Below are 1,010,264 nucleotides of genomic sequence, written 5' to 3'. Positions count from 1 at the left end.
TCTCCTAACCCTTAAAACACATCCTCTAGGTTGTCTCTACACAGAAAGCTGATGTCAGTTTTGCTGTAACTATTCCAGAGGAGAAATTCTTAGCATGTTTAGAAGCCAAGTAGAACCACAGGGACTAAAGCCTTGGGCTAATTTAGCAGATAAAGAGAATCTCCTAATGCAAATCAACAGGTATTTTTGAGCAGGTGCTTTAAAGAAAACAGATTGACAGGCTATGAGGGTGATACTGAGATAAGAACACTCTGGCTCTGTCTTCTGGGTATTTACAATTTAGAGAGGAAGGAGAGTTTGTAGTAAACAAAATGAAGAAAAAAAGAGAGGAGTAGTAAAATTAATTAAATTAAATACAGGCAAAAAAAAAACCAGACAACACAATAGGCAAATATTTTGAACAAAGACTTCATAATAGAGAAATTCTAAGTGGTCTATAAACATATAAATCGGTGCTCAACTTCCTTAGACATTAGATAAATGAACATCAAAACCACAGTGAGATACCAGTACATGCTTAACAGAAAGAACAAAATAGAAGATGGAAAACAGCAAACGTTGGCAAGGTGTGGAGCAACTGGAATTTTCACACCCTATGACTGCAAGTACAAATCAGAACTCGGGGAAAGTTTCTTAGCAATATCTCCTAAAGCTAAATTTAGACATTCCAATGACTTAGACATTTCACTTAGAAATGTACATAGACATTTGGAAAAAGATGTACAACAATGTTCATAGGAGCACTACTTATAGTAGCCCAACAGCAAACAAATTGTCAAGAGAAGAAAGAGTAAAAAAAATGGTGGTGTATTCATACAGCAATGAGAATAAATAGACCACAATACACAACACCATGGATGGATCTCATAAACACAATTTTAAATGAAAGAAGACAAAAAAAAACTTCTTTAAGAAGTTTAAATAGTTCAAAAAAAAAACAGACAAAACTAATCTATCCAATTAAAAATCAAGTTAGGAATTCCCCTTGAGTAGGAGTGGAAGGGGGCACTTCAAGGAGGCTCCTGAGGTGCTGGTAATGACCTATTACTCGGGTGCTAGTCACATGGGTGTTTTTACTTTGTGAAAAGTGTATATTTATGATTCGTACGTTTTTGTGTATATAAAAAGTAAAACATTTACTTAAATTCAGTGTTTCATCCACTTCAAAGTTTCTCCTCTCTCTTCAGCTTACGTCTGACAAATGGAGCAGTTGGGAAGGAGGCGTGGTCTCTACTTTCACGTGCTCCCTGATTCTCTGTCTCCTCCTCCTTTGCCCGACCCTCCAGCATCAGAGCAGGGAGGAAGGCAGCAGGACAGTCTGTGTTGTCAGCTTTTGGATTAAAGTCTAAGTTCCCAAACAGCAAAATGAATGAGCTTGGGCTTCCTAAGAAACCCAGTCCCTGGAAGCATTTGGTTGTCATCGGTGGTAAAGGTAAGAATAATGGCTCAGCACTTCTAGGCTTTCTGAGCACCTGCTATGATCGATTCCTGACAAATAACATCTGTGTGTCAGAGACGCTTCAGTTATCTTTCTCCATTTGATGGTTTGAAAAAGTTACCATTCACATTTCCTAATGGCTTCAGAATAGATGCATTCTGAGTTGATAGGAAGCATCTCTAACCCATCTCCCCCATCCTAAAGAGTTGTTTCTGATTTAACAATTCTTTTCTAATATTCATTTCTAACATTAATGTGAGTTAATTCGCTTTTCTCGAATAGCTTACTGACATCTATTGAACAATGAGATGATCTGCTTTTTCTCTTTTGACTGTTGAATATTGAGTTATATTAATATAGTTCTTAATGTTGAGCAAACTCTTCCTTGAGTATCCTTTCGATAAGCCAGAGGATTTGATACACTGATAGTTTATTTAGGACTTTGGCTGCTGTATTGGTATATGACACTGGCTCTGTATGCGTGCGTGTCATATCTAGATATGGGGCTTATGCTGAGTTCAAAAAAAGAAAGGGAAACTTTCCTTATTCCCCAGTACTCTGAAAAAATTAGCTAGAACAGAAATTGTATCATTGTTATTATTATCTGAAGGATTGAAAGCATTGGTTTGTAAAATTATGCAGGCTTAAAGCTACTTTGAGGAAAGTTCTTTGATAAGGTTCTTAATTTACTTCATGGTATGGGCCTGTTAAGGGGTTCTATATTTTCTTCCATCAGTTTTGACAACTTAAGGTATCTTGGAAGATCATCCATTTTATACACAATTTAAATTATATTTGCAAAATATAATTATCAATTATGTTTTATCAATTATCTTTTTACAATATATTCATTTTTTCTGTAGCTGAGGTTTGAGCTTCTTTTGTACCTCTGACATGATTCATGTGTGCTTTCTTTCTGCTTCTTCATTAGACCACTTATGATTTATTTATTTCTAAGAGATCTTGTCTTTTATTTTTTAATATATTAGCTTAATCTTTTGTCATTCTTACTTCCTATTTCCCTTTGTTTTACTTCCTGTAAATTTTGTTTTGAATATAGAGTTCATTTATTTTTATTTAATTATGAAAGAATTTAAAGCGTAGAGGAAGGCTTCTACTCTAAGTCCTCTTGTGTGGGAAGATTACATTTTAATGTGTTGTGACCCCAAATTTATTGTTTTCTAAATGCATTATTCCTTAAGTTAATAACCTGTGGAGTAAAAGAGCAATTGTTGACTCCTACCTTACATACAATGAGGAAAGTGGTTCACTGAAACATCTGAATATCTCACCTAAGTACAGTCCCTTGTTTTCATTGCTGTTCTCTGAAATTTTGCTCTAACTTGTTGCAGTTAATGTATTAGTGTTGCATTAAGTACTTTGCATACAAGAACTGCATTCTATCGAGCATCATAATTGTCACTGTTACTTGGATATAATTCAAGGGTCAGTAGGGTGAGGCAAACCAGGTGCCCAGGGAGGCACTCTTCCTCAGGCTCATTTCGTGCAAGCACGAGATTGGCACGTGAGAGTGAGTATCTCCATAATTTTGCACCATGGACACCTCTCGCTTACCTTAGCCTAGCCCTAGCCACTGACATTTCTTTTCATGAAACGCCCCTCCCACTTCTCAAAATATTTCAGTGGAGATTATTTTGGAACAGTACTTGGATAATCCTCTGAATCCCATAATAGTGGAGAATTTCTTTTTTCATATGCCGTACTATTATTATGGAGCCTTAATACATTAAAATATTAACTTAGCCAGTATTGACTTCCTGCAAGTCTTTTCTGGTGTCTAATATAATAAGGAAGTCTGGTTAGCCAGCTAACTTTTGTAGGAGAGATATATTTAGGCTCAGTGGTGCAGGATTCTCTCTTTAACCTGGAATTCCATACTTTTCCCAAAATGTTATAAAGTGTAAATTACTTTCAACCAATGTTGCCTTGAACATTATGAATAATTTGCTTTTCAGCTAGTGGTCTTAAGAGTTTCTTTCCTTGTATCTTTTTTTTCTTTTCTTTTACTTTGCTTTCTTCATGGACTTCTCAGTGCTGAAAGCACATGAACACATTTCCCAAGGTCTTCCCTGACTTCCATAAGTTCCAACTTATTTCCTAAAATTGCCTGAAAATATGCCTATGTTCACACTATCCCTCTTTCCATTAAAAAAGAAAAAAGGCATCCACGATCTATTGTGGAACAATACCTAGAATGTAAACAAATCGTTTCCAAATATTGCTTTGGGGATTACCTATTAATGATTAATATTCATCTGGCTTTTGGTTTTCCTGCCTTTCCTTGTCTGCTGTGTGTGCTCTTATTAGAGACTGGCCAGAGTTGGAATGTTCTGAGTTCAGAACAACTGAAGCAAGGCAGGTTAGGGAACTGGTTCTTTTAAATGAAGTTGGAATCTTTTCCTAAAGTACAAAGTTTCAAGATATATTCGATAAAATCTTCAGACAAAAAAGTTATGTGATTTCTTCTAGATTTGCTATAAATTATACAATAAGATGGTTAAAACTTTTTTATTAAAATCAAATCATGTCATGAAATATTTATTCTAATTGTAGTCATTCCTCATTTTATGTTTCATATTTTCTTTTATTTACAAAGCAAGTCATTTCTATTTTTGATGAAAAGTTTTAGATGTCAAGTTAAAAATATTCAAGGGAGTACCTGAAGTTTTCAAAATTCTTTCATGTGGTACACAATCAAAAGAGTTTGAAACTTCTCTATACAAATTATCTATTTTTAAGCAGTAACCATTCTGATATTTACCATTTCCGGTTTGCTTTAAAAATTTGCCATAGCATTATTTGTTAATTAAAATCTTTCTTTAATACTATCAGTTTCTTTTTCCTCTCAGCGAGTGTCATATTTTAATTTTTATAACTTGCCTCAGAAAGTACATATTTGTTCTGAGTTCTTTAAAAAAGTTTTAGGAACTTACTCTTACTTCCTTGAGAACGTTTTAGGAATTTACTCTTACTTCCTTGAGAAAATCTCAAGAAAAATGTGCCCATCATCTATACCCCATGATGTTGATTTCCTTTTTTTCATATTGAGAATTTTTTAAAAATGTTTTCTTCAGTGAGGCTGGATTGTTTAAGCCACAATGGATTTATTCAAAGAAATTGAAAGAGGGGCTGCTGCAAGAAACCTGAAGCGAAACCTGAAGAAGCAGGCAGCCTCAAAAGGTCTGAGCTACAGCAGCTCGCTCCATTGCTAAAATATATGGTTTACCCTATGTTCTCCATTCTCCTGTCCCTCTCCTCAATAGTTAAGGTCTCAGGAGAGAATTTAATTGGTGGAATTTAGGTAAAGTGCTCACTCCTTGGCTTTAACAGAGCCTGGAAAGCTGATGAGCAGAGTCTCAACTGACCCTTTCAGCTTCCAGAAGGAGATCAGAGCACCATGATTCACTATCACAATATGGTTACACACAACGGGCAAGAGATAGTTACCCCAAATAAAGTTGTGATGCAAGTAAGAAGGAGTAAGAAATACTGGAAATAGATTTATATAAAATCTAATTTTTTTACTTTTTATTATTGTGGAATAGAACTAGTTCTACCCAAGCCAGCTGTTTGCCCAACTAAAGCGGGGATGGTTTCTCCTCGGGAACCCCCCCTTGCTGCTCCGACTGCCACTACGATTCTTAGGACCTGAGCTCTTTGCCAAGTGATATCAGTTTATATGATGAATAATTCATTTAAATGACTCAGTTGTGCCAAGGGAGCAGAGGCATGGACATCCCCAGCAGGTGAATGTAACGGCTTCCCTCAGTTTGTGTTGAGACCACTTTCAGAGTGGTCATGTCCTGTTGTTTTTCTGAAACCAGGGGAGTGCCCACTCCCTGTTTATATGTGATTCTTTGGTTCCAGAAAGCACTCCCTAGTTTTAAGGGTGAATTATCCCCAATGGTCCAGCCCTACGGACCCATCTCCACCTCTAACCCTGGCCCCTAGGGAACCAGAAGAGAAATTGGGTACCGTAGACATAGTCTCAGTAAAGCAGAGAGGCTGAACATCACTGAGATTAGTGGACAGTAGCCATACTTACAACTCTGTTATCACCCAGGAGCTAGAGAATTCCAGCCAGTTTGGCAACTGAAGCTATAAATTTTGTTGAGGCTCTTGGAACCAGTCCTGAGAATGAGCTGTTTAGCCATTTCAGGGTATGGTGTATGTTGATGCTGCCATCCAGAAGTTGTATGTAAAGGAGTCTTTGACCTCACATACAGATATAGGAAAGAACCAAAATGTGTCAGACAGGTTCAGATTGGTGGCCTAGAATATTATTTACATGTGAGGTACAATGAAATTGAGGAACTCTTTCTTTTCATGCAGGTATCATCATTATTCATATATTTCTTCAAAGTCAATTTTTATCAATATTTATGAGTTCTTTTACTCTTTCAGTAATTCAATAGTTTCTTCTCAAGATTAGTCTTTAGTCTTAAGGTTGAACCTCTCCATGTTATTTCGTAAAATGATTGGTTGCTCATGATGTATCCTGGCCTCCAGATGGGATTCTCCTGTTTTGTTGTTCATTTATCTATGCTTTGAGCCACTTCTGGGTGACTGGAGGTGAGGTGCTGGAGGTACAGTGATAAGTGATGCCATTGTTGTTCTCGGCACAGAAGTCAACATCCTAAATGGGGGTTTATACCCCAGTTCCAAAAATACACGTCACATGCCTGCCATGTAACCTACTTGGGCGAAAGTAGTGACAGGGTCAGACACACAGTCCCATGTGAAATGGAGGAAGACATTAAATAAACTGCATATTGTATACAAGTGATAAACGCTAAGGAGAAAAACTTAAACAGGGAAGCAGGACTCATTGAAAAGGTGACATTTGGGTGAAGTCCTAAAGAGGGGAAGGGAAAGAGGGGAATTGGCTTTCGGGGAAGAGCACTCCAGGTAGAAGGTTAAACAGTGGATTCTAAATCAATCACATATTACAATTAGGGTGAGAACTAAGGGAATGTAATGAAGAAGAATTAAAAAGATTGGAGGGAGAAGAGGGTGGCCAAGGAAGACCTCACTGAGAAAGTGATCGTTGAGTTGAGCTGAGCTCTGAAAGTTAGTGAGAATTACTAGATAAAGGAAAATGGTAAGTACGTTCCAGGTAAAAGAACCAGCATGAATAAGAAGAAAAATTATGAAAATAAATAGTATAATAGCCAGCATTTTTGGAGTGCTTATTATGTGCCAGTTAATTCTTACAACAATCCAACAGGTAGGTAGGATTTTTACCCTCATTTTATAATGAGGCAACAGGGGCAAATAAGATATTACATAACGGGATTTAGAATCCTGGCAGTCTGGTTGGATCTTAATGATCAAGAAAATTTGGAAGATATGAAATGGTTCTTTTCAGAAACTGAGGATAGCAGTGATTTTGAATAAGTTGACACCCTTCTGGAGGTTACTGGTTTATGATACTATGCAGGGTGCTGAGAGCCTTCTTAGTGTGTAACCAGTGTTTTAAGAGAACTTGTAGAGAAGTAGCAAACAGTTGGGAGAAAATTTAATCCAACTTTAAGCCTTGCTTTAGTTAAAGTGGCTCCACTTACAAGACAGAAGGTTATTATCTGGCATTTGACTTCCAGTGAAGGCTAATAAGACTAATTAACGAAACGCTTTCAGAACACAACAGAGCACAAAGAAACCAGAACTTTTATGGTGTGCGTAATAGTTCTGCACCCCACAGTGTGCAGAACTCCAAGTGTGCATGAGTGGTGTGCACAGAGGCAGCCTGAGGTTAACGCCTGCTTATCTTGTAGGTTGCCCATTTCTCTCCTAAAATCAGTGTTCCCAGCTGATCAGCTTATCAAGAGCCCTAACTAAACACAGCAGCAACAGTGGGAAGGGGTTGCTTTTGGTAGGCAGTTGCCTGACTATGCTGTGTGGTGAACATGCTCTACCTGGATCCATCATGTCCAGGTCTCCTGGTTCTCCAGTGTTCCTGGTGCCTGGAAGGGACCCCGGTACCCTCATAAGCTGAGTGGGTTCTCCTGTCTGCTTTACTACTGAAAACTCTTCTCTAGGTCTGGGCTTTTGTCCACTTCTATTTGATTTGTTTTCCAGCACATGATTTGGCACTGCATATGTCACTGCTGCTAGCTCAGCAATTCCAGGGTCATTGCCCCATTGCCCCATAAAAGGATTTCATAGCATCTGCCAGCCTCCTCCTTCTTTATACTTAGATTTCAGCATTGCCATTTCTCCCCTCAGGTGTTACAGCTCTCTTTTCCCCTTCCCCATGTGTTATTGGCTTTCCACTAACTCCTCCTTTCCCGAGATTTGTATTTTCCTTGCTCGTAATCATCCCACCTATCCAGAAGCACCTGCAAACCTTAATTCTTTGGAGGCATCAAACCCTAAGACTCTCCACTAGTCATAATATAGACTCCCCAATTCCCAAGCCAGCACAGTCTTTTATATATATTCTCCATTGCACACGCTTTCCCACCTGGAAAACTCTTATGCCAACACTCCTTCCCCTAGGAAGCCTTTTAAAATATTCCCAGTCAGTCAGTCACCCTATTTGGTCCTTTTCACGTCTCATTTTAAAGTTCTGCACTTTTATTTGTTCTATTTGAATGAAATCTCCTGGAGAGTGGTAATCATCTTTTCCTTTTCAGCTTTTAACAAATAGCTTGATACAAAATGGATGTGTGATAATAACATTTTGAATGGTACATAACTGAACGAATATTTCAAGATTCCCTGGTGCTCTCAATGTTTTGTAATATAAGAGAAAAAGAGACATCTTGAAGTACTTGCCTTGAATTTTATCTACACTGTGATTTCCAACCAAATGAAAAAATAAGTAGGGGTAAAAAAAACAACAAGGAAAATACATATAACTGAAATTTGTGGGTGGGGGTGAGGATGATGAATCTTGGGTAATTTTCCTGTTTCCCAAGTTTATTTGAAATCGTATTAAAGTTTTTTTAAATGTATACTAATTTATTTAAAAAGAGGTAGCCTGTCATCCTTTCTGTTAACAAGAAAAAAATATGTTAAAAAATTGTCTCTGGAAGGATACAAGGAAACATTACTCTGGTTTTTTTCAAGAGGGAAATGAAGGATTGGAAAACATCACTAAGCAGAGTTTTTTAATTTGTTTTAATTTTGTTTGCTTGCTTTTTATTATCTTCTTTTATAGGTTTGAATTTCAAACCACATGAATGCGTTACATGTTCAAAATAATGTTATGTTTCAGATAGAACTTTTGAGAGTTCCCTGGTGGCCTAGTGGTTAGGATTCAAGGCTTTCACTGCTGAGGCCCGGGTTCAATCCCTGGGTGGGGAACTAAGATCCTGCAAGGCACATGGTGCGGCAAAAAAAAAAAACTTTTGTTTCAAAATATGCAATATTTAGTACTAAATAATTCTGAATTTTAGAGTTAAAAGTACTTAGGGGACAGTTAATAACAATGATCTCATTTTAAATGATTTTTATTGAAGGATCATTTATAACAGGAAAGTTATACATATCAACAAGCTAAATTTTCACAAAGGACAGGCCCATATAATTAGTTCCCAGATTAAGAAGAGAACCACTACTACCTTCTAATAAGACCCTTCAGGCTCCATTTCAGTCCCTAGGCCTCTCAAGGTGACCCTTATCCTGACTTAAATTAGCATACAATTTTTTATTTTGGAGTAATTTTAATTTTCAGAAAAGTTGCAAAGATAGTACAGAGAGTTCCCATATACTTCTCACCCAGTTTCCCCCCTCGTTAGCATTTTACACTATTGTGGTACATTTGTCAAAAATAAGAAAGTAACACTAATACGTTAATATTAACTAAACTCCAGAGTTTATTTAGATTTTACCACTTTTTCATCAATATTTTCTGTCTGTCCCAGGGTCCAATCCAGAGTACCACATTGCATTTAGTTGTCATATTTCTTTAGTCTTTCTTGTTTTTCAGAACCTTAGCAGTACTGAAGAGTCCTAGCTAGGTACCTTGTAGAATGTTCCCCAATCTGGGTTTGTTTGTTTTTCTTATGATTGGAAACAAGTTATGGATTTTTTGAAATAATACCAGGGAAGTGAAGTGCCCTTCTCATTTCATGATATCAGAGAGTACATAATATTCACATGACATCATTGTGATGTCAACCTTCATCACCTGGTTGAGGTGATATTTGCCAGGTTTCTCCCCTGTAAAGTTATTATCTTCCTTTTCCTCACTCTATTCTTTGATAGTGAGTCAGTAAGTCTAGCGCAGCCTCAGCTTATCAATTTTTTTCCCCATGGATCATGCTTTTGGTATTATAGCTAAAACTGTATGCCAAATCTCAAACTATAGCTAAAACTGTATGCCAAATCTCAAACCATACATATTTTCTCCTATATTTTACTTTAAAAGTGTGATAATATTATGTATTACATTTAGGTCTATGATCTATTTTTAGTTAGTTTTTGTGTAAAGTGTGAGGAATGTCTCTAGGTTCTTTTATTGGCATATGCACATCCAAATGTTCCAGCACCATTTGTTGGAAAGATTATCCTCTCTCCATGTCATTCCCTATGCTCCTTTGTCAAAAATCAGTTGATAATATTTGTGGGGGATTATTGACTCCAAATTGCCAAAGCAGTCTTGATTTAAAAAAACAAAACTGGAGGTATCATGCTCCCTGACTTCAGACTATACTACAAAGCTATAGTAATCAAAACAGCATGGTACTGGCACAAAAACAGACACATAGATCAATGGACCAGAATAGAGAGCCCAGAAATAAAGCCACACACCTATGGTCAATTAATTTATGACAAAGGAGGCAAGAATATACAATGGAGAAAAGACAGTCTCTTCAACAAGTGGTGCTGGGAAAACTGGACAGCTACATGTAAAAGAATGAGATTAGAACACTTCCTCACACTACATACAAAAATAAACTCAAAATGAATTAAAGACCTAAATGTAAGACCTAAGACCATAAAACTCCTACAAGAGAACATAGGCAGAATGCTCTTTGACATAAATCATAGCAATATTATTTTGGATCTCTATCCTAAGCAAAAGAGATAAAAGCAAAATAAACAAATGGGGCCTAATTAAACTTTAAAGCTTTTGAACAGCAAAGGAAACCATGGACAAAATGAAAAGACAACCTAAGGAATGGGAGAAGATACTTGCACATGATAAGACTGAAAAAGAGTTAATTTTCAAAGTATATTTACAGCTTATACAACTCAATATAAAAAAAAAAAATCAGAAAATGGGCAGAAGACCTGAACAGACATTTTTCCAAGGAAGATATACAGATGGCCAACAGGCACATGAAATTATGCTCAACATTGCTAATCATCAAAGCAATGCAAATCAAAACCAAAATGAGATATCACCTCACACCTGTCAGAATGGCTATCATCAAAAAATCTACAAATAACAAATGCAGGCAAAGATGTGGAGAAAAGGGAAACCTATTACACTGGTGGTGGGAATATAAATTGGTGCAGCCACTATGGAAAATTGTATGGCAGTTCCTCAAAAAACTAAAGATAGAACTACCATATGATAGAATTCAGCAAGATGGCCAAATACAATATTACAGCACAAATTATCAGTAGCATTCCAACATAGAAAAGCAATGAAAAATACAATGGAAAAATTCCTTATTATATTTCCACCCAGATAAGTTAATTTTATATCAGATAAGGTAATAGACATTTTAAATAGAAAGGATAAGAATTTACAAAGAATGTCAACTTTACAGGACCCTGGACAACTCACAAAGAGGTAACACAGATATTTATATTAGAAATATAAATTCATTGTGCTAACTATTAAATGAAAATGTTGATGGCTCTGAAAAGAGCTTTTGTCTTATGCTGTTTAAATCCTCCTAACAGCAGCTTATTTGGGTAGAACTGGTGTACTTGATGATGGCCTTGATATCATCAGATACAACATGCTTAGTCAATTCCCTGGGCAGGAGCAGGCTCACAGACAATCGGATCTCCCTGGATGGTCCAGAACCTGTAACAAGGAGCCAGGTAGGAAGCATCTCCTACTAAGTGTTTGAAGGTATCTTTGGCAAAATACTTCTCAATACACTTGGATGAAGTGCCCATGTTGGGGTATACCTGTTTCAAAAGGTTAATAAGGTAGATGGACATCTACTTGTCTCTAAGCCATCTCTCCTGCAAATCTGAGTTTTGGTTAAAGTTTTCTTAGAGTCGTTTTTAGAGGCAGCAAACAATTTTTCTTAGAATCATCTATGGAGATAGCAAAATCCTTAATGGAAGACCCAGGTATAATATATCCAGCCTTCCACTACTTCGAGGTAAAGAAAATGGCAGTTGGGACAAAATGGGACCTATTTACAATTGCTGTAGTCAAATGAGGTGTTGGGACAACCCAATCTTTGCTTGGATGAAAAGTAGAAAAAAGAATACATGTAAATGAGCTGCTTGAAGTTCACCCTGATTGGATAGTATTAATACTTGGCATCAACCACTCAGGAAGCAAATTCAACCAGACAGCCTAGTAGCTGACTGTGGCTTCTACCAAGAGCACTTTGAAATGATTCTCTCTACAGCGCCTACATTTTGTAGATTTCAGTTTCAACCACTTGAGAGAGACTGACTCCCTTAATCTGAATCCATGAGGAATAATGTTGGCCTACTTTGGGTCATATATCCACCCACCCACAATCAACTGTTGTTAGACTGGACCTCCCCTAGATTAAGCAAGAACTATTTGACCTGTGGGAGGAGAATGATCTTGGGAAACGTGGCACCTGGGCTGAGGCCACAGTGTCTCCAGGACTGATTGAAAACCTCAGTAAGTTGGAAAAATACTAAACAATTTATAGAGAAGGAGTTGGACTAGCATATTAGGTACCAGATTAAATCAAGGCACCATCAAAGATTGAGAACATTCTGAAGATGGTATTTAAACACTGAAGAAAAGCTTTAAACATGGCATGAAATGACATTTAAAGCCTCTAATCAAAAAGTAAAGGATAGAGGTTATCATTTCATAACTGGTACATCAGAGCACATGCACACAGTACTATACAACCTTGGAAACAAAAAACTGCAAAAGACCTTTTTTTTTTTTTTTTTTAATAGAAAGTCTTTTTTATTTTTATTTATTTATGGCTGTGTTGGGTCTTCGTTTCTGTGCGAGGGCCTTCTCTAGTTGTGGCAAGTGGGGGCCACTCTTCATCGCGGTGCGCGGGCCTCTCACTATCGCGGCCTCCCTTGTTGCGGAGCACAGGCTCCAGACGCACAGGCTCAGTAGTTGTGGCTCACGGGCCTAGTTGCTCCACGCATGTGGGATCTTCCCAGACCAGGGCTCGAACCCGTGTCCCCTGCATTGGCAGGCAGATTCTCAACCGCTGCACCACCAGGGAAGCCCAAAAGACCTATTTTATTCATAAGGAAAGGTGTCAATGCTGAGAGAAAAATTAAACTGCCTTTTTTTCCCTGCCGTGTTAACTTACTAGTTGACTGGGTGATTCACAACCAATGAATTATTAGCAAAAACACACACTAACTAGAACTTTAATGTTAAAAACTAAGATGGCTCTTAACAATGTCTTTGGTTTATGATATTCAAGTCTGGTTAAAAACAACTCGCAGCTGGTGTAGTTGTTGATGGCTTTGGCACCCTCAGACACAGTGTGCTTGGCCACTTCTCCAGGCAGTAGGATTCATAAATGTCTGCACATGTGGTAGAAGTTAGTCTAAAACTTGCTTTTATTAAACCTAACGCTAGACTACCTTAAGCTTCTTTAACAACTGCCATTGTCTAACAACCACAACGTAAGGTCAGTTCCCAGACTGGACTGTGGAATAGAGTCTGATCTGGAGTGAAGAATGAGGCACACCTGCAAACCTTTGACCTTGGAGTTCAGAGGAGAAATGGGTGTATATTGCCATTAATTTCTGTAGAGTAATGAAAAGTGATTATGTGATTAAGCAATCATTTTCTTTTCTTTTTTTGGAACATCAAAAGCACAAATTTTAATTTATTATCTGAATTGTAATAGAATTTCCTGTGTTTTGGTCTTTTCTTTCCTACGACTGCTATCTTCAATAGCATAAGATTTTTCAGTTTGAGTTAGGCATTCCTGTTACTGTGGTTGCCGAAGTAAGGGGCATTGAAACTAGAAAGTAGAGTAAAAGAAAGCCATATCTAAGGACAAAAGCAAGGAGTATTTGCAGTATGGCAATCTAGCACATACTTGAATGTGTTGTGTAGATAACAAAAGACATACCATTCTGCTCAGGTGATAAAAGTCACAATAATAGAGATGGTCTTCCAATATGAGCTTGATGACCGGATTGACCACATTTGTTTATAGCGATGGTGAGGCAAACAGGAGTTTGACTTGAACTTGGAGAAGAAAGGATTTGCCAGTACCATGATGTGGACTTAAGATTCTGAGCAGACATAACACATCATTTGGGTTCATGGTTTCCAACCTTTCGAGTGTGTGTGAAAAAGCAGCCAGGCTCCAGAGAGTGACCGTTATCATTTAGTCAAGTCTTTCATTTCAGGATTCAGATTCATCCGATGTGATTTCTCAACAGCTGTCCCTGAATCACCGCTAGACATTATGAGGATTGGGGCAGAGTGTGCACATGAGAGGTGCTTCCTCTGCCGGAGCCTCCTAGACTCGAAACAGCAGGCTTTCTGTGATTACAATGGGACTATACACTGGTGCCCTCTGAAACATCAGCCAGAATCAGAGCCCACATCTTGCCGAGCTGTCGTGTGTCTAATTATTTTTTTATGCCTTTTTTTTTTAAATAAATTTATTTATTTATTTATTTTTGGCTGTGTTGGGTATTCGTTGCTGCGTGCGGGCTTTCTCTAGTTGCAGTGAGCGGGGGTTACTCTTCGTTGCGGTGCACTGTCTTCTCATTGCGGTGGCTTCTCTTGTTGCGGGGCACAGGCTCTAGGTGTGCAGGCTTCCATAGTTGTGGCACTCAGGCTCACTAGTTGTGGCTCACGGGCTCTAGAGCACAGGCTCAGTAGTTGTGGTGCATGGGCTTAGTTGTTCTGCAGCATGTGAGATCTTCCTGGACCAGGGCTTGAACCCATGTCCCCTGCATTGGCAGGCGCATTCTTAACCATTGTGCCACCAGGGAAGTCCCCATGTGTCTAATTATTAATGACAGTTGTTCACAGTCTTATGAAAACAGCTCTGAGGATAACTTCAACAGTTACCACAGGAGAAATGTGCACCCTATCCTTTCTAATAATTCTAGTTACTAAAAGAAAGCAATTTAAAAACCAACCCTTTTCAAAAGGAAAACATAAAATTTTTAAAAGGTAGATATCACAATCTAAGTCAAGGTAATATTTCTATCTATATTCAAGTGTTTGAAAATTAATTATAGAAATGAAGCGAAGTTGGATTTTTTCCCACACAGAGACAACTTACGTCTATTTCTACCAAATCAAAACAAGTTGAATACAAGAATGCTCCAAGTTGAGCATTTTAAGATGAAGTTAAAAATTAAATTGCAAAACCAAGTCACATTTTCTGACTTGGATAATAATTCAGGGTTAGATGTATTTGAATTCTAAAGTTGTTGATTATTTATCGCAGGGTACAGAGTCCTTCAGAAAATGACTCAGGGAAAAATCTTTTACACAGGAAGGTGAAATTTTCATCCCTTTCTTCTATATAATGGACTTAGATTATCCATGCTTAAATTCCCAAAGTGCAGATGGAACAAATCTGTTTTTCTTTTCTCTTCTTATCTCATAATGAATATAATAAGACTTACCTGAAAGAATTGTGAGGAGGACATATAATAAATGCTTGAAAAATAGTAGCTTGGAGGACTTCCCTGGTGACGCAGTAGTTAAGAACCCGCCTGCCAATGCAGGGGACACGGGCTTGACCCCTGGTCTAAGAAGAACCCACATGCCACGGAGCAACTAAGCCCGCGGGCCACAACTACTGAGCCCGTGTGCCACAACTACTGAAGCCCGTGCGCCTAGAGCCCATGCTCTGCAACAGGAGAAGCCACCACAGTGAGAGGCCCAAGCACCACAACGAAGAGTAGCCCCTGCTTGCCACAACTAGAGAAAGCCCACACACAGCAATGAAGACCCAACACAGCCAAAAAAGAAAAGAAAAATAGTAGCCTGGACTCCCCAAGACCCAGGGACTTCCTTCAGAATCCTTGATCTCAGTAATAGACTTTGCCATGATCCCACTCCTCCACCAGAATGCTGGGAGGTGCTTTACTCTCCTATGATATAGTCCAAATAGGTAGAAAGAGTCAAACTCAAAATCAAAAGGAGATCTCCTCAGGGGCCATAAACTAAGAACTAAGAAGGAACTTAAAATCAAAGTGATGAGCCAGAGCTTAAGCCAGGAGAGCTCAAAGGAATGCAGAACCAGGTTGAATTCTCCATGGCTGGAGACTGACTCTCATGCTCACACAGGGAAAGGTGTCTGGGTTGCAAGCACAGAGCATGCAGGGAGCTGGAAATGAACTATCTACATAAAGCTGGGGATCTGAAGGCATTGCTTCATCTCTGAGACAAAGACAAGCAGAACCATATGCGAACTTGGAAAGCAGTGATGATGTTTTCAACTGCATGGGCATGTAGTTAAAAAGAAGTCAACGTAAACTGAGAGAGGTTGGCTTCCACTGTGCCCATGTGTGTGTTCCAAATGCATGTTGCTTATTCTCCAAAGTGAGTTATAGTGTGGCCCATACCGCATGATAGCGTGTACACAAATTTAGAAATGATACAAAACATTATTTTATATAGTTTGTGAACATACCTATAGATAGTAAAAAGAGAAAAATGTAGAGAAACCTCACTAAATTTATGTGAGACATATTATTGTTCGTGTGTGTGTGTGTGTGTGTGTGTGTAAAAGAGAAAGGATCACGGAAAGCAATAGAGTGAAGTTCAACTTTATTTGTTATAGTTCAGTATTTCAAAGAAAAAATTAAAATTTCAAAGAGAAAAAACCCAAAAACAACAAAGAAGGGAAAAAAGTACTAAACTGCATTTAGTTATAATATTCTCTTTCTTTTTTTATCCTTTTCAAAAGAGAACTAAAGTCATCGAAGACACAGTAAATCAAAGTAAAAACCACACGCAAATGTCTGAACTAGAGAAGGCATCTGAAGTTTTGAGGAGATACACCTGAGGAGAAAGGTCGAGAATCACACGTTGGCAGAGAAGCAGGCAGAACTGCAGAGGGGGTTCAGATTCCGAGTACTCAAGGCACACTTTTCTGAAAATTTCCCCAAAGGCCACTTGGCAAGAAGCCTTCTCATTCAACTTCTAGTTTGATGAATCTCATTAATGATTACCGAGTCAAGCCCCAGGTGGCCAAGCATCTTCAGCTGCCTGCTGGCAAAGCTGTGGAGGGAGAGAGCGTGAAGGGAGAGCAGGTTCTAAGTCGAAGTCCTTCCTCAGGCACCAAGTAAGTCACTTATCTTGGTGTTGCTACGAAAGCTCTCGAAGGGTCCTTTCTGTGTAACAATCGGCAATTTTTGTATACCCCCCAAGTCGCAGGTTTTCTCATATTGAGTTTTAAAAAAAAGTGAATGAAGATGTAAAAGCCTTATCTCCGTAACAAGGCGGAGAGAAGAGAGGTAGAAGCAGGAAGCTGAAGTTTTGTGCCCGATCAGCCATAAGCTTTGAGAAAATGCCAATTGTGGAAGACATTTCCAAGAAACAGGCGCTCTAGTGAAATGTTTAAAGGCTGAGTTTGGGGAGTTTAATTTTGGGGCTTGTGAGCAAACATCAACTCTTTCATTTGCCAACGGGATGATCTGGCTGAAAAGGGTCAGTAATAGCTCCATCTGGGGTTGATGTAAACTGCCTGGGTTAGTAGTTAATTACAGTAGCTATCATAGTTTCTTTCGTAGCAACAGCTGGTGGGAGAAGAGCTGCAGAGTGGTTGTGAAGGAACACTTCAGATAAGAAAGCCTTGGCAATCACAGCTCCATCTCTTACGTGAAGATTCATTGCCCCCGTGAAGGTTGTGCAGGGCTTTTCTCCTGGGCAGATTCACAGCGGCAACAGGACAATTGCCAGTGTCCTGAGGGACTCCATCCTTTTGTAGTCAAGTTCTTTGCCTTAGTTTCCCACCCAGATCAATTAGGGTCCAGGGCTTTGACACAAGACAGGGCTGGGGGTGACTCTAGTCTAAGACAGCATCTAGAAGAATGCTGAGTCGGAACCAGTGAGATGGTGTGAAATTTAACCAAACTAAAATGGCTGGGGATAGAAGAAGAAATGTCGAGATGAGGCAACGGAACAGTCACCAGGGCCACCAGAAAATGGTAGGTGGGCTGAAGACAGTTGGAAGGAGGTGATCAGGGAGAGTCCTCAAGGCAAAGATGTAGAAGTTACAACTTTTTGATGACACTTGTGCCCTCACAGATGTATAGGGAGGGTACTATTGGTTGCACACCCCCAGCCTTTAAAACCAGTGGTCTCTGCAGGAAGGTGAACCTCAGTATAATTCCTTGTGAACACTGCTTCGAACCAGAAACATCTCAGGATGCCATATACAGTCTCTGACTCAGGCAGCCAGCAGAGTTTTCTGGACCAATAATGGAAAATAAGGTAGCTGTTAAAAAATATGTGTGCATGTGTATGTGTATACACACACATATACAAAACATATATAATATGTAAATATATATATGTAGTTTCTTTTGTATAGTCCTAAGCCTTGGAGGCTAGCGGGAGTGGAATTGTATTACCCTTGCAACCTCACTGCCAGGACATCCAGCCAGAAAACTTTCTTGAGGTCACCAACCTTCCCTGGAATTCAGATGTTCCCTTGGCAGCCACTTGCTCTCAGAACTTTCCCTTATGTGGATCCCTGTTTGTTGCCTATACTCAACCACCTGTTTAGCTGTGTGAGTGAATGCTTGTAAAATCTCCTGGGAGAATGATCTCTGTGTATTGAATATATGGTCACATCTGCTGGGACTGGGCACTCAGGTTTCCGAGACAAGGCATGCCTGGTTGTCTAGAATAGAGATAATAGAAAACTGGAAGTAATCTGACATTCAGAATGTTCCAGTCCAAACAGTCCCACAGCAGGGGGATGGTAAAGTCTCACAGCCACAGAGTTACATTGACTGACATCATAGCAGAACATGGAAGTGAGAATAAATATCACTCATGGGGAAAAGGTGTTAATAAAAACAACATATTCCTGTTCAGCATTGCCAGGTTGTACAAGACAGTGCAGGTGGCCACATCTTTGTCTTTAGTAAAGTATCTCCCAAGCAATCTTTGCAATTAAAATCAGGGCAATTTCCCTAGGTACAAAAGGCCTATTTTTTTCAATTGAAGTATACTTGATTTACAATGTTGTGTTAGTTTCACGTTTAAAAGACCTATTTTTGAAATGTTCTGGCCACACCAGGGAATTAGAATGCCCAGTGCCAAGATTTGAAGAGACACCTCTCCAAAGAAGGTATATTGATAGCAAATAAACACATGGAAAGATGCTCAACCTCATTAGAGAAATGCAAATTAAAACCATGATGAGATATTACTATGCATCCTTTAGAATGTCTAAAACTAAAAAGACTGACCACATCAAATTGTTGAGTATGTAGAGGATCTGGAACTCTCTCATACACTGTTAGTGAGAGTGTAAAATGGTACAACCACTTTGGAAAACAATTCATCATTATCTCAAAAAGTTAAACATATACTTACCATATGGTATTTATCCACTCATAGGTACCACTCGTAAGTATTGATCTAAGAGAAATGAAAGCATATGTCTAAACAAAGACCTGTACATGAATGTTCATAGCATCTTTATTTGTAATGGCCATGAACGGCAAACAATGCACTTTTCATCAAAAGATGAATGGATAAACAAATTGTGGTATAACCGTGCAATGAAATATTACTCAGCAATAAAAAGGAATGAAGTATTAATGTACACAACATAGATGAATTTCAAAATAATTATGCTGAGTGAAATAAGCCAGGAAAAAAGTGAGGACATACTATATGATTCCATTTCTATCAAATTGCTAGAAAATGCAAGCTAATCTATAGCACAGAAAGCAGATCTTTTGTTTCCAGGAGTAGAAGAGCAGGATGAATGGGCAGGAGCTGGGAAATGCTGCGGAGAAGGATTACAAAAGGACAGGATGAAACTTACAGGGGGTAATGTATAAGTTACTATTTTGATTGCATTGATTGTCTCATGGGTATACATCCTTCAAAACTTACAGAATTGTACACTTTAAATAAGCATAGTTCATTGTCAGTTATACCTCAATGAAGCTGTTTAAGAAAAACAATGAATAAAAACAGAGAGGAGACATCTAAAGGCCACACTCTGAACTTGACCTGCACCCAAGTAGGATAATTATAACATGAAAAGAAAATAGAATTACATTGAAATGGAATCGTTTTAAAACCATGATTCCATAATAACTCTCTAAAATGAAGGTATTAATATAAGAAATGCTCATATAATAGTTATAACACAAAGAAGGATAGCATTATTAGGGATGTTTTAAAAGTAAAATTTCAATATGTAGAGGGGAATAGACAGAAGTGTGCCCCATTTTTTAATGTACATATGTCTTCTTACAAAGTTCATTTATACAAAGAATGGTTGGATTTGTGTCCTGGAAGTAGGGCAAGCAGTTGAGGGAAGGTGGGATCAGGAACAGGAAAGACCAATCAACCCTGGTAACCCCACACTCTCACAAAGTGAGAAAGAGACGCAACATTGCTGGCCGTGTGCCACCAGAGAGGGTCTAACTTTATATCCTAAGGGGGCAGCCTATGGCACGTGCAGTAATGAAACTTTTACTGCACTAATGAAACTTTTAATTTTTATAAATGCTAAGAAGCCATGCCTTAGTTTGCAACACTGGTTTTAGACCAGGTCTAGTTAAGTGCCAGTGTTTAAATGTTTAAGAGGATATTACTTATTGAACCAACAACTTTGATTTATTAGTGGCATAAATAGTTACATGTTTTGAAACTTTTCCTTTAAGAGGTTTAACATTTAATAAATTGAGCACTAAACATAGCACAAATATTGTAATTCTATACACAGTACCATACAAAAATCCCCTTGGGTATTAAAGATCTTAATATTGTATGTAGGAAAGATTTTTTTACTTCTCTTATAAGCAGAAAGGTCAAGATCTGTGTTAGTTTTTTCTGTAACTCTGTAGACATATCATCAACTTGTGGCCAAAAATGATCAGGATTAGAATTGTATCATCTTGTGGTATATACACAATGGCATATTATTCAGCTATGAGGAAAAAGGACATCCTGCCTTTTGCAACAGCATGGATGGATACTGAGCACATTATGCTGAATCAGATAAGCCAGACAGAGACAGACAAATACAGTATGATATCACTTATATGTGGAATCTTTAAAATCAAACATGTAAAAAAACCACAGAGAGTAAAACAGTGGTTACCAGGGGATGTAGGGTAGGGAGTAACATTGATGGTATTTAAGGGTACAAATTTGTACCAAGTACTAAAATAGCCATAGAGATTTAATGTACAGTTTATTGAACATAGGCAATAATATTGTACTAAGCATATAATGTGATAAATATCATCACAACGGCAACCATTTTACAATATATAAATGTATCAAAGTAACACGAGATGTACACCTTAAATTTACACAACATTACATGTCAAATTTATCCAATCAAATTTATCCAATTAAAAATTGTATCATCTCATTATACAAATTTGGTCTCCAATTATTGATGACACATGTTAGTGACACTCACAGTGGGTCAAACGGGGAAGCAGTGTGGGAGTCATCAGGGGTACCAGAAGCCAGGTTCTCAGGTGCAGTAGAGGATGCCAGAAGGACACAGCTCCGAGGTGACCCACATCTGTAGTAGATCCAACAATGATGGCAATAAACCACATAGCAACCACTTGCCAAGCACCAGGCACGTGCAGTCTATTGAATCCTTACAGATCCTTGATGAAGGTGCCGCTGCCGCGCTGTTGTTGTCATTGTTCTTGTTAACAGCAGATGGGAAACTGAAACACACAAATTTGCTCCTGGTAGCACTCAGCACATTAGGTAAATCACAAGCCTGGATTGAACTTAGAAATGCCTAGCTCCAAATCCAGCGCTCTTAAATTGGCAAACAGTGAGTACTCCAGGTCCTATATAATAAACAGTTCCACGCCTTAGGCACAGTACACCTGTTGTATTGAGCCAAGAGTAGGTAAGGATCCTCCTTATACCCCATCCAGATGGAATGGCCCAGCTTCTGTTTGCCTGTTGCCCACTTTTTTAATGTTTCAAAGAAGTCTCATTTCTCGTGGCTGACACCTTGGATAACATATCACGCTGTAGGTGAAAAACAGTCATCAGGAGAGAAGAACGCAATGGCCACCATGACAGAATTGAGTCCCATGGGAGGGAAGTACTCCCAAGATGTACAAGGGGATGAGAAGCTCAGTCCTGGGAAAGGTAAACTCAACCTCGACTATGTGGTTTTAGGATTTTATGGTGGATTTTTACAATATCGTAATACAAAGAAATGAATTCATGTCTTTTAAGGTGTTTAATTGTTTTTAAAAATCAAGTACTATTAATGTACATTTCTAAAAAAGTATTTTATTTTTGATGATTACCTCCTAATCTTAGTCCATATGCACTTGCGTTCTTGATAAATGCTACCAAATCGTCTACACATAGTATTGTGTATTCTGCTTGTTATTGCATGTAATATTGTAAGCATAATTGTATTGCTTAATTAAGTAAAGTACAAAAAGTTATTTACAGAAACCTCAAAAAATCAAGATATGAAAAAAGATGTTACTAAGCTTAATGTAACCACTGTAATTTGTTTTTATTGCCTTCCTTTACATGTATATTTTATATAGTTCTGTGCTGTATATATTATGTTCTATGTTTTAGACCACACATAGTTTTCAATTTGCTTTATAATACAATCATTATTCTTAAAGGATACATATTATTATTCCAATATATCCAATAGATAAAGTATTATTTACCTGAAAAATCCCTGTGGTTGGATATTTAAGTTGTGGAGTTTTGGGGGTTTTTGCTTACCTATCATACAGATAGATTAATTGATAGATATAGTTATATAGATATATTGTATATGTTATCTATAATCTATCTATCTATATATATATATATCATGATATCCTGTAACATAACACTTGTCTACAGTTCGAATTATTACTTCCTCAGGGCTTTTTCCTAAGAAAAATAAAAATTTTAAGCAATGGTTATAAATACTTCATTTCCATTGGCCACTATAAAGACCTTAGTTTTTAATCTGAAAAAAAGTGTGGCCACATAGAGAATTTTGAGCAGAAAATGGCGTGATCAAATTTATGGTATGACTAGAGCACTCCAAATGCTGTAATGAGAGTAGACTGGAAGCAGGAAGTCAAGTTGAAGGCTATTGCAAAAATCTAGGCAAGAGATGTTGGTAGCTAGAACCACATGGAAGAGGCTTTAAACAAAAAGATAGCAGTGGCCGAAGTGGTTGAATTCTACATATATTTTTGAATGTAAAGAAAGCAGTATGTTCTAGATAGATTGGATGTAGGCTGTGAAAGAAAGAAATCAAGGATAAATTGCAAAGTGTTTGGAAGGATGGAATTTCTATCACCTGAGTTGGGAAGGAATTCGGGTGGAGCAAGATAGGGAGGGGGAATTTAGGAGTTTAGTTTTGGATCTATTAAGTTTGATTTGTTGATTAGTTGATCAATTGATTTTTAGTAGAGCAAAAAATGATGCATTTTAAATCAATGACAACTTCAATTTGACAAAAGGCAGTATTATTATGTTATATATTGAGTTTTTAAATTTTAAGACATGAGATGTACCAACATTATTTTTCATATATCTTAACTAGACACGGGAAACAAATAACTTTTTTTTTTTTGGCTGTGTTGGGTCTTCGTCTCGGTGCGAGGGCTTTCTCCAGTTGCGGAGAGCGGGGGCCACTCTTCATCGCGGTGCGCGGGCCTCTCACTATCGCGGCCTCTCCCGCCGCGGAGCACAGGCTCCAGACGCGCAGGCTCAGTAGCCGTGGCTCACGAGCCCAGCCGCTCCGCGGCACACGGGATTCTCCCAGACCAGGGCTCGAACCCGCGTCCCCTGCATTGGCAGGCAGATTCTCAACCACTGCGCCACCAGGGAAGCCCACAAATAACTTTTAAGGACACACGTAGTAGCCTGTAGGGAACGCTTAATATGCAGCAAGCACCAGACTAAGCCATTTAAATACAGCCTCTAGTGGATCTTTCAGCAATCTCATGAGGCAGGTGTTCACCCCACCCGTTTGTGAGCCATTAGTCTCCTGGTTTGCTGATACTCGCTTTCTGTAGCCTTTGGCCTCTAGGATCCCAAAGCAAGTCGGGGAGATCAGAGGCCAAAGAACTGATAAATTATTAGTTGATTTGATTGACATAGGAAGTCATCACCCAGCCCTGAAAAAGAAAGGAAGACCTTTTACAAAGATATTATTTTTTAGCTCCTTGCTCTAATTACAGTACACTTACCAGTTTCTTCCAAATTCTTCCTTCCCCACTACATTCACTACAAGATTTGTGTTCTACTTAAGGAGAAGAGAGTATGGTCTTGAGGGAAAGGCTCTTTTGTAAACCTCAAGGCACCTCTTTTCTTGAAGTTTTGAAGACTTTTTGATGATGCATGGTGTTGTTCTCTCCTACACCATACAGCCATACAAACCCCATAGATGAGTGAACTTGGGTTGTGGCAAAGGTATTCTCATGGAATCATCTGGGACAAAATAAAAGCCACCGCACACATGCAGTGCAGTGGTTAAGAGCAGAGACACTTGAGCTATACTATTAGCTGACCGCTCTGCACCTGTAAAATTGGACTAGTAGTAGTAGCTGCTTCATAGGATTATTGTGAGGATTAAATGAGTTAATTCTCAGTCATCATGTTACATAACCTATCAGAAACATCTGACACACCTACTGACTCCCTCCTCCCTGTAGCTCTTTTCCCCCTGGCTTCCAGGACACCACACTTTCCTGGTTTTCTTCCTACCCCACTGACCATTCCTTTTCAGTTTCCATTGCCAGTTTCTTCCCATTTATCCAACCTCTAAGCATTGGAGAGCCCTACAGTCAGTGCTTGGTTATCTTCCCTATTTATTCTCATTCCCTAAATACCATGGCTTCAAGTATCATCTTGAAGGTTATTAACTCCCAGTGTTTTGCCTCAGCCTCTACCTCTCTTCTAAACTCTAGAGTTTTATATGCAACAACATTCTCAACATCTCTTGGGTGCTTTTTAATAAGCTCTTTGTCACCCCCACTGCCCCTGCTTTTTCTGCAGAACTCTCTTCCTCATTGAACAGCAACTCCATTCTTCCAGCTGTTTAGGACAAGAAACTCTCCAATGCCCTTCCCTCACCCATCTGTAAAATTGAAACCAAGATTCAGTTATTCCCCTACTGCAATCTATCTAGGATCTTATCACATCTTAGTTCCTCTACTGCTACCACCCTAGTTCACGGTTCTTCACTTCTTTTCTGGATTGTTGCAATAGTTTCTTCCTGGCAATAGCCATCTTTCCTGGAAGTACAAAAACAGATTATTTTAATTTTGTGCTCATTTCTTTTCCTGTTATTTTTTCACTTTCACTATATTTTTTCATAGTTTGTCAGTGTCAATTTTTCTCTAATGAGAAAATCTTTCTAGAGGTTTAATTTCAAAATTTAAATGAAAGTTTGCCCTCACTGACTGAGACATATGAGAAGAATAATAAATCTACACCAATGAACAACTCCTTCAATGTTTAAAATTTATATTATATATGTATATAATATAGTACATATAGTATAAATTATATAATTTAAATATGTATACTATGCATATTTCATTTATATGTATATATTTACTTGTAATATATATATTCTATATATCCATATCTGTATATATTTAAATATGAGTAATTTCATCAACCATAGAATACAATAACCTAGGAATGGGAGAGACAAAATTGCAGGAAGAACAGAACACCCCAGAGCAAGTCAGGGTCTATAAAGCTGTGGTATAAAACACCCTTTGACTCAACTCAGTCATTTTCTGCTTTTGTAATCTTTCTTTCCCAAAGCCGATAGAAGTGCCATTTAAATCATCAGGTGATAGCTTTCTGTATTATAACTTGTGAAAAATAAATGATGGTTCAATAAAGAAAGCACTAATATAATGCCATAATATTTCCAGCTCCAAGCTTATGTTCCACTCGCTATGGAATAGCCTTCATCACACATCTCTGCAACTTCATAATAATGGCACAAAATGTTATCATGAACATCACCATGGTAACCATGGCCAACAGCACAAACCATCAGTCCCAGTTTAACAGCTCCACTGAGGGGCTGCCTGTTGACTCATTTGATGACCCAAATAATTCCCCAAAAAGTCTTCCTGTGGGGGTAAGCAATGCAAGATTTAAGTTGTGTTCTTGTTTTTGCTATTTGTTTGTTTGGATATTTATTTTTTCTAGAGATTATATGTTAAGAAGTTTTAATTGAGGAAATAGTGATTTGAAAGCAAGTGGAAGATCTAAAGAGGCTTCTTAAGTTACGCAACAGCCTTCCTGTAAATGGCTTACCAAAGCATTCTCTGTTTCTTTAAGGCCCCTGTGTATGATTGGAGCCCTCAAATCCAGGGCATCATCTTTAGTTCTATCACCTATGGCATGATCCTGACACTGGCTCCCAGTGGATACCTGGCTGGAGGAGTAGGAACAAAGCGAGTGGTTGGTGCTGCTCTGTTTGGATCCTCATTCCTCGTTCTCTTCACCCCTCTGGCAGCTGACCTTGGACTAGGTTTCCTCAATGCAACTCGAATACTTCAGGACGTGAGCCTGGTACCCAGATATTTTATAAATATGCGCTGGATATGAATTTCTCTATGGGACCACATGTCAAGAACTCTATTTTTATTTCAGGGGTTACGCTATGGGGGTCAGTTTGCACTCTGGGAAAGATGGAGTCCTCCACATGAACGAAGCCGACGCTGCAGCATTGCTTTCTCAGGTAAAAACATAAAACGGAAATAAGTCCACTACAATCCAACATTCTTTCACTGAGTTCTTCGACTTTTTTTATTGCAGGGTTGTTTGTCTTCTGCTCAATGTCAATCAAGTATTTATAAACTAGGGGGATGGGTCCTTTGTGACATGACTTTTAGTTATTTTCCCCAGGTTGTCATTTGTGATTTGACTTTGCTTATAATGCCTTTTGCCATTTTTTAAAAATACATTTTTATGTAGTCAAATTGATCATTCTTTTCTTTTACGGTTTCTGGATTTGAGTCATAGTTAGAAATGTTACAAAAGCATCCAACCATGGCTTTTATCGAATATGTATGATTTCATTTTTTATATTTAAATTTTTGACATATTGGAGTTTATACTAGTGTTCAGTGTGAGGCATGAACCCAACTTAACCTTCTTTGGAATTGCTCTCAGTTGTCCTGAGAACTGCTTTCTGATAATGATCTGTCTGGACAGTGTACCTGGAATGAATATTCTGGAGGAAGAAAGCTTCAGTTACATTGAGTCAAAATGAAAAATGGAAAGAGTAGGGCTAACAAGCTGGAAATTGCCAAAGTATGGGTGCTGGGTAAGAAAAGAAGGGTAGGAGAGCCAGGGATTCTTCAATTCCAGAAAACGAGTCACGTGCACACACATACACACCCTGCCTGACCTTGTGCCTCTCTAGAGCACTTCACAACCCTGGAGGATTAGTCTTTGTCATCAGAGCTCATATCCACTGATAGGGGAATGGAGGCTCCAGTCTGGACTAAGGAAACTCACTTTGGTTATCACAGCTGACTAAGGGATATCCTCAAATATAAATAAGGATTGGCTTTCCCAAATCCTCAAACATTTGAAGGAAATCAAGAGCATGAAAGAGAGAAACCAAACTCAAAAACTGCAAGAACTAACCAAAATGAAAAAGAAATTAATAAAGGAATTGAAAGAAGATTTTAAATAATTAACAAATAACATCAGAGAGATCCACGGGAATATGTGTAAATGATATTCATTTTAAAAGAACATACTGCTATAGAAAACAGTTGTTGCTGGGACTTCCCTGGTGGCACAGTGGTTAAGAATCCACCTGCCAATGCAGAGGAAACAAGTCCAAGCCCTGGTCTGATTTTTTTTTTTTAAACTGTGAGATCAGGAAAGCCCTTTTAAGCAAAGGAGTAAATCTAGAAGTCATTACAGAGGAAACTTACAGATCTGACCCCATGAAAACTCACAACTGCTAGATTACAAAAGACACCATAAACAAAGTTTAAATTGGGAGAATAGAATTGCAGCCAGCATGACAGAAAGAGGGTTATTATTCACAACACATAAAGATTCTATAAATTAAGACAAAGTTAAACAAGTGAAAGAAACAAAAAAAGGATTATGAACAGTTTACAAAAGAAATAAAAATGAAAAAAATGTTCAATTTCACTATAAAAAGAAAAAATGATATACTGTTTTGCATTCATATTTGGAAAACTATTTAGGAGCTTTGAGGATGTCCAATGTTGTCAAGAGATGAGGAAAACAATCTTTGTTGTCAGTTTAATTTAGTATGGACTTTTAGCAGGATACTTCAGCAGTTCTGTCAAAAAATGCACAGTCTTTGGTTTAGCAAGCCTACTTCTGATATTTTACTGTACAGAAATAAATTATGTTTAAGTTCAGAAGTGATAATTAAGTTTATGTTCATAAATAACAACTAGGTAGAATCTACAGTGACATGGAAATATTTACAAGACCAATTGTTAAATAAAAAATAAATGTCACAGGACAATATGTACATTATGGTCCTGCTTATTTAAAATTAATAATAACTCACATACATATATATAAAAGTTGACAAGTTGATGTTAATGTTCATCTGGAAAATTTAAAAAAGCATAATAATCTAGTTTTGAAGGAGTTGTAAAGGGAAATGTGCCTCACTATATATGAGAATACTCGGTAAAGCCATGCAAATTAAAACAGTGTTATTAACACATTAATAGACAAATCTATCTTTCTGTCTACATATTACATAAATGCATTTACCAAGAGATACATGTATGTATAGATATACATTATGTATTGTGCAGAGAGGAAAATGAATGCAATTATACATCATATAATAAATTGTAGCTGTTGGTTAACATTCGAGTGGGGATGGATTGGGGGGCATGTGAGGGGAACCTTGGTTCTTTGCAGTAATTTACTTCTACAATAACATATGCTATATGAATTGTGTAATTAAAAATTAAAATAGCATAAAAGGAAGCATGGTTGTCATCTGCAATGTTACTAGGGAACTGCCAGAAAAATGGGTCCTCAGGAGAACATATGAACTCAATCACAAGTTTGAAGTTCATATATTCTACTATGCTTATCTCTTTGTGGTGATACTGCTCTGTAACATGTCGTTTGTCATTCTATAGGCATCTATCAGGTGGCAGTCCAGAGCCCCACAGCTTATTCTCTCTTTGCAGGATTGATGCCGGGAAGCTGCATTGCCATCCTCCTGGGTGGCATCATCAGTCAAGCCCTCGGGTGGCCTTTTGTCTTCTATATCTTTGGTAAGCTGCTGTCTCCCCACTCCTAGGTTTTCATATTCAGGGAGATTCTTCTGAGTATCTATCTGTGTGTACTTTTCTGGAGGAAATGAATCGAGACAGAAAGATCCTAGTAAAAGAAAATGTCTTCATATAATAGTAGGGAAGAATTAACTTATACCATCAAAGGATTTGGAAGTCCTCCTGCCTATGATGCTGTTAACCTGCCATGATGCATTATTAACACAAAGTGATTGGGCAAAATCTGCTGCCCTAGCAGGCAGTAGGGGACAGACTTGCAGAGCGGTGGTTTGTGAGAGACAGAAGAATCAGAGTTGACGAGATGGAGGTAAGAGCCCTGAGAAAGTAAGGCAGGTAGAGCTCACAGGAAAGAGTGCCTAACAGGAGACAACCGTACCCAGAGAAAGCCCTGGCTGTCTGCAGAGTCCCCCTTGATACTCAGCAGAGCACTGATTAGAATACCTGTGTGGAGACATCAACTGAGGCCGGTGGGGGGGCGTGGGGTGCCGGAAATCATTGGAAAAAATTAAAGAATAGTGTCCAGTACTTATAGAGAATCAGGGATAGTGCCTGTTTCCACAAGACAGAATGAAAAAATGTATAATTCTTGGGCCATTGGGCAGAATACTGATAAATGTCTTTCCTCAATAGTGAGAAATAATTAGCTCTAGAGGACACACTATTGTGGATCCCTCTAACAAATGATGATGACCAGACCCAAAGGGTCAGTGTTTCCATGTAATTTAACTGTACCCCAAAACAAAGCTCAAAAATATTTATAGGAATACAAAAATATTCAGTACCCAACAATATATAATTCGTAATGTCTGGCTCAAAGCATAAGTTACCAGGTATGGACAAAGGCAGGAAAACACAATCCATAATAAGGAGAATAATCAATCAATCAAAACCAACCCAGAACTGACACAAATGTTAGAACTAGCACACAAGAATAGTTACTATAACTATAACATAACTTTATTTGTTCAAAATTTAAGTAGAAACATGCAAACTATATTTTTAAAGACCCTAAATCAAACTTCTAGAGATAAAAACTACAATATAAGGATTGAATTAATGACAGATGATACAACAGAAGAAAAGATTAATGAACTTAAAAGTAGCAATAGAAACCATCCAGAATGATATAGACAAAGAAAAAAGTAATAATAAAATGAGAACATAAGTAAGGTGTGTAGTGCCCAAAGGAGAAGAGTGGGATGGGGGAACAGAAAGAAACCTTTGAAGAAATGATGGCTGAAAGTTTTCCAAGTTTGTTGGAAACTATAAACTCACAGATCCAAAAAAGTCAATGAATCTCAAGCACAGGAAATATGAAGAAATCTGTACCAAGTTATACCATAATAAAATGGCTCAAAACCAGTGATAAAGATGAAATCTTAAAAGCAGCCAAAGTTTAAAAACAGAGAGAGAAGAACAAAGATATGATGACTGCAGCTTTCCCATCAGAAACAATAAAAGCAAGAAGGCAATGGAACAACATCTTTCAAATACTGCAAGAAAAAAGCAAAAAAAATCTGTTAACATAGAATTCTAGAGACAAAGAAAAACTTTTCAAAAACAAAGGCAAAATAAGGACATTTTTAGACATACAAAAGTTGAAAGAATCAGAAATTTAAATTAAACAGAACAGTACCATTTTCAATAGCATCAAAAAATATGTAACAGTGCTAAATCTGACAAAAGATGTGAAACATGCACTGAAAACTAAATTATCATGAAAATAAAAAGATCCTAGAATAGCCAATTTCGGAAATTAATGACAAAGTTGTAAGACTAACACAGTCTGATGTCAAGGTATATTATAAAATTACAGTCATCAAGACATTGTGGTATTGGCATAGAGATAAACAGATCAGCGAAACAGAATACAGTCATAAATAGACTTACACATAAATGATAAACTGATTTTTGACAAAGATGCAAAAGCAATTCAATGGAGAAAGGAGAGTCTTTTTAACACATGGTGCTCAAAAAAAAAAAAAAGAAAAAGAATTTTGATCCATATCTTGCACTCTATACAAAAACTCAAAATGAATGTCGGATGTAATTGTAAGATCTAAAATTATCATTCTTTTAAAAGAAAACATATGAGAAAATCTTTGTTCTTTATTTAGGCAAAGATTTCTTAGCTATGACACCAAAGGCTTGATCCATAAAATAACAAGCTGATAGATTGGATTTCATCCAAAAGACATTATTAGAATAATAAAGAGACAAGCTGAGATGGAGAGAAAATACTTGCAAAACACATATACAATAAGGACTTTTATCCAGAGTGTGTAAATAATTCTCAAAACTCAATAACAAAACAAAAACCCAGTTTAAAAATGGGCAAAGACACCGCACTAAAGAGGATAGGGAGAGGGAAAATAAGCATGTGAAAAGGTGGTCAGCTCAACATCCTTAGTCATTAGAGAAATGCAAATAAAAACAATGAGCTACCTCTGCACACCTATTAGAATGGCTAATTGTGACATAATAAGAAATATATACGTATGGTTTCTGCCACCAGTTCCTGACCCAGAGCTCCTAAAACTCTTATAATTTCGTGGTGAGTGGTGGGGATGATAGGAGCTCTAAGCAGATTTCCTAAATCCCTTGGAATTTCTTGAGTTATAGGAACATCTTTTGTCTAATGAGGTGACTCTTGGTAGCCTCCTGGATAGCTTCAGGCTAGAGGCCACCAGAAAGACCAAGCCGTGATTAGAAGCTTGGAACTTTTAACCCCACCCTCCATCCTCCCAGGAGGAGAGGGTGCATCAGATTGTGTTAATGATCAATTATCAATTATGCCGACATGATACCTCCATAAAAATCCCTAAACTGTTCTAAGAGCCTACAGGTTGGTGAACACATCCACGTGCTGGGATGGTAGCATATCCCCAACTCCACAGGGTCAGAAACTCCTGCACTCAGGACCCTTCCAGACCTCACCCTATGTATCTCTTCATCTGGGTGTTCATCAGTATCCTTTATCATATTTTTTATAATAAACCAGTAAAGATAAATGAATATTTCCCTGACTTCTGTGAGCTGTTCCAGCAAATTATCAGACTAAGAGGGAGTTGTGGGAACCTCTGAATTTGTAGTAAAGTTGAACAGAAGTGTGGGTAATTTGAGGACTCACTACTTGCAATTAGTATCTGAAGTAGGGGGCAGCCTGTGTGACTGAGCCCTTACTCTGTAGGGTCTGTGTTAATGCCAGATAGTGTCAGAACTGAGCTAAACTGTAGGATGCCAGGTTGGTGTCTCTAGAGAATTAGAGAATTTCTTAGTGTGAAAACCCCACACATTTGGTGTCAGAAGGGTTGTGAGTAGAGAAATAGTTTTCCTTTATTAGTATTAAAAAGGTTGACATATCAAGTTTAGTGCCATTCCTAGGGTCTGTGATTTTTGTGCACACAAATAATGAAGAAATATAAAGGAATAGGTTCTAGAAAGCTGTGATATTCATGTGAATATTCTGAGAAATGGGAAGAAGATATTAAGAGCAAGAGCTTTTCCCAGGAACCATATCAGAAAATATCCCAATGTAAAAGAAATTCACACAAAAGTTTACCAATTTTACCTCTGCTTGCAGAATGTGTTGGCTGTGTCTCCTGCCTTCTCTGGTTTGTTTTGATTTACGATGACCCCGTCACTCACCCATGGATAAACATCACAGAGAAAGAATACATCATGGGCTTCCCTGGTGGCGCAGTGGTTGAGAATCTGCCTGTTAATGAAGGGAACACGGGTTTGAGCCCTGGTCTGGGAGGATCCCACATGCCGAGGAGCAACTAGGCCCGTGAGCCACAATTACTGAGCCTGCGGGTCTGGAGCCTGTGCTCCGCAACAAGAGAGGCCGCGATAGTGAGAGGCCCGCGCACCACGATGAAGAGTGGCCCCCACTTGCCACAGCTAGAGAAAGCCCTCGCACAGAGACGGAGACCCAACACAGCCATAAATAATAAATAAATAAATAAATAAATTTTAAAAAAGCAACTGTCTTTAAAAAAAAGAATACATCATATCCTCCTTGGCCCAACAGGTACACATAAAAACTCTGACCTTCTCCAGAGATCTTGTATCAGCATCTGGATTTATCAGGGTGACTAAGAACGTGTGAGCATGTCTCAGATCTTACTATTCTAATCAATAAATTTGTTTTCAGGTCAGCTCTTCTAAGCAGCCTCTTCCCATCAAACCTATGGTCAGATCTCTACCCCTCTGGTCCTTGTGTTTTTGCTGTTTCAGCCATCAATGGTTAATTAACGTAATGGTTGTATACACACCAACTTAATCAGCTCTGTGCTCAATGTTGATATCTGAGATGTGAGTATATTTCCCTCCACCCGTTTCTCCTGTTTGCATGACTCTCGAATTACTCTGCCTTCACAAATCGTCCCATCTAGAAAAATTTATCTTTTATTACCAAGAGATAATGTAACAGTCATGTGAGTAGCTTTTCTGAGGGTATGATGGAAGAGGCTACTGATTTTCTTAGGAAAGTATGATTTCAGAGTTGTCGGTATGATTATTAGTGCTTTATCAATACAAGGTGTGATCTCACAGCCTTTATTATGATGGTTTACTCAAGTTTTTCCCCGCAGAGTGGCTTCCTCTCTACCCTTCCTTTTATTTTTGCCTGGGTCGTTGGCATCCTGGGAGGTTACCTGGCAGATTTCCTTCTGACCAAGAATTTTAGGCTTGTTACAGTGAGGAAAATTGCCACAGTTCTAGGTAAGAACAGGACCAAAAGCTCTGATAATTCACAAGGCATACAACAGCCAAATATGTATCTTGGTTAATTTGTCTGTTCCTGGTTCCATAGGAAGTCTCCCCTCTTCAGCATCCCTTGTGGTTCTGCCATACGTTGCCTCCAGCTATATCACAGCAGTGACCCTTCTGACGCTCTCCTGTGGACTAAGCCTGTTTAGTCAGCCAGGGATCTATATCAATGCCTTAGATATTGCTCCAAGGTAGGACTATAATTTCCAATCTCATTTTCATATTTTCTGAAAAAGATTTAGCCTGCAGCCTTCCGGGAGCCCCAAACTTTGTGAAATTATAAATCATGGGCAAGGACCACTGATAGCCTGTGGTCATTTTTTCAAGTATGTGGGAGGAGGGTGTTGTTGATTTGTCTCAGTACCTTTCAGTGAATATACACAGAGAGAGTCCTTTTTGACATAATTACTATATGACGGATTCATATGCTAAGCAGGGCTGAAGTGTCTGTGGATCTAGCGTGGAACATTCCTGTCACCCACAGGCATTCCAGCTTTCTCATGGGAGCCTCGAGGGGGTTTGCACGGATATCTGCTATCCTGGCACCCACTGTCAGTGGATTTCTTCTCAGTCAGGTAAAGTTTTCTTGTCAAGGATTCTTAAAACACTCTGCTGAATCCATTCATAAAGGTAATAGCATAAAAAAATGTTTTCACATTTTGGATAATAAAATTAAATTGTGGGTAACTTTGTCATGAAGATCAACTTGGCAAAGAAAAATATAAAAGAATTTCCTTCATGACCTCAATCTTTACTTATTCTGAAGCCAAAGCACTCACTAGCGATCCACTGGTAATATCCAGTCTTTGAAATCACACAGCCACATAGATGTCCTGTGAGAAGATGATGAATCCATGCATATATGCAACTTGCCATGTCTTCTGTAACACTTTGAAATTTTCATTTGCATAACCATGCAAAAGCAAAGAGATAGTAAAATCAAATATGTTTAAGTGCCTGATACATGCAGGTATTATTACAGGTATTTCATATGCAGTAATCTCATTTAATTATTGATTCTCCCACCAATTATGAAAATGAAACATTATTATCCTCATTTTCTGATGATTAAAATCTGATAGAATATGTCTTTCCACTAAGAGGATGTAGAATCGGAATTCTCCTAACTTAGACCTGTCTAGCTCCAAAGCTCCAAATCTTCTTCCTGCAAGATTCTTCTTGCACCGCAAGAAGAAATATTATTAGCATATATATAGTCATGATTCGCACAAAAGAGAAAATGTATGGCACTTTGATAAATAAGGACAAATACAATTCTGGAGGTTAATTGTAATGGTCCTTAAGTCCATTTTATGAAGAACATTCTGAATCCATTTTGAAATTCTTTCCACCAAACTATTAAGTTGTGTTCAGGAAATGAACTTCTACATGAAAACCCACTGGTGAAAGTTGTCTTCTAAACTACTAATGAGTTTCATAGAAAAAGGGATGAAAGGGGTAATATTTACTTGAAGTTTTGTCTCCTCAGGACCCTGAATTTGGGTGGAGGAATGTCTTCTCCTTGTCATTTGCCATTAACACATTAGGACTGATCCTCTACCTTATATTTGGAAAAGCAGATGTCCAAGACTGGGCTAAAGAAAGGAAACTCACTCGCTTATGAAGGTAAAGAAAAATGATTTCATCTATGGTTATAACCAGAGAAGCACTATTTAAATTTTTTTAATTTTTATTTTATATTGGAGAATAGTTGATTTACAATTTTTTTTAATTTTTATTTTATGTTGGAGTATTAAATTTTTAATTCTATGCCATTTTTCCTTCTTAGTTACCCCACCTTGTACGGAAAGTCATTAAGCACCTTATTTCATAAACGAGAAGCCTTCAGTGATGAAAATACCAACAGAAAAAATTTTCTTTGCTGTAGCTCTTTTCAAATCTGAGATCAGTTCTTTATTTTACTCAGATTTCATTCTGAGAAAAATATAAGATGAATGAAAATTCAAATAAAATGATAGCCAAGAACAAAGTTGTCATCTTCATAGAATTAACGATGGATTCAGAGGAGCTGCTGTATGGGAGCCAGCAGGCTAGATTCACAGTATTTGAATCTCTAAACAGGAAACTATGTTTTGAAACTTTTAATCAAGGGCAGTAACCTCCCTAGGGCAATGATTCCTCCTATTTGTGAAAATGAATATTAATTTATATATTTGTTGGGCTGGATATTGCCCATGTGTCCCTCCCTTTGTGTGCTCCACTCTCCTGCATCCTGCTCGGGCCCCAGGAGGCTGACCTGTGTGCTTTGCATCCTGCACTTCCTTGTCCACTGCCTTCTGCTGGATTTTCAGTGGAGACAGGAGAGTGAGGATAGGGAGTATTTATCTCTAAAGTCCCTCCTCGTGGGGACTGCAGGTGGCTGATCCTTCCTGTATAGTTCACAGCTCCTAGCAGACAGCCCTCTCCACATAGCCTGGTAATTTCTCTCTTCCCATGTCCCATCAAACCTTTTTTGGCCTTTATGTTGCAAGTTCTGGGATTCTCGAGAATTATCTTGTGGTTTCCTTCCCACCTTCCCAATCCTGTGTAAATTGTCTCATTTAACACTGTCCTCAAATTACCCAATGTGAGTCTGTTATGTTTCTCCTTCTAGGATCCAACTAATTTCAGCAGTTAAGTCATATATAAAGCTCAAAACATGAAATAGTTCAGTATTTCTTTAAATTATAATTTGGGTCATAGGTCATAGCATGTTCAGAGGGGCCAAAACTATGTTCTAGGTTGCTTCCCATGGTGGTCTCTACTGTGCTGAATAGAGATTATAGCCATAAAGTTATTTTGTATAGAAGTGATGTGATGGACGCTAGTTCTGAGTGAAAAATTAGGGCAAGGATATAGAAGGTCAAATTTGAATAAGCAACAGCAATTACTGAGATTTTGCATAGTCTAGAATCTAGGCCCTTGGAACACTAGAGTAAATTAGACACAGTCACTATTGTCCATTCAGATGTGGAAGACAGACATAATAATACATGGCAAGTGCATTGTCCTAGCTACAATAGCAGGGGGACATGCAGATCATTACAGGAGACCAGATGAGGGGTTCTAATCCTAAGCTGAAGAGCACAGGGGAGATCTCCTTCTGCAAGTAATTCTTGAGCTAAATGTTAAAAGAGGAGTGTTATGGTAGAATTTTCCACATTGGAGCCCAACTGGTACAAAAGCATGAAAAAAAAAAAAAAAAAGAAGAAGGATTCTGAAGGGAATCACTTGCCTACATGGTCAGTTAGGGAAGGGCAAAAGATTAAGTTAGGGAGGTGGGTGTGACCAGAACATGGAGGTCTTGTTTGCCATGTCAGGGAGCTACAAGCAATAGTAACATGGGCAGATTTTCTCTCTAGGGAGGACACTCTGGCCCAATTCCAGAATCAGGAAGACTAGTTAGTGGTCCACACAGCAGCGGTGAGGACTGGACTAGGGCTGGAAGAGCTGTGATGGAAAGAAGAGAGACATGAATAATGTTTAGGAGGTAGAAGTGAAAGATCATGGCATTTGGTTAGATAGATGCAGGAGAAGAGAGGAGTTAGGGGTCCTGGGCCTCTAACCTGAGATACTGAATAGAGAGTGGTCTGAATAACTAAGCCAGAGAATGCAGGAAGAGTCCTTTTCAGAGGGAAGATAATGAGTTGACTTTGGACATGTGTTAGCAGTAATACTGGGATAAACAAGTGGGTGTGTGTATTAGTTTCCTGGGCTGCCATAACAAAATACCACAGCGTGTGGCTTAAGCAATAGTAATTTATTGTCTCACAATTCTAGAAGTCCAAAATCAAAATGTCAGCAGAGTTGGTTCCTTCTGAGGTTTGTGAGAGAGAATCTGTCCCATGCCTCTCTTCTGGTAGCCTCAGGCATTCTTTGGCTTATAGGTAGCTTTCTCTCTGTGTCTTCATCTCATCTTCCCTCTCTATATATCTGTCTCTGTGTCAGAATTTCCCTGTTTTATAAAGATACCAGTCATATTTGATTAGGGCCCACCTTAAGGACTTCATCTTAACTTGATCATCTGCAAAGACCCTATTTCCAAATGAGGTGACATTTGGTACTGGGGGTTAGGACTTCAGCATCTTTTTGGGAGACACAGCTTAATGCATAACAGCAAGCCCAAAAAAAGCCAGACCATAAATCTGAAACTGGTAAAGAGAACTGGGATGGAGACAAAGATATAAAAGTACAGATGTTCAGTACTAAAGACATGAATGTTTAGTGCTCAGGAGGAGCCTGTGAATGAAAAAATACCAAGCCAAAGACAGAATGCCAACATTCAAGGAGTGGGCAGAATAAGAAATGCCCACACATAACAGAGCCAAAAGGGTCAGGCTTGTACACGTGAGGAACAATGGGAGGACACAACTATTATAGAAACGCATGAACATGGCCTTTAAGAAAGATGACATATCAGCAATAAGTACACTGCAATTCAATTAGATGAGGTCAGGAAAGGAACATGGTCAACTTGTGATTAGAAGTTCACTGGTGGCTTTTTCATGACACATTTAGCAGAGTTATAGCTGTGCAGGTCACTTTGCAGTTTGTTGGTGAGTGAATGGGAATGAGAGAGTAGAGAAAGCAAGAAAAATATTTTCAGGAAGGGATGGGAATATAGCCAGAGGAGAATAGAGGGAAAGGAAGAGTGACCTAAGTGGGAAAAGGACTGGCCCAGGGGAGGCTTTGGGGAAGAAACAGTGGAATGGGAGTGAAGATATGGAAGGACAGGGTGAAGAGATGGAGCAAGGTCTTTGAAGACACAATAAGGATTCAGATACAGGTTTGTCTTGAACATATAGAAAGAAAATATGAAATCAAAAACATGAATTCTCTCTTTAAGAAAGGGAGTCCAGGAAACCGGCAACAAACGAAAAAGCAACCTACTTAATGGGAGAGAATATTTGCAAATCACATATTTGATAAAGGGTTAATATTGAAAATACATAAAGAACCCATACAACTCAATAACAACAAAAAAAAATCTGATTTAAAAATGGGCAGAAAAACTGAATAGACATTTTCCAAGAGAAGACATACAAGTGGCCAAAAAATACATGAAAAGGTGCTCAACATCATTCATCACCAGCGAAATGCAAATCAAAACCACGAGATATAATTTCATACCTATTAGAATGGCCATTATCAAAAAGACAAGAGATAACAAGTGTTGAGGAGGATATGGAGAAAAGGGACTCCTTGTACAATGTTGATGGGAAGGTAGATTCGTGCAGCCCCTATGGAAAACAGTATGGCGGGTCCTCAAAAAATTAAAAATAGAACTACCTCATGATCCAGCAATCCCAGTTCTGAGAATACATCTAAAGGAAATGAAAACAGTATCTCAAAGAGATATCTACACTCCTATGTTCACTGCAGCATTATGCACAATGGCCAAGATATGGAAACAACCCGTCAATGATAAATGAATAAATAAGATATATCTATATATATACACACACACACATATACATATATTTCAGCCATGAGAATGAAAGACATTGTGCACATGGATGGACTTTGAAGGCATTATGCAAAGTGAAATAAGTCAGATAAAGACAAATACATATTACTTACATGGGAAATCTGAGAAAGCCAAACGCATAGAAACAGAGATTAGAATGGAGGTTACTAGGGGGTGGGGGATAGGGGGAAAGGGGAGATGTTTGTCAAACAGTATAAACTTTCAGTTATATGACAAATAACTTCTGGGGATCTAATGTACAGCATAGTGATTATAGTTAATAATACTGTCTTATACACTTGAATGTTGTTAAGAGAGCAACATTTTAAATCTTAAACTTTTAAATCTTAAAAGTTTTCAACACAAAAAAAGAAATGGTAATTATGTGACGTGATGGAGGTGTTAGCTAACACTATGGTGGTAATCATTTTGCAATATAAGTGTTTCTAATCAACACAATGTATACCTTAAACTTACACAATGTTAAATGTCAATTATATCTCAATAAAGCTGGGGGGGAAAAAAGAAAAGAGTCTATTTTTTTTCTCAGTAAAATGCCTGCTGACTACACTTGTTGAACTAAATTAAGGAGTTCCAAAGTAGATACATTTTTGTTTGATGAACCCTCTTTGTTCCTTATGATATTGATGTCCCAAAAGAAAAAGAAAATCCAGTTGGTGCTAATGAAACCTCTACGTTTTCCTTGTTGAGCAGTGTAACCTAAAGGCTCCATATGCTTGTATCAGCTGCAAGATCTTGATTATTAAATATATTATTAAAACTTCTACCTTGAAAATGAAAGGTGACTTAAAATTGAATCAGTTGATTAAAATGATTCTACCTTTAGGTGTATTCCTTTTTAAAATATTACAGACTATACAGTGAAAGCTCCTAAAGTTTAGGATAGCAATTTTACTCTTCCTATTGCAATCAAATTTTTAAGAGTGATTTCTGCTGTCTTTTCTGAAATCCAGAACACATACAAAAATGTTTTCCCCATCCCATTGTTGTTTTGTTTTTTGACTCTAATCTTCCCTAAATAGAGGATGCACACCTGTATTGCTTGACAATAAAGAAGAAGAGGTAAAAATGGGTGCAATGATGATGATTATGAGAGAGGGAAGACATTGGATGGGATTATGGTGCCGCTTTGCCTTTGTGAGTGAAAGGTTGATCTGTGCACATGGCAGTTCATTCATGCAAGTCCACATGCCAGTGTCGTGGTGGGTTAGATGGGAGTCCATACGACAATATATTGGGTTATACAGGCCTGAATCACAGTACAACAAGGGTTGGTAACTCCATATGAGATGATACTGGGTATTAAAAGGTCCATGTGGGAGCTTACTGATGGGTTTGTAGGTCTAGATGACTATACACTGGGTGTTGTCTTGTGTGATATTGTGATTTATAATAGGAATTTTATATTTGGTCTTTGTCCCTTCCTAGCTTCCTAGCTCCTAAAAACCTCGGAATGTCCCAAGTGGAGAGGTATATTTTGTTATGTTAATGTGGTTACTTTTGGAATGCACCAAAAGATGGGGGCTGCTTGCCAAGGGAATCCAATCTGGATTAGGGGGTGGAATTTTCAGTCCCACTCCTGTGACCTTTGAGGAGGGGAGAGGGGCTGGAAGTTGAATCAATTGCCAACGGCCAATGTTTTAACCAATCATACTTACATAACGAAGCCTCCATAAAAACCCAAAGGAGTTGAACTCAGAGAGCTTTCAGGCTGTTGAACCAGAGCATGTCCATGTGCTGGGCTCCCAACCCCATAGGGAAGAAGCTCTTGTGTTTGGGACCCTTCTGGACCTCACCGTATGTATCTCTTCATCTGGCTGTTCCTTTGTAGCCATTAAAATGTCCTTTGTAATAAACTGATAATCCAGTAGATAATTGGTTTCCTGAGTTCTGTGAGCAACTCCAGCAAATTAATTGAGCCAGAGGAGGGGATCATAGGAACCTCTGATTTACAACCAATATGTCAGAAGCACAGGTAACAACCTAGGTTTATGAGGAGCACCTGAAGTGGGGGCAGCCTTGTGGGTTTGAGCCCTTAAGCTGTGGGATCTGATGCTACCTCCAAGTAGACAGTGTCAGAATTGAGTTAAATTGTAAGACACCTGGTCAGTGTCCATTGAGAACTGGAGAATTGCTTGGCAGTGTGTGAAAAAAGCCCACGTTGTACCTTGTGCATATGACAGCGTGCAAGAGGAAGTAAGCCCACTTGGAAGCATATCATGTGTTGATTTATTCATTTGTCAACACATCGGGTGTTGGTTGCATATGACAGCACATTATTTGACAGACATTATTTCAGCGCAGCCATTGTAGAATTTGTGATTTCATGAGACCTGTTCATCCTCTTCCTTGGCTCTAGATGAACCCACAGGTGTGAGGACAATAGTGCAAGTGGGTGTGTGCTGATCTCCAGAACAACCCAGTATTTGCAGCAGCCTCTCTGAGTGAGAGTTTTTCAAGAAAAGGGAACTGATTTTTCTTGAATAATAACAGTAGTGAACATTTTCTAAAAGTTGCAGAGTGGTTAAGTTGCTTGTCCAGGGTCACAGCAGTGAGTAGCAGAACAGAGATTCAATCTCAGGCAGTCTGACTGAAGAGTGAGTGCCTGAAACTTCTACGCTAAACTGCCCCTTAAAAGTATATTTTACTTGGATCAGGAATAGCTACTAGCTATCAAAAAATTATAAAATTTAATATAAAATATTTTATTAAATCTTCACAACCTTATGGATTAAGAAATTATTTCCATTTCCTCACAGGGAAGAAATTGAAGGGCCAGAAGGTTAAATGGCTTCCTCAAATGCTATTTGTGTTAGGGGCAAGAATTTTACAGCAGCCAAAATTCCATTGTATAGATTGATGTAAATGTTAATCAAGACTGATATTTCCGTTGTTCTTCAAGTACATTGTTGATGTTGCACTGAGCACTTCGTCATTTTATCCTCCTGGGTTGCCATCAAAGACCGTTTACCATGAGCTATAAGTTTCATCTGCTGGTCCCCATTAGCTTAAGTCTCACCCCAGAACTAAGTGCCCATCAACCTGCTGGTCCTTCTGCACACACATTTCATTAGTTGCTATTTCACCACCAGAGTAAACTCTGAATCAGAAAGCAGGAAGGCCACATAAGGGTAGGTCAGCCATCGAGGTCTGACTCAACCTCACGGAGGAGGTCTCTTCTCAGAAACTAGGTCCTAGAATTGTTCCAATCAAGGGCAAGGGAGTCTTACCTTTCTGCTCTTCGTATGTGCTCACCTTTATCATTTCTGAATTCTTCAATTTGGGTCATTTGGGCAGAAGTGACCAGTGTCCTCCATAAAGACTTCAGCCATCTGGCCTCCCCATTTGAGCACATACATGACCAGAGATGTGCTGACTGAGGATGGATTTTTGTTTGTATTCTGTATCCTTGCCTTCAGCCTATACACTCTGATCTCCCTTCTCATCACTCTGTCTGCAAACAATTCATTACCAGGCATACGCACAGCCTCTAGTACAACATCTTTCTTATAGTAGTTTTAACGTGAATTTTTAAGTAAGCATAATTTACATGATACAAGGAGCGAGCTTTTAAGTGTAACACTACTGAGCTACTTTATTAAGATCAGAAGTTTACAGGTGATATTCAAAAAAGAATGACATGTATTGTGAAACTTTTGTTTCCCCAGGCAACACCAACCTGGGGCGGAAGTGGAGGGAAATGATTCACACTTACAGGGGAAAGATTACACTGATCTGACTCCAGCCACAACCTGTTCCTACCAAGACTTCACCCTCCAATAAAGCTCAAATATTTCTGAGAATCCCAATGAGGGACTTATTATCATGAGTTTTATATTATCATTGCTATGTCAATATTTGGTGTCAAACCAACAAGAAATTTAAAACCATTTCCAATATGTTCATTTGATTCACTCCTTTTCATTATTTGTAAATTCTATTACGCACATGAGTAGTTATCATGGATGATATAATAAGTATCCCAGCAAGCTGTTCCTATACCAGATTGGCTAGCAGTAATTTAACTCTATCCATTTTTGACCCAAACCACATAAATGTAGCCTAATTTTTAGCCCAAATTAAGTATATTCCCACTTAAGCTTTGCCTTAGCAATACTAAACCATTACTTCATCACCCATCACTAGGGGGAGTCCAAGAGAATGGTGATGGATGGTGGCCTTACACAATTGTGGTTAAAACTGTTTAAAATTTTCAAACACCTAAGACTATGTGAACACATTTCTAGTGCCCTGCCCTCCTCCACTGGAAGTTTGGAAACAGCCCATGCAAATGACAGGTTCTTAATCTTGTCACTGAGAGTACTACATGGATATGATTGACCGCTGAAGGCCCTGACATGGCTGGGCCATGCTTCTTTGAGTCTTCAAAGTAAGCACATAATGAATATCTAGTGAACTGAACTGAAGCACCAGTGTACGGTCAGGCCACTCAGGATGGCTGTTCTCTTGCTCCCTGTACATCTCCTGCTCGACCTACACCTGGCTTCACCTACGCCCTACTCACAGGAACGTGCTTTCCCCCTGCCCCTTAGGCCAGAATGGCTTCACCTGCTAGTTTATGAAAGGGAAACAGCTGTCCTCAAGACGGTCGTTAACCTGAGGGGCTGTGAGGGACGTGCCCCAGCGGCTGGTTTCCCTGGTAACTGATGAGCCAAGCTGACATCATTCCCCCTATAAACGGTAGCCTCTCCACGCCCGCCCCCTCCACGGCGAAGGCTGCTGCCGTGTCCTGCTCGCTGGCGGCCGCACACGGTGGGATGCTGCTCCAGGACCTGGCTTCAGACATGTAAGAGCCCCTGTGCAATAAGCCATTGATGTCTCTGTCGCTGTCTCCAAGCTATTTCTTCGGTCTCGAGGCTGGGCAACTACAAGGCTTGCAGGCCTGCGGGGTGCAGACTGGTGAGTCAGCCAGAAGGCCAGGGAAACTCCTGTGAGCGCCACGATGTTGGGAAATAAGGACAAGGCATGGAAAGTTGCGGGGAAAGATGTGGCTGTCCGCTCGCGTGTGGGGGCCCGTAGCAGCTGTCTGCCATGAGAGGCATCTTGCTCTTTCCATTATATCGATGATACCCTGTTAACCTCGGAGTCTCTTTCTAGTTTAAAAGTAGTAGCCCCGTGCTAGTGACTCATCTGATTGCACGGAGATGGCTGGTGAATAAGCCACTGTTTGGGGTCTAGAAGAGCTATGTGTGACCTACAGGACCCCCATGGACATCAATAGTGACCAAGGGATCCACTTTGTCGGCCATGAAGTTCAGGAATGGGCCGATAAGAATGACACACACCGGCATCTCCCCCCGCCTCACAACCCCACTGCTGCTGGGCTGTGAATGAGCTGCCTCAACAACAACTGAGACGGGAAACCCGCTCCTTCAACGTGTGGACACATCCCAGGAGCGATCGTCCCAGTGCTGACGCCATGTTAACCCAGAGGCAACTAGTCAATGCCATTCAGGTTCAACTGTTGACCGCTGAAGGACCGCTGCCAACTGCTGGCCAGGACAATAACTCACTTCTGCCCTCGCCACAGGCTCTACCCCCAGGGGAACACATTATAACATGGCCCTGGGACTGGCAGGTAAGTCTCTGTGGTTTGGGTTTGCTGCCTCATGGGGAAGAGGATTAGAAAGGGACTTAGAGCTTTCACCTGTCTCCTACCCAGCCCCACCTAAGAGGACTAAGGTAATTAATCCGGGCCCCCTACTGGATGAGGGCACCGTTACACTAACCCTGCGGTCTGTTGTTATATGGCCTCTCCAGTACTCGGCACTGGCTATGGGGACTGAGGGTAGGCAGGCCGTGTGGTCCTGCAGGCCAGGACAGAAGCCACGGGCAGGGGGGGGGTGGTATCTCAGAATGCTGTTACTGCTTGTATTTTGCTCAGTGGTCATCATCTGCCCTGTACTGTGCCTGTTAAACACCTTACATTTCACCCCTAGTCTGAGCAGAGGGGATCTGTCCACAGACTGGGCGACATCAGTGGCTCACTGTGAAATGAGTCTGATGGCTGGGTCTACAGGGAGATGCCGTCGTGGTCCTCCTCTGGCCCCTCTGTGACCCAAGAAGCACCTGACTCCATAAGTTTGCCCACCTCTTGGCCTCCTGATGCTCTTTAGCTGCTGTTGTCTGTATTGCGTTTGTGGTAGCTGGTTGCAGCTCGCCTCTGTATACCTGACCCCTCGGAACCCTCTCTCCTCAACGTCTGAGGGGACAGTGCGGAAGGTGGGGGGGCAAGATTGTAAGGGTCCTGCGGGGTGTATAGGGGTGGAGTATATGGAGGCTGCTCAAGATGGCTGTTCTCTTGCTCTCTGCCCATCCCCTGCTCGACCAGCGCCTGCCTCACCTACACCCTACTCACATGACTGACCTTCCTACACACCTGCCCCGGCCCCAGCTAATGATTGTTCTAGCTTTAGATCAGGACATCTCCATCATAATAACTTATCAAAGGGGCTGCAAGGGGCATGCCCCTTTGCTGGTTTTCCTGGTAACCGATGAACCAACCTGACGTCAATTCCCCACCTGAACGTGCTTTCCCCCTGCCCCTTAGGCCAGAATGGCTCCACCTGATAGTTTATTAAAGGGAAACATTTGCCCTCGTGGTGGCTGTTAACCTGAGGGGCTGAGGAAAGTGCCCCCACTCCTGGTTTCCCTTGGTAGCTGATGAGCCAACGTGATGTCAAATCCCCCTATAAAGGGTAGCCTCCCCCTCCCCGCCGCCCCCCGCAGTGAAGACTGCTGTCATGTCCTGCCTGCCTTCCACCCCACATGGTGCCACTCCAGGACCTTGCTTCAAACACGTAAGATTCCCTATCCATTACACCATTGATGTCTCTGTCACTGACTCCAGGCTCTTTCCTCGGTCTCAAGGATGGGCAAGTACAGGGCTTGCAGGCCTGAGGGGTGCAGCCCAACCAGTGTCTTCCAAATGTCCTATTCCACCTCATCATATGAGTTTCCAAGCAGAACTACCTTGTCCACTATGTCTTAAAGAAGTTTTGGTAAAATTGCTCCTTTAGTTTTTACCTGCAAACCCCTCGGAACCCTCTTCCCTCAAAGTCTGAGGGGCTGAACCACACTCACTTTTTCTCTCCCAGTAATTGCCTCTCTTTATTTCCTATGCAATTGTTACTGAATCAGCAATATTGAAATTGTATGCCTGCCTTCATCATCCCTTTGGGTAAGGTTTCTTCCCAATTTTCCTCATTCCCAGCGGGTCTTTGGTCACTTATGAAGAGGTTCCCATCGGATTCCTCCATAAACCAAGCATATTTGGATTTTACTGATTATTATCAATAAAAACAGCTTAGGTTCATCCTGAGACAATCTCTACCTTAGCTGTATGTGTGCTTAAAAAAAAAATCAATGTAGAGGTTCTTTCCCATCAAAAATTAAGAAGTCTTTCAATTAGTCAGTAACTGCAGTACACATTCTCAGTTCCCTTTGCCAGAACTACATATCAATTTGCAGTGAGCTTTCATTCCCAACACCTGGCACCTATTTGCCTTATTGGGTTATAGGAGCCTGTTTTGCCTGCCAGCATGAATGTGCCTGGGAATTTATGTCCTCCTGGGAACAGGAGGCCAATAATTCATCACCACAGAGATATAAATACTCCAGTCCCTTGCTCCAACTTGGGACGTCTCTGAGGCAAAACCTACACTGTCCCCCAAACTCCTAAGAGTTGGTCTGGACCTTACTCGATATCCCTTCTAGATCTTCTCTTCTCTGCCAGTTTTTCCTGGGAATGTGTCCTAACGGATCATTTTCACAGGAGTCCTCATTTCAGGATCTGGTTCTTCAGAATTTGATCTAAGACAGTTGTTTCTGCAAGGGAACCTAGGATGCAGACTCTCAGGATAGACTTCTGGAGTTAAATCACTCACAGGCCAGATGGCACAAGGACCCTCTTGATGTTAGTAAGAGCAGTGGTAATAATCCTGGCCTACTGTAGCAGTATGATTACCAAGACCCTCTCCTGTGGAACACTGGGATGGGAAATGGGATACTGGTGAAAGGACATGCACTGGCTTAGTTAATACTTCTAGTGTTGAGAGATATGGGGACGTAGCAATTATAACAACTTCGAAGTTGGCTCTTTGTTGGTCAGTACCACTGAGGGACTCAAGCAGGAGAATTACATCAGAGCATGATATGAAAGTCAGAAAATCTTCCTGGCAGCATTTAAAGATACCACGATCTCCAATAGCCAGAAGGAAGACCTGTTCTGAAGATCAGACTCAGGATTTGATGGTCAGACTAGCAGAAACACAAATAAGACTGGATTTAAAGGCACAAAAATTATCTTATACTAAAGACAAGTTTTGGGTAAACCTGAAACTTATCCTGCAGGTGTGGCCATACCTGGTGCTGGCAGATAACAGCCTCTTTGTCTGAAGACCACATAGAAAGCACAGTTGATACAGATGCCTTGCAAGAAAAAGCTTACTTGGTCAGTTTCTCTTATAGTTTCCTCTAATATCTGACAAATAATAAACCTAATGCTAGACAAATAACTAGGTCAGGTCTTAGTATGTCCTAACTGGTATAGTACTGGTCTCACTAAGGGAGGGAAGGGATTTTTCACCAATAAAGTGTCAGGAATAAGGAGAGTGTGTCTGAAATATGGAACCAGGGTTTTGGGGCAGAATGTAAGACTGGATAAGGGAGACTTTGTCAATACGGGGATACAGTGCTGTGACTCGGGACTTAATGTTATATAAGCCTAAATGGGATGCCTGAAATGATCCACTCGTGGAAAATTAGTAACTCAAAAGCAATACTGCATGCCAGGTGGAATGGCGGAGAGTAATACCATTTTCAAAGATTTACAGGATGCTAGGATGATGGCCTCTATCATATTCCCATTCAACTCACCATTTTGTGGCCCCAGCAAAAATGGATTGTAACAGAAGATGAAGGATTACCATAGACTTAATCCAATGGTAGTCTTAATTGCGTGTGTTGTGCCAGATGGCATAGTTTTTAATAGAACAACTTTATTTTCAACATGTGTAGAAGTCCTAGGTCCCAGAAGAGAGGAATGCTTCCAGGAACGGGCTTAGTAAGGCTTCCAATAAGCCTAAAACTATGAATGCTGACTTGTCATGTTGGGATCCTCTTGCTGGTAGACCAAGAGTGAAAGAAAGAAGTCACCATACTGGCCAGGAGTATTTAACCCTGATCATTATGAGACGGTTGGTTGCTACCACATAATAGGGACAGGGACAAGTATGTCCAGAGCTCAGGGAATCCCACGTCCATTTTAACTATGAAAAGGTAATTACAGCACCTACATCAAAGTTATGGCATCAAACCTTCAGAGATGAATTATTGGGTTACCCCACTCTGCAGGCAACCCAAAGCAGCAAAAGTGCTGGCCAAGAGAGGAGACCTGTAATGGGTAGATGAAGAAAGATCATGAATATCAGTTAAGTCCTTGGGACTGATTACAGCAGCAGGGGTGTAAATGTTTCATTCATCTTTTCTTCCTGAAGAATCAGTGCTATGGACTTAATGTGAAGAGAGAATGGAACTGAAGAGTGTGAAGGGTGACAGAAGCTGTTGGTGCTCTGCCCTTATCTCCTGGGGTCCTTTATATTTTGGAGCACACAAATTCCCCTTGTGCTTTCACTGGCAACAGCCAGCACACCCATCACTTGGTTCTAGGGCTGTCCTTGGGCTGCTGGAACCTACTTGATCTGTACTCACTGAAAGACAAAATTGTCTGGGTACTCAGGACCTCCCGGAGGCAACCCTTAGCCAGGGATTAATGGGTGCTGGCGTATACATACTCCAACTTCTTTAGCTTTGGTTAGGAAAACTCTGAGGTATGGTCAAGACTATGCCCGCTGCTCCCTTGCAGAATGAACCCAAAATTACCTTCCTCCAGATTTAGCTTGTTACCACACACTTGTTTGCTCTCCTTTCTTTTTCTGCCCACTTCCCTCCTTCCCTGCTGTTTTCATTGTTTTTCTGAAAATACTACCTATTAAATCACTTTTACAGGAATCTTAATGTCAAGGTCTGCTTCTAGGAGAGGCAACAAATTTATTTTGGTAATAATATTAGTGTTATGTTGATGTTAATATGGGTATATTATAATAAAGCAAGAAAATTAATTATATTAACTAAGATGTTCAACATAAGGGGAAAATGCAAGAGTATAAAATTAATGAACTTTAAAAGAAATCACTCTAACATTCAATTTGAATTTAGAATTTATGATTTTTCTCTTAACAACTGTTTCCAGATTCTTCCACTGAAAAGGCCTAGACGCAATGAGCACCCCAGTGCCCAGTGTGTGGTCTCCAAATGTTATTTCTTTCTGAAAGGAACCAGCACTCCTTAAAGTCCAGGTCTGGGAAGAGAAAATATTTGGGGACCCTAGAATATAATTTGTGCTGGAAAATAAGGAAGCTAACCAAGATCATTAGGGTCATGTCATAATGACATAGAAGCCAGCTTGAAGGGACTCTTGCTGGCCAAAGAGGAGACAATCTGACAATCAAAATACAGTAAGGACTGTGATGGATTGAAACACATCAAATTCCATGAGGTCATAATTTTACTTGGTCATCTTTGCTAAGGCACTAAATTATTATTCTGGAATTTTATAAAGTATTTATCCTGACTTTCCTATTAAATCTGTATTTAAGGGTAACCAAATATTTGATTAGGTATATTTCCTGTTTTGTAGAAAATTCCAGCTCATAAATGAAGGCATGATAGAATTACAAAATCACCATTTTGCAACTTCTAATGAAATAACAGTTCTAGGTAACAGTAACAACAGCTAAAATCACAAGTGAAAGGTTAAGTACTTTATTAGTGGATAAGTCAGAGAATATCTGAACCCCCTGATCAATCTTACCAAAAGTGAGACAACCTGCTATGGTGAAAACATCCAGCACCCCTACGAAGTATTCTTGTCCTGAATCTAACGAAGTCTCTCTATATACTTAGCAGTTCCCAGGATGTAAGGGGATAAAGAAATATATCAAATGACACAGGAAGCAATTAGCCAAATCAATTATGAGAGTCATTCTGCAAATGACTCTTGTATTATTGTTGTTTTAAATAACAGCAAGTAGAAAATAGGGGGAGGAATTGTTATGAAATTAAAGAGAGCCGAGAGCCATAACAATTAAGTGTCATATGTGGATCTTGTTTGGATCTTCATTTAAATAAATCAAGTATAAATGGATAACCTTGAAGCAATTAGGAAAATTTTCATAATGACTGGATATTAGATGATATTAAGGAGTTATTGTTTATTTATTAGATGTGCTGATGGCATGTTATGTTTTCAAAAGTCCTAATGAACTATGTCGTCATGCTGTACTTTTTGCAGGAGAAATGACATGATATAATACAGAAAACAACCTTTGGGTATATGGAAACTCGAATGGCCAATTATTGAAAATTGTGGAAACTGGTTAATGGGTACATGGTTATATTAGACTGGTCTACTTTTTTTTTTATGTTTGAAACTTTTCATAATAAAACGTTAGACTTAAAAACTTAATAAGGAAAACACAGAATCCAGTTGTAGAATCCAGAAGTAATTTCAAAGGGTATGACCGAACAGTGTAATGCTTTGGGGCCAGCAAATAGAATGATGGTTCCCTCCTGGGTAATCAGTACCTAGAACTGGGGATATTGACATCAGATAGGAAAATTGTTTGCTTAAAACATGGACATTAAACAGCTGCTGACCTGGGACTTTCAATCAATAAAAGGGCCCCTTCCCAGAAAATGTCAGAAATTGCCAGCCTTCGTGTCAGACAGGACAAACAGCACAAACATCCTGGAATAGCCAGATGAAAACCAGCAGAACCTAGACTTCAGAAAAAGAAAAAAAAATCCAGCTGTATATGACAAGACATCAAAGTCTCTTGGGCAAATGGGTTAGGGTTTTCAACATTTAAAAAACTTTTTATTGGAGTATAGCTGATTTACAATGTTGTGTTATTTTCAGGTGTACAACAAAGTGAATCAGTTATACATATACATATATCCACTTTTTTTAGGTTCTTTTCCCATACAGTTCATTACAGAGTATCGAGTAGAGTTCCATGCACTATACAGTAGGTCCTTATTAGTTATCTATGTTATATATAGTAGCGAGTATATGTCAATCCCAATCTCCCAATTTATCCCTCACCCCCTTACCCCCTGGTAACCATAAACTTGTTTTCTACATCTGTGACTCTACTTCCATTTCAACATTTCTTCAGAGAGAAAATAACTTGTTTAATTTATAGAGCATCTTCTATGTGCCAAACATTTATTGGGCACTTTAAAAGCACAATAAAAAAATTTTAAATGCTTAAGTATGTAAGAAACTGTAGTGCAAAATTTTTTATTTAAGGGTTTAGATGTCCCTATCTGCTCAGTAGTTTGCCTTTAAAGAGTTCCAAGGTAAAATGCTCCCAAGTACTGCTATAGATAGGAGGCTGAACCAGCAGAACTTACAGTCAATGCAGGAGAAGCCACAAGGGAATTCATACTCTTCAGAGGACACACCTCAATAAAATGTACCTCTTTCTGAGTAGCTTGAATATCAAACAGATGTGACCTTTGGAAGAGATGAGGAAAGGAGTGTGGGGGGAGGAGGGATGAGACGGAGGGAGAGGAAGGGAAGAGGAAAAGAGAGGAGAGGCAGAAGGGAAAGGAGGGAAGAAGGGGGAAAAAGCCAATAGGTCATTTATAAGGCATTTAGAAAGCCATAGCATGCCTGTCAAAATAGTACTGTACACACAGAGCCATCCTCAATAGCAAAATCCTGGAAACTCTTATGGGGCAGGCAGGTTCTACTTCCTGATAGGGACAGAGACTGGTGGTGTCTGTCTGTCATGGTCATGAAATTACTGGCCGATTTCTAGGAGGTTTCTGGTCCATTGGATGACTTTAAGACTTGCATTCCTCCCCTGAAGATTCAAGGCAAGAATGTAAGTGAAGTTAAAAATTAAGTTTTCAACTTTGACCTAGGGAGATCAAAAGATATGGTGAAGAATTTAAATGGCTGAAATTAGCAAATCCAGTAATTCAGTATTTTTAAAAGTTGAGAGGAAAGTCTTCACAGGGGAAGAAGGAATCGCTTTTCTGTCCTGAATCAGGTTAGTGACTATATGCTTATCTGCTATTCATTAAATGAAATTTACAATTAATTAATTCCCCAGAAGGATTCATCAGGAGGGCTCCTTTGTTAGAGATCTGAGCAAAGGTATTTAGCAATCTGGGGAAATCTGGGGGGAAAATATGTATTTTTGCTAGTTTTTCACAAGGGAAAGAAAAAAAAATTCGTAGGGATGAATGTGAGCTGGACAGTTATGTGGATGGACAAGGAAAGAGAAGTGTGTATTGTGTAGTGGATGGTGCTTGTGTATTTGTGAGTGGTGTGTATGTGGTGGAGAGTACATGTGCGTTCGTGATGTGTGTGATGGTGGTGGTGTGTGTGTGTGTACTGAAAAACACAGCAGCCAGATGTTCCAATGTGTAATAATGGTAGTTGACAAACTGCTCATTTAAATGCACTTTGCAAATCCAATCTTAGGAATTTTAAGTGTCTTTTGAGCATCTGATGTCATATATGCTGATATGGTCAAAATTCTTTGTTTGATTCGCCCACTTTTCTGAGCTTCCTACCAGCAAAGGCAGACCTGGCAGCAGGAGTCGTTTTGTCCAAGGTAGTAGGGAGAATGATTTGCCTCTCCTTATAAGGGTGCTATTAAAAAGCAGATCTTTAACTCTATGAAGATATAAGAAAAATAAAGGAATTTATTTTACCTTTAATTCCTTTTCTGACATCTTTCCTTTCTTTTTTACATCCAAGTTTCTGACCTTTAGCAATCTCCTTCTGTCTGAAAAACTTCTTTTCATATTCCCTGCAAGGTAGGTTTCCTGGCAATAAATTCCCTCACGTTTTATGTGTTTCATAGTCTTTATTTCTCTTTCACATTTTTTTTAATTCATTCACATTCTTGCATGTAGCTCAAGTTTCTTTTCTTTTTTTTTTTTTAAATCTTTATTGGAGTATAATTGCTTTACAGTGTTGTGTTAGTTTCTGCTGTATAACAAAGTGAATCAGCTATATGTATACATATATTCCCATATCCCCTCCCTCTTGCGTCTCCCTCCCACCCTCCCTATCCCACCCCTCTAGGTGGTCACAAAGCACTGAGCTGATCTTCCTTTTTTCAGAACCTTTTTGTTTTTTTAGATTCCATATATATGTGTTAGCATACGGTATTTGTTTTTCTCTTTCTGACTTACTTCACTCTGTATGACAGACTCTACGTCCATCCACCTCACTACAAATAATTCAATTTCATTTCTTTTTATGGCTGAGTAATATTCCATTGTATATATGTGCCACATCTTCTTTTTTTTTTTTAACATCTTTATTGGAGTATAATTGCTTTACAATAGTGTGTTAGTTTCTGCTGTATAACAAAGTGAATCAGCTATACATATACATATGTTCCCATATCTCTTCCCTCTTGCATCTCCCTCTGTCCCACCCTCCCTATCCCACCCCTCTAGGTGGTCACAAAGCACCGAGCTGATCTCCCTGTGCTATGCGGCTGCTTCCCACTAGCTAGCTATTTTACGTTTGGTATGTATATATGTCCATGCCACTCTCTCCCTTTGTCACAGCTTACCCTTCCCCCTCCCCATATCCTCAAGTCCATTCTCTAGTAGGTCTGTGTCTTTATTCCCATCTTGCTCCTAGGTTCTTCATGACCTTTTTTTTTTTTTTCTTAGATTCCATATATATGTGTTAGCATACGGTATTTGTTTTTCTCTTTCTGACTTACTTCACTCTGTATGATAGACTCTAGGTGCACCCACCTCACTACAAATAATTCAATTTCATTTCTTTTTATGGCTGAGTAATATTCCATTGTATATATATGCCACATCTTCTTTATCCATTCATCTGTCGATGGACACTTAGGTTGCTTCCATGTCCTGGCTATTATAAATAGTGCTGAAATGAACATTGTGGTACATGACTCTTTTTGAATTATGGTTTTCGCAGGGTTTATGCCCAATAGTGGGATTGCTGGGTAGTATGGTAGTTCTATTTTTAGTTTTTTAAGGAACCTCCATACTGTTCTCCATAGTGGCTGTATCAATTTACATTCCCACCAACAGTGCAGGAGGGTTCCCTTTTCTCCACAGTCTCTCCAGCATTTATTGTTTGTAGATTTTTTGATGATGGCCATTCTGACCAGTGTGAGGTGATACCTCATTGCAGTTTTGATTTGCATTTCTCTAATGATTAGTGATGTTGAGCATCCTTTCATGTGTTTGTTGGCAATCTGTATATCTTCTTTGGAGAAATGTCTATTTCGGTCTTCTGCCCATTTTTGGATTGGGTTGTTTGTTTTTTTGATATTGAGCTGCATGTGCTGCTTGTAAATTTTGGAGATTAATCCTTTGTCAGTTGTTTCATTTGCAAATATTTTCTCCCATTCTGAGGGTTGTCTTTTGTCTTGTTTATAGTTTCCTTTGCTGTGTAAAAGCTTTGAAGTTTCATTAGGTCCCATTTGTTTATTTTTGTTTTTATTTCCATTCCTCTAGGAGGTGGGTCAAAAAGGATCTTGCTGTGATTTGTCATAGAGTGTTCTGCCTATGTTTTCCTCTAAGAGTTTTATAGTGTCTGGCCTTATATCTAGGCCTTTAATCCATTTTGAGTTTATTCTTGTGTATGGTGTTAGGGAGTGTTCTAATTTCATTCTTTTACATGTAACTGTCCAGTTTTCCCAGCACCACTTATTGAAGAGACTCTCTTTCCTCCATTGTATATTCTTGCCTCCTTTATCAAAGATAAGGGGACCATATGTGCGTGGGTTTATCTCTGGGCTTTCTATCCTGTTCCATTAATCTGTATTTCCGTTTTTGTGCCAGTACCCTACTGTCTTCATTACTGTAGCTTTGTAGTATAGTCTGAAGCCAGGGAATCTGATTCCTCCAGCTCTGTTTTTTCCCCTCAGGATTGCTTTGGCTATTCAGGGTCTTTTGTGTTTCCATACAAATTGTGAAATTTTTTGTTCTAGTTCTGTGAAAAAATGCCATTGGTAGTTTGATAGGGATTGCATTGAATCTGTAGATCGCTTTGGGTAGTAGAGTCATTTTCACAGTGTTGATTCTTCCAATCCAAGAACATGGTATATCTCTCCATCTGTTTGTATCATCTTTAATTTCTTTCATCAGTGTCTTATAGTTTTCTGCATACAGGTCTTTTGTCTCCCTAGGTAGGTTTATTCCTAGGTATTTTATTCTTTTTGTTGCAGTGGTAAATGGGAGTGTTTTCTTAATTTCACTTTCAGATTTTTCATCATTAGTGTATAGGAATGCAAGAGATTTCTGTGCATTAATTTTGTATCCTGCTACTTTACCAAATTCATTGATTAGCTCTAGTAGTTTTCTGGTAGCATCTTTAGGATTCTCTATGTATAGTATCATGTCATCTGCAAACAGTGACACTTTTACTTCTCTTTCACTTTTGAGGGATATCGTCACTGGATTTAGAATTATAGTTTAGCAGGATCTGTTTGTTTTCTATAGTTTTCAGCTTTTCTGTATATTTAGTAATCAACAAATATATCATAAAAATGAAATGTGAAAGCAAGAACGTGATAGAGTTGAAAGGGTACTGGTATGACAAAGCAAATTTCCCTTGGATTAATGTTTTAAATCAGAGAGGAGTGCTAGATGGATTTTGCTCAGTTCCTCCCTGAGTTATGCTGACATCAGTGTGTTTTGCACTTGCAGTGGATAGAGAACAAACCCTTCAGCAAGAAGAGAAGCAACCGGAACACCCTTATGTAAATGGATAATCAGGTCCCTCCCAGGAAAGGTAGAAATTATTCTCTGCTCTGTCACATAGGTTTTCTACTTCTCAAATATGACACCATAGATTCCATGTGAGAGGCTTTTGTCCATAAATGTATGTGTGGGGTCTTAGAAATGTTCAGGAAAGGAGGTGAAAGAAAAATAACAGAGAGTCCTGCTATGGTTTTCCATTAGAAAACCCTAAATAAAAGAATCCATGTACCTAGATTGTTCACACTTTGTTATTTTGATTCTTATACACTTGTCAGTTTATCACTTGGTGGAGAATATCAGAAAGAGGTGCACTATTTTGGTTTTATCTCAAGGAGAAAGAGACAGATCCATGGATGCAAGTGAGGCAGGATGAATGTTCTTGCGTCGCTGCACCCTTGTATATCAGCAGGTGGATATTTACAGAATATTTTTTTAGACTAACTGTTTATCTCAAGCAGGGCAGGGGAAAAACAATACGGAATTACTGCTATCAGATTAGTGTTAGGTCCATGTCATGGGGGACAAAATTCTAGAAGAGAGGGTGGGCAACAGATTGCATACTCTTTCAATTTATATAAATGTTAGTGGGCTATTAAATTTTATATTTCTTGTTGTATCAATTTTGATATCTTTATATTCCTTTGAATTTGAATCTATATTCAAATTTATACATGAACATATAAAAGATATAAACATGTATAAGATATAAGCATATATACATATATATATATAATTGATTTCTGCCTTTATGCTTAACATTTCCTCTCTTTTAGGTTCTTTGGGTTTGTCCCTTTGTTCATTTTCCAAGTCTTTGAGTTCTCTCTTCTTTTCTGATAAATATGTTTAGGAGTGTACAATTTGCTCTAACTTTCCATGAGTTTGATATGTCGTATCTTACCATTACTCAGTCCCAAGCACTTTAGAACACCCTTTGTGATTTTTTTTTTTTTTTGATTTTTAGATTTTTAAATTTTTTATTGAAATATAGTAGATTTACAATGTTGTGCTGATTTCTGCTGTACAGCAAAGTGACTCAGTTATACACATATATATATATATATTACACATAAATATACATATACACATATATATATTATTTTTCTATATTCTTTTCTAATTTCCTATGATTTCTTTAATTCAAGACTTATTTAGAAGTAAAGCATGCTCTTCCTGGAGCAATGTAGAGGAAAACAAAACACAAAAGGACACCCTTAACTGACCATGAGAAGCCCTCCTCCATACATGGTGAGGATTAGGTTGTTTAGAGAGCTTTGGAGCAAGTCATCTTGGTGTATGTGTGTACATGTGTGGTCTGAGATGTTTTCCAGATGACCCAAGGCCAGTGAGTTTAAAGTGAAAGGAAGGGCTCGGTAATAATTAAATTTCTGAGGCATTCTTTTCTTCCTTCTGCTCAGTTCCAAGGTTCAAACAGGGTAAAAGTTTTTGCCTGTCTCCCTGGAAAGTTAGGAGGCAGTGTATTTACCCTTCACTGACTCAGTAAGTCTTTGGCATCTAAACGTTTAGGGAAGGCGTCTCTTACTAGACCTTTCCACTGCCAGGGCTTTGGTATCTGACTCCTGTTGTCCCCATTCCCTGGGAATCCAAAAAAACCCCTGAGATCAAATGTCTTCAGGGTAAAATCTGCCTTCAATGATCAGTTTATGCCCTGAAGACTGTCTTCACAAAATCTTTGGCCTGAATATCTCATCTTTCCTGCCAGATCATCCACACTTTCAATGAAATGTTATTTTAAATATATTTTATCTAATATTCTTATCTGTTTACAAAGGGAATCAGTCCAGAAAACTTATTTTCCAGGCACTAATGTTTCTCTTTTCACTTAATATATCTAAATAGTATCCCACATTTGTACCTAAAGAGCTTCCTCATCATTTTTTAGAGTTGCATATGAATTTGGTATGAATATATTATAATTTATTTAACTAATTATTGATTTATCTAATTTGTTTAAAATCTTTTACTGTTGTTTCAAACAATTCTTCAAAAATGGATAATGATATAAAATTCAATTCATTGAGATTACTGAAAAAATATTTATGCAACTAAATAAAATAGCCTCAAATATATAAAAGCAAAATTAACAGTATGTTAGAAAGATACAAAAATCCTAATAAAATATTAGCAAAACAAATTGAAGAATTTATAAAAACATTTTTAAAAATCATGAACACTAAGTCCAACTTAACCTAGGAAAGGAAGAATAGTTTTATATTAGAAAATAGATATCTGTCATTCAACACAAATTAATTTAAAGAGGAAAACTGTATGATGATCTCAATAGATATACAAAAATATCTTTATGAAATTAACATTCATTCCCAATGAACACTATTAAGTAACTAGGAATATGTGATGGACAGAACTCTAAGATGGCCCCTTTGCACTCTTGGGTGGAGCCAAAGTGCAAAGGACAAAGCAGAGAGCTCAGAGGACAGAGCCAAGAGCCACAGGGATTATCCCCAGGCCTTGAGAAAGATTCAACATTTGTCTAGCTGAACTTCAAAACTCTTATGGATCAGTGACTCCTTTTTATTCTCCATTTTTACCCTTTGGAACTCGAATGTCTGTATCAGTTATTCTGTGCCTGTCCCACCACTGTACAGTGGAAGTTTTGGGGGCATGTAACTTGTGTCCTTAGTTTCACAAGTCCACAGATAGATACTGCACCAAGGGTGGTTTACTTTTAGAAGCCTCATCCACACCTGTTTTAGATGATTTGGATCATGAGATTTTGGAAATTTGAGCTAATGAGATTTTGATGAGGATTTGGACTTGAGTTGATGCTATAATGAGATGAGACCTTTAGGAACCTTGGGAATGGGGTGAGTATGTTTTGCATACGGTATGAACATGGATCTTCTGGGACCAGATGGTGAACTGAAGTAGGTAGAATTCTAAGCCTGCCCACAAGATCCTGGCTCCTGGTATATATACACCTTCCTCCAGTTTTTTAAGCAAACACTAACCTACGTGCTGCTTGAAGGGATTTTGCAGATCTAATCATGGTCCCTAATCAGCTGATCTTAAAATAGGGAAATTTTCCAGGTAGGACTGATCTAATCATGAGAGCTCTTCAAATCTGGGTCTAGAGGTCAGAGAGCAGTTAGAGAGGTTCAAAGCATGAGAGGGCTTCAACATAAGAGAGATTCTACCTTGCTGGCTTTGGGGATGGAGGGGACCATGTGAGAAGGAATGTGCACAGCCTCTTAAAACTAGCAGCTCTTAGCTGACAGCCAGCAGGAAAATGGCAACTTTTGTACTACAACCATGGAAAACTGAATTCTTCCAATAGCCTGAATGAGCTTGGAAATAGATCTTTCCTTAGAACCCATCTTGGCTGATCCCTTGCTTTTAGCCTTTGAGACCAGGAGTGGAATATCCAACCATATCATGCTAAAACTTCTGACCTACAGAACTATGAGCTAATAAATGTGTGTTGTTTTAAGCCATTAAGTGTGTGAATGTTTTTTGCACAGGAATAGAAAACGAATACACTTCATAAAGCATATCTACAACAGAAACTTCAACAAACATTATCCAAAATGTAGAAACATTAGAATCACTCTGTGTAAATCAGGAGCAATGGCATAAAACCAGGATGCTTGATGCAATCAGTAATACACCAGTGCTTCTGATCCAGTGAGACCATGAAATTAAAGACAGGGGGATAGGAAAAGAAGAAATAAAATCGTCATTATTTGCACACACCCTACATAGAAGACCTTCTCAAATTAGCAGATGAATTTTTAGAAACAATACTAACTTTGGCTAGCTAGCTGGATATAACGTCAATATTTAAAAGTCAAATTTATTTCTTTATACCAACCACAGACAATTTAAAAATATAACCTCCATTGGGTTGTAACAATGTAGGTTCGCTCCTCTTTTCTTTCAGGCTGGCCAACAAATGTGCTTTTGGATCTATGCCAATCCGACATGTCATCGTAGTTTCTCTCTCTACACAAATGTTTTTGGTGTGTGGGGGGGCCATTATTCTGCTTACCACACATCCCATAACAGTTATTTGAGTTATAACAAGTTCAACCCACAATAACAAATTCTACTTAATTTAAGTTATAATTTTATTTCTAGAAATCTAATTGGCACAAACTTTTCTGGAACATATTTATTACTTAGACATTAAGCCACATAATTTCCTACAGATTTTTTTCTTTCTTCCTTCCTTTCTTCCCTCCTTCTGTCCTTTCTTTTTTTGTACCTCCTTAACCCATTGTTTGTACCACCCTCCTCACCGCTGGCAACCACTAATCTGTTCTCTGTATATACGAGCTTGATTTCTTTTTTTTTTAAGATTCCACATATAAGAGAGATCATACAGTATTTGTCTTTCTCTGTCTGACCTATTTAACTTAGTGTTAATGTCCTTGAGGTCCATCCATGTTGTCCCAAATGGCTAGAGTTCATTCTTTTTAAATAAAAACACTAATTCAAAAAGATACATGTACCCAATGTTCATAGCAGCATTATTTACAATCACCAAGATATGGAGGCAAACTAAGTGCCCATCAACAGATGAATGGATAAAAAAGATGTAGTATATATGTACAATGGAATGTTATTCATCCATTAAAAAATCAAATTCTGCCATTCGTAACAACATGGATGGACCTAAAGGGTATTACGCTTAGTGAAATAAGTCAGACAAAGACAAATATTATATATTACCACTTATAAGGAATCTAAAGAATAAAACAATTTAATGAATATAACAAAACAGAAACAGACTCACAGATATAGAGAACAAACTAGTGGTTACCCAGTGGGAAGAGGGAAGGAGGGAAGGGGGGAAGGGGCCAGATAGGGTTAGGAGATTAAGAGATACAAACTACCATGTATAAAATAAATAAGCAACAAGGATATATTGTACAGTACAAGGAAGTATAGCCATTATTTTGTAAAAACTTTAAAAGGAGTATAATTTTAAAATATTGAATTACTGTGATGTATACCTGAAACTAAAATAATATTATAAATCAACTATACTTCAATTAAAAGAATTTTATTCTTTTTTAAGGCTTAATAATCTTCCATCATATATATAACCACATTTTCTTTATCTATTCATCCATCAGTAGATACTTAGGTTGTTTCCATATCTTGGTTATTGTAAACAGTGCTGCAATGTACATGGGGGTATAGATACATTTTCAAGTTAGTGTTTTCATTTTCCTTGAATAAGTACCCAGAAATGGAATTGCTGGATCATACAGTAGGTTTTTTTTCTTTTCTGTAATTTAATTTTAATTTTTTTAATTTAATTTTATTTTTTTTAATACAGCAGGTTCTTATTAGTTATCTATTTTATACATATTAGTGTATACATGTCAATTCCAATCTCCCAATTCATCCCACCACTACCACCCCCCCACCTTCCACATTCCCCCCTTGTGTCCATATGTTTGTTCTCTACATCTGTGTCTCTATTTCTGCCTTGCAAACCAGTTCATCTGTACCATGTTTCTAGATTCCACATATATGTGTTAATATACAATATTTGTTCTTCTCTTTCTGACTTACTTCACTCTGTATGACAGTCTCTAGGTGCATCCACGTCTCTACAAATGACCAAATTTCATTCCTTTTTATGGCTGAGTAATATTCCATTGTATATATGTACCACATCTTCTTTACCCATCTGTCTGTCAATGGACATTTAGGTTGCTTCCATGACCTGACTATTGTAAATAGTGCTGCGGTGAACATTGGGGTGCATGCGTCTTTTTGAATTATGATTTTCTCTGGGTATATGCCCAGTAGTGGGATTGTTGGGTCATATGGTAATTCTGTTTTTAGTTTTTTAAAGAACCTCCATACTGTTCTCCATAGTGGCTGTATCAATTTACATTCCCACCAACAGTGCAAGAGGGTTCCCTTTTCTCCACACCCTCTCCAGCACTTTATTGTTTGTAGATTTTTTTATGATGGCCATTCTGACCAGTGTGAGGTGATACCTCATTGTAGTTTTGATATGCATTTCTCCAATAATTAGTGATGTTGAGCAGCTTTTCATGTGCCTCTTGGCCATCTGTATGTCTTCTTTGGAGAAATGTCTATTTAGGTCTTCTGCCCATTTTTTGACTGGGTTGTTTTTTTAATATTGAGCTGCATGAGCTGTTTATATATTTTGGAGGTTAATCCTTTGTTGATTTGTTTGCAAGTATATTCTCCCATGCTGATGGTTGTCTTTTTGTCCTGTTTATAGTTTCCTATGCTGTACAGTAACTTTTAGTTTCATTAGGTCCCATTTTTTAATATTTGTTTTTATTTCCATTACTCTAGGAGGTGGGTCAAAAAAGATCTTGCTGTGATTTATGTCAAAGAGTGTTCTTCCCATGTTTTCCTCTAATTTTATAGTATCCGGTCTTACATTTAGGTCTTTAATCCATTTTGAGTTTATTTTTGTGTACGGTGTTAGGGAGTATTCTAATTTCATTCTTTTACATGTGGCTGTCCAGTTTTCCCAGCACCACTTACTGAAGAGACTGTCTTTTCTCCATTGTATATCCTTGCTTCCTTTATCATAGATTAGTTGAACATAGGTGCGTGGATTTATCTCCGGGTTTCTATCCTGTTCCTTTAAGCTATATTTCTGTTTTTGTGCCAGTACCATATTGTCTTGATTACTGTAGCTTTGTAGTATAGTCTGAAGTCAAGGAGTCTGATTCCTCCAGCTCCGTTTTTTCCCCTTAGGATTGCTTTGCCTATTCAGGGTCTTTTGTGTCTCCATACAAATTTTAAGATTTTTTGTTCTAGTTCTGTAAAAAATGCCATTGGTTATTTGATAGGGATTGCATTGAATCTGTAGATTGCTTTGGGTAGTATAGTCATTTTCACAATATTGATTCTTCCAGTCCAAGAACATGGTATATCTCTCCGTCTGTTTGTGTCATCTGATTTCTTTCATCAGTGTCTTATAGTTTTCTGAGTACAGGTCTTTTACCTCCTTAGGTAGGTTTATTCCTAGGTATTTTATTCTTTTTGTTGCAGTGGTGAATGGGATTGTTTTCTTAATTACACTTTCTTATCTTTCTATGTTAGTGTCTAGGAATGCAAGAGATTTCTGTGCATTAATTTTGTATCTTGCAAGTTCACCAAATTCATTGATTAGCTCTAGTAGTTTTCTGGTGGCATCTTTAGGATTATCTATGTACAGATATCCTGTCATCTGCAAACACTGTCAGTTTTACTTCTTCTTTTTCAATTTGTATTCCTTTTATTTCTTTTTCTTATCTGATTGCCTGGCTAGGACTTCTAAAACTATGTTGAATAAGAGTGGCAAGAGTGCACATCCTTGTCTTGTTCCTGATCTTAGAGGAATGCTTTCAGTTTTTCACCACTAAGGATGATGTTTGCTGTGGGTTTGTCATATATGGCCTTTATTATGTTGAGGTAGCTTCCTTCTATACCACTTTCTCGTGTAATGTGTTGTTGGATTCTGTTTGCTAGTATTTTGTTGAGGATTTTTGCATCTATATTCATCAGTGATATTGGTCTGTAATTTTCTTTTTTTGTAGTATCTTTGTCTGGTTTTGGTATCAGGGTAATGGTGGCCTCATAGAATGAGTTTGGGAGTGTTTCTTCCTCTGAAATTTTTTGGAAGAGTTTGAGAAGGAAGGGTGTTAGCTCTTCTCTAAATGTTTCATAGAATTCACCTGTGAAGCCATCTGGTCCTGGACTTTTGTTTGTTGGAAGATTTTTAATCACAGTTTCAATTTCATTACTTGCAATTGGTCTGTTCATATTTTCTATTTCTTCCTGGTTCAGTCTTGGAAGGTTATACCTTTCTAACAATTTGTTCATTTCTTCCAGGTTGTCCATTTTACTGGCATAGAGTTGCTTGTAGTAGTCTCTTAGGATGCTTTGTATTTCTGCGGTGTCTGTTGTAACTTCTCCTTTTTCATTTCTAATTTTACTGATTTCAGTCCTCTCCATCTTGATGACTCTGGCTAAAGGTTTGTCAATTTTGTTTATCTTCTCAAAGAACCAGCTTTTAATTTTATTGATCTTTGCTATTGTTTTCTTTGTTTCTATTTCATTTATTTCTGCTCAGATCTTTATGATTTCTTTCCTTCTACTAACTTTGGGTTTTGTTTGTTCTTCTTTCTCTAGTTCCTTCAGGTGTAAGGTTAGATTGTTTATTTGAGATTTTTCTTGTTTCTTGAGGTAGGCTTGTATAGCTGTAAACTTCCTTCTTAGAACTGCTTTTGCTGCATCCCATAAGTTTTGGATCATTGTGTGTTTGTTATTTGTCGCTAGGTATTTTTTGATTTCCTCTTTGGTTTCTTCAGTGATCTCTTGGTTATTTAGTAACGTATTGTTTAGCCTCCATGTGGTTGTGTTTTTTACGGTTTTTTTTCCCTGTAATTAATTTCTAATCTCATAGTGTTGTGGTCAGAAGAGATGCTTGATGTGATTTCAATTTTCTTAGATTTACTGAGGCTTGATTTGTGACCCAAGATGTGATCTATCCTGGTGAATGTTCCATGTGCACTTGAGAAGAAAGTATAATCTGCTGTTTTTGGATGGAATGTCCTATCAATATCAATTAAATCTATCTGGTCTGTTGTGTCATTTAAAGCTTCTGTTTCCTTATTTATTTTCATTTTGGATGATCTGTCCATTGGTGTAAGTGAGGTGTTAAAGTCCCCCACTATTACTGTGTTACTGTCGATTTCCTCTTTTATAGCTGTTAGTATCTACCTTATGTATTGAGGTCCTCCTATGTTGGGTGCATATATATTTATAATTGTGATATCGTCTGCTTGGATTGATCCCTTGATCACTATGTAGTGTCCTTCCTTGTCTCTTGTAACACTCTTTATTTTAAAGTCTATTTTGTCTGATATGAGAATTTCTACTCCAGCGTTCTTTTGATTTCCATTTGCATGGAATATCTTTTTCCATCCCCTCACTTTCAGTCTGTATGTGTCCCTAGGTCTGAAGTGGGTCTCTTGTAGACAGCATATATATGGGTCTTGTTTTCGTATCCATTCAGCACGCCTGTGTCTTTTGGGTGGAGCATTTAATCCATTCACATTTAATGTAATTATTGATATGTATGTTCCTATTACCATTTTCTTAATTGTTTTGGGTTTGTTTTTGTAGATCCTTTTCTTCTCTTGTGTTTCCCACTTAGAGAAGTTCCTTTAGCATTTGTTGTAGAGCTGGTTTGGTAGTGCTGAATTCTCTTAGCTTTTGCCTCTCTGTGAAGCTTTTGATTTCATCACTTTAAATATATTGTGCCACTCCCTTCTGACTTGTAGAGTTTCTGCTGAGAAATCAGCTGTTAACCTTATGGGAGTTCCCTTGTATGTTATTTGTCACTTTTCCCTTGCTGGTTTTAATAATTTTTCTTTGTCTTTAATTTTTATCAATTTCATTACTATGTGTCTCGGTGTGTTTCTCCTTGGGTTTATCCTGTATGGGACTCTCTGTGCTCCCTGGACTTGGGTGGCTATTTCCTTTCCCATGTTAGGGAAATTTTCAACTATAATCTCTTCAAATATTTTCTTGGGTCCTTTCTCTCTCTCTTCTTCTGGGACCCCTATAATGCAAATATTGGTGCATTTAATGTTGTCCCAGAGGTCTCTTAGGCTGTCTTCACTTCTTTTCATTCTTTTTTCTTTATTCTGTTCCACAGCTGTGAATTCCACCATTGTGTCTTCCAGGTCACTGGTCTGTTTTTCTGCTTCAGTTATTCTGCTATTGATTCCTTCTAGTGTATTTTTCATTTCAGTTATTGTATTGTTCATCTCTGTTTGTTTGTTCTTTTATTCTTCTAGGTGTTTCTTCTTTAATTCTTCTAGGTCTTTGTTAAACATTTCTTGCATCTCCTTGATCTTTGCCTCCATTCATTTTATGAGGTCCTGGATCATCTTCACTATTATTATTCTGAATTCTTTTTCTGGAAGGGTGCCTATCTCCACTTCACTTAGTTGTTTTTCTGGGGTTTTATCTTGTTCCTTCATCTGGTACATAGCCCTCTGCCTTTTCATCTTGTCTACCTTTCTGTGAATGTGGTTTTCATTCCACAGGCTGCAGGATTGTTGTTCTTCTTGCTTCTGCTGTCTGCCCTCTGATGGATGAGGCTATCTTTGTACATTACTTCTATTTTTATCTTTTTAAGGAACCACCATATTGTTTTTCAGAGTGGCTGCCACAATTTATATACCCACCAACAGTACACAGTTCCTTTTCTTCACCTCCTTTCCAACACTTATTCTTGCGTTTTTGATAATAGCTATTTTAACAGGTATAAGTTGCTATCCCATTATGGTTTTGATTTGCATTTCCGTAATGATGAGTGATGTTGAACATCTTTTCATGTACCTCTTGACCATATGCATGTTTTCTTTGGAAAAATGTCTATTCAGTTCTTCTGCCCATTTCTGAATCGGATTTTTTCTTTGTTTTTCACTGTTTAATTGTATGAGTTTTTTTATATTTTGTGTGCAAAGCCCTTATCAGATATACGATTTGCAAATATCTTCTCCCATTCAGTAGGTTTCCCTTTCATTTCGTTGATAATTTTCTTTGCTCTGCAGAAGTCTTTTAGTTTGATACAGTGCTCTTTGTTTATTTTGCTTTCATTGCTTGTGCTTTTAGTGTCATATTCAAAATATCATCGCCAAGGCATATGTCAAGGAACTTACCACCTGTATTTTCTTCTAGAAGTTTTATGTTTTCATGTCTTAAGTTTGTCTTTAATCCATTTTGAGTTAATTTTTGTATATGGTGTAAGATAGTCGTCGAGTTACATTGTTTTGCATGTGACTGTCCAGTTTTCAGAACACCATTATTGAATATTGTAATATTTATTGAGGTATAATTATATAAAATAAAATATGGATCTTAGGTGTATATTTAGATGTGTTTTTTTAATTTTTGAATTTTATTTTATTTATTTTTTTATACAGCAGGTTCTTATTATTCATCAATTTTATACACATCAGTGTATACATGTCAATCCCAATCGCCCAATTCAGCACACCACCATTCTCACCCCCCTGTGGCTTTACCCCCTTGGTGTCCATACATTGGTTCTCTACATCTGTGTCTCAACTTCTGCCATGCAAACCGGTTCATCTGTACCATTTTTCTAGGTTCCACATACATGCGTTAATATACGATATTTGTTTTTCTCTTTCTGACTTAATTCATTCTGTATGATAGTCTCTAGATCCATCCAGGTCTCAACAAATGACTCAATTTCGTTTTTTTTATGGCTCAGTAATATTCCATTGTATATATGTACCACATCTTCTTTATCCATTCATCTGTCGATGGGCATTTAGGTTGCTTCCATGGTCTGGCTATTGTAAATAGTGCTGCAGTGAACATTTGGGTGCATGTGTCTTTTAGAATTATGGCTTTCTCTGGGTATATGCCCAGTAGTGGGATTGCTGGATCATATGGTAATTCTATTTTTACTTTTTTAAGGAACCTCCATACTGTTCTCCATAGTGGCTGTATCAATTTACATTCCCACCAACAGTGCAACAGGGTTCCCTTTTCTCCACACCCTCTCTAGCATTTGTTGTTTGTAGATTTTCTGATGATGCCCATTCTAACTGGTGTGAGGTGATACCTCATTGTAGTTTTGATTTGCATTTCTTTAATAATTAGTGATGTTGAGCAGCTTTTCATGTGCTTCTTGGCCATCTGTATGTCTTCTTTGGAGAAATGTCTATTTAGGTCTTCTGCCCATTTTTGAACTGGGTTGTTTGTATCTTTAATATTGAGCTGCATGAGCTGTTTATATATTTTGGAGATTAATCCTTTGTCCGTTGATTCATTTGCAAATATTTTCTCCCATTCTGAGGGTTGTCTTTTCGTCTTGTTTATGGTTTCCTTTGCTGTGCAAAAGCTTTGAGTTTCATTAGGTCCCATTTGTTTATTTTTGTTTTTATTTCCATTACTCTAGGAGGTGGATCAAAAAAGATCTTGCTGTGATTTATGTCAAAGAGTGTTCTTCCTATGTTTTCCTCTAAGAGTTTTATAGTGTCCGGTCTTACATTTAGGTCTCAAATCCATTTTGAGTTTATTTTTGTGTACGGTGTTAGGGAGTGTTCTAATTTCATTCTTTTATATGTAGCTGTCCAGTTTTCCCAGCAACACTTACTGAAGAGACTGTCATTTCTCCATTGTATATCCTTGTCTCCTTAGTCATAGGTTAGTTGACCATAGGTGCGTGGGTTTACCTCTGGGCTTTCTATCTTGTTCCACTGATCTATGTTTCTGTTTTTGTGCCAGTACCCTATTGTCTTGATTACTGTAGCTTTGTAGTATAGTCTGAAGTCAAGGAGTCTGATTCCTCCAGCTCTGTTTTTTTCCTCAAGACTGCTTTGGCTATTTGGGGTCTTTTGTGTCGCCATAAAAATTTTAAGATTTTTTGTTCTAGTTCTGTAAAAAATGCCATTGGTAATTTGATAGGGATTGCATTGAATCTGTAGATTGCTTTGGGTAGTATAGTCATTTTCACAGTATTGATTCTTCCAATCCAAGAACATGGTATATCTCTCCATCTGTTGGTATCATGTTTAATTTCTTTCATCAGTGTCTTATAGTTTTCTGCATACAGGTCTTTTGTCTCCCTAATTAGGTTTATTCCTAGGTATTTTACTCTTTTTGTTGCAATGGTAAATGGGAGTGTTTCCTTAATTTCTCTTTCAGATTTTTCATCATTAGTGTATAGGAACGCAAGAGATTTCTGTGCATTAATTTTGTATCCTGCAACTTTACCAAAATCATTGATTAGCTCTAGTAGTTTTCTGGTGGCATTTTTAGGATTCTGTATGTATAGTATCATGTCATCTGCAAACAGTGACAGTTTTACTTCTTCTTTTCCAATTTGTATTCCTTTTATTTCTTTTTCTTCTCTGATTGCGATGACTAGGACTTCCAAAACTATGTTGAATAATAGTGGTGAGAGTGGACATCCTTGTCTTGTTCCTGATCTTAGAGGAAATGCTTTCAGTTTTTCACCATTGAGAATGATGTTTGCTCTGGGTTTGTCGTATATGGCCTTTATTATGTTGAGGTAGGTTCCCTCTATGCCCACTTTCTGGAGAGTTTTTATCAGAAATCGGTGTTGAATTTTGTCAAAAGCTTTTTCTGCATCTATTGAGAGGATCATATGGTTTTTGTTCCTCAATTTGTTAATAAGGTTTACCACATTGATTGATTTGCGTATATTGAAGAATCCTTGCATCCCTGGGATAAATCCCAGTTGATCATGGTGTATGATCCTTTTAATGTGTTGTTGGATTCTGTTTGCTAGTATTCTGTTGAGGATTTTCACATCTATGTTCATCAGTGGTATTGGTCTGTAGTTTTCTTTCTTTGTGACATCTCTATTGGCTTTGGTATCAGAGTGTTGGTGGCCTTGTAGAATGAGTTTGCGAGTGTTCCTCCCTCTGCTATATTTTGGAAGAGTTTGAGAAGGATGGGTGTTAGCTCTTCTCTAAATGTTTCATAGAATTCACCTGTGAAGCCATCTGGTCCTGGACTTTTGTTTGTTGGAAGATTTTTAATCACAGTTTCAATTTCATTACTTGCAATTGGTCTGTTCATATTTTCTATTTCTTCCTGGTTCAGTCTTGGAAGGTTATACCTTCTAACAATTTGTCCATTTCTTCCAGGTTGTCCATTTTGTTGGCATAGAGTTGCTTGTAGTAGTCTCTTAGGATGCTTTGTATTTCTGTGGTGTCTGTTGTAACTTCTCCTTTTTCATTTCTAATTTTATTGATTTGAGTCCTCTCCCTCTTTTTCTTGATGAGTCTGGCTAATGGTTTATCAATTTTGTTTATCTTCTCAAAGAACCAGCTTTTAATTTTATTGATCTTTGCTATTGTTTTCTTTGTTTCTATTTCATTTATTTCTGCTCTGATCTTTATGATTTCTTTCCTTCTGCTAACTTTGGGTTTTGTTTGTTCTTCTTTCTCTAGTTCCTTCAGGTGTAAGGTTAGATTGTTTATTTGAGATTTTTTTTGTTTCTTGAGGTAGGCTTGTATAGCTGTAAACTTCCTTCTTAGAACGGCTTTTGCTGCATCCCATAGGTTTTGGATCATCGTGTTTTCATTGTCATTTGTCTCTAGGTACTTTTTGATTTCCTCTTTGATTTCTTCAGTGATCTCTTGGTTATTTAGTAACGTATTGTTTAGCCTCCATGTGGTTGTGTTTTTTACGTTTTTTTCCCTGTATTTCATCTCTAATCTCATAGCGTTGTGGTCAGAAAAGATGCTTGATATGGTTTCAATTTTCTTAAATTTACTGAGGCTTGATTTGTGACCCAAGATGTGATCTATCCTGGAGAATGTTCCATGCGCACTTGAGAAGAAAGTGTAATCTGCTGTTTTTGGATGGAATGTCCTATATCTATCAATTAATTCTATCTGGTCTATTGTGTCATTTAAAGCTTCTGTTTCCTTATTTGTTTTCATTTTGGATGATCTGTCCATTGGTGTAAGTGAGGTGTTAAATTTCCCCACTATTATTGTGTTACTGTCGATTTCCTCTTTTAGAGCTGTTAGCAGTTGCCTTATGTATTGAGGTGCTCCTATGTTGGGTGCATACATATTTATAATTGTTATATCTTCTTCTTGGATTGATCCCTTGATCATTATGTAGTTTTCTTCCTTGTCTCTTGTAACATTCTTTATTTTAAAGTCTATTTTATCTGATATGAGTATTGCTGCTCCAGCTTTCTTTTGATTTCCACTTGCATGGGATATCTTTTTCCATCCCCTCACTTTCACTCTGTATGTGTCCCTTAGGTCTGAAGTGGGTCTCTTGCAGACATTTATATATGGGTCTTGTTTTTGTATCCATTCAGCAAGCCTGTGTCTTTTGTTTGGAGCATTTAGTCCATTCACCTTTAAGATAATTATTGATATGTATGTCCTATGACCATTTTCTTAATTGTTTTAGGTTTGTTTTCGTAAGTCCTTTTCTTCTCTTCTGTTTCCCACTTAGAGAAGTTCCTTTAGCATTTGTTGTAGAGCTGGTTTGGTGGTGCTGAATTCTCTTAGCTTTTGCTTGTCTGTAAAGCTTTTGATTTCTCCATCGAATCTGAATGAGATCCTTGCCGGGTAGAGTAATCTTGGTTGTAGGTTCTTCTTTTCATTACTTTAAGTATATCATGCCACTCCCTTCTGGCTTGTAATGTTTCTGCTGAGAAATCAGCTGTTAACCTTATGGGAGTTCCCTTGTATGTTATTTGTCATTTTTCCCTGGCTGCTTTCAATAATTCTTCTTTGTCTTTAATTTTTGCCAATTTGATTACTATGTGTCTCAGCGTGTTTCTCCTTGGGTTTATCCTGTATGGGACCCTCTGCGCTTCCTGGACTTGGGTGGCTATTTCCTTTCCCATGTTAGGGAAGTTTTCCACTATAATCTCTTCAAATATTTTCTCGGGTCCTTTCTCTCTCTCTTCTCCTTCTGGGACCCCTATAATGCGAATGTTGTTGCGTTTAATGTTGTCCCAGAGGTCTCTTAGGCTGTCTTCATTTCTTTTCATTCTTTTTTCTTTATTCTGTTCTGCAGCAGTGAATTCCACCATTCTGTCTTCCAGGTCACTTATCCATTCTTCTACCTCAGTTATTCTGCTATTGATTCCTTCTAGTGTATTTTTCATCTCAATTATTGTATTGTTCATCTCTGTTTGTTTGTTCTTTAATTCTTCTAGGTCTTTGTTAAACATTTCTTGCATCTTCTCAATCTTTGCCTCCATTCTTTTTCTGAGGTCCTGGATCATCTTCACTATCATTATTCTGAATTCTTTTTCTGGAAGGTTGTCTATCTCCCTTCATTTAGTTGTTTTTCTGGGGTTTTATCTTGTTCCTTCATCTGGTACATAGCCCTCTGCCTTTTCATCCAGTCTGTCTTTCTGTGAGTGTGGTTTTTGTTCCACAGGCTGCAGGATTGTAGTTCTTCTTGCTTCTGCTGTCTGCCCTCTGGTGGATGAGACTATCTAAGAGGCTTGTGTAAGTTTCCTGAAGGAAGGCAGTGGTGGTGGGTAGAACTGGCTGTTGCTCTGGTGGCAGAGCTCAGTAAAACTTTAATCTACTTGACTGCTGATGGCTGGGGCTGGGTTCCCTCCCTGTTGGTTGTTTGGCCTGAGGCAACCCAACACTGGAGCCTACCTGGGCTCTTTGGTGGCGCTAATGACAGACTCTGGGAGGGCTCGCACCAAGGAGTACTTCCCAGAACTTCTGCTGCCAGTGTCCTTTTCCCCACGGTGAGCCACAGCCACCCCCTGCCTCTGCAGGAGACCCTCCAACACTAGCAGGTAGCTCTGGTTCATTCTCCCCTGGGGTCACTGCTACTTCCCCTGGGGCCCGAGGCTCACACTACTTTGTGTGTGCCCTCCAAGAGTGGAGTCTCTGTTTCCCTAGTCCTGTCAAAGTCCTTCAATCAAATCCCGCTAGCCTTCAAAGTCTGATTCTCTAGGAATTTCTCCTCCTGTTGCCAGACCCCCAGGTTGGGAAGCCTGACGTGGGGCTCAGAACCTTCACTCCAGTGGGTGGACTTCTGTGGTATAAGTGTTCTGCAGTGTGTGAGTCACCCATCCGGCAGTTATGGGATTTGATTTTACTGTGATTGTGCCCCTCCTACCATCTCATTGTGGCTTCTCCTTTGTCTTTGGATGTGGGGTATTTTTTTGGTGAGTTCCAGTGTCTTCCTATTGATGACTGTCTAACAACTAGTTGTGATTCTGGTGTTCTCACAAGAGGGAGTGAGAGCACATCCTTCTACTCTGCCATCTTGGTTCCTCTCCCAGTGCCAGTTGTGGTTGTGGTTGTTGTTGCTGTTGGATAATCTTAGATGTGTTTTGAAAAATGTATAAACTTACAAACAAGACTCATAGAACACTACATTAAAGTCCCTTCATGTCCTTTTGCCCTCCTCACCAAGAGGGAATTGTTTTTGTAATATCTAGCCACATAAATTAATATTGCCCATTTTTGAAATTCATAGAAATAGTAGGCATAAAAATAGTATGCACTCTTTGGTGTCTAGCTTCTTCAGCTGAGCATATTTTTGTTGAGATTCATCCAGATTGTTGAGTGTATCAGTGTTTCCTTACTTTGTATTTCTGAGTAATATCCATTGTATTAATACACTATGGTATGTTCATCCATTCCAAATATCCAGCTACTTTGAATAAAGCTGCTATAAACATTTCAGTACAAGCCTTTTGTAGACACATATTTTTATTTCTATTAAGAAAGTGCCGTTTGTTGAAAAGACTACTTGCCTCCATTGATTTGCATTAGTGTATTTATTCAAAAGCATATGATTATTTATACTCCTCTCTTTCTGGACTCCCTACTTTCTCCTATTGATGAATTTGTTTGGCCTTACACCAACACTACACTGATTATTCTAGCTTGAAACTACTTCAAATACATTACATTTTTTTAAGTGCTGTTTTTCTCTGCAATGTGCACATATGAGTTTCTCAACCAGACTAGCCACATAAGTTTTGAGAATGCAGCAGTTTACTTGAGGGAAGGTCTTTTTTGTTGTTCAGGGGACTTAATTCCAAGAGTAACTCAGGGTATTTGTAAATGGTCCCTTTAAAATAGACATGAGCCAAAGCACTTCAAAGACTGGCTCAATTTTCTGGGACATTCTATTAAGGATTATATTTTAGTGGGTATGAAATTATAAGATCAGTCCCACATCTTCTTATTGTGTCATAACTTCTCAAAAGCCAGTTAGTACAATAAAATTTTAAATTAATATATAGGGGTCCAAATTTCTAAGTGGCACTTCCTAAAGTTAAGATATGTTATTACCTCAGATGTGTTAATGATGGATACTTTCTGTTCTACATTCCAGTTCCAAATTTTTGTTCCATCCGTTATGGAATTGCTCTCTTACTCCTCCTCTGTAATGTTATAATAATGTCACAGCGTGTGTGTATGAGCCTCACAATGATAACCATGGTGAACAGCACAGAGCCACATGGTTTGTCCAACACCTCCACAAAGGAGCCACAGGAAAACATAAAGGTATATCAAAAATATTATAGACAGTCATAAGTTTAAAATCCTATCTTGCTAACTAATTTGTGGAGAGGTTGAATGTTATTATAATTGATATGACAGTAATTATTAGAGAAAGAAGCTCAAGTCTTGATCTGCCTTGCCAGTAATAACCTAAATAAACATGTCCCACAACTAAAATATGTCTCAGTATTTGTAAAGGGCAAGAGAAGTTTGCACAGGAGAAAAAAGGAAAGCATCTTAAATGAGAAGTAGAAGTCAAGACACTTTTTCTTTCTTATTTACATTTTTAACATACAGTACATTTACATGTTTCATTAATTTCATCTATGGAAGGTAATGAGTTGATACCTGTCAGAAGATATAGTACAGAAAAAAATGAAAATAGGTGGGAAAAATATTTTCCACTATACTCTTCCTATGTCCCTTTATGAATACACAGGCAAATAAGAAAATATTTTCTTATTATCACCCCTATTTACATTAAAAATAACACTATATGAAGTGTACTGCACCCTGATTTTTTTTAACATAAGCATCAGAACCAGGCTCAGATTTGACACATATGTAGGAATTCCTAGACAGGGAATTTAAAATAAGTATAATTAATATGTCAAGGGCTCTAATGGGGAAAAAAATGACAACATACAATACTAGATAGCTAATGTTAGTAGAGAGATGGATATTATTAGAAAGCATAAAAAAGAAATAGTAGAAATCATGGCAACTCTAACAGGTACAAAAAAATGCCTTGATGGGCTTATAAGTAATCTCAACACAGCTGGGGAAAGGATCAATGAACTTGAATATAGGTCAATAGGAACTTCCCAAGCTGAAATGAAAGAGTATTTAACAAATAAACAAATAAACAAACAAACAGAACATTGCAGAACTGTGGACAATACCAAAAGTTGTAACATATGCATGACTAGAACACCAGGAAGAGTAGGAAAAAATGGGAAGAAGAAATATTTGAAAAATTAATGGCTGAGAACTTTTTGAAATTAATGGCAGACACCAAGCCACAAATCCAAGAAGCTCAGAGAACACCAAACAGGATAAATACTAAAAAGAAAAATAATCAACAACAACAAGAACAACCACCCAGACATACATATTTAAATTGCAGAAAACTAAGACAAAGAGAAATCTTGAATGAAGCTAGAGGAAAGAATCACCTACAGAGGAACAAGGATAAGAATTACGGAAGACTTCTTATCAGACACCACTCAAGCATGAAGAGAGAAATGAATTCTTTAAAGTATTGAAAGAAAAAAAAAAAGACACCTGCCAAACTAGAATTCTATATCCGGTGAAATTACCTCAAAAGTCACAGAGAATAAAGACATTTTCAGGCAAAGAAAAACTGAGGGAGCTATATTAATTTCAGACATAGCAGAATTTATAGCAAGGAAGATTATTAGAGTTAAAGGGGACACTGTCTAATGATAATGGGGTCAATTCTCCAAGAAGACATAATAATCCTAACCATGTATGTCTCTAACAACAATCCTAAACATGTATGTCTCTAACAAAGCAGCAAAATACAGAAGGCTAAAACTGCTAGAACTAAAAGGAGAAAAGGCAAATATAAAATTGGTAACTGTTTTCTATTTGTTACATCTGTTCTTTGTTACCTTTCTTTTTTCCACTCCTTTTTTTGCCTTATCTTGGTATAATTGAGCATTTTATATGATTAAATTTTATTTCTTCTCTTGATGTATCATTTATACTTTAAAAAACCTGTTTTAGTAGTTTCCCTAGGGTTTACAATATACATTTTTTAATAATAGAAATCCACCGTCAAATAACACTTTACTGCTTCATGTGTAGTGCAGGCACTTTATAACAGAGTATTCTTAATTCCTCTCTCCCATCTTTTGTGACACTGCCGCTATTCATTTCCCTTATCCATATGATATAAATACCCAATACAGAATTACATTATTGCTTCAAACAAGTAGATATCTTTTGCATCAATTCAAAATAAAATAATTTACACCTTCATTTATTCTTTCTTCATGCTCTTCTTTTTTAAATGTAGATCCAAGTTTCTGAACTATATAATTTTCCTTCTGCATAAAGAACTTCTATTGGTTTTACCAAAACTTCTTCTGGCTTTATATCTAATAAATCTTTGCATAGCCCAAAGTAAAAATATATGTTATGTTTTCTTCTAGAAGTTTTATAATTTCAGGTTTTACATTTAAATATGATTCATATTTTCAATTTTTGTATATGTTGTGTTGAAGATCCTTTTTTACATATGTATATACAACTGTTCTAGCATCATTTGTTGAAAAGACTTCTTTCTCCACTGAATTGTCTTTTAAGTTTGGTAAAAAATCAATAGTTATAGGAATAACGCTACCTACCTGATTTTAAGACTTTGTTATAAAGCTACAGTAATCAAGACAGTGTGTTATTAGCATAAAGACAGAAAAGTAATCATTGAAATAGAACAGAGTGTCCAGAAATAGACTCACACACATATGAACTACTGATTTTTTTCATGATCCACAAAAGAACAAACAAAAAAATTGGACTTCACCAAAATTCAAAAGACACTGTTAAAAGACTGAAAAGACAAACCAGAGACAGTGGTAAATTTTTGAAAATCATATCTAGTAAAGGAAGTTTATCAAAACTCAGTAATAAATGAAACCAACAATGCAGCACAAAAATGGGGAAAAGATGTGAATAGGTACTTCATCAAAGATGATACATGGATGGCAAATACATGAAAATATGCTCCACCTCATTAGTCATTAGACATAAACAAATTAAATCCACAAAGGTATATGACTACACACCAATTCAAATGGCCAAAATTATAAAGATTGGACATAAGTGTTGGTAAGAATGTGGAGGAACTGGAAGTCTTCTACACTGCTGGTGATAATTCACAATGGTACAACCACTTTAGTTAAGCATACAGCTACCGTATGATCCAGCCATTCCACTGCTACTAAAGAGAAATGAAAGCATGTGTCCATACAGAGATGTATATATAGATTCTCATTGTAGCTTTATTTGTAATAGCCAAAAACTGGAAACAACCAACATGTTCATCAATAGGTGAATGAATGTACAAACTATGGCCCGTCCATAAAATGGAGTACTGCTTAGTACTAAAAAGGGATGAACTATTGATACACAGGACAACATGGATGCCACTCTAATTATGCTGAGTCAACTAAGCTAGACAAAAAGAAACAGTACATACTGTATGACTCCATTTATATATATAAAACTTCTAGGAAATGATGACAAAGCAGATCATTGGCAGCGGAGGAGCAGAAGGGAGGAATTACAAGGAGTAAGAAAACTTTTGGAGGTGAATAATATGTTCATCATCTTGGTTCTGATGATGGTTTCATGAGTATACACATTTAAAACTTTAGCAAGTTGTACACTTTATGACAAAGATTAAATATACAGTTTACTGTGTCAATTGTACCTCAAAAAATCTGCCAAATCTATTCAAAATTTTTTTCTTTAATTCTTAAATATTTGTAGTATTCCATTGCCTTGGTTTAAAAGTCGAGAACCCCATTTTCTAGAGAGATGACTATTCACAAAGCCTGTGTTTTATTTCCTTCACTGTAGCAAAAGAAGAGGCAAGAGAGATGGCTACTCACAAAGGCTGTATTTTATTTCCTTCACTGTAGAAAAAGAAGAGGCAGCTCAAGCTGTGGAGCTTGGAACATTTCTTTGGCACATTCACCCCCACCCCACCCCCCATGGAACCTGCTGCTATAATCCAGGACAGTTGATCTTCTTCAAATATGAGTCATAGAAAAGGATTTCAGTTTGTTGCTCTACAAAGGTACTAGATGAAGAAACAGAGCACATAATTATTCTCAAGTATGAAAACTCACCAGGATATCATTTTCCCAAAGCAGATCTAAATTGTAACCTGAAATTACAAATGAACCTAAAAACTAGGAAAGCAACTCTAGCTATGGAAGGAACACTACAGTGCAGCATATCCAGGAGCTCAAAGCAGAGATAGCCAGGTGGTAGCAGTCTATGCTCAGACAGCAGATGAATGGGGGGAAAAAAAAGGAAATTAACAGAACTCAGAAAAGGATTATGATAAAATGAGACAGAACATTTTAGGAAAGAAGACAAAATAACAAGGAAAACAAGAGAGAATAGGAACCACAGAGACCACAGTAAGGGACACTGAGTATAGAAAGGAAAAGGAAGGAAGATGAGAAAAAGTGTGACACATAAATGAGGAGTATTCTCTATCAGTCTTCCCTCTGCCACAACAGCCAAGGAGTATGTATAATTATTCTATTTAAAATTTACCATTCTGATAGAAATTGTGCCATAACTTGAAATTTTTTATTATTAATGAATGTGCACATTTTTATATTTCTGTGACCTATACTTATTGATCATTTCCATTTTTCTCTCATAAATTATCTATTGATACCCTTAGTCCATTTTACAAGTAGATATTATCTACTTGTTATTCATTTATATGACTCATACAGATGTATATATATTTATTCCTAAGATTTATATAGGATAATTTAAACATTTATATATGTAGCACTTTGTTTAATGACAACTAGTTAATGCAACTTAGGTTTTATCCTTCTGGTGTGGGGAGTTTATGAGTTCAGGAGTTTTAATTCAACTATGGTGGGCTTTTTTTCTTTTTTTTACATCCTGCTGTGAAGAGTGATGGCTTTGTGCCATTAGAAAAACAACCCAATATTCTGAATAATCTGCACAGGGAGAGTTGAACGAATGTGTGCTGGACCACCTGATATGGGTAAGGGTGAATATTGATTTCCTTGGCGAAATTCCTGTGATTTAGAAAAAAATGGCAGAACATCTTGTTCCATCCTCTGAGTAGCTTCCCACCAAATGGAGAAGATCTGGAGCTTCCATGCTCCCTTGGCTACTCTATGGATGCCTCTTACTATTCAATATTCTCAGAGTTGTACTCCTACCAGATCTCTCATGAAAGTCCTTTCCATCAGAAAGAGACATCACTATACAGAGGCCACAGCTACAGGATGACAAAGATTTGAGAAAGGGAGGGAAAAGAAAAGGGATGAAGGGTGAAAGATAACAGTGATGAGAGAACAAACACAGAGACTCCTACCTATTTCATTATTTCATAGTCAGCCAAAATTTTCATTAAGAACATTCATTCTTTATTTAACAAAACTCTTCATTTCTTAATATAAAAACTGATTATGCAAGTGCAGAGAAAGTTTAGAGAAGCAGACTATCATACACATTACCAAAGGGGCTTTATCTTGTCCTTGCCTACTAAAATTAAGGCTTCTCCCTGTTCAGTGGGTCCAAAAATAGCACAGCCTCCTCATAGTCCAAAGTATAAGTTCAATGTTCAGAATTTCTTATATCAACTTTAATAATGCAACAAATTTATGCAAGACCACCTAGCCTAAGAATTGACAGAGGAAACCACTCCCAAGACAGACAACAAAACATGCCACATCAGAGCCAAGCAAAAGAAGAGAAATGGTCTTTTTCCTTCACTATCCCATTCAATTATTTCCATAGTTCAGCCTGAGAACTGCTCTTCATGATTTGATATTCTCTCAATTGCTGCTTTTCTCTCTGGGATCATGTGTGTGTGGGAAAAATGTTGTTTTGTGAATGAGGTTAACTGAATAGAGAAATTAGAGGGTGAGAAGGGGCAAGAGGAAATTAATGATTGCCGTAAATGTAGTATTACACGGCACTCTACAGAAGAGTTTACATGTTTTTTAGCAATATTCAAGAAACAGGTATTAGAGATGTTGAAGATGGAGAGGTAGAACGGTCCTGGACTCACCTCTTCATACAGACACACCAAATATACAGCTACATATGGAACAACTTCCTCTGGAAAAAAAATTGAAAGCTGAGTAACTCCTACACATCAGGCGAACAAGAAAAAGCCCACAACCAAGAGGAAATTCTTGGTTCAAGGAAACTCAAGGAAAATTCTAAACAAGTGAGTATAGAGGGAATGTACCTCAACATAATAAAGGCCATGTATAACAAGACCACAGATAACATCATACTCAATGGTGAAAATCTGAAAGCTTTTCCTCTAATATCAGGAATAAAACAATGATTCCCACTCCCACCACTTTTATTCAACATAGTATTGGAAGTCCTCACCAGAGCAATTAGGCAAGGAAAAAAAAAGGCATCCAAATTGAAAAGGAAGAAGTAAAATTGTCACTATTTGCAGATGACATGATATTATATATAGAAAATCCTAAAGACTCCACTAAGGAAACCGTTAGAAATAAAAATGAATTCAGTAAAGTTGTAAGATACAAAATCAATATACACAAATCTGTTGCATTTCTATACACTATTAACAAACTAGCAGAAACAAAATTAAGAAAACAATTCTAATTGCATCAAAAAGACTAAAACATACAGGAATAAATTTAACCAAGAAGGTTAAACACCTATGCACTGAAAACAGTATGATGCTGATGAAAGAAACTGAAGAAGACACAAGTAAATGGAAAGATATTTTGTGCTCATGGATTGAAAGAATTCATATTGTTAAAATGTCTACAGATTAGATGTAATCATCAAAATTCCGATTGCCTTTTTCACAGAAATAGAACAAACAGTACTACAATTTGTATGGAACTACAAAAGGCCCAGAATAGCCAAAGCAATAATGAGAAAGAAAAACAAAGCTAGAGGCATCAAGCTCCCTGATTTCAAACTACATTCCAAAACTATAGTAATAAAAAAAGTATGGTATTTGCATAAACTCAGACACGTCAATCAGCGAAGCAGTGTAGATAGCCCAGAAATAAACCCATATGTATTTGGGCAATTAATCTATGACAAAGGAGGCAAGAATATAAAATTATGAAAAGACAATCTCTTCAATATATAGTGTTGGGGAAACTGAGCCACTATCTTATAATGCACACAAAAATTAACTCAAAATGAATCCAACATTGGAACATTAAGACCTAAAAACATAAAACTAGAAGAAAACATAGGTGAAAATCTCACTGACATTAGTCTTGGCTATGATTTTTTGGATTTTACATCAAAATCAATGGCAACAAAAGCAAAAATAAACAAGTGAGACTACATCAAACTAAAAAGCTTCTGCACAACAAAGGAAACCATCAACAAAATGAAAAGGCAACCTACTGAATGAGAGAAAATATTTGCAAATCATATCTGATAAGAGATTGGTATCCAAAATATATGAAGAACTCATATAACTCTATTGCAAAAAAAAAAAAAAAATCTAATTAAAAAATGGGCAGAGGATCTGAATAGACATTTTTCCAGAAAAGACGTACAAATTGTCAACAGGCACATGAGAAGGTGCCCAACATCATCAGGGAAATGCAAATCAAACCCACAAGGTATCACCTCATACCTGTCAACATGGATATTATCAAAAAGACAAGAAATATCAAGTGTTGACTAAGATGTGGAGAGAAGGGAACCCTAGTGCACTGATGGTATAATGTAAATTAGTGCAGTCACTATGGAAAACAGTATGAAGGTTCTTCAAAAAATTAAAAATTAAATTACCATATCCAGCAATTCTAGTTCTGGGTATTTATCCTAAGAAAATAAAAACACTAACTTGAAAAAATATCTACACCCCCATGTTCATTGCAGCATTATTTACAACAGCCTAAGGATCCATCCAAGGATGAATGGATAAGGCAAATGCGGTGTATATATACAATGGAATATTATTCAGTCATAAAAAGTAAGAAATCTTGCCATTTGCGACAATATGAATGGACCTTGAGTGTATTATGAAATAATACAGACAAGGAAGGACAAATACTATACGATCTTGTTTATATGTGGAATCTAAACAAACAAATGAAAATGAGCTCCTGGTTACAGAGAATAGGCTGGTGGTTGCCAGTAGCAGGGGTTCGGGGGAGGGCGGTGTTGGGCAAAATGGGTAAAGAGAGTTAAAAAGTGCAAACTTCCAGCTATAAAATAAGTTATGGAGGGACCTCCCTGGCGGTCCAGTGGTTAAGACTTTGCCTTCCAATGAGGGGGTGTGGTTTCAATCCCTGGTTGGGGAGCTAAGATCCCATGTGGCTGGCGGCCAAAAAACCAAAACAGAAGCAATGTTGTAACAAATTCAATAAAAACTTTAAAAAAATGGTTCACATCAAAATAAATCTTTAAAAAAATTGTTATGGGGGTGTAGCATATAGCATGGTGACTATAGTTAATGATACTGTATTGTATAGTTGAAAGTTGCTAAGAGAGTAGATCTTAAAAGTTTTCATCACAACTATATATATGGTGATGGATGTTAACTAGACTTGTGATCATTTCTCAATATATACAAATATCGAATCATTATGTTGTACAACTGAAACTAATATAATATGCCAATTATATCTAAATTTTTTTTTTAAAGCAAGTATTAAGCGTCTATGCTGTGACAGGTATGGGTGGTACAAATGATGCCCTTGACTGCAAAGACTTTTCGTTATAGTTGAGGGTACTGATGATAAAATGTAATTACACACAGAGAATGATGTTATTAGGAATAAAGAAGTCCCATAATAGAGGATATTAGGCAGAGGGCAGCTATTTTACATGGGGTAAGCTGGAAGACCAGTTTTCCCATATTCCTGAACATCATAGAAAATCATCTGCAGAGTGGCTCGATGTGTCTCCTTTTTCCTTTCAGAACCCTGTGTATAACTGGAGCACTGAAATCCAGGGGATCATGTTAAGTTCCATCTTCTACGGTATACTCATCAGCCAAATTCCTGCTGGATATTTATCTGGAATATACTCCTTAAAGAAAATGGTTGGTTCTGCATTGTTCCTCAGCTCTCTATTTACTCTGCTTATCCCACTGGCAGCTGAATTTGGAGAAGCTTTGGTCATCATATGCCGAGTAATCCAGGGACTATTCCAGGTATTAAGATAATACAAAAACTGAACCAAGAGTTTAAATTCACAGAAAGTGTCGGAGATCAAATGTTCTAATTATTCCTCTTTCAGGGGATAGCATTAACAACTCAGCAAGTAGTATGGATCAAGTGGGCTCCTCCCTTGGAACAAGTCCGACTTACCTCTCTGAGTTTATCAGGTAATGACTACGGGCCTAGAATGTTTAATCTCATTGTCATCTCATGGTAGCATGTGCTGCCCTAGAGCTGTAAGAAACATGTATGTTTTGAACTGTCAAGGGCTTTGGAAACCATCCTCACTTTAAAGATATGGAAATTGTCTGGGATGGAGAAGAGGCTTCCTTATCTCAAACAACAGAGAAAAGAGAGAAAAGCAAATATTTTATTATTTTCTTCTGTTCGGTGTTATGTTATTACAAATATTTCACTATAAATTGTTCACTGCTACCATGAGACTACGTTATTTCTACTTCCAGATGCCTGCATTCATTGGGGGTGTTCTTTGTGCCTTCTGATTAGGACTTCTGCTAGGACCCTGTGTTGTCCTACTTATAACTGGATTCATCTGTGACTCCCTGGGATGGCCTATGGTCTTTTATATTTTTGGTGAGTCTCTTTCTATAAAAATCCCAGTCATTATTCAGAATTTTTAAAACTTAAAAATAAAAATGGAATATAGTAGTTTATATGAAGTTAGCAATATTAAAAATCATAAATCCCGCTGAAGGAAGAAAAAGAGCAGTCAACATTCATGAATTTCTTATTATAAGCAAGACATCATGCTCAGAACTATACGTGCATTACTGTATATAATTTCACAATTCTACAACATCGATGCTACAGATATATATCCCTTACATGAAACTCTTGGGGAAAGGGATGATCAGAATAGATCAAAGATAATATGAGTATACTATTTATACTTAACATCCCAAGCAAAATTTAGAGCATCATCTCATAATCAAACACATTAATTTCTGAAGTGAAACCTGAAATTCTCATAAATTGGAATAAATGAAAAACTATAAAGGATTGGGGTTTCTAAATACGTTAGAAACTCACTTGTGGCTTTCAAATCTTGGTTTCAGATTTGTGGATAAGGGACTGTGGATGGGTGCTATTGTGCTCGTTTGATACGTAAGGAAAATTACAGAGGCTTAATTCAGAAGGATCTATTACAAAGTGATTCTTTAAAATGGTAAATAAAGATGTGGCAGAATCAAATGGATAGAGCAGTAATCAGGTGCTAGCAAAATGGAAGCTAATACCATCCCCAGGTCCAAAAGGGCAAGCAAGGGTGTAGTCGATGGGAATCTACTAGGAGAGGGTCCTGTAGAGATGGCTGCCTTGAGAGGACCCATGACTTTTCATAAAAGAGCATATAGCTGAGACAATGCTAGGGAAGGTGATAACTAGAGAAAGAGACACCCTAATCTCATTCAACTCTCTCCCTCTCATCTTCTGCTCAAGCTTTCTGCTGCCTAAATCTATCTGGAAAGCAGAGAACATAGGGGCCAGTTGATATTCATTCAAGTCTGCCATCTGTGGCCAAAGCAGGGTAAAGAAGGGTGGAGAGTGGATCTAGAGGGACAAACGGAACCCCCAATACCCACAGTGAGCAAATGACAGAGGCATGTCTTCCATCCTCACAATTTCATTGTTCTTCATCACTGCATTAATCATCAGTAGTAAGTAATGGTCAGTATAGTGATGTTACACAAACCCTATGTCAGGAAAGGGCTGGAAGACTTGGAACTGTCTAACCTGGTGAATGAAAACTTGAGCAGACATGCCTTGCAGGAGTCTCATGTAAGAGAAATGCATACCTGCTCTGCATTGCAAAACTAAAACTAATACGCAGGAAATTATAGGGAGGTGAAGTTTCGGCTCCATGTAAGAAAAACTTTTCAATAATTAACGCTGCCCAACATTGCTGATCAAAAGTTGGGTGAGCTCCAGTATTCATGTTGTATTCATATTTCAACATCATATACATGTATACAGCAACATTTGTCATTTGCGATTCTCATGGGTGGCTCTATGAAGCGCAAAGAAAGGGACTATGCATTATACTATGATAACAGCTTTACCATGAATTGCCCCATCTGCTTTTTCTTATCACTTAGAATAGGGGAAGAGTGCCATCACTTAGATGGCAGCAGTATAGGGATTTGGGTGTTGCCTCTACAACTCTTACAGTGAGTCATACGGTGCCCATAGATGTGAAATAACCTGCCCAAGTTAGTGGCAGAGGCAAACTAAAACCCGGATGTTTTGTGGTTCCATTTGAATGCTCTTCTCAATAAAGTTAAATAAATCTAATCAATACTATTTTAAAGAACAAAATAATACCTGCTTTTAAGCAGCTGATAATTGCTGGGGAAAATTACCATCCAGAACAAATTGAACCATACACTTACATTTGCACTTAAAAGGGCCTGACTGTCCTGCCATGTTTCTCTCCATAAATACTATTTCAAACCTCTCAAAACTTCTCTACTCTCCTCAAATCTCTAAAATGGCTCCCTTTCCCTGCCGTCTCTTTCAAGTTACCTCCCTTTTAAGAGTCAAAATTATTGAACAACCTGTCTACACCCACTGCCCCCATTTCCTAGCCACCCACTGTCTCCTCAACTTACATCTGACTAAGTGTCTGACCCATTCTACTATCAAGAGAGCCCTTGCCAAGATCACTTATGGCTTCCATCAGAGCTAGAGCTGCTCTGAAGCCCAGGCAAGAGGGGCCTTGCTTTGGATTCTACACTGTAGTGAGCCCATTCTGGCCCCCCTCCAGCCAAGCCTTCTTCATAGGGTAGAAGTCTATGGCATCAAAATTATAGGCTCATCAGAGCCCATGACCTTCCTTCTAATCATCACTCCCAGAATTTTTTGTTTATATACAACCAAGGCTTTTTCAGACCTGGCAGGACTCTTCCCCACATTCACTGAATTGAGGCTGGGCCGGGAGGTGACAGGTAAAACTATTTGCAGAGAATGTAGATAGAGCATGATGGGGAAGCCAAGAATTTCTATACAGAGCCATTCAAAACCCCTAGTGGTGTGGGACTGGATCTGGGTGGGAACAGAAGAGGTCAAGTCCCAGATCAGTGACCAGGGATTTGTGACCAGTGGAATCTAAGAATTCTAAATTTAAACCCGACTCCCCAGGTCATTTTCTTTCCTCTGGCTTCTTTCAAAATTTTCTCTTTTATTTTCTGCAGTTTGAATATGATATGCCTAGGTGTAAATTGATTGATTGATTGATATTCATCCTTTTTGTGTTCTCTGAGCTTCCTCTATCGGTGGTTTTGTGTCTATCATTACTTTTGGGAAATTCTCAGTAATTATTGCTTCAAATATTTCTTCTGTTCCTTTCTCTTACTTCTCTTTCTGATATTCCCATTACATGTATACTACACTATTGTAATTGTCCAACAATTCTTGGATATTCTGTTCTTTTTTATTCTTTTACTCTATTTGCAATTCAGGTTTGGAAGTTTCTATGGACATTTCTTGAAGCTCAGTGATTTTTCCTCGACTGTGTCTAGTCTCTTAGTGAGCTCATTAAAGGCATTCTTCATTTCTGTTACAGTGTTTTTGATTTCTAGCATTTTCTTTTGATTCCTTATTAGCGTTTCCATCTCTCTACTTACATTACTCATGTTTTTGTATGTTGTCTGCTTTTTCCATAAGCATTTTAATCATAGTTGTTTTAAATTCTTGATCTGATCATTCCAATACCTCTGCTGTGTCTCAGTCTGGATCTGATGCTTGCTCTGTCTCTTCAAACTACATATTTTGTCTGTTAGTGTGCCTCATGTTTTTCTTGTTGAAAGCTAACAAGATATACTAGGTAAAAGGAACTGAGAAAAATAGCCCTTTAGTGTGAGGTTTTATGTTTTTCTGGCTAGGGGTTAGGCTGTGCTTACTGTGTGCTATAGTTATAAGTTTCATAGGCTACAGCTTCCTCTGGTGTCTTTATTTTTGTCTTTCCTTGTCTTTGAGTTTCTCTAGAGACTTCTTAAATAAGGTTTGTGATGTGCAGTTCTTCTAGGTGGATTCCCAGTAACATGCAGGACACTTTTGATGTGGTGGTAAGGTGTGTACGTGGGGAGACAGTGTTCTATAGTCCTGTGATTAGGTGTCAGTATTTTAGTGAGCCTCTGCCCCGAACTTGACCTTCACAAGTCCTTCTCAGTTTTTTTTTCCCCTCCTTAAGTGAGACAGGAAGAAGGGGCTGGAATTGGATATTTCCCTTCCCTTAAGTTGGTTAGGCTCTGGTAAAACAGTTTCCCTTTGAGCAGTTTTTGTTAAGAACAGAATGCTCTAGACATAATTCAGAATAGCTACTTTTCCCTTCCTCTCCTGGAAGGATGGAGGGATTTTTCTCTTATATTCACTGTGAGAACCTGGTAGGTGTTCTTGAGATAAAACTCACAAAAGTGTGAGGGGTGTTCTTAAGACTGGGCCCCCTATCCCCAGACTTTTCATCTCTCAAACTTGTCTACACTGAACCTAAAGCAAGCCATCAATTGCTAGGTTTTTCTACCCTAGAACTGACTGGTTCCAATGGAGTTTTCTGTTTCTGGGCTTCTGTTCTGGGAAGTTGTAATTCTCTGTATCTGCCTGTTTGTCTCTCTAGAAACAGGAGGGCAGTGGTTTGCCCTGTGACCTCAATTCTCCGATGGATCAAAGAAGAGTTAGTGATTTTTAGTTTGTTCAACATTTTCCTTGTTGTAAGGATGGGAGTGATAACTTCTAAACTCCTTATATGCCTCCCAAATGCTGGCCAAGCTCCATGCCCATAAATCAAGTGGAAGTTTTTCAGTCCACATTTGACCTGAACTCTCAATCATATTCAACAATACCTTTCTTTCCCTTGTGCCTTTGCCTCTGACTCCATGCACTGAACCTCAGTGATTGGACATTTCCTTCTCATCTCAGTCTCTCTGACCCTGTTCTTCCTGCGGTGGACTTTATCCTTCTGGCCATTCCCTCTCAGTCTCCTTTGCAGACTTCTCCTCTTCTACTTGCCATTAACTCTTGTCTTTCTTCAAAGCTTTTCTCCAGCCTCCTCCTCTAGGGCTATTTTCCCTCCCTAGACAATATAATCCATGCTTAAGTGTCAGTTACCACTTACTAATCATGTGTCCCTGGGTAAGCAAGCAGATCTTTCCGAGCATCAGTTTTCTTATTTTGAAAAAGAGCTAATAGTATCAAATGTATTTTCTGAGGGTTGAGTACAATAATATAGAGAAATATATGTATTGCATGTGTATTTATTAGGTGCTCACTTTTCTTCATTTACATTTTGCCTTGGGTTTGGGCTCTCAGGTCACAGAATGAGGTGGAAATGGTATATTGTCAAAGTATTCTTTTAATGTTGTCTTAAAGTGTGTTGTAAACATCTGAGATCTTACAGTGGCTCCAGGTTTCCACATGGTCTGATCTCATTACCTCTCATCCTCATCCATTTCCACCCTCACCTTGCTCCCTGCCCAGTGACACTGGCCTCATAACTCTGGGCTTTGGTACTTATTTCTCCCTCTGCCTGGAGTGTCTGTGCCCCAACCACGTCCTAGCCTTCCCTGAACATGGTACTCCTTCCTTCCTCTCCCCATAACTCTCCTCCATAGCTCTTTTCACTGACATTTACTACCTTTTATTTAATTACTTTTCATTATCTTTGTCTCATCCATTAGAAACTAAAGTCTGTGAAGGCAGGGCTTTGTCTGTTTTATTCACTGTTGTATTCCCAGGACCTAGAATGGTTCATGGTACATAATGGACATTTAACCAATATTTGTCTAATGAATGAATGCAATTCTGGAAGCCTGACTACTGAGTACTACATACTCCCTGTCCTAACAGAGGATTCCTTATGATCAGATCATTAGTATAAAAAACTGAAAAACAACAAATAATTTGGCAAACTCTTATGGGACTTGGGCAATCCCTAAGGCCTGGACTGCATCTTAGGAGCATAGCTAAGGCCTAGCTCTCAAAACTGGGTGATTGTCAAGCCCTGTGTGGGCTCAGCTATGCCATACTCTCACAGTAGAACACATTAGGAATCTGTAGAGATGATGGCCTAAGAGCAGGGAGGCCCAGCTGTCCTGCGTGGAGAAAAATAGAGGTTAGGAGATCAGGAGAGGCCAGAGGGTTTACTACCATTTCTGTAAAATTCATTCTATTAAGAGACGCAGCTATGGATACAGAGAAAACTATCAAAATGTGAGCTTTGTTGCAAAGTTCCAAAAAAGAAAAGAGGAGGTCTAGGTTCTCAGACCAATAATGAAAAATGCCAGTTTGGAAAAGAAACTCACTATAGACAGAAGCAATTCCAATTCTAACTTGTCCTGTTCCAATAGGTGCTTGTGGTTGTGCCTTAAGTCTTCTCTGGTTCGTTCTGTTTTATGAGGACCCAAAGGACCACCCGTGTATAAGCAAAAGTGAGAAGGAATACATCACGTCCGCCCTCACCCAGCAGGTAGAACACGCATGCTCCACTTTGGTATCTCCCAGATTCTGTGCCAAATAAAATGTGTTCCATCTTGTCCTAATGTGCTAATGATTAATGGGTTCCTTTCCAGGTCAGTTCAAGTGCACCATCTCTGCCCATCAAGGCTATGCTTAAGTCTCCTCCACTATGGGTCATTTCCCTCTGTAATTTTGCTTTTTTCTGGGCAAATAGCTTCCTGAGTCTGTATACACCAATGTTTATCAACTCCAAGTTTCATATTAATGTAAAAGAGGTAAGTACACCTTCTGTTCTTCACTTTATGAAGGAATTTGCACCCATTTCCTTTTCTCCCATGACTCTAGTCCTAGCTCTTGCCCACCCCTATACTACTTAGCTGATGTTCTTTACCTGGAGACGTCACTATTTCCAATTATTAGGTCAACATTGCCCAAAACAAAAGGTGTAGACATGGTGTCTAGCACTCCCACAACAATACCACACTCACCCACATTCCCACAGATTCCCTATCTCCCATTCCCTGTATAATCACCCTTATGTATTCCTTAAGGCTCAACACCATTGTTCCCTGCAGGGTCGGATCCTTTCCTGAAAGTCAGTTGGCCAGGCTCTACCACCCTTTCCAGCTCATACCAATCCTCTCCCCTGGGGAAAGGCAGAGTCCTGGGTTCTGAACTCATGACTCACAGCTTGCTCTGAAAGGACTGGCACTTTCATTGGTTGTCTGACTTGGAGAATTACTGATGCCTGGAACCTTCTGTTGTTTGATGCCATAATAACCAGAAAAGACTCCTTTAGAAATGGAGTCTGGGCTTGCCATTTTGAGACATTCTATAATGAACTTCCAGTAACGCAGCCTAGGGACCAGTGTAACAGTGAGGTCACTTAAGCTCTCTAAGATTCAATTTTATCTTCCACGAGATCATGGACTTGCTGCAAGAACTAACAGCAGCTGGTCCACAATAAGCACCATATACATGTTTTCAATTGTTAGCATTATCATCTCTATCATTTTCCCCACAGACAGCATTTCCCATTCCCAACATAGTTTTCCTCTCTACCATCTAGGACTTTCAGGTCCCAGCAGAAAACTAGGCAGATTGTGATGACTGTTTCTGACGTCAAAACTATTTTTCTCTTTCTCTTGGGTAGTGTGTCCCCAGAAGTAACTCTGGGATTGTACGCTGATGGTTTCCTATATGACAGTACAAATTTTAGATACAGAATTTCAGTGTAGGGATTATCCTGTTTCTTATACTCACTCACAATAACATTCCCTCCTCAGAATGGGCTGCTGTCTTCCCTCCCCCATTTGTTTGCCTGGATTTTTGCTATCCTAGCAGGTCATATGTCAGACGTCTTCCTGTCCAGGAATATTCTCAGCCTACTCACCATCCGGAAACTCTTCACCTTGCTAGGTAAGAAACAGCCAGGACATTCAAGCACTTTGGGGTATTTCACCTCCATCTTTGGGATGCACCTGACTGTGTTGTCTGAATCACTCCCCAGGACTTCTCCTGCCTGCCCTCTTCAGCCTGTGCTTGCTTTACCTGAGTTCCAGCTTCCATGGCACTATGATTTTCCTGATACTTGCTAATGCAACAGGAAGCTTTTGTATGGGTGGAATATTAATAAATGTCTTGGATATTGCTCCCAGGTAGGGTTTTAAAAATCTCTTTCTTTCTTGTATCCAAGTTCTCAAAGTTTTAAGATTTCAAGTATTTTGGAATTGATGGTCAGCAGGCCAAAAGTTCTGAAGAAGCATCTATATAGGTCAGACATATAACTTAAATAATATTTATATACCAAATGATATATGCAAATGTATGCAACTCTCACATGTGTATGAAGAAGTATAGTCCAGTGATCAGGAGAACAGATTCTAGAGTCAGACTATTGGGTTTCATGACCATTTTCCTCAAGCAAATTACTTACTTTCTCAACACATGTTTCTCACCTATAAAATGGGAGTAATAAGAAAATGCTTACCTCATAAAGTTATCCTCACAAGAGGATTAAACAAGTTAATATAGTCAAGTACATAGAAAGTGCCTGGAACATAGCAAACATGTATAACGGTTAGCTGATCCATTAAAATTGTTATTATACCATGTTTATATATTATTACTCATGAAGAAAAGCCATCAGTTAGTAATATTTATTTTGTAACTAAGGAAACTGAGTTTCAGATACTTAATTGTCAGCCTAAGATCTCACCACTGGCTTGGATATTAGCTAGGATTTTAATCCAGATCTCTGTGACAAAGAACTTTTCCTCTTTTTACTATGTTATGCCTTTTTTTAGATATAATAAGTGTGACTAATGGAAGCAGTTCTGTCATTTGCACAACTCTAGGGGACACTCTTCACATTGTACTTTATGGGGCTAGCACGCTCTGGAGAACATAGATCCAATATGAACACAATTCTTTGAAGGTTTGTAAAGCAGTGACCTGGGGTAGAGAGGCAAAAATAAACCAAGAATAATCTACTTTGTCACAATTCTGTAAAGAATCTTGCCCATCAGATCTACACTAGGTGAAGGCCAGAGTAATGAAGACATGTATCCATTTGATTTATTGAGTTCTGAGACCCTCCTTAAAAATGCCTGCAGGTATTCTGATTACTTGGAATTATATAAAGACATAAAAGGATTATTTGATATAGAATACACAATTCCACCTGAGCCATATGCACTCTGAAAAACAGGTAAATTAAGAATGTATATACAAATAGATAAAGGAAATTATAAATAGCTACCATTTATTGAGTATTTTTTATGTGCCTGTTATGCCCCAATGTGAGATAATATTGTCCACATAGTGTGGGTAAGGAAACAAAAGACCAGGGAAATGAATGTATGTAAAGTCACATGATTAGTAATAAGTAGAGGGAAGGTTCATACTTAGATATGTCTGCCTCCAGAGCCGTCTAGATGTAGTAAATGCCTCACTAGTGTTATTTACCAGTACCTGGTCACTAAGATGGGAAATATCTCAGCCAGCAATGGCTTGGATAACATAGAACTTGACTTGAGTTGCATCATTCTAATGGGCGCAAATACCATGTTAGCCAGGTAATTTTGTAGCATCAGAGAAGATATACTAATAGACAATTTGGAAATATTCTTAGTCTCCTAAGCTAATTCATCCTCAATATTTAGGGCATATGTGCATTATGTCACAAACATATTAATTTATAATGCTTAAACTTTTTAATGGTTGGGGATGAAACTTATTCCTAATATTCCTAACCATATACTTCCCTTGCCTATTAAAAAGAGTCCCCTTAGAGGATAAATTACTCAACTGTCCTTTTAGGAGAATTTGGTCTTTGCTAGAACTGAGGAATAGGGCAAGTGATTATATTTTTTGAGCATAATGAAGGCATCAAGGAAGAAGAGGAGACACAGATGTGGTTCTGTGAGAATATTGTTTGGGAAATGAAATTGAGTGAGACAGAGAAGACCTGGGAATGTAGTGACCATCTCTTTGGTGGGTAGCATGAGTAGAAAAGCACAGAGGATTCTAAAGATGCTGTGTGAGGCATTAAGCAGGCACTGTCATCCCCTCGACATTCTTAAAGGGAGGCTCCAAAACTTTTTTTAATTGCTTTTAATTATTTTTGACTGACGGATGGGTCATCCACCCTTGAATTTCCCCCCATGTGGGACTGAAGTATAGTTCAGGTATCTGAATCTTATTTAGGTTCTACTAAATCATTATTACACCAAAATATAAAATCAACTAAATTGAAAGTCGACTTCAGCAGCTATTTACCCTTCCAAAATGCTTTTACCATGGGTTATTGCAGCTGAAGAATAAGCAATTTTAGAGCTAATAGCTGTCCAGGAAACTGTCCTGCATTAAAACAATCTCAAGGTTGTTTTCATTCCCCATATCAAATACCTACTGTTTGGGATTTGGGTGGCATGAGGTATGGAGCATATAACGCTCTCACCTTGCTACTCTCAGATTAGTGAACTGCTCCATACTGTGGATGTGTAATGATTTTCAGAGTAATTGTCGTGGCACTCAGGACTCTTGACACTGGGGATTTTGGTTATATCTCTAATAATGGAATGAAAGCACCTCTTTAAGTAAAAATAGGTTAAATCCTTTCCAACCACCACAGCATGCCAAAGACTTCTGAATCTGAAAAGAGAGCATAGTCTTTAAAGGTGCTATAGTTACTGAATAAGTAATAGGATAAATACAAACAAATCCACACCTAGACTTGTTATTGCAAAACTGTGAAAAAAGAGAGAGCTCTTTTAAAAACAGCTGTATACAAAAGACACATTACTTTCAAAGGAGCAATAGTAATACTGACAACTGCCTTCTCAACAGAAACTATGAACGCTAGAAGCCAATTCCTAACATGTTAAAAAAAAAAAACATTGTTAACCTAGAAGTCTTTGTCCAACAAACATTTCCTTCAAGAATTAAGGTAATAGAAAAACATTTTTCAGACAAACTGGGAATTCATCAGCAACAGACCTCCAGTGAAAGAATTATTAAATGGGAATTCTTCAGGCAGAAGTAGAATAATCACAGATGAAACATAGAGGTATAGAAACAAATGAAGAGAGAAGGAGAGGAAAAATATTAGAGTAAATCCAGTAATTACTGAATTCACAAGACAAAAACAATAATACCCTATAGGGTATAAAATATATAAATTAAAATGCATAACAATAAATAGCCCATAAGATGAGAAGGTATAAGTGAATTCAAGTGTCCCAAGGTGCTTTCATTAATGGGAATTTTTTAAATATTAATTTATATTAGAGCATAATAAGTCGAGGATACATGTTTTAACCTCTAAGGTAACTACTGAGGGATAATAAAAGTGTAAAGGGAATGATATTTTTTTAAACATTAATGAAAAAGAAATCGAGTGAAATTATAAAGGAAGATAGGATAGAAGGGAAAAAAATAGAATGATGATCATTTTAAGTCAAATGTGTCAGAAAAACATGAAATATAAAAGAACTAATTCTTCCAAATTTTAAGTTAATCTGGATTGAAATAAAAGCAAAATCAAAATGTAGTAGATTAAAAGTAAAATAAAGGAAACTAGATCAGACAATGTAGACTTTAAGACAAGATACATTACTAGAGATAAAGAAGGATATTTTATAATTATTTTAATCCACTAGAAGATATTTCTATGCATCTAACATTTTACAACCATAAAGCAAAATTTGAGAAAACTGGTAAACCTTCTCATGGGATTGAGCAGCTTGTGTATGACTGACATTCTGGCTGGGAAAAACTGGAAAAGTCCAGATAAAATACCATGAGTATTCACTAAAAGGTATCAGACAGCAGCAGAAGCCAGTAGGACCAAAGACATCAGAGGCTAGCACCTCTGAGAGGTGAGCTGACACTCCCCACCATTTTTTCCTTGGGGCTATTTGTCAATTCTGGAAATTGGCAAAAGGCTGATAATCCAGCTTTGGCCCTGGTAGAAACCTGCAGCTCTGGACATAGAAATTAGCCAAGCATTTGTCAGTTGCACAGGGCTAGAGTGGCAAAATTGGAAATTAAGGGAACTTAAACACAAAGTCAGTTTCTCTCCTTGAGATGTTTTTTGAATTCTGAAGTTTAATAGGGTAAGGGGCAAAAAAAATCTAAGCTAAAATTCAATAAGAAACATGGCAGAATTTCCCATACCATCTGTGCTAAGGAGACAAGATCTACCAGGGCCTGGAGGGACCCAGCTGAGTATACCAAGCTCTCTATTTAACACCATGGAGGGCTATATTCAAGGAATGGGGGTACCAGAGGTAAACTGAGTCTTATCAAAATTGAAGCCTAGCCTCATCTCATTTCATTCCCTATTTATGTTAGAGTGTTCAATTTCCTCCCCTCCAAATCTATCTATTAGAAAAAAGAGTAAATCTTTTCTGGCAAAATACAATATATTCTAAAGACTATAGCTTCTTTATTTAATGTCCATCATTAAATAAAAATTACTAGGCATGCCAAGGGACAGGGCCATTTGATTAATAACCATAAAATGCCATTAGATATAGTCATACAAATGATACAGATATTAAAGTTATCAGGTAAGAGCTTCCCTGGTGGTGCAGTGGTTAAGAATCTGCCTTCCAATGCAGGGGACACAGGTTCGATCCCTGGTCCAGGGAGATCCCACACACTGCGGAGCAACTAAGCCTGTGTGCCACAACTACTGAGTCCGCATGCCACAACTACTGAAGCCCGTGAGCCTAGAACCCATGATCTGCAACAAGAGAAGCCACCACATTGAGAAGCCCCTTGCTCACTGCAAATAGGAAAGCCCACACGCAGCAATGAAGACCCAATGCAGCCAAAAATAAATAAATAATAAATAAAGCCAAAAATAAATAAATAATAAAGATCTCTCAGATCTTTATTAAAAATAAATAAATAAATAAAAAATAAATAAATAAAGTTATCAGGCAAAATGAACTTCAAAATATCTATGATAATATACCCAAGAAGCCAGGGAGAAAGCTGAAGAAAATAGACAAAAAGATAAACAATTGACCAGCACTGGAATCTATAAAAACAATCGAATGGAAATTCTAGAACTGAAAATAAAATGTCTGAAATTAAGATCTTCATAGATAGGTTTAATAACAAATAGCCACAAGAGAAGATAGATTGGTAAACTGGAAAACATCATTAACAAAATCCAAATTGAAACATACAGAGAAAAAAATAGAAAATAAAGAAATTAGCAGAAATGCGGAATTAAGTGAAAAGGCTAACAAATCTGTACTTAAGTCTCAAAAGGAAAAAACAGATAAAATGTGACATAAGCAGTATTTTAACAGAAAACAGCCCCAAATAGCTCAAAAGTAGTAAAAGACCATAAGCCACACATGCACAAAGCTCTGCAAATTTAAATCATGATACAATGTAAATTTATATATATATATATATTATATATATAGTAAGAATGCTGAAAGTCAAAGATAAAGAGAAAAATCTTAAAAGGAACTAGAGAGAAAAGACATGCTACTTTCAAGTAGCAAGAATAAGCCTGACATCTGACTTTTCAACAGAAACTATGAAAGCCAGAAGATAATGAAATGAGTTCTATAAAATGCTGAAAAATAAATGCCAACCTAGAATTTTATGCCTAGTGAAAATATTCTTCAAAAATCAAAGCAAAATAAAAATGTTTTCAGACAGGCAAACAGAAATTTTCATCAGCAGATTTTCACTAAAAGAAATATTAAAAGGAATTTTTCAGTCAGAAAGAAATTATGCCTGATGAAACCTGAAAATGCAAGATGCACTGAGGAGCAATAGGGGGGTGAATATGTGTGTAATTAGGAGACCATTGATCTTTAAAACAACAGAGAGTATCTTATGAGTTGAAATGTATATAGAAATAAAATACACTAAAGAATGAAAATACAGGATGAACTAAAGCAAAGAACTAAAAATGTTCTCATATTCTGGCATTATAATGAAAATAGTAAAAGTATAATTCATAATAAACTTAAGTAAAGTGCAGGTTATATCTTCAGTGCTGAAAAGAATAGTGAAATAATGTCATAGAAGGAAAAATGAAATGAAAATGGATTAATCTGAAAGAAAAAAAGTGCAATGAGAAAGGGTAGGTCAAATAGAAAATAAATAGTGAGCAGATAATCACAAATATATCAGTAATTATATTAAATTAATATGGATGAAATACTCCAAGTAAGTATCAAGATTGTCAAGCTCAATAAAAAAGGAAATGCAGCTCTATGCTGCAAATAAAAGACAAATTAAACATGAGGATACAGAAAGGATGAAATAAAAGGATGGGTAAAGATATGCCAAACAAATATTAACCCCAAGAAACCTGGAATAACTATGTTAATATCAAATAAAATAGACTTTAATTCATGAAACATTACTAGAAATAGTGATATTTCATAATGGTAAAGAGAAAAATATCAGAATTCTACTTCTTTTGGAACCCAATCATACAGCTTTAATTTATACTCATCATGAATTGAGCAAACTCAAAGAACTAGACAAATTTACAATGAAAGAAGAGACTTTCACACACTTCTTTCAATAGCTTATACCAAAAAAGAGGTAGACAAAAAGTAAGGATATGGATAATTAAACAACAACATCAACAATGAACAGAGTTGACCTAATTGACATATGTAGAACACTGCACTCAATAAGGAGAGAATTCACATTCAGTTGCCCATGGGACATTTTTTCTGAAATTAACAATATGCTGGATCATAAAGCAAGCTGCAATTCATTTAAATGACTAAAACCATTCAGAATACATTCTTTAATCACTGTGAAATTAAGGTTGCTATCAAAAGCAAAAGATAGGTAACTCCCATTGCTTTGAAACTAATGTTTAGGTCAAAGAAGAAATCGCATTTGAAATTAGAAAATATTTTAAATTACAATGAAATATGACATATCAAAGCATGTGGGATGCATTTAAAATCATGCCCAGAGAAATGTACAGCTTTAAACATATATACTGAAAGACAATTAAGTCTTAATATCAATAATCATGTTTGTATCTCAGGTATTATAGGTAGGGAAAAAAAGCAGCAAATTAAACCCAAAGAAAGTAGAAGGAAAGAAATTATGAAGAGTAGGACAAAAAAATGATATGTAAAGCCAACAATATCAAAAGTTGCTTCTTTGTAAATTAATAAAATTAGTGAAATAAAGAAGATTGATCAAGAAAAAGGGAAAAATTATCAACATAAGAGATGGAAAAGGGTGTATTGTAATAACTCTTAGCACAAAATAAAATAACAGAATATTATAAACAAGTTCATACCAATAAATCTGACAATTTAGATGAAATTGAAAAATTCTGCAACACATAGACAGAGTCATAAAATAAAATTGTAAGTATCTTTTATGGTGGAAGGTGATTATGAAGGCAAAAGTAACAAGGGCTCCCAAAGGCATAAGGGGCCCTATTATCACTGAAAACCCAGGGGTTCTATTGCTAAAATGAAAAAGGAAACAATGAATACTGGAGACAAGTGATAGTTTCTGCCCCAATCTGCACCTGTGGCTGCTCGTAACCATAAATGTTCTTCTTCACACATTAAAAGACACTTTCCAGCTCCCCCCAAAAAGAGACAACTCAAATTTCCACCATGTGACTGCATACAGTTCCACAATCCAGGGACTCTAGGTCCAGATGTGATGCTTCTCTGACCCAGGACCCATAAACTAATAAACTATACACTCGCTCCCATATTCAACAGGTAAAGGCAGAGTAAGAATGGAATAAACCCAAGGAAATAAAATAAGAGACAGAACAAAACAAACAAAAAGCCCCCACTCTCATAAAAGGAAAGAATTGAAAACAGAGAACATTTAATGGTGAAATCTGTTGGGCGGGAAAGGAACAGACTCCCTGTCCTGGAGTGAACTAATTTCTTGATTAGACACGGATTCTGTTCTGCAAGAGGCACTTCCTTGTTCTTTATGGCTGATGGATTTGATCCCTACTTTACCTATTATTCTCTGTGGCTTCCCTGCTTTTGTAGCTCACTCTCTGCTGAAGTTGGTTTTGGCGCTCAGGAATGGCCAATCGCAGTTGCTTGTAAACAAGTTTCTGGTTTCCTTGCCTGAACAATGGGAGCAATCATTGGGGTCAGTAGTTCTGGTACTGTGAGAATAGGTTAGGTGAACAGAACCCTTCAGTTTTGTATTAATCCCAAACCTGTTTCTATTACCAACACACATCACCTTTGGAATTTCTCAACTGTATTTATAGATTTCCTAACTCTGCTGGCTTTCACTCTAACATGGCCTCATTTTCTCAGTATATTAATATTCTTTACTGCTAAAGCCAACCTTTCTGGCTCTGCAGTGCAACCAGAAAGTTGCTTATATCCATATACTTTTTCAGACACTGTAATGGAATTTGAATAGTGGAAATGGGAAATTTAGGAAGTCAACAGTTATCTCTCTTAAATCTCATTTCATTAGGTTTTTCCTGCAGCACTTGTATTACTTTACATCTGTGTATTGTCATTCATTTTTGTATAGATATTATGGATTTCTTAAAGGATTTACAAATGTAATTGGACTAACAGGAGGACTGGTTGCTTCCACTGTGACTGGAGTGATCCTTAGTCAGGTAAGGAACACCCAGACATGGGTAGTTATTTTTCTCATACTAACTGTACAGAAAAAGAAAGTGTAATGCAAAAAGAAAGTTGCAGAGGAGACATCAGCAAGAGGTGAGTTATGAGTTTTTGTGGCATATTAAACTTGGCATTCCCTCCAAACTTACAGATGATACAAGTTCTTTCTTGCTATATGTCAATTAGTTGTGCTGGTAACTCTTTAGTCATTGGTTATTGAAACAGAAGTGGACCTCTGTGATTTTTAACAATTAATGTGTGCCTTTATCAAAACAGGTAGTTGACTGGGTGAATGGTAATATAAGTAAGAAGATATAGTTTTGTTAGGAAAGGAATGAAAAATCAGGAACAAATACAATTTTAAAATGACCAAAAGAAACAATTCTATGAAGGCTGGTTTCTGTTTCTATGGATGAGGTTACCTGAAATTCTCCTCTTAAAAATACTTAAAATGCCTTATCTTGTGCTGAAGGAAAATAACTGCTAGTCTAGAATTCTACAATCCATCAAAAAAAATCCATCATAAAAAATGAAGTTTAAATTCATCCATTTTCAAACAGAAACAGATAATTCATCAAAAGTAGGCTAGCACTGAGGAAAAAAGCTAAAGTTAGTTTTTTAGGGAGAAATAAAATTATCCCAGATGGTAGATTGGAGATACAAAAAGGAAAAGAGGCAACAGAAATGATCAATACGTGGATGATTCTAAAGGAATATTGTATAAATTGATAGTATTATGTAAAGAAACCCCAGTTCTCAAAGCTGGTTACCTAGTGGAGGCAAAACCACTATCGTCACCCAGTTGATAACTGGAAACACGTGCACATTCCTCAACCATCACATTTACTCTGACTTTTCTTCTTAAGCCACAGATAATTTACCCGCTAACCATTAATACTAAGTTTCTTTATTATTTGTTACATTAGTTCATCTTTGACCAGGATTTATTGATCTGTTATGATGACTCTGTTCTGATACACCTGAACATGCCTTCTCCAACACACTATATGCAAATGGCTATACAATCTTTGCCAACACATTCTGATGAATTCTGTGGTCCCAGAATCTAATAATATATATTCAAAAAATTTTTAAATGCCTTATCAAATTTTAACAATCATGTTAAATGCATGCCTGATCTTGAGAAAAAAAAAAAAGTAAGGGAAAATTTCAGAGATTGAACATGAAGGAAGAGCTTGATTCCAGAGAGGTAAATGACCATCAAAGCCACTGGCTGCCTTGGAGAAATTGCCCATCCTGGGTGTTATAATGGACACCCAGTTATAATGGACAAACAGAGCATAAGAGATAATATCCCGAAACCACTCATAAAAGAAGAGTCAGAATGAAAATGCTGATATATACCTGTAACCACTAAGGACTACAACCTCACATCACTACTACCATGTAGCTCATATATAAACTTGAAGGAAAGTTTTGGAGGAAAATCTCCAAGCTGAGAGGTAGCAGTGTTCAGGCAAATACTCCAATTGCTCCTTGTCCCACAACTTTGGCCAAGGAGAGACAATTTGTACTCACCATGGCCAAATTTCCCATAGAGAGGAGCCCCCCCACCATCATGTGCTAGGACTTATGGTATCAGAAAGGCTAGGAACATCACTATAACCATGGAAGCTCCCTGATCAGAGAGGTAGCCTTACTAGAAAAGAACTCCAGGAGACCAGGGTGTGTTTTCTCCCCCTGAGCATGGAGCCCACTCAGCCTGTTCTTCCAATGAACTCATTCAGACCTGCTGAGCTGACTTCCCCCAAAGGTGGCAGGAAACATGGCTCCAGAACTGTCCAAAGTTGTCTCTGCCCAGTGAGGAAACTTATGTCTCAGCCTCAGCTACAAAGGGAGAGGAAAAACTGAATAAAGACTCTTCTGAACATTTGAAAAAATAAACCAATCTTCACAGTGGTTTGAGGCCCTAATTCAAATTCTATTGTGTCCAAATGCCATAAGCCAAGAATTGAATTTCTAGTAGTCCACAGATGCCTAGTAAAAGTAAATAAATTTTTTTTCTGGAGAGACTCTAAATTCATACTCCAGAATTTCATTATGCATAAAGTTTTGGTGAATATGATTTTACAATCAATCAAAAATTATAAAATGCTTGAGGAAATAATGTGTTATGTGAGAGATGAATAAAAACCACCGAATCAAATCCTCAGAGATATTGGACATATATGTATATATTTAAAGAAGTAAAAGAGAGGATTGAAAATATAAATAAAATATAAATAAGAAAAAATATAAATATAAACTTAAGAAACATAAGTTTAGACAAAGAACTAAATCTAACCTCTTGCAATTAAAAATATAAAAATTAAAAATTCAGATTAAGTACAGCTAATAAGAGAATTAGTGAGGTTTCTGCCTCGATTAATGGGAGAGTAAGTAATTCGGACCAATTCTCTTAAGAAAGACAATTTAAAAGCCTGAAAAAATGTATAAACCTACATACACAACAATTTTACTCCTTCCATAAGGGAGTCAACAGACATCCAAAGTCCCACCTAGTTATGGCATCAAGTTCAAAGTGCAGAATGTATCACCCTTTACTGGGAGATAATGCATAATGGCCCTCTATATCAGGAATTACGTGCTCCATCATTACGTACTGTATACAATGGTAGCATAGCAATCCAGTAGCTGCAATAAATACTTCCTTTCAGAAAAGGAGGATTGGAAAACAAACAGCAATCATTTGTCCTTAGTAATGCTGACACACTGCTAGGCAGACATTTTGAGAGTCACATCCTGATGAATGTTTAAATGTTCTTCAATCAGGCTCAGAAACAGATGAAGGTAGGGACTGGAGGATCTTTGGAGTAGTCTCCCTTGATTAGTGTGTTTGGCATAGAGGAAGGTGAGTGAATCCAATGTTTATGGAGCAGAGTGCAGGCTGGAAAGTAACTATTGCAGCTACAATAATTTTTTTGGTTCTCCTCCTGGGCATTTCCCCACTTCCTTGAAATTAGATATATTTATATAACTTATTTTGGCCAGTGACATATGAGAGAAAGTGATATGCATTTATTCTGAAGAGAAACATTGAGAACTAAGCGGCCACTCTCTCGGACACAGCAACTGGCAACAATCAGAATGTCAACTGCAACTCCATTGACCAGGATCCAGGAATGAAGAGATGTGGAGCATAACCTCTAGCCAACTTGCTATGGACATTTAGTTTAAACAAAAACCAAATCTCTGCCATTAAAAGCCACTAGGATTCGCGGGGGTGGGGGAGGGGGGGCAGTGGGTAACTGTTACTGTAGTATAACCTACTCTATCTTGACTGGTCAGGAGGATCTATCCAGAATGAATCACATTAAGAAAAAAATTATAGAAAATACAGAATATGTGGACTCAGTGAGAAGGCCCAACATACATTTAACTGGAGTTCCAGAAAACGGAATAGGGCAGAAGTTAAATTTGAAGAGAAAATGATTGTTTTCTAGTTTTTCAGAAATATAGCAATTCACATCTTTAAGGAGTCCATTAATGACAAGTAGGATAAACAAAAGAAATCCACAGTTGCACACCTCATAGAGAATTTACAGAAAAGTAAAGACAAAAAGAAAGTCATACAAGCAGTAAGAGAAATAAGAAAGGTTGCCTTCAAATGAACAACAGTTAAACTAATCTCTGACTCTTCATCCACAAAAAAGGAAGCCCAGAAGACAGTAGAATATCTTCAGAATACTAAATGAAAATAACTGCCAACTTAAATTTGTAAACTCAGTGAAAATATTTTTTTAAAGGAGATAACATATTTCAAGCAAACAAAAATCAAGGAGGTTCAATTCATTAATGGGCATTTAAAGAATGTTTTTAAGCATAAGAAAGTTGGAGATACAAACAGGAATGAAGAATAGTAAAAGTGGTGTGTGCAAATCCACTTATTTACTTATTTGTTTTATTGTACAAAATAATAATAGTGTCTTGTGGAGTTTTTTAAAAACTACGTGTATAGAATGAATGAAGTAGAGTAGACAGTAACAATAGTAAATTAATCAGGAGAGGATAAATGGAATAATTATTCCAAAGACTTCATGTTCTCTTGCCATAGGATAAAAGTATTAATAGAGTTTGGTGCACCAAGGATACATGTTGTAATTTCTAGGGTAATAATTTTTAAAATAGAGAAAAATGTCTATAAATTTCAAAGTAACTGGAAAATGAAATAAAAAGCACTTTCTTTAATAAAAGAGGGCAAGAAACAAGAGAAAAAGCAATATAGACCAGGAGTTGTCAATGTAAAGCCAACAAAATAAGTAGGTAAATTAAGATACATCACTATTTATTCAGAGACTACAGAATTATTCTCCAGCTTTCATTTTTAAATTGCATAAGTGTGTGTGTATGTGTGTGTGTGTTAAAATAAAAACCACATAACATAAATTTACCCTCTTAACAAATTTTGAGTGTACATTACAATATTGTATAGTTAGTATTGTTAACTATATGCACATCGTTGTATAACAGATATTTAGAACTTTGTCATCTTGCATGATTGAAGCTCTATACCCACTGAACAAGAACTCCCTGTTTCCCCTCCTCCTGGACCCTCTAATTTTTTAATACATAAAGATTAGTATTAAATTTGGGGGGTATGTGTATTAAAATTCCAAGACATAGAGTGTGGAACTTTCAAACCAGGAGAGAGGGGAAAACATGGAATAAAAAAATTTTTTAAAAAGGAAGCAAAAGTCCCTCAATGTGAAAGAAGGCAAGAAATGGTGTGGGGGTTGGGGGTAGGACTATAGGTAGAAGATAGGACAAATTGAAAGCACAAAGGCAGATGGTAGAAATAAATACAAATATACCAAAGATCGCAATAAATATAGATGGACTAAACGCTGCAATTAAAGGACACATTTTGTAAGACTAAAAACAAAAGCCATTCATATGCTATTTATATATAAAATACATACCTAAAATAAAGATGTAGAAACATTGAAGGTTGTAAGGACAGCATAAAAAATGAAGTAAATATTAACCAACAAAAGATGATATTATATTATCAGGAAAAAAGTTTTTCTTTAAGCAAAAATACTAGAAACAATGAGAATCAGCTACTTAGTAGTTTACAGTGTATATTTCCCCAGCAAAATATCTTGTTCAAGTCTTAGCTCACCTACTTATAAGATATGTGACCTGGAAACATTTCTTAATTGAAGTCTCAGTGTCTCCAGCTGTAAATGGCTAAGATGACATAGAAACCTCATGGGGTTAAGGTAATTACCAAATCAGATCATGTATGCAAGTGTCAGATGTTTATGTGTTCAATGCATAACAGCTATAAGTATTTTTAGTCTCATATACTTTTAAATCAGGAAAAATAAAAGTGTTTTTGCTATCCTATTGTTTAGCATTCTGAAAATGTTAGCAAACACAATTGTCAAGAAAACTTAATTACGGATATGTACAATGTAAGTGTAGAGGAAAAATATAACATTATGTACAGAGAATGCAATTGTCTTCCTGGGGGAAAAAAAATTAAAGTTAGGTAGCATACTGTGGAAAAATCTAAAGCACAGTATCAACCAATATTGCAAAATACCTATGGGTATTTTGAAAATTGTACAAAGTCCATATGATGTCCAAATTGTACAAAGTCCAAAAAGTTGCTGCACACCTATTGAGCAACATCAGTGAAAATATTAGACGGGAGAGGCACGTCAAGTTTCTAGGTTGGAAATGTATAATATCGCTTATATGTGGAATCTAGAAAAATGGCAGAGATTAACTTATTTGCAAAGGACAAATAGATCTACAGATGTAGAAAACAAACTTATGGTTACCAAGGGGGGAAGGGGGGGTAGGATGAATTGGGCTATTGGGATTAACATATATACACTACTATATATAAAATAGATAACTAATGAGAACCTACTGTATAGCACAGGGAACTCTACTCAATGCTCTGTGGTGACCTAAATGGGAAGGAAATCTAAAAAAGAGTGGATATATGATTCACTTCGCTGTACAGCAGAAACTAACACAACATTGTAAAGCAACTATGCTCCAATAAAAATTAATTTTAAAAAAGTTTCTAGGTTGGACTTCAATTCCAAATCGCAATAGATTCTATTAACTTAAAATTACCACAAGCTTTATTATTTATCATTAAATTTCTAAGCACATCTTGGTTTTTTCCTCCACTTTCTGTTTGCCTACTACCTGTCAAATTTGTCAAATTTGGCATGTTTGATTACAGAAATCACTATAATTAAATATATTTAATGTCTAGTTTGTCAGGAAACATTGTTTTATTTTTTTCAGCGTCTACTCTTAATTATATTTTAAATGAAATTGATGATGATTTAATAATGGTCAAGTTCCGAAAAGAATACATTCTATATAATAAAGTTTCATTTCAAACCAGAAGGAATGGATTGATTTTTTTAAAACACAGTGGCAAGCCCACCTGAAAAATACAATTACACTCTGTTCTCATATTTACCCCCAAGTTAATTCTAGGTGATTAAAAAATGTAAATGAAGAAAGGAAACAATAAAGATACTAAAGTAAAATAGGAGTTAATAATTATTTAAGCTTTAGGCAGGACATCCTTGAAAAGCATGGCACCAGAGACCAAAACCCAATCACAATGCATTTTACATTTAACTACATAAAATTTAACCTCAGCTGATAAAAAAGTAAAGGGTAAAGTGGTAAAGAAAATCTGAAACAGAATTGAAATTTAATGTCATCTTTGAATATGGATTCCAAAAATAAATGACTTGTGCACAGAATCCACCAACATATTAAAATATATATGACACCATGATTAAGTAGGCCATTTTCTGTGAAAGTAAAAGTGACTCTATCTATTAATAAAATCTGTTAATGAAACTGATCATATTAATAGGCTGAAAGAGAAAATGTGTCAACAATTTTTAAAAATAAGGAAAGCATATTTGACAAATCTTATTCAAAAGCATTGCTCTATATGTAATTAACCACCAATATATTCAAATTTATAGCAACAAAAAGTGAAAAACAACTTTAAAGAAATAAGGGATGCTTTTGTAAATTTTATAAATCTAAACTCTGGATTACTAACCAGTCAGTAACGGTTAGGATATAGTCAAATATTTCCTGATATGCAAACATGTTTATGAGATATTTCTAAATGAAAAACCATATGAATTCTTGGCTTTAGCACTATATACATACAATGTCCTTTTTATACATGAAAAATTATATATACATAGGTCTAAATCAAAACATGGAAAGATAAATAATGATTATCTTTGTAGAGTGAAATGGCTTTTTTGGTTCCTTATGATAGTGTTTTGCTGTGTTTTAGTGACCTGTGTTGAGCCTATATTAATTTTAATATTACATTTTAAATGTTACAAAACAATGTTACAAATTTATAATTTTTTGCACTTTAATTCCTCAGGATCAAGACTCTCCCTGGCTTAAAATCTTCTTCATGATGGTAGCCAATAATGTGATAAGCCTAATCTTCTACCTTATATTTGCTAAAGCAGAAATTCAAGACTGGGCTAAAGAAACACAAAACACTTATCTCTGAAGGTAAGAAGTGATCCGATTAAGGGCAGATTTTGAAGCTGGGGATGCAGGAAACAGAGGAGTTAATGATGGCCCCTGAGCAAACTGTGGTGTTGCTGAGATGGGAAAAAATAAGGGGTGCAGGTTTGGGGGAGAAGAGGGGGCCATGTAAAGTCTGAAACTATTTGACATCCTGATGAGATGGCATGCAGCCCAGCGGATATACCGGTCTAGAATTCTTGAGAGATACTGGGGCTAGAGATATAAATTTGGGAGCCTAGGCCTCTCTGACATCTAAAGGTGAGGAAGAGAGGGAGATGCTTACAAGGGAAACTGGGAAGGGCCTTTGGTGAAGTAGGAAAGACAGTTGAGGAATGTGGTGTCTAAGAAGAAAAGTGAAAAAGGTGGGAATGAGTACCCATGGCAAATGCTATCAAGGGGTCAAATGATATAAGGTCTGTAAATTTATTAATGTGTTTGGCAAGAGGTACTTTAAAGGTGATCCTGACTAGAGTGGTTTTCAATGAATGATGGAGACAAAGCATCCATTAAAGTTCAAAGGAGAATCTGATATTGTGCCTTTCTTCTCTAAACTCTGTCAGTGGTAAATAAATAAGTAGGAAAAATGTATTTTTGTAGAATTAGTTCAGCTAGTACACAAATAAGAATTGATAGATGTAGAAAATCCCCATTTTGCAAACCCCAGTGAATTAAGGGATCTAGGGTTGAGCATCAGTGGCTGATATCACAAAGAGAGACATAGAGACATTGTGTACATCCTGGTGAAAAAACGCACCACCACCAAGGTCTTGCTAAAAAGATCAAACTGAATGTGATCAAGCCTCAGGATACAGCTACTGTTTTGTAATAAATATAGAAAATAGAGAATATGTTGAACTAAATCCTAAGGATATCATCAGCAAACCTAAACTGTCTTATAATTGTCTTTAACAAATGAATTATAAGGAAAAAGAAGAGTGATGGAGGGGGAGTCTCTAGATTCAAAGAGACTTAAAAGACATACAAAATTTTTTAAAACTGGAAAAACTAAAGTCTACAGTGATACATATGTGGGTAATAAATCTACAAAGACATGCACAGAAGACATTACACTAAATATCAGGATAGTCATTACCTTTAGGGGGAGGGAGAGGTTGTGATTAGGAGAGGCCACATGGAAAACTGCTGGGATCCTGGTGATAGTCTGTTTTTCATATCCAAAGTTATTATTAAAAGAGTGTTCATTGGGCAGAGACTTTAGGGTTCTCTATATGGAGTACCATGTCATCTTCAAATGATGACAGTTTTACCTCTTCCCTTCTGATTTGGATACCTTTTATTTATTTTTCTTGTCTGATTGCTATGGCTAAAGAAGTGGAGACAGCAAGAATAGACAGCCCTATAAAGGAGAGCTGAGAAACGGCATGGTACAGCAGGGAGTTTTTTATATGTTTGTTGTTTTAGAATTAGATGTAATAGTATATAAACTGATGGTATAATCCAATAGTGAGGTTTCACAACGTTGGAGAGAAAATGCACATGCAGAATTAAACTACTTGATTTACCAGGACTCATGCATACTATGAGACTCAGGTTGAAGCAGCAGCTGAGGCCCTGTCCATAGGGAACTTAGAGAGCATGGCACAGAGGATGGAGGTGTGCCTCGGTGGGCATTTGCAGTAGAGCTCTCCTTGAAGACTGTGAGCTTCTGCAAGGTACAGTCTAATGGCTTCACCCACTGAAAATCGCCCCAGGTATTCACCCAGGTCCCCTCTTCCTCTCCCTAAAAAACCACCATGAGAGAGAGAGACAGAGAGAGAAAGAGAGAGGCAGGCTGGTGAAGGGGCTCTGAACACCAGGCACATGTGTACATCCACAGAAAAAAAAAGGGGAGCAATGCACCAGGCTGTAGAAGTCTGGAGAGTTCTGCCTTTCTTGGCCAGGAAGTGCTGCTGCTACTGATAACAGCAATTTTATAGGCAAAGAAAGTATTTGTGCTCAAGTAAACTTTGATTACACAAATTATGTACATATTAAAAAAGTGTGTATGATTCCTCGTTAAAAAAAAAAAAAAGAAGAAGTCCAGAGGGGATGAAATCCAAGCACAGAGCAGAGGCTGGCCTTGGATACAAACCTAGAGTTTATCCATAGTAGCTGAGAGAAAGTAGGGTTTATGGACACAGACTTGGTAGGTCAGCACATAGGTTGGCATTTTGTCTGTGCAATAAACAGTGAAGTTTTCACTTAAACTGTCCTCACTTCTTTTCATTCTTTTTTCTTTTTTTCTGTTCAGTGGCAGTGATTTCTCCTACTCTGTCTTCCAGCTCACTGATCTGTTCCTCTGTATCATTTAGTCTACTATTGATTCCTTCTAGTATATTCTTCATTTCAGTTATTGTATTCTTCCTCTCTCTTTGGTTGTTCTTTTATATTTTCTAACTCTTTGTTGAAAACTTCTAATTTCTCATTCTGTGCATCCATTCTTCTCCCAAGTTCTTTCATCATCTTTATGATCATTACTCTGAACTCTTTCTCAGGTAGATTGCCTATCTCCACTTCACTTAGTTCTTCTTCTGGGGTTTTATCTTGTTCCTTCATCTGGGACATGTTCTTCTGCCACCTCATTTTGTCTCGGTTGCTATTAGTATTTTTATGTATGTAGTTGGTTAGTTATATTTCTCGACCTTGGAAAAGTGGCCTTCTGCAGGAGAAGTCCTATGCTTTCTTGCAGCATACTCCTCTCTTGTCACCCAAGGTATAAGCTTTAGGGATTCCCCCTAAAAGGGCTGTGTGTTGTGGTCCTTCTGTTGTGGCAGTCTGACTATGTGGGTGGTCTGGTAGTCTTGGTTGGCCCCTGGCCCGGTTGGTTGCCAGGCCTTGCCTTGTGTGGATGCTGTTGCCTAGTAGGGCCTGGTCACAGGTGGCTGACTGCAGAGCCCCTCACAGGGCCCCAGGGTTAGCGCTGGCTCACTGGTGGGTGGAGTAAGGGTCCAGAAGGCTCCAGTGCTGTTCCCCCCCGCCATTGGTGGGTGAAGCCAGGTCCTAGTGTTAGTGCTGGACTACTGGCAGGCAGAGCCAGGTCCTGGAGTCTGGCTGCAGGGCCCAGGGATCCCAGAGCTGCTTCCAGATTGCTGGGGGAGGGGGTGGGGCTCCTGACACAGTTGCATATGAGGTCCTTCATGTCCCTGTGTTGTCCTGCTAGTGGGCAGGGCTGGGGCCCAGCTGGTCCCAGGGTAGGGTGTGGCCTGCTACGAGTGTGCTGTGTGGCGCTCAGGCTGTGGGACTGTGGTTTTCTTGTGTCTGGTGTCTGCCCCCTGGTGGGTGAGTCTGGTCTGAAAGCTAGTGCAGGCTTCCTGGAGAGCAAGGTCAGTGCCTGCCCACTGGTGGGAGGAGCTGGGTCTTGGTCTTCTGGTGGGCAGGGCTGTGTGTAGACGCCATGTCTAGAGGCAGCTGTGGGCTCAGGAAGTTTTTAGGCAGCCTGTCTGCTGATGGATGGGGTTGTGTCCCCACCCAGTTAGTTGTTTGGTCTGAGGCATCCAGCATTCCAGACTGTTGGGTGGGGCCAGGTCTTGGTGCTAACAAGCCAGAGAGAGGATCCCACACAGTGGCACCCGCCAGCATCAGTGGCTCCCAAATATGTATGCCACCAGTGTCTGTGTCCCCAGGGTGAGCCGCAGCTGCCCCTCACCTCTCCAGGAGACTCTCCAAGACCAGCAGGTAAGTCTGGCCCGGGCTTGTATCAAATTACTGCTTGTGCCCTGGGTCCTGGTGCATGTGAGGTTTTGTGTGCATCCCTTAAGAGTGAAGCCGTGAAGCCTCTATTTCCCGCAGTCCATCGGGACTCCTGAAATTAAGACCCACAGGCCTTCAAAGCCAAATGCTCTGGAGGTTTGTCTTCCTGGTGTAGGACCCCCAGGCTGGGGAGCCTGATGTGGGGCTCAGAACTCTCCTATGGGGAAACCTCTGTACTATAATTATTCTCCAGTTTGTGGGTTGCCCACCTGAGTGTATAGGACTTGATTACATTGTGAGTCCTCCCCTCCTACCCATCTCATTGTGGTTCTTCTTTCTGCCTTTAGTTGTAGATCTTTTTCTGATAGGTTTCAGTCATTTTCATAGATGATTATTCTCCAAGTAGTGATTCTGATGTGTTTGTGAGAGGAGGTGAGCTCAGGGTCTTTCTACTCCCACATCCTGGCCAATCTCCAAGGTTTTTACTTAAGAGACAGGAGTTGAGAGAAATGGAAAGAAAAGGAATCCACATTGGAAAAGGGTAAAATTACCATTATGAGTTGATGATATGATTGTTTACCTAGAAAATATAACTGGGTTGGCTGGAAAGCTACAGAAACAATAAGTGCACGCAGTAAGTTTCCTGACTAACCTATTAATACAGAAAATGTTTTTCATGTTAAACAATAACTAGTTAGCAAATTTATTGAAAGAAATGATCCAAATGATGGTTGGAGGGAAATCTGATGTGATCAATCAAAAATTTACTTGACTCAGTTTGCCAGCACCAAGAAATTTCCAAAATGGTGCACTCACAAAAATTCACCAGGATGCATTTATGCTCAAGATTGCTGATTAGAAATGACAAAAATCTGGATCTGGAATTAAACATGTCTACCAATGGCATCTTCGTTAATAAATTTTGTAAGTGAATGGAATATAACCAGCAGCTGAAAAATATAGGATCTCATACAAATATTTTTAATATAGAAATTACTGAGGTCATTGCTATGAATAAGCACATAACAACACTAGGAAATATTCCATAGGTGTTAGCAAAAGTTTGTCTTCTATTTCCAAGGTACAGAGTTGGGCACAGCTATGGAAGCAATCACACTACTTTATTCAGACCCTATAAATCTTACTTGTTTCTATATATTTGACCTATTTAAATACTAAAAGTTATACTAAAGTTTTCCATGATTGTTATTTCTATTCATTTCTGTTTATGTCCAAGCAGTCATTATTGAATATTCTGATGTTATATTACAATTTCAAAAAGATTTTGACAAGTATATCTTAATTGAAAATTTAATTTTGATTTTGTAAAGTTATCAGCCTTTTCCATTTTATGATTTTTACTCAATTGACTTTCTGATATTGATATTGCATCCTCAAATTTTATGCGTGTGCGTGCTTGTTTTAGATTCCCAGGAATACTTTTTCATAGCCTTTAAATTCCGCCTTTCTGAGTCATTTCATTTAGTATGTGTTTCTTACAAAGGGTATATAGTTGGGTTCAATAATTTCACCCATTCCGAGACTTGTCTCCTATGTTAGCTGAGTTTAACCCAACTGCATTCATTATGTTTACAAATATACTTCATTCTCTGTCATTTTATTTTATATTCCCTTAAAAAAAAGTCCTCCTCCTCCTGCCCCCTTGCCTGCCTCTAGTAATTTGGAAGGTTTATGGAATATTGTAAGTTTGGGTTGTGCTTACACTCTAATGAAATCTTTGAAAATGTGTTCATTTTCCATTACCATGCTACATTCTTTTCCTGCCTTCGTTTCCTTCCAAAATATTTAACATATTTGACTTTTCTAATTACTTTTCTCTGGCTAGGACCGATTCTCCCTGAGCTTGTAATTCCCCAAGCATGGTGTGGGTAGAATTTCCTCAGTTCTCCTGTTTACCTGGTCGCTGTTACCGTCTTCCCATCAGGCTGCAGCTGGAGGTCTGGGAGTTTGAATCCACTTTTCAGACCCTAGGCAAGAGGACAGCTCAGGGAACACCAGCCCGGATAATGGGGTAGTTCCGCAGACGTTTTCCTTAGCTTTGCTTTTGTTTTGATATGCTGATGGTTGTTTCTTCAGTCATCTGCGTCTTCAGGGCTGTCAGCCATAATCAGCGGTATTTTTCCCTGTCAGTCAAACTGACACACTGTTGCAAAGGTGATCAATCCCAACTTCCCATCTTTATTTAAGAAATTGGGGGGAAACAAGAAAGGGCTGAGTCACAGCCACGTGTTTCTCCTCCAGCCCAGAAGCCATTGCCAAAGGGCCTGGGACACCAGAATTGCAAGGGTCCACCTGGTTCCCAGATGCCCTGGCCCTGGGGCATTACCCTCTCTTACTTCCAGAGGAATGTACCAAACTTTTGAGTCTGGTAGGCATCGTGAGTTGATTTCCAATGTCGCTTTTTCATTTGATCCCCATTGTTTTGAATTTAGCAAATAGTCCTTGTTGTTTTTGGCATGGTGTAGTGCTCTAGTCTTTGTAATTTTCTGATTTAGCTTCTTTGAATTTATTTCAGTGGGTTCCAGATATAGTAGTTGTGTAAAGGGACATACATTCTGCCTGTGAAAGTTCGTTTAGAGCAAGGCTTCTCAACTTTTTTGTGATGGACCTCAATTCACAATATAATGCCCAGAATTCCAAAGGAGAAAGATTATAGTGAAATAGTTATCAAGGTATTTTAAAAACATGTTTATGATCATATATATGCTCCTTTATTAATTCAATAAATAATGAGAACTAATTACAGGTCTAATAGAACCATTGTAATTTCAAAACAATGTTGAGCAAAACAGCATATTTTGCGATATTGGTAATAACTGTAATGACATAAGAAGATATCTGTGATTTCTTATGGTGTCAGTCATCAGTACCGCTAATATTACTATGGTTTGTTGCCTACATTCATAATAGATAGAAATGTTAAATTTCAGCCAGAGGTTGGGGATATAAAGATGTAATTTTTTTCTATAAAGTTCGCAGATCCCACATTAAGAACCCCTGCTTTCTAATATTCAACCAGATAAAAAAATACTTTTAAAGCATTTTTATAAGTGCTGAGAAGTGAGCTACATCATCAGGACTTCTGTTCCTAAAGGAGCTTTATGTTTTGTTGTGTGTGGTAGGGTGTGTGGGGAGGGGGGTATAGGGAGAGAAGATGAATGATATCTATAGTTTAAAAGTTAAGACAATTCCAGGTACTAATAGCCCATAAAGAACATGAAAGAGGGTAACATCATAGAGAGAGTCCAGGAGAGCTGCTTTAGTTGCAGATATAGGACGTGACATTCGTGTTGAGACTTCAGTGATGAGAAGGAGAGCCTCATGACAATCAGGGGAAAGAGTGCTCCGAGCATCAAAAATAACCAAGGGAAGGACCTAGAGATGGGAATGAGCTCAGTCTACCTAAGAGGGAGAGCAGAGGGCAGTGTGGTTGGAATCTAGTGAGTGACGGGAAGTGAGATTGGGAACTAGTTAAGGGCCAGATCCTGTAGAGCTTGAAGATCATGGTAAGAGCTTGGTCTGAATGTAATTCTATTCATAATTGGATCAATTAAATGCTTTTGAGGAGGGAGGTGACTTACCTCATTAATGCTGTATAGAGATCCTCCGGCTACCTTCTAGAAAAGGGTCTCTAGGAAAACAAGAGTGGAGGGAGGGAGGCAGACTGTTTCAGAAGTTCATGCCAAAGATGTTCACGGTGTGGGCTAAGATGGAGGCAGAAGGAATGGTGAGAAGCAGTTAGATGTAGACTCTGCAGGTAGAGCTGGGCAGATATGGCAGGGAGATTATGGATTGTGCAGGAGAGAGAAGAAACAAGGATGGGACCTAGATTTTGGTTTTAACAACTAAGTGAATAAGGAAGTACATTACACAGAGCTCTCAGCATTTTGTTCCTGGTGTGTTGTCATACTTGCCTTTGCCTCCTAACTGTTCTCCATAGCGGCAGTACCATTTTACATTTCCACAAGCAATGTGCGAGGGTTCCAATTCTCTGCATCCTTGCATTTCTTATTTCCTGTTTTGTTGTTTTATTATGGCCATCTTATTGTGTTTGAAGTGGTTTTGATTTGTGTTTCTCTAATGATATCTTTTTAACATCTTTATTGGAGTATAATTGCTTTACAATGTTGTGTTAGTTTCTGCTGTATAACAAAGTGAATCAGCTGTATACATATAGCCCAATATCCCCTCCATCTTGCATCTCCCTCCCACCCTCCCTATCCCACCCCTCTAGGTGGTCACAAAGCACCCAGCTGATCTCCCTGTGCTATGTGGCTGCTTCCCACTAGCTTTCTATTTTACATCTGGGAGTGTATATATGTAAATGCCACTCTCTCACTTCGTCACAGCTTACCCTTCCTCCTCCTCATGTCCTCAAGTCCATTCTCTATGTCTGTGTCTTTATTCCTGTCCTGCCTCTAGGTTATTCAAACCTTTTTTTTTTTTTTAGACTCCATATATATGTGTTAGCATACGGTATTTGTTTTTCTCTTTCTGACTTACTTCACTCTGTATGACAGACTCTAGGTCCATCCACCTCACTACAAATAATTCAATTTCGTTTCTTTTTATGGCTGAGTAATATTCCATTGTATATATGTGCCACATCTTCTTTATCCATTCATCTGTTGATGGACACTTAGGTTGCTTCCATGTCCTGACTATTGTAAATAGAACTGCAATGAACATTGTGGTACATGACTCTTTTTGAATTATGGTTTTCTCAGGGTATATGCCCAGTAGTGGGATTGCTGTGTCACATGGTAGTTCTACTGTTAGTTTTTTAAGGAACCTCCATACTGTTCTCCATAGTGGCTGCATCAATTTACATTCCCACCAACAGTGCAAGAAGGTTCCCTTTTCTCCACACCCTCTCCAGCGTTTATTGTTTGTAGATTTTTTGATGATGGCCATTCTGACTGGTGTGAGATGATACCTCATTGTAGTTTAGATTTGCATTTCTCTAATGATTAGTGATATTGAGCATCCTTTCATGTGTTTGTTGGCAATCTGTATATCTTCTTTGGAGAAATGTCTATTTAAGTTTTCTGCCCATTTTTGGATTGGGTTGTTTGCTTTTTTGATATTGAGCTGCATGAGCTGCTTGTAAATTTTGGAGATTAATCCTTTGTCAGTTGCTTCATTTGCAAATATTTTCTCCCATTCTGAGGGTTGTCTTTTCATCTTGTTTATGGTTTCCTTTGCTGTGCAAAAGCTTTTAAGTTTCATTAGGTCCCATTTGTTTATTTTTGTTTGTATTTCCATTTCTCTAGGAGGTGGGTCAAAAAGGATCTTGCTGTGATGTATGTCATAGAGTGTTCTGCCTATGTTTTCTTCTAAGAGTTTGATAGTGTCTGGCCTTATATTTAGGTCTTTAATCCATTTTGAGTTTAATTTTGTGTATGGTGTTAGGGAGTGTTCTAATTTCATTCTTTTACATGTAGCTGTCCAGTTTTCCCAGCACCACTTATTGAAGAGTCTGTCTTTTCTCCGTTGTATAGTCAGTCCTCCTTTATCAAAAATAAGGTGATCATAGATGCATGGGTTTATCTCTGTGCTTTCTATCCTGTTGATCTATATTGATCTATATTTCTGTTTTTGTGCCAGTATCATACTGTCTTGATTACAGTAGCTTTGTAGTATAGTCTGAAGTCTGGGAGCCTGATTCCTCCAGCTCCATTTTTCTATCTCAAGATTGCTTTGGCTATTCAGGATCTTTTGTGTTTCCATACAAATTGTGAAATTTTTTGTTCCAGTTCTGTGAAAAATGCCAGTGGTAGTTTGATAGGGATTGCATTGAATCTGTAGATTGCTTTGGGTATTATAGGCATTTTCACAGTGTTGATTCTTCCAATCCAAGAACATGGTATATCTCTCCATCTGTTTGTATCATCTTTAATTTCTTTCATCAGTGTCTTATAGTTTTCTGCATACAGGTCTTTTGTCTCCCTGGGTAGGTTTATGCCTAGGTATTTTATTCCTTTTTTTGCAATGGTAAATGGGAGTGTTTCCTTAATTTCTCTTTCAGATTTTTCATCATTAGTGTATAGGAATGCAAGAGATTTCTGTGCATTAATTTTGTATCTTGCTACTTAACCAAATTCACTAATTAGCTCTACTAGTTTTCTGGTGGCATCTTTAGGATTCTCTATGTATAGTATCAGTTCATCTGTAAACAGTGACAGCTTTACTTCTTCTTTTCCAATTTGGATTCCTTTTATTTCTTTTTCTTCTCTGATTGCTGTTGCTAAAACTTCCAAAACTATGTTGAATAATAGTGATGAGAGTGGACAAACTTGTCTTGTTCCTGATCTTAGAGGAAATGGTTTCAGTTTTTCACCATTGAGAACGATGTTGGCTGTGGGTTTGTCATATATGGGCTTTATTATGTTGAGGTAAGTTCCCTCCATGCCTAATTTCTGGAGGGTTTTTATCATAAGTGGGTGTTGGATTTTGTTGAAAGCTTTTTCTGCATCTATTGAGATGATCACACGATTTTTCTCCTTTAGTTTGTTAATATGGTTTATCACATTGATTGATTTTCATATATTGAAGAATCCTTGCATTCCTGGGATAAATCTCACTTGATCATGGTGTATGATCCTTTTAATGTGCTGTTGGATTCTGTTTGCTAGTATTTTGTTGAGGATTTTGCATCTATGTTCATCAGTGATATTGGCCTGTAGTTTTCTTTCTTTGTGATATCTTTGTCTGGTTTTGGTATCAGGGTGATGGTGGCCTCGTAGAATGAGTTTGGGAGTGTTCCTCCTTCTGCTATATTTTGGAAGAGTTTGAGAAGGATAGGTGTTATCTCTTCTTTAAATGTTTGATAGAATTCACCTGTGAAGCCATCTGGTCCTGGGCTTTTGTTTGTTGGAAAATTTTTAATCACAGTCTCAATTTCAGTGTTTGTGATTGGTCTGTTTATATTTTCTATTTCTTCCTGGTTCAGTCTCGGAAGGTTGTGCTTTTCTAAGAATCTGTCCATTTCTTCCAGGTTGTCCAATTTATCGGCATATAGTTGCTTGTAGTAATCTCTCATGATCCTTTGTATTTCTGCAGTGTCAGTGTTACTTCTCCTGTTTTATTGCTAATTCTATTGATTTGAGTCTTCTCTCTTTTTTTCTTGATGAGTCTGGCTAATGGTTTCTCAATTTTGTTTATCTTCTCAAAGAACCAGCTTTTAGTTTTATTGATCTCTGCTATTGTTTCTTTCATGTCTTTTTCATTTATATCTGATCTGATCTTTATGATTTCTTTCCTTCTGCTAACTTTGGGGTTTTTTTTGTTGTTGTTCTTCTTCTTTCTCTAATTGCTTTAGGTGTAAGGTTAGGTTTTTTATTTGAGATGTTTCTTGTTTCTTGAGGTAGGATTGTATTGCTATAAACTTCCCTCTTAGAACTGCTTTTGCTTCATCCCATAGGTTTTGGATCATTGTGTTTTCATTGTCATTTGTTTCTAGGTATTTTTTGATTTCCTCTTTGATTTCTTCAGTGATCTCTTTGTTATTTAGTAGTGTATTGTTTAGCCTCCATGTGTTTGTATTTTTTACAGATATTTTCCTGTAATTGGTGTCTAGTCTCATAGCATTGTGATCGGAAAAGACTTGATATGATTTCAATTTTCTTAAATTTACCAAGGCTTGATTTGTGACCCAAGATATGATCTATCCTGGAGAATGTTCCATGAGCACTTGAGAAGAAAATTTATTCTGTTGTTTTTGGATGGAATGTCCTATAAATATCAATTAAGTCCATCTTGTTTAATGTGTCATTTAAAGCTTGTGTTTCTTTCTTTATTTTCATTTTGGATGATCTTTGCATTGGTAAAAGTGGGGTGTTAAAGTTCCCTACTATGATTGTGTTAATGTTGATTTCCCTTTTTATGGCTGTTAGCATTTGCCTTATGTATTGAGGTGCTCCTATGTTGGGTGCATAAATATTTACAATCATTATATCTTCTTCTTGGATTAATCCCTTGATCATTATGTAGTAGTGTCTTTCTTGGTCTCTTGTAATAGTCTTTATTCTATATTCTATTTTGTCTGATATGAGAATTGCTACTCCAGCTTTCTTTTGATTTCCATTTGCATGGAATATCTTTTTCCATCCCCTCACTTTCAGTGTGTATGTGTCCCTAGGTCTGAAGCAGGTCTCTTGTAGACAGCATATATACGGGTCTTGTTCTTGTATCCATTCAGCCAGTCTATGTCTTTTGGTTGGAGCATTTAATGCATTTACATTTAAGGTAATTATTGATATGTATGTTCCTATGACCATTTTCTTAATTGTTTTGGGTTTGTTATTGTAGGTCTTTTTCTTCTCTTGTGTTTCCTGCCTAGAGAAGTTCCTTTAGCATTTGTTGTAAAGCTGGTTTGGTGGTGCTGAATTCTCTTAGCTTTTACTTGTCTGTAAAGGTTTTAATTTCTCCATCAAATCTGAATGAGATCCTTGCTGGGTAGAGTAATCTTGCTTGTAGGTTTTCCCCTTTCATCACTTTAAATATGTCCTGCCACTCCCTTCTGGCTTTCAGAGTTTCTGCTGAAAGATCAGCTGTTAACCTTATGGGGATTCCCTTGTATGTTATTTGTTGCTTTTCCCTTGCTGCTTTTAATATTTTTTTCTTTGTATTTAATTTTTGATAGTTTGATTAATATGTGTCTTGACGTGTTTCTCCTTGGATTTATCCTGTATGGGACGCTCTGTGCTTCCTGGACTTGATTAACTATTTCCCTTCCCATATTAGGGACGTTTTCAACTATAATCTCTTCCAATATTTTCTCAGTCCCTTTCTTTTTCTCTTCATCTTCTGGGACCCCTATAATTCGAATGTTGGTGTGTTTAATGTTGTCCCAGAGGTCTCTGAGACTGCCCTCAATTCTTTTCACTCTTTTTTCTTTATTCTGCTCTGTGGTAGTTATTTCCACTATTTTATCTTCCAGGTCACTTATCCGTTCTTCTGCCTCAGTTATTCTGCTCTTCATTCCTTCTAGAGAATTTTTAATTTCAGTTATTGTGTTGTTCACCATTGTTTGTTTGTTCTTTAGTTTTTCTAGGTCCTTGTTAAAAGTTTCTTGCATTTTCTCATTCTCTTTCCAAGATTTTGGATCATATTTACTATCATTACTCTGAATTCTTTTTCAGGTAGACTGCCTATTTCCTCTTCATTTGTTTGGTCTCGTGGGTTTTTACTTTGCTCCTTCATCTGCTATGCATTTCTCTGTCTTCTCATTTTGTTTAACTTACTGTCTTTGGGGTCTCCTTTTCACAGGCTGCAGGTTCGTACTTTCCATTGTTTTTGGTGTCTGCCTCCAGTGGGTAAGGTTGGTTCAGTGGGTTATGTAGGTTTTCTGGTGGAGGGGACTGGTGCCTGTGTTCTGGTGGATGAGGCTGGATCTTGTCTTTCTGGTGGGCAGGACCACATCCGGTTGTGTGCTTTGGGGTGTCTGTGAACTTATTATGATTTTAGCCATCCTCTCTGCTAATGGGTTGGGTTTTGTTCCTGTCTTGCTAGTTGTTTGGCATGGGGTGTCCAGCACTGGAGGTTGCTCATCGTTGAGTGGAGCTGGGTCTTAGCATTGAGATAGAGATCTCTGGGAGAGCTCTCGCCGATTGATATTACACGGGGCCAGGAGGTCACTGGTGGTCCATTTTTCTGAACTCGGCTCTCCCACTTCAGAGGCTCAGGCCTGATACCCAGCTGGAGCACCAAGACCCTGTCAGCCACACAGCATACCTCCTCACTGAGCCCAGGAATGGCTGGTCTCTGCTAGGTGACGTGATGCAAGTTGTCCTGATGCCTCTCTTACCCAAACTCAGAAGCAGAGCACCACTTGGATGAGCACAGGAAGGAAAGTCCAAGCCCTGTCCTTTGCTGAGGCCTTCATAGCAAGGCCTGGGACCTAGGCACTGCTGGTTCAGAAGTGGCTCATTTTAATACACTCTGGCCTAAAGTTACAGCTGGTTTCTAGAAAGGGAACAAAAAAACACTGCCTCCCTAATGATTAATGATGGTGAGCATCTTTTCATTGCATATTGGTCATTTTTATATCTTCTTCAAAAAATGTTTATTCAAGTTTTGCCCATTTTTTAATTGGGTTGTTTGTCTTTTTGTTGTTGAGTTTATATATTCTATATATAAGACCCTTATCAGATATGTGACTTGCACAGAGTTTCTCCCATTCAGAGGTTGTCTTTTCACTTTCTTGATAGTGTTCTTTGCCACACAAAAGTTTTTAATATTTATGAAGTCTACATTATCAATTTTTTCTTTTGTTGCTTATGCTTTTGGTGTTATACCTAAGAAACCATTGTCAAGTCTGAGGCTGTGAAGAATTTACCCCTATGTTCTCTTCAAAGAATTTTATTGTTTTAGCTCTTACATTTAGATCTTTGATCTATTTTGATCTATTTTAATTTTTGTAAATTGTGTGAACTAAAGGTCCAGATTCATTCTTTAGAATGTAGCTATTCAGTTATCCCAGGACAATTTGTTAAAAAGACTATTCTTTCCCCATTGAATGGTCTTGGTGTGTTTGTCAAAAATCAGTTGACCATAGACACTTTGGTTTATTTCTGGACTCTTAATTTGATTCCACTGGTCTATATATTTAGCCTTATGCTAGTACAACTCTGTCTTGATTACTGTTGCTTTGTAGAGAGCTTTGAAGTGTAAGTCCTCCAACTTGGTTCTTCTTTTTCAAGAATGTTTTGGCTATTCTGGGTCCCTTGCAGTTCTGTATTAATTTTGGAATCAGCTTGTCAATTTCCACAGAGAAATTGCTGGGATTCTGATAGAAATTGCATTAAATCTATGGATCAATTTCAGGAGTTTTGCCATTTTAACAGTATTGAAGTCTTCCACTCCATGAACATCGATTCTTTTCATTCATTTAAATCTTCTCTCATTTCTTTCAACAATGTTTTATACTTTTCAGAGTATAAGTCTTACATTTCTATTATTAACTTTATTCCTAAATTTATGCTTTTTTATGCTACTTTAAATGAAATTAGTTTAATTTTTGGATTGTCCATTGCAAGTATATAGAAATATGACTGATTTATGTATATCAATCTTGTATCCTTAAACCTTGCTGAACTCATTTATTAGTTCAAATAGTTTTTTAGTGGTTCTTTACAATTTCTATATAGAAGATTATGCCATTTGTGAATATAGTTTTATTTCCTCTCTTCCAGCCTAGGCGCCTTTTATTTCTTTTTCTTGCCTAGATGCCCTGCCTAGAACCTCTACTAGGATGTTGAATAGAAATGGCAAGAGTGGACATCCTTGTCTTGTTCTTGATCTTATAGGGAAAACACATATTTAAAAATGTTTTCAAAGCCTTTCTCTAACTCCACTCTCCTGAGGCTTTTACTTTTATGTAATCCTAAATTGTTTTAGAACCATATGACTTTTTAAAAATCACATCCTGAGCAATATCTGTGAGGTACCCTAACACCTCACATTGGAATTTCATGTCTGTTATATATGGCCACCTACAGCAAGTCTTCAGTGTAACATCATCATACACCCTTTTACAGAATTAGTCACCATAAATTTGGCCAAATACAGGCCATCCTAGAAAAGAGGAAACAGAGAAACCTTTATTTCTTCCCATGGACTATGTGCACTTAAAGCAGTGACATTTTGGTGAGAGATGTCAACTTTTTTCTCAGTCTTGGGTGAAATACCTGTGTTGCATAGCATTTTCCCTCCTGTGGATAAAACGCATCATGGTTGCTTACGTTAAAGGAATGTTTATATTCATTTAACACATAGAAACACATGTGGGCGTTCTTACTGGTAGTTATTAGGCAACGTAAGTAACTGTTTCTACTGGGAAACCGAGAAAACGTCTGTTTGTATCAATGGCATGTTTTAGTGTGCCTTCCTCATCATTGCCCCAGATAGGCTCCCATACTGATACCCAAATTAAGCACCTTGGCCACTTCCCCTTTTTGGGTTTTGGAGAACATTACATCAGATGAGTTGATCTGGACACCTGCTAACCAGGTGAAGCTGGGTTTCAGTCCAGTTTTCCAGATAGCACTGTCCCAATTGCCACAGGTTTTGGTAGCTTGTTCTTTGAAAGGACTGGGAATATTTCTGAGCAGAACCAGAGTGTGTGGTTGGTGGAGGATCACAAAAAGAAGTTTCATTTTCATTTTCTTAGTAACAAATAGTTACAAAGAATGGGAATTTGGTCAAGTACAAAAAGTGTGCCTTGTGAATGCTGTGGATAAAATATATTCCTATTAGGGAGAGCAGCAATATCAAACTACCTAAGTCCCAAACCCCAGGAGTGTGCAGTGTTTCTATTTTCAGGATACAGCATAGGTATAGAGCAAATGGTGGATGGTTTCATACCACGTGCTTGGACCTAGCAAGATATTGGAATTGTTCAGACCTCTTACTCAGAGACTTTTGGGAGTAGGAACGAGTAAGGAGGATAAAATTGCACCATTTTTATGTCAAGAGATGAGAAGTGTAACAAATGCCTAGGATAAACTAATTGGGACAAAGAAAACAACTTGAAAAAATATACTAAGCCAGACTATTCCTTCAAACTGTTGTAAAGCTTTCTTATATCCACTGGGTATCAGGACTCAGTGACATTTATGTGTGCTTTTTTCTTTCTCTACAAAACTTAGTGTAAAACAGAGCACTAGGAGAGCCTGGGACTGAACTCCTTATTGAGGGGGAGAGAGACCAGCACACAAGCTGGGACTGAGGGGCAGTCACCAGCCCAAGGAAGAAGATGGCATGGAGATTCCTGGGAGGCCAGTCCCCACCCCCACCCCCTGCCACTATGCACACCCTGTGGGCATCTCTTTTGTCCATGTATTGTTTGTAACAAGTAACACATCTGAATTTTAAATTGGGGTTTATTTGTCTTCTGCTCTGCATTAGTTGCCTTATAAATGATTGTTAAATAAACCGAAAACAAGCACAAGAAGATAAAATTTTATTCTAAGACTTTATGAAAGTCTTTCCATAATTTGCAACTCTCACTCCTCCATGTCCTAGGTGTATGGGCCAGTGGAAAATCTGAGATTTCTGTACTTTAAGGACAGCCCATTTTGGGGTAGAACTGTAAGTCAGGGGAATGTCCATGAGAGCAAACAGTGAACAACTAAGCACCGGCATCTAATTCGTCACTCGGTTTGCTCAGAAGCAGGTGCACATCTACCTTTAGCCCAGTCCTGCACCTCTGCTTGGCCGAAGATGAGGTAGAAAAACAGGCCTGCTATGTTCACAGCAGCTGAAAGCAAGAAGACATTCCTCCAACCGAACTCTGAGTCCTGGAGGCAGGAAACTACAAGTTATTAACAGTCTCCTAGATCTTGTCCCTCCTGGTTCAGAAAGGCTTTGGCACCATGTTCTACTGCCCTCATCCCCAATTCTGCCCCGCATTATATGTTCCTGGTTGTTCTTAGAATATGCAGGTACATTTCCGGTGCCCTGGCCTTTCCCTCTGCTGGAATATTCCTCCCCTCAAGTAGTCATTTGTCTCGCCCATGTACTTGCTTCCCATAAATATTACTTTTTCAATGAGACTTCCTCAGCCACCCTACTTAAAACTGAAATCCCACCCCCTCTTATGTGCCCTATTCTCCTCTCCTGCCCTACTCTTTTCTTAGCGCTTACCACCATTCACTATACCATGTTTTCGTTTAGTTTGTTAGCTTTCTATCGGTTTCTTTCCTACCGACTTCACAAGGGCAGGGACTTCTGTTTGTTTTATTCACTTAAACAGTGCATGGCACATGCTAATGTTCATTGCATATATGTCGAATGAATGAAGAGATAAATGAGTGAGTGAGTGAGTAATAAGGGAAACAAGAGCAGTTTGAGAATTTCCGTTTTAAACAGTGTGTTAGTCAGTGGCTGGAAGAGAACTGAAGCTTCAAAAAACAAGGACTTGGTGTCAAAAAGAATACCCTTTCTTTGTTATTCTCCATTCATTTTCCTGGCTTACTGGTGGAAACCACAGGAAACTTAAAGAATGATAGTCGTGTGAATGTCATATGCATGTTTCTTCCCATAAAGTCTGTATCAGTCTGATCCTTATGAAATTGTCATCAGATGAATTTGTTTATTCTGACAACTTTAAATGCATCTCCCAGGATGGAAGGCTGTATGAATGTAACAACACTATGTAAGCAATACTGGGCAGAGGAATTTCTGTACTAACCACTGACGAGCATACATGTAATGTACAGGTTGCTCCTTCGCTCTGTCATTCACTCATCCACTCAGCATCTCGTTCATTTGTTCTATAAATATTTGTTGGGTTTCTACATAGGGTGACCAACTCTTTCCAGATTGCCTGGAACTTTCAAGGTTTTAGTGTTGAAAGTCCCACATCCCAGGAAACCCCTCAGCCCCAGCCAATCAGAATGGTTGGCCATTCTATACTTCACAAGAAAGGCCATGATTATTGCTAGAAAATGTGATGATTAGCATGAGAAATTCATTCTAAGAACTCATAAAGCATAAACTCATACAGTGGAGCATTCTCCTTCACTCCATACCCGGAACGTGTGGGAATTTTTCTACATGAGCTGAGCCTAAGGTCAGAATGAGAGGCTGGATGATCTTTTGAGGTGACTCTTGTGAATATCATAATCATCAGAACATTTGACCTTACCTGACTGATAAAAAGTCCGGCAACTGTGGGAGAGATGGCTCCCGCTATGTAAGAAAAGATTTGTGAAGTCCCCTGAGTAAGGCACTGTACCTGCGAGAGAGAAAGTGTGAGAAAACAATATTCCTCTGTAAGCAAAGGGTTAATCTCAGCTGATCTGTTGCAACTCTATGATTATCTCTGGGGATTGCTGGAGCTGTGCTGACCCTTAGTCAAACCTGAATGAAATGTACTGACTAGTGATCAGTATAATCCAGTCTAGGATCTGGGATTTCCAAGGGGTAACCTGCACTAACTTGTAAACATTCATTATACAAAATGTACAGATTGATGGTTGGCAGCTGGTTTATATGTTCTCTTGTCTTCTGCTATGGAGCCTGATCTTTCAGCCTTGTTTTTAGGTATAAAAGACCTCCCATTGGATGAGACATGGGCTTCCCTGAGACCAAGGTATCTCCCATGTAATTTGGTGGTTCATTACCTGAAGATGAAGTGTGTCCTATTGACTGTGAACGGTCCATGGATGGTCCCTGGGAGCTATATTTGGAAGTCTCAGTCATCTGATATTTACCTATATCAGAGGTGAATGTTTCTCCTGCTACCCTGTATCCTCTACCTTTATTAAAGCCTTACATGAGCACGCCCTCTGAAGTTTACGAGTCCTTTCAGTGATCCAGCCCTGTGTAACTGCTGCATTCTCCAACAGAAAGAAATTGGTGTGAGTCTCCCACAGTTGAACTGTGAGTGTGGCCACTGACTTCTCCTGTCTTCATCTGGAAAAACTAAGTTCACAGAGGTTAGCTAGCTTTGGGTCCCTTCCAGGAATTATTTGGATGTACGGCTGGTGCTGAAATTTCCTGTGACCCATTGCATGTGTCACATTTTACCCATGTGTAAGAGCATGTTTAGGGATGATCACAGGTCCCTACCGAGGAGCAATATCCATGAAGTTGACAAGGGCTCCTGATTGGCTGAGGCTTTTGGTGGCAGAAGACAGTATCAAGAAGGCCATGGTGGCGCTGAAGCTGGATCTGACCCAGAAAAGGGACACGAAGAACGCACATAGGAGGAGAACCCCTGGGGCAGGAGAACAAACACAGAGTGAATAGGAAGCTGCCCTGAGCATCCCACATCCACCCCCCCCCCCATGTCTACCTTGGTTCTTACCTATGGCAGTGAAGACTTTCCTGATGGTATTGAGACTGAGGATTTTTCTGGAGAGGAGAAAATCTGCCAGTAGACCTCCAGGGACAATGCAGATACCGGCAGAAACAAACGGCAGGGCTGACAGCATCCCACTCTGAGAACCAGAGCTGAGGTGAGGTGCATGCTTCACTACACCCACCATGACACAGATTGATCCCTGGGTGAATTGTCCACATCTATAGCTTTTCTTTTATTTACACATCACATTTAATTTGAATTTCTGGAATGAGCCAATATAATTTTAGTGCCTGAGGAAAAATATGCATACAGTTCAATTTGGAAAAAAAATGGACCAATGCTGTCTTCATATATAAGAATCATGTAGAAATAGATATTAAAAAGAACAAGAGCTAGTAGAAAAATAGTCAAAGGATATGAATGGATCATTTACAAAAAAGAAAAATAAGTGATTTCTAAGCATATTAAAAGGTATCCACCCTCATAATAGTAAAACTACTGTGAGATACAATTTTATCAAACTGGCAAAAGTGCAACAGTTTTTTGACATGATCTGTGGTGATGCCGGGGGGAATCAGGCACTTCCAAATATTATCAATGCCCAATGGAGGGCAATTTGATAATAAATATAAAAGTTTATAGAGGAGATAGATCAAGATAGTGGAGTAAGAGGACGTGGAGCTCACCTCCCCCCATGAAACATCAAAAATACATCTACATGTGGAGCAATTCTCACTGAAAACAAACTGGAGACTGGCAGAAAGACTCTTATACAACCAAGTCTGTAAGAAAGTTTCGCATGTAATTGGGTAGGAAGGGAGAGAAGTGATCAGATTGGGACCTACACCCCTGGGAGGGTACACAGAAGAGGAGGGGGAATTACACAGGCTCAGAGATCCTCCCTGGGGAGTGAGTGGTGAGAACCACTGAGCACTACGCCCTAGGATCTGGCACCAGGAGGACAAGTCCCCTTAGCTGATTCAAAAAACTGTGGGATTGATAGCAGGACTATAAAAAACCAAGACTCCGCTCATGAAGAGCATGCACACACTGGCTTACTCCCCAGAAAAAGGCAGAGGAAGCAGATTGAAACTGATAGGGACTCTGGCTGGTTTCCCACCACTGCCTAACACACACCCCAGCCTGAGCAGAGCACCTGCTCCAGCCCCTCTTGCTCCCAGTGCAGCTCCACACTGGAGAGAGGGCTGCCATGGCTGAGAGGAGTATGCAGTTGTGAGGGAAAGAGACAGCTCAGACTTAGCACAGCATCTGGACATTGCTGGTGCCTATGAAGGCAGAAGATCAGGAGCTGTCCAGGACTCCGACTAGTGCCGTCACTACCACAGCTTGCACTCCAACCCATACCAAGCACCCACTCCAGCTCCTCTTGCTCCAGCACTGTTCCCCTCTGGGTGAGTGTGCCTGTGCTGGGAGGGGAGAGAGCACACACGTAGAGGGAATGGAGCCAGATCAGACCAACCCTCAGGTCTTCTGACCCAGCAACGTGGGACCCACCCCCACCCTGATAGCATGGTGTTGGCCACCAAACCGAGGAGAAGCCCTGGCTCACAACTGGCTCTTGCTCTAGCCCTTCTACCTCCAGCCCTACCTCCTACCCTGGTGATAGCTGCCAGCACACCATGGGGGAAGAGTGACTTATGCTCAACGTCAGATGTAGCTGTGCCACCAAAGACACTGGGCACATACAGACTGCACAGGGATGCTTCCACACAAGGACACCCCTTCAAGTCCAGGATAGCTAAATGTTTCACCTAATTTCATAGAGACAGAGAACGTTAAGCAAAATGAAAAGATAGAGAAATTTAATTCAAAGGAAAGAACAAGAGAAAACCCCTGAAAAAACAAGTAATGAAACAGAAATAATGTACCACATAAGAGTTCAAAGTATTAGTAATAAGAATGCTAACTAAATTAAAGAGTAGATGAACACAGTGATAAATTTAATAAGGAAATAGAAAACATAAAAAAGAGCCAGCCAGAACCGAAGAATACAATAACTGAAATGAAAAACAGAGTAAAAGGAATTAACAGCTGACTAGGTGATACAAAAGAATGCATATGTGATCTGGAAGATAGAATAATGGAAATTGCCCAATCAGAGCTGCAAAAAGAAAAACAGAAGAGTTTAAGAGATCTCTAGGATAACATTAAGCAAACCATGATTTGCACTATAGGAGTCCCAGAAGGAGAAGAGAGAGAGAGAGAGACAGGTCAAAAATGTATTTGATAAAATTATGGCTGAAAACTTCCCAAACCTGAAGAAAGAAACAGATATCCAGATACAGGAAACACAGAGGGTCCCAAACAAGATGAACCTAAACAGACCTACACCAAGACATATCATAATTAAAATGGAAAAATTAAAGATAAAAAAAGAATTCTAAAAGCAGCAACAGTCACATACAAGAGAACCCCCATAAGACTATCAGCTGATTTTTCTGCAGAAACTTTGCAGGCCAGAGGTAGTGGCATGATATATTTAAAGTGCCAAAAAGGAAAAACCTGCAACTAGGATACTCTACCCAGCAAGATGATCATTTAGAATTGAAGGAGAGATAAAGAACTTCTCAGACAAACAAAAGCTAAAAGAGTTAATCAATACCAAACCTACCCAAAAAGAAATGCTAAAGGGTCATCTCTAAGTGGAAAAGAAAAGGCTACAACAAGAAGTAAGAATCTATAGGAAAGCAAAAATCCCACTAGTAAAAGAAAATAGACAGTAAAGACTGTGGATCAACCACTTAAATAGGCTAGCATGAAGATTAAAAGACAAAAAATTGTAAAATCAACTATAAATACAATTAACAGTGAAGGGATAAACATGAAGATGTAAAATATGACATCAAAACACAAAACATGGAGGAGGGGAGTAAAAAATGTAGATCTTTTAGAATGTGTTTGAACTTAAATGACTACCAGTTTAAAACAAGTAGATATAGGTAAATATACATGAACCTCATAGTAACCACAAATTAGAAACCTACAATAGATACAAAAAAACGAGAGAAAGGAACACAAGGATACCACTTAAAAAATCATCAAACCACAAGGGAATAAACTAAAAGAAAAATAAAGGAACAGAAAAGAACTATAAAAACAATCAGAAAACAAGAAACAAAATAGCAATAAGTACATACCTACCAATAATCACTTAAAATGTCAATGGACTAAATGCTCTAATCAAAAGACATAAGGTGGCTAATTGGACTAAAAAACAAGACCCATCTGTATGCTGCCCACAAAGACTCACTTCAGAGCTAAAAACACATACAGATTGAAAGTGAGGGGATGGAAAAAGATATTTCATGCAAATGGAAATGACAAAAAATGGGGGTAGCAATACTCATATCAGACAAAATAGACTTTAAAACAAAGTTTATAACAAAAGACAAAGAAGGGCATTATATAATGACAAAGGAATCAATACAAGAATATATAACACTTTCTAACATATATGGACCTAATATAGGAGCACCTAAATATATAAAGCAAATATTAACAGACATAAAGGGAGAAATTGACAATGATACAATAATAGTAGGAGACTTTAATACCTCACTTACATCAATGGACAGATAATTTAGACAGAAAATCAATAAGGAAACAGTGGTCTTAAATGACACAACAGACCATTTGGACTTACAGGACATTCCATCCAAAACCAGCAGAATACACATTCTTTTCAAGTGCACATGGAATGTTCTCCAGAATGGATCACATGCCAGGTTACAAAAGAAGTTTCAACAAACTTAAGAGGATAGCAATTATATCTGGCATTTGTTCCAACCACAATGGTATGAAACTAGAAATCAATTACAGGAAGAAAAATGGGAAAAACACAAACATGTGGAGACTAAAGAACATGCTACTTAAAAAAAAAAAAAGGGTCAATGAAGACATCAAAGAGGACATAAGAAATACCTTGAGACAAATGAAAATGGAAACACAGTACTCCAAAATCTATGGGATGCAGCAAAAGCAGTTAGTTTATGGCAGTATAGGCCTTCCTCAAGAAACAAGAAAAATCTCAAAATCTGGTATTTGAAAGAGAACGAAAAAAGCCCAAAGTCAGCAGAAGGAAGGAAATAATAAAAATCAGAGAGGAAATAAACAAAACATAGATCAAAAATAAATAAATAGCTATAGAAAAGATCAGTGAAACCAAGACTTGGTTTTCTGAAACGGTAAACAAACTTGATAAACCTTTAGCCAAGATCATCAAGAAGAAAAGAGAGAGGACCCAAATAAACAAAATAAGAAATGAAAGAGGAAAAATACCACCCAATACCACAGAGATACAAAAAAAATCATAAGAGAATACTATGAACAGTTATATGCCAACAATTTGGACAACCTAGAAGAAATAGATAATTTCTAGAAACATACATGACTGAACCAAAAATAGACAATCTGAACAGACCAATCACTGGTAGTGAAATTGAATTCATAATTTTAAAAATAACTCCCAGTAACAAAAGTCCAGGACCAAATGGCTTCACAGGGGAGTTCTACAAAAAATTAAAGAAGAGCTCATACCTATCTTTCTCAAACTATTCCAAAAAATGGGAGAGGGGGGAATACTCCCAAATTCATTCTATGAGACCACCAGTACCCTATACCAAAATCAGACAAAGACACTACAAAAAAGAAAATTATAGGCCAATATCTCTGATGAATATAGAAGCAAATATCCTCAACAAAATATTAGCAAACCAAATTCAACAATATATAAAAAGGATCATACCCCCATGATAAAGTGATTTATTCCAGGAAGGCAAGGATGGTTCAATGTTCACAAACCAATCAATGTGAGACATCATATTAACAAAAGGAAGGATGAAAATCACATAATCATCTCAATAGATGCAGAAAAAAGCATGTGACAAAACTTAATATCCATTCATGATAAAAACTTCCATCAAAATTGGAACATAACATAATAAAGGCTGAGAAAACAGGGCAGATTGGGGACAGGAATGAGAGTAAGATTTTTCACTCTTTTACCTTTTTATATATTTTTTTAAAATGTTGATCCCTGTTTTTACCAATTCAACTCCTAAATTAAATTGCCATTAAAGAAAATGCAAGGAAAGGAGGCCGTTCTTTGTTGTATGTAACCCAAACAGTGAAAAGGATCTCACTGTCAACTGGTCCGAGACGTTTATTTTACAGATGAGTAAACCAAGGCCATCAAGGTAATGTGAGTTACTGAGAAAAATACCCTGAGAGCAATGGGAGTCCAGATCTCTTGACTTCTCAAGCTGGGAAAACTCTACTGTCTGTTCTCAACTTGTCCTAATCATTCCCTCATCCTCCTCTTCCTCAGCCTTGGCCTCTGAGGATAAAGAGCCTACCCCACTTCATGCCAGGGATCAATCACTTCCAACAGCCAGCCTCAGGATGTCTAGATCTCAGCACTGGCATCCTGCTTGTCTGGCCCTCCTGTCCCTGATTCCCTGGCCTGGGATTCTGGTTCGATTGCCCGCTGCTGCCCACCCCACTCCTTTGGGAAGACCCATAGCTACTCTGTCCTTGGGCTTTCTGATATCAGTACCTCTAGCCTGCTTGCATGCATGCTCCCCAGACTCTGACCTCTGCTAAGAAGGTCAGTTCTCTGTTGACCACTCAGCGTGTTTTCACCAGATGAGCCCAGTCAACACGAGAGAACTGCTTTTTGAATACAAAGGACAAGAATAAAACACTAATTCAATGACCTAGTGAACTGTCACTAATAAGCTAGGAGATGATATACTCTTCACCAATTTTGAGACATTCATCTGGCAGGAATTGACAGGCTCCTCTCAGCCAATCAGAGCATCTGTTCATTTTTTGAAAAGTCAGAGAGATGTACACATATGTGCACTTTTCTTTTTATATGTTATACTTGAATAAAATGTTTTTCTAAAAAGACATTGTCCACAAGTTTTTGGTATAAGTCCTATTTAGGACTTTATGTGCTATTAATGTCTTACTTTCAGCATATGTTGTTTATGCTTCTCTGTCACAGCTTTCTCGAAGGCAAACTTTGTTTTGTTAACGCTTTATTATTTATGCTGCCAGCAGAATGTCTTGTTTGCAAATGTTGATTGGACTGAGCATAAAATTTCTGCATAAGTTCCTTAAAAAGTATGATACTCTATGAATGGCAAGTTGACCTAGAGCCATACCACTCTGCCCCCAATAAGCAGTAGGACACATTGAGTTGAATCAGAATTCAAGTGAATCAGGTTGTGTTTCCTACATGAAGATCCTTGGCCTAAGCCCATGACCATAGGAGAAAGAAAGGATTATATATGAAGCAACAGAAGAGCAGAATGAGTTTTCTCTGTACTTACATCTCTGATGTTAGCTTGAAGTACAGAGCTAATGTATGTTGGTAGGTATGACCTGATGACAAAATAATGCCAGTAGTCACTGAAATAAAAGACGAGAATGCTCCAAAGCAGTAGGGATTTGATTATAGCCTTAATGGGAAGAGACCATCCTGGTGGAGAATCCTGGAAGAAAGTACATATAAATATCCGCTCCATCTAAAGACCAGAACTTTGCTCTACTGAACTCTTCACCACTGAGACATAGGGAAATGGCAGAGGAGTTCCCCTGTGCACCTCTTGAGCCAGTGAACAGATGATGTATTCCTTCTCGCTAGTGCTGATAAACGGATGATTCACGGGGTCATCATAAATGAGAGCAAACCAGAGAAAAGAACAGATGCAGCCAATGCCACCTAAAAAAAAAAACGAGGATCTGCTTAGCACAGGATTGGAGTTCTATCAGTTTGATTCTGCCCTGAGATGATTCCTGTGGTTAACAGAATGGCCCCCATACTCCACTCCTTCCTGCATCTATCCCTTGCATAGCCCTATCATAGGTGGAGGGTACTTCCTCACCACTTGACTTTGGTCTTGGCCATGTAACTTGCTTTTGCCAATGACATGGGGCAGTTCAGAGCCTAGGCTTCAAGAAGCACTTCATTTTTTCACTCGTCCTCTCGAGTCTTATCAATTGGTATAGGAACAACATGCTCCAGCTCACCCATTGTCCAAGACAGATGAGAGACACAGAGAGCAGAGCTGCCTAGCTGTCCCACAAAACTAAGAGACTAAAAGTTGTTGTTTAAAATCACTGAGCTTTGGGAGGTTTTGAAATGCACCAATAATAAGGCTGTACGTTGTTGTTAAAAGTTATCAGTGTGTTTGCCCCATGTGCTTGAAAACGCCCTCACTGTTGAAGTACCAGTCAGCATCCCTCCTGCTAGTCATGTTTCTGCAAAGTTTATGTCTTCATTAAATCTTTTCTTATCTATCTCTAACATTTAAGAGTTAGCAGCAGTACATATGTGCAGCTGATTGCCCAGATAATTTCTGGATATGGAATGAAATTCATCCTCAGCAAAGAAATTTCTCTAATATACACATTATTACAGTGTTGGACAACTCAACATTATTAGTATTGAGTGGAAATATGATTCATCTTAAAACTCCCTTTTTAGACTCTTAAAGTCTTGAGTTCTCTTCACTTGTTAGCTTGTTGTTTACACGGTCTTTCACGAATATAGAACAGCCACCATACAGCAGGCATTTTGCTAGATTTTGAGTATAAGAATACAAAGACATAAATTTGTCATTATGAAAAAAAGTGAAAAAAAGAGCTACTACTCAGACATCCTGGATCATTTTTTCAATAGAGTAGAATTGAATACAACAAGGAGCCAGAACCTGCGCCATCAACGTCAGGTGTGAGTGAAATTGCAGCTTGCCCTCCATCTCCTTTTGCTGACAATCCTTCAGCTCTACCATCTCCCACCTCCTCTCCCTCCTCCAGTCAGTAACTCTTCTTGCCTGTTCGCTCGATGCCAGCCCCTGTATGCCAGCTGTTGTAATGTGCTACTGTACTTTTCAAGGTATTGTACTGTAAGATTAAAAATGTTTTATTTTTTGTTTGTTATGTGTTATTTGTGCAAAAAGTATTATAAACCTATTACAGTACAGCACCATAGAGCCAATTGTGTTAGTTGGGTACCTAGGCTTTGTTGGACTTACGAACAAGCTCTCGGAACAGAACTCACTCGTATGTAGGGGACTTACTGTACATAACTCTTTAGGTCCAAACATTTGAGCCAAAGAAAGGATCCAGAGTCTCATTAGACTTACCACTGCCTTAAATTCATTCAGAGTTTCATTCCAGTTGTCCTGGAAGTCAGTGGGCGGCCTCTCTGTGGAGATACTGGGTGGGCTGGGTGGAGCTGTGTTGTTCACCATAGCTGGCAAGGCAATGCTCATGTTCATTTGTTGGGTGGAAATCGAAAAATTACAGAGATGCACAATAAGGGCCAGCCCATGTCGGACTGAACAAAAGCCTAAGAAAAGAGGGTACAGAGAGTCTTACATTCAAGGTGCTTTTCTCCCATCCTTTCTAAGTCTGGAAGTGGGAGAAGATTGCAGTCTGTCTGTGAAGCAGAAATAGAGAGCAGATGTGACTTTGTAGGTGTCTGGGAGTACAGGGGGTGGATAATTCCCTCAGAAGCGTTACTTAAGCAGAGACTTAAAGAATGTACAGAACTGGCCAGAGCAAGCATTAAGAAAGAGTTTTCCAGGCAGGGTCCTGGGATGAGCTGATGAGAGCAGGAATGGAAAGAAGTGAATTTAGAGAAAGAATTAGCTGGAAGCTGTGATTGATTGGATATGGATAGTAAGAGAGAGAAGTTGTTGGAAATGATTCCCAAGTGCCCCACTTGGGCAGCTGGGATGGCTTTTGGTACCATATGTAACCAGGAACATGACAGATTAATATGTTCGGGGGCTGGGAGGAGATGAGGTTTGAAAGGAAGGTTAGGTTAGACTATAGAAGTATTTAAACATCATCCTGGTATTATAATCTAGGCTGGCAAAAAATTTTCCAGTGATCCATGGGAACTCTGGGGTTATCCCTGGGGTTGAGTCCTGATAGATTAGTTTGACAACAGCTGGCAGGATTGATTGATTATCCCTGGAGAGAAATCTCAGAGGTATAATGTGTGGTCACTGTCCTCAAGGCATGTGGGCGCCCCGTTTCCTGGCTCCTGCAAGGGAGCAAACATAGCTGGAGTGGCCAGCACTGTTCCCTCGTGTGTAGCAATATTCTTGTTAAGTTCCAGGAATTGACAGATCCCTACCTTTGGTTTAATTCTGGGAACATTTAGTTGACTCTCCCCTCCCCATCCACAAAATTTACACTAGAATTTTGATCAATATCATATTGATATGGCAGATTAAATTAAGAGGGATTGCCATATTTATAGTATTGCCTTCTCTCAGCCAAGAACAGGGATGGCTCCGCATGTATTCAAGTCTTTTTCTCTGTCCCAGGGTGGAATTTTATAATTATCTTCAGTTAAGTCACACACAGGTTTTTAACGTACTTTTTGTTGGTTCCATAACTGTGTCTTTTTCCCTATCATTTTCATCTTGTTTTTCCCCCTTAGGTTTAGACAAGAAAATTAAACACATACACACGTTATGTGCAAATAATGGAAAAAATAGGTGATTCTTTTTGCCGTTTGTAACATGTACTCTATTCTCTTGGGTAATTTTATTCACTGGCAGTTTCTAAACAATGGTAAATAGGAACGGAGAGAGTGGGCACTCCTGCCATATCTGAATCTACTGGGAATACTTCTCACATTACACCATTAGGTATGTTGCTGGTGTTGGTGGCTCTTGTACTTTTATGGCATTAAGCTATCTCATTTTGATTTTTTATTTTTATGGGAATGTAATGAGTTTGATCAAATGTATTTTAATCATAGAACCAGACTCCTGGATCTGCTCTCTTTACAGCTGTGTGTTCTTGGGCAAGTGACTTAACTCGCTGTGGCTTCAGTATTTCACCTGTAAAATGGGGTTAATAATAGAGCCTCAAGGTGCTGTGATGAAATTTGAATAAGCTTATGTAAGTTCATCATAGTTATTATTAATAATATTTGACTAGCCTTATATTCTTGGAATGATCTCTTCTTAATAGGCTGTTTTAATGAAAACACATGATTTATTTTGCTAATATTTTAGCTAGAATTTTACATTAACATATATAATTGAGCTTAATTTGTAGTTTGTGAATGTGTGTGTGTATGTGTATGTGATTTTTTGCCATGCTAGCTTTGTAAAGAAAGGAAGTTTTAAGCTTTCCATTTCAGTCTGTGATCTGAAGTATTTTAGGTACCTAATCATTTTCTTTTTTCTTAATACATTTTTGTTTTAGAACAGTTTTAGACTTACAGAATTACTGAGTTCCTGTATACGTCACACCCAGTTTCCCCTATTATTAACATCTTATATTAGTATGGCACATTTGTCACAATTAATGAACCTACATTAATGTATTATTATTATTAGCTAAAGCCGATTCTTCATTCAGACTTCTTACTTTTCACCTAATATATTTTTTTCTGTCCCAGAATACCATTCAGGATACCACAGTATGTTTAATCGTCACATCTCCTTGGGGTCCTTTTGGCTGTGACAGTTTCTCAGCCTTTCCTTGTTTTTGATGACTTTGACAATTTTGAAGAGTATCAGTCACATATTTTGTAGTGTATCCTTCGACTGGGATTCGTCTGACGTTTTTCTCATGATTAGACTGAGATAATGTGTTTTTGAGAGGTTGACCATAGGGGTAAACTGCCATTCTCATCACATCATATCAAGGATACATGCTATCAATGTGATCTATCATTGCTGATATTAACCTTGATCACCTGGCTTGAGATAGTATTTGCTAGGTTTCTTAACTGTGAAGTTACTCTTTTTTTCGCCCTTTTCATGCTGGGCTCTGAAAGAAGTCACATGCACAGTCCACACTTAAGGAGTGAGGAGCTATATTTCACCTTCTTAAGGTGGGTATCTATATAAATTATTTGGATTTCTCCTGCATAGGAAACATAAGCATTTTCTGCTCCTTAAAAATCTCATAGAATTTTTCTAGTGAATCTACCAGGACACAATTCGTTTGTTTTGTTAAAAGGGATAACTTTTGGACAACTTTCTCACCTTATTACACAATTTTTTTGACATGTACAATTTTTCTGAATTCAAACTTATAGTTTCATAGAAAATCATGTACTGTATCTATTTCCCCATAATTATTACCTTATACATTTTAAACGCTTCTGTCTCCCTTTTCCCCATGATTGCTTGTGTTTAATCTCTTTGATCAATCTGAATAGTGAATTGTTTGTTTTATTGCTGTGAATGGAATCTTCTTTACCAAGGAATCAGCTCTTATATATTTTTTCCATTTCAATTCCCTTCATGATTTGATTTTACATTTTTTCTACATTTGAGTTGTCTACTTTGTTTTTACACATACTTTCCTTGGAGTTGTAAACTCAGCAAACTGATGCTTAATTAAGTTGCTTTTATTTATTTTTGTACGATCTTTGTTTTCTTCCCTTCTTCACATCCATTATCTTTTGATCCACGGCCTTACTACCCCTCTGCTTTTTCCATGACTGAGTCAAGCCTCAGCTCTGCATTGCTGATTTGATTTTGTATAGTGATAATTTCTTTCCTTGCTACTACTAATTCTGTTTTAATTTTGAAGTGACATTTTTTCCTCTTTAGTTTTCTTTCTCATCTTCTTTCATATTTTCCTGTTGATTCACTTCATACACTCTAAGCTTTTTAAATTATTATTAGTCTTGAGAACTTGGAGAAATCGGAAATGAAAATATTCTTCAATTTCCCCGGATAAAGTAAGCACAGCACTGTAATATAATGGTTAATAATCAGACCACTCTGGTTTGAATCAGATAGCACCTGTTTGTGCCTGGATGACTTCAATGAGTTACTCAGTCCCTCTGTGCTTGAGTTCTTGCTCCTGTAAAGTGGAGATGATGCTGGTAGTACCTTCCTTGAAGGACTGTTGTGAGGATTCAATGAATTAATCCATACAAAGTGCTTAGAACAGTGCCTGATAGGCATGCCCTCATTATGCAATGATCTCTCTTTTATTTAATGTATTTGTTTCCTCTTTTTTGTGCTGAAGTACTTACATAGGTCCCTTGTGGGTCCTACCCACACCCCCAGTCTTGGACTGTAAAAGCCAAGCGTGTGTGACTTTGTTCCCATGTGTTGTAACCCTTGCAGTGGGCCACCTTGGCTGGTTGGAGTCCTGTTGTCATGTGCTGGTAACAGTGTGTATGTGTGTGGGCAAGAGGCAGCTGGTGGGAGGATGGCATCTTGGTACTCTTTCACCAATACAAGGGAAACTAGCTATTCTTCCACTTTAATTCTGCAATGACGTCCCCCAAATTTCCAAGTTAACTTCTGCAGTCATGCATGTTTTCCTCTGCTCTGTTGCACTGGTCCCAAGATGCTAAGTGGCAGATGTTTAGAAAGACTGGTGAGCTGTCGAGAGGAAAACATCAGGATGTAGGCACAGAGAAGCTTCACCCACCATATCCTAGCACTGAAGACCTCACCTTGCCTGTGGTCCACCAGCCTCAAGACGCTGCCGCTCTCAGCTGGGGAGCATGAGCTGGGGCTTCCCCGTGCCCGCCCCTTTCTTCCTATAACATTGGGCCATGCTCCAAGGATGAGAGTTTTGTCTGCTCTTGACATCCTCTCAATTCATCCAAATTGTATTAAATCTATCAACAAGCCTTAGAGTTTGTAGTGTGTAGTAGGAATAATTCCCAAGTTTTAACATTTCTCAAACTGTTGTGCTTGTTTTATTGGTTTCTGTGACTTTCAGAAAGGAATATTATTGCAGATTCATCTTTAGGTGACATTCCTAACATAGGCCAGGGTGTATGTACCTCCGTGCAGGCTTTTGATAGGGAGCAAGGAAGCGGTGCCCAATATTGTTTATTAATTCTCACTGCTATCTCTACCCTTCTCAGTTCTTCACAGTAACAGACAAATACTTGGAAAGTACAATCCTCAACCTACACGCAAACAGGGTTCCAATAATGAGGGCATTCGGGCAGGGTTTGGAAGGCTGAACACAGTGAGAAGCCACTGTGCCGCGGAGGCCGCTACAGGCAGGAATATGAGACTCGGTGATGGTAGATGTGGGGTTTTTGCCTGGGCCTTGTGTGAATCCTCCTGAAAAGTGCCTACTATGTGCTACACAGGATCGCTAGTGGTTTCCCATCCATCCTATACTTCAGGATTTCCTGAAAGTGACTAACTTGACTTTTGCTTCCCCAGTCTCCCAAAGTCTGTGGACTATTTCCATCCCCTACATTAAACCTCTTTTTTTCTGGAATTATAAAGTGGCTTCCATTTATTTGACTGAACCCAGGCAGAAGCTCAAGGGCCCCTGGGAGAAAAGGGATAGGAAGGTCAAGATGATATCTGTCCCTACCCTGCCCCATGAACCCTTAACTGAGCCTGATAGAGAGAAATCACTGACCTTCTGGCGGAAACTGAAGGTCCAGCTTTTTTCACCCGGGGTCTCTAGGGATACAGGAGCATAAGCAACTCTGTTCTGTGGCCATGTGGTCAGATGTGACATATAATGGGGGAGGGGGCATTTCCCCACGTGCCATGGAACACCTGGATTTGATTTTGTGAGTGTCTTAGAATCACAGTCATGCCCAGTAAAGATATCAGTAGTCTTTGGGGGTCCAGTACTGGGAGAAAGCCCCAGCAGGGTCCTAAGGGTGTGATACAGAGGACCCAGCAATGCCCAGTGAGTATGGGCTAGAACGAGAGATGAGAGGAAAATTGATGTTGGACACCAACTGACGAAGCAGCCAGCAGGGTTTATTCATAAGCACTTATGAGAAATACTTGGACACTCAACAGAATAACCAGGTGGGACTTTAAGAGGTAGTTGAGGGTCTGCCTTATCAGGTAGGATGAGATTTAGCCAAAAAAGGATTAATATTATTAGCATAATGCCATTTGTGATAACAGACTGGGGTCGAGGGGTGGTCACCAGGGGACTAAGCAGCATGGTTGGGTGGATGCCCTAGAAGACTGTGGAAGAAACTAGAAAGACCACATTGAGTCCCACTTTTAGACAAATGATGACGGAGAGTTCCAATGACTGCTGAAAAGTGGGCTGAGGAGGGAAACCTGTGTGAGAGGTGATAATGATAGCTAAGTTTATGTAGTGCTTACTACGTGCCCGGCATTGTCCTAAGTGGTTCACATACTATAACTAATTTAATCCTCATGGAAATCCTATGAGATAAGTACTATTGTTAGTGTCTCATTTTTACAAATTAGGAAACTGAGACACAGAAAGCTTAAGTAACTTGCCTAAAGTCACACAGCTCATAAATTGCGAAATCAGGATTGCAAACACAGGCAGTCTGGCATCTTAATCCATACTCTTACCCAACATGCTATATTGTGCCATGGAAAATGTTTATATGTAAGTTCTCTGTATTACTGATTTTTAGAGAGAAAGAGTTAGGTTAGGATAGGAGAATTTGACCAATGGTATATAGTCCAATAGGCTCCTAAATATTTAGAAATGGATGGAATCTTAGAGATACAAACCCTTCCATTTTATGGATGAGGAAGCTGAGGCAATGGAACAGTATTCATTCCATGCCAAATGGTAGTTTATTGTAGGGTGAGTATTAGAATGCACGTCTCCTGATTTCTTCTTTGATAGATAAGATTAGGAGAATCCTCTTTTCTTTAAGGCATGTTCATTTCCCAGCAGACATACTGGCTAAAATGTTGAGTCTTGCAAAGCATTCCATCTTGGTTAATGTTTTAATTTTTAAAGGCATTATCTTATGAAAAGCCTATATCTTAAGAGAATTAATGAATAAAATAGTTATTAAGTCATCAAGAGTTTAGAGTAAAATAAGGTGTTCAACAGTTTCCCTTCTGACATATTATTGAAAAGCACTAAGTTGTAACATAACTGAGAGGAAGGAGGAAACGTGACTTCTGTGGTATGGTGTAAAGAAAAAGCCTGTTCTCCTTGAGGTAGGTCTGGATCCGATATGAGCCGAAAGATCAAATGGGGGTGCTCCCTGGACTTAGAATCAGAAAAGCCAAGATTGGTTTCCATATTTTCTACTTAGCATCTGCTCTGAATTTTTTTCTTTATCTCTAACTAACGTCTTGATACCTACCTGTCCTATATACCTTCAAGGTTTCTCGCAAGAAATGAAGTAATTCTCAGTAAAAAAGGCTTTACAGCTATATAAAATTCTTGGCAATTGATGGTAGCAGGAAGATGCTGTGCATCACCAAAGGGTGATATAGATCCCGGTTTTATCCGCACCCCAGTACATGATTTTACCTTTCTTGAAGGTTTGAACTTGAGCTGTGTTTAAAGTACCATCATTGACAATACCTCCCACTGTGGCTTCAGCTTCTACTGTAGTAAACATTTTGGTTCTCTTCTCCCAGACACTGGTGTTTACCTACTGAAATAAAAGAATGCAAAAGCAAATACAGAAAGAGGTGTCCTATATCATACATGGCACGGCCCCAGTTCTTCTAAGAATTAGGAGGAAATATTTGGTGGAAAAAGTGCTAGATTAGGGTTCAGGAGACATGATTTGTTGTCCAGATTCTATCACTATCCAAATGTGTGGTCTTGGGAATGTCACATCTCTGCTTCTCTAAAATGAGGAATCTTGTCTGGATTGCCTTAACAGATTGTAATATTCTTTCCAGTTCTGTGTTCCCATATCTCTCAACTGATATCAGTATCAACTGGATGTTAAAACCTGACAATCTTCTTTGAAATTTCATCTGGAAGATTCCAATGGATTAAATTACCTGAAAAACTAGATCTACTAAATACAATCTAGGTATACTAGATAAAACCTAGCAAACATCTTTTTAAATACATGGATCCAGGGACTTCCCTGGTGGCCCACTGGTTAAGACTTCCCCTTCCAGTGCAGGGGGTGCAGGTTAGATCCCTGGTCAGGGAGCTAAGATCCCACATGCCTTGCAGCCAAAAAACCAAAACATACAGAAGCAATATTGTAACAAATTCAACAAAGACTTTTAAAAATGGTCCACATCAAAATAAATAAATAAATAATAAATACATAGATCCAAAGATAGTAAGAGATATCCCCATGGATGTAATGAAAAGTTAGAGGTATGAGCTTACTCTTCAGAGATCTTGGGCCTGGGGACAAGGCATCAATTTCAGTGATGCAGGGGCTTGTGACCCAGGTCCCTATTGGGATGAAGGATAAAGTCTTAGACCCATGCCAGGAAGGCAGTTATAATAGAGATCTTAAGATAGAGCCAGAAGCCTCAAGTAGGTTCAAAACTGAGTTGGAGGCTCTGCCCTTTGCAACAAGTGAGACAGTGACAAGTCTCATCTACATTGTCCTGAGCCTCTCCTGAAAATTACAAAAATTCGTAACTATGTTATGGGGAGTTAGGGGTTAGAATTCACACTGTCTTCACTATCTGAGAGCTCTTCCTCCACTGAAAAATTGAAGTAAGAATTGGGCCTAGCCTGATTTGCTCAACAGAGATCACACAGAACTACTGAAGATGAAGCTCCTCTTAATATGACCTCAAGGTCCAAAATTATAAACCCTCAAAGAAGTGATCATCCAAAGCAAGTCCTTAGACTCAACACACAGCAGGATTAGACTGCTGAGAACTTCAAAAAAGAATAGAATACACTGATAAAAACATTATATAACCACGCTTAAAATCATTGAAGAAATAAAAGATAGACTCTAAAACATAAGAAGATACCAAAAAGAACAGGCAGATTTAAGAAAGATACTGCTTGAAATACAAAAGACAGATTTAGGCACTGAAATTGGAAACTAGGTGACTAGACATAGCTAATGAAAGAATTAGTGAAATAGAAGATAGAGCTAAGTAAATTATATCAAATAAGGCTGAGTGAGATAATGAGGTATGATAGCAAAATTAAGAGATCTGGAAAATGCAGTGAAAAGGTCCAACATATGTTGAATAAGACTTCTAGGAGGAGAAAATAAAGAGAATTGAGGACAGGCAATACTTTTAAAAATAATGAATAGGGCTCCTTCAGAATAGATGAAACACAAGCTTTCTCAGATTCAAGAATCACAAAAAGTGTCAAGCCAAAGAAATGAAATGAAATTTACACCTAGACATATCATAAGGCTGCAGTATATGTATACTGCTTTTTGTATACTGCAGGATACAAAAAGCACAGGCCTTATTTATAATAATAGCTGCCATTAAAGGTCATTGACAAAAGGGGAGAAATCCATTTCAGTATGATATCAGACAGGGGAGAGGTGTTTTTTAAACTTCTTCAAAATAATTTTAAAAAGACAAAATATAGGAAAATGGGTAAAGAGCAGGTAACTATCAGAAGAATAGATAAATACAGATGAAGAACGAACAGTGGGAAATGCAGTCTGCCTTACTTTAAAGGAAGGCCATGGATGTCAAAAGAACAATATCATACTATCTCTTACCCATCAACCTTCATAAATATTTAAAAGACTTTTATCACCAAGTTTAGGCAGAAGTGTGAGTAATAAGCTGTTATTTATGGTGGTCAAACTGCATTCCTTCCACCTGATATGGTTGCTTCATGGTGTCTGCACAGCCACACAGAGTATGTCCCAAGACACTCCTTGTGCTGTGACTCTTGGCCTGAGGCTTCAGAGCAGAGAAGGGCCCACAGCACACCGAGAGGTCATGAGACCTCCCACAACAGCAGATGCAAAGATGCCTGGACAGAGACCTGCAGGTTCCTTCTGAACCAGATACGGACAATTCAGGAGAGGTCCAGTTTACAGCATTTTAAAATCCTGCCCAAGAGAACTGTCTCAAGGGGCCGCATAGCCCAAAAAAGGTGGGGTGGACTGCAGGATGCCCAACAGGTGTGGGGGGAACAGTAAGGGCTGAGCAGTGGGCATGCATCACCTGTGACATGGGGGAGACTGATGGGCGTCCCCAGTGGGGAACTCTCCAAAAGATCAGCACTGAACATCCACCCAAGCCCAGAGAGCCCCAAGGCCAGATCACAAGAGTCCCAGTCAAAACCCACACTTCCTGCCTCTTATCCACCAACCCATATCGCCCTAACCACCAGCCCTACAAGGATCAGACACCTCAGCTAGCAAGAGGGGCGAGGGGAGGAGCTGACGGAGAAGAGAATAAGAAGCCAAACCAAATCATCAACCACTCGCCTCCCCAATCAGACCCAAGCTGGAGATGGGGAGAAGCTCTACTTTTAGATAAAATTTGGAGTTTTATGCTTTTCATCAGACTGGAGCTATTAATTATAACATGAGATTATTTGGAGGCTGAAAATAACCAATGGACTTTTCACTCTCTGAAAGTGATCAGAAAAGTTACGGGGCTGAGCAGATATAAAGGGAAGTGAGGGCAGGGCAGGAGTTGCCGGTAAAATAAAATTTCTAATTTCTCTCTATGGAGTACTACTTTTATTAACATAAAAGCAAGTATATATCTGATTCTTTGATTATTTATTTTTAAGTATAAGTGGAAACATTGCATAATGTCTGTGTATGTCACAACTACAGTAGGTAGTGGTTAACTAACAGAACAGTTGCCCAATTCCATCATTCAAAAGCACAGATGCTGGAGACCAAGGAGCCCTCCGGTCCACACTGAAATTCAGAAACAAACTGAAAGTTGAATTGAAATCCAAATCATTGTTCATTGGCAAAATAGAGTGGCTCTGCTAACTGAGAAGAAACCTGTCACAAGAAGGGACTGAATATCCCGCTGTATAAGTAATTTGCTTATCATGTCTGTCTACACCTTAGGGCAATTAGTTTAATTGACAGGGTTATTAGCAGTCACAGAATTGAAGACATAGCTTTCAGAGTAACATTTTCCCCCAAGGGTTTTACCTATAAGGACTCTTCTAGTGTACCAGTGCCTAAGAGTTCACTGACCACTTGTTCCTTCATTGATTCAGTAAATATTTGTTGAGCCAATAAGTGGAATGTTCTGCTACCTTAGACCTTTCTCTTGCATTTGTGACTGAAGGACTCCATTCTCATTAAATTTCCTCTCTCTGTACTTATTATTACAGAAGCGCTTGCTAGTTTTTCTGGCAACCGGCAATAATGCCAGCATACTGTCCACACCAGCATCCTTGCCCTATATCAGCTTTGTCCCAACTTCTACTGCCTTGTTAACTCCAGCAAAGTCTCCAGGAGGGGCACAAAATGAAAAGAAAGAGGAATGACAATTTGCTATGAAGAAAATGAGAGTAGCAGTGACAGTGACTTAGTAACTAGCATCTGGAGAAGAGGGCAACTACTTTGCCAAATCTAACTACTTTACCTGGTTGTGTGAGAAAGTTACATGTGAGTTGAAATGGGAATGATGAGAAAGAGGCAGCTCTGAGCAAGAGCATTCCAGGCAAAGGAACCAGCAAGTTTGTCCAACGTAGCCAGTGCAGAGTGAGTGAGGAGGTTAATGGTGGGAGATGAGATCAAAGTGGCGGTCAGGGCCACACCATGAAGGGTCCTATGGGGTGGATAAGGGGACTGGCTTTCCGTTGGCTGCTGTGGGGTGCATGGTCTACAAGGCACAAGGCTAGGAACCAAGAACCTGGAGAAGAGGCTGTCGTAGTCACCTATTCAAGGGTTGATGGTGTCTGGGCTAGGCTGTCGTGGTGCAAAAGACAAGATTGGGAATCTATTTTGGAGCTAGACCCAAGAAGAATTGCTGATAAGGTGGATGGCGGGATGAGAAAAGAGGCAGGGGGCGATTTTTGGAGACTTCTAGATTTATGGCTTGAGCAAGTGAGTGAATGGTAGTGTGCTCAATGGAGGTGGGGAAATGAGCGAGAGGGGAGCAGGTTTTCAGAAGAAAAACAAGAGTTTCATTTTGGGCATGTTGGGTTTGAGATGCCTGTGAGACCCAGAAGGGAATATTGCCAAGTAGGCATTGTGTCTATGAGTTGGTAGCTTGGGACAGAGGGCCCAGGTAGAAATATAAATTTGAAAGTCATCAGCCTTATTTATTTAGAGACCAGGTAAATGAGGAAGGACCAGCAAAGAAATTGGACCATTCATTCTTATATCAATTTCCTGGCAGTTTCTCTGGCCAAGATTGTTTCTGTGTCTCTTACCTTTGCATTAAGTATACCCTGCTTTTCCGCCATTGATTAGTTCACTGTAGAATGAGACTTTTCTTTAAGGTACCATGCAGAGTTATTAATAACTCAAATGTTATCTCTGTCTGGTCTCAGCACTGAGCATTTCTTCCATATAAGAACAGTTCGTGGCTCTTATTCATAGCCCCAGAATAAAAGTTCTCTGCCCCAAACTCTTCACTCACTACCTACTTCCCAAAGCCATGTGGGATTTCATTTTGTTTTACTCTTCCCCCTACATAAATTAATTGGAAAGGTCTAGTCTGTTTTGATTATTTGATGTTTTAGCCCCGATGAAAATCTCCCTTTGCCAGAATATACACTGACTGTCTCACCATAGATGTGATCAATGTCTTTTTTTTTTAATTAATGTGTCCTACAAAAACAAGCCCAGTTTAGGAATCTTAAGCTGGCCATCTAGCCTAATGCCAATAAATGGGTGATATTAACTCTAAAAAGCATAATTTAAAATTGTTGGTTTATCTCCAGGTCTCTGTAGCCATCCTTTTGGATAATTTTGCTCCCAGGGTTTTGTTCCCTGGAGTTCTGCGGCTCTGGTTTCTCTTAGGAAAAGGTGACACCTTCTCTCACTTTTCAGAATTATCTCAGGAAAGAAGAGGTCTCTTCCCCACTCCAACAATCTCTACCCCAAAACAGCAAATTAAGCTCCTCTCTATGGGAAAACTCATTCCCATCACCTCAAAAGCAGGATATTAAAGAGCAAAGCATTGAAGGCTAATCTGAGGGAGGTGCAGTGCAGGGTCCTCATTCCATTCAAATAAATTTCTCTAAACGTCTGCAAATTTCCTAGTCTTCAGGAGGTTAATGATTACCCCAAACCTTTAGCATCTATGTTACCAAAGGGGAGAATTTTATTGGCTTAATGGTTTAAATTTTAACTTCACTTTCATTGTCTCACTGACAAGTAGATCGAGCTCATTAAATCTTCCTCATGCTTCAAGCCCAGATGAGGCCAATGCCATCTTCCCTGATCTCCCATTTGGAACTGATGCCCACTTCTTGTAGGAACCTGACAGCCCATGCTCCTTGTTTAAGCACTGCTACCTTATGGGGTCTCTCAGCGTTATTATGTTCTTCATGAGGATGGGATATGTCTTGTCCCTTTTTGGTCCTCTCCCCATTATCCTCCTGTTTAATAGAACTGGGCTCTCCACAGAGTGGAGACTTAATATATTTTGGTTAATTTGAATGATTTTTGTGGTTTTCTGATTATACCTATTTGCACAAAGGCCATTGAGTTTTCTGTGAAAATTGACACCCTGTGATTCTGCTCCCTTTTGTAGCAAAATATTTCATAAGACTCAGGCATGCTTGTCTGTTTCCTCACCTCCAATTCTTTCTCTCTCTTTAAATTGAACTATAGTTGACTTACAATATTATATTAGTTTCAGGTGAACAACATAGTAATTCGATATTTTTCTAGATGATACTCCATATATAGTTATATTCTCTCTTGAGCCCACCAGCAACAAGACAGCCCTTGGCAAAGCCATCACCGACCTCCATACTGGCAAATCCAGTGGTCACTTCTCAGGCCTTATCTGTCGATACTTAACAGCTTTCATCGCTCACTCCTTCCTGTTTCCTTTGATTGCCACATGCCATTCAGGTCTGATTTTTCTCATGCCTTATTGGTTGCTCTTTCTGAATCCTTTTTGCTGAATCACCATCTTTTCCTTCACCTCTAATGTTGGTGTACCCAGAACTCTGTTCTTGAACTCCTTCCCGATCGAAACTCACTCCCAAGGTGATCCCATGCAGTCTCCTTTCCTTACATGCCCTCTCTCTGAGATCCAAACTTTCTCTCTTCAGCTGCCTTCACCTGTTGTTGAGGTTGGATTTCCACCAAGTGACACAAAACCACAGCAGCTCCTCTGCCATCCAGTGAGCTACACATGTGCCCTCTCCCAGAAGGTCTGGATCTCAGTCCTTGGTGCTCCCCTTTGGCCCTATGGGTAGTAACTGCCCCTTATCTCCGCTAGTCCTCTACTATTTAGAGTTATTTTTACTGCTTATTAGCCAGTCCCAAGTCCTTACTCCAATTCCCTGAATTCATTCTTTATATTCAAGTTTCCCTCTTCAGATAACTGTTGGTTTCTCTCTCCTGATTGGATCTAGTGGTATAACCGTTGACTTATTTTTTGTGTATTTACTGAATATTAAACCATTGGGATCATAGGGTGTCCTTGTGTGCTATTTATTTAATGTTCTCACAGAGTTGACTTTTAATATTTAACATAGGAAATAGGTCACTCTGAACAATTTTGAGCATGTTGTTTTCATTAGGTTTCAACATACTGTTATATTTTCTACATAAATAGAAATGAAGTGTATTTTTGCATAATTTTTCTGGGGTTCAATTTTCTCTCTATATTTCCCAGAATTTCTTTCCCTCTTTTTGGGAAAAAGAAAACTGTAGCTCACACACACACACACACACACACACACACACACACACACACATATGCAGAGGGAGGGCATATGTGCTTAATTCAAGGAACAATTGACTCTCATAAATTTGATTATTCTTAGCTATCAAATTACATCATTACTTCTAATCTTATGTTAATCCTCTTAGAAAGCTTTAGACTTTTCTTCACAACATCACTGCACATTTTTGTTGTTTGTCCCAAATCTCTGTACCTTTTGATCATATGTGATAATTAGTAGGTGTATGGATTACATTGTTTTACCTCATAGCCTCATAGTTAAAAAGGAGCTTTTTTTTTTTTTTACAGTAATGTACAGTAATGTATTTGGATTTCTATTTTCATTTCTTTCTTTAGATGTTTCTCTATACTCAATGCAATAAATCAACTCCTTGGAAAATTCCTTGACTACTATTCCTGAATATATCACAAAATGTCATCAAATAATGATGGTGGTACAAAGATTTCTTGTCACATTCCTGACTCTCTGGGGAACGGTACTGATATTTCACCATCAAACATGATATTGGGCTTTAGGTTGAGATATACTTGGTCCATGTGTTAAGAATACTATTAGTCTTGTTTTACTAAGCACTTTTTTTTAATGTAAAATAAGTATTAATTATACCCTTTTAGCAAATTTTGAATTTAACAGAGTTTTTTGGGGATTTTGGGGGGTTTTGTTGTTAGCACTGTCAGGGAGGAGGAAATTTCCCCCTACCCCTCTCAAGTTCTTTTGGCTGGTCTAATAATTAAATTGACACAAGAGAGATTAACAGGAGAGAAAAACACCAATTTAATTCGTACTCATTGGGGGTCTCATAGAAATGGGAACCCCAAATTCTCAAAGAAGGCTGTTTATATAGCATTTTTAGACAAAGAAACAATTATTTGTGAAGATTTAACAAAACAAAGGGGCTTGTGCTTGGGGTAGCTGACTAACGAAGAGTAACAAAATTTGTTTATACAGCTTTCTTAGCCTTGAATTCCCTAACTCTGGTGATATATTCTACCCTCCTGGTACAGGGAGGGTACCTTTACATGAAAGATTTATTTTCCGCTTTCAGGGGGAAAGTAGAGGATCAGAGTGGGTTTTTTAATCATTTTTTTTCCCCACTGGCTGTTTCTCAAGTAACTTTAGTTCAAAATAATATATACTGTTTTCCATAGTGGTTGTACCAATTTACATTCCCGCCAACAATACACTAAGGTTCCCTTTTCTCCACATCATTTGTAATTTGTGGTCTTTCTGATGACAGCCATTCTGACAGGTGTGAGGTGATATCTCATTGTGGTTTTGATTTGCATTTTCCTGATGATTAGTTATGTTGAGCATCTTTTCATGTAAAAAAGAAACAGACTCACAGATATAGAGAACAAACTAGTGGTTACCAGTGGGGAGAGGAAAAGTAGGGGAGGAGCTTTAGGGGATTAAGAGGTACAAACTAATATGTTTAAAATAAATAAGCTACAAGGATATTTGTACAGCACAGGGAATATAGCCAATATTCTATAATAACTTTAAATGGAGTATAATGTATAAAAATACTGAATCACTATGTTGTATACCTGAAACTAATATTGTAAAGCAACTATACCTCAATTAAAAAAAATAATCAATATGCCATTGTGGCATATTTTGGGGCAGCCTGCCCTGGGCCCCAACAGCACAAATATTACATTTAATTTGAAAACAAAAACTAAAACCAGCTATAAAAAATTTTCAGAAAATTGGGCAAATTTGAAAATAGACTAGGTATTAGGAAATTATTGTTAATTTTCCTAGATATGAAAATGATACTGAGAATATCCTCTCTTAGGAGAGGCATACTGAAATTGAAGTTTCCATAATGTGTCATTGTGGGTGTTCATCATACTATTCTTTCAAATTTATATTTGAAAAATATAACAATAAATAGTTGAGAAAATTAATAAAATAACATAAAAAGTGAATGACAGGGTTGGGAAGGGGATATTATTGAAAATAACATTTTCAGGCTATATGTAATTTTTGTGGTCTACTCCTATTTAAAATTTTTGTGTAACTTTTGTATGTTATATATACACAATTTTGTTTACTAGAAAAAAAATAGACTAACTGCTGTCAAGTCAATATTAAAATGACTGGTGTTAAAAAATATAGTACCCGTTTACTGAATAATGGGCTTCAGGAACTTGTATTGGAAGACAATGAAGTAAAGAAATGATTTTTTTATGTGCAACTTAAGGCGATAAAATGACTTGTAAAGGTAAGAAGGGTATTCTGAGGAACTATAGCACTGGTGTGGAAAAAATGAGCAAATACTTTTAGGAACAATTTGTTAAAGCAAACACAAAATCTATAAATATGTTTGTATAAAATATTAGTTCTAAGAGAAGAATTGAGAAGTCTTTGTGCCTGCTGGGGTTTTTTGAGGAGGGATAATAATATATCAATCTCACCCCTACTTCACAGCTCCCTTATCACTTCCCTCTCAAATGAGGTTATGTCAGAGACATCAATAAATTATGTTTATTTTAAGTAAAAAGGATTTCAAGTTTTAATAAAATGGGTGCTTTCAAAAAAGCAAAAAAGACAATTTCATTATCAGTTATGTGGCATATGTTCTATAAATCTGACTTTACTCTCACTTTAGTTTTAGAACCTAGTGTGATAAACCATGATCACGCTGCAGTTACCTGTGGTTTCACTACAGCTCTTAGTGAAGGGCTTTGCTGTAGGGCTTTGCTTTTTCCACAGTTAGGCTTCTTTTCAAATCATGGATCTTTTATATTTGCTCTCTCAGTGGAATAAGTAGATTTTATGTACATAAATTTAAAACCATTTAAATATAAATTATCTCTCAAACTTGAAAATTGACGACCAATATCTCAAAATTACAAGACCAAGTTGTTACATTCTAATATTTACCCAGAGCAAAATGTTCGTATAATTCACTTGTCCGCTGTCTCAAGAGCCGTAAGCCGGAGCAAAATTAATTTTTATGGAGAAGAAAAATGAATAAAATGGGGATGAGGACCAGCTCTGGGTTCTCAGTACTGTTGGTGAATTGGAAAAAAGGCGTTTAACACAATTTTTGGAAACTTTTTGGCTTGGTATTATAGATCCCACATTATAGATGCTCTAATGTTAATATACGCTAAGTTTCTTGGAAGAATATTCCTAACTAGATGTATGAAGAATTTACACAGCCTTGGAGGTGTGGTGTTATCTGCCGACATCCTGTGGGCATACACTCCCATCAGACAGTTGAGCTGAAAGCTGAAAGTTTACATGTCTCCTTCCACTGCTTCTAATCTCATCGGCATTTAAGCCTAGCTCCTTACATCATTGAAATATAAGCCCTAAAATAAGATTTACCCACTCATCCACTATGATCTATATTTTTATTATCCTTTCTGAAGAACTACGCTGCTGTCACAATGCATAAGCAATTGTACTTTACTCCAATACCCTAGAATAGCTCCATGAGTGCCCTAACCAAGACTCAAATGGTAATATTGCTGCCAGATCCTGCTGGGCCCAGCTGCTCTGCCTACCCGCAGGAGGTGCTAAGATAGATCCACTTCCACACCTGCATCCTCTCTGAAGCCACAGGCATCAAGGGTTCCTCTGTTGGTGATATTCTTGGTGAATAGCTTTGGGAGGCCCCTGTCATTCAAATCAAAGATTCTTTTTAGGTTACTGTGAATTTGTAAAAGAAAAGTTGTGATAAAGTATCTCTTTTTATTGGCAGTCTATTGCTGGGAATCAATCAATTGCTCCCTTGATTCTCTTTCCTACTTTGTGACTAAAAGAAAATGCGTTATCTATTATAACCTAATCTCCACGGTGACATATTCTAACTTCTGCTGTATTGTATTTTCTGAGTCCCATAGACTAACCCTCGTACAACGTGGGAAGGGGCTGCTCAAGGGTGCCAATACCAGGAGGTAGGGGTAATGGAGTGCCATCTTAGAAACTGGCTACCACACTAGGTCTGCAATGAAGTCATCCGAAAGTATGAAATTGGCTTAGAGTTGACCATGGTTAAATTCCGTGCCTACTATCTTTGTCTAATATTTCACAATAAGACATATGGTGGTGATAGGGACTTTTGGGGGCAGGTTCCTGACTCTAATGACAGTAAAACTATTATTTCACTACTGGACATACGATGCTGGGTTTTCTTTGGAGATGTATCCAATTCAACAACTTCTAGAATTTATGCCATTATCTTCAGTTTACCAAAAGTTTTTAACTGTACAGTAACTATAGAGAGTATTTTCAAATGCATTTTTAGTAACCATTGTTATGAATATAATGCTTTATCAGTATTGACTTGCTAATTTGGTGAATCACCTTTATGGATGTGCCGGTACTGAATCATCCTTGGATTCTGGGGAGGAACTCTATGAGGCAGTCATCAAGGACTCCAGCTGCAGATAAGCTAATTAAAGATCATCAGAAACCAAAGTATTTTCAGAGCAATTAAGTTTCCATAATAATAGCTGTAATTAACTGTGTTTTTCTTGTTTATATGCTCGTGGCTCTGAATCACATAGTTCATTGGATAATACATGATATATTTTTTTTGTTGAGTTTATTATTTGCAGATGTGGTAAACATTCATGCTCACCAGGTAGATGACATTTAATTCTACTTATTATTAAGGTTGCAAAATCTTCTCATGAGTGATCCTCTCTGTCGTTAAGTCAAACTTGCGAATTTATTTCCAAGTGTGTCTTCTAAAACTTCTGAAAACGGTCTCGTGCAATAGGACCGTTTCTAGAAAGTCTCTGAGGATTTGTTTATTGGATGGAGTATAGGAGAGGCAATTTTTCAAATAGAGGAGGAGCTCTAGAGAGACAAACTAATGCCTCCATAGTGCCCATTTGTTTTGGCCTTTAGTACTTTCCCAGATTTTCTGGAAAGAGGCCAGATCATCTGTTTTTGTTATTTTGATGACTGTTATTCTGTAAGTCTGAGATAGAAGGATCTCCTGATCCTGAGAACAAGCCTCCAACTTTGGAATGGGAATAATAAGCACCCATTTTCTTTAGTATAGGAAAAAGGAGTTTTTCCCATGATCTGGCCTCCCTCCCCTCAGGAAACATGCCGGGGTTTGAGGCTACAGAACAAGTGAGTGTTAAAAGTATTCCTTTGCCTCTCATTGCCCTCTGTACATTTGTTTCATTTCGGGGCCTCTTTCAAATGTCTGGAGTGAGGGTTATAGACAGTGATGTGCTGGTAAATGTTAAACAACTGGCTCTAACAGAAAAACAAATACACACACAATACATACACACACACACACACACACACACACGCATACATATACATGTTAATAAAACCCTTGATACCGCTCAAGGGTTAAGGTAAAAAAACTCTGTTAAATATTTTCATACAGTTTATTTAGAAATAGATTTTAGCTAAAACCTCCTTGATTTTCAGATTAGAGCTATAATTTCAAAGGAATTGCTATTTCTTACAAAATCTACTTACCGTTTTTATAATTTTATTGCCCACAATAGTGTCATAAAATCAGACTGCAAATAACTGCTTGATTACTATCCATTTCATCACAGAAGTCACTCACACCACTGACCAATGAATATAGTCCTGACATAAATGTTGATTCTTTTTTTTAAAATTTCACCAAGAAAGAAAAAACTATGTCAGCGCATTGCTCAGATGTCATTGACATGAGGGACTCCTTTGCTGAATCAGATAATAGTTTCTGAATACTAGAAAAATATTTCCTTAATATTTGGGGTTATTCACAGTGTAACAGCTGCAGATACACCACACTTCTAAGTTTAATGCACATTTTCTCCAAGATGTTTTTAAATCTAGATAATCAACAAACTTAAATCTAGATAATCACCAAAACAATAAGTTAAGTCCTGCCTTTATAGCATTTGTTGATTTCCATGGTGTAAAAAAATCCCACCAGGCTGATTTCCAGCTACCAGCACTTCTCTGAAATCAGAACTGGGAAGAGAGCACAATAGCAAGCCATTAAATGGCATGTCTATCATTTAGATAGAATTAATGAAAATAACCTCAAGGGCATAGGTAATAGTAAACACTGGCAAAAATTAGAAAGTGATGTATATTTTTACCTGTTCTAAATTTATTTAATTGTAGTTTTATACGATTTAATTTTTAGTAATGGTCTTATTTAACACCAGCTTGCAAAATTCCTCCAAATTTAATGGTTGACCCTTGCAAGCAGGTTTGCTCTCACTGGAGCCTAATCCATCACAACACTGGCTCCGTGAGTGACAATTTGTAGGGATTAGGGACAGAGTTCAATGCTTAAGAGAATCCCAAGGATCTGGCTGAAGCAAACTCATTAGATGTGTTTCTTCAAACTTCCCTACCTCCCCATTACAATCCATCCGCATTGGTGCCAACAGTCTCTCAATAACTCACACATCTGACCATTTCACTCTCATACTCTGAAGCTTTGAACAGCTACCCTTTTGATTAGCGGTTCCAATCACTTTAGCATCCCACACAAAAGTTTGTGTCAACCATCCCCAAGCTGCCATCCGGTCAAGTCTTCCCACCGTGTGCCTGTGTTGTCTAGTCATACTGGACTCTATATTACGCAGAGAGGCCATTCTCGCCACACCTCAGGGCCTTTGATGATGCTCTTCTATATCCCTCAGTCGGTCCTGCCCCTTCCTCTGCATGGCATTTAGTAACTCCCTCATCCAGGTCTGGCTTACACAACCTTCTCCTTGGAAAACTTTTCTTTACCTTCCTCTCCCGAATGAACCAGACTTTCAATCCAGTAGCTCTCGTACACTTTTGTACATATTATCTGCTATACAATAGGGTTTTTTTTCTTAAGCACTTATGATTTTTCTAAAATTATCTGGTTCATTTATTTGTTCATTTCCACATCCATAAGTTCTTTGAAACATTGTCTGGTTTGCCACCAATTCCCCGGGGCCAGGAGCAGTTATCATTGGCATGTGCATGCTCTGTAACCCTTGTTTAATGAGTGGGTGGAAGACATTTTAAGTCCTTAAGTATACTGGCACTCCAAGGTTCAACCATCTGGCTTCACAAGGTATTTTTCCTTAATAAACTGCTTGCTTAGATTTTATATTATTCTGTTTAGGACTTTTGCATCTACTCAAGTAATTGAGATTAGCTTTGAGTTTTCTTGTGCTACCTTTGTCTAATTCTGGTTTCAGAGTAATGTTAGCTCATAGAACCCCACAGAAGTTGCTTCATTTTTCTGTTAGTTTACAAAACCTGGAATTTAAATTTTTAATTTATTTTCTTATTATTTTCTTTTTAATTTCTGACAGAAATAGAAGGCATCCCAATAAGAATATATCATCAGAGAACTGTGTTCAGAAGTCACTGGAAATAATCCATTCTTTGTGTATTCATGTTACCAATATGATATACAGTCACCTTCATTCATGTCAGTCTGTTTTCAGAATCTGCTTATTTTCCTTTTGATGTAATTTTTTTCTTGAACCTGTGAAGTATGAACATGGTTCAAAATTTCTGTCCTTTACCCAAAAGTAGCACTCAATATGTATTTTTTCTGCATTTCTTTCTTCACCTCACAGTATATCATGGAGCTCTTTCCCTACCAGCACATGAAGATGATTCTCATTCATTTTCATGGCTTCCCAGGTGCTCCAGTGTGAGTCTGTCCTGGAGATTATTCAACCTTTCCCCTGTGGATGGACATTAACATTATTTCCATTTTATAATATATCACAAATAATGCTGCCTGAGCAACTTCATACATTTTTGTTAATTCATATATGTAGAATCATATTTTTCAGGTAGATTCTTAGAAGTGGAATTCCTGAGTCCAAGGTTAAGGCATATGTTACTTTGTTAGATATTACTAAAGTTTCCCACCATATGTATTATATCATTTTACACTCCCACCAGCAATGTACATGTATGCCCATTTCTCCTTAGCATTGTCAGCTGGGTGGGTTGTAGGATTTTTGACTATCTGATAGGCAAGAATTGATATCCCAGTGTAGTTTTAACTTGCCCTTTATTTTGATTATAAATGAATATCTTTTCATGTATTTAAGGGTCATTTGCCTTTTTCTCCACTGTGAACTTTCTTTTCATCTTGTTAAATAAATAGGACTACACTGAATTTGACATCTTTAGGATGTTATATCATCCTGTCCACAAGTATAAGATGCTTTCTTGTTTATTTAAATCTCCTTTTGATTCTTTTAGGAGTATTTAAAGTTTTTCTTACATAGGATTTACATTTCTTACTAAGTTTACTCCTAGATATTTCACATATTTTGCTTCTTTTGAAAATTTGGTCTTTTCCTTTTTTATAACTTCTAACTGGTTATAGTTTATACTTAATGCTATTGACTTTTGTCTTAGTTTCATATCCTGCCACTTTATTGAATTATCTTGCTTTTCACTGGTTCTCTTGGGTTATCTTCAAGAAAGTTCTGTTAACCTGTTGCCTACAGATAGAGTGTGCCCTTTATTAATCTGATTCTTGGGCTCCCATTTGCTCCCTTTCCAGTGCTCCTTATGAGAGCACTTATACAACACTTTCTATGCGTTGGTCAATGTTTGAAGCACTTTACAGACATTTATACTTTTAATACTCACAACAAATCTACAAAATACTGTCATTATCCTTATTTCACAGAGAGGTTAAGTAACTTGCTTGTATGGAATGGAGTCAGGATACCAGCCCTTGACCCTGGCTATAGGGTCTGTCCTCTTACCCTCCACCTATTACAAAATAAAATCGTTTCCCTTAAATTTTCCTTCTTTTAGTTCAACCACCTTGGAATTCTTAGATTGGAGACAAAAGCAAGAGGAGTTTATTTTCTTTCTTTTTTTCTTCGTTTTCTTTTTCTAATACCCACTGTTCTCTTTAAGAATGTCAGGCATCCCTTCAGACTCTACTTGACTACTTTCCACTACAACCATTTACTTTAAAGCTTTTGAGTGGGTTTAATGCCATCAGGCTCCTCTCTCTCTCACTCTAAGTTTCACTTCCCTTTCAATGAAAGGTAAGTATTAAGAGCAAAGACATCAGTATTGTTGCTACAGAAAAAGAAAGGGCAGAAATAAGGGCAGAATGCACTTATTTGTTCAATATGCTAGTAAATGTGGAATTCTCATTGTGTTGAGTTAGTTTTGGCTTGGATTTGTCACACGATCTCTTGTTAGTGACAGAAGTCAAATTGAAATAGCATTTTAAAAAGAGAGACAGACAAAAGTGGAAGGTGGTGGTTTGTGCTAAGTAGACTGAGACACCTCACGTTATAAGAGCCTTTGGAACAAGCACACCTGCTGAGACTGGAAATAAATGTATCTCTCTGTTCCTCACCCCAAACTTCCAAACTCATTTTTGTTGTTCCCCTTCACTTCACCTTTCTTCTCAATCTTTTCCAAGAGGCCGGAGACACTTCCTCAGCCCCTCCAGTCTCATTCACACTCTCATAAAAGAAAGAAAAATTATGTTCAAGCTGCTGAAAATCTCAGAAAGCTCTTTCACTGGCTCAGCTCAGGCCACTTCCCTACTTTTGGGCCAATCTCTGTGGCCCAGGAGAGCAGTTCTATTGGCAATAAGCCTGTGTAATTATCCCAGCATTTTTCAAACTGCAGTGTCCTACCCTGCCTTGAAATCAATTTAGTGAGCACCCAGAGCATGGTTTTTAAGAAATGTAAAAGGTTAGAACAGGATTAAAAATCTAATGACAATCTAAATTTCAAGAAAAACTAACTTTCACAGAGTAGTCACAAACAAAATTTACAAGGAAGGTGTCAAGATAACATTTTTAACTGGACTGTTTTATTGAAAGATTGTATATTGTTCTTTGGAATCTAGCCACAGCTCTTTCTCAGAAACTATGTGCTTAACCTTTGGTTTTTGGTTTGTTTCCGTTCCCCAGAAATGCATATTACTTACTGGGCTTTGCTAACTGGAGACTTTACTGGCACTTGCCTCTGTGGTGGTGGCCCTTGGTTTCCTTTAATATCGGACTGTATGCCCGCCCTGGGCGATGGTTGTGCAGAGTCGGGCAGGATGATGCCTGACTTGTACCTGCCATGTTGTTTGCCAGCCCTTGCATCGACCATCGCTCCGAGCAGACTCGCTCCTTGCCAGCCAGGGAGAAGACATGATAAACCTTTGCCTACCTGCTCCCCAGCTTCAAAAGAGAGAAAGCTGAAAAACAAGAGTTAACACACGATTGAGGGAAATACCCACAGGCTATTTTAGCTACTTGACTAAGGTATAAGGTGTGGTTAGTGTTCTGATTGGCTGAAGTCAGGGAGGCATTTATCCAATCAGAGAGTTGAATTGGCAGTCCTACTTTTACTTTTATTCTACTATAATCATCCTCCAATCAGACCTGGTTGTTTCAAAACTTCATTTGAATACACGGACTATAAATAAATCCCTCCCAGCGCGTGCATGTAAATTGTCAGTCTTTCTTAGAGAGCAAGTTGCGTTACAATGACTGATTTTCTGAGGGGTTTTTGTGAGTCTCTAAGAAAGGCGATTGAAAAGCGAGGACTGCAAATGTTGACATTACAATAGGATTTGTATTTGTTTTGCGAGTTCCTAAAGCAAGTTTGCTTCAAAATCCAGCTGTGGTAGTTGGGTCAAGTTTTCTGGGAAACATCGGAAGTTATAGAATTTGGTGCCTCTAGTACTGCCCAGAGAACTGCAAGGCTATTGGGCTGTTTTACTAGAACCCAAAGGGTTTATTCTGAGCCATTTCAAGTCCTTTCGTCAAAGGAGTGTTTCCTGTTTACTCACCATCTAGGACATCAGCAAGAAATGAGTAATAATTTATAATTTATCTCTATAATTTCGTTATTTTGGAATGTTATATGAATGAGATCATACAGTATGTAACCTTTTGAGATTGACTTTATTTTCACACAACATAATTCCCCAGAGATCCGTCCAAGTTGTTGCATGTATGAGTAGCTTGTTCCTTTTTATTGTTGAATAGTATTCCATGGTATGGATAAACAACAGCGTATTTAACATTCACCTATTAAAGGACATATTAGTGTTTTTCCAAGCTTTGACCACTACAAAATAAACAAATCAAAAACAAATAAACAAAACCCTGGTATAAACATTCACCCGCAGGTTTTCGTGTCAATGTAAATTTTCATTTCTCTGGGATGGATGCTCAGTAGTGGGAGAGCTGGATCACACAGTAAGCATATGTTTAGTTTTTTAAGAAACTACCAAAATATTTTCCTCCACCTTCATGCCAGCATTTAATTTTTCTCACTATTTTTAATTTTAGTTGCCTAATAGGTATATATTAGCATCTCATCATAGTCTTAATCTCATTTCTCTAATGGTTATTAATGTTAAACAGCTTTTCATGTGCTTTGCTTGCCATCTGTATGTCTTCTGTGAAATGTCTCTGTGACTTTTGCCCATTTTTTAATGGGATAATTTGGGTTTGGGTTTTTGTTGTTGTTGTTGTTTTTAACTATTGAGCTTGGAAAGCTCTTTATATACTCTAAAAATAAGCCTTTTGTCATATATATAGTTTGCATATATTTCTTTTATGTCTATAGTTTGTCTTTTTATCCTTTCCACAGGGACTTTCACAAAACAGAAGTTTTTACTTTTGATGAGATTTACCAACTTTTTCTTTTCTGGATCATTTGGGTTTCATTTTTGCCTAGCTCTAGATCCCAAATATTTTTATATCTTTTCTTCTAAAAGGTTCATAGATTTATATTTTACATTTAAATCTACCATCCATTTTGAGTTACTTTTTGTAAGTGGTTTGAGGCTTAAGTGGAGGTTCTTATTTTTGCCTAGTGCTCCATCATAATTTGTTGAAAAAACTATTCTTCCTTCATTGTATTTCTCTTCATCATTGTCAAAAATCGGTTGGCCATACTTGTGTGGGACAATTTGTGGGTTCTCTGTTTTGGTCCACTGATACATTTATCTATTCCTTTCCTGTTACTATACAGCCTTGATTACTGTAATACATAATAAATCTTGAAATTGGGGAGAGTGATTCTTCTCACTTTATTCTTCTTTTTCAAAATTATTTTAGACATTGTGGTTCCTTTACCTGGCAGCTATTAGTTTTAGGAGGTCTTTTGGTTTTTTTTTGCTTTGTTTTGTTTGTAGATTCCTTGTTTTCTTCTACACAGACCATCATGTCATCTTTGAACAGAAGGAATTTTGTTTCCTTCTTTCAGATCCATATGCCTTTAGTTTCTTTTTCTTGCCTGATTGTGCAATGGAGGACTTCAAAGTGAAGTTGAATTTAATGGTGAGGATGGATATCTTTGCCTTGTTCCTGACCTTATGGGGAGGCACTGAGTCTCTCTTCATTAGTTATGGTGTTACCTGTAGGATATCTGTAGATGCCCTTCATTAGACACAGAAAGTTCTCTTCTACTAGTCTGTTGAGAGTTTTTAATCAGATAAGGTTGATGAATTTTGTCAAATGTTTTTTCTGCATTCACTGATGTGATCATGTTGTTTTTCTTTATACCGTTAATATGGTGGGTTACACTGATCGATTTTGAATATTGAACCAGTCTTACATTCTTTGATCTACATTGCTGGACTTGATTTGCTAATATTGTATCAATGTTCATAAGGAATATTGGTCTAGTTTTTGTTTGTACTGTTTTTGTCTGATTTTAGTAGTAGGGTAATTTTGGACTCATAAAATGAGTTGGGAAGTATTTTATCTTCTTTTATATTCTGGAAGAGATTGTGTGAAATCAGTGTTATTTCTTCTTTAAACATTCGGTAGAATTCTCCAGTGAAACCATCTGGATCTAGCGGTTTCATTTCCTGAAGGGTTTTAATTACTATTTCAGTTTCTTTAAGATATAAGAATATTTAATTTCTATAATTTATCTTAGATGAATTCTGCTAGTTTCTATTCCCTTATTATCATTTTAATAGTCTGTTATTTTATCCCCTGTTTTGAGATTGGTAATTTGTGTCTTCTCTCTTTTATTATCAGTCTTGATACAGCTTTTTCAATTGTACTGGTCTTTTTAAAAGACTTTTTGTTTCAGTGATTTTTCTGTTTTAATCTCATTGAGTTCTCCTCTTGTTTTTATTTTCTTTATGCTTAATTGAACTTACTTGCTCTTCTTTTTCCATGTCTTAACATTGAAACTTAGATTAATGATTTGAGAACTTCTACCTTCTCTGATATAAACATTTAGTGCTAAATTTCCCTCTAAGCATGGCTTTCATTGCATTCTACAAATTTTTTAAATTAAACTTTTTTATTTTGAGATCATGGTAGATTCACATGCAGTTGTAAGAAATAATGCAGAGACATACCATGCACCCTTTACTCAGTTTCCCCCAAAGGTAACATCTTGCAAAACTTAGTACAATATCACAACCAGGATATTGCTATTGATTTAATCAGGATATAGAATATTGCCATCACCACAAGGATTTCTCTTGTTGCCTTTTTATAGCCACAGATACTTCTCTGCTACCACCTCCTCAACTCTTGGGCCACTAATATATTCTCTGTTTCTTATGTCATTTCAAGAATGTACTATAAATTGAATTTATAGTAGGTAATCTTTTGGAGTTGGCTTTTTTTTTAATAGACTTTATTTTTTAAAGCAGTTTTAAGTTTAAAGCAGAAAAATTGTGCAGAAAGTACAGCGACTTCTCATATACCTCCTCTTCTTCTACATTAGTGTGGTACATTTGTTACAATTAAAGAACCACTATTGATATGTTATTATTAATTAAAGTCTATAGTTTGTGTTAGGATTCACTCTTCTTTTTTTTTTTAAAGAATTTTTTTTAATTTATTTTATTTTATTATTTATGGGTGTGTTGGGTCTTCGTTTCTGTGCGAGGGCTTCCTCTAGTTGCGGCAAGTGGGGACCACTCTTCATCGCGGTGCGCGGGCCTCTCGTTATCGTGGTTTCTCTTGTTGCAGAACACAGGCTCCAGACGCGCAGGCTCAGTAATTGTGGCTCACGGGCCTAGTTGCTCCGCGACATATGGGATCTTCCCAGACTGGGGCTCGAACCCGTGTCCCCTGCATTGGCAGGCAGATTCTCAACCACTGCGCCACCAGGGAAGCCCTAGGATTCACTCTTTATGTTGTAAAGTTCTATGGGTTTTGACAAATGCATAATGTCGTGTATCTACCTTATAGTATCATACAGAGTGGCTTCCCTGCCCTAAAAATCCTGTGTGCTCCACCTGTTCATCCTTGCCCCCTCCCACCCCCAAACCCTGGCAGCTGCTGGCCTTTTTACTATCTCTATCGTTTTACCTTTTCCATGATATTATTAGTTGGACTCATACAGTATGTAGTCTTTTCAGACTGGCTTCTTTCACTTAGCAGTATGCATTTAAGATTCCTCCATGCCTTTCCATGGCTTGATAGTTCATTTCTTTTTATCACTGAATAATACTCCATTGTATGGGTGTAACATAGTTTATTTATCCATTCACCTGTTGAACAACATCTTGGTTGTTTCCAGTTTTTGGCAATTGTGCATAAAGCTGCTATGAACATTTTGTGTGTATGTGTGTGAATGTACATATAAACTCATTTGGATAAATACCTAGGAGCACTGTTACTGGATCAAATAGCCAATATTTACTATTGTAAGAAACTGTGTCTTCCAAAGTGGCCATACCATTGTGTGTTACAAACAGCAATGAATGGGTGTTCCTGTTGCTTCATCTCCTACTTAGCATTTGGTATTGTCAGTGTTTTGGATTTTGGTCATTCTAATAGGTGTGAGATAATAGTGGTATCTCATTGTGGTTTTAATTTGCAGTTCCCTAATAACATATGGTATTGAATACCTTTTCATGTGCTTATTTGCTGTCTGTATACCCTTTTTGGTGAAATGTCCCTTCATGGTTTTTGCCCATTTTCTAATTGGATTCTTTAACATTTTCTAACTGTTGAATTTTGGAAGTTCTTTATATATTCTAGATACTAGCCCTTTATCAAATATGTATTTTGCAACTATTTTCTTTGAACCAGTATCTTGTCTTTTCATCCTCTTAACAGAGTGTATTTCTTATGGTCGCCGTAACAGATTTTCACAAACTGGGTAGTTTAAAACAACAGAAATTTGTTCTCATGTAATATTGGCAGGACGAAGTCCAAAATCAGGTGCTGGCAGAATTGGTTCTTTCTGGATGCTCTGAGAGATAATTTGTCCCATGCTTCCCTTCTAGTTTCTGGTGGCTTCCAGGAATCTTTTGTGTTGCTTGATTTGTAGCTGCATCTCTTCAATCTCTGCCTTCATCTTCCACGCAATGTTCTCTTCTGTGTGTCTTCTCTTCTGTCTCTTATAAGAATACTTGTTATTGGACTTAGGCCCTACTGGGGCCCTTGAGATGATCTGAGATCTTGGATAACCCAGAATGAACACAGATACCAACTAGAATCCAAGCAGAACCTGAAAGGTTGGGATTAAGGAGAATCAGAAGAAAGGTATCAGGAATGAAATGACTTATATCACACAGGATTTATTTTTTATATTTCTTTATGGTAACAGGAGGAGAGACTATTCATTTGGGAAAACCTAAATTTTGCTGCCAGATTTTTTTAAGGGGGAAACTGTGATCTAATATCACTATTATATTTCAGTGAATGCAGCAAGCTTAGTTCTTATTTCCAGCATCATGTTATTTGGGTGCCATTAGTATATGATGGTCATATATTATTGGTTGATTAACAGACTGATGAGTTTAGTTGGACCATGTAAGAAAGTAAAGTTCAAGATCAAAAGACAAGAGGGTGTCACTTTTATTTCTACTGGGTAGAAAGGGCTTGGAGGCAAACTTAGTTAAATGTGATCCAGGTCTGATAAAATTTCAAGATTTTAGATGACTCATTGGGTAAGAGAAGGAACCATGAGTGACAGATTGACGTTATCTCACTGCCCTCATACGGATTCTGGCAATAGAGGTAAGGATTGAAAAGATGACTCCATGGAATGGATCCCCACCCAGAAAGGATGACCCCGTCAGAATGTTCTGATGATCCACAAATACTCTCAAAGGGCCAGCCATACTCCTTTTTAGGTGTTAAATTTGTCTTTTAGTTGCCTTATATCATTAGAAGAAGGAGGAAAATTCCATCTCTTAACTAAATTTCATCCTTCTCCTCTGCCTCTCTCTCCTTTATTCTGTATTTATCTCTCAGTGGTACACCATGATTAAAAACAAGGTCATTTTCATTTCAGTACTAAAAAAAGTACTGAGATGAAGGACCCAGATTAATGACCAAACACATTTCATTGACAGTGGTGCTGGACAGAGTGTTTTCGTTGTGCCAAGTTGAAAGCTGTCCCTTGAATTTGCCAGACAAATGTGCTTGCAAGTGAAACACGTAGTTGAAATATATTAAGGAAAAATAGGGGAGACATTAAAAGTAGCCTGAATAACCCTGAGAACAGAAAGAAAAGCTACTGGGACTAAGTCCTTAGAGAGTGGAATCTCAGCAGCCACAGAATTTTTTTCTGATGTTGCCTTCATTTTCTTAATTTGGTCTAAGAACAAGAGATTAGCCACTGACAGTTCTAGATTAATTTTCTAAAGTCTTCAGATTGCCCTGCACCTGTACAAATGCGTCCCTTCGATTTCCAGGTCTGAGAATCCCAGGAAAGATTGGGTGGCATTCCCACTCTTTGAACGAATATTTTGGCCAGAGAGTGCAGTTTCTTTATTGGCTAAACCTGTGTGCCTCATGAGCTGCTTGGATCAGCCAGCCATTCCTATCATTTCAGCGTTCCAAACAGCAAATCATGAACCATTTGTGAAATAGGATACTCAAGAGAACAGTTGAACAAAATGGAATAATTAAGAACAGTAATCTCCGAATCCTTCCACAGTGGCATATTGTTTATGAAAACTTTTAAGTTATTTGTATGCATGTGTATTTCTGAGTGTGATTTTGCTCATATAGTAAAACAGATTTCTTAATGTGTTGTAGTAAAAAAAAGAAAAAGAAAAACTCACTGTACTGCATTGAATATAAATTTGTGTATTTGAATTCTGTCAGTGCTGCTGATGCTTGTGTAACTCATTACTCACAGCAGTAAGGCAGTTTCCCCTGTTTTGCGTAATAGACTGCATTAGCGCATGATTGCTCACTTAACCCCTGGGCTCCTCATTTACCCATTTAGATAGTAATCAGATGTACTTATTTCCCCCTCTGGGCTTCAGCATCAAGCTTCATTTATCCTTGTTTCTCCTGATTTCATTTGTCTTTAACCCCCCTTCTTCTCCCCAATTTTTCCATAGTCTGATTCCAGTGGAATATTACAATTCTTTTACTAAGTGTTTGCTATGGCTTTCTGAAATTATAAATGAAAAACTGCTATCAATCACCAAAAAGTCCGATTTTATTTTACTTATTAAAATGACTTCTCATATAACAGTTTAGATGAACTGAGGATAATAGATTAATACCAGCATTAAAATTTTTTTTTTTAATTTTTATTCTATTTTGGAGTGTAGTTGATTAACAAATGTTATGTTAGTTTTCGGTGTACAGCATAGTGATTGAGTTATACGTGTATCTATTCTTTTTCAAGTTCTTTTCCCAGTTAGGTTATTACAGAATATTGAGCAGAGTTCCCTGTGACATACAGTAGGTCCTTGCTGGTTACCTATTTTAAATATAGCAGTGTGTATATGTCAGTCCCCAACTCCCAATCTATCCCTCTCCCCTACTTTTTCCCCTCTCCCCCCTCCCCCATAACCATAAGTTCATTCTCTAATTCTGTGAGTCTGTTTCTGTTTTGTAAATAAGTTCATTTATATCATTTTCTTCTGGATTTCACATGTAAGAGATATCATATGATGTTTGTCTTTCTCTGTCCAACTTACGGCACTTAGTATGATAATCTCCAGGTCCATCCATGTTGCTGCATATGGCATGATTTCATCCTTTTTAATGGCTAATATTCCATTGTATATATGTACCACATCTTCTTTATCCATTCATCTGTTGATGGACATTTAGGTTGCTTCCATGTCTTGGCTATTGTAAATAGTGCTTCAGTGAACACTGGGGTGCATGTATCTTTTTGAATTATGGTTTCCTCCGGATATATGCCCAGGACTGGGTTTGCTGGATCATACGGTGGCTCTATTTTTAGTTTTTTAAGGAATCTCCATACTGTTCTCCATAGTGGCTGTATCAATTTACATTCCCACCAACAGTGTAGAATGTACTGTTGGTGGGAATGTAAACCAACCTTTTCTCCACACCCTCTCCAGCACTGATTATTTCTAGACTTTCTGATGATGGCCATTCTGACTGATGTAAGGTGATATCTCATTGTAGTTTTGATTTGCATTTCTCTAATAATTAGCGATGTTGAGCATCTTTTCATGTACCTCTTGGCCATCTGTATATCTTCTTTGGAGAAATGTCTATTTAGGTCTTCTGCCCATTTTTTGATTGGGTTGTTTGGTTTTTTGATATTGAGCAGCGTGAGCTGTTTGTAAATTTTGGAGGTTAATCCCTTGTCGGTCGTATTGTTTGCAAATTTTTCTCCCATTCTGTGGGTTGTCTTTACGTTTTGTTTATGGTTTCCTTTGCTGTGCAAAAGCTTTTGAGTTTAATTAGGTCCCATTTATTTATTTTTGTTTTTATTTCCATTACTCTAGGAGGTGGATCAAAAAAGATATTGCTGCGATTTATGTCAAACAGTGTTCTGCCTATGTTTTCCTCTAAGTTTTTTAGTATCCGGTCCTACATTTAAGGCCTTTAATCCATTTTGAGTTTATTTTTGTGTATGGTGTTAAAGAATGTTCTAATTTCAACACCAGCATTTTGAAGTAGCTATAATTAATATTACATTGAATATAAATGACTCATTGAAATGCTATTTTTTTTGAAACTTGGTCACAGCTCCTTTTCTGAAAGATGGCTCTGAAGAGAACTGTTGATTTCCAATATAATTATTTCCCAGTTAATTGTGAAGCATTACCCTGCAGGTGTTACTTGCACCTAGTTTTATTTTCCTTCTGTTACAGCAGAATCCTTTCAGTATTTCTAAATGATTTGTCTAACATAGTCCAGAATAATATTAAAATATAATGATAAGAAAAAGTCTGCTAACAGTAACTACTATTATTCCTCTAAGAAACAAAAACTATCCAACTAAACATACTAGCAAATGTTAAGCATCTTCTGAGTTTAACAAGACTATTTTTCCCTTTGGCTTTATAAAGTGAATTGCTTGCTTTGACTCAACATTGAAACAACCTCACATTCTTAGATCCCCATTTGTCATTGTTTGGTAATTTTTTAATGGGCTGCCAAAGTTAGTTCACATTTAATGGAGATTTATGGGTTATTTAAAACTTATATCGCACTGCAGTTAGTAGCATGCTTTTTTCATTAGATTTTATATTTCTTCAAAAATATACTTTTTTTCATAATCTGGAACCACTTCCTTAGCCATAGATTTCTATTTTCCTTAAATATCTAAGAGGATGGTAGCTCATCGATGACTTTTTTTCCCATTTATCTTAGTCCTCACTGCTTTCTAGGTTCAATTTAAGCAATTTATATTTTTCCAGAAACTCTTACATTTCATCATTATTTTTAAATGTGTTAACATAGTTTTTTTAAAACTGTGTTTTTGTAATTTTAGAACACTTCAATTCTATATATAGGTTTGGGTATACGTTTATAGACAAGAGTAGTGTTCAAATTTTGGGTCTAAATTTTAACTTGGCAACTGTTTAAGGAATTTTTAAATTATAAACATGTAGATCTTTGTTTTGTGCTGTGTTTGGAAATTTTTGATGCTTTCATTTTCGTACAAGAATTTTGTATTTGGCTGCTTTCTTATTTGTCAGTTGTCTCTGTGGGTGTTTACTCATAGGCAGTGCTAAAGGATCAACAAAATATTTTGCTTCATTTTCAGTGGTTAAATCTGTTGAATTCAGTGCCTACTATTCCTGAATAATTGGTGGTAGAAAGCTGCCTTGTCACATTACTTACCCACTCTAATATTGATAGTATTTTACCATAAAAATGGTATGTCTTGTTTGAGATTTATCCTACACACTATCAACCTGTTTGCTGTTTTTCACGTAATTAGCTGTCAAGTATGTCTTTTATCTTTTGGCTTAGCATGTCATGCTTAGAGATTTCAGGACATGGAACCATCCTAGAACTCTTGGAAATCCCTTGCTAGAAAGCACTTGAGAGAACAAGAAGCCGTGGTGCATGCTCATTTGTTAGCTGCTTGGCTGACATTCTGTAGACATGCTCTCCAAACGTGAGTTAAGCCAAAAGCTGCAACTTCACAAGTCTTTCTTTGCTTCTAACCCATTCATTTAGTCTAATTTTATCCTCACTAAAGATTATGCGTCTTAATTCTTTTTCTTCGGAATTGTGTTCATTGTCAGAACAGTCCTAAATTTGCTCCTTTCCCCAAGGAGAATGGCATCTCCTCCAACCCCACCCCTATCCCGCCAGAAGCCCGCCAGGATGTTTGCTCTATCTACCCTAAAATGTAAAAACTTTACACCCAAGTTCACGAGTTTTGTTGTAAAAATTTTTATGAAGTTAAACTGTTTCAGAGGTGTCAGTCACCGGAGCTAGATACTTTCCAGAGTTCTGTTAGCGTTAGGAGTTGTGGTCAGTTCTCTTTTGGTGCCAGTCACTGCTCTGTAGTCTCTTTGTAAACCTAAGTTGCTTCTCAGTAATTGTGAGCGGCTTTGGTTTCAGTTTGGGGCTTTTCTCCTTTAGACGTTCAGGTTACTTGCTTGGCTTTGCAATTTGTGAGGTGTTACTTGCACTGGACCTTGTGGTGGTGGCTCTCGGTCTTCTTGGGCAGCAGCACCGCCTGGATGTTGGGTAGGACGCCGCCTTGCGCGATGGTCACACCGCCCAGCAGCTTGTTGAGTTCTTCGTCATTACGGATGGCCAGCTGCAGGTGACGCGGGATGATGCGCATCTTCTTGTTGTCGCGGGCCGCGTTGCCCGCCAGCTCCAGGACCTCGGCCGTCAGGTACTCCAGCCACCGCTGCCAGGTAAATCAGCGCACCGGCCCCAATCCGCTCCATGTAATTGCCCTTGCAGAGAAGGTAGTGGACTCGGCCCACAGGGAACTGCAGGTCGGCTCTGGACGAACGACATTTGGCCTTAGTACGTGTCTTGCCACCCTGCTTACCACGTCCAGACATTACTATAAGAATACTGATCTGTTATAATGGGAAGAAATACCGTTAGGGTAGGTACGGTGGGTTGTGATTTACTATTTAATTGGCTGATACCCTTATATCCAATCAGAGAACCATACTGGAATCACCTCATTTGCATACACGCCACTACCCATTATCCAATCAGATGTGAGCTCCCCAATACGTCATCTGAGCTCCGCGCCTATAAATATCACGCTTCAGTAGAGTGTTTGCTGTCCTAAAGCTGTAGACTGATAATGCTGGAGCAGAGTATTAAAGGTAGTGCTATTTCTAAGAGAGACTTCAAGAAAGCCGTGATTAAAACTCAGAAAAAGGGGAAAAAGCGCAGTAGACGTCGCAAAGAAAGCTATTCACTTTATATCTATAAAGTACTGAAACAAGTTCATCCGAATGCTGGTATTTCTTCGAAGGCCATGAGCGTCATGAATTCTTTTGTTACTGATATGTTTGAGCGCATTGCGGGGGAGGCGTCCCGCCTGGTGCATTACAACAAGCGTTCGACCGTCACATCCAGGGAGATCCAGACAGCAGTGCACTTGCTGCTTCCTGGGGAATTGGCCAAGCACGCGGTGTGTGAGGGCAGCAAGGCTGTCACCAAATACAGTAATTCCAAGTAAAGAGATTCAGCCACCAGACGATTTTTGTAACCCAAAGGCTCTTTTAAGAGCCACTTAACTTTCTAGAGAGTTGTAGGCTTTTTACTTGGTTGCTCAGTGTATGTGGGCAGGCTTACTCTTAGAGTGAGGTATAGCTGTTACACTAGTAACTATTTATTAGATTCACTTTGCTGCCTTTAGTGTGGTTAAGAAATACGTAGGTAACTCGTCCGTCTCACGTGACTATTAGCCAGAATGATTTCAGGTGAAATCCCGGATCTCTTAAGCATGTCAAAGAATAGAGCTCTCTGAGTTGAAGGCAGCTCCTTTAAGTCTGTCTTAAGGGAGGATGGGCCGAGTGCCATGAGAAACGTGGCTTGCTCTTCTCTGGGGTATGTCCTGTTTTAAGTACTTTCTATCAAGAGACTGAAAGGGAACTTAAGCTGTGGAAAGACAAAGAACATAGGCAAGTTCAACATGGGAGCGTTAAGGCTGTTTTGCTTCCGCCCTACATTTTCTGTAGTGTGTGAAAATTCTTCCTATGGATCAGGTTAGATGCCCTGCAGCTGCTGAGATTTCGAGTCCAATAGTTCCTTGGTCTGGTGGTGTCATCTGTACATTATTGGGGTGTCTAAACGAGGCTGTTTGTTTAAAACAGCTTGATATTGGAGTGTGGAGGTCTTGCCATATCAAGTAATCCGTATTGGAGTCAAACAATCTGGCTAACCACAACCGACTGGCAAACAGAAGTAACTGACTGAATTTTTTGGGGGCGTTACTTTTCTTCCAAGTTACAATAGGATCACTTGCATTTTGTTTTATGAGAGGATCATTAAATTGGTGTTTGTGTCCTATATTACTGGACTCCAATACTAACAAGTTCCAAATTGGGTCATAATGGGTGTTTATCAAGTCAGGGGACTTTGGGTGCAAGATCTACTCTGTCACGATCGTCTGGACTCTTAGCAGACAAGCATTAAAAAGTGACAAATGACACTGAAATTAACATTAAAAAAGATCAAATTATTACTACTTCCCACAAACCAGTGGTTTAGCTGGACTCAATTCGTTAATTTATATTTTTCATTCCCTTTTAAAAACAAGATTTCGTGCTCATGTGTGTCTTCCTTACAGTTAAAAAATACCTTAGTATCATTTGGTAGAATATGTGTACTAAAACTCCACAGGAAAAAAAAAAAAAAGTGCCCTACATTTCTGCACAGTAACAGCCCCTACAAGAACCTCTGAATATCTTAACTGGGAATCATCCAAGGAGTTAACAGATGGGGCATCTGTGCCACATTGTCTGGGAGGGGAGGCATCATCTCCAAGCAGGGGTCCCAGCTGCCCTCATAAGACCTTGTGAAACAGCAGATGTCTGTATAGCTCCCAAATCCTTGTCAACTCTTGAGTTGAAAAGCATGCAGTTTTTCCACGCTGGTTTTTGCCTTAGCAGCATATGTTTAGATTCACCCATTTTGTTATGTGAATTAAGAGCTTGTTCCTTTCAATGGTTGACTAGTATTCCATTGTATGGATAAACCACAGTTTGTCTATCCATTCATCTAATGAAGTGATCTTAGTTGCTTCCACTTTTTAGCCGTTATGAATGAAGTTGTTATATAACTATTCACATGCAGGTTTTTGTGTGGACATAAGTTTTCAGATCAGTTGGGTAAGTATTATCAGGAGCACAGTTGCTGGATGGTAGGCTCAAGAGTATGTTTAGCTTTATAAGAAACTGTCAAACTGTCTTCCAAAGTGGCTGTGCCATTTTGCATTACTACCAACAATGAATGAGAGTTCCTGTTGCTCCATAGCCGCCTCAACATTTGGTAATGTACGATATTTTGGATGTTATCCATTCTAATCGATGTTTAATATCTCATTGTTTTAATTTGCATTTTCCTAGTAAATGATATTGAGGATCTTTTGGTATGCTAATTTACCATCTGTAAATTTGTTTGGTGAAGTGTCTGTCCAGTTCATTTGCCCATTCTTTAATTGGGTTATTTTCTTATTGTTTAGTTACAAGCATTCTTTTTTCTATTTTCTTGGACACAAGTCCTGTTTCAGATAAATGATTTGAAAATATTTTCTCCTGGTCTGTGGTCTATTTTTACAGTATCCTAGCAGAAGTTTTTAATTTCACAAATGTCTGGTAGAAATATAATGCAAGCCACAAATACTGATCACATATGTCACGTTAAACGTTCCAGTACCCACATAGCATAAAAAAAAGTGAAATTAATTTTAATCCAATATTTTGTTTAGTCCAGTTTATCTAAAATGTCAATGTGTAATAAGGGTTAAATTATAATAATTTACATTTTTAAAAATTAGGACTTTGAAATTCAATGTGTGTTTTATACTTACAGCATATCTCATGCAATATTTCAAGTGCTCAGTAATCACATCTGGCTAGTGGCCACCATATTGGACACTGTAGCACTAAACTCTTTCTCTAGGCAACCTAAGTCATACCCTTGCTCTAAATACCTACAGCAGATGATTCACAAGTTATATCTGCAGTCCAGGGCTCTCCATGAACTGCAGACCAGTAACTGCTTACTTAATATCACCACCCTGATGGTGCTCATCCATCTCAAACAATTTCTCTCCACAAGGGTTTCCAATGTATCCTGACAGACCTGTTGTCAAATTCCAATGTTCCCTATATCCATGGGGCCACCCCAATCACATGGTTGTCCAAGCCAGAAATGTATTTTTTCCTTGATAGTACCTCTGTTCAACCTCCATTTCAATCTTTTGACAACATATGGAGATTTTATTTCCTAAATATTTTATTATTATCTGACTTCTTTTGTCATCTCCACTGCCACCATTTTTGTCCAAGCCCCCATCATCTCTCACCTGGGTTACTGTCTCTAACTAGACTCACTGCTCCTAGTGTTTTCTTTCTAAAATCCACTCTCCACACAACTGACAAAGTAATCTTAGATAAGAAAAATATGGTCACTAACCCTTAACTGAAAGTTAGCATTTCTTTTAGTTTTGAATATAGCAAATAGACCAGTCGCATTAGCTATACCTGTGACTTTATTGTCAATGAAAACCATAGCCATAGTCCTAGCACTTAACCATGGTTACAGATATATCAAAATATTGTTTATGCTCATCCCAACCTCAGATTATTATAAATTTGATCTTGCTATTTGAAGCACAAGTAAAGAAGCACAAATATTACTGTATCAAACAATATTTTTAAAACTGTTTCAACCTGGCATTGTTTTATTATTAAAATTCATATTTTACTTTATGTATTTAGAAATTTATTTTAAGAAGATGTATATAGGGTCAACTAGACTTTCAAAGAAATTCATAATACAATAAAAGCTAAGAACCCCTGTTTAAGGATTCCAGCAAATACCTTACATATAAAGTAGACTAGAGACAGATGATATAAAAATCAGATGGCAGAATTCCACTAATAATCCAGCTGGGAGCAGATAACTGAATCTTCCTTAGCTGTTAGACTGATTCCTTCATCAAGGATGCCAATTCTACAGCCACAGGATACTGGGTTTACTAGGGTATCCCACTCAATTCATGCATGTGTGTCTGCTGGAAAAACACATCTTGATTATTATTGTTTTTATCACTGAAACAATTTCTCACATTACTTCTGCTAACCATCAGCCCTCTAGTGTGACTGGAGATGAAGAGCTAAAGAACTTGTAGTGGGTGAAAAGAACTTGTAGTGGGTCAAATGATGACTAACCTCTTCTGGAGAGTAAATTCCTCATTAGGAAAGTCCATTTATTAGTTTCCTAGGGCTGCTGCAACAATTTACCAAAATCTGGTTGGCGTAAAACAGAAATATATTCTTGCACTGTTTTGGAGGCCAAGAAGTCCAAAACCACAGTGTCAGTAGGGCTGATTCCTTGTGGAGGCGCTGAGGGAGAATCTGTTCTATGCCTCTTACCTGGCTTCTGGTGGCAGCTGGCAATCTTCGGTGTTCCTTGGCTTGCAGCTGCATCACTCCAATCTCTGCCTGCCTCAGTTTTCATATGGTCCTCCACTTTGCATCTCTGATGCCCCTCTCCCTTCTCTTATAAGCATACCCTAAATCCAGGATGATCTCATTTCAAGATTCTTAACTACACCCTATTTCCAAACAAGGGTCACATTCATAGGTGCCAAGGGTTAAGACTTGGACATGTCCTTTTTCAGGACACTCAACCTACTACACTTCACAGAGCCTAAGGTTTAGCTTAACATTGACTCACACAAAATTTACATCACGCTATCTGGATAGAAGTATTTTAGAGTAAATTACAGACAATACAAAGCTTTCCTTAGGCACCTTATTATCTCTCTCATTCATAATCAGCTGAAATGACCTCGTGTGTTTATATCTGCCTCACTAAACTAGAAAGGAAACAATGAGAGTAAGGACCTCCTCTCTTACACACACAAACACGCACACTCTCTCTCTCTCTCTATCAGTGAATGTTTGAAGAGTGAAGAAAAGGGAAACAATTTTTTTAAACCTTTTTGGAAAACAAAATAAGGAAAAATAACAAAATGCAGCCACTTGTCTATGACCAGCCCTGCACTGAAGAGCTAGCAGTGTCCACCTGCCGGAACAATGTAGTGGGGGCTTGATGTGGTCTAGCTCCCTCCGGCCCTGCTCCTTGGGAGGGTTTCCCTTGCCCGGTAGACCTCAGGGACCCATCTGAGATGAGAATAGAAAATCTCTTTTTTGAGGGCTACACCAGCCCTCTTTCTCCTTTTCTGAATTCAGAGGCACTGTGGTGGCTTTTGGGTAATTACAGCATCTGGGTTTCTAAACAGGCCTAGTTGCTCTGCCCTTTTTCCAGCCCTCATCTTACTGGCATCCATTATGTTCTCTGTTCTGCGGCACAACAAAACCACAGCCTAGAATCAGGGAAAGACAGCAAATGTCTCCCCTGCTTCCATGGCAAATCTCAATGGGTAACCATTGCAATGATTTTAGGGTGAAGTTAACAGCCAGATGTAGCTTAGGGAGGGTAGCACCTAAAGGATCTGCTTTCCCCAGTTCCGAAACCAAACCTTATCATATTTAAAGCAGAGTCCTAACTTTGCTGTGGCCCTTTTCTCAGAAAATTTTGTCTTGCCAGTCCTTTATAACTTAGGGATTGAGATGTGGGTGGACAAACAGCACCTTTCTTAAACATTTTAACCTAAAAAAAACCCAAAAAAACAAAAAAAATCCTGTGTTTTCTCTGCTTTCACATGAATTGTCTTGGACTAAAGCTTTACTCTTATTTCTCTGACATTATTAAAGTCTTTGAAGGTTGCAAACCCATCCCAACGTCCTGTGTTTGTCCCAGCAAGTTCCGTAAAGCTGGGTCCTTGGTCTGCATTTGGTCTGCATCTCTGATGGAAGGAGAATTTGACCAGCTGCTTTGCTGGTCGATAACAGTGATTTCCAGGTTCCTAATAGGAAGTGAAGGAATCTGCTTTTTCTAGCGTCTCTCTCACATTAATGAAAATTCAGAATATATACAGAACTTGTGGGAATAAAGTGAAGCCTGGCTCAAAGGAAAAATGATAGATTTAAATGCTGCTTACATTAATAAATTAGAACGTGTAAATGCAGGCAGTCCTTCAGGTAGTGTGAAATCTTAAAAGTGACTATGCAAAGCAGTCTTAATAATCAATGGGAAAAATCATGATTGTTCCATGATCTTTAAAATTTTTTATCAAAACATTAAAAACTCACCATCTATCATAAATATAAAGGGAAGTGAAAAACTAATATTAAGGACATTGTAATTTTAAATATTAAAACAATGAGAATTAGTGTCATTTCTTTTTTAAAAACTTACCAAAAGTAGTTGAATGGTGCTTGATTTTTTTCTTATCATGTAACTTATGATACAGAGTGAGTGTCCTTCCTATGCTTTGGTGAATTGACATGTTTCTTTCTAAGTTTGGATTAACTTCCAACATTTTATCCTTTGCATTTTTAATGCCATGAAATATCTCTGAGAATTCGTTTAATATGAAGTATTTTGCCAGTGTCACTTTCTTTGGAAAGTATTTATTGAAGTATAAACTGTAAATGATCCATTGGCAACCAGAGTTCAACAGAACATTAAATGAGTAACATATGATGCCCAAGCAGGGGGTTATATATAAAAATGCAAAGATGACTATTAAGAAGTTTATTAAAATAACTCATCATAATATATATTAAAGAGGGAAGGCCTATGCTCATTCTTCAGAGATGCTCAAACGGCATTTTATAAATTTCAACATGCATTCTTAACAATTCGCAATAAAGCAGACATAGAATTCTTCCTCATTGTATGATATATCTAATGAGGAATAGTGCAGATCTTCCGCAAAGTGAGGGATAAAACAAGAATGGCCACCCTATTTAACATTGATATGAAGGTATGAGGCACTGAAATCAGGTGAAAGAAATTAGAAGTGAACTAATTGAAAGGAAGCAGTGAAATGTTTACTATTTTCAGACATCATTGCAAACATGTAAAACCCAACAGAATTCTATCAGAAAGCCAATGCAAAAATTAGTCAATTCAGTAAGATATAATAGGATATAAAAATGCACAAAAATCAGTACTTTCATATAAAACAAGATGCTGGAAGATATGAATTGGGAAATACACTACTTATGGAAACGAAAACAAAATACCTAGAGCTAAATGTAATAAATATGCCATACATATCAAGTAAACTGGTCCACATCAATCGCATTGTCCCAATTTCCCTTCAGATGAATGACTCAGGCAGCATCTGGGACTAGGCTGTCTTAGAAAAGGAACTTGAGAGGAAATCCTCTGGGGAGGCTTTCATTTGCTCTCAATTGGAAACGCAGGGAGATAGACTGTCTTCCTGCCACTACTTTGACCTGTGTGAACACTTGGAACTGTGACCAGCATGAGAGTGTAAAGCCAGGGTCGGGAAAAGAGCAGTAAGACTGCACAGCCTTGGAGCCTGGGCTCTGATCCATGATTGTTACCACTGATGTTTCTTTAATGCTTGTCTGAGTGGAGTCCAGGTGGTTCAGTAATACAGGACACCAACATCTTTTTAAGTGATTCATCATACAAAACACCCACAAATGATTACACCGTAATTTATAGGAAAAATCAAAAAAGGAGTTTGTTACTGTTTACTAATCAATTGTGGTTAGCCAAATTGCTGGCTTCCGGTATGAGACAGAAAGCAATATTCCCACATGCCAGCTCAACATGCCCTGGACAACGTAGGTCACCAGGGCAAAAAGACCCCAAGCTGAGGACCTCAAACCACTTGAGCTTTCAAACAACTTCACTGGCCTACAGGCTCCAAGTTTTTCAGACACAGAAGTAGAAAAAAACAGGATAATGTCCCTTACACGATCTCTCCACAACTTCAGACCCTTTATAGAATCCTCAGTTATTTGTAGAGGCAAATGCATCTTTTATACTTTACAGCTCCTTCACTCTAAGAACACTCTGTATATGTTATTAACCATAAACTTCCCTGTAAGAAGCATTTTGAAGAATTTCTTTTGCCGCAGTTGACTTCTGAAAGACCGTTGGAGCCTCATGGGGGCTTCTTTACCGTAGAGAGTCAGTCACTAAATTACATACACCAGTTGAGTACTGAAGTTTACAATGTAAGTATCCTACTTAACGTTGAGTCCACAGCTCTCTTTCAGGAACGTGAGTGGCTCTGAAAAGAGCCTTTGGGTTAACTGAAGCAGTGCTTCTACTTCACAAGTTTACTTGGAGCTGGTGTACTTCGTAACAGCCTTGGTGCCTTCAGACACAGCGTGCTTAGCCAGCTCTCCTGGCAGCAACAGGCGGACGGCCGTTTGAATCTCCCTGGATGTGATAGTCGATTGCTTACTGTAATGGGCCAAGCGGGACGCCTCGCTTGAAATACGCTCAAAGATATCAGATACGAAACAATTCATGATACTCATGGCTTTCGAGGAGATACCGGTTTCCGGATGCACTTGTTTCAACACTTTATAGATGTAAACCGAATAACTCTCTTTTCTGCATCTTCTGCGCTTCTTTCCTTCTTTACTTTGAGTTTTCGTAACAGCTCTCTTAAACCCTTTCTTCGAAACAGCAGTACTTCTTGAAGACAACTCTGGCATGATTAGTGTTAAGCTCTACAGTGTCAACAACCCTCGCGTTACAACTCAAACAGCTCCCGTCAACGCCAAGAAAACGAAGCGACTTGCTGGCCCGAAAGGGTGGTATTTATAGGGGCAGCGCTCAAGTGACGTGTGGAGAGGCCAGTATCTGATTGGATATCTGGGACTGTCGTGTATGTAAATGAGGTGATTCCTGTGAGCCTTTCTGATTGGATAGACGGCTATCAGCCAATCAGAAAGCAAAGCACACCCTACCGGCAGACTATAAATAGGCCCAGTCGAAGGGGTTATACTTTGCTGTACCGGTTTGGCACGTCGCGTGGAGTTTATGTGTGGGCGTGGAGAACGAAGTGGTAAAGCTCGCGGCGAAAGTGAGTCTCGCTCCTCCGGAGCGAGCTTGCAGTTTCCAGTGGGTCAGATCCATCTTCTGCTCCGCAGCGGTAAACTATGCGGAGCGCATTGGGGCTGGTTCGTCTGTGTATTTGGCAGCGGTGTTGGAGTCCCTAACGGTTCACGTCTTGGAGTCGGCGGGCAATGCCTGTCGCGACGACAAGGGGACGTGCATTAGTCCGGGCCACTTGCAGTTGGCAGTCCGCAATAGTGAGGAGCTCAACAATTTGCTGGGTGGTGTGGCTATCGCTCAGGGTGGCGTTTTGGAACAGCCACGCCGTGCTGCTGCCCGGGAAGACTGAGAGCCACCATCAGAAAGTGCAGAGCAAGTAATCCAAGCGGAAGTTACCAGGGAGCAGTCTAAACGTCTGACGAAGGAACAGAAACCAAAGGCTCTTTTCAGAGCCACTTAAATTATCATAGAGGGCTGTGCCTGGGCTGTCTGGGTCTGTGATTGTGACGTGTTCCAAAAGTAGGCCGCCAAAAAGATCCGTTAATTGTGACTTTATCATGTTGATTCTAACACGTGAGGTTCTTCGCAGCTTTTTTATTACTGAAGGGCAAGTTCATGGGCCTTCAAGATGCCTTTCGGGTGAGAGAAAGAGAAAGCAAAGCTTCAGTATTCTAATACCCTTTTTAAGGCTCATTTTGATAAGTATTCGCGATGCCTATGGTTTAACACGTGCTTAGAAAATGTTTCTTAACATGTAATGTCCATCAAAAACCTAAATGGCACATGTGGGGGAGGGATACTAGTGTCTCATTAGAGGTAGGAGTGTGACATGGTGTATCATAGTTGGAATTATTAGGGAGGTTTTGTCAGCTCTTTCAAATGGTTTCATTTGATCTGTATTATAAACACCAAGAAAAATTGGAAAGTAAATGAACAGGTAGACTGTCATAAAATTACAGAAAATTCAGCAGTTTGCCTTATCTCAAGGAGAAAGTCTCGCTGGTTATCTTTTTAAAGTCATTGTTAGACACGTGAGAGTTAAATACATAAGAAATACAGAAGCAGGTACGAAGTATAGAGTTCTGTAAGAAATTAAAAGATGAAAGTAAACTACGTAATATGTTGATGAGGAACAATCAAATTACGAAAAAGCCAACCATGTCTTAATGTACATAGATAAGGCATGCGATTAAGAAGGGCACAGAAGGAAGGGAAAATTTTGAAAACTGAAACAAAATTGTACAGATATATTGAACAAAATTAGATTATGTTTAGACCATGGCATTAAAAACTAAAATGTGAAAATTTTAAATCTGAGAATGCTGATGTAAGTGATTGACTAAATGAGGTATATGTGAAAAATCTCCTAAACAGAAGAATTTCAAATCATTTATATAGATGCTCCCCCATCAAGCAGTTGGAACTTAACTCCCCAGACTTACCGAAGTGGAGTATGGAAAGGCAGGGGAAAACAGGAGTGACTTTACAGTAGAGAAACCTGGCAAACACTACCGCAAATGATCAGTGTTAAGATCATCAGTGATAAACCACGTGGTTTGCATGTGCCATTAATATGCACTTGATCTTAGCCAAAAGGCCGAGAAGCGACGTGTGCCATTAATATGATGTGTTGAGAAGGGCAATTCACTTCTCTGCTCTTCCTCCCGGCAACACATAATCTCAGTCTAAACATGAGAAAAACGTCAGACAAATACAAGTTGAGGAACATTCTAAAGAATATGAGTCCTCAAAATTATCAAGTTCATCGAAAACAAGGAAATTCTGAGAAACTGTCAGCCCAGAGCAGTTAAGGAGACATTACAAGTAAATGTCATGTACAACATGACATGGGATTAATCAGCATATACCTTATAGTCGGATTTCATATTCAAGGTTCTTCCACATCCACATATTCAACCACAGGCTGTATAGCACTGTAGTATTTACTATTGAAAAGTATCTGCGTATAAGTATACCCGCACAGTTCAAACCCCGAGTTGTTCAAGAGTCAACTGTATTTTGGATTGGATCCTGGAACAGAAAAAGAGCATTAGGTAAAATCTAATGAAACCCAAAGTTTAGAGTTTAATTCACAGTAAAGTACCAGTGTTATTTCCTAGGTTGTGACAAATGCATAAATGTTGACAACAGAGGAAATGGTGAGAGGTATATGGGAACTACCTTTACAACTTTTATGTAAATCTAAAATTGTTCCAAGTTAGAAAGCTTATTGAAAAAAAACAAAAAATAAACACATTTTTTTAAATCAAAGAAGAGTCCCAAATCCATAACAAATGAAGAAATCTCAATAGACTATCGCTCAGAAGCTGAAAGTATGAGTGGCTCTGAAAAGAGCCTCTGGTTTCAGATGTTGGTGTCCTAAAAAAAGCTCTCTTGTAGCTGTTGTACTTGGTGACGAGACATAGTGCCTTGCACACAGCGTGCTTGGCTGGTTCCCCAGTCATCAACAGGCATTAGTTCTCTGGAATTCCCTGTAGAGCAGGGGTCCCCAAGCCCTGGTCCATGGACCGGTACGGGTCATGGCCTGTTAGGAACAGGGCCACACAGCAGGAGGTGAGTGGCGGGCGAGCAAGCAAAGCTTCATCTGTATTTACAGCTGCTCCCCATCACTCGCATTACCGCCTGAGCTCCGCCTCCTGTCAGATCAGCAGCGTCGTTAGATTCTCATAGGAGTGTGCAACCTACTCTGAACTACGCATGCGAGAGATCTAGGTTGCGCGCTCATTATGAGAATCTAATGCCTGATGATCTGAGGTGGAGCTGAGGCGGTGATGCCAGCGCTGAGGAGCGCCTGCAAATACAGATTATCATTAGCAGAGAGGTTTCACTGCACAGAGACCATAATAAGTCAGTTGCTTGCAGACCCACATCAAAACCCTATCAGTGACTGACAAGTGAAAACAAGCTCAGGGCTCCCACTGATTCTGCATTATGGTGGGTTGTATAATTATTTCATTATATATTTCAAGGTAATAATAATAGAAATAAAGTGCACAATAAAGGTAATGCACTTGAATTATCCTGAAACCACCCCTCCCCTCCACCATCCATGGAAAAATTGTCTTCCTTGAAACCGGTCCCTGGTGCCAAAAAGGTTGGGGACCACTGCTGTAGAGGATAGTCAAGAGTCTGTTGTAATGAGCCAAGTAGGTTGACTCACCAGTGATGTGCTCAAAGGTCACAAACGAGTTCAGTATTCCCATGGCTTCCATAGAGATGCCAGGGTTGGGGCAAACCGCAGCACTGTCTGTGACATCTCTGGTGCTTCTTGCCTTTCTTTTCATCTTGAGGATAGCTTCTTGGACATGACAGTAAACTTAGAGAAAGACTGGGAGATAGGAGACACAGCCATTATCTACCTTGAGAAAAGAAGGATGGCAGTCTGTGAAGCCACAGCTTATTTATATACTGTGTATTCAAATGAGGTATTGAATAAACAATTTCTGATTGGAATAAAAGCAAGAGGCAAATGAATGCAAATAAGGTATCTCAGGTCAACTCTGATTGGATAGTACTCCTACTGGCATCAACCGCTCAGAAAGCAGAAGGCTATCATGTGGGGTCTTGCTCAAGAGCATTTGAACCCAGGGGCCCCTACAGCTGCTCAGTTTTGTAGATTTCAGCCTCAGCTTGTTTTGAGAGAGACCAACTTCCTTAACCCAAGTTTAAATTTCCAAAGAAATGGATCTGGCCCAGTGTGAATCGTTATGTCCACTCACTGTCCATCAATAGTAGTCAGAAGAGAATGATCCTGAAAACAGTGCATCGGAATTGACACATTAATGTTAGGATTATTTGTTCTCAGTTTCCCTGATGCTGAATAGTATTTGCTTATACTTGCCTGTTTTAAAAACCCTGTCCTGTGGTCAAACGTGGTTCTTATCTACTACCTGAGCAAGTGAAGGTGACTCACTGCTATTCAAGTTATTAGCCTGATTGAATTTCCATTTTTTTAATAGTGAGGTGAGGCATCATTTCATGTTTGGTGGTATCTTTTTGACGTTTTTCTTCCGGTTTTAAAGACTACCATAATGTAAGTACTTTCTGTCAAATGGTGTAAGTTGCCTTTTGTACTTTTCAGAATCAACCTATGCGTTCTCTTTTTTCATATGCATTTCTTAATCCTTTTCCCGTTATAATGAAATCCTATTTGAGTTATATTAAAGTAAAAGCTTGTATAGAATAAAATATTTGTAAACAACGTGAATACATGTTTAGGGTGACATGTGCCTTGACTTTTTCAAACCTTTTGTGTATCTCTTATAAAACTTTATGATTTTCCTTATAGAGCTTTTACACATATTTCATGGAGTTTATATCCAGGTGCCCTTCTTTTTATTTTATTTTAGGGGCATTTTGTTGTTGTTGTTGTTCTTGTTGTTAGCTTATACCTTTATTTCTTAAAATAATTTTTCACCCGCTGAAAGGAAACAGAGCACCTTGAAAGGCTGATTTCAGGCCTGTGGCAGGAAATTAAGAGGAGTCTGGGACATCTTGCTGTACTGGAAAGCAAGGAACCTATCAGGAACTAATGGGTCAGGTCAGGAAGACACAAGAACCAGCAGGGGTAAGATACTGGTAAAGGAATGAAAGGAAAGAAAGGAAAAAGGGAGAGAGGGAGCAAATATGGCAAAATCTTGATCATTGTTTAATCTGGGTGATGTGTATGTGGGATTCATTTTAATATTCTTTCTTGTATTTGAATTTTTTCATTATAAGATAAACATTTACATATTTAGGCCTTCTTTAATGCAAAGCAACACATATGTATTATCAATAAGATTAAGTAACACAGATGGGTAAAATAAAAAGCATTGATAATTCTATCACTCAGATAATTACTGAACTACTACTACTAATTTGTTGTGATGCTTTCTCGATATTCTTCACTACATATGCAAATTTTTTAAAACTAATTTCATATTCAATTTCTCATATCATCTATGGCCTAAAAGCACCACTTTGATTATACTATTGGCCTGCTTTCTAATCCATTAGGACTTTCCACAGTTACCAAGTACAGTCTGGGCTCCTTGACATTAAAGGTCTTCCAACGTTCTTTCCAGAATTCTTTCTACTACCTTGTCTCCATAAACCCCCCTATGCTCTAGCCACTCTGGATCGCCTACATTTCAATTCGTATTGGTTTCTGTATAAATGTCATAATTTATCATCTGAACGAGCACTCAGGACCTTTAAAATAATATATTTGGGGATTTCAAAGTTTAAGACTCCTGATACAACTAGCAACTTGTCCCAGCACAGAGCCTAATTTCTGTCAAAAGGCCAAGCTGTTACATAAGCATTGAGCCGAGATCCATGAAAAGAAATCAAGAGAATGCATCTCAGCCTGTAAGGGATGGCTTGAAAACTAAAAAAAAAGTGAGAATCTGCCTCCACAAGTCACAGTGCTTCTGCAATATTTTTTTCTGCTGGTAGTGTTAGAAGAAGAAATAACATGCCTGTTTTGCTGAATACAGGGAGTGTGAGGTCCCCCAAAGGTCCTAGGCATCACCCTCTTTCAGAATTGGGAATTTTGGTCCCAGGAATAAGCTTGTCCCCTTTTCAGCTATGCTGCATTCACTGCACTTCTGCAACTTTGAGAGGTTACAGTTTTGGTCCGAAAAAATGTAACTCCAATGTTGTTTCTAAACTTAAACAGTCTTGTATGTCAATTTTTTATTTTTAATATCTGTATTGGAGTATAATTGCTTTACAATGGTGTTAAGTTTCTGCTTTATAACAAAGTGAATCAGCTATACATATACATATATCCCCATATCTCCTCCCTTTTGCGTCTCCCTCCCACCCTCCCTATCCCACCCCTCTAGGTGGTCACAAAGCACCGAGCTGATCTCCCTGTGCTATGCAGATTCTTCCCACTAGCAATCTATTTTACATTTGGTAATGTATATAAGTCCATGCCACTCTCTCATTTCGACGCAGCTTACCATTCCCCCTCCCCGTGTCCTCAAGTCCATTCTCTACGTCTGCATCTTTATTCCTGTCCTGCCCCTAGGTACTTCCTAACCTTTTTTTTTTTTTTTTAGATTCCATATATATGTGTTAGCATACGATATTTGTTTTTCTCTTTCTGACTTACTTCACTCTGTATGACAAGACTCTAGGTCCATCCACCTCACGACAAATAACTCACTTTCATTTCTTTTTATGGCTGAGTAATATTCCATTGTATATATGTGCCACATCTTCTTTATCCGTTCATCTGTTGATGGACACTTAGGTTGTGTCCATGTCCTGGCTATTGTAAATAGAGCTGCAATGAACACTCTCATACTTGACTCTTTTTGAATTATGGTTTTCTCAGGGTATATGCCCAGTAATGGGATTGCTGGGTCACATGGTAGTTCTATTTTTAGTTTCTTAAGGAACCTCCATACTGTTCTCCATAGTGGCTGTATCAATTTACATTCCCACCAACAGTGCAAGAGGGTTCCCTTTTCTCCACAGCCTCTCCAGCATTTATTGTTTGTAGATTTTTTTTGATGATGGCCATTCTGACTGGTGTGAGGTGATACCTCACTGTAGTTTAGATTTGCATTTCTCTAATGATTAGTGATGTTGAACATTCTTTCATGCATTTGTTAGCAATCTGTATATCTTCTTTGGAGAAATGTCTATTTAGGCCTTCTGCCCATTTTTGGATTGGGTTGTTTGTTTGTTTAGTATTGAGCTGCATGAGCCGCTTGTAAATTTTGGAGATTAATCCTTTGTCAGTTGCTTCATTTGCACATATTTTCTCCCATTCTGAGGGTTGTCTTTTCATCTTGTTTATAGTTTCCTTTGCTGTGCAAAAACTTTTAAGTTTCATTAGGTCCCATTTGTTTATTTTTGTTTTTATTTCCATTCCTCTAGGAGGTGGGTCAAAAAGGATCTTGCTGTGATTTATGTCATAGAGTGTTCTGCCTATATTTTCCTCTAAGAGTTTGATGGTGTCTGGCCTTAAATTTAGGTCTTTAATCCATTTTGAGTTTATTTTTGTGTATGGTGTTAGGGAGTGTTCTAATTTCATTCTTTTACATGTGGCTGTCCAGTTCACCCAGCACCACTTATTGAAGAGACTCTCTTTCCTCCATTGTATATTCTTGCCTCCTTTATCAAAGATAAGGTGACCATATGTGCGTGGGTTTATCTCTGGGCTTTCTATCCTCTTCCATTAATGTGTATTTCTGTTTTTGTGCCAGTACCATACTGTCTTCATTACTGTAGCTTTGTAGTATAGTTTGAAGTCAGGGAGTCTGATTCCTCCAGCTCCGTTTTTCTTTCTCAAGATTGCTTTGGCTATTCAGGGTCTTTTGTGTTTCCATACAAATTGTGAAATTTTTTGTTCTAGTTCTGTGAAAAATGCCATTGGTAGTTTGATAAGGATTGCATTGAATCTGTAGATTGCTTTGGGTAGTATAGTCATTTTCACAATGTTGATTCTTCCAATCCAAGAACATGGTATATCTCTCCATCTGTTTGTATCATCTTTAATTTCTTTCATCTGTGTCTTATAGTTTTCTGCATACAGGTCTTTTGTATCCTTAGGTAGGTTCATTCCTAGGTATTTTATTCTTTTTGTTGCAATGGTAAATGGGAATGTTTCCTTAATTTCTCTTTCAGATTTTTCATCATTAGTGTATAGGAATGCAAGAGATTTCTGTGCATTAATTTTGGATCCTGCAGCTTTACCAAATTCATTGATTAGCTCTAGTAGCTTTCTGGTAGAGTCCTTAGGATTCTCTATGTATAGTATCATGTCATCTGCAGTGACAGGTTTACTTCTTCTTTTCCAATTTGAATTCCTTTTATTTCTTTTTCTTCTCTGATTGCTGTTGGTAAAACTTCCAAAACTATGTTGAATAATAGTGGTGAGAGTGGGCAACCTTGTCTCGTTCCTGATCTTAGAGGAAATGGTTTCAGTTTTTCACCAATAAGAACGATGTTGACTGTGGGTTTGTCATATATGACCTTTATTATGTTGAGGTAAGTTCCCTGTATGCCTACTTTCTGGAGACTTTATCATAAATGGGTGTTGATTTTGTCAAAATCTTTTTTCTGCAACTATTGAGATGATCACATGGTTTTTCTCCTTCAGTTTGTTAATTTGGTTTATCACATTGATTGATTTGCATATATTGAAGAATCCTTGCATTCCTGGGATAAACCCTACTTGATCATGGTGTATGATCCTTTTAATGTGCTGCTGGATTCTGTTTGCTAGTCTTTTGTTGAGGATTTTTGCATCTATGTTCGTCAGTGATATTGGCCTGTAGTTTTCTTTCTTTGTGACATCTCTGTCTGGTTTTGGTATCAGGGTGATGTGGTCTTGTAGAATGAGTTTGGGAGTGTTCCTCCCTCTGCTATATTTTAAAGAGTTTGAGAAGGATACGTGTTAGCTCTTCTCTAAATGTTTGATAGAATTCGCCTGTGAAGCCATCTGGTCCTGAGCTTTTGTTTGTTGGAAGATGTTTAATCACAGTCTCAATTTGAGTGCTTGCGATTTGTCTGTTTATATTTCCTGTTTCTTCCTGGTTCATTCTCGGCAGGTTGTGCTTTTCTAAGAATTTGTCCATTTTTTCCAGGTTGTCCATTTTATTGGCATAGAGTTGCTTGTAGTAATCTCTCATGATCGTTTGTATTTCTGCAGTCTCAGTTGTCACTTCTCCATTTTCATTTCTAATTCTATTCATTTGAGTCTTCTCCCTTTTTTTCTTGATGAGTCTGGCTAATGGTTTATCAATTTTGTTTATCTTCTGAAAGAACCAGCTTTTAGTTTTATTGATCTTTGCTATTGTTTCCTTCATTTCTTTTTCATTTATTTCTGATCTGATCTTTATGATTTCTTTCCTTCTGCTAACTTTGAGGGTTTTTTGTTCTTCTTTCTCTAATTGCTTTAGGTATAAGGTTAGGTTGTTTATTTGAGATGTTTCTTGTTTCTTGAGGTAAGATTGTATTGCTATAAACTTCCCTCTTAGAACTGCTTTTGCTACTTCTCATAGGTTTTGGGTCATCATGTTTTCATTGTCATTTGTTTCTAGGTATTTTTTGATTTCCTCTTTGATTTCTTCAGTGATCTCTTAGTTATTTAGTAGTGTATTGTGTAGCCTCCATGTGTTTGTATTTTTTACAGATCTTTTCCTGTAATTGATATCTAGTCTCATAGCGTTGTGGTTGGAAAAGATACTTGATATGATTTCAATTTTCTTAAATTTACCAAGGCTTGATTTGTGACCCAAGATATGATCTATCCTGGAGAATGTTCCATGAGCACTTGAGAAAAATGTGTATTCTGTTGTTTTGGGGTGGAATGTCCTATAAATATCAATTAAGTCCATTTTGTTTAATGTATCATTTAAAGCTTGTGTTTCCTTATTTATTTTCATTTTGGATGATCTGTCCATTGGTGAAAGTGGGGTGTTAAAGTCGCCTGCTATGATTGTGTTACTCTTGGTTTCTCCTTTTATGGTGTTAGCGTTTGCCTTATGTATTGAAGTGCTCCTATGTTGGGTGCATAAATATTTACAATGGTTATATTTTCTTCTTGAATTGATCCCTTGATCATTATGTAGTGTCCTTCTTGGTCTCTTGTAGTAGTCTTTATTTTAAAGTCTATTTTGTCTGATATGAGAATTGCTACTCCACGTTTCTCATGATTTGCATTTGCATGGAATATCTTTTTCCATCCCCTCACTTTCAGTCTATATGTGTCCCTAGGTCTGAACTGGTTCTCTTGTAGACAGCATTTATACTGGTCTTGTTTTTGTATCCATTCAGCCAGTCTATGTCTTTTGGTTGGAGCATTTAATCCATTTACATTTAAGGTAATTATTGATATGTATGTTCCTATTACCATTTTCTTAATTGTGTTGGGTTTGTTATTGTAGGCCTTTTCCTTCCCTTTTGTTTCCTGTCTAGAGAAGTTCCTTTAGCATTTGTTGTAAAGCTGGTTTGGTGGTGCTGAATTCTCTTAGCTTTTGTTTGTCTGTTAAGGTTTGAATTTCTCTGTCAAATCTGAATGAGATCCTTGCTGGGTAGAGTAATCTTGCTTGTAGGTTTTCCCCTTTCATCACTTTAAATATGTCCTGCCACTTCCTTCTGGCTTGCAGAGCTTCTGCTGAAAGATCAGCTGTTAACCTTATGGGGATTCCCTTGTATGTTATTTGTTGTTTTTCACTTGCTGCTTTTAATATTTTTTCTTTGTGTTTAATTTTTGATACTTGGCTTAATATGTGTCTTGGCGTGTTTCTCCTTGGATTTATCTTGTATGGGACTCTCTGCGCTTTCTGGACTTGATTAACTATTTCCTTTCCCATATTAGGGAAGTTTTCAACTATAATCTCTTCAAATATTTTCTCAGTCCCTTTCTTTTTCTCTTCTTCTTCTGGGACCCCTATAATTCGAATATTGCTGTGTTTAATTTTGTCCCAGAGGTCTCTGAGACTGCCCTCAATTCTTTTCACTCTTTTTTCTTTATTCTGCTCTGTGGTAGTTATTTCCACTATTTTATCTTCCAGGTGTCTTATCCTCAGTTATTCTGCTATTGATTCTTTCTAGAGAATTTTTAATTTCATTTATTGTATTGCTCATCATTGTTTGTTCTTTAGTTCTTCTAGGTCCTTGTTAAACGTTTCTTGTATTATCTCCATTCTCTTTCCAAGATTTTGGATCATCTTTACTATCATTACTCTGAATTCTTTTTCAGGTATACTGCCTATTTCCTCTTCATTTGTTTGGTCTCGTGGGTTTTTACCTTGCTCCTTCATCTGCTGTGTATTTCTCTGTCTTCTCATTTTGTTTAACTTACTGTCTTTGGGGTCTCCTTTTCACAGGCTGCAGGTTCGTACTTTCCATTGTTACTTTCCATTGTTTTTGGTGTCTGCCCCCAGTGGCTAAGGTTGGTTCAGTGGGTTGTGTAGGCTTCCTGTTGGAGGGGACTAGTGCCTGTGTTCTGGTGGATGAGGCTGGATCTTGTCTTTCTGGTGGGCAGGGCCACGTCCGGTGGTGTGTTTTGCGGTGTCTGTGAACTTAGTATGATTTTAGGCAGCCTCTCTACTAATAGGTGGGGTTGTGTTACTGTCTTGCTAGTTGTTTGGCATAGGGTATCCAGCACTGTAGCTTGCTGGTCGTTGAGTGGAGCTGGGTCTTAGCGTTGAGATGGAGATATCTGGGAGAGCTTTCACCGTTCGATATTACATGGGGCCGGGAGGTCTCTGGCGGACCAGTGTCCTGAACTCGGCTGTCCCACCTCAGAGGCATAGGCCTGACACCCAGCCAGAGCACCAAGACCCTGTCAGCCACACAGCTCAGAAGAAAAGGGAGAAAACAAGAAAGAAAGAAGGAAAGAAAGAAAGAAAGAAAATAAAGTTATTAAAATAAAAAAGGATTATTAAAAATAAAAAAATTTTTTAATAAAAAAAGAAAGAAGAGAGCAACCAAATCAAAAAACAAATCCACCTATGATAACGCTAAAAACTGTACAAAACAATAATAAAAATAATAACAAAAAAAACACACAGACAGAACCCTAGGACAAATGGTAAAAGCAAAGCTATACAGACAAAATCACACACAGAAGCATACAGATACACACTCACAAAAAGGGAAAAAGGAAAAATATATATATATATCATTGCTCCCAAAGTCCACTGCCTCAATATTGGGATGATTCGTTGTCTATTCAGGTATTCCACAGATGTAGGGTACATCAGGTTGATTGTGGAGCTTTAATCCGCTGCTCCTGAGGCTGCTGGGAGAGATTTCCCTTTCTCTTCCTTGTTCGCACAGCTCCCGGGGTTCAGCTTTGGATTTGGACCCACCTCTGTGTGTAGGTCGCCTGAGGGCATCTGTTCCCCACCCAGACAGAACGGGGTTAAAGGAGCAGCTGCTTCGGGGGCTCTGGCTCACTCAGGCTGGGGGGAGGGAGGGGTATGGATGCGGGGCGAGCCTGCGGCGGCAGAGGCCGGCGTGACGTTGCAGCAGCCTGAGGCTCCGTGTGTTCTCCCGGGGAAGCTGTCCCTGTGGTGGGCTGCACAGGCTCCCGGGAGGGGCGGTGTGGAGAGTGACCTGGGCTCGCACACAGGCTTCTTGGTGGCTGCAGCAGCAGCCTTAGCGTCCCATGCCCGTCTCTGGGGTCCGTGCTGGTAGCCGTGGCTCGCGCCCGTCTCTGGAGCTCGTTTAGGCGGCGCTCTGAATCCCCTCTCCTCGCGCACCAGGAAACAAAGAGGCAAGAAAAAGTCTCTTGCCTCTTCGGCAGGTCCAGACTTTTTACCGGACTCCCTCCCGGCTAGCTGTGGCGCACTAACCCCTTCAGGCTGTGTTCACGCCGCCAGCCCCAGTCCTCTCCCTGCGATCCAACTGAAGCTGAGCCTCATCTCCCAGCCCCGCCCGCCCCGGCGGCTGAGCAGACAAGCCTCTCGGGCTGCTGAGTGCTGCTCGGCACCGATCCTCTGTGCGGGAGTCTCTCCGCTTTGCCCTCCGCACCCCTGTGGCTGCGCTCTCCTCCGTGGCTCCGAAGCTTCCCCCCTCCGCCACCCGCAGTCTTTGCCCGCGAAGGGGCTTCCTAGTGCGTGGAAACCTTTCCTCCTTCACAGCTCCCTCCCACTGGTTCAGGTGCCGTCCCTATTCTTTGTCTCTGTTTTTTCTTTTCTTTTTTACCCTACACAGGTACGTGGGGAGTTTCTTGCCTTTTGGGAGGTCTGAGGTCTTCTGCCAGCGTTCAGTAGGTGTTCTGTAGGAGTTGTTCCACATATAGATGTATTTCTGATGTTTTTGTGGGGAGGAAGGTGATCTCCATGTCTTACTGTTCAGGCATCTTGAAGGTCTCTCACATTTTAGGGACATATTAAAAGGGACTTTTTATTATGTTTTCTGACTGTTTTTTATAGGTAGAAACTTATCGAGTTTTGTATTGTAATTTCGTATTTAGCTTCCTTATTGAATTCTGTCATTTCCATTTTCTACCTTTTTTTCCCCTAGGGTTTTCAAGGAGGCAAGAAAATCATATAATGTTGCTCCTTAGTTAACTTTCTTGTCTAAATGAATTGTCTAATAGTCAGGAATGATGATAAATAAAAGTGGTGATTGAGGGCTTTCTCATCTTACTGCTGATTATAATCAGAATAATATGACATTGGTGCAGTTCTTGGATTGTTTCTCCTATTTCCTTACCACCACCACCCCCACCCCAGGCAATTTATATTGCTTCACAGTTACCACTCTACTTGGGGGTGGTAGACTTACTGGTTCCCAGTTGGCATTTCCCCTCAGTACTGGTTTGATTACTCTAACCGGAAGTGGGAGTCACAGATAGAGGTTTGCAGAGTTTGACCTTGTAGAATATCAGTGCCCAGTATGTTCTCTGAAATTGGAGAGATAAAAACCTCATATTTTCATGGGGGAGAGTGCTCAATGTCAGTGTCAAAAGGACCTTCCTGGCCATAATTGTTTGCCATCTGTAACTATCAATGGCACTGAGGGGCCAGAAAACCCCTGAGGGTGACCGTGTATTAGAGTACATTCGGTTCCAGTGTCAACCAGAGCCATCACCTTCTGTTTACTTCTGGGGAACAAGGAATAGTGAGCACAACATGGAGCCTCCATTCCCCCACAACGGCCCTCTCCTGGAGACAGTATTGGCCACATCCTAAACCCAGTATGTGGGGGCACCCACCATGAATAGGACCGTGTCTCTGAGGTCTCCGCTGGAGCAGGTGGGACATCAGGGAAGGTAAGGGCAGGTGGGGCAGGTCTGAACTGTGGTTCAGGTTTTAAGGCTTTTTACCGGCTGACCAACACAGCATTGGGTTGTTGGTCTATCTTTTCAGGTGGAGTCCTTGCAGCAATGAGGTCAAACCCCACTTGCTTCCAGGTTACTTTTACCAGAACCTTTACAGCTGATTGGGATAACCTACTGGCTTCTCCAGCTCCCTCTCTGTCTCAGGTCTTTCCCACAGCCTGTACCCACTCCCAGGGTTTGTCAGTTTCCCCTAAGATTAGCAATGGATCGCCCAACATAAATATCTTGTCCCACGACTGGACCCAACATGGACATCGGTGTACATACTGGGTGCTGGGGGAAGACTGGAGTATCATGGCTTTCACTCCTGCAGTGAATGTAGCCCAGTCAGGGCCTTCAGAGATCAGGGGCATAGATGACCTGACTCATTCCTAACTCCTTAAGAATTTGTTGTACCTTCTGTATAGATTTCTAGAATCCCGCGTACCCGGCGATATCTTCCCCATCCCCCCAATTGGGTCAAGCCTCTCTGTAGGATAGAATGACTCAATCTATAAAGGAGCGAGTACCTTGAACCCCCACACGACGCAGGTGCTGCCAGAGGGCAGGGTGTGTGGGGATGGTGCTCATTTTCTCTGCCTCCTGCCCAGTCAGAGAAACACCATTGCCCCCTGTATCCCATAGCCGTGCTAATAATGCCTGGATACTTTCCCTGGCCTCTGGCTGGAACATTGCAGCTATATTAATAAGCTCAGCAGGTATATAGTCTCTCATCATGAACATTTCCTGAACTGGGGACTGCCCCGCTGACTGACATTGTTGTTGCTATGCTTTTGCTTTTTTGAATTAGGGGTTGGACAGCATGGGACGTTCTGTCCATTTCACTGTCACTCACCTCTTCATCCTCTTCATCAACATCCTCTTCATTCTCCTCACTTTCCTAGGCATTCCACCTTTTAGTGTCCCAATCTGGCTTTGTCACTTCTCAGACCTTAATCTGTAGTAGCTTGTGCCCTCCTAGCTTTGCAAAATGGCACCCTAAAGTCTACACCTTATCCTGCTCTCCTACCTTGCCTGCCAGCTCTGGAGCCAGCAGAGTAGTGGACACCCACATGTCCTTCCTAAATCTCAGCTCTTCTTCCAGCTTTCTAACAGTGCACTCTGTGCAGTACCTCAGTCAAGCAAATTCAATCAGACCGAGTTTTTAGGGCATCCCAGTACTCATGCAACAGTCCACAAGCATCTAACATACAGGCCACCCTCCCCACACAGAGGTTGATGACCAACCTGGGATTCCCCCCAGGTGCCCCTTTCCCAAGACCCATTTCTTTAGTCTCCTGGTTGGCTCACCAATTATTGGTTCGCAACCTTGGTAGTTCCCCAGGTGAAATTCAAAACTGACCATCGTTACAGAGGGCAAGGGGAGACTGAAAAAAGAAGCAGACAACTCCAGATTGGTGGGTGGCAGTTTTAATACGCAAGGGAACTTACATATGAGGCTTGTCTTGTGCAGCTGCAAGACGAGCAGATCCCTGCATCTGCCCACCAGAATCTTAAAGAGTTTATATAGCGGCCTTAAGGGGGTTCAGCCACGAATACAGTCCAGGTGGCCTCAGTAACACATTACTCTCTCAAGGCTGCATCTTTGAAGTGGCTCCTAGTACAGGGACAATGGGTGGAAAGTTCATTCCAAGGACAGGGGAGGGGTGAGGAGTCTCCAGTTCAAGGGTCAACTAGTGGTCACATCCTCTTGATGACCTCCTCCAACAACATCTCTCAACTGCTCCCCCCTAGCTTTCAGGACAAAATTCAGATTCCAAGCTAAGCTGTGGAATCTAGCCCCTGCCTACCTCACTGGGCTTTTTTCTTATCACAGTCTCCCATTTGTGGTTATATCAATATACTTGCAGTTCCGTGAATTTAATTCACTTTTGTCTTTCTTAGTTGTATTTCCCCCCGGAATGTTCTTCCTGCCCTTCTTTATTTAGTTTCTGAAAATCATTCAAGATTATGGTCTTGTAATAATATTTCATTATTTCAATCAATGCTGTAACGAACATGTACATGCAAATAGCTTTTGCCTCCTTCTGAAGTAGTTGCCTTAAACCATTCCTAGATATAGGATGATTGGATCAAAGAGTGTACATGATTTTAGGGCTTTGTCCGCAATTGTTAAATGATTCTTCCAAACGGTTGCATCAAAATGCCACAGCCAAGCATGAAAGTATATCTGTTTTATTTCGCTCTCAGAGAAGTTGGTGTTGTTTAAATAAAGGTTTGCTTAAGTGTTAGGGTAAAGTGCTACCACATTATTGTTTTAATTTGTATTTCTTTTGATCATTGTGAGACTGCACGTTTTCATTCATATATATGTTTGTTTTTTCCAGTTAGTTCCATCTTGTGAAATGTCTTTCGATCCATTAAAAAATAATTTAAACAACAAATTCACATTTGTTGTTCTCTAACATTATAAAACCTAAGTTATGTTGGACCCTTAAGAGAATATTTGTGAAATCTGAATGAAACAATTTACAATATGGTCAGTAAGAGCCAGCTGAAATTTTTAAATTGCCGCTTGACGAAGAACATATTCCTCATTAACTTGAAATGTGGTCACACATGAGCTCCTTTAAAGGCAAATATAATCTTAGCTGACACCAGAGGGAGCCCGGTAGGCATTCCACGTGAAAGTATATCCAATTTTTCGTGCATTTCTGAAATGACACTGGAGAAAATATACAGTGAAATTATGAATACTGCACTTAACAGTCCTAGAGAGAAAAACAGAAATCAGTTCTTAAAATATATTTTCAGACTTCAACCTTTCTTGAACTAAGGAAGATATAAAATAAGAATGGTGATTAAATGAACAATTGTAGAACACCCACAAATGCCTTTACTGATCTTGTTTTAATTGTTATTTCTGGCTCCTGTGAGCATGGGAATCAGTCAGACCTGCTTCACAGCCCAGCTCTGCTGCTTCTGAGTTGAGTGTTCTTAACCTCTCTGCCTCTCAGTCTCTTCACTTGCACATTGTAATACCTACCTCACAGGGTTACTGTGAAGGTCAAATTGTAGATCACATCAATAAAGCATCTGGTGCATAGCACATGCTTCAGATATGTTAGTTCTTCATCTAGTGCAGTGGTTCTCAACCAGGGGTGATTTTGCCACCCAAAGAACATTTGGCAATATCTGGAGACATGTTTGGCTGATGGAGCCTGGGAGAAGAAGCCTTTGAGTTAGAAGTCCTGAATTTGAGTCCTGGCTCTGCCCCTTTCTACGTGGGTGACCTCTCTTGATATCTCAAGCCTCTTTCCCCATCTATAGCATGGAAGGAAGAATCCCTCATGAGGTTTATGTGGACTTTATCCATTCATTGCTTCACAAGCATCACCTATAATTCTCTCCTTTGCTTGTCAGGTTCTGCCTCACAAAGGAGTCTTGTGGCCAAGCTCAGAAGTTGCCACAGAATTACTATTCTATGGCCTTAAGTTGCCAGCGAGAGGCAGGTGGATTCACACTTATTGAGCATCTACTATGTGAGGATTCCATGTTCAGCACTTCAAGCCCATTGTTTAAGATGCAAAAAATGGCAAAGCATTAAAAGGCAGCCAAGGGGCTGATCCAAGGAGCTATCTACTTTTTCAATGGACGAAGGGTAAGTGACTAAAATGTAATTGATGGCTTCCTAGGCCCTAGAATGGGAACGTTAATTTAGTTCCCTTTTTTTTTTTTTTTTTTTGGTTCACCTGCCCTGCTCACCTCAAAACTTCCTTAAAGGAAGAGGCCACAAATGAATCAACTAGATGCCTGCGAAGTAGGAGATAGGCTGAGGTGAGAAAAGGCTGAAGAAAGGAGATCTTAGGTAGAGGGCCCTTTCCTCCAGCAGCGGGGATTCCAGGGCTGGGGGCAGAGCTGTAAGTACACAGCCATTCTACTCCCTCCTCATCTTGGCTTCTCTCTTCTCCTGAGCTGACCCTTTCTGTCCATCTACCTCCCTTGTCTACATATGTCTCTACCTGCAGATCTACCTCTCCCAGGCTCAAGCTTATCAAGAGTAGCGGGTTGTGGTGAATGCTGACAGAAAGAATGCATATGAAACACATGGGTAGCCTGTTTCCAAAAGAAGGCTTGGGGCAGGGAGTTTAGCTTTACATTCTCACAGTTAATGGATTTAATCTTGTTGGAGGGAGAGGGAGGTGTTTCTCTCCAAAAAAAAAGTGAAAATGAAAATATCAAAAAATGGTTCAGGGCTTCCCTGGTGGTGCAGTGGTTGAGAGTCCGCCTGCCAATGCAGGGGACACGGGTTCGAGCCCTGGTCTGGGAAGATCCCACATGCCGCGGAGCGGCTGGGCCCATGAGCCGCAATTGCTGAGCCTGCGCATCTGGAGCCTGTGCTCCGCAACAAGAGAGGCCGCGATGGTGAGAGGCCCGCGCACTGTGATGAAGAGTGGTCCCCGCTTGCCACAACTAGAGAAAGCCCTCGCACAGAAACGAAGACCCAACACAGCCATAAATAAATTTTAAAAATTAAAAAAAAAAAAAAAAATGGTTCAAGGGTCTGGCAAAAATGGGAGTGGTTTTGGTTGATTTGACCTCTGGGATACCCAAGCACAAGATCTGCTGGTGGGGCTGCTGGTCTGGTTCCTTAAAAGTTTTCAACCAAAGATGCTTATCCAAGCAGAGATGGAAGGATGAGGCAGCCAGCTACAAAGACTCACTCATTTATCTGCTCTGGACTGAAGGGTTTTCATATTGAGAATCTACATCTGTTAAAGGTCATCATCAATCCTAGGGCATGTGAACCAGGCCTGCCAGCCCCCTGGTGACAGCGTGTTTGAGATAATTGCAGGCTGTCCTCTTCGACAGCTCCTTTTGACTGAACAAGTGCTGCCTTTCCCAGCACTGGCTTAATTTGGAGTTAAACAAATGCTGTAATCCTGATGCAGCAGCTGAGAGTGGTTCTCAGATAATCACTGTGCAAAGCGATATTATTAGCAATATTAGCGCTTGTTGGCAGATTACTATAATTGTGCCCGTGGTAATCAATGCTGACTCAGAATGACACAGATTTATAAATAAGACAAAAAAGTGCGTGCCAAGCAAGGATTTCCACGCCAGACAGCCTCTCCCTCCCCCATCATATGTTCAACAACATTCTCACTCAGTTCTTCTACCATCTGCACTCAGATAACTAGGGAAGTAAAATTTTGTTTTACTGTCTAGGAGAAAATGATCATTATATTTTGATAGATGAAATTGGGCTGCCTCATTATTTAAGCGGAAAATGTTGATCTCAAGACAGTGCAACAGAGCGGGACAATGGAAGGATTTGAGGGTCTCAAGTCTCATAGTCAAGGCTGGCCATGCCATGAGGTGGAGAAGACCACTGCCCACTTTGGAAGGTTTGGGGAGGCCAGAATTCTCCAAAATTATTCTTCCAACTGATTATTGAAGTCTGAAATGCCTTTAACCAGGGACAAAACCTCTCATACTAGCAATAAGAAATGAGGTTGTTTTCTACATACATTATTTCACTAAAACGTCCTAACAATCTATGCTCTTGTTCTTTCATTACCCCCCACTTTGCAAGAAGTTTAGAGAAGTAAAATCACACACAGCTAATTATATGATAGTAGCCAGGATAAACCTATTACATGCTGGTTCCTGACCCCATCTGACTGTTCTGCACCCCTATTTTACACTAGTGGCACCAGATTTTTCCCTGAAACCTGGCAACAAGGAGAAAACGTGAGAGAAGAATGGGTTTCTGAAGCAAAAGTCCCCTCAAAGGAACAATAAAATAGAGACGGAAAGAGTAGGTGCCCCTGGGGACCATGAAGACAAGTTGTCACTTCCCACCTGTGCCTGAGGACTGACCCTGGGCAGTGTTTCCCTCCTTGACTTTGGCAGGAGTCATGGAGCACTATAGTCCTGTAACAAAAGTCATGAGAGGCCGGCTTTGCCTGGGCACATTCTTTTGGAGACTAACACTGCTGTGACTAAATAGACCCCACCAGACCTCAGAGACCCCAGCCTGGGGAAAAGGCAGTCTTGGTGATTTCTTTTATTGTGGTTATTTTCTTTACATTTTTCCCTTTCCATTTGTCCTCAAATACCTTTCTTTAGTCTTTAATTGACTGGAAACAGTTGCCAGTAAGGAAGAGAAGTATATTGTAAACTATTTGTAGGGATTCCATATTTGTCCAAAAATTGCTCTCTTGCTTCATTTCTTGTGGATAATTTTTGGCCCCCATTTACAGTGGCTGCTTGGTCCTCCCCAACAAAATTCATGGTATAATATTCCATTGTATATATGTGCCACATCTTCTTTATCCGTTCATCTGTCACTCAGCCATAAAAAGAAATGAAATTGAGTTATTTGTAGTGAGGTGGATGGACCTAGAGTCTGTCATACAGAGTGAAGTAAGTCAGAAAGAGAAAAACAAATACCTTAAGCTAACACATATATATGGAATCTAAAAAAAAAAAAAATGGTTCTGAGGAACTTAGGGGCAGGACAGGAATAAAGATGCAGACGTGGAGGGTGGACTTGAGGACATGGGGTGGGGGGCGGAGTGGTGGGCTGGGACAAGGTGAGAGAGTGGCACGGACATGTATACACTACCAAATGTAGAACGGAGGGCTGGTGGGGAGCAGCTGCATAACACAGGGAGATCCGCTCGGTGCTTTGTGACAACCTAGAGGAGTGGGATAGGGAGGGTCGGAGGGAGACGCAAGAGGGAGGGGATATGGGGATATGTGTATATGTATGGCTGATTCACTTTGTTACACAGAAGAAGCTAACACACCATTGTAGAGGAATTATACTCCAATAAAGATGTTGAAAAAAATTCATGGTATAAAAGACTAAATATGGGAGTTCAGGTCTTTTGAGCATGAGATGCCCATTCTCCTTGCAGAGCCTTGCAATAAACCTTTCTCTGCTCCAGACTCCAATATTTTGGGGTTTTGGGCCTCACTGTGTGTCAGGCGCACAAACTCGTGTTTGTCAACGCTTCCTGTAATAATCTATACTGGTTAATAACCCTCCGATGGAAGGGAGGAGGACTCAGGTGATTTCAATCTCTTTTCTTTGGTATTTACCCTGATTGGTGTTCTCTGTGCTTCCTGGGTCTGTGGTTTGGTATCTGAAATTAATTGGGGGAAATTCTCAGTCATTATTGTTTCAAACATTTCTTCTGTTCCTTTTATCTCTTTCTTCTCCTATTTCCCTTACACATATGTTACACCTTTTGTAATTGTCCCACAGTCCCTGGAGAGTCTGTTCTGTCTTTTTAAGTCTTTGTTCTCTTTGCTTTTATCTTTTAAAGTTTTTTGGGGGATATCCTCAAGCGCAGATATTCTTCTTTCCTCAGCCATGTCTAGTCTGCTAATAAACCCATCAAAGGCATGGCATTCTTTATTTCTGGTACAGTGTTTTTGATCTCTAGCATTTCTTTTTGGTTCTTTCTTAGGATTTCCATTTCTCTGCTTACGTTGTCCATTTGTTCTTGCATCCTGTCTACTTTATCCATTAGAGCCCCTACCATATAAATCATAGTTTTAAATTCCGGGTCTGATAATTCCAACATCCCTGCCATGTCTGGTTCTGATGATTGCTCTGTCTCTTCAAATTGTCTTTTGTGATGTTTGGTATGCTTTGTCATTTTTTTCTTGGTAGCTTAACATGATGTACCAGGTAAAAAGAACTGCTATAAAGAAGCCTATAGTCATGTGGTGGTGCGGTGTGGGGCAGGGGAAGCATTCTGTAGTCCGGTGGTCAGGTCTCAGTCTTTTGGTGAGCTTAGGCCACTGGACGGTGAACTTCGCAAGAGTTTCTCGGTTTTTTTCTTCCCCCCTTAGATGGAACAGGGTGGCTAGAGTGGGCTGGAGTTGGGTATTTCCCTTCCCCCAAGTCAATCAGGCTCTGATAATAACCCAGCAGGTGAGGCTCTGGTTAACTAGTTTCCCCTGCGGGCAGGCTTTTTAAGTAGAACAGAGTATGCTGGGATATTTCAAAATGGCTCCTTTTCTCCTTCCCTCTGCTGGAAGCAGGAGAGGATTTTTCTCCGATGTTTCCTGAGGGAATCTGCTCGGGCTTCCGGAGGTAGAGCTCACAGTTATTACTGGGTCCCTGTGGAGTTTTAACTCTCAGACTTGTTCCTGCTGAGCCTCCAGCAATTCGTCAATTACAGTTCCTGGTTTCCTGCCCAGCATGTCGGTTCCCAAAGGTAATCCCTTATATTTGCCTGTCTCTCTAATCTTGGGGGCAGTGGTTTGCTCTGCGTTCTCTCCTCTGTTATGGGTATGAGTTGTTGCTTTTTGTCTGTTCAGCTTTTTACTTGTTTGAATGGGGTTGCGGCTTCCAAGCTCCTTACATGGGGAACCAGAAATCAGACCCCATCCCACACTCCCCCTCCATCCCAGTTAAAGCAGAGAGCTGCCTGAATAGTAGTAGGAAAAAAAAAAAAAAAAAGGACTAAGCATACGTGTGGGAGTAGGGAAGTGTGGAAAAAATTACCTAAACCAAGTGTCTATTATGTTTTAGATCTTTAAACAATGTGTGTCTTTACTCATCACAAAAGTCATATGCTGTGTTTTACTGCCAGACGTACCCCTTCCTTTTTCTGATAATCAAATGCTCTGTTGTGAAACATTCAGGGTCTTTTAGGAAGGTCAAACTCTGCACCAGAGGCAGCTGGACCACCTAGACAAGCAATCAGCAAACTTTTTCTGTAAAGAACATGAAAAGATGTTCAGCACCACTAATTATTAGGGAAATACAAATTAAAACCACAATAAGATATCACCTCACACCTGTTAGAATGGCTACTATCAAAAAGACAAGAAATAATAAATATTGGAGAGGATGTGGAGAAAAGGGAACCTTTTGGTAGGATTTAAAATTGATGCAGCCACTATGGAAACCAATATGAAGATTCCTCAAAAAATTAAGAATAGAGTTACCATATGATCCAGCAATTTCACTTCTGGGTATTTATCCAAAGAACATGAAAACACTAATTCAAAAAGATACCTGCACCCCCATGTTCATTGCAGCATTATTTACAGTAGCCAACATATGGAAACAATCTAAGTGCCCATCAATGGATGAATAGCTAAAGAAGATGTAGTATATATATACACAATGGAATTCCACTCAGCCATGAAAAAGAATGAAATCCTGCCATTTGTGACAACATGGACAGATCTTGAGGGCATTATGCAAAATGAAATAAGTCAGAGAAAGACAGATACAATATGATTTCAACCATATGTGGAATCTTAAAAAAGCAAAACAAGCAACTCACAGATACAGAAATCAGAGTAGTGGTTACCAGAGGGAAGCAGGGGAGGAATGGGGGAAATGGGCGAAGGGGGTCAACTGAATGGTGATAGATGGTAACTAGCCTTGTGGTGGTGATCATTTTGTAGTGTATACAGATATAGAATTATAATACTGTATACCTGTAACTTATGTAATAATAATTATACACACACAACCCCCCCCCCCATAGAACATATTTTTGGCTTTGCAAGACATACTGTCTCACCTCTACTGGTATAGTATAGCATGAAAACAGCCATAGACAGTATAAATGAATGAGCATGACCAGATGTGGCCCATGTGGGGCTGGATTTGGCCCCAGGGTCATACTTTGTCCGCTCCTGATCTAGACCTTACCAGTTGAAGTGCCCTGCCCTCTGGCCACTGTGATTGGCTCAGGGATAGTACGTAATCCAAGCTAGACCAATCAGAATACGCCCTGGAATTTTTCTATTGAAGCTACAGAAAAGTTGGCCCCGCAGTTAGTTGTGAAGATGTGGATCTGTAACTGCCAAGGGCCATCTTCTTTGCATGTTAGAAAGGTTCTGGCTGAGAAATGGAGAAAAGAGGGAGAGAATTATTGGTGTTTCTTGAGCCCCTAATCCCAGTCAAGGATCCAGATCTTCCTTTATGATTTATAGTTCTATGCACACAACTTTTTGTGGAAGCTAGTTTGAGTCTGGTTTGGCTCTTAAGACTAAAATATTCTGGCTAATATACTATAAGAAATCAACATTATTCCTGTTTTACAAATTAATTTGTATTCTGCTCTGTCACTTACTAACTGGGAGAACTTCAACAGTTTAATTACCCTCTCTAAGCCCAAATTTTCTGATTTGTAAAATAGGAATAATAATGTACATTCATCCCATGATTGAATGGGATAATTTATGTGTAGCATGTATGAATCTCTGTTCACAGATTCAGGTGATCAAGGAATATCACTTTATCTTCTATGACTTCATTTTACTCTGAGGCCCCTTTTTTCCTGGCTAGTTAAAACTTCTCTGGCATTCTTGGGTGTCCCTGCCCCTTACCATCATTGTATTACAACTCCAGTGAGTGTGTGTGTGTGTGTGTGTGTGTATTATGTGGAGGGTATTTGTCATTTGGTCTCATAGAAATAGGACTCAAGAAGTGGCCAAAGGAGGCAGCTTTTATATTTTTTTAAGACAAAGAAACAAATTTGAGGGGAATTGACAGGACAAAGGAACGAGGTTTGGGCTTTTAATGATAAGGAACATCAGCAAAGTTTGGTCTTGTGTGGTAAATTAAAGAAGTAACAAGGTTTGTTCATAGGGGCTTCTCACCCAAATTCTTCTGGAGATAAGGGTGTCCTTCTACCTCCAGATGCACAGAGGGCACCTTCCATATGAAAGATTTATTTCCTGCTTTCAGGGAGACAGAGAGGAGGGTCAGAGTGTTCTTCTTGCATTGGCTCTTTCTTTAAGTAACTTTAATTCAAAATAATCAATATGCTGTTGAGGCACATTTCGGGGCCACCCACCCTGAGTCCCAGCAACTGCATGGTTACAAAATCAGGACTCACAGTCAGCATGCGTGTGTGACGTACAGACCCACAAGGTAACGTTGAGTAACTGTAAGTGATTTGGGGAGCAGGGATGGGACAAGGGAATGACAGAACTTTTTGGTTTGTTTTTTTGTTTGTTTTTAAGTATAGTTGATTTACAGTATTGTGTTAATTTCAGGTGTATAGCTTGATGATTTGGGTTTTTTGCAGATCATATTCCATTATAGGTTATTATAAGATATTGGATATAATTCCCTGTGCTAAACAGTAAAGCATTGTTCCTTATCTATTTTATGTATAGTAGTTTGTGTCTGCTAATCCCATACCCCTAACTTGTCCCCCCACCCCCTTTGATAACCATTAGTTTGCTTTCTATGTCTGTCTGTTTCTGTTTTGTATATAGATTCATTTGTATTATTTTTTAGATTTCACATATAAGTGATATCATATAGTATTTGTCTTTCTCTGTCTGACTTATTTCACCGAGCATTATATTCTCTAGGTCCATCAGTGTTGCTGCAGATGGCAATATTTCATTCTTTTTTATGGCTGAGTAATATTCTCTTGTATATATATACACCACATCTTTTTTTTAATTGAAGTATAGTTGATTTACAATGTTGTGTTAATTTCTTCTGTACAAAGTGACTCAAACATATATATACATATATATTCTTTTTCATATTCTTTTCCATTATGGTTTGTCACAGAATATTGAATATAGTTCTCTGTGCTGTACAATAGGACCTTGTGGTTTATCCATCCTATATATAATAGTTTGTCTCTGCTAATCCCAAACTCCCAATCCTTCCCTCCCCTACCCCCCATTCCCCTTGGCAACCACAAGTTTGTTCTCTATATCTGTCAGTCTGTTTTTGTTTCATAGATATGTTGATTTGTGTCGTGTTTTAGATTCCTCATATAAGTGATATCATATGGTATTTGTCTTTCTCTTTCTGACTTACTTCCCTTAGTATGATAATCTCTAGGTCCATCCATGTTGCTGCAAATGGCATTATTTCATTCTTTTTAATGGCTGAGTAATGTTCCGTTGTGTGTGTGTATGTATATATATATGTATATATATGTATATATATGTGTGTATATATATATATCTCGTCTTCTTTATCCATTCCTCTGTCAGTGGACATTTATATTGCTTCTGTGTCTTGGCTATTGTAAATAGTGCTGCTATGAAGATGGGGTGCTTGTATCTTTTTGAATTATAGTTTTGTCTGGGTATATGCCCAGGAGTGAGATTGCTGGATCATATGGCAGCTCTTTTTTTTCATTTCTTGAGGAACCTCCATACTGTTTTCCATAGTGGCTGCACTAATTTACATTTCCACCAACAGTGTAGGAAGGTTCCCTTTTCTCCACACCCTCTCCAGCATTTGTTATTTGTAGACTTTTTAATGATGGCCATTCTGACAGGTGTGAGGTGGTACCTCATTGCAGTTTTGATTTTCATCTCTCTAATAATTAGTGGTATTGAGCATCTTTCATGTGCCTACTGGCCATCTGTATGTCTTCTTTGGAGACATGTCTATCAAGGTCTTCTGCCCATTTTTTGACTGGGTTCTTTGGTTTTTGATATTGAGACACATGAGCTGTTTGTAAATTTTGGAGGTTAATCCCTGGTCGGTTGCATCATTTGCAAATATTTTCTCCCATTTGCAAATATTTTCTCCCATTCTGTGGGTTGTCTTTTCGTTACGTTTATGGTTTCCTTTGCTGTGCAAGAGCTTGTAAGTTTAAGTCAAACTTTTGTTTATTTTTGCTTTTATTTCTATTGCCTTAGGAGACTGACCTAAGAAAACATTGGTATGATTTGTGTCAGAGAATGTTTTGCCTATGTTCTCTTCTAGGAATTTTATGGTGTCTTGTCTTATATTTAGGTCTTTAAGCCATTTTGAGTTTATTTTGTATATGGTGTTAGCGTGTGTTCTAACTTCATTGATTTACATGTGGCTGTCCAACTTTCCCAACACCACTTGCTGAAGAGACTGTCTTTTCCCCATTGTATATTCTTGCCTCCTTTGTTGAAGATTAATTGTCCCTAGTTGTGTGAGTTTATTTCTGGGCTCCCTATTCTGTTCCATTTGATCCATATGTCTGTTTTTGTGCCAGTACCATGCTGTTTTGATTACTGTAGCCTTGCAATATTGTCTGAAGTTTGGGAGAGTTATGCCTCCTGGTTTTTTCCTTTTCCTCAAGATTGCTTTGGCAATTCTGTGTCTTTTATGGTTCCATATAAATGTCCGTATTACTTGTTATTTCTGTGAAAAATGTCATGGGTAATTTAATAGGGATCACATTAAATCTGTAGATTGCTTTGGGTAGTATAGCCATTTTAACAATATTAATTCTTCTAATCAAAGAGCATGGGATATCTTTCCATTTCTTTGAATCATCTTTAATTTCCTTCATTAATGTTTTATAGCTCTCAGCATATAATCTTTATCTCCTTGGTGAGGTTTGTTCCTAAGTATTTTTTTTTTGGTACAATTTTAAAAGGGATTGTTTGTTTACATTCACTTTCTGATATTTCATTGTTAGTGTAAAGAAATGCAGCTGTTGTCTGTATGTTGATTTCTGTCTACCACATCTTAAGCCAATTGTCTGTTGATGAACACTTGGGTAGCTTCCATGTTTGGCTCTTGTAAATAGTGCATGACAGACGGTTTTAAGCTTTATTACTTAAGATGGTGATGAAACAAACCTCCCCCTTTCCTCCCCACTGTTATTGTCTCACCTACCTAATGTTTGTGCAAAGCATCACAGTTTATAAAATGTTTTCATGTACATTAGTTCATTCAATCACACAGTCTTTTCACCAATCATGTGAGGTAAGTATTTTTATTACTGTTATTATTTCCATTTAACAGGTGAGGAAGCTGAGGTTCAAACAGGTTGGACATGAGTATCCATATAGCACATAGCTTGTGAGAACTTAACCAGGTTTCCTGATGCCAAGTTCAGTTACTTTTCTTCTCATTTGTATAGGTTTTTTGTTTTGTTTTGTTTTACATGTCCTTTCTGACCTGGAGTATCCTAGCATTTTCTGCACATTGGAGACATTTGTTTGGTCCAAATGTCCTGCACTTTCTCTCTCTTGTATATAACATACAGACAGGCTCCATGAAGCCATTTAGTTCATAAAAGCAACTTTCAGCTTTGAATCATCTTTGGGACCACAGTTGTTAAGCAAGTAATTTTAAACAATAATATCTGTAATTAAAATACAGAATGAAAACATTTGCTTACACTTCCATCATAGCAGATGTTTCCATGATGTTGGCTGCTCTGCTACCTTGCAAGCTATTGTTTTTATTAATAATGGTATTTTGTCATTCTACAAACAACCTTAAGCAAGGGAAGGAGAGAAAGAGAGAGACATCAAAACAACCTGTTGGTTTTTATATTGTCAAGTACTTTTTTTTCCCTTAAAATTTTTTTTGGCAAGTGAGGGAACTAGAAAATTGTTTTCTATTTCTGTCTTAGCAGGAGTCAAAACTGGTAAGGATTTCTCCAGACACGCCCTAACTTATTCATGGTTTTTAGGACTATTAGATTAAATGAGAATATTTATCTGACTCTTTTCCTTTAGAATATTGCAGCATTAGAAACATGTCATGAAATTGTCTCCCTTAAGAATGTACCCATCTGATTAATTTTGAATAATAGTTCAACTCATATATTCTCTTACCCTAATGAGAAATGCGTCAGGCCATGCAAAACAGTGACACAGAAACTAGACCAGAGGGGAATAGGGAAGGAGGAGAGAATAGGAGTCTGGGGTCTGGTCTAGAATCACATGCCTACCAGCCTCCTTCCCAACCAATAACTTACTCTGAGCTCCTGACCAAGACATGGTCTCTCTAGACTTAAGAACTGTGTTAATATAAATATGAATAGTTATGTAAAATAACTTAACTTACATATTCACAAGGATATTGGGGAGGAAAATAAGAAACCAATCCCTGCTTTTCATTCAATGGGGAAGCTTAATATGTCTTCTTACTAAAGACAAATAGGGGAATTGACGGTGTTAGTTCTATTAGATTTTTCAATGTACTTGATTTTTTTTTCTTTACTTTTCAAAATAGCAGACTAAATTCTCTAGTTCTGTTTAACTCAGGCTATGGTAAAAATTCATCGGAACCCTTCAAATCTACCGTGGCTGGCAGTGGGCCGGGCTAAAGAGGAGAGTGACAGGAACACACTATAAATGAGTGGGGCCTGGTGACGTGAAAGGGGGCCCCTGGGGCAAATCCCTGGTGAAGAGTTTGAGCCAGATCCTCCTGACTCAGGGGTTATGATAGGCCGGTCACAAAAATGGCTCCAATTCTTCTCTCCTTAAATCCATGCCCTTGCCATGTAATTTTGCAGTGCCCTCGTCCTCTTGGTCCTACTCTTTGATGCTGCTTTGCTTTGGTCATGGGACATTAGCAAATACTGCTCAAGAAGAAGCTTGAGCAGTGCCTGCCCACTCATATTTCTGCAGTTGCCATGAGGATAACATGGGCAGACTAGCCTCCTCAAGAATGAGACACACAGAGCTGAGCTGAGTTATCCCAGTTGCCCAAGCTAAGGCCAGCCTCTATCAGCCAGTGGCCAACCGATCCCCAGATATCTGAGCCAGCCTAGCCAAGATCAGCAAAGTGATTAGCTGATCTTAGACTGGTGAGCAGTAAACACTTAAAGTTATGTTACTTGGATTATGTGGTTGTTTGTTTCAAGGGAAATGCTAATTGATACAGCCTCCACCCCCCAAGTTTTCTACCTGGACCCAAACCTAGTGGCCCTGGTGATAGGGAAAACTAACTTGGAGCTTATCCAGAATACCAATTAGTAGTAGGGGAAAGTCAGCCAGTGACTTACAATTGAGCCAGGATGGTTCTCAATGGGACTCCTTCCCATGTGACCAGTTGAGCTTTGACCATGTTTGTTATTTTCAATTTCTCCTTCCATCTGGGGACTGAGAAATGTTCTTTCTTTCATGTTCCCTTTTCATTCCTAAGACTTTTCTAAAGAGCTGAAACAAAGAAACACATACAGGAAACTAGAGAGGCAATCATTCATGTTGCTTGTTGTTAGGAACTCCAAGATGTATCCGTGTCCCCCAGAATCTTTTCCACTGGCCTGTGTTTCAGAAAGCCTATCCACTCTTTTGAGAGAAAGCATTGTTCTCAAGAAACAATAACAAAATGATTACAGTGCTAGTATGCTCACCAAAAGGCAATTCATTAAGTTATCAATTCTGCCACACGGTTGTCATCAAGTATGTGGTTACAATAGAAGGAACCTTAGAAATCTATCAGTCTCATCTTTGATTTTATGTAAAAGAAGCATAATCCTAGGAAAGTTAGGTGACTTTGTTCAAAATAAAATAACCTAAGTTGAAACTCACATTCAGGATTTCAGACCCCAGGTCTGATGCCTCTCCCACCATGCTGCTGCGTTTCGGGCAGCAACTCCCAGCTCCTCAGAGGAGAAGAGCCCATACATATCAGACAGCCTCTCTGGGTACTACCGAGTGTTACCGAATTAAAATTAAGCAGCCTTGTGGCCTACTTATACACAGTGGTTTATTCAAGGAAACACCAATCTGATAACCAAAAAAAAATTTTAAAGAAACTTAAATCATTACTGAACTATTTCAATAAACATCAAAGGGGGATTCCATTAATAAAATCCAGTGAACTGTCTTCCTCCCTTTATACCCCTCACACATAGCTGCCCCCATTCTCTCCTCCCTCTTTTCAAACTCTCCCAAACTGTGCCCCAATTCCAGCCCACACAGCTGCTTCATTTCTTCCCTCCCTTCTCTTTTGGATCTGTTCCTCTCCCAATGACTCCAGCCCTTTCCAACGAAAACCACTTGGAATTCTTGACTTCTGCGATTCTGTCTCTACCTAATACCCTTATTTTGTGTAACAGGGTCTTGGGAATCTAGTGGGCAAAATAAAATTCTCCTCGGTGGATGGGAGTGAGAGAGAAGCTATACACACACCAGGATATAAGACCAGGGAGCAGGACTTTGTGTCTGTGACCCTGCTATATACTGATCGCCCAGAAGAGTAATGGTATGCATTAATTAAATGCATAAATATTTGCTAAATAAAGAAATGTCACACATGCAATGAAACCTCCAGGAGGTACAGAAGAACAAAGGCTGTCAAGTTGTATTGTCAGTCACGTGGACCCCATTGCAGCAAAGTGGCTGGTGTCAAGGAGAGGATCTTATAATCTAGCAAAGTACATTGTGCCAAAGACATTAATCCTGTTGATTCCGAGTAATGAAGTCACGTTAGGAGCGAAGGATCATATTTTCACCACCATGTGGTCTTCCTGGTAATAGGTGAGCACAGGATGGCAGACAAGCCACTGGTTGTTGCCCCTCCTTTTATGGTGTGTATGAAAAGAAAAAGATGTTCCCTCTACTGTAATCTGGGGGGCCAAAAACAGAGTTTATCATTTCATGCTCTAACAAATTAATGATGACAGTTATTAAAGGAAGAATGTGAGGTACAAACTCTAATTCTCTGGAAATGATTTCCCTATGAAAATGATTACCTCAGCTCTGTTGCAATATCATCATTTTCACATAAAGAAAGAAAGTTGAGAAAATGTTTAAAAATAATTAGATTCCAGGAAAGTTAATTAGACAAGCACTAATTCTATTTTAAGAGGAAGATAATAAATAGTTTTATGACAAGACAAAGTGGAGGGTGGGGGAAAATCACATCAGAAGAAATGCCATGAAATGCTTCAGTGTTTTTAAAGACCAACTTCCCCAAGACATGCTGCCCCCAACTTTCTCACATTGCCATTGTCAATCTCCACAGAGAGTTGGGAGCATTTCCTTGTAATGTGACATAATGGAATAGAGTCATGACAGATCCATCTCTTTTGTCTAAAGAATGTCTCTAAATGACTGAAATGCTCCTTCTAAAAGATTGAATCATTCAGTCTCTGCTTTGGATATATTTCCTAATTCATTCCAGTCTGCCTTTAGTCATTTCCTGTTTGTACTCTCAATGATCTGAAAATGTCTTTGTACAGTTTTTAAAGTTGTATAATACTAATTGGAGAAAAAAATAATTATCTTCATTCTCTACTGTCAGACAAATATAAAGAATAAAGAATGAAAAAACTTTTTACCACAAAGGCATTTTCTGAGATGATTATGTAATAAGCTTACTTGGAAATGTTCCCTTGTCTTTGGCATCTAGCTTTGCTGATAAAAATCTGCTTATGATAATTATCATTTACTAAATATTTTTCTCCTTTTCTCAGATAGCTTTTGAGGTTTTACATTTTAACCTTTATTTTCGACAGTTTTGCTAGAAAGTATCTGGTGTGAGTTTATTTTTATTTGCTAGGTTTAATATTCAAGCTGTATTCCTATTCTGAGGACTCATGTCTTTCTTCATTTCTGGAAACTCTCAACCATTATCTCTTCAAGTTTTATTTATCCATCATTCCTTCTGTTCTTTTTGTTTGGAATTGCTGTAGACACACATTGTGGACTCTTAATATAGCTACCATCTTTCTTTTTCATATTTATTATCTCACTACATCTCTGTGTGGCTTTCTGTGTGAATTATCTGCTCTATTTCTATTCACTAATTACTTCCAACTGTGACCAGTCAAAAGTTATTTCTTGCATTGATATCGTCTCAGTGATTATACTTTGGGCAAAGGTGATCAAAAGGTACAAACTTCCAGTTATATAATAAGTAAGTCCTGGAGATGTAATGCAGCAGGGTGACTATAGTTAATAATACTGTATTGTATATTTGATGCCAGCCCCTGGTGTCAAGCAATGAAACCAACTCCTGCCTTCCAATCCGTTTTAATGCCTGATGCTAACCTTCTTGACTCAGAATTGGGAGCCCAGCAAGACCTCTGGCCCTGTGTTATCTTACAGGAAGATTATTTTGTTTGTGAGCATCATTTTTAGAAGTCTTTTTTATTGCTTGCTGGGACACTGCTATGCATTTGGAGTGGTGGCCTGGGGAGAGATGTGCTCAAAGCCTGAACATACAGCATAATTGTCACTGGAAGTCAACACGGTTATTTTACAGATGAGGAAATTGATGTGTAGAGAGATTAGGTGATCTTTCCCTAGGAACAGACAGAATTAGAACTAAATGCCAGACTACTGTGTAGTCTTATAATTGAGACTCTTTCCATTACACAGTAATATTTTAAGTTTCTAATTGGTGCTGGTGTTGACCAAAAATAATTCAATAGTCAATCTAAGAAAGAAATGGAAAATTGTATTCAAGTCAAACTGAGGAGTATAACCCAGGAGACAGTGTCTCAGAGAGCTCTGAGGACAGTTCCAAAGAGGTAAAGGGGGAGGCCAGTTCATATGTGATTTTGGCAAATGGGTACGTGCAATCAGGCACTCATCTTGGTAGAAGATTTTGCTGTTTGTGAGGAACAGATATCTTAGTTAATGGTTTAGTGCTTTTCTAAGTATGAGAAGATGCAAGAAACTGGGATCACACAGTCTTCTCCTGAAAATATCTATCTCAGAGCCAGTCCTGTCAGTTTTCCCAGAACACAAAATGCCCCATCCTGATCTTCGCCCTGAATTCCTTTCAAGGTGTATTATAGGTCAGTGACTGCAGTGGCTGATGACTTGATTCTTGTAGAACTGGATGGTGGGCAACATTCTATATTTTACAATCTCCTCTCTTTTGGTCTTAATTTCAACCAAGGTTTGGGAGGCATTTCGTGACCACTTTGTCCCATGGTGCTAAGATCGCTCATTCCCAGGTCAGGTGAGAATTTCCTTGATAGGCTAGTCAGTGTGCTGTTACTGGACCTAGGCCCTGTTAAAGTAGCCAGAAGCCTCTGGACCACCTGTCTTACTAGTCTGTTATGGTCCAGGAAATGTTTCCCTTTTGTTGCTTCTTCCCATATCTAGAGTTGTAATATTACAATCATTGATCTTATAGAGCTGGATATTTGATCAACTGTTTCAAGTCACCTAATTATTAATTTTATCTGAGGCTCAGTCATACATTTAGTAATGCAAGAAACAATCTTGTAAAATAAGCAGAATACAAGTAATATAGCTAGTAACATTAATAAGGTCATAAGTAAATATTTAAGCTAAGAACTTACATTCAGTATGGCCCAGTATCTCACCAGGTTATCTGACCAGTCTGTTCTGCCCCAATCACAGTCTTTAAGGGAAATGATATATTGGCTGCACCTGTAGGTGGTCTGCACCTATAAGGTGAGTGGTGAGTCATCATGACCCCTTATAAGTTAGAGAAACAAATATTATATTCTAAGGAGTTACACAGCTGGCATCAGAGGGAGAAAAATTGATCTTTATGGTTGAGCAGGTATTTCTGCCAGTGGGGAGTCTGGTTAATGCAGAATGCAGATAGATGCATGATGCACACTAGAGGGAAGGGAGGAGGCCCAAATGGGCAGAGAAAATTTTTGTTTGAGTTCTTCTTGTCATGCCTTAAACTGTGAATTTCTGTTTCATCACTGGGCACTGTGCTAAGAGATGTATGTGTGTGTGTAGTGGTCAGGTAGGGCCAGCTTCTGGAAGAAATCTAAAACAAGGTTTTCTGATCTTAAAAGAAGCTTATCACTTCATTGGAAATTACAAAACCAGACGTATAAAACAACTACAGAAGGATTAGAATCAAATTATAGAGTATTGGTTAAACAATGACAGAAATTGGGGGGCAAAAGGACATCGGTGGAGAGTATTGGGGCAGGCTCTATAGGAAAGTTGACGCTTGAGCAGACCTTTGAAGAAAGGGTGGATTTTAATTGGTCAAGGGGAAGAGGAATGAGGTGGGAGGTGCGAAGGGACTAGAGACCAGACAGAGGTAAAGAAGAGGGAATGGGCAGCTGTAGGCACCGCAGTGAGAGGTGGGAGGGGGCAGCTGAGGAGAGCAGAGCCGACCCTCAGGGAAAGGAGCCCGCCTGGGAGGCACTGAGATGTCCTAGGGATGTGGAGATGCAGAGAACCAGTGAAGAGGGAAGGTTAGCAGTCATGATAATTAGTTCCTCTAACCCTGGAGGGAAAGAAGAGAGAGGATCCATTAGGGAATAGAAACACATTTTTATCTGCCAGGTTGATTGTTTGTTTTCATAGTTAGAAACTTATATTGTCCTAGAAGTCTCATAGACTCTAAGTATCTTTACCAAAATAAAGCAGAAATATGCCGACTATTGCTGTTCCTAAAACTTACAGACTTTCAGAACTTATAAATTCATAAGCAGTCAAGAAGCAGAATTAAAGCCTATGGGTCTGGTAGTAGGGCCTCTGAAGCTGTTTTTTTGGTTTGTTTGGTTTTTGGGTTTTTTTAATGCCAAGTCTTGTCTGAGTTCAGTCAGAAAGTCTGTTATTTGTGCAACTATTAAATTCATTCAAACTGCTGGATCTTATAGGATTTTTGGCTGAACTGATCAGATACTGCAGTGTCAGGATAAAGTAAAGCTGGTACCCACACCAGTTTTACTGAAATTTTACAGAAATGAATGATTGGATTCTATCACTCAACCTTTTATTTTAGGCTACATTATGCAGCAAATATAATCACATTCTTTTTTGCTTTAATATCATATAGACATATATTAAAGCAAAATAGAATGTAATATATACATGTATATATATGTAGAGGAAGATTATATGTATATAATCTTTTTTATTTATGTATCCATTGATGGGCACTTAGATGGTCTTTGCATCTTGGCTATTGTGAATGATGCTGCAAAGAAACGTGAAAGTGAAGGTACTTCTTCAAGATCCTGATTTTATTTCCTTTGGCTGTATACCCAGAAGTAGAATTGCTGGATCCTATGGTAGTTCTGTTTTTATTTTTTTGAGGAACCTCCATACTGTTTTCCACAGTAGCTGAACCAATTTACATTCCCACCAAGAGTGCACAAGCGTTCCCTTTTCTCCACATCCTTGCAAACACTTATCTCTTGTCTTTTTGATAATGGCCATTCTAATAGGTGTGAGGTAATATCTCATTGTGGTTTTGATTTGTATTTCTCTGATGATTAGTAATGTTGAGCACCTTTTGACATACCTGTTGTTCATTTGTATGTCTTCTTTGGCAAAATGTCTATTCAGATCCTCTTCCCACATTTTAACCAGATTGTTTGTTTTTTGCTACTGAGTTGTATGAGTTTCTTGTATATTTTGGATATTAACCCCTTATTAGACAGATGGTTTGCAAATATTTTCTCCCATTCTGTAGGTTGCCTCTTCATTTTAACTGTTTTTCCTGCTGTGCAGAAGCTTTTTCGTTCGATGTAGTTCCACTTACTGACTTTTGCTCCTGTTGCTTGTGCTTTTGGTGTCATATCCAAAAAAATCATTGCCAAGACCGATGTCAAGGAGCTCTTTCTGTATTTTTGTCTAGTAGTTTTATTGTTTCAGGTCTTACATTTAAATCTTTAATCCATTTCACGTTAATTTTTGTTGAGTGGTATAAGATGAGGATCCAATTTCATTCTTGTGCATGTGGCTATCCAGTTTCCCCAACACCATTTATTGAAGACACTATTCTTTCTCTTGAGCATTCCTGGCTCCCTTGTCAAATATTAGTTGACCATATATGCGAGGGTTTATTTCTGGCCTCTCAATTCTGTTCCATTAGTCTATGTGTCTGTTTTTTATGCCATACCATACCATTCTGATTACTGTAACTTTGTAATATAGTTTGAAATCAGGAAGTGTGATGTCTTCAGCTTTGGTCTTCTTTCTTAGGCTTGCTTTAGTTATTTGAGGTCTTTCGTGGTTCCATACAAATTTTAAGATTATTTTTTCTACCTATATGAAAAATGCTATTGGAATTTTGATATGGATTGCATTGAATATTAGATGGCTCTGGGTAGTATTCACATTTTAACAATATTAATTCTTCCAAATGATAAACACAGGATATCTTTCCATTTATTTGCGCCTTCTTCAATTTCTTTCATCAAAGTCTTACAGTTTTCAGTGTACATATCTTTCACTTCCTTGGTTAAATTTATTCCTAAGTATTTGATTATGTTTGATGCTATTGTAAATGGGATTGTTTTCTTTGTTCCTTTTTCATGTATTTTGTTGTTAGAATATAAAAATGCTATATACTACAGCATTTTGCATGTTGATTTTGTATACTGCAACTTTACTGAATTCATTTATTAGTTCTAACAGGTTTTTGGTGGAGTCTTTAGGATTTTCTCTATATAAGATCACATCATCAGCAAATAGAGACAATTTTACTTCTTCCTTTCTGATTTGGAATGAATGAGCAAACATCTTCAGCAAGGAGCACAGCTCTCTGGGGTGCCATCACACCTTTCCCCAACCCATCAAATATTTACAGCATGGGCTTTGATAAGAGACTTCTGCCTTCTGTCAGTCCCTTATTCAGCACTCTGTTCCCCTTTGGAGCTCCAGCAGAGGGCTAAGACCAGTTATTTTCCTTGGCCATTGCTATAGACTGAATGTTTGTGTCCCTCCAAAATTTATATGGTGAAGCTTAATCCCCAACATGTTGACATTTGGAGATTTGACCTTTGGGAGGTGATTAGGTCACAGCACAGAGTCCTCCTCATAAATGAGATTACTGCCCTTATAAAAGAGACTACAGAGAGTTCATTTCTCCTTCTACCATTGGAGGACACAGGAATAGACATCTGTCTATGAACCAAGAAGCAGGTTCTCACCAGACACTGAATCTACCAGGACCTTGAATTTGGACTTACCAGCCTCTAGAACTGTGAAAAATAAATGTTCGTTGCTTAAGCCACCCAGTCAATAGTATTTTTGTTATAGTAGCCAGAATGGACTGAGATAACTATCCATTAATGTACATACCAGCACCTATATTATAGGACATGAGGCTCAAACTTCTTGAGAATGTTTTTGAGTGAACTCATTCCTTAAGTGGAACAAACCCACCTTCCTTCCACTTAAAGATCTCCACCAGCCCTTTCTTTGGATGCTGGGAAAGGTCTTTGCCAACCTAAGGTTATGACTGGGCAAGAAACCTGAGAGCTTCTGATAGAATCTCAGCCATATGCCATGACTGAAAGCTTGCTGGTGCTCAAGGCAAGTAGCTGCCCTCAATGAATCTTAACTAATTAACCTTAAAAGACTAAAGTTCCCCTTCCCCACTCAACTTCCACCTCCATTATCTCCAGAAAGACACTGAGGACCCTTTGGCTAAGAATTTATACAGTCATGGCTGGAGCAGTAACCTCAAAAGTTCTCCTCATGTAGCTAAAGGGAGAGTCATGAATTAAATGAATATATGTCAGCTTTGGGTCCAGTTTTTATTTTTTCCTTCTTGTGAGCTTAGGTTGTCTCAACCCTGGAAACGAATGTTTTCTCTTTGAAGGGTGTGTGGGTACACAGCTCAACATTTGGACAATGAGGAGAAGTCTGCCTTCTTGGCTTGCCCTGTACTCCTTCCTGGGCTCTCTTTAAGCTCCCATGAAGCATTAATCCACACTGAATGACCCAGACTTAGAGAAATGTTCTGCTGGGGGCTGCTGTGGACCCCACAGTGAGACCAAACCTGTGGGGAAGGGCCAAGGTTTCCTGAAAGGTGCATGAAAATTGGCCATTATTTGTATATATGTCCCACATCTTCTTTATCCATTCATCTGTCGATGGACATTTAGGTTGTTTCCATGTTTTGGCTATTGTGAATAGTGCTGCTATGAACATAGGGATGCATGTATCTTTTTGAATTAGAGTTTTGTCTGGGTATATTCCCAGGAGTGGGATTGCTGGGTCATAGGGTAATTCTATTTTCAGTTTTCTGAGGAACCTCCGTACTGTTCTCCATAGTGGCTGCACCAACTTGCATTCCCACCAACAGTGTAGGAGTGTTCCGTTTTCTCCACACCCTCTGCAGCATTTGTCATTTGTAGATGTTTTAATGATGGCCATTCTGACAGGTATGAGGTGGTGACTCATTGTAGTTTCGATTTGCATCTCTCTAATAATTAGTGATGTTGAGCATCTTTTTAGTGCCTACTGGCCATCTGTATGTCTTCTTTGGAGAAATGTTTATCAAGGTCTTCTGCCCATTTTTCAATTGGGTTGTTTGCTTTTTTGTTGTTGAGTTGTATGAACTGTTTGTATATTTTGGAGATTAAGCCCTTTTCTGTCGCATCATTTGAAAATCGGCCATTGTTGACCCCCTGACTCCCAACCTCTGATATGTATGAGCACAGACATGCTGCTTAGCTTCTATTTGCCTCAGTTTCTTCATCTCTAAGGTGGGTGTCATGAGAGTACCTACCTCATAGGGTTTGGTGAGGACTAAATTAGTTAAGGTATGGAAAGCATCTAGAAGTACATGGCACATAGAAAGCACTTGATCAAATAGTAATTATGGATACTAATTATCTGTATGTTGGAAGTAAGGGGCACCTAAGAGGAAGGGAACCAGGTTAGGACCTGTGTGTGCCAGTGAGGGAGATCTCTGTGAGTGGTAGAATTTCTTGGGTTATGGTCAGCTCTAAGTGAACTATGCTACACTGTAATTTTTCTGAATTACCTGCAACACTTCGTTAAACCTGACATTCCTGCACAGTCTGGTATAAGGTAGGGGTGTTCTGGAAAATAAAGTGTCAGGACAGCAGAGGAATCAATCTGTCTGCCCCTGCCCCAGGGGGACTGAGTCTAGAGTTCCAGGAGTGAAGGGAGGGGGTCTGGTCCATGGGGGAGCCAGCAGCCTGCAGAGGGGCCCACAATAGTCACAGGCATAGGAGGAGGCCTCAGGGGTCCCAGATTTGCCAGAGGAAACTGTTGGAAGGGGAATGGTTGGAGGGGGTGACGGATGCTTGGGTTACCTGGGAAAGATTTTCTCCAGATTTCTTCTGTATTCCTGCCTGCTTGGCCATGTGAGTTCGCAAAGCACCTAAGAGCAAAACCCAGCCCAGGATGAGTGTTCTGGTCTTCTCCACGCAGTGAGATGAAGGTGACTATTGGCAACTCCTACTTTGACTCCAACTCATCCGGGCACCTGAGAACTACAGAAGGATTGGTGATGGGGACTCCATCCAGGATCTTGCCCTTCTCTCTCCTTCTCCTCTTTCCCCCACCCCAGTTAGAGAAGTAGTTCATCCATCCAACCATCAGGTAGAACCCTCCAAAGGTCACAACACAAAAACAGTTATCAGTGCATCTTTGTTTCCAGCTGCAGGTTTATTTCCACTTCAAAATCTATTTGTAAAAGTCACGGGACTGCCACGAATGCCACATACCATTCAGCAGAAAGCCGAAAAGAAGAGCGCAGATAGATGGACTCAGCTGCCCCACCTCCGCAGTGACTGGGGGAGGACAAGCCAAGCAGATCCTGGAGGTCAGCTGAGTCTTTAGGGAGACAGGAAAGCCCAGGGTCAAGCGGAAAATAACACAGACCCTGCGTGGGGGGCTTCCAGTAAAGGCAGGAAAACACCAGGCCATTAAAAAGAAGGCCCTCAGGTCCTCCCCTTGCCCAAGAACACCACACCATTTGTTAGAACGTTTGCCTACTGTGTCCCCAGTAGCAAAGCACAGATACAGTTTTACCAGCAGGAGCTCAGAAACACGCTAAGAGCAAAAGGCAAAGCGGTGTGGGTATTAGGGGTTGATTTTCAGCCCAAGACACAAAGCCAGCTCAGACTTCTGAATTTTTCCATCCTTATTCACATCGCAGTGACGCAAAAGAATCTCCCGGAACTTATCAAGGTCCACGCCACTGATGCTGGGCTGAGGACAATAAAAATAACATGTCAGTAGGCAAGCCAATGGCAGTCCCACCCTTTCATGCCACCCTGCCTCCCCTCCATGTTTGCTAAGCTTAGGGGACACCCTGCCTTCTGAGAGCCCCTCCCTGGAGACAGGCCATGAGGGAGTGATTCTATCTCCTCATCCCACCAAATGTTGCCAAGGATAAGTTTTCTGCCCACAAGTTCATTTCTCAGCATGTCCCTTCAGGCAAAAGAATGTCTATTCCCACATCACTTCTCTGCAGTTCTAACAGAAAGCCTGCCTTTTTCTCAACCATAATAAAGATATTTTGCCTTAGAGCAGAGGATCGTCACCAAAATTCTGTCTCACTACACTGCTGAAAGAAGGCACATTTATTATCTCCCTGTGGGAGGTTTCTGTGCCTCTAGTTTTTAAAAGGGTTACAATGCATGAAAATCTAACTAAAGAATTATGTTGTTGAGCTAGATAGGCCCCATCACATTTATTCCAAGGGGATATTTCAGGGGCTAAGAAGGAATTGTGAATCAGGTCAGCTAGGAAAATATTCTAAACTCAAAGGCCTGCAAAAGTGAGCAATGCTGGAACTGATTCTCCCTAGGTTATTTTATTTAATCCTCGCGGTAACTTTGCAAAGTAAATGATTATGCCTTGTTTACAGATTAGGACGCGGAGGCTCAGAAAGAGCTGAGACATCTTGCCAAGCTAGAAAGAGGCAACAGCATTTTTGATCCCAAGTCTTTTGTCTCCAATTAAGTGCTTATTTCACCAGTTCTCACTGCTCTCATGGCGAAATCGCTGGCCTAATGAAGCTGTATGCATGGTGATGAATCTAAATTTAAAAGTCAGTGTCCGGAGAGAAAGGAAAACATCAGATTTCCAAACCCCTTGATTGTGGACTAGTTATGAGTGAGCAGCAGAGGCTCACTCTGCAGGGTTTGATTTTAGGAACTCTTGGAAGCAGCCCTCATCACCAAACCCCACCCCAAGGTTTCCTCACTTCCAAAGAAAGCTCTAGAAAACCTGCAGTAGGAAACAAAACCTTTCATTCTGCAACTAGACAGCCATATTAAGACAAGCTAATTTGCACCGTCCCACAGGGTAAATGACTGACACTAAATCTACCCCTGATAGCAGGTTTTAACAGAGCGAAGGAGGGGAGGGAACACCAGGAACGGGGAGCCATACGGCAGAGCAAGAAGAAGAAACGCCGAAGTGGGGCAGGATTCTGGGAGATATCAGGAGGTGAAAGGGTCTGGGGCCAGAAGCTAAACCTGGCTAACTTCACTCCTCTGACGAGAATACCTGAGTGTTTGGACTAAGAGGCTAACACGTAACACATTGTCAATAGGTTCTCTTTGTCGGGGCTCTAGAGGATAGCTCCCTGGGTGTCAGTGCCAGGCAGGTATAGACGTGGCCTGAGGAAATGTGGCCTAGAGGTCCTGAACACAGCAAGCTACACTCTGTGGCTCTGTATTAGAGGCTCATTTGTTGTACAGTTACAAGTGGGGATATTTGGTTTTCAGTATCCTCAAACCACTTTTGCTAAATCCTTTCTGCAGCAAGTGACACCCTGCCCCAGGATCCTTTTAGTAAATTCCCACACTTAGAAAAGACTCGGGTGGTAGTCATGTACATATTAGCATATATTAATTTGCCAAGGCATTTATGCGATACCAAACTATTCTAAGCTTTTTTTTTTTTTCTTTCTAATTTGTTTCCTTTAAGTGAGTAGAAATATCTTAGGTTGTGTGCAGGCATGTGTCGGGGAGGCAGTTGTGGGTATGAATGTGGGTGTGTGTATAAAGGAAGTTTCTTTAGATCTTTTGAGTTGTGGGTTTTGGGTTTTGTGGGGTTTTTAAAAATTTGTTTATTTTTGGCTGCGTTGGGTCTTTTTTGCTGCACACGGGCTTTCTCTAGTTGCGGCGAGCGGGGACTACTCCTCGTTGCGGTGGGTGTGCTTCTCATTGTGGTGGCTTCTCATGTTGTGGAGCACGGGCTCTAGGCATGTGGGCTTCAGTAGTTGTGGCACGAGGGCTCAGTAGTTGTGGCTCGCAGGCTCAGTAGTTGTGGCGCACGGGCTTAGCTGCTCCACAGCATGTGGGATCTTTCCGGACCAGGACACAACCCCGTGACCCCTGCATTGGCAGGCTAATTCCCAACCACTGCGCCACCAGGGAAGCCCTTGAGTTATGTTTTTAATGCTTGACAAATCACCAGGAGTCAGGAGGACTGAATGCCACTGCTAAAAAAATGCTTGGATCACAGAAGACAAATCATTTGAAACCACTGAGGGCTTCTATTTTAATAACAAGTTGCCAATATAAATGCATGCAGGTTCTTGATCTAAGGCCTCTATGAGTCCCCTCTTGCCAACCATCTTCTTGTCAACAACAGAGAAAAGCAGATGGTGTATCTAGCAGGGAAAAGAATAAACTTTTGGAGGCCTGGGGGCAGGACCTCTCATCATCTCCAGGCAGACACCCTGGTCATCTCTGGCATCGCTTTTATTTGGTTTCCAACATTTTTGTTCACATTGCTACTTTTCCTTGGTGGGTGCTTGGAATCTTCAATGTCTTGCCTTCCCACTTTCTAGTTTAGGTTGTAGATTCTTGTGTTGATTTTCTTGCTGTGCTAAGTGAGCTACAGGCTTTCAAAAAGTCTTCTGTAGAAATTATGGTGTCTGCTCCCTCAGGGACTTGCTATCTGATCACACTGATGGAGGACAGCCTAGGGTAGCATTTTCCAGAGGTTAAAGGAAAGGGTGGGTGTTCTGGTAACCAAATAATTTTGTTAACACAAATTCAACATATGCATCATATATGACTGTACAAGAACTAAAAGGCTATAAAATAAGCTTACTTAAGGGTTATTATTGCAAACATTGGGGATCCTGACCAGGACTGTATGTTTAGAAACTGAACCAGCTCCCTGCTGACCCCATGGCATGCTCTGATAGTTGTTTTTAATATAAATCCCAGATACTGGTTTAATTGTCCTGTGGCCCTTTCTTTTTTTTTTTTTTAATTTATTTATTTATTTATTTTTGGCTGTGTTGGGTCTTCATTTCTGTGGGAGGGCTTTCTCCAGTTGCGGCAAGCGGGGGCCACTCTTCATCGCAGTGCACGGGCCTCACACTGTCGCGGCCTCTCCCATTGTGGAGCACAGGCTCCAGACGCGCAGGCTCAGTAGTTGTGGCTCACGGGCTTAGTTGCTCCGCGGCATGTGGGATCCTCCCAGACCAGGGCTCGAACCCGCGTCCCCTGCATTGGCAGGCGGATTCCCAACCACTGCGCTGTGACCCTTTCTTATAAGATGAAAATAAAGAAAATAGTCACAGGAAATGGCTCCAGCTTATGGAGCTGAGAAATGTCAGATCTTCAGTGGTCTCAATGTCAGGGTCTCAGTGACCCAATGGTCATACTTCACTACATCTTTCAAATTGTATGTGAATATATATTTAAGCAACCTGGAAGACTAGAAAGATCCAATAAAGATAGGTACCCTCAATCATCTGGCTTCAGGGGAGAACATTAGTAACTAATTACTGCGTACATACTTTTTAGCTCAATAGATCAGCCTCCTATAAACTGCTTTTGTATTACTAACCACAGTCTGACCCAATCCTTAGAAACCAGCTGTCTCATATTGTCTGGTACTGACATGGAGAAGTGCTTTTTAGTTGCCCCAGTAGCCCCACAGAAATAGAGGGGCAAGGACAAAAGTGGTGGGGATCCTCTGATTTCCCATAGAGGTGCTATAAGTCCATCAGAGAGTGAGGCGGACTTCTGCCTCCAGCTCAGGTTTTTAGATGGTCATGAATTTTTCCCTTTACTTTTCTCTAGAAAAATGTCTTCTCTGCTCCGTTGCTGGTTTAGGTTTTACTTCCATCATCTCCCATTAACCTTTGGAAGCCATTGCCGAACCCAGAGACAGCTGAAAGATAATTGAAAGGATCTGTACGGATCTGAAGCCTCTGGGCTCTACACTCAGGCAATCAGGGGCCCTCGCTCCACGGCAAAGAGGAGGCCACACAGCTTTGGAAAACAGGCTCCCCATCCCATTATTCTATCAAAAGCAACTTAAAACTCCAGTTAGGCAAGGGCTTCTGCTGTGCACCTTTAGTGTCCCATGGATAATTGCTCACTTTCTATTATAGAAGTCATTCTGGCATTAAATAGGTAATGAGTGAAATGGGATTTTAATTTAGCAAGCAGTGTAAAAGGCAATATCACACCAACACCCAGCAACTATCCTGGCTGCACAAATGTTGGTGAACTCTCCAACGGGAGCACCACGTGAAGGGGACAGAGAAGTGGCAAGGGGCCAGTTGGGATGGGACTAATGAGAGTTAGGAGGCATCCTGATAAGAAAAATCTCATCCATGCCTGCTTAACTGCAGTATGTAAACTTCCTGGAGATTTACGCAAAAATCGGTATCTGGGCATTTTTCCATGACAAAACCCCATAGTTTTAATCAGGTTTTTCAAAAAGGTCTGAGACTCCAAAAACCGTTAATAATTGTTGCTATTCAAATTTATTGCCATCTGGGCCAATCAGGAAACGACCATTGTGTCCTATACAGACCTCAAAAGAAATCCCTAAGGATATGAGACTATGAAATTCAGTGTCTATACAGTCTCATAGAAAAACACCCACACAGGAGTTGGAAAGTACCTGTTTAACTGGATCATGCAGCCAGTCAGTACAATTCATCAGGATCTCAAAGGAGATTGCTTTTTTAAACATTGTTTACCCTACGTGAAACAGCTCTGTGATGTAGATATAATCTAAATATCATCAGTCCCAATCACTGCCTTGCTAGGTAAAACAGCCATCTTAGGCTAGGTGTTAGAGCAGCCCCTTGGTGTAAAAAAAAAAAAAAAAAAGAGAGAGAGAGAATCCCAAGTATGGGATTTATTACATGAAATTAAAAGTTTTAGTTATTCTAATAACCAAGTCCACAGGAGAAGGACTTTCTGTAATCGAAAAATAAAGCAGTAAGATATATAGTGCCACTGTGCTCCTTTGGTAAAATAGATGACATTCAAATGATGGTAACAAGAAGCTTCTATGGGGGCTTCACTTAACTGAAACTACAAATGATCTTAAGAGAGAAGAGAGATTTTTTGGGCTTCAAAGTTTGAAAGCTCTAAGTTTGTTAAACAGACTACATCCCTAGATTTTCTCCAGCATTAATCTTTGGCCCTACTGATTCCCCAAAATAAACAGTGGAGTCAAAATGTCAACCCCAATCCATGATGGGGATGATCTACACAGCCTCGTGAAGTTACCTGGACAAGCTCCATCATGTCTTTGACAAACCCATCCACTTCTGGGCCTTCTAGGGCTCCAGTTTTACTCTGAAAAATAAAAGATCCAATCAACCAAATATCATTTTCTTAAGTCAGAAAGCTTAAAGAATAAATTATACAAATAGACCAAATCAGTATTCTTTTGTGACTGCAAACAAGTTTGGAAATGGCATGTTCCAACTTATCGTCTCTCTGCAGGATGTGAATGCTCCACATAAATCAGAAGCGCTCACTGTAAATAACTCCCTCCATTTAACCAAATGGGAAGCAGTAGTTTTGAGTTCCTTGGCTCTTACAAATAGCATTAATATGACATGTACCGACTTTATTTGCTTCCCAAATACTAGGACTCAGTTCAGACTAGTGCTAATTGAACATCCACTGATCCTTTGAAGGATAGGTTGACATTTTTAAATTTTGCTTTATGATTTAGCAATGATTTAATGAGTATCAAAACACATTTTAAATTCAAGAGAGACTAGATTGAGTGAGCATATTAGAATTACTATATGGTTCATGCATAAAATCTTTTATTTTTTCTACCCATTTTATAAGAATGCCTATAAAATATAATACATATTAACATATTTCAGTTTCTTCTCTAAAGTTCCAGTTAATGATAAGTCGTCCATTCTCTTCAAGGTTTTCTAATCCTGAACCTTTAACATATTATAAAAACTCATTCCCTTACTGTATTTACCAGACACTAATACAGTACTTGCCACATGCCAGGAACTCCTCGAAGAGCTTATGAACATGAATTCATTTAATTCTCATATAAGAAGTCCATGAGGTAGGTATTATCATTATCCCCATCACTCTAATTTTATAGATAAGGAAAATGAGGCACAGAGAGGTTAAGAAATTTGCCCAAGGTCACACAGCTCATGAGCCGTGATTCAAAGCCAGGTAATTGGTCACAGAGTCCTATATACTTAAACAGTTTGCTAGACTGCCTCTTCCAGGTGATTTTCTTTTCTGCTCAGAATATGACACGCAGATATCCAGTCTGATTAGTTTCAGGATCTCTTATGACCTTTCTCAACTTTCTTTTTGTTTTCCTTGCTCTGTGCATTATCCCACCTTGTCCTCAAGAAATTCAATCTCTTTGCCATACTTCGTTCTTTAGAATTATTATTTTCTCGCCTCTAAAGAAGGACCAAATGATAGTCTTATAAGAGAAATAGATTTTGTGCCAAATATGCCTGACTTTCCCCCTATTTCTTTAGGTTGGTTGTGTTTTTTTATTTGACTGTTTGCTTTTGTGTTTGAGCATACTATGATAGATAGAGACCAAGAAGGAGAAACTTTCTTTTAGCTTGGTTACAAGGAGCAAAATAGTAATAATAATGTGATTTTATTCTCTTCTCCACCATAAGTACTCCTATGTCTATTTTTACTTAGTTCTCAGGAGTTTCATAGAGAAGCTGAGGGTACCTTGACATAGCAACACACATGTGCGATTGCTGTTCATTATATAAATTTAGGGTCTGTAAGTAGGATGACCCCACATAAGGGCTAAAAAAGCTTCCTACCTAAAGATGGCCAGCACAATATATTGAAAAGGCACACTTACGACATCATAGTGAGCAAAGATTTTCTCAAAGTCCCTCTTTCTTTCTTCAGTGGAACAAGCCTGTATATGGAGAAAGCATTATGTCAATCAGCAGTGTGAAACTTCCGTTGTACAATTCTTCCAGGGTCTTAGACAACTTTTATAAACTTTGAGTCAACAGTTCCTAATCCCTTAGTTTCTGACACTGAGCCTTATCAGTCTCTAGATAAATTAACGGTAATACAATTAGCTACCTTTCTTCCCTCCCTCTCAAATCTATAGAGCAACATGAATGATACAAATCCACCTAGAGAAATGCCACCACTTACATCCATTTTAAACTGGAGAAGGAAATTTTCCTGAAGAGCCAGAATCCTAAATGGGGGGGGAAAAAAAAAAAAAAGTCATCCACATGATGATCTATCAACTCTCAATTACAAGTAGATTTATAACTCTGGTGTGAGGAAATGGCAGGCAATGTCCAGGTTATTCTGCAGAATAGGGTAGGTGCTTAAAAAATAGGAATTTGTACAATATAAAAACAAATAAAGACGGGAAAGACTTTCACAGGGATTAGTAGTCACCATAGAGAGACATCTAAAAATTCCAGCAAGGTTTTAGGTACACGATCAATATGCAAAATTCAGTTGTATTTCGATATACTAGTAATGGCCAATCCAAAAGAGAAATTAAGAATACCATTCCATTTACAACAGTATCAAGAAGAATAAAATACTTAGGAATAAATATGATAAAAGAGACCTAAGACTTATAGACTGAAAACTATAAAACAATGTTGAAGAAAAACAAAGAAGAACTAAATAATAGTATTAAGGACATCCTGTGATCATGAGTTAGAAGACTTAATATTTTTAAGATGGCAATGCTCCTCAAATTTATCTACAGATCCGACACAATTCCTATAAAAATCCCAGTTGCCTTTTTTTGCAGAAATTGATAATCTGATAATTGATGATCTGCAATTCATGTGGAAATGCAAGGGATTCAGAATAGCCATAACTACACTTTTTAAAAGGGTAAATTATATAGTATATAAATTATACTCAATAAAAAATTATGTATTTCTCTTTCCTGCATAACTACAATTGTACTTCAGTGGAATAGAATCAGTTTCAAAAGACTAAAGCATTGGATTTGTGTTGAATTTATAATCATGGGTATATAGAGAGAAAGGCAGAAAAAATATCATACAACAATTTGGAAAGTTTTACTCCTTTGGATGCCCAGGGTAGAGAGAATTAAGTTGAGCCAAATAGAGGGTAGAATATCCTGAGACTCTGCAAGGAATACTGTCCTCATCTATTTGCTGGCACCAAGCAGTCTAAAGTATGTTGCCAGTTAGAGGACATATACTCGAGAGGTGATTGTATAGGAGTAATAGGGCTACATTTCACAGCTGGGGGTAGAGAAAGAAGATTCCCATGTGTAAATGTTTTAAGACCTTTTGTCATTGAATTAGTTTCTTATTGCTGCTATAACAAATTACCACAAACTTAGTGGCTTAAAACAACACAAATTAATATCTTACAGTACTGGAACTCAGAAGTCTGAAATGGATTTCACTGGTGTTTCAAGGTGTTGACGGGGCTGTATTCCTTATGGAGGCTCTAGGGGAGAATCTGTTTCCCTGCCCTTTTCAGCTTCTAGAAGCTGCCTGCATTCTTTGGCTTATGGCCCCTTCCTCTACTTCAAAGCCAGCAATATAACATCTTCAAATTTCTCTGTGATTCTGATCTTTTGCCTCCTCCTTACATGTTTAAAGGTCCCTTGTTATCACACTGCACCTACCCAGGTACTCCAGAATAATCTCTTTATTTTAAGGTTTTTAATTAGCAACCTTAATTCTATCTGCAACCTTAGTTATCTTTGCCATATAACATAAAGTATTCACTGGTCCTGGGAATTAGGACATGAACATCTTTATTCTGCTTACCCTAATTGTCATTTTCAAATTCCATAGCAAATTGGTTTTAAAATAATGTAGTAACTGTCTTATTGCTTTGCATCTCAATGCCACTTAACCCTTTCTTCAGTCCAGAACTATTCATTGAATCCTCCCATGTAGCTCTCACTGCGTGAGAAGCTATTCAGGAGATTAAGACATAGTCCCTACCAGCTAGGTAGGACTATAGTAGGGGGTGTTTGTAAATCTGCAGAGGGGCTTTTTGTTTATCACAGGGATAGAATGGCCATGACTAGTGCTCTGCTTCACTGTTCAGTGTACAATTGCCATCCAGCCTGACCCTGAGGAACCTGGTATTATAGCTGCTACCCCTAAGGGTTCTATCCATGTATTCTTTTTTTTTTTTAATATCTTTATTAGAGTATAATTGCTTTACAATGGTGTGTCAGTTTCTGCTTTATAACAAAGTGAATCAGTTATACATATACATATGTCCCCATATCTCTTCCCTCTTGCATCTCCCTCCCTCCCACCCTCCCTATCACACCCCTCTAGGTGGTCACAAAGCACCGAGCTGATCTCCCTGTGCTATGCGGCTGCTTCCCACACATTTGGTAGTATATATAAGTCCATGCCACTCTCTCACTTCGTCCCAGCTTACCCTTCCCCCTTCCCATGTCCTCAAGTCCATTCTCTACGTCTGCATCTTTATTCCTGTCATGCCCCTAGGTTCTTCAGAACCATCTTTTTTTTTTTAGATTCCATATATATGTGTTAGCATACGGTATTTATTTTTCTCTTTCTTACTTCACTCTGTATGACAGTCTCTAGGTCCATCCACCTCACTACAAATAACTCGGTTTCATTCCTTTTTATGGCTGAGTAATATTCCATTGTATATATGTGCCACATCTTCTTTATCCATTCATCTGTCGATGGACACTTAGGTTGCGTCCATGTCCTGGCTATTGTAAATAGAGCTGCAATGAACACTCTCATACATGACTCTTTTTGAATTATGGTTTTCTCAGGGTATATGCCCAGTAATGGGATTGCTGGGTCACATGGTAGTTCTATTTTTAGTTTCTTAAGGAACCTCCATACTGTTCTCCATAGTGGCTGTATCAGTTTACATTCCCACCAACAGTGCAAGAGGGTTCCCTTCTCTCCACAGCCTCTCCAGCATTTATTGTTTGTAGATTTTTTGATGATGGCCATTCTGACTGGTGTGAGATGATATCTCATTGTAGCTTTGATTTGCATTTCTCTAATGATTAATGATGTTGAGCATTCTTTCATGTGTTTGTTGGCAATCTGTATATCTTCTTTGGAGAAATGTCTATTTAGGTCTTCTGCCCATTTTTGGATTGGGTTGCTTGTTTTTTTGATATTGAGCTGCATGAGTGGCTTGTATATTTTGGAGATTAATCCTTTGTCAGTTGCTTCATTTGCAAATATTTCTCCCATTCTGAGGGTTGTCTTTTCATCTTGTTTATGGTTTCCTTTGCTGTGCAAAAGCTTTTACGTTTCATTAGGTCCCATTTGTTTATTTTTGTTTGTATTTCCATTTCTCTAGGAGGTGGGTCAAAAAGGATCTTGCTGTGATTTATGTCATAGAGTGTTCTGCCTATGTTTTCCTCTAAGAGTTTGATGGTGTCTGGCCTTACATTTAGGTCTTTAATCCATTTTGAGTTTATTTTTGTGTATGGTGTTAGGGAGTGTTCTAATTTCATTCTTTTACATGTAGCTGTCCAGTTTTCCCAGCACCACTTATCGAAGAAGCTGTCTTTCCTCCATTGTATATTCTTGCCTCCTTTATCAAAGATAAGGTGACCATATGTGCATGGGTTTATCTCTGGGCTTTCTATCCTATTCCATTGATCTATATTTCTGTTTTTGTGCCGGTACCATAGTGTCTTGATTATGTAGCTTTGTAGTATAGTCTGAAGTCAGGGAGCCTGATTCCTCCAGCTCTGTTTTTCTTTCTCAAGATTGCTTTGGCTATTCGTGGCCTTTCGTGTTTCCATACAAATTGTGAAATTTTTTGTTATAGTTCTGTGAAAAATGCCATTGGTAGTTTGATAAGGATTGCATTGAATCTGTAGATTGCTTTGGGCAGTATAGTCATTTTCACAATGTTGATTCTTCCAGTCCAAGAACATGGTATATCTCTCCATCTGTTGGTATCATCTTTAATTTCTTTCATCAGTGTCTTATAATTTTCTGCATACAAGTTTTTTGTCTCCTTAGGTAGGTTTATTCCTAGATATTCTTTTTGTTACAATGGTAAATGGGAGTGTTTAATTTCACTTTCAGGTTTTTCATCATTAGTGTATAGGGATGCAAGAGATTTCTGTGCATTAATTTTGTATCCTGCTACTTTACCAAATTCATTGATTAGCTCTAGGAGTTTTCTGGTAGCATCTTTAGGATTCTCTATGTATAGTATCATGTCATCTGCAAACAGTGACAGCTTTACTTCTTCTTTTCCAGTTTGTAATCCTTTTATTTCTTTTTCTTCTCTGATTGCTGTTGGTTAAACTTCCAAAACTATGTTGTATAATAGTGGTGAGAGTGGGCAGCCTTGTCTTGTTGCTGATATTAGTGGAAATGGTTTCAGTTTTTCACCATTGAGGATGATGTTGGCTGTGTGTTTGTCATATATGCCTTTTATTATGTTGAGGAAAGTTCCCTCTATGCCTACTCTCTGGAGGGTTTTTATCATAAATGGGTGTTGAATTTTGTCGAAAGCTTTCTTTGCATCTATTGAGATGATCATATGGCTTTTCTCCTTCAATTTGTTAATATGGTGTATCACATTGATTGATTTGCGTATATTGAAGAATCCTTGCATTCCTGGGATAAACCCCACTTGATCATAGTTTATGATCCTTTTAATGTGCTGTTGGATTCTGTTTGCTAGTATTTTGTTGAGGATTTTTGCATCTATGTTCATCAGTGATATTGGCCCGTAGTTTTCTTTCCTTGTGAAATCTTTGTCTGGTTTTGGTATCAGAGTGATGGTGGCCTCGTAGAATGAGTTTGGGAGTGTTCCTCCCTTATCCATGTATTCTTGATCCAATGATTTCAACTCTCTATCTGCTTAGAATCTCTTTTTTCCTTTTTGTGGACAATCAGAGGTTGTTTTGGGGTTGGCTAGACTTGACAGAAACATGCTGACATCATCATGTGTCACAATACCAGCCTCATAGGCAGCACTTTTGCAGATACTGGACCACTTCTGCTGTCATCCTCCCCTCTTCCACTTCTAGCCTGCAGACACTTGGTGCCCCACAGAGGATACGCCAGCACTCAGACCACAGGGTGCAGCTGTGAGTCTGACTCTGTTGTTCTCTGTCCTGAACTAACTATTCAGTATTCTCAGAACCAGTGAATGGGATTCAGGACTTTTTTTTTGTTGTGGGATCCTTATGTAGGACCATGAATGTCTGGCCTTTGAGGGCAGGGCTGGCCCATTTATAAAATATTTTGAAAATGTTGTGCATAGTGCTTTTCTGGGGAGAAGTGCTGTTATGATCTTCACAAAGGTATCTGTTACCCCTAAAGATTCACCTATTCTTTAAGACTTCAGGTGAGACTTGATCTCTGCCTTTCAAAAAGAAGTGTATGCTGTCAGTAAACCCCTAGGAACATGTTTCTGAATCTATGACACCATTTTCACACTACTCACCTTGCCAAGTCATTAAGATCCAACCGGCCATCATTATTTTTGTCAAAGATCTTCATCTGGAATGCAGAAGGGGAAAGGAGTGTAAGAAATACTTGTAATGGGAATTTATTTTGAAAGTCATTAAAGTGCTTTTCTGTTTTGCTCTTCTGGTTATATATTTGTCTAAATTGGCTGAGGTTGACTCATATCATAGAGTACTCTCTATAGAGTATAGAAGAAATAGTTTTCCATGAAAGCAAAAGTAGCTGAGGGGGATATGATGTAGGAGAAAGTCTGCCCTGTGTAGGCCTCAGATGATTGTAGGAAGGAAAAGAGAGAGAGAAGCAGAGATGGCAGAGTAAAGTAGATGTGTGACCTAGCTCTGCTGGAAGGGGATCTGGAAGGAGAGGAGAACTAGCTAAGGAAGGACAACATTGAGCGGACAGAGTTGCTGGGGCTTAGCTTTCCTGGGACCCTCTGAGCACCCAAGGGTTTGGAGGCTGAGTCAAGGACCAGTGGACCTTCCATGGGGCCAGCTGAGTATGAGATGATGCTGGAACAGAGGATGGGGGTGGATCACTGAGTCAGCAAGCTGGAAGGAGGATATGGCAGAGAATTAGTGATCTGCATCCAGCAAGAGTTAGAGGATGGCTTCAACCATGAATGTCAGCCAAGTAGCAGCAACTGTGTGGTCAACAGGCATCACCATGGAAACCAGAGCATTGTGACTTGGGACCTCGACTCCTCCCCTTCACCATGAGGTCCTATAAGCTGCCTTTTCTCTCCTTACCCAGCTTGATGACATTTTTAGAGAAGGGTCTGGGTTGGATCCAGAGGACTGAGAAATCTAAGAGACTGAGCTTTTCCTTTTGCAGAGACTTAGCCTTATTCAAAGAGGCTGTTTGAATTTATTAGATCAGGCTAAATTTGTTTTTTTTTAACATCTTTATTGGACTATAATTGCTTTATAATGGTGTGTTAGTTTCTGCTTTATAACAAAGTGAATCAGCTATACATATACATATATCCCCATATCTCCTTCCTCTTGTGTAGATCAGACAAAGTTTTAAGCAAGATATAAGAGGTTCATTCTTAGAAAGCTAGATTATCTTGAGTTTTAAGCAAATAATAGCTCACCTTGAAAGACATGGGCCCATCTTCATTGGTGTGCAAATTTACACAGCAAGTGTAAGGGGAAAAAGCCCTTTGCTCAAAATTGGCTCAAGGAAGAACTGAACACTAATGTGTAAATTATGCTTCTGCCCATCAGAAAATTGGTTATGTGGTTCACTTAAGGATCAGAATCAGAAAAAAAAAATCACTTGCTTAATTTTACTATCCCTGTGTGTGTACACATGGGGGTGACTAATACACCTATTCCCCTGTGTCTCCTCTTCTAGTTGACTGGGACATCTTTGACTACAAGAAATATGCATAACAAGGGAAGCTTGAGACATGCCTATTGCACCAGACCAGAAATCAGACCTCTTGTCACATTAGTAAAGTCATATGATCTCTTTGGGTGCAGCTTCTTCAGCTATTACTGTGCCCATGATTTTAACTTTCCTTATCAGAAGAACCCTATTTTCAAATGAAATTCTGCGTGGTGCTTGAATGTATAAAGCAAAGAAATGGAGCTGTACAAGTAGTGGCTGGAAGTGGGCTGGAGCTTTGTCCTCTAGGTTCCCTCTCAATCCTGAAGTATTGCCTCTGAGCCCAAGGGTTTCTTGGAACCCAACAGTCCAATAACAACTGACTGAATTAGGGCCCAGATTGCATCCAGCTCTGAAAATTAATGATTTCATGACTTTGTCAAAGCAGTTGAAGGGGAGTAAGATTGATGCTGAGCACTTTTCCTGGTAAAGTCAGCAAACAGAGTTCTTCAGAGCAGGTTCCGGTGTGGCTAATGGGAGGACTGAGTTCTTGGGAAGACTGGGTTCTTAGGTATCCAGGGACCTCGGTGGCACCTGCCCTTGCACTTCACCCCTGAGTAATTGATGGTCAGCATCTCCTCAGAGGATGCTATATGTCTACTGAACGGTGGTGATCAGAACACCCAAATTACACGCGTTTCATATGCAAGTTCACTGCAACCGCCACGAGGGTATCTTCCACCAGAAGCCATCAGTAGAGTAGCAGCTGGTTGCTAATCCAGGTATATGAATTTACCAGGATTTTCTTCCTCCCAAAACTTGATTATGAAAAAGAAAAAGCCTCAGAAAATGACCGGTTTCTAAGAAGGAGGGAAGAGTAGGCTCCTAATAGTTCATGATCTCAGTAACTGAGAAAGTTGTTTGTAAACAGGTCCGTACTAACTCACGGAAGTTACTAACGACTTTTGATGAATTTTGAATGTTTGGCAATTTGGTGGTGGGGGGGATGGGCATAATGGCTTCTTAATTTTTAAAACTCTGATAGTGACCATTTGTAGAGCAGCCAAAACTTTCTATGTTATTTCATTTAATCATCACCACATTCTCAGAAGGTAAGAAATAGCTGCATGCCACACATGCAAAAAACTGGAATGTAGAAAGATTGATTTGTCTAAGAAAGTAGCAAGATTTGAATCTAAGCATATCTGTCACCAGAGCTCTAGAGCTCTTCCCATAAACCAGGCTCTTAGCTTTATAGAGTCTGGGTAGCTTATGGTTAATGTAGTTTGCTTCATGGTTGGTTATGAAATAAAACATCTGGTGCTATAGATTATGCCAGAGATGTTGTGTTTACCTTTTCTGATTGCCCCTTCTTTCCCTGGGAAAGCAAAAAGAGATTCTATTTATGTGAGTTTCCCTCTGACCTTAGTGGTCACGTGCTCGTGGCACAGGTCCCTCCTGGAGGGCTGTGGTGATTCACGGTGCTGGCGGTGGGGACAAGATTCCATTCTGAAGGGCTGATTGTTGAAAGGTTGTGAAGGGCCCTTAACCACTGTTCTCACTTCTGCCACTGCCTTTTCCAAGATTGAACATCCACACATTTTGAGTACTAAGTACATGAAAGGTTCTATAAAGTCTCCTGGAAATGGAACACAGTGACTTACTGACAAACTCCTTAAAATTCTGTAGACCTATGGTTCCCCACGAGAGACCCCTCAGAGACTATAGATCTACCCAGCATTCTCCTTAGATTGAATAATAGGTTTACCTTAATTTTTTGATTCTTTAAAGATGCTATGGTGATTGTGAAATGTAAATTCATTTAAAACCATTGCTGGGTTAATATCAGGTTGGCCAAAAAGTTCATTCAGATTTTTCCCTAACATCTTACAGAAAAACCTGAATGAACTTTTTGGCCAACCCAAATAGTAACTTCTTACCAGAAACAGTAGATCCAAAGTATGACTATTGTCATGTGGTGAGAGAGGCAGTCCGTGAATTTTTTAAACAATTGCTAAATGATAATTTGAGATGCAGTGCAAGGTCAAAATTATGCAGATAGTTCAGCAGAGTGAAGAGTACAAAGTATAAGTCCTTCCCGTCCCTGTTGTAAAGGTAACTACCATTCACAGGACTGTGTGTCCTTCCAGAAACTTTTTAAACATTTTAATATGTCCATCTTTATTTTTTGGACAAATAGGACCACATTCTATGTATTATTTTGCAACTTGCTTTTTTTCATTAAGCAGTATTCTTAGAAATCACTCCTTATCGGTTATCATTTTTTTTTACTTAAAAAGAGTTCCCCCCTTTCTGGTCAAGATGGCGGCGCCCAGGTGGGCCGCGCCGAGGTGAGCTGGAGCCGGGCCCAGAGCGGGGCGAGCCTGCTGCGCCCAGGACTTGGACCGCGGGCTGGTCTCCCGTCTCCCAGGGAGCGGCGGGAACTGCCAGACTGTTTTCTACAGCAGCTGCACCATTTTGCATTCCCATCGGCTGTGCACCAGGTTCCAGTTTCCGCCAATTGGAGGAGCTGTGTGGATGAAAGGCTCTTGGTGCTCCAGCCAGGCATCAGGGCTGTGCCTCTGAGGTGGGAGAGCCAACTTCAGGACACTGGTCCACAAGAGACCTACCAGCTCCACGTAATACCAAACGGCAAAAATCTCTCAGAGATCTCCATCTCAACATCAAGACCCAGCTTCACTCAACGACCAGCAAGCTACAGGGCTGGACACCCTATGCCAAACAACTAGCAAGACAAGAACACAGCCCCATCCATTAGCAGGGAGGCTGCCTAAAATCATAAGGCCACAGACACCCCAAAACACACCACCAGACGTGGACGTGCCCACCAGAAAGACAAGATTCAACCTCATCCACCAGAACACAGGCAATAGTCCCCTCCACCAGGAAGCCTACACAACCCACTGAACCAACCTTACCCACTGGGGACAGATACCAAAAACAACGGGAACTACGAACCTGCAGCCTGTGAAAAGGAGACCCCAAACACAGTAAGATAAGCAAAATGAGAAGACAGAAAAACACACAGCAGATGAAGGAGCAGGGTCAAAACACACCAGACCTAACAAATGAAGAGGAAATAGGTAGTCTACCTGAAAAAGAATTCAGAATAATGATAGTAAGGATGATCCAAAATCTTGGAAATAGAATAGACAAAATGCAAGAAACATTTAACAAGGACGTAGAAGAACTAAAGAGGAACCAAGCAACGATGAAAAACACAATAAATGAAATTAAAAATACTCTAGATGGGATCAATAGCAGAATAACTGAGGCAGAAGAAAGGATAAGTGACCTGGAAGATAAAATGGTGGAAATAACTACTGCAGAGCAGGATAAAGAAAAAAGAATGAAAAGAACTGAGGACAGTCTCAGAGACCTCTGGGACAACATTAAACGCACCAACATTCGAATTATAGGGGTCCCAGAAGAAGAAGAGAAAAAGAAAGGGACTGAGAAAATATTTGAAGAGATTATAGTTGAAAACGTCCCTAATATGGGAAAGGAAATAGTTAATCAAGTCCAGGAAGCACAGAGAGTCCCATACAGGATAAACCCAAGGAGAAACACGCCAAGACACATATTAATCAAACTGTCAAAAATTAAATATAAAGAAAACATATTAAAAGCAGCAAGGGAAAAACAACAAATAACACACAAGGGAATCCCCATAAGGTTAACATCTGATCTTTCAGCAGAAACTCTGCAAGCCAGAAGGGAGTGGCAGGATATACTTAAAGTGATGAAGGAGAAAAACCTACAACCAAGATTACTCTACCCAGCAAGGATCTCATTCAGATGTGATGGAGAAATTAAAACCTTTACAGACAAGCAAAAGCTGAGAGAGTTCAGCACCACCAAACCAGCTTTACAACAAATGCTAAAGGAACTTCTCTAGGCAAGAAACACAAGAGAAGGAAAACACCTACAATAACAAACCCAAAACATTTAAGAAAATGGGAATAGGAACATACATATCGATAATTACCTTGAATGTAAATGGATTAAATGCTCCCACCAAAAGACACAGACTGGCTGAATGGATACAAAAACAAGACCCATATATACGCTGCCTACAAGAGACCCACTTCAGACCTAGAGACACATACAGACTGAAAGTGAGGGGATGGAAAAAGATAGTCCATGAAAGTGGAAATCAAAAGAAAGCTGGAGTAGCAATACTCATATCAGACAAAATAGACTTTAAAATAAAGAATATTATAAGAGACAAAGAAGGACACTATATAATGATCAAGGGATCGATCCAAGAGGAAGGTATAACAATTGTAAATATTTATGCACCCAACATAGGAGCACCTCAATACATAAGGCAAATACTGACAGCCATAAAAGGGGAAATCGACAGTAACACAATCATAGTAGGGGACTTTAACACCCCACTTTCACCAATGGACAGATCATCCAAAATGAAAATAAATAAGGAAACACAAGCTTTAAATGATACATTAAACAAGATGGACTTAATTGATATTTATAGGACATTCCACCCAAAAACAACAGAATACACATTTTTCTCAAGTGCGCATGGAACATTCTCCAGGATAGATCATATCTTGGGTCACAAATCAAGCCTTGGTAAATTTAAGAAAATTGAAATCGTATCAAGTATCTTTTCCGACCACAACGCTATGAGACTAGATATCAATTACAGGAAAAGATGTGTAAAAAATACAAACACATGGAGGCTACACAATACACTACTTAATAACGAAGTGATCACTGAAGAAATCAAAGGGAAAATCAAAAAATACCTAGAAACATGGGGCTTCCCTGGTGGCGCAGTGGTTGAGAATCTGCCTGCCAATGCAGGGGACACGGGTTCGTGCCCCGGTCCGGGAGGATCCCACATGCCACGGAGCAACTAGGCCCGTGAGCCACAACTACTGAGCCTGCGCGTCTGGAGCCTGTGCTCCGCGTCTGGAGCCTGTGCTCCGCAACGGAAGAGGCCGCGACAGTGAGAGGCCCGCGCACCGCGATGAAGAGTGGCCCCCGCTCGCCGTAACTGGAGAAAGCCCTCGCACAGAAACGAAGACCCAACACAGCCAAAAATAAATAAATAAATAAATAAATAAATAAATTTATTAAAAAAAAAAAAAAAAAAAATACCTAGAAACAAATGACAATGGAGATACGACGACCCAAAACCTATGGGACGCAGCAAAAGCAGTGCTAAGAGGGAAGTTTATAGCAATACAAGCCTACCTCAAGAAACAGGAAACATCTCGAATAAACAACCTAACCTTGCACCTAAAGCAATTAGAGAAAGAAGAACAAAAAAACCCCAAAGCTAGCAGAAGGAAAGAAATCATAAAGATCAGGTCAGAAATAAATGAAAAAGAAATGAAGGAAACAATAGCAAAAATCAATAAAACTAAAAGCTGGTTCTTTGAGAAGATAAACAAAATTGATAAACCATTAGCCAGACTCATCAAGAGAAAAAGGGAGAAGACTCAAATCAATAGAATTAGAAATGAAAAAGGAGAAGTAACCACTGACACTGCAGAAATACAAAAGATCATGAGAGATTACTACAAGCAACTCTACGCCAATAAAATGGACAACGTGGAAGAAATGGACAGATTCTTAGAAATGCACAAACTGCCGAGACTGAACCAGGAAGAAATAGAAAATATGAACAGACCAATCACAAGCACTGAACTGTGATTAAAAACCTTCCAACAAATAAAAGCCCAGGACCAGATGGCTTCACAGGTGAATTCTATCAAACATTTAGAGAAGAGCTAACACCTATCCTTCTCAAACTCTTCCAAAATATTGCAGAGGGAGGAACACTCCCAAACTCATTCTACGAGGCCACCATCACCCTGATACCAAAACCAGACAAAGATGTCACAAAGAAAGAAAACTACAGGCCAATATCACTGATGAACATAGATGCAAAAATCCTCAACAAAATACTAGCAAACAGAATCCAACAGCACATTAAAAGGATTATACACCATGATCAAGTGGGGTTTATCCCAGGAATGCAAGGATTCTTCAATATATGCAAATCAATCAACGTGATACACCATATTAACAAATTGAAGGAGAAAAACCATATGATCATCTCAATAGATGCAGAGAAAGCTTTCGACAAAATTCAACACCCATTTATGATAAAAGCCCTGCAGAAAGTAGGCATAGAGGGAACTTTCCTCAACATAATAAAGGCCATATATGACAAACCCACAGCCAACATTGTCCTCAATGGTGAAAAACTGAAACCATTTCCACTAAGATCAGGAACAAGACAAGGTTGCCCACTCTCACCACTATTATTCAACATAGTTTTGGAAGTGTTAGCCACAGCAATCAGAGAAGAAAAAGAAGTAAAAGGAATCCAAATCGGAAAAGAAGAAGTAAAGCTGTCACTGTTTGCAGATGACATGATACTATACATAGAGAATCCTAAAGATGCTACCAGAAAACTCCTAGAGCTAATCAATGAATTTGGTAAAGTAGCAGGATACAAAATTAATGCACAGAAATCTCTTGCATTTCTATACACTAATGACGAAAAATCTGAAAGTGAAATTAAGAAAACACTCCCGTTTACCATTGCAACAAAAAGAATAAAATATCTAGGAATAAACCTACCTAAGGAGACAAAAGACCTGTATGCAGAAAATTATAAGACACTGATGAAAGAAATTAAAGATGATACACATAGATGGAAAGATATACCATGTTCCTGGATTGGAAGAATCAACATTGTGAAAATGACTCTACTACCCAAAGCAATCTACAGATTCAATGCAATCCCTATCAAACTACCACTGGCATTTTTCACAGAACTAGAACAAAAAATTTCACAATTTGTATGGAAACACAAAAGACCCCGAATAGCCAAAGCAATCTTGAGAACGAAAAATGGAGCTGGGGGAATCAGGCTCCCTGACTTCAGACTATATTACAAAGCTACAGTAATCAAGACAGTTTGGTACTGGCACAAAAACAGAAATATTGATCAATGGAACAGGATAGAAAGCCCAGAGATAAACCCACGCACATATGGTCACCTTATCTTTGATAAAGGAGGCAAGCATATACAGTGGAGAAAAGACAGCCTCTTCAATAAGTGGTGCTGGGAAAATTGGACAGGTACATGTAAAAGTATGAAATTAGAACACTCCCTGACACCATGCACAAAAATAAACTCAAAATGGATTAAAGACCTAAGTGTAAGGGCAGACACTATCAAACTCTTAGAGGAAAACACAGGCAGAACACTCTATGACATACATCACAGCAAGATTCTTTTTGACCCAGCTCCCAGAGAAATGGAAATAAGAACACAAATAAACAAATGGGACCTAATGAAACTTAAAAGCTTTTGCACAGCAAAGGAAACCATAAACAAGACCAAAAGACAACCATCAGAATGGGAGAAAATATTTGCAAATGAAGCAACTGACAAAGGATTAATCTCCAAGATTTACAAGCAGCTCATGCAGCTCAATAACAAAAAAAACGAACAACCCAATCCAAAAATGGGCAGAAGACCTAAATAGACATTTCTCCAAAGAAGATATACAGATGGTCTACAGACACATGAAAGAATGCTCAATATCATTAATCATTAGAGAAATGCAAATCAAAACTACAATGAGATATCATGTCACACCGGTCAGAATGGCCATCATCAAAAAATCTAGAAACAATAAATGCTGGAGAGGGTGTGGAGGAAAGGGAACTCTCTTGCACTGTTGGTGGGAATGTAAATTGATACAGCCACTATGGAGAACAGTATGGAGGTTCCTTAAAAAACTACAAATAGAACTACCATACGATCCAGCAATCCCACTACTGGGCATATACCCTGAGAAAACCATAGTTCAAAAAGAGTCATGTACCAAAATGTTCATTGCAGCTCTATTTACAATAGCCAGGACATGGAAGCAACCTAAGTGTCCATCATCGGATGAATGGATAAAGAAGATGTGGCACATATATACAATGGAATATTACTCAGCCATAAAAAGAAATGAAATGGAGGTATTTGTAATGAGGTGGATGGAGTTAGAGTCTGTCATACAGAGTGAAGTAAGTCAGAAAGAGAAAAACAAATACAGTATGCTAACACATATATACGGAATCTAAGGGAAAAAAAAAGCCATGAAGAACCTAGTGGCAAGACGGGAATAAAGATACAGACCTACTAGAGAATGGACTTGAGGATATGGGGAGGGGGTGGGGTGAGATGTGACAGGGTGAGAGAGTGTCATGGACATATATACACTACCAAATGTAAAATAGATAGCTAGTGGGAAGCAGCCGCATAGCACAGGGAGATCAGCTCGGTGCTTTGTGACCACCTAGAGGGGTGGGACGGGGAGGGTGGGAGGGAGGGAGATGCAAGAGGGAAGAGATATGGGAACATATTGTATTAAAAAAAAAAAAAAAAAGAATTAAATAAAATGATATATATGTAAAAAAAATGGCTAGAACTCAACTCACCATATTTTTAAATAACTTTTTCTTATAATAATTCAACTATTTCAAAATAACAAGTTTAATAAAAATGTAATAGATGTCCATTTAGAAAATTTAGAACTATAAAAATAGAAAATAGAAAATAAGGACCAGGGATTATAGCTATTGAACCTTGCATAGTTCTTCCACGGTTTCTAAATACAGTATGTGTGTATTTATAGGTAGATATATATATATTTACATAGTTAAGATCATATCATACATTTTTATATTCTCTTTATCACTCTGTAAGTATGTAGTTATGTCATTAAAACTCTTTGCAACCATTATACTTTATGACTGCACAATGTTTTACTGTATGGTTCTACTATAAGTTACTTAATTTCCCCCTCTCTGGGGAAAGTTTATGTTGTTCATAATTTTTCTGTATTATAAATCACACTGTAATGAAAAAAAAAAAAAAAGAGTTCCTCATTCTTAAAAAGTCTGGCAATTGTTGCCATACACAATCTCAAAAAGGATTTAGAGGGCCCCCCCCATATTACTGAATCAACAATTGTGTGTTGAATAATTACCATGTGTCTAACAACATGTGAGGCACTGTGAGAGATTCTCAAATATCATTAAGGTGGTACAGGCTTTTAGGAGCTTACAATGTAATTGGAGAGGCAAAAATGAATATCTGAAATAAGATTCAGCATTATCTCCATGACCACTGAGTCAAAGAAACAGAACAATGTGTTAGAATATTGAAGAACACTGAGAGAGGAGATGGGACTTCAGATAAATCTTGAAGGAGGGGCAACTTGAAAGGTATAGGTCACATTCACTGGGCTGAGGAAGATCACCAATGGAACAGGACTGGGGGGAAGGTCAGAATGTCAGTTTTGGACATGCCAAGTTTGAGAGGCTTATTGGGCATCCAAGTGGAGACACACATCCAAGTATATGCAGGCAGCTCAGAGAAGTGCTCTGAGTCAGAGCTATAAATTGGAGGCAGTCACCTTTAGTAAGTATTCAAAACCATCAGACTGGTTGAGATCAACAGTAGAGTGATGGGGCTTCCCTGGTGGCGCAGTGGTTGAGAATCTGCCTGCTAATGCAGGGGACACGGGTTCGCGCCCTGGTCTGGGAAGATCCCACATGCCGCGGAGCAACTAGGCCCGTGAGCCACAACTACTGAGCCTGCGCGTCTGGAGCCCGTGCTCCGCAACAAGAGAGGCCGCGATGGTGAGAGGCCCGCGCGCCGCGATGAAGAGTGGTCCCCACTTGCCGCAACTGGAGAAGGCCCTCGCACAGAGACGAAGACCCAACACAGCCATAAATAAATGGATAAATAAATAAATAAATAACAAAAGTGATTGTTTAAAAAAAAAAAAAAAAACAGTAGAGTGAGGGTGGACGTGGAATAGAAGAGATTTCAAGACAACCTGGTGGCGGAGGGGGGGATAAATTGGGAGATTGGGACTGACATATACACACTACTATATATAAAATAGATAACTAATAAGAACCTACTATATAGTACAGGGAACTCTACTTAATACTCTGTAATGGCCTATATGGGAAAAGAATCTTAAAAAAGAGTGGATATATGTATATGTACAACTGATTCACTTTGCTGTACACCTGAAACTAACACAGCATTGTAAATCAACTAGACTCCAATAAAAATTAAATTTAAAAAAAGCACAGACATGTCTCAGATTGGCCTGGATCAGAGACCTAGGGGGAAGGAAGCAGCTAGGAAGTCAGGTGCTTTAATCCAGGCATGAAGGATGAGAGCTGGGACCAGAGTAGAGGATGGGGGTATTCTCTTTGCCCGTCACATTCTCAGATTTTAATTTATTGTTTTACAGTAGTTCAAGTTCCATGCTCTAATTAGGTACATGAGCTTAATATCTCCCACATGTATTAGCTTACATTTTACAAAGCTCAGTATTACCAAATAATATTCTACTCAGACAGCTAATCTTTCCCCCTGCCAGGTGTTGGCAGCATCTCTTAATTAGATGTCATAATTGGATTTTGTTAATAGTTTCCTTCCTTGTACAGAACATTAGTTACGAGTTTAGATGAGACAAGGTCTGCAGACCTCAACTTTTCTCTTCTGATTGGATGTTCTGCCTTGACTTGTTGAATGTTACGTTTCAGACAGCTTTCAAGTGTGCCAATCCTTATTTGGGTCAATTTGAATTCATTAGTAGGTTACATCTCTTAAGTAAAGCATTTGATGCTAAACCTCAGAACCAAATCTTTAATGCAGTGTTGCTGTGACTGTGTCCATTGCTCATGAAAAAGCCATTAAAGCAGCAGTAAAGTGATTTCACACTTGGTGTATCACTTAGAGCTCAGATCCTAGAAGTTTTTTTTCAGAATGTTGAGTTTCTAAAAGTCAGTATACCCAGAAGTCTCTAAGGAAATGTAAAGAGTCTTTAAAAAAAACCACAAAACTGTAGTCCAGTTCCCATATCTGTTCATTGGAAAAGTATAAGTCGCCTTTACAATTTAAGAAAGAAAAATGAAATGGATGGGCCAAAATCTCATTAAACTCATCTAGTCTTCAGGGCAAACTGAGATCCTTGGATGGAAACTCTTTCACTAGATTCCTCAACACTTACGTATCACCCCAGCGCATAAAGAACCAATGAGGGGCTACCTGGAGTTTAATTGATCATGGGCCTTCATGGGACAATTTAGAGCAAAAATGAATACTTAACTGCAGCACACATGAGCAGAAGAGCCACAGGGTTCTAGCAATGAAACAGACACATATAACAGGAGAAACAGGACAGTCTTGGTCAACTGTCATTTCTCAACCTCTATATACTCAAAAGTTGGCTAAGACCACTCGGATTCCCCTCAGCTACTTCACAGGACTCTAAGCTTCTGGATCCAAGCTCAAAGCCATCAAAAGTGTACATTGCCATTTCTTTTTTCATTTCATAGGTTTTCTTCAGCTCAGGGCATTCCATTGTAAGAGCTGCCAGCCTGAGGTTTCTTAAATGTAAACTGTAGAGCTGTGAAGAAAAGAGCTCTGGGCAACTAGGGCTGCGGGGCTTGATGTGTGATGTGCAGGATCTCTTTTCAGCCCAGTACTGACTTTCTAAGCAGTCTACATTTCTCCTCCCTGCCTGCTTCTGCCCCTTATAATGGGATGTTTGACTGAGGTGACCCCTGGGGCTTTATGCAGCCACAATTCACTCTTCTTTTCTTTCTCCCTTCCCCAGTTTAATCAGTGTTCCTCTTTTCTCCAGAACAATTTTGTGGAACCCTTTCTTGTTTCTTTCATTCATTTGTGTCCTTTTTGGTGTTTAAGAAGTTGTCAATTCTTAGGAGTATTTAGGGACTTCAGGAGGAGAAAAATCCATCTTTCTGGGTAATAAATTCTGTTGTGGCTGTCAGAGCTCCTGTATTATCTTATCTTTAAAAATACTAAGAGAATCCTAATCTCCTAACATGGCTTTGCCCTCACCTTGCTCTTCACTTTATTCATAGGGATTTGTATCTCTTCTTGATCTCTCATAGAGCTCAGCCCTCCCTCTTTTGAAAGTTTTCATTTTAATAATTTGACATTTAGACTTTCAGACGTGAATGTTACGGTTTGAATACAGTTTGAAGATGGATTTGGGTCTGAATTTCCACTCCATCCTTATCATCTCTGACCTGTAATCCTCAGTTTTTTCATTTACAAAATAGAGGTTTAAAAATACTTATTTCATAAGGTTCATGTGAGAATCAAATAAGATGTTTGAAAAGTGCTTCACACAGGGCCCAGCACAGAAGGAACTCTCAATTATTAGGATTAAAATATTTAATACTAGAACAAACACTGGCTACGTTTCAATGAAAATAAAGTACTGTGTGTACTCTGTTAAGAAGACATCTTTAAAAAAATTTAACTTTAATTCTTTTCACCTACCTTTTTTTTTAAATTGAAGTATAGTTGATTTACAGTGTTTCAGGTATACAGCAAAGTGATTCAGCTATACATACATGTGTGTGTGTATATATATATTTTTCAGATTCTTTCCTGTTATAGGTTATTACAAGATATTAAATATAGTTCCCTGTGCTATACAGTAGGTCCTTGTTGTTTATCTATTTTATATATAGTAGTGTGTATCTGTTAATCCCAAATTCCTAATTTATCCCTCTCCTGGCCTTTCCCCTTTGTCCACCTACCTTTTCTTGTCCTGCCTTTGCCGAAGCTCTAGAATTGCTGCTTCATTGCAGTCCATCTTATTTTTTTAAAAATCCAGAAAACTTTTCAAGAATCTTTTAATTGGATCTCAAGGTGAAATTGCTGTATTTAAGGGCTGAAAGGAAAATTGAACTCAATTCCTACTTATGGGTCGATACTCTAGGGCAGTGATACACACACTGGGGATGAAAGGGAGGGACCAGAGGGAATGTTTGCTCCTTTCCCGTTCTTACCAAATTTCCTCCCAGTTGGAAGACTCCATAAGGTCAGAGACCGTATCTTCCTTGGTAGTTTCTCCCTAAATATTTGTTGAAGGAACGAGCTCACATCTTTGTATGAACTAGTTTACTAGAGCGCATTCTAACCTGAGAGAGCAGCAATAAGAGAGTGGGGTTTTGGTGAGGGAGGGGATATTCTCGGTCACTTTGAGACCCTACCTCTCAGCCCAGAAAAAACATCTCAGACCCAGCTTAAGAAAAGGAGCAGAGTGACGTGACTTGCGAATCCACAGGGGCATATACTAGGCTCGCCCTGATCTGACTGTCCCTTCTCGATTTGCTCTGCTCTGTCTCCATGCCTCCAGCTCTAGCCCTCACTCCTGTCCCTCCTACCTCCCGTCATCAGCTCAGGGCTCCCATCTCTCTGTCTGTCTCTGTCCCCTGGGCTCAGCATGGCTCCTACCCACTGCCTGGTTGGGATCCTTCTGGGTGACTCTTTGTGATGAAGGACCCCAGTGAGAGACATAAGGAGGGAGCTCAGCACTTCCAGGCTCCCTTTCTGGTTCTGCCCTGGAGGGTCTGGTTTTAAACAAGGAAAGAGAAAAAGGAGAATTTCGGAACATGAAGCACTGCTTGAGGAAAGCTGGGTCTGTGCAAAATGTTGCGATGTGCATTATGCAGTATGCGAGGCACCTCAAGAGGGATCAAGAGTCATGATGGAGCTGGAGGGTCCCAAGGAACACAGACAAGGGAGGCAGGAGGGTCCCAAGGGCAAATTTTACTCATATTGTTAGGGTTTATTCATAGCTGTTTATGAGGTAATAACTGAAAATTCCGTTCAGACAATTCGCATTAAGTAGCCCACTGTGTGCCAGGCTCCGTGGGAGGGCTGAGAACACAAAGGTAAGATGCCACCTTGCCCTTGAGGAATCACAGCCTAGTGGAGTACAAGATCCATAAACAGTGTCAGCATCATCCTTGACTCCCAGCTGCTTCATCAGGAAATCCTACTGATTCCATCTTCAGACAGATCTAGTTCTCATCTCTTCTGCTACCCGACCCTGGTCCAAGCTGCCATCCTCTCTCACCTGGATGGAGCAATGGCCTCTTAACAGGTCTTCCTAATTCCCTCCTTGCCCATTTCGGGCTCTTCTCAACACAGCAGCCAGATCATGGCATCCTCTGCTTCAAATCCTCCAGTGGCTCTCCATCTCCCTCCAGCTAAATCCCCAAGTTCTCACAGTGGCCCCAAAAGCCCAACCTGGTCTGGCCTACATCTCATCCTTGCTTACTCTGCTCCAGCCACACTGGTCTCTTCCTGTTCCTGGAAATCCCAGGCACACCCCTGACCCAGGGACTCTGCTTGCTGTACCTTTGGTCCTTTCTCATGTTGCATCTTCTTGAAGGGCCTCCCCTGACCACTCTGTTGAAAATTACACCTCCCCAAACTCCCATCCTAGCTGCCCTGCTGGCACTTGCCTGGTCTACTTTTCAATTTTTTCCATAACGCTATCACCCTCTATCAGGCAATGTAATTTATTGTTTATTGTGCTTATTGTTAGTGTCAGTCTCTCCTTTGTCTATTTCACCCACTGCTGAATCCTTGATGACTAGAATAGTGCCTGAGGCATAGCAGGTATTTGAGGAATATTTGTGGAATGAATTAAATGGGTGACTATGATGTTAAGACAGTGAGATACACAAGATACTATAGAGGCACAGAGGAGAGGCACTTGGATCCACTATAGAAGAAGGTTATGGAAGATCTGCTAGGGCAAGATGACGTCTAACTAAATCTTGAAGGATGAGCAAGAACCAGGTGGAGAAAAGTAAGGAAAAAATAGCCAAGCTGTGTTAAAAAGTCAGAAAGCAGTGGCTTAGTATTCTAGTTGGAGGTGGAGGGAAGCCCCTCAGAGTCAAAGGTATTCAAAGAAATACTGGAAACATGCTGGAGATTCTAAATGCAAGCATTTCATTGTGTAGGGCCTGTTTTAAACATTAATGAAATCAAGATAACAACAGCCAGTGCTAACATTGTTAAATCAATGTTGAAAAAAATGCCCAACTGGAAGAATAATCTCCTTGTTATTCTCTCCCCCAGGCAGTTTCAGTCTAATTTCCTTTTTCAGATTATTCATTCTATTAGAGGGTTTCACTGGAACTTAGGTCAAAAGGAAACTAGAGATATCCCTGTAGCTGGGAACCTGCTTCCTGCTTCTCAGGGATTTCCCACGTCACTCATTAGTGCTAAGTACCTATTTACTCAGGATTTCAAACAGCGTTTTGCATGCTATTACAACAAGTCAACATAGTAGGAAGCCAGATAATTTCCTTGATTGAGATCCTGGCCTGGGGTGTGATTCTGTCCTTGGCATCAGCTTTGCTCCTGTCCAGCCCATTTACAAGGTATCATGGTCAAGAGCACATTCTTCCTTCCTGGGGCTGATGCCCTTGGCTGGAAGCAGCATTCTGAGTAGTCAGAGTACAGAGTGAGAGCCAGGAAGATGCAGGGTTGAAAGCCAGGAGAGCCCAACTTCCAGTTTAACTGGTGCCTTAGGCTAGGCAACTTAACATTTCCCAGTTAATCTGATTTTTATAAAACGAGTCTAGGGATTCAACTTGGTGGTGACTTAGTTACTTACCCTTTCCAAGCCTCAATCATCAGATATACAAAATAGCAGGAACAATGCCAGTGCTATAGAGGAGTCGTTAAAATTAATACAGTATTCGGAAACATCAATTAAAGGCCTAAATAGATGAACCTAGTGGTACACATTTTAACAGGGATCCATAAAACTCTTCTCAGTGATATGCTTCCGTGGCTGTTCACCAGAAGTTTCAGTAAGATGCGTCTACTCGAGAACTCTTTCTATAATAAGTGTAGCAATTGCACAAGTAATTAAACCTTTACCAGCAATTTCCTTGCTTGTTAATTAAGAAACCTACAGAGTTTGATTGGAATGAAGCACACATCTGGGGATGGGAAGGGGCTCGGGGGGAGATAAATGGTAGAGAAGCCAGGTCCAATTCAATACAGATTGTTGATTAGCACTGGGAGAAAAGCATCAAGTTAGGAACTGAAACAGAATATGAGGATGAGTTCACCAAAGGCAGCTTCTCCTACTTCACCATTTTCCAGGGAGCTTTGACGCTGAAATAGTCCTGGGGTCACATGATGGCATGAGGGGCAAGTGAAATAATGACAACAAGGACCACAACAACCACTACAGGAAGAGCTAACATGTACTGAACATTTCTTATTTCCTTGATGCTCTGCAAAGTGCTTCATACGCATCCACTCACTTAACCTCGCAGTAACTAGATACTATTAATCTCCATTTTTCAGATGAAGTAAATAAAGTTGAGAGGCTGGACAGTTTCTCAAGGTCATGGCTAAAGATGGCAGAGGTGGGACACACATCTCCCATCTATCTGATTCCCAATTGCTCTAAATCAACTTGCTAAATGAGTAGAATCGTCCACTGTACCAGACAATGTTTCTGGGCCGTGAGGAGGCAGCGGAGAAGCTGTCCTCATGGAGATCGCATGGCTCAGTTACTCACCATGGTGCCAGTATATTCTTCCAGCTTAGCCTCAGAAATGGCCTTTTTGTGGTGGCGGAAGAGGTCTCGGAGGAAGTTCTGTGACATCAAGAGAAGAGCTACATTTTATCTAGTGAGCAAATAAACCTAAAAATCTCAAGAGGCTGTATTTTAAGAATTGTGATTTGTTTGTTTTAGGAAGGAACTGAAATGCTTTTAGCAAGCAGTAAATCCAACATACAGTTTCTAAACCTTCTAAACACGAATCAGTTTTTTTAAGTAACAAATTCATATCCGTGTTTCTTGGAAACACAGAAATCAAGCTCATGAAACACATATATCAAATTCCCAGCGATGAGCAAACCCGCCCTTCACCCAGACGCAGCTCCCGGCAACACTTACACGAAGCTCAGCAGCTGATATAAAGCCACTGCTGTCAGCATCATATTTGCGCCAAATCTGAAATACACAAAAGCCATTAATCCATTTATCCTCAAATAATTTGGGGTCAACTTATGCTGCTGTCTACTGTGGTTCAGCATCTGATAACAGTACTTAACTGGGTGCAACTAAGACTTTGCATGGAGAATTTTAGGCTTTCTTTGGTGACAGCTATTGTTTGGGCAGAACTCACTAGAAATGACTCACTGCATTCACTTAGAGCCACTTAGGAGGACCACAGTGCACTCACTGAAAGGGAGCTATGGAAAGTTCAAAATGGAAAGATATCAAGGGATGGCCTTCAGTGGGAGGCAATATAGCAAACTATGAAATCTTCTTTGTACTAAATTCCTAAAAATGCAGAGTACTCTAAAAAACAACTCTTTAAATACATAGCTCAGCTGGCAAGAAAGTGAGGGGACTTCTAAGAGGTCTGACATGATAGGAAAGCACAAAATGCATGACAGAAACCAAAGTCTGTCCTAGGTACATCTACTGATCTCTGATAACTCAGCCTGTAGCTTTATCAGGAAACTGCACACAAGGTAGACGGGAGACTAATGCTGGGGCCACCCAAGGTGGGAAGTCAAACTGAGGCACCCACATAAGACTAAAACCCCGAACAGCAATAACCGTAATGCAAAGGTGAACTTCCCCAAAATAAATTGCACGGCAGAAAGGGCCCCTAAGGAATCTTGCCTTTGTGGTCTTTGCTCCAGGTAAAGGGAATAAAACATCTCTGATAATTCCCAGTAGTAAGCCAACCCTTTCATTGGTTTAAGAACAGCATTTGTGGGACTTCCCTGACAGTCCAGTGGTTAAGACTCTGCGCTTCCAATGCAGGTGGCTCGGGTTCGATAGCTGGTCGGGGAACTAAGATCCCACATGCCGTGCAGTGTGGCCAAAAAACCCCACAAAAAACAGCATTCATCCAGCTGAAGATACAGTTACTTAAACTGGAAGACAGAACAGCTGAATATTTTTAAGGAAACATTGAACTGCTTTCTTTAGTAAATGGTGTGATTTTGACCACCTCTGATTTTTTCCATATCCAAGCCTCACAAGTTAACAAGTTCCCTAACTCCTATACAGAATGAAAAAGTAGCATTAAGTATTTTTTTTAATTGACAGATGTTTCATTGATGTGGAATGGGTTACCTGAGTCATCAACTGCAGGGACCTTAATTCTAGATCACAACTAGGGTCCTGCCTGAATATCCTGCAGGGATAGTAGGAGATGCTGATATTTAGTGAGAAGTGTTCAGAAACATTGCCCCTTTCAGTCCCTGTCACCAACGTTTCTGCCTGAATCTAACCAGGCTTAGAAAATCAACTGGTTAAATGTGATTTATATCCTAACTTTAATGGTGTGACTATACCAGAACTAAGAATGAGAATTTCAAATAACAAAAACATTTTTACCTGCTTTTTTATGCTGTTCCCCAAACATTTTCCATCTAAATTATCTTACAGTTTTACTGCACCTGAGCTATTGGTGGGCCAAAGATCTTTATGTGACTACTATATATGCCTGTCTTTAAAGAATAAAAGCAAAATAAAGAGGTTTCCAGGCAAACAAAAACAGAATTTATTACCAACAGTCTCTTGGTAAAGGATATACTCCAGGAAGGAAGAACACAAAGGAGGAAAATCTAAGATGAAGAAGGAATGATGTACAAACACAATGGGAAACATGTGGGCAAATGGAAACATATCTTGTTAACGTAAAATTTGTGGGATTAAAGAAAACAAGATAGAACTAATATTCTGGACAATAATGGCAAGTGAGCTGATAGTTAAAGTGTCTTAAGGTCCTGTAGTTCAGGGGGAATATAAAGACATTAAGGTAGGATTTCTTAAAATATATAGGAGAGTACATAGGTTATAACAAATTTAATTTAAAAATAAAGAATTCAAGAATCCAAAATATTTTTTTTAATTGGGTAGAGAAAGAGAAAGCACTTCTTTACAGAAGAAGTTGACAAACTAGAAGGGAGGGAGGAAAAATGGAGAAAGTTTTTTTTTTAAAAAAAGATGGAAATGGCATTATGGAACCTTTCTTTTTCCCATTTCTCAAGATTATTCAAGCCTACATAGGCATAATATTTTAATACTTTCTGCTGATTATAAAAGCAAATCATATTTATTGTGCAAAATTACTGAAACAAAAAACACTACAATCTTCTGAAATTCCTACCCCAAGATAGTCACTTGTCATTTCTATGTGTTTCCTTTTCATTGTGTTTCTATTATATATGTGACAAAATGAAGGGGAAGTCATATGGCCTACACACTTGGGTAGTCTACTATTTTCATTTAAAATTTTCTGTGAGCATTCTTAAACACAACTAAAATTATTTTGAAAATGTCATTTAAAATAATCTGTAAATAATAGAACAATGATTCTACACAATTGGAAAATACAAAAGTACAGAGAACATAAAGATTATCCAAAATCTTACCCCTAAAAAAAAACAATATTTATCTAGTGTGTATTTACCCGTTGTCTTATTTACGTGGGTGTTAGGGTAAATAATTTTTTAAGCAAAGTTAAGATCATAACGCATATACAATTTTGTTTCTTAACACCATAACGCATTTCCTTCTTGTCACTAGATAGTCTTTGAAAACTTGATTTTCAGTGATGCATAAAGTTCCACAATGGGGTTTTTCTCTCATGAATCTCCAGGGCCTAGAGCAGTTTCTGGCATACTGTAGGGGCACATAAGTATTTGTGGAATGAATGAATTGTATGAATGTATCATAATTTACCTAATTTTTCTTTCATTGTTGAGCATTTATGTTATTTTCAGTTTTAACTATACTAAGTAACAGAAATATTTAATGTACATCATTGTGTAGAAAATTTGTCTGCATCTCTGATTATATCCTTAACATAGATGCTTGAAGAAGTAGAATTATTGAGTCAAAGGGTAAAGATTTTTATTTTATTTTTTTTAATTATTAGCACCTTTAATTATTATTTATTTATTTATTTATTTATTTTTTTGGCTGTGTTGGGTCTTCGTTTCTGTGCTAGGGCTTTCTCTAATTGTGGCAAGTGGGGGCCACTCTTCATTGTGGTGTGCGGGCCTCTCACTATCGTGGCCTCTCTTGTTGCGGAGCACAGGCTCCAGATGCGCAGGCTCAGTAGTTGTGGCTCACGGGCTTAGTTGCTCCGCGGCATGTGGGATCCTCCCAGACCAGGGCTCAAACCCGTGTCCCCTGCATTAGCAGGCAGATTCTCAACCACTGCGCCACCAGGGAAGCCCCAAGAGTTTTAAAAATTAACAGTGGATTATGAAATTTTAAAGAATCCTGATTACGTTTTTGCAAAATCTCTTTCCATAAAATTATCCCAGTGTGCGTGCCTGCCCGGAGAGCACGAGCCACAGTCTCAGTGCTTGCTTGCCAGCGCTGTATCTTTTTGTTGATCCTCTTAAAATCTTTACCACTTTGGAAAAGTTAGTTGTTTCTAATTTGCATTTCTTTGGTTGCTGTTGTATATCAATTGTCTATTCATATTTCTTCTGTGAATTGTCTATGCAAGTGCTTGCCCATTTCTCATAACTTCCACTTGGCCAGAAGATAAATAAAGTAGTGCACAAGGGTGCTAAGTTATTATCTCCTAAGTGGGGACCTGGTAAGTCTTTCAGGAATGGGGCCCTGGGTGCAGGAGCTGTCTTGAATCTGCCGCTCTGGCCTTGAAGACACCCTGCTCTGCCTTCCCTGGTCTTTTTTCACCCACAGACAGTAACACCTAGAGGCTGAAAGAGGAGATAAGAGGAGCCATTGATTCTGCCTTTTGTTTTTATTCTGGCACAATGATTGCAAAGAGATGCCTGCTGGCTGCATCAGCCCTCTAATAAGTTATATTTTGACCATACTGTGCCTTCAAAGCTAGAATTAGTTGCCAACATTTAATAATAAGTAATTTCCCATAGAGTCTAGATGCCTAGGCTGCATTCCCAGAAGGCAGCAGTTGGCTGGAGCTCACAGGACTCTGGGCTCTTGATGGGCATGTGCTCTCCAGGCTCCACGGCCCCCACCCTTCCCTCCCATTACGTGCCTCAGGTACCTGCCGGGCCCCTCGTCTAAGCCTTCCTCTAGCCCAGGCTAAGGAGTTTGTCAGCTCAGGGGCAGCCCGGGTCAGCACACTGAGAGAGCACATTGGGGCTTGGGGCCAGGCTCAACACAAGGGCTTCTTTGCTTGGTCTTGTCCTCTGTGGGCAGCTCTCCCTTGGGGACTGGGCAGGAGTGGTGGCAGCCACAGCAGGTGGCTGGGATCCTGGCCTCACCCTCCATAGAGACACAACCAAACGCTTACCTGCATAAACTCCACACTGCTGTCCAAGGGGGTTTCCCGGCGAAAGAGCAGAAGAAAGTTTTCATCCTCGGACAAGAACATGCAGGCAAGCTAAAGGAAAAGGGAGAGATAGCAGCTGGTGACACTGGCCAGGGCTCCGTGGGTAAAAGGCATCAAGGAACATATTAGAGGGCAGAAGGGCTTGGATCTCTCAGGATGGAGAGCCCAACACGTAGTTCCGTGCCCTTGATTGTCATTTTGGATTCATTGATTCTTTCAAGAAGTGTTGCACCCTTCTAGGTATGAAACACTATGAGTATCTGTCTTCCATGAGCTTACAATCCAAAATAATAATAATCATCTTTATTATTATTTAATAATAAATGTGTTAGTGCTTAAAATGTTCCAGACCTTATTCTGAGAGGCTCCAATTTTATATTAACAACTCTATAATTATAGTAGAAAATTAAAATACCCAATAATTTTTATATGTGCCATGAATTGTTCTAAATGCTTATATATGCTAACTCATTTAATCCTAACAACCTATAGGGTGCATAACACATCATTATTATTATTTATTAGTTAAGGAAACTGGGCTACACAGAGATAAGGAACTTGCCATCATTACGTAGTTAGTAAGTGGTGGAGTCAGGACTTCAACTAAGCCCACACTTTTAACCCCTATGCTGTGCTGGTGAGATGTTGTGTATACAGATCACTTCGGTGCCGTACACAAAAGCAGGAATGATTGCTGTCTGGCTTGATTCTTGAGTTGGCTATGGTTTATATTCTTTTATATTATTAGCATCTATATTGATACTTTAAAAGTTGGTTCACTTGTGGTAAATTTAACCGTCCAGCTGTCTATATGAGCACCAGTTCTATTGATTTACTTCCCTTGCTCCCATGAACAAAGGTAACATGTTCTTCCCCTATGTGACGGTAACACTTGTTTCAGCTCATAGGCATGTTTGGCTGGGTTCTTTGCCAAACCTATGGTATTTCAGTGTATACTGTCTTCTTTCTGAATTGTCCCCCATAAACAGTGGGCATTTCTTCTATAGCCATAGTTCTCCCAGCATCTTGTTCAATGCTACAGAGGAAGTCCAGAGCAAATGCTTCTGCTAGGTTGTAGGAATGATTAGCCCACGCTCCCATTCATATTCTCTAGTTGGATGTAGGTCAGCTCAAGGGCACATCGTGTTATAACAGCTGTCATATATTGAATACCTACTTCATGGCAGTCACTGGCAATGTACTTTTCATTTATCATCTCATTAAATTCTCACACCAGTCCTTCAGGTAAATATAAGTATTGGCATTTTAATACTAATGGGAGGCAGCACAATGCAGTATGTTGTTGGCTTTAGTGTGGATCCAAATTCCTTCTCTGTATTCACCTATTATTTGATCTTGGACAATTTAATTGATACCTCTGTGCCTCAATTTCCTCATTTGTAAAATGGAGATAATAATATTTATATACTGGTGCTTATGTGAAGACTAAAAATCAGGTGAGGCACTATTTATAAACTGTTTAGCAAAGTCCCTGGTACCTATTAAAAATTTAGTCAGTGGTAACTTCTCTGTGGATGAAGATGATGAACTTGAGGTTCAGAGAGATGAAGTCACTTGGCCAAGGTTTCATATTTCACCTGCTGACTTTGTGTTTTTCTTACCCACCCACACAAGGTCAGCTGAGAACTGCTCTTCAGGACTAAGTGTGTTTTCGCATGGGGTGGCACAGGCTAAGAAACCAAATTAAAATGTAATTCACCAGCCCTAAGTCTTTAGAACGCACTCTGTCTTCAGTTTGACCAGAGTGGCACAGAGGAGCCCTGGACAAATCAAGTACACAGATCATCCCCAAGCTTCACTTTGGCTCTTAGATGTGACTCCTTTCCCATTTTGTTTTGTGCTAAAATATCTAAAGTGTGTGCAGGTGAGCTGATTTTATGTCACAAGTACCTGTAATTGGAGTACGCGAAATGGCCAGCGGTATAGCAGGAGGCAGTAGGAGAGACCTTGCTACTCTTTACAGTCACAGACTCATGAGGTTTTAAGGGGACCAAAGCAGTCCTATACCATCAGCTTCTCTGCAAACAACCTCAGTTATGCTCATTGGCAGGACTCCATGACAGGTTGGTTGGCATGGATGTCAAAGTTTTAGCCAAGTTCCCAGTTGCTTCAGGAAGGTCTACCAGTAATTGGTAAGATAATGGTATAGTTTTTCATTATTTACCATGTTTCATTCATTTATTATTAAGTTAACAAATATTTGTTGAGCGCCACTATATGCTACGCTCTGTTCTATGGACTGGAGAATGTAACTGTGAACATGTAATTATGAATACTTTGGTATTTCTAGCTTGATGCTTACAATTACTTTTCCATTAATCAATACACTGATACGTTTACATCAATTATAATGCAATTATTATTGGTTATATAAATAATTTTTGCCTTTTAGTGAAAACTTTGGAAACAGCTACACTTATAAATCTGGAGTTTAGCTTAGTTTTCTGAAAAGGCAGCCTCCTGGTGTGAACATGTCTATTTTTTATGACATAATCTTGCCTTATTATCATAACTTTCTGAAGAAAAATTACTATTTTCACCAACAATATTGACTAAGTACGACAGCATTAAGAGATTTCAGATTTCAGGTAATATGTCTAGCAGGCACTTTTGTCTCTGAAATTAATATCTTACTTTCATAGCAGCTCATTTTTATGTATGGATTTATAACTCTATAGAATAAACCTGTATAGATTCATACCTATAAGTGTGTTACAAATTAATCCAGTGCCACTTACTGGCCATACGATGCTAGGAAAGTAACTTAGTTTCCTCATCAGTAAAATAGAGATAATGTTCCATGCCCATTTTCTATAGCTACTGTGGGGATAAAGTAACATAAGATGTGTGGAAATCCTTTCTAAACTGTAAACCTTTTTGTAACTGGAAGGAAAAATTATCAGGTTAAAGATAGACTATGCCTGGCACTGCACGCCTAACACAGTTCCTTGCTTTAGTAGGTACTTAATAAGTGTGGGTTGAGTTGAAGTAGAGGCGGCTGCTCTCTGTTTTGTTTTTAATGATGTTCACAGACAGATCTTTCCAATCTCCATTGGGAACTGATACTGAAGTTTAAACTCATTTATTGTCAGTACGTTTTCCCTTATGTCAAGGTTGAATTTGAACAGGACACTGTGGAAAGAGACAAATATTAGATCAAGTAACTGAAAAGCCTCCAGCATATCAATTCCCCAATTATAAAATAAGTATAAATATTGATTGACCTAAATAAAATGATGGAAGCATCATATACTCTTTGTTATTAAGCTGATGAAAAAGGAAAAGTGAGTACTTCAGAAATGTTATGTAACCCAGCTGCCTTGCAGAGGGTTCTAATTTTCCAATCAAATGTAAAACTTTCATTATCCTTCAGAGAAAATTATAGCCCAAGAAGGTAGAGTCAAGAAAGTTACAGTCATAAAAGGTACCTCTTCCATCTGTATGCGACCGTCTTTAGAGACATTGTGGGCAGACATAAATTGTTGTTTCATCTTCTGCACATTTTCTTCCATGACTACATCCTACAGTGGACCAGACAGAACCACATTAAAGCCACTGAGATTCCAAAAATGTAGTTAGGATATCAAATATTCAGAGTATATAGCCTGATAATTATGTTAGTCTAACCTGGAAAGTAAGTTACTTAGCCATTGAAAGTGATCCCACCAAGTTGCACATGAGAGAGAGAGAGAGAGAGATGGAGATTTCTTAAACAAATAACCACTAATCAGAATCCTAACTAGGTAAGACTATGTAGCTAGTGAGCTCCTAAAATATGAATGAAGAGAAGCTTAGAGACTAGACTGTTGATAGAATGAATTTGAACATCATTCTATATTTGGTTGTGACAAAAGATTGTATTGTAATGAACGTATAAACTTTCTTCCCAAGAACTCAGAGGTTTTTTTTATTCTTTTCTATTTGAAAAGTCCAGCTCTTCTGGGTCCCCAGTTTGCTAGAGTTTATTCTTTTAATCTTGGTCTCGCCAAGGAAAAAAATAATTAGGGGAAAATAATTAAAGAGGAAACCAAATAGATAATCATTGAACTACCGAAGACGTCACATATCCCTTCCTTGTACAACCTTTTCCACACATTAAATTGTTCTTCATCAATGGACTGCAGGGTTATTACAAAGAAAGGTGACCTGTATAATCAACAGTGGAGAATGAATTTTGATGTAGGGGCTGAGAGGCTCAGATACTCCCAAACAGTGCCGTATTCCTAGACTTCAGACTAGATCAGTTATACTAAATTTATTCTCCCTAATACTACTACACTATGCCTGCCAACCTGGTTTCCTCATTTGACACTCCACTAAGTATCGAGAGAGTAGCCTCTTTAGTCTTGGCGCCATAGATTGTGTGGTTTGTTTGCTTGTATGAGTGTGTATGTGCATCATACAGAAAAATCACAATGGAAATCACGCAAGAAAGTGGGTCTTCACTTTGAATTTCAGCTTGGCCTTCTACCTTTAGTTTGAAGGCACAGAAACTTGACCTCCGTCCTCTCAGACCTCTAACTCCAAAGTCCATGATTATCCCTTGGACCTAAAGCAAAAGAGTCTAGGGCTCCCTCTGTTGTAATTTCCCATCAGCACCAACCCTGCTCACCTTGTCTGAGACTCTAGGCCCCAGCAGAGTATTCATCTCTGAAGCATTGAAACAGGTACGCGAAGAATGCATACACAGCCCCAGAAAGCAATGCTATGCAACAGACTGGCTAGATCTGGACCTAGTTCAGAGGCCAGTTCTGAGTATTTGAAAAGACAAAAGGCAGAGATATGAGGGGAGTGGGTAACAGAAACAGCAGCAAGAGCAGCCGATGGTTCCATTAAGTCAAGCCCCTCAGAGGCTGTGAGGAACAGGTAATTACAAGCAGGCTGGTTGCTCTCCAAGGTTGACTAGCAGGCAGCTTGCTGTTAGAAATCTTCAAATTCCTTCCCCCAAGGTCTCTGTGACTCGCTAATCAGGGCAGGAAAGTAGAGCTATTCAGGCCTCTGATGAACTGCTTGTCACACTTAAACACCAGGGTGAGGGGCTGCCTGGTCATGGAGGCCCCCCTGCTGCTGCTTCTGTACCCAGTGGGGCATCACTGATTAAAAGTAGGTGTCACAAATGGTGATTATCCCTCCGCTGAGAGGGACGTGTCTTCTTGTTAAGGACATACTTAGGGCCTATTCATTTCTCAGCAGGAAAAAAAGTCCAGAGTTAGGAACAGTTTCCTTAATCATGGTTGTCCCGGTGTCGTGGAGCGCCCAGTGAAGGTCCCTGTAACTATATTCCCTGGGGTAATGCCTCAGCATTTTGAAAGGAAACAATGGCAGATGACAGCATTTCTGATTAACAGTTTAAACAGCTCATCCCCTGGCTCCAAAACCTCTCTCCTTTGCCAAGTGCTGAGGAGGAACACCTGGGGCTACAGCCACAACTCAGCAGGACTGGCCTAATTATATTACAGTCCCCTGTCTGACAGGTAATCACTGTTCCTGGAGGGAACAGAGTGAAAGAAGATGCAGTGTGACTCAGGGTGCTTTTAAAATGCAAGACCCCAGACAGACCCCCAAATGTACTGAAATACCTAAGAGGTGGGACCTGGGGCTTTGCATGTTAACAAATACAGGTAATTCTTAAGCACACCAAAATTTTATTTTCACTAGCCTAAGGACTCTGCAAGCCTTCCAAGCCCTTCGCCTCTGGACTCAGGAGTGCCTGCACTGAACACAGTTGCACAGCAGACTGGTGAGTCATTTGTTGTTTCCTTTCCTCCGAGGACCATGCCTGCCCATGTGTGAGAAGGTGAGGCCATGGGCCAGATCTGAGGGAGGGGTGATGGTAAGATCAGCCAAGCTACGGGAGATGGCATCCACCTTCTCCCTCACTAATGGGAACGATGCCTTTAAAGTCAGCCCAAGCCCCAGAAGAAGGCAGCTCGCAGTGTCCTCAGTCTAGAGCAGACCCCAGTGTTTGAGTAGCCCTACCCCTCATCCCATGACTGAAAATTAGACACTTTCGGTTTCAATAGTGACAGCAACTTTTCTCCTCCTTTTCTTTAAATCACTAAAGCAAGGAACTTTCTGAAAAGGTGTGAAGTTCCAAGTCTCTGGGGTTTAGTTTTTTTGACCATCCAGTTTATTTATTTTTTTTTAAACATCTTTATTGAAGTATAATTGCTTTACAATGGTGTGTTAGTTTCTGCTTTATAACAAAGTGAATCAGTTATACATATACATACATCCCCATATCTCTTCCCTCTTGCGTCTCCCTCCCTCCCACCCTCCCCATCCCACCCCTCTAGGTGGTCACAAAGCACCAAGCTGATCTCCCTTTGCTATGCGGCTGCTTCCCACTAGCTATCTATTTTACATTTGGTAGTGTATATATGTCCATGCCACTCTCTCACGACCATTCAGTTTATTGCAAGACTCTGAATGGCTTTGCCTTCATCTTTTTGTTTTCCTGAAATACTCCTGTCATGTTTGACAAAATGGCGTCAGACCCATGGGTTCTGGAATGACACGAGCCTTTGCATTTACAGTAGTTAAGTGGCAGCAAAGCAGAGAAAGAGAGAGATAGAGAAATAAGGGAAGGAAAGAGAAAAGGAGAGGAGAGAAACTGATAAAAGAAATGAAGGGCAAAGAGAGATAGGAAAGAGAGAGGAGCGACAATGAGAGAGCTTGAGAAACAGACTGAAGAGAGAAAGCAGGAGAAACAAAGAGACAGGAGAGGGACAAAGACAGATGGAGAGACATGAGAAATAGAGCTGAGAGAGAGAGATGAGAGACAGAGAAGTCACAGAGAAAGTCAAGAGATGATGGGAGAGGAGCCCATGAAACACAGAATGAGAAACAGAAATGGGAAGAAACATAAGAGACACAGAGATCAGAAGAGAGATGGAAAATGAGAGGCAGACGGGCTGGGGGCGAGAGGGGGAAACTACGAGTTCTGTGTATGGCTGTTAGAGGCAGATGGCAGCCTCTCTTATTCTGAGCTGACTGCCCTTCCCCCAGAAACAGTGTCCCCAAGCTGCTTGTTCCCCGCACTGGGCTCCTATGTGAAAGTGTGATGCACTCCAGTATTCTTCCATGTAAACAACTATAGCTGAGGATAAGCTGTCGCCACAATTCGTTTTAAACGCTACTATCTCCAGAGCTACTCCTCTTACCATGTATCCCCTGATAGAGTCTTTACCAGGTTATCCCAGCCCCAGGCTGGTGCGTCTCTGTGTGCATTTTTCCTCTGCTTTGGTACAGGGCTCATCAAAAGGTAATCTGCATCTCTCAAGGCCAGATTTACCATCAGGGAGGGATATGGACACTGGATGGATTGGTTTACATTTATACTTGGGCTCTGGGTATGTTTATTATTTTCTGGTTTGCCATTTCCTAAGAAATTTGTAACCTTTCTGACAAAACGAAAAACGATTTTGAATGGTTTGTTTGTGGTTTGCTATCCAAGTAATATCAAAGGCACTAAACACCCAGAGCCTGAAAAGCTCTTAACATCTTTTCCACCTTTCTGAACAAAGTAAGCTACCTTATCTCTAGGTTTAAATCCATTAGCAGAGACATAACCAAGGAGACGTTCAAAACAAGGTTGTTTGATTCTACAGTTAAAATCTCTGAGTGGATGACAAATGTCACACTAAAAGTCAGTGACCAGCATGTCAAGTGCTACAGCTGAACCTCATAAAACCTACCTAAATCCCTCTGTGCTGCTAGGAGAGGGAGAAAAATTACATGCAGGGAAGAAAAGAGGTCAGATGTGATTAATAGGTACAAATCAACATAAGATTTGGATGCTTTTTATAATTCACTAAGAGACACATAAATTAATGCTTAGTGGCACAAGTACTTACATCAGTACAAAATTGCGGCAACATGTGGTAAAAGAAAGCATCAAGCTCCTTCTCTTCTATGTAACCTTTTTCTAAATGCAAGAAGGTATCCATAAATAATAGTCACTTACACAGAATAACATGTGACATTTAGTATTTAACATTTAACATCTAAGTTTGTTTTTAGTCTCAAATTTATAAAATCCCCATGGACACTATCTACTGTAACTCTAATTAAGTGCCAGTATCTACCTCTAGATGATATGGATGTGAATAGCAAATACACATTTGAGAGTAAATGCTTTGTGCTGGGGTTTGTATAAATATTGGGGAAAGGAAAGCTATTTATACATGGATTTTAATCCACAAATAAACATGAGTTTTAGAATAAACTCTAACCCAAGGATTTTGCAGTCTTGGAAAAATTTAAGAGATGTAAGCATTGAATCTTAGTTTGCAAGGTTAAAACACACACTTTAGATATTTTCTTTATGTTTCTTTTTTAATGAAGACAAAGCAAATGTAAGTAGTTCTTTTCAAATAGTTTTTTGGGGAGTGAGGGTAGTGTCTTTTTGAAAGTTGATAAAATTCACCCTCTGAGAGACTGGGGGTTACACAACAAAGTCATTGAGTAAAAATGAGCGTTTGAGTAAAAATGTCAGAGAGGGCTGACTTCAGATACCCGAGTGTCAGCCCACAAGCCTCTAATATATACAATGATATTTGTCATTATATATACGGTATATCACTGCACACACACACACAGGTTGGGGGGTGGGGGCCGGGGTGTAGTTTCAGGTCTCTCCTCCCACCCTGAACTTTCACAAGGTATCAAGAAGTGCAGCTCCAGTATACCAAACGTCTGTTAGGTATACTGCGTTAGGTATATTGCATTAACAGCGCTGGAAGACAACTTCTTCTGCAGGGAAAGACGTATGGGGAAGAGGAAAGTCTAGGTCCTTTAAGCAAGGCTGTACAGGTGGCTTGTTTTACTCACCCTCCGCGTCAAAGCGCTGCCAGACCTGCCAGAAGCCAGCGGCGTCCAAGCGCCCCTGAGTTGTTTCGCGGGTGCTGTCCATGGTATTGACAACGAAGCGCAGGCACCCGCCGGCAAGAAACAGCTAGAGAACTTAGATAAGGACTCCTTTACGGTATCTTCTGACACTCTTGCCTGCTTCTTTCGCCCTCTGATTTCCTTTGAGCACCAGTCTGAGGGGCGGGCACGGGGGCAGCTGGCGAGGCAGCTGCTGGCGCCTTAGCGTCGCTGTGCCGTCCCCAAGGCCCCACCGCGGACTCTCGGGGAAACCAGATGCTGGGAACCCGCCCTCTTCATGGCGCGTCGTCCCTGACCCGCCCAGCGCGCTGTCTGTCCTGGACACATCAGCGGGGAGCTCTTGTCTGCCTCAGCGCTGTGGGGAAGTGGGGGAGAAAGGATCTGTCTCCGGGCGGTCATGGTTCACTCTCTTTGCCCCTTAACTTGTTTGTCAAACTCAGAGAAAGTATCCCCCTTATGTTTCACTCACCTTCCAAACGTGTGTCTCAACGGGTTTTCTAGAGACAGCTCCCCCATTTAAAGGGTTGGAAGGGTGTCAGTGTTAGGATCCTTTGGCCTGATGATTTAGAAATGTCGTGTGTGGGGGAGGGTGGGGGTGAGGAGGAGAGGGGTGATAGTGCTGGGGTGGGTAGGAGGTTACCAGTAAGCAAGGAGACAGTCAACAGGGCAATTACTGAGCTCTGATTGTAGAGGGCACGCACGTTGCAGAGCTGTAATGCACTATAAGGACTTGCATCTACATAGAGATTCTGCAGGGAACTGTGGTCTAAATCAGGCTGTTAAGATGCTGAGGGAAGTTCATACTATGCCATGCTCTTCCAGGAAAGGATTGTCTAGGGCGAGACATGGTGGCCGACTGCAGAGTTCTTAGGTAGAAGTTTAGGTGATTGTGTTTGGCTCCTCAGAACCACACTAAGACCAAAGGAAAAACCATTTGGAAGAACACAGAGCTCTCGTGATCAGAATTGTTCAAAACTTGACTGGATGTTTTGTGAAACAGTGAGCTGAGTGATACTGATGGCTTCTGACCATGTGCTTAGAACCTTTTGTTGAGGAATCTATAGAAGGAGCTTGGGCAATAGGAGAGTTGGACCAAATATCGATCTTTATGGCACTCTAACTCTGCTATTAACATTTAATTTTATTTTTTAAAAGCACATGTACATAAGCCACCTAAATTAGAGTATTGAAAAGAACATGACACTAATGGTCAGACAGTCCCAGGTTAGGATCCCAGCTCCATCACTTACTAGCTTTGTGACCTGCATCATTAGTTTTCATCTCTAAGTCTCGGTTTTCTCAACTGTAGAATGAGGATTATAATAGCTTTGGAGAGTTTCTGTGAGGACCAAAGCCACTCTCAACAGTGCACAATAAATTGTAATTGCTATGGTCTTGTAAAGGATAAGAGGTGACTATATTGTAAAAAAAAAAAAAAAAAAAGCAAAGGTTTAGAGAAAACAAGCAAAGTCTGAGAAACTGTCACAGCCGAGAGAAGTCTAAGAAGACATGATTAAATGAAACATTGTATCCTGGGTGGTATCCTAGAGCAGAAAAAGGACATTAGGCAAAAACTAAGAAAATTTGAATAAAAATGGACTTTAGTTAATAATAATAATAAATTATGTAGAAGCAAACAGGTCTGGGTTTAGGGCCAGCTTTGCCTCATACTAGCTGTGATATTAGTCAAGTTACTCAAAAGAAGCTTCACTTTCTTCACCTGTAGAAGGGAGATAATAGTAGTATTTGCCTTGTATTACTGTCATAAAGTTTAAATGAAAAAAATTCTTATAAACCTCTAACCACAGAAAACACAGTAAATATTCAGTGTAGGTTAGCTACTAAAATGATGAATCTTCCCTACATACACATTTGGAAGATGGTGATATAGACTTCAGGATTTTTGAGGAATGTGGCTTAGGTTGAAGGAAGAAAAACAATATCTTCACTCTTGGGGAAAATGTTGGGTACAAAAATTGGAGAACAAAGCAGGAGGAGAGGATAAGGGACTCAGTATCCATATATCCACATATCACATGTGGTCCTGGGAAACTATTGGATATAATGTCAAACATCAGTCAGGAAGACTGATAAATATGGACTCACAAGGTTGGTGACTGTTTTCTGATAAATAGTGGGAAAAAAGAAAACACAAGGCAAATGTCAGAAGTAATAATCAAGGTCTAATGTAGTGGATGGTTAAATGATGGTAAGTCACTATGATAGTCTTTGCTGCATACACAGAAATCTTGATTTTCAAGCCTGACAACACACAAAAAATGCTCAGAACATAAGGTTAAGATTAAAAAGCAAGTTACAAAAATGCACGTATTGCATGACCCAAATCTTTAAAATAAAATACATGTTTCTACACATAGGAAAACAATGGAAGAATATGAACTAATAATGTAAATGATTATCTCTGGAATGGGGAAGAGGGAGAATAATGGGTGATTTTAATTTTGTTATTTGTAATTCTTCTACTTTAAAACTTTCTACAAAAGCATATAATGCAAACATAGTTTTTAAAAGTTGTAAAGGTGAAATCTAGAGAAAGAAGGAAAGAAGTACAGCTACAAGGACTGCTGTTCTTCTTAGAACTCCAGAACAAATGGAACTTGGACCAATTTCCAGGAGCCTGGCATGTGGCGCTCTCTGGGGAGTTGTAATTTCCATTCAATGGCTTACTCTTTTTTTTAAATTTTATTTATTTTTTTATACAGCAGTTTCTTATTAGTCATCCATTTTATACACATCAGTGTATACATGTCAATCCCAATCTCCCAATTCATCACACCACCACCATCCCCCCCCACTGCTTTCCCCCCTTGGTGTCCACACGTTTGTGCTCTACATCTGTGTCTCTATTTCTGCCCTGCAAACCAGTTCATCTGTACCATTTTTCTAGGTTCCACATATATGTGTTAATATACGATATTTGTTTTTCTCTTTCTGACTTACTTCACTCTCTATGACAGTCTCTAGATCCATCCACGTCTCTACAAATGACCCAATTTCGTTCCTTTTTATAGCTGAGTAATATTGCATTGTATATATGTACCACAACTTCTTTATCCATTCGTCTGCCTATGGGCATTCAGGTTGCTTCCATGACCTGGCTATTGTAGATAGTGCTGCAATGAACATTGGGGTGCATGTGTCTTTTTGAATTACGGTTTTCTCTTGGTATATGCCCAGTAGGGGGATTGCTGGGTCATATGGTAATTCTATTTTTAGTTTTTTAAGGAACCTGCATACTGTTCTCCATAGTGGCTGTATCAATTTACATTCCCACCAACAGTGCAAGAGGGTTCCCTTTTCTCCACACCCTCTCCAGCATTTGTTGTTTATAGATTTTCTGATGATGCCCATTCTAACTGGTGTGAGGTGATACCTCATTGTAGTTTTGATTTGCATTTCTCTAATAATTAGTGATGCTGAGCAGCTTTTCATGTGCTTCTTGGCCATCTGTATATCTTCTTTGGAGAAATGTCTATTTAGGTCTTCTGCCCATTTTTGTATTGGGTTGCTTGTTTTTTTAATATTGAGCTGCATGAGCTGTTTATATATTTTGGAGATTAATCCTCTGTCCGTTGGTTCGTTTGCAAATATTTTCTCCCATTCTGAGGGTTGTGTTTTCGTCTTGTTTGTGGTTTCCTTTGCTGTGCAAAAGCTTTGAAGTTTCATTAGGTCCCGTTTGGGTTTTTTTGTTTGTTTGTTTTTGTTTTTTTTAAACATCTTTATTGGAGTATAATTGCTTTACAATGGTGTGTTAGTTTCTGCTTTATAACAAAGTGAATCAGTTATACATATACATATGTCCCTCAGAATGTGAGAAAATATTTGCAAATGAAGCAACTGACAAAGGATTAATCTCCAAAATTTACAAGCAGCTCAGGCAGCTCAATATCAAAAAAACAAAAAATCTAATACAAAAATGGGCAGAAGACCTAAATAGACATTTCTCCAAAGAAGATAAATAGATTGCCAACAAACACATGAAAGAATGCTTAACATCATTAATCATTAGAGAAATGCAAATGAAAACTACAATGAGATATCATCTCACACCAGTCAGAATGGCCATCATCAAAAAATCTACAAACAATAAATGCTGGAGAGGGTGTGAGAAAAGGGAACCGTCTTGCACTGTTGGTGGGAATGTAAATTGATACAGCCACTATGGAGAACAGTATGGAGGTTCCTTAAAAAACTAAAAATAGAACTACCATATGACCCAGCAATCCCACTACTGGACATATACCCTGAGAAAACCATGATTCAAAAAGAGTCATGTACCAAAATGTTCATTGCAGCTCTATTTACATTAGCCAGGACATGGAAGCAATCCATTGGTTTATTTTTGTTTTTATTTCCATTACTGTAGGAGGTGGATCAAAAAAGATCTTGCTGTGATTTATGTCAGAGTGTTCTTCCTACGTTTTCCACTAAGAGTTTTATAGTGTCCAGTCTTACATTTAGGTCTCTAATCCATTTTGAGTTTATTTTTGTGTATGGTGTTAGGGAGTGTTCTAATTTCATTCTTTTACATGTGGCTGTCCAGTTCGCCCAGCACCACTTATTGAAGAGACTGTCTTTTCTCCATTGTATATCCTTGCCTCCTTTGTCACAGATTAGTTGACCATAGGTGCATGGGTTTATCTCTGGGCTTTCTATCTTGTTCCATTGATCTATGTTTGTGTTTTTGTGCCAGTACCATAGTGTCTTGATTACTGTAGCTTTGTAGTATAGTCTGAAGTCAGGGAGTCTGATTCCTCCAGATCCGCTTTTTCCCTCAAGAATGCTTTGGCTATTCGGGGTCTTTTGTATCTCCATACAAATTTTAAGATTTTTTGTTTTAGTTCTGTAAAAAATGCCATTAGTAATTTGATAGGGATTGCATTGAACCTGTAGATTGCTTTGGGGAGTATAGTCATTTTCACAATATTGATTCTTCCAATCCAAAAACATGGTATATCTCTCCATCTGTTGGTATCATCTTTAATTTCTTTCATCAGTGTCTTATAGTTTTCTGCATACAGGTCTTTTGTCTCCCTAGGTAGGTTTATTCCTAGGTATTTTATTCTTTTTGTTGCAGTGGTAAATGGGAGTGTTTCCTTAATTTCTCCTTCAGATTTTTCATCATTAGCATATAGGAATGCAAGAGATTTCTGTGCGTTAATTTTGTATCCTGCAACTTTACCAAATTCATTGATTAGCTCTACTAGTTTTCTGGTAGCATCTTTAGGATTCTCTATGTATAGTATCATGTCATCTGCAAACAGTGACTGTTTTACTTCTTGTTTTCCAATTTGTATTCCTTTTATTTCTTTTTCTTCTCTGATTGTCATGGCTAAGACTTCCAAAACTATGTTGTATAATAGTGGTGAGAGTGGACATCCTTGTCTTGTTCCTGATCTTAGAGGAAACGCCTTCAGTTTTTCACCATTGAGAATGATGTTTGCTGTGGGTTTGTCGTACATGGCCTTTATTATGTTGAGGTAGGTTCCCTCTATGCCCACTTTCTGGAGAGTTTTTATCATAAATGGGTGCTGAATTTTGTCAAAAGCTTTTTCTGCATCTATTGAGATGATCATATGATTTTTATTCTTCAATTTGTTAATATGGTGTATCACATTGATTGGTTTGCATATATTGAAGAATTCTTGCATCCCTGGGATAAATTAAAAGGTGTATGATCCTTTTAATCTGTTGTTGGATTCTGTTTGCTAGTATTTTGTTGAGGATTTTTGCGTCTATATTCATCAGTGATATTGGTCTGTAATTTTCTTTTTTTGTAGTATCTTTGTCTGGTTTTGGTATCAGGGTGATGGTGGCCTCATAGAATGAGTTTGGGAGTGTTCCTCCCTCCGCAATTTTTTGGAAGAGTTTGAGAAAGATGGGTGTTAGCTCGTCTCTAAATGTTTGATGGAATTCACCTGTGAAGCCACCTGGTCCTGGACTTTTGTTTGTTGGAAGATTTTTAATCACAGTTTCAATTTCATTACTTTTGATTGGTCTGTTCATATTTTCTATTTCTTCCTGGTTCAGTCTTGGAAGGTTATACCTTTCTGAGAATTTTTCCATTTCTTCCAGGTTGCCCATTTTATTGGCATAGTGTTGCTTGTTGTAGTCTCTTAGGATGCTTTGTATTTCTGTGGTGTCTGTTGTAACTTCTACTTTTTCATTTCTAATTTTATCGATTTGAGTCCTCTTCCTCTTTTTCTTGATGAGTCTGGCTAATGGTTTATCAACTTTGTTTATCTTCTCAAAGAACCAGCTTTTAGTTTTATTGATCTTTGCTATTGTTTTCTTTGTTTCTATTTCATTTATTTCTGCTCTGAACTTTATGATTTGTTTCCTTCTGCTAACTTTGGGTTTTCTTTGTTCTTCTTCTCTAGTTCCTTTAGGTGTAAGGTGAGAGTGTTTATTTGAGATTTTTCTTGTTTCTTGAGGTAGGCTTGTATAGCTATAAACTTCCCTCTTAGAACTACGTTTGCTGCATCCCATAGGTTTTCGATCGTCGTGTTTTCATTGTCATTTGTCTCTAGGTATTTTTTGATTTCCTCTTTGATTTCTTCAGTGATCTCTTGGTTATTTAGTAACGTATTGTTTAGCCTCCATGTGTTTGTGTTTTTTACGTTTTTTTCCCCTGTAATTGATTTCTAATCTCATAGCCTTGTGGTCAGAAAAGATGCTTGATATGATTTCAATTTTCTTAAATTTACTGAAGCTTGATTTGTGACCCAAGATGTGATCTATCCTGGAGAATGTTCCGTGCGCACTTGAGAAGAAAGTATAATCTGCTGTTTTTGGATGGAATGTCCTATAAATATCAATTAAATCTATCTGGTCTATTGTGTCATTTAAAGCTTGTGTTTCCTTCTTAATTTTCTGTCTGGATGATCTGTCCGTTGGTGTAAGTGAGGTGTTAAAGTCCCCCACTATTATTGTGTTACTGTCGATTTCCTCTTTTATAGCTGTTAGTATCTGCCTTATGTATTGAGGTCCTCCTATGTTGGGTGCATATATATTTATAATTGTTATATCTTCTTCTTGGATTGATCCCTTGATCATTATATAGTGTCCTTCCTTGTCTTTTGTAACATGCTTTATTTTAAAGTCTATTTTATCTGATATGAGTATTGCTACTCCAGCTTTCTTTTGATTTCCACTTTCATGGACTATCTTTTTCCATCCCCTCACTTTCAGTTTGTATGTATCCCTAGGTCTGAAGTGGGTCTCTTGTAGACAGCATATATATGGGTCTTGTTTTTGTATCCATTCAGCAAGCCTGTGTCTTTTGGTTGGAGCATTTAATCCATTCAACTTTAAGGTAATTATCGATATGTATGTTCCTATTACCATTTTCTTAATTGTTTTGGGTTTGTTTTTGTAGGTCGTTTTCTTCTCTTTTGTTTCCCACTTAGAAAAGTTCCTTTAGCATTTGTTGTAGAGCTGGTTTGGTGGTGCTGAATTCTCTTAGCTTTTGCTCATCTGTAAAGCTTTTGATTTCTCCATCGAATCTGAATGAGATCCTTGCTGGGTAGAGTAATCTTGGTTGTAGGTTCTTCCTTTTCATTACTTTAAGTATATCATGCCACTCCCTTCTGGCTTGTAAAGTTTCTGCTGAGAAAACAGCTGTTAACCTTATGGGAGTTCCCTTGTATGTTATTTGTCATTTTTCCCTGGCTGCTTTCAATAAGTTTTTCTTTGTCTTTAATTTTTGCCAATTTGATTACTATGTGTCTCCGCATGTTTCTCCTTGGGTTTATCCTGTATGGGACTCTCTGGGCTTCCTGGACTTGTGTGGCTATTTCCTTTCCCACGTTAGGGAAGTTTTCCACTATAATCTTTTCAAATATTTTCTCTGGTCTTTTCTCTCTCTCTTCTCCTTCTGGGACCCCTATAATGCGAATGTTGTTGCATTTAATGTTGTCCCAGAGGTCTCTTAGGCTGTCTTCATTTCTTTTCATTCTTTTTTCTTTATTCTGTTCCACAGCAGTGAATTCCACCATTCTGTCTTCCAGGTCACTTATCCATTCTTCTGCCTCAGTTTTTCTGCTATTGCTTCCTTCTAGTGTAGTTTTCCTTTCAGTTATTGTATTGTTCATCTCTGTTTGTTTGTTCTTTAATTCTTCTAGGTCTTTGTTAAACATTTCTTGCATCTTCTCAATCTTTGCCTCCATTCTTTTTCTGAGGTCCTGGATCATCTTCACTATCATTATTCTGAATTCTTTTACTGGAAGGTTGCCTATCTCCACTTCATTTAGTTGCTTTTCTGGGGTTTTATCTTGTTCCTTCATCTGGTACATAGCCCTCTGCCTTTTCATCTTGTCTATCTTTCTGTGAATGAGGTTTTTGTTCCACAGGCTGTAGGATTGTAGTTCTTCTTGCTTCTGCTGTCTGCCCTCTGGAGGATGAGGCTATCTAAGAGGCTTGTGCAAGTTTCCTAATAGGGGGGACTGGTGGTGGGTAGAGCTGGCTGTTGCTCTGGTGGGCAGAGCTCAGTAAAACTTTAATCTACTTGACTGCTGATGGGTGGGGCTGGGTTCCCTCCCTGTTGGTTGTTTGGCCTGAGGCGACCCAACACTGGAACCTACCTGGGCTCTTTGGTGGGGCTAATGGCGGACTCTGGGAGGGCTCACGCCAAGGAGTACTTCCCAGAACTTCTGTTGCCAGTGTCCTTGTACTCATGGTGGCACACAGCCACCCCCCGCCTCTGCAGGAGACCCTCCAACACTAGCAGGTATGTCTGCTTCAGTCTCCTATGGGGTCATTGCTCCTTCCTCTGGGTTCTGATGAGCACACTACTTTGTGTGTGCCCTCCAAGAGTGGAGTCTCTGTTTCCTCCAGTCCTCTCGAAGTCCTGCAATCAAATCCCGCTAGCCTTCAAAGTCTGATTCTCTAGGAATTCCTCCTCCCGTTGCCAGACCCCCAGGTTGGGAAGCCTGACGTGGGGCTCAGAACTTTCACTCCAGTGGGTGGACTTCTGTGGTATAAGTGTTCTGCAGTTTGTGAGTCACCCACCCAGCAGTTATGGGATTTGATTTTATTGTGATTGTGCCCCTCCTACCGTCTCATTGTGGCTTCTCCTTTGTCTTTGGATGGGGTATCATTTTTGGTGAGTTCCAGTGTCTTCCTGTCGATGACTGTTCAGCAGTTAGTTGTGATTCTGGTGTTCTCGCAAGAGGGAGTGAGAGCACGTCCTTCTACTCCGCCATCTTGTTTCCAGGAATTGTCCAATGACTTACTTTCATTTTCTTGGTATCCAAATATCTATCATGGCACTAGGTAGATAATGTTCTGATTCTTTGCATTCTCCCATACAGAGATTTCCTTCTGGGAAAATTATCCAAACTCTTGACAGAGAAGAGAGCCATTAGGAAGGTATTTAAAGATACTGGATCAGCAGGAGTCATCTTTAAGACTGTCTCACTTGAAAGGTTTTCCTGCCTTGGAATGGAGTGATGGGAGTAGGGGTGAAAGAACCAAAGGTGATTTACTTGAGTCCCTGACTGTCCAACCAGAGAACTCAGAGTAAAGCAAATTCAAAGAAGCTAGAATTAACTTGAGATAAATTATGCAATTTATAGATTAATTTAGCCCCTTCCACAGAGATTCTGATTTAAATGGTCTGCAAGAGGACTCTGCATTGATACTTTTTAAAAGGTCCCCTAGGGATTATATTAGAACTACCAACTAGTCTTTTGTCTCTAAGTTTCCTGCTGCTTATATTTTGGTCATTTTATTTTTTGGGTAGGGCTTCTCTGAAGGACAATCTGGAAAAGGAAAAGACTTCTAAGGAATTAATATTATTTTTTATTAACACCCCAACTCTTTCAAAAAAAGCTTAGAATTTACATTGTATGTCACTCTGGTAAATTTTAACAACTGATGGCTGAAACTAAGGGCTTCAATGAGTTGTTTTTCTTTTTTAGTCCCTGCTGATTTCATTTTCTCCTGAAATCATTTCCTGCTTTCCTCATTAACATAGCTAATTGATGGTTAGTTGTACAAGAAACATCAGTGGTGTCTAATTTGAAGCATTGCTATTTAACCCTGATGCATGCATTAAACTTTGAGTTAGAGTATCTGCATCTTTTTACAAACTCAGAATGATATTTCTAGCTGGAAATATAAACAATGCTTTTCTTAATATCATCACCCAGTAGTTATTAAACATTCAAACATGGGAGACACCTCACAGACTATATAGTAGACCTTAGGATTCAAAGAGATTGCCTTGGTTTGATGCTACACCAACTCCAAAGGGCAAAGAAAGTTGACTAGAAGAAATCAGACAATGTTTATCATAAGAAAATGCTGGAAATAGAGTTAATGCTTTTTTGAAAATATACCTTTTATTGTTTCTTTGGTAATCACATGAAAAATACAGATAATTAAATAATAAAGATCAGAAAATTCAAAAGAAATATATTCTCCCATAATTTCACCACCAGAGATATCCAAGAATAATAAGATATTAGTGTATATCCTTCCAGTCTTTTTTTTATATGCACAAAAATTGGATTATACTGCTCTGTAACTTGCTTGTTTCACTTACTATTATGAACGCCTCTCCATGTCATTACATTTTCTTCAGTGACATCATTGTAAGGGTGGGATTGCCATAATGTATTGTAACTAATGTCCTCTTTTTGGACTTTTAAATTATCTGTAGGTTTTCAATATCATAGTGCTGTGAGAGCTAAATATTTGCACACTCTCATAATTATTTCTCTAAGATAAAATTCTAAATGCAGAAGTTCTGGACTGAACAATACATAGCATTTTAAGTCTTCAAAATACATTGTTAAAAAGACCTCCTCCATCTTAATTTTACCAATTTATTCTGCCATTAGCAGTGGAAAAGTGTAATCCACCCCCCCCCCCAACATTAACAATAAAAGCAAAAATCTTTAAATGGGATGAATTTTAAAGTAGTAGTTAATAGTTATTTTATAGTGAATGTTTCATGTAGTTTAGGATTTATTAAGAGGTGGGCTATGTGTTAAAGCCTGTGATACTCAAGTGGCTGATCAGAATCTCTGTGCTCTCTCCCTGCCCCTCAACACATAGCTTCTGTCACAGTGTCTTGAAAACAGTGGCTAATATTTCTATATTGCACCAATAATACCACTTAATGTATTATATTTCACTAAATTATGGAAGGAGACTTTGATAGCCTATAAAAAAGAGCAAAGCCAGGGATAGTGATGAGTTGCCGAGGGTATAGGGGAGGATGGGAGCGTCGGCTGCTTCTTCTAGATGCTAGGTAATGCAGTTGGACCTGGATCCAAAACAGGCTATCCATATCAACCAGGCCCAGAGGACAAGGCCCAGCTGGAGGACCGAGCGGAGTGCAGAAGGCCAGCCACCGTGTGCCTTTGGATTGGAGAATTTAACCCATTTACATGTAAGCTGTGTGGCTGACAAGGTCTTGGTGCTCCGGCTGGGTGTCAGGCCTGAGCCTCTGAGGTGGGAGAGCCGGGTTCAGGACATTGGACCACCAGAGACCTCCTGGCTCCATGTAATATCAATCAGCAAGAGCTCTACCAGAGATCTCCGTCTCAACACTAAGACCCAGCTCCACTCAACGACCAGCAAGCTCCAGTGCTGGACACTCCATGCCAAACAATTAGCAAGACAGGAACACAACCCCACCTGTTAGCAGAGAGGCTACCTAAAATCATACTAAGTTCACAGACACCTCAAAATACACCACCGGACGTGGTCCTGCCCACCAGAAAGACAAGATCCAGCCTCATCCACCAGAACACAGGCACCAGTCCCTTCCACCAGGAAGTCTACACAACCCACTGAACCAACCTTACCCACTGGAGGCAAACACCAAAAACAACGGGAACTACGAACCTGCAGCCTGTGAAAAGGAGACCCCAAACACAGTAAGTTAAGCAAAATGAGAAGACAGAGAAATACGCAACAGATGAAGGAGCAAAGTAAAAACCCACCAGACAAACAAATGAAGAGGAAATAGGCAGTCTACCTAAAAAAGAATTCAGAGTAAAGATAGTAAAGATGATCCAAAATCTTGGAAATAGAATGGAGAACATACAAGAAACGTTTAACAAGAACCTAGAATAACTAAAGAGCAAAGAAACAATGATGAACAACACAATAAATGCAATTAAAAATTCTCTTGAAGGAATGAATGGCAGAATAACTGAGGCAGAAGAACGGATAAGTGACCTGGAAGATAAGATAGTGGAAATAACTATCACAGAGCAGAATAAAGAAAAAAAGAATGAAAAGAATTGAGGACAGTCTCAGAGACCTCTGGGACAACATTAAACACACCAACATTCAAATTATAGGGGTCCCAGAAGAAGAAGAGAAAAAGAAAGGGACTGAGAAAAGATTTGAGGAGATTATAGTTGAAAACTTCCCTAATATGGGAAAGAAAATAGTCAATGAAGTCCAGGAAGCTCAAAGAGTCCTATACAAGATAAATCCAAGGAAAACATTCCAAGACACATATTAAACTATGAAAAATAAAATACAAAGAAAAAAATATTAAAAGCAGCAAGGGAAAAACAACAAATAACATACAAAGGAATCCCCATAAGGTTAACAGCTGATCTTTCAGCAGAAACTCTGCAAGCCAGAAGGGAGTGGCAGGACATATTTAACGTGATGAAAGGGAAAAACCTACAAGCAAGATTACTCTACCCAGCAACGATCTCATTCAGATTTGATGGAGAAATTAAAACCTTTACAGACAAGCAAAAGCTAAGAGAATTCAGCACCACCAAAGCAGTTTTACAACAAATGCTAAAGGAAGTTCTCTAGGCAGGAAACACAAGAGAAGGAAGAAACCTACAATAACAAACCCAAAACAATTAAGAAAATGGTAATAGGAACATACATATCAATAATTACCTTAAATGTAAATGGTTTAAATGCTCCAACCAAAAGACATAGACTGGCTGAATGGGTACAAAAACAAGGCCCATATATATGCTATCTACAAGAGACCCACTTCAGACCTAGGGACACATACAGACTGAAAGTGAGGGGATGGAAAAAGATACTCCATGCAAGTGGAAATCAAAAGAAAGCTGGAGTAGCAATTCTCATATCAGACAAAATAGACTTTAAAATAAAGACTATTACAAGAGACAAAGAAGGACAATACATAATAATCAAGGGATCAATACAAGAAGAAGATATAAGAATTGTAAATATCTACGCACTCAACTTAGGAGCACCTCAGTACATAAGGAAAATGCTAACAGCCATAAAAGGGGAAATCGACAGTAACACAATCATAGTAGGGGACTTTAACACCCCACTTTCACCAATGGACAGATCATCCAAAATGAAAATAAATCAGGAAGCACAAGCTTTAAAAGACACATTAAACAAGATGGATTTAATGGATATTTACAGGACATTCCATCCAAAAACAACAGAATACACTGTCTTCTCAAATGCTCACGGAACATTCTCCAGGATAGATCATATCTTGGGTCACAAATCAAGCCTTGGTAAATTTAAGAAAATTGAAATTGTATGAAGTATCTTTTCCAATCACAATGCGATGAGACTAGATATCAATTACAGGAAAAAAAAACTGTAAAAAATATAAAACACATGGAGGCTAAACAATACACTATTAAATAACTAAGAGATCACTGAAGAAATCAAAGAGGAAATCAAAAAATACCTAGAAACAAATGACAATGAAAACATGATGACCCAAAACCTATGGGAAGTAGCAAAAGCAGTTCTAAGAGGGAAGTTTATAGCAATACAATCTTACCTCAAGAAACAAGAAACATCTCAAATAAACAACCTAACCTTATACCTAAAGCAAGTAGAGAAAGAAGAACAAAAATATCCAAAGTTAGCAGAAGGAAAAAATCATAAAGATCAGATGAGAAATAAATGAAAAAGACATGAAGGAAACAATAGCAAAGATCAATAAACTAAAAGCTGGTTCTTTGAGAAGATAAACAAAATTGATAAACCATTAGCCAGACTCATCAAGAAAAAAAGGGAGAAGACTCAAATCAATAGACTTGGAAATGAAAAAGGAGCAGTAACAACTGACACTGCAGAAATACAAAGGATCATTAGAGATTACTACAAGCAACTATATGCCAATAAAATGGACAACCTGGAAGAAATGGACAAATTCTTAGAAAGGTATAACCTTCCAAGACTGAACCAGGAAGAAATACAAAATATAAACAGATGAATCAGAAGCACTGAAACTGAGACTGTGATTAAAAGTTTTCCAACAGACAAAAGCCCAGGACCACACAGGTGAATTCTATCAAACATTTAGAGAAGAGCTAACACCTATCCTCCTCAAATTCTTCCAAAATATAGCAGAGGGAGGAACACTCCCAAACTCATTCTACGAGGCCACCATCACCCTGATACCAACACCAGACAAAGATGCCACAAAAAAAGAAAACTACAGGCCAATATCATTGATGAACATAGTTGCAAAAATCCTCAACAAAAGACTAGCAAACAGAATCCAGCAGCACATTAAAAGGATCATACACCATGATCAAGTGGGGTGAATGCAAGGATTCTTCAATAGACGTAAATCAGTCAATGTGATACAACATATTAACAAATTGAAGGATAAAAACAATATGATAAGCTCAATAGATGCAGAAAAAGCTTTCAACAAAATTCAACACCGATTTATGATAAAAACCCTCTAGAATGTAGGCATGGAGGGAACTTAACAAAGGCCACGTATGACAAACCCACAGCCAACATCATTCTCAATGGTGAAAAACTGAAACTATTTCCACTAAGATCAGGAACAAGACAAGGTTGCCCACACTCACCACTATTATTCAACATAGTTTTGGAAGTTTTAGCCACAGCAATCAGAGAAGAAAAAGAAATAAAAGGAATTCAAATCAGAAAAGAAGTAAAACTGTCACTGTTTTCAGATGACATGATACTATACATAGAGAATCCTAAAGATGCTACCAGAAAACTACTAGAGCTAATCAGTGAATTTGGTAAAGTTGCAGGATACAAAATTAACGCACAGAAATCTCTTGCATTCCTATACACTAATGATGAAAAGTCTGAAACAGAAAATAAGGAAACACTCCCATTTACCATTGCAAAAAAACTAATAAAATACCTAGGAATAAACCTACCTAAGGAGACAAAAGACCTGTATGCAGAAAACTATAAGACACTGATGAAGGAAATTAACGATGATGCAAACAGATGGAGAGAGATACCATGTTATTGGACTGGAAGAATCAACATTGTGAAAATGACTATACTACCCAAAGTAATCTACAGATTCAATGCAATCCCTATCAAACTACCAATGGCATTTTTCATAGAACTAGAACAAAAAATTTCACAATTTTTATGGAAACACGAAAGACCCCAAATAGCCAAAGCAATCTTGAGAAAGAAAAACGGAGCTGGAGGAATCAGGCTCCCAGACTTCAGACTATACTACAAAGCTACAGTAATCAAGACAGTTTGGTACTGGCACAGAAACAGAAATATAGATCAATGGAACAGGATAGAAAGCCCAGAGATAAACCCATGCACATATGGTCACCTTATCTTTGATAAAGGAGGCAAGAATATACAATGCAGAAAAAACAGCCTCTTCAATAAATGGTGCTGGGAAAACTGGACAGCTACATGTAAAAGAATGAAATTAGAACACTCCCTAACACCATACACAAAAATAAACTCAAAATGGATTGAAGACCTAAATGTAAGGCCAAACACTATAAAACTCTTAGAGGAAAACATAGGCAGAACACTCTATGACATAAATCACAGCAAGACCCTTTTTGACCCACCTCCTAGAGAAATGGAAATAAAAACCCAAATAAACAAATGACACCTAATGAAACTTAAAAGCTTTTGCACAGCAAAGGAAACTGTAAACAAGACGAAAAGACAACCCTCAGAATGGGAGAAAATATTTGCAAACGAAGCAACTGACAAAGGATTAATCCAAAATAAAAAACCCAATCCAAAAATGGGCAGAAGACCTACATAGACATTTCTCCAAAGTAGATATACAGATTGCCAACAAACACATGAAAGGATGCTCAACATCACTAGTCATTAGAGAAATGCAAATCAAAACTACAATGAGGTATCACCCCACACCAGTCAGAATGGCTATCATCAAAAAATCTACAAACAGTAAATGCTGGAGAGGGTGTGGAGAAAAGGGAACCATCTTACACTGTTGGTGGTAATGTAAATTGTTACAGCCACTATGGAGAACAGTATGGAGATTCCTTTAAAAACTAAAAATAGAACTACCATACGACCCAGCAATCCCACTACTGGGCATACACCCTGAGAAAACCATAATTCAAAAAGAGTCATGTACCACAATGTTCATTGCAGCTCTATTTACAATAGCCAGGACATGGAAGCAACCTCTGCGTCCATTGACAGTTGAATGGATAAAGAAGATGTGACACGGATATACAATGGAATATTACTCAGCCATAAAAAGAAACGAAATTCAGTTATTTTTAGTGAGGTGGGTGAAACTAGAGTCTGTCATACAGAGTGAAGTAAGTCAGAAAGAGAAAAACAAATACCGTGTGCTAAGACATATATATGGAATCTAAAAAAAAAAAAAGTGGTTCTGAAGAACCTTGGGGCAGGACAGGAATAAAGACACAGACGTAGAGAATGGACTTGAGGACACGCGGAGGGGGAAGGGTAAGCTGGGACAAAGTGAGAGAGTGGCATTGAGATATATACACTACCAAATGTAAAATAGGTAGCTGGTGGGAAGCAGCCGCATAGCACAGGGAGATCAGCTCTGTGCTTTGTGACCACCTAAAGGGGTGCGATAGGGAGGGTGGGAGGGAGACCAAGAGGGAGGGGATATGGGGATATACGTATACGTATAGCTTATTCACTTTGTTATACAGCAGAAACTAACACAACACTGTAAAGCAATTATACTCCAATAAAGATGTTAAAAAAAAAAAGCATTTGCCAACATTAATTCTATTCTGTATCATTAGTCTTTATTGTTTCTCAGTTCTCTAAAGACAGAAGGTGGACACGTCAGGATGTGATGTTAAGCCTTTCTCACGAGTGGTCTGGGTTCACAGAGCTTTTTAAAATGGCCAATTTATTCCTAGCTTGTCCATAAGGAAAATTTGGCCTATTGAAAGCCCTTAGGGCCCTAGGAACCCACCTTCATTCAAGAAGTCAATTTGGTTCAATTTTCTAAGTGTTTGTTGCCTGCCCAGTGAATGCCAGGCACTGAGCAAGATTGTGCAGGGCAGTCTGGGACGGTCGCTAGCAGCAGGTAATCGGTACCAAACTGAAAATAGACAACCTGAGGTTTGTGGCCCAGGAGCTAGGGTCTCAAGGACTAGTAACCAGTAGAAGCAGATATAGCTTATATGACTTACTCATTGGTGAAATCTCTGCAAAAACATTAATTCTTTTAACTTAGTAGCATATTAATCATTGATTATTTTGTCTGCAAACAGCATGTAATATAAGTGAAGTTTCCAGTAATAAAGCACAAGATCCAAGTTAATTACATAAAATGATAAACTTTTCTGTAATGAGACAGTGGTCATTGAAGCTCTTCTTTTTTATGGGATGACTTAGAACTCATTTTCAGCTCTGCTGCTTGCTGCCAGGTATTTCTCTAGTCAACACTGCATGTGTCATGCTCTGTGTTCTATCTAGGGCTCCCTTCCAGGGTAACATTCTTTTTATTCTCTTCCAACAAAGGTCTGCCTGGTATCTGCCTCAGAGCTCACCCAAAAGAAACTTGGCAATGGAGGTAAGTCCCATCTTTTCATCCGAACTGCGACTTCTCCATGGTGGTTTTTCTCAGTTATCTATTGCCAGGTAACAAATCACTCCAAACCTTAGAGAAGCAATCATTTAATTGCTTATAATTCTGCTATTTGGCCTTGGGCCCAGCAAAAGAGGCTTACTGCTGCTCCTGGTGGCATCACCCTGATTGGGCCTGAAAGGTCCAACGAATGGCCTCCCTCACATGGCTGGTAGTTGGAACTGTCAGCCAGGAGCTCAGCTGGGACTGTCTACAGAGATCCCTCCGTCCTCCTCCACGTGGCTCACTTGGGCTTCTCCTAGCATGGTACCTGGGCTCAAAGAGGGAGCGTCCCAAGAGACAAATACAGCAGCTGCAGATCCTTTAAGGCCCGGCTTTGTAAGTTATGTCGCATCATTATTGCCATATTCTATTTGTCAGAACACGGTGAGAGGCCCGCCCAGACTCTGCTTTTCAAAGGGAGGCATTGTAAAAAAAATTGGCATCTGCCTTTAATCCTCTTTAATCTTTCTGACTTTGAAAAAATGCCTGTTCCTTTAAAAATAAATTCCTGCGTTTGTCTGGTGGATTCTCTTCCTTTCTCAATATGTGTATATTTTTGACATTCATTTTTAAGTCCCCTTCATATAGCTTATTATCACTGGTGGTGAGTTTCCTTGTTGCTTTTTAACTTTTGCCTGTGAGCTCATCTTGATGGGAGTCCTTTGCAAGCCCCCTATTTTGTGGAGGCAGTCTTATACAGTGGATAAATCTCCAGCCCAACGAGGAAGTATTTTTCTTATACTCGTACACGGAAAGGACAACCCCTTTCTGGCTCCTGGGTTTTTGGTGTTAGGTGTTAGGATAAGAGGGAGGGCTTCCCACATCAGCTCAGTCCATTATCTTAGTCTGAAGTTCTTGTGATGGTCTATTTCCAATGACAACAAAATCTCTCGTTTACAACCTGGCCTCTGCCAGTGGTTTGCAGTTCCTTTTCAGATTTAAAATCACACCTCAGAACGGTAGCAATTAATTTGAAAAGTTAACAGTGATTTCTTCTCTAGGATGAGAAAACCAGTAACACTCTTCAGTTAAATAAATAATGATGTAGCCAGTGTCTGTGATATAAGTGGCAAACATTTTCCCCAGTTTACCATTTATTTTTTGACTTTCCTCACGGACATGTTTGACACACAGATTTTTTTTTTATGTTATTAAGAATTGGAGTTGTCAAATTTGTCTTTTATGTCTTTGGTTTGGTGAGAAAGGAAGGTTTTAATCATTCTAATTATTTTTATCAGTGTCTTTACTATTGGATCACCTTCCTGTTAACCGACTCTACATAATTTTGGAATTTTATTACTTCTTCTAAGTAATAAGGTTGTTTCTAGTACATGATGTATGGCTATTAGCATAACTGATGCCCTCTTGGGCCTGTACAGTTCCTTCCATCCTTTCGCTGACCCTACCCAGGACTGTACTGTGCGATAAATCACTTCTCTATCATCAAGAGCTTTGTAGTTAATAGATATTGTTTAATAATCATTAGGACCAGGTGGCCGCTATGCTCAACTAGTCCCCAAACAATGATGAAGACCTCTGCTGTTGTATTCCTGGCACCTGCAAGACTATTTACCCATTCATAAATCTGGACTTTAGGAATGCACTTCCTGTTTCCAAGTGGCATACCCCCATACCTTAGGTTAACTATAAAGTTGTCCCAATGATTCATCAAGAGAGTCAGCAATGGCTTCAGAGACCTTAATTGGTCCATACTTACTATAGTCACATAGTAGCCCCTATGGCTGATTTAGTCAAGATTCATTTTGTTGAAAGAAACAACCACAGTCAAACTAGCTTAGGTAAAAAAGGTTTATTGTAGGATATATAAGACCATCACAGGGATGGAGCACGAGCAAGACCCATGTGTCTCATGGATACTAGAAGGTCGTCAGGCCCTTTCTGCCCTTTCTCCTCTGAGTTGCTTAGTTCTTGTCTGCTCTTGGCAACCTCTCTTGCATAATCTCTCTCCCCCTCCTCCCCTCTCTCCCCCCCTCCACACCCCAAGTCTCTGAGTACAGCTGCTTCTCTTCTGAATGTATATGACCCTCCTGGCCCCAAATGGTGGTCACAGCATCCATGTCTCTGTGACCTTCTCTTTCAGGAAGTGGAAAATTTTGTAAAGGACAGATAGTAAATATTTTAGACTTTCTGGACCCATAGGTCTCTGTTGCAAGCATGGACAGTCATAGATAATATGTAAACTAGTGGGTGTTGCCAGATTGGGCTGATGGGCAATAGTTTGCCAACCCCTGAACTAATTCTTCTTTACTTTTCCAAATTATATGGAGAGAGAGAACTTGATGGGTTCCCTGTGGGTCAGATGTTCAATCCTGATTCAGTCATTTAGGGAAGAAGGTCTAGATTTGCCCTTCTGGGCTTATGGGCTGGGAGGACAGATCTTTCTAACAGAGTAGCTCAACTTTGTTATCTGTGAATTGGGGTAGAGAGAGTTTGCATGTCTCACTTCCAGACTTCAGTATGATTATGGATGAGGAAAATTTCCTAAATGCTGGGGCATCCTGGGTCCACATTAAACTCCATAGGAAAAATAAGCAGTTCCTATTCTAAAATGCCTGGATCCCCATGATAGTGGCCCAGACCCCTTCCTGGTTAGAGCTTCCAGCTGTACAGCATAAGGAATGAAGTCTCTGTTGCAGGGATAGAGGGGTTTTTTTTGTTTTCTGTTTTTGACTGAGTTGTTGTCACGTGTCACACCTTCTGATGTAACCTAAAAACCAACCATTAGGTGTTCTACTTTAATAAAATAGCTGTGCCCTGCTCCATCCTATGCCATCCTTAAGCCAGTGTTGGGATGGAATGAGCTGAGGCTCAGGAATGGGGTGTGAGCATCTGGTGGTGGTAAAAAAGGAGCACTTTTACATATTGATACATCCAAAGGTCCTTTTTGTACACTGCTTCACTTTTTAAAAAAAATTCTTATTCAATTTTTATAGTAACCCTAATTGGAAGATAATCAGTACCCCTAATTTTCAGGTGAGGAAACTCCTCTGTGGATTTAGATCCAGCAGTTAGGTGGGATGGCTGGGGGTTGGGGGAAACCACCGATGTTGCTTTCCTACTCACCCCTCCTTCCCACTTGTAGGACAAGCGTAGTGCATATCACATCTCTGCCCCCAAGCTCTACATATGTCCCTGCTCCCTGTGGCCCCTCATTTCTTTACACCCTCCGTGTTCCGGACTCTGCACCACACTCACCTCATCCCATGACGGCCGCCTCATCAGCAAGAAGAGCCAGCACAGTGGTTCCATCAGACAAGGATTGGCCACGCTGCATCCCAGCTCCCAGAGCCCAGGACCTGGGCTGTGCTGAGAGCAGGTGGCAGGGCTGTTGGGCACGCAGAGCTGTCTCGATGCCCAGTTTACTCTGGACACCTTCCATATGTGGAAGAAAAGCCAAGTCACTTCCTCCAGACTCCACAGACTAGCTAGCAGTGGTCCCTGTGCCAACAAAAAGTCAGGAGCCATGGCGCCCGAGATGCTCCACCAACATGGTGCTGCCCTTCCTACTTCCTTTCCTGCTCACTCATGGCTGTGGGTCTGAAAAGTCAGGAGGAGAAACTACCTACACTGTGCTTTTTTATTTTTTTAAGACACCATATACATTCGCAGCCTTTTCTCCAGGTCTTTCTCCACTTATGAAACAATCTAGGCTGAACAGCTTTGGCACCTCACCCCGCCCCCCCCCACCCGACCCCGACCTGACCACCACCACCAAGCTATCTGGACTTGATCACAAAGAGGGATGAGGCTGAGCCTTGGGGGCTGGAGGTGGGGAAGAAATCAAAGGCTAGCTCCTCTGATTGCCGCCTGCATGCCTTAGATGGACCAGCCACTTCCTTGACTTTTCCTGGGGAGGGAGTTGGAAGCTAATCAATGCCCCTTCCCTGCAGGTAATTGGCGTTAAAGCTACAATCAGTGCTTTTACCAGATTGGCTGCTCTGGGCTCCTGGGGCTCCTGATTGTAATGAAATAACCCCTTTTCTGGAGTGGGACCTTGCTCCCTCTGCCTCTCCCCAGTGTGATCTCACTGCAGAGGGAATACTGGAGGATCCAGAATTGTTAGTTAATGCCAGGCAAGAAGGGGCTTTTTTTTTCTGGAAAAAGACAGGATGCCCTATTCGCATCAGCATAGTGGGGCAAACCTTGGGACTTACGCAGCCACGCACTTTCCCATCACTCGCAAGGCTTCATCTCCTGCCTCCCAGAGCTCCGGACTGGAAATCAGGAGATGGGCTCTTCCCCTTGGTAAGGTAGCTTAGTGCTAAGGAGTAAGCGATTTTGGCGATACACTGGATCACAAACTGTGTGACCTTGGGTAAGTTACTCAACTTCTTTAAACCTTGAATTCCTTATTTGTAAATGGGGATGGTAATGCTCTCTACTTCACAGGGTTGCTCTGAGGTTTAAATCAGGGGTAACGCGTGTAAAATGCCTGGCATGTTGCCAAACTCAATTAATGTTTACAATTCTTATTATCATCTTCTCCATCTTTCTGGAGGAATTTCAGAAAGCCCCTAACTGTTTTCTTTCTCAGTTTCTTCACCTACAAATTGTGAATATCTGTGCATTTGGAAACATTTAACAAATGCCAGAAACTTTTGAGTACCAAGACCGTCATATTGGCATATAGCATTGAGGGTAACAAGAAAACAGAGGTAGGGAGGCCAGTGGGAAGAGGAAGTCATTGTGGATAAGAGAGGGGGGAAAAAAGATGAAATGGAAAGAAATGAAACAGCAAACTCAAGCTAAAAGGATTAATGCCCCTCAATCAACCCCAGCAACTTTGAAAGGTTCCCAAGAGGCTTAAGCTCTCTGGGGCAGCTCCGGGTTGGGCGGCTCTGATAATGACGGACCCGGTGTGGTTTCCAAGGAGAGAGGAGACTCATAGGCTAGTGTTTGGCACACAGCAGATACTCTGTAAATATTTGTTAATGGTTAACGAAGAGATCACAGCCCGCTTCTTCAAGGTGGAAAAGAGAGATGGCAGTGGCACCAGGGAAAAGCTGAGAGAGAATTTCTGGATGTTTCCAGAACCCAATTTATGCAGCCTCTGCTACTGGAAGATGAGTTTGCTCTCCTAGAGGGGCTGCAGGGGCAACCCCTCCCCCCAAAGAGCATCATCCGTCAGGCCAGGAAGTTCCAAGAGGCTGAATGAGAAGAGCAGGTTCCTCTAGTCTCCCAGCCCTCCTGGGAAAAAGAATAGAATGCTACGGTGTTTGCAGGGGAGGGAAACCCCGTTTGCAGGGACTGGGTTTGCAGTCCCAGGAGGTTTTAGAGGCGCTCTGAGGCTAACCCAATGAGTATTTATGAACTATAAATATGTTCTGTCAAATAAGCTCAACATAACTACTTTAAGTACCTTAAATTCATTTTGTTCAAAACTGTCTCTGATTGGGTTCACCAGAAAGCCATCTCCCGGATGGAGACTGGTGTGTAGGACGGTTACTGGGAAGTGTTCTTGGGATCAAAGGAAGGAAGGCACCAGGACGGGGCAGAGGGAGAAACTGAGCTGTGACGCTGTCTCAGTGAAGGCCTCAGCCCACCCTGTGGAGGGTTCCGAAGATGGGGTCACTTTTTCACAGCTGTTGTGAGTTGGGGTGAGGGGCTGGGCCTTCATCAGCCACTGGATGAGCCACCAGGGAAGGGGTGTGACCTTGGGCAGGTTGGCTCTCTTCAGTAGAGGAAGGTCCCCCCCAAGGAGCAGACAGCCGAAGTGATAAATCTGTTATTCCTAAAATAAGGAGATCCGGGTGGTGCCTCCTAGGCCCTACCACAATGGGGGAGCATAAACCAATAGAAAATGGTAGGGTAGGAAGAAAAAACCTTCTGTCACCGCCTTTTCCCCTGCCATACAGAGCACTTACCATGAGAAATTATGTCATTCATTAACTTACTTGTTTATTTTCTGTCCCCTCTTTTAGATTGTTGGCTCCATGAGTCGAAGCTCCATGAGCCAAAGGATGGGAACTCTGTTTTACCAGACAAGCACCCAGACCATCTCCTATTGCGTGATAAGTACTCAACAAATATTGAACAAATTAACGAGATGAAAAGCCGTAACTGGTGGCAAGAAGCCGGTCGCAGATTGCAGATGTTCTCAGGAGTCAGGGAAGGAGAGGAGAGAACATACTATGAAGCCAAATTCCATGGAACCAATGACCTGGGGAATCAATGAGACAGATTGGGTTGTGGAAATGCTCCGTCTGATGCTGTAATCGGGGATGGACGGTCCTTCCAATCTCCGGGTGTTTTGCATGGTTCTTCATCCAAACTGGGCCTCCCTGGGAAAGGGAGTGAGACAGTAAGGTACATTTCATTCTTCCTTCTTAATCCATGATGAATCTTGTCGTAGGTAGTAACACTGGCCCCAGCCTTGTTTTGTACCCTCAAGGGGGCCGCCTACGTGCTAGTGGTCACTCAGCCCTGCTCCCCATAGCCTGAACACCTGGAATTTCAAAAGCAAGATGCCGGCATGAAATTTGCAAGAAACCCACATGGCACATGGGGTTCTTGCTGCTTTGCTTGTGTTTCGGTCACGGTCACTGTGGCTCCTTGTGCATCATTGCTGGTAACGGGAGGTGCCAGCAGTCTTGGCTCTACTGACATCACCTCGCTCACCTCGGGGTCTTGCTTTCTTTGTCTTTTAAGATTGGTTGGAGGGCTAACTTCAGGCCAGTATTCAATTAAATAAAATTGAATTTAGTGGAGTGGAAGTTTCTTCCTCTTGCCCTTTCCAGGAAGAATCAATCTCATTAACATGTTCATGCTCCCAGGACTTTTTTTTTTTATCTCCTCCTCCGTTTTTCAATTGAACTCATTAATGACACAGTTTTCTTTTGAAGCTATTCAGTGGTTGGAGTGGCTGGCAAAGCTTGTTCAGGGCAAGCTGTCTGCACAGCAGTCCTCCCAGGATGGGCACTCCTTTGGCAACAAGACTGAATTGATTGCTTTCCTACTTGAACAGGCTCAGTCCCCAAGGCCTCTCTGGGCCAGCCCCTTCTGGACCATAAGATTGCCCTCAGACCCCAGGGCACTAGGGGCACTCATTTCCAACCCTCTGCTCCTCTCCTTGGGCCTCTGAGGTCCCCAGAGCCCACTAATCCAGACACGCTGAGCCCCTTTCCCACCCACTAGCCCAACAGGAGGACGAGGAGTATGGAGAAGGGTGGGAAGAGGCCAGGGTGCTGGGAACATATGCCAAAGGCCTATTTCCACCCGAACGTTCGGCTCTGTAAGCCTGGCCCGACCATCCTGCTCAGGTGTCTGCTAAGGGACCGTCAGCGTGCTCTCATAGGAAGCTACAGAAGCAGACCTTCTCCCAGAGTGCACCCCTCCAGCCAGGAGTCTTAGGGGGCCTCTGTATTAATCATGCCTTTTTATTTTCTGTAAATATGATGCATTGACATCTTGGGGCCTTGCTGACACTGGAGAAACTGCCCCTCCCAGGGCTGGCCAATTCCTAGAGATAGTAAACAGCATCTGCCAGGGAGTGTGCCTTTCATTTGCAAAGTAACCAATCCAGAACCCACACACTCACCACCTACCTCCCCACTCAGGGCCACTATTCCCCTGCCCTAATCACTCCAGGGCCAGGTACCAGCAAACTTGGGACGGCCACCGTACTCCAGAACCCACTGAAATTATTCAAATTAACCAATCCGAAACCTCCTTACCCTGCCTTGCCTGTTCCTTCCCACAGAAACTATAAGCACCTCATTTTATTGCACTTTGCACATGTGGTTTTTTCTTTTTTTTTTTTTTTTTTTTTACAAATTGAAGGTTTGTGGCATCTCTGCATTGTCAGATGATACATTTTTTTAGATTAGCGCTTTTTAGCAATAGAGAATTTTTAAATTATGGTGCGTACCTTATTTTTTTAGATATAATGCTATTGCACACTTAATAGACTACAGTATAGTTTAAACGTAACTTTTATGTGCACTGGGAAACCAAAAAATTCGTGTGGCTTGCTTTATCGTGACATTTTCTCGCTTTATTGCAGCGCTCTGGAGCCGAATCCGCAAGCTCCGAGGTATGCCTGCACCATATAGACTCTTGCCCATGTTCCCCCCAACCCTCCCGGCTCCCCAGAGGTGGAAGATGGGGTGTTGGGGGTGGGTGAAATGGTGAAAGGTGTCAAAAGGTACAAACTTCCAGTTATAAAATAAGTCATGGGAATATAATGTACGGCATGGTGACTGTAGTTAATAGTACCGTATTGCATATTTGAAAGTTGCTGCACACGGTGTGGGTGCCGCTCCAGGACCTGGCTTCAGACCTGTAAGATCCCCTGTGCAGTAAGCCATTGATGTCTCTGTCACTACAGGTGGAAGACATTACAAAAGGCCTCTCCGAGTTGTCTAGTCACGCAAAAACAAACAGTGTTTGGGGCCTAGAAGAGCTGTATGCACGACATACAAGACCCCCATGGACATCAATACTGACCAAGGGATCCACTTTGTCGGCCATGAAGTTCAGGAATGGGCCGATAAGAATGACACACACCGGCATCTCCCCCCGCCTCACAACCCCACTGCTGCTGGGCTGTGAATGAGCTGCTTCAACAACAACTGAGACGGGAAACCCGCTCCTTCAACGTGTGGACACATCCCAGGAGCGATCGTCCCAGTGCTGACGCCATGTTAACCCAGAGGCAACTAGTCAACGCCATTCGGGTTCAACTGTTGACCGCTGAAGGACCGCTGCCAACTGCTGGCCAGGACAATAACTCACTTCTGCCCTCGCCACAGGCTCTACCCCCAGGGGAACACATTATAACATGGCCCTGGGACTGGCAGGTAAGTCTCTATGGTTTGGGTTTGCTGCCTCATGGGGAAGAGGATTAGAAAGGGACTTAGAGCTTTCACCTGTCTCCTACCCAGCCCCACCTAAGAGGACTAAGGTAATTAATCCGGCCCTCCTACTGGAGAAGGGCATCATTACACTAACCCTGCGGTCTGTTGTTCTATGGCTTCTCCAGTACTCGGCACTGGCTGTGGGGACTGAGGGTAGGCAGGCCGTGTGGTCCTGCAGGCCAGGACAGAAGCCACGGGCAGGGGGGGGTGGTATCTCAGAATGCTGTTACTGCTTGTATTTTGCTCAGTGGTCATCATCTGCCCTGTACTGTGCCTGTTAAACACCTTACATTTCACCCCTAGTCTGAGCAGAGGGGATCTGTCCACAGACTGGGCGACAACAGTGGCTCACTGTGAAATGAGTTTGATGGCTGGGTCTACAGGGAGATGCCGTCGTGGTCCTCCTCTGGCCCCTCCGTGACCCGATAAGCACCTGACTCCATACATTTGCCCACATCTTGGCCTCCTGATGCTCTTTAGCTGCTGTTGTCTGTATTGCGTTTGTCGTAGCTGGTTGCAGTTCGCCTCTGTATACCTGACCCCTCGGAAGAGGGCTGGGCCAGGACAGTAAGGGTCGTGCAGGGTGTTTAGGGATGGAGTGTATGGTCAGGTTGCTCAAGATGGCTGTTGCTCCCTGCACATCCCCTGCTCGGCCGACACCTGAGTCACCTACGCCCTACTCACAGGAACGTGCTTTCCCCCTGCCCCTTAGGCCAGAATGGCTTCACCTGCTAGTTTATTAAAAGGAAACATCGGCCCTCATGAGGGCCTGTGTGGGAGGTGCCCTGGCTGCCGGTTTCCCTGGTAACTGATGAGCCAAACTAACGTTAGTCAATTTCCCCTAAAAATGGTAGACCACCCTCCCACCACCACCACCACTGTAGGAAAGACTGCAGTTGTGTCCTGCTCACTGGCTGCCTCACACGGTGGGGTGCTGCTCCAGGACCTGGCTTCAGACTTGTAAGATGCCCTGACCAATAAGCCGTTGATGTGTCTGTCGTTGTCTCCCGGGTCTTACTTAGGTCTTGAGGCTGGGCAACTACAAGGCTTGCAGGCCTGCGGGGTGCAGCCCAACAGAGTATTACAGTGGAAACTAATTACACTGATGTGTACAGTTACTAAAAATATTTTTAAGGCAAATTTTGATTTAAAAGTGAATGTGCTTTAGAGGTGAACGTGCTTTATCAATTTATTAAATAACACGATCTAGCAGGGTATCTCACAACTACCATAATTCTGAGTTGTGATGAGTGTGAAGGATATCTTGCAACGCCTGCAATGATTGTAAACTGATAGGAAAATATCCCAAGTGTTGCTAATACAACCGTGGCTTGTTGCATATCCTCAAACTGAAGGAAATGCTAAATTGCAAACGAGGTTAAAGAAAATAAAGATGTAATTTTCGTGATCCAAGTTCACACATGCCTTGAATACTACCCAGCCCGTGGCCTGCAGGTTAAGGACCTTGTTTAGAGTTTGGAAAATCAGTGGCAGGTGGACAACCTGGTCTCCTCTTTGGACTGAGTCTGGCTTCAGCTCAGGGGCACTCTCCAGGAGCCCAGCAGTTCAGGCCAGCAAATCACATCTTTGTTAGCAAATGGTCCCCCCTGCCCTCTGGCCTGGAGTGGGGGAAAAGCCATGCTTTTCCTTTGCAATCGTGGGCAATGAGGGTGCCATCAAGGTATCTGGGATGGGATAGAGCAAGCTCGGCAACCTTTTGCAAAATCAGTTTCCGCTCTATAGAAATGGAAGGGCATGGTGCTTCTCACCCCTTATCTCCGTCAAGAGTTGGGTCTTGTGAGTCCTAGATCTCTACAGTTATCACAAAGTTTGATTTTTGTCATTACTGGGCATGCCTCATGGTCACTCTACACTCATGAATCACTGGTATTGGACACGATTATTTCTTTTTTTTTTTTAATTAATTTTTTTAGAGTACAGTTGCTTTACAATGTTGTGTTAATTTCAGGTGTACAGCAAAGTGAATCAGTTATATGTATACCTATATACACTCTTTTTAAAATTCCCTTCCCATTTAGGTCACCACAGAGCATTGAGTAGAGTTCCCTGTGCTATACAGTAGGTTCTCATTAGTTATCTATTTTATACATGGTAGTGTGTATATATGTCAATCCCAATCTCCTAGTTCATCTCACCCCCCCTTCCCCCTTTGGTAACCATAAGTTTTTCTCTACATCTGTGACTGTATTTCTGCTTTGCAAATAACTTTATCTGTATCATTTATCTAGATTCCACATGTAAGTGATATATGATATTTGTTTTTCTCTTTCTGACTTCATTCACTCTATGACAATCTCTAGGCCCATCCATATCTCTGCAAAGGGCACTATTTCATTCCTTTTTATGGCTGAGTAATATTCTATTGTATATATGTACCACATCTTCTTTATCCATTCCTCTGTCAGTGGACATATAGGTTGCTTCCATGTCTTGGCTATTGTAAGTAGTGCTGCAATGAACACTGGGGTGCATGTAATCTTTTTGAATTATGGCTTTCTTCAGATATATGCCCAGGAATGGGATTGCTGGATCATAAGGTAGCTCTGTTTTTAGTTTTTTGGGTTTTTTTAAAATTAATTAATTATTTATTTATTTTTGGGTGTGTTGGGTCTTTGTTTCTGTGCGAGGGCTTTCTCTAGTTGCAGCAAGCGGGGGCCACTCTTCATCGCGGTGCACGGGCCTCTCACTGTCGCGGCCTCTTGTTGCGGAGCACAGGCTCCAGACGCGCAGGCTCAGTAGTTGTGGCTCACGGGCCCATTTGCTCCGTGGCATGTGGGATCTTCCCAGACCAGGGCTTGAACCCGTGTCCCCTGCATTGGCAGGCAGATTCTCAACCACTGCGCCACCAGGGAAGCCCAACATGTATCTTTTTGAATTATGGTTTTCTCTAGATATATGCCCAGGAGTGGGATTGCTGGATCATATGGTAGCTCTATTCTTAATTTCTTAAGGAACCTCCATACTGTTCTCCACAGTGGCTACACCAATTTACATTCCCACCAACAGTGCAAGAGGGTTCCCTTTTCTCCACACCCTCTCCAGCATTTATTGCTTGTAGATTTTTTGATGATGGCCATTCTAACTGGTGCGAGGTGATACCTCATTGCAGTTTTGATTTGCATTTCTCTAATAATTAGTGACGTTGAGCATCTTTTCATGTGTCTGTTGGCCATCTGTATGTCTTCTTTGGAGAAATGTCTGTTTAGATCTTCTGCCCATTTTTTGATTGGATTGTTTGGTTTTTTGATATTCAGCTGCATGAGCTGTTTGTATATTTTGGAGATTAATCCCTTGTCAGTTGCTTCATTTACAAATATTTTTTCCCATTCTGTGGGTTGTCTTTTCATTTTGTTTATGGTTTCCTTTGCTGTGCAAAAGCTTGTAAGTTTCAATAGGTCCAATTTATTTATTTTGTTTTTATTTTCATTACTCTAGGAGGTGGATCAAAAAAGATCTTGCTGCGATTTATGTCAGAGTATTTTTCTCTGAGAGTTTTATAATAGCCAGCATTACATTTAGGTCTTTAATCCATTTTGAGCTTATTTTTGTGGATGATGTTAAGGAGTGTTCTGATTTCATTTTTTTACATGTAGCTGTCCAGTTTTCCCAGCACCGCTTATTGAAGAGACTGTAGCAGGGATTTTATAGTTCTACTTTGTCCAGTCAAAACTCAGGAGAGACAAATCAAATGCAAGAGAAGAAAAAAATACACTCTCTTCATCCTTCCATTTTCCTTTGTCTTCCCTACTCTGTCTTCCTACTCTGGTCTTCAGCAATTTGGCCAAGGGGTTGGGTTCTGGGCTAAAGTGAGAGTCGGGAATGCAGGTTTCTAGTTGACTGTGTACCTTAGGAAGAGCAGGACCCCAAACACAGCAGTGACAACCCTTGAGGGTCTGAAACCTCTATTTCCTTAGCGCCTTATAGAGTGGACATGAGGGTCAGCCTCATAATCTAGAGCCTTCTACCAAAACCTCCCACTGGGCTCCTTCAACAATCTATAGAAGGTGTTGGTTAATGTTCTTGCTCTGAAGAAAAAAAAGAGGAACAGGCAGAATGAACTCCCAATGGTTTCTACAGCAGAGCTGCACTTGGGCAGTGCTTTTAATCTAGCAAGTAAAAAATGCTAAATCTTTTCATGGCCATCTCAATTTAGGATTTGCACACTAGGGGTTGAGGACAGGTGCAACATTTTTGACAAACCAGGGCTGCCCTGCCTCCTTAGATTTTGTTGTAATTTTCCCATATATTTTCTTTCGCAAAAAAGAAACAAGTCATTGTTTTCCCTTCAAGTTGGCAAAATTTCCTCTGGGAATACTATTTTGCAAATGGAGAGTGTTAAAGTGCATCGTGAACAGAAGAAGCTGGATCACACGGGGAAACAAGCCAGCATGGGGCAGGGTCAAAGGCATGAGAACATCTTTTCTACCACAGGTGGAGCTCCCCATCGTAAGTAACCAGGTGTTGATTATCCTCTTCCTGGATTTTCAGTGGCCATTTTTTAATTGCAGTTTGACTTCTTTCCAACACCTGACACATGCCTGCCCAATTGCTGGCCAATGGCCTCTGCAAAGTAGACCCAGACCAACCAATGTTAAACTAAGGAAAAATAAATTTGGAAGGTCAGCCTGCCCAATCTAGCCATACAACGATGCGTCCTCAAAACAAAGTGATTCCTGGCTTTTTTGGCCCCTGTTTGGTATATCTGAGATGGGGTGTGAATTACTGATAGCCTGATTCTTAGTTTAGGGCTTGCACACGGCACCAATAGGAAAACCATGGTCTGTAACTTAGGTGAAGATTCCCAGACCCCTCCTAGCAGTAGTCCTGCTCATCTCACAGTGCCTTGGTATTTTCTGAGCAACTCAGGCCCCCACTCCATCATCTGGCCCTGTCATTTGGCCTGAGTGGGCTCTCTTGGACACTCGTAATATAACCTTTCGATGAATTTCATCCTTTCGCCAAAGGTGAGAGCAGGCCATGGAATTAGCAAGTTGCATTTATTTGGACTGTAAAAGGTTTTTGATTATCTGGGAACTGTGATTATTGTGGATTTTTGGAAAACAAAGTTCATCACCACAAGCCAATCCTCACTAAAAAAGTCACTGGAGAAAGTCACAATTCCACTTGTAAAATCATTTTATTGGTATAAATATACATATGGCTAAAATACCTTCAGCATGTAATGTAAGTGAATATTTGTGAAATGTCTTAAAAAGTAGTAGTTTGATTTTTTTACAGGTGTCAAAGTATTCTCAATCACACGTTAAAAGCTAATATGCAGACAGAAATTAAAGGCCTTCAAAAAACACGAATATTCATAAAACCTCATTCCAGTCAACTATATACATCAATCTGGGCACATGGTAGAATCAGCCACAGGCCTTTCACTCGGTTCTTAACTTTCTTGTCGATGATATCGTAAAGGTCACCAGACCAAGTTTAAATGTACAATTCCACATCGGGAAGGAAGAAGTTCCCCATGGGAGAATGCAAAAACCATACCCAAGATCTAATATATATAATTTATACAAATTATTAGTGTGCTCTGTTAATATAATTACAGTGTGCAATTGCATACATCAAGAATAAATTGCTCTATCAAGTCAAGTGCAGATTTGACACAGGTACGTGCAGCAGTAACCCAGGGTCAGCTGGATGGTGTTTCTTGTGAGTGTGTGTCCAGTTACTTTGTTTGATTACGTCCCAAAACTCATCTTACAGGGCAAACTGTAGCTGCCTCAGAGAAATTCAAGTAGGGCCCATGGGATAATTGCTGGCATTCATTGAAGGCATATGAAGGAATGCAGAGAAATCAAATGCCAAGGGTTGGGAGAAGATCAGACATGTGCTTTGATTACTGAGAGATGGATCTGTTTCAGTTTTGGGGGGGAAAAAAAGGACAAAGGAAAAAGCACCAAGAGAAGATGCTTAGGAAGTAGGAAGAGGTGTTGCCCTTGGTTCCTCTCTGATGGCCAGCAAACGCACCCTGCATGGTAAGACTTCTACATGGGTGACCGTTACACAAAAATAAACTCTTTTTCTGCTTCTTCCCCAGAGTCACTGGATTTGCTGCCTTGCTGGCCATCTTTACTGGAGGACCACTGCTTCTGTTCTTGACACTCCTGGGCCTGCTGGCCCCAGCTTCTCCTGGACACTGAAACAGAAAGGAAAGGAAGTCATTATAGTTGATGAACAAGAAGATGCCAGTGGCCTGAGCAGTAACGGGGTGAGATGCAGGGGCCCTGAAGAGTGGGAGGGTTCGGGATGAACTTTCTCAAAAACAACTTGCCAAGTACATTTCAAGACTCTAGACAGAAATTAAAAACAAACCAACAAAACAAAACAGAAAACAGAAAAACCCCAGTCTATGAGAGGGTGAGCCTCTCATAGACGTGGTTGACCATCTGAGGGCAAGGACCCCAGGAGGTGAGGGTGTGGGTGGGAGCAAAGGGAGAGGCCAGGAAGGAGGAGCACTGAAGCCACTCTGCCCCAGGTGACCTCCTCAGTCATAGCTGCCCCCTCATGCAGCACAGAGCACAGGAAACAGAGCCCTGAGGTGGACAATTTAGGGTTGGCCATCCCTGCTTCGGGGACGGGATTTAAGCAGAGGCCCCAGTAATCCTTGTCAGGGTTTTCTATGTCTTAGAAAACCTCAGTTTCACTTGCTAGGAAATGAATAAAGTCTTGTAGAAATGAATTAATACTGCCTGTATTCAATCCTCTAGGAACCAGCCTCCAGGTAAAAGAACTGCCATTTTTGTTGCCTGTTCTGATCACATATAAATAAGAAGGATCTGCTGTTTATCTACAAAGCAATGATGAGAGAACAATCACCAGACTGAGCCTTTGTGATGTGTCCTGCCAGGTGCTCTGTTTTATCATTGCTACTCTTCACAGCTACGGGGTAGGTTCCATAAAACTTGGAATCGGGATTTAAACCAAATCTTTCTCCAATGCCCATGTTCTTTCCAGCTAGATCATAGCTTCACTGCTACTATACCTTGGGAAAGGTTCAGATGCCACACCCCAGCATGGCTGTTAAGGGTTATTAAATATTACTCACCAAGTCTATTGTAGAGACACCACTTAAGCTAAAAATACCAAACCCATGCACTTCGTGTGGCTTGAAAGAGTACAGCTACCTCACTACTCAGAAGTTTAAATGATCCAAACAGGAACATAGTCCTGGAAAAGCAAGAGGACTCATTTGATGCTTCTAATCATTTTGATGTTAGCATTATGCTAAAAAACTCATCTTGGCTACTTAAATGTTTACGCTGCTAAAGAATGGTGTTTCAGGAAGTGAAAGCTCATGAAACCTAATAGTCAAAATGCAAACATAATAAAGTACTTCTCCTGCCCCTCCTGCTGTCAGGGCCAGATTCTGACCTCTAGACAATAAAAATTTAAGTTTAGTTAATTACATTAAATTGAAATTACTCAATTCTGAAAAGGATAAACTTTCAAATCTCACCATACAAGTAAGTAATTTTTTAAAATTTTCTGACTTCTTTTTACCCAACAGCTTTGAGCAAATTCTCAGATGGAGGGGAAAAGCAATGAATAAATGTTATATATTGATTTTTATATTTTAGCTTGAATTGGGTAAAAAAATTAAATGTGTCTGTTTGGTCCTTTGAAAGTTGTTAACAAGCCAGGTTTTGGAAAAGTAAATTTTCTATAAATAGTTTGCCCTTTATCACAAAGCCAATTTGATAGTATTCAATAATACTCAAAGTATTTAAGTTCTCAACTTGTGTGTATATTATGAACAGGAATTAATAGAGAAAATTTATAATATTTTCATCTTGAAATACTGTGCAATAAATAATCTAACCTCAAAGTAGAGCATTACTAGTGAAAACTGCTAGAAAATTTTATTCATTCATTTTAAAACTAAAATAAGTATTACTCAAAAATGTCCAACACTACAAGTTCTAAGGAAGAAATAAGTATGGTGATACATTGCTCATTTGTCTTCAGAGCAAACATATTAGCTTTCTTTCTTAGATTAAAACTTTTCATCCTGCCCAATATTTTAGGCTTCCTCGAAATCCCAGGTCTAATTGATGTTACATGATATGTACATCAGACTACTACTACTACTACTACTACTATATACATCAGACTACTCTCTAAAAATGGAGAAATTCATGCAATCAAATATGTTTCTGTCACAGATAAAAACCGAGAACCCTGGACCAGCGCTAAGCGAAACTGAGAGAAATCCAACAAAGGAATCTTCCTGAAAAAAGTAAGACTGTCCTTTAGCCTCCATCCAAGTGACACTAGTTTTTGAGTCCTCCAGGGATGGGGGGGTGGGCGGGGGGCAAGTTAACAGGCTCGTTTTTGAGTTGGTAACATAGACCCGACCTGGTACCCGTCATGAAAGCAAAAATTTTAATTTGTCCGACATAGTCACTGAGAGGAATAATAACATGCTCTTTCTGGGGGACTGTCAAAGCAGTTCACTAGGGTGGTGCCATTATCTAAAAATGTATTCTAAAAATATTCACTTTCATTGATTTAACTCTACCAATTGTGAATGTGACAATGAGTCTAGTACCAGGCTGACATTTTCTTTGTATCATAGGTAGGCACCTTTCTTGGAGAGGAAAACTGAGGCATGGTGAGATCAAGGAACTAGTTGCACAACTAACTGGTTTGAGTTTGGAAGCCAAAGCACTCAGTATTAGTCCAGATCACTAGTGCAAACAACTTTGTAGGGGGAATGTTCTTTGTCAAGCTTGTTTTCCAGCCTTTAGGCAGCATTATTTGATTGCATGTGATTAGGATGTTAATTACAATTATATTGAAGTAGGTTCAATATTTCTGAATTTAGACTCTACTAATTCAGAGGAATCTTAGGCAGCCTGCTTTAATGTGTGAATTCTTACATTAAAGAAGTGTAGTAAAACAATCTAATTTTTTTTTTATACCGTATAAAGTCAAGCATAAAGTGCTGGAGCATCTCTATATATGTGTCTATACACATATTTATTACCATTCCAGGTACCATTAAATTTATAAAAGATACTTGAGTAAGTAAACAGGCAATTTATTCAACAGAGACACTCCATGTATATTCATATCCTGTCTACAGTGTTGATAACTGGCACAGAGAGGCTCAAATGTGAAATCTGTCATTCTTGAAGATGATCTGATTTTGCGTATATATATATATATATATATATATATATATATGCAAATACATACATATGCTAATTTTAAAGCTTCTGAAATGTGCATATAAATTCAGAATTAGAGATTCATATAAAAATTTGAGCTTTTCTTCATTTTAAGCTCCACTGACCTCCATATTTCCAAGGAGAAAACATTATGATGACCTTAAAATAATACTCAGTAGTCGGCCCTGGTTTTTTAATACTTTCTGGCAAGGGCCCAAAGTGCCAACCAACCATTAAATTTCATTTGAAGAATTCACATAGGGGTAGTAGAACCCAGATCTGGTGAAAAATGGGGAACAGAGCACTGGCTTACAGATGATAAGCCACAGCCAAATATTTGTTGGCTATAGGTTGAATTATGGAAGAAGCAAGTGATATATATAAAAGGAATCTCAGAATAAGATGGCCTGTACAAACAGGATACATTACAATGCATATAAAGCCAAAACCGACTGTTTTCTTCAAGAAAATAGGACATACTCTAATAAAAACATCACAGCTTATGATTAAACGTAGAGAGGAAATGATATGAAATTCATATCACTCGATGCAGTTACAAGTACTTCCAGGAAAAGAAAGTAAGCATTTTACCTGTCACATCAATATTAAAATAGCCACACAATTAAAACATAATAATCATGATAAAGATAGGTAGCGTGCTTTGAGAACAATAGCCTCTGTTTCACGGATACATGATTTAGGAAAATAAGAAAGCTATTTTAGCATAAACAAAGCTGTTCTTAAAACACTTAAAGAAAAGTACACACCGTGGTTTAACAGAATTGCTCTGCTGAATGCTATTTGTTAACCAGGGAACTATTCAGAAAGACTGCTACGCAGTTCTCAGGGGTGAAGACAAGTGCTGGGAATCGGCACTAACAAAACAGGATTAAAATATTATACATAAAATTACTTTAATTGAAGCTCCTGTAAAAATTACATTTTTGGTTTCCTGTCCATAGTTCAAGAAATCAAGGCAGCAAAGCAAATCAAGATGGTCCTATTTAATTCCATCAAAATTTGATGCAGCCCATCACAATGAGAATTTTAAGCCGAAGAGGTCATGAAAAAATCAGAGAGACACAGAATTTCTTGCCTTTCTAGGATTTGGCTTATCTCTGGCTTCATCTTATTTTTACTCTAACTCAAAGCCTCGCTGGCTGATCCATGTGGTACTACTGGCTGTCGGGCTCCTCCTCTGTGTGTTGTATAAAGTGCTCTAGTGTCCTCTTGAAGAAGGAACATTACTTTGTATCAAGGGTGCTTTGTTACTAACAAGTGATATAAGTCAACTGATGTAATAGTTCAAATGTAAATTTCCAAAATCTAGAAACATCTATGTAACCTTGGGTGTCCTTATCAAAAGAGGCACTATATAGAGATAGAGCTTCTGATTTAACATACTCTAAGAATTAATTCTCTCTCCCCAGAAAATAAGTGTCTTAGGTGTTCATTTATGTAATTTTTCTGTGACTTGAAGACAACAGATTTTCTTAGAAAATCTCTTGCAGGGAAAAGAGTTATTGTAATCGTGTGTCTATGAACACACCTACCACAAAGGAAGTACTTTAAAAGTGAAGGACCAAGTTGGTTGGTTTCCTCTAGGGCAAGTGCTACTCAGCCCAAACAGAATGCTCCATGCGTATCTACAGACTACGGACATCGCTTTATGTGGTGGGCATGTCCTCAACTCCACCCTGTCATGTGGCCAGTGTGTGCCGGGCCACCAGGCAAGTCAGAGTACATGGCTCATCCAACAGTGCTGGCCAAGAAGGCTGATTCCAAATGCTGTTGCTCGTGGGGGGCTGGTAGATGCTTTCTTTGTTGTTTTTGTGTTTAAATCTGTCGAGGAAAGTCCTCAAAGACAATAGTTCCTACCTGAGAAATCGTAACTCATTGGGCTACTAAGCTCTAAGGTGGGAGAGGTTTATCATCAATAATCAAGTGCTAAAGTTTGAGAATGGTTTAGCCTTTTAAAATAAAGGGAAATTATCCCTATTATAAGGTCACTTCCAGTGCCCTGCCCTCTTGAGGGATGTGGGCACTTTATCCCTGGAGCCAAGACACGCATATGTTAACCTCTGATAAAGTTTTACAGAAAGAAACAAAAGCCTTCTTCTAAGGGAAAAAGTCCCTTAAAGAAATTTCACATACCAGAATATTTTATATTCTTTTTCTTGTATGATACTAAAATTTCCTTTAAAAGACTTTTCAAGTCATATTTATAAAAAGTTATTAACCAGGGAGAGGATGAATAGTCATAGAAAAGCCATTTCCTCTCTGAATCAGCAGTGCTTGTTCTAAAATTTCCCATTGGAGATGAAAGCTGATTTAAAATCTGTCTCCTTTTTCTCTCCTGGGACTGTCCTCACCTGAAAATAACTTTACAGAATTTACTACAGTGTCAAATGGCAGACAGAAGTCATTGAGTAACTGCTGTAAAATAGTATAAATTGTTCCTAGAGGTTGAAAAGTTAATTAGTACTTTTCTGTTCTTACTAAAGGGTCATAAAATGTCCCCTAAAAGATGATGTGCATCCTTCCCTAAAAGAGTGTAAGGTAAGGTGTTAGACCAACATTGTCTAAAGGATAAATTGTGCTACTCTAAGAATTTCTGACCCCATCCCAGTTGAAATCTAAGACAAAAGAGATAAAGGGAGACATGACCCTGAATATAAAAATAAACCTCGACGATCACAGAAATTTGAAAGGACAAGTCACCATACTCGAAAGTAACTTGATCCTCCTCATAAGAATTTCTAAATTTAGATTTTTAAGTCAATACTTTTTTGCCACCAATGGAAGGACCATCCTGTTGCCATTCAGAAAAAAAAAAACCAGTTTATGAATAATCCCTGACCCAGTCCCAGGACAGAAGTTACTCAATTAAAGTTTGTTTTTGTTAGTGCCAGTTCATAAGCTTTGGGACAGTGAGGGATGATAATTGAAGACTCTAACCATTTGTTGGCTGTGACTTCCTGTGCCCAATTGCATTCACTTCCTCTTCTGCAATGGTGGAGTACAGTTTTGAAGGTCTTTTCCCTCTACTGGAAGGCTTGCCACTGTCATGATCTGAATGCCTTTTGTAATAATCTCCTCTTTGCACTACTGAGGAAAAGGGATTCATTTTACCCTTTGTAGTAGCAAATAACATCATGTTGACATTAATATTAAAAAATATTAATATATAAAACTTAAATATCAGCTTACCCACCCCACTTAAGATTCAAGGAACCTCCAGTGTTGGTCCTGAACAGATACACCATTATCTACAGAATTCAACAGCCAACATTATGGAAATGTCGTGCAAAATGAGGTGAGCGCTGAGTCTGCCCCCAAAAGATACTAATAAAAAGGCCCCCGCATTACCATTTCGATTCCAAGATGGATTAACGAAAGTCACATTCACTATGGAATAATCCAGAAGAATCACAGCCATTTACCTGTTTCAGAAATGAGTTGGGCACGCTAGTCCAAAGGGAGGCACAGAACAAGGAAATGAAGTAACCAGCATGAATAATATACAAGAAAATAGGAATGAGCACAGCAGGAACATTTTTCTAAAGAAAAAGAGAGGGCTCACAAGCGGCTCTCATTCCTGGGCCAGCTTAGTGGACAAGCTGAAAAATAAACTGAAGTCAAAATATTACCACCTCAGACATTTACAAACCGTGCTCAGACCTCACATAGATTTTCAGTCCAATTTCAGTATCAAGCGACACCATCAGAATGATCTCGGTGATTAACTTATCCTGGATGCCAGAGGGGAAAGCAATGGTTTCCCCAGCTCTACAGTCTTTAGCTGGAAAGATGGGGTCACAAACCATCCATAGTATTTGCTGTTGGGGGGAGTAAGGAAGGGAATCAAACATCTATCCCTGAAGCTATGAAATAGTTGAGAAGCAACTCATTCCTAAGTTCCTGGGGAAAGAACACCTGAATTTTTCAAAGCAGCAGTGGGCACACGAGCAGCATCCAGTATTTCACCCACTTCGTTAACTAGAGGCTCGTGGGTGACTCTAGGCCTTGTCTGATCATATAGCCAGGCGTCTTAGAAAACATCATTTTTCAAAAATGTTAAGCAATTATTTCTTCTTCAGCCTTCTCCCGCTTTCTTTTTAATCCTTCCATATTTCCAATGGCTTTTTGATGAGAGGAGCATTCCTACTTACCCCTACCACCCCTCCATGCCTCCCCATTTCTCTCCAACAAAATTCTCTCAGGCATTTTCAAAGCTTCCTTATAAGTAAAGACGCAAAGTCAGCAGTTGCAGAAAGAAGGGCAAATGAGGGGTGGGGCTGTGTGGTGTGAGCGGGCCTATCAGGGACACTCGCTGGCTCCAGTCTCTCTGAGCTGGCACCACCAAAGTTTCCTCTTCCTACACCAAAACTTCCAAAGGCCGTGGCTGTAATACGAAGCCCTGTATTTATTGATTACCCCGTGTGAAATGACTATAGGTGTCAGCCATTGTTCATGGCTTCAGTTTCTCTGACAGAAGTGGTTTGTCAGCTTTGGTCAAAAACCCCACCTTTTAAAATTTATAGCCAATAGGTGAGTGAAGCTTGTACCCACTTAGTAAATCTGCAGAATGGAGATGAGAAAGCAGTCTGTGTTATTTTTTATTCGACTCCCAATTAACAAAGACAGTACTCACAAACACTTTCTATTAACTTCAACCCAAGACCATCATGAATAAAAGAAAATGGCCCAAAGGAGGAAGATGTCAGAGCGGTCAAAGAATTCTAAAGCATCAAACAATAAAATAAAACCAAGCAACTCCAAACCACGCTGAGAGCTATCTGGACATGGGTGACGATGGCTCTAGAATTTCTTTATAGGTGGTGCTTAGAGATGGCAATTACATTACACTTTATGAAGGACAGAACCCCAAAGGCAACTGTGCATTGAACAGAATGGGAGGAGTGGGGGAAAGACCTGGTGGGGTGCGGAAGACACCCCGAACCCACCTCGCCTCCACTGATACCGACATTTGATCTGATTCTGGGAGATGAGATTCAAGTCCCGGGACTACCTTGTTCTGCTCCCACCTCAGCAAATTTGAAGGAACACACTGGTGCCATGATGCCCTGCGTCCACGCAGGTGACACACTTCTGAGGATGAGGAGCATCTGACCTCACGACTGAGCGAGCTAACAAGCCACAGGGTCTCCCAGGCCTGTGTGAGCCGCTCCTGAACCATAGCAACGGTGACTGACAACCAGGGGGAGCTCTTCTGAGCAACGATGGGACCTAGAAACCCACAGGTAGCACCAAATGAGTCACAGAACAATGTGTGTGCACTTCTGATAAACTGGGAGTCAGTTCAGGAGCATCTAGAGATTATTATTACAAAGATCTTCGGGCTGAGTGTCTCAGTTACGCTTTTATTCCCTGTATATGGTCCTTCTTTAAGACCCAGTGTCACCAACAATGCTGAATCAAGTTTCTGAACAAAACTGCACTGGTTCCAAAATTTAATCCAAGGGATGCTGGGCTGACCGACAAACTCTAGGATATAAGTTGAGTCCAAGATTAATTCCTTCCCCTTGAAATGACTCTCCTTGGGGAGAGCTCACTCAGAGAAAAAATGTCTTACCTTCCCGGGAAAACGTCCTGGGACTGGGCTGTGGGCTGCCCTGGCTCTCTCTCTCCTTGTCCGAAGGAACCTTTTTCAGGACAGGCGGAAGAAGAGCGACTTTAGGGGAACCCGGGCTGGATGGAGAGTCTGGGATGTCCTCTATGGAGACACAAAGACATGAATCAACCTGTCCCACAAACTGGATTCCTAAAGCATAAGCTGGGTTAATCTTTAAAAACAAATGACTAATAATCTTTTAAAACGCAGCAGAGAATTTTTCTGGCCAAAAACTAGCTTCACAGCTCAGTTGAAGTAACAAACAATAGAGAGAAAAATAATGAAAACTTACGAAGAGTTAAAATCTGCAGATGTGAATCTATCTTGCAGATAGAATTTCAATTTCAGAATCTCAGTGAGCTGGTATTTGAAAATTAGACTGTAAGTGAACTAAATACTCCCTCTGCCTCAAACACAAAGGCTATTTGATTTTCTTAAAATACGTGATAGTTATAACCCATTGCCTTTACCTGTTGTCAAATCCAGTAAAGTGGTCACCATATGTATATAACGTGTATTTGCGCTTTCAGGAGTGGAGGTGCACGTACCTACATACACATACTGAGATCAGTAAGAATAACTTAGAATCATGGACTTTGAGAACCAGATAGGACTGTGGTGAGCACTGTACAACTGGAGAGACTGAACGACCTGCTACGCTAAAAAGATGGCAAAACAGGTAGGATTAGAAGTCTCGTCTCTTGATTCTAAAGGCTGTCCTGTTTCAGTCTAATTGAAAGGATTAACTGCATTGCACTCCTTTCTCTGCTCTATCACCAGCAGAGTAATTCTCAGTTTGGTGTGTGTGTGGGCCGGGCTGTGGTATACACAGACGGTGGGGCTGTGTGCCCATGACATGTTATTTACAAAAACAGGCCCACAGTTTGCAGAGCCCTGTTCTAAACCCTAAATATTTGACAGGATATGGGATTAAAAACACAGCAACTTATGCGTTCTCTATTTGTGGCCCTCATCCTTAAACTGTGGCCTTCTGAAGGGTCGGAGAACCAGGACACAGCTTTCAGAAAGCTACACCGAGCCCTGTCAAGGGGTCAGCACCCCACGAGGCTGCTTTATCCATCCTGCCTCCGAGCCGGAGCCCTGAGCGCAAGGACAGTCCCTGAGTGGGTGACCTCAGCACTGAATGAAGGCACCCTTCAGCCTCTGTCACTCTGGCAGGTTTCTCACGGCCCCTCCCGCACACACGCCCCCCTCCACGTTCACCAGCCGCCCTGGACACCAGCTGTGGAGGCCCGGTCCTGCCGCCCGGTCATGGTGTCACTTCCTGACCAGCAAAACCCTTACCAGGCCGCGAGGCGGCTCTCGGTTTCTGCGGGATGGTGGGCCGCACCGACAGGCCGGGTTTGGGGGACTGCAGGAGGGGCTTCGGGCTGGTGGGCCTGCTGGAAAAGCTCCGGGAGCTGGAGCCCGCCTCCACCTTGAGCTCTGCTTTGGTGTTCTTTTCTGGTGTTCCCAAACCGAAGCGGTTCTCTGGATGCACTTTAGGCACTTTTAAAATGAAAATGAGTACAAAAACCACTTTACTGTAAAAACCAAAGGTGAAAGAAACCAGTCCTTTGAAGGTAGAAGTCTGGTGCAAACTGCTATAATGGTTTCTTGTCATTTCTCATCAGATATTTTATTTAATTGAAGTATAGTTGACTTACAATATTATATTAGTTTCATGTGTACAACACAGTGACTCAATACTTTTATAGATTATACTCCATGTTATTATAAAATATTGGCTATATTCCCTGTGCTGTACATTACAGCCCTGTATCTTAGCTATCTTGTACCTAGCCGTCTATACCTCTTAATCCCTAATCTTGCCCCTCCTCCCACCCCTCACCCCACTGGTAACCACTAGTTTGTTTTCTGTATCTGTCATCAAAGATATTTTAGAACAGGAACATGCTATTCTAGCATGTTTTTAGAATCAAAACACGCTGGTGGAAGACAAAAATTCTTGCTAGAAAAGTGGTGAATTTGGTGGTGCTCTTCCAATCACCCTTGACTATTCCAGAGACGACGAGCCTCATATTTAATAGGGTACATGTCCATACGAGTGTATAGGGGGGACAGCAGGCCTCAATCCATTTGAAGCCGTCAGATCTTCCTTAGATCTGGCACAAGGCACAGGTCTAACCAACTGCAGGTGCCTCCGTTCTGGAGGACAATCAGTTAGGGGTCTGGCTGCAGGTCCTGGGAGAGGAGCACTGTGCTGATGCCCAGAACCTCAAGTCTAGTGAGAACCACTCCAGGGGCATCAGCTCATGCCCCGCCTCCACAGCTTCTGCTGCCTTAATTATCCAGATAACCGGCAGAAATAAGCCAGCTGAATATGAGTTTTAGCCCAACTCTTACCTTATGAAGATGCTAAAGCCAAACACAAGAACGTCAAACAGTAAAATGAGGTAATTTCTGCACAATTTACAAGTTACTCTCCAGTTTGCATCTAAAGTATCTTACTCTCTTTCTGCACCTGAAAAGTCCGAGGGTCAAAGGAAATCAGATATTCAGGAATATTCAAGCTGAAAGAAAAGAACATCCCCTCATGTCAGTTAAAAGGGCCTCCTCCCATATACCATGTATGGCGTATTTTTAAAAACATCAGTAAAACAGAAACAAGATTCATAGATACAGAAAACAAGCAGGTGGATTCTAGAGAAGAAATGGGTAGAGGGATGAGTGAAATTAGGTGAGGGAGATTAAGAGGTATAAACTTCCAGGGACAAAATAAATGAGACACAGGGATGAAATGTACAGCATGGGGAATATAGTCAGTGATTTTGGCATAACTTTGTACAGTGGCAGATGGTACTTGACTTATCATGGTGATCATTTTGTAATAGAAATATCAAATCACGGTGGTGTGCACCTGGAACTAACACAGTGTTGTAGGTCAATTATACTTCCATGATTAATTAATTTAATTAAATTAATTCATCAGCCATGTCCCCTCTCCAAATGCCCACAGTTTAGGAGTTCTTCTCAATGAAGTCTCTTCCCTTTGGGAAACAGGGAAAGGTGCCCTGCCCAGGTGCCAGGCTACTATGGTGGGAGGTGTCGGGCAGGTGAAGGGCTGTGGTCTTTTAGGTGAAAGCTGAGAACATGTAACACAGAGGCCCATCCTTGCTCTCCATCTTTATTTGCCTTCTGTCAATCACATTTGACACATGGAATCAGAACGTGTTTTTCTTAACGGGGTGACGGCAGTGGCCTGACTTACCTGCCCCACCTCCATCCAACCGTTCTGTGCTGCTCAAGGCCAGGCTGGAAGAATCCTGGGAGATGGCATCATTTCCAAGTTTCTAAAAAATTCAAGTGCCCCGCCCCAAAAGTGCATAGTTTTTTAAAGTGTAAGAAAAAGAACAAAGCAGATAATAACTGGCAACAAATAATGGCTCCTTAACTCTACTGTCATTACACTGACTGTGTCCGACCTCCCCATCTCCCTGAGGCTCTGCTGCTGGGACAAGACCATGAGAGACACGCTCTGTTCTGTGTTTACAATCAGGGCTCTGGGGTCCAAAGTGCGGCCAGTTCCTCAGGATGCTCCCCATGGACAGAGGGGCGGGGGCCCGAGGGAGCCAGCGGGCGTGGTGACATCTCCTGTTTTTCTGATTGAACACCTAGGCGGGCTCTGCAGCCCCTGATGCTCCATGTGATGGGGGCACTGATACTCTAATTGTTTCCAGGACCCTCTCCAGATTGGGTTCCACTGATCTAAAAGCAGTGGAAACCTTCCCAACCTCAGTGTACAAAATAGGGAGGAAGGGGCCTGAAGTGGGCAGGGTCTTCCTTGCCAGTGAGGCAGAAGCACAAGACACACATCTATAGTTTAGGAGGCAAGTATAAATAGGTCTGAATTAATTTTTTTAAAATCTGCAGGTGGGAGGAGTTTATGATGGCAAAGACAAGGAAGGTGAGATGGCCAGGAATCAGCCATCTGCTTTATGGGGCAGGAAGTCCACAAGAGCGTGAGGCATTTAGATACAAAAAAGATAAGAAGAAAAAAAAAGGCTAGCGTTTGCTCAATGATACCCGAGAACCCTATTGGCAGAAATGACCCACATCTGCCTCCCGTCTAAAAAACAAAAATAAGAGGGGCGGGTGGACCAGGAGGCACGACGATTCCTAAGCCAGTTCGAGCTTCAGCCTGCCGGTTCCTGCTCAACTCACGCTTCTGACAAACCTAAAAAGCAAATATCTGCTGCCAGTTCCGAGCTTTAAATTGTTTCCGATGATACAGGAGAGATGATCTGAAACACAGTTGAGATCTGCCACAGCCGCGCATCCGCCGGGAGTGCCAGCTGTGTCAGGAGGGAGTGGGGAACATGGCAGGAGTGCCGAGGAATTTCTCAGCGAGCCCATGGAGTTCCACTCTCACTAGGGGTGGTTACTGAGCAGGTCTCAGAGGAAGTGTGGACACAAGTACCACAGCGAGAACGGCACGTTATTTGACATCATTATGGAAAAGTGACCCCAAGGAAGGGAAGCCCCGTGCCAGGGGCAGCACGTGGAGCCCTCTGAGCCCGGACGCAGGTCCGCAGGGCCAGGAGCTAGCCATGAACTGCCAGCCAAAACCAGCAGGGGGCGCCTTAGTCCCCCCCCCCCCCCCCCCACCTCCCCGCAGCTGTCTAGAGGCTGGGCCAAACCGGTCCTCAAATGCAGAGTGCCTGACCTAGCCTTTCATAGCTTCTTAGAAGGCAGGGGCGTGGGTATCCAAGCTCAGATAAAAATGATAAAGTGGAGTATTTAAACAGGGCCAGGAATGAAGAGGAGTTAAATTTGTGCCCTGAGCGCCTTGCTTAAGGAGAAACTGCCTTTTAGGCTCATGCGAGTGCAGGGCTGGCATCTGAGAGTAAGGGCCTCCTTAAATTTTATACCCTGGGCACCTCATTTGCCTACATTTAAAATCTAATCCTAGGAGTTGTTTTCACTTTTTCCTTCCAGGCTTTCTGAGGTAGTTATAAATCCCCAAAATGACTGTGCGGAATGAGGATGAAATAACCTGATGTCAGTTGTCTCTGAGTGCAGGCAGCTGACGAGGTGGCCCCAGAAGAAAAGATATGGCCGCTAAGCTTTCAATACCTGTTACTCTCCTTTGTTAATAAATAATAAACACCATACTTTCATTTTCACAGTTCTTTCTGTGAAAATATATGTATTTTTAAAATAAATACATATATTAAAAGTAAGTAGTGTAAAGAGAATTACTCCAGAGGAAAGTGAAGGCTATATATATACATACACACACATATATATATATATATATTTTTTTTTTATCATAGTATATTCACTTCTGGTGCTTATGTTGCTAACTTTATAGGGAACACAGTCATGGAATTTTAGGGGAAAATATTCTAAAACTAATTTTCAAAACACGTTCTCATTATTTTATAGTTCTGATAGAACACCCTTGACTGGTTCCAATTTTAAATACTAAGGATTTTTATTCTTGTTTTAATAGACACTAGATGGTGCTCAAAGATCATCAGTATGAGTCTTGAACAAATTAAACCATAAGAATTTTGTCACTTAGAGCCAATTTATCGAATCCAAAGCACCTGGAAAAAAACCGTCCAGCACTTCTCATCTTTCTACCAAAAGGCAGCTATTCATCCATGGAAATAGTGATAAAAATAAACCGCTCATTAGTGAAAACAGCACATGCCTTGTTGTAAGGAAAGTCTATGAAACAGTTTGAAATTTAAACATTTCCTTGGGTGTCTGACTCACCAATGATATGTTCACAGTGTTCAGAATTCTGAGCAGTGAAGGCCACAACATGCCTCCCATGTTAACAGAGTATAGTTTTAGCTCAACCCTTCTCTGCGGGCTAGTGAGTGAGTGAGGAGGGATCCGTAACTAGAAAATTGCTAGATAACGATGGTGCTGGTGGAAGAACTACGGTGAACAGCTGTAAAATCTTGCGGGGTGCAGGATTTAAAGAAAAAATAATCAGTTGTTTAGAAGTAATATAAAACAGCCCTGCATGTCCTGGTAAACAGTTAACCATTTACTTTCTGAAAATCAAGGGTTCATTGGGATGAACTATTTTATTCTGATTCAAATAAAAATCGACGTGCGATTTTCCTTTCATTGGAGAACTCAGTTTTACAAACATAAAAGAGCTCAGGATAGTGCATAGAAACCAAAACCTGGGTTAAACATATTGATCTTAGTGATCACAATAAGGATACAATCCTCAAGTAGCTGCAGGAAAAAATAGAGGTAAAAGGAGAAAAAAAATAAATACACAACTTATATTTTAAAAAGAAGTTCAAAAATAAGTAATGCATTAAGTCAGATTTTGGGGGGACTCAGCAATTTTTAAATGATAAAGTGCTTCTTCATAGCAAAAGACAACATATCTCAGTGGTCAAGTATTCAATTAATTCTAACAGAATACTTTGACTTTTAAACCTGGAATTTAGCAAGGAACTTTCAGGTTTGGAAAAGGACATAAATTCTGAAATAACTGAAAAATAGATCTCTCTTGATATAACTAGAATCTGGTTTCAATAATTTTATTTGCCTCTGTCAGCTTTCCTATCTCCAGTCACCCTCAGGTCTCCATTTGGATTCAACAGACAGTCTTTCCCCAGAGTGGAGCACGTCCCTGGCACAGCTGTCACATGTTTCTATGACACGCACAGGAGCACCTGAGCAGGTGAGACAAGGCCCGTAGACCTTCAGCCACTGCCTGACCTTCCCAGGCTGAGGCTCTCCGGGAGAGCGTGACCCTCATGCCAGCGGGAAAACATGGGAAGACCAGGCCCTCTGGTCTGTGTTCCGGGTTCTTTAGGAAAAAGTCGTGTTTTCGGATTTTTATTTAACCCACAGGTTATTTTTCTGTACCTGTCTTGCCCATAAAAACCGAGTGGAGACAAAAACGACAAAGGCAACCAAGTCAAAACAGACCCTCCTCCCTTACCTTCAGCGAGCAAGCAGCCTTGGCTTTCATCTCCTGCTTGGCCTTCATCTCCGCCAGCAGCCCGCTGCCCATCATTTGGACCCTGTACCTTCGCCCTCCTTGGGGGCTGCCCTTGCTGTCACTCCGGTCCACCTTCCCCACATCTTCCCCTTGACTTTCTTCTAGGGAGTCAGGTGTTTTGATCTCCTCTACCCGATCAGCACTGCCATTGTGCTCTGCTGGCTTCGTGTCCTTCCTGGGGGTGTCCACAGCTGGGCTTCTGACTCCTGCCTTTGGAGAGGAGAGTTCTTCTGTCATCAAGAGCGTTGGTGACCGCTCAGGTTTGGTCCGGGGTTTGATTAAGTTGAGAAAGCCACTTTTCCGAAAGTCTCGCTTTTTCTTCTCGTCTCCTCCTTCACTAAGCTCGTGGGACTCTAAGCCTCTTGCTGACCCTCTCCTGTGATTCAAAAGAACAAATCCTGTTGGGTTTACTGTAATTAAAGCTCCAGCAAGAATCAGTCAAAATCGAAATAGGGAGATTGCTGCTTATACAGCAACCATTCTGAAGCATTTAAAAAAAAGTTGACTTTGGAAATAGAAAGGAATGTTGAATATCACCATATCCACACAAATCAACAATGGGAATGTGATGTGACTGGGAGGACTGAGAGCAGAGGTGAGTTTATGTTTAAATGCTGTATGTAGTCAAGTGCCTCTCCACTCGCAAGAACTTCCAGAAAAGGTGGCTCCACCCAAGACATAGGTGGGCGACGGACTGCCTTATTTACTTTGGCGGGCACTGGAAAGGGCCAGATTTCCCCTTAAGCCCCTAAAATCCTTCCATGGTCATTAGATAACATCTGAAATCCCGCCCTAAGTGCTCAAACCAAGATCCGGATCCCTGCTTAAATGTAATACCACTGAAAGAGGCAACAACATGAAAAAGCAGACAGTAAGCTTTGGTAGAGGTCTGTCAGGAAACGGATGGGGAGAAAGTGTAAATGATGTGGGTTGAGTGGGAGGTATCATCACTGCCTTTCACTTAAAGCTGGAAGGATGAATACCCGTTTAGCTGCCCTGAGTCCCCGGGAAAATCCCAGTAAGGGATTGAAAAAAAAAAAAAGGCATAAGCCCCAGAGGGGAGAAAAGGCAAAAACAACAGTTTGGAAGCCAAAATCGTTAGGAGTGAAAACTGACTTAATCTGGGAACGCTGACCTCTAAAGCATTGTAGGGGAGGCCCTGAAGCAAATGGACTTCAGGTGAAGGGGAGCAAAATATGCCACCCCAAATATGCCTCTTTGGCACAGGATTATTTGAGGCTGATTATTTTTAAGGAACTGCAGACACAGGAGAAGCTCTGAAAACAGAGTAGTTACCCTTTTGTAAGAGAAATTTACATTTCTAAGGAAAATCTCCATTTGTAAGGGTGTATTCCTTTCAGTACCAGGAAAAAAAGAATCACTAAATCCCTAGACATTTATCAATGGAGAAGGCAGGGACTTAAACCTGCATAACGACCTTACCCTTGTTTATCTGGTCCAGGATAACCTCCCCAAACTGTCCCCAACCCCATCTTTCTTCTGTCTTTAGCTGAAGATGGTATTTAAGGTGGTAGTGTGGGCCATTTCAGGGAATTATTGTTTTCCTTGGGATCTCACATGTATACAGGGGGTATACATGTTAATAAACTCCATGAAACAAGAAAAATAGAAAAATGTGATAGCATAAGTGGAAGACTCAAGGTTGGAAGATAAGACTGAGGAAATCGCACAGAAAGTTGATGGGGGGAGGCTAAGAAAAAAAATGAAAAAATAGAAGCGAAACAGTAAAAAAACAAACAAACAAACAAAAACTAGTGGATTAATAGAGGAAACAGGGCTTCCCTGATGGCGCAGTGGTTGAGAATCTGCCTGCCAATGCAGGGGACATGGGTTTGAGCCCTGGTCTGGGAAGATCCCACATGCCGTGGAGCGACTAGGCCCGTGAGCCACAATTACTGAGCCTGCGCGTCTGGAGCCTGTGCTCCGCAACAACAGAGGCTGCGATAATGAGAGGCCCACGCACCGTGGATGAAGAGTGGCCCCCACTTGCCGCAACGAGAAAAAGCCCTAGCACAGAAACGAAGACCCAACACAGCCATAAATAAATAATTAAATAATTTTTTAAAAAAAACAAACAATTGAAAAAACAACTGAAATGTACATTATTGTATTTTTAAAAAAAAATAGAGGAAACAATAATGGGAGTTTAAGAAAAAGAATATAGAGAAAAAGGAAGCAAAGAAATTATAAAAGAAATAATTCACAAAAAACTCCAGAACCAAAGAATATAAATTCCCAGATTGAAATGGCTCATTAGTGCCTAGCAAATGGGTTTCAACGAAACAAAATCAAAAATCCACACAGAGGATATCATCATAAAATGTCAATATACCAGGAGCAGAAAGAAGATCCCAAATGCTTCCTGAGAAGAGGAAAAAAAGAACAAGCCAGAAAGGATCAGGACTCAAGATGACATTGGATTCTTAGAGCAACACTAGAAGCTTGAGGATAATGGGACCAGGTTTTCAAAATTCTAAAGAAAAATGGATTCCAATCTAGAGTTCTGTACCTAGTCACACTATTAAGCAAAATGCAAGACATACGCATTTCAGAAACTCACTTCCCGTGCTTCCTTTCTCAGCAAGCAACCCGAGGAGGTGCTGCACCAAACAAGAGAGTGAAGTAAGGAAGACGACGACCGGGCCAAAGGAAACAGGAAAGACACAGGAATGAGTGAGGGGAGGCCCCCAGCAGACAGTGAAGGGACATCCCAGGAGGCCAGCAGGGGACGAGGCCTACAGGTCACCCTGGGGCTATCAGACAGCAGTGAAGGATGTGCCCAGGAAGATGAAACTGAGAAGACTTGTGGAAATTTATACCTTTACTGGAGACTTTGGCGGGCACTGGAGATATGTCAGAGATAGGAATACAGAAAACTAAGCAAAGGCAAAAGGAGACAATTGTTAACTCCAGGGAAAATAAAAAGTTGTATAGCAGATGAACCTATTGGCAAAGCAGAAATAGAGACACAGACATAGAGAACAAACGTATGGACACCATGGAGGGGAAAGGGGTGGGGGTGGGATGAATTGGGAGATTGGGATTGACATATATACACACTACTATGTATAAAATAGATAACTAAAGAGAACCTACTGCCTAGCACAGGGAACTCTACTCAGTGCTCTGTGGTGACCTAAATGGGAAGGAAATCCAAAAATATTGGGATATATGTATACGTATAGCTGATTCACTCTGCTGTACAGCAGAAACTAACACAACATTGTAGAGCAACTATACCCCAATAAAAATTTAAAAAGTTGTATAGGAAAGGAAATGTAATCATACCATACTGTATAACTCAGCTGTGAATATTTACATGCTTATAATGAAGTAAACATTAAACACTGATGTAACCAACAGTTATGACATAACTAAATAAGATGGCAAGAAGAGGAAAAGTGTGTGTGTGTATGAGTTTGCCTGCATGCGTTTGGTAGACAGAAGGGTCAGACTGTATAAGAGCTAAAGTATCATCCTCTATATAGTAAGAAGTCACCAGTTACGGTTACTATTTAAAACTGAAAAATAAGAAATAGCAACAACAACAAAAAAGTTAAGAAATATGGAAGCAAAATCAAAAGTAAACAGCTAAAGGAAGAGGAATTAATTGCCTCTGGGGAATAGGGAAAGAAACAGCCCCCTGCGTGTTTTTGTTAATAAAAAGCCTTGAAGAACATCTGACATTTTAAACTATGAGGAGCATGTGCAACTTTGATTTTCAAACTTCCTTCATACAACCTGACGGTCTGACCTGTGCCTACACCTCTCGTAACAAACTGACAATGGTCTGTTTTTATATAACAAAATAAAACAAATCACAGCTTTTAGTGGATTCCATCATTATTCGACAAAAACTGATGTACCTAGTTCTATGTGTGCACTTGGACATGAAGAGAATCCTCCTAGAGCAAGTATCTTTGTAGAAAGTGGGTTTTACACCTTATAAAGTTTGCCCAACTTTCATTCAGAGCCTATTGAAGAAGGAGGCAGCTTTAAGGGCAGAGGACATCACACTGGCGGTGACACCACAGATGATCTAGATCTAACGCGCACAGATCTCTCCACTAACTCAATTTCCAAAGTTTGGGAAGAGGAGAGCCTACAATATTATCTGTTTGTACAGATACAGGCCAGGACTGTCTTGATTCATTCAACCAGTAGTGACTGAGGGCAGTTGATACATTATGGGCTGTGTCAGACACTGAAGTTATAATGAAAAATAAGACCCAGGCATTGTTTGTGAAGAACAGCATTCTTTGGGAAGAAAAGACTTGAAAGCCAGTCATTAAGAAGGCTTTTCCCGTTTGGCTCAGTTTATGTTGGTATTGCTTGAATCTTCTGCGCTGAGAATATGTCCATCTATTCCCCACGCTGTAAAAAAATTAAAAACCAAACAAACTCTGGAAGGATTATGTTGCCCTAACAGATGTGTGCAGAGGATGAAAAAAAAAGGGGGGGGGGGTTGGTTGACTCAGCACTAGAGAAAGAGCAATTAATTTGGGGGGGGTGGGGGAGGAATAGTCAGGGCTTTCCCCTGACTAGAATAAATGACATTTATTTTGAATAAATGACATTTACATTGGATCTTGAAGGAGAGGAGAATAGAATTTTCCCTAGTATGCCAAGCTTCAAGTGTCAAAAAGACAAATAATTGGGTCCTAAAGCTTATAACATTAGGTAAGTTATACTGGTATGGACACAAAAATTTAACTTATTCCCACCTTGCCATCCTGCTAAGGCAAGATAAGGCACATCAATCTACAGAACGGACTAGCTTCTTCCTTCCCAGTGCCTGGCCTGTTCACCCTCAGCTTATCAGGATGGTTAAATTCGTTCTTGAATTTGATATCTCAAGGTGAAGAATACTTCACAGACACAAATCCATATTCAGAATGTACTTGGGGATGGATCTGCATATAGTTGGGGATTAAGTAACTTGGTACAAGTCATGCTTAAAGGCTGGAGTGTTTCAAGTTAAGCTCTTAGTAAAAGTACTATTGAATTGTCTTCTAAGGAAACTCCATGTTGTTAATAAGAAAATACAGAGAAAACTTTTTAGAGGCTAACTCTGAAGCCTCTTCACTAATTCTGTTGTCATTTTGACACTGTCTGTTAAAGCTGTGCCATTTAGCAATGATGTAGGGCCCCCAGATACATCAAATTATGAACGTGAGGAATTTTAAAATACAGCTGACCCTTGAACAACGAGGGGGTTAATTCACGTATAACTTAGAGTAGGTCCTCAGTATCCGAGTTTGTCCACATCCACAGATCAACCAACCACAGCCTGTGCAGTACTGTAGTATTTACTGTTGAAAAAAATCCACAAATAAGCGGACCCGTGCCGTTTAAAGCTGCGTAGTTCAAGGGTCCACTGTAAGTAACTTCAGCCTGCCAATGCCCACTGTCCTAGACATACCCAGGTGAATGTGATGATGCCCTAAAAAAAATACCTTGGGGAGGTACATTTTCTGGTCTGATTTAGAAGAGTACAGTGGTTCTTCAACTTGAGCGTGCCTCAGTATACCCTGGAGGGCTTATTAAAACACTGGCTGCTGGGCCCCACCTCTAGCTTCTGATTCAGTAGGTCTGGGGTAGAGGTTTGAGAATTTGCATTTCTAATAAGTTCCCAGTTGATAGTGATGTTGCTGACCTGAAGATCACATCTGCAAACCACCAGAACAGTAAATCCCCTGTAAAATGTGTCTATTTTATATATTTATATGAAATAAGAGCCTTAGTACATACTAAGTTTAATTGTAATTGTTAGTAATTTAAATATGAATTAAATAGTATGATTAGTGAAATGACTCTGAACTCACTTGGAATCCATTTTGGTCACCTTCTTGGTGAAAAATTCATCTACACCTTCATCCACTCTCCCCATAAGACCATTCTGTTCACCATCTTGGGAGACTAGGCTGGTAGCACAGCCCTGCAAACCAAACAGGTGTGATATTAATTTACATTCAACTTAATTCGGCAAACACGTATTGCTAGATTCAAGGCACTGTGATAAAGGCCATGGGAAGGACAAGACTGACTGACATAGGGCCCTTATATTCTACTGGAATAGAAGTCACATTACAACTGTAACAAGGGTAGAAAGAAACAAAAGTGAGAAATGCACTATAAACACAAAGCCTGCTGGAAGATTAAGGCTGACTGCTGTCTCAGAAGCAGCTTGGAACCTAGCAGGCTATGAAGAGCCATGTGTTCCTGAAGCAGAGGAAGGCATTGTGGGCATATTGGTAAGGGAAGAGAGAATGCATGAGAAAATGATACATACACTAAGTTTTGAGAACAGTAATAATTCCAGTGGCCGGGGCCTGAGGTTTAGGGATAGAGTTAACTGCTGAGTATTAACCCTAGCAGATACTAAAAATGGCCACTCCAAACACCACCCCCCAACCCCCACCACCTGCTTTCTTTCTTGCTTGCTGGAAGAACCCTGATTTCAAGATGGAATACTTATCTGAACAAGTCAAATACTATAATTCTATCTCCTTGTCTGTGACTGGTAGGCATGGGCATGTGATACAGTTCTGGTCAGTGAGTTACAAGGTGGCTCACGGGCAGGTTTTCCTGCAGAGGAAGGGATGCATTTTTTTATGCATGGTTGTGGGAGAGAGGATGTGATGTCTGAGCTGCAGCAGCCACCTGGAGTTCAAGAGGAAGCAAACCTGAGGACAAAATCCACCATGCTGAGGATGAAAGAGCAGAACAGTGGAAACCATCTGGGTGCTTATGCTGTGCTGAACAAACCAGTCTTGGATCCCGAGACTTCTGGATTTCTTGTTAAGTAAGAAAATAAGTATTTCTCATGATTTAAGTCATTTTTAATTCAGTATCTCTCATTATCTCTAGTTGAATGAATACTTCCCAACTAATAATACAAGGACTGACAGTGAACAACCTTGAATCCTATGCTAAAAAGTGCGGAATTTACTTTGTAGGTGAGAGGGAGCCCCAAAGAAATGCCATGGCCCAACCTGCATTTTGGTCAGATGATCCTGGGGCAGCATGAAGGATATACTGGAGAAGCCAGGGATTATAACTAGGGAAATCTGTTCAGGAACACAAACGAAAGACTTCTGTGATTGTTTAGTCTAATCTGGAGGAGATGAGGAACTAAGTACTAGGGAAATGAGAAGAGAAAGAAAGACGTTGCCCAAGATGAGGTTGAACTTCCCAGGCTGGGTGAATGGGAGCATCATTCTAGGGAACATAGTTCAAAGATCCGACTTGGGGAAAAAGATGATGAGTCCAATTTCAGGCAGTGTTATTTGAGGTGCTGTGGAAATCCAGGGGCAGGTGTCGAAAGCTTGAGTCTCAGGACAGAAGCTGGTGAGAAGGTATATGGAAATTATTCATCAATCTAGCATTTCTCTTTGAATGGACAACTCATAGTGAACTCAGTAACATGCTTGGTTTGTGTCTGCAATAGTGTATTAAAATTTCACACAGATAGGGTGTGGGCCATTGAGAAAGGACATGTATCTTGCCCATTCTGTTGGGCAGAGGACAAATTCCCATGTGGTTGCGATATCTGGGCGGGATGTCTTGCCATAGAGCGGTGGGAAAGTTCCTTTCTGTAATCTTGATTTGCAAGTCTCAAGTTGCCTCTGGGGGAACCTGGCTCTTGTCTGCACAAGCACTGTTTAAAGAAAAGACCCATCATTTGCTTTAAACAATCATTCACTGGCAACGTCCACTATAAAAATGACCTGATAATAGGTAATAGACCAAGAACCCTGTGAAATGCGAATAATGAAAACAATTAGACCTCTCCTCTGAATGGTGATTTATAGTGGAGCAAGGCTTTCTTGTGAATTTCAAGAGAGCAGAGAATCAGCCAAGTTCGAGAATTCAGTTACGGAGAGAAAGCAGCTCACTGAATAACTTCTGTTTTAATTACAAAAGACAAAGTAGCACAGAACTTGCTTGGATTGTCATTTTTCCTTTTGTAAAAGAATGGAATCTCTACAGTAATAATAGCTCCCTAAGTTTGTACAGTGCTCGATAGTTTACTATTTCATCTTCACACCTACCCTTTGAACTGAAAAGGAAAGATAGCTTTATCCTAGGTTTTGGTTAGTACCAGATCAAACCATGGCTCAGAGGGTGAGGGGTGCCCACACAGGTCACCTGACGGATGGATGAGAAGGATGTGACCCCAGGACATGTGGTCCTAACACGGGGCTTCCTTCCAGGGCGCCCTCGCTTGCCCTCAGAGGCTGCCTCTCAAATTCCTCTTCCCATTTTGAGGGGAAAAAAAAAGTTTTGCTAGCATAATTTCTCCTTTCAGCCCTTTTCTTTTTTGCCTGCTTTGAAACAATTCACAGCTAGCATAAAAGGTCTCTGGGAACATGAAAAACAATCAATGGATTTCAGAGATGGAGGCACACGGGGCTCAACAAAGCAATCTGGTTTCCCATCCTGTAGGACAGGCCAGTTTTTAGGGCTGGACAGGACCTTAGAGACCCCACCCACCACCCTGGGTCCAACCCTGTCATTTTAGAGATAAAGAGACTGGGAGTAGAGAGATTAAGAGAAGTCCAGGATCACTGGGAGACCTTGAGAGAGATGCAGCTTAAAATGCATCTGTTAAAAGCAAGAGGTGTCAGCAGCCTGTAAGAAAAGCAGCAGAGAAGCTGAAGACTAAAATGACGTGCGGTTTGTCAGGAGAGTTCAAAGCCAAACACACATGCTGTTTTAGCTCAATATCCAGCAAAAGGAAAGGAAAGGAAAGGAAAGGACATACAGACGTCGGAAGTTCTCAAAATTCCATTTGATTTTGGTCTTTAATGTCAAGGAGGATAAATTCCAGACTAAAAAGGGGAGCGGAGCTATTGGAAAGCGAGAGCAGAAACCTTAGCCCTGAGCTAGTTGAAACCGACTGCACCTGTGCTCAGAAGCAGGCTTTTGCAAATAAAATCAGAAATTGCTGTTGTTAGTATCTGAGAAGTAAAGAAGGTAGGTTTCACACCTCTGGTGTATAAGTAAATGCTAATAGGATAATTTGTGAATGCTTAGAAGATAAGCCGGTGATTATGAAGACTAAAGACCATCAGACCACCCTCCGTTCTCCTCTTCCTGGATTATTAAGACGATTGCCCCAGGACAGCACTGCCGGGGGTGCACCTGGATTTTGACAAGGCAGCTGCCAAATCTCTCAAGTCTCCACAGGCGGGGGGGAGAGAGCTGGGCAGGAAGGAAGGACGATTAGGTACATTAGGGACTCTGAGCCAAAAAAAACCCTTAGAGTGCTAATTAGTGAGTTGAATAATCTTGAAATTTTACGTGCATACATTAGACAGTAAGAAACATGGAAAATTAAGAGCCAAGCAATCAAGCCAGGAAAAAAGGAATCCAAGAGGAGGTAAAAGAAACAAAATATAATAAAAAAAAAAAAAGACAAAAATTAATGAACTTGAGAGGACTAGTAAAGCTAATTCTTTGAGAAAGACTAGTAAACGAGACCTTGCAAAATTAGGAGAGAGGAATTAAGTTATATTAAAAATGGAAAAATGGGACACAGCTATTGATACAGAAGAGATTAAAAACGCAAAAGAATTCTATAAACAACTAAATGAACTATTAGACTAAGTGGACAATATCCTAGAAAAACAGTAATTACCAAAGTGGTCTCAAGGAGAATTAGGTAATCTGAATAGATCTGATGAAATAAAATTCATATTTTATGGCAAGATGAGAAAAATTTAAACACAAAATTTTTCTCTGCCCGTTTGGACCTCCCTCCCTCCCTCCCCTTTAGAGTGTACTGTGCATTCTGCCTTAACCAGACCTCCTGAGGCGATAACCTTCCTTTTTAATCTTGTAAGGGGTCAGGATGACCCACCTCTCACTTTGTTCATGCAGGTCTGGATTGTGTAAACTGTCAGTACACCATTTGACGTATAACCCTTTGTCTCAAAAACTTATATAACTGTGTTTTGACCTCTAACAGACAGAAGAGTCCTCAGAGCTTTCTGAAAAACTGTCTCCCGGGTTATAATCCTCAGGTTGGCTGAAATAAAATTTTCCATTTCTTTCTTAGATTGACTATTCATCTCTTTCATCAACAGATCTATAACAAAAGAAATCAAACCCCTAGTTTAAAAAAATCGACATATCAGCATGACATACACCCAGACAGCACATCAGGCCCAGGTGGCTTCCCGGGAGACGAACAGAAGATCTATGATACACGCAAACTGTTCCAGAGACTAGGAACGGAGAGAGAGCGTCCCAACTATGTTATGAAGATAGTTGTGATATAGTGATTTACAGTAAGAAATACATATTTGGCCTTCATCCCCATTTCTGGCACAGAGCTCCTAAACGCTTGGAATTTCCTAATGAGAGCCATAAAGGTGTTTGGGTTATGTTAATGAGGTGACTTTGGAACCCACCTAAAAATGGGGGCTGATAGCCAGGAGACCCAACCACATGATTAGAGGGTTTGAACTTTCAGTCCCACCCCCTGCACTTTAGGGAGGTGGTAGGGCCCAGAAGTTCAATCAGTCACCAATGGCCAGTGATTTACTCAGTTATGACTGTGTAATGAAGTCTCCATAAGAACCCCAAAGGACAAGGTTCGGAGAGCTTCTGAGTTGGTGAACACGTGGAGATGCAGGGAGTGGGATGTGCTGGGGGAGGGCATGGAAGCTCCGTGCCCCTTCTCGTGTATCTTTCCCTAAGCATCTCCTCCATCTGGCTGTTCCTGAGTTACATCGTTTTATAATAAACTAGTAATCCAGTAAGTAAGTTCTGGGTTCCGTGAGCCGCTATAACAAATACATCAAACCCAAGAAGGATTGTGGGAACCTTTCATTTATAGCCAGTTGGTCAGTATGGGTAACAACTGCCAACTAAAGATTGTCGCTTGCCATGTGGCTCTACAAGAATTAAGCCGTTAGCCACTGCAGTCACTGACCTTCAACACACCCAAAAGGAGTTCAGGGTGCAGATCAGGAATGAGGCCCTCTGTGCTCTGGGAAAACTGGCAGAACAGGCCTTCAGATAGTTAAATATTTTCAAGAGAAAATTTTATGAACCCAATTTCTTGCATCTTCCCATACTTAGAAAAGCACTACAATCATTAAGATATCTGTGCCCCATGACCAACAGCAACCTTCTACCAAGATATGTGCTTGACTGCACGTACCCGTTCTCCAAAATCACACATGTGCTGACCGTCCCCCCACCTCTTTGAGCAGTTCCTCAGAGTCTTTGGAGAGGCTGTCTCCCAGGCTATAGTCCTCAGAAAGTCCCCAAATAAAACTGAATCTCACAGCTCTCACACTGCATGTTTTTATTTCAGTTGACAGTATCCTTTATAATAAACCAGTAATAGTAAAGTGTCCTCTTGAGTATTCTGAGCCATTCTAGCAAATTATCTAACCTAAGGAGGGGGGCATGGGAACCTCCCATGAAGTTGGTTGGTCAGAAGTACCGGAGGCGACCTGAGACTGGTATCTGAAGTGAGGGTACCGCTGAGCCCTTCACCTGAGGGGTCAGAATTGAATTGAATCGTGGGACACCCAGTTGTTGTCCAGAGTTGAAGAATTAGCAGGTGTCGGGGGAAGAAAACCACACATTTGGTATTAGAAATGCTGAAAGTTAAAAACAGCCTCCATACCTTGGCTTTGAGAGTTCTGACATCCAGAAAAGCTCATTAGGGGCATTAGGGGTCAAAGACAAGCTCTAGAAAAGCTAAGATCGATTTAGGGTGGACTAAGGCTACTCAATCCATCAAAAGAAACCGAAACGATAATATCAAATGACTGCTGCTACTAAATCCTGCAGCCTTCTCAGCCTCCACTGGAAAATGCGGACAATGGGGCCAGTGTGGCAGCTTCACGGAGGCGTTCGACGTGAGAGCACTCTGAAAATCACAAGCTCTGTGAAACCATTAGGCAGCATGTTTCCACTGTGAAACCAAAGGAGAACAAGCTGTGCACGTTTCTCAGGCTACCAAGCCTCTGGGGAGATCTATTTAGACCCAGGACCATAATCCATTATCCTAGGACATACCCTTGTGCTACAGAGTCCCTAGGATGGAGCAGCCTGGGGTTTGCCAACCCTGTGAGTCTGAGCTTTTCCGTGGACAAAGTTGAAATCGCTCTAGAATAGCCCTAAGTACACTCCTCCACCAAGACTCTGTCACAGCTTTCTTCCCTTCTTTCTCGTTTTTCAAATGGGTAAAGAAAAAAAGGACATGACGTTCTCTTTCCCTGGGTCACTGACTTCATCAAGGGGAACCTTAAACCATCATGTCACATACAAGCTATACTGCTAATGACCCTCCACAGGGAAAGAGCCGGAGGAACCATTTATTCAGTAACCACGTAGAATCTGGAGTGTGGGATGCTGTCTTTTTCCCCATCTGAAAGGCCTTTCCCTTATTTAAAAAAGAAAAAAGTTTATTCCTCGAAGAATATGTAACAGTGCAATAAAAAGTTAAAATCAAGTAAGTTGGAAAAGAAAATTTACTAAAATTTTTTTTCTTTTGTTTTTTTGAAACCATGTCAAGATATTCAGAATCAAATGAGAGAAATCAACCAAATACACCCAACCTGGATCTGGAATGAGCAAATGACTGACCATGCAGATAACTGGTTGTGACTTTTATCCATCTACGACTCCAGTCATCCACCTATCATCCGGTGAGTATTGAACGCCTGCTACATTGTACTGAATAAATTCATACTAAGTGCTCAGTATACAACCATGCATAATAAACCACACACCTTCCTACACAGAGCTTATACACAAGGAGGAAAGCGTGCTTAGAAAACACTGTACAGCGAGGGCTGTAACAGGGTGAAAGCCAGGCACTGGGGGAGCAGGGCCTCCATGGAAGGTTGCTCAGGCTGTGCACAACTAGTGTGGGAGAACGACCTTCCCTGGAGTCGTGCACCCCCAGCCATGTGGGAGAACAGAGGCAGAGACAGGGGGGGCTTCCTGGGAGAAATCTTGCCTCAGTGGAGGTCTGCAAAATGAGTAGTTATCCACCTAGGAGCTAAGGGTAGGGGGATGGACAGGCAGAGGAAAACTGAAAAGGCATCACTGGAGAGGTGAATAGGAAAGAAAAGAGAGTGATGACTCAGAGGCCCACAGAAGGATGGAGCTTTCTGGGTCAGGTAACTGCTGAGATGTCAAGTAGGCTGACAGCTGACAAGTGTCCACAGGATTAGGTTAGGAGTGACCTTGGCAGGGTAGTTTCAGAGGTGGGTAGGTACAGAATGAAGATTTTGGTGGGTTGCAGAGTGACAGGAAGGTGAGGGAGAAAGACCACAGGCAAAGACAAACTTTTTCAAGAAGTCTGACTGCAAAGGAGAGAAAAGACGCTAACCAAAGAGAGACATGGGGTCAATTGCATTAAGGCTCCTTCGCGCAAACAATTCAGTCCTCTCCTGAGTGGACAGCAGGATGCTGAGAAGCATGCCGCCTGCATGGTCCTCCCAGGTACGGCCTCTTCTCCGCCACGCAGCTTGTGGGTTATCAAAAGCCAGGGCACCAGAGCCTTGAACACCAGGTCAGAACACGGAGGTGGGGGAGTATATGGGTGCAGTCCAAAATCAAATGCAAACAACTTTTAATCACAAATCAATTCTTTGGTACTTATTTTCCATCTTTTCACACCCAGACACTATAAAATTCTATAGATGTAGCCTTTATATCTCACCCACGTGACTGATATTTTTCTAACGACTTCCAAGGGGCAACTCTGTTCTAAAGAGTTGAAAACCTTACAGTGTTGTCTTTTCCAAAATTGTTGAGCACCACATGAGACATTTTATGTGAATATCACACACACGGAGAGGTTCTATTCTCCTTAACTACAAGCTTTCAGGTATGCAACGCGCTTTTATAAGACTCTCCAGGTTTCCCCGGAGGAGGACAGGGTGAGGGAGAGACGGGGCCCCTCCAGCCCACCTACCGCTGTGTGCGAGGACTGCTGCTTCTTAGTCCGTTTTGGTCTTAACTTGGTAAAGTGCTCCAGCTTCTTTCCTTCCTCGGATGGCAAGTCAGAGATAAACCCTGAGCTCTGCTTCTCTTGTCTGATGGATGGGAAAGGCGGGTCTTCAATGTGAATTGGCACTTCTTCCAGGGCTTTATCAAGATCAAATTCCATTTCTAAAATAAAGCAAAGCCCCAGGTTGAAGCTTACTGCATACAGATGGATAAAAAAGTTCCTAAAAGTAATTTTAAGTCTGTCACTGAATAGCAAACACCCATTCACAAATCACTTAACTCTTTCTCAATATTTACTCACTTAGAGCATCCCTAAGGAATATCCTTGAAGTGGTCCGAGGTTCTTGCTGAGGGGTGTTTCACAGTTATAAGGAAATGACTGGCATTAGCAAAATACTCACTTACCAAATGCCCTGGAAACAGGCCGCAGCATTCGGCTATGGATAGTCTTCCTTTTGGATTTAGGAGTCATCTAGCAATAAAATAAAGAAAGTACTTAGACAGGTATTCCCAGAAAACTTAACTTTCAAAGTTTAGAAACATTGTTGGGGGGGTGGGTAATATTTGGGATCAATTGTTTTATGCTCAGTATTTACTTCTTCAGAGGATGGTTAGTAACATTTGACAGCCAGACTGAAAAGACTAAGCCAAGACATTTCTAAATGTTTACCACTTTCTCAAATGATATAGCCAACTTCTTTCCCCCAGCCCTATTCAGTTAAATTCTATTTTTATAGCTAAAAGGAACAATGAACGATATAGGATTTAACTCCAAGCTGCACATGAGGATGTTAAAACAGATACAAGGAATAAGAATGAAAGACTGTAAAAATCAGTCGCTAAAAATTGAAAACACAATTATTCACTGTTCATTATCACAGCAACATCAATATAAACAACACCAAACTCTGTCATCTTAATGATTTAAGCAGTTTAACTGTTTTGTTTCACATTTCTGCCACAAAAATTTTGATCTTTACATTGTGAGCAAAGACCATAGACCAAAGACCAAAGAAAAACGTTGCCATGATTTAGAAGTCTATCTGCTGTCACTTCTCAGTAAGACATCTTTGTTCCTTCTTTTCCTTTTAAAAAAGGAGGCCAAAACCCAAACCATGGCCAAAACTTCTTAGAGCATTTTTCTAGCATTGGTGTCAACTGTTGATTATGTTAAGTCAAGCCTTAAGGAAGACATTAGCTTCTCCCTCAACACGATAACTCGTGTCAAAGCTGGAGGGGACCTTTGTCATCACCTCCACAAACAAATTGCAAGGAAGAAACTGAGTCATGGAGATGATAAGGACAACCACTCAAGTCAAGAGGAGCAGGGCCAGGGACAGAGCCAGTTATTAAGGTCAGCCCAGCATCCCTCCTGCCTCACCACTTGTGATCAATAAAACGGATGGATTTTAGGGGTGTTAACTGCTTTGATACTGGAAACTGGTATTCGTGTAAACTAAGATATAACATAACTGAAAGAACTTAGTTTGTAGACTTTGATTTCACTTAATAGGTTGTCATCTAAAGCTTTCTCCAAAAAAAAAAAATCCACAGGTTGATAACAAGGTTCAAAGAATAAATTGTTTCATACTGAAATTTAAAGCAAACAGCTTTACAGTTTTGACAGTCTTATGTCATTTTTAACAATAATAGCCTTTTGCTATTATTTATTATTGAGAGAAAAGATTAAAAATGGTGAGCAGGGTGGTGCCTTATCCCCGGGGCAGGCCCCCTCCGCTCTCCCTCTCCCAGGCGCTAGAGCTGGTTGGAACCCCCGGTTTCAGGAGCGGCGTCCAGGGGGGCCCGCGGAGAGGGAGAAGAAAGTTTCGCTTCCTTCCCTCCGGAGGCCAGGAAGGTGTGACGCCCCTCCGGAAAGCCCCCTGCCGGCGGGTAGGGGCCACCTCAGGGCTCACACTGACGCCATCTCCCAGAGACCTACACAAAGACCTTGCCAACACAAGCAGCTACTCCCTGAGGACCACTACATTCCTGTCCCCGCCCCCCCCCATGGAGACCCTGCCAGGCCCCCTCTCATGTATTCCTGCCCCTCCGCCAAAAACATTGCTCTTCTCGTGCACATTTGGAGCATGCTCATGTCCCCCACTCCCAACCCCGGCGCGCACACACACACACACACACACACACACACACACACAAATGGTGAGCAATAGAACTTAAATCCAGACTGGTCTTCCTGAACGTAATGAAACTTGCTGATTTGGTTCTTTCAAGGTTTTTTAAAGGCAGACAATCAGAGGAAAATCTTTTTATAAAGCATCGGGCTTTGCAGGTTCAATAAAAATACAACCAATCCAATGCAACTGGAAAGGAATCCAGTTTCAAGGTAGTTCTCCCCAAAACAGGCCTTACAGGTGGTTGAAGGTGGTGTGACTGGTCTATTCATAAGTGAAACCTCTAAAAATAATTTTCAAGGAGACACAAACTATCAAAATATATGCTGTGTTTGGTCATGAAAACTTCTTCAGTATTGTATCCACCTTGTGCACAACCTTGATAGGTAAAAGGATTAAGAAGTAGCTTGGGATATAATTTCCAGCCAATTCATCTAGATAGTCACAGATAAATTGGAAGGAAGTTTAAAAATGCATAGAATGAAGATGTCTTCCAAAAGTTTTTCCTGTGACTTCTGATTAGATTTTATAAGAAAAAGTGTTTGTGGGCAAAAATAATCTGGGTCAAGTTTCCCTATTTAGCCTTTATAATGAATACCAAATACATGTTAAAACATATGACAATAATGACATTTCAACTATATTATAATTCTTAAATATATAAAAAGAAATACATATAGAATTACATATAAGAGAATATATATAACATATATAAAAAATAGAAACTCATTTACAAACTGATGCCCAACTGTAAATGGACCATTCCGCTCAATCTAATTTTATAGACACATTGAGAAACATACAAAATCATCAGGATTTTTGATGGCTGACATTAATCAAAGGGAAACCAGTTTGCCTTTCTTGGTCTAGCTTTCTAATGCCTCAAAACCTAGTACACAAAATCTGAATATCAGAAAGATGCATTCTAATGCATTTTCATTGCTTTCCTTCATTTCATATGCTCTTTACAAGAGCATATAACTTCCAGTTGCATTCTGCATAAAACTCTCTCTGTGTTTGACGTATCTGTGAATTCTGAAGTTTTGCCATGTTTGGACAGGGCCAACGGCCTTTTGCTAAAATGGTCAGAGCTTGCAATCAGGCTGGTTTCTACAATTGGTGTTAAGAAGGCAACCTGATTTTATACATTTCTTTCGATGGATGAACTGGTTTACAATCTCTTTCTTTCATGAGAAAGAATAAGTATGGATTTAAGTATAACAATGGAGAAAAAAAGTGAATTTTATTTCTTCATAGTTTTCTTTCTTTTCTTTACAATTGTTTCTTCCCTAACAGTTTTACAGACAGTGTGGACTTGCTCAGTCTTATTGGCTCATTCCTATGATTCGATTACATATAAATCTAAAGCAAGAGGAAATGTAAGAATGATATGATTATCCACCTATGTGTACATTTAGGAACACATACTGTATGTTTCTCTACAAAGATGGTTTCTATGCACTCTCTTCTCCCTTCTCACACCTGTTGGTTAGATGAATTGAATCCTGGAAAAAAAAAATCTGGCTTTACCATCCAGATTTACATTTACTCTCTTCCCTTTCTGAACCAAAATGAAAGGGTTAATTTTCTCACACTATGTCTTAGTCCTTGTTTACTCTTCCTGGACATCTGTCAATGCCTAAGTATTTTCTGATCAGAGAAATCACAAAGTGCCCAACAGATGAAGGGGGTCAGCAATGGAAGCAGAAGAGGTACACACGCCAAAAGGACCCTTCACAAATCGATGTATGATTAACATTGCCAACTATTACTTCAGGCCTAGACAAAATTACTTTGTCTTTAAAAGTGCATTTTATGAGTAGTAAGTAATTTTCAATATTCACATCCTCAGGAAATAAGAGGAACAATGCGTTAAACCCTTTAAAATATAACTTTAGAAGGAAAACTCTAAACATAGACTTATTCTGATATCACAAACATCAGTAAATCCCCATCGTGGCAGACAGTGAATGAAATTCATGGCTCTATTCCCTAAGCATCCAAAAGCAGCACAATGTCTACATTGCTTGGAAATCGTACTCGTTTGATCCAATTTTTATAATGGATTTATAACTATTCTCCATGTAGCTCAACAGTGATACATATCCACTTTTACCATAAGTTAAGGACTAATGTTAGAACCTTATATAAACAACACAACATATTTTTCCTGTTAAACTCATTTTTAACACATAATGCCTAGACATACTAATTTTTTTTTTTAATGAGAGTTAAATTGTTTCTATCACCAGAAAAATAGGATGGAGTAGTTTCCTTGTTCATTTTACCAAGTTTGCGCAAAGAATAATAAACAACACCCTCACTCCAAAGCTCAAGAATCCTTAATTACTTTTCTTTTCCTTGAGGTTAAAAAAAAAAAGAAAACAAAAACAGTTGGAAAGCAGATTAGTAAAAATCTTCTAATACAAGAAGGTATTATGATGCCAGTTTTCTACAACTCTGGGAAACAAGTAATATGACAAGAATCAGAAATTTAAAACCTTGGAAGTTTAAGTAATCATGTCTTTTTTTTTTTTTTTTAAACATGAATGGAAGAAGCACTTTTCTCCTCTTGAATGTTTATACCCTCTTCATCAACACTCTGCTTGCTTTCAGGCACATGGCTGGGAATATTTTAAATTCATCCCCTGTTTTGCTAAGCTGAACCATTTTGTAAAGTTCAGTCTTGTCTCTAAATTGCTGCCTGTTTTATTCAGGATCCACAGATGGATGACGACACTACAGTCTCCTGGGAGATCAGCCAGGCAGCACGGAAGCAAATGGAGCACAAGAATGTAAACTAGTACGGCCAGAATCTGCAGAGCCACCAAAAAGTACTTACACTTGTACAGCAGAGAGTCTCCATGCAGCAAAAAGAAAGGAAAAAAAAATTTTGAATGGAAGAGAAATAAAGCAACAGCATTACAAGAAATGGGGAGGGAGAGGCACCATACACAAATAAACAGAAAAGCTACATAAAAAGCCTTCATAGCAAAGGAACGAGGCAAGAATGAGGCCAAACTATTATTAGCTTAAGGCATCCAACCTAGCTTTTCCTAAGCAGAAGCACAATTACAGCTTGAAAACTGCAGAAACTCTTAGAGATATTACCTCTTCTGCTAAGTGCGTGCAAAATGCCATCTACCAACCCCGTAAGGTATTAATCCCACTTGGGAGATGGAGATGTCATCAGCTCCAAAGGCACATGGTAGACAGAACACTGGATGGACATTAGCAAACACCATGCAGGTGTTGGTTCTTGGGCCACAGGGCTAGTCCCAGCAACTAAGTGGGGACAACACGTCTTCGGGCACATGTAAGCGTCCCTTCTGGGGGTCTTTACATCATTCTGTCCTCCCCCACTGTAGCAGCAGCTTTGAGTTCTCTCTCCCCCTCAGTCATCAGAGCATTTCAGGCAAGGATCTGATACCAGGACCTAGCACAGTTACCTACCTATAGTGTCATTAACATTGATAGTACCTTGTACCTTAGTGGGAATTTAGGTCACCTTACATTTCACACTAAATCTCTAATTAAAGAATTTTTAAAACCTCATTGGTCACCATTATTAACAGTTGTTAGGGCATGTTAATATTCTGAACATTTATAAAAGAATTTTTTAAAAAGCATAACAAAACTGAAAATGTCCCATTGTAGAATGTCAGATCTTTGTAAAGATGGGGGGCATCTTTTCCAAACTTCCTGAAAACACACTCTGAGGAAGGCCACCGACTCCATCTACCTGGGGCTGACTTTTTTCCTTCAAGTTCCTTATTTTGTGTGTGTCAATTCTTCTCAATATACAGCAGGATGAAAATACAGGGCTTCTCAGTTTGTGACTGTAAACCGGTGGTGGCACACAAGTAAAAGGCTTCCCATAACCATCACCACCATCATTATGATCATCCTCAGTATTATTTGCTTATCAGAAAGGCTTCCATCAGCAAGGTCCTGAAAAAGTCTCAATCCACAGACTTCTAATTTCATATTTCATTAGGCAATTTTCTTCAAATATACCTCATTTTATGATACCTTAGATTGAAAACAGCCTTGCTGAATGAAAGGAGAAAAAGTACAAATGTATTTTCAAATATTCCTGAATGGCCCGAAATAAAGACTCTTGCCCCTGTCTTAACTATACATCCCCTCAAAAGCTTCCTTAAAGATGTGACTATGGATACATACGTACGAGAGTTATAGCTGATGGTTAAGTCCCACAGATAATTTTAGACTTTCTCTTTGTGAAAGGTTAATTCAACATGACAAGTACTCTGTCCCAATTATCCACCTAAAGGTCATTATAAGTGAAGGTAAGGAACCTTTCAGTTGGTTCAACTCCTAAAATGACAGGCAAGCAAAAATATGTTTCTATGAAGAGGGAAACCATGGCAACAGACATTTCAACTTTTCAAAGGAATCAAGATCATTAGTTCTCTACTCCTTCAGCACACTTTTTGGAACTCATTTACCTATACTGACTTCAATGTCTCCCCATCAAGGCAAGGGAAGGACTAGTGAGTACAGAGAGCTCATCCTCTCCCGAGAGTATGTCCCATGCTCAAGGTTTTGGCATCCAAGAACTGAGCTCGAATCAGTTAAGGGGTTGTGGAACATTGGCCAATGTTTTTATAAAGTCAGGCCTAGTTTTCTAGTTTGTAAAATAAACTGTTGTGAGGATTAAACAAGATCATGAATATAAAGTGTTTAGCACAGAGCCTGGCATATAGTGCCAGTCCATGGCCCCACAGTGCTTCAACAACTGGCAGTGATTATGAGCATTAGTCATATTATCATTTTTTCATTTTGCTATTCCCAAGGAGAAAAACTGAGGGGAGAGGAAGCATTTATTAGTAGATTTATAATGGCAAAAATCTGGGAACAATCTAAAAGCCTATTAAACACAGGAATGGATAACTAAAATGAAGTATATTCAAATGATGGAACAGCAGTTAAAAGGAGAAAAAACTTTATATATAGCAACATGAAAAATCTCAAAAGGTAATACTGAGTGAAAAAAGCAAGTTTCAGAAAGATACACACGGTATGATGCCATTTATGTAAATTTTAAAACATACAAAATAACACTATATACTGTTACGAATACATTATGTTTGGAACATACAAAATAAACAGAAAGCATCCAAAATTGTGACAGTGGTTCTTCTGAGGAAAGGGGGAGAAGAGTGAGACTGTCAGGAGAGGTCAAATGAGGCTATAATTTTATCAATAATGTTTCATATTATTTGAAATTCAACAAATATTTACTGAGCACCTACTGTGCACTGGGCACTCTTGGTGAAGGGGCGTGGGTATAGCAGTGAAGAAGATCGATGAGGTCCCTGCATTCCTAGAGTTCATATTCTGGTATCAAAAAAACACACTGGCAAGACAAAGATGCTAACGTGTTGTCTGTTCAGGCTGGTGGGAACACAGGTGCTTGACATTTTTTTGGTGTGCTTTTTTGTAATTTTGTAGGAACTCTCCAAAAAGCTTATTTAGGAATACTTAAAGGCATCACTCAGGTCACTTGGTGCTGACTGATTGCCTGGACTTACTCTGCAGACACCCCAGTAGAAGCTCATCTGCAGGACCATATGCCACCACCACTGTGGCCACCTCTTGATGGGTAATGACAAGGGACAAATTTGATCATCAGGTGGAAACTGACCGACTGTAATATATGTGAAGAAACTTTAAAGATTCTTAAAGCAACTCAGGGTTACATGTACCAGTGTTTTACAAGTGTTATTATTGCCATGAAGCATTCAAGAATAACTGCCATCTCACAGGCACATGAAAAGATGCTCAACATCACTAATTATTAGGGAAATGCAAATAAAAACCACGATGTGGTATCACCTCACACCGGTCAGAATGGCTATCATCAAAAAGTCTACAAAGAACAAATGTTGTAGAAGGTGTGGAGAAAAGGGAACCAACACTGTTGGTGGGAATGTAAATTGGTGCAGCCTCTGCGGAAAACAGTATGGAGGTTTCTTAGAAAACTAAAAATAGAACTACCATATGATCCAGCAATTCTACTCTTGGGTATTTATCTGGAAAAACCCGAAAACACCAATTCAAAAAGACTCATGTACCCCCCAGTGGATAGCAGCATTATTTACAATAGCCAAGACATGGAAGCAACCCAAGTGCCCATCAACAGATGAGTGGATTAAGTGATATGTATACACATGGAATATTACTCAGCCATAAAAAGGAATGAAATATTGCCATCTGCAGCAACACGAATGGACCTAGAGAACAGTATAATGAAATAAATCAGACAGAAAAAGACAAATACTATGTGATATCACTAAAACGTGGAATTTAAAAAATAATACAAGTGAATGTATATCCAAACTAAAACAGACTCACAGACATAGAAAACAAACTTGTGGTTACTAAAGGGGAGAGGGAAGCGGGGGAGGGACAAATTAGGGGTATGTGATTAACAGATACAAACTACTATATATAAAATAGATACGCAACAAGGATCTACAGTATAGCACAGGGAATTATACCCATTATCTTGTAATGACCTACAATGGAATATAATCTGCAAAAATACTGAATCACTATGCTGTACACCTGGAACTAACACAATACTGTAAATCAACTATACTTCAATTAAAAAAATAATAATTAAAAATCAATAATAATAATAAAAAAAATAGCTGCCATCTCAACATTTAGGAGCCCAAGAAGCCAAATTAAAACAAGAACTTGGTACCGCTTCTAACTTTTTCATTTTCTTTACCACAAAACTCACATTTGAGGGAGTAAAAAAATTAAACATGAACCTGGATGGGATTCACTCTAACAAAACAATGTAAATGTTTTGCCAGCCACTTTAGTAATTCATTTCAACAAGAACACAGAGATAGCGATTTGGTGTTCAAGAACCGGCCCAGACGGGTGAGGAAGAAAAGCCATTTAGTTAAAAAAAAATAAGCAAATGAGGGAGTTTACCTCCAAGCACAGAAATTTAGGCAAATCTGCCCAAAGACTGCAGAGGTGCCTTTTGGCTCCCACCTCATCAGCCCTCCCTCAGCTTCCATGGGCAGAAACGGCATCACATCTATGAGGACTTCAACTATGGATAGTTGCCTAGTCAAGTATACTCACTTTTTAAAACTTCTGCAGAGATAAACTCTTTTTACAAGTTAATGGCCAAAGACATTTATTATGGGATCCTTTATCACACACACAAAAAAGTGATTTTTTCCAAGTTTTTTTTCTTTTTAATATATGGCAGAATTCTTTTTGAAACATGTTAAACAGTATCTCAAAAATACAGAAGAGTGAAATGGAATTAACTTGGCTGAAATAGGAAAACGCCTAGAGGTTGACTCAGGAGGTTTCCTTTAAGTGACCCCTCCCTACCCTTGTGGCCACAAGCATCCTTGGGGGAAACAAACTGAACGTCTTTGGGTGGAAAGGATAAGCCAGGATTCTGTCTTGCTCACCTCTAAATCCCCACAGCCTGGAGAAAGCCTGGCAAGTAGTGGGCATTCAATAACTGGTGAATGAATGAGTGAACTGACCCACTGTTTTAACCCAGCGCTCCCCCGCACTTGGATTTTATAGACTTGTTTAAAAGAGAACATCTGTCACTACTACCACCATCACTTCCATAAAGGGAATTTAGGCACAAAGATAGAAGGGCGCAATCTATTATAAAGAACAGGCCTTTAAATTAGATACATTTACGTTCATGTAAAGTTTTTCTGTTGTCCTTATTTTTCCCATTTCATGTTAGATTGACAAAAAACTTCCTAATGGACCCTAGTGGTTCATGGATTGGTGTCCACTTCTTTAACTTCAAATACATACACCTACTCTTTGCTCCCCAACTATTCTTAACATTTTCAAATTTATCACAAAAATAGTATAATAAATACAGGTATACTCTTCACGTGGATTCTCTAACATTTTGTCACATTATTTCCTCCATTTTCTCTTTTTATCACAAACACACAAATTTTTGGTTGAACCATTTAAGTTGTTGACATCTTGACATTTCACCTTTAAATACTTCTGCGTGAATATCCTAAGAAGTATATTCTCCTACATAACCATACACCTAACAAAATTAATAGCAATTACATAGTATCTATGTACATACCATGGTCCACATTCAAATTGCCCCAATTGTCCCTCACATGTGTTACAACACTCCCCCTCCCCCTTTTAGATGCAGGATCTAATGGAGAATTCACCCACGATATATTGTTATGTTTCTCTCATCTTTTTTATCTAGCAAACCCTCCTTCCCCCACCCCCAATCCTGCCTTTCTTTTTCATGATACTGACTTTCTTGAAGAATTCAGGCCAATTGTTTCACAGACTCTCCCACATTCTATATTTGTCTGATTGTCCCCCATAATTAGATTCAGGTGAACTATTTTTAGCAAAAATGCCAAACGGGTGATGCTGTAAACAACTGAATCACAACAGGTGGCACCCAGATCAAGTTGTTCCACTCTTGGTGACACTAAATTTGATCACTTCAATAGGACAGGAACCTCCCAACTGCTTCGCAGGAAAGGTACCTTGTCCCTTGGTAATTTGTAAAGGTACCTTGTCTCTTGATAATTAATAATAACTCTGTGAGGTGATACTTTCAGTTTATGCAGATGAGCCCATTTGTAAACAACCACTGACAATCCCTGCCTGAATGAATGAATATAAGAGAGCTACAAAACTGTCACTTTCTACTTCTATCATTATTCCCACATTTTATTAGGTGCCATTCCTCTGTAAGGATCAAATTTCCCTTTTTTAAATCTTCTGTACCATCCCCTCTCTTTTATTTTCCTAGTATTACTATGGACTTAAGGATTTTTTTAAAATTAATTCAATGTATCCTAAACTATTACTGTCATTACTGTTTTGGTTGCAGGGAGTATCCCAGTGGAAGCCATTTCAATCTGGATTTTGTATCCTTTGCAATGATCCCATTGGATTTAGAGCCAATCCTTGCTTTTTGATTCAAGATATCCTAGTGTCATCTTGTGCTTTTCTGTGCATTTTTAAAATGAATATGGGTAATCCCTGTTTAATGAACTAGATTATAATAATTAAATATTTCCTACCAGATTGTCATCTGAGTCAATGCTCAAGGGGAACCCAAACTTAGTCATTATTATTTTTACCCTCAAAATATCTAACCAAACAGTATCATCACATTTGTAGTTTCAAAAGTAATTTTTATGCATTTCTACTTGTTAAAGTTTGAGGCGGTATAAATCTTACTGAGAAAATGAGATACCTAACCCTTCCTATGATGACTGTTGGAGAGCAACAATCTTTAATATCTAGGAAGAGTAGTATATGGAAGCCATAACTCTGAGAGAGCCACTATAAATCAATGGACAAAAGGAGGAATGATGTGGAGATTTAGTGAGGCACCACATTTCCTACTGAATGCAATATTAAATCCAGCTATTCACATCACACTCATTAACTTTTATATCCAGAATCTCATTTCATATAAAAGTTAAAATGGCATCATGATGTTAAAACAAAAACATTCAGGGAGCTGTACTGATGAGACTTGTGAAGATCACAGTAGAGTACTATTTTTAAATGAACATGGTTTGTTTCCTTGTTTTCCAGATCTGCACAATTTTTTTGATACAAGAAAATTAAATCTTTATCTTTGTCATGTTTTCTCCAGGAAACAGCCCACTTTTTATTCATTTTAACTAATCTTGCAACCAAGCTATAGAGGAAATTGGATAAATTGTCTATCAAAGACACTTTTTACATGCCACTGTGATGTTGTATTACAACCAAAGAAGAATGGCTTTCAGAGCATATGTGTGTAATCTCTGTTGTCCTGACTTAATATTAACTATAACAAACCCTGTCTTGTCAATGACTGTCTTTCATTAACATTTTCCAACATTTAAGGCTTCAGCATCAAATAACAGGATACAGATGGTCAACGGATTCAGTTACCTGGGGAGTGGAGGCCACACATTGCACAACTAGAAGCCCTTTCTGAGGTTGTGCTACGGCCGTGATAGAGGACACTCTGAAATCTTTTTCAGGGAAGGGCCATTTTGGCCATGCTGAACTGGGTATGGCATTTGGAGATTTCAACTGGGTACAGTTGACCCTTGAACAATATAGCTTTGAACTTGTGCAGGTCCACTTAAGTGGGGATTATTTTTCAATAAATACATACTACAGTACTAGTCAATCCGAGGCTGGTTGAATCTGCAGAGGTGGAACAACAGACATAGAGAGCTGGCTGTACAGAGTTATAGCCCAATTTTCGGGAGGGGGGGGTGTCGGCGCCCCTAACCACCGCGTCGTTCAAAGGTCCAGTGCACTCGAGCAAGGGCTGAAGTGGAATGAAGGCTGCTCCCAGGGAATCCTGGCTTGACTTACAGGTACCCACCCTACCGTTCAGCTCTGGTTAGTTGATCTCCTGCCTGGGAGAGCAAAATGACCACATACGTCAATTTTGATAATCAAAGTCAGATCAGTTAGGTCTAAAGCCTGTAGCACTAGTTCCCAAGGTTAAGGCTCCACCTTACCCAGCAAGCAAAACAGAGCACCACGGAGTCATAGATAGGGACTGATCTTGACCTTTGCTGTATCATAACTTCATTCCCTCCTTAGCAAGCCTTTATTTTCAGGAGATATTTGGCTAACCCTCAAATTCTCCTAGGCAAGAAGGAAAACTGTCCAACTGAAAGTCAGGGCCAGTGGCATGGCCTGAGTAAGCAGGACTGAACTGGGGATGATCATGTGTGTTCTCAGTATGCAGCTTCCAGAGGCAGACAGCCCTCTTTTCTCGGTTTTTTTTGCTGCTTGTTCCCATCAGTTCAGACACCTACAACTCGAGCCATCACTTGCCCCATTATTTCAAGAGGTGGGATTTGCCACCACAGGTTAGAATCCCTCCCAGTTCACTAAGAGGAAGAGTAAAACCCTGGAGGGACAGAGTTGGCCTGCAGTTAGAGACACCACCCACCAAACTCTCAGTGCAAACCCTCCGTGAAAAGGCTCTTCCCCAACCCAACCTTCCCTGGACTTTTCTTCCAGTGACCTGGTCCAGCCTGAAGACCAGGGGTGCAGCAGAGAGGGTACAGGCTTGGGAACTGGATCATTTGGAGTTGAGCCCTCCGCTCTGGCTACCCCTAAACCAGCCGTGTGATATGGGGCAACTGTATTAACGTCTCTGAGCTCTGAGCTCTCATCTGAAAAACAGGTTAAAATAGTTACCACATACGGCTGCCATGACAAAGCAGAGGGCACAGCGCATGTCTCACAGCGGGTACGTGGTTTTCTCCTTTTTTCCTATACAACTTGCTGAGAGCTTGGATCACTGAGGATATAACCTATAATATTCTCATTAACAGAACCTCACAGGTTTAAAGATAGCCTTTTCAGGCCAAGAATCATTTTCTAGAGTTCCCAGAGAAATCTGTTACTGACATTTATTGCTGGCATTAGCTGTACAGAATTCAAAGACGTAACTCCCGTACCCTCAAGGAGCAGAGAATCTAGCAGGAAAGTTGAGCTAAGCAAGGAACTGCAATGCAAAGCCAAGGCATTAAACAAAATGTACTGAGCAATTATTACATGCCAGGTACTGGGCACTAGATACTGGGATTATGTGGTCCAAGCACAATCCCAGCCCCTGCCCTCTAGGAGCGTATGCTCCAGCATGGGGAGATGGCAAAAAGTACCTACACGAGTAAACAAGATCATTTCAAATACTGATAAGTGCTGAGCAGATAAAACAGGATAATATGGTAGAGAGACTGGAGGGTTTCTTCGGCTCGGAGGGTCAAGGAAAACTTCTGAGAGATCTGAGTTAAGACCTGAGTGGCGGGGAAAAGGTAGCTGAGGGAAGATCTGGTGAAGCGTGTTCCAAGCTGAAGGAAGAAAAGGATGAGATGGGAGCCAGGGCAAGTTCTAGAGAAAAGCAATGAGGCCACAGTGGCTTGAGGGAAGTGAACAAAGGAGAGAGTAGAGCACATAGAGAGAGGGAGGCCAGATCACGGAGGACCTTGTGAACCCGTGGGGAAGAGACTCCATTTATTCTGGGTGCAACGGGAAGCCATCAAAGGATCTGACACCTCACACACTGATCTGTTCTCTACTTTAGAAAGTTCCTGGGCTACTGAGAGGGGATTGATTGATTGCAGAGAGGCCAGAGTGGAAGCAGAAGTATAAGCTACAAGTCTATTTCAGGAGTACAGGCAAGGGTGGCTAGGGTGAGGGGCCGCAGTGGATACGGACAGTAAGGGAAAGGGTAAGACTGAGACTGACTGTGGAGTTAGGAATAAACGGGTAGAATAGAAGGTGGTGTCCCACACTGAGAAGACGAATGCTCCAGTAGGGGAAGGGGAAATCAATGATCCTGTTTTGGACACATTAAGTTTGAGATACCCAGTAGACATCTAATTGAGATGTCGAGTAGGCAGATGAATATACAAGTCTGTAGCTCAAGGTAAGCTGAGATAAATGTCATGAATGTAGGAAAAGAAAAGTGCTTATAGAGTTGAAGGAACAGCGGTCAGGTGAGGGAAGGTGTCTGGTGAGCGCATCTGTACCATGGCTGTGCGTGGATGACTTACCAATCCAGCCCTGGCTACTGAGCTCCGAGGCCGCCTCTACAATTCCCTACTGGACATCTCAAGCCAGGGTCTTGCAAACACCTCACCTCAACATAACCAAAATGGGAATCACTAACGTCTGTTTCTGCCAAAATCTGCCCCTTCTCCCATATTCCTCACCTTCAGTGTTGCCTTCAAAATAAATAAACAATATAGAAACAACTAAACCCTTAGTGAGCTCTACAAGGCTCTTTGTGATATGGCCTTCACCCTCATCACCTATCCTCTCTCCTACCCTTTATTCCCGTTGTACCATAATCCCACAATAGTTCCTCAAATCGTGATGCTCTCTCCTCACGCCAAGCCTCTCTATAAGTGCTATTCTCTCTGCTAAATTTACTTACTCATTTTCCTCCCGGCCAACTTCTCCTTCAAATGCTAACTCTCATTGTACCAACAGTTACTAAGGGCCTACTATGTACCAAGCATGATGCTCAGAACTTTCCTCCAGGAAGGCTTCCTTGACAACGGCCCTCCCCAGGCTGGGCTGGGCACCCCTGCTCTGTGCTTCCATAGCAACCTACACATCTCTATCAGAGCTCTTTCCCACCATATCTCATATTTCACTGTATTAATGGATAACCACCTCAGTCCAAAAGTGAACTGAGGCTCATGAAGAACAGCAAGTTGTTTTTTGTTTTGTTATGTTTTTGTTTTGTTTTTTAGTTTATACCCTTTTACTAACCTATATCTATTCCCCAACCTCCCAGCCCCTGCCCTGGCAACCACTTTTCTACTCAGTTTCTATGAGTTTGACTGCTTTCTTTCTTTCTTTTCTTTTTTTTTTGAATTTTATTTTTTTATACAGCAGGTTCTTATTAGTCATCCATTTTATACACATCAGTGTATACATGTCAATCCCAATCGCACAATTCATCACACCACCACCCCCACCCCTCCCGCCACTTTCCCCCCTTAGAGTCCACACGTTTGTTCTCTACATCTGTGTCTCAATTTCTGTCCTGCAAACCGATTCATCTGTACCATTTTTCTAGGTTCCACATACATGCGTTAATATACGATATTTGTTTTTCTCTTTCTGACTTACTTCACTCTGTATGACAGTCTCTAGATCCATCCATGTCTCTACAAATGACCCAATTTCATTCCTTTCTATGGCTGAGTAATATTCCATAGTATATATGTACCACATCTTCTTTAGCCATTCGTCTGTTGATGGGCATTTAGGTTGCTTCCATGATCTGGCTATTGGAAATAGTGCTGCAATGAACATTGGGGTGCATGTGTCTTTTTGAATTATGGTTTTCTCTGGGTATATGCCCTGTAGGGGGATTGCTGGGTTATATGGTAATTCTATTTTTAGTTTCTTAAGGAACCTCCATACTGTTCTCCATACTGGCTGTATGAACTTACATTCCCACCAACAGTGCAAGAGGGTTCCCTTTTCTCCACACCCTCCCCAGCATTTGCTGTTTGCAGATTTTCTGATGATGCCCATTCTAACTGGTGTGAGGTGATACCTCATTGTACTTTTGATTTGCATTTCTCTAATAATTAGTGCTGATGAGCAGCTTTTCATGTGCTTCTTGGCCATCTGTATGTCTTCTTCGGAGAAATGACTATTTAGGTCTTCTGCCCATTTTTGGATTAGGTTGTTTGTTTCTTTAATATTGAGCTGAATGAGCTGTTTATATATTTTGGAGATTAATCCTTTGTCCATTGATTCGTTTGCAAATATTTTCTCACATTCTGAGCATTGTGTTTTCGTCTTGTTTATGGTTTCCTTTGCTGTGCAAAAGCTTTGAAGTTTCATTAGGTCCCATTTGTTTATTTTTGTTTTTATTTCCATTACTCTAGGAGGTGGATCAAAAAAGATCTTGCTGTGATTTATGCAAAGAGTGTTCTTCCTATGTTTTCCTCTAAGAGTTTTATAGTGTCCGGTCTTACATTTAGGTCTCTAATCAATTTTGAGTTTATTTCTGTGTATGGTGTTAGGGAGTGTTCTAATTTCATTCTTTTACGTGTAGCTGTCCAGTTTTCCCAGCACCACTTATTGAAGAGACTGTCTTCTCTCCATTGTATATCCTTGCCTCCTTTGTCATAGATTAGTTGACCATAGGTGCATGGGTTTATCTCTGAGCTTTCTATCTTGTTCCATTGATCTATCTTTCTGTTTTTGTGCCAGTCCCATAATGTCTTGATTACTATAGCTTTGTAGTATAGTCTGAAGTCAGGGAGTCTGATTCCTCCAGCTCTGTTTTTTTTCGTCAAGACTGCTTTGGCTATTCGGGGTCGTTTGTGTCTCCATACAAATTTTAAGATTTTTTGTTCCAGTTCCGTAAAAAATGCCACTGGTAATCAGATAGGGATTGCACTGAATCTGTAGATTGCTTTGGATAGTATAATCATTTTCACAATACTGATTCTTCCAATCCAAGAACATGGTATATCTCTCCATCTGTTAGTATCATCTTTAATTTCTTTCATCAGTGTCTTATACATTTCTGCATACAGGTCTTTTGTCTCCCTAATTGGGTTTATTCCTAGGTATTTTATTCTTTTTGTTGCAATGGTAAATGGGAGTGTTTCCTTAATTTCTCTTTCAGATTTTTCATCATTTGTGTATAGGAATGCAAGAGATTTCTGTGCATTAATTTTGTATCCTGCAACTTTACCAAACTCACTGATTAGCTCTAGTAGTTTTCTGGTGGCATCTTTAGGATCCTCCATGTATAGTAGCATGTCATCTGCAAACAGTGACAGTTTTACTTCTTCTTTTTCCAATTTGTATTCCTTTTATTTCTTTTTCTTCTCTGATTGCCGTGGCTAGGACTTCCAAAACTATGTTGAGTAATAGTGGTGAGATTGGACACCCTTGTCTTGTTCCTGATCTTAGAGGAAATGCTTTCAGTTTTTCACCACTGAGAATGATGTTTGCTGTGGGTTTGTCGTATATGGCCTTTATTATGTTGAGGTAGGTTCCCTCATGCCCACTTTCTGGAGCGTTTTTATCATAAATGGGTGTTGAATTTTGTCAAAAGCTTTTTCTGCATCTATTGAGAGGATCATATGGTTTTTCTTCTTCAATTTGTTAATATGGTGCATCACATTGATTGATTTGCGTATATTGAAGAATCCTTGCATCCCTGGGATAAATCCCACTTGATCATGGTGTATGATCCTTTTAATGTGTTGCTGGATTCTGTTTGCTAGTATTTTGTTGAGGATTTTTGCATCTATATTCATCAGTGGTATTGGTCTGTAATTTTCTTTTTTTGTAGTGCCTTTGTCTGGTTTTGGTATCAGGGTGATGGTGGCCTCATAGAATGAGTTTGGGAGTTGTCCTTCCTCTGCAATTTTTTGGAAGATTTTGAGAAGGATGGGTGTTAGCTCTTCTCTAAATGTTTGATAGAATTCACCTGTGAAGCCACCTGGTCCTGGACTTTTGTTTGTTGGCAGATTTTTAATCAGTTTCAATTTCATTACTTGTGATTGGTCTGTTCATATTTTCTATTTCTTCCTGGTTCAGTCTTGGGAGGTTATACCTTTCTAAGAATTTGTCCATTTCTTCCAGGTTGTCCATTTTATTGGCATAGAGCTGCCTGTAGTAGTCTCTTAGGATGCTTTGTATTTCTGTGGTGTCTGTTGTAACTTCTCCTTTTTCATTTCTAATTTTATTGATTTCAGTCCTCTCCCTCTTTTTCTTGATGAGTCTGGCTATAGTTTATCAATTTTGTTTATCTTCTCAAAGAACCAGCTTTTAGTTTTATTGATCTTTGCTATTGTTTTCTTTGTTTCTATTTCAGTTATTTCTGCTCTGATCTTTATGATTTCTTTCCTTCTGCTAACTTTGGGTTTTGTTTGTTCTCCTTTCTCTAGTTCCTTTAGGTGTAAGGTTAGATTGTTTATTTGAAATTTTTCTTGTTTCTTGAGGTAGGCTTGTATAGCTATAAACTTCCCTCTTAGAATTGCTTTTGCCGAATCCCATAGGTTTTGGATTGTCGTGTTTTCATTGTCATTTGTCTCTAGGTATTTTTTGATTTCCTCTTTGATTTCTTCAGTGATCACTTGGTTATTCAGTAACGTATTGTTTAGCCTCCATGTGCTTGTGTTTTTTATGTTTTTCTCCCTATAATTGATTTCTAATCTCATAGTGTTGTACTCAGAAAAGATGCTTGATATGATTTCAATTTTCTTAAATTTACTGAGGCTTGATTTGTGACCCAAGATGTGATCTATCCTGGAGAATGTTCCGTGCGCACTTGAGAAGAAAGTGTTATCTGCTGTTTTTGGTTGGAATGTCCTATAAATATCAATTAAATCTATCTGGTCTATTGTGTCATTTAAAGATTGTGTTTAGTTATTAATTTTCTGTTTGGATGATCTGTCCATTGGTGTAAGTGAGGTGTTAAAGTCCCCCACTATTATTGTGTCACTGTCGATTTCCTCTTTTATAGCTGTTAGCAGTGGCCTTATGTATTGAGGTGCTCCTATATTGGGTGCATATATATTTGTAATTGTTATATCTTCTTCTTGGATTAATCCCTTGATCACTATGTAGTGTCCTTTCTTGTCTCTTATAACATTCTTTATTTTAAAGTTTATTTTATCTGATATGAGTACTGCTACTCCAGCTTTCTTTTGATTTCCATTTGCATGGAATATCTTTTTCCATCCCCTAACTTTCAGTCTGTATGTGTCCCTAGGTCTGAAGTGGGTCTCTTGTAGACAGCATATATATGGGGCTTGTTTTTGTATCCATTCAGCAAGCCTGTGTCTTTTGGTTGGAGCATTTAATCCATTCACGTTTAAGGTAATTATTGATACGTATGTTCCTATTACCATTTTCTTAATTGTTTTGCGTTTGTTTTTGTAGGTCCTTTTCTTCTCTTGTGTTTCCTAATTACAGAAGTTCCTTTAGCATTTGTTGTAGAGCTGGTTTGGTGGTGCTGAATTGTCTTAGCTTTGCTTGTCTGTAAAGCTTTTGATTTCTCCATCAAATCTGAGTGAGATCCTTTCTGGGTAGAGTAATCTTGGTTGTAGGTTCTTCTTTTCATTACTTTAAGTATATCATGCCACTCCCTTCTGGTTTGTAGAGTTTCTGCTGAGAAATCAGCTGTTAACCTTATGGGAGTTCCCTTGTATGTTATTTGTCATTTTTCCCTGGCTGCTTTCAATAATTCTTCTTTGTCTTTAATTTTTGCCAATTTGATTACTATGTGTCTCAGCGTGTTTCTCCTTGGGTTTATCCTGTATGGGACCCTCTGCACTTCCTGGACTTGGGTGGCTATTTCCTTTCCCATGTTAGGGAAGTTTTCCACTATAATCTCTTCAAATATTTTCTCGGGTCCTTTCTCTCTCTCTTCTCCTTCTGGGACCCCTATAATGCGAATGTTGTTGCGTTTAATGTTGTCCCAGAGGTCTCTTAGGCTGTCTTCATTTCTTTTCATTCTTTTTTCTTTATTCTGTTCTGCAGCAGTGAATTCCACCATTCTGTCTTCCAGGTCACTTATCCATTCTTCTACCTCAGTTATTCTGCTATTGATTCCTTCTAGTGTATTTTTCATCTCAATTATTGTATTGTTCATCTCTGTTTGTTTGTTCTTTAATTCTTCTAGGTCTTTGTTAAACATTTCTTGCATCTTCTTGATCTTTGCCTCCATTCTTTTTCTGAGGTCCTGGATCATCTTCACTATCATTATTCTGAATTCTTTTTCTGGAAGGTTGCCTATCTCCCTTCATTTAGTTGTTTTTCTGGGGTTTTATCTTGTTCCTTCATCTGGTACATAGCCCTCTGCCTTTTCCTCCAGTCTGTCTTTCTGTGAGTGTGGTTTTTGTTCCACAGGCTGCAGGATTGTAGTTCTTCTTGCTTCTGCTGTCTGCCCTCTGGTGGATGAGGCTATCTAAGAGGCTTGTGCAAGTTCCCTGATGGGAGGGACTGGTTGTGGGTAGAGCTGGCTGTTGCTTTGGTGGGCAGAGTTCAGTAAAACTTTAATCCACTTGTCTGCTGATGGGTGGGGCTGGGTTCCCTCCCTGTTGGTTGTTTGGCCTGAGGCGACCCAACACTGGAACCTACCCGGGCTCTTTGGTGGGGCTAATGGCAGACTCTGGGAGGTTCTCACGCCAAGGAGTACTTCCCAGAACTTCTGTTGCCAGTGTCCTTGTACTCATGGTGGCACACAGCCACCCCCCGCCTCTGCAGGAGACCCTCCAACACTAGCAGGTAGGTCTGGTTCAGTCTCTATGGGGTCACTGCTCCTTCCCCTGGGTCCCGATGCACACACTACTTTGTGTGTGCCCTCCAAGAGTGGAGTCTCTTTTTCCCCCAGTCCTGTTGAATTCCTGCAATCAAATCCCGCTAGCCATCAAAGTCTGATTCTCTAGTAATTCCTCCTCCCATTGCCCGACCCCCAGGTTGGGAAGCCTGATGTGGGGCTCAGAACCTTCATTCCAGTGGGTGGACTTCTGTGGTATAATTGTTCTCCAGTTTGTGAGTCACCCACCCAGCAGTTATGGGATTTGATTTTATTGTGATTGCGCCCCTCCTACCATCTCACTGTGGCTTCTCCTTTGTCTTTGGATGTGGAGTATCTTTTTTGGTGAGTTCCAGTGTCTTCCTGTCGATGACTGTTCAGCAGTTAGTTGTGATTCCAGTGTTCCTTGTTTTGTTTTTAATGAGTAAATTAGGATAAAAATGGGAAAAAAATGAAGCCAGAATTAAGACTGACTACAACAAACTATACTTCTTTAGGCCTGGAACTGCACCCCCACCCCTATTTTTTTGATGTGGACCATTTTTAAAAGTCTCTGCTGAATTTGTTACAGTATTGTTTCTGTTTTATGTTTTTCGTTTTTTGGCCACGAGGTATGTGGGATCTTAGCTCCCCGACCAGGGATCGAACCCACACCCCCTGCATTGGAAGGCGAAGTCCTAACCACTGGACTGCCAAGGAATTCCCAGGCCCAGAACCCTTTTAATAGGTCAAGTGCACATTCAGCTCTGAGCCTCTCAACTTACAGTACAAAAGGCAGGCATAAGTCATAGCACAATTCACTGTGTCTGAGACAGAGCAAACTAACGGCTCCAGGTTTCCACTCCTCTTGACAAAGAACTGCAATTTCTTCTGCATAGATTTGCAACAAAGGCATCTGGGGATGAAACTGAACAGTGCCCACAACAGTGGTACAGCCAGTAGAAAAAGCACATATGGTAACAATTTTTATAGGGATATTAAAGCAGCCCTTAATGAAAGTCAATGACATGATGCAAAAGCACAACACAGTAAAAGTAATGCTGTGAGGCCCAAAACAATAGGAAAAAAAGGGGGTGAGTCTATTTAGCAGAGACTCTCCAGGGCACCATACCCTCTGCTATCCCCGAATCTCTGCTCAAGGCCCTTCTGGACTTTGGTCCTGAAGGAATGAGACCTGGAATGTGCTTCTGGCACTTCCACAAAGGGCTGTCAAAAAAATTACTAGAAATTTTAACGAACATACATTTTAGCTGAATTATACAGATGGTATCATAGTTCTGAAATTTAGAATTTGGAAATTAAGGTTTTCATATGTTGCTTTCTAGTGGTTAATAAGTTAAGCCTCCATTTTTCCAGAGTGATATCAATATGAAAATGACAGTACAGAATAAATAAAACTGTAAGAGGAAACAAACAGGACTTGAACGACCTTCTGTGCACAATTAATATCAGTGTGACTAATTTTAAATGAGATATCCACTTAATAGTCTGTGCTTGGCAACACTGTTAATAGATTAGTTCAATTAATAACTGTTGGTATGTGAAAATGAGGTGATTTGTTTAAAAATAAAATATCATTTTGACCAAGACAAATGGATCTTCACTGAATTTTAATCTATGTTAAAAAGCTTAAAAATTATATATGGAAATTTGAGGTTGAATTTGTCAAGGGAAAATAATTGCTATTTGGTCATTGGAGCAAGGATACACAAGATATATTCTGTAACAATTCAAGCCTTTTAAAATTGTTTTCCTAGGAAAGAGCAGTAAGCAGATGACCTGTTCCTCTGCATGAATACATTTTGATTTAAAACTGGTATGACACTCATTAAAATAATTGAAAGAATTACACACAATTAGTGAGCTAGTTCTGCCTAAGGAGCAGATACTGACTCTTCACCACTTGGCACATTATTTGAAACCCCAAACTTATGCGATTTTTTAAAGGTAGTAGACTATATATCGTGACAAATTAAATATGTAGACATTACCAGTCAGTAGAAGGAGAACTGTATCCTTTAATACCCCAAGGGCCAATGACAAACCAAAGTTGAAAGATATGGTGGGAAATACTGATTTCCTAAGAGCACCTGATTGCAGGAAAAGAACAGATGGTCTACAGACAATAAAGACTCTAAGTGAATACACGTTTCAGCTTGACATACAAGGCATGTATGTTGAAATGACAAGAAGCACATTGGAAAGCTAATTAATCACTGTCAGCAACAAAATAACACATGGAGAGGCACCGAATGTTCCAGGTAAGCCCAAAGTAGACAGATTCATTTCTAACAATTGGATAACAATTAAGTGGATCAGATCCCTGATGCAGTTGTTTCCAATAATGTTTAAAAACTATGGGCTTACATTAAGGTTAAGTGGCACACATTTTTCACTTGTGTTTCTGTTCACCTATTAATTTAGTATAGACATAGTAAGCAGATATTTTGCATAAAACAATGCAGTCTATTTAAATCTAACTTGGAATTTAATTCTGATTGCAAGAAATGTACCAGATATGAAATCAGTATACAGATTATAGCAGACCGGTTAAACATGCAGTGGTCTACAGACCACTGGGTGCCTGCTTTTGGGTGACCTTAGATCATCTCGGCCAAGTTACTTAATGTTTCCATGCCTCAGTTTCCTCATCTGTTAAATAGAAGGTATTAACAACACCTATCCTTCATAGGTTGTCATGAGAATTAAACTGGTTGCTATTTAATAAAAAGCTTAGACTAGTGCCTAGCATGTCATAGGTGCTATGTAAGTGTTAAATAAATGAATAAGAAGACTTTTCAAGCCATCTGATTCCCAGCCCTGGAGTTAAAGGGTTATCAGAATCTCTGGCGCTACGACAGTGGATACAGGTTGAAAAACCCTGCAGGTTATTCTAACAGTTCTTGTTCTACGCTGCCCTCCTCCCCACCAAGTAAACTAAATTACCTCTTAGTTTCTTTCTAGTTAAAAGGAAAAAAAAAAAAAATTACTTGATTGGAGACAGAGTTTTTAAAAATGATTCCCCTTTCTGCCATTTTGTTTAAAGAAATCAGCCTTTTTCTTCAACTTTATGAAATTAAGGTTGATGAGAAGCTCTCAGTCATCCTCCCAGCAGATAACAGGCCCCATCAAATCATTCAATCATCCCTATTTCAGCCCTCAAAGTGCAAGTTTAATAGGTGTTGACTAAGTGAAGAATTTCCTTCTAAGAAATCAATCATTGTTTCCATCTCCACAAAGGCAATCCCTTAAGTTCAAACTAATATGTACTTCAACAACTAATCTACGGCTCTGAACCTTCCCTAGTGCTATCATAGCTATCGGTTCTTTAAAGAGACTTAAGCACTGAAATGGAATTGACTTTTGGACCACAGAGAAATGGAGGAAAACATAAAGATATCCAGGAACAGGGGAAAAAAGAGATGCCCAGAATCTCCACTAAGTCTGTTAAAGAAATGTTCAAAAATGGATTTAGTAGATACCATGAACATCACAAATAGAAAATGCCAGGATCTGTTAACAATCTTGAATCTATAAGTAGAAGGTTGGTGATGAGTCAGAGTTACTTTGGAATGTCCTAGGGAAACTATTTCAGGGCTTCGGGCTACAAACAAACATTTTAGGGAATAAAGTTACAGCATCTCCCAGAGCAGTCACATTCAAGAGTGCTCTGGCTCCATGTGGCACAATTTCTACCCGCCAGGGATGCATAATTACATGTAGGAAAGGTTGTATGCATGTACTTAAATGCTTCTAGAATTTTCTATGCAACAGTTTATCTTGTGTCCTTACTTCCTGGACCACTTAAGATCTAAACGCTGCCAAAGAATACATATAGGCTCATTTAGAAAATCATCACCAATTAAATGTCTCTCCCTTTGAAATATGTACTTCAAAAAATTTTTTAAATCGCACCACATAAGGATAACAACTTGAAATATGTGGTAAGATGTCAATGAGAAACAAAAATGATTTGCTACTTTGATTATGGAAGGTGGCAGTGAAAGTAACTTAAAAAGGCAAATCTAATGCTCTTTCCAATTAGTTGTGAGTTTGTACCACTGGCTTAGGGTAAGAAGTCCAGAGTTTAGAAAGCTGATTTTCTTTCAGAGTGGGACCTTTGCACCTGGGGTAACTGCCCATGTAAATGGGGCTATCTTTGGGTGACTTAGAATCAATAGTTAGGCTGAGAGTATAGAGGAAATTATTATAGCACAAAATCCACTGAGTTGCACTTTCTACACAAAAATGTTCTTTTTCATTAAACTAACATCAAACTTGGCTCTGGTTTTCTGCTACTTAATGATTCATTAGCCTCGTTAAAACAATGATCAAAGACAAAATTTTTAGAACTGAAAAAAATGCTATTTTTAATGGCTTAAAAATTCTGCCCAAGTATTTGTTTTCTTTATAGAGAGCTCCGTCTTGTCTCAACAAGACACTCGACACCAGAGGCCCTGCTTCTGGTCCTAGGATTCAGTAGGTGCTCACGTCAGGAATGGCCCTAACTGCTTGCCTCCCAGCCGTCTGAACCAGAAAAAGACCACCCTTCTAACCTGGGTCATCCTTTGAGTGAAGTTCAGAGAGATCTCCATCTAGTTCTGCCTCTTTCTGCATCATGGCAACAAGACAGTTTTTACAAAATGGAAGCCACACGGTGCTGGATGTGCCTGCAGCATGGTTTGCCCTTTGGTCCTCATAGTGGTCCTGTATCTGCATTTCTTTTTCAAAGTACAAACTTCCAGTTATAATAAGTCCTGGCAATGTAAAGTACAGCATGGTGACTGCAGTTAACAATACTGTACTGCATATTTGAAGTTGCTAAGAGAGTAAAGCATAAAAGTTCTCATCACAAGGAAAAAAATCATACCTATGTGTGGTGATGATGTTAATTAAACTTGTTACAATCACTCTGCAATATATACATATATTGAATCATTATGTTGTACACCTAAAACTAATACAATGTTATGTCAATTGTATCTCAATAAAAACTAAATTTTAAAAAAGGGTTCTTTTCCTCTATCCTCACCCCACCCACTTTATTTAAGGAGAACAACTTTTTTTTCTTTCACATAACAAAGCAAATTAGTCAATCAAACAAAAACAAACCAAGCTTATACGATTTAAAACCATCCTTACATGAGCTAAGCCAATCTTTTTTAACCAACACTCCATCACCCAAAACCACATGACTTATGAACTCAAAAACTCATGTTTCCTATACCCCTTTCCAACTCACACACAACCAGATATTTCTGGCAGAAAACATCATATGTAGAGTTAATTTTAAATTTTTAATTCAAATCTATTTCCTATTACTGCTTTTTTTTTTTAGGGTTAGCCTAAGAGGTTTCCAGAATAATTACCCTATGATAACTTAGTGTCTATTGCCTCAAAGTGTAAACAAAATTTAAAATATTTATTAAACATACATTTTATAACATACTGGACAAGCAAGTTTTAAAAAACTTGATATTCCCTCTACATAGACCAAATATATTTACAGATTTATACAGTTATATATTAACAGAAAATTATTTATCTTTAGTTATACTAGAATGTTACTAGTTGAAATATATACTAACATACTAATGTTGAAATCTAAGATACATTTTAGTCTTTCTTTGCTAGTCTCCTTGTATATGATAAGGTTTTATCTGGAGGGCATTTAACTATTTTATTCACAGATTTTAAAAGATGATAGTAATGGTTTATAAATAAGGAACTACTTAAAGCATATTCTCTTCTGGGCTAGAAAAATAGTATCAGTCTCATCAGATCTTTGGTTTTGAAAGTTAAAAACAAGTACTATTTCTTTACAATGGCTGCATTGAAAAATTACTAAAATCAGAAGCTGATATAGAAATATTTGGGCACATAAGTAGACCAAACCTAGTCTCACCAGCACCCTCTCAGATTATAAGAAATTACTAAAAATGAATGTTTTAGTAAAACATAAAAATACTAAATACAGAGGATGAAAACATATTTAATACAGAGGTATATACAACTATATTAATGGTAAAATGAGAAATAACTATACTAATACCACAAATTTTAGAATAATAAAATAAGAACTGACATCAAATTGTCCCCAGAAAAATGAAGTATCAACAACCTGAATACTCTAGTTTTATGGTCAGATGGATGCACCACGTGGATGCACCATATTCCATCTTCTAAAGCACATCAAGTCAAGTCAATGAAAGAGAATATGAACTAAACAGGAAATGCAAATCTTAGGGTGTACCCCAAAATTGTGTAAAGAAAAAACAGGAAGAAGCAAGAGATTAAAAAAAAAAAAAACCTATAGGACCAACAAAGAGATAATCACCCTACGTATTTTTTGGGGGAAAAAGTCCTTCCCCACGTTTTTCTGAAAGCTTATTTATTTAAAGATATTTTCCTGTCACAAATGACCTTTAAAAGGTAAATAAATAATTTCTCCTAATTAATTTAGGAGTTCCCACCCCCCACTATGGCTTTAGGGACAGATCCAAGTTTTATGTTCACTGAAATTTTCACAATTTTTCGTTTTTTTGGGGGTGAGTGGGGTGGGTGGAGGTACTTGCTAAGAAAAGTTTTACAAAATTACAGATAAAAAGTGAATTATAGGGCCTTCACGGGAACCTGAAGGTTAAGCTTTATCAGCGTCATTAACAGACTATATACAGCAACAAGTTTCTGAAAGAACTGTCTCTGCAGGGAAGTTTTATTTGGTCTGGTTTGTAAAAGTGAGATTTTTTTTAAAAAAACAATAGCAAATCCAGTGAATGGGATAATGCTGTCACCAAAAGATGTGTCTTACCATACAAGTATCCAGATCTTCCAAACGTTCTATCTCTGTGAGCTCCTCCACCATGACGATTGAGCGTTTAACGGGCTTCTCCTCAGGCAGCTCGATCTCCAAGGAATCTTGCTGAGGAAGGGCCTTGCCACGTCTGCTGAAATGGTCGGCCTAGAGAATCAAGACACATCCAAGGAGAAATGAAAGCCCAGAGGCAAGGGAACAGCAGGTCAGCTGAATTCCAGAAGATACCTTCCTCAAGGTGGCGCAGTGAAGGATACTGTCTGCACTTGGTTAATGGCGACTCTTAATACATTCACACTGGAGTACGTTACCTCTTTTATCATCTTTCTTTGGAAGGTGGAGTATTTTAAACAAGAAATTACAAAATCTCCTTTTAAACATCTTTTGAGACGTTAGTTGAAAAACAGGTAATTCATAAATCTTTGCCATGTTCGTGTAAATATGCACAAAGTAGGCATGTATTTTTGTTTTCCAAAAGATGCATTATGAACATTTTCAGGAAGCTGATGTGATTTTTTTCAGCTTTCAGCCTTCAATACAATCACCTAAATGTCCATCGACAGATGAACGGATAAAGAAGATGTGGCACATATATACAATGGAATATTACTCAGCCATAAAAAGAAACGAAATTGAGTTATTTGTAGTGGGGTGGATGGACCTAGACTCTGTCATACAGAGTGAAGTAAGTCAGAAAGAGAAAAACAAATACCGTATGCTAACACATATATATGGAATCTAAAAAAAAAAAAAATGGTACTGATGAACCTAGTTGCAGGGCAGGAATAAAGATGTAGATGTAGGGAATAGATCTGAGGACATGGCGGGGAAGGGGAAGCTGGGACGAAGTGAGAGAGTGGCATGGACATATATACACTACCAAACGTAAAACAGACAGCTAGTGGGAAGCAGCCACATAGCACAGGGAGATCAGCTCGGTGCTTTGTGACCACCTAGAGGGGTGGGATAGGGAGGGAGGGAGGGAGGCTCAAGAGGGAGGAGATATGGGGACATACGTAAGCATATGGCTGATTCACTTTGGTGTACAACAGAAACTAACACAGTATTGTGAAGCAATTATACTCCAATAAAGATCTATTTAAAAAGAAGAAAAAAAAACACTAGGAAGGAAGGAAGTCAAAGGGGAAGGACAGATTGAAGTCGCTGGATTAGACCCACAACCATAGCAACTCGGGGCTGGTCTGGATGCTGATTCCAACATCTTAACTGTAAGAAGACATCTCTGAGTCAATTGGGGAAATCTGAATAGAAAGTGGATTCTCACTGGTAATAAGGAATCTTTGTTGATTTTGTTAGGTGTGACTGTTTCGGCAATCATGTAAAAATCATGCTGCCAGTTAGAGACGCCTTCTGAAGTATTTACAGCAAAATGGCATGGTATACGAGAGATGCTTTAAAATAGGCCAGAGAAAAAAGTGTGTGCGTGTGTGGTGTGGGGTGGGGGGAGAGGTAGAAAAAGCAAAGAAAGATCAGCAAAATATTGGGATAACTGTTAAAACTGAATAGTGGGCAAAGGAGGGCTCATTGTCATACTTTCTCTGTTCTTGTCTGTATTTGAAATTTTCCACAATAAAAATGTTATCTCCCCCTTGGAAAAAAAAAAAGTAAGTGAAGTATGATGTCACTGCCACCAACATTACTGGTGGAAATATAAGGGAAATTTAAACCAGAAAAATAACTGACACAGGGTAAATGAGGAGAACACTTAGTACGAAAGAAAATAAGAAGTGTTCTTTTTTGTTAATTTTATTTCGTATTTCCTCTGAAAGAATTTCTTTCTATACCTAGTGCTCAAAAGTATCTAACGAGGGGAAATAAAATGATTCCAACCTTCATTATTTTTAAAGGACTGAAAGGAAAGAAATTGCTAATAAAATTTTAATTATTGCTAGCGTTCATTGTTTTCATGTAATAATTATCATATTTTACATGACTTATTAATTACCAGTGTTGTACTTTAGATAAACCTAAAAAAGTAAATGGTAAGAGATGAAATAAACTGGGCTGAAATTAATAAGCTCTAGTGCTGAGCTGATTCATCACCAGGAACTTTGAAACGTTGAGAACCAGTTGACAATTCTATGGAAACTTCGGGAATATTTCTAAACTTAAGTTGGAGAAAATATTAACGCTACTGGAATGTCTTTGAAAGCAGTATTTCACTTTGAAGGTACAATTTCTTTCACACAGCAGTTAAGCTCTCGACTTACAATCCAAATCAGCAGTAAGAAATTCAAAACGAAAGTGCATTCACACAATTCTTTTTCGATTGTAAAAAGAAAATGTCAGTACTTAGAGTTACCATATTCTTCAAAGAAGGATAAATGCAAAAAAAGTGAAAATATTCAAAGTGTCAGTGTAGTTCTCACATGCAGCCATATTCATACAACATCTAGTATCTGTATCATCAAGTAGGCATCCTGAGACAGTCCCTGGAGCTGTAGGTTATCAATAAACTATTTCTATAAAGGATGCTTTATTGATTTTGTTTCTGCTTATTAAAAAAAAAAAGTTTGAATTGTGATCTCTTGACAAGGTTGTAGCTCTTTATTGTGCAACGAACTGCAAACCAGTGCTTCTTAAAATCTCTTTGGTGATGAACCAGTTTTTTGTATTTCCAATTTGCCACAAACCAGTATATTGATAAAATACAATACAAATTTTAAAAAAAATTTAAATAACATGTGTTTGGATATTATTGCCATGTCAAATTGCTCTAGAAGTCTCTCCACGCTTCCTCTTAGTTTCTGAACTTGCCTTGTCACGGACTAGTAACCATTGATTAGTGGGCCAGCTCCAGTCCATAGGCAATACTGGGAGCAGCTAAAGATGTCCAGCTTATCTTTTAGATTTTAGAGAAGAGTCAGATATTTTTCTCAAATGAATTTTTCAAAATACTCATTTTGTCTGCCTCGCAGAAGAAGCTGTTGCTGCTCCTGTGACTTTGGTGTTCTCTACCGTCACCCAACAACTCAATGCCATAAAACTGTAGGGTATCTACAGCCTACATAGTTAACCTGCAATTCTTCTCTGGAGAAAACACTGTCATAACTTGTTTGGGAGATTTCTACTGCATCATATCACAAATATTTTCGAGACACAAGATATAGCCACTTATAAAACCTTCATCTGCACCTCAGAGGACTTCGTGAAGTTTCTGATATACTTTTCATATGCACTGATATTGGAAATATTTCTACCTAGTTTCTACCTTGATGTAGAAGCAGTCTCTAGATGAAGACAATTTTAGTTTTTCACCTTGGTGATATCCAAAAGGCCTGGTTAGACACTCGGCAGCTATCAATTGCTGGAATATGTCCATTTTACTCTTGCACTCTCTTTGGACTCCAAACATTTCATTTCCGTCATGTTTTTAAGAATACTCTGTTATCAGATAATCATATCAGAGAACAACAAAACGAGCACAGATACATTAAATACAGGTGAGCCTTGGACTACATGGGTTTGAGCTGTGCAGGCCCACTTACACGAGAATTTTTTTTAGTAGTAAATACTACAGTACTACACGATCCGGGTTGGCTGAATCCTCGGATGTGGAGAGCCAACTATAAGTTATATGTGGATTTTCAACTGCAAGGAGGGTCCTGCTCCAAGCCCTCGGTGTTGTTCAAGGGTCAACTATAATCTAAAAAAAATTCTCAATTTTAGACCTTAGTCCCAACATCATCTCCTATCAAAATTTTTGACCTGTACACATTATAAATGAACAACAATTCTGAGTACTGTCGCTTCTGCTTTGCCCTTCCATTCTCTCTGGAGAAATTCTAACATGCTCTAGAACAGCTGGAAGCAATGAAGGAGGAGGAGGCAAACTAGGATTTTAACCCATAAAGCTGCAAAGGAATAAAATGTAGAAAAGCAACCACATCCCCACGCCGGAGGCTGCCCTGCATTACCGCAGACCAGACCAGGGGTTAGGATAAGGGTTCAAGATGTCCATAGCACTTACCAGTTTGTGATGGCAGTGTGAAAGTGCATCCAGAATTTCATCCACGATTCGGTCAGATAGGAAGGAGGCCACGGTCAACTTCACTTCACTGTGTGAAAATCAGAAGCACAGAGTGGCATTTTAATTTGTGCAAGAGGGAAAAAAAATCACCCACCCTTGATACTATGTTGATAAGGTCAACTGTGATTTAGTTTCTGTCTTTGAAAATGGCATATAAGAATGTGCAAACAGGGCTAAGGATTTCCAAAAATAAGCCTTAAACACTGCCATAAACACACAGGTAATAGACTTTCTTCACCAATTCCAACCTGCCTCTGCAATTTCAAAACTCAAGATTTAGCGGGAGAAATGAAAAACATCTGGATAAAGACAAACTTAATGGGAACCGTATGTACCATGTGGGAAGAACAATTCATCCATTGACATAAATGAAAACAAACTTGGGCTGGAGTAAATTAAGAAAATCTAGTCTGGTTGTGACGTCTTGGTTATTTCTTTCATATGCATATCCATCGCCTTTTACAAAACTTTTTACCAGTCAAATGGTACCATATTGAACTGCTTCTGCTTTGACTTGCCATCAAGTCAAATTCACTGTTCTCTTGCCTTTTATGAACAGAAGTTATCAAAATATTTAGTTTTAGTGCCTCTTACCTAACCTTACAAAGATGCCCAGACAACAAGAAGTAGCTTGTAGTTTTTACTAATAAATGACTCAGCCACTAAGGTTTCCATCAGAGGGCTGGTATTTTAGTTAGCATTTTAGCTATTTGGCATTCCCAAGAATTCAACTTCCATGTGTGTCTTCAGTCTAAATAACCCTACCTAAATGCACACATGCACGAATGTGCATAAATGCACAATACACTGAAAGGTAAACGTGCTGGAGAGATACATACCCACGTTCCAACATCGTCACATAATTTCAGCCTACTTCTGAAGTCAATAATTTAAAAAATTTTCGAGCAGGGAAAGAAGGTATCAAAATAAGATGATTTATTCCTAAAACTAAAGTTGAAAGTATATTTGTGTAATAGGGAAAAATCTTTCTAACTGAAAGGCAATAATTTGCATTGCAATGTTTCTGCTCAGAAGATTTCTGATGGCAGTGCAGAGGGGAAGCATCAACTCTTTGATGACTACACTAAAAATTTTCCTGGGCTACATAAAAAGGAATGTTTCTTTAATTCCTGTCTCTGAAACAAGGTCTCACTAGCTACTTAGTTTATCTAATACTATATTATTCCCCAGAGGTGTCCACTGATAAGATTCACCTGGGTTGCTTATGAAAAATACAGATAACTAGGTCCCACCCCAAACATCCAGAGAGGCCTGGGAATGTAATGTTAACAAGTACTTCCCCTGATGCTTTCAGACATGTTTGGAAATTTTGCTTCCTTCTAAGACTACAGAGTCAGTAGTTTGTTTCTCTTCCCCACCCCGCCCCTCTCTGAGGTCGGAAGGGAAAGTTTATTGCAAGTTATAACATCAAAAAAAGGTTCTTAAAAAGAAAACAATAGATACGTGTTATGTATAACTGAATCATTTTGCTGTGCACCTGAAACTAACATAACATTGTTAATCAACTATGCTCCAATATAAAATAAAATTTTTTTAAAAAAGCAATTATTTTTTAATGTTTCAGGACCATTCTATCATTTTGCTACTGGACGCTCTACTTCCTTCCTGATTGAACTTCCAGTTTGCAAAACTTTTAAAGGAAAAGATTCAATTTAGCTTGCATGTGCCTATTTTCATTCTATCAGTGCTCAGTATAATGCATTATAAGAAGCCAAGTAAGGAGTTAGTGGACATATAACTGATTTATTTAAGTGAGGAGTTTTATACTGCTATTCAACTTTTAGAATTTGCCCATTTTCAAGGGAAATGAACATATCTGACAGAATCTGGTACTCCAGGAAAGGCAGAATATGATCTACTGGTGGTTCAATCCACTATTATGAAAAATGGTGGTCAATACATTTTTTTTCTCCTTAATACTTAAGGGACTTCAATAGAAATTCTGAAACGACAGGTTACAGAAATATGTAAGCGCACCTGGGCTAGAGTTCATAAAATCACAATCTGTGGGGTCCTAAAAACCCTCTGAAAGTCTTTTCTTAATTTCTCAAGTCCTTCCAGTTGCCTTGCAATTCAGTTGAATAGGCATTAGGATCTTTGTTTAAAAGACACACACACACACACACACACACACACTATAGCTGTATCTTAGACCTGAAACTGTCTAGTTACTACAGAATTCCTAAACCCTCAAAGTTCTATAGTCTAGCTTTAAGGTTATCAGCCTTTGATATCTACATTGTGATGACATAATTTTTTTTGCATATTTTGTTTTTAACTCTTATTTTTCTTGCAGGCTGTCATCAAGCTACATCATGATGTGTCAGTACCTCTCTCAACTCTCCAGATAGGAGCTGTTATTTTTGCTACTCCTAATTATTCTTATCAAGATTTGGACATGGTTAAAATGGGAAATTTTAAACGCTTCTGAATTTGGTTTTTAGTCACCTGACTCTCCAACTAGAAAACATAATGAGAATTAGCTAAGCTATAATGTAATACTGGTGATCATCCCAGAGTTTCTACGTAAAAATCCAGGAAAGTTTGTTGGTGACCACACCTTCTAAATATTTATACCTAGGCATAATTTTCAAACTTTATCAAGCAGAAATCTATGTAAACACTCCAGAGCACCATTAGCACATACAGAGTCTCACAGACCCATCAAAGAACCCAAAGGAAAATATGGTGAAGTCCTAGTGGGCCTCTTTGCCTATTTATAGGCTGTGCATTGGCTCCAAATAGTCTGGCGGTAGAAAGCGAACTGACCTCACTCTTCAAAAGTTAGTGATTTATAAAGGTGAAAGATAAGCTTCAGAAGCAGAGAAAAAGAGGGGCTTACAAACATGTACCCCCCTCTTAAAAAAAAAAAAAACTCTTAAAAAGAGCAGGTAACTGTTCCTCAGTAATGCAGGCATATCTGGGGTCATCTGATTTTGGAAATGTATTAAACCTATGCATTTATGCACAGCTATATCTGTATATAGTCGCTGCCTCTTACACATGTCTAAACACATTCTGTACAAATAAAGCCAACGATAACGCTCTTCACAGCTGCCTCAACTGCATTCACAGACACTGCAGCTCCTCGGTTTATTAACATTATAAACCTACCTAATTTTGTTAAGGATATCAATTCCAGACTGCTCCAACAGGACATTTTTAACAAAAGTACGTGGGATGGAGATCTTTTCAGTGCTGGCATGAATCAAGTCCTGCCGAATGTGGGCTTTTTTCATCACATTGGGGCAAAGATTCTCGGCAGCATCAACCATGGACTCAAGCAACGCCTGCAATGCAGCACAAGTGGAGAGAGAGAGATGATGACACAGCCCCGGCGGCGCCCGCCATAAAACTGAAAGGTGGTTATATATGACATCAAGCTCTCGGAGAACAGGGACACGACAGAGTCCTAGGTGCGACTAGGGATTCGGAGCTGCCCTGGGGCGACTTGTGACTGCTGGGTGATCACTGATCTCAGGTGATCACTTTAAATCAGACACCTGGCAGATCCACGCAGGCTTCACCCTGGCATCTGAAGCATGGTGGTGTGCTAGCTGTACTTAACACAGAGGCATTCATGATAAGATTTAGAAAGACACATATACACCAATTTACCACACCAGACTGTTCTCCTGGGTATTAGCAAATAAAGTTACAGATGTCCCTAGAACATACATCAAGTTAGAACTCTTGTGCAATTTCACAAATCACAGAAACCTCAAATCAGGGTGAAGCATTCAATAGCTCCATCAAAAGAGCAGTCATAGCAAACCACTATATAACAACTGCTAGTTCTCCCCTTTTAAAAGAAAACCTTTAGTGTTAAGCAAAATTATAATTGTTATCAGAACAATAAAAAAACATGAATAACAGACACAGATATTAACAGAGCACTTTATAAACAACATTAATAATAACAGTCAAAACCTACTTATATAGCACTTCAGAATTTTAAAAATGTTTCGTCCATTTTATCCTTCCAACATCTGTGAAGATGGGTACAGAAGCTATTCGTGTGATCACCATTTTATAGTTGAAGAATATGAGCTAAGGGAAGTTAAACAATTTGCCTGAGATGGATGGCACGGCTGGTAAGTGTGGAAAGGGCACCCAAGTTAGCGTCAGACCTAAATTTGAATCCCAGCTGAGTGACACTGGGCTAAGTTACTGATCTCTCAATTTTACTTTCCTCATCTATAAAATGGCAAATAAAAAAGTTCTTGTCCCATAGGATTACTGAAGATTAAATGATGTTACATGTGTAAAGTGTTCAGTATCGTGTCTAGCATACAATAAAAGTTCAGTATATCACAGATGTTATTAATTTGTTTTCAAAGATGCTAATCTTCATGATAAGATCCCAGCATATACCCTGAGAAAACCATAATTCAAAAAGAGTCATGTACCAAAGTGTTCATTGCAGCTCTATTTACAATAGCCAGGACATGGAAGCAACCTAAGTGTCCATCATCAGATGAATGGATAAAAAAGATGTGGCACATATATACAATGGAATATTACTCAGCCATAAAAAGAAATGAAATTGAGTTATTTGTAGTGAGGTGGATGGACCTAGAGTCTGTCATACAGAGTGAAGTAAGTCAGAAAGAGAAAAACAAATATAGTATGCTAACACATATATATGGAATCTAAGAAGAAAAAAAAAAAGTCATGAAGAACCTAGGGGCAAGACAGGAATAAAGACATAGACCTACTAGAAAATGGACTTGAGGATATGGGGAGGGGGAAGGGTAAGCTGTGACAAACTGAGAGAGTGGCACGGACATATATACACTACCAAACAAAAAATAGATAGCTAGTGGGAAGCAGCCACATAGCACAGGGAGATCAGTTCGGTGATTTGTGACCACCTAGAGGGGTGGGATAGGGAGGGTGGGAGGGAGGGAGACACAAGAGGGAAGAGATATGGGAACATATGTATATGTATAACTGATACACTTTGTTATAAAACAGAAACTGACACACCATTGTAAAGCAATTATACTCCAATAAGGATGTTAAAAAAAAAAAAAGAAAGCCAAGCTTGATCCCATTACTATTGCAGTATGAAGGGGACTAGTGGAGCATTATTATGGAAAGACTAGTCTCTCTGCTCATATATTCACATGCAAAGCATGATGCCAACAGTACAATCCCTCATCACGCTGTAGGATGAGCAGCAGGGCGGCAGGATGTTTATAAAGATCTTGTGAAAAGCAGGAGAGGAGTGGCGGAGGCAGCCACTTGAGAAGTTTCCAAAAGCCACTCGTATTCTGACAGTGCTCTGTCCCTGTGAGAACTCTGACGAATCACTCATTTAGTACATTATTCCAAGAGAGCTACAAGCAATGCCAAAGGAGTCAGTTTAAGACAAATCATTGTCCTCTTTGGCAATAAACACATTCTGTTCCAGATGGAGTAGCAGAGTCCAGCACTCCTGATAAGAACGACCTCAGGTATCAATACGCTGTTTGAATTCTGTCACGTTCATCAATGTAGCGTGACTTTCTGAAAGGTCCCCTGCATGACAGTGCTAATTCAGTTGGAATGAACTCCAGACCTAAGGAGGGAAGCCTGGCTTCCGATGCAGACCCCGACGTGAAATTTCTGTGGAATGTTAAGTGCGCAGCGTTAAGTGAAGAACCTTTGCAGATCTCTGCTTTCTGACCTATAAAATTATTTCTAAGGTCTCTTTCTGCTCTACAAATCGACTACTGCATGATTTTTGACCCTATAAAAAGGAATTTCATCCTGCCCTGGGCATCCAATTTGACAGATATTTTGCAGTTAGTCCCCTACCACCACCTCTAGCCCGACACTTTATACTCTACAAAGTGATTTCATCCATGATTTCCTTTGATCCACATAACAACCCTGTGAGTAGAGGTAGATTTTAGCAAACCCATTTTATAGATGAGAAAATGGAGACTCGGAGGAGATAAGTGACTTCCTCAAGGTCACTTAGCTGGTTACTGGAATAAGTGAGAAGGGGACTCAGGTGTTTCATCTTCTACTCTTGTTTCGTACTCCAGCCGCCCTTTTCCAATGCTCTGCACACTGCCCAAAGGTGTGTCCCCTTCAGCTCTCTTCATTACCTACAATTTTCATCCCCTAATGCTGGTACCTAATGCCACCATGGTGGATTTTCTGACAGGGCTGGTAAAAAGGGGAGAAAGGATCACAGGATAAATTTGTAATGCAGCCCCTGACCACTTCTTTGTGTCTAGCCCCCAGCTCAGGTCCTTAAACAGCATCTCCTTCCAAGTCCCATGGCCCTCTGCACACCAAACCACATTCTTCAACATCCATCCTTCCCATGGCTTCAAATTACTACCTATATTCCAATGGTTCGCAACTAAATGTTTACCTATAGCCACCTACCCAAAACATCCCATGCATATATAATACAGCCTATTAGGAATTTCCACCTGGATATTCTACCATGGCAAGGTCAACTACAACATGTTTGGCCTCCCGTTAACCCCACCTGAACAGTAACTGCAACAGCAAAATCAACCATTCTTGCAAAGTTTTTATTGTGAGGTACGGTGCCAAACTAGGGCAGAAATTTGCAACTCTCCCTACACTCCACCTACCTCAACTCCTTCCACCACAACTATCTCTAAAACATGTTAAATTTACTCCTAGACATTTTCTCAAAAGTGGAAATGTGCCAAAAATATTACTCATTAGCACAGAATAGAAATCCCTGAAATATCTGGTAAATGCTCCATTTTCTAGCCTCATTTTTCGTCATATCTCTATATTCCCCTTCTAACTATCCATATCCAGTTATAGGGCAGTTCCCCACATGATCCAGGCCCTGTCTCCATGCTTTCTACAACTGTTCTCTTAGCCTAGAATCCTGTTCCCCTCTGTAGCCGGAATAAATCATCTGTATTCCTCCCTACTCAGCTCAGCTCAAGCACCACCTCCTGGAGGAGATGTTCTTGCTCTTGTTCCTTCCGTGCCCTTCACACTCCAAACTGCGTTTGATGATCTCATAGCATCCAGTGGGGACCTCAGTAATCAAATGTGTTAGAAAACGGTCAAGAATGCAGTAATCTGGGGATCCAAGGACGCCTTTGAGAATCGATGCACACTCATCCAGAAAAATTGGTATGAGATTTTACACATAACTTTGGAAGTTCATGGAGAGCTAGAGGCACCAGACTCCAGATACACAACTTGTACCTGAGAGCAACGGTGAAGCCCTACCCTCTCTCCCCAGGGCCTAGCACACTTCTTGGAACAATCTCTAAGAAACATATAAAAAGTATTATAAGCCCAGGAACTTACTGAATGTGGGTTCTGAATAGTCCATCATTTTTCTATTGATCAATGGTAAGTCACTGAAGGTAGCATTATGAAAATTTGCATAGATGTATGGGTCCATTTCTGGGATCTCTCTGTCGCACTGGTCTGTCTACCTCTGCACACTGTCCTAATTATGATAAGTCCTAATATGTGGTAGGGCAAGACTACCAACCTTCTTGTTCTTCCTCATAAGTGTCTGGGCTTATGAAGCCATATACTTCACTCTAAGTACTGGTTTAGCGGCATCTCACAGGTTCTGATTACTAACTACTTTATTGTTTAATTATAAATATCCTCTAATTCAAATTATGCCCTCCCCTTTGACCCTTGGGTTACAAGTAATTTTTAAATGTATAAACATGTGAGGTTTTTCCCTTTTTTAAATTGTTATTAATTCCTAATTTATTTTAAATGAAACCAGAGAATACCGCCTTTGAAAATTGTTGAGATGTTCTTATAGACCTCATGTCAAATATTTCACGTATCCTTGCAAAGAACTGATAGTCTCCTATTATTGGTGCACTGATCACATAGGTCCACTAGGTCATAATTGAGAATTCTATTGTTCAAATATTCTTTATCATTATAAAGAATTTTTTCAAATATTCTTTATCATTACTTTATTTACTTGATCTATCAGTTACTGGCAGTCATTTTGAAAGATCTCTACCATAATAGTAAATGTTATCAATTTTTCTTTGTAATTCTGTCCACTTACTCATACATATAAAGCCATATAATTAAATACATACACAGTTGAAATTATCTCTGGCAAATTGGATCATTTGTCATTATTCACTGATCTATTTTATCTCTAGTAATGTCTTTTTTTTTTTGACCACACTGTGCAGCATGCGGGACCTTAGTTCCCTGACCAGGGATCGAACCCATGCCGCCTGCAGTGGAAGCGTGGAGTCTTAACCACTGGACCGCCAGGAAAGTCCTAGTGATGCCTTTTCTACTGCATCACTAGATTTTGAGTGAGAGCATTCCTTCTGGTGTGGAACTGAACCTTGTATTACAGGATGTTTAGGATCATTATCAACTGCCCATGCCAACCCAAAATAATCCCAAACATTTCCTAATGCTCCTCTTGGTATGCAGTATGATCCCTGGTATACTGCCTCTGTTTTGGTGGTTACACTAGAAATTTTAACCTGCATACTTTACTTCATGTCTAAAGCAGCACTGTCCAACAGAACTTTCTGAGATGATGGGAATACGTGTGCTGTGCAATATGGGAGCCACTAGCCACAGGTGGCTATTGAGCCCTTTAAATGTGGCTAGTGCAACTGAGAAACTGAATTTTAAATTTCATTGAATTTTAATTAATTTACATTTAAATGACCATATGTGGCTAATGGACAAGACAATGGACAACCCAGATCTAATGTTGATCCCTTAAATCTTTTCCAGAATAAAACTAGGATGTTAGGGGCTTCCCTGGTGGCGCAGTGGTTGAGAATCTGCCTGCTAATGCAGGGGACACGGGTTCGAGCCCTGGTCTGGGAAGATCCCACATGCCACGGAGCAGCTGGGCCCGTGAGCCACAACTACTGAGCCTGCGCGTCTGGAGCCTGTGCCCCGCAACGGGAGGGGCCGCGATAGTGAAAGGCCCGCGCACCGCGATGAAGAGCGGTCCCCGCACCGCGATGAAGAGTGGCCCCCACTTGCCGCAACTAGAGAAAGCCCTCGCACGAACCGAAGACCCAACACAGCCAAAAATAAATAAATAAATAAATAAAGTAGCTATAAAAAAAAAAAAAAAAAAAAAAAAAAAAAAAACTAGGATGTTAGACTTCTTTTACTCACTCCTAACTGACTTAGATGCTCACATCTAGTATTTTACTTGCATTTATTCTTAATTTGACAGCAAAAATTAGACATCAATGTTGTTGTCTCATACAGTTGATGTTTCACATTTGGCATTTTCCCTGCTCACTATTCTTTCCTGCAGCTCAGACCCTCTTTCTTTGATAATGTTTCCTTTGTCCTAAAGCATATCCTTTAGATGTTTATTTAGTGTGGTCTACTGGCAGTAAACTATCTTGGATTTTGTTTGGATGAAATGTTTTCATTTCATCCTCATTCTTAATAGTAGGTTTATTGAGTATATAATTCTTGATTTGTTCTCTCAGAAGCATGAAGATATTATTTGTCTTTTTAGCTTCCTGTCAAGAAATGAGCTGTCCTGTCAGTCTTCAGTTTGATCTTTTTAAAGTAATATGGCTTTTCCTTCCCTCTGGCTCCTTTTAAGATCTTCTCTTTGTCTTCAGTGTTTTCCACTTTTCATTACGATGATTCGAGACATGGATTTGCTTCTATCTTTCCTGCCTGGGTTTCGCTGGACTTCCTGAATCTGAAGATTCTAGCCTTTCATCAATCCCTGAAATTCTCAGCCACCATCCCCTCAATTGTTACCTTCTCCTATTTATCCTCTCTTTCCTTCTGGAAATCTAATTTGGCTTATGTTAAATTTTCTCACTCTATCCATGTTTCTTAACTTTTCTTACATATTCTCCATTTTGTGAGTCTATGTGTCCTACCTTGAGACAACTTGAATGACCAGGCCCTGTATTTGAAATGTGATAATCAGATTTCATTTTGCATGTATCTTCCAAATGATAGTTAGGAGAATCTATATTTCTTAACTGTAAAAATAACTAATGGTACTTAAAAAACCCTGTACAATATTTGTAAAATAAATTGAGTTAATATCCTTAACATGGCAGCTATGCTCACATATTCTTGCAGTGAGCAAATGACTAGCTGTAATTCATTACAAGCAAATACAACTTCCACACTGAATTGCTCTGAAATTTCTCTTTCTTTTGCTTTGGAAAATATTATATAAAATGTAGGAAAATAAGAAAACTCAGAGAACTCTCCCAGCAAACTGAGTTAGTACTTGCCAAAATGCCACCTACACCCCTCAGGCCTCATTTCCTTGGTAAACCTGATATTTACCAGTGAGGTATTTCACAGTTGAAGCCCTGAGGGAAATGAAGCATTTTCAAGGCCAAAACAAGCATTCTAAAATTTAAGTCCAGAAGGGGAAAATGAAAGTTCCCTTATGTTAAAACATTCAAATCCCACTTATTCATCTACGATTACCCCAGGAGTAAATGTTAGGATCAAAAACAGGGAAAACAGGAGGTGAGTTGTCATTTAAAAACACCTAAAACAGGCCAGTCCAGAGAAAATATCACCTCGTTTCAAAGAAGGACTTTCTCCACACTTACTGCTTTCTTCTCCTCCAGGAAGTTTGCTAAGAAGGCTGGCTCTTCCGGCCATTTCTTTGGCTTTTCTGAACTAGTATTTTTTTTGACAGATGACTCAAAGAGCTATTTGAACTTATTCTTATCCAGAATTCAAAATGTGTACTACTGACCATGATACAGGATGAGTAAATATTAAGGATAAAATCTCCCTAATTATCTCGAGACAAAGACAATCTTGCGCAAGGAGGCTCAGTCCCAACAAATTAGGTGACTTGCTTGGAGCAAACAGCTCGTAGCAAACCCAGGTCACAAATCCAGCCTTGCTAGTCCCATTTTTTAAAATTCACTACAATAAAAACATATTTTTACAAAATAATACATTCACTTTAGCTTTTGCTAGTATAACATGTTAATCTTAGAGAATTTCAGAAATAGAGAAAGGACTCTTTTTTAACCAAACAAAATATAATACTACTAGTGAAATAAATAAGGACACAGTTGTTTAAGAAACTGAATATTGATTGTAGTAAAAATACATTTTTTTCCTACATAATTTTAAGAAAAGCAAGGTGCTGGAAAGCTATATAAATAGATAAATGGGGATTTTTTTTTTTTTTAATCATAAAATGATGTCCACTTGTCAGGTCAACTGGAAGGAAAAAGAAAGGAAGTAACTGCCTATAGTCTGTTGAAAGTATCAAAAACTGTGAACTCAGTGAAAGAGAAATTAATAAGTAACATTTAATTAAGAAGTTGTGGTTGAGGATGTGCTTTGATTCATGCCACAAGTCCCTGAAGGGAAGAGAAGGGAAGAGAACTTGCAACTCAAAAGGATTGAGAGTAAAGAAAACAAGGGAGTGGGGAATAGAAAAACTCAGGGCATTTGGAAGCCGGGGACCTCAGAGATAGAATGAGAGAAAAGCAGGCGATGACACTTGCAAATAAGGAAGCTGTAATGAACGGAGAACACTGGTGACACTGACAAGGGGCCAGAAAGGTCAGCCTCAAAAAATTCGGGGATGGGCGTCCCTGGTGGCGCAGTGGTTGAGAGTCTGCCTGCCAATGCAGGGGACACGGGTTCGAGCCCTGGTCTGGGAAGATCCCACATGCCGCAGAGCAACTAGGCCCATGAGTCACAATTACTGAGCCTGCGCGTCTGGAGCCTGTGCTCCACAACAAGAGAGGCCGCGATAATGAGAGGCCCACGCACCGCGATGAAGAGTGGCCCCCGCTTGCCCCAACTAGAGAAAGCCCTCGCACAGAAACGAAGACCCAGCACAGCCATAAATAAATAAATTAATTAATTAATTTTTTTAAAAGTTTAAAAAAAAAATTCGGGGAATGTCTATTTACAGAAAAATATTTTTGGTCCTAAATATATTGTTATTATTTCAGGCTTTTAAAAATTCAAATGCCTTTTACTTTAGACCTCTGCCTTCTACTCCCTCCCAAGAATGACTGGCAAAAGTCAATTCCAACCATCTGGTGTGCTGGGGAGGAAACGGACCAAAATTTCAAGGGATAACTTGTGGTTTAGACCAGTTGAAACAAGTGCCCGTAGGAAGCCGTTTCACAGGAAAGTTCCAGTTGCAATGTTTCGTGCTGATTTAAATGACAGCCCATTCTTAGTATATAAGGAATTCTTACAAAAACTTTAAAGGAAAAAGTTAGGCAATAGATACAAATATGTAATTTACAAAAGAAGAAATACAAATGGATAATAAAATTACTTGATGCATCACTGGTTATTAAAGAAATCCAAAAGACAAAATAAGATTTTTTTTAACCTGTTACACTGACAAATATTAAAAGGTTAACATGCTTAGTATTGGTGAGGGTGTGACAAAACAAGCAATTGGGTACACTACCGGAAAACAGTTTGTGAATACATACGAACGTATAAAATGTGCGTACCATTTGACCTCGGAATGGATCAACTACAGGCATTGACTCTAATAGGATTCATCAGAAATTAGAAAATAAATTATGCTGGCTGTGAGATAATAGAAAATGTATATTGGTCTCTGCCCCCAGTTCCTGGCACAGAGCTCCTGAAACCCTTGTAATTTCCTAAGTGATAAGAACACTAGGAGCATCTTTTGTTCTAACAGTTGATCCTTGATCCTGGTTCCTGACACAGGGCTCCTGAAACCCTTGTAATTTCCTGGGTGATGGGGGTGTCTTTTGCTTTATTGGGTGGGCTCTTGGATGGCTCCTGGATGAGGGCTGGTCACTGGAAAGACCAAGACATGATTAGAAGCTTGGAATTTTCAGCTCCACACCCACCTCCTAAGGAGGGCTAAAAATGGATTTAATGACTGGTCATGCCTACATGACAAAGCCTCCATCAAAACCCCAAAAGTATGGGTTCAGAGGGCTGGTGAACACGTGGAGGTGCTGGGAGAGTGGTGTGCTCCAAGAGAGCATGGAAGCCCTGAAACCTTTCCCACATACCTTGCCCTGTACATTTCTTCCATCTGGCTGTTCATCTATATCTTTTATCATATCCTTTAATAAACTGGTAAACATAAGTGTTTCCCTGAGTTCTGGGAGCCACTCTGGCAAGTCAACTGAACTGGAGGAGGGGTTATAAGAACCTCGGATTTATTGCCAATTGGTCAGGAGCTCAGGTACAAACTGGACTCCCAGTTGGTATCTGAAGTGGGGCGGGGGCAGTCTTGTGGGACTGAGCCCTTAAACTGTGGGATCTAATGCTATCTCCAGGTAGATAGTGTCTGAATTGAGTTAAATAGTAGGACACCCAGCTGGGGGGTGGGGGGGAACCCAGCACATCTGGTGACCAGAAGTGTCAAAACTGAGGAGTTCTGTGTGAAAGTAAAGGAGAGACACAGAGGAGGACTGAGCTTCCCCACTACACTGGTACATCTATACAATGAAATACCATGTAGCCACTAAAATGATGATGAGTACTCACTGATCTAGAATTGTAATCACGATATTGTACCAAATATAAAAAAGTACGTATAGTATGATCACATACATAAAATTGTGTGTGTAGACAGAGAATGTTTGGAAATTCACTAAAATATTAAGAATGATGCTGTCCCCGGGATTTCAAGTGATTTTTACTATTCAAATGTTTCACAAAGAGTAGTTTCATTTTTACAGTCAGAAGTAAATAAGCAACAAAGATGACTTTATTTTAAATGTGTAAGAAAGTATCCTTTTTACATATTTGATCCTTCATGGAGGATAAAACAAGTGCTGTTAGGTAACAACTGATCTGGCAGAACTCTGTACCAACCAACCAATCCTTTTTCTACCCCTTTGTCTTTGCTCAGAATGTACTCAAAATAACCACAGTTAAGTAAAATAAAAATGATACACAAGAGTCTCTCTGTATTGTACGTACAGGAAGAAAGGGGCTTAAACTCCTAAATAATCCACAACGTTCTCTCCCACATTAATTAAATTTACAAACAGAATAATTAGCATGTTGCAAAGTTATGATTGAGTTGCTCATCAAATCCCTCTGAGCTACAGCAATTGTGTTCTCAGAAGAAAATGAACCAAATAAATATAGAAATTTAGACAAGGTCTTTTTAAGACATCCTTGAACAGACAGATTGAAAATGATGAAAACTTTCGGAAAGTGAAATGTCTTCTGCTGTAGCTGTTTTTTGAAGTTACCTTAGGAAAAAGTTGGTCTTAGGTTACTCTCGTCACTTAAATTTCAAAGACTTTTTTTTTTTTCAACCTATGAGCCTATAGACTAGTCTCCGCTACTTTGGGTGCCTTGTAACTTCATTCTAAATCCCTTTTTAATCTTTCAACCAGCTCCTTACCTAGTGGCAAACTCTCCATATACGCAGCAGCTTGGCACTAAGCACACAGCTCCTGTCATCTCTCCCATTCTCTAAATCGAATGTAATAACAGGAGATATTTTTTCGCGAAGCAGACTTCTCTTTCTAAGCAAAAATCAATCTTTCCCTTATCAGTGGCAACCTGTCATACATTAAATATGGTTAGAGATTTACCGTCAAAAACAAAATTGAATTTGATAGGTTTTACTTGATCTTATTATGCAAAAAGTTATTCCAAAAATTATAAATGAAGCTGGGAAAGGCACAATTTTTACTACACATGCACACGTGCATGCACACACACACCTATAAAACATAGGATAGCACGGTATGAAATGCTATCACACATAGTTAAGTCATAACAATTTCATTTTCCAAAATAACAGAGACCACAAACCTTGAGTTGTTCATCTACAACTCTCGTAACTTCTCCGGCCATTGATTCCAGGGTCTCCTGAATTGGACTGGATAACAAGCCACTGGCTCCCGCCCAAGATGCACCACCAACGTGGTATAAATTTGGTAACAACTGTAAGAAAAATAAAAGTAACCTCTCCATAATAAATATTTAAATAAGCACCAAAGTCACTGCAGAGTTCATAAAACAGGGTGGAGAAATACTAGCGATAAACAAAGATCGTCTTGATGAAAGGCCCTTTATACCAATTAAAAAACTGAGGTCCAGCTTTGAAACCAGAGGAACAGTACCTTACCTGTTTGTGGCTTAATGTCTTCATCTCGGGTGTGAGAGTATTTGACTAACCCATGAGGTTCCTCCTACTTATAAAATTCAGTGACTGTGTGATTCTAATAGCAGAGCCTGGACCAGATCTCAGGTTTTCTGACTCCCAGTTAGTCCTTTCTCTATGAAATCACACTTTGGGGACCACAGTCTAAGTTGAGAGAAGCTTCCTTTTAGAGGTGACAGAGGAGAGTTTCGTGCTATCAGTTTGGCAGTAGAATCATGTGCAACGAGTTGCTACTCACTGAAACTACAACTACCTCCCAGTTACCTAGAACCTGATTATACCCTTTGTAAATCACACTGACCCTCTGCTTTTAATTCTATACAGCCAGCTGGCTGTATCCGAGGCTGCAGAACCCGTGGATGAGGAGGCCCACCTGTGCTACGCCATGCCATTTCATATATAAGGGATTTGAGCATCCACAGATTTTGGTATCTGCAGGGGGTCCTGGAACCAATCCCCCCGCCCCCCCGCAGATTCTGAGGGACAACTGTATTTTGATTATTGGTAATTAGCAGGGGTACAGAAAGGAGGCAAAGACTAACTCAGTTCACCTTGCCACTTGTTAGTAACCTTGAAATTGGGTGGAAAAGTAAATTTAGTTAGAACGAGTTCCTAAAACTGAAGTTTACGAAGTCTTTTTATTCCACGGGACTCACGTAGCTGGAAGTGAAACTCACCGTTTTAGAGTTCTTAGCATCACGCATGAGCCTTTCTGCTGATTTCAGATCTTCCTGGACAGCACCTCCCCCACAGTTTCGTAAAGAGTTGAGATGATCTTGCACTTTCACACATATTCTGTCAATCATCTGCTCCACACGTAACAATGAGGGCAAGCGTCCAAGTCAGCACAGCCAATGTTCAGACAAAAGGAAACACTGAATGAGGATGAACACTTCTCCTAACTGGAATCTTCAAGAAGACAGCTTAGAGCCAATTATTAATTTATCTATTTCTATAAGAAACCTTTAGCAACGTTAATTCCAAACAAACATGTAAGGGATTTTGGTCCCCTCTCCTGCCTTAGGAAATGCAGCATGTAGAACAAAAGTGAATACTTCTTGATGATTCAGAATCTCATAGTTACTCAGTGACATTTTGCTTGATAGTAACTCTTCTTCATTAATTTTTATTGAGTACCCTATATGTGTCAGACATAGTGCTGGGTACTGAGGAAACAGAAAAAGGAGATGTACAATTCTGAGGCAGTTGATGACAAAATGATGCCCACAGCCAGTTGGTCTCAATATTATGGAAATCAGAACATCCCTGGAAATTAATATTTTTTAATTAGTTCAATTATATCAGGTAATTTTCTACCAAAAAAAAGCACAAGCTGAGGTTTTATTATATTAACATAGGCAATAATAAAGTTAATAACATCTAGTTTCTATTCTATTAAGGTCCTTCTCCCATGTTAATTACATCTGAATCACTTTCAGATGTTTCATGGATTTAAACATAAAACCCACAGGGTAGTGGCAGATCACTACTGTGGACAAAAACTAGTACAGAAGGGTAAGATTATGCTCTATTCTATTTGTATGTATAAAGAGAAACATGAACAAAGCTAAGACATCTGAAGAAAAAGACAACTACAGTGTGGTTTTAAAAGTTTCTCCAATATTTTTTTTTAATAGATCTTTATTGGAGTATAATTGCTTCACAATACTGTGTTAGTTTCTGTTGTACAACAAAGTGAATCAGCCATATGCATACACATATCCCCATATCCCCTCCCTCTTGAGCCTCCCTATCCCACCTCTCTAGGTCATCGCAAAGCTAATCTCCCTGTGCTATGTGGCTGCTTCCCACTAGCCATCCATTTTACATTTGGTAGTGTATATATGTCAATGCTACTCTCTCACTTCATCCCAGCTTCCCACCCCTCCACCCCAGGTCCTCAAGTCTATTCTCCATGTCTACATCTTTATTCCTGCCCTGCCACTAGGTTCATCAGTACCATTTTTTTTTTTTAGATTCCATATATATGTGTTGATCAGAGCTGCAGGTTGTCTATTCTTAAAAAAAAATTATTTATTCCCCAGAGACCCTACATATCAAGTCCTATCCCACCTGATAATTCATTTGGCAGAGGTGACGATCCAGCAACAATCTTTTTAATTTAAATTCACACTTCTCTATTTATTTTGAATTATTTGGTACAACAGCTATAGGAGGCCAAAATCAGCCTTCCTTCCCCCGTAAATTCCACAATAGAAACTTTACTACACTGCTCAGCAAACTGAAGGTCTGACTATAGAGCCCGCGTCTACTTGCTGCAGCATCACCAATTCTCCTGCCTTTCTCTTTTAAAAAATCAGGTTCGTAACGTCTACTCCATCTTCTTTTCTAGTGTATGATGAAGACAACCCAGTAAAATAACACCACTCAAAGCACTTAGTCTCTTGACAAAGGGTCAGTGATGCTAATGTTAATGTATGACCTCTAAAAATGGTTCGTTATTCACCTGACCCAGAAAACCCCACAAAATCATGCAAGTCAAGAGGTTCAAATCTTCGCGTTCACTTTAAGAACACTCGTGAAACTGCCCAGGCCATTAAGGGTACACATATCCGAAAAGCCACCAAGTATCTGAAGGATGCCACTTTAAAGAAGCAATGTGTGCCATTCCACTGTTACAATGGTGGAGCTGGTACGTGTGCCCTGGCCAAACAATGGGGCTGGACGCAGGGCTGGTGGCCCAAAAAAGAGTGCTGAATTTTTACTGCACATGCTCAAAAATGCAGAGAGTAATGCTGAACTTAAGGGCTTAGATGTAAATTCTCTGGTCATTGAGCACATCCAGGTGAACAAAGCCCCCAGGATGGGGTGCAGGACTTACAGAGCTCATGGTCAGATCAACCCATACATGAGCTCTCCCTGCCACACTGAGATGATCCTCACTGAAAAAGAACAGATTGTTCCTAAACCAGAAGAGGAGGTTGCACAGAAGAAAAAGATATCCCAGAAGAAACTGAAGAAACAAAAACTTATGGCCCGGTAATAAATGACACAAAAAATAAATGCAAAGTAAAAAAAAAAAGAAAAAAAGAACAGCTCTTATGACTGTAAAATGTACTGAGGCTACATAAGTGAACTATGTGCAACTCCCGTAGGAAAAAGAAGTTACATGAATAATGCTTCTCATGTAATAATCATCTCCCTGACCAAAATCTAAGCTTGTAGGCAGGGATCACATCTTAATTTTCTGCATTTACACAGCACCCTGAAGAGAACTATGTTTTTTTTAATCTTAATTGATATAAATTCCAGCTCTTCCAACTACTGTATTGATCTGTGCTTCCTGAAACAAAAATGGTCATCAATAATTCATATCTCACCAAGAATGAATACCTAATTTCAAGAAACAAAATGAACTCCGTACTAAGAAAGGAACTGATATACATCTGAGGCCACAAAAGACTAATTTGAGAGGCATGTGGATGTGGCACCATAAAATTGATCATCTTTAATAATCATGAGAGACCAGAGACCCTTGAAGCGCGTGCCATTAAGCATACACCAAGGAGAGAGGGTCTAAATGAACTCAGCAAAATGGTCTTTAAGTAGAAATTTTAAAATCACATCCAAAAGAAACATAAAAATTTTGTTCTTCGATTCAAATAAGACATTAAATCTCACAAGTCTCAAAGATTCTTCTGTACACACACTTGCTAAGGGTCAGCACAGCCCAATAGATCACATTCAGATGCTTTGCAACTAAAGACCGCAAGGCCCAGAAAAGTGAAACTATTTAAGATGACACAGAATTACACAGAGTACCAACTGGAAATTTTGAAAACAGGAAACCAAGGATTTTGACTCTCAGTTCATATTCAAGTCCCTAAGATACACAAATAAAAACAAAGGAAACTGCAGTCTGAAAGACTGTCATCTCTTTGGTTATCTCATGAAAGACCTCAGGGTAGATGACGGCATTTGGGCTCTTGATTTTCATCTCCCTACTTTACCCAAACCCCTAGTGTTCCATTTTCTAAAGCACCCCAGGAAAGTTGTTAACTGCCACAGTTTGAGAAGCTCAGTTCTTTCCAAGGAAATGTACTTGGACTTGGTCTTCTCTGAGTCCTCATCTGTCTTCCCATGTTCTTCTACAGGTCACATGTCTTCCCCCTTGAGAGCACTCTAAACAGTCACAAGCTCTCTTCCATGTGACAGTCTTGCCCATGTTTGAACACAACTATCTTTTCTTCTCTAATCTTTTCTTCTTCAGGCTTAACATTCCCAGTTCCTTCTACCATTCTACTGTGACAACATTGTGTGGTCCCTGACTGCCACCTCCCCCTGTCTACCCCAGGTCACTTCTCTGAATTCTCCCTCCATCTAAGACCGTCACAAAACATGCCCCCCCTCAATAAAATATATTGTAACAGAGGAAGAGTGGATCAGTAAGCTGAACGGGGCTATCACCTTTCTTACCGTAGAAAGTATACTTTCATTAATGTGGTATAAGTCAAACTGGCTTCTTTGGCAACTAAATCACACAGCAACTCACATCTCACTTGGTGGTGACCACTTAGGCTTTTCCAAACATACTGGGCTATAGAACCCAAGTGCAGAACTTAGAACCATTAGCAATAAATGCCAGCTTTGGTTGCTTGCAACTTGTTACAACTGTTCTCAGTCCCAGCAAATAGCTTACTTGTGGAAAATTTTATCTTCCTCCACATCTATTTCTTTATTCAATTCAAAAGAAATATACTCAACACCTTGCATTGAATGAGATACAGTCCTGAGTAAGATATACCCTTTGCCACCAAGCAACGTAAAAATCTAGAAGTGGAAAGAAATATTCACAATTAACAATAACACAAGATATAAAGTTTGCATAATATAATATCCACAAAGACAGGCACATTTTATTCACTGCCAAAGCTCCATCTCCTATAATAGTGCCTGCCATATCACAGACCCTTATAAGTGTTTATTCAATGACTAAATAAATGATAGAAAGTTCTAAAGGATTTCAGTCAAGGAAGGGATCACATGTAGCTGATGCTGAAGGTAGCTTTTAGACTGGGTCCTGAAAGATTTCTACAAACTGAGAAAAGAGAAGGGAATTTTAAAAGCAAAGAATGAACATAAGCAATGGCATATCCAGACACCTGTGATTCCTATTTCCTGATTAGGAACAGAGGTACTTTATTATGGGAGATCAGATTGGAATGCTGAGTTGAGGCAAGATAGTGTAAGACTTAGGCACAGGCTAAGGAGTTCAAACACCGTGTACAAGGCATAGAGCATCTATTCCCCCAACTTCTCCCACAATTGTGAAGATCTAAAAATTCCTTACCCCATAACACTCACAGTGACTCGGCTTCCCTGATACAAAGGAAAAGGGCTGTAAAAAGCACAAGGAGACATGGAAGATGAATAAACTAGTTCTTGCAGTGCTTGTAAAAGAAGACATAGGAGGGAGTTAATAAAAAGCCTTAACAAGAGGAGATGCAATAGAAACGGAAAGAAAAGAATGGCTGTAAAAGACACCTTGAAGGTAAATGGGCAGTAAATAGTGACCTTGGATGAATAAAGCAAACGAGGCATCCAAGATGACTCCAGGAGTTCTATCCTCAGTGAATGATGATGTCACTGAGAAAAATGGCAAAATCGGTTGTTCCAAGGGATGAGTTTGGTCTTAGTGACCGTGCTATCTCAGAGGGTCATCTGGATGAAGATACTGAACAAGCAGTTGAAAAAAAGGATTTTCTGGAAAGAAACAGGGACTGAGGGGATAGATCCAGGAGTCATCCACAGACGAGAGAGTTAAAATGGCAGAAGCAGATCAGATAGCACTAAGTACAAAACTCTGAAAAATTATTGCATTTGAAGGATAAAAAGGGAAAGTTATGTAGAAAGGAGACAAAGAGCAGCAGAAAAATATTCAGAACAGCACACTGTCGGATGAACCAAGAAGTGCATCTTAAGAAAGACGAAACAGTCTATAATAATGATAATAATCGTAATAATAAAAATATAGCCACAAACAATGTTTACTAGTGAGGAGCCAAGTACTTTGCATGCATTACCTCACTGAATTGTCACAGCACCTTCTGAGTCATTTCCCCCATTTTTACAGATGAAATCAAGCCTTAAAGAGGTTAGTAAATGACTAACAACATTTCCCACTAAGAGGGAATAGCAGAGCCTGTACTTAAATCCAGGTCATCTGACTTGAGAGCCCAAGTTCCTGACCACTACACATACGGAGGGCCTCTTTTCATCAAAAGACGAAGAGGGAGAAAAGGCCTCTGACTCGGTGACCAGGTCCATTAAGAGCCATCTCAGCAGACAGATTGGGACAGAGGGCACATTCTGAAAGGTTGCAAAGTGAGTGGGTAGCAAAGAAGTCATGAAAGCAAGTATAAAAATCTGCGCATGAAAGGAAGGAAAGAGAGTGTGCTAAGTAAATAGGTCTAGGCAATAAAATTGTTTTGTTTTTTCTTTTAAGGGTGAGAAGACTTAGCATAGGTTGTCAATTCTGGGCCTGTCTTTGTAAATAAAGCTTTATTGGAACAGCCACACTCATTCATGAAGATATTGTCTGTGGCTTCTTCTGCTCTACAATAGCACAGCTGAGTAGTTGCAACAGAGACCATACAGGCGGTAAAGCCTATTTACTGTTTGGTGTTTTATAGAAGAAGTTTGCTAACTCTTGATTAAGAGGGTTTATAAGATGGAAAAGAAGAGATCAAAAGCAGAGGTGGAATGTTGAGTCATGTGAAGGTCAGAGGTGGAGTGTTGTCATGTGAAGGTCTTTCCTAAACAAAGACTAGAGACAAAAACAAATATGTGAACAATTATGAGACTTCAATGTTTCATTGAAACATATTTTAATCCCTCAGTGTCACCCGGGAATGATGACTGGCTATGCGTTTGGCAGAAGTAGTCACAGAGGGTCTATTCTTTCTGTGTTCCTATTTCTGGAAACTTCAATAAGAAGTTCCAATAAGAAGGAGATGAATCTCTCCTAAGGTGACTGAAACAATTAAAGTCTGAAAACTGCTAATCATCATGTCCTAAGAAATCCCCAAAGCGAAAAGGTGGCAGTATACCTACTACATAATGACTCAAATAATTCAGAATGATGTCACCCATGCAGAATGAAACATCTGTATATGCCTCCTGTGTATAATTTCCTCTTGATTGAGAAGATAAAACTTACTTTTAAGAATTAGCATTAAAGGTTGTGGCAGTAATTTTTTTGGATGAGCAAAACACCTGTAAATGAGGAAAAAAGTTAAAAGGATATTGTATTAAGAAAAGCCTGCATTATGGTAGCTCATAAAGGAACCCAAGGCAAAGGTTCAATGTAAGATTTTAGCACTCTCATTGCTTTTAATGTTAAACACTAAAACCAGGAAATAACAGTAAACCATAAAGTACTAAAGGCTAATATTAGTCCCTTGCAGGAAAAAAATTTAGATTTTTTAAGGCACTGGTAAGGTCAAAATAATGTTTTCCTTCTCAAAACTCCCTGTTACTTCACTAATATTCATAATTATTGTTTTTCTTTTTCTCAACACATACCACTTTACTTTTTCTTATATAAATAATACATGCTTACTATAAAGCATTCAAACAATACTGTGAAGTATAAGAGAATAAAAATCACCTAATCACAGCACCTGAGAGAACCATCATTAACATTTTGGTGAACACTCTTCCACAAATCTCTATGCATATCTATGCAGTCATTCATATAATTTTACCTACTTAAAAGATTACACACAACTCATTTATTATGGACATCTTTCCTTCATTCTCTTTTAAGAAAAAGGAACAACAAAAAATTAAAATGACACTCCATCCCAAAGCAGTAAAATACATATTCTTTTCAAGAGCACATGGAACGTGCTCCAGGATAGATCACATGCTGGGCCACAAAACAATTCTCAATATATTTAAGAAGATTGAAATCATATCAAGCAACTTTTCTGACCAGTATAAGACTAGAAATCAACTACAAGAAAAAAAGTGCAAAACCACAAACATGTGGAGGCTAAACAATATGCAACTAAACAACCAATGGGTCACTGAAGAAGTCAAAGAGGAAATCAAAAAACATCTGTAGACAAATAAAAATGGAAACACGATCCAAAATCTATGGGATGCAGCAAAAGCAGTTCTAAGAGGGACGATTATAGCAATACAAGCCTATCCTGGGAAACAAGAACAATTTCAAATAAATAACCTAACTTTGCACCTAAAGGAACTAGAAAAAGGAGAACAAACAAAACCAAAGTTAGTAGAAGGAAAGAAATCCTAAAGATCAGAGCAGAAATAGAGACTAAAAAAAAAAATAGAAAATATTAATGAAACTAAGAGCTGGTTCTTTGAAAATATCAACAAAACTGATAAACCTTTAGCCAGACTAATCAAGAAAAAAGAGAGAGAGGGCTCAAATAAATAAATCAGAAATGAAAGAGAAGTTACAAGTGACATCACAGAAATACAAACGATAAGAGATTACTACAAACAAATATACCCCAATAAAATGGACAATCTAGAAGAAATAAATTCCTAGAAACATACAATCTCCCACGACTGAATCAGTAAGAAATAAAAAACATGAACAGACCAATTACCAGTAATGAAATTAAATCGGTAATAAAAAAAATAAACTCCCAACAAACAAAAGTCCAGGACCAGATGGCTTCACAGGTGAATTCTACCAAACACTGAGAGAAGAGTTAACACTTATCCTTCTCAAAGTATACCAAAAATTGAAGAGGAAGAAACGCTTCCAAAGTCATTCTATGAGATGAGCGTTACCCTCATTTGGTTTTGATACCAAAACCAAAGACACCACAGAAAATTAAAATGACATCTGCCCAAGGTAAGAAAATAGAACAAACCATACAAAATGGTCTCAAATGACAAAACTTTCCCTACCAGTCAGTTCCTCTCAATCTGCTGAAATAAACATTTTTGAAAACCCTCTGTTTTAATCCTTTTGGTGGCTTCCATTTTAAATTTAAATAGTAGATTTACATCTGTATTTTTGACTTATGAATTATAGAATAGAGGATTATTCCATGAAACAAGTAAAAATTTAGTATACTTATACTACCACTCACCTTTCTCCCTCTTCAACTCCTAATTTTAATTAGTTTCATTACTTTTACGTTAAAATTTCCAACATGTACATTTTTTAGTATAGCAATAATTAGGTGTTCCCTTGCTGTCTAAGTTGATATTAAAATTTTAAATCTACTAAAATGCAGGTACAGAATTATGATTATGGGATTCATAGAGAAAGAAATGTAATCCTGTATCTTTTAATTCTGCAGCTCAAAGCAGGTTTTCCCAAAGTGGCAACTTTTTAAAGCTTTCTTTCAGCTCTTATAACTCCTATGATTTCGTTTCTTATTTATACCTCATATTGTATACTTTCTTATTTTTCTTTGTTACACTGGAGAATTTCCTCAAAAAGCCTTTTTTCGTATGGAATATTGGGGGTAAAATTTCTGGGTCCATGTGCGAGGACAGTTTTAGTCTGCCCTCGCATCTGTTTGATAAAATGACTAGATATAGAATTCTTGGTCCAAAACAAATTCCCCTCTGAACCTCATTTGTTTCTAGTAATTGAGATTGATGCTAAGAATTGGTTCCAGTTCCCTTGTAAGATAGTCTTTTTATTCTGTCTGGAACTCTTTAAGATGTTTTTTCTTTATTCTCGGTGTTCTGACCAGGTGTGGGCCTTCACCCATTCATCCATATCAATTTCAGTAGGTCATATCAACCCCAAGATTCATATGAAATGCTTTTCTATTATTTTCTCTTTTTTAACTTTCTCTATTATGTCTCTTTTTAAATTTCGACGTTCCTATTAGAAGGCTATTGGTCACTTTTAATCTCTTCACGATTCTGACTTACTTTTCTCTCATATTTTTTATGTCTTTTTACTGCATGTTTTAAGATTTTCTCTTGTTTTCTACCAGAGAAACAGCTTAATTTGTGCCCTATTGGTTAATTTAAGTCTATATTACAGTTTTCATATTTTCAACTGTTAAGCATTGTTTCTTATTCTCTGATTATTCTTTTTCATAGCAGCTCATTCTTATTTTATGGATATAATATTGTCTCAATTCCTTCTGAACTTACTAATTACAATATTTTTTTAAAGTCCTCTGCTGTACTCTGAATTATCTGAGCTCAGTTCTTTGGTTTATCTTCTTCTTTCTTTGACATCCTATAGGTTTTCCTCAAATATCTTATGATCCTTGGTTTTGGTTAATATTTTTGGAGGAAAACATTCCATACTTTTTTTATTCTAAAGTTGGGTAGAGAGAAGAGGAATGAAGTAAAAAACAGTTTAGTTTCTCTTCAGCACTTGTGTTAATTAATATTCAACAAATTCTTAATTATTCAGAAGAATCTGGGAATTTGTTTCCTACTCATAGAAGTGAGGGGGAGTAGAATAAAAGGAATAGGATGTCTCCAAAGTGGCAAATTTGATTACCCTCAGACTTTTATCATCTGTAATCCAGGGTTCCTAATAGTTGTATGTAAATCTAAGATACACCTTACTGACAATCTTAAAAGGCACAAAATCATCAACAATGAAAAGTGCATATTTAGCATTAGAATTAACCTCCCCCAAACTCTACTTAACATTTGTTGTCATTTTCAGAAACAGGTTCTTACTGCCCCATTGGGAATGATTCAAACGATAAAAATCCTTGGTCCCTGGCTCTTAAAAGGGTCAGTTCAGCATGAGTAAGAGGAGGAACTGTCACTGGGAGAAGACTGGCACCTTCTTACCTGCTGCGTGGTGCTGGTGACAATGCCCTGCTGTAGGCGGTAGGCCTGCTCTTGAAGGTATTTTCTAGTCTCGTGATTCCGGAGCAGATAGTTTTCTATCTGGAAATTAAGCACATGTCTCTCTCAAGAACACATTTCGACAGCAGAGAGTAAAGTCATAAGTGCAACAGCCAGCTGCTAAACTGAAGACCCAAGCAACTAATTCACACATCCTGCCAGGGCCTTGACCCCACAAAACGTATGAGATGGGGAAACTGGCTATTGTCATGATGCATTATGGGTGTTTTTAGTTAGAAATGTCACTCGCAGGTAACCAGGGTAATTTTTATGTCACTCAGTAGTTGACAAAGATGAGCAAGTGTTTAATTGCCTGCAGGGTTAGAGACCCCTTTTAGTGACTTCTCATCACTTTCCTGTACACGATCACAATCTTTCTCTCTCGCAAATTTTTAACCACTAAACAGTTCAGAAGCTAAATAAATACCCCTATAGTGTATGGACGGTCCTTTCTGAACCTCTTGGCCTTATCCACCAGCACTCAGAAAATTCTTTATTTTAAGGGAAAAAAGGAGAAAATAGGTACAAAATTGGAAAGATACAGGCTGGTACAACTCAAAACCATATACCAATTTCCTTAATCCACCAGGTTTACATGTTTTCTCAAAAACAGGAATGGTTTTAGCAAAATTACCAAAAATAAGAAAATGGATTTCTACAGAAAATGAGAAATCTTGAAGTTGCTTGACAATCTATATTTTTATACATAGACAATGTTTTACGAAAAATTCAAACATACAAATGATAACTAGATTGAAATAAAGTATTGAAGGAGAACAATATACAATGGATATATAATACATTGAAAAATGTAAACTATTGATTATAATGAATACCTATTAATGTGTTTTTTTAAAGAATGATTTGAGATGATTAAGTATGCCATCTATTTTTTTTCAGTTGTTGTTTTTATTTGTTTTCATAATGCAACTTAACCATTTGGCTTCTAATTTGTCACTACAGTTCCCTGGTTAAGAATTTCTAGTAACTGTGAGGCTTTCAGGATTATTACATTTTCATTTTCATTTTGCATATGCTAAAATGACTACTATTAATACCAATTAGGAAAAATTAAAATACAGGCTATAATTATTATCATCCTTGGAAACCATAAAGCAGAACAAAATGTACCATTCTACTAAACATAAATGAAGATATTATAAAAACAAAAAGACCCCTGAAATGAAGCATCATTAAAGTGACACATTAATACCATGACATTATATTACATTAATTTTCTCTTGCTGCTTCCCAAGAAGTCATCTCTTTCCAAGGTGACATTACCATCAAGATAGAATGTCTTTGCTAAAAAAAGATTCTGCCTGAAATATGACAGGCACACACTGCCACCCAGCTTTGGGTGATTTTGTTTTGTTCTTCTACATTTGGCCTCATTAAGCCCTGGCCATGGGCCAGTTCTGAGAGCAGCTTGTTTATTCAGGAGGATCAGCTCACACACAGGCAGTGCACCAAGGCTGGCCCACATGCTTCCAGGCCTTCCCCAGGTGCACCAACAGTGCTTCACAGACTGAGCCTAGAGGGAATATTTTAGAAAAAAAAATAATATTCAAAGCTCATTTCTAAAAGCTAGTGCAAGGGGAAGGAAGAAAAACAATGCTGAAGTGTCTTTAATAACGGTCAGGTACACATCACTGCTGAAAGTATTTGCATCTGGAAAGTTTACAAGGTAAACTTTCCTTCTGTGCACTATTAGAGACCAAGACAGAGAACCAGGACAGGACAGGGGGCTGACTCAGGTCAAAAGGAAAGAGGAAGAGCCAAAAGTGTCATTAATCACATTTGCCAGTACCCCTGGGCAGCAGTGACCTGGGAGACAGTCTACAGTAAGTCAGACATCTTCAGTCTCATTGCTGAAAAGAGCAGCAGCACAGAAGGCAAAAAAATGCTGTGCTGTGTTTTAATAAAGGAATCTTATATTTTAAAAAAATAAAGATTGAGTATAGAATCACAATATTGTTTTTCAGTAGAGTAAAATTAAAGAGCCATAATTCTTCCAGAGGACAGTTCTGTTAAAATGAAAACTTGAATATGTAAGAGCATAGTTAAATACTATAGGGAAAAAAAAACAATAAATATGAGATTTAAAGTCACCGATTTTCATTTTAAAAAAACACAACTTTTATAATTAATATATTTGCATATTCTGCATTTATTCTTTGTTTCTTCTTTTATCCTCCTCTCTTTTTCTGCCTTCTCTGGTTTTAAGTATTGTATATGATTGCACTTTTCTCTCCTTTCTTAGAATATTAAGTATACTTCTTTATAAATATTTTAGTGGTTTCCCTAGTGTGGGCAATATACATTTACAATTCATCCAACTCCTCTTTCAAATAACACTGCAGTTGTCCCTTGAACAAACAGGTTTGAACTGCACAGGTCTGCTTATAAGTGGATATTTTTCAGTAGTAAATACTACAGCATACATGGTCCATGGTTGGTTGAATCCATGGATGCAGACAAGAAGGGCCAACTATAAGGTATACTCAGATTAAGCCCCGTGCTGTCCACGGGCCAACTGTATACCGTTTCACAAATAGCGCAGGTACAGGTACATTATAAGGGAGTATCACCAATTTCTCCCTTTCACCCCTTGTAACACTGCTGTCTTAGAAAGTATTTCTTCTTTATTTTTGAAGGAAAATATTGCTAGATGCAGAATTCTAGGCTGCTGGGTTTTTCGGGTTTTTTTCAACACTTTAAATAAATATTTCACTCCACTTTCTTCTTGCTTGCATGCTTTGTGACTCAAAGTCTGATATAATTCTTACCCTTATTTCTCAATATGTAAGGTATATTTTTCCTCTGGCTTCCTTCAAGATTTTCTCTTTGTCTTTGGTTTTCTGCAGTTTGAATATGATATGCCTACACATCAATTTTTTTTTGGGGGGGGGGTGGTATTTTTCCTGCTTGGTGTTCTCTGAGATCCCTGGATCTGTGGTTTGGTGTCTGTCATTAATTTTAGAAAATTGTAAGTCATTATTACTTCAGACATTTCTTCTGTTCTTTTCTCTTTCTTCTCCTTCTGGTATTCCCATTACCAGGATGTTCAATGTTTTGTAATTGTCCCATAGTTTTGGGATCTTCTGTTCTTTTTTCCCCCTATTCTTTTTCTCCTCTTTGCATTTCAGTCTGGGAAGTTTCTACTGACATATCTTCAAGCTCAATGATTCTTTCCTCAGCTGTGTCCAGTCCACTGATGAGCTCATAAAAGGTATTTTTTTTTGCTTGTTACAGCATTTCTGATCTCTAGCATTTCCTTTCAATTTTTTCTTAGAGTTCCTGTCTCTCTGCTTTTATTACCTATCTGTTCTTGCTGGTTTTTTTCACTTTTTCCATTAGAGCCCTTAACATATTTGATCATAGTTATTTTAAATTACCTGTCTGATAATTCTAAAATCTGTGTCATATCTGAGTCTGGTTCTGATGTTTGCTTTGTCTCTTCATACTGTGTTTTTTCTTGTCTTTTAGCTTGCCTTGTAATTTTTTGTTGAAAGCCAGATATGATGTAGCTAGTAATAACTGAGGTAATCAGTCTTTTAATGTGAGGCTTTTATGTTCCTCTGGCTAGAAGCTGAGGTGTGTTGAATGTCTGCTGTAACTGTATATGCCAGTTAATTTCTTCTATTGACCTTGTTTATGTCTCCCCTGCTGTTTTGGGGTTTCCCTAGAAATGCCTCCTTAAATAAAGTGTCTGACAGCTTTGCTTAGTTGTAATTCAGTGTTATTATAATTGATATGTGATGTAAGTATAATAGGGAGGGGAAGCATTCTATAATCTTATGATTAAATTTAGGCTTTTTTTTTTTTTTAAACCAGGCCTGAGTCCCTGGACTGTGACCTTCAGAAGTGTTTCTTGGTCTTTTTTTTTTTCCTCCCTTATGTGAAACAGGAAGGCTGGAAGGGGCTGCAGTGGTCTAATTGTCTTCTACTAGGTCAGATAAGGCTCTGGTAGAATAGCTTCTCTTGAGGGTAGGCCTTTGTTATGGAGAACAGCATGCTCTGAGTGTATTTCAAAATGGTTACTTTTTCCCTTCCCCCTGCCAGAAACATGAGTGAATTATCCTCCTTCAATCTTCACTGTGATAACCTGGGGTTCTTGTAACTAAAATCCCTGCAAAGGTCAGGGCCTCCCTAAGACTAAGCACCTAGGAGTATTTAGCTTCTTCTTTTTTTTTTTTTTTTTTTAAGCTCTTAACTAGTCCACCTAAGCCTCCAGCAATTCAGCAATTACTGTTTAAGCTCTCCTCTGAGTTACCAGCTCCATTAGCTTCTGCCCCTGGTAAGCTGATCTCAGCTTTGATTCTCTGTGATTCTCTGTATCACCATCTCTCCAGTTTCCAGGGTGACAGTTTGCCTTGTAACCTCAATTCTCTGGCAGACCTAAGAAAAGTCACTGATTTTGTTTGTTAAGCTTATTTTTTCTTGTTGTGAGGATAGGAATGATGACTTCCAAACTCTTTACATGTCTAGTCTGAAACCAGAAACCTTGTTTCTGTAGAATATGTCTTTTGTTATAAGCTGACTAATATCCTTTAGCAAAGTGTAAAGATATCGAACATTTGTATATTGCTTTATGGTCTACAAACTGCTTTTCACATATACCACCTCATTTGATCCTCATGGACACCTTAGGCAAATTACTTAATCACTCTGTCCTTCAGTTTTCTTATCTGTAAAATGAGCATATAATAGAACCTACCTCATGGGTTTATTTTAAAGATGACAGATGTTAATTTATGTAAATCATTTAAAATAGTGTCAGGCACCCAGTATAAACTATATGCTAAGTGTCAGCTAAATACAGTTATCGTGTAGCTTTATTTTTTATGTAGATGGAGAAACTAAAGTTCAGAAAAATTAAATACATACTGAACTTACAATGCTGGGAAGAGTTTGATTTAGTCAGATCTTCTGAATCCAAACCTTAGATAGTTTCTTTTGCTACACCACAGCTGCCTCTCCCCTCCACTCCCAACCTTACTCTCTTTAATTCATTGAATGTCTGAAGAACATCCATCCAAGCATGCATGCCAGGTACTGCACTAGCTTCTGAGAATAAAACAAGATGAAAAATATAGGCTCTGCCTTCAAAGAGCTCACAGCCGCTGGGAGAAAAAAAAAAAAAAAATAGAGGCAGGTAACTTAAAACAATGTCACAAGGCCAGTGACAGAGAGAACCACAGGAAATTCTGAGAAGACCACCTACCTAGCAGGGAAAAGGGACTCCGAGAAGTCTTTCTGGATGAACTGACCCTTGATTTCAATCTCAACAGATATGCACAGTAGTGGGGAAAGCACGAGTATCATCTAGATTCGAGCAGTGATTCTCAGTGATTCTCAAATGTTACAATCGCCAGGACAACTCAGAAAAACACAGATGTATAATTCCCACCCCAGTTTCTAAGGCCCAAGAATTTGCATTTCTAATAAGTTCCCTGAGGTAGAGCAAAACAAAGACTAAGGGTTGGTAAGAGATGAAATTGGTGGTGAATAGGAGGCAGATTCTGGGCAGAAATTCATGACAAGTTCAGGAGATTAGGCTTTAATCCTAAAAGCCACCAGGAGGAATGGATTGAAGGTTTTAGTCTGATCAACTTCACCATGAAGAAAGATGGCTATTTTTGACTGCAGCATGGAAAACAGATAAGAGGATGTAATCATCCTGGTGAGAGAGGATGAGGTTTGAATAAAGGCATCTGTTATAGGAATAGAGGGAAGGAGAGTTAATGAAGAGATTTATGCGCTAGAATCAGTAAACTTGGTGACTGACTGGCTACAGAAGATATAGAGGGAAAAAAGTCAAGCTTAGGAGATTGGACAGAGGGTGATACCACCAGATGAAAGAACAAAGAGGGAAGAAAGATTTAGAAGATTTCCCAAATAACACCATAATAAAGGTGGAGTAGGCTTCCTCAAATGGGAAATATTTGAGCACATCTAAAAGTAGAGAAAAGGGTAGCCATAACCATAGAACAAGAAGGATGAAGATATGAAAGAGCGAGGGAATGACTCACAGGGCAAGTTTCCAGCACAGGGCAGAGATGTTGGGGTTAAAGGCACTGAAGATGGCTGGGCTTGGAAGAGGAAGGTACCCATCATCCTCTGGGGTTGCCAGAAAGGAGGTGGGCATTGGGTGTGGATTCAGACACATTTATAGACAAAGGTGGTAAAACGAGATCTCAGTAATACCCTAAATTTCTCGATGAAGAAGGAAGGGAAGGCTCTAGCTGTTGAGGATGAAGGGGATGAAGGTTGTGTTAGTTGTCATTCACTTGTACGCATTCTCCAATGGACGAAGAGGAAGTTATCCATGCCTAAGTCTGGCATGTTGATGCTCTAAGAATGTTATTTTACTCCACTTAAATTTCATGACAAGTTTTAGTCTTTATTTTATTCCTCCCCCAGTCATGCATTATGCCAGTCGTGACCATAAGAATACAAGCTAATGTGAAAAAAGCTTTGTAAAATACAAAGCACTGTTCATATGTTCAGAATGTATTATCCACACAATTCCACTCAAATGTGAATTTATTATAATTAAGTTACTGATCCTTCAATACCTTCTGCAGAGCCTCTTCTGTTTTTTCAGGGTTTGTTTTTAAGGCTTGAGAAGCATCATACATAGGAATTGGCATAAATCTCAACGTGTAGTTCCTAGAAAAAGGAGAAAATGGTATGTTTATTTGAAAATCACTTCCTATTATCTTAATTCAGCACTCTTTTTTAAAATCCGAAAAGAGAGTTGCCAGAGCATCTTAGAAAATTCTAAACTACCGGACCATCTTAGGCCCCTCGACTGCAGGTCAGCCTTCTTTCCTACCACCTGTGCGACACCACAAGTGACCTCGTCAATTCACGCTGTCTACAAAACCTACACAACTTGAAGGAATCTGGTTTTGTTGTTTTGCTTTCAGTTTTCAATTACAGCAAGCACAGGATTTTCAAATTGGAACTGGAGAGATGGCCTGAGAGAAAGGCTAGGAAAAAAGTCCAGCATCAACTTGCTACTTGGATTTTAGTCACCAACAGATCTGAAGGTAACGTGATTACCACAGTGACAACGTGACAGACAGACCCAGAACGGTAGACGAAAAACCCAAAATAGAACCAAAACATTTGCTCTCCAAGCCAAGGATGTGAACATCCCCAAAAACAGTCTGTTCAGGCTCTGGGCTCCTTTAAATAACCAAGTCCGAGACCAGTGACTGTCTTTAGAAAACCTTCCTGCTGGCTCAACACCCTGACCTCTGCAGGTTCTGGCAGTTGGCACCCCAAATCAGCCCGAGTGCCCCAGGCTCTAGACACCAAGTAAAGCAACTGTGGAACTCTGGGTCTATTTAATACCTCACACGGCTGTTGCCTGGCTGATTAGACACAAGAATGCAAGGGTGAGTCATTTTTGCGTGAGAACTCTAAATCTGCACTCTGACCTCTGCTCCTGAACTTGCTACAAAGTGCTATGTGTCTGGATGAACACTCACACCTGCTCCCCTACCACAAACTCTAGCCCTGGAGATGCCTCCTCTCTCCCAGCCAGAATGCATCTGTTTCTACAACAAGATACTCAGGAAGGATGACCTTGTGGGCCACGTGTCGGCAACTGGTACCTAGGCATCCCACAGCTGGCTTGTTTCAGGTCTCTAAACAACAAGCAGCACTCATGGTGTGACTCTTATGGATAGTCAGATGGCTTCTACTGGAAGAATAAATTAACAGCTAATTCCTAAAATAGGTACTAATAATGAAGAAATAATAAAGAAAATAAACAGTCATCTTAATAAAAGCAGCCAATCTGGATGGTTACCTAATGGGGAAAAAAAAAACAACAACTGTTCTTCATCCAGTCCAACTGACAAGGTGGCTGAAAGTAAAATAATCAGCAAAGACAAGGCTGTTATTTCTATAACTTTAATTTTTACCTTAGCTTTGTTTGAGCAAAATTGCTTTTGTTTGACTTAAGAGGAACCAGCCAACTGAAACTAAGAGATAATACGTCTCTTTTTGCAGCCTTGAAGATTTTCTTTTCCCTCATCCACTTTTCATCATGCTTCAGACCAGCGTGGTTTATCTAAACCAAATGTGATTTCACACCATTGGCATCTTCGAGCACAGAGTACATAACAGACTGTGATCAGGGAGTTCTGTTTTCAGTCTGGAAACGTGGAGTGTTGGGGGTGCATCCTCTTGGCTTCTCACAAAGACCTGCCTGGGCTGGCAGTCTGCAACGTCATTAGAGTGGCAGCTGTGCTGTTAGCACCCAAATGCAGCAATCTGTAAATGTATGTTTCCATTCAAAGGTTTTGTGTGCAATAGGTGTAATTACAGGAGGTTCTGCAGTCACAGAAGGCTCCCGGGAGAGGTGGCCATGATGACTGATGGTATAAGCTGCCTTGTTTAGTGATGTTTAGTGATGGCGGTGGTGGCAGCAATTTTGACTTCCTGGCTAAAGGAGAACCACGGGATTTAGAACTGAAGCCACTTAGAGATGATTTACTGTGATTTCTCACTTTATAAAAGAAAAATTCATCAATGAGGTGAAATGATCATAGGCTCAAGATCACAGGCTTATTGGTGACAGAGCTGGGGACTGAATGGAGGGCTCCTAATTCCAGGTCTAGGCTTTTATCCAGGTCACCATGTTGGGCATGACAGCTCCACCTGAGGGGCTGTGAATGGAGGAAAACACAAAATAATGAGCACCCCCTCCCCCTCCTAAGAGGCCCAACTTCTATGCTACTGGCCCCTAATTTCCCTCCTACATTTTGTAACCACTCGTTTTTAATGCTATAAATCTGCTTTGATCATTCCTACCATTAGAATACACTATGAGGATTGAAAAGCTCAGAAAGAACCAGATTTCTAGCATTTTTTTCAGCCACGTTTGTATTCTTCTTTCCCCATTTAGTTTACTAGGAAAGTAAATTTGACAATAAATAATAGTTGCAGACTTTAGTTACGAAGGTAATAAAAAAAAGCCTTTTACAGAAATGAGACCAGTGAGCCCTAGCCTTGCCATTTCATCAATTTCATTTTTATTTTCTGGACCTCAGCTTTCTTCTCACCACTGGATTCAGAGTTGTCATCCTGGGCAAAAAAAGTGAGATCCAGTGGAAGGAGATTTAAAACCACAAGGAGAAAGAAGCAAGGTGACCGCTGTGTAGCCCCCTCCACCCCACCCCCCTGCAACCATGATCTTGTGTGTTCGGCGGAATAAGCATCTCTGCTCTCATTTTATAGATGAAGAAACTCACACCAGAGGAAAGTCAGCGTCTTCCCAGGTCCCATGGCTGGTTAGCAGGAGACTAATCAGACCCAGACCTTCTGATTCCCAATCTATTGCTACTTGTATTACCCCACAGAGACACAAACGCCATTGGTTCTTTTCTATTTTTCTAGAAAGAAGTCCTAAGTAAAACTTACTTTTCCATAGCAACAGCTATATCTTGAAAGCCTTGGGCAGTAATGTTGTTCTTGTCCCATATAACAGTCCTGTTTGGAAACCAAATCACATAAATGATCAGATACTTAAGAATGGAGGAAATGATTCTCCCATTGCAGATAAATCTCTTATAGGCAACACCATCTAGGTATTTTAGTACAACGAGCAAGGAATAATGTTCAGCTTTGTTTCAAACAAAGCAAGGATGAGCATTTCCCCCAACATTAGATTCCAAAGCCATTCTCTGCTCAAGTACTATGAAAAAAAACATACTTAAAAGCAACAGCACACACATTAACTTACCATTAAGTCACCTAATGCTTTGCTAGCCAGAAAGCCCTAAAACCTGATTTCCCTGATATTCTCCCAACATATTCTCCAAACAGCATTCTAGTATTCAAGTCTGAGGCTGAAGCTATTTATACAAGAGGCTAAACAGTCTCATGTCCAACATAAAGAATTCCAGATACTGAGACTTTTTTCTATTCTAAACAACTAGAGAGACAAAGTGGTCATATTTTCTGACATTTCATCATTGCCCTGACATGATATGATCAGCAATCCCAGCAACTGAGTTCACTCTGATGATAAACCTCAGTTACCCTAGGAGGTGGTTTACTTTTTAAATACAAAATCTCTTTTGGAAGAAAAGTATTACTTCCCTTTCAGAATGTGAATACTTCAGAAGTATTTTAGGATTTGTCAATTCACCCGACACATGAAATGGCTTTTATTTGTCTGAACGCTCCCAGGATCACAACCTCTAATTGCTTTCTCTTCTTAACCTCAACGACCTTCTTCACGTACACACTGACCTTCAAAGAAACTGCTGATTTTGGTTTTTGCCTTCTGTTTAGACAGAAGGTGCAGGCTGTGCCTTACACTGGGAAGCAAGGGAAACAGCCAGAAAAAGCCCTTGAGGAGCAGTGTGAATTATTAACTCTTCCTTCACCAGACTGCTGGGCTAGGTAGCAACTGGATCTCTCTGAACGATGGATGGTAACATGGTGACCAGATAACTAGTCCCTAAGGGAAGTGGTTACTGCATAGCTCATCCTTAACAAAAGCCATGCTTGGGAAGCACTACGGATGAAAACCACTGAAAAGAAGAGTTCGCATCCAGTACAAACTTGCCTTCGACCCAGAGGACTTCATGGATCCCTTGGGTTTTAGGTCGTTATGTCGCAGGAGTGGGAAGGGAAGATAAGACGCTGGGCTCACAACCAAGTACAGGGAAGCCCCTCGTGTTATACCTCCAGTCTTCCCAGCTCTGCCCCCAAACCCCTCCTCTGCTGCCCCCTGCCTTTCCCGACACATCAGTCAGCTGTCAATGCTGCTGTGAAATGGGAAACTGCAATGGTTCTCAGTCAGGTTTGCCTCGTAGCGGAAACCTTTAAGACAGCAGTTTGAAGGAATGACTGTGTCTAAATTTGGGAACGCCCTCCTCCATATTTTGAAAAAAGACTTGAAGCTGTCGCTTCTGCTCCCCAGCTGGTCGCCTGGGAAACTGAGGCCTCACGCGAACACAGCCAGCCCCCCAGCGGTTGCTGGGTCAGACCCTCTTCCAGACCTTCCTTTGAACCAGCATCCACTCCTCGGGGCCGAGGGCCCGGCCTGCGTACCTGAGCTTGGTGTTGATCTGCAGCGCTTTGGCCAGCATCTTTGCCCCCATGTCCCCCATGCCATTCCCACTGATGTCCACTGTGGTCAGGGAGGTGTTGCTTCCCAGGGCGTTGATGATGATGGTGACCTCGGTCTTGAGTTTCGAGTCAGCCAGGGACAAGGACTGCAGAGGCTGTGGAGGGAACACCAGGCAGTGCTCACACAGTGTTGTCAGAGCTGCTGCGGCTCGCTGGGACCCACTTCACGGAGAACCATCAGGGGAGGGACCCACCGCACAAACACAAAGTGCCTCATTTGGAAACTTCTGGCCAAAAGACACTGATGAATGGGACCTGAAGGTTCTGGACCTTTGGAGTCAAACATGAAGAGCGTGTGTCTTAACGCTGAATATATCAGCCACCTCTCTTCTAAGGGAAGCTGTGGAAAGATACCCAGAGTGGCAGATGCCAGCTCTTTTGCAGTGGAGGATGGGAAGAAAGAAATAAAAATACTACACAAAAATGTCTGCGCTTGAGTATGGCAACACTATCCCTTGACCCATTTTATTTCTATGCAAGGTAAAATGACGTCTTAAAATACTAGTAGAGGAATACTAGTACTAAATTACTAGAAGTAGTAAATGCAAAATAAAACCCAGCCAAGATCAATAATAACTGACATTTATTGAATACTTAACCACTATTTAAGCTTTTTACATATATTTACTCATTTAATCCTCCCAGTAACCCAATACTTAGGTATTATTATATTAGGTATTGTTATCCCTACTTCTCAAGTAAGAAACGAAAAGGTTAAGTGATTCAACCAAGGTCACACAGAACGTAGCTGAACAGGAACCGGACAGGCCGGTTGCAGATTTTGTGCTTTCAGCTCCTGCACAACATTGCCCCTATTGGCTTATCCGAGATCTTTTTGATCCTCACTCTTAGCTTTGTCTTATAAGATCCAATCAAAAGACACACTTACAATTAAAATAAAAAAAAGTCAAGTGTGTGTGACCTTTTCATTACTGTAAGCTGTGTGGTGAACCCAAGCCAATCCACTCACTGTCTATTTAAACCAGAGACTGAAAGCCCTCTGCCTGGAGGCATGTTTTGTTTGGCCTACAGAGTATCTGACAAAAAAAAAAAGAATGTGCTCCCTACTTACACCCAGCTTACACTTGTTTATGTCACCTTCTTAGCCCTGTGGGTATTTAAATTGCAATCCCTGATTTCAGCCATAACTGAATTAATGAGGTGGTGCGAATTCCAGGACTTAAGACAATGTTGCTCTAAAAGTCAGAACTAAGACTTCTCCGGGGGATTTGGATGTCTTCTGGGTTGCCTGCGGTGGTCTACACTGGCCCAGCCATATTCAACAATTGTATATGCTAACTCCATAAGCAGTTCGGACATTACAGGGAGGTGGATGCTGGAAGCAGCTTCTAGGATCATCTATGACCAGGTTCCATGGTGGCCCGTGGGACTGGGGTTCTTGAGATGTGCCTAGGTGGTCTGTAGGACCCCCACACAAATCGTGGGGTGTATTCATGTCCACTTAACCACTGAACATGGACTTCTAATAGAACACCTGTTCCAGGCACATCTGCCAAAAGGCTCAGGAGGCAGAATGAGAGTGTTGACAGTTTCAAGACTCATATGTCCACAAACTGGTATTATGCATTTGGTTCTAGTTTTCCCGAGCGATTGTTCTTATTGTCCAAATTTGATCATGTTTTCTAAACATAATACATCTATGGTGGGCTTCCCTGGTGGCGCAATGGTTGAGAATCTGCCAGCCAATGCAGGGCACACGGGTTCGAGCCCTGGTCTGGGAAGATCCCACATGCCGCGGAGCAACTAGGCCCGTGAGCCACAATTACTGAGCCTGCGCGTCTGGAGCCTGTGCTCCGCAACAAGAGAGGCCGCGATAATGAGAGGCCCGCGCACCGCGATGAAGAGTGGCCCCCACTTGCCGCAACTAGAGAAAGCCCTCGCACAGAAACGAAGACCCAACACAGCCACAAATAAATAAATAAAATTAAAAAACTTAAAAAAAAAAAAAAAAAAAAAAAAAAATACATCTATGGTAAAATCAAAAGGTAATATTATATAAATTAGAATCAAATTTTTTAAGGTTAAATGGCATAGTAAGTGCCAAGTCAATTAAAACCTCAGCCCAAAAGCCTGCATAATCTTAGACTCAGGCAGGTTTAGGGAGGGAGCTTCAATTTTCTTAAGAGTCTACGTTCCAGTAGATAGAAAAAAAAAACTAAACGAAAAATGCTTCAGACTCCGGAAACTTCATGTTTTAAATGAAAACATAAGCAATGTTGCTTTAATAAAAAGCTGTAATCGTATCTCCCATCATTTCAATAAGCTCTATTCAATGCCTACAAAAATGACACATTACGGCTTCTTCCTAATACTGGAAAACTGCCAAGTCTCCAAGCTGGAGAGCACCAATTCCAGTACTATATTCAAACCCTAATACACCCCAGTTAACACTTAAAAGTAATAGGCAGAGCCATTAATGCGAACAGAACAGCCGGAATTGCATGCATATTTATAAGGTCATCCCTTCTTGATTTACTGCACTTCCAGGAAACATTACTATTTGAAATCTTACTATTCCTATTCATAGCTGAACATGCCTAATCTGACAATCTGTCTCCTTGCTACAGGGACTCCAAGGACAAACACATACTGCTGTATTGTTCACAACACAGGTTTGTATGTAATACTTCAGAACAAGAGTCCCTGTCATCTTGGCCCTTCAATGTTACCATCCCTAGACTCTGGGAGCAGCAGCCTGACAACCACTGTCTAGAGTTGAAGGCGACACTGAAGCCCGTGCGTCTAGGTTGTCCAAGTGAACATATTGTGCAATATCGGGAGAATAAAGTATTCCACACGCTGTCTAAGAATAAGCTCTACAGACACAAGGTCAGAATGTAAAAAGCAAAGAGTTTCCTTTTTATATGTAAAAACCTTTAAAAACATAAAACCAAAACATGAGCCCAATGGTGCCAGTTATGGGTGGAATTTTTATAGTCACAAGACTGAACTCCTAATCATTTTAAATAGTTTTGCACATTACTGATTCAGAAGTAGAAAAAAAATAAAAAGAAGGTAATTACTTATTGAAAAAGCCACCTACTTTTCTGTGACATGAACATAAAAGGCTTTTCACTGTACATTATTAGCAGCAACTTTTCAAATTTATAACAGAGTTCACATTTTTGTAGCAAACTTTACTGTCTGCGAATATGTTTTTAGGTGTGCTTTAAATATCAAGATTATCTTTGAGTAAGAGAGTTTGAAAATTATAGGAACAGAGTTTGAAGACCCTCGTGTAATAAGCAAAATATGAAATTAAGAAATGTATTTTTCATAACATATAAATTTTCCTAAAATATGTGCTAAGGAACAAATATTTGGGAATGATTATTAAATATGATTCTGCAATACTGGCTTCCCCAACCTTTTAAAACTGGGCCAATACTAGGAAATCAAAATCTCAAATACAGCAGGGTGGTATAAAGTCAAATTAAATATGTGAAACAAACTGCATGAATTCTGAAAAGTATAAATTACATTCTAATTATGACTCTAACTTTAATAACCCAGTATAAGAGTAACAAAATATGGGGTTTATTAGCAAATGAGGACAAAGAGAAGTGTCTGAATTCATTAAATAATAATGAGTTTCATTTCTAGTCCACAGGTTGGAAATTATATCCACACAATGAAGAGGCAGGACAACAGAATTTTCTCCTGCCCTCCAGATCAGAGCTCCACAAAGAGATGTGGGCAAGGGTAAGCAAGGAAAAGTACCAGTCTCCATCTCTCCTGACCGCATGGCTTTCTCCAAAAATTTAGCTTACAGTTATAGTAGAATTTGCTATAACCCTATATGAATTCAAAATGGGAAATGATACTTTTTTTTTAATGATTTTTTTTTTGATGTGGACCATTTTTAAAGTCTTTACTGAATATGTTACAATATTGCTTCTGTTTTATGTCTTGGTTTTTTGGTCGCGAGGCATGTGGTATCCTAGTTCCCCCACCAGGGATTGAACCTGCACCCCCTGCACTGGAAGGCAATGTCTTAACCACTGGACCGCCAGGGAAGTCCCGAAATGATACTTTTTTTAAATGTGACATATCTCACATGATTAATACAGGAAATCACTCTTATGACCTATAAAAGTAGCTATCACCGAACATGAATAATATGAATCTTCATTATACAAATTGATTTGGATGTTAGTAACCACAAAAGCTCTTTGGTGGCTGAATAGGACTAAGATAGGAAAGGGACAAAATCTTAAAGAGCATCAGTAAAATATAAGATGTGATGCACCAGGTTTCAATGAAAGGAATTAATGGTAGAGTGCTTCTCACTTTGTCCATAAAATATCTTCCTTTATCCTAATGCACTTCTAAGGGCAGCTAAATAGGATACTATTTGAAATTAAATTTCTTTACCCTGAACCGAGTCTTAGCCAGGAACAACTAAAGGGAATAAAAATATAAGAAGGATTATTAGAGCTCTAGACACAGTTTAAGATGGGGGATAACTTTCTTAGTCTCTTGTAATTCTGCATAATTACTAGATGAAATTCAAATTAGCAACATCATGTTTCTCAGCATGACAGAAGGTTATAAAGTCAACTAGAGAGTAAAAATTCACACTTGCAGATTACTGTATTAGCTGAAGCTAGGAAGTAGTAAGGCTTATTAAAAGATGGGCTTAGGAGTCAATGTATACATCTATTCATCTATTAGTTACAATCTTCCTTTAATCAGTGATAAGCTGAATAAAGTGAAGAGTAGGCAAATTTTAAGTACACTCTAAACCTGTACTAAAGCATAAATATTTATTGCACTTAAAAACAATAACAACAGGGGGCTTCCCTGGTGGCGCAGTGGTTGAGAGTCTGCCTGCCAATGCAGGGGATACGGGTTCGAGCCCTGGTCTGGGAAGATCCCACATGCCACGGAGCAACTGGGCCCGTGAGCCACAATTACTGAGCCTGCGCGTCTGGAGCCTGTGCTCCGCAACAAGAGAGGCCACGATGGTGGGAGGCCCGCGCACCGCGATGAAGAGTGGCCCCCACTTGCCACAGCTAGAGAAAGCCCTCGCACAGAAACGAAGACCCAACACAGCCATAAATAAATAAATAAATAAATTTAATACTTGCTACTCTAACTAGCTCCTCTGACATCTCTCTGTATTCACTATAAAAAATAAAATAAAAAATAAAAAAAAAACAATAACAACAGAAAATGTATACAGTGATAAAATTATCTGAAAGCATATCTGCATTAACCCAGCAGACATAATTAGTAAGAACAGCAACAAACGGCAGATTTTAGGCAAGAGTGTTAAAAATAATACTCACTGATTCTTCATCTTGAATCATCTGTACTAAGTTGTCCAACACAGGTGTCAGATTTCTAAAGAGATTTTAAAGATGTGGACAGTGGAATCAAATCAAAAGCTTTCAGGAGGCTGGTTATTTTCATCATTGTCATATAAAAAAATGCAAAACTCTTACTTGGATTTCATATTATTAAAATTTTTGCCTAACGCCAGGTGTTGTATGGATCTGTTTTTACTGAGCCACACTATTAAGGTAGATAGGTCAGATTCTAAACCTGGAAAGAATCAGAGTAAATGGAGAATCAACACACATGTGGATAAATAAATTCTCAGGTGCAGCACAATTAAACAAAGGTGCAAGGCAGTGGATGACTTTCTGTCCTGAGAGCCCTGAGATGCTAATCTTTTTTCCCCCAACCCCCGCCAAAGGAACTTTTTGTCCTCTTTTTATGTCCTCTTATTTCACAGGGATAAACTCATTCTCCACAAAGACTTATCTAAATCTCTTATGCAATCAGTGGCTAAATAAAGTCAACAAGGAATGGGGAGGTATGACAGCAGAAAATTTCATCTCTCCCCATCCCTTCGTGAAGGAAGATTCTGACATACTGCTCACTGGGAAGTAACTGCAGTTAAAGTTGTCTATGCAAATTCATACTGCATTCTTGTCTATGCAAGTTCATATGCACATGCTACTATAACCAGTAGAAATAAAGCTAATGAAACAAGTTTCTGAATAAATAAACAAGACCTCAATTTTATTACCACTAAGCATGCAAAGGGTTGGACTCAGATCTTTATCAATGCATTGATGATAACTTTTTTTTTTCTTGGTCTGAATTGTTTTACTGCATAGACTTTTCATTTTTGGCCATGGAAAAATCTTAGTAAGACTTTGGCACAGAATTATTCCATAAATAAACTCTGTTAAATTAAAAGGTCCTCTAGTCAAGAAGTGAAATAACAATTTTATTAAGGTGTCATCTAGATTGGGCTAGAAGATTATTTTCCCTTTACCAACTTGCTTCAAATAACATTTCTATGTCTTTTCTTCTCTGATTTCTGACTTACCATTATCGGAGATGTCTAGGCTGGTGATGTTGTGGATTTCGGCGATGCAGCCTTCTAATACCTGCGCACCTCCAGATCTCAGCTAGAGAAACACAAACCAAACAGGTAAAGGGGTCACTGGAGGGGTAAAGCCAAAAAAATGAAAAATAGGAGATATAGTCTCAAACTTAGCACCAAAGAAAAAGTGAAAACTTATCAACTCCAAAAACGCTATCATCAGTGTAAAGAGCTAATCACTAGTCATTATATGGTTTCCCATCTCACATAAGTCTGAAAATCATTAGAAAAAGAAACAGAAGACAGAGGCCACCCCGCATCACCACTGCCAAGACGGTCTCCGTCAACTCACAAGAATTTTCTTCATTTCTGACTTTTGGAAAGCTAACAAATCCCTTTTATACATTAGATACGGCTACTATTTTATTTGATTATTACAGATTTCAAGGTATAACTCTCCACCATGTAGCAGCAAAACAACCAAAGGGGACAGTAAAGACCTATAAAATCCTTTTCATCTTTTCCCATAAAACCCAAAGCATATTTTACAGAGGTCAGAGTATTTTTGTTTTCCGTGCAGCAACTATCTGAGTTCCTACTATGTGTAAAACACTGTGCAGGATACAGTTTCCCAAGCTGTGGCCCTTTGTTCAGTAAACTTACGATCTAATAAGGGAAAAGAAACTCATTTATTGGGAACCTACTATGTGCCAAGGAACATGGTAGTTTCTCTATTCACTTAAGAAAATTAAAATTTATGTAAAAATTCTATCCCAAATTGATAACACTTTCTACTTGTTCAAGTTTTGATGTAAAAATTTAAAGAATCCTTATTTCACTATTTTAGATGAAATATGTCTGTGGTACTCTGGACCAAACCCTGCCAATTTCCCTGGCTGCTTACATGTTAAGCAGAATTTTGCACAGATCTTTGGAATTGCTTTATTCAGGAGTATTTCAGCTGGGTGTTTAACTTCAGTCCTTTCTACTTTTTCAGGTAACAGCAGATCACGGTGAGGTGCCTGATGTGAACTCTGACGGGGTGTGTCACACAGAGGCAGACCTCCCCAGGAGGCTGGTCTACACACTTCAGGGAAACCAAGGCCAACCAACTCCACAGCTGCAGGGCTACGAATCCAGTGTGTGGAGCTACGGCCATTTTTATTATATTTTTGCCGAAGTACTGGTTTATGATTGGTTGTAAATTAAAAAACAACACCCAGGTTCTTCACAAATAGATTTGAGAAACACTGTTCCAGGTCACAGTTTGTTAATATTTGAAGAAGTGAATGTTATATGTAGACTATGTCAACATTAAAGCAGGAAATAATTTAGGCAAACACTTCCAAGGAACATAATTTGATTTTCAGAGCATGAAAAAAATTATGCTTTTGAGAAGACAAACATAAGTTTTTACAATTTCATTATTTGCTGTTAGTGATTTCTCTGTTGAGAAGTCAAATTTCTACAACAAAATCTCTACTTCTTATTATAATGTATAGTAAAAATATTCCATTTGCAAAAATGGAAAATAAAAGTGAGATTTCAGTGCTCAATTCTGTTTATTTTATAAATACTCCTGACTGATATTTGTAGCATAATACTAACATTTTCCAATACTAAAAAATGTCATCATACCCTAATTTATTAATTCATAAAGTACTTACACAATGGCCAAGCTAAGGAAAGCCCAAGGAGAAAAAACAAAAAATGTTAAGTAAGCAGAATAAGAACAGAGAAATAGAAGTCTCTATCAACACACGATGTAAAAAAGCAGAGTCAGAAAAAATACTTCAACTAAAATAAATTCCCAAAACTAAAATCCAAAACTTAAATAAGAAAATAACTGACCTTCAGTCACAAGAACATTCGATTGTACTCACAGGTTATTAGATGCCTAAAATTCCCCCAAAGCTTAAGGCTTTCCCAAAACAGTAAAAGCTTTTCCATTACTGTAAATGAAAATCCTTTTAAATAAATTTGCATAATTAGAGGCTGTGTCTGCATGTAAAACTGGTTTTAAATTACCCTCATTTGGATCCCACACACTAGCATTATTTAAAAAGAAAGCAAGATCAAAGAGGAGTAAATGTGACTGAATCACTCAATACTTTTTGAAATGTTAAAAATAAAATCACATTTCTTTCAAGAGAGAAGTGTGGTCTCACTCAAGGAAGGTGGAATATTTCAGCTGTTACTCATAGTTCTAAGTGAATAGTTCTATCTAATACAAAAACATCCATAATGGGTACAGAAACAAGGAAAACTAAAATCTAGAGAACTTTTAATAATTCATTTTTCTTCCTCAAGAGCACTTACCATTTAAAAAGAGGTAGCAAATATTACAGGTTTATATATAAAATAACCTCCCTATTTATCACTTGTCCTCTATAGGGGTTCCATTTTTAATGAAAAAATAATTTCTATCCTGGGAAATTTTCTCACATGAAACTGTGAATATTGTAAGATTCTCCAAGAACAGAAAATAGTTTGACATGATCCAGTTCAATATATCCTCGCTAGCAGGGTCTGATGCCAAAAGGTAATTTAGAACCCAAGAAAGATATATAATACAATTGACCCTTGAACAACTCTGGGGTGAGGGGAGTTGGGGGGGCCAACCCTCCACACAATCAGAAATCCAAGTATACCTTTACAGTTGGCCCTCAGTATCTGTGGTTCCTTCCCCACGTGCAGATTCAACCAACCACGATGTAGTACTATAGGAGGTATTTCATGAAAAAAAATCCACATATAAGTGGACCCATGCAGTTCAAACCCGTGTTGTTCAAGGGTCAACTGTATATACACTGTCATTTCCAAGTGAACGGAAATACTTGCATTTCCAAATAGTTGCATGCATTATATTGCTTATGTCCATCCTGTGGTGAAACATTTTCCATTTTGCATTCCATACCCAGCCTAAGAGGAAAGTGATAGCAAGGGGTACAGCAATGATGGCGCTCAACACACACAAGCAAACCCGCCTTCTCACCTCAAAGCTGGCTGAATGACTATCAAATTGAATGGAATTGTCTGAAAAGTTACTAGTGACTTGCTGCAATGTCCTACTTGTTACAAATTTTAATATCTGATGCTCTTTTTTCTACTCATCATCAAAGCACATTGCAATGAATATGGCATAATGTGCAGGAAAATTTCTCCTTAACAGAACCAACTCCCACATCCAGACTGCAACAAATCCTCAGTTATGGCTAGCCTTTACGTCTTCTCTGAAGTATCAGAGATTTTCCTCTCTCACTTGGAAGGAGATTAAGCTTGAAGAATTCAGTCCCAGCACTGACTTGTTCTTCCCTTGAAGTATGACTATGAAGTAATAAGATTTTTAAACACACGCCAGGATGTATACACCCATTGCCTCCTTTCAGGCAAAGGGGTACATGGGGAGAATGCATATGAATGTCAACATCACTATCACTATATATAAAAGAGTTTTGAAACTCTTGTTTTGGAACTAACCTTGAGGACAAGGGAACACACACATTTCTCTGAACATCTGCACAGATGCTAAGTCCTTACGCTTTGAGAGTGAGTTGGGATCAGCCACAGGCCATTCAGAGCCTGGCCGTAGAGGGTAATGCTGTTTTGTGTCCAAAACCAAGTGTGCCTATAAATTGACGAGACTAATTATTCTTGAGAGATTTAAAACAGCTTTGAAGGTGATTTTTTTTTTAATGGTCTAATAAAGATAGTTACCCTAGGCTTGGCATTGTGCCAAATACTATCTCAGCAAACTACTACAGTTGGCCGTCCGCAAAATTTCAGTCCTAGGTTGGTTGAATCCGCAGATGCAAAACCTGCAGATATGGAAGCCAACTGTATTTATTGTACTCCACTATATTACATGGGGGACGTGAGCATCTGTGCATTTTGATATCTGTGGGAGCTCCCCAAACCCATCCCCAGAGGATACTGAGGGATGACTGTATAATCCCCATTTCACAGGTGAAAAATGAGGGCCGAAAGAAGGGAACCTTTTGGATTCCGAAGTGCCCACCCTTTGTTTGATATGACAATCTCTTGCCGTCCATGACTACTTTTTCTTATTCTTCTCAAAGAAAACCTTTCTGGTACTAAAAGACCGAGAAAATGAAATGATAACATAATTAATGTGAAACAGGTAAGTTTTTTCTCTAAGTACAGAAGTTATCTGTAAATGAAAGGTTAATTTCAGTACTGACTAGCTGAGCCCTCACAGAGCAAAAGATTACAGCCCCAAATTCTGGATTGAAGTTTCTAAATAACAAGGATGTTTGTGTTGTAGGAAAGCAACTCCATAATTTATAAATATCTGCATGACACTTTTTTTTTTAATAACATGAAGTGTAAATCTCTCTCATTCAAACTGATGAATGTGAAATGCCTCTTTCAGGGCAGTACCGAAGGATAACGCACCAAGAAAGGTAAACGTGAAGAGTAAAGGAACCAGTAAATGGTAAAAACAAAATAATTTGCTTAAGGAAAGTTATTCTAAGTTTCCTGTCTAGACACTTTTAATTCCTGTTTCAAGGTTACATTCTCTCTCCTCCAAATAAACTCGACCACGATTTTAGATGATGGTCATTTACTTTCTATGACACCCATATAAACCTAATTTTAAAGTTAATAAGTGGAGAGCAGCTGTTTTATAATAAAATAAGTGATCTATTTATAAATATGAAAAAAAATTTCATGATATTTCACATTTGTTCTTTGCTTCCATGGTTTGGGTAGACTATTGTACTTAGAGGCATTTGTAGGGGGCACTGAACTCATACAGTGCCCACATCTGAAACTCCCCAGTATTATACAACAGACATTTGACCTTTTAGGTCTGGCAGTCCCTCATCTTGAGTAAGCCACCCCTGTAGAAATGACTTCCCGAGATGATTATGGCATCAGGGTGAAGCTTCTTTCCCCCCAACCCACCACAGGTGGGGGCATTTATCTGATCATCAGTTTCTTTTTATTCATCATTAAGTGATGAATTCTTCCATGGTTTTGACTGGCATGATAAGAGTAAAGAAGACTGTCTACTGTGGCTAAATAGAGAATGAACAAAAAAAAATTCACATATGCATAATTTTAAACTTCCAAGTTAGTGAAAGCTTTTTTCAAGAGCATTACATAAGTTCTGAATCAATGAATGATTTTAAGGAGTAGTAGTTAATACTCTAAGTGCCAAGCATTCTAAACAGAAAATATTGTAACTTCTAGTACCTTTATAGGAAAGAGGTTTACTGTATCATGGAGATGAGCAAAGTGAAACCTAGTTAAATTTGGACATCTAGCTTTAAGAAGAAAAACGTCACAAGACACCTTAATTTACAAAAATAATTTTGTGTTTCATTAATTTTTATGAGCAGCAACACAATGTGTGACTTTATAAACGTGGTCACCAGTACTGTGATTCAAGCTGTAAGATGGTGGAACAACATGGCACTAAGGTAGTATTAAGGGGTCTCCATCTCAGCAGTATCATTTTATCATATAATTCATAAATGAATGGCCAAAATGAAGATGGAATTATCATCACAATAATGGTCAATCCTACCATCAGAATTTGATCTGGATTCCTGCTTTATTAAGAAAAATTATAAAAGAAAAAGTCTACTAGCCATTTGATGGATCCATATGAAACTGCCAATAGTCTGCCATTTTTTTCTTCCATTTGTGTAAAATATTTTTTTTAACATCTTTATTGGAGTATAATTGCTTTACAATGGTGTGTTAGTTTCTGCTTTATAACAAAGTGAATCAGCTATACATATACATATATCCCCATATCCCCTCCCTCTTGTGTCTCCCTCCCACCCTCCCTATCCCACCCCTCTAGGTGGTCACAAAGCACCGAGCTGATCTCCCTGTGCTATGTGGCTACTTCCCACCAGCTATTTTACATCTGGTAGTGTATATATGTCCATGCCACTCTCACTTCGTCCCAGCTTACCCTTCCCCCTTCCTGTGTCCTCAAGTCCATTCTCTACGTCTGCATCTTTATTCCTGTCCTGCCCCTAGATTCTTCAGAACCATTTTTTCTTTTTTTAAGATTCCATATATATGTGTTAGCATATGGTATTTGTTTTTCTCTTTCGGACTTCTTCACTCTCTATGACAGACTCTAGGTCCATCCACCTCATTACAAATAACTCAATTTCGCTTCATTTTATGGCTGTGTAATATTCCACTGTATATATGTGCCATATCTTCTTTATCCATTCATCTGTTGATGGACACTTAGGTTGCTTCCATCTCCTGGCTATTGTAAATAGAGCTGCAATGAACATTGTGGTACATGACTCTTTTTGAATTATGGTTTTCTCAGGGTATATGCCCAGTAGTGGGATTGCTGGGTCGTATGGTAGTTCTATATTTAGTTTTTTAAGGAACCTCCATACTGTTCTCCATAGTTGTCTGCCATTTTTGACCCACAAAAATGTTAGTTAGTTTTATATGGTTCACCAAATATAACTGTCTCTGAAAGTTATTCTGAATAGGATCACAAAGGAGTTTAAAAAACAAGCTGTGTGACAATCTAACACAGTGTTCTTTGGGCATATGGTACCTATCAACTTATTTGAGAAGAAAATGTCTAATTGTATAATATTCTAATAATTACTAGTATTAACAACAATCAGGAGAGCATACTTTGATTATGACTCTGCCATTAGTGAGCTGGATTATTTCAGCTTCTTTAGACCTCAGTTTCCTCATCAATAAAAGCATGAGAATCAGATGATCACTTATGTCCATTCCAGTTTTGATTACAGAATTAAATGAATGATGTTATATTGGTAGCAATCACGATCTTTAATCAGGATAGTAAAGCATATGGGTTATTGCTAATTCAGTATTTTGATCTAACAGAGCAATCAAGGTTATACCAACTTGCTTTTTTAATAGAATAACCCTTTCTATCCTCATTCATCTTACGCCTTCCCTCATAAGGAATTTTTATTATTGGCATGCCCTTAATATTAAGTGCTGGTAAACAAATAATTAATTCATATTACCAGAGCTAGTTTCTGTTTTATGGTCTGTCTTTATAAATGAAAGAGCATTAATTTGCACATGAAAATTTCACAATGCCAGGTTAGGTTTTTAGGATTTTCCCTTTCCTCCACTCCCCCCAACAAACAAAAAGGCTAGTAAATCACACACAGTTGGCATTCACCGCAGCTCAAAATTAATAAAAAATCCTGCACTAACAATTTATATGGCTGATTTCAGACTTGTCAGTTTCTAGAATTTTCCGAGAGGTAAAGCATTAATCTTCAATATTTAGTGTTGGCTTAGTGCTCAGCATTTTGTTAGTGGCTAAAGGAAACACAAAGCAAAGTAAGACACAAATACTGCCTTCCATAAAGTCACAACCCAGCTGGGAAAGCATACAGGAGCCAATTTAATAATTGTGCAAGGCACTACTTGGTTCACTGTCCAAATGTATGTCACCGTTATTAAGTACTAGACAATGAGAAAAAAACAAGACCACAAAGTGCTGAAGCAGTCAGGGAAGAAACGTACAGACAGATAAGCAACAATAGTGAACAACCTTTATAGGTACTGGACGTTCTAAGCATCACATTTCAAAGAAGAGCTCTTTTAAACCTCATAACAACCTACTAGGAGAGGCACTAATGTTGTTTCCTTTTCGCAGATGCAGCAATTGAGATGTAATGCTATCAAGTAATTCACCCAGGATCACATAGCTAGTCATGGCCAAACTCAGATCAAACAGTAGGAATCTGATGCAGGTACAGAGGAGACAGGACCTGAACGAGATCCTCAAAGAGAGGCAGGCCTTGGGGAAAAAGAGGGACATGGCAGGAGTGTTCTGGAAAGAGAGAAGAGTGGGCATAAAGGCCCAAGAATAGGAATGAATAAACTCCCACCTCCAGCCCTGAGAAAAGGCACCAAGTTTGACATGGTGGGTAAAGTCAGGCTCTGAAGAGGCTGGATAGTTTGTACCCGGGTATTTTCTTACTAATCTCCACACAAACTAAAAGTTTCAAGATAGCGAAAAAGTTCAGGTACCCTCTAAAATGTAGAAGCTTTTAGTCTCAATTCTTCTGTGTGTACTTTGATAGAAACTGCTTGTAGTTACTATAATTTTGAGAAGCATCTTAATTTTCCTGTTTTAAAATGAAGATATTAAAAAGCAAAATTAATGACAAAGATCTTCCCTTTCACACTCTCCAAATCCAAGTTAGGCTGTACACATCTGGCCCCTGCAAGAAAGGCTGTATGGTACAATTTTCCTGATGGTAAAGCTAGTTTAAGGCTTGATATCTCCAAGTTTCATCATAAACTACTTAAGCAACTGGCATGAAGAAGGGGAGAAAAAGAAAAGTCATTAAAAGCACATTTGACTGCTTTCTGAATGGTGTTCCATGGCTGTTTGTAGATTACACTCACAATATACAAACATCAGAAATTTCTATAAAGTGTGGTATTCTGCTTGTTGTATACCGTCTGGAATCACAGTATCACACTGTTTCCAGCAAAAAGACAAAGCAATTTTCAGGCTATTATCTATCCTAGTGCATCATCTAAAGGTGTTCTTACCTCACAGTTGCTGAGATCAAGAGAAACTCTCTTCAAGTTATGATTACAAGCCAGGCCCAATAACAGCGCTCTGAGGGGAGGAAACACACACACATTAGATAAAAATTCCATTTGTTGCTCTAAAAATGTGTAAGCACACTGAACAAAACCCAGAGAAAGAAGAAGGCCTTTTCTGAATCATAGGTCAAGCACCAAGCAGCGTTTCACTTTTTAAAATGCCAACTGCATTTCCGCCCACCAAGAGTAGTGACAAAAATGACAGGGGAACATTCTTCTGTTTGACACGGAGCGGGTCCCTCATAAATGCGAAACCCGACAGGGTTGCTATTCCTAAGGAAATAAACCAACAGTGCTCCTAATTGCACACTGAAATTAAATTGCGTTCATCACAGATAAACTGCCCCCTGCATCTGCTTGAGAACACCTTTAATAATGTTTAGAATATTATTAGGCAATTGCTATTAGAATAGCAAAGTAAAGCTAGTTTTCCCTAAGGGTTATGTTAATGGGGGAAGGCGGGCTCTAGAGTATTCCAGGATGTGAAATCATATCTAGATGAGTTTGTTAAAGGACTTACAGAGGTGGGATGGGTAAGGGTGTGACAGCATGGAAGGTAAGGTGCTAGTCTTCAGTTTCAGTGCAGGATCCTGCCTGTCTATCCAACTACTAGCTGGTCACAGGATAAACACCGTCACCACTCTGCAAAGGATTTTTCTTATCTGCTTATGGAGGAGACTGGACTCATCACATGGATCTCATATGTAAGAGAATGAATTGACTCCACTTTTACAAGTCAGTCCTGTAAAATCCAACACCACTGAATAGGCTTGAAACAAAAACTTCATACATGCACCCACATCCATTAATTACACCGAAAGGAAGAGAGACCCTCAACTAGGCCCTGTGAGGAGTACAAAGATGAGCATGAGAGGGTTGCCAATCTCAAGCAAAGGAAACAAATATGTTTCCTTTGCAATAACCATAATGCAAGGCAGACAGTTGTAAATACTAGAGAGTAGAACCAAGGCAACTGCCACCTGGGGGTGACTACCTGTTCTCAATGTTCCCAGGAAAGGCACCTCTACTAGCAGACTCCAAAAATACCCCAGGGGAAGGGGGAGGTGGGAAAGTAGGGAATTACTTCATGCCAAAGTCTCTGAGACTTTCCCCCATCCAGTGATTCTCTGGTCTCATCCACTGAGAGAGAATCCCCGAGGTGGGCAGAGCACAAGAACTTGGCTGCTCCCAGCTGCGAAAACGACCCGTGTGGGTAAGAAGGTCGAGGGGACTGCGTGTCTCTTCGTTCCTTTAATCCAGTTCACTGTCCCCTCTTCTAAAGCACTATCCTATGAAAAAGGCTGGGCATATCTCATCTGTGTGTGTGCCTCTGTTCAATTAATTATTCAAGCATTTCTCTGTTCCTAAAAAGTGCCTTTTCGCCCTTTCTTTCTTGGGGGCAGTGTTGAGCTACTGAAAGCTATTGGTACTAAGAACCAGAAGGCCTGTCCTCAGGTCCTGATTCTGTTACTGAGCATTGGGTAGCCAGAAGGACATCACTTTTCCTCTCTGTGTCTCAGGTTCTCATCAGCAAAATGGGAGAGTCAGGACATTACCAAAGAGGTCCCTACATTTCTAAGTTTTAAGTTTCTAGCACTTAGCCACATATTTTCACATTGTATTTGTATAATGCTTAGATGGAGGGAAAACTCTTCCTACTTTTCTGACGTGTAGGTTAAGGACAAGGAAATAAATGGTGTCCTTTAAGATACTTAACTACAGAAGGCCAATGATTAAGAGGTAACGACTCATGAGACAAATATAAATAACCCACAGAAACTGTCCCTAGTAAAACAAAACAGAACAACTACAACAAAACATCGCAGGCTCTGGGGGAAAACTCTATCACAAGGTGTGTTGTTTATTTTGACCCAGTGTGAACGGCCTTCGCAGCGTGATCCTCTCGGTCCTCAATCATTAGCGCCAAACTGACTAACAGAAGAATTTGTATTTCATTTCCACGGCTCTGGCAGCGTCACCATGTTCTTACAAAGCCCCGAAATACTTTAACTTGGACAGAAAAAAGCCTCCAAGGAAAAACACAACTATGAAATAAGCAATTACATCAAAAGAAGTTGCATTTCTTTAGCTTACTCTCTTATGGCTACTGATCTCCCTTTAAGAAATGAGGGCCTCCCTCTGGCCCTCTTGGTGCCTGGGGATACAATGTGGGCTTAGGAACAGGACTGAGCCAGTGTCCGCTGGCTGACAGCAGTGGACTCTGCAATGTACCTCCCAGAGCCCCCTCAGCTGTCGGTCTCGTTGGGGGCTGCCTCAGCCCAAGACAAGTGCCTCGCCCAAGGTCACACCTGATTCTGGGGCAGCCTGTATCCAAGGACTGATCAACACAGGGGTATAAAGGCCCAGCCTCCTCGCCCCAGCTCAGGGACATTCCAGCAACAAAGCTCCCATCGGGTTGGCTGAGGTCTTCACTGTGACAGCCCCAGTTCAACTTGCCCTCTGTCCCATCCTGCTTTCTTCCTGCTCCCCCTCCAGAGATGGGATTCCAAGAGCACTTCCTAATAAACATCCTACATGCTAATCTCCATCTCTAACTTGGCTTCCCAGAAAACCCAACCTGCGATGGCAGTGAGTTTTCACAGATTACTTAGCTTCTCTGAGCTTCAATTTCCTCAGCTGTAAAACAGGGATAATGATACCTTCCCACGGCTGTTGTCAACACTGCAGGTGACAGTTTGTGGGTAAGTACCCAGTTGTGTGTCCAAGCACTTAGGGCAGTGCTTGGCAAGTTCCCTTCCATCTTCACCCCCTCACAGGCAAACCCAAGCACCTCAGTTTTGTTAATATCTTTTCAAATTATAGTATCACATTAAATGTACTTCTGGAATTTTGTTTACAGAATCTTTGGCCATGAAGGCTTTTTCCTCATATTAAAATTTTTACTGAGTAAAACACAGACCTGAAGAGACTACGGGCATACCTCATCGTATTACATTTCACAGATACTGCGTTTTTTTTACAAATTGAAGGTTTACAGCAATTCGCATGAAGCAAGTCTATTGGTGCCACTTTTTCAACAGCATTTGCTCACTTCATGCCTCTGTGTCACATTTTGGTAATCCTCACAATATTTCAAACCCTCCACCAGCAAAAAGATTACGACTCGCTGATGGCTCAGATGATGGTTAGCATTGTTTAGCAATAAAGTGTTTTTTATTTAAGATATGTACATTTTTTTGGACATAATGCTATTGCACACTTAATAAATTACACTATAGTGTAAACATAACTTTTAAATGCACTGGGAAACCCCCAAATTCGTGTGACTCGCTTTATTGCAATATTCACTTTATTGCAGTGATCTGGAACCAAACCCGCAACAGCTCCGAGGTCTGCCAGTACTGATTTATTATTAAACATTAACATAAATAACAACAGGTCACAAGATTTAACACTGACCTATAATAAAGTACAGTAAATCCAGTGTTGTTGTGGTGAGGATTAGTCTATAAAATCAATTGTACTAATCAATGAAGAACTACTCTATATTTTACAGGAACCAGCAACATTGAATTAGTATACCATGTACCTATCACTAAAACTACTTTGAATATGTTAATCTCCCGCTGATACGATATGATAAAAGCAAGTCTGGTTTTGTTTTCTACTCAGTGCCCTCCTGGCATCTAGTCTGTTGTAAATGCTCAATAAATATCAGTTGAATGAATGAGTGTGGTTAAGTTATAATGGATCCCCTTTAGAATATTGATGCTGATAGCTTTATTAACATCCATACAAACAGCCTAATCATGATGTTTTTACAATTTGTAGCTGTTATATTTAGAGATCTCTAATACAAAGATTCAATTCTTCCTCTTTTTTTTTTTTTTAAAAACAGGTCGCTATAACATCAGGAGTTTTTTTTTTTGCACAGGTGGATCAACTGTTCTTAAAGGCATCCATTGTTTTAGTCATATGGTACTTTGTAGAAAACTAATCAAGAATTTCACACCTCTCAAAAAGAAAAGGCAATTTACAAATTAGATGATTAATTTTCTAGTAGAACGAATAGCAGACATTGATTTTAACATTTCATACAAATTGCAAGGGAACAATTGAATGCTGATTTACATGTCAGCTGGGGAAAGGAGAAATCCGTGCATACATTTGAACACATCTGACAACGTAGATATTCATAACTACTTGAAAATGTTCTTTTGACTCAAAGAGAATTAGATTCTGTAGCTCTTTTGATTATTTCTGGCAATGGTGAAAAGAAGTTCAAGGATAACAAATTATTCTAAAAAGTTCAACTTTACCATGACACCTACACTGAGGATATTAACCCATAAGTTGCCTGCCAAGTAAAAATACCGAACAAATAGATACCTAGGTAATTCAGAAAACAAAGCACCTAAAAATTGTTTCTGTTGTACACACGTGTATAGCCTTTGATTATTACTGTTAGTAGAAATATTGAGAATTAATAGATTTTAAAATGCACGCAAGAATATACCTAAAATGGACTGAAGAGAGGTCAATAGAAAGGTGATGGTACCCAGAAACACAACTTTTATAGATCAGTGACTACTGCCAAGGCCACAAACCAAAGGAAGATTTTTTTTTTCATAGAAGATGCAATAATATCAACAGCGTACAATGTACTCAGAAAGAATTTGACTTCCTTTGTGATCCAAAGTAAAAAGGCATTTTTATCTGCCTTGTCTGTCTTAGGATTGTACTTCTTTTTCCCTTCCCTCAAGCACATTCCTAATAACAAATTGAACTTTAAAAGCTCTGGATTAAATGAATTAACCACTCACTTTAAGGGCTCGGGAGACAGTTTTGTGCCTGAAAGGTTGATTTGCATCAGAGCCAGAGAACTACTAAAAAACTGCTTGAAAGATGGAGGTACTTCTTTTCCTTTCCTGAAAAACAAAACATGAGAGTCTTACATGAAGTTAAACTTCCATCTCTGCACCCCACTTCCAAACTGACACAATTATTCATCGGTAAATTCAAACACTGTGAAATAATCCACGAACTGGTTGTGTTTCAGTAGAAATTTAAAGGTAAAAAGAAACAAAATGTCTGAAAGTTAAATAAATTAATTCAGTGTACTTTCGAAAATGATGTAGGAGAGGTTAAGAAATGTCATTAAGTCTTTAAAACATTTTATTCCTATTCTTTGTAGCCAAAGAACTCATTGTGTTCCACCCCCTAGTTCTTCAGGAAACTCCATATTTGAATCTTTAAGAAATAAGTCAAAGAAGATACATACTTCTCACCAACTTAAAGAGCCTTCCCACTGGGTGGCATCAGATTGTTAAGGATCACTACCTGTGTTTGGCTATGTTTTCAGATGCAGCAGGTCTCAGACGCAACGAGATTGTGACCAGATGTCAAGTCTGATTGGCAAGAAGCCTGCATGACAAATATCCTACTCAGCTCTTATATCCACACCACAGATCTATTTCAGGCCAAATATTAGAATAAAGACAAAACTCCAAAAAGAAATGCTTATAACCTCCAAATACGTCCCCTTGCTATTCCAGTGGGAAGTACGTGAATCAAATCATACAACTCAATAAGAAGACAGAGTCAACACTGCACTATGAGGATTTAAGAAAAGATTCCAGAGTCAAAATTGGAATACGAATGCTTGGTTGTTTTGTTCTATCTGATAGAATTGTTGGAAGGTTTGAGTAAGTACAGCACTTAGCCTGATGCATTGTAAACACTTATTCAATGATAGTTATTCATATTCTGTGGCGGGAATCATAGACTCTCAGGGCAGAGGCCGTCCTAGGGGTCGAACTCAACCACATAACATTCAACAGTATTTTATGTACAGAGGTCTAGGAAACCTGTCAATATCTGAAAAAGGTTTTAAAACAGGACAATTTCAGGCTGAGAAGAAATACCTAAGCAACCAGAATATCTATTTAAGAGGATGAAAAATACACTTAAGAGGAAAGAGAATTCTGGTAGAATACATATTAGACGTTTCAAACAACTCTGGTCCCCCGACAGACGCTTGTATACTCAGGTTCATTTTCTTTTTCTTTTTTTTTTAACTGAATAATTGAAGTAAAGGTGAATTACAATGTTGTGTTAATTACCGCTGTATAGCGAAGTGACTCAGTTATACATATATATACATTCTTTTTCTGATGAGCAGACTTTGGCAGACTTCAGAAATGGGGTCTTGGCAACATGAATAAATTGAGGGTGGCTGGCAGCCAAAATCTCAGGAAAAACAAAAAAATTAACCTGCCTTGTATTCCCTGAAGTACAATGGGATATGAGTGGAAGTGATGTGTGTGATTTCCAGAGACAAGTTTTACCATGATTCTTTCTCCTCTACTATGTGACTGTCAACGTACTAGAAAGAGGCTGCTCTGCCTCCCAGAGTGATGCGGCTAATCCATAAGGGACATGTCGCAAAATTGCTGTTGCTGAAAGCTGTGGAGAGGGTGGTGGGTTGGGGGGATTATTTGTTACTGGAACAACCTGACCTATCCTGACTGCTACACTTATGAAATTATCTGTGAACCAAAGAATGAATAGCCTGGCTAACAATCCACAACTCAGTGTAAATGCAGCAATTTCTACATAATTACTAAGGGCTTTCTATGGTTATATCTAGGTAAGGTAGTGGGTACTAAACAGTTTAATCACAACCTCTCATTTGGAAGACAAGGAAATTTGTTAGCACAATTCTGCTCTATAAGCTTAATAGCTCTACTTAAGACCAGTCATCACAGAACTCACAGTATTATGAATTCAAAAGAGCTGATTAGATGAAAATCCTTATCATCTATGATATCATTTCTAACCCAGTTCCTCAGTCTATTATAGCTCCACCAAAGCATGGCTTCATAAGCTGACTTCAAATACATGAGTGGTCTGGGTGGTCAAGTTAATACCCTCTAAGGCCTTTGAAATAAAGTATCTTAGAAAACTCTCAACTTCTCCCACCATTTTATCTCCTACATTTTACTCTCTCTGATCTTATCCTATTGAGGTATATGTGGCATATTTTTGCTATCATAGACATTTACATACTGTAGAAGTAATGGACCAAGAATACTTTAAAATATAGAATAACTCACTATGAGGCATAATTGTAGAATAAAGCATGCTGAATTGTGAACTTTCCAAACAAGTGACTGTTATCCCTTTGAATATGTAAAGTTTTCAAAAAGTTAACCAATAAAAAAGGAGGTATTTCTAATATTAAGCAATTCTCCATGTTATTAAAGAGCATATAATGACTAAAATATTGTTTACGACTTGTGGTAATAATTACAAATGGTAAGTGTTGAACTGTATTAATACACTAGATGGTTCCAGAATTCCACAGTTACATAACCCATGTACTTTTCATAATTTTTCTGCATTCTGCCATTCTAAGTTGCTGCTGTGTGTGAATACTTTGCTTCTAATCTACTGCCTGATTTTGCAAACAATTCTAAGTCGGGAAGGTAGAAGTGAGGTACTTAGGCGGGCCCTCCACTTCTACAAATCAGAATGTATGAGCTCTGGGATGACGATTCTCTTTATCTCCCAGACACAGCTGATACTTAATTCAAAGTGCATTATTGAGAAACACCCATAGAAGTTTCTAAAAGGGTCTTTACCATATTAAGAGAGAATGCCTGTCCACATATGAGAAATAGTACATTATTACATCGTTCATATAGGCAGTCTGGAGTTATTGATAAGAACACTGTCCTGCAGGGAAAAAAGATATAATAAAAACTTGAACTTTCAAGGTCTAATATTCATAGATAATGGTTTAGGACCATCTCCTTTCATGCACAACATTCACCCTTTATCACTCTGTTTTCACCTCACTACAACTTTCTCTGAGAGAAAGACACTCCTAGATGATCATGATAGCAGGAATAAATCCATACCGGTGAGAAAAGACAGTTCTGGAGAGATTGAGCACAGCTAAATACTGAAGGCAGCCTCGGAGAAGAGCTCCACAGACCTGGGAAAGAAACAAGGCTCTCTTATTTTCAAATATTTCTAGGACTCGGAGAATATTTTATTGGGAAGAAAGCCCATTGTTTCCCATCTAAATATGGGACCCCCATATTTGAGACCCCCCCCCGAGCAATATAAAAAAATATTACCATGTCCAGGGAACATTCTGTATTGGACAAATCCAGATGAGCAATGGCATTTGGCTGGGCCAGAAAACTGTACATGGACTTGAATAAAAAGCAAAAACCAAATATGTTAGGATCCAGAAACAGACATGCACACGCTCGCACGTGCACACACGATGTTAATATTTTAAAATCAAGTTGCCCAAATCCACTGAAGATCATCCTCTACTCTTCCCAAGAGGATGGCAGAATTTTCTGTCATTCCATTACCTTCCCTGAGAGCAAAATTCCAAAGAATATTTTAAAGCATGTTTAAGTTTAAAAAAGGCCCAATGGAGTCTTGGCTACCAAACCCCCTTTTTGTTACACATGACTTAGTTTTCCTGATTAGCTCCATTTTTATTATACAATTTGGAACAGTGCTAATTAATTTTAACTGCTGAGATTGAAATACCACCTGAATTGCAGCCACCCTATCAAAATGCTAATCATTTTTGAAAGTGTTTAAGGAGCCACTAATTTGAATTTGAACCACAGGATGGTGGTCTCGGGCTGTACTCTCTTCAGTTCAAGAAAATAATTTTTCTATCCTTAGTTACTTCCAAAATCTAACAAGGGCCTGACAGTACTATTAGGCTTTTTTTTTTTTCTTAATCTCACTTATAACTAAGACCCTTCAGTTTCTAGAGTGTCACAATGCCTAAACTATACCCTCATCCCCGTGCAAGGCTATCAAAACAATAAAATTAATAACTCTCTGTTATTTTCTAATACCCCTGTGTGAGTAGTAACTGCCAGCATCCACCAATAGCACACCAAATCCAAGCTCCTGCCACCAAGCAAATAGCTAAATTCTGCTTTGCTTCACTGGATGCCACGAGATATTTGCAAAAACAAACAAGCTTACATTGAGATGTCCTAGTCCTTGGCAAAGACTCCTAAGTGTAGCAGCTTAGCTATAGATGCTTGAGAAAACTCCTCTTGACCAAGGAATTCAGAATAGCAAAAGACGGGCCTATAAATATTTTAGAATGACCAGACATACAATGTACTGTATTATGAAAAGTTCTGATTCAGAAAAATAATCTTGTTCTGACTTAATGAAGATCTGATTCTCTGGTCTTTGCCTGGCACTGTGATTTTACTCCTGGCCACCAGCTGGGGAAGCTCTAATCACCCTCAAGCGGTGACAAGACCCTACCTGGTCAACACTTCTCCAGCAGCCTCTGCTAGGCTGCTCTCCCAGAAAGCACAGGGCCAGGTAAGCCCCTCCCTGCACCTGCTGAATGGCTCTCAGAACCTCAGCCTGTCAGGGCTAGAAGCCCACTGTCACTCGGCTTCATCATTCCACTTGCCCTTCCCCAGAGGCAAGCTGGGACAGGACTGCTGGCTGGCTACTTTGCTGTCTTGGGTGACTATCAATGGCCCTATGTTAGCAGCCTTCTTGTTTAATCTTCAGGCTCTTCTTTTACCTTTCTCTCTATTCTGCTAGTTTGTCACTGGAATGTTTTGGTGGTTTCACATCGGAATCCTTGTTTCATCTTGGGAGGGAGCAGATTTATGAATCATCAGTGAAAGTGACAACTACAATTGGACAACACACTGAAAAAGTCATGGCACACCAGGAAGCAAGTATTAATATTATGTAAATGAGTTCAAGTGTAAGGGAGAGGAAAATAACTCCAAAAAGGGCTGTGGCAACATTCCCTGTCTTACAGGGAAAGGAAAACAGAAGAGAAATGAGAATACATGTCACAGTGTTTTTCACTCCCATAAAGCAATGGAATGTAAATTAAGGTCCTTTGAAGAGGTCCATGTGCTGTGGGTCCCACCCCATTGGTAAGGGAGCATTTCTTCTAAATCCTATACTGTGACTAGAGGGCACTATTCACCCCCATCTGGCAATGAGATCATACCTAATTCACTGTATCAATAAGATCTGCCAAACATTTATATTACGGATTCAGCTGCATGAAAAATCTTGTTGTAGTTGAGGGGAAACGTTTTGCCTTCACACTCAAACTTTCAAGAGTGGCCCCAGCTGACTCCTAACCCTCCCCACTCCCTACTGTAATCATGGAATATGGGACTTAAGTTCATCCCAATATCCCCTTTCCATCACAAACTATTTTTTTAAAAAGCCACCAGTCTTCTTAACAATATTATTTAATGATGAAATAATTCATTTTACGTTTCCAATCTTTCTTACCAGGCAATTTTAACAGGTGCAATAATGTTTTGAAGTGGAGAAAAAAATTCCTTCAGAATAAGTATTTCCAAAAAGAATTTAAATTTCAACAATCTTAAGTGAGGGGGGAATAAAATCTCTAGAATAGGCTACATTTAGTAAAGGAAGGCTCTGGAACATTTCTCTAAAACTCTTCATAAGCTCATGACTAAATGACTTGAAGGTGTCATGATAAAGGGAGATGTGGGGAAATATGTTTCGAAATTATTCTAGGGTTAGTTAAGTACAGCTTCTTTGAAGACGACAATAAGGAAAAGAAAACCTACCGAGAGGTCATCTCCGCGAAGGATGTTCCCTGAGAGGTCCAGATGGGTAAGAGTGGTGGCGGTCAACAGGTTGGCACTGAGTGACTGAGAAAGGCTATTCACCCCTGCAACATTGATGAGATCCAGGCTCAGTTTCCACTCCAGGAACCAAAATGAGGTTTGTGAGTTTCTTTAAATGCTCTAGCACCCCCATCAACTTGCAGGACTGAGGTTAACCATAAGCCCTGTCCCCAAAAGGCAGCTCTAGGATGGTCTTTTGACATCTTCTCAGGAAGAACAGGTTAGTCACAGACACGACCAACTCACCGAGTAGGAGAAAGAAACAGAATCAACTTCATTTTGTTCTACTTCTAATGATGTGGAGGGAAAGGATTTTATTTTGAAGTCTTAAAATGATGCAAGCAGTCTAACTGATCATTTTCATCCTTCTCTTAATCCTGCCAGGTGATTCTTGCCTTAATGTACAGTACTGAAAGGATGCAGATGCAAATTCAGATACTTTAGGCTACTGAAAGTACTTGGAAGTTAATACAGGAATGTACTGCTCTACTTAACATATTATACTCAAGGCAAAATTTAGATTGAAATGGACTTTACAAAGAGCTAATGACCTGTACACAATGGAAGAAGCAATCAAAAGGAAAAACTGATAATTAACACTCTACACATTATTTATGTATATAACATAAATGGTTCAAGTTAAAGTCAACTGAAATAAACTGATAATACCACCTCAAAAAACAAAGAATGAACACATGAGGAGGGTAAGATTATTCTGTGGAGAGAGAGGTATGGTCTACTATCTGTGGGTAACAGGAATTGAAACAGGCCTGTTAGTCAGGAACTTGTGGTGGGTAGATTTTCATCAGGCCACTTCAAAATGGGAGCCCAGAAGAGGCTGGTCCCTCCCTGGGATTCAAAGAGGTCAACACACACAATTATCACTGATTATTCTTCAGATAACTGGGATATGGATACTGCAAAGCTCTTCATGTTTCTACTGAAAGTCCATGGTTCTAAATCGTATATTTTGGAAATATGGCTATTTCTAAGGTGGGTATACTTTCATAAATCATTCTGTTTTTCTTGTTTTTCAGTAAAATTCTTCTTGAAAATCCCAGCCTATCTTAACCACCCAAAAGGGAAACAGGGAACGGGGTTTTTGTCTGTACATGGACAGAGCCTTCATCAGGATAAGGGGCGAGGGTCAGGCCAGAACTGGTCACGGCTGCAGGACCCAAGGAGGCACTCCAAGAAAAAAAAAAAAGCTGAGGGTTACAAGTACCACCCCACACTGGAGCAGTTTGGTTCATGGCACTCATGGAGGGGTTACTACCTCATCCTTCAGCTTTGGCGAGTTACAGAGAACCAACTCCAGTGTGTGTCCAATAAAGGCTACTGAGCCATTTCTTGATGGTGAGTGTGCATTTGGGTTTGTAGAGAGAAGACTCAGAGGCAGAGATGGGAAAATGTTTTACTTAAGTACATGGAAGAATTTCTTGGCCATCAACTCAACATTTATTAAGTGCTCATAACATGTTTATCAAATGCTGGGGATTTGGGAGATATGTGTAAATAAGACCCATTCTTTGCCCTCACAAAGTTCAAAGACCACCACGAAAGAAGCTAAATAAATTCCAGGATGAAAAGCCAGTGCTACACGAGGAATATTTATTCAATACAACAAATCTTAATTTAAGGCCTACTGTATACCAGGCGTGGGCTTCTGAGACCCAGGGGATACGCTTTTACCCTCTCAAAGCCAGTCCAGTGGGAGACCCAGACAGTTGAATAATCATAATCTAGTGAGGTCAATACTATCAAAGAGGTAAGAGACAAGAGCTTTGCAGTGAAGGAGGTAGAGATTTGATTAACTGTGTTAGATAAAAGGAACTTGCAATGGCCCATAGAAAAGGCTAATTTCTGGAGACAACTTCTATGATTGTTTAAATGACCAACTTCCTTCAGTTTGTCCTGTTATTGGTAGTATCAATGTATTTTGAAATGGAATAATTGAGTCCAAAACCTGTGGAAAATATCAGACTCTCATCAAGAAAATCATTTGTAAAATTATGTCCTTAGTGCGGTATAACAAAACTCAATAAATAAATTCCGAAATTAGAAGGTGAAATTAGTCTTGACAGCAAAACGCTCCTTGACAAGCGTGGGCGCTTGGCAGTTGGCCAACATCTGCATAGAACTGGGAGAGAATCAGGTTATCAGCTCAGCTTCAAGCTACTGAAACAGAATGAAGGATTTCCTCCCCCACCTCTGGAGCCTACATCCACATGAGGCCTGTGTTAATAACACACTAATAGCAGGAAATGACAAAAATATAGGATGGAAGAAATCAGGGCTCTTCCAACCCAAACTATGCACAGATTTTCATGTTATCCTCGATTCTGGCTGTCAAGTGATTTTGACCATTCTTCATATTTATTATTGGAGTGTTTACAGCTGGAAAAAGGTGGTACCAGATGGCCCTGCATTGACATAATCTGGCAACCAGCAGGACATTTACTAGAAATCCAGAAAACTATCACTTAGCTAACATCTGAGGAAGAGAAAGGATATTTGGAGACAGTGTGGATGTCATGGGCAGATTAAAAAAAAAATCTGTCTTGAATTATGAGCCATGAATATAAATGTTTTCATAGAACGAAAATATAAATGTGAGTCAAATTCAGCAAAGGCTTAAAACTGCAATTTAATCTGAGTTATTCTGAACCTGCAAAACCTTTCAGATCCTTTGTGACAGTCTGCAAGAGTACTGAAAACCTTTAAGAAATCACTTTTTTTAAAAAACAACATTTCAAGATATACATCTTAGGAAGGGCAACTTAAAATTCTTTGGGTCACATGTTATAAAACAATATTAATTCTCAAACACATTTTATTGCAGAGAAGAGATAAAGGTGTTGATCTTTATTTGTGAAGGGTATAGGGCATGTGGGGCTGTCCTGATTCACAAGGAAGCTGAGGAACCCAGCTCTGCCTAGGGAATCTGCCCACTCTCATCACACTGGGAGGGACAGGGCATCAGTGAGTGGGTAGCACTCAGGTGCCTCAGAACCCAAACCTGCCCTCAGAAGGATCAATGATCATAACATCCCTCTATCTGTCTTATAGTAATGAACAAATAAGTTAAATAAATATAATCAAGTTTAAAAACAAAAAACAAAAAAACCTCTACCTAAAAAAAGAGACTTATGAAGCACATAATAAATGATTAACATTTTAATGTGTGGAGAATTCAAATGAATAAAGAAAAAAATTGACACTGTAAATAGAATAATAACAGAGGAGGGGGACTAGCAATTTCCTCCAAAAGAAATACAAGTGACTAAGGAACAAGGCGGGAAAAGCTACTTAAGCAATAACTGAAGAAACTAAAATTAAAATATCAGAACACTTTTGCTCATATGCTTGATAAACAATTAAAAAAGAGAACAATATCCACCGATAGTGAGAGTGTAGAGAGGGTTATATGAAATACTTGGAGGACAACGCAACAATAAATATCAGAAAAAGCTTTTAAAAATGTTTGCAAACTTTGATCAAGCAATTCTACTTACAGGAATTTATCCTAAAGAAGAAATTAACACATGACCATTAACTGGATATAGAAGTCATTTTAGTGTTCTTTGCACTACTGAAGAATTTTAAATGATCTAAATGTACAACAGATCATTTAAATAAATTAGGGAACATTTTGCATATGCTGAACTATGGCATAGCCTTTGAAAGTGGACCAAGTATTTACTGACATAAATGATCACAATTTACTACAGGGGGCAGGGGAGGAAGCTTATGAGATAGTAAGCATAGTATAATCGCATATATGCATGTGAGTGTTTTTTGTAGGTATGTATATAAATAAACTATGTACAAGCAGAAAACAGTGTGGAAGGATGGGTACCAAGTTGTCAACAGTGACAGTCTTGTAATGGCTTGGTACTGGCATTACAAGTAATTTTTGCTTTCTCGTTTATACTTTTCAGTATCTTCTAAATCTTTACCATAAATATGTAATGCATTGATAATCATCAGAAAAAAAAGTTTTTTATGAAACTAATTTGCTGAGGTAGAACAGTGATAACAAAAAGGGACTACACACACTTAGCTTTAAGATCTGTAGATGGCTTCAGGCATCAAGACAGAAAACACTGGCTCCTGGGGAAATGTTTCCCTTTGGAAAGTTACTTTTATGCCTTCATCTTAAACATGTGGGTACAAGTGTGTGCACATAAAATCATGGAACGTATGGAACCAACCCCAACTTCAAATCACTCAGTGTAACTGTATGGTCAGGATAAAGTATGACCAGATGGATAGAAAACCATTCTGGGACCACTTTGCTTCACCCACTCATCCACGACACATTTAGTGAGAACTTGCAGTGTGTTGGGTGCCAGGGACATGGCAATGAATGAGGCAAAGCCCTTACCATCCAGAACCTCCCAGGCTAGGACACAACCAAAATACAATGGGAGACGCACTAAAATTGAGGAATTTACAAATTCCTGTGCTGTGGAACACAGAGAAGGGAACATCTAGTCCCACAGGGTGTGGTGAGAGGAGGTTGTCTGAGAGGCTTCAAAGAGAAAATGAGATAGAAACTGAATCTTCCAGGAGGAGCAGTCATTCACCAGATTTGTAGGTGTGACACTGCGGTTGCCCCAGGTGAAATGAAAGCATATAAAAACATACAACAGAGGGAAGGAAGGAAGGGAGGGAGAGAGGGAAGGAAGGAAGGGAGGGAGCGAGGGGAGGAGGGAGGGAGGGAGGGAGGAAGGAGAGGAGGAGAAGAGGGAGAGGGAGGAGAGGGAGAGGGAGGAGAGGGGAGAAGGAAGAGGAAGAAGATGATGGCGGCAGGGATAGCACGGCCCTTTGTGCCAAAAACTGCACTGTATGCGTACTAATGCATTTAATCCCACCGCCTCTGATGAAGCAGATACTCCTATTTCCATATTACAGATGAGGTAGGTAAAACCAAGAGATTGTAAAAGCATATATATAGTAAGCAAAAAAGTTAGGATTCAAACCTAGGCAATCTGCAAGAGAACCGGCAATCGCTACACATACTGCCCTCAAAAGATAGTGATATAGTTAAGGAATGGGAAATTATTCAATTCAAGAAACTTCCACTAAACACCCACAATGGTCCAGGCACTATGCCAGGTGCTGGAGATACGGAGACGAGAGATACAGAGGCTGCAAGGAGAGCCCCCTTCAAGTAGGGAAGACACGACATGTATACCATAATGTTAGGTATGATCTAGAAGTGACACAAAGGAAAGAGAAATTGATTCTGTTGAGGCCTCAGGAATAAGGAAGACATCTCAGAAGAGATGATCACAGATGAGGGTTTTATAAAATAAACTGAAGCTCTCCAAGAATATTTGGAGCTGTGTGAGATAAGAGAAAATATATATGGGTCTCTGCCTCCCATGCCCGTTCCTGGCACAGAGCTCCTCAAACCCTTGTAATATCCTAGGTGATAAGAGCACTAGAAACATCCCTTGTTCTGATATTTGTCTTTGACCCTGACACTGACCCAGGTCTCCTTAAACTCCTGTAAATTCTTAAGTGGTTAGAGCATTAGGAGCATCTTTTGTTCTAATGAGGTAACCCTGGTGGGCTCCTGGATGGGGGCTGGTCACCAGGAAGACCAAGCCATGCTGAGAAGCCCCACTCCCACCCAGCAACACTTCTGCAGAAAAGGGAGAGGGCCTGGAAATGCAGTTAATAACTGACCATGCCTACGTGATGCAGCCTCCATGAACATCCCAATGGTATGGGTTCTGGAGAGCTTCCAGGTTGATGGACACATCCACACCAGCAGAGTGACACACCCCGACTCCACAGGAACAGAAGCTCCTGGGCTCAGGAACCCCCCCAGACCTCGCCCTAAATATCTCTTCATCTGGCTGTTCATCTGTATCCTTGATGATACCCTTTAATAAACTAGTAAACGTAAGTAAGTGTTTCCCTGAGTTCTGTGGACCACTCTAGCAAATTAATCAAACTCAAGGAGGGGGGTCTTTGGAACCTCTGATAACCTGGGCGTGTGAACTGGTATCTAAAGGCGGTCGGGGGGCATGGCAGTCTTGTGGGACTGAGCCCTTAACCTGTAGGATCTCGTGCCATCTCCAGGTAGATACTGAGCTGAATTGTAGGACACCCAGGTGGTGTCACAGAGAATTGCCTGTTGTGAGGGAAAAACTTCCACACATCTGGTGACCAGAGGTGTCAGAAGTGAGACGTTTTGTATGAGTAGTAAAAGGAGGTGCACAGGAAAGAGAAACACAGAAGGAAGGCAAGAATGGAGGGTTTTCCCTATACAAGATGAAAGAAAAGCTTTTCAAGCAGTATACGAAGCGTGTACAAAGGCACGGTGAATGCAGGGAAATTTTAATTATTATTGTGACGGTGCTGATGTAGCAAAATAAGAAAACTGAAAAACTGAGAGGATGGTGAGTGGAGTCAGGAAAGAACCTGGGGAAGGAAAGGCAATTTCCAGGACAGGAAATAGAGCAGGTAGAGCTACAGCAGTGACTGGGACTAGGCAGTTAGGCCCAACTGTTTTCTGTGCAGCAGACAGCCCATCTGGAGGGGAAGGGGGAATGGGGAAGTGGGGATGGCTGATGTCTTTCCAAGGGTGAACCAAGAAAAACACAACCAGTGGTGACCATTTTGTCATGTACAGAAATATCGAATCACTATCTTACGCACTTGGACCTAACAGAGTGTTGTAGGTCAATTATACTTCAATAAAAACAACAAAACATTGCTAAATCAAAAACAAAAACAACAACAGCAAAACACAACCAGCTACCTCTAGGAATGTGAGGCAGGAGGCAGCCAGGTGAGCATTCTCTGACTCAAAGTTTAAAAAGTTGGAGACCACAGGTATACTTGAAAATTATTCCCTACTCTGAAAGCATTTCACTTTAGAACACCAGAAGTCCAATCAGATAACTTCTTTATCTTAAAACTGCCAGAGTACTATAATACACATACAGCTGACCCCTGAACAACGCAGGGATTAATCTGCGTGTAACTAATCGTCAGCTCTCTGTATACACGGTTCCTCCACTTCCGCAGATTTAACCAACTGTGGACCGTGTACTACTGTAGTATTTACTGTTGAAAAATATATGCATGTAAGTGGACCCAGGAAGTTCAAAGCACATTGTTCAAGGGTCAACTACATTTTTAAATGCAGATACACAACGAGTAATAATTCTAACTATGTAAGGTACCATGGAGCAGCAGAAATATTATAGACACACAGTTAAGTAAATAAGATATACTGTACCTTTAGGTGACAATGAGGTTTTAGATAAATTTAAATGCTTTAATCCCTTTGGGAGTTTGGCAAACTGAATACTTAAAGACGACACACCTGAGAAAGAAAGGGAAAACGGGGATTGTTAGAATTTTTAAGTTGTCAGGATTGCGTTTGTTTTACAATGCCTGAAAATTAACTTTGATTCCAATTTAAGTGAGCGTTTTTTCTTTCTAATGTTAGACACTGTTTTCTAATCATCTACCATCATGGCTCCTTTACTTTCAGTCCTACCTATAGGGTAAGAGAAAAGCACAATTATCAAAACTTTACCATTAGAGATGTTTTTCTTTGGACCAAGTATTATCCTCTCCTCATAGTGCTATTTCAAATGCAAATAGTCTTGGGAAGAGTTATATAATTTCGACCCTTTTCTTTTTAACCTGTGTCTTAATGAGCTGATCACTCTTCTGGGTGAGCGGATGCATGCTATTTAATTATTGTCAAGAAAAACAACGTGATATTAACTATTCAGATAACAGCTTCACTTTAAGCAGATCGATTCCAATATTTAATTAGCTTATGGCTAACAACCTCAGACAAAGCAACAGAGCATGTTTTAAACTACCTTTAACCTACGTTTGGTAACATAAAATTAATCCCAAGGAATTTACAGTAATAAAAATCAGGTGGTCTCTAAATTTAATGGCCAGAGTAGGCTACTGTGAAAACCAGCTCACTCACCCAAGGACTGTAATGAATGTAGACTTTTCTGGGAGGAAATAAGTAATAGATGAATGTATGCTCTTCCTACAGGTCCTTCAACCAACCTCCTGCTGTATCTAAGTTATCACCTTCCCAGGGGGCATGTTTTGGGAAGAATCCTAAAACAGTATTAACTGTATGGTCCCACAGACTGATTCTCAAACTCCAGGCACCAATAAGGAACAACCATGCTGGCTGCTGCCCTATCACATAACCTCAAATTATATATAAATTTTATCAATTAATACGTACTACTCTAGAAATAACCTAAACGTCATTCAGCTTGACGAAGCTTCTAGATGGGCATTTCCCCAAGGATGGTAGGGTACTGGGAGACCCTACCTATCTCCCACAGCATTTCCCAAATAAGCTTGACAATCACTGGATTAAATAATGTTAAACAGGTTTTTTAATTAAAAATATTTCTAGAGATTTGAAAATGTTAATCCATAATGTTAATTGCAGAGAGGCAATAGGCCTGATATTTAGTCAATACATTCTTGTAAAATGTATTGGGGTGGGAGGGGAGAGAGGAAAAAGATGGAGAAATTTTGAAATTGTGATTAATACAAAAGTCAAAAAAAGAGAGAGGAAAAGGGAACAAAAAAAAAGTGATAAAGAGAAAACAGATATATAGTGGATTGTCACACAAATAAATCAATAATTACATTAAATATAAATGTACTAAGTATTCAGACTAAAACTTAAAGATGGATTAGCTAAACAATAACATCAGATGGTTTCAAAAGACACACTTAGAAATGCATGTATTCCAAAGTGAACCTAAAAGCATGGAAAAAGATATATGCTGCAAATCTAACCAAAAGAAAGCTGGTTTATCTGTAATAATATAAAACACATTAGATTTTAAGAAATACTACTAGGGATAAATGAGATATTTCTTTAATGAAGAAGATGTAATAGTTTTAAATCTGCACAATCTGAATATCATAGTCTCAAAATATATAAAGTAAATCTAATGGCAAAAAAAGAAAATACACGTATTTTTATACATATATATGTGTGTATACACACACACACACATACACACTCAATAGTGGGAGATTTTTAAACACATCTCTGTCAGTAGCTGATAAATGGACAAAAAAAGCTATAAAATATACAAGATATCAAGAGCATAATGAAAAAACTCTATTTGATATATTTAAAGCACTGCACCTAATAACTACAGAATATATTTCTTCGAAGTACACAAGGAAAATTTACCAAAAGTGACCATCTACTGAGTCATAAAGCAAGTCTCAACAAACAGTATATTCCTTAACTTCTGTGAAATCATACAGAGTATATTTTCAAACTATTAGTACGTTTTCTAACTGCTACCATTACTATGGAATTAAGATAGGAATTATAAAAAAAATTATAATTAGAAAATTATAGAAATTATAGAAAATTATAGAAAAATTATAGAAAATCCCCCAATAATTAGAACTTAAGCAATATATTCCTACATAACAAATGAGTCCAAGAAAAAAAATCACAATGGAAATCTTTTAAAAATTTTTATTTAAATTTTTAAAATTATGACATCAAATTTTGGGGATATAACTCAAGCCCTCCTTAGAGTGAAGTCTACACTCCTAAATACATATGTGAATAAAGAAGAAAAGCTGGAAACTAATTATCAAAGTATCCATCTCAAGATGTGTAAAAAAAAAAAAAAGAAAAAAGCAAATTAATCCCCACTCCATCCCTATAAACAGAAGGAAAGAAATAACAGAGAGAAGACATCATTAAACAGAAAGCAGTCATAAAATAAGTAAATTTACCAAAGCTTGTTCTTCAAAAAAAAAAAAACCAATAAAATTAATAAATCCCAGCAAGACTTTAAAAAAGAGAAAGAAAAGGATCAAATTATATAAATCAGAAATGAAAACAGAATGCCAGTAGAGATCCTGCAGACACTACAAATAGACCTGAAGGGTATAAAAAAATCTACTGATCAAAAAATGTATCATTTTAGAAGAAATTCCACATGAAAAATACAACTTAGCAAAATTTACATAAGAAGAAATAATCTCCTCAACTTAGCAAAATTTACATAAGAAGAAATAATCTCCTCTATTTAAGAAAATAATAAATCTAGTATTAAAAACCTCTCAACAAAGAAAAGCAAAAGAAGACAAATATAAAAGAGTATGTATTATATAATTCTATAGTGGTGAGGTTCCAGAATAAATAAAGCTAATCTATCATAACAGAAGTCAGAATAGTAGTTATCTTTTCCGGGTGGTGGAGGGGAAGGGTGGGGCAAAACAAAAGAGAAGCTTGTGCGGTGCTGGTAACGTCCTATTTCTTGATCTTTGTAGAGGTTGCATGAGAGCATCCTCTTTGTAAAAATTCATTAAGATGTAAACTTGGGATTCACAAACTTTTATCAATGTACATTATACTTCAATGAAAAAAGTTACTTCAGAAAATTAGGTACGGAAGATAACAGAGGAGAAAATCTAGATGTCTGTGGGTGGCAATGACTTTTTAGATACAACAGCAAAGGCACAGTCGATGAAAGAAATCATTGATAAGCTGACCTTCATTAAAATTAAAAAGTTCTGTTGGTTACCAAGGAGGGGGAAGGATAAATTGGGAGATTGGGATTGACATATACACATGACTATATATAAAATAGATAATTAATAAGAACCTACTGTATGGCACAGGAAACTCTACTCAACACTCTATAATGTCCTATATGCGAAAAGAATCTAAAAAAGAGTGGCTATATGTATATGTATAACTGATTCACTTTGCTGTACAGCAGAAACTAACACAACATTGTAAATCAACTATACTCCAATAAAAATTAATTTTAAAAAAATCAAAAAGTTCTGCTCTGCAAAAGACAATGTCAAGAGAATAAGAAGACAAGCCACAGACTGAGAGGAAATCTCTGCAAAAGGCACAACTGATAAAAGACTGTTATTCAAAATATACAAGAACTCTTAAAACTCCACAGTAAGAAAATAAACAACCTAATCAAACAATGAGCCAAAGACCTTAATAGATATCTCACCAAAGAAGATATACAGGTGGCAAATAAGCATATGAAAAGATGCTCTACATCATATGTCATCAGGGAAATGCAAATTAAAACAACAATGAGATACTACTACACACCTATTAGGATGGCCAAAATCTGGAACACTGACAACATCAAATGTTCCAGGATGTGGAGCAAGAGGAACGCTCACTCATTGCTGGTGGGAACGCAAAATGGTACAGCTGCTTTGGAAGACAGTTTGGTGATTCCTTATAAAACTCAACTTATTATTACCATGTAATTCAGCAATCACACGCCTTGGTATTTACCCATAGTAGTTGAAAACTACACGAAATTCTGGAAAAGGCAAAACGCTGGAGACAGTAGAAAGACCAGTGATTGCCAGGGGTTGGGTATGGGGGTGCATGGGGAAGAGGGTTAAACAGGTAGAACACAGAATTTTTCAGGCAGTGAAAATACTCTGCATGATATTATAATGAGGGATGCATGTCATTATACATTTGTCCAAACCCATTCAACACCAAGAGTGAACCCTAATGAAAACTATGGACTTTGGGTGATTACGATGCATTAATGGAGGGTCATCAATCGTAACAAATGTCTTAACTCTGCTGATGGATGTTGATAACGAGGGAGGCTATGCCTATGTGGGCCCAGGGAATATATGAAATCTCTCTACATTTCTCTCAATTGTGCTGTGAACCTAAAACTACTCTAAAGAAGTTAAGTCTTTAAAAAAAAATTAGGTATGGAAGAGGAAAGGACACCAGATTCTTACTTTAAATATTGACAAGAGTTATCATGGACTACTCATGACCAATTCTTTCACATATTTTTTCACTCAGCAAAGTATATGCTACGACAATGTTTTAAAATCTATATATATACCCCCAAATCATGCTGAAAATATCTGTTAGATCAAAATTAAACTTCAAATTTGTTTCACTCAGGTTGACTTGAGTTGTTTTGCTTTGTTCTTTGAGAAAATGATAATTTCTAAACTTTCAATATTTTCTTTTCTGTCAGACACACCTGGAACACCACATAAAACTGTAAATGCCTACAATAAAATGCAAGGCCAGAATGGAACAATTATTTTACACTACTGGTGACACCCACCCATCTGTTCATTCCTTAATCGTAAACTTTCTTTTAAAAAGGAAGGTAGACAAAAAAGAATAAATAATCCAACAATACTTTTCTCTAGGAATAGAACTATCACACCCTAAGTAATGAAAGTAATAAAAAGTGAAGCTCCTAAGTTAGAATAAAGGTGAATAAAGTCATGTTTGAGCATTTATTTTAAACGAAAAAAGCAGGATTAAAGGTAAACAGGATTAAAGGTAAAAAGGACTAAAGTCTCAGATACAAGATTGTTTGGTTAAAGTATTTTTTATTTAATCCCAGACTAAGTTACTAGCTTCTTTTTTTCTTGATGAAATGTTTTGTTTTAGTTTCCTAGGCATCCACAACTCATAAGTATATTATATTTCATCTTTAAAGAAACACCCTTGCTAAGTGCTAATGGAATGAAAGGCATAACTGGGGTCAGTACTGTTCAGTTTTTTGAAAATGAAAAAACTAAATTCATTTTTGATAAAAAGGTAACATTATTACACAAAGGGTCCTCCACTTTGGCAGACTTCAGAAATGGGGTCTTGGCAACATGAATAAACTGAGGGTGGCTGGCAGCCAAAATCTCAGGAAAAACAAAAAAACTAACCTGCCTTGTACTTCCTCAAGTTAGTTACTCAATAGTGCCATGGAAGAAACTGATCATCAAGAAAACATTTCCCCACAAAGAAAGGACAGAACAGACTTTTCAACCTCTGGCCAAAACTATTCAATTCTGCCCCCCAAATAAAGCAAAACTTAGCCTTCAGAGCTGTGAATTAAAACGAAATTTATCACCAAAAGCTTTCATCTGGAGACTCTACTGGATGAATAACCCTTCTTGTAATTTATTTTTGTTTTACTATGTGTCAAATTTAGAAGAAAAAAATGGTCCAATTTTTATTTCTCCTTTCAAAACAAAACTATTACCGAAATATTTATGACTAATAAAAAAGTAATTATAAAATGTTTAGAATTATAATTTGCCATCTGATGTAATTAACTTCCTAAGACAGGAAATTAAATTTGACATTGCAGTCTTAACCCATTAATCATGCATGTACTTAAAAGCCTATGACAATAACATATAAAACTCTAAAATTTTGATATTCTGGAATCAGTGTGATTCACATGGTTGAAAAAAACGGTTTAAGGTGGGTCCTTGTTGACTGAAAGCATAATATTAATAATTTAACAAAATCCTGCTATGGAGTTCTACCAACATGATACAGGGAAACACAAGACCTCTTTCTTGTCTGTTAGGAAGCATAGAGATTTGACACTGTAGATGTCAGAACACAGGTGAGAGTTAAAATCTTTAGATTTCTACTAATTCCAATGGCTTCCCTGGAGAGTTCAGAAACACTAAAAAAAAAAAAACTAAGTAAATAAATAAAACGCAATGGAGTATTTCCATTTCAAAAATAAGGCTGAGTGAAAAAGATTCAAGAACTAGGAATATAGGAATACAAGACTAGTGGGAAAAAACAGTCAACACACTTAATTTTTGAATGCCCTAAAATCCAAATCTATGCAGTTTTTAAAATGCTGTTTTACCCAGTATAACCATAAAAATATCAATTAAATATGGCTGAAATCATGACTCTAAACACAAGTACTTTCTGCTGAGTAGCTGTCACGCAGAAACCTGGCCTCTTTAAATATCAAAGTGATTAAGAAAATGCATTGACGTGCTATGGAAAAAGCCAATGTTTTCCAAATCGCACACACAAAATTATTTCCTTCCACTTCCAAGGGAAATCTAGACAGCCAAATCAGAAAATCCCAACCACAGTATAAGAGGCTGACTGATTGATCACTAAGGCAATTCTCAACAAGAGTCTGTCGGTACTAGATATGACTCTGCAAGCTTTTCCAAATTATGTAAACATGGTTTCCTCATCTGTAAAGGGGAATAACATTTGTGCTATTTAACTTCACAAGACTATTTTATGAATCAAATATGGTAGTAAAAGTTAACACTTATTGAGTGCATAGTATGTGACAGGTGATTCTTATGTATATTATCTCATTTAATCCTTAGAACACTGTTATGTGGGAGGTGCTATTATTATTTTAGAGATGGGGAATCTGAGGCATAGAGAAGTTAGGTAACTAGTCCAAGGAAACTCAGAGGTAAAGTAGAGAAGCCCAGATTTGAACCTATGTATTTTGACTCCAGAATCCACTGGTATACACTGAGATATTAAAGATCTACAGCACCCCAAAATGTAAGGGACAATTCTAGAATCTATTTATCTTGTCTCATCCAGAAAATCAAATCAGAGCCACCACCAGATGGCTGGAGAAAAAAAAAATATTTGGGTGTTTCAGGTCAACATTTCCAAAAGAAAAACACTCCAAGACAGGATTCTAAATCATCTTTAAACAAAATAATCCAATTTAGAACAAAGTGAGTGGAGGAAATAAGGACAGACATTCCTGATGAGGCTAAGATCATAAAATCTAGGATAACTGGGAAGGGTAACTAGGGAGAACAGAACACAGAGCTTGTGACATTTAGGGAAGGAAAGTGTGTGAAATGAGCAGAGAGAGAAGAGCTGCATTCCCCAAAAACACTCAACTTTGATCCAAAAAGTCATCAGATCCAAAGGATTAGTCACGAGGTGATGACTGAAACATCCTGGTTCAGATACTAGGTCAGCCCAGAGGACTCACCACAGAACTAGTTAATGAAGTTCAGCTAGGACAGGGAGTTTCAAGCCTTTTCGACCATGACCCACATAAAGAAAGAGATTTGCCATCATGATGCAGGAACCTCATACCAAAATAAACACATACACATGTAATAGAAAACTAAAACCCAAGTTTTCCTGAAAAATGCACTCTGATATTTTCTATTCTATTTCTTCTTCTTTTTTTTTAAATGCTTACCAGGTCTTGACCTACAATCTGAAAACACACTGGGCTAGAAGGCCGAGAGCAAGCTGGGGAGCAGGGCCGGCCCCACAACCAGGGTAAGAGGAGCTCGTGCATGTGTGTGGTCCGTTCACTGCCCTGTGGGGCTCTCGCAGAGCGGAAGCAGGGCATCCAGCATTGGAAACATTGCCCATACCCACTACACCCCTCCTACTAAATCATACTTCAGCCTCCTCCACCCCAAGCCCCTTAACAACAGAAGGCTGCCTGTCCTCTGCACACGAGCCTGACAGGGAAGCTGAGCTGTAAATATCAGGGCTTTGCTGCATCAACTTTCATATCATAAAGCAAGGAGCCAAACTTCCTCTCTAGAGTTTCCAAATAAGTCCCTGAAAGGATGGTTCAGGTACAAAATCAAATTCCACTTGGTGCTTAAATTCCTCAGAATTCTAGGCTGCCAAACTGCCTTGTGTTTCTTTGCAATTCCTTGTAAATAATCTTCCTGGGCTCGGGCTCTCTTTATAGACTAAACAATTCAATTGCAAACTCCTCCCCCATGCTTTTTTATTGTTTTCCATTGAAAAGCTCAGAAAAAAAGTCATGAAAATTTTTCCCTATTTTGAAGTTTCTGTAAATATTTTACACTCAGTTGGATTTCTTGTGGACTTTCCATCCAGGAGCAGAAAAGCTACTAATCACTTTCAGATATTTAGCCTGGATGAAAAAAAAAGCCTGTAAAGAATTTGTGTTCAGGAGGCTCAGCCCCAAGAGTGAAAAAAGGTGGGGAATACAGGTGCTGGCAATTGTCCCAGAGCACTGGCAAACACAGCAACGAATGAATTAGACGGGGCAGAAACGTGTCAGGAGTGTCAAAGCTTGAATGTAAGTGAGCAGAAAACACCCCAAAGAGTCGGTATCTACACATCAAGCTGTGGAAAACGTCCTTGGAAGGATTCATGGTTCTAACACCTGGGAACAGACTGCAGGCAGGTGAAAAGATGCACAAAATCAGGTCACACAGGAGGAAAGAGGCAGGGAAATGTCATCTCTGAATACATGTTCTGACTCTGTACAAAAGAAATCTCTATAAACTTCACCATGGTTTTCAACTGCAATTTAAAAACCACAAAAGGGAATTCGATTACATGAAATCAAATTCAATTTAAAGAAAATATTTATTGATTACGTACAAGGTCTTAGGCTAGATGTAGTGTGTCTTCGAAGGTTAGGAGAGAATGACGGACAGAAGTAGGGAAGAGAACTAAGCTGGTGGAGAAACATCCACATCTAATTACAATGCGGCAGAATGAAGGAAGCACTGTTGCAGGAGTTTAAACCAAAGGAGAGGGTCCAATAGATAAGGTTGTCCAGTAGGGCTGCACCTCAGGGCATACGACGCACATGACAAGAAAGATGAAGGGCCTCAGACTCATTCTGCCCCTCACTGCCTCCCAAACCCAAACAATAACAAGAGGTCTTTGGGGTCTGGCTTCTTTAACTGAGCGTGACGTTTCTGGGGGTTCAACCGTGTCTTAGGCAGGATCAGTGCCACGTTCTCTCGTGCTACTGAGTAGTGTTCCACGGTACAGATACACCATATTTTGTTTATCCCCTCACCAGTAATGGGCATTTGGGTTTCCACTTTGGGGCGATCATGAATAAGACTGCTATCAACATTCATTCACGAGTCTTCTTGTGGACATACGTTTCATTTCTCTTGGGTAACACCTAGAAGTGGAATTGCTGGGTCATCAAGCAAATTTGTGTTTAACTTTTGAAGCAACTGGTTAACCAGTATCCAAAGAGGCTGCCCCATTTTACACTCCCGCCAGTAATGCATGAGTTCCCACTTCCCACATCCTCTCCAACACTTATGTTGATTATAGGCAAACTATTGGCTCTGAAGTGGTATCTCAATGTGGTTTGAATTTGTGTTTGCCTGATGACTAAGGAGTGTCCCTTACTGCACTCTGGATTTCACATCCTTAGCAACTGGCATTTAACAACTACTGATTTTGTCCTGTCAGTAGATAAAAATGTTCGAGTCCCTTCCATCTTAAAAACAAAAGCCAAACAGCCCTCATGTCTATAAAAGGTGATCTGCATGGTTTCCACTTTGTTATAGTCACCTCTTTGTAGCATTCGACTAATAGAACAGTTGCCTTTCTTAAAGAAAAGACTAAACCCCAGAGAAACTCCTGTTGCAGGGATATGTATCCATTATTTTCAGCTTTGCCCTATATATCTATGAGAGTGTCTTTCATGTGAACTAGTCTTCCAATTCAGTCTCAACCTTCCTTTAGGTTCACTACTTCAGGTGCTGGGAAGTTCCTCTTCGAATGTTTGTTTGGATACCACATGGGTATCTTTTTCAATGAAGAACAATGTCAATATCAGGAATAGAAAAGCAGAATTGAATGTCTATATCAGTATCTTCAGCTCAGTTTAATAATTAATCCTCATCAAATATATAACATCACAAGATGAAAGGCCCTTATTCAACAATGCTGGAAAACATCTGCAACAGATAATGAAAACGAAATATTCCCTCTAGAGATAAAGCTACTTCATCTTAAACCTCATCCATCAATGTTCTCCTACTGAGAATTCAAACTCTCAAGTTTCACTTTCTAAACCTACTGACTCTTCCCTCTACTCACACAAACACTTTTAATGAAAACTTCTTTTGCCTCATCATGAAATCTAGTCCTTCAACTTCTCTCTATTCTTACATTCAAATCTTGTTAAAGATTAAAAAACATTTGTGATGGTCAGAATTGTAAGATGGTCCTCAAGATTCCTGCCCCCTGGTAAACACACCCACTATAGGTTCTTCAAGTGTGTGGGACAGACCAATGAATATGCTGGGATATTATGAATGTGATTAGGTTACTAATCAGTCGACTCCGAGTTAATCAAAAGGGAGATTGTCTTGGGTGGGTCTGACTCAAACCGGTGAGCGGTCTAAAAGAAAGTAGAGCATCAGAGAGATGTGCTTCTGCTGGCCTGGAACGCGAGGCAGACAGGCATGTTGCGAGAGGAGGGGACTGCATGCCAAGGACCTGAACACAGCCTCCAGGTGCCAGGAGTGGTCCCTGGCAAGCAGCGAGCAAGAAAATAATGACCTAGTCCTACAGCCTCAGGAGATTGATTCTGCCAACAACCAGTGAGCTTGAGGAAGACCCCGGGTCACAGATAAGATCACAGCCCCAGCTAACAACTTGATTTCTGCCTCATGACACTGAGAACCCACCTAACCTCTACCCAGACTTCTGACCCCAAAACACTGTGTCATAATAAATCTGTGTCACCTTAAGCTGCCAAGTTTGTGGTAATTTGTTACCCAGCAATAAAAAACCAATATAATAGTTTAAAAATAATATCCTCTTTCCGAGAAAGACAAATACCATATCACTTATATGTAGAATCTAAAATACGACACAAACGAACATATCTACAAAACAGAAACAGACTCACAGACATAGAGAACAGACATGTGGTTGCCAAGGGGGAGGGGAGGTGGGGGAGGAAGGACTGGGAGTTTGGGGTTAGTAGATGCAAACTATTTCATTTGGAATGGAGAGACATCATGGTCCTACTGTATAGCACAGGGAACTATATTCAGTATCCTGGGATAAACCATAATGGAAAAGAATATAATAGAGAATGTATATACGTGTATAACTGAGTCACTTGGTGGTACAGCAGAAATTAACACAACGTTGTAAATCAACTAGACTTCAATAAAAATAATAAATAAAAATAAGACCCTCCTTTCCATCTGTGTCACTTCAAGAATAGTTTATCAGCTGATAAAATCGTAGCATGAGTATTTTCACCAAAGGGTGGAAAGAATGAGAAGCCAACAAGAGCATCAGCAGCATTTATAACATAATTACAACTACGCTTGACACTATTCTTCAGGCACGGCTCAGTTAAAACTCCCTAATCCTCTCACAGTTCTGGCATCAATGGTCACGTAAATGTCACGGTACCTCGATCCTCCAGTGGGTTGCCAGCAAGGTTAATCGTATGGAGTCCTGAGTTGGGATTATGTGCTAGAGCACTGGCCAGTTTTTGTGCAAAATCTCTGCAAGTAAACAAAACAGTCAGATGAAATAACACAAAGTGTAAAACTGCTCAAATAAAAAATTTAAAGCTAGAATAGCTAGGGTGAAATCTAAAAAGAGAAAAGCATTCTTTACAATATTAACCTATATATCATATATTTGTTAAGAACCAATCTATTTACACTAGTTCATATCCTCATTAGAGAGTCTGTAAAGCCATAGCTAGAACATGGTTCATCTTGATCAGTCAAAACCTCATTCAAAAGAAAAAAGAAAATATATAATTGCCCCTTTAAAGACACACTGCAGGATGCTATTAGTAGTACTATTTGGCTCCTTCATGACTTAAAAAACAAATCCTGAACTGAACCTGCTTTACATGAAAAGTACAATAGGCTATTCACTATATCAGTTCTAATTTCATGCAATAATCATGAACGCAAAACTGATTGCCCTAATAAAGGCTACAGTTGCTAGCACTATATTTTAACAAAAGTCAAAATCACTATTTCAGGTGTGTTTAACGCAAAATAACGCACTAAGTGCTATGATTACGAAACTGTCAACCCTCCTCACGTAGCAGCAGTAAAGTCTTTACTCCAGCAGATTCAAACTCGCCTGCCCCTGGTAAGGCTTGGGTATTGGTTACTGAACCACTAGATGAAGATTCTTTAAGTGTGAATTTGAAAAGGGAGAGAAATGGCTAAAACAGCTCACAACAAAGCAGTAACATCCTATGAAATGTGTTATTACTATGACTACCATTAATGATACTAGTAAAATCTAACACATAGCATCTATAATATGAAAGATACTTTTCTAAACACTTCCCATGTATTAATTCATTTATCCTTACTACCATATTCTATAAAGTAGGCATTATTATTATCTCCACCTTAAAGATGAAGAGACTGAGGCACAGAGAACTGAAACAATTTGCCCAAAGCCATCAGGCATCTGGCTCAAGGGTCCATGCTCTTAACCACTATGCTTACGTACCCTCAAAAATACCATGTGACACAACCACAAAAGATGTTAGAAAATCCTTGGACTTCATGATAATGATGGGGATCACAGGGACTTTCTTTAAGGAGGGAATACACTAACTATACTCTATATGTGAGTAGCCTAACTTTTTTCTCAAAACTATATATTAATTTTAGAGGAAATGGCAAAATGTTTTAAAGCAACACATTCACGTATTCAGGAAATACTCACGTTCTAAGTCCAGCATTTTCCAACACCAGTTCTTCCAGTCGATTGGACCTACTCACCACCCTCAAGATCTGTTCGCAGACATCAGTGGACTATAACAGAAGATATTCTTTGACCAAGTCATAAGCCTAAAAATAATCTCACTTCACTGTCATAAATCTATGCAGATGCAAAGTTTTAGTTAAATAAATCATTCATTCAACAAACTATGACTCAACATCTACTACTACACACCCCCATGATGAAGGTCCTGGGAATACAACGTAGAGGACAAAGTCTCTGCCTTCAAGACTGTACCCTCCGGAAGGCAATCAGACAAGAAGGAAATACACAATTATGATAGAAAAATAGAAATAGAAAAATAGAAAGGCCATTTTTGGTAGTGCTATGGGCATACAGAGGCGTATCTCACCCAATCCTGGGAAAACCAAAAGGAATTCCCAAGAAAGTGATATCCAAAATAACAAACTAAAGACTGAGTGGTAGCAACAATGGTGATGGTGATGAGGAGGAGGCTCTCTTTTACTGAGCTAAGCCCTTTACGTGTATTTCATGATAAAACTGTTAATTAAGTATTATTATTCCCTTTTTGTAGATAAGAAAATTAGATTAAAGATGTCATGTACTTTAAAAGGGAGGCTGAATAACCACTTGATAATCGTTAGGTATTACGATGTTCCTACTAGTAATCTCTAAACTAGGGTAAGGTAATAAGAAAGACTTCAGTAATTAATGGTCTCATGTTAATAAACCTCATGTTTACAAAAATTATGTAGTTGTAAACTTACATCTGTCAAAATATTTTAAATTCTTATGATATAATGTTAAACGAAAATGCATAATTAAAATAAAATGTTTTATAAAGATTACAACAATTGAAATAGGTAAGGTATGTAGCAAAAGTCTTGAGGGGACTATGAAAAATGAAGAGCTGTGCCCTAGTAGAATTGTGCATAATTTTTTCTTTTAAATTTTTATTTATTAATGTTTTATATTTACTTATATCCTGCCTTATTCCAAAAGTAATTTAAGGTGGCTCCTGACCTTAAAATTATTTGGATATTAAAAAGTGATATTTAAATGTCATTATAATCTAGGGTCTATTTAAATCCTTTATATTATTTTAAAAAGAGAGAGAGAGAGAAATCATTTTCTGTGTCATGCATACAAATGTCAAAGCAGTTTCTTTTCTTAAAATACCACATAAAAATATTATAGTTCTTTGATTTATCAGATCATAAATACCCAACTGGATTAACCATTATGGGAACAGTATAAAATATAGCAAAAGTTCTCCAGTCAAGTAGACTTTAGAAAAACTGACTTGGAAAAACTACCAAGTTACCCAGCATTTAAGGCTGTTATAATTCTTCTGTGCTGCTTGATCCCGCTGGGTCTATAACGTTGCTTTCACACTATTCCTGGGCTTCTAATGTGTCCCACAGATTGAAGAGGGGAGAGGAAAATTAATTCCAAGTGACCCAATGCCTGCAATTTATATTATGCTGACAGTGGTGATTTTCAAAATGGTGACCCCTTATCAGTATAATTCTTCGCCTTACAATATACAACCGGAGGAACTGATCTTATTCTGTGTCGTCATGATAAAAAGTGATTACTCAGACATGTTTTTGCGAAGATTATTCTAATTTCCAGAAACAATCCATGGTATCATTACCGTTCCAGGGCTACCTCAGAGCATCCAGAAAAGTAATTTACCAAAGCCAGGACGTGAAGCAGGGCTTTCATTTACCCATTGGGCATAATTACTGTAATAAAAGTTTTTATTTTAAATGTATGAAAAGTGTGTCCAACTTTTCTTTAAGATGCCAGTAGGGTAGAGGTGTAATAAGTCGTTCATGATTACATTAATTTTGCTACTTTTTATTAAGTGCCAACTACATGAAAAGCATTATTTGCTACACCAAAGAATATAAAGTGATGGACATTTTAAAGAGATACACACACAAACCTAGATAACAAGTAAATGTTACCATTACGTTGTCTTCCCCAAATGTCTACTTCATGTTCAGCACTACATTTACAGATTTAGGGGAAATTTTTTTTAACAAATTAATACAATGACTCTCTAAGAGCTTGTATTTATTTAAAAATCAAATGTAGGACTTCCCTGGTGGTGCAGTGGTTAAGAATCCGCTTGCCAATGCAGGGGACACGGGTTCAAGCCGTGGTCCAGGAAGATCCCACATGCTGCAAAGCAACTAAGCCCATGCACCACAACTACTAAGCCTGAACTCTATAGAGTCCGCGAGCCACAACTACTGAGCCCACGCACCACAACTACTGAAGCCCGCATGCCTAGAGCCCATGCTGTGCAACAAGAGAAGTCACTGCAATGAGAAACCCACGCACCGCAACTAAGAATAGCCCCATTCGCCTCAACTAGAGAAAGCCCGTGCGCAGCAATGAAGACCCAACGCAGCCAAAAAAATAAAAATAAATAAAATAAATTTTTTTTAAAAAATCAACTTTTAAAAAAAATTTAAAAATAAAAATAAAATGTACAGTATAAAAACTAGAAGAATCACTATAAAATAACAAATGAACTAATCCAAAATAAAACAAATATGAAAATTTGGAACTAAGAGGAACCACGTACATTATCCAGCCCAACCATATTTTAAAAGATTTAAAAAGACCCAATGATGCTCACTGATTTGCCTAAATTCTAAACCTGAGAGCACTGAGCAAGACCTCAATTCTACTGCTAATTTAATGAGTCCAGAATCTTGGTCCTAATTGCATATTCAGCATATCTTCAAAAAAAAATCCCTCTATCCCTCCTCCATTTAAATTTAGGATCCTGACTGCTAACTGGCTTCATAAGATCAGCATAAAGCATGTGTCATATTTTTCCTGTGGTGCCTTAAGCTCAGGAGACTTCTACTGAGCAAGCAGCAGTCTTAACAACCCAGCGAACTAACAACTCAGAGAATTCATATAACTTGAGAGGAGGTTACTTCTTTCTACACTTCATGTTTTAAGAAATTCACAGAAGGTGTAATGCCTTCCTTTGCCTCAAATAGACCAGGTGTTAGAAAATGTTCTGAGATTGCATACTGTAGAAGCCATCAAAGGGGAAAGTTTCATTTCTTTTTTTTTTTCTCTTTTTGGCTGTGTTGGGTCTTCATTGCTGCGTGCGGGCTTTCTCTAGTTGCGGCGAGCAGGGGCTACTCTTCGTTGCAGTGTGCAGGCTTCTTATTGCGATGGCTTTTCTTGTTGTGGAGCACGGGCTCTAGGTGCACAGGCTTCAGTAGTTGCAGCACGCGGGCTCAATAGTTGTGGCTCATGGGCTCTAGAGCGCAGGCTCAGTAGTTGTGGCACACGAGCTTAGTTGCTCTGCGGCATGTGGGATCTTCCCGGACCAGGGCTCGAACCCATGTCCCCTGCATGGGCAGGTGGATTCTTAACCACTGCGCCACCAGGGAAGTCTCTATCATTTCTTTTTAACTTTGAGTAACAAACATGGAAGAATTGCTAGTATTCTTTTTGAAAACTTGCAGAGAGATAGCCCAAAGACCATTTTTCATTTTTAAATACCAAATATTAAAAATATGCACATTTGCATTTTTATGTTTAAATCTCAGTTAATAGATAAGCAGTGAGGGCAATCCTCAAATCCTGTCACTCCACTTCCTGCCATCCCGGGACACCCAAGAAAGCATACGAACACTTACATGCTTTGTCTGGCCAAGACTGAAATAATTAGGTGCATGCTTTCTTCCCTAAACATCTAAGGCAGTTAAAAGGAGATACTGCCTGGGAGGAATAATGACAGAACGGCAGCACCGGTGGCCTGGTACTAATGATTTGGGACAACTTCCAAAAATGGGATATCCACAACCCCATAGCTCTCTTGTGCCCCATTTTGAAAATCATGGGCTTAGGTGAATGTCTGAATGAACCAGGAAAACTGACTTGGTAGCAAAACATTGTTCTCTCTGATCCTACAATCCCTGGGCTAATCTACTTCTCATTCCTCAAAATGGCTCCCCTCACGCACCTGGAATCTCTGCTAGTTCAGTCCTGCAAATGGTCCCCATCCCTGCAAATAGCAATGAGAGGCTTCTGTTCCCAGGTCTCCCATCACGGCTGTCTGTTTGTTCCGTGAGAGGTCACCATCCGTACCTCAATCATCACTGACCTCAGACACCACCACCACCCCCGGCCGTGTAGCTGATACAGTTTCCATAATTCATGCTCCCCCATTTGTTCATTTCTCAGCCTCTTTGCTAATCTGACTGTGACACGCCTATAATACGTTAGGCATTGTTAGAATTTCTATACACATTATTTACTCATCTCAATAACCTGCAAAATAGTTATATTGCTATGTCCATTCATTCATTCAACAAACTCATTTGACATCTATTTATTAAACCAATTTTTACTGTGTAGCTATTGAGCCACAGATTCTGATAAGACATGAGCTCCAACTAGCTCACAATAATAGGGACGCAGGAAACAGAGGCCCTGGAAGGTCAAGTAATGTATCTAAGGTCACACAGCCTTGTAATAAGAGTCAGAATCTGAAACCCAGATTTCTGGGTTTCCAAGCCCACACTCTTTTTGTCTACCGCATTGGCTCTAAATAATCCCCAAATGAGTTCTGCCCATGCTCATACCTATAACGCCTTAAGTCACTCACACGCCAGGCAAGTTCAGAGAACCAGCAGGCTGGCCGCCAGCAAATCTCAACCCTCCACTTTCAATAGATCCACGTCTCAATCCAAATCCTATCTCTTCGCTTGTAAAATCTTATACCCCCAGTTTGTATGACCTCTGAAAGTTGGAGGCTTGAATGTAAGAGTCTCCAATAAAACAACATCTAAATTATCTTCTGTGCTAAAATGAAGCAGCAGAAACCTAACTCATGGATAAGCATCTGTCCATATGGCTGCTTTGAATTTTGCAAAAAAAAAAACCAACAGAGCATCTTATTTCCAATAGTAAAACAGACCAAAACTTTGGCTCCCCCATGCCTTATGAAAACTAACGGATTTCACTTTGATTTCATTTTGCTTACATATAAATCTGCCCCAAAACTCATCTAGAAAATTAATGTTAACTATCGTAATTCAACCAGACCAACTCTACCTTAGTAACGTTTTCCTAAATTCTCAGGAAGGGAAGCTTTGTGGAGATGGAATGCAAGATAGGAACATAAAACCTGCTATCTGCAGCTGTGCAAATGTAACTTTAATAGTCTTGGCCGACAGAATGAGTGTGTACTGAAGGCTCCACTAAATGTGTCTTCCTGTTCATCATCTAAAATTGCCTGACGCAGCTGAAAACATGAGGAAGTACTTCTCTGAAGCATCTCACATTACAAACTTTATAAAATGTTCTGCAGATCATTTACAAGAAAATATCCCCCTAAGAAATAACATGTATGCAGCTCACCAGTGTGGTAGAAAAACAAATGTGTGTTGTGTTTTTATATAATTATCAGGTTTTGAAATTCAGCAAAGCTAAGCAACATCTTCAATTACTTACCAGTTTTAGATCCTTAGAGGACAGCTTAGTGAACCACTGATTGTATTCCAGAGCAGCAATGATAGGTATTAGGTCCCTAGAAGCAGAAATAACAAAATACATGAAAGTGCTCTTACAGTAGCCATATTGGCGCTTGACTTTTTAAATCCATGACATCCCAGTTTACCTGTTAATTTCTATTATTTATAAGCACAACATTCAGCTATATCTATTTTGACCCCTAGACAACAATTAAATTCTCTAGGACAGATCTTCAGGATGATATAAGCAGAATTCCTAAAAGTTGAAGGTAAATTATCTCTAGGGACTCTGATTCCTATTTCCAAAGAAAAAGAGAGGTTGGTAGCAGTGTTTGTTTGAAGAACCTCCTTACTCTAAGAGAAATCATACGTCTAATTCCATACTAACAGGTCCTATTTCTTTAGACTGCTCCTTCATAAATTCTTTCACCATCAAGTATATCATATGCTCTCTAGCTAGGGGAGTTTATACGGCAAGCAAGGACAGTATCTAGCCTGATAATAAGTTACATCGGATGGGATCCCCAATGCTTATTGGCAAGCATCCCACAACCATTTGGTACCTTGCTTGCAGTTCTTAGTACTGATTATACACATGAGATGGCCCAGGTGTTTTTTTTGTCTTATGCTTCATACAAGTTCTTCAGCCATAGAGTGAAGCTATTTGTATCAGAGATCTGCCACCACACTATTTTTCCAGCCCCTAACTCATGCTCAAGCCAAAAAGCAGACAATTCACTACTCACCAAACATATGCAATTTCACAATCAGAGTTATCTTTTACTAGCGGGGAAGAAGGGTGGGGGGAAGGAATAGTTAGGGAGTTTGGGACTGACATGTACACACTGCTATATTTAAAATGGATAACCAACAAGGGCCTACTGTATAGCCCAGGGAACTCTGTTCAGTATTATGCAACAACCTAAATGGGAAAATGTATAACTGAACCACTTTGCTCTACACCTGAAACTATCACAACATTGTTAATCAACTATGCTCCAGTATAAAATTAAAAGTTAAAAAAAAAATTAAAAGTAAAAGAAAAGCTGTGTTCAGCTACGAAAATCCATGTATCTTTCAATGCCTATATCATAATCCTCTCCTCTATAAGTTCCCCCAGGTCACCTCAACCAGCACAGTATTTACACCTCTACTTAGCATTTATTTTATTCTGTCTTATAGTATAGTTTGATGCTTAAACATCTATTCCTTATCACCCCAGGTTGTAAGTTCTTTGAAAACAACATCCCTGTTTATTTCAGTTTTGTGGCTTCAGGGAGGCCATATCAGTTTTACCCTCAGGGCATGACAATCAGCAAATGAACAAATTTTTACTGAAATAGAAATGAAAGGCAGAAGGTGGAAAGAGAACTGAAAATCACTATTATTTCAAGCTTCAAGGTACCAGGCCCCATGCTAGGCACTTTACATTTAAATCTCAAACAACAGCTCATTTAAATCTCAAAACAACCCTAGGAGGTATTATTGTTTACATTTTACAGATGAAGAAATAGATACTCAGAGAAATATAGTGAAACTAGGCCAAAGGGACAGGACTACAGTCGGAAGCCAGCCTCTGAAGCACGTGTGTGCAGTTTCATCAGATTTGCTTTAAAAAGTGAAATGAGCACCCACAGGTGTTAGAGAAAATGCCAAGGAATTAGTCTTAGTCATGTGGTTCCACATGCCATCTTTTCCACCAAAAAGCCTCTTTATTAACTTTGCTAAGTTTTAGATTAAAAAAAGAAGTTTCAGATTAAAAACCAAAAACAACAACTCTTCCCATAGTTGTTTTAGGGTCTCCACTCTCTCATCTCTCTCCACCGACCAAGGGCTCAAAACAAGTCCCAGCATTTCTCCCTGACGTCTAATGACAGTTGCAGCTTCTCTGGGAGTGAATTCCACCTTGTAATACAGGGCCCCCCAAGCCCACGGTATCTGAGAGTCCTCGCCTGTACTTCCCCATTCAGGAACTATGGCAAATCATTCTCATCTCATCTCCTTTTGTGGATTTAATGTCAAGTAGTGACTACACTTCAGAACCTCTTTATTGTGTATTTTGTTCTGTCACTTGATGTGACTTGAAGTACAGCTGGCTTTTGTCATAATGAATTCATTTCCAGGAGTTGAAGGGCACATCATGAATAGAACCAGGTTTCACGTTAATGCAGTGGGTAGGACAGCATTATCTCTGTGTATGACATGCAAAAACCTTGAAAATAATATTCTGGTATACTAAAAGTCAAACCTAACACTTAATGACACCAGAAATGTTTGGAGTACAATATTAAATTTTAAAAATATACAGCGTTACAGGTGTATACTTGTGTGATCAGAGCCAATGAGTGTAACTGGTAAAAACTACATATAAAATGATAGATATAAATGCTCACAAATACAGACACTGTGTTTTTTTTTTTAAGAAGAAAAATATAGCAAAATGTTACGAGAATACCTTGCCTGGGTGGTAGCATTAAAGATGATATGAATATTTTTCTAACAGAATTTTTATACTATATTTTAAAATTTATCTATAATGATCCATATTCATAATCTAAAAGAATCATACAATTAAATGTTCTATGGATGGTGTAAATAAAATTTTATTATAGAAAAAATGTCCATGAAGATGATGGAGACTCATGCATGCTGGCATGGTCTGCCCACCGTGTTTCTCTAAATTATGTTAATGCCTAGGCTTTTTAATGTTAAAAATAAATTAGAAAAGGACAAACATATACCGTAATTCATTCAATAAACATTTATTTAGTACCTGCTAAGTCCTAGGTAGGGATATTAGGGTCTGAGGGTTAAGTGATGAGTAAGGGCAGCTCTCCAGCGGTGGAGAAAGACCCCTCCTCTGCTACCTGCAGCACCATGGGAGACACGCTGCAAAGGGAGCATGTTCAAAGTGCCCTAAGAACACAGGAGGACATAAGCACTTCATCCTGGAGCAAATGGGGAAGGGTCCACAAGGCTTGAGAGATAGAAAGGGGCCAACCAGGCAGAGAAAAGGCAAGGGAGTATTTCAGGTAATTAGGAAGAGCATGTGCAAAGGCATGGGAACTCAAAAGTGACCAGCAACTCCATCCATTCACAAATCCAGCGAGTGCCACCCACTATGCATGAATCGCTGGGTTGAGGCAACAATGAACACAGCAAGATAGCCCCTCCCCTTGTGATACTAACCACCCAGCACAGCCTAGCAGAAGGCTCAGAAAATAAAAGCAACTCTAATGGAGCGAAATAATCCCTCTGGCACAGGGGGATATGAAGTATTACTGTGCAAATAAGAGAGATGTTAATCACGAAAAAGCAGTCACAAAAGATTCTTACGGGAAGTTAGTGAGCCTTCTAGATGAGACACATCGCCATCCCAGAAGAAATGGTCAACAGAGTAATGTATGGCTTAGTCAAAGAGTTTTTATATCTGACGCCAAAAGCAAAGAAAAAAAACATTGATCCACTGGACTTTATCAAAGTCAAAAACTCTTGCTCAGCAACAGATGCTGTTGAGAGAAGGGTAAGACAACCATATTCTGGGAGAAAATATTTGCAAATCCCAGTTCTGACAAAGGACTTGGTATTCAAAATGTATACAGAACTCTCAGAAGTCAGTAATAAGAAACAATTAACTCAATTTTTTTCAAATGAGCAGAAAGATATAAACAGACACTTCATCAAAGAAAATATACTGAAGGCAAATAAGTACACGAAAGATTTTCAAAATTATTAGCCATTAGAGAAATGCAATTTAAAGCCAAAATAAGATGCCACTACAAACCTACTGAATTGCTTAAACAAAAAAAAAGTGACAATATCAAGTGCTGACCAGGATACAAAGCGACTGAAACCTCATACACTGCTGATGGGAAAGCAAATGGCACACTCAAGGTAGACAACAGTATGACAGTGGCTTATTAAGTTTTATGTACATTTACCACGATCCAGCAACCTCAATTCTGGGTATTCGCCCAAGAGAAAGAAAAACTTTTATTTACACAAAAACTTACATACTGGGTTGGCCAAAAAGTTCCTTTGAGTTTTTCCATAAGATGTTACAGAAAAACCCAAACGAACTTTCTGGCCAACCCAATAGTATTGTTGATAACAGCTGTATTCATAATTGTCAAAAACTGGAAACAACACAGAGGTAGATGTCGTCCAGTGATGCTGAGTGACACCAGGTTAGAAAAGGTAATCATATGGCTGCTGCTTAGCCCCATTCTCCCTGTGTCTGTCTCCCTCTTCCTCTGATTTGGCCCCCCTTAAATAGAAAATACACAAGACACTCCATAACTAATTTCATTTCTGAGAGTTCATTTTCCGGGACGGCTTTCTCAGAACACGGTTATCAGTGAGCCCATAAGCAAATCTTGGATAAATACTCAATTTGCATTCACATGCGTCTCCCAACTGCTGTGCTGATGCCACCTAACTGCAGAGAACTCCCTGCGCTTCCCTGACGGGGGTCTGTGTCACCCAGCAACAATCCTTGCCCATGTTTTCACTAAGTACTGCTTATATTACATAATGATTATATTACACAATGTAGAAAGCTTTCCAAACACCCGTGCTAGTCATCTTGACTGATTTTCTCATGGTGGGAAGTGGTTAACAGCTTTTTGCCATCAGTTCATGGCATTTATTGTATATCCCACTATGTTTTGCTTTGACTTCCTAACTGACTCTTCATTACCATGTGACTTCCGATCTGAAGTTAGCCTTGAAGAGTTACAGCCGTTGAGGGAAGCCTCTCCCGAGTCTTGGCAACCTCACAACACAGTATTCTCATGTATGTTCTCATGTGACACTTCTACCAGTTCCTTAAAATGGGAGCAAAAACCTTTCAAGACTCCAAACGCTGAAAAGGAAGAGCCAGTGTGAATATCCTGGAGGGCCACATGGCAGGATTGTTTCTTATACTCTGCTGAACAGAGACAAGACAGTTCCTACCCCCTAACTTTTTACTGACGTAAACGTACTACATATAGAGTTGGTTTGTTTTTGTTGTTAGTCCAGCCTCTAGTTGGGGTTGGTAATAAAAGTTGGGATCCTTATTTCTCATTTCCGTTGACACCTTTGAATAATCCAAACTTTCCCTTAAAACTCAAAAGAACCAAGTTTTTCGCTTTTATCTTTCTAGAAGAAAATACCAGCATAAAACTGACAAGACAGAAGCAACATAGAAAAGACCATAAATTAGTCTCTGAAATATCTAAAATTTTCTGTAATGTAGGGATTTTGTAACTCTAATCCTTTTTCTTTCAATGAAGAAAACTGGTCACTTAATACAGTTGTTCATTTAAAAAGAGGGCAAATCTTGTAGGATATAAAAATAGCAAGTATTTACTTAAACATTTTTATGTACTAGCAAGAAGTGTTTTAAATACATTAATCCATGTAGTCTTCACAGTAACTCCAGGAGGGAGGCACTGTCATTAACACCACTTTATAGATGGAGACCCACCCTCCTCTCCCAAGGCACAGAGAGGTTAGCGAGCTGCCCATGGTCACAAAGTTAGTCTGGATAGACAGGATTCAGACCCAGGCACTGTGACCTATGACCTGGTTGTCTTAACCACTGTGCTATCATCTCGCTAATGGGTCAGATGCTTTCCATATTGTCAAGAGTCTTCAACCTACTCTACAGGGGAATCCAGGGTGGCATATCCATGGGTTTTCAAATCAAAAATTTCAAACCCCTTTCATTACATCCAACCAACCACTTAGTTTCTAATTTGAAAGCCAACACTAAGATGTATTCTGAGGTGATTTCTCAAACGACTGTCCTCTTATCCCTTTGGACATCAAAAATAAACTAATATTTGGGGGCTATAAAAAGAAGTTAAAATGCAAAAACAAAGAAGTTGGCAAGCAATCTGGAGTCTAAATCACTTGCCAAATTCTTTGCCACTCTAGATTCTAGATAATCTATTGAATTAGAATTTCTCACCTGATCTTTCTGAGCTAGATGACATCATAAGAATTCAATTTTTCCAGTTATTATTTTGGGGCCAAATTTCCCTCCTTACTCCTTCGCCCCCACCCACCTCCTCCCTGAAACTGTAAAAACACTGTGACTTTCAAATAGTGTGAAATACTCCAGGACAGTGTTAACGAACAAAAATGACTGACAGATTGGAAGGATGTCTAGCAGGCCCCATAATCTACAATGCGAGAAAAGCACAAAGGTACAGAGTAATAATCCAATGAACAACATTGTGATTATCTGAGTGTGCCCACATACCACAGGATTGAAGAGTTCCCCCCAATAAATCTTACAAACATTTAAAGGCTCAAAGGAAGTGTTTCATGCAAGAACACAGAGTTTTGCCACTCTCCTGCTTTCTGTGTGCACACAATGAAATATGCTCTGTAGCAGAAAGGCTGGTAAAACTCAGAACCACAGCAGTCTCTTCCTGACATATTCATTTGACAGCCTTTCTGGGGATAATTTAGACTTTTCTCCTTTACATTTAGTTTGAAAATGGGAGTGGGAGACCTTTAAAATTTTTTAAATGTCATGGATACCAATCCTGCCTGATATTCTAATTTATATAGATGTATGTTGATGTTCAGGGACATCAACATATAAATGCAAACGTCTATATAAATGAGTTGATGAGTTGGACCACTCACCAACTCTGTGAAGGATATGACAACCTGAAACACTTCCCAGATGAGGACATGCCAGAGGCCTAAAGGGGTATTCTCTAAATTTTTTGATCGTTCACTCCTAACTGAAAAGTATTTTGAGCACACATCTCCCCCAAATCTGTGTGTTAATCTGTAAATTATATACATGTGCTACTATATTAATATATTAGGCTCAGTTAAAAAAAAAAAAAAGCATACTCACACACATAAAATGGATAAGAAAAAAATAAGCATAAAACAAGTTCTACTGTTTTCTCCACATTCCTCGATATATCGTCACTTACTCTGTTCACCACACAGTCCATCTGACCAGGGCTGCAGACCACTGTTTTACAGAATTATTTATAGAAATTTAGGAATGGAAATAGAAGCTAATGCTTCTGATTCCACACTCCAAACAGCATTTCTTCTTTTTTAAATGAGAGCAGGAATAAAGAGAAGGAGCTTAGATTAGGAAAGAATTATACCAGTGTCTTCAGGACAACCTTGACAAACACTAATCCACACTCCAGACTCTTCCCTGAAAGCATCAGGCACATGAATGTCACCTTGATGAGTATGAAATATGACAACACAAAAACATGAGTCTGAAGGGGACGGACTGCTGGCTGGGCTCTCATGAGCCAAGTTTAAGCTCGATGATGCATGTCGCCGAGGCTTTAGAGGATGGAGAAGATTAGCTCCTCTTAAAAATCTTCAGGGAACAAGAAAAATCGATGTAGTTAAAGCTATATATTCTCTTCTCCTCGGCACCACTACCTCTAACCTCATCGTTCCCTGCCACTCCAAATTACAGTGTAATTACATTTTTAACATGTCAGCTCACAGGCCATTGAGAGATCCCATGAGAAATGTATAACAAAGCCTTCTTCAACCTGTGCCATCTTTTTGGCCCACTGATACCTAAACTAGAATAAATTTTAAGAATACACTTAAATAAAATTTTGGAAGCTATAAGTAATAACTGAATGGGCATTTTTCCAAGTACTTCTTAATTCCTATTCTCCTCCAGAGACTAGCTGGATGGATCCAGGATGATCGCTGTCATCCTCATACGTGAATGCTTATTCAGCAACAACAGGGTACCTGGCCCTACGTTTAATTCTGATAGAGCCATAATTCGTTAGTTAGAATCAATTAATTCATTAATCAGTTACAGCATTCAAGTTGCTTATAAATCTACCTTGAAGCTCCTGGGCAGACCCTAAGCGGTCTAGTGAGGTAGCAGAATATATAGGAACAGAGAGGCTGGTCTACAGTGAAGACAGAATAGCATGCTGGATGACTCCTAAGAAGCCTCAATATGATGTATATGCGTCTCTATTTCTCAGTACATGAGGGTCTAAAGGTCATGTGATATAACATGTATCATACCACTGGGCATGTCTCTGAAGAAGAGCAGATCCCAGGCAAATCAGAGGGTGAGGACATAAGTAAGGTCTCTGTGATGAGAACAATGACAAGGGCACAGCCCTGTCCCTAGATCTGCACCTTCTTCTAAATCCGTCTCCTCTGTGCGATGATGGGGTCACACAGAGATTACTGTTTCTTCCATCTCTGCGCTCCAGATGATAAAGCTGCCAAAACCATGTTTGGTCCTCCCTGTTACTAGACCTGCAACATTAACATCAGTACCACACACACGACCCAGATCTCCCACTTTGTATCTGAGCTGGTCCTAGAAAACGGTAGTTACAAACCCCTGGGTGCAAAAAGACAATGAACTGGGCGAGTAAACTGAAAGAAACAGATGGACTTGCATAGGAATCCAGACAGGATTTAGCCCTGGATTGGAGTAGGTAACACAGAGCAAAATTGGGTGCCGTTACAGCAATAATTGCCAACTTGAGTATGGGGAAGAAAGTATTTGAGTAATCTGATAGACTCTTAACACATTATTGACTAGGGGATTTTTGCAGAAACTAACACCTGTGGCTGTTAATACATCTCTGGTCAAAAATGTGTTAAAAATTAATCCACTCAGCCTCCCAGGATTCTGATCTGCTATCTTAGAGCAGTTCAGTTTCCCTTGAAAAACCTTCACTCTGAGCCACTGGTTTGACTGCGGAGTATCAGGTCATATGGTGTGAACAAGACAGAGAGAGCCCAGCCCCCATGGAACTTCCATCCTGGGAGCACTAATGATTTCAAGGACCCTTAAGTCATCTACCTCTGATGACTAAATGCAATGGGGAGAAAGAATGGAATGAAAAATAAAGCTTTGAATGAGGGACAATCAGGAGAGCTTTCAGACTGACTATATGAAATGCGTACAGCTTTCTAGAAGGAAGTCTGCTGAAATGATCAGGTTCAGGGACGTCAACATATAAATGCATGCAGAATCTCATTTTAATTGTAAACAAAATTGCTTATTTGTATCTGAATTATGATCAAATAGAGATACATGGGAGCCAACTGCCACAGTGGGAAAATTCATCAGTACATATGAGAACTATTGCCCCTATTTTCTAACAAACTCCAGCTCAACACACGGCCCATTTAATCTCCCATCTTGCACCTCTAATTCCTCTGTTCTCTTCTCCCTAACTCATACCCAAATGAGAAAAATACAAACATAGCGTGTTGTAAAACCTCTCAAATGACCCCCATAACACTCAAATTCTGCCATTATGAATCCTTCCAAACTACTGTGCCATTTAAGTACAGACTGTTCCTTCATGGGTAAGCATGCTCATTCTAATACAGAGAAATGTTCAGCCAATATAATTTGTTGCAACTTGATTAGAAAAATACTATTAATACAGGCCATCTAACAGGACTGGGGGTAGCCTCTTTACACAGACGCTGGCTTCAATTTTAACAGTAAGAACCATGGGAAAAAATTAAATCCTCAAGAAGAGGAGATAAACTTTAAAGATTTGGATTATTAAGATAGAGATCTGAAAAAAGCCAAATACTTAGGCATTAGCAGGAGAGATGACATCTAGAGCAGTGGTCCCCATTCTTATTAATCAAGCCCACTACAGTAAAAAAGTTTTCAGTACTCTAATTTTTTAACATTCAATTATATACTAAATATATCATTGTCATTATTTATTATAAAACTAAGATAGAAATCTTAAAAGGAGTCAACAATAAAAATAAATAGAAGTTCTAATGTTTTTTGTAGCTCATCTTGCATTTTCCTTTGGTTACATACATCCCACATAAGAAGCCACTGATCTACAGCAAGAGTCAGCAAGCTACAGCCCACAACATACATATGTATTTTTTTTAACAATTCTTTTTAAGGATTTACTTATTATTTATTTATTTCTGGCTGCGCTGTGTCTCTTAGTAGCGGCACGTGGGATCTTCGTTGAAGCACACAGGCTCTTTGTCGCAGCACGCGGGCTTCCTCTCTAGTTGAGGCGCCTGCGGACTCAATAGCTGTGGCGCGCAGGCTTAGTTGCCCTGTGGCATGTGGGATCTTAGTTCTCTGACTAGGGATCGAACCCGTGTCCCCTGCATTTGAAGGCGAATTCTTTACCACTGGACCACCACGGAAGTCCCCACAACATATATTTTTGCAAATAAAGTTTCACTGAAACACAGTCACACTCATTCAGTTACATACTGTCTAGAAGTGCTTACAAGCTACAGCAGCAGTGATGCATAACTGTAACAGTGACTGTCTCATAAAGCCTGAGATATTTACTATCTGGCCCTTTAAAGAAAAGATTTCCAACTTCTGATCTAGAGTCTCAGCAATGAAAAAGTCCTTCTAGCCCTTAATGAAGTAAGAAAAGCAGATGACGATGACCCACCCCATTAATGTGGCGTTCACTGATGAAATAAAAATTCTCCAGCTAAGAAATCAGGAAAAATCTACTCATGGGAAAATTCTAAGTTTTGACACAGTTTCTCAATTTTGGATAGTACTCTACATATTTCAAGTAACTGTATTTAGTAGCTTCTCTAGATGTAGTTTAATCACCAAATTAAGCACAGGGGATAAACTGGAAAGTTTAGCACTGATGCCACACATAATCTATTAACAGTGTAAAAATCATGAAGAGTATACGAAGGAAAGCTGGAGAAACACCTCAGGCTGCCCTACATGTCTTCACTCCTATAGACCAGCTGTTCTCCAAGTATGGTCCATGGACCCCTGGGGGACCCTGAGACTCACTTAGAGGTTCACAAGTTCAAAACAATTTTCATACTAATACTAAAACAAATTTGTCCTTTCTATCATGTTGACATTGCATGGATGGTGCAAAAGCAATGGTGGCGAAAACTGCTGGTGCCTTAGCACAAACCAAGGCAGTAGCATCAAACCGTGCTAGTCATCACTGTATTCTTTACCACCACACAAACAAACGACAATTTCATTTAAGAATGTCCTTGATGGGACTTCCCTGGTGGTCCAGGGGCTAAGACGCTGCGTTCCCAATGCAGGGGCCAGGGTTTGATCCCTGGTCAGGGAACTAGACCCCACATGCCACAATTAGGAGTTTGCATGCCACAACTAAAGATCCCACATGCCGCAACAGAAGATCCCACACATGGCAACAAAGATCCGGTGCAGTCAAAATAAATAAATAAATAAATAAATTTTTTTTTAAAGAGAAGAAAAAAGAAATCAAAGTGATCTGCCAGACTGGTGGAGTTTCAAGATGGCAGAAGAGTAAGACGCAGAGATCACCTTCCTCCCCACAAATACATCAGAAATACATCTACACGTGGAACAACTCCTACAGAACACCTACTAAACGCTGGCAGAAGACCTCAGACCTCCCAAAAAGCAAGAAACTCCCCACGTACCTGGGTAGGGTAAAAGAAAAAAGAAAAAACAGAGACAAAGAATAGGGACTTTTTTTAATCTTTCCTTGGGTACATGCCTGTGTTGGGTTAACAGTGTACTTAATAAATAATTTAGTGTTGAAAAAAAAAAAAAAAAAAGAATACGGACGGGACCTGCACCAGTGGGAGGGAGCTGTGAAGAAGGAAAGGTTTCCACACACTAGGAGCCCCTTCGCAGGCGGAGACTGCGGGTGGCGGAGGGGGGAGCGTCGGAGCCACGGAGGAGAGTGCAGCCACAGGGGTGCGGAGAGCAGAGTGCAGAGATCCCCGCACAGAGGATCAGTGCCGACCGGCACTCACCAGCCCGAGGGGCCTTTCTGCTCACCCGCCGGGGCGGGGGGTGCTTGGAGCTGAGGCTCGGCCTTCGGTCGGATCGCAGGGAGAGGACTGGGGTTGGCGGCGTGAACACAGCCTGAAGGGGTTAGTGCACCACAGCTAGCCGGGAGGGAGTCGGGGAAAAACTCTGCAGCTGCCGAACAGGCAAGAGACTTTTTCTTGCCTCTTTGTATCCTAGTGCGCGAGGAGAGGGGATTAAGAGCACTGCTTAAAGGAGCTCCAGAGACGGGCGCCAGCCGCGGCTATCAGCGTGGACCCCAGAGACGGGCATGGGACGCTAAGGCTGCTGCTGCCGCCACCAAGAAGCCTGTGTGCGAGCACAGGTCACTCTCCACACCGCCCCTCCCGGGAGCCTGTGCAGCGCGCCACTGCCAGGGTCCCGTGATCCAGGGACGACTTCCCCGGGAGAACACACGGAGCCTCAGGCTGGTGCAATGTCACGCCGGCCTCTGCTGCCGCAGGCTCGCCCCGCATCCGTACCCTCCTTCCCCCCAGCCTGAGTGAGCCAGAGCCCCCGAAGCAGCTGCTCCTTTAACCACGTCCTGTGTGAGCGAAGAACGGATGCCCTCAGGCGACCTACACGCAGAGGCGTGTCCAAATCCAAAGCTGAATCCCGGGAGCTGTGCGAACAAAGAAGAGAAAGGGAAATTTCTCCCAGCAGCCTCAGAAGCAGCGGATTAAAGCTCCACAATCAACTTGATGTACCCTGCATCTGTGGAATACCTGAATAGACAACAAATCATCCCAAATTGAGGAGGTGGACTTTGGGAGCAACAATATATATATTTTTTCCCATTTTTCTCTTTTTGTGAGTGTGTGTGTGCATGCTTCTGTGTGTGATTTTGTCTGTATAGGTTTGATTTTACCATTTGTCCTAGGGTTCTGTCTGTCCGCTTTTTTTTTTTTTACTTAAAAAAATTTTTTTTCATAATAATTATTTTTTATTTTAATAACTTTTTTATTTTATATTATTTTATCTTCTTCTTTCTTTCTTTCTTTTTTTTCTCCCTTTTATTCTGAGCCATGTGTAGGACAGGCTCTTGGTGCTCCAGCCAGGCATCAGGGCTGTGCTACTGAGGTGGGAGAGCCAAGCTCAGGACACTGGTCCACAAGAGACCTCCCAGCTCCACATAATATCAAACGGCAAAAATCTCGCAGAGATCTCCATCTCAATGCCAAGACCCAGCTCCACTCAATGACCAGCAAGCTACAGTGCAGGACACCCTATCCCAAACAACTAGCAAGACAAGAACATGACCCCATCCATTAGCACAGAGGCAGCCTAAAATCATAATAAGGCCACAGACACCCCAAAACACACCACCAGACGTGGACCTGCCCACCAGAAAGACAAGATCCAGCCTCATCCACCAGAACACAGGCACTAGTCCCCTCCACCAAGAAGCCTACACAACCCACTGAACCAACCTTAGCCACTGGGGACAGACACCAAAAACAACGGAAACTACGAACCTGTAGCCTGCAAAAAGGAGACCCCAAACACAGTAAGTTAAGCAAAATGAGAAGACAGAGAAACACACAGCAGATGAAGGAGCAAGGCAAAAACCCAGCAGACCTAACAAATGAAGAGGAAATAGGCAGTATACCTGAAAAAGAATTCAGAATAATGATAGTAAAGGTGATCCAAAATCTTGGAAATAGAATGGAGAAAATACAAGAAACGTTTAACAAGGACCTAGAAGAACTAAAGAGCAAACAAACAATGATGCACAACACAATAAACGAAATTAACAATTCTCTAGAAGGGATCAATAGCAGAATAACTGAGGCAGAAGAACGAATAAGTGACCTGGAAGATAAAATAGTGGAAATAACTACTGCAGAGCAGAATAAAGAAAAAAGAATGAAAAGAATAGAGGACAGTCTCAGAGACCTCTGGGACAACATTAAACGCACCAACTTTCGAATTATAGGGGTAGCAGAAGAAGAAGAGAAGAAGAAAGGGACTGAGAAAATATTTGAGGAGATTATAGTTGAAAACTTCCCTAATATGGGAAACGAAACAGTTAATCAAGTCCAAGAAGCGCAGTGCGTCCCATACAGGATAAATCCAAGGAGAAACACGCCAAGACACATATTAATCCAACTATCAAAAATTAAACACAAAGAAAAAATATTAAAAGCAGCAAGGGAAAAACAACAAATAACATACGAGGGAATCCCCATAAGGTTAACAGCTGATCTTTCAGCAGAAACTCTGAAAGCCAGAAGGGAGTGGCAGGACATATTTAAAGTGATGAAAGGGGAAAACCTACAAGCAAGATTACTCTACCCAGCAAGGATCTCATTCAGATTTGTCAGAGAAATTCAAACCTTAACAGACAAGCAAAAGCTAAGAGAATTCAGCACCACCAAACCAGCTTTACAAAAAATGTTAAAGGAACTTCTCTAGGCAGGAAACAAAAGGGAAGGAAAAGAACTACAATAATAAACCCAAAACAATTAATAAAATGGTAATAGGAACATACATATCAATAATTACCTTAAATGGAAACAGATTAAATGCTCCAACCAAAAGACATAGACTGGCTGAATGGATAAAAAACAAGACCCATATATATGCTGTCTACAAGAGACCCACTTCAGACCTAGGGACACATACAGACTGAAAGTGAGGGGATGGAAAAAGATATTCCATGCAAATGGAAATCAAAAGAAAGCTGGAGTAGCAATTCTCATATCAGACAAAATAGACTTTAAAACAAAGACTATTACAAGAGACAAAGAAGGACACTACATAATGATCAAGGGATCGATCCAAGAAGAAGATATTAACAATTGTAAATATTTATGCACCCAACATAGGAGCACCTCAATACATAAGGCATATACTAGCAGCCATAAAAGGGGAAATCGACAGTAACACAATCATAGTAGGGGACTTTAACACCCCACTTTCACCAATGGACAGATCATCCAAAATGAAAATAAATAAGGAAACACAAGCTTTAAATGATACATTAAACAAGATGGACTTAATTGATATTTATAGGACATTCCATCCAAACACAACAGAATACACATTCTTCTCAAGTGCTCATAGAACATTCTCCAGGATAGATCATATCTTGGGTCACAAATCAAGCCTTGGTAAATTTAAGAAAATTTAAATCATACCAAGTATGTTTCCAACCACAACACTATGAGCCTAGATATCAATTACAGGAAAAAGATCTGTAAGAAATACAAACACATGGAGGCTAAACAACACACTACTTAATAACCAAGAGATCACTGAAGAAATCAAAGAAGAAATCAAAAAATACCTAGAAACAAATGACAATGAAAACACAACTACCCAATACCTATGGGATGCAGCAAAAGCAGTTCTAAGAGGGAAGTTTATAGCTATACAAGCCTACCTTAAGAAACAAGAAACATCTCAAATAAACAACCTAACCTTACACCTAAAGCAATTAGAGAAAAGAATAAAAAAACCCCAAAATTAGCAGAAGGAAAGAAATCATAAAGATCAGATCAGAAATAAATGAAAAAGAAATCAAGGAAAGGACAGCAAAGATCAATAAAACTAAAAGCTGGTTCTTTGAGAAGATAAACAAAATTGATAAACCATTAGCCAGACTTATCAAGAAAAAAAGGGAGAAGACTCAAATCAACAGAATTAGAAATAAAAAAGAAAAAGTAACAACTGACACTGCAGAAATACAAAGGATCATGAGAGATTATTACAAGCAACTATATGTCAATAAAATGGACAACCCAGAAGAAATGGACAAATTCTTAGAAATGCACAACCTTCTGAGACTGAACCAGGAAGAAATAGAAAATATGAACAGACCAATCACAAGCACTGAAATGGAAACTGTGATTAAAAATCTTCCAACAAACAAAAGCCCAGGACCAGATGGCTTCACAGGCGAATTCTATCAAACATTTAGAGAAGAGCTAACACCTATCCTTCTCAAACTCTTCCAAAATATAGCAGAGAGAGGAACACTCCCAAACTCATTCTACGAGGCCACCATCACTCTGATACCAAAACCAGACAAAGATGTCACAAAAAAGAAAACTACAGGCCAATATCACTGATGAACATAGATGCAAAAATCATCAACAAAATACTAGCAAACAGAATCCAACAGCACATTAAAAGGATCATACGTTATGATCAAGTGGCGTTTATCCCATGAATGCAAGGATTTTTCAGTATACACAAATCAATCAACGTGATACACCATATTAACAAATTGAAGGAGAAAAACCATATGATCCTCTCAATAGATGCAGAGAAAGCTTTCGACAATATTCAACACCTATTTATGATTAAAACCCTCCAGAAAGTAGGCACAGAGGGAACTTTCCTCAGCAAAATAAAGGCCATATATGACAAACCCACAGCCAACATCATCCTCAATGGTGAAAAACTGAAACCATTTCCACTAAGATCAGGAACAAGACAAGGTTGTCCACTCTCACCACTATTATTCAACATAGTTTTGGAAGTTTTAGCCACAGCAATCAGAGAAGAAAAAGAAATAAAAGGAATCCAAATCGGAAAAGAAGAAGTAAAGCTGTCACTGTTTGCAGATGACATGATACTATACATAGAGAATCCTAAAGATGCTACCAGAAAACTACTAGAGCTAATCAATGAATTTGGTAAAGTAGCAGGATACAAAATTAATGCACAGAAATCTCTTACATTCCTATACACTAATGATGAAAAATCTGTAAGTGAAATTAAGAAAACACTCCCATTTACCACTGCAACAAAAAGAATAAAATATCTAGGAATAAACCTACCTAAGGAGCCAAAAGACCTGTATGAAGAAACTGTAAGACACTGATGAAAGAAATTAAAGATGATACAAACGGATGGAGAGATATACCATGTTCTTGGATTGGAAGAATCAGCACTGTGAAAATGACTATACTACCCAAAGCAATCTACAGATTCAATGCAATCCCTATCAAACTACCACTGGCATTTTTCACAGAACTAGAACAAAAAATTTCACAGTTTGTATGGAAATACAAAAGACCCCGAATAGCCAAAGCAATCTTGAAAAAGAAAAACAGAGCTTGAGGAATCAGGCTCCCTGGCTTCAGACTATACTACAAAGCTACAGTAATCAAGACAGTATGGTACGGACACAAAAACAGAAATATAGATCAATGGAACAGGATAGAAAGCCCAGAGATACACCCATGCACCTATGATCACCTTATTTTTGATAAAGGAGGCCTGACTATACAACGGAGAAAAGACAGCCTCTTCAATAAGTGGTGCTGGGAAAACTGGACAGCTACATGTAAAAGAATGAAATTAGAACACTCCCTAACACAATACACAAAATTAAACTCAAAATAGATTACAGACATAAATGTAAGGCCAGACACTATCAAACTCTTAGAGGAAAACATAGGCAGAACACTCTATGACATAAATCACAGCAAGATCCTTTTTGACCCACCTCCTAGAGAAATGGAACTACAAACAAAAATATACAAATGGGACCTAATGAAACTTAAAAGCTTTTGCACAGCAAAGGAAACCATAAACAAGACCAAAAGACAACCCTCAGAATGAGAGAAAATATTTGCAAATGAAGCAACTGACAAAGGATTAATCTCCAAAACATACAAGCAACTCATGCAGCTCAATATCAAAAAAACAAACAACCCAATCCAAAAATGGGCAGAAGACCTAAACAGACATTTCTCCAAAGAAGATATACAGATTGCCAACAAACACATGAAAGAATGCTCAACATCACTAATCATTAGAGAAATGCAAATCAAAACTACAATTAGATATCATCTCACACTGGTCAGAATGGCCATCATCAAAAAATCTACAAACAATAAATACTGGAGAGGGTGCGGAGAAAAGGGAACCCTCTTGCACTGTTGGTGGGAATGTAAATTGATACAGCCACTATGGAGAACAGTATGGAGGTTCCTTAAAAAACTAAAAATAGAACTACCATACGACCCAGCAATCCCACTACTGGGCATATACCCTGAGAAAACCATAATTCAAAAAGAGTCATGTACCACAATGTTCATTGCAGTTCTATTTACAATAGCCAGGGCATGGAAGCAACCTAAGTGTCCATCATCGGATGAATGGATAAAGAAGATGTGGTACATATATACAATGTAATATTACCCAGCCATAAAAAGGAATGAAACTGAGTTATTTGTAGTGAGGTGAATGGACCTAGAGACTGTCATACAGAGTGAAGCAAGTCAGAAAGAGAAAAACAAATACCGTATGCTAACACATATATATGGAATCTAAAAAAAAGAAAATGGTCAGAAGAACCTAGGGGCAAGATGGGAATAAAGATGCAGACCTACTAGAGAATAGACTTGAGGATACGGGGAGGGGGAAGGGTAAGCTGGGACAAAGTGAGAGAGTGGCCTGGACATATATACACTACCAAAATAGCTAGCTAGCGGGAAGCAGCCGCATAGCACAGGGAGATCAGCTCGGTGCTTTGTGACCACCTAGAGGGGTGGGATAGGGAGTGTGGGAGGAAGGGAGATGCAAGAGGGAAGAGATATGGGGACATACGTATATGTATAACTGATTCACTTTGTTATAAAGCAGAAACTGACACAGCATTGTAAGGCAATTATACTCTAATAAAGATGTTAAGGAAAAAAAAAAAAAGTTTATCTGCCAAATCGGTAAACTGATGCCACTTTTCTTGCTGACTGATTTTTGTTTTGGAAAATAGTTATTTTTTATAAAAATGGTATCTATGTTAGCATGCAATAGGTTTACTAATATTATTTTTAAAGGACTTAATAAACTTTTTATTTTAGTTTTAATTTCCAGTATGATAAATACCAAAAGATAAAACCCACATAAACAATGCAAACATTTTTAAGAATATAAAGAGATCCTGGGACCAAAAACATCAAGACTGGATACTGTAGGCCTACCTACTCCTATCTTATTCTACATACAATTTTCTGTTTTTATTGAAAAATACTTACAAAATAAAATATCTCCCCTTTATGTTTCTCAGTTCACTTTTTCATGAGCTACACAGGAAACATCTTGCCTAAATGGGAGTATGACTTTCCCTCAAATATAGGAAGAGGGAGAACGGCTCTAAGCAAGAGAAAACTGCCTGTTCCACAGAAAGGAATCAAATCTGAGCTTGAGAACTGGGGGCTTTAGGCTTTAGCCACATCTACAGACACAGCTGAGCCTGCTTCACCGTCCACCGTAGACCCAGGCTGTGCACAGAGGCCACATCCATCCAGCACACTTTTTCTTTGCTCAATTCAGTTGGCCAGAACTCTTTGGGGACTCTGCTACAACTCTGGACTCCCTTCCAGGTAAGTGGAAAAATAATTTGACAAGATATTTTGGGGGCAAGATGCTGGTGCTAAAAAGAGGCAACCATCCTCTCCTCTTTACAATTCCAATCGTCCAAATGGCATGAAAGGTACAGCTGGAATCTCAGATTTCTCTCTGTGCATTCCAAACAGAGAGAAAAGATTTCTCAAGCTGGGATTCACTGCGATGGAGCTATCATATCTGCCCACCTAAAATAAGTAGCAGCATCTCCAGGGTTGAGGAGACAGGCGGGGATAGATGACTAGAAAGACTTGCCAGGGGCAGGGGGAGTGGGGTGACAGGGGAGTTCCAACGCTCAGCTTTGTCAGGGATCAGAATCACTTTGCTAGGTCTGCTCTTACAGAGAGAAGGGGAACGGAATGAAGTTTCTTCTCCGGGGCCTGATCACACAGGCCACAGCCCTAAATATAGTAAAGTTGACATCTTAAAACCTAGAAGTCTCTCAAATAACTTGTAACAGGTTTCATCGTTTTATTATCACTATCATAAGGTAGATATTGGCAAACTGATTTCCACCAATATATGCATATAAACCCTAGCCATCCCCAATAAAGGAATTGTAAACTCAAAGTCATTTGTTAGGATTTTAGCATAAAGTTCCCTTATAGAAAAATGTTCTAAATGGCAATTAGACAAAATAATACTGTATTTTATATACAGGGTAGATTAAATAGATTTGTGGGCTGGCATAAGAACCTAAGAATTAAATTGTTTCCACAGTTTATAAGTGTAAATCCTGGACTTGAGGTATACTCACGAACCACCATCCCAAACCAGTCGTAGTGATAAACACACTGGAAACTCTTACTTAAAAGGCAAAATCCAGAGATTCTTAGGTTCTTTGATTCCCCTTATAAAAAAAGGATTCTCTGGAGATAATGTACACCTGTAAGTACCGACAGACAAGGGCAGCTCTGAAAGCAAAATCAGAAGTGAAAGAAAGGAAAGAAAGAAGCTTACCTGTGGTCAAGATGACTGAAGTCTTGTAAATTCAATTCCCTGGTGTCTTGTGTCAGATAAATTGTATCCACATCCTATTTGAAACATAATTCAGTCATATAAACAGTCCCCATAGAGGATCAGGGAAGCAAGAGAGATGCAAAGAAAATCAGACAATGACACAGGCAGATTTTTATGTAATCTGAGGAAGGAAGATTTTAAGCAAGCAATGAATGGTGGGGGCAAAAAGAGAGAGACAGAGAAATAAGCCAGTCAAATACTGGAATATTCTCCAGGTGTGTGTGTGTGAGAAAGTGTGTGTGTGCATGCATACAGATACACTTACCCATTGTACTTCTTCCCTGTATGAAAATCCAAGCCAGTCACAAACACAGGCATACATCTGAGAAAATCCACCTGAATTATACAATAGAAATGTGACAGGTTTTCGACTAAATGTTTTTTAAGTTAAAATTTAAAAGCTTAAATATGGCCGATGTTCACAATGCTGATTATTCTCTCCTTTTGGGAAAACAGCAAAGATTCTCCCCCCTGTTCTACAGTAAGTACATAGCCGGATGCAATATAGCTTAAATATAGGATGTTTGTCCACCAATCTAAAGTCTGTGCAGTGCTAATTACACCTTAAAAGTAATTGTACCTTTACAGTAGCACACTAGGAATAGACTTAGCTTCCTGGCAAAACGGCAGCCATCCAGCCATTTATTTTTTGGTTTTAAAATGCATGCTCACCACAGGGGCCCTGCTCGGCCACAGTCTGGCTGTCCCACAGAGCCTGGAGACTGGCCAATCGCTCAGATGGCTCCACGCAGACTTTTTTCATGATTCTCCTGTAAGATCAACAAAAACAACGATACATTTCAAAAATCAAGTTTTCTGAAGTGCACTCAGAAATCTATTTTGTGATACACCATTTTTTTTTTTTTTTTAAAACAAAGATGGGTTTCGAGACTTCCCTGGTGGTCCAGTGGTAAAGAATCCGCCTTCCAATGCAGGGGATGCGGCTTCCATCCCTGGTCGGGGAACTAAGATCCCACATGCCGCGGGGCAACTAAGCCTGTGCGCCGCAACTACTGAGCTCACACACCTCAACTAGAGAGCCCGCGTGCCGCAAACTACAGAGCCCATGTGCTCTGGAACCCGCACACCACAACTAGAGAGAAGCCCAGGCGCTGCAACAAAAGATCCCGCATGCCTCAACGAAGATCCCGTGTGCCGCAACTAAGACCCGACGCAGCCAAAAAAAAAAAAAAAAAGATGGGTATCACTTCAATTTTGGTAAATATAATTTCATTTTTTGAGTACCAGGAGCTGGAGAGCTATAGGAACTTAATAATAAAGCCCTTTATTTAACGCCCATTTGTAGCTAAAGGTATCTAACAATATAAATATTCTCCGTGTTTAGTTCTTTCACAACATTAGATTTTATTAGAATAGTTAGAAAATGGTGTGTTGCACTTAATAAATTATCTAATTTATCTAATAATAATTTACTAGATTATGTGTACACTAAATATAAATTACTAATTTTCAAGGAATTAAAGTACAAATCTCCTCTTCTGTCCTTCCATAGTACAAACAGTACAAATGTCCATCAAGAAACTGGGCATTTCATATTGGAAGAGCTGTCCCTTTTACTCTCTCTTCCCCTGGACTACACCTCCTACGGAGCCTGTGCTTTCCAGAGACTGAACACAGTTCAAATCAGTTAGCAAATAACGTGTAGTAGGGAGGGGATGACAGAGGAATCTAGGAGCTAAGTGGGAACCAGGTCACAGTGAGCCTCAGAGGTCAAAGGAAGGGGTTGGGATTTTATTCTCAGGGCAACGAGGAGCCACAGAAAGGCTACACAGGGAGTATGAGATGATCAGATAGCACTGTAAACAAACATCTACAGGGGTGGGGGATAAGCCTGCGGCAAACTTGGGAAATAAAGAGATAAAATAGCTTGAGAAATTAAAAAGAACTTCCCGGGACTGTTAAGAGCCCAGTGAGAGTGAAGGTCATGCATTGTTGGTGGCACCAAGCTGAACAGCTGTGTGATCTTCTCCTGCAGCTCCCAGCAGCCCAAATGTGTGTGGAGAAAGGGCAGTTGGCTTGCTGCAGGGATGCAGACTTTCCAGGCAGGCGAGCCAGAAAAGCAGTGGGGACAGAAGGAGTGGAGGATACTGACAGAGCCCCACTGAAGTGATGGACACCACGGGGCTTGGCGGTCAGGAGAGGAAGGGAAGGCAGGAAGGAGATGGAAAGAAGGGGAAAGCCAAGGGATCCGTGGCCTGGAGGCCCCGCCATAAGTCCAAGTACGGGTACCGCCAAGGGAGAGAAAGTGAAAGACTAGAGGCTGTGGTCCGAGAGAGATGACTAAATGATGATTTCACCCCAGGAGAAGCCGTTCCAGGAGATGACAAGGTCTAGGGTGTGGCCATCAAGCGTAAAGCGGGGTGGAGGGGAAGAGGTCAGGGGCTGTGAGGAAGGCTGCTGGCAGGTTGAAATCACCCAGGACCATGACAGGCCCGGGGTGCAAAGTGGTGAAATAAACATACTAAGTCATACTGAACATCATTTTAATCTTTCTTTAATGATTTAAAGCACTTTGGCTATGTGTATAATGCTCATCCTTATGAATTTCAATCACCTTGTAGAGTATTAGAAGAGAATGGTCCCAATTATTTCCACTTTCTGATTGGATGAATATTCCAGATAAAATGTGCTAGAGCCTGACAAGTTGCCTGGTTGGCCTGTTCTACTCCTAGAAAAAACTTCAAATACATACCCAAGCATTTAAATACAAGCATTCTGCTAGCATTGAAAAATACTCCTACTTCTTTATAATTTTTTTGACTGAAGCATAAGCAGATATCACCAATTGATGTCAAATATCAGTGATCCCTTCAAATTCTTGTGTAAATGCATGACATCTACAAATGCAGCATGATTTTTCTCTATTTTACCTGAACACACATATGATTAACTCTCATTATTCTAAAAGTTCTTAATTTGGGGACAACTGTGGGTTAAAGAAGATGTTCATAATGAAAGTGATATTACAGAATCTGGCAAATCGGCATGGTTCATCGTGGTTCAATACCATCATTCTGGTATCGCAGTGGCACTATTTTCTGGCTACAAGACAGCGAAGCCGGATATTATGTAAAGAAGGAGCAGAGTGGTTGGAAGCAGATGCATTTCCACAGATGAATTAAGTAAACCTTGGACACACCAAGCTGGATTTATGTCTGACTTCATCTGAGATCACATTTCTCTTCTAAAATTCTTGCTTTATTTCAGCTGAACTGTAGGGCATGTTGTTTCAATAACACACAGGATGAAGTTGAGCTAGTCCAAAACAGACAGAAAGTAAGGCAGGAAGCTGGTAGGATTAAGAATAGGAAGGTGGCTATCTAGGATTATAGGGAGAAATAAACTAATCCTTATGGCAGGTTCAGAAACCAGAGCCTAATTTTACTCCAAAAACAGCACTGGACAGTCACACTCAGAAGTAGGAGGAAATGATCTGGAGAGTGAGGGAAGCGGCTAGTGTAGACATCCATGTGAACAGGGCCCTGCTGTGAGGAGGCTACACCTGGCATTTTCCCTAAACTTCAAACCACCCTTCAAAAGTATCAGTCTGAGCTTTTCCAAGTAGCTCCCCTTCTGTAACAGTTTTCATCTTTCTTTTTTCAGGAAGGAAAAAAAATCAGGTATCAGGAACTAAAGATGAAACAAGTGCATTTATTTACCTAAGAGGTAAAGTCATATGAACTAAACTTCCAGAAGGCGGCAACTGTTTCTTACGTATTCTAACGCTAGACAGAGACAACGAGGAAAAGAAAAATCTACCCCACATGAGTTCTGCCTGTAGCTAAATAACAGCAAAGAGCCATCTGTGTATGCACCACAGGGCACCCGCTCACACATACACACACAAAAAGAGCGCGTGTGTGTCAGACACAGACAGACAGACAAAGGAGTTGCTGTCAGAATAAGTGCCCTAAGAGGTAAACCAAAATCCTAGCAAACAGATATGTACATCCTGTCACTCACTAACGGGCGGCACTATACAGCTGAACCAACTACATTTACATTATGTGCATTTCATTTACACAAGACTCAGAAAATAGTTCTATGTGGTAAGAACAGTGAACTCGGTGACAAGCATGCCCGCTCTCTATGCAAATCTCATGCTTAAATCGTTGACACGGGAAAAAAATCTGCAAATTATTTTAATCCAGGTAAATTAATTGGTTTATCAAAAATTCAATTCCAGTGCTGATCCTATACCATATGGCAGTTGTCTCCAGAAGTGGACATGTTTTATTGACGTAAACCACACCACACAATGCTACCTACTGCTTTAGAAAAGTATAGAAACTGCCGCAGCCTGTAAAGCACCTTTCTGTTGTTTAACCATAAACTTCTATTTTGCCGCTTCTCTTCACTTATAATAACCTCACCTTTTCATACTTAACCGGCTTTCGACTTGAAAAGGGATTTGCAATTCCATTTCTATCATGGTAGTAAAGACGCATTGTCCTAGCATACCGACACTAATACCCAGCCAACTTTCAAATTGTCACATACGTGAAAGAATAATCCAATATGATGAAAGCCTAGAAGAAAATCATGTTAGAAGGTTACTGTTCTGTCACCTAAAACGGTGTTATGAGCCACATTTAACAAGAATCAAAGTAGAGAAATGCAACCAACTTACATAGAAACATATAATAATAATAAAAAATCATAAACATCAAAGAAATTCCCTACGGATGTCACCCATTTCCTTTCCAACAGTGGAGGCTTTCATTCCAGGGCCTCTGGGTAAGAACAGCAATGGGCTACACAGCTAAGACTTGTGGAGCACTTGTTAAGCAGTCAGCACGAGTTAATTTAATCCTCACAAAACTGCATGAGTATCATTATTCCCATTTTACAGAGGAGGACACTGAGGCATTGAGAAGTGCATTAATTTGCCAAGAGTCTCGCCCCCTAAAGTAACGAGACAATCTGACACCTTCCAGTTCCACCTCAAGGCTCTCTTCCCCCAGGTTCATAAATCAGTGCTACAAGACTGACTCTCCCTTAAGTGTAGCTGTCATTTCATTCTAAAGTTCAAAAGCCTTCACTAGCTCCCTACTGCCTATCCCAGAGGCTTTTATTCAGGCCCTCTCCAGGTGTGCCTTACCTTTGTCTCACAGTGAAATCTGCAGGCTCCCAATTCTAACTGCTTTAGGCTGGCTGCTGTCCTCCTAAGGCAAGTTAAGTTACAGCTGCACCTGCCCTCGCCTCTGCCTCCAGCCTCCAACCTCTGCCACTTACCCCACAGAACTTTCCCTGGAGCTCACCCCCAACAAAAGCCCACCTCTCAAAACAAAGAGGAAAACAGACACAAATCAAACATTATTTTCTTGACATCCCAAGTTACATGGAACTTTCCCTTCTCTGAAATCTGAGGATGTTTCACTCTCTTCATGATATTGTTTGTGGAACTTTCTTACACTACCTTTAGACAATAAACTCTTAGATGGCAGGAAACATTTCACTCATCTACGTTCTCTAGTAAGCATTTTCTAAATTAGTTCTAACTCGCCCTAATGACTTAATATTAAAAAAAAAAAAATCTAGCTTGGTTTTGGAAAACAGCCAGGGTTCTTGGTATTAGAAAAGCTAAAGGCCATAACACAAAACAGCTTCCTGAAGGGAACTGCCATTACAGACATCTCTGTGAAACGGATTAAACAACACTTAGGCTACAAATATTTCCCTAGTTTCCTCCCAATATCACTGCCTTAGAGATGAGGCCTCCAGCGATAGTGATCATCACACAGCAAAGATGAGAACGTTGACAAAACAATGCTAATGGTGATTTGATTTTTAAATTTAAATTTTCTTCTTGAATCTTTACATTTTCTCTGTATTTTAAAATAAACTTTCCTTATTTAATGAGGGGAGGGGGGCAGGGAAATGGCACTCTGTGAGGGAAGAGAGGGAGAGAGAAACATCCTAACACATACATGTAGCAGGGAGGTGAAGATTCTAGGCGTAAAAACTTAATTTTAATTAAAATTCTTCATTTTTTTTTTTCCTACCAGCATTCTCTTGACCATAGTCAAGGGGATTGGTTATATTTCATAGATATATATACTATTTTTATATATTTGATTTTGATCATGGATGTTATTTCAAAATTATATTTAAAACCAGAAATTCAGGTCCTGGCAGGTTATCATTTCATTTATAATATATACAGCCAACCTTAGGTTATTCAAGAACGTATTATGTTAACTGAGGCCCTGGCTGTGTTTGTCCTCCTGATTCACCCAGTTTCTGGTATCTGCTCATCAGACTTTTCCCCGATGATCATGCTCTACCTGAGTAAGGAAGGAGGTGAGGGCTAAGGACCCAAGGGCCCCACGATGGGCTCAGGTAATACATTTGATGGGACAAATGACTCAAACAAGGCTTGAGAATTCCAAATACAGTATCATATTCTCCAACTTACTATGAGTAGGTCGTATGACATTACCGGGGACCTATTTTCTTTTGCGTGTTCTATATTATTTACATAAAGGATCTATTTCCCTTCCTGACAGCGTTGACTACTAGGAACGTACAAGAAAGGGTATGATTACCTCCTTCTTCCACTCTCTTGTCCCAATAACCAACACCAATAGAATTATACATTTCCCCGGCCAACCTCATGTAATACAATCTAAGGAACTTCACGAGTAAAGGCAGAACATGCAAGTCACAAAATATTAAGAGTTTATTTTGACAAGCTAACTGTGCATGTTGGGTAAGAAAGCAAAATGGAAGTCAAGTACATTTATTTAAATTCTCTGCCCAGTCATTTTCTAAATTATAATCTATACCGTCTTCCACGTTGGTATATTCATTTGAACCGCCTCTCCTTTCCCTACCCTTTCCTATAAATTCTCTCCATCCTTTCCAGGTAGATCTCCTCTGCACAGCCAGCCTCCACTCACTCACCGCCCACTTACACCCAATCACTTTCAGTTCAAGAGTCCATGGTTTGAGGGCAGAGCTACCATCTTGTAAGTTCTATACACTCCCAGGGCACCTCTCCCAACAATGTACTAGGCAAAGAGGAAGCACGAAATGTATGTGCTCATCCAAAACCTCGGTGACTATCTACTATGTGCCAAGGGCTAGGGACTAAAGATTAAGAAAGAAATGTGGCCTTTGCTCAAGCAGCGCCCAGGCTAGAAGGAAGGTCAGGTGTGTCTTGTGATCTGTACCCCTCTTACCTTCTCAAGGATATTGCTGGTTTATTACCAATGTCTCCAGCAACAATCTCTTTCTACTAGATCATTCCCCTTGTTACAGTCATATACTTTAATATCTCCCATTCTGAGTACCAAACAGAAGTTCCCTGCAATTCCTCATACCCGTCATAGCTAAACTTCTCTACTTAGTTTTCTACACATACCACATCCACATTCTCACGTCTGAGTTCATCCTACAGCCACGGCAGTCTGCCTCTCCCCATCAGAACACGTGAACTGCTCTGGTCAAGGTCGTCTGTGCCCTTCATGGTGCCAGCCCACTGGACACCTCTCTGCCCTTGGCTTATTCAATGCCCAGTAGCATCCTGCAATCACCCACTCCTTCCTCCGGAAAATTCTCCCAGGCTCTGCTTTCCCACTGGAATCCACCAAAAAATCTGGTTTTCTACTAGAGTAACCCAGCTCCCTTTGTGGTTCTTCCTCTTTTGCTTGACCTCTAAACGTTGGGACATTTTCTCTTCTAGGTCCACATCTCTCTCCAGGTGATCTTATCAACAGTCATGAATTCAAGACCCTCTCTACACTAATGACTCTCACATTTGCAACATCTCCAGACTTGGACCTCTCCTCCAAGCATATCTAACTGCCTATCTGATTTCCCCACCTAGATGCCCCAGATTTCACATTATGCATGCGTACAACAAAATGGTTGGTAATTTTTCCCCAAAAAAAACTTGCCCCACCCTACTCTAGGCCCTCTTCACCTCACTGAAAAGTAGTGTCAGTCACTAAGTTATTAAACCAGAAACCTAAGAGCCATCCTTGGTTCTTCCCTTTCCTCACTGCTGTCACCTATCTACCTAATCCATCATCATGTCTTATATCCAAAATAAATCTTAATAAATCTACTGTCGCTCTCATCTTTATCTCTAATAGCATTACCTTTAGCTATTAGCTTTCAAATTAGCTTAGCTTTGATAATTTCCAAATTAGCTTTCTACTTCTACTCTTTCCCCTTCGCAACCCACTCTATCTAGAAGCAAAAATAATTTCCATAAAATATATAAGGAACCATGTCTTTCCTTACTTACAAGCTTACAGTGACTTCCTAGTGGAATGCTACTAAATTCCAAACTCTTTACCAGGAGTCTCTATAAAAACTGACCAGGGCCTATGTTTCCAGCCTGATCTTACACAATTTCTCATTTTTCTTTTTTGGGGGGTTTCTTTCCCAGTGTAAGTAATGCAACTTCCCAATGTAAGTTCCATGTGGTCAGGGACCATATTCACTGCTGGGCCCCAACACTTAGCACTCTGCCTAGCATATAGTAGAAAGTCAATAAATACTCACTGAATGTATAAATGTATAAACAAACAATTATAACACGATGTGCTTTGTGGTAGTATAGGCAGTAATCACAAAGTTCTATGGAAACATAAATAAACTCCTGACTGATGAGAAACTCTTCACATATTTGGGCTAGTCTTTTGGAGTGGGAGTCTGTCAGGATTAGGAGCCTATATAAAAGGCATGAAAATATAAAAGAGGCTGATGTGTTCAACAACAGGCTGGACTATGGGGCAAGACGGCAGTGGTTTTCTATGCCAGGCTACGTGTTTGGATTTTATCAGGAAGGATAGCCATTAAAGAGCTCAGGCAAGGAATAGAGACTATGTGAATTATGGAAAGATAATTCTGGCGACAGTACGGAAGATCAGTTGGAAGGGCAAGAACTAGAGACAGAGAAACTAGCTAGAAAGATGCTGCACTGGGCAAGTGAGAAGAAAGACAAAGGACCAAAGAGCTATTAAGACAGAAGCAAAAGAGCTTGGCAACTAATCAGATGGGCAAGTAAGGAACAAGAAATCAAAGCAGCTCAGCTTTTCACTTGGGAGACTATGTAAATGAAGAAGCCACTCACTGAGATAGAATATCCAATACAGGGAGGTTTTAGGGGAAACAGTAAGAAGTTCCGTTTGGGACATACTAAGTGTGAGGTGCGTGGGGACATCCTTGTGGGGATATCTGATAAGCAGCTGGGGGACAGAAATGAAGATCAGGGTGAGGCGGAGGGTCATGAATTTAGAAACCTCTCTAGAGGTAACTGCCTCTCTAGAAATGGAGCTGCTTATTTAAGACTTGTGGTTTAATATTTGCTGCCTAAACATTTTAACAAGAAGTTAAATGGAAGATAAAAGAGAAAAACACTTTTCGTACACAACTTTCTCCAGGAAAAAAAAAATGGGAGAATCCAAACCAAAAATAAAACCGATAATTTCCCCCCTGACCCCGACAAATTCCTAGAGTATTAAACAAAGTTGCCTTTTAAAGAAAATAGAGATTCTAACTATGACTCTGAGGGTCTTATAAGCCCTTGCTGAATAAGGCTGTACTTAATAATTTTCTTATTCCATCGGTGTTGATTTGGAATGAAAGGAAGGACACTGGAAGAGGAACCTCGCGTCCAAAGTCACATTACTCAAATGCAGTTTCAGGAAAACGGGTTGTATAATTACTGCTAACTCGTGATTACCCCGGACAGTTCTCTGGCGGCTCTAAGGATGACGTGGAAAGCATTCCTGAGACTGTTTTGCTTCTGGGTATTTCCCCACTGCCACGCCTCACCTCATCCCACCAACCCGTCCTGGCCCTCGCGTCCCCTCCACACACACGAGACGAGAGACAGGTGGCCTTTCAGACACCTCAGACCCGGAGATGGAGCTCCGGCTCCCCACTCCACTCCACTGGGACGGGGCTGGGACCACTTAGCTCCCTCGGCAACCAGCTACCTGGATATTCAGAGCAGCACAAGGTGACTTAAGCTTCAGGAAGGAGGAAGCCCTTTCTGAACAGCCAGGAAGCACGGGGCCAGCCCCTCCACTGTGGTGTGTGAAGGGAGGGAAGGGACCAGGGAAGAGCTGTGAGAAGGACCAAGCAGGTCTCCTGAAGCCGAAGAGCCTGAAGGGAAGCTCCCATCCCCCAGGAGCCGCTTTCCGCTCATCAAAAAGGTTTGAAAGACACGAAGGCCGGGTTTTCCTGCTGCTTTGCCTCCTAATTTACAGGCAGCAGCAGTGGAGGGACACGTTCCATGAAGGACGACAGTCCCCCAAATTCCCCTCCTGCCCCCACCAACCAAGGCACACAGCTACCCATGTCTGTGCTCTATGTGAGGTTTCATGGCCTCCTCGGCAGGGATTTCCTGCGATCTGTGTATCCTCTCCTTCCATCAGGAAGGTATTCTGAATATGCGCTATTATTTTAGGGAGCTTTCTGACATAAGGATCTCTCTGCCTTTCCACCTCAGCCAATTTAACTCCCCCTTTCCAACAAGCTACACATTCCCTATGTTCAAACTCTGTTACCCAAGCACAGAATCCTGGTTTAAAATGCTTGACAAAAAAATATGAGGGCATGTACAGACAAAATGTACTCATATCCTTAATGTGTATTCCAGAAAAGTGAGAGGAAAATGAAAGAGGCTAATTTTGATGTTCAGTTTTGGCTTTTTAAGTTTCCTCTTACTGAACAGAAAAAAATCAGGAAAAATGAGGCACTCTCACTCGTCATTAATACTCACTGCCTTCCTTTCAAAGCATGCAGCTCCTGGCATGCTGCTAATAGCTGTGAGTAAAATTCACACTAGGGTAAATCTCAGGTTACATTAAAAAGGCTTCTGTTTTAGTCTTAGGAGTAGAGGTTAAAGGATTGCCAAATCCCTTCATCACTCCAGCTCTCTAAAGAGCAGCCATATAGAAAATCTCAGACATAAACACAAAGGTTTGAGCGAGGGTTGTAACATGTAATGTTTAAGAGAAGAAGAAAGTATGAGAGAGGAACCAAGTGAAGGGGAAAGAGGAAGGCTGCTTTCATTTTGCGGGAGACCAGGTCTCTGCTCTCCTCACCCTCCCGCGGGAGAACTCACACCGGGGAGAAGCCAGGGAAGATCTTCCGCAGGCTGGTGCCGATGTGCACCAGCACCTCGGTCACGTCCTCAGGTGATGCCATCTTCAGAGAGATGCTGCACTTCTCAGTTTCCACAACCATCTGCAACAACCAGGTTGGACACTGCTTAATAATGAGTCCAATTCCTTCCATTTTTTTATTTTAAATAATGTAAACTATATACAGCAGTCCCCCCCTTAGCCGTGGGGAAACATTCTAAGACCCCCAATGGAAGCCTGAAACCTCGGATAGTACCGAACCCTATATATGCTGTTTTTTCCTATACATACATGCCTGTGATAGAGTTTAATTTATAAATTAGGCACACTAAGAGATTAACAACAATTAACTAATAATAAAATAGAACAATTATAACAATACACTATAATAAAATTTATGTGAATGTGGTCTCTCTCAAAACATCTTACTGTATAAATTTAATGCCTTTTCCATTGTTTTTAATTCAAGTATTGATGTACATATTATATAAGTAACAGGTAGACAAGGTAGTGATTCACAATTTTTAAAGTTTACACTCCATTTATAATTATTATAAAATATTGGCTATATTCCTTCCTGTGTTATACAATATATTCTTGTAGCTTATTTTCTACCTAATAGTTGTACGTCTTAATCCCCCACTCATATATTGCCCCTTCCCCTTCCCTCTCCCCACTGATAACCACTAGTTTGTTCTCTATATCTGTGAGTCTGTTTCTTTTTTGTTATATTTGCTAGTTTGTTGTATTTTTGAGATTGCACATATAAGTGATATCACACAGTATTTGTCTTTCTCTGTCTGATTTATTTCACTTAGCATGATGCCCTCCAAGTCCAACCATGCTGCTGCAAAAGGCAAAATTTCATTTTTTTTATGGCTGAGTAGTATTCCCATGTGTGTGTGTGTGTGTGTGTGTGTGTGTGTGTGTGTACACATACCACATCTTTATCCATTCATCTGTTGGTGAATACTTAGGTTGCTTCCATATCTTGGCTATGTAAATAGTGCTGCTATGAACACTGGGGTACATGTGTCTTTTCAAATTAGTGTTTTTGGGTTTTTAGGATATATATCCAGGACTGAAACTGCTGTATCATAAGGTAGTTATATTTTTAGTTTTTTTGAGAAACCTCCATACTGTTTTCTACAGGGGCTGCACCAATTTACATTCCCACCAATCATGTACACGGGGTCTCTCTTTTCTCCACATCCTTCCCAGTATTTGTTATTTGTGTTCTTTTTGATGACAGCCATTCTGTCAGGTATGAGGTGTATCTCGTTGTTTTGATTTGCATTTCCCTGATGATTAACGATGTTTTGCATCTTTTCATGTGCCTTTTTGCCATCTGTATTTCCTCTTTGGAAAAATGTCTATTCACGTCTTATGCCCAGTTTTTAATCAGGTTGTTTGTTTTTTTGATGTTGAGTTGTGTGAGCTGTTTATGTATGTTGGATATTAACTCCTTATCGGTCATATCATTTGCAAATATTTTCTCCCATTCAGTAGGCTGTCTTTTCACTTTGTTGATGATTTCCTTTAATACCTTTTTCATCTTAATTAAGCAGTTATCACACTCTGTGGTCATAACTTCGGCAATTTGAGGTGCAAGAGCAAAACTCACACAAATTTCTTTTTCCTGCTTCACAATTTCACAGATAGAAGATTCGTTCTTCCCTTAGATCTTAGCATCCTCAGCATACAAATTTTTTTCTTTCCTTATTAAGTCAAGAACTTTCACCTTTTCTCTTAAAGGGAGCACTTTATGACTTCTCTTTGCCACTTCCAAATTGCCAATGTCATGACTCTTGTGCTTTGGGGCCATTATTAAGTAAAATAAGGGTTACTTGAACACAAGCACTGCAATACCACAACAGTAGATCTGATAACCTAGCTGGCTACTAAATGACTAACGGGTGGGAAACGCTGGGTGAAGAGATGATTCAAGTCCTGGGTGGGAAGGGGCAGGACAGCGTAAGATTTCATCACGCTACTCAGAACAGCATGAAATTTAAGATTTATGAATTGTTTATTTCTGGATTTTTCCATTTTCCAACCATAGTTGACCACAGGTAACTGAAACCACAGAAAGTGAAACTGCAGATATGGGGGAACTTCTGTACTCACGCTGATATATACTAATACAATACCAGCTTTTTAAGAAGCACTTCCTTAAAATAATGCTCTTAACCTTAAGACTCAAAGAACTGTTTGGGTAGAGGGTGGTTAGTTTGTCAGAAACGTCCAGAAACTGAAGCAAGTTTCTAAGGGCCAAACTGCAGATTCAAACAGACCACCCCGCCCTGCACCCCCCCTCCGCCCCCAGTGATGGAAACTGAATAGCCACATTTGCAGGTGAGTTCTCCTTTTACCAAGATTTCGTCTTGCCTTACAAAGTCTGTCATATCCCTAGCATCTAGTGTAAGTAAGAATACCTCCTTCAGTGAGCACCGGAGGATACCCCAATAGTCACTTCTTTGTAAAATGTGTTTTAAAAACAAGACATATCATGAGCTATTTAAATGAAATGGTAAAACCTTTTGCCTGATAACAAAAGAAAAATCAAGTGCTTATAAAAGCTTCAGCTTTTCTAAGAAGACAGGATACTTGGAAAGGATTATACAAAGGGAACAAAGTAATAAAGTTCATGCTAGGCAGAGACTCATTCCTATAATTAACTGCTGGAGATGTACAAAAATGCTGAACTGAGGTCATATAGCTAGTCCTACAAATAAGTATAAAACAACCTGATAAAAAGGGCAGGTCACAAAAGGGAAGATAGGTTGATTATAAACACGTTCCAAATAAAAAGAACTGACTTCAATCACTCTTTTAAAAAAAAAATGCTATTTATTATCTTGGATCTCAAAAATATTCACGTACAATTCAATCCTTTTGATGATCACTGCATCAAAATATCCTTACACATTTACCTCCTGTTGTTACTTAATTTGTACAGAAATATGGGGAAACACTACCCTTAATGTGTGACTAGCCAACTGGATTGACAAAGAAGCTTTTAGATTTGCTTTAGGTTGTCCTACGATTAGCTGAATTTTAAAAAAATAATCTGTCTTTCAAAGTGTTTATGTTAAAAGAAAAAGCAATCCAATTTATTTGTCAAAATGATGAGATCAAAGAAAAAGACTTCAGTGATTTGAGTCCTTAAAATGTTACTTCCCCGTAAGTACCCCTAGAGGCATCTGTTAACAGGTATTTAATACATACCACCTTTGTACCAGTTAGTTGGCTCCCTATATAAAAAACATTTTTTAATCCTAATTCTCAGCACATTCATTCCTCAAGGAATTAATGGCACTGCCTTTGAAATTGTCTAGACAAAGATTGCCCCGGTCTTGTAGAAGCTGGTCCAAGAGATATTTCCCCCCAAAAAGGCAGCAAGCATTATTGTACTTGGAGGTATTTACTGATATGACACTTCAGTGATGTGTCTTAAGACTAAAACTGCTTTATGCAATTAGGCTCAGATATTTTATATGCACCTATCTGGGCGAATGTATGTTTTAACAAGCCAGATACTTTGGGATGCAACCACCTTATCTATGTTCCACACCCCACCCCCTACATTCCCACCACAGGTAATTATATTTTTCACTATAAGGTACTTCTTCTTTCTTCACATCTAGTGCATCTATTCAGTTCACAGTTTGGGTACGAGTAATTAGTAATTAGCTTATTCTAATTCCACTTAATCTTAACACCTAATCATCCTTAATTGCACAGGATTGAATAGAATGACAGGGAAGAAGAAAAGGTGGCAGGTGGGAAGAAATGAGGCCTTTAAATTCAACTTCACATAAAAGCATTCATCCAGCCCTGCATAATATGTCACCACCTTTGCATAATGTGTCACCACCTTTGCATAATGTAAAGAATTACAACAAAGTGATAGAGGTGAGACTAACACAGTAAATCATTTCATCAGGAAAAAGAACTCCCTCTCAAATATCTCTTTCCCTCCTATTTCAGCTGGGGAAAAATAGAATGTTTGAAACAATTTTTGCTTAGACACCTAGCAGAACATAATTCATGACCACCAATACACATGTAAAATAATAGTGATATAAACCCTAGTATCCTATTTAAGACTCAAGTTTCCAAACCCACTCTGCCTCTTGTTTTAAGGTAGAGCCACCTGACTAACCTTTAAGAAAACCATTTTTTTTTTTTTTGGCTGCATTGGGTCTTCGTTGCTGCGCACCGGCTTTCTCTAGTTACGGCAAGCGGGGCCTACTCTTTGTTGCGGTGCGTGGGCTTCTAATTGCGGTGGCTTCTCTTGTTGCAGAGCATGGGCTCTAGGTCCGTGGGCTTCAGTAGCTGCAGCACGCAGGCTCAGTAGTTGCAGCATGTGGGCCCTAGAGCACGGGGGCTTCAGTAGTTGAGGTGCGTGGGCTCAGTAGTTGTGGCTCACGGGCTCTAGAGCGCAGGCTCGGTAGTTGTGGCGCACGGGCTTAGCTGCTCCATGGGACGTGGGATCTTCCCAGACCAGGGATCGAACCACTATCACCTGCATTGGCAGGCGGATTCTTAACAACTGCGTCACCAGGGAAGTCCAAGAAAAGCACTTTTTACTAACCCCCAGCCAACAGATCTGTAAAGTGTTTTTCTTTCTTCTAACAAAAACAGCCAGGGGTGGTTTACCAAGATCATTCTATGACGTAGCAAATAATTAACTTATAATTTAAAAAAAAATTTTTAGCAGGTACTTCAGTTGTACAAAAAAAGGTCCAAAACTTCTGTAACTATAAAACTATACAACTGTTGGTCTCTATTTATTGACTGTGACAGCAAGAGAACCTGAACACCAGAAAGTGTGATGGCAAGGAGACTTGTCAAGTAAGATGAAGGTCTCCCCCATTTTCACAAGAAAGAGGAAAAGAGCAATAGTAAAGTCACACTTCACAAACTCAATAACACATTCACTCACTCTCACTCATATACCATGAAATGCGTATACCCCCTGGCATTTTATTGGAATTTACAAATGTAATTAAATAATGATAAAAATAGCAATGACAGAGAAGTTAATAAACACCAGAGAACATTAAGAAGAAAATGTTCTAATCAAGGCTAGACTGCAAGTGCCACGGGCAGACACCATCATCCTTATGATTTCACATCAGGAAAAATCAAAACCAGAGACATCAAGGGTCCTGAGGTTACACAGGTTATTCATATTCAACCTTTGGGACACAACAGAATCAAATGCCCACCCCAGACATATCGAAGCCTAACTGTCATGAGTGTATGAGTGTGTGTGTGTGAGAGAGAGAGAAAGTGTGTGTGTGTGTGTGTGTGTGTGTGTGTGTGTGTGTGTGTGTGGCAGGGGGGTGGGGTAGGGCTGCTGGATGTATCAGCATCTTTTTGATTTTTTTATTCAATTTTTAAAGGTTACACTCCATTTACAGTTATTAGAAAATATTGGCTATATTTCCCATGTAGCACAATACATCCTTGTAGCCTGTCTTACACCCAATAGCTGAGGTATCAGTATTTTTAAAAAGCACCATAGGCAATTTTGAAACATCAAATTTTGAATACCACTAAGTGACTCGTATTCCAAGTGTCTGGATTGCTAGCTCCTCTGTGAAGTAGTACCACTGTTTCACTATATAGTAATTTCATTTCCAAGGTCCGTACCATGGGACAAAGTCAAACTGAGGTCATGTTGTAGAGCTATTTTTGTGGTACTTACAACCACAGAACAGCTCCATGGGACTGAGGTGGATTGCTTTACACCCAGTTCCCCTGAATGCTGGATATATTGAAGGCACAGGACCACAAGTGTGGTAAGAGCAGTTCCAGCAACCACATGGGAAAATTAGTCTTGCTATATCAACATCCTTTCTCATAATTAATACCACAGTCTAATCATATTCTGAATATAACCTTGGCACTGGCATTTCAATAGCGCCCTTCTATCCCCATCCCAACCCCGAAATCATAAACATAAACATTCCTGAATTAAGACCATCAAGAAGGCCCTGGTTATGTCATCATTCATGAGTTATCACTCACTCCTGCATATGTTTGCCCATTTGGGCAAATATATGGTGCTGTAATTTTTCTTCCAAACTCCAGTTCTTGGAGAATGATAAACATAGGATAAAACATTGCTCTAAGATGAACTATGGAAAAGTTCCAAGGATTTGTATGTAATCTCAATCAACACAAAGTGATGATTTTGGCAATTTCTTTTACGAATGCTATCAACAAACTACACACACATACACACACACACACACATTTTCTTTAGAGTTTTAAAAACCAAAAAAAACGTAAGTAGAAGGAAGGAAATAAAAAGATCAGAGTAAGAATCAATGAAATAGAAAATAATCAATGAAATCAATAGAGAAAAATTAATGCAACCGAAAAGCAAGTTCTTTGAGAAGATCAAAAGAATTGATAAACCTCTAGCCAGACTGATACGGAAAAGAAAACAGAGAAGAACCAAATTATCAATATCAGGAATGATATTCTACAGATATTTAAAGGATAACAAGTGGATACTATGAACAACTTTATACCAATAAATCTGACAACTGAGATGAAATGTATAAATTTCTTGGGAGACACAAACTACCAAAGCTCACTCAAGAAAAAACCATATGAATGTATCTATATCTATTAAAGAAACTGAATTTGTAGTTAAACACCTTCCGTAAGAGAGAACTCCAGGCCCAGATGACTTCACTGGAAATTCAACCAAACATTTAAAGAAGAATTAACACCAAGACTACATAGAATTTTCTAAAAAAATTGAAGAGGGGGGACTAATTCCCAAGTCATTCCATGATCCCATGATTGCTCTAATACAGAAAGCAGATTAAAACATTTTAAAAGACAGAGAGAAAGAGAGAATTACAGCCAATAAGTCTTATTAACATAGTTGCAAAGTTCCTTCATGAAATTTTAACAGATGAAATCCAACAATATATAAAAGGAATAATACATCATAACCAAGTGGGGTTAATCTCAGGAATGAAAGGTTGATTTAATATTTGAAAAATCAATAAAATTTACCATATTAACAAAAGAAAAAAGAAAAGAAAAGCACACAATAATCGTATACAACAATAATTCCTAATAACAAACTTTCAGCAAACTAGGAATAAAAGAGAACTTCCTCAACCAGATAAAGGGCACCTATGCCCAACAGCTAAAATCACACTTAATGGAAAAAGAATGATGCTTTCTCTCAAAGATAGAAATAAATCAAGAGTATCTGTTCTCACCACTCTATTCAGCACTGTACTGGAGGTATTAGCCAGTGCAATTGTCAGGGTTTCAGATTTGATTTTTACCCTACTTACAAGCCAGTAAGTTAGTCTGTTGCTGTTTCATGAATGCTGGCAGGAGACAAGAGACTCCTGGGTCAGAGACAAAGGACTTTATCATTCATGGCACAGCAAGGGCATTAGCATCATGTTTGCTTAGATTCCTCCTTTCCCCAAAAGTCCCACAGGGTGACACGGAGGGCTCAGAGAGATGCCTGCACACACAGTGGGTTGCTTACGGAAAAGGAACTGTTGAGCTTAGGTAATCTGATTTTCATAGTAAATGGTAAGCAAGCCTGCTCTTTGTTCAGAAGGGGAACATCCCATCATCCCACAAGGCCGCTCAATGCAAACATAACCCTGAGAAGTAACCTGGGTAAAGAGCAGTCACAGCACTGAATTCTTGGCATACTCAGCAAGACATGTAGGAGTGTGCAAGACCCGTGAGGAATGTCTCCCAACAGCAATAAGGCAAGAAAAAGAAATAAAAGGCATCAATACTGAAAAAGGAAGAAGTAAAACAATCTTTAGTCACAAACAACACAATCATCTATGTAAATCTATTAAAAAAATAAGCTGCTGGAACTAACAGGTGAGTATAGTGAGGTGGCAGGATACTAGATTAATATGCAAAAATCCATTGTTTTTGTATCTATCAGCAAGAAACTATTGGAAATTGAAATTTAAAACAATACCATTTATAATAGCATCGAAAAAAACATGAAATTCTTAGAAATAAATCTGACTAAAGATATATAAGACCTGTACACTGAAAGCTACAACAAAATACTACTGAGATAAATTTTAAAAGACCTAAATACATGGAAGAATATAGTTTTCTTGGATAAGGGACTCCATTTTTTTAAGATGTCAATTCTTGTAAAGCAATTATACTCCAATAAAGATGTTATTAAAAAAAGATGTCAATTCGCCCCAAACTGATTTATAGATTTAATATAATCCCAATGAAAATCTCAGCAGGCCTTTTTGTAGAAACTGAGCTGAGTCTAAAATTCATATGGAATTGCAAAGAACCTAGAATCACTAAAACAACTTTGAAAAAGAACAAAGTTAGAGGACTAACACAATCTGATTTCAAGTCTTAACTATAACAGCTACAGTAATCAAGACAGTGTGAGAGCAGCATACGGATAGACAAATAGACCAAAGGGACAGGATTAAAGGGACCAGAGTCCAGAAAGAGACCAACATTTATGTGAACAATTGATCTCCAACAAAAGTGAAAGCCAGTTCAGTGGGGAAATGACAGTCTTTCAAACAAATGGTACTTGAACAAGTAAAAATACTATACATAATGGAAAAAAAAAAAACAAACTGATCCACATATTGCTTTACATACAAAAATTACCTCAAAATGGATCATAGACCTAAATGTATAACTTAGAGCTATAAAGCTCCTAGAAGACATAGAACATAGAACATCTGTGACCTTAGGTTAATCAAGGATTTATTCAATATGATACCAGCATGATCCATAAAAGAAAATACTGATAAATTGAACTTCATCAAAATTTAAAACTTCCACTCTTTGAAAAGCACTGTAAAGAAAATGAAAAAGGAAGCCACAGACGGAGAGAAAATATGTACAAATCACATATATGATAAAGGGTTTGTATTCAGAATATATAAAGAACTCTTAAAACAATAACTCAATTTTTTAAATGGCAAAAGATTTGAACTGACACTTGAACAAAAAAGATATATGACAGCAGATAAGCAGATAAAAAGATGCTCAATGTCTTTAGTCATTAGGGAAATGCAAATTAAAACTACAAATGAGAAAGCACTAAAAATTTATTAAAATGGTTAAAAACTAAAACACCGACCATACCAGTGTTGGGAGGATGTGGAGGAACTGGAACTCTTACACATTGTTGGTGGCAACGTAAAGTGGTACAACCACTTCGGAAAACAATTTAGCTGCTTCTTAAAAAGTTTACATACATATTTACACTATATACATACATACATTTACATACATACAATTCAGCCACTCCACTCCTAGATATTTACCCACAGGAAATAAAAGCCAATGTCCAATCAAAGATTTGTAAATAAATGTTCATTGCACCTTTGCTTGTCGGCCAAAAACTGGAAACAACACAAACGTCCATCAGTGGGTGATGGATAAACTGTGATATAGTCATACAATGGAACACTACTCAGCAATAAAAAGGAATGAGCTATTGAGACATGCAACAAAATTAACCAGTCTCAAAATAATTACACTGGCTAAAAGAAGGCAGACAATCAAGAGTACACACACTGTATGATTCCATTCATATGAATTTTTAGAAAATGCAAACTAGTCTATAGTGGCTGAGAGTAGATGCCTGTAGATGATAACGAATGAGGAGGGGCAAGAAGGAACGTTTACTAAGATGCCTGAGAAAACCCTGAGGAGATGAATATGTTCAGTATCTTGACTGTGGTAATGGTTTCATGGGTCTACATGTCAAAACTTATCAAACTGTACACTTCAGTTGGCTGCCTGTTACTGATAGTTCAATAAAGCTGTTGTTAAAAATCTACATTTTATTAATACCAAAAGATTCACTTATCACTCTATTCCCAGAAAGATCTTACAGAGTACTGTAGAATAGCTATGAAATTTTAGTGCTGTAACTTGTACAACATCTCTAAGGAACAGTACTCTCATGTTTACATGGCCAGGTAACGTAAGAGCTAATTAGTTCTTTTCAAATTGAGTTATGGAGAACGTGTTTCCCTTATCACAAATTCCCGACACCCTCCCGCCTAGCCCCTGTTCAGTCTCTCAGGCAGAAACTTCCATTTTCCCTTATCTTGTTTTTCCACATTATCTCAAGAAACTTTCAACAGTGAACCAAATAGAAGGTATGAGCTGGTTTCAGAAACTCAAGAAAGGTTCTGACCTCGCAGTAATGACAAACAGGTTATTCACACCCACCTGAGTTGGCTTGCTGCACAGGACACCGTGGATCTCCAGGTAGCTGAAGGTTACCTCGAGCTGCAATTGAGGGAGGAGGGGGAAATAAAGACCTGTAATGAGGGTTTTAAAACCTATAATTCAAAGTAAAAATGCTACAATTAGAAACAGTCCAGTGCAAACAAAACACTGGGCATCTTCTGAAGGTAGCCTGGTTTAATATCTCCATATATTCAATACGACATGACCTTGATCTATCATATTTCAGGAAAAGCATTATTCATTTTCCCAAAGGGCTGAAAGGAAACTCCAAGTCTGACTTTTTAAATTTCATCCAAGGACAAACCCAATGGAAAGTTTCTGTACTTCTACTCGAGTATTTATTTACTGAGAAATGAATATATGAAGGGAGCCATCTAAATAGACTTTTTTTTCCTCTTATTTCAAGATGTTGCTTCAGCAAATCAGATCAGGATAGAGACAATGTTTGTCTTCCCTTCTCTCTAAACCCTGACCTCTTTGGGTTACCCTCTGACCACTTACTGGAATCATCATTCCTTCCACCGTCTTTCATTAAAGTTCATATTTTGAATGGATTTAAAAGAATATAATATTTAGGAATTTTAATCTGTGTTTCAATGAAACACACATAGTTAAATAAAAGTCTTCTCTCTCCCTCTGTGCATATACATAAATGATGATTTATTTCCTTTGCATTTTAATAACAAGTGCCCCTTCCTCACTTCTCCTGTAATCAGCATTTCTTTTTCTTCAAAATACCTCTAGTCTCACACTCTTTGCCTATTTCTCCTGGAAAATAGCCACTAATCTTTCTCCCAGGTTTTCAGTCTCTCATCTCAGTACAAACAGTCATAGGGCCTGGTACTAAAGACAATGAAAACCTGAGTTGGATCAGTTTATTTTACCCTCTCGCCTTAAAACTAGAAATGTGGGGACTTCCCTGGTGGCGCAGTGGTTAAGAATCCGCCTGCCAATGCAAGGGACACGGGTTCGAGCCCTGGTCCAGGAAGATCCCACGTGCCACGGAGCAACTAAGCCCGTGCGCTGCAACTACTGAGCCTGTGCTCTAGAGCCCGCGAGCCACAACTACTGAGCCCACGTGCCACAACTACTGAAGCCCACGCGCCTAGAGCCTGTGCTCTGCAACTAGAGAAGCCAACGCAATGAGAAGCCCGCTCGCCGCAACTAGAGAAAGCCCATGCGCAGCACCGAAGGCCCAACGCAGCCAAAAATAAATAAATAAAATAAATAAATTTATTAAAAAAAAAAAAAAACTAGCAATGTAATGGAAAAAGAACCCATTCAGAACCAAACCCATAGGACCCTTAGTTCTGCCTGCTGGTGCTATGTTGTACCTTTACACATTTGGTCGGATAAATTTTAGAACAGAGAACCCCTGAATCCCCAGTATGGTGATGAGGGCTGGAGGTAGAAAGATAATTCATTCTTTCGTCATTCACACAGCCAACCAGCAGAATTTATGGAAGGCCTACTGTGTGCCAGGACTGGAAAGAGGAATGAGACATTCATCTTATCCTCCCATGGTTACATGCAGCATCGGGGGCACATTTTAAACATTCCATTAGAGTGGACGTCTTCTTACTTATCATTATCAAGATCTATACTTGGTGGATTTTGAAAAGTCATTTCAAGCAGGGAATCATTTTCTAAAAACAGTACCTCTCTACCTTCATTTATTTCAAATTAAAACTTATAAACATATTTTCATCTGCTAGCCTTGGACACAGTGCCAAGTTTTCTTCTTTGAGTCAAGTCCCATTGTCTGGCCCTCCAGTGGCATTTCCTCTGTGGACCACACCCGTAAATGCAGGGCACACAACTTCCAACTGAAGCTCTTTTAAATGGAGTGAGAGCTTGGAGACACTGGGAAAGCAGTGTGAGGGCATAAGTTCTCTAGATTATTATGTTCCCCAACGCCTCAGCCTTTAACAGTTGTCCAGTCCTTAACAAGACAGTAATTTTTTAAAGTGAATTATTTTACCAACATTCAATATTTCACAGACACTCTCTCCTTTTGCAGCCAATTTCATTGATATGTAAAATACCTTTTTAAAAATTTACTATTGTAATCATAACTGCTATGAATAGGTTTGGAAGCAAACCACTGACCCTTGGTGGGCATCTCATACAACTGGTGGGAACAGGTGTAAACAGCTACACTCTCTTATAACCTAGCGGCTATGAAGATGCAGCTGGCATCAGTCAGCATATCATCAGTCAGTATATCAGGACTAGCATGGGCAGCTTTGGTCAATTTGGCTGGGGGAGGTTAGTTGGAGGTCAGTTAAGACGCTTCTGCTGCACCTCAGTGCTGTTCCTGGAATAAGCAAAGTGCCAGGGAACCGGGAAAGCACTGAGACATTCCAGCCAGGCCCTGAAGAATGACTTCAAGCGTGTCAAACAAAGAAGGAGTGAAAAGAGAAATCCAGGCAGAAGAAAAAAAATTTGCAAAGGCATAGAGGCATTCAAAGAACAAGGGCAAGACAGAAACGAGAAGTAGACCCTGCAGTTTCAGGGATGAGTAAGAGGGGACAGGCTGAGTATGCGATTCACTGGAGCCCTGGTTCTTATCAATGGTGAGGAGGGGAGTCATGGAGACACACTGACCGACATCACAGCAAGGTTCAAGCCATTCTCTCTAATCTCACCCATGGCTCTTTTTAACAGGCCTTTGCTCTCAGCTCCCACCACTGACCCTCCTGACTCCAGCCCACCCGGAAGACAGTTTAAAGAATGTCACTGGGCAGGAGGGGGCAGGGGGACTAGTTAGGAAGCTGAGACACAGGCAGGCTGCAGGAAGACCTGAGGACATCTTGAAGAGAGAACCACAGATACAAGTGATCAGTTAGATAAGAGGAAGGAATCACCCAAGGCCCACCTCTACCCTCAGCAAGACAGTCCCCACCCAACAGGCAACAGAGCGAATCTAAATGTGATTATGTGATGCTCCTTAGGGAACTCCCACTGTTTCACACGCAGCAACCCATGTCACGATTGCCCATCTTTCTGACCCATTTCCCTCCCTCCACAGCCTCCTACTCAGTCCTGGGCCCACATCTCAGCTCCCCCAAACACACTGTGCTCTCGCAAACTGCTAAACCTCTGACCAGTGGGAGACCCCTTTACCTGCCTGGTTGACGCAGGCTGGTCCTCCAGCCCAGCTTCTCTGTAGACCCTTCCCTGATTTGACAATCACCCGCCCCCCCATCCCCCTTCTGGAGGGAATGGCAAAGTTTTATCTCTTCATCTGCGTGTGGTTGCAGAGGTATCTGCTTTGCAATTAATCACGGTGACATACATTTCTATTTTGTGCATTTGACTGCGTACGTGGTACATTTAACAATAAAAGGACAAAAGAAGAAAATGTTTAATTAATCAGCCCCCAAAGAAAAGAGAAGAAACCTATGTGAAAATTGGGGCTGTTGTACACTACTGTTCTGAATATAATTATTTCCCCAGAAAAATGTCATTGACACCGGTTCTGCTTCTTAGCCAAGGTGCACTGTGACACAAAAACCAGCCTTCTACAGGCAGGTCACTTTGGAAGAAGATCTGCCTTTATTTGTGATGCTGACAGTATCAGAAATCAGAACCAATGTCCAAACCACCCTAGCCAGGCCGATGTGAGATGTTATATACGTCTTGGGATGAAGCTGGGCCTTGCCTCAGGGGCAGAGCAAGGAGGGGGCAACAGAAGGGAGGCAGATGACTTCCCAAGAAGTAATACACCTTCTGCTGTGTCAAAACATTTTTAATTAGGGTAAACATATCTTTCAGGAGCCTTCAATAGGCTACTTGACTATTTTCTCAAGCCCATAAAATTTCCTTCCGCAATTAATTTTTCACCAGTGGGATAATGGTTAACACTTCCTTACATCCTGCCTTCAGGTACTTTAGCATATAGGTAATTTAGTCCAACATCATTTATATAATGACTGATTTCACTTATAACACATTATAAACATAAAGACTCACTTTATATTATCAAAAGCGGTGGGATAATATAAAGTCTCACTCCTCTATGAGGAGAAACTTTATAAAATTTAGCATTTGTATGATCAGAAAGAAAAAAGGCAGCATGGCCTTTGACTAGCAAACAGTGGGTTGGTACCTTCTCAAAGTTCAACAAAAATCATGCAAATCATTAGTTTGTCAGTCCTACCAGGTCCACTGCATTACAGCACCGTGTCCAGCGCATAAGTAGGTATTCACAAGACAGTGGCTAAATGTTGAATTTTAAGAAGCAAGAAAGGACTGAGAAAATGAGCAAATAACACTGCAGCACAAACACAGGAGCAAGGCTGAAAGCGTCTCCCAAACCTTTTCCCCATTTTCCTGGGTTTGTGGGCAGGTGAGTTCATATCCTATAAAATCAGTCAACACCCTTTTTGTTACCATCAAGAAAATAAAAGAAGCAATTATGATGCCTAATTCATGAGCTATCAGTTCAAATGTTAATTTGCACCCTGTAACGAAGGACATCTTATAGAAAATGTTAGATCTTTTAAAGAACCAAGTGGCACCGTGTTATTTTTTATAGGCAACACCAGAGTCTGCCCACGAAAGAGGGCTAGGTGGCTACGTTCCCGGTAATGCACTCTGTAGTAGAGTTATGAAAGTTATTTCCCACGTGTCAAAGCCTTAGAAAAATGGGCCATTACTGGACCCAAAGAAATAAGAACTAGACTTGAAGAAAGTGTAAACCCTGCCCCAGTTGAGAGAGAAAAATAACTGAAATCCACAAGCCTCGGGGATATGGAGCATGAAATGCTTCGCCACTTTTCTTGGGATGCCTTTAACACAGAGCGGGAACAAAGGAGCAAACGTTTAGGTGCTTTCGGGGAGAAGGAAGGAAAATATGTGCAAAGAGAACTCTGGACACATTGGCCTAAATCATAAGTCTACGCAATTGAGAAGCGAGTGCGTTTTGTGGGTGTGTGTGTGTGTGTGTGTGTGTGTGTGTTGGAAGGAGGAAACTCATCAACACTTACCTTGGTGGGGACTCGTGCGGTGACAAGGAAGGCTCGGCATGACGTAAGCACCTGTAAGACAGAAGCAGCCGCATCAGCATAAGGACCGAAAAGTGAGCTGGTGGGCTTTGGTGTGACCCGCAGGCCTTTAATGATACTGAAGCCTCGAGAGGCTTGGTTCCTGACATGTAAGAGGAAGAAGTGACCTGGGACAGCTTGTTGGCCTTGTAGGATTATTAGCTGTACTCTAAGAATCACTGTACGAAGGGCCGTATCGAACAAATCACCTGCAAAATCTCAAGACGAGCAAACAGTCAGCAGCCCAAAGGAGCCACCGATCACTCCAGTTGAGTAAGCAAGACAGGTGTCTGAGATATTAAAATACAGATATCTTATCCATAGCAGGAGCCTCACTATAGCAACAGCAAACTTAATGAAGAAGCCAAGTACTCATTCACACTTTCCAAACTACAACCGCCACCCACGTTTGCCCTCTTGACTCTTGTTCTCTGTCCACTAACTGATAACATTTACATAACGCACAGGCAGCAAAACAGGCTATTCTCCCAAGAAGTCAACCCCGACTTTGCTTCTCAGCTATGCCTCTCTCAGTCCTAAAGAGAACATTTATCAATTCCAGTTCTCAGCTAAGAACATACAGATAGCCCATGGGGGTCCCATATGCCTACAGGCACCTCTTGCCCAGCAGGGGCCCTTGTGAATACAAAGGGGCTGGAACTAGTCTGAACTCCTAGTTCACACCTGGAGCAGAGATCCCAGTCTACCAACCTTAATGTCTAAACGGGCCACTCTGCAACCCGGAGGTTCGGGCAGGCCTCGGGGGCCTTTGCAATAAAGAAAGCGGACTCCAGCACTTCTCAAGTTCTGATGGGAGACCTGTCTTTGACTTTCCAAACAACTTGCTTGTCACTAAGTTGATATTTAGCGAATGATACGTATGTGCTAGTCTAAGAATGCTAGATTTGAACAAAACTTGAGAAATCGTAAGTCAAGGACACTGAGGCCCAAGTTGCTACAGGATTTATCCAGATTCAAGCCAGGGCCCACCCTGTTCATTCACACACAGAAGGAGAGTCCATGGGTGTGCCTGGAGCCGGCTCTGTGCCTCCTTTAGGCTCCCAACTCTAAACAGAAACGGTATATTTTCTAGATAACTCTTCTTTGAATAATCAGAGTTCACCGTTATTGGGAATAACTCAAGTCAGGACCCTTTATGAGACAGATGATAAAGAGAGGTAGCCCAACACTGGCTGGGAGAGTCTGATAATGAGCAAGGGGAAGGCAGGGAGGGAGGCGCACGGCCCATTGAAGACTTTCCACCCAGATGCCTTCAATCACAGCTATTCATGGGATCCTTTTCCACCTGGGTTCATTTTTGCTACTTGACTTTAGAGGTGATGTGCTCTAAAAGACCATTAATAAGTGACTTCTAAAAGTGGAGCCAACAAAAGACATCTATATTTGAATATTCTTAGGCCATGAACCACAGTTCTTTTCCCAAAGGAATGATCCTTACTTTTTTTACTCAGGCCCTTCAGAGACGGGGGAAAGCACCAAGCAATAGAAAGGGGAGAGGCGTGTAAGAAGTGGGGTCAGATGAGTGAGTGGAGGTCAACTGTAGCCCAGGAGTAGCAGGATTGGCTACATAAACTGCAGGGCCCTTTGTTCAAAAATTATGAAGAATTTTAAAGACAGTGACAGAAAGCATTTACCCAAGCGTAGGGCCCTTTTGAGAGCAGTGCCCTGTGCACCTGTACAGGTCACATGCCCATGAAGCCAGCCCTGAGTAGTAGCTACCATTTATCAAGTGTTCCCTATGTGCCATAAATGGGCAAACACCCTTGGATACACTGACTCATTTAGTCTTCCCAACAACCATATTCTCTATCATTATTACCCCCATTTTACAGACGAAGAAACAGATTCTGTGATATAATCCAAGGGCAGGAGTAGGGTTCACGTCTGTCAACTCCAAAGCCTATGCTCTTCACCATTAGGCTACCTTTACACATTCTAACCCAATCTTGCCTCCTGGTCTCTAGCCCCTGGCAGTTGTTAGATTTGGGGTAGAAGGGTGAGAGCCCAGGGCCACCTGTGACTGGGAAGGGATTCACAAAGCTCCCAGCTCAAACAGTATCTTCCTCAACATTGCAGTAGTTTAAAAGATTCTCTTTTCAAATCCAAGAATGGCCTAGAGAGCTAAATTTTTCAGGTCATCTGCACTAGCCAAGCCTTGACTAAGACAGCAGTACCCAGGGAAGTAGAGTTTGGCTGCCTTTGGGGAAAAGGCAAGAGGCAGTTTTGTTGCGTGAGACACACAGGGTTCAGTGGTGAACATCAGACAGTCAGAAGAGGCCTGACAGTAATAGAAAGGGAGATAAAAGGGGGCCAGAGACAGGCGTGGCCAGTGTTCTCCTTTGCTTAGGTCTGGCAAACAGGTTATCTGTGACTAAATTACAAGATCAGGACTCATCTTAAAGGATGAAAACTTTGCCTTCTCTGAACTAAGACCTTGTCCCACAGCACGTTTTTTTTAATTGAAGTTTAGTTGATTCACAATATTGTGTTAGTTTCAGGTATGCAGCATAGTGATTCAGTATTTTTGCAGATTATACTCCATTATAGATTATCACAAGATAGTGAGTATAACTCCCTGTACTATACAGTATATACTATTTGCTTATCTATTTTATATACAGTAATTTGTATCTGCTACTCCCATACCCCTAATTTGTCCCTCCCCACTTCCCTCTCCTCTTTGGTAACCACAAGGTTGCTTTCTATATCTGTGAATTGGTTTCTGTTTTGCATATACATTCATTTGTATTACTTTTAAGATTCCACATCTAAGTGATATCATTCAGCATTTGTCTTTCTCTGTCTGACTTATTTCACTAAGCATAATATTCTCTAGGTCCATCCACATTGCTGCCAATTTCATTCTGCTTTACTGCTGAATAATATTCCATTCCACGGCACATCTTTTTTTTTTTTTTTTTTTTTTAAAGTCTTTATTGGATCTGTTACAATATTGCTTCTGTCTTACGTTTTGGTTTTTTGGCCATGAGGTATGTGGGATCTTAGCTCCCGGACCAGGGATTGAACCCACACCCCCTACATTGGAAGGCGAAGTCTTAGCCACTGGACCGCGAGGGAAGTCCCCCACGGCACATCTTGATGTGGCACCCTTTCAAACACTGCTCCTCCTCCAGGGGAAAAGGAAAAAAGAAAAAGAAGGAAATAATGCTGACAGTCGTGATGACCAGCATGGCTATAGGAAGCCAGACTCCTCACCTCTTTACCTATGGTTGACCCTTGACCAACTTGGGGTTTAGTCTGCATATAACTTAGAGTGGGCCCTCCATACCCACAGTTTGGCCACATCTGAGGATTCAACCAACCACAGACCATCTAGTAAGTACTACAGTCTTTACTACTGAAAAATATCTGCATAAAAGTGGATCTATGCAGTTCAAACTCATGTTGTTCAAGGGTCAATGGTACAATGCAGCACACACGTTTCTTTCTTCCAGGGGTACTTGTATGATCAATCCCTGATTTTTCAAGAATCTTAAGTCCACAAAACCTTTGCATAGAGATAAAATAAGAGTCAAATCATAAAACTCACATGCCAGAAAGGACTCAATATCAATCACCTAGTGAAAGACCCCCTTAGAGTTTATAATCTGAGAGCAGATCCAAAGACACTCATCTCGTAGATAGTTTGGGGTGGAGCTGGACTATCAGAGGCAACTCCTTATTCCCAGTGTGTTACCTTTTCACTCTCTCCTCATATAGCAATAAGGGTCAATGCCAAAAGCTCCAGACAGGAACACACAGCCTCTCAGTAGTCAGAAAAATATGTTTAGCTCTGTGAACATTCCCTCAAAGGAAAATTGGTCCTACAACATCCAGGATCATTTTACAAGCACAGTAGTAATACCAGCCAATACATGTTGGGTACCATGTTCTCATAGGTTTGCATACATCATCTCCTTTAATCCTCACAGCAGCCTATGGGCTAGATACTATAATTAACCTCATTTTAAGAAGAAACTGAGACACACAGAGAGTATATAACTTGCCCTAGCAAGTAGGTGGCAGAGCTGGGATTTGAACCCAGATGGTCTGGCCCCAGAGATTGTGCTAATTACCTATAAGGGCTCTCAAATCTCACCTGTCCAAGAACCAGCTTCCTCAATAGTCTGCACACATGCAAACACAGATGAGTCATAGAGCTTTAAAGCCAGAAAGAAGCAAACGGGTAAAAGCGTCATCAATAAGATGATGGATATTTGCATATCATAAGAACAAGGACCAGTCTCTACTGTCTGTCCAGACCAGTGTCTATCTGTCTGTCTCCGTCTCTCTCTGATCATGGGTTAATCTCTGTGAGTCTCTATTTGGATCTGTCTACTTGATTCTACCTGTGTATCTCTCAGCTTATCTGTGTCTCTCCTTGCCTGTTCCCCACCCCTCCCTCCAATCCCTTCTCTCTGCTATGGCCTCCGCTATCCCCCCATGCCCCAACCCATCTTCTCATTCTCTTTTCCCTCTTCTGGCTCCCCACCCCCTTCACTCTGCCCCCATTTCCCAGCACTTTCTCTCTGCTAATCACTGAGAGCTTGTATCTTATTTATGCCCATTGCAAAACAACAGGCACCCATCACAGAAGAAATACTGCGTTCTCAAAGAGTATTTCATTTGGAACATAGTCACAGAGAAACTTGAAAAAACCATGAAATAAAAATGACAAGACACCTTTTGACATTATTATACAATGAGCACATCAGTAATTAAGTGATTACAAGGTCCCCTGTGTGAATCTAGTTACCAAAAACTAATCTCAAAACAGGCACCCACATAACTGACACACGGCAGCAATCACCAGCACGAGGCGCAGGCTGGCCTTTCCGCCCGTTTACAAGTGTCACGTTTTGGAGAATAACGTCTCCCACAAGCAGCCAAGGCATCTTGGCTTCTCTTGATCTGCCCTCTCCTGGAAAGTCACCAGGGGGTTTCTAGGGGCCACTGACAAGGTATTAACTGGCTCAATATATTTTTTAAAAGAGAGGAAAAAAGCCTAGGGTGTTCACAAGGATTCACCTTTCGAGTACAGAGCAATCCCTTGACCATATGTAGATACATGAGGTTCTAATGATCACTTCTGCTTTCACTCTGGCAACAACAGCACTCACAATCTGTGGCCCTGCATGCCAACTCCCTTTCTTTAGAAATATTTTAAAGGCCGAGTAAGTACACAGTGTCCTTCAGAAGTTGGACACAGGCCAAAATCATCTGTTTGAAAAGAGACACACCCAGGCTTTGAAGGCAGAAGCTTTGTGCTGGCTGGTCCCCATTTCTGGTGATCAGCTCAGATCCCCAGAGGCATGAGGACTGTTTTTAGAAAGCCTTGAAGGGGATGGAGCCGAAGGGATGAAATTCTCCCAATGCTGACCCAGCCTTTCCCAACACCATGCCCAATTGTGAGCACAAGAGCGTAGCAATGTTTTGAAGCAAGTGTGCAAAACTATGAATGCTACCATTCCAAGAATTGTGCTTTTTGTTTTATCAACCCAAACTGGGCCAATAAATGGGGCCACATTCATGCTGGGAATCCCAAAGAACTCAATCTCCTAGCTTTCCTGTTTGGGGCCAAGATGCCCTAGGATTTGTGGCCTTGGAGGTCTTACACACACACACACATGGCTTCTAGCAGGTGAGGGGGGAAATCGCGCAGGAAAACTCCTCTTTGATTTATCAGGAAGTGTTTCCTGGTAGTGTGCACTACCTTGGTGCGAGGGAGAGCAAGCATCTTCCTTGCAGGGTGACCACATCTTCATTTCCAGTTTTAGCTCTGAGAATCCTGCCTCCCGGAAACTGGGACGCTTGGTTGCCCTACTTGTCGGGGTTTTGGAATCAGGAAGACAGATTCCAATTCTGGCTCTGCCGCTTTCTAGCTGTTTAACGCTGACAGAGTTAGTTAACTTCTCAGTTTGCTCACCTGTAGAACAAGAATAATACTGCTCTGCAGGACTAATCTAATACTGTTGTTTTAAGTAAAATACAAACATAGATAAAGCCCTAGCCCAGCACCCAGACGTCTCTGCTGAATATATCAAAATAATTGGTGTGAGAGAATCTTAAATTTAGATTCCCAAAGTAAGATTAACATCTACTGAATTTTTAAATAATGGTTTTTGTCAACAGAACAAAACAAACAACAGCAAAACAGAAACAATGATTCTGAGACATCTCCTAGACTGGCATTTTCAGTTCAATATATATACCTTTAACCTTGAAGGAGAAGAACTTCCTTGCAGAGTTAAAAAAACGGGGGTTGGGGAGGGGGGTGGAGGGCATTAGGAGTATATGTGCTGAGCCAAGGAACCTTAACCACAAAGGGCAAGCTAGAACTTCCCTCCCACCTCCTCTGCGAGGCCCATTCTTCCAGAAGAGTCTTAGCATGCAAACCACATTTTCAACCTCTATAATGAATTTCCTCTCCCTTTCATTGAAATGCAAGCAGCAGCCTGGTTCCCTTTGAGGCTTCTTGGTTCAACTTTTAACTTCAAAATTTCACTTGGAAACATTTATAAAAATCCTCCCTACTGTTAAGACTCATAGCTTAGCAGAGAAGCCTAAATTTCCTTATGGAAATGATACAAAACGAGGTCGGCCATGGAACCCTCTCATGGCACACTTATTAAAAACAAAAGTATCTCTTTCACCCTCTTATAGGACTCCATTACCTAAAGCCTACCGCTGCACAGGCAATCCGTAAATTCATGGCCCCTAAATCCACATTCTCTCCTGCACATTACCAAAAACGCCTTTCCTGTAAAACTGGGCTCTTGGTGGCAAACATTCGACCAATGGTCTTATACCACCCAAATGCTCTCTAATTTGCAAGCAAACTAAATGAGGAGCGCCATTTAATACATTTCCCCTCTTCCAAACCCCCAGACCTCATTAATCCAAGACACAAGCTTTGGGGAGGGAGAGGGGCAGGTGGCGAGGACTGTTAGTGCCGCTGTGGAGAGTTATGAGTGACAGATGCTAAGGGACTTGTGCAAGGTCACCCAGAAAGTTGAGCAAGAATAAAAAGCCCCTCTGGCTCTGAGCCTCATAACAACCCACTGCACACAGCTCTGATGACCTTCACCCTCCCTGGCCAAAGCAGGACACTTCACCCAAAAGGAATACAAAACAACACATCATTTTAGTGCAATTTCTGGCCCCAAATCCCTTATAAAACTGGATCACCACACTAGGAGGCAGCATAGTCCAGCGCAGGTCCTGAAAACTGCAAATCCAGCCCCACCTGTTTTTTATAAATAAAGTTTTACTGGGACACAGCCCCAACCATGGTTAATGGATGATCTCCAGCTGCTTTCACACTATGAAGGCAGAGCTGAGCAGATGCAACAGAGATTTTTATGCCTCACAAAGCCAAAAATATTTACTATCTGGTCCTTTACAGAAAGTAAAGGTTTGCTGACCCCTTGCATAGTGGTTTCGAGGACAAACTCTGGGGTCGGGTTGCCTGGGCTTCCAAGCTTCACCATTTACTATCTGTGTGACTTGGGGCAAACTACTTAATCTTCTCAGTGGCTCAGTTTCCTCTTCTGTAAAATGGGAGCAACAAGGTACACCTCATGGAGCCATGAGGGTTAAATAAGTTGTGTGTCAATAAGTGAACATATGTAAAGTGCTGAGAAGAACATACAGAAAGTGCCAGCATGTGGAAAGTGCTAGTGTTTGTTATTATTTATATTACAATATTATAATAATATTATACATGTCCATTATAGTATTACACTAAGAACAGAATTATTGGATTTAGCCTGGGTTTGGCCTCAAGCTGGCCAAGTGACCTGACTCTGAACAAGTTACTGTCTCTGTGGACCTCAATTCACCCAAGTGTAAAATAAGGGGGTTGGAATAGGTGTCTAACTTACCTCTTGCTACACTCTGGGTCATGACTTAGGCCCACTGTGGAACTGTCCCAGTTCTAGGACCCCTCTTCTCTTTGCTTCGCATGGACTGCCAAGAATGGCAAATGGGCAGTAAATATTTGCTGAGAGGAATCAATTCCTTCTTGGGCCCCTGCTCCCCGGTAGGACAGATGCTCCCTCAATAGGGGAGGCAAGGAAGTCACTGGAGCTTGGTTTTTGTCTTCTGATATCTAGTTTCGGGGGAAGTCTTTGTACTCTAACACCTGTGTAAATCCATTTCTTTTCACCTGGTTATTTATGCCATTAAGCAGAAATGGAATGTTTACATACAGCTTGTCAGACACAATCGCTTCATTCTTCCTGCAGTCCTTTTATTGCAAATTGTAAGGTTTTATCAAAGCGTGAGAGAAAACAAATGTTTCTAATTTTCCCCCACGGATGAACATGTGGCTACTTCCAAACAACATCAATTCTTCTTGATGTCACTAACATTTCAGATCTTCTTTTCAAAGCACTGGCCAAAACAAAATTCTGGAACCAGCTGCACTGATTCTATGACGATAACATATTTTTAAAGGCAGAATAATGGCGTGACCATAATCCCTGGAATGGGACCACCTCTTAGGCTAAGAGTAAAGATGAGCCCAACACCTAGAACCAGCCCCACAGGTCCAGGAAGGTCAGGTTAAGGCACGTACATGGGGCAGAGTTTCTGCCCAGACCTCTCAGCGTTGGGGTCTCATGGGTCTGCATGGGGCACGCTTGGAAAGGGACGTCTGCTAGTCATCAGTCATATTTATGGTTTAAATGAATTCCCCAACAGTAGAATCACAGTCATTCAAAGAATACAGAAAAATACAACATGAATGGAAAGGTCACATTAAGCCAGTTAACAAAACTTCTCCTGCTTCCCTAACACAGGGCCAGCCAGTCTCTCCTTGAACAAGTCATGAGTCACTAGAACCTAACTCTAGCGAAAAATCACAAAGTTAAAAGCAATCTGGAGATAGGCGTATCTAATTCCTTTATTTTATAGATGAGGAAACAGACCAGGAAGGGTCAAACAATTGTCTGCATTTATCAGGGCTTGCTTTTTTTTTTTTTTTTTTTTTTCCAAACAATGGAATTTAAGCACAAATAAATTTTTTAAAGGAAATGGGTAGCTCTCATAATAAAACATAAAAAAAAAAAATGTTTTTCATTAAAAACCAGAGCTCAAGAGGGACAGAAACCAAATCAACTCTACAGATTTGAGAAGCAAGGACTAGCGAGGAGTCCCTTCTGGCTGCCCTGATGGAGTGAATGGACTCCAGCCACTTTTCTTCCATGTATGATTCCTCTCAAGATTCAAAACCCAGAAGCGAGAACCCCAACCTGGGCATGGCACCCAATAAAGACCACAGAGAATTACTTGAAAGGAAAGACACGTAACAGTTACGGCGTAATGACAAAGACCACGGGCTCCAGAGGCAGAAAGCCTGGGTATGAACCCCTGCTAGACCACTCACTACTAGCTGTGTGACCTGGGGCAGGTTACTTAGCTTCTCCATGCCTTAATCACCCCACCTGTAAAAACAAGGAGACAATATGCCTACTGAGATAACATAGGTACACAGAACGAGACCTGGCACATAAAGGAGTCCAATAAACACATGTCCTTGGACAAGTTCAGTGGTAATATTAGTTAACCAGCTATACGGCAGAGCTGGAACATGAAGTAAGTTTCACTCATCTTTTATCAGAATTCTCATGCTGTGGTCCCTCCCCAACCTACACTATTTCAACTTGTCAGCCTACAAGGGGGGCCCTTAGATCCCCATCTTCTCAAGCCAAGGAGGCACAAATGTCACTTCCTTATTCTTCACCTTTTGTTAATTACCATTTTCATCAAACGAAAAAAAGTTCACATTTTCTTTCCTGCTCTCAGAGCAAATTTATGAAATATTCCTCCACTCTGCAGAAGTGTGGGTGGCATATGGTAGGGGGAATTGGCTTAGATTTAATACTGTTACATAAATAATCAGATTGAGAGATATTCTTCATTACATTCCACGATAAACAGGGAGAGGAGGAGAAAAAAGATTTGGAGTGATTATACTGAGAAATCCGGGTATGCACATAATTTTCAAACTGAGGGCTGCAGCCCATTGGTGGCTGGTTAAATCAATTCAGGAGAGTTTAACAAGCATATTAATAAAATAGACTGAACTGGAAGTGAAAAGAAAATCAAATGCATTGCAAACAGAAACCAGAGCATTGTTTCATGAAACTTCTGTTTCAGAGATATCAGTGTGCTTGTGGCACACGTGCATGTGTGTGTGTGTGCACGCACGATTGTGTGCACACACGGGGAGGTGTTTCTCAAAATCAATATAAAATGCATTTCTTCTGTGGGTCCAGATTTTGAGAGTTTGATAAAAACTGGTTTATGGCACCATCTGCACCTATAAGCATGATCTGCCATGAGGCTATGAGAAGGCTGAGGCAGCGTGGTAGGATGGCAAGAACATGAGCTTTGGAGACAACAAAATCCCAGCTTCGGCATTTTGTGAGCAGACTGGTCATAGGCAAGTTCCTTTAAATCTCCAGGCTGCAGTATCCACACCTCTAACTTGGAGACAGCATTTGTCCTTGTGTAAGAATTGGAGATTACCTATCAAGTGCTAAGCCTACAGGACACGTTAATACAAAAGAAGTCATTATAACTGGCCTCAAAGAATACAGCTCTGAAAGTGATCTACAGGGATAAAAAACTGAGACCTACAGAGACGTGTACAAACTTGTTAGTTAGGGACAGAGACAATCCCAGATGCCCTGTCTCCCGCCCTGAATCCCGTTCTCGACACATCATCTCAAGGATGTAGCTTGAGTCAGTGCAGGGGGAGATTATTCCCATGGTAACTACAGCCTATCTGAGAATTAGAAAAGAATTTTCATGTCTGGGTGGGGATGTAGTGAAACCTGATATAGAGAAAGAATGGGCTTTACATCATAAGAGACTACTACAAGCAACTCTATGCCAATAAAATGGACAACCTGGAAGAAATGGATGAATTCTTAGAAAGGTATAACCTTCCAAGACTGAACAGGAAGAAATAGAAAATATGAACAGGCCAATCACAAGTAATGAAATTGAAACTGTGATTAAATATCTTCCAACAAACAAAAGTCCAGGACCAGATGGCTTCACAGGTGAATTCTAGCAAACATTTAGAGAAGAGCTAACACCCATCCTTCTCAAACTCTTCCAAAAAATTGCAGGGGAAGGAACACTCCCAAACTCATTCTATGAGGCCACCATCATCCTGATACCAAAACCAGACAAAGATACTACAAAAAAAGAAAATTACAGACCAATATCATTGATGAATATAGACGCAAAAATCCTCAACAAAATGCTAGCAAACAGAATCCAACAACACATTAAAAGGATCATACACCATGATCGAGTGGGATTTATCCCAGGGATGCATGGATTCTTCAAAATACACAAATCAATCAATGTGATACACCATATTAACAAACTGAGGAAGAAAAACCATATGATCATCTCAATAGATGCAGAGAAAGCTTTTGACAAAATTCAACACCGATTTATGATAAGAGCGCTCCAGAAAGTGGGCACAGAGGGGACCTACCTCTGTGTGTATAATAAAGGCCATATACGACAAACCCAGAGCAAACATCATTCTCAATGGTGAAAAACTGAAAGCATTTCCTCTTAGATCAGGAACAAGACAAGGATGTCCAGTCTCATCACTATTATTCGACATAGTTTTGGAAGTCCTAGCCACAGCAATCAGAGAAGAAAAAGAAATAAAAGGAATACAAACTGGAAAAGAAGAAGTAAAACTGTCACTGTTTGCAGATGACATGATACTATACATAGAGAATCTTAAAGATGCCACCAGAGGCATGGACATACTCTACCAAATGTAAAATAGATAGCTAGTGGGAAGCAGCCACATAGCACAGAGACATCAGCTCTCTGCTTTGTGACCACCTAGAGGGGTGGGAGGGAGACGCAAGAGGAAGGAGATATGGGGATATATGTATATGTATAGCTGATTCACTTGGTTATAAAGCAGAAACTAACACACCATTGTAAAGCAATTATACTCCAATAAAGATGTTAAAAAGAAAAAGAAAAAGATGCCACCAGAAAACTACTAGAGCTAATCAATGAATTTGGTAAAGTTGCAGAATACAAAATTAATGCACAGAAATCTCTTGCATTCCTATACACTAATGATGAAAAATCTGAAAGAGAAATTAAGGAAACAATCCCATTCACCATTGCAACAAAAAGAATAAAATACCTAGGAATAAACCTACCTAAGGAGGTAAAAGACCTGTACTCAGAAAACTATAAGACACTAATGAAAGAAATTAAAGATGACACAGATGGAGAGATATACCATGTTCTTGGATGGGAAGAATCAATATTGTGAAAATGACTATACTACCCAAAGCAATCTACAGATTCAATGCAATCCCTATCAAATTACCAGTGGCATTTTTTTACAGAACTAGAACAAAAAAATCTTAAAATTTGTATGGAGACACAAAAGACCCCGAATAGCCAAAGCAGTCTTGAGGTAAAAAAACGGAGCTGGAGGAATCAGACTCCCAGACTATACTACAAAGCTACAGTAATCAAGACAATATGGTACTGGCACAAAAACAGAAACAGATCAATGGAACAAGATAGAAAGCCCAAAGATAAACCCACGTACCTATGGTCAACTAATCTATGACAAAGGAGGCAAGGATATACAATGGAGAAAAGACGGTCTCTTCAATAAGTGGTGCTGGGAAAACTGGACAGCTACATGTAAAAGCATGAAATTAGAACACTCCCTAACACCATACACAAAAATAAACTCAAAGTGGATTCAAGACCTAAATGTAAGACCAGACACTATAAAACTCTTAGAGGAAAACATAGGAAGAACACTCTTTGACATAAATCACAGCAAGATCTTTTTTGACCCACCTCCTAGAGAAATGGAAATAAAAACAAAAATATGGAGGCTCCTGAAAAAACTAAAATCAGAATTACCATATGACCCAGCAACCCTACTACTGGGCATATACCCTGAGAAAACCATAATTCAAAAAGACACATGCACCCCAATGTTCATTGCAGCACTATTTACAATAGCCAAGTCATGGAAGCAACCTAAATGCCCATCGACAGGTGAGTGGATAAAGAAGATGTGGTACATATATACAATGGAATATTACTCAACCAGAAAAAGAAACGAAATTGGGTCATTTATACAGATGTGGGTGGATCTAGAGACTCATACAGAGTGAAGTCAGAAAGAGAAAAATAAATATCGTATATTAATGCATATATGTGGAACCTAGAAAAATGGTACAGATGAACCAGTCTGCAGGGCAGAAATAGAGACACAAATGTAGAGAACAAACATATGGACACCAAGGGGGGAAAGTGACAGGGGGCCGGGGGGGGGGGGGGGGGTGATGAATTGGGAGATTGGGATTGACACATATACACTAATATGTATAAAACAGATAATAAGAACCTGCTGTATAAAAAAATAAATAAAATTCAAAAAAAAAAAGAATGGGCTTTTGACTCAGACCAATTTGAATTCACTTGCCAATTCCCCCACTTCAATTATATAATCTCTGAGTCTCAATTTTCTTACCTGTAAAATGGGTATGGCATAAGCTCTACATGACAGTTGTGAGGATTAAATGAGATAACTTGTAAAAACCCTAGCACTCTCTTAGACACCCTAACTTTACTCACTGATGATGCTAACACCTGGCTAAAAATCTCTATACACCATCTCCTCTCCAACTTCTGCGATCAGAGGTCCGTAATGCATCCAGTCACATAAGGGCACTGGACTCTGGAGATGTACTGGAGTTCTACTGTCCCAGTTTGAATCCTGACTCTGCCACTCACAAGCGTGGGTGATGTGGAGAATGGCCTCCCTGTGTCTCACTTTCTCATCTGTAAAATAAGGGGTCATTATACATACCTCATTGGGGACTGTCGTGAGGATATACACAAGGTGCTCAGAACAGTGTTGCCAACAGTAAGTGTCAGCATCATTGTCATGCATCGGCAAGACTCAGTGATCAGGTGGCCTTCTCATTCTTTGACCTTTTGGTCCACTTAGTCATTCCCTGGGCCGTGCTATCTGCTCTATGATTCCTAATTCATGCATCCCACTCTCTGACCACAACCTTCTAATTTCTCCTTCAGTGTGACCCATGGGCCGGAGGGGCTGGCATCACTTAGGAGCTTGTTAGAAATGCAGAATCTGAGGCCCCACTCCCAGACCTACTGCATCAGAATCTGCAGTTTAATAAGATCCCCAGGTGATTTATATACACATTACAGTTAGCGAAGCATGTGCATCTTTTCCTCTACTCAGCTGGGTCTGCCACTCTGTTACTTGCCCCCTGACCCTGCCAGGTCACTGACCATCCTACATCCTCCCAGCCCATCTTCATCCCACTAAAACCCCACTGAAATCATTCCTCCACTGTTAATACCTTCGGCCTGTGTGTTCCCTATCCTTTCATTACGCCCGCAGAGAAAAACCTCAACCCTGGATGAACCCACCCAGCCACCTATTCCAGGTTTGCAGTGGCGTCTGCCAAGTGCAGCTGGAGAACAGGTCGAACCCACGAGCTGATTTCGCTTCCTGCATCTGGAAAGACGACTTCACTCCTACTCCACTGAGTACACACACTTCATCAGAATGGTACCGCTGACCATCCCACTCCAACCCTCCACACCTGCCTGCCCCTGCGGCTACATCTGTCCTCTCATCTTCCTCTTCTTCTGAACTGCTGGAGGTAAATGCCCACCCCCTCACCTGGGCTCTGGATTATATCCTGCCCACCTTTGCAGGAACTTTAAGTGACTAACTATGCCTTCCATTCCACATGTAAATATCCAGATAGAGAGATCCCAAGATCTAGATCTGTATCCTGGATTCTTCACCCCTCTTGTAGCTCCATCTAACTCCCTCCTTCCTCTGAGCCCAACTTCTCAAAAAAGGATCTGCACCTCATGTCTTCATTTTTCTGCCTCAAATTCACTCTACTGTTCAAAATTGGCTTCTGTCCCCACAGCTCCACTGAGGTCCCAATCACCTCTTTGTTGCTGAGCCCCGTGTACAGTTCTTAACATTTCCTAACAAGATTTCTCCTTAGCACTGGGCACAGCTGAATGAGATTTTTCCTTAGCACTGGCACAGCCCCTCAAGCTTGGAATTCTCTTTTCCACAGGTTTGTCCACCCACCTCCCTGTTCATATCCATTCCCCACTCCCTGCTACCTTCCATTCTCTCCCATGACTTCGATGGATCTCACAGGAATCCCAAGTTCATGTGCAGCCCAGATCATTCTTGGATCATCAGATCTATCTCTCTAACTCCACTTGGATGTCTCTCCGAATCTTAAACTCAGCATGTGATCTTTCTTCCAGAATCTGCTCCTCCTCTAAGAGTTTGAGCTCAGTAATGAGTCATGGCCATCCATACAGTTTCTCAAGCCAGAAATCCAGGCATTGTCAATGTCACTCCCTACCTCAGTCATTCACCAAGTTCAGAGCAATCTAAACATCTCTTAAATCCAGTCACTTCTCTCCAGCTCCAGTGCAATGACTGTACTCCGAGCCACCATCATCTTGCCCCTGTACCACATGCCATAGCCTCCCCACAGACCCATCTTGCCTCACCAAGTCAGCTGCCCATATAGGATCTTGATGCGATCTTCTAGAAACCCAAACATTATCTTATCGCTTCTCTGCTTAAGCTCTCCAGTGGCTCTGCATGACTCCACTGATCCCTGCTTCCACCTGCAGCCTCCTTTCCCTCCCTCTCCTCCCCACCCCCCACCTCCAGTTCCAGCCACACTGGAACTTGGTCCCCCCAAGGGGACAGCTCCTGCCCCACCCTCTGCTCCAACTGCTCTTCCTTCCCGCTTTCTTTACCTTCACGTGATTCACACCTGCTCATCCTTCAAATCTCAACCTAAAGAACTTCCCTAAGAAAATCCAGACTACAGCAGGTCTCCCGATCATATATTCTCACAGTATTTGCACATTTCCTTAGTAATACCTTTTAATTATTGGTGGAATTGTATATGTAACATCTAACAGCTCCACCAGACTGTAAGGTACCTGGGAGCCGGGACCATATCCATCCTAGTCAAAGTTTACTGCTCTTCCTCACCCCCTTTCCAGCTGCAAAAACTCAAGAGTTCAGAAGGTAAAAAGAGTTGCTACAGTCTGTGACTCCAATTATAAAAATTCTGTTATGCCTGTTTATTCCTGACAGCTACCACGTAATAGACACATCCTTCCTATTTAATAGTCATATCCTATAAGGGAAGTACCTGAAAATCTGTTGTTTGCAGCTCACCTCGACCCACTTAAAACAGATCTACTAGCTAATCTCCAACTCACCTGCCAAAAAAAGAAAAATAGAACAAGAAAAAGGTAACCTAGCAGAGGAAAGGTGTAGAAATGCCAAACGCTGACATCCCTGCCTTTTGCCTACTGTGTTCGAAGAACTTCTTTACTCAAAAATTCACTACAGAAAGACTCTAGTTTTCTGCAGCTTCCCCAGGCTGGGAATGTCATTTCTAGCAATGGATGCAGGAAAAGCAAAATCCACTCCAATAAATGATTTTAGGTGTCCGAAGGTTCTCTAGACCTTGATTTTGCCCTTGATTGTGCCAACAGAGCAACAGAGTTAAGTCCACAAAACGAAACAATTTACAAAAGGTGGGTCAGGGTACTGACGGGACAGACTTCATACAAAATACAGGAAAAAAACACATGTTATTTTACTGACAATTAGTAGACCATTTAAACAGAAGGAAACTTATCTTTAAAATGCAGGCATAATGAAAGGACATGCCAAAGAGAGGAAACCTATTTTTGTAAATAGAGCATGTTTTTCTTTCTGGAAACTTCAGATAAATGAGATTTCCTACGTGGAGAAGTGTTTTGCTCTGGGAACACAGAAACGTCACTCACCTATTCAAAGAACCCCACCTGAACATTGTGCCCAATGGCTCAAAGTTGCCAGATAAAGTGAAACTTGGGGCAGAGCTTTCTAAGCCAAACCCAGCCTTTGCACAATGGGAGGAAGTGAAAAGCTGACATCCCTCAAGCACAAACACTGTTGCTGCTCCGCCCTTTAATGTAGAAATTAGCAACGGGTTCTCCGTGTGGCTATGCCTCCTCCTCCCTGCCTCGGTAGGAACCAGCAAACTGTAAGTGACCCCTTCATTTTTTTGGCTCCCGACCACTCCCAAGCGTTCCCCTCTCCCCAGCTATGCCAGAAACAGGCCGGGTACCCCAGTCTGGCATCGACCACTTCCCAGCGTGGGACAGGAGTTCTCTGCCTCTCTGCTTCTAGATTTCTATTTCTGTAGCTCATCACCTCCCCTCCCAAGGCAGCAAACTGTGGTTGGCCCCTTCCCCCATGGCCCCTGCTCCCTCAGAACACACACATACCCGTGCAGCGCAGCTCCACAGCCAAGGGGATCCCTCTTCTGCCTTCTTTGAATGGCCTGACCGCAAGGATCAGCCCAGACTGGAGCCCCAAGTTCTTTTGCTTTTCCAAGTTGTCCACATAGAACCCCTGGAGCCCTGGTCCAAACTCTCCTCTGTGAGGCCCCTCAAGACTAGGAGGGAGAGGGACAGAGGCCTCTGGCAGAGCCCACAAAAAGTGCAGGCTGACCCCAGAGTCACCTCAGAGGGGAACGGGGTAGAGGCACGATTATGCCGGAAGGGGTGTCTTTGTGTTTCTCTCTCTCTTGCTAAAATGAATCTCATTAAATTAGCACTCTTTGGTTCCAAAAAAGTAGAATTCTCTTTTAAATGCACCTATCTTATTCTTTTTTGTACTATTTATAATTGTTATTAAATATGTAAGTCATTCATTCATTCATTAGATTATGGCTGTCTACCTTGTAGACATTAAGGATAAAAAGACATAAGGCCCTGCCTTCAAGCAGCTTATAGTCTACTGGGAGGAGACAGACTACACACAAATAAATAAGTAAAAATAAGGTATGTCAGATGGTGACAAGTGTTATGGAGAAAAAGCTAGTAGGGAAACGGAAGAGTGAGTGCTGTGTGGGCACTGGAGAGGGGGTGGTGGGTAGGTGGCATTTTTAAATAGTTTGGTGAGACCTCATTATGAAGAGATGTTGAAAAACGTCTAAAACAAGTGAAGGAATGAGCCATGTGGACATCTTGGATAAGAGTGGTCCAGGCAGAGGAAGTGGCGAAGGCAAAGAGCATATTCCTGAGGCAAGAATATGCCTGTGGTGCTTGGAGGAGAAAGAAGAGCTCACTGTGGCTTGAGGCGAATAAGAACCGGTGAGGTCAGAGGGGGCTATGAGACCCGTGAGGCCCTACAATCCACTGTCCACACTTTCGCTTTTACTTGGAATAAAAGCGGAAGCCACTGGGGGATTTTGAGCACAAGAGTGATGTGACCTGACATTTAAAATGATCTCTCTGACTGCCGTGTTGAGAACAGACTGGAAAGTGGGTGAGAGGGCAAGAACAGAAGCAGGGAACCAGTCAGCAGGCAACTGCAATAACTTGGCGAGAGAGAGGATGGTGGCTGGGACCAGAGTGGTCAGTGGGAGTGGGGAGAAGTGGATATCCTTTGATGACAGAACCCAAATACATTTGTGAACCGAGTGGATTTGGAATATATTAGTTATTTTGCTAAAGGCAACAGTTTGGTTTATACTCCTGAAATAATTATATAACAAATGAAGATGGTACATGATTAAGTGACTACTGTATTGGTCTGGGTAATGTTACTTAAGTAAGAAAATAATTATGGAAGAAGTGCAACTTGAGAGCAAAGAACTGGTTCCAAGATTTTCCAAGTGTTAATTCTGAAAAGCATGTTTGTTCTCAGTAGGGAAACAAATGATGTTTTGAAGTGAGTGGTTCTTCTCTGCCCAAACGCCTTTTGCTTCCCTTAATAATTTCAAATGTACATTTAAAATTTAATAATATAAGGCCAGAGATTCTATTTGAATTCTAAAAAGCAACTGGGGGGAGGAAGGGGAAGGGAATTTTCTTTTGCCTTTTTCCAGTTCCTCTAGAGCAGTACTGTCTCACAGAACCTTCTGGAAATGTTCTATATCTGGACTCTCCAATACTGTAGCCACTAGCCACATGTGGCTACTAAGCACTTAAAATGTGACTAATGGGACTAACTAAAATTTTAATTTCATCTAATTATAATTAATTTTAATTAAAATAGCTACCTGTGGCTAGTTGCTACCAGACTGAACCATACATCTCACCACACAGAGAAACATTCCTGAACTATACATAACACGATTTCCTTGAAATTGAGTTAAAAGGATATATACGAAATAGATCTGTAAAATATTGAAGTACGCATTCTTATTTTCTATTATACCCTACAGTTACCATCTAATTCTCCTATTTGAAAGGAAACAGTAGATGGCTTGGTTCTAATCATTTTAAAACACATTTTCTTAGTTTTTGCATGCAACTCTAATATCTTCTCGACCATCATTCTATCAATGACATTCAAAATGAGATTTCCCTCCCTGATGCGTATTCGATGCTAACATTTTAAATGTCACATAAAAATAAAGATAGAAGATTCTTATTTTAATTGAACTTCCCTCCTACTCTATATTCAAAGCACTTTGTGGCATCAGTTATCTCATTTTTCTTCCCAAAGCGAATGAAAGGGCTGAAGTTAGTATCACCATTTTTCCGTTCAGAAAATCAAAGCAGAAGATTAAAGGCAGCCCGTTATACAGTGTACATCTATAGTTTTGTTGGAAAAGAGCAGAAATTAGGAAGATATAAAAAGGGAAATCAGTTGAAAATGAGGGGGGGAAAAAACTACATGTAAATCCTTGGTTACCAAATTCAAGTGAGCTGAGACATGGGTCTAGAAAATGCTGTCTGGATGAACAGGGCTGGTGTCAGACCTTCCGCGGGTCCCAGCAGCGCACCTGATGCAAGATGCTGGCTCCACAACTAGATGGTGAAGAAGATGCAGCGGTCAGGCTGTGGCTCGATTAATGAGGTGGTCCTCAGGATAATGATGCTGGCTTATTCATCAGCAACCCAGGTTCAAATGACAGGGCAACATTCTTGAATAATCTCCTAACCCGACAGCTGGAGAATGAGCTTTCATTAATCTTGCTTTTGAAACACTCAGGCTAACCCCAGTTATATCACTAAATTGCATGACCCAAGAGATTAACAGGGCAATTCAATCAGTTTAGAGCTGACCTCAGAAGCTGTCAGTTAAATTCCTTCATTTTGAGAATGAGCATACTAAATCCCAGGAACACTGTGATACTTGCAAAAGAACAAAATGTTATTCACTTTACAAACAAGCAAGGCTGCGTTCCTATGTTACGTATAACTGATAGGGTGCAGTGTCTCCCATAAATAGTTAAAAGAAGAACAGTTAAAAGACTATCTTTATTTTGAAACTCCAATATGTTTCTAGAAACTATAGGTTAGAGGATAATCAATGTTATATATGTTATATTATACATATAACATATAACATGTACATCACATACCAATAACATATAACATAATTATATATATATACAGTTTGTATGTGAAACTTATATAATTTCCCCCACAGGAAGGATATTAAAATTGGTGACTGTATCCCTGAACAACATTCTTAAATCTGAACTGAGACACAACAGTGTTAGAAGAGCAAAGATAAAGCAAATACAAACCATTAAAATCACTCAAAATTGTTCAAGAACGTGTTAGTTCCTATGAAATAAGCATAAATATACTAAATACATTATAAACAGAGCCAAAAGTCCTATTCAATATCTAGGAAATGCATAAAATTAGAACTACCTGTATCATAAATCTTGGAATTTATGCTTCTTGGAATCTGGAAGGGCCTCCTCAGGATGGCTTGGTTAGTCTGGTCTTTCAAAACGCAGCCTGGTCAAGTCCGAACTGATGTTTCCTTTCAGTGAGCAGAGACATTCAAACATCCCACCCACCCCCAGCCCCACCGTAGTGATAAGGCAAAATGCTATATATGGGCAGTGGCTTCAGACACGTTTCCGACAACAATGAACACGCTGGTGGTGATGGTATTTTAAATGCTAAAGCGGAGTAAGGCCGATTCTGCTCTGCTACAGGTTTTCTGCCCAGAAGGTTGCCAGCTGTGTGGCATCACTTGGCTTATCGCTTTGACAGCCACTGTTAGGAAAAAACACATTTCCTTCATAAGCGATTTTTTTCGTTCCCCAAATTATAAGTTTTTAAAGGAGCTTCAAGATATGAGTCCAAAAAGTTCCCCATCTTAATCCTGAAAAAAATTTTGGCCAAAACCATTTAAGTACAGCCAGGGGCAGGGACATAATCTGCATAAAGCATTTTAGAAAAAAGGGCAATGAGTCAAAATTCCATCGTTATACTTAAAATGTCTTTTTGATACCCTGAGACACCTTCGTGGCAGGAAAACTGATTCCAATTCTTCCAAAGATATGCAGGAAGGAAAAGCTTCCAGGAAGATGCGTGTTGGTCTAACACAGAGAGAAGCTAATGCAATCAGAACGGGCACCAGAAGAACCAGGTTCCAGAGACTTCACCTTACAGTCTTTAGGTCTTTTCAGTGAAAATGCTAAGTGGGTTCACCATAGATTTTGCTAAATTAGCATGATTTACATGTAGATTTTAAGGTGAAGAACTAAAGACAGAGAAGAACAGAACAGAAATGGAAGCTGCACAGACATACGGCATGAATTCTGCATGTCACACAATTCCCACAGACATAATTCTAGATGATGCTACAGTGCTTCTCAAGACGGATATGCCTGAGCCAGCTCTACTGCTTACTAGTGGTGTTAGGCAAATTATCTAATCTCCCTACACCTCACATCCTCAGCTGTCCATGGACACAATACAGCATCCACTTCCTGTGAGTGTTGTGAAGATTAGATGCGAGGATGTAAAAGCTTTTCAGCACAGGGCCCAGCCAACAATAACAATTCAATAAATATTAGCTGTCTAATGATAATAACAATAGTAGTCATGGTTCAAACAGTATAATAGCTCTCTGTAAGGCCAAGCTAAACCATTTTTTTAATTCCCCTAGCATACCAATAAATTGACTGAAATTGGATTTAAAATTTCCCCCAGGCATAATTTGGTTTACAGGTTCTCTAATGATTACATAAAGGACATACACAGAGCAGGTTCCATCCAAACCATCCCTACACATTCATTAGTGTTATTTTCCAATTTAATAAGTTAGCAGAAACTTTTGTTTTCCACTCATTAGAAGCCAGCCTCTTATATTTTCTGAATGTTCAAGGGCTGGTTTGATATCTGGTTTCGATACCTCTGACATTTTTACAAAACTTGCCAACTTGCAACCATTTTCAGAAACCTGACTCGCACCCAGTCACCAAATACACACCCATCCCCAATAGAAGGTGGCCATTCAGGTCTCCTATAAGCATCCCTGGTCAAAGGGACCACGGGCTGTCGAGGAATCTTCTCTAGCACATGGGCAGGTTTACAGCCATATTTGGGCAGAGCGTGAAGACGGGAAGCCCAGAATCCTTCGTTAGCAGATGTATTTGGAACGACAGCCCCAGCAGCTGGGCAGCCCCTGCCGTCTGTGTTATACCTGCACAAGCAGGGAACCCAGGCTTTATCTAGACGCAAACACTGGCCTTCCGTTCTGGACCACTCATATAGTATCTTTCAGATACGTATCAAAAGATATGCCAGTGCACAACTACTCTTCCTCTTAAGAACTGCCTGGGAGGAGGAAGCAAGGAAGGGAGATATTTTTGAAGTCTGCTGTAAGCCAGGAATGGGGAGGCACTTCCCTTATTGCATTTAATCCTGTACAGAAGGTACCATAATCCTCGTGTTATAGATGAGGAAACCTAGACGCAGAGAGGTTTAATTTAACTTGCCCCAAGGACACTGAAAGGAGTCAGGATTTGAACCCACATCCATCAGTTCCTACACCCGTGTTCCCAGCAGCTCCCCTGTGGGGTGAGCCTCTCACTGTCAGTGCTTGTCATCACCACCTCAAACCAAGTTGTGGTGCCTGAACCGTGAGTCACCTGATTTACTCCTCAGCGTCTTCTCGTGTCGGGCAACAATTTCTACACACCTCAAAGAGCTTGTCCACGTCACACTTCATTCAGCACAGTGTCTGGCAGAAAGGAGGCAGCTGCCCGATCTAAGTCTCCCCTCTCCTAACCTGAAGACAGCAAGCCTGTGTCCTCTGCATGTGACTATCACATAAATGAGCCTCACTAATGTCAGGCTTCCAAAAACCAGCCTCTTCCCACTAAATAACAGGCTAGTTGGTAATTAAAAGATGCACTGGTCCCTCATCCTAAGCACTTCACATTAAGAAGAGGATTAACTCAAATGGAGAACGCTGCTGACGCTCCTATATAGGGAGACCTTTGGGGGGGGGGGGAATATGCATTATTTTAATATACGTGCTAATTTCTCTATTTGTGCGTTCCGTTGTCTCTGAGTCTTTAAAGAGGCATGTCGTGGCTGTGATTTCTGAGCATAAACAAATGAATTATCCCTAGTTGAAAGCTCTTGGAGGAACAGATCCTAGTCACGAATATCACTGGGTCTCACTATTAGAGATGCAAAGCTCCAGCCACATCGGAAAAACATTATAATTGTCTCATTCACTAATCTGTAAACAGTTCTTCCTCCAGCCATGCCTCTTTTGCAGTAAATATTCAGAGATGTGACCCCTTTTCTGATTGCTTAGGAAACAAATCCTTTTCCTCCCAATACTCTTAAAACATCCGAATTTGCGCCGAATGACAGCATCAATATTAAATGATAATCCAGGAAAAGGTATGTACATGTCCCCCACACCCCCCCCACACAGTTATGTAAATAAAAGGAAATAAAGCTGAATTTATTTCAAATTTGTGCATATGCAAAAAGTATATCTGCCTAATCTGAAGTGCCTAAAATAAGATTTCAAATTTCATGGATTCTCCAGGAAAACTATACTGAGTAAGGGAAGGCCTAGGAATACATTAGGGGGAAAAGAGATGACGGCCAACTTACTAGAGATAAGCCAGACAACAAAACCATCCTTTACCCAGATTAAGCAGCACTTCTCCAAGCAGCCTAGTGAATGCCGTGCTGTACACTTGACAGAAAACAAGTGTGTCCAAAAATGGTCCCTCCACGGGAACCAATAAAGTGCACGTGAAAAAGACCCTTTCTGGGAATTCCCTGGCGGTCCAGTGGTTAGGTCTCCACCCTTCCACTGCAGGGGACACAGTTCCCTGGTTGGGGAACTAAGATCTGTGCGTGCCGTGTGACGCAGCCAAAAAAAAAAAAAAAAAAAAAACCCTTTCTTTGGTTGGTGCCTATAGCTGCAACTTTCATCACTTACCCTCTTCCTTTTTAGACTCATCATTATCCCAGCCCACATTCAGAATTGCCCCCATTCCTGTTGAGTGCTTGCCCCCCAAGGTCTATTTGCTGCCATTTCCCCAAACCATCCAGATTTCTATTCCTACCATCTACTTGACGATGCTCTCTTGATGTGAACTTGGGCCAATCGGCCTGCATTCCCCTCCTTAGACACTATACACTACAACTTGGTATCCCACCTTTTATGACAGTTTAACCACCAGGCACTTGTTTTTGTGGAGATATGAAAACAACAAAAAATTTTTTGGAAAAAGAAGCTAGAATCACTGGGCTAGAAAGAACTTTAAAACTGTAAACATGCCTTCAAACACTTTTCTGGACTATTTGCTCCTTGAGGGCAGGACCAGGCTTTAATCATCTTTATCTTGGTAACTCACTCCCCCAAAAGTGTTTGCTGAATGACAACCTCTTCGATGAAGCCTCTCACCAGCCTCTTTCATCAATGGCTATTTACATGAAAATTGTTAATCAGCTTGGGACAAGAGACCTTAATGAAAATGGTTCCATGGAGTGAAGAAAGCACCGGATCAGCAATCATTAACAAGCTATTCCACGTTGGGTGAGCCCCCTAGCCTTGATGCACTCATTTTCTCATCTCTGCAGAGTATGACCAAGACCACTTCTAAGGGACCCTGTGGCCCTATCATTCTCTACATTTAGGTTAAGGAAGAACTTCCTTTAACTTCCTATTGAAACAAAAAACAGACTATGTTACTGAGAGTTAGTGAAACCACCTAAAGACTAAGATATGATATTTACTGATTTTCCTGGGATGCTTTTGCTCCCAGGGCTTTAGGAAGCAAGGATGTGGGCAATGGGTCCTGGAAGAGCTCTTTCTTTCAGTTCCGTGACCAAGTGAGGACTTTTCAAAACAATGTTATAATCCTGCTATTAAACTGTTCATAATGCTGTGGCTTTTATGAAATAGACAGTCCTTAAGGAAAAAATATTTTTAAAAGGCAGAGCAATTTTAATTTTTCCTGGAAAGAAATGGGGCAAGCCCTCCAGGAAGTGCTGTCAAAATAAATCTGCTCGGCTTTTTCACCGGGAGTCTGCATGCCCTGAAGGGGATGAATCTCAAATAAAGAAGGGCTTGAGTGTTACCCACCAGTCAAGAAATAACCACAGAGCAGGAAAGACTCTGGGAGGAGGGCGAGGCACGGAATCGTATTTAGAATGTGTGTCACGTGGAAGTCACAAGGACCCCCACAGTCAAGGTAGCCACCCAGAAGAATAGTCAACACCACAGCATGAACAACAGGCTTCATCACCCTGCTAGAAACTATCTTCCCCTTGCAAGTGTCTCACCTCAACAGGATGACAAATGCAATTTTCTTATTTCCTCCATCCTCTATATAAAATTATCACCTATAACAGCACCTTTAGAGGAATGTTAATAAGGATGACTTGCAATGCTCAGGCAGCTCACTGATTCAAAAAAGTAAATAACAATATATGAGTGATTACTGAAGAGGTTCTCAAATTTTTACTTATATGTAAATAAAAACACCTTTTTAAATCCTTTAACAGGAAAAATGAAAACAAAACTGCATATTATCTCATTTCCTACGAGAAGAGGCATTCTTCAGTTAACAATCTTATTCACAGAGATACTGATAAAGGAGTGGCCCCAAAGAGGGTCAACTGAAAATAGTTTATTATCGCTTAGATTTTTTTTTCTTTACTGTAATTTAAAAAAGCCTTACCCCACCCAAAGAAGCCAATGAGCCTGGAGCAGGAAGTTTCTAAATTTTCAGTAGTGCTAAGCATTTATCACAAAGGGTGCTTTTGTTCTTGATGTATAAAAATTCTTTACTCTGCCATTCAACCAATGTTGATTAAGGGTGTCAATGGCCGCCCCTTGCTTCTGCATCCTGTACACCCTCCCTAATGTGTTCCTCACCCCATCCCTGCCACAACAGTGTACATTCCTAAGGCAATGGGCCTGGGAGCAGCGAGGCACAGAAACATGTCCACATACTCACCGATGTGAGCCACGTGGGCGAGGCTCCTGGCCCCTGTTGAGGTTGTAATTTGCACTTTTTGTGCTGTGCTGGTAAACTGAAACAAAAATGTTGAAAAAGACAAAAGGGAGGACTTCCCTGGTGGCGCAGTGGTTAAGAATCCACCTGCCAATGCAGGGGACACGGGTTCGAGCCCTGGTCCGGGAAGATCCCACATGCGCGGAGCAACTAGGCCCATGCGCCACAACTACTGAGCCCGCGTGCCACAACTACTGAAGCCTGCGCTCCTAGAGCCCATGCTCCACAACAAGAGAAGCCACCGCAATGAGAAGCCCACACACCTCAACGAAGAGTAGCCCCTGCTCACTGCAACTAGAGAAAGCCTGCGTGCAGCAACGAAGACCCAATGCAGCCAAAAATAAATATATTTAAAAAAAAAAAAAAGATAAAAGGGAAAACATATTGAAGGAACAGTATTTTTTTCAGTGATAAGATGCCTTGGTAAGTGTAATTAAGGCACACATTACAATACCATTAATCAGAATATGTTTTATGGGTAAAGTAAATAATCCTTGGATACATTTCCCCAAAATCATTTTCCTCTACTAAGGCAAAAGAAAATAAGTCTGTAAATAGTAAGACACTTCCAAATAGGTAGTGTTCATTTGCTGGAATCATTTATCCTGTCACAAACACCCCCAAAAAGCAACCGTTTGTGTGTAAAGGTTTCTTTGAAGTAAAACTAGATACATAATGTAACTTTCCTTTACTGAAATTCTTCATTTCTAACTATTCCAGCAAAATTGTTTATATTAAAACACTGATCCTTGCAACAACTCATGATGGCTTTGTCCATTAGACTGGCTTGGGAGAAGACCATGACTTCATCACCTGCGTAACCCCAGCTCCTGACACAGCAGTGGCCACAAACTAGCAGCTAAAGACAAACGCAGAGGTTATTTTTCATGATCATAAATGGTATCTCAAATTTTTTCCATTAACTCTATAGATTAAAAAAATATTTTTAAACCTAGCCTAACCAGAGTGATTACCAGTTTTCTCATTTTTTTCCTTACTAGTTGTGTGATTTGGGACACATTTCATCTCTCTGTGCCTCAGTTTCCTCTTTTATAAAATGGAGATTAATTACAAAACTTGTCTACTAGCATCATTATAAAGATTAAATGAGTTAATAATGTAGTACTTTGTGCTGAGTACCCACGTCATCATCCTAACCATCATTACCAGTGTTGGGAAGAAGGACAAAACCATGGTGGGAAGGGCTTCAGTTCCCAGAGAAAATGACTACCACGTATCAGCTCTGTAAATACAAGTTCATTAACAGTGGATAATGACAGAGGGATGGATAGATTATGTGACAGAGTAAAATGTAAAAGGTAGAAACTAGGTGGTGGTATGTGGGTATTCACTGTAACAGTCTTTCAACTTTCTATATGCTTGGAAACTTTCATAATAAAATGGTGAAAGAACTGGATAAGGGGAAGAAATATGTGAAAAAGAAAGAGAAATTAACATGGGCAATTAGTCACTCGACCTCCCTCCAAAAGAGTATTATTCATCAGTAACAACAATGAGAGCACAACAGGAATAGCCATGATCTTCACAGAAGTCTCACCTACCGTGTACTATCATTTTGATTTTAAGGCTTAGAACAATCCTAGGAGGAAGCTACTCCAAGGACCATTCCCATTTCAGAAATTCAAAAGCAAGGACAGACAGAAAGACCTGCTGGGGATCATATGGTTGATAAGTGTCATCACAGAGAATTCAGCATGTTCTGCTGCATCCTTCCCAATTGCCAGAATAATTCTACCACTCATTTATGCCCTCTTCAAGGAAGAAACCTCTCTCCTTCACCTCTGTGTCCCCAGTGCCACGGCTCTTGGCACACAGCAGGCACACAAAGATTGGTGAATGAACGGGATGAAGGAAGAAAGAAAGGGAGCGAGGGAAGGAGGGAGAGATGGAGGGAGGTTGGGAACATTATTTCTTTGTTTCACTCACTACATCCAAACTCTACCCAATATAGTGATTGGAAAGAGAAACAGTACTTTTATTAAAATTATAAAATATTTTCTGATTATAAAAGTAATACATATTTATTACAGACAACTATATTACTTCTTACCAAAAAAACTAAGTTACTATGTTTCCTACAGGTGGATAATAGTAGCCATTTTTTTCCCTCAAGAAAGACTTGCGATTTTCCGAATGTACCTAGCCATGAGATACATTCAAATGAAAGATGAAATTTTCAATCACACAGATCTGAGCCATCCTGTGCAGTTTGTCCAGACAGAAGCAAGCAGGATGGTGAGAGGTTTGCAAAACATGTCACATAAGGCATAGCTGACGGAAGTAGGCCTACTTAGCATATAGGAGAAAAGACATAGGAATGACAGGAAAACAGTCTTCAAGTATTGACAGGGCTGCGTATCAGAGGGAGTAAACTTTTTTTGTGAGCCAACTTGGGCCAATGTGTAGAAATTAAAGGAAGGAACATGTTAGCTTGATATTCAAAAAAAAAAAAAACCAAGATTAGAAGTTGTGGAAAGAAATGAACTCTTTTAGAAGTTCTCTCACCATCAACAGCCTTGTCAAGAGTATGTGCAAGGTTAAACTAGATACCTTCAAAAGTCCTGTCCAACTCCAATACCCTGTGATTCTAGATCCCCATGTCCTCTATGTGATGGGCATCATATAGACCAAGATTAGCAATATATGGCACATGTGGCCAACTACCACTGTACACACATGCAAGTGCGTACACACACACACACACACACACACACACACAGCCTAAGGTGAATCACAAATTTTTATAAAACTAGAATTATGTAGTAAGAACTAATCTCTAACTCTATTATTGAGTCTTTCTCACAGACTTTGGAAGAAGGATGTAATACTCCAGGGACAAACGTTTTACTTCAAGTTATGACGCCCAAAACTGAAGAGCTGCATGATATATACATTTTTTAATTGCTAAACTAGCGCAAACTCCTGATTCTGGACTAACTATAGCTACGTGACCTGGGGCGTGCCACTGCATCTCCATAGATGTCGGTGTCCAAAAGAACTTGGAATGCAATTCAATATGGTAGCCACTAGCCACATGTTCCTTTTGGAGCCTCTGCAGTGTGGCTAGTGCAACAGAGGAATTTTTAATTTAAATATAACTTAATTATATCTCATAATTAATTTATTAAATCTAAACAGGCACATGTGGCTAGTGGCTATTGTATTGAACAGTCAAGCTCTAATGATTCCTGAACACTTCTGAAGGAGAGAGTGAAATTCCAGACCAACTTCATTCAACCCATCATCCTGAGTAAGATCTCAATACCATAGAGGCAGCTGTGTGAGAAGGAAGAGAGATGAAATTCTTGAGGCCCAACCACAGAAGATTATTAGGGTTCCTGCCAGCTACTGCCTCTCCAGTGATCATCTGTCCAATATCCTGGGATAGATAGCCCAGTAGCCCTTTATCCTTTAACGTCCAGAGTTGAGTTCCATATTCAAGTATGGTAGTGTAATTATCAAAGTTCTCCAGAAAAGATCACCTGGGAAGTGCAATGCCCTGTTGGTGGGAAATACCACCAGCCAGTAATACCACCAGCCACCTACCCTAATATGAAGACATTAGTGAAATATTTGTGAATAATAGTGAATAAGTAGTGCCTATCATTGAAATATAAGGTTCCCTGCAGAGTACAAAAAGCTACCTCTAAATTAGTTAAACATCTCTTACGAAGTACACCATTGGATTTATTTTATTTTATTTATTTATTTCAAATCAAATTGTGCAACCAACCCTAAAAGCTCTTCCACATGTTTGAAAACATACGAAGTCATAAAAGCCAAAAATTATGACTTTTTAAAGAGTCATCTTGGTTGATTAAGAAATGTAAAGAGTCTAGAAAAACTCCCTTTTAAAAAGTTGCCAGATAATGTTAATAACAGGCATATTCCAGAGCTTTAGGAGAAACCTGGAGACAAATCTACTAACGTTTATTAGTAATATCAATCATTACAGCACTGGAAAATGAGACCTCAAAACAGCAAATGTGAAAGGGCAGGGAGCCTAATCACAGGGGCTATTTTTAGGAAAAAGTTCACAGCACATCTAGGATATTATTATTATTATTATTGCAGTACTCTACTCTTGCAATATTTTAAAGTCTTTGTTTTTAACTAGGCAATGACCACCAGAAAAAAATCTTACAAATTACAAGCCAATCATCTGTTTAACAACTGAGTGGATGGCTTGCTAGCATCTAACGCACCACCACTGGCTAGTCTCACAGAGGAAATTCTATGCAGAAAACTCAGATGTCAGCTTGCTGATTCTTAATTCCTGAACTGCATTCTGCTGATAATGCATACTGCTCGTAATTATCATGAGTCCTATATCCAGAGAACAAGGCAGACGAAAGCTCCATTGCTGTGCCCATACAAGCATTAGCTTGCCTTTCCCTGCTTAACTGGCTCTGATCACTGGGCAGACACTGCCATTTTCTTTTCACATGCTGACTCAAGAATTCCCAGCATGAGTATTCATGTTTCAGAGTGTCTAGAATAAAAAACACTGATATTCAACTCCAGCAATTATTCCATTTTAGACTTAAGCAGCTAACATTTTTTAAACACTTGACTTAAAAATAACTTGAGGTTATAAAAAATATATATAATGGAGAATACCATAATTTTTTAACATTTAATAAAAGGCTGAAGGACAGATTCCTTTAAAGTTGCCCATAGACCCTGTCTTAGTCTGCTTGGACTGGTATAACGAATACCCTTAGACTGAGTGGCTTTAACAACAATGTTTACTTCTCACAGTTCCAGAGGGCTGAGAAGTCCGGGCTAAAGGTACCAGTCAATTTTGTTCTGGATAAGAGCCCTCCTCCTGGTTGCCGATAGATGCCTTCTTGCTGTATCCACTCATGGCAGAGAGAGAAAGAGCTAGCTTTCTGGTCTCTTCTTATAAGGGCACTAATTCCATCATGAGGGCTCCACCCTCATTACCTAATTATTTCTCAAAGGCTCCACCTCCAAATAACATCACATTGGGATTAAGGTTTCAACAGATGAATTTGGGGGAACACAAACATTTAGTCCATAGCAGACTCCACATAAGGCATGCAAGTCCTCCTCTTATCTTCTGATTTAGATCAGTACATTTTCAGTAGGGAGGGTATCCAGAAGTGAAAGAAGCACAGTGCATGGTACAGTTCCAGGCACTTGGAAATGCCTGATGAATGCTGAATTTGCAAACATGGGTGTGTGGGTTTCCCCATTCGTGATGGAGGAAATCCCCAGCAAAAAGGAATGAAAGCTGGGCTTCCCTGGTGGCACAGTGGTTGAGAGTCTGCCTGCTAATGCAGGGGACATGGGTTCGAGCCCTGGTCTGGGAAGATCCCACATGCCGCGGAGCAACTAGGCCCGTGAGCCACAACTACTGGGCCTGCGCTTCTGGAGCCTGTGCTTCAGCAACAAGAGAGGCCAAGATAGTGAGAGGCCCGCGCACCGCGATGAAGAGTGGCCCCTGCTTGCCGCAACTAGAGGAAGCCCTCGCACAGAAATGAAGACCCAACACAGCCAAAAAATAAATAAATAAATAAATAAATAAAAATAATAATTAAAAAAAAAAAAAAAAAAAAGGAATGAAAGCTGAATTCCCCTTCAGCTAGTTGTTCCTACGTTCTAGGTAAAGCCTATCTCGTAAATAAATGGAGAAATCCATATTGAAAGATGGAAAACTAATAATGCCATTGTCTGGCTAAATACCTTGGAAAGCTGCAGTATTAATATAACAGGAAGCGTCATTCCTGTCACAGAACTTCAGCTCTTTCAACTAAGACAGTTACCACCATAAGGAACACTGGCCTTTCAATACTCTCCAGCCTTAGCTCTCCCAGAGTTTTCGAGAACAATGCCAAACGTAACATTTATCAGCTCGTGGATATCAAGACTGTTTCCAAACACCTGCAGACACATGACAGGTGTGATGCTACAATCACAACATGATTCACAGGGTCTGGAGGCTCCACGCACTTGAGACATTTGCTCCCACTTGCCCACCCGCTCAAGGTCCCTTCTTTTTTTCTCCTTATGAATATGCTTCCCGTTTCCTTTTCATTTTTCCAAAAGATATCCAAAATGACAGAATCCATTTGTCAACTCATAGCCAGAGTCCAAGAAGTCATTACCCACTGGAAAAGGGGCGACTGGTGATTATTCTCCAGTTCATACAACGCCTACATGTTTACATTTTTCCCTCCAAGGCCTCATTCTTGTACTAAAACTATTCTAATTGTAATTATAAAGTTATCACCATCCATATGTATAGCTGGTTCATTTTGCTTAGAGGTCACTGCAGCCAAGAAACAAGTCGCTTTAGTTTCCGTCCCTCCCTCTCGTTGTGCTCAACATCTTTGCCAGTTGCATCTAGAGAAAGGCTTGCTGAATTGAACAAAAGTAGAAATTCCAGATTCTGCATCTTCAAATCCAAAAGATGGTTATAAAAATCGTAGCTTGAAAAGCTGCTGAATTGCAGAATATATATTGCTATTTAAGAGTCTGTACATCCTCTATTTAAGGAAGAGTAGACCTCTTAGAAAATTCAGAACAATTTACATTAATGTTTCATTTGTCTTGAAATAGTGCTGGTGAGCACAGTGCCCGATAAACTGAGCTATCTAATATTTAGTCACAGACTTTGATGTTTCTGCATGCGTTCTTCAGAATTATTATTTTGGGGACTGTTGAAGAAAAGTCACAGCCGAAATGCTATATTTACCTGTTCCTCAGTTCGTAGTAAAAATTTTTCAAACATAAGTCTACAAGTATAAACACTTTTAACTTTCCTTGAACCTAAATATTTTAAAACGTCTAGTCTGCCCTTGCTAGTGAAGTAAAAGGTGATATAATTTTATATTATCTAGTCCCATATGCCGTATTATCTTATATTATCTAGATATTGTATCATCTAGTATTGTCCTGATTCTCTTCTCACCTGTTGCTTATTAATTTCACACAAAGTTCGACTGATTTTCAAAAGTATAAAGATCAGTAATAATGGCCAATATTTATATAATATTTACCAAATGCTGGACCTTAGGCATTGATTATATTAATCCATACGATCCTCACCTTGACCCTAGGAGGTAGGTACTATTACCTCTCCAAGGCCTCAGGGAATTGTCATTTGTTTTTATTTTAAAATTCCTACTCCTAAACGATACCAGCAAAGTTCAAGTAAAAATAAAGATCAGAGGAATAACAAAATAAATTCCATGTCCTTATATCAGACCAGGGTAACTTATTTCATACTGCAAATGATTAATGTGATAGGTAAAATAATAAAGTATATTAATTCCTGGGCTATTTGCTCAAACCAAATTTCCAAGGTTAACCTGACCCCTCAGTGTGTGAGACACACACCCACCAGATATATCCAGACATGGAGTTACCCAGGCTTCAGAGAGAGTAGGAACTACAGACTAGAACAAGACCATAGACAACTTACAATCCAATTTTTTATATGAAGTATTAATCTCATCACTTTCTTTACCAAATCTGCTAACAAGTAGCAAGTCAAACAGAAGTTTCACTCTCCTCCCTCCTCCCCAGTCTCTGGTAGAGGTGCTAATGAACAGAAAAATGAGAGTCTACAGCCTAGAATAATCTACAGACTGGAATAATCAACCTTTGAAACCTCAAGAGCTGATTTAATAAAACTTTACTAATTTGCACCACAGAAGTGGCTCAAATCCGAGATAAAATACCCCAAATCAGCTTACTCCTTTATAAAACAAGCATGTATTCAAAAGTTTGGCATGATCATGAACAGCAAACTCTGCAATTTATTTGGTATTAATAACTTCAAAGAATCTTACTACTATTTCTCTTTTCGGTTCTCCTTTGTGAACGAATATTCCATGTGCCTAGAACAGAGCAGGGCACATAGCAGGTGCTGAGAAAGGTTTACTTAATGAAATGCATGAATGAATAGTTCAGGCACCTCAGCATTCCCTGAGTTTCCAGTTCCTGGCCCCTGAAAACCAGACTGCACATAAACACAAGAGAGACTTTTCCAGAACACAAATATATCTATGTTGCTACGCTACTTGTATCCCTTTCACAGACTTCCCCACACCTCATCAGCAAGCTGAACAGACCTGACTCTGTCACAGAGCAACTGTGTTACATCTCCAGCCCATAATCTCATCACTCTTGGCCTTAACAAGAGTGAAATTCCTCATGGTGTCCTCTCCTCCCTTCCGTCCACCAGATGCCTTAGCTGACTGTGTTCTCCTGAAAGGCTGCACATATCTTTATCACTGCACTTAGCTCACTGTTAACTAACTATTTTGGTGTCTAACTGCCCCCCCCCTAGCCTATGAACTCTTTAAGGGAAGATTATTTTAGTAATCACTGTGTCCCCAGCATCTAGTAAAGTATTCAAAACACAGTAGATATCAATAAATGTTTACTGGAGGCCTGGATGGATGAATGGATGGGAAAAATCAAACAGTACTACATCTATTCATAAAAATCCCAGGCAGCCATGCTTTTGAGGATAATTTCAGACTTGCCAGGAGGAAACGAAAATAACCATAAACGAATTACATAACAAAATACTCCCCATTATTAGCAATGATTACAGAATGTATACTCATCATGGAAGGCACTGCCTGTTGGGACTTTCAATTAATTGCTCAGGGCAATGAGGTATGGGCAAAACTAAGAACAGGGAGCTTAAGTGGTAGCTACACATTCGTGTATTCTCTGCTCCAGAGGTAACATTCTGAAAGCAAATCTAAAAACAGAAATGATTTTCAGCCAGTGCTAAGGAAAAACAAGCCAATGCCCCTGCGGTGCCATGCAGGCACATGGCTTCCACTCAGCGCAGAGCAGGCGGGGGCTGGCTCAGTGCAGCCTCAACCATCACCCCACAGGCACACCAGTGCAAACCCACCCTCCTGCAGAAGAGAAAGCTATCAGAAGCCCAAGTACCTGGTGTGCACTGGGCTGGCGCTGCAGAATTTAGTTAGTCTAGCTTTAGCTAGAACCAGAACGCTGGCCGGAAGTTTTTGGTTAGTGTCTTAATTGAGGCATCACCTTTGGCACAGGTGCTGAGTGCTGCTGGCCACAGGGGGACCTGAGCACCAACACTGGCAAAAACAGACAAAAGACAAGAGTGTCTGTTTTTGCTGCATCTGAGCTGGGCTAGGGAAGGTCCCACCGTGTCATGCTCCTGCCCTTCAGGCTTTGTCCCCAGATAGAACACTGGGACAATCAGCCTTCACTTCTTGAAAACAAATACTCTGAATTTCTGTATCTTAAAAACAGAAAATAGATGGGAGGTTCATTATGCTATTCTATTTTTGCAGATATTTAAAACTTCTGGTAATAATTTGTTCTCAAGACATTTTCCATAGTAAGTTTTTAAATATATAAGTCATAGTTTTCTATCTCAGGACTTCAATTCCAAGGTAACTGGGACACTAAAAAATAAGAAAGTGATTATCCTGTTGAAGGGAAAAAATGCCAAAATACTAACAATAGATTTAAATTTAGATTTCACCCCACCTGGTATAGAGTGACTCGATTAATGTCACCAGAAGCAGATCATACTCTTCTCTACGAATTGTTATAAATTTGTGGAAATTGTGCTTTTGCAATATACTATTTTTGTTTTCCATTTCTAAAATACTTCAGATAGGCGTGATGCTTTTCTTCTACATCTATATATGTTTAAAACCTTACACAGACAGTCCTAGGCACCCTCAAATACCACAATCTGAGCCCATCTTATTCCCACCAGCTGACCCTTCATGACCGCAAACGGACAAAGTAGAATTTCCCTCTACTTCAAAGCAAGCCACTATTTCATCAAAACAAAAAAGGTCTTTCCTCTGTATTTTTTATAGAGGAATATATAAAACGCTGCCAGTTACATATTTTTATATTCACTCCCTCATTGTGCCTTCATCATTGACATACTCTGCCAACTGTATTCGTAAAAATGTATCTTTTTATTTCTATTCTTTAAATGTTCTTCCCTCAACCCCAACTGCTTCCTCTCACCTCAATAAACTCTACTAAAGCACATCTTTGGGATATTTTTTATAATTATGTAAAGTAAAAACAGATGAAAGCCCTCTTTCTTCCAAAGCCTTTTCCAAAGTCACCTGAGCCCAGATTTTTCTCATCTTGAAGCCGAGTCTGCTCCCTCTCTCTCCAACCCCCTTGCATTTTGTTGATAAAAGGAACAATCCCTCGAAAGGGAATCACCTCCTCATGCCATACTCCTGCTTAGGGAACAACGTTCTATCTGTCCTCTATTCCATCACATGTAAATTCCATTCTGGCTCCCAAGGTCCTCTGCTATCAGAATCACGGATACCTGTCCAATTGCGCCAACCCACAGCGCTCAATGGGCCACACCACTTAGGGTCGCAGAACTCACATTCCACACCCACTTGGACTTTAGAGCCTTCTCCTTCATGAACTGCCCAACAACTCCACCCAGTCTGCAGGGGCCAGAACAGCTCAGGTCCAAAGAACACTCTGGAAAGGTGACTAGACACAGGACAATTCTCTACACCTGTGTATTTCGATACTATTAGCATATTACCCTCTGCAATCTGGTGGGGCTGGTCTATAAGTTGATGGGGAGAGCTGACAAAAATTCACAAAATGATGTAAGGTGACTAAGTTAAAACTACAAAGGGCAGGAAAACACACAACCTCTTAAATTATCAAGACTGAGAGTGTTGGCAACCAAGTACTAAAATAAATATTTTCACCACTTGTAAATTCTTTGAGCAGACTTTTTCTAACAACACGCAAATAAAGAGAAATAAAAATACAGAAGTCCCAAGTGGATATACAACAGAGAAAGAAAAGATGAGTGTCCCCCCCAAAAAGTCTCTTCTTCGATGCAGTTTCCTTGGTACACTGAGCCGTAAATTTGATGTGGTCCAAGGCATGGGCCCTCATTTGGCAACAACGATGCGCTGTCTAGACAGTAGCTCCCTAGAGGAAAGGTTTGTGCCTAAATTATTTGTGAATTTCCAATGACCTACACAGTGTCCGGTACAAAGAAAACAATAAATAGTTGCTTAATAAAGAGACACTTGTTTTGAACCTTAGATCCTAGATTCAAAAAAAAACTATAGATAAAGATGTTTGGGGTTTATTCACAAACTCATTATTAAACATGAAGTTTAATCCAAACAATAGGAGAAAATTTTTTTCAAGCTTTTGGTGGAATTAATTATCTGAAAATGTTGTGATTTACCTACTTTTAATTTTCCACTTACCTTTCCAATCCAACAAAATCTCTTTCCTTTAGGGCAGGGTTAGTGGACCAAATTTGACTCTCTGAAGCAGTCTATCTATTTTTATAAATAAAGTTTTATTGCAAAAAGCTATATGCATCTATTTATCTGTTGTCCATAGCTGCTTTCATACTACAGAGGCAGAGTTGAGGACTGAGAACTGACCTGCAAGCCTAAAATATTTGCTATCTGGCCCTCTATAGGAAAAGTTTGCTGAACCTGCTTTACGGCATCATGTAATACTTAATATCCAATAAAATGTGTCATTTAAAATAGCTGGAAGGTTACTGAGCTAAAGTTATTTACAAGTTAATTGAATATGCTATTTACTTCTGGCCACTATGGTTTTATTATATCCTCAAAATTGAAATCTACCAAAGACATGCCTCGAAAAAAAAAAAAAACAGAAGCTTAATGATAAGGAAATTTTTTTTCTTGCCACCTAACTTATGCCATGGTTTTCTTAAAGCCTTTGAGAGCTCACAGAGAGCAGAATAAATTTCATAGAGGTAAGAAGACGAAAGGAAAAACTGCATAGAGAAGTTAAGAAGCAATTTAAAGCTATACCAATTGAAGCAGGGACAAGGCACACAACACCTTCGTCTCTGCACAGATGGAGCAAATGTGGCATTTAAGAGAAAGAGGTGTGAGTAATGTTAAAGAAAAAATTTTTTAATTGTAGAGAAAATAAGGGAGTGTTTTGTTTGGATACGTTGGCTTATCCAGACTAAAAGGCTATCACAGCAAAGTGCCTTTTGGGGAATATGCAATCCTAGCCATACACAAGGAACTCTCAGTGAAGACAGTGTGAAGAGAACACACGCATTTCACCCTGACCTGTATCCATTACACCAGAAGGTTCACTCCACCCAGCTTTCTGTAACTGGAAAGCAGCAAATTCCCGGAAGCACCTTGAGCCTCAAAGCCTGCCTACTCATCCTCGGCGCAAACAGCTCTCCTGCCAGCTGGGAGGCCTCACCTTCCTCTGAAAGAACCTTGTTTATTCCTACCAACTCTACCCTCATCCCTCTTCCATCCATCCAAATGCCACCTATCCTTCATGGTCCCATTCAAAATCCCAACCAGTGCACCTGTACCAGTCAGAGGGACCCGCTCACAAAGACGACAGTGTGAAGGTTGCTCCTGGAGTTGTACAACACGGTGGCCCCAATCCCAGCCCCTCCATAAAGTCTCTCCCATCCACATCACAGCAGGCTGATAGTCCCTCTCTCTTTCCTAAAACTATACATGTGTCTCGTGCCCTCACTGGGCTCGCATTATGTATTTTTTCCATACGTAAGTCAGTAGTGACACTAACAACAAATAGCCCTCGGTGAGTGAGGCCCCGTGCTAAATGCTCTGTGTGCGTCATCTTATTTAATTCTAAAAATAATCCTATGAGTAGGCATTATCACCATGTTCCAGCTTTACAGGTGAGGAAGCTAAGACAAAAATGGTGAATTTGCTGGAGGCCACACAGCTAGAAAGTGGCTGAGCCAGAATTCTGACCGGGGTCTGTGATTCCAAGGCCAATGTCCTTAAATGATACTCTAACTCTCACCCAGAAGGTACTCAGTGAAACTTGCTTCGTGGACCAAAACTCTAGTTCAATCCCTAGCTACCCTTTGGTCTTTCCACTTCTTATTTAGAACAGCCCACAGAGTGGGAGAGCTTTGAGGCAGACAAATCTCCTAGTGCTCTACCATCCCACACAGAGTGACTACAAGACTCCATTGGGATGGTACAAAATACCGAATATCCCTATTTTTCACTCCTATGAGCAAGCATATCACACAAAGAGTTTACAATTACTTTCCATGCTTCTTTTGAACAGCCAGGCCATGCATGGCTTTATCTTTGATGACTGAGCTCCTCATCAGACTACACACCCTCAAAAATAAACACAGTTACAGGAGAGGAGGTCTGTTCCAGTCTACTCTACGGGTAGCAAATGACTCTTACGGAACCATGGAGCTGTGGTCAAAATGAAGACTCTCCTCTCCTTTACCAGTGAGATGAGGGATTAAATAAAACGCAGGCATCCAGCTCCCCATTCCGAAATGAAAATTCCATACTTAGAAAAGCATTAAGAAGGTCCCCTATCGAGCTGGTTTCAAGTGTTTAATTATATGCATCATGTAATTTTATGCATACATACTTTGTCACTGTTTTCTACTGAGGTTGGCAGGGAGAGAGAAACTCGGCATTGGATTCTTAGTTTAATGGGCTTGTTTTTCTGCTTACTATAACAGCTTGCTGGGAGAGTCTGATAAGCTTTAAAAGAAGTGGCAAGGAAAACCAGCTCCCTGTGGACGCTACCCATATGGAAATAGGCCAAGACTGGAAACACCTTTAGGAAGACGGGTATCCAAGGTAAGCGACATCCTTCATAGATGGATGAAACCTTGACTGCAACCCTCCTATTTTCCAATAAGATTTTGAGCTTTAAAAACAAGTGGATGGGGTGGGGCGGAGAGCCACAGCTGCTTAATCTAAAAGCACCTTTTAGTTTCCTTGCAAAAGTTTCCAAGTCAAGGACGAGGAAGAATCAACACTTACCATATAAAGCAGGCCCTTGAGAGGCAGCAGTACCCCAGGGTAGGGTCCCACCTGAAGAAAGTGCTCCCAGTGAAAGAAGCTACTATGAACCTAAGGCCCTTAAGGGTGAGAAGTCAGAAGCTTATTTGGGAATTTGCCACCCTGAAGCGCAGCAAGTGAGGAAGTAGTGAGAGGTGGCAGATGGGATGGGGTGAGGGTAGAAGCTACACCCAGACAGCTGTGGTGTTAATAAAACCGCAGCAGCCGAGCAGCATGGAAACAGGAGTCTTAAGCATCTGAGTAACTGAGAAGCAGCTGTGGTAATTTCTGAAATAACTTGAAAAAAAAAAAATCAAAATACAGCATTACATTCAACTGTTAGGTAGACTGCAAGTATGAGCCATGGGTTGAGAATAAAACTAAAACCCAAGACACTAAGCATTGCTCTAATGGTATCTACGCCCGGGGCCAGGCTTACAGGTAAAACCAGCTTATAGTGAGCTCCCCCATCTGGGACGTACAAGAAGAGTTCCCTAGAACAGGGTCCACCCAGTATTTAAATCCAGCCTTTAAAGAAGGCCCTGTATGGACACCAGACTTAGTCATTTGAGCCTAAGAAGAGACTCCTAAAAATTCAGATAAACTTGACTACTTGAACTCACCCATTAGAGCAAAGATAGAAAGAATGTGTAATCCAATCATGTAAAGGTTTTTAAAACTCAGCCAGAACGATTGGCAAATAGGACCATATGAAATTTTTCTTGCTAAAATGGCAAAAAACCAAAACCCTCCTAAAAGAACACTTCATTATAATTCCTTACTGTAAATCAATAACTGTACCATTCTAAATGACATATTGGTCCATACAAGCATTTTGGCTGATTCAAAATTTGGATCGAGAAACATGAGCCTAGGACAAGGGACAATGATATACATATGTGAAGTAAGGTTGCAGACATGCAGAAGTCTCATTAATTCCACATCTAGACATTTGGGCCATTTCTGAAGGGCGGGCAGAGAGAGGACTTAAGAGTAAAGACTGCCCAATTCACACACTTCAGTGGGAAGACTCACAGATTATCAGACAGTTCTTGTGTTGTTGGTTATGCCAAGTCATTTTGCACTGGGTGTTCTGTGAGATTCTCAAGTCATGTCTGTTTTGTCTCCCCAAACTGACTGCCCACCTTCAGTTTCACTGGAAAAACCTTGATCTGTATGCAGCTGGTGCTTATTAGGAGGTGTTACCTGTCTGCTCAAGGAGCTCAAAGAGTGATGTAGTAAGCTCATTTAATGCAAATGGCTTTATAATTCTGTCTCAACCTTCTTTCTGCAGCCGCCTACTTTTTCTAGGGCAGGGTAATGGAAATGATTTCAAGAAACGGGAAAAGTGTGATTTAAGTAACTCAACTGAGCTTATTTCTCTTGGGAAAAGGACGGCTAGCTGACTAGGCTCAGAAATTAATTAAGTGGTGTCTGACCTCTATTAGTTATTTAAATTTAGCAATAACTTTGCTAACAAAGAGAAGGTGTTCCAGTCAGCTCGAATGACCACCAGGATTCTTTGCTTTCAGCATACTGAATGATTGAACTCGCTGCACTTCCCTCACAGCTGTACTCAGAATTTTCTTTAACGTTCAGCTGACATAGAAAAGTCAGAATCCAGTACATGAAAGGTGGTTTGGGGGTGTCTGTGGATAATGAAGGAAAGTGTGAGTTGTTTGGGAGCCAAGTGTTCACACGTGGGGCCTGTCTCAAAAAAATGAATTACTTTCTTGCTGCCTTAACATTCTCCCTTAACTCTTCCCTCTCCAAGCTTTCTCCTCCTGGCATATTTTTTCTTTAACTGAAGTATAGTTGACTCACAGTATTATACTAGTTTCAGGTGCGCAACATAGTAATTCAATATTTTTATAGATTATACTTCAAACAAAGTTATTATAAAATACTGACTATGTTCCCTGTGCTGTACATTACATCCTTGTAACTTATTTATTTTATACCTCTTAATCCCCTTCCCCTATCTTGCCCCTCTCCCCATGCTTCTCTCCTCTGGTAACCACTAGTTTTGTACCAGTGAGTCTGTTTCTGTTTTATTTTTTAGATTTCACATATAAGTGAAAACATACAGTATTTGTCTTTCTCTATCTGACTTACTTCACTTAGTATGATGATCTCTAGGTCCATCCATGTTGCTGCAAATGGCATTATTTCAGTCTTTTTTATGGCTGAGTAATATTCCATTGTATATATATATTACATCTTCTTTATCCATTCATCTGTTAGATGGGCACTTAAGTTGCTTCCATATCTTGGCAACTGTCAGTAATGCTGCTATGAACTTTGGGGTGCATGTGTCTTTCCGAATTAGTGTTTCTGTTTTCTCCAGGCATTCTTAACTCATAGAGGGCCAAGTAACAGGAAGCACCCACACAGCCACACCACAGAGAGCTGGGAGTCCTGCAGGCACCGGTGGGAGAGGGGGTACTAGCTCTCCCTCAGGAGGCCTTTTCCAGCTACAGCACCCCCCCTTCCTGCTCCTCAGCTGCTGTCCCCAAACCACTCAAGCAGTCCCAGGGAAACCACACCTTCATCCAGCCCGGAAGCTTCCAATTCCACCCTACCCTACAATGCTGTTGTATAGACAACACTGTATTTTTTCAACCAGAGCATATATTACATCAAGTATCCCTAGAGCAATACTTACATCTTTTTTAGTGCATTCTTTGCACTAACAAAAACAGCCCCCAAAGAAAAATGTAAACCAATAGTTTACTTCCATCATGGATTCTCCTTTCACCCAGAAAGCAAATGCTCTACAGCACTGGGCCACACCCCCCCCCAGATCAAAACAGTGACACAAGCTCCCAGAACGTATGAGGGAAACCAATTTACACAGTAGCAGCCAACATGTGCGAATACTTTCACTGCAAAATTGAAGAGTGTAGTTCACCAAATACATGCTAGAATGCTAATGTGAGTAATTACACAGGTGGTTATGCAAACACTGAAGTCATGCTTCAACTTGGCAGAAGGGTAAACATTTCTAGGATAGTTTGCAAGGTTCAATTATCTAGGTCGGCTGGTTAATTTCCTTTACATCTGAAAGAGTTCCCCCAAAGTCGATCATTTCCCAACAGAAAAGTCACTGCTGGGAACATTTTCTGCACAGGCAAGAAAAGTATACACTTGTAGTAAACTGACTCAACATTTTTAAATGAGCATCTTTACCAGGAGCTGACCTGTGCAGACATGATTATTCTATTGTGTCCTACAACTTAATTCAAACAAATCTTTACTCTTGAAAACATTTATTTGAATAATATCCATTATCTAATATGTGCCAGGCACTATTCTAAGATGCTGGGGATACAGCAGTGAATGAAATAGGCAAAAATTCCTGCCTTTTGGAGGCTCATGTTCTACCAGGGGAAAACAATACAGTCACATAAATAAGACACAGGGCATGTTAGATGGTGATCAAAGTGTGATGGAGAAAAATAAAGCAAGTAAGGAGAATGGGGTGGGGGCGTTATAACTTTAAATATCAGGGAAGACTACAGGGAAAAGGTAACATTGTTCAGAGACTTGAAGAAGGTTGAGGGAAGGAGCCAAGCCAGGTGGAATCCTGGAAAAGAGCTTTCCAGGCAGAGGGAGCAGCTAGTTCAAAGACCCTGAAAGAGGAGCGAGCCTGCTGGGTTCAGTGATCAACAAAAATCTAGATTTGGCTAACTGTTCCATAATCTTGTTAAAGACTGTATCCCACACAGAGATTTCAAAAGGCTTCATTGTTTACAGTTCTGGAGTTTTCTCTTAAATATATATAGCCTTTGACATGACTGTGATTCATAGAAATGTACGTGTTTTGCTTTCCCCCATCCCTGCATGCACTGACAGCTTCTTGTTTGCACTGAGTTAAGTCCCAAGGGCCCTAGGAGTATGTTTAGCACCACAGCAACCAAAGCTGGTACAGCACTCAGATATGCTGTAAGTCAAAGACACCTCTATATGGATTCAAGGAAAGGCATGCAGGAATCTCCACCTTTATCCCCTAACACCACAACATCCTCCTCATTTGTGCTCTGGTGTCAAGGTAGTGAGAGGTCAGCCAAAAAATCTCCAAAAATGGTAATAAGCTCAAAGCAGAGCGGGAGGGGAAAAAATACCCATCTCTGCACTTCCAAAATAATAATGTGATCCAATTTGCTTTCTTAAAAGTTACAATTTTTCAAAAAAGAAAAAAGCCAAGAACTCTAACTTTGAATACACGGGAAGGAAAAGGAGAACTGAGTACGTAAAAGAACAGCATGTGAATCCCCGGAGTCCAGAGTCAGGTCAAGGGCAGAGTGAGAGGAGCCAGGACTAAGAGTCAGGCACACCTGGGCCCCCTCTGTGCTCCACTAGCTGTGTGCCCTTGGCTGTGCCACTTTACCTTTTCGAGGCTTCGCTTCCCCATCTGGGGGAGAGGATTCATAATCCCTACGGTGCTAGATGGTTGCAAAGACTGGAAGCAGTGGATTAAAAGGCGACAGCATGTAGAAAGGCCAATCGCCAAAGGTTATTATTGTGTGATTCTATTTATAGAGCATGCGTGAAATGACAAAATTACAGAGGAGGAGAACAGATTGAGTGGTTGTCAGGGCTGAGGGCTGAGATAGAGTAAGTTGGGATAGAGAGATAAGTGATAGAGAGAAAGTTGGCTATGATTATAAAAGGGGACCACGAGGGATCCTTGGAATGGAGCTGCTCGGTATCTTGACTATGGTGGTCACATGAATTGTCACACATGATAAAACTGCATAGAACTAAACACACACACACACACACACAAGTGCATGTAAACCCTTGGAAATCTAAATAAGATTGATGATTGTATCAATGTTAATTTCTGGATTGTGAAGCTGTAACACGGTTATGCAATATGTTACCACTTGAGGAAATGGATGCAAGGGATATAGGGTCTCTATCCTTTCTTACAACTACATATGAATCTATAATTATCTCAAATAAGTGTTTAAAAAAAAAAAATCTTATCACCTTAAAAAAAAAGTGGCTGGCACGTCATGAACACTCCCTAAGTGGCACAGTGGGCAAGTTATCTGTCACCTATAAACCAGAACTGCAAGCTCCTACTTCTGGCTTTAGATTCCAGAAGAAACGCTGAGCACCATCCCTGAGTGAGCACACTATGTGAGGGTTCATGCCACAGAGGTTATCACCACCACCATCTTTGGACCCCAGCCCTCCAAAACCTCACGAATACCCAAGTGAAATACACACACTCTTTATATAACCAATGGAGAAACTTACTGACAGGAATCCTTTTACCACACTATTTAAAGAACCTTTTTTCTGTCTCTGAGTAATAAACACATACACACTAATAAAAAAGAGCTCTCTAAAAAGAGAGAGAAAAAGTACTTTCATGGTCCAGAGCAGCATTTTCCAAACTATTCTCCAACCAAGGAACACTAGTCCCCCTCAGGGACTAATAATTCAATAATGATAATACAAAATTTTAAAATCACGGTCAAGTAAATTTGGGAAATACTGCATACATTTTCCCCCTCTGACAGCTCTAGTGGGGGCGAGGGGCAGGAATCCCCTTCATTTAACTAAGCTTTTTCCAAATTTACTTGTTCACAAAACCATTTTATTATACCTACTGGCATCCTGAGAAATACTCCCAAGGTCTAGAAATTTTAAAATCATTCTACATCGGTCAGCTACTCACTACCAAATTTCTTCACCCTCTATGTACTTTAGAAGAGAAATGGATGGTTTTTCTATAGCTAGTGCAGTAGTTTTAACTGCATGCAATTGGTCATTAATAAACGTTTGCTGAATTAGATTCAATGCAGGTACAATTTCCAGGATGACAACTTTAGGCATAGGAGAAGCAGCATTTCCTGATGTTGTTGTTGTTTTTTGTTTTTGAAGTCTCAGTTGAGAAAACAAAAGTGCTCCTTTCTAGAAGTTTCTGAACGTTTCTCAGAAACTTGTCTCCTCCTGAGTGGCAGCTACTCACAACTAAAACAGCAGTTTACCACATGGTATGATTATAAGGAATAAGCTCAAGACTAAAAAAATCTGTACTCAAAACTCTAGGTCCTGAAATTCGATTAGCAGGATATAGGACCTTGCATACCAAAAATAAGGAAAAAAGCTGTAACTGCGATTATTCCTGGGAGAGGGAACGAGTTAAATTTGTCATTTCATGAAGGTGACTTTAGCGTAAATGAATTTCGAATGTCAGAGAGTTTTCTGAGATCAGGCTTGGATGAGGGCAAGAGAAAGGTGAAGATCCTGAATCCTACGGACTGGCAGAAGAAGAAAGAGAAAAGGGAGGCAGACAGTATCAAAAGCAAGCTCCATTTAATTCACAGGTCCTTCAAGGCCAGAGACACTGGTTTACAATGACACATTTCCATTTATAGAAATAACCCATACTCAACTTGAAGAACCATAAACCAACTGGAAAATTAAAAGGAATTAATCAGAATAATTTTAAAAGAATGAAATTAATCAGAAGAATGAATAAGAAACAAACATTCAGGCTCTTTAAAAAAATACACAAAGCACTTGAGGAGTATGCACTTGGAAATTAACTCAATTATACACATCTTCTATGTAAAGATTTGGAAAAGAAGAACTTATCATGAACCCCTGATGTACTGGAAAAATGTCTCAGTCACCAAAGGATAATAAAGTGAACTCACTGAGCATTCCACTCCAAGGCACACTCATGCATTTTAGGAACATTTCCAACATGTCTGAAAACAAAATGGGTTTCAGATAAAACATCAATTTAACCGGGAGAACCTAGCTTCGCAAGCATTCCTGGTCTTCAGGCTGCTATGGAGAACTGAGGAATGGTTTAGACATTCCAAAACAGTGAATAATCCCCACATCACAGGAATACGGCTATCACACACATCCATTTCTCAGTATGAATAAGGCCAGGTCTAATCGTTCCAGTTCAAATGAACTAAGATGTCAACTGACAAATGTCAATCTGGCCCTCCACTCTGCCTTCTCTGTGGTCCTCCCCTGCAGCATCAAGGACCACATCTCTCCCCTTGGCTACAATAATTTGAGCATCTTTTGCCTTGGCTGTCTCAGCCTTCTCCTCTTCTTGGCCTAGAAAATATGATGGCGAAAATATTAAGTATTTTGGTTAAAAAAAATGTTTTCTGGTAATTGATCTGAAATTGACACAACAACAATAACAAAGTATCTATGGTTTAGCAGAGATCCCAATGAGCCTCCAGAACTCCGGGCCCCCACAAACTGAACAAATTGGAGATACGAAAGTCAACAGAAAATTTCTAAATCTGCCTGCTGACTAACTGAAACGCCCTCATGGTCAATGAAAGTTTTCTTACAAGGACCTCAGGTATCTTTTATACTCTCACTCCTTGCAGCAAGATGTTCTTTCCCGATTTCAAAGGGAGAAAAGTGGTCTGTTTCTTTCCCTCCCCCATTCACGAACACAGGAAATAGTGATTTTCCTAAATTCCTTTTAACACTGATGGAAGGAGGGAAAGCCTAGGTACTCTATCCCTAATCCAGTATTCTATTAATAGAATTTTAAATGCTGTGCAGTTTTTAAAATAACGTAAGTGCGGGCTTCCCTGGTGGTGCAGTGGTTAAGAACCCGCCTGCCAATGCAGGGGACACGGGTTTGAACACTGGTCTGGGAAGATCCCCCATGCCGCGGAGCAACTAAGCACGTACGCCACAACTACTGAGCCTGTGCTCTAGAGCCCACAAGCCACAACTACTGAGCCCACGTGCCACAACTACTGAGCCCACGTGCCACAACTACTGAAGCCTGCACGCCTAGAGCCCATGCTCCGCAACAAGAGAAGTCACCCCAATGAGAAGCCCATGCACCGCAACGAAGGGCAGCCCCTGCTCACCGCAACTAGAGAAAGCCCGCGCACAGCAACAAAGACCCAATGTAACCAAAAATAAATAATAAATTTTTTTAAAAATCATATTAAAATAATGTAAGTGGGAGGACAATGAACAATGACTGTACTGAGGCACTCTGCTCCCCTCACCTCCCCGGGAGGCTGACTCGTATCTCATCTGCAGGCTCCCATTTGGACACTGATGCACCTGCAAAGTGACAGGCCCTGCCTACCTGCTGCAAAAGCACTCTCTTTTATCCTTTAACCTGCCTAAGCTCATTTAGGTCAATAAAGCCAGGTTCAAAAACAAGCTAAACTTTATTCATTAAAAAAAAAAAAAAGTGCTGGGACTTTCCTGGCACTCCCAATGAAGGGGGCACGGGTTCAGTCCCCGGTAGGGGGACTAGTAAGATTCCGCATGCCACACCACATGACCAAAAAAAAAAAAAAGATTAAAAATTTAAAAAAAAAATTTTTTTTAAGTGCTTTTGTTTTTGTAAAAGACTAAACCATTCAGCAAGACTTGGCCAAACCTTCCATTTACACAATGGGAAACACAGTAACAAATGGCCCAAATACCCCTAAGGGAAGAGCCAGACTCAGGGCTTCAGAAATGAGCCAAAACCTCCAGGTGGGCTTCCTGGTTCCCCCACTGTGCACATCAGGGCACTCACAGGAGATGATTCCCATTGCGATTTCTCTGCTTCCATAGTCAACGGAAGGCAATCCCAGCAACAGGAAAAAAAAAAAAAAAAAAAATTAGTATGCCACTGGAGCTCGAAGCCTGCTGGATCATCAGAGAGCCTCCTCTCCAGTTCCAAACACAAACCCACACGCCTGAAACGCTGCACTGAGGAGAGGCTGTGTGCCTGCCTCCAGGTCTTGCTCCGCTGAGTATCTTCACGTTTATCTAGAGCACTGGGGCCAGCCTAATGGCTGATGCTTCTGCCTTCCTGGGTCCAGTGGCAAGTCGGCCAGGAGATCCTCCTGGCCAGGCAGAAAGAGCTTCGGTGAGCTAAGGGAAGCCAGCCGTCAGAGCTGTGTGTGTCTGAGAAAGCAGCCTGCCCTGCCACGCAGTTCTGAAATGCCAGCTCATTAAAGGCTTCCAGCAGCAGGACTGAATGGTGTCAGCAAAAATCAGCGAGTCCAAGTCCTTCCGGCTTCCCTTTCTGGCCAGTATGGGAGAGTCTTAGCCCCAGCGGCCTTCACAGACCTCTGCCCAGCAGGAGGGAGCCCTCCCTTTAAGGCACTCAAGAAGCCTTTTCTGTGCACCCTGGCAGAAAAGGACAAACCATGATCCCAATAATTAATGCACACCCAGCAGAGAACAAATCAAACTTAGCATGATTATACATTCACAGTTAGCTTCCCAAACTGGGTGAAACAATCAGTATTCTTGGTCACAACGGCCACATAATAAAACTGCCATCCTAAGAGATTTCTAAGCACAATGCCAGTATACATGAATTGCACGTGACTAACACGATTGCTGTTCAGATCGTTGGACCCTCCTCGTGTCATATTTCTTAAATTGCTTATATACAAAGTTCTGTTGTTTTGCTGTACATTTCCTGGCTTTATTTCTCAGAAATGCATGGTATACATTGCCACTGTTTGCTAGGGGACCAGCCTTAAACAATCTATGGCTTCTCATATAAGCAGCTAGAGACTACTTATACCTCCTTCAGAGGTACATCACTTCCTTATAATAATGACTCTGTATGACCCAACTATCACTGAGGCATATAGATTGGCTCTGAATGTCCCAACTTTATACAGCCTTTGATATGCTTTACAAATATTGTAATGTTTATAGGTAATGTGTTATTTGATTAATTTCCTAACTTTTACTTCTTTTTATCTCTAGCATGTGCTCTAACACCCAGAAAATAGAAAACCCTGTATATTTTTTTACATATCACATTAAAGTAATACCTCTCCTACTTCATATTCCCTCTTTGTTTCTACTGTCTATCTAATCTAACCAGAAATGAAAGTACAAGACAATTACAATGCTTCACCCAGAAATGAAACCCATCTCTTATTTCATGGAAGAAAAATTACAACCAATATGACACTTTCTGCTGATGTTTTTGAGGCAACAGCCAAGACTCAACATAAGTTGTGTTCATAATTTAGTTCAGAAATGGTTGGTCCATGCGTTGAATTGGTTAAGTTTTATTTTAAACCAATATTAATTTTTATTACCAAAAAGTTTTTTTTTTTTAAAGTGCATGTAAAGCACTGTTGGTTACTCCTTGTATAAACAAAACCAGTGAATAAGACAAGTTGGTCCAAGTTGGGGGGTTAAAAGCTTACAACCCGCTCAATTAACTAACTAGATTCATCCTGCCCTCGCATAAATCATGAAGTGTGTGATTTCAAACTCTGAGATGATCACACCTAGAAATCTGAAGCATTCACAACACACCATCAAAGACAATGTGCCCACCACACCACATCAGTCCACCCCTAGGGAGTAAAGTTGAAATTCTTGTGCCTTCATTTCATTTACCAGCTACTTGTTAGAAAGGCACTTCAACTTAAGAAAGTAGTTAGAGCTTCTTATCTCATTAACCACATAATTACAGGTTGTTTACCCTGAGCTGGGAAATTTACCCCTACCCAGGATAGGCAGTAAATGACAGCTTCTCAAGGCTTACTAAACATTAATTAGAATAACAAACCATAAATATCTACGTGCTTTCAGACTGCGTTGAGTTTGTGACACATATTTGTGACTCTGAAATTTCAAGTGCTTTCTCAATTGTATTAAAAAAGAAACAGAACCTGACAACAACCGCCCCAAGAAGGAAATCCCAATTATCTAATTTAATTTCATTTATTCTAGAGGTGAGTCCTCCTGGGGAAAATTCATCTAATAACTGACTTTCCTCGACCCTTACAGGTGGCTACAAAAATAATACAAAAGCCTGTTAAGTCTCAGAACACAGCTCCCATCCCACCCTGATAGATAAGCCCACTAAAATTCTCCAGTAAGGCACAAAACCACCTGCAAAGGTAAGAGTTGGAAGAAAAGGCTGCAGTTAAAGGGTCCCCAAAGAGAATTCTGTTTTTCCCACCACTGTTTACTAAAGGCTGCACAAACAGCACCCTTCTAAAAGAAGGTCAGCTGGACAGACCACAGATTGCCAGGGTGCCTGCCTGGTAAACACAACTTAATGACTAATTCATGAATTCCAGAAACCACACAAGAGTCTAACAGCAATAAGGCCAATTAACTCAAAATTAAACAGCACCCAACACCTGTGATTCAGGCCCAGCAAGACAAGGGCACGGCTGCCAGGGGGTATTAAGAACTAGGGGAGCTACCATATGGGATACTGGAGAGGGAGAAGTGCCAGGAAAAACAACCCTGTACATCTTTCCATGCTGGGACCTTGTGCTCAACTCAGAGAATATTTTCAGCTGAGGTATATACTTGCTGCCCCAAACATTCCCTCTCGTTAAACCAAATCTCTGGTTTTTCAAACCCCACCTCTACCTAGATTCCCAGGTAGCAAGTTTGTAAAGACAATACAACAACTTGGGCAAATTCACTGAATGGCTGGCCCAGCAGTCTTACAGGGGGGGAAGTCTGGCCAGAGGAGCATCTTTTCTGGACCTAAAGGCTCAGTAGGAGCATTCTGTAGAAGGGGGACAAGCGGCAGGGCAAGCGGTAAACGAACAAACATAAAGACACGTCTCACCCTACGTCGCTGTGAAGGATACTCAGCAGACAAGATGAAAACGTTCTGCAGACGTGCTGACTTTTACCTTCATGTTTGTTACCTCTTGGGCATCAGATGGATGCCCTGCCTCTGGGCTCAAGCCCATGTTGAAGGCAGAAGAAGCTGAAAACAGGAAGGGAGAGCTCCTGTCTCAGAAAAACAAAACTTTCACAGAAAGCCCCAGTGGACTTTCACTTATATTCAGTTGGCCAGAATGTATCATGTGACTCTCTCTAGGCCAGGGTTTCTCAGCCTCAGCCCTACCAACATTTGGGGGCCAGATAACTCTCTCTTGTGAAGGACCAGCCTGTGCATTACAGGATGTTTACCTGCAGCCCTGGCCTCTACCCACACATGCAGCTAGCACCCCAACCCCAGTTGTGACGATCAAAAATGTCTCCAGACACTGCCAAATGTCCCCCGGAGGGCACAATCACCCCTGGTTGAGAACCACTCTTACGCTAATCACCACTCCGTAGGCTAAGATGAACAAGGGAGTGATGAACGGGGGCAGTCAGGCAACCAACAGAGCCTGCCGCAAAGGCTCTATACCTATTTCTTAAATGTTTTCAAATGAGCTCACTTACCACCATGCTAAGTATTTTGGAAAATTGAGGAGAAACATACAAAGTGCCCCCCCCACCTTAGAAGTACTAACAATAAAATTTAAAAATCAAGATTAATACACAAGAAATAATCAGCAGGAAAAAATACACTGTAAAGGACTTAAACCATAGAGACAGGGAAGACATCTTTCATTTGGCCCAGATCAGGAGGGATAAAAGCACATAAGAGTGTAGCCTGGAGTCCGTAATGAAAGTGTCACTTCAGAGTAGAACTTGCTTTTGAAGACTCGAAATACTTAGACAAGTGGCCGGAGAGAAGGAAAACAATCTAAGCAGAAGTCACAGAGTGAGCATGGCTAAGAGCTCCGGAGCTACTCTTCAACAGGCCTGGGTTCTGACAAGTCAAGCCTGAGAATGGACAAGTCATTTAGCCTCTCTGTGCCTCAGTTTTTATCATCTGTATAATGGGGATAATAACAACATCTACCCCCTAGGGTTGTTGAGAGGATCAAGTGAGAGTATTTGACAAATAGTAAGCAATCAGTTGTTAGTTTCTATTGTTATTGTACAGCTATAAGATGATATATTAATTAATATAATAAGAATTCAGAAAGAGAGGCTGCCTATCAGGAATCAGAGGAGTCCCTGTTAGAGAGTAGCTGTGACATTCTAAGCAGGACAACAAGAACCTAGAGTTGGTGGGTAAAGCCAGGCTCCTGATGGCCGAGAGATACTGGCTGAGATCCAGGCGGGACAGCAGAAGGACCACCCCGAAAGCACCATCCATACCTACCAAGAGGTGGTGGCAGGAGGGTTGGCTGGAATCTGTGGGTGATTTCTAGTAAACTTCCTGGCCAGCAGCCGTGGTCAAGTCAATAATAAGACATATGTTATAAAGGAGTTGTAGGTTACAAAGCATTTCTACATGTACTAGCTGAGTACTTTGCATGTAACAAGCCCGTCCACAGCTAATAGAGAGTTACCCTGCCAAGAAGGAGTTCGATTTATCATTTGAAAAGTTACTGCCAAGCAAAGCCAACCTGGGGAAAGAAGTGAGAGATATAAGACTTGCCTTTATAGCACAAGAGACATGGATTTGAGCCAGAAAATGATTGATTAATGCAGTATCTTTCATTGATTTAAGGGAAAATAGATAAGCTTTAAAAAAAAAAAATTTTCCAGTCTATGCATTTTTATCTGCGAGCAGGCCACCAATGAGCCTTCGGAGTCCCAAACTCCTATCTTCTGGGTCCTGATTCTTTTATGATCAAAGGAGAAAGGATTAAAACACACACACACACAAAACTACCAATTATTCCTGGTACCCTGTTCTTCCATTCAGGGTTTCTCTAGCAGTTAACACCTGCAGATGCTCCCCAGGGTTATACACATTCATCTTCCACTAAGTTTAATAAGTTCCATAAGGCACATAACAATAGTTTGAGGAAGTGGAAAACTTAGCCTTACCTAAAAAAAGAAAACAACATAAAACTACAAAGTACTCCTGTGTGTGCCTGACAACCGCAAAGGGAGAGGACCAGATGAAGAGCAGATATGCGCTCTCCATGGCATGGTTTTGGTTACTCCGCCCATCCTCGCCTGTCCAGTTATCTGGGATCTTTTATGTAGTAATGTATAGATTGCTTTCTATCGTACCCACGACAGATGCCTCCAGCTTCTGTCAAAATTCAAGGCGTCCAATACTTTCTAGAAAGTATCTGTCATTTAGTCCACTGCTGGGTTTCAATAAATACTGAAACTCAACAACTGAAAAGACTGATCCACTTATAATAAAAACCTTTGCCATGGAAAGAGTGAGTAGAAAAAAATCCACGTAGAAAGGTTTTCTGGTGGATCCATGATCACATCACAGAAGCAAAAAGGTGCCTTTTTCTGATTTGTGGGGCAGCCTTACTTCTAGCACACAGAAGTGATAAAATAAGACTTTTTTTCATACTATCAGGAATGATAAATTTAAACAAAAATAAATATCATTTACTGTACTAATACTGTGTCCTCAATATTACACTGGGCATTTTACATGTATTATTTTCCCTAATTTTCACACAATAGGGTGGATCACCAATGTCCCTAATTTCCAGGGCAGGGCTCTGAGGCTCAGGAGGGTAACTAATTGACTCAAGGACATAGTAGAGAAGCTTGAATTCCAACGAGCATCTTTCTGACTTCTAACAGTGTCACACCACCAATACAGCTAAACAAGCAATAGAGCAACTTGGTATCCAACTAAATGCACCAAAAACACTACAGTGATCAGTGAAGTACAAACTTTATTAAAGCCAAGAGTTATGAAAACAATTTACCATTCCATTCTGTCCACACTTGTTCTTTGAACTTGACTTTACCACAGCCTAGAAAACAGGCTGCTCACCCTTTCTTGCCATCAAATACAGCAGGATCTAGAGCCGCCCTATCCAGTAGAAACATAACAAGAGTTATGTCTGTAAGTTTACATTTTCTTGTGGCCACATTTTTTTAAATAAAAAAAGAGAGATGAAATTAACAACTTAATTCAGTTAATCTAATTATCCAAAATAGTAGCATTTAAACATGTAATCAATATAAAAATTATTACTGAGACATTTTACATTCTTTCCTTCATGGTAAGTCTGAAATCTGGTATGTATTTTACACTCACAGTGCAACTCAATTCAGACTAGCGCATTGCAAGTGCTCAGCAGCTCCATATAGATTTGCAGCTGCCATATTGGGCCACACAGATATACACCCTTAGAGTTACATGTACAAAACCCCTTTAATAATTAGCCCCATGTCTCTATAATGATCTGAAAAGAGAATGCTCTCTTCTTGCTTCTATATGTATACGCTCCTAAAGGGGAGGAGGGGTGGAGGATGGAAGGATTGGGAGTTTGAGATTAGCAGATGCAAACTATTGTATATAGAATGGATAAACAACAAGGTCATACTGTATAGCACAGGGAACTACATTCAATATGCTGTGATAAACCAGCAAAAGAAAAGAATATGAAAAAGAATGTATATATATGTATAACTGAATCATTTTGCTATACAGCAGGAATTCGCACAACACTGTAAATCAACTACAGTTCTATAAAATAAAAATGTTTTAAGTACAATTCTTAATTTAAATAAATAAACAAATAAATAAATAAATAGAAGTATACGTTCCTGGGATGAGATTACAGGGATACCAACCAGACACCGCCTGAAATTCCACCACTGTAGCTTCCACTTAGTTCTTTAAATATAGTACTTTGAGCTGTTCTAACAAAAATGCCCCTGAACAGAACACTTTACACTGATATGCATCGTTAAACATTAGGTCACACAAAGGGAGCTGACAGCATGTCCGGGAAGAGGGGACAGGACACAGAAGACAAAACGAGATAGCTGACTTTCGGCACACCTAGGCTCTGAGCCTATCACAAGTCCCTGTCCCAAATTCCCTTTGTCCTCAACAACTTGGAGGAATTACTGAAATCACTCCTTGTCAAGAATAACTAATGTCAAGAAACACAAAAAGGATGGACTTCCCGGGTGGCACAGTGGTTAAGAATCCACCTGCCAACACAGGGGACATGAGCTTGAGCCCTGCTCTGGGAAGATCCCACATGCCACAGAGCAACTAAGCCCTTGTGCCACAACTACTGAGCCTGCGCTCTAGAGCCCACGAGCCACAACTATTGAGCCTGTGTGCCTAGAGCCCATGCTCCGCAACAAGAGAAGCCACCGCAATGAAAAGCCCACACACCGCAATGAAGAGTAGCCCCCACTCGCTCCAACTAGAGAAAGCCCATGGGTGGCAACGAAGACCCAATGCAGCCAAAAATGAATAAATAAATAAATTTTAAAAAGAAACACAAAAAGGAAACTACTGGGGCTTCCCTGGTTTCCAACCCAATAACCTAAGGCTAACGCTGTAAATGTGCACAGGGTCCCACAGATGTAATGCAGGGGCCAGATGAGCCAGTTCCCAGCTGAGGGCACAGACTTGAGTCCAGGCCAGGAGACCACGGCGGGTGGGAATGTGGCCCCAGCATTGCTTGGTCACCTGACTTCTCAAGAGAAGTCACAAAGCTGGATTTTCAGGTTCATCACCTGATTTTTACATGGTAGCAACTCACATAATATTTTAGATAACCGTGTACAGCTGAACAGGAAGTGGCTGCAAATCAGACGTCGTCTCAGGGAACTCGTTTGCAAACTCAGAGTTTGCATGCGGACTAAGGGTGGGACTAGACCTCACGGAGCATTTACACTGCACCCTCTTCCTGCCATAATCTTTGCTGTCCTCTGGGGGAGACAAAACCATGCCTTGCCAGCTCTGAGACCAAGAGGAGCACAGAAAGCAAGACAGGGTGGGCTACGTGCAACGCTTGCCTCCTGGGGCATCTTCACCTGTGAGATGAGGGGCTGGTTTAGCCCAGGGCAGCACCGGGAGGGGCACAATCTGGAGTGAGTGGAATACACTTGCCCATAGAGAAGGGACAGCCACATCTTGGAGCCACACAATCGTCCCAGTCAGTCAACAGACCTGGGGCAGCAGGAGCTACCAATGTCTTAAAAAGAAGGCAAAGATACAGATTTTTCTGGAAAACCTCCTAATCATTAAATGTTGGCAACTAATTCAAATCCTATTCCAATATTGTATGAGCTGAATTCAGCTCATAGGGCCACCTCTTTGTAGCCCCTGGATCAGGACACCTCCAAAGTTCCACCTAGCCCCTTAAACGTGTAATTCTTACAACTTCCCTGCAGTGTTAACTTGACCCACTTTCTCATGTAAAGCTTTGAAAGAGGTGCTGTTGACTGCAGGAGACTAGGAGAAAAATGACTAAGTGAAACACAGTATCCTGGATCGGATCCTGGAATTAAAGGACGTTAGTGGAAAAACTGGTAAAAATCCAAATGAAGTTGGTAGTTGATAGTATTGTATCACTGTTAATTTCTTGACTTTGGTAAGTTTACTACAGTTAAGTAAGCTGTTAACGTTAGGGAAAGCTGGGTAAATGTACATGGGAACTCTGAACTACTTTGGCTACTCTTCCATAAATCTAAAATAACTTCCAAATAAAAATTTTTTTATAGAACTCATAGAACGGTACCCCACCCAAAGTATTAACTTTATAGTACATTAATTTCTAAAATGAAATGTGTTTTTAAACTTGCTAGTAAGCAGAACCATGAATTGCCTTAAATCTTCACTCGGATAGACTAAGAGAAACCAGAACGTACCAGAACAGGTTCTGTCCTTTGCTTTATAGCGTCTGTGCAATAACCTGTGGGGCATGGAATCAATGGACTTTTACTAAGATAGCAAATGGCTGAATTTAGGTAATTATGATTAATTTGACTTGAGAAAGTTGTCAAATACTCAATAGCTTTTTGGTCTTAGAATACAAATTAACTTACAACTGGAGGACTGGAGACATGATTACCCAAACAAGAGAGGTAGAACCGAAGTAATAAATGAAAAGTTCTGGCATGGAATAATGCAAACTGCACAACAAAAGGCAGTGATCAGTGCCCTCTGGCAAATGAGGTAATTAACATAAATAACATACAGTCTATTCACATCACCCAGCATTTGAAACAGCACGTTAGGTTACAACATACTTACATCATCCCGTTTCCAACCAGCTCCTTTCAATCTTTCTTTGCTTTTGTAATAAGGGCGGGATACGTGGACAGAAATAAGCTGACATATTTCCAAATGTATAGAGAAAGCTGTACCATGAATGGGACGCACTGAAATCAACCAGCAGGAAAAGCTGTAGGAACTCTTTTCTAATTTGCATTCTGTCTGCCATTCCTATTATTATGGTCTTAAATCAATGTGACATATATAGTAAATATACTTAATAGAAAACATGAAATAAAATAATTAGTTTCATTAGTGCTTTGTGGCAAACAGATTTACAATAACTTTAAGCCACAAGAATGCCCAGAGCAAGAAATAGTCATTCTTGTTTAACAAATATTTATGAGGCTCTACCACAAAGCAACCTACGCGCTCAGCCTCGGGGATAAGCAGTGAGCAGAACAAAGACCTCTGGTCCTGTGGAACTTATATTCTAGCAGAAGGGAGAAGAGACAAGGAATGAGATAAATAAATAAAATGTAGACTCTGTTAGATGATGCTAAATGCTAAGGAATAATAAAGTAAAGAAAGGAGACAAAGTGTTGGAGGGGTGTTGAAAGTTAAGACGGGTGGTCAGAAAAGCGGGAAAGGCCTCACTGGACAAGTGACATTTGAGGAAAGACCTGAGGGATGTGAAGGAGCCTTGCCACATGGATACAGGATGGGAAAGGAAAAGGAATTTCAGCAAATGCAAAAGCTCTGAGGTGGAAGCAGGCCCAGACTGTTACCAGAAACAGTCAGGATGGATGAAGTGGAGAAAGTAAACAGGGGAAAGTAAGAGATGAAGTCAGAGAGTAACGGCGGCCTAGGTCCCATAGTAGCTTATAGGTCACAGGAATGACTTTGGCTTTTCCTCTGAATGAGATGGAAAGAGGACTGACATGATCTGAGCACATCTAATAACTGACTAAAGGGGATCAGGCTGGAAGCAGAGAGGCCGGTTAGGACATTCCATTAATCCAGCTGAAAAATTATGGTGGCCTGGCCCAGTGTGATAGCAGTCAGATGATAAGAAATGGATTCTGAATATATTTTGAAGGATTTGGATTTGCTGATGGGGTGTGAGAGAAAGATAATTCAAGAATGACTCCAAATGTTTTGTCCTAAGTAAATGGAAGAATGGAATGCTGTTCACTGAGATGGAAAGACTGGCGGGGCAGGTTGGTGGGGGAGGGGAGCAGCTTGGAGGTAAGAGGAGAATTAGGATTTCCTTTTTGGACAGTTACATTGTTTGTTTGCTTTTATTGTGGTTTTAAATTCAAGCAGTTGATTTTTTTTTTTTTCATGTGGGAATAGTTTTAATTGGCTAAATGCCCTAACTGAACACACTTCCCCAAATTATTAAGTAATAGCCACACCATTTACATTAAAAACATTTCAAAACCAAAAGAACAAAAGAACTTGAAGTTTTGCCTTTTCCCCAAGGTTCATTAAACAGCTAAAAACAGAGCTGAATAGGTAAAACACAAAATAATAACTAGTAACTAGCAATACTGAAACCTAGTTAACTCTCAGTTACCCACATAATCAAGTTATCCAGAACCCTTTACTCACCAAACTCAATGGAGAAATGGCACTGTATGTATCGGTGGACTAGAAAATATTAGCAAAACATCTGTACGTTTCAAGCAGTTGATTTTTATTCCAGTATTCCTGAACTTATATAATCAAAAAACAAGCTGACGGGATATTACCTCAAGATCCATTCAGAAAAGGCATTATGAGCCCTAGGTTTCATCACTGATTTACCTTTTCCAAAGCTCATCCCCACATCCTACACCCCTCTCAGGCCCTCCCTCCGAAAACATTAACGCTTCTCAGCAGTAGTAACTTTGACAAGATTCAAGCAATTATCAAGGCAATTTTGCCCCCAACCTGCCTTTTTTTTCCCCTCCCTTTGCCTCCAGAAGCCCTCCTTTGCCCACACATCCTTGTGCGATCCCCCAGATGCAATTTCCCAGAAAGGAGCCCCTAGAAATGATCACCCAGTGAAACAGACACCTCAGCACCCTTGAGGGGTTCCAAGGACATGTTATGTTTGAAATGCCTATTAGACACATCTGAGTATCGATGACCAGCAGGGAGTCAGATAAAGGGGGCCTGGGGTTCACAGGAGAGATCAGGGCTACAAATAAAAATGTAGCAATCTTCATGGCACAGATGAGTTTTAAAGCGCAAGCTAAATAGAGAAGAGATATAAGTGCCCTGAGGCACTCCATTTAGAGTTTGGGGAGATGAGGAACCAGCAAACGAGGCTGAGAAAGACCAGCCAGAGAGGAACAAGGAAAACCAGGAGGGGTGTGTCCGGGCAGTCAAGTGGAGAATGTATTCAAGGGGGAGAATAATCGACCATGTCAAATGCTGCTGTAGGTGAAATAAAAGGAGACTGGGACCACTGTGGATCGCAGCAGTGAAACGTCACTGATGACCTGATAGGAGCAGAGGAAGTGGAGTCCGAGTGAGGGGTAAAAACCCCAGCGTATGCGTTCCGGATAGAACGGGGCAGGGTGGGGGCGGATAGCAATATTAGACGTGATGAATATAGATGACTCCTTCCAAATGTTCTGCTGCAAGAGGAAGAAATTGGCCAGTAGCTGGAAGCGAAATCAGAGTCAAGAGAGGATGTTTTTATTTGATGGGAAAAATAATAACTTGTATGCCTGTGGGAATTCAGTAGAGAGAAAACTGATGATATAGCAGGGAAAGGAGAAATTTTATGGAGCAATGCCCTTGAGAAGGTATTTGGAGATGGAAATGGGATGTCGTGCCCAAGGAGCTGGGGGCTCGGGCACAGACACAGGCAGGTGCTAGGTGTGGTGCAGGGAGCATGTGGAAGTTCTCTTCCGATTGCTTCCATTTTTTTTTTTTTTTAGTGAAAAAGGAAGTGGCAAAGAGTACAGACAATGGATGTTTGAAAAGCAAGTATAAAGTATGGGATGGTTGTCTAAGAGAAGGAAGGAATGAACAGACAGTGGCAACACGACATGACTGTCAGGTGACATCAAGGGCCCACCTGGCACTTGTGATCACTAACTTAGAGTGAGATGATCAATACAGCGGGGTATGGTTTTGTCCCGGCACATGTGGCTGCCCAGGTGCAAGTACAGAGTAGGTGCAGAGAAAGAGACGGATTTAACCGGAATTGTGGTTTAGTCAAGCGAGAACGACACAGTGTGAGAGGGACAAGGGTGATGAGGATGTAAGTAGTGATGAGAGTGGTTGATCAGGGAATTCAAGCTGGGAAAGGAGAGAAGTCAGGACTTGGGGTGAGGGTGGAACCATGAAGAGGTGGCGGATTCAATGAACTGAAGGTCCTGGTGGTCCAAGGACTGTCGAGGTTGGAGGTACCGCACAAGGCGAGCCAGAAGGACGGGAGTGGTGGTCAGAGTGGGGTGTCCAGAGAGAGCTATGGAGGCACAGAGGTTACTGGTGATGACAGGACCAAGGGCATGACCCTGGGATGGAGTCACTGAGGAAGGTGGGAGACCACTCATAGAAGGAGATGAGGTTGAGAAGCTGAGGGATGAAGGGGTTGGGAGGATTACCGACATGAGTAGTGAAATTCAGGAGAACTAGCAGGAGTTGCGTTGGAGCGAGGGACAGTGAACCAGAAGCCGAGATCTTCAGGGAATGAGGGGAGTGACTGGGTGAGGAGCAGACGCCTGGCAAGGGACGGTGCGCCACACAGAGAGAGTCCTGAGACAGAGCAGGAGGCTCTCGGGAGGAGGGGATACAGCACAGAAACCTCGTAGAAAAAACCTTTTTTTTTTAAAATAAATTTATTTATTTATTATTTTTGGCTGCATTGGGTCTTCGTTGCTGCGTGCGAGCTTTCTCTAGTTGCGGCGAGCGGAGGCTACTCTTCGTTGCGGTGCGTGGGCTTCTCATTGCGGTGGCTTCTCTTGTTGCGGAGCACAGGCTCTAGGCACGTGGGCTTCAGTAGTTGCAGCATGTGGGCACAATAGTTGTGGCTCATGGGCTCTAGAGCACAGGCTCAGTAGTTGTGGCGCACGGGCTTAGTTGCTCCACGGCACGTGGGATCTTCCCGGACCAGGGATCGAACCCGTGTCCCTGCATTGGCAGGCTAATTCTTAACCACTGGACTACCAGGGAAGCACAGAGGATACTACCCCATCCCTAACCGTGGTTCAAGGGTAAGGTTAAAAACCTGCAGCCACTTGAGAGGCCTGCAGGAGAAGCAGTATTGTCAGGGGAGCCCCAGGTTTCCATAAAAGCAAGAAGGGGAAGGGGATGTCCACAGACAAGGTCAGGAAGTTGGGGATTTGCTGATGACTGACCCCGAGGGCACAGAGTGCACAGGGAGGGGGCTCCAGAGGGAGAGACAGGATTTTAAAAACTGAAGTAAAGAGTCAAATGAGGACATGACAAAGGATGAGGGATGCCTTGGGAGTCCAGGCTTCCTACGGTGACTGGCACAAACAGGAGTAGGAAGTGTGATGCGACTGGTCCTGATGCTGAAGGCAGAGAGTGATGGAGAGGCTGGCAGTGTGGAAGGGTCTTTCCAGGAGCAGAGAACTGGGAGTCCTATTTGACCCCTACTGAGGATGTTAGGGGTGCTGAGGAAGGTGGGGGGCTGCTGAGAAGATACAGACTTACTCCTCACTAATGGGCCGATAGAGAGATGTTTCGTAAAATTAGCCTCTTCTGGGCTTCCCTGGTGGCGCAGTGGTTGAGAGTCTGCCTGCCAATGCAGGGGACACGGGTTCGAGCCCTGGTCTGGGAAGATCCCACATGCCGCGGAGCAACTAGGCCCGTGAGCCACAACTACTGAGCCTGCGCGTCTGGAGCCTGTGCTCCGCAGCGGGAGAGGCCGCGATAGTGAGAGGCCCGCGCACCGCGATGAAGAGTGGCCCCCGCTTGCCGCAACTAGAGAAAGCCCTCGCACAGAAACGAAGACCCAACACAGCCAAAAATTAATTAATTAATTAATTAAATTAAAAAGAAATGTACCACAATTTAAAAAAAAAAATTAGCCTCTTCTGAAAAATGTGAAAATACTGACTTGATCTAACTATCCCAGCAATTATCTTAGATCCTTTATGTCTAAAAATAAATGTAAATCCTCTAGAAACCAAAATTCTGCATTTTTTAAACTACCCAAGGGAAGTCCCTGGCAGTCCAATGGTTAGGACTCGGCGCTTTCACTGCCAGAGCCCGGGTTCTATCCCTGGTCAGGGAACTAAGATCCCACAAGCCATGTGGCCAAAAAAATAAAATAAACTACCCCAAATTTCCTCAACTACGGGAGAATGAACATGAAAGCACATAAGCCTTCACAGTGACACACTGGCCATTGGGTGCTACAGACATTCTAAGTTAAAGAAACACCCAATGATGTACATTCTTCAAGTACATACAATCTTATAAAACATCGGAACAAGGAGAAGCAGTGCTTAGGCCCTGAACACTTTAGAAGGATTCTTAGAAGGAAACTGTGTGCTTATTTTATGTCTGGAAAATAAGATTAGACAGATAGTTACATCATATTTCCTGACAAGATTATTAGAGTGCGGTTGCCAAAGTAACCAGTGAGCCACATGCATAGCTGGAGGAGGAGGAAAGTTAGAGGGCATCTTTTTCAAAAAGAATAAATGACATACTTTCAGAGCAGGTAAGAACTGCTAAAGGCCCTGTAGTTGGATCCTTCACCCAAAGGGCCCTAAGAAGATATAAAGTTTTTACATATAGAGAAACTGTAAGAAATGCTCTTTTGAAATTTCACATCATCCAAAGAGAAAAATAAGGTAAAAAATGAAACTTCTTAGGCATGAGTTGAGAGATGTTGGAAAACTTATCAGTAATAATAAATAAGATAAAGATTTCAAGCCTAACTACAAAGAACAGAGACATATCCTTAGTACTTACTAGATGCCCAGCACTTTCTTTTCACTTAATCCTCACAACAATTCCATTTCTTCCGTTGAGCAGTCAAAGAAGTAATCAAGGTTACAGAGTACAGTTGGCCCTTTGGATCCGAGGTTTCCACATCCGCAGATTGAACCAACCACAGATCGAAAATATTTGAAAAAAAAAATTCCAGAAAGTTCCAAAAAGCAAAACTTGAATTTCCTGCACTCTAGCAACTATTTACACAGCATTCACATTGTATTATGTATTATAAGTAATCTAGAGATGATTTAAAGTATGCAGGAGGATATGCATAGGTTATATGCAAATACTATGCCATTTTATATAAGGAAGGTGAGCATCTTGGATTTCGGTATCCTCAGGGGGTTCCGGAACCGATCCCCTCGCGGATACCGAGGGATGACTGTAAGTTCCAGAGCTAGGATTTGAACCCCGGTGAGCCCAGCCCCCAAACCTGCCCTGCGTCTAGAGACTCTCGCGATGGCCCGGTATCCATGACAGCTGTAGTCAAGGTTATCAGTCCAGATGAGCGTCTAGCCTGCCTGTCACCAAAAGCTGACATGAGAAAGTCACTCTCATCCTCTCCGAACCCGAGTTTCCTCATCTGGAAATGAGATTAAATAACCTCTTCACAGAGGGAAAACCAAAGATCCAAATAAGTCTCTGGCCTAGTTTTATACATACGAAGTCATGCTCTTAGAAACAGGTCAGAGGAAACCTTAATGGTCTCATCACCTCCTGATGTTTATATCGCATCTGAGACATCCCCGTGCCGAAGTCTCATCCATCTTACACCTGAATTCTTCCAAGTGCGGGTTACTCACCAGCCAATGAAGAAAACCACTTTAACTCCAGACAATTAAACTTTGTCCCATTTAATGTCCTTTCTCTGACTCTAGTTGTATACTATGCACTCGTTCAGAGCAAGTCTGGATACTCAGTAAGCTCTAAATATTGGAAGATACCAGCTCCTTTGAAGAAGAGCTTCGCAACCTTTTCCACACCTGCGCCCCCCTCCACCTGTCAGGCACTATTTTCTGTTCTCCACGTTCCCTAAAGATCGCAGGCATGGATGAACAACCTCTAACCCAAATGTCCTCGGAACCCTGGGAAGGTATTCTGTTAGGCTAAGAGGCTTAAATTCATTTAGAAAAACTAGATCTTTCTTATTACTTCCCCAACACGTTGTTAACATTCTGGATTTTTAAATATGTATATAAAAGATAGACCAAAAAAAAAAAAAAAAAGATAATAGGAGCTGAAGGGTTATGCTCCATCAGTACACACACCCTCCATCAGTTCCGTTCAGATGCAGCTTTTATTTTCTTCTGGCTCTGAGCACTTCTTTGACAACATTTTATCGTCCATAGCATCTTCTGCAAGTCTCACATCTCTCTAGAATCAGACAGCCTCGAGTCACAACCCAGCTACTTAACTAGCTGTGCAACCTACAGCACTACCTAAAAGCTCAGTGCCTCAATTTGCTCATCTGTAAAATGGCAACAACAATAACATCAACCTCATAAAGTTCTAGTGAGGTCAAATAAGAACACTTAGTGCCTGGCACAAGTATGTAAAGATTAGCTACTATCACTGCAGTTCCCCTTGACTGTCAGGGCTCTATCTTTTGTGTACTTCCTTTTAAGATCTAAGTTCATCAGGAAGCTGCCACATTGTCATACTTCTTCCTTCCGGTACCTTCCCCTTATCTTCTACGAAGGATTCATTTATAAATACACAGTCAGAATTAAAATATCTGAGAGTTTCCTAACTTTCCTGACATCTGGCCTATGATCACTTAGCAATTCTTATTCAACATTTTTTAAAACAATAGCTCCCTTGACAGTCTTCTCCAGCATTCATTTTTGAGGTTGAGTCTACTGACTCACCATCTTGTACGCAGGGGGCGTTTGGATCTCTCCTCCTAGTGAGTGGTTGGTTCATGGTCTTCTGGCGGATCCATCTGGTCTTTCATCAATGTGACCAATGCCCCTTGTGGTCAACGGCACGCATGTTAAAGACAGATGGCTGGGGTCTGAGGTTCAATCTGAAGTTGTGGAACAAAGCTACACTAATTGGCCTATCTGGGAATTAAACCTCTGGTCTTTGGCCTTTTTAAGTATCATACCATAAACGAACAAGCCCATATTCTTGGCCTCCAGCCAAAAGCAATAAATTCTCGTGGATTGTTCTTAGTCATCTGTAAAGTTCTACAAGTGGAGGATCTGTCAGATAACGAATATTCTACACTCAAAATGTTGTGACACAAACACTGGTTCAAAACTAGCAATCGTTACAAAAGACATTAAGCTACCCATTGAACACGGAAGACTTTAATGGCAGCTGACTTTAGAAGTAAGGAGAAACCTTCTGCTTCTTCACTATGGAGCTTGAAAAACAAATGACCCTCCCAAGGAAGGTCTGCCCACCTGGGTTAGTTGGGGAGAGAATCAGAGGCTCAGTCAAATTTCCATTTTAATGCTATTTAGAAAGCGGTCTCTGACTGTGGTAAGGCTAAAGAAAACATCCTAAAAATACAAGTAATGAACCAAAAGGAGGGGAAAGTAATAAGGAACCAAACGAATAATGAAGCTGACAGTTTCCTTGAGTCTGACAACAACGCAGCCTAAATGGGCATGATGTTGGAATCTTGGAAAGTGGGAAGGGAGCGTCTCCAGCCAATTCTTTCCTAATAACGTCACCATCACCTCCACCATTTACTGATCATGTGCCAGCAAATGACTGTGCTAAGAGTGTTCATGCCATACCTCATTAATCTTTACAAAAACCCCAATGGCAGAGATTACTGAGGTTTAACAAGGGTAAGTAACATGCACAAGGTCGCACAGAACAGGGCTGGGACTCAAACACCAAAGCCTCTCCATGCCCTTAATTACTGCCTTCCAACTAACATCAGCATCTCTGCATCTGGCCTCCCACTTCCCAGCCAGAGACAGACCCAACTCTGAAGAGAACAGAAACTTCCATTTGGTGGCTTTACCAGTACTGGACACCATGGTCCCAAAGGCCACCAATTTGTCTATGGCCACACTGCTAGGAGTTGCTGTTCTGTTCAAGAAAGACCATCTGAAATATCTACTACCTGAATATCCACCACACAGGGAAGAATAATGAAAACTGGACAGACTCCATGATAGGAATCAAAGTAAGCCCAGAAAAGCAGCAGGCAGGTTGCATAAAAGGTAAAGGGTTTCCTGACCCGATATTACATTAAGAAAATAACCTCCTGGCAGGGAAAACTCCATGAATCCCAGTGAAAGGAAGCAGAGGGAGATGGAGGTGAGAAGCAGAGGGAGGTGGATGGGGGGAAAACCAAACTCCACCTTCATATGCTAGCTAGAAGCCAGCCAGGCAGCAAGAGTAGCCAGAACTCAGACTCAAATGATTTCCCAAGAGAGTTCAAACAGCTAAGGAGGGGAAAACATTTTCCCCTCCCAGGCCAAGCTTAAAAGATTGTGGGTGTGTGCATGGGGGAGGTGGTAGGCCTCTATTTATAACAGGGACAACTTCTTCATTTTCACCCCCATCAGTTTGTTGTGGTGGTTTCATTTTATTTTATATTGGTGGGGGAACAAACGGGAACTTGGATAGGAAAAAAAAAAGTCACAAAGGAAATTCTGTAGTTTGTTTTTCATTCATGGAATATACAAATTCCATCAAAACTATTACACCCTTTAGGGACCCTCTATGGGAGGAGTAATGCTGGTGGAAACTCAAATTCTGAAACAATGGGATCACCCTTTAACTTTCAGCATATAAAACTTATGTGCTGATTCTTTTCATTTTAAATAACTTTCAAAAGACAAAAATAGCACAGCCCAAGGAGTAAGATTTAAGTGTGAAATCCTTTCATAACAGAACAACTCATTCATCAAAATAGCTGTTAAAACCCAATCAATGGCCCACTCACTTACTGGAAAAGTGCTAAATACAAAGATTTCCTCAGAATAAAATTCTCTGGTCTTTTTTTAAATCACTCCCTATTTTATCAAATTTATTTATTTATTTATCAAATTTATTTATTTATTTATGTTTGGCTGTGTTGGGTCTTCGTTTCTGTGTGAGCGCTTTCTCTAGTTGTGGCAAGCGGAGGCCACTCTTCATCGCGGCACGCGGGCCTCTCACTATCGCGGCCTCTCTTGTTGCGGAGCACAGGCTCCAGACGCGCAGGCTCAGTAATTGTGGCTCACGGGCCTAGTTGCTCCGCGGCATGTGGGATCCTCCCAGACCAGGGCTCGAACCCATGTCCCCTGCATTGGCAGGCAGATTCTCAACCACTGCGCCACCAGGGAAGCCCTGAACTGGTCTTTTAAAATAAGTGCAGCGATTTATATCTGCTCATAGATAATGACATAATGGCAAAACTGTTACCAAAAGTATAGACACTCCTAATAAAAGTAGTCAAGAAATAGAAAAAGGACCACCTTTTTTGTGTAAAACTAATATGTAAAGGCAGAACTACTAGGAAGATCAAGGGAATATGCCTGCCTCTATTCTCATCAGACACACAGAAAATGAGGACCGTGGCTCCTTCCCTGCGGCTGCGGAGTTGCACAGAGGCGGAGGCTCGGATGCACTCAAGATTCGGCTCCACCCTTAACCCACAGCCATGGCCCCGTGGCGGAGGAAGGCTTTGCTGCTGGAGGTGTAATGGACGTTAATACTGCTCTGCAAGAGGTGCTGAAGACCGCCCTCGTCCAGGACGACGTAGCACGTGGAATTCGCGAAGCTGCCAAAGCCTTAGACAAGCGCCAAGCCCATCTCTGTGTGCTTGCATCCAACTGTGATGAGCCTACGTTATGTCAAGTTGGTGGAGGCCCTTTGTGCTGAGGAAGGCTGATGACAGCAAGGAACCAGGGGAACGGGAAGGCCTCCGGAAGACTGACAGGCAGGGAAAACCCCGTGAAGTGGTGGGCTGCAGCTGTGTGGTGGTGAAGGACTATGGCAAAGAGTCTCAGGCCAAGGATGTCATCGAGGAGTACTTCAAACGCAAGAAATGATCAAACTAAAAAACTGGGCTCTTGTTCCTCATATCTGGTTTTTTACTTGGGGCAGGAAAGTAAGGTCCCTGTTAATGAAGGACAAAAGAATATTCATTGCAAAATAACTGGAAGCATGCTATCTGTCTCCTGGTTTCTAAGTGAAAGCCTATTCTCCCAACCCGTAAGTAACTTCAGTGTTGGCAAGTAGAAGAGCCCAGTAAAGATAGGCTTACAGTAAGGTATTGCTGACAGTCAGGGCTTCTTGGGTGTGAACATCTATCACGACTATGACAAGGCCAGCCTAGAACCTAGAGAAATGGGTTGAGGCTAGTCAAGCGTGGGTGCCAATAACTTAAAATCCTAAAGCTGGATTGGATTTAGGCTGTGGGACACTAGAAGGTACATGAAGTCCAGGTGCATTTATGCACATGCCCATTAGGGAAGGTCAGGGTGCCTTACCTTTATTTACCTAAATATTAGGCACAGAAACAAGATGTGCTTCCATGTATTCTGTTCCCTCTAGAATCTCAGTAGGGAGAACTAATGTACTTCAACAAGCCTGGATCGAGTTGGGTTTGTCGGTATGAGAGTGAAACGTTGAGCCAGGTCGGACTAATGGAAGTCTTAAAATTGGAATCCCTTGTAAATTGCCAACTGGGGTGCTCTGAGTTTCTCTCCCCTGGTTTGCCAGTCTTACTATACTGTTACAGGACACATGTGAAGGGAAAATGAATTCAGTTTGCTTTTAATTCTAATTTCTTTGTATCATCATCGGCTTAACATTTTGAGTCCCTATACTGTATCTGGTGCTGTTTGAGTCTGTTGATGCAGTGGAAAAACCATATTTTTGTTTGAGAAAAAAAAAAAAGAAAAGAAAATGAGGACTGTGGTTTGACAACCCATGCAAAATAGTCTCCCAGGGGACAAAAGTCCTGGGGACAGAACGCAGCAGTGTACAGCCACAGCCAGTGGGGTACCCTCCTATCACGTTAAACACTACTGAGTATTTATAACTATAATAACCTTCTTTACACACGAAGACCTTGTGGTTAAAGAAGTGTTTTTTTTTAATATTTACTGAGTCAAAATATTAGTCACCAAATGAAAGTTTTCAAAAACTCTTCACTACATCATGGCCACTCTGAGCAAACAACACTCTTTGTTACAAGAACATTTTCGAGTATTTTGTTTCACCATGGAACAAAGGAATCACTCACTCGGCTGTCCTCATTCGCGGCTGGCCTCATTCAGTTCACTTGAAGAACCTCTGACCCATCACCACCACGATCGCCGTCCCCCCCCCCTTGTGTTTTCTGTATGGCACCTTTCAGAGAACAACTCCACGCAGTTCAAATGTCAATGATGCCATTATGGGCATGGAATCTTTTAGAGGATGTTGGCTGCTTATACCATTGTGTGACTGGACAACTGACTTGACATTCAGTTTTTTAGAGGTGGTCCAGATCTCAGTTTCCTTCCAGCTTCCTTAAAATAGAGGTGAGATCATCAAGGTCAGAAGAAAGGTGCCCAGTTACCATAATACAAATGAATAAACAGAAACGTAAAAAATAAAGAAATTAAGACCCTTAGCTCGTAAATGTTATTTGGGTTTTAAATAGTTGTGGAGAAATGAGAACGAGTGCAAATATACTGGAGCGAATACTGGACGCTGAACCATCAATACTTGAATCTTGAACGGATATATGGTTGACTCACAGCAAGACACTCGTTAACTCAGAAGTGGAGATGCATAATAAGGAAGTAGAGAGATGTATCTGAATAGCTCTACATTTTTTTAAAGGCACAAATCATGATAAGCATTTGTCTCTTTAAACTTTATGACATCATAATCCAGCACAATGACTGCCTTTACAAAGAAGCGCTTCACTTACTAGAGCAGGCATACAGTTTATTTAAACATGATATTTTTTACATCCAATCTATACACTGTCTTTTAAAGGGCAACTGTACCAACACTACAAATCTGTTAGTGAAAACAGAATTTTAAAAATGTAATTCTAAATGACTCCTGAGTCTGAGGAAGATACAGATATTAAAGTTTATATCTATACATTGTTCCTAAAAGGATGCATCTAAAACAGTGATTGAAATAAATCCTTTTCTAGAACACAGCTGGGCATAACTTGACAAACACTGAAATAGGTGCTCTGTTTATTGACAGTTTTGGTTCACTCATTCAGGTAGGCAACATTTACTGAGTGCCTACCAGGTACCGTGCACTATGAAAGGGGCTTGAGGGTATAAAAATGGAATGAGAGTAGTTTTTTACTCTTAATAAAAGCTAATAATAATAATACTAGGTTGAAAATATAAATAATAATCAATAGGACTTAAGCATAGGTGCTTTCATGAGTGATTTACATGCATTAGCTCATTTATCCTAAAAACAATCCTAGGAGATAACCATTTTACAGGTGACAGAGCTGAAGCACAGAAAGGTTAAGTGACTTGTCCAATGTCACACAGCGTGGAGCCAGTACAGCACGGGTTTGAACCCAGGCCACCTGGGACTACAGTCCACACTCCTCACCATCATGTTATACTAAAGTGCTCGCAGGCTGATGGGAAGATGGCTGCGTCTGGAAAGGATTCTTAGAGAAACACACCCAGGAGCCGAGTCCTGAAGGATGAAGTGGATGGAATGCGGAGAGGGAGGCATTTCGGTCAGAGGTTAATGCTACCTAAGAGCATGGAGGCAAGAAACCTCTTCTCATCCATAGAGCAAGTAGTTGCTAAAGCTGGGACTAAGGATGCACACAACGAGGGGCAGGAGACGTGGCTGGAAAGGGAAGCAGGGGTCAGAAAACAGCACCTGAAATCTATGGGCGGGAAGGGGGGTGAGTGAAGGGTTTTTCCTCCTGGGAATACAGAGGATGGGTGGAAAGGGGGTGAACTAGGAAGCAAGGAGGCAAGTTGAGAAGCTATTCAAGAGAAAAGTGACGAGGATCTAATGGAGGTGGTGGGAATGGTCAAGCGACCAACGATCATAGCAACATGACAAGCATGGAAATCCGCCAGGAATGAATAATTTAGACATTCACAATCTTCATGTAAAAGGTGTGCATATCTTCCATATAAAATGACTTTAATGACCTGTAGGTGATGTGGAAACCTAGAGATCATAAACAAAAATACAGATGCCAACACGAGGCGAGGGAAAGAGCATTGCACATGAACCCACGGAGCACGGCTTCAGCCCCCGCTCTGCCACCCCACAGCGGGGTGACTGCGACAGCCCACGTGGCCACTCGCTGCTCAGTTCTCTGTAATCAGGCTAGAAATGAGCTATAGGTCTCCTTCTCATTGAGTCTCTGCCCGCCATTTCTCAGCTGGAGGCGTGTCAGAATCAGTAAAATGCTTCATCCTACTTCTCTATTAGCTTATTTTCAACAAGTGTTTACAACAAACACAGCTTCACAAAAATCACAAAGATTAAAAATAAGAGTACAACCGCACTCTCAGAAAATAGATCTCTTTAACAGACAATGCATCAAAATGGAAACTGCCTAATGACACTGTTTAGAACGTGGAACGTCCAGAGACCTCATATCATTTTCATAATTTAACACATCCTTATCATTTAAAGCCAGGAACCCAGAGTTGTTATACATTCCTTACAACAAAATCAAATCGATCGAACTGCGTGCTTTCCAGGATTTCTGAGGATTAGCCGCTCACCTATAGAGAAGGCCTGAGTAATAATACAAGAATCAGAAGCACAAGTTGCGATGCAAATTGCAATTTAAAAAACAAACACATTCAGACCATGGCATATGGTTCACAGAGACAAGCGTTCTTATACGACAACCCACACATGATGGGAAAATGAATGTCAAAGACAGGAAAGCTGAGTTTACCTTCCAGACCAGCCCTGACTTGTATGACCTCAGGAAGTCTCTTAACCTATGTGGGACTCAGTTTCCTCATTTGTAAAGATGGGATACTTATAGGTGTTTCACTACTTTTTTTAAACCCACAGTTAAATAAGTTTGGCAAATACTGCGTACTTTACTAATCCCCCTCTGGAAGAGGCACAAAACACATTGAATATTAAAGGCTCTGACAAGTTCTGCCATCAAGAAACCTCTTTCTTTAAACTTGTTTGACCAAATAAAGTGCTATTCATTTAACACTTTGGAACCTTGGCATTCCAAGAGACACAGCATAGCAAACAGCAGGGAAGGGGTCTTTCCACAAAGCTCGGCTTTCCTGGTGAGGACCTCATCCTACGCTATTCAGAAAGGTTTCCTCCCATGTAGCAGGATCAAGGCACAGGCAGCGGAGGGGGTACCACACAGTCTCTCTAACTGAAATACTGCCTCTCTCCAGGGCAGTATTTCCAAAGACCCCAGTTAGGACTCTTGCTTGGGTCACATGTCCACCTCCTGGACTAATCGCTGTGGTCAAGCACAGAACAATGACGCAATAAATATTTGCAAACAAATGAATAAACTGGGAAAGGGCTTCTGGGCTGGGCAGACAAAAACAGCAGACTGCCAGTTCAACCACTACCTAGGCTTTTATGATTATTATGACTGAAAATTTTAGCGTTGAGAGTCCTGGCAACAAAGGCAAAAAGCAAACACAGTGTTATTTTAACTAACTGATTTTTTAAAAGGAAGCAGGCAAGTTTTTTAAATGAGAAAAGTTTGTTTTTCCTGGCACTAAATGCTAACAGCAATTTAGCATAGAAGCTATTCACTCAAAAATATCCACGGGTCCTTAATGAAGCACAGAATAGGAAAATGGACTGATTATTCCTTTAACCAAAAAATGTGGACATGTCCTTCACACTCAGCTTCTCATATCAACTTTTGCTAAAAGCCAAAGACAGACATTAAAAATTAAAGGCGTGGGCTTCCCTGGTGGTGCAGTGGTTGAGAGTCTGCCTGCCAATGCAGGGGACACGGGTTCGAGCCCTGGTCTGGGAAGATCCCACATGCCGCGGAGCGACTGGGCCCGTGAGCCACAACTACTGAGCCTGCGCGTCTGGAGCCTGTGCTCCGCAACAAGAGAGGCCGCGATAGTGAGAGGCCCGCGCACCGCGATGAAGAGTGGCCCCCGCTCGCTGCAACCAGAGAAAGCCCTCACACAGAAACGAAGACCCAACACAGCCATAAATAAATAAATAAATAAATAAAATTTCTTTAAAAAATGCTTAATAAAAATCTAATGAATTTAAAAAAAAAAAAATTAAAGGCGCTTCTTCCGGGTGGGTCCAGCCAGGTAGTTTTCTAGAAATCTAATAACAAAGGGGACTCTATTCTGACTACCTGGGGGACAGTCCTCTGGGTCCTGCCAGGCGGTGAGGCAGAATAGAAAGAGTAAAGGCCGCAGTGTCGGACAGACGACCAACGTTGTCGGCTTCTGGCCTCCACTGATTAGCTTTGGAAAATGGTTGAAGGATTTTAAGCAGGGAATGATACACTTGGATCTGCATTTCAGAAAGCCACTGGGGCAGCTGTGCATCCAGAGGATCAGAGTGAGCCCACAGGCCATGGGGCTAGTAGTTAAAAGGCTGCTGAAGTTTGCCTGGAGAGCCGGTGATGACAGCCTGAACGAAATTTTAATGGGACTTTAGTACCCACAAAATCTCCTTCATCTACAACAGGTCAGCCTCACTCGTGAGGCGTCTATGACAGCAGTGGTGCCCCAGGAACACACAGTCCTTCCCCAGAATATTTTGTGGAGGGCTGTTCCCCCACCCACTAATGAGGTCCTTGCATGTAGCAGAGAACAAGTGACTTCTTCAGCTTTTATACTAAAACAAACAGAAGAAAAATGGTTCTGACAGCAAGAGGCTGGAGGAGGCCCAGAATGAACTGACCCCAGAGCGCGAGCAGTGGCAAGGCTTTGTTCCTCAGGGCCCTCATGGGCGGAAGAGATACCGCCTACCTCCTCCCAGGAAGCTTGCTTCCCCTTGTTGAAGACTGATTTCCCATAGAAACAATGTTAGAATCAAACAAACTTCTTGTATAATTTATCTTGATAAACATGATTCACTTCTGCAAAACTTTTAGCAAAATTATATTACAATAAGTTCTGTCCTCCCTCCCCTATCTAAAACACACAAACAAAAACCTTAAAATACAAACTATAATTTAAGAGCTCAGTAAAATGATAAGACTGATCAACAATCCTCGATCTTTCTAAGTCTATAATGGAGCATCTGAGCCAGCCCTTCAAAATGGCAAAGAGTCAGCACCTCTGAGAAGTGTTCACCTTAGGCAGCAGGTAAACCACGGCCTAGGCCAATCTAGGTCTCATCCTCACCTGTCTTCTAAAACCAAAAAGGATTTTCTGACTTGGTTGCTACTTAGCAGGTCTCCCAGCCTCCAGCCCTGCCATACTGTAAGCCCATTACCACACTGGGGTCAAGTGTAAACCTGATGTCTCCCCTTCTTTCTGGACTCCTTAAAAGGTTCTAGAAAGCCCTCCATGACTTAACCCCAAACTATACTTCGTACATTAAATTCTTTTCCCACTTGTCACTAACTCTTAGCCTTCAAGCCTCAACTCAGGCGTCAACTTCCCAGGGGAACATCCATCTAGCTCTGAACTAAGCCAAGGGCCAGTCCGTCACCCCACAGCACTGTGGGCACACACCTCTTACTACATGATACTGAGATTATCCGTTAGAGTCTGCATGTTCTTTTTGTTTTGCTTATCTTCCTACCCCTGGTAGTAGCACTGGGCCCAACACATCACAGGCATCTCATTGGTGTTTGCTAAACTAACTACAGAATGAAACTTGTTCTCCGACTTTCCTCTCTACTCCTGACCTTCAATTTCCTGCCCTACAACTGTGTGCCTCAATGTGCACAAATGGGTTATTTTAACCACAAATCCCCAATGCTGAACAGAATCACATACTCTTCACAAGTTCACCATTAAACAACTCATATCAAAGAACGTCTGCTAGGGGACTTCTCTGGTGGCGCAGTGGTTAAGAATCCACCTGCCAAAGCAGGGGACATGGGTTCGAGCCCTGGTCTGGGAAGATCCCACATGCCGCGGAGCAACTAAGCCCGCGAGCCACAACTACTGAGCCCGCGTGCCACGAGCCCGTGCTCCGCAACAAGAGAAGCCACCCCAGTGAAAAGCATGTGCACCACAACGAAGAGTAGCCCCCGCTCGCCGCAACTAGAGAAGGCCCAGACGCAGCAACGAAGACCCAACACAGCCAAAAATTAATTAATTAATTAATTTTTTTAAAAAAAAGAATGTCTGCTTAGATTAATAATAATGAGCTAATGCCCGGACTAGAGACTGAAACTTTCCACATATCTTCATATACACTGAACAGCCTGAACAACTCTTTGGGGTAAAAATATCCTTTCTTCTCATTGTTTTTCTCAACCCTATCTTTCAAAACACACACATGCAACAAGAACAGCTAAGATACTGTCAATATCTTTGAAAAATCCGGGCGGAAACAAGAAGGGATCTGTACTTAGATATGACGGAAGAGATGATCAGTTCTCTCATTGAACTTCTCCAAAAGATCCCTTATGTGTTCCATGTAAACACGTGTTTCCTCTTACTCATATCTTGATCTGAACACCAGGAATGCCTTTTAGATGAGAAGACTTCTCAGCCTGTGCTTTTGCAAGGATAATACACATTTCCAAACACATCATGTCCTGATCACTTAGGGTGAGAGTCAGGGAACCCAAATGTGTACAGAGGCCAAGGTGGTGTTGGGCCAGTCACTACCTCTTCTGATCTGTGTTAGGCACAGACGTAGGCCTGATTCCAAGGTCTAAGTTCTCAAGAGCGGCTGGAACTGAGATATATGACTGAAATCTCCCAATTTCTAAATACTGTTAACCAATTTAATTTTTTTAAAACTCCGTGTACTTAAAGCACATTAGAATAGGCTGCAGGCCACTAGCTGGTGACATCTGCTTTCCGTCTAAGCTACCCATTGTCATTTTCAGTGGCCCACTGATTCTTATAAACTTTTGTCTTCTCCAACATGACAGAGAGATCTTTTGTGACTGAAAATACATATGACCCTCTAAGACTGGCACCAACTGTAGGGCCCAACACCCGATGCCCCGGGCTCCGGAACAGCTGGATTAAAGCGTCCATGTTAACCTACAGGAGTTTCACCCAGCTCATCATTCCAGGAGAGTTTCCCCCCAGATTTCAGCTTAATTACCTCAACCAGTTTCCACCAGGAGCCAGGGGAGAGGTGAAGGCAAATGGAGTCTACAGGGAACTGCTCCAAAGGCCCACAGAACCCAAGATAAGTCTGGGAGAGAGAGAGAGAATGATCCCAAGTTCGTATAGTGGAACTTGAGACAGAATGGGTGAGGAGGCTGAGACATCTGAACTCAGAGAGATGGAACTTCTATAGGAAAGGAACAAGGCCTTCCAGCTCTAGAGGAAAGAAAAGGTAAATAAACATGCACACAAAAGGTAAATAAACATCAAAACAGAAAGGAAGCTTTTAATGAAATGCCCAAAGAAGCTCCTGGTCTGTAGCTGCTTTAACATAAGATTCACAGGACTATCTAGAGAACTCCCAGGTCCGTCTTTAAGGACCAAGCCCAACACTGAGCATCTAAAGAGTCCTTTCTGTTCTGTGAGGTACCTGCCAGGGAAACTAAACTTAAGTGCCTTGCCATGGCTCAGTCTCCTTTCAAGTACCTCATTAGGGACCTCCCTGGTCCAGTGGTTAAGACTCCGTGCTCCCAATGCAGGGGGCCCGGGTTCCATCCCTGTTCAGGGAACTAGACCCCGCATGCCGCAACTAAAGATCCCTTGTGCCACAACTAAGACCCGGTGCAGCCAAATAAATAAATAAATATTTTTTTAAAAAACAAAATAAGATAAAGTACCTCACTGGTCCTTTATCCCTTGCAGACGCCTCTGGCTTTATCTGGAGAAACTCACTCTGTGAGCCCTGTCCCACACTCCGCTCTCACACCTACTTTGCCCTCACAAGCTTGGCATAGAAGAAAGATCCATTTTAAACGTGGGTTTAAACAGAAATTTTCTTTATGCTCTCATTTCGTCAGCTACAAATGAGGAAATCCCGCCTGCCTCACAGTGGGGATGAGATGAAATAATAAATCAATGGTTCCAACCATAAACGGTACTCAAATGTTCTTTTCTCTCCCCAAGCCCAGTCTCCCACTCCAGCCCCAGCATTGTTTTCTCTTTTTTTCCTTTTTTTTTTTAATTGGAGTATAGTTGATTCACAATGTTGTGTTAATTTCTGCTGTACAGCAAAGTGATTCAGTTACACATATAATATCTACATTCTTTTTTTATATTCTTTTCCATTATGGTTTGTCATAGGATACTGAATATAGTTCACTGTGCTATACAGTAGGCCCTTGTTGTTTATCCATTCTCTATATAAAAGCTTACATCTGCTAATCCCAAACTCCCACTCCATCCCTCCCTCAACCCCCTCCCCCTTCAGCCCCAACATTTTATAGTTTATGACCCAAAACGTCAAAAGTACAAAATTCTGAAATACTGACTGTACCGAACAGAAGCTTGAAGAGATACACAAGTGATAAATCTCGTTTTCTTCTTCTTACTCATTAATATAAATTTGCTCAGTGACAGATTAACTAAAACACTGGCAATTCCACGAAGTTGGATGCAAAAACACAACTTAAAACACACAGTAGCCCATATCAACAGCCAGTAATAATTTTTATTGCCGCCTGTTACGCTAGTTGCCAGGAAATTTTTTTTTTAATCTTGGATGTTGTTTTAAATATGTAATAAAAGAAAATATGACCGGCTGTTGAAGCCCATATGCTACTCCTTTTCAGGACTACAAAATGCTCATTCAGAGCTGGTTTGCACACAGCAAGGAGCAGCTTGCTTCAAACACTCTCTTGTACACTGGCAAGTCCCAAACATTTTTCTTGAAATTAAACCTTTCCCTGGGCTAGACGCTCATACTGCCACCAGAGGCCAACATCTTCACTTAGACGTTTCAAAGGCATCCCAAACTCAATGTGTTCTGAAGTTATGTCCTTTCCCAACCCCACCAGTCTCCCGCATCACACTGAACAAGGTCCCTACCTACCCAGTTTCTCAAACTCATCACTGATTCCTCTTATTTTCCTCAACTCTCATATGCAAGTCCTACTACTTCTATATTCCAAACACATCCCGAATCTGTCCACCTCTCACCACCTCCTCTAGCAATCCTGAGACCAGCGGTTCTCAAACTTTTCCGTGCATCAGATCATCTGGAGGGCTTGTTAAAACACAGATTGCTGGGTCCCACCCCACCCCCTAGAGTTTCTGATTCAGTAGGCATGCGATAAGGCTGAGAATCTGCATTACTAATAAGTTCCCAGGTGATTCTGCCGCTGCTGATCTTGAGAACACCTTTGAGAACCATCACCCTACACCAAGTCATTATCTCTCACCTCCCTACCCAGGAACACCTAAATTACTGGTTGTCCCACTGTCTTGCCTCCCTCTAATTTAGTCTCTACTTAAGAAGCCTCAGTCATCATTTTAAACATATCAGATTGTGTTATTTGAAAATGAAATCCAAACTCCTTAGTTACCACAGTGTATGTGGTCCGGTGTGGTTTCTCTGATCCATCGTGCTCTAGCCTCAGTGCCCCTTTAGGTCCCCTAAAACCACAAGCTTCCTCAGGGCCTTTGCATATTCTGCTGAATCTGCCTAGAAGCCCCTTCCCCTCACTCTTCTCTCTTGACTGCTCTCTCTTTTCCTTCAGGCATTACCTTAAATGTCACCACCTCAAAAATGTCTCATCTAACTACCCTACAAAACCCCCCACCCCACTCCAAATTCCTTATCATTACACCGTTTTTGACAGTTTTTAGCCTTGCCACAATTAATGTGTATGTATTTATTTACTTGTTTGTCCGCCTCACTGTCTAGATGGTTAGTCAAGCCATATGTGTCATACTTGCTGTATACCCAGCACAGGGCCTGCTATATATACGTAGTACATACCGAATAAATTTCTATTGTATAAATGGATGGATAAATGAATGAATAAATAACAAACCTTGTAATAAGAGAAGACAATGACTTCAAATTTCTAGCTAACGTAATCAAACCACCTTCCAGATTATTTGAATCCATCTCTTTAGGACAAGTTAATTATGTTCCAAACAAGTCAAAACAATACCATGTGAGAGCTGTAGGGGGTGGAAAAAATACAGCTGAACGCAAATCATTTCCACAAAAACAGACCCACAGCAGAACCCTGAAATCTGAAGGTAGATTGTCTTGTCCAGTACTTTTTTTTAAGATAACTAAATATCAGCCTTCCCACCAGATGACACTTTTTACAAAGTATTTCCGTATTAAACAACTCATGGTATATGACAAGATGTCAACACCCTTTCATAGAATATATATTCCTGCGTCACATAATGGCAAATATTCAAGTTTCAACGAAGTCTCCACCACATGGTGGTGGAAACCTCATCTCAGGGCACAGCTCAGGGAACTGGTCTCCACTGATACTCAGTAATAAATCAAGCAAATGATCACAAAGCTCAAAGGAACCTGCACCCCCAACCCCCCCAAATAGTGTCTACTCTTCTCTGATCCATGATAGAAGGCCTACTCCATGCTTGTCCATTTAGCAAATATTTTTTGAAGAATAAGTAAAATAATACATCATGGGCATTCACAGCAGTATTCTGTAATCACAGTGCCACTGATATATTCCTCCTAAAGTCTGTTATCACTTTTCTGCTTATAATCCTCTGATAGCTCCCAGGGGCCTTCAAGAAAAACTCTATACATTCCTCAGTGTGGCACGTGAGTCCTTCCTGACCTGCTTTTCCTAGCTGCGGCTGATGCTTCCAGCTACATTTGTCACCACTCCCTGGATTCTCCTCTTGCAATGCTGTAACCAAATTTGTTTCCCCTCAGATCAAGTCTCCTTGCTCAGCAAACCCACCACTGACCATCTCCTCTTAATCTAATTCTAGTTTTTCCTCAACACTTAGTTTGGTGTAACAAATGTGGACCACATGCCACTCTCTGGGCTTCCCACCACCATCGCTCTTCCTGGACTCCACGGAAATAGTTCATTTACTTGCTTTCTCCTTGACGACACTGTGACATCCCTGAGGGTCTGATCTGGGCCGTGTTCTTTTCCCATCCCAGTGCCTAGCACAGAGCCTGACACAAGCAGGGTTCAAAAGAGAGTAACAATAGCCAACAGCAGAAGCAACCCAAGTGTCTGCCAACGGATGAATGGACAAAGAAAATGGGGTATATTCATACGGTGGAATATTATTCAGCCTCAAGAAAAAGGGAAATCCTGTCATATGCGACGACATGGATGAACTTTATGCTAAATGAAATAACCCAGGCTCCAAAAGACAAATACTTACTGATTCCATTTATACGTGGTATCTTAAGTAGTCAAACTCTTAGAAACAGAAAGTAGAATGGTGGCTGCCGGGTACAGAGGGGGCAGAGAACATGAAAGTTGCTATTCAGTGGGTATAAAGGTTCAGTTTTGCAGGTTGAGAAAGGCTCCAAAGCAAACCAAGAGGAGACCATCCAGCAAGCTGAGGGCCGACAAGGCCCTGTGTGGCCCGGCCCCTGGTTACCCCTCCACCAGCCTTCTTGGGGTTCACACGTGTGCTTCCTTGATCAGGCCAAGCATACTTCCACCCCAGGGCCTCCAGTCACACTGTGCCCCAGCTGGAATGCTCCCCCCCCCCCCCCCCCCGCTCACTGCAGAGTTCTCTACTGAATGTCCTCAAGTTCCTGACAACCACCATCCCTAAAACAGCACCCCTCACCCCACTGGGTCCCCTATCCTCCTGGCTCCTATTACTACCAGAGATTCTGTCATGTGTTTATCTATCTAAGCATTCACTGTCCGTCTCTCCACTAGAATACAGGACTCTGAGACTTGTTTTGCTTGCTGCTGTATTCTCAACACCTAGAAAGTCCTTGGCTTAAGGCAAACACTCAAGTGTTTGTTAAATAAAGAGCAAGATACATTCAGGCCTATATGAGAAACGTGACACTTAACACTCTTAGGACTGCCGTGCCACGCTTAAGCGTCCTGCAAAAATCAGCAGCAACTTCCCAACACCAGAAATTTACTTCTCATTTTCTTCTGACCAGTGTGTTTACTACGAGAGCTTTGCCCTGAGAGTCCCTCTATCAATAGATATGTGTTTTGAGCCTCCCCCCAAAAATAAAATGTATTGAATCGTGAGGTATGACACTCTTCAACATAATTACTACCTTGCATTAGGGATGCTATACTACTATCAGAGTGACCCCAGCTCTTTAAGTGGAAACAGGAGGGTCTCCCTTCAGGGGTGACCCAAGTCTCCTCCACACTCCCCAGCCTGGGGTCTGCTACACTCTGTAGCAGCCACAGACAGGAGAAGGCGTTCCTACAGGCCAGCGCCCTTGTGGGGCATTAAGTGAGGTGAACTTCCACAATTCATGACTAGTTAGATGATTATCTGAGCCATGGGCTCCCAAACTGCTGACTTGGGATGCCAGCCCGATACTCGTCTTTTTTCTCTTTTCTCTGTGCCTCTTTTTTTTCTGCCATGATGATTAATTGCTACAACTGATCACTACTCTTCCATGTTTCTATTCTGAGCTAGAAAACCAAAGTTCCCTAAGTCCTGAGCCATCTTTTACCCACTTGTAACTTGATCACTTATATGCGAAAACGATAGCCGAGAGGGGGAAAAAATGAAACAAGCAAGCAAATGAGCAAACTGTGCTTTGCACGGGGGGGGGGGGGGGATGTGAAGATGAATGCAACAGTCCCAGTGCCCACAGGTGTATAATCTAGTGACTATCCATTAAAGGAGCTGTCAGGAAAACTGGAAAAAATAACCAGGAACTACTTATGGTTTTCAAAAATCTTTGCAACCATCCACGAATTCCTTAAGGTCAGCTTCAACTAAGACAACCAACCAAGCTTCAGGAATACTTTTTAGTTCACTTTCTTTTACCCATTCCTTCCCTCTGTCACTGTGAATATTTTTTTCTACGAATACTTTTCCAAATGTTGATCCAGCACAAGATAGACATCCCTTTTGATTCTATCCACCTAATAGATTTTTACTTCTCTGTTTCCATCTCTTGGAACTCAAGAGTTACCTAGCCAGCAGGCTACAGTGAGAGAAACTTTCCAAACGAAGTTGGAATTACTTGTAATATTTGCAAAACACCAAAGGAAGAGGGGAAAAGAGCACTCCTGGGGGAAAAAAATTAATCCCACCATCACTACTCTAGCTCTTCCCCCCGAGTCTCCTCCCTCGGTACATACAGACCATAAATCATCACGTTGTCTTTGAAGTTGAATGGAGCAACCCAGCCAAAGCGATGGGGCCTTGGACTGGATGGAATGGTGATCTGTTCAAAGATAAGATCCTAGCTTCGCATTTGGCAGAGAGACTCCCGTGAGAATTATCTGAATATTGATAAGGAGGGGCAGAGAGACGTAAAAACTGGGCTTACGTGATAGCAGTAAATTATCAGAGCTTAACAGAAAGCCTGCTCCTTAGAGAGCTTCAGCCTAAGACTGTCACTCAGGTAACGCCACCCAAATCCAGTTGGATCAAAGAACATCCCACTCCAGTCTGGAGGTAGCATTTTTTCAAATCATTATAATGCAGAGACTGTGGTAGTAAAGGAAAGTTTACAAGATCATGGAAAATAGAAGATTCTGATGGCCAAGCAACTCAAAGGGAGCGCCTAGGTGGACAGAGGAAAACGTTAAATAAGGTCGAATGCAGCTTCACTGTACTTCTGGCATTTTCCTGTGTAGCTTTTAGGGAGAATAAGACAACTTTCTGTCTTTTCTCTACTGATAACTTACATGGAAAGGTTCCCACAACTAGAAGTGGTGGGGACACTCATTCCTCAAGTGTTTACCAAGGTCCACGGGCCACACGGTGTGCTGAATGCTGGCAATACAACGGCTCCCACCTTTGGGGCATCCACAGTCGAGGGGGTCAACGCAACTCACCAGGGAGCCCTCTTCCCATGTGAGATTAGGCAGCGGTGCTACTAACCAATGCCAACACCTTTGTGTTGAAATACAGTGGACCTTGACCGACGTGGGCATTAGGGCCAGTGGAAAATCCGGATACAACATGTGGTCAGTCTCCCCGTACAAAGAAGCAGCTCCTCCACACCCTCGGGTTCAACAACCCCGGATGTGTGGTACCTGCAGTATTTACAGTATCTACATCCCCACATAAGTGGATGCGCACAGCTCAAACCTGTGTCGTTCAAGGGTCAACCGTAGCTATTTTCTTAGAGAAGAAATGTTCATCAATACAGCTCTGACCTGAGGTTGGCACTGACAGTAAACACAGACGACAGCTCGGGGAAAGCCCCAATGCTCCCGCAGCTTCTCCATGCCCACAGGAGCCATTAGACACATTTCTCACGGGTTGTATCTAATAACTTCATCGGCCAAACTTGAAAACTATTTTTCATCTGCCTCCTGCATTCTTCCTCATAAGTGTCCTAGCTGCTCTGGGATACATTCTGACAGTTACAGAAATTATCTATAGATTGTAAGTACTTCAACACATAATGATATACCATCCCCACAGCAGGAGAGAACACTGAAAATTATACGCAGCATTCACTGACATGCACACACATTTAGGTCACCTAAACAGTGTGTGTGTGTGTGTGTGTGTGTGTGTGTTTAATCCAGAGCACTTTAACAATCATCTTATTTACTCCTTTGCATCAAAACATTGATTTCTTTAAAATTAACTGTAAGAAATGAAAGACTCAAAACAGTATCAAATACTTAAATTTATTTTCCCGAGTAATATGTAATGTAACATATTACATGTATGTTGTGTTCTGTTGATTCAATTATCCTCATTTTTGGAAGGCTTCTTTGTTCTTTTATTTGGAAAATCACTTTAACCTTTCCTATTTACATAAAGTGCCCAGGCTGTAACATTCCGGAGGTTTACAGTAACAGTACACGTTTACCATTAATTTACTCATTCATTCAAGTGCCACGTTCCCCTGAACCTTCCCGGTTTCACCGAGGCTGAATCACACCCTCCTTACGCTTCTCGAGCATTCGGTGTGGCTGCTAGCAGAGCTCTGATCTCACCTCCAGAGCTCCTAGACTGCCTACCTGTCCCCCCATGAGTCTGGGAACAAATCGAGTACAAAGACTTTTCTTGTTTTGCCATAGCGCCGTCTAAGTTCCTGCAACCCAGTAGGTGGGTGCTGGATAAAGGTAGAAAAACAGTAAATGACCACATTTCTACTGACCAACGACTATATTATATGCAACCAGGTGCTATAAATCCTCCCCTCGAGGAGTAATTCCAATAATTGGACATTTATAGAAGACAGGCAGAGACCAGGCAACCCGTGTGCATAAACGTGGAATGTACACGTTGGGGGTGGAGGAGGCAGACAGGCATAGCACAGAAAGGTCTAGATGATCTTTAATGCTCCTCCCATTCCCGAGTCCTAGAAAGAGGCAGGGCACGCCCCTCCCACCTGCACTCGAGAGAAACTGGGAGGGAGCATTTGGCTGCATCTCCACCGCTTCCACCAAGAATGCCACGTCCCATCAGGGAGGAATGCTATCTCAAACATCCGACTAGCCTGCAGGGAGAGATTATTGACTACATGACTTTGTTTCCTTTTTATTTCTGCGCAAGGCCTATTCAAAACACGCAATTTGTTGGGGGGATAAAATGGCTTGTGATATGTGAAAAGCTTAGAAACAGTAAGCACTCTATGTCTGTTAGCTATTAATATCGTTTTCTATTTAGTTGGGGCAAGGGTGAACCATGACATTTTGCTGACAGTTATCTTCCTGATCCTCTGACTTGTCTACTGTGTCATTATTCAGCCACACATGCAAATGAACAGACCTGGGGAATCTCAATCCTAAAAACAAGCAAATGAAAGCGCACCCTTCCCTGCAAGTTTAGGGCAATAGCTTTGCTTATGTAGATGCGGCAAATTAACAAGATACTGCTTCCTCTAAAGCATCCAGTGGTGCCCACCCGTCCTCTAAAACCTGCCTCTAACCACGGAGAGGGGTCAGCAGGAGGGACAAGACGAGGGAGAATGTTCCCATTTCACCTAATCAGAGTGCTTTTTCTCTTTAGTAACCACGTTACAAGCGTAGTAGAAATAACACCATATTCTGATTACCTCTTGGGTCTTTGAAACAAAATCGCCTGTGTTCATTGACTAGGCCTCAATGACTAACCTTTGACTATTGTCTGAACATAACATGTGCAGGTGCCTTTGCTGATAGATATGCGGAGCAAACAGGAATTAACTAACCCACTCTCAGGGAGCCATAATTTTTTTTTTAAGAGGTGAATACATGTAGAGAGTCGGTATTTCCCAAATCTGCGGCAATGTTATTCCACTCAAGAAAACATTTTACCTAATTTATTAGATAAATTAGGAGTTTGGGATTAACATATACACACTACTATATATAAAATAGATGAACAATAAGGACCCACTGTTTAGCACAGGTAACTATACTCAATATCTTGTAATAACCTATAATGGAAAAGAATCTGAAAAAGAATAGATATACATATATATCACTTTGCTGTACCACTGAAACTAACACAACACTGTAAATTAACTATACTTCAAGTAAAAAAAAAAAAAGTTTTGCAGAGATTCTTACTCTTAAGGGGGCTAACCCCTCCTTTGAAAATCCAATAAACTATGGGTCCCAGAAAAATGAATACAGATTAAGTTAGCATGTATATTCTAGCAGGTTAATGGGTCCAGGATTAGGAGAGTTAGTCTGAAAAACGAAGGCTAAACTCTGTGTGTGCATCCCCTCTCCTGAAAGGACCATCAGCCTCCCTTAATTAGCTGTTATCAGATTTATACACTCCCTGCCTTTTAAGGAAGTCGAGCTCTTTGAAATTAGCAGAACTTTCAGTGTCAGATGGCACAGTTTCAAAGTATGCATGCTACTAAACAAAACCTTACCTAAATTATTACACTAATTTTTTAAAGTGTGAATTATAAAAAGTTATTTTATTACTTGCAACATTCAAAGAAATCAGAACAAGTCGGCTGAGGGAAGCCCAGCACAGGCTGCAAAGCAGAGGATTCCTCTGATGAATAAATCAGAATGATTCACAATTAGTCTAATTAGTTTACTCAACACGTAAGCTGAGACTTCTGCAGGGCTAGAGGAGGACACTTAAAAAGGAGTCTATGTTCTTAGCTGTTTCGAACACAGCAACTCCTTCCCATTTGACTTACCTTCCTGTGTCTATATTAAGTGGCCTACCTCGTGAATAAAGAGCTAATAATGGATGTCAACAAGTCCAGCCTCAGATAAATACAATTTTCAAATTTTGCTATTCACTGAGTAAGGCTTTACTAAGTATGAGATGTGTCCAGATCCCACTTCAGGTCAAAAGAAAAAGCATTCTGACCTTCCCTGGTGGCCCCTGTGTCCCTGTTGAGCACCTCATGAACCTGGGTGAGCAATCACCTTCAGGATACAGGACTGGGTTTTCTGGGCCATTAAGACCAGGTTGACATCCGGGCACTTCAGGACTCCACCCACTTAACTGAACTCCCAGGTGCTCTGGGGCAGCAGGAACACCTCTCCCAGGTACAGAGCATCCTGGGTGGCAGCCTCATAAATACTGCCTCATGCTTCATCCCCAAGACGGAACCGTGGGCAAAGGAGTTGTGTTAGACAAAGGGGGTCCCAAAGAATTAGTCTTGCTTAGGAAGTTCAGGCCACCCACCTCCTCGTGCTGGAGGACTTGAGGCATGGGGCAGAAGAAAGAAAACAAGAAAAGGTGAGGTGCCTTCTGCAGCCACTTCTCATTTCCCTCAGTAGGATTTATGAAAAAACAGCTCAGAAAGGATTAAAAATTTTAAAAAAGCAAACTCTCCTGGCTCAAAGCTTAGTTGATAAGGTTCCCCAGAGAGGAGAAAAGAACACCAAAATCTGAAGAGGATTTTCTCAAGGCCACATCAAGGGCTGATAATCAAGGTCACACAGATTCTTCCCTTTTCCTTACTCTCTGCACCTGACCAGTAGCCCGGATCAGCTGGTTTTGTCCCCAGAAGGTCTTTCACATCTCTGCATCCCCTCCTTTCCAATTTCATTGGGTATGCTCCAGTCTGAGACCACCCAGACAGCTGTCAAACCGGTGCCCTACTGATCCCCTTCCAACCCACTGTGCACACAGCTGCCAGAGCAATCCTCCAGGGCAGACCTCTTTCCTCCTGCCCCAAACCTTCACAACTCCTCAGTCCAGACAGAACAAAATTAGAGGCTGCTTGGTCTGACACATACCAGGCCCAGAGTCTTGCATATAGAAGATGCTCAAGCAAGGGGGAGCTAATAACAGAAACAAAATGAATATGCTTCTTTCTTTCTTTCTAAGAAATACTAAGTTAATATTTCCTCACCTCTTCCAAAAAGAATGAAATGACTTAAAATGCAGATCCTAAAAAACAAATTTTTAATTAAAACAAGAATTGGAAGACAAGGAGGAAAAGATGGGTGAGATCTAGAAGCTCTGTAAGTAAAGAGAAGCTTCTAGTACAGAGTGAACAAAACTTAGGGGCATCCAGGAAAAAGAATATGCAAAGAGTATTATGAGTTGTGACTCTCATTCTCTAATAAAAGGGAACACACAGTAAAAAACCTTCCCAACTCAACTTTGAGAGAAACTTGTCCCAATGACAATCCCCAAAATATGCATTAGAGATGAAGTAAAAGGATCAGTGACAGTTTTTACTTTGTAAATTGTAGAAACAGTCCTCAAGCCTTCCCCCTCCGCTCAACATTCTGATTAAAAACTGAGAGCCTACTGATAAATCTTGCCTCTAGAAAAACCACCCTAGGACAGGAGGACCACACCGCCAGGTACAGTACCTTCATGTAGCGATTCAAGAGTTGTGCCATGATGAGGATTTAATAATTAGCCCTTTGGAGTATGAACCATCTTTTCCAGAATCATTAAGACAATTCAAAACTGAGACCCTGCCAGCCCCTGCGGGACAGGCTGTCCACCAAGCTGGAGAACCACAAGGATGGTGCCTCCTGACAAATGCAAACAGCCCGAGTCGGGTCAGGGTTGACTCCTAACTCCACACGGGGCTCTGCCTGGTAACCAGGGCTCCCTGTCAAATTTTTAACCTGGTGTCATCATTTCACTAATTAATTAAGGCTACTTTCAGTTCTATCTTCTTAGTTGTTAGAAGCATTTCCCAGCTTATGTCAAGAAACATTTCCCAATTTAATGTCATTCACAAAGCTCGTCAGCACCAGCATCACTACTACTAATGACATTGAAGGCTTTCACCTGTGACCAAGTCTTAACATTTAGCCTTCAAAAAAAAGGGGGGACGAAGGTAAAGCAGACTCACAGTGATTCTTAAACATTATGCGCATATAATCACTTAGACTGCAGGCTCCAGTTCTGTAGGTCTGGGAGGGGCTAGGATTCTGCAGTTCTAACAAGCTCCCAGGTGATACCAAGGAGGCTGGTCCATGGACAACAATTTGAGCAGCAAGGGGCTAGATAGTGTCTGTTTCTTTTTCTTTTAATTCTATTGTATCTTATTCTGAGTGAGCACAGGGAAAGGAAACTAAGCTTAGAATACTGATTAATCAGATCCCAGCAATCCCCAACTCATGGGAAGGGGTACCTTCATATGTATGACAAAGGTGTGAAACTAAGAACGCATTTTGTCGTAGAATAAGATTTCCTGAGATGGAATCAATTCATATGCCTTGAGGGAAACACATACACACAAAAAGGAGGCTGGAGAGAAAAAAGGAATGAAGTGGTATGTATCGTTATAGGGAAGGCTGTATGTAAGAGCCAGTGACCTCCACCATAGAGGAGGTATGTGGGGAGCCCTTAGGGTGGACAATGGAGGAAGCAACAGTGTACAAGCTGCTGTTTCTGCAAGGGGGATGTTTGTAACTGCGCAGTGCCTATCATTCTCAAACAGTGAGCAATGAATAACAAGAAAAGGATCAAAGCACAGGCTAGAATTGGTGTGTAGGAGACAACCTCACCACACCACAGGATTCCTAGGATTAGACAGGGTAGACTAGGAAATTTTCCTTCAGGCAGGGGAAATGAGTGCTGTCCTTATAATCTGAGACATACGGCCTCATCCACATTCCTCCCTCCTTCTGCAAACTTGGGTGCCCAGCTAAAGTTTCTGGCTTGTTTCCTCATCTGTACAATGGAGAAAATAAGAGGACCCACCTCATGCATTTACTGAGAGGTTTCAACTGGTTACTGCATATAGTAAGGGCATATAGGAAACCTTTAATAAATGGGAGCCTCTATTCTTTTTCTTTTTTCTCCATTCAACAGAGCAGTGGCACACACTATCTCTGAAGTACCACCCCGTCTATAACATTCTATGATTCAATGATACTTTTCGGTCCCCTCTAAGACTTTGCTGCTATTTTTCCGACACTAAAGCAACTCAGTTCATAAGCAAAACGTTAAATATGTAGGCAAATCTAACCATCAGAAAGTTAAAAGTTATTTTGGGGAGTTTATACACACTACATCCATCTGTATCATAGCCAGTTCTTGTAATAAAGCCAAGTATACGCTCAACTGTTGATAAATATCTGTAAGATGAAAAAGATTCCATTTCGAAAACAGTTGGATATATCAGGAAATAGCATGGATATACAGAGATAGTGACAGAGAGGAGTAGCAAAAATTAGTTTGACTATAATTACAAATACATATATACACACATTAAAGAAAAATAAGCTGGCTTTAAAATTAGGCAGAAAAAAGACCTGCCAAACAGCTTAGACTTCCTCTAGGATTTTTTTTTTTAATTGAAGTATAGTTAATTTACAATGTTGTGTTAGTTTCAGGTATATAGCAAAGTGATTCAGTTACACATATATTCCTTTTCAGATTCTTTTTTTAATTGAAGTAGAGTTGATCTACAATGCTGTGTTAGTTTCAGGTGTATAGCAAAGTGATTCATATTTTTTTTGATTCTCTTCCATTATAGGTTATTACAAGATATTGAATATAGTTCCCTGTGCTGTATACAGTAGGGCCTTCTTTATTTTATATGTAGTAGTGTGTATCGGTTCCTCTAGGATTCTTTATTCCTTTTACCTAGAATATTTTTCCCAACGTTCAAGTGTCTGAACCACTATAATTAGAAAAAGATCAACTGAAAACAGAATAATTGAACACATAATTTAAAAATCTCATTGGATGCAATAGTTTTCATTTTCTTTTCCCCTCCAAGTTTTGCTGGGGCTTACTTTAGCAAAATTCATTCCATGCTTTACATCCTTTGGTTTCTCACACCCGTTCCGAGGAATGAAAGAAATCATTGAAAGACAAGAAATCAGAGAAGGAACTGGCCAACCTGCAGATAAGTGGGCCCTAAAACACATTTATTTGAAAGTTCAAGGCACCTATCTTTTTAAAAATATACTACCTCTGGTTTCTCCCAAATAACCTTTTAAAAAAAAAAAAAGAAAATAACTGCTTTCCCTGGGTAAAGATCTGAAGACCTTAAAAATGCCAGCACTACTGGTACACACAAGCAGATCTCTGTCCTCAACTCTCTGCTGGACTGCTAACTAGTTTCCTGGTCCAGAAGCCCATCCCCTCATCCCCAAGCTGCACCGCTCACCCTACAAGCCTTTCCTATCCTAATCATCATCCATCCAGATGGGTCTCAGCCAAGCGTCCTCAACCCCACATCTTTCTGTACACTAACTCTGCAGCCTTAGAGACTCAACAGCACACTGGCACTAAAAGTATAAAATGATTAGGGAAGCAACTTGACCAGGGAAAGAAAAGCCCCAGGGAAACAAGCCACTCCATGCGAGCCTGGCCTGTGGGCAAGCCGGGCAGGGGGGCCAGCAATTCCTGTCCCCAGAGGAAGGCCATCCTCCAGGGTGGGGTGCAGCCTGGCACAGGAAGGATGGGAGGAGAGAAGGACCCCTCTTTCCCTCTGGGCAAATATTCAGGCTACTCCTTTTGTACATTTCAGGACAGTGTGTTTCCTCTTCCATTAATCATCCCCACACTTAGGAAGATAACTATGTTCACTAAGCGAAAAAGAAAAATTATTTTCCAAATAAAAATGCAGGAGGCAAGGCCAGTTCACACACAGTTTTTGCAGAGTTCTCGCAGGCTGAATTTGGGAGGAGGGTTTCTCTGAGTTCCTCACACACTGTGGTCCACCGAAGGAAACAAGTACAATTAAATGAAAACCTTCATAAAAGCCCTTGGCAACTCAGAACTGGAAACAAGGGTTTCTTCTCCTCCCCACTTATTCCCCTCCGCTGGCTTTTTTTTTTTTTTTAACTGAGTCATGCGAAGGAAATTTCAGGCACTGGCACCAACAGAGTTGGGACACTGCAGAAATCTGCCAGCTGTTTCCTTAAATAATGCAAATCTCCTTACCACCTGGCAACACTTCAAACAACTGTCTTCAGTAATTTCTTAGCGAAAAGAAGACAAAAGTCATTTGAAAAGGGGGATGGGAATTCCAAAAGCTTTCCCAATAATAAGACTGAATGACCCCCCCAAAAAAATAAACTCTAAAAAGCAAGTTTCCACATCAGAATATTAATTTCCCACCAAGTATGCATCCTCAATTTAAAAGGCTTATCACACATTTGAGGGAGAAAAAGATGTTAGGAATTAAAATTCCACAGGTATTATGGCTGTGGTCCTCAATTTATGTTCTTATATTCATGAAGGTTTGTCTTTTAAAAAGCTTATGTTTTACAATCTTCCTGGCTATTTTCCCAGGAGGAAAAATAAAACTGGTGGAATAAGAGGAAGAACACATAAAATTTGTAAATCATCCTTGGGATCTTAACCACTGAAGGTTTTTTGTCTTGGGGGATATATACTCTCATACTAAAGCAGTCAAACAAAATTTCAATAGGTTTATTACAAACCAGAAGCCCAGCCTTTGGTGAGGCTGCTATAAGGGACGCTATAAATCTTTGGTGCTTTGAAATTTATTTGCGATCACCCAAAATGAAAGGGGCTGGTAGGGGATGTGGACAGAGAAAGGTTTTCACCCTTCATCTTGACAAAATGTCTTATTTTTTAAGTGTATGGCTTAGAATGTATTTAATCACTAATAACTAGATTTTAAGTTCTGTGGGCATGGGATAATTCTGTTGCTGTTGTTACTGTTATTGCCTCCCACCAGACACAGCACGTGGCTAGGCAGACCGTATGTACTATGGATGTTCAAACTAGTCGTATTGACCAAGGGGAAAATAATGCACCAGTAGTATGATAGGCAGCTAATGCCTCCTGGAAGAAAATCAGTGACTGGGAAACAAGGGTGGATGGGAGGGTAGTGTCTTCAAAATCACCTTGGATGGACTTCCCTGGTGGTCCAGTGGTTAAGAATCCACCTTCCAAAGCAGGGAACATGGGTTCAATCCCTGGTAGGGGAACTAAGATGCCACATGCTGCAGGGCAACTAAGCCCAGGTGCTGCAACTAGAGAGCCCATGCGCTCTGGAGCCCGAGTGCCGCAACTAAGACTCGACGCAGCCAAAAATATAAATACTTAAAAAAAAAAAAATCACCTTGGAGCGACTTTCAAACTACACATCCCCTGCCCCTCTGAGATTATGACACATCCACAGGGGTTTGGCATCTTTCCCCTCTTCCTCCTCCCCAACCCCATTTGAGAAGCATTGCCCAAGTGTGTCATTGTTTCTGAGGGATGTGTGTCTTATCTCAGGTGTGTGTGTGGGTGTTGATGGCTAATGATTCACAGCTTCACTCTGTAACCTTGGCATCTCCTTTAGGATAAGAGGAGGGGCTGTCACCTGTATCTGATGGATGGGGGTGGGGACTGGGGTTTAACAGCTTTTATAGACCTTTACCTAATGCCCTTCTTTTCAGCTCCACATCCTCTAGCCACTGCTGCCAGACCTGGGGCTTCCAAATTTTGGGTCTTTCTGGGTTCTGTGGAGCTAACTGACTCACTTCTCATTGGGATCCCTCTTTGAGACCCTAGAGTCCAGCTGCCTCTGCTCTACCAAGTCAGTGACCCCCTCCTTCCAAAAAATCTGGTGGTGACTCTTATCTGCTGTGGTCTCTGCTCCTATTCTCCCATCTTTGTGGGGCCTACGTCATTTTTATTCCTTTGCTTTCTCCTTTTAGAGGAGTTTTGGAAGGACTAGAGATATTCATGTGTTCAATCTACCATGCTTTACCAGGAGTCCCTGGGATTGCTGCTTTACTTGTACGTCTCCCCTGCCAGATTCTAAAATCCAAAAGAACAGGGCTCTTACAAACCTTACTTATGGTAATGCCCCCCAGAACCTAGCACAGTCCAGACACATGGTAGATATTTTCATATTTGTTGAATAAATGAATAATTCTAAAAGCATAAAGATCACAGACTTTTAAGCTTTCAAAGGATCCTCAGATTTCTAGGTTATGCTCTTTTCCACCTCTGTGTCTCTCAATCTTCAAGTAGGACCATATTTAAACCTCCAGATTAATAACCTAATCCCCTTTTCCAAAAGCCCCAGGCTTTCACACTTCTGACTATAACCTAGAGTGCCGAATCCATTTTACACTACAGTTCACTACACATTCACGTGTAGCTGACAAAAATTTTACACAATACTCACCCTTCCCACATGGGATGCTCTCTGATATCAACTATTCTAGTTATTACAATAGTTCAGCTCTTAAAAGCACTAGCCACGATTCACTAAAGTGATTTCACAACCTACTAATGGGTCATGACCTACAGTTTGAAAACCATTTTTAATCATACTTTCAAGTCTCAGCTTAGACATCGTGTCCTCGGGAAGCTTTCTCTGCCTCCCACAGTTAGGGCTACATGTCGCTCCCTATGTTCCCATGATATCTGACCCCTCTACTGTTATGTAACAGATCTGTGGGATGGGAAGGAGATTTAGGATATCTAAGAGAAGTGAACACATATGTTCATGCAAAATCTTGTACACACCTGTTCAGAGGAGCATATACTCACAATGGCCAAAAAGTAGAAACAACCCAAATGTCCACCATGGATGAATGGATAAACAAAATATGGTATATATATAATCCATACAATGGAATAGTATTCAGCCATAAAAAGGAATGAAGTGCTGATGCAAGCTACAGCAGGGATGAACCTTGAAAACATTATGCTAAATGAAATAAACCACACGTGAAACGTCACGTATATTCTTTTATATGAAACATCCAGAATAGGCTAATCTATAGAGACAGAAAGTAGATCGTGGTTGCCAGGGGCTGAGGGGGATGGGAGGACTCAGACGAGAGCTAAAAGGAATGGGGTTTCTTTTGCAGGAAATAGAAAGACTCTAAAATTGATTGTGGTGAGGGATGCACGGCTCTGTGAATATGCTAAGAACCACCGAGTTACATGTTTCAAATGAGTGCATGGCATGGTATATGGATATTTTTAATAAAGCAGCTTAAAAATAAGAGAGGGAACCAGGGGGAGACCTGGGAAGTGGCCTACATTGCGGAAGGCAGGGGAGAATCTGCCTCCTTACACTTACTCCCCGGCTTTTGGCACAAGGCCAGATGCATGGCAGAGGTTCCGTGAGTATTTGGTGAGTTAATAATTGACTCCAAGACGAGGACTGGATGGGCTTCCTCCTCAGGCAGACACTCCTACCTCGGGTCAGCCTGAGGTTAACCACTGAAAGAAGGAAATGGGCTTTCTTTTTATTAAACAACCTACCACCTTCGTTTATAAGTTAATCCAGATTCCAATAACCTCGATGATTACAAACTCAAGGGTTTTTTAAAGAGAGAACAACATTATTTTTTACTGTTCTGCTGTTCCGAAAAGAAAGAGTCATCGAGCAGTACAGCAGTCTGCCCTCCAGCACCGCACCTGAAATCCCGCTAATAACAGCTTTCTCAGCCACAGTGAGAAAGGATTGCTGAAAACTGCGCTGCTCAAAGTTAGGTCAGGCCTCCGCAGTGGCCCACGACCTCAAACTGCCAATGTTAAGCTTAATTCCTGTAAAATTATAGTTTGGCTCAGCTATGGATGGCAGTTAACCACCAAGAGACCAGAAATAAAGGCTCAGTGGAACTAAAATCACAAAAGCAGTGATTCTGTGCTACTGCTACTTTTGATAATAAAAATACAATTTTTACATCCATGTTAAATATGGAGCTTAATCTACACATTCTTTTAGCCTGAGCATAACTGGATAGCTACTTCACTGAAGGTCTTATCAGTGTCTGAATGCCGACATCCCCAGCCACTTGCCATTAACAACACAAGCTTGCTATAAATAGATGGATAACATTCTGACCCAAGAGGTGAAAATTCTAGTTGTCTATTAAAAATAAAACCAACAACCACAAAAAACCGTCTTTCACCCATCCCCCATCTCTTAAAAAAGCCTTTAAACTTCAAATTTAGATGCCTACAGAGTGGTCAAAGGAAAGGCAGTCTAAACGAAATAAGAACTAACACGACCTAGAACTACCCTCAATAATATTCTCTTCCCGTACTATTTCAGTTCCCGATGGAAGCTGTTCCCCAATATGTATTGTTCCCCGATATTTTTCCATTTTACCATCTTCTTCTTTAACATTTATTTTTAACAGCAGGAATACTTCCCATTCCGCAACCAAGAGAACTTAAATAATATCGGATCTTAGCTCTGACAAAACAAAACTCAGAAAGAACTCCAATGTGTTTCTTTCAAACTGATCTCTTTTTTAAAAAGATGTTTTAGACTATGTTGCACATCTAACTAATGTAGCAACAAACAACTATTGCCGTATGAACTGCAAAAAAGGTGGCCATCAATGGAAAAATGCAGATCAGGTCAAGGAACTTCTAATGAAGTAGAAAACACAGACAGGTACCCAAACAAATGAAATTCAAGCAAGACAAAATATAAGTACATAAAGTGCTACTACACTCTGTTCAGTTTTCTAATTTAAAGTTCCAAATGGTTGATAAATATCTGAGAACACTTTTTACAAACACAGGTACTATTGCCCACTTTTAAAATCACCAGGGTGGGCTTCCCTGATGGCGCAGTGGTTGGGAGTCCGCCTGCTAATGCAGTGACATGGGTTCGAGCCCTGGTCCAGGAAGATCCCACATGCCACAGAGCAACTAAGCCCATGCGCCACAACAACTGAGCCTGCGCTCTAGAGCCCACGAGCCACAACTACTGATCCTGCGTGCCTAGAGCCCGTGCTCCGCAACAAGAGAAGCCACCGCAATGAGAAGCCCGTGCACCGCAAGGAAGAGTAGCCCCCGCTCGCCACAACTAGAGAAAGTCTGCGCGCAGCAACAAAGACCCAACGCAGCCAAAAATATAAACAAACAAATAAATAAATAAAATCACCAGGGCACTATAGAAAACAGTTTGGTGGTTCCTCAAAGAGTCAAACACAGAATTCTCATATGATCCAGTAATTTCACTCCTAGGCATATACCCAGAAGAACCGAAAGCAGGGAGCAGTACATCGATATTCACAGCATTATTCACAACAGCCAAAAGGTGGAAACAACCCAAGTGTCCAGTGACAGATGAATGGATAAATAAAATGTGGAACGTCCATACAATGGAATATCATTCAGCCATAAAAAGGAATGGTGTTCCAGTACATGCTACGATGTGTATGAGACTTGAAAACATTATGCTCCGTGAAATAAGCCAAACACCAAAGGAAAAGTATCATATGATTCTACTTACATGAGGTAACTAAATAGGCAAATTCATAGAGACAGGAAGTAAAATGGTGGTTTCTGGGGGCAGAGAGAAGAAAGAAATGAGGCATTATTGTTTACTGGATACAGAGTTTCTGTTTGGGATGATGAAAAAGTTCAGAAAATGGATAGTGGTGATGCTTGGATTGTGAATATACTTCATGCCACTGAACTTTACTCTTAAAATGGTTAAAATCGTAAATTTTATGTGATCTATATTTAACCATGGTTTTTTTTAAGTTAAAATACATTTTTTAATGGCTGGGGCATAAAGCGGCTCAATGAACACGTCATCAATGGTAGAAACAGGCAGGGGCCTCCCTTTCCCCTCCTAGAGGCCAGTAACTTACACGAGGCTACACATTCACAGAAGAGGACAATTATCTCCAAGTTCCCACGAGAGAAACGTTGTATTGCTTTATTTTGTGTGCTCCCAGCACGATAGCCAGGGCTACCCATAAAGAAAACTTTAGAATAAAAAATTATCAACAGCCCCCATTGCATGCACCTCACTAGATAAAATTTAAGAGCCCAAAGTTGAGACTGCGGGCAGCAATGCCGAAAGAGCAGCTTGCATTAGGGAAGCAAGAGTGGGAACCAACTCCCTAGTCAACTTGCCACTTGTTTTAACTACTTAGCAAAATGAATGTCAGTAGATGTACAATAATAATACTTTGAGGAAAGCTCCACAGTTTACCTTGGGGGGGGAGGTGGGGAACTAGTAAGTTATCTTACCTTTTGAAAAGCAAAGAAAGAAGGACTCTCAAAGGGAAAAACTCTTCATGCATTATTAACTGAATGAACTGGGCCCTCTTCTCCTAAAATACTAAAAGCTCTACTTCCCACTTACTCTCAAAGTATTCCTAGAAGGAAGCTTTTCCATTCCCACACTATTAACTAAAACAGCAGACCGAAGGACTTTTTTTTTTTTTTTTTTTTTTGCCGTGCCGCGGCATGCGGGATCCTAGTTCCCCAACCAGGGATCGAACCCGCACCCCCTGCATTGGAAGTTTGGAGTCTTAACCACTGGGCCACCAGGGAAGTCTCCTAAGGATGTTTTCAAAAGCCTTAGCACTAACCCTCAGGTCTTCCGATTCCCAAGTCCCCACAAGGAGAATGGCTCTGTAAGTGCCCCTACATCTTTCCCCAACTAGACAGACACACAATGCCTGTTGTTTTCTGCCACCGGGACAGCAGGGGGAGAATTCTGCTCAGAGTAAGATTCAGAAGTGCCAAAATCCAACCCTGATAAACATGTGCGACAAAACTTCTCACATCTCTACGGGAACTCAAAGCAGTAAACGCGCTGCTGTAGGCCAAAGGGCCAGACTTCCCAATGGGATTTTAACCTCATCAAAGTAATAAAGTGTATTCAATCCTAAAACACAAAGCCAGCCCATACCAGCGGTGTGAGACTCGAGAGTTCCCAGCAACTGCTCTGTCCTAGCCTCACTAATAGAAGTTTTCAGTTTTTAACAGTATAATTGCAATAGTTAATAAGCCCTAACTAACAAAAATTATTTGACACAGGAGGAGTGAAAGCTCTGAATCCTGGAATCTTAGATCAAAGGATGCATTTTCCTACCTGAATGTCCTTTAGGACATCCCAGTTATGAGGTCAAGCAATCCACACTTGAACTTGTCCAGTTCCAGGGAACTCAAGATTCCACCCTCCACACAAATCAGCAAATTCTATTACTGGACAGCTCTGGCTGTTGGGGAGATTTTGAGTTTCAAGACAATCCTCAGGCCCTGGTAGTTTTTATCCATTGCCCCCAGTTGGGGACTACAGACAATAAATCCACGCCCTCTTCTCTGTGACGGCCCCTGCCACGTGTGAGTGCTGCTCAGCACTGCAAGAAGGGAATTCGTAATATAAACTGCACACAACCTGTGAGACTAGTGTAGGGAAGGAAACTCTCCCCGTCCCGTTCCTCAAAACTTGTTTTAAAGCAGAGTATTCTGAAATTACCCTGAACATTTATAATAAGCAGACTGACATCCAACCCAACTTCTCTTCCTCAGATCAGACCCAATGGAAGAGATTCCTGAAAAAAAGGTTTCTTCTTTGACTTTAACTCAATCAATTCCCAAGGCACTGCCTTCTTCCTTCCAGAGTTCCTTTACTCACAGATGGCATGCAATAATTATTTGATAAATGAAACATTTCAATAATCTTCCTAAAAATAGGATGGACGAATGTGTCTTCTTGACATATTTTTTTTTTCCAATTGGCTAATTTGTAAAGCATCAGAAGCAGATAACGACAACAGTCCAAACGGATATGCGAATTCTAATATATAGGTCCTTTGTGTAAAAGATAAAACACTGAAATAAATAAGTTGTCAGCCTTTCTCTGAGTTCCTTGGAACCCTGGTGCCCTATGAGGTGTTAACCGGTGCTTTATGACATGTACAATGTATATTAAGTAAGAATGCTAAAGGTTCTGAGAATAGAGAAAGGAGAAAGCTGTTTAGGTTTGGGAAACACAGGGTCAAAGTCCTTGGGCAGGAGCACTTTGCCGCCAGCACATCTTGTTCATATCTTGGGATCAGGATCTCTTCTCCAATTTAGGAAACACAGGCTTGGAGCTACACAAGGTTTATATGTTAAAATGGGTTGCTAGTGGAACCAATAGGAAATGAGATGCTTTCTTGGCTTTTCCAACAACTGTAGGTGAACTTTCAGATGTCAGTTCTACTTGTTTAAAAATAATAAAATCACACATTATAATTTTATCACACAAAAGCAATGAAGTGTCATCTCTGAAAGCCTAAGAAAAATCCTTTCATTGAATCGGCATAACTCTCATGATGGAAAGAAAGACTATCTTTCCAGGCAAAGGAGGAGCCAGTAACCAGCAAAAAGTTCAAAGTACATCCAATTTCTCTCCCATGTAATTGATGAAACCAAGCCTTCACAAACAGGAAATAAATCACTCTCTCTGACATGATATGCAGGAAGGGAAACAAGAGAAGTGACTCATTTGCACAAAGGTTCACATTCCTGAGACAGTGGCACAAACACTGCACAGTACCACAACAGGGAGACGTGACCACCTTTCTTTTGAAGCATCCCTTAATCTCCTGGGTAAGGAACTGGGCGTAATGGGAAGCAGAGCTCAAGTGAACTAGTCAGGGGGCACTTCATGGCTTTGTTGACTGCACTCATCATTCTGACCAAAGTAGAGTCCAGACCAAGGGTCTGCAGCTGGACATCCCCCCCCCCACTTACTGCTTCACTGTTACTGGTCCCTGTATCCCGCACAGGGCTAAATTAAAGATGCACTACGTCACATAAGGCTGCTGAGCAAAGAGACTTACCAGGTCCCTGAGAAACCAGTTTGGGCTTGAAATTTGTACTCCAGGCCTGGGTCCTTTACTAGGCAACTATTCAGTGTCTACCATGAAAAGATCATTACTAGGGCTGGGGGGCTTGGTACACAAGTACAATAAGGAAATAGCCCGAGGCTCTGGAGTAGTTGACAGTCTCCTCAAGGATACTAATTTGAGAATAAGAGAATTCTGATTATGTTCTTGGTCGGGCCCCAAATCTTTTAAGCAGGACTTGAAAATAAGCACTGGCCCAACATTCCCAGACTCTATTACCCTAATGGAACTCAGCCAACTTTCCAAACAACAATGTAAAATATACTGTATCTCCACTCACTCCTCTCCAGAGGGATTTGTGTGAAGGAATCCAATAGATTTGCTACATGAAGGTATTCATATTCTTTCCCAGGTTTTAATGGGAAAGAGAGGGAGGGAAGGATGACTGCAGGGATGAGGGAGGTACTAATGAACTATACAGGGTTGATGTCAATAGTGCAAACCGGAAAGAAATTTCTGTAGGCCCACTGAATTTTTAGAAAATGATTCACAAGGTTAATTTCAACATTCTACTGCCGGTATTTCCACTGGTTTTTTGTTTGCTTGTTTGTTTGTTTTAAGGGTCTAACTCTTAGCACATCCCTCAAAAGAGATGGTACTGAGATCCCTTCACAGGAAATACTAAGAGAAAATGTTATTGGAGTCAAAGCAATAGATCATTGGAATGACTACGGTGAGTTGGCCTCTTTGGTCTGCTCTAAGGAAGTGAAGCCCCGCTTGAGGTTTCCTGAAATGTGCTCTACGCAGGTTTCTTTGGGGCAAGTCAATATAACATGCTGAAACGAACAGCGTCCATTGCCCATTCTTTCCTGTAATGTTAACTTCAGTTGCCTCTGAGAGTGTTTTTAAATAAAGAGGCGGGGCTACCCAGGTGCTTCTGAGGCACAGACAGCCTGAGAGTCTCTGCTTTAAGGAAGCAGCATGCCACGAAGCCAGTCTGCAGAGACCACCTGGTCTTCCAATCTAAGTATGGATTTGTTGGGCCCGTTCAGGTGGCAAAGAATAGACATACACTGAAGCCAACTCGGTGAATGATGGTCTACCGTGAGGATACCTAGAGGAGTAAGCAAGGCTGGAATCCCTATCAGCAGCTGCCCAGCTGCTAACCCTCCTAGAAAACTGAAAAATACTCTTCCAAGAGACGGTCAATAGTCTGATTCACTCAACTTTTGGAATCATCCTTCAAAAGCAGCCATCCAGGGCTCTGTCACCCTCTTCCCACTGTTCTTACCACAACTGGCTTACCAACAGCCTCTTCACGCTCCGTGGCTTCTGCTTGTACCAGGGCTTTTACTGCCTCGTGCCTTCTACTTTCTTCCACGTCTCTCTCCATGTCTCAGACTCCCAAGAGGAAGAATCCCTGTTCCATACAGATCGGCCCTGTGGGGCAGAGCTGGGAGGTATATAGGCTGTTGGGTGGCCCACAGAGGCTTATCTCGGCGGTCACAACCAACCCTAGTTCAGAGATGCTGAGGAAAGGAAACCCCCAAAAGGAAGCTGTGGATGTGACAGACTCTCAGAGGGGACCAATATGACCAGCAGACACCTAGCATGACCTGCCTAGTAAAAGACATTCCCCTAAGCAGATTTCAAAGTTCTGTATATGGTGGGTTATGATTATTCCTCAGTAAGGCTTATCCTACAGGTATCTAGTTGGAGCTTACTTAAGACTCTAACCCAGTGTTTCTCAAATTTCAGCGTGCATCAGAATCACCTGAAGGGCTTGTTAAAACGGATTGCCAGGCCCTATTCCCAGTAGCTCCAGATGTGGTGCCTATGAATTTGCATTTCTAACAGGTTCCCAGGTGATGCTAAAGTTGCTGTTCTCAGGACCGCACACTGAGAACCACTGGCCAAATCAATGGTTTTAAGATTAGGTATCTTAAAACAAGACAAACTTCTGTTTGGTGCCATCTGTTATTTTTGTTATATACAGATATAGAGATCTAAGTACTTCAAAAATAAGTATTTTAAAGTGCCTATGGATTTGTAATTAAATTAACCAAAGCTATATTACAGAACATACATTTTCAGCCTTCAATATAACTTTATAAGCTAAGTATGACAAAGTATGCATTTGTTCTCTGACATTTGGGGACCCGCTGATCTAAACCAGTGGTTCTCAACTGGGGACAATTCTGCCACCCAGAGAACATCTGACAATGTCTGGAAACATTTGTATTTGTCAGAACCGGGAGAAGGGAAGGCTGCTGCTGGCGTCCAGTGAGTAGAGGCAGGGATGCTAGTAAAATACCCAGTAACGCACAGGCAGCCCCTAACAGCAAAGAATTATTGGGTGCAAAATCAATAGCAGTGCTGCGGCTAAGAAACGTTGGTCTAACGCTTATTTAGAAAGTGAGAATCCAGCATGGCCAGGAGTCCTCAATGGTGGAAAAGCAGAGCTACACGAGCCCATGAACCCAAATAAAGCCCCTAGCATCAAACAAGAGCCATCATAACCGAAACCCAAGAGGAAGCAATCTGAGTGAGGTACCACGAACAGGTGGCAGGGCCCTGGGAGCCCCACGAGGATGAACAGGGGCCAACTACTGATTTTTGGCTTGAGATCTGACTTGAAAGTGAAAGAGGAACTCGAGTATATTTCTGACTACATCGGGATCTGCAGGGAAAAGGAGGCATAAATGTACCCACAGAAAATGGACAGTCCTGTCTTCAGAGACATACATCTCAACAATGTACATGCCTAAACCCTTTCTTAAAGAAAGATTTTTTTTCGAAATCCACGTACCCTCTTTAAGACCAGCAGAGTGAAAAAAATCCTAAACCCATTTGTGGAGACAGCCGATACTGGCTTCAAGAGCTCTGAGCAGAGCAAACATCAAAACAGGTATCTTGCACAGAGCCAGGAAAAGATGCAAAGTAGAAGTACTTCTCTGGGGACTTCCCTGGTGGCGCAGTGGTTAAGAATCCGCCTGCCAATGCAGGGGACATGGGTTTGATCCCTGGTCCAGAAGATCCCACATGCCGCGGAGCAACTAAGCCTGTGCGCCACAACTACTGAGCCTACGCTCTAGAGCGCAAGCCACAACTACTGAGCCTGTGTGCCGCAACTACTGAAGCCGGTGCGCCTAGAGCCCGTGCTCCGCGACAAGAGAAACCACTGCAACGAGAAGCCCGCATACCGCAATGAAGAGTAGCCCCCCGCTCCCCGCAACTAAGGAAAGCCCGCGCCCAGCAATGAGGACCCAACACAGCCAAAAATAAATAAATAAATTTAGTTTTAAAAAAAGAAAAGAAGTATTTCTTTGGGGATATTTAGATAATATATATCCAAGTAATCTATGTCTATGGATACATAACCAGATTCTCATATCAGAGCATTTAGCACAGTTCACTGCAACACCCCTCGCAACAGTAACCATAGCTAAGACTTGAGGACTTACTCTATGCCAGACACTATTTAAAATATTTTACATGGAATGTCTCATTTAATTTTCAAAACAAGTCTAAAGGTAGGTTCTATTATTATACCCATTCTATGGATGAAAAAAGTGAGGCACCAAGAGGTTAAATAACTTGCCCATAGTAAGTAGTTTTAGGATTCTAACCCAGGCAGACTGATCCCATAACACAGAGGAAGCCGCTAAGAGAGTGGGAAGTATAAAATGTCTGCAAAGATATTTAAAAAGAAGAAAAAAGCCATCCCTGAATTTCAGGCTAACTATACCACAAGCATCACTCTCCAGAATATGAAAGTATGGAGCCCTACTCCGATGGGTAGAGAAACTGTCTATTCCCAGAGAACACAGAGCCTGCCAAAAAGGACCTGAGTATGAAGGCTTCCTGCACACACAGCATTGCTGACAACACTTGTTCAGTTCCAAGGACAACCTGCGCGTATCTGAGGTAAAGACAGATGCTTCATTAAGTCTCTGCAGTGAGAACTCACAAACGGAAGGATGCTTAAGAAACTCTAAGTGACAAAGTGCTAACAGCCTCTCCTTTGCTCCAGTTGCTTTGTTAAGAAGCAACACTAGACAGGAAGGATTGGACCGACTTCTTGCATCCAGGCCTTGTGGAGAAAGAGAGAAATATTGACAGAGACGACCTACCATGTTCCTCGCAGAGACCACTTAGAGGAGTGTAAAACTGATGGAGGGTTAAGGGCTATTGGAGCTTCAAAAGTTTTTCTTCTAGAGAGGAGAACTGTTGAAACGGAAACAGAACTTCACAGTTAATTCACCAATGATGAATTTTGAGGGGGTAAAAGTTCTGATACGGAGCAGGTTGCCCAGGAGATTGAAATGGAGACACAAGCCAAGTGCCGCAGGAACTCAGCCTTTCTCTGCAGGCTGGTTTTGATTTCCATCAGCACAGGCAGTGCCTGTGATTCAGTGAACTAAGTTGTACAAAAAGTTTCCCCAGACTGCAACATTTTTGCTACCCCAAGGATGCAGGCAAAAAATAGAAACTGGCTCATGGAGACCTAAAGGAAAAAGGGCTAAAATGTTCCAAGCACCAAACTGATCTGTCCAAGAACCACAAGTACTTCTCTCCAGGTCTCGGTTTCATTCTCATGCCTAGGAGGGATGATCCGATCTTCTTTGGGTTGCTAGTGACAACCGATTTCAGACAGATGAATTCAGGAAACCGAAAATGCCCACTGGTAACACCTAACCAACCAGCCTGGACTTACTTCACTAGCCATATTTTAGCTCAGATTCAACAAGAGAGTGTTGCTGGGCCCCTTAGGCCTGGGAGTCAGGAATCAAACTGCAGAGAAACTGTCTTAAAAGAGACTTTGCAAGACTTTGGAAATCTCAGTAACTTCCCCACTTCTGGTTCTATTTTTTCCCTTGTCTCTTCCACACTGGGACTGAGCATGTAACTCTGAAAATGGAAGGGGTCCTATGTGCTTGTTTTCTGATAAGCATAAGAGGTTCCCTGAGGAACCTCATCCCACCTGCCAGTCTTGGAAAGAAAGATAACCACAGGCAACATGGTACCCCAGGGCAGCACTGAAAGGAGAGAAATGCAGGCTGAACACTCGAGGGTCTCACCAAGGAACATGGGGCCCCAGGAGCAGCTGCTCGTGGGAGCAGAGCCCCAGGGTCCTCGTGACCCGGACACACCCCCTCAGGGGTGGGGAGACAGGGAAAGGGTGAGGTAGTAGGAAGAGAAGCAAGAACTACTCTGCAGGTGCAGGTGGGGTGGGGAAGGACCATGCCACTTAAGAGATGGATGTTAGCTACACAGGTGAAGTCAAGTGCCTTCAGAACTGCCTGAGAGAAAAAGCAATGTCTCCTTTCCTTATGATACTAAAATATCTTCTAAGACACCAGATGAGCTGTACATGCATCTTGGTTTAGGGTTCTTCTTAGCTACGTTTCATCCAATGAAAGCGCCATGGGCCTTATCAGTTGCACATCTGCTCAACTACCATTTATCAGAGCCTCAAGGACCCAAGGTAAGAAAGTCTTGAGACCAGAGCAAAGACCAAAGATCTAAATTGTATAATGCAGTCTCACATCAAGCTGCGGTTCAGCCAAGAAAAAGCTGTGGCTGATTCAGTAGAAGCCAGGGCCAAGCAAGACCTGGGGCTCCAGAACCCACCAGCAAACGCCAGAGCCACAGGACTCCTTGCCTGCAAATATACTCCAGTAGAAGACAATGACGCATCCACCCAGGCAGACTTAAAAGGGCCCTAAACTGCAAGGAAAAAGTTTGCCTCGGGAGCTAGGGTCCAAGGAGGCCTTGCCTAAGAAATATAAGGACCTGAAAAAAGAGAACCAGCCATTCTGCTAAGCAGACCTTTCTAAAGACAATAAAATTAATGAGGTGGGGGAATTATTCTCTATTGAGACTTCCTGAATAACAATCAGGTGAAAAATACATCCTTTAAAAAGTCTGTCAGGCAGCAATTCCACTGCCAGGAATTTATCCAAGAAAAATAAAAGTGAGGATGTGTCACTTATAAGGCAAAATACTGGAAGCAACCTAACTATCTCATTATAAGTGTTAGATAAATTATGGTATACCTCTCAAGTGGGTTAATAGAGTGCCAGGCAGAAATTCAAAACATTTTATATATATATATATAATATATGTGTATTATATATAATATATATATTATATATATAATATATATATAATTGTCATGGAAAGCTTTGACCTCAAAAAGTAAAATTTAAAAGTAGGTTACAAAATAGGATTCAGGATTCCATTTTAAAAACAGATCATAGGGGCTTCCCTGGTGGCGCAGTGGTTAAGAATCTGCCTGCCAATGCAGGGGACACGGGTTCGAGCCCTGGTCTGGGAAGATCCCACATGCCGCGGAGCAACTAAGCCCGTGAGCCACAACTACTGAGCCTGCACGTCTGGAGCCTGTGCTCCGCAACAGGAGAGGCCACCACAGTGAGAGGCCCGCGCACCGCGATGAAGAGTGGCCCCCACTTGCCGCAACTAGAGAAAGCCCTCGCACAGAAACGAAGACCCAACACAGACAAAAATTAATTAATTAATTAATTAATTTAAAAAAAAACAGATCATATAGTTCATGTATGTTAACATAGAAAAATTTTTTCCAATGATTACATCCAAATTGATAGGACTAGGTGATGCTTCAGTTTTGCTATCTTATATTTTATAACTTTTTAGTAATGCAAATAGCATAGATATACTTTCAAACTTTTTTTTTTTTTTTTTTTTTTTTTTAAATTAATTTATTTATTTATTTATTTTTGGCTGTGTTGGGTCTTCGTTTCTGTGCGAGGGATTTCTCCAGTTGCGGCAAGTGGGGGCCATTCTTCATCGCGGTGCGCGGGCCTGTCACTATCGCGGCCTCTCCTGCCGCGGAGCACAGGCTCCAGACGCGCAGGCTCAGCAGCTGTGGCTCACGGGCCTAGTTGCTCCGTGGCATGTGGGATCTTCCCAGACCAGGGCTCGAACCCGTGTCCCCTGCATTAGCAGGCAGACTCTCAACCACTGCGCCACCAGGGAAGCCCTACTTTCAAACTTTTAAAAACAACAAGAAGAAAACTTTTACTTGGCCAAAGCAATGTGCAGCTGGTACTCTTCACTTGGCCGACTGCACCCACACCAATGTTTCCTACAGAGTCTGGAGAACAGATTCTGTGATGCCACACACTGCATTCCCCCCTTCAAGAGGCACAATCCACAAAAGCCCATTAAAGACTCTGAGAAAGTCTGTTTAATTCAGTTTTAACAGTGTTTGCCAAACATTTGTGATCACAAAACACCTACAGCTTAAAAGGCTCACTGGTAAAGTAGGATGAGTCCAAAGCAAGGCGATCAGAACAGTGGAAAGTTTGAAAGCAATGTCCTCCAAGGATTAAGATTTGTAGGAAGTGAGCATATTTCGCCTGAGGACTAAAAGACCAAGGAAAAACATAACTGTCTTCAAATACCTGACCCGCACTCATGTAGGAGGGAGCAAAATTGTCCTGTGATGTTCCAGCAGACTACGTTACAGTGAATTCAGACAAGTTACTGAGAAGCAGGTTCCAGCCTGAACTAAGAAAGGGCTTTCTGGGATTCTTGCTTTTCCCATCACCATGAACACTGAAGCAGAAAGTGGATACTCAGCTATCAGGGATGCTACAGAAGCAACTTCTCATAGGCTAGGGTGCATGGTTAGATGGCTACCAAGAGTCCTCCAGCCTCAAGATCTTCCGGGCAGCAATCAAGAGGGGCCAGGTCTGAAGAAACTTCCCCAGAGTCAGCTTAAGCCAATCTGTCCACACCAGATCCCGTCTGGAGGACACGCCTACTCATCACAGTCAATGCCCGTAAATGTCTCCTGAGACCCCAAAGCCCAGGGATCAGTAGGAATGGACACACCTGCCTCCTTAGTGGGAACTCAGCACATTCATCTCAAACCTTTGCCACAGGCTGGAGATGCTCTAAGCACAGTTCAGGGCATTTGTACAGCCCTGCTTCTACTTCTAAGAGGACTTGCTGTGCACCCAGCGTGTCTAGAGAGACCAAGATACCTGCTGGCCAAGGTTCATCGAGAGATAATGTTTTCAAAAAAGAAAAATTCTCTCCCAAACAACCAAGATGAAGGAAAGGACCCAATGGGTGAAAGTGAACAGACTTTTATGTAAACACACACACACACACACACACACACACCCACCCCAAGCATCCTTCTTTCCTCCCTTTATTTTACCCCTCTTTTCTCAAAGAGTTGGAGAAAGAGAGAGAGAGAGAGAGGGAGAAACAGAGGAAGAGAGAGAGGGAGAGAGAAAGTGTAATAGGGCACAGGAAGATTTAGACAACAATAGGCCCCATATATACCAATCCAAATCTTTGTATTCTGTTCAAAGACAACAAGCTTTTTAGAAAGGGGAAGAGTTCTATCCTTCATCAGATTTTAGTTGCATTTTCAATCTACTTTAACAATAGATATTAACAGCATTTCTAATGAAATGAAACATAAAGGTGTTACCGTAACCTTTCACTAAAGCCTTTCTGTTTTGTTTTCTCTATTTTACAACTATGGAAAATGAGTTCTTCCAATTCATGGCATATTCTAGTTAGATTTCCCGGCTCCTCCTTGTCCACAATGCCCCCTTCACAAGACTCGAATACTCCCTCTCCTCCCCCAGGGTGTACCTAAATGCCCCTTCCCAGGGTGCCTAAATCCCAGAGGCTGCAAAAGAGTATCTTTTTAAGAACCATGAAAAGTTATACCAAGGCTGGTGTATGTTCAACAGCTTCTTGCCCAAGGTCATTTGACTCACCTAACCCAACTACAAAAGAAACTGGGGCAGATGCAGATGAGAAAGTAGAATGTAAATGCAGCTCAGGTAACAAGTTCAAGTTGGCCAGAACTGTCTCCTGGAAACATGTGCCCAGAGCCATAGCCTGCCTCCAACCCCTACCCAGAGATCAGCGGGGTCTGACTCCAGGTCTGAGTTGGGGTAAATTCTGAAGCACTCAAATGCGGATTATTTTATTTTGAGTTTCCCAGAACTTTTGCAGGACCCTTGGCAACAATGTGTGCTCTCTGATACCTACTCCTGAAGATTGTTTCAATGCTGTTGCTGTTTTCTAAAGCTCAATTTTCTAGTCATGTAACTTCACCCAGGTGCTTTGAAAATTACCTATGCACTGAATTGTAAGTGATCCTTAAAAGTTGAGGCTCCTAAAGTTCCACAAAGAGAACTGTTCAAATTACCCAACAACTGGTACAAGAGCCTCCTGCAGAGGGAAGTAAACCCGGAGGCCTAGAACAATGATTTTCCAATAGCATTCTTCAGAAGCCGCTGCAATCTACAAACATCTGATGTGAATTTCATTCTCACTTCTATTTTAACTGCTGGGATAAAACACAAACACATGATTTGCTGTTACACCAAATTTAACTTATTGGAGATAAACAATGAGGTAAGCTTCGCTGTCAGGATACCCCACGTTTGTGCAGAACTCAGGATAAAGTGTCTCCTGACATCTCCATTTCCTTGGAAAGCATCCTGAGATTGCAAAAGTAGCTATTTTAAAAACTGTGAAATTTGTACTACTTAAAGGGTAAATAGGGAGTCTTTCTATACTAAGGAGCCAAAACAAAATCCAATCTCCCCTCTATTTCTAAGTTATGTTCATCAAAACAGCCTCACACAAATCACTGATTGGGTTTATACTAGTATTTTGGATTTTAACTATAAACTTGCAAAACACACTTACACTCCTAAAATAGCACTATTTTATTGGTCCCATGGAAAATTATGTGTTTTATTTATTTATTTTTGGCTGTGTTGGGTCTTCATTTCTATGCGAGGGCTTTCTCTAGTTGTGGCAAGCAGGGACCACTCTTCATCGCGGTGCGCGGGCCTTTCACTGTCGCGACCTCTCTTGTTGCGGGGCACAGGCTCCAGACGCACAGGCTCAGTAGTTGTGGCTCACGGGCCTAGTTGCTCCGTGGCATGTGGGATCTTCCCAGACCAGGGCTCGAACCCGTGTCCCCTGCATTGGCAGGCAGATTCTCAACCACTGCGCCACCAGGGAAGCCCCAAATTATGTGTTTTAAAAGGGTACAACTGATTTCAAAAAAAAAAAAGTCTGGAAACCATCGGCTAAGGTTGATGTCACCTGAAAGTAGCTGCAAAACGTAATTTCCAGAGTGAATATTTGTCTGAGAAGTGACTATGCCATGGGTCGTGCTGCTGAATCAAGTTAGGTATTAGAGACAGGGGAATTAGGAAAATATTAAACAGACTAGCCACAAAAAATGAGCATGGCCTCGTGTAAAAGAACAATGCTTTCTGTATCAGAGACTGAGGTTTAAACTAATTCCTGATTATGTGGGCCAGATGCTTACAAAACTTTTAGGTGAGAGATATTCCCTTTTTAATGCATTTTTAAAAAATAAACAGGTAGGAGTTTATATTTTAATGAAAGACAGCACTGCCACCAAAATATTTTAAGGCTACATGTTACCCCAAATAACGTCCTTTTACTTTTCCTCGTCTTAAAGTTAACTTAGTTATTCCAATCAAGCCAAATCCAGATGCTCAAAAGTTATAAATAAATAGCCAAACAAGAGAAAATACATTAAAGAGATTCAGGTTAACTTTTCAAAAGAAAATAAATGAACGACGGATGAAGTGTTTTCAAGGGAACAGGTGAACAAACTGACATGGTTACATTTCCATGCCATTCCTCGACATACTCAGTCTAATAAGAAAGGGAGTCCTGCTTCTGCCCCATTTTAAGAGGGATGTGGAAGAACAAGGGGTTGGCAAAGATGATCAAACCCAAATTCCAAAGTGAAACAGGAAAAACAAAGCTGAGACCAGGAACGGATCTTCCACACACTTCAGAGGCACCATTCTGGAGCGAGACACACATTCCTCTCCCGCAGACGACCAACAGCAGGAGCGTGGGTGGGGGACCTTGCTTTCCCCCGACAACATTTTTCTTTCAACCATTAGTCCTCAAAAAAAAAAAAAAGGCCAGGCAATACCAAACTGCCTGGATCACACATGCATTGCTGGTAGGACTACACAATGACTCAGCCATTCTGGAAAATGGAAAACGACAGCTTCTAAAAAAAAAAAAAAAAGGCAATTTCTATACAAACCCACAATTATACTCTTTGGCATTTCAAAGGGAGAAATGGAGACTTATTTTCACACCAAAATCTATAAACAAATGTTTATATCGGTTTTATTCCTAAGAGCCCCAAACTGGAAACAACTTACAAGTCTGTCAGTGGGTGAACAGTGGGTGAACGAAGTGTGGTACATCCATACCATGGAATACGCCTCAGAGACAACAACTAAAAAGGAACGATGGATACACACAACTTGGATGAATGTCCAGGGAATTATCAGAAGCGAAAAGAGCCAATCCCAAAAAGGCACACATACTGTGTGATTACACTATCCAACATTTTTGAAGCGACAAAATTATGGAAGTGGAGAACAGATCAGGGGCCACCAGCAGTCAGAGAAGTGGCGGGTGTGGGGGTGTGGCCCTGAAAGGCAATGTGAGGGATCTCTATGGTGGTGGAAATGTTCTGCATTTTCCGGTATCAGTGTCAACATCTTGACTGTGGTCATGTCCCACAATTTTGCCAGATAGAGGAGACTGGATATAGGGTACAGAGGATCTCTCTGCATTACTTCTTATAACTGCAGGTAAACCTACAATTACCTAAAAATGCAAAGTTTAATGGGAAAAAAATGTGTAAATTAAATTACACTTCAAAAAGTCCAGGTACTACAAAACTTGGGTAGAGATTCAAGTAGCAAATGGGAGGAGGGACTAAGAGTCCAGGGAACACAGAATCTCTTCCCGATGACATCACCTAAAGACAACAGAGAAAGGTAGTACAGCAAAAGACGACATGGTGCCAGTGTGTGGCTTGCGGCAGACCTGCCCACCACTTAGATAAAAAGTACAGGCCAGGGACTTCCCTGGTGGTCCAGTGGTTAAGACTCCGTGCTCCCACTGCAGGGGGCACGGGTTCGATCCCTGGTTGGGGAAACTAAGATCCCACATGCCGAACAGCACGGCCAAAAAAAAAAAATCCCAAAAACATACAGGCCAAAGAACTGTCCGCCAGGAGGACACTCCAAGTGACAGAGAGCCTGTTCTAGTCTGTTCCATGTTCCCTTTAACTGTTCCCAAAGGCACCAGCTTGGACCTGTTCCATCCCAGTTTCCCAAACTATGGCCAGTAGGGTCTCTGGCCATGTAAGTTTGAGAAAGACAGTATACTTCCGCTCATTCTGAGAAATCTACTACGCACAAAGGTGTACCAAAGGCTCTGAATCAAAGCCATGCAGTAAAGACGCTGGTTCATCTTTGTTTACCACTTGACTGTCAAACTTGTTTGACCAGAGAACACTCTTCCCCCGAACATCGATTTCTGATTTCACTGGACCAGTGCATACCTTAGGAATTTGGGATCTCGTCAGTTGCACTCCAGCCAGCTTAAAAGGTACCATAAACTATGAATAAATATTGGCCTTATAGTGAACTAAGCTCAATCCCTCAATAAAGGCAGTGAATACTTGGGCATGGAAAGAATAGGCATTTTCTGTGCCACTGAAAAAACAGAATGCACAACCCTTGGTTCCTTCCGCTTTATCATTTGTTGGGTCTTCATCATGTGCTAGGCATTGTGCTAAGCACTGTTAAGATACATCCCAGTTAATCTACAAAGAAACCATACACAAACAGCAGGTCTGTTTCATTAGAGAAAGGAATTGCGGCTGAACAATGTTATGAAGTGGCTAGGCTGCAACGTGAACTAGGCATGACGCAAGGTCCAAGGCCTTAACCGCTGAGTCCTACTGCCTCCCTAAAAGAGGGGAGGATAAAGTTCATGTGATGGTCATTAGAAACAGGCGGTTCCCTAAAAGAGGGGAGGATAAAGTTCATGTGATGGTCATTAGAAACAGGCGGTGGGAAGAGACCTGTTTAACCAGTCCCAACTCTCACCTGATCCCAATTGCAAGAAAAAGAATCAGCTTTACACCCAGCCATTCTCCACGCCGTATCCCTTGCTCCAGCTGTACTTAGTGTCTGCCTCTAACATGCTAAGCTCTCTCTGGCTTCCAGGCATATTGTTTCCTTTGTCTATAACATGCCTCTGCTCTCTTCCCTTAGTAACTCTTATTCATCCGTTGGGTGTCAGTCTACCTTTGCCTTCCTTCTGGAAGTCTTTCTTCCCTGACCTTCAGGCCTGAGTCAGGGGTTCCTCCCATGTGCCCCCAATCATCTTGCTTATAGCACATCTCAAAGCACTGCCTGTAGAGATGTTTACCTCCCAACTCGACTCTGAGCTCTGGATCCCATGAAGTCAGAATTTATGTCCATCTTGTACATCTGGCACATGGGAGAGGCTCAACAAGTGTGGAACCAAGCAATGTATAATGTTATCAATCAATCAGTCAAATCCACACAAGGGAGCACTAATCCTTCTGAAGTCCAAATCTTCCTGAAAGTTTGCAACCACTGAACAACAAGCCAAAGGATATTTTCTTTCTATGTTGAGCATAATGGGGAAGTGGATAGGCTCTGAGTGAGACAGATCTGGGTTCAACTCCCAGCTCTGTCATTCATTAGCTGGATGACCTGAAACAAGTTCCTTTAGCCTCTCCAAATCTCAGTTTCCGCAAATACAGATGTAAATAGTGCCTACCTCAGAGGGCTGCTGCTGGAGCGAATACGGCAATGCATAATCAAGTGTCCAACAGAGCCTGCTGAATAAACATTAGCTCTTATGACCATGAGAAGGAAGATGAACCCTCTACAAAAGATAAGCTAGAAATAGCATAAAGTCTCAAAGTGTGAAAAGAAGGAACCAAGTCCTATATAACACACTCCCAACTTTATAAGGAAGGACACTAAGAGCGGGGGGGGGGGGGGGGGGGGGGGGCACTGGGAGAAAAGGAACAAGAAATAAAAATCAGAACAGAAATACTGATTTAAGCCAATTCAGGTATACCCTATTTTACTGAACTGACAGCCAAAAGAAAGTCAGAAATGCAAATTATAAGGAGATTCCCAATGTTTTAATTTAAGTAACTGAATTTCTCTGAATTCAGAAACTCCAAAATCAACAACTTAAAGAAGGTTAATTCATAGACCATCCTGCTCAAACCTGAAGCTTGTCAAAGCTTGAATATTTTTATTAACAATTCCTGCCCCTGCAAGTAAGGAACAGGCAAGACAAGTTTACCCAAGCCACTAGAAACTGCTTAGATTCCAGATTTGGGGAGATAAATGCTTAAATTCAAATACATTTGTAATTTGGATCCAACCTTAATCAACTCCAGCTGATGTTAAGAGCCCCCCCCCCACAACATCTTAACAGTAAGTACCAATCATAACTATTCTTTAATGGTGCTAACTTTATTACACTGGACATGTAAATTTGTCTTTGCACTTTTAACTTTGCAAATTTTACTCATGGCCTGGGTTTATGAATAATACTCTGATGAATAGTGTCCATACCAAATAACACCACATACCATGTTAGACTGTTGCAGGAAAACTACTTGATATTTAAATTGTATAAAGGTGAATCCATCTTGTGAAGATTTACTGTAAATGTATAAAACAACAAATGGCAGAAACAAAATTTCTTCTCTCTGCACTACCACTGCCAAAATATACCTCTACCCTATGGCTGAACAACAATAAGTAAAACATACTTTAAGGAAACTTACTCTTTATTAAAACTAAATAAAGCAGAATGATGACACCAATCATTTCTGCTATTGATAACCTTAATGATGCAGTCTGTGTGAACACATTTCATTGCAGGGCGAAAGTCACTCAATCAAGTTTTTCCACTTCAATTTCTCTGTCATCCTGCTTTGTACACAGAGAAACAGAAGTCATCCATCAATAGCACAATCCTTCCATCCACAGGGGAGGGCAGTCAGATATTTTAAAAGATTCTCAAGACAGATGGTATCAGAAAGATACTTCAAATTCTGTGGCAACTTCAACTGAAGAAACAGAATATTAAAAATATTCTTTTAATGACATATGCTTGGGACTTATTTTAAAATACTCCAGAAGTGTGAGGTGGGGGGAAACGGTGATGAGATAAAACAATATTGTCGAAATGCTGAAAACTGTTGAAGCTGGATAAAAGGTATACAACAAAGTTCAATATACTGTTCTCTACTTTTGCATATGTTTAAAATTTTCTAATGATAAAAAGATAAAAAGATGAAACCGAATAGTCTCTCCAACAAAAACACAAACAAGGTGTATTTACCTAAGCTTAAATTAAAGTTTGCCACAGTTTCAACACAGAAACCACTAAAACACCACAAAAGGCTTTTCACCTCTCTAAAGGTACAGCTCAGGCACTGACAACTCCCTAGCAATCCTGTGCTCAACAAGGGCCAATCCCTCAGCCCCCCAGCAACTCTTCTCACAAGCTAGAGGGAGGAGCTGGCATTTCCCTCCCAAACACCAAAAACCAATTTAAAAAGACAAATGTTTTCTTCGCCTTCTCAGACCATCACCCCGAGATGGCTGTGGATATAACATTTGAGAAAATTTAATACTTAAACTGACATAGGAGGAGTTTAAAAAATTCATCTCAAGTCCTCACAAATAAAATCAGATAATCAGCCACAACAAAGATAATAAGCAAGCTCCCTTTAACATCCAACTTTGAATAACTTGAAAACGGTCTCTAGGAGATGACCTAGATGCGGGTGACTTCTTACAACATTAAGAAAGACAATTTTTGAAAACTTCAGTCTCTAAAATTTAAATTAACCCTACTTTTAACTTTTAGTGGACAAATATTCCAACTAACCTAGGACAAAATGGGCATCAGAACTTTCGAACAAAATATAAAACACAGAACCAGTGCTGCATGAAAATTAGGCAATCAAAACAATAGAGGGGAAAACATTTTTACTTCCAAACTTTTTTTTTTTAAGAAAAACATTAATACTTACCAGCACTTTGTTTTCAACTTTGTCTCCCTTCACTTCCAACTTTACTTTCTTCTTCAATGCAATCTTTATCTTTCTGCCAATAACATCCTTTATGCTTTCTGAAAGAAAGGAATAATTTTGTTATATTCTTTTATTAATAAGAGAAAAAGCATTGGGGAGGACAGCATCTGAAGGAGCATTTTTGGTTGTTTTTTTTATTGTTGTCTTTGTTTGTTGTTGTTACTTGTTTTAACAAGCCTGATAGTTATTGGTTAACAAGTATTTGATGAATGCCTACTTTGTGCCTTGGACCGTGTGCTCAGATGCTGAGGCAAATATAAAAGCATATGATATAATACCAGTCCATGAAAGGCATGATATAATCTTGCTGGGCAAAGAGGATAAGCACACACAAAGAAAAAAAAAAGAAGCAAGGTCAGGCAGTAGCATAGAGCACTATATTGCAGGCACTATATTGCAGGCAGGCAGACCATAAGCACAACAGGAATTCATAAAATCCCTTGGCTGGTTACCTCTGGCCCCCAGCAGACTCTGTATTCATGACCGTGCCATATACATATTATCATTTTCTAGGAGTGCCTTGACATGAAGGTTGGGAAATATGGCAAAGAACCAGAACCGGCCCAAACAATTTAGTCAGGGTGCTCCTGGCCATCTGTCCTTTCAAAATCTTAGTACCACCACATCCCCAAAGAGTGGTCAAAGGCGGAACTGAGAGAGAAGGGGAGACTTGAAAAGTTGGATGGTAGTGGGAAGGCCCTTCTGGGACTCCCGTGAGGACCCCAAACTGAACAGGTCCCAAATCAAAGTCACTATTTTCCCTGCTCCTCCTCTGGCCCTTAATGAAGCTAGAAATCTTGTTTATCTCCAACTCCATTCTCTCAGGGAGCCAGTCACCTACTCTCCTAGGACCACCTCCTAAACAGCTCCTGACCCGTGGGCTTGATCCTGCATTCAGGGCCTCAGAATCTCTCACCGAGACTAAGCCTACCACCTCCAACCTGTCAGCCCCCTGTACCACACCTCCCCCAGAACTAAAGCGACCCTTCCAAAGCCACAGATCTGATCATGTCCCTCTTGCTCTATGAGCCACAGTCATTTTTGGATTAACCCAAACCTCACAGCAGGCCACTCAAGGCCTTTCACACTCTTCCAGCTTAACTTCTCAGCACACGCCCAATTATCTCTATCCTCTCCACCCTTTACACCCCTAGGGTCCTGTATATATTATTCTCTTTCCTGGGCTGCACTTTCCTTATTCTCCTGCTGGTTAGATTCTACCTTTCTTCAAAACACAGCAAATTCCTTTATACCCCCACCACTCTGAATTGTGTATTATAATCATTTTGGTTTATTCATATATTCAACAAATATACCTAGTGTGCCAACTACTCTACTAGATGCCAGGCTAGAGATGACCACTGCCTTCCACAAGTGCTTACATCTAGTGGATGATTGTAAGCCACTAGATGGATTGATGTCACTAGATGAATCTGCACTCACTACCATGAGATCATGGACAAGAAGATACATGAAGGTTTCAGGGAGGAGGGGACCCTTGAGCTGAAGCTTGAAGGAGTAGGAAATAGACCACTGGTTTCCAAAGCGCAGTGTACGATACAATCCATTGGGGTACAGGAAGAAAACAGAATTTCTACTTCTGTTTGCAACGTGTTGCAGTTTATGTTTTGGATTACACACAGTAAATGAAGTATGCATGCAGCTTAACAAATAAATATATACTTATTAAGGGGTGATCAAAATATTCTTATTGGAAACCCACCACAAAGAGTTTAGAGCCACTCAGATAAGAAGAGTGAAGGAGGGGAGGATAGGGCAGTGCCAGCAAAGAGAAGGGCATGGGAACAAGAGAAAGTACAGTTTGCCCAGGGAACAGCAATGAGGTGGAATGTTGGCGGGGGTGGGGGATAGGTCGGGGAGCTCACTGCACGGGGAGTTCTCTAGGCAGCTCCTATCTTATCAGAACTCAAAACGGGTACAGGCTACTCGTCGTCCCTCCCCTAAAAAGAACTGCGGGAAATGAGCATCTGAAAGTGATTTAAGAATATATACACAAAGAAAAAGATGGGAAAGTTATATACCCATAGGTCAAAAGTAGCTATCTTGGAGTGGTAACATGGGTGACATATATTCTCATTCTTCTCTGCATTTAATTTTTTTAAATAAAAAGCCTGTATTACTTTAATAATCAGAAAGATACACAACACATTTTTTAAATGCCTTGGGGGATTAGCTTCAGGGACTATACTGAGGTTTTCACATGGTTGCCATTTTGAATTGATGAGAGCAGAACTCCTGCAAGCACTTGAAATTAGAGACTAAAGCAGATGCAGGAATTTCCCCTAGTCCAGGCCAATTAGACCATTTAAAGGCCCAGAAAAATCATATTGGGCCTATCACAAAAACATCTGTCCCTTGTTTGAAAGATACGTGAGATAGGCAGGACTCGATAAACACAAAAATTCCATTTCTAGATAAGGGTTAAATTCAACTTTTAAAATATACCAAAGGATTTATTTTGAGGACCGTCAATATAAACCAGGTACCTTATTTCCATCCTATCCTTCATCGCCCTTTTTCTTGGGTAATCACCTAAACTTTTCACCACCAGGCTCAAGGACAACTAATTAAAAACTCTGCCACCTTCTTTAGTTATCCTTATCCCCTGGCCAGTGAGGCAAACTCTCCCCTAAATTCTCTTTCTCAGGACCTCTGGAGGCATCTTCAGAGGTTCTGGGTGTTTGTTTCCTTCCCGGAAGGGTGTTGGAAAGATCTCAGCCTCCCAGAACTGGATGGATCACTCACTCCCAGTGGACTCTACAGGGTTGGGGAGAGAAGAGGCATGATTGGGGGGGAGGGTGGGGTAGACTTTATACCCTAAATTCGGTAGTTAGGTTTAATTCAACAAAAGCAGAAGCTTCCATCTTCCATACAAGCCTAGCAACAGCTTCTTCACATCTAGTTTCACCTGCTGAGTTAACAGTCACTAATGGAAGAGCACACACAAACTCCTCCAAAGTATTACTGCTAAAAGGTGAAACAGAGGGGCAAATTCCTCAGATGCAGATGAATGGGCGGTTAGAACTCGTCAGCACTGATTAAACATCATCTTTCTGAGCTGTAGGCTGTGTAGTGTGCCAAGAATGGGACAGTAGGAATATAGGTCACTGGGGCTCAAAACACACACGCACACAAACACATACCTTGTTACAATACAACATGCTACATACACACACACGCTTAAACGCTTGGTTTTCCGAACACTCTTCCCCCCAAACCTCATTTGAGCTCTGCCATTTTAACCCTCCACATAATTAAGTTAAACCCCAAGACAAAATATTCACCCCCCCCAAAAAAAACCCTCAAGGGACTCAAACAATGGGTCACCTTGCATAGGGTACCACACACGGGTTCCCTAAGAGATCCGGGATGGGGAGAATCGGTAGGTTAATCATTACTGAAATAAGGCTTTTATCATTAACCCTCAATTTCCTGACCCGAGTTTGCGTCAGTCCTGTAACCCTTTCGCTCCCAGTTCGCTAGGCGAAGCCACGCCTTGCTAGGCTCAGTCATTATACCGGACTAGCACCCCCCTCCCCCAAGTCTGTACGTCACAGGGGCACCTCCCGTCGGTTATTTCCTGGGGACAGGGGGGTCCTGGCACGTGCCGGAGGCGACCCACTGTGCGCTCGCCAGCACTCCCGGTGCTGGGCTTTCCCGGACTTCCCGAGTTGGGGACACTGGGCTGGGCGCTGTAAAGGATTCTCCTCGCTTCCAGAACTCCCCAAACTCTGGCAGACCCCCTCCTTCTTCCGCCAACCTGGACCCCCGGTCGCGGCGGAAGGAGGCGCCTGGTGAGGGGGGGTCCCAGCGGCGCAGCAGAGTGCGCTCCCGGGGCTCCCGATTCCTCCCCGCGCCGGCCCTCTCCGGACTCGGCTTTGCAAGCGGTCAGATGGGAACAAACTTCCCGGCGCCCCCCAGCGACGCTGCCCGACACCACTCCGACCCCAGGGGCGCCGGGACTTCGCGGGACGCACGGGAGGGCAGAGGTGGGAAGGGAGGTGGAGGTGAGGGGGAGGTGGAGGTGAGGGGGACGCACAGGGGGAGGTGAGGGGGAGGTGAGGGGGACGCACAGGGGGAGGTGAGGGGGAGGTGAGGGGGACGCAGAGGCAGAGGAAAATCAACCACCGCGCGACTCTTACCTATCAACTCCCTGGGCACCTCGGAGCTCTCCTCGGTCATGGTGGCCTTCTAGGTGCGGGGGTGCTGCAGGTCCAACTCTGATTTACAGCTCCCCACCCTACCCTGAACCCCTCAATTTCTTAGAGGCAGATGCAGCTTGCAAATGGGAATAGGCAAGAAAGCGGGGGCGGAGATAGAATTTTGCCGCGCCCCCCGCCCCACCAAAAAAAAAAAAAAAAAAGAGTTGCAAATCCGAGGTGGGTTTGCGGCTGCTGCTACATGACGCCTCCTTGCAGTTCCTGGCGGCGGAACGGAGACCCGGCAAGATTGGGAGCGGGCGCGGGGCGGCTGCGGCTCGCGGCTCGCGGCTCGCGGCTCGCGGCTCGCGGCTCCCGGCGACGCTGCTCCGGCTGCTGGCAGCTCCCGCCCGGTTCCGGCGCCGCACCTACGGCCCTAGGTGAAGGCGGAAGGCGTGGGGAGAGGCGGGGAGAGCGGCGCGGGGCGGGGGACTAGGGTTTCCTCGCGGTCCTGCCGGGCTTCATTGGGGCGGGGGCAGCTTCGGCGCTCCTCCTCTTTTTCCTCCTCCTCCTCCTTCTCCTCCTCCTGCTCTCCTCCTCCAGCGTTTCCTCCTCACCTCGCGAGACCCAGCCTCCCGCGCCCAGGCTCACGTTCCCCGGCGTGGGGCGCACAGCCCGGCGGCACGCGGCGCGGGGCTGCGGCTGCGGCGGTCACGGTGCCCCTCCTCGCAGCCTCCCTCCCGAACCGCCGAAGCCCTGCGTCTGGAGAGGGGGCGAGAGAGCCCGGGAGCCATCTGCTGGCTGCTGGGGAGGACAGCCGGGTGGGCCTCGGCTGCCCGATTCCCCGTCCCCACCTCCCGGCGGGCCGAGGGCGCCAGGGGATGGGAGGCTGCAGGCTCGCGCAGATTCCGCAGACCCGTCTGCACGGAAACCGGGTCTTTCTGGGAGACCCTCTGCCCCCTTTCCTTTTTCAGCCCTCCCTGTGACTGCTGACGTTTCCTCAACGTTATTAATTTTCCATTTCTGGGGAGCAGGAGCTAGACGAAACCTGTAAACACTAACCATATGTTAAGAAAACACTTTTTTGTATGCTCAGCGGGCGCGCCGCCGCTGCTGTTTCCCATCTCAGACACTCGAAGTAGGAGAGCGCCCGGAAAATGCCTTTCACTCGCTGCGGAACCTCCTTTAACCCCAGGGCATATTCGGGCAGCTGAGCGTAATTCACAAAGGCCAGAATAAGCCTGCTGATAGGTCTGACGGACCTGGCCCAACGCCCTCCGACTTTCCCTGGGCTCCACCCCCAGAGAGACAACTTCTAGGCAACTTCTCGCTTCAACTGCTGCATCGGTGCCTGGCGGCTGGGAATGCCTGTCGAATCAGGTTCTGTTTCTAAAGGACGGAAGGAGGGGAGGGAGAAAAGGAAAGGGAATCCTACGCATTGATAGTCTAGTTTTAAACACTGCCGTCGACCTAGGATCCCCAAGAATCATCTTCAGCCTCTCCGCCAGGAGTTACCGTTAAGGCATTTACCAATCTGGCCCCTTCCCACTCTTACAACCTGACTCTCCAAAACTATTTGCTATTTGCTTTTCCCTTCCTTTTAAGGTTATCTGATTCTTACCTATGTTTTCAATTCCAGCCCGATATGTACCTTCTTTGTGAAGATTTTCCAGGGTTTTTCAGATCACTGTGATCCCTCTATTCAAAACCGCTAGAATATATTGCCTGAAACACTATTTTCTATGCCCAGCCACACAATGCCTTGTTTCATTACTTGTGTATTTGTCTAGTTTTACTACTTAACTCTTGCTTTGTTCCCTGAGTTTGTGTTTATCTGCCCAACTAGACTGGGCGATTTAAAGGCGAGAGTTTATCTCAGACTTTTGAACCTCCTCAGCAGATTTGTGCAAAATAGGTGTTCCGTAAACATTTGTTAACTTATTGGTTTTAGAGCTTTGGACCTCAGACTCCCTACTGTTTCTCAGATGTTGGCGATTTATTGAAGATAGACCTGTCCTTTACGCGTTAAATATCTTTTTATGCAATAAATGGAAATTAACATCTCAAAACCATCTTCCATTCAACTGTGTGTGTTAAAGAGGATTTTTCTGGCACTTACAAATGAAGTTTCAGAAATTGCCCTGAAGATTCCACACCATGTGGTAACTCGTGAAAATAAAGACAAAACTTTTTTGCCCCCTTGGCCTGGGGTGGTCAGAAGAATAAAGAACAAGCTGTATGGCATGCCAGTAATTCAGTGCTCCTTGGTGCCTTTTAAAGGAAGCTGGGGTTTCAATGAAGAATCACGTTTTTTCACTGGAGCAGGATCCTGATTGACTCCCACACCTCTGAAGGCATGGATTCAAATGAATCTCCTATATTTATGCTCAAAAATGACTGATTTTGGAAATGAAAATCATTTACCTTCTTGGGAGCAAAACTCAAGTATGTTTCAGAATAGCAAGCAGAGAACTCAAAGGAGCACTGTTTATAACACTGTAAAACCCAACGAGTGGTAAATGTCCCCGGCACAGGACAACCGAGGAGTCAGCTTAGAGAATGCATTTTGAATTCTGAAATGTGCACTTGTCGACTGAAATCTGCCCACCCCCTCCAATACTGCAATCTTTCCTCAGCATCTCTGCCCTCCAACTTCCATGCTTTTAAGTTTACCCCTGCCATTGTGCTCTTGATTGAGAGTGATTAAACCACTACCTGAAACTAATTGCCACTATAAATGTGATTACCTACAGCTTCATCTAATATGTATATATGTGGCTTTGTTTAAGTCTTTTTTTTTTTTTTTATAAATTTATTTATTTATTTTTGGCTGCGTTGGGTCTTTGTTGCTGTGCACGTGCTTTCTCTAGCTGCGGCAAGCAGGGGCCACTCCCCATCGCAGTGCGCGGGCCTCTCATTGCGGTGGCTTCTCTTGTTGAGGAGCACAGGCTCCAGGCGCATGGGCTTCAGTAGGTGTGACACGTGGGCTCAGTAGTTGTGGCTCACGGGCTCTAGAGCACAGGCTCAGTAGTTGTGGAGAACGGGCCCACTTGCTCCGCGGCATGTGGGATCCCCCCGGACCAGGGCTCGAACCCACGTTCCCTGCACTGGCAGGGGGACTCTCAACCACTGCGCCACCAGGGAAGCCCTGGTTAAGTCTTATAACCAGCTCTGATGAACTGAAACCTATTAGAAAGGAAGAGAAAACCGGCTTTTCAGGGAATATCTACTGCACCTGAACTTTTAAAATGTTAAACACAATCACAACAAATTTAACACATACCCAGAAACAAATTATTTTGGAAAACTATACATGGACTTTTATTTTTAGTTCCAAGGTATACATTCATATCTCTATTGTATATTTTGTAGTGCATTATGGTGAGAAAATATGCTATGAATTTTAAAATCTGCTGAAAAATACTTAATGTCTATAATGGTCTAACATACTCTCATTAGAACCATATTACATAGGGACTTCCCTGGTGGTGCAGTGGATAAGAGTCTGCACTCCCAATGCAGGGGGCCTGGGTTCGATCTCTGGTCAGGGAACTAGAGCCCACATGCATGCTGCAACTAAGACCCAGTGCAAACAAATAAATTTTTTTAAAAAAAAAGAACCATATTGGGGCTTCCCTGGTGGCGCAGTGGTTGAGAATCTGCCTGCCAATGCAGGGAACACGGGTTCGAGCCCTGGTCTGGGAATATCCCACATGCCGCGGAGCAACTAGGCCCGTGAACCACAATTACTGAGCCTGCGCGTCTGGAGCCTGTGCTCTGCAACAAGAGAGGCTGCGATAGTGAGAGGCCCGCGCACCGCGATGAAGAGTGGCCCCCACTTGCCGCAACTAGAGAAAGCCCTCGCACAGAAACGAAGACCCAACACAGTCATAAATTAATTAATTAATTAATTAATTTTTTAAAAAAAAGAACCATATTGTACAATGATTAAACCCATGGAGACAAAACAAAAATTAAGAAATCAGCAAGCTAACAATAGCAAAAAAAAAAAACTCCACTATTTACCCAAATCCATTTCTGATCTTGCCTACTGCCTTAAGAACTGGTTTTTAAACTGGAAGATATTCGGCTATGTGGGAACCAATGACATTTCCACTCCCCAAGTAGTGACTTGCAGACTAACTTCCCACCCTTAGCAACTACTGTCGGTCTGGGGTCTGCTTAATGAGGTGTGTGTTTCTCAACTGGGTTAATTAGACCTTTCAGGGAAAGGACACAATGAAATACTAAGCTTATAAACACCTCTAGGAAAAAATTAGTTTATCTCTGATTAGAAGACAATGAGAGGTAAATGTCTATTGGACAATATGCCTTTAAAGTATTTACAAGTGATATTATATTAGATTTGCTTGAAAAATAATCCAGGGGAGAGGGGTTGTTTGTGGAGTGGGGTGGGGGACTGAGTAGGGATACACATGAAACAAGAGGGGCCCTGTACTGATTTTTGTTGTAGCTGGATAATGGGGTACATGGGAATTCATTGCTCACTTTTAAGTGTGTTTGAAATTTTCAGTCATCATCATAATCAGAGCAAATCCTCAACAGATACGACCAAGAGACGAGGAAAGTCAACTCAGTCATTAATGCAGAAAATATCTATTTGAGTGTGCCATTATCAGAGCACATAGTACAATTGTTTTCCATATTCAGAACACTTGAACAGAGCACTTCAACAGATGCGATAGTGCTGTGATTCAAAGAAGCAATTGTTTTCATTTTAATGATAATAAAATCAGAATGCATTTTACAAATGTTGTAGACAATTAACATCATGCTTCTCATACCCCACCCTCAACACAAATACAAAATCTGCTATCAGATCACTGGTGCATCTAACAACTGATGACCTCTGACAAATAAGGAGATAAGGATTTAGCATATTTGAGTTACCCAGTGACCTCTTAGGTTAGAAGGTGTACTTATTATATCTTTATCACAACTGGGCATAAGTTCAGATTTGTGGGGTAACTTGCTCAAAGTTGCAAGGGTTGAACCTAGATTTGAGATCTCCAGGCCAAAGTTCATTTCACTATGCCACTTCACCAGCCCCTTGGTCTGTGTTCCATGGAAAGTGTAAAGATGGCCAAGGTTGGGACCCACCCACCCACAAGGAGCTCCACCTCTAGAAGGAAAATTAAGGTGACCTTCGATTGCCCTGCAACTAGTCCAGTGCTGACCACACAGTAGGTGGTGAGCTAGTTGAATCTAACTGAGCAATTTTAGAAAATAATAAGATAAATGAAAAATGTGCAGGACTTCCCTGGTGGCGCAGTGGTTAAGAATCCACCTGCCAATGCAGGGGACATGGGTTCGATACCTGGTCAGGGAAGATGCCACATGCTGGGGAGCAACTAAGCCCGTGAGCTGCAACTACTGAAGCCTGCACACTCTAGGGCCTGCGTGCAACAAGAGGAACCACCGCGAGCGATGAGAAGCCCGCCCACGCGCAGCAACGAAGACCCAATGCAGCCAAAAAAGAAAAAGGAAAAATGTGCTAGTTAGGTGCAAAATGATGTGTTCAGTATATGCTATAGAAATTCATAGAGGTGGTGGGGAGAGAGCACTAAAAGGAGGAGAGTTGTTTTATAATGTCACTCAACAAATGTGAGGGGAGCACTTACTATTCGCCAGAGGATATAATGGTGAATTACACAGATGCTTCATGGAACCCTCAAGAAACAGTCTGGGGGCGGGGGCAGGGAGAGAGAGAGAGGCAATTACTCTAAGTGCGGATGTGGAGAAAAACAGAATTATGGAAATGAGAGGGCTGGGGGGGGAGGAGAGAAAGGGGGTGAAAATGATCCTGGTAGCAGGAACAGCATGTGTACAGGCCAGAAGACAAGATAAAAACATTGAGAAACAAATAAATTCAGTGGTTTTTTTGGCTGCGTGGGGTCTTACTTGCGGCAAGTGGGCTCTTCGTTGCGGCGTGTGGGCTTCTCTCCAGTTGTGGTGCACAGGCTCCAGAGCACATGGGCTCTGTAGTTTGCGGCACGCAGGCTCTCTAGTTGAGGTGCGCAGGCTCTCTAGTTGAGGTGCGCAGGCTTAGTTGCCCCGGGTTATGTGGAATCTTAGTTCCCTAACCAGGGATCGAACCCTCATCCCCTGCATTGTAAGGCAGATTCTTTACCGCTGGACCACCAGGGAAGTCCCAATTCAGTGGGTTTTAATCAATAGAGATGGAGTAGGAACAGAAGGTTAAAAAAAAAAAAAGAGGACCATACCATGCAGGACCTCATGAACCACTAAATGAGCCTGAATTTACCCAAAGAGCAAAGAGTAATTCTTGAGAGATTTTGAGTCAGGCAGTATCACACCAGATTTTCTTGTTTAGAAAGATTACCTAGTTGGAATAATTAAAAAGACTGGAAGGGAGGCAAGAGTATTCGAAGTAGAGAAGTTAGGAGGCTGTTGCAATAGTGAAGCAAAACAAAAACACCATAGTAATCTGAGCCAGGGTGGTGACAGCAGATGGACAGATCTGAGAGCTGCAGGTGCGGGAGGGGAGGAGGAGACAGGGAGGCCCAGGGTCTCCCCATCAGGAGGCAGTGGTTGCTAACTGGAAAAGGGAGCCTGGAGGAGAGCATATGTGGTGAATCAAGATGAGGGGTTCGGGTTTGGTCTGAAGGGGTGGAGGTACTGCGGGACATCCAAGGGAGATGTCCGTTAGGTGAATGGATATGGAAGTCTGAAGTTCAGGAGACATTCTGGTATGTAGACTCAAGATCCATCAACATATGGCATATGAAATGATAGGATTTAGTAGGAAAATCTAGCTTCTCTGATGAGATGACAATGGGGGTTGGGTACATTGTTACTAAAGGCAACGTGCCTCTCGGGAAATGGGTGAGATCTAACAAGGCAAGTATGCAGTATGAGGAGGAAAGGAACTCTGAAGAATTGCAGGCATCCAGAAAAAGAAGAGCTGCAAAGGAGACTATAGCAGTTATCTCTTGCAGTGTAACAAATTACCCCCAAACTTGGCAGCTTAAATCAACAAACATTTAATATGTCAAAGATTCTGTGGGTCAGGAACCTGGGAGCAGCTTAGGTGGGTGGTTCTAGCTCAGAGTCTCTCATGAGTTGGGATCAGGCTGTCAGGTGGGTCTGTGGTCAATTGAAGGCTCAACTGGGGCTTCCTCTGGTGTGGGCAGGTGTCAGTTCCTTACTGGTTGTTGGCTGAAGCCTCAGTTCCTCAGGACACACAGGGCTGCTTGAGCGTCTTCATGAAGAACAGCTGGCTCCCAGAGTGAGTGATGGGGGGGTGGAGATAGAAAATACAGTGCCTTTTATAACTTTATCTTGGAAATGACATACCATCATTTCTGCTGTATTCTACTGTCACATAGATTAAGGAATCACCCCAGGACAATGAGAGAGATGACACAAGAACGTGAATACCAAGAGGCAGGGAGGGATCATTGGAGGCATCTTGGAAAATGGCTACTATAGAGTCAGTGAAGGACCAATCAGCAGAGAAGTAGTAGGAAACCGGGAAGATACGATGTCAAGTTGGGAAGATGTGAAAAAATAATATTTCAAGAAAGGGGAAATGGTTTAACAGTGTCATGTTTTGCTAAAAAGTCAAATGTGATAAGGTAACATGTATTTGAATTTAGCAATAAGGGAAGCATTAATTTGTTTTTGTTTTGGGGAGAGATCAATTTTAGTAGAATAATGGGGGAAGAAGATAAATTGCAATGGGTTGAAGAGTGATTAGGAGATGGAAAAGGAGAGGAAAACAGAATGCAGATAACTCCGGAACTGGGGATATGAAGGAGAATAAAGGCAGAGGAGTAGCCAAAAGGCTGTATAGGTGACCTTCTATTAAGCATTGAGGATTTAATACTTGCATTTATATAACTATGCTTCTTCCCAGTGAGAGTAGAAGAAAAAAAACACACATAGAATCCCTAATGTAAACCGTGGACTTTAGTTAATAATATTGTATCAATATTGGCAATTGTAGCAAATATACCAAACTAAAGTAAGATGTTACAATAGGGGAAACTGTAGAGAGTGAGGGGATATATGGAAATTCTCTGTACTTTCTATTCAATTTTTCTGTAAATCCAGAACTGCTCTAAAAATAGTTTATTCACTTATATTAAAAATGCATAAAGCCACAAGGACAAAGAAGATAGGAGACAGTAGCAAACTAGAAAATGTAACATTTTGGAAACTGGGAAAGTCAGTGGAGGAATGGTAACTAACTTAACAGACCAGGGAAAGACAAATTCTAAGCCAGAGGGGAGAAAGCAAATAAAAAGCAAGCTAATTTCTATAGCAGAGCCCAAGAAAAATCTCAGGAACTAGAGACGCAAATGATCTCTGAATGCAGAAGTGCAGAATGAGAGAACAACAAAAAACAGGAGGATTGGTAAAGAGTTTAAAAGGAAGGGTTAGACACTCCATAAATTCCCTCCTCTATCTCACGCAGCCAGTCAGCTCTGCACTGCCTTAGACTGGAGGCTTACTCTTAGAAGAGATTGAAACCAAAGGGACCTAGTCTTAGAACAGCAGAAGGTAAAAGTGAGACATCATACCATACAGAAAAGAGGGAAATTAAGAGAAAAATCTACCTCCTAAATATAAAGCCACCACAAATTGTTTCTCTGCTTGATTCTTAGAAGTCTTAACAGCAGGGTTTATAATCCTGGCATCATATTCCTCTCCTAGATTACTGACTATCCTTAAAAGAAAAACCTGTAGGATACTGATATGTGTTCATTTGCCAGTGAAAAGACCAGGTTCCCACCTATCACCCTAAATTGAGCCCCACCAGTTGAGAAGCCCCATCCACTCATGTAGAGCTTCAGATCACTGTTAATATGGACATCCAAGGAACACTGACATTTGAGGAAAGCCTCTATCATGAGAGCCAGAGACCAAAACAAACAAGCCTTAACAAGGATCATAGAAGAGCCTGGGAGCAAAAGAAAACTTAAGAATCCAGAGTGAGGGAACTTTTGCTCGAGGTCATGATGGAATAATAAGGATTGGACATTTCCTTCCTTCAAAAACTAGAAAATAGTACAAAATATAAGGAACTACTGTTTTTCAGACATTGAACATTAGATAGGACAGGACTGTGATCCTTGAAAGAAGGGAAGCAAACGAAGTGAGCACTACAATTGCCCCAGATTTCTACCTGGAAATAACTGGATGATGGGTGCAAAGAGGGGGACCCTCAACAGAGTCCACTGGGTCAAGGAGATGTAAAGTTTGGAGAGACAGAGGTGGCTGTATCTTGTGAGGTAGAGTTCCAAGGAGGAGCGAGCTGTACGGAAAATCAAATCAATAAATCAAATCAATAAATTTGATACAATTCTAGGTACACTGATCAAGACAAAAAGATACAAGATACAAATTAGCAATATGAGGAATTAAAGAGGAGGCCTCACTACAAACATTAAAAAGATAATAAGAGGATACTAAGAACAACTTAATGCCAATAAATTTGATAATTTAGTTGAAAACATACAAAAGACAGAAATTCCCAAAATTGACTCAAGAACAAACAGAAAAATCTGAAGAGCCCTATATCGATTAAAGAAATGTATGTATATATTTTGGCCATGCTGCGTAGCTTGTGGGATCTTATTTCCCCAACCAGAGATTGAACCCAGGCCATGGCAGTGAGAGCACCGAGTCCTAACCACTGGACCACCAGGGAATTCCCTCAAGTAAAGAAATTTGAATTTGAAATTAAAACCTTCCCATAAATAAAAGGAGAAATAATCACAAAACACCTCAACAGATGTGCACACTCTCTCTCTCTCACACACGCACACAAAGACAAAATTCAATACCCGTTTATAATAAAAACTCCAAGTAAACTAGAAGAAAAGACAATTTCCTCAACTTGATAACAGGCATCTATAAAAAAAAACAAAACGGGGCTTCCCTGGTGGCGCAGTGGTTGAGAGTCTGCCTGCCAATGCAGGGGACACAGGTTCGAGCCCTGGTCTGGGAAGATTCCACATGCCGCGGAGCAACTGGGCCCGTGAGCCACAACTACTGAGCCTGCACGTCTGGAGCCTGTGCTCCGCAACAAGAGAGGCCGCGATAGTGAGAGGCCTGCGCACCGCAATGAGGAGTGGCCCCCACTTGCCACAACTGGAGAAAGCCCTCGCACAGAAACGAAAACCCAACACAGCCAAAAAAAACAACAACAAAACCAAAAACCTATACCTAATGATATAGACTAAATGCTTTCCCCATAAAGTCAGGAACAAGAGAAGGATATCTACTCTTCTTACTCGTATTTAATATTAGGCTAGAAGTCTTAGCTATTCCAATAGGGCAAGCAAAATAAATGAAAGTCATAGTGATCAGAAAGGAATAAAAAGCTTTGTAGACAACATGATTGTGTTCATAGAAAATCCTAAGCAAACTACAAAAAAAAAGCTACGAGAAATAATAAGTGAGTTTAGCAAGATTGCAGGACACAAGGTCAATATATAATCAATTGTATTTCTGTATGCCAGAAATGAAAAGTTAGAAATTGAAATTTTAAAATTATCATTTATGATGGCATAAAAAACATGAGATGTGTAAAGATAAATTTAATAAAATGTGTGCAAGACATGTACAATGAAAACTATAAAACATTGCTGAGAGAAAGTAAAGAAGACCTAAATAATTGGAGAATACAGCAATAACAATGGATTGGAAGATTCAATATGATTAAGGTGTTACGTCTCCTGAAATTGAACTAGAGATGGTAATGCAACCTCAACAATAATCATAACAGTATTTTTGTAGAAATTAACAAGATGATTCTAAAATTCATATGGAAATTCAAAGAAACTAAGATGACCAAAAAATTTTGAAGAACAAAGTTGTAGAACTTATACTACCTAAATTCAAGACTTAAAGTTATTATAATTAAGATGTGTGATATTGGCATAAAAATAGACTTATAGATCAGCAGAACAGAGTAGAAAGTACAGAAATAAGCCCACACGTATTTGATCTATTGGTTTTTTGTTTGTTTGTTTGTTTTTGTTTTTTAACAAATTGCCAAGGTAATTCAATGGGAAAGAGCAGTTTCTTTGATGAATGATTCTGGAATAACTGGCTATCCCCATGGAAAACAATGATCGGTGACCTTTATTTTATGCCATAAAAGATAAATTTCTAAAAAAAAAAAAAAAAAGATAAATTTCTAAATGGATCAAAAATTAAATGTAAAAGTTAAATCTATACAAACTCCTGGAGGCAACACAGGAGAAAATCTTCATGGCTTTGAAGTAGGCAAAAAATTCTTGTATGCTATACGTAAAGCACAAGCATAAAAGAAAAAATTGAACTTTATCAAAATTAAAAACTATTGCCCTTTGAATGACACTGTTAAAAAAGTGAGAAGGGAGAACATTTTCTTCCTTTTTTTTTTTTTTTTTTTTTGGCCATGCCTCGTGGCTAGCGGGATCTTAGCTTCCCCAACCAGGGATCGAACCCGGGACCCCAGCAGTGAAAGCACTGAGTCCTAACCACCGGACCGCCAGGGAATTCCCAGGAGAACATTTTCTCAATACATATATCTGGCAAAGGATGATATATGGAATATACAAACATCGCTTACAACTCAATAAAAATGGGCAAAACATTTGAACAGCCATTTGCCCAAAGACATATGAAAAGGAGCTGAATACCATTAGTCATCATAGAAATGCTAATTAAAACCACATTGAGATACCACCACTCCCACTAGAATGGCTACAATAAAAAAGATTGACAGTGTTGGTGAAGATACAGAGTAACTAAACTCTCATACATTGTTAGTAGGAATGTAAAATGATACAATTACTTTGGAAAGTATTTTGTCAGTTTCTTACAAAATTTACCAAATGCTTAATATACAATCCTGCAATTCACTCTTATATATTTACCTAAGGCAAATAAAAAGGTATGTCCACACAAAGACTGATACATGAATATTTATAGCAGCTTTATTCACCATAGCCAAAAAACTGGAATCAAACGAAACATACACAACAGATGAATAGATAGACAAATGTAGCACATTCATACAATAGACTATGACTCAACAGTACAAAGGAATGAACCAATGTTAATTGCAGCATCATGCATGGATCTCAAAAACATGCTGGGCAACATATTCCAGACACAGAAGAGTACATGCTGAATGATACCATTTATGTAAAACTCTACAAAAAGGACTTCCGTGGTGGTCCAGTGGTTAAGAATCCCCCTTCCCATGCAGGGGACGCAGGTTTGATCCCTGGTCTGGGAACTAAGATCCCACATGCCGCAGGGCAACTAAGCCTGTGTACCGCAACTACTGAGCCCACACGCTCTGGAGCCTGTGCGCCACAACTAGAGAGAAGCCCCTGCACTGCAAGGAAAGATCCAATGTGCCACAACTAAGACCCGAGGCAGTCAAAAAAAACCAAAACCGAAACCAAAACAAAAGAAACTCTACAAAAGACAAACCTAATCCATAGTGACAAAAAGCAGATCAGTTGTTACCTGGGGCCTGGGGCTCAGAGGCCCCAGGAAACAATTTGTAGTGATCAAAATATTTCATAACCTGATTGTGATTGTGGGAACAGAGTGCATACATTTGTCAAAACTCATTGAATCGTACACCTAAAATGGATGCATATTATTGTCTGTAAGTTATGCCACAATAAGGTTGTTAAAAATGTCTGTAATTATATCATCAGAGATTTTAAAAAAATCATTGCATCCATGAAAACTAAAGAATCCATGGGGATTCTATTTTAGAAATCAGAGAAGATAAAAGAGCTCTCAGAATTTTAAAATATACTACCAGGAATTTTCATTTCTGGAGGCCCTTGGGAAGAATCTGTTTCCAAGCACATTCAGGACGTTGGCAGAATTTAGTTTCTGGCAGTTGTAGGACCTAGGGCTCCATTTCTAGAGAAGCTGCTGTCAGCCAGGGACCATTCTCAGCTCCTAGAGGCTATTCACATTCCTTTGCATGTGCCCCCTCCCCATTTCAATGCTGGCCAAGATAAAATCTCTTGCATCAAATCCCTCCCCTCTCATGTTGCAAATCTCCTTTGCCCCTGAAACACCTGTTCCTTTTAAGAGCTCACCTGATTAGATCAGGCCCACCAAATACAGTCTCCTTTTTGTCAATCACTTGTGCTGTATTAACATACCCTAATCATGGCACTGATGTCCCATAATATCTCAGGTCCCTTCCACACTCCGGGAGAGGGAATGTACAAGGGGAGGGGTCTTTGGGGGTGATTTTGGAATTCTGCTACCACAATAAGGCTGGCCTAAAACTTAGAGAAAAATAATTAGGAGGAAATTTCAACAAATTATTATGTATGGATGCAAACTGATGAGCTACACTTGTTTTTGCTTTGCTTTGCTTTGCTTTGCTTTGCTTTGCTGAACTTAGGTGTGTGTGTGTGTGCGTGTGTTGTATTTTTAGCATATTGGTCCATTACAAAGTCGAGTAAGGATATCAAACTGTTTTTATTAGTGAATTTAAGTATTTTCCATACTCTTTCTCTTTTCAATTGATACCTATGTACTCAGGATTTGGCTTTATTTGGCTTATCTCTTCTGGAACTTGATATCAGGAAGCATTTCAAGAAGGGGTCTTTGAAGTGGGAGTAAAAAATAAGTCAAGTTAAAAACAAAGACAGGGACTTCCCTGGTGGCACAGTGGTTAAGAATCCACCTGCCAATGCAGGGGACACGGGTTCGAGCCCTGGTCCGGGAAGATCCCACATGCCGCGGAGCAACTAAGCCCGTGCACTACAACTACTGAGCCTGTGCTCTAGAGCCCGCGAGCCACAACTACTGAAGTCTGCATGCCTAGAGCCTATGCTCTGCAACAAGAGAAGCCACCGCAGTGAGAAGCCCACGCACCGCAACAAAGAGTAGCCCCCCAGCTCTGCAACTAGAGAAAGCCCGCATGCAGCAATAAAGACCCAACGCAGCCAAAAATAAATTAAAAAAAAAAAATTACACACACACAAAATGACACACACACACAAAAGTAAAGACAGTTCATGACATTTTTTCAAATTCTCTTAATTAAAAAATCTAGCAACCAAGATTCCCTTCAGTACATGAATGGATAAATAAACCGTGGCACATCCAGATGATGGAATTCAACGCTAAAAAGAAATGACTTATCAAGCCATAAAAAAACATGGAGGAATCTTAACGGCATATTACTGAATGAAAGAAGCCAATCTGAAAAGGCTACTTACTGTGTGATTCCAACCATGTGAAATTCTGGAAAAGGCAACCCTGTGGAGACATTAAAAGATCAATGGTGGCCAGGGGTTTGAGAGGAGGAAGGGTTGAATAGGAGTTCAAGGATTTTTAGGCCAGTGAAATTACTCTGTATGATACTATAATGGTAGATACATTTCATCATATATTTGTCCAAACCCTAAGAATGTACAACACCAAAAGTGAACCCTAGTATAAACCATGGACTTTGAGTGACAATGATGTGTCCATGGAGATTCATCAATTTTAATAAATTACCACTCTGGTGCTGGATGTTGATAATGGGAAAGGTTGTGCATATGTGGAGGCAGGGAGTATATGGGAAATCTCTGTGCCTTCCACTCAGTTTTGCTGTGAACCTCAGACTGTTCTAAAAAAAGTAAGTCTACTTTAAAAAAAAATGTAATAATACCAACAGTAATATCTGCCACTTAATGATGCTAAGCCCTTGACATATTTCATCAGCATTGTTTATATTCTATTTTCCCTTGTTCAGTTTCATCACATGAATTTTCATAAAAATGAGACTACTGCTGCTTAGTTGCTCATCAGCTCAGACTGTGGCGCTCTCCCCAAAAGAGTAACCTTCCTGTGAGACAGCACTCTTCATTAGTATTGAATAGAAAATGTGTGGGATGTTTTGGGCTGCTAGTGGAAATACAGTTTGCCTCTTTAATTGAACTCTTGAGATTGTATGGAAATCATCTCTTCCCCGTAGCACCTTAATCACTCCCATATGGATGAATTTATTCAATAAACACCTCTCTTTGCATATCTGGATTATCGCTAGAAATAGCAGTCCCTGTTTGGGGGAACCTTTGTTGTTTAAGCAGTTCTCAAAGCGTATGAAAGGATCTCCATCGACAGACTCCTGAACCCCAACTTCATGCCCCAGTGTTTCTCCCCCACATCTTTTCTAGAAGTGAAGTAAGCTGACTCTGAGGCTTTTAAATTCTGAATTCTGGCTCCTTCTAACTGAATCATTCCAGCTCATTCTAACTGAGTCATTCCAGAGGTCCGGAGGTCTTGAAACAATGTCTCCTTTGTCCAGGAAACAATAAGCTTAAGTCAAACTGTTCACTTTCTAATAGCCCTGGGGTTCCCTTGGCTATCTAGGTAGGAACTCCATTAGCAATCCAAATACCCCTTGGATAAATAGGAAATCTACAAATAATTCACCACTACTTTGAATTAGTACAACTAGGAAGTTATCAGACAACCAAGATACTCTAAAAGTGATCTGTGAGAAAAGCAGCATTTAAAAAAATCTGCCCAATTTCTGACTTTCTTTCAAATGATTACCTTAAACGCGTATTGCACCCTTTGTTAAATTTTTAGTTATTTAGATCTCCTTTTTCTCTGTTGTTAAAATTTCTCTGTTTTTAATATTTTTACTGCTCTATGAAGAAATACCTTTTCTTAAAATTAATTTTTATTTATATTACTTATTTTTGGCTGCTTGGGTCTTCATTGCCGCGCACGGGGCTTTCTCTAGTTGCAGCGAGCTGGGGCTACTCTTCATTGCGGTGCGCGGGCTTCTCATATCGGTGGCTTCTCTTGTTGCGGAGCACGGGCTCTAGGCACATGGGTTTCAGTAGTTGTGACACACGGGCTCAGTAGTTGTGGCTCACGGGCTCGAGAGCGCAGGCTCAGTAGTTGTGAGGCACGGGCTTAGTTGCTCCGCGGCATGTGGGATCTTCCCAGACCAGGGCTCGAACCCGTGTCCCCTGCATTGGCAGGCAGATTCTTAACCAGTGTGCCACCAGGGAAGTCCCAAAAATACCTCTTTTAACCGTCTGATTTGATTCCTATTTTGGCAAATTGACACTTTGTCAAGTGGCATGAGAACAGTATCTACCGTACTGAATAAAAACAACATTTACGGTCCTTCCTTCATTCTGAACAATTTAAACCTTTTCTCATTTAATCCTCAAGACAATTTTTACTATCTGCATTATTCAGGTAGGGAAACTTCACCCCAGAGAGGTTAAACGACTGTCCCAAGGTCACACATCAACACCACAGAGTAGCTCTGATTTACAGGTTGGGTTTAAAATGTTGTGGTAACACCATTGTAAAACAATTATACTCCAATAAAGATGTTAAAAAAAAATAAAATAAAATAAAATGTGGTATTTCCATTTATTCCTAAAGCCAATAAGCTGCTTAAACAACTGACTACTACTGCCATCTGCTGGTAGCTAGCTGAGTTGCTCTTCCTCAGGTTGCACTACAGGCACAAGTGATTCTGACACACACTATTGCCATCTATCATGCTGGCGTCTAGAACAGTGCCTGACACATAGTAGACACTCAAAATTTGTGAAACGAATCTCTGGGAGATCCCAGGAGAATTTTGGTTGATAAAATCTCTCAAGTTGTTCTTTAACTCCGCAAATAACCAAATCCAGAAAGAATAGGAAGGTTACCTCCACATAAGACAATGATATTGTTGTAGACTGTTTACTCCATCAATCGTGCCACCTCTGCATTTATATACACACTTCACATTTCATTGCTTTAACCTAGTTTATCAGTTGAGTCTCACTCTTATGTTTCAATCCAGCTCTACTATTTGCACTGTATAGATTTCAGAAAGAATCTTAGCTTTACCACTGAAAAGGACATGAGAAATCCTGGCTAGTGTTCCTTAAGTCCTGTTTCAAAAGATGGTGATAAAAAAGTGTTTCATAGATAAATAAGTTTCAGCAACGGTGCAATAAATGAAGTTCCAATGGTTTCTTCACAGAAACCAATGTAGAACTTCTCAGAGTAATTAACATGCTACTGTGCCTTAGGACTTTCTGAAAGAAAGAATATAGGATACAGCACTTCCCAAATGTACTTGACTACTGAATTCTTTTCCATTAAACTTCTGTTAATATCTCAAGGAATGCTAGTGTTCTGTGGAACTCAATTTGGAAAGCTCCAATATCCCAATTCCAGTTATTACAGATGGAGCTGAATGAGAATAATTTCCTTAGTATCATTCAGCAGAGCTAGGACTCTCATTTTAAGTGTTCTTTTCACAATATCACTCTTGTTCTATGTAATTTCTCCATGTGAAAAACAAACACTAATACCTACTGACTGGTACAGAACTTTACAGTTATAAAGGGGATGTGAAGTAACATTTAATGAGTGCTGTTATGTGCTCTTTTCTCCCCCTCCCCCCTGCTATCAATGGGCCAAACATTCCAGACCTTATGACTGTTGTATTTCACACCATGAAATAATAAATGAGCCTTCTTGTTTAAACATATCCCTCTGTAGGATTGGTCAATGAGCGTCTGCTCTGAGAGATACATCTTGTTGATTTTCGATGTACCAGCCACATTGGCCTTTTTTATTTTCTAGAAAGTTAAACCATTTCCTGCCCTAGACCATTCATACATCCTGTGTCCTTTTCTATTCCTCCTGTTTTATTTCTCCCACTGGACTTCAAGTGCATAGAATTAGCCTAATCATAACTTCTGGTTGATAATACACCATCATCATTGATCCATTCACAGCATCCTTTATTTTAATAAAATAATGAACATAATCCAACCCAAGGGCCAGAATACAACCAGAAATATATTTACCTACATGTTTCTTCCTCATCCCATCTTGCTGCATCTCCCTCAAAGGATAAGCTTGATCTTAAATATTAGATTTATCATTTCCTTGCTTTTTTGTTGTTTTTAATTTGCTCACATGCATATGTGAACACACAAACACACACATTTATTTTCTTTTTTAAGAGAACCTTTTTTAAAAATTTTATTTATTTTTGGCTGCATTGGGTCTTCGTTGCTGCGCATGGGCTTTCTCTAGTTGCGGCGAGTGCGGGCTACTTTTCGTTGAGGTGCGCGGGGCTTCTCATTGCGGTGGCTTCTCTTGTTGCAGAGCACGGGCTCTAGGCACGCGAGCTTCAGTGGTTGCAGCACACAGGCTCAGTAGTTGTGGCTCGCGGGCTCCAGAGGGCAGGCTCAGTAGTGTGGCACAGGGGCTTAGCTGCTCCACGACATGTGGGATCTTCCCCGACCAGGGATTGAACCCGTGTCCCTTGCATTGGCAGGTGGATTCTTAATCACTGCGCCACCAGGGAAGTCCCCATTTCTTTTGATAACTTGTTTCTGGGTCACAGTCTCTTGCTTCTTTGCCTGAGAATCTTTGAGTAGATGCTGGACATTGTGAAGCTTATATTAGTTAGTGTCTGGGTTTTATTTTCTACCTGGGGTCCACTTACATCCCAAGTCCACTGAGACCAAGGGACCCATTACATAGTGTCAAGGCTGGTTCCGTTGGTCAATTCCATTGAGATTGTTTTATTATTTGATTAAAGTAAATAATCTATTGAAGGTTTAATTTTATTCTGAAAATTTTCCACATTTGCTAAATAAGATGGGGTGGATTTGACTTTTCCCTCTTATCTTGTCTAGTTCTAGGTCACAGATCAAAGGTCATTTTAATGATGTCTCCAAGCAGATACAGACATTGCCAGGAAGCTTACTGCTCATGAACAGATGAATGTTTCAGTCCTCGGACACCCCACGTTTAGAAAAGGCAGCACTGTCTGTGCGAAAAGCATAAATAATTTAGAGCAACAAAATAGGAACATCTAGAAAGGGAACTAATGCAAAGTCAAGCCAAGTCACAGAAGTATATCACTTAAATGCACAAATGATCTCCAATGAGATCGAGCTCTATCACGGGGCTTCCCAACACATAGAAAATAATTGTATTTGTCCAGAACACTGGCATAAACAGATAGGGCAACTCTCAACAGGAGGGGGGTCTTTCTAGGGCCTCCAGCACATCCCCAGGCCCTGCCTGAGGGCTGAGGGGATCAAGATGTTAACATACTTAATATCTAGTCACTGGGTGACAGTGGAGATTCTCCAGGCTAAAGGTTCTTGTAATTTTATAAATACTGTTCAAGAAAGAAATAAGACAAAAACCCTACAGTTTCTATGACTCTATAGACTCATAGTCAGCAATTGTTGAGATGTTTAAGATCTGCGCTGACTCATAGTGAGGCTGAACAAGTATTATATATTTCCCTGCCGATCGATTATATAACATCATCTTATTCATGCCTTCGATACACACACACACACTAATATATACATACAATGACATAATACATTTTATATCATAGAACACTTCATCATGAAAGCTTTTTTAAAAAACACCTAAACCAGGGACTTGCCTGGCGGTCCTGTGGTTAAGACTCCATGCTTCCACTGCAGGGGGCATGGGTTCAATCCCTGGTGGGGGAACTAACGTCCCACATGCCATGTGGCATGGCCAAAAAATAAAAATAAATTTTTTAAATCCCACCAAAACCTATTATGGCACTTAAAAAAATTCATCCTCATTAGGTAATCTTATTCACTTTGACTAACAAGGAATAGGAAAGGAGAGCTTCTTGTTTTGTTTTGTTTGATGAAGGGTATACATCTAGTAAGTGAAAGAGCTAGTACTTGAATCTGGGTTCTTAATTATACAATATGAGTACACATGTGACAGCTGAGGAACACATCTTGAACCATCACTAGCAGGTATGTTTTTCTGTGGAACGAAAGAGACATCCATGGGCAACATAGCAAATGCCACCATCAGGATGGGTCCTGAAAGAATAAGATCTTGGATATTTTAGTTTTGCTCAAATGCAGCTAACATTTCCAGAACTCGAAAGGAAAGAGGGAGTTTGGTGACATTCCTGTGTACAACCATAAAAGTTTGAATTCTTTTAATCACATGAGGAAAGCTGAAATAGCATCAGTTTCTTTTTCTTGGAACAGACAAGGGCACTCAAATACAAGGAAGACCATGTCCCTGGTTTACTCTTAAAGGGGACTATTTTGTTCTTTCCTCTTTAGAATAATAAGCCCTGAAAGAGGCTAGAGAACAACCATGGAATTTTAGAATTACAGTGAACAGCCATTAGATTGTAGCAAAACCAGCCGATGGTCAAATAAGCTTTCAAAAAGAAAGTCCTTCATTAGGTTAAATATATATATATACATTTATAGTTTAAACTTCCTGTACCAAACACACCTGCATGCAACCTCAAGGAAATAGAAAGAACTGAAAAAACTTTACCATGGAGCTATAGTACCCTTGACTAAAATAATAAATACAGAGGATGGAAATCTTAATTCCAAGAAAAAATATACTTAAGCCACAGCATAAGAAATGCGGGTTGGAATTAAGGAAGATTTCACTGACACCTAAGTTTATTACTTACTGGAAGAAGAAACAGGAAAAGGTAGTTAATGTCCTTCTCTGAAGATCTCATTTTGTTTGTATTTTCAATTTATTAAATATAACCACAATAGGCAATATTCAGGGAATAGAAAATACATTTAAATTTTCTATACTCTCATAGTGTTATATTTCTAACAAAGCAACTGTCACCATTTTTGGTGTATCTTTGGCTACTCTTTTTGAAATATATGCACTGATTACATAGCTGTTGCTATACCACAACAAAACTTCATATTTTACCATTTTCTTTTTTTTCTTCTTTTTTGGCCACACCTTGTGGCATGCGAGATCTTAATTCCCCAACAAGGGATGGAACCCGTGCCCCCTGCAGTGGAGATGTGGAGTCTTAACCACTGGACCCCCAGGGAAGTCCCTACAATTTTTGGTCAACATTCTCCAAGTATTTTTCGATATTGCTATGGATTCCATAATTGTTCTTGAAATTAACATTCCATAGAGGAGGTACACTGTAACATTAAATGTTGCCTTAAACATTGCCCTATTGTCACTTCTCATTTCCTATCAGTATGAATTATACTGCAACAGACATGTTCATGCAGATAGTTTTTGTTCATGTTTGGACAAGTTTCTCAGGATAAAGTCCCAGAAGTTTGGATCAGAAGCTAGGAACATTTTTTTGTGGCTTCCCAAATTGCTTTCTAAAGGTATCAGGTATCATTTTTATTGCTGTCAGACATGCCCAAGAGCGCCAGTTTTACTAAAACTCTACTAGCACTGAATATCATAGCTTTTTACATTTTCACTAATTCAGTAGGCAGTAACTGTTCCCTCACTCTTTGATTTCTTTTTTTTTTTTTGCAGCCACCAGACAACACAGTAATTAGCAATGTATCTAATTTATCTCTTGACCAGTTCATAGAATGGGATGTTTGGCTAACTCCTTAAAGTGATCTGTACAGGTGGTGACTCCCGTTTGGAATGTTGTTCAATCATTCCTTTTTTGGATGCATAAATGGAGAAGCCTGTCTTTTCCAAATGCCAGTTTATAGTTCATATTTTTGCAGCTTGATTTAAACCCTGTTTGTATTTTGAAGTACTTGAAACTGAAAACAGCAATTGGGGGAGAAACATTCACAGGCAAGAATATTTAGGAGGAATTTGATGCGAAATATGCACAACTCTATCCAAACCTCCACACATAATTAACAAGTTTTCTAACTGGTACAAATTATCCCAGCCTTGAAAGAGATCAGCTTGTGCTCATGACTGATTCTCAGCTGCAGTAAGACGATGAGAATCACTTTTAATGTGAAAAGTAAAGTATTTCTTCAGTCCACTAATTCTTTCTGCCCTCAAACATACCTGCTCTAATTAGTTCAATTCAACCCACAGTTATTTAGCACCCACTGAATTCATGGTACTATATACTCTGATCTGCAAAGGCTGCTGAGATGAATAAGGTATGATCTTTCCCTCATGGCACACACAGCTTTATATTATAGATCAGGGAATATTTTTCAGGTGGCAGATATTTCAGGACTTACCTCCAAGACTGCAAAATAACATGTTGCATCTGGAAGACTGTGAAACTTAGGGGGCAATATGCTCTAAGGCATATTTGTCTTGGATTCCATCCAAGAAAGCATCAAACTTTTTTTTTTTTAATGATGTAGAATTCTGCACAATGGATGTGACAAGCATCTATGGTAGTAAACTAAGAGATTCTCTGTGGCTTGTAGCTTTAGAAAGATCCCAAATTCCCACTATGTTGCCCTGGGTGCAAACTCAGGGAGGGTAAACTTGAACATAATTAAGATTTAGTTAGTAGAAAAAAAATCAATAATATCAAACCCTTTTTGGAGAAAGATTTTGTGAACAAAGAGATAATCTAGAACAGGTGGGGATTTGGGGAGGGACAGTCAAGTATGGCTCACGGACCAAATCCAGCTTGTTGCTTGTTTTTGTATATAAAGTTTTACTGTGAAAAAAAATTTTTTTTTAAATGATGTGGTTTTATCTACGAATGGGCCACACAATATTTCCCTGTAGGGTAGCCTGGGCTCATGTGCTGAATCGAAAATCAATGGCCTTTCTTAAATGACTCTCTGTCTTAGCAGAGTATACATTTTCAAATGTTGCTTCCCAGTGTGTGTTGATTTCAATGGTTTAAAACTCTATGTTTTTATTGAATACTGGAAAATACTTTGCTAGAACTAAAAAATGCAATAGCCATTGCCAGGTTTTCTGAACAAAGTGTTTCAATAGCCAATTGATATTGATTAACTCTGTCCTAGTCATACACCCAACTTACACCTGGTTGAAAGGTTGGTTAGTCAAGTCCATTGGTTATCGCCCATCACTGGAGCTCAGGCTTACGTGAACTTTATAAAAGATTGGGCATTGTCCCCACTTCCAGTGAGCATGTAGTTTCCTGGAGGACACAGTATAATATCCAGAGAGAACCACCATCGTGATAATAGCATGCTGCAGGCAGAGTGGGTTGGGGGCAATGCTAATGATAATCAAGTGTGGGTATGAGCTAACTAACATTTGTTAAGTGCCTACCCTGTATTAAGCACTGGGCCAGGCACTTGATATGTATCCAGGCTTGAAATTTTCCTAAGAAGAACATGGGAAACATTTTATCCCAACTTTCAAAATGTAGACACTAAGGCTCAGAGAAACGAATCAACTTTATGAAGCTCACATAATCAATAAATGGTAGTGCTAGTATTCGAACTCGGAACAGTCTGACTCCAGAGCTAATATTCTCTCCTTCACTCCGTCCTGTTCAAGGAAAGCCACTTGGAAGACACATGTCAGGTGTGATCAGAGGGAAGGCCAATTGGTTGAGGACGCCACATCAAGTGGTTCTAGGTACTTTCCCCATAAGCATCTTTGCCCCAAGCATTTTTGCTGCAAACATTTCAGCCATGAAACTAATTGACCGTAGGGCAATTTTGCCATAAAAGATTAAATAAGTGGTTAACAGTTTGGTTTGACAGTTTGGTTTCAACTGGTTGAAATGCATTCGCATTTCTTCCAGTTAGTGATGTTATTTATAGCTTTATTGAGCTGACAGATATTGATGGATTGCCCCCAAGAATTGGTTTCTTACTTTGAAACACACCACATTGGAGGAGAAAGAGGCTGAGAACCTCAAAGGCGCAGAATTGAACGAACCCACATTTCTCTAAAAAATTGGAACGTCTCTCAACGGACATGTGACCATATACCAAGAACAACAAACAACAAACAACAGTGTAGATGCTTTCACATCGCAATAAAAAGCTCAGTTAAAATACGCATCCTAGTGTTTGGAAACTGATACCTGTCTTAATGAAGGAGGAAATTTTAGTGAAAATGAAAACGTATTGTTTGGAATGAGGAGAAAAAATTCAACAATCAGAAAAAAGTGTGTGATTAAATACTCTGAACAAAAGACTTGGAGGACAAATGCTTAGGTATAACCCCAAAATAAAATCAGTTATTTGTGCAGTATTGCCATGAATCAACACACATTTTAAATGTATTCAAATATTTTGTATTTTGCAATATAGTCTTTTAAATTTTGTTATTCATTTTTCCTGTTTCATTATATCCTTTTTAATGCCCCGCTTTTCTATTTTATCTTTTATGGCAAAATTGCCTCATGGCCATTATTATGTGGCAAAATTCCTTGCAGCAAAGATGTCTACAATGAAGATGCTTATGGCCAAAGTACCAGACACCATCTTGAGCATCTGCGACTATTTGAGCAAGTAAACCAGCCCTGCCTTTGAGGTTATTTGGGCTACCTCTATGCTCTTAAGTTACTTGGGGTTACCAACCAGTAAATAAAGTAAGCCAATAAATATGGTGAATTTTAATTGTATTTGATTTTGTCTAATGGAAACTTAGGGAAGGTAATGAAGAACAAAATCAGGAGGAAATTAGAATGCTCTCATTTGAAACGGAAACATTTTCCTTTAATCTAAAATACATAATACTGAAATGTAGATGTATGTAGCATTGGCATTAAAAGGTACGTGAAAATGAGACTCGGGTTCCATGGGTTCATTTATTTAAAAAACTTGATTGACGTGCTATTTTACATGACTAATTTACTTATTAGAGCTGACATATCTAAACTATATCTTTCTCTTGCCCTACTCTCTCTGGCTTCTGTAACTTTTGCCACTTAGATCCTCTTTTTCTTTTTGTTGTTTATCATCTACCGCTGGCAGCTGTCAAATCACGCTAGCTGACAGCAAAATTATCATGCATTTAGCACACAGTGACAATACTCTGGCCCATCCATGTTTACAGAGGAAGCTGGGTGGGTTTTTTAATGTATTGTTGGGCATAATTATGAAGTGGTAGCAACTGTTCTTCAGTAGAAGGTCAGGACAATTTGCCTAACAAAGCTGTTTGTCAAGTTCTCCCAGTGAAGCATCTGTGGTCATCCAAGGGTAAACAATGGGAGGTGGGTCTTGGCAGAAGATGTGACACCTAAAAAGCTTTGAAAAGGTATCAATTCTCCACAGAAGTGAAAAAACAAGATTCACAGCTGTTAGACACACAATGGAAAAATACCTCGTGCCCAACGCTTATGAAGGGGTAGTGGCTTGGGCTCACGCAGGATTCAAATACTAGACTCAGTACGACACGTCAGCTCTCTGAGAGTCAATGTCCCCATCTGTGAAAGAAAGATTATGTATCAGCCCTGCAAGGTAGGTATTGGGATTAAATGGGATAAAAAATAAAACACTGACACATGATAGAGACTCAGCAGATGATAGCTCCTTCTTCAACTCACTCTTACGCTCCTAAAGCATTTTTAGCCACTTGTGAGGACAGCAGAAGGACACCATGTGTGTTTCCTCTCCCTGTTACCTCAAGTCCTTGCTGTGTTGATGCAGGTTCAAGTTTAATTTAAAAACTTTCCTCCCTCCTTCCCTTCCTCCCTTCTTCCTTTATTCCTTCCTCCCTTTCTTTCTTTTTCTCCTTCTCCACTCCCTCCCTCTCATCCTTCCTCTATCCATCATTCCATCCAATTTTTATTGCTTTTCAAGTTACAGGCATTCAATTACATGTTTATTGTAGAAAATGTACATGTTTATTGCAGACAACACAAATAAGCAAAAAGAGTATACAATTTCCCATAAGCCACATCACAGGTAGCTCTACTGCAAATGTGTGTGTGTGTGTGTGTGTGTATCTCTAAATCAGTAATTCTCAACCTTGGCTGTAATTAGGATCACGTGGGGAGCTTTTGAAGTAGGTGCCTGGGATCCCCAACCAGATTCTGACTTAATCGAACTGAGGTGGGGTCTGGTTATTGGGTTTTTAAAGGGTCTCCAGGTGATCCTTCTGTGCAACCAGTACCTGTTCCAAACTACTTTTCTAAGCTTACTTAATATATTTCACAAAAATAAGCTCATAGCCTGATATTTCCCCTTAATATACCATGAAGATCTTCCTATGTAGATAATGTACTTACATAAAATCATTTTTTTGAAAAAACAGAAGTTATACATAGTGAATTTATTCAAATAAAAGAAATGACTGACACAGAACTAATGATATCAGAAATCTGCATACAGTAAAAAAACTGAGTATAAATTAGCTAAATCCCTAAACATTTCAAGTGAAGCATCTGTAAAGGAATTTTTCATGTCTTTTCTTTCACATAGATACTCATTCATGACATGTTGATTCTGGCAAAAATCAGAGAAACCAAAAATAGTCTTGAGTTTTATAAACTGTGTGAAATTAATTTCAACCACCACATTCTATATGGATGTACAACCCTGATTTCATCGATGTATTTTATCATGTCAGAAATATGATGGTTTTTGTTTTTTAACAGTTATTGATATCATGACATATTGGCTTATTAATAATTATGATATTTTGGTTACCTAGTGTCTCTGTGAACAAAATATTATTTACTTTTAAAAACATTTAAAACACTTCAACATAAGAGAATAGCTACACTCATTTAAACGTTTCCTTGTGAAACACAATCGCAAGCAAATGAATGGCAATTGCTGTTTGCTGTTTCTGGTAATAAATGTCTTTCACTTTTCTTCATAGAAATATAAATTATATTCTTGGGCAATACGAAGAATTGCTTAAGGGTAAAGTATTCTTAAACAACATTAGACATTTCAGCAAAGGAATTTCTCATAGTGCACTTTTACCTCCTTTCACATATTTTTCAACTTTGCTGTGAAGTAGATTGCTATTTTTCATTGGTGGTTTCATTATATGGTTTTAAAAAAGGTTTTGAATAGATGTCTTTCTGAAAATCATGTATTTCAAGAGATTTTGGATAACCAGTAGTCTTTAATAGGCAAAGCCTCTCAATGCAACTGCAATAAATATTACCAGGATGTTCTGGAACTAACGGAAGATGATATTCTCATTTCCACAGTCCTTTCAATTGTTTGAAAATCTTAACATTTGCATCATACTCAATTTCTGTATGGGCTGATAGGCCTGATATTTTTTAAATGATTGCTTAAAATCAGTATAAATCAATTATTACATATTCTTCAAATTGCTTTTGAGTCATGACGTTATAAGAGTCAACAACACAACAGCCAAGTGAGATGTATTCTTTTTCTTTCTGTAAACTATTGGTGAACATAGGAATTCAGCTAAAACCTCACTTTCTCTGGGAAGCCTTTCATAACCTCCCTACCCTAGCAGAATATAAGGAATTATTCCTTTCTCTATGCCATTTTACCTTATACCTATGTCTATAATTACGTGATGCACTTCTGTTACTGAATTACATATTCACCTTCCCCACTAGAATTGTGAGCTTCTTGTGAGACCAGGTTTCCAAGTCTTATTCATTCATTTTCCCCCACCTGATCCTAGCAAAATGTCTGGCATATATTAAGTGTTCAGTAAGTGTCTTTGAATGAATGAATAAATGAATTTTTAAAAGACTGCCTTTTATTTAAAGAATTTTTTCCTTGAAAGTGCTTTGTATAAATATTATTTCTCTTGATCCATATAAGAATCCGAAGAAGTAGCCATTATCATCCCTAAGAGATGTTAAGTGAATTTGCCAAGGTCAAGTAGCTAGTTGGGTAGAAGTTCAAGGACCACTTCTTGCACTACCACCCTAAATACATTAAGATGTTACCCACAAGCAGTCCTCCACTTTCAAGTAGAATGAAACAGGTCACGGCTGCACAGTGCTTCTGTGCAGCAATCAGAAAAACTGGGTAAATGACAAAAGCATGTTTTTTTAGGTACAGAGAGCTGTGAGAGCAACGCAAACCAGATGACTGGGTTTAGCCTATACGGTGGGACTCCGCTGGAGGAAAGAGAAACCAGTGAAGTTTTGTGCATGGCTGGTATGACACGCTGGCCATTTGAGGAGCGGCAGGAGACATGTGCTGGGTTCTGGGGCTGTGTGAAGGAAGCTGAGAGGCTGGGTTTGGATCAGCAGAATGAAGTCTTCTTCAATTCCACATTGTCTAGGAGGCAAACTCCTGGATAATGCTAGAGGGGGGGAACCCATCTTTAATATATAGCTGGTCTACCCCTCAAGACTTCTTCCATATTTGAAGCTATTGGGAGAAGGAAGCTAAATAGATAAGCTCAGAATCTCCAAAGAGCAGGGCAGAATGTGCTGCACTCTTTCAAGGCTAAGGAGACAAAGACTGCCAGGCTCTTAATCAAAAGCCATGTAGGACCATGTCCAAGGAATGGGGAGGAACCAGAGCAGACCTAACCTTTGTGTGTGTGTGTGTGTGTGTGTGTGTGTGTGTGTGTGGAGAGAGAGAGAGAAATTTATTATTATAGGAATTGGCTTATGCAGTTATGGGGGCCAAGAAGACCCCTGATCTGCTGTCTACAAGCTGAAGAACCAGGAAAGCCAATGGTGTAATTCAGTCTGAGTTCAAAGGCCTGAGAACCAAGGGAGCCGATGGTACAAGTCTCAGTCTGAGTCCAAAAGGTCCAAGAATCAGGGGATGGGGGTTAATGGCATAAGTCCTGGTCCAAGTACAAGGATTGCCAATGTCTGCGGGCAGGACAAGAGAGATGTCCAAGCTCAAGCAAAGAGAGCAAATTCATCCTTCCTCCACATTTTTGTTCTATTCAGGTCCACAACAAATTGGATGAGGCCCATCTGCACTGGTGAGGATGATCTTCTTTACTCAGTCTACCAATTCAAATGCTAATCTCTTCCAGAAACACCCTCACAGACATGCCCAGTAATAATGTTTTACCAGCCATCTGGGCATCCCTTAGTCCAATCAAGTTGTCACATAAATTAACCATCACAGTGGGTTGACTTCTTCTCTCTCCGTACTTCCCCTTAATCTTTTCTTTAACTAGTAGGTTCTAGAAGAAGAAGGTCAGAACCATTTGGCTTCCTGCATGCTTCCCAAAGCCATAACCACTTCAGAGATTCTGCATCAGTTAGGATATTTCCAGTTGCAAGTAACAGAAATTCAAACTGCATTACACAACGAAGGGAACGAATTCCTTAAGGTGTGGATCAATCAGGGTTACAGTTCTCTTTAATTTTCTCAGTTTTCCCTTCTTGGTGTGTTGGATTGATTCTGAGGTTAGCATCCTATTTGGTGGCAAAGTAACAATAACAATTCTAACTTGTGTCCTACACTACACAGAAAGAAAGAAACATGTTTCAGAAGTGTCAATAATAGTCCTGAAATTCACTATTGGCTAATACCAAGACCCATCTCTGATCTAATCACTGTAGTCAGTACAGCAGAATGTCCTCTGGCCCAATACATGTCGTTTGTTCCTGCCCTGAAGTAGGATATCTGAGGGTAACAATGGATCTGCAGTGTAAGTGGGGACTATTGGAAAAGGTTAAGTGGGGCATGGATATTGGGGTTCAGCCATTAGGTGACCTTCACAGTGCTTGACACAGATTCTCACACAGACACACACACCCCAACCAGCAGCAACTAGAAGCTTAACCAAATAAACGAACATAAATCATTTACAGAGTATGTTAGACCAATAGACTCATATAGAAGACAAGAATTGTGTTAAATTGTAAAACTATAGTTTAGTGAACCAGAGAGGATAAATAATATATAACACTGTGATGGGTTTTCTTTCATCTTTCTGTAGAAGGTTTTGTGTGGAAAAGAGCACTGACTTTCCTTTGCACTTCAAGGCTTAAGCATTTGAGAATTTCTCTTGTACTCTCAAGTATAATCATATTACATCAGATCTTAAATCAAGACTTTAAAATCTTTGTTAATGTTCTAAGAATGTTCCATACTCATGACTGTATAAGCATTACTGAACTTGGCGTTCTGTTCCTGTATCCTTCATTGTTAGATTAATGCTCATGTAAAAACACTGACATAATTACAGCAATGGTGGTTGGCAGACACCCTCTGTGAGCATAAAAGGAAACTTAAAGCACAAAGAAAATGTGTCGTAAAGAGGAAAGGGCTTGACTGAACAGGCGGTGATAAGTTCTCCAAGTTAAAGCTCATTGAATATAAAAGTTGGATTTACATACTGAGCTGGAAAGGATCTCAAGAGGTCATCTGGTCCAGTCCCCAACGTCTAGGAAGCAGCATACATTAATATTATTCAAGAATAAGAGTTAAGAGTTAACTGTATTCTGTGAAGCACTTTTTTTTTTCTCTTAAAAAATTGAACAAACAGTAGGGGAAAGAAAAGCCCAATTAATTCTTAATTCAAAGCTTTTTGTATTTTGTGGTTCTGGAATATTTGAGAGAAGATTTTAAAATTCCAAATCCCTGCCAGATAGAAAGCAGGTATTCCAAAATAAATATTTTACTATTTGTTCTGCCGGTGTGGTATTAGGCAATAATTCCTTTATTACCACAAAAGCCTAGGGGAAGCCTTTGGAACTAGGATCAAACTAGCAATTCTGCTTTTCTGAGACTGTTGAGGGACAGTCTGTTCTTTAATTTTCCCAGGGATTATTAAGCACACAATCCAACCAAAATGCTAAAAAATATATCAATTACATTTGTAAGAAACTCTCACATACTTCATGAAAGTATATTACTCTTTTCTGCATATCCTATTGACTTATATGTAATTTAAATTATGATAGCAACATGATTTTGTACCACACTTTGCTCCAGCAACACAGTTTCCACTTCTATAAGTTTATCCTGAGGAAATAATCACAGATGTGAGAAAATACTTATATACAAATGTTAATTACAACATTATTTCTAAGAGCCAAAATTGGAAACCACTAAAATACCGAACAACAGAAAAGTGGTTAAATAAATTACGGTGGATCTGTACAACAAAATATTACATAGCCATTAAAATTATGCCATAGTGTATCCAATGTTATGGGAAAATGTTTGTGACATGTATCATCGTGAAAAAGTCCAAGCGTGTATCATATGATCCTATTTTTAAAGCAAACAATATGATCTAAAGGAAATATACCAAAATATTAATAAGAAGTTAAGTTGAGTGGTAGATATACATGTGATTGCTACATTTTTCTTTGTGCTCTATTGTATTTTCTATAGTGAATATCACTTTGATAGCCAGAAAAAAAAAAACCCATAAGAACCCTCCTACACTGTTGGTGGGAATGTGAATTGGTGCAGCCACTATGGAGAAGAGTACGGAGGGTCCTTAAAAAACTAAAAATAGGGACTTCCTTGGTGGTCCAGTGGTTAAGACTCTGCGCTCCCAATGCAGGGGGCATGGGTTTGATCCCCGGTCAGGGAACTAAGATCCTGCATGCCGCATGGCACGGCCAAAAAAAACCCAAAACCTAAAAATAGAGTTACCATATGATCCAGCAATCCTTCTCCTGGGCATATATCCAGAAAAGGAGAAAACTTTAATTTGAAAAGATACATGCACCCCAACGTTCATAGCAGCACTATTTACAATAGCAAAGACATGGAAGCAACCTAAATGTCCATCGACAGATGAATGGGTAAAGAAGATGTTGCACATATACATACACACACACACACACACACACACACACACACACACTGGAATATTACTCAGTCATAAAAAAGAACGAAATCATGCCACTTGCAGCAATGTGGATGGACCTAGAGATTAGCATACTAAGTGAAGTAAGTCAGACAGAGAAAGACAATATCATATGATATCACTTATATGTGGAATCTAAAAAAAGATATGAACGAACTTATTCACATAACAGAAACAGACTCACAGACATAGAAACCAAACTTACGGTTGCCAAGAGGGAGAGGGGGATAAATTAGGAGTTTGGTATTAACAGTACACACTACTATATATAAAATAGATAAACAACAAGGACCTACTGTATAGCACAGGGAACTATAATCAATATCTTGTAATAATCTATAAGGAAAAGAATCTGAAAAATTATATATATATAACTAAATCACTTTGTTGTACACCTGAAACTAACACAACATTGTACATCAACTATACTTCAATTAAAAAAACCCCACAACTATTATTTTTAATGCTATATCTCTTGGCTTAAGTAAGTAAATATTCAAAATATTCAGTTTCTATGCATTGTGGAAGATATACATTGCACGTTATCTATATTTCTTGCTCAGTCTACATATATGCTGGGATCCCATTGCCTTAAACAATTATATACATTATCTCGAAATAGTTCCATGTGTTGTCACTTGTATTTTTAAAAAAATTTTTTTTATCATTGTGTTCTGAATTCACAGCATTATTTTTTATTTATTTATTTATTTATTTATTTATTTATTTATGGCTGCGTTGGGTCTTCGTTGCTGCGTGCAGGCTTTCTCTAGTTGCGGTGAGCGGGGGCTACTCTTCGTTGCGGTGTGCGGGCTTCTCATTGCGGTGGCTTCTCTTGTTGTGGAGCACAGGCTCTAGGCACGTGGGCTTCAGTAATTGTGGCACACGGGCTCAGTAGTTGTGGCTTGTGGGCCCTAGAGCACAGGCTCAGTAGTTGTGGTGCAGGGGCTTAGTTGCTCCGCGGCGTGTGGGATCTTCCCAGACCAGGGACCTAACCCATGTCCCCTGCACTGGCAGGCAGATTCTTAACCACTGCACCACCAGGGAAGTCCCTGTCACTTGTATTTCTAATTCTTCATTCTAGTATCTTTCCACCTGACTAATGCTCTCTATATCTCAGTAGTGCTTTGAGACTCTTTCACAGTGTTTTTCTATTAGATGTGGTGTTGCCTCATATCGTAATTCACTCTGGAGAAAGGGTATTTTCTACCCAACTGCTCCTCTGCACAATTATGGGTCATCTTGGCAAGTTTCATCAGTCCTTACTCTGATTTGAACTCAGGTCATTTTAGGAGATTTCTTTGAAAAGAAATTTACCTCTGATACTAAATATCATGTTGATTTTAATAAACGGAGAAGATTCCTTTTCACAAGGCCGTGCATCAGTGAAAGTAAATATTCTGCTTCAAGTGACACCCTCAATGAGGGTGTCTCTTGCAAATTAAAGAGACATTAAGAGCACATTCTTACAACATCCTCACCTGACTCCACTCTAAGTAGACCAGATGAGACTGTAAAGAACTTTGTAGGCTGTCCTGAAGAGCTATACAACAGGCTAGTTTATGCTCCAGATTGCCTCAGATATTTTAATTGCTTTGTGCCTGCCTGCTTGTCTGCCTTCCTGAATAACTCAGTCCAAAGTCACCATGAAAGACAGAGTGAGGTAGGCCTTTGAGTGGGCGTGGGCAGCAAACTAGTACCAGGAAGGCATCTGTGTCTGGGTGTGCGGTCAATGAGGGGGTGAGGAGAACACCCACATGGGAGTGTTGGCAGTGGCCTCACACAGGGTGTTAGAGCCCAGCTGGGTTTAGGAGGTCACCCACATGAGCCTGGGGGATTTTGGTGGTAGCACCAATGGGAGATTAGTAGTGTAGCGGGGCCGGTGAGGATCAAGGATCAAGGCACTGACAGATTCGGTATCTGGTGAGAGCCCACTTCCACATAGATGTCTGTCTTTTTGCTGTGTCCTTACATAGTAGAGGGGGATAGGAAGATCTGTGGGCTCTCTTTTATAGGTGTATTAATCCCATTCATGAGGGCTCCACCCTCATGACCTAAGCACCTCCCAAAGCCCTCACCTCCTAATACCATCATGTTAGGTATCAGGTTTCAGTGTAAGAATTTTGAGGGGGACACAAATATTCGATCTATAGCACCCACCCATTAAGAGACGATGTACTAAACAATTAAAATTATATTCCAGATCTTAGAGCCTAACCTAATCTAAGGGGTTCCAGGTATCTGGGCTGGTTCCTCAGGGTCATGTACCAGCCCTTCAGCAGGTCATTTAGATTTGATAGAAAAGGAATCTCCACAGAGGTTAAAACTGGTCTTCAGGGGATACATGAGGTTCTAGAGCAGCACAGTCTTATAGAAATATAATGCAGACCTAAATCTGAGGCACATGCATAATATGAAATTTCTTAAAAGCCACATTTAAAAAGTAAAAAGAAATAGGTAAAGTTAACTATAATAATCTGTCTTCTTTAACCCAATATATACCATATATCATCATTTCAACATGTAATCAATATAAAATTATTGATGAAATATTTATATTTCTTGTTTATACTAAGTATTCACAATCTGGTGGTATTTTACACTGACAGCACATCTCAGTTTGGACTAGCCATATTTCAAGTGTTCAATAGACACACCTGGGACCTTACTGAGCCTTTCTAGGGTCTTCAGGCCCTGTTCACAGCAGCAAAGCAGTTGTTAGCACCTCTCTTCTGGGTAGAGCCAGGTCATTTTTTACAAAATATTACAAATACCCTGATGTAACATTCTGTGTACCCTGCTGGCTTACAGCAGACTTTGTTAGTGGTCTTTATTAAGCTCCTTCAAGCAGGGATCCTCTCCCCTAGGGCTTCAGGGACACACTCACTGGCAGTTCCCTTAGCTTAAGGGAACCCACCAGAAACATCCTCTAGGATTGAGAGAAAGTGGTGAGAGCCCATCCTGGCGGGCTAGAACATCTGCTGTGTGAGTTGGATTTTGGCAAGGTCATGAGATTAGCTAAAATGATTTTGGCGAAGCAGCAATAACAAAATAAAACAATTAATTCCATCATAGAAAAACAAGAGACAGATGAGTGTGGCATGCGAGAAGGAGCTTGATAGCTTTGGAAACACAGCTGGGTCAGGTTCCAAGGGCTCTGATAGACCCAGCACAAGATTTTGTTGCTCAGGAAACTTTGGAGCAAAAATTTTTATTCTGGGGCCCATGCACCCTTAGAGGTCCAGAGATGGGTTTCTGGGGATCTCTGGATCCCTAGAAATTATAAGCAAAATGCTGTATTTCCATGTCGGAGGAGACAGATACTCACAGGAACGTATTAACCACAGAAGACAGAGAATTGTGTTTTGTGAGGCCTGGGGTGACCAAGTACAAGGTCAGAGTAAGAATTGTCACTTACTCAAAGCCAGGAAGAGCTTGGGGCTCCTGAATGAATCCTGTCATTTTCCAGCAGAGAATACAGAGACACAGAGATGTCGAATTACTTGGCCAGGCAAGGATTTTCACCAGCTACTTATTGACTGAAATACAAGATTTAGGGGAACTAAATGGCCTGTAAGACTTAGGAGAAATGAGGTACCCTGGACCACAGAAAACCCACTTGAAGGCTCAAAACCTTCTCTGATTACCCCAAGTGGATGTGATCTTTCCTTCTTTGCTCTTCTGGAGCACCTGACTTGTATCCAATTTACAGCACTACACTAGTTACATTATAATGTAATTACGATGTTTTCTCAACCTTGAAGAAACCACAGAGTTGCTCTAACTTGGCACTGTTGACATTTGGGGTGGGATACATCTTTGCTGATTGGGGCTGTTCCGTGCATGGTAGGCTGTTTAGCAGAATCCCTGACCTCTACCCACTAGATGCCAGCAGCTTCATTCCCCATCCCCACCCCCAACCGAAGTTGCAACAATCGAAATTGCCTCCAGACAGGACAAAATATCTGGGGGTGGGGCGTGGAGGGAGGCAAAATTACCCTCAGCTGAGAACCACTGACTCATCCTGAAGGTATTTTAATACATGCCATGCTTCTAGATGGAACTTTGCATGGGCCACACCTTGCAAAGCTCGAGGCAAGCACAGTTCTTACCATTGCACGCTTAATGTATTGGATAAATAAATGGTCATTCTTGTGTTCCTGGATCCTGCAGGCCACACTGACTGTTTCCAAATAAGCAATGGCTTAATGGTTTCAAAAGAGAAGAAAATGAAAAGGAAGCATTTCATTCCACTTGTGCTTTTACGCGCTCCTCAGTTCTGCAATGGGAACAAGTTAAGGCTTTTATTTTCCTTTTTGAGCAGTAAAATATAGGTTGTCAGCTTGTCCAGCGTGACAAGGAAGAATACAATTAGAATGTTACCCAAGTGAAGTTTTCCTTTGGCCTCACACAATGCATTCCATTCAGAGTTCCTCACAAAGAGAGTATTTCCCTCTTACTTCCCTCATATTCTTTTAACTGGGAGTTTTAAAAGGGCCCAAAACTCACCGTAAAATTAAAAAAAGAAATTGTCCCTCTTAATAGTTATCTCTTAAAATAAGCATGCTGGAGCACAATTTTAAAAATCTGCTCTCCTCCCTGCCCCCCCAAAATTAAACCATGCCTTATAAAGCATTTCAAGTAAAGTTGATGAGCCCCCAGATTTTCTTTCTTTTCCACTCCCACCCACATTGTCTTGTGTGATTCTTATAGGAAGTACATATGCAAAGAGTATCAATAGGGAGGAAATACGTTTCAAGCCAAATTTTAGATGTAGACAAATTAATTCCACACCATTTCAACCTTATGATCTTAACTAGATAGAAATAGTACAGTAGTTTCCCAGGGGATAGGGCTGGAGGTGCAGGGCTGGAAGAAACAGCCTGTGTGGTTTGGATGGGCTGGTGCAAAGGATTAAGTAGAGGCTATGTACAAAAAGTCCCAGCCACCCCACTAGGAGAGGAAAGCAGGACTAAGACACCATCCTAAGGGATGACGGAACAAGAGAATCCTCTAGTCATGGAAGCTGAGCCTCTGCCAGAGAGGCCAGACCCTGGGGAAGGGTTGGGACCTGAGACAGACCCACCTGGGGCCCTGCAGGCTCTAGCAGGTGGTTTCCATTTGTTTACCTACTTTTAACAAACTTTTATTTTAGAATAGTTACAGGTTTAAAATTGCAAAGGGAGAGGGTTCCCATATACCTCTTACCCATTTCCCCTCACTGTTGACATCTTACATTATCATGGTGTTGGGCTGTACCCCACAGGCCTACAAAGCCTCTACTTGCCCAACTTCAAGACCAAAGACAGAGCCCAGAGTCAGCAACAGAGACATCATTGGTTTAATGGACGGGAGAGCTTACACGTCTGAAGCCAGGTCTTGGAGCAACACCCCACCGTGTGCAGCAGATAGCTGGGCAGCACATGGCAGCAGTTTTCTGGGGGAAGGCGGTTGGGGGGGGGTGGTTACCAGTTATAGGGGGAAATGACGTCATCTTGGCTCATCGGTTACCAGGGAAACCAGCAGAGGGGCACGCCCCTCACCGTCCCTTTAATAAGCATAGTGGAGAGCTCTGATCTAAAGCTAGAACAGTCATTAGCTGGGGCCGGGGCAGGTGTGTAGGAAGGTCAGTCATGTGAGTAGGGTGTAGGTGAAGCAGGTGCTGGTCGGGCAGAGGATGTACAGAGAGCAAGAGAACAGCCATCTTGGGTGGCCTGACCATACACATGGAGTATTTGTCAGAACTAAGGTTGGTGTATTATTATTATTTGTTTATTTTTAACTAAAAGGTTTAACTATTTTCTTTAACATGAAAACATTCAACACACATTTGAGGTTTCGGGTGTCTGGGGGTGCGGGCCAGTGGCTCCCTCAAGGACACAAAAAAGGCAGTTAATTAGATGCTCCTGTTACATCCATGATGAAGAACGAACCCCATAGCAAGCTTTGTTCCCCAGCGTTTGAAGTAATTCCTTCTGTCCCTGAACATTTTCAGTTATAAGCCTGTAGGGGTGTTGAGGGTCTCAGAGGGAGTCCCCATCCTGCAGGATGGTAGGGTGGGCAGGGCAATTTCCCTGGCATCCTACCCATAGGGTTCCTTGGTAGGGGTGGGGTTAAAAACCTGAAGAATAGAGCTCTTGGGGCCTCCATCTGGTCATCCCATAGGTGCTGGCGGAAGCACGCTGTCTTCCACCTATTTGGGAAACGCTGGGTCTAGCTTAAGAGGATAAGTGTCCTCTGGTCTTCAGAGGCCAGCTCTGGGGCTCTTGGAGCCTCTAGGGCAGGATCCAGGACAGACGCTCCTGCCCATCCCTTTTAGAAAGGTCGGGAATCTAGCATCTTTCTTAGAGGGGATGCCCTCATTTACTTGTTATGAAGTGTAAGCTCCACCCACGGTTGTTTGTCTCACAACCATCTTGGGGAAGGACTGACAAGCAGATCCTTAATCCCAGATGCAGTGGCTCTGGGATGGGTCCTAAACATTTGTGTTTCTAACAAGCTCCCCAGATAATTCTGATTCAAGTAGTTGGTGCTTAGGTGGGCTTATGCTGTTTGACTAGCCTGCCCATTCTAGGCACTAGAAATTTCAGTTACTGTCAGCTGAGAGGGTCACGGTTCGCACTCCCCAGGGGGGAGGCTCCTTAATTCAGGATTTTATGAATTTTATTTTACTGTCATTCATTGACAGCAACTGAACATACGTTATGGGAGAAGAACTAGGTACAATTTCCTAAACACTTAACTCAAGCGTGAATGTATACATCACAAGTTACATGCAGTGCTGTTCTAGTGATAAATAACCATCCTCCACTAGATGGGGTCAAGGGAATTGTTCTCTTCTGGGTCTTGGCTCCTGGATTTCTGTTGGTTTCCAGGATCTTTCAGTATTTTGAGAATGTCATTTCACCCTCTACTGGCCTGTAGAATTTCTGCTGAGAAATCTGCTGATAGCCTAACAGGGGTTCCTTTGTAGGTTGTCATCCTTTTCCCCTGGCTGTCTTTAAAATTCTTTCTTTGCCATTGACTTTTTTTTTTTTTTAAGTATCTTATGTGTTTTTATTTTTTGCATAAAAATGAGGAAGATAACAATTTATTTACTTGAATATCTATATAGCAGCCTCAGGAAGGATACATATGAAACCAGGAACAGTGGTTCCCCATGTTGAGTGTCAGGGGAACTAGGCAATTAGGGACATTTTATGGAATCCAATTTTTAATTTAATGTCAATTTACAAAGAATCATATAGTTCTATATGTAGCGACAATGTAAAGATGTACTAAATTTAGAAAAGAATTCAGACGCAAAATAGTAACCTGATTTTGCCAACTATAGCATATTTAATATAATGTGGTCTTACTTTTTTTAGATGCTTCAGAATCTTGAGTTGTTTTCTAGTTCTGAAAATCAATTCTTTTTTTTTTTAACATCTTTATTGGAGTATAACTGCTTTACAATGGTGTGTTCGTTTCTGCTTTATAACAAAGTGAATCAGCTATACATATACATATATCCCCATATCTCCTCCCTCTTGCGTCTCCCTCCCATCGTCCCTACCCACCTCTCTAGGTGGTCACAAAGCACCGAGCTGATCTCCCTGTGCTATGTGGCTGCTTCCCACTAGCTATCTATTTTACATTTGGTAGTGTATATATGTCCATGCCACCCTCTCACTTCGTCCCAGCTTACCCTTCCCTCTCCCTGTGTCCTCAAGTCCATTCGCTATATCTGTGTCTTTATTCCTTGCCATTGACTTTTGACAATTTTAATATAATGTGTCTTGGAGAAGATTTTTTGCATTGAGGTAATTAGGTGTTCTCTTAACTTCATGGACTTGTATATCCAGTCCCTTCTCCAGGTTTGGGAAGTTCTCAGCTATTATTTCTTTAAATAAACTCTCTGCACCCTTCTCCCTCTCATCTCCTGGATACCTATCATCTTAATATTGCCCTTCCTAAAAGAGTTGGACAGTTCCCGTAGAATTTCCTCATTTTTTAAGATCTTAATTCTCTTTCCTCTTCTACCTGTATCATTTCTAGATTTCTATCTTCAAGCTCACCAATTCTCTCTTCCATATTGTCTGCTCTATTTCCAGTGCTTTGTAATGCATTTTTCATCTTGTTTATTGGGTTCTTCAGCTCCAGAATTTCTGTTTGGTTCTTTTATAGAGTTTCAATCACTTTGGTGAAGTATTCCTTCTGTTCATTAATTTTATTCCTGAGCTCACTGAACTGCCTTGAGTTTTCTTGTAGCTTGCTGAGTTTCTTCATGACAGCTGTTTTGAATTCTCTATTAGATATGTCACAATATTCTGTGACTTTAAGTTTGGTTTCTGGAAGATCATCATTTTATTTTTGTGATACACTGTTAACTGACTAAGCACCGTGAAGAGCCACAGTTATTCCTTTGCTGGCACATTTGAAGTAGCGAACACCTTTCTTCTTCTTTAAACATGATGGTAATGATTCAACAGGTTAGAAATTAGAGGCCTTTCTTTTACTTTCCAGTAGGTGGTGCTACAGCACAAGTTTTGGGTTTTTCTTACCTGCGCTGCCTATTTGAGAGTCAACACTTTCCACCCACCATCACTTCTGTCAGAGGTGTGCCCTCCTAGCCGCTGCTTGTGCCTCCGGGGTCGTTGGTGCCTTGCTGCTGCTGGTGTCACTGGCTTCGCCACCTGAGGCACTGGGATGGCAGGTGCTTCCCCTGCGTCCAGGATCTCTGGAGTTGCAGGCTCTGCTGACATGCGGAGAGGGGAAGGGTGGGGTGCAAGAATGTGAGGTTGCGGGTACCTCTGCCCCGTCTAGGGTTGTTGGGTCTATGGGTACTGCCGCTGCTGGTGGGGGTGGAGGGCTGAAATCATGGGTGCCTCAGTGGCTGGAGGGAGGAGGCCCTGTTGCTGCTGCTGCCCAGTTACCTGTGGCTCTAAGTGCTGCTGTGTGCTGTAGCTGGAAGGCCAGAGTTGTGTGTGCCGCCTCCCCTGCTGTTACTGGGTTCTCTGTGGCTGCAGGTTCAGCTGCTAGGGTTCAGCTCTTGTGCCCTGGGAGCCGGGATTGCAGGCACGGTCTCTGCTGTTCCCCTGGTTCCACTCCTCTATAAGTTGAGTCCACCCACCATTAAATGTACAGATGTGTGGGATTCTCTGGCATCCTAGTGTGTGGGGCAGAGGCACCTTTGTTGAGTTGTGGATGTTTTACTGGTTGTAGATTGAAGGGGAGAGATCAAGAGAGCACCACCATGATGGTGACGTCACTCCTCCACTCTTACAGAGACAAGAGTTCCCTTGACTCTCTCCTTGGTCCTAAGAGCCTCAGCTCCAGCACCTTTTCTTGGCTCCAGTCATAGAAGAACTCAAGCTAAGTTCATGATAATCTCTCAGTCACAGGGCCAAGATTAAAGCAGTGAAATACTCATTAAGGCACAGATTTTAAGGGAGCATCAAAAAGCCCAATAATCACAGTCAATAATATTTTAACGCAATATTTTAAAAAATTAAAATGAATGCAGAAAATCCATGATGAACAAAATATCAAAAGTTCAAATAAAGACAGGCTGTTTGTTTTATGACTCTGCGTTGTTGTGCAACAGGAGCAGTAGTTGCCATTCAGCCCGAGGTTCCTGGACCCATAGGCCAAGTGGATTTATGAGGGGTGACAATGGTGCACGAATAAATTGGGCAACACGGGGCTTTATATATAGTCATATTTTAAAATCATAATGCTTTTATTAACTCTTTCCACTTGGCTGAAGGTATAGGAGGGTATTTTGTGCACGTATATAGAGGTACACATTTTTCCCTTGGCCTCAAATCTCCAATGGGGCACTGCTCAGCAGTGTTCATCCACAACAAAAAGAGGTTTTTATATTATTGTCATAGTGGGATTCTGGGCCTTGCCATGTATAATTAAAGCCTATCAGTGTGTACCCTGTACCTGAAAGTAAAAAAAGCAGTCCCCTCTCAAAATGAAGTCTGCCACCCCTATAGTAATAAGTATAAACCACAGGCAGCTTTTTAAATTCACAAAATCATATTCTCACAAAATGCATTCCACTAATGATTATTTGTGAATCAGGTCTCTGCCCTGTACTCTTCGTGGGACGAGGAAGGATTTTCTGCAAACCTCTGGTCCTTTGGTGGGAAAAGCAATTCCTAGCTCGAGGTGCAGAAGTCATTAAAATCGTTAACACTCTACCTGACGTGCAACCACAGGATGGTTACTGTTAATCATTCCCTGTTCATGTCTATGAAGGCTACACTTCTCTATGCATTATCTCATCTAATCTTTACCAAAAAATCCATGACACTAGTATTATAATTCCCTTTTTACAGCTGAAGAAACTGAGTGTCAGGAAAGTTAAATGGCTTTCCTCATTAACACAGTTGGGACCTGACATACAAGGGTCCAGTAAGTACAAATATGCTAGCACTCTGTTTACGGACTGTAAGTTTTGCTAAATATATCAATCTTGTCATTTGAACAAAATATGCAGGAGTCTCCTGAATTCATAACTCTATGTACCTGCTTCCGAGAGAAGCAGCATCCAAATTATTTTTTACTGAAGGATATGTTATAACATCCCTTAGTAGCTAATTCAGTGATTGACAACTGATATATACCTGGGGGGGAATCTTAATTACACATATTAGTTTAATAAGAAAACCTGATAGTAAATCAATTAAAACTAGGGAATGGAGGACAAAGTGGCATATGGCATAGAAGCTTTAATTCTATTACCATAATCCTTGACTGCTGAGAGAGAGAGAGTGTGTGTGTGTGTGTGTGTGTGTGTATGTGTGTATGGCAATACTGCCCAGTAGAATTTTCTGTAATAATGGAAATGCTCTGTATCTGCACTCTTCAATGAAGTAGTCTCATGTGACAACTGAACATTTGAAGGGTGGCTGGTACAACTGGGGAGCTGAATTTTTAATTTTATTAAAGTTCCATTAATTTACATTTAAATTTAAATAGCCACATGTGGCTATGGCTACCATATTGGACAGCATGGGGCTATAGAACAGGTGTGAAAATGTTGTCATTCAGTTCTTCTGGCAGTTCCTCTGATTCATTTTCTTGAACATATTCCAAGATGGAACTTTTTCACCCTAAATTCTGAGAACAAATAGGATTGCAGTGAAACGCTAGTGTAGTCATGTGAATGAAAGCTGAATAAGGACAAACCTTTCCAAAAAAGGGTCATATATCTACAAGGGAGGAAAATCTGGTCCAACAAACCAGGTAAATTGTACATTGGGGAGCTCTACTCTGTTTCATTGCTAATGCTCATCTAGTGAACTGACTGATTTTCCTGTTAGGATGTAATGCAAACACAATCTGAATGTTTTTTGACACTGAAGACAACCACAGCTAATAAAAAGAACACCATTTGTATTTCAGTGATCCTGATGGATTATGATAAAGGGCTGCATAACACATTCCAAGTAGAATTTGTATAGCACAGTGCTTCCCATTTTTCTTTCTTGTCAAGCAGCTATTTTACCTTCTATTAAATTATACAAATATAGTTTCATTTTTATAACATTATTCCTCCTATCTCTGAATACTTGCATCTTCTCTCTCACAATATCACCTTCTCTCTTTGTATTGCAATTTGGCTCCCATACCTAGTCTGTTCCTTCCATTCTCAGAGTATTCTTGAGAAGAATATTCTCAAGAATATTCTTTTTTTCTTTTTTTTAGAAATATCACTTGTATTGGCAAGATAGGGCCACAATGGGCAGCTCCACAGAACACAAATAAGACAGTCCCAAGACAAGAGGGTAAAATTGCAGCAGACAGGCTAATATTCTTCACCCTCATCTTCTCCCTCAGCGCTATTGGCTCCAACCTCCTCATAATCCTTCTCAAGGGCAGCCGTATCCTCACGGGCCTCAGAAAACTCTCCTTCCTCCATGCCCTCACCGAGTACCAGTGAACAAAGGCACGCTCGGCATACATCAGGTCAAACTTGTGGTCCAGGCGAGCCCAGGCCTCAGCGATGGCTGCGGTGTTGCTCGGCATGCACACGGCTCGCTGTACTTTGGCCAGGTCTCCACCAGGTACCGCAGTGGGAGGCTGGTAATTAATGCCAACTTTGAAGCCAGTGGGGCACCAGTCCACAAACTGGATGGTACGCTTGGTCTTGATGGTGGCAATGGCAGCATTGACATCTTTGGGAACCACATCGCCATGGTACAGTAGGCAGCAAGCCATGTATTTACCATGGCGAGGGTTGCATTTCACCATCTGGTTGGCTGGCTCAAAGCCAGCATTGGTGATCTCTGCTACAGTAAGCTGTTCATGGTAGGCTTTCTCAGCAGAGATGACAGGGGCATACGTGGCCAGAAGGAAGTGGATGCGGGGATAGGGCACCAGGTTGGTCTGGAATTCTGTCAGATCAACATTCAGGGCTCCATCAAACCTCAGGGAAGCAGTGATGGAGGACACAATCTGGCTCATGAGGCGGTTAAGATTAGTGTATGTTGGGCGCGCAATATCGAGGTTTCTACGACATGTCATAGATGGCCTCATTGTCTACCATGAAGGGACAATCAGAGTGCTCCAGGGTGGTGTGGGTGGTGAGGATGGAATTGTAGGGCTCAACTACAGCTGTGGAAACCTGAGGGGCTGGGTAAATGGAGAACTCCAGCTTAGACTTCTTGCCATAATCGAGAGAGATGTTCCATCAGCAGGGAGGTGAGTTCCCCCACCAAAGCTGTGGAAAACCAAGCAGCCCTGAAGACCTGTGCACTGGTCAGCCAGTTTCCGAATTGGGTCCAAGACGAGGTCGATGATCTCCTTGCCAATGGGGTAGTGACCTCGGGCATAGTTATTGGCAGCATCTTCCTTGCCTGTGACGAGCTGCTCAGGGTGCAAGAGCTGGCGGTAGGTGCCAGTGCGAACTTCATCAATGACCGTGGGTTCCAGCTCTACAGACACTGCCCTGGGCACATGCTTGCCAGCGCCTGTCTCACTGAAGAAGGTGTTGAAGGTGTCATCTCCTCCCCCAATAGTCTTGTCAGTTGGCATCTGGCCATCGTGTTCCAGGCAGTAGAGCTCCCAGCAGGCATTGCCGATATGGACACCAGCCTGGCCAACGTGGATGGAGATGCACTCATGCATGACTGGAACTTGTAGGATTCTGCGGGGCTGGAGGAGGGGAGGGGACAGCCACGTAACTCTCCAACTGACAGACTACCAAGGAGTCCAGGGGAGAAGTAGTCTCAAGAATATTCTTGATCTCCTTCTCTAACGCTTACTGGGTTCCACAATCTTTTCCTTTCTTTTAAATTAATTAATTAATTAATCTTGGTTGCATTGGGTCTTCGTTGCTGTGCATGGGCTTCTCATTGCGGTGGTTTCTCTTGTTGCGGAGCACGGGCTCTAGGCACGTGGGCTCAGTAGTTGTGGCACGTGGGCTCAGTAGTTGTGGCTCGCGGGCTCTAGAGCGCAGGCTCAGTAGTTGTGGCACACAGGCTTAGTTGCTCCGTGGCATGTGGGATCCTCCTGGACCAGGGATTGAACCCGTGCCCCCTGCATTGGCAGGCTGATTCTTAACCACTGCACCACCAGGGAAGTCCTTTCCTTTCCTTTTTTACACCATCCACTTTATGATTCAACCGTAGTCAAATTCAATATAACAGATTCCCCACCCCCCGCCTAATGGAGCAACATAAGAATCCTTCTGGGTGCTGGTTGAACTGCAGCCCCTCAGGTGCCAATGCTAACATTTAAGCTACAAAGAGGAAGAGCAGCCCATGGCAAAGGCCAGAGGAAAGGTCAGAAAGTGATGGAAGATACAAAGAAAGTTATCAGTGGTGCCTCCTGGGGAAGAGACGTCCTGTCAGTTAAAGACTGAGAATGTTACCCATCTACAACCTTGGTGAGAACCGTCTCCAGATGGTACTGGGGTGAGAAGTTAATGGAAGACATTGAAGCTGCCATCACAAATGTAGACCATACTTCCAAGAAGGTTGGCTAAGGAGAGAAGTAGAAAGGGAAAAGGAGCTACAAAGGGCTCAGGGAGAAGAGGCTTTTGTTTAGAATGGGAGAAACGTGAACAAGTTAACATCAGCTGGGACCTCCCTGACTCTGAGAGATTTAGGTAAACTTGGTCCAAAGCCACGGTCAAGGGCTTCCTTCCCTGATTTCAGTGACCTGAGAGCTTGTTCCCTCAGGCTTCTGTCCACTTGCACACCTATACTTGTGGTCTCAGGTCCATCTCATGTCACCTCAGTGGAAATCTTAGCCCTTTCCCCAGTTTCTAAAGAGATACATATATTCATGTTAATAGTAATCTATATAATCAAAAATGTCATAAGTTAAAAAACTTAAAGGAAGTCTGGAGGTGCTCCCAGAGAGAGATTGCCCTGCAAACCACGTTGCCTTCTGCCATCCAGCTGGCTCCTCCTCCACCCTCCCCAACTCTCTCCTTTTTCTTTAGAGCAAGGAACTACTTTCCTTGTCTGAAGCAGAGCGATGCTCCCACAGTCAGGCCCCTGTAAGGTCTCAGTTTCAACCTCTATGGGTTTATCCATTGATTCTTCTAACAAATCCTCAACAGGAACTTTCATGCCATTTGCTAACAGAATTCAACTTTTCTCTATCCTGTTATATTAGTGATCTGGGGATTAAGGGTTTATAGAGATACAGAGATTGATTCATGGAGCAAAGTGCTCAGAGACACTTGGAGGAGATGGGAGGGTGGCTCTTTTATTTCTTATCATTGGTGGGGCTGGAGGTGAGAATAGGTGAGAATGAAGATGAGCCTTTATGGGTAGCAGGATATTTATGAGGGGCGGATGGGAAAGTGAGGACTTGAAGGTTTGTGGACTCAACATTCTCTATGGGGCGAGATCATCTGCTAGGAGAGAGAGAGAGAGCTGAAGAAAGTTTGGGATAGTAGCCCAAGAGCGGGAGAGAGAGAGAGAGAGAGAGGGATTCTTAAACAGGGAAAGGGATTGACAAGCTGAATTGAGACTCCTTATGAGGTAAGAATCATACATCTGTGAAAACACTAATTCCCGTGGTTGTACTTTTCTCCAGCAGTGCTGTCACTAAGTTCTGGAAGCGGAGCAGGGGGAGTGCAGGGTTGATCCAAGGTTGAGGGCTTACAGAGCAGGACAGCCTGGGGACTGGCTGATGAGAGCTCAGTTCTAGGGTTTTATTTTGAAGTCCTGGCCAACAAGGGAAGAGCCAGTGCAGGAGCCTCTCCGCAGTAGAGAGTCACCCTTGGTGGACTGTCAGCTCACTTTGGACCATACCTTGGTAATAATAAAGCGGGAAGGAAGGATGCTTTTGTACCAGTTTTATTTAAGCACCTTGGGCAATTGTTTCAAATTTGTGACGATGATGCCTCCATTTTCTTCTGACTCCTCCTATGGTTCCTTTCACCTGCTTTGGTCAAAAATGATTGATCTTACGACTTTATGTTATTTCCTTAAACGTTATTTATCCCTCACTCTCTGGTTTCCTGGACTTTTTTTTCCTAACCCCCACTATAATACTGACACCCAGTGGCCTGTTAGTACAGAGCTGCAGACATGCTGCGTTTTCTTCGGCACAGCCTTAGGAGAAGATATTAAGAAAGCATATCCTTCCTTGGGGAAGAAAGTAAAAGAAGAGCTTCTTGTTCCTTAAGCAGTCAGAAGAAAAATGCATCTTTTTAGGAACTCAGAGGACCCTGAGAATAAGAAAAGCTTTGACCTCAGAACTAGACATGCTTCTTTAAGAGCTAAGTGAATTTAGCCAGAAACTATACTAAACTGGGAATGAAAGGAGATCAGGATTTTGAAGAAAAAGAAAAAGAAAGAAAGAAAAAGACCTCTCAAATTAGAGCTAGGCAAAAGAGATTCTGAATGTAAAGCCACTTGGGGAGGATGTGTGCTCTTGGATAAATTTTTTTTTTTTTTCAGCAAGCATGTATTAAGGACCTACTGTAACTGGCTTATTGAGCAGTCTTGGTTCCATGGGAGACGTAAGTGTGAAGAAATTTTATTTTTTCCTGTCATTGTTTTCAATCTGTCAGATATCTCTTTCTTGACCTTTAGTGAAATCTTGGGCAGATTTAATAACATTTGGTTACTGAAAGTCCATTTGTTTAAAACTCCAGTAGTATCCAATTCAAATCTCAAATATTACCATAGCCCTACTCCCACTCCAGGTACTAGGTCACAAAGAAAATCTTAACTTAAAGAAGTCATAATTTTTTAAATTTAGGTATAACTGACATATAACATTGTATTAGTTTTAGGTGTACAACAAAATGAGTTGATATATGTATATATTGTGAATGATTATCACAAGTTTAGTCAATATCCATTATCACACATAGTTACACATTTTTTTTCTTGTGATGAGAAATTTTTTTTTTTTTGGCCACATGGCATGAGGGATCTTAGTTCCCCGACCAAGGATCAAACCCATGCCCCCTGCACTAGAAACACAGCGTCTTAACCACTGGACCACCAGAGAATTCCCAATGAGAACTTTTAAGATTTACTCTCTTAATGACTTTCAAATACACGTTACCATACTGGACATTACATCCCCAGAACTTATAATCTTATAAACAAGAAGTCATAATTTTGAGAATCTAAGTTATATAAAACATATTATCTGGTCATATTGAAATAATTACATCAGAAATAAGCAATAAAAAGACTTGATAGAATCTAAATATTTGGAAACTTAAAACAGAATTCTCAAATACTCATGAGTTAAACAGGAACTATAGCAGAAATGACAAAATATTTGTACTGAAGGACTGGGAAGGTACTACAGATCTGAACCTTAAGTTAAAGGAAAATTTATAACCTTATATGCATTATTTAAAAACAACAAGATCTAGAAATAAATAAAGCTTTTTACTCATGAAGCTATTGAAAGAGTGATAGGGCAAACTTAAAGAAAGTAGAAGCAAAGAAGTAGTAAAGATGGCAGAAGATAAAGAATTAGAAAACAAAACAACAAAGAGAATCAAAAATCTAAAAACTTCTTTGTAAACAGAAAATCATAATACAAATCATCTTCTAATGAGATGAATAAAAGAAGGCATAAATAAACAGTATTAGGAATGAGAAACAGATACGACTGCAGATACAGGAGAGACTTTTAAAACCATGAGACAACTATAAATAATTTTGCCAATAAATTTGAAAATATGAAGAAGATTCAGTGTCTTCTAGAAAATGTAAATGATCAAAAACTAATTCAAGAAGAATTAGGAGACCTAAAAGGAACTATAGCTGATATTTAGAACTTCCTTCTTTTGAAAACTGCTGCATGTTTTCTGTTACCTTCAGTCATGATCTCAGCTGGCCAAGATTCTTCACCTGCTGGTGGGACCCAAACCCTCATTTCTGAAGGGTTGAGTCTTCAGCAGTCTTGCCTGTTCTTGTTTGATGCAGTTTTTCATTAACTTTTCCCTCCTGATTGCAATTTAATAAGGGTTGCATTTAACAACAGACTTTTTACATATTGCAAACATTTTAAAGTATAGTCAAGCATCCTTCCATTATCGATCATTATGGGGATTTTAGTAAAGGTAAAAATTCTTCTGAAAACACTTGTAAAATGTGCTACCATCTTAATATTTGTGTAAATATTAAGAAATACTTAGGAAAGATTATCTTTTTCTTTTCAAAAGGTTTTCACTATAAGGCACATAATATTAAACTCTAGAAGCCATTAGATTATGTAATATTTCCCTTTTAATCATTATTTGCCTTTTACCTTGTATTGCCTGAATGAAGCAGGTGAGTAGTGTAGTTATAACAGAATTGATCGAAACTACTGGATTTAATAAATAACATATTTGTATGCAGAAAAGGTATTATTAACTTTATTTAATGAGAAAAATGGCATATTATATGTAAACTATGGATCCTATACTGTTATAGGCAAAAAAAATTGTGAGGCACTTAGATTAACAGTGAAGGAGAAAAGTACTGAGATTTCCTTTTTTTTTTTTAACATCTTTATTGGAGTATAACTGCTTTACAATGGTGTGTTCATTTCTGCTTTATAACAAAGTGAATGAGCTATACATATACATATATCCCCATATCTCCTCCCTCTTGCGTCTCTCTCCCATCGTCCCTACCCACCCCTCTAGGTGGTCACAAAGCACCGAGCTGATCTCCCTGTGCTATGCGGCTGCTTCCCACTAGCTAGCTATTTTACATTTGGTAGTGTATATATGTCCATGCCACTCTCTCACTTCGTCCCAGCTTACCCTTCTCCCTCCCCATGTCCTCAGGTCCATTCTCTACATCTGTGTCTTTATTCCTGTCCTGCCCCTAGGTTCTTCAGAACCTTTTTTTTTTTTTTAGATTCCATATATATGTGTTAGCATACGGTATATGTTTTTCTCTTTCTGACTTACTTCACTGTGTATGACAGACTCTAGGTCCATCCACCTCACTACAAATAACTCAATTTCGTTTCTTTTTTTTTTTTTAATTAATTAATTAATTAATTTATTTATGGCTGTGTTGGGTCTTCGTTGCTGTGCAAGGGCTTTCTCCAGTTGCGGCAAGCGGGGGCCACTCTTCATCGTGGTGCGCGAGCCTCTCACCATCGCAGCCTCTCTTGTTGCGGAGCACAGTCTCCAGACGCGCAGGCTCAGTAATTGTGGCTCACGGGCCCAGCCGCTCCACGGCATGTGGGATCTTCCTTGAGCGGGGTTCGAACCCATGTCCCCTGCGTTGGCAGGCAGATTCTTAACCACTGCGCCACCAGGGAAGCCCAGCATTTCATTTTTTTGCTGCTACTGAAATGGAATTTCTAAAATTTATTTCAAATTATTTGCTACTTTTAATAGGTTCCTTTTTACATGTTGACCTTGTATCTTACAATTTTGCTAAATTCGTTTATTCTAGAAGTTGTTTTGCAGATTACTTAGGATTTTCTATATTGATGACCATATCATCTGCAAATAGAAACAGTTTTATCTGTTCTTTCCCAATCTTCATGATTTTATTTTTCTTACTTTATTGCACTAATGTCTCCAATACAATGTTGATTAGATGCGTTCAGAGTGGACAATCTTGCCTTATTTGTTATCTAATGGGGAAAACATTTAATATTTCGCCACTAAGCATGATGTTAACTGTAGGTATTTTGCAGATGCCCTTTATCAGATTGAGGAAGGTCTTCACTAATCCTAATTTGCTGAGATTTCACCATAAATAATGTTAAATTTTGTCAAATGCTTTTTCTGCACCTATTAATATGATCATATGATTTTTCTCCTTTATTCCGTTAATACAGTGAATTACGTTGTTTGATTTTCAAATTTTAAACTAACCTCACATTCCTAGGTTAAATTCCAGTTGGTTATGATGTATTATCTTTCTTTTATATACTGCTGGATTTGACTTGCTAATATGCTAAGAATGTTTTTCATTCATTTTCTAACAACTTGATATTAAAACCCAAAGCAGTGTATGCTTATTGGGGAAAAAAAGACCCTCAACCAATATAAAAGCATGTGAAGTAAAAAATGAAAGAACTTCTCCCCTCCCACCCACCCTCTTGCAAGAGGCAATCATAATTAACAATTTGGTGTGTATCCTTTCCCACTTTTTTCTGTGCATGTACAAATATATTACATACAGTGTAAATTCTGCTCTTTCACTTAACACTTCCTCATAACATTAACTGTTCTCTTAAAACATGGTTGTTTTGTTATTTAAATTGTAATATTACATAGCATTGACTCTAATTTATTTATCTATTGATATTTTCCTATTGTGGGACATATAGGTTACCTATCTTACTTTATAATGGAAATGAGACAAAATGGTATTGACGTTCGTTCAGGTTTTTCTGTAAGATGTTACGGAAAGTCCCAAACAAACTTTATGGCCAGCACAATAATAATGACGTATGATAGGATTGTAACAGAGATGTACACCAGCTGCTGAAAAAACTTCCCAGGTAAAATGGCTGGGCTTGACCTGAGTTCTAATGGGTGAGTGAGTGCTGAGTTTCTTCATTAAGAAAGGAGGGGATGGGAATTCCCTGGTGGTCTAGTGGTTAGGACTCTGTGCTTTCACTGCTGTGACCCAGGTTCAATCCCCGGTTGGGGAATTAAGAGAAAGAGAGGGAGAGAGGAAGATAAGGAAAGAAAGAAGAAAGAAAGGTAGAAAGACAAGAAAGGGAGGGAGGAAAGGAGGGGAGAAGGAAGGAAGAAAGAGGAAAAGAAAGAAGGAAAACAACATCAGTGTCAAGCCCAGGAGTTGGCTGACATAGACTGTATCCATTTTTCCATCCCAGTGGTGAAACACTTGGAAAAAATAATCTCTTCCCAATATAGTTCATTCTTTTCTTGCAAAACTTTTCTCATTATTTGACTTTTATTATTTTTAGCTGATGAAAAGCCAGCAACTCACTGAAAACTTTCCCATGAGGTAATGGGAGGAACCACTGAACCACATTCCAAATTTCTTATTGTAAGTTGATTACATGTAAAAGTTATTTTCCTCCTCTGCTTTCCCTGTGGATAATGAAGAACATCTACAGATGTTTGTTTTGGAATGGCTCCAACTCCTCTTGTAGATTCTATCATGGTTTGTCTTCTAAACTCTCACTAAACACGGGGGATTTTGGGCAGGGGATTTTTGCCTCATTTGACCGCTTTCTTTTGAATGGCCTACAACAGACTCTTTCCACTTAAGTCTGGCTTTAAAAAATTTACCTAAATTCTCCTTCTTTAGCATGCCACTGTCTTCCTACTGAATGGTATTTAAAAGACTTTGAAGATCTGTATTATTTATTTCCTGCTAGTCTTCTAGTATTATTGGTGTGAACAACAGGAAATTTACTCCTGGATTATTCTAGTTATTGTAGTGCCCCTTGAATTTTTTCAGGTGAAACCAATCCTTGTATTAGTTCCCTATAGCGAGGTGTGTTTCTTTTCTGTGCATTATTTTTCACATTTGAAAAATGGATATAAACTTGCCATGTTTCTTCCCAAGGGAAGAATTGATAATCAAATGAAATAATACAGGTAAAAATAATTTAAATGTTCAAAGGTGGTAGAGGTCCTATATCAGTAAGTGCTCATTATCAATAATAGAGCTACCATTAAGCTGAGTTCCTGATGCAACCCAGGCCGGGTGCCAAGTGCTTTATTGACATTATCTCATTTTCATTCTCACAACTCCCTTATTCACATTTTACAGATGAGGAGGTTAAGTAACTCACCTGATGGCAACACAGAGGCAGAATTCAGATCTGTCTTAACCTATTGTCTGTGCTCTTAGATATCGTACTGCATACCTCTCAATAATATTTATTGAATGTGCAGTATCCAGTGCGATGATGTCACTTGGATGGTCTCCAAATAACAGAAGGTCTATGATGGCTTAGGTGGTCCCCCCTGCCAACTGTTAGTTTAGTCAGAGCTAGCAATAATAATTAAAAAATAACTTGTTTGTGTAGTAACCCTTACTGTATAGACATTTCTACCACTTCGTTTAATCCTATCAACACTGCATTAACCACAGCAGATATTAACCTCACTTTATTCAGAGAGGCTGGTAGTCCAAGATCTCACAATGTCAGATCTTTTCTTAAGTGGGTTTTGTGTCTGTTAGTATCCAGTTGATCAGCAGTCAGATGTACTTCTTACATATATAACTATCTCTCAGATCAGAATTCTTCAAGTGGGCCTTTGTTTATTGATCATGGTAAGTCTCCCACACTCAGGGTTTTCATCCATGGGGGCTGTGTGAACTTTCTATGGTTGCTGTAACAAATTACCACAAATTTAGTGACTTAAAACAATACAAACTTACTATCTTACAGTTTTGTAGGTTAGAAGTCCAACATGGGGCTCCCTGGAATAAAATCCAGGTGTTAGCAAGGCTGTGTTCCTTTCTTGAGGCTCCAGAGGAGAATCTGTTTTCTTGCTTTTTCTAGCTTCTGAGGCTGCCCACATTCCTTGGCTCATGGCCCCTTACTCTTTTATCAAAGCCAGCCACAGCTGATCAAGTTCACCTCACATCCCATCACTCCGGACTCCCCTTTTGCCTCCCTCTTCCACTTTTATGGACCCTTGTAATTCCATTGGACTCACCTGGACAATCTAGGATAATTGCTCTATCTTAAGGTCAGCTGACCTTAATTTCATCTGCAACTTTAGTTCCCCTTTGCCATAGAACCTAATTTATTCATAGTTCCCATGGATTAGAATGTAGATATCTTTGAGGCCATTATTCTGGCTACCACAGGGGCTCATTTATGTTTTTTAAAAAAAATATTTCTTTCTTTCTTTGTTTGGCTGCGCCGGGTCTTAGTTGCAGCATGCAGAATCTTTGCTGTGGCATGCGGGATCTTTTAGTTGCGGCATGTGGGATCTAGTTCCCTGACCAGGGAGTGAACCCGGGCCGCCTGCATTGGGAGCGCAGTCTTAGCCACTAGACCACCAGGGAAGTCCCATCATTTATATTTAAAATGAATGCTCATCTGTGTTTAAGACTGATGAGCGTAGGTGGTTGGTGTGAATTTCCACAGTGGCCTGTAGATCTATTTCCACCATGGGAAAGGGGAGAGTTGACTCTTGACTTTTAGGTAAGTGGGCTGGGCCTGCTCACACACAAACTGCTCATTAGGGAGAGGCAGGCACCTGAGCTAGCCGCACCCATTGGTGGCCAAAGTAAGGTTGTTTATACTTTGCAGAGGCATTCTAGAATAATTGTGCTTGGCCACAGCTGCTGTTCCTTTTTGTTTTCTCTCTGTTGGTTGAAAAAGTCCTGAGATAATTCGGGCTTTCCTCCACTGACACTATAGCTCCCCCACTTCCTTTTCAAAGTGACATTTAATGGCTCCCCTTTGTATACATAACACATTCCAACAAGGTTTTTCATAATATTCCCCTGCCCTCTTTTCAAACCTCAATAGGTTGTTTCCAGCTTCAATGAGATACCACATATCAAATACCTAGTATGAGGTAGATATATCAGTCGGAGAATTTAGTTGCAAACCTACTTTAGTTAGTGTAAGTAGTAAAGAAATTTGTTAAAGCATATGAGAATGTCTAGGAGGTTCAGAGAGTCAGGCATGAAGGTTAAGGAGCCAGGAACAATGCCCAGATTATAATGCTGAACACTTCAGAGCCTGGACACAGGCCTGGACAGAAGATGCAACTATTGGGCTTCTGGCCAGTTCTGCCTCTGTAGGCTGAATGCCTCCACACCACCATTGCCAGAAACAATCCTCCTGGCACTGTTTTCATATTCAATTTTCAAAGAAATAATAATGTCCACATTATTGGGTTAAAAAAAAAATCATCTTTTTGTTTTGACTGAGCAGCATTCATTCTCTCTTCCTATCAGGACAGCCAATTTCAGACACTTCCCCCTACCATGTGTAGTCTCTTTTTTAAAAAAAATACATATTTATTTGTTGGCTGTGTCGGGTCTTAGTTGGGGCGCACAAGCTCCTCTCTCGTGGCATGCGGGCTTAGTTCCCCACGAGGGATCGAATTGATGTCCCCTGCATTGCAAGCCCGATTCTTAACCACTGGACCACCAGGGAAGTCTCCCATGTGTAGTCTTGATGGGAGAGTAAATCCAGTGGGCTGCCTCTCACTTCCTCTCATGATGTTGGCAAGACAAGCTCTCTTTTGAGATTCTGACAAATGGTTTACCCCAGACATCCTGGACCAGACCGTTCCTGCCGGGAAACTGATCCATTAGCTCCTACTTTCTTGCTCCTGGAGCTACCCAATGTCCTGCCAGCTTCCAGGGTGGGTTCTCTTAGCTTGCTTATTGATTTTCAGAGCTTATCCATTTCCTCACAATAACTCATTTGCTGATGGTAGGCAGCATTGGGTTTTCCCATTAGTAAGCAAAAATTCTCATTCTTGTATTCCAAATATTGGCCAATTAAGGGTTCTTGGAGAAAGAGGCTGTTGCCTGGAAATAGGAATAGAGAGAGAGTATGGGAAATAGAGCAAAGATGGGGCTTGCAGGAGCAAAATTTAGCAGGAAGTTAGAAGTGGAAGGAGATGGAGACAGAGGAAGAAAGGCCAATTTTTTCACATCCATTCCCTGCCCCAGTAACAGCCATATCCACCTCTCGCCTTAACTAGCTTCCTACCAAGGCCTGTACTTCAGATCCTACCCCTCCCATTCAAAGGCTTCAAACTGTCCAGGGCCTATCTGCAACTTCCCAGGCACTTCCCACGCATGTGCTTCCCCACCCATCAACCAAAGGCCTCATATCTCTCAACCAATCTGTCATTCCACCCCCCACTCTGTCCCCGCAGAGCCCTTGGACCTGCCTCACCCATGTTTGTCTGTATTAGACAATTACTTTAGGTTGAAATGCTCAGGTGAGGATGACCTGAAGTAGGCAATTAAGACTTGCATCTTTTCACAGAAGTGCTCCCTTAAAAATAGAGGCTAAGCCTGTAAAGTGGTTCCTTTTTTTCTAACATCTTTATTGGAGTATAATTGCTTTACAATGGTGTGTTAGTTTCTGCTGTATAACAAAGTGAACCAGCTGTACATATACATATATCCCCATATCTCTTCCCTCTTGCGTCTCCCTCTCTCCCACCCTCCCTATCCCACCCCTCTAGGTGGTCACAAAGCACCAAGCTGATCTCCCTGTGCTATGCGGCTGCTTCCCACTAGCTATCTATTTTACATTTGGTAGTGTATATATGTCCATGCCACTCTCTCACTTTGTCCCAGCTTACCCTTCCCCCTCCCCGTATCCTCAAGTCCATTCTCTAGTAGGTCTGCGTCTTTATTCCCGTCTTGCCCCTAGGTTCTTCATGACCATTTTTTTTTTTTTTTTTTTAGATTCCATATATATGTGTTAGCATATGGTATTTGTTTTTCTCTTTCTGACTTACTTCACTGTGTATGACAGACTCTAGGTCCATCCACCTCACTACAAATAACTCAATTTCGTTTCTTTTTATGGCTGAGTAATATTCCATTGTATATATGTGCCACATCTTCTTTATCCACTCATCTGTCGATGGACACTTAGGTTGCTTCCATGCCCTGGCTATTGTAAATAGAGCTGCAATGAACATTTTGGTACATGACTCTTTTTGAATTATAGTTTTCTCAGCGTATATGCCCAGTAGTGGGATTGCTGAGTCGTATGGTAGTTCTATTTTTAGTTTTTTAAGGAACCTCCATACTGTTCTCCATAGTGGCTGTATCAGTTTACATTCAAAGTGGTTGCTTTTTAAACAAACATACGTGAACTCAAACATCCAAGCAAATGTTAAACCTATTAAAATCATGACCTCAGAGCCTACTGAGTTATCCTAATTATGCGACCATATCTCCTCATATTTCTGAAATGCATTTTTGGTAATTTCTTTCAGCATCTAAAGCCTGATTTTTCTCATCCAAAGTATATATTCTGAGTGTCTAGCATGCTACAAACTTTGGGTCAGGGACCAGTGAAGGAGAGGTTATGGCTGTAAAACTCTTAACCTCAGAAAGGACACAGATACATAAGCAATTATAAGAAGCAAGAGATCCAGATAATCATTCTTAAGCAAGTGTTTTTAGGACTGCATACAGTTTGCAGAAAATTCTTTATAACATCCAAAAAATATGAGCAAATTGACGTCTTTTAAGAGTGGTCATACCTCTAGCACCTAGATTGTGGTTTCCAGACACTATTTCCAACAAAAGAAGCCAAAGCTTTTAGGAGAAATAGCTGATTTGAAATCTGGAGCAGGAAATCTACATGATGGACATAGAATACCTTATCATATAAGTGACAAGGAGCTATTAAATACTATTGGGATCATCTCAAAATGACTCACAGAAGTCAATTTGAAAAGATTCCCACTGGCCAAGCTGGAATGATTTGAGCATTAATAAGATTAATAACTGGAGTGGATTCAAGGTCGTCAAATGTGTTAAACTCAATGCATTCAAAATGATGCTAAAAAGAAATTGGAGGATTGGGGACAAAATCATGCATTTATCCTCCCTTTCTTTTACAAACTGTACAAGTGGGTAACTAGTCAATAAAGGGAAATTTATCTTACAAAAGGATTATAGTTAATGTATGAAAAAGTATTGATAGAATTTCTCCATCTTTCAAGCCCCTAATTAGATAATCACAGTACTGAACATCAATGGTTGGAGACATCACAAAAAGACAGAGCCTGACTTCTCTGGAGGTGAAAAACTTTAATCAGTTAATATAGGGCAACATTTCTCAAAGCATGTTGTGCTAAATTCTGTCTCTATTAGATATTCTGCCAAGAATTATTTTAATCTTAAATAAGTTTGGGGAATGTGGAACACAGTATCCTTTCTTTCTTAATGTGCATGATTCATAATGCACATTAATATATTAAGTTCCTGAAAAAACAATGACATCATGGGCATCCTGATAGAAGAAACAAAGCCTTACCTGTGCAACTCATGAAAGAAATTGAACTTGAATCTAATCAAGCCTCTAGAGTCAACTAAAGGAAATATGTAAGAAAGCAGAGGGACATGTTAAATTATACCACAGGGATGTAATCTGCAAGATCCATATGGTGTAAAACTCTGAGGGCTAAAAAACTTGGTTTATTCTACAAATAAGTTGTAAGGGGAAAAGAGATGGAAGGGAGTCTACTAATGAAAAGAGACTTAAAAGATATATCAACCAATCATGATATGGAAAGCTTGTTTAGATCCTGAATTTTTTTTTAATGCTAAAAAACTCCATTTAATGACAGTTATGAGACAGTTGGAAATTTGAACACTCAATATTTAATAATATTGAGGAATATTTTAGACGTAATGTTGGCATATAGTTTTTTTAAAAATAAATTTATTCAGTTATTTATTTTATCTCTGGCTGCATTGGGTCCTTGTTGCTGTGCGCAGGCTTTCTCTAGTTGCAGTGAGTGGGGGCTTCTCTTGGTTGTGGTGCGCGGGCTTCTCATTGCGGTGGCTTCTCTTGTTGCAAAGCACGGGCTCTAGGCCCGTGGGCTTCAGTAGTTGAGGCATGCGGGCTCTAGAGCACAGGCTCAGTAGTTGTGGTGCAAGGGCTTAGTTGCTCCGCGGCATGTGGGATCTTCTGGACCAGGGATCAAACCCGTGTCCCCTGCACTGGCAGGTGGATTCTTAACCACTGTGCCACAAGGGAAGCCCCAGCATACAGTTTTGTTTTACAAGTGTTATTTCTTTTAGAGATTCATATGTAAACACATATGGATATAAGGGATTTTTTTTTTTTAAGAATAAATTATTTAATTTTGGCTGCGTTGTGTCTTCGTTGCTGTGCACAGGCTTTCTCTAGTTGAGGCGAGCGGGGGCTACTCTTCATTGCGGTGCGTGGGCTTCTCATTGCGGTGGCTTCTCTTGTTGTGGAGCACGGGCTCTAGGCGTGCCGACTTCAGTAGTTGTGGCACGTGGGCTCAGTAGTTATGGCACACGGGCTTAGTTGCTCCGCGGCATGTGGGATCTTCTTGGACCAGGGAACGAACCTGTGTCTCCTGCATTGGCAGGCGGATTCTTAACCACCGCGCCACCAGGGAAGTCCCAAGGGATTTGTTTTAAAAAAATACTGGATAGAGGGAAGTGGATGGGAGTTTGGATGGGACCATGGGTTGGCTGTGGGTTGCTGGTTGTTGGACTGGGTAATGGGTACGTGAGAGGTCATATTATTCTGTCTACTTTGTGTGTGTTTTAGATTGTCTGGAGTAGAAAATTTTTAAAAAGAGTGGTCATAATTTTTAAGTGGCCATTTAGTGTCAAATCGGACAAGGGAAGAGAGTAGATCAAGGCAAGTCTGTTTTTCATAATGTTTAGAAAGATAAATACCAAACTGTCATTGTTGGCTGTTCTATAAAGCTTTAAGAAAAGATTTTTTCCCCATTGTGTCTAATAACTTAGCTCAGGTGATCACAAATATCCAATTCCTTAAAATAACGAAAGCATTTTTACAACAAGTGTCACTGAAATGAAAGAGTATCACATGTTTTGACATGTAAATTTCTGATGCATTATTTAAGTCTTGTGATTATTTAGTTCTGAGTCATACATAAAATCAAATAGATCTTATTGATGAAGCATAAACTGATTTTGGAAAATGAGTGTAGAGCCAAGGGAAATCACGCCAAGGACTAGAGCCAGAGACTCCCCACCCCCTCGGAGGCTGTATATTTATTTAGCCAAATGGCCAGACACAGCAGGGACTGGGGACACCGTGTAGCAAATTGAAACAAAAAATGTGCTGCTGTTGCTCACTCTTTCCTGAGTGCCCGTGACATTCAGTTTTTGTTCATAGAAGCCAAGGTAGAAAGCACACAATATAATTTGTGATAACTTTATATAAGGGTCTCTCTTTGTTTTTGTGATCTGTGTCTTCAAGTATGTTATCTCAGCCAGGAGGTCATTTATTCATTCAATTTACCCGTGGTGGGAGGCAATATAGTATGATGGTAAATGCTTTTGTTTCTATTTGCCACAATCCACATAGCAGGCATTTAAAGGGCACCTACTGGGTGTGCAGCAAGGTGTGATAGAGATAATGAGGGCCATAACAACCATTCTTTCAATAACTATTTGTGGTGTGCTTACTAGGAGCCACGTGTTATTGTAAGTCCTGTGGATAGAGGTGAACAAAGCAAAATTCCTTCTCATATGGAGCTTATGAACTAGTGGGACAGAGATATAATCATACACAAATATATAATATAATGTCAAATACTGATACTGACTGTGAAGAAAAACAAAGCAGGGTATGTAGATAGTTATGGGACTGCTACTGATGATCACGTATTAAAAGGCTACTGTGTGGCAAATGCAGTCGTAGAAGCTTTGAATCCATAAGCTCACTAACTCCACAACCTCTGTGGAGTAGGCATGGTAGAGTATTTCACTGTTGCAGATGTGGAAACTGAGGCTTAAAGAGGTGAAGGTCATTTAGCAAGTAAAGTGGAAGCCGCAGATTAGAACCTCCTCTCCCCTCCCCAACTCCCCTCCTGTCCCTTCCCATCCCTCCCCCCTCTCTCCCAATTCCAAACCTTGGGATCTTAACCATTATGATGGAGGCACAGTAGAGAGATGGAAGGTCATGTTAAGATGGAAGAAATGACCTCTCTCTTTTACCAGTGGCCATGTTGTGTGCTCTCTCTGAGTCTCACTTTTCTCATCTATAATCGTACCCACTACATAGAGTAGTTTTTAGAATTACATGGTAAAATATGTGTAAATCAGTAAGAACACACCTGGCTTATCAGAAGTCCTCAGTACATGTTAGATTCTCAAATGTAATTGATGGGCAGGTGATGAGGGGGTTGATAAACACTGGGAACTTGCAGTGGTTTCTCAGGGGTGCAGGTGGCACCTGATTACACAGGCCATGGGCATATACAGATCAGGAGACTCCTGGGTGTTTGGGGAAAAACTGGGAGGACATTAAAGGCCAAAGTCATCCACTTCACATTTGCCTCAGACAGGCCCTGGATGCCAGTATAACATGTGAAGGAAGTGTAGCACCTAGGTATTTAACAAAACTGTTTTGTAAAAATCAACAGCAGGGGGTGTTGCGGGCCGCTTTTTTAATTTATAAGGACCATCTCAACTTGCTGTTTTGATAGTGGTTCCCCAAACTGGCTGGAAACCAAAATAACCTGGGGAACTTCTTGAAAATACAAACTCAAATGTTCCAAGGTAAAATATTTCTATGGTGGGGAAATTTTGAGGACCACTAGTGTAAAGGGAACAAAAGCATTTGTTCATTGCTTCATCCCCAAAGCCTAGAGCAGTGCCTGGTATGTAGGAGAGAATCAATTAGGATTTGCTGAGTGAAATTTCTGTATTCTCACCGCCTTCCCATCTTTCCTTCCCCAAACACATAGGGCATTTTCCCCCTCTGTGAAATACTCTCTGAGATGCTGAGTATTCAATTTAGAGTCTTCTCAGTGGTAGGCCCTATGTAGAGGAAAAAGAAGAGAGATTTAAGGGGCATGGGTCAGGACTTTCTTGCTCCAAACTTCCTCTCTGTGTCTGCCAGAGAACTAGCAATTTCTACCACTGCAGCTTTTCTTGGGTTAAGATGATGTGTCTCCAGGCAACTTCAATTACTAGACAAAATACGTTATATCAAGAGAGGGAGGTTGTTGGAAAGGGAAGGTGGAGAGTGCCAGGGGTAAAAACACCTTATTCATAGTATATCACACATTAGGACAGATAGCAGAACTGATGGGAAGTAGCAGTAAGGAAAAGCCTCAAGGCTTGGGGATAGCAGGCTAGGAGGAGCACCCCGGAAGCTGGCTGGGATGGGGGTGGGGAGAGTTGATGGGGCGGGGAGGGAGGGCAGTGGTGGTAATGGTGGTGAGCATTTGAAGAGTACAGAGAGGTTCACACTTAAAAGAAACTTTTCCTAAGTAACACTTTGTCTATGGAGTAGGGTGGGTGGTGGGGGAGGGGGTCAGGAGACATTAACAGCTCCAAGTGCTTGGTACACAGTTGACTGTGACCTGTTGAAATGCATTGCTAAGAGTTAGCAGTTCAATCCCACGAACATTTTTGGATATCTTCTAAGTGCTAAGGTTTGGGATACAGAGATTGTCCTGTATGCTGCCTTCAAGACTCCGCACTTCCACTGCAGGGGGTGCAGTTTCGATCCCTGGTCGGGGAACTAAGATCCTGCATGCCGGGTGGTGTGGCCAAACAAACACACAAACAAACAAACAAAAAAGCCCCACATGACTTGTCAGATTCACAGATTCACACCATACCCAGGGCTCTGTTATTGTTTCCTGAAATCATTTCAGTTGTTCTTTCCCTGGCCTTAGCCCTTTCTCACACACACACGCCCATGGGTACTCAGCTGAACACCTGAGGGGCCCTCTGCAGACCTCAAAGTTCTCTCTTGGTGCAGAACTCTTGTCTTTTGTGTTCTGCCCCACAAACCCTAACTGCCCCAAACTCTCCAGACCCTCAGGTGTTTCCTCAACTCAGGGAGACTTTTGGAAAGGTGTCCCTTTCCTTCTCTGTGACCTGAAAATTCTCTGAACAATAAGCTGGGGCAATCATTTGGCTTACCTTATCTGTTTGTTTCTTGGAGGTCACCATTCTTTGTTGTCTGATTTGTTTTGAGAATTGTTCCTTTATATATTTTATCTTTTTTTTTTTTTTTGGTTGTTTCAAACAAGAGGGTAAATATGGTTCTTATTTACTTCATCTTCAAGAAGTGGAAATGTATGAGTCATTCTTGATGCTTTTTTTTCCTACTAGTTTTGGTTTTAATTTACATTTCTCTGATGACTTGTGATGTTGGGCACTGTTTCATGTGCTTATTGGCCCTTGGTTTATCTTTTTTGTTGAAATGTCTGTTCAAATCTTTTGCCTTTTTTTTTTTTTTAATTGGGTTCCTTATCTTTTTATTCTTGAGTTGTAGGGATTCTTGAGTTGTATATCATGGACATGAGTTTTTCATCAGATATGTGTTTTACAAACATTTTCTCCCAGTCTGTAGCTTGCCTATGTCTTTTGTTATGCAGAAGTTTAAAAATTTTTGATGAAGTCTAATTTGTTAATTTCTTTTTATATAGGGTTATGCTTTCTGTACCATTTCTAAGAAATCTTTGTGTGCCTCCAAGTCCTGAAGTTATTTTCTGTGCTTTCTTCTAAAAGCTTCATAGTTTAGTGTTTAAGTTTAGGTCTATGTTTTATCTCACATTAATTTTTGTATATGGTATGAGGTAGGGATAAAGGTTAATTTTTTTCCTCCATATGAGCACTCAGCTGTTCCAGTACCATTTGTTAAAAAGTAACAAATGGTTTGTATTGTATTCCATCTACCTAAGTTTTCAATCCTTTACTAGTACCACAGTCTTGATTCTGGAGCTATATAATAAGTTTTGAAGTCAGGTAGTATAAGTCCTCCAACTTTATTCTTCTTTTTCAAGATTGTTTTGGCTATTTAGGTTGTTTGTATTTCCATATATATCTTAGAATAAACTTGTAAATTTCTACCAAAAAAACTTAGATTATGATTAGAAATGCATTGAATCTATTGCATCGACAGATCAGTTTGGAGAATTGCTATTTTAACAACTGAGTCTTCCTACCCTTGATATTTTAGTGTTACTACTTATGCAGGGTTTAAATTTATATATTATATAATTAAGTTTTAATGGAATACTGGATTTAATATTGTTCTAGGATTTTATCCATTGCATCTATATATTTATATTTATTGGTACAAAAATTTTTATATTATGTTATCTTTTTAATGTCTGCAACATCTATAGTATATCCTCTTCTTTCTTCCCTATAATGGTGATTTATGTCTTCTTCCTTTTTTTTTCTTGACCAATAATATTACTAGATATTTTTCATTTTTGTTTTGACCTTTTCAAAGAACTAATTTTTGAATTGATTATTATATATATATATATATATATATATATATATATATATATATATCTTTATTGGAGTATAATTGCTTTACAACGTTGTGTTAGTTTCTGTTGTACAACAAAGTGAGTCAGCTATAAGTATACATATATCCCCATATCCCCTCCCTCTGGAGCTTCCCTCCCATCCTCCCTATCCCACCCCTCTAGGGGGTCACAAAGCATCGAGCTGATCTCCCTGTGCTATGCAGCAGCTTCCCACTAGCCATCCATTTTACGTATGGTAGTGTATATATGTCCATGCCACTCTCTCACTTCGTCTCAGCTTGAATAGTTTATTTTGAATAGGTTATCTCCATCGTATGTTAATTTTCTATTTTATTAAATACTGCTCTGTATTTTCTTTCTCTTTTTTTCTCTGTTTACTTTGCAGTTCTTTTTCTAACTTCTTGGAATTAATATTTAGCTCATTAAATTTCAGAGTTTCTTTTCTAGTGTCAGCATTTACCTCTAAATATTGCTTCAGTGAGTCCCCCAGGTTTGTTATGTATATTTTCATTAATACCTAGTTCTAAATAATTTCTCATCTATTATGATTTATTTATGACCAATATATCACATAAATATCTGTTTCTTAATTTCCAACAGTAAATTTTATTAGTTATTGTTTTGGTTTTGATTCTGAGCTTAGTTGCATTATAATGTATGCAATATTGTATCTCTATATGAAATTATCTCTTTGAAATTAGTTGAGATTCAACCTGTGTATGATCAGCTATGGTAACAGGATAACTGTTACATATATGCAGGAAAATATTGTATATTCTGTAGTTGTTGAGTGGTATGTTTTATATGATATATGTTATATATATCATATAGAGGCAATATATAAAATTATATATTATAAATATATAGCATATCATATATGTTATATATCATATAGAGGCATTATATATGAACAAAGGCATTGCATATGATATTATATATATACTATTTAACGTATCATACAATGTTATATATGATATTGAGGCAGTATATATGTTACATATGATACAGAGAATGTATATATATATATATATATATATATATATATATATATATATATATATATATATTTGGTTGGTTCAAACAAGAGGGTAAATCTGGTCCCTATTACTCCATCTTGGCCAGAAGTGGAAATACATGAGTCATTCTTGATACTTTTGTTCCTATTCATTTTTGGTTTTAATTTACATTTCTCTGATAACTAATGATGCTGAGTACTTTTCCATGTGCTCATCCGCCATGTGTGTGTGTGTATATATATATATATATATATATATCTCCATTATGTCAAGTTTATTAATTGTGTTATTCAAACCCTCTTCATCCTTACTAATTTTTTCCCCTTGACGTATCCCAACATGTATTTGTGCCTTTGGGGGGCTAACAGTTTTCTGATGATGGCTCCAGTGAGTCTGGAAACTGCACAGATACCATCATTAGGATAAAATTCTTCCTGAAGTCACTCCCTGAGCTAAGTTACTGCTTCCTCTTGAGGGAAAAGAAACACCACGTGGGATCGGCCACGAGAGTCCTCGTGGAGGGAGAGTGGGGGGCAGGGAGCCTCGGTGCGGGGCTCATGGAGCCGAGCGCCCGCCCTGCGCGCAGGGGCGCAGGAGGCACTGGCGAGGTTTCGCCTCGGCGGAGGGTGCTGGGCGGGTTCCCAGATGTCCTTGAGCCATCAATAGTCTGTGACGCGGCGGGGAGGAGCCTTTCCCGATGTAACGGGACGGGGAGGAACCGTTCCCTAGTTCCCTGTCCTGACGCCTGGGCCGCGCCCAGGAGGTACCTCCTGACCCCACGCGGTTCCCAGCCAGGCACCTCTGGTGGAGCCTATTTTATGTTCCCTTGACTGGTGCCTCTCCCTCCCGCCCCTCCGTGTGCAGCCATACTCCTGCAGTGCCTGCTTCTCCGGGGGTGCATCCGATCAGGCCACTCGCCTCCTGACCACCCTTCCTTAGTTCCCACAGGTGAGAAGGCCTCACTCGCTGCTGGCGAGCCGCGCCCTCCACGCCACGAGCTTCCTGCTGCGCTTGCGCACTCCTAATTGCTAAAATACATTTTTAATCGGCTTATGCTATCAGTTACTGAGGAAGCATTTACAAATCTACTATGATTTTGAACTTGCTTTTTACTCCTTATAGTTTGTTAATATATCTTGAGGCTGTTATGAGTCCATGCAAATTTAAAATTATCAAGGTTTCTGGTGAACTGAACCTTTTATCTTTATGAAATGCCTATCTCTGGCAATGTTTATTGCTTGAAATATTCTTTCTCTATTGTCAGTGTGGCTCTGTCAGTGTTCCCTTGGTTAGAATTTGCCTTATACCTCTTTTATACATACGTGATATGTGTATAAGTATGGAAACAGACATATTTCAGGCCGCAGTTCATAGAATTGAATTCATGATAATTTTATGGACTTTTTATGCTGTTGTTTTGGCTTATGGTACTTTGGCTGTTTAGTTATTTTGTACTACAAGATCCTCGATGCTTTAAAATTTTACCTGCAGAAATCGTCTTCATTTGGATTAGAGGTGAAGTCCTCCAGAGAGGGTCTTCATTTGCTTCTTCCAGGTTTATGGGAACTAATAGTCTAGGGTCACTGAAAATCAAATCTTTCTCCATTTCTCCCAGGCAGTGTGAATTCAGGCTGAAACCATTCATGAAGGCCAAGTTCTGTTTTTTGTTTTTGTTCCTTCTAAACTGATGGTTTAACCCACCCAGATGCCGACTTTTGATGAGAAGATCTGTTAGATTCCTCAGGTTGGGCAGGCTCTGGGCGGTGTCTCTGGAGTCCTTTGAGGCTATGACTTCAAAACTCAGTCTTCGTTTCCCCTTTCCCCCTTGTTTGGTAAATAGCTGGCTATAGTGCTCCCTCAATATCCCTACAGATTTCTGTGTCTTCACTTAACCCTTGATTTGAGAAGTCCTAACTTCTTCTGTGACAGCTTATTGACTCTTTTAAGATGTTTGTCTGTTTTTTGTTGTTTTCAACAAGAGGATCCATTCAAGTATTTAGCTCACCACCTTACTGGAAACAGAATCTAAATTTGGTAGATGGCACATCAAACCCTATTAGGTGGCTGACTTATGCTTTTTCCCCTGTCAAGTAATTTTATATCTCAGTACACTATAAATGAGAAAATTTGTTTTCTTTAACTGAATTCCATAAAGAGAAGTTGGAAGGGTGAAAGGCCTTAGTATGTGATAACTGTTTTAGTAACATTTTTAGCATGGGCCAGTTTAAAAAGAGGACACCACAAAGTTTTGAAGAGGATACCACAGACCATTTACATCTGTCCATTAGAAACTGCCTGGGAAACTCGACTTTTTTTATTTTTAGCTTTTACTTCCCTTTAGATTATATTTCTTTTCTAGTAGCCTTCTTTCAAAAGTAGAACCACACAAACACATGGTGGTGAGTTGATTGGTTCCCCCAGCCTCCAAAAATGTGTCTAGTCAGAACCTCTGAATATGACTTTATTTGGGAAAAGGGTTTTTGTAGATACAATTAAGTTAAGAATTTTAAGATGAGATCATCCTGGATTATCCAGTTAGACCTGACCTAAATGGCAAGTGTCTTTATAAGAACAGAAAAACACACAGACAGGAAGAGGAGAAACATAGATAAGAAGGTGATTTAAAGATGGAGGCAGAGACTGAAGTGACGATCTATGAGCCAGGGACCGTCAAGGATTGCCAGCACCGAAGCTAAAAGAGAGGCATGGACGTAAAGGCAGGGTCCTTTACAACCCCCAGAAGGAACCAACCCTGCTGACATCTTGATTTCGGACTTCTGGCCTCTAGAACTGTGAGAGGATACATTTCTGTTATTCTAAGCCACCCAGTTTGTCATCCTTCGTTATGGCAGTCCTAGGAAACTCAGAACCAAGTCTGTAGACTCTCTCTGCTCCAATAATTTTGAAAAGCCTGCAATCTAGTTTCCCTTCAAGCATGATTAAGGAATGACAATCAGGTGAGGGAACTAACATGTAACATCTCTGGGGGCCCCTCCCAACTTCAAGAGTTTCCTGGTTGTGAGGTTTAAATGTAGTGCATGCTTAAAGCTTTATACAAGTATAAAGCCTTTCCTGACTATTACTGTCACTTTTTTTTTTTTTTAACACGCTAGCCTTCAAACGTGGCACTTGCCCTCAGCCTCCTCTTCATCTTCATCTATGGCAGTGTTTTTAATGTTTGACCCTTCCTCCTGCCCCTTCATGCTTCTCCCCTCCTCTTACATAAACATTGAAATAAGGCTCCCTGAAACTTCCCAGAGTGACTCTGAACTTGGCAGAGAAGTCGTTTTTATCCAGTGAAGACCAACCACAAAATAGCTCCTGGAATTTGTACAGCAAATTATAGCTTAGAACCTAATTTTGCATATCTCGTTTATCATCATGGCAGCTCTTTGAGGGAGGTATTATCATGACCATTTTATTAATAAGAACAGTTTTTCTCCAGGTAGAATCAAAGAACTGGATCTGGAAGGAACCTTGGTACTGCTGGCCTGACCATTTCATTCACTGATGAAACAGTTCTTGAGTAACTATCATGTACTAGATTGAAAGAGTTTCTGGAAATTCAAATGTAATCAGTATGTTCCAGGCCTCATCTGCTGGTGAGCAAATATATATCACTCCCAGCAATAGTGTAGCAATTTTGTAGCATTAGTAAAGTGGATATTAATTTTAAAGCAAAGTAATTGTAAGTAGAATTTTTGGCACACTCCAAATCAAAAAATATAAATGAACAATATATGTTGTAGAGCCCTATTTATGTTGGTATCTATAAATCTACTTCATTTCTAACTGCTATATCCACAGAAGGTTGTGCCGTAATTTATTTGCTCATTCCTCTATTGGTATTTTCAATATTTTGTTGCAACAGACATCTTTTTGTACAAGTGCTAAAGTACTTCTTAAAAAAAAGCAAACTTATACTAGAAGTAGAACTGCTGAATCAGAGGATACTCACATTTAAAATTTGCTAGATACTGTCAAATTTCCCCCTAAAGTTACCAATTTATACTCCTATGAGCATTATGAACATACACCTTTCCCAATGTGCTCACCAACACTGAATAATATTCATCTTTAAAATTGTGTCAAACTGAAGGGTGAAAGATAACTCAATCTTGTTTTAATTGATGGCAGGAGGGCAGAGGAGAAGGTTAGGGGAGGTTTTCACTTTCTTCTCTCTATAGCTGTTGGGAGACAAATCTGGATGGCCTGAGTACCTATCTCCTTCTACCAGGCTGAGCTGGCCGGAGGCAGTCTGTAAAGGGGCAGCAAGGCTTTTGGCTGATGCTAGCATTCTGGATATACAGAGGCCCTTCAGGATAGTTCCAGGGCCTTCTATATGCAGACTTTGACCTTCACTATAGACCCAGGCCCTCAATATGCATTCTCCCTACTCTTCTTGCTGGACCTAAAAATCCTGTTATTCATTTCCCAGGACCTGGAGAACCTAAGTATTCCATAGGCCAACCTACCTTTACAACAACATAAATGTGTAACGTGGCAACATCTTTGGTGTGAGATCATGTCCTTTCTCTTGTGAGAAACGGCTGCACGTTGGCCATGGTGGGTACAGATTATCTCTGCCTGGCCCAGGCTATGGGGAAATGAGAGTCGGGGGGTTCCATGTGCTCTGTTTCTTCTGTGCAAGTTTTCTCTAACAGACCCTATAACTGTACTGTGTGGAGCTACTGCTGTGTCTCTGTGGCCCTCTAGCCTGACAAGACCAGTAATGTTTTCCTTTTATACTAATAGAAACTTAATTTAAGTATCACGTGAGTACTTTTTCCCCCAGTGTTTATTATGCTCACAGAGCCTGTGGGTCAGGCATTCTCAGTCAGGGCACCGCCGCAGGGACAGCTTGTTTCTGCTACGTGCTGTCTGGAGTCTCAGCTGGAAGACTCGAGGGGCTGGGGATGGAGTCATCAGAAATCTCACTCCCTCACATGCCTGGAGTTGCTGGACACCTACGCATGGTTCCTTCATGTGGCCCAGGCTTCCTTATAACGTGGTGGCATCCGAGGACAGGTCCCAAAGAGAGAGGGCCGGGTGGAAGCTGTATGATTTTAGACACAGCTTCAGAAGCCATGAAGCATCACATCTGTCATGTACTCCACTGTTTGGAGCAGTCACAATCTCCCACCCAGATACAAGTGGAGGGAACGCAGATCTCAGTGAGAGGAATGCCAGTCACATTGTAAGAACAGCCTCGTGGGAAGGTGCTGCCATTTTTTGAAATGCAGTCTAATTCCTAGCAACTCATTCTTTTAACTTCCAAACTGGAAGATACTTGGTCAAATATTTCCCACCAGAAAAATGTAATATAAGATTGGAACTGCTGGAATGATAGGGGGATCACACATTTGTCTCCCTAAACTAGAGTCTAGTTCCAGTAATTATTTAATCATATATCTTTCATTTATTGTAGCTGCCCCAGAAGTAAATATCTTAAGAAAAGTGATTTCCCTTATATTTATTATGACCTTCAAAATTGCTGATCCTAAATCTGACTATACACAAAGTTGGTATATTCCTCTTAATGCTTTCTCAGTACTTAGAATGGTCACCAGGAAGACAAGGGGCTAGAAATGCCTTTACTGCATTGTAGGTGATGACCTCTAGATGTCAAATCTGGACACAAGACCTGACCATTTGAACAGGATAGCCATATTTTTTGCAGGTGGTACTCTTTAAGTATTAGTCAATGTCATATATTCTTCATTGAGTTTAGTGCTGGAAGAATGTATGCATCAGGTGTTTTTTTTTTTTCTCTCACAACTTTACATTTAATTTCTGATCCTGGAAATTATATTTACCTGTATACAACATCGACCCCTTTTAAACTAAACATCCTGCCTCTCCATGTTTACATAAGAAATTCAGCTGTTCGTATTTTGGAAACTAGAAATGAAACGGGCCTCAGAAGGAAAGAAGATAACACCCAGAGCCACAGTCTTCACAGCATAAAGGCAGAGGGGGAGTAAGTTCTCAGGCCTCAGAAACACTGCTCTTCTATTCATGTGCTAGATGGTTCCTGGCCCTGGCATCAGATCAGTGTGTCAGTTCAAGAAACTCTGCTCTTGAACTAGAACAGAAAGAGAAGTGGAACCCAAAGAACTAGCTGCAAACTTCTGCTTCTTGGGGTTACAATTCTGCAACTTAAAAAGCATGATTTGTTTCCCACACCTTAACTTCCCTCTCACAGACAGCAGGGCAGTTCTTTATCATCACTCTCTTTTAAGGCACTGCCTCGCTCCATTCCCCAGCATACACGACGATTTAGTCAATCCTGGATTGAACAGCTGCTGTCCGTACAGGGTGTGTGTAGCTAGTAGAGCTCAGTATGGCAGCATTCAACTTCACAGGAGCCAAGTGTCACAACAGAGGAAGAGAACGTGTGTCTGTCCTCATCCGAGCATGTTTCAGTTTTGATGCATCGCAGGAAGAGGACACTGGTGCTTTATTAAGGGGGAAAGTGAATAAGGTAATGTGCTTTACTCATTGATGTTGGCTTGTTTGGAAAATAGGAATATGAATCCATTTAGCCTTAAGTTTTAACTTTTTTCTCACAAGTTGAATATTTAAAGTGTGGCTCAAGATTAATGATTACTGATTACATCAACATTAATATAGTCAAATCTTGCTCTTTTTATTTAATGTATAGTATATCTTTTCCTATCCTTTTACTTTCTATCTTTCTGTGTCGTATCTGAAATGAATTTCTTACAGACAGCATATTGTTGGTTCATGGTTTTTCATTCTCTTTGCAAATTTCTGTCTTGTAATTACGGTATTTAGACTACTTATATTTAAGGTAAGTTTTTGTTTGTTTGTTGTTTGTTTGTTCATTTGTTTTGGCCACACTGCCCGCATGGCATGTGGGATCTTAGTTCCCCAACCAGGGATCAAACCCGTGCCCTCCTCAGTGGAAGCACGGAGTCTCAACCGCTGGATTGCCAGGGAAGTCCCTAAGGTAATTGTTGATATGTTAGAGCTTATATCTTGCATTTTATTTTTTGTTTTGTTTGTTTCTTCTGTTTCTTGTTCCTTGGTTTCTCTTTTTTGTACCTTCCTTTGGTTGCTTGAACATGTTTTAGGATTCCATCTTGGCTGGAACCGAGAGCTGTTGAGTAATTTTTTTTTGTATTGTAGTAAAATATATATAAAACATAAAATTCACAATCTTAACCATTTTTAAGTGTATACTCAGTGGCATTAAGTACATTTACAAGGTTGTGAAACAATCACCACTATTCTAGAACATTTTCATCAGCCCAAACAGAAACTATGTACTCATTAAGCAATATCTTTTTCATCATCTCAAACAGAAACTATGTACCCATTAAGAAGTAACTCCCTCCTGCCCTTGGTAACTCTTTTCTACAGTATTGCATCTAAATGAAATTGTACAATATGTGTCCTTTTGTGTCTGACTTATTTCACTTAGCATAATGTTTGCAAATTGCATTCATGTGGTAGCATGTATCAGAATTTCATTCCTTTTTTAATGTCTGAATAATATTCCATTGTGTATATATCACATTCTGTTTATCAACTCGTCTATGGATGGACTCTTGGGTAGTTTCCACCTTCTGGCTGTTGTGGATAATGCTGCTAAGAACATTGGTATACAAGTAGCTGTTTGAGTCCCTGCTTTAAATTCTTTTGGATACATACCTATGAGTGGAGTTGCTAGATCATCTTGAATAAGTTTTTAAAACACGAGAAGTTTTCCAAATATTCTCTGACAGCAAGGAGACTGATTGTCCCAGGACTCAGAAAGGACAGATGAGAACAATGTCGTACAACGCCGTAGAGGACTTACTCCTCGAGTTCTGCTTTACGGCATGATGTCAAGGAGTTCCTCAGAGTCCTTCAGTTACTACTATTATCACCTCCTGAGCCTTTCAGAAGTGTGGGTGGTGAGGGGAAGGTGTTATTTAGCAGCACCTAAAGGGTCTCTCTATGCGGGGTATGCTGTTTGGTGAACCAGGATCAGATTAGAGGAAGGCAAGGATTTCCAGAAAACCTTTTTCAGGACATAGTTTGGAGAAAGCTTATAAATTCCATAAAATTAGAGCTTATTAGAGGCAAGGATCAGAAAGAATTCAGTTTCATTGATACAGAAACTGGGTTTCTATTACCAAATTTGCCACTAACTGGGCACAAAACTTTAGGAAAGTGACTTAACCTCATCCAACAGTGGGAGGGAGAAGAGCAGGAGGGTTCAACTGGATACTGTAAGGTCTCTTTCAGTCCTAAACATCTATGATTTTTAAATTTTTTGTAGATTTCATTTTCTCTAGATCAAATTTTTGTATAAAGCCTTGATTCTAGGTCCAGGCTTGGTTGATTTATGGAATGAACTAACGCCAAATGTCTCATCCCAGAAACTCTTGTTTGTGTCTACGCCGCCACACATCTACTTAGCTTAAGATATGCACCCTGAGTTTATCTAATATAACAAATATGTCCTCAGGATATGAACCATACTACTGGCCAGAGGTATTGGATATTGTCACAGTGTAGATTCTGTTGTATTTTATGTTATAAAACTTCAGAATAACAATGGTCCTCTTAAAACCCATTCAGTCTCCTTAGCTGATTTCCACAAATATTCTCACCCTTTACAAACATCCAGCTCTTTCTATAAACTCTTGTATTGGTTTTGATTGAATTTCCCCTAGAAATTATAGTAGTATAGGTTTAGAAGCAGCTTGGCCCTCCTTTCCCTCTGAGGACAGGCTTAGGTGTCCCTCTTTGTTATTTTTAACAGCATTCAGTGTATCCATTCATTCATTCAAAAATATGCACCATGCTAGGTGTTGGGGATACAGCAACGAACAAGGCAAGCATGACCCCTGCTTTCATTTAGCTTAATGTCTAGGGATGAAGACAGACATTGAATAAGTAATAATAGGCGTGCTGGATATTAAGAAAGAGAAATGCAAAGTTCTGAATGCTATAGGATCTTATATGGGGATTTAACTGAAATTGTGGTATAAGAAATTTCTAGATGAAGTGGCATTTAAGTGGAAATCTGAGTAGTGAGTTGGAGTTAGGCAAAGATGGAGAGGGAGGACATTCAAGCAGAAGGAACAGTTGAAATGAAAAAGTCCATGGAACATTTGAAAAACAATAAGGTCACACTGGCCAGAGTGGGGAGAGGGAAGAAGAGAATGGTAGGAAAAAAGGCTGGAGAGGCAGACACAAGTCTGACCAGGATGCGTGTTATTAGCCGTACTAAGGATTTTGCACTTCATCCTCAAGGAAGTTGGAAATCATAGAGAGTTTAAGGCAGAAAAGAGACAGGATTAAATCTGACATTTACAAAGCTCCTTTGGCTATAACGTAGCAAGTGGGTTGGAGGCGGGTTGGCAAGAGAAGAGGCTGGAAGCTTAGTTAGGCTGTTCCTGCTGCGATTGGATGAGAATGATACGTGCTGGGACCAGGGCACTCTGTTCACTTGGAGGTGACAGGGTTTGGTGTTTTGAAGAAGTTGGGGGAGGAAGGGAGGACAAGAATGGTTCTGTGAAGACCAAAAGGAGAGAGTGTTTCAAGAAGGAGAATGCTGTCAACTGGAGCTGAGCTATCCAGTAAATGGATGACTGAAAAATATTGTTTAGATTTCATGATGTGGAAGATATTGCTGCCTTAGGGAGAATACTTCTGGTGGAATGAAGGGGGTAGAATTCATATGGGGTGGCTTGAGGGGTCAATGGAAAGGAAAGAGAAAGGAGGAAGAGAGACAGACAGTGAGTGACTACTACTTTTAACTGCTTTGACTATGAAATTGAAGAGGAAGAATCATTGCTGGGAGATACTGGTGTGTTAAGAATTACAGTTTTCAAACTAGGAGAGGCTTCCATATATATAAATGCTAAAATGAAGTAGCAGGTAGAAGGGAGAGTGGAAGAATTAGGAGAGAAAGGGACCAAGCCAAAGTTTCCTGAGACTATGGATTGGAGGATGAATTCTGGAACCAAGGTGGAGGAATTGGTCATTTGTCACATTTTGCTGACATTTTCCGACTAGATGTCTGTCTCCTTCGCTAGGCTGTGAACTCCTGAACTCCTGAAAACTAGGGACTGTACCTTCTTTGATTTTATATCTCCAGCACTCAGTTTAAGGTTCACCACCCAAAGGTGCCCTGTAAGTGTTTAGCTGAACTGTGGGTCATTTGTGGTAGGAAGACCACAGATGTTTTCCCTTAAGGATATAGATTAAATGCCTTGACACTTAGAGGACTGGGGATCAACTTGAGAGTGGGCTTCTGGAATAGATTTAAAAAATGACCAAGAGCTGTGGAATGGCAGAGCTCTCTGGCCAGTTGTGAGGCTAATTAACTTGGGTTTAAATCTGATGGAAAGGCCTCAGCTGAAATTAATCAAGTGGAGATAAAGAGCAACCTATAACTTATAGGTCAAGAGTAACTAAAAAACGAACTCCCTCCCTCTTGGCTGTCTCCTTGGTCCAGAAAAGAAAATGAACAATCCAACAACACTCCACAGGAAAAGAAACAATGCTTGATCCTTTGGAGTCCCATTTTCATCAGCTAGGATGCAGCTGTGCACTCAGGCCATGAACAGAGCAACAAATAGCTGACCTCTAATGTTTCTCCATCCAGTTTATCCTAATGTTGTACAAATAGGGAAGCTAAACTAATTCAAGTGAAACAATTACATTAGAATGTTTCTTCTGTACTGGCAGAGGATGCCATTAACATTGATTAGCACATGTTATCCCATATTTATTTGTTCTCCTGAAATTTCAAAATCCTTCAAAAATGTTTGATATTTATGTCAGATTCTCCCAGGAATGAGAAAAGGAGATGGTATTTGTAGGAAGGGAAAATGGAAGCAGGATGAAAAGGACATATGGATTTGGTTACAGAAGTAAACTAGTTAATACTTCTAAGAAGAATATGCTGAGGATCTCTTTGTTGAACCAATATTTATTTACCATTTACTGTGTGCTTCTGGCCTAGGCTCTTCTTGCCAGATATGGGCAATAAAAAGAAGATACTGCTTGTCTTTCAGAGTTCATAATCTAGAATGCTCACAGTCTTAGAATGAATTCAAGTTTCTCAAATACTATTCAGGGAGAGAGTTCCCTAGGTTCTAGCAAATGGGGCATACACATAAAGACCCACTTGCAAATGGGCAGAAAGAATGATTTTATTACTCAGAACAGTACCCTATAAATCCCAGTGCAGACTTCTTTGATAAAAGCCAGATTACCGAACATGGCTGAGGACAGAGGCTTACGCGGGGTCCTCAATCTTCCATCCTGGATTTCCCTTGGGGGACTTGCATGTTCCTATGTGCCTGCGGAGATATGACTGGGCTTGCAGAGGGGATTCTGAGTCCAACCAGTAGCCTAAAAAAGAACCCCAGGCCTCCCGCCTTCACTGGGCCCATTCCTCAGTGGTCCTGCCCACTCTTGAACTTGATCCTGTAAATGCTAGTGTCTAGTCATCCAGATTAGTCTTTTCCCTTTCTCCCATATGCCATGGAAACACAAAGAGAAGGGGGATACGCGTTTTGCCCTATCCTGACATGAGAGGAAGAGTTCTTTGAGATTTGCTGGATCCTCCCAGCAGATCCCTCTTTTTACTTGAGGAGGTTTTGCTCTCTGGAAACAAATGAGTGAGGCAGACAGTCTCTGTAATAAGATCAGTGAAGCAAGGGAGCCTGGGAAACAGGGACATTTAAGGTCAGGCAGAAAAGAAGGAGAAAAAAAACAAACAGAGCTAGAACAAAACAAAAACAGAGCTATGGAGACCCAGGAGAGAATATATTTACTTCTCAGATTTCTAGAGAGTAGGAAAGTTTCAAGAAGGAGGTAGGCAGCAGTACTGAGTGTAACAATGAGGTCAAGGTAATAATGAAGTAAGGTCTGACAACTGCTCATTACCCTTCACAGTGTGGAGGCTACTGATGGCATCTGTCCTGGTGAATTGGTGGGAGAAGCCAGATGGCATGGGGGAGGGATAAAGTTAGGGAACTGAGAGGAGGAAGAAGGGAAGCAAGAAACTTGGTAGATGGGGGGAAAAAAGAGAGAGGATAGCTGCTAAAAGATGTCATTGGAGGTTTTTATTAGGACAATGATTTGAGGCCTAGAGACCAAGGGTATTGTGTGGGTGAGAGTGGGGACATTACAAATCTTCCACTAGAGAAGGCGGGAGGGCTTCTTTGGAGGGGATGGAGCGTTCTGTTACAGAGGATTTTCACCGAAGAGTATGAGGCTGCAATGACTAGGATACTGTGGAACTGATTTTCTGAGGGCACAATTGAAAAGTGTGTATTCTGAGTCCTGGTACGTCTGAAAAGGTCTTTATTTTATAGCGTTGCTTGAATTACAGATAGGCTGTAGACTTCTCCCTCAAAATTGCATAAATATCCTTGCATGCGGTTCCCTGGCATTCAGTTTACAAATGAGAGGATGTCAGCAGGTTTCTTTTTCCTTGTCTGGTGCTTGAGTTGGGGGAGTCTTTTGGTGGAAGGAGTAGGGTAGGGTAGGGGCATGTCTGGAAGCTTGTAGGATTTCTTGTAGGTTTTTCCTTTGTCATTTGTAAATTTCATCAGATTATCTATAGCAGGGGCCCCCAGCCCCCAGGCCACAGACCGGTACTGGCCCGTGGCCTGTTAGGAACTGGGCCGCACTGCAAGAGGTGAGCTGTGGGCGAGTGAGCAGAGCTTCATCTGTATTTACAGCCGCTCCCCATCGCTCTCATTACCGCCTGAGCTCCGGCTCCTGTCAGATCAGCGGCGGCATTAGATTCTCATGGGAGCGCGAACCCTACTGTGAACTGCCCATGTGAGGTTGCACGCTCCTTATGAGAATCTAACGCCTGTTGGTCTGAGGTGGAGCTGAGGCGGTGATGCTAGCGCTGGGGAACGGCTGCAAATACAGATTATCATTAGCAGAGAGGTGTGACTGCACAGAGACCAAAATAAATCAACTGCTTGCAGACTCATATCAAAACCCTACCAGTGAGTGACAAGTGACAATTAAGCTGCATCTGGTGGCAGGCTTTATAGTGGCAAGTGAGTTGACGTACTTCAGTGGTACAGCTGCATCTGGTGGCAGGCTGTAAGTTACAATCTGACACTTATTTCAGTCTGCGCATGGCCCGCCCATTATTTTATTTACCACTTCCATCCGCGCCTCTTTCCCACAATGTGCACTTGTCTCAGTCACAGTTTTGGTAAGCCCACAAGCGAACCCTAGCCGAAATGAGTAAAAAACAAACGTCACTGGAGAGCTTCTTTGAAAAGGGGGAAAGACCCAGTGATGCGACAGCAGAAAACTCTAAGACTGCCAACAAAAAGAAAGCTGCATTTAAAAGAAAATACCAAGAGTCCTACTTAAATTACGGGTTCATTGCAACAAGTGATTCATGTTCTCCAAGCCCGCTTTGTATAATATGTAGCGACTGGCTACACAATGAAGCCATGAAACCTTCAAAACTGCTTCGCCACATGGAGACCAAGCACCCTGCATTAAAAGACAAGCCTTTGGAGTTTTTCAAAAGGAAAAAACATGAACATGAAGAACAGAAGCAATTACTGAAGGCCACCACTTCATCAAATGTGTCTGCACTGAGAGCATCATACTTAGTGGCTAATGGCATTGCTAAAGCTAAGAAGCCCTTTACTATTGGTGAAGAGTTGATTCTGCCTGCTGCTAAGGACATTTGTCGTGAACTTTTAGGAGAGGCTGCAGTTCAAAAGGTGGCATGTGTTCCTCTATTGGCTAGCACCATAACAAGATGAATTGATGAAATAGCAGAGGATATTGAGGCACAATTGTTAGTGAGAATTAATGAGTCACCGTGGTATGCAATCCAGTTTGACGAGTCTACCGATGTTGACAACAAGGCAACAATGCTTGTTTTTTGATATATAAATTTATTTATTTTGTTTTATTTATTCTTGGCTGCTTTGGGTCTTCGTTGCTGCATGCAGGCTTTCTCTAGTTGTGGCGAGCGGGGGCTACTCTTCGTTGCAGTGTGCAGGCTTCTCACTGTGGTGGCTTCTCCTGTTGTGGAGCACGGGCTCTAGGTGCGCGGGCTTCAGTAGTTGTGGCTCATGGGCTCTAGAGCACAGCCTCAGTAGTTGTGGCACACGGGCTTAGCTGCTCCGCAGCATGTGGGATCTTCCCGGACCAGGGCTCGAACCTGTGTACCCTGCATTGGCAGGCGGATTCTTAACCACTGCTCCACCAGGGAAGTGCAACAATGCTTGTTTTTGTGTGATATATTTTTCAGGAGGATGTGCATGAGGATATGTTATGTGCACTTTTGCTGCCAACCAACACCACAGTTGCAGAACTATTCAAGTCTTTGAATGATTACATATCAGGAAAATTGAACTGGTCATTTTCTGTTGGTATATGCACGGACAGAGCGACTGCCATGACTGGACGGCTTTCTGGTTTCACTACTCGGGTCAAAGAGGTCACTTCTGAATGTGAGTCTACGCACTGTGTCATCCATAGAGAAATGCTGGCTAGCTGAAAAATGTCACCTGAACTTAACAACGTTTTGCAGGATGTGATTAAAATTGTCAACTACATTAAAGTACCTGCCCTTAACTCACGTCTGTTCGCGCAGCTCTGTGAGGAGATGGACGCAGAGCGCACACGTCTTCGCTTATACACAGAAGTGAGATGGCTTTCTAAGCTAGATCACTGGCCAGAGTTTGTGAGTTACGAGAGCCACTTCAGAGATTTCTTTCAGAAAAACAGTCACCACTGGCAGCACATTTCAGTGACACAGAATGGGTCACAAAACTTGCTTACTTTTGTGACATATTCAGCATGCTCAATAAACTCAATCTGTCACTTCAGGGGAGAACGACAACTGTGTTCAAGTTGGCATTCAAAGCCAAACTGGAATTATGGGGGTGACGAGTGAACATTGGGATTTTTAACATGTTTCAAACATTAGCAGAAATTTTGAAAGAGACTGAGCCACAGCCTTCTTTCTCCCAGCTGGTGCATGATTGCCTATCTCAGCTTTCAAAAGAGTTCGAGCATTACTTCCCAACCACAAAAGACCCATTTGTGAATAAGCCAGGTGAATCGATTTTGTCTGTGCCAGAAGAGGATCAACTGCTTGAGATTGCAAGTGACAGTGGCCTTAAAAGTATGTCTGAGACAACTTCAAATCTCCATATGTTCTGGATTACAGTCAGGGTGGAATATCCTGAGATTGCCACAAAAGCACTGAAAAGCCTGCTTCCATTTCCAACATCCCATCTTTGTGAAGCAAGATTTTCTGCCGTGACAGCAACCAAAATGAGATTGCAGAGTAGACTGGACATAAGCAACACACTTCGGGTGTCACTGTCTCCCATCACCCAGATGGGACCATCTAGTTGCAGGGAAACAGGCTCAGGGATCCCACTGATTCTGCATTATGGTGAGTTGTATAATTATTTCATTATATATTACAATGTAATAATAATAGAAATAAAGTGCACAATAAATGCAATGTGCTTGAATCATCCCCAAACCATCCCCCCTGCCCCCGGTCCTTGGAAAAATTGTCTTCCACGAAACCAGTCCCTGGTGCCAAAAAGGTTGGGGACCAGGGGCTGATCTATAGGATGCTTTTTTTTCAGTATTTCTGCCCTACAATCATTAGATCCTTTATATGAAATCAACTTTTTCTTTAGCTCAGAAAAAGTTCTATTATTTCCTTGATCATTCCTTCTTCATTTATTGTCTTTTCTCCTTCTGGAATTCCTGTTATACAGAAATTAGTTGTTATTTGTTTTTCTTCCTGTTATTTTGTTTTTCGTAATTATTCTCTCTCACTTCCTTGTTCTCTTTCTTTCACTCTTTTTTCTGTTGCTGTTGTTTTAGATTCCTTAAATTGATTTTCTGTATCACAGATTCTAGATTTGGTTTTTGACGTATTATTCTGCTACTGCCTCTACTGCTTCTGTTTGGTTTGGGCACTCTTGGTTTTATTTATTTTTTTAACTTTTTGTTCTTTGTTGCCACTTTTCATGGCTCCTGTTTCATTTACACAACATCTTCCTGAAGGCTACCCTGTCCTTTGAGATTTAAATTAAAATGTCTAATTCCCAATATCATATGTGATGAGAAATGTAATGCCTCCCCTAGGGCTTTTCCTTTTTAATTCTGAGGGGTTTTGTACTTAGGCTCCCCTCTGGGTCCAGTTTTCTTTGACCAATGATCTCCTGATCTCACTCCTTCTTACAGCCCATCCTGGCCTGAGCACATCTGTCTCCCTTGTATTTCCCAAATGACATTCACCTTGTGTAAGGTGAAGTCGTAAGGAAGTGCTGATATCACAGCCCTCCAGAGAGTGCATACTGTTTTTAAAGGCCTTTGGCCGCCCCATCACCAGGGACTTCTCACCTTTCTCAGTAGGACCCTCTCCTGTCCTGTTGAGAGGCTATTGGTTCACAAACTGGTCCCATACAAGGATGGCAGGGGAAGACCAAACAAAGGCAGACCGCTCAGATTGGTAGGTGGCAGGTTTAATAAGCAAGGAAACTTACCTATGAGGCTTGTCTTGGGCGACTGCAAGAGTAGGTCTCCGAACCCACCCACCAGAATCTTAAAGTGTATGTATCAATAGAAGCCTTAACTGGCTTCAGTCATGTATTCAGTCCATATGGTCTCAACACCCTACTCTCTCAAGGCTACGACCTTGGAACAGCTCCCACTGTGGGAAAGGTGGGCAAACATACATTCCAAGGATGAGGAAGGAGCGATGAGCTTCCCATTGCCCAGATCCAGCTCAAGGGTCAACCGGTGGTCATGTCCTCCTGATGACCCTCACAGGCCTGCCTCTCTTCTTACCTCCCACTTCCATCTCTTTGTGCTAGTTCCAGAATTTCCTTCTCTTGCATTCTAAAGTTTCCTTTGTTTCTCTGTCAATACTCAAATGAGTCAGAAAGGTGTTGCCAAACCTGTTCTCTCCTCAAGAGAATTCAGTGGATTGAATTCCGGTTCGTGCTGTTAAAATGACAATTTTTATACCTTGATACACTAATGAAAAAGATGAAAGTCCTTTCTTGTTTCTTTTACTAAACCCATCTTGGCAAGAGATATCTTTGCTTTGATTGCTCAACTTGTTATTTTTTCTGATAGCTAATTTTTCTCCACCCTTCCTGGATTTCTCTTATTTCTAAACAGGGGTCTAGGTTCCTCTTGGCAGTTGCTGTGGGTTTCTTCAGCAGTTGTGCATGTCATGGTTCAGTTACTTCTGGTGGTTTCCTGCTTCCTTTCCCTAAATGAGGCTTATATAGGATTTATTAACCATGTAATAAATATACAACCATACTACCTCCAGCAATAAAACATGGACCCTAGAGGGTGTTGTTCTAACCTGAACTAACTATTGCTTCTCTCTCAGATACTTGAATCACTGTTAGCCAGGAGTAAATAACAGACTCGTTACTGTCTATCCTCCTGTGTTTACCTGATTTAGATTCGTTTTTCTGATGCATCTGTTGGGTTGTCCATATGCTTGCGTTAGGGCTGATAAACCAATCACAAAAGTTCATAGTTGCTTAGCATGCAACTGGCTATGTCCAGTTGACTAATTGCACACTAAAAAACACTGCAAAAATGTCTAATGCAAAAAGGTGTGATAGTGCAACAGGAACTCTTTTGCATTTGCTACTGGGAGTGTAAATTGGCACAGCCTTGTTGGAAAATTGGTTGACAGTGTCTACCACAGTTTAATGTTTATGTACCATTTGACCCAGAAATGCCACTCCAGAGATGAGGGCTTATGTCCACCAAAAGTTATGCACAGGAATGTTTATAGCATATTTAGTCAAATAGCCAAAACAAGGAACAATCCAAATATCTAACAATAGTAGGATAAAGAAAATATAGTGTATTTATGCAATGGAATATTATACAGTAATGAAAAGGAACACACCACTGCTGTGTGTAACAATGTAGATAAATCCTACAGTCATATTGGTGGGAGAGAAAGCCAGATATATTACTGTATGATTCCATTTATATAAAAGGCAAGAGTAGGCATAACTAACCTATGGTGATAGAGGTTAGAAGAGTGATTACTGTTTGAATGGGTATTTTATTTTTGAATTTTATTTTATTTATTTTTTTATACAGCAGGTTCTTATTAGTTATCCATTTTATACATATTAGTGTATACATGTCAATCCCAATCTCCCAATTCATCACACACACACCACCCCGCCACTTTGCCCCCTTGGTGTCCATACGTTTGTTCTCTACATCTGTGTCTCAATTTCTGACCTGCAAACCGGTTCATCTGTACCATTTTTCTAGGTTCCACATATATGCGTTAATATACGATATTTGTTTTTCTCTTTCTGACTTACTTCACTCTGTATGACAGTCTCTAGATACATCTACGTCTCTACAAATGACCCAATTTCGTTCCTTTTTATGGCTGAGTAATATTCCGTTGTATGTATGTACCACATCTTCTTTATCCACTCGTCTGTCGATGGACATTTAGGTTGCTTCCATGACCTGGCTATTGTAAATAGTGCTGCAATGAACATTGGGGTGCATGTGTCTTTTTGAATTATGGATTTCTCTGGGTATATGCCCTGTAGGGGGATTGCTGGGTCATATGGTAATTCTATTTTTAGTTTCTTAAGGAACCTCCATACTGTTCTCCATAGTGGCTGTATCAATTTACATTCCCACCAACAGTGCAAGAGGGTTCCCTTTTCTCCACACCCTCTCCAGCATTTGTTGTTTATAGATTTTCTGATGATGCCCATTCTAACTGGTGTGAGGTGATACCTCATTGTAGTTTTGATTTGCATTTCTCTAATAATTAGTGATGTTGAGCAGTTTTTCATGTGCTTCTTGGCCATCTGTATGTCTTCTTTGGAGAAATGTCTGTTTAGGTCTTCTGCCCATTTTTGGATTGGGTTGTTTGTTTCTTTAATATTGAGCTGCATGAGCTGTTTATATATTTTGGAGATTAAACCTTTGTCTGTTGATTCATTTGCAAATATTTTCTCCCATTCTGAGGGTTGTCTTTTTGTCTTGTTTGCAGTTTCGTTTGCTGTGCAAAAGCTTTGAAGTTTCATTAGGTCCCATTTGTTTATGTTTGTTTTTATTTCCATTACTCTAGGAGGTGGATCAAAGAAGACCTTGCTGTGATTTATGTCAAAGAGTGTCCTTCCTATGTCTTCCTCTAAGAGTTTGATAGTGTCTGATCTTACACTTAGGTCTCAAATCCATTTTGAGTTTATTTTTGTGTATGGTGTTAGGGTGTTCTAATTTCATTCTTTTATATGTAGCTGTCCAGTTTTCCCAGCACCACTTATTGAAGAGACTGTCTTCTCTCCATTGTATCCTTGCCTCCTTTGTCATAGATTAGTTGACCATAGGTGCATGGGTTTATCTCTGGGCTTTCTATCCTGTTCCATTGATCTATGTTTCTGTTTTTCTACCAGTACCATATTGCCTTGATTACTGTAGCTTTGTAGTATAGTCTGAAGTCAGGGAGTCTGACTCCTCCAGCTCCGTTTTTTTCCCTCAAGACCACTTTGGCTATTCAGGGTCTTTTGTGTCTCCATACAAATTTTAAGATTTTTTGTTTTATTCTGTAAAAAATGCCATTGGTAATTTGATAGGGATTGCGTTGAATCTGTAGATTTCTTTGGGTAATATAGTCATTATCACAATATTGATTCTTCCCATCCAAGAACATGGTATATCTCTCCATCTGTTTGTATCATCTTTAATTTCTTTCATCAGTCTCTTATAGTTTTCTGCATACAGGTCTTTTGTCTCCCTAAGTAGGTTTATTCCTAGGTATTTTACTCTTTTTGTTGCAATGGTAAATGGGAGTGTTTCCATAATTTCTCTGTCAGATTTTTCATCATTAGTGTATAGGAATGCAAGAGATTTCTGCACATTAATTTTGTATCCTACAACTTTACCAAATTCATTGATTAGGTCTAGTAGTTTTCTGGTGGCATCTTTAGGATTCTCTATGTATAGTCTCATGTCATCTGCAAACAGTGACAGTTTTACTTCTTCTTTTCCAATTTGTATTCCTTTTATTTCTTTTTCTTCTCTGATTGCCATGGTTAGGACTTCCAAAACTATGTTGAATAATAGTGACGAGAGTGGACATCCTTGTCTTGTTCCTGATCTTAGAGGAAATGCTTTCAGTTTTTCACCATTGAGAATGATGTTTACTGTGGGTTTGTCATATATGGCCTTTATTATGTTGAGGTAGGTCCCCTCTGTGCCCACTTTCTGGAGAGTCCTTATTATAAATGGGTGTTGAATTTTGTCAAAAGCTTTTTCTGCATCTATTGAGATGATATATGGTTTTTATTCTTCAGTTTGTTAATATGGTGTATCACATTGATTGATTTGCGTATATTGAAGAATCCTTGCATCCCTGGGATAAATCCCACTTGATCATGGTGTATGATCCTGTTAATGTGTTGTTGGATTCTGTTTGCTAGTATTTTGTGGAGGATTTTTGCATCTATGTTCATCAGTGATATTGGTCTGTAATTTTCTTTTTTTGTAGTATCTTTGTCTGGTTTTGGTATCAGGGTGATGGTGGCCTCATAGAATGAGTTTGGGAGTGTTCCTTCCCCTGCAATTTTTTAGAAGAGTTTGAGAAGGATGGGTGTTAGCTCTTCTCTAAATGTTTGATAGAATTCACCTGTGAAGCCATCTGGTCCTGGACTTTTGTTTGTTGGAAAATGTTTAATCACAGTTTCAATTTCATTACTTGTGATTGGTCTGTTCATACTTTCTGTTTCTTCCTGGTTCAGTCTTGGAAGGTTATACTTTTCTAAGAATTTGTCCATTTCTTCCAGGTTGTCCATTTTATTAGCATAGAGTTGCTTGTAGTAGTCTCTTAGGATGCTTTGTATTTCTGCAGTGTCTGTTGTAACTTCTCCTTTTGCATTTCTAATTTTATTGATACGAGTCCTCTCCCTCTTTTTCTTGATGAGTCTGGCTAATGGTTTATCAATTTTGTTTATCTTCTCAAAGAACCAGCTTTTAGTTTTATTGATCTTTGCTATTGTCTTCGTTTCTATTTCATTTATTTCTGCTCTGATCTTTATTTCTTTCCTCTACTAACTTTGGGTTTTGTTTGTTCTTCTTTCACTAGTTCCTTTAGGTAAAGGTTAGATTGTTTATTTGAGATGTTTGTTGTTTCTTGAGGTAGGATTGTATTGCTATAAACTTCCCTCTTAGAACTGCTTTTGCTGCATCTCATAGGTTTTGGATCATCATGTTTTCATTGTCATTTGTCTCTAGGTATTTTTTGATTTCCTCTTTGATTTCTTCAGTGATCTCTTGGTTATTTAGTAACATATTGTTTAGCCTCCATGTGTTTGTGTTTTTTACGTTTTTCTCCCCGTAATTGATTTCTAATCTCATAGTGTTGTGGTCAGAAAAGATGCTTGATATGATTTCAATTTTCTTAAATTTACTGAGGCTTGATTTGTGACCCAAGATGTGATCTATCCTGGAGGATGTTCCGTGCACACTTGAGAAGAAAGTGTAATCTGCTGTTTTTGGATGGAGTGTCCTATAAATATCAATTAAATCTATCTGGTCTATTGTGTCATTTAAAGCTAGTGTTTCCTTATTAATTTTCTGTTTGGATGATCTGTCCATTGGTGTAAGTGAGGTGTTAAAGTCTCCCACTATTATTGTGTTACTGTCGATTTCCTCTTTTATGGCTGTTAGCAGTTGCCTTATGTATTGAGGTGCTCCTATGTTGGGTGCATATATATTTATAAATGTTACATCTTCTTCTTGGATTGATCCCTTGATCATTATGTAGTGTCCTTCCTTGTCTCTTGTAACATTCTTTATTTTAAAGTCTATTTTATCTAATATGAGTATTGCTACTCCACCTTTCTTTTGATTTCCATTTGCATGGAATATCTTTCTCTATCCCCTCACTTTCAGTCTGTATGTGTCCCTAGGTCTGAAGTGGGTCTCTTGTAGATAGCATATATATGGGTCTTGTGTTTGTATCCATTCAGCAAGCCAGTGTCTTTTGGTTGGAACATTTAATCCATTCACATTTAAGGTAATTATCGATATGTATGTTCCTATGACCATTTTCTTAATTGTTTTGGGTTTGTTTTTGCAGGTCCTTTTCTTCTCTTGTGTTTCCCACTTAGAGAAGTTCCTTTAGCATTTGTTGTAGAGCTGGTTTGGTGGTGCTGAATTCTCTTAGCTTTTGCTCGTCTGTAAAGCTTTTGATTTCTCCATCAAATCTGAATGAGATCCTTGCTGGGTAGAGTAATCTTGGTTGTAGGTTCTTCCCTTTCATCACTTTAAATATGTCATGCCACTCCCTTCTGGCTTGTAGAGTTTCTGCTGAGAAATCAGCTGTTAACCTTATGGGAGTTCCCTTGTATGTTATTTGTCATTTTTCCCTTGCTGCTTTCAATAATTTTTCTTTGTCTTTAATTTTTGCCAGTTTGATTACTGTGTGTCTCGGCGTGTTTCTCCTTGGGTTTATCCTGTATGGGACTCTCTGCGCTTCCTGGACTTGGGTGGCTTTCCTTTCCCATGTTAGGGAAGTTTTTGACTATAATCTCTTCAAATATTTTCTCGGGTCCTTTCTCTCTCTCTTTTCCTTCTGGGACCCCTGTAATGCGAATGTTATTGCATTTAATGTTGTCCCAGAGGTCTCTTAGGCTGTCTTTGTTTCTTTTCGTTCTTTTTTCTTTATTCTGTTCCGCAGCAGTGAATTCCACCATCTGTCTTCCAGGTCACTTATCCGTTCTTCTGCCTCAGTTATTCTGCTATTGATTCTTTCTAGTGTATTTTTCATTTCAGTTATTGTGTTGTTCATCTCTGTTTGTTTGTTCTTTAATTCTTCTAGGTCCTTGTTAAACATTTCTTGCATCTTCTCGATCTTTGCCTCCATTCTTTTTCCGAGGTCCTGGATTGTCTTCGCTATCATTATTCTGAATTCTTTTTCTGGAAGGTTGCCTATCTCCACTTCATTTTGTAGTGTTTCTGGGGTTTTATCTTGTTCCTTCATCTGGTACATAGCCCTCTGCCTTTTCATCTTGTCTATCTTTCTGTGAACGAGGTTTGTGTTCCACAGGCTGCAGGATTGTAGTTCTTCTTGCTTCTGCTGTCTGCCCTCTGGTGGATGAGGCTATCTAAGAGGCTTGTGCAAGTTTCCTGATGGGAGGGACTGGTGTTGGGTAGAGCTGGCTGTTGCTTTGGTGGGCAGAGCTCAGTAAAACTTTAATCCACTTGTCTGCTGATGGGTGGGGCTGGGTTCCCTCCCTGTTGGTTGTTTGGCCTGAGGCGACCGAACACTGGAGCATACCGGGCCTCTTTGGTGGGGCTAATGGCAGACTCTGGGAGGGCTCACGCCAAGGAGTACTTCCCAGAACTTCTGCTGCCAGTGTCCTTGTACTCACAGTGACACACAGCCACCCCCCGCCTCTGCAGGAGACCCTCCAACACTAGCAGGTATGTCTGGTTCAGTCTCCTATGGCATCACTGCTCCTTCCCCTGGGTTCCGATGAGCACACTACTTTGTGTGTGCCCTCCAAGAGTGGAGTCTCTGTTTCCCCAGTCCTGTCGAAGTCCTGCAATCAAATCCCGCTAGCCTTCAAAGTCTGATTCTCTAGGAATTCCTCCTCCCATTGCCGGACCCCCAGATTGGGAAGCCTGACATGGCGCTCACAACTTTCACTCCAGTGGGTGGACTTCTGTGGTATAAGTGTTCTCCAGTTTGTGAGTCACCCACCCAGCAGTTATGGGATTTGATTTTATTGTGCTTGCGCCCCTCCTACCATCTCATTGTGGCTTCTCCTTTGTCTTTAAATGTAAGGTATCTTTTTTGCTGAGTTCCAGTGTCTTCCTGTTGATGATTGTTCAGCAGTTAGTTGTGATTCTGGTGCTCTCACAAGAGGGAGTGAGAGCACGTTCTTCTACTCTGCCATCTTGAAACAATCTCCCACAAATCATTATTGTATTAGAGGCCATAGTCCATGATCACAGCACTGGCATGGCTGGGTGAGGGCCTTCCTCCAGGTCACTGACTTCTTCTTGTATTCTCAGTAGGCAGAAAGGGCCAGGGAGCCACTTCTGATTAATCCAAGCATGGATCCTTGAGTGGGTATTGATTGGAGTACTAGAGTACTAGAACTGAGTGGAGTTAGCTGGAGTACTAGAAATGTTCTATACCTTGGAAGTAGTTACATGGATATATACCTATGTACATGCGAGATTAGTACACCTTACTTTGTTATACCTCAATTTAAAAAAATAATGTGATGTCTTCTAGAACAAGAGAAGGAAGGATTTGAGAGAGCTTCTTGATTTGGGAAAGAAAAGAATACTTTCAGTATAAGGTGTTAACTAGAAGAATTGCCTTATGTAGAGGCCCTTTCTTCCTTTATCCTATTAAGAGATATTTCTCCAACTAGAACATATGTGGTTAAAACTGACCCTTGCTGCTTCACTGGGAATTTGCCACTGAGTTTGCTTATATATCATTGTAAGCACCGTGGTGTATACAAGTCCTAAGACACATTCCCTGCACTCCATAAGCTTATAATCTAATAGACAAGACCAACACAAATAAAATATTTAGAGAACTTAGTATTACTTTTTTTCTAAAGTGCAAATTGTGAGGTGCAGAATTCTCTAGGAATTCAGGAGGAAGAAAAAATGGGTGAGAAATGGAGTAGGTGATTTTCATGAAGAAGGACGGACTTGATATGAGTTTTTAAAACTAGATGTGCACACAAAATGTCAGAGAGCTCTTCACTTTATTGTACTTGTTTAAAGAATCATAGAAAACCTGTTTGCTAGAGCTGGAATGGTGACCAGCCAAAAGACAGGATATTTGTCAAACAGGGGGCAGGACCACAGACTTCTCGGGAGATCCAGGACTGGACCCTGAATTGACACTGGTTGGGGCTCTAGGGGTGGGAAGACAGAAATACAGAGGAGTGTAGGGATCAGGAATAAACTGAGGCCAGAGCTAAACCACACCCCAATGGGAAATATTCTACAGAGATCCTTTCTCTTTCTAATAAAGCAATTATTCTTATTGCATTAAAAAAAAAGAAAACATTTTTTGTGTATGTGACAGGCTGAGTCACTTTCAGAAGAGTTCAGAAAGTTTGGGGAAGGATATTAATTATTCCTTAATGCGTTTTCCTTTCACCCCACTGAGGGGTCTTCAAAACACACCCCCCCTACCCCACCGCTCCCCTCCACCCCCCAACACACATACACTTCATATTCTGGTGTTGGCAGGGAATTAGGAGTTTACCTAAAGTTGCTAGGCTGTGGGTGGAGCCCAAACAGTAACAGAAACATTCGAAGATATATAAAGACAACTGAAATTCACATCAGCTGACTGAGAGTGCATTTTACCAGAAGTCTGACTCGCCTGCTATGCTCTCATAATTGCTTTTGAAAAGGTTTTCTCTGAAGAAATCAAATCAAGTCTGTTACCAAGCAAATTGAAATTTCCAAGCTGCAGCCATTCTAGGAATTCTAAACATCATTTAAAAGAAGATCTCAATCTCACTCTGTTTCTACTTTCTCGAAGGAGCTGTTTTTGTGCTGTTTGGCCCCTTTCTACCTGGAATGGAACAAAGGTACAGTTGAAAATTGTTTTCCTGCTGAATTTAGGATTGATATTTTTGGTAGTTTGTCTTTACTTCTTCTGGTGAAAAGGTACAAGAACTGAGAGCTCTTGAGGGATGGGGTGGAGTTCATGATGTTAAAACAATTTTTGTGGATATAGTATACACCATCTCAGAAACATCTGATTCACAGCTCACCCAGTTATTTGGGTACCGAGCTTGCCTCCCCCACGCCCTGCTTGCCCTGGATAGTCTATTTGCCAGAGCCCCTCTCTCCAAGCCCTGTCCTCTTCACCCAGCCCTGTCACTGGTGACATCTTTTCTGTAGATTTCCCTTATTTTTCCTCTGGCTGCCAGTGTATCTTGTCTTTTGGAACTTTCCTTCTGCCAATACATTACCTACTGCTTTGCTCGAGCATCAGAAAGCCATAGGACCAAAAGAGATGCTAAGGCTGGAAGAGTCCAGAGGACTCAGGGTTTGGAGTTGAGGTGTGGTCTGGACTAAGATGTGCCCTGAATTCGTGGCTCAAAGCTGCAGTCCATCTTACAGCTCCTCGCAGGAAAATGCTGACTTCTTCAGGGCATAGATAAGATTTCATAGCCTGGATTAGAACGTAATTGCCATTAACAGCTTGTTTCTATGGGGAAATATTAACTGCAATACAAATAAACTTTAAGATTGCCACCTACTCATAATGGGGCACTGTCTGTAGGATAGTTAATTTTTAAAATGTCAGTGTCACATTTGGGTACATGCTAGTTCTTAAGAAAATATGAACAGGTTCCAGGTTCATAAAAAAGGTTTTGTAGGAATCATTGTGGGCCAGTAATTGCAGTATTCATTTATTCTTTCAACAAATATTCGTTGGAATCCTCATGTGTGCTAGGCTCTAGGGGTACAATGCAAACTCATACAGGCATGGTTCCTTCCTTCGTGTGTCTATTAGTTATCTTTAGGGGATACAGGTATTAATCTCATAATTAAAGATGAAATTAAAAGTTTGATAAGTCACATGAAAGCACAGGTATGTATTGCTGTGAGTGTTTATAATAGTAGGATTTGACCTTCTTTGGGGTGTTGGGGAAGGCTTCCCAGTGGAGATGATGATTGAACTGAGATCAAAAGGATAAGGAGAGTTAAATCTGTGAAGAAGCCATCAGGAAGTTTATTCTGGGCACAGGGCTGTACTTTGAGCAAATAAAAGAAGGTCAGGTGTCACAGAAGAAAGAACATAGTTCAAAAAGAGCTGGAGGAAGTGATTAGGGGTCCCTATGCATCACCTCTTAGGCCACATTAGGAATTTTGTTCTTTCTCCTGGGAGCAATGGGAGGATATGAGGCATTTTTAAGAGGTGGGAGAAGGATTGGCAGGATGAGGTTATTTTGAAATTTCCATTTTAAATATGTTATTCTGGCCATAGTGGAAAGAGCAGAGAGTGAATGCAGGGTGACCAGTTAGGGGCCCACGGCAGTGGTCCAGAAGGGAGATGATGGTAGCTTGGATCAGGGTTGTAGAAGGGGATGCTTATGAGATAGACTTAAAAGTTAAATTGACAGACTTGAATTGAATATGGGATAGTGAGAGAAAGGGAAGGGTCAAAGATTACAGGGGGTGTCATGGTGGACATTTGAAAGTTTGGGGATGGGTGAGATATGCTGAATTGGATTTTGGATGCACTAAGTTTCAGGGGTCTTTAGGACATCCTAATGGATATGTACAAAAGGCAATTAGCTCTCCACATAGGGCTTCCTGGCTCAGGTCTGCTCATATGGGAGTCACTGTGTTCTGGAGCCATGGGTATGGATGATCCCTTAGGGGGAAAACGTCAAATGAATAGGATACAGAACTGAGCCTTGAGGAACTACAACATTTCATGACCAGGTAGAGGAAGGATGAGTCTACAATGGAAACAGAAGAATGGCCAGAAATGTAGGGTGAAAACTAATAAGCTATTAGGTGTGTAGAAACCACCACCACAGAAAGTATGTCTGACTGTGAAGGAGAGGAGAAAGAGAACTAGCTGGAGAGTATGTGAGGCTGAGCTGTAGTTTTTTTAATGGGAGACATTTGGACAGTTTAAAAGGTAATTTAATGCTGGAGGATTCCATTTGTGAAATGACCACATTATAAGGGTAGAGAACAAATCAGTGGTTGCCAGAGGGCAGGCGATAGTGGGGGTATGACTATAAAGGGTAGTCCTTGGGAATTATATCCAGCAAGTTCTTTGGTCTTGATGGAAGAGTTAGATGTCTTGATTTTAGTGGTAGCTATGCAAATCTATAAATGGAATAAAATTTCATAGAACTATCTATGCAGACACATACACGTATGCAAAAATGGTTGCACGTACAAACTGGTGACATGAGAATAAAGTTTGTACTCTAGTTAACAGTATTGTACCACTGTCAACTTCCTGGTTTGATATCATAATACAGTAATAAAGTGATGTAAGATGTCCCTATTAGGGGAAGCTAGTTCCCCTAAGGTACAGGGGACTTGACTATCACTGCAAATTCCTGCGGATCTATTTTATTTTCATTCGAAACTTTATTTCAAAAAAAAAGTTGTAAAAACTCAATGAGAGAGAAAGATATGAAATTTACAGTGAAAATTGTGGAGTAACGTCTTTTTCTCTTTTTCTTTAGTACTTTGTCCTTCAGGTGCAACCTAATTATTATCATCATCATTATTACTCATGCATAATGTACAGGAATCACTTCTCATTAATGTATAACTCAAAACTCCCAAGGTCTTGCCATTAGAAGACACTTTCCAGAGGCAATTTGGCAGACTTAAAGAGCCAAATATGTTCGTGGTAGGACCTTATGCATTGATTATAGCTGGTGGCAGGAGTGGGCTGCTCCCTCCTGGGAGGGCAAGCTTTACCCTTCCACATCCATGGATTCAACCACCTGGGATCAAACATATTTGAAAAAACACTTCCAGAAAGTTGTAAAAAGCAAAACTTGAAATTGCTGCCCCCCACCCTACCCCATCAACTATTTACATAACATTTACATTTTATTAGATATTATAAGTAATCTAGAGATGGTTTAAAGTATCTGGGAGGTTGTGTGTAGGTTATATGCAAATACGATGCCATTTTACATAAGGGACTTGAGCATCTGCAGATTTTGGTATCTGCTTGGGTCCTGGAACCAATCCAGGACCAATCTCACGTCCCTCAAATACCGAGGGACGACTGTATACATCAGAATAAGTGAGGTGTGCATATTCTTTGAAAGAGCGTGTTTAAAATATCAGCTTCTCCATTATTTTTATTGTGCAATATAATGCACATAAGAAAAGTTTATAAAATATAAATAAAATTTAGCACTTATAAAACAAACACCAGTTTACCCCCAGGTCAAAAATAACAACATTACATACCAGCACCCCAGAATTCTCTCATGTGCCCCTTTCTTTTTTTGAAAATATCTTTATTGATATATGATCTAGTACTATGAAATTGACCTGATTTAATTGTACCAGTCAATGATCTTTAGTATATGTGCAGAGTCGTGCAGCTATTTCCACAATCTAATTTTAGACTCTTTCTATCACTCCCCAAAAAGAATGCCCAATCATCAGTCACTCCCCATTCCCATACACACCCCTACTCCCGCCCTTGGTAACTACCAATCTACTGTCTATCTCTATAGATGTGCCTATTCTGGATATTTCACGTAAATGGAATTATACTATATGTGCTCTTTTGTGTGTGGCTTCTTTCACTTAGCATGATTTTTTGAGGTTCATCTATGTTGTAGTATGTATCAATCACTACTTCATTCCTTTTTATTGCCAAATAGTACAGTTGATCCTTGAACAATGTAGATTTGAACTGTGCTGGTCCACTTATACACAGATTTTTAAAAATAGTAAATACAGTACTACATGCTCCACCATTGGTTGACTCTGCAGATGAGGAAGTGTGGATATGGAGGGCGGACTATAAAGTTATGTGCAGATTTTTAACTGCTCAGGGGGTCAGCGTCCCTAATCCCCACACTGTTCAAGGGTAAATGTATTCCATTGTGTGGACATACACATTTTATTTATCCACTAATCAATTGATGGACATTTGGGTTGTTTCACTTTTTGGCTATTATGAATAATTAGCTAAATGAATGTTCATGTACAAGTTTTTGTGTGGACATATGTTTCCAGTTTTCTTTTTTTAATTCTCAATCTCCTCTTCTTTTTTTTTTAAATTTATTTATTTTATTTATTTTATTTTTGGCTGCGTTGGGGTTTCGTTGCTGCACACGGGCTTTCTCTAGTTGAGGCGAGCAGGGGCTACTCTTTGTTGTGGTGCACGGGCTTCTCATTGCGGTGGCTTCTCTTGCTGCGGAGCGTGGGTTCTAGGTGTGCAGGCTTTGGTAGTTGTGGCTCATGGACTCTAGAGCACAGGCTCAGTAGTTGTGGTGCTCAGGCTTAGTTGCTCCGCAGCCTGTGGGATCTTCCTGGACCAGGGCTCGAACCCGTGTCCCCTGCATTGGCAGGCAGATTCTTAACCACTGCGCCACCAGAGGAGCCCCACAGTTCTTTTGGGTAGAGACCTAGGAGTTGAATTGCTGGATCCTATAGACACTATATGTTTAACATGTTGAGAATATGCCAAACTGTTTTCAAAAGTCCCACCAGCAATACATGTTGGATCCTGTTTCTCTGCATCCTCACCAACACTTGTACTACCTGTATTTGTTATTATAGCCATCCTAGGATGTGAAGTGTTAGCTCATTGTAGTTTTGATTTGTGTTTCCCTCTTGACTAATGATGTGAAGCTTCTATTCATGTGTGTTACTGACCATTCATATATCTTCTTTGGAGAAATGTCTATTCAAATCCTTTGACCATTCCTAATTGGGCTATTTGTTTTGTTATTGAGTTTTAAGAGGTTATTTATTTATTTATTTATTTTTTGGCTGTGTTGGGTCTTCGTTTCTGTGCGAGGGCTTTCTCTAGTTGTGGCAAGTGGGGACCACTCTTCATTGCGGTGCGCGGGCCTCTCACTGTCGCGGCCTCTCTTGTTGCGGAGCACAGGCTCCAGACGCGCAGGCTCAGTAATTGTGGCTCACGGGCCCAGTTGCTCCGTGGCATGTGGGATCTTCCCAGACCAGGGCCCGAACCCGTGTCTCCTGCATTGGCAGGCAGATTCTCAACCACTGCGCCACCAGGGAAGCCCAAGAGTTTTTAAAAAATAAATTCCTGATATGTGATCCTTATCAGATATGTGACTTGCAAACATTTTTTCTTGGTTTGTGTGTTGTCCTTTCACTTTCTTGGTGGTGCCATTATCAAAGGACTACCTTTGTCTTTGTTGATACTGTCTAATATATGCAGAGTTTCTGTTCTATAATTCTTTCTTTGGATTATTTTATTGTTCTTTAACATTCTTGAGATGGATGCTTTTTAGCCTTTCTTTTTTAATATTCACATCCAAGGCTATATATTTATCTCTGAGTACTCCATTACCACATTGATCATTCTAGCTTCATCCCCTTGCTTATCTATTGAGTCCCACTCCAACAATGAGAAAGCTGGCTCTCACCATTGTTGTCCATGTATTTAATTATGCAGTTCCAGTATACATGTATAAAAGTATCAGAATTGCTAACCCATACCCCTAGGCAAAATAGCTTTGTCAACTAGATTATAGTAGTTCCTATGTGCAGCTCCTTGTGCCTCTAATCTTACAGACTCCATTCATTTCCAAAGATACTTGGCCAGCACTTTTCCCCTCACCCACTTCAGTTAGGTTGTTTCATACATTTGTAACAGTTAGATTCTCTTGTCAGTCTATATTCTTTCTTGGGATTCCTCAACCTCCTAAATGATTTTTTTTTTCTTGTTCTTACTTTCTCAGAGCCTTAAAAAAAAACAACAACCTTCTAGATTTGAATAAGTGTAGATGTTACTACATTTATATATTTTACCTGAAACAACTACTGTGTATTTTCTGACTAATGGATAAAATCTTCTTTTATTTGCCTACGTCTTTTATTTCAAACTTCAAAATGCTGCCCTCTCCTCTCTAATATTTTGAAGTTTGATGAATAAACCTGTACTCCATTTATGCTTCCCCTGTCCCCTAAATCTTCATCTCTTCAGAATAAAAGAGTTCTAACTTTTAGGCTCTAACTAGAAAGCCCTTCCATCTACTTTATAACTTCAATCTCATTTCTCAGGATCTCTCTCAACTCTGGTATGTCTTCCTTATGGTGTCGGGAACCCAAAATGCACAGCATATCTAGCTGTGGAAACTGAGTGGTTTTTGAATAAACAAATTTCATTTTGTTTCCAGTGTCCTTTCTGGTAACACTCAGTGTTTAATGGCCTTTTGTAATGAAACATGCAATGTGATGTCTTAAGGGAATTGTCTAAGCTGGTGCTTTTTTATTAAATAGTTTAGCTTAGAACCCATTATTCTAAAAGTATAATTGGAATTACTTTTCCCAAATGTTTCTTCATATTTGCCTGTTGCTCTTTTGCCATAATTTTGCCTATTCATACAGCCTCATGAGAACTTGTCTCTCAATTTCTCATTTTGATTTCTGGAACAGCGTGAAGGCCATTTGCAATCTTGAAGGTTTCACGTTACTGGTTCAACAAATATTTATTCAGTTCCTAATGGAAAATGCAGTGATGAAAGATTCCCATATGAAGCTCGCAGCCTAATGTTCTTCTGCTAGATCACTGGTTACTAAAGCATTTTGAGTATAGACCTCCGTTTTAAATTAATTTTTTATTGGCCCTCATTCAATAGTGGTGTTTTTAATGGCTGGTCATTGGGAACAATATGTAGATTGGGAACTACCATTCTAGGTAATTTATGAAAGCATTAAGCTCCAGTCCAGAACTGGTCAATGGGTTTCAAAACTCCACTGTTTCATGGTTCCCCATAAGTGACAGTCACATAAACACACACACACACACACACACACACACACACACATACACACACACAGACCCACACACCATAACATTTGCCCAAGTTCTGTGGAATTCAGGGTTTTGTTGGTTTGTTTTTTGGTGGAATTTGGGCATTTAAAGTCTATAGAAATTCTGTCTACTAGTTTTGCTGTAATCATACTGTTTTTACCCATTCAAAGAATTCTAGTAGGCTAATGAGGCCCTTTCAAAATTAAGATATTCCCTCCCCTTCACCCAGTTGATATGTTTTCTTAAGTATTTGGAAAATTTCCTAGTCAACTAGCAGATCCTGTAATAAAAACTGAGAATTTATATTCACTTTTTTTTTTTTTTCTTTTTTTTTTTAGTTTCCAGATCTTCCTTGAATAGAAACTTATCCTGAGAGAGGACACAGTGTCAATCTGCCAGTCCTGGAGTTGTTATTTACCCCCGAGGGGGTTGTACTTACTGTAGCATGGTTCCACTGTCTCACTTTTGAGTGAAATTTGCTCTCAGCCTAGACTCCAGAGAACTGAGGAACCTGCCTTGTCTGTTGACTAGGCCACACTAGATCACTAGGTGAGCTCATCATGCCTGGGTCCAGCTTGTTCAGATGCTTCAGGGTGAGCCCTGCTGAGTGTTCTGCAGGGTAGGCCATGGTCCCTGCAGGTATTTATGGACATGGGGCAGGGGCCATCACCAGACTCTGAGCCCTGAGTACGGCCCCCAGGCAAGGTAGGCAGCTGTCTGTGGTTTGCTCTTCCTAACTTGGGCATGCCACTTGCAACAGGTTGCAGAGACTGGTGTATGCTGAAGCTTTTAATCTTGACTACACCTTTTATTTTAATTAAGTTACTTCATTGATTTTCTGTCTTGCTGAGTCATGCCAGTGCTTTAAGAATTTTATATTAATGATTTTTAGGGTCTTCTGTAAGAAGCTCATTAAATTTTTTGACTTGCCTAATTTCTTCTTCTTCTTATATATTAAATATATAATTTAATAAAATTACATAAGCGATATAATTTGAAATAAATGCTTTGGAAAAAAATTGAAAATACAGATAAACAAAAGAAAATAATCTAATCATCTGTTGAGATACATTTAACATTTTAGAGTATTCTTCTACCCTTTTTCATAAAAATTATATTTATTAAATTTTTTTGTTAAATAGAGATTTGCTGTATATACACTTCAGTATCCCTTTTTTCTCATTTTATATTAGGAGCATTTCTAATAGCCTTAAACATTGATCTATAAATGATGCCTATCATTTAATTGTGTTAATATACCGTAATTTACTGAACCAATTTCCTATTGCTAGAACTTTAGGTTGTGTTGTATGTTTTGTTATAATATAATTTTGTTATAAATAATTCTGTAATGATTATCTTTGTCATGTGCGTCTCTATTTCCTTAGGATATATTTCTGGAAGTGGAATTATTGAGGCTTATATATATATATATGTATTACTAAAGTTCTGTGGAAAATGCCATTGGTATCTTGGAAAGTGATTGCACTAAACCTATAGATTGCCTTGGGTCCTATGGTCATTTTAACAATATTAATTCTTCCAATCCATGAGCATAGTTTATCTTTCTATTTGTTTGTGTCATCTTCAATTTCTTTCATAGGTGTCATAGTTTTCAGAATACAGGTCTTTTACCTCCTTAGTTAGATTTATTCTAGGTTTTTTTTTTTGACATGACTGTAAATGGGATTGTTTGCTTAATTTTTCTTTCTGATAGTTCATTGTTAGTGTATATAAACACAATAGATTTCTGTATATTCATTTCATATCCTGCAACTATAGTGAATTCGTTGATGAGTTCTAGTAGTTTTATTGGTGGCATTTACAGGGTTTTGGTATCATATCATGTGCATACACTAACAGTTCTACTTCTTCCTTTCCAATTTGGATGGCCTTTATTTCTTTTACTTGTCTGATTGCTGTGGCTATGACTTCCAATACTGTGTTGAATAAAAATGGTGAGAGTAGGCATCCTTGTCCTGTTCCTGATCTTAGAGGAAATATTTTCAGCTTTTCACCATTGAGTATGATGTTAGCTGTGGGCTTGTCATTTATGGCCTTTATTATGTTGTATGTTCCCTCTATACCCACTTTGTTGACAGTTGTTTTTTTTTTAATCACAAATGGATGTTGAATTTTGTCAAAAGGTTTTTCTGCATTAATTTAGATGATCATATGGTTTTTATTCTTCAATTTGTTAATGTGGTGCATCACATTGATTGACTTGTGGAAAATGAATCATTATTGCATCCCTGGGATAAATCCCATTTGATCATGTTGTATGATCCTTTTAATGTGTTGTTGAATTCAGTTTGCTAATATTTTGTTGATGATTTTTGCATCTATGTTATCAGTGATTTTGACCTGTAATTTTCTTTTTTTGTGGTATCTTTGTCTCGTTTTGGTATCAGCATGATGCAGGTCTTGTAAAATGAGTTCAGAAGCATTCCTTCTTCTGTAATTTTTGGAACAGTTTGAAAAGGATAGATGTTAACTCATATTTAAATGTTTAATAGAATTTACCTGTGAAGCCATCTGGTCCTGGACTTTTGTTTGTTGGGAGGTTTTTTTTTTTTTTTGGTTCAATTTTATCACTGGTAGTTAGTATATTCACATTTTCTATTTCTTCCTGATTCAGTCTTGGGAGATTGTGCATTTCTAGGAATTTGTCCATTTCTCCTATGTTGTCCATTTTATTGGCGTATATATTGTTCTTGGTAATCTCTTATGATCCTTTTATTTCTGTGGTATTGTTTGTAACTTCTCTTTCATTTCTGATTTTATTTACTTGAGCCCTCTCTTTTTCTTGATGAGCCTGGCTAATTTTCATCAATTTTGTTTATCTTTTCAAATAACCAGCTCATAGTTTCATTGATCTTTTCTATATTTTTAGCCTCTATTTCATTTATTTCTGCTCTAATTTTTATGATTTTTTCCCCCTTCTACTAAATTTGGGTTTTGTTTGTTCTTCTTTCTCTAGTTCCTTTAGGTGTAAGGTTAGGTTATTTATTTCGGATTTTTCTTGTTTCCTGAGATAGGCTTCTATTCCTATAAATTTCCCTCTTGGAACTGCTTTTGCTGCATCCCATAGATTTTGGATCATTGTGTTTTTGTTTTCATTTATCTTCAGGTATTTCTTTTTTTTTTTTTTTTTTTAAAGGAACCATTTTGAGATATGTCAGAGCACACGGTTCTTTTTTTTTTAATTTTATTCATTTATGGCTGTGTTGGGTCTTTGTTTCTGTGCAAGGGCTTTCTCTAGTTGTGGCAAGCGGGGTCCACTCTTCATTGCGGTGCGCGGGCCTCTCACTATCGCGGCCTCTCTTGTTGCGGAGCACAGGCTCCAGACGCGCAGGCTCAGTAATTGTGGCTCATGGGCCCAGTTGCTCCGCGGCATGTGGGATCTTCCCCGACCAGGCTCGAACCCGTGTCCCCTGCATTGGCAGGCAGATTCTCAACCACTGTGCCACCAGGGAAGCCTATCTTCAGGTATTTCTTGATTTCTACTTTGATTTTTTTCAGTGACCCACTGGTTTTTTTAGTAGCATATTGTTTAGCCTCCATGTATTTGTTTTTTGCAGTTTTTTTCTTGTAGTTGATTTCTAGCCTCATAGTGTTGTGGTTGGGAAAGATACTTGATATGATTTTAGTCTTCTTAAATTTACTGAGACTTGTTTTGTGGCCTAGCCTGAGATCTATCCTGGATAATGTTCCATTTGCACTTGAAAAGAATGTGTATTGCTGCTATCAGATGGAATGTTCTCTATATATCTGTTAAGTCCATCTGATCTAATGTGTTGTTTAAGGCTAGCGTTTCTTTACTAATTTTCTCTCTGGATGATCTGTCCGTTGATGTAAGTGGGGTGTTGAAGTCCCCTACTATTATTGTGTTACTATCAATTTCTCCCTCTATTTTAATATTTGCTTAACATATTCAGGTGCTCGTATGTTGGGTGCATATGTATTTACAATCATTATAGCTTCTTCTTGAACTGACCCCTTTATCATTATGTAATGTCCTTCTTTGTCTCTTGTTCCAGTTTTTGTTTTAAAGTCTATTTTTTCTGATTTTGCTACCCCAGCTTTCTTTTTTGTTTCCATTTGCTTGGAATACCATTTTCCATCCCCCTCACTTTCAGTCTTTGTGTGTCTTTAGATCTGATGTGAATCTCTTGTAGGCAGCATATGTATAGGTCTTGTTTTTGTATCCACTCAGCCACTCTATGTCTTTTGATTGAAGTATTTAGTCCATTTACATTTAAAGTAATTATTGATAGGTATGTATTTATTGCCATTTTGTTAATTATTTTCTGGTTGTTTTTGTAGTTCTTCTTTTGCCATCTTCCCTTGTGATTTGATGTCTATCTTTAGTGTTATGTTTGGGTTCTTTTTTCTTTTGTGTGTGTGTATCCATTACAGATTTTTGGTGTGTGGTTACCATGAGGTTTATATATAGCAATCTATATATATGGTCAATTGCTTTAAGTTGCTGATCTCTTAAGTTAGAATGCATTTTAACAACTCTGCTTTCTTACTCACCCCTCTCTATTTTGACACCATATTTTACATCTTGTTTTGTGTGTCCCTTAATTACTTATTGTGGATATAGATGGTTTTACTACTTTTGACGTTTAACCTTCCTACTAGCTTTATAAGTGGTTTATCTACTACCTTCTCGGTATTCTGCCTTTACCAATGAGATTTTTCCTTTCATATTTCTAGTTGTGGCCTTTCCTTTTCTACTTAGGGAAGTCCGTTTAACATTTCTTGTAAAGGTGGTTTGGTGGTGCTGAACTCTTAGCTTTTGCTTGTCTGTAAAATCTTGATTTCCCCTTCAAAGGTGAATAATAGCATTGCCGGGTAGAGTTTTCCTGGTTGTAAGTTTTTTTCATCACTTTAAATATATTGTGCCACTCCCTTCTAGAGTGCAGAGTTTCTGTTGAAAAGTCAGCTGATAGTCATGGAATTCCCCTTGTACATAACTAGTTGCTTTTCCCTTGTTGATTTAATATTCTCTCTTCATCTTTAATTTTGGCACTTTAAATACAGTGTGTCTTGGTGTGGTCCTCTGTGGGTTGATCTTTTTAGGGACACTTTGTGTTTCCTGAATGCCTGTTTCCTTTCCCAAGTTAGGGAAGTTTTTCAGCTATTATATCTTCAAATATGTTTTCTGTCCCTTTCTCTTATCTCCTTTGGGACTCCTATAAGGTGAATGTTAGGATGCTTGATGTTGTTCCAGGTCTCTTAAGCTGTCCTCATTTAAACAATTTTTTTTTCTTTTTTTCTGTTCAGCTTGAGTGATTTCCACCACTCTGTCTTCCAGTTCACTGATCAATTTCTCTGTATCATCTAATCCACCATTGATTCCATCTAATTTTCTTTCTTTTTTTTTATGGAGGAGAAAGAAAGAGTGGCTTTATTTCTTTACCAGGCAAAGAGGGAACACAGTAGGCTAGCACCTCAAGAACTGTGTCCCCAATTCCATCTAATGTATTTTTTATTTCAGTTATTGTGTTCTTCAGCTCTATTTGATTCTTGTTTATATTTTCTAACTCTTCGTTAAAAACTTCTAACTTCTGATTTTGTTCATCCATTCTTCTCTTGAGTTCTTTGAACATCCTTTTTTTAAAAGATAAATTTATTTATTTATTTATTTATTTATTTATTTTTGGCCGAGTTGGGTTTTTGTTGCTGAGCACAAGCTTTCTCTAGTTGTGACGAGTGGGGGCTACTCTTCGCTGCGGTGCGCGGGCTTCTCATTGTGGTGGCTTCTCTTGTTGCAGAGCATGGGCTCTAGGTGCATGGGCTTCAGTAGTTGTGGCATGTGGGCTCAGTAGTTGTGGCTCATGGGCTCTAGAGCACAGGCTCAGTAGTTGTGGCACATGGACTTAGTTGCTCCATGGCATGTGGAATCTTCTCAGACCAGGGATCGAACCCGTGTCCCCTGCATTGGCAGGTGGATTCTTAACTACTGTGCCACCAGGGAAGCCCTGAGCATCTTTTTGATCATTAACTTAAACTCTTTATCAGGCAGATTGCTTATCTCCATTTCATTTAGTTCTTCTTCCAGGGTTTTATCTTATTCCATAGTTTGGAATATATTCCTCTGTCACCTCATTTTGCTGAATTCTCTGTTTTTATTTCTAGGTATTAGGTAGGTCAGTTACACTATTGATCTTGGAGGAGTGGCCTTATATAGGAGATGTCCTATGGGGCCCAGCAGTGCACACCGCTTTGGTCACAGGAGCTGTGCTCCAGGGGTGCCCTCTATGTTGGTTGCCTGAGCCCTACTGTTGGGGTGAGCTTATTACTATGGGCACTCTGATAGGCTTGGCTGGTCTGCAGCCCAGTTGGGTGCCAGACCACACCTAGTGAGAAAGCTGCCAGCCCATGGAAGGGTGAGGCCAGATCCTGAGATGGCTGAGGGGCTCAAGGTGTCCTGGAGCTGGTGTTGGCCAGCTGGTGGGCAGAGGTAGGTCACAGGGGCAGCTGACTGCAGAACCCTAGGGAGTCCTGGGGCTAGTGCAGAACCTCTGGTGGGTGGAGCTGGGTCCCAAGGTGGCTGGCTGCAGGCTACAAGGCTGTGAGGTTTCCAAGGCTGATATTGGCTTGCTGGTGGGTGAGACCAGTTCCTGGTGCTAGTGCTGGCCAACAGATGAGTGTAGCCAGATTCAGGACAGCTGGCTGAGTGGTCCAAGGTATCCTGGAAATGGTGTGAGCCAGGTGTTGGGTGAGGTTGGGACACTGGGCAGGTGGCAGCAAAGCCCCAGAGGGTTCAGGAGCTAGTGTTGGGCTACTGGTGTGGAGGGCTGGATCCTGGGGCAGCTGGCTGAGGGGCCCAAGGTGTCCTAGAGTTGGTGTCAGCCAGCTATTGCCTGGGGCTGGGTCAGGAGGCTGTAGAGCCCCGGGGAGTCCTGGGGCTAGTGCTGGCCCACTGGAAAGTGTGGACGAATCTCAGGGTGGCTTGCTGAGGGGCCCAACATGTCTTGGAGCTGGTGTCAGCCAGCTGTTCCAAAGGGCTTGGTATAGGGTAGCTGATCACTGGGTCCCGGGTGGCTGGTTGTGGGACCACGGGGTTCCCGGGATTGGTACTAGTCTCATGGTGGATGAGGCTGGATACAGGGTGACTGGCCGCCAGGCCCAAGGTGTCCTGCAGCTGGTGTTGGCCAGCTGTTGGGTGAGGCTGGGGCATGGGGAGGCTAACTGAAGAGCCCTGGTGGGTGCTGTGGCTACTGCTGGACTACTGGTGGGTGGGCCCAGATTCCCAGGTAGCTGGCTGAGGGGCTGTAATGTTCCAGAGGCGAAGTCAGGCCCCTGTTGGGTGAGGCCGGATCCCAGGGCTAGTGATGACCCACTAGTGAGTAGGGCCAGAGCCTGGGGTGGCTGCCTGGGGGGCCCAAGTTGTCATGGGGCTGTTTCAGCCAGCAATGGGCAGGACTAGGTCACAGGCCGGCTGACTGAAGAGCCCTGGTGATCCGAGAACTAGTGCTAAAGCACTGGTGAGTGGGTCCAGATCCAGTGCCACGGGAAGAGGGCCTTGAGGTGTCCTGGAGTTTGCCAGCTATTGGGTTGGGTTGAGTCATGGGGCTGCTGGCTACAGAGCCCCAGGGGGTCCCAAAGCAGTGCTGGCCCACTGGCAGGTGGGGCCGGATCCCAGGGCAGGTGGCTGATGAGCTGCAGGGTTTCTGAGATGGTGTCAGCCCCCTAGTGGGTGAGGCTGGGTCCCGGGGCTAGTGCTGACCCACTGGTGAGGAGCCAAAGGTTTCCTGGAACTGGTGTTGGCCAGTCTTGCTATACCATGTCTCCACCCCTCCTACTGGTCTCATTGTGATTCCTTCTTCATATCTTTAATTGTAGAAGATCTTTTCTTCTAGTCATCCAGTCTTTCTCATTGATAGTTGCTTTGTAAATAGTTGTAATTTTGGTGTGCCCATGGGAGGGGGTGAGCTCAAGTTCTTCCTACTCCACCATTTTGGCCACTCCCCATTCTGACCCATTTTTTAATTGGGTTGTTTGTTTTCTTGTTGTTGAGTCTTAAGAGTTCTTTTTATATTTTGGATAACAGTCCTCTATCAGATATATCTTTTGCAAATATTTTCTGAACAAAATATGATACACACACACAATGGAATATTATTCAGCCTTAAAAAGGAAAGAAATCCTGTTAGTACATGTTAGTTACAATATAGATGAACCTTGAGGACATTATGCTAAATGAGATAAGCCGATCACAAAAAGACAAATACTGTATGATTATACTTATATCAAGTAGCTAAGGTAGTCAAATTCATAGAAACAGAAAGTAGAATGGTGTTACCAGGGGCTTGGCGGGGGGAGGGAAATGGGGAGTTGTTGTATAATGCGTATGGAGTTTTGGTTTTGCAAGGTCAAATATTTTGGAATTTTGTTGCACTTAACAATGCATATATACTTAACACTACTGAAATCTATGCTTAAAAATGGTTAAGATGATCAGTTTTACATTAAATGTAGTAAAACAATTAAAGTGCAGTAAAGCAATTTTTAAAAAATTTGTTACATCTCTCTACCAAGAATAACTGATCCAAAAATAAAATTACAATGATACCAATTACAATGGCAGCAACAGCTGTAAAATATCTAAGAATTAGCTATGAAAAAGTAAATTTTCAAAACCATAATAAAGAGCAAACAAGATGATTTGAATAAATGAGGAAGTACCCTCTGCTTTTTCATGGGATTAAAAACAACAACAACAACAACAATGCTCCTAAGTTGCTTTTTATTATTATTATTATTTTTTTGACTGCGCCACGTGGCTTATGGGATCTTAGTTCTCTGACTAGGGATTGAACCTGGGGCCCTGGGAAGTGAGACTGCTGAGTCCTAACCACTGGACCACCAAGGAATTCCCTTAAGTTGCTTTTCAGAACTTGTATGCGCCATTAATTTGATTTTTCCCTTAACAGATCTGTGACCTTTGGAAGCATTTTCACATCATTTGTCTACATGGAGTACATATTTCACTCTTGTGAGTGTATTCCTTCATTAGTCAGATATTTACTGGGCACCTACCATGTGACAGACACTTTATATCTCAGCTTTCATGGAGTTTACATCCCTGTGAACAGAATACTGAACATCTTCCCATTTAAAACAAAACTAATCTAATTAAGAAATTATGAGTAGCAAAATGCATTTATAAATTGACAATTCTGAGTGAGTTGCCTTTTCTTCCTCTAGCCCTTTTTCTCAGAGCTTAAACTTCTGGAGGATTCCTGGCTTCATGAGATGCATATAATCAAGATGAATATCATTAACATAATATTTTTAAAAATCAAAACTAAAGCCAAAATTTCATGACAAACAAAATATCAAAATTTTAAAGACAGGATGCTGCATTGCAAGGCCATGCCACCAAGTCTGAGGCAAAAGGCAAAAATGTATGTCCCTATATAAATGCTTTTGTGTATTTTTTAATGATTATTTTTTCACCAACATTAAAGTATTTGAAAAAATAATGAAATGTTGAAAAGTAGGTGTACTAAAACTCACATCATTTTAGTTTAAATATTTTATTTATACCCAAACCAGAATTGACTATAATTTTACTTTCCTGATTTTAATGGAATCCAATCCAATTTTTAATAGCTTTAAAAGTTGACTTTTGGGAAAAACTAACCATTAAAAAATACACAAAAGCATGTATATAGGAGTGCACATTTTAAAATTTTGCTTTAGGTTCCAATATACGTTTTCACGGAATTGATAAACAAAGATGTAGTTAGTTCAACCTGCTTTACACAGTGCATGGAAAGCCTTAGAATCTAACACAGAACTTTGGCTAACTGGTTCATTCAATCAAGTAAAACAAAATATTTAGAAAGGTTTCCTTTTTACACTTTTAGGCTAATTATTCCAGAAATTGCCTCAGTGCTTGCTTTGGCTTGGTGTCAGATATTTGTACTCGTAAGAACAAAGATAAAAGAACTTCATGAGGCTTTACATGGAATCCTTTCTATCAAAATACATTTAAAACATATATTTGGAAACATTTCAAGTCTACTGTGAACAGAATTACCAGGAATTTGGGACAGAAGTGACAATGAGAATCTGCTTTGAAGAAATGGATCATACTCAATTATAGAGCTCTGCCTTATTAGTTGAAAATTGGAAGTAGCTTCCCTATTATTTTCTATTATGGTGTGTTTTTTACATTATTTTAATTTCCTGTTTAAGAAATTTGTGGGACTTCCCTGGTGGTCCATCTTGCAATGCAGGGGACACCGATTTGATCCCTGGTCAAGGAATTAAGATCGCACGTGCCGTGGGACAACTAAGCCCATATGCCGCAACTACTGAGCCCATGCGCTCTGGAGCCCGTGCGCCGCAATGGAAGATCCCGCATGCCACAACTAAGACCTGACGCAGCCAATTAATTAATTAATTAAATAAAACCTGATCTTTAAGAAAAAAAGAGAAATTTGCAGTACTTCCAAAAATGAAAGTGAAAGTGCCACAAATGTACATGAGCTCCAAATCAATTTTAAATTAACACATGAAGAGAATTTTGACCACTTTTGGTTTGGAGTGGAATGTAGAATTAAACATGCACCCAGATTTCATACCATGGATATACCAAAAGTTATTTTGAAATCCCTCTTGGCAAAAATTATATTCCACTATGATTCAGACAGAGGTGCATCATAACAAGAGTTTGTTTAAAGATTGGGGTTTGAGAAATGTAACATTTGTATTTTCCTTGAAAAAATATGAGAGATCAAATGCTTTGCTGCTAGAGCTTTTTATAAACTACTCAGATTGAGTGCAGTTGGTTCAATCTTTAAGTAGCTAGCTCTTAAAGATAGTCTGCTAAGTGGTGGGAAGAGAAAAGCAGAGAGATAGAGTGTTTTTAAAAGCATCTATGTGCAAGTGAGCAGGGCAGTGCACTGGTACTAGGTTATAATGTTCTACAGAATAGTAATACACATTGAGAAGTGCTAGACTTATGAAAACTAGACTTATCATGGTGATCATTTTTAAATGTATAGAAATATCGAATCACTGTGTTGTGTCCTGGGAACTAACATAGTGTTGTAGGTCAATTATACTTTAAAAACAAACAAAAAAAAACCTCATAGAAAAAGAGATCAGATTTGTGGTTACCAGAGGCAGGGGGTGGAGAGAAGGGGATTTGGATGAAGGTGATCAAAAGGTACAAACTTCTGGTTGTAAGATAAATAAGTACTGATTACGTAGTGTACAACAGGATCAACATAACTAACACTACTGTACATTATATATGAAAGTTGAGTAAATCAACTAAGAGTTCTCATCTTATCTTTAATTTTGTTTCTATATGAGATGATGGATGTTCACTAAAAGAAAAAGAAAGAATAAATTTCAGTCTTCTGGAAAGTAAAAACAAAAGAAGTGTTAGACTTGACCTGGGGGTCGGGGGGTGGTGGGTAGCTCGGAAGGCTTATCCAAGGAGGGGATGACTGAGTTATGTTTGAACCTAAAGGATGACTCTCAGTGGCAAAGGAGAGCAGGTGCAGAGACAAAAGCATGGAGGTGGGGAGAGCAGACTGGGTTCTTGAAACTAAATATAAAATTCGGCTTCTAAGAGAGATATGGTAGAGGAGGAAGCCGTAGGACGGAAATGCTGAGCTGGGCCCACACCCCCTTTATCCACACAGACTAATGCCTTGAGGGAGCGAATGAGTCATAGAAGCTGAAGAAGCAACTGCCGTTCTTCCAAAATACCCAGAGAGAGGCAACGACAGACCATGGGCAGGCAAGTGAGAGGGGCATGAGCTCTCTGGGAAAGTGGAGATAAACCCTCAACAAGTAGGATGGACATTGAAAGGAGGGGAGAAAGTTCACTGTCATGTGCCACCCGGCCTGGGTACTTGGAGGGATGGCCTTAAAAAGTATTTTAATAAAAAAGAGGTTTTTGAGGTGTCAATGCCAAATTGTTCTCTCTTAAAACCTAACAGTATCACTCTTTCCTCTCAAAATGTTTGCCTTTTCATAGCATCGAACAAACAACTGAGATCCTGTTGTGTCTCTCACCTGCTGAAGTTGCCAATCTCAAGGAAGGAGTCAATTTTGTTCGAAATAAGAGCACTGGCAAAGATTACATCTTATATAAAAGTAAGAGCCACCTGCGAGCATGCAAGAATATGTGCAAGCACCAAGGAGGCCTGTTCATAAAAGATATCGAGGACTTAGACGGAAGGTAACATGAGTCCTTTGCTTTCTCCCTGGTGACCCTTCTTACAATTAGATTTGGCAGGAGGTGTGCTCATTGAGAAATCAAATGAACCAACTGACAAATTATTTCTTTTAGCAAATTCATAACTTTTACTTGTCCTCACTGAGGCAAATCTCTGATCTCAAAATGTTATGACCTTTTTTTTTTTTTTTTTAAATGTTATGACCTTTACTTAATTTCCCACTCTCTCTTAAGAACTCTAATTGAAAATTGATTCCTAGCTTGATAAACAGTGAAATTTCTAAGGTACATGTGTCTGTGTGTGTGAATGAGTGGTTGGGTGTATGTAACAGCTTTTATTTTTCAGGACTCAAGCCTCCTTTGGGTTTCCTTTCCCGCTCCCCCAGAAGTATGAGTGGGGCAGGCCCTTATCCAAACTCTGCTAGAGAGCAGATAGACTTGCCCTGACTGCCTCATGGTGATTAAAAACCCAAAATGGCAGAGCCCCAACTGTACCTGCCCTGAACAGCAGCTCTTCTAATCATTTCTTGGAAGAACTAGTGTTGGTACCCCTCTCTCCCCCTTGATGAAGCCTACATATAGATCACCTTCCTCCCCAGTTCAGGGGCAATACCAAGACAGGATGGTTGTGGGTTTTGTCTGTTTGTTTGTTTTCAGTGACTGCCAAAGAGATAGCAGCACCGCCTGGCAGAGACAGGGGCAGTTCTGGGTGAGGGATGAGATAGCAGCACCGCCTGGCAGAGACAGGGGCAGTTTTGGGTGAGGGATGAGATAGCAGCACCGCCTGGCAGAGACAGGGGCAGTTCTGGGTGAGGGATGCTTTGTCAGCCTGATGCTCAACACTGGCAACAAATGAGTGGTTGACCGCACCTTTCCAAGCTTTGCTTCAGCCTAACTTGACCTGGGTGCTTTTTAGCCATTCCCATGTCAGGCTTGACCTCCACTGTGTTGTTGATCTGATTTCTCGGGTCATCTGTGGGCAGTTTAGTGCAGGTGGACTCAGAGGGAGCTGCGTAGTTTTCTAAGAGCTCCCTGCTATAATCGTATAGAAGACCATCACCCAAGTCTAGAATGTTCTTACACCTGCACACAGATTTGCTTCACTGCATACTTAGTTTCAGGGCCTAGACGCACACTATTAGATTTCTAAATGTTCATAAACACTGCTGCACCTGTAGCTTGCTTGGCTCCTCCGATGGGGTTGCTAGATTAGGCAAATAGAAGGCACCCAGTTAAATTTGCATTTCAGATAAACAACGAATATAGTTTTAGCATAGATAGGTTCCAAGTATTGCATGGGACACAGTTTTAGCGACAGTTCTACTCTAGGAGAGCCTCATGGTTATTTGCTGACAGCCCTGTTTGGAGTCCCTTCCATCTTCTCAGTGGATTCAAGTTAGGGAAACCTCAGACATGGCTTGTTCTGTCACTGGTAAGTTTCTGCAGGCACTCTTGGACCTTGAGGCTTTCTGACTGTTGCGGTTTGGGGACTCCACGTTTCCTCTCTCCCTTTCTCTCCTTAGTGGGCTTTTCACATGGTGCTCCCTGAGCCAGCCGTTTAAGGAAGTGTTGCAGCTTTGTGATTAGGAGCATGATCTCTTCTCACAACCTGCCCTGTTCAGAAGCCTGCCCCCACCATGTACCAGCTCTGTGACCTTGGACAAGTTTCTTAGCCTTTCTGGACCTCAATCCTCTCCTCTATACAGTGAAATTGAGAGTATTACCTACTCTGTCTGACTGCTGAGAGGATTAAGTGATTTCAAATACATAAAGCACTTAAAGCAATGTCTGGCCATATGATAAGTGCTCAATAAATGTCAATTACATTTGCTGTTATTACTCTGTCATGAGCTTCTAGTGTAGCTTAGGAACAGAGGTTATTTACAGGAATTCAGATTGTTCTTGAACCTGGCTGGCTCATCTTAACAGAGTGATTGCTTTGCCACATGCTGGCCTTTCTCTCCTTCACCCAAAGCCTTGGGGGTGATTGATCCTAGTTTCACCCTATTCTGTTGGCAGGCTAACCTAGAGCTGGCATTGTCTTAGCGCTCCGGCACATGAGGAACCAGATTTATCTCCTGCACATTCTCCCAGCTTTATTCCCAGATGCAGCTCACCAAGCATTGATGTGCTGAAACTCCATCCTCAGCATAACTCACACCCTATACTCCCCCATCCATCGCTCCAAATTTGACTGCTTCTCTGTGTAGCAATTCACCCGAGGAATCTCTCACCTAGGAGACAGTCAAGAGTAATGACTTACCTCTTCTACCCTCCCTACATTTTTCTTCTTCACACATTTTTCCTAGCCATTTTTCTTCTTCACACGTAACCAACGTCAGCAACTCTCATAAGCTGTGGTTCTCATTTTCTAAATCTAACAACTTTTCCCAACCTCTTTGCACATGAAGCTGTCGCCTCCCTCCTGTCTACTTGCTGCCTATGAACAGTTAAGATCCTGCCACGTTTCCCCTTTAATGACCCAGCATGCTCAATAGCTGCGTTTGGAATGTTCTCAAGTTTTGAAATGTTGTTGGCTACTCATTGATGAGAAAGTAGATGTTTCAGAATAATCCTCTATAAATTGAAGTGTGGAATATGTTTTTTGCCTTATTACTAGAAAAGAGCATGAAAAATTCTTGATATAATGAAGCTTGGAAAAATCAGTGTAATTTACTGATATATAAGTTAAAATAGACATTGTTAGATTTAAAAATCTGATGTTTCCGGTTTGAGACATATTTGTTTGTAAAAAAAATTCTTTAACTGTGAAAAAAAAAAAACTTCACAAGAAACACTACCAAAATAGGGAGGAAATGGAACTTTTATGCCTCATCTTCCACCACCACAACCCCCTTCACGGTCTGGTAAGAAATAGAAAAAAATTTACCAAGCCTCCTATTTTGCTGCAGTCTGATTCTCATTCTGAAATAGGGTTGCCAGAGTTAGCAAATAAAAATGCAGAACACTCAGTTAAATTGCAGATAAATGACGAATTTCCAGTATATGTCATATATTGTGTGAGTTGTGTTTTTAAATTATTTCTTATTTATCTGAAATTCATACTTAACTGGGCATCCTGTATTTTATCTGGCAACCATGCTCTGAAATCTTAAACTACAAGGAGGTCTTTTCTCTTCCTGAAAACTTGAGTTGAACTTAGGTTTAGCACACTATACTAGGGGCTAAGGGTTGTAAAGTGATTATAAATCATAGATATGTCTTTATGACTGCATTCTTTCCTCATATTGGCCCCAGTTGAATCTTAACCAACTTAGCTTTTGTATGAGAGCCATCCCTAAAGATGACTTTATTCTGATGGCTCTGTTGATCTCTAACACATATTATTTTGTGACATGGCATTTATCTTCACTTTTAAAATTACCTACTGATGATTAATCTATATTTCCTTGGATATTTGAGTATGAGCTATTAGTAGCTTTTCTTTCATGCATTTTATGTTCAACCAACTACAGTTGTTTATAATGCATTTAAGCCTAATAAGATTAATTTTTATTTTCACCATTTCATAAACCTAAGTATAATTTTTCATCCAGGTCTGTAAGATGCACAAAACACAACTGGAAGTTGGATGTGAGCACCATGAAGTATATCAATCCTCCAGGCAGCTTCTGTCAAGATGAACTGGGTAAATATCATCTATATCGATCAACGTTTTCTGCTATTATTATTATTGGGATCCTTCTTGTCAACTTGTTTCCAATCTCACTTGAAGCTTTGAGTATATTCTGATTTTAAACTATGGACATTAGGTCTTTTAAAAATAATTAACACTGAAAATTCTAAACAGGATTTCTCCAAAAGATCCCTTCATTCATTCATTTGTTCAGTAAGTATTTGATGAGAACTTACCAGGTGTAAACATTGTATTGGGTATTAAGAGATACAAAGATGGGTAAGATAGAGTCAGTGTAAATGAGATGATATTAACATGAGGTGGTGGCAAAGACAAGCCTGTGAACAACTAAGATCAGGGATACTCTAGGTTTCTTTGGTACAGTGTACTATAGAATAGTGGCTCTGAATATTCTATCAGTGAAAACACACAAGATAGATATTCAAGTGCGTGATCTTTTCAACAGTTATAATGAAACTTCACAGTTTCAGTTGGGAAATAAAGTCCTTCAAATTCCATGGCTCTTTCTGGCATAGGTAAGATGCTACAGTTTACATGTGATTCCCGGTATGCTGGCTCCACTTCTACTTTTTCCTTCCTCCTACTCAAGAAAGCAGGTAGAAATATGAGTAAGGAGGGCTTAGTAATAGGAATAAATTTGTCTTTCACCTAAGTGATTAAAAGCGTGTTTTATCAGTAGAAAAAGTTACTTGGGAAGATTCTTAAAACTGCTCATGCACACTGTTTCAGAATGTCTGTTATAAGAATAAAAATATAGATTTGATCTAATTGGGGGAATCATAGAAAGCTTCATGCCAGAGATGGCATTTGTGTTGGGTTTTGAAAGATGGGCAGAATTTCATCAGGCAGAGAAGAGAAAGGAGGACATTTCTGGTAGAGGGGACAGCTTGGGCTGTTTTAGTTTATTTGGGGCCAAATGTGTAGTTTAGTTGGCTGGAGTACAGGGTATGTGCATCAAAGTAGTAGAACATAAGATTTCAAAGGTACATTGTAGGGAGGGCCTTGAATGTAGTTGAAGAATCATGACCTAGTCCAGAATGTTATTAAGTGTGTGTTAGGTGTAGTATTAGGCACTTTGTTTGAATTATTTCACGTTATCTTCACATTGACAATGCAGTAATGGGACTCAGTAATGGAGAGTCATTTTACCACCAAATTGTTCAACCCATCTGCCTCTGTGCCTGCACATCCTTCCTTGACTCCTGTGACAGTTGACAGTGGCTGCACTGACCCTGCTCCTATGGCTCGCCCTGCTCTCGCACCCTGGATCCCACCTCGCACCTACTTGAGGACTTCCCTCCTGCAACTGTCCTTCTCTCTCCTGTATCATAAATTTTGTCTTTGCCTATTAACCCACATGTACACACACACACACACACACACACGCACGCGCCCTAGTGTTCAGATAAGCCCTCTTATGTTTCCATTTCTCCAACTGTCTAAACAGCTAAACCCCTTGAAACAGGCATCTCACACTCATTGTCTCTGCTCCTTCCCCTCCCATCATCTCTCAGTGGAGCTTCCATCCCTACCACTCCGCCAACACTGCTCATGTCAAGGTCACCAGTTTGCTAAATTCAGTGGTCGCTTTGCCATGGCCATTGTACTCAGACTCTCGGCATGCAGCACAGCGGCCCACTCTCTCCTTAATATGCAGCTGACCCTTGAACAATGCGGTTTGAACTGCACGGATATTTTCCAATAGTAAATACTATAGGACTACACCAGCCAAGGTTGGTTGAATCTGTGGATGCAGAGGAACCGTGGTTAAGAAGGGCCAACTATTGAGTTCTACATGAATTGACTTCTTTTATATATATATATTTTTTATTTATTTATTCGGTTGTGCTGGTTCTTAGTTGTGGCATGTGTGCTCCTTAGTTGCGGCATGTGAGCTCTTAGCTGCAGCATGCATGTGGGATCTAGTTCCCTGACCAGGGATCGAACCCCGGCCCCCTGCATTGGGAGCACGGAATCTTAACCACTGCGCCACCAGGGAAGTCCCATGAATTGATTTCTAATAGGCATTACAAGCTGCAGCCAAAACAGAACTCCTAATGGCCAAGCCCAGCTTATCCCCAGACCTGTCCCTCCTCCAGCCTTCTCCATCTTGGTAAATGACGCTGCTTCCACTCAACTGAACAAAACCTGGTGGTCACTCTTGAGTCTTCTTTTTCCTTAAACCCCCATATCCAAACCATTAATAAATCCTGTGCCAAAACACCTTCAGAATCCATCCACTTCTCTCCGTCTGCACTGTCTCCAACCAAGTGCAAGTCACAGTCACCTTTTGTCTGCACAACTGGCCTCCCTGCTTCCAGCTTGCTTCCTGCAGTCCATCCTGCTTACAGCACACAGCTTGATATTTTATTTTATTTTTGTTAATTTAATTTTATTTTATATTGGAGAATAGTTGATTTACAATGTTGTGTTAGTTTCAGGCTGGTTAGTACCAGACTGATATTTTAAAAATTCAAATAAATTCATGTCATTCCCCTGCTTAAAACTCTCCAGTGAGCTTCCTATCACACTGAAGAAGGTGCATCCCTTTGACCCGGCAATTCCACGTCCGAGACCATATGCCTAAGATCTTAATAATCACTGATATGTCAAAAGATATGGCTATGAGAATGTTCATTCACAGCAATACTATCTACAAAAGAGAAAAATTGAAAACAATTTAAAGACTATAAATAATTCCACTGTGTCTTAAAAGTGATACTATTGAAGAAACTAAAATAATAAGAGTGATTTTTGATAAATAAAGCAGATTATAAATATTACATATAGTATGGCCCTATTCTGAAAAAACATGTACGCATAAGCACCTATGGATGGGGGCAGGCTGACCACTGGTTACCTGTGAGGGGAGCTGAATAGTGGGCTTCCTGGGCTGGACCTCCAGTCTGGGAACTTTGATTACACTACCTCTACATCTTTTTCAGGCTATAATTATTGTATATGGAATAGGCTATCAGGGCCAGTGCTGTCCAGGTGTCTCGGTGAGACCAACTCCTAATCACTTTTTAAAGAAGGGTCTGACCTGCAAAGGCATTCTCCCAGTTCCCAGAGCAGAGATGTCACTTACTGAGGTGCATGTCCTTTTCCGGTCACCCCCCAAAAGAGATAGAATGCTATTCTGGGGAAAGTTGCTAATTGCTTTGACTACAAGTTCATCCTCCCCCTGCCCCTCAAAGGGATGCCTCGGTTACTAGGTTCTTTTGCCAGTAAGCCTCATCCCATGTCTGTTGACCTAGCCTAGGAAACCTGCAGACTGCATTGTTAGCAGGAACTGTACAAATACTGTTAAATTTATTTGGCAGAAAACAGGTGAGAAGCAAAGGTTTGAACATATCAAACTGTTTGTGTAAGTGAAAGGACAATAGACTATCAACTTTATGAGTATGTAACCCAGAAATCTGCTTAGGGACCTTTATAAAACCTCTAAGTCTTTTGGACAAGACCTATAGTGAGACATTATAGCAAAGTGGTTAAGAGTGAATGGCGCAGGACAGCCTGGGTTCAGATCCTGATGCTCAAACACACAATTAAATGACTTGGGGCAAGTTAGTCAATCTCTTTGTTCTTTAGTTTCCTCACTAGGATATAATATTGGTAGTAACTATCTTATTGCGTTGTTGAAAGAATTTTCAAAGTGAGCAGCTGTTAAATTCTCAGAACTTGGTACACAGAGCATAATGTTTTATTTGTATATGTATGTCTCAAATAATCTGCACATCACCCCTGTAACTGGGACCTTAGGAGCAGGAGGAAGGGATTTCCCACCCAGCAGAAAATTGGATCAATTGGAAAATAGATCGAGGCTGGGAACTGATGCAGAGGGCTGATGTTTGCTGCTGTGGCAGGTGAAGGGCAGGGCTAGAGGTGGCAGCAGGGTCAGTGGAGGGCTGGAGATAACAAGACCCACTGAAGTTTTTAGCCTTTGCTCCAGTGAGGAAACGCTGTGAGAGTGGAAAATTTTGTTAACAGAGCCCACTTTTCAGTCCAGTGCTACTTACACTGTAGTGATTTCCTACCACACCCCAAGAAAGAGAAGGATGGCTTGATCTCGTACGAACTGAGATTATTTGATTTTATTATTATTATAAATAACAATATATGGTCATCATTAAAAAGGTAAAAGTCAGGAAAGTAGAAGGAAGAAGACGCTCACTTGCACTCCCATCACCTCAAGACAACACCTGTTTTGGTATCTTCCAGTCGTCACCGAGGTCCCCTTCCTTCCTCTCCCCAGCCCTCTCCTCCTCCTTCTCTTAACTGAGATATAATTCATATACCATAAAATTCACCTTTTTAGAGTGTGCAACTCAATGGTTTTTAGTATTTTCACATGTTGTGCCATTACCACCACTATCTAATTCCAGAACATTCTCATCATCCCCAAAAGAAACCTTGTAACTATTAGCAGTCAGTCCCATTCCCCTCTTCCCTCAGCCCCTGGCCAACCACTAATCTACTTTCTGTCGCTATGGCTTTTCCTGTATTGAACCAGGCTGGCATAAACCCCACTTGGTCATGGTCATAATTATTTTTTATATTGCCAAATTGTATTTGCTAATATTTGGTTAAGGATTTTTATGTCTATATTCATAAGGAATATTGGTCTGTAGTTTTTTGTGTGTGATGTCTTTGTCTGATTTTGGGATCAGGGTAGTAATACTGCCCTCATAAAGTGAGTTAGGAAGTGTTCCCTCCTCTTCTGTTTATTGGAAGAATTTGTGAAGTTTGGTATTGATTCTTCTTTAGACATTCGGTCAAATTCACCAGTGAAGCCATCTGGGCTTGGGCTAATGTTTGTGAAGTTTTTTGTTTACTAATTAAATCTCTTTATTTGTTATGGGTCTTCTCAGATATTCTATTTCTTCTTGAGTCAATTTTGTTAGTTTGTTTCTTCCTAGGAATTTCTGCATTTCATCTGGGTTATCAATTTGTTGATATATAATATTTATTATATTTCCTATGTTCTTTTTTATTTCTGTAAGATTGATATTAATGTCCCCCTTTTCATTCCTGATTTTAGTAATTTGAAACTTTTCTCTTTTTTCTTGGTTAGTCTAGCTAAAGGATTGGAAATTTTGTTAATCTTTTCAAAGAACAAACTTTTGTTTTCATTGATTTTCTCTTGTTTTTCTAGTCTCAATTCCGTTTATTTTAGCTCTAATTTTTTAATATTTCCTTCCTTTTGTTTGCTTTGGGTTTAGTTTGCTCTTCTTTTTCTAATTTCATAAGGTGGAAGGTTCGGTTTTTTACTTGAGATCTTTTTTATTATAGGTGTGTTCCTTTTATGCACTGCACTGTTTTAGCTGCATTCCATAAGTTTCAGAATATTATGTTTTCATTTTTCCTTGTCACAAAGTATTTTCTCATTTTTCTTGTGATCGTCCTCCTTAAACCATTTGTATTTAGAAGTATGTTGTCTGATTTCTACATATTTGTGAATTTTCCAACTTTCTTCTCTTATTGGTATCTAATTTCATTTCATCGTGGTCAGAGAACATACTTTATATGACTTGATCCTTTTTACTTTATTTTATGGCCTAACGTATGGTTTGTACTGGTTTGTGGAGAATATTCTGCATGTACTGGAGAAGAATGTGTATTTTATTGTTGGGTGGAGTGTTCTGTCTATGTCTGTTGGGTCTGGTTGGTTTATAGTATTGTTTGAGTCTTCTATTTCCTTGTTGATCTTCTATCTAGTTGTTCCAACTTCCAGTCATCTTTTTAAGCATACTTTTACAAATAATTATAATTATTCTATATATTAGTTTTGCATCCTTTTTTTTGTCTTGTTAATTTATTATATTAGTCATATTATGTCAGATTCTATATATACATAATTTTAAAGTATGCTTACATTAAATATTAACTTAAATAATTTATTTAGCCATTTCTCTGTTGTTGGAATTTAGGCTGTTCACAGATTTTTTTTTTTTTTTTTTTTTGCCATCAAAACCAAAACTGTGATCTTTCTGCTTAAGAACTTCTCTGTTTTTGGAGTTTTTTCTGTAAGATAGGTGAATTACTGGTAACAGGGTATGACTAATTAATGCTTTTACCCATATTTAACACCTCATACATCGTAACATAAAGATGGGCTTCACATGGACTAATAGCCTAAATGAAAAAGGTCAGACTGTAAAAGTAACAGAAGAAATGTAGAATATCTTTGTGACCTAGAAATTGGTAGCACTTCCTGACTCTTCAAACAATACTTCAGAAGTACAGCTCAAAGGATAACCCCCCCACCAAGACACACACACACACACACACACACACACACACACACACACATGTACACACACACACAAAACCCTGGTGAATGTGATTTCATCAGCACTAAAGATTTCTGCTAATTGGAGGACACCATGGACAAAGTTAAAAGACGTATGACAGTTTGGGTGACTATTTTGCAATATTGGCAACCAACAAGGGAATATTATCTAGCATATAGGAGGAAGTAATGCAAATTGACAAGAAAAAGATAGGAAACCCAATATAAAAATGCAGAAAGGATATGAACTAGCATTTTACAGAAGAATCCGCAAAGGTCAATAAGCCCATGAAGATATGCTCAAACTCGTTAATTATCAGAAAACTGCAAAGTAAAGCAATGAGGTGTTACTCTATGTCTTTTTGACTGATAGAAAGAAACGAAGGTGCCGCAGAATGTTGTCAGAGATATAAGGGTATAGAAATAGTCATGCCTGTGGTGGGAATGTGGCTGGTACAGCCACGCTAGAGAGGAACCCGACAGTGACTAGTCAGGGGAGGTTTATGAATACGCCATGACCCATCACTCCCATTCCTCTTTGTATACCAAAGAAACCTTGTTGTGGCAGAGTCTATGGGTCCACCACTGGGAGAGTGAATCAGTAAAATGCGGTGAACCAGGGAATACTAAACTGCAGTTAGAGGAAATGGACTAGATGTACATGTGGTAACATGAATGAATCTTAAAAACAGGGTATTGAGTGAAAAAGAGTAAGAAACAGACTGGAGACCCAATACCGTTTATATAAACTAAAGATGCACATATACAATATAATACATATTTTGCATGACCCTTCAAATTGTAGCCTGTAGGGGAGGAGGAGGAAATAAGAGTGGGAAACAGAGATAAAGGGAATAAGTAAGTTAAGTAAGTAAGTAGCTTTGCCTGGACCGAATATCATGTGTCATGAACTGAAAAATATGATTAGCACAGTCGTCTTTACTTGAGGTACTAAATGAATGAATGAGTCCATTATTCATTCATTCATTCTTTAATATGTATTGCATTACAATCCATTTTTTAGAATGAACCAGTTTTTGTTCCCTCTAACTAGTTAATAAGCCTGCCTTTTCTCTTCATGCCTTACCAGCTCAGGGCATTCTTACTTTTTCAGACTTTCCTCGTTTGAGTCAAAAAGAGCATTGTTGTTTTAAATTACACTTGTTTCTCAAATATGTTGCTAATATTTTCCAAACATGTTTGCCAATTTTCTTTGGTGGTAGAACTTTTTCATTTTACATTTGTATCTGTTCAGATTTTCCACTGGAATTGTTTCCATTGCTATTAAACTTAGAAGTCCTCCCTTTGATATTCTATTTTTTCATACTTTTTAACCACTTGGTTGCTTTTCTTTGTGTCTTTAATCAACTGGAATACTTAGCTAAACAGTTGCACAGCACCGTTGTTAGATAGCCCTTCCTTTTCCACCAATCTATGATCCCACTCTTAGAATATTAAACTGTTATTTAATTAGGATCCTCTCCTTGACCGTCCTTATGCCAATAATCAATGATTTAATTATTACAGTTTTCTAAAATGTTTTTGCTCTAATTCTTCTTCATTATTCTTCCTTATAAAAAGATTTTAATGAATTCCATTTGTTTGTTCTTCTGGATAAATATTAAGTTATAACCCAAATAACCTAGATTGCATCAGTTTGTGCAGTCAAAATAAGGATAACACATTCTCCTGCTTTATAGAGGCAGGGAGTTGGCAGATGTTATGCTTTTCTTCCATGCATAAATGCATTATCTTTGTGCGAGGGGCATAAAAACTTTTATGGTGTTTGCTTTGAAATAATAGTTAAGAGTTACAGACTCTTATTTTTTTCTGCTTTTCTTGAGAGAGAACAATTCTAAAGAAGGAAAATCCTTAAGAGTGGATATCAATGCAGTTTTCTGAGAGTCTTCCATAATGCCTTGTATTTTCGAAATGGTATTTGCTAGTATATAATTTTGTTTGTCCAATACTGAACTTTCTTTTTAACTCTTCATTCTTGGAAGGTAAAATAATTGCCATAATAATTATATTATTTTTCAAATCCCTTCTCTGTGCCAGGCATAGTGCTAGACACTATAGGATTTATTATATAATTTAATCCCTACAACAACTCTGCAAAGTATGTATCATGATCCTATTTTACAGATCAGGAAACTGCAGCCCAGGAAGCTGATAATAGGCAGCCCAGTCATAATCCCAACCCAGATGTTTCCAAATCCAGCATTCTTTCTATTTCATGACACTGTTCTCTGGCAATCATATAGCCTGGAAATAATAATATGTATCTTTATTATATCACTTGCATTTTCAAGGACATAGTTTAATAAGAATAGTGCTATTAAGCATCCTTTGTGTGTTCCTGATTTTATTAAGAAAGCCAATTGTGTTTTACTATTAAATAAGTTGATAACTATTACTAGGAAAAATATTAATTAATATGCTTCTATTACACTCTTAAGCAATATTTAAAAGGTGTAAAAATAACAGAGTGAACAACCATGTGCCCAGTGCTCAGCTTAAGACATAAAACATTAACAGCAGAAGATCTTTAAATACCTTTCCTTGATCATATTACATACCCCCTCATCCCCCAGAGGTAATCACTCTTCTGAATTTGGGGTTTCAGGATAGTGATTCTTAATTACTGTATTAGTTACATTCACAAAAGGAAAAAAGATGGCACCCTCAAATTGGGATGATTTGTAGAGCGTGTTTTCATCAAAGGATATTTTATAAGGTGTGGATGTGGGAGAATCACAGGGAAGGTGGAGTAACCTGGAGTTGATAACAACCAAATTATCTGTCTTTAGGCCCAAAGGGATGAGGGGGGAGCAGTTTCCAGAATCTGGAAGAAGAGAGAGTCATAAAGAATTGGCTTCTATGAGATGAGCAGTGACCTCTGTCCATGCCCAGAGCATAACTAGTTCAAGGTGACCTTACAGGGAAAGAGGCAGAGGTATTAGCGACCCAACCTCACTGAGTTCTCTTACCATCTCACCCTGGAGCTTCCCAATAGCCAAACTCACCTAAAAGGAGGAGAGAGTGGGAACCCTTTGATGTGGTCCAGCTAAGTCAACCTCCTGAAGGAGACAGTAGGTGGACAAGGGTGGAGACAGGTAGAGAAGAGGGGGTTTGTAGGGACCAACTGAAGCTATCTGGTGCGATCATGTTTCTAGCTTTTAAAATGCTCTTTTAAAAATGAAAAAGTAGGGGCTTCCCTGGTGGCGCAGTGGTTGAGAGTCCGCCTGCCAATGCAGGGGACACGGGTTCGAGCCCTGGTCTGGGAGGATCCCACATGCCGCGGAGCGACTAGGCCCGTGAGCCACAATTGCTGAGCCTGCGCGTCTGGAGCCTGTGCTCCGCAACAAGAGAGGCCAATAGTGAAAAGGCCCGCGCACCGCGATGAAGAGTGGCCCCCACTTGCCACAACTAGAGAAAGCCCTCGCACAGAAACGAAGACCCAACACAGCCATAAATAAATAAATAAATAAAATTAAAAAAAAAAAAAACTAATTTAAAAAAAAAAAAAATGAAAAAGTAATATACTTTATTTGGGGCTTTTGTTGAGATAATCTTATATCTAAATTTCCCAACTTGAGGTGCCCAGTCTGGGCCGGAGCAGTGCCTGGGTTGGGAAAGGGGGCTGTGCACCCCAAGAGAGTCTTGGGAGACATGGAATGATGACCATTAATTAATCAATTAACTCAACAGATATTTAACAAATGCCAATTGTGAGTCAGGCAACGTTCTTGGCACACTACTGACAGAGCATCAAACAAACCACGATGCCAGCTCTCACAGAGCTCATAGTCTTATAGGGGAGACAGACCATAAGCAAACAATATACAATACGTCCAGTGACAATAGGGCTGGGAAGAAAAAAATGAGGGTAGAGGGCCGGAGAGTGCTCTTTGAGATGGAGTGGTCAGAAGGCCCTGTCTGATAATATGACAGCTGAGTCCCAGATGAAGCCAGGTAGTGGGCAGTGCTGATACTGAGGAGAGCTTTCCAAGGAGATCGTCTAAATGTGTTATCAGTGTTGTCAGGGGCAGAGAGGGAGAATATGTAGCCACGAGGGTGCAGCTAGGGCAGTGAGAGAGCAAAACAGACTTTAGGGGACGTAATTCTTTAAGTTTTCAACTCTTCTTTCTTACAGTCCCTCAAGTTGACCTTGAAAATTGAAATTTGACAGCATATATAAGTTTTTGTTTTCAACTATTAGGGAATATTAAAAAATGTACCATTTTTCATTTTAGGGGTAATTTTTACCTCAGTTTCTTCCATTAGCAGTTGTCTTATAGTGAGTATAATTATTCATTTGGAAAGTGTAGGCAAAACATTTTTTTTTATATGCTTTGAAGAAAGTAGGAAAATGCTTGGCTTTGAGGGCAGGGCAATGATGCCATTTCCACAGGGACTGCTTTGGTCTAGGACCTCACTTGCTTTCATTGAGCAGTTAGTAAAATTGCTGGCATTTATTAGGATGACTGTCCTTGGAGGTGGCTAGGGTTATAGATAAAAACAGTGAAGAATGGAGAAGTCAAGTAAGTTGTCCAAGGTCATCCAGCTATTAAGCTATTAAGTGGGAGAGTGAGGGCTCCAAACAGGCCATCTTTCTCCTGAGTGCATGTCCATCAGTGGTTTGCTGATGGCCTCCCAAAACAATGGGAGGGCTCTCAAATATGGTCCCGCCTCCCTCCAATTGATCCTCTCCATGTGTCTCACAGTGGTCTTCCTAAAATGAAGTTCTGATTTTAATACTCCCTTGCTATAGCATTTAGGTATTGCTTTCAGCCATTGTAATAGAAAACGCAAATAAGAGTGGCCCAATCATATCTGAGGTTTTCTTACATCACAAGAAGTTGGAAAGCAGGCAGTCTTGGGCATTACGGCTTTGGTTAATCAAGGAGCCAAGTTCCTTCTGTCTTCCCATTCTGTCATCTTTAGTATCTGACTTTTTTCCTGAGGGTCTCAAGATGGCTCCTGCTCCTCCAAGCATGGCAACCAAGTTTCACACAAGGGGCGGGGGGAAGATGAAGGGTGAACAGTCCAGATCCGTTGAGTTTGTCCCTCTTTGTCAGGAAAATAAATGTGTTCCTGGAAGTCCCACTAGTACACTTCTGCTCACATCTCACTGGGCAGAACCATATAAACTGTGCGTAGAGCTATGGCCACTCATAATTGCTAGGGGGTCTGGGAAATCATGATCTTTAGATAGGTGTATCACCACTCCTTAAAAAAAAAAAATTAGATGCTAATAGTAAAGAAGAAGGAGAAAATAGATTTTGTGCAAGCCACCAGCACGTCTGCTACAATTGCTTAAAATTCTTCATTGACCCCTCATTGCCACAAGATAAAATCCAAACTCCTCCTTAGCAGGGAATCTAGGGTCCTTCATGACCTTCTCTGACCTACCTGTCTATCCTGGCCTGGCTCAGACACCATTTTCCTCGGTCATAAATGAGTAGTCACTTTGTGCATATCAAGCTCTCTCGTGCCTCTATGCCTTTACACATGCTGTTGTCTCATCCTGTTTGCTTCACATCATCATATTTCTTTTGTTGGGCCCAGATACCTCATCTTTCAAGTCTAGCTGGAGCGTTACCTCCTACTTGAAATCGGCTTTGACTCTTAGAACCAAACTAGGTACTCCTTCCTGGACACTCCCCTAGCACCTTGAACTCATCTCTAGCAATCATTCATTTGATGGTAATGAAGCTGTTGGTGTGTAGCTGTGTCCCTGACACACTTGAGATCTCATGAGTTCCTTAAGTGTAATATGAAGAAAGAAATGAATGGGGCGCCCTCCCCGAGGCGCCGGCTGGGTGAGCTGCGCAGCTGGGGCGGAGGCTGTTCCCTCGCTCCCCCCACCCGCCCGGCCAGGCTCCAACCGCCGCCGCCTGCGCCCCCGGCCCCCGGCCCCGCGGGGCCTCCCGCCCCCATCCAGGGGGCGTCGCCACCGCCATCACCGCCGCGCTCCACGGCCCGTCAGGCGCCCTCCTTCCCTCCCTCCCTCCAGCCCGCAGGCTTGCGAGGGCGGCAGAGCGGCCCGCGGGCCATGCATTCGGCGCAGCCCGCGCCCCCGGCCCCCGCTGAGCCCCGCCGTGGCGGAGGCCATGTTCCCCGCGTTCCCTTGTACGGTGCTGCGCCCCCCTTCCCCGTGCTGGGCCTGGACTGCCGGGGGTGGGGGGCGGCCTCTCGAACTCCTTCCTCCCACCTCAGGGTCACGCCCAGAACCCCCCGCCGGTCGGGGCTGAGCTCCAGCGCGTCTTCTTTGCCTCCCAGGGCTGCGCCCCAGAGTCCATTCCAGGCCGCGCCGGCGCCCCCACCCACGCCCCAGGCCCCGGCGGCCGCGCGCCTCCAGGGTGACTTGCTCCCGGTTCTCGCCGCCGCCCAGGAGTCCACCGCGGCCGCTGCCGTTGCTGCTGCGCCCCCGGCCCCGGCCGCCGCCTCCACTGTGGACACAGCAGTTCTGAAGCAGCCCCCGGCGCCCCCTCCGCCGCCCCTGCCGGTGTCGGCGCCCGCCGCCGAGGCCGCGCCCCCTGTCTCTGCCGCCACCATCGCTGCAGCTGCGGCCAGCGCCGTCGTTGCCCCAGCCGCGACGGTCGCTGTGGCCCCAGTCGCATCTGCCTTGGAGAAGCAGCATAGAGCAAGGGGCCCTACCTCTGCGCCCTGTGCGCCAAGGAGTTCAAGAACGGCTACAGCCTCCGGAGGCACGACGCCATCCACGCGGGAGCCAAAGCCGGCTGGGTCCCCTCGGGTGCTATGAAGATGCCCACCATGGTGCCCCTGAGCCTCCTGAACGTGCCCCAGCTGAGCAGAGCCGGCGGCCGAGCGGCTGCAGTGGCCGCGGGTGCCGTGAGTGCCGTGGAAAGCGCATCCAGAAGAACCACGCCTGCGAGATGTGCGGCGAGGCCTTCCGCGACGTCTACCCTCGGAACCGACAGAAGGACCGCAGGAGCTACCACGTGTGCTCACACGACGGCGCAGTGCACAAGCCCTACAGCTGCTCCCACTGTGGCAAGAGCTTCCCCCGGCGGGATCACCTCAACAGTCACGTCAGACGAGTGCACTCAACAGACCGGCCCTTCGGATGTGAGCCCTGCGAGGCAGCTTTTGCTACGAAGTTCAAGGATCGAGTGCGGGTCCGCACAGTACGACACGAAGATAAGGCGCCGGGTCATGTGTGTGGCAAGATGTTGAGCTCGGCTTATATTTCGGACCACATGAAGGTGCGTAGCCAGGGCCCTCACCACGTCCGTGAGCTCTGCAACAAAGGCTTCACCACAGCAGCATACGTGTTGACCTCATCCTGTGCAAGCTGTGCAGCGTGCACCGCGAGACCCTGCCCAGCTGGCCGGCCACATGCGGACCCATGGGGGGGGGCGACGCCCCTGTCCCGGAGCCGCCTCCCCGGCCACAGCCCACCAGCTGAGGGGGACCCCCGCACCCACCAGGTACAGGTGAGGCCTGTCCAATGGTGGCGGCAGCCCCTTCCAGAGCTGTGGCTCCCTTTCGGGGGCCGAGGGGGTGCGTGTGAGCTCTCAGCCACTTCCCTCCCAGCCCTGGTGAGCTCCAAGTTGGTGCGGGGGAGAGGGGAGAATGGAGGAAAGTCCCTCCATACCATCTCCTCTTCCCCTGTCTCTTCCCACCAACTCCTCACTACTTGCCCCACCAACCAAGGAGCCTCCAGAAGGAAAGGAGGAAGAAATGTTTTCTTAGGGGAATTTGCTAGGTTTTAACGATTTGTTTCTCCTGCTCCTCACTTCTCCCTATCAGACCTGACCCCATATGCACACCTGGCCCCTCAGTCGTGTTGAAGCCCCCTGGACGGTGGGCAGGGGTGGCAGAGGACAGGAGCGGCCCCTGCCCTCACCCCCTCTCCTCTCTGTAACCCCCTGCCCTGCCCTTCCAGGGATTTGTGAGCCTTCTCCCTTGATGGTCCTTCTTGCTGTCCTCGTTCCAGTGCCCACCCTACTCTCTACTGCCCCTCCCTGGGGAGTTGGTGCTTTTTGTTTTTTCCAGGAGGAGGGAGGAGAGGAAGGAGGGAAATCAAAGATTCTGTCCCAGAGAGGGGGAAAGGTGACATTTGAGAAGGGGCAGAAGCAGGGAAGGCACAGTTTGTACCTTCATAAGGTGGGGTTGTTTGGGGTCAGGCCCTGCTTGAGAATCTGTCAGGGGAAAACAAGTCAAGGGGAGCAAAAGAAGGAGCCACTAGGGCCAGAGGTAGGGCAAGAGATGGAATCTTAGGGGGCCAGGGTAAATGGGGGGATCCAGGGACTAGAGGTGCTCCCTGAGGGTGGGGGGAATGCAGCCACAGTGTCTCCCCCTTCCCTCTTCCACCCCAGCTCCAGCCCTGGCCTTTTCTTTTCATCCCTCCCCCCGCGACAGAAGCTGTGGCCCTGGCCATGTCATCGTGTTCCTGTGTCCCCTGCATGTTCCCCACCCTTCACCCCCTCCTTTTGTGCAGACCCCATTACAATAAATTTTAAATTAAAAAAAAAAAAAGAAATGAATGGGTGATGGTCTTCAGCCTTCATCTCAGTAGATATTGCTTGACCCAAATGAGCATTGCCTTTTGTTTTTATTTTCCTTTGATTTTTGTACTCTGTGTACCTGAGCCATGCATTTCCATTTCAGTGATGCTTTTTAAAAGTCATTTTGTTATTGTTGTTAATCCAGATTTGTTCCCCTTTTGTTCTAGTTGTGGAAAAGAATGAAGAAAATGGACTTTTGTTTCTAGAACTGAATCCTCCTAACCCCTGGGATTCAGAGCCCAGATCTCCTGAAGATTTGGCTTTTGGGGAAGTGCAGGTAAGGAAACATTAAATTGTAATAATCTTAAAAACAAAAATAGAACTAAGATTTCCTCTTATATATATATTTACATCCTGTATTACCTTGAATATTCTTGGAGGTGGCTGGTTAGGACATATAATATAGTTATTCTGAACTCTTGAGCAAATTTTTTAGGAACCCCCAGAACTTGGCAGGGATTACAAGGAAATACATCCAGAAAAAAACAAAATAAAACAAAAAAACTTTTAGTGGAGGTCCCAAAGGAGAGTCATGCAAAACTATTGGTGGAAGTTCAGAAATTGCCCTTGATACCAAATCGCTATCAGGTAAAATGGCCAGTTGTATATTTCTGCACATTGCCCTGAGAACTTTACAAACCTTCTTGTGCATTTTCCTACCTTTAGAAGAGAGTTTCCTCCAGAGAAAAACACTTTGATAGTTTGAGAGAGGTAAACAATCAAAAATTAATTTTTCTGGAGTATTTGAGAATCTTTTCATTTGAGAAAATGGGCTGTTACTTTTTTGAGGAAACAAATGGGAACCTATATAGAGTAGGCATAATCACCTGAATTTGATTTCTTTTTTTTTTTATATAAATTTATTTATTTATTTTTGGCTGCGTTGGGTCTTCGTTGCTGCGCGTGGGTTTTTCTCTAGTTGCAGAGAGCGAGGGCTACTCTTCGCTGTGGTGCGCGGGCTTCTCATTGCGGTCATTTCTCTTGTGGAGCACGGGCTCTAGGCGCATGGGCTCAGTAGTTGTGGCACACGGGCTTAGTTGCTTCGCGGCATGTGGGATCTTCCCGGACCAGGGCTCAAACCCGTGTCCCCTGCATCGGCAGGAGGATTCTTAACCACTGCGCCACCAGGGAAGCCCTGATTTCTTGACGTCTCCTTACCCTCTTTATTGGCTTTTCACACTGGAGTTTCTATTACCTTATCTCTGCTCCTGGTGTTTTCCTTTTTCCTGTGGATATGCCAGATCAGGGGAAGGAAGTGAGGGATTGATTTAGAATCCTCTAGTCTATGCCAGTCTCTAAGTCATTGTTTATAGCCATTCTCAGAGGACCCTGACATCCTGAGTGAGTCAGCAGGTAATTTAGAAGAGAAAGCCTTACAAGCCTGTTTAACCAGGCTGCATGGCTACGCCAGCCCAATCTCGGGTGGCCTCAGCCTGCAGCGGCTTGAAGCAGAATCTCAGTTCCCTGACCAGAGATTGAAGCCAGGCCACGGCAGTGAGAGCACTGAATCCTCACCGCTAGACCGTGAGGGCCAGTGACAAGGCCTTGGCTTGTCTGCTTTGTAGAAATAAATTTCAACAAAGAGACGAAAAGTAGTGAAACAAGTAAAGTGTTTATTAGGAGGAAAAATGTATGTGTGAATAGACACACATGGGTGGGCTCAGAGAGAGATAGTTGTCCCTTCGTGGTAGTTTAAATCACTTATATGGGGCATTTCTTCTGGGTTTCCTCTGGCCAATCATCTTGCTTTGCCTGGCTCTGAGTCCGTATTTGGTTATAACTCAGGGTCCTCCCCTGTGTGTATGTGCATCTCTTAGCCAAGATGGATTCTAGTCCAGAGGCCTATGGGAAGGTTGACATCACCTACTGTGGGGTGGCGCCCCCTCCCTTTTTGGCCCTCAGGGAGCCTTTCTGCGCATGTGTAGTCAGGAAGGTCTCCTTGACCTCGAGAATGAGGTATGTGTGGTCTCTTTATCTCTTATCTGGGCAGGACTCAGCTCCTCTCTGCTCCAGCTATTATCTTTGTCTTGGAGTATCTGTCCACAGGCGACAAAGTTCAGCTGCTCAGCCTGGGGCCCATCTATCTCCTGCCTTAAACCCACCAGGAGTCATTCATTCGTGTACCTATTCCCAGCCACTCCAGCATTTAAATCCCCAAGTGTCTGCCATAACATCTCTAATTGCCCTTCCTTGTAAATTGTGCTTTGAAGGACTGGCCGCAAACGCTATTCTGCAGTGCAGACTGTAAATAAATATTTAGGAGCTAATTTAAAGAGAGTAGAGCTGGGTAAATCAATTGGTTTGACACCTAAAACCCACCATGAACATTTCTATTCTACTAAACTAGTGACCTGTGCTGAGAGTTGTATTCTATATAAACACTCCTGCTGGGTCTCACTTGCGTCCTGTTTCACTGAACATACTTAGGAGCCAAGTTCTCCAATGTGACTTGTCAGCTAAGCAGCCGAGTTCATTTTTGCTGGCTGGTAATGATTTAATAATCTGAATCTCACTGTCTTCCGACAGATAACATACCTGACTCATGCCTGCATGGACCTCAAGCTGGGAGACAAGAGGATGGTGTTTGACCCTTGGTTAATCGGTCCTGCTTTTGCCCGAGGATGGTGGTTACTACATGAGCCTCCATCTGACTGGCTGGAGAGGCTGTACCAAGCGGACCTAATTTACATCAGTCACATGCACTCAGACCATCTGAGGTAATGAAGTCTGAGCACTCAACTCTGAAGAAAATGCTGCAGTAAAGGCATCGCTGGTTTTCAGGTTCTTGTGCAATCACTGCTCATTTTGAGGTAGATTCAGTTGGGCTGATGATAAGAGGACTAATTTAGATAAATGCTTACATTTGCATAGCATAATTTTTAAAGTGCTTTCACGCTTTATACCACTGGGAATGCGAAAGGAGCTATTGTGGGAAGGAGGACAGGGGTTAATAACCCTCCACCCTCTCACTTCCCACCCTGAGGGTACTTGGTGAAAGTCTAGGTTTAAGGATTATTAATGTTGACTCCCTTTTTTAGTTCAACATTTATGGTAGGAATCAGCACACGTTTCCTATAAAGGGCCAGGGTGTAACTATTTTCGGCTTCACAAGCCATATGGTTGGTGTTGCAGTGACACAGTTCTGCTGTTGTAGCACAAAGCAGCCATAAACGGTCCTGAATCAGCCTGATTGTCTTCTAATAAACCTCATTTATGGACAATGACATGTGAATATCATAAAATTTTCATGTGTCACCAAATAGGATTGCCCTTCTGATTTCCTTTTCAGCCATTTAAGAGGGTAAAAGGTATTCCTAGCTTACAGCAGCAGGTCACTGTGGTTTGCCAACTCCTGATTCGTAGCATTTCAACAACACTGAACTCCCAGCTTTTGAACCCTGAGTCCACTTCATCCTTCATTGAAACCAGAGCCATGTGATACTAAGGATAGGAACTGAAACTTCCTTAACCCAGGCAATCAAAAAGGAGGGAGAAAGAGGAACTTGGATTTACAAAACCACACACATTTGTGAATGAACTGTTACCAGAAGAGGCAGGGTCATATTCCCAATCCCCTGGTGTCATTTAAGGGTCCTGTTTGTTCATGCTTATTCAGAAGTTTGTGTCACGACTGCTGGGCTGCCAGTGTAAACATCTAGCAGTGCCCACAGTGTTCTAAAATGAAGCAACTTCACCGTATTTTTTTTCTGTGACTTTACATGACAAAATTCACCTGAAGGACATACTTTGATCGAAATGTCCATGGTGAGGGAAAATATGTTGTTTGCTGGTTGACTGGACCCTTGACTTTTCTATTGAAAGCATATGAGATCTCTAAGGCACGAGTATGTTCTCTCTTTTTTTTAAGGAAACGGTTTAAAAACAAGTAATTAACTGCTTTAGGAACAAATTAGCTGCAACACACTTAAAAACTGAACATCACCCACTGGGATATTGTGGTGCCACAATTAAAAATCGACTTGTCTACTGCGCAATACCTTTGTTCCATACAAGCTTCTGGAACCAAACACGTACAACTGCAGAATTATGAGAGGCCTGGGTTCATGCATTGTGTAATAACGGTATTGTGTGGTACTAATTTTATATAGCTTGTATAGAGAGAACAGTAAACCAGGTGATTGCTTTATAGTACCTGTCACAAGATGCCGTTGCCTAAGGTCCTGATGAGGGACATTCTATGGGAAAGTCCTGAATTATAGGGAAGATAAGAACTTTTCAAGTCACTTAGCCCAGTTATTTCTCAACCACTGTCCTGAAAACCAGTTTCATTTTAATTTCAGGGAATTGTGTGGGCAAAGTTGCCAGGCATTAAAACACTGGTCCTCTACTGTAGTATCACAGTGCATTGGTTGTATAGTGTATTGTGAATAGTTTATTACTGAAAGTTACCAAAACATAATTTTCACTCCTTTGAGTTTATTTCTCTGATATAGAATAGACCCTTACATTCTGACTCTTACCTAGTCAACTAATAAACACCAAAGTCATTTGTCCCCAGTCCTCTTGTCTGACCTTGATTTACTGAATAAAACCTCCTTTATTTACAAAAACAAGGGGGAAAGGCCAATGTGCTTTAGAAAACAGTCTTTTTTTTTTTTTTTGGTAGAAAATAATTTGATGTACAAATTTATTTATTTGATTGTATTAAAGAAAGCAGGACAGAATCACATTCATTTTCTTCATCGTATCACTGTAAATAGACTGAATTTCAGAGCTGTTAGTTTGCTTTGGAAACTTCTAAAAAGCTGACTGTTAGCAGCCTAGGAAGCATTTTCCTTCCCCTCCAGTATCTCTTGCTCCTGGGGGTAGGTGGGGGTAATTGCTCACATTTGATGCTAAATAAATAGCATGTGGTGGATTTTGCCAAATCCTTTTCAGTTCCTCCCATAGGCAACAGGATGACTTGGCTTATTCTTGATCTGAAGTCATTTGAGTAAACAAGCAGGTTATGAAACACAGAATGGAGTGAAGTTTCCATCGTAGATAATTCCCAAAGTTAGGATGGGCTTAACTGTTCAATCCCTTCTGCTGATCAGAGAGAGAGATGCTAGCGATGGATCTCAGATCTTTGATCCTGTGAGACATCAGCGTAACATAATCCATTCCTTTTATTAAAATGCGTTGGAAAAGAGATGTCTGAGTAGACAAGAGTAGTTATTACCGTGATGGTACTATAAGAGGAAAGTCAAAGTGTAGGCAGTGTCCCTTTCTTGTTGAACTCCTGTCAGCTTTACAGTCCAAGCAAACTCAGTCGGAAGAGCAGACGGTGGTAACTGGGACAGGTACATGAGGAGACCTTTATCTGGATTTGTGGACCACTTCAGATCGTTTTCGATTCCCAGCTTTGTTAACTCTGTAGTCGAAGTAGTTATGGGGGATTTAAGGCTTAAGATTCCATCTTCTGGCCAGTGCAGGAAAATGGCATAAACAGCTGATCCTTTTGAGGTATACCACACAGAGGTGGTGTTTGTTTCAGATTGTACCCTCCATGGTTTGGAGGCACAGATAGCCTCCCCACTGATGCTCAGCCACTCCCCAACAGCAAGAAGCCTTTCTTGGAAGATGGGAGCAATCAGTCCATCTTTAGTTGGTCCAATGTTGAGAAGATAGTTGCCTCCCAAACTTACTGTCTGAATCAGTTCCGAAATGATTCGAGGCTCACTTGTGATGTCACCCATTGCCATGTCGTGACGATAGCCCCAGGACAGCTTGTCTGTTGAGGTGCACATCTCCCACTTGTGATCTGGCAAGGTCTCTGGCCTGAATTTATCTTGACAGTTGTCGTATCCTCCATGGCGACAGTAAATGACCCCATAGGTCATTTACTATGACCACATCCTTAACTGGCCTATCATTGTAGAGCCAAGCAAGAAAATTTGTAGAGTTCCAATAAGTATCCGGACATTCCCACTCTCCATCAGACCAAATCAAGTCAGGTTTGTACCTGTTTAAGGCTTGTAAATAACAAGAGCCAGGATTCAAATACAAATCTGCCAGATGCCAAATCCTCTTCAGCGTCCGGCAGACCATGTTGCCCTTCTTCAAGGTCCTGCTAACAAGGTCATATAGCTCTGGCATTGTTTTTGCACGGACAAAATGCTGTGTTTTGAAGCCGTTTTTCTTATCACATAGGTAGAGAGGATGGAACCATTCTAAGAGTGAGTGATAGAGTCCATAGCGTATGTTCCTATTTCGGATGGCTGTTCCCAACTCACCAACCAAATCACGATGGGGCCCCAGATCCTTAGAGTTCCACTTCCAAGACACAGGACTTGGCCAGTTTGTGAAGCCTTCGTGATGCTTTGTTGTCAGAACTACATACCTGCTGGTGTTGGAGGGTTTCCTGCAGAGGCGGGGGGTGGCTGTGGCTCACCGTGAGGACAAGGACACTGGCAGCAGAAGTTCTGGGCTAGAAAACAGTCTTTAGTCAAAGAAATGTGATTTATTATGTAAATATATGAGTATCGTAATGGATGATATTATTAATAGATGCCAGTAAGAATTGTCAACAATTTAAAAATCGCAAAGCAATAAACATCCATTTTAGAATAACTTATCCTAACTCCTAAAGTCCTTTAAAGTAGAAGATTTAAGTGGTTAACCCAGAGACTGAAGACGTGTTCAAAGAATCCTTGATTTTTTGAATCCTTTGTTTTTAGAGAAGAAAACCTACTGATTTTTTTCCTCTGGATTCTACTTATTTAATATAGTTCTGGAACTTGAATATTAGTGAAGTTAATAAGCGCTGATATGCTGATTTTGTTTATAATTTTCTTATTATTAAATATCTTATTTCCCCTGACATTATACTCTATGCACAAGTCTGATTCTTAAACCAGATAGCACATTCATTAAAGTTGGAATTGCCTTCTTTATTTTTTTTGAACCTTTTATTTTATATTGGAGTATAGTTGATTAACAATGTTGTGCTTGTTTCAGGTGTACAGCAAAGTGATTCATTTATACATATACATGTATCTATTCTTTTTCAAATTCTTTTCCCATTTAAGTTGTTACATAATATTGAGCAGAGTTCCCTGTGCTGTACAGTAGGTCCTTGTTGGTTATCCATTTTAAATATAGCACTGTGTACATGTCAATCTCAAATTGTCTTCTAATAGAAGAAGCACTAAGTTTAGGATCAGAAAACCTGAATTTGAATACCAATTTACTATCTGTTAGTCATGTATTTCTGAATATGTGTCCTCATTTATTAAAAGCAAACAAAAAATTCGAGGGTTTTTTGGTGAGAATCAAATAAAATAACATGTGAAATTGCCTAGCACCATGACTGATATATAATAGATATCTAAACAGCCATTTATTTGTTTATTATTCATGTTTTACCATATCCCACAGTGGTATATAATTCTTTTATGTAATGAATGCTCAGAAATGAGAATTGACAATCTATGTAGGTACTAAAAAAATGCTTGGATGGTTAATGGTGTACTGAGTTGGGATTACTACAGATGGTGAATGTCATTTTCCTCTACACTAAATTTTACTGTCTTGCCTACCTGCTAACCAACTCTCCTAAAGGACAAAGAACTCATTCTTTATACCACAGTGTGACTATCAACCTTTGATGGTTGAAAAACTGTCTCCAGTGATGGGCAGCTCATAGGTTCTCCTTGTTTAATGGCCAAGACCTTTCTCTTATTGGGAGCTGCTAGTTGAGGGATGAGAAAAAATGAAGATCATGGAGACCTTCACCTACCAGAAACCTCTTCAGCAGGACTTTTCCACTCTGCAACTTCTGTTAGAACTACCTTTGTTCAAAGCAGCATCAGTGTGGAAGATGGAATTTGCACTCCTGGTTTGATATACACACTGTGGTATATGGTATGTTCTCACAATAAAGAGAAACCTCCTAGGAAATTCCCCTCATTGTTACAGTCAACCTTGAGAAAAAACTCTTCTTTTGGACTCTGCGGAGAGTCTGGTTTTTCAGTACCTTTCTTCTTTTTTTTTTTTTTTTTTATAATTTTGCTTGTAGCCTTTTTTCAAGTTTATTTATTTATTTATTTATTTTTGCTGTGTTGGGTCTTCGTTTCTGTGCGAGGGCTTTCTCTAGTTGTTGCAAGTGGGGGCCACTCTTCATCGCGGTGCGCGGGCCTCTCACTATCGCGGCCTCTCTTGTTGCGGAGCACAGGCTCTAGACGCGCAGGCTCAGCAGTTGTGGCTCACGGGCCTAGTTGCTCCGTGGCATGTGGGATCTTCCCAGACCAGGGCTCGAACCCGTGTCCCCTGCATTGGCAGGCAGATTCTCAACCACTGCGCCACCAGGGAAGCCCAGTACCTTTCTTCGTGGTCAACATGTTGGTGTAAGGAGCAGACTGTCTCTTATACTAGATGATTCTATTTTTTCCCCTTTCAACCTTCGAATTCTTCTGATCCTAGTTACCCCACACTGAAGAAGGTTGCTGGAAGAAGACCAGATATTCCCATTTATGTCGGAAACACAGAAAGACCTGTCTTTTGGAATCTGAAGCAGAGTGGTGTCCAGTTGACTAATATCAATGTAGTGCCATTTGGAATATGGCAGCAGGTCAGATATCTGTGTTCTTTCCACACTTTTCAGTTATGCTTTCTGGGGTAAATTTTAGGCGAGGTAGTCGCTTTAAACACTAAAGAAACAATGGCCTACTTTTTCTGTACATAGTACTGTGTAAATACATAGCACTGTGTAGATCTCTATTTGAGCTAAAATAAAAGGTGGCTTTTCTCTCCATTTATCAATGGTATGATTCTACTGGATAATAAATCCAGTTCTGAATAAAAGGGATTTCTTTCCAGAAGAGATGACAATTTCTTCAAATATTGAATTAAAAGCCAAACTGACATAAACAGTTATTGGTTTTATTGTTAAAATTCCAGGTAGACAAAAATCTTCGATTCATGATCTTGATGGATGGTGTTCATCCTGAGATGGACACTTGCATTATCGTGGAATACAAAGGTATTTTCTTATTCTCATTAACAGTGAAAAATGAAAAATATTCTTGGTAAGAAGGATAATAAGAGCTATCCAAAATTTCATCCTATGTTCATCTTCTTCCATCTTCATTTTCCATAGAATACAATATATTCTATCCCTGTCTTAGGAAAAGGGGGTGTCATTCAGATAATCTTACAGAGAACAAATTAGCAGTAACGTGCTCGATGTAGTGACAGGTGCAAAGATTGTTTTTCATAAGGCAACAGATATTCTATATTTCACCTATAGTAACTTATTCAAAACTGCCTTTATTGAATAAGTGTTTTATTTTCATCTTGAAATATTATGATGTAACGTAATCGTACACTTCTGCCTTTCATGTGAGAAGATGGCTTTATGCCAACAATCATTGAATAGAATTTCCAGGGGGTTGAGAGATTTGTGCTGATTTGGTTACTCTTTCCCCTGCATCCTTTGGGCTCAACATCTGAAGATAGCTGGCCGAGGAAAGTAGTCTTTCTACGATCCAGAGTGGAATCAAGCTAACTCTCCTCACCCAGAACCCACCAATCAGACAGGATGAGCTTATTCACTTGAAAGTTCAAAATGTGCTCTTGAAGAGTTTAGATTTTGAAATCTTACTCTCTCTTTTCCTTGGACATAAGCAACTCTTCTATAATTGAATGAGTCAGATTATACAGACTTACATGGAAGACTTTGTTGACCTGGGATTTCAAACTGTGGTTTTCAAGATTTCACCTTGAGTATTGATGCCACTTTATTTTTCCACAGGTCATAAAATACTCAATACAGTGGATTGCACCAGGCCCAATGGGGGAAGGCTGCCTATGAAGGTTGATCTAATGATGAGTGATTTTGCCGGAGGGGCATCAGGCTTTCCGATGACTTTCAGTGGTGGAAAATTTACTGGTAATACTTGATATCAAAGTGATGCCAAGGAGCAGGCATGGCGCTTTGCTAAATGCTGTGCGAATCAATACAGAGATAATTAAGACATGATCCTTACCCACAAGAAGCTTACAATCTTTTTGGGAAACCACTTGCAAATCACAGATACACAAGCTAAAGTTTCCAGCTCGGAATATGCTGATGGAGCATGAAGGAAACACTAGGGAGATTCGGGGGCATCTCAGGAAAAGTCAAGAAAAAGAATCATTTGGATCAATTTGATTCCTGATGTAGACTGTAGAGCAGAACAGGAAGAGTCTGACATTGGTAATCCAGGCTTAAATGCTCTTGGAATGTGGTTCAGAATAGGGTGTGGGCAACTCGAGGTGGGCACATCCCCTTGGACTTGTGGAATGCCCATACAGGGGAGGGATGAGGCAAAGGAAGCCCCTCTAAAGTATGGGGTTTCTGGGGGCCGGGGAAATAGTGGTCAAAGAGTACAGACTTCTAGTTATAAGGTGAGTAAGTTCTGGGAATGTAACGTACAGCACGATGACTATAGTTAACAGTACCGTGCTATATACTTAAAAGTTGCTAAGAGGGTAGATCTTACATGTTCTCATCACACACACAAAATGGTAATATGTGAGGTGATGGAGGTTAACCAGCCTTATCGTGGTAATCATTTAGCCATACATGCATGTAATGAACCCATCCTGGTGTATACCTTTAACTTATGTAATATTATATATCAGTTATATCTCAAAGCTTGAAAAAAATGTGGGGTCCAAGGCAGAAGCTCTTCTGCTCTGGGTCTAAGGGTGGTGCTAGGGTTGGGATGGGGGAGGGCGTGTAAGTGGTATATTTTGTTCCTACTTTTGCTCAGTATGTAAGCATTGCTAGCACTGTAAGTTCTCAATATATGTCCACTTAATAAATTAATATTTTCTGTAAGTGATCTCTGTTTAGCAACGTGGCAGAAATGCCCTACTTGCAGTATGAGGAAAGCCTGTCCAGTTCCTTCCTTTCTTCTCTGAGTCTGTGGTCATTGCCTCCCAGAATGAGTCACCAGTGAGAGATAGAGGGGAGGTGCTGTCTTTACGGGGTTAACAGTGTGACTGGGGAGGTGACATATACCTACTAAAGGGTAGCTAGCATACCTCCATTCTTATGTGAGTATGTGTGTGTGTGTGTGTGTGTATGTGCAGGCGCACACGCACATACATTTAAAAAGGTCTAGAATATACCAAAATGTTAATAGTGGTTATGTTTACCTTATGTATAACTTATTTTTTTCTGTATCCTTGTCTGTGTTTATCAGATTTTCATAGCAGTAACAGTAGGAGCAGTTCCCTGACATGGTACCCCACATGCTCTGGGCCCTGCCTAATTTCAACTTCCTTTACTGCCTGTATCCCCATTGCTTGACAAGTGTCAGCCCATACTGGCCCGCTTTTTGTTCCTCAGACCCAATACACCAAGTCCATCTGTGCCCTGGACCTTTGTATGTGCTGTTTCCACTGCCTGGAGTGCTATTGCTTTTGACCTCCACGTGGTCGGCAACTTCTATGTCTCTGTCTGTGTTCTGTGATTCCAATGTCATCTTCACTAACTGCCCTAATATGCCCCTCCACCCCACACGTCATCACCCCAGCCACTCTCCATCCCTTGGCCCTGTTTTACTTTCTTCCTAGCTCATCACTCTTTGAAATGAACTTATTTCCTTATTCCTTATTTGCTTCTTTCACTAGAATGAATGCTCCATAAGAGCAGGGACCTGCTTTATCTTGTTCACCACTGTATTCTCAGTGCCTAGAACTACGTCTGGCACATAGTAGGTGCTCAATAAATATCAATCAAATGAACGAACGAGCAAACGAACAAATGAACAACCTGTGAGGTAGGCAACATGATTCTATTTTACAGAGGAGAAAACAGACTTAAAGAATTTAAGTGGTGGAGCTGCATTTTGATCCTAAGTCTTAACTGACTCCAATATCCACGCCCTTGACCACTGTGCATCGCCTGGGTGTAATGAACATGCTTTGCTTTTATAATCCATCCAAATAGCAAAGCCATTTCCATGTTAGTAGAGAGTTAAGCATTACAAGAATTACAGTGCCCTTAAAATATGCATGCATGCAAGATACAACTACACATGCCACGCAGTTTATTCAGCTAGGGTCCAAATGAATTGCCATTAACAAGGAGAGGGTTCAGTGTCTCTGGCTGGTTTGGGAACATTTTCCTAGTAACCAACTGAAATTTGCAAAATAAAGCCACTAAAGACAAGGAGCTTTGCTCTATGTCTGCATTAGTCAGCTGTCAATTTTTATCTCCTGAAAGCCTTCTAATCTACTAGAACTCTTGTTTTCCTGTGATTTCTGAACAGAGGAAATTCTAATCCAAACCCTGTTATTCCAGAGGAATGGAAAGCCCAATTCATTAAAACAGAAAGGAAGAAACTCCTGAACTACAAGGCTCGGCTGGTGAAGGACCTACAACCCCGAATTTATTGCCCTTTTGCTGGGTATTTTGTGGAATCTCACCCATCAGACAAGTATGGCTGGACGTTTTGCATAACATATTTACACATGAGTTAATGTATGCTGGGATGAATGATTTAGCTGTGAATACAACATGAAATGAGAAAAAGTAATTAGTAGGAGTCTGGAGCTTATTTAACAAGCTACCTGGGAACAGAGAGCCATGCTTGACAGCTAGAGTTAATTCAGATAGATTTTGTCCAGAAGGATCCTGGAAAGAATGAAGGCAACTGATATGTATTCAGTATACACTAGGAATTGAACTGGGGCTTTTAATCATTTAGTCTTCCAATGACATTGTAAGGTAGGTGTTATTATGCCTGTTTAAGTTAGGGAATCTGAAACTCAGAGAGGCTAAGGGACTTGCTTGAAGTCACCCCGCTGGAAACACTGGAGGTGAGAAATGAATCCTGGTATGCCTAGCTCTAAAGCTATTTTCTCTATACCACACTACCTCTCAGAATAGAGAGTATGATTATCAAGTTATTTTCTCATTTTTGAGTATCTAAAAGGACTTCTCTTGCAGCGACATAACTTCTAGATCTTGTTTTTCAAGTGTATTTTTGGAGGTCAATGAGTTTTCTCTGAGAATGTTTAAATGTTGAGTTTTCATTTTAATGGTCAAATGAATGACAATCTTAATACTGGGTATTGCACAAGATTTCATAAATGTGAATATTCACACTTATGGTTCTTTTTTGGTCACTTTGATACCAAGTCATCATTAAAGATTTAGCAGTTAACTTTTAATAAAATGTTTCTCAAACAGGAGAAACTTCAAATTTAAGAAACATTGGTTTTAGTTCAGCTTAACTACTGTTTTTAGATTGGACTGTCCTTCTTTGGACTTTACTACTGTCAGGTGCCTGTGCTGGGGAAGTGCTTTTCCTTTTCTCTCAAAACATGGACCCTGTGATCCAAAATTTCTTATGAATTACTAAAGCCAAACTAAGCATTTGCAATATTGTTAGTGTCCTTTTGAGATTTTGAGTAGACCTGCTAGGGCCAAACTATGAGAACACTTATTATTTATATTGCAATCACATTAACTATATAAATTAGTTTAGTATAAATGATATCATTTTGTTATTTAGTCCAAAAACAAGGCATGTCTTTTCATTTGTATAGGTTTTCTTTTGTGTCATTCAGTGGCATGTTAAAGTTTTCTTTATATAAGACTCACACACTTCTGGTTATGTTTATTCCTAGATATTTTCACTTTTTCTTTTGGTTGCTATTGCAAATGCAGTCTTTTCTATAATTATATTTCCTAAGTAGTAGTTGTTTTAATTGTTTGGAATAGTTTTCAGCTGATTTTCTTTAAATCATCATCTGCAAATAGTGGTAGTGATACCTCCTTTCATTACTTTATATGTCTGATTCATTGATGTTGTTTTGTTGGATTATTTCAAGTAAAATATTCCTGACTTAGAATGTTTATGCTCACTTAACTATGAAGGATGGAAGATGGAGTAGGTACAGTGGAATTAATGGAGGTAGACAGCAAATGAAGGACTTAGTGAACCAGGGAAGGGTTGTCTGTGTCAAGTGACAATGATACAGAACCAGGGGAATGAGCTACTCCAATATTACTAGAAGTTGATGGCCCTGGAAAACTTCCCTTCAATTTCCCCCAAACCCTTCAGTTTTCTAAAGAAAATACTAGTTATCAGTGAATAGGTGTGTCTCACACTCAATCTTGATCTAGAGCGAAATGACAGTTAATGCGACAAAAATAAACTTCTCAGTGCCAACCAATGTAGACATGGCACAAAGGTTTCACTTAAATGCACTAAGATTCAGTGTAGTTAAGAATCAGTATGGCATAGACACCAAGCAATCAGAACAGATAACAGGTAGTGCTGGATCAGGTCCTGGAGGCTCTGCTCTCTCAAACTTTAATCCTTTAGTTGACTGAATTGAGAGAGAGCTAGTAGGCCCCAGGGGAGGGTCAGGTGCCTGGGACAGCAAAGAGGGCACTCAGGGAAGCAGCTTTGAACCAACTGGCATAGAACTATTTCAGTATTTTAGCAACTGTTATGCCTTCTGGCTGAACAACAATCTGTCCTTAGAGCAATGGAAAAAGAGAAGAGATTCTGCTGCCATTTCCAGCTCTCACATCACACTACGTGGAAATACCCAAGAACTAAGGGATTAGACTGTGGTGGTATTTTGCATACCACACTGCTTTGGACAGTGGTGAGCATCTGTTAAAAGATATAAAGAGAAAGCATGTCTAAGATAAATCCAGGAGAGTCTGAAAAGGTGGAAACAGTGGGTTGTTCTATCACTTTCATGTTCTTAGTTATGGGTCACTCAAGTAAAAAGTACAAAATCGATAGCTATATTTGCCACATGACACTGTGGAGAGTATTAAAGTCAGGCCAGTGAGGAAGTATTATGGAACTTGAATTTTTTAAAAAACTCGGAGAATTTCCTAAATTGGCTTCATGTTAAATGTTCCATGTCAAAGCATGTAGTCTGAATGTAGATAAGTTAAGCATCCTTTGGTATGATCTACGGTCTAAGGTTTAACTAGAGAAGATGAACCAGACAAGATAATGGACATTTGAAGTGACTTAATCTATTACCTAAAATGTGAGAAGGAAATAATTTTTTGCATCGGACCCACAAAGGGTTCTCTGCCTGAGAGGTTAAAAATGGAATTGTACCCCAGACTCAAGTGTATTAGAGAGGTAGAGAGATGGGCTGTATCTGTGGAAAAACAGAAATACAAGCAGAGAAAAGAATGCATTGTTCATATGGAAAACTTCAAGTAACTGGATTTCTAGTCATAAACCATGGAGACTAGAAGGTGGTAAGATAGTATTTTTAAATTGCTTAAAGAAAAGAATGGTCAAGATAGACTCTATATCCAGTGAAAATATCCTTCAGGAGTGAGGGTAAAATAAAAACATTCCCAGATGAAGGAAAACTAAGGCAATTCATTATAAGAAGACCTACTTTAAAAGAAATGCCAAAGAAAGTTATTTAGATAAAAGGGAAATGACACTAGAGGGAAACTTGTGGAGGGACCACACTACCCAATTGTAAGACTTGCTATAAAGCTCCAGTAATCAAGACAGCATGATATTGATGAAGGGATAAACACATAGATTAATGGAATAGAGTCCAAAAACAGAGCCACCCAAATATAGCCATTTGATTTTTGACAAAGGTACAAAAACAATTCAGTGGAGAAAAGATAGTCTTTTCAATAAATGTTATTGAATGTTGAGCAATTAATTGGACATTCATATGCAAAAACTGAACCTCAATATAGTATACCCTGCACTGTATACCAAAAAATAAGTCAAAATAGGTCATAGATCGAAATGTAAATGTAAAAGTATGAAATTTTTAGAGGAAAATATAGGAGAAAATCTTCATGACCTTGGGTTAAGCAAAGACTTCTTAGGACACCAAAAGCACAATCCATAAGTGAAAATTTTAATAAATTGGGCTTTATCAAAATTAAAATTTTTGCTCTGTGAAAGACACTGCTAAGAGAATGAAATGATAAACTACAGACCATGAGAAAAAGTTTGCAAATCATATATCTCATTAACAATTTGTATCTAGTATATATAATGAACTTTCAAAAATCAGTGTAAGGAAACAACTCAATAATAAATGGGCAAAACATTTTGAACAGGTACTCCACCAAAGAAGATATATTGATGCAAATGAGCATAAGAAATGACGTGCCCATATCACTAGTCATTAGAGAATGCAGATTAAAACCACAATGAAATAAGAATTAAAGTTAATAAAATTTTGAAAGATTAACACTATCCAGTTATGGCGAAGATACAGAGCAATAGGACCTCTCAGACATTGCTGTTGAGAATTCAAAATGATACAGCTATCTGGAAAGCAGTATGGCTGTTGCTTTAAATATACATTTATCATACGACCCAGAAATTCCATTCATGGGTATTTACCCTAGAGAAGCTAAACTTTTATTCACACAAAACTGTACACAAATATTAATAGTAGTTCTAGTCATAATTACCGAATCAACTCAAATGTCCTGCAACAGGTGAATGGATAAACAAACCGTGGTATATCCACACCATGGAATACAATAAAAAATAAATAACTATTGATATACACAACAACCTGGTTGAATCTCAAAGGTATCGTGCTGAGTGAAAGAAGTCAGTCTCAAAAGATTATATATTGTGATTCCACTTATATGACATTCTGAGAAAGGCAAAACTATTGGGATGGAGAAAAAAGTCAGTGGTTGCCAGAGGTTAGGCTGAGGGGAAGGGAGGGTTTGACTAAAAAGGGCCAACATGGGGGAGTTCTGAGAGAACAGAATATAGAGCAGAGAGAAGTGCTCTGTATCCTGATTTTAGTAGTAGCACAAATCTATACATGTGTTAAAATTCATAGAGCTGTTCACCAAAAAAAGTCCAAAAATTGGATCTAAGTAAATCTTAAAAATCAAAAAAACAACAACAAAAAAGCTAACAGTTATTCTTAACACCTCAGTCATGTTAATTAAAGCTACATATTTATTTAGGTCATATTTGTGATACAACAAATATATATGCACATCTTATATAATACACAACCCCTTGAAAAAACCAAAATATACAATTAATCCATTTGGTAGTATTTGAAGCATAGTTTTATTATTTTAAATGTTAAAATCTTTTAGGTGTTTTAATTTTGCTTTCATAAGATTCTGTCAATTGTATAGAGCATCTATTTGATCACAAAGTGACTCAGCCCCTAACGTTAATAGTGTTTTTATGAGCAAGTACCAGTACCATCTGCTTCATTGCTGATCACTTTATGACCAGTACCTGGAGCATTTTGTGAACAAAGGTCAGGGACTGCCCACATGCAGATGGGGAATGCATATGTCTTTCTACTCTGAGACTACACTTACCTGTAAATTTGTTGGATAGTAAAGAAACCAGTCCTTGAGATAAGTTTTTATGATGAAATCCTGTAAGTACTGGCCATAATTTCTCATCCACTGAGGCAGCAGAGTACAGTAGGGGAAATGGTGTACATGGAATTTAGGGTCTTTCCTACTACCACTTATTAGGACCAATTTTTTTGACTTCTCTGGGCTTCATGTGACTCATCATTAAAACCTGACTGTTTTCACTTTGAAGTTCTTCTTTGTCCTCTGATGACATATCTATATGTGTCTAGTCACTTAATATGTCCTTTTGCTGATATGTTTCCTTCTTTATTACCTTCTTGTTGATATTACTTAGCTGTCCCTCATCTTCCAAATATTTCCAGAAAGATTGGCCTAAGGTTAAAATATAATTTCTTTCGATCAATGCTGTTCATCATTCATTCATTCATTTATTGAGCAGCATGTGCTAGGTGCTGGAGAACTAGAGATGAAATGACTGTCTTCAGAGTTAGAAGAGAAAAACAATGGTAATACAGAATGATAAATGTCATGGTACATGTATGTTCTGGAGGCAATGGGATACAGATGGGAGTCGGAAAATGACTACTGGATGAGACTATGAAGCAAAGTTTTGAAGTATGAGTAGACACCCACCAGCAAAGATGGAAAGATGCTGAGATGACAGGTTGCAGTTCAGTGTAGGGGACTGAGGCGGGTGTATTGGGGGGGGGGCAGTGGGAACCAGACAGTGAACACCACTGTGTGCCACTCCACATGGCTTGGATTTTATCCTTAAGAATGGGGAACCTGGTGAAGGAGTCTAACAAGGAACAGAGACATGATCAGATGTGCACTGGAGAGGTTAGGTTGTATGTCTGTGTGGTGGGAAGGGAGACAGGAATGTCGATCCTGGAGTACAGTTTGAAAATCATTATAATAATCTCGGAAGGACTGATGAATGACAGTGGGGACTGAGAATTCAGATTCTAGAAATATAAAGGAGGTTGAATTGCAAGAACTTGGAGACGAACTGGGTATGATGGTTTCTTACTTAAGGACACTTGACTACTTAATGTGATGCTGCCATTTAAAGTAGTTATAAGTCACACTTCTGTGTATTAGTAGTTGGCAGAGGTTACCCTCTGTACACACAATACCCCTCAGAGGGCAGCGTCTGGGTATTAATATTATTATTATTTTAGAGAGGCAGACAAAGAAGCATCAAGAAGTTAAAGACTTTTGTGAACACCACACATGTTTTAGAAAGAGTGATCTGATAGCATCCCGGTTCGGAGGCAGGGAGATCAGTTGGTGAACCATTTTGAGACTAGAGCTAGTAAGATGATGAGACAAAGAGGTGACACTGCTTCAAATTGAGGACTGCGCCAGTGGGAGGACACTCACATGTGTAGGAAGGGACAAGTTAGACATCTTTGGGTGGAGAGATACCTTTACTCATGTCTGCAAGATCATAAATGATGTAAGTCACCTTGGTGCTATAGAAATACAAATGCTTACATATGTTTTGTGTTTGTCTATCTGACTGAAAATATCTATCCAGTCTAGGTAACCCAGTTGTAGCTCAAGAAGGTAAAATTCCCTTGAACAGAAATGTCTGTCCATGTAACCCAGGTCTGACGAAACACAGTGACAAATCCTAGATCTCTCTTTTTCTGCTCCAGCATCACCACAATTACCTTCCCATATGACATTAAATTTGATGATTTACAGCTTTTCCAGAAAGATTGTGGCTTGGAATTAAATTTGGGAGATACCCAGCGCAATAGCACAATTAGAAACTAGATCTCAGGATGGACTCTGAGGATGTGTGTGCTCTTTTGTAACAGGTGGATTTTAATGGTTTTGAATGGAAAACCTTTTTGCGGGGAGGGGGTTTATAAACAACAGAAATTTATTTCTCAAACTTCTGGAGACTGGAAAGTCCAAGATACAGGCGCTGGCAGATTTGGTATCTAGTGAGGGCCCACTTCCTGGTTCATAGACACCTGTCTTTTTAAATAGAACCTCACATGATGGAAGGGGTTGGAAAGACTTATCAGACTTTACTCCCAAGGCTGGGGAGAGGCTCCGCCTTGTGGCCTCCTGGGAAGGATAAGCCCTGCTTTGGCGGTGGAGAGCTGGGTGGACACTACCGACCTGGGGCAAGTCACCTGACCCCTCTGATCCTTAGTCTCTTTCTCTATAAAACAAGAGTAATTAATAATGGCAGGTATCTCAGTGGGTGGTGAAGATAAAATCAATTCGTTCATGTTAAACGCTTAGTATATACCTGTCAAGTAATATTTAATCATCTATATATTTCATTAATATTAAATATAAGAAAATGAATAACTATGCTATAAACTGAAACTAACACACTACTGTAAATAACTATACTTCAATTTTAAAAAACTGGAAAAAAATACAAGATTGTGCTATTCCTACTTCTTTATAATAGTCTTGCTACATCTAACTTCAATTCCAATCACTATGTGATTATACTAAAAAACAAAGTATAAATAATAGCTGTTCCCTAATTAGGGACATTAGCCCAAATATAGTCTTTATTTTTCATGGGATAAGTGCAGGGGGATTGGGAAGTAGGAATGCAGAGGAAACAAACAAACAAAAATTCTGTCATTGTTCTAATCAAAATTTCATCTGAGAGTAAACTTTCTTACATGGGAATGTTCTTATTTCTCAGGTATATTAAGGAAACAAACATCAAAAATGACCCAAATGAACTCAACAATCTTATCAAGAAAAATTCTGATGTGTTAACATGGACCCCACGACCTGGAGCCACTCTTGATCTGGGTAGGATGCTAAAGGATCCAACAGACAGGTGTGGCTTAAATACTTATAGAGAAAAAAATGATTCAGGGATTTTTTCAATTTTATGAGAAAATAAAGGACATACCTATGGTCTCTTGGTAGGTCCCTAGTTGTCAGAATATTAAGTTTTTATTGAGTAGCATCCTGAGCTTGTCATGCATTAAGATGTACACATCACTTTTGAAAATGGAAGTCTTTTTTTTTTTTTTTTTTTAATTAATAGCTACTTTATTTATTTATTTATTTATTTATTTTTGGCTGTGTTGGGTCTTCGTTTCTGTGCGAGGGCTTTCTCTAGTTGTGGCAAGTGGGGGCCACTCGTCATCGCGGTGCGCAGGCCTTTCACTATTGCGGCCCCTCCCGTTGCGGGGCACAGGCTCCGGACGCACAGGCTCAGTAATTGTGGCTCACAGGCCTAGTTGCTCCGCAGCATGTGGGATCTTCCCAGACCAGGGCTCGAACCCGTGTCCCCTGCATTAGCAGGCAGATTCTCAACCACTGCGCTACCGGGGAAGCCCCTAAAATGGAAGTCTTAACTGTCTAAAGAAAATAAACTATTAAATAAGTATCTTTCAAATCTAGGGGAAAAAAGACTGAGTTTGTTCTCAGTCCTATATAATAATTTTCTCATCCTATGTAATAATTACTCAAACGTTTTCCTCATCTCAGAGCCTTACTTGAGAACAAAGAGTGAGGAAGTTTTTTCTATGAAGGACAATTGATGCAGCTCAAAAATAAGTTGTCTGAAGTAAAAAGCAATAAGCATGAGAATTCGTTTTCATATCAGTATAAACATTACCCAACTGCCAATTCCACAGACAGTACCTTTGAACAAGTAACAGTGCACTGGGAGTGCAATTCAGGAAAAGTTACTATTGATGTCACAGACCTATAATTTTACATATACTTGTCTTGAGCCAAATGGAACAGTTAGTTCTTCACCCTTATTTAGAAATGGACTGAACGTGTTGGAGAGCTGGGCACACAGCTGTCAAAAGCACACCCCTCTCCTGGCCTTACCCTTGCAAAGTTGGTGTGAATGGCGCAGCCAGCTGATTATGCCCTTTTGCTAACTTCCCATATCCAGCTAGTTACCAAATCTGGTCAATTCTTCATAAATCTCTCACAAATCCACCACTCGTCTCCAGCCTCTTCCGTCGTGACCTTAATTCGGCCTCTCACAATTTTTTTTCACCTAGCTTCAAGCAGCGGCCCTTGACTTGGCTCTGTGCCTCCACCCTGCTCTCCTCTGATCTGTCCTCCATGCCAGCCTTTTTCAATCTGCTGGCCACAGTCCACTGGTGGGTTGTAAAATCAATGGCATTGATCACGACCAGCATTTAAAAAAATGAAATAGAATAAAATAGAATAGACCTGAGTACATTGCCCGAGTACATATAACAAGGAGTAGTATTATTTCAGGAGACTTTGTTTCACAGGTATGCTTGGTATGTGGACCCCCAGGGTCCTCAAGTAAAATATAATTCTTACTGGGATCATAAGCAAGGAAAGCCTCCACTCTGCATTGTTGCCGAAGAAACCTTTTTTAAATGCAAAACTCTTCCTGTTCCTTTCCCTGCTTAAAATGCCTTAGGATCTCCCCAGTACCTCTAGGATAAAAGCAGTTTGTATTCTCCAGATCAAGGGTGAGAGAAGTTTTTAATTATTTCAGGATTTAGCAGGACATTCAAGAGTCTGGCATTTGGCACTTGCAGAATTCTCCATCATTTCTCTCCATTTCCCCAGATGTATCCTATGGTAATAATCCTCAAACTTGAATGAACATCAGAATAACTTGAGGCACTTGGATAAATGCAGCTCCCTGGGCGCGACCCCCTGAGATTCTGATTCAGTAGATCTGCGGCAGAGCCTGGGAATCTGCATTTGTATCATTGTGTCACACCAAAGCATTCTGGGTAACAAGAGAGTCGATATTGCTGGATTCTCAGTAGTAAGACAGAGTGTAAGGACACAGGGAGACAAAGTGCTTAACTCTGCCTTGTGAGGGGAGGAGGGGCCAGGAGAGAACAGGAAATGTGGTCAAGGAAAGCTCAATCTGAAGTCTTAGGCATTTGAGCTATGTCTTATAGATAAGGAGAAGGTTATAATTAAAAGAGACAGATGGAGATTCCGGTCAGAGGGACTGACACGTGCTGGAGAAGGGAAGTGTAAATAGTGTCATGAGTTTGGTGAGTGCAGATACTTTAAGTGAATAGACCTATGCCATTCATTCGGAAATGATTTATTGAACTCTTTCTGTATACCTGGCATCATACTAAGTACAAGGAAACAGCTGTGACGAGGTCCTTCCCTCATGAATCCAACCATCCACCTGACTGTAGGGTTGGTAAGTGAAGGTGGAGGAAAAGGATGAGATGGGAATGCCCTGTTGGGCCAGGGTCGGAAAGGACTTGTGAGACAGTCCAAGGAACTTGCCTGTGAGTAAGAAGAACTTGAGAAAGTTATAAAGCGAAGAAGGAACATTACTGCGTTGTGTTTTAGAAAAACTACTTTACTTTTTGGAAGACCATGTCCTGGGGAAGAGGCCACAGGGGGAAGAACTAGAGTCAGGGAGGCCAGCTGGAGACTGAGGCTTTATCCAGGGAGAGATTAGTGAGGCTGTAAACTGAGATGGGGGGGAGGAGTTGGAGAAGCGGATTTGACATTCATTTAGAAGTTAGAAACTTTAGGTTTTGATAAGTAATTTATTGTTGAAACCAGTGCCTCTCTAGCTTTGGGCAAATAATGGACTAAAAGTGTTGTTTTGATAAGTGGGACATAGTTACCAAATCTCTACTAGCCAGGTGCCCATTTCCCTCCTCATCTTTCCCTTATCCAGATCACATCCTATTCTATTGCCAGGATTCAAGATTCCACGTTCCATGCAATGATCCATCTTCACACTGGATGGACAACTCGAGGAATGTCAGAGAACTCTCTCGTCCATATTGCTGACTGGGCTTACATACAGAGTTGCCCATCTGTCTGAGAGCTGTGGTTTGATTAGTATAGTGAGAGGACCATATATTAGAGACACAAAATTCTGCGTATATCTCAAAGATAGGCTAAAGTCATTCCTATGTTCAACAAATATTTATGGTGCCCCTTCTATGTGCCAGTCATGGTTGCTGCTCTCATCAAACTTATATTCTAGTGGAGGTGGGGGGCAGGGCAGGAGTGAGCAGACTTCCACAAAATCAATATGACCACTTATATTCCACATTTCCATAATTTAGTTATTTGAGCCGAAAGGGTCCACATCAGTGGTTTTCCAATTTTTGTTTCCCCAACACGGACTTTTATCTTTAAATGTATTCTGACTTGGAGAGCCATCACACTAAACAATTAACAGGAGCTGTTCTGGTTTAGGCTGGGCTGGGGCCCTACCCCTCAGTGTTCCCCGAGGCTCTTCTGTGAGACCCCTTGGTATCATCTGAACAGTCTTAAAGCTGCTTGTCTGGTTGACTGTTGAAATTGAAGTGCTAATTTCTGCCTTCCTTATTTGTTGCTTTCTTCTTTCCCTGTTCTCTCACGTTTGTGTCTTTAAGCAAAGGCATCATAGAGCCTCCAGAGGGGACTAAAATTTACAAGGATTCCTGGGACTTCGGACCATATTTGAGAATCTTGAATGCTGCTGTAGGAGATGAAATATTTCATCACTCATGCTGGATAAAAGAATACTTCACTTGGGCTGGATTTAAGGATTATAACCTGGTGGTCAGGGTATGCTATGAAGTATTATTTGTCTTTACTGTCTTGTATAATGAAGTATTCCAATTTGTTTCTCAAAAAAACATTTATTAAGCCCTACCATCTGCTTCACAGAAAATAGATTGGACAATGTGCTAAAACAATCCCTTGTTGAAAATGTAGGGGACGTTCCGAGGTCCAGCTCAGTTTCTCTCTGGGAGCACTTTTTCCTCCCATCACCATTGTTAGTTTTTGTTTTGTGGGTGTTTTGTTGTGTTGTGTTTGTAGCAGAAACAGGTACTTAAACTGTGGAACAGGCAAGTGGGCTCCACTGGAGAGGTGGTGTCCTGTAGCAGCAGAGAAGCAGGTAATTCTCATCTGCAGCTGTGGTAAGGAATGAATTGCACAAACCATGAGGTCAGCTTAGAACTTAAATTAGCCCCAACATGTACGCACGGAGCTCAAAAGCCCAAGTGGTTCACGTTAGAAGCTGGTCACCAAAACTGAGGAGGTATCCAAAAACAAAATAAGTACCAACAGGCAGGGGGTGAAAGAGAAAGAGGAGGCCTGAAATGGGCTGGAAATCCCTGCAATACTTATATGTATATTTTATCCCACTTACATTTAGTGCCTGAATTTGTGCATGGGGAGCAAAGTTTAAGGAAAGCATCAGGAAATGGACAGCATTCATACCCTTAGAAACAAAGACTGGTTACCCTCAGGCTGAGGGCTGTTCCCAAGTTTCCCTTTCAACCCCTGAACATTAATACTGGGTACCAGGCAACACTTAGCATTCTCAAGATCAGTGAGTCCTAAAAACCTACCTGGGGGTCAGTGCCAGTCTGTGACAAAGTTTTTGATGGTCAGTAATGAAACAAGTATGAGTATGCATGTGAGTGTGGTTACAAAGATGTCAACTCTCTTTTCTTGGGATGAATTGTTACTATTCCAAGATTAGGTCCTTTCTATTTTTGAGGCATGAAAGCAGTCTTCCTTTAATGAAATAAAAGGATAGTAGATGTAAGAATTTTTTTTAAGTCCTCACTTAGCAAAATGAAATGTTGATGCCTACATTAGCTACCAAATATTTTTTAGAAAATTGTCTTTGAAACCCAAAGACCTGGGAAACATTGGTCTACATTATATTTTCAGTTGAGCAATTAGTATGAAAAAGAGAAAACATTTGGAATTTTCAATGACACTCTTTATATTTAGCTGCTATGTGATGGTGAGAAAAATTTCACATTTTATTTATTTTTTAGCCTGCAAACATACAGTGGTATTTGATATCTCATTACTAATAGTGCTTAAGATAATGATATCCTTCTCTGTAAATTTGATTGAAGCTAGTGATATGAAGCAGTTTTGCTAGTGTAGAAGACTAGGATTAGAATTCAGTTCAGGAAAGAGGAGAGAGGGAGAGAGGGATTGAAGGAGGGGGTAGAGGAGGGGGGAATAGAAGAGAGCAGAGAGGAGAGACTCTTTTTGTATTAACTCCACTTCGTTGCTATCATTTAAGAGCATTTGGGTCTTGTATGTTCCAAAATTTTTTAAGGACCTTGACCACCAGATTGACATGCTTCTTCCCTTTACCATGTTGTCATTTGCACAGATGATTGAGACAGATGAGGACTTCAGCCCTTTTCCTGGAGGATATGACTATTTGGTTGACTTTCTAGATTTATCCTTTCCAAAAGAAAGACCAAGCCGGGAACATCCGTATGAGGAAGTAAGCAGGAACACCAGTGGCAGTGCTCCTTCCTTCCTTCCTTCCATCTTTCCTTCCTTCCTAAATAAACTTTTTAGATTGGAATAACCTTTAGATTTACAGAATAGTTGCAAGGATAGTACAGAGAGTATTGTTAACATCTTACTTTACTGTGCTACATTTGTCACAACTAACATGCCGATACTGAAACATTATTATTAACTAAACTCCATACTTGTTTCTTTTTGAGTTATTTGCAAAGATTGGCTTTTCTACCTGCTTCCTTCCAAACAGCTGACCCGCCTGCACTGTTATCAGACCTGCAAGCACTGATCTCTGCCTCCCTTGCCTTCTCTCCAGTGGTGTCTCCTTCCCCAAACAAACCCAATGGGTGGCTCTCTAAAGAAAGTGAAGTCAGCATAAACCAACACATATTTTGTTGAGCTCCAATTTTTAACAAATCCCTAACCCACGGCAGGCATGGTGTTAAGAGCCGGGGCTTTGGACACAACGTCAAGACTGGGATGGGTACCCCATCCCTACGGATCAGGATTATTGATGATGAGGCTTTGAGTCCCTGTCCGAGCCTTGGTGGTTTGTTTGTTTTTTTCCTTCCATTGGGCTTCTTCCCACCTTATCAGTTTTTTTTTTTATTATAGTCAAATGACATAAAATATGTGAGCATACATTGTAATTTTAAATTCAATATAAATGCAAAAATCACTAAATAAATAAGGAGGGTGTATAGTCTGCCCTTAAGTGTATTACACATGCCATATAAATGTGTGATGCCTTAATTATAGAGGTTTAAATTTACCTTTATAAAATAGATGTATTCTTAAACTACATTTTAATAATTTGACTTGTATTTTTATGTTTAGTACTTGCTGTTGAAGAGACTCTTATGGTGAAACTTTAGTAAAACCAATAATCCACTGCCTGCTTTATGGGTTTTAAAAAACTGGGTTTTCACATATAGGAAAACCCTACATAAAAAACACCCATTTTAAGCAAAATGAATCTGCTAAATTTATTGCTTTATTTACCAACCACATACATAACACAGCTTCATAAATATTAGGTCATTTAATACAACCACCTCGTGAACCCATATTACTATACTCCCCATTTATGGATGAGGAAAATGCCATGCCAATGGGTTATATAACCTGCCCAAGGTCATACAGCTAGTAAATGCATGGTGCAGGGCTTTGACCACAAGTGGTCTAGCTCCAGATTCTGTGTATTTAGCCACTGTCTTGCTTCTTAACTCTGAATTTACAAAACTTATAAATTAAGGTATCTGTTGCCGTAAGGGAGATTTTTCTTTGGAATTTTTAAAATCACAAGTTCATTTAAAATATTTCATTGAAAAAAAGTCACTTTTCCACAGCTTTTCATAATGTATCTGTTGGATAAAGCAGGCAACAGCTCTCTTGCAGATTTAATACACCATGGGGTAAACCATCATGCCTGCTGTGTACGTGGTGGTCCCTATTTTGACTCTCAGTGCTTTTATCTCCCAGGATTTTAGTGAGATTTCTGTATGTTGAGGTTCATATATAGAGGATATGCCTATACTTGGAAGAGCTCCTTTTCTTGCCACCTGGAGCCTTCTCATATTGCCTTTTTTTTTGAAGGCGGGGGCCATTCATTGCCTTTTAAACTCATAAATACATTTTCTATCACACCAGCTCTCCATCTTTCCTAGATGCACGGCTCCTGTAGCTGTACATCCTGCTCCAATCTGGATGGGCTCCTCTCTAGGTCTGCTGCCAATCTGTCACCCTGTGACATCCCTTACCCACTTCCAGACCCCACCCATGTCTTCACCTTCTTTGCTTTCCTCCTTTGTGGGACTTTTTTTGCTTAAGTATCTGCCGAAGAAATGTTACACGGGAGCTAAACTTCAAGTACTTTCCTGTCTGATCTTGCACGATAGCTTGGCTGAACCCATTATGCTGGGTGGCAATCACTTTCCATGGTTACCTGAAGGCATTGCTCCTTCGGCTTCTACTGTAGTTACATGCGGTGTTGCTTACCCCAGGCTGACCTTTCTTCCATTGTAGGTGACTTTTAAGAATTTAGGGATTAATCTATATTTACCAAAAAAAAAAAAAAAGACCTTTTCAAGCAGCAGGCTTTACTTGAAGGCAGGGGTTACACACTTAAATGCTCACAGGCGGACCCGAGGCAGATCTTGTAAATAGGGGGAGCTGGGTGGGGACTGTATCAAGTGGAAAGCATGGGAAGGGAGGAGCCCCTGCTGAGCTCCAGCTGATCTTCCGAATTTTCCAGAAAACTTGGAAATCTTGGATTTTCATGTAAAATACCCAGATTTATAAATGTGGAAAGTTAATTCAATTTTTTAAAAAGGAACTGTAAGCTATCAACTAAGACCTAGGTTGTGTTTGGACAGGGGGTCACCCGTTTAAGTTATGAAGGTGAGGAGCCAGCTATTAGGCTGAGGGACCCCTAAATACCAAAATGTGGAGGTCCTTGCTCTGAGGCATCACATATACACTCCTGCCCTCATTCTCCCTGAAAAATTGATTCCATTTATTCAGAGAACTGTCTGAATGTATTTGGCCCAGGAGCCATGCATAGGCATAAGGAAGGGGTTGACTGTTTTGTGTACATACTTTTGTGCTCTGTGTCCCTGCTGTCATCCATGGTACGTACCTCTTCTCCTTCTGAATCTGAATGTCCCTCCACATACTCTCTGGGATCCTGCAGCCTCTGCCCTGGTCTTTAGATGCCACTCACCCTCCTGCTTTCCAGATTCACATTAGTTAATTGAAATCTCCTGCTGTCAACAACTCACTTCATTTCTTCTTCACTGTGACAGTTCATACCTGTATGCTTGCTTTGTCAACACTTCAGCTGCATCTGGAAGTGGGCAGAAGGCGGGTTATGAATGGGATCTGTCCATCATTTTGAATTAGAAGTCCTTTCTCAGCTCCAGTGACACTAGCCCTTGTTTTCTTCACTTCTTGACTGTTCTTCTACATTCTTTCAGGGTCTCTCTTTCTCCAGCCACCACTTAAATCTCTTGTTTTCCTCCAGGGTTCTGTGCTCAACCCACCGAACACATCTGCTAGCACCGCTTCTCTGACGCCAAAAATCCATAGGTCCTGCCCAGACTTTGCCCAGCTACCGCCAACTCTGTCCAGCTTCAGATTCATTAGAGTTAATCGCCTGCTAGATATCATCACCTGGATATCCAGATCCCTGTCACCTCATTTTCAACCTGTTCAAAATGCGACACATCATCGTTCTCTTAAAACTGCTCTTTGTCCTTTTCTGTCTTGATCGTTGGCAATATCAGTTCCTCCTCCCCACTTTCCCCCACAGTGAGCCCAGCTAGAAACAGGGGGGTAATCTTCAACTTTTTCCTTTTCCCTCATCCCCAAATCTAATCAATCACCAAGACCTTCCCATTTTACAATCTAAACGTTTCTCAAAACCTCCCCAATTCTTCCATGTGCTCCTCTCTAGTTTGAAAGGTCAAGAAAGGCCATCTCCCCTCCACTGTGAGGAACTAGATCTTGATACTGCACTTTAGCTGGGCAATCCTCAACTTAAACTGTGCAGTCATGTTTCTAAGTCTCTGTTGGCAAAACAGGAGATCTTCTGACCTGTGTTTGCCATCTCAGTTCACAATGGATGTAATCGTTTTGTAGGAATGGTGCAGGAAAGAGAAATAAATCCTAAATGCCAATCTTCTGATCATTCTGTGTCATTTAGTAGCCTATCATTTATGATAAAGTTGCCTCTACTGGCATTAGCACAGTATTTATCAGGAAAAAAAATGTGATGCCAGATACTGAAAAAGGCTCCTGGTAAACTTGAACATGTGTACCTATGAAGTGTTAAAACCATGTCCAATCTTAGTAACTTCCCTTCATGCTACCTCATGCTCTTTTTTTTTTTTTAATGAATTATCTCTTTTTTTCTCACAACAGTAACAGAGGAGACCGAGGCTTAGCAAGGTTAAGGTCACATGATTAGTAAGTGCTGGGCTAAGACTCAAAACCATCTCTGCCTGTCTCCTAACCCTGTGCACCTTTGACTATTCAACAGATCCCGTGTCAGGAGTTGGGATTCTTTAAAGGTAAGGGCCTTGCCCACCGAATTAAGGTAATCTTGCTCTGTGGCAGGCCTTGTTTTCAGTATTTTATATACACTGACTCAGTGAATCCTCACAGTAATCCTGTGAGGAATGTTCTATTATCTCCATTATATAGATGAGGAAACTGAGGCACAGATTGTTTGCCAGGATCATACAGCTAGACCATGGATTTGAACCCAGCAATCTGATTCTGTCTGTGCTCTCAGCCACTCTGCGCCACCCCCCAACCCCGGCTCCTGATCCATTTCCTGGTTTCCTTCCCTCAATTTCTACTGCACTCAGGAGCCTCTCTTTCCCCCTCCTCCTGTGATATCTACTTCAGTAGGCTTTTCTCCTTGACTCCTCAGACCCCTGCCATTATAGGCAGCTGCTTCTTTCAGGGACACAGGGGGTCAGTACCGATGCTCAGTGCTGGCTGTGTCACCCCTGCTAGTTGTTCCATATCTGTTGCAGATTCGGAGCCGGGTTGATGTCATCAGACACGTGGTGAAGAATGGTCTGCTCTGGGATGACTTGTATATAGGATTCCAAACCCGGCTGCAGCGGGATCCTGACATATACCATCATCTGTAAGTCTGAAAATGCCTGTCGTGCTCTAGGCCACTGCAGAGGATGCTGTGGATATATAAGCAGAGTTGGTGACTGACTATGCCCCCAGACTTTGATGGGTGTGTGAGATTCCGCCATTAGAGCTTTATTTCTTTGTTAACGTGTTAAAAAGCAAATCTGGTTAGGAAAATAACATTTTAAAGAGTCATTGTTTCTATTTTCATGCAAATATGTTTCAGTCTTTTCTGAAAGTGGTTTATGGCATAGGAAAGGGAAAGACATTATGAGAGGAAAAGGGTGTGTTTGGCCAAGACAAGAATGAGGAGGGGGTTTTATGTGGCAAAGATGTGATCATCAAAGACAATTATTTCCCATGACAAATTTTTGCCTGTGCCCAACTCTGAGCATGAATCTGGTGAACTAGTTGGTTAAGGGGAATGGCCCTGCGAGTCTCTACCTGCTTACACTTCAAAACCGTGTCAGTTTCTCATTGCAAAACTGTATATGTGGGGGCTTCCCTGGTGGCGCAGTGGTTGAGAATCTGCCTGCCAATGCAGGGGACACGGGTTCGAGCCCTGGTCTGGGAAGATCCCACATGCCGCGGAGCAACTGGGCCTGTGAGCCACAATTACTGAGCCTGCGCATCTGGAGCCTGTGCTCCGCAACAAGAGAGGCTGCGATAGTGGGAGGCCCGCGCACCGCGATGAAGAGTGGCCCCCGCTCGCCGCAACTAGAGAAAGCCCTCACACAGAAACGAAGACCCAACACAGCCATAAATAAATAAATAAACAAATACTTAAAAAAAAAACTGTATATGTGGACCTCCCTGGTGGCACAGTGGTTAAGAATCCGCCTGCCAATGCAGGGGACACGGGTTTGAGCCCTGGTCCGGGAAGATCCCACATTGCGCGGAGCAACTAAGCCCGTGCGCCACAGCTACTGAGCCTGCACTCTAGAGCCCCTGAGCCACAACTACTGAGCCTGCGTGCTGCAACTACTGAAACCTGCACCCCTAGAGCCTGTGCTCCGCAACAAGAGAAGCCACCGCAGTGAGAAGCCCGCGCACCACAACGAAGAGTAGCCCCCGCTCGCCACAACTAGAGAAAGCCCGTGTGCAGCAACGAAGACCCAATGCAGCCAAAAACAAAAACAAAACCCAACTGTATATGTCTTTAAGACTATAGTTGGAATATCTGAGTTGAAGTGTCAGAAGGGCCCATTTGCCATTTTCATATTTGCAAAATAATCAGCAAGAGGGAGAATACTTTCTTATCATTACCACTGACCCTCTGAAAAGTTCAGGAATTTAATTTTAAATAAGCAAAGCCTACTATCTAGCTTCTGCCTTGAGCTCCCAGGCACAGGCATGTCTTGAATTTTCTTTTTTATTTATTTCTTTTTGAATGTTTTGAAATGATTTTTAAAATATTTAAAGAATGTAGATGTATATAAAATAACAGGAAAGAACCCTACCCCACACTTCCCAGAAAACCTTGTCTGTTTCCTGTCTTTCTCTCTGCCCACTCTCCGGGGTAACACTTGATCACAGCACAGTGTGTGTCATCCCAGGCCTAATTCTGAATACATCAACATTTAACTAAATATATTTGTTCTCAATAAAACGTCCCAGATAGTTGGGGAGGGAAGGTTATTGTTGCTGTTGTTTTTTAATGTAATCCTAGTACATCTGTAACTTGCATTTTTTACTCATTAATATATCTTTGGTATCCCTAGTGTTGGGACACACAGATCAACCCCAAACATTTTAACAGCGGTAGAAAATTACAGGTTTTGTTCATTTTCAACAAAACTTATACGTGTCTTCTTGTTCCGGAAAAAAAGGAAATGTAACAACTTTGGGGGAGATTCGAATGTTACTTTTCTTAAAAAAATAATTCCATCTTGGAAGCTTCTGGGATATTGGTGCTGAAGCCTATTTTCTTATGTTGTTTTGATAGCAAAGGTCATAAATGTAAGAGAATCCCATAATGAATCTTGGAAAGCAGTCACAACCCAATTTATCTTTGTTGCTTTCAAAATGGGATTTATGAGTTTATTAAATATTTTTCTGGTCATAAAACTAATACATATCTACTGCAGAAAATTTGAAAAAAAATTTTAAATACAAAAACAAAACAAAAAACAACAGTTAAAACCACAAATGATCACACCATCCAGAGAGAGCAATTTGCACTTTGGTATCTAGTTAATCTTTCTTCACATGCACTTTTTTTTATAAAAATGGGATAATACTGGACTTCCCTGTGGTGCAGTGGTTAGGAATCTGCCTGCCAATGCAGGAGAACACGGGTTTGATCCCTGGTCCGGGAAGATCCCACATGCCGCTGGAGCAACTAAGCCTGTGCGCCACAACTACTGAGCCTGCGCTCTAGAGCCCGTGAGCCACAACTACTGAGCCCACGTGCTACAACTACTGAAGCCCGTGCACCTAGAGCCTGTGCTCTGCAACAAGAGAAGTCATCGCAATGAGAAGCCCGCGCACCGCAACGAAGAGTAACCCCCACTTGCCACAACTAGAGAAAGCCTGCGCGCAGCAACGAAGACCCAACGCAGCCATAAATAAATAAATAAATAAATAAATAAATAAATAAATTTATTTAAAAATAAATCAATCAAAAATTTTAAAAACTGGGATAATACTGTACATACTTTTGTTCCTGCATGTTTACTGAACAATCTTTGATCCACCCTGTAAGTTTCTAACTTTCACTATTTGAAATGATGTTTTGCCAAATAAACATGTAGGTGTGTCTTGCACACTTTCATAGTGATTTCTTAGGATAAATTCCTAGGAGTGGAGCTGCTGGATCCAACACACACTCAGTGTGTAGACTTTTGCTACACGCTGCCAAATCATTCTTAGGAAGCCAGCTCACCTCCCCAGAAATAATGTACAACACATTTACCTGCACCTTCACCAATACCAGGTCCTTTTGTGTTCAGAATACAAATCTATATTTTTACATATAAGAATTCCTTAAAGCAAGGCGCATCCCAGAAAAATAAAAATAAGACACAGTTGTCATGTTTTAAGGGACTGCATTCAACACACTGGAAATGTTAAGCTACATTAACATCTGAAACACTACAGGAAAATGCTGCCTCAGGGAGAGCTGAGGACCAGGTACCCAACAGATCTTGGCAAAACAATAGGCATGGAAGTTTCGAAAACGTATTTTTCTGCTTTATCTCTTTTACAGGTTTTGGAACCATTTTCAAATAAAACTCCCCCTAACACCACCCAACTGGAAGTCCTTCCTGATGTACTGTGGGTAGAGAGGACCTGAGATTTCCCAGGTAAAGCATCCTGTAGATCTGGGAGACACCTTTATATCCATCCCATCACACTCTCTTTGGCATCTGAATTAAGCAGGCACCATGCCTGTCAGAAAACCTGACTTTCGGGGGAATGAGAGGAGCTAACATTACAGGAAGAACATTCAAGTTTAAAAACAAGTAAATAAAATGAGTAGTGAGTGCCTCCAGCCCAAAGTCCATGGGATCTTTGGTCTGGTTGAGGTGAACATGCAGCCAATTAATAAACAAGACAAAAATTATCCTAGGTGGTCAGTGAGTGTTCAGAGCTAAATCCTGAACATATGAAGGAAGGCAGCAACCAAAGACAAATACTGTGTGATTTCACTTATATGTGGAATCTAAAAAGCAAAACAAATGAACAAACATAACAAAACAGAAACAGTTATAGAGAATGAACAAGGTGATTGACAGAGGGGAGATGGGTGGAGGGAGGAAGGAAATGGGTGAGGGAGATTAAGAGGTACAAACTTCAGTTTAAAAATAAACTTCCAGGTGCAGTCACAGGTATGAAATGTACAATGTGGGGAGTATAGACAATAACAATGTAATATCTTTGTGTGGTGACATTTCATAACTAGACTTATGGAGGTGATCATTTTGAAATGTATAGAAATATTGAATCACTATGTTGTGTGACAGGAACTAACACGGTGCTGTAGGTCAATTATACTTCAAAAACAAACGAACAAACTCATAGAAAAAGAGATCAGATTTGTGATTGCCAGGGATGGGGGGGAGGGGGAGGGGGAATTGGATGAAGGTGGCCAAAAGGTACAAACTTCTAGTTATAAGATAATTAAGCACTAGGAATTTAATGTAATTAACACTGCTCTATGTTATATATGAAAGTGGTTAAGAAAGTAAGTCCTAGGAATTCTCACCACAAGGAAAACATATTTTCTACTTCTTTAATTGTGTCTCTATATGAGATGATGGATGCTCATTAAACTTAATGTGATAATCATTTCATGATATAGGTAAGTCAAATCATTATGCTGTATACCTTAAACTTATATAGTGCTGTATGTCCATTATATCTCAATAAAATAAACAGAAACACTGGAAGAAAAAAATAAACGCAAAAAAGAAAAGCAGCAACCAAAACTGAAAGGAGAAAAACTAAAAACAGAGTGAGATAGAAAACATCACCTCTCCATTTCAATAGACCCCTCTCTTTTTCAGACTGATGGAGATCAGCTTGTCTGACACAAACCAGACTTGACATTCCTTCCTACACCACTCGGGATGTGATTTTATAAACTGAACTACAAAACCTGTTTCCATACATTTGTTATTGGAAAGGTCACATAATATTACTACAAAGATAGTAAATTCCTTGACTCACGCATTTATTTATTTATTCCACAAACAGCTATCCCATCACGTTGTATTGTCATAATCTGTTGTCTCTTCCAGTCAGTAGACTCTGAATTTCTTAAAAGTAGACACTTTTGCCTGCGTAACCCTGGTACTCAGCACAGTGCTCTGAGCACACACAGTATTATTCATAATATGAATTTAAGGAAGGAAGGAACAAGTGAATTTCCGTCTTTAACTGTCAGTGTGACTTACATCTTAAACTAAGCTTTGGTGTCCTTACCAGTAAAATTAAGGATCTAAATAGAATATTCTTTTCAGTTGTAACGTTCTTTATTCCATACTCTAGCCTAGATCTTCTAAGTTACCATAGGCTAGAAGGGATGTGAAAGGAATTCACATACAACTAGATTATAAGGCAGACTTAGTAAGCACTATATTTGTTGTACCAACTTAGTGTTGGGAATACTGAGGAGAGAGAAATTACATCTGACTTTTTGCAATGACCAGGAAGAACATTACAGAAAAGGTAGTATTTCAGGGGTGTAGGGAGGGGGCGTTAGGAGAGCACCTTGAAGGTTGGGGAATATTTTTAATAAGCTGAAATGGAGGGAGCGATGATAGAATATTCCAGACAGAAGGAGTGGGTGAAGTTAAAAGGTAGAAAAATACAAGGTGAATTAGAGCAATGGCAAGTCCTCCTGGTGTGACAGAGAAGGAAGGGAAAGCAGGAACGAGGCATGAGTGGCCCTGGGAGAATAAAGAGAGTTAAGAGGCTCAATGGGGATGCTGAGCGTCTTCAGTAGTTGCGAAAAAGCAGGAGGCATTAAAGGTAAGGAGGCAGCTGAACGAGAGAATGCCAAGTCCAAGGTCTTGGAGATGGAGCAGATCTGAAAAAAGGTCAAATATCAAGGAGGCAGTAGTACGGTGGTCAACACTTCAGACTTGGAAACTGACTTCTTGAGTTAAAATCTTGGTTCTATCACCTACTATGTAACCTTTGGGGAATCTGTGTCTCAGATTTTCATCTGTGAAGTGAATATAATAATAGCACCTACCTCACAGGGTTGTGTTGTATTAAGGCCCTTCTAGAAGAGTGAGTGGCACATGGTAAGACAACAATAAATGTTGACTATAACAACCTTATGAAATAAATAGGAGAGTCATGTGACCTATAACCAGTCATTTGGTGAATCTGTAAAAAGTTGGGAGGAGAGTCAATTCCAGTTTACATTCCAGCTTTAGATCCTCTTTTACCTTAAAGCATCATAGACTATATAACCGGAACTAAAGACTAAAAATAAAAATTCACCCCAATGCAATAAAAAAAGAAAAAGTATTAAAATGAATTTCATACTGTTGCTCATTAGTAATATCTTTAGTTCACAGGGATACCAAGCAACATGAAAAATTCAAGTATTTGCTGATGCTACATCTTGAACATAGAAGCTTATACCAAAGAGACCATGCCTTATTGACATCAGCAGTGGATAATTACATGTCGCATTTGTGAAATGTTCACATATCTTATGTTTGTTGGATCACTACATAGCCAGATTATTAATATTTTACTTATTCCGTCAATAATTTTTTATAAAAGAACCAATGAATGCAATAGGAACAACTTCTCTGTGGAAAAGAAAGATAACAGGAGATGTAAATCCAAGCACAGAAGAAATAGAACGGGCAGAGAAAAGGTTTCCTAGAAGACAGTGAAGAAAAAGGAAAGGGGTGGGGGAGCAGAAGTTAAGCTAGAAGAAGAGAAGAAAGAAGAGAAATAGATAAATGAGAGGCAATAAGAAGAAAATAGGGAAGAGAAAAAATTAAGATGGAACTTAGCATGTAAAAACAGACATTTTGCTCCTTAATAGATTGATTCCCCAAATAGAGTCCATGAATCTAATTGAGTAAGAAGTGTTCATGAGCTGTTTTCAATTTTTCAAAAAGCTTTGTTGAAATCATCTATTTACCAAAACAAGGCTGCAGAGGCTACCCTAAAATGTAATACTTTCGTTGGGACTGAAAGTATTTTAATTCGGTAACAAAATCTGTTATTTAATGTAAATTATAAATTCTAACATATGGCGGTATCTTTGACTAAAAATATGAACACTAGCTAGTGATAAAATGAGTTTTATAGACAATAATTTTCAAAATTGATAGAATAATCAACAATAAAGACCCATATCTTGAAAAAATTAGGAAATCCTCTTCTGAACATTTGAAAATGCTGTTGCAATGGTTAAAATAAGCAACTAATTTACTTCTGCTGCTGTCTGTAGTTTTTGATGATATTCCCATGATTATCACATTATCCCTAGGAATATGTGATTGTTAACTACATTTCTATTTTACATATTGCTGTTTCCAGTAACACAAACCCCTCATTGATCTGAACATCAAAAGTGATTTTCTGATTATGTATACTACCTCTTTAATTCTGAAGATAACAAGAATCCAGTGATGGAATTTATCTCCTTAAATCTCTTGATTATCTACTTCTCATAAAGATGAACACCAGTGAAGTTTGATGGCTCTGGTTCACTTCACACATTATGCATATATTTTGTGATTTTGTGATTTACATTATGCATATATTTTATAAATTATTTAACTATCACCAAAAAATAAATGTATATCAACAGAATATGTGTTAAAATGTATATGATGAGCAAATAAAAGATTATTTTAAAATACAAATTTGTTTTCTCGCCACCAAGCCTATCTTTATTCTCTTGCTGTCTTCCTAGTTATTGCCGTCTGATACCCTGACTCCAGCATTTCTTTGATATTACCAAGACCTTCAATCCATTGACCCTACTTGTCCTCACTTCTCTCCTTAATCATCTTCAATGGTTCTTTTCTACCTGTGTCCACATCACCCCCCCCCCTTTCTTTTTCTACCCCACATCACCCGCCCTCTTTCCCTCTTCCATATTCCAGATCTCATTTCCATGACTTAAACCCCAAACTATGAAATCATTCTTTATACCTTGCTCTAACATCCACTGCATCAGCAGATCCGTCACCTTTACCTTCAAAATATACCCAGAGTGTAACCACTTTCCACCATCTCCACTGCTATCAAATCAGGAGAAAAAGGAAACCCACAGAGGTAATCTTGGCATTAGGAACTGGTTTTCCTTATGCCATGAATAGGCATCTGTCCATTCCAAAGAAGGCTGACAAGCTGAATGCCTTGAAACTGGCTCAGAGCCGCTCAAGGGGATGCTGGGAAAGCCATTCTTGGGGAGGTGACTTGCAGGCTGCACAATCCTAAAGCCACTTTAAAGGGTCCCAGAGTAACAGCTAGATGCTGGGCGCTGCTGCTCATATCATACTTCAGGAACCCAGCTCTGGAGAAACTAAGGAGAGCCAGAACAGTAACCTTTTCCTTCTCTAGTGCCCCTCTAGTGCCCTCTACAGACAAAGCTTCATACTAGCTAGCAAAAGAGAAATAATTCTTTTTTACATAGCCGGCAATAAAGAGTGGATTTAAAGCTGAGAGCCAATAAATTGATAACTGACACACACTTGATAAGAATACATTTTGTAGTCTCTAGGGTAACCACTTAAGGAATTTTAAAAGAATGTGTAACCACAAAGGTCATAGAGGGAACATGAAATAGTTTAAAAATATTAATCTGTGAAAGAAGCCAATTAAAGAAAAAAAAAAACGTAAATGAGACAGTAGAAAGTAAAAATCAAGATGGTAGATTATATCAATAATTGCATTAAATGTAAATGGATTAAATGCTGTCATTAAAAGACAGTTTGACAGACTGGATTTGAAAAAACACTGCTTACAAGACACATACTTAAAAGATAAGTACACTGAAAGCTTGAAAGAAAAAAGAGGAAATATATACCATAAAAATACTAATAAAAAGATGGCATAGCTATCTTAAAGTCAAACAAGGAGGAACACTTCATAATGTAAAAAGTCTTAGTTAACCAGCAAGCTATAAAAATCTAAGTTTATATGCACATAATAAGAGCTTCAAAATGTATAAAACAAATAACGACATAACTAAAAGAAGAAATACAAAAATTCAAATCAAAGATATTTGAATACACCCTTTTCAGTAAATGATAAGCCAAGAAAATTTTCAAGGCTATACTTGTACATCTTTTCTTCAGAATTTTAAGATCAGTTTATCATGCTCCAACTTGCTTTTGGAAAAATTTATTATCAGCAACTTTATTTCCATGTCTGTTAAGGATCTAAGAGATTCTAGTGAGGGAAATGCTGAGACCTGGCCTAACGGAGGTGGAGGTGCAGAAGGAGGGGAAAAATAGACACGGTGGAGACATCCTGTCTTGAAGACGTCACAGTTTAAATGCCTAAAGATTTTGAAGGACCATTAAGTAACTGGAATTATTTTCCTTGATGACCCAGCTGCCCAAGCTGGATACCCCACTTGGCCTCCTTGTTTACTGCCAGGTAATAAGTAGCTTGCCAAAGAAAGGAAAACAAAGTTTACTATTCCCAAACTGTGGTTTTTCTTCTCTCTCTCTCTGCTTTTTATTTTTTGTATCTAAATCCCATTTTTGGTGTGTTAAGAGGACATGAAAACAATCTGTTGATTGATTTCCCTTGTATACAAGCAAATTATAGGCTGATGATTATACTTCTTTGAGTTATTTGACAGATCATTATAGGTTTAAGAAACTGCTGTGGTTTCAACTGGAGCTGGTAACTGTTTCAGTTTAAAAGTATTTCAGTTATGTAAATAGCCATCGAAAATGTCTTCCTTATGTAATATAAATTCCCACAAGAAGTGTACAGGATCTAAAGAAAACAATAACATTTTGTCAAGGGACATAAAAGAAAACTAGAACAAATAGGGAGGGATATTATGCTCTGGATGGAAATATTTTATGTTGTACCAATCTCTAAATTCAGTGAAATCTCAATAAAAATCTAAAATTCATAAAGAACTCCAACAAATAAATTTTTAAAATGTAAACAATGAAATAGAAACTTTTGCAAGAGATATGAATAGGAAATTCTCTAAGGAAATACAAGTGGCCAATGAATAAATGAAGCTTAAATTCATTAATAAGCTGTACCAGGATAAGTATACAGGAGAGCTCATTTGCAAAATTATTTAACATTTTTAAAATGAGAAGAAATAAGTATCAATTGTGAAATAATTAAATGTATTAGAATAGATCACATTCAATAGTGGTTAAAAACAATATAAATAGTAAATATATACTATTGATCCAGAAAGACCTATAATGCAGATTTTAAAAAGAATCAAGTTGCAAGTAATACAATATTATGACTTGTATGTTAAAATAACACTACAGGGAATTCCCTGGCGGTCCAGTGTTTAGGACTTCGTGCTTCACTGCAGAGGGCCCAGGTTTGATCCCTGGTGGGGGAACTAAGACCTCGCAAGTCGTGTGGCCAAAAAAAAAAAAAAGTTTCTAAAAAAAATAACACTACACATAGTAATGTGTGCGTGTGTGTGTGTGTGTGTAACTCCAAGGAAGAAGATCTGGAGAGCTTACATCAATCTATTAACAGGATCCTTCATGTCTTAATCTATTTCTATATAATTTAAATGTAATGACAAGAAAGCATTCCTGTATTTAGCATGTAATTACGAAAATATAAATATTAGTATACATAGCATTGTAGACTCTAAATCCACCCTCTAACTCAATTTTGATATTTTAAATATTATTTTCCAGTTTTATTCGATATTTCTATTTTTACTATTTTATATCTTCTTGGGTATGCATTTTTTTTTTTTTTTTTCCAGTAATCCTCCAGGGTATGCATTTTTTAATATTGCTGTGTTAAGATAATTTTCATGTCTGCAATATTCCATATTTTGAATGAACAATAACTCTTCTGTTGCTGAGCATTAACTAATCTTATAAAGACTATCATCCATATTACTTTTTTCACATTTTGGGATTCTTTTCTCGGGATAGAATTCTTGAAGTTGGATTACTGAATCGAAGAATATGAACAATTGGACTTTTGGTAGCACCTTCTCAATCTTCCAGCTAATGTACAGACTGCTAAAACATATGGACAGTCTCCCATGCTATACTTGCATTTGTTCATTCCCCATGGAGCTCCATAATGTTAATTATGCAGACCTGACACACTCTCTTGCTTGCAAATCTTACTCATATACTATTCCTCTTCTAAAAAGTCCTTCATTACCTGTAGGGTGATCATTTTTTCTGAAAAGCAGCAATAACAAAAAAATACACAATACATTATGTATTCTAAAGCATTAAGCTAATGTAAGAAAGACAATAACAAAACTCTGCCTACCTCTTACTCCCAATATATTATTATTTTGGCAGCTGAAAATCAGAGCTAATTTACTCAGTAAAATAAGCCATCCAGATTTTAAGAATATGTATTTTCCCTGACGACTCAATAAATCTATATTAATTTGAAGGCAGAAAAATGTGCCTTGAATGGTTTTAAGTTTCCTGGACTACTCCTTATGCTGAATTGGTCCACTTCATAGGGAGCCTAGGGCCCTTTGGAAACTGCAATGAGCTGATGCTGTCGCTAGGTGGCGGAAGAGGAGCGCATCCAAACCTCGCGGCCCGCGAGACCGACCCCTGCGGCGGGTTTCTGGATGTGGCCTGAGTGCTGGATGTCGTTCGCTCAGTGATGTCTTCAGAGTAACTCAAGCAGCAGCTCTCACTCTTTCAAGAACCCTCTTCCTCTGGTGTATCTGGGAAGAGAGGGGCTCAGTGGTCCCTCGGAAGCTCGCAGTCGTCTTCCCCGGCTCCTCCTCAGGGCACGGGACCCCTGTCGTCCGGTCTCCACGCCACCGCCTCGCAGACTGAAGGTACGGCCACTTCACCCCAGTGTTGGGATAATTAAGGGAACAGCGGAGCAGGAGGTTAAAACTTAAAAGTTGTGCGCTAAACATGGCTTTCCCCTATGTTGGTGGGAAAACACGTGAGGCATCAAATCCTTTCCAGGAGGGCCCCTGGAGTGGCACACGATCCCAGGCTTCACTGTAGGAGAGGAGACAGATTAAACACCCTGCTTCCTATATCAGCCAGGCATCCCTCACCCACCATTTAGGGGACCCTTTCCCACCCGTTGAAACGGACCCAGGACCACGCCTGTTCCCAGGTAGTGCATTTCCTCCAGTCCGAAATATTTACTCAGTAATTCCTCGAGGGCATCAGTGACGCAGTCAACACCAGCTTTACGGCTGCAAGACCTGCAGGCCCTGCCGCTTTGGCCTCAAGGACCCCCATGTCCAGGGCAGGGGTGGGCCTCTTACCCAGTCCACTTAGAGCTTCCTCTGAGTAAACATGCAGGTTACAGCTGAATCAAACCCACCGTTCATCGAGGGACAAATGTTTATTTTTGGAAAAAGCAGTTTCAAATTTTCAGAAGGAAGGGATAGTTTCCTAACTTGCTAAACAGCAGAGTTCAGACTTTGCTTTATGGGTCAAAGCAGTGTTACTTCTTGTCCTTTGACATCATCGCGCACCTGCTCCCGTCCAAACCTTCTTTTCAAATTGTGCATCTTTGGGACAAGCGGGCATAAGAAAGAGCTTTGTGTCTGAGCCATTTCCCTCTTAATGGACCCTCCCTTTGGTACACAAACGCTAGAGTCCCTTAACTTTGAAATGTCATTTTGTAAGGGTTAGATTCTTAGTGTCCTCCTCAGCCTCAGTCTATGGGAGGATGGGAAGTTGGGTAGTTTTATTCTTCTGTTTACATAATTAAAACACCAAGATGGGAAGATTGTACTGCTATGTGTTACCACAACTATCATACAATTGAAAGGCATAGGCCTGCTGAAAGGGCCTCATGTGTTACTAATAATCTGATAAAGGATGGTGGACCTGCCCAATAATAATCCAGCTAAAAGAACAAAGAAGGGATTTTTTTCCTTTTGGAGGCCTGGACCTATCCAAGCTGGACCTGGGAAGCCCTTGTTTCCATTAAAACGGCATTTATAGAGCTGATTATTTCAGTAGCTAAAATTGACTCAGGCGAATGGAACCTCTTCAGCAGTAAAAACTTTCATTTATCCCTTTTGCATGAAAAAATTCTAGGACCAGGGTTAATTTGCCTTCACAAAAATAGATCAAGCAAATTCTTATAAGACCAGGCAATGAAACAATGTTCCCAGATCCTCAGGCTAATATTTCCCTAGAAAAAAAATTAAAATATCAGTGGCCTCACAGCCCAGGAACAAACATTCTGTTGCCCTCTGGGTAGACAAACATTATTAAGTATGAAGTTCAACGAGACATTTGGGACCCAGTGACCAGAGCATTTATGACTATTGCAACAGTGGGTCCCAGCTGCCCTGCCCCCACCAGCTGAAGTGCCCAGGAAGTCAGGTGCAACTCTATGGAACTTACAGTGAATTCTGAAAATGGCACATGTCCAATAATAATGATCATTGTTATTACTGTATACTTTTTACGAAGTACTTATGAAGCCAGATAGCTTATTATTCAACAACATCACCCAGGAAACGTGGCACTTGTGTTCCTGCCCAAAAAGAGAACCATTTGGAACTTGAATCCCATCTAGAATTTACTTTTCCCTTCAAGAGGACGAAATACCAAAATTCATTTTCATCTCCCATCAGTGACTAGGGGAGAAAAGAGGCAAATGGGAGAAAAAAGTGCTCTGAAGAGCAGTGCTGCAAAATTGGGCAAATAAAGGAAGAAATCCTTCCCAGGATAAAAATTCAGCCGAGACTGATAGTTTGCAAAGCTTATTAGAGAAAGCAAGAACTCCTTAGGAACATAATTGCAAAATACTCTGAACCTGCAGTGCTATGCCAAAACGAAGAATTTTCTTTGATGAGTAATTAGATAGTTTTAGCATTTACCTGAATTTAGCCCCCAGTAGAATAACTTCGGATGCAGAGGGTGGTAGGAACTGGAAAGCCAGAGAACAGTAGAAGCCCAGACAGTTCAATCTGATCATCACACTCAGCTAAGAGTTTTCATCAGTTTATATTGGAAATGAATGAGCGACTCACATCAGAAATTTGCAGTATCATCTGCAGTTTGTTGTATGTATTGTCGCTTTAGAGAAACCTGTACCCGGCTGTCATTCCAGAGTGTGGCTTCCATCATTCTCAGCTCCTGTGCTGGTTTTTAGAGGCTTGTGATTTGAAGAACCCTTGAGTGCTGGGTGGTAGACATGTGGCTCCTGTCAGAGGATCTGCCTCACCATTGAGACCAGCTTCTGGGTCTCAGCTGGGATAGCTCAGATGAGGGGAGAGCAGCTCCTGTTTCCTTCTGGAGTGCCACCTGCCCCGTTTACCCAGCAAGCCTCTCCTCCAGGCTCTGCTGGCTTCCATTGAGCTTTTTCTTTCTTTACATCTTTCAAAACCCCAAGCATCCTCATCGCTTACCTCCTGGGCACGTCCAGCCTGCACCTGTCTGCACCCACCTCTTTCTTCTCTGAACCCTCATCACACCAAACAGCTGAGCACACGCTGGATGGCCAATCATTTTATGTGATTAGTCTTGTCTCCCCTTTGAGTACATAAGCTGTGGAGGTCAGGGTCTGTATATTTCTATGCTCACACTTCCTAACAGAGATATTTTCAATGAATACTTATTATTAACAATAGTTAACATTTATGAAACTCTACTAGGTGTCAGGCACTCTGCTAAGCATACACTATAGATTGCTTTTTCTTTTATTAAGGGATGGCTAATTTACAATATTATATTAGGTTCAGGTGTACAACAGAGCAATTCAAATACATTGTTTCTTTCAAGATAGGAGGAAGGTTTTATTATCCCTATTTTACCAATGAGGAAACCAAGGCTCAAAGAGCTAGTTAACTAAGTTGCCCAAGGTCACACCATCCATTTGTTCTAGAAACTTGAATGAGTGTCTTCCTGCATATGAAGCCCTGGTCCTAACCCCTCAGGTGCTACTTCTCTGGTAGGTGGGCTGGAGGCCGGTGGCATTTCTCAGTGACTGTGTTTCTCCTGTGCCCTTTGCCTGGGCGTCACTCAGGGCTTGAGGGAGGTGGTTCTGATTAACTCATTTGCCGCAGGACCTTTGCAAGGACTGGAGGGAAATATGTAGCATTCTCCCTGAGTACCTGTAAAACAGCTCCTTTGCAATGCTAATGGCTTTTCTGGAGACAGGTGGGCAGCTCTTGGGGGTGGAATGGCCCATGATGCCTGGTTATGCATTCCTAGCACACGAGCCTCCTTTCGGGAAGAACTGGGGCAGATGATTAAACAACTATTCTCTCTCTCCCTCCCCACCCCAATCTGCTGCCTTCTGTCCACCGAGGATACTTGCTTTTTAAAAAAAATAACTCTCTGGGTTTAAGGATACATGTGAATATTTTCTTTTCCCAACTGCATCAAGAAGTAGCTGGATGTTTCAGATTCTTGGGGCTCTCAGAGATGGTTCATGTCAACAGTGCTGTCCTCTTAGGGTATGGCGGGTTAGAAAGATGATCCAGATTAGTGCCTTCCAAATTACAAATGTAAGATAACAGTAATCCTGAATATTAAATTATCATCATTAAGGACTATCATTTATCCAGGGCTTTCTCTTAGCTTTCAGTCAATATGCTAAGTTTTTAATAAGCTTTGTCTCATTTAATCACCAAAAAGCTCCCACCAGATAGATATTTATTAATTGTGTGACCTGGAGTAAGTCCTTAACCTCCCTGAGCTTCAGTGCCTTGGTGTGCAAAATGGAGACAATAATAGTACCTGCCTCCTAGGTTTGTAATGATGACGGAATTAACTAATCCACGTAAAGGGCTTAGCCCCACCCCTAAAGACAAAGTAAGAGCTCAGTCTGTGCTCTCATCCCCATCTTACAGATCAGGAATCTGAGCCCTCCAGAATCTTGACTAAGGTCTCATGTCTGAGATCTAAACCTCAAAGTAAAATCCATTAACCAGTCTGATATACTGCCTTCCTTAGTTAATTGCTCGTTTAATTTAAAACGGTAATTATTTAAACTGTGTCTTTTGCCCCCTGACTACACTGTGTCTGGTTGGGTAGGGAACAGGGCTACCTCCCTCAAAAGGTTTACATTTTAACAATAGACATGTTTTCAGCCCAAAGAGGTGGATTTGTGCAGTAGGATTTTAGTCTTCAGTGTCAAGCTGAGGTGGCCAGAATATTTTGAAGTGGGAAGAGGAAGTAGAGACAGCCCAATTCCACCACGCCAAGGACTGTCTTATCTGCTTGGCATTGAGACTGGCCCAAAGGCGAGCCAGTCCTGAAGCTTGTTTGACTTCAGGCCTAGGACACAGCCAGCCCTGTATCATCTCTCCATGTAAGAACCGTTCTCATTGAAATCCACTCGAAGTGTTCATCCTCATAACCAGCAGTAGCAATCCGTGCAATAGGCATTAGGAGTATTACTATGTAAGAATCAGCTAAGGTGGCAGCTTGTCCTAGAAATGTCACCTCTTATGCTGCCTTCATTTACTGGCCTTCCCATGTTTAGCTTTCAGACGGGCAGCTTGACTTGGCAGGAAGAGTCTATTTTTCTGAAAGTTAAAATGGCTCTCCCAGCTGGCGGGAGGAAGGGGGCCAGCAAAGAAGATCAGGTCACGTACCAGACCAACCTTCTTTTTTTTCTTTTTTTCTTTCTTTCTTTTTTTTTTTTTTTCAAATCAGAGTGGCTCTCCTCCTTGTTTTCTTTGAAAGAAGATCATTTTCTGAAGGCAGAGAGATTGGGCTCTCCAGCAGCCTCTCTCGGTGGGTGGGACCTGCTGAAGAATGCAAGGGTGAGAAACAAAACCAAACCTCAGAGGATGGAAAGAATCCCTTTCCCATGGACATCAGTTACATTCATTAATGGCTCACAAATGAGTTCAGACTCATTTTTTGATCTGTGGGATTGTTTTAAATTGAGCTCCAGAAACAGGTCCCGAGAGCAGGATTCATGTGTAAGTGATTTATTAAGGAAATGTTCCCAGGGAAGCCAGGACGTTAGGGGAAGATGGACAGAGAAGGGAAAGAACCCAAGAAAAGCGCCATCTCAGGTCAAATACCTGCCTCAGCCCGATCCTCTAGGGGAGCTCTGGAGGGTGAATTATGCCTCAGGGTGTGTCCCCACTCCAGGGCAAGGTTGCTGGGCTTTCAGGCTCCCTCACCAGCACTTGACACTCCCAGTTATGGGCCGCCCTGGAGGAAGGGAGAACTCCCAGGCCTTTCTGGCTCTTTATCACGAAAGATTACAAAATGCAGGCTTTCTGGGCTCACCCCTTTGGGGAGGATTAACCAGCCCATAAAGACACCCTTTTTTTCTTTGAGAACTACCATGGCCCCCTCCACTCCCATCCCTCCACCCCTGTGCCCACACACACATGCAATGCCACCCTCCACAGCTGAGTTCCTCTGTCTCCATGACCACAGTCCAGCCAAGGAGATTCTTTCTCCCGAGATTTTGGTTTGGGGACTGAGAGAATCCTGTGCCGTCTGGCTGTTGGCCTGGCTGGGGGTCGTGTGGACTTAGAAGTGAGGTCCCCATGTGGGCTGGCTGAGCTTGGACATGGGCCCAGTGAAGCAGAGAAAACCAATCCACGGAGAGAAAAAAGAGGATGTAACCAGATTAATAGCTAATAAATATGAAGTGCTGGCACTGTTTTCACATGGATGAGCTCATCTGATCCTCACCACGACCTTGTGGGGTCAGAGCTGTCGTTGTTCTCATCCAAGGTCAGGGACACTCAAGTCTCAAGTGGTTTAGTAGCTTTTCCAAGGTCACACAGCTTGAAAGGGTGCAGTCAGGATTCACTCCCCTGGTTTAACTCCAGTGCCACACGCTGCCCACAAGGCCAGGAGGGCAGCTGAGTACTCAGAAGCCCAGATTAGATTTTGTGACTCTTGAGAGCAAGTGAAGGTCAGGCAGGGTCTGACTGATTGCTGCCCAGGTCCCTGGTGGTGGTCCTCTCCTCAGAGACCTGCTTGAAACATTTGCTGTAACATGTTATTATAAATACTCCCCCCTCGCTTAAATAAACAAACTCGGATAATGTTTATAGTGGATTTCTGTTGCTTGCAACTAAAAGACTCATAGGGAGAACACCTGCTCTTGATGAAATGAGTAAGAAACTGAAATTTGTCTCCAGTTCTTTTCAACTCCAAAAGTTCCTTTTCTGGTCCTCGTGCCCCGGGTTGGGTGCACAGGAGTTTCACCCACATTAGACTCCAGGGTGTCATAACAGGCAGTGCCTGGGCAATGTGATGCTAGCAGCTGCATGGCCTATAACATCTCCACTACAGCCTCACCTTTGGGCCCTCTGAGTGTGAGAGTAAAAATCTCCCTGGGAGAGAAAACCCCTCCTAAGAGAGATGAGCCTTTTCAGGTGGAGGTGATACAAGGGAGAATCAAGGAGGAACCCCAGACTCTAAGAACTGTCAGAGAAATCATGCTGTGTGTTGTATTTAGATTATGTCTGAGTGGCTTGATTAATGCTCCTACAGACATAAGAAGAGTCAGACAAAGTGCTCACTGTCTAACAGGAGAAATGAGCAATGTATATAGTGGAAGAGAAAATAACGCAAGGCTGATAACTTCATTCATAGTTTAAGTGAGAAGATTCAGTTTCCTTTAATAGTCATATTCTATGGTCAAGGGAACAAATACAATTTCCTCTTTCAAGCACATATTACAACCTTTATACAGGATTAAACAAAATTTTATTCTAAACTATTGGATAGTAAAGGAAATAGTGCATGAGTATAAGAAATAGAATAGAGATTTAAATTTCAGTAAGATCTTCATTCCTTCTCTTTAGCCACTCTTTACAACACTCCTTAAATGTACTATATAAATACTGTAATATATAGATCTTTATAGTGAATACATAATACTCGCTAGAATGTAACATTTTTTCATCTTCTTTATCTTTGCTGAGCAGGAGATTTTCAACAGAACATTTACATTCTTCAAGAACTTATGTCAACAATTATTCAACCCTTGATATCAAATACAATTGTAGCTTATACTTCTAAGATTAAAGTTAAAGAAATCCGTCTAAAATTTCTGATCTCCAGTGTTAAACTCACAAAATCAACACCTTAGTAGAAGATACCTTTAAGATGACAGTATTGTTGTAAAACAAAAGAAGAAACACATGGTTTTGTCAATAGTCTTAACCACAGATGGCAAAACTGCAATTATTCCCCCTTTGGTATCCTAGCAGAGACCCCCAGTCCATCAGAGCAGCCTTGCTCACTGAGCCTGGATGAGGCCTCAGAGTTCTTTCCAAAGCAGCATCCAGGAGGCAAATATTAAGCTGTTGGTGATGGCATCTTATTTACCTTCTGTATCAGTCTGTGTTTCCTTGTAAACTACAGGGTCTTCTGGCTAATTTATGCTAAAGAAGAGTTATGATAGCTCATAAAATCACTAAGAGGGCTGAAGGTACACAATCTAGCCTGAACTTCTCAAAAGAACTGGGAGCTATAGCCAGCAGGGCCCCAGAAGCACCATGCCTCTGGCATGATCAGGGAGCTTCTGAGTCTACAAGCTGCCCTGCTCCTGCTGGTTTTAGCAGAATAAAAGCCATCGATCGCACTGGCCAGAAGGCCTACTCTCCCTACACAAGGCCAACAGCTTGCTTTGCCCACTCGCTCCATCAAGACTCACATCAGTGCACGGGCCTGGCCGACTCTAGGTCACGTGAGGAGCCCTAGCTGCCGGCGAGTCTGCAGGATGCTTGTAGGTTTCCACCACTACAGAGCAGGAAGGCGCACTGCAGGAGGGAAAGGTATCGAGGGAGACAATCTGTAGGTCTGCTTCACAGTCTCACGATGAATCTATGGCATTAGATATAGGAAGGAAGCACGGGAGAATAAGGAAGAACTATAAAACAATTGGGATTTGCCGGAGTTCATTCAGCGCTGTCCAGGAGAGAAGGCGCCCCAATGACATGGATGTCCACTCCTTTGTAGAGGTAAACCTCTAAAGAGAGGAGAGAGAAGCTCTGGGCCATTATAACCTGACAGAGGGTGATCAACCATCCTGGTTTCCCCAGGACCGGGGGATTTCCCAGAACGTACAACTTTCAGCACTCAAACTGGGAAAGTCTCTGGCACCCCAGAATGAATTGGTTATCTTAACTCGATGACAGTTACCATTGGCATCAGCCAACTAACTCACTCACTTGGTTCAGATTTTACTCTCACTAAGCAAAATTCTGGTTAGCATTAGGCTTTCCGGACGTGTGGGAAATAATGCCGCCCAAAACATTTAGCCCAGTGTCTATTTTAAGTTTATTTCACTTTTGAATATGTCCCGACCAGGTATCTGTATGTTTCATTTCCGTGGCAGTTTTTCTTCCTCTGTACATGAACATACTTCCTTTCTGATTTGCATCCATCTTTCTGTTGAGATTTTGCTTACTGTGAGGTAGTTCCCGCAGACAGGGCTTCCCTCCGTGCCGTCTTCTCAGGCTCCCGACCTCAGCGCCACACGTGGGACCCAGAGGGGTCCATGAGGGCTGCTCCCCACTCTCCGAGGCTCTAAGTGAGCAGCTGCCGGTGTCTCGAGGTATCACCTCCCCCGACTCCTGTGCGTGGCAACGCCCTGTGGTCTAAGTAGCTTCTTCGACACTTCCTTGTCAGGCCGGCCCTGGTGAAGGGAGGAAGCCTGAGAACTGAGGGCTCCTGAGGGCTAGGAGGCAGATCAGCCAATTGGTGAGGGAGGCCCACGGAGGCCAGAACAAGTTCACCTTCTTTACCACGACCAGAAGGCTTGTTCCACCCCCGCTGTGGTGCCTCCCCACAGCCCTGCCTTTGCAGGCCACACTCTCTGCTCCCACCGTCCCTCCTCCTTTCACTCGGTTCACAGTGCCCCCTCATTTCCTCCCATGGCCTTTGCTCACGTGAGTCTTTGGCTGCAATGCCTTTTTTTCTCATTCCTCTCCACCCCTTGATATACAGCCCATCTTCAAGGCATAGCTCTAATGCCTTGGATTTGCTCTTCCCGTCAGAACTGGTTCTCTGACATCCAGGCTCCCAAAAGACTTGATGCTGCTGCTCTAACACCAATCGCATTGGATCAGGTAATAGAGTTGTTTGTGCATCCGTCTACACTCCCTGCTGGATTTTGAGTTCTCCAGGGCAAAGCCATGTATTATGCATCTTTGTGTACCCAGTGCCTACTGCATATTTAAAACCAGAATTAGATGAACCGGGTAAAGGAAGAGACCTCCAGGCTCCTTTGAAGACCTCCCTCAAGCAGCCTAGATAGATCCCCACAAGTCCAGGACCTCTGGCAGAAACGTCACGGAGAGAAGATTCCCTTACTGTTTCTTTCTTTATCTCCCTTCAGTCTCTTCCCCCTCCATCCTAAAGATACATAAAAATACACATTACTCCAATTAGATAAATATCCCTTTGGGAACAAGCTGGGTGAAACTTGGAGAAGGTCTCGTTTTATAGCACAATTTAAAAATATAGTCCTTGTTATGCTATTTGTTCACACATAAAATACAATGTTTAAAACATTGCTGAAAAACACAAATATTTTATATCTAAGACGTCTTTGTAATGACTTGTGAATATGGAAGGAGCCCTGAACCATGAATCAGAACAACTGAGTATTAATATTGCCTCAGGAACTGAGTGGTTTTGTGCCACTGACAAGACATTTATCCCCTTTGAGTCTCTGCTGCTGCTTCTGTGAAATGAAAGAGTGGAGCAGTGATGTCTGAGGTCTCTCCAGCTCTAAAGGTCTGGAAGATTCTGACGCTATGGTTTCTGAAAGTAAAAAGAAGAGAACCTGCCCTCAAATCATGGAGTCTTTCACCTCCTCCTCATGTGACGAGACTGGGAAGAGTCCAAATCCAGTGACATTAAGATCAAAGAAGAGTTGAATTTTCTTTTTTTTTTTTTTTAACATCTCTATTGGAGTATAATTGCTTTACAATGGTGTGTTCGTTTCTGCTGTATAACAAAGTAAATCAGCTATACGTAAACATATATCCCCATATCCCCTCCCTCTTGCGTCTCCCTTCCACCCTCCCTATCCCACCCCTCTAGGTGGTCACAAAGCACCGAGCTGATCTCCCTGTGCTATGTGGCTGCTTCCCACTAGCTAGCTATTTTACATTTGGTAGTGTACATATGTCCATGCCACTAAGAGGAGTTGAATTTTCTAAAAGTAGATGTAATAAGGAAGTATTTCTCCTCCACATCTTGAGTATTCCCGGAGGAAGCCACCACAGTGGTTGCACCAATCACTGCTCTAATATTTTTCTTCGGCCTAAGTCAAGGCTGCTTCACTGGGCTGGTGGTGTCAGCTGGGAAAACAGACCTTGTTCTTGTCCCTACTGTGCCATGTAAAGGCAACTCTGCTCCACCAATGTCACTCAGGCACGACTTGCATAATAAATTATTTTCAAACTAAAAATATCTGGGCCCTTAATCACAGAAGAAAACAAGTCTCTTCTGTGAGGCCTCATAGTGGTTGTAAATTTCGAGGGCTCTTGGGACAGACATTGCATGGCCGAATTAACAAGCTCACACCCAGCTGCTCTCATAGTCATTCCTACATCTGTTTCTCTGGGCGTGGTCTGGGTCTCTGCCTTCTGAAGCTTAAACTCAGTGCACGGGCACTTTCTCTCTTTTGTGCCCAGGTGGTGAGTGCTTCAAATTGGACCCTGGATGTCATCTCCCAAATGGCTCCTTTCTCTCTCTCTTCCAATAAATCAATCATCAATTCCATTGGTTTAACATCTTCATTATGTATCTCCTCTTCCACTGTTGTGAGAGTAGTTAGCTTGGAAGTAAGATTAAGGAAGGTGGATTTTATCCTGAGAGGAAGTACATTACTAAAAGGGTTTGAGTGGTGGCAGTATATGGTCAGACCTGCATTTTCCAAAGATTACTCTGGCTATAAAGAGCGAATGGATTGGGGTGGGTGGCAAAAGTGGGACAGGAGGACACCAATGAGGAGGCTGTCAAGGCAGCTCACATGACAGATGGTGGTGGTTCGGTCCAGGATCATGGCTGTGGGGACAGCTAGAGGGAGATCTGGGAGGGAACTAGGAGGTAGATTCCATTGGATCAGCTGTTGGCCTGAATGTGGGCAGGAGGCTTAGGGCGCAAGGAGGATCACCTGCGTCTCTGGTGGGGGCAGTGGATGGAAGGTGTGGCTGGTTCACTGAGATAGGAAATGCTGTGGAGAAGCAGTTAGAGAGGGAGGAAGAGGAGGAGGGAGAGGGCGGGGATGGGCTGTGTCTGACAGGAGGAGAGCAGATAAAATGCAGGCACTGCCCTCTCTTTGGCTCATTGCCTCTCGTTTATCATCCAACTCAAAATTCTCTGTCTCTACTCCACAAAAACCATCCTCCAAAAATGTTCTAGGCCTAAAAGCTCCTGGAAAATCTGATCTCAGCATCGGAGGAAAGAACACTGTATTGAGGTTGGGAGATGGGGTGGGTGAAGACTTGGCCCAGATCCACCAACCTGCTGTGCAAACTTGGATGTGTCCCCTAACCTGTCTGAGCCTCAGTTTCATATTCTCTAACATGAGGCTTTTGGATGTGGTGTTGTCTAAGATAACTCTCTAAGAGTTGTCAAATGTTCTAATTCTTTATTATTCAGTAATAGCCTTTGCCAAGGCTACATGGGACATATTTCAAAAACAGAACAGTATTGCCAAACTTAAGAAGCACTGAATATGTAGAGTATAGTGCATAGTTACACTGCAGTTTTTTAAATTACTTAATGTGAAGAGTTAATATAGGTTGTGGTTAAACACAGAGCTGGGCTATCTGAATTCAAATTTCATCTCAGCCACCTGCTGCTGTGTGAGCCCTGCAAACTATTGAACTTCTCTCTGCCCCAGTTTCACCACCTACAAAATGGGTACAGGATTATTGTGACAGTGATCTGAAATTAAAATCTGTAAAGTACTGTATTAGATCATTGCTATTTAGGGTAACCACTCTTTAGCCTTCACTCTTTTATCTGTAAAATAGGATTACTAATAACCACTTATTAATAAGAATATGGGGAAATTAAATAAAATTGCATAGCTACTTAAAGCATGCAACACAAAGCCTATTTCTTGGTAAGTACTCAATCAATGCAGGTAGATAGATGGCCCAATAGCCACAACTAGAATCTGGCTCTCAATCCCATTCCAGTTTCCAAAGAATAAACAAAACGCTCTGTCCTTTTTGGGTGTGTTTGTGACAGGAGAGAAATAAATCAGATGCTGTGCTGTTGTTTTCTCCTGGTGTTTAATAAGCTTTTATTTTAAAATAATACCGAGTTTTCCTAAATGGCTTTCTTTAAAAGAAGCACAGTGTGCCTTGGCTTAGCAATTTCCATTCTCCACTGAGTAATTGAAGGTCTGTTTCTCCCCAGGACAGTTTTAAAGTAGAAACAGACATGCTGGTGCTCCTTATATTTCTCCTGAATATAACATTTAGCTTCCATTTATTGAAAATGAGTTGAAGGAAAAATGTAGCAGCAAGGATCACATAATTATGCTTTTCCCCATATTCTTTTTAACACGTTTCTCCTAGCAGACTCTCTGTATTTCGCCCTGAAATTCTGCAACTTATGAAAATTTAATAGCATCACAAGCCCAGAGAAGAGTAAAAATTGATATCCTACACTTAACACAAATGAAAACGTTCCTTGGGAGAGTAACACTCCACACACCATCTACTGCAGGCACTTATGAGTGTGTACTTGATAAAAGAAGAGAGAAAGCTGGAAGTGTCAGGAGCGGGAACCATATGGTGTGAGCCAGGGGTCTGCAGCGTTGCCAACCTGACTGGAAAGAATGACAGTAAGAGATGGAGGCGAGTCTTCTGTTTCTAGTTTCGACCCCCACCTCTGGGTCCCTCCATGATAGTAAGGAGTAAACTGGCAAGATTTGTATTTAAATTCACAAGAGAAGAGGAAACGCAAACTTTTCAGCTGCCTCTCATTTTAGACCTAACTGTACTTTCCGCCCCCTCTGGCCCACTGTTCCCTCTCATCTACTCTTGTAAATTATGTACATCAGAAAAGCAGTGACTCATGCGGCAGAAGCTTGAGGAAATGTGTGGCTTAATGAGGAGGGAAGAAGGCCTGATACTGATTGCAAAAAAAAAAGGGTACTTCGTTTTGTATGACATGCTCCACGTTCAAGTTCATCGTGGGCACAGACTTGCAAGAGCCAAATGGTGAAAGAAGGTAACAGAAGGGAGCATGACGACAGCACCCTAACAGCCTCCCTGAGTTTCCCCTCGTCTCTAATTTGCCTGGCTGGCCTGATTTATTTATGGTAAGTGACATAATGAGCAGAAATGTGTTGCAGTTAGCAGTTGTACAGGTCAAGACCAGACCAGACTGTTGGAACAGCCATCCTAGGTCTCTCAAACGTACAGCTTTCTTATGCTGCGTGTGTCACTCTAGGGAATTATGTCCAGTTTCAACAGTCAGTAAAATCTCAATGGCTACCTTCCACAACTTTTGTCCTCATCTTGGTGTCTACCCTTCCCTCGCTTCAGAAACTGAAGCTTGGGATGCAGGCACATCAGTGAGGGCTCAGGGTCCAGCAGCAATTGTCTGGACCAGCAAAGCCCCACGAGACCCACAATTGCCAAGTCACTACATTTGATATAAAGGCCCAGGTCATGGTCCCTCAGGCTAAGAAAGATAACCTGGAAATCGATTCAAGGAATACTCTAGAAGTTGGACAAGGCAAGGAACAGATCCTCCTCTGGAGCCTCTGGAAGGAATGCAACCCTGCGGACACCTCAGTTTTAATCCTGTTAGACCCTTTCAGACTCTGACCTCCAGAACTGTAAGATAATAAATTTGTGTTGTTTTATGCCACTAAATGTGTGGTGATTAGTTATAGGAGCAATAGGAAACTGAAACCCAGGACTCTTGATGTAATGTATCCCAGACCACCTCATTTTGTAGATAAGGAAAGTGAGACCCAGGGTATTTGCTAACTCTCACAAAATTGCGTGGCTAGTGACCAATAGCCACTGATGACATGCAGCAGTTCGCCGATGCTAAACCCAAAGCCCTTTGCGTGTATTAATTCACTAAATCATCAGCATGACCCTAAGGCAGCAGCTCTTGTTCTTAGCCTCATCTTACAGATGAAGAAACTGAGGTACAGTGATGTTAAAGTCATGATGCTACTGAGAGTCTGCACCCGGGCACTGCGGCTCTGGAACGTACTCCCTTCACCACTTGGCATAGTGCTAATTGGATGCGGAGCACTCCCACACTCTACCAACCCCTAAAGAGTTATTTTTTTTTATAAATTTATTTTTTATTTTTATTTTTTGCTGCGTTGGGTCTTTGTTGCTGTGCGCGGGCTTTCTTTGGTTGCAGCGAGCAGGGGCTACTCTTCGTTGCGGTGCACGGGCTTCTCATTGCAGTGGCTTCTCTTGTTGCAGAGCATGGGCTCTAGGTGCGCCGGCTTCAGTAGTTGTGGCTCACAGGCTCAGTAGTTGTGGCACGCGAGCTCTAGAGTGCAGGCTCAGTAGCTGTGGTGCACGGGCTTAGTTGCTCCACTGCATGTGGGATCTTCCCGGGCCAGGGCTCGAACCCGTGTCCCTTGCATTGGCAGGCAGATTCTTAACCACTGCGCCACCAGGGAAGCCCCACTAAAGAGTTATTTTACCTTTATCTCATTTCATCTTGACAACGCCATGGGGTGTGCAGGTTATTTCCATTTTAAGATGAAGAAAACAAGGCACAGAGACTAAAGCATACCTCTGGTTAGTTGCGATTATGACCCCCCCAACCCCCCTCTCTTGGCAGTTTTGCCTCAGTGGCACCATGAGGGACACAAAAGACAGAGGGCAGTGTTTCTGCCTTCTGCAAGCTTATGGATTATCTTGGGCTAAATTTGGTAACATGAATGTCACTTTTTCCAGCTCCGACCTCTTGGCAAGACTATTCCTGAGGCTTTGATCAATAACTGCTGTCTGGAGCAATCTGACATCGTACACTGAAGAGCTTGGAACAAAGTAAGCGATCAATCATAAACAGCAGTTCCCCTGCCAGGCACAGAGCCCAGGGCTTACGGATTGAGGCTGTGTTTTTATAGCCAATACAATGTATTTCATTAGACTGTGTATTTATTTGGGGTGGCTTGAGGAGGGGCTGGTGGAGCTTTGGGGACCAGACTCAAGCTGCCCCAGCCACTCCTCAATGTCACCAATTTCCCATGCAAACCACTGTAGGCTCAGGAGAGGAAGACACAGTTCCTGCCACCAAGAAGCTGACTCGCTATTTGGACGTGCACATTAAGACAAACCAGCGAACAAACGAAAGCCCTAACAAGTCAGGGCCATCCGGGCATGAGGAGCGTGAGAGGCACAGGTGCGTGGGTGCTGGCCCCATCAGTGTGGGTGCAGGAAAGCCTCACAGGAAAATGAGATTTTGAAGCATGAATGGGTGGGTGAGGAGGGAGTGTGATCTTAGGTGGAGAGAAAAGTGTGGGCAATGGGATGGGTGAGAAAGTTCAAATAAGCGTTTTGAAGACAGTGAATATAGCAGGTCAACCGGCGTAAAGGACTCGTGCAGGCACAGTAAAGTGCTTATGTTGGTTACCACTGAACCATTCATTTAGTCAACAAATATTTATTGTTCATGTACCCTGTGCCAGGCGCTAGCCTCGGCACTAGAGACCCAGCAGCAAATAAATCACGTGCCCTAAAATGTGACGACTGTTGCCCTGATTTGGGCTCCAGCAGCCCTGCCCCATGTTCCTGGCAGCCAAGCTCTGATCTTCAATCCTGCCTGCAGAGAGGGATCCTCATTTCAGCCATTCTTCCTGCAGACAGATTACACCTGCCCTCCCCCAGCCTCTGACGTGGGGCAGACACAGGAGCCCGGTGATCGGCTCGGCTGGAATAAATTACTGGCCCATCATCTTCATGCATAAAACATGGCACAGGAGGCCTGGGCTGGGTAGCCCAGCACAGCAGCTGCCTTCGGGCCAGTCAGGAGTTAAGGGAAGGAAAGAAAAGGCAAGTTTCAAGATAAAAGAAGTCAACGGAAGCCTTGGATATAAAAAAAGAGAAGAGAACTTTTAAAAAAAATTTTTTTTATACGTCTGGCCTTGACTTCCTGTATCGCTACGAGCACTTTTGCTCTCCAGCCATGAGAAGGTATTAGACCCTCACTTTGGGACCATGGTGTTACCGTCACGATTGCACTGGATCAGAAACAGGCCATGGAGGGACAGGATCCGGAGGCGGCAGCTCAACCGTGAGTGTCCCAGGGTGTTGCCCGCTCCCCCCAAACACCCCCCACCGCCCCCGCCTTCCTTCTCCACACCTTTCCCAGTACACGCATTTATGCCCCTCCTGCAAATCCACTCCAAGCTTCACCCCCCTATCTCCTCCTTCATGTCCTGTGCACCCTCTTCCAATGGTCTTAATTTTCATCCACTCCTCTCTCCCTATTTCCTTCCTACAGTTCTATCCTAACTGGAGGTAACTAAACTCACTTTGTTTCAAGTAGCAAGCAAGAGAGGGCCTCTTTATTTCTCCACTTGATGGAAAATACAAATACTTATACCAGTCAAGGGGTCGTGTGGATCGGAACTTTTGTTTATTATGGTGGGGGGAAAAATGCAGTGTCTGAATCAAACAGGTATCAGTGATGTAATTAGAATGCGTGAAACTCAAGGATCAGCGAGTCACATTTCCTTCAAGGACGCGATCATATGGTTTCTTAAATTATCAAACTCATACTAAGATTCCCCTTGAGTCGACAGGAACTCTAACCAAAAGTGAGATTTAATTAAATTAATTTATTTATGATTTACTAAACTATAGTTGATTTACAATATTGTGTTAGTTTCAGATGTACAGCTTCAGATTCTTCTCCATTATAGGTTATTACAAGATATTGAATATAATTCCATGTGCTATACAGGAAACACTTGTTGTTTATCTATTTTATATATAGTGGTGTATATCTATTAATCCCATGCTCCTAATTTATCCAGCTCCTTCCTCTCTTCCCTTTAGTGACCATAAATTTGTTTTCTATACCTGTGTCTGTTTCTGTTCTGTAAATAAGTTGATTTGTATTATTTTTTTAGATTCCACATATAAGTGATATCATATATTTTTCTCTACCTGATTTACTTCACTTAGTATGATAATCTCTGGGTCCATCCATGTTGCTGCAAATGGCAATATTTCATTATTTTTTATGGCCGAGTAATATTCCATTGTATATATGTACCACATCTTCTTTATCCATTCATGTGTCGATAGACACTTAGGTTGCTTCCATGTCCTGGCTATTGTAAACAGTGCTGCTATGCACATTGGGGTACATGTTTCTTTTCAAATTAGCGTTTTCATCTTTATGGACGTATGTTCAGGAGTGGGATTGCTGGATCCTATGGTAGCTCTATTTTTAGTTTTTTAATGAACCTCTACTGTTTTTCATAGTGGCTGCACCAATTTACATTCCCACCAACATTGTAGGAAGGTTCCCTTTTCTCCACACTCTCTCCAACATTTATTATTTGTACACTTTTTGATGATGGCCATTCTGACCAGTGTGAGGTGATCAAAAGGGAGATTTTAGTGTTGACGTAATCTGAGAAAGAGAAAGCATTCTAAGATGTATGTGTCAAGACCACTATCCTTCAATAAGTAACAAATTGGTGTGTGTCTGTTGCTGGAAAGGTGTGTTTAACTCAGATGTCAGCAAATTCAAATGGTTAGAGGGGCTATGCTGCTAAGTTCAGTGAGCAAAAGGGCTGTTTTCAGGGTGGTAGGAATAGCTCACTTTCTTCTTATCTCTGTCATGGGAAAAACAATAGTGAAACCACGATGATAAATTACAACTGCCACTTGGCCTCAGTCTGAGGAGGCAATAGGGCATGTTGGAGACTGTGGCACATGGGAAAGCACTTGTACAGGAGGGCACCCACCATTCAGTGCCATCAGATTAATTGCATGAGGAATGGGGGTCTGACCGGTAGCCAGATTTCCCAATTTCCCTTTTTTTTTTTTCAAGAAAAGCAAAAAAATGCTATGTTCTAAGTGAAAGCTCTCAAGCTTAAACATTGGAAGTTAATTCTTTAAATTGCAAATATAGCCCATAGTGTGCTCTAATGCAAAATGTGACAGCTGTGGGGCACCAAGCCCTGGTTTAAGTGCTGGGTGCTGTTCTCATTAAAAGCCCATCACATAGTCTATTTAAGTCTAGTTATATGTTGGCAAGCCTTTCTTATGTGTTAAAAGCCCCTGGGGAAGACAGTTAAATTATGATGAATGAGTGGTTTAGGAACATAAATAAACACAGTCTACTAGCTTAGGAGGGCAAGCTGGGCTGGTTGCATTCCAAATGGCACCCCAGTACAAGGAATTGCACCCAGCAAAATCATTCCTTAATATAATTGAAGAAGCTATTAATAATTTTTCCAGAGTCTCCACATTATTCATCTGCTTCTTTCAGCTGCACCTACCTTGACTTTAAATTCCAGTTTTTGTGACACCTCATTTTGTGTTGGTATGAAAACAGTTGTTGTCCCACAGATTTAGGGCAACATCTCTGTTGTCACTGAGAAAGGATGGAGTGCGATCTGCATTATTGCATACGGTTGGCAGTAGTGGGGGGGCGGGCGGGATTGGCCTTCCCTCTAAAAACAAGAACTTGGGAGAAAGGCCTGCTTCATTGTACTGACTTCACTTAAATTATGAGACCAGAATCTGGGTACTGTGATACGGTGTCTGCATGGTTTTAATATGAAACAATGATGTGTTAATAAATGTTTAATCCAAGCTTGATGTTCAGCAGGCTAGTCCTGACCTCTCTGGCCTATGTGTCTGAGGAAGGAGGGATTCTGACATTCCTCCAGGATGGTCAAGAGCTCTGCTGTATCAGGGTCAGGGTGAGTTAGAAATAGCAGCAGGATCAAGTGACTTTGTTTGGGGTTGATTTTTCCAACTCATGGAACCACTGAGCATGTTTGAAGGCAGAGAATTAGAGGCTGTGGAAAGGGAGAACGAGTGAAGACACTGAAGGGGGAAGGAACAATGGAGAAGCCTCTCACTGCAAACATCGGCCTGCAAGGCTAGTCCTAGACATTGTTTTGCAATTGCTAAGATTTGTCTTGGATAATTTTCCCGTCCTCTTTCTCTGAGGCCTTTCTCACAGGTCAGCATCACCTCTGACTTGGGAGACCCAAGCGTTGTTGCCTCTTGGGGTTATTCTGTCACTGAGAAAAATAAGTTAATAACCCTTTTTTCCTCAAATACACAAAGTGACCTTGAATGGCAATAGAGGGTATACATGCCACCACTCACCCTTTCCATGCCCGTGCAGACATTGCTAATCAACCACAGCTTTCTCCATATCTTTCTTTCCCAAGGAGGCCATGCCCAATCTTAGAATCCTTTCCAATATAGTGCTGCTATTTGTAATCAATTATAATTGCCACAACAGTTGAAACCTGGATTTGTTTTTTTTCTATTGCTTCATAACAAATTGTCACAAGCTTATTGTCTTAAAACAACGTACATTAATTATCTCACAGTTTCCATGGGTCAGGACACTGGGTATGAAGTAGCTGGGTCTTCTGCTCAAAGTCTCCCAGTGCTGCAGTCAAGGTGTTAGCCAAGACCACAGTCTCCTGAGGCTCATTGTCTCCTTCCAAGTTCAGTGGTTGCTGGCAGAATTCAATTCCCTGCGGTTGAAGGACTGAGGCCCTGAGCAACTAAAGGCTACCCATTGTTCCCTGCCACACGGCCCTCTCTACAACATGGTAGTCTGCTTCCTCAAGGCCAACTAGAGAGTGTCTGTTGCTGGTTGTAATCTCGCCTTTAAAGGACTCGCCTGATTAGGTCAGGCCCACCCAGGATAATTTCCTTTTTGATTAGTTCAAAATCAACTGATCAGGGACCTTAATTACATATGCAAATTATTTATTTATTTATTTGTTTATTTATTTTTGGCTGCATTGGGTCTTTGTTGCTGTGCATGGGCTTTCTCTAGTTGTGGCAAGCGGGGGCTACTCTTCATTGCGGTGCGGGGGCTTCTCATTGCGGGGGCTTCTCTTGTGGAGCACAGGCTCTAGGCGTCTGGGCTTCAGTAGTTGTAGCACGTAGGCTCAGTAGTTGTGGCTCGTAGGCTCTAGAGCGCAGGCTCAGTAGTTGGGGCGCACGGCCTTAGTTGCTCCACGGCATGTGGGATCTTCCCGGACCAGGGCTCGAACCCTTGTCCCCTGCACTGGCAGGTGGATTCTTAACCACTGTGCCACCAGGAAAGCCCTGCAAATTTTTAATATTTGCCATATACCAAAACCTAATAACGGAAGTAAAATCTCACCATATTCACGAGTTTTGCCCACACCTACATAAGGGGATGACACAGAGCATGTGTACCAGGGGTCAGGAATCATGGGGCCATCTTAGAATTCTGCTTACTACAAAACCCAGTTGTCATCCTTGTAATAGAACCTTGATTCTGAGCTACTGGCTTTGTTTTTCTTTTTTACTTTTTATTGTGAAAAATTTTTAAACATACAGGAAAGTAGAGAAAATAATATAATGAATCTCATATACCCATCTAATTTAACAGTTGTTAACATTTTGCCATATTTGCTTCTTCTATTTTCCTACTGAAATAGTTTAAAATAAATTGCAGGCATCATGACATTTCAACTCTAAATATTTTAGTAAGAGCATCCCTAAAAAATAAGGGCCTTTTTCTACATAACTGCCTAATAAAATTAACAATGATCCCCTAATATTGTTTAATACATAGTTTATATTCAAATCTCCCAGGCAGAATACAATTCTTAATGTGCTCTCCTAATGCCTGTAAACCCTTAGCAAGATGCCTGGCACCTAGTGTACTCAAAAAGGTTTGAATTCAATCAAAATTATATTCATATTTTATAATCATGTTAAAGCAATGACTCCCAAAGTCCAATTTCCCCTAGCCCCTCTCACTTCTTTTCACTGCCAGGGTCTGTAATGAGATATTTACATTATTTCCAGTCTATAATAGTGTGGGGTGGAAAATAATGGAACCAAGGTATGAGAGCTGTAATGTGTTACCCTTCTTAGGGATATTCAAATTTTAAAAGAGGCCATCAATTAAATAAATTGTTTAAATAATAAAATAAAAGATACCAGCAGAGAAAGACCCAAACATGTGATGGCGGGCAGATATCTTGAGGAGAGGCTTATCTGACACCCTGAAAACTGTATCAAGCTGCTTACTGAGACCTCCCCAGGTAAAAAGGGGTCTAGAGAGAGCACAGTGGGCACTTGGCTTTCTGAATGATGACAGCAGTGTCAGGGCAGGGTCTGGCAGTGAGGGGTAGGCACAGATAAGAGGGTGCCCTGTGACCCTTTCTTTCCTTGAATCTGCTGAAGTTTAGGGGTGGTGAAAGGGCAGAAAGCCTGGAAATTGTATAAATTTTGATAACAGGGAGATATGACTTTACATCCTACTTCTACATCTTAGCTCTTGGCCTGTGGGCAAGTCATTCTACTTCCCTGAATGTCTACTTCCTTAAGCCCGAAATGGTTGTTATAATGACACCAACCTCGCAGTGTTATTAGGGGGATTACAAGACATAAAATGTATCAAGTGCCTGGCAAGTGGCAGCGGTAGCTATTGGGATCCAAGAGACTGGTAACGGTAATGGTGACCTTTGGGACAGGATAAAGGGGCTACCATTGCCACCACCACGCTTTTGGGTTGGGGAAAATGCCATGCTGGAGAAGGCAGCCCCCTCTTCCTCAGATCCTAACATCACCCCACTTCACCCCCATACCCAGCCAGCTTGCAACACACCAGGTAGGAGGCAACCCAGCCCTGCCAGGGGAAAGCCACCGGCCCCTGGGGGTGCAGTTAACTCCTGTTCTTCTGGGAGGCTGGGGTGAATGTTTTCCCCAGTGGTGGATCCCCAGGCTGTTTGCAGTACAAGTAAATGCATCCAGGTGACATAGCCCAAGTGGAACTCATTGCTTTGCTGCCTTGAAAGGTGGAACTCCAGGTCTGGGGAGAGCTTCGATGGAGGAGGCTCGGGATGCCACCCTCTGTGGACCCAGCTGAAGCAATGGGAATGAGTTCTCTCTGTCCCTGAAAAGACAACAGTGACAAAGCTGATACACGTTTGAGATTTGGGAATGCTGCTGTCTCAAAGATACCTCTTGTCACTTCCTTCCCAGTGTTGATGTGACGTGGCTGTCTTGTTCGGCCATTCTCCTGACTCTGTGGTGGTATTGTCCATTGTGATGGGGCAAGAAGGGGAGCCGTAAGCAGCAGTCTGAGTTCTACACACCCATCCCTGCACAGTGGTTGGGAGAGCGGGTGTGATTTTGAAAGGGGGCTCTCCCGGACTGACGGTTCTCCTACACAAGGAGGTAAGAACCCAGCCGGTTATTCCTTACCCGGTGTGGCCTTGGAGTCTTTTCTAAATACCTCTGTGTCTCCAGATGAAACGGAAGACAAGGGCTGGTGCTGGGCAGGCCCCAGGTAGCCAGGGGCTGGTGGAGGAGTGTGCACAGCGCCTTTCCCAGCCTCTTCCATCCGCGCAGGGCCGCCCACTCTGCAGATGGCCCCTGCTCGCCAGAGACCCAGCGTCAGCTTACAGAGCAGCCTGCGGACTATCGGTTTTCCGCCCAGCTCACCTGTTATCTGGGGAGGGTCGGCAGACGTGCTGTGGGGCTGGAACGACTCTCATGTTTCTCCTCAGGGCTCCTCCCCTCCGGGATTTTGCACCAGCTTAGGGAAGCCATATGGCTGCAGATAGACCTTTTCAGCCTGGATACAGACACCCAAACGTCCTAGACCACAGCAGAAGCTGTGTTGCTGCCTTTCCTGACTTGCTGCCTCAGTATCTTGCCATTGATCTGACTTAATTAGAATTACTCCCAAATGTCAGGTTCCTAGGGCTGCTGCAGCTGATTCAGGCTGGTCTTCTCTGTTTTTGTTTTAGTTTTTAATTGAAGTATAGTTGATTTACAAAGTTGTGTTAATTTCTGGTGTACAGTAAAGTGATTCAGTTATATATATATATATATATATATTCTTTCTCATATTCTTTTCCATTATAGTTTATTATAAGATATTGAATATAGTTCCCTGTGCTATACAGTAGGACCTTGTTGTTTATTTTATATATAGTAGTTTGTATCTGCTAATCTCAAACTCCTAATTTATCCCCCTCTGCCCCCTGCTTTCCCCTTTGGTAACCACAAGTTTGTTTTCTATGTTTGTGTGTGTGTTTCTGTTTTGCAAATAAGTTCATTTGTATCACTTTTTTAGATTCCACATATAAGGCATTTCACATGATATCTGTCTTTCTCTGTTTGGCTTACTTCACTTAGTATGATAATCTCTGGGTCCATCCATGTTGCTGCAAATGGCATGATTTCATTCTTTTTTATGTCTTTGTAATATTTCATTGTATATATGTACCACATCTTCTTTATCCATTCATCTGTCAATGGACATTTAGGTTGCTTCCACGTCTTGGCTATTGTAGATACTGCTGCTATGAACATCGGGCTGCATGTATCTTTTCAAATTAGAGTTTTCTCCAGATACGTGTCCAGCAGTGGGATCACTGGATCATATGGTAGCTCTATTTTAAGTTTTTTAAGGAACCTCCATACTGTTTTCCATAGTGGCTCCGTTCTGTCTTACACCCCATGAATTCCTCGCTTGGCTCCTGTTTCCTTTAAAGCCATAAGCTTAAAGATTTGGGAGGAGGTAAGCAAGGGGATCACCCCAAGTGTTAAAAAAAAAAAAAACTAAATAAAGAAGCCTTTTAGAACATTTCTGTAAACCACGGGTCACATGTTTTCCTAGGTTCCAGTCTAGCCACCTGCTAAAGTCGCCCGTGAACAGCCTCAGCCCAGACAGCGGGCAGGCTGGGCCCCCAGGGCCTGAGTTTCTCCACAGTTCCGCATCCTGTTTACCAGCTGTTCTGTCAATTACTGAGAATTTGACTGTATTTTGTTTAGGGAGCCTAGTATTCATACTGGTAAGAGTTAGTTATATAGCTTCCAACACGACATTACCTGTTTTCTCATCATCCAGAAGATTAATTGCTTTCCATAGAAGCCTTACCCTCAGCCTTCCTGCCTGAGTGATTGAGTCCCAGAGTGCTACTTCCAAATGCCCCATTCCAGCTTATACTGTCAAGGATTAAAAGCATGGGAAACCCGAGAAAGGGAGATACTTTGAATAATTCAAGGGGGTTCTGTTGGTTGAGAAAGTGCTCTCTTTGTATGTACATTGACCTGGACAGATATTTTAGCCATCTCCAGCCAAGGACAGACAAAAGAGAGGGTGTGGAGGGAAAGGGGAAGGAGAGGAAGAAGAAACAAATTCGAACACAACTAACCGAAATTAAAAAGAATGAAAACAGCAGTGGGATTAGAGGACTCAGAGCTTGGTGGCGAGTCTTAAAGCCTTTAATCCTCAGATTGGTTGTTGGTGGACAGATCTAAACAGCCCAAAAGTTAACCACTGAAATAACAACTTGGACTCTGGTTGGAAGCAGAAAATTACCAAAATAGCAAATTTTCTCAGTAGCATTAAGCCAGTGTATTATGTTGGGGGGAAGGAGGGTCTTAGGGGATAGGAACCATCTGGAAATATGTTAGCCTAAAAGCAAGCCACTATGTGAGTACCAGTTTTTCTATATCAAGATCCAAGAAACTGTTTAACTGCACAGGAATATGTGCGTATGTTTGTGTACACATACACAAACACACACACAGACACACCCCAGACGTCGAGAATGTGATGACTGTGAGCTTGGGCAGCAGCACTAAAAAATAAATGTCTTTAGTTTGTTTTGATCTGATACAAAGCTATTATGTCTTTGTTGTATAAAACTCAAACGATTCAGAAACACATAAGAGAGAGCGGGAAAGTCATCTAGAATTCCCAGCCCCCTCATTGTACAGCATAGTGCTCCCATTTCTTTTTCTAAAACATACTCAATATATTATTTTCATAGGCTCTGTTCTGCAACTTGCTTGTTTCACTTAACAGCATAACTTGAATACCTTTCTGACGGTCAATGGCCATAAATATCTTTAGACTGGATCCATACAGCCAAATTCAAATGGAGGCCTGCAGAGTTTGGGCAGTTTAAATGTATCTAATCTGATTCACTTATTCCTGAAAAAATTATTGTAATTATGAAAGTGGAGTGTATTGGATGGGGACTGAACTGTTCGCTTAATTATTCACATAGCCTGGGTGTCTCTGACTCTCCAGCCGTGCCTCTCTGTACTCAGATGGTAAGGAGGAGTGTTTAAAAGGTCAGGGTAATCAGGAGAGGGTTTGTGTATCTACTTTCAGAAGACTATCCCACACACAGTCCTTGAAGGGTAAATCTTTTCATCCCCCACCAAAATGAAGGGTGATTTGGGAACAAGACCATTCCCTATCCCATTGCAGGTTGGTGCCATTGGTGCCTGGTTCCCAAGGCACCAGGATGTCCTTGTGCTTAGGGGTGGGTAGCTTGGCGCTTAGCTCCATCATAGAATGGAATGGGAAGAGGCATCTTAAACCTGAGCCTGCACCCAAAAAGAGTCAGGCAAGATCAAGAAAAACAGAGTCTAGGATATTTGCTAATAACTCTTTGAATTGCTGCTGCCCAGAGCTTTGTTCCCTGAGGTTTTGTGTATGAATAGAGTCAAATTAATCCAATCCTTCAATTTTCAAGCACGTAACACAAACCCATAAAGGACTTACTTGCTAATATTGTGTTAATGGGAGGATAGCAAATTCATGTAAATGAGCCTGCAAATAATCTCAAGAGATTTCCCCCCTGTGGACCAAGAGGAAGCTTTACTTCTGTCAGGATGGTTTCAAAGGGAGAGAAAGGATGCTCTTTTGAGCTATCAGAAACGATGAAAGCAATTTTGTGGGCCTGCAAGCACCCTCTAAATGGTACAGATGATGAAGGGATGTGTTAGATGTATTTTTTAATGTTTTCTGAGATTTCATAAGCAACAATTTTTACATACAGAAAAGTTAAAAGAATTATAGAGGGAACATCCATATAACTACCACCTAGATTCTAGCACTAATATTTTATTATACTTGCTTTATCTTATATCTACCCATATATCCACCCCTCTATCAATCCATCAATAAATCTTATTTTTAATGCTTTCAAATTTAGTTACAGACATCCATACACTTCCCTCTAAACACTTCAATATGTATGTCATTTAATCTTTGTTACTGGTTCTTTAAAAATATTTAGTCAAGTTTTTTGAGGTTTAATTTACATAGAGTACTTTTTTTATAAGAGCACTTTTACTTTCTAGTGTACAGTCCTGTGAGTCTTGGCAAACACCTATGGTTGTGTAACTACCACAACAATCAAGATATGAAAAGTTCCACCACCTCAAACATCTCCTCATGCTCCTTTGTAGTCAACCCATGCCTTCGTCAACTGATGGTCTGCTTTCTGTCCTTATAGTTTTGCCTTTTTCAGAATGTCTTACAAATGGAATCTATAACCTGTAGCCTTCTGAGTATGGCTTCTTTCATTTAGCATAATACATTTGAGGTTCATCCATGTTGTTGCATGCACCTTTGTGCATCTTCATTGCAGAGTAGTATCCATTACTGGATGTATTTTTATAAGGTATAATCATGTGCAGGTGGTAAGACCTCTCATCACCAAAAAGCATGGGCAAACAGCGATCACCAGAGTGGACAGCCCCTGAGGTCTCCATGTTCCTCATGGCTCTGTGCCCGTCTTGGGAATCTCTAGGCAAATCAAGGGCAAGGAACCTGTCTGGAGTCCCAATGTGCCTCATCTGTGCCCTGGGAATATTAGTGGGAACTACTCAGGGATACTTTATTCAATCAGCAGTAAAGGATTATGGTTCAGAAGGTAGCAACCCTACATTTTTTTCTTTGACGTTGTATGTGATTGCAGAACCTGTACACAAGTCAGGGATTGTTTCTCCCAATGTGAGACCTAAACCCAGGCTGATATAGAAGAGCAGAGGCCAGGGGAGGCAGGAGAACGAGGACAGGAGAGAGGGAAGAGCCGTTCTCTAGTGGAGGCCGTGCTGGCCCTGACAAGCTATGACACAGTCACAGAGGATCCAGGAGTCCTGCTGGGCTTCAAGAGCTTTCTGGCTGCCTTGTTCTTACTCTCTCCATTTTCTTTCCCTAACTCAAGTTAAAATTCTGTGTTTTGCATCTAAAATAATAACATCCAGCACACAGAGCGAAAAGAGTGAAAGAACATCTTGATTTCTTTAGGAAATCATGTAGTTTAGCTTTATGCTTCCAGTACAGCTTTGAGCTGAGCAGCCCACCCACCGTTATCATTCTCCCAAAGGACAAGGAATCGACTTCCTTCTGTTTCCTCCACAGCTGAAATGAAGCTGTGTGGTTTTTAAGATGAGAAACATAATCTTCAGGGAGAGACTACATATTTTTTTCTTCACCCTCACTCCTAATGCGGACTCCATTTCAGTATCATCTGAGAAGGTGATGGGGGGGTGGGATGTGAGTGTCCCTGCCAAGGGCATGGGATTTGTTTCCGGATCTTGCCTCTGAGCATCTGAGAGACATCAGTCAGACCACTCACCCTCTCCATACAGTCAATATACATTCTTTTTTGCCCAGGCCAGAAGTTTGCACTTGGTTTCTTGTGCACCCCTTCTTTCTTGTGCATCACCTCTTCAGGGGTAACCGCTTCCAAGACTCTGCTGCCTCCAGCTGTACTAGGAAATGATGTCCCCCTCCGTCCTAGACACAGCCCAATTCTCACCTTTCCTCTTCCCACATCAAACCAAACTCACTCCTCCCTGTCACTCCTCACTTATCAGGGACAGAACTTGTGCCAGGCACTGTGCCAGGCACTATGTGAGTCATTCCTTTTTTTTTTAGGGAATTCCCCCATCTTATTATTATTATTTTTTTAATTAATTAATTTTATTTTTGGCTGCGTTGGGTCTTTGTTGTTGCACGCGGGCTTTCTCTAGTTGCGGCAAGCGGGGGCTACTCTTCGTTGCGGTGCGCGGGCTTCTCATTGCAGTGGCTTCTCTTGTTGCGGGGCACGGGCTCTAGGCACACGGGCTTTAGTAGTTGTGGCACGTGGGCTCAGTAGTTGTGTCTCACGGGTTCTAGAGCACAGGCTCAGTAGTTGTGGCTCGCGGGCTTAGGTGCTTCGCGTTATGTGGGATCTTCCCAGGCCAGGGCTTGAACCCATATCCCCTGCATTGGCAGGCAGATTCTTAACCACTGCACCACCAGGGAAGCCCTATATGAGTCTTTCTTTCACTTAATCCTCATCCAAAACCTTACGAGGTTGGTCACTGTATCCATTTAGCAGGTGAGGACTTTGAAGCTCAGAGAAGTTAAAGGATTACTAAGTGGCAGAACAGAGCCAGGATTCAAAGTCATTTCTGTACAAGTCCAAAGCAATTTTCACGGCAAGAAGTTTTATCTCCAGGACTCAATCCCAAATCAGCTGACTCCCAGTCTAGCAGTTTTTCCAGCTTCCTGCACTGTCTATTTAGAAAATCCATCCTACCATGCTTCCCCAAATATCAAAATGTGGGCCCAGTTGAAATGCACACAGCTCTGGGAGTCTCCTAAAGGTAGATTCCAGGGCTAGCAATGTCTGACAGCAGTCAAAGAGATATTTGGTGTCTGCTGGGAACAGTATCTTCCAATGCTGTGCTAAACGCACAGGTGTTTGAGAAATATACAGAAGGAAAATGCTAACCAAATGTTAAAATCTGTATGGAATATCTACCCTGAGTCCCTGGATTCTTTTCTGTGCCAGACAGGCCCACCACGAGGCCCACTCAGAAAGAAACCTGAACACCCAGGACCCTTGGCCTCAGAGCTAGTGCTTGTCTTGGCCAGACAGCGCCCCCTGTCTTCTCCAAAAGCAAGTGAAAGCGGACACACACAACCCCACCTCCCACCGCGCCCCGCCCCCCCACCCCCAGCCTTCCCCTCCACGACCTGAAGCGTCGCTGCCTCCAGGGTCCCAGCCCCATTTAGTGATCCCTTGCCCCAGGGAACTTGCCTGTTCCCACCTGTTAAGTGAGTTTCCCATCCTGGTTGTGGCTTCTGACCTTTGTGCCTCCCCACGTGGCACTGCCTCCGAGCCGAGTTGGAGCGCAGAACAGAGCAGGGCAAGACCTGAAGTCGCACCAGGATGTGGTGACCCACACCCAGGGGCCCCTTTCCTCCGCAGCACAAACTCGGTTCAAGGCCGCGCCCACGCTCACAGGAAGATGCCTCCTTCCGTACTCAGAAGGGGCTCTGCTCCTAGTTTGCCATTTGTAACGTGGCCATCGGGAGCCTGGTGACCCATTTACTGGCGGAGCTGGGACGATGTATGCCCTCCGTTCTGCGCCGAGCAGGGAGAAACAGAAACCCCACACTGTACATCTATATTTGAAGTCTGGACACTGACCCTGCCACAGAGGTCACGCTCGTAGACTTTCCTTTCTGACCTTGGGGATGAGTTCGTACGTCACCGTCACCGTTGCGCTCCTCCTCTTCCGAACCCGCCGCAGGCTGGGCCACTGACCAGCTCCGTTACACCGTGCGCTTCCGCTTTTCTAGGCTCTTGGGCTGCACCGGGAGGGTGGAATCCACCCCTCACAATAGTCCTGAGCGTTAAGTAAGATAACGCACGTGAAAATATTTTGTCAGCCTGAAGAACCATCCAAATATCTCTGTTCTTAGTCTAGCAGATTAGAGTATGCCTTTAAAATTTAATTTTTTCTATCTTAAAAATATAATTTATCAGGAAGTCCTTCATGGGCATACTTTTCTTTTAATATTTGAAAATTTGAACACTTGCTTACAGGAGACTGGCAGATCCAAAAAGTGCCGTTTGCCTGAGTGGTTCCTTTTGGCCTTGCTGTGTCAGGACTTGTGGGGCGCCCTGGGGTCAGCTCCGGTCCCACATCTCAGCAGCCATGGAATAAGTGGACAGAGCAAGGACAGACAGACCTGCCTCTTCTTGCTCTCTGCCCCCGACTGGAGAACAGTTGTGTTCTTTATTTCCTCCAGGCCTTCAGCCTCTTATCTCCTGCCAGCTTCCTTTCAGAGGGAATTCCTGCTCCATATCTCAGGATTTTTCTCTGTTTATTCTCTTTAAAATTGTCAGGGTCTTGCACTTAAGACCAGTGTAATCTCCATTGTACTGTGAAGGGTCACCAAGTCAAAGAAATAGCAGGGGAATTCATATTCTAAATTCATACAAATGATTTCTTTAAAAGTATACATTAATTTTTTTCCCTTTTAAAAATGGACAGAAAAAGAAAAGAAAAATGTACAGCAATTCAAAATAGAGTAACAAAAGTCACACCTCCAGAAATTCTGAGGCTTCTTGTTTTTCAGGAGAAACTAGAAGGATTTATAATTAGTGTCGCCATTGTTTACATACTGACCTTCCAAAGTGCTTTAGAAGATTAATCTCTTCAATCTACCCTTCAGTCCTTTATTTTTATCTGCTAAGCAAAGGTAGACTTTAGCCTGTCTTTATGTGAATTGTCATAAACTGAACTAGTGAGACCTGAAATAATGAAACTCAACTCTCCTTTCTACATGTGGTGAAATGCATACCTATATAAATATCTAAGAAAAATGTACTAACAGCCAAATGCAACCAATGGAAGCAACTTCCCTCTTTTCCGCACACAATAGCCCTGATTAATTATACAGCACTGGGAATAAAAAACCTCTTATGTAGCATTTTCTGCTTTTGTTCACCTTTAGTTTTACCTGTAATTAGCATTCATTTATAAAACTGTCTTTCTGAACACAATCCTTTCAAAAATGGCTCACTTCAGAAAAACCTAGTCTCTGTAACTTTTTTTTTTTTTAATTTTTAAATTTATTATTTATTTATTATTTTTATTTTTGGCTGTGTTGGGTCTTCGTTTCTGTGTGAGGGCTTTCTCCAGTTGCGACGAGTGGGGGCCACTCTTCATCGCGGTGCACGGGCCTCTCGCTGTCGCGGCCTCTCTTGTTGCGGAGCAGAGGCTCCAGACGCTCAGGCTCAGTAGTTGTGGCTCACGGGCCCAGTTGCTCCGCGGCACGTGGGATCTTCCCAGACCAGGGCTCGAACCCGTGTCCCCTGCATTGGCAGGCAGATTCTCAACCACTGCGCCACCAGGGAAGCCCCTAGTCTCTGTAACTTTTAATCCCATACAATTTCTTCAGTTTCTTTTGCTCATGAATACACTTAGAATTTGGCTTCAAAATACCATGAGTTAAAGGACAAATAAAATATCACTTAGAGTCAGAAAGAATCTCATCAATGCATTACAGTCCTTCCATTCAAGCCCGTATTTCAGTCTCCTACAGCTCTGATTCTTGACCTCTAGGAAAATCAACTTCTTACTCTTCCTGAACAAAAATGACTCACTGGAGGGACTATGTGAAGGGAATGATTGCTCCTTGAAGTCCAAAATCAGTGTTTCCAAAGCCATGTTGGAATATTCATAGTCCTCACATCACAGGAAGTATATCTTTTTAAACCCTGTGTGCATTTTCTTTAGACAAATGTATGGTCTTTTCAATTTCAGGATCTAATTTTTATTTCAATCGTATTCTGCACAGAGTAAAAGAAAAACATTTTTTTTTGTCCTCAGAAGTTCAGTTTAAATTCAGAAGATCTTTTACTTTTCCCTTCTTTTTTTTTTTAATTTTATTTATTTATTTATTTATGGCTGTGTTGGGTCTTCGTTTCTGCGCGAGGGCTTTCTCTAGTTGCGGCAAGTGGGGGCCGCTCTTCATCGCGGTGCGCGGGCCTCTCACTGTCGCGGCCTCTCTTGTTGCGGAGCACGGGCTCCAGACGCGCAGGCTCAGCAATTGTGGCTCACGGGCCTAGTCGCTCTGCGGCATGTGGGATCTTCCCAGACCAGGGCTCGAACCCGTGTGCCCCGCATTAGCAGGCAGATTCTCAACCACTGCGCCACCAGGGAAGCCCTACTTTTCCCTTCTTTTATGACACAACTATTGCTGGGGTGGGGATGAGGGGAATAGAATGAGCTTCCTTATCGGTTTCTGTCATTTTTTTAAAGGCCCCACTGCTTTTCCATTTCTAACCCTGAAAGGTCTCATTGTCATGATACCCAGTGTCCCCCTAGCTCTGGCCTCCCAGAGCACTATTGTTCAATAGATAGTTTCTATATAAATCCAAGGTACTATCTCCAAGTAGCAGAAAATTTAAACAGCACTGGCACTTTTTTGAATTTCTTTGTCTATAAGAACCATAGCGCTAAATAAGTAGAAGCTTTTAAATTACCCTTTTCCCCCTTTGACTATATCTTAGGTGAAATTCATAGAACTCGCACCACCCACGTGAACACCAGGACCTGTGGGTGGGAGTGGGCATGAGGCAGAGAGGGCCTCGAGTGCCCATTCAGTGGAGAGACAGACACCCCCATGCACACCTCTGTCCTCCCTGTCCGCTCCCCTCCCCCCGCCCATCTTCTCCTTCTTTCTTGGCTCTTCTTCCCTCCATTTAGTGTGAATATTTGGAGGTTAACTGGGCCTGATTACACGTCTCATTACTCACCTAACGATATTTAGCCCAGAGTCACAAACTTGGCCTCCGAGAATGTTGTGAACCCAAAAAAGATGGCAACTTCGTTTTTCAAATGTGTAGCTAGAAACATAGAAAATAGCTTTCCATGTCCTAGAGAGACACTGTAGTGGGTTGTCAGTGTAGTGTCAGGCCATTCCAGGACACAGAACTGGAGACCTTCAATCAATCATTCACTCTCTCTGACTGCTCTGAAAATGAGTCTACTGGACAGTGACATTCACATTTCCAAAATTAATTTATACTATACTTGGATTTTCTCTTTTTCCTGTCTCCGGCTATCTTTGACAATTAGTAAACAGTTCTCCAAAACTTAGAAATCTTGTTTGGGCTGATTGAAGGTACAATATTGGTTATATATGTTATATTAAAAAGAAATATATTGCCCTTCAATTGTGGATGACTAAACAAACTATGGTACATCTATACACAGAGATACTACTCAGCAATAAAAAAAAAAAAAAAAAAAAGGTTACATGCAACCACATGGATTGTTCTCAAATGCATTATGCTAAGTGAAAGAAGCCAGACTCCAAAGGCTACACACTGTATGATTCAACTTACATGACATTCTGGGAAAGGCAAAACTATAAGGATAGAAAACAAATCATTGGTTGCCAAGGGCTGGACGGAGAGGTTGACTACAAAGAGGTCTGAGGGAACTTTTTTTGTATGATGGAACTCTTCTAAATCTTGATTGTGATGGGGGTTACACTATCATATGCATTTGTTACAACTCATAGGACTGTACACTAAAAAGGATGAATTTTACTCCATGTAAATTATACCTTAAAAAGTATCTAATCCCATTAAATTTATGGGTTTATTTCTATATAGTTACAGAGCATTTTAAAAAGTCTAATATGTAGGTCCCCTTGCCGCCAACCTTCATTATAAACCAATTATTTGATTCAAAGAATTAAGGAATGTAGGGTGGCTATTTCATATAATAGGATAGATTTCAGTCTGGTCCCTTACCAACTCATGCTATAGACAGGCTCCCCAGCCAAATGCTGGGACCCTTCACAGTCTTGCCATATGTGCCACAACCTTTCACCCATAACTCCCCTACCTGATCCCTCTTATCAGGCAGGGCTGTCTCCCCACAGCCTCTCTAATGCCCAGAGCTCATCTCTCCATCCAAGGTTTTTCCCATGTAGTCGCCTGTCCAGGAATGCTTTCCTTTTCCCTCTCTTCTTCCTCCTCTTCACCTCCCTTCCATCATCAGTAAACACCCAGGAAATGAGCACTATTCTGGGTACAAAGGAACCAAAGGATAAAGTAGAAATGAGTCTTATCCCCAAAGAGCTAACAGGCTAGTCATATAGGTCCAGGAAATAGGATTTATGCAACATGCTAAAAGTGTTTTGACAGAATGATTTGTGAATTGTATTTTCTTTTAGCTCATCGGGGCTATCCAATCGACATTGAATACTTTAATAAGTAATTTTTGACAATAAGAAGGGAAAGCAGAAATTAAGGGCTTAATAAGTGGTTTGGACCAGAGGTTGTCAGACAACTAGACATTAGGATGTCAAAAATTAGAAATTGTCAGTATCAAGAAGGGAACTGGTGGGAGGAGATGTCCTGTGGAAACCCGTTACAAATGACAGACACACCCATCTTCATCTATGTTGATGTGTCTCATTCACATTAAGAATCAAGCTGAAATATCAGATTGACTCATTGGATAGCACAGGGGAAATGGACTTTTGGAGAGCGTAATTAATTGCAATGATCAGATCCTAGGAGGGAAAATATAACATATCTCCAGTATGTTGCATTTCGAAGTCAGCTCAGTTCTATATTCATTCTTTAACTAAGTCAGAATGATCTTTTGGTTAAGGGGAAAAAATGTGCTTTCTTTCTTGCACAATTACCACTAACAAAAAAGGACATTTACTTTGGTTTATTATTCAAAGAATAACAAATCAACGTTACCCACAAGCAAATTTCAATACTAGCTGCTTTTAGATAAGATCTACTGGGATACATATTATTGGAGATCATTTGTAAAATAAAGTACAAAGGAGACATAAAAAATTCTGTAATCCACCATCTAGATATAACTATTATTAACACTTTGAAGTATGTCTTCCTAGACTTCTGTTTACATACATATTTGTATAAAATAATTGGGGTAATATTATGTAAATAAGATTTTGGTAATCTGCTTCTTTCAATTAATATAATACCATAAAAATGTCCCCATGATAATAAAAATTCCTCAAAAACTAGATTTTTCACATGGTAGCTATAATATTTCATCATACAAATGTATCAAAACCTATTGACATCACTTTCTAATTGTTCACTAGAATTAACATCTTTCTACAATTATTATCTACCCCTCTGATCATCTTCATAGAAAAGATTTCTTTAAGTATGATACTAGGGTATAAATCAAAGGCTATAAATATTTTTAAGTCTCCTGATACATACTGCCAAATTGCCCTCCTTGAAAGTGGTAACAATTTATCCCAAGAGTGTAACAATTTTACAATTTAGCTTTGCTACCTATTAGAGTATTTGTGTTAAAAATATACATATTGGTCAAAAGTGGTACAATTTGGGCATCAAGAAGAATAATGCCTGCTGTTGGCTGAAATACATTAAATATATAACAATCTTGAATTTATAATGAAACACACACAAGCATTGACCACCTTTGGAAGTTTCTAGGACACTAATTTATTATCCTAAAAATATGTTTTAAATAAATAAATTACACATTTTTCCTTTCTTCCCTGTATGAACTGTACTTCAAACTAAGTAAATAGATCATGAGGGGATCACAGCTAATAAATGTGGAAGGAATAACTAAATTTATAAAATTACCATTTTGCAATTCTCGTGAAATAATGGATAGAGACAAGGACCATCAGTGGATGTCTAAACTATCAATGAGAAGTTTTGGGGGAACTTTATAATGTAGGGATCCCTTACCAACTCATGCTATGACATCACATGAGCCCACCAACTGATCTTAACATCATAGCTGGTCATTAGTGCCTGGGGCTTTGATGGAAATAGGAAGCATACAGCATCACCTACGAGTAGTCTTACCAAAAAAAAAAACTGAACTGGAATCTAATCAAGATCTCATCTAATCTAAATCTTATAAACTACTAGTTTATAGGCAACAAGGAATAGAGGAACAAATTAAGCCACATCATGAGGAAGTAATCAGCCCAAACTAGAATGTGGAAAATTCTACAGGACAAATTTTCAACCAATAAATAGTGTTTGTTGGCTAAAATGCTGGGGATGAAATCAGTACTGGGGGTGATGAAGGGAAGTTCTGTGCAGAAGAATCCCTGCTTAAAAAAAAAAACTGGAGAAAAAGTAACAGAATAAGAAATTCTTATTACACAGTGGAAATCCGATATAGTCCAATGAGTACTATATACAAACTCTCTTTTTTGGTGGTAGATTATTCTGTATATTATTGAGTTTGCTTCAGCCAGAATTCTAAATGTTTTCTCTGTTTCTGATTTTCTGGGAACATGTATCAGTTTGCTATTTTAACGTAAAGCATTAATACGAAGCCTTCTGAGCTAGTCAAGATTTCTCACTGTATTTGAAATAACAAGCCTAATTCAAACATTTAGGGTAGTGACCACCAGGTGGTGCCACTTTATAGTTTTTCTCAACCCAACATAAAACATTTCTTCAGAAATTAATAGAAAAAAGCAAGGACCTAACACATTATCCACTCATATAATTTTTCTAGAAAAGCATAGCTCCTCATTAAGTAATTTTGTATAATGATCAATTTTTAACTTACTGACAAACCTAAATCTCTGTTATGAGTCCTTGTCACTAAACACGGCTGTCATTTAAGGATTGTTCAGCTAAACTTTTTTTTCTTAAGGAGAACATTTAGCTTTCTCTCACCTTTGGAGTTTTCTCAGGCTTTATGTATATTTGACAACTTTATTTACTACTTTACAGTAATGAAATTACATTTCTTTCTTCCCTATTAGAATGTGAGCTTCTTGGGGACAAATATGATTTTATTTCTCTTTGTAATTTTGTGCTCGGCAATGTTTGGTTCCTGGTAGATGCTCAGCATATGTCCGCAGAAAGAAACAATAGAATCCGGAAGGATATGAAGTGCACCCATGAGTTTACATTTTACAATTCTGTCCTCTACCCGTCGTTACTATCTTTCTTACCAATATGGGATATTCTTTCCACTTCTCCAAGTAATAGCTCTTCTGGCTAAATCAATTATAATTGTCGTCTACTACATAGTGGTCTGCAGAGAAAAAGCAATAAGTAAACACCACCACACACTTGTGTCTGCACCTTGATTTTTTTCAGTACCAACAAGTCTTTATGCATTCATTGCATTTTTTCAGGGCAAAAAGAGAGGAGAGGGAGAGAGTTGGCATGTTTTACAAAATGACAGAAGGGAAAGGAAGTACCCAGTAGAGTGAAATCAACTATTAAGTAAATATCCTCCAGTAATGGGGTCAGGAATGAAGGGAAAGAGAAGGGAATGACCAAACATACTTTTCCATCCTCTCTCCATTCCTCCCTCACCATAAATTCAAAAATTTTGGTTTCTAGTAGTAAACATAGTTGTACATTCATTTGCCTCCTATTTTGTGGCCACTTTGACATAAGTTTCTTGCAGCCATATAAAAATTCCTGAATGACATATATGTATTCATCTTCCTTTTCTCAGTCTCCCACCCCCACTTTTTAAGCCCTGACACCCCTCTGCCCCCACTTCTCTCTACCCTAGATTGGAGATTAAATAGGTTTGGTCCATCCAAATATAGTAGAATGTGTGCTTCATGTGAATTACAGCAAGAAATTGTACTTGACCAGGAGGATTGGGCAAGAGGGTAGCAGTGGTCCCAGTTTCTTCAGGTTTTCCACACAAATGGTTCAGGAATCATCACAACAAGATACAAATATGTATGTGTGTGTGGATTGGCGGGGGGACACACCTTGTTTTTTGGAGTTTTAATTTCTTTCTAATCAGTGGTTTCTCCAGCAACACACTTCTAAGTCACTGAATCATATTTCTTGAAAAATAATTGATTTTTAGTTTCAAAACCAGATGCTGCTCCACCATGGCAGCTTCTCACGAAAGAATCCTTAATTCTATAAACAATTTTAGTATATCAGTAAATAGAATTAAACTATTTTAAAATAGAATTATATGATAGCTTCCTCACTTACTCCAATAAACCAGTCATTTTCTTGGGTGTTGGATTATTACATTTTTGTTACTGTGGTAGTCAGAATAATGGCCCCTTAAAGAAGTCTACTCCAATCCCTGCAACTGGTTACATGGCAAAGGGGAATTAAAGTTGCAGATAGAATTGATGTTGCTAATCACTAACCTTAAAATACGAAGATTATCCTGTATTATCTAGGTGGGTCCAATGTATTCATAAGGGTCCTTATAAAAGGGAGCTGGAGAATCAGAGTCTAAGAGAAAGATTGAAGATACTGCTTGGCTGGCTTTGAAGATGGAGGTTGGGTCCACAAGCCAAGGAATGCGAGTGGCCTCTAGAGACTAGAAAAGGCAGGGAAAAGGTTTCCCCTTAGGGCTTCCAAAAGAAAAGCAGTCCCACTGACACCTCGATTTTAGGATCTCTGACCTCCAGAATAAATTTCTGTTGTTTAAGCCACTAAATTTGTGGTAATTTGTTATAGCAGCCATAGGACCCTGATACAGTCACCAAATACTTAAATTCAATCCATGTCTTCCCTTGACATTATGAAATTACTTATATGTGTAGCTCATCCTACTTGTTGACAACCCTTATTACTTACAGGTTTTAAGCAGAAATGTGTGTTTTAAGCTAGTAACCAAAATATCAATTTCAACTCCCCAGAGAACTATTCCTATCATGAAACCATCTAAATACTTTACAGTAAATTTAGTTTTTCTTTTGAAACCAATGCAAACCCATGGGGCTTTGCCAGTGTCCACACTTCCTCTCTCTGTTGGTTTCTGCATTCCCATCTATCACTAAACTGACAGGGGTTTACTGGACTCCTACACTGCAATCACCACTATCCTGAATTAAAACACAAGAATGGCAAATCACAACCCCGGCCCTCCAGGAGTTTACTATTTGATTACTATTCAATGTCATGACCAGATTAAAGAACAAGTAAGAGCTAGAACCAAGGGCTCTGGTTAGGGGTGAGGGGCATGGCCAGGTGAAACCAGTGGACTGGAAGAGGGGGCACCTGAGTCAAGTCTTAAAGAAAGGACTTAATTTGAATGCACACCAAAGAGAAGAAAAGCTGAAGAGCATCGGCCAGTGTGTGCATGACTGTGAACTCAAAGCCTTTGAGCAGGCAACATAAATAAGTGGGCAGTCTAGGTGTCAGACATTAGAGAGTAGAGAGGACTGTGGCAAACTACAGAGCTTTTGCTCTGACTAGAAGGTGTTTATTTCATTTTCTTTTAACATGGTGCCAGCCTGTATTACCCCAAAAAAATGTCTGCCAGGTGACCAGATGCCAGTTTGAAATCTCTGGGAGAGGCAGGCAAATTCTTTAGCTCTTTTTTCCCATATCAGTCTACCATGTCAAAGTGTAATACCTACAAGGTGACACCCCAAGAAGATATATACAATGAGGAGATCTTTATCCCTAGGTTCTTTCTGGAATTGTTTTTTAAAGACCCAGAATTAAAATTGAAATCAGTAAGTATTTTTTAAATTGCAAGATAGAAAAGCACAACTGAAAGGAGACAGTTTGACATTTTAAGGTCAGAGCTTATTTGATGAGTGTTCATGATTATAGGAAGAAAAAGAGTGATGAATCAGTTGAAGGGACGTTATTACGATTAGAAATGGGAGTTTTAGTCATGCTTTGCTTGTGAAGCTCACTCCATCTCTAGTTACTACATGTTCCTGGATCCATGACTATTTTGTCATTCAACAATCAAACACTTTATTTGCCTTTCTTCTCTTTCCTCTTAGGTGTTTCAGCGGCAATTAAGTCATGCTGTGGAATGCTTATTGCAATAGAAAATGTCATGAAAATTGAACATACAGCTAATTTTACTTCTCATGAATAGAGCCCCTGTGGTTTCCCTTCAAGGTTAATGGAGGGGATACCTTCCATCCTTATTCTCTATTTTAAATCACGAAGATTTACCTTCAAGGATCCAGCTTCCACTTAGTCTAAATTTTTCATCATTGTGGTTTTATTTCAGACAGTTCCATTCCATTGTTGATGCCATATGCCTCGGGAAGTACTGGAGTGAATAGCTATTTATTATTTATTTTTAACCTGCGTTTTCAAGAGAAGGCTTTCAAACCATGATTAACCTCGCTTTCTGTAGGCCTGTGAAAGACCACCTCCTCCTCCAGCTCCATTTCCAATATATGAGTGCCCTACAAAACCTCCACAGAAAACTAGGGAAATTGATTTCTGGGAGGAATAAGCAAGAGAGCATTTTCCCCCAATTACTATAATAATGTTTGACATCAATTAGTAAGCAGAGTTTGAAAAGGAAATGAGAATCTGGTAAAAATAACCAATTGAATTGTCCTGAAGTTAACACAGAGTGGGAAAGATCCTACGAATTTGCCACTGGCTTGTAAATATAACACAATCTAAGAGGGCAGCATGCCTGCTAGAGCCGTTTAAAAGACAGAACACATTTCATTAGGCTACACGGATGATGCAGCCTTTCACTTCGCATCCCATCTTATCAGGAAGGTTTTGTTATTTTGTGCTCATTTCAGAAGCTGATGTGTAAATGGTGTGTATGTCTGTTGCCATGACAACCCAGCAGCAGTTGGCCTAGGCTTCTTAACAGAGTATAAATGTGCTCTGGAAGAGATGCTGTCAGAATTTGCCAGACTATTTTACCTCCTGGATTCACACAAAAGGTTTAGAAGGTTCCTAACTGCATTTAGAGGAGAGACAGGCTGAATTTAGCGTTTGGCTAACACGAATGATGAATTTCAAAAGCTCTGATCCCCTGCTGAAGTAATCGTGTTCCAGTCTATCATTTCAGTACTTTGGGGGCAACTCTATATAATTAAAGAGAAGGACCAAGTATAAATGCAGCAAAAAATCTTGATGATTACTGGAACTGAGGCTTTTGTTGACTTTTAATGTGACTCATAACTATCTCTGCATTTAATAAGAGGTCATTGTGACTGCCTGTGTTCTTATTCCTATTTTGTTTTGTCAAATTTGTGTGTAGGTGCTGTACCAAAAGAGAAAAAAAAAACCCCCGAAACCAACACAAGCCAAGTGCATGATCCCACAGGCCCCTCTCCACACACTTGCTAGGCCCTGTTTTTCCTTGTCCTTGGTGACCAAATGAATTCAACTCATAGCATTTTGTGCCAAGTTACACACAATTGTCAATTATTTAGGGATGGATGGACTACACTTTGGAGTTCTTCAAGTCCATCATTTTTTCTCTTTGCCTTCCCCGCTATCTGCCAAATCTCCTTCAGAGGACAAATAAAGGAAGTGAAACACAAATTAATTCAACACTTCTCAGCAGCTTTCAAAAGGGTTTTATTAAGAAGATGGATCTAGTTAAATGAGATGTGGGTATTGTCTGTGCTTTATGCCAACCCGGTCTTCAGAATCATGAGTAATCTCTAGTCAACTCTACTTACAGATAACTTCTGTTAGTTACTTCTTTATTACATTAAAGTAGCTCAGAAAGTCAAATAAATACCAGATTTAAAAAAAAATCTTCATATATCTGAAAAGGTGAGTGCTATTGAGATAGTTGAGTATAAAAGTTTACAGGAAATTTCAAGGTGATCATAGTTTCGTTTGGATCCTAGTTACCAGTTACAACTTGATCCATTGAAAGAAATATTAACTACACTAGGATTTAGCCACAAATGTCTGACAGGTCTTTAAAGAAGCAGTTTAAACCTAATGAACCTTAGTTCCATCAACTGTAAAATAAGGGAGTAGGAAAACAATAGTTCTGAGGGCCACTCCAGGTCCATCGTTCTGTTTCCTTCTGGGAATTCTGGAAAACCTAAGCCCCAAATGTGCTGACACATTTTAATGAATTAGAGTTGAAAAAAATATAGGCATACATCAGAGATATTGTGGGTTCGGTTCCAGACCACTGCAATAAAGCATATATCTCAGTAAAGAGTCACACAAATTTTTTTGTTTCCTGGTGCATATAAAAGTTATGTTTCCACTATACAGTAGCCTATTAAGTGTGCAGTAACATTTTGTCTAAAAAAACAATGTGCATAGCTTACTTTAAAAATACTTTATTGCTAAAAAATGCTAATCATCATCTGAGCCTTTATCAAGTCGTAATCCTTTTGTAAAAGTAATATCAAAGATCACTGATCACACATCACCATACAAATATAATAATAATAATGAAAAAGTTTGAAATATTGCAAGAATTACCAAAATGTGACAGAGACATGAACTGAGCAAATCCTGCTGGAAAAATGTCAACAATAGACTTGCTTGCTGCAGGGTTGCTACAGACCTTCAATTTGTAAAAAAATACAATATCTGCAAAGTTCAATAAAACAAGGTATGCCTGTATTAGGATTAGCAATAAGAGAGAATCATTTAAAAAATCAACAGTGAAGCTCTTTCCAGCCCTATATGTTAGGCTTGCTCCCCTCAACCCACCTCTACCTCCATCTCCTTACCTAATCCTACCCTGCAATGTTTTAAATAAGAAGCCAATGAAGAACCTGCATATTTCTGGTTTGAATTATTAACTTACTTAAATTCAGGGTGACCATCTGTTACAGAAGGGATTTTAACATGGGGTGAGAGGTTAAATTAGATGGACTCCAGGTACCATTTTAATACTCACTTTCTGATTTGAAATTCAAATTTGAAATTTTGATACTAATTACACAGAAGAACCAGGGCAGAGACCACTTATAGCCTAGATCACACACTTGTGGTCTGTGGTTGGAACTCAGCCCACAAATGCTTTGTTTGGCCTGCACAAGTGATTTAAATTTTTTTAAAGTTTCGTTACCAGCATTTTAAAAAATGAAGAGTTTACATTAAAAAACAAAATCCAGTTTTCCAGCTTCTATTACCAGTGGAAAGTGGCTGCCCTACTTAGGCAAGGCAGCTGCTCCCCTCACTGTTCACCACCATCCCCACCCCACTGCGTCCTCATGCATCCTCCCCGCCCTGCCCTGCCCTGTCCACAAGGGAGCCGTAGATGCTTGATTTACTGGCTGGTCAAGGACCACCTGCTGGCTTCAGACCACCATTGAAGAACCATTCTACCAGGAGAAAAATCTTTGAGCTTTCAAAGAATATGACCTGAGTATTATCCAATCAAAAGTTAGAGCTTCCTATTGGGGAACTGTACTTATTTAATAATTTTTTTAAAAAAAAGAGAGAGGAAAAATGAAAAAGCAATCTGAACATAGATGACAGATATTCGGTAGGTGGGATGCTATTTCTGCATATCCTGATGGAACACCTCACTCTGTGCCAGAGAGCTGTCTGCAGATGCTCACCTCTCTGAAGAAAAGGAGAGGAATAAATCAAAGGTTTCCAGTGTGGGCTTCCCTGGTGGTGCAGTGGTTGAGAATCTGCCTGCCAATGCAGGGGACACGAGTTCGAGCCCTGGTCCGGGAAGATCCCACATGCCGCGGAGCAACTAAGCCTGTGCGCCACAACTACTGAGCCTGTGCTCTAGAGCCCGTGAGCCACCACTACTGAGCCGGCGAGCCTAGAGCCCGTGCTCCGCAACAAGAGAAGCCGGTGCACTGCAATGAAGAGTAGCCCCCGCTCGCCGCAATTAGAGAAAGCCTGCGCGCAGCAACGAAGACCTAACGCAGCCAAAAATAAATAAAATTAAATAAATAAATTTTTTTAAAAAAAGGTTTCCAGTGATTGACAATGCAGTGCTTCTTAATCAGACCACCCTCCGTTGATAAGAGAATAAGTGGTGGTCCTGGACCTCCCCCTCTATGGATGCAGGGATTGTGCATTCTGGGGTTTTCTAACAGCTTTATTGAGATATAATTCACATACCATAAAATTTGCCCTTTTAAAATGGACAATCCAGTGATTTTTAGCAAGTTGTACAGCCATCACCACTAATTGCAGAATATTTTCATCACCCCCAAAAGAAACCCCTTTCCCATTAGCAGTCACTCCTCATTTCTCCCTCCCCCTCCTCCTCCTGTAGCCCTAGGAAGCCACTAATCTGCTTTCTATCTCTATGGATTTGCATATTCTGGACATTTCATATAATACATACAATATGTGTCTGACTTCTTTCACTTAGCATGATGTTGTCAAGTTCACCTGTGTAGTAACATGTGTCAGTAGTTCATTTTTATGGCCAAATAATATTCCATTGTATGGATATACCACCTCGTGTTTATCCATTTTAAAGTTGATGGACATTTGAGTTGTTTTCACTTTTTGGCTATTATGAAAAATTCTGCTACTTGTACAAATTCCTGTATAAGTCTTTGTGTGTACATACGTTTTCATTTCTCTTGGAGTGGAATTGCTGGATCATATGGTAATTCTATATTTAACTTTTTGAGGAACTACCAAATTGTTTTCCCTGATGGCTGCACCATTTTACATTCCCATCAGCAATGTATGTGTGAGGGTTCCAACTTCTCCACATCCTCATCTACACTTGTTATTGTCTGTCTTTTTTAGTTTAACCATCCTAGTGGGTGTGAACTTGTATCTCATTGTGAGTTTGATTCGCATTTGTCTAGTGACATATGGCTTTAATCATCTTTTCATTGGCCATTTGTATATCTTCTTTGGAGAAATGTCTATTCAAATTTCATCCCACTTCTAAAATTAGGTTATTTGTCTTCTTATTGTTAGCTGCAAGAGTTCCCTATATATTCTGGAAACAACTTCCTTGTCAAATATGTAATTTGCAAATATTTTCTACCATTCTGTAGGGTCATCTTGTTTTCATAAAAATGTCCTTTGAAGCACAAACGTTTTTAACTTGATGAACTCTGATTTATCTACTTTTCCTTTTGTCACTTTTGCTTTCAGTGTCATATCTAAGAAACCTTTACCTAATCCCGAGTCACAAAGAATTACTCCTAAGTTTTCTTTTAAGAGTTTTTTTGCATTAACATTTAGGCCTCTGGCCCATTTTGAGTTAGTTTTTGTATGCGATATGAGATAGGGGCATGAAGTCTGGTTTTATAGTTTATAGAACTTGTTTCATGTGACTTATGCTTCAGGCTGTGCTTTATTAAGGAGTGCAAAATATGAAAATGTAATGTGCTTGTAGATCTTATCCTAAGGAGAAAAACTTTCCTCAGATCCTCAGTGTGATACAGAATGATATCATGCAATTAACCTCATGCATTATAGTGTAATATAGGTCAACTGGAGTTTCCTGATAACCTTGTACTTTGCAGAAGAGCAGAGTAAAATGTGGCTGTATGATTATGTGATATTCGAGAGTTCAGATAAAAGATCCAAAGTCATGTGGCAGTGACGCATGGAGTCCTGGCCATCCCTGCCTCATTCCCGGTATCTCACCCAAAGACTGAAAGGCTGGGTACCGGGAAACTGCTCCTCTCTGCGAGATTCTTTTGACTCCTAAATCCATGTTCATGTGTGTATGTAAATATGTATGCGTGTATACATGTGTATATACATATGTGTGGGAGGGTTGTATGTATACACATATCCATGTGTGTATATGTATGTGTGTGTGTGTGCACTCAATTCCCAACATAAAATGGTAAATTGTGTAATCATCACTTCTGCTGGCATTTTCATCCAGCCTTGAACAGCAAAAGACTGTGCGCTCTTGGTTTCTCACTTGCTTGGAGACAATTGAGCACCTCCACCGCCCCCAGCCCAGGAATTGTAGTTCTTCTTTAGTCTGCTTTTCTCCCAGAAAATACTCATGGAGAATTTCTGGAATTCTTCTCTCCGTTAATAATCTTGGTTATCTCCTGCATGAGATAAACTTTATGGGAGATCTTGAGAATGTTACCACTATTTCAAAGATGATTTCTGCAGGAAAGCCTATATGCGTTCCAAACAACTGATTTACAAACTTTTGGAATTCAACTTATTCACAACCTAGGGGCTATCTGAGTGGTGACTAGTTTTATGGTTTCTTACTCTTCTTTGAGTTTCATGGTTTTGAACAAAGTTCAATTGAAGTTAAAACTGAGGAACTACTTCCTACTAATTCATGGGTATTTTCATGAACCTTGGAATCTGGCAGAAGTGAATGTTTCTGGGGAAATTTGGCCTTCAGAGTCTTAAGATGACTTCTAAGAGATCCCTTTTGTTTAATCAACCAAATTAACACCTCAGGCTGGAGTGTCTAAGATTGACTTACTGGAAGAGGGCAAGTGAATTCAGAGAAACCATTAATCAAGATGAAGATTGGGGCTTCCCTGGTGGTGCCGTGGTTAAGAATCCGCCTGCCAATGCAGGAGACACGGGTTAGGGCCTGGTCCGGGAAGATCCCACATGCTGCGGAGCAACTAAGCCCGTGTGCCACAACTACTGAGCCTGCACTCTAGGGCCTTCGTGCCACAGCTACTGAAGCCCATAGGAGCCTGTGGTCTGCAACAAGAGAAGCCACCGCAATGGGAAGTCCGCACACCACAATGAAGAGTAGCCCCTGCTCGCCGCAACTACAGAAAGCCCGTGCACAGCAACGCGTAGCCAAAAATAAATAAATAAATAAATTTATTTTTAAAAAAAAGATAAAGATTGATAGGCAAAGAAGCACATGGTAAAGAATGTTGTATTTTGTCTGACCTGTCACAAAGAAGCAGGTCTTCTCCTGTTTTTTGACACCGACCCTAGTAAACAGCACTTCCCCTTGGGCTCCCTACTGCTAATGGCCATCCTTCCCCCAGGAGGCCAACGTTGCTGGCACTTTCTAAGCTAAGACCCTGCACATTAATCAGAGCTGAATTCACTATTTGTGCTGCCTTCCCTGAGGTGAAGCCATCCTGAATCTGTGTCCTGATTCCATCCTTATGAAGCTACATGAGCTCAAGCAAATTATTTAACCTCTCTCTGCTTCCACTTTCCCATATACCAAGTGGAGGTAGTATCTGCACCACTTGGAGAGCAGAGCTTCTCCATCCTAGCTGCCTGGTAGAATCACCAAAAGATTGTTTTTTTTTAAATATCAGTGCCTGAGCCCACACCAAGTAATTACATCAGTGTCGATGGGGGTGGGGCCTGGGGAAGAATATTTTTTGAAAGCAGCCACGCTAGAGACCACGGTTCTGGCGAAGTCAGTTAGACGGGCTTGTGAAAATTGCCTTGATGCCTATAAATCGCTACACAAATTAAAGACAGAATTTTTATCTTTTACTTCCATTAAACTGACCCTCGTGGGATGTGGACTGTATGTTCTAGAGGACACTGTTCTAGAGGAGGCAAAGGGGCCTAAAACCTGATCCTTGACGTTGGGAATTTACCAGACTAGTGGTTCACCACTAGTGGAGGAGATGTGTGTTATCTTGTAATCGTGTATTATAAAGTGTAACACAATCAGGTCATGGTTAAGGGACCACGCCCAGCCACTGCTGCTGTCGGTTGTACCTCTCTGCTTATCAGCATCTCAGTAGACTGAGCGTCCAGAAGGGCCTCAGGACAAAGGCCATGTCTTACCTACCTGGTACCCCAGCAGCCAGCACCGTGCCCTGCACTGGGAATGAATAAAGTGCTGGTGGGACCCAAAGGAGGAAGAGAGGGAGGGTCACTTCTGCTCGGGAAGACGGGCCAAGGCTTCATAGCGGAACTGACATTTCCACTGGGCCTTCAATGGATGGTTTAGGACTTTCACAGAGAGTGGGGTGTGATGGGCTAGGGGAGGGGGTGACCAGGGAAGAGGAAGAGCAAATGTACTGGGGTGTATGATATGTTCAGAGAGGGGCAAGCAGGCCCAGTAACAAGAAGACAAGGAACATGGTGTGAGTGACAGGAAGCAGGATTGTGAAGGGCCCTGAAGGCCACACAAAGCAGCTGGAACCTCATTCTCTAGACTTGAGATCAGGGAGCTGCCCGCAAGTTCTGAGCAGCTCGTGACAGGGTCATCGAGAGTTGGGGAGGATGGCAGAGGCCACGGTGGTGAAGTTGGACTGGAATGGGGGGAGATGAAGGCAGGGAGACCGCGTAGCACATAAAGGAGTGGCGGGTCTGAGAGCAGGTGGGGAGGGGAACGTGGCGGGGCGCGGTGGGACTTGGCCAAGAGCAGCGAGGAACATCCAAGGGTGGGACAGGTAGTGCACAAGCAAGAGGCATGGTTTGTACCAAAAAGCAACTTTATTTTCTCCCACTGTCCCTTTGAACTTTATCGGGGATGGGGGAGGGGGCTCATTGTTTCTGGCTAAGACGAGGCAGCCCCTGCATGACTTTTCCAGTTACGCTTGGACAAAGCCTCTCTAGTCACTTTTAGTTACAGAACAGGCTCAATTTGGGAATTAGAGTGTCCAGTCTCATGGACTAGTCAGGACTCGGAAGAGATAAGGGGCTGGGTCAGCTCTTACTTTGGCTTCGGCTGTTCGCACTGCTCACTGGGAGCGCTTCAGGGATTCCCTGCTGGCCTGTCTCTGCAGCACTCCGCTCCTTCCTCAGCCCTGGGCAGGCGTTCGGCAGTGCGTCCCAGCCACTTTCCTCCCTCTGCCTTGCCCTCCAGGTGACCCTGTTGGACAGACGACCCCACACCTTCCCTGTCTCCCGGGTGACCCACACTGGTCCCAGGGAAACCCTAACGCACCCCTTGTCGCCACTGTCTCTGGGAGGGAAGGTCCCACAGCAGCACTCTCCTGCCTCAGCCTCCCAGTCTGTCCTCCTGAGTCCTTCACTTGCCCTGGGATTTCTATACCCTCTGGCCCTCCCAACTTCCCAGATGGGGTCGGACCTCAGCCTTTGACCTCAGTCAGCCTCAGCCTTTGCAGGGGTGTATCAAGCAGTAGTCGTCTGTGTGTCCCAACAGCAAGAAACACATTCTGAAGCTCTCCAGTAGGAGAGCTCACCAGGCTGTGGTTGGAAGTTGCACCCACCCCCTCCCCTAAAAGGGGGAAAGGGAGGAGACCCACAAAGGCTAACAGCTCCCCTAGAGCTATCCCCTTGCCCATCTCCTCACCAAATCCCTTCTGCACCCTGACCCATCTCTGTCAACTTGATCCTTGGAGCAGACATCAGAGAGGATGCTTTCTTTGGAAACCTGTCTCCCACTCACTTTGCTATTTGAAATCTCTTGTTGTACTAGTTTCCTATGGTTGCTGTAATAAATTACCACAAACTTAAAACAACATGATTGTATTATCTTGCAGCTTTGCAGGTCAGAAGACTGAAATGGGTCTTATGGGGCTAAAATCAAAGACTGTATTCCTTCTGGGGGTTCTAGAAGAGTCTGGGTTTTTTATTTGTTTGTTTGCTTTTTCCAGCTTCTAGAGCCACGTTGGCTCAGGGTTGCATCATTCCAAGCTCTGCTTCTGTCCTCTCCCCTCCTTCCCTGACTGACCTCTCTTACAAAGGCCCTTGTGATTACATTGGACCCACCAGGATAACCCATGGCAAACTCCCCATCTCAAGATCCTTAACTAAATCACATCCACGAAGTCCTGTTTGCCATGGAAGGTAACATATTCACCAGTTCTAGAGATTAGGATGCGGCCATCTTTGGGGGGAAAAATTACTCAGCCTACCACAGTTGTCTTGGTACCTTGATAAAAAATGAGGCAGAAACAGTCCTGTTTGACATTCCAGTAGGAGGTATTGCCAGTGTTTCCAGCTTTGGTTGCCTGAAGTGATGCCACAAAATACAACAGGAAATAGCAGTGGCAGAGCAGGTGGGGTGGGAGCAGGTGGGAACGTAAGGAGCTCATTTGGTGGTAAGTTATATTTGAGGTTCCTCCAGGACATCAGTGTGGAAAATGCTTACAAGGCAGTTGGAAGACCAGGTCTGGGGCCCTGGAGAAAAGCCGGGGCATAGATGTAGATTTAGGAGCATGGACAGAGAGGTGGACGCTAAAGCCATGGGGTGCCAAGATCACCAGAAAGGGAGATGGGAGTGGGCAGGGAAGAAGGGGCAAAGGATAAAAGGTGTGTGGGGAAGAGAAATACATCTAGAAAGCAGAGGGCTTTTAGAGAGGCAAAAGAGAATGAAATAATAATTCTGAAAACAATTGCCTTGGAAATAAAGTGAAACTTTATTTGATCATATCTTTTTTCAATATCTTTATTGGAGTATAATTGCTTTACAATGTTGTGTTAGGTTCTGCTGTACAACAAAGTGAATCAGCTATATGTATACATACATCCCCATATCCCCTCCCTCTTTAGCCTCCCTCCCACCCTCCCTATCCCACCCCTCTAGGTGGTCACAAAGCACCGAGCTGATCTCCCTGTGCTATGCAGCAGCTTCCCACTAGCTATCTATTTTACGTTTGGTAGTGTATATATGTCCATGCCACTCTCTCACTTCGTCCCAGCTTCCCCTTCCCCACTGTGTCCTCAAGTCTGTTCTCTAAGTCTGCGTCTTTATTCCTGCCCTGCCACTAGGTTCATCAGTACCGGTTTTTTAGATTCCATATATGTGCGTTAGCATACGGTATTTGTTTTTCTCTTTCTGATTTACTTCACTCTGTATGTATTTGATCATATCTTGCTGCTTATGTATGGAGTGGAAACCCACTCCATTCGTGCTAACATTTTTCGGCATGTCACATTCTCAGTTTATCAAGTAAGGATTTGTCATAGTTTCATAGTGTTGAGTGCCAGCTATGGACCAGGCCCTGCGTCAGTACTGAGGATGCAAAGATGGATCAGAAGGTCCTCTGTGCTTAGTCCTTCTACAGAGAGGGAAAGTCAAATGTTACCAAATCAATGATGTCCTCTGGGGTACAGACCATGACCAAGTGGACTGTAAGGTCCATCTTACCATGCAGACATGGAACATCCTCTGTTCATGGTCTTTTGCCTTTAACAGTCTTTTCTTCATCTATTGAAAAGGTTAAGATATTGGCCATTTTCCTCAGCAATATTAGGAAGACATTAAAAAAAAAAAAAAAAGAAAAGAAAGAGTACATGTGTCCACAGCCAAATCAGGGTAGAAACTTGGGTGAAGCTAATCAAATAATTGCTCCCAGTCCTTGGCTAGGAGAACCAGACCCAGCTTCTGGCTGAGCAAGAGGCCCACTCAGAGCCTGGCACTGAGACTCGCACAGCATCCCATTCCAGGGCCACAAGGCCTGGTGCAGCAGCGCCACACCGCATATGGGTTCCGGTTCCTCTAGGCTTTCGGCCATGGCACAATGTGTTTGTTTTTCCGCAAACAAAAGTGCTGCCTGGCAGCCAAAAAGGAGAATTAATGTTTCCTCTTTCTTAGCCCAGCTTCTTTGATAGCTGTGCTATGACCACCAGCTCTGACTTCCTCTTCCAAACGCCCCTCCTTCCTATCAGTAGAATTCTCAGAACTCTCATAGCTTTGTAGGTGTAATCAGAAACTTTTGCAAGACCACTCGTGGTACAATCCGTGTTCTACAGAGCTGCCTCCACCCTCAGTGACTCATCTGCCCTTGGAGGACATGGGGGTGAAATGTACAAGAAGGAACTGAGAGTTCCAGGGCACCTCTCATTTGAATTGTGATGCAGGTGTATGAATGCACAAAAAGTAGAAGGAGATTGGAATTTGTGGGGACGAGATAGCGGGAGAGGTTTGAAAGGGAGATGAAACTTTAAGGCCAATAGACAAATACAATTTTGTCCTCAAAGAGAAATTAGTAATTTTTTTTCAGATCTATCTTCTTTAGGTTATAAATGTCATGAGAACCATGAGGGGCTATGGCACCTTTGTAGTTCATTTTTACCCCATAAAGTGCTGGCTGGTACGTAGTATTGGGTTGGCCAAAAAGTTCATTCATTTTTAAGTAAAAATAAAAGGTATTTTTCATTTTCACGAAGAACTTTATTGAACAACGTATTCACTAACCAAACGAACTTTTTGGCCAACCCAATAGGTGCTCAATAAATGTTTATTGAATGAATGAACCAATGAATAAAGGTAGAACAGAGCCATAAGAGCATTGAGAAATAATCCATTTAAAAATATGCTTTAGTGTATGAAGAGAAAAAACTGGATTTATACATATTAACAATGTTCATCTCTGGGTGGAGGGATTAGAGATTATTCTAATTGTTTATCTTTTATGATTTTTTGTGATGGTTTCCAAAATTAGTTCTCATGTTTGTTTAATAGAAATACTTTAAAGTGAGGATTCAAAATTTTAAAGGTCTGGAAGGGAATATATAAAACTTAAAGCAGTTTTGTGTTGGGCATGGAATTACAGAGTTTCATTTTGTTCACTTTCTGAAGTTCTGTTGCTTTTATCATCTGAAAACATTTAAACAAGTGTCTTAGTTCAGGCTGCTATAACAAAATGCCATAGACTGTGTGGTTTATAAACAACAGAAATTTATTTCTCACAGTTCTGGAGTCTGAAAAGTCCAAGATCAAGGGGCCGACGGATTCAACGTCTGGTTTAGGCCCACTTCCTGGTTCACAGGTAGTGTGTCCTCTTGTGTTCTCAAATGGAAAAAGGGATGAGGGTCTCTTCACTAATCCTGTTCATGCCCTAAGCACCTCCCAGAGGCCCCACTTTCTAATGCCATCTCACTGGGGAGTTAGGATTTCAACATAGGAATTTCAGGGGACACAAACATTCAGATCATAGCACCAGGTTAGTGAGTCATCCTGGTAGGAACGCTACATTGTATAAGGAAGGGCTGGGACCCCAGAGTTCACTAACCATGAAGAAAATACCAAATTTAAGAGGAGAAGCAGGTGAAGAGCTGTATGATAGCATATTTTTCAATTGGTGAATAAACATGTTTATAGGTTTTATTTTTGAAATCCTCCTTGGAATTGTTTAAATTCCCTGTCACAGTTACCAGAAGCTAAGTTAGTCCTGCATGCTTTCTTCATCTCCTCTTATCAGAGGCTTGTTTTCTGACTTTCTGTTCATGGTTAAGGATTTTTTTTTCTGTTTATTAAGATAAGACAGATTTCTTATGCTTCTTTCAAGTGGAAAATTAGAAACACTGGTTATTTGGGCATATTTTGCAAATGCACAGGTAGGAAAATGAGAGCACAAAATATGATTGTTGTATAAATTATATAAAGAACTGTGCAGGTTGGTGGCTCTATGACACTTTACAGATGAGTGAGTTTTGTCTAATGGGTTTGATTTGTAATCTGGTACATGAACACTGTGAGCTAATACCTGCTTTGATTGAGGTGGAACCTGGCCTGAGTCTAGGGACAACCCAGTCAGGTTCAGCCTTTGTAGGTGAGAATTCCAGGGTCTCCATCTACCTCTGGTGAACAGAACCGTGTGAAGGAATAGCTGTAGGAGTAGACACTCCAGGTCCTATTAGCACCACCAAATTGGGAAATAAGCAGGGAAGTTCTCTTGGTGCAAAGCTATCAGCTATGGCTTAAGGGTGGAAGAGTTCACGAATGAATACCATGATGTTGGACATAATGGAATGGATGATAGCAGAGTGTGTGTGTGTGTGTGTGTGTGTGTGTGTGTGTGTGTGTGTGTGTAGGCTGTATGAATACATTTGGGGAATTAGCTTATTTTTGGAGTATAACAGATTTGAATGGTAATTATACCGATCCAAAGGTGGAAATTAAAATGTGAGAATACTAAAGCACCTTAAGGAAGGAACTGGAAAACATTTTGTCTCCTTTTGAAGACAGAAGATTCTCTCTCTCTCTCTCTCTCTCTCTCTCTCACACACACACACACACACACACACACACACACGGTGCCAAACACAAAGTGGACGTGGCTTCTCTCCAAAAACAGCCCATGCAAACTCTAAAAGGGTATCCTTCAATTTTTGGCTTCCACTGGGTGGGGGGAGGAAAACAGGACCTGGGTGGCCTCTTGCATAATGGGAGCTCTCGGGCGGGCTTGAGCAGGAATGCAGGCAATTTTCCTGATGCAAATGACTGTCAAACCAGTGCTGTTTGCAGACACTTATCTCCCTTCTTGGCAGGAGAAAACCTGGGTCGGGGGAGGGAGGTGGAGAAAAGCCCAGCATGAGTGGTGAGTGGTTGGACATAAAGGAGAAGCTATTATCCCGTCAAAATAGAACTGATATGGAAATGCTGGGCTGGGACCAAGAGGCAGGTATTATGAGATATAAAGAGACTTTCTGCTCGCCTCTGATTATGTGGTGTTTAATTACATGACTTTGGTTGTCTAAAGCCTGTCTGTGCTCACCAGCCAGTTCATTCTTTCTTTTTCATCTCCATCATTCAACAACCAGATCCTATCAGCCGTGCCATTTTAATTCCCATCTTTCTTTTCCTGGGGTCTGAGTATCACTGTGGTTTTAGCTATTTGACAGATATATTGCTTTCTTGAGATATTCAGAAATCATCTATAAGTCATGGGAGGTTGAGGCAGTGGACACATCATGACCCTGACTTCCCTTGTCTTAGTTCTACTCAGTTACTCCTTTTCACTGTGTGTTCTTCACAGTCCCAAGAAGTGCACTACTGTCTATTGATACTTGGAACTTTTAAGATACAACTGCAGCTGCTTCTATTTTTTATCTATTCTCACAGTGACCTAGCAGATGAAAGAATAGTGGAAAGTGGCCATAACTGCTCTGAGGTCAGATTTATTAGCATATTTTTAACATTTAACATGAATTCAGAAATACTGTTTGAACAAATAAACATCAGAAGTGTTCAAAAAAATCTGAGACTGGAGAAAGAATGCCTTCTACTGAAGGTATAAATAAATTAGACTTGGAATAAAAGGTAACACTACCTTTAAAGGCAATGATGGTAACTATGGTATGTTAATTCTGAAAAACTCATAATTTATGTAGACTAAGAGTGGAGGGAAGAGTTCCATAAAAATAAATATTGAGATACCTCTTATGCAATGATACTCTCAAAGTCTGAAGTCAAAATATATTCCCTGAATTTTGTTCCTCAATTGCGAAATGATCAGTATTGTGATTTAGAAATGCATGTTCTGGGAAAAAGTTATTTAGAATGGTTTTAAAGACGCAACCCTACCTCAGAGGTCAAGACGTGAGTGGCCAGTCTTTCCTCTCTACAGTCTAATCTGCTCAGTGAAAACAACAGTGAATGGCAAAGAGCTCTGAATGTTCATGTCTTGACCACAGAAAAATTCACAGGAGCTGCAGTCCACGTGAACTTGTCTTCAGTCACTTTTGTACTTGAATCTTTGGTAAATTGCAAAAGGCAGTGCTAGCTGTAAATGCAATTAACCGCACACCTCATTTCAGGATGGCTGTTTCATCTTTCTCAGACTGAACAGTGCTCAGTCATTTCTCGCCATGACATTTGTTCACCCCAGGCACACAGGGGAGGCTCCTGTGCCCACCATCACTTCTACATGTGGTGTTCCTGACTGATATTGTGCTGAGTCGAGCCAAGTGCCTTGCTTTTATTCTGGTCAGGAGATTGTGTGACAGAAATTGAATGTGAGCCAGAAAGGGGTAAAATGTCGTATGTCTAAAAGATTAGGTTGCCTTTAAAGGACACTGTTGCTATTGCAGGTTCTTTCAGGACTTGTAGGGGGGAAACATGTAATACAGATTTTGTTTTCTTTCTTTCTTTTTTGGTAAATTTATTTATTTATTTTGGCTGCGCCGGGTCTTAGTTGCAGCATGCGGGATCTTTTAGTTACAGCACGTGGACTTCTTAGTTGCGGCATGTAGACTTCTTAGTTGCAGCATGCGTGTGGGATCTAGTTCCCTGACCAAGGATTGAACCCGGGCCCCCTGCATTGGGAGCTTGGAGTCTTACCCACTGCACCACCAGGGAAGTCCCTAGATTTTGTTTTCTATGGAAAATGTAGGAAATCAAAGAGCATCCACTTCCGGAGAGCTTGCTGAATGGATGAGGAAATATGGATGATTCACAGAACATTTTAAAGTATTGATGCTGGACAACATTATTATTATAATTATTAAAGATGAAAAATGGAGACTACTTGTGCTTTAGATAAATCCTTTTATAACAGGTAGTTGTTCTCATAGTTTTTATGGATTTAAATTCTACTAACCAGAGAACACACTTTATGTTCTTATGCATAGAATTTGTACTTTGTCATAGTATTCAATATGAGAATATAATAACTACATTATATGGTTATCAAAACCTTAGATAATTTTGTGTTAAATGCCATTTACTAAGTCTTCCAATCATACCTCTAATCTAAGAAGAGGGCTGGCAAACTATGGCTAGTGGGCCTAATCCAGCCCACTCCTGTTTTGTAAATAAGGTTTTATTGGAACACAGCCAAACTCATATGTTTACGTACTGTCTATGGCTGTTTTCACAGTATAATGGCAGAGTTGAATACTAGTTGTATCAGAGGATGGTGTGGCCCACAAAGCCCATCTGACCCTTTACATTAAAAGTTTGCTGACTCCCGACCTAAATTATTAAAATTTTACAAGACTATAAATATGTATATAATCTTTGTATTTGTATAATTATATATGCACATATGCATATCTATATGTGGCTATATATGCATATATACACATGTATGCACAGACATACATAGATGCATAAGTACATATAAAAGCATATATAGATACACATGTGTATATATGGGTTTACATGTATATATGTGCATATTTGTGTATACATGTGCACATGCTCAAAATTTTTTTCCTTCCGGTTTCATTGAGATATAATTGACATACAGCACTGTATAAGTTTAAGGTGTATGACATAATGATTTGATTTACATACATCATGAAATGATTACCACAATAAGTTTAATGAACATTTATCATCACATATAGATACAAAATTAAAGGAATAGAAAAAAACATATTTTTTCCTTGTGATAACTCAGGATTTAGTCTCTTAACTTTCATATATAACATACAGCAGTGTTAATTATATTTATCATGTTGTACATTACATCCCTAGTACTTATTTATCTTATAACTGGAAGCTTGTACCTTTTCACCACCTTCCTCCAATTCCCCCTCCCCTCCCCACCCACACATGCTCAAAATTAATTGAATTCTAGGTGAGCCATCACTAGGGAATATCTTTAATTATATTTGAAAAAAAATCGAGGTCAGCAGCCCCTTTTCTGAACATGTTGTACTGGTTCCCCTCTACAGCAGTGGTAAATAATGCCTAATGCAGGTTTTATGGAAAGCATGTTCTATGTCTCTGTGACTCATGGGTCTTCCTCTGGAGAAAGCACTGCTATGAGGGTGTTTGAGGGCCAGTGTTTCTTTGCTGCTGATGCAGGAGGCGTGCGGTGCCGGGACTTCAGCGCCGCAGGCTCAGCGCCAGGTTCCTGGGTGATGCCTGCTGCTCTCCCACGGAGGGACGCAAAGCCCCAAAAAGAACAGAGGAGAAAAGAGCACAGGAAGAAAACAAAGGTTGACTGTACTTAACAATACAATGTAGTGCAACATTGCTAACTAATTTTAATTTGGGGGGGAAGAAAGTTGGTGTTTATTTTAGATTCAAAGCCCCTCAACCCAGGTATTAATTCATTTAATTAGTCATTTAATAAACGGCTAATTGAGCATTTACTCTGTGTCCAGAACTGGGCTAGGCTCAGGGGATATAAGAGTACACAGGATACAATCCTGCCCTTGAGGACCTAACAGTCCAGCTCAGGAGAGAGATGCATGAACGCTTACACTGGGGGAGCCGTGAAGCACATGTGGTCCGTGCAGGGTGCTGCAGAGCCCACAGGAAGGACACCTAACCTAGTCTTGCAGCCTTTGGGGGTGAGGAAAGGGTTTCTAGAGGAAGCAACCTCTAATCAAGAGTGAAGTGAAAGTAGAAGTTCGCCCAGCAAAAAGACACCGGTAAGAACCTTCTCTGCATGAGAGGCAACTTGTGCAAAGGACTAGAGTTGGGAGAAACCATGGTGTTGGGGTTATGCAAATGGGCTGGGAGGCTGGGCCCAAAGACAAAGGGGGGTGTGTGTGGCTGAGGGGCAGTGGGGGTGGTTCAAGGTTCACTTAGAGCTAAAAATCTGAGCAAGGTAGCTGACCTTCTCCCCCCACCATGCATATTACTCTCCCAAGATCAGCCTTCATTGGATCTCCCAGATCAAATAGGAGGATGTGATACTCTGATTCAGTGCCATGTGCAGCCATACTGGAGCCTGAAGCGAAAAAAAAATAATATATATATATATACATCCCTCGATGCACTTACCCCAAAATGCTCCATAGGTTGAATCAAGTGGAAGAAGCTAATAAAATCTCTACAGTCAAAAAACATGTCTACGTATAAAGTCCCACATTGCCCAATCTGGTCGCAGGCCACTGTCAACCCTCATAAAACCGCCTCCCCTGGCCAAGGTTGGGCTGATTAGAATTCCCATCGCACAATAACAGAGATCACTAAGCAAATGTCAACAGATAGCCTGTCTCTACCTATATTTTTGATATTTTGTTCATCGTGGATTTTTTTTGCCCATAACTTAATCTATAGATGAGACTAGAAAGATAAGTAAGCCTAGGTAGTGAAAGGTCTTGTGAAAAATAATGAGTTTGGACTTTATCCTGAGGCCCATAAGGAATCACTGAAAGGCTTTAAGTAAAAGAATGAAGGGATTGGAGTTTTTGGTTTAGAAATATCTCTAGCTGTGGGTTTGAGGATAGATTTGGGATATTAGATCTGAAATCCACTAAAAGTAGAAATTAATGGGATTGTTATTAACTTTATAAAAATGGTCCACAATACAAAATCCCTGTAAATGAGAAATACATTTATAAGTATGTAGTGATTTGTACATATGTCTGAAGGTAAATATTTGATTATGCACAGCTTTTCAAAAACACACTCCTGTGTTTTTGCAAGTGATCATCTGTTTTGTTGAGATTCTCAAAGAATTAGTTGAACAACTCAATGAACACATCACAGAGTACAAAATGCAGAAGAAATGGTTTTAAATCCAAATTCAAGAAAGCAGGGCTTCCCTGGTGGCGCAGTGGTTAAGAATCCGCCTGCCAATGCAGGGGACACGGGTTCGAGCCCTGGGCTGGGAAGATCCCACATATCGCGGAGCAACTAGGCCCGTGAGCCACAATTACTGAGCCTGCGCGTCTGGAGCCTGTGCTCCGCAACAAGAGAGGCCGCGATAGTGAGAGGCCCGCGCACCGCGATGAAGAGTGGCCCCCACTTGCCGCAACTAGAGAAAGCCCTCGCACAGAAACGAAGACCCAACACAGCCATAAATAAATAAATAAATAAATAAAATTTAAAAAAAAAAAAATTCAAGAAAGCAAACAGATTGAGGAAGTTTAAAAAATTAAGGGAGAGGGCTTCCCTGGTGGCACGGTGGTTGAGAGTCTGCCTGCTAATGCAGGGGACACGGGTTCGAGCCCTGGTCTGGGGGGATCCCACATGCCGCGGAGCGGCTGGGCCCGTGAGCCACAGCTACTGAGCCTGCGCGTCTGGAGCCTGTGCCCCGCAAGGGGGGGGGCCGCGGTGGTGGGGGGCCCGCGCACCGCGATGAAGAGTGGCCCCCGCTTGCCGCAACTGGAGAAAGCCCTCGCACGAACCGAAGACCCAACACAGCCAAAAATAAATAAATAAATAAATAAATAAAGTAGCTATAAAATTAAAAAAAAAAAAATTAAGGGAGAAAATGAGGGATTTGGCAGTTTCAGAGTAAAGGCTAATATACATCTGAAAATCCTTCTCCAATGCTGTTTCCTTCACCTGTAATACCCTCCCGGCCAACCCCAAATCAGGCTCTACTCCTAAGAATTTTCCGATTGCTCCAAAGCATTCAATCTTCCATCCCTCTTTAGACCATTTAGTAGCGCGCCTGAAAATTGAACGCGCGTGAAGATCACCCAGAGGACTTATTAAAACAGAGTTTGGGGGTCAGTACATCTGGGGTGAGGCCCAAGAATATAGATGTCCAACAAGTTCCTAGGTGATGCTGCTGACCCGGGGCCACACGCTGAGAACCAATGCTCTAGAACGGTGCTTGTTTCTCACTTTAATGTGCATACCAATCATCTGGGTCTCGTTCACATGCAACGCCTAAATGAAAATCAGTGGTTCTCAATAAGGAATGATTTTAGTCCCAGAGGACATTTGGCCATGTTTGAAGACATTTTTGATGTTTATAAATGGTGATGGAGACGGGGGTGTTCATCTAGTGGATACAGCCCCGAAGATGTTTCTAAATATCCTACTGTGCACAGGACAGCCTCCCACAACAAAGAATAATCTAACCCAAAACATCACTGTTGTGAAACTCGAATCTAAACCATACAATTTAGATACCATCTTAGACCATATTCTATTGTCTCTGGCAACTGTAAGGAATGCAGTTTCTTCAGGGCAAGTACTATGACTAATATAGAAATTCGGAGGCTGCCCTTAGGGGCAAACTCCACCTCCCACCCCACTTCCAAATGCCTAACACAGTGCTTATATTGTACTATATGGGGGGCACACAGGAAAAGCTTTTTTTAACTAACTGCTCAGGATTGTTTAAGCTAGTGGTTCTCAGTGTGAGGCTGTATATTGGAATCACCTGGGGGATGGTCCTTAAACGCACAAATGCCTGCCTCCTACCAGCAGAGATTCTGATTTAATTGTTCTGTGCTTGTTGGGGGGGCGGTTTTGTAAGCTCCACAGGTGAATCCCATGAGTAGCCAACTTTGAGAACCACGGGAATTCAATCTTGCTAGTGATCCAGCAATTGAAACAATGAGACTAAGAAGGGACATTTGTAGTCTCTTGATCATATGTACCATTGCAGCTGAAGAATGAGTTCTATTCCAAAACAAGTTAGACCCATAAAATGTCATTAATTTAGCAAGCATCTGTTGTGTACCACGTCGGGTTGTGCATTATGCTGTGTGCTAAAAACACAAAGTTGAAAAGTTTGAGGGCTCTGTCTTGCAGGGAACTCACAGTGCAACAACGAAGTGAACTACATACAATACAATAAGTGCTAGAACAGAAGTCTGTGCAACTGCAACGTGCCAGGGTCACACAGGGGTTACTTCACAAGGGAGGAAGTGGCTTGCTCTTCCCTGGGACACTGAGGGAAAGACTTCCTGAAGAAGGCAACCTCCAAGCTGGGTGTTGAGAGTAAATGGTGGTGTTTGGGTGTGTCAAGTACATCAACATGGTTGGACTGTCCAATGTTAAAGGAAGCAGGAAAAGTGGTGGGGAAGAGGGGAACATGGCACAGAGCTGGGGAGTCAGTAGGACCATGTCATTAAGGACATTATGTTCAGGGTTTGGACTGTAGAGACAAGGGGAGCCAGGGATGGTTTCTAAGCAGAGAAGTGATGTGAGAAGGTGAGTGCACCACGATCACCCCATCCTCGTCATACTTGGTAGCTGTAACTGAGCAGGGGGTGCCTCGTGTGTTGTAGTCTGTGTGAGCAGTGCCCCCTGGGGTTGTGCAGCACTGTGGCCCTGCAGCCCTCACCCCCAAGCTTGCTTAGCTCACCCTCCTTGGGCAGAGAGTCTAGAAGATGACAAACCATACAAGGGGGTAGATTAGCCTTTAGGGATTACCAGCTCCCAGACCAGGTGTAGCTGCCCAGACCCCTCCCTCCCCCCCCCCCCCCCCCCCCGGTTGCCTGCCTGCCCGTGGGCTGCTTTCCCTTTGTCCCACCCGCCCCTCATGCTGCCCTGAGGATATAGAGGGATCCTACCAAATGGTTCTTCTCCGGAACTGTTCTCCTCCATCCTCATGGACTCATTTGGACCATCCTTTGCCTCTTCAGCAGATCCTGCTGCTGGGGCCCCAGCTTCCTCAGCAGCCACAGTCAATGCCAGGGAAGGTCTCTGTGCACTTCCAGGCTGAGCATCCCCTTCAGAGGGAAGACACGTGGCGGAGCTGAGAGGCCGATCAAGGCTGGGATCCTGCACTCCCGCACAGCCCTCATAATAAAAAGAGAAGATGATTCAGACAGGGAGGCTAAATGCCTCCATATTCACAGACAGCTTTGGCCTAGTTCTCAGCCATTTTACACAAATCACTAACTTCTTCCTATTAAAACTGAGCTGTTAATTAAAGCAAACTTGAAGTAGCATCTTAATACCTAAAAAATTCAGCCAAAAAATAAAGGCAAGACCCATTGCTGATGAAATTATGGTGAAATTAATTTATTTATATACTCTTGGAGGCATTGTACATTTATATAATCCTTCGGAAAAGCAATTTAAGAACCATCAAGATACTCATAGCCTTTAACACATTATTGATAAAATAAAAAGCTAAATGCACAAAGATGCTTGTTGAAGTGTTGTCTGTAATATCAAATAACTAAAAACAACCTATATCCTCAACAATAAAACGTCGTTAAATTATAGCATATCAACAAAATTAAATGTTATGACCTATTGCAAAGAATAATTAAGAAATTAAGTAGAAATAAAATGCTTTAATCAGCTAGAATTATATTCAGCTGTAACAGACAGCCTAACCACAGTGGCTCAAATATAGTTTATTTTTCTCATAAACCAAGAAATCCAATTTCAGTATTGGTTCAAAGCCAACATCCCTGTAATTCTCCTGAGCTTTTCCTCTTGGTCACAAGATGGCTGCCAAAGCTCTAGCCATCATGTCTTTGATCAATGTAGGAAGAAGGGGTAAGGGAATTCCCTTTTATGATGAAAGTGAGAACGTTCCCAGAAGCACTCCCAGCAGGCATTCCCTATGTCTCTTTTGCCAAAGCTGGTTCACAGATTACCCCCTAGCTGTAAGGAAAAACGAGAAACAGGATGATTACAATTGGTTTACCAAATCTGATTCATTACCTGGGACCAGGCACATTGCCACTTGGAAGCAAGATCAGGGTTTTATTAACAAGAAAAAAATGCGGAAATGAGTATTTAGGAACAAAGTGAGAGTATCTTCCTCAAAATCAAATAATATGAACCCTTTGATGACAGCTGTGTCAAACTATGTATGCATTCAAGCAAAGGTTGGTTGTGAAGAAAGATGCAAAAGGAAACGTGTATTTGTATATAGGATTATGCATGTTTTTCCTAAATTTTCTATAACACTGTTAATATAATTTCTAAAAGGAAGCAATGCTTTGGTGTAGAGTCAAAGACAGAAAGAAAATGACTCCAAAAACGCTGTGGCCTTGTTTATATATGCTCACCCTTCACCAAAAATTGGTTTCAGCTCTCAAAACTCATAATGATTCCTCATCAGGTGGTTATTCTTTTCAAACTGAAAATGATATATTTACCTGAGCAATCACGTTTGTCCTCCAGATCTTCTTTTTGCAATTGTGCCATATTATCATCAAACCTTCCATTTGCAAATGTTCTATTCTCATTGAGCGAGAAGGTGGTCAGACCCTTAGCATCTGTCTTGTTCTTAGATGTCGGAAGTATATATGTGAGGCTGCTGATTGTATTTACTGAAGGTGAAGCAAGTTTGGGGGAGTGTTGCAAGGAGAAGCCTGCTGGTCTCCAGCCAAGGGTTTTAAAGGGAAATTCCTTCTTTGGTTGAGGCTTCGGCTAAGTGGCTTCTAGGATTTCTTCCAACTCAGAGTCCTCATTTGTCTGAGCTGAAGTTGCTGTTACATGTCTAAACAGAAATTCCAGGCGGTTAACCTCCCTCCAGTATCTAAGGATGGTTATAAAAATCAATTTGACAACTACTAGTCTTATTAAATAATTTGAGCTGTAATTTGTCAAGTCTATGGGCAAACAGAAGCAGTTCAGGGGCTCAGTATATGACCTAATAAATATGAAATAGAACTGGGGGGAAAACCCACAATGAGACAGTAGAGGAAGTTTGCCTCTGTGCCCTGACTCCTCACTCCTGACGGTGGTTCCATCTTCTCTTGTGGCAGCCCCCTTGGGGCTCCCCCTCCCTGCCGCCCTTCACTGGGGTGACCCTAGCAGCAGCCATTTATTTTACGTGCTTTCTATTCTATATACCCAGCAAAACTTCCTACTTCCTATCCTTTAAGAATCTTTCTTCTTCAGGACACCTAGCGAATGTGATAACGAGTTCTCCATTTCAGGTGCCCTACACACGTTCAAGCAGTAAACTGTCTTTCAGAGATGCAGTGGTGGGAATCTCAGGTTCACTCTGCCCACAGATAAAACAAGGAAGTGGGGGAATTCCCCGGCCGTCCAGTGGTTAGGACTCGGCGCTTTCACTGCAGAGGCCCGGGTTCAGTCCCTGGTGGGGGAACTAAGATCCTGCAAGCCGAGCAGCCAGCAACACCAACAAAAATTCTTAATCATCTCACTTCCCAGCCTTCCTAGTACCGAACCTCTGATGGCTATCTTTCATCCAACACTGACACTGTTCTATTGCAGGCACGTTAAAATAAAGGCCATCGCTTGATGCCATTTTGTTTGTTTGGTTCACAGCATGTTTTAAGTTTGAAACACTGTCTTTGTTTAAAAATTGTGAGGTTTCACATATAAATCCAGATTTCAGGCATCTCTTGCAGAATCAGAAGATCTGGCAACCCTGGGCCAACATTTCTCCCGGCTCGGCTCTCCATAGAGTTGAATCGAGGCTGCCTTTCTTGGACAGGATAAAGCTCCCTAGGGCACGGTCTCCACCGTTTACCACAAAGGCCAGGGAGTTTGTGGTCACATGTCATCTTTTACCTTCCTGCTTCCCTCATTTGCCTTACCTTCCTGGCTCTTGAAGGCATTTGAGTTTAACCCTGCTTTAAAGATTGCAGACAGTGCTCACTTTGTATGGTTGTGCAGGACTAGAAATGACTGTGTAAGCTGAAATCATGCAAAGTTATCTTGATAATCAATAGGAAAATGAAAGTTGTTCCATAAACTTTAAAAATGTTTGTCAAAACATTAAACAAAAAGACTCTTTTACCGCCAGTTATAAATAGGAAAATGAAAAAAATTGCAAAACTAGTATTTAGTACACTGTAATTTAAAGTTTTTTTTTCTTCTTATTTATTTGGTTGTGTCAGGTCTTAGGTACGGCAGCTGGGCTCCTTAGTTGTAGCATGCGAACTCTTAGTTGCAGCATGCATGTGGGATCTAGTTCCCTGACCAGGGATTGAACCCCGGCCCCCTGCATTAGGAGTGCAGAATCTTAACCACTGCACCACCAGGGAAGTCCCTGGTACATTGTAATTTAAACGTTAGAAATACTGAGAATTAACGTGTTTTATTTCTTTGTAAAAAACTTACCAAAAGCAATTTAAACTGTACTTGACTTCTGTATAATATACCATATGGAGCAAGCATCTTTTCTACACCTTAGCAAATTGTCATACTCCTTTCTAAGTATGGATCGGCTTCCAACATTTTGTCCTTCGTGATTTCAATGTCATAAAATCTCTCTGAGAGTTTTTTTTAGTGAGAAGTTTTGGCCGGTATCACTTCCTCTGAGACATCCTCATCCTCTCCTTCGTTTATGTCAGTAAGTTCTCCTTCCCAAAGTTCCTCTGACTGAATATCTAATCTCTACAACATGGCAGTGACAGTATTCCCACAGTTACTTATTACTTCTATAACTCGCCTTACATTCAGTTGGAATTTCACTTACGACATTATCCCTTTTTGTTTCTCTGTTTATTGGCCAATTCCCTCTTTCAATTATCCATTTTGATAAAACGTCACATGGTTTTATCACTGAGAGATAATGAGGCAACAAAACTACACACTTTGCTGTCTGTGTGCAAACTGACATGACCAGTCACGGACCATAATGCAAATCTGTCATTTCCATGAGTGATTTGTGGACTGAGGAGCTATAAGTGAAGTTTGTACCTATGCAATCGCTCATGGTTAATATACTGCAGGAACTGAAATTGGAACCGTGTAGTTGAGGGACTGGTGTTACTTAATTAAATCATGGAAACGGAAATTCATGCATATTGGAATCATGCAAAGTGAGGACTGCCTGTAATGTCTTTTGCATTTGTGACAAGACAAATTATGAAAGGTTCATAAGATCTAAGATTTAGAGTGGACTTTAGAGGTCACCCAGGCCACCTGGCCTCCAAAGGAAGGGTCTCCTATAGTATTCTATCTTGTGACCATTTGCAGAGCCCTTGAGAAAACAAACCATTAGCAATTGCTTAAATAACTCAGTGCCACCAATTCTTAGTAAAAACCTGTTAATACAATATCTGACCACCAGGTGGAGTGCTTGGCTCCCTCTCTTGCCCCCGCCCCCCGCCCCCAGGGCCTTGGTGCTAAGGGCCAGAGCTTTGAAAATGTGATGGTGAGCACAAAAGGAGTTGGAACCCTGAGTCCATATGGTGAACTTTCTCTGTGGAATCCTTTCTTATCCCAGAAATCAGGTACAGGTAGAGGGACGTGGGAAGGCCTGGAGTGAGATTAGACTAGTTCATGAAACTCTTCCCTTGACCCACTGTCTCCAGGATGCTGTTGTTTTTTTCCCTTGATCCTTTGAGGTGAAGTTTGGTTATGGGCCCGGGTGATAAGGATGCCACTTAGTCAGTTTTGGTGGACACCTAATCTAAACAGAAGAACTCCTGGCTCCAAGTGGCCCAGAACACTGGGAGCCCTTGGTAAGAATTCCGTGGGCCTAAATCCACATGTAGGATTCCATAGATGCCCCCAGACACTGTGTATAGATGTCCCTTGGGAACCTAGCTGGGGGACATGATCATAATAGTTAGCTGGTTAAGGTTCCAGAATCCTGGATTCCATCTGTCTTGTGGAAAATTACCTTGGTGCAGTGTGTACCTCCTAGGGCACTACCAGGCAAGCTATCCAAAAGGTCACACAACAGAGAGGCTCACAGATCAAATTAAAATGCTCAAATCACATGGGTTATTAATTTAAAATACACAGGGAGAAGCAAGTGGTAGTAACACAAAACAGGATGTAAATGGGGTGGAAGGACCATGGCGCCTGAATCCTAGGGTGTGCAAAGTTCATCTATTCTCTTTCTTTCTCTCTGTCTCTCTCTTTCTCTCCCAGCCACATCAACCTTCACCACTGATGCTTTGGTTTGTAAAAACCACAACTGAAGCTTGAGCAAGAGGGTCCACAGGCAGATGGTGTCTGGAGCTAAGGCACACACTTGTCAGAGAGACACAGGGATGGGGACAAGTATGCCCTTGTCATTAACTAGGTCATTAATTAGCTTAGTGAACAGCCATGAGTTTTATTTGTAGTTCATGGAGAGAGAATGCATTGGCCATGATGGCTGACACCAATGGTTGGCCGAATTAAGGCCTTAGGAACATTGAGTGTTCATGCATATTTTGTATCCTGAGTATTTGGATTTTCTTGTTAGTGCTTCATATGTCTCATGTATATTTATTATTTCATGAATATTAGGATTCTCCTGGCTTGTCCACTCTTTTCTGTCTACGTTTAACATACACATGCTCTACTTACTAGCTATTTATGTTTACTTAGCACATCTTATGAGTTTCAACCATCCTATTTGGTTTTTTTCTTCTATGGCATAGCTTTATCTTCTCAACAGTGCAAGAAATGCACATTACAAGTCACCCTCTGAATATTCACTGTTTCCATTCTAACATATCATACAGATATGTTATTATAAACCATCATTATTAAACGATATGGAAATACCATCTTTTAAACAAGTCACCCGTATCAACATGAGTCCATTCAGTCCAATCTTTTCAGAAGCCCCGGGGCTGTGACTGCTGTCGGCTTCTCCAGACCATGAGGCCTCATGAAGCTCTGTATATCCAGGCGTCATATCTTTTTCATCTGCTCTATTGTCTTTGCAATGTCAAGATTCCTCTTTCGGTGTTGAATTCTTATTTGTTGATTTAGCTCTTGTGCTTCCTTATCAGAAGCAGTGTTTGTGATGTTTGTGTAATTATCCACCTATTAACGTTGATTTCATCATGTCCTCTGACAGGTCCAGAAGGTAAGACCTTTATCTTTTGAGCACATTGAGACATAGTCTAAAAAAAGCACATATTACAACCTGACCACAAATATCATTACTTTTTAGATAAGCCAACACTCTCATTGTGAAAAAATATCCAGAAACCAAGACTGAAAAAGTATGCAGAAACTAAGACTGAAATTTTTATTTCTGATATAGTATGTTTTGTGGTACCTGGCCTGTTTTATTTATGTAAGTACAACAAGAGGTATTGAGTATTGAACCTATGCAATTAACTATATCACAACAAAAAAGTTTAAAAAATAGTAAATGTACTTTGCATAGCTTTCAACTACTTTTCGAAGTAGTAAGATCAATCAATATATGACATCTTTTCTACAGAATCGTTTTTCGTTGAGTTTTCTTGACAGCCTATCAGAAGAGCTTTTATAGAAAGTTTTCTGAAACCTGAGGGATCAGTTAGGGCAAGATACCAGTTGAAAGTGTGTTCAGTGTTCAACTGACAGATCAAGACAGCTTAAGGAGTAATTCACAATGGAACATTAACCACAATCAAATTCATTATTTCAGTCTTAGGTAATTAGTTCTTGTTTTTTGATCTTGGGTTAAGCTTGACTTTCATGAAGTCTGCTTCATGACTAAAAGAGTCCTGAAAATCCCAATTCTCTCCTTGGGTAGAGTCTGGCAGGTATCAGATACCATCTGTTATTGAGATTCTTTGATGTTTCTTCTAAAACTCAATTTCAGAGCTGTAGTTTGTGGTAAGGGCCTTTAGACGAGTGTAAGGGAAAAACAAGAACCATCTGTTGAGGACAAGACAGTATAGGTCTGGTTAATTTATTATATTCAGTATGGAGAAGGATAAAATCTTCTATTTAGGTGCGATGCTGTGAATAGGGAAGCCTCTGACAACCCCCAGGGCTCTCTGACTTACCTCATGAGGTGTATGCTATACTTGCCACTGAATGACAAGGCCATTTGTACCTGGGCACAAAGTCAGTTTGTTGGCAGTTTGGTGTCAGTCTTTGTTTTGTGAACATTGCACATCCCAGGCTTTACATGGTATGGTCCCTCCACTCTGCTTGTAACCCTATTGTAAGCATATTGATAGGACTCAACCTTACTCCCTTTGTATCTCTTTTTGTGTTTTAAAATGATTGAATGAAATATGTGATTTGAGCCTTTTAACTTGGTCTGGGAGCCTCTCTGTTCCGTGACATCTAGGATAGTTTGTCTGATGGTATATACTTGGAGACTTCCATTGCATCAAGCAATTTCCCATATGACACCACCCATCAGTCACTCCATCATTAAACTTCTTTCTACCCTCCCAATATGAAATACATGTCCTTACCTCCATTTGACTGCTGGGAAACTGAGACGGGCTGGAATGTAGGTCCCGTAGCTATGGTCCTCTGACCACACTCTTTCCACCATGCCACAGCTGTCTCCATGGCCGTGTCAGCCAGCCTTGACTCCTGCTCGGCCATCCCAGAGAGTCAGGTATCCAAGACTTCATAAAAAGCCTGTTGTATTCTAAGAAATTCTCCTTCATTCTGAGTGGAAATTTGCTTCTCTAGTACTTTTCCTTGTTCATCCCATTTCTGTCCTCTAAAGGAATACGCAGAAGCCCTTCAGGTACTTAAAGAAGTTAGTTTCTTCCTCTCAGCCCCTCTCCAGACTACACTCCCCCATCCATGTCAGCTATTTCTCAGCTAATAGTGATGTTCAGGTGACTCTTGGTCATCTTTGGTTTATGAGAAAACATGGTACCCACCACTGAGCAGAATGTTCCAGGTGAGGCCGGATAAGCACAGGGTACACAGTCAAACAACTACATCTCTGGAATAAAATTGTTCTTCTGTACATTTATTTCGGTTTGAGGACAACTATACCATTTTATTGGTCTTCAGTAGGGTCAACTAACCTTCTTAGCACTGGTTCCCAACTTGTTAAAGAAACACTCATCTATAAGATATAATTGGGGCGCCTTAAAAAAAAGTGTTCAGGTACTTCCCTGGCGGTCCAGTGGTTAAGACTCCACATTTCCACTGCAGGGGGTGTGGGTTCAATCCCTGATCGGGGTACTAAGATCCTGCATGCTGCATGGTGTGACCAAAAAAAAAAAAAGTGTTCAGTGCTCAAACAAGTATGTGAAATTTTAATTCAAAGTAAAACCAGTTTCTTTACTTATGAGTCCTTGGAGAGGCATTATGACATAGCATAAGAGTGGTTTTAAGAGTGGTTTAAGAGTGGTTTAAATCCTAGTTCTGCCAGCTATGTGACCTTGATCAAATGTCCTTCAGTTTCCCCACAGGGAGACTGGAACAACAATAATAGTACCTACCACAGAGGGTTGTTACGAGAAATAAATGAGTGAATATACCCGAAGCCTTACAACAATGCCCAGCATGTAATAAGTGCTTCGGAAAATATGAATTAATATTATGCAATGTACGCTATGAATCTTCTGAAAGAGAATTCTATGGAAGAAGGTTTGGACAGTGCTTCCCTTTGTTTTTATCATGTTGAAATATTATCAAGATTTTTTCCCATCCTTTGTTCATGCAATTGATATCTGGAATGTAAACATAGGACTTTATAATCTGTAGCTCTTGTTTATATTTTGCATGATTTTTAGTACATTATTCCAGCCTTTCTACAGTTTTTGAATGTTGATTCTGTCATTGGTTCTATTAACTACCACTCCAAATCATGTGAAATAAAATAGAAGTTTCCCAGAGTAACTTACTCTCTACCTCAGCCCAGACACTTCTCTGTCTAGGACCCATGAAGAGTAATTGGATTTATGTTAACCAGGGGCCTACCGGTCCTGGAATCCCCTACTTCTCATTCCCAAGTCATCTCTAATGGGAAGTGTGTGTGTGGCAGTCGTGGGGCTTGGGGGGGGGGGACACAAAGTCATCTTGTCAATGGCCCTTTCATCACCAGCTGAAGAACATGTCAGGGCTGGGTGTCCTGAGTAACTGCCTTCCATTCTCAGGTTTATAATCCACTTGGGTTAGGATTTCCTGGGACAATGTGGTCCCGCCGAGATATTCAGGGACAGTCAACCTGTTATTGTCAAGAGATTTTGCTCACTTACAGCCTTCTCTTTCATTTCAGTGGGGTTTTTTCTTTTTTAATTACTTGGCCTGTGGAACCCCAGGTACCACCTCTTGCTTTTCAGAATCCAGTTTACCTACAGCTGCTGTTCTTTGCCATTTTCTGGCAGTGTTAAAAGGGAGGAAGCGCTTGAATTCCAAACAGTAACTGACCCCTTTTCTCCTAGCAAAGCTGCCTTCTGTCCTTTTAAACCGCCTAGCCAAGTTTACTGAACTGAAAATTAACTTGTCCAAGGAGTTGATGCCCCTGTTGAGAATACTGAGAGGATGATACTGACTCAGGTAGTGGTGTTTCCTCATGGTTTTTAGTCAATTATCCACTCCCAACTGGAAAAAATTAAGGTCCTTTGGTTATGGAATTGCTCACAACAAAGAAACCTGGTGCCAGTCATGTATGTTGTCCAGGGGGAGCACTTCCGGAGGAGAGGATGCCAAATCCACTGCTTTTTCATTTCAGTCAAACTTGTGTTCGTTTAATTGATCAGAATAGGTGGCAGAGTGGTTGGCAGGGCTTCCCCAGGCCCCGATACCAGTCTCAGCAGCAGCAGTGGGATGTGTAGAGCACCAGGAGGAACTTCCATCAAGGTGCCTCCTTGGGTCACCAGGGCACCAGGGCAAAGGGGAAGGCCATGATGCCCTCTTTTCCTCTGTACTACATAGTGGTTGCTGAGCTAAGATCTTGGGGCTGATTTTATTTCCTATGTTAGGGATGAGTTCATGTAAATAATAACAATAAGTGAAGCTTATATTTTATTGAGTATTTACTGTGGGGTCAGATACAACTCCAAGTGTTTAAAGGTATTGTCTCATTTAGTCCTCACAATAACTCTTTAAGATAGAAACTATTATAAACTTATTCAAATTTGACAGATTAGAAAATTGTGAGTAATTTGTCCAATATATCAGTTAGGGTTTGGACCACTTGTACATGTTAGGAAACAGGGAGATTCAAACAAAAGGTAGAAGTTTACTTCATTTTCTCTGTCATATTTAAAAAGGCTGAAAGTAAGTTGTGCAGGGCCGATGTAATGCTTCAGGGTGTCAAGATCTAGAACTCCTTCCATGTTGTCACCCATTATTGTTCACATATAGCTTCTTCTTCATGGTTCAATAAGGCCACTCAGGTTCCAGCCATCACATCCTCATTCCAGCCAGCAGAAAGGAGGAAAGCCAAAGAAGTGTGTGCTCCACCCTTTAAAGACACTTCTCAGAAGTCACACATAATCTTTCTGCTTATATACCATTGACTAGAACTTAATCATGGCCACAGCTAGCTGCAAAGAGGGTTAGAAAACCATAGTCTTTATTCTAGGCAGCCATGAGCTTAGCTAAGACTCAAGCATTCTAGTATTAAGAGATATGTGGAGAAAAGGCGTTAGGGAACAGCTAACTATCTTTGCCAGAATTAAAACCCAGGTCAGTCAGATTCCAAAGTTTATATGTGTATTTGCATAGTTGCTTTATATATATATAAATGTTAGTCTGGCCTCTAAATAGAAAAATTGGGGAGAAATTTCATAAGGGCACCGGAAACAAGAAGTAGTGCTACTGTGGTACTCTGAGGCTATATTTCTAGAACTACATCATTTTTTAAAACAACTTTACTGAAGTATAATTGACTAATTGACATACAGCAAACTGCATATATTTTAAATGTACAATTTGATAAGTTTGGAATATGTGTAAACCTATGAAAACACTACTGCAGTCAAGACAGTGTACGTATTCATCATCCTCAAAAGTTTCCCTGTGCTCCTTTATAATAATTTCTCCTGCCTCCCTTTGACCTCCTCCCCAAGCAATCACTGTTCTTTCTGTCACTATAGATTATTTGTGTTTTTCTAGAATTTTACATAAATGGAATAAAATCAAATGTACTCTTTTTTAGTCTGGCTTCAGTCACTCAGCATAATTATTTAAAGATTAATCTATGTTGTTGCATATATCCATAGTTTATTCCTTCTTATTACTGAGTAGTATTCCATTGTATGGACATACCATAATTTGTTTATCCATTCATTTGCTGATAATATTTGAGTCATTTCCAGTTTTTGGCTATTACCAAAAAAGCTTCCATGATCATTGGTGTACAAGTCTTTGTATAGACGTATGTTGTCATTTCTCTTGGATAAATACTTATTCCTGCAGAGACTGTGTTTTATGGCAGGTATATGTTTAGCTTCTTAAGAAACTGACAGACTTTTCCAAAGAGGTTGTACTGTTGTGCATTCCCACCAACAGTGTATGAGAGCTCCAGTTCCTCCATATCCTCACCAACATCTGGTATGGTCAGTCTATTTAATTTTAGCCATTCTAATTGATGTATAGTAACATCTCATTGTCATTTTAATTTGTGTTTTTCTGATGACTAATGACATTGAGTATCTTTTCATATACTTATTTGACATTTGTATATCTTCTTTGGTAAAGTGTCTTCTCAAATCTTTTGCCCACTATTATTTTTTTTTTAATTGTTGAGATTTGAGAGCTCTTTATATATTGTAGATATAAGTCCTTTAACAGATATATGCTTTACAAAGATATTTTTTCAATCTGTGGCTTGTCTTTTTATTCATTGACAGTATCTTTCAAAGGGCAGACATTTTTAATTTTGATGAAGTCCAGTTTAACAATTTGCAGAAATATACTATCTTAACTAGTTTTTTAAAAATTCATACAGAGTGAAGTAAGTCAGAAAGAGAAAAACAAATACAGTATGCTAACACATATATATGGAATCTAAGGAAAAAAAAAAAAAGGTCATGAAGAACCTAGTGGCAAGACGGGAATAAAGACACAGACCTACTAGAGAATGGACTTGAGGATATGGGGAGGGGGAAGGGTAAGATGTGACAAAGAGAGAGAGTGGCATGGACATATATACACTTCCAAACGTAAAATAGATAGCTAGTGGGAAGCAGCCGCATAGCACAGGGAGATCAGCTCTGTGCTTTGTGACCACCTAGAGGTGTGGGATAAGGAGGGGCGGGAGGGAGGGAGGGAGATGCAAGAGGGAAGAGATATGGGAACGTATGTATATGTATAATTGATTCACTTTGTTATAAAGCAGAAACTAAAAAAAAAAAAAAAAAAAAATTAATTTTTTTTTTATTTTTAGCTGTGTTGGGTCTTTGTTGCTGTGCGTGGGCTTTCTCTAGTTGTGGAGAGCGGGGGCTACTCTTTGTTGAGGTGCACGGGCTTCTCATTGCGGTGGCTTCTCTTGTTGTGGAGCACGGGCTCTAGATGCGCGGACTTCAGTAGTTGTGGCACATGGGCTCAGTAGTTGTGGCTCGCGGGCTCTAGAGTGCAAGCTCAGTAGTTGTGGCACACAGGCTTAGTTGCTCTGTGGCATGTGGGATCTTCCCAGACCAGAGCTTGAACCCGTGTCCCATGCATTGGCAGGTGGATTCTTAACCACTGTGCCACCAGGGAAGTCCCTATCTTAATTAGTTTTTAATGGAGGTATTTCACACTTATTAGGTCCTTAGTATGACCATCTGACAAGCTAATATATGGCATCCATTTTATATGTAGAGAAACACAGGGACATCGACCAACTACTTTTTTTTTGATTCTCTAGAAGTTACACAGTAAGCAAGTCATTGAGATCAAATGTTCTTTAATGTGTGAAGAAATTTAGACACTTAGAAAAGTTTTTTCAAAGTAAATATTTAGTGCCTGAATATGTGTATGTGATAAGCTTGCTTGGCCTCAGAAATATGTAGTTAACAAAATGCAACACTAAGCAAGAATAAATCTTACTAAGACAATAGTAACAAGGCAAGTTGAGTCACTTATAAATGGAACTAAAAAAAACAAAAAACAAAAAACCCTTGACTAAATTACTAAATTCGTTCACATGGGCCATGTTAGTCACACTAACTACTGAATAATTCATTCTGCATGAATTCATTCTGCAGAACTAAAAGAATTTGGATCCTGGAAGTAGCAACAACCAAACAGAACTATTACTCTTTTTATTTTATATATTTCTTTATTTTTGAACAAAGCCAATCATTCTTAATAGCCTTTGGAAAACGGGTTTTGTGGAAGAAAGCTTTTGGTTTTCATTTTCTATAGTTTAGAATTATATGAATTTTAACCACAAATATGTTTTTCTTCTGTTACTGAAAAAGAAAAGAAAAAAAATCTTTTAGAAATCAGATATTGCAAAGACATTATTAACCTTTGAAAGGTTGAGACTGAGGCAAATACTCTGGATTAGGGTCACTTTTCATCAGTTCATTCCTTGTAAATCAAGGAGCTGAAGCCCAGCCCAGGGACCATGTCTAGAGCAAGGTGTGCCAAGCTCTCTGTTTCACTAACGCCAAAGGACAAGGTGAGCCCATTCCTCTCCATGCTTCTGTGGGCTTACAGCAAAATAATTACCATGTATTGAGCATTTTCTAGGTGCCAGAAAACCTTCTAAGCATTTTACAAGTATTACCTCATCGAATCCACTCAACAACCCTATGAGGTAGCTACTATTATAACCTCTATTTTACAGATGACAAAACTGTAGCACAGAGAGGTTAAGTGACTTCTTCAAGATTGCACAGTTAGAAAGTGGTGGAAGCAGGGATTAGATCCCAAGCAATATGGTTCCAGAGTCTGTGGTATTTTCCGCTGAAGCCAAACAGACCAGACTGTAAGTGGGATTCAAGGCTAAGCTGGGACTGGGGGACTGGCCAGGAGACCCTGGGCCTACTCAGTACAGATTCCTTCTACCAGTTCCGCAGCCAGAGCAGGCTCAGTCAGGACCCAGTTGGCTAGTGTGGGGACAAAGGCAGGGAAGTGCTCCCTAGAGGTGAAGAGAGAAAGCCCTCCCCTCCATTATGTGTCATACTTTGTCATTCAACCTTATCTCCTTCCTTCTTAAATTCAGAATTCCTTCTGCTTTAGAGGGGAAAAAGTGTGGAGGGTAAGCAAGAATTTATGCTGACTGTTTTCTTTTGAGAATTCAGTGTGGCTCCGTGAGGAAGGGAAACCTGGGAAAATATTTTTTTGGGTTGATAAGTGCTTTCTACTTACTCACTCACGAGGCAACTCTGCGCTCAGGACACAGAAAGCAGCTATTGAAAGCCTTATCCAAAGATAAAATTCTTTATAACCCTGTTGGTTTTCATCCAAACTCTACACCCTTTTGTTTGAATGGAAGAGAGCAAAAGCAGTGGCAAAGGAGAAAAGAATTTCAGCTATTTGAGACCCACCCCTGTTTCTGTATCTCATACAGAGGTGGAGAAAATATCCCACAGAGAAGTGAGGCAGAGGAATTTGAGATAGAAGCCTGGGACAATGAATGAATGTGCTCATTCATTCAAGGACCAGAGAAAGGATGTGTGCCCGCTCCCCACTCCCCTGGTCCCAACCACTGTCACACTGCTTCCCTGCTCTCATCCTGACTAACTAACCTCGCTTACCTCCCCAAAGCCCAGCCTTAGCATGCCAAGGCAAGCCTCTGAGGTGCTGGAGGCAGGGAGACAGGATAATGGAATAAAAGGAGGCATCAATGCCCCTACCCCCTCCATGACTCCCCGACACCCTTGCCTGCATCCCTCATGCACCTGTGGATTGACAGGTGTTCCTGTGCACTTGGAGAGTTACAGAGCTCTGTGTACCCACCGCTCCTCATCCACCCTTTACCCTATAGGTGTGAGGGACCAACTGCTTCCCTAATTCACAAACTGTGGTTGCACTTGTGGCTATAACAAGAGCAGGAAAGGGAGGAAAACCATAGCTTAGCCATGATCTTATTTTCACATCAGGGAAGTACACAATTCATACTTTTTTTAAAAAAATCCATTTACATAAAAATGCATATATTTGTAAAACATTATGTTATTGGGTCACGTTTAAGATGTCCAGGTGTCCTGATTTTGCTTACTATTGGTGACATGTAAACGGTGTATGGATGTCTGAGGAAGCATTCCTGCTATAACAGACTCAACTCATATTGCTCCAGCAGATAAACTCAGAAGCGCTTTACTTGCTTTGTAAATTTCCAAATCTGGGCAAAAATAATGAGAGAGTAATTCAAAGTCATTTATGGTGTCTATTGAGTTCTTAGCAACTTCTCAGATTAACAATGCTGGACTGTGGAATAGCAAAGGGAAGATTTGGATTGCATTACATACTCAAGGCCAAGGAGCCTCTCTAGGATGGAATTCTCTGCCGCATCCTAGCAGAGGGATGCCACCTGGGGATACGGTTTCTTATAGGCTATTCCTCTCCCACGTGCTCTCCTACATCCAGTGCTATATTTGGTTGGTCAAAAACACGGTTACTAGCCAACTAGCAGCAATAATAATGTTAACTACCATTTATTCAGTTCCTACTATGTGCCAGATATATAACTTCATTTAATTTCTATGAAGTTTGTATTACTATTCTTCCATGCAGAGGAGGAAAGTATAGCTGCGAGACTGGTAACTCACAAAGCTGTTAAGTGGCTAAATGGAAATTTGAACCCAGATCTGTCCATTTTAAAACCTGTGCTTTTAATCACCATGCTATACTAGCAACTTGCTTTCAGTACTCAAACTAGGCTTGTAATTTTCCAAATTAAAACTAGTCATATGGGACTTCCCTGGTGGCGCAGTGGTTAAGAATCCCCCTGCCAATGCAGGCGACACGGGTTCGAGCCCTGGTCCTGGAAGATCCCACATGCCGCAGAGCAACTAAGTCCATGCGCCACAACTACTGAGCCTGCATCCTACAACTACTGAAGCCCGCACACCTAGAGCCCGTGCTCCGCAACAAAGACAAGCCACCGCAATGTGAAGCCCGCGCACCGCAGCGAAGAGTAGCCCCCGCTCGCCACAACTAGAGAAAGCCCGTGCACAGCAACGAAGACCCAATGCAGCCAAAAATTAATTAATTAATTAATTAATTTAAAAAAAAAAAAAAAAAACTAGTCATATGGATGACAAATGGACCATTTCTTTGGTTCTGGGTCCCAACATGGTGTAGTCTTGAGAACTGGCCTTTCCCTTTCCCAGCAAAGCAGAACTGGTGGCTTCCCATCAACCTACAAGCCTTTTTTTTTTTTTAACACCAGATAGTTGGTTACATAAAGAAGAATAAGATCCAATTCACATTAATCTCATCAGGATTTTTTCAAAATGGGAAGCTCCCTGCGTTCAATTTTGCAGAAAACACATTTATGCCTGGTGGTGTGGACTTGCTAATATGGCTTAGGGATGACTTGGAAGAGGGCATGGTCCCTCCCATAGGACAGTAGGTGTACAGTGTGACTCTTAAAAACAAGAAAAAGAATGTTAGGGCTAAGAAACCAGCAAAGTACATATATCTTTGCAAATAACTAGCTCACCATTCAGGTTCCTTCCATGGTCCTTGGTTCACCCAGGTGTAGACCCAGTGAGAATGGAGCAGAGAGGGGCTCTGTGCAGCCCATAGATAAGATGCACAACAGATGAAAGAGGAAAATTAAGCCCATTGTTTTTAATTATTCCATAAGGAGCAATAGAAAATGTTGAGAGGTCAATTATAAAAAAGAGTTGTAGATGGGAAGGAACTAGTTCATGAAATAGAGAAAACCATATTAAACCTTTACTCCAAAATATATCAGTCTCAGTAGGGTGTACTTCAGGCCCAAGCAAATGTATCCAGCATGTGAAGTAATGTCAGCTTTATTTCATCACCATTTCCACCCTGGGGGCTTTTTGCATCTTTCCCTGAGATGCTCACATTGCTCTGAAATTCTCCCACCAGAGGAAATAATAAGCATTTACTGAGAATTTACATGTGTCATAATTCTTATGACAATTCTTATGATAACCCTCTGAGAAAGGTACTAATATTCACCCCATTTTATGAATGAGAACACTGAAGAATGAATGATTAAACAGCCTGCCCAAGGTCATACAATGAAGTAGAATTTAGGATTTGAACCCTGAGCACATGCTCCTAGCCTTCATTCACCATGCAGCATTAGTGACAACAAACTTACTCCTAAATAATAAATCTCTGAAAGTGGAATTGCAGACACTGTGCTGTCTGGTATGAGAGATACTTGGAAGTTAGGGAGGAAAGGGGGCATTTTTTTCATGGCGACTGGTTGAATCAATTGGCTTTTATCTTCAGAGAAGATCTTTGGTATTAATAAGACTCTGATTCTAAACTAGTCATTTAAAATGTTATGTATTTATATATTCATGTGAGGGGTGTGTGTGTGTGTGTGTGTGTGTGTGTGTGTGTATGAATAAAAGTGGTGGTTTCAGTGAATTATATAATTATATAATTATATAACTTTAAAATTTAAAGGCATCCTCATATTGAAAACGAGGAGGGATGCACCTAAAACTATACATCCAAGTGGTGACCTTCAACTTAACAAAAATAGTTCTGAAACTGCAATAAGCTAGCCTGGTGCTTTTATATATATATTATTTATATATCTATGTATTCATTTGGAAAGTCTACGAAATTTAGAATGTAGAAGGGAAAAGACTCATTCACACTAGATTCATATTAGGGCAATACAGTTGTTTTTAAAGCATTTTTCACCTTAAAGAACTTTCTTACTTATCCTAATGAGATATCAAGACCTCACTCTGGCTGTTGTAGGGAAGCTTTAACCCTCATAGCTTCACAGGCTGAATGCTGCATTTCCTTCATGAGTTTATTTCAAAATAAACAGGCAGCCCTGACTCACCATATGTCGATAGAGTTTTGACTGACATTCAAGCTGGTAACCCAAAATCCACTGTGGTTTATACAGCTTTAGATGCAGTTGAATAAACACTTCTAACTTTTTTTGAGATGCTGATGACTTTATTTCTCAAAACATGTTCATGCTGAATAATTAGGCTTTCAAAAAGCAAGATGTTTCTAGAAATCATCAAAAAATCAGGCAGCCTTTCAACAGGAGCAATAGTTACCTTCCCACCACTGACGTGTCAGTGGCTGGAGCTCATTGTTTCCTTCCATCATCAAGATTTTCATCAAAAGTAAAAGGTATTTATTACATATGATTCCCCTGAGTCTTCTTATATTTGAACAATTAAATGTGAAACTACAGTGCTTTATTTTTGGAGATAATAATTTGCTCTCAATTACCTCTAATGTTCCAGAAAGACCTTGCTCTTAAGTGAGGATTAAAGTGGTTCACCTCATGTTCCATATTTCTTTGTTTTAAATTAAATGTTTATCTTTATTATGATTCAAAAGAAATACAAAAAAAGGAATACACGTTCATTGTAGACCTTTTAGAATGGTCAGAAAAGTTTCAAGCAAAAAATAGAAAACATTAGTATCCATTTCATGCTTTGGTGTATTCTTTCTATATGTGTGGCTTATTTCCCACAAAATTATCATACTCTATTTGCAGTGGGTTTTTTCCTTTTTCTTAAAATTGTAAGCATTTTCTAGTATAATATATTCTTCTTCAAAAACATAATTTAAATGGTTACATGGTATTTCAACATATGGGTGTACCATAATATATGTAACTATTTTCTTATTGTCATACATTTGGTGTGTAGCAATTTTTTCCATTATAAATGATGCCATAGTAGTGTGTTTACATATATTCTTTGTTTCCTTATTATATTCTAAATGTAAAACTGTTAACAGGGATGAGTATTTTTGAGATTCTCTTAGCATGTTTCCAATTTGCTCTCCAAAAACACTGGACCAATGAACACTTCCGTTGGCATTTCTTTAGCTGTTCATGAGTTTGATGCTTTTCTGGGTTTACTGTCCATCTGTACTTCTCTTAAATACTGTGTCCTTACGCAGTTTTTTACTGTGCTATTCATCTTTTTCTTTATATGTATTTATTTTATTTGGAAGAGTTCTTTATTAAAGGATATTTCCCATTCTTTGTTATACTTGGTGTAAATATTTCTAAGTGCTTTACGTTTAGGTGGACTATTACAGTTAAAAGTTAGTAGTTTGGTAGAATTTCAAAATGGATATATATATATGTATACACACATTATATATATAATATGTGTATATATATAACAGCTTTATTGAGATATAATTCACATTCCATATGATTCACCAACTTAAAGTGTACAATTTAATGGTTTTAGTATATTCAGAGTTGTACAACCATCACCACAATCAATTTTTAGAGTATTTTTATCACCCCAAAAAGAAACCCCATACTGTTAGTAGTCACTACCTATTTCCCCTTCTCCCCAGCCCCTGGCAACCACCAGTCTACTTTTCATCTCTATAGATTGGCTTATTCTGGACATTTCATCAATAAATTCTTACAATATGTAGTCTTTTATGATTGGCTTCTTTCACTTAGTATAACGTTTTGGAAGTTCATCCATGCTGTAGCATGCATCAGTGTTCACTATTTTTCATTGTTGAATATTCTTGCACTACACGAATAACCACATTATGTTTATCCATTCATCAGTTGATGGACATTTGAGTTGTTTTCATTTTTTGGCTATTATTAATAATGCTATTATGAACATTCAAGTACAGGTCTTTGCATGGACATATGTTTTTATTTCTCCTGGGTATATACCTAGGAAAAGAATTGCTGGCTCTTACAGTAACTTTTGAGGAACTGCCGAACTGTTTTCCAAAGCTGCAGCACCATTGTACATTCCCACCAGCAATGTATGGGTTCCAATTTCTCCACATCCTATTCAACACTTGTTATTATCTATCTTTTTGACATAGCCATCCTAGTGGGGGTGAAGTGGTATCTCATTGTAGTTTCGATTTTCATTTTCTGATGAATAATGATGTTGAGCATTTTTTCATGTGCTAATAGGCTATTTAAATATCTTATTTGAAGAAATGTCTATTCTGATCAGATGAATATATTTGACAGATACCTCCCTCTCTCCCTCCCTCTTCCTTCCCTTCCTTTCTTCTTTTCTTCCACCCTCTCTTTCCATTACTTATTCTCAGATTTGTACTTTAAGACAGTCAAAAGAGCTGGAAAATGCCTGTGTCCCTCAGCAGTTGAGCAAGCCCACTTCCAGCATGAGCACTGGTCCAGGCTTCACATTAACAGACGTTTTCAGTAAAGAGATCCCATCCTTGTCTCTACCTGTAAAATAAAGTCATTACTCAGCATTTCAAAATTCATTAGTAAAACAGTTTTCAATGTTGAAAGGGCTTTTCAAAATTACCCAGTCTAACCCCCCATGAGTTCCTTCTGTAATATACACCTCACCAAGTCATGCACACGGCCAATGACAGGGAATTTATTACCTCTCACACAGTTCATTGTATCGCTGGACCAACAACTTCATTCCTAGAAAGTTCTTCATTATACTGAACTTAAATCTGCCTCTCTGAAGCTTCCAGCATCTAGTTCTACCTTTGAGTCATTATTACATCCCTGAGTCCTACTCAGATATCTGAAAACCTCTATCTTATTACCCTCCTCTGAGATTTCTCTTCTTCGAGGTAAATATCATAAATCCTCAGCTGTCCTCAGACACTATGGTTCGTGTATAGAGCCTTCACCAACCTTCTCTGAAAAGTCCAATTTTGTTATTTCCCTATGAGAGTGTGACTCTCAGCATGGGAGGGGTGAACTGACCAGGGGCAGGTAAGACAGAAATTTTCCAAATTATGCAGTTTATGTGCTCTTTTCCTGTTGTTCCTGTCATACAGTTGGCTTTTACACTGAGTTTCATTGGCAACAAAAATACCTATGTGTTTTTTTCCTCTGTGAACTGCTAATGAACTCCATCTCTGTGTTTCTGCATATCTTTGTAGGATTCAAATATAGGATTTTATTTTTACCCTGTTAAATGTCATTTTGCTGAATTTGGTTTCATCAAGTACAGATAATTAATGATAACAATAATATTAAAAATAATAATATGTCAAAAGTTCTATGACCATTTTTCCATTTGAATCTCACAAATACCCTATGAGGTAAGCACAATTACTATCCCCATTTTATAGTTGAAGAATTTGCGACTTGGCATGGTTAACTTGTTGAAAGTCACATCCATATTTGCTGTATTCAGAGGCCAAGCTCTTAGGCAGTTCACCGTATTGTCTCCTATGGCTTGGAAGGCTGGTACTCTGAGCCAGTGGAGTCACTGCCTTCCAACATTCTGGTCTGCACACCTGGCGAGCGTGGCTTCCGTGGCTCCATCTAGCTCGGATTTCAACCCACAGAGCCCTAAAGGTTCCACAGCTGCTTCAGGAGATGAAGGGTGCCCTCCCCGGTGTCGTCTGACCCTTCCATCAGAGCAGCTCTGCTTTCATCTGGGATGGTGTTTATGTGGGCCTGGGAGCTACAACCTGAGAGACCTGTGGTTCCCCACAGATTACCAGTATAACTTTAAGTTAAACACATTCTTGGGCTCCTCCCCAAGAAGGTCTAGCTTACCTGGCATGGGAGAAGGAGCAGGACTTTGTATCTGAAAAGTAACCCAGTTACTAGGCCTCCTCAGTCTTGCTCTTGCTTCCTGAAACCTGTCCGTTCCATTTTCAGCCCTGTGCCAACAAGTATGCAGAATTCAGAAGCATTTTGAGTTTCCCCTAAATAATCCTCTACCCACAACGTTATTATTGGGTGATGTAGACTTGACTGAAGACTTTGTAGGAGAGAAGGAATAGGGGTTTCCAATACAAGGTAAACGTCCCTCACAAGGTAAGCAACCAAATTAGGTGTTTCTGTTTTTCATGGTTCTTTCTGCTCTCCCCGACAATAGGGCCTTTTCGTGATGCCCCCTGTTTTCCCTGCAACTTCCACGCAGTGCTCTGCCCCCTCAGCTCTCTTCTTTTCTCAAACTTCCTATCCAGGAACTTCAAAGATCTCTTGCCTCTCTTATAAAAGACATTTGAACTCTCAGCCTTAAAACTATCCCCAAACTAATTTTTTTTGTTTATGCGACGAATATTTATTGAGCATCTACTATGTGGAGCAGTTCCTTCTTGCTTTGGTGGAAGAGGCACGTAAATCAATAGATAATTTCACTTGGTTAAGAGTAATGAGTCCTTGAAGAAGATCAGAAAGGCTGGTGGGATAGAAAGAGTGGAACAGGTAGCCACTCTTGGTGGGAGGGGACTCTGGGAAAGTTCCTCCAGGAGGGGACACATCAAGTAGGAATGTCCTGAGATGTGCGAGCTCAGCAGGTTGGAAGAACAGAAATAGGGGAGGGCTGTATGCCTGGCTGAGCAAGTAAGAGAGAGAGTGGAAGGAGGTGAAGTTGGAGAGCAGGGCAGGGCCGATCCCAGAGAACATTGTCAGTGAAACCCATCCTGGCGCTGGTCCGGGGCCCATCCACTTTAGACTGCAGCCTGGTAGCTTAGTGGGCACCTTGGCAATTCAAGTGTGTGCTTGGGGTCTCTCCCCCCACCCAGGCAGTGACTCGTAAAACTGCCCTTTCCAGGAAAAATAGTGAATAAAGGTTCTTCAACTCAGTAAGTCAAAGAGCTTCCTCTGGTTATTCTAATGTGCAACCAGAATGGAGAACCACTGATTCTGAGGCCAGCTCCTCAAAGTTTAATGTGCACATGAATCACCTGGGGATCTGTTAACTGGCAAATTCAGATTCTTACCCACAGTGACTCAGCAGGGGAGGGCCCGAGATTCTGCATTTCTCCCAGGTGATCAGATACTCCCAGGTCCCTGGGCCACTCTTTACATAGCCAGGCCCTAGAATAGTGGTTCTCGAAAATTGTGGTTCCTGGACCAGCAGTGACAGCATCACCTGGGAGCATGTACAGAATGCATTTCCAGCCCCTACCCCAGATTTACTGGATCAGAGACACTGGGGGGCCCCAGAGGTCTGTGGTTTAACAAGCTCCGGGTGATTCTGATGCAAGCTAAAATTTAAGAGCCGTTGCCCTGGAGCACCTAGGTTCTTTTTCACAAGCAACTTATACAACTTGTCTAATGATGGGAAAGTGGTTGAAGGTAATGAGAAGAGAAGGAAAAGCAATGAGCTGATTAAACTGGTCACCTGCAGGAGCAGCCAGGAGTCAAAGGCACAGTCTCTGAAAGGTGTAGTCCTTTCAGTATTGTTCAGGCAACTGATATCATGATGTCGTATGGGGTTTCTTACCCTGGGCACTATGACAGGTTGGGCTGGATAACTCTGTGTTGCTGGAGGCTGTCTTGTGCATTGTAGGCTATTTAGAGCAAGCCAGGGGCTGGAGTGAGGCAAGTGGGGCATCTAGGGCACGCAATTTAAGGAGGCACTTGCTCTCAGGGACCTACATGTAGAGGTTTGGCATTTGCATGACTCTGAGAGTAAGTGCCTCCTTAAATCGTGCATCCTGGTGCCTCACTTGCCTCACCCTAGTCCTGATTGTTTAGCAGCATCCCTGCCCTCTACTCACTAAATGCTGGTAGCAACCTCCCATTCCCCATCCCCTATTTTTGACCATGAAAAATGTCTCCAGGGCTTCCCTGATGGCGCAGTGGTTGAGAATCTGCCTGCCAATGCAGGGGACACGGGTTCGAGCCCTGGTCTGGGAAGATCCCACATGCCGCGGAGCAACTAGGCCCGTGAGCCACAACTCCTGAGCCTGCGCGTCTGGAGCCTGTGCTCCGCAACAAGAGAGGCCGCGATAATGAGAGGCCCGCGCACCGCAACGAAGAGTGGCCCCCGCTTGCCGCCACTAGAGAAAGCCCTCACGCAGAAACGAAGACCCAACACAGCCAAAAATAAAATAAATTAAAAAAAAAAAAAAATGTCTCCAGACACTGGGGAAGCACAGTTGCCCAGCTGAGAACCACTGATATAGAGGCAAGCACAAGGATTTGTTACAGACTAAGATTCTAATCCTCGGGTCCTCTGGCTGGAGGCTGGGTGTAGAAGGTGCTTCCACTCAGCAGGGAGTTACACCAGGGGGAGCAGACACTGAAAATACCCCAAAGATGCTCCCCCCAGGCAAGAGAGGGCTCGCCTTCCCTCTCGGGGGCAGCAATAGCTCAAATCCCTGAGCTACTGCTTGATTTCTGAATATGAATTCTTGACATAGGAAAGGCAATTGAAGTCAACCTTTGATGCATGGGGGTCAAGGTGTGATGTATGAAAGTTCACTGCATGTGGCAGGACTGGGGTCTTGCAGCTGAGACATGTGGCTCAGGGGGGCTCTGAGGACCTGGGCTCCAATTCAAGGCCCAGCCACTTCATCTGTAAATCATGTAATTTCTCTTAATCCTCAATCTCCTCATCCATAAAAGAAAATAATGAAAATACCTACTGTACAGAGCTCTTTTGAGGATTGAATTAGATCACATATTATCTCACAGGAAAACAACTAATATATGCTTTAATTCATGCAGTAAACTCTTGTCCTAATGGAAGCTTTATGCCAGTTAGAAGAGGGGCCAATTATATGTTATAAACAGATTTGTAAGTCCAGCGAGTCACCTGAGAAATGTGCACAAGACACGTCGGGGGAAATCTCTGGCGGTCCAGTGGTTAGGACTCCAAGCTTCCACTGCAGGACTGCAAGGGGCACGGGTTCAATCCCTGGTCAGGGAACTAAGATTCCCACACGCTGTGCTGCGAGGCCAAAAAATAAATTAAATAAAATAAAAAAATAAAAGAAGGCACATCGGGTGTCCTGCATTACAGGGACCACTTGACTTCCCGTCAGCTGTGTGACCCTGATCACTCTTGCCAGGTCTCAGTCCCTCAGCAGCAAAATGAAGGGGTTGGAGCAGATGGTCTTCAACGTCCTCCTTCCCTCCACTGCACTGATTCTGTGCATGGTGGCAGTGGACAATACGTCTTTGTCCTTTATTCTGCACTTGGACAGTATCTTAGACCAAGGATTCCTCCCACATCCTTCTCTCTTCTTGGTGCCCACGTCCACACTCCCACACGCAGCCTCCTTCCAAATCACACCCCCAGAACGCTGTGAAAATGAGCTGATTTCCCAAGCTGCAGCGTGTTCCTTTCCCAGCCAGAGTTCTGAGATTTGATAATGACGAGAATGGCTTAGGCTTTGCTGGCTTTCGTCAAAGCCTTCCCCAAAGACTGACTAGCTCCCATAATTTTGTACCACTTCCCAATGGGGAGCCACTCCTTTGGTCAGTAACTTGAATCATCTCTAGAGCCAGGAGGGAGGAAAGCACTCACTCCCCTCCAGCCAATCTCCCTCCAGGGTTTTTAGGGTAACAGGTAGTTACAAGGGAGGGTGATGGTCTCGAGTAGCTCCACCCCTAGACCCCCCTGAAGGACTTGGCATGGAGAAAGGAACCAGTATCTAGGGAGCTCCTACCATGTGCCAGATACTCTGCCCTTTAATCCTCCTTGAGGGATAATGGCATAAGCTTATATTTAATAAGGTATTCTTTGCATCCCAAGTCCAGAGGGAGCCAGGTACAGCGCAATGACTTCAACAAGCTTGTTACTTGAACTCGTCTTTCCCTGGCTGCATAATGTGGGTTCGCCCGGCAGTGCTGTACCCTGGATCATGCCTTGTTCTCCATCCGCCTTCCCATTTAGACAGAAATAAACACAGAGATGAGCCTCCCGTGTAACGTGACTTCATCGTGCATGATTGTTGGAATGAAAACCTCCCGGTTGCATATCTGCACAATGCCAGTGATTACAGTGATTAAATCAATCAAGTCCAATTTCATAATCGTCAAATGTATAATTTCCCAACTCGGCAGGGCTCCAACACATGGCATCCCAGCTGTCCGATACAGGGATCAAAAACACAGTATTAAACAAAACATTTTGGGCTAGGGTTAGGTAATTTGGTAAACTTAATAGCATATTAATAACAATGATGAGACTCAATAAAACTCCATGCAGATTTTGTATAATGATGATGAAATATCTGCTTTGTGATTTCCCCAGTGGTGACTTACTTCAGTAGCTGAAGTATGAAAAATGCTCCCACTCCCCCAAGAAATTGCTCCACTGAATGTTTTATTCCCAGAAAGAATCATTCAATTACATGTATACCTTAATTATATTATTATTGTTATGATTACATAAGGAGCTTTGCAGGATGCCTTAACGTGGGTCCTATAGAGAGCTTGATGGCAAGCTGTCCATCTGATTTTATGTGCTGATTGATGCCTCTGAGGTCCCAGGCTGAGATCTTGAGCATCACGTTTACAGCAAAGAGAACTTCAGGTGGGAAGCATGGTTTCACAGGCTCTATTTCTTCTCCACAACTAAAGAGAAGAAATTGTTCCAGAGCCAAAGGAGGAAGAAGAAAGATGATACATTCCTTTTTGTGCTTTTCACTTAATCCCATTCTATTTCTCTACATGAGGCAATCATTTCATTTCATGCTGCAGTTGATTTTGTAAAAGTTTCAAAGTATCCAGTTTATTCAGTTGTGATAATCAGAGATTCTACAATTTCTAGGGCTTGAAACTCTTGCAAGACAGAGGAAAATTCTTTTATCCAGAATTGTGTCTACTGTGTGATGAGTAATTTTGAAGGTTACTGATTAGGGTAGGGATGGGGCACATGGAGGGGTTTTGGCAGTGGCTGTCACAGTTTGACTTCTAGACCTAGGCAGAAGTTACAGTAGCATTTGCCTTATAATAATTCATTAGCTATATATTTGTTTTGCATATTTTTCTTATGTTTTATTTTACAATAAAATGTTCTTTAAATATCATTGATCTGCAGATAATTTGTAAAAGAATTTCCCATCTGAATTGGACCAAATGACCTAAAGACTTCTCCCTCTAAGATAGGCAGAATAATGGTCCCCCAAAGATGTTCATGTCCTAACCCATGAAACCTGTGAATATGTTTCATTACATGGTAAGGGGGAATTACAATTGCAGATAGAATTAAGGATATTAATCAGCTGACCCTGACATGAGGAGATTATCCTGGAATATCCTGTTAGGCTCAGTGTCATCATAAAGGGTTTTTAAAAGTGGAAGAGGGATGCAGAGGGGTTGGCATTAGAGTGATGCAGTGTGGGAAAGACTCAATCAGCCACCAATTCTGGCTTTGAAGATGGAAGAAGGCCATGAGCCAGGGAATGCAGGCAGCCCCTAGAAGCTGGAAAAGGCAAGGAAACTGATTCTCCCCTAGAACTTCCAGAAGGAATGTGACAACTTGACTTCAGACCAGTGAGATCCATTTCAGACTTCTGACCAGAACTGCAAAATAACAAACTTGTGTTGTTTTAAGCCACTAAATTTGTGGTAATTTGTTACGGCAGCTGTCGGAAACTAATACACAATTTTCCTTGATAGGTAGCTAAGCTCACTATGCTGTACTAGAATTCTACTAACACTCCCTTTTCCTTATGACTTCTTCTTTCTCTTTTCCTTCCTCTAAAGGACTTCAGACTTCAGGTTTTCCCTTCTTCTTAAAAGAAACATTTACCCAAAAAAATGGTTTCACATCCTCTGGAACTCTTCAGCTCTGCCACACTTATTGCTGTTTACTAAATAGTAAATTAGTTAGCTATGTAACCATTTTTCTCTCCTTAATGTTGGCTTTTTAAAAAGCATTTTTAAAGCAAAGATTTAATTTATTTTAGCATTTTGTTTTAATATTTTTATTAAGTTTTAAAATTAAAAATATATAAAAGGGAAGCTAAATCTCCCATAATCTCATGGTTGAAAAAATTGTCTTTGGAAAAAATATATTCGCACAGCAGGCAAAACCCAGGGCCAGCCTAAGGTTTGATAAGAGATCTTCCCTTACCCAACTCCACCCCGTACAAAGCTAGGATCCCAAAGGACTCACCTTCAATATAAGAGTGAACTGGAAATAAACCAGCTCCCTCATCCCATCTCCACCATCACCCCTACTGGGGAACCTTAGGAACTATGTCAAACCTTGAAACTGAGAAGAGGAAGGAAAAAAAAGCGAGAATTTGCTAGTTATCAATCTGTGTGGTAGAAGTCTGGAAAGAGAGGTGAAAAACACCAGCATCCTCTGCTGAGGTCTCCGTAGCCAACCAAGGAAAAGGTTAAATGTCGGAGGACTAGATAATCCTGCCCCAGTGGAATTTGGAGCTCGAATTCTCTCCCACCTGGCCTTGATCAGAACAAAGGTATTGTGAGTCATTCTTCCATTTCCAGACCACCGAATCCTAAGACCTCAAGCAAATGCAACTATTTGACTTTCTAATATCACTCTTGAAGATTAGCAGATATACTTCATTCTCTAAATTGTGAGGTTTTCATAGAACTAATTTGGCCAGAAGATTTATATCACCTTTTTACGTACACCCATCTACAATCTCCTGTTTTAGCTCTATTACCCTTTTTCAAATGCTATTCTTTAAGCAGCCTCAAAACCTACCACAGTAGACAAACATGAAGTCTCTTTTCTCCCACCTCTCCCAGGCAATATATAAAACCATGAAAACCAAATAAAAAGATGAACTATGAAAGAAAGGTATCCATCCTTGAGATCAACTGCCTCCTTTTTTTTTTTTTTTTTTAAATTTTATTTATTTATTTTTGGCTGTGTTGGGTCTTCGTTGCTGTGCGCGGGCTCTCTCTAGTTGTGGAGAGTGGGGGCTACTCTTCGTTGCGGTGCGCGGGCTTCTCATTACAGTGGCTTCTCTTGTTGCGGAGCACGGGCTCTAGGTGAGTGGGCTTCAGTAGTTGTGGCACACGGGCTCAGTAGTTGTGGCTCATGGGCTCTAGAGCGCAGGCTCAGTAGTTGTGGCGCATGGACTTAGTTGCTCCACCGCATGTGGGATCTTCCCGGACAAGGGCCCGAACCCGTGTCCCCTGCATTGGCAGGCGGATTCTTAACCACTGCGCCACCAGGGAAGCCCTCAACTGCCTCCTTTTAACGATTAACTGCGCCTCTCAGCACTTTGAATGGATTAGTTAATTAATGATTGCAGAGTCCTTTAAAAACCACAGCTCTGTATATCCATGGCATTAAACACTATGATAGACTAGTATAGTAAGCATTGTTAAATGGAGCTAATATTCTCCCTTTTAGTATCATTCCAGTCGGCTCCTTATTTTTCATTTCTACAGCCCCTGCCCTAGGTCCAGACCTTATCTTCCCTTCTAATTAGTGCCCACGACCACCAAACTCTCTCCTCAGCAAACCGTAGTCTGTCACAGGAAGAACAATCTTAAACTAGTGTTTACTTATCTCTCCTGCGAGGCTTTCAGTGGCCACATGGAACCTATAATTGTAAGTCCAAAACAACTCATTCAAGAAGCAAAGCAGTAAATGGAAAAGAATTCCAGTTGCGAGATAGTCTTATTTCCCTTACTCTGGTGCTCAAGGTCATTACCACACTATGCAATCGCATATCCCACTGCCATCATATCCCCTCTGTGAGCCCTCCACCTCAAAGGCCAGCTGGCACAATGGGTTAAGAGCATGGGTTCTGGCACCAGACTGCCTGGGTGGGCATCCTGCCTCTGCCCCTTGTGAGCTGTAAGACCTAGAGCAAGATGATTAGCTTCTCTGGACCACAGTTTCTGCATTTGTAAAACGAAGCTCATAAAAGCACCCACCTCCCTGGGTTATTCTGTGGATTAAATAAGTTAACACCTGTAAAGTTCTTAGAATAGCACCCGTGCCATACAGTAAGCACAAATAATAAATAGGGGCTTTTGTTACTTACTGTCATATCCTCAGCACCCAGCACGTAGATGGGGAAACTGAGGCTTGCAGAGTTTAATGGCTTGCCCTAGATCTCCCCGATGAGTCCAAGCTGGAATTCCAGTCTACAAATCTGGCTTCAGAGCCCACCCTCTTGACGACCACCTTACACTGTATCCACCTCATTCCCTGGTTTTTGCACAGCAGGGACTCCTTAAATGTTGCTTGAATTGCTTACTAAAATATCTTGAACATTCTAACTTCTCATACACACTTCCCCTGGCCCGGAATACTCTCTTCTCCTACAAGTATCCCCCCAATGTTTTATCAGCTCAAAGTGTTCCACAGTGTTCTTCTCCTCCTCTGAATTTTCATGGCTCTTTTACTGTCTATAAAACTCACTGGCACTGACCACATCCTGTCTTGTTCTGTAACTTGTCTTTTTTATGTGCCTTGTTTCTCCAACAAGACTGTAAATCCATTGAGGATAGACTTTGTTTGCCTTGCGGTTCTTTGTGTTCCCGGTGGGGACTAGGATGGCGCCTTGCCCAGAGCAGACTCTCCTTAAATGTTTGATAAACGGGCACAAGAGCAGCTAGAAACGGACAAAGCCCCCTCTTATTCTCACCACGGCCCCTCTTAGCGCTACAGCACGTCCTGCTCCTCACTCACAACTGTGAAAAGAGGCGGGCTTTGGGAGATGGAAGTTAATTAGAGGCATCCTCCATATCTTTCCTTTCTGTCTGTCACATCTGGTACTTAGGGTAGAGGGAGTATCTGAAAATGAGCTAATTGCATTCTTTTCTGGAGGTTCAAGGAAACCTAGAGAGGCATCTTTTTTTTTTTTTTTTTTCTGAACTTGGAACCATCTGCAGGAAATAGGCAGAAGAAAATCAAAATAACACCTGTATTACAGGAAATGCAGACACATTTCCAGTGTAGATAAAGGCCATGTTGGAGGGTGTGGCTTAGATCTCTTGGCCAAGTGATGGGCTAATCCTGTCCGCCCCAGCCTCCCGAATTAGGCGGACTTACCTACCGAGTCGTAAGCAGCACCGGACAGCCGCTGGCCTCCCCCATGGGGCATTGCCCTAGGACAGTTTAGCGTGTGGAAGAACAGAGAACATGCAAGCAGCTGGCTCCGAAGAGGAGAGAAAGGGGGTGGTTGGAGCCTGCTCAGAGCCATCTTCCAAATTCACCAATCAGCTAAGTCACTCTTCCTCCACTGAGAAGGCTGATTGAGGGAGGGATGAGGACAGGGGCACTTCTCTAATGTGTGTCCCTCCATGTGGAAATACAAAATCAGGGAAGAGAAGCTCCCCGCAACAGCCTCCATCTGCCTTCACCCATCAGGCTTAACCATAACTTCCATGGTCAGCCAAAAGTGAGGCCACGCTCTTAGGGAGAAAAGCCAGCAGTCTATTAGAGCAATCCATCCCACTTTCATATGACCGTTCCCCCATTGCCACTTTTCCTGAGTGGATCCTCCTAGGACCTGTCATGGCAGCCTAGAGTTTGCTCTGAGAAAATTCTGGAATGAATCAGAACAGTATATTAATTAAATTATCTCCAAGGCCACCTGTTAGTGGTTGGATTTTGTCCTCCTAAAAAGGTATATTGAAGTCCTAACACAGAGTACCTCAGATTGTAACCATATTTGGAAATAGGGTTATTATAAATGTGATTAGTTAAATTAAAACGAGGTTATACTGGAGTAGAGTGGGTCTGTAATCCATATCCTTATAAGGAGATAAAGAGACACAGGGAGAAAATGCCATGTGAAGACAGAGACAAAGATTGGAATGATGTATCTGCAAGCCAGGGAGCACCAAGGATTGACGGGAGTCACCAGAAGCTGGGAGGAAGCATGGAACAGAGTCTCCTCAGAGCCCTCAAAAGGAACCAGTCCTGCTGACACCTTGATTTCAGACTTCTAGCCTCCAGAACTGTGAGAGAATCAATGTTTGTTGTTTAAGACACCCAGTTTGTAGTACTTTGCTACGGCAGCCCCAGGAAATAAATACACCACCCTATACCCCCAAACTGAAAGCTCACTCTTTCTCACCCCAAATTCTATGCAGACACATTCTCAGTGTAACTCATCAAACATCAAAAAATAACACTTCATTAAGGCACTGGTTGCACTTCTCAGAAATGAGAATTCTCAATAGCTAAATTCTGAGAAATCTTTACTTTCTTCTTTCCAAGTTTTTATTCTTTCTTTCCTAGATATTAAAATAAGGATTCAGTGAATTGGGAAATAACTAAGAAAAAGATGTGTTGAAGAAATATGAAGGTGTTTATCTTGCCTTTCAGAAAGAGTTTATTTTAACTTCCATTTTATATTCAAGCAGCCATTTTTTCTGTGCAAAAAGATCTAATAGATATTAATATTGTGCTATATTAATTTTAAGCTTTGTCATCATCCATCCATCCTTAGACCGTTTTCAATTAACGTGTATGTGCAAATCTGTTTTGCTCACTTCAACATTATTTAGTATATGCATTCGTGTGTATTACCAGACCACACTACAGTAACCATAGTTATTATTTAGGGTTCTATTTCACTATAGAACATAGTTTATTTATCTCTCCTCTTCTTCTTGGGCATTGGGATATTTTTCCATTCTTGCCTATTATAAATAATACATCTTAGTATGTATTTTTTTCTACTCCTAGAATATTTCTTTAAGTTATTTTCCAAAAGACCTTACTTGGTGAAGTAAGGTACTTTCACGAAAGACTGATACAGTTGACAATACTACCAGCAATGTGCTCAGGAGTTAAACATTTTAAAGTTTCATTTGACAGCTGTATAATACCAAACATTATGTACTTCTCCATAAACCTCGAAAAGATTTTTTAAATCGGCATTATAATCAAATAACTCTTGCAGCTAAACTACATTTATTTCCTGCCCCAGCACAAGAGTAACTTCTCCCGTGTGACTGGGACATAACATCCTTAAGGAAATTATTAGCTATTTTTAAGGAGCTTCACTTTACTTGTACAGCTAAAATTCACAAAGTAGGTCTGCTCTCACAAACTCTAAAACAGTAGGACTTGAGAGGAGACTGGCTATTTTCACGATGAGCAAAGGACAAAAGGATGGCTTGATCTGGTGTCAGGAAAGATCCCCGGCTAAACCCAGCGCAACTGAAGTGTTTGGTGCATGTGCTGTTTTTAATGATCTACTGCTTCTTCCATTGAAAAAAAGGGGAAAAAATGTGGATTGATGTTCTTTCTTCCTGTCTTTCTGTAATTTTGGGAAAGAAAAGAAAGTATAAAGAATAAAAGTTAAATTATGCATACCAAGACAATTCAGATGGGGAATTTTTCAACAAATGGTGCTGAATATCCACATGCAAAAGAAAGAAGCTAGACCTCTTCTTTACACAATATATAAAAACTAACTCAAAATGGACCTTTGCCTAAATATAAGAGCTAAAAGTATAAAATTCCCAGAAGAAAGCATAGGACCAAATCTTCATGACTCTGGGTTAGGCAGTGGTTTCTTATAAAGCACAAGTAACAAACAAATGAATAAATTGAATTACATCAATATTTAAAATTTTGTGTATCAAAGGACACCATCAAGAAAATACAACCCATAGAATGGGAGAAAATACTCGCAAATCACACATCTGACAAGGGGCTTGTGTCTACAGTATATAAAGAATGCTTACAAAGATAAGTAACCCAATTTAAAAAATGGGCCAAGAATTTATACGGACGTTTACCCAAAGAAGATCTACAAATGCCCAATAAGCATGTGAAAAATTGTTCAACATCATTAGTCATTAGAGAAATACAAACCAAAACTACAAACAGATACTGCTTCACACCCAGTAGCATGTGAAGACAGAGAATAGCAAGTATTGAAGAAGAGGTGGAGACATTGAAACCGTCACACATTGCTGGTGGGAATATAAAGTGGTGCAGCAGCTTTGGAAAATACATGTCTGTACAAAAAGGTGTACAGCAGTGTTGACGGCAGCAAACTTCTTAATAGCAAAAAGGTAGAATAAACTCAAATGTCTATTAACTAATGAATATATAAACTAAATGTGGTATATTCATACAAGGGAATATTATTCAACCATGAAAGGGAATGAAGTGCTGTTACAAGTTTTAACGAGAATGGACCCTGAAGACATTATGCTAAGTGAAAGAAGCAAGCCACAAAAGACTACATGTTACATGACAGTATTTATGTGAAATGTCCAGAATAGACAAATCCTACCAATTCTACAGAAAGTAAATAAATGGTTGCCTGGGGCTGCGTGAGGTGGGGAAACTGGAATAGGGAGTGACTACTTACCGGTACAGGGTTTCTTTTTGAGATACTGAATGTGTTCTAAAGTTAGGTTGTGGTAATGGTTGCACAACTCTGACTATACCAAAAACCACTCAAGTAAATACTTTAAATGGGTGCATTGTATGGTACATGAAATATATCTCAATAAAGCTGCAAAAAAATTTTTTTAATTTGCCTAATCCTACCACAAGAGATAATGCACTTAACATTTGCCATATTTATAAACTTTGCAGACCTCCCTTAATAAGGGTTTAGTGAGTGGTGAAGGAGGATGTCATGGGAATGTTATAATTAGACTCTAGGCAAGTTATCTTTTCTCTGCATATTAGGTCTAGTCTATTTATTATCCACATTTTAATCAAAGCCATAGATGGTAATATGGGAGACTTACTAGGTAAGCCAAGGCCCAGGTCGTAATCACTGAATCCCCTTCTTTTCACTGCCTGTCCAATGAAGCTCCTTCAGAGGGCCGTCTGAATCCACCTATTTGTTTCTCTCCATCCCATTTCTACTGCTCTACAGGCAACATCATTTCTCACCCAGATTGTTGCAAGCACTCCTTTAACAGTTTACTCTGCCCACACTCTTGCCCTCTTGACATCCACCCTCCACCCAGCAGCTAGAGTAATCTCTCTCCTGCTCAAAACCCTTCTCTGTCTCCTCTGATATTTAGACTACAGTTAAATCTCATTAAAGAGACTCACAAGAAGATGGGCTTCTGTTGACCCTTCCAACTCTAGGACCTTTCACCTCCCACCCACCCTACCCCACCCTTTGTCCCAACCATACATCATTTCTTTCAGCTTCTAGTACATGTCATTCTCTCTTTTCTATGCCTTTGTACTGCTACTCTCTCCAGCTTAAATATCTCTACCCCTCCCCCAACTCCCCACTCACAGTTCCCTTCTCCAGTCTATGTCCAGCCTACTCTTCATTCTTCAGGAATCATTCGGATGTCACTCCCTCCAAAAGTCTTTCCTGACCCTCATGGCCCTTGCTAAGAGTTCTCACAGAACCCTATATTTCCCCATGGTAAATAACATTTATTGCATTAAATGGGAATTGCCTACTAACTTCCCCCAACTCCCCAGTTACCAGTTAAGAGACTTAGGGCAAGTTACTTAACCTCTCCATGCTTCATTTCTTCATATGAAAAATGGAGATAAAAAGAGTACCTACCTTGGGACTTCCCTGGCGGTCCAGTGGTTAAGACTCTGTGCTACCAATGCAGGGGGCGCGGATTCGATCCCTAGTCGGAGAACTAAGATCCCACATGCCGCACAGCACGGCCAAAAGATTAAAAAAAGAAAGAAAGAAAGAAAGAAAGAATACCTACCTTATATAGCCTTGCTATGAAGATTAAATGAGATAATATTTTTTAAAATTAATTTTTATTGGAATATAGTTGCTTTACAATGTTGTATTAGTTTCTACTGTACAGCAGAGTGGTAATATTTCTAAATCACTAAGAAAAATGCCAGGCACATTACAAGTGCAAGATAAATGTTTTTTTAAAAGTGTTGTATACGTCCCTAGACTTTATGCCTCAGAAGAGATTTTTAAAATCTTATTTACTGTTGCATTCCCTATAAATATCATTGAATGAACAAGTATATCAATTAATTAATTAACAAGTATATCAATCAATTAACCAATCAATTACAGATAACTGAAAGCTAGCTCATATTTTCAAGATCCAGGAGAAATAGTGGATGCTAAATAAAACGAGTTTCCAAGGAAAGCAAGAGAAGATAGAAGCAAAAACAATGGTAGCAGTTTAAATTAGTGGAGAAAGGATAGGTTACTCAAGAAATAAGACTTGGATCACTGACTAACCATGTGGAAAAAACTGAAGTGAGAATTCACCCACGGAATAAAAGTAATTCCACATGCAACCATGAATTGAAAAAGAAAATCTTAAAAGAACCATGCAGAAACAAAACTCAGTATTTGATCCTGGTGTATGGTAGATCTCTATAAGCATGGCACAGAGCGTAATATTTATCATGGAATATTTAACATGGGAAGATGTTCTCTATAAGCTGAGAGCTCTATAGATGAGTTGTGAAGAGTTCAGCCTCTGTAGGCAAACTGCCTCGATCCAAATCCCAATTCCACTGCTTACTGTTACGTAACTTTGGACAGGTTACTGAGCTTCTCTGGGCATCAGTTACCTCATCTAGAAAATGGAACACAACTACACAATGTGTTATGAGAATTCAATGAGATAATATTCGTATATCACAAATACTATAGAATGATGCCTGATGGAGACTTTTTTCCTTGTAGTTTTATATATATGTTTTTAATTGAAGTATAGTTAACTTACAATATTATATTAGTTTCATAGGTATAACACAGTGATTCAATATTTTTATAGATTATACTTCATTTACAGTTATTATAAAGTATTGGCTATAGTCACTGTGCTGTACAATATATCCTTGTAGTGACTGAACCTATTTTTATAAAGTAGTTTTATATAAAATTATGTCAGCTGGTTACATCTCAGAAGTGGGGCTATAGGTATTTTGTTTTTCCTCTTTTTAACTATATTTTCTAATTTTTCTACAATGAGCATGCATTGCTTTTATTTATTTTTTTAAAGTCTCTATTGAATTTGTTACAATATTGCTTCTTTTTTTTTAATGTTTTTTGGTTTTTTGGCCGCGAGGCATGTGGGATCTTAGCTCCCTGACCAGGGATCGAACCTGCACCCCCTGCTTTGGAAGGTGAAGTCTTAACCACTGGACCGCCAGGGAAGTCCCTGCACTGCTTTTAAATTAAGAAAAAAAATTATTTGTAACTTTAAAAAAATATTTTAAAATCTCATTGTAGGAGACTATTTGCAGTCATGCAAAAAATATTCAACATCTATTATAAGAGGAAAAAGGAGATTTATGAAATAGTATTTACAGAATAATTTCCATTGTGTGAAAAATATTTATTTAAGGTACAGATATATACAATCATGCATGGAAAAAACAAAGAATTTACAATGTTAGCAGCGATTGTCTCTCAGTGTTTGAGTTACATGTGATTTTTATTTTCTCCCTTGTGTTTTCTTATATTTCTAAATTTTTCAATATTGGTATGATTACTTGTGAAGCCAGGAAGAAAATGTGATTTTTTTTTCAAAGAAACAGCATGAACCTTGGTCAGGGAAAAAGATAGGTTTTCATCTGACACAGCAGGGAAGAAGGAATGGGCACAGATTTAAAGGTGGAAGGGAAGGAATTGAAGAGTCACATATGATGGTCTATATTTTCTCTGAAATAGGAAGTAATACAAAGAATGGCTTAAGCTTTGAAATAATTGTGGGGAGTGAAAAGGGGCTAATTAGAGATAAATCTTTAAAAAAAATGCGTGAGCTGAGATGAAGGGCTTATGTGTTAAACAAAACAAAACAAAACAAAACAAAACAAAACAAAACAATAATAGTGTGAGCTGTTTTGCCCCGCACTGCTCAGAAGTGCTGGTCAGGAACTGGAGACAGACTAACCTAAGGCTGAAGAGAGGTAGCAAAGGAAAATACATCATGCATAGGAGGTCTAGAAGGTCACATACCAAAATACCAACTGTGGTTATTTCCAGCTGTTGGGGTTATGGTTGTATTTTTAGTTTCCATCTTTAACCTTATTTATTTATTTATTTGTTTATTTATAATTTATCTATTTTTGGCTGCATTGGGTCTTCGTTGCTGAGCGCGGGCTTTCTCTAGTTGTGGTGAGCGGGGGCTACTCTTCATTGCGGTGCGCCGGCTTCTCACTGTGGTGGCTTCTCTTGTTGCGGAGCACGAGCTCTAGGCGTACAAACTTCAGTAGTTGTGGCACGTGGGCTCAGTAGTTCTGGCTTGCGGGCTCTAGAGCACAGGCTCAGTAGTTGTGGCGCATGGACTTAGTTGCTCCGTGATGTGGGATCTTCCTGGACCAGGGCTTGAACCCGTGTCCCCTGCATTGGCAGGTGGATTCTCAACCACTGTGCCACCAGGGAAGCCCCGTTATTTATCTTTTTTACAATTAGCAGATATTGTTTACTGCCACAAAAAATTATTCACATTATTTTTTGGCAAAAGAAGATATAATTATTAAACCATGCAAGCAAATATATAAAAATTAACCCTCCCTGCAGAAATTATCATCCAGAGGGAATCACTTGTTAACATTTTGGCCAACATCTTTTTCTCTAAGCACATATACACACACGTGGTTGATTACATCACCTATGACCTGCTCTGCAAATCAGAATATAAAGGTCACAACTCTTAATTTTGTTTTTTACTATTTGCTCAAGGCCACATATGCCATATTAGGGGGGAACCCCTCAACTTCTGTCCAGCCACCAAGTTGTCTAAAAAATCTCAGGGACTTTCTCATTCCAAAGGGCATAAATTTTGCTATCAATGCCAGGAATCGAGGGAATTAGAAAATGTCATCAATCCTATTTATGCTGTTCATTTTGTTGCCACGAGATGTCGCTGTTGAAGACGGGGCCTGTACAGTTCAACAGGTGTGATTCCTCTTGTTACACTGAGGGGTCCTTGCTCACCCCAGTACTCACCTGCCCTGCTAGGGTGTCTCAGCTTGGGCTCCAAAGTTAGAGTTTCCCATTGCCCAGTCAGCACTCTGCCAAGGATAACAATTGTGCCAGGGTGTTTGGGTTCTGAAGACACTGAGGAGAGATAAAAAATATTATTGAGAAAGGAAGGGCCACATGCTGAGTTCAAACCAGTCCTGCTCTGTGTATTCTTAGGTGCTTGTGTTGAGTCCAAGTCAACACCCTCTTCTCAAGGTAATTTTATTCTGGGAGTCTCACTGTACTTCCCCGCTAATTCTAATACCCAGCATTTTCCCCACTGCAATATCACATCAGCTGTAGGGCTACTAATTATTTACATATGTATACATCTTCCTTTCTAGACAAAAAACTTTTGTAAAGCAGACAGCCTGCTTTATTTATCTCTGTCCAGTGTTGTGCTGGAGCCAGCTCGTGCCTGCTCACAAGAGCCAATTGTTAAATTTTCAGAGATGTTGTGAGCTGATTGTTGAAACAGCTATTATGTAAAATTAAATTACATAAATGTACAATTGAATAAATTATATGACAACAAACTTAGTAAGTACTCGAAACTTAACACTTCCTAATTACCCCCGTTTAACTAATACCTGTGTACTTGAGGTTTTGCATCTACTGTACCTGTAGGGTGGAGACACTATACAATGGTGTGTTCCTGTGCATCTCTTCCCAACTTTGTGTTCAGTGATGCCATCCATGTTGGGAGTTTGAAATCAGCCACGGTGGGAGTATTTACACTATGAAAATCAACAAACACTACAAATCATCTCCCCCACCCAGAAGCTAGTTCTTTAACTTTTGCAGCATGTCACTGATAGTCTGTATTCCCAGCAGCTAGAATGGCAGGGTCCCCAGATGTTGGGTGGATGGATGGATAGATGGACAGATGGATGGATGGATGATGGGAAAGAATAATGGATGAGGGGAAAGTTGCAGAGCCTTGGAGGCAGGAATAACACCCACAAGAGGATGTTAGCTAGGTGGGGTATTTCATATTCTGCTCTTTTCCTTGCAGCCTGCCCAGCCAACAACCTCAATTGTTCTATTTCCTTCTTTTGTAGGTTTCTCATGTTGTGTTCTTTCATATTGTGCAAAAGAGTGCAATATAGTACAGAAAATGTAGTCATCCTATTTCTGAATTCAATGTTGCTTCATCACATTTCAAAAGAGGCGTACATTTTCCATTCTAGCTCATTCCACTGGAGATAGTGGTGTGGCAATGCACACTGCAGAATACAGGAAACTGCACATTTACCCCTCACCACATATTTACAAGTAGATCCAGCGGAAGGTAAGCAGGGGTGGAGTCCTTTTGTGGCAAGGTTATTTTTACCACAAGTTCCGTTCACATGTGCCATCTATCCCAGTGAGTACAAAGAAAAGGGAACTATACAGAAGCAAGGTAGTCTCTGTGTTAAGGACCAGTGAAAATCTTATCCAGAAAGTGCAAGAAGGAAGGAAGGTCTGAACTTTTTCTCACCAAACCTCCATAATGTGCCCTATCATGAAATTTCCCTTATACCAGTTTTTATTGTTTCTACTGAGTTTTTTATATAGTTTTCTTTTAGGGTGTTAAAAAGAGGAGAGGAGGGGCTTCTCTGGTGGCGCAGTGGTTGAGAATCTGCATGCCAATGCAGGGGACACGGGTTCGAGCCCTGGTCTGGGAAGATCCCACATGCCGCGGAGCAACTAGGCCCGTGAGCCACAATTGCTGAGCCTGCGCGTCTGGAGCCTGTGCTCCGCAACAAGAAAGGCGGCGATAGTGAGAGGCCCGCGCACCGCGATGGAGAGTGGCCCCCGCTTGCCGCAACTGGAGAAAGCCCTCGCACAGAAACGAAGACCCAACACAGCCATAAATATAAATAAATAAATAATTAAAAAATAAAAAATAAAAAAAATTTTTTTTAAAAAAAAGAGGAGAGGAACCAGGAAAGAGAACTACAGGGGCAGATGCCTGGGGCAAAGTGGTAGAGAAACATTTATTATAGTTATAAACACCTTGCTTTGGATTTCCTTATTAAACACCACTGAGGGATCCTTTTATGGAAGTCTTACCTTTGTCAATAAAATCTGAAGATATCTCCTCCAGGAGTTGACAGATAACATTGTGTAAAGACATCTATTTAACTGTAAAACTCATGGATTAGCTAATTAATTTACATGAGACAATATCTGTCAGTCCCTCTCTGCAGTACCTGCAGAGGGGTCTGCAGTACCTGGAAGGCAACACAGATCCTTCCAAACATTAAAAACCAAATCAGGCCCTGTGTGATGTTTGTGCTTCCACCCCATATTGGGAAGTGGGATAAAGTTCACTCGCAGGCAAAGCTGTGTTCCCAACCGTCCTAACACCAGCAGGTGACCTGGTGACCACCTGCTGCTCGCCCAGGTGTCATTCCACCCGTTAATAGGAACCTTCTAAAATCTCTGATCACAATGAGATTAGAGAACTTCAGGGAATCCATTACTTATCATTTAGAAAATGTCTGTGGAGCGCTGGTTCCCACTGGGCTTGAAATGAAGATGCCAAGGTCTTGCTTGACCTTTGCCTTCTGGGAATCTCCAAGTCTAGCAGGACAGCCTGGATTAAAAACAAATAAATGTGACCTAGATCCTGCAGCTTCAAGTCATATGCTTGCACTGTGTTCAGAGTTCAGCACAGAAAATGAAAGATTTGAGAAATGAGCCCCAGTGCAGCAAACCCTACTCACCCACCCCTGTCCCCTTTGCCTGTTAGATATCTCCACTTTGGGGCTTTGTTTACATGCATATATTTTCTTTTCATGTACATGGAGCAGTTCAGCCATCCCTGAAAAACTTCTCTGGCACGGCTTCCACAATCTTGACTCACTTGCTCTTTGAGAGCGTTTTGACTTGCTCTGGCGACTGTGCCGCATCACGTGTGCCCTACTGCCCATGGATCTGTAGCTCCTTTGTCCTAAATCTCCCCACCGATAACTTGAGGACAGTCATACTGAACTCCCTTTCTCACCTCATAGGAAACTCAGAAGAACAAGCAACAGACACTCCTAAATTCCTTAGGAGAAAAGTGCCTTCATTGGTATTAAAATTCCCATTGCAAAGGAAACCATGAGATCCTAGGGGTGTGCAAAAGCTAAGGCAGGGCCCAAATTTTCCTGAGGGTGAGGAAAGGATTGTGGGAGGGGAGGGAGGGAGGAAAACCAAAGAAAGAATCTTGCTTTTAATATGTGCAGTATCAACTTTCTCCCCTCACAGAGTTACCTGGTCCAAACCGGAACTTAACAGAATTATTATTATCAGATAATATCTATAATCAATAATAGTTCATTACTTTTGCAAAAAGCTTTTATTAGATTCTGTCCAGTGAAAGAAACACTACTAGGTGCTCTTCCAGGGCCATCTGGTGCCCAGCTCAGCACCCTGTTCCATACGAACATCAGGGACATGTATAGGATTCTACACATAACAACCGAGCCATGTGGATGAAGCGGGCAGCTGGTTGCATGTGCAGGTTTTGACACTAGGTCACACCTAGGTCGAGAAGTTGGACAGAGCATAGAACTTCCTCTTCTCCTCCCTGCTGCCTCCACCCCACCCACACACAGTCCTTGACACCTCCTCTTTTTTGTACTTTGTTAAAACTTTGGATGAAATTTTATGAGAAAATATCTCACCCATCATTCTAACATTTTCCCAGCAGCTACTCCTTCCAGGGGGTGGGCTGGTGCCCCCCCACCCCTCCCCACATCGAGGGCAAAGAAGACCTGTCCTCCTGAGCTCTTGCTAACCTACTTCTGACCTCTGGGGCCTCTCTTCCACCTCAAGGCGGTTCGGGAAGCCCCTGCCCCATCACCACCCCGGGTTTCCATGATATTAGAAGATGGGAAGTTGACGTTTATACTGCCTTTGGCTTCTGCCAAGTCCATGCTACACTCACCTTCATTTACCCCTGACCCATTTTCTCCAAATTTGCTTGCTTCTTCGCTGACGGAATGACCAGAAAGCTGGCCCAACCGAACCACTTCACAAAAGCTGACTGTAAGGTTACCTGAGGAGCACAGAGACCCTTTCCACTGAGACCCTTCCCTTAGACCCTATACCTTGAGGCTGAACTTTTAAGGATTTGGGTTTATAGCTCCTGGGTACCTCGGGGTAATGGAAGAAGTCTCTAAAATCTGCAGTAGAAACGACTCTCAAAACCTTCCCCCTCATGACAGTTTCATGAGCTTTGTGTTTTGGTGTTTGATTCCTGTTTTTTGAAGGGCTGGCTGCTTTCCGCTCACCTCGCACTTGAAGCTGCAGTGCTTTTATCTTGCTTTCTTTCTCCTCCTCTGGTCTCATCACGTTCTCTGGTCAACGCCCTTGTTTATCAGTCTAGGTTCATTGATTCAGCTCTGTTTGTGGTCTCAGAGAGGATGGGTGGCACTTTTCAACCTGTAATCACACCCGATATGGCTCTAGGAAAAGAAAAAAAAATTGGTCTTATGTTGAAGAGGTAAGAGGGATTGACACAGCTGTGCAGAGATGAAACAAACCATAGACTGTTTTTCACACCTCTCAGCTGAAAATAAATCAGAGAGCAGGAACCAGAGAGAGCATGACAGAGAGAAGAGGAAAGGGGAGTCCAGTGCCTAAAAGTAAAGATCCCTTGGTCATAACAAAGTTTCTCCATGGGCAACCTGAACTCACAATTAAAAGGGAAATTTTTAAAAAATAAGCAGACTGTTCAATAACTCCAAATTCCCATGTGCAATAATTTGAGAGAAACAGAGAGAGCCACCCTTGAGGGGAAGCTAAGGTCATCCCCTCACTGCTTCAGGTTATGGCCATGGTCAAGTATTGTGTTTAGAATCAAAGCAGCTTTTTCTTCTCCTTCTCTTCCTCCTCCTCCTTTTTTCTTTTCTCTCTCTTTCTTCTCTTTCTTCCCTCCTCATCTTCTTCCCTCTCCCCCTCCCTCTTCCTCTCTCTCTCCATCTTCTCCTCCTTCTCTTTCAGCTAGCTTTTTCTTTTAGTTTGAGGGAAGAGACGAAACCATAGCCCCCCTTTTTCCACTGAAGTTCAAGGCTGCTCATTGAACTATAAAGAGTCAGAGCTGGATCACCCTCTTTCTCTACCAGCTTGCTGCTATGTTTTCAGGGAGGGGAGGGAAGCAGCTGTTGCTACTCCACTTCTTTAGAGGGGAAAGCTTAAAAGCCACTGTCGAGCTGGTAGATTGGGAACATTGGAAAGCCAGAGTTAGGAGATGGAAACTTAGTCCCTCCTGGGCAGGACTGTGCCCTTATTTGGTAGACGGGACACATTGCATTGTCTTTCCTTTTACTCCACGGCTCTGTTTTCACTCATCCTCTTAATTGTGATTTACACTTCAAAACAAAACATTATTTGTGACTATACATCTTTATACATCTTTATATGTCTTTAAAATTTTGAAATGGAATCATTTTCTTCTATAACTGGAATAAATTTGCTTTTTGAAAGTGAAAAAAAAAAAAAACATTAAAGGAGGAAAGAGCCTGCAGAGAAACAAAGGAGGAATCATGATTTCTTCATCTATAATTCTCCATTTTCTCCATCCAAATAACTCAGTGCATTTAGGTCTTTCTGGGGGGCCTGACAAAGCAGGTTTGAAGCTTATCTAAGATGAGCCAGGAACTTGGGAATCAGAGTTTAAGCATGTCAGGGGTTTATCCAGGGCCCACCTCTGCCCTGTAGTGTTCATACAGCACCCAGAGCCGGATTTCTGAATTTCCAGGAGGGCTAAAATTTCAAATCAAGGAGTGTTCTGGATATCTTCCCCCAGAACCTTAAAAAAAAAAAAAATGCAATCTGGAAGTATTTTCCTTCCAAAAGAGAAATGTTCTGCCCTTAGCCTCATGCTTTCCTTTTCTTTCTCTCCCCTCCTTCCTTCCCTCCCTCGCTCCCTCCCTTCCTTCCTTCCTTGAATGTGGTCTCTGAAAGATCTCTTTCCCCAGATTGTTTTTCTGTCCTCTGTATAGTCAGGGGTCACTGAGACATATCTATTAAAGAGAAGCCACACTGGAAGGAGTTTTCAAAAACATTTGGCCAAAATCAGAGCATAGCAAGTCCCAAATTTCAACTCCTAACTTTCGTTGCTATCCTTGAGGAGAAGAAATTCTGAGGCTAAGAAGAAACCGGTCAAGGGATGAATGGGTCACAACCCACAAAGCTAGTACGTGTAAAGGGATGGAGCTGCCAGGCCTTCCCTCTGCAGATGCCCAGATGCCATGGGCCCCAGCTTCCATATGGGACACCCGATCACGGTCCCCGGTCCTACAGGGCCTGCTGCAGGCCTGCTCCACTCAACGCGGGATCTGCACCAGGGGCTTTTAACTGTCTAGTTTTTGAAACCCAAAGTAAATTTTGGGAAACTATGTACCTTTGTATATCTAAAAATTTTTATTGTAAGTTTTAAAATTTACAAAGGATGCAATTTATGTAATTTAGATGATCATTAACGTATTGGACTTTTTAAAAAAGAATTTCTAGTTTAAGATCATCAGTATCTTAGCTCAGTATAAGGCTATACGTTAGGCAGGTAGGATAAATCGATATTCCAGAAGGACTCTTATCTCATGAAAATCTATCAGGAAACTGATGGCACATTTTATTAAGAATGTTAGATACATCCCAGAAGGTGCTGCTGTTCCAACCACACCACAAAGTTTGACTTCAGCCCAAGTTTGGGACAATTTCCCTTCTTATAATGTAATGTATTTTTATTACATTAAAATAATAATGTAATATTATTACATTATTAATAATGTAATATATTACATTATTAATAATGTAATATATTACATTATTAATAATGTAATATTATTTGAAACTCTTTTTTGATCATTCTATCACATTTCTCTGTCAGAAAAAAATATATGTATACATATGGCTTTCTTTTTTTTATCGACGTATAATTGACATACAATGTTATATTAATTTCAGGTATATAACATAGTGATTCGACATTTATATACATTATGAGACGATCACCACGATAAGTCTAGTTACCATCTGTCACCATCTTAAGTTATTATGATATTATTGAGTATATTCCCTCTTCTGTATATTACATCCCCATGACTTATTTATTTTATAACTGGGAGTGTGTGCCTCTTAATCCCCTTCACCTGTTTTGCCCATCCCCCCACTCCAGTTGCCCACCTCTGGCAACCACCAGTTTATACCCTGTATCTATGAGTCTGTTTCTATTTTGTTTTGTTTGTTCATTTGTTTTGTTTTTTTAGATTCCACCTATAAGTGAAATCATACAGTATTTGTCTTTCTCTGTCTGACATTTTGCTTAGCATCATACCCTCTAGATTAGTCCATGTTGTTGATAAAGGACAAGGTTTCATTCTTTTTTTATAGCTGAGTAGTATTCCATTGTGTATATATACCACGTCTTCTTTATCCATTCATCCATTGATGGGCACTAAGGTTGTTACCATATCTTGACTATTGTAAATAACACAGCCATGAACATGGGGGTACATATATCTTTTTGAGTTAGTGTTTTTTGTTTTCTTCAGACAATATCTTCTTGTTGATATTCTCCATCGTGAGACATTCTTCTCATATTTAGTTTCCTTTAGTTGTTTGAATACATTTTAAATAGATGATTTAAAGTCTTTGTCCTAGTAAGTGTAACATCCGGGCTTCTTCAGGGACAGTTTCTATTGATTGGTTTTGTTTTGTTTTATGGGCCATACTTTCTTGTTTCTTTGCATGTCTCAATTTTTTGTTGAGAACTGGACAATTTATTTAATATTATATGGGAACTCTGGAAATCAGATTCTCCCCCTTCCCTAGGGGTTTTTATTGTTGTTTAGTGACTTTTCTGAACTAGTTCTATAAAGTCTGTATTCTTTGTCATTTGTGGCCACTGAAATCTCTGCTTAGTTACTTAGCAGTCAGCTAACGTTGGACAGAGATTTCTTTAGATGCTTGGAAACAACAAGTCTTAGCTTTTGCCAAGTGACTCTGTATGTAAGCTGGGACACACCTTCAACACTCAGCTAGGCACTTTATAAGTTTGCCTTAACATTTACTTCCTGCTTCTGCAGAGCCTCAAGATTAGACAGAGGTGAGAGTTTATGGCCTTTGCAGGTCTTTTCTAAGCATGTGCACAGCCTGGTCACGCACACAGCCCTACACATGTTTGGCCTTCTGGATTCCCAGGAATATGTCAGAGCTTTTCAAAGCCCCCTGTGGCCATCTGTTTCCTCAGCTATTTTTTTTTTTTTTTTTTTCAGATTTTGGTTCACCTACTGTTTGCCCCCAATTCTTACCACTGCCCTAGGCAGCTTAGTTATTCACCAATTGCTTCTGATTGTTTTCAACAGGCAGGCCCAGGGAAGAGGCTCTTCACTCCACGCAGCATTGAGTCAAGTTAAATAAAGACAGCCTTGTAAATGGGGTCTTCCAGGGAACCAAAAGACAGGTCATATCATGACAATTTTCTGGGAAAGGGGCTTTAAAGAAGCTCCAAACCCATTCTCTAACCACTCCAGTGACTACCAGTCTGCTGGTTTCACTATATTGTAGGCTCTTGGTTTTCAAGGCTACGACAGAGCTGGGGAGGGAAATCCATCCAGAGCTTTGGTCAGCCTGTCCTTCAGGCTTCCCCAGCACCTGTAGTAAGTGACCTTGAATGTGGCTTCTACAGTTGAAAGATACCCCTAAAATGGGGGAAGGTGAACAGGAAGACTTCCGAAGCCTCTGGGAGAGCTGTAATCCCATGACGTGGGTGTCTCCTCTTGTAATGTGAAAACAGGAACACCATTAAAATCATTTTCCTTTAGAACACGAAACTAACAAGCCACCACCACCCAGAAGAATAAGGGAAAGGTCAAAAGGAGAGAGGAGACACCAGTCCACATGTTCTACCAACCTCCCAGGATCCTCCTTGCTGGCATCCATCTTGGCTGAGCGGTTCCGCTCGCCACCAGAAAGGACCCTGAGTCAGAATGATTGGCCAGAGACAACCCGGAAACTAATCCCATCACCATAAAACCCGAGACTGCGAGCCACGTGGCAGAGCAGCCCTCCTGGGTTCCCTTACCCTCCTGCTCTCCGCCCGGGTGCCCCTTGCAATAAAGTCTCTTGCTTTGTCAGCAAAAAAAAAAAAAGAATCATGTTCCTTTAGTCTCAGCTCCTTGTCCATGGCATTCTGCAGTTAGACACATTTTATGTGCATTTTTACAGGCAAAGTTACCCAAAGATAAGCTTATTTCTGGCTCTGTGGTATTTTCACCTTCTTTTTCTTTCTTGATTCCAAACACTCCTCACAGTTTCAATTCCTCTCTCCTACTTTGTTCTCCTTTCTGTTTCTAATACCCCTAATTATTTCAGATTCTTCTCCCTGCTCTGAAGTTTTTGTATCTGAAAATTATGTATTTAGAAATACTTTCTGGAGGGAGTGGGAAATTCTCCAGAAATGGGTACAGAGAGAAGGTTGTGAAGCCCATCCTCTATTGAAATGAAAGCCCACATTGGATGATGACATTTTCCCATCAGTGTGACTTCCTCCTCTAAGCACTTCACAGGTGGTAATTTTTTTTCAAAACAGCAAACCATGCAGAAATGTTTAAAATTAATAAATAGCCAATCATTATAACAAATTCTCATACCACAAAAATAATATCACTGTGTTGATTTTCACATGTTCAACACAACACAAGCACAGTCATTTATATATTTACTTAAATGTTTCCCACTGTGCCTGAAATATAGTAGGCATTCATTATCATTTTTCAAATAGATAGATGGATGGATGAATTAATGAATGAATGAGTAAATGAATGAGCACAGGAATGGGCAAGTAAAGCTCCTCAAAGCAAGGACTATATCTTGCATATTTGCATACCTGGTATAGCACAAGGTGGATACCAACTGTTCAGAGTATAAAAGCTTTGCCATGTTCCTGTACTTTTGACCTTGGTGAGTTCTGTTGTTAAACTTAGCCCAGGTTATCACAAATCAGCCTTTTATTAAAATAGTTGGCTCACACTGGTTCATCCTTACTTTTGTTCTCTTCCTCAAATCCAAGTATCAGCTGTTTGCCTCAATCACTGAAATGCAAGGTCCTTTAGTTATTGTTCCAGACTCACCTCTCACTGCTTAGTCAAAACTACTCTCTATAACCTACACCCCCTTAACTCCACCTCACCGACTTGCCTAGCTCTGAGCACTGAGTTTCCCTAGCTTTAGTCTTTCTCTTCTAGTATGGATTTGAAGAGGATCAGAATACGCCACCCCAAAATATGCCACATTGGCATTAGGATTATTTTTAGCTGAAGGCAATTCAGAAATAGCAGACACAGGGCATAAATTTCTCTTTGTAAAGGTGTTCCCCCCTCCCGTACCAGGAAGAGGAAAATGACTCTTTATCAACTGAAGGCCACTTTTATCACCAGAGATGAGATGAGTCTGCATAACATATCTTTTTTTTTCTTTTCTTTTAGAACAGCACCTATTTATTAACTCACAGTTCTGTAGGTTAGGCTTAACTGAGTACTCTGCTCTGGGTATCACGAGACTGAAAACAAAATGTCAGCTGGGCGGGGCTCTGGGGAATAAGTTACTTCCAAGTTCATTTAGATTGTTGGCAAAACTCAGCTCCTTGCAGCTTTAAGATTAAAGTGCCTGTTACCTTGTTGGCTGTCAGCTAGGGAGTCACTGTTTGCTCCTAGAGGCTGCTCTTTGATCCTTGCATGGGACCCCCTCCATCTTCAAGCTAGCAAAGGTGCATCAACTCCTTACACTTCAGTGTCTCTGTATAACATATCTTATTAAACAACCCTTACCTGTCATACATTTCCTAGTCTCCTTCCCACAAGTCACTACCCCTAAGAGTCCAAACCTCCCCACCTTTCTTTGTCTAGTCACTTCTCCACAACTTATCACTCTTTGTTAAAATAGTATATAGCCCCCAAGTCTAACCACTTCTTTGGGATTTTCACTTCTTTTCTGTGAAGCCCCCAGGCATTATACAAATGTTAATAAAATTTGTATGCCTCTTCTCCTGTTAATCTGTTTTTGTCAGTTTAGCTGTTATTTATATATTTTTTCATTTTGCCCATTTTTGTGATTTATATAAGTCAACTCATATTATTTATATTTTTATGAGACTTTCGTAGTCAACATGATGTTTCTGGAGTGGATCCGTATGGATGCATGCATCTGGAGGTCATTCATTTTCCCCCTTAGCCAACACGTCATGCGTATATGCCTTCTCTCTCTAAGGTGATTGTGAACTTTGGGAGCAAGGAACATGTTTTCTATGCTGCTGCTCTCAAGGCATTCTTAGTGGCATTTATGACTTGTTCGTTGAGATTGTTAGCTGTCTTTTTAAAATATCTAAATTGGAGGAGAAAAGACTGAGGAGAATGTCCAGAGGGTTATTGAGATTTTGTACTGAGCACGATGGCGGCTCACTCTCCGCCCACACTGAGGCCTCAGCCCAAGAAATGGCCCTAAACTGCCCTGTGAGAGACTTAATTTAGATAATTACAATTGGGTATGTATGGTGTGCCATGTGCTATGTCAGTTCCTTTACATGAATTATCCTTTGTAATCCTCAAAACAAGCCAAATGAGGAGGTGTATTAGCTTGCTAGGGCTTCCATAACAAAGCACCCCAAGCTGGGTGGCTTAAATAACCGAAATTAATTGTTTCATAGTTTTGGAGGCTAGAAGACTGAGATTAAGGTGTCAGTAGGGTTGGTTCCTTCTGAAGAAGGTGAGGCAGAATCTGTTCCATAGCTTCTGGTGGTTTGCTGGCAATCTTTGGCATTCGTTGATTTCTAGATCTCTGCCTTCATCTTCACATGGTGTTCTCCCTGTGTGTGTGTCTGTGTCCAAATCTCCCCTTTTTATAAGGACAACTGGATTTTTAGGGGGCCCGTCCTATTCAAGTATGACTTCATCTTAACCGATTACATCTGCAATTATCCTATTTCCAAATAAGGTCACATTCTGAGGTACTGGGGGTTAGGACTTCAACATATGGACTTCGGTTGTGGATGGGGGAGGGACACCATTAAGTCCTTAACAGGGAGATATTATTTTCTCCATTTGAAGATAAGGAGGTAGGCCTAGCGAGGTTATGTTCACTTGCCGAAGTGGAATGGCTAGGGACGCCGGGGTTACTACCGTAACCTGGTGGTTCTGGGGTGGGAGGAAATGGAGGCGGTGCAGATCCCCAGGAGCCACGGGGATGCTCTGGTGACCCAGATCATTGGCAGTCACTCCATAAAGCTGTTTAGATGAGAGGTAATGGGGTGAGCTTTAGAATTAGTGCAATCTGCCGCTCTCTAGCTATGTGCTCTTAGGAAAGTTATTTAAGCTCTCAGAGTCCCACCGCTTCAGCTGTAAAATGAGATAACACCCACCTTGTGTGGTTATGCAGATTAAAGGGCACAGGACAATGGGTGAGAAACGTAGAGATAATCAGAATTGATACCTATCCTCTCATCCCAGCCACAGCTTATTGCATTTAGCATAATGTCCTTAAGATTCATCCATGTTATAGCATATACCAGGATTTCCTTCTTTTTTTTAAGGCGGAATGATATTCCATTGTATCTATATGCCACATTTCCTTTATCCATTCACCCACTGATGGACGCTTAGATTACTTTTACATCTTGACTATTGTGAATAATGCTGCAATGAACATGGCAATGCAAGCATCAATTCAAGATCTTGCTTTCAAATTTTTGGGATGTATGCCCAGGAGTAGGCTTGCTGGGTCATATGGTAATTCTATTTTTAATTTTTTGAGGAACCCCCGTACTATATTCCACAGTGGCTTCACCATCCTCCAGTTCAGGCCCATTTAAATTGATTTAATCTAGATAAATAAGCACAACCCTTGACCAGAAAAGTCATCTGAGTGGGAATTGGGGTGGGGGATGGTGGTGGAAGGGTCAGAAAGGAGAGGAGCAAAGGCAATCTAGAGAAAGGCTTCAGCTCCAGCTGTCTGCCTCTCAGGGTATTTCTCACGGGGGTAAGGGCACTATTGGCCTTTAGGGCTGGACACTAAATGCCTCTCGAGCCACTGTCCCATGCATTACAGGAAGGTTACCAAGACATTAAATATCAGTCATACCCCCAGTCGTTGTGCAACCGAAAACACTCACCATTTCCAAACTCTCCCCTAAGGATGGTCTGAACCCTGGTTGAGAGCAATTGGAGGTTCCTACAGGCCCCAGGCTACGTACTCTCTCTGGAAACCCCACAGCAGCCGGCGCGCCGGCGCAGGGGTAAGCCCACTGCTGGTGCTCAAATAACCCTTCGTGATTGACTCACTCTAGAATTCCTCTGTACACATCCTTTCTCACAGCTGGACTTCTCCAGCTCCATTTTCCATACTCTCCCCTGGGAGGAGCTGGTGTAATTTCAAGGTTACAGTTAAAGGAGGAGGGGACATTTCTTAGCTTGGAACGTAGCACCAGGAGTCTCTTCAAAAGCACTTAGTAATCCGAGATACCACTACACACCTATTAGAATGGCCAAAATCCAGAACACCAAATGCTGGCAAGGATGTGGAGCAACAGGACCTTTCATTCATTAGCGGTTCGGATCCAAAATGATACAGCCACTTTGGAAGACAATTTGGCAGTTTCATACAAAACTTAACCTACTCTCACCATACAATCAAGTAATTGCGCTCCTTTTTATGCACTCAAAGGAGGTGAAAATTTATGTCCACACAAAAACCTGCACATGGATGTTTATATCAGCTTTATTCATAATTGCCCAAACTTGGAAGGAACCAAGATATCCTTCTGTAGGTGAATAGATAAACTGTGTTACATCCAAACAATGGAATACTATTCAAAATTAAGAAGAAATGAGCTATCGAGCCATGAAAAGACAAGGAGGAAACTTAAATGCATACTACTAAGTGAAAGAAGCCTTTCTGAAAAGTCTACCTTGTATATGATTCCAACTATGACATTCTGCAACAGGCAGAACTATGGAGATAGTAAAAAGATCAGTGGTTGGGACTTCCCTGGTGGTGCAGTGGTTAAGAATCCACCTGCCAGTGCAGGGGACACGGATTTGAGCCCTGGTCTGGGAAGATCCCACATGCCGCAGAGCAGCTAACCCCTGTGCCACAACTACTAAGCCTGTGCTCTAGAGCCCACGAGCCACAACTACTGAGCCCGTGCTCCGCAACAAGAGAAGCCACCGCAATGAGAAGCCTGCACACCACAACGAAGAGTAGCCCCCGCTCGCCACAACTAGAGAAAGCCCATGTGCAGCAATGAAGACCCAATACAGCCAAAAATAAATAAATAAATAAATAAATAAATTTATTAAAAAAAAAAGATCAGTGGTTGCCAGGGGTTGTGGTAGGGGGGGATAAATAGGCGAAGCACAGAGGATTTTTAGGGCAGAGAAACTACTTTGTATGAAACTATAATGGTGGATACATGTCATTATGTATTTGTCCAAGTCCATAGAATATACAACACCAGGAATGAACCTTGGACTAATGTCAACCTTGGACTCTGGGTGGTAATAATGTATCAGCGTAGGTTCCTCAGTTGTAAAAAATGTACCACTCTGGGGGTTGGGGTGTTGATAATGGGGGAGGCTATATGTGTGGGGGTCAGGGCGTTATGGGGAACCTCTATTACTTCCTCTCAGTTTTACTGTGAACCTGAAACTGCTCTAAAAAACAAAGTCTATTAATATATGTACATATTTTTAAAACCCTACTCAATAAATAAGGTTGCCAGAAATAAACACCTTGGGTCAACAACTCCCTACCATCAACTCCGTTTGCATTTTCCAAGCTTCTGACGCCCGAGACGTCTTATAACACAAGGTAGAGGGCTGGGAAACCCCAAGTGAAGTTGCAGTATCACTCAGAGATTTGTGTTTGAACCGCCATACAGAATTTAGCACACTTTGGGTGTTTCAATATGGTGATGCCAACCACTGGTACTGACATGACAGCTCAGTGGTTAGTCCTCCCTCTGGGAAGAACGGCCTTCTGAGTTACATTTTCTCCTTTCTGCTTTAGTGATAAGTCTGAAGTATCAGACTGAGTCAGTATTATGAAATGGAAGTCGTTTGACCCAAACGATTTATCCATTTATTGACCATAGATTAATTGAGTCAATAAGAGCCTAGATGTGCATTACATTTGGTTTAAGTGTTGGAAATTTTCTAATCCTCAAATGCCAGGGATTTGCAAAGAAAGAAAAATGCAGCTATTACTGAGTGAAAGAAAAGCTCTGTCCCTCCAGATGCCTGCCTGGGTCTAGCATAGTGACTTGCTTTCCTTTCAGATAAATTGTCATTGAAGCAAAACCAAGATAGAAGAAATGTGAACCCCCTCTCTTTCAACACTACCCATTGTGTTCAGATTCATAAGAAAGTTAAACGGCCGCCTTCCTCTTTAAGAAAATATGAAAGCTGTCGCTTTGAAATAGAATTCATTGCTCTCAGACTTTAAGCGCTATCTGTGTTCAGCTCCAACCGGATCTGCAGCCCCCTTCCAAAACAAAAAAGAAAAAAATTCTTTCTTCTCAGTGGTGAAAATTACCCCACCTGGAATGCACTCTTCAAAAGGCTCACGAAGCCTGTTCATATGAATGAAGCTGCTTTCTTGAGGGCAGAGGCTGACGCTGCCCTCTCGGGGCGCTTAGGCAACCAGGGAAAAGGAAGTCGCCTCGGGGGGCAGGGTAGCTGCTGAGGCAGCTGCACACGCTGACTGCCGGCTCCAAGATGCAGTATCTAGACTCCAAGGAGCTCCTGATGGATGAAGAGGATGATGTTTTTGGTGAAGGTAAACACGTCATTCTGGCAGGAGCCTTTCTGATCTACTTTGCTTAGCTTTTTTTTTTTTATATAAATTTATTATTTATTTATTTATGGCTGTGTTGGGTCTTCGTTTCTGTGCGAGGGCTTTCTCTAGTTGCGGCAAGCGGGGGCCACTCTTCATCGCGGTGCGCGGGCCTCTCACTATCGCGGCCTCTCTTGTTGCGGAGCACAGGCTCCAGACGCGCAGGCTCAGTAGTTGTGGCTCACGGGCTTAGTTGCCCCGCGGCATGTGGGATCCTCCCAGACCAGGGCTCGAACCCGTGTCCCCTGCATTGGCCGACAGATTCTCAACCACTGCGCCACCAGGGAAGCCCTACTTTGCTTAGCTTTGACACTGTTGGAAACTGTGGCCCGGCTTGGGTAAGGGACTTGAGGACTTTGAAAGCATCCTGGATGGGATGGCACCCCAGAAGTACACTGCAAAACCCGGGACAAGGGAACTGAATGGTTCCTCCAAATAACATTTTGTTTAAAAAGTCATGACCAAAGGTTTACTTTAGGGTAGAGAATAGTACTAAAATTTCCCCTTGTGCCTCTTCTGTGCTGTCTTGCCTACCACCTTAAGGAAGGGAGTCTGTCTCCGTGCCCAGCACACAGCAGGACTGCAGGGCAGCAGCTGGACAGACGGGCCGGGGATGGTGCCCCCCGGTGCCACGTGGCTTTGCTCGGCACTACCCACCTCTCCTTCTTTTCTCTCTCTGCCTTTGGGTCTTGCCCTCTCCACTCTTCCGTGGACTTATTTGGCACCCCAGCTCTCTCTCGGTTGCCTTTCCCTTTTCCTCTTCTTCCGGGCTGGGTGGCAGCAGCCATGCTAGCTTCTGACATCAACTGCACCGCTTAGGTTTCCCCAGGTAGACCGGTGCTGTGGGACTTGACTGTAAGGGTTGCCATTTGAAATGGCTAATCTTGTAATCTACAGATGCCTTGTAATCAAATGCTGCCTATGAGGCTGGGCTGTAGGCAAGAGCTTTTCAAGAATTTGGAAGTGCCTAAAGAAATGGTAATCTGGACTCGGGACCTCATAAACTCGGTGGTTTCCGCAAGAACCATAGCTGGTAGTTTTTTAAAAACTCTTATCGAGTAATTTTTTAAAGGAGCTCTAGTAAAATTTTTTGCAGTTACCCAAGTAGTACAAGTTCATTGAAGGCAAAGGAAAGAGTATAGCATAATAAGAATCCCTTGTAATCGAGTCATTTAGGAGGTAACCATTACTGATGTCTGTCTTCACATTACTTTGTTGTAGCCTCAGAAATTTTTAAAACCATAATTTGGGTTTTTATCACAATTTCAACCAGCTTAAAGAATATCTCCCCCAGCTTCCTCGCTGTTTGGCATGTTCTCAAGCTGTTGCTCTACTTGGATGACAGGTAGAGCCACTCTGACTCGAAGTTTGATCTTAGGCTCCATTCCTCAGCTTTCACTTCTACTTAAAGATGTTTTCTCTGTGTATACATACTTAGTTACTCCCTTCAGGAATTAGAACATGTTTACAACTAGGAAAATAAGCCTAAATGGGACAATTTGGTAATCATCTACCCAACCTCCAAAACGCCAGGCCACATTTCTTTCCCCCAAAGGGATTTTTCTCTTTTACCAATGGCTACAGTGCTAAAGAGTGCCACCTATAGACAGATAGGTGAGCGGCCCCACTCTGAGGGAAAGAATTAAGACCTCAGCAAAGCAGGGCTTGATGAGTAAGATCTCTCTCTTGCGCATTCATGATTATCAAGGTGATTATTTCAACCTCAACAGCACGGTAAAGAGTCAAGTTGGGAGTCAGACAAGATTCCGATTCAAATTCTCATTTTGCTTCATATTACCTATGTGATTTAAGCAAGGTAATTGCTAAACTAAACCTGTTTCTTCAGTGGTGAGATGGGACAATAATACCTATTGGGTTGTACAGAGTATCTTCATAATAGATTCATAACATTTGCGTTGTACTTCACAGGTGATATGCTTTGTACTTTCCAGACTGATTATCTCATTTAACTTAATCTCTAAAGATTAGAGAGAGAATCCTTGCAAGTCCAACATCCAGCGTATTTGTATTCAGTTTTCAGAGTCATGGATCTTGTTTGCCTATTTATGTGAAAGCTTGTCCGGGTAGTTCCTTCATTTTAAGTAAGCTCCCTGCAGGGTAATAGTCAAGAGCTTCCTCTCCAGACTTGCACTGCCTGGGCTTTGCCACTTAATTCACTCTATGACTTTGAGCTGGTTACTTAATCTCTCTGTGTCTCAGTTGACTCACTTACAAATGGAGTACTAACTTCCTAGGATGGTGTGTGGATTAAATACTGTTACAGGAAAGGTGCTTAGAATAGTGCCTCAAACACGGTAAGCACTCAATAAATACTAATTCTGACTATGTATTCACAAAAATGGGTTCTTAGAATAGGTTAGAAAGCAATGTATAAAAGGAATTCTGCACAGAGTTTTTTCACATGTCTGGTTAACCTAGTATATTCAGAATAGGACTTATTACAGAAAATCAGTTTATAAACCACTTTTCAGATGTATGTCTGGGTGGAAACAGCACAGGACAAGTTGTCAGGAGCCTGGATTGTAGCGCTGCACCTGCTGTTATGTAGATGTAGGATCTTGCGCAAGTCACTTAATCTTGCTGAGCCTCATTTTTTACCTAAAACAAGAGTGTTGATTACACATTCTCTCAGATCTCATTTGAAAAGCTCCAGCATTCTATTACTTCATCTTTTCTGCACAGTGGCATACATCTACCTAGAAGAGTTCAAGCTTGCTCTAGGTTTCCTCCATGCTTTTAGCTCACTTTAACATGCCTAAGAAAGCAGAAAACTTTCGGTCCAGTGAGTTTCCTCTAACATAAAGGTAGGAAGATGCCTAGGAGCTTGTTACCAAGGCAACCATATTTCCTTGCAATGGACACGTTTTTAAAGGACCCTTTCCCCCTAAAGAAAAACAAATTTAGAATTTAGGTCCATTTGGTTAAAAGTATATATAATCCATTTAGATTTATGGACCACATAAAGATCTGGGAAGAAAAAACTGAGTCATGCTCACAATATATTTTTTTAACTGCCTTTCTGAGATCCTGTTTGCTTCAGCTATTGTTTTCTGTGGTTAAAGAAAATGTTAAAGTTCACGAAATTAAGAAGCATTGGTGTGTAACTTTGATCTTGTTCTAGGGGAGCATTGCATATGATTAGTGAGAGGGAGAGAGGGAGAAGGAGAGAGAGAAAAGCAGTCACCCACCTACCCACCAGAAACCCCAATATTTTATTCCTCTTTCTCTCCCTCCCTCCCCCACCCCCACCTCAGGTTGGCTTTCCAAATATCACTATGTATTTATTTATTTTTATATCACCATGCCATTTAGAAAATGGTTACTATCCAGTAGACTTTATTCCTTCTTGCGGGAATGATTGGTTTGATTACCGAGCCATTGAAAAACCAGTCATTAGAATTAGAGGGCTCCTTTCCCATTGTTGTTTCAAACTTATCAAATTAAAGGGCTTTCATCTGTTTTGTCACTGTGCCTTCTTGACAGCCAGTCTGGTGTATGTTAGTAGAAATAGCTGGATGGATAATAATAGTAATGATAACTCTAACAATTATGATGGTGATAATAATAATAGAAAAAAAGTGTCACGCACAGTGGAGGCCCTTGGCCAGCTTTCAAGAACAGAATGGGATTCGTGTGTGGGAGGAAACAGTTCCCCAGGTGGTGGTCAGCCAGCAGGTTAGCAGTCAGAAGTACTCCTTGGCACAAGTTAAAGTTGCAGTCCTTCTTTCCTTAGAACCACAAGCCCTCACTGCCTTTGTTTTCAGCAGTGCTCGGTAATCTGTGGTCAAGTGCAACGATTAGAAAAATAAAACTCCACGAGTTCACGGTCATGTGTGCAAAGTATTTCTCAGGCTTATATAGTCCCTGGACACTTACATGCCTTTTAAAATCTTGCTTCTAGAAAGACCACAGGAAACTGCAAAGCTTTGCCAGACCTTCGGATGTTCTGGTACAATGCAGCATAGCATAAGAATACTTCTCCTGTCCTGGATTACAGTATCTAGGAAAGTTGTTTCAAACTCCCCAAAGGAGAAGAACTCTCCCAGATAGAGAGAAACTCAAAGGGAAGTCCACTCGAGCATTAGCTGCCTGTCGCTCTTAAAGAGACTGACAGATGCTTGAAAAAAAATGCCACACGCTTTCGAACCAAACCTCTCTCCTTTCCCCAAGCCAAGTAAGTTAGCATTTTTTTCCCTTTCAATGGGATCTTCAGCTCAGAGAGAGCAAGAAAATTGCAAAAGTTTTATTTAACAAAAAGGAATTGTAAGTATAGAATAGATGCCCATTTTGTCTTTCTGTGTAAACTGCTTATGAAGCCAAGGTAGATTTTTTAAAATGGGTAAACAATTATGCAACCTGTTGTAATCTGGCACGTTTTGATATTTACTGAATTACATTTGCCCTTTCCAAAATTAAAAGAAAGAAGGAAGAAGAGATTAAATTAAGATTATGTACAAAACCAATAAATCCTGAAAGTTCAGACTGGTTAAGTCCATACCCTCTATGGAAAAAGTGTTGAGAAAGAGAACATAAAAGTGTATGTGCCTTGGCTAGAGAGAGTTGGACCTTTTTGTTTGATTATGCCACATTTTATAGCATGTAGATATAATAATTGTTATTTAGCTATGTTAGCCCTTTCTCAAAAACATCCATGTCTGGGGTTGTCAAGTGGACCCAAGTAATGGGATTGGAGAAGGGACAGGAAGAGGCTGCCTTAGTTTCCTGGGTTGAAAAAAGTTGGCCACTCTTTGCTTTCGCAATTTGCCGAGATTGCTTGGGTCAATTTCCATCCCTGGAATCCTGGATAAACGTTTTGGTTGGAAGTCGTTTTCCCTACTTTATTTGTCACAGGGTCTGGAGCAGACACAGACCTCCCCACAATATTTCATGCCTGTGTGACCTATGCCTTGGATTACTGCAAAACACTCCCTTCCCATAGATGTCTAGGAAGCTTGCTTTGGCTGGTGCCAAAGAGATGGTGTCATTTCAGGGGCACAAACTAAAATAGCACATTGCACTAAAGCTATGCAGGCTGTCTTAGCCACAAGTCCACCCCCCTGATTTATGGCCCCCAGTGACCTCAGGGTGACTTATTTAGATCAGGCCAAAGCCAAAAAGGGGCCCAGTATCACAAAGAAAGCATTTTAAATGCTTATTTAATATCTCTATAAGCGGCCAGTAAAGTCTTTTTAGGAATAGTATGAGATAGCCTGGAGTATATCTTCTATAGGACTTGAGTTGAAAACTACAAGTATATGCATCCCCATTGTTTGTGTGGGGGGAAAAATAGTTAAAAAAAAAAAAAAAAAAAGAAATGTGTAGTTGTTATGACCAAAGCAGTGAAATAAGTTGGGAGTATTGCCCTTGCTCTTTGATGGGAGTTACTTCACTTACTGAAGTCAACCTATTTATTAAAGAAATGTGATGTATCCCATTACCTATACCTCACATGTTTTACTGTGCTTAGCAAGTGTAGGCTTATTCCACTTCTCATTTATTTTTGGATGGCTAAATTTTGTCTGTTGATTGTTTACCAAACAGCTGTGATGTTTAATGAAAATGTTTGCAATTCAGTTGGTTTCAGGAGAGATTTTAAAGAAGGAAAAGGCATTAGTTGAGTCAAGTTGAAATGACTATTTCAAGTACCAGAAGAAGGACAGAGAGGAAGAAAAAAAAAGATAGTGACTGGTCCTGTCAAGTAAAAATGGACAGAAGAAAATGAAACCACAATGCAGGGGCTGGTGGGATATTGAACATTCATGTACTTCCTTGACAGTAAATTCCAGACTGGATTGGGGGCTGGTTTCTGGGGTGCCTGAAATGTGGATATGCCTGGCCGACTAGGAGGGTGATGATTCCATACCATGTGTACACTGCAGAGTGAAGGGATTTGTCAAGAATCTGAAGTGTTTGATCCTTGTTGATAGACAAACCAGGTCGTTTGAGCTGAAAAACCACTTCACTTTGTGCTGTGTAGACAGAGTGTATCTCATCACTCATCAAGAATTTCCCTTCAAGAAAAACCACAATTTACTTGATGACTTTTAGATATTTTTAAGAGAAAGATTTTGACATATACGCTGGGATAACAATCAAAAGGCAGGTATAATGGCCAGCTTCAATCCAGAAGGCAAGTTAATGATAATTTATATTATCGTCATTCTTTCACGTGTGGACTTTCCATATCTTACGCTTTTTCATGCCTCAACTTGCTTAACAGAGGCTTCAGGCAGAAGACACTTGAAGATCAATGATGGATACAAGTAAAAAATTCTAGATGTTAAAATATAAAAGTGAGGAAAATGTGAACTTTTGGCAGGGTGAGGTGTCTATTTTCCCAACTGAGGGAGAGAGAAAACACTGTGTCAAGCTTTGTAAAGATTGTCATTAATAGATAACCTAGTAAACAGAGAAAAGATCTTGAGGGTATGTCATCTCTGCTGTATTAGGAGGTTTAACCCTAGGAAATAATGATTTCTAAATAAAATAAAGAGAACTAAAAACAAGTTGCTGCCTTCTGGAAAATGACGAGGTTATGGTGCCATCTTTTCACTGCAAATCTTTCCTTCTTAGTCTTTGGATCACTGGGAGTTAAAAGTTTAAATGTTTATACTGTACAACTCAAACAGCAATGGGGGACACCAGCTGGTCTCTTCTCCCTCTCGACGTCATTCTAAACTGCCCATTCAGTGTAAGAAGTGATGAGCCGAGAACCAGGAAGAAGATAACTTGACTTTCAGATCACAAATTGAGTCAGCTGGTTGAGCAGTTGAAGATATTTTTTTTTTCTCTCTATGAATTGGCATTCAGGAAACTCTGAGAGGGAGTAAATATGAAAACATGTTCTATGGTGGGAGTTTCCTTCCTATTTATAACAGCACAACGAACTGATAGAATGGCATTTGAAGAAAAGTGTGTCAAAGAATCAAATATGCAGATAGGATTTGTAGAAGGCACTTTTAACCACTTTCAGATAAATTATATGACTGAAATATTACGAAAAACAATCTCTTCTCCTTCAACTTCTGGTTTATATGTTCAGGGTTACCAAGGATGTCTTTGAGGTGGGGCATGCCTCAGCCCGCTATTAATCTCCATTAGCATCTCTAAAGAATAAAAAATAAATTAGAATTTGAAGTCTTAATATAAAGCATGATAAAAAGCTTTTTCAGAAAACATTGCTATTTTGAATGATTTGAACTCTATAATCTGAGTAAAAACTCATATGCTTACGCTGCAAACAGTTTCCAGTGGAGGACAGACCCCTTTTCTGGCCATATTGCTGTACTAAGTACTTGGCATCCAAAAATTCTAGAGCCACCCATGTTTGTAAATCTTTGATTTTTTTTTTTTTTTTTTTTTTACCATTCAGACTTCCAAACTGAGGGAAGATAGCATAGCTGAAAGAGCAAAATATTTGGACTCAAAAGACCTAATTCAACTTACTAGTAGCTTGACTTTAGGCAAGTTTCCTAACCCTTCAGAATCTTCACTTTCCTTCTTCCACTTGGAGATGATGATAATTATGGTGATGGTGACGGTGATGATGTTGGGGTGGTGATGATGGTGATGTGATAAAGATGGTGGCGGTGGTGGTGGTCACCTCCCCCCCAGACTGCTTGAAGTTAAAGGAGATAATGTATGCGATAATGAAAAACCAGTAAGGACTTACTACATAAATGTCAGTGATTTTTTTAATTGTGATTTTCTCAACTGTCCCAGTCTCCCAAGTCTATACAATTCTCCTCTTCTACTCTTGGCCTGTGATTAACAAAGACACAAGCTGATGAGAGCAGAGCTATTGAGACTGCTCACTTCAGATGCTTTCCTGGGAATATAGAGGTGCGTCTGGCTCATGAATTAACAAGCCTGGCTGCTATCCAACCTCCACCATTTGACCAAGGCAGGACTCAGAATAACCCCTTCACTTGGCACAAAATAAATTTGTGATTTCTTACCTTTTTTTTTTTTTTTTTTTTTTGCTTTAATCAATCTGGTCTCCCTCTGAAAATCCTTTGAGTATTATGGCAGTTTTCTTGTGGAGAGAGTCCCCTTTGCCTTGGTCAGGAATGCTGGAGGTGAAGAATCATATCTTTAACAGTATCTTTAACAATACACAGGCCCTTTCTCCTGGGTAAATATTTACTTGGGGTAAACACACCACAGTTACTGCCTCTGCATGCCGCTTTACAGAGTACTTTTTAAAAAGTAATTTGATAAAGGCTGGGCTCTCTATATTTGTTAAACCATTTCTAATTTAAAGATAACACTTATTGAAACTTGAGTTATACATATGTTAATGGCATTTTAGGACAGTAATTAAGATTTTTTTTTAAATTATTTATTTATTTATTTATTTTTGGCTGTGTTGGGTCTTCGTTTCTGTGCGAGGGCTTTCTCCAGTTGCGGCAAGCGGGGGCCACTCTTCATCACGGTGCGCGGGCCTCTCACTATCGCGGCCTCTCTTGTTGCGGAGCACAGGCTCCAGACGCGCAGGCTCAGTAGTTGTGGCTCACGGGCCCAGTTGCTCCGCGGCACGTGGGATCTTCCCAGACCAGGGCTCGAACCCGTGTGCCCTGCATTGGCAGGCAGATTCTCAACCACTGCGCCACCAGGGAAGCCCAGTAATTAAGATTTTAAACAAAGCCTCTACAACGTTTCCTCTAGTGGTGTTTTGCTTTGTTTTCACTTCCATTGCTTTTTAAAATATTTTCAGTGGTAAAACCTCCTGGAGAAATCATGGTAATCTGTTTATGTAGATTTGTGTGTAAACATATTAATGTGCACATGTGTTTACAGGAGGACAAACATTAGTTCAGTTGTTTAATAATAATACTTCATGGGACACAGAGCGAGTTAATGGGATCTACCCGCTGTGAACTAATCACCAAATCTTTATTGAGCACCACTCAATAAAAGTTAGGACTAGGGCACATAACTGGTCAGGCTGGAAATGGTCCCAGCTGTAGGAGGGGAGACTGGGGAGGGTCAACCCAGGTCCTCCCCACTCCTGGAAGGACAACTGCTGCTGGGTCAGAAGCATCGTCTTCTGTATGAGAAAAGACAACACATCTTGTCATTTACACCATGGACTAGAGTGCAGAGGACAGAAAAAAGCCCTGCGTGTCTTCCTAACATTAATGATACACCAAAAAGACAGATGTCTGTGCCTTTATAAGCTACCAGGCAATATTGAAAACTGCACATAGTGAGTCAGTAGCTCATTACCCACCTCTTGGCCTGGGCAGGAGATGGCAAACCTGCAGGCCAGACCCAGCCCACTGCCTGTTTCTGTACCGCCTGCCATAAATGGTTTTTACAAAAAGGCAGACATTTACAATCGATTTGATGATAGGGAACATTGACCTTGAACTTCAATTAAGCAAGATGTTATCCCAAAGAAGAAGAATTCCATTCTTCTCCTTAGTAGACTGGTGTTATTAAAAAAAAAAAAAAAAAGCTCAATTATTAATTATTATATTTTGAATTTTGTCCATAAAAAATGTGAAAGTTTGTTTTCTCTCTTGTTATATGTAAGTATACAATTTCCTCATTTTTTACCTCTTGGCCCCAAAGCCTAAAATATTTACTATCTGACTCTTTACAGAAGAAGCCTGCTGACCCCTGGTTTAGGTCATCAAGTTCCATCATTTTGCCTCTTAAGGTTATTGAGAGTTTCTTAACCATCTCTCCCACTAGCTCTTCCCCTTTTCATGTCTGGTGAGAGGGTCCTATCATTTTAAAATCCCCATTTAAGAGAAGATTTATCCCCTCTTATTTTTATTTAAATATTATTTTTAAGAGAACACATGTCCCCATATTACATTGCTCTGTAACACCAACTGGTAGGATGATGAAAAACTAACAAACAGTCCAAGACAATACCAAAGACAGAATGCGCTGGGTGGGGGAGGGCAGAGAAGGCAGCATGATGGAAGGGGAGACACACAGGAGGACTAAGGCCCGGTTCTCCTAGCCCACCGATGAATGAGGTGAAAGAAGGTGGCGCACAGGAGGTGTCCAGGGTCCTTCCCACTTACTCTTCTGCATGACTTCAAGGCACTCTCCTCCTCATTTGACTCTTTGGGTTCTTTGTCCCCAAGATCCGAAACCCTTGGACCTCCTTGCAAGAGATGACTGATGCACGAACATGGCTCAAGGCCGTCTTCTTGGCTTTTCCACACACACACCACTCCAAGTCTCCCAATTCATCAAAAAGTGACAGTGCCAACCTTGGGGGCATCTTTCAAAGAAACCACAAATTGGAAATATATCCCCTTTACGTTAGGAGATTACAAGGGATTAGCAGAGCTTTGATCATCCCCAAAACAGTGCTGGCTCTTGCCCACTGCCCTCTGTCTGTAGGGCAGACCCGCGGATGTCCACTCAGCCTGCATGTTAATTCAAGGACAAGGAAGCCGTTTCAAAACAGTCACGAAGGAAAGAGCGAAAAGCACCACCACACACACCCTCGCTCGTTCAGTGGGGGCCACTCGGCTCCTGGTTGCTAAGCATTGGAGGGAGCTGGAATGTTTAGCACTATTAGGCATCTCTGAGCAGTTCTAACTTGCTGGAGGGGAAAAATATCTTACTATAAAAAGAGTTCAGGAGCCATTGTACACTGTTAGTGAGACTATAAAATGGTGCAGCCACTATGGAAAACAGGTGCAGTTCCTCAAAAAATTAAAAGTTAAAATTAATTCTTTAACATATGATCTAGCAATCCCACTTCTGGGCATATACACAAAAGAACTGAAAGCAAGGTCTTGAAGAGATATTTGTACATATGTTCACAGCAGCATTATTCACAGTAGTCGAAAGGTAGAAACAACACAAGTATCCATCAACAGATGAATGGGTCAACAAAATATGGTCTATACATGCAATGGAATATTATTCAGCCTTAAAAAGGAAGGAAATTCTGACACATGGTATAACATGGATGAAACCTGAGGACATTAAGCTAGGTGAAATAAGCCAGACACATCACTGTATGATTTCATGTATCTGAGGTGTGTAGAGAGTCAAATTCATAGAGACAGAAAATGTCAGGGTGACTGCCAGGCGGTAGGCAGAGGGGGAAATGGGGAGCTGTTGTTTAATGGGTCTAGCTTCAGTTTTCAGTGTTACAAGATGAAAAGTGTCCTGGAGATTGGTTGCACAGCAGTGTGAATGTACTTAATGCTACTAAACTGTAGACTTAAAAATGATTAAGGTGGTAAATCTTACATTACATGTATTATATCTACATACATATATAACATATATATATTTCCACATTTTAAAAAAAAGAGTTAGGAATGGGTGCACCAAAAAAACAAAACAAAACAAAACAGGAAAGAGCCAGGCAGTTCCTGGAAGTCTGCAAAAAGGTTGCTTTTTCTTGAGCCATGTAAACTTAACAACAGGGAACTGAATACCCAGGTGAGATAGAATTGGTCCCAGGGAGCTGATTCTGCCCAGGGCTGGGCATATCTGACACAGTCTTAGAAAGACTGTTTTCTCCATAGCAGGATGTGTAAGAATGAGGTCTGGGAATATTTTCTACCAATGTCTGCCTAGCTGGGAATCAGTTTTAGAATCTCTGCATAAATATTTTGGGATTAGCACTTACCGAGGCTCCTCTAGAAAGGAGTAGCATAATTAGCAGATGCAGCCCCTCAGGAGCTTATGAACTATATAGGGATAGAAGATGTATTTTTTTCATTCATTAAAGACTATCTGTTGATAGTCTACCATGTGCTAGATTCAGTTCTACTCGGCTCTAGAGGCTTGAAGGGACCGCAGGACCGACTTGGATATCAGGAGAATGTTCCAGGGAGAGTCGGGAGGCCAGTGTGGCTGCAGCACAATGTGAGCACGGCCAAGAGCAGTAGAAGCTGCAATCCTAGAGGTTTCTGTTAGGAGGGAGGGGGTCCAGCTCTTGTAAGCCTTACAGGCCATTGCAAGCATTTGGGGTTTGCTCTATGGGAGATGCGGAGCCACTGGTGAATGTTGAGCAGAGTGACATAATCTGATTTGCCTTTCAAAAGGATCATTCTGACTACTGTCTGGAAAATTAAAATGGAGGCATAAAGGGCAAAAGCAGGGAAGCCAGTTAGGAGAGGATGGCAACAGTCCAGGAGAGAATTGGTGGGGAACTTAGCAGGCCTGATACCGATTGGATTCTGGAGGTAAGGAGGGAAGTGTTACCAAGGATGTCTCCACGACTCTGGCGCAAGCATCTGGAGGGACGCTGCTGCTCTTTACTGAGATGAGGAAGGCTGCTGGAGAAGCAGGCTTGCAGTGGGGAAGTGTGGCCATGATGGGGAAGCGGGAGTCCCCTTTGGGATAGTTTAGATATAAATAGTGGATGACTTCATGAAGTCCCACTCCAAGTACCCGGAATAGTGGGCACTAGGAAATGTCTGTTGAAAGGTTGATGATAAAGCAGCATATGCATAAATGAGAATTATTCATAGATTTATCTCTAGCTTATGGGGATTGGGCTATATAACCTATATGGGCTGTTCCATAAAACCAGGAGTTGGAGAATGCAATACAAACTGCATAAACACTTAAAGGAAATTAAAGGAAAGATCAGGGGAAGGGGTGGATCATCTGGGCAGGCTTTTTTTTTTTTTTTTTAATAAATTTATTTATTTTATTTATATTTATTTTTGGCTGTGTTGGGTCTTCGTTGCTGTGTGCGGGCTTTCTCTAGTTGAGGCGAGCGGGGGCTACTCTTTGTTGCGGTGCGCAGGCTTCCTGTTGCGGTGGAGCACGGCTTCAGGAGTTGTGGCTCACAGGCTCTAGAGCACAGGCTTAGTAGTTGTGGCGCACGGGCTTAGTTGTTCCGCGGCATGTGGTATCTTCCCGGACCAGGGCTCGAACCGTGTCCCCTGCATTGGCAGGCAGATTCTCAACCACTGCGCCACCAGGGAAGCCCTGGGCAGCCTCCTTGAAGGTGAATATTTGAAGGAGAGCGCTTAATATCCTTGGGAGCACTGTTCTGATATATAGAATAATTGTGGAAATGCATCCATGAACATTCCATCTTCACGTGGCCTCTCTGCTTTTGGTGCTATGCTCACCACGTTAAAATGCTTGCATCTCGGGCAGGAATAAAGAAGTAGACATAGAGAATGGACTTGATGACATGGAGTGGGAGGGCAAAGCTGGGACGAAGTGAGAGTAACATCAATATATATACAGTACCGAATGTAAAATAGTTGGCTGGTGGGAAGCAGCAGCATAGCACAGGGAGATCGGCTTGGTGCTTTGAGATGACCTAGAGGGGTGGGATATGGAGGATGGGAGGGAGGCTCAAGAGGGAGGGGATATGGGGATATATGTATGCATATGGCTGATTCACTTTGTTGTGCAACAGAAACTAACACGGTATTGTGAAGCAATTATATTCCAATAAAGTTCTATTAAAAAAAAAATTGCTTGCATCTCTTGCCCTTTTGCTCCAAGGCTGTACATCCAGAGCCTCTCAGCTGAAAGAGACCTCTTTAGAGGGTTTTATTCTTATTCTCCTAATAGAAGGCAGGCGAGGGGTCAATCCCATTGCTAAACTCCCTGCCTTTTTTCCCTTCCCCAAGGAGCTTTATCAGCCTCCCTCAGTCATGTATCCATTTAACAGTCAAGAACTAGCAATCAGCACATTTGCTTGCTTGTATTTTAACTCAAATCCCATGAACTATGTCTTCAGTCACCTTACTTTACTCTAATCCCAGGGGGAAATTGTTCTTCCTCCTGTAAGATAGTCTTTCGTATCCTTGAAAACCATTAAAAGAACATATTAACACGCCAGTAATTCTCCAGACCTTACAATAGCCAGTCAAATATTTGTATTCCACCAGGCACTTGAGTTGAATAGTATATCTATGCCAACAAGAGGGCAAGTGTATCCTGAGTGCCGAAGAGGCCCAAATGTCTGTGAATTAGGATCTGAAATGCAGGGGCACACGCCCCACAGCTGTTGAACTTGAATTCCTCTTTGAATGCGGCACCCAGGGCTGAGAGGCACTTCTCAGAGAGGCCTGTGTGCGTTCGTTCTTCTAAAACCTGCCCTTGCCCAGTGCTTACATCCTCATTCTGACCCGGCTGCCGTCTTGGGCGCAGAGAACAAACGAGAGCAGGTGTTCAGATTTATCTTCCTCAAGCAGCCCCTTGAGGCTCGTTGAGGACGGGCCATTGAAGGAAGAGGCTGACATATAGCCTTCCAGCCCACAACTCTCGTGCCTGCCAGCAGACAGCTGTTCCAGATGCTTCCTGCTGCTGCTCGTGAAAACGTAACTGTGATTCAATGAAAGATATTTAATAGGGGATTGCTTGGAGCAGCCCCTTACTTTGGAGATCGGCTGAAACCAAAGCACTTGGATCTGTTGCCATCCCTGTGAAATTTTCACCTCCAAGCAGCCTTAGTGCGAATGACCTATTTCGAACGTGACAGCCGATTACACTTGGGTGGCGTGAATAATTTAATAGGTGTGAGAGCTCTGTCAATGCTGTGATATTACAGCAGCCTTGCCTGCCTGGCTAATTATGGAGGGTAACAGCGCCCTGTCCTGTTGTCACGGCTCCTATCCGAAGCTGCCAGGGACGTGGATTGTGTGTGAGCAGAGAAGGAAAGAGGGGAAGTGGGGCCAGGTCTCGTCCCTGCTACCAAGAAGGCTTTGTGGGTTGAGCAAGCCTGGCTGCAGGAGTCAGATTTCCACTTTCACCTCTGCAAAGTGAAACTGTGCGGGGCCCGCGGGGATGGAGCTTTGTATCCAGTATCCCGATTGTGCATAAAATGTATGTTAGTAGGGGGAGGCACCGGACGCTGAAGCTAGCAGGGATAGCTAATGGTTTCCAGGCCTCACAGAGGCGGCCCTGGCCTTTGAAACATGCAGCTGAACTCAAGGCCCAGGAGCAGGAATATGAGAGCAGCTGTGGAGAAGAGCGAACAGCCAGGAGGAACCTCTGTCATGGCTTCGGAATCTTTCCCTTGTGTTCTAAGGTACCTTGATACTGCCTCCAGCTCTCTCTAGCTTTGCTTGAATGGTAGGGACAGCCGTTTAACCTCAGAGACCTGTTTCCGATGTGAATTGGACTCCAGAATAATGTCCATGAAGATGGTGAAGATTAACAACCAGTGACAAAGTGTCAAGTAAAATGGCTTCTGGGCCTGTAATTCCTCCTAAAATCACCCCCTGAAGTTAACGATCTCAATTTCATGAGTTAGGGAGGGACCAAACTTCGAAAAGATTTGTGCATCGTTGGGGGACAGCAAGGAGGAAAGGAATTGAACGAGATTAACAACAGATCTTGCCTAAAATTGAAAAAGAAATGAAAATAATTAAAGGAGTTACTTAAGAAATATTTTAAAAATATGAATGACTGGATAAAAACAGATTTAATTTTTTTTTTCAATAATCAGTACACTATTGTTAATGTGTATCAGTCAGGGCAATGTCAGGAAACTGATAGCTCCCATTAGAATAATTCCAAGAAGGTTTATTTACAAAGAGATGACTTACAGAGGTGTGGGTGGATTGTGGGGGAACCAGAGGGCAGAGAGAGGCCAACACCACCTGGCTCCAAAGGCTGGGAGAGGAAGAGGTTGCTAGAATCTGCAAGGAGAGAGAGCTGTGTAGAGAGGGCTGCCTTGAGGGGGTGGGGGGGAGAGCAGTTGTCTTTTACGAAGGGGCACAGCCAGCCCAATGTGACCTCTGAGGGAGGAGCCAGGTAATTAATATCCTCACCTCACTCCTTTACCTTTTTCCGATCTCCTGTTGGGGCTCCCCATTGGCCAAACCCTACTGGACATCACAGGGCAGTCGTTGATGTGGTCCCTACCTGGGGACCCCCAGGGTGGGAAGCAGGAGAGAGAAAGGTGGAGAATGGACAGGAAGGGGCCACGTGGGACAACCTGCAAGCCAGGGACTGCAGGGGGCCCAGGGACACAATATAAATAAATCACCTTGGAGAACCTTACAGACAAATCTCTTCTTTTATGTTTCCCCTAATAATGAGAGAAAAGGGAAGGGATTCATTATGAAGGAAAAGTCCATTTTAGAACCTTAAAAAGAGTCTACATGTCAAGTACCTAGCACTGTGTTTACACGTGCATAGTGATAGCTTCCAGTCACTTCTACATTCATTCTGCATTATTTTATACTTCTTTTAATATCTTTGTGCAATAATATTTGTTAAATTAGATTTATACTATTTACCTTCGGCCTTACCGGGTTCAGAGCTATAGGAATTTATAAAGTTAATATTCTACCAAAATGTTTGTCAGTCTAGAGCAGAGGTTCTCAAAATATAGTCTGAGAAGCCATCAAGTTTCCCAAGACTCTTTCAGGGGGTCCCCAAGGTCCTCAACAATTTTTAAAAATATAAGAGGGTTTAGTCTAGATTATGTTATATATATAAAGGTGGGTTTTTTAAAAATTGAAGTACAGTTGATATACAATATTATATAAGTTACAGGTGTACAATATAGTGGTTCACAATTTTTTAAGGTTATATTCCATTTATAGTTATTAAAAATATTTGCTATATTCCCCACCTTGTAGCTTATTTTATACCTAATAGTTTGTACCTTTTAACCCCCTTTCCCTATAATGTCCCTCCCCTTACCCTCCCCACTGGTAACCACTAGTTTGTTCTCTATATTGGTGAGTCTGCTTCTTTTTGTTATATTCACTAGTTTGTTGTGTTTTTTTTAGATTCCACATATAAGTGATATCATGCAGTATTTGCCTTTCTCCGTCTGATGTATTTCACTTAGCATAATGCCCTCCAAGTACATATACACATAAACATATGTGTATATATATATATATATATATATATGTTATATAAAATGGCTAGTCTAGATTATGTTATTGTGTAATGGGTCTTGAGACCAAAAAATTGGGAAGTGATTTTTATAGATTGTATTATTGCAGAAAATGACCTCTACATGTAATATAATAATAATGTGTGAGAAATCCAATCTCAGGTTGCTGGACAGAAGGGAATTGTTTGCTACATGTAAGACATGTTTTATTTCCTGTCAGCCTTGAACATTTTGCTGACTATCTTCCACCCATGCAACTTCCAGGTCACTTGGTGCAGAAGCTAGAAGTGGGGGTGAAGGCAGGGTTTAAGATTGGGATCATTTGCCTTAATGCATAGGCCTGATTTCAGCCCCCCTGGGACATCCACTCCTGGGACATACTAAAATGCTAAGGGTGTTGGCCCAACTAGTTTCCCATTGTGCAAGCAGATGCATGTGACAATGGTAAGAAAACAACAGCTTGAGATGTTTACTCCCTTGAGGACCTTATCATCAGTACCAGACGTGGGCAAAGGAAAATGGGGTTTTGCTTTCACCAGTTCAGAAAGCAGCAAGCAAGACCCAGCTGTCATTTGGCAGGTGGAAACATACTTCTGTAGGTACAGCTCTGATGTCAATAAATACAGGCTTGTTATGCACTTTTTCCAAGAGAAAAGGTGACAGAAGGCAGCAGGGGCACTGTATGCTCTCATTCCTAACGTAGTCAATATTCACTGACAATTCTCTACGCTCATTAATATAGAGGTTACAATCCTGTAAGTGGTACTAAGCATAGTTCCTGACATCAAGGAATTTATAAACTGATGAGGAGAAGTTTACCAAATATTTATGACAGAAGGAAGCTGTGTGATAGGGTCTTATTCAGGGGACACACAAGGGACTTGTAGGAGGATGCAGGAAGGGTTTAGAGGGCCAAGAAGGCATTGGGAAGGAGGTAGTGTTTGAACAGGGCTTTATAGACTAGACAGGGTTTTCAGAGACAAACATCAGAGGTAAAAGAAAAAGTGATGGGCAATTCTCAGCGGAAAATTTCCAGGCAGTGAAAATGGCCCGAGCAAAAAGGTAGAAGTAGGAAGTATCATAGGCAGAAGGAATATATAGGAATATAAATGGATAGAGGTCCCTAGATATAACCAAATCTCCGGGACCTTCTGATCAGAGCATCTACTTCATTGCACAATGGTAGTGGGTCTTCAGGCATGTTCTGAATTCTGCATTAAATATCTGATGCTCTAAATGAGGAAACTAAATTGGCTGCACTTTGGATGCTCTTCTGCTTTCTTCTAATGAATTATGCATTTACTAGGATTGATTGGTGGCGCAAAGAACAATCAGCCTGGCATTGCCAATTCTGTTCCCTAAACAAAAACTGGCTTTAAAAATGCCCATGAGAGAAAAACAGGATAAAATTCAGTTTTTAGAAGAGACCATTTTCAGTGCTGCTGAAGTTCAAACACCCTGTTTTATGGCACCAAAAATAATCACAGTTCCCATAGCACCCATAGTACTTCCTCTTTCATAACACCCACCTCAGTTATTTACCACTGTTCTCACCACCAGGCTCCCCGAGATGGGTTCCATGACTTTCCTATTTACCTCTGTGGCTCCTTCCCTTAGCAGAGTGCCTGGCACCTGAGTTGAAATAATAGCTTGTTGAAATAATAGCTATCATTTGTACCTAGGGATTTTTAAATTAAAATTGATACATGGGTGGGACAGGGGGAGGGGAAATTGTGTTAAGCTGTTACTCCTTTGGAGGGAATCTTTCTTTCCATTGGTGTTAAAGAGTGACAAACTCTCACACTAGCAGAGTTTTCTATAACATCCCCACCCCAATTCCTAACAAGCTCTGGCCTTCACTGTTTCCCTGGATGAGATTTAAGGGCTTCACCAGGGAATCTCTGAATGCTTTGACCAGTGAAGTTTTTGAGGTAGATGAATTAGAGAACCTTCACCAGAAATCAAATCAGCCAGAAACTTGATATTGGATTTCCAGCTTCCAGAACTGTGAGAAAATACCTTTCTGTTGTTTAAGCCCCCCAGTCTGTGGTATTTTGTTATGGCACCCCTAGCAGACTAATATAGTGGGGAAATGGAAAGTCTGCTTCTCTCCAAGGGAGGTGTTAAACCCTGCTGCCACCCCCCAGATTTTTCCTAGGTAGCCTATTAGCTCTGATGCTAATCTGCAGTAGCTCTTATTTCTCCCAAGACTTTTCCTGCATATCTGTGCTTCTTTCCAGGCCTCTATCTCTAGAATGAGGTAAATGGAGAAATGTTTGGAACCATCCGACTCTACACAAATAGCTGTAATACAAGGTGGCAGGTGCCCAGCATCTCAGGAGATGTTAAGAGCTAAGATGTTATGAAAGTTCTGAAGTGAGAGGGCAGGGAATGGGGCAAGAGATCTGGGAAAAACAAATGCAAACTAGAGTACTGAAACTGGATCTTGATGAATAGATGTGGCTATTAGGAAATGGGTGAAGGCTACATGGATGGAGATAGGCTGGGGGGGGGCGGTGTTGACAAGGTAATAAAAAGATCGAGGTAAGAGTACAGGTGTGCTCCAGAACGGCAGAGTTATTCATCTTTCATTCAGTAAATAGTTATTGAGCTCTTGTTCTCTGTGGGGATATGGTATATAAGACAGAAACAGTCTCTACCCTTACGATCTCACAGTCCAGTGAAAAAGAGACAAAGAACAACTAAAAAGGTAAAGAAAACCATTACAATTTACAATTGGTGCTATAAAAGGCACAGGGCATTCAAAAAGAATAACTGAGGGGAAGGATATACTTAAAGATGTGGGTGGTCAGGGAAGAACTCTCTTAGAAGTGACTTGGTGTATTTAAGGAACTGAAAGAAGACCCTTGTGACCTGAGTCAGTAACCTGAGCTTAGTAAGAGGGAAGCCAGAGGCATGAGTGAGGCTGGAAGGACTAGAAGGGATTGGCTCACCAGGGTCTTGTAAGCATTGGCATAGAATTTGGATATTATTCTATAATAAATGCGGAATGAAGGCAGGGTTTTAAGCAGGAGAGTGACCACAGCATAATTTTTATTTTTAAAGATTACTCTTTCTGTATTAGTTATCTATTGCTACATAACAAATTGTCACAAATTCAGCTGTTTAAAACAACACATGCTTATCATTTCACAGTTTCTGTGGGTCAGGAGTCCAGGCACAGCTTAGCTTCAGGCTGCAATCAATGTGTCATCCAGGGCTGGGGTCTCATCTGAAGGTTGGACTGAGGAGAGATCCACTTTCAAGCTAACATGATGATGGCGAGATTCAGTTTCTTTGGGCTACTGAAAAGAGGACCTCAGTTCTTTGTCACATGAGCTTCTCCAACATGGCAGCTTGCTTTATCGAAGCCAACAAGGGACAGATTCAGCTAGCAAGATAGAAGTCAAAACCTTTTATAATCTAATCATGAAAGTGACATCTCAGCCCATTTGCCATATTCTATTGGTTAGAAGTAAGTCACTAGACTCACGCTCATGGGGAAGGGATTACACAAGGGTGTGAATACTAGGGGGTGGGAATCATTGAGGACCATCTTAAAGTTGGCCCGCCACAGTGGAGAATGGATTCTAGGGAAGGGCAAACTGGAGGCAAGGAGATAAGCGATACAGGCTAGAGATGAAGGATCTCAGAGAAGGGTGATGGCAGTAGAGCTGGAGAGAGTAACCAAGAATGAGAAGTGTCTTGGAGACAAAAGCAACAGGTTTTGTTCATGAATTGCGTGTGGGAGGTAAAGGAAAAAGAGGCATCAGTAACGACTTCTAGATTTCTGGCCCTCTAGCAACTGGTTGGATATTGGTGCTATTTATTTATTTTTTTAACTAAGATGGTTAAGTATAGGGGAGGACCAGGTTTGGTTTTTGGGGAGGAGAATCAAGAATTGGCCAGCAAGAAATTAACAGGAATTTTAGGTAGGTACTCAGATATCTGACCTTAGAGGAGAGTTCTGAGTTGGCATGGAAATCTGGGAATCTTTAGCACATGAACATGACTTAAAGCCATGAACTGAATGAGTATATGAGGCCCCACTGTGGGGCTTTGAATACCCCTCTAAGCTTTTTATGTGCAGATCATTCCTAGAACCCCATTTAGTCCTCTGTAAAGTGCCTCAATCTACCTTTAGAACTGCCTCTCTTTCATTTGCCCTAATTCTAACTATCTTTTAAGAAGAGTATCCAGGTTCCATCCTCTCTCCCGCTGGTTTTGCTTACTTAGCGGGGTGGGGGGTGGGGGGCGGGAATGAGTGTATCATTTGACTTAATCCTACTTGGCCTTGTGGTCTATTTCACTATTGTCTTAAACAATGTCATTCAGCTCCCATTCTCAGTCTCATTATCGCCATTTAGGTTGTAAACTTTTTGTGGGGTGGGGGTGGGGGGAGCGTTCTTTCTTTTATCCCCCATCCCTTTCTCAGTTCTCCACAAGTACTTATTGTATGAATGAATGTTTCGATAGCAGTTTTATTTATGGCCATTTTAATAGCTACCAAGAGGCCAAGGGGTGCTATGGGAGTTGTGCAGCTGTTTGGACCTTTGTGACTCTCAGATTTATTGATGCTGAAAAGGACTGGGGGAGTCATCAGATAGGTAAAAGGAAGCGAGAAAGGAGATAGAGTAAGGAAATACCCACAAAACCTGGGCTCAGCTGTCAAGTATCAACAGGGATACAACAGAGATGAACCCAGGTCCAGAATGAAGAGAAGAACAAGGATCTATGACAGACAGGATAGTGGGGCCACTACCACCCGTGTTTGCAGGTGCCAAAACCCAGCTTTTGCACATGTATCTAAAGTTGATTCAATTGTGTCACCTTGGACAACTCACATTAACTCCCTTGAATCTTGGTTTTCCCATCCATGAAATGGGAGCAATAATACCTACTGCAGACTTATAGTCAGGAATAAATGATACAGTGCTTCTAAAGTATCTGCTCCAGAATCTAAGGTATAAGAAGTAGCCAATGGGGGAAAAAAAAAAAAAAACAGTACTGATGAACCTAGTGGCAGGGCAGGAATAAAGACGTAGACATAGAAAACGGACTTGAGGACACAGGGTAGGGGGAAGCTGGGACGAAGTGAAGGAGTGGCATTGACATATATACACTACCAAATGTAAAATGGATGGCTAGTGGGAAGCAGCCGCATAGCACAGGGAGATCAGCTCTATGCTTTGTGACCACCTAGAGGGGTGGGATAGGGAGGGTGGGAGGGAGGCTCAAGATGGAGGGGATATGGGGATATATGTATACATATAGCTGATTCACTTTGAGTGCAGCAGAAAGTAACGCAACAATGTAAAGCAATTATACTCCAATAAAGATTTTTTTAAAAAAGGAAAGAAGATAGCCAATGAACTGTAGTGTTGAGCATCATGAGGATTACGTCAAGTCAACCAAACTCACTAGGGACACATATACTGACCAGAATACCAATATTGAACACATACGAGGAGTTAGCTGCCAGGAAGACTGGAATGTTCGTATCATGTGCTCAACACATTTTCTCTTCTGAAGGAAAGTGTATGTGGGAAGACTGAGTGCTGTCAGGAACTATTTAGTAAGTTGGAAGGACAGAGGGAGGTGGGTGTCTGGAAAAATCCAGCTGTCATGAAGTGTTCAGCCTGTCAAGGCACTCACCGCTCAGGCTGCCCTTCATGGTCGAAGGCAGTGACACAGTGACCAGAGCTTGCTTTGGGGTGCCCTTTCTAGGCATCAAGCGCATTCTGCTCCTACTGTTGTATCATTGGTTGGTTATGATGTCATTGATTAGGCTATGATTTGGGTGGCTTAAGAGGCCAGGCCTGAGGATGCAGTCTCCTTATCACAACTGGATAAGGACACAGTGTCCTCAAATGTTCCCTTTTGGTTCATATCTATGTTCATCGACTCTTACTCCCGCACAAGGTGACTGAATTTCAAGCTGGGGAGGGCGGATGCACCTTGCAGTACCATTCTATTTAACATATTCTACGTACACAATTTATTCAGAATGGTGGTTTTACAGATAAGGAAACTGAGGTATAAGGGATTCCCTATTTAAGGACGGAGGCAGAGACCTTGTCTCTGGGTCTTTGTAGACTCCCTGTCTTGGACAATTTCCACTCCAAAGACTCTTTCTGTGGAATGTCTTTGTCTGTCATATCCACACTTTCCTAAAGGAAACCTTTATATATATAGTTCAAATCCACCAAAACAAAATTAAAAGAAAAAAAAACCAATTCTGTTTCTCCCCATTGTTATGAGATCTCTCTGCTCAAACAGGCCCTAGAGGAGAGCCCATACAAAGCAAACGTCATGCCGTGGGCAACCAACTTCACCCGCCACCACACGCGCACACACACACACACGCACACACAACACACACACCACCACCAGAGTCGCCCCAGCGCATTGTTTCAATACACAGCCTCTCTTTGAAGTACCAAAAGGTTAGCTGAAAGGGCCGTTCATGGCCTCGGCTGTTCTCCCCTGCCCTCTCCCTCCGATGCGCTCGGTCTCCTGCGCGAATTCCAAGGGTAACTCCAAAGCGGTGACACCAGCTAGTGCCAAGGAGCTCGGCGTGGCGGCGATCCGCTGGACGCAGACAGCAAAGCTCACCCTTCGCAGTTGGGCTGAAGTAACTGTCAAGCATCTGGCTCCCCCGCCCCCTCCCCGCCCGGGTGACGCCGCCGGCCCCTCGGCCGAGCCCCGCCCCCCGCGCGCTCCGCGCTCCCCGCCCCCCGCGCGGCCGCCGCGCTCGCTCCACGCGCTGCCGGCCCCGCAACTTCAGCCCGCGCCGCAGCTGCCGGGAGCCGACGTGGGAGGGCCGCCGGCGCCGGGGCCTGGACGCGGGGACCCGACTGCTTCCCGCGACCCTTTGTCCCTTCAGCCGAGTGAGCGCGCTCAGGGTAGCTGCAAAGCCGGAGGTGCGGGCGGCCCGGGGCATTGCATTGGCACGGAGGCTGTTATTCTAAGCCGGAGACCTCAAGTGTCCTCCTGTCATGACAAGGAGCCTTCGTCTTTAGGTATGAGCACCTTTTTATTTGTTCTTTTTTGCTTGATTTTGCTGACAACCCGAGTGAGGTCTGTGTGGCGAGGGTGTCCTCGCCTTGCATGAGTGTTGCCTGTCAAGGAGCCGTTGGGACTGGGGCGTCCTCGGCTTCCTCCGTCTGGGAGGGTTCGGCGGGTCTCTGATGCCCACAGGGTAGAGACGCGAAGTTGCCGAGCGGTGCAGGGCACAAGCACTTTTGCAGTCAGAACCGAGGGATGCCCAGGAGAGTGGAGGGACCGGCCCAGAAGATGGTAAGGGGCCCCCGGCAGTGCCCGGCGGCTGGAGCATTTTTGGGCTAGGACACGCGTGGCCGGACGTTAGGTGCCCTGTGGCGGGCGGGGTGGGGAGGTGAGAGCGCCCCGGGGTGCGGGTCCTGAGCTGCCGGCTGCCACCGAACGACTTCCGGCACTCTCAGCGCCCACGGGGAGTCCAGCTCAAGGCTGAGATCGCAGTCTCTGGGGTCTCAACTTGCCCCCAGGCTGCCCGGATTCAGCTTGGCAACGAACCAGCCTCATCCCCGCATGTCTGAATTACAAATTGGCAATGTGGGGTGACGGGGGGGGGGGGGGGGGGAGGGGATGAGAATTGGCAGGAGGGGCAAGAAGGAGAAATTTGTTGCATTGATGCCAACCAGTGTCTGGAAAAACGGGGGGGGGAGTGGGAGTGGGGTGGTTGATGATGCACCTGAGGACCGGAGCACCCCTGCAAGTTTCTGTGGCTTGGGAGATGGTCTAGAGAAGAGAAGCATCTGCGACTCTGTTACCGCGAGACTGTACCCTCCCATCCCCCTCCCCCAGGGTAGTGGGGAGCGGATAGAGAACCTCATGTTAGAAGGGAGTAGGTGCTGCTGGAAATTAGACAAGCGGAAGCCATCCCGATGTTAAGGTGGCAGAAGCGCTGTGCCAGTCCCTCGTGCGAAGTGACAGCTCCCGCAGGAGCAAGAGAGCAAGTGGAAAAGCAAGATAACCGGGCGGATTTTGTTGGGGGGAGGGGCGGGGTTGGTGCAGAGGGGATGTTGGCAGCGTGGAAGGTTCTTATCCTGAAGATACCAACGTGTTGCTCGAGTGACAGAGAGGAAACGTTTAAGCTTTTGGTTCCGGGGGAAACAATCATGATTGTCTTGGAAAACATGTTGGGTCCGTCTTTCCTCCCTGCTCCCCACTTCCTGCACGCTCACAGCCATGTAGTTGGTTGAAGTTCTAGGGCTGGGACTAATCGTCGCCCCCATTCCCAAAGAGATTATACTTGGCGCTCCGTATGGGACTGGGCATCTTCTGTGAGCCTTTGCCCCTTTGTTATGTGACACGTGATCACTTCTTCGTTTTTGTTTTCTATCAGGGTTATCTGGCTCTGAGAATGTTCCTCTCCTCCTACCCACCCCCACCCCAGGATATTCCTATTCACCTATTTCCCCTCTTCCTCTTCGTCCTCCAGCCTTTTTGGACCAGCCTCTGAGCTTTCCCTCTGATCCCCACCCACCCACCCTCCACCTCCATTGTGTCTCCATCAGACTGTTTTAGCTGCTGTTCCAAGCAAGGGATGTCAGCTGTGAACTCTTCAAGAAGGAGCATCATCAGGCTACTCTCCAGTGGTTAATTAGGAAGCAGCCAGTGGCTAACCTTCTGTAGGAGCAAATCACAGGGGTGTGTCTACTCAGGGTAACAGCCACTAGAGGAAAGGGCCTCCCTGCTTTTCACCGCCCCTGGTAGCCCAGCCCTCAGGCTCAGCCTCTTGTGCCCAGCTCCCCCTTCAGTAGAGATACTGCCTAATCCTGTCTCTTCCCCAGGAAGGTGATACATTTGTCCAAAAATCTGCTGCATCCAAGCATCTGAAAACCTGAATACTGGAGAATCTGTACTGCATATGTTGCTTTTCCGAAAGGCGCCCAATGGGTGCTGCTTCTCTCTTCCTCTGCCAATCCAGTGTGAGATTTTTGCTTTAAATATTTTATCTTATGTATAAATATAAAGAAATACCAAGCTAGAGCGAGGAAGAGCTAATAAAAGCCTGCACTAGGGACTTGCACAGAATTCTGGGTACCCGAACACAAGTGCCAACAATGGCTCTCTTTCTTTTTGTTGACTGCAAAGTCAAATTATTTCCAGCAGAAAAGGGACCCATCCCTTTTCAAGGGTGACCTGGAGAAACCAAGGGGCCTGGGAAGGAGATATTTATATCTACAGGTGTTGGTAGCTAAACTCATATCAAATTCTACTCTTTAGTATTGAAGTCCACTGACTTGGGGCCCTGCCGATGACGGCCAGGTGTCCTGCCCTAAGTCTGAGGTTGCTAAACGGATACATCCCTAGTGTAGTTAAACCCCACAGCCCAGCTGTGATACCAACCACATGCTCACTTCTGAATATAACCAAGTCACTTCCCTGCTATATTTTGGGTTAATTCACAGATTATTGGCTCACCCCTTGGTGTCAAGAGACTAAAACGCAGACAAAGGCAGTTCCGGAGGGTGAGCAGCACAGCCCGCACGTTTCACATTAAATGGTAGAATCGGGCGAACAACAGTCCCTGGGGTGGAAGCGTTTGCAAACAGTGTTTTATTTTTACTGTTCATTTCATTCAGTGGGTTGGGGAAAAAAGATAAAAAGCTGTCTTGTTTCTATTCTGCAAACAAGTCAGAAGTCTAAAACCAGTTTCTGCCTTTTCTTGGGAGGAGGTGGCGGTAAAGTGAAAGTCCGTTTTGTTTATGCAGTGGGTGCTCCTCTGGGCGATGGCAGATTTGACTTTCCACTTGGGCCTTCTCTGCCCTGGTGGCCATGAGCAGGGCCTCGTGCTTCTGAACAGCTCCTCTACCAAGGCTGTTTTCATCTGCCAAGCTGAACTCCACGAGCTGGAGGAGATAGACAGCTTGTGTTTGTGGCCATTCAACCAGAAAAGAATACCAGCTGAAAACAGACAGTGAAGCAAGGGAATTGGGGCTGGGGGTGGGGAGAGGAGGTACAGATAGGCCAGCAGCACATAATTGGTTCCCCAAAGGCAAACCTAGACATGGGATGGCTCCGTAAAGCAGTTGTCATGTAAACACCCCACAGTGATTATTTGAAATATCTGTTCAACAAAGGAGAACGATTATGACTATGTGCCTTTTCATCTGGAGGGAACCCTCCTTTGGCTTCATTCCTCTCCGCTTTCAAAATCACATCCTTCTAGACAGCTTCTCCACACAACATTTTCCCCCTGAAAATGAAAACCTCCCCATTGTGCACGTGGAGGCCTTCCAGCCGCTTCAACTAAACAAAAGCACTCAATGCACAGATCTTGAATGAATTAATATCGAAACACCCACACGCCCTCCTCCCTCTTCCTATCTCCCCTCTGAGGCCACCAAGTTCCTCTCTGGCTGAATGGCCAAGGTTTGTTGTTGTTGGCTTTTTCATTTTGTTTTTGTTTTTTGTTTTTTGGTCACTGTACACTCATCCCACCTTAGTTGGAAGTATTCCCAAATAATAATAGATGTTTTTCTCAGAATGTGGCCGGCTATGTAGAAAAGATCATTTTACACATGGCCCAATGCTGGGGTGGCCTCCCTGGACACCATCAAGAAAAGAAGCCACTCCGACTTATTTTCTTGTGCGCATGGTTTACATGACACTGATGAGCAGTGCGTGGAGGAGATGAATGTTTTCACATGTCTATCACACTAATTAAAAAAGAAAATTAGATTTCTTTTCAACGGTGAAAGCAAATGAGGTGCAATATTTCTATGTTGTATTTCATAAGATCAAAACGAGCTCTCTGCCAGACCAAGGAGGGCAGAGTCTTAGACAAAGGGAATGTTTTTCACACCATTTAGCATTCAAAAATATAATAAAGTGATTAACAAGTATTTTTATTTCTGAGGTGCATTGGAAGTCCAAGTCCTCAGTGTTTTGTAATTTAAGGGAGTACTGGGATCTGGCCAAAGTTAGATTTTTCATTCAATATGAAAGTGTAAGATGTTGATTATACCTTCTAGGAAGTGCATGGTCTGGTAGAGAAGGAGGAAGAACCCAACTGTGTTGGACAGAGTGCTGTCCACACGTCTTGGTTTGCCCTGTATACATCTGTTGTTGCAGCATAATTATTAACTTTTTTTTTTTTAATTTATTTATTTTTGGGTGTGTTGGGTCTTTGTTTCTGTGCGAGGGCTTTCTCTAGTTGCGGCAAGCGGGGGCCACCCTTCATTGTGGTGCACGGGCCTCTCACTGTCACGCCTCTCTTGTTACGGAGCACAAGCTCCGGACACGCAGGCTCAGTAGTTGTGGCTCACAGGCCTAGTTGCTCCGCGGCATGTGGGATCCTCCCAGACCAGGGCTCGAACCCGTGTCCCCTGCATTGGCAGGCAGATTCTCAACCACTGTGCCACCAGGGAAGCCCAACATAATTATTAATAGCACCCCTTTCACTCAGAAGGATTCCGGTTTGGTCACCCTAGAAATAGGGCTGTGAGAGGTCAGAGGAAGGAGAGAAAGGCTATGTTTGAAGTAGCCAGTGAAGATTTCATCCGTGCCTATGGTAAGATTACAGATAAATGGAAGGGAAAAGGGAAGACTCGCCAGATAAGAAGACTAGGAAGACGGTGAGCTCCCTGAGGGCACAGAAGGTCTATTTTGTTCGTTCCTGGATCCTCAGGGCTTGCGTGCTGCCTAGCAAATCATAGGCATCAAATGTGAATTCATTGCCTGTGACCTAGATTTAAGATCAAGACCGAAGGTAGGAAAGTTCACGATAGTGAGGCGGTGTGCCTGGCAAAGGTCAGATGGGCACGATTATGAAACAAGGCTATTAATAATGGTGATGGTGCTAAAACAAGGCTGGCGATGACCATCCCGTAAAACAACCTGTGTACAGAAGAACCATGTCCTGTAACTCTTGTATAATAAAGTCACTCGTCTTTGGGGTTTAATGCTGTGGCTTTCACCTCTAGCACTGGAAGTGATCTATTCCTTCTCAAACAAATTGTTCAGGAAGGAACTGAAGGAACAATGACTCCATTCTCTTCAAGCTGGTCCCCTTCTGTCTTTGTCTTCTGGGAGGACTTTTGGAAGAGAGGCAAGAGCGGGGTGGGGGGAGGGTACCTCACAAATACAAAAGTAATACAGATGAACACAAAGGGCACACGGTTTTTCCTTCCCCTAATAGGGGGAATAAATCCAAAGTGACAGTTTCCTGGAGCTAGTGCAACTCCTGAGAGGTTATTCCCAGTACAGCATTTGCTTTCCCTACTTTTTGCTATATATGAAGGCCCGGAGTGACTTGGTCTTGGCCTTAACTGTGATAGTCTACCTTCTAATTAATGTGATCCTGCTGATATATGGAGGTTCAAGGTTAACTTCCCTAAATGAAGATTCCAGTATAAGTACCAGGTAACCCTTGAACGGCAGTGCCATCCTTTTCATTTATAAAGTTATTTAGCAGCGTTTTAGCCACTTTGAAATGATCCGTATCTTCCGAAATTGTAATGTAATTTAGTGTTGTCTTGGTGATGGTTCAGAAATATGTGGAGCTTAGAAAAGAGAGAGATAGACACACACAGGGATATAGCACTGAGAACATGCATCGGGGTTCCGTTGCAGACAACAGAATCCACTCAGCAGAAAGGATATAAAATGACTTATGGAATTGTCAGGTCAGGAAGGCCAGGGAAACACACTCTAGGTCGAGCTTTCTGTAACAGCTTTGAAAGTCGTGTTGTAATGGAGTCACTGCCTGATCAGTAATCAAGACGCTGCCTGCTGATTTAGGGAGCTACTGTCTCCAGAACGAGGCTGCCACTGCCACGATCAGGAAATAGCCAGCCAGGAAGGCACCACAGAAAAGCCAGACAGTCCATGAAGGTGGTTGCCAGTGGTGACAACAGAAAAGGCAGAAGTATAGCATAGCAGGCAAAATAATGTGTCGTCACCCACCCCACCAAAGATATCCATGTCCTAATCCCTGAAACCTGTGAATGAAGAGATTACCTTACATGGCAAAAGGAACTTTGCGGGCTTCCCTGGTGGCGCAGTGGTTGAGAATCTGCCTGCCAATGCAGGGGACACGGGTTCGAGCCCTGGTCTGGGAAGATCCCACATGCCGCGGAGCAACTAGGCCCGTGAGCCACAACTGCTGAGTCTGCGCGTCTGGAGCCTGTGCTCCGCAACAAGAGAGGCCGCGATAGTGAGAGGCCCGCGCACCGCGATGAAGAGTGGCCCCCGCTTGCCGCAACTAGAGAAAGCCCTAGCACAGAAACGAAGACCCAACATAACAATCAATCAATCAATCAATAAATAAATCTTTAAAAAAAAAAAAAAGGAACTTTGCAAATATGATAAAGTCAAGCACCTTAGGATTATCCTGGATTCTCCAGGTGGGCCCAGGCTAATTTCATCAGTCCTTGAAAGCAGAGAACATTTCCCAGCTGTGGTCATGTGACTATGGAAGAAGGGTCAGAGATATGCAACATTGCTGACTTTGAAGGTGGAGCAAGAAGCACCAAGAGAAGAAATGTGGGTGACCTCTAGAAGCTAGAAAAAGAAAGGAAATGGATTCTCCCCTGGAGTCTCCAGAAGGGAACACACCTGTGCTGACACCTTGACTTTAGCCCAGCGAGACCCATTTCAGACTTCTAACCTCCTGAACTGTAAGCTAATAATTGTGTGTCACCTTATGCCACTAAATTTGTAGTAATTTGTTATGACAGCCGTAGGAAACTAATACCCACAGCCTCCCCATCAAATCTTGTGGCAAGTACACCTGGTGGAGGCCCCCTGCATCATGTGCTTAATCTGAGCTGCAGGGGATTCTCGAAAATGTTTTCAGCTTCTGGGCTTCGGTACTGGAAGGCACCAAGATGGGGTTGGAATGACATCGAATGCCAGTCACTCATATCCAGTGCAGCTGCCGTGGGAGCACATGGGGAACCGGGAGCCACAGGTGTATATGCACAGTGCCCTGAGGGACGGAGGCATGTAAATGTGGCAGAACAGAATTGGATGCCTGAGATTTTTAGGAAGTTTAACAAGTGTTATTAAGTCATTAAGGCACAAGGGGGAGGGGAAGAGAAGGCATCAGAATAGTTGCCTGTTTTACTGAACTAGAAGTTACTATCTGATCTGTTAGCTATCGCTGGCAGGGTGGTAGTAAGGAGAGATTGTATGTAAGTATCAGTATCAGGGATAATTATTGACATTCTACAACTTATCTCAACTTTATACAGTCAGTCCATATGGCAGACTATATTTTCCAAAGATGGCCTCAACAGTATCTTCCACCGTACAGGCCTTCCTACACAGTGACTTTGATACTCTTCCCATTGAGAAATGAGGCCTTTGTTTCTCGCCTCAAAAAACCTGGCTCTCTGGACTAATAGGGAATGTGACTTCTAAGGCTAGATCACAAAAGATAACTCAGCTTCTTACTAGCTCTTGAAGCTATCAGCCACCACGTAAGCTATCTGACTATCCTGAGGCTGCCATGCTGTGAGGAAGCCCAAACTAACCAGCCACATGGAGAGGCCTGGCATCACAAGACGGGAGAGAGATGCCTGGCCAGTACCCAGCTTCTCTGGTCCCTACTGCTCCATGTCCAGCCACCATCTGACTGCATGGTAGACCTTGAGCCAGACTGTCCAGCAGAGCCCTTCCCGACTCCTGACTCACTCTTGTTGTTTTAGGCCACTGAATTTTGGGATGATTTGTCACGCAGCAATAAATAACCGGATTGGTCCATGCTGTCAGATGCAGAAAAACTGTCAATTAAGACCACAATCTTGTGTTATTCCTATCAAATTTCTTCACTGTGAGGTAAATAGTGTGACAGTTGTCAGTAGTAGAATAACCAAATCTAAAGCCCACCTTCTCTTGCTGTAGAATATTGGCCTAAGAAACTCATTCTTAAAATATGTATCAGAAGCAGTTTGTTGGTTGGTTTATTGGGGGAGGATTTAGGAAAAGGGGAATTGGTAGCATTGAGAAAGAATTTCATACTGGCTAATTCAACATGTGAATAAGCAAGACTCCCGGTAACTTCTTTTGAAAGTAGAATTGCCTCAGTGTGGCAGGTAGAGGTGCTGCAAATCTTTACTTTGGGGAGTGTCATCAAATTTGGGACCCATTTAGGAGATGGAAAAAAAGAGATGAAACATAGCCGGACTAACACACAATGAAGAGTGTTAGCCCACCTCCCCAGCAGGCTGACTGCTCTTCTTTCTTTTTCTACCACTTCTTTTTTGCACATGCCTCCTTCCTTGATACCTAAAGTTTATTGCTCCTGAAGTTCAAGTTCAAGGTCCCCTCGGAAATGGTACATAATAATACATTGGTCTAAGTCATAGTACCTTATATTTCTGCGGGTTTTTGCAGTTTTCAACAACTTTCATCACATCCATTATCCCATTTCAACCAGAGAACCCCATGATGTAGGCAGGGCTAACATTAATGTCCCTGGTTTCACCAATTAGGAAACAAAACAAAAGTCTTGTCCAAAATCACGGTGCCAGTGTGTCTAAGAGGCTGGGTTAGTGCTGAGCTGTTCTCACTCCCATTTGGCGTCTGCCACCCCAGAACATCCATTCAACTGGCCTTTGTAGCAAAATCAGTGTTAAGCTGGAGAGAGGGAGGGGTGATTTGTTCTGCCTGCCCACCATCTTCAGTCACCAAAATATGGCCTATTTGAAGCCCAATTCACTGAGAGCCTGAAGCATGACTATTTTCTCTTATTACCTGACTAATGATGTCAGTTTGACACTGTATTTTGCAAGTGGAAACCTGCCCCGATAATGACATAAGAAAGGTCAGGAACTGCTCCCTTTGCAGGCTCCCATGACATCCCTAAAAAAGCTTGCCCTTTGAATTTTGTCAAATGGTCTTTGGCCTAAAATAGGATAGAAATGGCATGTGCTGTTTCTTCTTTAAGGGTTATTTATTATTTTTTTTTTAGATCCTCAAAGTGTGTTTCTTCACATTAATATATTTTCCAGATGTAAATTTTTTTTTTTTGGCTCTGAATATTGCAAAATGGCTCTTTCACCACTGATGGAAGAAAACAGCCAAAGCAAGAAGAGGCTAAGGGGCTACATTAACTCAAGGTGCTTTCATATATGTGAATATACAGTTATCAAGCTAGAGGTACTGAGAAAAAATATTGAAAGAATGTGTAGTTTTCATTTAAGGAATGAGTCTCACTCCTTTACAGTCTAATTGGGGGGAAATAAGTGCAGGTAGACCTTGCATGTAGACTCTATGTACAAAAAAGATGTTCCTTGCATCTTCTCCCCTTAAGTAAATTATGTGATACTGAATGAAGGCACAGGGAAGTCTGAAGCCATTGCAATTTTTAAAAATAAACCCAATTTCTGAATTACATATGTGTCCACGTGTATCTCATATCGCATGTTGACATAAAGCCCCTCTTCTGTAGTGAAACATCGAATCTAAATAAAATGTTTTATATAATAATATTAATAATAATAGCTATCATTTAATAGCATTTCCAATGTGCCAGGCACATGTATTCATTCACTGAATTCTCTCAGTGACCCCAAGGTAATTACTATTACCATCTGTAATTTATAGATGCGAGAACTGAGGTTCAGCAAAATTAGTAAAGACAGAGTACAGTTTTAAATCCGGGCCGCCTGGTATCAGTCTGGGCTGTAGCTGTGGATGTAAATATACAAAGACCCCAGATTCAGAGTTCCTATAACTGCCGGTTAGTAGCATGTTCCATAAGCCTGAGTTCTCCCACAGAACTGAGCTGGAGTGTGGTTGCCAGATCACTTGGCTTAGTCACTCAGTACTCAGATGGTCCATGCAATTTTCAGGTTGAGAGTCTTAGTTGATATCAAGGCATTAATGAGACACTTCAGGATTTTATTGTAATCACTGAGAAGCTTTTTCACATCATCCAGCCAAAAGGTTCATTAGTCCCGCTAAGTAAGTAGTGTGCCTGTGCTGAGAGGTACCCGATCACAGGGAAACAGACACTTTTCCTCTGAGTAGACAATGCATCCTGATAAGTGATGCATGTCCGCGGCAAGCCTTCCCCTTCCTCATGCAAACAACTGTCCTTCGCAATGCCTCCGATCTGAAAACCCCACGAAAGGGGAGGGAAATGGAGAAAGAGCAAACTTGAGAGAAAAAAGGAGTCATTCCTTCCCTTTTAGAAGGACTATTGTCTAATCCATACCCACATGTAAAGTGTCCCTTGATCAATTTTGTCTTAATTACTGAATGTAGGAAAACAAGATCATTGTTAATTCATGCAGTTTAATTTATGCATAGGAGAATTATACAGGATAATTACCTGCAGTTGAAGGAAATGAATAGTGTCAGAGCTGGTTAATCCATGCATGGTTCACCCTTCTGTCCGTCTTTCAGAAAAGACTTAAAGCGGTAACCAGTGTGTGTGATATGCAAAATTGCATTGGTTTGTTAAACAGAAGTATTTTTTGCCTTTGATTTGCATCACAAGTAGAGTTCTCAGATTTGGACTGACTACATTTGAATATCATTTTCCGAACAAAAGCTTTGATTCCCTGACTTAACTCCTGTTTGATCTTTTCCAGAAGTGCCCATTTTTCAAATCAGTGCAAGAGAAATTATCTTCATGGGCCCTATGTTAGCCTGAGTAAAATTTCTTTCATGGGAATAATTCAATGGGAATGATGATTATTTCGTTTATCAAGATTTATGGGAGATTTATAATAATGATTGCTAGTTTCCTCATTGTCTGGAACCTCTGGGATCCAGTGGCTTCCAAAAACTAAAACCGAAACAAACAGCTGGAACAAATTACGGGACGATGAGTGGACACAGATGGAAATATCCTTGTGACTTTTGTCAAGCAATAGATAGCTGTTAAAGCCTCTTGGAATTCATCTATGGTAATTGGGAGAAGAACAAGACTTGGTTAAAGTTTATTAAAAAAAATTATTCTCCATAACTTTTCAAACATTTTAGACAGGTTACAATAATACACAATTTAAAAAGAGAATAAGTATCAAAAGAAGGAGCTCAGAAAAGTCAATATTCTAACTTTAAAAAATTAATGTTTATGCTACAATTGAGCAGCAAGTTTTGCTCTGAACTTCGTTGTAGCCAGACCAAAACGGGTACATATTCAGTTATCACTGAAGTTACTGCTATCAGGAAGATGGACATGCGAAATACAGCAGTTCCTCGGAGGGCCAATTCCCCCAGCGATGAATTATAAAAGAAATGTCTTATGTGGGAACTGACACAGAGGAGGTTAATTTGAGCTCATTAAACCAGAGCATTGCAGTGAAGTTCAAAAGTCGACACTTTGCACGTGGACCTTCACTCTTATTTTCTTATCCCTCCATCAAGTTCTCCTAAAGATCCAAAAGGAGCAATCAAAGGAAACTTCATGAAGAGAAAAAGAAATATGTATAGTTGGCCTTCAATTGCTCTGTTTTGGACAAAAAAAAAAAAAGAGATTCAACTTTTCTAAGGCAAAGTTACATGCCATAATCAGATTTTTGTCTTCAGGCAAGGTTAGCAGAAGGAGTTGAGGGTGACTCCTCCCTGCCTACACGTTCTCACAGGGGAGGCAGGCTGAGACAATTGAGTTGCAACTTCATGATAATCTTATTACAGTGCCAGAATTCAGCACTTGAGATCTTAGGTTTTAGCAAGACCAACTTGATTAGCAAAATGAAGAAGAGCATAAAAACATAAAACTTTCATTGCTTAGGTAAGGCCATTTGTCTTTATATCCTTGACCTTGATGTTGATGATGATGGTAGTGGTGGTTGCAGGCATCTGTTTTACTGAGTGTATACTCCGTGCATGGCGTTATAGTTTACAGGCTTGATGTCCCTTAATCCTCACAATAACTTAACGATGTAAATGTTATGAGCTCCATTTTAGAGAAGAGGAAACTGAGCAGAGGTCATTGTTCCAAAGAGGAAATTCACACCAATTGTGTGACTGCAGACTGTTGATCTAACCACACACCACACGACTTGAGGTATCTGTGTGTGCACGTGTGTATTTAAGCTTCTGGATCCTGCTGCACCCTTGTGCTTACTTGCTGCTTCTCTCTGTTGCTTACAAAGACACTGACTGTGGCAATCTCTAAGATTCTGTCTAACTTAAGACCCTCTATTCATTAGAGCTGTGATGGCATGACATTGTCTCTGAGCTGACTCTCAGGAAATACATAACATATGTACACATGTGTTAAGTTTAAGTGTATTCTCATTTACTAAGACAAATGCTCCCACTTAAACCATTTTCCTTGACTCTGGAAGTGCAAACAGAAACATAACTGATAAATTTGATACTGCCCTTCCCTGCTGAGAATATTAATTGTGGCACACAGCGTGGTCTGAAATCCAGCTCTGGAAGGCGGCAGGAGGGCAGGGGGTGCAGTGGCTGGCTGTGTCCAACCACCTGTCCATACTGTTGCCCCCTTTTTCTCTTTACCCTGAATACCCCAAGCTGAACAGTTGGAGGGCATCTGCTCTTGGGGCTGGAACACCCACACTGCTGACTCGGAAACAATAAACCCATCCTGCCAAATGATATATTTTTGGTACAGAGAAAAATGTGTCCCTCCTAGGGATCAAAATACATTCTTACGTGAATGCATGCCATTTTGTAAAGACATTGCCCAGTCCGCATTCCACATTCTCTCATCCCATTGGATTGTACTCAGCACCCACATTTAATGTTCTCTGTACTTTCAATTCCAAAGTCTTGGGATGAGGTTTGAGAAACACACAGTGTGAATGACATCCTTCAAAAAAGAAAATGTTCAGAGCAGCTGGTTGTCTGGAGGGCGTCCACTGAAAAGCTCACAAATCATACCGTAGAAGATCAACTCTTAAAAATGCCTGCTTGGTGGTAAAATATCCTAGGATCTTGTGCCATATTTAATACCAACTGCATTTTTTTATTTAGGAAGAATCAACTGTTTTTTTTACCCCCTCTGCAGATATTATATAGTCTATCTAATTGAAGCCTAGCTCAGCTAATTCGACTTTCAAGAGACTTGAGAATGCACAGTACTATAAATGAGATCCTAGGTAAATTATAAAGCTCAGGAAATCAACCTCCTTTGAAAGATTTTTCCTCTGGGAGATGCACAGGAAGTCTCCATCCAGACCTCATTAAACTGGAGACAACTTGATAATACATCCTCATCATTGTAACGATAAGAATAGCGAATGCTATTCACTGTTCTAAGCACTTTAATTCAGTAACCTATTTAATTTTCACAGCAAACTATGAGTTTGGTTCTTTTCCCAATTTTACAGATGAGGCAATTAAGGTCTGGAGAGGTTAAGCAACCCATCAAGGCCATACAATATAAAGTGGTACTGCCGGGCCACAAACCCGGGCAGGCTGAATTCTTTGGTCTCAGCAGCCCTGAGATGGAAAGCTCGTTTGTTTTGTCAGCAGTTGGAAAACAGAAGATTAGATGACCATGAGTTCCAGTCCTGATAGGCAGTTACTTTTGAGTCTTTACAACAGTGGAAAAGTTTTTTCTTTTAAATCCTAAGATTCTCAGAGCCATTCCTTTTTGCCACTAAATAAGAGAGACAGGGCTTCCCTGGTGGCGCAGTGGTTGAGAGTCTGCCTGCCGATGCAGAGGACACGAGTTCGAGCCCTGGTCTGGGAAGATCCCACATGCCGCGGAGCGACTGGGCCCGTGAGCCACAACTGCTGAGCCTGCGCGTCTGGAGCCCGTGCTCCGCAACAAGAGAGGCCGCGACAGTGAGAGGCCCGCGCACCGCGATGAAGAGTGGCCCCCACTTGCCGCAACTAGAGAAAGCCCTCGCACAGAAACGAAGACCCAACACAGCCATAAATAAATAAACAAATAAATAAAATTAAAAAAAAGAAGAATGATAGCTCAGATCAGGCCTCTGCTGAGAACTGGAAGGACCCTTGAGGTGATTTACTCCAAGTCCCTTATCTTATAAACAAGGGAGATGAAGGCAGGGGAGGGAAGGATTCGCCTGAGGTAACAGGAAGTTACTAAATAATAACTAATAAAAAGCCTGTGCTCAGACCTGCTATTCTAAAAAAAAAAAAAAAAAAAAAAAAATAAGAGAGACAGTTTTGTCCTGTGTTTCTGGTAAAGACTACAATGCCTTTTTCAAATATTTCTTGTAGTGGAGTTGGAATCAAGCGACTAAAGAACATTAATCGTGACTCAATTTTTTACATATTGAAAGAATGGAAGGCAGATGTGATCAAGATTGTGGCATACTGTGTGGACAGAGAAAAATTAAACCCTGGGAAGATTTTTTTAAGTATCTCTGGCGAGGCTCCACCCCAGATCAATTAAAACAAAATCTCTGAGGATGAGGCTCAGACAATCACATTTTTAAAAAGCTCTCCAGGTAATTCTAATACGCAGCCAGGTTTGAGACTCTCTAAATTATATTAGGCTCTTTCTAGATGTTATTGATAGTTATATCAATAGGAAGGTGCAGAGGCTGAGATATAGGTTAAATATTTATTCTAATGTGGTAAATATCTTCAAATAAACCCAATAATTCAGTTCTGGGTTTAGTCAAAACTGAACTTTCTGGATTTAGCCACAGGAGTTTAAGGTACAAGGCATTACTCCTGAACAGCAAGGATTACCCATTTATTTTTGTTGAATCTAAAATGCTGTTATTATTGTTACACTATGTTATTCTATGTTATAATGAGCATCTCACTGTGGGGAATGGTTATGGAATAAGAAAATAAAAAGCAAGGAGAGTGACAGTGAGACAAAGATCAGTTGTTCCTGAACCCTCTGAGCACCTGATCAGAACTGATCAATGATGTCTTTGGGGCCACAGGGCATTCTGAGTACTGGTGACCCTCCGCTCCAAGTTGAAGGAAAGTCACATTAAGAAGCAGGCAAAGAAGGGAATTCCCTGGCGGTCCAGTGGTTAGGACTCTGCGCTCTCACTGCCAAGGGTGTGGGTTCAGTCCCTGGTCGGGGAACTAAGATCCTGCAAGCCCCGCAGCGCGGCCAAATTTTAAAAAAAAGAAAAGAAAAAGAAACAGGCAAAGAAAACTAGAGGAGGAGTTCTGCTTTCTCAGCTAAAGGAAAATAGAGATGAGTAGAAGCAAGACCACATGTGGGTGGTAGAAACTCCAATTCTAGTTCTAGTTCTGCCAACAGCCTTGTTGGAACAGTTGTCTACAGGTCAATTTCCTGACCTAGGAATCACGGTAATTGTCCTACCTAATTTACAGGGTTGCTGTCAAGATACAGATGTCAAAGCATTTGGAAAAGAGCAATCTGCAAACATGAAATGTTATTATGAGTCTCCTCATTAGGTGATACTACAGACAGCTGTGTGGCCACCAAAAGATGCACCATTCTGTTTATTTTTATTCCCCAAAGGGTCGCCTATTCCAAAGTCTTCTAAATTTAGCATCAGGTACTAAATTCTTTGGATGCTCCATATGGTGGATAAGGCCTCTGTCAATTGGCTTGAACACCTAACTTCCCTACACAGAGATTATTTCATCTTTTCATTTTTACATGACTAATGCTACCAAGCTCAGTGCTGCCAGTTTTTTCAAAGTATGCATTTGTTTCTCAAGTCCTGACTGCCTTAGACCCCTCTGTGCCCTTGTCCATGGTGAAAGCCTCAGGATATTCCCACGAGCTTCTCCCTACAAGCCAGAGGACAGAGGCAAAATCTGAGGCCCCCTGACCACACGGTTTCTTTCCCTGTTAATCTGCTCCATGCCCAAGAGAGATGGTCCCAGCTTGGGGGTTTCTGTGTTTACACAGACGTTGGTCTGGGAGGAATGGAAAATTAGGTGGATCTGGAACTTATTAAAGCCAGTTAATTTGACCACCAATGTGGTCAAATTATAGGCTTCTTGTTTGCTTCGAAGTGGGATTGGGTCGACTCACCAAGGAAAAAGGCTAAACCAAATCTCCCTCTCCTTCTAGAGAGAATAGACAAATTTCCCTTCTCTATGACCTCATCTTTACCTGCACCGAGATTCGAGGAGGCCAGGGATTATCATGTACTGCATTCATCCTACATCTCCCATCCTTACCTTCACTGTGTTCTAAAGTGCTCCGTAAAGCGGGTGAAGGTTAAGAATTACTGTCTCTGACACTATACTTGCCTGCTTCGTGCTAGATGCGGGCCCTGACACCCATACGCTATTTGGGATTGCCTTCTTATATCAGCACTGGGCCAGTAGACATCCAATAAATTAAAATGTTCAAATATGCATGTATATAAAGAAAATGGGATAACAAATTCCTAAAAACCCATCACCGAGTGGAACGATTGTCAACAATTTTCCACACTTGCTTCATCCATCCCTTTTGTTATTGTTGTTATTGAAGCATCTTAAAGTAAATCTAGACCGTATGTCATTTCAATCCTACAAGCTTCCGTGGGCATCTCAAAAGTGTGGACATTTTCCTGCATGATCCTAATTCCATTTTGCACCTAGCAAAATGAGTGATATTTCCTTAGTATCGTCTAATATCTAATCCATATTAAAATGTCCCAAGTGTCTCAAAAATGACTTTTTTCATTAGGTTTGTCATCATGATTAAAACAGGGTCCACACGTTGCATCAGGACGGTATGTCTTTTGAGTCTCTTGTCCTTCCTCCTCCCTTTTTTCCCATGAATAAATGATTTGATGAGTAGGGAGTCTGAAGCCCTGAGAAGATCTGTCCAGAGAAAGCCTGTTACCTGCTTTATTTCTCCCAGGCTGACCAAAGAATCACTAGCTCTCACTCTACTTTTTATAACTTCGCCCAGGCTGACCAGATGGGTGGCGTGGTGGAGACAGTGGCTAAGGACCCAAGGAAATGAATGAAAACCACTTTCTCACTAGTGACCAGAGACAAAATTTAAAGCACAGAGCCAAAAGAAAGCCTAGCATTTCAGAGTGAGATTTGAGTCCCAGAAGATAAAAAGTATCCCTTCAAACAATTCTACTGTGACCCAGAGGATGGAGTGAATTCACAGGGAATGGCCTAGAACAGGGTTGAAACTGGCGAGAGTCAGGTGATGGAGTGGCGTGGTAGGGGAGACAGGTTGTCTTGGGAAAAGTCTTCCAACCCCTCTTTTTCCTGCTCTATAAAAATGGATCTGACTCCCCTCTAGGTAGATTGGCTAAGGGCATGAATGGGCAAAGGGTCACAGACAGCTAAGAGCAGAAGTTAATTTGCTAGTCGAGTGGGCGCTCGGTGTGATTTTAGGAGTTATGTGGGCATCTGAGAGGGGAAGCTTCCTGCCAGTGCCTCCGGGCTCAGAATCCAAGTAATACGGCATTTCACATGTGTACAAATAAGCCCGTAATGTATTCTTTTGTCTTTGCTGTTGGGAATTTGCCATATGTTGATGGGTCCAGTGTGGGATCCATAAACATTTGTTCTTTCTTTGCACTAAATTGTACTTGAAGCTAAGGATTAAATGGACTTTTTGCTTCTCTCCTGTTTCTACAGCTTCAAATCCTCTGGACAGAGCAAGGGATAGTAAGAAATTATTTTACGCCCTTGGCGTACCATAAAAAGGAACATAATCCTGCTTTGTTGATAATCTAGGTATTTGCACATCGCTATACCTAACTGCTTTGCATTCTGGTTATAAATTATTTGGTTTTGACAAACAAAAATAACTCAGCAGATGTTGTTAATATGACCACCTTCTTGGTATGCAGCAGCAAGGACCAGTAATGAAACCACTATCCCTATTATAGCAGTTTAATTTGCAAAAATTACCATTCAGAGAACACGTGTACAGGCCTCTGGGAAACCACTCAGCTTTGAAACTGCTGGCATGTGATGGCACATTCATACACAGCCTTATTCTATTTGCACCACGGAGTAACTTTCTGACACTGAGTTTTTCTGAAATGTTATCGTTTGCATTCTCCTTTTTTTATCACCTCTACTTTGTTTAGTAATAATTCACGTGACTTCAGACAGAACGCCACAGGTCTAAGGAGACCAAGGTAAAATTATCAGAGAAATTTACTTTAAGGCAGAGAGAATTAACAAGACAGATAAATTTCCCCCTATTAGTACATAATGATTGGAAAGTGCCAGCATTCAACTAGCTCATTTCCTCAATAAAAACATCTTTTTATTTGTGTGTTGCTTAAAAAACAACAACAACAACAACAAAAAATTAGTGCTCACTTCGGCAACACATATACTAAAATTGGAACAAGACTGAGAAGATTAGCACGGCCCCTGTGCAAGGATCACATGCAAATTTGTGAAGCGTTCTGTATTTTTCTATTATACATAAAATAGATAAGCAATAAAGATTTACTGTATAACACAGGGAACTATATTCAATATCTTATAATAACTTATAACAGAAAATAATCTGAAAAAATATATGTATAACTGAATCACGTTGCTGTACACCTGAAACTAACACAATATTTTAATAAATCAACTATACTTCAATTGAAAAACTTACAACATAAGATTTAACAAACATTTTTGTGCTTTCATCAGACTGTAGTGCAAACACAACAGGTCATTGCTTCATGTAGTAGATTCACTCCAATACCACTATCCCTTTATCAATTTTTTAAAATTAATTTTTATTGGAGTATGGTTGCTTTACAATGTTGTGTTAGCCTCCACTGCACAACAGAATGAATCAGCCATACACATACAGATATCCCCTCCCTTTTGGACTTCCCTCCCATTTAGGTTGCCGCAGTGCATTAGGTAGAGTTCCCTGTGCTATACAGTATGTTCCCATCAGTTGTCTATTTTATACATAGTATCAATAATGTATATGTGTCAATCCCAGTCTCCCAAATATCGATTATTAATTTTCATAATAAGTCTGCGTTATGAGAAGTCTTTCTATAAAGTTACAGTTACATAAACGAATCATTCCAATTGCTAACAATAAGCACCTGAAGTTGATCAGCACACGCCATCATTTACAGACTTCTAAAAACTGCATGACGCAGGCTGTAATCAAGAGAATCAGAACAGAGACTGTGAATAATAATGCATATCTTCCCACATAAATACTTTCATCTTCCCTCCTCTGGATGAGCCCTCACTTCTTTTTTTTTTTTTTTTTTTTAGTAGAAAAAGCCAAGTTAAGGAGCTCCAGGGGCCAAAGCTGAAAAGGCATCCAGGTGTTCTAACCCTGCATCCCTTGGCCCCTTTAAAACCCCTACGAGCTGCACTTTATACCCTCATATATTATATTCAAGTCTATAATAAGATGCCTGAATGCTAAGCATTTGAAGTGCTGCTTTTAAAAGTGTTGTCATAACAACAGGAATAAAATGACAAGTATAACTTAACTTTGAAAAGACTGCCTTAGTTTTAAGTCCATTGCTTTACCTAAGCAAGGGCTTAACTGTAACCTCCTAGTGCAAACGAAGGCTGTGATCAAATGACATTACCATAATTGAGTCGGTATCTTTAGCTATATTTGCCATCACATAAAATTGTCAGTCCTCCATCAATTCAATTTAATTGCTCGGATGGCCAGAAATAAATTAATTGACCATAAGAAGAATCTATTTGTTTGATTATATAGGCCATATCTGAAAAGCGTTAAGATAATTTCTTATCCTTTCTCTGAGATGAACTGCACCATGTAGCTTAATTATAAGGTTCAATTCCATTTTCTGCCTGACTCTCATGCCCGCAAATGAATACCAGTGTTGGTCACCCATGCTGGGCAAGGAAATAGTACATGGTGCATGATTATGCTTCCCAGCACACTGTTGGGTACATTCTTCCAGGACCTAAGGATTTTTTTTCTCTTTAAGATGTCCAAAGATGTAGCTCCATTCTAGTGAAAACGATTAAAAATATGAGCTTTTAAAAATGGTAATTTCAGTAAAGTCAAATAACAATAGAAGATGTCGGTGTCATTTTGATGCTGTTTTGAAGTAAAGAAGCAACAATCACCATTAGCTAGAAATGAGTTGCCAAGCTCTAGGGGTAAACAGGCTACATGCAAGAAAAGCCTGAAGGAGTTGATAACACCAGGCATGGGACCATTTTCTTCTATGTTGGAGTGTTGTTTTTGAATCTGATGATCAAATAATGAGGATTTGTGGTGGGTGTATTTTTTTCTCAGCAGGATCAGCCAAGCTGTCTATGAGGACCATGTTTCCAAGAAATTTTCCCTTTTGATGTACATGGTTTTGAATAGGTTTTAAAAAAAATTAGGTAATAAGTGCAAAATGCTTTTTCCTTCGAACCAGGAAACAGTTGGTCCTGTTTTGATGTCTAGTTTGCACCAAATGAGGGTCTCCAAGTGTTCTAGGCTTTGCATTTTAAAATGAGTTATAACAACATTAGTCAAAATCCATTCAACCCCTCTTGACATTTAAGTGAGTTTTATGTCCTGAGTCATTTCTCTTCTAATTATCGTGAGGCCAGCTGCTTCTCCCTGCATTTATTTAATCCACCAGAATGGAAGAATATTGAAGTCGAGTTTTCATTTTCCCCAGGCTGAAATGGTGTCAGTTATCTAGAAGTTCCTACAACTGACTGTCCCAGTGAGTAGACATGCAATTAACGTTTCTTCTTTACTCTTCAGATGGTTCAGCCAGACCCTTAACATAGCTTCACAGTTCTCTGCTGTCATTGCTTAGAGGGGGAATAAAAGAAAAAGAAAGAGGAGAGCAGTAATGTCAAATTACTTTATTTCTGTATATCTCTTCACCTGTAAAGTATGTATGGTTTTATAGTTAGTGCATTCTATTTGATGGATAAAAGCCAGATATATCTTCAAAGGGCACATTCTAGTTAGTAGAAAAGACCATTACTCCACACTAAGATTTTTACATATGTTTTCTCATTTTCTCCTTGCAATAACATTGGTGACTTAGGTCTTATTATACTCATTTTATTGACAAGAAAAATTGGAGCTCAGAGAGAACTTGGGTGAACCCTGGGGTTAGCCTGCCTCCAGAGACAATGCTTTTCTATTCTACCCTGTATTGAGCATGAAAGAAGTTGGTACAGACAGGTGGTACCTACACTCAAGAAGTTTGTAGCTTATTAAAGAGATGAAACATTCAGGGAGATAATTATAATACACTGAGCCCCTGAGTATGTTAATTCCCATGAATAATTGGAAGTTTTGTCAGAAATAGAGTCACAGATGTAGAAAACAAACTTATAGTTACCAAGAGGGAAAGGGGGGGAGGGATGAATTGGGAGATTGGGATTGACATATAAACACTACTATATATAAAATAGATAACTAATAAGAACCTACTGTATAGCACAGGGAACTCTGTTCAATACTCTGTACTGACCTATATGGGAAAAGAATCTAAAAAAGAGTGGATATATGTATATGTATAACTGATTCACTTTGTTGTATAGCAGCAACTAACACAGCATTGTAAATCAACTCTACTCCAATAAAAATTTATTTTAAAAAATCAAAAAAATAAAATAAAACCCAAGCTTTGAAAACAAAAAATAAATAAATAAAATAGAAGTGCAACAACAAAAAATAGTTGGAAGTTTTGTGGTTCACAAGGCAAGATCCCTCTGGTTGAGCTGGTTGATCTGCTCAGAAAATGCTTCAAGAAACAGTTGGCTTTTGCATCAAATGATAGTCATGGATCAAACCCATTGAATAAAATAAGAATCCATGAATCTATGCTGACAGTCCTGAAAATAAATAAAAACAAATAAATAAAAGGATTCAAGAAAGCTCTTACAGTAGAAAACAATGATTGAGTTCAAAGAGTACCATTTTGCCACCATCATAATAATAATTGATTTGGGCAAAAATTATCAGTGGATGCTAAAACTTCTGGGTTAAAGAAACAAGATATTTGCATAGCCCCAAAGTACCTCCTTACTAACCACTTACCAGTTGCAAAGGCAAAAATAGAAACTTTCCAGGGGAGAAACTGTCCAACAACACCTTAACCAAGTAATCAAAGTTAACATCACTAGTAACAGGACCAAGTGATTTCTTGTGCCTTCTGATGCAGTACCTTCAGAAGGACAACAATATCACTTATGTGATGTCACTCCCAAAAATGCATAGCCTAAGCCTAATTATGAGACAACATCAGACAAACCCAAACTAAGGAACGTTCTATAGAACAACTGGTCTGTACTCTGTGAAAATGTCCAAGTCACAAAAGACAAAGAAAGGACAAGGAACCATCCCAGTTTAAAGGAGACTAAAGGCATATTTCAAGAGAGGCAGTGCATGATCCTGGGTTGGCTCCTAGCATGTGGGTGGGGGTGGAGGGACAGTATACCAAACATTATTGGGACCATTTGTAAAATTTGAATAAGGTCTGTACATTAGATAATAGTATCGTACTGATGTTAAATTTCCTATGTTGATAATTGTACTGCAATTATGTAAGTGAATGACCACGTCTTTAAGATATACACATTGACGCATCATATCTGCAAATTGCTCAATGGGGAGGAACAAATATATATATAAATATGTATATGCAAGTTGCTCTCAAATGATTCAGGAAGTAGTAATGGGTATGTGTGTATGGGGGGAGACGACAGAGTAAAACGTGACAGATTTCAACAAATGGTGAATCTGGATGAAAGATGTATGAGAGCTTTTTGTTCTTTTCTTGAAACTTTTCTGTAAGCTTCCAATTATTTCAAAAAAACAAAAACAAAACCATAATTGGTTTTTGAACTGGGCTTCCAAAGTACCCATGGTTTTAGTTTTTATCAGCCAGTATTTAAAGTAGTTCTGCTTTTTAATTACCTAAAAATTGCTATGTTCACAAAGATGCTAGTTTCTGGCTTCCCTTGATTTCATCTGTTCAGATCACATCCATTCTTCCGGATGTAGCCAACGTTTTATCTTCTCTATGAAACTTCCTGGCTGTACCTGTCTCATTTATCTCCCTCTCCATTGAGAGAACTCTATTATTTTAAATTGTATTAAGCACTTACCACATACCAGGTATTGAGTATACTAACTCATTTGCACCTCAAAAATCCTCTGAAGTGTTAGTGCTTTTATACAAATGAGGAAACTGGGATTCACAGAGGTTAAGTAACCTGCATAAGTTCAAACAGCTGTAAACTGTAGCCCCCAAATGGAGCCCAGATTTGTCTGACTTGGGAGTCCACATTCTAATCATCTCAGCTTTACTGCTTTCCTTGGAGCACTGAGAAATAGACATCACTTAAAATTTCACTGTGTGTTATTTCTTACATATTTCTTACATCGGAAGTGATCTCCCAACGGCTTTATGTACAGTCATATTTTCTTCTCCCATTAAATTATTAAAACTGTTTATAGCAGAGATCAGTCTTTGGTTCTTTTTGGATCTTGGGCACCATATAGCATCCTGCCAATGATGAGCCGATAATATGTACTTAATAATTGTGTTGATTGAGGTGTCTTAGAAAATATGGAAAGAAAACCATTGATATCAGTTTCCAGAGATTCTGAAAATGAGTTTCTTTTCTTCCATGTTAGTTGAACCTCAGTCTTCGTTATCACAATCTTTGTATTTCTCAAGCACCTTACTTTTTATAAAGCACTTCCTCGTTTTCTGTATGTTTTTAAGCAGAAGTCTTACCGTCTATAGGGCTGGTGGGAAGTCAGGTTAGAAGATGTCCAAGTAGCCTCACGATTGTAAGATGGAAGGATGCTTTGATCTCAGTTGAACCTTACAATGCTTGTCTATTAAAATGGGGAGGAATTAACTACTCTCATTCTCTAGATACCAAATTTGAGCTTCAGCAAGTTTAGTATGTGCCCAAGAGGCCAGTAAGAACACCTGAGCTTGGTTCTTCCATCTCTCACTGAGGAGTGAGTCTATGTTACTTTGTAAGTTTTTTCATCCGTTCACATCACTTGTCTCAGTCAATGTAATATCTCACGCATGTATTTATTGTTTGGTTAGCAAACAAAGCTGACAACTGAGAAGCAAATATTAGCCTTGCCTTGATTTATTTTAAGGCAGTACACTCCAAAAAAAAAAAAAAAAAAGCCCGTGACTTAAATATATCCACTCTTTTTAAGATTAGTCAACTGTTCTGTAATAGGTACCTTGCAACCATATAATAAGCAGACACCTATTTTTAGGATTCATCTTAAATAATCATTTAGCATAGCAGGCTATTTACATCTGACCCACATGCCTCTTTCAGACAACTGAATTGTACTTCTACCCTTGACCAAGATGTGGAGGTGCATAAACAGGATGGCACTGTTAAGGAGAGGAGAGTGGAGGAACACAAAGCAGACAGGAAGAAATGACTCAGAAAGTACAGTGGGGCCAGTGTGCTGCAGCTTACGTGGTGTTGATGGGGAAAAGGATCAAATCACGAAAATATTCAACTCTCAGGTGGTTGCTTGTTGATCGAGCTTTTCCCTTTCAGGTCCTGATTCCTTGGCACTTCCTCTTGCAGAAGGAATGATGACTTTTTCTGGAAATTGATAGTGATTTTCCGACAGCTCTATTGATGTAAATCTCATATATCGTAAAATTAATTCATCTTAAATGTACAGTTTGAGTTTTAGTAAATGTATACAGTTGTGCAACAATCACCACAACACAGTTTTAGAACACTTCCAGCCCCACCCCCAAAAGTTCTCTCATGGTCCTTTGCCTGCTCCCATCCCTGGCACCAGGCCAACATTTGGGTTGACTGTAGAATTGTCTACTTTTGCCAGCATTGTCACTCCAGCAACCTGCCAACTGCCCTAGTGGCCATTGCCTTATCTCAGAGGGTTGGTCTCAGTCTAACGTGGAGATGGCGTAGCTTTGTAGCTATGCAACTATTGATTTCTAAGTCAACATTTTCACTCCACGACAAATGCTTTGGTGAGAACTGAGATGTCCTTACTAACTTCATTCAGAAATCACAGATGTCTGTTCTATTTTCTGTCCATAGTGGGGGTCTTCCAGAATTACCTGTTTGCGTTCTATATTAGAGAATTTGGTTAAATGAAAAAAAGGAAAACACCATAAAAACCTTGCTCTTCCAGGATTAAGACAGTGATGTCAGCTGTTGTGTTGTTGTTTTTTAAATTTCATAATGTTTGATGTCCTGCAACTCCAGCATGTACAAATGCTAATCTACTCCCCCGTCTCCCATAGAGAGGCCCAGGTGTCATCCTGACAAGGGTCCTCTTTGCTTTTGACCATACCTTAAAATCAGAAATAAAAGGCATATATAATGTAGACTGTATGGATTCCCTTTTATTATCCAAGGTAGCACGTGGAATGTGGGGTAGACGTAAGTACCCTCTTAAAGGTGGTTGAAGAAAAAAGCTAATTTATAAACCCCTCAACATACCTCTAAAAAAAGAATATGGTAGGGACTTCCTTGGTGGCGCAGTGGTTAAGAATCCGCCTGCCAATGCAGGGGACACAGGTTCAATCCCCGGTCCGGGAAGATCCCACATGCCGCGGAGCAACTAAGCCAATGCGCCACAACTACTGAGCCTGTGTGCTGCAACTATTGAAGCCCACACGCCTAGAGCCCGTGCTCTGCAACAAGGGAAGCCACTGCAGTGAGAAGCCCGTGCACCGCAGTGAAGAGTAGCCCCTTCTCTCGACAGAGAAAGCCCACGAACAGCAACAAAGACCCAACGTAGCCAAAAATAAATAAATTAATTAATTAATTTTTTCAAACAAGAATATGATAGAAAAAGCAGGATACAAAATTTAGCATGCATTGTGCTCAAAATTCTTATGTTTTATGCGGAAAGGGAAGAGTTGAAGAAAATTACGTGCACCAAAATTCTGCTGGTGGTTATTGTTGGGTACTAGAAAACAATATGGTTCTTCCCTCCCCCTCCCTGCCCTGACTTCTTTCTGCTTCTCTGTATTTTCCTAATACAGCAGAGTGCTTTTATGCTTGGAAAAAACTAAAAATAACCTAATGATTCCTATTTGCTTTCATAAGTCTTAGTATATTTAACTCTAACGATCAATATTAACATTCCTTCTAGCTGACTGGTTGCTTTGTCCAGTTACCATATCAGTTAATCAATGCCTCTAACACTTCTACTGTGAACTCATCAGTTTGGAGATTAATGCCCAAGAAGTGATGAAAGGAGGCTGGCCTGTCTTACCTAACCTTGGGGTTCCCCGAGAGGAATTGTTCACATTTGGGGAGAGAAGCTTGCTAACTCAGGCTAATCAAATTTACAAGAAAGTTTAAGCCAGAATACCAGTTTATAAAAATGTAATGGGAAATGGACCTGTCACCTAGACTGAACTTTGAAAGCATTTTTCTTCCATTTTTACTACTTCTACTGGTAACACTCTCAGGAGCTGCATTGTAGGGTCTGGTTCACAGCCCTGCAGTGTGATGGGTGCCCTTCATTGCTGTCTTCCAAGCAACCCTCCAAGGTTGACTTCTATCCTTCATTTGTTTATTCTTAAGAATCAGGTTATCTCTGTGTTCTCCAGGTCACTGGCTATTTCCCCCCTCTGAACTGCACTCATATTGTACCTTTTATTTCTGATCTAAACAAGGCATGAGACCTGGTGGGATGAAGGGGGACCTCTTGACCCTTGATCTTTTTTTAATCTGCCTCAGCCCCCTCCCCAGACCCTGCCATCTCCAACCAGGCTCAGTGCTGTTTCCAAACTGCCTGCTGATTTGATAAGCTACCTTCTAATTTAAACAAACTAGGAACTTCCGGTCGGCTGGTGGCTCATGGTACCCACCAAGGCCTGGTGTACTTGTATCACCGTGTCATATCAGAACACATGAAATCCTATACTCATTTTTATTTCGAAAGACTCCAGTATGTGTTCAGTTGGATCTTAGCACTGCATAGCCAGGGAGAAGGCAGCGGTTTTCACTGTATGAAGAGCCGAGAAGAGAAACAACTGTGACTTTCTGGCTTCTGTGCTAAGAGACTCGGCTCAGAATGGTAGGGTTTGTTCAACTCTTAGTCAAGGTGCTGGGGATTCTTTCCAGAAAGACTCCGTTCTTCCCAGGGACTGTGGGAATGGCAGGGCAGGGGTGGCCACCCGGTGTTACAGCCTGGGCCTCCTGGGACAAAACAAAGTAAGGAACAAAGCACAGCAGCTTTATCGTTTGCCTAAGATTTGAGACCTTTCTGGGATTTAATGTGCAAAAATGAATGTTAGTTCTGCTGGCATTTTCAGAAAGACCAGGTGAGAAGTCAATAACTTAGGGACTGGAAACAGTTTTCAAAGAGCCAGGAGTTTCAAGTAGCAGCAGCCAAAGAAGGATTTGTGGTTTTATGTGGAATTTCGTGCTTATTAGATATGGTATTTGATGAACCTTGACAATACGTATTGGGTATAGTGCGTCCTACCAGGAGTACGGTACCATCTCTAAAAATCCTTCAGATGAAAATAAAGAAGTTGGTACATAGCTCAGAGCTCATAATGGGAACTTCACTGGGGAATCTGAATTATTCTAGTGTAATCAGAATTTATGAAACCTAATACATTATTTCTTAGGAATTATATTTCTCCTCTTCAGGACTTACAAATATAAACTATATAAATATAGCCGTTACCCATCAAAGCTATCTTATATGTTCTTGTATGTGAGCTCTCTCTCCTCTCCAGTCCCAACTCTAGACAACTCCAAATGTCTGCAGTTTCAAAAAAGAATTTTGCATCATATCAATCATACATAAATCCATTTCCTTTATAAAAACTCAAACAATATAGAAAAAATTAAAATGTTTCTGACTACTACTCAATCCCACCTCTTCATAGACTGTGTATACTTTCAGAACTTTTCTATTCATGTACATAATTTTATATTTTGTTTTCAACATTCCTGGTATCATACTCTATTTTGTTCTGCAATTTGTCCTCGGCCGGGCGGGTGGTGGGGGTGGATCTTTCTATGTGGGCATATTGTTTTTTTTTTTTTTTTTTTAAACTTTGGGTTTATTTATTTATTTATTTTTATGGCTGTGTTGGGTCTTCGTTTCTGTGTGAGGGCTTTCTCTAGTTGCGGCAAGTGGGGGCCATTCTTCATCGCGGTGCGCGGGCCTCTCATTATCGTGGCCTCTCTTGTTGCGGAGCACAGGCTCCAGACGCGCAGGCTCAGTAATTGTGGCTCACGGGCCCAGTTGCTCCGCGGCATATGGGATCCTCCCAGACCAGGGCTCGAACCCGTATCCCCTGCACCGGCAGGCAGATTCTCAACCACTGCGCCACCAGGGAAGCCCGGCATATTGTTTTTAACTGCTATGGTTATGCCATAGTGTATTAACCATTCCTGTAATGATTAACATTTACATCATTTCCGTTTTTCCGCTGTTACATTAACTGTCGTGAATATCCCTGTATATAACTTTTTGTGAACTTGAGTATTTCTCCACAGGAGATAGCAAAGAGTAGATGTGACATATTACAGGATGTTTTACATTTTAAATAGTAGATACTACCTAGTTGTCTTCCAAACTTTCGGTACCACTTTATACACCTACCAGCAGTGATACTGCAATTCTACTTCAGTCCTTTCTTTAGGTAAAGGTTCAAAGAAGCATCTGCTACTAAAATGCAAATAACAAGGAACCAGTTTGAAGTCCTTAAAGCCTGAAAATGAGTAATGTAGCTTTAAGGGTAGTTTTGCTGGAAGAAAGCAGGTCTGTGAGATTCTAGGAAGCCAGGGAGCAGCTTGAAGACTTAGGGCTCCAAGAGGTGGGAGTGGTGTCGTCAAGAAGATGATAACAGAGTTGCAGGATAACTAGCCACTGGGGAATGGCTGAGGCCATTGGAAGAGTAGTAGCAAAGAACTGTCACCCCTACTTCAGAGTTAGGGGTGTGGGCGGGGAGGTGCTTTGCATACTCTTATCCTTCAACCCACCTGCTCTTCCCTCTCCCAACCTACTCCTTTTCTCCAAGAGCCTGACCTTGTGCAGAGGCCCTCAAACTTATTTTATGACTCTCCTTAGGCAGTGAGCCAGCCTCTAGGGGAATTGATGGCAGGATAGAGATCTCAGCCTAAGCCAGCTATCAGTCGAATTCTTTTCTGATAGATAATGATCATTTCTAAGACCAGACAGGCAAAACCACTTACCCCCCTTCCTGTTCCCAGCGGGCATCCATTCAACACGTAAATGTAATGAAAAGCGTCTGAGGATTTTATCCATCCCGAAGCAATTTACAAACTCAGAATCCAGGACAAACATTTGTTTTGTTCTCAAGAAGCTTTCTTACCTATTACTGAAAAAGGAGAAGAAGGAAAATTATTTCACTATCCAGTTCTAATGTTTAATTCATCTAACATTTAAACTTTGCAAAGAGAGGCTTATTTAAGACTTTTTAAAAGTTGGACATTTGAGAAATTGTAGCAGATGATTGTAACTGAAGTTTGAACATTTTCAACCAATTCAGCATCATCCTTTTTTTCTTTTCTAGGCTGAGCATCAGAACCATCTGGGGTCCTTTTCAAAATCCCAATACTCAGGTCCATACTAGTTAAGTCAGAATGCCTGGGAGTATGTGAAACTACTGATCCAGTGGATAAGAGAAAAAAATCTTTTTGGTTTAAAAGCATAACCTCTAGGAAGTACAAGACAATAACGCAGTTAAAATAGTTCAGATACTTTAAGTCTTTTCCCTGTGACCAAAGAACGCCATGATGCAACAGACCTGTTGAACAATAATTTACAAAATGAGATACAATACTAATTAAATTTGCCAAATTGAGCCTTTGAGGTGAGTTTTAGGTTATAAAATTATTGAGCACAGAAAGAACATGTTTTCCTGATATTTATTAAATTTTCTGGATCTTTTTCTTGATATTTATTACGTTTTCTTGATACTTGCTACGTTTGCATGTGATACAAAGATAGCACAGGCATGCTTTATGAACCTAAGAAGGTGTTTTTAATGAGAACTAGACAGACTGCTTAGTAAGCAACAAAGAACACTTAAGAGAACCTCATTAAGGATTTATGTGAATCATGGTTATTTTTGAAACTTGGGGGTGGGGGGGAAGTAACCAGAAGGAGTCTTATTTGCACTGCATTTTGTCCTGCCATTCGTGCACTAGATATTAATGTTATTGCACATGCATACTTCTACGTCATTACTTTTAAAATTCTAGAGAATGTTCCAAAGCTTAAGCCTCCCTGTCCCCATCCCTAGCTGGATTGGGTGGGATTCCTGTCCTACCCAGATCAAAGACCAACCTGTTGCTCATTGCAAAGCCTCTTGCCAAGTGAGTCAGCGCCTGTACCCTGCGAGAGTGCATGCTTGCTTCCTCAGAGCTGCTTTCTCCTGGGGTGGGTGGGGAGGAGGGGATTTAGAAACCTGCAGCCTCATGGGGAAGGGGGCTGTTTGTTCTCTCTCTGGGGAAGTAACTCACTCAGACCTCCTCCCTTGGCTGAGCTGCTTCCAATAGCTTTGAGTAGGGCCCAGTGAAGTTGGCTTTTCCATTACATCTAGATGGACTACAAGAGTGTCTTGCTGCTGTTTTTTAGCTTTGCTTGCTTGCTTGCTAGTTTGCTGGGTTTTTAAAGGGCGACTATTGATGCTATTAGTGTCTGCCCAGTTTGGAAGTCTTTAGTCTGGACAGCGGCTGTGTCCCCTTTCTCCTGCTAGCCCGTCCCCCTCTCTGGACTGAGGTTACCTGCTAAGACAATGGTATGTGCTTTGACTTTTCCTGATCTAAAGGGAATAGAATTACCTAACTGTTCTAGGGCAGTCCTTTGGGGGAACTAACCTTGGGCTTCTGTCCAGCTGAAGTTGTATTTTGACAACGCGTCTTGGTCAGTGGTGATGAGTCTTTATAAAAGGTGAGCTAGCGACTGAAATGGGGTGTGTGCCTTCTGCTGTATTTTCCCCTTTACCTTTCTTGCCTCTTCTCTTGCCTTCTTATCATAACCTAGATTATCACTACTTCTGTGAGCGCTCTCTGTGCTCTTCTTTTTTCTCACTGCCACAAGAGCGGCACGATCTTATCTTTCAAAATATACTTAAGGGTAGAAAAAGGGAGAACAAGTTTAAGTAAGTTCATCTCTCAAGAAACCTAGTGTTTTTAGCCTTGTGACTTCTAAGTGTAGAATTCCACCCTAAGACTGGACTGTGTTTTGAACGTCATGCAGAACCTATCTGAAACTTGACTTGGCCTATTTGTGTGCTTTTGCTGTTGCTATTGTTGTCCTAAATGGAGGGAAACATTCCAAAGTTTTTGCATATTTTGAAGGTATGGTTGAACCTTGTTTAAAAAAATAATCCCTGAAGGAACCCTAAAGTAACTGATAATGGTGTGTAATTTATATTTATTTACATCTTCATGTGTTTCTTCAGGTTCACCTGAGAGCTGAACCCTTTGGCTTAAAAAGAACATGTCGTAGGAAAGAAATCTTACAGGCATCTAATGGCCTCATGACTCACCTTTCCTCATGTCACCTCCTATTATCGTTGACAAGCTTAGCGTGTTTTCTGTTTGAACCCGCCTGTAATTTGCCTTAATCTTTCTGTTGTCTTATAGGACTACCAGCCAGACTCCCAGAAATCATGTTGGTAGGATCCCAGTCCTTCTCGCCTGGAGGGCCCAATGGGATCATCAGGAGCCAGTCCTTTGCGGGGTTCAGTGGCCTTCAGGAGAGGCGATCCAGGCAAGTTGTGTGTGGTTCTCTCCTGGGACGCAGCTTGAGAGGGATGTGAGCCTTGGTGCTCTGAAGAGGGTCCGCGTGCATGTGGCCTTGTCAAAACACACACCTGTGTTATTTTCATCTCTTTCATGAAAAAGATGTAATGTTCCCCAAATTTCTATCATTTAGAATTCCTCCTTCAAAGAAGATTTAGGACAAGCTAGCAATACACATGTATAGCTCTCCCTACCCCCACCCCATTTCTTTCAGATCTTTTGATGCCTATTGCCAGAGTGCCTCCAAATGTTCGAACCCATTTATCCTCTAACCAGTAACAACAGATTTACCTTTATCCACACATCTGTTGATCCTGAGCATTTTCTAAAAATCTTTTCCAGTCTTTTATGTCATCCCTAACGAGGTTAAATGTGCTTTCATAAGTTTACTTGTGTTTTGTATTTATTTTGGGAATAACCAGTGCATTCACATCCATTGCCTATTTTGGGGGTGGATGTTTACATATTTTCTTACAGAACAATAAAGGCTTTTTATATATATCCATTGTAACACCATGTATTGTAGTCTTTTTCCCCCTAATTTGAATTGCTACCTTTTTTTTTTTAACCTTTTGACCCCCTTCACCCATTTCTTCTATCCCGCCCACGCTCCCTGCCTCTGACAGTCACCAATATCTATGAGCTTGGCTTTTTGTTGTTTTTCTTTTAGATTCCATGTATGAGAGATTGTACAGTATTTGTCTTTGTCTGACTTACTTCACTTAAATATGATGCCCTCGAGTTCTTTCCATGTTGTCACAAATGGCAAGATTTCATTCTTTTTTATGGCTGAGTAATATTCCTATATACAATGGAATATTATTCAGCCATACATATATATATATAATATATATATATCACAATTTCTTTATTCATCCATTCATTGGACACTTAAGTTGTTTCCATAAATCTTGGCTATGGTAAGTAGTGCTACAATGAACATGGGGGTGCAGATATCTTTTTGAGTTCATGTTTTCATTGTCTTTGGATAAATACTCAGAAGTGGAATTGCCAGATCATATGGTAGTTCTATTTTTAATTTTTTGAAGAACTTCTGTACTGTCTTCCATAGGGGCTGCACCAATTTACATTCCAAGCAACAGTGCACAAAGGTTCCCTTTTCTCCACATACCTGCCAACACATGTTATTTCTTGTCTTTTTGATAATAGCCATTCTAACAGGGGTGAGGTGATATCCCATTGTGGTTTTGATTTGCACTTCCATGATGATTAATGCTGTTGAGCATCTTTTCACGTACCCTTTGGCCATTTGTATGTCTTCTTTGGATATGTGTCTGTTCAGATCTTCTGCCCATTTTTTAACTGGGTTGTTTGGTTTTTGTTATTGAGTTGTATGAGTTCTTTATATATTTTGGATATTAACTCCGTATCAGATATGATTTGCAAATATTTCCTCCCATTTAGTAGGTTGCCTTTTTATTTTGTTGATGGTTTACTTTGCTTTGCAGAAGCTTTTTATTTTTTAGTTTGATGTAGTCTTACTTGTATAATTTTGCTTTTGTTGCTTTTGCTTTCAGTATCATATTCAAAAAAATCATAGCCAAGACCTGTGTCTTACTACCTATGTTTTCTTTTAGGAGTTTTATGGTTTCAAGTCTTACATTCAAGTCTTTAATCCATTTTGAGTTAATTTTTTATATGGTGTAAGAGAGGGTCTAGTTTTATTCTTTTGCATGTAGCTGTCCAGTTTTTCCAGCACCATTTATTGAAGAGACTGTCTTCTCCCCATTGCGTATTATTGGCTCCTTTGTCGTAAATTAACTGACCATATATGAGTGGGTTTATTTCTGGGCTCTCTATTCATTGATCTATGTGTCTGTTTTTATGCCAATACCATACTGTTTTAATTACTATAGCTTTGTAATAGAGTTTGAAATCACCCCGCACCCCTTTTTGAAGCACATTCCGTTGTATCCAGATTTGGGAGATTATTTTTGGTATGAAGTTACGTAATCGATAAAGACTGACTCTGCAGACTGACTCTGGGGAGCAGATGTCTTTCAGACACAAGCTTGGGAATGTTAGTCTTCAGTTTCCCTAGTATCTCCCCTCATCTAAAATAGGACTTAGAGGAACTCAAGAAAGAGAACACAGGTAGTGAAATAGGTAACATGGAATAAAGTTCATCAGTTTTTCTGACATGATAAAGATCTTACATTCTTAGGGGTCTTATGTGCTTTGACCTGTATTGTCCCCTTTGGTGCACACGGTAATGGCAGAGGAAAGTAAGAATTAACCTGGAAGGTGCGCAGCAGACACCTACCAGACTCAGAGGTCACGGCTTTCCACTCAGCAGCTGGGTCAGTGAGTAGTCCGGCCTCTGAGCTTCCTAATCAAATCAGTAGTTTGGGTTTAAGTTACCAGGTGTCCATCTTACCACTGTAGGCTGCCTCCCTGCCACTAATAGGGATGTTGAGTTTCATGTTATACCTAAACAAAATTTACTCCATAAAAATAAAGCTTAAGGGAATTCCCTGGCTGTCCAGTGGTTAGGACTCAGTGCTTTCACTGCTGGGACCCCAGTTCCATCCCTGATCGGGGAACTAAGATCCCACAAGCCTCTGGGCGCAGCCAAAAAATAAATAAATAAATAAGTAAACTTTTAAAAAGTCTATTCATCCAGCTATGTGTGCTTTTCTTTACTTTAACACTACAGACATACCTCAGAGATAACTGCAGGTTTGGTTCTAGGCCACTGCAATAAAACAAATATCATAATAAAGCAAGTCACACGAATTTTTTGGTTTCCCAGTGCATATGAAGGTTATGTTTACACTATACTTTAGTCTATTAAGTGTACAATAGCATTATGTCTAAAAAAAATAGTACATACCTTAGTTAAATACTTTATTGCTAAAAAATGCTAACCATCATCTGACATACAGAGTTGCGACAAATCGTCAATTTGTGAAAAAACACAATATCTTTGAAGTGCAATAAAATAAGATGAGTTTGTATACAGCATTAGCCCTTTGTCATGCTTATGGCCCTTTATTTAAAAACTATTCATTCACATCCCAGTCAAATTTAATAGACGCTTAGGCCTGATGTCACATAGTGCATATATTTTTTTAGCTGAATTACATTCTTCTGCCTGTTCATTATTTCCACCTAGAAGTGTTTGTTCTTGGCTTCCCATGAGGTTTCAGTGATGTGACATGCTTTCACTCGGAGTGTACATTACCTGAATCCAGGCTTTGACTCTGGGTAGCCACTGCCCAGCAGAGCTTCCAGACTTCAGCAGTTAACTCTAATACCACAAAACTAAATGAAGGATGGCTCAGATCTATTAATATACAAGGGAACGTTACCTTCCCCAAAAGACACTAACACAAACACAAGATGATTAAAAGGCATTTCTTTGGTCAGATCGTTTTGGATGCCCAAGACTCAAACAATTTCGGCTTTTCTTTTCTCTTTCCATAGATGTAACTCCTTCATTGAAAATCCCTCTGCTCTCAAGAAGCCTCAGGCCAAACTGAAGAAAATGCACAATTTAGGACACAAGAACAGCAGCCCTCCCAAAGAGCCTCAGCCTAAAAGGGTGGAAGAGGTCTACAGGGCTTTGAAAAATGGACTTGAGTAAGAACATCAAACCTAATAATGCACTGAAACCTTTTTCCTTTCTAAAATGCTCTGGCGGGTCAGAAAAGCTAGTCTTATGAGATAATTTTAGAATGTCTATTTCTGTAGTAGGTGTTTTATTATTGCACCATAATTTAGGAAGCCTTAAATGAGTCCCAAAGATATGAACTTGATCGGGTTTCCATATCATAACCAAACATTGAAGGAGACCTGAAATAGTAATATGTTTATGTTTAACTCTGTGTAATATTGTATTTTACTTAAACACTGGTAGACAGGCATATCTGTTTTAGAGATTGCTGAAGAAGCGTTCTAAAACCTTCCTGAGTATATTATAGCAATGACTTGTCCAGAATAAAACTTCCCTAGTATGTGGTGAGATGCATACTGTCAGTGTCCTACGGAACTAGATAGAATTCTGTGAGCCCAGATCCAGGACTGACTCCATGGTTCTTGCCATTCCCTCCACATTGGTTTTTCTTTCCTGCGAAGCCAGCCTCATAGGGATTCTCCTTTTTGACTATCTGGATAGTATCAGATTCAACTGCTAGAGCTTTCAAAATGTGGAGAGTTTAGGAAAATGAAGAGCCTCTTCCCTGCCAGCTCTGTGCTCCACAGAGCAAGGTTCAGGTTCTTAATGCCCCCCCTTTAGAAGGGAAAGGTCAGCATCAGCATCAGATTCTACCTGACAGTCACAGAGTTCAAAATCACGTCTCTCTTATCTTTGCAGTGAGTATCTGGAGGTTCACCAGACAGAGCTGGACAAGTTGACAGCTCAGTTAAAAGATATGAGAAGAAACTCTCGCCTGGTAGGTACCATCTAATCCTTAGAGTGTTAACACAGTGGGTTTTTTTGTTTGTTTGTTTGTTTTGGCTAACTTCTCTTACTGGATAGACATGGGGATGAGGAAGGAAGTTCAAGAAAAGTAGATCCAAGGGGCAAAGTGCCATGTGCTTCCTGATGTTTATTTTAATGCTTAATGCTTAATATGTTCCAGTATTTTCCAAGCATGTTTATGTAGACAAACTTTGTAATCAGGAAGAAATACTTTAAAAAAACCAACTCCCTATACTCCTCTTCCCAAGTAATATAAGGAAATGAAAAGTTGGGGTTTTCCTACCATATTGTTAGTACAGCATTTGGAACCCAGAACTTTCCTTTATCTCCAATTTTTAAAAATTGTAATAGGTCAGTGATACCTGAGAGGAAAAGGAGGCTCAAGAGGTCATTGGTAGAAGAAATCGGAGGAGTCCTTGAGCCAGTTCAACTACACACTGTATTGTTGGAGATGCTTGCAAGTTTCCTTTACTCTAATGAATTGTGAGGACTTGTCTGCTTGAAGAGGTGTTTCTAATGATTTTAAATGATTTTGTTAAGTTCTAAATGATATTATGCCTTAAAGTTTCAAGGCATCAGAAAGCCCAGGAAAAGTCTACATATACGAGGTACACATATACATGAATAGCTGTTATCTTCTTTTTTAAAAGATGTTATCCTTTTTAAAGGCTTAGAGGTTAAAGCCTTCATAGAAGTTAAAAGTTTTATATTCTAATAATATTAGAAGATAAATTGCTCCCATTTATGTGGAACTCTCTGTGGAGTGGCCTTCAGAGCTTTTGAATGTCCCTGGCAGCCCTCAATGGCAACAAATGTTCCTCCTTGGAGAACAATGGCGTATGGATGGAGGAGCTTCCAGCAGGAGCTCATGTTCCATAAAAACCCCCCTGATGGGGGATGTGGGCTTAGTGTACTGATTATACTGTGATATTGTGAGCACACAGGAATAAACTTGCTTTAAAAACAATTTGTGAAAAGCTTTCACCACTCTCAAGGGCTCTTCTTAAATGCCAATTTTTATGTGTTTAAACAGGAAGGCAAGTCTTATTTTAACACATATAATCACTGCTACTTTTTATGTTAACAACATTTAAAAAAAATTTATGTGGACGTGAATTTATGTGTCCCTCACTATGTAAGATAGGAGAGCCCAAAGCAAGTGAACATCTTAAGGCTCCCAGAAGGCAGAGAGGACTGGGTAGAATTCTGGAGACACAGAGTATAAATAAATATTAGCTCTTAAAAGTATTCTTACTATTATTTAAAATAACCCAGATTTACTCTTTTAAAGCAAATATCAAAAAGTCCAACAGACATTATGGGGCTAATCATTATTTCATTGATGATGCAGAAATGCAGACAAAATCCTTCGATTCATATCAGTAACGGTTTTGAGGAAGATGTGTTTTAATCCAGATACTCCTTTTTTTTTTAATTTTAGGGTGTGCTGTATGACCTAGACAAGGTAAGTTATTGTTCTGTGTTGGGGAGTTACTGGGAAATAAAATCCTTCATCCTTGAGGAGAAGTCAGTGATCCTTGCTTAGGTACAGTAAGATCCTAGAGAAATGATGATTTTTCTAATCCTAGAAAAGTTCGTGCTTTTATCTAATGAGGATGATGAATAAATACTATGATCTTCAGACCCAGTAATGTGTTTAAGGTCACTTTTGTAAAAAAAGTCACCTGGTTGCAGGGTTTCTCAGTGCGCTGGTTAAGTTTAAGAATTTCCCAAGGGTTTGAAGGTCCTTACCTGTGTTCTCTCTAAATGGGAACTATCATATTTCATCAAATGGAAGACCTCCTTGATTGGAAAACACATCATTATCTTATTTGCCGCTAAGAAAAAGAGTGATTACAGCTACACTGTGACACAGTTCTTTCTTTTCACTTAAAATATGTATTTTATACTTAGTGACAAAACTCTCTTAGGCCTATTTTAAATGTAGATATATTTTTTTAAGTTATATATGATGCTGTCTCCTTCCACACCTTTCTGTGTATACGAGACCTTTAATACTGAATCATATTCAATGCAATCCCTATCAAACTACCAATGGCATTTTTCACAGAACTAGAACAAAAAATTTCACAATTTGTATGGAAACACAAAAGACCCCGAATAGCCAAAGCAATCTTGAGAAAGAAAAACGGAGCTGGAGGAATCAGGCTCCTGGACTTCAGACTATACCACAAAGCTACAGTAATCAAGACAGTATGGTACTGGCACAAAAACAGAAATATAGATCAATGGAACAGGATAGAAAGCCCAGAGATAAACCCACACACATATGGTCACCTTATTTTTGATAAAGGAGGCAAGAATATACCATGGAGAAAAGATAGCCTCTTCAATAAGTGGTGCTGGGAAACCTGGACAGCCACATGTAAAAGAATGAAATTAGAACACTCCCTGACACCATACACAAAAGTAAACTCAAAATGGATTAAAGACCTAAATGTAAGGCCAGAGACCATAGAACTCTTAGAGGAAAACATAGGCAGAACACTCTATGACGTAAATCACAGCAATATCCTTTTTGACCCACCTCCTAGAGAAATGGAAATAAAAACAAAAATAAACAAATGGGACCTAATGAAACTTAAAAGCTTTTGCACAGCAAAGGAAACCATAAACAAGACGAAAAGACAACCCTCAGAATGGGGGGAAATATTTGCAAATGAAGCAACTGACAAAGGATTAATCTCCAAAATTTATAAGCAGCTCATGCAGCTCAATATCAAAAAAACAAACAACCCAATCCAAAAATGGGCCAAAGACCTACATAGACATTTCTCCAAAGAAGATATACAGATTGCCAACAAACACATGAAAGGATGCTCAACATCACTGATCATTAGAGAAATGCAAATCAAAACTACAATGAGGTATCACCTCACACCAGTCAGAATGGCCATCATCAAAAGATCTACAAACAATAAATGCTGGAGAGGGTGTGGAGAAAAGGGAACCCTCTTGCACTGTTGGTGAGAATGTAAATTGATACAGACACTATGGAGAATAGTATGGAGGTTCCTTAAAAAACTAAAAATAGAACTACCATATGACCCAGCAATCCCACTACTGGGCATATACCCTGAGAAAACCATAATTCAAAAAGAGTCATGTACCACAATGTTCATTGCAGCTCTGTTTACAATAGCCAGGACATGGAAGCAACCTAAGTGTCCATCAACAGATGAATGGATAAAGAAGATGTGGCACATATATACAATGAAATATTACTCAGCAATAAAAAGAAATGAAATTGAGTTATCTGTAGTGAGGTGGATGGACCTAGAGTCTGTCATACAGAGTGAAGTAAGTCAGAAAGAGAAAAACAAATACAGTATGCTAACACATATATATGGAATTTAAAAAAAAAAAAAAAGGTTCTGAAGAACCTAAGGGCAGGACAGAAATAAAGATGCAGATGTAGAGAATGGACTTGAGGACATGGGGAGTGGGAAGGGTAAGCTGGGATGAAGTGAGAGAGTTGCATGGACATATATACACTATCAAATGTAAAATAGATAGCTAGTGGGAAGCAGCCAGATAGCACAGGGAGATCAGCTTGGTGCTTTGTGACCACCTCAAGGGGTGTGATAGGGAGGGAGGGTGGGAGGGAGACGCAAGAGGGAGGAGATATGGGGATATATGTATATGTATAGCTGATTCACTTTGTTATAAAGCAGAAACTAACACACCATTGTAAAGCAATTATACTCCAATAAAGATGTTAAAAAAATACTGAATCATAGTATAATCTGTTTGCAGCTATTTTAAAGGGTAATTAAATTTAACGCATATGATAATATTTATAACTCAAATGGAAGAGATGACACATAACCAACTATGATTATCTTGGGGTGTGCACAGACAGTTGCAGTTGTAAAATGCACCCCATTTCAGAGACATTAAAATGGGGGATGAGTTCATATTTGAGCTGATAAAATGTTATTATGAAGAAACTTAAGTATACTCCAATATGATACTGTCCTGCCAGAAATCCAGTGAATTCCATTTGGTTGGCCCCTCTTAATGTTAAACATAAGGATTCCAATAGCTAACTCAAGTTTATCTCTCAGAGTATTTATTCAATATTTTTTTAAAAAATACTTTCTAAGTTGATACTAGAGAATCTTTAAAGTAGCAACAAAGATAGGAGGAAAGGGGAAATAGTTAACATCTTCTGGTACTTTTGAGTATGAGATAATAAAGATAGCCACACAAGTCTAATCAGTGAAACTGTAAATGGCTGTACTTTTTCAAATTTCTTCTTTTATTCCAGCAAATTAAAACAATTGAAAGATACATGAGACGCCTGGAGTTTCACATCAGTAAGGTAACTGACGTTCCTCTTGTCTTTGCCTGTTTTTCAGTTCTCAGTCACTGATCAATACACCTTTGCCCTGAGCATAGCCCCTAGTCCATGGAGAATTTCTTATCCAGTTGACTCCTAAGCTGATTAGCAATTAAATCCTCCAACAGGCAGTAACGTTGTAGGAAAAAAATAAGAATGGAGAGCCTGATTATCTAGCACATTGTTTACTCTGCTTCAGTTCAACAGATATTTATTAAGTGTTTCCTATGCAGCGTGCACAGTGCCTGGTAGAGGATACAGTCTGGGTGTAGTCTGGTTAGAGATAAGATTAAACCAAAGTGACCTACAAAAATCTTCACACTTGTCTAACTTTACATTCAGGTCCCACATACAACTTGGTACCCCCATAGCCTTCTTCATGAAGGCCTTTAAAGTACTTAACAACAGCTGTCATGTAGCTCCCTCAATCTTTCTCAAGCTCTTAGTTCCTTCCACTCTTCTTCACATGGCTTGGTTTCCAGATTCCTTTTCATCCTCTTTGCCCCCCTCTACGTATACCAGTTTGTCAGGGTCCTTGACATCCAGCCCTGAACCCTACAAATAGTTGACGGATGGTCCCACCAGCCTAACGTGGAGTGGGACTATCCCCCCCACCCTGTTCTGGACACTATCAGGCAGTATCAGTACAACCTAGAAACAATGTCCCTTTGAGGGCAGCTGGATCACACCATTGGCAATTCCTCTTCTTATCTGCACCCATCATCCTGTGTTCCAAGTGGAGAGACTGGAGGTTTAGCAGTTCTCTCTACTAGTGGTCAGAAGCCCCACGTTTTAGTCCCATCTCTGCCACGTACTCACTGGGCTATAACATCTCTGTGGACCTTGGCTTTCCACTCCATGCAGTGAGGCTGGAGGTGCACATAGTCAATCTAGATGATCCTAGGAATCCTTTCCAGTTTAAAATTCTATGATGATTTCAACACATGTATATGCTACTGCCGTTGTACATTCCCATTCCCACTTTGAAAGATATTTATTACCTTGGCAAATCTGAAATCGCTCCTATTTCTGTTCAACTCAATAAATAAAACAGGGACTTCCCTGGTTGGTCCAGTGGGTAAGACTCCTCACTCCCAGTGCAGGGGGTCCGGGTTTGATCCCTGGTTGGGGAACTAGTTCCTGCATGCAGGCTGCAACTAAGAGTTCGCCTGCCACAACTAAGAGTCTGCATACCACAACTAAGATCTGGTGCAGCCTAAATAAATAAATAAACAAACAAACAATGACATCCATTAGAAGATATTTATGTGGCGGGCAAGCTTTGAAATTACTCTGTTTATTTGGAAAAATACCAAGAAAACAATTAGTATTAGGTAAGAGAGTATTTATCCATCTTGTATCCATCATTGTAAGATATAACAATCCTAGTGGTTATTAAAGGTTGGTAGTCCTCTATCTGCAGCATCTTATGGATGGATCCCTAACAAATCCAAACAAATGATATTTAATTGAGTAATCAGTTTATTTTGATGAGAGCCACTGCTGACTTATAGGTAAGACAAATTCTTGCCTACAGATAGGCCAGTTTCTGCTTAGGTGAATACATAGTTATCCTTTATTCTAAAGGTTAACTCCATTTGGCTAGGGTAGATTGATATTTAAATGAAAACAAGGGTAAATTTTTCTTTAAATGCAAAGTAGTATACTAAGCTGTTAGGGCTATACCAGTGGTCCAGTTAGCAGTTTCCTTATTGAGAGGATTACAGTCTTTGGACTACAGTGGGGGAAGGGCTGAAGGGACAGTCCCCCAGGAGGCCATATGGGTGAAACAGCCTGGCCTGCATCGGAAGAGGTATCAGCTCTTGTGTTTCTAAGTCTCTAGGGGACCTGCCACATCAGAACATTCTGCACTGTTTACTTAAAATTTCAGGCTCCTCACCCATCCCATACCTGCTGAATCAGCATCTCATAGTGGGACCTGGGCATCATCATTTTAACAAGCTCACCAAGTGAGTCTTAGCTTAGTTTTAATGTATGGAAACCACCCTCTATGCCAGTCACCCAACCAAAGGATCTTATCAGCAGATATGCCACAACCCCTTGGGTCTTATACCTCCCTCTTGCTCAGAGACAAACCCACCAACCCCAAAGAGGAAAGATTGTTCCTTCCAGAGTTTTGACGATTCCTCTCAGTGAAGTGGAGTGAACTGTTGAAGAGCAACAAAGAATCCTTTAACCAAGAGAATCATTTTCAGTCTCTTAACTAACATTCATTTGCTAAGCTAAGTATCATTGACATCTGTATAGAGAAAGCAACTATGGAAAATTGTACTATTAACAGGTAATAGTAATGCTTTTTAGTGATCAGCCAAAAGTTTGCCTTCAGAACAAAAGGGGAATGTTAAACCCTGAAATCCATCATATTCACCTCTACCTTCTTCTGGTCCTACAACTGTAGCCTCCTTTTTGAGGGAACAAAGTTTGTACTGAAGTGAAAAATTCAAGTAGTCCTAGGTAGATAACTGCCTCCCAGAAAACATAATGTCTGGTGATATCCTTCTTCTTAATCTACCTGATAATTCCTGTAGTTAACTGTGGTTGGTGTGTTGATAATTGAAGATAGGACGAGAGACTATAGAGATAAGTATCATCAGGAATAGCTGCATGTTTTCTCAGCCTAGGCACTGTTGATATTTGGGGATAATTCTTTGTTGTAGGGGGCTGTCCTCTGTGTTATAGGATGTTTAGCAGCATCCGTGGCCTCTGCCAACTAGAGGCTAGTAACACCTCCCAGCTGTGACACTGAAAAATGTCTCCAGATGTTGCCACATGTCCCCTGAATATCAAAATCACCTTGGATTGGTAGAGAATCACTGCCTTAGAAGTATTAAGTGACTGTCAGGCTTATATAATGAATATGATCAATAGCCATTTGCAATGGGTATATTATTATTTGAAAGCCTAAGTATAGAGGTATTGCAGAGAAATGTTCATTTCCATTCCTCCCGTTTACTTTTTTTAATTGTGGTATAAATTACATGCCAAAAATGTCACAGTTCTTATGTTCAGTCTGATAAGTTTTAACAGTCATGCTTCACCCTAATTTTAAGAATAACTTACCTTTGTTTTCTCTCTTTTGTTGGGCCACATCTTTACAAAAATCATTTTCGATAAGTAGCCTTGAGTTCTTTCTTTAAAAAAATCTAAATCTGGATGCGTGAATATCACCTTGTGACGCTCTCTTAAAATAAAGTGATAATAGCCCAGTGTAGTGCAACGTCTTCACATTGGTTTGAAACTGCATACACTCTTCCAGTGTTCTTTCCTTATATAAAAGACTCCTGTCTTCATTATCTAAACCTTGTCTCACGCAGTCCACCAACGTTAAGTTCATTTTCATTTTGTGTCATTTGAAAAGAGAGCTCAGAGTAAAATCCGGTTTGAAATAGAAAATGGATCATGTGGCTAAAACAAAAATGATGGATCTGTCTAAAAGGATGGCACTTCTACAAGAGTCTCCTTTTGAGGTCAGAAACATAAAGTATCTTAAGCACTTAACTATGGCCAATGTCACTTCCTTCAAGTGTGACAAATATTTATGTCCCTTGTGTTTCTGTTTTGATTCCGGCAGGTAGATGAACTCTACGAAGCTTATTGTATCCAAAGACGCCTCCAAGATGGTGCCAGCAAAATGAAGCAAGCCTTCGCGACGTCCCCTGCCAGCAAAGCTGCCCGGGAGAGCCTGTCAGAGGTCAGCCGGAGCTACAGAGAGTACACAGAGGTATGTGCCAACCTGCGCGGCTGCTGAACTCCACCTGGCCCAATCTGAATTGTCGATACCTGCTAAGAGCCAGGGGAATGGCACCCTCCAACCTCATTCTACTCTTTAGAGAGAGACGTTTTACTATTTGCCTGTCTTGCGTTTCCCTGAGGCCATCGGTGGAGCTGTTGAAAATGGCTCTCGGGTGGTTTTGTTGGTTGTATTTTTGTTTAGAGCCTTCCGTGGACTCCAGAGCATGTGACGTTCTGTTGTGAGTATCACCTGTCAGACACTCACCTCCTAGTGCCTGGTAACAGGTTTGTTCATGGACGTGTAAATCCACAAGATTTTAGACACTGTGAAGCCATTCACTGACCACATCTTATACTTCTTTATGTGTATAGTCTCTGCACAAATAGACTACGAATGCATGTTAAAAATTTCAGCAAATGAATAAGTCACAAATGCCCTGGTATTGGTCATTGAAATGCACTTCCAGATTCTCTAGCGTACAATCTAGTCTAGCTTTATCCCTGCAAATTGAACAGACCTTGTGGTTAAGATGGCTGGCCTGCATATTGGGTTCACCCCCCTCCTGCCTACGATTATTTTATTGTAAGAAATTTCCCTTCTATCTTAAAGGAGGCAAGATAAAGAACCATGAACAGAAGCATGCTTTCCTGCTTTCTGACGGTCTCTGGGGCCCAAACACATGACACAGGGAGGTCTTCACTCCTCCGGGGGTCACCCGAAACCAGTGCCTTTGATGAAATGACTGAATTATTAAAGCAGCACTTCTCACTCTCCCATGTGTCTTTGTTCAGAGATCCAATTTCATGAATGAAGTCATCGACCTGATGAGGGTCTGCTGGACAATTCCCAGAGCTGAGCATCCGGTCTCAGCCCTGGGACGGGAGGGATGTCTCGGATGACTTGCCGCAGCATTGCTTCTTGTGTAACCCTCCAGCCCCGCCTCTTGTCTGAACCAAATTTGTCTTTTTTCATGGTCTAAAACAGGGCTTCTTCTTTCTCTCCATTTGGGAGAATGCATTTTGAATGCATAAAATGAAACCCATAGGAATTCAAAGGAAACAAATTATATTGAAATATAGTTATTTCAATATTGTCAGTACAGTGATCAAAATATTTTTAAAATCAAATGTGTGATACAGTACAAGACTGCTGCTTTATTAACTCGTCAAACTACAAGATTTAGCAGTGGCTCCAATAACGATTGCAATTTGAAAGTAATGAAAAATAGAAATGATTTCTCAAGGTACCTGCAACAATTGATGTGACATGAACATAGACGTGACTTTTATCAGGTCTAAGTCACAGGTACTAGTCATACGGCTGCGGCGTGTTTTCTACGTTCATGATGTATGGACGTATTAGATATCAGTTAGAGGTTAGTGGAAATAGCGCTGTGACTTTCTTTTTTCCCCATCCAAGTTGATGGAGCACAGGTTAAGAATCTCTGGCTTCGAAGCAGCCCTAGTTCATGAGACCTCATTTCCACACATCTGTGAAATCGAAAGAGCAGTTGCTAATGACAGAGGCCGTTCAGAGTACACACGTAGGAGGACTGAGTGGCAGCCTGTGCCTGTCCCAGAACTTTTGTAGGTTGTTTCAGAAATACCCGCTGGTGGTCAAGCGCCAAGACATGACATCATATTTCCTCACAAATTCAAAGATGTAGAGTGTGATTTCGGCAAGAGGAGAAAGAAGTCCAGGACTTCTGTAGCTTCCTACCTCACTTGACATCAAGTGGATTTGTATCTTCACATAACCACAAAAACCAGGATTTTATCACAAAGAAGGTTTAGGAATAGATGGTTCTGGGTGCCTTTGCAAGGGCAGCAATGTTCATCAATGGCTGCCTGGGTGAGACGGAAGGCAATTCTGACCATGGATGTCCTCAGCTGTTAAACTAGCTGCCCCCCAAGTTTTTCAAAGACACTGGTCACAGTCCTGACATGCATGATAACATCGTTGATATATTTCTAGAAACAGTAATGCATTCCTTCCCAGAGACACCCAGTGCTCTGAGGAAGAAAATTGATTTACAAAACTGAGACTTTGTTTTCAAAACTTTCCAGCTGCACAGAACTCAACCTCAGGAGTTTTCCCCAGCTTTGCTAAGCTACTTGAGGTACCAACATTTAAGAGTCAGAACCTCTAGCTTGCAAATCAATTCTGAAGTCCTTTGCAAACAAAATCCAAATGGCAGCAGCCCCTGTCTGTGCTCACTGAGCTGCCCAGGCCATGCGTCCGAGCCCCTAGCCGGGGTGGAGGAAGAAGCTTGCAGATGCTGCCCTGGGGGGCAGGGGTGTGTGTGAGTGTGTGTGTGTGTGTGTGTGTGTGTGTGCGCGCGCGCGCGCAGGGGGATGGGACGGGGACTTCTGCTTAGAACACCAGAGGTGGCATCAAAAGCTTAAACTGGCCATGCTGCAGAAGGGCCACAGCACGTTTGCTCTTGATTTCTGACTGCGATTGCTCTGTTTAGGTCCTCAGGCACGGAGGAGGTAGGGTGCGGGTGGTTAGATATCTAACCACAGGCATAGGTGGTGTGGCTCCTCTGCCTTTACTGTTCCTCAACATTAGAGTGAAGAGAGGACGCTTGTCAAACCCGAGAATCATTTTGAGGGCCTCAGGGCATGGCAGCAGGAACTCTGCCTCATTCACTTTGAGTACAGCTGAGCTCCTGAGCTCTTTTTGCCCCAAATTCTTATTAAGAAAAATTTCAGCCCTTCAGAAAAGTCAAGCCTAGTATGTTGAACATCATATACCTTTATTTAGACTTACCAGTTGGTAAAGTTTTGCCATATTTGCTTTTCTTCTCTTACATATGCTCGATTTTTTTTCCTTTTTTACTCAGTCACTTGATAGTAAATGGTAGATAACATGCCATTTCACCCCATAAATATTTTAGCACAGATCCTTTAATGATAACCTATGTAACATGTGTATCCCTTGCATAACCACACACCATTATCACATCTAATAAAATTACCAGTCCTCCTATAGAATTATCTAATATCCTGTGCATTGTCAAATTTCCCTTATTTGGCCCAATGATGTCTTTTATAACTGTTTTAGTTTATTTACTTTCAAATCAGGGTGGAATCAAAGTTAACACATTGCATTTGGTTGTTATGTCACTTTAATCTCTTTTATCTAGAATTTTTTTTCCCATAATTCTACTGCCTTTTTATAGAATCCAGGCCAGTTCTTTTAGAATCTCCCACATCCTGGATTTATCTGACTGTTTATGATATAACTTAACTTGGTCTTCTATGCTCTGAATTTCCAGTACACTAGAAGGCTTGCTTAGGCTTAGGTTAAACATTTTGTGACGATTTGCTACATAACGTGTAACTCATTGCAAACAGGTAAATGCCTCCCATTTGAGCAGTGGTTGTCCACTGCTGTGAGAACATCCTGTGCTTTGAAAGAAATGTAGCCCTAACGCTGGTCTCCTGTGCTCTTCTTAGAACATGTGCACCATTGAAGCAGAGCTGGAGAAGCAGCTGGGGGAGTTCTCTATCAAGATGAAAGGTATTCTTCCTCCTTTTTATAGAGAGTGGGGTGCCATCTCCGCCTAGCTCCTTGAAGTGTGACATCACACACTGTTTTTATTTTCCTTGCAAAGATATTGGGCCACTCTCTCTCAACCCTCCCCACTTATGTTAATTTATAGATGCTCCAGAACCTTCTCGTCCTGAGACTTGCCTACATACTTAAATATTTACTGTGACAGGATCTCAAACATACACAAACATGGAAGAATATTATAAGGAACTCCCATAGACCCATCACCTCCATTTAATAATTAGCAAGATTTTGCCACCTTTGTTTCATCTGTTTTCTTGTCTTTGTTTTTCCTTTGATCAAATAAAACCCAGATGTGGGAGTCTCTCCCTGTAGACTGCGATGCGCCTCTCTTAAAGAATAGGGACATCTTATGATAGGGACACCACAATGCCAAGTATTATCACTTCTAATATAATGAATATGCCTTTGTTATGAATCCATTCCATTAGCAAGTGACCTGGTGGTCTCAAAAGTGAGTTAAACAATTGTTCAAATCAGGATTCAGACGAGGTCCACGCATTATCATTGGTCATTAGATATCTCTTTTCAGTTTCCTTTCATCTAAAACAGGCCCCTCCTTGTTTTTTTTTCCTACCATTGACTTGTCATGTTGAAGCTGTTGTCACTGTTGTCACTTTCAGCATGTTGTCACTGTTGTACAGAATGTCCCACTTTCTAGACTTGTCTGTCGGCTTCTTAGTGGTGTCATTTAGTTTGCTCCTTTATGCTCTACTTAAACGACCTACCAACTTCTTTATTTTTAAATGTTTTTTAGTGTTAAACCCACACAGGACTGTGCATTTTCCTCTTTTACCCATTGCCTTTCTGGTGTTGACTCCAGGAAGTCCTACTCTGGATGCACTGTTGATTTGTACTGCAAGCATCTTCAGAACAAAAAGAAGCTCTGGTTGTAGAAAACGGAGCATCCTTCAGGTGTTGTCAGATTTACAACTCGGTGGCCAACAGGGCTTCAGATGAGCAGCCATCACAGCGAGTCCGTCTTCCTTCTGAGTTTGGGCCACTCACCCACTCACTGCAGGGAGAAGGGCTAGTTTGTGTGCCTTTCCTTTTCTGAGGTTTCTTAGCAGCTGGACCCCTGGGTTGCTAATGGGGATTTAATCACCCTCTTGTCTACTTTTTGCCATTAAGGGAGTAGAAAAGGGGCGCTTTTTTTTTAAGTGCTCGACAGGAGAGCTTAATTTTCCGATGAGTCACCTAACTCAGGAGGCAAAGTTTTCTGTCAAGTGTGATGCCCATAGAGCTGCTCTGGTTGAGTGTACCTGCAATCAACATGACCTTGACCCTCAGCTGCCCACACGGCTGCGTTCTTCTCTCCAGCAGATCCCGTAGTGAATCAGTCTGTTATTCAGTATGAAGTCTCAATACTTACTTTACTACTGAGGCGGGGCATCTGTGCTTTTTCAGTTTTTTAGGTCCATTCTCTTCACTGTGGGTCCTCACCCGAGTCCATGGTTCTAAAACCACTCAGGCCCTGCCCCCATCTCAGCAAGTCAGGGCGGGGCCCTGGCACCAAGGAGCTCCACCGCTCTCTTCCCAGCATTCTCTCATTCTAAGGCAAGGGTTACAATGGGAAGCTGTCCTCTTCCCCGTTTCCCTCCCCCAAGATAGGTGGGCGGCACCCTTCGGGTATATTTTTCATCCTCAGGATGATTCTGTCAGCAGCCTGCTTCTGGAAAACCACTGCCCTGAGTCAGTGTTTAGCAGAAAACACTTCTCTCTCCTTCCCCTGACTCTCGGGCACCATCCATGCAGGCTAGCACAGTCTAGGGTCTTACAGCTGAGAGGAATTCCCGTCACACCATCTTCTCACTGTTAATACAAGCAGTACCGTATTTCCCCTATTTCTGACACTCACTATTATCAAACTCACCAATTTGGGGTGGGTTGGTGATTTCCCCATTTTGTCGGTGGGGAGCAGGGTTAAGTGACTTGTCCCAGAAGTCACACAGTACGTTGGAGTCAAACTTGAAACTGAATTCCAGAGCTCGTGGCTCCTAGTGCATTCCCATCCCCCAGCCCCATATGAGGAGGGAAATTCTAACAAAGATGAGCAGATACTATAAACTATTGCTCAAAAAATGTTCTCTTCTATGGGATGGTAGTCTTCCACCCAGCACACAGGCACCCAGGAGTGGGTGGGAGGAAAGGGACACCCACCCACCAGACCTGGACCTCAGGCCTGAGGGTCAGTGAGGATGCTCTGGGGGCCCTGCCATCCACCGGGGGGCCTGGCCGCCCAGCTAAAGGACAGCTCTGGGTTACGATGGGTCATCATGATGGACGGGCTCAACTTTCTGCAGCTCCCGCTCTTCCATCTGTACCCTCAACGTTGTTCTCTCTTTCCTGCCCGACGGGCTTCCCTGGCTTCTGTCTGGGTTCCGGGTTTCTCCCGGGGGGGGGTCACTCAAACCTGCAAGTGGTCCTCCTTTTTCATTATTGATTTATCTCACTTCCACTTTCCTAATCTAACATGAAAACTTGAACTATTTCTATGAAGCCTTTCAAGGGTAACGCCCCCGTGGAAATCTTCCTCTCTCTTGATAAAAGGAAGCCCCTCACGCTGCCAAGAAATCTTGCATCTTTGCAGTTAGCTACTTTCTTATCTGTTATTCATTCTGGTAAAAAAAACAAAACAAAAATTACTGCCCCCAACATACATAGTGACATAAACTGAGGATCTTTCATAATATTCTCAGACACGGTAAGCCAACTTCCTCCTGCCACACCCTTCCCCAACACACAGACAGCAATCATTCTGTGGGGTTTTGGAGGGGCGGGGTAAGTGATGGTGGTAAAGACAACTGAACAAGTGCTCACTGAGCCCCTGCTGTTGGCCAGGCTCTTGGCTGCATCCTAGTGAATGGTCTCTGGCCTTGCCTTCCACACGGTCTACCGGAGACAATGGTTGCATGAGCCAGTCTAATCGAATTCCATGGAATAAATGATCTACTGGATCAATAATGTGGCCAATTGCTTCGATGCCTGGGGGGCAGGGGGGAGGGGCGGGAGGGGGGCGCAAAGGGTGCCACCCACCTATCTTGGGGGAGGGAAATGGGAAAGAGGAAGGCTTCCCGCTGTAACTTTTGCATTAGAATGAGAGGACCCTGGGAAGAGAGTTGTGGAACTCCTTGATGCCAGATTTTGAAGAGGGTCCAATGCCAGGCTAAAGAGGGAGCACTAGACCCATCCACCGATTTGCAGATGGAAAGATGTGGTCTGTTACAGAAAAACTACTTCTTCTCCAAGTATTACCTACTTCATATTAAGTTCCAGGCAGTGTGTATATCCAAAAGTCTGTGTTGGCACCTGCAGCTTTTAGGGCAGGTCCGGCCTTGGGAGAGGGGACATCTACCAGGGAGCTAGTAAATCTGCATTATTTATGCCTGGTCAGTAAATCAGTCAGTCCTGTAATGGGAGCGCCTATCTATTCAGCCGTCTGGCTGTTTTCCTTGGAGTAGAAAGTGTCATTTCCTTAGCTTCAGACTCGCTCCCCCACCCAGTGCTAAAACTGTCATGAATATCCAACCAGCCTTTTCTCTGTGTATATGCTGCCTGCCAACATGTGTGATCTTTTTTATCTTTGGAAAGGAAGATCCTCACAGAACTAGAACAAAAGGCGGCACATTCTTCTGGCAGAATGGTCCCTGAGCAAAAGGACAGGGCGGGCGGCTGCAGACTGTAGCATCTGGGCCTTCCGAACGAGGTCATGGAAGAGCTGTTTTATCAGTAATAGGTGTTTACAGTAAAACATCCACAAGGTGCAGGAAGATGCAGCATGCAGACGGAAGTCCCCACACCGCCTCCACCTCCCCATGCTCATCCCTGCGTGCTAACCCCCATGATGGTTTTTGGAGTGGCCATAATGAAAGCTTTGTAGACAGTGCAGCAGTAATCCCCAAACTGCTGAGAAAACATGAAGCTTTCCCCAACTGAAAATCCCAAAAGGCCTCAGACCAGAGCCTGAAAGAAACCTAGCCAGGTTTAAAAGACACAAGGCGGTAACTCTAATTGACCCACTGTTAGTTTCAATTCTGCAATCAGTACCATGAGTGGCTTACATTAGCAGGTAGGACTTGAAGAATCACAGCACAGCCCCAGGCCTGTTTTTGCCTGTCTACTGCCACGTGCCACGTTATGGTTACAATTAGAGTATCAAGAGTGATACCGCCTCAAGCATTTCCAAAACATTTTGCTTTAATAACATGAGCTGAGAAGCTCAAAAACAGCACTACCAAGTAGCTTTCTCCCATCTGGATCAGTTCTTCCAATATGAAATTTCTGGTGATTTTGAAAGGAAAAAATGAAAGTAAAAACCCTCAGAGGATTTTCCCCTTTACTCTCCTTTATCCAGCACTGATATCAGATCAGTTTTTTCGGTTTTTTGTTTTGTTTTTTAACCAGGCTTCCATTGTAATTGCATAGGTATGTAAATAGGCAGTAGATGAATCCTGAATATTCTGCAGAGGTTTTTTTTTGGTTTGTTTTTTTTTAAACATCTTTATTGGAGTATAATTGCTTTACAATGGTGTGTTAGTTTCTGCTTTATAACAAAGTGAATCAGCTATACATATACATATATCCCCATATCTCCTCCCTCTTGTGTCTCCCTCCCACCCTCCCTATCCCACCCCTCTAGGTGGTCACAAAGCACCGAGCTGATCTCCCTGTGCTATGCGGCTGCTTCCCACTAGCTATTTTACATTTGGTAGTGTACATACGTCCATTCTACTCTCTCACGTCGTCCCAGCCTACCCTTCCCCCTCCCCGTGTCCTCAAGTCCATACTCTACGTCTTCTGCAGAGGTTTTTAAAGAGTGTTTAGGACTTTATTAGAATTGGTATATCCAACCAATTGTGATTTATAAAGATCAGTCGATTGTGCTTTTTTTCAGAAGTATTAAAAACAAAAGACTAATCCTCCAGAAAATTATTAGTGAAAATTGGCTTCTTTAATTCTGCTCTTATTTCAGTAAATCTTTTAAGAGGCTTGTTATGTTCTACTTGTTAGTGGAAACTGGTCCTCAATGGACCGGCTCCGTGGATGGAGAGGTGTGACGAACTGGTGAGTTGCTGCCATCTACTGACAGAGAGTGGTAACAGCAGGTGCCTTTTTAGGCCTCCCTGGACCTTCTCTATCATCTTAACCCTGGCATAGCCCGTGAGACTGGTGGAAAGCAGATTCATGCGTCCCACAGTCTCACAACTTAACGGGGCTCTTCCTAGAAAGAACAGTCTTCTCTGCCCCAGAGAGCACCTCTCCCATCACCCCAGCAAGGAATATCCTCTCTTGCTGTGATAGATGGAATTCCCAACAATAGCTGTGCCCACAGTCGTTCCCCAGAAACTATTATATGAGTTTTCACAAAGGCCTGACACTTTGAGTTTTATAAGTGTGCCAGTGTGGGTTTATAAAGAGGGGAAATAAATTCTGCACCTCTGATCCCAGTTGCTTGTTTACAGGTCTGGCTGGTTTTGCTCGCCTCTGTCCTGGAGATCAATATGAAGTAAGTGTGGTGTCGGTCTGGGTGTTGGACTTGAGAGGCAGGAGTCAGCTGTCATTATTTTGCTTCTTCAATTTTTTTTTACATTTTTTTATTTTGAAAGAGAAATTTGGGCCAATAAGTAATTTTGGAGATTAGTGTAAGACCTCCCATATACGGGTAACCTAGACACCAATTTTTAACATTATGTCACATTTGCTTTATTATTATTAATACTATTATTGTTGTTGTTATTTTGCTGAACTATTTTAGATTAATGCACAGATATCATGACCCTTCACCCCTAAATTATTTTCCTGAGGGAATTTCCTGGCGGTCCAGTGGTTAGGACTTGGCACTTTCACTGCCTTGGCCCAGGTTCAATCCCTGGTTGGGGAAATAAGATCCTGCAAGCCACGCAGCACAGCCAAAAAAAATTATTTTCCTGAATGTGGAAAGACATTCTCTTATTTAAACGTTGTACAATTCTCTACACCAACAAACTTAGCACTGGCCCTTTAGCTAATGTCATTTGATGTACAATCTATATTCATATTTTTCCAAGTGTCCCAATATTGTACTTGATAGCAGCTTTTTTTTCCTGTTGCAAGATCCAATCCAGGATTATGACTACTAAAAAGTATCATGATTGAAGAATAACAGAATCTAGATCTTTCTTTATAAAAATATACTCCATAAAAGTAAAAAAGCTTTTTATCTTTTCCCTCTTCAAAAGGGAACTTACATAATGATTTCATCTAACTATCTCCTCCAAAACCTTCTATAATCATTCATCTTGGCCGGGGGTGGTGAGGGGGAATGTGTCTTCCTCTAAGCAGTAAAGCTGTCTGACTGAGGAGAAACTGCACACCCTCTCCCCAGAGCGTGTCAGATTTCAAAATCCTTGTCCAGATCTGTCTCCCTTATCCAAAAGGAGGATGCCCTATTTCTTGCTTCTGGCCACGAAGTAGATTTTAGCTGATGGTTCCTTGTCTTTCTAAAGGAGCTGGGGAGTATGGAGAGTTAATCCAGTGGTTGTTCTACTGAAGTAGAACTAACGAGAGAAAGAGCTGAGCCAAAGGGCACGATGCAGTGACCTTTCTCTAAAGAAAGCCCTTCACACCCTCTATCCTAGAGAAGCAGAACTTACCCCCCTTTGAAAGTCTTTCCCTGCTGGTGCTCTGCTGCACGCCCCCTGCCAGGGAATCTGGAAGAAGCGACAGTCGTGGGGGTGTCAGGAGGACGCTGGAGAAGGGGAGGAGCAGTAGCTGCTGTATTTACTCGCCTTTTTCATCCTGGTGTTTGGTGGGAAGGCGGGTGAGGGCAGTGGAACCTGAGGGCCCTTTGGTGTCTTTCCCCAGATTTTCATGAAGTATGGCCGACAGAGGTGGAAACTGAAAGGCAGAATAGAAGTAAATGGCAAACAGACCTGGGATGGAGAAGAAATGGTGTTCCTGCCCCTGATAGTTGGATTAATTTCCATCAAGGTACAATATCGTCCTTGCCGTTTGTTGTCTTTGCTGGTGCCACGGCTGTACGGTCCATCGTGGAGACCTGTGCCCGTGACTTCTGCCTGCTGCCCCTCCAGCCCACAGACCTCTGTATGTAGTACAAGTACATCAGAAGACCTGCCCTCGTGTCAGAGCGGGCAATGGAAATGTGAGATGGGCTTGGGAAACATCCACCTCTGATTTCAGATATGATTCTGAAATGCCTGCCCTGGCCAAGAAAAACAAAGGAAGGAGTAACCTGCCTTCATCCTCTGCTCTCCTGTAAGGCCTTTCTTACCTCTCCCTCTCTCACCAGGTCACAGAACTCAAAGGGCTAGCAACTCATCTCCTGGTCGGCAGCGTGACCTGCGAGACCAAAGAGCTGTTTGCAGCCCGACCTCAGGTGGTGGCTGTGGACATCAATGACCTTGGCACCATCAAACTCAACCTGGAAATCACCTGGTAGTAAGTTGCCCTTTTCAATATCGTCATGATAAAAACAAGTGCTGTAGGCTCGTGCTGTCCCAAGGGTGGCTTGTGGACCATCAAAATCACTGGGGAGCTTGGTACGAAAGCAGAATCTCAGGCCCCACCCCAGACTCGCTGTGTCAGAATCTCTCAGGACCCAGGAATCTCTTTAGTAAGCTGGGTGACGTTCACACATGTTAAAGGAGAGCCCTCTGCCATATCACTACTCTCCTCTTCAACTTCCTATTTTTAAATATTTTATTCTGTCTCCTCCCCTCCTTCTCAACCTTTAGATGTGTATAAAGAAGTATATCTCTCACGTCCACTAATTTGAAAGAAAATAACTCTCCAGTACGAGATATTTTATCCACAGAAAGATCCTGATTCTCGCTATGGTGTTTTAATTGCTTAGCCCTCTTTATCTCAGATACCTTATACTGCTTTGGAAATTTCTGGATATCCTTGGTCTCTCCACACTCTATATACTGAAACAGAATATTTCCAAAGGGCCAGAGATACCTTTTGTCAAAGCAGGGAACATAAAAGTGGTTTTCTGAAGTCACCCCGTGAGAAAGGTCATGATATGCTATTAAATACTGGTTGCTCACAACATTTGATCTTATGCCCCTGGTATATTACCAAATAACTAGGACATGTTCAGTATTAATGTTTGGGGCCACCTTTACAATATCGAGGGCCAGGCATGGAAGCAGCAAAGACATGTTGCCTTGTTATTGGAACAGCGTCCACAGCTTTTGCCCAGCCCATCTCTCCTCGTAACTTGTAATGATTGACGTCTCAAATGCAAGATCAGTGCTTCTGCTGGAGGAACACATGGCACGCTGATAAATGGCATCATTGTGAACAGACTGTTGTCCTCTCAATCACACAACAGGCTCTGGGTCCACTGAAAGGAATAGGAGAGTTTTCTTTAGAACCGAACAATAATCTGTTGCTCTCTTGTATCATTAAAGTGTCTGCCCTTGCAAAGCTCCAGGAATTTTTACAGACTTCTTCAACATCTCGTGTTGGGACAAACATTAATACGTTTGTGTCTCTAATATGAATGAGGAAGTAAATTTATCTGGTATGCAGGTGTGCACATAAATTGTGCTTAAACCTGTGATGATAATCTGGGATCCCTTGGGTGAGTCTAGACCCCGTTTTCTGCTCCACTTTTTTTTATCTTGGTTTGTTTGCTGACAGACCAATTTGGCCAAAACCAGGCCAGTTCCCACTGGTTTGAGTTTACGTTAGTATAATGAGGTGCTTTCTTGGCCTGCGGACTGGTGATTATAGGTGACTTTAACAAATGTGCGTTCATGGGCACCTGTTGTTTTGCAGTCCGTTTGACGTGGAGGACATGACGCCATCCTCAGGCGCTGGGAACAAGGCAGCCGCCCTCCAGAGAAGAATGTCCATGTACAGCCAGGGCACCCCGGAAACGCCCACCTTCAAAGACCACTCCTTCTTTGTAAGTTCAGTGTGATTTCTGGAGGAGAAATGATGAGCCTGAGGCAGTGCTTGCACCCAGGGTTTGAAATGCTTAGTATACGGTGTTAGGGAGTCTCTATAATTCCTAATGCAGTCGTCCCTCAATATCCGAGAGGGATTGGTTCCGAGAACCCCCCTTTGATACCAAAATCCTAGGATGCTCAAGCCTCTTACGTTGAATGGCATAGTGTTTGCACAGAACCTATACACATGCTCCCGGATACTTTAGATCATCTCTAGATAATAATACCTAATGCAATGGCAATGCTGTGTAAATAGTTACCAGCAAATTGGCAAATTCAAGTTTTGCTTTCTTGGAACTCTCTGGAATTTTTTTTTCATGGAGGCATAACCCTTGGATACGGAGGGCTGACTGTAATGTCATCTTCAAGTTCACCCTAAGCACGTGGTGACTAAGGAAAGCACATTCCGAGGTGTCTGTGGCCACCCGCGCACAGGTGGTAAACCTCCTCTGGCTCTCCTCTCCTCTCCCCCCACTTAACCTGTTGCTTTGGTAAACACATGTAGACTTTTCTGCACATTCTCTAAGATCAGACTTTTAAAGAAGTGGGTGTAAATAATGGCCTCCTTGTTTTAATCAGAAATGCTCGCTAAAAAGCTGACAAAACCATGGTAACCTGCTGCTTTCCACTAACTCCCCCATTTTGCTTTGACTTCTGAAGAGATGGTTGCATCCTTCACCAGACAAGCCAAGGCTGTCTGTCTTGAGTGCTTTGCAAGACTCTTTCTTTGCCAAGCTGCACCGCAGCCGCTCTTTCAGTGACCTGCCCTCCCTCAGGCTGAGACCCAAGGCCGTGCTAGAGTTTTATGTGAGTGTGTGTGGCCCGCCTGGGTGTGACGTGCTTGCTTTAGGGGGCTTGTGGCATGTGGGCTTTGGCATGGCTCTTGTTTTATCTTCTCTCTCTCGCTCATTGGCTAACGGTTACAGGCCTCCTGTCCCCGGGTGGGAAATTTGGGCATGCATGCACCTTTGTGAGAGAGGCCGTTTGTCCTTCCCTGCTCATGATCTCCGCTTTTGTGCTGTGACTTTTCTGCGCTGTGGCAAAGATATCCATGGTAACAATATTGTCATTAAAAAAAAAATACAGTTGCACTCAAGGTCAAAGAAGATTTTCATTCACAGGTTAAGCTAATGTATCACTAATAGCAATCTTTACAGTTGTAGCCTTCAAAACCTGGCATTGGATTTAAACCAATTTTCCTAGAACTATTTTTATTGAAAGAGGTTCTTAGCTTTAATTTATTGTATTGTTTGCTAGTTTTATACTATCGAAGCAAAAGAAACTCTTTAATTTGCAATCAGGAAGGTAATAGGTAACCTACATTATATGTGTTATCCATTATGTCACAAGAGAATACACATACACGTATGTACATACATACCTGGAATGTTCTGCCATTTACAGACATATAAAAGTAATCTTTGAATGTCCAGAAAGGAAAGGGTTAAAAGTCTTCTGGTTAATAATAATAATAATTGTTATACTCCAATAAAGATGTTAAAAAAAAAGTGCAGCTCTAGACTAACTGGCAAGCCTAAATTAGTGGAGAGACTGATTATAGAGGAGTTTGAAATAGATTTTTTCAAATCACTTTCAAGTACCCACTCTGCATGCTCAGATGAGGTAAAAGAATGTTGCATTAGTAAGATATCTTTTAAAATATACTTTAAATAAAACTTAAAAATAGATTTATTTTTCTTTCTAAATGACTACTTGAAACACGTTTTTTATTTTTCTTCCAAAAAAATAAATAAATAAACCATAAAAAAAAAAAATAATAATAATTGCATCTTATTCATTGGATTAAAAAACACAGGTGAAGTGGACCAGGCTAAACTCTAGTGGAGTTTCCACGGAAAATGGGAAGACTACATGGGAAAGATATGCACGTGCCAGAGAAGAGTAGAGCTGATGCAGTAACTGTCAATGTCATGTGTATATTCATGCTCATATGCTGCAAGTTGGAGGGTGTAGAGATGGTTAGTAGAGGTTTTAATTGCATCATGTAAACAAGAGCAAGATTAGAAAAGAATGTGATGGCTTCCTATAGCCTTTTGGATAAACGCAAACTCCTCGGAGCAGCTGTTCCATTCCGGCCCAGTTTTCCAGGCCCACCTCTCGTCTCTCCAGGCTTCATTCTCTGCCTGACTGCCCCCCGCCGACCCTGAACCCCCCCTCACTGTCCTCCAAATGCACCCTCCCTCTCAAGAGCTCCCACAGACTGTTGTTCCTTCTAGGACGCACTTCCTCCTCCTTCTGCCCTGCTTCTCCGCATTTTCCAGGGCTGAGTTCCAGACCCTCTCTCTGCTGGGCGGCCCCCACCCCCCTGCCGGGGCTCCTACCACCCTGCAGCTTCCCTACATCACCCCTCAGTTACAGCACGCCTTCCCCGTGTGCCCGTTTATAGGCTCGCCCTCTCGGCAGGCTGTATGTCCCCTTCAGCAGGGCATCTCAGTCTAACTGGATATTTGCCACTTAAGTACATGCAAATTGGGTTTGGGAATGTGAGACTTGAGAGAAATGGCTGAAGAGGAGTTTGGAATTTAAATAAGAATAGTGACCACCAGGCACCCTCATTACTTAGCCAGTGCCTCCCGCCTCCCTCAGAGCTGCTCGGAATGTGTGTTCTGAAGGTGAGCTGAGGCTGGGCAGGGGCACTCAGAGGACCCAGGGCGTCTGTGAGATCCCCAGGGGACCCCACGGGGGACGTGCAGGGAGCAGGACTCAGCCTTCCCCCATCCCTCCCCAGAAGCTTCCTTTGTTGTCTGTCCTGGAGGCATAAAGCGTGTTTGGGGGGAAAAGGGGGGTGCAGATACAGGAGGAAGGAAACTGAAGTAAAGGAGGCTGGAAGTAGTGAGTCGCACGGGGACCCAGCCCCTCCCCGTCCCCTCCCGAGGACGGTCCCTGGAACTCCCTCCCCCCCCCCCCGCCCCCGCCCCCCCCACGGGACTCTGGGGAGCACAGTTAAATAATCACTAATCCAGGAAAACATTCTCACTTTTCGAGGCAAAGAAACTGAGCCTGCAGAGGTTACTTGAGTGCCCCAGGGACACATCCTTTTACTCATCCTGTGGTTAAAGTAAAAAACCTTCCAACCAGACGAGAATGCAGAGTTTAGTTGAAACTGCGTGTATTGGGAGCTGGTGGCCCAGATCCAGCAGTGATGGGACCATGGACGCTGCTGGAGGAGGATGGGGAGCCTCTGTCTGCTCCCCATTTCACTTGCTGTAACATTTTTGTTTCCTGGGCTAATTCCCAGCACTATCGTGATCATTCGTTGTTTTATTTATTTTTTATTATTATTATTATTTTTTGGCCGCACCACACGGCATGTGGGATCTCAGTTCCCCCACCAGGGATCGTGGAGCCCACGCCCCCTGCAGTGGAAGTGCGGAGTCCTAACCGCTGGACTGCCAGGGAGTTCCCTCATTGTTTTATATATAATTAAAATAGGTACTTACCTTTACTTAAACAATCAATTCTGGAATCCAAGAGAGAGTATTCATTTTGAAGGAGTTGATCTCAAATAACTGAAAAACTTTTCCCACAGAACAACATTTAGCACTTCGCCAAGACCACAGTGTCAGGAAAGGTGACTTAGAAATTGCTCTAACGCCTGCATAAACAAATTATCTTGGTTACCTGGATATTTCTGACCTCTGTGTTCTGAGTTCTGCTTCACGGATCACAGAGCCTGGGGCTGCCTGACAGAGCACTTGGGATTTCTAGACACCCTGGGAGCTCTGGGGTTTGCAGCCCTGGAAGATAGTTGTTCAGTTTATCAGTCTTTTTCTCCTCTTTTCATAGAAGCTCTGCGAACGTATTTCTGGTCTTGAATTGTTTGTGGCATGGTTACTGAATTAGTAAAACTTTTTCCAGGGCTTGGGATTTGTGGGTAGAGATTTTCAAAAAATAATTTATGAGAACTGAAGCAGAACAAAGCATCACATCTTTTGAGTGAAATAGCAAGAATGTTGTAAAGTCTTTTAAGATCGATGCCAAAAAACAAACAAACAAAAAAATCAAAACAAAACAAAAAAAACGGTGGTGCTGTTCTTAACTATGGCTGCCAAATACTGTGAGATCCTGGGATTTGGGAAACAGGCACCGCTCCCCTGCCTCCAACCTCTTTTGAAAAATGTCAAACCTGAGAATAGTGCAATGAACTTTCACCTAGATTCAACAATGGTAATAGAGTTTTTAAAGGCTTGTTTTCTTTTGCCACACATGTGCGTGCGCACACACACAAAATCAACAATACAATGTTAATATCATGAAAGGTCTGTTTTTTAAATTTTAATTGTCTTACATTTTGTCTGGAAATGAACCATGCCAAACGCATCACTTGTATTTAAAATCATAATGATTTGCCTTTCATCCACAGTCGAATCTACCTGATGACATCTTTGAAAATGGGAAGGCAGCTGCGGAGAAAATGCCACTGTCCCTCAGCTTCAGTGACCTGCCCAATGGGGACTGCGCCCTCTCCCGCAGCCCAGCCAGCTCTCTCCCCAGTGCGTGCTCAGCAAACCCAGAAATCACCATCACCCCCGCAGAGCTGAACCGCGGCAGCCCCTCCTCCCAGAACGAGGGCCTGGATGACTCCGGCTCGGCCTCTTCCAAGAGCTCCTTGGGAGAAGGCTCAGAGCCCAGGCCCCACCGGGAGGAAGAGACCGAGGGGCCCGGGAAACCCGAGGCCGGCAGAGCGTCCGCGGGTGCCCGGACGGAGCGCCTATTCCTGGAGAAGGGTGTCGCAGAGGCCCTTCTGCAAGAGTCTGACGAGGCCTCTGAACTCAAGCCCGTGGAACTGGACACTTTTGAAGGAAACATCACGAAGCAGCTGGTCAAGAGGCTCACCTCGTCAGAGGTGCCGGCGGCCACCGAGAGGCTCCTCTCTGAGGGCTCTGTCAGTGGAGAGTCCGAAGGCTGTAGATCCTTCCTAGATGGAAGCTTAGAGGATGCCTTTAATGGGCTTTTCCTTGCATTAGAACCACATAAAGAGCAATATAAAGAGTTTCAGGATCTGAACCAAGAAGTCATGCACTTGGATGATATTCTAAAAGTAAGTACATTTTTAGGGAAATTGGATTAGCTCTGGAGACAGGTATCTTCAGCCAACATTCTATTTAAAATAGCCTATCTTTTTTTTTTTTTTTATCCTGCCCCATCACAGGATCAGTAGATAATCATCACGTAAATGGCATTGATTTTTAATACTAGTAGCGTATATTAATTTTTATTTTCCTGAAAACTGATCAACTTAAGGAAAATGATTAGGAGTTAAATTAACAGCTCTAGTAGAGAACGTCTAAATTCCCTCAGTCCCTAAGTTCATCATTCAGATCCCAAATATGAAATGGTGACCTTTTGAACATCATAATCTCATTGAGATGTTACTGGAGAGGGAACCTCTCTGAGTATCAGGGAAGCAGGAAAGCCCTCCCATGGTTGAAGACAGAGTTAGGCAGTACAGATGTGAGAGGCACGGGCATCTCTCCCCCCAACCAGGGCACCACCTCCTGGAGGATTTCCTTCTCTGCAATTGGCCCAAATCGGTGAGTCGGAACCCCAGGTAATCACCCACGAATAATGTAGAAGCCAGAGAACCCTGACTTCACCAGAGTTATCTTCCTCTCTCCTGTTCCTAATCAGGCCGCTCAGGATAGACATGGGAAGATAGGAGTGAGGGGGTGATTTCCTCTTAGGCAGGAGGTCCTAGCAATGAGGTCGCTAATGCTACCCCAGAATGTATCTGTCTCCACTTGGCATACAGATGAAATTTTTAAAAACAAGGCACAAGAAGACAGAACTGGAATTTTTGTCCCGAATCCCACTGCCACTTCTTGTATTCTTTGCTTTGCCACTCTGATTTATAGTGCCATAGAGAAGAGAACTCGGATCTTTTCTCTTGAAAGAGCAGTTCTTTGGGAACCTGTTCTATAAAATAAGCTTGAAAATACGGTGTCAGGGGCAAGTCAACCCACAGCAGGCTGTTGCATCCCTTGGCGTGACAGCTTTAAAATGTGGCCTTCCCCGTGGCATCTGGAACAACCTTCCCAAGGCTTTTCTCACAGCCTCGGTCACGCTGATCTAGGTCTGGAGGGGATGTCTGCCCAGGGCAGATAATAATTCATGCTCTGACTCCCCACATCCTCTAATGCTCATGACAGATTGATTCAGCTGTAGGTATAGCCTCTGAGCAGTAGGGATGGGCATTCTGAATCTGCTTCCTGTAAAACATAAAAGCATCCGCTCAGGGCTCATGCATGGAGGCTGTTTGTCCAGTACTGCAGTGAAAACATCTTTTATCCCCTCAACAAGCTCATGTCAGCATAGCTGACCAGCTTTTGCTTAGTGGGCAAAAAGTTGTTAAATGTAAAGAGCTAAGACACAATTGATCCACCTAAAGTAAATGCCTCAAATGTCTAGATGCCCCCATTTCCAGGCATCTAGGGTGCTGATCAGTAGCTCAATCCACCAGGAAGCACTAAGCAAGTTATCTATTAGTCTTATAAAGACCTGGTGGCTATAGGTTTCTTTCCAGAGTATTATTTCAATCTGCTGTTGTTCCAAAACTATCCCGCTACTAAAATCCTTAACTGCCCCTTTCTTTATTTTGATCAATATTTAAACACATCCATACTGTGCAAGATCAGGTTCTGCAATCTAGCTTAGGGAAGAAGACCCTAGAAGTGGGTCGAGTCGGGCCTGGCTCCTCCTCTCTCTCTGAGATGGAAAACGGCATTAGAGTTGAGGTCTGGGGCAAGTGGCTTTGTCTCCAGACAGGATTAAAGCATCCGCTGGACAAAGCTTTCTCTTTTTTCCCTCCTTCACATTCCTAGGGTGCTAAACACCTTGAGGATGAGAGAATAAATGACGCTGCCTCTTGGACGGAGATCACTGAGGGCGAATGGAACAACTCTGATTGAAAAGACTGAAAGACGGTTTCCTATATGCTTCGTCTTGAGTGTCAGAGACTCAGGCCCCTGCAAGGCCCTTCCAACCTTGTGTAATGAAGTCAGCAGGGAGTGCCACCTAACTGGATGGAGAACATTTAGTTCTTCTCACTTGCAGAATTTGTCCCATTCAGTCGCCCCCAGCATCCTCTTGACTATTTGGAAGAACTTCTCTCCATCTCTGTGCCCATAGCAACTGGCATTACCCTGTTTGTAATGTTTCTGCTTAATATTCAGCAATGTAGACTTCTCCAGACCATAGAATGGGTTTGCTCACGTAATTCCAGGGCCCAGTCAGGGAAGAAATGGAACTTGTTCCTTCAAAGAGCTGTAGAGGAAGCACGGCTACTCCTTGTCATGCCCATGCCATTTATTTTCTCCTCGATGCTCAAAGAAAAATTACATGCTGTGAATGTAAAATTAATATTTAAATGTACTTACCTAGGGAGTGTGGATTAGGTGAATTCGAGTAGTTTTCTGTTTCTGGGATTTGTTTTGTGAATCCTTTAGAACAGGTGCCTTAGATAGCTCACCCCTGTCTCAGGACACTAAACATGTTGCCACTTGGAATTAGAGATTGGTTAGTAGTGGGCATTGACTGTGACTCTTTAGATTTGTCTGCCAGTTGAATTTTATTTGGGGTTGAGCACCAGGCGGAGAGAGTATAGCAGTTTTATTTCCCAAAGCCTTCTGATTGTAATATTTTTTAAACTGTTTATTATAAAAATTTCAAACAGAGGTAGAAAGAATCAGATAATGGATCCTGATGTGCCCATCCCGCAGCCTCCACAGTGCTCAATTCATAGCCAGTCTTGTGTCTATTCTTCTACCTGCTTCCTTCCCTCTGGATTGTTTTGGAACAAATCCCAGATATTGTGTCATTTTATCCACGGTTGTACTTTCTTTTAATAAGAAGATTTTAAATGAATTTTTTAATGCCAACAAAAAAAAATAAAAGCTTGAAAAAAAGAAAGTGTCACATCTCCCGCTGGGTGTCTTTGTTGTGTTTCTCCTTCCGAATATGTTGATATTCTCCTTGGTACCTTCTACCTTTGCAGTGCAAGCCAGCAGTAAGCCGAAGCAGGTCTTCCAGTTTAAGTCTTACAGTTGAAAGTGCTTTAGAAAGCTTTGATTTTCTGAACACCTCTGACTTTGACGAGGAGGAGGATGATGGTGGTGAGGTTTGTAATGTTGGAGGAGGTGCTGACTCAGTATTTTCAGACACTGAGACTGAGAAACATAGGTAAGTCTGAAGTTAGCGTCTGCTTCTATTTCTACTGTCATAGCTGGTACAGCAGTTCTTTGTAGCTACCAGATGGGACCTGATACACATCTCCAGGAAGATAAAACCCCCTATACATGAATTGGCTTACAGTTCCTTTTCATTGTCAAGTACAACTTTTAAATATCATTCACCTCTATTGGTGTTGTTTAAGGAAAATTAAATTGATTTTCTTCCTTATAAATGAAGGGGAGATTTTTGTATGAGTGTGTGTGTATATTTATGTGTATACCCATACATCTTGTAGGTTTCAGTGTCTACAACTTGTTCCCAATGTAATTAATTCCAGATTAAGTAGGCATACCATATTTCTGGAGAACTCTTACTGGATGATCAGTTTGGACCTGGTTCTCCTTAATTTGCATCGTATTTCTAACTCCTTCATTTTGTTAGACTTTGCTTTTCCCACCCCTTATCTCTCCATTCCTTTTGGCCATTGAGTCTTTGCAGTAGATTAAGCTCGTCAGTGCCTATATCAAAGCCAGGTTTAAGCCCCGTGGTCCATGTTTTCCTTAGAGCGTAAGAAGAGATGACTGATAACTGATAACTGATAACTGCCACTGGATCTGCAGGCCTCCAGCTGGAATGTGACCTTCTCTAGGATGGGGATGGGACAGGGCAGTGGGAAGGGAGGATAAAGGTGAAATGTGTCACCTTCTCCATTGGGCTTTCTTGTACCAAACCACGTGTTTAGAGCTAGAGCCTGGGGTCCATTCTGTAAGCACAGTGAACGTACTCAGCTCCATCAATTGCTGCAAAAAAAAAATACACAAACACTTTCCCAAAGGAAAGGGTGGGTTTCCATCCATCGTTTCTTTTGACATGTTATATACACTGATTTTCAAGTTACAACAAGCTATGGCTATTCAACCTTCGCAAACCTCTCTGTGGGTGGTGTTAATATTTTGGAGTTTTGTTGTTCCTGGAGGGTTTCTTCTGCCAAAGTGAAACCAGGAAAAGAAAAAGTGAGAAATAGAATTTATCCTTTGAGCGAACTGGGGGCATAGCAAAGAAAATTTACGAAATGAATGTCATGTTTAAATTATCCTTCTACATTCTACACTGAGATTCTTCTAACTTGATTGAATTTGTGCAATGCTTCTTAAACCAAACATCTTCCTGTATACTTGTTAGCTTAAGCTATTAGATGATCGATCAAGGTCAGATTAAACTTTTTTTCTTCTTGCTATAAGAAGCATTTTAAAAACATCATAGCCTTTGTAAATTTTACAGAACATTGCTATTAAATATGTCTAATTTGATCAGTCTTACCGTATGTCATCAGAGGTATTATGGAAAATTGTGGAAATTGTGTGTGTGTTTTAAATACGTGCTGACTACCAGGACACAAGCTGAATGTTTTCCCCTTGGAGGCAAATGTGAATCAGAGTAAGGCGTTCAACGCCTCTAAACTCTGGTGCATGATCTTTTTAAATTGTGGAGACTGGGGAGCATGAAACTAGAAGCCAAAAACCGCCTAGCTGTGTGAACTAGGACGCTCTGGTTAACACCTCTGCTGGTCATTCCTTCCGTGTGTGAAACGAGACCCCCTCGCCCTCCTGCACAAATTCATATTAAGAATAAAATTAAATAATAAGTGCCACAGATTTGTTTTTAAATGTAAGTGCCCATCATGATACAACTTTAGACAGTTCAACGGTGGGCTTTACACAAAGCCTGCGAGGCAGAACTAAGCGATACAAATGCCCCTTTTAGCTTTTGTCTGGAGTAGAACATCATGTTTCTTCCTAGCAGCTTTCCTTTCTCCTTTTCTTCAAGTCGCAATTGATTTAAGGCCAGGAAAAAGCCTTGACTGATTATTTCTTAATGGTATTGCTCTTGGGAAACCACAGGTACGTAGGACAGTTTAATCCCAGAAAATTTGGCAAACCACCCCGTCAACAGAGCAGGAAAGTGCCACAAAATGAGGGCACATTTCAAAAGACTTCTTGGTGAGCCAACTTTACAAATGGTTCCTTGTGCTTGAGAAGCAAACAGAGAACTCTGGAAACAGTCTGTTTGCAGGATCTTTTTAATATTAGGCAAATTGGTGACCAGGCTTAGTTATGAAATAGTTTTTGAAAGGTATCTCTGTTTTTCAAGATAGGCAAGCGCAAGACTCTTTTCAGTGGGTGCTGTGATTGAGTTGACCTGTGATTTCCATGCAGAAAGAAACAGCTAACATGTCGCTCACCTTCCTGCTTCAACAGTTACAGATCAGTACACCCGGAAGCCAGGGGGCACCTCAGCGAAGCCCTGACTGAGGACACGGGAGTCGGGACTAGTGTGGCAGGAAGCCCTCTCCCACTGACCACGGGAAATGAAAGCCTGGACCTCAGCATCATCAGGCACCTCCAGTACTGCACCCAGCTCGTCCAGGTAGGACTGGTGACGGCACTGGGTTTTTAGAGCCCAGGTTGTTGATGCACCAAGAATGAATGTGTGCTTCCTTTTTTGAGTTTTCCCAGGAAAATGAGAATTCAGGAATAAGAGAACCATCCTGCTTTGATTTGACCCAACTCAGAAACTCTGAAAGGCATGGCCATGCTCCCTCAATCCTGGGTTTTCTATCTTAAAACCTAGATCTTCAGACTTTAACAGGTAGTAGGTGACATATAATGTGCTCTTGCTTTCAAATCATTTGATAATAGGTGAGAGTAATGTGATTTTGTTTTAGGTGAGGAATTTGCATTCTACCATCTACAAATGGACTTTGAAAGCCAGTATTATTGAACATATGTTAATATGAACCCATCACATGAGCTAGTTTTCTACCACCTGGACAGCTAAAGGCAAAATGCTCCAGAACATAACCACAGTTTCCCAGATCTTGAATAAGTACTTATTAGCAACAAGAAAGAACATTTTACAGGTATTATCCTCCTCACCAGTTCGCTTTCATTCTGCGACACCCTGGGGCTCACTTTTCTTCTCATTTCAAGCCTGTTTATCACTTAAGATTTTGCCACAGCAGAGCAACTATTTTGACATTCTTTTGTTGCAGGGAGAGTTTCAGCTGTCTTGAACAAAGCATTTTCCCTCAAGCAGCTATTGGTACTTGAATGCTTCCTCCTCACCTGGTGGCTTGTCTTCTCCCAATCTTGTTCTTCTCCCGCTTGCTTGGATGTGTGGGGAACAGGAAAAGAATGTGAAGTAAATGTATAATGGTTTCAGGGGGGTGAGCCAGGCAAGAAGAGGAGGAATCGTGCTTTTAAGAGCACATGGCCGCTGGAAGACCTGAGGCAGGGTGAGGAAGAAGGACCCCAGGGAGGCCGGGAGTGGGTTAATGTTGCTTTTTTAGTAACACACTTGTGATGATATGTAGAAGAATCTGCTTCTCCTCCACGAATGTAGACCCTCAAAGCAGCCTCAGACACCTCACGTGCTCTGGGAAACTGGTTGGCAGTTATGACTCTTGCACTAGGTTGGCCAACACCCCAGCAGATTCTTCTGTTGAGCGTTGAATTTACAAGCCAGGTGCTGACAACCAATCTGGCAGAAGGTGAAATTTTTTTTTTCTGACCAAAATGGACAAGGATCGTCGCTGACTTATAGCTATCCTCTATTCACCAAGCATTGGAATGAGATGGTTTTCACAGCTCTTTGTCCTTGGTGAGCCCGAGACTGTGCTGAGCAAACTCCCCGTTCACCTTTTAGACGTAAAGTCATTACTTTGTGAGGCATGGGAGAATTCTCTTCCATGAAGGGATGGATGTTTTCTCTCAAAGAATAATTGGCATGCAATAGTCAGTGCAGTGTTTCTCTCGATAATAAGGCCTTGGTTATAACACTTCAACTCTTCTGTGGAGAAAATCAACACTAGAAAAACAAGAGGGGAGTTCCTCTCTACGTGGTACATGAGATACTGCCCAATTCATGAATCGTTTAGTAAAGCCAATTAGATCTTTAAAATTTAAAAAAAGGAAAAGAATTTGTAGAGACGTGGATGGACCTAGAGATGGTCATACAGAGTGAAGTAAGTCAGAAAGAGAAAAACAAATATCGTATATTAACGCCTACATGTGGAATCCAGAAAAATGGTACAGATGAACCGGTTTGCAAGGCAGAAATAGAGACACAGATGTAGAGAACAAAAGTCTGGACACCAAGTGGGGAAAGGAGGGGTGGGATGAATTGGGAGATTGGGATTGACATATATACACTAACATGTATAAAATAGATAACTAATGAGAACCTGCTGTATAGCACAGGGACCTCCGCTGTACAGTAGAAACAAACACAACATTGTAAAACAACTATACCCCAATAAAAATAAAGAAAGAAAGAAAAAAAAAGAAAAACAAAAGAGGTAGATAGACCTAAAGATATAGAATAAAAGAGTAAGGGTTAGAAGCTTGATTTCTAATTCACACCCACTCCTGAATCAGTGAGTTTACTTATTCATTTGATATATAATTGCAAAGAGATAAAAATGGGCAGTGCATAAGAATCATAATAGCTATAATTATGTTTAAAATAAAGAAAGCAGTTATTTTCTACCGTATTTATTTACATGAAAGGCATTAGTACGTAATTGCTGCGCTTGACTTTTGAATTTGAAAAATTCTCTTTGCCTTAGAGTCCAAATGCTTTAGACCATACAGGATGGTGGTACAGGTCTGCATGCTGCAGCCATGCCTACCAAGTGAAGGGGACAGGTTTCTGAGAGACACAGAAAGGACTAGAACCTTCAGGCAGCAACTGACTTCTGTCCTTTCCCCTCTCAAGCCCTTCCTTATTCTTGTGATCTACACACAAGTGAAATCACTTGCTATTTATGTGCCCTTGAGCACGTTACTTGACCTCTCTGTGCCTCAGTTTCCTCATCAGTAAAATGGAAAATCAAAAGTTCCCACCTCATTGGATTGTTGTGCAAACTAACACAAACTAATACATGTATAAGGCTCAGACCAGTGCCTGGTACATAGTAAGCACTTGTTAACTATAGTGAGATAGCTTTGATTGTAATTAGGATTATTCTACAGCACGCTCTTAATTCTCAGCTTGAAAACAAGGAAATAAATCAGACTGTGAAAAATTACTATGCTTTTAAAAAAAAATCTTTTTTCTGTTTCCATACCTGAGGGCAACCTAAATATGCCCTTCAAGTTTCAGAGAGGATTTTTAGGTTGACAGTACATACAAGAAAGGTAACTTTATAATAACCTTGCAACCCTACTACTGAGAAAATTCAGGAATTTACACAGGCATGAAAAAAGTTGAAAGCAACAAAAACATGTCTGATTTCAGCAGATGTTGTAACCGGCCTGGAATGAGGAACATTTTCAAACTGGAAGAGAAACGTGTATGAGTTTAACATCCCCACTTCATTCAAAAGGACAAGGTTGAGTGGGGAAAGCTCTGTTGACAACAATGTAATTGACACGGTGGTTTTGTTTGTTTTATCAGCAAATTGTTTTCTCAAGCAAAACCCCATTTGTGGCCAGAAACCTCTTAGAGAAGCTTTCTAGGCAAATCCAAGTGATGGAGAAGCTCTCAGCCGTCAGTGATGAGAACATAGGAAACATCAGTTCTGTCATCGAAGGTGAGCACCTGCAGTTACGCTGCCATTCTTGTAAATGATGACCCCGTGAGCCCCCTCCCCTGCCTGCATCTATCCATGGCTTTGTTAGGATGGCAGAGAAGCGCTCTTGGGCTGTAGAGGAAGGTCTCCACACTGGTGTGGTCGTAATTAACACCATGCTTCAGCCTTCGGAGTCAAAGCAGCAGACGCCTAGCTTTTTCTAGAGGGGCCTCCACCTCCAGAAGGCAGACTCTAGTGTATACACAGAACCAGCATCCACCTCCCAGGCAGTTTCACAGACTTGTTCGCCTGGTGTGGTTCCATTTGGGGCAGGTAATTAAGATTGTGCTTGCACCACAGAGCTGGCTGAGACAGCTCCCATAGTGGTTGACTGTCAAGGCAAGGTGCTGTCAAACCCTACTGGGAAAGGTAGAAAAACGAGAAGTCAAAGGCCTTCAGGAGCGTCCCTGGTTCAGAGAGCTTTAGGTAGAGAACTTGACCCAGGAAAGATACCTTTGAATCTGTGTGGTCTGGCTACAGGGCTGTTTCCTAAAGACAAGAATCTGTATCGTTTTTCACATCAGATAGTCTGTGGAAATAGTGGAAAACTTCTGGATTATCTCCGATTAAGCTTAAAACACCCTGCAGGTTCTTTCTATACATTTCTGCCTCCTGCTTCCGGTCCTCCCAGGAGCAGGTGACCTTGGCAGCTCTCTGAGAGATGTGAAAAGGGGCAGGACATTCAGACTCCTGTCCGTTCCTCCCCCAGGCCCCTCTGCATGATCACAGCCACATGAGTGAAATGCTGACCGTGGCATATGGCTCTTCAATCATTTCAGTCAGAGAGCCGCCTGGGCAGGGTGAAAAAACACCTTCAGTCATCCTCTGCTCTGTTGCACCCCCTGCGGAAAAGTCTCCTGAGGTTTGAGTCTCTGATCCTGTACATTTTTTGCTGTTAAGTTATAGGAGATGAGATGATTGGACCTTCTCCCAAGGGTAGACCTGCTGTTTTCTATCACCTAAAGCAAACAGCTTTGCTTTTGCTGCATTTTCTTTGCTGCCCAGGCTGGATGAGATCCTCATCTCAACTTCTTTGCCCTCGGGACACCTGCCAACGACAGAGGAATCCTGTAGTTCTGATTAAAAAACAGTCTTTAAAAAAAAAAGGAAGGCCCTTGGTGATGCCTGCCCCATCGTCACCCAGGTCCATCTCGTCATCTGTTTCTTCAAAACATGTATCATGGGATGGGGGGTTGCTCTTCTATTCCAGCCATACCGGAATTTCACAAAAAGCTGTCTTTGCTGTCATTCTGGACCAAGTGCTGCAGCCCGGCTGGGGTCTACCACAGCTCAGCAGACAGAGTGATTAAGCAGCTAGAAGCCAGCTTTGCCAGAACTGTCAACAGAGACTATCCCGGACTCGCAGACCCAGGTACAGGGCAGCAGGAGCAAGGGAAACATTTCTGTCGTTTGTTTTGAGAGTGAGTGCTAGAGAGGTTCCCTCAACACTTTCCCCGCAGCGAGCCCTGAGAAAGGGCTTACCCTCCAGAGAAAACATCACCTACTCAGTAAAATCAGAGAAAAGAAAGACACTGAACATGTTTTTGTTCTGAACATCAGCAGTGACTTTGAAAAGGACTATATGTCTGTGTTGCTACTGAAGTACGTATCCTTTTTTCATTAAAATGTCAGCAATACAGGAGTGTCAAATGGCATAACCACTTGGGAAAAACTGTTCAGTAGTGTCTATGAAAACTAAATATGTATCCTCCTACCCTGTGATCCAGCAATTCCACTCCTAAATGTGTCAAGAGAAATACATGCTTATGCTCATTTTTTAATAGCAGCTTTATTCACAAGAGCCAGAAATTAGAAACAAGTCAAATGCCCATCAACAAGAACATGGATAAATTGTAATATAGTCATATAATAGGGTATTACATAGCAGTTTTCAAAAAGAATAAATTACTGCTACAAGCAACAATTTGGATGAATCTCACAGATATTTTTTGAGCAAAAGGAGCTAGATACAAAAAGTACATACTATATAGTTCCATTTATATGAAGTTCAAGAACAGATGAAGCTAATATATTGATAGAAATTTGATTATTAGTTGCCTATGGTGGGGATAGGTGGGTAACTATAGACTGGAAAGGGGCACAAGAAAGCCTAATGGAGTCCTAGCAGTGTTCTGTATCTTGATCCAAATGACAAGCTATACAGGTGTATAGATATGCAAAAGTCATCTGGCTGTACACTGATTTCACTTTACAGACTTCACTCTGTCATGTACCACAGTAGAAAGACAAATGAATGAATGAATGAATGATTGATCATGTTTCTTAAAAGCTGCTCCGTATCTTCCCCTTCCAAATAGTGTTTCGCACACTGGTGTCCCAAATCCTGGACCGGGCTGAGCCCCTGCTTACCTCCAGCCTCTCCTCCGAAGTCATCACTGTTTTCCAGTATTACAGTTACTTTACAAGCCACGGTGTGAGTGACCTAGAGAGTTATCTGAACCAGCTGGCCAAGCAAGGTGGGACGCGTTCTTTGGTCATACTGGGTGGGGCTCAGTTTCGAATGATCCCTGGTCTTTCTAGTCATAGTTTTTAGTGATGGTAATTTTTTTTCCCCCCAAGTCAACAGATTCGCCTTTTAAATGACTTCTGGACCTTTAACATTAGTAAGCCCCTTGGCAATGAACCAAGGATTTGCTAAGCACATGCCACTCATCCAGCAGGGGTGTACCATTAACAGGAAGCTGGTAAATGATTTAAGACTGCTGTAATTTCTTTCCCTCATTAATGTATTTGCCACTTGTAGGATCAAGCCCGCAGGCGGTGCTATTTTATGTTGCCCTTTTTGGTGGCGCTTTCATAATACTAAGCAGAAGTGAGGTTCAGAAGAAGGCCAGTAGGGTGACAGATTGGGAAGGGAAAGGAGGAAAAGATGGAAAACCAAATCTAAGGCTTCACATCCAGGGATTGAAGAGAACAGGCACCAACGCAGGGCTGCGGCAATGAAGCTCCTTATTGCCTTCTCATGTGGCCCTTCGAATATAAGAAATAAAATCAGTATCTGCAGTGAGTGAAAACCTCTTTGGGAGTGGAGCCAGGCAGAAAGGGGCTGGTTTCTGGTTCCCAAGTTTGTGCTCTATTTCTCCACCCACGCTTGACAATGGGGCAATGGAGGCGGGGAGGGGAGGGAGTGAGGTGTGTTCTTGGTAGTAGACAGGTTGGCACAGCGCTAGTGGCAGAAACACTTCTGGCCCTGACCCAGACCCGGGCTCAGCCCTTCTCTTTCCAGAACATTAAACCCTGCGGCACCATGTTCAGCACGGTGATTGGCATCACAGGGAGAAGAAAATCTCCCTCCACCCAGGGCCACTCCAGCCTGAGCACGGGCATCTGTGCTTAGCTCCCACTCCCCACCCCCAAATAGCCATGCTAGCCCAGAGTGCCAGAGAGGGCAAGCCTGGGCAGGAGACGCCTCTGATGGAAACTGAATAATATAGAAATTTACTCAGAAAATTGATTTTTTTTTTAGAAAATCGATTTAGATTGTGACAAATTTAGAATCAAGAAATGAAAAGCATAACAGAGTGAGACCCTGGGGTCCTAAAACCGTATCCCCTTCCTCCTGTTACACAGCCCTGGAGAATGACCATGGGAAGAACTCTAAGCCTTTGCTTATCTTTTTTTCCCCTTTCTTTATACAAAGAAAAGCCCTTCATTATACAAAAGAAAAAAAATTTAGAAAACATGGAGAAGTATGAAGGAAGAGATTCAAATCACCTATTCTCCTATTTTTAAAATATAATGTGTTTTTCAGTTGATTGTGCGCTGGTTTTAAATTTCAAAATTGTGATTACTCATTATAGAATATTATATCCTGGTTTTTTAGTTTGACATTATATCCCATGTTATTAATTCTTTGAAACATTTTTTAGTTTTGTAATATCCCTGCATTTAGATGCATACTAATATATTTGATGATTGTTGAATGTTTAGGTTGTTTTCTGTTACTTATTTAGCTGTTATACATAATATTATCTGGAGACTTTTTACTAGAGTGTTTATTTATAAAACAGTGAAGTTACCAGAACAACCACAACAGGAGAAATAGGAAATTAAAGCAAAAATATCTTGATCATTCACAAATTTGTTCATGTGTAGAGGATGTGGCTCTATCAATGGAATGTGAATTTTATGTTATATTTTCCCATCTGCACGGACCAGATACACTCTTATCCTAATGTTTTTGTGGCTAATGGATGCCCATGCTGGATGTCTAGTTAAGGATTAGAGTATATAGAGCATGGTCAATTTGTCCAAATGGAACTCAGAATCCTATTTTTTATCATATTGTCCCCATATTCCAACCGACTGGATTTTTCCATCAGGGTCCAGTTTCCTGAGTGCAGACAGAGAGAAGGCTGAGTCAGGGGTCATTCAGTGTCAGGGTTTTGCCAGGCAAGTATGACTGAAATACAGGGGGCTGGGGACTTCCCTGGCGGTCCAGTGGTTAAGACTTCACCTTCCAATGCAGGGGGTGCGGGTTCAATCCCTGGCTGGGGAGCTGAGATCCCACATGCCTCACAGCCAAAAAACCAAACATAAAACAGAAGCAATATTGTAACAAATTCAATGAAGACTTTAAAAATAAAAAGACAGTAAAAAAAAAGAACACAGTAAAAACTGTTTACTTGTATTTTCTTCACTATTATTTTTGCAGGTGACTGTTTAATTCATCTCTAAGTTATTATAGTAGCCATTATGAGGTGGAAATCCACTTTCACTTTTTTCTCATATGATTCTTCATTTGCCTTGATATAGCTATTTGAATAATCTGTCCTTATCTCACTGATTGGAAACATTGCCTTTCTAATATGCTAATTTTCATATATCCTTGGGTCTGTTATTATGTATATCCTTGAGTGTTATTTATATTTTTAATGAGCATGTTCCTTTACTGTCAGAAGGTGACCTCTGTTTTCTTCTCACTCTCCAGTTTCCATGGTTCAGACTCTGCAGTCACTGAGAGATGAAAAACTGCTACAGGCCATGAGTGACCTTGCACCCAGCAGCCTCCTGGCCCAGCAGGAAATACTCGGGACTCTGGCTCTGCTCTTAACCGGGGATGACAGTGGAGTTAGTGAGGCTGTGATGCTTTACTTGGCAGCAGCCTCCAGAAACGAGCATTTCAGGGAAAAGGTAGGGCATGAAATGATGGACATCAAGGCAGAAGCTTGTTTAATTTTATGCCATTTACTATTAATAGTTTGTCATCTTTTCCTTTATAAAAATAATTTTCTTTCACTTATTAATAATATATATTCTGTAAAATGATTTAAACTACAAAAATATACTGAAAAAAGTTAAGTACCTGTAGGTCCAGCCCCCGTAGAAAACTGTTAATAACTTAGTGTACATTCCTTCAGATTTTTTCTATTATATCCATGCTAACATGGATAATTGTTTTTTTCTTAAATGAGATCACACTATTCTGTTGTGCAACTGATTTTTTAAATGTAATATATCATGGTTATTTTCTTTCCATGGCAGAACGTATCGATCTACTTCATTGTATTTGATGGATAAATGGCATCTCAGTATATGAATAACCCATTATTTATTTTCTTATTCCATATTGATGAGCATTTGTGTAGTTTCCAACTCTGAAAAATATTATGATGAACATACATATATATGTTCACGCACATGCATTTCTTATGAGTAGTTTGGAGTTAAGTCATCAAACTATTGGGTCAAACAGCTAGAATATTTTTAATTTGAAAAGCCATCACTCCTGATGCTAGGGAAGAGGCAGTTTACCTCTCTCGGCTTTAATTCAACAGTCATCCAGGTATAATAAACATCTGAAATTCAAGCACATTGGGGCCCAGTACAAGCAAGGGCCTCAGTCCTCTGGGAGCCCTTTACAACTTGAACAGTCATTCTAAAAATCAATTCATGTCAACCTTCAGATCAGCTCAAGAAAATCAAACTTGGTCCTTCTTGTCCTTGGGGAGGTCGATGTTGAACTCTGAGAAGAGTTTGCTTAACTTTTCTAAGGCATTACATAAGCTAGCATGTGGTGGGATGTACTCACAGGAAGATATTCCATTCTAATGCCATTTTGGCCCAAGAGCATGAACTTCATATTGTTCTTTCCTACAAAGTTCTGATCTTTTGGTAGAATTTGCTCAAAACTCTCTTCTATGGGCCAAATACCATTACCCCCACTGAAAGAGCAAGACACAAGAGGCCATGTATTATGTGATTCCAGTCATAGAATAGAAGGCATGATGAATTGAGTAAAGAGACAGCTCTTTTAATAAACATGAATTTTAATGGATTTTTGTTGTTGTTGTTCTGAAGGTAGTGCAAAATGTCTTGTTTTATCTGTAGCTTATCTCAGGGAGTAAAAATGATATATACATCTAAAACTACAAACAAATCGAAGTGTCTTCACAGAGTCCTTTCTTCTTTTTCAGGCCCTGCTCTATTACTGTGAAGCCCTAACAAAGACTGACCTCTGGCTCCAGAAGGGAGCTTGCCTGGCCCTGAAAAGCCTGAAGGTAAGGCTCAGCCTCAGAGCCCCTGGCGGGTCAGCTTTGAGCTGACTTTGGCTTTGAGACTAAGCCAGGTGCATAGAACAGCTTTCTTTCTGTATTTGGAAGTACCTGCTTTAGCAGCATTTCTCCTCTCCTTTACACTGTATATTAGTTCGGGAGTCCTTTTTGTCTTTTTCTTTAACTGAAGTAGAGTTGATTTACAATGTTGTGTCAATCTCTGCTGTACAGCAAAGTGACTCAGTTTTATACACATATACATTCTTTTTAAAATATTCTTTTCCATTATGGTTTATCCCAGGAGGTTGGATATAGTTCCCTGGGCTATACAGTAGGACCTTGTTGTTTATCCATTCTAAACTTAATAGTTTGCATCTACCAACCCCAAATTTAGTACCTAAATGTAACTTAGTTTTGTTAAAGTCAATACGTTTCAGACAACAATTCCATTTCTCAATAGCCCACAGGAATCAGTTTGCCTCAGAATTACTGTTAGAAAAGTATCTCCCAGGGCTTCCCTGGTGGCACAGTGGTTGAGAATCCACCTGCCAATGCAGGGGACACGGGTTCAAGCCCTGGTCCTGGAAGATCCCACATGCTGCAGAGCAACTAAGCCCATGCACCACAACTACTGAGCCTGTGCTCTAGAACCCGTGAGCCACAACTAGTGAGCCCGCATGCCGCAACTACTGAAGCCCGCGCACCTAGAGCCCGTGCTCCGCAACAAGAGAAGCCACCGCAATGAGAAGCCCGCGCACTGCAATGAAGAGTAGCCGCCGCTCGCCGCAACTAGAGAAAGCCCGTGTGCAGCAACGAAGACCCAACACAGCCAAAAATAAATAAATAAATTTAAAAAAAAAAAAGGGAAGAAAAGTATCTCCCATCCCAAAAAAGAGATGACATGCTGATTTCATCAGTTTTTCTTGTGTACAAAAAAATAGCAGGGACAAATAAAATTGGCAAAGAAGTAGTAAAATCCAGTGTGCCAATAAACTCCCAAATCCTTCCCGGAGAACTCCTTTACTAAGCAGCTCATCAATCTTAATTGTGTCAGAGGGAGGTGTAAATGAAAAAAGGGCTGAGAATTGCCAACATTAAAGAGCTTGCCTTTCAGTAGTCAAGATTTAATGTTTGACCGACCTTAATCACAAAATATAAGATTAATCATCCTTGAGAAAAGAATGAAAAGGCCACACCTTAAAATTTGCTGAACTCTTGGGTTGGTGCAAGGACCTGCAGGCCTGATGGAACATGAAGGAAGGGATTAACACCTCAAAAGAAAAAGTTAATGACCTGTGAAGAAAAACAGCTCTGGGAAAATTTGCCTTCCTTGTTACTTGGTCACAAAATTACCTTGAGGTGGCCAAAAAAAGCCCACAGTGGTTGCTGTGTACTTGGGTGCTCTCCTGATATACAGTGACAGGTCGGTGATGATAGCTCTGATATAGAGTTAACATAAATTAAGACATGAGGATAAGTGATCTGCACCAGTTTTTGTGGATTTACATGCTATGAAGCTTACCATAAAAGCTACAGTTTTAGGACTTCCCTGGTGGCCCAGTGGTTAAGAATCGACCTGCCAATGCAGGGGACATGGGTTCGAGCCCTGGTCCGGGAGGATCCCACATGCCGCAGAGTAACTAAGCCTGTGCGCCACAACTACTGAGCTCACGTGCCACAACTACTGAGCCCACGCGCCTAGAGCCCATGCTCCTCAACAAGAGAAACCACCACAATGAGAAGCCTGCGCACCGCAAAGAAGAGCAGCCCCCGCTCGCCACAACTAGAGAAAGCCCGTACACAGTAACAAAGACCCAACGCAGCCATAAAAAAAAATAAAATAAAATAAATCTATTAAAAAAAAAAAAAAAGCTACAGTTTTAAAGTCTAGCGTATCCAGAGTCTGGGAGCACCAATTCTTCTCCTTTACCTTTTTCTCCTACAGGATAGGATCCTTTGTGCTGACTAAAAGACCTCTTTCTAAATCATCTGCAGCCCCACAACTCCTGAAAGGGGCTCCATGCGGCATGATGTGAAAAACAGTGCAGACTCAACCAATCAACTCTTGTTAACTTGTCAGGGAAAAAAAATTTTTTTAAATTAGTGATGGCAAACAGACAGCCGACATTTTTCTTTCCTATTATCAAAATGAAAACAAGCTTGAGAGGTCAAGGTCCTCAAATCCAGTGGCCCTCCAATTTTAGGTTCCCCATCTGTCTTACTGGGCTAAAATAACCCATAGTCTACCCATGCAGCTACCATTTCATAAGCCTACCTTTCTTCCAGAAAAGAAAACTGTAATTTGTTACCCAATATCGACTCCTCAAAATGACAGGAAGAGCATTCTATTTCGTAGCAGGCTCTCTTTCGTCTACCTGCCTTCAACACTGATGTTTGTAGAGACACCTGCTGGGCCCTCTTCTCCCTCTGAGTCCTCCCTGGGGAAACATGAATGCCTACGTTTTCCATCATCATCTCTATGCTAATAATTCCTCGTATTTCCAGTCCAGGGCTTCCCTTCCCATCTCTGATCAGCTTGCTCTTAGGTATCTCCCTTAGGAAGTCACCTCAAACTCCACCCATCTCACCCCCACCTCTAGTCTCTGGTATCTTAGTGGATTGTACAACCGTCTCTCAGTAGCTCAGGCCAGAAACCTGGGAGCCATCAGTGACCCCGCCCTCCCCCTCATCCTCCACATCCAACCAGCCTCCTCATCCTGTGGATCCTATCTCCTTAGTAGCCGGAATTTGTCCACTCTTTATCCCCACTCTATTCACCTGGATTCGAGCTACCTTCCCACTCGTCTCTCTGCCTCCCTGCAGTCCATCCTCTCCACTGCAGTTAGAAAGCTCAGAATAAAAGACAACTCCTTCTTAAAACTCTTACATGGCTTTCCATGATCTTAGAATGATGTCCAAAATCTTTAATGTGGCTTATAAGCCTCCCCTCGATTTGGACCCTGTAACAAGCTATTCCCCTTACCTAGAATGTATTTCCTTCTCCACACCCCCAAGCACTACATATACACACACACACATACACACACGCGTACACACACACACATACACACACATACACACCCCTACCATGTGCCCAAACTTGACTAACTCCTCTAAGATATCCCTTCCTCCAGGAAGACTTCCCTGATCAGACCAGGCTGCATTTCCCAGTCGTGTTCTGCCCTGCCACCCTGACTCAGCCTATCATTCATCATAATAATTAGTTTACTTGTTTCACGGTCTGTCTTTCCACCAGGCTGTAAACTCCTGAGGGCCAGGACCATGTCATGTTCCTGGCTTGAGTCTCCCAGACCCTGTGAACTGCCTGGTTCACAGAGTGCTCAGTAAATGTTTGTGGAATAAACAAAGAGAAGAATTCCCATCCTTGATCTTTATTCCCCTCCTCTATTTTAGTATACAGACTAAAATTAGGAATTCTTACATTAGAGCTGTTTTGGAGGGAATGAGATACAGTAGAAAGAACTAAGAGAATTGGATTCTATTCTGGAAAAGCAGGCTGGTCACTTCACTTCTCTAGGCCTGGAGTCCCCTGTGAAATAGGAACTTAGCTGATCATCAGAGCTCCCACAAGTACAAATCCTGGGCTCCAACCCAGGACATTCTTATATAGTGTGTCTGGCGTGGCACCCAGGAATTTGTACTTTTACAAGAGCTCCCTAAGTCATCTTGATACTCAACTAGGTTTGGGAAGCCCTGGGGTTTTTAAGGTCCCTACCAGCTACGAAACGCTAAGTCTCATGTAATCCCACACATAAATGTCAGAACACTATTTTAACTATTTTCTCCTTGTAGGCTACTGAAAGCATTAAAATGCTGGTGACATTGTGTCAGTCCGATACTGAAGAAATCAGAAATGTGGCCTCAGAAACTCTCTTATCTCTTGGTGAGTTGTTTGTTGTTTTTTTACATGATTGTTTATTTCTGACACCCTCAAAGGGAATGGTAAGGAAGAGCTTCATGTGCCTTGTTTTAGCAATTTTTCCCCTATAGGCTATCGGCTCACACTTACACACACACACACACACACACACACATATACAGTATGACTGATCAATTTCCATCTCACCCCAGCTCCTCGTTCTAACTCTCTGGATGTTGAGGGAGAAGGTTTCTCTCTGGAGCCTTTCTAGCTGGTTTCACAGTCTGGGCACTATTTGGAATCAAGAACATAGAAATCAAACTATCAAGCAGAGGTCAGAGTCAGGAATCCAGGTTGGATTGCCAGGTCGGGGTTGGCACTACCTGGAGGACAGTGATGGGTTCCCCAGGATGCCATGATCCCCCACGTACCACAGCGTCCCCCAGACTCTCAGGTTAACCTCTGATTGCCCTGCGGGCCTATTGCCCCCGAGCCCCGACACCAAAGAAAAGAAATGAAGTATTTATTTTTTTCTGGAATATCCAAATAACCCTTCTCCTTCACTTCACTCCAAGTATAAACATTATACTCCTCAAAGTCCTCAAATATAATCCGCTCAGTAATACTAGTTGGGAAAAAGCCGCTGCCCTAGTGTGACTCTAGTAGCAGCTTAAGAATGTAAGGAAGACTCTCATGGCACTTAGAGTCACCGTGGCAATCACACTCATTGTTCGGTGCTCTTTCTTAGGGTTTAATAAGGCTTCATTCTGCTGTTGATATATCATGCAATGCATAGAAATCTTAGCCAACATATGTGTGTTTAAAGGATAAAACAGTAATTCCTCACGGCTTGCTTTAGGCATAGAAATTATTTAATTCCCTAAAAACGTGCCCAGGGTATTATTAGCTTGAACTTCTTTTACCCTTCAGTGTCCTGAAATAACAATGAAGGAAGGCACAGCCAGCGACGCTGCCCTCCCACTGTAACCTGGCGAGGCTCATCCCTGTAGACGATCCAGATCCAGTTCAGCTGCACACACAGCCTTATCTCCAGGGCTGGTCATCACACCTGCTTCACCTTAACTCTTTACAGATGTGGCTCCCCAAAGCCCCCATAGCCCACCACGCCACCGGTTCATGATTCTCAACACTAGATGCCCATTGGAATCACCAGGGAACCTTTAAAATACACCCGTACCTGGGCTCCACTTCCAATGATTCTGCCCTTGTTGGTCTGAGCTGGGCCTCGGCACTGGGATTATTAAAAGCCTCCCAGGTTGAGAACCTCTGAACTCAATGTTATGAATTTCCTTTGACCCTAAGACAGAAATACTGGTGTATTTTTATCTCACACAGACGACTGAATTAATATAGTGAAAATAGTATTTTTGATGGGAATTGGTAAAAGATACTCTATGATAAAGGGCTGAGGGTTGTCCCAGGGCATTCAAGGGGCTCCGAGCAGCCACTGTTTACCAACCAGTATGGAATTACTTCAATATTTGAACCCAGAGCCGTCCAGTAGACCCCTCTGTGATGATGGGACTGCTCTGTAGGCACCGTCCCAGACGGCAGGACGTATTCACACGTGGCAGCTGAGCAGTTCAACATGGCTATTATGCCTGAGGAATTAAAGTTTAATTTTGAGTAGTTACCATTGAAATGTAAACAGCCACCTGAGGCTGGTGGCCTCTCTGTTGGACACAGCAGTTTTCACCGTGGCTCTGGCTGTTCCAGTGCGTCCCGGCTGGACCTCAGTCTTGTTTGGAACCACACTGCCTGACACCCCAAAGCTCGAGCTCTTTCTCCTCCAACACCCTGCCTACTTCACAGGGCTGTTAAACGGACTAGCAGAGGAGCCAATGCAGATCCAAGCCCTTGAAAACTGAATCTTAGTAACAGTGAGGTGCCCTGAAACCCCGGCCCGGGTTGTGTCACTAAAGAATATTGGGTAACACGTGCCAGGCACTGTTTTGAGGGATCTACATGCATTAGCTCATTTAATCCTCCTGAGACTCTATGAGGGACAGTTAATCCCAATTTACAGAGGGGCACACTGAGGCATGCTAGGGTTGCATAACTCACCCACGACACCCAGACCCAGTCAAGAACTGCAATGGAATCCTGACCCTCTAGGTCACCTGGATGCTGTAGGTTACTGGAGGAAGAACTGAAGACCTCTAAATTGGAATCTCCTTGTGAGCAAACTAGGAACTAGCCTGGTATTCTTGGGTTTTTAAGTAGCATTCATTAGCCTAGGCATCCCCAGGGGTGTGTGTGAGCGGGCAGGGAGTATGGTATAAATGTGCTTAATTTAAGGGCCCTCTGTCTCTCCTCCCACTATCGTCAACCAGAAAGGCATTGCTGTTAATGTTTTATATCCAGGGTTTTGCATAAATATTTTGTTTCAAATAAAGGGTTCTACTCCAAAGTAAGAAAAAGTTGGAAACTATTGAATTAGGGAAAAAATAGCGTTTGCCTCAGAAAAGTCAAGGTATGCAGAAACAATCAACAAAAGAATCTAAAAATTGATGGCTTTTGCTTATAGAATAGTTCACTACAAAGTTCTTTTAAATACACGCAAATCTCTACTTTTGTATCTAATGTATTACTGAAAAAGTTAAATGTACTGAAAATAAAAACAACCAAAAACAGACTTTTGGTTTATTGAAAGGCCTTTATATCCAATAAATTATACATATATAGAGGCAATATATTATAAAATCCATGATTACACTCCTTTTCTAAAACCCACTAATATCAATATATTTCCAGCATTTCAAGGAATCTTTTCTTCTGTTTTTCTTCACAGTGAACTTCTGACTGAGCACAATTAATTATTTGCATCTTTGTCTCATTTGTATTAAACGTATGAAAGCCTGTTTCTTATCACTAGTTATGTGTACTTCATTTTCCCATTTTCTAATCATTTTTTCTTAAATAGGAAAAATGGAGTAAAATATTCAAATAATTTGCAAATACATGTTGGCTGTTCAAGATGGTACTGCTGATAGAACCAGCCTAGTTGTTGGCTGGCAGACAGCATCACTACATGTGTACAGGGCAAAGAATAATTTTTTAGCAGAAGTTTGAAAGCCTAAACTTGATTTTATGACAGATCATTTGGATGTACCAATATCTAATGTATAAAAGTGAAAGTTATGTAAAAGTTCAATGCACTGAAATCAAGGACTAGCCATATTGAAATCGCTAATGCACTTAAAATATAATCCATATAATTTCTCAGGAATAAATCTATTATGTGAAGTTATTGACATCAAATGCCCATAGGACGTCTACTGTGTTTCACATTCTTTTAGTCTCTGGCATTAGCTCAAAAGTTCTTGGTTGTTCTAAACATTACCTAGAAAACAACATAATTAAGAATAGCCAAAGATGACTTTTCCTCACCTAAAGTCAACCTTAGCAAAATATAGCGACCCCTACCTAAACAACTGGTATTAATTTATTATTCTGAGTGATGAATAAAAAAGTTCAAACTGGTATTCATTTTTGATGCTCTATATCCAGGAGAAGATGGGCGGCTGGCATATGAACAGTTGGACAAATTTCCTCGAGACTGTGTTAAAGTTGGAGGTCGTCATGCAAGTGAAGTTGCCACGGCCTTTTAATTACAAGTTAACTCTGCCTAACAGCTGTCTTAATAAATGGCCCTGTTAATCAAGATGGTGCTGTGACTTAGCTCGAAGTTGTTGAGGTTGTCTGGAAATTTAACATGTTATGGGAGGAATTCAAAGTCCCCTTTTCCAGTACTTATCTGCTTTTCCTTCAGCCAACAGAATAGGGCTATGTATATTTCAGTAGATTACATGGTTGATTGCGTCTGACAATACTTAGTAAAAGGGTCTGTCTTATCTAGTATGTATGGGATTTTAAAACAGCCATCTTTATACATTTTCGGAAGTTCTTCTATAAGCTTGAAATAGTCACATGATACTTTGATAAATATCATATGCCTTGCAGTTTTTCCTCTGTTGTGTTCTCAGGGTTGAGTGGCCCCTTTAGCTACCTAATTTTACCTTAAGTGCAAAGCAAAAAAAAAGATTTCTTCAAGTAAAAGTTTGCCTGCAGAACCTGGTAAAAGGACATATTGTAAGAGTTTATATATTTTTTTAATTTCATTTTTTCAAGCCTCCACTATTTCTCTTGTTTCTTTTGTCTATCGTGAAAATTCCAAAGGCATGTTTCCATTATGGTAAAAAAGATGGGTAGATCACTAAAAACTACCTTATTAAGATTATACCCATACTCATTTTAAAAAGATACTCAAAACTTAAGCTTTTTTTTTTTTTAAACAAGAGCCATTTTATAATGATACTTTTACAATAGAGGTATTTTGCTGCTAAGACAAATCAAACCGAGAAGTTTTCAGACAGCTGTGATTAATTCAGAAAGTTATGATGCTCCTTGAAGTAGAAGAACATAGAGGTTGGAGGAATCCTAATGGGGTGGAAGCAGAGGGTCATTAACAGTGGTCTTTTCTTCTATACAAATTACCATAAGGTTAGGAAGAAGAATGCCCTAAATGATGGTCACTGCCTCCAGAGAAATCATTCAT

The 1,010,264-nt window shown here is 40.6% G+C and overlaps 9 protein-coding genes, 1 non-coding gene and 7 pseudogenes across 32 annotated transcripts; 10 read left to right on the top strand and 7 right to left on the bottom strand.

Annotated features, from left to right (window-relative positions):
- The first annotated feature begins 19,551 nt into the window (after positions 1–19,551).
- On the top strand, positions 19,552–35,742 carry SLC17A3 (solute carrier family 17 member 3). The gene is given in 15 exon segments (XM_059938070.1): positions 19,552–19,610; positions 21,807–21,923; positions 25,697–25,908; positions 26,112–26,345; positions 26,427–26,514; positions 28,985–29,071; positions 32,673–32,767; positions 33,099–33,122; positions 33,246–33,369; positions 33,372–33,406; positions 33,685–33,814; positions 33,906–34,053; positions 34,347–34,437; positions 35,352–35,488; positions 35,652–35,742. Coding segments are annotated over 14 exon segments (1,536 nt in total). The 5' UTR covers positions 19,552–19,594; the 3' UTR covers positions 35,487–35,488; positions 35,652–35,742.
- A 16,696-nt stretch (positions 35,743–52,438) lies between these two features.
- On the top strand, positions 52,439–126,377 carry SLC17A1 (solute carrier family 17 member 1). Of its 2 annotated transcripts, XM_059940706.1 has the most exons (13): positions 52,439–52,492; positions 56,157–56,241; positions 74,097–74,269; positions 82,959–83,192; positions 83,279–83,366; positions 83,707–83,793; positions 89,559–89,677; positions 89,781–89,942; positions 90,954–91,086; positions 91,178–91,325; positions 99,706–99,796; positions 107,221–107,357; positions 126,135–126,377. In XM_059940706.1, the coding sequence occupies exons 2-12, from the start codon at positions 56,214–56,216 to the stop codon at positions 107,353–107,355; spliced, it is 1,398 nt and encodes a 465-aa protein (XP_059796689.1). In that variant the 5' UTR covers positions 52,439–52,492; positions 56,157–56,213; the 3' UTR covers positions 107,356–107,357; positions 126,135–126,377. The 2 variants fall into 2 exon arrangements, with proteins under 2 accessions (XP_059796689.1, XP_059796690.1); XM_059940707.1 differs by lacking the exon at positions 89,781–89,942.
- On the bottom strand, positions 124,241–142,261 carry SLC17A4 (solute carrier family 17 member 4). Its single transcript, XM_059937855.1, has 10 exons — positions 142,171–142,261; positions 135,072–135,277; positions 134,491–134,503; positions 133,527–133,645; positions 133,254–133,415; positions 126,901–127,033; positions 126,663–126,810; positions 126,367–126,430; positions 125,737–125,826; positions 124,241–124,387 (listed from the first exon to the last, which is right to left on the bottom strand). Exons 1-10 carry the CDS (start codon positions 142,259–142,261, stop codon positions 124,241–124,243), a joined length of 1,173 nt encoding a protein of 390 aa, XP_059793838.1.
- A 27,968-nt stretch (positions 142,262–170,229) lies between these two features.
- On the bottom strand, positions 170,230–170,626 carry LOC132374409 (histone H2A type 1-A-like; annotated as a pseudogene).
- A 254-nt stretch (positions 170,627–170,880) lies between these two features.
- LOC132375435 (histone H2B type 1-A-like) lies at positions 170,881–171,261 on the top strand. The gene has a single exon (XM_059940705.1). The coding sequence runs from the start codon at positions 170,881–170,883 to the stop codon at positions 171,259–171,261; it is 381 nt and encodes a 126-aa protein (XP_059796688.1).
- A 7,723-nt stretch (positions 171,262–178,984) lies between these two features.
- Positions 178,985–179,368, bottom strand: LOC132374410 (histone H2B type 1-A). Its single transcript, XM_059938066.1, has one exon. It carries the CDS (start codon positions 179,366–179,368, stop codon positions 178,985–178,987), a length of 384 nt encoding a protein of 127 aa, XP_059794049.1.
- A 328-nt stretch (positions 179,369–179,696) lies between these two features.
- Positions 179,697–180,091, top strand: LOC132375434 (histone H2A type 1-A-like; annotated as a pseudogene).
- A 39,875-nt stretch (positions 180,092–219,966) lies between these two features.
- SCGN (secretagogin, EF-hand calcium binding protein) lies at positions 219,967–264,116 on the bottom strand. The gene is made up of 11 exons (XM_059940702.1): positions 264,035–264,116; positions 263,059–263,129; positions 258,631–258,723; positions 255,143–255,232; positions 250,777–250,833; positions 250,396–250,473; positions 232,581–232,636; positions 227,295–227,340; positions 226,987–227,046; positions 225,390–225,458; positions 219,967–220,095 (listed from the first exon to the last, which is right to left on the bottom strand). The coding sequence occupies exons 1-11, from the start codon at positions 264,114–264,116 to the stop codon at positions 219,967–219,969; spliced, it is 831 nt and encodes a 276-aa protein (XP_059796685.1).
- A 31,884-nt stretch (positions 264,117–296,000) lies between these two features.
- CARMIL1 (capping protein regulator and myosin 1 linker 1) lies at positions 296,001–615,730 on the bottom strand. Of its 5 annotated transcripts, none has more exons than XM_059938045.1 (38): positions 615,092–615,730; positions 610,869–610,966; positions 493,712–493,762; positions 488,700–488,759; positions 478,433–478,554; positions 467,998–468,095; positions 467,591–467,661; positions 467,266–467,339; positions 447,124–447,199; positions 441,610–441,698; positions 440,317–440,411; positions 428,572–428,658; positions 421,251–421,354; positions 418,761–418,838; positions 418,539–418,615; positions 415,440–415,544; positions 410,599–410,668; positions 402,037–402,118; positions 401,141–401,240; positions 400,985–401,039; positions 395,595–395,767; positions 393,954–394,022; positions 391,094–391,187; positions 384,456–384,554; positions 374,351–374,479; positions 373,322–373,453; positions 361,673–361,848; positions 358,478–358,565; positions 354,484–354,633; positions 327,090–327,156; positions 326,650–326,846; positions 318,524–318,636; positions 312,618–313,053; positions 308,907–308,988; positions 306,980–307,183; positions 305,636–305,776; positions 302,998–303,147; positions 296,001–297,005 (listed from the first exon to the last, which is right to left on the bottom strand). In XM_059938045.1, the coding sequence occupies exons 1-38, from the start codon at positions 615,129–615,131 to the stop codon at positions 296,869–296,871; spliced, it is 4,269 nt and encodes a 1,422-aa protein (XP_059794028.1). In that variant the 5' UTR covers positions 615,132–615,730; the 3' UTR covers positions 296,001–296,868. The 5 variants fall into 5 exon arrangements, with proteins under 5 accessions (XP_059794028.1, XP_059794029.1, XP_059794031.1 ...); XM_059938046.1 differs by having other exon boundaries at positions 302,998–303,144; XM_059938048.1 differs by lacking the exon at positions 302,998–303,147 and having other exon boundaries at positions 615,092–615,728.
- Positions 376,125–376,677, top strand: LOC132375432 (large ribosomal subunit protein uL22-like; annotated as a pseudogene).
- On the top strand, positions 510,879–780,808 carry LOC132374406 (cytidine monophosphate-N-acetylneuraminic acid hydroxylase). 14 transcript variants are annotated; one of them, XM_059938054.1, is made up of 20 exons: positions 510,879–510,942; positions 533,759–533,879; positions 662,488–662,549; positions 705,582–705,630; positions 712,904–713,114; positions 724,244–724,341; positions 724,582–724,785; positions 728,340–728,431; positions 743,437–743,546; positions 745,796–745,986; positions 751,694–751,841; positions 752,171–752,252; positions 753,024–753,161; positions 755,565–755,700; positions 763,276–763,416; positions 766,955–767,129; positions 768,709–768,825; positions 773,390–773,505; positions 776,707–776,803; positions 779,524–780,808. In XM_059938054.1, the coding sequence occupies exons 6-19, from the start codon at positions 724,334–724,336 to the stop codon at positions 776,780–776,782; spliced, it is 1,734 nt and encodes a 577-aa protein (XP_059794037.1). In that variant the 5' UTR covers positions 510,879–510,942; positions 533,759–533,879; positions 662,488–662,549; positions 705,582–705,630; positions 712,904–713,114; positions 724,244–724,333; the 3' UTR covers positions 776,783–776,803; positions 779,524–780,808. The 14 variants fall into 14 exon arrangements, with proteins under 14 accessions (XP_059794037.1, XP_059794040.1, XP_059794038.1 ...); XM_059938057.1 differs by lacking the exon at positions 662,488–662,549; XM_059938055.1 differs by lacking the exon at positions 712,904–713,114.
- On the top strand, positions 558,268–563,130 carry LOC132374223 (small ribosomal subunit protein eS12-like; annotated as a pseudogene).
- LOC132375431 (tubulin alpha-1C chain-like) lies at positions 658,374–659,695 on the bottom strand (annotated as a pseudogene).
- LOC132374408 (myc-associated zinc finger protein-like) lies at positions 740,849–742,304 on the top strand (annotated as a pseudogene).
- LOC132374222 (tissue alpha-L-fucosidase-like) lies at positions 748,462–749,320 on the bottom strand (annotated as a pseudogene).
- Positions 780,809–915,684: 134,876 nt separating the features above from the next.
- On the top strand, positions 915,685–1,009,370 carry RIPOR2 (RHO family interacting cell polarization regulator 2). Of its 5 annotated transcripts, none has more exons than XM_059938039.1 (22): positions 915,685–915,934; positions 956,213–956,339; positions 959,819–959,974; positions 960,708–960,786; positions 962,257–962,280; positions 965,107–965,160; positions 968,771–968,920; positions 972,394–972,457; positions 977,974–978,017; positions 979,355–979,480; positions 979,800–979,948; positions 981,296–981,425; positions 985,853–986,530; positions 989,483–989,667; positions 991,917–992,085; positions 995,116–995,251; positions 996,501–996,662; positions 997,609–997,767; positions 1,000,242–1,000,444; positions 1,001,728–1,001,811; positions 1,005,619–1,005,709; positions 1,009,217–1,009,370. In XM_059938039.1, exons 2-22 carry the CDS (start codon positions 956,239–956,241, stop codon positions 1,009,315–1,009,317), a joined length of 3,045 nt encoding a protein of 1,014 aa, XP_059794022.1. In that variant the 5' UTR covers positions 915,685–915,934; positions 956,213–956,238; the 3' UTR covers positions 1,009,318–1,009,370. The 5 variants fall into 5 exon arrangements, with proteins under 5 accessions (XP_059794022.1, XP_059794026.1, XP_059794024.1 ...); XM_059938040.1 differs by lacking the exon at positions 915,685–915,934 and adding an exon at positions 924,534–924,783; XM_059938043.1 differs by lacking the exons at positions 989,483–989,667; positions 995,116–995,251; positions 996,501–996,662; ... (3 more) ...; positions 1,005,619–1,005,709; positions 1,009,217–1,009,370 and having other exon boundaries at positions 991,917–992,054.
- On the top strand, positions 942,936–943,042 carry LOC132375543 (U6 spliceosomal RNA). The gene has a single exon (XR_009506087.1). It is a non-coding gene; the product is annotated as a U6 spliceosomal RNA (small nuclear RNA).
- Positions 1,009,371–1,010,264: the final 894 nt, after the last annotated feature.

This window comes from Balaenoptera ricei, chromosome 11 (genome assembly GCF_028023285.1).
Source record: "Balaenoptera ricei isolate mBalRic1 chromosome 11, mBalRic1.hap2, whole genome shotgun sequence".
In the NCBI taxonomy this organism is placed as follows: domain Eukaryota; kingdom Metazoa; phylum Chordata; class Mammalia; order Artiodactyla; family Balaenopteridae; genus Balaenoptera; species Balaenoptera ricei.
Note: the sequence above shows the minus strand (reverse complement) of the source record. Positions and strands in the feature narration are given on the sequence as shown.

Bases quoted from the DNA above. Each gene is read 5' to 3' on its own strand.
- SLC17A4 (XM_059937855.1), bottom strand. From the start codon at position 142,261: ATGTTTACTACAGTAGAAGCTGAAGCCACAGTGGGAGGTATTGTCAAT. The intron at 135,278-142,170 runs GTAAAATCATGT...CTCTTTTCTTAG, and splicing joins AGTTCAAACCTTCAAGAAAG to GCTTTTGTTCAGTCCGACAT. The intron at 126,811-126,900 runs GTAAGAACCAAG...CTCCTGCCCCAG, and splicing joins GAAAGTCTTCACTGCCATAG to GGGTTCTCCTCCTATGTGCG.
- CARMIL1 (XM_059938045.1), bottom strand. From the start codon at position 615,131: ATGACCGAGGAGAGCTCCGAGGTGCCCAGGGAGTTGATAG. The intron at 418,839-421,250 runs GTAGGTTTTCTT...TTTTTATTCAAG, and splicing joins TTCGCGGAGATGACCTCTCG to TCCATGTACAGTTTTCTGGC. The intron at 297,006-302,997 runs GTTAGAGTCTTC...TTTCTGTTTCAG, and splicing joins GAAGTCACAGCCAACAAATG to TGTCCAGGAGAAGCTGGGGC.
- LOC132374406 (XM_059938051.1), top strand. The intron at 753,162-755,564 runs GTAATACTTGAT...CTGTTATTCCAG, and splicing joins CAGTGGTGGAAAATTTACTG to AGGAATGGAAAGCCCAATTC. The intron at 773,506-776,706 runs GTAAGTCTGAAA...TCTCTTTTACAG, and splicing joins CCTGACATATACCATCATCT to GTTTTGGAACCATTTTCAAA.
- RIPOR2 (XM_059938039.1), top strand. From the start codon at position 956,239: ATGTTGGTAGGATCCCAGTCCTTCTCGCCTGGAGGGCCCAATGGGATC. The intron at 995,252-996,500 runs GTGAGCACCTGC...CTTCTATTCCAG, and splicing joins CATCAGTTCTGTCATCGAAG to CCATACCGGAATTTCACAAA. The intron at 1,000,445-1,001,727 runs GTAGGGCATGAA...CTTCTTTTTCAG, and splicing joins ACGAGCATTTCAGGGAAAAG to GCCCTGCTCTATTACTGTGA.
- LOC132374410 (XM_059938066.1), bottom strand. From the start codon at position 179,368: ATGCCAGAGTTGTCTTCAAGAAGTACTGCTGTTTCGAAGAAAGGGTTT.
- SLC17A1 (XM_059940706.1), top strand. From the start codon at position 56,214: ATGGATAATCAGGTCCCTCCCAGGAAAG. The intron at 83,193-83,278 runs GTATTAAGATAA...TTCCTCTTTCAG, and splicing joins TAATCCAGGGACTATTCCAG to GGGATAGCATTAACAACTCA. The intron at 89,678-89,780 runs GTAGAACACGCA...GTTCCTTTCCAG, and splicing joins CGTCCGCCCTCACCCAGCAG to GTCAGTTCAAGTGCACCATC.
- SCGN (XM_059940702.1), bottom strand. From the start codon at position 264,116: ATGGACAGCACCCGCGAAACAACTCAGGGGCGCTTGGACGCCGCTGGC. The intron at 255,233-258,630 runs GTACCTTTTATG...CTTTTCCTTTAG, and splicing joins GTCGCATACAGATGGAAGAG to CTTGCCTGCATGTTCTTGTC. The intron at 225,459-226,986 runs GTAAGTGTGCCT...TTTATTTTTCAG, and splicing joins TCTTTGCTCACTATGATGTC to AGTAAAACTGGAGCCCTAGA.
- LOC132375435 (XM_059940705.1), top strand. From the start codon at position 170,881: ATGCTGGAGCAGAGTATTAAAGGTAGTGCTATTTCTAAGAGAGACTTC.